Source organism: Eretmochelys imbricata, chromosome 8 (genome assembly GCF_965152235.1).
Source record: "Eretmochelys imbricata isolate rEreImb1 chromosome 8, rEreImb1.hap1, whole genome shotgun sequence".
Taxonomy (NCBI): Eukaryota; Metazoa; Chordata; order Testudines; family Cheloniidae; genus Eretmochelys; species Eretmochelys imbricata.
Window position 1 is genome coordinate 28141417 of NC_135579.1, and position 937619 is coordinate 29079035.

A 937619-nucleotide genomic window follows, 5' to 3' on the forward strand; every position below is an offset into this window, starting at 1 on the left:
AAGAGTGATCTTCTTGACATTTGCTTGTCTCCAAGGTGACAGAAACAGAAACTTCCTGGAATTTCTTTAATTAGCTTGAACATTTTGTAACATAACTAGCTAAACATAATATATATTTTTTCCAATATCCTGGTTATAACATACTTGTAGCTATATCTTAATATTTAATAAAGATGCAGATAAGTTTGTGATCAACTGATATAAAAATAATAGTCTTATTACTATCACTTTTGCATCAATATTGAAGTATTTCCCTCACATGTGATTAAGTCACAGCACTAAGATAAACTTGATAAAGATAAAGATGATTCCAGCCCTGAGCTAGAGAGACAGCACTTCTCTGCTCTCCTTGTGAGTATTGGACCTGTGTAGTTGTTAATCATGTGGCACTCCCTCCATGGTTCACTCTGCCCATTGACCCCTATATTCATTGTCCCCTCATCATGAAATTTAAATTCTGCAGAGGGCCATAGTTAGGACCTCAGAACTGAAGTAAATTTCACCTCAAACAAGGCCTCTGCCCTTCCAACTCTTGCTTATGGTTGCTAGACTGAAGTCCTCTAGCCACTTTGGAGCTCTTGAATAAGTTTCAGTTATTACACATCCTCTGGTCTTATGTAAGATATGAGCAAGAGAGTTAATTCTCTGCTTCCTGGTGATAGGCTGTACCTAATCATAGAACATAAGCGAAATAGAGGATTACGTGTCATGTTATAAATGTTTTTTTGGGGTACTGTTAGGATGATCTGCATAATTCAGTCATGACCTTGCTGCTCGTGGGTAATGCACCCATCCTAAATGTATACCAATTAATATTTTTATGCTACATCACACTATCGTGTATGTGTAATGTTATAACTCGGATGTATACAAGTGTGACGATATGTAATCTTCCAGCATTCTGAGTTAATGGAACTGTTTTGTAAACTTTCATACTGTTGATGCTGTGATAATTTGAGTCTGTTACAGTAGGAAAAATGTATACAGTAAACTCAGTGGCTCATTTTACCATGTACAGTAGAATGTCCTTTGTACTGCTATTTTTCCTTTTGTGGTTGGATTGAAAAAAGGCCTTCCTTTGCAGATTAGAGATACCATATGGATCACAGGTAGAGTAAGTCAAAGTGAAGTGAGGGGTGATAACAGCAATCAAAGTTGCTATAGGCAGTTTACATCTAAACAGCTAATAATTTTGAATTTTTATTAGCTGTGAAGTAACCAATTTTGTGTTCTTATTATAGCATGAAAATGGGCAAAGAATTTACACATATAACTAAAGATAAAATGATGAAACAGTATTTGGACATATTTAGCATAATCAGCTAACCCTGAATTCTGGTTCCTTCTGGACTTGGAATCTATGAATCCCAATATCCCATTATGGTCGAAAGACCCTACACATAAAGTCTTATCCTCCATCCAGAAATGACACTATGCCCTCATCCACTGTTTCAGTATGGGACAGAAAGACCAAGCTTCCTCATGTGTACTCCCCAAACAGAAAGTAAGTCCTGTGAATCCTTTTCCTCGTCATGCCACTGGTGAGTAGCAAATCTACCTTCTAAATAAAGACCACATTTATGCATTTATCCAGTCCACAGTGCACAGATCTTGAATGCCCTGGTCATAAAACTAGGCTAGTATATTACTTATTTACCAAGGAAATTGCTATGATGTAAGTGTATCCCCGTTAGATGGACAGTTGGCCAGTAATTGAAGGCTGTGTGTAAACATGTCAAAGAGTGCAGGAATTTCGATTCTATTTTTAACCTTCCTTTAGTGTTCAGTTCCTTATTTTTACATTAGGGCAGAGTGGGCAATGGGCAGGATGGATTTTGCTCCAAACCATGTGATGTCTAAAGGGGATGGGGGCATATTTGAAATTGATATAGCCAACGAAGCTTTAGACACTAATTACATTTCAAGTTAGGGTAAATTTTTTTAAAGATTTATGACTAAAAAACATTTTGACCAACTTTGTAGTAAAAGTTCCCCTTTACTTTAAAAACATACCTGATCATTTTCAAGCCAAACCTATTGTTCAGGCTAAAGGTATAAGGGGACTAAAAATTCGGCTTGTAATAGAACCGGATTACAGAATTAACAATGGAGATATAACAACTTTATAATAATTCAGATTAATACAAATGTTGTGGGTCTCATTCAAACAAAAGACCAATCTTCCCTCTTTCAGTAATCCGATTCCTGCCGAGTATTGAGGTGAGATTCTATCCCTTATATATCTTTTCCTAAAATGCAAAATTCAACCTCAAAACTCAGATCACATTTACTGAAAAGTTTGCACAGTCTTGAAAACCACAAGCAAGGTTCAAGTGAATCACTACTTCTGTTCATGTATCAGGGAAGGATTTAGAAACTGGAAATGGACCTGAATCCAAAACTAAGTCTGAACACCCCAAAATTTTGGCAGTATTTGATAATAAATTTGAATACAGGTTAAATTTTGCAATTGGGAGCTATAGTAGTTCTCTTCTCTTCTCTTCTCTTCTCTTCTCTTCTCTTCTCTTCTCTTCTCTTCTCTTCTCTTCTCTTTTGGGTTCTTATATCATCTTCACCACTGAAGTATTTGAACATTTTCCAGTCATGCATTTAGGTCTCATCAACACAGAGCAGCAGTATGGACTAATGGGCTGTGACTTCTAAAGGGCACTAAGGTGTTGTGCATTAATTGTTCTGTGTAGACCCTGCTAATGCTCATTAAAAGTTCCTAGTATATTAAAGTACACAAGCAAGATCTACACAAATCAATTAGTGCAAAACATGTTAGTGTGCTTTAAAAAAATCACACCCCCTTAGTGCACATTACCCCATTATGTGCACAAGCCGTAAGTGACGTGATTAATACCTGTCTTTCTCTCACTTTTCTGTCACTGCAGGGGAATTGTGTGTGCAATACAGTGTTTTGGTAGGGTTTTGTTTTCCTAAATATACACACTGCTATGTGCTTGTATTAGAGAAGGCTGTAAAAGAACTGTGCCTTGCACCTGGAACAAAAGATGGTGAGGTTTGTGATGAACCAAAGCTCCTGACTCAAACACCTCTGAACTTTCAGGCATTTTTGAAATCCAGATCGGAACTATTTCGATTTGCTTATTTCTAAGTGGGAAACTGAAATCACAGAAGATATCACAGAAAATATCAGGTTTACAGTCCTGGCAAACTGAAGTGGTTAAGTTTTGCATAGAACTAGTCCCCCTGCCAAGTAGCTAAAACCTCTCCAATTTATCAACATCCTTCTTGAACTGTGGACTCCAGAAACAGTGCCAAATACAGAGGTAAAATTGCGTCTCTACTACTATTCAAGATTCCCCTGTTTATGTATTCAATGGGAACAACAGGTCTTTTCACCACAGTGTTGCACTGGGAACTCGTATTCAGCTGATTATCCACCAAAACATCCAAATCTTTTTCAGTCTCTGCTTCCCAGGATAGAGCCCCCATACACTAAGTATGGCCTACATCCTTGGTTGCTAGGTTTATACATTTACATTTAGCCATATTGAAACACATATTGCATGCTTACACCTAACTTACCAAGTGATCCAGAGTGATCTGTGTCAATGACCTATCCCCCAATCAATGTTTGTGTCATCTGCAAACTTTATCCGTGATGATTTTGTTTTTTTCCAGGTCATGGATAAAAATGTTAATTAGCATAGAGACAAGAAGGAATCCCTGCAGGAACCCACTAGAAAAACACTTGTTCAATGATGATTCCCCATTTACAATTACATTTTGACACCTATTCAGTCTAGTTGTAGCTGTGTTGATCCCAGGTTATTCAAAAGGCAAGGTTGGTGGGGTAATATCTTTTTATTCAGCCAACTTCTGTTGGTGATAGAGACAAGTTCTTCTTCAGCTCTGTGTGTCTCAAAACCTTGAGAATCTCTCAACAAAAGAAGTTGGTCCAATAACAGATTTTGAGACCTGTCAGTTAGCCATAGTGCGCCATGTTAATTTTATATCGTTCTAGTTTTTTAATCAAAAGATCTCAAGTGCCTTATAGAAGTCTGTTACATCACACTAGTACCTTTATCAACCAAACTTGTCATCTCATCAAAAAAAGATACCAAGTTAGTTTGAGAGGATCTATTTTCCATAAACCCATGTTGATTTGGATTAATTATATTACCTCTTTAAATTCTATATTAATCAAGTCAGTCACTCCAGTATCTTGCCCAGAATCGATGTCAGAATGACAGCCCTATGATTACTGGGTCATCCCATTATGCTTTTTTTTAAAAAATTGGCACATTAGCTTTCTTCAAGCCTTGTGAATTTCGCCAGTGTTCCAAGACTTACTGAAAACCAACATGAATGGTCCACTCAGTTCCTCAGGCAGTCCAGACTGCTGATTTAAAAATGTCTAATTTTAGTAGTTGCTGTCTAACATGCTCCAGAGATACTAGTGCAATGGAAATGAACACTTCTGCCATTTCTGTATTATTATTGGTTTCTATCTAGTATCTACCAGTTCAATCTAGAAACGGACGAACGCCATAGTTAGGATACTTTCTGTTCCTAATATACTTTAAGAACTCATTCTTATTGATCTTAACTCAGCTAGCCAAGAAGTCTTCTCGTGTCCCTTTGCTTCACTGATGAATTTTCTACAGCTCCTCGCTTCTGAATTACATTTATTACTCTCAACTTCACGTTTCTTCTATTTGTTATATATTATATTTTTTATAGTTGCCTTCACTTCCTCTCTAAAACAGGTAATTTTTGCCAATATGGCCTTCTTCCTTGAGTGTGGCTTTTTAGGCATCTAGTAAAGTGTTCTTAAACAATTCCCAATTGTCATCCACAATATAAATTAAATTCTTCTTCTCAGCTGATATGGCTCATCATTATTTTAAACTTTGTTAAACTGGTCCTTTAAAGCATCAAGTATATGCTTTATACTTATTAGATATCTCGTTGGTCTGGATTTTGTTTTGTTGGCACATTATAAATGTGATCAAAGCATGATCACTTGTACCTAAGTTACCATTATTTTGTAGTTCTGTGGTCAGTTCCTCTTTATCTGTAAAGATGAGATCTGATATAGAATTCCCTCCTGTTAGATGCAACACTTTTTGAGTTAGGAAATTGTCTATAATATTTTAAATTCCATGAATATTTTAACTCTGGCAGCATGAGACCTGTAGCATGTGTCACTCAGATCAAATTTCCCTATGATCACACAGCCTACACATTATAGATAGGTGTATAAGGAGCTAGTCATCCTGTTCCTAAGTGTAATTTAGTGATCTGTAGCAGAAACCAACTAATACCCCATCATGTGCTTTATCTGTTAGGACATTGATCCATAAGCATTCAGGAGATCTGGATTCTGTTCCCTGCTTTGCCACAGTCTTACTGTATGGTTTGCAAAATGGGGATAATGCTTCCCATGCTCACAGATATGGCGGTGACAGGTATCACAGCTTCTAAATAAATGAAATAATTATTCATGACGGAATTTTTTTAAAAAAAATCAGAAATACAAACACAAATGTCTGTGATTTTAGTTTTATACACTTTATCATCTACAAAGTTCCATTCGCATCTGTGGTGCAGAATATATTGTTTAATAACATGTCCATGGTATAAATCCACAAACAGTGGAAACTGAAGCAAGAGCAATTGAAGAAACCCAAACAAACCAAAACCCCAGCAAACAGATTCAGACTCTGAAACTTCAATTTTTTTTACACAGGAAGAATGAAGGATGGATTGTTAGACTTAACTTTGAATTTCTGTAGCTTTCGACAGTTTGTGTCACCACTGTAAAAGGGATGCTATTGTGCTTGATTTGGCCAGAATTTTGATCTACTTCCTTTTTTGTATAACTCTCATCAAAGACCATGGAATTCTTTATATGTGTTTTTCACCGCTGGGAACAAATGTTGCAATGTTCTTTTTTCCCCCCTATTATAAAAAAGATCAATGCCAGCAGCCTAACACTCACGAGCAATCCTGTTATAGCAAACCACTGTTCGCATATAATTCAGGGAAACAATTTGGTAAAGAAATAGATTTAAGTTTCAAGCTTCTAATGGATTATTACAAACAGTGGAGAAAAAATATGATTTTAAAAATAACTGTAAGTATCCTGATATCCTTTTAATGTGATTTAGACATGTCTTTGTGTATTTAATAACTATACATTAATTTCAATTAACTACTAGCAAGTAGCCTACAGAAAGTAGACATAAAGATCAGAATGGCCCTCCACTGGTATATATTTGTTTATTCATATTAGTTCTACTTCCTTCCTCCACTGGCTTCCTTCGACACAATAAATGGTATTTAGGGCTCTTCAGCACATGGTAGCAGTGGTCATTCAAGAGGGCAAGGTTTATGTAGAAGGTAATTCAAGAAAGTATTCTCTTCCCAGCACTCACTAAAATCTGGATAAGATCCTTCACCCCATGGTGACCCTCCCCTGAGATCTCAACACTACTTCTGGAGCTGCCCTTTCCCAGAAGGGCATCTCTTTCTCTCATACATTCTGCCTCTTGAAGTCCCCAAAGGGAATATGGTGGATGAGCTTCGGGCTTTCCTCTCCTACTTCTGCTGCTTTCAGACTCTTCCTTCTCCTTTGTATGATACTCCCTATGACTCTCCTTTCAGTGACCATGTTGCTCATCAACTATGTGAATTCCTTACTGCTTACTTGAAATCTTGATTTGGCTGCTTGTGACATCACAGTTATGGAGATGGTTGTGATATTAGAGTGGCAATTTTGCCTTCTACAGAAAAGTAAACTGTAAAAGCAAAAGAACTCCTAAACAAAGATGAAGCAAACCACCCATACAGTTGTTCTATGTCTTTAAAATCCACAGGGTAAATTACGTCCAAACGAAAATATACATTCAGACTTTTACTAACTATTGTGTAAATAAGAAGGAAACTACACATTGTTTTCTTTTTTTATGACCATGCCCACTCCCTCAAGTAACAGAAATGTAACTACAAAAATGGTTAAAGTATTCTTAAGGGGCCTATTTTAACCTACTGCTGCAAAGACGTTTAGGGTCAGGGCTGAAAATCTGGATGGATATTCTTGTTTTAATCTAAACCATTGTGTCTGAAGGAGGGTTTGTGTGTGTGTGTGTGTGTGTGTCAGCATGGATTTTTGTCCTTGTTTCTATGTGTTTAAGGCTTTAAGACAGACCATTAATGTTACTTTAATATAGTGTTTTGTGGCTGAATGTTCTGTTATAGATGCAAGTTGAAATAGATTGAATTTAAAACGAATAGATATTACTGAATACTCAGAGAATTCTTCTTCCATGCTGCGCTAAGGAGAAGAATACCTTTAAATAAGGCATTCATTAGCTCATAGTTAATTTGGGACAAAATACTGCACTTAATGTTTAGTAAATGGAAATTAGAGAGTCTCATGCTGATCAGATTCCTTTTTTGCTCGTAAATTTTACTCATTGCTCTAGCTGTGGCATTTTTTATACCAACTAATTAGGTTCATTCTGTGTAGATGGACAGCTAAAGTGACTCAGCAGGGCAGAGTTAAATTAGCTCCGTCCATCCGTGCTACACTTGTTAGTAAGTCATGAATATCCTCATATTGGCTGCTTATTAGTTGGTACATTGCAATATTTTCTTTAGAAAACTTATGAATCATGAGCTAAAAATTACTGTACAAGGTTTTTAGACATCTTGAAGGTGATTATGCTCATGCATGAAAATATTCTTTAGCCTAGAACTTTGCCCAAAAATGTTTTAATCCTTTAATAAATACATCAGCTCATTAAAATACCTTGGAAACATATAGCAATCTTTTCTCTTTTGAATATGATTTCTTCACAAACATTTGCTTATATGATGAAATGTAATGTTAATTTTCCTCATAAGAAATACAGAAGTTGTTTTAATTCTTGAATTAGGTGTAAAAATATTTTGCATAAACATTATTTTGATGCAAATAATTTTTTCCCGGTTGCCACAGAATAAATATGTGCACCATCTCTCCTATATCTATGTATGTATATATATAGCATGAGTGTAAACACCTGAAGTTATTTTTTCAGTATCCACATAACGTTTTTTTTTTAACCAGAAGCGGTACGAGTATTGAAGTACTGCTAACCTATATTTTTATATGTGCTTGGGCTCTAGAAAGCTAGAAGAAGAAAAATCTGTACTAGGAACATTGCTGAATATCCACATCTCAAGGGCAAAATTTACATCACACTATTACATTATGGATAGACATGGATGACTTATATAATTTTCTTACAAACAAAGTTCTGGAGGCCTTGCTGTTACCTGTTCTTTGTACCTATTATTCTTATCATGACCCTCTCTAATTTAACAGTGTCTTCTGGGAACATCTGAGACACCTATCATCTTGGTATTTAATCACTGATGAACAGAGCTTGGAAATGAAAAAGCGTAACAATACTGACACCACTCCAAAAAGTATTATTGCACCTCTGTCTTTTCTAGGTATAATTGAATAGCCATGTCTTTTTCTCAACCGTCCAAAGATGAAGGAACAAAATCAATTTGCCTGTGTATCACTTAATTTTTTTTACATGGTGAAAGCTTTATAGTCAAGAAGATATGTCACTATATTTAGAAGTAAGAAGTTGGTTCTGAGCATCTCTAACAACAGATTCAGAGTAGCAGCCATGTTAGTCTGTATTCGCAAAAAGAAAAGGAGTACTTATGGCACCTTAGAGACTAACCAATTTATTTGAGCATAAGCTTTCGTGAGCTACAGCTCACTTCATCGGATACATCGGAGCTGTAGCTCACGAAAGCTTATGCTCAAATAAATTTGTTAGTTTCTAAGGTGCCACATGTACTCCTTTTCTTCTAACAACAGTAGGATTTTGTCCACTCTGAGCCACATGCTACTCACGCAGTCATGCTTCCCACTGAGGACAATAGGAGCTTTGTGTGAATTAGGTGAGAATTAGCCATCGATGTAGCAGCCGTGTTAGTCTGTATTCGCAAAAAGAAAAGGAGTACTTGTGGCACCTTAGAGACTAACCAATTTATTTGAGCATAAGCTTTCGTGAGCTACAGCTCACTTCATCGGATGCATAAAGTGGAAAATGCAGTGAGGATGTTTTATACACACAGACCATGAAAAAATGGGTGTTTATCACTTCAAAAGGTTTTCTCTCCCCCGCATCACCCCACTCTCCTGCTGGTAATAGCTTATCTAAAGTGATCACTCTCCTTACAACGTGTATGATAATCAAGGTGGGCCATTTCCGCACAAATCCAGGGTTTAACAAGAACGTCTGAAGAACAGTGGGGGGGAGGAGTAGGAAAAAACAAGGGGAAATAGGTTACGTTGCATAATGACTTAACCACTCCCAGTCTCTATTCAAGCCTAAGTTAATTGTATCCAATTTACAAATTAATTCCAATTCAGCAGTCTCTCACTGGAGTCTGGTTTTGAAGTTTTTCTGTTGTAATATTGCAACTTTCATGTCTGTAATGACCAGAGAGATTGAAGTGTTCTCCAACTGGTTTATGAATGTTACAATTCTTGACATCTGATTTGTGTCCATTTATTCTTTTACGTAGAGACTGTCCAGTTTGACCAATGTACATGGCAGAGGGGCATTGCTGGCACATGATGGCATATATCACATTGGTAGATGTGCAGGTGAACGAGCCTGGTGGCTGAACTTTGTGACTTTGTCCTCACCCATAACTATTTCACATTTGGGGACAATGTATACCTTCAAACCAACGGCACTGCTATGGGTACCCGCATGGCCCCACAGTATGCCAACATTTTTATGGCTGACTTAGAACAACGCTTCCTCAGCTCTTTTCCCCTAATGCTCCTACTCTACTTGCTCTGTATTGATGACATCTTCATCATCTGGACCCACGGAAAAGAAGCCCTTGAGGAATTCCACCATGATTTCAACAATTTCCATCCCACGATCAACCTCAGCCTGGACCAGTCCACACAAGAGATCCACTTCCTGGACATTACGGTGCTAATATGTGCTGGCCACATAAACACCACCCTATACCGGAAACCTACTGACCGCTATTCCTACCTACATGCCTCCAGCTTTCACCCAGACCACACCACACGGTCCATTGTCTACAGCCAAGCTCTACGATACAACCGCATTTGCTCCAACCCCTCAGACAAACACCTACAAGATCTCTATCAAGCATTCGTACAACTACAATACCCACCTGCTGAAGTGAAGAAACTGACTGACAGAGCCAGAAGAGTACCCAGAAGTCACCTACTACAGGACAGGCCTGTCAAGGTTCCTTCCCCACTCTGAACTCTAGGGTACAGATGTGGGGACCTGCATGAAAACCTCCTAAGCTTACTTTTACCAGCTTAGGTTAAAACTTCCCCAAGGTACAAACTAATTTTACCCTTTGCCCTTGGACTTCCACTGCCACCACCAAACTTTATCTGGTTTCCTGAAAAAACATAGTTTGGACACGTCTTTCCCCCCAAAATCCTCCCAACCCTTGCACCCCACTTCCTGGGAAAGGTTTGGTAAAAATCCTCACCAATTTGCATCGGTGATCACAGACCCAAACCCTTGAATCTTAGAACAATGAAAAAGCATTCAGTTTTCTTACAAGAAGACTTTTAATGGAAGTAAAAAAGGAAGCACCTCTGTAAAATCAGGATAGTAGATACCTTACATGGTAATTAGATTCAAACATAGAGAATCCCTCTAGGCAAAACTTTAAGTTACAAAAAGACACACAGACAGGAATATTCATTCTATTCAGCACAGCTATTTTCTCAGACATTTATAGAAATCATAATCTAACACATACCTAGCTAGATTACTTACTAAGTTCTAAGACTCCATTCCTGTTCTGTCCCTGGAAAAAGCATCATACAGACAGACACAGACCCTTTGTTTTCTCCCTCCTCCCAGCTTTTGAAAATATCTTGTCTCCTCATTGGTCATTTTGGTCAGGTGCCAGCGAGGTTACCTTTAGCTTCTTAACCCTTTACAGGTGAGAGGATTTTTCTTCTATCCAGGAGGGATTTTAAAGGGGTTTATCCTTCCCTTTATATTTATGATAAGGCCTAACTAAGAAAATAACAGAACGCCACTAGCCATCACGTTCAGCCCCCAACTAAAACCTCTCCAACGCATTATCAAAGATCTACATCCTATCCTGAAGGACGACCCATCACTCTCACAAATCTTGGGAGACAGGCCAGTCCTTGCCTACATACAGCCCCCCAACCTGAAGCAAATACTCGCCAGCAACTACATACCACACAACAGAACCACTAACCAAGGAACCTATCCTTGCAACAAAGCCCGTTGCCAACTGTGCCCACATATCTATTCAGGGGACACCATCACAGGGCCTAATAACATCAGCCACACTATCAGAGGCTCGTTCACCTGCACATCCACCAATGTGATATATGCCATCATGTGCCAGCAATGCCCCTCTGCCATTTACATTGGTCAAACTGGACAGTCTCCACGTAAAAAAATAAATGGACACAAATCAGATGTCAAGAATTATAACATTCATAAACCAGTTGGAGAACACTTCAATCTCTCTGGTCACATGATTACAGACATGAAAGTTGCGATATTACAACAGAAAAACTTCAAAACCAGACTCTAGCGAGAGACTGCTGAATTGAAATTAATTTGTAAATTGGATACAATTAACTTAGGCTTGAATAGAGACTGGGAGTGGTTAAGTCATTATGCAACGTAACCTATTTCCCCTTGTTTTTTCCTACCGCCCTCCCCACCCCCACTGTTCTTCAGATGTTCTTGTTAAACCCTGGATTTGTGCTGGAAATGGCCCACCTTGATTATCATGCACATTGTTAAGAGAGTGATCACTTTAGATAAGCTATTACCAGCAGGAGAGTGGGGTGATGCGGGGGAGAGAAAACCTTTTGAAGTGATAAACACCCATTTTTTCATGGTCTGTGTGTATAAAACATCCTCACTGCATTGTCCACTTTATGCATCCGATGAAGTGAGCTGTAGCTCACGAAAGCTTATGCTCAAATAAATTGGTTAGTCTCTAAGGTGCCACAAGTCCTCCTTTTCCTTTAGCCATCAATGTGTTGCCCATGATCAGTGCTCCCATTCAGTGCTGCTGGTGGAATCATGATACATGAAGGGTTTTCCCTTCATTCCTCCAGGGCAGGGGTTCTCAAATTGGGGGTTGGGACCCCTCAGGGGGTCACGAGGCTATTACATGAGGGGTCGCGAGCTGTCAACCTCCACCCCAAACCCTGCTGTGCCTCCAGCATTTATAATGGTGTTAAATTAAAAACACTTTTTTATATACGTATAAGGGGGGGTCGCACTCAGAGGCTTGCTATGTGAAAGGGGTCACCAGTAAAAAAGTTTGAGAGCCACTGCCCCAGTGTAAACATTCCCGTTTTTTTCAGAGATGACTCAGGCAGATTTCCCAGATTATACATATGGTTTCAGAGTAGCAGCCGTGTTAGTCTGCATCCGCAAAAAGAAGAGGAGTACTTGTGGCATATGGTTTGTTATAAATTAGGTTTAACTGGAGGAAATGAGTTGGAAAGCAACAGTGTACTTTCACCAGTGTTATATGTGCAAGTCACGGTGAGTGATTTTTTTTAAAAGGATTTGCCTTCTTAAATATAATTTATCAAACCAACTTAAATATAAATAGATTTACAAGGATTAAAATTTTATTAGTAATTGTTAATTTGACCATACACAGACAAACGGTCAAAAATATTTCCATGGATACTAATTGAAAATTTCAGATGGACTACGTAAGAAAATGCTGCTTGAGAATTTAGAGTTTGATTTAAGGATATTTACTTTGTATATTTTGATATGTGATGTTGACACTTTGTGTTTTAGCAGTAATAAGTATTGACCCGTGATCCCTCACCTGATCTTAGGGAAGGTTGTTATTCAAGATTATACTATATATCATGTGCTAAGGCATGCTAAAATGCTTTAAGATGATAAAATGAAAGTCGTTACAGCTGTAATAAGTAGAGAAACATAAAATATGAATCAATATTTGAGATCAACTTTGCAATAAGTTGAAGCCTAGTAAGGCCTATTAGATTTGCTAGTTTATGTATTGTTAGCTTAAATAGCAGGTAGTTAGCATGAGTGTTTGACCAAAGGTCACAATATTTAGAAATAAGTATCTTGTTTTGTTCTTTTGCCATTTATTTGTTTATCACAACAGGTTTCAAGGGGATTTTGGTATATGGTATTTTTGGTATAAAATTTAGAGCATTAACATGTTGAAAATATTGGGAAATTGTTTGATGTGAATAGCTTATATCATCAGTCAGAACACCAGTTATGGTTTCTCCAGAAAGCTCCACATGGACAGGGGGCCAAAGGGTAATATACATATAGTCACCAAACACGTGGGGTATATAGAAAAGGGATACAAAATAAGGTGTATGGTGGGCCACCTGGATGATAGGATGGCAGAAGCCTGGATCATCACATCACACTTTTGACATTCTCCACTTACTTTTCTTTCCATCTTCTCATCTGATAATTCTAATGGTCTCCATAAGGTTGTGAGTATGCACAAGGCAGTGGATTGTTTTGCTATATTTACATTGCTTCTACGATTTCTATTGTACTTGTATGTTTTTTGTACTTAAATAAAATTTTCCTGTCTGTAGGTGTGATACACCCTGCATCTCCTATAATAAATGTATGTAGCCACCTGCATAAAATAACCTGTTACTAATAACTTGTGCAATTTTGCACTCTGAATTAATCATGTTACATAAAACTTTAACTTTTAAAAATCTGTGTCTTAGTTTGACACCCCCCCCACCTGGACCCTCCTCATAATTTCCCATACCTGTGAAAATTTTGACTGATACAAATTTAAAAAATTCTTAAACTGATAATTTTGTGCAACTGAAAATTTAAATAGAAAAAGTGCTTAAAAATATCAAATTACACTAAGCCTAGATACAAGATAAAATTCAAACTTAAATGAATCGAAAATCCCCAGAAACATAAACATTGTAACAAGCAATATAACGTATTTACATAAGAAACTATGTCAAATTTAAGGTCACATATGGATCCCAGACATTCTTAAATGTCTCTGCATGAGCTGTGAGTTAGTCTGTAATATTTTCTGAATTCAAAACTCGTTCTGGTTTGGATGCTAGCTGATGTTCATAATGTAGAAATTTCCATTTAAAACTTTGAAATTTAGGACTTTTTGTGTTTGCTTGAAAATTGAGCTGTTTTTGAATGAAATTTTTAAAAGTGTAATTTTGTGGGAGGTGTTTCCTTAAAAATTGGCCATATTGAGAAATGCTAACACATAAAATCCTTAACTTTGTGAGATTTGCTAATTTTTTTTAAATTTCTTTTGCACAACTCTAGGTATTCCCTTAAACACACTAATTCCTTTAAACCTTACTTACATGGAAGGGACTGATTAATTTGTCCATTATCTCAGTATAAAATCAATGTCTTGCTACTGATAATGATACTTCATTGCGTTTTCTTTGATACCTATGTGGGATTAAAGTGGAGGTTTTCTCCGTTCTCTCTCTCTCTCTCTCTCTCTCTCTCACACACACACACACACACACACACACACTGTATAGATACTGGTAAAATGGTTCAAAAATACAGATTCACTTACCTGTATGACATTATACAGGTGTGCACCTTTTACTCATTGAAAAACTGTTATCCACAGTATGTGCTGAGCAGGAGAGTTGGGAAAGTACCATTAGAGAGAGTGAACAGCAGAATGAGGAAACACTAGGTCCATTTTCAGCAGTCATTGATTTGGGTATTAAGCACCTGACCTGCACTTTTGGGGGTCCCGAATGAATTAGATTATCTGTGCAGAGGGTCCTTGTGAGGACTGAATATTTTAACTCCTTTTCATCTTGACGTTTTAATGCCATTTTAATTATGAATAAACTTGGCTGGGCTGGAGATGCCAAAGATGATTGTTATGACCAGGAGCATATTTGAACCTTGATTTTTTTTTAAGTATACATAAAACATGTCTCCTAAAGTTAAGGAAGGAAAAGTGAAACCTTGCTGCTTATCATTTTAATACAGTTTTGAGTTTCCCAAGAGAGAATTTTGTCTCAAGGTGATTTTTTTTTGGTTGTACTTAAGTTGTCTGAATGATAAATAGTGCCCTAGGTAAGTTGCAGGCTGTGTATATACAGGAAAGTAATATTGCATTTGAAAGTTTTCTGATAAAGTGGAATCCAATTTTGCTTCAAAAAGCTATGATGGATGTTAACCACTTTTTTGCTGAAATTTGTCTGAGACATCTTATGTTTATTAAGGATTGGGAAATTATTTTTCTTTCACAATCACTATTTCCAAGTAAGGGTAAAATTGATCCTTATTATTAATTATGTCTGAAACAAATATATTCCACATCACTAACTCTAAAAACCTTCAGATAAACTGTATTATGTAGTTATCAACCTCACCGGATGTATTTTACAATGCAAGCAGCTCCTATCATATGATTTTGCACTTGTTCTACAGAGGGACAAAATTATGTGCTGACTCATGCCCAGTGCAACCCAGTTGATTCATTGGATGTGGAATAAATGAATTTGGCTCACAAACTTTAATAGTATGCAGTGTATGTGTAGTTCTAGCTGTGTTGGTCCCAGGATATTAGCGAGACAAGGTGGGTGAGGTAATATCTTTTATTGGATCAGTTTCTGTTGGTGAGAGAGACAAGCTTTTGAAACTACCCAGAGCTCTTCTTCAAGATCCGGGAAAGGAACTCCCAGCATCCCAGCATAATGCAAGGTGGAACAGGTTGTTTAGCATAAGTACTTAAAACTTTTGTAAAGGGCCATTCAAAGTAGAGTGGCCTGTTAACACCTAAGCACTCATCGGACAAAAATAGGGAGTGAGTGAGTCACAGATTGTTGTAATAAGCATAAACCAGTGTCTTTGTTAAGTCCATAATTTTTAGTGTTTAGCAGAGTAATGAATTTAAACTCCTAGGCTCATCTTTTGAAAGTGTTGTGCAGATTTCCCTTGAGGATGAGGACTGATAGGTCACATACAGAGTGATCGCTTTGTGGAAAGTGTTCACTCACAGGTGATTTGGTGTTTTGGTCTTTTATAATTTTCCTATGTGAATGCATTCAAGAGCATAGTAATTGTCTGGTTTCACCCACCTAGTTGTTATTGGGGCATTTAGTGCACTGAAGGATGCAATGGAACACATGTTGTGATAGGCATGTGTAGGATGCATGGATCTTGAAAGATATGTGGTGGGGTTGTTGATCATTGTAGTTATGGAGGTATGTCTGCAGTTTTTGCATCTGTTGTTCTGGCAGAGTCTGTTGTCACTTGGAGATGATGTGTCCAGGTCTGTGGAGAACTTGCTTCTGATGATGAGCTTTGAGAGGTTGAGGGGTTGTTGAAAGGCCAGAAATGGGGGTTCTGGAAAATTTCTTTCAGGATAGAGTCCCCATCAGTATGGGTTGTAGTTGTTTGATGAAACCCTGAATGGATTCCAGTATGGGGTGGTAGGTGATGAATGATGGATGTGTGATTGGAGGGGGTTTCATTTCTGTATTGAAGCAGGTTCTCTTAGGTTTATTTAGGTGGTCCATTCCACGATGTGATCTACTTCTCTGGTGGAGTGACTCTGTTTGGTGAAGGGGTTTTTAAGTGTGTTCAGATGTATATTCCAGACTTTGTCCTCGGAGCATATTCTGTGGTACCTGAGTGCCTGGCTGCAGATAACAGATTTCTTGGTGTGTCTGGGGTGGTTACTGGATCTATGCAGATAGGTGTGGTGATCCGAAGGTTTCTTGTATATGGTTATCTGTAGGGTTCCATTGTTCAAATTGATTGTGGTGTCCAGGAAGTTGGCTAGTGTGGCAGTGTTCCAGAGAGAGTTTAATGGACATGTGGTGATGACAGAGGTTGTGATGGAAATCTGTAAATGAGTTTAAGTCGTCTGACCAGAGGATGAAACTATCAACAATATATCTCAGGTATCTCATTGGTTTTGTGCTGTGTTTGTCCAGAAATTCTTTTTCAAGGTGACTGTGAAGAGGTTGACACTCTGGGGAGTCATCCTAGTACCCAGGGCTGTTCCCATGGTTTAAACAAAATGTTTGTTTTTGAATGTAAAATTGTTATGGGTGAGAATGAAATGGATGAGTTTGATGATGTGGAGAGATTATGGTGGATATGATGTTTGTTAAGGATTTCCAGTCAATTCTTTTTCCTGAACCAATCAATTTAATGATCAAGAGTGTGGCTTTCTCTGCTATTTGGTGTTCTGTCAGATGAGTCTTTTTCTTGTGATCATTGGTGGGGGCATGCTAATTGTGAGTGGTGTCATCATTGTTGTGAAAGAATTCTTCGAGTTGGAGATGGAGGAAGAATTCTTCTAGGTTTCCACATGTTAGTCTGGTATCAGGTTCTGTGGTGTGGCAGAAGTTTAGTCCCTTAAAGCAGTGCCTTTTCAACCAGAAGTCCTGGGCCCCCGGGGGGCAACGAGCAAGTTTCAGGGGGTCCATCAAGCAGGGCCACCCTCAGACTCACTGGGGCCCAGGGCAGAAAGCCGAAGCCCTGCCACATGGGGCTGAAACCCGAGGCCCCGAGCCCCACCACCTGAGGCTGAAGCCGAAGCCTGAGCAGCTTAGCTTCATGGGGTTCCCTGTGGCATGGGGCCCCCGGTGGCACGGGGCCCCAAGCAATTTCCCTGTTTCTTACTCCCTAACGTCGGCCCGGTCTTTTATATGGAGAAAATCAGTTGTGACACAAGTGAGTCGTGGAGGTTTTATAGCATGCTCAGGGGGCCTCAGAAAGAAAAAGGTTGAGAACCCCTGCCTTAAAGAGTACCGATACTTAAGCTCCAGTGGGGGTAGTCTTGATAAATTGATGATGTTCAGGTATTGTGTCGTATCCTTGTGGTGGGTACTGGTGCCAAATACACAGAGAGAACCTGCTTCACTACTGAAATAACCCCCCCTCTGACCCATACCCCTCGTTGTCACCGACCACCCCACATTGGAACCCATATGATCAAAACTACACAACAGCCTAGAAAGATCAAAAAGAATACTGACAGTATCTGTTACATTGCAAAGGAATTTAGATAAACATGGAAGAAGAGAAATCAAAAAGTATTTACTGCTGGGGAAGGGTGGACAAAAATCACCATCTTGCCCTATGTTATTGAGTTAAATAAAGTGATGTAATATGTATAATTAATTTATATTAATTAATTATACAACTAGTGCTGTCAATTAATTGCAGTTAACTCACGCGATTAACTAAAAATAATTAATCACAATTTAAAAGAATAATCACGATTAATCACACTGTTAAACAATAGAATACCAATTGAAATGTATTAAATATTTTTGGATGTTTTCTATATTTTCAAATACATTGATGTCAATTACAACACAGAATACAAAGTGTACAATGCTCACTTTATATTTATTTTTGATTACAAATATTAGCACTGTAAAAAACAAAGGAAATAGTATTTTTCAATCCACCTAATACAAATCATGAAAGTTGAACTTACAAATGTAGAATTATGTACAAAAAATAACTGGATTCAAAAATAAAACCATGTAAAACTTTAGCGCCTACATGTCCACTCAATCCTACTTCAGCCAATCACTCAGACAAATAATTTTGGTTAAAATTTGCAGGAGATAATGCTGCTCGCTTCTTGTTTACAATGTCAGCTGAAAGTGAGAACAGGCATTCGCATGGCACTTTTGTAGCTGGCGTTGCAATGTATTTATGTGTCAGATATCCTAAACATTCGTATGCCCCTTCATTCTTCGGCCACCATTCCAGAGGACATGCTTCCATGCTGATGATGCTCATTAAAAAAATAATGCGTTAATTAAATTTGTGACTGAACTTCTTGGGGGAGAATTGTATGTCTCCTGTTCTGTTTTACTGGCCATATATTTCATGTCATAGCAATCTCGGATGATGGCCCAGTACATGTTCATTTTAGGAACACTTTTACAGCAGATTTGACAAAATGCAAAGAGGGTACCAATGTGAGATTTCTAAAAATAGCTACAGCACTCGACCCAAGGTTTAAGATTCTGAAGTGCCTTCCTAAATCTGAGAGGGACGAGGTGTGGAGCATGCTTTCAGAAGACTTAAAAGAGCAACACTCAGATGCGGAAACTACAGAACTGAACAACCAAAAAAGAAAATCAACCTTCTGTTGGTGGCATCTGACTCAGATGATGAAAATGAACATGCACTGGTCCGCTCTGCTTTGGATCATTATCGAGCCTGTCAGCATGGATGCATGTCCTCTAGAATGGTGGTTGCAGCATGAAGGGACATAGGAATCTTTAGGGCATTGACATGTATCTATATTGTGACACCAGTTACAACACTGCTATGCCATACCTGTTCTCACTTTCAGGTGACATTGTAAACAAGAAGCAAGCAGCATTATCTCCTGCAAATGATAAACAAACTTGTCTGAAGTAGGACTGAGTGGACTGAGCGATTGGCTGAACTAGGACTGAGTGGACTTGCAGGTGCTAAAATTTTACATTGTTTTGTTTTTGAACGCAGGAGTTTTTTACATAATTCCACATTTGTAAGTTATACTTTCATGATAAAAAGATTGCACTATAGTATTTGTATAAGATTAATTGAAAAATACTATTTCTTTTGTTTTTTAGTGTGAAAATATTTGTAATAAAAATAAATATAAAGTGAGTACTGTGCACTTTGTTTTCTGTGTTGTAATTTAAATCAATATATTTGAAAATGTAGAAAACATCCAAAAATATTTAAATTAATGGTATTCTATTATTGTTTAACAGGGCGATTAATCGTGCAAATAATTTTTTTAAAATCGCTTGACAGCCCTATTAATAACATTTACATTTTTAGATTTAATTACACTTGTTTATCCTGAGTGTTTCACTCACTCATTATTCCATTTCCATTTCATTACATTCATTTCATTAATCAATCTAACCTCCCAAGATCTTCCTTTTATAGTAAATATTTTTAGTAAGGCACCTGCTAACAAATTTTAAAGGATTGCTGCATGCGAAAACAAATAAACAGACTGTGTTTAGCTATGTCGCTAAAAGCTGTGCAGTGTAGACATAGGCTTGCTTTTTTCAGACAAGAAAGGTTAGTTTAAAGATTCATACACTATTCAGATTCATGGCCATGCACTGTAGAAAATTGTTACATTTTTAAAGGTTAGGGCAGTAAGCTTATTCAGTATCAGATAAGCTTGCATATTGACTTGGTTGCTCTCTTTGTATGACATAGTGATTTTAAGGTCCTCTTAACAAAAGTATTAATTTGTGTTTATTTTACACTGGAAAGTTATATAAAAGTTTGTGGAAATGATATTTTAGATGTAAAAATTAATCATTTCTGAGAATTGCCCTCCAGAATAGATAATGCCCAGATTTTGAATTGCACTTATGATTAGTTAAAACTGAATACCATATTATGGGGATAATCTGTGATTTATTTTCTTAAACTGATCACCCCATCCATTTGCATGCAGTCAATCGAGCCAAAGAGCAACTTTCGTCATTTTCACTTCTTTAGAGCTTTCTCTGAGCATAGCAGTACTTGGTACCATACTGTTGGCAACAGTTTGTGGAATCTGCTATAAGAGGCCAAAGGGAAGAAAATAATCCTGTTTTACAGGGAGGGGAAAAAGGCTCACAATTCTGAAGTCACATCTGGTGTCAGCAGGTCACTGCTGGAAGAAACTTGATAAAGATGTCCAGAGGCGGCTTTGATTATAGACAACTGTGATTTAGTATCTTGCAAATAAGGGAAGGTTGAGAGAGCAGCTGAACACAGAACTAATGGGAGCAAAATATTTCAGAAAAGGATTTGACAAATACCTGAACTAACATGTTTAGCGTTGAGCTGTTTAATTGACACATGCTGCGAAGCCTGGCTCAGTACAATTAAAGGTTGATGAGAGTTTCCTTGTTGTGGGTAAAGGGACAGTCTGGGTAAAAAGTGATGCTCCAAGTCCTCCCTATGTGCTTTTTGCTTATGGCACCTGGACAGGCTTGCCAACAATCTTGAAGCAAAACCAGTAGATTTTTATTTTGCATTATCTTGCATCATTAACATGTTGCATAAATTTGCATACTCAGAAAGAGAAAGACATAAGTAGGAGAGGAGACCCAGACAAACCAGGTGGCAGGGGAGACAGAGAAGGAGTGGGAGAGAGAAAAACGGGAAAAGGGACATGAAGGAACAACAGCTCTGTCAAACACCCCCTACCAAATTCCCAGATTCAATAGCTTTCTGGCCTCTGCATCCCCCAATTAATCAGTTCCCATTCTCTGTTCCATTCTACTCAGACAATTGGAGTTTTGTCTCCATCTTTGGTCAATATTTTCCATCTGTGGGTCCACCTGCAGCCATAATTTCGAATTTTTTCTATCACACCAACATTTTATGCTCCCCCGCAACACACACAAATTTCTGCACCCCACACTTCATTCTCCATTGGTCCGCAACATTTTAGAGACTGATCCAACATTTCTTATGTACCCCAAACTCCAAATGAGCTGAGTGAGAGTTTATAAATGCTGGATCAGGCCCTTCATTTGCAAGGGGTTTTTTTGAATTCAGAATGTAAAATATGAATCAACTTTTTGCATAGTTTTCCCAATGGAATTTTAGTGCTTTGGTAGCCCCATCTATGGCAGTTTTCATATTAGTAAAGTGATGTAATTTTAGTTTATTACAAAAAATATCCCAATGTATTAATATGGCTGTATAGTGCTCTGAGCCAAGGACCGAGTCCTCTTCCTGGCTGTGCTCCTGACTTGGGCCCTGATCCTGCAAGCACCTTTGCACATGCTTAGCTTTCTTTCCTGAGTAGTCCCATTGAAAAGTAAAGCTACTCACATATGTGTTTGCAGGATCGGGGCCTTGTTATGTGTCATTAGGCAAGTCATTTAAATTTTTGGCATCTCAAATTTAACCAAATGAAAATGAGTATAATACTTAGCTGCCCCCCAGGAGTGCTATGAGATTTAATTAATGTTTATAAAGCACTTTTAGATCCTCAGATGAAAGCTGCTATAGATGTGCAAAGGATTGTTATTATTAGATCATTCAATTACAAGAGCTGTAGAATAAACTGAGATACTTTTTAATAAAACTAAAATCAAATCTTAATGCACATGTTATTAAGGGGGGGGGGAAATAACTATATAATAGATTAGCATTGTCCCTGATGTGGCAAATGAACCATTTGATGGTTTAGTCTCCTCTCAGTGTGTGTGTAACTCCTATTAACCTTACTGAAAGTTATGTATCCATATCAAGGGGAGAAAGGGGAAAAGCCTTTACAGTCATTCAGCTTTAAAAGCTATAATCTTTCCTAGCATGCTTAAAATGTCAAGGACACACGAATTTAATTATGTAATATATCTATATCTATATCCCTGCTCAATTTGGTAAATAATATGAGCACTATTAAACAACTGCCCCGAAACCCGCAAGGATTTCTAACTAAGCACATTAATGCTTTATGATGTAACTTGATGACAAATGATAAATGTATGCGTGTATCTTAAATGCATATTGCTCTCCTGCTGCGCTGATTATGTTACCCCCACTTCTTTGTATCCCAACTCTGCTTTACCTTCTGCCTCAAGTTTAAGGTTCCTGTTTTCACCCTAATGCTACGCACAGTCTTGTGCCTCACATTTCATCTCTCATTTTTCTTATTCCTACGGTTGCTGACTTTGCTCCAGCCTCCACTTTATGTTCTGCCCACTCCAGTGTCTGTGACTTTTTCCATGCTACCCCTTACACTTGGAGCAGTTTTCTACTCTGTGTGCACCAAAATATCTCCTCTCTTTCTTCAAGTTCCTCCTCATTACACAAGTAGATACTCAACCCTTCTCTCCTTGAAGGCAGGCACTTATTCTGCAAAGCCTTTTATCAGTGCAGTCTGTAAGAGTCCTGTACCACTCCAAACTTGCCCCAGCACAATGATATACTAGCTGCATGTATCCATATGGTTTTGTCTGTACTGAAACATGAAAACTTCATCCTTACATATGTGTACATCAAGCAGTGTTGTCACTCAGTAAACAGTAAGAAATAATACATAAACCCTTTCTTCTCTGCAACCTCATTGTTAATATTGAAGTCACAACTTATTGCATCTACTGTATGTGATGAAACCAGGACTTGTGTTGCAGGGCTTTTTTTTAGCATATATTTATCTTAGCGATTTAAACCCTCTGTCTTAAGAGAGACATATTTTCTTTAGCTTCTGTAAAAAGAAGCAACTGAAGAACAAGAAAAGAGAGAGGATTTTTTTCACACCTCTCCTCGGCTTGTTAGTCCATTACTATGTTTTAGCCCACTCTCCCAGTGGGAAAGTATGGAACGTTAGCACAGACAACAGAGTTAAGCCAGATTGTCCTGCAGAGATTTACTATTACAAAGGGTAATACTGCTTTATTGATCCTTTCTATACTGTCTCCCACAGTTGTATTAAGCCTTTGGCAAGTACAACCTTTACAAAACATGATCAGGAGAAATGACTTACCATCTAAGTTGAATACTGACTTTAAAAATTGGATAAAAGGATGTTTCTTAGGCATGGCATATTGTTGGCTTTTTAGTATACACGATAGAAAATGGAACAGAACCACAGAGTGGAATCTCATGTTGATTTTTAATAATTAGTCCTCAACCTGTAGGTATATGTATTATTGTTGACTCCGTTTCATGCAATAACATAGTATTTCTATTTCTTTTTACCTTTGATAGTAAGCTGTGCTTCAGCATTCCCCCTCCCTCACCCCCAAAATTCTGTGCTTGCTTTGTCCCCCACCTCTTTGACAGAGACAGTTACTTGTGCTACTTTAGTTACTTTAGCAGATGTTCAGTAAGAAATAAAGAGAGACTAATAGATTTTCCCAGACGTACCCATTGTGGCACATTTCTTACCTGTTTAATAAAGAATCCCACTGCTGAAGGGTTTTTTAAAAGTTATTTGTTTAGAGTGTCATAGGAACATATCTGTAGAATAGGGGTCTCAATCCTTCCAAAGATTCTTTGAAAGAAACTGTCAGCTTACTTTATTACTTGCACAATTTTACCTGTATTTTACCTGACTGATACGTACAGTTATTTCTATAACAAATACATTCTTCTTTATCATGCATGTTTTAAGGGCTTGATATTTCAAGGTGCTGAGAACTCTATCCTTATGTGCTTTTCTGGAGCAGGGACACCATTCTCAGCACCCTGAAGACTGAGCCCTAAAGGAGGAGAATAGGATGAGAAAAGAGTAGAGCTGCAACTGAAAGGTAATTATGATTATTCCTGTCATCAGTCCCCTTTCACCTGGTGCTTTCAAGCAGCGAGCTACTTTAAACTCTGTTTCTGGCTCTCACCTATTTGCTGTGTTTCAGGACTTCATGCCTCCGGAGAGAGCTACAGAATTTGGCTTAAGCCTCTTTGGCTGGGCTTTCCAAAGGAGCCTAAGGAAGTTAGGTTTTCAATTTCCATTGACTCTCAACTGGATTTGGGTGCCTAACTCCCTTATTCTTCTTTTAAAAATCCTACCATATATCCCATTGCACCTTTGTTTCTCTTTTTTATTATTAATATAATAATACCTCCATCCTCAGATCTTAAAGTACTTCACAAGCATTAATTAACTGAACTTCTCTGTGCGGGAGGGAAGTAACAGCAGATGGGGAAATTCGGGCACATAGAAGTGAAGTGATTTTCCCAATGTTTCCTGGGAAATGTGTAGCAGACTCAGGAACACAACACTGATCTCTTGATTTTCAGGCTTCTGTCATAACCACAATATCTCACCCTTCTAGAAGTGCTTTGCTCAAGTTGGATATTCATGGTTAAATTGGGATCGGGCCAGTGGTAACTACAGATAGCTGAAGCAGAAAATATCTGTGGATGAATAGTATTTTAAAGATCCACTCTGGTTTACCTCTGAGGTTAATTCAGTCTTAGTATTTCTGCATATAAGGATAGTGTAATGAAATAACTTGAGAAAACATTAAAGATCCCATGTATCCGATTTTAGGTGTAATGAAAATACTGAAGTACGTTGGTTTTAGAGCAGTGAGAACTGAACAAATTGTTTACTTAGGTAACTCTTCACTAGAATAGCTAGGACCGCAGATGGATAATTGACTGATACAAAAGTGTGACTTAACATACTGTATTCTGTTTTTTTTCATATGATACAGATTTATTTTTTAAAAGTCCTTCCAGGACTGAGGAAATCATAAGAAAATCACTCAGGGCAGTGGAAAGAATGTAATTGTATTTTCCCCATTACTTTGACAATGAGTGGATTAAAAAGGTCTTTTGTATATTCATTTCACATGAATGAAATGTACACTACTTAGGAATTATGTCCGTTATGAAGGATTTTCTGATAAATGACAGCAAAATTCTTGATTTCCCCACATAATTTTAACTAAATGTTGAACTGAAGTATAATGGTGCTTCACTGTTCTTGATAGTATGGAATCAGTAAATAGGTAGCAATTGTCTAGCTAATTATTATTATTAGGGCTGTCGATTAGTCGCAGTTAACTCAAGCGAAGAACTCAAACAATTAGTTGCGGTTAAAAAAATTAATTGCTATTAATCGCATTGTTAAACATACCAATAGCATACCAATTGAAATTTATTAAATATTTTGGCTGTTTTTCTACATTTTCAAATACATTGATTTCTATTACACCACAGAATACAAAGTGCACAGTGCTCACTTTATATTAATTTTTATTACAAATATTTGCACTGTAAAATGACAAACAAAATAAATAGTATTTTTCAATTCACCTCATACAAGTACTGTAGCACAATCTCTTTATTGTGAAAGTGTAACTTACAAATGAAGATTTTTTTGTTACATAACTTCACTCAAAAACAAAAAAAGTAAAACTTTAGCGCCTACAAGTCCCCTCAGTCCTACTTCTTGTTCAGCCAATCTCTAAGACAAACGGGAGATACTGCTGCCTGTTTCTTATTTACACTGTCACCTGAAAGTGAGAACAGGCGTTTACATGGCTCTTTTGTAGCCGGCGTTGCAAGGTATTTACGTGCCAGGTATGCTAAACATTCGTATGCCCCTTCATGCTTCAGCCACCATTCCAGAGGACATGCTTCCATGCTGATGATGCTCGTTTAAAAAAAAAAGTGTGTTAATTAAATTTGTGACTGAACTCCTTGGGGGAGAATTGTATGTCTCCTGTTCTGTTTTTCCTGCATTCTGCCATATATTTCATGTTATAGCAGTCTCAGATGATGACTCAGCACATATTGATTTTAAGAACATTTTCACAGCAAATTTGACAAAATGCAAAGAGGGTACCAATGTTAGATTTCAAAAAATAGCTAGAGTACTCGACCCAAGGTTTAAGACTCTGAAGCGCCTTCCTAAATCTGAGAGGGACGAGGTGTGGAGCATACTTTCAGAAGACTTAAAAGAGCAACACTCCAGTGCTGAAACTACAGAACCTGAACAACCGAAAAAAAAGAAAATCAACCTTCTGCTGGTGGCATCTGACTCAGATGATGAAAATGAACATGTGTCGGTCCACTCTGCTTTGAATCGTTATCGAGCAAAACCCATCATCAGCATGGATGCATGTCCTCTGGAATAGTGGTGGAAGCTTGAAGGGACATATGACTCTTTAGCGTATCTGATGTGTAAATATATTGTGACGCCAGCTACAACAGTGCCATGCCATGCATGTTCTCACTTTCAGGTGACATGGTAAACAAGAAGTGGGCAGCATTATCTCCTGCAAATGGTAAGCAAACTTGTTTGGCTGAGCAATTGGCTGAAGTAGGACTGAGTGGACTTGTAGGCTCTAAAGTTTTACATTGTTTTATTTTTGAATGCAGTTTTTTTGTACATAATTCCACATTTGTATATTCAAATCTCACGATAAAGGGATTGCACTACAGCACTTGTATTAGATTAATTGAAAAATACTATTTCTTTTGTTTTTTACTGTGAAAATATTTGTAATAAAAATAAATGTAAAGTGAACACTGTACACTTTGTATTTTGTGTTTTAATTGAAATCAGTACATTTGAAAATGTAGAAAACATCCAAAATATTTAAATTAATGGTATTCTATTGTTGTTTAACAGGGCGGTTAATCGTGTGATTCATTTTTTAATCACACGATTAATCACGATTAATTTTTTAATTACTTGACAGCCCTAATTATTATTGCTATCAATATTATATATAATTTAACAAAATAACTATTTATAATTATTATGATGTGTTCTTATTATTAAACATTTATATAGCAGCATAATTTTATGGCAGATTACAATTTTTTTAAAGACATCACCCCTCTCTTAAAAAAGTTTATAATGTAAATGAGACACACACAGAAACTGAAGGTAAAAGACAAAGAAGTGGGTAAGAAAAGGAGGAGGAAGAGTTAAAACAATAACAAAAATGAGTCAAATCCTATATGTTCTAATTAGACGCTGAGGTTGGGCAAGAGAGAAGAATTGACCAAGGGCAGAAAGGCAAATTGTATTCATTGGCACAGAGGTGACAAGAGACACCATGGGAACAGATCGGGTTACCCAGGGTTGAAAATAAAGGAGAGATATCAGGGAGGTATATAAGGGCGGACACCTGGGTAACACAAATGGGATTGGGAGGATGGAGTGGAATCCACTGAAGGTAACCCCGAATGAGTTGTTCTCAAGGTCAAAGGAGATCAATGAAAGCAGTCAAGGAAACTCAAGGAAAAAGATTCTTAAGAAGTGAGTAATTGATGGTGCCTAAAGCAGCAGAGAGATCCAGCTGCCTGCATCTGGAGAAGAGACTCTTAGGGCACAGCTACACTGGCAAAATTACAGCGCTGGCAGTTACAGTGCCACTCAGCGCAGAAGGAAAAGCGCTGTTCTGTGTTCACAAGACAGCTGCCTGCGCAATAGCGTGTTCACACTTGTGGCACTTGCAGTGATATTCAGAGTGGTGCACTCTGGGCAGCTATCCCACAGAGCACCTCTTTCTCTTTTGCCACTAAGACTTGTGGGAAGGCGGAGGGGGTCACGGGGCATCCTGGGTCCAGTCCCAATGCCCCATGATACACTGCTTCGAATCCCAGCAATCCTTGTGCATCTGTCCGCATTTGGTGCCATCTTTCAACGGTTTGTGTACTGCGCACGCAGGGCTCTTTCAGGCTGCAGGAATGGATCCTGAACTGCTGACCAGTATGCTGCTCGCTCTGACCAACACATCATGAGTGGCCCTGGAGTTATTCCTTAAACTACAAAGTCAAGAGGAGCGTGACGTTGATCTCACCATGCATAGTAGCTATGACATGAGATTGCTTGTGGCTTTCTGACCACAGTGGAACGCCACTTTTGGGCTTGGGAAACAAGCACTGAGTGGTGGGATCACATCGTGATGCATGTCTGGGTTGACGAGCAGTGGCTGCAGAACTTTCGCATGAGGAAAGTCATGTTCATGGGACTGTGTGATGAGCTCACCCCAGCCTGTGGCGCAAGGACACAAGAATGAGAGCTGCCCTGTCGTTGGAGAAGCGCGTGGCGATTGCACTGTGGAAGCTGGCTACTCCAGACTGCTACCAATCAGTTGCTAACCAGTTCGGAGTGGAACAGTCGATGGCTGGAGTCATGTTGATGGAAGTGTGCAGGGCGATTAATCACATCCTGCTCTGAAAAACTGTGCCTCTCGGCAACATACATGACATTGTGGATGGCTTTGCACAAATGGGCTTCCCTAACTGCGGAGGGGCAATAGATGGCACGCACATTCCAATTCTGGCACCAGATCACCTAGACACCGAGTACATTAATCTCAAGGGGTATTTCTCATGGTTCTCCAGGCGCTTGTGGATTATCGTGGACATTTCATGGACATTAACGCAGGCTGGTCCAGAAAGGTGCACGACACACACATCTTTTGGAACACTGGTCTGTTCAAGAAGCTGCAAGCCGGGACTTTCTTCCGGACCAGAAGATCATGCTAGGGGAAGTCAAAATGCCCATTGTGATCCTGGGAGACGCTGCTTACCCCTTAGTGCTGTGGCTTATGAAGCCATACACAGGGCAACTTGAGAGCAGCAAGGAGCAGTTCAAAAACAGGCTGAGCAAGTGCAGAATGACTGTTGAGTGTGCATTTGGCTCTTAAAAGCTGGCTGGCGATGCCTGTATGGGAAGCTGTACATGGCTGATGATAATATTCCTATGCTTATAGCTACGTGCTGTACGCTCCATAATATTTTTTTAAGGGAAGGGTGAAAGCTTCACTCAGGGCTGGACCACAGAGGCTGAGTGCCTGGAGGCTGAGTTTGAACAGCCAGAGACCAGAGCTATTAGAGGGGCACAGCGCAGGGCCATAAGGATCAGGGATGTCTTGAGGCAGCAATTTGAAGCTGAAAGCCACTAATATTTGTTGCTATGCTTGGGATTGTAGTGCTTGTAATGCTAGGAGGTGATTGGTGCACATAATGCAAGAAGGGGCTTTAACATAATTGCATGTTACTTTGCAATGCTCTTTTTGCTTTCACTTAATAGAATAAAGATTGCTTTCAAACCAACACAATTATTTTATTAAAAGACAAAAACTGGAGGAGAGAGTCAAACAACGAATATACATCAGCAGGGAGGGAGATGGGGGAAGGGAAGGTCTCCAGAGGAGGAGGGGCCCCAGGACAGCTACAGATTTGTGTATGTTCAGGGATCATACCCAACCTCCTTTGGAGTACAATGCAGAGGGTGCTGTACTTCAGCAGGGCCATACTGCAGAGGAATGGGTGTTGAGTGCAGTGGGTAGTGGGAGTCTGCAAGGCTGGACTGTGAGGAGAGAGGGGTAAAATGCTGCGGTTAAACACTGGAGCCAGGAGGTTGATAACAGTGTGTTAGCAGTGTGCGGGGAGCATGGGAAAGAGTTTTGTGAGAGCGGTTGCAGGGGAGGGTGGGCGCGCAGCTGCTTGGCTTAAAGAGCTAGTATCTCCTGGAGTGCGTCCACTTGGCACTCCATAATTTTAAGAGCCACTCTGTGGCTTCTTTCTGGTGTGTCACATTCTCCTTTCAGTCCCTCTTCTCTCTGTCCGAACACTCCTTCAATTCCTGTTTCTCAGTGGTGGAGTGCATCATAACCTCACGGAGAAAGTCCTTCTTAGTTCTTTGTGGCCGCTTTCTAATTCTGCGCAGCCGTTCTGCCACCAATAAGGGAGGCTGGCCTCCCAAGGTCATCTCTGTGAAGTTTAAATGCAACATTTTACAGGAGTATTGCACAGACAAAACTGATTCAATGCTTTCAAACACAGCCAGTATTCACACACCTGTCACTAACTTGTTGCCCTAGGCAAGCACACGTGAGCCATAAGACCCCCAAAATGGTAAGTAGCCACAGGGGCAGGGTGAATCACTCTTCCCGGACCCTGCTGTACACTGGGCACATGGCTCTTGGGGAGAGCCAGCACTGTAGCGGGGGCTTGATAATAATTCCTGTCCCCACACTTTCCACAGGATGTGATCATTATGGAAGATATCTTGCTGCTGAGGGTGAGCAGGGAATCAAGGGAGGGTCTTCTCCAAGCCTGTGGCTTCCACCTTGGCCCCTATGTAGCTCGCGTGTGTGCAGCAATGGCTCCTCCTCTTACCCCCCCCCCCCCGTGATGGCACAGTAGTGTGGGAAAGTTACCATTAATGGGGCAAGAAACAAAGCAGCTCTGCTGAGGAACCTGCAGCAGCAGATTGCCCAGTATCTCCATGAGAGTTTCCTGGAGATCTCTGAGGGAGATTCCTGTGAAGTGAGGGAGTCTGCCAACAGCCTGTTCCACCACTCAGAATAGGCATGCGGTGGGAGACAAGCCTTCTTTCTGCAACCATCCTGACCCCAACAAATTGCTTCAACAATTCCCAAAATGAACGCCACATACCAGGGGCCTCCTCTGCCGTTTGCTCTTTGCCAAGATACAACTGCTGTGACTGGCGAGGCTCCTCTGGAGTAGAAAAGAACTCCTGACTTCATGCATCTCTGGCCTCCGAGTCATCCTCTGCCTCTGGGTCCCCCACCCCCTTTTTGTCCAAGATTTCCTCCTAAGGCTCGGTCCACTCTTGACTGGCACGTGAGCCAACCAAGTATCCACAGGGGGCTTCGCAGTGTCGTGCCCAGCTCTTTGTAGAACCAGCAGCTCGTGGATGCAGCACCGGAGTGGCAGTTTGCCTCCCGTACCTTGTGGTAGACGTTCTGCAGCTCCTTCACTTTTAGCCTACACTGCAGTATGTCCCGGTCATGGCCCCTTTCTATCATGCATCGTGAAATCTGTCCGTAGGTATCATAATTCCTACGATTGGAGTGCAACTGGGACTGCACAGCTTCCTCTCCCCAAATGCCAGTGAGGTCCAGCAGCTCAGCATTGCTCCGAGCGGTGGATCGCTTGGTGCGTGGAGCAGGCCTGGCCACCTGGGAAGATGCGCTGAGACCACTGCACGCATCACCAAGCAAACAGGAAGGGGACTTTCAAAGTTTCAAAGGAATGTATGGGGAGGGGATAACAGTTGGTCACCTGAGGGCAGGGCAGTAGAGTTCAAACCAATGACCAGAGAGGTGAGAACAGGCATTGTGGGACACCTCCCAGGGGCCAATTGCAGCGCTGTAATCACCATGGTTTCTACACGGGCACCACAGCGCTGTAGCCCTGGTGCAGAAAGCTCTACGCCTCTCATTGGGGTGGGGTTTTTTTAGAGCGCTACAACTGCACAGTTTCTGCGCACTAAGTGGCTTGGCAGTGTGTACAACTTGGGAGTTACTTTACTGCGCAGAAACTTGCCAGTGTAGATGGGGCCTTAGACTTTGAAGGATAGAGGAAATTAAAAGAACTCAGCAAACGATTCATAACAGATACTGTATTGCATAAATGTAGTTTTATATTCTGTCTGTGAATTATCCGTGCATGTTTTGATTTTTTTAATGAACTTATTTATAATTGTTTGCTGAACAGCTGAGGCATAAAAAAATCAGCCTGTGGATAGGTCACCTAAATAATAAGGTATTTCTGCTTGCTGATTGGATAACTGAAACTTTTTAAAAAGGAGAACAGTGAGTGGCTAAAACTGATGTTTGCACACAACTATCCTAGTTTGGTTCTGAATATGGGTATTCATGTAAAGAGCAGCCATTGTATAAACATTTCTGAAAACAAACTAATTTTCACCAACATTCATGAATAGTGAATAAAAAGGATAAAATAACTGGTCAAAACCATTTTGAATTCAAACAACTGTTTGTGAATGCTGCTTTGCACTACTCTTGCAGTGGCTTTTGTGTGAGTAGTGTCAACAGGGAGGGCAGAAGACAGACTGGCAGGGATAATGGTGAGGAGTTGGGGAAGACAAGGCACTTGCAATAGGTAGCCTTTTTACGACACGTGTTTACTGCCAACAGCAAAATTTCATCTAGTTTCAGACAACTGACAACTTTAATTGTCATGTTGTGTTGGCTGTGATTAGACCAAGTTTAAGTAAAGCATTCCAAAAAGAACATTTGGGGCTGTATAAGTAGGGGCATTGCCAGCAGATTAAGGGTCATGATCTGGAGCCTGGAGATAAATGTGGATTGGGATATGAGTGATAAACACAGGAACTCACAAGAATATAAATTAGTGGTTTGGCATTTTGACACTTGTGTAAAAATAATTATCAATTGTTATCCCTTTAAACTTTTGTATCTACACATAAAATCACTGAAGAATATTGGAAAAAAATCTGCAAATTGTAGAATGCATAGACCATTCTTATCTAGGGATGTCTGGAAGTCAGGACTCGAGTTCTGTTCTTGGTTCCACTAGTGTGACCATGGACCAGTCACTTCACGTGCTTGTGCCTTATTTTAATCATGCATTGCTTTCAGAGTTATGAGGCTTAATGTACATATAAAACTGCTTTGAGATCTTTGGAGGAAGGTGCACGACTTACACAAAAGCCAGTAAATGGAAAAGTACATCACTCTGTTAAAAATAAAACAGAACCTGACATAGGTTCACAACGGTATGAATCAGTGATAGGGTTTCAGAATTAGGTCCAAATTGTGTCTGCCCTTGTTTGTGTGCAGTTGCTGGAGGTGCACATTTAATCTTGTAAAGCACTTGTGCAATAGGCAGCCACTGTGCTGTACCTATGTGAGTTAGAACTGAGACAAACTAATAGGGAGAGAAAAGTATATAACAATTTTTCTTTTTGGTTAGCACTCTTTATTGAAAAAAATACTCATCTGAAATATTCAGACAGAAGGCTTATTATCTAATTAAAAGGTTATACTAATTGTAAAAAATGGGACAAGTATATCAAATGTTATTTCTTTAATGTGTATTATGTAAACAATGACTCAGTCCAGGTTTATTGGTTAAGTATGCAGTTATTACTTTTTGCAGCTAAATTATTTGTGGAGTAGAACAAGATATAGCCCATTGAACTGTACTTCTAAGTACACCTTGCATAGCAATAGTAATAGTCCTTTTTAAAAAATTCTGCTAATAAGTAGTAAAGCATTTTGAACTTTCTGTATTTGTTAAATTTTACCATACAGATTTCACTCTGTGTGTGTGAGCGAGAAAGAGAGAGAGAGTGATAAAGATTGGTAAAAAAACTTTGGATAATTTACATATACTGAATAAAATTCATCTTGAACTTGAGTTAAACTTGTTTTGAGATTTGAAAAAAGTTACATATTATCACTTTTGCCCAGCTCTATAATTTCTGGTTCCCTTCAGGTTCTGTTGAAATGCTATAAGAAAGGTTGCTGTCAGTCTAAGCAGAAGCAAGAAATACTGTGATCTGGGTTCTGTCTAATACTGTGGTTCCCTTTGCATATAGGGCAAGGGTAAGCCTTTGTGAGGTTTATTTACCTGCCGCGTCCACAGGTTCGGCCAATCGCAGCTCCCGCTCTCTGCGATTCACTGCTCCAGGCCAATGGGGCTGCAGGAAGCGGCGCGGACCGAGGGATGTGCTGGGCACTGCTTCCCGCAGCCCCCATTGGCCTGAAGCGGCGAAGTGGGAGCTGCGATCGGCCGAACCTGCGGACGCAGCTGATAAACAAACCGGCCCGGCCTGCCAGGGGGCTTACCCTGGCGGGCCGCGGGCTAACGGTTGCCGATCCCTGATATGGGGAACTCCAGAAGTGGAAGAGAGCAAGAGTAATGGCTCTACACGACACCTAATCCCAATGTGTTGTGGAGGAACGATGATATAGCAAGAGAGGCTTCATGTTCTGGCTATTGCTGACTGCCAACAGCCCCATAGATTAGAGGCTGCTGTAACTAATTGGAGGGTGAGGAAAGCTGATAGAACCAGACAGACAGCCCCAGAGTAAGAAGGCCGTCAATTTGGCATAAAGCCACCATTTCCTTTCCGGCTTACACAAATTTCCTGTTGTTCCTCAACCCAGTCCCATTTGTGCAAATCATAAATATTACTCACAGTTGGGAAACACTGGAAAGCAGGCTCTGGTCAGTGAAGGCCTACGAGTAGAATAGCAGAGTTATTGCCTGTCAGGACTGAGGTCTTTTGGGCAAACTGTGTGAGGAGACAGATTACCTTGGAAAATTAACTATAGTCTGTATAAACTATATGCATTCAAAGAAAAGAGCTACCTAATTTCAAACATTTGGAAACATGACCTATATGCACGTTTAAGCTTCTCCATAGGTAGCTCTGATATGCCCACTTGACTTGAGACTTTTTTTCTATAGTTATAGTTTTTTCTATAGTTCCTCTGCTGTCTTGTGAAAAGGCTAAGTCCTCTAGTTTTCATACACTGCCCACTTCCACATCCTTTTGAACATCCTAGCTCCATACAACTACTTTTCAGTTTAGACTTTAGTTCTGTGCCCTCAGTATTATGCACACTCAACTCACTATACAGTGCAGCACTTTTAACATTTTCAGTAGGAATTATACTTCTTACACCTTTTCTCAAAGGAGACATGCTTTAGAGCATTAGAGAATGCTTTGAAATCCAGTCTCTGAATATGCTGTTGAATCATGTGAGGAGGGGACGGAAGTAGATATCGTTATAACCCAGGTAGGTAACTGTTACCTATTATTAATTTTACTATTATTTTATTTATTTATTATCTGTATTGCAGTAGCTCTTATGGGCACAGTCTGTTCTTTCCTCTATGCACGCAGGATTTTCTGCATGACAAAATGAAATCAGTCATATTTTGAGTTCAATATAAATGTGAAAGGATTTATAATGAATACATTTCATATATTATGGTATGTCTCTAAATATCTGTTCAGATATAAAATATACTTTATTAGGCATGTTTCAAAGTATCTTTAAAAGGTTTTGTTGACTGTTTTTACCTTCTGGCCAGCATCAAGGCTGTTGAGTGAAAGACTGTTAGGGAACATTTTTATACAGCAACCATATACACAGTATGTAAAACACTTGGGCGCTGGCCCTGCAAACCCTTATACGTGCATAGCTTTACCAGCATGAGCAGTTCCATTAAAGTCAATGGGACTACTCGCATTCAGAATTAAGCCTGTGCATAAGGGTCTTACGTGCCCCTCTTCTGGCTTCCCTGCTGATAGATGGCATTAGTTAACCAAGTGCCTTGGCTTCTTTGAAGCTTTACAAGCCTCATCAGGGGACCAGAGATAAGCCTTTCCTAGGTCTGTTTTCTTTTTGCATGGTGCCTTGTATGTTTTGCCTGTTTCATCTGCGTTCTGATATGCAACTTCTTTGACCAATATTTTTTTCTTAACACCTCCCTCTCCACTCTTAAGTCTCTGTATGACAGTGGCAACCTGGTTTGTCAGAACAACTAACAGATTTCAAGGAGCAATTGCTTCTTAATTTCTGTTTCTTAGATTTCTGCATGTTTCCCTGGCTCAGCTGAAGCTTTGCATTGCTCATAAAAATCACAACAGAGAGGAATACAGCAAATGGCAGAGTGTTTTTTTGGATTTTTTTTAATTACAGGTTCAGTGAAAACTTTAAAGGATTTGCTTTTTGGTATGGATGCCAGTTTTCTTCCCTTTTTCAGGATTGCACTTTGAATTCATTTTTCTGTAGTCATATTTCATTATTTCATCCAGGAAAAAGGGAAAACAATAGTCTGAGAGACAGGAATGTTCAATTCACTGCTTTTTCCTAGGCATTAGTACACGTAGCAGCCTGAGTTCAAATACCAGCTTAGTTAACAAACAAAAGTGAATTTAATGATCACATCCTACTTCTTATCACATAAACACTTGACAGTTTGGTACATATCCACAGATATAGTGACAAATTACCACAGTCCTCAGTCAAGCAAAATTCCCATTGACTACAGTGGGAATTTTGCTCTGTGCAATAGTGCAGAATCTGCATAGTTAGGGTTAGCTGGGTTTTTGCAGGTCAGGCTGTACTAGAGTTTTTTGGGCAATCAAAGTGCCTATATTAGTCAACCCAATGCCATTACTCCCTTTCTTTCATGAGCATTAAACATCCAAAATTAAGTAAAAACAGATTCTCCCTATCCTCTTTTCTTCATGTACAGCTCTCAGTGAAATCATGGGCGAAGCAGATTTAATACAGGGTTTTGGAAGTTTTCAGGAAGTAAAGTCAAAAAAGCCTTCTCTTGCTGCAATGCAGGATCATTTAGGGCAAAAATATGGCAGTGTCTGCACTAGTGCCAAAGTTTTTCAAGTGCGACTAGTTATTTTAGGTTCCTCAGCTTTTCAGTTCTCAACCTGAGACAAATCAAAGGGGCATGATTTTCGGGAGCACTGAACACTCAACCTCTGAAAATCAGGCCTGTGCAAGGTGTCTCAAGTTGGGCAACCAAAAATGGAGGCACCCAAACTCACTAATTACTTTAAATGTCTTGGGGTAGACTATTTTGGGGAAAGGACCCACTGTTGCAATCCCAGCAGACTAGCTGCATTCATGGCACCAGCTCTGAGAGTGCTAATGTAGGTAAGGCACTGGTGTTCTTACCATTTTGTCATCTGACCCTGCTTTGACAGCACACTGGTAAAAACGCTGGCTTTTCATCTATTGCTACCATAATTGGAGGTTCATCAGTGGAGATTTTAAAAAGAAGGTGGAGAGAGAGAGAGAGAGAGAGATGTCTGATGTGGACAATGTCTTTCTTAATCTAAGTGAAATCTCAAGATGATTTCAATTTTTTTCATTTGAAATTTCTTCTTGGTAGTTCATAAAAGTGTAATCTGCACCAAGCTGGGATCATTTTCCTCTCCTGAGATCTATAAATAAATCATTGATGTTCACAGACTTCCACCTTTGAATTGTGCGTGCAGTTAAGGACTGGTAGGTATATTTGATTGCTTAAAGCCAGCTTTATTCTAGATGAGAAATACCCCCAAAATATAATACTATTTAAAGATTTTTCCCAAATTTTCTTTGGATAGGGCCACATACCGTGCAAAACCCATAAAGATTAGAGGCAACTGTTCTGTATACAATAAAGGAAATAATTATCAATGAAACATGATGGAAAGCACATGTCTTCCTTATTCATTGTAATATTTCTTAATTAGTCTCTAAACCCTACAAACACTGTTGTACTTGCACTTAACTTTAAGCATGAATAGTCCTATTAGTGTAATTGGGACTACTCATCTACTTAAAGTTAAGCACATGTGAAAATGCTGGCAGGATCATAGCCTTAGGCAGAAAAAGATCATTTGGTACTCAAAAGAGATTGAATGGATTGAGTTACTGTAACATACCTATGTGAATCTACCTGCTATCCCTTTAAGAGAGAACCTGAAGATGGACAAGGGGTGTTTGCCTTCTCTGTTAGGTGTCATGGGAGTGTGCCGTTAACAAGACCAGTAACTGGACTGGAGAGAACATTATCCCAGGCTTGGAGTTTCTAGACTCACAAAAGGAAACAGAGGAGACAATATAGAACAGTGGAGGAAGCCCTGTGAAATCAGGTCATGAAATTGTGTTCTTCTGGCTTTGGTAGCATGGCTTATGTATTGAGTCTTTCTCATTGCTAGCCGAGATTTTGGGACTTTCATAAGCTGGAACTGATGTACTGAAATAGGATATGTCAGAAAGGCTGTAAGAAAGTTATATTTTAGTTGAAAGGTTGTGGCCACAGTTTGAAGAAAACTTCTTATCAAATGTAATTTTGAGACTTTGATTTTTTAACTGGATTCTGTAATAGAAAAAAAATGTTTTGTTACAAACAGCATGGAAGAGGTGTTATTTAAGTATTTTAGAAGGCAGGTGTTAGTTGATTATTCAGTAACCTTGAATCCGTAGGAGCTTGGCTCCAGCCTTCCCTTCATCAGAATCATTCTCTTGTATTAACTTATTTATTCTGGCTTTAAGAACCTTGTCAAATCAACTTGGTGGTCTCTGCTGGGTCCCTAATGTACGATAAACTAAATTACAGACCTGCTGTGTGACACCAAATTCAGCATAATTGGCAGTCAGTGCTCAGATAGGCCTATGACATTAAATGGTGTGGAGACTCTCGCCTTCTAATGGGTAGTCTCTCTAGGCCAATGCTGGTCTGTGTTGGATGTGGTAGCACTGTAGCAATGCCTGAAGTGCTTTGCAGCACACTATGTATACAACCCATGATTGAGGAAGATGAGAGCTCTTTGTGCTCTTAGTAATTTACCTTTCAAAATATCAGTCACTTAAACAGTCAAAACTAAACAACAAAAACCCGTGAGGGGGACCTTTATATCTTTTAGTTAATGAGCACTGAAATTCCTGTAAACCCTTAACTTTAGATGTAACTATTTTGTTTATTCATGCTACGCTTTAAGATAATTGATATTGTGCTTCTGGCTGATTACAATACTAAATTTTTGCTTCACCTTCAAATGTTTTCATATCTGATTGTGACGGTGAGTGACTCAAATGTATTGAACGCTTTGTTATCCATGTTCTATGCTGCCAGTCGGTGAAGGCACTACAAAGCTCTCTGAGGAACTATTGATGGGAATGTGTGTAGCCCATAAAGTGCCTTGCATTAAAAAGTAATAAAAATGTTTACTGCATATAATGCTTTTCATTTTTAGATCTCATAGTGCCTTATAAAGTGGGATAATCTTTGTTATTCATGAACACTGGTGTGAACAGGACTTTATTCCCACAATGATAAGGCAATGCTGTTCTTTGTATATACATCTGGTTTGCACGTGGACATCGGTATTTGCTCGTGAATAAGTCCAATCACTTTTGGAAGTCCATTTTTTTAGCATAAACAATACCATGGAAATTTAGTTACCAATAAAACACTGCAAATGGCCAAAATGCATAGCTCACGAATAACAGTCAGCTGAAAAATGTATGTCCAAAATCTCTAAACAGTTTCAGAAAAGAAGTACATTTCCAGAAATAAGATGGGTTTGCACATAGAATAAAGGAGTGAAATGACATATTTCTATAATTCTCACTAACTGCTTTATTCTTAACTCTAACATAGGACAAGAATATCCATTCTATAATATCATCTTCTTCTGGAGTCAACATTAAAAATGTTCTTGAACATGAACATAAGAACAGCCATACTGGGTCAGACCAAAGGTCCATCAAGCCCAGTATCCTGTCCTCTGACAGTGGCCAATGGCAGGTGCCCCAAAGGGAATGAATAGACAGGTTATCATCAAGTGATCCATGCCCTGAACAGCATTTTGGAGTGTTTTTACTATCTTTAGTCATGAGTCTGTTGTCGGGGGAGGAGTAGGTTTTATTGTTCCACTTTCCTTCACACACACTCTCCTCCACCTTCTACATAAATAAACTTAATTGAGGAAATTCATTCTTCTGCAGAGAGCCTGTGCAACACTTAGTACCGCTAAAGTCCCGTTTTGTGGCTTTAACTTGTGCACAGGACTTTTGCTGGCCCTCTGCAGAATGGTAAACTTCACACTCTGCTAATTAAGATTGCAAATATAACTTTCTTCCTATTAAACAGATTTGTACTGGTGTAACGTAATTGATTTAAAATTGATCTAGTTACACCTAAGTAGATGCACAAAGACTGGTTTAAGTGTGTCTGTGGCATTGGTCCAATGTCACCTCATCAAGTTTCATTATCCGACTGCAAGCTTTCCTCAGCCAAACCCTGATCCAACATCCCTACCCACCCTATTCCTCATGATGTCAAGCCCTTGCCGTTAGATACCTAGAAGTGAAGTCTGCCATATTGAGTATATGATTTCAACAGTTTGTTTTCTGCATGTATGATATAACCTACACTAAACCTTCCAACCTATATCTGGTACAAGGATTAGTCTCCAATACTATCAGAAAGGGTGCAGGTCAGAGGCAGGATCTGTATCCTTGATATACAGCACTTACATCAGAAAGCCTTCCACTGAACTTGTCAGTATGTCTTTGATAGATGATTGGTGATGGCCAGCCTCCAGGCAAATGTACAGAATCCAACTTGAGCAGGAAGAAGTACAAGAGATGTTATGGATGCATCTCTACTCCCTCAGGTTATGTTAGGCCAAACACCAGACCACATGAGGGAAAGGAATGGTAGGGAGGATTGGACAAGAGCTGGTAATTGCTGTCTGAGGAAGTTGCTAAGAGGGGCCTACACATTTATGGGCTATGGAGCAGAAATATAATCCCAGCTCAAGGTGTGCCTAAGTAGAATAGAGTAAAAGCATATTCACTTTAACTGGAGGTTTAGGGCATGAATAAGGTATGTTGGAATTTCTAGGCGATCCTGGGACTGTGAATAACGGAGTTTGTCATCTCTGGACCATATGTGAACTGTAATATATGAGAAGCTGTATTTTCTATGACCATGAGACCATGAGAGTGACTGGATATTTAAGTGTGCAGGGACTATAGTGGCCATAATGTAGATATAGTAAGTTAAAAAGGTCTGTGGCTCATAGATAGGGATTGGCAGAGATATGGAGGAAGTGCTTATTGGCTCATTGAAAATTCCTTGAGTTTTTAGGATTTAAGATTTTCTGAAGACTATAAAGTTCTGGCATTGGGGCCCTTTGTTCTTAGTGCCTCTTTCAAATTTCGCAATGTCATCAATTTCCACTGAATTTATTGTGAGTTAAAGGTGCTCAGGTTTCACAGAAGCAGGCCTATTGTGCTTTAAAAAGGTAACATGGGCTTGATCCAAACCTCCTGAAATGAATAGTAAGGCTCCTGTTGCTTTCATTAGGCTTTGGTTCTGGCTCTTATGTGCCTCAACTTTAACATTCTCTTTATAAAGATTTCAGTCTGTGGATTCCTTTCCATTTCTTTTTTAATGGAGATGTGTGTGTGTGTGTGTGTAGAATATTCATAATGACTAACAGTTTTGTTTCTCACTTCAGCCAGACTTGTATTTTGGTGCTGATGCTCAGAGAATTTCAACCTTTGTAGACTATTTTGGTGCAGCTCAGAACTTATGTGAAGCTTCAAATGAGTTTCTTTTCCCCTCACAAACATGTCTAATGTGGGTAAAAATATCTGTATGTGCCAGTTCTCATTGAGGATTTGGTTCTCATTAAGCTTATTCAGTCCTATTTTTAATTTATAAATGAAGCACAAAAAGCATTTAAAAAAATGTAGAAAAACAGTACTTTCACAAAACCTCGTAACGTGGCTCTTCCATTTAATGCACAATTTTTATTCTACAAATTAGAATAATTCCTCCTCTGGGCAGAGACTACAGGTAATACATTTTATATATATAAAGACTTACTTCCCCTATTCTTTCCTCAAATGAAACTGGGAGTGGTCACAATTGGATTTATAATGGAAAGTATTAATCTTTATCTTAAATTCTGGAATCACAACATAATAAACCAAGTATAACTTTCTTTCAAAAAGGTCGCAACCACAAGTTTCAGAAACTTTTAGTTAGTCCTTTCTCTATGGCGTGCTGCACGATATAAAAGTTGAATTTAGAATATTTTTCTTGAGCTGTGAATTCTAATCTGTATGATTCCATGGCAAATTTAACACACAGGACCCTTATTCGATTCTTATCTTCTCTCCCCCCACACACGAAAATCATCAGAGTTGGCACAGTAGGGGTTCTGTTTCATATTTCTACACAAGATAATTCAATGCTTAGCAGAGAAATTTAGCTTTCAGTCCTTCCTCTCTTTCCATTTTTGTCTCAAGTATGGAGTTGCACTCGGTTTTAAAGAAGGCTCATTTACTGCCCTTTCAGACTTCTTCTTCTTAGCGTACGCTCAGTGTATCTCAGGTGGCACGTGACCAGGATTCATCACCAAATTTGGTTTGCTGGCTGGATCACTAGCTTATCTGGCCTGGGCTGGGTACTGATGGGGCGCGCGACATGAACATTGATCCATGCTCCTTGGACTGAGGTACATTGCCTAATTCTTGTAGAAGGAAAGGGAGAAATTAATGGTTCAAGGAGCAAAATGGTACTTGCTAACCTTGGGTTGATATCAGGTGTAGTGAAGGAGAACTCGTGGTTAGAGGAAAGCTTGGACTCAATTCTGCTGGCAAAATCCATAACCATTTTGTAATTGCCAGATCTTGAGACAATATTTGTTTGCTAGAATCTCTCTGTACTTCCAGAGACTTTATCTTCTTGTAACATGGCTAACTTGTTTAAAAGGGATTAACTATAAATGAGGTGAGATGAGGCAAACAGAAAATTTAAGCAATATTACTCTGCATCATTGCTGTTTTACAAAGTGCATTGTCACACCCAATCTGAATTCCAGTGGAAAGAGATGCTTCAAAACCTTGCAGTCCCAGCTTTCTCATTGATCACATGCCACTGGTCTTTGTAGCACACACAGCTGAATTGCTTTTCCCTCAGGGAAACAATGTCTCCAGGTGTGCTAATAATAAAATTAATAGCTTAGAGAAACTGCTTGCTGCAGCAGCAGTGGCTGTAGAATGAGAGGATCGATTGCAGTGTTTAACTGTCCTCATTCCATAGTGTATACCGTACTCAGCCACCGGTGAGCTACGTTCTATCTCACAGTTAATCAATACATCTCTGATTTAAAACAAAGAACCAGTTTCAAGATTAGAAGTCTTTCTGAATAAAAAGATGTAGGGTAAAACTGTCAAAACCCTTCAACTAGCAACTTAACACAGGGGCTAGGAATGCTAAGGTAGCCACTGTGATTTGAAAAGAAGTAAGTGCTGAGTATATCCACTTCCGCTTTTAAACAATATTAATGATAAAAACTATAGATGCTCATATTGTAAAATACATCTGAATCCATTGGGTCAGAAATTGCTTAGAGCAGCAGAAGTGTAAAATACTTGTGTAATTTAGCTTGTGTGGAGAATACATCTGTAGCTCTAGTTTGGTTACTACCATATCTGGAACACTATCCCGAAGTCTCAATTTCACCTACCAACAGCACAGTGTCTTTCAAAGTACACCCCACATTCTCATAGTTGATCCAGAGGATGTCTAAATTTCAATCCAAGTGTGATATAGCAAAGGTGCTTTTCTAATTTGAAAGATGCAATGCTGTTATAGAAACTGGAGGCCTTGGTTTAAAATATTTATATTATACTAGTGATAGCTATATTTGAGGTTATTACAAAAGTTATGTGTTACTATTTCAAAGTTCCTTTTCAGTTGCCTATAATTTTCTATGTTTGATTTGAGGGCAAGGGAGACGTGGGGGGGGGGGTTCAAGAACAGTGATGACAGTGGGGGTGGAGGAAGAGTACACTAAAGAGTACACTGAAGAGGAATGAGTTAAAAAAACTGTTTTTCTGTTGTCTGACTTGCCTATGTTAAGAGACCAAACCTTCTTAAAGGAAACTGGGTATGAGAGAGAGTGTGTTTGGAAGCTGGGGAGAAGCTATGCCCTGAGATAGTCCCTGTAACAGCCAAGTATTTAAAAATCACTGTAACAGCCAAGTATTTAAAAATTATTTTTCTTCCTTCTTAGCTCTTTAAGAGAAATGTCTTGATGAGTTTATAGTTTTTTGTCAGTTTGATTGTTTATGTTTGTTTGTGAGTGGGTGTGTTGTTTGTGCGTGAGTAAATAATTTACTTAGGGAATTGTGCTGACTAAGTGAAATCCACTCTTTCAACAGGGAAGATAAAAATAACTATTGAACAGTTGACTCAGTCAGTGTGCACTAGCCATCCTATCCAGACCCATATTAAGGTAATCTGAGGCACTGGTATACCATGACATGAGGCATCCTGTGGCTCCCTCCCTTCAATCATACCCTTGCTCCATGGCCCCATCCTGCCACACTTGGATTGGTGCTGGCAAAGGGACCCCTTCATTCCCAGAGAGGTAAGGGGTCATCAGCAGGGTCCCCCTTAGAGGTAGAGGTGACAGCAGGGAAGTCCTACTTAAACAACCAGCCAAGTTATATCCTTATGTGAGTGGGGAAAGCTATTGTCTTCTACGGGGGTGGTTGTGTGACCCTCCAGAGCAGTGAGTCTTGGAGTTGACGCTCTCTTGGGAGGAATGATGCAGTTCACACTTTTCATGTCTATTACTTCACGCTATCTCCGGACTTGGCAGATCTCTCTGCATTGGTTATTGTGGCGAACATGGGAGATGTCTGTATAATTTTGGGGTATTATGCTTGATGTTATTCTGCGGGACTACCTGGCATTAACAGCCTCTTTTGTTTTCCTTTTACTGTTTCATGGAAATCCATTTCCTGAACACACAACTGTAGAAATTAAGTGAAAGGCTCTCTAAGGCCATAATCCAGTAAAGCCCTTAATCATATGACTAGTCCCATTGACTTCAGCCTAGTTAAGCATGTATTCAAGCGCTTTGCTTGATAAGGGCCTAGATCTTCTTTTGAAGAATGGGTATCACTTTTTTAATGTTCATTCTGGGGTGCCTAATTCTAAGGATTTCAGTGGACTTTTCTGTCTGACTTTTCATACAGTTCTTCCTAGGTCTCTATCGCCCATCACACACACACACACACACCCATCACATTGCACACCCATTGAATGTGTTTATTCCTTGGTCATTCATATATATATATGAGTTTGAGCCCCAGAAAAAAATTCCTGTTAATGATCGAATCTTGAAGTGAAGGTGAGACTCATCTTAGAAGTTACGGTTGACATCTGGACAGCACACCACTATGGTTCCTGCTACAAGTATTGTAATAATTTTTTTTAAAGAAAAAAAGTATAATGAAATAGGTTATTTAAAAAAAAAAAATTTAACAGTGTTGCTTTCTTGTGAAGAAGTGTGCCAGTGACTGAATAATAGAGGGACCAGACATTTAGTTCTTGTTAATATTACATGTACTAGATGAAAACAATGAATTTTTATGAAATGGACTGGAGTAAAAGTAATTTCAATTAAGACACTATCACTTCATGTAATGGATATTAGTGCAGCACAGAGCAGTAGTAGAAAGCTGACTTTATGAAAATATATAATACATTGATAAGATCAAAGACTGTGTACATCAGCCATAGAGAAACAAACAATTATAAAAACCTACTATCATTCTGATTTTTATTGAATTAACAATTGGCTAGAAGTTTCTGCTAAGTATTTAATTACTGTCTGAATACTCAAAACCACACACTTTTTTGGGGAATACTTGTCAACTACCCAGACATCTGATTTGCTGTCAGAATTTTAAGTCTTGGTCCTGAAAAATGGTAGGGATATTTCGTGTAAAGTGATGAGTGAAGTTCCTGTAGTAGGTGCTGATGACATTCATCTCTTTATAGGAATCAGTCCTTAATTTAACGTGTAAATTTTACCTTTTTCCCCCCCCTGAGAAACATTCTATTATGTACGGTTGTAACAAACCGCCATCATGTATCATCAGCCGGGTTTGAACCCTGAACCTTCAGCACTTGAGCTAGAAGACTAAGTATATTAGCTGACAGCAGGGGAAGGCTGTTATCCCAGAGAGGGGATGAACTTCTGGCATCATGTACTGGGCCGAGGGTATGGTTGGAATGAGCGTGGTCCAGCCCAGGCCACTCATCCCTTCCTTCCCGCTCCCCACCCCCCAGGAGTTGGGGTGCTCGTGCCATATATGATGACCCCTGAAGTGGGAGGGGATATAGGCTGTTGGGACCAGTGTGTATGGGCTGGGGGCAAAGGGGATGTATGCTCACTGCCCAGCTTGGCCCTGCCATTATTTCCTCCCCGCTACTGTCCTAGCTGCTATAGTTTCTTCAGCAGTTCCCCAGTGCAGTGTCTTTTGCTTTGGTGGTGGCATGGGCCCAGCGTTGGAATGTTCATTTTGTTTTTTGATGTGATGCCACATTTCTTTTTCCTGAGGAACACAAGTAAGAAAAGGTAAGTGGGAAATTTAATACTTTATAGCTCAGGAATGGAATTTCATGGGGTAGTGGGAAGAAGAAAAGGTGCTTTTGTAGTCCTCGGGCTGTCTCCTTGCTATATTTCAAAGGTCTGAGATGTTGAGGCTTCTCAAGACTCTTTTACAATGGAAAGTTTTAGGCAACTTTAATATAAAGGTTGCTACCAGCTCCCCCTAATATAAAACACCAATATAACTTTCCAAAATGAAAGTAGTATCTTGATTTGCTATTGGATCAAGCCCCAGCTCCATCACATCCTAGTGAAGCCGCTCTGCCATTGAAACATAGCCTTCGCTTGTCATGCTGAAGGAATAAGAGCTTTTATGGAAAAGAGGCAATGTTCCTTCTCTTGTTTAGCTGATGATCTCTAATAATAATGACCTCAGCATGACCTATTCTCCTAGGGAATCTTCAAGCCATTATCTTTCAAGAAATTCTCCATGCCACGGTTGGATTGTCTAATTCATATAATACACTTTTCAGATGGTCATAAGATTTTTCTCATGTCCATATAAAATTTAGGTATTGTGAATTCTCCAAAAAAACAGCCAACATAGTTAAGTATCTGTGGCACTTATTATCCATTGACCCAACCTAGTAGTGGAATTAGTGTGCAGCTTCACAAGTGCTGTGTAGTAGTGGTTTCTCTACTGACACTACCCAGTCAGGGCCCTGTTTAGTTTCATTTGACCAAGCTGCTGATAATCCTTTTTCTGTTTGCTGTAGTTGCCAGAAGAAGTGCCAGAACACACAGGTAATATTTTGTCCCCGCCCCCGCATTTCACAGGTTTTAAAGCTTGCCCCTTTGTTTCTCCTTTGGCTAAACCTTAATCAGGTGATGATGTACCTTTTGTCCTTCAAACATAAAAGGTGTGCATTGATCAATTGTATAGTTAATTGCTTCACCACACTTTGGCCAAATAACCAATGTCAGTCAGGTTTATTGCTCCAAGCTAATAATAGTATAGTACTGGAAAATGTTATGGTGTAGAATCTGTCTCCAGGAAGCTGTCTCATGCAGCTGAGGTGTGCTTCCACAATTACACACTTCTGCTAGTATTATTTACATGATTTTACAAGTTACTCATCTCTTCACATGTCATTAAAATCCAAGCCATCAGTTTGTCCGTCTTCTCTAGCTCATTATGTTTTTTCCTTATCTTTGTTTTGGATACTAGCATTCCAGGTATTGGTCTGTGAGCGTACTTCCCGGCTTGTACTAAAATATAGAATGAATGTATCTTGACAAGTTTCCTATCTACTTTTGCCAAATGCTTGATTCAGCAAATGCAAGGTGTTATGGGATACTTAGCATAAGTGAACAGGATTATGCTAGTGAGTTTAAGCTATATTACTTTTACAATATTTGTGCTTAATGCATACTGATATACATGGTGCAGTATGTATATATGATAGCCTGTATATAGTCAATACCAGGTAATTCACACTTAATTTTTATAGAGACATGTTTCACAAACATGGATGCTCAGATCACACAGAGCCAAACTGCTAAATGCTGCTACAGCAAGTTACAAAAGAAAAAGCTGTGATAGTCCAATACCAAAAGAGAATATCTCAAATTTCTCCATCCAATAAAATGTTACTATTCATTTACTTAAAGAAAAGGAGTACTTGTGGCACCTTAGAGACTAACCAATTTATTTGAGCATGAGCTTTCGTGAGCCACAGCTCACTTCATCAGATGCATACCGTGGAAACTGCAGCAGACTTTATATATACACAGAGAATATGAAACAATACCTCCTCCCACCCCACTGTCCTGCTGGTAATAGCTTATCTAAAGTAATCGTCAGGTTAGGCCATTTCCAGCACAAATCCAGGTTTTCTCACCCTCCACCCCCCCACACAAATTCACTCTCCTGCTGGTGATAGCCCATCCAAAGTGACAACTCTTTACACAATGTGCATGATAATGAAGTTAGGCCATTTCCTGCACAAATCCAGGTTCTCTCACTCCCTCACCCCCCTCCAAAAACCACCCCCATACACACACAAACTCACTCTCCTGCTGGTAATAGCTCATCCAAACTGACCACTCTCCAAGTTTAAATCCAAGTTAAACCAGAACATCTGGGGGGGGGGGGTAGGAAAAAACAAGAGGAAATAGGCTACCTTGCATAATGACTTAGCCACTCCCAGTCTCTATTTAAGCCTAAATTAATAGTATCCAATTTGCAAATGAATTCCAATTCAGCAGTTTCTCGCTGGAGTCTGGATTTGAAGTTTTTTTGTTTTAAGATAGCGACCTTCATGTCTGTGATTGCGTGACCAGAGAGATTGAAGTGTTCTCCGACTGGTTTATGAATGTTATAATTCTTGACATCTGATTTGTGTCCATTTATTCTTTTACGTAGAGACTGTCCAGTTTGACCAATGTACATGGCAGAGGGGCATTGCTGGCACATGATGGCATAAATCACATTGGTGGATGTGCAGGTGAACGAGCCTCTGATAGTGTGGCTGATGTTATTAGGCCCTGTGATGGTGTCCCCTGAATAGATATGTGGGCACAGTTGGCAACGGGCTTTGTTGCAAGGATAAGTTCCTGGGTTAGTGGTTCTGTTGTGTGGTATGTGGTTGTTGGTGAGTATTTGCTTCAGGTTGCGGGGCTGTCTGTAGGCAAGGACTGGCCTGTCTCCCAAGATTTGTGAGAGTGTTGGGTCATCCTTTAGGATAGGTTGTAGATCCTTAATAATGCGTTGGAGGGGTTTTAGTTGGGGGCTGAAGGTGACGGCTAGTGGCGTTCTGTTATTTTCTTTGTTAGGCCTGTCCTGTAGTAGGTAACTTCTGGGAACTCTTCTGGCTCTATCAATCTGTTTCTTTACTTCCGCAGGTGGGTATTGTAGTTGTAAGAAAGCTTGACAGAGATCTTGTAGGTGTTTGTCTCTGTCTGAGGGGTTGGAGCAAATCAGCTTTCACCCTGACCACACCACACGATCCATCGTCTACAGCCAAGCTCTGCGATACAACCGCATTTGCTCCAACCCCTCAGACAGAGACAAACACCTACAAGGAAATGGCCTAACTTCATTATCATGCACATTGTGTAAAGAGTTGTCACTTTGGATGGGCTATCACCAGCAGGAGAGTGAATTTGTGTGTGGGGGTGGAGGATGAGAAAACCTGGATTTGTGCTGGAAATGGCCTAACCTGACGATTACTTTAGATAAGCTATTACCAGCAGGACAGTGGGGTGGGAGGAGGTATTGTTTCATATTCTCTGTGTATATATAAAGTCTGCTGCAGTTTCCACGGTATGCATCTGATGAAGTGAGCTGTGGCTCACGAAAGCTCATGCTCAAATAAATTGGTTAGTCTCTAAGGTGCCACAAGTACTCCTTTTCTTTTTGCGAATACAGACTAACACGGCTGTTACTCTGAAACCTATTCATTTACTTAGCATCAATATTTAACATAAGAAAGATATGGCTAGTATTTCAGTGCATATATGTCTTCATCAAAGCCCAGAACGTTCACCACCTTGAACAGGAAAACCCTCATTTATGCAAGAGCTTCAGTTCACAAACAGGAACTAAACCCACCCGCAATCATTAATACCAGCTGATGTCAATCACTTTTTCATGCAAATAATCACATGTTAAATAGAGCAATTATCAAATAATCAGGAAATTAAAAGCCATAGCTTTTTAAAAACACCAAACAGAGCCACACTGACATGATATCATTGTTAGAAGGGATTTGGCCTTTTTACTACAGGATGTGTGGGGAATTTAGGGTCTTCAGATTGATCATGCATTCGGTGGGAGTGGCCCAAAAGGCAGTGTAAAAGCAGAGTAACTCCATTAAATTCAGTTGATTTTCTCCCTTGTGTAATGGAGAGTAGAATATGATTCTTAAAATCCTTCTAAGATTTCTTTGGACAGCCAGATTCGAATAAAGGAATCCTTTGTCCTCTGTGTCAGGACCCACTCCACTTAGCTCATAGCCACCTGATGGGGAAAGAGGGAATCCTTTGGTGGAAGAGATTTTCGCATTTGCAGTTTAGTCTACCATCTGTTTTTTCGGCAGGGATATAAAATAATTACTCCAGGCAGTACAAGACTGACTTGACTCCTCTCCTCTGCAGATGCAACCTTTGTTCATAAAGCTTTGAATGTTTGTTCCTGAGTAATAATCCTCCTCCTCTATTCTCTCCCTAAAGGGAATGGTAGGCAGATTTTAAAAGTTCCAGACTGGTGATTCAGAGTTGCAGAAATTAGCATTTTTATCTGTAAATACAGCTTTGGCATCTCTTATACACCAGACTGGAACAACCCTCCCCACTCTAATACTTCCGATTTTGTTATTATGGATAGGCTGGATTTCTTATTGTTTGTGTTTCTGATGTTACCACTGACACAAGTTGTTTTACTACACTTTAGTGTAAGAGCTCTAACTCAGTGGTTCCGAAACTAGGGGCGCCGCTTGTTCAGGGAAATTCCCTGGCAGGCTGGGCCAGTTTGTTTACCTGCCGCCTCGGCATGTTCGGCCGATCACAGCTCCCAGTCGCCGCAGTTCACCACTCCATGCCAATGGGGGCTGCGGGAAGTGGCAGCCAGCAAGTCCCTCGGCCCACGCCACTTCCTGCAGCTCCCATTGGCCGAGAGCGGTGAACCACGGCCACTAGGAGCTGCAATCGGCCGAACCTGCGGAAGCAGCAGGCAAACAAACTGGCCGGCCCACCAGGGCCTTTCCCTGAACTAGGTGCCCCTAGTTTGGGAACCACTGCTCTAACTGGTTGATAAGTTTGTTTTTAAGGCTCTGCCTTTGACATTATACTCTATTTCTGTCTAGTACGGAAGCTCCTTCTGAGGACTTCAGGAGACACAGGGCAGGATGTAGGATCCCTAGCACTGAAACGTGATGCTTTTGAAGGGTGCTCTTGTCTAATAAAATATGATTTACAAGAGGAAATAGTTTTAATCCACCTTTCTGGGAGCTCTAAATGTTCATAAACTAAGGTTATGTGGCACAAAGTTGAACATTATTACTGTATTTCAGTGTGATATGACCAGATAGAAACTGAGGAATGGATGTTCAGCTCTGACTGAGGAGCACTTCATTCTGCAGAACAGGGGTTGCAAAGGTGTGGTGTACTTTGTCCTCCTCTAATGCTAAAGCAGCTATACACCAGGCTAATGGTGCCAAGAGACCCTTGCAGCATCCAGGTATCAGCTGAGAGTAAATGAATCTTGGCTACATCCTCTTGCTGTGTCCCCCAGATAGTCAGGAAGAGAATGGTGCAAGAATCACCATGGCCTGGCTGCACAAAAGGAGTTAGGAGTTGTGACTGAGCTTCCCAACGCCTAACTTTTGGATGCCTAGAAAATCACTGCAGTTCACAAAGCCTGCGTTGGAAGCCCAGGCTCCCAGTAGAATGAATGGGGAGAGAGAGAGAGGTATATTAGGTTGCGATCCATAAAAGTCAGCGTGCTAGGCAGGGAGCCACCGAAGCTAACCAATGGGAGAGGCTAAGCCCCACCCTTTTCATGGAGGCATCAAAGTCCAGGTTGCAGGGAGATGCCTATCTCTGCTTGTGATTCTCACAGCTGTGAACCCTCTGTTGAAGTTAGGCACCTATGCTACGGGGGGGAAGGCAATCATCTCCCTCAAACTTTTAGCCCAGAGGTTAGGGCACCTGTTGGAGCGGGGGAATGGGTGCTGAATCTCCCACATCCTGGGTGAGTGTTCTAACCCCCCCAGATATGGTCATTCTCAGCCTTGTGCTTGCTTTTTCTCTGGCTGAAATGACTCTGTTCTCATTTATCCAGAGTGTAACAGCATCAACAGGAGAGACTGGGGGAACCTCACATGAAACCATCCCATATCCCAATGGTTAGAGCACTCAGCTGAGAGGTGGCAGACCCCTCTCTGCCTAGGGGGGAGAAAGGAGTTGAACTGGAGACTTGAACCAAAGGTTTCCTGTATCCAGGTGAGTAATCCCTGTAGTTAGGACAAAGTTATGAAGGAGGTTGTCCTCCTTCTCCCACTACTATTGTCTGCTTTGTGCAAATTCACCTGAAGAGCTGGATTCAATAGGTGTGCTCAGAGGGCACCTACTGGATTGGATCCCACATACAATTTAGGTAGCGAAACCTACTGACTTCTTACTCTGTTTTGAGTAAGAAGGCGCACTCTGTGGCTTAGACAGGAGATAAGCAGTGTGCAAGTTTAGAGGCAGAAACATAGGTGCTCAGGGAATTCTGACTGCAGAAACTTTTACGTGCCAAATGAGTTGAGATGCTTATAGGATTAGCTGGGAGTTTTCTGAATTGTGAGTGAGTCTTGTGGCACCTAAAACTTAGTCTTAGGTGCCTAACTCTTTTTGTGCATCCAAGCCTATGTTACCATAGGAATGATCCTGCAGGTGTGAGATATGTTGCTGCAACCCAGAACTGGGGCCAGAGATTGCAAAATGGGAGCTATGCACTAGTGGAGATCTTGAATTATATTTTATGGCAAGAGTTTCACCTCTCTAAGTAATTCATTACTTAGCCATGAGTAACTGGTATGATTCGTTGCCCCCACCCCTCCAAAAAGTGAATTATGTAATGCAGCGATAACAATGTCTTGTGTGAGAACAGACAGGTGATATTTCCTCTTTAGATACCAGTTTGAGACTAGAGAGGGTACTATTGGTAGTGTTGGGTACCTTGTGAGAACTATAAAAATATTTGATAAAGTGTAGAAAATATAAAAGGTAAAAAAGTGTTATAAGGACTGAACCAGAACACTGAAAACACTCCTCCGTCCTGACAAAAATAGGAAGGTCAGTTAGACAAGAGAATAATTTGCTAAGGCCAGTGAATGAGGCAATAACATTGGAAGTGATCTAGGGGACTAAGAACACTTATGACAGATTTACACTAGTGGTTAAAAGAACAGGAGTACTTGTGGCACCTTAGAGACTAACAAATTTATTAGAGCATAAGCTTTCATGGGCTACAGCCCACTTCATCGGATCATAGAATGGAACATATAGTAAGAATATATATATATACACACACACACACAGAGAAGGTGGAAGTTGCCATACAAACTGTAAGAGGCTAATTAATTAAAATGAGCTATTATCAGCAGGAGAAAAAAAACTTCTGTAGTGATAATCAAGATGGCCCATTTAGACAGTTAACAAGAAGGTGTGAGGATACTTAACATGGGGAAATAGATTCAATATGTGTAATGACCCAGCCACTCCCAGTCTCTATTCAAACCCAAGTTAATGGTATCTAGTTTGCATATTAATTCAAGCTCAGCAGTTTCTTGTTGGAGTCTGTTTTTGAAGCTTTTCTGTTGCAAAATTGCCACCCTTAAGTCTTTTACTGAGTGGCCAGAGATATTGAAGTGTTCTCCTACTGGTTTTTGAATATTATGATTCCTGATGTCAGATTTGTGTCCATTTATTCTTTTGCTTAGAGACTGTCCGGTTTGGCCAATGTACATGGCAGAGGGGCATTACTGGCACATGATGGCATATATAACACTAGTAGATGTGCAGGTGAATGAGCCCCCGATGGCGTGGCTAATGTGATTAGGTCCTATGATGGTGTCACTTGAATAAATATGTGGACAGAGTTGGCATCGGGCTTTGTTGCAAGGATAGGTTCCTGGGTTAGAGTTTTTGTTTTGTGGTGTGTGGTTGCTGGAGACTATTTGCTTCAGGTTGGGGGGTTGTCTGTAAGCGAGGACTGGTCTGTCTCCCAAGATCTGTGAGAGTGAGGGATCGTTTTTCAGGATAGGTTGTAGATTTTTGATGATGCGCTGGAGAGGTTTTAGCTGGGGGCTGAAGGTGACAGCTAGTGATGTTCTGTTATTTTCTTTGTTGGGCCTGTCCTGTAGTAGGTGACTTCTGGGTACTCTTCTGGCTCTGTCAATCTGTTTTTTTCACTTCAGCAAGTGGGTATTGTAGTTTTAAGAATGCTTGATGGAGATATTGTAGGTGTTTGTCTCTGTCTGAGGGATTGGAGCAAATGCAGTTGTATCTTAGACCTTGGATGTAGACAATGGATCGTGTGGTTTGTCCTGGATGGAAGCTGGAGGCATGTAGGTAAGTATAGCGGTCAGTAGGTTTCCGGTATAGGGTGGTGTTTATGTGACCATCACTTATTAGCACAGTAGTCTCCAGGAAATGGACCGCTTGTGTGGAGTGGTCTAGGCTGAGGTTGATGGTGGGATGGAAATTGTTGAAATCATGGTGGAATTCCTCAATGGCTTCTTTTCCATGGGTCCAAATGATGAAGATATCATCAATGTAACGCAAGTAGAGTAGGGGCGTTAGGGGACGAGAGCTAAGGAAGCGTTGTTCTAAGTCAGCCCTAAAAATGTTGGCATACTGTGGGGCCATGCGGGTACCCATAGCAGTGCTGCTGACTTAAAGGTATATATTGTCCCCAAATGTGAAATAGTTGTGGGTGAGGACAAAGTCACAAAGTTCAGCCACCAGGTTTGCTGTGACATTATCGGGGATACTGTTCCTGATGGCTTTTAGTCCATCTTTGTGTGAAATGTTGATGTAGAGGGCTTCTACATCCATAGTGGCCAGGATGGTGTTTTCTGGAAGATCACTGATGGATTGTAGATTCCTCAAGAAGACAGTGGTGTCTCAAAGATAGCTGGGAGTGCTGGTAGCATAGGGCCTGAGAAGAGAGTCCACGTAGCCAGACAATACCGCTGTTAGGGTGCCAATGCCTGAGATGATGGGGCGTCCAGGATTTCCAGGTTTATGGAAATCCTGGTTAAATAGATCTAACTTACATCACTCAGAGGTGTGAAAAAGCACCCTTGCCCGAGCGATGCAAGTTTTGTGCTCTCCACACTGGCGCTATGTTGGCAGGAGATGCTCTCTTCGTTCTTGCCGAGGTGCAGTAATTATGCTGTTGGCATAGTGCATCTTCACCAGATGTGCTATAATGGTGCAGCTGCATCAGTGCAGCTGTGCTGATGTAACACTGTAGCGCAGACTTGCCCTTAGAGGACAATCCCCCTCTAATGCAAAGAGTTGGGATCTATGTCCTCTCAGCTACCATTCTAAATGCTGTGATTCTGAGGCCTACTACTTGACTGCAATGTTCTTTTGTTGTTGTTGTTGTTATTGAGTTTGGAAACTGTAGGTCTCAGCTAATAATCTATCAATAATTCAATAAATGTGTGTGCATCATTAGTAAAATCTGAGGGAGAGAAGTGTGATTTCTTTATGTAGATGTCCAATGCTTCTCAGGTCCCTTGTACTGTGTTCGTTGTACAATGAAAACTAATGTTACTCTGTGTACTATTATCGTATTAAAAGTCCTTCTCTATCATTACTTGTGGGTTTTTGAAATCGGGGCCGCTGTTCTTCCAGTGTTAAATAATATGTAAACAATATTATTTCCACAAATAAGCTGAATATGCTATTGCATATTGTTGTAATTTGCAATTCTGCCAAAGTGGTTAGTAAGCAGTGTAAAATAAGTAAAAACCTAGTATAGAGTTTTCCATCTTAGTGACAGTATTCTGTCATGGACATTTTTCTGGATGGTTGGGGGATGGATAAGATGACCTGTTAAGCCTCGTCCTTCTTCAGTTTTTATGGTTCAGTGAACGACACACAATATCTTTCAAGGGCTATTTAGTTCTGTGACAAGTAAACAGTGTTCTGAAAATGCTTGGCAAGAAATATGTGGTGCTGGTTATCTAATCTCATTTGCCCACTGGTGATACCTTTGCCTAATTTTAATATCTTTTTATGTCATCCATGTAGGCTTTTGAAACATTTTTATAACTTTTTTTAAGTTGAATAAAACAAAACCTTTACTCAGAAGTATTATTTTAATAAGTAAATCACACACTTTTAAAACCCTACTTATTTCAAACTAGTATTTATTTCTAAAGCTAGGACAGACTTTATACAGTTTATAGAAGGGAAGAAAAAGGACCTATGATCTTGCAAGACTCATGCAGACACTCCTCTCTCTAACCTCAGTGGTGTTTTTCCCCCCTGCAGTACATATGGAAAGAGGCCCTAGGTATTGAGCTGAACATGTACCATTCTCCACTGCTTTTTGCACTATTTTGCATGCAGGGAATCTAATTCTGAAACATCTATTTAAGTAATATAGTTCTCAAGAGTTTCAAATTAAAGAAAATATGATATCTGACTGTATGTTGTTTAAATCATTACTTGGAATGTACAAGATGCTTGTTTTGAAAAGTGCCTGGAATGAGTCAGAGAGGAGAATGTTTTTGTTTTAATTGCACAGTACTGCCACCTAGCATCAATTCACAGATTTGTCTGGATGTCTGTAAATTTCCAGCTAGGTTGCTCTTGAATTTAGATTTGTTTTTCAGTGGTACCTGGTTATGATTCTTAAAGCATTTTCCCCCATGAAATGACATAAAACATCTCTCATTTATGGTAAATTGGCTGTTCACCTGAAAAACCTTCCCATAGAGGGCAGGGGAATCAGAAGCAACAAGGGAAATCTCTTATCAGATACACTGAATAGTTTTGGATGACAGAAGTGCGTATTCATGTGTTCTAGGCATGTCTTGAAAGCTGCTTTATTAACAACTTCTTAGTATTTTAGTGTAATATACATTCCTTTTTTAAAATTAATACAAGCACAAAATGGCAAGTGGATGATCCCCCTTTTCTTTTTATTTTAGAAATCCTTCTTTCCCACTTTACCATGCAATCCTTCTCTAGCTAAAGTGTTGATTATTTATTGTCATTGTGTAATGACTGATACCCTGCATGACAGCAACTAAAAGTTTGTCACATCCACAAATCATGAGATTTAAAACATTTTGTGCTGACATTGAAGAAAATAATAAGTTAAAAAGCTTTACTTTCATACAGGTTTTTTAATCATGTATTTTGAGTCAAGCACAATCTGAAATATTCATTATATTACTCTATAGTGAGTTAATGTGGAACATACACTTCCTGTATATCTGTATTCTTTTAGTACTCTATTCCCTTTTATTTGACTCTTTTTAATGTGAAATACAAAAAATATTTGATAATATTCAAGAAGAGGGAAACACTACACTTAGATTGATGCTTTATGTAATGGGTGCTTTATGAGATGTAATACCAAATGTTAATCAATAGACACGCCAGCATAGCTTCCAATACAACCTTGTAGAGTTTTTAAAAATTAATCCTTATTAAAAATATTGATTTACTGTGACTTACTGGGGTTGCAACTGGTAAGTTTTTCATCCTAATTAGGAGGTTAGGCTCCACTGCTTAGACTGCAGATGATAATGTAATGATTGTTGTTTTAAAACATAAAAATCAATGTGATATACTATCAAATTGTGCCAAGTGTCACAATTATGGAAATTGCTCAGGATTTTAAAAACACTTTCCTTTTATTCTCCTTAAATAGATTCAAGCAGAGCTACTTGAGAGAATGTCTCATAAAATAAAGCAAATATCAAGTGGTGCTTTGGTAGTTAAGGCCACATCTCACTGTATAATACCATTTTCAAATATTTTAGAAGCAAAACAGAATTATTTGAATTTTTTTAGTCTTTATAAAGCAAATAACTTGTTATGAATTCTTTTGTGACATTACCAACCTCTGCAGTTAGCACTGTGTTCTGCTTTCTGGTTATTTAGCCCATCTAAAAGGATTTAGGAATTTTAATATAAATATAATGTAATGCACGTATGCATAGCTTGGGTTTTTTTGCTTATTGAGAGGGAATTCATTTGGCAATTTTTGGTGTGTTCAGTAGTTATATATCTCACCCTATCTTCTGGCAGCTGAGCATGTGAAAAAAATCCATGAATTGTCATTGGTGTCATATTAAAGTGAGAGGTTACTTTATAATGAGTTTGGGTTTTGAAGAAGTGATTTACGACATTTCAATCTCAAACTCCATCTGGTGCAAATCTAGAGTAACTCCCTTGACTTCCATGTTTTTAGGAGAAGGAAGACTAAAGTTGCTCCAGGTATATGCTGGTGCAATTGGGATAAAAAGTGTTGTTTTCTTCATGAGGTACTTACTGTAGATAATTCCCAAACAACCTTCCTCCCCCAGCACCTCAAAGTAAATATCCCTTTTGTTGAAAAAGTATCTTAAGAATAAATGTATGTTTCAGTGGATTCCCCCTATCTCCCCCTCCCCCAAAACCAAAATCAAAGCCACTTATTACTTCAATGTTTGCTTGTTTGTTTTTATCTGGTAATGAGCAATTAATAAATCCAACAAGTTCCCTACTGCCATATAATCCATTGTTACTCACTTTATAATAGCTTGCCTGATTTGCACTGCCTGTCCAACTTTTTAACTTAGCCCTCATGTTCTATCGTGAAAATGTACCGTTGTATTTATATAGCTGATTTTTATGTATTGCTTGTGTAATGGTTAATGATGACTTTTGAAAGGAATTTATGGTACATTAAACTAGAGCTGGGGTTAAGGGATGTTGTCGCAGGTTGGCTAGCACTTTAAGGGGAGTTGGGCTGAGCCTCACTTGTAACAGATCAGCTACTCCCATTTCTACCCAGCTGATCCTAATCAGTTGGGGGATCAGATGGCTTGGGTCAGTTATTGGACCCACCTGCAAAGGAGGCAGGTGACTTCCTTAGAGCTGCAAGAGGTTGTCTCCGGTGACTGGCCTTTAATGGAGAGGGTGCCAGCAGAGGAGGAGGTGATAAGCACTGGGGAGGGCCAAACCCAGGCTGGCATTCTAGAGGTAGACCTGGCAGAAGGATCCAGCCTGTGGAGAACTGGACTGGGGGAAAGAAACCCTTAGTGTCAGCAGATCTGGCAGGAGCTGGCCCACCATGGAGAAAGTCTGGAGGATCAGCACTCTGCAAGAGAGCAGGATCAAAAGATAACAGATCGACAAACAGGAAAAGTGCTGCCCAAGAGCTCTGTCTCTAGAAACACAGTTTGTGAGAGCTCTGTTACTCCATTGCGCAGAGCTTTTGTGATAGATTTTCTGTGGCAGTACAGAGTTCTGCTGTGGGGTCCCTGCCTTAGGAACTTCAGGTTGCAGGGGTTGTCGTATAACAGTCTTAAGTCTTTGAAACTTGTTCAATAAGTCAGAGCCTGAATTCAATGAACTTCTACTTTGATTGAGAGGCTATTCTTTTCAGATGGGTTTCTGACAGAAAGTTGTTTAGTTTTGGCTATGATGTGGTTTTTTTTCTGTTAGGCACTTCTGGCCTAGCAATTTTATAAAGGGTGCACATGATCTGCTTTTAATATAACAGTCGCTAGGTGCTTTCATCACAGGAGCTATATAAGACATTAAACACAATGATTCTTGTGTGAAAAAAGAGCAGTGTCGAGAGGTATTTCTTTATGATACTTCTTCTTACTTCTGATTTCTGAGGACTGCCAGTTACAGATGATGATAGCAAAAATCAGGTAACAGCAGAATAGGCCAACGACAAGATCAAGAGTAAATCAATTTTTGCCTTGTCCAGGGCTGGATAGAATTACCTGCTGCCCATTTTTATTTGTCTTTGCTCAGTATTTTAACCACTTCCTGCAGTGTGACATGTCATGGGTAGTTTGCCAACATATACATCGCTCATTCCAAGAGATCACCCTACCCACTCCTACATCTTAAACATTTTCAGATATGTGAGAAGAAAAAAACCCTGTTGGCAGCAGCAACTCACGACTGGATTAAATTCTGTTGCAATTATTTCTTTCTTGACCATACAAATTTTCTGAGGGGTTTCCCTCCATCTCCGCACTGATGAATATTCTTGGTGGGTCTTTGCTAGGGTCCCCTTATAGAATTGCAAATGTACATTTAAAGCAAGGGCTAATACACTTTGTATGTATGGTGTGGGGCGGCTAGTATAATGTGAGCTCCACTGGTGAGATGATACAGTGTTCTCATTTTGTTGTACACTTTTTCTGTCACACACTCAGAGTCCACCAATGAAGCACTTCTGTGTAATGTAGTGAATGGATTTTAAAGATTGATGAAAAATACTGTAATAAATCAAATAGATCCTGCACCAGTAACTTAGCCTAGTTGTTTTTTTGCCAGTAAAAAGGAAAAAAATATTATCTTCACTTCATGTCCACTCTCCTGGTAGAACAGCATAAACATTCAAAATGCTAACTACTGCCATGCTTGGTGTCGATACATTTTTTAACATATCTCAGCAGGTGCAGATCATTGTAGCTCTACTGAACTCACTAGAACTAGGCTTAGTTACACCAGCTGAGAATCTGGTAGATTCAGTTAAATTTTGGCTCTGAACACCTATGCAATAGAGCAGGGGTTTTCAAACCTCATTGCACCGCGAACCCCTTCTGACAACAAAAATTATTACATAACCCCAGGAGCAGGGACCAAAGCCTGAGACTGCCCAAGCCCCACTGACCCATGTGTGGGGGGCCAAAGCCCCAGCCCCACCACCCTGGGTGGAGGGAGGCAAAGCTGAAGCTCAAGGGCTTCAGCCCCAGGCAGGGGGCCTGTAATCTGAGCCCCACCTAGGGTTGCCAACTTTCTATTCACACAGAACTGAACACCCTTGCCCCACCCATGCCCTGCCCCTCATCCAAGGCCCTGCCCATGCCCCACCCTTCTCTGAGGCTCCGCCCCTGCTCGCTCTCCCCACCCTCACTCACTTGCTCATTTTCACTGGCCTAACTCAGGGGTTTGGGGTGTGGGAGGGGGTGAGGGCTCTGGCTGGGGGTGTGGGCTCTGGGGTGGGGCCAGAAATGAGGGATTTTGGATGCAGGAGGGGGCTCCGGGCTGGGCTCTCGGAATGTAGGAGGGGGCTCTGGGCTGGAGCAGGGGGGTTGGGTACAGGTAGATGTGAGGGCTCTGGCTGGGGGTGCAGATTCTGGGGTGGGGCTGGGGATGTAGGAGGGTGCTTCAGGCTGGGACCAGGGGGATCAGGGCTGGGGCAAGGGGTTGGGGCGCAGGAGGGAGTGAGGCCTCCGGCTGGAGGTGCAGGTGCTGGGGATGAGGGGTTTTGGGTACAGGAGGGTGCTCTGGGCCTGGGTTGAGGGGTTTGGAGGGTGGAAGGGGGATCAGAGCTGGAGCAGGTGGTTGGGACACGGGGGGAGGAGTGACAGCTCCAGCTGTGGGTGCGGGCTCTGGGGTGGGGCTGTGGATGAGGGCTTTGTGGTGCAGGAGGATGCTCCAGGCTGGGATCGAGAGGTTTGGATGGTGGGAGGGGGATTGGGGAGGGGTTTGGGGCCTGGGAGGGCGTCAGGCATGTAGGCTCCGGGTAGCGCTTACCTGAAGCAGCTCTCGGAAGCAACGGTATGTCTCCCCTCTGGCTCCTATGTGGAGGCACAGCCAGGCTGCTCTGCGCACTGCCCCATCCACAGGCACCGCCCCTGCAGCTCCCATTGCCCATGGTTCCTGCCAATGAGAGCTGCGGGGGTGGTGCTTGGTGCAGGGCCAGCGTGCGGAGCCCCCTGGCTGCCCCTACACATAGGAGCCGAAGCGGGGACATGCCAGCTTCTTCCTGGGAGCTGTACGGCATGGAGGCTAGCAGGGAGCTTGCTAGCCCCGAGTGCAGTGCTGCCAATCAGACAGTCAATGACCCAGTCAGCGGTGCTGACAGGAGCCACCCGGATCCCTTTTTGACCAGGTGTTCCGGTCGAAAACTGTAAACCTGATCACCCTAGCTCCACCGCCCAGGGCTGAAATCCTCAGGCTTCAGTCCCAGGCAGTGTGGCTTGGGCTTCGGCCCTGGGCTCCAGCAAGTCTAAGCCAACCCTGGCAACCCCATTAAAAAGGGATTGTGACCACTTTGGGGTCCCGACCCACAGTTTGAGAACCGCTGCAATAGTGACTGACATACTTGAAATATAATATCATATTACCCTTGCTTTGTTAAACTGAAATCGTTCTATAGGCCACGGGGAACTGTCATGGGGAAATTCAAGATTTACAGCACTCTCCAAAAAGAGGGGGGCATCCTGACCAGCATTACTTGTCTTATAAAACAAGTGATGTGCAGTGTTGTGTGGTGCTATTGCAGGATGTGTAGACAGCTGCTTGACTTGGCTCCAAAGTCACCACGCTGCCAGTATTGACTCATGGGTTTGTAATTCTTTAAGATACGTGGAATATGAAAGGTGTTGTATTAGAAGAAATCCTCTTCTAGCGGCAGAATACCAACAGTCAATCTTTTTAGACAATATTAACATTCTGTACAAATGGATACCAAGGAAATGTGTAACTGTAGCAATTAAGATTACATTAGCACACACATGCTGCTTTTCCGTTATCCACCATGCTGTCAAATTCAACACTACGCATGAAAACAAAACAAAAATGGTTTGTACTTCAATGTTTGAATAAGGAAAAATATTTCCCTCTGTAGACTCTTTAAAAACAATTAGGCATTAGCTTTGTCAAATACTAAATTAGGAATGAATTCAACTTTAAATATTTAAACCATACACCCTTTGAAATTTGCCTGAAAAGATTCATTATAAAACTAATGCTATGAAAAAGCACTCCCTTTCAAACTGGGGAAAGCACCTGAATACTTTTCATAAATGGCTGCACATCATTTGAAAGCATTCTAGTAATTCCTCAAAACCTTTCAAAGTACCTTTCAGATAATAAATTTCATATTCAGCACATCTGCAGTCCTACAAGTCTTCCAATAATACTTAAATTGGTTAACTATACTTCCTTTACATCCATGTAATGCTTTTTATTGATTTCAGGCAGATAAACTCTATTGTGCATTAAATCTTTTTTTTTTTCCTGGACAAAGGGAAATTGAGTCTGGGCAGAAGAACTTAGCTTACAGTCAAAAAGGTGAGGTTTAGACACTTATTCTAAGGCATATTCAGCAATTTGTGAGCTTCAAACTAACTAGCTAACACAGCTACAAAATCATTTTGTAACAGTATAAATATTATTAAATAATATTGCGGATGCCATATTATAGTAAAATAGTCAGTGCATTAGTCCACGGAAAATATACTGACCAAAATTTCTTCTAAGACTGCTTATAAGTGGAGGTGGTAGCACCATCTGTTAAGGTTTCCTGACGCTTTTTATTAGATGACCCTGTTTTCAGTTGCGTAAATGTTTGCCAAACTTTAATGATTTAGACTGAAACTTTCCTTGCTGGGTGTCTGCATCAGGCTGAATTGTTGTGGAAAAACTTCAGCCAAAATGCATTCAGCCATTTCAAAGAACAAGGATGACGGAAATATTTGTTTTTCAATGTTTAATAACAGGAATGTTTTGGGAAGCTTTAAGGTATGGTTGTGCTTTTTGCTATCCTTGTGCAAATTTACCCAAATTTAACCAAGTTTATAAGTCTTTGAAAAATCAGAGTTCACACAGTTTCAGTAGATACTTGCTAGAGCTTAACAGCTAAAATCTCTGAAGATTCTGTCCTCGCTGAGCATGTTCAAGCCTCTCATAGCTCCTAGTGCTGATCAGACTGTGCATGCATTGTCCCCAGAGGACAAGTGACAAATGGTCATCCCCTTAGAGCTCCTGTGTGTGACTGCAGTGTGTATGCACCAACACCACAGAGCAACTCCATATGCTCCAGCGGCAAAGCCAGGCTTTCCCTGTAATGGCTGTTCCAAGCAGCTCTGAGCAGAGTGGAACCAGGTACTGCAAGCAGAAGACTGGGAACTATGGGGATGGAGGCAGAGAATCTGACAAGGAGTTGGGTTCGGGGAGGGTAGGGACGGGGACTTGTTGGTCAAAGAAACTGGGGACAAGAAGTCAAGGGGAGGCCAGTGCACTAAGATTGGATGAGAAGCCTGGGATGGGAGCCTGAGACTGGGAGTCAGTGGGACAGGAACATGGGGTGGGAGATGGTGACTAGAATCTGGAATGTGGGGAGAGAAACAGATCAGAAGGTTGGGAAAGGAACCATAAGTGGCAGGGCAAGGAGACTGGGATGGGAAATCTGGGGGAGGAGGGGAAGAGGGCAAGGAGACATGCTCGCTAGATGTGGGGAATGGGACTGGGTTGAGGAGCTGGTGGTGGAATAGACACAGGACTGGTACAGGGACCAGTTGAAGGGGATGAGGCAGAAGGGGTCAAACTTAGGGGAAAGGAGCAAAAGAGTCTTTGTGTTCACTAGAGCACACTGCCCTCTGGAGCCTGAGTAGCTGAACCTCTGTTTTGGCCCTCTTGGGCATATGCATTATGCTATTGTCTTTAGTTACATCATCCCATACTATTTTTCCCACAGTGCTCTGCGGATGAAAAAGGGTTGTGTACTGAAGGAGGATGTTTTCCATAGGACCCCTTCCTCTTTTGTTGCAGAAGCTGGAAGATGTATAATGAATGAGGCAAAGGATTTTAGGGAAAGACAGGATATTCTTAAGGTTAAGGCAGTCGAATGCCTCCTTCCAGAATTGAATTCTATCTCTGCTTTTCCGCAGAGTTCCTGTGTAATGCTAGGGAAATAGCTTAAACCAAGTTTTCCAGTTGTTTCCTTATCTTCTGGGTGCCTAACTTTAGATACTGGGGCACAAGCACCAGCTTCCTCCTCGCCCCAGGGGTGCTCAACCCCCATTCTGCCCCAGGCCCCACCCCCACTCCACCCCTTCCCTGGCTCTTCCCACCCTCGCTCCACCCCACCTCTTCCCTTCCAGTTCTGCCCCTCCCCCAGCATACCCCGGCCCTGCTCCTCTTCCCCTTCCCCCCAGTGTCTCCTGCACACCACAGAACAGCCAACTATGGTGGGCGGGAGGCACTGGGAGGGTGAGGGAGGTGCTGATCAGTGGGCAGCAGGTTGCCAGTGGGTGCTAAGCACTTACTAATTTTATTCTGTAGATGCTCCAGGGTTGGAGCACCCACGGAGTCAGTGCCTATGTCCTGGGGTCTGATTTGTACAAATTCTTAAACAGCAGAGCTGCAGTTGAAGTCAATAAGAACTGTATTTTGAGGAGCAGTAGTCTAATGCTAAGTACTTAGAAAAATCAGATTCTAGATGTCTCAAATGGGGCACCAAAAATTGGTGGATGCTTTTAACTTTAACCTGTCTGTGCCTAAATTCCCTATCTGTAAAACAGGGATAATAATACCCACTCATCTCACGGGGGTGCTGTAAATTTCATGAATTAATGTTTGTGATGTCCTCAGGTATGATAAAGATGAGTTCCTTAGAAAAGCCCATGAGGAAAGTAATAATTCTGTCTCCAGTGCAGGGTTTGAATAATGTGCAGTAAATAAGGCCTGGGGCCACACACTGAACAAAGAAAAGAAAACAAAATACTGAGTAGCTGTTCATTAAGTGAGAACTGTGCATTCTGTGCACTAAAGAAAAAAAATGTGTGGTCATATAATTACAGACTATATCATAATGTAGATTAACAGGTTGGCTTGATCCTGGGACTGGACAACCTGGAGCTGAGCCACCACTAATTACAGGATGGGCCTTACCTGAGAAGAATCAGTTGATTGCTGTAGAGACCACTGTGCTGGTAGAACTTGCAGGGACAACTAGAAGGTTCTTGCAGGGCCCTGAGTCACCATGGGGAAAAACTCAGAGTCGGAAAGTAAGCTGCAGGGAAGAAAGTGAGGAAGGAAGAAAAGCTGTCTGGGTGGGGAGGCCTGGGAGAGACCTTGACTAACCAGGAAATACCTGGGAGACCCAGAGGGGAGCTTAAGGGAGGTGGGAAGTTGCTGCAGTTTTCCCTGGGCAAGGGTAAAAGAGCAAATTTAGCTATTCAGTGCCAGAACTCAGATTAGATGGTGGAATTGGTCTGCCCTACTTGCTCCAAGCAAGGGGGTGTACAAACCCATTATAAAGGCTGTCAGCCCAGCAAGGGGACAAGCAGGCTGAGCTGAAGACCTGCTGAGGAAGAGCCTCAGAGAGGGCAGAACAAGTCTTTGTTTCTGTTAAAGCTGTTTTGGGGATCTTAGTTTGGAATAATTGAGATGCCAGAACAGCTGGATTAAAGATCCCAGAGGGCTGAGTTACTGGCCGAGAAACTGCCGCAGCAGTGGAGCAACTGTCTGCAAGGGGTGCTAGCCCACTGAAAGAGCTGCAATGCCATGGGCCTCAAGGGGATACCTAACGGTGAGTAAACTCGGTCACACATACACACAAGGGGACCAAATTAAGGCAACCTTAATTTTGACCCTTCTTACTTTTTCTGAGCGCTTGACTCTTCTACCTGAATGTTCTCAATGTATTTTTTTGGTGTGTGTACGATATGTGAAAATATACAGTAAAACTTCACCAATGACTGAGATCCCCTTTGGGAATGACTGAATTTTGCAAATCTAAGCTACAGCTACTTACAAGACTGACTGTGTTGTTTATTGAGATAATTTATAGTTAACTTCTTCCGACGTTCTAACCAAAACTGATGGAACCCGTTTTCGGTACAAAAGCGAGTTTCCAAAAAGTGGGCTCAGGAAAGCTTAGGCAAAACTTTCTCAAAAGAATGTTTTTAGAGCCTGTCAGAATTGAGTCATGATTGGACTGTAAATGGAGAAAAACATCTTGCAGCATGCACGCTCAGAATTTTTTTTCTGTAAAATACAAAGTATGCATAACTTAATCTGACCTTGGTTTTTTTTGTTCTTCCTCACTTACTCCACTTTCTCCTTTTCTTATATATCTACCTGTCTCTTAAATCTTTCAGTGTTTGTTTTCCTCTTAACTTTTCTCTTCTATGCCTGCCACTCCCTACATTCTTTCCCTGATTACTGACCTGGTATTTAACTACTATTGTGAGTCACTAATAGAGCCCTGCTATAGTTTATTTTAACTATACAACCTGAACATAGTATCATCTTAATTTTTATTACTTTGTGTGTTTACTAATACACTATTGTATATTTTGTAAAGAGAAACATGAAGTTTTACTAATATAAAACCTTGCTGCTTTTCTGTTAAATCTTTGAGAATTGGGAAGAAACAATTACAAACTTTTTGGTGCAAATGATAAAGTAATTTAGCAAATTGAGGATTAGCCTGATTTTACAGTATTAGTTAAATGTATTAGCATTATCAGCAGATTCATCTGATTGCTAGCATGCTTTGGACGTGTGGATGATTCAAATATATAAAAAAGCACACTTTTAAAAGCATTTTCATTCTTTATTTTTAAAAACCAATTAACTGATAACTCTTAAATTCCATGTCAAATTACCACTTTAAAATCAAACCCATTTGGCTGGCCACATCCCTTGGTGTAGCAGTGCTTTATTGGAACTAATCCAGGTCAGAATAGATTAAGTCATGGAATTTGGACCAGTGTATTTTTTTTCATTCTCGTCACACACATAGTTCCATTTTTAAAAGGGGCCTTTCCTAGTTCTGAGGTCTTTGCTATTAGGGTACTTTCTAACAGTCATATATTTGTTCTGTGCTGAATATGAAATCTTGCATGCTTCCACATTTTCAACAAAGAAATGAGGACAAAAGGGTTTAAAATTTTAACTATTTACCCCTGTCAATGCAAAACAGATGCAAAAGTTTGCATGTTCACGTTGGAATTTCAGAGAATTAATATGTGATTAGACCTAGTGGGAAATTTTCCAACAGAACATGTTTCCATTGGAAAATGTGGATTTTATTAAGTCTAAATCTTAAGCAGGAGTATTAACTTAGTCAAAATTTTCAACAGGAAATTATCAAAATGTTTTGTTTCAACTTTGATTGTGTTAAAACAAAATGTTTCAACTTTAGCAAAATATTTTGTTTTGATAAGGTTATTTAGAATCTTTCCTCAATGAAATATTTCCGAATCTTTGATTTATGGTAAACTTAGACTCTTTCTGATTCAGGACAATTTTCTTAAAAATTTCTCGCACAACAGTAATTCCAGTTACTGGCCAGCTCAATAGCTTAGAGCAGTAGTTCTCAAACTAGGACTTCCGCTTGTTCAGGGAAAGCCCCTGGTGGGCCGGGCTGGTTTGTTTACCTGCCACGTCCACAGGTTTGGCTGATCGTGGCTCCCGCTGGCCGCAGTTCGCCGCTCCAGGCCAACGGGGGCTGCAGGAAGGGCGGCCAGCACATCCCTTGGCCCGTGCCGCTTCCTGCAACCCCCATTGGCCTGGAGCGGCGAACCGCGGCCAGTGGGAGCTACGATCAGCCGAACCTGTGGACGTGGCAGGTAAACAAACTGGCCCGGCCCACCAGGGGCTTTCTCTGAACAAGCAGTGGCCCTAGTTTTGAGAACCACTGGCTTAGAGTACAATTCTCTATCCAGTTAAACGTGTTAATCAAAAGATTAAATATTGTGTTGCAAGACTATGAGGTGGCTAAGAAAGCTTTGGAATATTACACTATCTGAAATAACTTAATGCCTCTCAGACATAAAAGTTGAAGGTGGTTTCAGTAAGCATGGGGGGTTAATATGTATCTATCCATCACACCCGAATTGTGTACTGAAAGCTCTGATGTAAGAGATGTAGCTGTGTACACAGTTGTGGCTGTTTTGAAGAATAGTTTTTTTGGTTTGGGGTTTTTTTTTGCATATGCTTTTTCAAATTTTGTTTGGTTTTAATAATAAAACATTGAAAGCTACCCCACAATAGTGGTAACTAAAAGTTATTCCTTTCTGATTGCTTTGCTCTGATAGTACCATCAACAGCCTTGGTGAGTACTCCCATGAGACACCAAGAGTGGAATCCTGGCCACGCTGAAGTCAATGGGAATCTTTCCATTAACTTTAATGGGACAAGGATTTGTTTTGAATGTACTTTAGAGGGGGAACTCTTCTTATCTCTAGAAATGGTGTTACAAGGCAAGAGTTAAGGCAAGAAGGTGTATCAGTGTAAGGAAGCCTGCGTTGCCTTTATCTATTTGTGACTAAAAACACAGCTTTGGTCTCCAAAACAATTAGCCTGGTGCCTTTGAAAATAATTCACTCATTCAGTTTGAAAATAAAATAAGTATTCTTTTTCTTTAACAACGTGTGGGAGACTTACAGAGACTACTATACAATAATAGCCCAGGAGCAAACTTGTATATCTCAGTTAATGAAACATATGCTGAACAGAATTTTTTCATTACACAAATGGAGGGGGTGGGGAACATTTTGTTAACGAAACTAAAATGTTCTATTTTTCTCTATACTTAAGGACTGTAATTTAGAAAAAATAAAAAGGGACGAGCTAATCCAGACTAAAGTCTACTTGATACTATTTTTATTAGGAGAAAGGAAAAAGAAGTATAAGCCAAAATTAAAAATTAGTTACTTGGAATAAATTCCTGTGTATTCACAATGTACTAACTTGGAGATTTGCTTCAAATCCTTGCTAAAACTCACTTTTAAAAAACAAAAAACCAAATTCTGCATGCTTTCTGAAAGCCACCTCTGAACTGTAGTTACTAATAAGAGCTTTCTACAATCCCTTATCAAGTATTTATTCAGGACTTTGGACAGCTTTGTTCTGTTGTTGTGAATTTTGATTGTTTACTATGGGCTTAGTTAGAGCCACCTTGCTCATCATTGTGATTGCATCACCCTTTTAGCTTTCTTGTCAACAGACAGGAAGATAGTATTGAATGTCCAGTTGATAAAGGTGAAAAGTCTCTGTTTTGTACGTTTGCTTAAATTAAAAGCATTAGCCATAGTTCATTTAATTATGTAACGATGAGAACAAGATTTTCATTTCACTAATAGATTCCCAGATTGTTAAATACATGACATGCTAGATATGTTTTTATTGTAATTAAATGTGGTTTAACATTTGAGTTTATTACCTTTCCGTCTCTGAGCTAAATTCTAGTACAAGCACAACTCCCATTGACTTCAGCTGTGTATGAATATAAGGGAATAGATTTGCCCTTGGATATAAATTGTGTGATGTAGAAATAACATACACTTTAACTCAATAAATTCAGGTATACACTCTCTGCTGCCATGTATTGTTTTGTGGTGTTGGCAAAATATCCAAAGTTTCCATTAACTATGAGGATTCAAATGTACTGGGACGGGGAGATCCCTAATTTCTAGGTAATTATACACTGACCTAATAAGCTCTATGTGCCTGAAACTGGTGTTTGATATCAAATGCAATCATGCACAGTATCTAGAGTACCTAGATTGTGTCGGATTTTTATGTCCAGGAATAGTGGTTTCTCAAGTCTCTGCAACATCCTGATTAAATGTGGTTTGAAGACCTGGATTTTTAATGATGTTAAAATGTCGGTGGATTCCTGGGAGCCTTTCCCTCTTCCTGGTGTCATTGGAGACTGATCCCGAAACCCCATGACTGGAGCCTGCCACCCCAGGGCTGAAGCCCAACCCCACCACTCCCAGGAAGGTGGGGAACTCGACTGCCTGTTCCTCCAGCTTGTGTGTCTCCAGAGAGGAGTGGGGCCCAATCACTGCTGGTGGCCCTGGGTAGGGGCCACTGCTTTGCCCCTACCGCTCTGCAAATCACTGCTCAGGAGGCTGTGGCTGCAAGAAAAGCCCCTGGTGGCCGCATTTGAGAGACGCTGGTTGAGACCATCTGATTTCTATGTTGAAGAGGGTGAAAGTGGTGGGCTTTGTGGGACTTCCAGTGGTAGGGATCTGGGGTGGGGAGGAGTATGTGTCCAGTACAGCCAGCCTGAATTGCCTAACTGGGTCCAACTGAATGCTGGATCAGTTAATCTTGCTAGATGACATATTTGTGCCATTATCCCTATGGTCAACGTGTTTATTGCTGTTGAGATGTCTAGTTGTTAAAGCACAGAGGTTCTGCCTTGTCCAAGACCAAGACAAGGTCATCAATCAGCACAGCACATCTATGTACTGTGTCCTGTTCTGAAGCCTGATTGTAATGGATCTAGCACATAGGTGTCTCTGGAGCTTGCATGGCATCACTATGTTCTCAGTGACTTTGCCAAGAATAGGTAGCTTGGAAGTTAGATATTTTCAAGGTCATGGTATCATGTGTAGGGGCTGTTCAATGGTGGTTGGACTGTTGCATTCTTTAGCGTGATGGAGCTGCTTTGGAAAGAAGCATCAGTGTTTTGTTTTTTTTCCTTTTTATTGTGATTAGTCAAGACCCATTTCCACATGTGATTTAGACACTTAGGATCCTAAATTCCATTGATTTTTTTTTCCAATGAGACTTTGGCTCCTAAGTCACTCTTAAATGCTTTTGAAAACTTTTGTCTTAGTTAGGGCCCTACCAAATTCATGGTCCATTTTGATCAATTTCACAGGAGGAGGAGGGTTTAAAAATTGATCAGTTTCACATTTTCAGCTGTTTACATCTGAAATTTCAGGGTGTTGTAACTGTGGGGATCCCAACCCAAAAGGTATCCGGAAGTGGGTGTGATTTTTTTTTCCCCCTTCCCAAGCTGCCATGCAAGGGAAGGACAAGTCCTGTCTCTCCCCAGCCCAAGTTGGGACTCAAAGCTAGGAACCCCCTGGCTGGGCACTTCCAGAAGCAGGGGGAAGATCAGATTTAACAGAGAAGGGCTTATTTCGTGGTCCGTAACACATTTTTCACGGCTATGAAATTGGTAGGGTCCTAGTCATAGTGACCTAGTTTGTGATTATATGGATGAGTACTGTATCCATGAGCACATTACCACTAACACCATGCTGCAGTATGGGCCCAGTATTGATTAGAGAGGAGTGCTCTCTGCTGGGGCACCATCACTTCCTGACGCATATGTATATATTCCTCTAGTACTGCACCAAGATATGATACTAAATCCTACAATTTCCTAAAGTAACTGGAGGCCCTGCCTTGCCTGATGTTTCAGTGTATTGCTGCATCACATACCAAAAACACTTAGCAGCCTAGAATACCAGAAGATAAACTATCAAATCAGAAATGGTACAATAATACTACTATCTTATGCATTCATCTGCACCCAATTTCATTAATATTATACAGTACATAATAAAATTGAACAAATTCCTGGATAACAAGCCCTCAAAAAATGAAAAGACAAAAAGAAACCACCTTTCTGCAAAACCCAGCTAACCACAGCTGCTTCTGTTCTTGACTGAACTCGGGTCCATGAAAGCCATTGAAATTAGGAGGAAACAAGCAGGATTGAAACATGTTCCATTATGAAGCTCCCTATAAGTTGAAATTTTGTTATGGAATTAAGAGACCTACTTTTCATGCAGACATTACTTTTTATATATTAAAACTAGATAACATTTAAAATAAGAACTTCTCTATCTTCCTTTGAACAGTTCATTAGACAAACACACAAACCTATTAACAAATAATAATTTGGGTAGATATATGGAAACTTAGCTGGTGAAATATACAATAAAGTAACACAATACATTTATCATAGGAGAATGAGAAAAATAATAGATAATTACAGATGAGAACTAGAAGGAAATAAAATTTGCATGATACAGCAAGCTCGCTATCTTGGTGAAGCCATACCCTTTTGCATTCCCTCAATGTTATATAAAATGTCATTTATTTTCACGAGGGGAGTGATGTGATCAGCACAACTTCTGACCTTTTTGAAATATCCATTGATATACAGTAAAAGGAAAGAGAAAATGAGATTTAAGCTATGGGTATGTTGGGGATCCGATTTATATGGTGCTTAAAAAATGCCCACAAGTCTTCAAACAAAGGAATGGAAGCACTGAGTATTTCATCAGCAAACAGTACATCTGGTTATTGAAAGCCCTCCACATCTGCAGTGGAGCAAGCCAAACTTGAACTTCATAGTGACATAAGATATATTTACTAACAGTAAGTTATTAAAATGTTTATATCTATTTCTGTAAAAAGACTACATACGTATGAAGTTCAAGCTGGCTTCCTTTCTAGGAGAGAATATGAAGGGACTTAAGCATCAATTGTGGCCACTCAGAGGCCCAAGGAACTCTGTTAGGGGGCTTATTCCTTCACCCACTTACTTCCCTGGTCCTTCTCGCACGAACAGAGAGCAACAATACCCGAAGTCCAAAGGTGCAAACAATTTGATGTTTATTGGGGTGAACTTCCAGCAAGCATGATTCCAGTTTCCTTCCTTGGTATCCCCCTTCCCAGCTCTGACACCACAGAGCCTTACACCTGTGTCCCTGTTCCCATTCCTGCCCTTAGCCAAACATGATTCCAATTTCCCCACCCCCATACCCTGTTCCCATTTCCCCCTTTAGCAAAACATGATTCCAATTTCCCCACCCCCATTCCCTGTTCCCATTTGCCCCCCCACACACCCACCCACTTCCTGATTGACTGCAGACTATATAGTAAAACTTGAGTTCTGCTTAGCTATACCTTAACCAATCATTTTCCTGAAATTTAACTAACCAATCCTAACATATTGTAACATGATTATGTAACCAATTATATCCCATCACCTTAATTAGTTTACACCCACCAAAATTAATTATACAGCAGACAGAAACAATCACAGAACCAGACAGAGATTATACAGACAAACAATGGGGAAATGGGGACTACGGTGATAGAACAAACACAGAAATGAGGATTTCACATCCCAGCTATTGATAAGTGAGTTCTTACCAGACAGGATGCTGTCAAACTAAGTTTCCTTTTACATCTTCCAGGCACTTCCCTTTCTCTGGAGGCGATAGGCATTGTCAGGACAGGATTGTATTCCTAACAGCCCAATAGCATCTTATTTCAATGTGACTAGTTTGGAATGTGAGGAGGTAACCGTTCGCTTCCCAGCTGATAGCTGCCTCTATTGCTTAGCCAAAGATCTTAGCCTAAGCACAGGGCCTCAGACTAAGAAGTAAGAGAAGGCCCTTACACCGGCAGACAGTGATTTTGATTCTTTCTTTTATACCTCTATAACTAGCTAAGTGATAAGAATACACCTAAATTCTTAGAGTATAGGCCTTTTACAGACAGGCCTGAATATCTATATCCTAACAAACTCCAATTCAGATGAACATGAAAGAAGATATGAGAGACCTATCAGGGCGAGACCACAGATGGAATAATTTAAGAAGAATTAAGGAAAATGTGATCAGGCTACTAGGAAAAGTAGTGGGAAGATCATAGGGCAAATGTCTAAGGAGCCATGTGACCAGGTGCTGTGTCTTCTCTCTTTCTAAAGAGGAAAAGGCCAAAGCTGAACCATAATCTGTCTAGTGATCAGGAATTGAGCTAATATAGAATTACCAGAGAGGATGAAGAGGCAAGTTCTGTACATAGTGCAGAACTTGGCCCAAAATGTTCATTACACAGGGGGAAAAATAGGGATGTTATGCTGTTTTCTGGGTTCCTTGGTAAAGGGTGCAATAATAAGAGGAAGAATGTCCTGAGGCATGTTAGGGAATCCACACTTGGTAGTGCTGGGGATGGAAGTAGGGGGGGAGGATGCGGCAGTGGGGAGACACCTGAAGGGGAAGATCTGATACAGTTGAGAGTGGCATCCAAGATATGGGCAGAGATGTGAATACTGGGTTGACACAAATGATGTTGCAGTTCTCTCTGGTATCAAATGAGATTGGAGGAAGTATTAAGATACTGGTAATCAGCCTCCCAATCAGGTGACAATGTAAAGATAAGAGTTTAGGAGTCATAGGGCCAAATTTGCTGCTTCTGTAAATTGGCCCAGTTCCACTCACTTCGGTGGAGCTGTGCCAATTTATACCAGCAGAAAATTTTGACTCAGATGGCTTTTCTGGTGACCTATTGTGTCTGAGCTGGACACAAGGTCTGCAGAGGGGCTGTAAGGTAGTCCACATACCCGTGGCTGCAACTATGCCTTTTTAAAAGATAGTGAGTATCCCTCTCAGGGCTGTGCAAAGAGGGGAGGGAATGGGCGGGGGGGGTGGGGTGTTTCAAACATTCTGTAAAGGCCCCTGGGTTTTTTGGCTTTGATTTTTCACTTCTTACTCTTGTAGGTCCCTATGCTCCTCTGTGACGCCTCACTTCACTTGACCTCAGTCGAACTTATCCACATTCCTGGGCTCTAGCTCATTGATTTCACCTGATATAGCTCTGAGTTTCACAGAAAGCTTATGTCCTCTTACCTGATTACACTCCGTTTCTGAGATTAGTTAGATCTTTTACCTACAGCCACCATCGTACCAAACCTAGCAATTGATTCATGAAGAGTGTGGTGGGGTGAATTCTTACAGTAACTGACTGTTTTTCCCCCCTCCCTATGATACCTACAAGCACAAGAGTAGTGCTCAAAACCACAAGCTGCAACAGATCTATAAAAAAGATCCAAGTGTGAGTGGTCTACAAAGCTGCTTAACACTCACATAGTTTGATCATGCTACTGGTGAACAATCCATGAATGGTTCTGCTACTTCCACTTCTGGGCCTTCCTTAGCTAGTGAGACTGCTCACTTTGGTGGGTGTGTGCTGAAGGCATTGGTTCTGGGACTGAAAGTTGTACTAGCAACCAACAGGCAGCTGTTATGCACATGGGCACTGAAAGTAGTTCAGTTTTTGAAAACCTGGGACAGAATTTTGCCTTTGGTAAGGAAGATCTGGCTGATTGGCTGCGCATGAATTATTAGCTCCTTTTTGATAGAAAATGGTCACATAGTTAATGTACAGCAAAACTTTTTGCACAGCAAATGCAAAGGAAGGCAAGTATTAAAACTGTGGTTCTTGGTCAGAATTCCTAATGGGGAATTATGCACACAGCCTGTATATCTGCCAACAGTGACTCTTGCCTCCTTATTCTGTTTCACTTGTTTGCTTTTCCAGACAAATTCCTCCTGTTCCTTTGTGAACCATAGAAAGGAGGACTTTTTGTGGGTGCATTTATGATGCCATTATTCTTGGATACTAGCTTGTGAGCCTAGTTGGGGCCCAATGCATTAGAGAAGCCCTCTGAAGGCCTCTGTACTTGTACTCCGCCTGCAGGACATCTCATCTATGATTACTTAATTTCTGCTTGATTGATGAACCCTGGAAGGGGCAGATTATCCAGGGCTCAGCTCAGGTCTCTTAAATCCAGACTGATGCACTGAAACCCAGATGCTGCAGAGCAGAGGCCTGGCTGAGTGCTGGAGACTGGCCCAGACCTGAGGGGTACCGTGGCATTGGAACGCTAATGAGTCGCACAGCAGACAGAGATATGCAGACTTGCTATCAGATTCAGATGGACATGTGGCTAGGGTTGCCAGGTTGAAAACGGACCCCTGCAGTTCTGGTCAGCACTACCGACCATTAAAAATCTGGTCGGCGATGCAGCAGGGGCCAGGGCTAAGGCAGGCTTCCTACGTGCCTCGACTCTGCGTGGCTCCTGGAAGCAGCAACCAGATCCCTGCGGCCCCTAGGCACAGGGAGGCTCCATGCACTGCCCCTGCCCGAGTGTCGGGTCTGCAGCTACCATTGGCCGGGAATCGCAACCAATGGGAGCTGCAGGGGTAGTGCCTGCGGGTATGAGGGCAGTGCGTGGTCCCATGGAATCTCCCTGGCCGCTCAGGCATCTAGGGGCCACAGGGACCCAGTGGCTGCTTCCTGGGAGCCACAGTAAGCGCTGCTGGGACTCTGTACCCCCTCCAACTCCCCAACCCCCTGCCCCAGTCCCCTCCTACACCCCAAGCCCCTCATTCCTGGCCCCACTCCAGAGCCCACGCACCCCACCCCCTGCCCCAGCCGGTGAAAGTGACTGAGGGTGGGGTGACGGAGGGAGCGATGGAGGGAGGTGGGATGGAGCGAGCAGTGGGTGTGGCCTCTGGGAAGGGGCAGGGTAGAGCAGGGGTGTTCGGTTTTGTGCTGTTAGAAAGTTGGCATCCCTACACGTGGCAGAGTATTTTTCATCTCTTGGATAATTTGCTGTACTTGGGTGAGAAGTGACTAGCTTTGAGATGTTCATTTGAGAAATTAGACCATTATCGTAATGGTAACTCTTTAGGTTTACTTCAGTTGCTTGCAAGGTATGATAGTATGTTGCAAGGTCATGTGGAAGCTATTAATTCTGGTATTGCAATGGTGATGTACTTATTAAACCAAATTCAATATTATTTTATTATAGGATCAAGAAAAGTACAGCAGACTATTTTCAACAAGGTTAAGAAAGCTAACTACTTCTCTGTTATGTGTGATTGCATTCCAGACCTTTCCCAAATGGAACAAATGCCTCAGGTGTTAATGTTCAGATTTTGAAAGATGAAGTGAAGGTCATTCAGAGTTTTGTGGATTTCACTGAAATCCACACTAAAGGAGCCCAGGGTATTATGGAGGCTATTTTAGAGAAACTGAAAAAAAGATGGTTTAAATATGGCTGCTAGCCCTGTTGTCATTGCAGGGGAGAATGCTAATATGGCTGCAGCATACAAACGTGTTCAAAATCAAATTTAGCAAGTAAATCAGTATGCATCTTTCATCGCATGTGGTGCCCACTCACTGAATCTCATTGGAGAAGCTCCTGCCATGGTGGTTCCCCAAGTTGTTGTTGTTGTTTTTTTGGGGTTGTCATTTCGACTTCTAGTAGTTTGCATGTGTTGAAAAAACACATTAGCATTACATCAGACTGGCAAAGCACACAACCAGATGGCCAGCCTGGGTAAAGGTAATTGATCCACTACAAAATCAGGTTGAGGGTGTTTTTTGATTCTGTAGACGAGATCAAGAAAGCACACAAATTTAAATTGGAAACTGAGAGCCTGCAAATGAACACTTCTTCTGTGTTTTGTTCCATTGAGGAGACTGCTGCTTCACAGGCTGAAATGTTAGGCATATCCACGCAGTTCAAAGAACAGTGTTCTTGAAGGAAGAAAATAATGCAGATGAACTTGCAAAGAATGAAATGTCATCAGATTTCCCCTCTTTCTCCCCCACCCCACCAAAAAAAAAGTTTGAGTTCCAGGTTTTCAAGCCCATTAGACACTGTATCAGCACAACTGGACAACAGGATGCATAAGTATGATGGAGTCAGAAAAAGGTTGGCTTTTTTTGGTGGGTGAGAAACTGAGGTCTCAGCAGCGAAGATGTAAAAGACCTGGTTGACACTTAGCAAGTAGCTACTCTGAAGATTTAAACTTGGAGTTTTGGGAATGAGATTGAGCTCTCTGCCAGTTTTTTTGCAAGTAAACTTTTAAGGGAGACTTGGAAATGAAGGAGCCCATTGATCTCCTTAGCTACATTCACAAGAGATCTTCAGATGCGAGTTTCCCGAACACACAACAGCATTGCAATTTTTTTTTATTTATTTTTTGCTGCCTTCCAGTAACAATGGCTGCTAACAAAAGGAGCTTCAGCAAGCTAAAATTAATCCTGGGGCTGAGAAGAGAGGAGCTGCTAATCTGAGTGCAGAGGGGACTCATAGCAGAAAGACAAGGTTTATATACCATCCCCTGGGTGCATGGGGGGCAATGTCTTAACTGATCCTCACTGGCCAATCCATCAGCTCAGTTCATTCATTCCTCTCTTCTTCTTCAGCGGAGTGGGGGATCCTTAAAGGAGCCACTATCCCTTTTTCCTGCTGGTCCAGCCAAAGATCCCTCCACGCTTTTGAGATTGCAGGAGGTTCATTTGCTGTTGATTTCAATGGGACCAGGATTACACTTCTTCTCCTTGTCCGTACTAAATTCTGAAATGAATGGTAATAGTTAAAGCGAAAACAGCTTATTGTAAACAAATTAATTTTTCAAACTGGTCATATATACAATATATATGAATGAAAAACTGTTTGTTGTCCACATGCCCATAGAGGAAGAGCATAAATGAATACTGTGCTTCAGGGCTGCTGTAAAGACTCTCAATGGAAACTGAAGAATATGTCTGAATTGATTTATGTGAAATTGGAACTCTGTAATGACTGTTGAAAAGGTGGACTCTTGGGTGTTTTGGGTTATATATTTCCTTTATGCATTGTCTGCTGTTCTTTAGATTTATGATGGTGCCATCATGACACATGCTGCTGGGTTATTTTCTTTTGGTTTTTAGTTTTAAAGAATTGTTTCGAAGTCCGCACTATGAAATGACATGTTTGGAAAGTAAGAGCTTGTCTTAGGAACTTTGACTGCTGTTTTTGTTAACTGTGTGTTTCTTATGGTGTCTCTGCTTTAGAATTCTGTTTCTGCATTTTCCCTGCTCCCTGGTGGTGCTTATCCTGTGTCACTTCATTTACATGGTATTTCTTTTTAACTGCTGTACTTGTGTGTTGCATGGTGTGCAAACAGCTCAGCTGCTTGCTATGTAGTCTTTATGGCTATATGATAACAGTATCGGTGGTTCTTCGAGAGGTGTCCCTATGGGTGCTCCACTCCAGGTGTTGGTGTGTCCCTCACCTTTGCTCGGAGATTTTTACAGTAGTACTTGTACCGGTTATGCACATGCAGAGCCTGCCTCCCAGTTCTGAGTGTACCTTAACAGTACACGTACACTTCGGTCTCCTCAGTTCCTTCTCTACTGTCCCTGACCTGAGACGGAGCTCAGCAGACTTCTTAGAGACTTTCTCTTCATTTGTTCATATACCTTCCCTGTAAAGTTTGTTACCAGTAGTACTTAAATAACATTTTTCCTGTCTTTTTTTCCTCTCTCAAACTACAAAAAAACAACCTCTTTTGAATCCACAATGCATACATTAGATGTATGCAGAGCTTTGTCCTTCTATTTGGATAGTACCAAGCCCTTTAGGAACTCTTCCAGACTTTTTGTCTCCATTGCAGAGCACTCCAGAGGGACACCTATTTCTATCCAGAGACTTTCAAACTGGATCTCTGAGTGTGTCTGACTGTGTTACCAGATAAAGAAAGTTACACCTCCTGCCAGCATCAGAACTCACTCCACTAGATCTGTGGTTACCTCTGTGGCTTTTCTATGCAAAGTTCCTCCGGCTGACATCTGTAAAGTGGCCACATGGTCTTCTGAACACACATTTGTTAAGCATTATGCCCTTGCTCAAGGCTGTCTCTCTGATACACAATTAGGCAGAGCTGTATTATCTACCACATTCTTACCAAATCCGAAGTCCCTACATCCTTGAGGTACACTACTTTTAAGTCACCTGGAGTGGAGCACCACAGGGACATTATCTCTCTCTCTCTCTGTCTCTCTCTCTCTCAGAGGAGGTTACTCACCCTGGGCAGTAACTGACGTTCTTCGAGATGAGTGTCCCTGTGGGTGCTCCACTACTCACCCTCCTCCCCTCTTCTTTGGAGTTGGGGTAGCCGCCATTGTAGAGAAGGAACCGAGGAGACCGGTTGTGCACGCGTACTATTAAGGTACACTCAGAGCAGGCTCCGCACGTGCATGACGGATACGAGTACTGCTGTAAAAATCTCTGAGCGAAGGCGCAGGGACGCACCAACACCTGGAGTGGAGCACCCACAAGGACACTCATCTCAAACATCAATTACTGCACAGGGTGAGTAACCTCCTCTTATGTTTGCTGGCCATCCGCACTCTGCCTACATGTAGGAATTGACAGTGAGTCACTCCCTTATATTCCCACTGAATGCTTCTCCCATGTTAGAACTGGAGAAACTTGCCATTTTACAAATGCCTTTTTTACTGTGCATTACATTTATTCTTAGTAACCTTTCATCATGGCTTCATTTTATTTGCTTGCTTTACAGACAATCTATTATATCTGTATCACTAGATCTTTTTCCAGTGTTAATAACAGCATAACCTTAAAATTGTAAAAGATTTATCGATTGACTCTTAAACAATTTTAATGTTGGAAAAAGTTCTGCAATGGGTAGAAAGCATAATAGAGTTTGGTATTGGAATGAGAAGTATTTGAGATTTTTTTTATTATTATTTTTAACCTGATAGTTGAGCTGAAAGCAAACCTGGTGTTACTGTGTGATATTTCTTTAAATAACATGGCTTCCCTTTCTGTGCAATATACGTTGTGTCCCATTATTGACAGAAGAATCAAAACTAAACTACATATGTCTAATGGCTCTTGTATTCAAAAACATAACCTACATGGTTGGTATAGTAGAATACAAAGTATATATAGATTTATACTTTGCAAATATAGGGGTTTTTTTTTAATTATTTCTTAATTCTGGGTTCCCTGTTACAAGAGGTAATGATATCTTTAGCCCCTAAGCAGAATAGTTCAAAGGATGCAAATCTTAACACTGTTTCTAAGTATTCATGAGGTTGCCATCTAATAGGCAGGTGTTTAGAAGAAAAACACAGAACCCTGAACTCAGGTCTTGATAAGTTGGACAAGGGACACATTCTTTCTGGCATAAAAACCATCACATTTGTTGCCTTCAAACGCTGAGGTGACATGGACACACTGTGGGTCAGCCCAGGGTGTCTGGAATTCAAGTGCCTTTTGTATTAGGGCATTTATACACATGCAGCAGCGCAGCTGTACCGATGCAGGGGCACCACTGCAGCGCATCTGGTAAAAATGCTCTATGCCAATGGGAGGGAGCTCTCCCATCAATATAATAAAATCGCCTCTATGAGCTGCAGAAGCTAGGTTGGTAGGATAAGCTGTCCCGCCTACATAGTGCTGTGCACACAAGTGCTTATGCTGGTGTAACGTATGTTGCTTAGGTGGTGGTTTATTCACACCCCTGAGCAACATAAGTTATGCCAACGTAGGCTGTAGCATAGATAGAATCTAACGGTTTGAAGACCAGTCTGGAGCTGGCAGCCATATAGGAGAGTTGTCTGATGGATCTGACTCAGTGTTGCAATCCAAGCTGGAAACCACATGAAAAAGGGTCCATGTTGCTCTTCATTATCTCAGATGGTAGAGGAGAGCAAGGAGCTCTTAATGAGTCTGAATAAAAGTTACATACCTTAGTTGATCTTCCTTTACAAGGGGCTAAGTGGTGAGAGTTTGAAAATGTCCTTAACTGCTGGAAGCAATGATGCCTTGTGTCTTTCCTTTTCTTCTAACCAAGCTTAGGTCAGGTATGGTATAGGAACTTGAATGCAATCAAGCAGATATAGATAAACTATCATCATTTGTCCTAGTCATAGTTGATGAATTTTCCAAGCTATGGTGTGGGGAAGCAGGGAAAGTGTTTGCATCTCCTATGCAGTAGATCTCCATACTTAAAGTTCTTTCACATCATTAAGCACAAGGGCTGCTTTGGGCTACTGCCGATTTGGGTACTAATATATAAAGAAGACCGGGACGGGGAGTAAAGAAGCTGATGGCCTTAGCCCATAGCTGCCAACTTCTCTGCACTGTAGGAATGTACGTGAAGCAGCTGCATTTCCCCTACACTACCAGGAGGCATTAGAAATTCTTGAAGTACATTGCTCCCAGAGTTTTCTCTACAGCAGTATGGTTCTGTACTGCCTCCTACTCAGAGCTGTGCTCGTCTCCTGCTGTAATGTCTGGACAGATTTTTCATGATTAGCATCTATTTGCTTTCTTCCAGGCTTTGTAACAGAGAGGACCACTGACTTACTGGAGGTGTTTGTTTGTTTGCTTGCTTAAGTTTATAATATGATACTCCTTCTAATCATAGTAACCTCCTATGTTTTTACTTTATTTTTGCATACACTTTTCATATGGCTGGAAGCAAATCTTAAATCTTGGGAAGGAATGTTCATTCTTTTGGTTAGAATGGGAGTCTGGACTGCAACACCTTGATTCTATTCCTGGCTCTTACCCACTGACTTGCTGTGCGACTCTGGAAAACTTGCTTAGGTTTCTGGGCTACAATTTACACTTCTGTAAAATGGTTATATTAAGTAGTATCCACTGATGTGCAGTTTAATTTGCATAAGTACTCCATTATCCTTGGCTACAAGATGGAATAAAAATGCAGAGTATTGTTGCTCTCCTGTCTGAGAAACATCTATGTCACTGTCAAATTCATACTACTGAGTGTTTAATCCCTTGATGCCTACGTTGAATTTCATAATCCATACCATCAATGCTATTTGAAGTGATGTAGAATTTAAAAATATAGGGAATACTTCTTTTTAGCAAATCTGATTTAGAAAAAAATTCTATTGAGATATAACATATTCATCATGTGGCTTAGTAATACTACTTTCCCTTGTGTTCCATTTCTTTCTTTTCCCTTTAACTTCTAGTCAAACCATCTTGAACCTTTAGAATGAGGGATCCCAGTAGGAAATTCTGTTGTTTTTTGATAAATTTTATGTGTATAAAGGGCAGAGAACTCGGAGTAATGTGGTTAATGGCTTATATACACTAAAGGCATTTTTTGTGCAGGGTTTTCATTGCTTTCAAAGCCAAGTTGAATGGGCTCCATTTATTTTTGTAAGTGGGTATTTTATTCTTTATTCTATTGAAATCTAAGAATTCCTTTTTAATCAGCCTTTTTTTTCCAATATTTTATTCTGATTAAATTTATGGCACTAAATAGTATCTGATAAATCCCTGCCCCAGAGAATATGGTCAAAGCTATTAAAGGCCAACAAAGACAAGACCCAGCATGGCTGTTTTTTTAATTAAGGGTATGGATAACTTGAGGAGGAAAATGAGGAGAGAAGTGGCTCGGAAGGAAGTATTTAAGAGAAAAGGGAGGTGGAAGAGTGTGCACATTGGACAAACCTAGGGAGGATAATGTAAGTGTAGTAAGCAGTATCAGTTCTGACATCTGGTTAAAATTTTAAGACCTAGTAACTTCCCTTAGCTCTTTGTATGCTCATTACATTAGGTGAGTTTTGATGTGTATTGTAACTGACAGTCTCTTCAATGAAGACCTGATATTGCATTAGAGCCCCCAGTTGTAATGTGCCTATGAGCCCTTACGATCTGGGGTACAGGAGTAGCTGGTCTTTCATGGATTCTTCATCTGGCCAAAAAAAAAAGCTTCAACTAAAATATAAGTGAGTGAGTGCTTACAATTGGAATGAAATGTAGACACTTTTATTTTCTCTGGTGCTCTGATGGTAGGGCCTTTGTTAGTCTGCATGAATAAAGGCACACAAATGAGCAAAGAGAAGAGAAAATAACTAGCAAAACTGAAGGAGGTTGTGTCAGGACAGAACTGAAATGCGGGGAGCCTGGAAGAGAGCAAGCTAAATTTAGTCCAAGAGGGTCAATCAAGTCATGTATATGGATGGGTTTTAGCAGGGGGAATAAGAAGGAAAAGGTTATTTTTGGTGATATTAAAGGGGTGGATGCAGAGATTGATATGTGTATGTGCCATTTTGTCATGTGCATTGTTGCACTCATGCAATAGGTATAAGTGCAAATACACAGTGTATGCAGGAGCATCAGGTGTTTGCAATTTGGCCAGGCTGACTTCAGTGTTTGAAATGTTTAGAAAATTTGGACTACATATAATTTGGAAAATATAAACAAATCTCAAAAACGTGACCTTGGGAGACATGGCAGTTGCACTACCATGAGCCCTTACTATGAGGGAGCCTTCTCCCTGAAATCCCTGGCCAAGCAGTAGATACACTCCAATCCCTGAGTCCTCTGAGCATCCCCCTGGAGTGCCGAGCTGCTTATCCACTGGACGCTCTCAAAATTACCAGATGGCTGTTCCAAAGGAACAGTACACCGCAGCTTACTAGTTACACCCTAGACCCCAGCTCACACCTAGACACACAACACATGAATATGTTTACAGTGAAAATGTGAATAAGTTGATTTACCAAAGAACAGGGATTCAAATGATAGCAAAAAGAAATATTGGAGAAAAGGATTCCATATAAAATCAGTGTGCATTCTAGAGCCTAAACTTACTTAATAAGATGCCCTCTTGTCTAATATGGTAGTGCTTTACCCAGAGTTCTTCCCATAGAGCTCCCATAGAGTTCTTCCCTTCTCAACCAGGATAGTTGAGACCACCTTTTCCAACCCCTTCATGAGATCAAGACCTCTGGCAACTTGTCTCCCAAGATGGAGACTGACTGGGCATCTTTCTGAATCCCTAGATATGTTAGACCAAACCTTTGTTTTTTTCACCTGTAAAACAAACAAGGTGTTTGCCCTACCTGCTAATTTCTTCCCTCCGCAATGTCTTCATTGCACACTGAGTCAAATGCTAAATTGACTTCCGTGGTAGGACACGCAATATACATTGGTTAACCATGGAGAGAAGTGTCTCCCACCTTCTGTTGTGGTGGACTCAGTCTCAAGGCACACTACTTCAGGGTGATCTGACTTTGACTAGAAGGCTTCATGTAAATATATTAGAAATTGTGTTCTTATTCCATATTATCTGTATGTACATTTCACAAAGATTATAATGATCAGTGTGATACGGGCCTTCAGTAGAAACAATGTGACTCTCTCTTTAGGGAGCTAGAATATAAATACCAGACCCCAGGGATACCTGTAACTCTCATGTATCACTGTGCCCTCTGCCATTTGTCATCAAGAGGTCCTTGGGTCACATCTGGTATAGAATGGAGGCAGCAGAGAGGAATTAGGAGGGAATCTAAATTCACTTTTGGAGAGTCTGGACCCAATTATGGTGTAAGAGCAGAGCAGCTCCAAACACTTGAATACACTCTGGATTTACCTTGAGCTGGGTTTAGAATCTGGTCCATGGAGTCTGTGCTGGCAGCAGGGCATACAAGAGGAGGATGATAGGATGCTGGGAAGGGGAAACATGTCATATAGGAACTGGCTGCATAGTAAAGGAAGCTGAACCCTGGGATGAAGTGTCTGAGAGAACATTGAGGGGGATGAGGGTGAGTTGAAAGCAGAGGGCGAGTGAACAAGTATTGAAGGAACTGAAGTGCTAGTGAAAGTACATTCAGCAAGATAGGATAATAGCCAGGTGAGCAGAGACTTGTAGAAACCAGGGGTGAAATCTTGGCTCCACTGACATGAAGGGTAAAACTCTCACTGACTTAATTGGGGCCAGGATTTCACTCCAGGAGCTGACAGAAAAAGGCGAATGATCAACAATTAAATAACTAAGAGATCCTGTCATTTGTTGCACAGGCGTTTAGATCCATCTGACTCTTATAAATGTTGGTTAATTTGATCAAGGTCTTAGTCAAAAAATTATTTAGACAATTGTTTCTTGATTCAAAAATATTCTCTGACATGATTATACAAAATTGTTAAAGTATGCTTAACTGTATTGTATTAATCCTGCAATGATTCTTTCCATCTTTATTATCAGCACTGCAGCAGTTGATCGTTCTTTTTATGCAGGAAAAGTACTTGTATTCTTAAGGCAAATTTTAGGAAATGTTTACAATGACCAGCTTGCGTTTGATCTTTAAATCCTTTTCACGGATTTATTCAGCTACCCAAATTAAGACATTCTATTAAATGAATGTTTAGCTTTTTTTTGTATTATGTGAATTTTCCTCCTTTTTTTATCATGCTACATAAAATGATCAAACTGTATAGATAACACTAGTGAGAGCGGAGAACTGTGAGTTAGAACTTCTGGGTATGTCTCGGACTCATTGTGTGACCTTGAGCAAGACACTTACCCCTCTGTGCTTTAGATACCTCATCTGTAAAATGAGGATAATATATACCTACTTCACAGGGCTTTTTGTAAGGCTTAATTAATATTTTGTAAATCATTTGAGTTCCTCATATGAAAGATACTATGTAAGTGCAAGCTTCTATAACTGTTAGTTGTGTTATCCTGTTCCCCCCACCCCCAAGCAAACAAGGAAACTATTCTGAGGGGAAACGTGTGGTGTTTTGTTTTTTGTTTTGTTTTTTTTAAAAAAAACATGGACCTCGGAAGTTTTAGGAATACAAAGACCTGTCCCACGTGCCATTTTCACTTTCTATTACCCATGTCTTTTTCCATCCCTTTCATACTCTTTATCCTTCTGTTCCCCAGAAACAAACCTAGGTGTGATGGGGAAACAAGTCTAGGCATGACTACAGCCTGTTTGTTTGTTTTTCACTTGGTAACATAGTGTAGGTTTGTCAGCCATTTTTCAAGTTAGTAAAGGGGTTAAAATCAGCCACCTTGTTTGATATAAAGTCTATCAACTTTATTTCAATTCATTTAATAATTATGAAGACTTCCTTTTAATCAGCTTAGTCTTTCCCAATGAGGGGAAAAAATCCTCTTCTGGTATGAGAGTCGTCATGGTGAAAACTAGATGTTGTAACTACTAGACTGTGATGATCAAAATGTTTAAATGTGTAAAATGCAGGAACCAATTAAAGCTGCTTGAAATAAGGCTTTTTGAGAACAAAAATTCATTAGATATCCTTAGTGCTCTTTGGATGAGCTAGAGTGGTGAACACTCCAAATTTGTTTTCAGTAATGAAAAAGGCCAGATGGCTTCTGTTATGTTGCCCTCTTAGTAACTGACCAAAGGGTTGTGTGAATCATCACTACTTCTCACTACCAATCGTAAAATGAGCACATTGTTTGTTTTCCAATCAAAATGCTTGCTATTCTTACTCTCAATTGGTAGGATCTTCCCAGTTTTTCTGGGTATGAACCTCTCTGATCCCAAAGCCTAATCTGTTCAGGCACAGGGATCTGCCATACAAAGCAGTCTTCATCACTGGAGCCTGAGTGGTTATCACTGTCTACTCCTCTGCTCAAATTAAAACCCTAAAATGGTTTGGGCCTGTGTTAGAATGGTAGGACTGATTCTGATCTCAATTACACTATGATACAAATCAGGAGTCATCCCATAGAATTCAGTAAAGTGACACCAAAGAAAAAGTGGTATAAGCACTCTGGTGTGAAACCAAGAAAGCTGAGATCACACAGGGCTTGTCTACACTAGCAATTTACAGCACTGCAACTTTCTCGCTCACAGGCAGGGCTGGCCTTACCATGAGGCGAACCGAGGCGGCTGCCTCAGGTGCCAGACTGGGGGTGGGGGAGCACCACTAGGACCCAGAGTGTAGAAAATTGTGTCTGCTGCTGGTGCATATGTATTCTCTCTGCTCTAATGTACAGAGACGGTGGAGTGCTGTGAGGAAGGAGGGTACAAGAGACATGGCAGGCAGGAGAAAAGGTGAGAGGGAATAACAGAAAGCTGCAGGGAGAGAGAGGAGGAGGAGCCTCTTATGTACCTCTCTAACACCCCCAGGAGCCTGGATTGATTAACACCAGCTTCTCAGGGAGCTTCCTGTTTCCTGCTGCTTCCCTGAACCCACTTGAGGAGAACAGGCAGTCAACTGAAGTAGTAGGAGCCAGTTAGGCCCTTGAGACGCTGATATCTTCCCTCACTCAGGCCCTGCTTATTTGTCCCCGTCAATTGAGGGTTGAGAGCCACTATAGCTTGCACAGAACAGTAGTCATGAGTGAAAGAAGAAGAAAACATTCCTCTGGGGCAGCATTAAGAAAAAGTAAGAAAGCAAAGGAAGCTTTCTATCTAAGCAGGAAGAAGCCCTCCTGAGATACATAGACACAAATGTTCACGGTGAGCCTTCCGGCCCCGGTGAGGATGAGAGTGGTGAGGAGATGCCTGATCTTCCAGTTAGTCAGAGTGCAGGTGACCTGGCAGCTACTGCAGCATCCATATCTCCATCTCAAATGGATGTAACCATGCACATTCCTGAAGTGTAGATCGGAGAAGAGTGTGGTGGAGGTGCAAGAAACAGCTGCTGCTGAGTTTAGTTCCTTAAGTCTAGATGATCCAGGACTGTGGACCTAGTTGAGCTGTAGCTTGAGGGACTTCCTTGTACTGCATGGGCCACAGCAAGTGGCAAAACTTCATGTTCCCCAAAGACAATGAAAACAGAAGTTTCCATCCAACACATTACTGGCGTGAAATCCCCAATGGTGACAATGTAGCGAGGCCATGGCTTATGTACTCAAAACCCCAGAATGCTGCATACTGTTTTTGTTGCAAACTCTTCCAGTCTAATGTTCCGGCCACATTGGGTTCTTGTGACAAAGTTCCTCCTCTGCCTCAGTGGGTCCTGTGCTTTTTGCTGGATTTGCTTGCCTCAGAGGGTTCACGGCAGCCCTCAGCTTGGCCGCTTCTGCTAGAGCAGGGGTGGGCAAACTATGGCCCACGGACCGGATCCAGCCCCTCAGGGCTTTGGATCCAGCCTGTGGGATTGCCTCCCTTGGTGCCACAGGCCTTGCGCCGCTCTCAGAAGTGGCCGGCACCACGTCCCTAGGGCCCCGGGGGAGAGGGGGGGAGGGTGTGTCCATTTCCCTTGCCTCCCAGGCACTGCCCCCTGCAGCTCCCATTGGCTGGGAACCAGGAACCACGGCCAATGGGAGCAGCCTGCCCTGGCCCCGGTGCGTGCTGCTGCCACCACGGAGATGCTTTAGGTAAGCAGCACCGGCCCAGAGCCCGAACCCCTCCTGCACCCCACCCACCAACTCCCTATCCTAAGCCCCCTTCCTGCACCTTGCACCCCGCCTGCACCTCTCCTCTGCCCCAATCCCTTGCCCTGAGCCCATTCCTGCACACCACACCCCCCCACACACACGCCGCATTCCCTCCCGCACCTCAACCCCCTGCTCCAGCCCTGTATACAATTTCCCCACCCAGATGTGGCCCTTGGCCCAAAAGGTTTGCCCACCCTTGTGCTAGAGGCTCAAACCTGTCATTCACTCAGCTAACCTCCTCACTGGCCAGCATGGGGGAAACGGAGAACAATCCCCGCAGTCTCTAGTGTGTTGGGGACAGGCCAGATCCCTTTCCAAATTAGACCTTTCCTTCTGGTATTCCTCACAGAACAGGGCAACTCCTCCTGTGTCCGATCAGGAGATGGGGGGAACCCGTGCCCACCCTCTACACCGGATTCCAGCCCAGGGCCCTGTGGATAGCAGCTGTCTACAATGTCCCCTGTATCAGCTGCGTGACAGCTACAGCTCCCTCGGCTACTTCCCCATGGCCTTCCCCCAGCACCCTTTTTATCCTCACTGCAGGATCTTCCTCCTGAAGCCTGATCACACTTGTATTCTTCAGTCCTCCAGCAGCACGCCTTCTCACTCTCTGCTCCTTGCTCTCTCCCCCGCACTAACTGATGGGAGGTCCTTTTTAAACCAGGTGTCCTGATTAGCCTGCCTGCCATAATTGATTCTAATTTCTTTATTGGCTCCAGGTGTCTCAATTAGCTTGCCTGTCTTAATTGGTTCTAGCAGGATCCTGATTGCTCTAGGGCAGCCCCTGCTCTGGTCACTCAGGGAACCGAAAACTATTCGTCCAGTGGCCAGTATATTTGCCTTCTATCAGACTACTGGATACCCCACTGGTCTGGGTCTGTCACAGTTCTACAGGGACAAAGAACCGGAAAAATTCGGCTAGAAATCTGGCATGCCAAGAGAAGGCAGCAAATCACCAGAGAGCATTCCATAGGAGGAAAGAGCTTGAGATGAGACTAAGGTGAAAGGCCACCATAGATGATCAGCATCAAGAGAAGATTGCATCAGAGTCTCTTTACTGACAAAATGTTCTGAAAAGGCTCATTGCCATTGTGAGAATTCTTGCTACCCAAAACGTAGCACTGCGTGGCACTTCAGATCAGCTGTATGTGCCAAACAATGGAAACTTCCTTAAAATTGTGGAGCTGATGGCTGAGTTTGTTGCCGTACTGCAGGAGCATCTAAGAAGAGTCACCACCCAAGAAATGTACACACACTACTACCTTGGAAAAACAATTCAAAATGAGATCATACAGTCACGGGCAACAAAAGTCAAACAAGATTGTGGCAGATCTGAAGTCAGCAAGATATTAGTCTGTTATTCTGGACTGCACACCTGACATCAGCCATACGGAACAAATGACCTTGATGGTGTGTTTTATAACAACAACAGGACCCAGTGAAAATGTCCCTGCAATGGTGACTGTCAGAGAGCATTTTCCATAATTTAATGACATTGATGATACTATAGGACCTGGTATGACAAATGTGCTTCTTGGAAGATATGGGAATTGCGATAGCTGACATGAGAGGTCAGGGCTACGAAAATGGTGCCAACGTGAGAGGCAAAAACAGAGGAGTGCAGACACAGATCCGAGAGTTAAACCCTCAAGCTTTTTTTGTCCCATGCACTTCTCATTCATTGAACTTGGTGGTCAGTGATGCAGCATCAGCTTCTAGTGAGACTGCTGAATTTTTTAATGTAATTCATATTTTTCTCTGCATCAACTCATCGATGGCAAATTTTGAAGCAACATCTGGGAACATCCTCTCTGACACTGAAACCACTGAGGGGCACACAATGGGAAAATCGAGTGGAGGCCATAAAGCCCATCAAACACCAAATTGGGAAGATAGATGATGCCCTAGTTGCCATTATGGAGGATAATGCTATGACAGGAACTGTCATGGGAGAACAGTGGCAGAGGGAAATGGAATCGCCAGAAACATACATAAATTCAAATTTCTGTGTGGCTTAGTGTTGTGGCATGACCTACTGTTTGAAATAAATATTGTAAGCAAGAGACTCCACGGTGTTGACCTTGATATATCTGGAGCAATGGAATAACTGGACAAAGCAAAGTCATACCTACAGTCTTACCGGTCAGATGAGGGATTTCAAAATGTTCTGAAGAGTGCACAGATGTTGGCAGAGGAACTTCACACTGAAGCTATTTTCCCACCCATTCAAGAATACAAGAGTCACCGAAGATGACATTTTGATGACGAGGCATGGGATAATCCCATAAGAGACCCCAAACAACGATGTGAAGTTGAATTCTTTAACCAGGTGCTAGATTGTGCAATACAGTCAGTTGAAGAACGTTTCATGCAGCTCAAGGAACACAGCAGTATATTTGGGATGTTGTAGGATATTCCAAAACTCCTCACTATACCGGAAGAAGACCTACACCAGCACTAAAGACAGTGCACACAAGATGACATGTGCGATATTGATGTGAGTGATTTAGGTGATGAACTGAAAGCCCTTTCAAGATACATTTCAGCAGAATCAACTCCAAAGGCTGTTCTGGAATATATTTGCACAAAACAAATGACCACCCTCTTTCCAAATGCTTTTGTTGCTCTGCGCATACTTCTGACACTTCCTGTAACAGTTGCCAGTGGAGAACGCAGCTTCTCCAAGCTGAAGTTAATGAAAACACATTTACGCTCCATAATGACACAGCAGAGGCTGGTCGGCCTTGCAACCATCTCGATAGAGCATGAGCTGGCCCAGGCTGTGGACCTTCAGGAAGCAGGTCAAATCTTTGCAACCAAGAAAGCCCGGAAAGCACCACTTTGATTATTCAAACAGATAAAAATGCCAGCTCACGAAAGCTCATGCTCAAATAAATTGGTTAGTCTCTAAGGTGCCACAAGTACTCCTTTTCTTTTTGCGAATACAGACTAACACGGCTGTTACTCTGAAAAATGCCAGTGTTTACTACGCAGACAAGAAAAGTTACATTTGCTGTTCAGGGGTTTGAAAAGGTTACTTAACATTTTTGAACAAGGCATTTTAAGTTGTTAGCTCTCCTATTATTGGGGTAGGTAGCAGAGCAGTACCATGAGAGCAGAAGAACAGGAAGAAGGCGGAATTGAGACCTTTCCAAGTTTTGGCCCAAGCGAGGGTGCATGGGGGCGTCATTTGAACTCTCTGCCTCAGGTGCCAAAATGTTGTAGGCAGGCCCTGTTCACAGGTGTGAAAAAACACCACCCTGAGTGCAGCAAGTTGCAGCGCTGTAAAGCGCCAATTTAGACAGTGCACCAGTGTTGGAAGCCACGCCCCTTGTGGAGGAGGGTTTTTTGGAGCTTGGGGAAAGTGCTCTCCCAGCCCTGCGCTGCAACTACACAAGGAGGCATGCTGCCTCAATACCCTATTTGTGTGGTTAAAATTGTGATGCACTGGTAGTGCATTTGATTGTGTTGTAGTGTGTGGGTGGTGAATGAAGATCCTCAATCCTGCAAACATTTAAGTCTTACATTTAAATTTGGAAAATGTGGGTAGACATATTGAAGTCACTGAAACTGCTCCTGTGCTTAAAATTAAGTAAGTGTGAAAATGGCTGCAGGTTTGAGGACTTAATGCTGCCAAGTTTTTAAAAATTCAGATATTCAAAAGTGCACTTAGCCACACAAACCACAGATCGATGATTCAAAATGTTCTACAGTTTTCTTGTTCTTCTGTACTGTTCGTTGAACTTTTGCAGTCTAACCTGATACACTAGCTCTAGTCCAAGTAGCAGCAGTACGTAGCGGGGAAAAAGGATTGGGGAGGGGAAAGTTTATTGGTTTTTAGCTGTAATGTATAATAATTATAAACAAGAACAATATGTGTGTGGGGTGGGCGGGGGTACAAGCATGTTTTTATATTTCAGAGCTCACAGATTGCAAAGTACATGTAGGCGTCTTAAAACAGCTGGCTCTCCTGGTTACCTAACTTCCTCCTCCTGAGAGAAAAATATAGAAAACAACAAAACTAGTATAAATGTCAGTGTCTGAATGCTGGGAAGAAATTTATCTGGTTTACCAGCTCCACTGACCAATCACATCTTGTCTGCAATGGTGAGCTTATTACAAACTAAAGCCCTGATCTTGCAAACATGTATGCCCATATATGACCTTACTTACATGAGTAATCAGACTTTAATGGGCCACTGCTCATATGAGTAAAATTGCACACATGTTTAAATTAAAAATGCAGATGGAATGTCCGTGATTAACCAGTTAGCCTGTTCAAGAAGTGGGATAATCTGAAAAGTGAACAGCTAAAGCTCATAGTGTTAATTAGACAGCAGTTTGTAAACAAGTTTTCTGTAATTTGGTAACATGAAATGAAGGCATCCACTTCTACAAATGATGGAAAGAAGCCATGTGAGCCCTCTTTAAGTTCAAAAATGTGGACTGTAACAGTTAATTCCTTTGGAGAACTCAGGAGGTACAACTGAAAGACATTGTTGGGTCTGTATTTTACAGCTGTATCAAGCATAGTACGTCTTGGTAAAGGGTGCATGTATATAACATATATAAATGAATAAAATCAAATAGTGTTTCTCAGCATCCAAGACAAATTTTGTTTTAGGATCAAGCAGCCTAACAATTTCAAATGACTTCCAGAAAGTCTTTTTTCTTATGTGGTGTAAATACAGATTTGCTCAATTGCAATGGTAGATTGAGAAATTCTTCAACACACACTTTTTATTTTTTTAAAGAGATGGAGGGGGGTTAGGAATGGTGGAGGGGGCTGTATAGATAATGAAGAAACTTTTAATGATTTCTTTCTAGACCTTGCTGTACACTCACATGGTCACAAAATATAATGTGTACCATTGTAGTTCATTAATGCTGAATATTAATGCCTCATGTTTGTAATTGTCCTTGCATGCTTCAGTCTTAGTTGTGTATTTCATATGACACTCCACATTCCAGGCCCTCCTGCAGTAAAAGGAAATAATTAGTTGGTCTGAATCTGTTTTTCTTTATACTGTTTCATCACAAGAGCTAATAACCGGCTGTCAGTTTGTATTATCAAAGTGTGTTCGGAAATCAAAAGATTACAGTAGTTTTTTTTTTTTTCAGTTTTTAAACTTCAATAAAAGCATAGTTTAAATTAAACAAAATTACAGCTAAATCCATTTCCTTTTTCTTCTTTTCCCCCATTAAAGTCAATTTATCTAAGTTTATAAGGAATTTATAAAGGTCTTATTTTCCATCAAGTTTGCCCACTTTGTGTTTCTGAACAAGTGAAGAAAAGTGAAATGTCACAGCATATTGTATCTCCAATTCTCACTCTTTTTTATTATCTTTTTGTTTTAGGTGGTAGAGTGACTAGCCCCAAGATTAAGGATAAACTATTCTGAAAAGGTTGATTTTTCTTCCTGACTCAGAATAATGGATATAAAAGACCGAAGACACCGCTCTCTAACAAGAGGTCGGTGTGGGAAGGAATGCCGCTATACAAGTTCTTCATTGGACAGTGAGGACTGCCGAGTACCAACTCAGAAGTCCTATAGCTCAAGTGAGACATTGAAGGCCTATGATCATGACACCAGAATGCACTACGGAAATAGAGTTTCTGACCTAGTTCACCGGGAGTCAGATGAGTTTCCAAGACAAGGTATGTGTAATGAACAACTTTTTTTTTTTTTTGGTCCCAATAATCCCCGGTACAATAACCGCTATCAGTAATGTATATGTCTGCATGCCAGTAGCATTAGAAATGCCTGTAAAATGGAGAAAGGATAATGCTTGTCATTTTTACCTTTTCAAAGCAGCAACAGGGTTGCATTTTCAATTAGGTTTCAGAGTAGCAGCTGTGTTTCTGTATCCACGAAAAGAAAAGGAGTACTTGTGGCACCTTGGAGACTAACAAATTTATTTGAGCATAAGCTTTCATGAGCTACTGCTCACTTCATCGGATTAGGAAATTCATTTCCTTCCATTGTCCTTTTAAGCTGTGAACATTTAGGCTTCCGATCCTGTCAGAAGTCACTTTCTGTAAGTGAGGCAAACCTAGATCACTGTTTTAACATGTTTTAAATAGAGAGGCACGAATGACTCCTAACCAGTTGTCATATTTGTCATATATTGGCAAATATTATAACCTTACAGTATGTCATTTGTATTAGTTTTAGGCATAATAGTGACATTTTCATGTTGCTTTTTGTTTCTTTGATTGGCTGTATTACTAAAATCAGTAAAACATTGTGATTAGCATACAGTAATTACTAATCTGGTACCTTGGATTTTCTCCCCTGTTTCTAACATGTATCACAGAAATGGGATGCTGTTTCTTTTGGCTTCATTATGTCACTGCAGTTGGCTTATACTTTATTTAATAAAACAAATAATTAATAATTGGCTATAATATATTAGCACCTCACTGAGATTCTGAAACTCATATTAAATTTCAACTTTACACAATTCTCTTTGCACTAACAATTTGAATGACCTACTCAATATAAAATTGTCTGCTTCAAATATCTATCTAGATTCTACTGAACGAAAGAGAATTTAAACTTCTCTAAGAAATAGCTTAAAATATTTCTCTTTGTTAGTGCCTCACTGCACATGTTTCTGCTTCTGTTTTGAGAGTTGTCTTAGTAAAGTGAAACACAGCATAATTCTGTGTGTTTTGGGATGAGGGGGAGAGATGTAAACATAGCTTCAGATGAGCAGTCATTGATCTGCTCAACTTCACCGAATGTTTTGCTTCATTAGATTGCCACTTGCCCCAAAATTGCATAGAGGGGAGCTAAAAAGTAAATCAATTCCACATGAAGAATTAGATGTGGTTTATTGTGTAACATTTGAGTGGATTTATGCAGCTTGAATTTATTAATATGTCCTCTCTTCTTACTCCCCCAAGGAGGAAGTAAATCTCTTAATAAAGTACCACGCTAACATAGGACTCCTCTAACTTTTAAGGCTATCACTCTAGTAGAATCCTATCTCCCTAACAACATAAGATTATTCTCTACAGCACATTCTTAGTGTTCTTCTGATATTCAGCATACACTCTCCCTTTCTAATTTTATCTCGCTTCACCTAGTTGTTAATGTCTTGTACCGCTCTAAATTTTCTCTTCCTCATTGGCTTTACACATGTTTCATATCTGAAGACTGTTACTATAGCCCGACTTTCATCTTGTTAGGAAATCTGTACGTATTTAGCTATTTTAATCTCTCCTCAAATGTCATTCTTTCAAGTTTCCTTATTTCTGTTGCTTTTCTCTGGTTTTCTTTCAGTTTGTTAGTATTTTTCTGGGGAATGTGGTGACCAAAATGAAATGCATGTCAGAAGCTGTTGCGCTTGAGCCATGTGGAGAGGAATTATTGCCGCCTTGATGTGTGATGGGAAGCCTCTGCTTATGCAATCCCAAAGTGCACTGGTCTATTACGCTGCTGTACACATTCACCTCAACTCACGTTTAATTTACTGACTACGCTATGAAACCTACATTTCTATTTTCATCTTTTGTTTTCTTCTTTCCAGGTTTCTTCTTCCCCTGCCCCATCCACACACACACCCCGCTCCCTGTCCCCTGACCGCCCCCGGAACCCCTGCCCCTGCCTGCCCCCCAGGATCCCTGCCCCCATCCAACCCCTCCCTGTTCCCTGACAGGGGGCCCCCTCAGAACCCCTGCCCCTTCCCACCCCCGCCCCACACACACCCTCTCCCTGTCCCCTGACTGCCCCTCACCACCCCATCCAAACCCCCCCCGGGATCCCTGCCTCCATTCAATCCCCGCCCCCTGACCACCACCCCGAACTCCCCTGCCCTCTATACAAGTTGCCCTGCTCCCTGCCCCCTTACTGTGCAGCATAGAGCACCGGTGGTTTGCAGCGCTACAGCCATGCTGACCAGAGCATTGCCCGGCCTCCCAGAGTGTTGCGCCTGGTGTAGAGTAGTAAATTGATCTCCGTAACTGCTACCAGAAGCATATTCCTACGCGGAGCAATTTAATACACTACACCAGCAGCATGGTGCGCTGAGGCTGCGGGGAATGGGGACAGTGGGGGAGGGACTGGGGGCAAGCCTCCCAGGCCAAGAGCTCAGGGGCCAGGCAGAAGGGTCCCACGGGCTGGATGTGGCCCGCGGGCCATATTTTGCCCACCTCTGCCCTAAAGCAATCATCTTTGTTGCTGCATGGGAGGTTATAATTGTTGTAACAAATATGTGGGATTTCATAATCCGGCAAATATGAGTTTGATGCTTGTGGTTTAAGAGTAGGTCTAGAAATTTAGTTCTCATCCTCCTTCAGACCTGGTAATCTTCTGTGTTGGTTTTTCTTTTTTGTTCATCATTCCTTGTATTCTTACCCAAAGAATTTCACTATAATTCTCTTTTGTGATGGACTTTGGCTTGCTGGTGCAGTAATTGATCTTGATCTATCATACTCCCCTTCTTGCTGGTCATATTCATTCTTATTTGTATGTACACAAAAAATGTTTTATTACCCAACTGTTACGATATTCAGTTTTAGAATCATCCTGCCAAGTATCAGTTTTTGGTCATAATCTCCATTAAGAAGTCTTGCTTCTACTTATTTTTGCTTGTATCCCATGCACATTGCCTTAACTTTAGTATGTTAATACTGTTCTTATCCCACTTAAGATCCATTTTCAGTTCTCTTCCCTGATGTGATTCTGCTCATCTATAGTCTTCTTTTGCTTGTGTCTTAATTCTGTGAGTAATCCCCATCATATAGGCTACCTGGGCCACGCTGAAAGTCTCTTTAGTCCTAGCGTATGGGAAGCAAAATATTGTTTTTGTTTATCTGGGCCATAGACTTCTGTGCCCGCGAGGGCTGGGAGGGGAGATGCCAGCGAAAGGAGGACACTCAGGCCTAAGAATAGTAAGCTACGCTTCATTGAAGGAAGGAAGGAAGAACTTATGCTCCAATCTGTGCGGGGAGCCCCTAGGACACGCGGAGGGGCTGCAGGGGACTCTGACCGTTTGGGACAGCTGACCAGGCAGGACTCCGCCGGGGCGGGAGTCCTCTGCGGCGCTATATTCTCCGCACTTATTTTAGGATTACGTGGGGTCAACAGCTGGTTACATTCTTATATGTATGATTTATGCTTATTACATAAACTAACCTGTTTACAGGCAAAAGTATGCTAAGCTATGCTACAATATCTTTTGGCAGGGTCTGTCGGACAAAGTTCATTGAAACTGCCTGCATCCTCCACTTACATCCAGTCATGTACTCAGTCCACCACTTAGCTCCTCGCCAATCTTCCGCAACTTTGCCCCTACAACTTCCCAGCCCAACTGCCTCTTTAGGGTGTTCCTGATTCTTATCTGATGTTTAGGGTGATGGTTCTTCAAGTGATGGTCCACGGTGTACTCCACTGAGGGTTATGCGCATGTGCCCTGGATCCAGAGCTTTTCAAAATAGTATTGCTCCGCAGCCTGAGCATGTGCTCTTGTATTGCCTTGGGTGTCACGCTAGGTGATAAAGAGTGAGGCAGACCGACCGCATCTCCAGTTCCTTCTCACTGCCACAAGGTCCAAGTTGGAGCTTCTGTGATCTCTCATTCTTAGTGATGCGTTTTCTAAAACAAGCAAAAAAACCCATAGTTCTTATTTTCATTCATAGTTAGGATTCTGTTGTTTTTTGTTGTACTTTGGCGGGGGAAAAACAGGAATTACCAAACAATCCTCCTCCCCCTCCCCTTAGATACCAGCTCTGGGTCCTGGATTATTCCAAAAACACCAGGATACAAAGTCTGTGTTTCCTGCTCTCACTCATTTTCTATCTGTGACAAACACCACCGCTGTTTGTACTGTTCGGGGGAAGCCCACATTGGCCTCAGGTGCAGTATCTGCCTCTCCTTCCCTGCCCGTATGCAGGAAGGCTCAGCTCTCCGCCTCAAGAAGCACCTCCTGGAGGTCACCATGGGGCCAAAGTTGGATCCTGGCCAGGGAATCCCCCATGTACATCAGCCTGAGCAATCCAAGAGTGTTCCCCTTGCCACTGTCCAGATCTGCTGGTACCAATGCTATGGACACTGCATCTAGCCATGAGCCACGGAAGCATGCGTGTAAGCATGGCAATAAGTCATAGTCTAAATCCAAGAAGGACGCTGCACCATCGATGAGTTCTGGCCACGGAAGAGCTGTGTGCTCCAATGAGCACAAAATGAGAAGAGGCCACACTGCTCACCAGCCTGCTTTGACTCTGCTGACATTCCATGAATTGTCAGTCCTGAGACAGGTGCCTTTACCAGTTCCGGTCCTATCAGTAGACCAGGTACCATTGACTCTGGGGAGACTGGGGGCAGGTTTCCACTAGAAGCACTACATTGGCACAGCTGCACTGATGCAGCTGTGCCGCTGTAGTGCGGCTGGTGAAGGTGCTCTATGCCAACGGGAGAGTTCTCCTATCAGCATAATTACTCCACCTCCATGAGAAGCAGAAGCTATGTTGGCGGGGGAACATCTCCCACCGACATAGCACTGGTGTACACTTGCATAACTCAGGGGGAGTGTCTTTTTTGTGCCCCTGAGCGGCGCAAGTTGGATCAACTTCAGAGGTTGTGTAGACCTGCCCTCAGAAGCACTCCTGGCCCTCATGAACTGTTTGCCCTGAAAGGAGTGAGGTCTCCATAGAATCTCCTTCCTTAGAAGTTTTTAAGGTCAGGCTTGAAAAAGCCCTGGCTGGGATGATTTAATTGGGGATTGGTCCTGCTTTGACCAGGGGGTTGGACTAGATGACCTCCTGTGGTCCCTTCCAACCCTGATATTCTATGATTCTATGATTCCATGTGTTTGGTGCACTTACCTCTGTAGAGGGCTCCATCTCCTGCGTTACATCTACCTCCTGGCTGTACCTTTCCAGTGCATCCTCTTCTGGCATCTCTGTCGGCACCACCTTTTTAATGCAAGACTCTGACTCCTGTGAATTTGAGGATATGGACGTTGCGCACAGTCCACTGCTTCTGTTCTGGGAACACAACTACCAGAGGGTTCCGACGGCTCTGTGGCAATTTCCTCCTGTGCCTTACCCAAGAAGCTGGTGTTTGGCTCCTTGGGCAAAGTACAACAGCAGCAGGATCAACCAGGTTGGCCATATTGGAGTTCATGGCCCCAATATACACCTTCAGAACAGTCTCATTTGGCTTGGAAGAACTCCCCTGTTTCACTGCCCTGCCCTTAATCCGGTAGACATCCAGAAATGGAGTTTGACGATGCGCTGATCAGCCCAGCTCCAGTTGATCTGACGAGATTCCCTTCATTTCCAAATGCAACTGTGTCATCAACACCTTCCTCCCTTCCAGGCAACTCTCATCAGTTTCAAGAACTCATACAGAGAATAGCCAATGCTCTTGGGATCCCACTGGAAGAGGTGCAGGGCAGCCTGCACCAATTATTAAACATTCTTCATGCACCGGTTTTGGCAACATTGTTCTTTGGCTGGTGCATGCCACATGGTATACCCAGCCACATGTGCACTCATCCTGAGGAGAGCCGAGAAAAGATACTACATTCTCCTCCCCCCCCGCCCCACTCCCTCAAAGGGTCAGAATTTTTATTTTTCACGCCATCCTTCTAACTCCTTGGGAATACAGGCTGTGTCAGTGGACCAAACAACACCACCAACGCTCTACCCCAACAGAAAGGGAGGGTAAAAGACTAGACCTCATAGGTTGAAAGGTCTCCTCAGCTGGACTACAGTTCCAATCTCTAACTACTTGGCACTGATGGCCAACTACGACTTTATAAACTATGGAAGAATTTGCACATAAATTATTTCAGCAGGATCTTACTCGATTCCAAGCAATTTTACAGGGTCACTAAGTCCATATTTCAGGCTGTGGTTTATTCAGTGGACACATCCTTATGTGTATGGGCTAATGGAATTGTCATGAGGAGAGACTCCTGATTACATTCTTAGGTTCCTCTAGCGAGGTGCAGAACAAAATTGAGGACCTTCTCTTTGACAAATCACACCTCTTCAACCAGAAAACTGATTCCTTACATTCACTAAAAGATCTCTGAGCCACCTTATGATCCTGGGGCACCAAACACCTTTACACTGGCACCAAAAAGAAAATTGTTGCCCACCACCAGTCCAACGCTATAGAACTCCACACTTCTTCTACCGATGGGCCTATGAATCTCCTCAGAAGTGATCCGTAAGGTACACGGAGCCCATCCACCTGTTCTGGCATCGCAGACCTCTGAGCAATACACTGAACCATTGTGAAAGCAGTATTTCTGAGTGCACCTAGATAGAAGTCAACCACTCTGTACAACAATGCTCCTGGCCCATTCAGTGGTCATCTCAAATTCTTTCTCCCAGCTCGGACAATTGGGTGCTGGACATGTTTGATGCAGCTACACCACAGTTTGACAGTGCTTCTTCGACATCCACCCAACCCCGACAGGCCACCCCCTCCGCAGAATTCTTTCTCACAACAGTATTCTGATCCTAGAGGTGGACTACAGAGAGGAGCAGCAGAGCCAATCTCAGCAGCCTTTTGGGGCACAGGGTTCTATTGCAACTATTTCCTGTTACTCAAGAAGAAATGGGGATGGAGACAATCTTGGATCTCCAACCACTCATTTTGCAAGCCAAAATTCCATATGGTCACACTTGTGGCCTCATTCCCTCCCTAGAAAAAGGCATGTGGTTTACAGCTTTTGATATGCAAAATGTCTACTTCCATATCGACATACACTCAACCCCCAGAATGTTCCTGAGGTTCAAAGTGGGGAATTGATGCTTCCAATACAGGGTTCTCCCATTCAGACTTACCAGGGTCCCATGAGGTTTTTACAGATGTTTTCTGTGTGGTAGCAGCTCACCTATGACATCAGGGAATCCTTGTCTTCCCATACTTGAACGACAGGTTACTGGCAGTGAGGTCCAAACAGGAAGTGCAAGCATCGACGACCCAGCTTCTTTCACTCTCCTCCCTAGGAGTGAGCATCATTGCTAAAAAATTTGACTTTGCATCCTCTGCGGTCCCTGGAATTCGTAGGAGCTCACATTGATATGACGGTACATGAGCTTATCTATCACAGTACAGATTCCAGAGCCTACTAGACCAAATAGCCCCGATAACTTCCAACCTTTTGGTCTCAGCCAGGACCTGCCTTTCCATCCTAGGGCACATGGCGGCATGTACATACATCACATGCTTCGCCCACCTCCACCTTTGTCTACAGCTATGGCTCCAAAGAATCTATTCTCCTATGCACCAGTTCATGGACACCATATTCAATGTTCCACTGGAGGTTTATCTCTTCTCTTTGTTGGTGGACACACCTGCTACCACCTCCGGTATGTCCATGCTCACTGACCGTGACAGTCATATTCAGGCTGGGGCACTCACATTGGAGATCACAAGGCTCCTGGGTCATGCAAGAGGCCAGGATGCATAAACATATTGAATTTCAGGTAGTATGCAAAGCATGCCACATGTTCTTACCAGCTATCCGCTATCGCCATGTCCTTGTCAGACAACACGACAACAGCGTACTACGTAAACAAGGGAGCACAAGGTCCCCAGCACTGTACATGGAGTCAGTTATTCTCTGGGGATGGTGCATGTCACACATCATATCCTTTACTCAGCAGCCTACCCGCTTGGCACACAGAATGTGATCTGCTGAGAGAATCTGCGGAACTTTGCAAGTGACCACGAATAGGAGTTGCATGATCCAATAATCGCAGACATATTGCTGGGATACACCAATCAGAGACCTCTTTACATCACACACCACCACCAAGTGCACCCAGTATTGCTCCAGGGGAGGACTTTGCGCCTACTCATTGGGCGATGCTCTGGTCGTCGATTTGGTCAGACCAGACTAACTACGCCGCCCGCCCCCCCCCATTCAATCCTGCATCCTCCACAAACTCCAGTGCGGGAGAGCGATGGCCAGTGTGTATGAACAGGAGAATAGGCATAGTTTCACAATTTGCACACTGTTTTCAGTGTCTGCAATAGCTGTGTGTGGATTAAATGCTGTGCAGTTCCAAATGTAGTTAGGAAAATGTGAAAAGACGTATTTGCACATGACAGTTTCCAGCTGCGGATGTCTTAAAATTTACATATGCTAATTTATTCAAAGTTCAAGTGGGTGTGTTGATGGATTTAAATTTTGCAGGAAATAAACATTTGTAGTCCTGAAAGTAATTTTTCTTTTAGCTACTGTAGGAAGAATTTGAATGATTTTTGCCTTTTAAATGGCTTCAGATATTTTCCCAATATTGTGTCCCTTCTGACAAGTTATACTCAGGGCTGGAAAGCTTAAAATTAGACCTTCAAACTTGGTTTGGTGTTGTGGTCTTTCTGCTCTGCATGTCTGTTTCATTATTTTGTGAGCAGACAGCTCTTCAAAAGTTATGCCTCTGTGAGTGAGTTTGGGTGAAGGGGAATAGTGATGGGACACAAGGCCTCTTGTTTGTTTTAAATCAGAATTGATAATGACTGAATCATTACAGTCTGATAGCTAGTTTAGAGCTTGTGTGAAATGAGTTGTATGGTTTGTCTAGTTCCAAGCAAACATACCAACCAAAAGAAAAAATCCTTTCCATCATAGTTGTTTGTCAGCAAACTACCTTGCAGTGTTGGTGTGAAAATGTGGAAAATGAGCGTGGTAGGCTATGTGTGCCACCAGGCTACAGTGCCATTACATTTAGGGGGGGGGAATTCTGATTTAGGTATTGTCATAATCCCATAGACCAGAGGTGGGCAAACTATGGCCCGTGGGCCACATCCAGCCCGCGGGACCCTCCTGCCCGGCCCCTGAGCTCCTGGCCCAGGAGGCTTGCTCCCAGCCCCTCCCCCGTTGTTCCCCTCTCCCGCAGCGTCAGCTCACTGCCCCGCTGGCGCCATGCTCTGGGCTGCGGGGCGGTGAGCTCCTGGGGCAGCGCAGCTCCGGAGCCGCGGCCTGACCTGGTGCTCTGTGCTGCGGCACGGCTGTAGCGCCGCCAGCTACCGGTGCTCCAGGCAGTGCGGTAAGGGGGTGGGGAGCAGGGGGGTTGGATAGAGGGCAGGGGAGTTCGGGGTGGTGGTCAGGGGGTGTGGGGGTGGGGAATGGGGGGGTTGAATGGGGGCGGGGGGTAGTCAGGAAGGTGGGAGTTGGATGGGGCGGCGGGGGGCAGTCAGGGGCAGGGGTTCCAGGGGCAGTCAGGGGACAGGGAGGAGGAGTGCTTGGATGGGGCAGGGGTCCGGGGGGGGGGGGGGGCAGTCAGGAAGAAGAGGAGGGGTTGGATGGGGTGGCAGTTCCAGGGGTAGTCAGGGAGTGGATGGGGTAGGGGTCAGAAGGGGGCTGTCAGGGAATGGGAGGGGTTGGATGGGGCAGGAGTCCAGGCAGGGGGGGTGGATTGGGAGGGGCACGCCCCCCTCCCCTAACCAGCCCTCCATACAATTTCCAAAACCCGATGCGGCTCTCAGGCCAAAAAGTTTGGCCGCCTCGCCATAGACAGTAGCTTCATCCCATTGGCTCAGCCAAGTGCATACGTCAAATGTCTGAACCTGCGGTTCCTCTTATACTGAGCAGGATTACTATTTCAAAAGAATATCAGTAGGGAAAACTAACCAGCCTCACAATGGTCTAAACCCAGCTCATGTTTCATATTAGTGGGTGAACAATCCAATGCTTGGTGAATTCTGCTTCACCATGATAGCAAGAGCCGACATCAAGGGATGAAAAAGCATCATAGCTATGAATGCTTAGCTGCCACAAACCAATTATCCCTGTGATAACTTTTGACACCTTTTCTCACCATTGTTTATTTTAATATTTAGCATAGACAGAAATACAGATATAATTCAACACCCCCATATAGATATCTTTATTGTCCAATCAGTTTGAAAAATTCAGCTCTTCAATTTATTGGGGGCAAAAGATTCTAACATAACAGGCTTGTCATAAAAGGTGAAGAATCTTTTTAAATGTTCCATGTTAAGATGAATAGAAATATTTTTACTCTGTCAAACCTTTGACACATCTCTGTAGAGATGTGTCAGAAAGTAGTTCTAATACCTTTTGGAGTATCTTACAACCTTCTGGTATGGTGTGGATTTGCCTACATGTTATGCATTTTGCTTCCAAAAAGATTCACTTAAATTTTTTTATAAGGCAACATTTTTCTTCCAACTTCATGTACTGATACAACACAAGGAAGACAGATTAGCAGTGAAGACTTTGAGAGTAGGGAGATATTTTGGAGGCCTTGGTTTTGTTTTAAAACCATGCTTTAAAGAAGCCACTTTGAAATAAAGATTTTATTTATGTGGACTTCTGTAACCAAGATATATTTAAAAGATGACTTGTCATTTTAGAACTCTACGTTTACAGAAAACTTGAATTGGCTGGTTGCAACTGTCCACTTCTATGCAAGTAGAGCTGGGAAGCACTAGATGCAAGCAGTGAACATTCCATTGCACCCTGCAGGTAGAAGCTGGGTTCCAGTGGAGCCCTATTCATCCCTCCATGTATAAAGTAGTAGTGTCAAAAGAGATGTTGCATTTTAAGTGTTTTAGGTTTAACATTTAATTTTCAGCTGCAGCAGTTCCAGAATCAACCTTGAGGAAAAATGTACAAAAATTGAATGGATGCACAATTCTTGAGTTCTTCACTTGACAGTCCTGTCTGACAAGTTCTGCCTTTCTGCTTGAGCCAAACCCCAGGCTTTCAGCCATCAGAGAAAGTTGTTAGTCAGTATTTGTATTGTGCTGACTGCTTTCTCATCCACTCAATCTCAAGTCAGATCTAGTTCAGCCGTAAATCTCTGCTGGGAATGATCAGAACAAATAGTGTGTGCTTGAAGATATTAAAAAATCAGTGGAACAAACACAAACTTATTTAACAATGCCCAACAGCCTTTTATAATACTTGAAATATCTTGCCAAAGTGGACTGAGTATCACTTTGTATTTCATTACCTTTTCTTTTAGATAGACATACCATTGGTGAAGAAGAACAAGTCATAACATTTGTACATCTCCTCTAATTATTTTTATTCTTGTCTTTATACAAACGTGTATGGCTAGTAGCTTGTTCTAATTCACATTGATGTCCAATAGGAACATTCTGACATTAAGCAAGTACTTCACAATGACCATAGCGCATGGTTATTTTATAGGAAATGTGTCCCTTTTACACGTTTCTATTTTAGCACTTGCTTTCACGTTCTATGAGTCAATGGAGTTCTGAGGATTATATATAATACAGGGGAAACTTAAATATATTGTGGTTAATAAAGAGGAGTGAGTCACAAAGGGGAGTAAGATACCCAATTCCCACTGATTTTCAAGTTGTGTTGGGACACAGGCTGGTCTCAGTTTCTCCCCAGGAATCTGCCTCTCCTCTTTGAGAGAGAATTTTCATAGCCACCAACTGTCCCTTGGGCATATCTGGGCCCAATTACCATATTGCTCAATGTCTCTGTTAGAGTCCAGCTGTAAGGTGTCCCTTTTGCCTCAGTTTTCCCAGTTAGCCAGAGGATGCAGTAGGGCCATCTCCTGCTGCTCCATTGTTTGGGTAGTTGGAGTCATTCAGTCTTAATGGTTGGCCTGTGTGCTGTCTCCCCCTGTAAATGAGGGTAATGAAACTGACTATTCCCCTTTGATTTTCTGTGATTATGTCTATAGCAGGACTCTCAGGATACTTAAGGTAAATCAACTAAAGGGGTGAAGTCAATGCACATAAGTTTAAAGCGTGTTAAACATCATGTGGCTGCTCTTCAAGAGTGAAGCGGCATTAGTTTGCTGTAACTTCTTCTCCTTGGAGTATATACATCAAGTACCCCCACATTCATCACTGTCCCATACTTCCTGAGCAGTCCCATTGATACTACTTATTGTGAATGAACAGATCAGAATCTGGCCCTAGGAGAGAAACTGTGTCACAGTCTAGTTAGAAAAAATGCTAATCTAGGAGGAATGGGGAACTGGAGAGTGAATGGAGGGATCACAAAATAAAACTAAGCAAACAAGAATGGGAGGGGTCTGATTCCTCACAATGTACTTTAATACAGTGGTTCTCAACCACAGGTATGGAGACCCCTGCGGTACGCAGAGATCTTCCAGGGGGTACATCAGCTTATCTAGATATTTGCCTAGTTTTACAACAGGCTACATAAAAAGCATTAGTGAAGTCGGTAGAAACTAAAATTTCATACAGACAGTGACTTGTTTAGACTACTTTATATACTATTATACGCTGAAATGTAAATACAGTATTCCAATTGATTTATTTTATAATTGTATTGTAACAATGAGGAAGTAAGCAATTTTTCAGTAGTAGTGTGCTGTGACGCTTTTGTATGTTTGTCTGATTTTGTGAGTTTTTAAGTGAGGTGAAAGCTGGGGGTATGCAAGACAAATTAGACTCCTGAAAGGGGTACGGTAGTCTGGAAAGGTTGAGAGCCGCTACTCTAATAGATGAAAAATAGAATCACTAAATATAATGGAAAAATATCTGGACAGCTGTGTCTTAGAGTTAGGCTTACAAGGTCTAGATTTTTTTTTTTAAATTGGTAAATGTTGGTAATTGGCTTCCTCACAACCACCCACATACCAATGAAAATATATTTCCATCAGTGATCAAAATTTACAGATAGGCAACATAAGAAAATTCTGCTTGAGAATTAATTAGTCAAAATCCAGTGAGTTGTTAGAAATAGACTAGTGAATAAATAGTAAAAACAGCTATGATTTGTTGATTTAAGGATATTTACTTGATGTTGATAGTTCGTATTTTAAGTTTATAAAGTTTTAACTTTCTGAACCTTAATGTCTGCTATCATTAAATAAATGTCTCACACCCCTAATTTCTCAATAGTGTGAAAATTTAAATAATCTAAAGAATGCTTAAAATAAACAGCAATATCATTTGTTGAAATTATTTTTAAAACTTCAAATTGTCAAAACTAATTAGTGCATTTCCCTGCAGTATAATACTGTTGTTCAGTGAAATGGTGCATTAGGACCTGATACTGCAAACCCTTATTTCCTGGCTCTGTGCTTGCTGTCTTGTGTGGTCCCATTGACTTCCCAATGGGCCTACGCTAGATATTTAGTAACTGCCTGTAAATGTGGTCTGTTCACCACCTGCAAAAAAACATCCACTTAATTTATAAAAATTATTTTAGTAAGAGCTGGAATGTGCAATCCTTATGCCAGTGGGCACTCACACCCCATTTCAGCATGGCATGTAAGCACTTGCCTAACCTTAGACACCTGACTAGTCTCACTGATTTCAAAGGAACTGCTCACGTGCCTAAAGCTGGACACATGCTTGGGTTCCTTACTTTAAGGAACTTAACAGAAGTAGCCCATTGACTCCAGTAGGGATACTACTGTGAGGGAGCCCTTATCAGTGGGAGTAAGAATTACATGCTCCCACCTTTCGTGATACGTGTAGACTGTAATAAGATTCTTATTATGGTATGTGCCACTGTATGAACACTTGGGCAGTGCTTTACAAGACACTCACGGGGTTACAGCCCATACTACATATGCTGTCACTGCATTTGTACACTAAAGTAAGGAATAATATAAAGTATGTATTGAGCTAGCACCGTTAAATTCAAATTATTTTTTAAAAGGCTTCTGCATACATTTCATAGGAAAGTTGGGACATAAAAGTTGGTTTTTTTATTAAATAAATTTCTAACAATGCAAAGATATGAACCGGGTGGATAAAAATCAATGATTTTTTTTAAATAAAAAAATTGGATTTTTTTATTTAAATCGTTTTTTGGTTTTAATTGGATTTTTTGATAGGTTTTTTTCCTCCAAAAAGCATTTTATCTAAAGATAGTTTTAATTAAGATACATTATAGCTCAAAGATATCTCATCATGGAATAGGGATTATAAATTCTAATTCTATAGTATGAGATAATATATTTATGTAATGTTTAAGAAAAGTTTTGTAAATGAGTTCCAATAATTCATAGATTTAAGGACTAATCTTATGGGGTTCCAGGGGCTTCTGTATAGATTATTTAGGTTAATCTTTCTATCTACCCAATGGGACTCAGTGCTCAGTCTAGAAGATACTATCAGAGATGCTTAGTTTTGCAGTTCTCAAACTGTGGATTTGTGTCTCCAGAGTTAACATGCTTGTTAATAGCAAAAATGTTTTTAAATAAATAATATATAGAGATGAGAAATAACAGATCTCAACCCTATTGTCCCTCTTCAAATTTGTGTACACTGAGTCAATCCCTTACCTCTCTCTAAAAGTGTAAAGTTTCAAAAAATTCAATGAATAGAAGAGTGTTGGGACTGGAATAGATCTGGACAAGGAGAAGAAGTCTGGAGATAAATGTGAGACGGGAGGGACAGGCAGTAGAAACAAAAGTGAAACTGTTTGAGCACCATATTCCAGAAGTCTTGAGGTCTTTCTGAGAGTAGCCTTCATTTATTTGAGATCTGCCATACCATTCTCTCACTAGAAGGGAAAACCTATAATGGCAGCAGGTCATAAAAGAGACCCAGTTTAGGATATTTTAATGAAGCTCCTCTACCTCTGCGTAAGACAGGTATGCATACAAAATGCAAACAGTGCAACAAAGAAATGCAAGGCCTGCTTGCCCGAATGAGACAACATCATGAGAAGTGTTCCTTCGCAGGAGGAATCTGCGTTGAAGGTGATGAAAGGAACGTGTCTGAACATGCAGGATCTTCAGGTTGGTAAACTTTTTTTTATTTCATACTTCTTTCTTAAGGCCTGCCTGTCTTTTTTTCCTTCTGGATGATTCTTGAATTCTCATGTTTGAGCAAAAAATATAGTTGTTAGTTGTTACTCTATGGTACAGTAACTCCTCATTTGATGCTGTAGTTATGTTCCTGAAAAATGCTAATTTAAGCAAAACAATGTTAAGCGAATCCAATTTCCCCATAAGAATGAATGTAAATTGCGGGGGGGGGGGGGGGCGTAGTTCCAGGGAATTTTTTTCACCAGACAAAAAGCTATATATACATACATATATACATATACACAGTATAAGTTCTAAACAATTTAATACTGTACACAGCAATGATTGTGAAGCTTGGTTGAGGTGGTGAAGTCCGAGGGTGGGATATTTCCCAGGGAATGCCTTCCTGCTAAATGATGAACTAGCACTCAGCTGAGCCCTCAGGGGTTAACACGTTGTTAATGTAGCCTTACACTCTAGAAGGCAGCACAAATGGAGGGAGGAGAGACAGCATGGTGGGGGGGTGAGAGAGAGGCGTGCATTGCCCCTTTAAGTATGCTGACGCCACTCTAAGTAGATCAGCAAGTTGAGACAGCAGCTGCTGCCAGCAAGCTCCCTCCATCCTGAGCCCTGTTGTGTCCCCCCCCATCCTCTCCACTCTGTGGAGATGGCCCGATGGGGTAAAGGAGCGGGGGCCGGGGGAGGGGGACACCCTGATATTAGCACTTTTCTTTCCTCCCTCTCCCCGCACAGCAATCAGGAGGCTCCTGGGAGCAGCTCCAAAGCAGAAGGCAGGAGCAGCACATGGAAGTGGGGGGAGGGACAGCTGAACTGCCCGGCAATTGGTAGCCTGCTGGGCAGCTGCCACACAGGGAACTTAGGGGAGTGGGGAGCTGATAGGGGGGCTGCCAGTCCACCCTAGTTCCAAGCCCCCACCAGCTAGCTCCAAGGGGCTGCTTTTTCTGCAAGCAGTGGGCAAAGCAGGCAGCTGCCAAACAACGTTCTAAGGGAACAATGCACAAATTTAAACAAGCATGTTCCCTAATTGATCAGCAATGTAACAACGAAACAACATTAACCGGGACGACTTTAAGTGAGGAGTTACTGTACAATCATTTTAGATGCAGTTGTGATAAAAAATAAATAGCTGAAATAGTCAGATCTTCCTTTTACAATTTCACCTTTCAAGTAGTACTGAGTGTCAGTGAATGCAATGAGTAATACTAAATGAGCAGTATGGTAATAATAATTAAATAACTGCATTGACTTATTTTGTTTAGGAGAACCCATCCTCAACATACAGGATTCTGAAGACTATCCACCTTCAAGATCACATCATTTTCTAAAGTTTTAGAGTTATCTCTCAATGAAAGTGTTTCAGTCACATCATGTATGTCACATAGCCACAGTATATCACTTGTAGAAAAAAGAAGAAAAAATCGCCATCATCCAGAAACAACCATAGATAAGTTTGTGATAAGAACCAGCAGATTACAAAAAGAAGTAATTGTTGAAAAAATTGCCCGGTTTGGTTATGCAACAAACTCTCCTTTCTGTATGATTGAGAACCCACACTTCATTAACATGGTTCAGTCATTAAGACCAGGATACAGTTCGCCCAACAGAGCAGATGTTGCAGGTAAATTGCTGGATAAAGTGTATGAAAGAGAAATTGAGCAGTGTGCAAAAGGTCTAGAGGGTAGAATTGTTAACCTGAGCCTTGATGGGTGGAGCAATGTCCACAATGATCCTGTGGTATGTGCTTGTGTGACAACAGAAGAAGGGAATGTCTTCTTTACAGAAACAATTGATACATCAGGAAATGCACGAACAATGGAATACTTACAAGAAGTAACAGTAAAAGCTATAACAAACTGTGGGGAAAAAATTCAAATGTCTAGTATGCAGCTTGGTCATAGACAATGCTGCAAATGTATCCAAGATGAAAAGAAATTATTTAGAAGACAGTGCAGAGAGTCCCAAGCTAATAACATACGGTTGCGGTACTCATTTGATGCACCTCGTAGCCAAAGACTTCAGTGTTCCAGAAATAAAGGCTAATGTTGTAGAAATTGCAATACTTCCATAACAACCACTTTGCAGTGGTTGCTCTGAAAAAAGTGGGAGGAACCAAGCTAACTCTCCCACAAGACATGCGATGGAACTCAGCAGTGGACTGTGTTGAGCACTAGATCAAGAACTGGCCTAATCTGATGACAGTTTGTGACAAAATCCTGAAAAAATAGATGGCACTGTCATAGCCAAAGTTCTCAACATTGGGTTTAAGAGAAATGCTGAACACGTGCTGAGTACCCTGAAGCCTATTTCTGTAGCCTTGAACAGAATGCAGGGAAATAGCTGTTTTATTGCTGACGCTGTTGAAATTTGGAAGGAACCAAGTGAGATGTTAAAAAGAGAAATATGCAATGACAGAGTTAAATTACAAGCATTAAAAAAAACAAATGGGACAAGCACTATCTCCAGCTCATTTTCTTGCAAATATTCTTAATACTCGGTACCAGGGTCAAACTTTAACTGCTGAACAAGAGGAGTTGGCTATGACATGGACATCCAGCAATCATCCCTCCATAATGCCAACTATAATAAACTTCAGAGCAAAGGGTGAATCATTCAAGAAATATGTTTTTGTCAATGATGCTTTAAAGAAAGTCACAGCACTGAACTGATGGAAGTCACTTACGCACTTAGATTCAGAGACTGTTGAAGTGATTATCTCACTTTTAACAGCAGTAGCTGCTTCTGTCGGTGTAGAAAGAATATTTTCTTCCTTTGGACTAATTCATTCCAAGTTTAGAAATCACTTGGAACCTGAAAAAGCAGCAAAGCTTGTTTTTCTTTTCCACATTATGAACAAACAGGAAAATAAAGGTGAAGACAACTGAGTTAGCTGCAGAAGCCAATATTTTAAATTTCTCATGTTGACCTGGCTGACATAGTCTATCTGATATTTTTTAATATTTCATTTAACTATTTTAAATTTTAACAAAAACAAACCTGATTTTAAAAAAACTTGAATGTTTAACTAAATTCAAAAATTCATATGCTTGTTTTGTTAAAATATTATGTTTGCTGTTGAAGAAAAAAATCCAGCATACTTAATGTTGTTGTTTTTAGTTAAATAAAACAATTTAAAATGTCTATCTTATGATGATCTCCTCCTAATAGAGCATGGCAAGAAAATCCTCCAAATATTAATGATTAGCCTGTTGACTTGGAGATAGTTCACCTCCTAATGACTTCATAAATATCTGCTTCACTTACCTTTGGTAAATGAAATAACCAAACAATCATTCATTTTCTTATATAGCTGTAAAACTAATCTGAAAAGTTTTCAAAATAAATCCCTGTTTAAAAATGTATAGTGTGTACCTTCTAAAAATGAAACCTGCATCTATCTCTGAGTTGTGAAGAATATGTATTAAGGTTATAACAACCTACAGGAATGTACTTTTGTGTAGAAATCCATGATTAAATTGAGTCTTCCTGACTAGTGATTTAAATCAATTTGATTTAAATCAAATCCACCCTGATATGAACAATAGATTATGGAAATTGCTAATGTGGTTTTAAAAATGTTTTTCACAGCCTCTCTTTTTTTTTCTGAAATATATCACCTGTACTAGTTGATATTTTACCACCTTCTCAAGCAAAATATTTTATACACTTGCTTTCTGGAATATTCTATTGATACTATTAATTGAGCTATGTAAAGGGATCATCTGAGCATAATAAAAAAAGAGAGAATATAGCATGGGGAAAATAAGTACATTTAGAAAATTAAAATTGAACTTCTAACCAGGCTTCTATCACTAACACTTCTAGCTTTAGTCAAGTGACCCTCAGAGATGTAACACTAAATTCAGATTATAATGCAGCATCACACTAAAATTGCAGGTATTCAGATTTGAATCACATTAGTGTAGGAGATTTCCCACCCCCCACTACTGCCCCCGGCATTTGTTATAAGAGAGGCTTCTTGGAAAGGGAGTGAGGAAACATCTTTTGTGCACATGCACAGCTTTCTTTTGAGAAACAAAGGTCCTAGAAATCATAATAGTGGCTTGTTCCAGCAGTTCTGAGTAGCTCTTACTATACGGCAATGGTCATTAGATAGCATGAGGAAAAGATTAATGTAAACTTTTTTCCTCTTGTGATCTTTCAAAATATCTTTGTATTCTATAACTGTTTCCTTACACTGACTACCAGTTATACCTGTTAAGTTGTATCTGTTGAAAAAGTCCTAGTGTTTAAGCATTTGATACCATTGTAAAAGGAAAGGATTTAAATCAACCAGCCGGCATAGGATGCAACATGTGATCAGTTAGTTTCAGCAGCATTGATCTTCTTTGACAAGATAGAAAAAAATAAATTGGAGTTAAATAAAGTACCATAATCAAATTCACTATAAGATTGAAAACTGATGCCTCTGACAGATGACCAGATTAGTAATTATACCGCAGGACTAAATGTATTAAAGTGTGACTGTAACTCTAACATGTTTTTGTAGCAAAAATACTAGCCTGCTTAGTAATAAAGTATAGTGATCACCATTAAAGTCAGCATTTACCTGCAGTTCACACCCCAATATCTGAGCTAATGCAATTGTTTACCATTACAAGTATGCAGATATAGGGAGATGCTGATTTCGTAATGGTGCCCAGTTCATTCAAAAGTTCTGCTTTCTGATTACTATCAGAATGAAACTTCCTTTGTTTCAGTATATCAGAAATTCTTTCATGTAATTAAAAAACAAAAAATGCAATTTAAATGGTTAAAAAGTCATCACTGAAAGGACAGATAATAGGGTAATTTGTATGTTCCTATGTATTTTCTCATTGCTGCGTTGCTTTGCTGACATATACTTAAATCAATTTCAAGCATCAGAGAATTTATTTACATTCTTTGGAGCCATATTTGGGAGGGTGCAGTGCACACCAAAAAACAGAACAAAACATGGTTTCTTTTGTAAGAAGAACGTATGAAAAACTCTCAGAAAATCTTTCTACCATTTAAATTTCCCTATACATTTAAGTGTGTGTGACTCATTTAAAAATTCCTCTTGTTGAATCAAGCCCCTGAAGTCCAGTTCACAAATGCGGACCTGTTTATTCAAAGAAACAGAATTAGTCCCTATTTTGTTTGCTCTTTGGAGGATCATCTTGGTTCATCGGTGCCCGGTTATCTTTAGACATTCTTTGGTTTACCTTTAAAACAAACTGTATTCATAGTGGGCCAAAAGGGACCATTAGTTAATCTAATCTGAATTACAGGCCATTACATTTCACCCAGTTACCCCTGTATTGAGTTCCATAGCTTGTTTAGCTAAAGAATAGCTTCCAGAAAGGCATCAAGTCTTGATTTGAAAACATGATGAGACGGAGAATTCATCACTTGGCTTGGCAGTTATTCCCATGATTAATCACCCTCACCCTGTTAAGAATTTGTGCCTTATTTCCAATTTGAATTTGTCTGCCTTTAGCTTCCAGCCTTTCTCCAATAGATTAAAAAGCCTTTTGGGGCCTGGTATTTTCTCCCTATGAAGGTATTTACTCACAAAAATCTCAGTCATTTCAAAAAATTAAATAAATTAAGCTCTGTTTGTCTCCCTGTGAGTCATTTTGTCCAGCCCTCAGATCACTTTGTGCATCCTGTCTAATTTTAAACATCTCTAAAATGTGTTCACCAAAATTGTATGCAATATTTTAGTGTCCGTCTCACCAATGCTATATGCAAAGATAAAATCACCTATCTACTTCTACTTACTACTCCTCTGTTATAATTCTGAGGATCACGTTAGCCCTTTTTTTGCCACAGCATTGCACTGGGAGATTATGTTCAATTTCTTGTCCACTTTAACCCCTAAAACCTTGTCAGTCTAGATTACTGAAATAGAGAAAATAGCATCCGGATATTTAAATCTATGGCTACTCTTTCTTTAGAGGTACTTAGCTGGAAGTGTCTTACAATGAATACTACAGTACATATCTGTGAATGTAAACCATATTGGAAACAGATTTACTGTCCCAAAGTGTAATGCTTACTCAGCCATCTGATGAGATTTGAGCACTAAACTGTTTGAGAGGGATGCATAAAGCTGTTTTATTACAAGATGCTGTTGTGAATTATAGCAGCTTTCCTTATGGTATACTGCTGTTGCCAAACAAGTTACATGAATATAAGCAGTTTTATTTGTATTTTTTTTATTTATTTATTTTTTGCTTCCGTTACCATAGAACATTTGGGTTATGGCTTCTTTTCATTCCTACTCATCCTCCAGTGACAGTCCCTATATTTTGCTGTGCTCAGAGTCAATCTGTCTTTTAAAGTATTTGGAGAAAAGCCTCTATGGGGTGTATACTGTTTGTTTAAATAGGGTACAGAGTGGGTCTCTGGTGTTTTTGTGTTTGTTTGATGTCTTGTTGAGGAGGCTGCTGAAAACAACTAGCATTTTCATTCTTAAGTAGGACTATGCTTAGAGCTGTAGTTCTCCCCATTCCTGTTCAATAAAATAATAAAGGAAATAATGGATTTTGGTTGAGAGTTGGATTTGTGGTAGTCAAACAAAAGGAGGGTGAGTGGAATACAACACATAAGGAAATGTTATGCAAATGAGTGTAGTTATGGGCTGAAACTTTGTGGCTAGAGTCCAAGCATGGATTAAAATTCTGTACACCACCTTAGTGTAGAATTGATTTTTCCTGGATGTTGCAAAGTGAATTTGAGCAGTTTATGACCACTTTTTTAATATGAATAATTATAGTTGATATTAACAATAGTAACCATCATGTCCTGTGCTCTTGGCCATCCTGTGACACGTGGCTGTGTGATAGGTTTAATACAGTGTGGTTTTGGGGATACAGTTTGATGGTAACATATTACATAAAATAGATTAATGGAAAAGTGCTATCAAATCAATCACTCTATCCCCCTTCTAATGGAGGATTATTCCCTGAAGCATGCTTTGTCCAGTGTCATTTTAAGTCTCAAAGGGCGGGGGGAGGGGCCTTCTGTCACTTTCCATGGCAGATTATCCTAACAGTGATTTGGTATTCTGTAGAATGATTTTACTAATATTCAGTCTAATTTTTACTTATCCTATTGTCCTAATGATAGTGAACACCCCAGATATCAAATAATTGCCCTTTTCTGGTATTTAATATTCTTTAATTATGTGTACATCTTTAGCCCCCTTTAGTTGTTACTTAACTTAATGTAGTTCTACTCTCCCCTCCCCACCTGTGCAGCTGGTCACTCCAAATGATCAGTGGTCTGTGTTGCCATAAAATCATAGAATCATAGAATATCAGGGTTGGAAGGGACCTCAGGAGGTCATCTAGTCCAACCCCCTGCTCAAAGCAGGACCAATCCCCAATTAAATCATCCCAGCCAGGGCTTTGTCAAGCCTGACCTTAAAAACAGGTCTGCACACCCTCCAGTTTATCAATATAGTTTTTTTTAATATGTGGTACCTAGAACTGATTGTGCTGTTCCAGGTGTGTTGGCATTGTATAAGCTGCTGAAAATTGGCCAAATTCAGCTATTTAAATTAGCCTGGTCAAATTCAAAGTTTAAGTATAATTTTCTTCCCATCATCACTGCAGGTCTCTTTGAGCATACCCTATGAAAAAAGTGGAAGAACACTCAATCCGAGCTTTTTAGCTGGTAATCAGCTAGCTATGTGCTGATTTGCTAGTTGAAATTTTGATATCTAAATTAGTGAACACAACTGATTCAATTGCTCAATTTAGTACAATGCGTGCTCGGGCGCGCGCTCGCGCTCTTTCTCTCTCTGCTACAGTAGTAGAATCACTCTAAGACTTAAGTCTTAGAAGAACTATTCTCAGTATATTTTTGTGCTTTGGACTAAATATGCTTAGCCAAAAGATCATACTATGTCTAGCAGTACAGTTGGTCTTGATTTGATATGGTCACAAACTTCATCCTCTAAAGCAAATGGCCAACACTGGTATGTATGCTGGCTGAACAGGGTATATTGCCTTTTTGCATTGCTTTCAGTTAAGTATTTTTACAGTTGCATTTTAAAGAGACAAATATTAATTAAAACTGAATAGATAACATAAAATATATATGGAGTTGGAGATGACGGTTATCAACAACAGCTACAAAGTGATGCAAAGTGGATAAAAGAAACAACATAAAATATTTATAGGTAGCATGTTTCTTTTGTAACAGTTTATAGTTGTTTTTCAAACTTTCCACCTAAACATAAGGTTTCTCTAGGGAATTAACTACGATATGTGAAGAAGAACTGAAATTATGTTGAATCCCTGAGGGAAACCTGCATGGTATGTGAAAATTAATCTCAGCACGTTCCAAAGTTTTACTGCACAAATGTGTAAAAAGGTTATGACCAAGACTCTCTCCATGATTAAGTAATCTTTTGTAAATACCTGTTTAGTTTTAGTAACACCAGTCTGGTGGCTTGGTATCAAAGGGATTCTGCTATAATTATAATTAGTGCATAAACAGTTAACTGAAGTTCGTGCATTTGTTTCCACACTGATTTCCATGTATTCAAGAGAATCAGCAATTTCGGGTGCGTGGCATGCACAATTAAATGTGTGCTTTCATAAATAGGCTATTGCTAAATTCTTGTGTGCTTAAAAAAAAAATACCTTGCAAGTGCATACATTACCACTGAGATGTGCTTGAAGCTCTGAATTCATTAAGTAGAATGTTAATAAAATGGGACTGCTATATCACAATTGTAATGCTGTGTCTCCCACACTTAATGAAGAGTTATAATTTTCTAGACAACAAATTAAAAGGAGGTTAAAGTGGTTGGTAAGACTGCCTACGGATTTAGCAACATTCTAATTAAAAGAGAGGGCATTAAAGCAAATTAAAATCTTGAATTTCGAGGGATTAAAAATATTTTTAATACGTGATTTTTTTTTAAACTATAGCCAGGAACCAGAGATTCTATATGAGGAGTAAGAATGCAATATACTGTACTGAAAAGTGAAGGATTTTAGCCAGACATAACACAGAAAAATCACATGTTGTTCTCTCACAAGTGCCACTGAAATCTTTGCTGACTGAGTGGGATACACTTTCAGAATTGCATAGGACTATAGCGGCATGACTCCTACTGAAGACAATTCAGGTATCCGTGCTAAAATCCTGAAAATCTACCTCTTCCACTAAGGCTGCTTAAATGAGTCGCTGTACTAGGTCTGCTGATGCAGAATAGTATTGAAAGCTCCATTATAGTACATTGGCCTGTGTACGACAACAAAAGCAACATACTTCAAGCAGTGTTATGCACATCTGATGGCACTGATCCTTTTCCACAAAGGCCACTCCTTCAACAAATATTTACTTTTTATCCACAATACCCACAACATTCGCTGTTTAGAATTAGCCTTTGAAAAAATTACTGACTTTGCTTTTATGATGACGCATTATGGCTTTTATGATGACTTTCCACTCCAGTTGCTGTTCTGGGGCAATCTGTGTTCATTTTCATGTTCTGGTATTCCAGTGAAATTTCAATGGATAATGTGAGGTACATAATGTGTTTTAAAAGTACTGGAGCTGCATTTTTCTTCACATGTAGTTGGCATGTTCAGCAGCCGTGAAGTTTCAGAGCCATGGCCCCTAAATGACATCAAGGGAAAGGCCAAGAAGGCAACAGCATAGAACTTTCAAACCCTTATGAGTCAAGTCTTTTAATATTGCAGTTTGTAGAATGTGTTTTGTCTCCATGTAATCAGAATAATATTTATGGAACTGAGTGTATTTGCAATAAACAGCTTTTGTGGTTATCAAACGCCTTGGCCTAGCTTCTGCATGTAATCACTCTTAAAAGCTGTTTATTGCTTCGTACTCCTCCATCGTGAACATAATGCCTGACTGTCTCCCTCCCTCATCTGTTGTAAAACATAACAATTTGATACCTTTATGTGTATCCACACCAAAGAATGTTGTTTCATACAGTGTTCTTCATCACAGAAATCACTGACTATATTCTACCCACTCAGTCCTTATTCACCTCATGTTTAGAGAGACAGAGTAGTTCAAAGTAAAATAAATTTAAAAATGAAATATCTGGTAATTGATATTTCTGTGTAGATTTCCTGTTCATTTACCTATTTAGATTTTTTGTTTGGTGTTTCTGTGGTGCTCATAATCATAGTACAATGGAGCTGTGTAATTTTTTTTCTGCTTTTCCTCTCATTGCTGAGAGTGAATGTGAATATCCAGGTGAAGGAAATAAAATTGAACAGTACCCTACCCTACTCCCTTACCATATATCTGTGACTTGAAAAACCCGTACTTTTGAAAGTGAGAGACAAAGTGCAGAAGACTGCCCCTAGAGTGAGGCCGGACATCTGTGAATAGTAACAAACTGAAATTAAGAGCACGACTTGGTCGATTGAAGGAACACACAACCAAGAAGGACTATTTCACAGGATGGCTGTAGCGGATGTAATATAAAATTTACAAGTGGTTGTTCAGAAGAGTTAACTTTAACTATTGTCTCTGAAACATCCCTGTCTTAAGTCAGATCCCACTGTGGCATAATGGATTCTGGTGCGTGTCACTGGATTTGAATAGGTAGAGATGTGCTCTGATTGTGATACATTAGAGAAGTTAGAAATTGTACATTTCAAAATTGATTTTTCTTTAGATATGTAATTTATAGTGATACTCCAATGTACAGTATTATTGTGGGCAATTCAGTCTACTCCTGCCTATCTGTTTTTCCCCCAAATGTTCACATTTGAGAGACTTTTTGAGATGAAAATTTTTCATGCTTGCTTGGAGTGTAACGCTTTTCTTTCTTTCTCTTTCTTTCTCAGATCATCCAGTTTCATTTGTTACTGAGTTTTTTGAGTCTGAGGGGAAAATACACATAAGATCACAACTCATATTTTTGTTTGAAATTTTGCTTTTTGAGCAACTTCAAAGCACTGTAGCAAACTTAGATTGAGACACAGCTACATCAGATTTTACTCATGTGACAGCATAGCTTTATGCAGCTGCTAACATGCATGGCAAATTAAAAGACTATTAAATTATCATTAGAAGAATGTACCTTATGCTGCCACAGAACAAACAAAATTAGGTAAAACCATGCATCTTGTACATGAACAAGTTTAGTGGTGTAAGTCAAAATACTGAACCTAAAATCCTTCTAAGGAAGATTTTCAAAGGCACACAGGAGCGTTAAGCTTTCAGCAGCTATGGAAAGTCAATGGGAGTTAGGTCTTAATTCCTGTCTATGTCTTTAAAAAATTCCACCTTATATATTCCGTACCCAGAGTAAATGCAAGGATGTAATTTACTGTGATATATACTGCTACCATACACCTGAGAACACAAGTTGTTCACAAATAGCAGCAAATTTGGAATTCATCCCATTATTTCGGGAAAAGGAGTTATTTAAAGTAAATCCTTTCTTCATGAACTAACTTCATTATTTGCTCCTTCTGGTTGAAATTGACTTTTGTGCAGAGGGCATGTACAGGACCTTGCACCACTTCAGTTATCAAAATAGGCCTTCAGTGGGATGGAAGTTGTGTGTAGGCCTTGTGCTGGCCTTCAGCATGGGGGGAATTTCACCTTCTGTGATGGTCCATGAAAGGGTATTTTACAGTTCTCAGTAACTCCAGGGAGTGTTTCCGGTTTAATTCTCTACCAAGATCTACATGCTACCAAAAACAAAGGAGAAACTCTCTTAGCGCTGTGGGCAACTAAATCAGCAAAGTGGAACTATATCACCTACAAAGTCAAGCTGGGTCTCCTGACTGAATTTTCTAGCATCCTTGTGGGTCTGCCTTAAATCCTGGGGACTTCTAGTTGTAAATTTATAATGTGCAACATACTCTGTAATATAAATCAGGGAAGAGAGGGCTCTTGTAGAAGATGGCTTCTTTTGTTACTGTCGAAGAGTCTGTGGTGCTCGAATTTGTATATTCCTACTAAAAGCTATAGTTAGTTTTGGATTTGCAAGTGCAGGTAGTGGTCTTTTCTCTATTTTTATGATACCAAATAGATTCTTTACAAAATATTTTACTTTCTCTTGTCTCACATTTCTCCCTGCCAATTACATAACACACTCAGGCTGTCTCTCCTTTCTCATGTGCATGCAAACTGTACAGAATTAAGTACTTTGAAAATCAGATTTATGACTTTCCGGAAACATTTGCTATTGAAGCTAAATGGAATGTTAATACCTTTTTGCACTGATATCACTAAAAGGGCAGGTTAAATGGAGGAGAGAGCTGATGATCATCAGGAAAGCCAGCCACCAATGGAAGGAGAGGGCAAAGGGGGTGAGTCAGAGGCACCACTGAGGGGGGAAGCAGTAGGGAAGGTAGGAGCCTCTGCCACTTGATTGATAACACTGAGTAGAGAAAGCAAGAGGGGAAGGTACTAGCAGGAGGGCAGGGAATTGGCACCCATTAGGAGAGCAGGAGGGAAGCCGCCAGTGGAAGAGGGAGAATGGGGGAATATAGGTGATCAGGGTAATGGGAGAGACTACTCCAATGTGAGAGACTAATTAACACCAGCAGTTGGTACATTGAGAAGATAGGGGTAACACAGCCCTGCAAGGCCAGGGCAGTTGGCTGATAGTTTAGGTTTTGTTGCTCATATGGCAAAAAATAATACTGAAAATAGAAGAAGTGCAAAGTATGAAGCTTTGTTACCCCAAAATGGGGAAGTCAGTGCAGCCTAGATAAAAGGCCGAAATTCTCCTCCCAAATGCTCTTCTGTGGGAGGTGAGAGGAGTTAACCATATCAGTTTTTCTGTATGCCTCCAACTGGTAATGCAAGCAGAGCAACATTTAATTTTATGGGGTGCATGCCCTCCCCCTCTTACATAGTACTGCCTGCAGGGAAGGATATGCTGCAGTGTCTGGGTTCAACACAATTCTGATTTTGTGTGTGTGAAACCTTGTGTTGTAACACAAAACAAAATACTAGATAAATTAAAATGCCAGTTTTATTATTTGTGTAACATGTCCGTTCTTCAGTGTTTTTCCCATCTTTCACTGTTTGGAGACGAAATACCAATGACTCCTAAGATGTCTTCTAGCCCATAATGGACTCTGAGTTTTGCACCTCCTCCAGAGAGAGAGGGTTTTGGAGGTGGGGGTCAGGGAGAGGATATGTGGGTGTCATCAGCCAAATGTTAAGTGACTTGATAGACCTGCCCTGTCTAGGGAACACTGTGATAAATGGTGTGCATGGCTGCTGATACATAGCAATGTTTCTAGGCATAAGCACAATCCTGCTGATACCACAGGTACAGAACAGTGCTGAGTATAGATCTAAAAGTAAACAAAAGTCAGTAAATAGCTTTTGCCTCAGTGGTAGCTCTAGCAGCAAAGTAAAAATGGTGACAAATGGAAAAGGGTGTTTTTCTTTAAGCAAAAGGTTACTGTAAACAGAGGAAAAGTAATTCTAGAAGGGGAAGAAGAGCAATTGATTGGCACAGTTACTTTGGCTGTCTATGGATCAGCACTTCAGATGGCTTTAAAATCCACAGGGATATTCTTGTTAACTCATGTGCTTGAGGTTTTGCAGGGTGGGAGGTGGGAAAAGCAGGTCAGTTGCAGTCTACCTGAAAAGCTTGCTTATCTGATCCATTTGTGGCCTAGCAGAGAACTGAGTGTTAAGCTCCCAAAGGGGCCCTGGGCTCTGGTGCACAAACAGATATCTGTGACTAAGCAACCCCAGTATAGGCTATGGGTGTGTGTCATGGGTAGCTGGTCACTGTGACCCAGTGCCTGTGTCAAGCAGGTGGGCCCAATTTAACCAATTAAAGGGGGCAGGGCTACACCTGGGGTTATAAAGGTTTGTCAGAGGGTGGGAAGAGGGTGATTGGACAGGCTGTGCCCAGGGAAAGGCATCACAGAGAAGTAGAGCTAGCTTTTGTGGTGGGGCTTGTGGTTCATGAAGGTTGTCCCAGACCTCTGTTCCAGAATAGTAATGGAGCTGGTGGAGAGCAGAACTGACTGAATAAAGATTGGCTGAGAAGGGTGAGCTGAAGAATTTTGTATTTGCTTAAGTTTGGATGGTAAACCTATTTAAAGGAAACTGGGTAGGGCAGTGTATGCTTGGAAAGTTGGGGAGGAGCCCTGCTTCCTGACAATGCGTTTAGCTGCTACATGCCTGACTGGCAGATGTAATGCAGATGGAATTTTTCCACTCCTCCTTTTGCGTGTTACTAATTTATGGGCAAAGGGCAGATGGTACCTTGGAGAATGTCTTTATCACATGCACTTTGAGTAATCCACCTGTGGTTCAAATGACTTAGCTGCAGTCACCTCCTAGTGAATTGATCAACATCTGTAGACTTAACAAAAACACCAAAACTGAGGAAAGATGTGGTGGAGGAGAACAGGAAAGTTTCTTCCCCTCTGAGCTTCTGAAGCCAGAAGCCATCTGCTGAGTTAAAAATGGCTAATTAAATTTTCTTCTCACTTCTTTCCAGGATCTCTATGAACTTCTCCACAAGATGATGCACAATAGGTTTTACTATCTGTTAGTTATGTTGTTGCTGGGTATTTGATCAGGGAAAATTCATGAACCCTGAACATTCATTCCATAAACATATAATCTATTTTACTGTTTCCAGAAGAACCGCTAATTAGAAACTCATGAAATCTGTGTTCTGTGAGCAACAGTTCTGTTACAGGGCCAAATACTCTGTGCACTTGGAGAAGCAGTTGAGAAGTGAGAGTTGCTGGGTAGTCTATTGCATTTGCTTTTAAAGACGGCATATAGAATATATTCAGGTAGTACCTGTTAATTTTCAAACATTTTAATTTACGGCGGTAAAATAATTGGCTGACAATTGGGACTCTCTTAAACAAATAGAATACTGCAATATATAAAGCTACTGTTACTTAGGATATTTGATGCTACAGGATTCCGAAGTGTGTGTATGTGTGTGCATGGGTAGCACTCGCAATGTGAACTGCATTTTCTTCATTAGAGGCCTCCATCCCACCCTTTCTTGATCAAAAATGAGTTTAGTTCATTAAATAGTAATGCAGTAAATACAGTAAAAGAAAAGAATCATACACATCATTAGCATTACATGTATTTTCAGTTTTATTTGCCATATAAAATATGTAAATATTACATAATACACTTAACAAGGTGTCAAAATTATGAAGCTGTTAAAATAAGCTAGAAGGTTCAAATCAGCCACATGTTTGTTGCATGAATTATAGTTACAACTAAGTAAGAGGGGCTGGTGACTTTTCCTTTGAAATGCAGAAGGATGTTTGTGCACAGAATTTAAATGTTCGTCTGCTGACATTGCCAGTTGGGGGAGGATCGCTGCAGAGAAAATGTCCTTTCTTCTTAATAGGAATCAAGTTTTAACACCTGCTGACCAGTGAACATAGCCAAATTGTCCCTGCTCCACAGAGGGGTTTTCACCTGAAGTCTAGAATAAGGCACAGGAAAATTCCCAATTCCTATCGGGATTAAAAAATAAAATAAGATGGGAACAGGGAAGGGAAAAATAACACTATAAAAACCAAAAGATATTTTAAAATTTATTGAATTGTGATGCGGTGTATTTGTGTGCTTGATGTTGTCATCCTGTTGCATCGGCCTCAGACGTGCACCATTTTAATACCCTTTAAAGTTTGGGATGAGTCTGTCAAACATGAGTACTATCCTTTTAAAAAAAAAAATATATATATATATATATATATATATATATATATGGTAGCAACTCTATGGCTATTGCATACCTTATACTCAGTTTGGCTTTTGATTAGTTACTTAAATTCCAAAGTAATATGAGGTATAATTTAATGCACATTCACGTGTAGTGGTAAACATGAACATGTTCAACTTAATGTTGTAGCTGTTGGTTGGGAAGGGAAATATCAATTGATGTTTATCTAGTTCTTTGTACACTAAAAAGAGATGCAGTTCACATGCAGGGTCATCGTAACGTGGTCTGACATCCAGTGTGACGTATGGATCATAAATCTACCAGAATTATAGACCATGTATAAAAAGGATTTGTGTAGGAACATCATCCTACCGTCATAATGTTTTCCAGTTGTCTTCAGAATAAACATATTGTTTCATCCTCTTAATACTTTTACGTTGATGTGTCCTAGCTGAAATTTGGATATTTAAACATTTATTTGAAGTATAGTGTAGAAAGGTTTTGCACATAAATTCCATGGAAAACAAAGTTAATATTAATATTCTATGCTGCTACAGGCTGGGACTGATTTGAAATAACACAAGGTACCAGAGTTTATAGTGTAAGGCCCTAATTCTGCAACTAGACTTTCTAGTTCAGAGACGTGTGCAGATTCAGTGTGAGTTAAACTAGCACATCTGGGTACAGAATTGGGGGGGGCCTTACAGTATCGAGTCCTTACAGGGTCTCATCCAAAGGACATTTGAAGCCAGTGGACAAGACCCATGTTTGTCAATGGACTTTGGATCTGGCCCATAAAAGTCACTTTTTTGTTTGTTTGTTTGTTTTAAAAACAGAGCAGCTTCACTTTGTGTGCATGTTGCTATGACCCTGACTGAAAGCAATTAGACGATGCGGTGCTTAAAGTTAGGTGCATATTTAAGTACTTTGAGTTGGCTTATAACTAGAATTGCAATGCACTAAAGCAATTCAGGGGCTTTGTTCTATTTAACCATAAGTAAAGGTTTGTCTACAATTCTTGTTTTGAAAAACACTTCCTAATGATTTTGCTATTGGTATGGCAATCACTGGGTTCTGATAAATTTCAGTATCTGATCAGTTTTATTGGTGTTCTATTATATTATTGAAAGTAGAATGGCTCTATGTATGTCTAATTTGTTCAAGCACCAGAGGAACTGCAACGTATTTTCTATGTGAAGCATAAAAGTTGAGACCATATTAAATTAAATTAAATTCCTCTGCTAGAATGATGGATTTCATTTTAATAGAGATGTAAAATCTAGATGGTATTTGCCTCTAAATTATAACAATGATGTGATACGTCTAATCTTGGGTATAAAATGCTTGATACTGTCATTTTTAAAACAACATGACTTGCAGCAAAATTTTATTCTGCACATCTTTCTTGCTTTCAGAAAGCAAGTACTAAGGTTTTTTTGACAATGAACAATCTTATTTATGAAGCAACAAAATTAGCGTTCAGTGCATTTGGGGAGGAGGGTAAAGTTATATGAAAACAATGATTTAGTACTCGGGTTTTGGTATCTGGTAGCAAATCTGGGGCAACTAAGAATAAACGTAGTTGTAGCGTGACTCTCTAAATGACAAAGAGCTGGACAGACATTTATTGAATTGGTATGCATGTACATATATTATGAAAAGCAGTAAATAAGGGAAAGATTGGAAAGTAAAATGTTCTCAATGACTTAACAAAGCTAAAATAATACGCAAAGTAACTTCAAGTGCGATTGCTTCACCTTTTATGTAGCAGAGCATGATATAAAACATGAGATGACAAGCAACAAATTTTATATTCAGTACTGAGAAAATCAAGAAGATATTTACACTAATGCATCACATTTGGCAAAAGACAGCAAAAGCCAAGACAAGGTGTGTTAATGGGAATATTCCAATATCTGTTTTCTTCAAATACAAACTAGCTTTTTCAGCCTTGCTTTAACCCTCCTAGGAGTACATAAATTGTTGTGTCGCCACTTACCTTTTCTTCCTCCGTTCCACAAAGGTAATATGGGTGAGAGAAAAGAAAAGCAGTTAGATATTCCGGGCTCCCAGTCATGCACTCAGACTAATACTCTACACTTCTTTCAATTTGCTGCGATTACAGGCTCTGTTTTCCTTTCTGAGACACAGCCAATGTTGTGTGAATTCTTAACTAACTGAAAATCATTTCAACCTGTGTGAATGAATTTTTGATTAGTCAGACTGAAAGTCATATATCACATAGGAAAGATGCAGAAGATCAAAGTTCACTTCAGCTGGCTTCATATATTTGTCCTTTGCCTAATTTTTACTGATGTTGCGAACAAATATTCGTCGCCTTTGTGCATCAGAAAAATGTGGTGATCACTTAGAATTGAAAATCTTATGCCTTATTTGCTGTTGTGAAACAGAATAATTTATAAATATAGAAGTGAAGACAGAGCCATGTCTTTATGGGTTATTATGGACCTAGATTGCCTATGATTCATATCTAACAGCTCCAGTTGTGTTCCCAGCTTTATTAATGTCATTTATTTAATAAAGAGATCCCGCATTGTTGGGACAGTGGGGAGAGGAAGTATGATGGAAAATCTGCGCTTAATAAGGCAGATGATGGAAGTTTGATGGGGAATTGCAGACTGTTCTCAGTGGTAGCTGATGACAGAACAAGAAGTAATGGTCTCAAGTTGCAGTGGGGGAGGTTTAGGTTGGCTATTAGGAAAAATTTTTTCACTAGGAGGGTGGTGAAACACTGGAATGCGTTACCTAGGGAGGTGGTGGAATCTCCTTCCTTACAAGTTTTTAAGGTCAGGCTTGACAAAGCCCTGGCTGGGATGATTTAGTTGGGGATTGGCCCTGCTTTGAGCAGGGGGTTGGACTATATGACCTTCTGAGGTCCCTTCCAACCCTGATATTCTATGATTCCAAGAGTAGTAGAATGTAAAATGAGACGAGCAATGAAATAGAGGAATAAATGTTAAAGAAAACCAGAAGTATCAACCAAATTCCCTTGCTTTCCCAAACGCCTCTTGGGAGAGGCTGGGGCACATATATGAGCAACGAACAATAGGACTTCTGTTTTGGAGCACATAAGTACGTCAGAGTCATTGATAGTAAAACCTTCAGTGAGAGAAACCAGTGCCAAAGAGCAGTTGGCATAATATTGATGATCAGAATGAATTTTGTATTAATCCTGCAACTGCCCATAAAAGTTAAAGATAATTGATCATGATTTAGGAGTGCCTCTTTGGGTAGGCCTCTAGTCACAGGCCCAGGTTTCTTTCAGGGTGTGTGGTGGTGGTGTGTGTTTTTTTTTTTTTTTTTTTTTTAATAATAGTAGGGATTTTAAGTGGATCCTTTGCAACAGCCTCTTCTTCTGTGCCTGATAGTTTTGCAGTGTCCTGGTGAATCTAGAGTTCGGGATGGGGGGGAATAGGGATACTGCATCTCTACAAATCTGGTCCTCTGTGTCCCTGCAGTGTTGTTGATCCCTGTTCTAGTATAACTTGCAGTCTTATGGGGCTGTTCTATTAAAACTCTTGAAGTTTGTAGAGCTGTTCATTGGCACCTACAGACATCCACCCAACATGCCAAACTCCTAAAAAGTCAAGTCATCAAAGCTTAGAAATAAACATCAAAATCATTAACTAGTGGCAGCTGAGACAGCTTTGCTAAAGCTTTTGTGATAGTAGAAGCTTAATTATAGCTACATCTGGACTTTATAAAACAATAGTCTGTGTGGGGTTTTTTATTTGTTTTTGTTTTTTTAACCTGTTGGTAAGTTATCGGGGGAAGAAAGCCTTTCCAATTTTTTCTTAGAGGAAATTGAAAATCCTTTCACTTGAAGTTGCACACATTGGGGCTAAAATACTTTTAGTTTTATTAATAACATATCCAATTCAGAAATGGTGAATTTAGCCATTCTGATTATTCCAAATGATTAGTCCTCCCTGAGAAGTAAACTGCCTTAAATATTTGCAAAAAACAATACAAGCATCTAAAAATGCAGTTTCACTCTTGTGCAATGGTAACTTTAGCTAACATTTAGAGCTCTGGATGATTACTGTTACTTTTGCTAATGTTCACATAGGAAGTTTGACAGATTTCAATGAGGAAATAATTTTTTGTGAATTTTTATGCTCCTTTTCATCTTAAAAAACCCTGCAGATGAGGGAACGTGTTGTCCTGCAGGGGAAGGATAGCCAAAAAGAGTTAATTTAGTTCCTCATTCACCTTCTAAGACAATGGTCTGGAGTAGTGTGGGTTTTTTTGTGGTGGTTAAATAGCACCAATTGCCTATTTAAATATGTTTTATTCATTGTAAACTTACTTTGCCTTGTTCTGTACATAATTACATTTTGAGCACAAACTGCATGAACCTGGATTAAAGAGAAATTTGTTTTTCACCCTTACTCATTGTCATTTAAATATCCACCCTTAATGACATTCTTTGTCTTAGTGTATTGTGCAACTGAAAGCTGTCACTTGTTTCTTACAAATGACATGCTATTTGAGTTGCTACCTAAAATAGACATGCACGAGCATGTGCTCACAGAGGAAAATAAGATAATTTCAGAAAAGGCAGATACATCAGAAAAGAATTGCATTACAATATTTTTATACAATTTTGCTAAAATATAATATCTCATTGTTTCTCCTCTTTGGATTCAAACGACTTGAGAATCAAAAGTTTTCATTGTGAAGTACTGTGTCTAGAAGAAAAAAAACTGGACAAGCTATCTAAGATTCCCAGATAATCTCTCTCCGTTTATTTAACTGTTTCTGACCAGGATAATTTTTGCTTTGCCCATGCAAATGAAATTTAAGTACCCCATTTTTCTTTTCTTTTCTTTTTAATTAACTTTTTATTTGGAAATTTTACTTGAACTGTAGAGAATTAGCTCGATCATGCTTCCCTTGAAATAGAGCAGCCTGGTTCTCTGTGCTGCAGTTCTAATCCCATTTTGGCCACTATTCAGTCACATAAAATCTCTGGCTTTGTTTCCCCATCTATAACATAGGGGATAATAATTGCTTCTTACACAGGGTAATGTAATGGTTATTTAACATTTTTCAAAGTGCTCTGAAGATTAAAAGTACTAAAGCAAGTGATAAGTATTATAACTAGCAGTGCTGTCAGAGAAAGAAATTAAGCTAATTCATCCACATTTAAACAGACTGTACAAATTTACAAAAACAGACTGTCCACCACATTATTCTAAAGTTGTAACCCTTAATATATTGTGACAGATGGGTTTATCTTTTGTCCCCATGCTAAAATCGTTGGGGTAAATGGTGTTACTCTAAACTTTAGAGTCCAAAGGCAACCAGTAGGACAGACAGCAGAGTATAGAGGAGGTGGATACTTCTGAACACCGGTACATCCAAATTTTAATGGGGTGTATCTGCCATATAGGAGTGAATATTATGTTTAGACTGGCACTTTAATGTTACCATTCTATTGAGAATAAGTGACTTGTGTCTGTTTCTGACCCAATAGATGATTTTGTTCTGTTCATTATAGTCAAGTCAAGGTGTAAATAAAGGAAGAAACTGAATAGGTTATGATAAAGAGCAGCAGTAAATACACACATCGGGGGTAACCGTGTTAGTCTATATCCACAAAAACAACAAGGAGTCTGGTGGCACCTTAAAGACTAACAGATTTCCTCTAAGGTGCCACCAGACTCCTTGTTGTTTTAGTAAATACATGGGGTCATTAAAGAAACTGATAGAGTATCTAGTTAAATGAAATCAAATGATTTTGTAAGCAGTTGATTAGAGTTACAGATTAGCATTTAAAAATATTACCCTGGGAAATTATCAGATTACTTGGCAAGCTAAATAGTCTTGCTTTCAACTCCCTTCTGATTTAGCATTCTTGTTGTTCCTATTCCAGTTTCAGGGGTGATGTCTTGATACCAGGTTAGGTCAATAGTCTATTTTCATCTTACACACATGATCCAAAAAAGGATTTGGTAATATGTAATCATTTACAGGCCCAATCCTGAATCAGGTTTTTGTCTTTACTCAGTAAATAAAATTGGTAGATCTTATTATATTGTTACCCCTTTTCAACCTGTGTGGTTAGCCAAATTTCAGGGAAATTTCAAAGAAAATGTTTATAGTTATTTCTTTGATACAACCCTGCTTATTTACAAAGAATGTGCAAATCCTGTTTTACCGGAGGATCAAATAAGAATTTTCTTGCTCTCTGTTCACAGCTTCTTTCAGCTAGCACTTAAAACAAAAGTGCTCTTTCTAGGCTTTTTTCCAGGTCCTCCTTCTCTTCTTCCCCTTCCACTCCCCCCCTCCAACTCCCTCCCTGCTGTACACTTGGCTTTCTACTTCTTCTCTGTGTCCTGTTTTTCTTCTGCTTCTCTCATGCACCCCTCAGCTAAAACAGTACCAATCCACACTGATGTCCTTTCACCTGCATAATTCCTCAGTGGGCTTACATATGGTTCTGTTTTGAGAGGTAATGTAGCTGTGTATTGGTTGGATGCCCCATAATATGAAGAAGCTTAATGACTTCATACAACTATCTTAAGTAAAGGGCAGTGGTTCTTCCTCCCCTCCCCCAGTGTCAATCGGGTTTAGCCCAAACCATAACACTATCAGGAGTGGATACAGGTAGCATCAGGCTTATTGAGGGAGGGATGTGGAAATAGTTAGAATGGCCAGGAAGTGTGCCAGAGGAGAGTTTGAATCAAGGATGGTGTGGATGTAGAGAGAGATGTGAAGTCACCCCAGCCCTGAAAATGATAGTGTGGCTGTTGGAATGGGAAGTTCTTTATTGTTCTACCTCCCTCCCAAAAAAGGCCACTTGCTTGGAAGGGATGTTGGTGATGGATTTAAAATCTACTAAGCCTTGCACTTCCTCGTGGTTGCCATTGGCTACGGAAACTAGAACAGGGCAAATAACTGATATTTCGTTTACCTGAAAATATCAAAGTGTAAAAGCTTGCTTTGGATTAGATATTTGGTTTTGACAAAAATGAAACCTTTTGTTTCAATTCTGACCATTTTAAGCATTTTGGATATTTTTAACATAACACGAAAACATTTTTAAACAATATCTTCCAAAACACAAAAATTGAAACACTTGTTTTGAACATGTAGAAACTAAATGTTTTGGATGTTGTTTTTTTTGCTGGGGAGGACTATTTTGGTGTGTTTTTTTTTTAATGAACAATTAGATTAAATTGACATGAATTCACAAGAAGTCTTCGTGTTTCCGAATCTGCTTCTATTGCCAAAAAGAGTTCTGGCCAAAAAAATTTCCCCAACTCAGTAGAAGCAAGATCTCCTTTGGAGTAGGAGGGAAGAAAAGAAGATGGAGGCTAAGGCAGGTAAAGGATGTAGAGTCTACCTTAATCCTGAGTTCCTTTTCTCTGATGGTTTAAATAATACCCTTCGTTTGAAGATAGATATGTTGCTGGTAATATACCTGGTGTCCTGGCTTAATGGTTTGAGATTATTAAGTAGTTTTATCTAGTCTGTCTTATTCCACAATTGTAGTTAATTACTGCGGTCTGATGGTACGGGACTGTTGCGATTCTAATGGCTAATGTGATGTAGTTTATGGCTTATGTGATGTAGCTTTTTGCAAAGTGATTTTTTTGTGTGCGCAATACATGGTTTTGGGGGGGGGGAATCCTTTCAAAACTGCATATATTGCCAGTTTAGCACCTATTATATTTGTACAACAGTATGTTTTTCAGTAACTGTTGAAGCTTTGTATGAAATATTCTATACATTTTTCTTTCTCAAATGTCTTTTGTGCAGGGATATGTTTTGGTCCCAAAAGGAAAGTGAATGTTACTCAGGCACGTGTGTATGTTGTGGGGTTTTTTTCGTTTTGTTTTAAATATCCTAGTACCACAGTAGATGTTTGGAAACAGGGGAAACTGACCTCTGCATGTTCCTGTGTTATAGCTAGTATGTTCTGCTTTCATTGTTTGTAGTGCAGCACTGGTGAGATATTTACCCAGATAAATACCGTTAAAAACCAAGAACTTTTAGAAGTTGCTTTTGATTCTTTTTCATATATTCTTTAGAAAGCAGAGTCTCGGTGAAGTGCTGCTTCATCCTTGCATATACAGTGCACAGTTTATGACTGCATTTTTGCACTAAGCCTCCTGAAATGGTAAAAGTGCTGAGAAGGAAAACTAACTATGGACAAGCCTCAGCTGGCCATACTTAGTCTCATTGTCCCAGTCCATTTCCTGACATATCCAGCGAAACCATGGCAGGCAGCAGGGTTTCTGTAGTTTCTTCTTCCAGCTTGTTCATCTCCCTGGTTCCCCTTGCTGTCTGGGACAAAGAGAAGGAAGGTAAGGGGGCTGCTGCCTTGAACAAAATGGGAATCACTGAGTCAGAATGCAAGGAAGTATGTGACACAAGTACAGAGAGGCAACTTAGATCAAGTTGTAGGAGCTAACTGGGGCATTGGAGGACTCATATCTTCAGTGGATTTGCACAAGGGTTACTGGGTGCAGAATTTGGCCCTGCAAATGACACCATCTACACTGCCCAACAGTTTTTACTATGGGGGTCTGAACAGGAATAAGTGCTGTGCCTTAACACCCTCCTGTAGTCCCTCAACAGGACAACATTAACGTGAACTAAGAACCCTTTAATTTACATCTCTAGTGTCCACTTAAGGGAATTACAGTGTATCACTTTGGTGCGCTCTGCAGTTGATGCCCCTGTAGTCCAAACTGCAGGCCAGTGCAGGCATAGCCTTAGTTAACAATTCTGTTATTAGATGCAAAAGGCAGAATAGAATCCAACGTCATTCTACCGCTATTGCGTCTCCATTACTGACAGGAACAAAAGTAAAACTTATCTACTTATGTCTGTGACAAAAATATGATTCTGTGTGCACAGATACCTAGCTCATGTATTGTGTATGAATTTATCATCACATAGTGACCTTCTGGATCAGAATCACAACTTGTGGCAGGTAACTGGCCTTGTTTTTATAAACTACACAGTTTTAAATAACATTCTTTATCACTTCCATTGCTTATTTGACAGCAACTTGAAAAGCTTTTCTTTCCAGACTTAATTTTACTCATAAAACAAATGTAGTTAGCTACATTTACATTAAAGTTAGTTTAATGGAGTAAAGCCAAACATAAAATTGTGTAATTTGATTATATTGGCAGAGAGCTCATTCTGGAAAAGACAATTAAAATCCTAAATTTCATAACTGAGAGCTCTGTAAGGACAAATGAAGCTTGGGTGGTAAACACTTAACAAGAGGGACTCCCCTTCCTTCCTACTCTCACTGTAGATTTAATAAGCTAATGAATGCATTCATAAAGTGAACCCGCTTTCCATTATTCCATCTTCCTGACCATATATCTGCAGGTTCTCTTATGCTACAGAAATGTGAATCTGTGAGTTGTGAGGATTTAGTCATCCCATGGGTTACTGCAGATTTCTCTGAATCTGTCTTTTCATTCTTGAAGTGTGTGTTCTGATTGCAAAAAGCCTTGATGTTATAATTGAAGCACTGTGTGTCCTCTTAAAAATAAGTAGCCATACTGACACTAACTATATCTTGAAATAGAGAAGAGGGATTTTGCCCATTCATTTTTAGGGTCCTTCTAAAACTTCTTTAACAAGAGTAGTGTTTGGAGATATTACAGTATTTAAGAATAACTTGGTGCACACTCTGACCTTTTTCTCTTTCTGAACATCTTCCCCTTTCCCCTACTTTTTTCCATATTGAAATGTGGCACTAGATTGCTCAAAAAAGAAAGTGCTTTTCATACTCTTAATCAAAGCATGCACCGACACACACTAGTCTCTGTAATATTTCTTTTTCTATCCATGTCTGTATTTGGAAGGCTGAACCTGTATAAGGTTGAAGAGTCAGTCCATGAAATAAAGATAAATTGCGTGTCAGATGTTTGGCAAGGAAAGCTCAGTGACTGGTGAAGGCTGTGACAGAAATATTGGGAGGAAGCTTTTCAATACTAACTCTTTAGCCCATCAGTTTATATTTATAGTGGACCTGAGAGCCCAATCCACAGAAGCCCTTTCTCCTTATTGAATACAACTACAGCATTGGGTCCTTAGTGTAAGGATTAATTTGGAAGTGAGTATGAAAAGTCTAGCAAAGCCATTAAGGCAGAAGATCAGAGCCCTCAAGGACCACGGTGGATAAAAATCAATGATTTTAAAAAAAATCAAATGTTTAATTTAAATCTGATTTTTGATAGTTTTAATTAAGATACATTATAGCTCAAAGATATCTCCTCATGGAGTAGGGATTATAAATTCTAATTCTATAGTATAAGACAATATATTCATATAACGTTTAAGAAAAGCTTTGTAAATGAGTTCCAATAGTTCATGGATTAGGGACACAATCTTATGGGGTTCCAGGGGCTTCTGTAAAGATTATTTAGGTTAATCTTTCTATCTACCCAATGGGACTCAGTGCTCAGTCTAGAAGATACTATCAGAGATGCTTAGTTTTGCAGTTTTCAAACTGTGGATTTGTGTCTCCAGAGGTAATGTGCTTGTTAACAGCAAAAATGTTTTAAAATAAATAACAGAGGTGAGAAATAACAGACTTCAACTCTATTGTCCCTCTACAAATTTGTGTACACACAGTCAATCCCTTACCTCTCTAAAAGTGCAAAGTTTCAAAACGTTCAATGAGTAGAAGGTTGTTGGGGGTGGAATAAATCTGGACAAGGAAACGAAGTCTGGAGATAAATGTGAGAAGCGAGGGACATATGCTTGTTTTGTTAAAATATTATATGTTTGCTGTTGAAGAAAAAAATCCAGAATACTTAATATTGTTTTAATTAAATAAAACAATTTAAATGTCTGTCTGGTGGTGATCTCCTCCTAATACAGCATGGCAAGAAAATCCTCCAAATATTAATGATGATTCACCTCCCAATGACTTCATAAATATCTGCTTCATTTACCTTTTGGTAAAGGAAATAACCAAACAATCATTCATTTTCTTATATAGCTGTAAAACTAATCTGAAAAGTTTTCAAAATAAATCACTGTTCAAAAATGTATAGTGTGTACCTTCTAAAAATGAAACCTACATCTATCTCTGAGTTGTGAAGTATATGTATTAAGGTTATAACAACCAACAAGAATGCACTTTTATGTTGAAAACTATGATTAAATAGAGTCTTCCTGACTAGTTATTTAAATTGTAATTTAAATCAATTTGATTTAAATCAAATCCACCCTGTCAGGGACTATTAAGAATGCCATGTTCATTACCAAATTTACAGGATGCTTTTCCCCTTAATAATAATTGAAGAATGCCTTCATACAGAGCCTTTCAACTAGAAGGATCTCAAATTTATGGGCAACTACTAAAATGCCAGTATTGCTAACTGTTTCACTACTTGCTCATTGTCAAACCAGAAGCCTCCAGCTTGTATGATTATCTAAAGCCATGCATTTTCAAGGATTCTCCACACAGATAAGGCTATACATTTGGGTAGGTGAAGTGTTTAATGTATTATTTCTGTTTTCATATAACTAAGACAGTTATGATGGCAGTAGGTAGTTTAAATAAAAGAAAAAAAGGGGGGAGGGCATGGTAAAAGTATGTATGGTGCCATCAGGGAAGTAATCTACAGTGCAGTTTGCCAGATCTCGAATTGTTTGAATAATCCTCCTGTGTTACGGTGATATCTGCAGTTAAAATGTAAGAGTAGGATCAGATAAAATTGAAATAAAACTTCCTTTGTGCTCGAGTCTTGATGGGGGAGGGCGGAAGGGGAAGGAGTCCCTGTGGATTTATTGCCCCCATTTATGTCTAGCTACCCAAAGCTTTAATTAATATAATGTCTGGTTAAAGAATTTGGTAAGACCTCATCAAAACTGGTTTTTGGTTTTTTAATTGCCTGATAAAGCTGTCTGGTGTTCAGAATGTGGCACCTGCATCCAGTAAGACATCTGCATTGACTTGTTTTCACCACAGAGCTGTATTTATTTATTTGTATCTGGGGATGCCAGGATGCATTATATATCCTAAATGTGGAGTTACAAGGTAGTATTTTCCCACTCAGAAGCATTTTACATTAATTTGGGGAAATGTTAATGGTCTGAAAATTAGTCTGAGAATTGCGACTGGCAGGTCTTTCTGTTGTTGGGAACGTGTTCCAGGAGTCCTTGTGATACCCTGATCTTTTAGGCAATGTTAAATATTAGATAACTCTCCAAACAGCATTTTGCCTGATACATATTTAACCTATAGATTTGGTGTTCTTATTTTCTCTGTTTTAAGTTTATTTTTTTAAATCTGTTCCATGAACTAGTCTAGATTGATTTCTGCTTAGGTAATTGAGTAAGACCTGTATTCTAGTACCAAGGATTCTGGGGTTTGCTTTTTTTAAAAAAAAAATCTAACTTTTTTGTAGCCTTTAAGTCAATTTAAGTAACAATGAAACCTTATGCTATAGAATATACAATCACAAATGGTAGAGCAGGTGGTTTGTAAATTCATACTCTGACACACTTCCTCTATTAAGATGTGCCACACAGCAGACAAAAATTTGGACTACATTAAACTCGTTCTGACTTAATATGCACCCCATTCCAATGCAATACAAGTGCAAAGCAGGGTTATTTCTGTTAGTGTTGAGGCCAGTCCTGGGTGCCCCAGTAATGCTAAAAATTCAGTATGAGGTAAGGAAAATGTACACTGTAACTGCCTATATGTATCTCGCCTGCAGATATTAATTTACATTTTTATATTGTCTTTCATTCAGAACAATCTGAAAATGCTTCACACATTGCCCATCACTGATCTTCTTTGAGATAGAAGTGTTCTAACACCGGACACAGGCCTAGTTCTTTAAGACTGTAAATGACGATGACAATATTCACCTGAAAATCTAAGGAAAGTTTGAGAAACATGGAATGTAATTCACCAACTTAAATTCGGGGAAGATGCTGGAGTTAATACTTCGAACTCTTTGATTTTAAAAAGAAAAGGAAAAAAGCAGTTATTTTACATATTGTCTAATGAGGGGTTGTTCCAACAGCATGTTGCCCTTAGTTATAGTACTGACTCAAAGGGAGCGGCACTGCCTATAGTACTTAATTATCAAAGGCCTGATCCTGGGAGATGTGGATTCATTGGGTTGGAGGAGAGAGAATGACTCTCTAATGCAGTGGTTAGGATGCTCACCTGGGAAAGGGGAAAACCTGGACTCCAGTCTGTGCTCCAGTGACTATTCAGGTATCTATACAAAGTGGAGCAGCTTCAACAGGACAGACTGAGAGACCCACCCCAGCCTAGCCGATTGCCTGGGACATGAGGCCATTCCTCTGAGAGGGGGAGTGACTTGGGTTTGTGTCCCTGAGGCAGAGTTATGTGATTTTTTTCTTAATTATTATTTTTAAACGCTTTTGGGTTTTTTGTTCTGTTTGTTGGTTTTTTTTTTTTTAGCAAAGACTGGATTTTTGTGTCACAAAACACAAAACACTAGTCACTGAAGACCTGACTTCAGTGCATATTTTCAGTTGGGGGATGGGGGAATGAGTTTGTATGTTTTGTGTTAACCATTCTGAAATATTTCATTTAAACTGTTTCAAAATGGTGTTTTGATTTTCAAATTGGACAAATAAAAAGAGTGAGAAGCACCTGAAATCGAAACAAAACATGGTAGGAGGCTGGGGATTTAATTGAATTGACTGAAGGTTTCAGTCCATTCAAAATGAATCAAAAACCAAATGTTTCAAGTCAACTCAAAATGTTTTGATCTGTTCTTAAAAATAATAATAATCAGGTTTTAGTTTGACAAAAAATATCAATTTGTTTTAGGTCTAATGTAACCAGATTTTGGGGGATTTTTTTAATTTGGCCCCTGAGCCAAAATATTGATTCTTTTTGTTCTGTTTTACTTGTAAGTTTTGTACCTGCCACCACTGTTAGTGTTTGAGTTTCAGCTAAATGCATTCATGTTTTGAATTGCTTGGAGGATTTAAATAGATATACTACAAGACTTTTGGTAGTATTAAATCCTCAAGCTTCTGCACCAAGTTCAGGCTAACCCAACTGGTTTTGAAGGGGTTAAATGGAAGTGAACTTCATGAAATGAAAATGCAGAAAGTCTAACTCCCACTTGCAGAATTTTGTCTGTAGAAAATATTAGCCTAGCCTAGACTTCAGGTGAGGCAGTTGAGTATAAACATCAAGTGTATGCATCCAGAATAAACATTTTTTTTGAGTGCTGAACAGATCACAAAGAATGGAGGCATCTAAGAAGGAATTTGCAATTAATAATATTTTAGCTGAAAAGCTGAGCCTTTCATTATGGCCATAAGTCTCTTACAACTAATAAAATACAATGGTGTGATAACTTGGCAGTGACCAATTTGGAGAAACGGTGGCTTTTGCTAGGTTAGCAATATTAGCTATTTTCACAGTCCTTTTTAGAAAGATGTATACAGAATGAAGGTTTATGCTATGTCTCACCATGGCTTTGTGTTCCTTGATGATGATTACTCTGCATAACAGATGATGCAAGCAGGGCTGGCCCACAACATTTTTTACCTGAGGCAGAGAGTTCAAATGACACCCCCATGCACCCTCGCTTGGGCCAAAACTTGGAAAGGTCTCAATTCCGCCTTCTTCATGTTCTTCTGCTCTCATGGTACTGCTCTGCTACCTACCCCAATAATAGGGGAGCTAACAACTTAAAATGCCTTTTTCAAAAATAAAAGGAGTACTTGTGGCACCTTAGAGACTAACCAATTTATTTGAGCATGAGCTTTCGTGAGCTACAGCTCACTTCATCGGATGCATACCGTGGAAACTGCAGCAGACTTTATATACACACAGAGAATATGAAACAATACCTCCTCACACCCCACTGTCCTGCTGGTAATAGCTTATCTAAAGTGATCATCAAGTTGGGCCATTTCCAGCACAAATCCAGGTTTTCTCACCCTCCACCCCCCACACAAATTCACTCTCCTGCTGGTGATAGCCCATCCAAAGTGAAAACTCTCTACACAATGTGCATGATAGTCAATTTGGGCCATTTCCTGCACAAATCCAGGTTCTCTCACCCCCCCCCCACCCCCATACACACACAGACTCACTCTCCTGCTGGTAATAGCTCATCCAAACTGACCACTCTCCAAGTTTAAATCCAAGTTAAACCAGAACATCTGGGGGGGGGGTTAGGAAAAAACAAGGGGAAATAGGCTACCTTGCATAATAACTTAGCCACTCCCAGTCTCTATTTAAGCCTAAATTAATAGTATCCAATTTGCAAATGAATTCCAATTCAGCAGTTTCTCGCTGGAGTCTGGATTTGAAGTTTTTTTGTTTTAAGATAGCGACCTTCATGTCTGTGATTGCGTGACCAGAGAGATTGAAGTGTTCTCCGACTGGTTTATGAATGTTATAATTCTTGACATCTGATTTGTGTCCATTTATTCTTTTACGTAGAGACTGTCCAGTTTGACCAATGTAAATGGCAGAGGGGCATTGCTGGCACATGATGGCATATATCACATTGGTGGATGTGCAGGTGAACGAGCCTCTGATAGTGTGGCTGATGTTATTAGGCTGTGATGGTGTCCCCTGAATAGATATGTGGGCACAGTTGGCAACGGGCTTTGTTGCAAGGATAAGTTCCTGGGTTAGTGGTTCTGTTGTGTGGTATGTGGTTGTTGGTGAGTATTTGCTTCAGGTTGCGGGGCTGTCTGTAGGCAAGGACTGGCCTGTCTCCCAAGATTTGTGAGACTGTTGGGTCATCCTTTAGGATAGGTTGTAGATCCTTAATAATGCGTTACCTTTTCAAACCTCTGAACAGCAAATGTAACTTTTCTTGTCTGCGTAGTAAACGCTGGCATTTTTATCTGTTTGAATAATCAAAGTGGTGCTTTCCGGGCTTTCTTGGTTGCAAAGATTTGACCTGCTTCCTGAAGGTCCACAGCCTGGGCCAGCTCATGCTCTATCGAGATGGTTGCAAGGCCGACCAGCTTCTGCTGTGTCCTTATGGAGCGTAAATGTGTTTTCATTAACTTCAGCTTGGAGAAACTGCGTTCTCCACTGGCAACTGTTACAGGAAGTGTTAGAAGTATGCGCAGAGCAACAAAAGCATTTGGAAAGAGCATTTGTGCACATATATTCCAGAACAGCCTTTGGAGTTGATTCTGCTGAAATGTATCTTGAAAGGGCTTTCAGTTCATCACCTAAATCACTCGCATCAATATCGCACATGTCATCTTGTGTAAACACTGTCTTTAGTGCCCTGCATTGCTGGTGTAGGTCGTCTTCCGGTATAGTGAGGAGTTTTGGAATATCCTACAACATCCCAAATATACTGCTGTGTTCCTTGAGCTGCATGAAACATTCTTCAACTGACTGTATTGCACAATCTAGCACCTGGTTAGAGAATTCAACTTCACATCATTGTTTGGGGTCTCTTATGGGATTATCCCATGCCTCGTCATCAAAATGTCATCTTCGGTGACTCTTGTATTCTTGAATGGGTGGGAAAATAGCTTCAGTGTGAAGTTCCTCTGCCAACATCTGTGCACTCTTCAGAACATTTTGAAATCCCTCATCTGACCGGTAAGACTGTAGGTATCACTTTGCTTTGTCAAGTTATTCCATTGCTCCAGATATATCAAGGTCAACACCGTGGAGTCTCTTGCTTACAATATTTATTTCAAACAGTAGGTCATGCCACAACACTAAGCAACACAGAAATTTGAAGTTATGTATGTTTCTGGCGATTCCATTTCCCTCTGCCACTGTTCTCCCATGACAGTTCCTGTCATAGCATTATCCTCCATAATGGCAACTAGGGCATCATCTATCTTCCCAATTTGGTGTTTGATAGGCTTTATGGCCTCCACTCGACTTTCCCATTGTGTGCCCCTCAGTGGTTTCAGTGTCAGAGAGGATGTTCCCAGACGTTGCTTCAAAATTTGCCATCGATGAGTTGATGCAGAGAAAAATATGAATTACATTAAAAAATTCAGCAGTCTCACTAGAAGCTGATGCTGCATCACTGACCACCAAGTTCAATGAATGAGAAGTGCATGGGACAAAAAAAGCTTGAGGGTTTAACTCTCGGATCTGTGTCTGCACTCCTCTGTTCTTGCCTCTCACGTTGGCACCATTTTCGTAGCCCTGACCTCTCATGTCGGATATCGCAATTCCCATATCTTCCAAGAAGCACATTTGTCATACCAGCTCCTATAGTATCATCAATGTCATTAAATTATAGAAAATGCTCTCTGACAGTCACCATTGCAGACATTTTCACTGGGTCCTGTTGTTGTTACAAAACACACCATCAAGGTCATTTGTTCCGTATGGCTGATGTCAGGTGTGCAGTCCAGAATAACAGACTAATATCTTGCTGACTTCAGATCTGCCACAATCTTGTTTGACTTTTGTTGCCCGTGACTGTATGATCTCATTTTGAATTGTTTTTCCAAGGTAGTAGTGTGTGTACATTTCTTGGGTGGTGACTCTTCTTAGATGCTCCTGCAGTACGGCAACAAACTCAGCCATCAGCTCCACAATTTTAAGGAAGTTTCCATTGTTTGGCACATACAGCTGATCTGAAGTGCCACGCAGTGCTACGTTTTGGGTAGCAAGAATTCTCACAATGGCAATGAGCCTTTTCAGAACATTTTGTCAGTAAAGAGACTCTGATGCAATCTTCTCTTGATGCTGATCATCTATGGTGGCCTTTCACCTTAGTCTCATCTCAAGCACTTTCTGGTGATTTGCTGCCTCCTTTTGGCATGCCAGATTTCAAGCCGAATTTTTTCAGTCCTTTGTTCCTGTAGAACGCAATGTGGCCGGAACATTAAACTGGAAGAGTTTGCAATAAAAACAGTATGCAGCATTCTGGGTTTTTGAGTGCATAAGCCATGGCCTCTCCACTTTGTCACCATTGGGGATTTCACATCAGTAATGTGTTGGATGAAAACTTCTATTTTCATTTGTGTTTGCGGAACATGAAGTTTTTCACTTGCTGTGGCCCATGCAGTACAAGGAAGTCCCTCAAGCTACGGATCAAGTCGGTCCACAGTCCTGGATCATCTAGACTTAAGGAACTAAACTCAGCAGCAGCTGTTTCTTGTGCTTCCACCACACTCTTCTCTGATCTACGCTTCAGGAATGTGCATGGTTACATCCATTTGAGATGGAGATATGGATGCTGCAGTAGCTGCCAGGTACCTGCACTCTGACTAACTGGAAGATCAGGCATCTCCTCACCACTCACATCCTCACTGGGGCCAGAAGGCTCACTGTGAACATTTGTGTCTATGTATCTCAGGAGACCTCCTTCCTGCTCAGATAGAAAAGCTTCCTTTGCTTTGTTTCTTTTTCTGAATGCTGCCCCAGAGGAGCGTCGTCTTCTTTCACTCATGACTGCTGTTCTGTGCCAGCTATAGTGGCTCTCAACCCTCAGTTGAAGGGGACAAATAAGCAGGCTGGTAGCAGGGCCTGAGTGAGAGAAGATATCAGCGTCTCAAGGGCCTAACTGGCTCCTACTACTTCAGTTGACTGCCTGTTCTCCTCAAGTGGGTTCAGGGAAGCAGCAGGAAACACGAAGCTTCCTGAGAATATGATGTTAATCAGCCCAGGCTCCTGGGGGTGCTAGAGAGGCACCTAAGAGGCTGCTCTTCCTCTCTCTCCCTGCAGCTCCTGCTGCTTTCTGTTGTTCCCTCTTACCTTTTCGCCTGCCTGCCTGCCTGTTTTATGTCTGTTGTGCCCTCCTTCCTCCAGCACAGCACTCCACCATCTCTGTGCATCTAGAGCAGAGAGAATACGTATGCACCAGCAGCAGATGCAATTTTCTACACACTGGGTCCTAGTGGCGCCTCCGCACCTTAGGCGGCCACCTCAGTTCACCTCATGGTAAGGCCAGCCCTGGATGCAAGTCTGTGTTATGGCCATGTGAGAGATTATATAATTTGTAGGGTCTTTCTGGCTTCTGTCCCTCAGTTCACACAGGGTGTGTGTTCTTCTCTTCCTTATTGCACATTAATCTTCCCATTTCTCCCCCCTCCCCCCAAGATTTGGAGTAAGTAGCTGTCATACTGGTGATAAAGATGAGTTAAAGAATTTAGTTTAAGTATTTCAATATGCTTTCTTGTTGACTTCTATACTTATGAACTGTAGTATTTTTTCACTTTCTCTCATACATACATTTTTAATGTTCTGTTAATGTGATTAATCAAAATGTGCATTGGGGGAAATTATGTAGATAATTGCCTTTTTGCGACATAAATTAAAACTATTGAAATGTTGCACTACTTCTTTTAAAAAATATTAACTACTAAGAAAAGGTCCTAGTTTATTACAGAGGACTAGGTAGCTTGACTGAATAATTCTTGTGCTGGTAAATCGCTATAGTTTGAATAAAGCTGCCGCCTTAGGTATGAAGCTGTTCATCATGATGATCATAGTACATAAAATAGTCAATATTTCTGTGAAGAACAAAATAACGTTGTTGTTTGTGCACCTACTGACATAATGCAGTCCCAAAATAAGCCCCTGAACAATTACAAGATTTCAGTGGAATTGTGCCTGCTTTACACCAGACTGAATTTGAAGCTGCGAAACTACGATACCAATGTAATCAGCGAATGCCTTGTATTGAGAGGTGACCTAGCAGCAAAGACTGTACCAGAGGTAAGTCTGGTGGGGACTATGTTTTCACTAAGTGTAGCAGGGAAGAGTAAGTAGAGGATAAATCAGTATCACTCCAAGCTACAAAAAGTGCCAGCTGTTAGGGCAACCCACATTAAATGTAATGACAAAATTAGTGTCACTGCCAACTTAAAAATCCTACTGCTGTCTAAAAAAAATGTAAAACCTACTATTCTTACAAGTAGCCCTCTCTAACTATCACTGATGTAGGGCAGGGTCAGTCTGTTTTGTAAGGTGGCCTACTTCTGCGCATTTGAGAGCACTGTGTTTCTGCTACATGATCAGGCTGTATGGGTGAGTATTTTCTATAGCAACAGGATGAGAAAATAAATTTTTAAAAGTATGATGTGATCATAAGACCTCAAAAATGGCAGGGGACTCGGAGGCAGGAGTAGGGTGTGCAATTACTCTTTAGCTTAATTTTTAAAAACTGACTATATCTTGTGGGTTGTGTAGGGTCTCTGAGGCAAGAGCAAGAAATTTAAACTTGATATTTAGTGCAAAGGGGAGCTAACAGAAATATGCAAAGAAGGGGAATATGTAGTCAGATGGACAAAAAGGATAATTTTTAACTACATGTTATGGACAATGTTATGGGTGTTTTGAAGGAGACATTATTCAGCAGATCTGAGGCATTCTTGAAGAAACGAGAGAAAGAAAGGGTTAAAGAAGAGGGAAGTGGCTTTTGCCACATTTGTGTCTCAGAGACCATGTCTTAATTATTAACTAATTGCATGAATGTTTTGGAGCCTCCATGGATACTCCTAAATAGAGGTTCCAAGTGTTTAATTGAATTTCTTTAGGGAGAGTGTTAATCATTCACTTAAGCAATATATTTATATTAGTCAGTGAAGGAAGGAAGTCAAAGGGCTAATAGATCTAGTGAGAACAGCACTTGCTTTTCAGCTGCGGGCCATGCAGAGACTGTTGATCTCTGAGGAGCCCTTATCCTGGAGACAGCTTGCTTTCAGTATACTCCAGTGGCTGAGGAAGCCAAGGATATGACTGACAGCTGTTCTTTTTGGACCTAGAAAGAATGGATGATGCTATTGTCACCCTTTTATATCAGAGTATTTTATGTCTAGTGGATTAAATAGCTCAGGAAAGAGGTAGAATCTTTTGGTGCAACATGCATTACTAAAAAAGCCCTTCCTTTCCAACGTAGCTTTCAGTAGGAAATGTTTTTTATTCTAGGAGGCTTGTTTCTCTTTTTTGTACCTGTATAGCAATGTAAGGATAACAAACTGTTCAATGCTTAACTAATTTCATATGGTGCCTTTTTTCTGAATGCCCTTTTATTTGAAGGGCACGCATGTGTGTATACCTTGGTGACAGTTGTACGTATGTGTGAATTGTGGGCACCTTGAAAGATGATTCTGGCAGGTAGATTAGATCAGGTAGTTGGAAAGTTCTGTCTATTTTTTTGAATTGTTGGCCATCTGTATCACTCCAAAATATAGGTCCTGGAAATATTACTTTGGGCTGCAATATCTCTTGTACATAAAACCCACTTTTAAAAAGTGTGTGCACAGTTTTGCATGTCCGAAAGATTAGATACAAGTGTGCAAGACTTGATTGTGCCCACAAAAATATGTGCACATAAATCTCTAATTGTGTGCACACTTTGGGCTTTGTACACAAATCTTTAATAAAAAAAAGTCATATCAATTAAAGTAAATATCTGGCAAGGACAGCCCTGGTACTCAGGGTTTGCTCACACTTCGAGGGAGAGGGAAAGGGAGGTTGAGGGAGAGGGAAACCACAACAGCTTGTCTCAGAGCCCAGGCCAACAGAATTGGGCTTGCACTATGGGTCTAAAAATAGCAGTAAAAATGTTCCGGCTGAGGCTAGCTGCAGCCTGGGCTCTGAGTCCCACTCCCATCACTGAGATTCCAAGCCTGGTCTCCAGCCGACCCAAGTGGGAACGTCCGCTATGTTTAGCGCCGTAGAGCAAACCAGAGTCAGTTGACCCATGCTCTGAGACTCGCTGCCCTGGGTTTTTTTGTTTTGCCATATAGAGACACTCAGTGTCCCTGTTCATCTATTGCAAAGTTGGAGAATGACTGTGATCAACTACTTTGTGGTAGCTGTGTGGGTCCCAGGATATAAGAGAGACCAGGTGAGTGAAGCAATATCTTTTTATGAGACCAACTTCTGTTGGTGAGAGAGACAAGCTTTCAAGCTGACACAGAGATCTCAGATAGGCTTGGTATTGCCCATTTTGCACAATACTTGCCCTGATTGATTGATTCACCTTCTGAAGTTCAGTAAGACTTGCTAATGATTAGGAGATCCATGGCAAATTATAACATTTTTGCAAAGTAAGTGATCCTCCACAAAAGAGAGAGAGGAGTGCTCCTAAAATGTGTATTAATGTATTTTGACACTTGTAGTTTTTCATACTTTACCATGGACTAATGTGATGGCATGTTCCTCAGGGTAGGAATAAAGCTTGCCTTTTTTTATTCTACAGATGCATACCATTGGTATGTCAAAAACAGTAAATATGTGTTATACAATTTTTTTTAAATAATGAAGTTTTAGTAATATTGGACCTTGCTAGAAGATTGTTACATCTTTTAGTTGGTAGGAGAGAGAGGAGAATTTCAGCGTGCAGGCTACTGAATTGTGTTTTTAGTAATTTTCTATTGTACTTCTAACTCTGTCAACTGCCTGCCTACCCCTCCTACTCCACACCCTCCAGCTTAGATGTGTATATATTATAAAATTCTTTTCATTTCTGATCTTTCCTTCTTTGCATTATTTCACAGTTTATATTTCAACATAAATGAGAGATTGAAATCCTTTAGTTTTTTCCTTTTTAAAAAAATCTGTGAAGGGGATGGGCTTGTGGTGCACACTCAATGTGTTGGGTGCAAAAGCCTGGCGTACGCAATCCGTACAAATGTACACCTTTTAATATATGAAATAGGCAATAGTCATCGATATGTCTTGTGTTGTATGAATGCATATGTAAATGTAATATGCACAATGTATGTCTGTTAAAATATCGAAATCAAGATATGTTGCTGGATTAATTTCAGAAAATGCCTGTTACACATGTAGAGCCTGATTTTTACCACTGGCTCAATCCAGTTTTTTGCACCAGTGTAACTACATTTAAATAATTACATTGACTGGAATTATACCAGTTTAAAACTGATATAACAGTGGTGAATCAGGGCTGTAAGTGTTTGGGGTGTGGACAAGGGTAGGCATCTTGGTACCTTTCTGTGCTACCAAACGCTCTCTTGGTTAACAGCAGTATCTCAAAGTATGATTTTTAGAATCTCAGGATATTGAATAGTGCATTTTGTGATCCTTATTCTTAATGCCACTGCCAAGTTAGGTATCCTACTTGTAATGATGATGTAACATAGACTTGTACATTTTGGTTATGTCCACCCTGGATTGTAAACCTGTGTCTGTGGGACCCAGGTTCATGGACTCTCTGTTTCCAAGTCTGTACTTGAGAGTCTAAACCAGGGGTGGACAATCTTTTTTTGGCCCGAGGGCCACATCGGGGTGCAAAACTGTATGGAGGGCTGGGTAGGGAAGGCTGTGCCTCCCCAAACAGCCTGGCTCCTCTGTCCCTTATCTGCCCCCTCCCACTTCCTGCCCCCTAACTGCCCCCCTCAGAACTCCACCACCCTCTATCCAACCCCTCCACCCATTCCCCGTCCCCTGACTGCTCCCTCCAACCCCTATCCACACCCCTGCCCCCTGTCCCCTGACCCATCCACTCACCCCCGCTCTCTATCCACCCCTCCTCCCCTTACCATGCAGTGCAGAGCAGGGGGGAGGGGGACAGCAGGGGAGGGGCTGGGGTCTAACCTCCCTGGCCAGGAGCTCAAGGGCCGGGTAGGGCAGTCCTGTGGGCCAGATGTGGCCCGCGGGCCGTAGTTTTTCCACTTCTGGTCTAAAGTGTCTTGGAAACCTAGATTTACAATTGCTAGACTCGGGTCTCTTAGCTGTGCTAATGCGTCCATGCAGCACTGCACAGATGTTCTGACTCGAGGCTGTGTCCACGCTGCAAAATGACAAGGCTTGGACTGAATTCATAGTGGGATTTGGGCTCTGACTCACCCCGCAGCAGGATCCTAGGAGCCAGGTCGTGAGTTCATGCTGACCAGAGTCCAGCTGATTTGCATGAGGATGGAAGCAGAGCTTGGGCTCAAACCTGAGTTAGAGCCCAGGCCTAATGTGCAACACAGACATATTTTTTTAGTCCAGAGGGGACCATTATGATGATCTGGTGTCACCTCCTATATAATACAGACCAGAAAACCTGATTCAGTCATTTCTGTATCAAGCCTTCTATTTGAGCTATAACATATGACAACTACAATATTGCCAAGAAAAGTTTCTCATGTTGGGGGGAGAGTATGTGTGGTGGGGGGGGGGGGAAGGTTGGAGAGATACTCTAGGACAGTGGTTCTTAACCTGGGGTACACGCACCCCCTGGGGGGTGCAAGATGCCCTTTCTGGAGATGCAAGACATGCCAGATTTTTTTAGAAGGTAAATCATCGAAAACACAAATTAAGCACAGGCAGGTAAGTAAAACTACTTTTTCATCAAACCTATGTATTAACATGATACATTTTTTTAATGATTACTGTAATATACAAACAAAAATATATCTAGGTTTAAAGAACTGACCTATTTCAACGATTTTTGATAGGGGGTGCGAGAACATATTTTGAGAACCAAAGGGGTGCAGGCTGCAGTAAAGGTTAACTACTGCTCTAGGACCTCTATTAGCATTATTTTTTCTATTTCATCTCCAACTTACTATGTTTACTGGATGTTAATTTTGTTTGAACGCAAGAGTCATGAGAGGGAAATGAAGAATAAAACTTCTATGTAATTTTGAAATTAATCTGCTGTTTGTATGTAATTTACCATTCGTTTACTATCAATTATAGTCATTACTTTCTATTGCAGGTGGGCACAATATTTTGTGGATCATAAATTCATATTAGAAGTAGTTCCTCATTGGGTAAGAATATCAGTCTGCAAAGAGACCCCATGAGCAGACACCTGCACTTATGTAAAGCCTAAGTGAATTCAGTGTGCTGGCTTCTCTGTGGTTCTGAGAATCTGCCAGCGTGGTGGTCATGGGTTTATTTGCGGAGTAAGGTATAAATTATGTCAACGATAAACATGTAGAACATATACGGTACAATATGGTAATTTTTCTGAACCTTGCCATTTACCGCCTTTAAAAGTTGCCGTTAATATTACCTGTACATGAATATGCTTTCAGTCTTTGACATATGACATAGTTGTCATAGTAGGTATTAATACAAAGTAAGAAATGTATAGTGTTCAACTTTATTATAGCTGTCTGTCAGAAAGTTCTGAGGTGCATTTCTTTAAAGTCTCTGTCTCCTGAGGAAAAGGGGATAAGGCAGTGTGTCCCTGGACAGGATCTATGTCTCATTATGTCAATCAAACACCACTTCAGAGGGGAATAAAGAGATTTGTATCTCAAAGCTGTGCATAACGACTTCTCGGCTTTTCATTTCATATTTATGAGCGGTTTACTTTGAAGTGTTTATCAGGCAATACGCAGAAACATGAGAGAGGATTGCCTGAAACCATGTTCGAGTGTCTAATCTGTTAAATGCTTGCTGAGCAGGCTAGTTCATCAGTGCATGCAATGCAAAAAAGAAAAAAAACCTGTTTTTAGCTTTTGAAGCAGAATCTTTATATTAACAATATAAAAAGGATTAATAATGCCATGCATTTTGAAATAATTGTAAATTATAAAACTTACAAAAGTTGGCTGTGTACTGTATTAAATTGATAGTTCCTTGCTTCAACAGAAGCTAGACATAATGTAAAAATAAACTGACCCATTTAATATGGCCTTCCACTCTGAAGATCCGAATTTACAGTGACTACAGGACTCTGATTATCTAATCTAGAGGCTGAGGGCAATCATAAGGGTAGAATTCTCCAGTTCTTTGGATGAAGGGCAATTTCTGGCAGCTGATCAAAATACAGCAGTAGCATTGGTCTTTAAAGGAAAGAAGTATTCCACAATATTGCCCACTGACTCTGCTATATATGCAGTGGACCTGAGAGAAGAGAAGTAGGGTTAAATGGGGTAGAAGCCATAACTTTAGGTAAGACAGAAATGGAGCTGCCACCATTTCTCACTTTTAACATGTTTAGTGAGTGGGATAGGAAGGTAGATGTATACAATGATTGCTGTTACAGTTCAGTGTTACTCAGTGGTTTATTCTCTCTCCTCTGAACTCTTATTTATTTACATAACTATATCGTGTGTGTGTGTGTGTGCGCATGAGATAGTCAGTTGATGTTTTTAGATAAGTAGGTCTTCAGGATGCCACTGAATATACTGAGGCCATATAAACTTTTTATATATGCCTTTTTAAAAAAAATTAAATAAAAGCCAGGAATTCACCTTTTCAAAAATAGTTTCAACTATTTTATTCTGTTTTTTATTCACTATCAATGTAATCGGTTCTGTGCCAAACACAAAATGCAAGTACTCTGCTGCAAAGAGCTTTCTCTTTTGCTGTGCTATTTAGAGAGATGGCTTCAGGATATATGCCAACACTTTCCTCTAATTTTGGATTACTTGATTTTTAGGGTCTTCCATTTAGGGCTTTTGACGATGCAACCCAAAGTGTCTCAAGCACCCATAAATTCAAAAGTGTGGACACACAGTATTTCTGATAGCTAGACCCGAGGTGTCTGTCTAGAAATACCAAAAACCACTTCTGGAAATTTTGGTCTTAGTTCTGTTTTCTTCATCTGTTGGTATGATGGGTACATATGTTTACCCCCTCCCAATTCCCTTAAAAGTATCTCAGATAAAATTAACTTACCATTAAAAAAGGGATCGAGAATAAGATTAAGAATATCTTATTGCCCTTATATAAATCCATGGTACACCCACATCTTGAATACTGTGTACAGATGTGGTCCCCTCATCTCAAAAAAGATATACTGGCATTAGAAAAGGTTCAGAAAAGGGCAACTAAAATGAACAGGGGTTTGGAATGGGTCCCATATGAAGAGAGATTAAAGAGGCTAGGACTTTTCATCTTGGAAAAGAGGAGACGAAGGGGGGATCTGACAGAGGTATATAAAATCATGAGTGGTGTGGAGAAAGTGAATAAGGAAACATTACTTACTTGTTCCCATAACATAAGAACTAGGGGCCACCAAATGAAATTAATGGGCAGCAGGTTTAAAACAAATAAAAGGAAGTTCTTCTTCACACAGCGCACAGTCAACCTGTGGAACTCCTTGCCTGAGAAGGTTGTGAAGGCTAGGACTATAACAGGGTTTAAAAGAGAACTGGGTAAATTCATGGAGGCTAAGTCCATTAATGGCTATTAGCCAAGATGGGAAAGGAATGGTGTCCCTAGCCTCTGTTTGTCAGAGGGTGGAGATGGATGGCAGGAGAGAGATCACTTGATCATTACCTGTTAAGTTCACTCCCTGTGGGGCACCTGACATTGGCCACTGTCGGTAGACAGGATACTGGGCTGGATGGACCTTTGGTCTGACCCAGTATGGCCATTCTTATGTTATCTTATGTTAACTAACTCACAAAGAGAGAGCAAAGGAGCAAATACAGCACCATGAAGACTTACAACCAATCTGAAATTTAAAGAAAATGTGCTGTTCTTGTACTAGGTACCTAGAGATTCATGGTCTGCGTGTGGTGGGGGAAGCTACTGGACCCAGGTGCTAAAAGCCAGCCTCTCGGGTCAATGACAGAGAAACAACTCTGAGGTAATAGTCAAATCCTGCTTCCTTCCAGTGCAGAAGGCCTGAAGCACAGAGGAAGTACCATCATTTCTGAGAGTGGCTGAGAGGCAGTGGAGAAGCATGTGGGAAGCCAGGTTGTCTGCCAAAGCGCACACAATAGGGAGTGGGAACTGAAGCCATAGCAGCTGCTATAATGATTCATTGGGCAGTCATAACTCCCCCCCCCTCAAACTTAGGTGAGATGGGGGAGAAATACAGATGCAGGATGCAGCAAGGGCCATAGAGCCTGGTGCAGAATGTGGGAGGGGAGAATTCTGTTCTTCCTGGCCCTTGCAAAGTTTTCCTGTGCTCATTCTGTTGTTGCACAGGGGACCATGACTTGGAACTTAAAGTGTGCAGTAAGGTTATAAAATTTACTTACTTTGGAAAGAGCAGGATAGGATAACATGCAAAAGGTGATTCTTTGAGAAGATCTGTAAGGTTTAAAAAGTGGGAACTCGTGTGAGGATCAGTGAAGAATTCAATTTAACCTTCCTTCTGCTAAACCCTAATAATTCTGTAATTAGAGTCTATGAAGTGATAAAATTAAAAGCATCCAGGTATACTTGACCTTTATCAGTCAGACATGAATTTATCATTTCACCTGATCTGCAAGATACTAATAGAACAAGTTAAGCAACTTAAAAAGTATGATGAAGTGCACTGTAAAAATAGCTGCATGGAACAACTTGCACAGTAGCACTCTTTGAAACCAAGCAGGTTTTGGTCTGTAACTATTTGTAGCATTTACTGATACTTCCTTACTAAGAATTTATATATAGGGTTTATGATATCCCAGTACAGAGAATAAGCTGTGGAGACCAGTTAGATGACAAATTGGCTTTTATAGTACCTAGTTATAGGGCAGAAGTGTTTTATCTTGGAATGATTAGTATTGTCGATATTATGTAAAAGGGCAGAAGTGTGTAGTAGAAGTCAAAAGCAGAAAAATAGATCTAGTGGCTAAGTATTTATTTGTATTTATCAAGTGTTTAGTACTCTGGACATGGAAAGCAGAACTTTTGGATGGAAAGAACAACAAAAAGGAACACAAATGCTGGTTTGTGCTGCCCAGGCTTGACATAGTTACCTTTCTGATCTAGCAACCCTGCTAAATCAAACCGAGGGTGTTTTGTACTAATCCGGTGTCACCTGTAAGCAATGACTTTCTCCTAGGACTCTTGGATCCTAGTACAGAAGCTCGACCACTTGAGCTAAAGGAGAATGTTCGATAGAACCGTAGCTGTGAGTATGTCCCTCCAGACCCAGGGTGAGACCCATTGCTAGTAATACAATTATTAAGATGGAAGTCCAAAGTCCGTGGTGAGGCAGAAAAAATCCAGGTAGCATGACTTTGCTGGTTCGGATGCATAGAGAGAAAGAATGAAGGGGACTGAAGTGAAGATAGCATGGCAGGAGATGGTGGTAGGAAAGAGACCCCAAGAAAAGCTGAGGAAGCAATGGATGGATTGCGTCAAAGAAGAGGGTGAACAGGTGGACCTTACTGCTGCCTCAGACAAAGGGGGTGGATGCTTGCACGATGACCTGCCCCTAATTGATGGGAAAAGGGGCTGGGGATTTAGAAGACAGTTACAAGTAAATTGTTAATATAGGTCACCAGATCATTTCTCTGAGGTAAAGAGATGGTGGATACTCACCCATTTTATTATGTGAGGTATGCACAACCTCCTTTCTGCAATGCTGATAACATAGGGAGGGTTAATTTTGCAGAGGTGGAGGAAATGGTGGTATTCTCCTAAACTTTGCTCACCTGCGATCCCAAAATGTGACATCTCTCATAGAGCGGATTGATCAAATGATCAAAATCTGATCATGCAGGCTTTGGTGTTCCACCACAGATATCCTTGGGGAGGCTGGTATAAGGCAGAGACACAGTGAGCACAGAGCCCTGACTCACATGGTCATGTGATGTCAGAACATAAGCTTTTCAATAAAAATAAAATTGTTTGTAGCTCTCATGGTTGTGAAGAGAAGCTAGAAAATGTGACCCAAATATAGCTGACCTTTGCTCCTGGATACACCCAAGGCTCTGCTTCTCATTCTGGCCTTTTGGCTGCACAGTGTAGACTGGGAATAAAAGTGGCATCATCTCCTAAGTACCACCCACTTATGACACCACTCTCAGTGGACTCTGTAGATTGGTGATTTCCCCCATCTCCCTTTCTACTATGCTTTGATCAGCAGTGAATCAGTTAATAGTGCTGATATTTAAACTATTATCATTGTGTATTGGAGCTAGGACCCCAGTGAGATAAACAGGGTAGTTCTCCTCTCTGAGCTATTGTTTGAGGTTCTGGACAGAAGTAAGCAGACCTCACTGAATCAATTTACATTCATTTTAAAATTTTTCAAGATTTTTTTTTTTTTTTTTTTTTGCAACCATAGTGCTGGAAACAAGAGCTGATCAGAAAATTGAAATTGGCAGAGTCGGAAATTTCAAACAAAAAACCTTCAGTTGAAATAGTTTGTTTAAAAGAAAACTGTTTTCCTTTATGAAATTTCTCATTACTTTGAATTGAAATTTTTCAATTCAAATGGACATTTTGAAATAAGCATTTTGTTTTTCATTTTGACTTAAAATATTTGAGGGGGGAGGGGGAAAGTTGCTTGGTGTTCTTTTTTGTTTGTTTTTTTTTTTTGTTTTAAATTACATTTTCAGTCTAAACACATTTCATTTTTGGCATTTCCTCTGGGGAAAAATCTGTCACTTTTACACACACACACACAATTTTTTTCAAGGGGAATATTACCACATGCAAAATTTAAACTAGCTATGTTGGAAACTTAGTTTTCATTTCAGGTAGATTCTGGAGAACAAGTTGGTCGACTCAGACAGCGAGTTGCAGATCACTGACTTGGCATGAAGTTATGTTTGTTGAGGAGCTGGGAGGAAAAGTGACACCAAAACTTCAAGGAAAGCAAAGTTAACAGTATGAGATTGGGAAGCAAATGGAAATTTAGGCTTACATGCCCAAAGAACTGATCATAATAACAAAGTAGTGCTCCTTTTCAGGGGTGGGACAGAAGGATGACAATAGTATGAGCCTGTGAGCATCATAGCCAAATTTTAAGAGGCTAAAGTGAAAAATCCAGTGGATTTTCTACTGAACAAAAGGAAACTGAGAGCAGCAGTGACATCACTCTTTGTGTGTGGAAAATGTCACTGGAGGGAGGAAGAAAGAGGGGCCAGGAAAGGGGGTTGCATTTCTTCCTTCCCAACTTCTACAGAAAACTGATAACGATGTATTCCTAACAAGGCCGACCCCATGGGCATACCCATAGTGCATTTTCCTGTCAAATAGCTACTATTGTGTACATTTAAAAAAAAAAAAGCCTGTGTTCATGGTTGCATATTCATTCTACAGATGATAGTAATTGGCACATAAAGGAAATCCCTGTAGTAAAAGTGTATATTCCATCTGCAGGAAAATTCAGGACCAAAAATAATTGGCTGAGTTGGTGCCAACTGCTCTGTTTATAACATCACAATAGACAATGGCCATGAAAGTAACTAATTATCTTACAAGGTTTGAAAATGAAAAGATGAAAGCAGCTTATAATATCAAGTAAATAAAGACATTTCCTCATTTTTTCATTATGAATGAAAACAATAAAGTGTTGCTGCCATCTATTTGGCAATAAGTACATTATCTAATAGCAGTGAATCAGTCTCCCTTGATGTTTAATTTGGACTTTTTTTTCCTTCGAAGTTCTAGTGATCAAATACATTTTTTAACTAAATTACCAATTTTATCACACTTTGCTGGGAAGTTTCAGGAGCTATGAGAACACCTTTTCCCCCTTTCATTTGTAACTGCTTCCAGGAGTGCTAAAACTTTGGGAAACTTGTTTCCAGTTCAGGTGGATGCATCTATCACTGCTGAAAGTGATTTGAGTTAGTCTTTTGGTAGATACTTTTAGCAGTATTAGAGACTGGCTGGCACCTCTGGCATTGCTGAATCCTATTATGAACAACATCACTCAAACATGTACAGAACACTACAGGGTTCAGTAGTGGCACAGGGCTCTTTTATTCTATTGTATAGGATACATTTTATGGTGCCACTTCTTCTAATTGACATGTTTACAGTAGAGAAGCTCCTTATGACTAAACAGCTGACAGCTGCTAAAGCCAATAAACTCTTTACATGTGCCTGGGGACCTTCATAAGATATTACCAATGTTCTGAACATGTGAAGTATAAAAGAAAACACATAAGGAATCCTCTGATGGCAGCATTTGCAGATACTTCCATGATGCCCAATTAGCCAGCTATAAAGGTGTGAAAGTTCATTGCCTGTGATTTTTACTGTTTCTTAAAAGCAAAATTTATTGGGCATATTCTTAGATATGAACAGTGGTTGTTTAGTTATTTTTCATAGGGTATTTAAGCTTTATTTTAATAACAGAACAACCAGAAAAAGAATGTTTATCTAATTCATCAGAGTATCCTCAGGAATGTGTACTTCAGATAAAACGTTTTCTAGAAACTTACCCATACAGAGATGCAAGTTTTTTAAGTAAAATAACTGAGCACAGACTTGCCCACTGATGTACATAGTTTTACTGTAAAAAGACTATATCCACAGGCATGCACGTATATAGGGACATCAAAACGCAATTGAGCTTAAAAGGCCTCAAATCTTTTTATGACAAATACTTAGGTGCTTTTACAACAGCATCTCTGACACAGATAAGCTCATGAAAGTGCCCATCTAGAATGCCACTGACATCCTGCTGGTATCATAGTCTAACAAAACTGCTGCCTAGTGTTGAAGAGACTGGATTGTACACTATGAATATGAGTAGATGCATCTAACCATCTAATGCAGCTGGTTTTAATTGTGATACCACTTTGTTCCTATCCTGAAACTTGCTTGAAAGTGGAGTACATTTTGAAGATCCAATCGGTGTCCATCATGGAAAGAACTAATGGTGCAGAGACAGGAGTGACTGGTGGATGCCAATGAGCCAGTTGTTGTGAATTAAAGGTCCACTTTAAAATAATAATGCTATCTAGTTTATTTTATGATTCGTGTCAGTTGTATCTGAACACCATCCAAGATTCTGAAGTGTGCACCTAGAGGTACAATGGTCTGTTTACTTTGTGCTTCTATAAAGCTTTCTAGTCAATGACTTAAACCATTTTATAATTAAACCTTCCAACACTCTATTAGGTAGATAAATATCTCAAATAGGGAACTGAGGTATGCTATTCCATTACTTAAATGGAGATGTACGTTGAGTTATTTGCCAAGCTGGGAATAAAAACCATCCTTTCTAACTCCACAGTCCTTTGCTTTAACCACTAGCCAACATTTCGCTTCTTTATATGCTCTGTTTGAGGTTTAGATTGAATTTTAGTGTCTGGTTGGCGAAAGTCGGGGTGGTGTGCCTGGATTATGGTTGGGAAATGCACTGGAATATTACTGGAAATTAGTAAAGCAACATCACTTATGTGTTTTCACGCATGGATAGTCTCACCAGAGCTAGCAACATTTAGGGTTCAAGTTTTTTTCTTGACTTGCACCCCATATATTCTTGTTGGAGTGTGTGGAGATAGAATCTGCAATAGTTTATAGTCTAGCCCCAGCTGCCTAGCCCCAACTGACTGTCATTGCGGAGACAAGTTAAATCCTTCCTCCAGCTAAACTCGTGCAACCTCATTGACTTCATTTTAGTTGAGTTGCTACATGTGTAACTGAGGATAGAATTTGGACCAGTATTTTTTCTCTCAAAGGATAAAGTTTATAGGCTGCTTTCAGCCTTTGTTTTGAGAATGTTAAACCAGAAAGTGGTGCTGCTAATTATCAATGCCATACAGTAACCCCCTTGTTTATCTTCATTATTGAGTGAATACATCTTGTCATGAGTGATGTGGTGCAACTAATTCCAGAGTGGCAGAACCACATATACTATTGCAGCTGCTCCTAAATCCTTCTTGTACAGAAAAACTGATTGCTATAGTTTTCCATCTGAAAACGCTTCTTATGTCTTTTTGCCACTTTCATGACTAGTGCAGAAAATAGGATTAGAATTGTGTCAGGTTACTGGTCTTAGCCAACATCTCTCCAGGCATTCAGCAGTCACACTGAAGAACAGCCTTTTTTTTTTTTTTTTCCCCCCCTTGTGCCAGGAAGCCAACTTTGTAATTCAGAATTCTGAGTCGAATGCATGTATGTATTGGGCAGTGTCAGTACACAACATGAGAGAAGTATGGCCTGGGTTTTAATTTGATATCCAAAGAATGTCCTTATATGCTAACTGGTAGATAAACAGTATAAGAGGCAGAGCTTCGGGGAGAAGCAGGAGGGAGCGGAGCTGCCATCAGCTGCTGGGCTCTTCCTATTCTCTTCTCCCCTTCTGCGAGAATGTCCTCTCCTGAGGATGCGGGGAGAACACCACCTGCTTCCTGAAGCTACTCTTGTTGGCTGCTGTTCCCCAGGGGCGAGGGAGGTACCACCTGGGGGAGTTTCCACCAGGTGGGGCTGAAATTCTCAAGTGGGCTAGAACTTCTTGCATCATCATGAGACTGGTTGCAGCCCAGCCATACTTGCAGGACTTGCAAAGAATCGCAAGAGCTGACAGCACTGAAAGAGCAGAAGGGAGTTAATCGTACTGTTTCCCCACCTCCCCCCTGCTCCAACCTGTGCACAGGACAGATACAGGGCTGTGTAGTGAAGGAGGCGATTTTTTGTGGGACCTATATCTCACTGGTTGCAAAAGTTTGAACTTGGGTAGTTGGCGAGGTAGAGGATTACAGGAGGAGAAAGGATGTTTGAGGAAGTTAAATGCCACCCTGGAGAATTGGATTTTGCTACAGCATTCTTTGCTGTGCTGGGCAAGTCACATAAACCCAAGTGTTCTTCGTAAGTCACTTATTGTGCTCCTCTTTTTGTAGGTTCCCAACTTGAGAAACCTGGGGCCAAATTTCCAGAATTGTTGAGCATTCATGACTGCGACTGAAGTTGACTGGAGCTATGTCATGAACATATAAAAGTGCAAAGTACTTTGAAAAATTTGTCCCTAGGTTTCACAAGTTTAGCACCCAAAATTAGTGGACATTTCTTAGGACTTTTGCTTTATTCTCTGAGTTTCAGTTCGTGGTTTTACAAAAGGTAGATCATACCAGACCAACCTGATCTACTTCTTTGAGAAGATAACTGGTTTTTTTTAGACAAAGGAAATGCAGTAGATCTAATCTACCTCTGTTTCAGTAAGACATTTGACACATTTCCACATTGGAGATTATTGATTAAATTTGAGAAGAAAGGGATTTAATGTTAGAATTGAAAAGTGGATAAGGAACTGGTTAAAGGAGAGACTACAATGGGTCATACTGAAAGGTGAACAGTCAGGCTGGAGGGGGGTTACTAGTGCAGTTCCTCAGGGATTGGTCATGGGACCAACCTTATTTAACATTTTCATTTAATGACCTTGGCACAAAAAGTGGGAGTGTGCTTATAAAATTTGCGTATGACACAAAGTTCGGAGGTATTGCCAATCTGGAAGAGAACTGGAGTATCATACAAGAAGATCTTGAAAAGTAAACTTATAGAAATGGGATAAAATTTAATAGTGCAAAGTATAAGGTCCTTCACTTAAGGACTAACAAGAGTTTTTGCTATAAGCTGGAAGTGACGGAGGAGAAAGACCTGGGCGTATTGGTTGATCACAGGACAATTATGTGCCACTAATGTGATGTGGCTGTGAACAGGGTTAATGCAGTCCTAGGATGCATTTGGTGAGGTATTTGCAGTAGAGACAGGGAAGTGTTAGTATCATTATACAAGGCACTGGTGAGACCTCAATCTGGAATACTGTGTGCAATTCTGGTCTCCGATGTTTGAGTGATGAATTCAAACTGGAACAGGTCAGAGAAGGGCTACTAGGGTGATCCGAGGAATGGAAGAGGTGACTCAAAGAGCTTGGCTTGTTCAACCTAACCAAACAGAGAGAGCAATCATATCTCCCCTCAGCTTTTAAGTACATCAGATGGAAAAATACCATGAAGGGAGAGGAGTTATTTAAGTGCCAGTGTGGACATAAGAACAAATGGATGTAAACTGGTCATCAACAAGTTTAGACTTGAAATTAGATGAAGGTTTCTAACCATCAGAGGAATGAAGTTCTGGAACAGCCTTACAAGGGGAGCAAAAAACCTAACTGGCTTCAAGACTAAGCTTGATAAGTTTATGGAGGGGATGTTGTGATGAGACTCCTACAATGGCATGTAGCTGATCTGCATCTGTTAGCAGCAAATATCTCCAACAGCTGGTGATGGGACACTAGATGGGGAGGGCCTCTGAGTAATTACAGAGAATTCTTTCCCAGGTGTGTGTCTGTTAGATCTTGCCCAAAAGCTCAGGGCCTAACTGATCACCATATAGGGTTGGGAAGGAGATTTCCCCCCCTCCACTCCCACCCCAAAATCAGATTGGCATTGATCTTGGTGGTTTTTTGCCTTCCTTTGCATCACGAAGCACAGGTCACTTGCAGATTTAAACTAATGTCTCTGTAACTTGAAGTTTTTAAATCCTGATTTGAGGATGTCAGTAACTCAGCCAGAGGTTATGGATCTGTTATGGGAGTGGGTGGGTTAGGTTCTATGGCCTGCAGTGTGCAGAAGGTCAGACTAGATAATCATGATGGTCCTTTCTGACATAAAGTCTGAGTTTCCCAACTGTAAAAGGGTGAGAACACCTCTCCTCACAGGAGTGTTGAGAAGATTAATATTTTGAAGCACTCCAGTATTATACCAATGAGCCCCATGAAGAAATTTGTAATTTTTTTCAGTGCATGATTTGAATGGTGTGTTCTAAATAAGACTAGGACCATACATGGAATGAGAATAAAAAAGAAATACTGAGTAACTACTCGTTCACTGAATGAGGCAGGTATCTTGCAGAAAAAATAGAAGATCATGTAGTTAAAGCCATAAATGGATATTCACAACAGGGCTGAATTAAGGTTGCATAGTCAACCTTAGTCATAGTCATAGTTATAGTTAAGTTTGGCATTTTTGAAAGTTTTGGTGCATGGCTTCGCAACCTTCATGGTCTGTTAACTTAATTTTTTAATGTAATATACTAATAATATCAACAAACTGGTTGTCAACACCCCTGCTCAAAAAGAACAAAAAAAACCTCATCCAACCTGTAATATTAGACTTTTTGGTTTCTGAGCTAGCTTGAGGAACGGCAGGATTATGAAGAAGAAAATCAAAAGGATTTTGTTGTGACTAAACAGATGCTAGAAAACAAAGTTCCCTTTGGCTGGCTCAATCCAGTTTCATTCAGTAAACTTTCTTAGATTAACAGATATTTTGATTGCTAAGAAGCATTCATGTGTGTATTTCATTTAAAAGTTTATTACCTAGAAAACAGCATGTTCTTAACCCTCCCAAAATTCCAATGTGAGTGTTTATCGTATACAAACACTATTCATTATTGTGCCACTTCTGTGTGCACTGTTGAGGCAGCTGCACTTTACTGATAGATGTGGTGATTCCTGCAGTGTTCCCATACAGTTGGTATGCCCAGCTAGTAAAGTCTGTAAACCACTTTATTATCTATTTGGATGAAAGGTGCTTTATAAATGTAAGATCATTATCATTAAGTTAAAGTTATACATTGGAGTTGTTCATTAATTATGAAATGTTTGGCTTTGTGAGCAAGCAATAGCTAGAACCCAATAACACTTGAAGTGCAGAAAATAAGTAGTCTGCTGACCTTTTTGCTCTGTGGTTAACTGTTACACATAGCTGCATGGTAAAGGTCCACCTATTCATCCCTGCTATGTTTCTGTATGCTATCTCTTTCAAAATCTGTGGGCATTAGAATCAGCTGTATATCTTTTCCACTGGGAGGGTCTGCTCTTCAAGTAGATCTGTTCCCTGGCATTTTAAAGAATTTGGCCACATTCAGGTCTGCACTATAAGTACACTACATCTTATACTTGCTCCTTTTTTTGGCAGCAAAGGAATATATGGGGATTTGAATTTTTTAAAATAGATGGATATGTAGAAGAAATGGCTAACCCTGAACTCGGTGCAGTGTAACCCAGACCATTGAATTCCACACACACATTCTTGCCTCAGGCTCAGTAATTTAATGGTGCTGCCCTTTGAATGGGTGTGGGGTCTTTTTCTGAATGGGAGGTTTCTACCCTCTGTGACATCAACAATGTTAAATGGGAGAATTTTCCAGGCATATGCATTTTAGTTTAATCACAAAAACCCCATTAATCTCAGAGTCATGTGGTTAATTCCCTGCACATAACACACAGAATGAATGTCTCTCTTTCTTGTGCACATTAAAACAATTGAAATGCAAGGTGATATATAAGTGCAAAGATATACACGCAAGTGCTCATATTAAAGGAATTTTTCTGAGAATCTTAATTTGGGTAAAACAATAAGAAAGTCACAAATGCAGGAGAACAATAAGTAGAGACTTGGCTCTTCTTCAGACTCCCCTGAGCAAATATCTTCAGTTTTGGAGGCTGAATCTAAAATGCATAATATATAATTAGAACCAATATCTAATATGTTGGAATGTGGAATGGAATGTAAACTGAGTTGAGAAAGGAAGCCTAAGATAGCATTGACATATATAAAATATTAGGAGATTGAAAAAATTGGTATTGTTACCCACTTTTATTCATCTTCTAAGGTATGATAAAAGTGTGTAAAATGAGTAGAGAAGTGTCTGTCAGGCGTCTGTTCTCCCTGTCTCATAACACAAGAAGGGGAGACTTTCAATGAAATTAAATGTTGTCAAATTCAAAACTTTTTCATGCAACACAGCACTTAGACTGAAGAACCCATTGCCACAGAAAGTCATTGAGGCCAAGAATTTAGCAAGATTTAGAAAGGGATTAGACACTTAAATGGATATCGAATATGCACAATTGTTATAATTTTGTAAGGAGTATATAAACCTCATGCTTCAGGGCTTAGGCCAATCTCTAATTGTTAGAGAACGGGATGAGACCTAATGTGGAGGGAAGATTATTCCAGGTCTACCTATTGGTGTGTTGTTAGACCTTCCTCTGAGGCATCTTGTATAATGTGGCCACTGTCAGAGATAGGATGCTGAATTAGAAGCACCCTGAGTCTGGTCCATTATGGAAATTCCTGTGTTCCTATAATGTGCTATTAACTAACCCAAACCTCTATGTACAGATCAGGTGAAAAATACCACAGGCTTTGTTTTCTGATCTTTGTGTGTTGAGATAGTGAATAGAATTGTGCTTCATTCATTTAATCGCACCCTTTTGGAGTATTTGTTGCCACATAAGTTATGTAGTCAGTTTGAAAACAGTAATAGCAGCTTAATTTTGATTTCAATGTATAATATATGTTAGAAAACTGCTTTTGTACTACTGGGAAACTACATAATGCACTTGCATCTTGGACTTGATGATCCAGTAGTTCCTTTCTATCTCTTAATATTATGAACTTAAGATCAATAACCTACTTTTACTTGGCAGGTTATCTGTACCTTAACAAAACATATGGAATTAACTGCCGAAGTTTAATTAAAATAATCACCATTGAAGATGTCTTGCTGGTTAATAGCGCCTATAATATTCCGAGGATTTCTGATTCCTGGTGAATTTTTTTTAAATTACTGATGAGTTGCTTTCATTGCAACATGTTGTTTTAAAGAACCAAAGCTCTTTATTCCAGTCATTTGGTGGAAGTGTGTGTGTGTTTTGTCACCAACAGTGCGATACATGCCTATAAAGCACGTAAAGTCTTTGCCTGTGGTCTGAAGGCAGAGTAAGAATAGATTCTGAATTACATTTTGGTACTCTGGATTCCAACTCGCATAGTGTTTCATACTAACCTCCTACTTTGCAAGTAAAGCTTCACTATAGTGCAGATATTTTTTGGATCCCATGTACAGCACTATTGGAATATGTTAAGTAGCACTAAAATAATCCAGCCATCTGCTTTACTACTAAAAGTAGTAAATTACTTGTAGTGAATTTCAGCTCAGAGGGCCAGCTTCCCTCCTTCTCTATGGAGGCAGAACAGCGTAGATTGAACTCTTTTCCGTTTGTTCTCACAAGGTCACAGAGTTGGCAGAAGACACCAGGCAACAGATACTACCACTCCCCTTGCCTGGGTGTTCTCTGAGCTGCAGCATTATTTTATCTCAGGCTCTAAAGAAGCTTCATGGAGGGCTCTTCCTGAGAGAGACAGACAGCATTGGATCATCTGGCCAAAATGACTCTGTAGCTTCCCAGGCCCTGTCCTTTTATGTGGCTTACGCTGGCTGGCCCACTCTACTGAAGAGTAGAGATTATGAGTATTTTGCACTACTCTGCCTTTACTTCTGGCAAACTATTTGGCATGAGGGTCCCAATGCTGGAGTCTGCTGAATCGTCCGAGCCCAGGAAGTGAATTTGGGTACATTGTTGATTCTTGACATGAACAGATTTGACTTGCTAAAGAAATGCTGGATGCTTGCAATTTGCAATTTTTTAAATTGCATCCATACATCTGAGTATAATAATGACTTTTATCCCACACAGAAATAAAAAAAGTGGTTTATTAATATCACTTGAACCCTAGTGCACAATTACAGCTGGACAAATAATGTATTAATGAGCACAATCACTATGTTAGAGAAGATATGGGTTGTTTTAGTTTCAAGAGTTGATGAGTAAGCAGGCATATGATATAGGGATGTGAAATTAAAGAATGCTATACAGAAGACAGGATAAATAGGAGCACTCATGCCTTTTTCTTAAAATCCAAAAACCAAGGGACAGTCAATGAAACTGAATGGCAGCATTTTTGAAACTGGTAATTGGAAATATTTGTGTACAGGATGCAAACCAGCCACTAACTGGAGAAGGAAGACGCTTCCACTATGGTGTTATTCTATAACTATACCCTGTCACGATAGGGTTTTTTGCAAAAGAATCTCATTCTAACTTCTGTTGGAGGCAGGATCCTGGCCTTAGAAGGACCAGTGGTCTGGCCGGATTCCTACATCTGACTCTTAATTTGATCTGTTTGTATACATATACTGTTATCTCTGGAAGCCACATACATTTTGCCATACTCCCAGTTAGCAGAAGCCAAAACAGCTGAAAAAGTGAATTCTGTTTCTATTACCTCTCTTCAACCCATTTCCATTTATCTCAGAGAAAATAATATGAACAGTCATATTAAGTTCATTGTTTGCATCAAATGTTAGTTTGTCTTTGATGTCAATACCGAATGTTCATTAGAGTGTAAACATCTGGGCATTTAAAGGCTATTAAAATGTACAGAGTAGTATTAAAATACTTAACTGTATATAAAAGCTTAATTAAGCTAATATATTCGTAATAGCTTTGTGTTCATACATACTTATGTTAACAACAAACGAAATCTTTTTTAAAAGCATATTTCCACTTTTGTAGTTGGGATGGGTATAATTTTAGCATCACTTCACGTCGGGTATGTTTCATATAAGTTTCAGTAGGTCCTTGAACCTGCACTGTGCCATTCAAAATGTGCCAAAATTGCAGGATACAGTTTGCATTTTGTATGAGGCACTTCTTTGGTTCAGTGTGGATGCTTTTATACCATTAAGTAGCTTTCTAAGTTTCAGATCAGTTCAAATCCAGAATGGTAAAGGCAAAACTTTAATAAAACTCACCAGATTATTTTTTTGTAACTCTATGGACTGTGCACAATTTGTAAGTAATCACTAAAATTCATGGGATTGTGTTCAACCCAGACAACCTACCATGTGAACAGTTATCAAAAATTCATTATGAAAATCAAATGGAATAATAAAGATTACTTAAAGAATCACTGCCAAACTACAGATGGCAAAAAGCTTTGCTTTCAATTTTGGGGCAAGGGCCATGAATCAAAATACATTTCTCTCAAAATCTGGGTATTTTCTTTTTTTATATGCTGAAAACTTAAAGTAATGGAGTTCCGCATGATATGGGGTTTCTGTTGCAAAAGGTTGGCACATCTTAAGTGTCATATTCTCAAGACACACATCATAACACCTGTAATTATTTTACCAAGCAGAATGGACTCTTAACAGAAAACATTTGGGTTAATTGCCCTTAATTAAGTCTTGAGGGAAAGGATGTGACTCTTTGTTTGTGTGTTTTTCTTTTTATCTTATTTTTAAACATCACAGCTGACTAATTTGTTCCCTTAGAAATGTCCCTTCTCCCTTTTTATTTCTCTAACTCACTGCCGCCTTATTGCAATGTTCCTCCTAGCACAGGAAGGATGCAATCTGTTAATGCTGTTTGGTTTATTGGCTAAAGTGGGGTGTCTCAGGAGCTGAAAGTTGCTATTCAGGAGCATATCCATCCTCTTTTGGTCAAGCAAACAGCTTAAGGCAAGCCTGCACTACAAAATTAAGTCAACCTAAGTTAGGTTGACTTGCAACCACCGCAGTAATTAAACTGCTTTTGCATGTCTACACTATGCTCTTTGTGTTGGCAGTGTGTGTCCTTGCCAGAAGTGCTTGTGCTGATTTAACTGTGTGGGACATTGTGGGACAGTTTTTGAAAGTCAGCAACAGTCTATGTAAACAACACAGTGTCTATGCTGACGCTGTGTTGACCTACCTATATCTACTTAAGTGGTCCATCTCTTGCGGAGATGGAGTTGTTAAGGGCTTGTCTACGCTCGCAATTTACAGCGCTGCAACTTTCTCGCTCAGGGGTGTGTAAAAATACTCCCCTGAGCACAGCAAGTTTCAGTGCTGTAAAGTGCCAGTGTAGACCGTGCACCAGCGCTGGGAGCTGTTCCCGTCATGGAGGTGGGTTTTTTAGAGCACTGGGAGAGTTCTCTCCCAGTGTTCTGCCGCAACCACACAAGCCACGTTAAGCTGCGGCATCATATCAACCTCATAACAACTTATGCCTTATATCAACCTAACTGTAGGGTAGACCAGGGCTTAATCCTTCTGAAAGAGAAATCACATGCTCTTTCTTTAACTGGTGGGTTTGGGGATAAAGGTTAAGTAAAACATAACTTTACTTTGCATAGCATTTTTCTCAAAATAGTTTATGGATTTAAATCGGTGATACTCCGACTGCGGCTTATAGGCCGCAAGTGGCTCTTTAAGTGTGTCTTGCGACTCTTTGCAGCACACAACATTAAAACACTGTGTGATTTAATTATTAACCAATGAGGATGCTTTTACTATGTTAACCAATTAAGTTGTCAACTTGCAGTGTTATTAATTTACTTGCTGTGAGAATAATATATTTTAAAAAACTACATATTTCCCCATGATACTATTTAAATATGAATAGTACTACAGTAAATGAAACAATGAATTCATATTACTGTGGCTCTTTTGGGTAATTTGGATCACTAATTTGGCTCCTGAACCACTGAGATCTGAGTATTACTGAGTTAAATGATCTTGTGGGACTGGAAAAAGATTTATGTAGATCGATTAACTAGATATTTTAAATATATGGGCTGTCTTGATTGATCTGTGTGAATAGAATTGTTACTTTTTGTTTTTAAACTGGTTAATGAAGCATATTTGTTAATGAAAATATCTTGTACAAAAGTTGCCTGTTTATAATCTGTCTTTAGGTGTCTTGATTTGATATAAATGTGGGGGGGGGGGAAAAATAGACTGTTTAAATAGACTATAAAAGCACCATTATGGAAGCACGGACCTCAGACTAAGTTGCACTGTGAACAATATGAATTAAATAGTCCACAGATGTATTTCCAGTGACTTGAATCTGTCTTTGTTCTTCATTTCTAGTCTGGCATGGGTAAATGAAATTGCCCGTGCTTTTCAAAACCAGCGGAGCCAGAGAGACCAGTGAATACTTCCTTATATATATATTTCTAAGTTCTTTGTCCCTTATTGTCTAAAAAGATGTATGGTCTGTTCTTAGTACCCTTGGGAATATGTGAGTGCGTTGTAAATGTGTCACCTACCAACTTACTGAGTCATATTATGAGCTACCGTGTTTTGACATGAATCCTAGAAGGTTTGACTTCAGACATGCTGTTCTCCTGTTTGCATTTTTTGACACAGTAACATGACTCATAACATTTCTGTTGGGAGCAAAACTTCTGTGAATGGAGAAAATGCATGTCACCTATTTCAGTTGTAACAGGGAACCCAAAATATCCTTCCCACATATTAAAGCTGTGCAAAATTGTGACAGCTTTTCGTACTATGTACAGTTTTCCACTATTCTGGGTGACTCTGCACTCAAATTGTTTGCACTAAGTTAAATTGAATCTTTCACATTTTCAATGAAAAATAGTTTGAAGTTTAAAGCCATTTCTTCCTGGAAGTGGTGGTCCTCTTTTGCTCCGAAATGGGTTGATTTTGTCCACCTTATAAGTGATTAAAAATGACGACATGTAGCAATGGTTTTGATGAAACCGTTCATAACAAAGGCCTCAATCCTGCAAATAATGTTAAGCATGTGAAGTCAATAGGACTGCTTATGTGCATAATATTAATCACCTGCCTAAGTGTTTACAGATTTGAGGCCAAAATGTGGAAGAGGAAGGCATGCCTCAGATTTTGAGGAGTTTTATCTTTTGTTTTGTGTGTTTCACAATTCTCTCTGCTACACACCATATGCTTCTGATGAGCCTTGTCCTTACAAATCTGTCCACCATATACAATTCATTATGAAGGCATGATATATAAAATATCTATGAGAAGGTAAGATGGCCTGTTCATTTTATTTTAAATATTTTGACTAATTGTTTTTGTTTTACTGTCCTCCTAGGAACTAACTTCACCCTTGCAGAACTAGGAATCTGTGAGCCCTCTCCCCATCGAAGTGGTTACTGCTCAGACATAGGAATACTTCATCAAGGCTATTCCTTGAGCACCGGGTCTGATGCTGACTCAGACACAGAGGGAGGAATGTCTCCAGAGCATGCTATAAGGCTGTGGGGGAGAGGGATAAAATCCAGGCGCAGTTCCGGTCTGTCAAGTCGTGAAAACTCAGCCCTTACACTGACTGACTCTGACAATGAAAATAAGTCAGATGAGGAAAACGGTAGGCCTGTTTCTTGAATATATGTTTTACTATATATCTATAAGAACATATGGTGGTATTTTTTGCATATAAATGAGTCACTTAAGTTCTTTCTTTTCCTTGTCCACTTGCCTTAAAAAAGTAAATTGAAAAAATCAATTTTTACCAGAAATGACAGGAGAAATATTATATAATGAAGTATGTATTTTAAATAACAACGTAATTGAGTGGTGCTCTTATTCTCCAGTAAACTGCATAGCAAAGAATGCGATTTGAAAAAACATGACCTATATCTAGAAATATTCTATTTGTAGGTGTTTACAGGTGGTTTTTAATGGCAGCCTGGGTTTTCTCTTAAAGATGTTCTCAGAATACCACCTTATTTTATACTTTAATTTACAGACAGCAGTGCTTCATGTCTATTACTGAAGAGGAAACTTGGAGCAGATTGTAGAATTTAATAATGACAAGTGTGAAGAAACTTATCAGAATTTTTTTTCTTGTATATGATTTTTACCCACAGTGTAAAATAAGGTTAATAGTTTTTAACTTATTAAAACCATATTAATTCACAGTCAATAGGACTCTCGTTCAGGTGTTCTCATGAAACTTTGAAAGCTTTATCTGAATCTCAGGTTTCTAATCTCTTACTGGTAAGTACATGCAAGGTTTTATAATGCAAATGTATGTATCAGAGTAACTCAAAAAGATATGTATATATCTGTTTAGTATAGATTCTTAGCTGTTTAATTTAAAAATAAAAATAAAAAGGTAAATTACATAATGCAGAGCCCATGTAGGACAAAACACATGGGCAATGATTTGTTGTGAATTAAAAACTACATTAAGCTAACTACCACATGAAATGTTTAAAAAAATTAGTTAAAATTCATATAAAACAATTTAAAACTCATTTCTCAGCAATGTTCTGTGCCTACTTTAAAAAAAATGCCTAGCTAGTGAAGATGACTTGCTATGGATAGCAATGCAGTGTCTGCCTTCAATAATTCTCCACACTAAGATGTGAATAAGGCAGGAGTGTATAAGCTGAAGTCACTTAAAAAAAAAACCCAAAAAAAATCAAGTTTAATTCTGAAATAAGCCATTTTGGGGAGATAAAGAGGAATCACAAGAATAGTGTTCTACTGTGGCATCAACAGAAACATTCAAGGCAACTGCTTGATGTCAGCTACTGTGATTGACTCCCTGCCATGTTATCTGGGGATTTTAAATTTATGGTGTGTTGGCACATTCAGCACCTTCAGGTATTTATCTGAAAAGGACTTTTATTTTATTCCAGGAAAAGTGGATATTCAGCCTCCCCCTGCCAATTTCAGCAGTGCCAGTATGTTAGGACTTGAAATGCAAGCAGTTAAATGTCAAAGAAGATGAACAAAAAACACAAATGAAACTTCTCAAAATGTTAGAAATATATGACCAAGTTAGACTTAGAGTCAAATTTAGCACTCAGTTGATACATGCAACTCTTGCTGATTTCAGGAGAAATAGCAGGCATGTATTTGAGGGATGAAGTTAGCCCATAATCTTTGTATTTCCATGAATATTGTTGCATGCATTTCTTCATTAAAGTATATGGGGGTTGTGTATTTAATAGTAATGGAAGATACTAGGAAAGCAAATAACCAAAGTGTTAAAAATATATGTATGTAAAAATACACTGACTCACTCTGCTATTTGGTAAACTTACATGCTTTGTACTCATGCATAAAATATATTCACTTAATGGCCTGACCCAGAATCCATTGGAAGACCATGAAACAACTCCCATTGACTTCAGTAGGCTTTGGAAAAGTCCCAATAATTGTTTCAAATGAATGAACTGACTAAGAAAGTTATCTTTCCAGTACTATTAAAGCTCAGAGATTGAGTTTGAGTCTACCCCTGCTGAGGTCAATGGCAGTTTTCACCCTGAGAGTTACCTCTATCTATCTAATCTATCCATAAAATGCATTTCAAAAAGGTAGTTTTTCAAAAAATGTTTATCAAAGCATGCTATAAAATGAAGTGCAAGACACAGTATATCAGATTCACTTTTGAATGTACATTATTAGCATTTTATTTAGTAAGGCTTTTATGATGATAAATGTTTCCATATGGTTGGCTGTAAAATATTCACACAGATGTGAAATGTCTATTATACAAGCGGAGGTGTTAACTTAAGTAAACTTCAGTCTCCTTCTCTGCCAAATCCTGTTTAGCTTAAAAAAAAATCAGTTCCTTTTCACATCACCGATTTTATGAAGTTTGGGAATGTATTATCATATAGATTGACAGGTACCCCACTCAGGTTCAGCACCGCTGCCTGGACGCTTACAAAGCCATCATTAATTTCTTTCACTTTTGCCCAGCATTGGTTTCCTACATAATAAACACTGTGTCCTTCAGAACCAAATCAATAACCTGTTAGATATGCTTCTCTTCAAGAGAAAGTAACAAGAATCTACACTTCAAGAGAAATGCACTCTCCAGTACAGTTTCAGGAGTCACAGGCATAAAACAGGACATTTCTTGGTACGGAATTTTTATACTTTGCCCCTAACCACATTAGTTGAACTCATGATGCATAGATTTCATTGAGTTTATTTAAAGCACTGCATGCCCTTTTTCTTGACATGGTTCAGCAGCTTTATTGCAATACATATTACAACTTTAAAATGGTGACATTTTTGATACTGAGATGCTAATCACAAATTCTGTCATTCCACTTCAAAATAATAAACTGTGTCAATTTTCTTTTAATATTAAATCAATGTTGGTACTTCTCCGTACATTTCCAAGTCGTACAGAGGAAGCTTAATTGCTATAAATCACACTAATATTACTATTTTCAACACTTCTGCTACTTCAAATCCATTTACAAGGCTTAGGACTATTTTTTTTCACTTTTAGAGTTTGTATGATTGAACTTATCTTAAATTAGAATTGTGTGAGCCTTGAATTAGCAGGTTTGAAATGCATATTGATAAATTAAAACCATTTAATGTAAATTCATTTAAATTTGCTGATTTACTTGGGCAGAAACTCGTTTCTGATAAAACAGGATATTAAAAAAAAAAGGGGGGGGGTTGCTTTTCCAACTCTATCTATTTTTACAGTCCTGACACTTTTTTCAATATATTATCCTAGAATTTAGTATCCCATCTTGAAATGTAACTTTTATAATGCTGTCTGTAACTCATGTGATCCCTTGTAAGAGAGGCATCCAACTAGAATGTGAATATGTAAGGGTAAACAATACAAGTCTCTTATAACCATGGTCAACTGGATTCAGAGCTTCTGGTTACCTGAATAGTTATGGGTGTTCATCCAAAAAATGTACAGCGGACATTTATAAGGAAGCTTGATTTATCTCACACCTGGTGTGCCTTATGCTAGGTAGGCAAAAAGAGTCAGTTTTGGGGACCCACAGGTTGTGGGGAATGTACTCAAATGTATCAGAGTTCCAGAGTTTTCTGTTCTCCTGGTGCTCTTCTAGCTGTGTCTAATCTACAGGAGACACTATTTAAAAAGTCAACATTTGCTGACAGCGACTTCACCATTAAGTGGCAATAACAGTATCTCACATAATCCTGGGTGGATGCTGAAGGCAAATGGTGATTTATAATACTAACCCATGTAGAAAAAAATTTACTATGGAGGGTGGGTGTTAATACAGGGATTTTCTTAGTTGAGAAAGGCAGGTTTGAAGTGATGCTGTCTTCCACAGAATAACATTGGAGATGCTCAAATCCCAACCTATGCCCACATGTGTTTGGTTACGGCCAGGTTCTGTCACTCTTACTGATGCTTAGTCACAAATTACTCACTAACGTACAACTTAGCATGAATAAAAGGGTAGAATCTGCCCCTTACAATGTATGGATCAGATGGTACAGTCAGTGTCTCTCCATTAAAATTTTCAGTGATGCTACTTTATACATCTGAAGAGCAGGCTAATTTAACCCTACATTAGTTACAGAATTAGGCCTATACTCACATAAGGACCTCATTGGGAATACATGAGTATGAGCTGCATATTTGTGGCCTTACATTATATGTTGTGAAAATATAAGACTGACTTTAGAAGTAGGTCGGCTTGTAATGGAAACTAACGTAAAGCAATTTAAACTAAAAGGATCACTCATTTGTTTGGTATATGAATATTGTAAATTGATGAATAAATCCTAAATGAACTTTTAATTACCATCCCCATCCCCTCCAAAAGCCATTCTAATTATGGCTTTTTTTTAAAAAGACAGATGAGGTTGTGATCAGGTGGAGGGTACAAGACTCTACTGGACTAAAACACTGATTTGCCATGAATTGCATTTGTGGGTGTTGCAGCTTATTTATTCTGCCTTGCAACTGTCCAGTGTGACTCTTATGCCAGCCAGGAATTGTTGAAGTAGAGCAGTGCACTGACCAGTTCTTTTATACCCAGAGCTGCAAGGGAAGATGTGGTGGAATTTGCTACCTTCACTCTATGCTCCATGAACATTTTCCCGCACAGGGGGAATCTTCAGCTAGCTGGTTGTCTGGCTATGCCAAAAGAATGACAGGAGACATTAGATATGGGTTTAATCAGGCCGCAACTTTATTATTAGATGTCTGGGACTAACCCGGCAGATAAAATGTGCAGGTGAAAACCCACACAATTCACTGTGGGGGGGAGAGGTGAGTGCTTTTCTCACACACACACACACACACACACACACACACACACACACACACACACACAAAACCCTCTCTTTCTGTTCATGTCCCTCCAGCAGATCCACTGCTGGACACCTCCAATTCCAGGTGGGGGCTTCCACTAGCTCCCCCCCCCCTTTTCATCCAGGTCCCTCCAGCAATTCCCCTGCTGGGACCATACTGACCATGCCCCCTTGTAGGAGGGGTTAAGGTGAACTATAATGTTGGTGTCGGGGGGGATGGCTCCCTGCTGTACCGATCAGAGGAGTTCCCAACTGCTCCCGGCTTGCTCAACTACCAAGCACCTCTCCTTAATTATTTTTCCAAGCAATTTGTATGTTCTTTTGTGCCTTAATTTGTGGAGTACCTGCATTGAACATCTGCTATACCCTTAAAGAATTGCGACATATCACCTACTGCCCATCATGCTATGTATGAACATAGCCCACTTGAACCTGCTGAGAGGAAGGTGAGAAAACCCCCATGGCACCTGGCCAATATGATGGTAAAGAAATAATTCCTTCCCAGCACCCCTTAACGGGGCGGCTAGCATAATGCCCACAGCAAATATAGCTAATCACCCAGTATATTTGTGACCTAAATAGGGAGGGGGTGCTGCCTAGCCTGTTCCGAGTGAATGAGAGGAGGGGCCAGAACCAGGCTGACCTTTTTAAACCCCTCATTCCTAGGTGGTGAATCATCCACCACGCTGACTGCTTTTCCAGCAGTTTTATGTCTCCTCTCCTCCCCCAAGTCAGAAAGCATTGCCCTCTTCTCTCAGTCAGCCAGACAAATCCTCCCCTCCCCCGCCCCGCCTAAAGTACAGAGTGGTGATTATAGCAGTTTTATGACCCATTTGCATCCCTGAAGAAATGTAAATTGTATTCTGTTCAGGTTCCTATAGAGTGCCCAACTCTATGGTATTTAAAGGCTCTGACCCACAATTACTGATTGTGTTGTGGAATGTTTTATTGATTAGCTAATGAAGAGATTAGAGGTAGGGAGCAACATGGAATTACTCAAGATTCAGTGTTTTTGGGATAAAATGAAGCCAGTGAATTAAGTGCTTCAACAAAATTATAATAAGCAAAATGGGTGGTGAAAAAGGAATTAACTAACCTATCGAGGTCTTTCCTGCTAAGTGTTTTTTTGAACCAAGTAACATTTTGTAAGCACTTTGTCTATGTATCAAGAAGGTAGTTAGTTATTAAAAGAAAGGTCAGCTGGCACTATGAAAGCAAATCAGTGTTGTGTTTTGGGATGGAGTTGGAACAACCGTGTCAATGGTATGGACTAGGAGTGCGATGCAGCATACACTTTTCTGTGTAGCACCTTAATTGCAGATACCTGTACTATCATTGAACAGCAGGACATAACACAAAATGATATTTTTTCATTACTGTGTTTTAAATGTATTGAAGGCTTCTACAGTAATGTAACTAAAATATCAAATATTTCAATTTTTTTTTAAGTAACTTCTTTTTCTCAGCTTTACATTTATATGTGAGAAGGTAAATGAAATCAGTTTTGTGGGCAGAGGAGACCTCTCAGGACTCAAGTCATATTATTAAGGTAAAGAGTCAGACTACCAAAGTGACAGATAAAATTGTATCTAAGTTGTAGTGGCCCTCAATTTTATAGAGAGGGGAAGGAATAGGGAAGAACAAAAAGCATGGGAAATAAACCTGTATCAAATTTCCGTAGAGCAAGGAAATATTTCAACGCTATATGGTAATCTGTGCCTAAATTTTAAATGCATCTATGAGATTCATGATTTAAAATAATTGCTATATAGATAAACAAGGACCTGCAGAGAACGACTCTGAAAATCTGGCCATCATTAAATGAAAGGGCAGATTGTGGCTTTCAGCCCCAGGCTACATTTTATGGGGCATGAGTTGAGAGGCTGCAGTCAGCAGACCCTGAGAGCATTCTGAAGTGTCGTATAGAACTCTTGCCAGCATCCGTGGGTCTCACACAGTTGAGTTACAGCTTTGCCACCCATTTAGAGTGCAACGTGGGATATGAACCCTTAGCCCTGACCTCTCCCAATCCCTCTGCTGATTGTACTCCCTATTTCTGATGGAAAATAGTTTCTGTACAGGATCACACACAAACAGTACATCCTTGTGGGACCAACTGTTAACTGGTTGGGAGAATCCCAAAGGGTGAAAAATTTTCAGGATCATTATCCATCAACAGTAAACATGTCAAACCCTGTGGGATGTAGGACTGCATCGGCCCCTGTTTACCTATATTTTTTTGTCTTCCCTTTCCCTTCTTATTTTTTAAATTGTTTAAAAGCTTGAATGTTTCTTTCATGGAAACAATAAGGTAAGTTTACATCACTTACTGTAACATCGCTATCAAAGCCTAGCAAAATGGAAGACAGATTTGGTACAGAAATCATCTTTTTGTTTTGTACTGCAGAGGGTTTATTACACAAGAGCATAAGAGGGCAAATAATTTTTAAAAATCCCTTATGTCCTTTCAAAATTCTTTTAAAGCTCACAGTATTAAATGCTACAGTTAAGCATATAATGCCACTATAATGTATATTCTAAATCTGTAAAGAAATTCACTCACATAGGGTAACCCAAGTTGGTGTTGACCTTGTTTTTTTGTTGCTGTCTCAATCAAAAATAGAATGAACACCACAATTTGACATTTTCCCAAGATAATTGGAATCAGAGACTTCTGTTTATGCTCAAAAACAAAAGATAAAATGTTACCACATGGGGGAAATGTAGAGAGAACAGGTCAAGATTTAGGGCTTTACAACTGAGATGTTTTACTTACTTTCACTGTCTTGATCTTGGGCATGTTGCTCTCAATATTGTTTTTCCTTGCATTTTTCTTCAACTTTATATTTCTGATTTCGTGAGTTGCACATAGAAGGTTATGGTGAAAGTGTGGCTTCTACTCTGTAAAAACTATTTGAGATGTGGGGGGGGGGGGTGTGTGTGTGAATGGTTTGCCCAGTTCACAGTTAGAGATTTTCTCTTAACTGTCATCCCTGAAAACTTTGAGACCTGAAAGCCAAGCAGAGTTCTCTTGGTGCTCATCAATAGTAAAGATTGTGAAAGTGGAACTTAGTTAACAATTCTGTATTTGATATACATGTGTTTAATAGGACCACTGCAGACAGGGGTGCTGGAACAATTTGTAAAGTGGGAGTGCTGAGAGCCTGTAAACCCTGTATATACTGGAAACTACTTCAAGCCAAGGAGTTTGGCAGCACTCCTAATTCCTGCACCTATGACTGCAGATGCTGGAGAGTGAACTGGAGTCTTACGTACTAACAAAAGGAAAAAGTAGGGGTTGTTGGGAGATACTTAGTAAAGTGAGCAGATCTAAATGGGAATAGACGAAGGAAGCAGATCTGTGAAATGTACAATTTTTACATATGCACTTTCCTCTTCATAGGCTCATTTTAAAGAGGGATGAACTAGCAGTAAGATAATATACACTTTACATCCAGGAGCAACAAGAAAGCTGTAGATTTAATGTAAGATTTGAAGTATAATATTGATTTGAACAGGTGAGAAGAATGTAAAACAAACCCAAAGAAACTACACGTGTCCAGTTGATCTGCAGGGCAATCACGTATGCCAAGGCGGAGAGCCTGCAGAGTTGTGCCCAGATCTTTCATTTAGTAGTGCAGCTTGACTCCCCTCCCCACACAGAAACAAGTTTGTTGCTGGAGAGCAATGGGAAAAGGTGCCCCAGAACTAGATTTTCTTTGGTCTGCCAGAGGTTCGAGGCCATCCCAGAAAGAAGGTCTGGCCCAGATTAGCGCATATTCACAAAATGGAGGCCCAGAAGAGGATTTTTAAAAAGATAATACAAGAAGTGCTGATGTGTATGGGCATGGAAATACTTTATCTGTACTTTAGGAAAGCTTGTGAAGTACTTCTTAAATGACAAATTTAAAAGGTCATCAAGAATGGTATCAAAGCTCAGCTGCTTAAGTGGATCCAATTTTGATTTGATCTCAAAACCCAAGGGCGCTTCTGAGAGGAAGCAGTTTGGGAATGAGGGAATTGACTAGCAGAGGTGACTTAAGGACTTAATACTGATCATCTACAGTTTTGTTCAGGTAAGTGGCTTATGCAACTCAATACAAAGAAAGGCAAGGTAATGAAGTTGGGCACAAAAAATGAAGGAAGCGCGCTCTGGCGCGCGCGCTCTCTCTCTCTGTGTATATATATATAACACTAGTGCGCACACCCACATAATGGTCATAAGCTTTAAAACACTGAGCAAGAGAAGGATATGAAGTACTGGTTGATAAAATCTAAGACAGTTTTTACAGGTTTAAAAGATACCCAGTAACCCTTTGGTGCAGACCAGTGCTGAACAAATATAAGTGGTGGTAAATATTCAAGCATGTCAAAGGAGCTAGGTAGATGACATCTGGAATACAGTGCTCATTTATACATAGAAAAGGAGTGTTATGCATGGTGCAGTAACAATGCCTACATTTATGTTGACTGAGACTTTACAATAATAACCCATGTAGTTCAGGTTTCAGAGAGGTAGCCATGTTAGTCTGTATCAGTAAAAACAACAAGGAGTCCTTGTGGCACCGTATAGCTTGTTGCTTATAACCAGAACACAAATTATTCTGCAGTTGTGGAATTTCCTATAGAATTCACTCCCTGCCTCAGAATTATGCTCCAGAATCTGAGCTTTCATTTAAAAAAATTGAAACTAGACATTTTGATTGCAAAAGAAACCTCGAAGGTGTGAACTACAGTAGAACCCTCAGAGCTATGAACCCCCCTAACCCCTCCAACGTGCTTGTTAAACCCTGGATTTGTGCTGGAATTTGATTATCAACTTGATTATCATACACATTGTAAGGAGGGGGATCACTTTAGATAAGCTATTACCAGCAGGAGAGTGGGTGGGGGGAGAGAAAACGTTTTGTAGTGGTGAACACCCATTTTTTCATGCTTTGTGTGTATAAAAGATCTTCTATACTTTCCACAGCATGCATCCGATGAAGTGAGCTGTAGCTCACAAAAGCTTATGCTCAAATAAATTGGTTAGTCTCTAAGGTGCCACAAGTATTCCTTTTCTTTTTATGAACACCTCAGGAATAGATATTGTTTGTAATTCTGAACAATACAATATGGTGGTTCTTACAAAAGGTTACAACTGAACATTTACTTAATACAGCTTTGAGACTTTACTATGCAGAAGAAAAATGTTGCTTTTAACCATCTTAACTTAAAAGAAACAAGCACATGAACAGTTTCCTTATCTTGTCAACTTTTTTTAACTTTCTCTTTGTATTTTGTAGTAATTTACATTTAACACAGTACTGCACTGTATTTGCTTTTTTGTGTCTGCTACTGCCTGCGTACCTCCCGTTCCAAATGACGTATGTCGTTGACTGCTCAGTTTGCAATTCTGAGGTGTAAGTGTAAAATGATTTAAGTGTCATCTGGTGTCTCCTGGGAGTCTGACACCATAGCTCTGACAACTTTGGGCTGCTCCATTCATTTCAATGCCTCTGTAATTCTACAGTATGGCATTTTCCCAAGATGCCATGGATTCCCCATTTTGCTGTTGTCAGGATCACCCCTTTTTTTTCTGTTTTATTGTAACAGGACCTGCCTGCAGTCGCCTCTTGCTCTGCAAATTTTCCTACAAGAGGAAGCCTTACCTGTGTTTTTGCAAGGCGCAAAAGAGAGGGAATAAAGGATATTTCATGGTGATAGAGTAAATTTAAGGTTGTCATGGAATTTAGAGGGTCCTGCTACAGAATTTAGGAGTTGTTACCATGAAATTTGTTCACTTTGGGTACTTCTACATGGCAATAAAAGATGCAAGGCACAGCTGTGGGTGGCCCGAGTCAGCTGACTCAAGCTTGGACTGGGATCTATAGAATTGCCGGGGCTGAGGGACACTCCCAGAGGGGAGAAAACTGTTTATTGCAGTGTAGACATACCTTTTGTGTCCTAGAATAAAGAATGTCCTAGTTATAAATTCATCATACATTTAACTGTTTGTGCACATGTTTTCCGTGCTTCGCCCTCTGCCTTAGATTTTATTAGTTGTGATTTTTTTTTTCTGCTTTGGGTTTATAACAAATTCAAAACTGAATGTTGTGTTTGAATGACCTTTGAACCACTGGCTTTGCAATGAATTAGTAAGTTATTAGGAACTTGTAACAAAAGCCATTACAATAGAACCTCACTAATTATCACTTCTACGAACCCATCAGCTCTATACTTTTTTCATTAAACCTTTCAGCTTCACCCCACTTCTTGTCTTAGATTTAATAGCAGAGAGAAGTGATAATGGAATGCCATATCATTAACTGGATGATAATTTTACAAGATGTTGTAACAAATGTATTGTACAATATAATGAGGTATTATGAATGAAACTAAACTATGTCAAAATATTTTCTAAAATTTCATATTTCGAGTTGAGCTCATAATTGTGCAGTTATGTGAAAGAGGGGTTATTGAAGATAAAACCACTGTGCTGGGAGTGCGCACGCGCGTGTGCTCCTCTCTCTCTCTCTCTCTCCCCCTCTCTCTGTGGTGAGACAATGTAGATTTAGTGAAGTAGACTCAGATGATGGGGGGTAGGTCAACAAAGTAAGCAAGCAACAATACTTCTGCTCAAAGTGTGATTTAATTTGAATAATGCCTTTGTATATTTTTGCACAACAGAAGTGTGTATCTGATAAAGTTAATCCAGTCTGGCAATGAATGTGTTGTAAGTGGCTGAACGATAAAGACAAACTCGGGTAGATTTGGATGTTAATATTGTTTTAATTAACCTTATCTCAGTTAAACATAGGAGTGTGTGTGTGTATGTATATATAAATTAAACCAAAGCAAGCATCTCAAGAACATATTTTGCATTATATTTGTTTCCACTTTCTCTTTCCACAGAAAGTATGTGAGACTTCATCCAAAGTTTCCTCTAGTTCTTCTAGGATCAGATTCAGATCTTTGCTCATGTAGAATTGTACTTTCCACTATCTGCAATCTTCTTGATTACAAAGATTTAGATATTTAATTAACTAAAGAATAGTTGGGTCAGTTTGAATATTGCATTTTTTCCATTCATTCATTTATGCAACTAGATCTAAGCCTAATAATAAACTGTGCATATGCAATATGTGTGAGATGTATATCTCACACATTGCATACATACACAGTTTATTATTTGTCTTAGAACTCATTTTTATATACACATTATATAAATATGTAAAATATAAATAAAACTAAGTCTCAGCCTAACTAATATAGTTTATATAATATACTTAGTTTTGTCATGCACGCTATTTCTAAATATTTCACACAATGTATTTTCTTATTACAGTCTGCTCAATGTCCATTTTTGTCAGCTTGCCTAAGTACATCTATTTTGATATAATTAAAAACATTCTTTCTAGCTTAGTTCAGAAGTAAATCAGAAAATGCATATTTCTTGGTGCTAATTTTGTTTTTAGCATATTGGAATAAATGTAGATGCCTGCAAAAATAAGATTCCAAATTCACTGTGGGTTTTTGTTAAAAATCAGTGTTTTAAACATTTAATATTAATCTATTCAATAAATGCAGGTTGTGAAAACTCCATGTATTCCATTGCTTTAGCTGAGAAGAAACATAATTCAGGAACCATAATGCTGTTTTGATGATTCTGATCCTTTTACAGTCTTGTTTCAAGAAGCTGCAGAGGTCATCAGAAATGCCTCAGGAAGTCTCAAGTCTTTGCTGTCAGACCAAACCCAAATGTTTTGTTATAGGCAGTTATTTTTTTACCTCCAAAACCCTCACCTGCTTAGTTTCTCAGTGCTCAGTTCTGTCACCTATATTATTCAACATCTATATGAAGCGGTTGGTAGAGATGGTGACACATTGTGCTGTAGTGACATTATGTAAACATCCAGCTCTCTGTATTATTTATGTCAAATGTAAACACACCCATCTTCCGCTTTTCTCTTTATCTATCCAAAATTGGCATCTGGACAAAGAACATCTGACAAAAATGGAACACTGATAACACAGATATAATGCTGGAAGGAAGATGGAAACATTTTGAAGAACTTGCCTTTCATATAAACTTCCCCACTATTGAAGGCACATTCAAGTGGTCTGCGTTCTTAGGATCGTTTTAGGACTTGTCAGGACTGCTGGAGATCAAATATATGTGGTGGCAAAAATGCTCAATACTATTTGTGATTGGGAAGAGACCTGCCCTCCATATTTTTGAACCTATGTACAGTGGATCAGCTCATTTGTGACCTTTTAAGCTTGAATGTCACATCTCATTATATTGTTTTGGCGGGTGTCATTAGGAGGTGCCATTGCATGTTGTCTTCCAAATTCTTTTTCTTGGTATGCAAACAGTTGTGTTGGAAAGACGTGCTGCGGTAGTGTCACGGTTATGCAAGGTTCAGTGTAGAGGCAGTGGTCTTCGGATACTGGGCTGTAATCTGGGTGTCCGCTTCAACTCAGACCTCTCTCGGTCCTCACATCCAGGCTATGTCTGTCTTGCAGATTATTTTTGCATAACCTCTCTAAGATAAGGCCTTTCAGCTGGAGCCCATTCACACAGTTAAAACTGTCATCTGGGTTCTCATCATCTAGCATCTTGATTACTGCAACAAACTCTCTGACCTTGACAAATGTGATCTTGCCCCACTAATGTACACTCAGAATGCAGCTGCAAAAATCTTTTTCCTAGCTTGTTGTTTTGACTATGTCACCTTCTCATTGAATCCCACTACCAGCTCCTTGTTCTGTCATATCAAGACATAAGCGACTTGTCTTTTTTTCAAGGCCATTCATGGCCTATGCAAGCCTAGATATCATCTCTCTGATTAGAGAAGTTTAGGCAGGCCTTTGGGGGAACTGGGCATTGGTTTGAGCTGAGATCACTGGTAGGGGTTTGCCTACATGCTGTTTGAGTATCTCTGTTCCAGGACTTGTGAATATGCAGGGGTGAAAGTAACTTACATTTCTTATAGGTACTGTCATATTGCAACCCCCCTGGTGTGACAGGAGGGGCTCAGGGCCGGGGGCAGGGGTTGGGGTGTGGGGGAAGCTCAGGGCAGGGAGTTGGGGTGTGTGGGGTGCAGGAGTCAGGGTTGGGTTGTGTGTGGGGTGCCAGGAAGGCTGTTGGAGAGTGTGTGGAGGGGTGCAGGAGTCAGGGGACTCAGGGCAGGGGTGTGTGGGTGTGTGTGTGAGGTGCTTAGGTCAGGGGTGGGTGTGTAGGGGCAAGTCCCAGTGGGGACTGTCCCAGTTGCAGCTGGGTTACCTGGATGGTGGATGGGTCCCTGCCCCACACTGTTCCTGTTCCTGTCAAGGGAGCTGTGGGCCAACTAGGGTGACCAGATGCTAAATACAAAATATCGGAATCTTCGCAGGGGAAGCGCCTTTGCAATTGTTACATGCACCCGGCATGTTCGGGGGCGGGAAATAAATCGTGCCGGTGAAGAAAGAAGTAGCCATCGCCGAAGTGCCGCCAGGTGACTGTAACTGAAAAAGCGCTCCTCCTGCCTGTCACCACTGCCTAAGGAGGAAAAAAAAAAGCAACGCCCGAAACAAAATATCGGGACAAATGGCCTACTTTGGTCGGGAAGCGGGACATACTGCTCAATATCGGGACATCTGGTCACCCTAGGGCCAGCTGTGTGGGGGCACTGCATCTGCAGGCAAATGAGCGACAGCAACAGAAGACCCCTTGCCTGCCGCGCTCTTACCCTCCCCGCCCCCAGGAGCCTCAGCAGTGCATGCTGCAGGGATGGCACGTGCCTGCAGTGCCCTGGTGTCCAGCCAGTGCGGCAAGAGAGGGGCAGCAGGACAGGCTGGGACGCGGACACCTAAGCCTCCACCTACAGTGCGCCTTCCTCCAGCCCTTCACTTGCCTGGCTGCCTGCTGCTTAGCATTGGGCCGCCAGCGCCAGCTTGCAGGAGAGTTCCAGCAGCCAGCAGGACCCCAGCTGGGAGCGCACCACACGCCACGTCTCCACCCCCAGCGGAGCGCCCCAGCATCAGCCGGCTCCTTCTTACTGGAGCGGCGCACCGGGGCGCGCAGCCTTACTTTCACCACTGTGAATATGTATAAATAAAACAAGTTACAATTAGAATATACCATACTGTTACTGATTTCTTTTCTAAACATCTCTTACTGCTCAGTAGAGGGATGACACTCATGTCAGAATGGGACACTAGAGTCAGAAGAAGGGGGAACCATATTTTAGGTTATGTTTACACTTGTAACTTGGAATCACACTCCTAGTTTCATGTAGACATACTTGTGCTAGCTCTCATGGTGCTAATGTGCTAAAAATAGTAGTGGACTCTGGGTATGTTCTAGGTTGGCTAGCCTATGCTATTGCTCACCACTTCCCCTGATACTGTAGCTACACTATTATTTCTAGACTGCTTGCTCAGATGAGAGCTAGTCCAAGCTGGGAATCACAACACTGGGTCCTAGTGTAGGTATAGCTTAGAACACCGTTTCTCAAATGGAGCCACTGTGGCCACGTGCGGCCATCAAGGGTTCTCCTGAGGCCATGACAGTTTCCTGGCAGTGGGGGGAGGGAAGCATCAGCCCCTCCCCTTCCTCCCTGTTGCTCCTGCATGTGCTGCCTCTGATGCCTCTGGAGACACGGGGACACAGCGCTTAAGGAGCAAGATAAGGTGACGAGGAGGGGATGAGAAGGTGAGGCGCCGAGGCAAGCAGCGGGGCCTGGCGGTGGAGTAAGGAGGTGAGTAGCCAGCCAGCAGTGGCGGGGCGGGGGGTGAGGAGGCAAGCGGAGGGGCGGCATGGCAGAGGAGTAAGGAGGTGAGTGGCGAGCCGGCAGCAGGGTGACAAGTCGGGCAGGGGGTTCTGGCTGTGAGCAGAGGAGTGAGGAGGCGAGTGGTGGGTGAGAGGAGATGAGCAGCGTGTGGGGGACTGAGGAGGGACGCAGGAGGTGAGCGGCAGGCATGGGCAGTGGGTGGAGCGCCCCCTTCGGGGAGGCTAACCCCTTCTACTCGTGGTCCCCCAGCAGCCAGAGCCACAAGCCCCCCTGCACCTGGAGCCACAAGCCCCCCGCTCAGAGAAGCCCCGAGTGTGGCCCCCCCCCCATGGCCGGAGGAGTCCCAAGACCCCTCAACACACACACCTGCCCGGAGGAGCCCTGGCTGGCTGAAGCCCGGAGAGTGCCCTCTTTCCCCCGCCTCCCCACACCATTCGGAGGAGCTCCCAGTCAGCCAAAGCTCCAAGCCCCCACACCTGCCCAGAGGAGCCCCAGGCCAGCTGCAGCCATGCTTCCCCTCTCTTCCCCATACCCAAGCCACCCAGATATGTTTGTCATTATTATTTGGACTTCTATTATGTCAAATCATTTTTAAATTTACTTCAGAACTGTTGTTCAGACAACCGCTTTTACCAAAAAAGCAAAGGAAACAATAATATAAAAGACAAGAACGTGCAAAGCACCTTATTTGTGTTTCTATTCTGTTAGGTCCAGTAAAGAATAGAAATAACTGAGCATGATTTTTATTATTGAATCTGCAAAAAAAAACCCAAAATCTTACATAAATTACAATGATTTTAGGAAAAATAAATAAAAAAATAAAATAATTTTAGGAAGAAGTTCAGTGCGGCCACCAGCAAGAGTTAGTGGTTGCACTCTGAGGCCATCAAACAATTTGTTGCGAGAACCCCTGGCCTCGAGTGAAATGATAGAAAAAGCTACATAAATACAATAGCCTGCCTGCTTGGTGGAAGTTGCTGCAAACACCTCACCCACATGTTCTACTGGTTCCTCGCTGCATTCAGAGTCCAGCTTAAGGTCCCTCTCCTGATAGTCAATCTTTCAGGGGATTAGATGTAAATTCTTTGACATATTGCTGGTCTCTTAGGGACTTTCCATAGCTGCATTCCACCAAAATGGTGAAACTTTTGATCAGTGCATGGGGGGTGGGCTCATGAGTGTAGATGATGGAACACTTGAAGAAGCTGGGCCTTGTGTGGGACTCACTGCAGCCAGATATACTAATGATCAGACCTCTTCACATTGAGAACTAAATGCAGAACTCATTCCTTTGATAGATTAATGTCTTCCCTCTATAAATTCTTCACAAATCACATCCACTTCGACAAACAAAACATATGAACTAATTAAGCTATATTTCTCCTATGGATTGGGAATGAAGATAAAATGATAGTATTGTTTTTGGGTTTTTTTAGTTTTAAGTACATTGAAGGTATTTCAATAATATGGTATTGAAAGCCATATAAATACCTAGATAGTTGAACCAAAAATTATGTAATCACAGACCAGAACTTTGCAATTCGTTTTCTTTCCTTTTTTAATGGTAGGCAGCTGAGGAAGTGATCTGACCTTTAAGAATGCAATAGAACAATCCATTTAGTTTCTTTAGCTATGGGTCAAGCCCTACGATCTTACTCCATCTTTACTATAGAAAATCTCCCATTGGAGTTTGTGGGAGTTTTCCCTGAGTGAAGGCCAACTGTGACTACAGGAATGGATACTTCCTACATTTTCTTGTCTTGTCTTTCAAAATGAAAAACATAATTCCAAGCTAGAAGGGCCAAAACTTGTTCACTTCAGGAGGCCTGATTGCATGAGTAATAAGAGTGGGCTATGCACTAACATATGTCAGTGCCAAAAACCTATAAAAGGTCCACTGAATTGTGTTTAAATAACTTAAGTTTATCCGTAAAGTTTCTAATACTGAAGGCTTTACTCAGGCAGAGCTTAAAGGGATTTGTCAAAGATATAAATGGACATTTTGCAAAAGTGAGAACAGCAATATCTGGCTCAAAGGGACAGATCTGGGCAAATTATTTGGCTGGCAATTATGAAAACAGTGGTGTTCACCTTTAATAAAGGGAACGTTTATAGTAACTCTTTTCACATTACACAATTTTTTTCAAGTAAAATAAATCCTAGGGTCAGATTCTGCCACCCTAACACATGTGATATTGTACCTTGCATTGTGGTTAGTCCTGTTGAAACAGTGGCATTGCTTGTGAAGTAAGATACTGATCAACGTGAGGAAGGGCAGCAGAACCTGAACCTTTTTAAGGCAGCAGAACCTTTTTAATGATTGTCTCTGTGCCCTGTGCTCTCTGTCCTTTGTAGTGACTAGGCCTTATAGAGTGGTTTATGAGGTTAATCTTATGCAGGGATTGGTAACCGGCGGGTTGGTCCAGTTTGTTTACCTGCTGCGTCTGTAGGTTCAGCCCATCATGGCTCCCACTGGCCACAGTTCGCTGCTGCAGGCCACTGTGGGCTGCGGGAAGCGGCACAGGCTGAGGGATGTGCTGGCTGCGGCTTCCCCCAGCACCCATTGGCCTGGAGCGGCGAACCGCAGCCAGAGGGAGCTGCGATCGGCCGAACCTGTGAATGCAGCAGATAAACAAACCAGCCCCGCCTGCCAGGGGGCTTACCCCGGCGGGCCGCTTGCCAAAGGTTGCTGATCCCTGCTCTAACCTTTGTGTTAAGGACCCTGTCTGCTTTAGTTCAAGCATCTAGAGGCTCATGCTTTTAGAATCAGAGATCCCAGATTGAATCTGTGCTGCTAATGGCCCATGTAGGGGCATTGCATTACATCCACATCTTTTATTCAGTGTAATTCCTGACTTCTTAAATTGTTATAAATATCAGATTGTCTACTGTTTTTTGGTTTTGCTTTTTAAAAAAAAGACAAGCAGGTACAAGGAGGCTGTAACCGTGCCTCAGTGGGTCACAACTGAGGATTCCAAATTCAGAACAAACTGCTGAGAAATAGGGCAGATATATCCAAGCCTGGTGGCTAATCCCCAATAGGACATACCAAACCAGCAACAAAAGTAAACTTCTGTTTCACCACACTGGCTAATAAGTCATAAAAGTAGTTTCCTTGGGCATCCCAGTCCTTGTATTACTAGCAAAAACACTGGATTTAAAGGTGTGGTTCTTTACAACCAGACTAATCAAATAAATGGTGGTTCTGATCCCAAAGGACCAGCCACACACCCAGGTCAATACATAAGTTAGATCTTACCCAAAAATCAAACTGTTGCTAATCCTTTAGTATCAAATCTAAAGGTTTATTTCTAAAAAGAAAGGAAGGTGAGAGTTAAAATTGGTTCAATGAATCAAATACAGTAATTGCAAAGTTCTTGGTTCAGGCTTGTAGCAGTGATGGAATAAACTGCTGGCTTAAATCAAGTCTCCGGCTGCTTCCAAATCATTGGAAGGACCACAGGCCATTAGGTAGAATGCACCTATTAGTGTAGTCCATAATTCAGAGGTTTGGGCAAGAAAGAGGCTGGAGCAGGATAGAGGCCTTTTATAGCTTCTGCCATTTGGAGGGCATCCCATTTTTCTTACTGGGGAAAATTACAGGAGCAAGATTGAGTTTGGAGTCACATAGACAAGTCCCATGTCCATGCATTTTGCCTGGTTACAGCAGGAAATTCCATTAAGTGTAGATGGGTGTCTCCCATGGTCCATTGTCAGTTAAGTTCTTTTAATGGGCCACTCAATTTGAATAGTCCCTCCAAGATGTGCTGGCTAGCTACCTTGTGGGCAGTATCCCAGGAGCAAACATTTGAAATCCAGGTATAGAGCCAATACTTATAACTTCAAAAACAAAAATGATTATATATACAGATAGCATAATTGTAACCAGCAAGTCATAACCTTTTCATAGACACCTCACTTGACAACCTTTGTATGAGTTTTGCTGCAAATATATAACAGTGGTTGCAACAATGATCTATATGGTCATATTTTAGTCAGATAACATCACAGAGGCATTAGATATCAATAGGGCACTGCTGACACAGAAGGGAGGGACTTTCTGCTGATAAGATGATACTTGCTAGAATGTGCAGAATGCCCCATAAACCTGTCCTTGTTTGGCGTCTGTGCCCTGTTGAAAATGAGACACTATCTTGGGAGTAGGCATAATGCCATCTAATTACAACAACATGACCATAGGCAAGAGAATGAGTGAGCATCCTTTGTTTGTAAGAAGCCTGACACTTTCAGAAATGTTGAAAGGGTAGCGGTTGGACCCTTCCCACTAACGTCAAGTGATTTTTCTCAACGTTGGATTAACATTCAAGGTTGAAAGCCTAACGTGTATTTCTTCAGAAGATGGGTTGTAGGAATTGGTGAATCAGGAACAAGCGATCCACAGGAGACTTTTATAAAATCTACTGCTGTGACTTGAGTGGAACTAGATAAGAAATGGATTCAGCTATTTTCCTTAGGCTGTTACTACTTAATAGAACATTAAAATAGGATAAGCTATGGCAAAATTATGAATCTTTGTGGTAATTAGGGGAGGTGAGGAGGGGAATTTTGTGAGCTGCTGACAGCAGCTAAAACTCCTGAGAACTGTAAAGAACTATTTTTTATATATAATCCCACAGACTGCTTGTGCTTTACACATAAAACAGACCTGGCCCCTGTCCTAGTAATCTTATAATTTAAACAGAAGAAAGGTAGAAAAAGAAAAGAGAAACGAAGAAAGGAATTGTGATTAAATGGCAGTGTGAAGTTGTCTTGTCACTCCTTTTTTCTTTAAGTAAACTATGATGTGATTAGAGGTCAGAAGTCCAGTGTTTAAAGTCCTCAGTCAAGAAGTGTATTTTGAAGAGGGAATTGAAAGAGGAGTAGGTAAAGGCATGAAAGACTTGGTCAAAGAGAGGGTTGCAGGCGTACAGGGCAGTGTGAGAAGAGGAGAGAGTGAAAGGTACAAAGGGAAAGTGGGAACAGATGAGCAGAGAGGTAGAAGAAGCTAGACTGTCCTTGAAAGCAGGGACAAGGAATTACATGAGATGTGGAGCTATGGGAAGCCAGCAAAGGAATGAAAGATGAGGCATAACCAACACTTAGACATGGGGTTTTGTAGTAGGGGAATAAAGATTTTGGAGATACTGTACATATTTTGCATTTGACAATTTGGGGGACAAAAGAGAAATTAATAGGAGACCTATACAAAATTGATAATGTCTGGCCTAAAGCCACAGCTGACAGGGATTTCAGAATCAAGAAGATGGCTTCTTCTAGTCCTAGCTCATGCTGTTATGCCTCAAGATGACAGGAGAACATGGAATGCATAATCAGTCTGTAGGATAACTCTCTGTATGTGTGTGTTTCTCTGCTGTAACCTTCTGGATAACTAAATAAACCCCAAAACAAATAAACCATACAAGCCTGCATAGTTAATACTAATAAAATACCTGGGCAAAATGACACAAGTTGGAGGTAGATTGTGAAGCCTTCACTCTAAACAATATGTCCTTTGTGGGTTTAGGTCAAGCCACTGATGGTTTATTTTCTAATAGTTCTTCTGGGTATTTAATTTTTATTATTATTTTCTTCCTTTGCAGAAGTAACTTCTTCCCATGCCCCCCTACATTTTTTTGTTTTTTTTTATGATATGCTGCAGTGCCTTTGTCATAAATATAAAGGGAAGGGTAAACACCTTTAAAATCCCTCCTGGCCAGAGGAAAAACCCTTTCACCTGTAAAGGGTTAAGAAGCTAGGATAACCTTGCTGGCACCTGACCAAAATGACCAATGAGGAGACAAGATACTTTCAAAGCTGGAGTAGGGGGAGAAACAAAGGTTCTATCTGTCTGTGTGATGCTTTTGCCTGGAACAGAAAGGAATGGAGTCTTAGAATTTAGTAAGTAATCTAGCTAGATATGTGTTAGATTCTGTTTTGTTGAAATGGCTGAGAAAATAAGCTGTGCTGAATGGAATGTATATTCCTGCTTTTGTGTCTTTTTGTTACTTAAGGTTTTGCCTAGAGGGATTCTCTATGTTTTGAATCTGATTACCCTGTAAGGTATTTACCATCCTGATTTTACAGAGGTGATTCTTTTACTTTTTCTTTCATTAAAATTCTTCTTTTAAGAACCTGATTGCTTTTTTCATTGTTCTTAAGATCCAAGGGTTTGGGTCTGTGTTCACCGATGCAAATTGGTGAGGATTTTTATCAAGCCTTCCCCAGGAAAGGGGGTGTAGGCTTTGGGGAGGATTTTGGGGGGAAAGACGATTCCAAGCAGTCTCTTTCCCAGTTATATATTTGTTAGATGCTTGATGGTAGCAGCAAATAAAGTCCAAGGGCAAAAGGTAAAATAGTTTGTATCTTGGGGAAGTTTTAACTTAAGCTGGTAAAAATAAGCTTAGGGAGTTTTCATGCAGGTCCCCACATTTGTACCCTAGAGTTCAGAGTGGAGAAGGAACCTTGACAGCCTTGAACTCCAAAGTTCAACGCAATTCTAGATAATCTCTTCAGTGCTGTTTGACATTGGTGTGATGGCTCAAGTATGCTTTTTTCCATATTGGAATGCTGCAACATGAAGACACAATATAATGTGGTGGCAAAAATTGAGACAATTTCAGCTTCTAGAAATAAGTCTAAAGAAATCAGTATTAATTACATTACTCCACTGTGTGCTAATATACTTGCCTTTGGCTCAAGGAATACCTTTAAATACTTGAATTGCTTCAGATCATTATGTGGTCAATTTGAACAATGTTTCAAATGGTTTTGCCTTCTTGTTTTATGTTAATTTTCTTGTGGTATGCGTATTTGCAATAGCATTTCATTTCCTTAGCATGAAAGAATTGTTTCTTGACAAACAAACTTTTCAAACAATTTTTAAATGTGATTTGAAGTTCCTAAAGTCTTGCTTGAGCTCTGCTGTTGATGTCTCAAAGGAGTAAAACATACGTAGCAACCCCTCCAAAAAGATTCTCTCAAAAGAACGTATTAAAGATGAAATATAAGGATTTTTAGATCAAAAGGATAATGATTCTTTAAAATCTTTACTATGTGATAAATTATTCTGAAGGTATTATAAAAATGTACAAACTTGCACAAGGGAATAGCGGAAAAAGTTGGTAGTGACTTTGAAATTATTATAAACACAGAACTAAAGACATACTGTACTTTCATAAGTTTATTTGTTTTAACCAATAAACTAGAAGTCTATAAATATGCACTTTAGACCTTTTCTGCTTGTCAGTCTGAGAAAAATATAGGGATAAGATAACATTTTGGGAGTGTTTATATAGCTTAAAATATTTTGTTTTTATCAGGAGATTGACATAGATGACACTGATATGACCAAAGAAATCAGGAGTAAGAACTGAGATCAGAGGATAATTATACTGTAGTGACTTTCTTCAGAGGACAAATATCGTCCTTTTAGTGTCACTTAAATCTTGATACATGTATAAATGAGGCTCCAAGCATTTTGGTTAAATTATAAAATCAAGATTTCTCTAAAAATTAAGCTAACCTAGTAACATATGTCATTATGGTCATAAGTGGTGCATTTCTAACAATAGTTTTAACTAAAACTCTCCCAGTTCAATAATTGTGACCAACTTCAGCCATTTGATATAAGCACACAACTCCCACTGAGTTCTGTGACGATCAGGCACTCACAACCAAGGCCCATAATGTCTAATTTTATGATAATTTCTACTTCTCATTTTTATCTGAGCAATATCTTTAACTCACCATGCTTAAAATGTATTTCTGGATGCAATACATTATTTATATTGCTCAATTATTTATTTTTGCATCTTTTCTCCATTTTGGTGTATGTATTTACATTTACTTTAATGATGATTAGACATTTTGCAAGATGTTGTGTGTGAAACTATTTATTTTCAGGCATTATTTCTTTAAGCATATTTATTATATTGAACTATAGAGCTGCAGGTCTTTCTACTCACAGGTACAATTGTGACCACATGAGAGAATCAGGAAAATAATAAATGTTGTAGTAAAGTGTTTCCTTCAGTTATATATGTTACCTAAGTGTCTTGTAAAGAAGTTGTGTACACAGTGCAGCACAATATTGAGTTTTAATTCTCTACTCCCCTACCACACACACACACAGATTACGGATGAATGTTCTTACTCCACCTGTTTGTAGTTGTTCCTTAATGAAAGCATAATTTAGTTAGTTGATTGTCCAAATGATGCTTGTTTACCCACTACGCTTCCATTATAATAATAAACAGCTCTGTGGAAATTGCATTGCTGTCCATTTTGTCATGAGTCTAAATTTGCATATAGTCAAATAGTACACCTAGGTTCAAAATAGGGATAGCTAATTCTGTGAATGAGAATGTGATTTACAGTTAACAGGATTGTTGCACGCGAGGAGGGGCATAGCACAATTGGGGACCAAGTACTGCCTGCTGCCATAGTTAGGCTATAGGATGTGATTGGACCAATGATCTGATCCAGTGTGGCAAATCTTATAGAACTAGGAACCTGGAAGTGTGTGACCTTCTCAGCTTGTACTCTTTTCCTATGGCCATCTGGGTATCTCTGATTTTCTAAGAAGGAAAGAGGCTTGCATACCAAAATACATTGTTATAATTTGTTTGATTACTGACTTGCTGTTGACATTTGAGAGGAATTCACATCTGTTCTATGTATGAAATTAATCCCTCACCCATCCCACAAAGCCCAAGTGGACTCCATCAATACCCTGAACTGTGAGCTTCATGTGGTTTGTTCAACAAGATTTCTTTTTCTTGGCAAACTTTTTGTAATAAATATTCTAATGAAAGATACAAAGACACACATGCCTACAACCCAGTTGAAAGAACACAATGCAAATACAGTGAAACCTGTCTTAACAGATCAACCACAGCAGAAATAAACAGCAGGAAAGAAGAGAATTTGAATTGAAACCTCAATACGAGCTTTGTGAGGAAGGCTTATAAAACAGATATTTTGTAATAAAGTTGAAGTCTATATCGTAGTGAGTTCTACTTTTTCAAGGTATGTTTTCCTTCAGTAATTATGAAGAGAGTTGTTAGCACCACTGGACTGCACCAACTTTGACCATGTAAACTCTGTGTACAGCAGCCACAGTAAATCATGATAAAGTTTTGCAAATCAAGCAAATAACTATTCAAAATTTTGTAATTGGGTTCAGTTTTTGAAACAATTGACCTGGGGTTAAAAACAAAAACCTTGACTCCCCAGATGTATAAAAGTTTAATTTAACACATGTAATCCTAACTTACTTATTTAAAGGGTGCTACTGAGAAACTTGTAGTAATGAGTAAAAGTGTCAAGGTAGTCTATCCACAACAATTGCCACAATCCCTGGGCAGCCATGTATAAGTAATGTGTTGCAGTCATTAAAAAGTATTCCAAATGGTGATAGTCAATGTAGTATCTACACCTGAATGTGCAGTTCTAACTTGCATGTGTAGTTCTACTGAAGCCAATGTGTCTACTTGCATGAGCAGCTACTCGCCAACATGAGGAATGATTGCACAACTGGGCTCTTTATGAATAAATTCTTTCTTATACTATTGTTCTCTGGAAACACTTGATTTCAGTTAGTTTCTGAAATTCCATGGATTAAAATGAGAAATGTCATTTTTCTACATGATACTTTTTAGTATGACATCATTCAAAAGTGCAGTTCAGTAAGTGACTTGTGATAATACTATACTAAGGTCTTTAGGAAAGATTGATTCAATTAAGTAGGTTCATTTCAGTTGCTATTACTTTAAGTGATGCCATAATGTACTTGAGAAGCAGTCCTTAGTTAATAATGGCAAGATCGCTGAGTACATTGACGATGTGCTCAAGTACTCGTTCATATTGTAGATCAGGTATCCGGAAATAAAGGGTATCAACTAATCCATGGGTAGTGTATTCGTCTAAAAATAAATTTCAATGTCATCCACACATTTCTGTTTAGTAATATCAGGTGATGTAACCTGATATGATGCCCTGTAGTCACTAGGAGTCAAATTATTTCCCCCCAGTAAATTCGATCTTTGGCCTAGAGCCATATAAGACTTGGAGGATGTAATCTGGTTTGTCTGTTTCTTCATCCACCCGGTGTGTTTTGCCATAATCCCAGACTGTATGGTCTCTCGTGAATAACTTTGTTCTGCTCGTGTGTATGGTATCTAGCACAATGAAGCCATGAACCCTAATTGAAGCCTCTAGTTGCTTCTGCAATATAAATAACCAACAGTGTTGTCCACCTGAACAGGGTATGGAAAAACTGCATAGCCACTGTGTGGCTGCTATTTCTGCCTTTGTCCTATAGTATTGATAACTAGCATTGTGCAGGCACCTGGGCCAATGGATCTATGTAATTCATTTATCCATTGATTACTCAGTGATCTTCTCCAGTCCTCCACACTTCCTTGGAGAGAGCTACCCAGTGCTACAGCAAACAGTGGCGTGGAGTCCACCAGTACAGTTTCTACTAGAGCGCAGTCTGAATATATAGTTTATTTTATACTTGTGCTTAGAAGGGATGAGTTACTATTTTTGCTACTACTGTTGGGATGACACAATTGTTGCCACATTTTTGCGAGTGGTTATTTGTAACCTACCTGTCATTTAGGATTTACAAACAAGAAAACAGAAGTGATGCTTTGATGTTGATTGCATTGTACAGGGAATAAGAGGAAAAGTGAAAATTTCACAGGGAAATTACTACACAGGAAAAATGACTGGGTTCCTGAGGATTTAAAGTGAAATATCGAATTTACAAGCATTTTACATAGTGACAGGATGACAATACCAGAAACCATAACTGTGATCTGTTCAATACAGCATCTTTATATGTGATTTCCACCCCCCTCACACACTTCTGTCCACTCCTCTCCCCTTTCCCCCAGGAATTTGAAAGAACATTTTCCAGACTGACTTTATTCTACAATTTGTGTGAGAGAAACTGAAATTTATCTACTTGCAATGCATATGCCTCTCACCTCAATCTATTTAAAACTTACCTAAATATATAAAGACTGCCATTTGAGTAGGATGGTGTCACCTGGACGGTGTAGGGAAGATGCAAAAATTAATTGTCCCTAGTTTTATAAGTGGTACTGTTCTTCCAGGCTACAGCATATGGTATCTGTGAGTGTATGTGGACGATTCTTCAACATACTAATAAACAGCTCCAAGACAGGACGTCAGATCTGGTAAATCAATGTATTAGAAATATATTAGACCTAATCCTGATTAGGAAAATAGCAATCAAAGTCTTCAACTCCCTTTTCATTTGTGGAGACAGATGGCATATCTGTTCAACGGCAAATATCCAAAAAAAAAAAAGTATCTTTCAAAATGTGGCAATCAGAATAATCTTGGAAAGGAGACCTAATAAGCCATATGTTCAGTGAATTTACTCATTTTGTTCTGAGGTATAGACATAAAATTCACCCTTCTGCTCTTTTGCAATTTAACAATTCCCTTATTACCTGGTAAACAATTAAAACATTTAACAAAGCTCTGGATATGTCATATAGTATCCAAATACAGTGACCAGATTTTACGTAGTTAAAATGTAAATGTATTTAGGTTAACAGTCTGTAGTTTACATAGTTTCTCTCTGTGGAGTTCATGCGTTTGAAGATCAGATCTACTGGCAGCTTCCTTGATATACATAAAACAGATCTAAAATTATTTTAAATAGAAACTCTCTGAGGAATGTATCTTCTTTTTCATTCTGTTGTACTGACATTGCAGATGTGCCAAACTGTTTGGCAGTATTATAAATGCATTAGTGAAACACTAACGTATTCTCCAACAAATATAGGGAGTTCAGGAGGTTTTCTATACCCATCTTGCACCTACTCATTTTATTTAATTCATGTAATTGGCATGCTGTTCTGCTTTTACAGCTTGTTAAAATGAGATGAGAAAATGGTTGGAGCTAATAGCTGATGGAAAAATCCTTCCCAGCGTAGGTAGGCAGGACAGCTATTGCATTGCTTGCTTAAAGCATAAAACTTTCCCAGTGAACAGCTGTGATTAAAAGTGTGCATGTGCGCATGTGTAATTCATTTGTATATGTAGGAAAGCAGGCCTGTTGTATATGGATTTATAGAAATGCCCATGGTTTAAAAACAATTCTAGATCCAGAAACAGCAAACTTTTCCTAATGTTTTCATAATACAGAATTCCACACAAGTGGAGCCTCTATTCTGCTAATACAAATGTTCACCTTGCTAGTTGGGCTGCAAGACTGAGTCCAAATGAGTAGAAGGAAAGAAAGATCCTCAGTGGCTGGGGCGGTGCTACAGGTGCTGCTCTAGGTTCCTCTTCCCATTCCCTGCAGCACGTGTTCCTTCTCTTGGTGCGTGGGTAGATTATCCTGCTTGATGTGCCTACTCTTAGTGCCATTGGACTGTGGAGCCAGGAGGGACTGGGTGATTGGTTTATGCCTGCTGGGGCAGGTGGAAAAGAGTAGCTTCTGCTTTCTCTTATTCCTGAGAAATAGCCATTTTGAGCTCTTTTGCTTATTGCCAGTCTGGCTCTGTTCCTGCCTCACCCTTTCCCATCCCTAATGTCTAATGGGATAGATCTCTTATGATGCCAGGGGGTAGGCTGATCCCAAAGCTGTGTTTGGAGTCTGAAAGGGATGTTTTTCTCATGTTCTGTCTGGAATCTGGGAGGTCCAATTTTGGGTGGTTTAAAATGCATTGTTGTAACTTTGATAGGTTTAAAAGGGTCTGATGTGTGGTTCCTGTAACCTAATGGACTGTTTGGGCATGGGCCCAGAGAGTGACACAGCACAGTGGGGGAATATTTCCCCACGTCTCTCACAGCACGTGATTCCCTACCCCTGGAACGGTGGAGGGGAGCAGGTTGGGGGGACTTTGGCTTCAAGCTCAGGCCTCTGGGCACAGATGAGGGTGTAGATGGAGCATTGCCCTCATATCTGCCTTCAGGTTTGTTAAACTTGGGGCCATGGATGAAATCCACACTGGAACAGCCCTCCTGGGTAGTTTGGGGGGAATGGTCCCCGTTGGTAAAGAGTTTTAATAAAGTTGCATCTTCTGGATTTAATGATACCATGGTGAACATAGAAACAGTGATACATGTCGGCATCAAATAACTATTTAGTTGGGCTTTTTCTTTGTTAAAGTAGGAGAAACTTTCCCGTTTAAAAATTGTTATAGTCCATGTGATGCTATTGTTGTAGGGTTTAGTTAAGAATTAACTTAGTCCATGAGAACTTCTTGAGAAATATACTTTAAATTCCTTTTTTAAAGTCCTTTTTAAATTTTCAGATAATAAAACTGATCCCTACTTCACTTGTGTATATATATGTGCAAATGGAAGGACAACATTTTAGAGGTATAATTGCTATGTAACATACTTTGCTATTCCCTTCCCTTTTTCATTTCCCTTTAATTCTAGATATATCCTACTTCCCATTGTCAAAGTGTAATGAGACTAAAGCTAACAGTGCTCAGTTAACTATAAAACATATATGTGAATATAAGAGTATTTCCTTCACATATCTTTGCTTAAATATTGCCAACACTTCTGTTTCAGCCAGGGAGTCGTATGGAGATCCTTTCTTGGGTAAGAGGGGGGATGAGAAAGAAATCACATTCTCTTTTGTACCGTTATTACCCACTTTAAATGTATTAAAACCGTCAATTATAGTTTGTGCACAATTAATTCTTTTTAGATGTGGTTTAAAGTATACTAGGTTTTCCTGTCATTGCTATTGAGCGTGCATCACGCTTGATAGCTCTTATTTGTTGTGAAAGGAAAAAGTAGCTCATATCTAACCCTCTTTGAATGGATTTGTCTTGTGTAGCAGGTGAATCCTGCTTCCAGTGGCACCTTATGCTTTTCATCCCCCATATCAGGTGATAGTCTATTTGAGGAACTTCAGAAAACGAAACCCAATACAATTGTTTTAGGTTTCAACTTAATTTGAAAATGTATATGATCAGATATAGTTTACTGGGAATTTCATAATTGCCAATACACCCACCTATTCCCCTGGACCTCCCAACCACATAGAAGGATTTCAATGACAATAAAATCAGTAATTGTATTGAGAGATTGTATGAGGAGAGAGATATGGCATATCCTATCCTATTAGGAGATGCATACTGTATGCCTAGCATAGAGAACTTAAATTCCTTCCTTACTTTAATAAGGCAGTTTGAATATGTCACCAAATTTCTGTTTTGATATCTTCTAATACATTCAAATTAGCACTGTGCAAACCTTTTTCACGCAAATGAAGACACACTACTGAAAATGTCAGTCCAAAATTCTAAACCAAGTTGGTACAAACTATGAGTGAGCCCTGCCAAACCAAAGCCTCACTGATCTGTGGTCAACTAAGTCTTGCAAAACCATAGGGATATATTTAAGCCCTAATTTAAGTGATTTTTGCCAGTACATAAGCTTCCTTTTTATTTTATGTTTTGGCAAACTAGGTGTCCCTGATTTTCTTGCATAATCTTGAAATCACACCTTTTGGGATTATACTCTCTAAACAAAGAGTTCGGTCGTGGTGTGTTTTATTTTTTTTAAGTCTATTGGGCATAAAAATGGAACATGTGATGGGGGTGTAGGTCTAACATCAGATCTTCAAAACATAAGGATAAATGACCTAGTTGATAGTGAGCTACATGCAAGTATGTGGGGTCCTGAATCTGGCCTGTGGCCTCTATATTTATGTGCCTGTAGCTTTGTGCACAAAATCAATTGCATGAAACGTGTTGTAGACATTGTTTGTGCATGTCACGCAATTCAAAGAATTTACTTCTGCAAATCGCTTTTTTGGGGTGTTTATTTTATCATTTCTGCATGCAGATAAGTTGCACATGAACAACTATAGACCATGATGTGAAAGTATGCTCTCCTGCTTGTTAGTGTTTTAAAATCATCTAATTTCTTCTTGTGCTTCTATTGTATCTTAATCTATGAACACCTGCAGTTTTTCAGCTTCATAAATTCTCTGACTGGTTATTGTGAAAGACTCCTGGTGTACCTCATTTGCACTCAGACTTGTATTGGTTTTGCCAATGGGTGACCTTCATTGCTTAGTTCAATCATATCTATAGGCATACTGGCCTAATCCAACTACAATATTGTCTTTCCGACATCCTCTGGCAAAAAATACTGCTGCATCACCTTGCCCTCTTAAGGTACAATAATACCCAATAATATTTTCTAGGACTAGAAAAAGTGCCTATTCCAGACACTGTAAAAATGAGCTGGATCACTATACACATCCACCAAATGGTCTTATTAAATGGATTCTTGCATCTTCCTCCAAAGCATCTCTTACTGGCCACTATTGAAGTTCTTCTTCCCACGCTGAGCCATTTGTGACCTACCAACCTAACAGTCACCTCTTCCCCCATTTATTCCTTCCCACTGTCTCCAAAATATGTTGTAAATGATCCATAGCTCTGTTTTCAAGTGCCTTAGTGATGTAATTCTGGCCAACTCAGTTCCTGACTTGACTGGGTTATTGGCAGGAGTAAAAGAGGACAAGTCTGACTCTTGGGTGGAATGAGGCATAGAAATAAACTTGGTGGTACTTTTTTTTTTTCTGTAGCAGTATATTTTCTCTTTAATCTTTATTTCTATAAAATGACTTCTGCTCTTCTCCACAGTTTACTCTGCTGCATCTAAGTCAGTGGTTCTCAAACTTTTTTTTCCATGGACCACTTGAAAATTGCCGAGGGTCTCGGCGGACCACTTAATGATCTTTTCAAATGTTGTTTGTACCGTTAGCTAACTACTGTAAAGTGCTTCGGATAAAAGTGCTATATATAAAAAAAACCTTAATAATAATTAACATTATTTTTGTTCTTCAAATAAAAGCACACAACGCATATTTTAATATCAGTAGTTTTACTTTTCTAATGCGATGGATGTGCCCTCTCTCCCCCGCTGTGGCAGCCCCCAAGCTGGGGCTGGGAAAGATGGGGGGGGGTCTCTCCCTCTCTCCCCCACCACAGCAGCCACAGAGTTGAAGCTGGGAAGGAGGGTCATCTCTCCCTGTCAGCCCTGGAGCTGAGGAAAGTCGCCTCTTTCTCTGGCCACCGCAGCCTTGCACGTCCCAAATTCCCTCCACCCTCTCTTCTCGCCACACTGCCCCTTCCCACCTACCCCTTATTCCCCCCAAGGCCACCACCTCACCTTACATGTGCGTCTTCTCCAGGGTCCATACACCTAATTAGTGGAGCCACGCCTGAGCGGCTCCACTAATTAGGTGGGTGGCCCTTCATTTTCTTGTGTGTGGTCGCCCAGGCACGCATCTTAGAGGGAACTGTCCGCGGACCACCTGAATGGAGCTCAGTTTGAGAACCTCTGCTCTAGGTGATGCATGATCATTCTCTTGGTAGTCCACGTCATAGTTTGCTTTGGGGTGAGGTGCCATATTTGACTCAATAACATTTTTTTTTTTGTCCCCAGAGTAGGAAGTGTATCCTACTATCTGTCTGTAATGCCCTTAAAGTATTGCTGGTGCCAGAAACCAGTTAGTGCATCTGTATGAATAGTAGCTGGAAAATAGATGAAGAAATACCCTATTTATTTTAGGTTTCAGAGTAGCAGCCGGGTTGGTCTGTATTCGCAAAAAGAAAAGGAGTACTTGTGGCACCTTAGAGACTAACAAATTTATATGAGCATAAGCTTTCGTGAGCTACAGCTCAAATAAATTTGTTAGTCTTTAAGGTGCCACAAGTACTCCTTTTCTTTTTGCCTATTTATTTTAGTTGTCTTTGAGTCCTATTTCCACCCCAAAATCCAAGTGAACTTTATTTCTGGAAGAGGTATGGAAGGTATAGCTTAAAATTTTCAAAAGCACCTAAGTCACATTTGAAAATGGGTCTGAGGAGCGTACGTCTCATTGAAAATTGAGGGCCTAAGTCATTTAAACATTCCTGAAAAATTTACCCTTGATTTATTCAGCGATGAATGAAAATAGTTCAGGCCTCTTCCCATACAATCAGTGGATTCAGTATGTGAAGAGCTATTTTTGTAAAGGTGTTCCTAATTGTTTTTATCTCAGATTTGTTTTCAGAGTATTACCAATTTAATCTCTGCGGTTTGAATCATTGTCATATATAATATGCCATCTGAGTCCTTCACCAATTGTAAGCAGTTAAGAAGTATCTTTATTACACTATTAATTTTTAAACAATGGCGAAATAGTCAGTTTGTGATCCTGCATACCATCATTCTGCCATCTCCTAGATCGCCTTTTCCATCTTTAACCAGTATCAGACACTTGAGTACTAAGAGGTGTGCAAGCTGTCTGAGGCAAAGTAAGCTAAACATACAGAGATCTACTAAGGATCATTGTGCCATCCAGAGTGACTGCAGTTGATGACCTCACATTAGGCATTGTGTAGTGAAGTTCACAGATCTGCCTCAATAGTGTTAATCCACAAATCTCTGAGGAGGGCCCCTGTGGGTGGCACCAGGTAGGATCAGGTTGTGTACTCTTTTGTGCGTCAATGGAGAGTTTAAGAGCATGGTGTGATGGGTTGGCTTTGTCCATCATAGGGACATGACTGAAGAGCATGCAACACCGCTTTTGAATATAATCAGAGGATTGAAAGAAAGCCAGATCTTTGCAAGATTGACATTGTGAGAAATGTCAAACGTGGTATGCTCAGGATTTGGTGCTAACAGCACATATGGAGTGCCTCTAGCCTCTTCCAGTCTGCCTGTAAGAGGGTCCAGGTTTCTGACCCGTACAGCAATACAGTACACAGGTTTGATAGATCCCTGAGGCAAAGGGAAATATTAAAGGATTTTTTGTGTGTGACCATAATGTTCCCCATTATGCCTGCTGAATCCAAGCATTTCATGATAAATTCCCTTGGCTTTTGGCCAGCCTAGAACCTCCTGAAACATTCTGGTAGGTTTGTCAGTTTAGTTACAGCCTAGGATATTTCTCACTCTCTTGGGAAGATGAGCACACAACCAGATAATATGTCACTGGAATAAATAAGGCAAGGCTATGAGCCATGATGAAATATGCCAAAGAAAGAAACTATAAAGAAAGAAAATCCACTGTGGAGGATGGTTGTTTGGTATTCTTTCTAACAAGTTGCCACTTCTGTACAGTGGGAAAATGGTGTCTGAGATGTCGAAGGAAATTCTTCTTTAATAAAGTGAGCAAAAATCATCACATTGCTGTGTTTATTAATGTTTGCTTTTCCGCAGCATTAAATTAAAGATGGTATTTGGAAGAAAAACGAAAGCTCCTGGATATTTTTTTTAATTAAAGTCATCTGTGTAAATAGTTTTCTAGTGCTTTTTACTACTCTCTACCTTTGCACTTTTAGGGTTTATTTAAGTATCTTGAAAGAGTAAACAAAATGTGGAATAAGGTTATCTAATTACAAGACTATTCCCAGCAAAAGGCTCAGTCTTGCAGTCTAAATATCAACATAAATCTTGTAGACAAAAATATCTACAATTTAGCATATGATTTCTGGGACATCAGGTAAGGCCTGCTTCACATCTTAAAAGGACCAATCAAGTGCAATATGCACATTGTAATGTAAAATCTGCCATTTGAATTACATCAAACCCTTATGTTCTGAAAATCAGCTTGCCTTGGAAAATTCTCGGTTGAACTTTCTGCAGTGTGTTTTTGTTACTGCCACACCACCTGGAATTTATCTGAATATACTGTAGTTTTCACTTCTGGAGTGTCAAATAAATCATCATATTCACCCACCTCCAAACTGGACAGTACAAATAAAGCTAGAACCTCATGCCTTATGTATGGAACCGGCTTGACTTACTGCAATTCTGAGTATAATATCATAAAACATTCAGGATGTGGTTAATACATAACCATCAAAATAACAGAGTGCAATTCTAAATTTATGAGGCTGAACTTAACACTGAATCTCAAATAAGAATCACATTGATTTCTGTAGCGGATGACTTAAAAACACATTAGGTGGCATAACTGCAAGACACTACATTGATTTAAGCATAAATGCATGGCACTCATTACTTCACCTAATGTTTCGCAATAATGACCAAAGCTATTGTATATTGATGAAAGGAAAATTATTTGTTTTGTTATATTATAATGCTGAAGGAGATGCCTTGCTTTTGTAAGTAAGTAAGTATGATTTTGAATTACGTTTTCTAGCTAGTGACATTGGACACCTTAAGAGGAGTTTACAGTGATTTCTTAAGATAACCATCTAATACATTTTTAGGAAGATGTATTTAGTCCACCCAAGTAACATGCCCCAGTTCAAGAACCCTATTCAGGGTACCCCTTAAGTTGTATTTAATCCATTGAAGTTTGATGGCACGTGCTAAATGATAGGACAGGTATATAAATCTATCTATATTATGGTTGGATAGTGATATACTGCAAAATTTCATCTTTGGCAGAAAGCTCTATGAAGGGGCTTGGGTCAGCTTTTATGGACAGGATTTTGTCCCAGTGCACAATAATGAGATTTGGATTCTTGCCCCTTTTTTGCTGCTGCTGTTGCAGCAGTGCAAATGGGACGTAAAGCAGTCTGGGTTGGTTTGCTTTAACTTTCAGGTTGGTTCAGCCCTTAGTACCCCCCAGGACCCATGGCAGCAGTAAAGGTAGCTTAGGTCTTGTCTGCCTCTCAGCACAGCAGAGGTTCCAGTCCTAATCACATATGGTTAATAGGGCTGAAAGCAAATCTAATTGTGAATCCAGTCTAAGCTCTTAAAAACTAGAGGTATCAATTTTTACTCCTAAGATGTTCAAATACAACAGGCTGTGTGTTCAACTGAAATAGTATATGGTTACTTTGTACACAATAATTACATCTAAAATATAGATAGTATAGGCCTGATCTGAGAGCTGATGACCGCTTCTTGGGCAGTGCTGAATGCCTTTCCTCCTATTAACTTCACCTATCTCTTTATTAGCTCAGCATCTTTCAGGATAAGACCCTTTGACCTTGTTGCTGAGTTCATTAAGGTCAATGGGAGCAGGATTGGCCCTGTATTTGCCTGGTGTAAAGTTTCGCTATGTTCTACTTCAATAGTCAATGTTTTTTGAGGGGGTGGGGAGAGGATGTTGTGATCCTTTCACTTTCATTTTGCATTAATTTTCGATTTACTTATTTTTTCAGATTTTTGATCGTATTAAGTTAATGCATTAGTCTTTGTGACATGCAAAATGGACTGAGATGTTAGGGAATAATGTTTTCTAATTATCATTGACATTCGCAGAGAAGATTAAAATTTAATAAAATTAATTGTCCATATTTGAATGGCTCACTTTGCAGTTAATCATACATCTTTAGTTTCCACTATAGATCTTTTTTTCTTTTCCTGCAGTGTTCTTTCCTTGAACTGCAACTACAATAATCAAGATAACTGACTAAATATTTATAAATATCTTTAAATTAGCATAATGTAAATAGAATGATGTTTAGTGTAAACATTCATTATTTTATTTTAAAATTGTTGGTTGGAGGTCTATCTTAAACTTTTACTTTTTTTAAAGGTAAAATTCCCAATTTACCAGGAAAATATAACTTTTGGAGGTTACATTTAATGGCAAGTAGAGAATACATTGCTTTCACTGCTGTGCATCTCTAGTAATATAATTTTAAGTGCTAGGGCCCCTTGCATCCATTTCTGTATCTATTATTAGTTGATTAAATTAACTGGCTGGATCAGTACAGTGAGAAGAGACGCAGTAATGATATTACAGAATTAGTATGCTATGATGAATTGTCAAGAAAAGTAACTGTGACAGCCCTGTGGCCATATGCACTTAGCCATGCAATTTATAGTCATTTGAAAAGCCAAGGACTTTTCAGTTTTGGTTAGGAAATTTGTACTTGCTTTTGACAGAAGTTGAGGGATATGTGTGTACTGAACAAGAGAGGGTTTACAGTGCCAGTATGAAAAGAAATCAAAAGCTTCTCTTCAACTGTTAGCACTTGGGTGATTTGCAGTGAACAAGCCATAGAGAAGGATGCCTTTTATTGTAGCTGTGCCCTTTTATTGTAGCTTTGCCATTCCTTTAAATAGATTTATATGATAGTGCAGTTCCTTTACAGTTGCAGAAGATAATGTTACTTTGGGTAAGATAAAAGTAAATGCAATCTTGTATCACAATTTTCCTGGTAATGGAGGACTGTAAATCCTGGTGCAGTATATGCAATACTTTTTTAGCAGGACTGCAAATACGGCTGGCTTTTTTTGTTGTTGTTGCTTTTGGTACCTCTGAGCTTCTTAATTACTACTATTTTTAAGCTACTTCAAATGTATTACTTTTTCCTTCATGCAAATATTGGTAAGTAAAATAAACTGATTATCAAATGGCTTCAAAAAGCTTGTGATTATGTAAAAATTGACTCAGGGCCACCTAAGTAGTTAGTACACACTTTTCACCTTGGCCTGTTAATTTGCTGAACAATTTGGAAACTAAATTTAAGACCTTGCTATTACAATACTTAGTATGTTGTGGGGAGGCTTCGTGTGGTGGTTTCTGAGCATTTAAGCCAATACTTTCTCCAGGCACGTTTTCAAATCAGTAATAATCAGAACTTGAATACAAAAATAGTCAGACTATACCAAAGGATACCAGGTCATATATTTCATTCTCTTTCAGAAAGCCTGTTATATCGTATCTCTCTATTAACAGTAGCCTAAATCTGTTATACACAGGGCTAAGATTCCACATGGGACTTCTAAGAATGGAATTAGGTTTCTAGTATTAATTTTGTTTAAATTCATTAAAACTCTGGAGAATGTAGTCAAATTATGGTTTTCTCTGTAACTGTATTGGAGAGTGTGTTTTTTAATATATTATATGACCACTCATCATAATAATTTTGAACTCACTGGTACAAAATAATACATGGCTCTTGCCCTAAGAGTTTACAAATTAATATGTGCTATCTGGTTTTCTGGGGGTATAAACCCCCTGTTCACAGATTCCAATACCATTTCCTAACTCCTACACACCAGACCATCTTGGATCCACTGTTTGCCCCAAAAGAGATTATAGTTACGAAAATATTCTGTTGAGTGGATAATCCTTTATTTACTTGTTTGTCATTAATTTTAACATACATTTATGCAGTAGGACCAAATCCTGGTCCCTCTGAATCCATGGGCAAACTCTCAATGATTTAAATGGTGCAAGGGTCTATAATTTATTTAAGGATTGTGAGTTTAATTAATTTTCTTGTAGGCAGATGTAAACAGTTTTGTTCAACTTGGTCCTTAAAAATTTGTAGTGTTCCACCTCCATGATAGTCTGTCATCAGAGGGGCTGTCAGTGAGTGGTTTCCTCTTGGGAGCCCCCTTGGGCCTCAGGGTAGCCCTCCTAGTGTCCCCTCACCTGAGTTTATCCTCTTGGTTCCTCAGTAAATGAAACAAAGCCCAGTAGCAGTGCCCCTTAGTCTGTTTATCAACTTAAAGTTGAGAAATAAACATGTGTTCCTCCCACCCCCAGTCCTAAGCTGGACATAGCCCCCCACAAACTCCCCTGGTCTTGGGATCTTTCCTGCACAAGCCTTTCTCACTCTGTTGTGTCTCTACAGCCTCCTGAGTCTGGTAATCTCTTCCCTGGCACCAAGCTTCCTTCTGCCCTTTATAGGGTTGCAGTGTGATTTGCGTCTGGCCCAGCTGCCCCTCATCATGACAGGCAACCAGGCCAGACTTGTGTGAGTGGCTCTGTGACATAGCACACTGGGTTGCAATGCCCAGAACAGGGAGCCAGGCCCACTGCCTGGTGTGTGTGGGCTCACTCTGCAGCCCCTACTTACACCAGAAGGCTGCTGCAGGGGATGGTCAGCCCCCATTAGTTCTACCGCTGGGTCTAACTTTGTCAAGTCCCTAGTTTCATGTCCGTCCCATCTCAATACCAGGATTTAGGTCAGGAGTTTTCTCTGTATGTCTGTTTGGTGACAGACCATCCTGATAGAATCATTCAACCATTAAAATTGTCAAACAATGATCATTTGCCATATCCAGCAGAAAACAAACAAATTGTGTATGTGTATGGTTTGGTTATTTTTTTCCATATTTCAGCCTTTGCTTTATTTTTTTGACGTAAAATATATTTTTTAATAAACCACCTTGCACATTTATCTCTTTCAAACATGAAGGGTAAGATTTTCAGTCTAGTCTTTGCACCAAAAAATGGCTGCTGGAACTTCTTGAATTACACACACTGATAAAGAGGTGCACAGAACTGTACTTGCAGTTAGTTGTGACCATAAATTGTGAGTACTTTAAAAACAAATTGGATCCACACCATACTCGACCAAAAAAAATTAAATCAGATATTGTAACAAATTTCCACATAGAATTTCTTGTGAAAGTGACTGGTCCTTTTGGTCATGATTACAGTAAATCTGTTTAAATAAAAGCACCTTTGTATTACTGTATTTCATTATTACCTGAGGGAAGGCTTCTGCTGAGGTCACTGTCGAAAGCTGCCCTTGCAGAAGATGAGCAAAACTCCGATTGATTTCAGTGGAGGTTGAGTCAGTGCATGTTGCTGGGCCAAAACTTACCCTCAGTGTGTAAAAATAAATAAATAATGAAGAGACATTTGAGACTCAGGTATAGTTTTTTGAGCTACACCACTTTATTTCACAGTGCCTTATAATCGGGACTTCCGTTCTGAAATGCCCTACAGTTGTGTGGGTTGGCGAGGTTCAATGTTATCCCTGATCTATGAGTAGTGCAACACTAAAGATAACTTTTTATGGTCTTGCTTATAAGTTCATATACAAAAGTACTCTATCCCTGATTGGTGTGTAGTCAGGCTTTTGAAGATTTTTGTTTGACAGTTGCTTTATAGAGACTCTAGGAGCTCACTATAAGATAATAAGTGAAACATTTTATTCCAAAGAAACTGCAAGGGTAGACATTTAATAATAGTCAAGATTCATAAACAGGGGAGTATGCAAAGCTGCAGTTTTATAATTGTGTGTTGTAGCCATATCAAATATGCAGTTCATCTTTTCACGTGGAGAAATATTGTTGCACTCCTTAGTCACTTCTAGGTTCATATACTAAATACAACCCAGAAGTGATAGTATATCAAAGTGACCTGGAAAATGATGCACCAAACATGTTCACACCTTATTCCCTACCTGGAGTCTAAAGAACACTCTAAACTCAGCAGGGCAAAGATAGTTGGGCTGAAGAAGAATTCCCCTGTGATACCTGTGGAAATGAATGCCTTTGATGTCCATTCACTGTAGAGAAACACAGTAAGCAGCTAAATGCCTTAATGTGTTCTTGCCACTGAAAAATCTAAAAGCTTCCATGTGCATCATGAAGCTTCTGCAGTAAGGTTTTCCCCGTCAGCAAAGGAAAATGAATGCCTTTCAGCTTTAAAGTTTAAATGCCTTGCTCAGCAGGGAGTCCAGAGAGATTTGTTCAACTGAAATGAGCTTATAATAAGGCTTTCATCCAAAGATAAGCCAGGACAACATCCAGTAGCTCTATACTCTCTTACTAGAAAACATAAATAGGGTTCTCTCTGTTATGTTACTGTTATTGTCTTTTATGTGGTATGTTGGAATTCATGCTAGTAGATGTTTCCCATCTTAAATTGGAGTAAAGCAATGTTTTAACTAGATTTTTATTTAGAAAGACTGAGAAATTGAATTGGCTGTGGTCTATTTAAGATTTGTTGTTTGTTTGTTTGTTTTTTTTAAAAAGTGTCCAATTATCATCTACAACATTTGCAATACCAAATAGCAAATTTTATATCATTTAATAGTCCTGTACAGGCATGTCATACCCCTAGGAAAATCCCCCAACCAACCGTCATATATTCTATTTATTTTTTTACTTAATCAAGTTGTGTTTTGAGCAGCAGTTTTTAAATTAGGTTGTTCTAGGTATAATTTATGACTAGAGACTTTGTCCATTCTGTTGTTTTGTGTGTGGTGTTTGTCACAGGGTTTTCTGTATTCTTAATGAGCTGTTAACAAGCTGTCAATTACAGTGTTCATACAAATTAGTGAGACACCGAGGGATTGATGTACCTAGAGTTAGAGTTAAAGTATGATATCTCAAAATGTTATGAACTAAATCATTCCAATTTTAATCACTGTTCTTGCAATGTATTCTTTTTGTTTATAAAGCATTTATCTTGCTTGTTTCCTTTAAATTATGCAAAAAGAAAAGGAGTACTTGTGGCACCTTAGAGACTAACCAATTTATTTGTTAAAATTTAATTTAATTAAAAAATTGGTTAGTCTCTAAGGTGCCACAAGTACTCCTTTTCTTTTTGCGAATACAGACTAACACGGCTGTTACTCTGAAACCTTTAAATTATGTTTATAGAACTTAAATGTCAATTTGCCCAGGTCACACATTGTGTTTAAATACCAGGACTCAAAAACCTAATCAATGACAATTATATATTTAGAAGGTTTACATGAGTTTCATTTGTTTTTCCTTTAAGTGTTCTCCTCGTTTTTCTTTTTCTCATTTTGCATCCCTTTGTTTTCTCCCCTTCCTTTGGATTTCCTTTGCAGGCCCACCTTTTCATCATCACTTTTTTTTCTGCCTTATTTTATCACCACCTTTTCCTTTTAGGCTCTCTTTATTAACTCTTCCTTATGGGTGGCAAACCAGGTATAAATCTCAGTACACTAGCCATCAAATCTCATGTGGATGGGTTTTTTTCAGTAGTTGTCAGGAATGAAGCATAATAGCTCAGGCTTCTTCTGATCCTAGACATGGTTCCCACAGGACCAAGCCACAATCATAGTCTCTTTCAAATTCGAATGGTTCTCCTTCAAAATATCAGCATACATTTATTTGTTGTCCCTGCCACCCCCCTTCAACCTCCCCCCTCCCCCCGGGTATTAATTGTCTTGTTGTACTTGTCCAAAATCATTGCATCCCCCCATGCACAGTCTTGGCTATGTGGGCTCAAGCCATTTTTACCCAACCAGTCTTAGTGGAGTTTCAAGTGCCTCCCTTTTGTAATAACCACTGCATTTTTTTTCCTCCTCTTCATCTGGTGATGAGAAAATGGAACAAAGTAGCAATTGCTTGTGTCGTAAATATAAAGGGAAGGGTAAACACCTTTAAATCCCTCCTGGCCAGAGGAAAAACCCTTCCACCTGTAAAGGGTTAAGAAGCTAAGATAACCTTGCTGGCACCTGACCAAAATGACCAATGAGGAGACAAGATACTTTTAAAGCTGGAGGGGCCGGGGCAGGAACAAAGGATTCTCTCTCTCTCTGTGTTGTTTTTTGCCGGGACCAGAGCAGGAATGCAGGTCAGAACTCCTGTAAAAAGTCAGTAAGCAATCTAGTTAGATATGTGTTAGATTCTGTTTTGTTTAAATGGCTGATAAAATAAGTTGTGCTGAATGGAATGTATATTCCTGTTTTTGTTTCTTTTTGTAACTTAAGGTTTTGCCTAGAGGGATTCTCTATGTTTTGAATCTGATTACCCTGTAAGGTATTTACCATCCTGATTTTACAGAGGTGATTCTTTTACTTTTTCTTTAATTAAAATTCTTCTTTTAAGAACCTGATTGCTTTTTCATTGTTCTTAAGATCCAAGGGTTTGGGTCTGTGTTCACCGATGCAAATTGGTGAGGATTTTTATCAAGCCTTCCCCAGGAAAGGGGGTGTAGGGCTTGGGGGGATTTTGGGGGGAAAGACGTTTCCAAGCAGGCTCTTTCCCTGTTATATTTGTTAGACGCTTGGTGGTGGCAGCAAAAAGGCTCAGGAACAAAAGGTAAAATAGTTTGTACCTTGGGGAAGTTTTAACCTAAGCTGGTAAAAATAAGCTTAGTGTTTTTTTCATGCAGGTCCCCACATCTGTACCCTAGAGTTCAGAGTGGGGAAGGAACCTTGGCAGCTTGACATTGGTTTTTGATTGTTAAAAGTGAAATGACTAATGTAGTACCATACCTAACAGCAGACCGTGACATTCAGCTGGGTTTGTATTTAGTAAAAAAAATATCTGGGGTGATTCTGAGAAGTCATATAGCGGAAGAGCTTCTTTTTTGCATGAATGTTTTTAAAACAAACAAACAAAAAAAACCAGCTCCAGAAGTTGTCTAACTTCTTGAACTTAGGCTGAGATGAGTTTTAAAAGAGTGGGGTTTACAACAAAAAACAAAAACCCACATATTTAGATACTGTTGCCGTATTGTAAATCTGAAGTAACTCCAATGAGCAAAATTGGGTCCTAATACCGAGCACAGTTAAAGCAAAATTTAAATAAATGAAACTATGAAATATCCAATTAGTTGTGTTCATTTACAAACTAAAGTTTTATCGAACAATTTATTTTTATTTGTGTTCTCACTGCAACAGTTATCTAGGGTTTTTGCTTTTTGTTTTGTTTAATTTTTAAAGTGGACAGTTGCTCTTTCGTGTTTGTGTCCCTTATACATTATCTCTCACACAGTGCTCAAATCTGCCAGTCTTTCTTGCGCTCAGTACTACAAATCTACAAACAGTTCCATTATCTTCAATGGTCCGCTTGCAGAATAAGGTGTACTGCATGCTGAGTAAAAGTGGAAGAATCAGGCCTATGGTTAGCAATTGATGTTGACTCATACATATCAACAGTCAGTAACAACAGGATCATCATAATCATGCTGAGCATTACCATACTATTCCAGCACTTTCTTTGGCTCTTGAAGTTCAGAGAATCATAGAACTGGAAGGGACCTCGAGAGGTCATCTAGTCCAGTCCCCATCACTTGTGGCAGAACTGAGTATTATCTAGACCATCCCTGACAGGTGTTTGTCTAACCTGCTCTTAAAAATCTGTAATGAAGGAGATTCCACAACCTCCCTTTGCAATTTATTCCAGTACTTAAACACCCTGACAGTTAGGACGTTTTTCCTAATGTCCAACCTAAACCTCCCTTTGTCAACATCCTTCCTGAAATGTGGGGCCCAGAACTGGACACAATACTCCAGTTGAGGCCTAATCAGCACAGAGTAGAGCAGAAGAATTACTTCTTGTGTTTTGCTTACAACACTCCAGCTAATACATCACAGAAGGGTGTTCGCTTTTTTTGCAACAGTGTTACACTGTTGACTCATATTTAGCTTGTGGCCCACTATGAACCCCAGATCCCTTTCCACAGTACTCCTTCCTAGGCAGTCATTTCCCATTTTGTACGTGTGCAACTGATTGTTCCTTCCTAAATGGAGTACTTTGCATTTGTCCTTATTGAATTTCATCCTATTTACTTCAGACCGTTTCTCCAGTTTGTCCAGATCATTTTGAATTTCAATCAGATCCTCCAAAGCACTTGCAACCCCTCCCAGCTTGGTATCGTCCGCAAACTTTATAAGTGTACTCTGTATGCCATTATCTAAATCATTGATGAAAATATTCTATAAAACCGGACCCAGAACTGATCCCTGCAGGACCCCACTTGTTATGCCTTTCCAGCATGATGGTGAACCACTGATAATTACTTTCTGGGAATGGTTTTCCAACCAATTTTGCACCCACCTTACAGTAGTTCCCTCTTGGTTGCATTCCCCTAGTTTGTTTATGAGACGGTCATGCGAGACAATATCAAAAGCCTTGCTAAAGTCAAAATATACCATGTCTACCATTTCCCCCCATCCACAAGACTTGTTACCCTGTAAAGAAAGCTATCAGGTTGGTCTGACACGATTTGTTTTTTACAAATCCATGGTGACTGTTACTTATCACCTTATTATCTTCTAGATGTTTGCAGATTGATTGCTTAATTATTTGCTCCATTATCTTTCTGGGTACAGAAATTAATCCGACTGGTCTGTAATTTCCTGGGTTCTCCTTATTTCCCTTTTTGCAGATGAACACTATATTAGCCCTTTTCCAGTCTTCTGGAATCTCTCCCATCTTCCATGATTTCAAAGATAATCACTAATGGCTCAGATATCTCCTCAGTCGGCTCCTTGAGTATTCTAGGATGCGTTTCATCAGGCCCTGGTGACCTGAAGACATTTAATTTGTCAAAGTAGTTTTTAACTTGTTCTTTCCCTATTTTAGCCTCTTCTGATCCTACCTCATTTTCAATGTCATTCACTATGTTAGATGTCCAATCACCACCAACCTTCTTGGTGAAAAGTGAAACAAAGAAGTCATTAAACACCTCTGCCATTTCCACATTTTCTGTTGTTATTCTTCTTCCCCCTCCCCCCACCTTGAGTAATGGGCTGACCCTATCCTTGGTCTTCCTCTTGCTTTTACAGTGCTTCATACGTTTTTAAGGCCCCAGTCCTGAAAATGCTCATGCACGTGCTTAACTTTTACTTCACTGGGTTATGTTTTGAAATAGATAGAATTACTCAGGTAAGGGCTGAAACTTGTTCCATTATTATCAGTGAGAGTTTTCCCATTGACTGGAATAAGAGCAGGATTGAGCCCCAAGTAAAGTTAGGCACATACACATATGATTGCAGAATCAGAGCCTAACTCTCGTCCAACTCAGTGGCATCGTTTTCATGGGATGTTTGTTAAGCTTGTCATTTGATAAGAGCTGTTGGATGTTTTCAGACTTCCAGTGATGAGCAAACCTATCAGCTGTTTGCCTCACAGAGTAACTTGTGGCTGTAGGAGCTTGATTGCTAATGTTTGTATGGGGCTGAAGAGTTTGCTTCAATTCTATTTTCCAGAATGATGTACTTATGCAATAAGCTATTTAATTGGCTAGATAATTGATTAGCTCAAAAATGATCTTCACAACAAAAAGCCCCCACCAGTCACGTAAATAGCTTGTCCTTTAGAGATCCTAGAATAAAAGACGTAAGGACAGATGTCTTCCAGTTGTAATTTTCCAGCTGGAACCCTGCAAGAAACGTGATAGCTGAGAGAACATCATACTGTCAGGATGTGTTCAAATTTACATTTTTTTAAATAGTTGTCAACAACTGGCTGCATCATCTGGCATTACTGTACATTTTTAGAGTTGTTAATTCTTCCAAATTTGGGAATATTTAATCACATCTTTTAGTAGGGCTTTCTGTTTTTTATAACTTTCTTAGAATAAAGGTGGGTTTTTTTCCCTCAAAGGTATATTTTTATATTTCCTTTCTTTTTAATATAAAAACCAGAAAGATCTGCTTAACCTTTAAAGGACAAATGAATTTGAAGTTACTTTATTCCCTTGTAAACAAGCAAATAAAATGAGAAAAATAGCATTATAGTTTAAAACTACCAATAGTGACATGTTTTTACTGTTTTTATAAGAAACTAAATTTTAATTGGTTAAATGTATACTTTGTTGCTGAAGAGATCACCTTGGAGTTGCATACTTTTTTGTATGTTGTGTATTACAAATACTCTGTTCTACCACTTTTTTTCCCCAGTAATGTATGCTTCTATGGTAGTATTATTCCATTGTGCATAAGGGTTGCATTTTTCCCTTGGTGAGCATTTAATACGCTCACTTTCATCTATTTTATAACACCACATATTGCAGATAAACTCAGTCTTCAGGGTCATGTCCCGAAGCCCTAACTGAGGCAAATTTCTCATGAAAGTCAATAGTTTCGTCTGACTGAGGAAGGACTTCATGATTTGGCCTTGTTTTCCTACAAGTCCTCTTCAATCACTTTTTCGATGTGTTTGAATGTAAAAGCATACCTGAATTTGTGGACACTCCAAGAACTAGGATTGAGATGCATCAACAAGAATTCTTACATCTGTAATTCTCATTCTTAAAAGAAATTAGTCTATTAGGAGCTGGGTCCTGAGCTGTCTCGACAGAAAAAAATGTGAACAAACAGCAGCAAACTGGTGGGCACTTGTAAGGTTGCCAGTGAGGTAAAGTATCGTTTGTTCTTCTTTGAGTAGATGCAGCCTTGTATTCTACTTAGGTGTATGTGCATTCAAGGCACTGGAGCTGGAGGACTTGAAGTGGAGTCTGTACTTCTGGTGTTCGGAGTGAAGGAACTGAAGGTGTTGGCACAGCACCTCTCTTATATGGCCAGAGGAGGAGGTAGGGCTTGGGCCACAGGGTGTGAGTGCCCTGCGATGGCTACTGCTAGGCAAAGTTCTCCAGCTCCAGTGTGCTGGGAGTGCATGCACCTAAGAAGAATGCACGTTTGTATCACATCTTGAAGAACAACAGTTACGGGTAGGTAACCATATTCTGCTCTTTGGTTTGCTTTAAAACTCCTTGTTGCCTTAAATACTAAGTGCCATGAGTGTTTGATTAAACAAATGACTTTTAAGCAATTAACTCTGTGTGTGTGGTATTACCCTCTTTGTGCTTGAATTGTGTCCTGTGTATACCTTTTGTACTGCCTTGCTCCAGCTGAGGTTCAGTTACTATCATTCTTTGTTGTTATATGTTAGGCAGTGAGACGTTCAATCCCCAATTGCTTTAAAACTGAATATGTGGCATTACTTATATTATGTTTCATAGGGAAGAACTGGGGGGAGCTATTTCAGTGTTGAACTCTCCATCATGTGCAGAGCAGACACTGGATGCAGGGGCTGTGTCTACTTGGGATATCTCTAACCCATCCCTCAAGTAGATGCATCCGGCAGACAGAGGTGGGGATGGTGCATGGATAACTCCTTATTTTCCTCTCACCTGGGTCTAAATCCATTGTCTTCAGTAGAGATGCTCCTGATTTTTACTAGTGTAAATAGTCCCTCAGTGCCTGGATACTCTCCCCAAACCTTACTTACCTTCACCCAACAGACCCTTGGTACACTTCTTTCCTTTAACCATACTCTTATAGGAGGCCTAATGGCAATCATTCTAATAGTTTTCTGTTAGGTATGTCTACAATACCTAGCATATGGGGACCCAATCCATGATTGAGTAGGGTCTCAGACATGGCATCCGGTTACTCTGGTCTAAATCAGAAGTAACTCCAAATGAATGGGTTACACTGCTGTAAAAGCAAGGTAAGTATAATCAAAATCAGGCCCTCAGAATGTCTCACAGGTAGTAGTAAGTATCAAGAATCTAATTTTCATGGCAAAAAAACAAATGATACAAAAATAATTTGCTAATTTCTCCGTCATTTTACAAAATAGCACTTAACCTGTTTTTAGAAAACATATAAAGTTAACTTGACTACATAGTGCGTGTGCATTGTACACTTCGCAGTCATGGAGTAAATCATCTGTGCTAAGCATACTCATTAGTGTTCAATTTACTTCTCCATCTCTTTGATGGCACCATGCAAATGGTAGGGGCACTTATTTTGTTTTGATTCCTTAGTGGAAAATTGTATTCACGTAAGTAAGCATGCACTGAACAGCAATAAATCATTATTTCTCAGATGACCAATATCAGCAGGAATCTCATATACTTGACTGCTGGAGTTGATTTCAAAATTCATTGAATAATTATTGGTGCTGCTTTTCATAAATGAGGAATATTTTTCTCCTTCTGATTCAGTTACCTTTTAAATGCTGCTGTCTCCCCTCCCCCATGTTCCCAATAGGTCTAATTAAAAAAAAATGAAGAAAGGGGAAAAAATCAAATTAAACTACGGCATAGCTATAGATAATGTGCTATGTAGTTTACCAAAAGTCTGATTCAGGATATTTTAATAACTTCTCATTCTTGCCAAAAATATGTATTGCAATATTAATGTTCTGCAACAATGTAAAGTGTTTGTTGTCATAAATAACTTAAAAACTGAAAATGCCCTTAACAGAGAGATCTGCAAGTAGATCAGAGTAAACTACCTTCATTGTACAAATATAAAAGGGTAAAGACTATAGATGTTTTAACATGAATTTGGTATTTCACGTTTGAGGGTGATGTGAAATTCTGTTGGTTATTCAGAAATCATAGTGTACCAAAGGAGGGTCACAGTTTATTTTTATATGTAATACAATCATGTACCAACATTGTAAACCCCAATTCCCACAAGTTTTTCATAGTCATAGTTTTCCAGTATGAGTTGTCATATTGTAGTCAATGAGATTTACATAATTTACTCATCTAAGAAGTTACTTTTAATAGAAGTTGAGATCACTCAGTGCTTTTTATGGTCTGCCCTGTAACAGGTGGAAGGAGAAAATAAGATGATTAGACAGTTGTCAGAGTCAAAAGGAAAACTCTGTTTGGAACTTGAAAATAAATCTGATTTATACACTATTTAAATCTGTTATACCTTTGCCTGCCAGAACACTGTCATAAATTACTGTTTTATGTCTCAAAGGATTAATTGAATTTTTTGTAATAAAACACTAAAGAAATTCTGTATAATAGTGAGCCATCAATTTGTTAAAATAAGAGAGAGAAAATCCATTAACAGCAGGTAACTTATCTAGTTGGCCACCTAAGTGAATTTATGAGATATTGATCGGCTCCCAAGTCAGTTTTAATTCAGACTAAATATTGTGGCTCAACTCCAAACGCCCTGCCAGCTTTTCTTCATATAGAAACTTTGCTAATTGGTTCAATTAATTTTAGAAGTTTAATGTACAAAATGATATGGGAAGAGGTGGTCTGTCTCTAAAGACTTTAGCTACTTGCTTGTGAGTGATGTTTTTTTCTCTTCTCAGCCCATAATTGATGCTTCCTAAACACAGACATCAATTCTGCTAAGATTTCTCCTTCCAAAAGTTTTAACATTCAGGGTTCAAGTTTTTTAGTGAATTTTCCACTGGGAATGTATTTCTCTTATCAATGTTAAATCTCATCAAAATACACAAAACTGCTGATCAATACCTCATAAATTCACTTTGGTGTTTCAACTTTCACAAATACACTTCAGCAAAGTGAAATATACAGAAATGTACAAGGTGACTACTTTAAGAGGAAATGGCCTAGTTTATCATCTATTAATGTCACCTGATCAATTACAGAATTGAAATTTAGTAGTTCCCAAATGTTAGTACCTTGATTACATTACCACTCACCCACCTATCCGGTCTCCATATTCCCAGAAACACTAATCCTCATGTAACTAGCTCACTAAAACACTAACACCTCATTTATTTATTGTATTGTCTGTTGAGTTTTCAAATATAACTTTCTGCAGGAAGTAGATGTATAGACACAGTATTTCCCAGACAATTCTGGTAAATCCTAATTATTTTGGAGAAGAAAAAAATGTTTTGAGGCTGCGATGTGGATTTAATTTTTAAATTCACCATCCAAACATCACAAAATACATACAAAATATTCTTCACCCATCTCCAGAACTATGAACAGGAGAGCTTAGCAGCTCCATATGATTCATTTCAGTTAGTGAACCAGAAACTTAGCTTGAAATTGCACTTCAGACTTCAGGATAAAAAAGGATAAAAAGTCAAAAAGTGGGAATGAGTTTTCATTTCACATTACAAGATTGGAAAATTTAGTTTTGTCTTTCAGGAATATAAAAAACCTTATCTTGAGCCGCTATCTAGTGACACATTTTGACATCTAATAGCTGAAAAACTATAGAAACCATCTTTAATTACACATCATGAGCTACATTCAGATGGGATTTACACCAGCATCTGGAAGGAGGAAACCCTGGTGCATGATCCTGGGGTGGCAAATTTGCTAGGCTAAGAGTTGGAGACAATAGGAAGCAGCTGAATCTTCCTGTATTTGCAAGGCTGTCCAGGGCAGATAGTAGAATATACTTCAGCAGCCTTTGCTGGCAAAACTCCTATTAAATTCTCATATGGAAGTAAGATCGCTACCCCATATCAGAAATTCACTAGGAGCTGATGACAATATTGAGAGCCTTCTTCCCTTCGGGGTGAATCCTCACCATGGTGTTAAGGGGTCTTGCTGGCATAGAGAGATGGAGTGAGATTATGACTCCAGTGAAGTCAATGGAAGCTTTGCCATTGACTTCAGTGGGGCCAAGATTTTACCCAATAAATCTGGCTCCTTTTCTCAAATAAAATAATCGTGGATAATTTTTGATTAAAAAATATGTTTTAATGAATTAAATGCAAGGGTAAATCAATAGCTAAGTTAAAATTTCTTGGAAAATTTAAGAGTTTATTCTACAGGTTTTTTTTTAAGTTGGGCCATTTATTGAAAAATAAATCTTAATTTAATACATTATCTTGGCTGTGCTATAGTTCATCAGAGATCCTAGAAGCCTATAACCATAAAGAACTGCTCTGCTTCAGTTGTCATCTGTAATAGCCAGGTCTGTTGTATTTTTTAAGGAAGTTTTGGGTTTTTTAAAAATAGTCATCAAAGTGTATTGTTCCTTTGAAGAAGAGCTCTGTGTAAGCTTCAAAGGTTTTCTCTCTTATCAACAGACGCTGGTATTCTAAAAGATATTCCCTCACCCTCTCTAATATCTTTGGTGGGCATTTAAAATTTTACTGTTCCAAAAGGAATGACAGCATTTGCATTTAAACCCCATGCATCGTGTAAACAGTCTCTCTAGCAGCTCAGACTGTGAAGTGGTTTTCATTACTCAGGAGGTAGTTGAGGATTTCGACAGTGGTCAGTAAATTTTTTCTTCCTTCTTCTGTCTTTCCCCTTCCTCCCACCTCTTTTGGGCAGGGGTGATAGTGACTTAAAATTTGTGCAGGTGAGGTTTTGAACACCTGTGTTCTCTTTACCATTAGCTCTTGACACAACAACTAAAGTGTTCAACCACCTTGATATCTGCCACTCCCTAGGTGGATTATCATTATCAACATTAGCTTGTTGAACCTGCTAAAAAGTGAAGTGAGATGGCTAACTGTTGGCAGTTACAAGGTCATGATAAATGTCAGGCTTAATTTAATGCTCCATTGTGGTCAACAGTAGTGTTTTGCACTTTTCAGAGCTATTATTTCAGGTTGACTGCAGAATCAGGGAGGTATGCCTGAATTTATTTAAAATGTGGAAGGTTATAGTCACAACCAAAAGGTTTAGACTTTAGTCTTAAGCTTAAATTCTGGAACACAATTATGCCATAAATATTTTAAAATATCTTTAGTTATGCTGCCGTACGTGGGTTCCACCTACAGTAAACTGCAGAAACTTATATCTATTTAATTTTTATTAGATCTAGTTAAAATACTTGATCCAGGACACAATAATTCATGCACACAGTTTATATGAATGCATATGACTTTTTGGCGTAAAAGTGTTTTAATTTTTATCCATTTAATCCTGATATGACACTTAGAAACATGCATTGGAAACAGCTGTGAGCTCAACGGGTAGCAGATCTTACAGCATACTGCAGTGCTCTCTGAATTCTGCCAACCATCCCTAGCTAGTTCTGCTGCTACTTCCCCTTGTAGGAGCCTCAATTTAGCAAATGGTGTGGGCGGGAGAGAGGTTGAAGGAGAGGGGAACTATATATATTAGAGGAGTGTCTGAATATACATGTATATAAATATTCTCATTGTCTGGTTCCCTTCTCATCCAGGCTCCCTGTGTATATGAGTGAATTGAAAGCCTACCTGGATGTTCAGGTTTGTGGCACTTTTGGAAATAACTTTGGCAACATCTCTTTGCGGCCTCTTTCTTGATCCTGACTTCTTTTGTTCAGACTGCAGCCCTACCTCCTTGGCCTGCTCTATCTATCCTCTTTGGTGGGATGCAGCAGGCTGTGAGTAGGTCAGGCTGAAAGTTCTGCACTGTAAGCTTCTCAGCTCAGCATCTCTGGCTGCAGCTTCACTCCCTTCCCCAGTCCTGGTGTGTCTGTAGTGCTTTGAGAGCGGCAGTCACTAGCAGTGCTGGCAATGCAAGGGAAAGCTCACATTTTGTGTAGTTTAGTTTTCAAATACAGAATATCATTTCACCTGTCTGAGCTTTTCAGCAAGGTAGACCCTGGAATAGTTCTGGGCAGCAGGAACACTCGAGTTGTTTCCCATTTCTGTGTTCAGATGGAAGCAGAGAGATCATTCTGGGTTCAAATCCACATAGCCCTCTAGTGAGTGTACAAGTTCCCCCATGTCCCTGATGCACAGAGGATACACATCTGTTAAAGATCCAGCTACAGAGGCATGGCTCTTCAGCTCAAGCTTTAGCAGGTAGGGTTGCCAAGCCTCCAGGATTGGCCTGGAGACTCCAGGAATTAAAGATTAATCTTTAATTAAAGATTATGTCATGTGATTAAATCTCCCAGAATACATCCATCCAAAATTGACACCCTATTAACAGCTCATGTTTTTTACTTTTGGAGATCCATGATTCAATCCCCAGAGTGTCAGCCAACAGGACAATCATCTCAAAAGGATAAGCTGTTATAGTTAATTGGGACATTGCTGGCCAGTCTTAAGTATTATCTTGTTTTGGGGGGAAATGGCTAGAAACTTTTTCCCTGCACACAACAAATATCAAGTTGACAATTTGAATTACATTTACATGATTATGTAATACAATATGTAATAATTGTGTGTTTCATGTTATGTAATTCACCAAGGTTGTAAAATGGTGCTAAGAATTACATCTGCAGATACTGGTTTGACCACAAGTTCGAGAAATCATGGTAAGCTGCCTGGTTACAAATTGTTCATTGTTTTTACATCTAAAATATAAATTATATGCCCAAATCTTCCATCAATCTGATGTGGATGTATTGACAATAGTGCCTTTTTATTAAGTAATTTGTATTTATTCATAAAGATTTGCCTTTCTGTGTTAATAGTCATGATTTTATGCAAACTTTAAAATGCTTCTTGGTTGGCAGTGGGAGAATCCATTTTAAAAACCAGTTTGACTTTTAATTCAATTTGGAAGTACTATATGGCAGCTAAAGATGAGAAGGATGATCTTGTGTTTAAGATACTGATCTGGGAGATATGACAGAGTTCAGACTCAATTCTGTAGATTTCCTACATGATGTTGGGCAAATGACTTAGGTAACATTTCAAAAGTGCCTAAGTAACTGAGTTTGAGGCTCAGATTTTAAAGGTATTTAGGTGCCTGATAATAGGAACCTTGTGGGATTTTCAAAAGTGCCTAAATCCCGTATTTAAAAGTAAACTAGGCTCTTTGGCTTTCCATGAAATTTAGGAGCCTATGAGTTTGATGTCTAAATGCTTCAGCCACTCTTTAAATTGAGACTTTGACTCCTAAGTCACTTAGGCACTTTCAAAACTTCCGCTCTTACTCTCTTTGTGCATCAGTTCACCGTGTGCAAATAGGGATAATACTTGCTACCTCACAAGGTGGTGTGAGGATAAATCAACTGGCTTAGGTTGCCCCTTCCCACAGAAAAAACACTGTGGGAAACCTCGCTGACAATTAGCTCAGAGATTCCCAGCTCCTCCTCATTCTGTTGTACAAATTGTCTCCTTTCCCCACAGAATAGGGAGAAGGGTATATTCCTAAACCCCATGGATCTGTATGATGTCAGGGTCATCTACATGAAGGTTTGTGCCTCTTCTCTTCTCTTACCTTTGTGGCAGTATGGCTCAGGGTGAATAATGTATTCCACCTGAACTCTGCTGGGTGAGAGGATGGGAAATGTGTGTGCTACCCCTTCGCTTCATTTTCCTCTTGCCCACTGAAAGTTTCCTCTATGTCCTGATCTGGATAAAAGATTGATATAGATCATAGCCATTTGGAAGGTAGTCAGGTACTGCAGTGATGAGTTTAATAGAAAAGTCTCTATGCTTATAAAGTAAATTAATCAAGACCCTATGAAATGGAAATCCCTGTTTCCCATATTAGTCTTAAAGCTTTTTAAAGTGGTTGAATTATGGGTTTGTAGATTCCCCCTCCCCCCCAATGTTCAGCTTAATGGTGAAAATTTGTCTCCTGATTATAAGAAACATCTGTCATTTTATCTCAGTAACTAAATTAATTAAATAAAAAGTGTTATTTTTAATAAGATTTTAAATATTAGCCTGTTCCTCTGAATGTAAATGTTTAATAATATTTTATATTTCCTGAGCTCTTCATTACTGCTGTTAGGCTGCTGGTTATGTCAGGTATTCTCAGAAGGTTCAGTTTTACTTAATGATCAACCTTATGTTGTAGCAGGTTGTTTTCATTATATTTGGTGAGTCACGTTCTGCCCCAGATTTACATCGTGTGTAACTATGTTGGTTTTTGCAGCATGATCTATATTTAATTTATAGAAATATGATTGCCGATAATACTGTAGAATTTTTAAAGGATTCTAAATTATAAAGGAGAATGTATAGATTTTATTTCTATTTTTATTTTGTATATTCCAAACACTGAATTCAATGGAATTTGATTTTGACAAAATACAGTGGCTAGACCAGATTGACTAAAAAAAAGCAAATGTGCTAAAGCTCAGTTTGCACTGAGATATGATGATATATTCACACCTTTCCCTAGAATTGTATTTCAAACTGGTCTCTATATTAGTTTATAACAGGAGAAAGGTCTGCTTATCTACCCTGTCCCCACTTAGGCTAGAACACAGTCCTTAAAACAATTTTACAATACACTTGGGCCCTTCCTTTAGAAAAGGCTGGGGAGCAGGAGGGAGAATCTCGCAATATCCCCTCACAGCGTCTCCTACACATTCATTCATCAGGGATGTCCTTCCCACCCACATCCACAAGAAGCAAGTGATTCAATCCCAAACCTACACCATGTCCAGAGAGCTACCTGGAAACATGACTGAATTGGAGCTGCCCTGCCAGGGATTACCTAAGCCTGCATTGTCCCCCAATCCCTCCATAGAGGGGAGCAGGGAAAGGTTTTGCAACATGGAGGAGGCCCCCCAAGAAAAGTAACATGGACTTGGATTGTTCTCTCTCTGTCGTGCTTCCTTACAAAGTTCTCTCTCCTGCTCTAATCACCATTGTCTAGGCCAGCATATGCTGGGCTGGCATGGAAACCTTTTTCATGTCCCCTATTACCAACAGGAGAGTGGTTTTTTTTTTTTAGGGGGGGGGGAATGTGTGGGGGGAGAAAACCTGGATTTGTGCTGGAAATGGCCCACCTTGATTATCATACACATTGTAAGGAGAGTGATCACTTTACATAAGCTATTACCAGCAGGAGAGTGGGGTGGGGGGATAGAAAACCTTTTGTAGTGATAAACACCCATTTTTTCATGATTTGTGTGTATAAAAACAAACATCTTCTGTATTTTCCACAGTATGCATCCGATGAAGTGAGCTGTAGCTCACAAAAGCTTATGCTCAAATAAATTGGTTAGTCTCTAAGGTGCCACAAGTACTCCTTTTCTTTCCATGTCCCCTTAGTAGCAATTCTGTCCATGGTCTTCATTCTTTGCAGGGTTTAACTGCTACCAGAGGGCTTCGCTCTGGCTCTCCATGCTATTGTGAATTTCACTCATAATGTGAGACAAGAAGGTACTTGGAATGTGACAGCTAAATACAAGATCAAACATTACTTTTCCCAGACCTGAGGAAAAGCTTTGTGTAGCTTGAAAGCTTGTGTCTCTCACCAACAGAAGTTGGTCCAATTAAAGATATTACCTCACCCTCCTTGTCTCTCTAATATCCTGGGACTGACACGACACAACAACACTGCATACTCATAATGGGAACATGTCCATAATAATTATAAATGTACAGAACCTACTAAAATGTAAAACTGCAGCATGACCTTCAATATTTCACGTAGCTTTATAATGGAAATTCTATACTAGGAGAGTAGGTTCCCACTGAATGCAAACTCTTTAGAGCTACTTTGGTGATAAATTGTACGTGACTGTGCTTCTCCCTCTTAAAGATTTAAGAAATAGGATATCCAAAAGGACGGATTGATGGGAAAGCTGCTTACTCTCTGATGCCATCAAGCAGGTGCTTCCAAGCAAAGGAAAGGAAAAAGTACTCTGGAAGGATGGATATGACCACTACTATGTGTGATTTATGGAATGAGACCTAGAGGCCTGGACTGAGCATATTGGCTGCCAGTGGCAGCTATACTGGAGTAGTTATTGCCAGGTATAGTAGAGGAAATGGAGAAAAATGAAAGAGTGGGATAAAAATTTCTTTCCTAGTCTCTGCTTATCAACGTAAAACATCTGTTTCAGCTACACTGGCTCCCACTGACAGTCAAAATTATTGATATGGTGGAATTGCTGCTTATATGCAACACAATGACACTGTGCTTTCCTGAGCTGCATTGTAACAAATCATTACTGCATGCATATGGTGTAGCATACATTGCAGGTAAAATGTAAATGATCCCAGTGCACTTTGATGAGTATCATGTACAAAAATTTGCATCAGCACAATTAATTTTTGTATGTTATAGATGTAATGTTGCTAAGTTACAGAGAGAAATTGCTCATACCGAGAAAACACAAGGTTCCAGTTGTTTTCACCAATTCTTTTCAAACACAATTCTTTAATTACAATACAATATAGCTTTTGTTTAAAGTAAATAAAATGGATACTTTTTAAAACATCCATCTCATTCTGTCCTCATATGTTATATAACTACTTACAGCTATAAATAACAAAACAAATATGCTTAGTTCATCTTTTTTATCGAGGGAAATTTGATGTTGTCATCCCCCTCACATAAAAGAGAGGGAGCAGTACATCTCCCTGTAAGAATTACATCCATTTAATAAATAAACTAGTTGCATAGAAATAGATGGCCAAAGTTTAAAGCCACAAATAAAAAATAAAATATCTGATGTTAATAAGATCACTTCATAAGGCGAGGCACTTAACTTTTTCCCCTATGAATTCCCGGTGCAGCCATAGATCAGACATTGAATTATAAAGATAAGTGCTTATGTTTCACAGGCTTCAGAAACTGCTAGCATTATGCAAAAGGGGAAAAAAGGTAAAACCTTGAACTAAAAACCGGGCAGTAGCAATCTGCTAATTCTTTCTTAAAATCTGCCATGAATTTTGTAAAATTTGCTGGAATTTTGAATCTTGAATTGTATCTTTCTTCTCCTGTTTTTATTGCAGAAATAGATTATTTTGTTAAAGATGCCAGTCACTGCTCTGTTTTATAATTTAATATCAGGTATGCGGGGTGGGGAGATAGAGCAGTTCCTTCAAAAATATTTTGTTAAAATAAGATGAAAGTGTTTGCTTCTGCTACTGGATCCATTTTTATAATAAAAATTTACAAAATCTCAGAAGCAACACTGCCACTTTTCAGATGACAAAGATAAACACCACCTTCACTATAATATTTAAGCATAGTAGCAAGTATGTTAATTGGGTGAAAGGTTTTTAACTGTATGCATCTGAAAATATACAGGGCTTGACCTTGAATCCAGTAAAGTCAATAAAAAACATGAATGGTGCAGGATCAAACCTTTAGAGCTTGTATGTACTAGAAAGTCTTACTCCTTCATATTTCATATGTCTGACATGTCCTAGCCCATGCTTCTAGAAAAATCTAGTGCAATTTTTAAAGTATTATTTGTTTGTTTATTATGGCACTTACTTTATGCTCAAATGGAAGCTCTCCTTTGTGGCAAAATGTATCATTCAGAAAACTAGGATTTTTTTTCGTTAGGATTCAATTAATTTGTATTGGTTCTATTTCAAGTTTTATTGAGCAAACTTTGCTATTGTAGTTTTTTTCTTATCATACCAGCATTCTTTCACCATTTAGATTTTCTTTTTTTTCCAATGTGGCATAGCATATATTGCCATATATTATATTGTAGTTATACAGCAAAGTATGAATAATCACTGTAACATTTTGAAAATTTTAAATATATTATGAAACTCATACATTGTTATAATTATACATATTTATACAGCAAAGTATGAATAATCAATGTAACATTTTGAAAATTTTAAATATATTATGAAACTCATACATTGTTATAATTATACATATTTTTAAAATCTTTGAAGATTGTCTTCAGAGGTAACATATTAATTTTGAAGTGATTGTTTAAACACGCACAGTATACAGGAGTGACTTTCCGAATCAATTTGTGGCATTTTTTATTTATCATGCTTGGTTATCCATTGCTCTCTAGGGGGAACAAGAACCTATATGCCCCAACAAATATTTAAGTGAAGACATCTTGACCCCAAGGATGTTATACAATCAGTTCATGTTTAGTACATGAGATTACTTAGTCAGAGACAGTAATGAACCCGCTACACACACCACATGGTTTCAATTACAGCTTTATATGACTAGACAGCATGGTGCCAGAAACAAACGATTGAAACAGTTGAAATGGTTCTCTTCTTCACGGTTCAGATACCTGAGCCTCTGCTTTGTTTCCTTATTAATGCTTATTTTATTTGCTCAGAGCCCTGACTTTGAAACTAAGAACTTTGTGTTAAACATACAGAACATTTAGTTTTAAAGAATGCTCTGATATAACCTCGTAATATTTCAATGAAGTCCTTTATTTAGAATATTTGCTCACTTGGTTGAGACCTATAATATAACAGTTATATTGTCAAAGGTGTTTTAAGGGATGCAAGAGTACTAGTCCATACATAGACCCCAATGCAAGAAAACATCCCTCTGAAAAAGAGCACTGAAGCATGTGCTTAACTTTTTTTTAAAAAAGTGACTTCAGTGAGACTTAGACGTGCTTTAGTGTGGTCCTGATGTGCATATTGCCATGGTACACAGAAATGCTCTGGGGACTACGTAGGGGCAAGCAGCTACAGCTTTGTGGTATCTTAAAAAGGTCTCCTGGCTAGACCCAAATCAGTGAGTGCATAGACTGCCACTAGTGGAAAATTAGGTGGGTATGTAGCTCTTTTGAGAAGTAATAATAAGTAGCCATCACCTCAGTCAGTGACAGGCATCCTGTTCCTAGGATTCCCCATTGCCTGATGATCACTTATCTGCCTACCAGTATGTGCACCCTTTTAGGTTCTTTTTAGTTCTGCCCCCTTTTAGGTCAACGGAAGCTTTGCCATTAACTTAAATGTGAGCAAGAGTAGAACATTTGTATGGTGTCTGCTCTTAAGTATTGTAAGTTCTGATGTTTTCAGTTACTGAAGGAGAAGCCCGGAGTGAAGAAATCTTTGCAGTTGCTTGCACCTAAGAGGATAGGCCTTCTGTCCATACTCATGACCTTCGTGGGGCGAAAGAACCAGGACAACTTCATGGCAGCTGACTTCTGGACCAGTCCTACCACATATGTATACAGCCATCCGACCCAGGAGCCCTATCAGAGGACCTTATCACATGCAGACAATGCAGATCCTTTAAGCAGGCCTTTGGCATCTTGTCCTCCTCCTCATTCTGCAGATGAACCACCATAGGTCTGTGCTGTTGAGGATCCAGCACCTGCAGAGCAGGAGGAGGATTTGGACTATACTGTTAAAGCTTTTTAAAACTTTGCAGCTCACCTTCAGAGGAAACAGTCTTCTCAAATATCTTAAAGCTGTCTTGTTCAAACAGACTACTTACTCAAAAGCACATCCACTCAATTTGCAGCAGCAGTCAAAAAAGCTAACAGAATGTTGGGAATTATTAGGAAAGGGGTAGATAATAAGACATCAAATATTATATTGCCTCTATATAAATCCATAGTATGCCCACATCTTGAATATTGCATGCAGATCTGGTCACCCCATCTCAAAAAAGATATATAGAATTGGAAAAGGTACAGAAAAGGGTAGTAAAAATTATTTGGGGTATGGAACGGCTGCCATATGAGGAGAGATTACTGGGGCTGGGACTTTTCAGCTTGGAAAAGAGACTACTAAGGTCTCTTATGAGAGAGGTCTATAAAAACACTTCCTTATTTATTTTCTCCACACCAGTCATGATATTTCCTCCTCCTCATAGCACAAAAGCTAGGGGTCACCAAATGAAATTAATAGGTAGCAGGTTTAAAATGAACAAAAGGAAGTATTGCACACAACACACAGTCAACCTGTGGAACTCTGCCAGAGGATATTGTGAAGGCCAAGACTATAACAGGGTTCAAAAAAAGAACTAGATAAGTTCATGGAGGACAGCTCCATCAATGGCTATTAGCCAGGATAGGCAGGGATGCAAAACCATGCTCAGAAGCATCCATAGCCTCAGTTTGCCAGAAGGTGGGCATGCACGACAGGAGATGGATCATGGGTCATGATCATGATGGATCACTATGTTCTGTTCATTCTCTCTGAAGCACCTGTCATTGGCCACTGTTGGAAGACAGGATACTGTGCTAGATGGACCATTGGTCTGACCTAGTAAGGCCATTCTTATGTTCTTATTTATACCAATATGTATTTGTCTTTAATTGAACAAATGAATACTATCATCCCTGATCTCACTTTAAGTAAAGTCTATCATCCTTTCTCCTAACAAGAAGGCAGAGAGATTTAAAAATCCTGAAAATTCCCTAGTAGTGTTCAATGGGCATGCACTGTAAGAAGAACCTGCTATATCTTACGTGAGATTTAGGGTTATAATTTATCTTAACGGAAATTTATTTTATTTATTTTGAACTGAAAATATTAAATGTTCCCTTTTGTCCTTTATGCAATAATAGTAGTATGAAGAACCACGATAACCAGAATTAACAGCATTTTTGTTGATGGATCAAGCACTCACACGTTAGGGGACTCCAGAAATTAAAGGAACACAATCAATTTGAAATCTAGGCAGTTAAAAGAAAAAAAGTTAAAAAATAATTTAAGGTATTACTGCACACCTGCATTTAAAGATCCCTGCCATGTTCTGTGGTTTTACAATCTCACTTTCGTGAGTGTGTGTCTATGTATGTGTATGTGTGTACATCCCCAGTTGCTGAATAAGGAAACCTAACAGGGTAAAGTGAGTAATTACCTACACAAAGGAAAATGAAGTTTGACCACTCACAATGTGCTTTAAAGTGCCCCAAGTAAGCAAACAAAGAAAAAAAGGAGGGAGGCGATCTAATTTATTGTAGATAAGCCTGACAGAATTCAGGGCAGGCTACAGTGGAATTGGAGCTTAAAAGACTCAGTACAGCTCAATCAGGGGAGTCAGTGCAAAAGAACAGACCTGCACCGGCAGCCTCTGCAGGAGTATAGCAGGTAGGGTGATCAGATTGGAAGTGTGAAAAATTGGGACGGGGTGGGGCAGTAAAGGAGCCCATATTGGGGGAAGAAAAAAAAAAAGCCCCAAATATCAGGACTATCCTAGGACATCTGGTCACCCTAATAGCAGGAGTCCTTCACTGACCAGAGCAGACCTCAATATGGAGCTGCAGGCTGCAGTCAGAGAGACAGTGGAGCACCTGCCCACAAGTGAGGGGGAAGAACATCCCGACCCCTTTCAGTTGAGTAAGCATTGCAAGTCAATAGCCAGGGCCCCATTAGGCCTCTGGAGAGGCAAGGTATGTGGTAGGAAGTAACCCAGGGGGCAGGCTTGGTGATACCACTGCCTAGGCAGCACACCTGAAATGCCAGCCTCAGGGCCGTGGGTTGGAACCTGGTGGAGCAAGAGGGCTCAGGTTCCCCTACCTCAAGCCCACAGATTCGAGCCGTAGGTGCTCCTGCCAACCCACAGAGTTGAGCCACAAGGGGGCATGGTAAGTTAGTGCTCCGACCAGCAGGGTCAGATAACTATTTAATGACCATACACCTTGAGATTCAAGAATTTAAGTCTTGATAACCGTTAAGACAAATTGTCAATGTCACATGTCAAAATATAAAAAGTAACTATCCTTAAAACAAACTCTTAAGTTCTCAAGCAGTATTTTTCTTATTTTGCCTTTCTGTAATTTCATTTATTACAGATGGAAATATTTTTTTGTTGATTTGTGTGTGTAGAATGAAATAGATTGCTACCAATATTTACCAGTAAAAACAAATCTAATCCTTCCAAGCCTACTTGTAGTTCTAGTAATATTAGATAGTGAAAAATGCCCCGGCAGAAGTGTGATTTCTTTGAGTGTATTCCTTTAAGGTTGTTAATATTGGCAGTGTTGACTTAGCCATGTTGCACATGTGGTACATTTTATAACAAACATGACAGAGTTATATGGTCAGTTTTTCAGTTTGCAACATACTGGACTTATTGTTCTGCAATAATTGACAATGGGAACAGTGGGGTTCTCAGTATATTTTGAAAATGAAGTTGTTTAGGAGTTTAAATACAAATTTAGAAACCTAACTTCAGGCTCCTGTTGTGGATAATCCTGCCCTTACTTCATATACTGCTCTTAATTTCCAATGTACAGTTGAAGCAAAGTGATCAATATACTATTGAAAAGATAAACTGTCATGTAAATGCAATGCCCGAATACTTGTGCTTGTCCACCTTTACCATGTGTCTTTTCTACTAGTTTGCTTTACCTTTTTTTCTGTTGAATAAGCAGTGTTGGTGATGTTAGTATTCAATAATATATATGCTTTAGAAAACCATTTGATTGCAGTTTATCAATGTCATTCTTCCAATCACTTTGAATCGTTCCTATTTAATTGCCACTGCATCATCAGGGTACTTAATCACTTTATTGGAATGACAATGACTAGGGAAATTATGTATAGAAAAGAAAAACAAAAAGGGACCATTATCTATTCTTGGGGTGCCTGAAAGCTAATACAGTAGGCTGCCAAGGAGGATCCTATTTCCTCTATTATCATAATCTGTGAAGCAGTCCTCAAAATCAAATCATTCAGTTTATCATTTAGAATAGTGTGAGTTTTAATATGAAAACTAATATATCAATAGATAATTTATATGAATATAGAAGCTTTTAAAGATTCTATCTGTATGTTGATAGATTACTAAAATTTTTCATATTGAAATTCACACTATGATAAATGTAAATTATGGCAACTTACTACATACTGGTAAAAGTAACCCTTGGTTACAGCGGTATTGTTTAGATCTCTTCTACCATCACGTTAAAATTTTGGTAAAATTTGTTAGGTCCACTCATTTGCTGATAGCTTTGCTGTTTAAGGGCGACATTTTCAAAGACACAAATGGGGCCCAACAACATTTTTTTCAATGCTAGTTGGTTACTGAGCTGCTGTTGCGCCACAGAATATCTCCCCCTAAATGTGTCGTCGGGCTAGCAACGTATAAAATGAAACTTTTTCACAGTTGTTTCTTTCAAACCAACCTCACTGTAGGTGAGAATTTGACATTCGGGAACATAGATTCAAGTATCAATTGGGCTGGCAACAGTTCCAGGTGGCTGTCACTTTCTTCCCTCCTTTTTCATCATCAGCCAAGATTTGCGGGTTTTACATATTTTCTTCTAAAGTTGGGGTTACCTGTTAATAATTTTGTCCGTTTTCATTCATGCCAGTACTACCTTTCTGTGCTTGCTCAATATGTCCCCAGATAGCTGTAGCATCCTATCTGGTAACGGTATGTCAGTAACTGTAAGCCGCCATTTATATAATCATCTTCTTTTGCAAGTTGTGACATTTCCGAGCAATACTAAGCAATCCAGCATGTAGCATTTGCTATTTCTTTACTAGCCTTTGTTAGTCCATGCATTTTGTTACTTAGTATACAGCTGCTCCTTTGTTGCTAGAAGTTCTTTGTCCTTTAAGTTTAAATTAAATTTTGTTAGCACTCAAATAAGAGTGATGACCGTGTTAGAAATGTCTGGGTACATATAGATAGGTGTTTTAGGAGATGCGGGTTATTAGAGGACTTTTATGTCTTAACACTATCTAAAATTATTTCTTTTCTTCTAAATCAGACTTTAAATTTATTAGATACATAAATAGGGTTTTCCCTCTTTAATCTTACCTTTCTTTTTTAAAACTGAGCAGAACCTGGAATATACATTTCTTTTTTTATGTTAAGCAACTTTAAATTATCATAATTGTTTGTGGTTGGTTGACTTAAAACCATACCATCCATTCATCAAATTTAAGCAGCCTGTTTTCTCATATTAATGTATCTGAATTTGAAGCATCCTAACTTTAATTTTATATGTAATTTCTTATCCCAAAACGTGGACCCAGGTTGAGGTGTGTTTTTTTGTTTGTTTGTTTTTTGCCAATTTAAATTAAACTTCAGGATCAACCTGCTCTTCCTCAATCTAGTATGTTACGTTTAAAACATATAGTTTAACTGTATGGTTCTTTTACCTGTGAGATAATGGCTTGACTCCTACCTAAGTTCAAAAGTGAAAATTCGTAGGGTGACCTCCTCTTAGGTCCTAACTGTGGGGTCTTTGTGCAATCTGAGAGCCTATTGAAGTCCCCTTGGACTTCAGAATCAGACTTACAATACCCAGTGTATTTATACCCAGTTTATACCCTTCTAAAATAACCTTAATTTCACAGGATTTGTCAAAGTCAGCAGTCTTTACTGAATGAAGGAACAACAGTGAAATAGCAAGGGTGTTCCTGAGCAGGTCTGAGGTGCAATGGAGAAATATTCTCAGTGTGTCTCCATGCTACATTCCCAAGTATGCCCCTCACTTATACAGGCCTACTTCCCCGATGTACATGCAGATGGAACTGAGCCCTTTGGCTGGTTTTCTTGATGCTTATTTGATCCCTTAGCTTTCATGAAGCAACTCCACTTACAATTTTTTCTTTTTAAAAAAAAAAAAAGGCGCTCTCAATTTATCTGTAACTTGGAAAAAAATCTGTGATACTTCCAACAAGTTTCTAAAGCAACTAAATTGTTTTTGTTAAAACAGGACAACTCAGGGAGACAAAGTGGCATTTTTCCTGTCCTGAAAGGAAAGCTTATGATGTAGCAGCACTAAACAGTAACAAGACAACATGCGGGTGTAGAAAATGAAATGCATTATGCACCAGAGAATCAGAATACTTTAATAACTAAAACCAAGCAAAACTGAGAAGCATTTTAAACCTTCTTTGTTCCCCCAGTTGGATTTTGCCTGATCGCAGGCATGTGCACAAGTGTGGAAAAACCACACAAGGATCAAGTTACTACCAAGTAGGGAGGTAGGAAGCAGGTCCTCCAACTCTCCCTCTGCCCTCACCAGGGCCAGCTCTAGGCACCAGCCTAGCAAGCAGGTGCCTGGGGCGGCAAACGGGAAAGGGCGGCACTGCGGCGGCTTTCGGTGGCACGCTGGTGGCAGCTTCTCCGCTTCCCTCTTCGGCAGCATTTTTCTTTGCCACTTGGGGTGGCAAAAAAGGTAGAGCCAGCCCTGGCCCTCACTGGCCATCAGAAGGTAGCAACATGGGGATTTCAACAATTTCCATCCCACCATCAACCTCAGCCTGGTCCAGTTCACACAAGAGATCCACTTCCTGGACACTACAGTGCTAATAAACGATGGTCACATAAACACCACCCTATATCGGAAACCTACTGACCGCTATTCCTACCTACATGCCTCCAGCTTTCACCCTGACCACACCACACGATCCATCGTCTACAGCCAAGCTCTGCGATATAACCGCATTTGCTCCAACCCCTCAGACAGAGACAAACACCTACAAGATCTCTGTCAAGCTTTCTTACAACTACAGTACCCACCTGCGGAAGTGAAGAAACAGATTGATAGAGTTCCCAGAAGAGTTCCCAGAAGTCACCTACTACAGGACAGGCCTAACAAAGAAAATAACAGAACGCCACTAGCCGTCACCTTCAGCCCCCAACTAAAACCCCTCCAACGCATTATTAAGAATCTACAACCTATCCTGAAGGATGACCCAACACTCTCACAAATCTTGGGAGACAGGCCAGTCCTTGCCTACAGATAGCCCCGCAACCTGAAGCAAATACTCACCAACAACCACATACCACACAACAGAACCACTAACCCAGGAACTTATCCTTGCAACAAAGCCCGTTGCCAACTGTGCCCACATATCTATTCAGGGGACACCATCACAGGGCCTAATAACATCAGCAACACTATCAGAGGCTCGTTCACTTGCACATCCACCAATGTGATATATGCCGTCATGTGCCAGCAATGCCCCTCTGCCATTTACATTGGTCAAACTGGACAGTCTCTACGTAAAAGAATAAATGGACACAAATCAGATGTCAAGAATTATAACATTCATAAACCAGTCGGAGAACACTTCAATCTCTCTGGTCACGCAATCACAGACATGAAGGTCGCTATCTTAAAACAAAAAAACTTCAAATCCAGACTCCAGCGAGAAACTGCTGAATTGGAATTCATTTGCAAATTGGATACTATTAATTTAGGCTTAAATAGAGACTGGGAGTGGCTAAGTCATTATGCAAGGTAGCCTATTTCCCCCTGTTTTTTCCTACCCCCCCCCCCCCAGACGTTCTGGTTCAACTTGGATTTAAACTTGGAGAGTGGTCAGTTTGGATGAGCTATTGCCAGCAGGAGAGTGAGTTTGTGTGTGTGTGTGTGTGTGTGTGTGTGTGTTTCCGGGGAGGGGTGAGAAAGCCTGGATTTGTGTTGGAAATGGCCCACCTTGATTACCATGCACATTGTAGGGAGAGTGGTCACTTTGGATGAGCTATTACCAGCAGGAGAGTGAGTTTGTGTGTGTATGGGGGTTGGGGGGGCGAGAAAACCTGGATTTGTGCTGGAAATGGCCCAACTTGATGATCACTTTAGATAAGCTATTACCAGCTGGAGAGTGAGTTTGTGTGTATATGGGGGTGGGGGGGTGAGAAAACCTGGATTTGTACTGGAAATGGCCCGCCTTGATTATCATGCACATTGTAGGGAGAGTGGTCACTTTGGATGGGCTATTACCAGCAGGAGAGTGAATTTGTGTGGGGGGGGGGGGGGGCGGAGGGTGAGAAAACCTGGATTTGTGCTGGAAATGGCCCAACTTGATGATCACTTTAGATAAGCTATTACCAGCAGGACAGTGGGGTGGGAGGAAGTATTGTTTCATGGTCTCTGTGTGTATATAATGTCTTCTGCAGTTTCCATGGTATGCATCCGATGAAGTGAGCGCTTATGCTCAAATAAATTGGTTAGTCTCTAAGGTGCCACAAGTACTCCTTTTCTTTTTGCAAATACAGACTAACACGGCTGTTACTCTGAAACATGGGGTTGTGCGTTCCTCCTGCAAGCTGTGTTGTTCCAGTGTGCCATGGCAAGGGGTGGGATGGTTAAACACCACCAGTCAACCCCTTGGGATAGACTCACTTGAAGGAGATAACTTATGGTTGAATCGCTTGAGTTAATTCCGTGGCGTAAATGTACTCAGTGAGTGCCAGATTGTGTTTTGCAAACTGTCCCAGATTGAATTATATTGTTGTCCCTTTACAACACTCAGGCAGCATAAAGGGGCCATGGATGTTACCTGAAGTGGTCCCCATGGGGAAAAAAACCCTTTGGTGTAGTGTTATTTGACAGAGGTAGAGCTGTCATGAAGTGAGCTGTAGCTCACGAAAGCTCATGCTCAAATAAATTGGTTAGTCTCTAAGGTGCCACAAGTACTCCTTTTCTTTTTGCGAAGACAGACTAACACGGCTGTTACTCTGAAACCTGTCATAATTCTGTACACCACCCCTACTTTACAGGCATAGGTGTGGGAACTAGGAGTGTGGTGGTGTGCTCCAGCACCCCCAGGTTTTATGCGGAGCTCTATTCCCGGCTCCACCCTAGTCTCGGCCTCCTTATCCCTGTCCAGGTCCCCATCTCCCAGAGACATGGCCCTGCTACCGGCCCCAGCTCTTTTAGGGGGGCACATGGGCAGGGGTAAGGGGATTGGCTTTCAGCACCCCCACTATTAAAACTGTTCCAGCGCCACTATTTACAGGCTCTCACAGTAGAGAAAATAGCAGGCGAGACAGCATGGCTGGAGCACTGTGCTTTGGGTATTCTGTTCGTGTATCATGGTGGATTACACCTAACAGAATATTTGGCCCTTTATTTTGTACATAATTTAAAGGTGAAACGAAAGTTCCATTGAAGAAATGTAAGCGTGAAAAGATCTCAGTTTTTCTTTAGACTGGAATTTTAGATGCTGGAGTTTTGCTTAAAAATGCAGGAGGTAGAGGAGTTCATCTTTTATTAACTCTCTCTGGCACTTACTGTGGATTGAATGCCCATATCCAACATGTTACTGATATTTTTAGCACAATGATAAGGCAGATTTTTACTCAGTCTATTACAACAGACTCACAGTTCATCAAATTGTAATAGATCAGCACCATAACTGGTTGGCTAAAATTGTGTGCCAAGATAGCTTATCTGTGATGGAAATTTAATTGTCCTGAACCACCTCAATTTTGGAAGATAGTAATGTACTAAAATGAATAAACATTGCAAAGTAGAGCTCTGTATTTTCTTCACAACCTGGATGAGCCATGGTGATACAGAGTAGTGGCTTCTTTGCTGCTGCCTTGTTTCATCTCTGTTTACTAAGCAACGCTTATTAGCTTAGAAGGTGAACAGTTGTGTTTCTTGTGTACTTTCAGTATTGGCCATCTAGACCCAAAAAACCTATCATGCATTCCAATTTTCAATTATATCCCTGCAGGATCTATGTTAATCCACACATTTTTCAGTTCTTGGTTCTGTTGACACAGGAGAGTCAATCTTTAGTAATGGCATTTAATTCAGCCCTGTACTTGAGTGTTAGATGCCCAACATAGAAAGGAGCAAAATCTATCCTTCCTCTTGAGCCCAGGGTGGGGGCTGCAGTTCAGGCTGCTATCCCCTCCACCACTGTTTCAGCTTATGGGCTGGGCTAGTAGCCTCAGCTCCTTACACCATTTGTGCAAGGTGTTTGGGCCATTAGATCTGCATCTTCATGGAATTCTCCCAGGATAGCTCCCCTCCAATGCCGTTCTCTGCCTTGGCCTATCAAGCATCAGTATGCAGACCGCTTATTGTCACTCTCTCAATGCAGCCACTTGTTGGGGCTGGATTTCACCCTATGTGTGTTAATTCGTTTCTTTGAGTGAGATGAAACAAAGAGGGGATTATATTGTTTTGCCCTGTGTATTTTGTTAGATATGGAGAAAACATTCTCTAGCATGGGTAGTGGTTAATTTTCTAATAGATTTGTTGCTATAATATTTGACCCTGTGTCATGGCTGCTCCACATGCCAGACACCCACTAATTTCAACAGGCATCCCATGTGGTGAGTGGTTGCAGGATCAGGCCCACCCCCTGCACTATCACAAAGTTTTAAAATACAGAAATTATTTCTACCCAATGATACTCTGTCTACTTCTGTCTTCCTCCCGGTGTATTTGAAAACATTTCAGCTTGTAATATTTTTGGCGTCATGCTTAGTTCCTGCCACAACCAGGGGACATAATTACTTACCTGCTGTATGGCAGTGACATCTCTGACACATTGGGGAGAAAATTAGTATTGCAGAAGTGGGGGCAGAGAGAGTCCCTTTAAAAAATGTGATTTTAAAATGGCAGATGACCCTTCCATGTTGTTAAGCACTGCAGCAGCGTGACACCATGCAGCTGCAGCATGAGGCTTTGCCTAAAATGTGAGCATGGTGATCCATATGGAGAGACTGGAGAAATAAGCATTAGGAGTCTGTCTGTCTGTCTTTCCCAGCTTCACCCAAACCTGCATACTGTGCATTAATGGGTGAAGGGCCCCAAATCCCTGAAGATGGTTCCAGAGAAGGGAGTAAAATTATCGCTGAAGGCAGGAATTCTTGGAGGAGGAGACGAGCAGCACTGGTTAGGAGAGTGGAGGAAAGGAAAAGGAGAGGCTGCTGGTGGACTTGATGGGTAGCTTGATTCGTGGGATATGATAGGTTGGGTTTCTGAGAGATTTGATGGCAGCAGGGGTATACTAGGATGCTCATATAACTAATACTCTATGCAGTGCATGTGTTCTTGAGGCATCAGGCTGGTGCAGTATTTGTGAAAGTTGCTGTCATTGGGAGTCACTTAAATTATGTGATGCAGTATTTTGGTGGATTTTTTAAATTGATATTTATATGTACGTGGTTTAACTTTCTCCCATCTCCTGGGCACAGGGATGCCTAGTGGGCAAAGGCGTCTCAATCTTTCAGTTTCTCAGTAGGGTCAGATGAAAGTGTACAGTATAATTACCAGGAACACCAGTACTCTCACACTATTGTAACTGTAGCTGTCTAGCTAGGTATTCGCATGGTCACAGCCATTCAGTTAATTTTTATCTTCTCAATACCCCTGTTAGGTAGAAATATACTAGCTCCATTTTACAAATGGAGGACTAAGGTACAGGATAGATGAGGTGACTTGCCCAAGATCACACAAGAAGTTTTTGATAGAACTGGGAATTGAACCCAGTTCTCTTGATTCCCATTCCAGTGCCTGGTCCATTAGACCATCCTTCCTACACTTAGTTTGGCCCAACACTGTGATTGGCTGAGACAGTTCCATTCTGAACATTTTTGAAAAACAAATTAAGCAGCAACATGAAACATAGTAGTTACCTACAGCTCAGGATAAAGGGTTAAAGGGCTTGAGGTGCGTAACAGGAAATCTCATCTGAGATCACAATTTGACTATACAAGGATGATGGTTAGAAGCAGTATTAAACATCTGTCATTGTAGTTCAAAGACCTACTGTTTGGTTGTTAACTCTCTCATGCCAAGAGTTCAAGCTCAACTTCAAAATGAAACGCCTGCAAAGATTACAGCGAATGTAATCATCTTGGTTGCACTGGCATGGGGCCATTCCACGCCGTTACCAAGGTGAATGCTTTTGGTGCAGGAGGAACTATAATTTGTCATTTTCAAACTATGTACCAGATCACATTGCTGAGTCAGAAGCAAGTATTAGCCATGAAAAACTTGCAGCTATTCCATGTAGTCCTTTAGTAAGGGTTTACAAGAAGCCAGTCATGATAAAGATACATCCCAAAAGTAGACACAAATTGGAGAGAAACTGCTGTTTTTTGTACAATGTGCATTTTTTTGAAAGCTGGAGAGTTTTCTTTCTAGGTTTAATACATTACATTCATGTTGTTTTAAACACAAGGGGCCATATTCATCCCTGATGTAACTCCAGTGTCTTCAGTGGAGTTAAGTTAGGAGTAATTTGATCTGATATTTCTTTTAGGAAATGAGGAATTCTTACTTCAAATACAGAATATAAAAGCTAACATTTGCTGAAATGTAATGATTCATTTGAATGACTAGTTTTCATAGCAGTATTTTTTATTTTATTTTTACTAAAACCACACAGTGATTAATAGATTAATCCAGACTGCATTTATAATACATCCTAATTCTGCATTATACATTTGCTAATGTCATGGAGCTACAAGTTTTTAAATTGGACTCTTTTTTTCATTACCAGGTTGGGGTAGGGAGCTGTAAATTATGCACCTCTGTGAGGAGACCCAACATTTATAAATCTATTCTAAGGAAATTGAAGAAAGGCTCCTCACCCTTTACAACAGGTCTTCAAAGTATTAATTTACCTGGCCATTTCAATATGGGGAGATTACAGCCAATAGCTGATTTAGGCCAAGGATGGATACACTTTCACCTTTTAAGTTTTTTCTTAGAATTAGCAGGTAGCCCATTTCCTTAAAGTAAATTTTCCTAAAATATCAATAACTCTTCCTTTATTGTAAATCTGCTGACCCAGTCAAACTTAATTTGGATAATTAGCATGAATACTCTGTGTGTCTGAGAATAACGTCATCCTGTAAAGTTCTCCAGTATTGTCATTAATTATACTAATCTGTGCCCGCTTTGCTGGGGTTTTTTTTAAAGCCGATATAAAAGACCATTTACCCTAGCTGTAGTTCAGATGATAAGCCACATTTTGAGAATATTTACATTTTCAAAGGGTACCTGATATGTTTGATATCGGTGACATCACCTATTTGCAATAAATTCTAGGTTGCAAAGAAATGCATCCCAGAGCTCTCAAATATTGTTAACAGCAGAACTGGATTTTTTTAAGTGCATGACCATTCAGTCTTATCGTTATGAAGGATCCTGTGTGTTTGCACCAGTTATAATATAATGTCAGAAGTTAAACTCAGGTAATGATTCTGGTTCTTTTTGATATACACTCTTTGACTAGAAGTTTCAGGATGTATGATGGAAAAAGGAGAAAAGTAGCACTCCTTGCTACTGTAGGTTATATGAAAAATGCCATATTAAAACTTTTTTTGAAAGACAGCTTAGAAATTTACTTTTTGATTTAGAGATCCTAAGTCAATAGGTTTGTGAGCAGCATATGAGAAGATTTATTTTTCAGAACACAGGACATCATCGTCATAGAACATCCATCTTTCCTGGCCAGCTATCCTAACAACATTAATTTGTTGATTTCTTAGGTGTCCCCGCCCATTCCTGCCTCAAGAGTATGATGATGCCTGTATGAAGAAAGTATAGAATGGGTACAAACTGGGATAATTCAAAATAGCTATTTGGGAACTTTTTATTATAACCAACCTATCAGTCCAGCTATTTTAACCCTGGTTTCTGGAGGTATCAAGAACCTCTGAATTATTTACAATCATGCTTTTCTGATGTGGTAAAACAATGCCAGTTTTTAAGACCTTCTCAATAAAATGTATTAAACAGTATCTTCTTCCACATTACAGGTTATATCCAGGTTGATGATTTAGATAAAAATAATAAATTGTATGCCTATTGTTTGGATAATAACTAGTATGTATATTAGTATGTACACAAATAGCTGGTATAAAGACAGATAAGAAATACAAACATAAAATCCTTAAACAGACACACTATTGCACCCAGCTCACCCCTGTGTTACTTGGGTCACTTACTTGTACTTGGTATTCAGCCCTGATTTAAATTTGGAAGAACTCCTGTTCAAGTCAATAAATCAAATTCTGCTCTGTTATGCCAGTGTAAATCCAAAATAATTCCACTGACTCCAGATTTATACTTGTGAATCTGAAACTAGAATTTGTCCCAATTCTTTTAGGAGTGTTAGCTACAGTCTGGGCAAACATTACAATACAGGGGCAGCCTTTTTTTAAGTTGCTTTTTCCTGTTTCCATCCAACGTCTAATTTCAATTGGCTTTTTCACATCTGCTGAAAATCAAATCAGAGAAACTGTGCAAATTATGCTTTTTGCCACATACATGCATTTTCAGACCAACTTACACTCAACATGTACCTTAAACAACTGTTAACCTAAGTACTGAATTACACTGGGAGTGGAATGATACACATTGAGATGAATTCTGAACTCTGACCTATGTAAAATTTGATTTATGCCCTTGACTTCAATGGTTATGCTGGTGTAAATGAAACCAGAACTTGGTAAATGTATCTTAGATCATATCTGGCATCAGATGTAACTATTCAACTGTGCAAACCTATGCACAGCAGCTATCTAAAATAATGACTGTTTCTCGGGGGTGGGGAACACTTCTTCCCAAGGTGAGATAAGCTATGGGTTTAGATGGTAAATATTTTAAATACCTGCGTAAGCATCTTTGTGTCAGCCAACATAGCTGTTCTGTCTGAGCCTTGTGTATTGAGAATGACATGTTTCATGACATCTGGGGTTAAAGTGAAGCTATTGGGACTGTTAGTTAACCTCCCTTTGTCAGTCTGCTGCAGAGATGACTTTATATTTACAATAGGATTATTAGGGTGTCCATTACCCTCTGACAGAATGCAGAATGGGTTTCCTTCTCAGTATGAAGATATTTTCTATGTTCCCTAAAATATATATATATACTAATGTGGTCCTAAAAATGTCATGCATATCCCAAAACATCAAGTAGCTCCAAGGCAAGTATATAAAGCAGAATGTTCCCTCTGTCTCAGTAAAGACAATTGGCAAACTTATTGCATTAGAATTGCTTAATTTATCAATAACTATGTGGTTATGAATGTACAAAAAGCTTCATTATAATTTAAAATTTTAATTCTTACTATAAAATTAAATACAGACACTCAAAAGATTTTCTTTTGGAATAAGAAAAGGAGTACTTGTGGCACCTTAGAGACTAACCAATTTATTTGAGCATAAGCTTTCGTGAGCTACAGCTCACTTCATCGGATGCAACTTTTGGAATGTTTGCCCTTTTAACAATATGGAATATTTATTATAGAGTAAACTGTTATCACCAAATGTAGCTAAAACAAATATAGAAGAAAACTTGTCACTTTATAGATTATCTCAAGTTATTCATCACTTTGTTGCTTGAATACCAAATTAATGACATTAGATGTATGTACTCCCATTGCTTGTGACATCTTGTGGGTTATTTGGTTTACAATACTTATGGTTCATCATAGATTTATGTTCCAGCCAGAGATATGAATATTATTGAGCCCTATGGCATATAAATGATCACAGATTTTCAAAAAGGAGGGATTTTTGAAGGCATTGGTGTATTAAGTTAAACTTTTGAATTAATAGGAAATAAATTTGAATTAAAAGATATATAATCCGGGTCACAGAAGGATCTTAGCAGAACTGCTGTTTGAAGCCTTTCATTCTTGACCTATAGGGCACTTCAGATGTTCTGTCATTTAAATTGCTACGCAAGCCCTTTTTCTGTTGGCATGTAGCCATACAGTCATTAAAATGTGGTTTTAGGAAATAGTTGTGTGTACTATATACAGATTTTTCATTAAATTCCCTTCTTCCTTCCACCTCCACTTCCCCCCCAAAATAGCAGAACACTAATAGAGATGAAGAATGCTATTCAAAGAGTACACTGGTGTATGTGTTAGAGGAACACTTTGAGTGAGTATACATCACAAGTATCTTACAAGTATATTCATTTTCACAATTCAAGATGTTTAATCTGCATAGATCAGATGTAGCCAAAGTACAGCCATGTGCCAAATGAAACCCATGCTGTTCGGTATATTACATATTTCTAACAAAATTTCCCACTTACACTTGGAGGTGTAGCCTGCAGAGATTACAGTTCAGTGGTCACAATTTTAAGAAGTTCACTCCAGATGGTCTACCTACTTGAGCTATATTCCCTATGCATAAAATAGGGGATACTGGTGGAACCACTAAACTCTCTTAAAACAGGATGGACTGCTGCAGTGCAGCTAATGTATGCAGTGATTCATCTTAGAGAGAGTATTCTCTAGTGGCACAATGCTGGGAGTACTAGCTATGACGAGATAGAGCAAGTGATTTTGTTTCTGTTCCTGGCTCTTCGACTGACTTGTTTTTTGACCTTGCACAGGTTATTTAACCTCTCTTCCACATTTTCTGCATTTGTAGATGGGGATAATAACAGTAATACGTCCCAATCTCCCAAGGATGATTTGAGGCTTTAAGTTACTTGTTTCTGAAGTGGTTTGATATCCTTCGAGGGAAAGCACTATCAGTGTGCAAGGTGTTATTACTATGTGTTTACTCTAGGTTTGCACACTTCATTGCTTATGTAGGATGCAATCTGTATCCCAGGACCTGTAGCAGTTTTACAGGATACTGTCACTAAAGGTAAATTTGATTGTCAACTCATCTAAGATGCTCCTTTTTGTTTCTTCATTGTTTGTTTTATTAGTTTCAGAACAGCTTACTCATGACAGTGCCCATGTAGTGCTGCAAAAGAAACTGATCAACAGTATTGTAACATCAGAGGTAACACTCTCCAGTAATCATAACCTTGACCTTAAATCCTAACCCTGCTGCCTATCTTAGAAATCTCTTCCCTTACAAGTGCCCATTTGGTCCTGCAAGCAGAGGAATTTTTCTGCCTGCAGCACCAAATGGACAGTGTTTAGATTAACTAAAACAGTTTTTTGACTCAGCAAAGTTAAATGAACTTGCCTAAGCCAGACATGTTGTGGAGAGAGCCAAAGTTGAATCTCCAGGCTCTCTCATACTCGGTCAGTATAGCTCCTGAGCTGAAGCAGCTCCCCAGACAAACAGAAATGCCATTGGTTTGAGTGTTAGGCCTCACTTTGTTCAGCCAATTATCTTGATCTGAGTGGAAGCCAATATGGTAATGTTAATCATAGCACATGACCGATTGATTTGTGTGGCACAAATCCAAGATAGTATTTTAGAAACTGAATATTTAACTCTTCATCTTACATGACAACTCTACAATTGACTTGCACTAAGACTTCAGTTTCAACTGCTGGCAATGTTTAGCAGTATGTCTTGAGACAAGATTTATAGAGCTTAATGTTCTCCTTAAAGATATTCATGCAGCACTCCTCTTGGGTGCTTCTGAAGTTTCAATTGAGGCCCTAATATCCATGGACAAAATTATCCATAATGGGATTTTCTTCCTGAGGGTCCGAGGCAGCAATGGCTGTTTCCATGTGACTGTTCCTTTGGGTCTATGAGATTTGACTTCTCGGTTGAACTGGCAGGGAGTTCCTTCCATAAAACCTACAGAGCTCCCAAATTCTGCTCAGGGCCCTGTGCATCTGCCCTGCTTTGCTGATAGGATCCATTCCCCAGGGGCTTCCCCACTGGCCACAACCCTCACCTCATGGGTGGCTTCATGGAGGGCGTGAGGGAATATCATGATGACAAGGTCAATATTTTATCTCTGTTACTATGTATTCTCCCTGGAGCTGAAGGGATGACATGTCCTTGAAAGGGCTTTTTCCTCCTACTTCCCTTCCTCCCTTCTCCTCAGCCGCCAAGCCAGATTCATGAGTTCACATGCATGTCTCTTCATCATAGGTGGGAAAGGGGGAGAAATGCAATTAACAGTCTTCTTTGTTTGATGTTTCACAATGGCTTATTTGGTTTCAATGGGCCTTCCTGGTGGGTAGGAACTAACACTTTCTATAGGAAGCCAGAATTTTATATTAATATTTCTTTCCCACTTGATATATACTTACAGAGGATTACAATGAAAACGCTTAATATCACTTTATAACAGGGGGTACAGATGTTACAGGTGAGCTTTATATGCAGCATCCTACAAGTATTTCATAAATTCTGAACACAGTTTTAGAACTCTAATACCTATCTTAACAATACTAACACAGAGATAAGGCAATAGGTCTCCAGCTATGTATTTGTTTGTGTTCAGTTGAGTCCTAGGAGCCTTAGCATGAGTTTGCACCTGGCCTATCAGCGTTACACCTAAGTAACCCAGATCAGAGTTTCCTCCACTCGCAGAAATAGAAGGGTAATCTGATCCAGTATCTTGAACTTACTATAGAGGCTTTTCATCAAAAAGAAATTCTACAAATTGTGGAAATATGGAAAATTGTGAAGGATGAGTACAAAAGAATAGCTCAAGATCTAAGAACAATCAGAAAGGCTAAGGCACAAAATGTGTTGCACCTAGCAAGGGACATAAATGGCAATAAAAGGTTCTATAAATATTTCGGAGTAAGAGAAAAATTAATGAAAGTGTAGGTCCTCTACTTAGCAGGGAAGGAGAGCTAATAATGGATGACATCAAAAAGGCTGAGGTGTTTAATGCCGATCTTTCTTCAGTCTTCACTAAAAAGTTAATTGTGACCAGATGTTTCACACAATTTAACAGAAGCAAAAATTGCAAAAGAATCAGATAAAGAATGTTTAGGTAAGTTAGATGTATTCAAGTTGGCACGGCCTGATAAAATTCACCATAAGATACTTAAGGAACTAGTTGAATCATCTTGGAACTGTAAGCAATTATCTTCAGTAACTCCAAGAGGACAGGTGACATCCCAAAGGACATCCCATAGTACCTGTCTTTTCAAAAGGGTGCAAAGAGGACCCAAGGAATTATTAGTCCAATCAGCCTAGCTTCAATACCTGGAAACATACAGGAACAAATTATTAAATTAATTTGTAAGCACCTAGGGGATAGTAGGGTGATAAATAATAGCCAACATGGATTTGTCAAGAAAAAATAATGCCAAATCAACCTAATTTCCTTTGATGAGGTTAATAGCCTGGTGGATGGGGGAAAGCAGTAGACATGATTTATCTTGTTTTTGGTTAAGCTCTTGAGACATTCCCACATGACATTCTCATAAGCAAACTAGGAAAATGTGTTCTAGTTGACATTATTATAAGTGCTTGAAAAAACTGTACTCACAGAAGTTATCTATGGTTTGCTGTCCAAGTGGGAGTATATATCTAGTAGGTTCCAGTGGGGGGTTGTCCTGAATGCAGTACTAGTCAGCATGTTCATTAATGGTTTAGAGAATATGCTTAAAAACCCATAGATGACACCAAACTGGGAGGGATTGCATGTACTTTGGAGGACAGCGTTAGAATTGAAAAGGACCTTGACAAATTGGAAGATTGATCTGAAATCAACAAGATGAAATTCAAAAAAGACAAGTGCAACGTATTATGCCTTGGAATAAAAAAAACAACAAATGTACAAATACAAATTCAGAAATAACTGGCGAGGCAGTAGTACTGCAGAAAAGGATCTGGGGGTTATAGTGGATCACAAATTGAATATGAGCCTACCTTGCGATACAATTGCGAAAAAGGCTGCTAGTATTCTGGGATGTATTAACAGGAGTGTTGCATCTAAGTCATGGGAGGTAATTGTTCAGCTGTACATGGCAGTGGTGAAGTCTGAGATGGAGTATTGTGTCCAGTTTGAGGCACCGCACTTCAGGAAGGATGTGGAGAAAGTCCAGAACAGAGGAGAGCAACAAAAATGTTAAAAGGTTAAGCAAACCTGACGTGAGGAAAGATTTTAAAACAAACTTGGATGTGTAGTCTTGAGAAAAGAAGACTTGGCAGGGGGCTTGATAACCGCTCTTAACATATCTCGAGACTGTTACAGAGAGGATGGTGATCAATTGTTCTCTAAATCTAGTGAAGGTAGAACAGGAAGTAATGGCTTTCATCTGCAGGAAGGTTTAGGTTACATATTAGGAAAAACTTTTTGAATAAAAGGATAGTTAAGCACTGGAATAGGTTACTAATTAAGGTTGTAGAATCCCTGTCATTGGAGTGTTTAAGAACAGGTTAGACAAACACCTGTCAGGAATAATTTAGGTTTACTTGGTCATGCCTCAATGCAGGGGGATGGACTAGCTGACTTCTTGGGTTGCCTTCCAGCCGCACATTTCTATAATTCTATGATTAGGAGGAGGTCTGTCAGTGGCAGATCTGCATCTTGTAGTAAGATGTGGGTCAGGGAATTGGTGACCATATGTTTAACACTATGAAAAGCGTATCACACATAGGCTACTCTAAGGTGTTTGTTTATATGAGTTGACAGTTCTATAGTAAATTATTTACAGTTGACCATAACAATAGATGACATAATGAATGAACTAATTGGCTACAAAGCTCTGTTTGGGTATTGCAGCGGTTTTGATAGTGGGCTCAACTGTATCCTCTTCTCCTCTGTGTTGGGTAGTCGCAGGCACAGAGTCATTCTAATTTCTAGTCCAGTAATTCAACTCTTGTAGCACAAGTGGCCTCTGGTGGCCCGATGCTGGATCCATTCATGTTGATTGCAAAGTTTTCCTTGCATCACTGGTGCAAGATCAGCTCCTAGGTGAGGCTTCTCCCAGGATACCAAGGTCAGTTGAAACAGATGAGGCCTTTTCCACACCTTTGAAAAATGGACTAGAGGAGTGACAGCTCTCCCCTTCACCAACACCATCACTTTTCCAATAGCAAACTTCTGCAGGATAGCCATTCTCTCCTTTTCCCCTCCCCCACCCCCAAAGGTTGTTGGGTTAGCCATTTGAAAACTCCTGCTGACTTCAATGATTCAGGATCAGTCAATTAGGAGAGTTTTTTTTAAAAAGGAAAGACTCGATCCTTTCTCTTTTACACAGCAACAAATAGCTCCATTTATAATCTAAGGAATTGTCTGCCCAGTCTGTAAATCTACAGTACGCTAGTCTGCCACACATTAAGTCAGCATGTGGACCCTGTTACTGCACAGTGAAAGTCGCATGCTGCGCTTTGATCTACTGCTGTTTCAAAGCTGTAGACAAGCCGCATTGAAAAGATAGCTAACTGAGTGATACTGCGATCTGTCATATGGCCACAGACTTCCTCTGCCCCTCCTCCCTGAGATTTGACTGTTCATCCACTATCATTTGTAAAAATGTCCTTCTGTCCTTCCAAAGAGATACATGGTGTAAATAACCCTTAATAGAATCATACTTATTTTCCTGAATTGAGAATAAAATAAATACATTTATGGTCTGCATTTGAGCATCAAACACTCTCAATTAAATTGTTCTTTAAGATACCCTATTGAGTGTGTTAAACATCTACAACAGATTAAAATATATCACTGTATTTTAAACTGAAATTGGCCTGATGGGAAGAGAGACAACAACCAGGGATTAGTTCTAGTACTACATTAAAAGTGCACACTAATCTGTGCTGTTAGATTTTAATAAACATTTTTGATAGTTACTTAAAAATACATGTTTTTAATGCAGAAGTGGCACTGTGTGAGAATAATTCTTGAAAAAACAGTTGCTTTTTAATTAAGGTCTGATTATAAGTATTTTCTATTTTCCTAAGTAAAGATTAAATTAATGTGTTAAATCAATTTTCTCCCTTTGACATATACATATAACAAATTAGACAGAACACTGGAAGCTGGTTCTATTAGATTAGGACTCCTTGTGTTAATTCAAGGAATATTTTTTAAATTGCAATCATGGTTAAATCTGGAGCAAAGTTTATTAAGTGTTTCTTAGGCTGAAAGTGGTATTACATTGAATGAATTATTTACTGTTAGCAAATCTTTCTTTTTGATTGTATTCATAATTGCTAACCAGATTTATTTTGTATCATTTCTTTTTATGATTTCCAAATTTGTAAAAGTTGTTTAGATACATTTTTAATTGCTTGTATAATGTAAATTGTTTTTTATTTCATAAAACGTTCAATAGGAAAGGTATAGTGCCCATTGGAGGAAATATAATATGTGAGAATTTTTATAGATATAAATACTGACATAATTTCCTCTTGAATAAGGTGAAATAAGGTGAAAAAGCTGACTACTTAACACTTTTTGTTGGAAAAACAAAAGAACAGCTTCTGCCATGTGTCTGTCATGAAATCTTTGGACTTCATGCTGTTGTAATTTCTGTGGTTTGTTGGTAAATGCATCGATCACAAACCTGATCCCAACCCTCTGGTAGGATAGGGATGTGTAAAAATGAAATCCTGGCTCCATTGAAGTAAATTGGAATTTTTGGGCTAGAATTTCATGCGTAGTACGGAGAGATGTGCAAAGGTTAGCATGCGTTTGCCAAATCAGGCCCCTAAAGTTCACTACTATAGATGTTATTTTTTGCATGCATAGGGCCAGATCTTCAGATAGCTCCTTAGACTTCCGTATTCTGATTTATACCACCTGAGAATTTGGTCCATGTCGAGTGCATATCTAGATATGTGCCATTTCTTGTTTTTCTCTAGTCCAACTGAGTCAGTTTGAATAAATTATCCCTTTTGGTAAAGAAATAGTCTTAGAATGTCCACTGTAAATTTTCTGTTGATCAGCAAGCCCCAAATTCATCATTATTGGATATTATTTATGTTGGTAATTACTAAATATAGAGAGAAGAGCCTGGATTGGAACTAAGATTGACATTTGGGTTTAATACTATAATGAGACTTTAATAAACCAGTAATAGGCAGCTTCACAAAATAAAATGAGCCATGACTGCAAACACGTAAATCAGTTCCCTGGATCTTAAAAACATAAATTGTGTTAATCTGTATTGATAAAAATAATTGCTTATTTTATGTGGTTCAAATTTAAATATAGATCAAGATAACTCTTCTTAATATGGCAACATAGCTTTAGAAATGTCACATAGTGCTTGCAGATATTGCTTTGAGATGTTCAGAAACATTATGTAGTTGGGATTTCAAGAGAGCTAGAAATTGAAGTTCTTTTCATTTATTTATTTTATTATTTATTTACTCTGCCTTTACTCTGTCTTCCCCCTTCCCCACCTCAATCCTTGTTTTCATTTGTTCTATATTTCTGTACTAGACTGGTATATGTGGTACCATCCGGTTCTAGCTTTTATGGCTTGAAGAGTTTCGTTGCATTGGCAGGGGGTGGGAATAGGTCTATTTTAAGGCAAAATTAAGAGCTCAATCCTGAAAACAATTTCATATGTCTGCTTAACTTTAAGCAAGTGTTTAGTCCCGTTGACTTGAATTATAAGCTGGTGCATAAGAATTTACAGAAGAGGGCTACAGCTGCAAATTTAGGCCCTGACCCTGCAATGTGATGTGTGTGGTTCTAGCCTTTGTGTAACCTCACTAAAATCAATGGGGCGGGGGTCCCCTGCACACATGAAGTTGCAGAAATGTGGCCTTACATATAGACACAAGAAAGGAAATGAGTAGTGAATATTATCAGATCAATATTGCTCATCCTTAGGATGTGCCTTTGTTATTGGCTAATTTCTATTGCTAGCTGTTCTTAAAAGGGATTTTCTCATATACTGTTTTTTTCTAAGGAAGGGCTAAAAGGGTTTTTTTTGTTTGTTTGGTTTTTTTTAAGGGTTTTTTCCTCATGCTTTTCTTTAGAGTTGTTAGGAATGCCAAATGTAGTCTGTCTTGTTTTATCTGTCTGCCTTCTTTTGGCTTTGTTTTGGGGTTCCCCCCCGGAGGACCATTGGAGGATGTGGAGGGCTCTTAACACCTTAATGATTGAAGGAGTGAAGGTTAATGAAACACAGTCCAAAATGTTAGTTGTTCTTTGAAGTTAAATAGATGTGAACAAAACAAACAACAGATCAACTGCCCTGGGTAGTTTGACTAAAAAGCCTTTCACTTCATTGCTCAACTTTTACTCTCCTCGTTTCTGTGATTTCATCATTTCCCTAGTCCTCTGGTCAATACAGTCTGCCAGCCTAGTCAAGACCTAAAGTTCTATACTAAACAAGTAGGGGAAAATAACGCCATTTTTGTGGGGTTGAGGAGAGGGAAGCTTTTCAGATCTTTATACATCATGAAATTGGGGGAGGGCGAGAGGGTGAAGAGAACAGTTGGTTTTTTTTCCCCTTTCAGATCTTCTTTAAACATAGTCTTCATACAAACTGACACCAACAAAAATGTGTGTGTCTCTGTATCATGCATTCTATATTGTGTGCGTCTGTAGTATATGTAATATATGAGCTGTGATGGTGAGTTAATATTTTAACATGAAGATTTCTGTTTTGGTATGTTTTCTGGACAAATGCATTTTAAATGCATAAAAATAAATTTAGAAACACAATACCTGAAAAAATGAAAACAATAAATCTTCCGTTAAAAAGAAGTACTCCCAATTATGTTTGTTGATTACAAAATAAGCCCTCTATGATTAATACAAGCCACATGTGTCATTGGAATGGAACTGCTGTGCATAATAGCAATATTAAGACATCTTTATTCTCAAAGGTAAAGCTAAACGATGTAACAAAAAAACTGATCTTTAAAGTGACCAAGCACAATAAATTGTTAATGTTTTTGTGAACTTGATGTATATCCAATTTTTCTTCTGTCAGCTTGACACACCTCTCCTTCTACGTAGTGGTACGTAAATGGATAGATATATTGCGGAAGAAAATTTTTGAAAAGAGATGTTAAAGTGGCAAATCTTGAATTTTGCTAGTGAGACAACATTACAATAACCATACAATAGCCAGTTCTCCTGCAATCTCATAGAGTGGTGGTGGTGTTAATGCCTCAGAGTAAGGCCTTTTTCACCTACCAAGATATAGCTCTTACTTCTGTGCTTGTGCTAACTAGCAACTATAGAGCACTGAACCTGACACAGTGGGTTAGTGATGTAAGCAGTGCCTGCAAACTGAGCACTTAACGGTAAGATCTACATATTTTAATGAGGATGGGAATATAGAAAATGGTATATACTGATGGCTGTGGTCATAAATATACCTCGTGTTGCTGTTTTTTCCCTTGAAGACTTTGCATTGTTTCTTCTCATTAACACATGATAACTGGAATAGGTTTCATATCGCCATCCACCATTCCCCCTTGGCTTGACATTCTCAGAGTTCAGATGAAGCACTAATAACCTTTCTGTGCTGTGCTCACTCTAATGATGTCCATTCAATAAATAAGATGTGAGCATCACTGCCATGGTAAATAGAACAGCAACAGACTCGTATCTAATTACCAAGAAAAAAAAAAAAAGCTGTTACAGCAGTGAATAGTTAGCATTTAAAAAAAAATCATCTTGGTTCCAAATAGTTCCTTTGGTTTTTCTTGGTGGTTGTTTTTTTGTTTTTGTTTGACCATCCATCCCTTTCTGTCTCTATTGTTCTTGGCAAGATTGGACCAGTGAAATCACTTGTGTGATGCTTCTTTCTCCTATTGAATTAATCTCTTTCTCCGCAACATGAGAGCAATGGCAAAGTTTCTTCAGAGTCTTCTCTCACACTGCTCGTGAATATGCTGCAAATGTCTGACCACACAAATAGCTGTGCAGACAAAACTGTGATAAACAGTGTTTATCAAATACTCCACAAACGAACCCGCCATTATAGCTACAGCACAGAAAGCAAAATACGACCACCACCACCCCAAAAAATAAATGTACATCAATATTTTTGTGTTTTCATGCTTGCCCAGGTACTTAATAATTGGTGACTTATGAGTGTGGCAGGAAGAGAACACACACATTTTTACTTTAAAAGACAAACATAAATCATGAAGAGTGCTCCAAATGTTACGTTAAAAATACCCACTAAAGGTTACACCATTGCAACTTTCTCATTTAGCATAACACTCATGTGGGCCTGATCCTTAGTGATGCTGGGTCATTCCAAACCCTGTTAAAGACAGTGGCAGATGCAGGTGCTCACAACCTCTGAGACTCAGACCTATCCAGGGCAGGATATATAAAGGCTAAATTATTCCTGTTTGATGAGCTTCCTCAGCTCTCGTTATCTTTAATGGGAGTTGAAAATGCTTTGAATGTTGCAGTATCAGGCTCATACTCATCTTACCCGAGCCCAATCCTGCTCCTGCTGAAGCTATTGGGAGTTTTTGCAATTGACTTCAGTGCAAGCAGACATGAACTCTTGGAGAGAATAGTCAATTACAGGGTTTACAAGTCTTGCAAATCTTTCTTCTTGTCATTTTTTAGCAGCTGCCTGTAACCTCTCCGACAGGTACTATCAAGTTGAGTGATTTCTGGTAGGGCAGTTGTGAGGCTGTTGGCAGTCTCAGAATCAGAGCTGGATGTGCAGAGAATTAGGAAGTAAACATGCACTCAGGAAGGAGGGAAGCAGTATGAAGACATCCCACCCAGGGAAGCCTCAGGCATGGACCAGTAGGAACTGGCTTAGGGGACACCAACCAACAGTGGCACCTCCAATCCCCTTTCTTACTGCTGCACTGTAAGTGAGTTATGGGGGTGGCCACAGAGCAAGAGTATCCCCTGCCTTCAGAGAAGAAGCTCCCTCTGGTCCCAGCTATGCTGTCCTTCAGGACGCTAAGGTTATAAGAAAGTACGCCTCCACCAATCTGTGGACAAACCTTGAGTCCAGCAGGCCAGCCACTATTCTCCCTTTAATTTGTTCGGGTAGTCCAGCATATGGGAAAACCATATCTCTCCCCATCGTTATTCTCTCAAGAGGCAAAGTTTATTTGTGACCCTATTTTGTCCCCTCACATCACATGTATACAGGAGAGACCACAGGACAGGCTGTGATGATTCCTTATCATCTGGGTGAGTTTGTTGTTTGGCCGTGGCCTTAGTGAGCCCACATAGCCTCCCAAAGTCCGACAGAATTTTACTATGCCCTTATTCCCTACAAGCCATAATGGCTGAATCCACCAAAATCCACTTCCTATATAGAATTAAGAAAATAACTTCAGAGCCTTACTGAGGTTTGGCTTTACTAACAAAAAAACAAATTAACACTAAAAGCACGCAGTTCGGTTCACACCTTTTCAGGTTCAGGCTCTCGGAGGGATTTTGGGTTTTAGCTGTTCACCCCACATTCTAGAGAGGCAGCCCCACCTTCTTTATGTCTGTGTGAATAAACAAGTTATCTTCCTTGGTGGGACATCAGAAGCCACTGGACTCCTTTCCCAGCAGGATCAATACATAGTGAGGAGTATTGTAGGCAAACACTGCCAACCTGTTACAACTTTAAAGAGTATGTGCATGGGAGAGGATGATAGTATGCAGTCCCCTTGAGCACCTGGGTGCAATCTTTGTTCGGGCAAAACTCCCACTGGACACACCAGGGGCGCTCTCTTATCCTGAATAAAGATGGCAAAGCCTGGGGTGACTCATTCACTTTAAATCTTACTTTCTTAATCTTCCTATCCCTGTTCTCGGAGTTTTGACAAAGTAGACTCAGTGCAGTTAGGTCCAAAGTATCAGTGGGGGTTTGGATGACACAGGAGTACTCATTGGTAACTACCATTTTGAGCATATATTATATACGGTAGGATAACCATAGTACACAGTTATGCAATTGGACTACTCTGTGGTACTTCAGCTTATGCAGACGGGCAGTCTCCGATAATTTCTGTTTGGTTAATAGAGACACTAAAACAATTTCTACCAGTCAATGGAGTGATAGTCTCTTTTAGCAACACAGTTGTTGTCTACATCTTCTGGCTGATTATGACAGCAATTTCTATTACTAATTAAAAGTTAGTACAGTAATTGTTTAAGCAAAGCCAATAGCTGATTTAAAATAAAGTGAAATCTCTTGTTAGATACTATTTTAAAAGGTTAAAATCATTTTTATTTAGCTCATCTTTAAATAGTGAAAAACATAACAATGGGAAAAGGCTTACTTAATTATTTTGTTTACAGTAGTGTGTTCTCACCTAAAAAAGAAAAATACAAAAACAATACAGTTTGTTACTCTATCTCTGCTGCCAAAGTGGCTGCTTTATTCAACAATAAATTGAATACAAAAGTTCCCCCAAGGCAGGAAGACAGAATACCAACCTCTGAAAGTCTAGCAGCTTAATTGACATTTGGTGGTAGCCTTAGGCAGAAGTTAATTTGTACCTTGGTTATATATACACATATACTTTATAAAAAGTATGCAGCTTATATTACAGATAAATTAAAACTAATTCATGTTGTAGTTCTCAGGTATACATTTATTGGCATGGCATAAACCTATTTCATTTTATGACTGATTTTCTTACAATTAATAAAATGTCAGCCTTCTAGAAATAGAATATTTTCAGATAGTTACATGGGAGCTTGAAACATTCTTTGTATAAAATTTTCATCTGATGCATATAACAATCTCTAAAGGGTTTGTGATATACATTCAAATATGAAGCAGAACTAAGGGTCTAATCTTACAAGCCTTTGTTCTTGCAGCTGTCCAATTGACTTTAGTGATGCTACTCCTGTAAGTATTGACTTACGGTAAGAGCTTGCAGGATAGAACCTTAGGAAGGCTTTATGCATTAGTTATAAAAAAAAAACAACCACTTAAAAATCTGATGGGTATGCTTTATTTGCACTTTCAAATAAATAACTATGTTACTTCTCTAACAATGGCTAGTATATAACACTTAAAACCAGTCCCTCCGAAAATAAATTTGGGGTCAGTAGATAAAACATATTTGTCACTTCAATGTAAGGCAAATAAAGAATCTCTTAAAATAAGTGTTCAAGTTCTCAGTTGGTGTAAACCAGCATAAATCCATTAAATCAATGAGTAAATTCCTGGCCCCATGGAAGTCACTAGCAAAACTCCCATTGACTTCAGCAGGGCGGGATTTCACCCAACAGAAGTATGCCAATTTATATGGGGTACATCTGGCCCACTTTTGTTTCATAACTATAACATCCCATCATACATGTAATAATTCAGGTGTTTCTTATTAGGCCTATTAAGAATTGTGGAATTTTGTAAATGAGTTACAAAATGAAAGTGGCTGGACAGTTTGAATACTTTTATGATGGCATTTAGCTTATTTGTGAGGGACAGTGTATAGGAGAGGAGTGTTGATTAGAAATCATCAACTATTTTTAGGTTCTTTGCATCTTGTAATATTCTGAAATCACCACACAGTTGTTGTGGTTTTTTTGTAATATTTAAGCTGAGATGACCCCATGTTTAATTTAATGGAAGTCTTTATACTGGATCCAATCCTGCTTCCATTAAAATCAAAGGCAAATCTCTCAGTGATTTTATGGGAGCAGTCCTGGGCCCATAACTTTTATCCTAATGCTAGTAATTGTTTGATGACTAGTGCCTGAGTTCAACAGTACGGGCTGATTTCCACCTAACCATTTCCAAGTAAGATCACTTCTTAGGCATTCCCTAACTTCTCATTAGTAACAACATAGGCTTCAATGCTGCCCTGAGAACTGAAGGGGCAGACCCCTCTACTCACCTGGCATCCACTAATGCTGATGGGGCCCTTCAAGGCTCCAAGTGCAGGATCAGGGCCTAGGGTAAGAAATACTGAACAGTAACACTTTTAATATTTAGCTAAAAGTTACCCTGTAGCTCTTTATGTAACCCCCAGATATGCTGAATCAATAGGGTGCATCAACCTGATAACACAGGCTATTTTAATTTTCCTAAAAATGGTGAAGAAAACTGTTTTGCTGGGGCAGATGACAACAGAGTAGGTTATAGACTGTATTGATAACACAAGCTGGTGGATACTCTTTATGTTAAAAACACTCAATTTTTGACCCTTTTCTAAATATAAATAGGGCAGGGCAGTGTTGGTAAATTATTCTATTGGATTAATGCCATCACTGGGTTTTACTTGCTAACCCTTGATGCTGTTTATCAAGGAAATGTGCCATCAGCACATGTGGTTACATACATGAGAGATGTGGAGAACTAGTCATAGTAGATCACATGCAGGTAATCTGCAAAACACTTCCACGCTGTCAGTTTTGTATCGCTAAAATTAAATGTATGGAGAATTTACTGCCTATTCGTCTCATGAATAAATTACACATACAAACAGAGGCAGAGAGAATATAACAAATCTTGCTGTAGGCCATGCAAATCTGCTTTTGGCAATTTCTCATCATATATCTAAAAGTGTTAAATATAACAGGTCATGATTATGAACAGGCTATAAAGTCATGTTGTATTGTTTCTGCAATACAGATATTTAATATAATCTTGTTTTATGAAAGTTAACAATATGATAGATTATATTTGACATGTCATAACAAACTCAATTATTTTTTGAAAAAAAATGGTTCTGGGTTTTATTAGTCTCGATGAAACCTCCTGTAGGTATGGATAAAGATGCATTTGTCAAGTTCAGAAATGGTTCTGTATTTAATTCCAATCATGGGTGTCATCCTTCTGTATTACCTTTAATGCACAGACTAGGGTTTGCATACTAGTTGATATTTAAAGGGACATTATGAGAGTAAAATTATGCATTTTAAAAAATCCTTATCTTTGTTACAAATAACATTTTAGATCATCACAATTTAAATATTTTTCAAAATGTGTTGAACTTTTAAGCTACGTTTTTATGTTTTGCATTCTGACAGTTCGGCAATAAGGGGCTAAATAGGTTATTTCATACATTTATAGGCTAGAAATTTCCAAGTCCCTAAGGGAGTTAGGCACCCAACTCTCTTAGGTGCTTTTGAGAATCCCAGCCATAGGAATTTTCTTACCAATTTCACTATCAGATACTCATGGATTGTTGCAATGCTGCGTTCTTTGGATTGCAAACATTGCAAGGGAATGTTTAGTTTCTTTAAAATTACTTGTATGGATCTTGTAAAACTTTATTTTTTATAAAGCCTCGTGGACTTCTGGGAACCACAAGGGGTCACCGAGGCTGCTCTGGCTCCCCAAACAAGCACCATTTCCCTTACTTATTTCTGCTCTACACTTAAAATGTAGATCAGCCTGGCTACGTCACTTGAATTTTCACACCCCAGAGTTTCATAATAAAGCCAGCTTAAACCTGGGTGTAGATATGGCTACTACCATTTGGAAAGGGAGATTACCTTCACTGACAGAAACCCACGTTCTATCGGTGTAGGAAGAGTCTACCCTATGGTGCTGCAGCTGTTATTCCTGGGGGAATTCTGCACATAATTAATAAGCCACACATATTTTTAATTTTTTATGCAGAAAAAAGCTTCTGACAGCCTTTTTCTCACCAAAGGGTGCTGTGGTGATAGAACAAAGCAGCAGCTCCCAGCCAGCTAGGGAAGAGAGAGATCCTGCCTTCTTTACAGCACCTATCAGGGCAGGTCAGAGCTATGGGGAGACAGACAGCACAGGGTGTTGGGGGGATCAGATGGGCTCATAAGGGCTAGTGGGGGAGGACGGACTGGGGCAGAGGCTGAATGGGAGTGGAGGCACAGGGCCACAGATGGGAGGGACATGCAGGGTCACATGGTGATGGAGGGAGTGGGTGTCTGAGTGGGCATTGAGGGACACATGTTGGACAGGGGGTGCAAACACATGGGGGAGCAGAAATATGGGGATGGGGCAGATGTGCCTGACTGAAAGGGTCAGCCAGTGTCTGCCTGGGGGAAGCTCCCTAACAATCCCTCCCCACTCCCCAAAAAACCCTGTTCCATACTTTTCCCACCCATACCCAACAACCCTCCAAGTTCAGACCGAGGCTCCTTCCCAGCAATTTACTTCCCTCACTCTTAGCTCCTCCATTACCCCTGATTCCCCCAAGCCTTTGCACTGCTTCTGAGGGGTGCAGAAAATACAGTTCTATATTGTAGTTTAAATGAATTATTGCTCAGAGTTACATATTAATATGCCTAGTAAGGAATCTATTTGTCAAAAAACATTTCCTGAATCTTTTTTATTGTCTGTATTGTTAGATGTACTTGCTGACAGGTATTTTGAAATAAATGACACAAAATAATTGAAACTAGTGTGATTATATTGTGTTATTTTGACAAATAAAATACACAGAATTTTAAAATATTGTGTGCAGAATTTTCAATTTGTTGCAAATTTTTTAATTTTTTGGTAAAGAATTCCCCCAAAAGTAAACTGTGCCACTGTAACACCTGTAGTGTAGACATGCTTTTAGTGGAGGGAACTCTACGGGCCTGAGACATAGGAATGATGTTGAAATGCGGCTGACCCTCACACATTTTCCCCTCCCACTGCAGCATTAGGATGAGAGGCAATGAGCTGCACAGAGGGGACCTGCTACCCTAATATTAGATAATTGGGTCCCTTATTTTCTGAAAACCTGAGGCTAGTGATTACAGCCACACATCAAGATTATAAAGGAGCTTTTCTGTTACCTCTTTTCTTTAACTTTGGTTGTCTTAATTCCTGACTGGTCTTCTAATGTGTCTGAGCCCTATTGCAAGTCCATTGGTCTGAATCCTTTCTTTCCCTGCAGCATTGTCACAGCTGTCTTACTTAAGGTCAGCCTCATATAAATTTCCATGAACCATTTTCTTAAAGCTGTCAGCCAAGTTAGTACACCTGCACATTTTACCCACCCACTCACTCACTTAATGCCAAAATGTCAAAAATCATGGGGAGCTTTTAAAAAAAACCAAAAAAATGGATTCTGTGACTCCTGCTGTAAAATAATATATTACCTTAATCATTAGTTTCCACAAATTATACCATTAATGGAGCAGAGCCAAAAAAAATTATACAACTGGAAAAAGGCCTTCAGTTTTAAGAAAAGGATATTTAGAAACATAGAGGAAAAACAGGCATTTTTAAAAATAATTCATGAGCAAAATGCATCTTTGTGCAACAGCAATGATCCCTTCTGTTTTATTAAATTAGCTAAAATTTCTCTCTCTCTCTCTTTTTCTCTGTCTTTCTCTGTGTGTTAGTTGTTTCTAAGGCACCAAACACCTAGATATCTAAAACATATTCACTGACTTTAACTAATTAATACATATGTTTTAAGTGACTGATTTTCTTTTCACCATTTATATTTGTTTACATTTTGCATTTCATTCAGGCTGGATAGTCATACGAGGCTGGTCAATTTTATGTATTTCTTTTTTCCTAGACTCCCATTTTGATTTACATGCACTATCACAAAGATATTATGTTGGAAGGTAGGAAATATTTTTCAAAATGCTTTACACTTACTGTAAATAAAACAAATGCACATACACTTCACAAATCTTCATAGTAAGTTTAGTTTTGTAAATACCATCCCCCCACAGCCTCAGAAAAACCAGAGATCCTAAGTTTTAGATCAAACTATCCTGCTTTTAAAAAGTGTGGCCGAAATACATGCCTGTTGTACGTCTCCTTTCCGATTCCAGAGCTCCTGTTTCCTATTTTTTTGCTCAGTCCACTAAAACAAGTTGCATTTTGTAAATGGATGGATTTAATACAATATTTTTCCCATAAAAATTCCGCTGCACTGTTACTGATTTATATGTAAAAGTACATGTGGAATTCTAAGGGACGACATATCTCTCTCAGATCCAATTTATGATCTACACATATCACAGCTGTTAAACTAGATTGTTTCTACTCAATTGTTAGGACTAATCCACACCATAAAGCCTACTTTGTCCTGGCTGTATTATAACACTCATCTTCATATATGAGGGTTTTGATGAAGTATCTCATTTTGACTTGCTCATTTCTTTTCTCTTTTTATATTTTATTATTTTGTAATATTAATTGTATTTGTATTATATTATTTTATATTTTGCTTCCACATTATCAAAAAGAAACATTTTGGTAAGTTAGTTTTGATGGTTCTGAAACAAAAACTTTCAGAATATCCATTGAACTATTCATTTCAGAACAGGATGAAAAGAAAATTTAAAATGTCAGAATTTCCCCAGGACAGAGATTCAGTTTTCCAACCAGTTCTAGTGAAAACTTCATTTGGTCCTATCTACACAGAAAAGACTAAACCACATAACAGTCAGGGCACTTTTGTTGTATTACACACTTCCCTAACACAATGGATTTTGCAGGGTTGATTGGCCCTGAACGTATACTGTTTCTTTTTTTTATTTTTAACAACTCCAAGTTTATAATGATTCAAGAACTATTTACTTATTCATGTGTACTGTACCTGTAAGTTAATGATAGTTAATGTGTTGGGTACAAATGAAAATTGTTGTTAATTAAAAGATTTGTATGTTTTTTGCTGCGGGGGGAAGCCCAGTAGTTTAAAAATCCAATTATGTCATTCCTGTGGCTGCCAACTATAACTCTGTTATGAGAAGGAGCAGCTGAGCCCATATAGGTCTGCTAGTTATAAAGTATAACTGATAAATTTATGTGAGAAAAACATTCATATGGTTGCAGATTATACTGAGGCTAATGACCATAAAGTTTCTATTACAAAAGAGTTCAGAGTGCCAAGCTATAATGAGCAGCAGTTGGATTGTATTATACAATAGTTAGAGGAAGGGATTTGTCCATGCTAAATCTTATGCAGCTGCTTCTAAAATGTAGTTGTAGTCCCTCTCTAAATGATAATAGTACATACTTGTTAAGGAAGCACTTAGCATTTTAATAAGAAACGTAAGACCAGGATTAAGTTTCGTTCAGCTCCTCGAGTAATGCTTTTCCAAAATCAAGTCAAATGTAAGTAGCTGGCTGAAACATTGGTCAAATTAATAAATCACGACTACAGTCTTTAAAACTGAGTGTCTCTTGATTTTTATAGAGACTTGAAGATTATGTAAAGGATTATATAACCAGTGTTGTTCTCCCTCCCCCGCCTCCCCAAGTAAAGAGGATTACTAATGCATTGTACCTAAGGAAATCAGTTTTGTTCCTAAATAAGCAGTGACCCTTCCCCCACTAATACAAGTGCACTATGTTTAAAAATAGCTATAGACAATGTCTTCCTTTTGTCATAGAATATTAGAAATTAAATTAGAGAAGACATGATTTATTCCTGTATTTATACTGGATCTCCTCTCGTCTAATCCTTGAAATACTGGTTTGATGTTTGCTCAGGGCTCAATCCTGCCAGGCACAAAGCATCAGTGGTGAAGTGCTGGGTTGAGGGTGCTCATCCCTTGATCCATCATTCCATTGTCACCACTGCACTGAACATCAGTATATTTACTAGTGCCAGGCATAACATTAGCTATATCCAGCAGGTTAAATCTGGATTGTAGTTGTATTTCTCCCCTTCAGCCACTTATGATTTCCTTATAGTTAGACATTCAGAGTATCCTTAATTATAAATGAATTGTAGTCATCTGAAACTCAACATCACAGAAATTGTAATCCTCCTCTGTTGGTGTCGGTTGAATGGCAGTGCCCCATTATAGATCTTTTTTCCAGTGGCACTTAGTATGAGATTTTAAAATTAGTTCCCAGTTTCCTTGTTTTAAAATTATAACTATCATTTTCTCTAGGGTATGATGTGTAATCTAGGAGCAACATATAAACCCAGAAAGCAGCCTTAGATAGCAATTCAATCTGGAAGTTCTACTCCTATTCATTAGTTGCTTGAGCTGCACTGTCATGGTTTATGATGTTAGCACCAGCCCTCGATTGAGTTACATTATTGTATTCAATTAAGGACCATGTATTATTGTACATGTTAGCACTGCAAACCACAGATGCCTGCCATCTGTTGTTCCATTCCCTTCCCCCACCTCCCAAAATGAAACAATTCAAATTGATGTTAGTAAGCAGATAAAAAAAAATCCAACAAAACTAATAGAGGCTCTCATAAGGATTTCAACGTGCAGATTTGTGATTATATGGGTTCTTATGAGTTTCCAGTGCATTAACAAGGAGGGCCAATGGGGATTTGAAAAAAAACCCAAAGAATATTGCTTCATTATTAAATAAATATGCCAAAGATTCCCTTTCCAAATGTAGGTGAGTGCTTTACTAATAACATCCGCATATGCAATGTATGCTAAAGTAATAAAACATGTCTCATAATGAAAGGGGTAAGGACACATTCTGGGCCTAATTCATCATTGCCCAGTACCTTATGCAGTCATATACACCAGGAAAGAATGGGTGTAAAATGCTACCATTCAGATCTGGTAACAATGTACACCCCCTTTGCACTGATGATGATGTTTAAACAAGGTTCAGGACAAAACTGAAATAGTCTATAACAATGGCCATACTCGATCAGACCAATGGTCCTTCTAGCCCAGTATCCTGTCTTCCAACAGTGGCCAATGCCAGGTGCTTCAGAGGGAATGAACAGAACAGGCAATCATTGAGTGAACCATCCTGTCGTCCACTCCCAGCTTCTGGCAAACAGAGGCTAGGGACACTCAGAACATGGTTTTGCATCCCTGACCATCTTGATTAATAGCCATTGATTGACCTATCCTCCATGAACTTATCTAATTCTTTTTTGAACCCGGTTATAGTTTTGGCCTTCACAACATCCCCAGGCAACGAGTTCCACAGGTTGACTGTGTGTTGTGTGAAGAAGTACTTCCTTACGTTTGTTTTAAACGTGCTGCCTATTAATTTCATTGGGTGACCCCTGGTTCTTGTGTTATGTGAAGAAGTAAATAACACTTACTTTCTCCACACCACTCACGATTCTATAGACTTCTATCATATCCCCCCCTTAGCTGTCTCTTTTTCAAGGTGAAAAGTCCTAGTCTTCTTAATCTCTTTGTATGGAACTGTGCCATACTCTTAATAATTTTTGTTGCCCTTCTCTGTACCTTTTCTAATTCTAATATCTCTTTTTTGATATGGGGTGACAAGAATTGCAAAATGTGGGTGTACCATGGATTTAAATAGTGGCATTATGATATTTTCTGTCTTATTATCTATCTCTTTCCTAATGGTTCCTAATATCGTTAGCTTTTTTGACAGCCACTGCACATTAAGTGAATGTTTTCAGAGAACTATCTACAATGACTCTAAGATTTCTTTCATGAGGAGCAACAGCTAATTTAGATCCCATTTTGTATGTATATTTGGAATTATGTTTTCCGCAATGTGCATTACTTTGCATTTATCAACATTGAATTTTCATCTGCTATTTTGTTGCCCAGTCGCTGAGTTTTATGATATGTCTTTGTAATTCTTTGCAATCTGCTTTGGACTTAATTATCTTGAGTAGTTTTGTATTGTCTGAAAATTTGCCACCTCACTGTTTACCCATTTTCCCAGATCATTTATGAATATATTGAACAGCATTGGTACTAGTATGGATCCCTGGGGAACCCTGCCATTTACCTCTCTCCATTCTGAAAACTGACCATTTATCCTACCCTTTGTTCCCTGTCTTTTAACCAGTTACTGATCCATGAGAGAACCTGATCCCATGACAGCTAATTTTGTTTAAGAGCCTTTGGTGAGGGACCTTGTCAAAGGCTTTCTGAAAGTCCAGGCACTCTATATCCATTGGATCACCCTTGTTTACATGTTTGTTTGATACCCTCAAAAATTTTAATAGGTTGGTGAGGCATGATTTCCCTTTACAAAAGCCATGTTGATGCTTCCCCAACAAATTTGTTCATCTATGTGTCTGATAATTCTGTTCTTTACAATAGTTTCAACCAATTTGCCTGGTACTGAAATTAGGCTTTCTGGCCTGTAATTGCCAGGATCGCCCCTGGAGCCTTTTTAAAAAATTGGTGTCATGTTAGCTATCCTCCAGTCATCTGATACAGAAACTGATTTAAATGATAGGTTACATACCACAGATAGTAGTTCTGCAATTTCATATTTGAATTACTTCAGAACTTTTGGGTGAATACCATCTGGTCCTGGTGACTTATTACTGTTTAATGTATCAATTTGTTCCAAAACCACCACCTACTGACACCTCACTCTGGGACAGTTCTTCAGATTTATCATCTAAAGAGAATGGCTTAGGTGTGGGAATCTCCCTTACATCTTCTGCAGTAAAGACCAATGCAAAGAATTAATTTAGCTTCTCTGCAATGTTCTTATCCTCCTTGAGTCCTCCTTTAGCACCTCATTCTTCCAGTGGCCTGACTAATCATTTGGCAGGCTTCCTGCTCCTGATGTACTTACTTTTCTTTTCTTTTCTTTTCTTTTCTTTTTTTGCTGTTAGTTTTTGAGTCTTTGGCTAGTTGCTCTAATTCTTTTTTGGTCTGCCTAATTATACTTGTACACCTGACTTGCCAAAGTTTATTCTCCTTTCTGTTTTACTCAGGAGGATTTAAATTCCAGTTCTTAAAGGATGCCTTTTTTGCTTCTAACCAGTTCTTCTACTTCGTTGTTTAGTCATGGTGACACTTTTTTTGGTCCTCTTACTTTTTTTTAAATTTGGGTATACATTTAATGTTTCCATGCAACTTGCAGGCATCCCACTTTTATGACTGTACCTTTTAAATTTCCATTTAACTAACTTTGTCATTATTTGTGTAATTCCCCATACTGAAATTAAATGCTACTGTGGTGGGCTTCTTGAGTGTTCCTCACTCCCCACAAGGATGTTAAGTTTAATTATATAATGGCCACTATTACCAAGCGATTCAGCTATATTCACCTCTTGAAGCAGATTCTGTGCTTCACTTAGGACTAAATTAAGAATTGCCTCTCCCTTTCTGGGTTCCAGGACTAGCTGCTCCAAGAAGCAGTCATTCATGGTGTCAAGAAACTTTATTTCTATATTCTATGCTGAGACAACATGTACCCAATCAATATGGAGATAGCTGAAATCCCCCATTATTATTGGGTTTTCTGTTTTTGTAGCCTCTCCAATCACCCGGAGTATTTCACAACCATTGTCACCTTACAGGTCAGATGGTCAGTAGTATATTTCTGCTGCTATATTCTTATTATTTAAGCATGGAATTTCTATCTACAGAGATTCTGTGGTACAGTTTGATTCACTTAAGATTTTTACTCTATTTGACTCCATGCTTTCTTTCACCTAAAATGCCACTTCCCCACCAGCATGACCACCTCTGTCATTCCTATATATTTTGTAACCTGGTATTACTGTGTCCCATTGATTATCATAATTCCACCAAATTTCTGTGATGCATATTATATCAATATCCTCATTTAATGCAATGCACTCCAGTTCACCCATCTTAGTATTTAGACTTCTAGCATTTGTATACCAGCACTTAGCTAAAAATAGACAATTTTTAGCTATCTGCCAGTATGTGATGCAATTGAATGGGACTGTGTGTCATTTGACTGTTTCTCTTCGGTTCCTACCTGTACTTTACCAACCTCTATCCTTTCTTTGTTACTAGGATATAGAGAATCCCTTTTAATAAATCCTCCCCTAAATGATGTCTCTGTCTGAACTGTGTGCTCCTTCATACTTGTCGGCTTTCCCCCAGCCTTTAGTTTAAAATATCCCCCAAGACATTTTTATCAGCTTCCATCCTCTTCTCGTTACTAGTGCATATAGAATCCCCATTAATAGAGCCTCCCATAGCAGATGAGCCTGTCTTAACCATGTGCTCCTCTGCATCTGTTGGCTTTCCCACAGCCCTTAGTTTAAAACTCCTCTACAAACTTTTTAATTTTACCAGCAATCTGGTTTCATTTTTGTTTAGATGGAGCCCATCCTTCCTTTATGGGCTCCTCCTTTCCCAAAAGGTCCCCCAGCTTCTAATAAACCTACATCCATCCTCCCTATACCATCATCTCATCCAATCATTGAGACTCTGCAGTTCTCCCTGTCTAACTGGCCCTGCATGTGGAACTGGAAGCATTTCAGAGAATGCTACTATGGAGGTCATGGACTTCAATCTCTTACGTAGCAACCTAAATTTGATCTCTAGGACCTCCCTACTACCTTTCCCTATGTCATTGGTACCTTCATGTACCACTGCATGACCACCGGTTCCTCCCTAGCACTGCACATAAGCCTGTTTAGATGTCTCAAGCATTGCACAACCTTCTCACCCAGCAGGCAATTTCATACAGTTCTCCCGGTCATTAGAAATACAGATATCTGGGTTTCTGATGATTGAATCCCTTATTAGTATTTCCTGTCTCTTCCTAAAAACTGGGAAGCAGAGTCCTCCTCACTCTGCTTCACTGTTTGTATCTGAAACAGATTTTGCATAAATTGTAGAGAGGTTTTTTATTAATGTCTATAGTAATGAGCAATGGCTTAAAATAAATCTGAAAGGGGTTGCTAAAAATACCATGGATTCCACCCTATTCTGATCTCATCCCCATGCTCCAAAAGTTGGGCAGCTATGACCTGATTCAAAGCCTAGTCTTTTCATCTATATGTTAATGACCTTTGAATCAGGCCCTTGGTTTGTTTGCAAAAGTTTGTTGCAATAAGTGAGTAATAAATTATCCAAAACAGAAGTTGGCAATTGTAAGCTATCAGCACCAATTTGTAGCCATTTATTTTTGAAAAGCAAGTCAGGGCTCTCACCTAATTTAAGTTAAATGTCATACTTTTTTTGGCCGTGATGAGATGATAGACTCCTGGATAGAAGATAGTACTGCCAAATTTTCAGTTTGAGTTATTACATTCTGTTGTCTAAATTTCGTCTGCAGTTTGAATTAGATATGGTATTTTTCTTCAGATCCTGTTCTAAACTGTTGTATATAAAATGCCTGCATATAGGGTTGTAAAGTGCTTTGGTTCCCCCTGGGATGAAAGGCAGTATGGTATCAAAACTTCTTGAATGCAAAAACTACTGTAATGCAACTTTAGAATAGAGAAATCGAACACACCAAAGTCAGGAAATTCCAAGTTTTTGTTTTCTACTGCAGCTTTAATACAACCACCATTTATTTTTGTGTGATCTATAGCCTATAAGTACAGTAATATAAACAATATAGCAAGGTTTACATTTAACCAAGAGGAAATAAAAGCAGAAAATTTTGCATAGGTACAAAGAGTTAGCCAAGGTAACATTGTGAGAGACACCTTAACTTTTTGAATTGCCTTTTGAGATTGTTATTGATTCTTTGCTTTAATATTGTGATAATTAAATGTCACTTAATTGTTTTTTTAATTGTATGCATCTGATTGAATAATTATATCAATGGAGACAAAAGCAATATAAACCATTTAATTTCAATATTATTTTATTAAATTTAGGATTTGTTTTATTTACATTCAGTAACATACATAATTTTCTAAGTGCTACGCAGAACATTTTAGAACAGAACATCTTGAAGCAGCTTAAGAATGCTACCGGTTTGCACCATTTGGCATACTGTCCTCAACTACTCATTATTGCTGGAAATTAAACAAGAGCTTGGCAAAATAGAACTGTGAATTTGGTTTTGTATTTATTTTTCCAGCTTTTACTTGCTTGTTATTTTTTAAAGAAAAACAATGTTATGATGAGTAATCCTTATCTCAGGAAGCCTTCACTGAGCTGTCTCTTTACTGACACTCCCTGAACTGCACACATTCATTGTTTTTCTCTGTTTTAGATTAAGAGCATCATAAAAAGATTAATAGAAATATTCCAATATATTGCACAAAATTCCACCTTTCAATGTTCATAATGTAAAAATACATTTTTCTTCAAAATTGAATATTTTCCCCTTCCGCCTTGAAGGTTACAACACAAGTTGTGAAGTTCACCAGCCTTTTGAGGATTATACTCACTCAAAAGGGAAACCGGAACACAAGGGGAAGTTTTATTTGTGGATGTTTTTATAATTTCACAACTAAAGAGAAGCTAAAATAATTTTGCTTCAACTTCTCCTCTCCGCCACAAAAAAACCACCATGGAATCTATAACACACTTTTTGATACAATCGGTACTATAAACCATCTTCCAAATTTTAAAAAAATATATTTATCACAGAGTTTACTACTGGCACATAACCATTTTTGTGATCATATGCCCTTAAGGGACACTTTTATTTTTTAAATCATCAAGACAGGGCAAAAGATGGTGTGACAAATCTTTACGTCTCTGGTGTCATTTTGGGTTTAATCCAAAGCCCATTGATGTCTATGGAAGTTTTTCCATTGACTTTAAAGGGCTTTGGCTCAAGACATTTAATCAACAGGAGCAATAGAGTACTAACAATATTATTAGATTGTGAGCTCCCTGGAGACTCTTTTCATACTGACTTTGTACAGAATCTAACACAATGGCACACCAATCTTGATTAGGGCCTCTCGGTGCTGCTCTTGTAATGAGAAAAATAAATAAGGGAGCAATAATTATACTTAATTTTTTTCACATTGATCTTAAAGCACTTTGGAAAGGAGGGTAATCATCATCCCCCATTTTATAACTGGGGAACAGAAGCAAAGGGAGTCTAAGTAACTCAGTGTAATACAGACAGTAGTAGCAGCAAGGGAAATAAAACCCTAGTCAAATAGTAGCTGTTTTTAATTGTCTGTCTTGTCCATCCCTGGATAATCCTTTTAACCCATGATATGGTATCTGAAGAATTTATGGACATGGAGTGAGCTCTGCTGTATTTTATTCTCTCAATTACAATTACCTGCGCTTGTAGGAGCTCCTGTATCATCTTAATGAACAACACTCTTTTATCTGAAAGTCATGACCTCTAAAGTTTTAGTGGGCTAATGCTGGATGCCTTATGTGTGGTCCCTTTACCTTGTATCTTTCTTATGCTTCAATTTTCCTGTTAGAGATGCTTCCAGGATCTCCTCTGGCACATATCATATAGTTGTCACTGTTTGTTATTCGTGTTTCTTAATTTTTACTTTTATTCTGGATTCTGGATTCCTGTCATTTGAAAATAATGGTGTATGAAATACTAGTCAAACAGTGAACTGGGGCATGATTCCTGTGACACTATGTAAGGAGTTGGGCTAGCTCTTCCCTCTCACCTAGAGAGAATAGGATTGTGGTGAGTAAGAAAACAGTCCCAGGAGGCTTATTCTGCCTGTCTTCCACCTCCCCCCCCCCCTTCTAAAAAAAGGCCTTCTTTCCAATATGGACACTACAGTTCCCTCCACAAGGCACAGAATCCCTAAAGAAAAGAAGAAAGAGGACAATTAAACTCCAAAAATTAAACACAAGATCCCCCCTCCCCAAAGTACAGATAGCAGCTCTCCCTTTTGAGTACCTGGCCTCCTTATGTAGTCTCCCCTTTAGTTCTCTTCCACTTCATTCCCCCTGCTGCTCCCTATATCTTGTACAGAACCATCATCTGAAGCAGGAGGCTGAGCAAGGATTAACTATTTGAAATCTCACCACCATGCCTCTTATTAAATGTCATTATTTTCACCATTTCATCACATTAAAGAAGTTGGCCTGTGAGGACTCTCATTAAAGAGGGCTTGTGATAGCTCAATCACTGTGTGTCCCGGATATCTCTTCTGCATTTTATATGGTCATCATACACATTTCATCACAAATTCCATGGTGATAGGCTTAAGGCCCACTATCTGAAATGCTGATTAACATGCTGTTTGAAATTTAATCAATTTCAGATTGCATAGGTATAGGCTATATAGTTTGGGGTTTTTTTCTGCTGACATTCTGAGCTTTTGAACAAAGTGCACTGGAAGCACTGTCAGGTAAAAAGATCAGAGTATGAATAGGCTAGTGTTAATTATGTTTTTATCTGTTTGGGTAGGGGTGAGGAAACAGAATCACAGCGGACGTTTGTGAACTAACCTTAATATCTCCTGTCCAGGATATAAAATTACTTACTTACCATGGGCATGTGTTGGAAAGGGAGCAGGGGGGAATGTTTCTAGTGTTAAATGATGACAGTGATCCTGTTGTTAAGTACTCTTATCCTATAGATATATAGAGAGAGATATATATAGATAGATATATATGAGAAAAATAAATGAGAAAATATATATAGGATGAGCACTTAACAGTGAATAAATAATCCTAATGAGAAGCAGGCCCTTGGTTTATGAAGCTGTAATTAATTGAAGAAATGACTTTGGCGTATACGCAGTAGCACATGAATGAATGAGCATGCCCTGTGCATGAAGATGTTTATTACTTATTGATATTTTAAAAGTTGCTGAATTAATCTTATTTAAATGACTGTGCACCACCAAACACTATTACAATAATTTATTATGTAGTATAACTTGAGGGTTTTAGTTTGCTTTAATGTAAAACTTGCAAGAGCAATATATTGCCTGTAGATTTTTCTTACTGTTCATTATTGCTGTAACTAATTCATCATGACTGTTTAGATATGCAAAATCCATAATACTTCAAAATATGGATTTTGCACTTTTTGTTTCCTACATCTGAAGCTTGATTTAAAACTGTACTGTGAAAAATTTTATTTATCATGTAGGAAACAAATTTTGCTTCAACCTGTTAGAGATAAATGGCAACAAACACCTCGGCCAGCGTAGCAGAGGATTGTAGATGTACATAAAGTTTGACAACTTTGCAAAAATATGTTATCTGTCTTACTTAAATCCAGATTTGTCTTTTTTTCCTATTAGGTTTTGGTCACAACAAATTTCCATTGGGTCCTTCCCTCCTTTATTTATATATACAGAATTAACCTGTGAGTGAGTCTCGCAGCTTGGGTTCACAGGTTTGTGTTAGTGGGGTTCATGCTAGTAATCTAAAAATAGCTGTGTAGACGGTGCATAGGACTAGATTTGCAACCTCCTTCTGTTGGAGAGTGCTCAGTCCCAAAGAAGAAAATAGGCCTATTCCTTTTGAGAAACTACTCATTAACGTGGGTGTGGGTTGCTCATATTAGGCAGCAGTAAGTAAGCATCTATATTTTGCATAAATTGGAGAGGTTTTTTAAAATATGTTTTTGCAGTTATTGGTATAGTGAAGCAGGTTGCTGGTGTGAAGTTAATTTTTGGAACTATTTTTAGTAAATAAGAGTCAGTAATCAAATAACAGATTTGCTGACACAGATTTCATCTGGTATAATATAACACCACTCAAGGATTTTCTTGAATACATGGCTCGTGAATGGTGGCCAGTCCCATTAGTATGTTAAGTATGGGCGCGTAAAAAGGAGGCAAGCTCTTTAAAACTACCACTTTAACAATTTTGCTTCACTGAATTCTTGTTTAATTTCTAGGAGTCTGAAGAGATTGGTTTAGACTCAGACACAAACCATGCAAAGTTTTTTTCTTTTAAAACCAATTCAAGATTTTATTTTCATATGCTTCTAATTAATGTTCTGAAAATGATGCATGCTCCTGAATCTAAATTAAATAAAATCCAAATTAAATTGTTTATGTAGGTTTGGGTCTCCAGATAATTATTCAATCAGCAGGCATATGTCTTTTTCTAAACTTAAAATTATAATTTAATTATTAATACACATTATTAAAACAAAACAACTTGCTAGAGGCCATTTCAAAATTTATAATTAGATCGTTTAGAAGAGGGCTGAAGTGAAAGAACTCAGAACTGTGGTCTACTGAACTCATTTTAATTTAGTGAAGCCTGATATTGTTTCAAGCAGGTAAATTATTACACATCTCTGAAAAAGTTTATAATACTATGAAGGGAACAGCTTGACCTAACCTTACTATCCTCCAGTATTGCTCTTTTGGGGCATGATTGCAACTTTGCCAAGACCAGAAGTAAGGGGCCCCAGGAGCAGATCAGGGAAGGAATGTGACTTGGAGAGTCACAATTCCTGACCTGGTTTCCATGTCCCCTGTTTCACTCCATAAGAAGTAATCTGTTGCTGCTAGTAGCAGAGTAGTCTCCTTTTGTACCTACAGAGCTTTGCTGGATGATGAGATGAGGGGGAATACAGAGCCAAGGCTCCACCTATTTCCTACCCAGCTACATAGATGGAAGTAGCACCCTCAGAGTCTGTTTTCCTCCTGCACTTTACCAGTGATGTGGGGCAGCCACACAGCAGAGTGAGGGGGAACCTTGCATGCTATTACTGCCTTGCACAGCCATGTTGGGCAAGTCACAGTTTTGCCCTTGGAATTTTGAGCCCCATTTGCCAAACGTTTAAGCATATGTGTAACTTTTATTCATCTGTGTGATACCATTGACTTATTGGTAGAACTCATGTGTGTTGTGTTACATGCATACAAGTTTGCTAAATCTCTGTCTTAGTCTTTGTTAGTAGATTTTTGTTGGCTTTGCTTCTCTCAAACAGATCTGTCCAAAGAGGCTCAGTGTGCCCTTGGTTGGAAATCAGTATCCCTTCTAGATACAGTTGGGTCATGGCACCTTATTCAGGAATTAATAAAGGGATGAATGGCGATGCTGTACTCCTCCCGATGTCTGTAGAGGTGCTTTCGGATTAGAAGAATATCTCCATCTCGGTATCTCATGCTGTCTCACTTTCTCTGGGGTGGGGAGAGTTGGCAATTCACTCAAGCTTTTAAAGGAAAATGCATTCTGAACAGTTCCTTTGAAAAATATAGAAATAAGACTTTGGATTGGTGCATTGGCGTCAATTACACTGTTTTTAACTAAGGACCTACTTGGGCAATACAGTTCTAGTTAGGCATAAGTGATAACCAAATAGTGTCATTAGTGTCAACTTTAATGACAGCTGATTTTCTTCAGTCGTGCCAAACAATGCTATAGACTGCAGAGACTATTTTGAGGTATAGGAGAATTAAAAATGAGTCAGAGCCAAAATGCTTTATTATGAATATAATGCAAAAATGAAACACAGTAATATCACAATTAGTGGAGTTACCATGAAATTGTAGATGGCTAAATGCTACAAGTGACAGTGGAGTTAGGGCTGCTTATTTGCTTACCTAAATGTGAATCTGGCAATATAACTGGAAAATTATTACATACCACTTCTAAAGATAAGACTTTAAGCTCTTAGGGGGCTGAGACACTAAACTACACGTTTGCACAGCCCAAGTACAGTGTGGCTCTAAACCAGTTGGGGTCTCTAGGTTTTAGAGCCAAGATTTTCAAAACTGTGTGTCAAAACTGTGTCCAGCTTCAGGATTCTCCTCATTTTTGAAAATCGGCCTCCTCATTTAGGTGCCTACGGATGGACTCAGGAGCTCAAATCTAGGCATCCATTTTTGAAAATCTTGGGCCAAAATAATATAAATAATAACATTAATAATGAATGATTAGTTAAATGAGAATACGCTGGCCAGAGATACAGCCCCTATTAATGCATTTACCAAAATACTCATCTGGAGTTACCTTGCTCAAAAAAAGCATAAGATACACTTGCTACACTCATCAATTTACAATATACGGATGTGGAAAATAATTTTAGTGGAAGTAGCTCTAGAAAAAATGCTTTATTTTGAATATCACATGAAAACTTGATCAAAGTACTCTAATTTTTTGAATGATTTTAAAAAACTCAATAGTAATGTGCATATTTTACAATAAACATTTTCTGTTCTTGAAAGTTTGGGTGAATTGCATTGGAATTCGTTTATAATTTTCCTTAATGGAAATGGAAAATGGGTAATATCCTACCAGCTAGGTTTGCTAGTACAGCACCAAGTACAAAGAAAGGACAGTAGAGGTGGTGATTTTAATTATCTATGTAAATTAAACTATGTGCTGGAGTCCTGTGAGTGAAACTCATTATTTTAATTGTGTTTGGTTATGAGTGTAAACTGCAGGCCAATTAATTTAGAAAGCATGTCTTGATGGATGCACTCGCAGGCTTGAGGAAAACATCCAGGATAAGAGAGTGCTGTATATGTACAGGGCTGTACTTCAACTATCATTTACTCACCCAGAGAATGCTATTGTATTGAATGCTATGGGAAAATATTGTTGTTCTGCAGAGTATGCTAGTATTATGGAAAGAGATGTGCTAGCCACTTCCTTTCCATTTTTATTTTGTCATGTCTTGTTATAAATCTAAACATGGTTATTTCCAGTCCTCCTTTGGTCCAAAATTGTATCATTTTGAAATATCTTCTGGCAGTTTTCAGGCTTCAGGTTAGTCAGGATGTGTCCCTTTGTAGCTAAGAAATCATCGTTCTGGCCAGGAGCCATACCACCTTGGGCTGTGATCTCATAAGCCAGTTAGTGTTTGGTCTGGTCATTACTTAGGTTTTCCTTTGATGTCTCTGATCTATGTGCTGCTGGTTATTCAATAGACTACTGCTCTTGCCTTTCAGTCAGTACTGAACCGGTGCCCCATCTTGGTTTTAGGGGGTATTCTGCAGCTGTGAGGATGTATGTGTTTTGGATGAAACTTAAAGCAGGGAACGTAGCCATTAAAGAACCCATAGCTCTTTTCTCTTGTGCACGTGCGCACTCATGCTCACAAAATCAGTTTTTAATTTTAATTTCAGGTGGCTAAGGAGTTTTTCTGTCCTAAACTGTTGCTATGTCCATCTAATCATGATTCACATCAGAGATGGCTGTGTTATTGGATGGATGAGGTTATTTCTTTGTACTGCATACTCTCCATAAAATGCTGTGGTATTCTTCTGGATAAAACATGCTTGTTAACATCATTGTCATTAGTAGCCGGTTAGCCTGTGGACGTCACCTTCTCTGAGGCACAAGGGATTGTCTTTGTAACTCCGAAATGTGCTTCTACATGTAGGTCATTAACTTGAAAAGGAACAATATATTCACAAAAGACTGGTACATGCATCACACTGACTAATATAGCCTGTGTGTGCTAACCACACCACTCACTTTTTCTCTCTGCCTTTGCTGACACAAAAGTTCTTCGGTGTTCTCTTTGTCGTTCAGGTTGGTGGAGCTGGATCTGTCTCTTGGTCTCCTCCTGACTCACTGTCCCTTCCTCATCCCCTTACATGCACAAATCTTTGCTACGACTGTAAACTTATTTGAACAAGTACACTTCTCTCAAAAGAGAGATGCTGACAGGGTCTGAGTGCAAGCAGCGATCTGTCTGTGCAGAGTTCCTTGTGAAAACAGGGTCTTGATTAGTGTGTAACAACCACATTTTAGCCTCGGTCTTTGTGCAAACCTCCCGTTATAAGTGGGAGAGTTGCTTTTGATCAAGGGGAGTAGCAGATGACTTAATTTCGGTAGTCCTGAGGCCCACAGACCATAATTAAAAATGTTATTTGGCCCTCCCCCCTGAACAAGTTTGACATGTCCAACATATACTCTGTGAATGAATGTTTTCTGTAGTGATGTGTTAGTTTGGCCTCAATTACTCTGGAAGATAAATAACTCAAACTATAACACACATCAAATATTTGCATTCATAACAGTGATGCCTAACATACAGCATGTATTATTATTTTAATGTGTTCAAATTACAAACCTTTAAATCATGTTTTTGTAATAAGCAAATTTACCACTGGCTGATAAATTCTTGGAATTTTCCCCGTCATGCAAAATATTTTATTTTATTTTATTTTATTTTAGAAGTTTTCTTTTAAAGTATGCACCCAAGATCTGGGCAGATTTACAAATATGATACACCTAATTTAAAACAGTACTCAATCCCATATCTAATGCATATTTTAAGGAATGAAATTCTTTTCTGTGGATTTTCCATTTAAGGTGGAGCCAGATATATAATATGGGTGAAATCCATGGTTCCTAGAAATGACAGGGGAATTTACAGGCCTTAATAATCATGCACAGCTCACTATTGCAGTTACATATCTAAGAAAAACTCATAAAGTGACTAATCTTTCGGTAAGTGCTATGCACTCTTATGGCATTGTAGGAATAATAAGAGTAGTCTTTGAGAACAAATAGAGCCTATCATTTGAAATAAGCCAGTTGCTAAGAAGATTGACAATGTATTTTTTTTAACCTTTGGAGACAAAGCACAACGTTATGTTTGAATTTTAAGATTTTTTGATTGATACCAACTTGAGTCCACTAAAAGAACAAGATTTCAACAGGGTTCCAAACAAACAGTGCCCTGATCCTGCAAACACTTACGCATGATCTTAGCTTTACTCAGGTGAGTAGTCCCATTGATTGAAGCCATGCTCAAACCTTGTTCATTATGGGCTTTGACTCTGCCAGTTGCTGAGCACTCTGGCCCTGATCCAGCAAAGCACTTAAGCATGTTCTGAACTTCAAGCATCTGTGTACTTTGAAGTCATTGTAACTTTGAGCTTGTTTAATGTTGAGCACACGCTTAGGGGCTTTCCTTTATATGGGCCAGCATGTTCAGTACCTTGCAGGGTCAAGCCTTATAACAGTCCCCCCAAAAATTCTAACCAATCTATAAATTTGTGCCTGTGCAGCATATTTAGGGTTCATTTTAAGAGTTGTCCAAATCATATTTTGAATGAACAGAAATCTTTACCTTTCCAACCCTGTAGAATCTTCTGAGCATTCAAAAAGTGACTGTCAGCTTTCATAATTTAACTTATGCACACTTTATATCAATAATTACCTACCATTTCACTCATTTTGCCCTGGCATAATAAAAGCTGCCCACCTAACGTTCAGCTGAAAATGGCAGATGCACAAGCATATTATTCCTACACCCACTCCGTAGATGCATGCACACGTTTCCACCTAGTTTCTGAATAATGTCCACATTTAATTCTGGGTCTGATTGTCGGAGAAGTGGATCTGTCCTGTATGTTTAGTTGCAAATGAGAAGTTTATAGCAATCATCTGACATTTAGGGGAAGAAAAGATAATCTGGACTTAGTTAAAATTTATTGAAAGGCTGTGGTACTACTATAAATATCATAGGAACTGCTTTTCAAATTATTAGTATCTCATGTAGTTTGCTTTTTTGTTCTTCTGTCTTATATTTGTTTTATGAAGCTGGCCCTGCAAAGTTGTACGTTCTAATGAAGTTGTTCTGAGTAGAGTACATGTGCTGTACTCTTCTGTGTGGCTTTTTTCATTGCCCAAGAAAGAACTTGAAGCTGCTGTTAGATATGCGGCATGCACTGCTTCATGTGTTGTAAAGTCAGTTTCTGCTCAATAGTAAATTTTCTAAGGCTTTCTAAGAGATAACACTTTACTGTTAGTCTGTGCTCCATTACTCTGGTATTTATAAAATTGAATAAAAATCACTTCTAGCTTTACACTTCGTTGGCCTGATTCCCACTTCTTTATATCAGTTCTGTGCTATGCGACCTCATTGACTTCAGTGGAGCGATACCAGTATAAAACTGGAGTAAGAGTGGAGAATCAGGCCACACAGATTCTGCCTGCTGGGCAAGTGACTTACTATTAATTTGCTGAGAGACACAAGGTGGGTTAGGTAATATCTTTTATTGGACCAAGAGATATTACCTCACCCACCTTGTCTCTCTAATACCCTGGGAACGACATGGCTGAAATTACACTACATATGTAATGTTCTGTCTTTCACAGGTCTGTTTTGTGAATATCTTTTAAAGATGATTGAAATATAATGGATTGAGTCCTAGCTTTTCTTACTGTCTGACTCCTCTGTCCCCTGACTACAAGTCAGGTGTATCCTAGCATACACTCTGAAGATGCTGTAACTTTCAGCTGCTCAGATGAGACTATATGTAGTTACATGGGATCTGTGTAGGAGGCGTTCACGTCATTCTGTTGCCTCATGAAGAATTTATTAAATTTACAAAATATGTCTAAGCAACGCATCACTAATTCATAGAGCTTCCATCGTATTTTTGTGTAGAGTAGGGACATGTGGGAAATATCATTTGTGCTGCTAAAATGGTGCTCAGGAAACAAAAATGCAGAGCTCCAACAGGCTATGTTACAGCTGTTTCTTACTGTGCCATTTTTGGATGCCTTTTAGATAAGGGAATCCTCTGAAAATTATTAGCGCCAAAAAAAAAATGCAGAGCTGCCTTTGGTGTTCAGATAATTCATTTAACTCCTGGCATCTGATTTTATGGATGAATCCTGGTTCTGAAGGGCTGTTTAAGTGCAATAGTGACTGGAGCTGAGGAGCTTGGATGCTTACTCAGCTGCAACCCTCCCTGGGGCAGTGTGTCAGTGACTTTGTTCCTTCTAATTGCCACTTACGGCAGTCAGGGCACTGAAGGAGAAAGAGACTGGAATCCAGAGAGAAATCGCCACACTACCAGGAAGTTATATACCTTGATCCGATGGAATGAGCACAGATTGCCACACTAGGCTTTGCTTCTATGTAACTGAATATGAGTCTTTAGAGCCTGCTCCTGCTCCCACTGAGGTCAGTGACTTCAATGGGAGCAGGATCAAGCCCTTGGCTCTTAGGGATGAGATGCTCTGTCCTATTCAGGAATTAAGCCTGTGTAGTCTGACAGCTGGTTTGAATGAGGCTGTAGAAAGGAAGGAAGAGGCTCCCTTGTTCTACCGTAGGTTAACATAGGAGGGCAACATTTATGGTGGTGTTGCTGCTTTCTCATTCCCTGGTTGGCTCTTTAATTCCAAACTCTGCTTTTTCCATATGATCTCCATAGCTGTTGGCAATAGATACACTATGCACAGATGAGAGCTAGCCAGGCTGATGGGAAGTGACTTCAGTGGGACCTGGACCCAAAGTAGGCTAATGCAGGTCTAGGGTCAAGTGTGCATTGATTACTTCAGTTTTGGACACACTGTTTTTGCAAGACCTGCAGTGGATGAACTGATACTTGAAATCATGCATGTAGTTGTGATTTTGTTAAAACTTTATCTTAGATACTACTGAGGGGGAAAACAAACATTCCTTTGGGATAGTTAGCATTTATCTTTTATTTACTTGACTGAAATAAGTGAAGCAATTGATTTTATAGAAAAGGGTATGAAGCGGATATCCCGAAAGGATTGCTTTTTGTGGAAAAATCAAAGGTATATAAAGACTTTTTCTTTGATTAATCTTTTGTGTGTTACGGAAAATGTTATGAACAAAAATGGAAATGCTAGAACAAGATTATTTCCTTGCAGTTCTGTGCACTGCTCACTAAAGTATAGAATTGACTTTGAGTTATAATCACTTTTAAGCCTCATTTTTTTTTTATTTTAAAGCATCATTCCACTGGGCATTGTCACTTAATTTTGAGAACTGAACACTTACAACACTTAGAACATCTAATGGGTGAACTGGTTGTTAGGTATTTACAACATTAGAGCAATAACTTCTGCACAGTAATTAGAAGAGGTTATTGTTCTTCAATAGTAAATGTAGGTAGTTAGGTTTCATTCACTGACATTTCTTTGGCAACACTGTCCAACTCCTACCTACTCTCTTTAGGAAAGTGATTTCTGTGCACATATCTATTCAAGGGACACCATCATAGGACCTAACCACATCAACCACACCATCCAGGGCTCATTCACCTGCACATCTACCAATGTGATATATGCTATCATGTGCCAGCAATGCCCCTCTGCCATGTACATTGGCCAAACCGGACAGTCTCTACGCAAAAGAATAAATGAACACAAATCTGACATCAGGAATCATAACAGTAAAAAAAACAGTAGGAGAACACTTCAATCTCTCTGAGGTCTGTTATTGAGTGACCAAAGTGGCAATTCTTCAACAAAAAAACTTCAAAAACAGACTCCAACGTGAGGCTGCAGAACTGGAATTAATTTGCAAACTAGATACCATCAAATTAGGCCTGAATAAAGACCTGGAGTGGTTGCGTCATTACAAAACCTAAACTTAATTTCCCCAATACTAATTTCTCCCTACTGTTACTCACACATTCTTGTCAACTGTCTGTAATGGGCCACTTGGTAAAGCAACCCACATCCTTTCATGTATTTATACCTGCTCCTGTATCTTTTACTTCATACATCTGATGAAGTGGGTTCTAGCCCACGTCAGCTTATGCCCAAATAAATTTGTTAGTCTTTGAGGTGCCACAAGGACTCCCTGTTTTTTCCCCTATATTCAGGTAATTTCTTAACAGAATTTTCTGCAGTATATTTTTTGCACCTGACTGTAAAGTGCCTCAAGTGTTCATTTTGTGCTGAAATATATATTAAAAAAAAAAAAAAAAAAGCTGATTGATTAATGGCTCAATTTGCAAAGTGCTGGTTGTCTTCTTTGATTTGCTGAGTGAGCACCCTCAGCTCTCATTGTCTCCAGTTGACTTGAAGGGGACTGGAGGGTGCTACACACCTCTCTGAAGGTGCTCTGCATTCGCAGCAGAGGGCACAAAATACAGAAGTTCAAAGTGCACAGGAGTTTTCTTTGTATCATTCATGAACAATTCATACAGTTTTCATTTGGATCGCAGTAAATATGTTCAAATCACAGGCGTGTGTCATGTGATTTGATTAGAATGTGACAGGGAAATGTGGGGGAGTGGTACATTCTATGTGTATTATCCCAATATGTATGCACTTGTTGTTCCAATTTTTGCCCTTAAAAAAAAACGTATGTAACAAAGTCTATAATCACTACCCCATTGCCTACATGTATATTCTCAACCTTTTTAATAAACAGGCACGCCAATGATGGAACAGATTCTCAACTGGCATAAATCAGTTTAGCTCCTTTTTAGTCTTTGGAGTTGCTCCATATATTTACACATAGATCCTTATCTTGGTTACTAGTAGCACCTTGGACTGTTAAAACTAGAAGAATATTAACAATTCAGTTTTCTTCTTTTTATTTTGTTAGTTTTCTTTTTGTACTTTTTTACAGCTTGGAAATCAATTTTACTTTGTTGATAGCCAGCTTCAATTTCAGAGTCTTCATGCTGCGATGATGAGGTTATAAACACTTCAGGGGACTGTTTTAATTGTTTAAAAACAATTAATTGGAGAAAAGAATAATCATGGAAACATTTCTGTTAAATGTCCTAAGATCTTGTTTTACACAATCTAAATTTAGAACCAAATTTGAGTTGACAGTATCCTTTTAACACCTAAACCCAAGCAGAACGTCTAAATCCAAAAGGAAAACTAAACCTAAAGAAAACAACAGTAAAACTAAGAGACAAAAATATACCTATTGAAAGACGTAACCTTTTTTTTTTTAAAAAAAAGTATTTTATTTTTAAAAATCCCTATGTCCTATGTTTTATAAGTTGTACTGTCAAGAGATTGTTCTGAGTAAGGATAGCTATCCGTCTCCACCTGGTGAAGGAAATTGTAGACATTCAAGGAAGCTGAAGCCATTTCCACTTATACATAGTGCAAACACAGCAAGGGCAGGGGCATGCTAAGCTTCCACAAAGTTCCCTACCCGATAGGGAAGCCTCATGTTCCTGCACACTTGGACCATTTTGGTTTTCAAAACCTGTCTCCATGTCCTGGCTTTACAAAACTGTTTGGTTTTGCTCTTTTTGCAAAAACCTGCAGACTCTGGCCACCTGAAGGAGGCACTGGTCAGCTGAAATGGGTAAAATGGGTAGCAGGCTGTCTGAACACATGTTTTCCTCAAGGTAGGATCCATCTTTCCCTGTCCCTTTTCTTCCCAATAGTAGGAACATAGGACTGAAGGAGATCATCAAGTCCAGTCCCCTGCTATCACAAACAACCTAATCCCATTTATAAATGTATCAAGCCCCATGTCAGAGTTCCTTCCCCACTCTGAACGCTAGGGTACAGATGTGGGGATCGCATGAAAGACCCCCTAAGCTTATTTCTACCCGCTTAGGTTAAAACTTCCCCAAGGCACAAAGTCTTTGCCCTTGGATTAGGTAAACGCTGCTACCACCAAGTGATTTAACAAACAATCAGGGAAAGGACCACTTGGAGTTCCTATTTCCCCAAAATATTCCCCCAAGCCCTTACACCCCCTTTCCTGGGGAGGTTTGAGAATAAACAAGATGAGCACAAACCAGTCTTGGATTTTTAAGACTCAAAAAAACCCAATCAGATTCTTAAAAAACAGAACTTTATTAGAAGAACAAAAAAAATAAGAGGACAACTCTGTAAGATCAGAATGGAAGATAATCTTACAGGCAGTCAGATTCAAAACACAAAGAATCCCTCTAGGCAAAACCTTAAGTTACAAAAAGACACAGAAACAGGAATACACATTTCCTCCAGCACAGCAAATTTCACAAGCCAAAACAAAGAAAACCTAACACATTTTCTAGCTAGATTACTTACTAACTTTACAGGAGTTGGAGGGCTTGCATCCTTGATCTGTTCCCAGCAAAGGTATCACACAGACAGACCAAAGCCTTTTCCCCCCACTCCAGATTTGAAAGTATCTTGTCCCCTCACTGGTCATTTTGGGTCAGGTGCCAGCCAGGTTCCCTGAGCTTCTTAACCCTTTACAGGTAAAAGGACTTTGCCTCTGGCCAGGAGGGATTTTATAGCACTGTATGCAGAAAGGTGGTTACCCTTCCCTTTATATCTATGACACCTCATCTTCAAGGTAGTTAGGTTTTTCACTCCTACTACTCCTATTTGAAGCTATTCCAGAACCTCTCTTTCCTCTGATGGTTAGAACTCTTCTAATTTCCAGCCCAGATTTATTCACAGCCAGTTTATACCCATTGGTTCTTGTGCCAACATTGTCCTTTATTTTAAATACCTTTTCCCTTGATGGTGTTTATCCCCTGGTGTGTATACATAGAGAGAAATCCTATCCCTCTCAGCCTTCATATTGTTAGATTAAACAAGCCAAGCTCTTTTAGTCTCCTCTCATATGATTGGCTGTCTGTTCCCCTGATCATCCTAGTAGCCCTTTTCTTCACCTGTTGCAGTTTGAATTTCTCCTTATTGAATGTGAGTGATTAGAATTGTTTTACCAGTGTCTTGTACAGTGGCACGAATTCTTTCCTCTATCTCCTGGAAATACCTCCCCTGATGCATAAAAGGATCACATTTGTCTTTTTCATGGCCACATAACAATGGGGGCTCAAGTCATCGTCCTCTGTCGAGTATCAGAGAAATACTCAAAACATTCTATATATCTGGGTTACAACTAATAGACCTTACTTGATCTGCCTGTCAAGGAAAGTCAGCAGAATAATTCTCCCTCTGTGCAAGAATCTAGGGCCTGACAACTGTTACAATCTTCAGAGTAGCAGCCGTGTTAGTCTGTATTCGCAAAAAGAATACAAACAAAAAGAAATGCATCCAATGAAGTGAGCTGTAGCTCACAAAAGCTTATGCTCAAATACATTTGTTAGTCTCTAAGGTGCCACTAGTACTCCTTTTCTTTTTGTTACACTAGTACTCCTTTTCTTTTTGTTACAATCTTGTGTCCTTAATTTCAGTCTAAAGAAAATCTCCATGAGTGACTTAAAAAAGGTTTATATTTGAATAGTACAATGTGACATACATTATTGTTTTAATGCTATTCATGAAGTTTTGAAGTTTGGGAGTTGTGATGATGAGCAGATTTTCTTTTCTCCTAATGCTGTGTCATCTCTCACTAATTATCTCTGAAAGACAGAAACCCAAATGCATGTTGTCTCTAAAAGCAAGTTACAGAAATCCTCACTTATAAGTAACAGAAGTAATTTCAATGCTCACTTTTTAAAGTTTAAATAATAAACAACATACGTCTGAGTGTGTAGGAAGTAAAAATGGGAACACTTAAATTCTATGTTAATCAAAGCACACAATAGATATTTGCAGAAATACTGCATTGATATTGATAATGTATGCTTGACTCGTAGGGAGCAAATAACCTTTGATAAATTGTATAATAGTGTAATAAAAGAAATTATATTAAAATAATCGATACATATAAAGAGGAGCTGTGTTTTTAATCATAGGATAATATGTATGTTACACAGATGGATTTAGATACAGTAATAGTATCAAATACAGTAGTCTAACTATTGTAAAGTTCCTTAAAGATAAAGATTTATACACATGCTTAACTTTAGTCCATTGAAGAAGTCAGTCGGACTACTCAAATGCTTAAAATTAAGCATCCATATTACGTACATCTTAGCAGGATCCGTGCTTAAGGATGTAACTCAATCCCTGATCCTGCAAATGTTTATGCACATGTGTTAGTTTACTCAGTCCCTTTGTCAACTCATGTGAGTAAAGCTGTGCACTGGTTTGTTTGAAGGGTGATGGCCTAATTTCCATTTCAAACTCAGTTTATCTCTCAGACTTTTAAAATAGGGTATTATATTTTTTGTGTGGAAATTTTTCTGTGAATGAGAGAAACTTTTCTGAGATACAGAACTTAAAAAGACATTTACTTTTTTTTTTTTAAAGTCAGTTGCAAAATGGCTTTGCTTAAACTTTCAAAATCATTTTGAGTCTTTGCTGAAATGTAATACATAGGAGTAATTTGGATGGTTATATAGCCAGATCTTTTGGTGTGGTGAGGCTGTTTTACACTGCAAAATTAGTGTGCCTTGCTTTGGGGAGGATCACTGCAGCGTGTGGGGATCTAGTGTCAATGTACAGCCTCCTACACCATCTGCTACCAGTATGGGGAAGCTGGAGGAAAGTGGCTTAACCAGGATGCCTCTCCACTGTGTTCAGCTATTTTGGCCCCTAAATTAGACCACAATTTAGGCTGCTCCAGAGACAAGCCTTGCACAGAGTAACGCAAGGATTAAGGGAAAGCAAAGGTGAGTTTTATGCCTCCTTTGAATCCCACCCAACCCCTGAATTGTGCTGCATTCTTAACCTTAGCTGAGAATCTTGTCCATAATGTTTAACTCATGCCTATATCTATTACAGACCATACCATAAGCCATTTCAGTGGTGGTGTTATGATACCTTGCCTAATGACTTCCTATGTCACATTCCCTTGGTGTATGCTGATGAGAATTTTTGAGTTGTGTTACTGCTATTTGTCTCTTTTTAAGACTACTTTCAGTGTTTTAGCATCATGTTCAAAAGGCTAGTCAGACTACTGTGCTAGCAGCTTCATTAAAATTCTGTTCTACACATCATCTGACTCACACTTTATAATCTATCAGAACACCTGTTTTCTTTACAATGGCCACAAGGCAGCTCAAAACACTGTGGTATTTAGCATTTAATAATGAGCACCAGATATGTATTTTTGACACTTCAAATTTTCTTTAGAAAAGTGCATGGAAAAAAGCCAAGTTTGAATGAATGATCACCCCCCCCCATATTCATTGTGTGTATTTTAACAAAACTTTAAAATTCCATAACCAAATGAGAAATCCTCCACTGCCTTAGTCAGTGGACACTTCCCTCCTTACCTGGGGTGGGATCCACACAGCAATCACTTTAAAAGGTCATTACTAATAGCTATTTTAAAAGATTTTAGGCAGGAATTATTGGAGATTTGTATCTACATTTAAATGAGAGTCTTCACAAGCAGTTCATTGTAACATTTTCCCTATGAGGAAGCTTAGAAGCTTTACTATGTTGTTAACATCTGTCTCTTCATTGTTCCATTACTTGGTGGGCACTGCAAAAATTTTTTTCTTTTAGTTGCATGCTTTCTAAATTGCAGTATTTAGTCTAATCTTAGCCATTTGATACAGAAACAGTTTGCGGGATCGGCATGGGTAGAAAAATATGATCTCAAGGGGCTGAAAGTCTGTCACCATATTATGTAAGCAAAGAAATATTTCCTAGTGGATATGAAATGCTTTGGCTTTAGTGCCCTAATAGAGGACATGCTGCAAGTTGATTATTGTAATCCTACAGTGTTATCTCCTCAGTGAGTGGATTAAGGGAGTTCTTTCTGCTGAGGGGTCTGAATAAACATTTTCATTTACTCCCTGCTGTGTCACTGACAAATAGAGGTGTTATCTAGGAACATTTTAAAGCATACTGTAAACAAAATTATAATAGTATAGCAGCTAGGTTTCTCTTGGCTGTACACTATCATGAAAATACACACTGAATCAAACTTCATGCAACCGTATAACCACAGAGGGGGAAACCCCCCCCCCACCATTTTACTTGGAGAGGAATATAAATTTCTTGATTAACTATGCTAGTTGTTTCAGTAGAAGTCAGATTCAGCTGCAGTATGTTGTGTATATAATTTAGCTGTTTAAAGGGAAAACCTTTTACGGTATATTCAGTCCAGTGAATCAGGAACTTAAAAAGTACGATGATATAAAGAGAGACCTTCATGGTGGGGTAAATATATTTTAATGTGCAATATGTTGGAAAACGTGTTTTTTCAAGGATTCTTACCTTAAGAAAAGTGGAGTGATTGTTAGTTGCCTCCCTAGCACATTTGTCAAGAAATGTCAGAAAACATTCTCAAGTATACTTTTTTTTTTCTGTGTGAAAAGTTCCTTTAGAAACTTATTGCCAGGGAAAAGCCTCCTTCCCTGAAAGGAGTGATTGCAGTGCACATTTCATTAAAAAGCTTTTCCAGGTAGTGAACCTGCAGCCAAAGTGGACATAGCATCATAGCGGTGGGCAGATCAGGGTTGATAGCTAATGCAATAAGGAGAAAAACCACCATAGCATCAAAGCAAAGGACTTGAAGGTGCTAAGGCAAACGTTCTTGAGTTTTGTAATGTATTGTCAGGTCTTGCCCAGTAGCATAGGTCACTCAGTAGTATGCTGTAGAGATTGCACAAATGGTTAAACAATCCAGCTCCATGACAGTAGATCTGTGAGCCTTCATTAATTCTCAGGTTATGAAAAAAAAAAGAAAATTGGATGGGGTGGGTACAGTGCTAGAGAATTACTCATAGAGGGCACTTGGAGAAAAACGCGGTCAAGATGCAAAGATACAGTGGGACTACTTTGAATATTGCAGCTATTTCTTCCTCTGTCACTGTATATACACACTTGTTTGCAGAGAATATGAAGAAAATTAAATAATGGCTGGATATAATAATTACATTAGGTACAATGGTGCAGGCCAAATTATGTTCTCTGATAAAAGAGGAAATCCTGTCTTCTCAATGATAAGATGAACTGGTGTAGCTGACAATGGAAGATGACCCTGAATCTAGGGACAAATCTTTTGCATGAGGATATACCTTCACTTAGGGAAGATCCGCACATCACCGCCACATCCGTGGGCAGGTAGGGCCCTGTGAGTTCCGATACAGTTCTTAGTAAGGCAGAGGCAGGAACTAGATTTACTGATTATTTCTGACCCTGGAGTGCAGGGGTGCAAGAATCTCATAGGTGCAAGCAGCTCCCCTGCCCTCATGCTCTCAGCATGCTACCTGGTGATGGGAACCTGGGAGGCAGTGACCATGAGATGGTTGAGTTCAGGATCCTGACACAAAGAAGAAAGGAGAGCAGCAGAATACGGACCCTGGACGTCAGAAAAGCAGACTTTGACTCCCTCAGGGAAATGATGGGCAAGATCCCCTGGGAGAATAACATGAGGGGGAAAGGCGTCCAGGAGAGCTGGCTGTATTTTAAAGAATCCTTATTGAGGTTACAGGGACAAACCATCCTGATGTGTAGAAAGAATAGTAAATATGGCAGGCAACCAGCTTGGCTTAACAGTGAAATCCTTGCTGATCTTAAATACAAAAAAGCTTACAAGAAGTGGAAGATTGGACAAATGACCAGGGAGGAGTATAAAAATATTACTCGGGCATGCAGGAGTGAAATCAGGAAGGCCAAATCACACTTGGAGTTGCAGCTAGCAAGAGATGTGAAGAGTAACAAGAAGGGTTTCTTCAAGAAACAAGAAGAAAGTCAAGGAAAGTGTGGGGCCCTTACTGAATGAGGGAGGCAACCTAGTGACAGAGGATGTGGAAAAAGCTAATGTACTTAATGCTTTTTTTGCCTCTGTCTTCACGAACAAGGTCGGCTCCCAGACTGCTGCACTGGGCAGCACAGCATGGGGAGGAGGTGACCAGCCCTCTGTGGAGAAAGAAGTGGTTCGGGACTATTTAGAAAAGCTGGACATGCACAAGTCCATGGGGCCGGATGCGTTGCATCCGAGAGTGCTAAAGGAGTTGGCGGATGTGATTGCAGAGCCATTGGCCATTATCTTTGAAAACTCATGGCGATCCAGGGAAGTCCCGGATGACTGGAAAAAGGCTAATGTAGTGCCCATCTTTAAAAAAGGGAAGAAGGAGGATCCTGGGAAATACAGGCCAGTCAGCCTCACCTTAGTCCCTGGAAAAATCATGGAGCAGGTCCTCAAGAAATCAATTCTGAAGCACTTAGAGGAGAGGAAAGTGATCAGGAACAGGATTCACCAAGGGCAAGTCATGCCTGACTAATCTAATTGCCTTGTATGATGAGATAACTGGCTCTGTGGATGAAGGGAAAGCAGTGGATGTGTTGTTCCTTGATTTTAGCAAAGCTTTTGACACTGTCTCCCACAGTATTCTTGCCAGCACGTTAAAGAAGTATGGGCTGGATGAATGGACGATAAGGTGGATAGAAAGCTGGCTAGATTGTTGGGCTCAATGGGTAATGATCAATGGCTCCATGTCTAGTTGGCAGCCGGTATCAAGTGGAGTGCCCCAAGGGTCGGTCCTGGGACCAGTTTTGTTCAATATCTTCATAAATGATCTGGAGGATGGTGTGGATTGCACCCTCAGCAAGTTTGCAGATAACACTAAACTGAGAGGAGAGGTAGATATGCTGGAGGGTAGGGATAGGATCCAGAGGGACCTAGACAAATTGGAGGATTGGGCCAAAAGAAATCTGATGAGGTTCAACAAGGACAAGTGCAGAGTCCTGCACTTAGGACGGAAGAATCCAATGCACGCTACAGACTAGGGACTGAATGGCTAGGCAGCAGTTCCGCAGAAAAGGACCTAGGGGTTACAGTGGACGAGAAGCTGGATATGAGTCAACAGTGTGCCCTTGTTGCCAAGAAGGCCAATGGCATTTTGGGATGTATAAGTAGGGGCATTGCCAGCAGATCGAGGGACGTGATCGTTCCCCTCTATTCGACACTGGTGGGGCCTCATCTGGAGTACTGTGTCCAGTTTTGGGCCCCACACTACAAGAAGGATGTGGAAAAATTGGAAAGAGTCCAGCGGAGGGCAACAAAAATGATTAGGGGACTGGAACACATGACTTATGAGGAGAGGCTGAGGGAACTGGGGATGTTTAGTCTGCGGAAGAGAAGAATGAGGGGGGATTTGATAGCTGCTTTCAACTACCTGAAGGGGGGTTTCAAAGAGGATGGCTCTAGACTGTTCTCAGTGGTAGCTGATGACAGAACAAGGAGTAATGGTCTCAAGTTGCAGTGGGGGAGGTTTAGGTTGGATATTAGGAAAAACTTTTTCACTAGGAGGGTGGTGAAACACTGGAATGCGTTACCTAGGGAGGTGGTGGAATCTCCTTTCTTAGAAGTTTTTAAGGTCAGGGTTGACAAAGCCCTGGGTGGGATGATTTAATTGGGGATCGGCCCTGCTTTGAGCAGGGGGTTGGACTAGATGACCTCCTGAGGTCCCTTCCAACCCTGATATTCTATGATTCTATGACTCAGGCTGTGCTCTGAGCACATGATTTATCCCTATAGCTCCAAGATATGAATGGAGTCAGAGGATCACAGCAAAATAAATTTCTCAAGCAGAAGTTAATCAGACATGACAAAATAGATTAAAATATAGACAGAATTAAATAAAACATACAACATTTGTATAAAAGTGAATGCAAAACATGAGCAGAATAAAGTGCATAACACACTAGGCACAAAGCGTATTAAAAACCATTTGAACATGGCTTGTCACATAACAGGTTTCAATATATTGATCATTTGACAAAAACAAGGAAACTGCTCTTGACCCTAAAAGCAGCGGTAATGCCAAGGTCAACGTGTATTAGATTTGCTAGCACAGCACAGAAAAAATTGCTTAAACTCTGAAGCTTTCACGACATCCCACAGAAGTGTTTCTGGAGAAGAGGTGAGGCCCAGTAGTGACACTGGCAGGATGGTTTGTTGTATAACCTGAATTTCTTCTTCGAGAGCTGTCCCTGTGGGTGCTCCACTCCAGGTGTTGGTGCATCCATGCGCCTTTGCTCGGAGATTTTTACAGCAGTACTCGTACCAGTCGCGCATGCGCAGAGCTTGCCCCCCTGCTCTGAGTGTACCTTAATAGTACGCGTGCGCGACCGGTTCCCTTAGTTCCTTCTCTACCGTCCCCGGCCTGAGACGGAGCTCAGCAGACTCGTTAGAAAACTTTTTCTCCCTTGTTACTCTTACCCTTTTAGATAGATAGTTTATTACCAATAGTGTTAGTTATTAGTGTTACCAGTAGTGTGTTAAGAAAAGGAGTACTTGTGGCACCTTAGAGACTAACCAATTTATTTGAGCATAAGCTTTCGTGAGCTACAGCTCACTTCATCGGATGCATACTGTGGAAAATACAGAAGATGTTTTTATACACACAGACCATGAAAAAATGGGTGTTTATCACTACAAAAGGTTTTCTCTCCCCCCACCCCACTCTCCTGCTGGTAATAGCTTATCTAAAGTGATCACTCTCCTTACAATGTGTATGATAATCAAGGTGGGCCATTTCCAGCACAAATCCAGGGTTTAACAAGAACATCTGAGCAACAGTGGGGGGGGGGAGGAATAAACAAGGGGAAATAGGTTACTTTTTATAATGAATCAACCATTCCCAGTCTCTATTCAAGCCTAAGTTAATTGTATTCAATTTGGAAATTAATTCCAATTCAGCAGTCTCTCGTTGGAGTCTGTTTTCGAAGTTTTTTTGTTGAAGGATAGTCACTTTGAGATCAGAAATCGAGTGACCAGAGAGATTGAAGTGTTCTCCGACTGGTTTATGAATGTTATAATTCTTGACATCTGATTTGTGTCCATTTATTCTTTTACGTAGAGACTGTCCAGTTTGCCCAATGTACATGGCAGAGGGGCACTGCTGGCACATGATGGCGTATATCACATTGGTAGATGTGCAGGTGAACGAGCCTCTGATAGTGTGGCTGATGTGATTAGGCCCTGTGATGGTGTCCCCTGAATAGATATGTGGGCACAGTTGGCAATGGGCTTTGTTGCAAGGATAGGTTCCTGGGTTAGTGGTTCTGTTGTGTGGGATGTGGTTGCTGGTGAGTATTTGCTTCAGGTTGGAGGGCTGTCTGTAGGCAAGGACTGGCCTGTCTCCCAAGATTTGTGAGAGTGTTGGGTCATCCTTCAGAATAGGTTGTAGATCCTTGATAATGTGTTGGAGGGGTTTTAGTTGGGGGCTGAAGGTGAAGGCTAGTGGCGTTCTGTTATTTTCTTTGTTAGGCCTGTCCTGTAGTAGGTGACTTCCCAGAAGGACAGGCCTAACAAAGAAAATAACAGAACGCCACTAGCCTTCACCTTCAGCTCTTCAAGTGGCCCTCGATGCAGCCAATACTGCAGCAAGATCCACCGCTATAGCAGTAGTCATGCGCCGAGGGTCGTGGCTCTCTTCTTTATTTCCTCGAGAGGTCCAGACTACTATTGAAGACCTTCCATTCGATGGCAACAAACTCTTTGCGTCTACAACGAACGACGTCCTTTGCTCTATGAAGGATTCAAGGGCAACTCTCCGGTCCTTAGGAATACAAATGTAGATACCAAGCCCACCACCGTCCACGCTACCTCACATATACCCAGCACTTCCAGAGATCACACGACCAACAACAGCAACAACGCCAGAGACCCAGATACCAGCATCGCCACCCCAATTCCGCATCAGTGTCTTAACCCCCTCCGACTAACAAGCAGATTTGAAGCCTTGGACGAGGGTTTAGAAAACAATGTTCCCCCTTCAACGCTTACACCCCCTGTCCCTACTTTTTGACACCGCCTACGACCATTCTTCCATCAATGGCAGAACATTACCACTGACAAGTGGGTTTTAGAGGTCATCACACTTGGCTGTTCCATCCCCTTCCTATCCATGTCTCCTACCCACCCACTCTCGCCGTCCCTCTTCAGGGACCCCTCTCACGAGCAACTGCTCCTACAAAAAGTACAACATCTCCTTCTATTGGGAGCAGTGGAGCTTATGCCCGAAAGACGCAGGGGAAGGGGTTTTACTCCCATTATTTCTTAACAGAAAAGAAAACCAGGGGATGGCAACCGATCCTCGACCTCAGGCGGCTCAACAATTTTATCAAAAGACAAAAGTTCAAAATGGTTACCCTCACCACTATAATCCCAGCACTGGAGCAGGGTGATTGGTTTTCAGCCCTTGACCTACAGGACGCCTATTTTCATGTGACAATACATCCAACCCAGAGATGCTTCCTTCGTTTCACCCCCGGCTCGACACATTTTCAATACAGGGTACTATCCTTCAGCCTATCCACTGCCCCCTGTGTTTTTTCCAAGCTCCTGGCCATAGTTACTACCCACCTCAGGAAGCAAAGAGTCATAATATTTCCTTACCTAGATGACTGCCTCCTCAAAGCCTCAACGCTCAACGAAGCGCTTAGATTCACGCAACTCAGTCGATTGTTTCCTATCCCTTGGCCTACAAATAAACAGCGATAAATCCACATTAATTCCTACCCAGCACCTGGAGTTCATCGGAGCACACCTCGATTCCCGGACGGGAATAGCATCTCTCCCGTCCGATCACTTAACACCATAAAGCAGCTGGCAACAAAACTTCGCAACAGTCCTCAAGTTACTGCTCAAGGCTGTTTACAAATACTAGGTCACATGGCCTCATGCACTTTCGTGGTCCAAAATGCACGACATGAGGTGCTTCCATGCTTGGTTGGCCACGGTTTACAGACCCAGTGTGCATGCCCTAAACAAACCCCTATCCATACCTTTCCGAGTCAAAGACTGTCTCCTATGGTAGACAGTTCCCTCCAACCTCTGCTCTGGAGTGCCCTTTCTCCAGGAAGCTCCATCTATCATAATGACTACCGATGCATCCCTCACAGGGTGGGGTGCTCATGTGTTACATCACACAACTCCAGGGGCTATGGTCTCCATCGGAAACCTCCCTGCACATAAACGTCCTGGAATTTTGAGCTATTAGCAATGCCTGCCATCACTTCCTCCTGTTAATCTGGAACCAACGTGTACGGATAATGACAGACAACATCGTCTGCATGTTCTATGTAAACAAGCAGGGAGGAGCTTGTTCTCATTTACTTTGCACAGAAGCTATGAAACTCTGGAACTGGTGCCTTGCAAACAATATCCAAATATCAGCCGCCTACCTTCCTAGGGCTATGAATACAACAGCGGACAAATTAAGCAGACGCTTTCCTTGGGACCATGAATGGGAGATAAACGAAATGATCATCACCAACATATTCCACATTTGGGGCTACCCAACTATAGACCTCTTCGCAACTGCAAAAAACATGAAATGCCCTGAATTTTGCTCTAAAGCAGGACTGGGCAAGCACTCCCTGGGAGATGCATTTATGATTCCGTGGCACTGGAACTTACTCTATGCTTTTCCCCCAATCCCAATTCTCCACAGAGTTCTGACAAAAATACGAACAGATCGTGCCAAAGTGATCCTGATTGCCCCAGCAAGGCCCAGACAACCGTGGGTCCCATTCCTCACCAGGATGTCAACTCGACCACCAATCTCGTTGCCTCTCATTCTGAACCTCCTATCACAGCAACACAGCCAATTTTTCCACCCCAACCTGTCCATGCTTCACCTCAAAGCTTGGTTCCTACATGGTTCTCCTAAAACAAAATAACATGCTCTGATGAAGTCCAAAGAGTGCTCCTACTTAGCAGAATGCAATCTATTCACACCACCTATCTCCAGAAGTGGAAGCGATTTACGCAATGGTGCTCAACTAAACAACTGCCTCCTATGTCTGCACCTCTTCCTCTTATACTCGACTACCTGTTGGATCTCAAACAATCTGGCCTTTCTTTTAGCTCCATCAAAGTCCACCTAACTGCTATTACAACCTTCCATGATAAAATTGACAGTACCTCTGTGTTTGCTCATCCGAACACTAAACATTTTCTCAAAGGACTTCAATCTCTGTACCCAGATGTTAGACCTCCTACCCCTCCATGGGACCTTCACTAAGTGTTATCTTGCTTAAATCAACAACCATTCAAACCCCTTGGCACTTGCTCCCTCTTACACCTTTCTATAAAAACAGCATTCCTAGTGGCAATCGCTTCTGCCAGGCGGGCAGGAGAAATAGCAGCTCTCATGGCAGACCCACCGTATATCGTATACCCTATTTTTTAAGGAAAAAGTTACCCTTTGATTACACCCCAAATTTCTTCCAAAGGTCCATTCGTCATTCCACATCAATGAACCGATACACCTGCCGACCTTCTTTCCTAAACCACATGAGAACTCATTTGAATCCATAATGCATAGTCTAGACGTACGCAGGGCTTTGTCCTTCTATTTGGATAGAACCAACACCTATTTCTACCCAGAGACTTTCAAAATGGTTTTCTGACTATATCCGATTCTGTTATCAGATATGGAAAGTTACGCGTCCAGCAGACATCAGAACCCACTCCACTAGATCGATGGCTACCTCTGTGACTTTTCTATGCAAAGTTCCCCTAACTGACATCTGTAAAGCAGCCACTTGGTCTTCTGAACACGCTTTTGTTAAGCACTATGCCCTTACTCAGGGCCCCCTCTCGGATACTCGATTAGTCAGAGCTGTTTTATCTACTGCATTTCTATCCAATCCGAAGTCCCTACCTCCTTGAGATACAATGCTTTTAAGTCACCTAGAGTGGAGCGCCCACAGGGACAGCTCTCGAAGAAGAAGAAGAGACGGTTACTAACCCTGTGCAGTAACTGACGTTCTTCAAGATGAGTGTTCCTGTGGGTGCTCCACTACCCACCCTCCTCCCCTCTACTTAGGAGTTGGGGTGGCCTCCGTTGTAGAGAAGGAACTGAGGGGACCAGTCGTGCACGCGTACTATTAAGGTACACTCGGGGGGGGGGGTGGCAAGCTTGCGTGTGTGCGACCGGTACAAGTACTGCTGTAAAAATCTCCGAGCGAAGGCGCAGGGATGCACCAACACCTAGAGTGGAGCACCCACAGGGACACTCATCTCGAAGAACGTCAGTTACTGCACACGGTGAGTAACCTCCTCATCTGCTGCAAAAATTAGATCCGCACCCATGCTGATGTAGCTGCCAACATTATCTTCCCAATTGCCATCAAGGCAATGTTTCCTGGAGCACTTGTACTGGCATAAAACAAACCTTGTCAATATCTCTGTGTGAGATTTATGCAGAGCGAAATAAAAGTGTGATTTGGACACCTGATGCGTGAGTCTTCTGTATGAAGCATGACACTTGGCAATGGAGACAGTGCTGAGCTCTGCAGACCTGCCAGTTCTCACTCATTTGGTGAGACGCCATCATTTTTCCCCTTTAGTTGTACGCAAATATCTAGCTAGTAGCTTTTGAAGTGATGAGAGAGATGATATGCTTTTACAAAGGTGTTTTGGTTGTTAACAGTGCTTTTTAGACACGTTTTGCTTCTCCCTCTTCATTTGCACTGCTAGCCTTTCAAAATTTTATTTTTATATATTTATAGGTTAGAAGAGTAATTTCAAAACTGTACACTACTCCTGCCACCACCACCTTCTTCAGAAGCACTGAAGGTGGGATCTTGTAAGACATGGTATTTACAACTAAAGGTGAAATTCAGATCCAGGTTCGGCCCCAGTATAAGGCCTTATCCACCACTGAAGCTGTGTGTTAAAGGGCCAAATGCTGATAACACAGAAATCAGTGGGAGTTTTTCAGTTGACTTCAGTGGATCATGATTTGGTCCTCTGGTTATTACGTTTATTAATCGTAGCCCCTCTCAGACCACAACCAATAGCAATATGATGGATATGTATATTTTTTCCATAGTTATTGCAGATAAGGAAAATTATAAATAGATGGCGGACTTCGTTTTGGGATTTTTTAAAACGTTCATGCAATTTGTAAGTGAGGGTTGAGGTTAGTGTTGTTTGAATAATGAATATAAGCATATTTTGGGGGAAAATAGTTAAAATTAGGCAAGTGTCTTTAAAATTCCTAAAGCCCTCCAGACAGTCTCGTAAATTCTATTTTGTAAGATAACAAATCAAGATCACCCAGAATACAACAGACAAACATTGTTTTAGTATGGGAGGTATGCAGCCATACTTCAGTGTTCGCAGGTGCTAGATTTGGCATTTGCATATGGTATTATTAAGAGCAGCCAGAATGCTGCTCTGCATTCAGGGACCAGCAAAGGCGACTTTCCTTCTTGAGCTCTGCTGAATGCCAAATAGGTGGTTCCACAGAGCTGGCCCAGTATCTCTGTTCCATAGCCTGGTGGGTCAGTCTGTATGTCTTTTTAAACAAGAGCTTGCTGTTGTAATGATTATTATTTAGTTTCTGATATTTACATGTCAGGAATTTGTAAACCTATTAATATTTCTTAAATAAATAATGAGTGTAAAAAAAATAAATGAAGTTAAATTCAGCTCTGTGTGTACTGGGCTTCGTTGCTTTTGTGAGCATCAGAAAGATTTGCCCAGTAAGGCCAATTTTATTATTACAGAAACACCCACTAATGGTGATAGCAGCTACAGCACATGACAAATCTAGCTTCAGTCATAGAATAATAGGACTGGAAGGGACTTTGAGAGGTCATCTAGTCCAGTCCCCTGCACTCATGGCAGGACTAAGTATTATCTAGACCATCCCTGACAGGTGTTTATCTAATCTGCTCCTAAAAATCTCCAATAATGGAGATTCCACAACCTCCCTAGGCAATTTATTCCAGTGCTTAACCACTCTCACAGTTGGGACGTTTTTCCTAATGTCCAACCTAAACCTCCCTTGCTGCAATTTAAGCCCATTGCTTCTTGTCCTATCCTCAGAGGTTAAGAAGAACAATTTTTCTTCCTCCTCCTTGTAACAACCTTTTATGTACTTGAAAACTGTTATCATGTGCCCTCTCAGTCTTCTCAAACCCAATTTTTTCAATCTTCCCTCAGATGGCATGTTTTCTAGACCTTTAATCATTTTTGTTGCTCTTCTCTGGACTTTTGCCAGTTTGTCCACATCTTTCCTGAAATGTGGCACCCAGAATTGGACACAATACTCCAGTTCCGGTCTAATCAGCATGGAGTAGAGCAGAAGAATTACTTCTTGTGTCTTGCTTACAACACTCCAGCTAATACATCCCAGAATGGTGGTTGCTTTTTTTGCAGCAGTGTTACTCTGTTGACTCTCATTTAGCTTGTGGTCCACTATGAACCCCAGAACCCTTTCCACAGTACCCTTTCTTAGGCAGTCATTTTCCATTTTGTAAGTTTGCAAGTGATTGTTCCTTCCTAAGTGGAGATCTTTGCGTTTATCCTTATTGAATTTCATCCTATTTATTGCAGACCATTTCTCCAAATTGTCCAGATCATTTTGAATTATAATCCTATCTGCCACAGCACTTGTAACCCCTCCCAGCTTGGCATCATCTGCAAATTTTATAAGTGTACTCTGTATGCCATTATCTAAATCATTGATGAAAATATTGAACAGAACTTGACCTAGAACTGATCCCTGCGGGACCCCACTCAATATGCCCTTCCAGCTTGACAGTGAACCACTGATAACTATGCTCTGGGAACGGTTTATCAGCCAGTTATACACCCACCTTGTAGTAGCTCCATCTAGGTTGCATTTCCCCGGTTTGTTTATGAGAAGGTCATGCAAAACAGTATCAAAAGCTTCACTAAAGTCAAGATGTACCACATCTACCGCTTCCCCCCTATCCACAAAGCTTGTTACCTTGTCAAAGAAAGCTGTCAGGTTGGTCTGACATGATTTGTTTTTCACAAATCCATGCTGACTGTTCTTTATCACCTTATTGTCTTCTAGATGTTTGCAATTGATTGCTTAATTATTTGCTCCATTATCTTTCTGGGTACAGAAGTTAAGCTGACTGGTCTGTAATTCCCAGGGTTGTCCTTATTTCCCTTTTTATAGGTTGGCACTATATTTGCCCTTTTCCAGTCTTCTGGAATCTCTCCTGTCATCCATGACTTTTCAATGGTTAAGCCAGGGTGGTCTCTTGCCATACTTCCTATCTTTCCTATTCAGTGGGATAGTTTGCTCTTGTGCCCTTAATAATGTCTCTTTGGAAAACGGTCAGTTGTTTTTCCCCTGAGACTTGTTTCCCCTGGGATCTTACCTACCAACTTCCTGAATTGCTAAAGTCTGCCTTCTTGAAATCCATTCTTTATTTTGCTGTTCTCCCTCCTACCATTCCTTAGAACAGGGGTTCCCAATCTTGGTTCGTAGCTTGTTCAGGGTAAGCCCCTGGTGGGCCACGAGATGCTTTGTTTACCTGAGGGTCTCAGGTACGGCTGCTCGCAGCTTCCAGTGGCCACGGTTTGCCTTTCCCGGCCAATGGGAGCTGCGGGAAGTGGTGCCCCAGCCCGTGTGGACGCTCAGGTAAACAAAGCATGTTTGTGGCCCGCCAGGGGCTTACCCAGAACAAGCCGTGAACCAAGTTTGGGAACTTCTGCCTTAGAATCATGAACTCTACCATTTCATGATCACTTTCACCCAAGCTGCCTTCCAGTTTCAGATTCTCAGTCAGTTCCTCCCTATTTGTCAAAATCAAGTCTAGAACGTCCTCTTGCCTATTAGCTTTCTCCACGTTCAGAAATAAAAAAATTGTCTCAATACAATATCACAGAAAGGTCAAAGAGGAACATGATTTTTTAATAACCCATAAGTTGTTCAAAATGGAGAGCTTTGGTTTCCAGATTGTTGTCTTGGGAACTGCAATACCAAGTCAGGCCAACGGTCCCGCACTATTTCTACTAGTGGCTGATAGTAGATGTTTCATAGAAAGGTTAAACAAACATTGTTAAAGAATTTGTTTGCCCACCCTACAAAAGGGGGACATTTCTTTTTAACCCCAGGCATTTATTGATTGGCTTATGCTCTATAGCATGAGGATTTATATTACTTACAATTTTTATGTTTTTAAAAATAATATTCTAGTGGTTCCCATTATTCTATAAAAGTCTAATGCATTTTTGAATTCTAGGTTTTGGCCTCTGTGCTATTTTGTGACAATGAGTTCCACGGGTTAATTATGCACCACATTAAAAAAATAAAATTCAGTTGTCTTTCAATTTAATTGAATGTTCCCTATTTGTGATACTATGAGAATGGGAAAATAGGAGTTTACAATAACTCTCTCTGTACCCATCTTCAAATCTCTACCATATACATTCTAATTTAGGAGCTTTCATACTGTACTGTTTCCAGTGTCTATATTATTCTTAAAGAGGGAACTAATGAATAGATTATACGTGGAATTTTTTCTTCTAAAATACACACACCACACATTATAAAGATTAGAACCAACAAAGCATGTACTTGCAGTACATCAAAATGATTAACTACAACAAAACAACTGACCTGTGAAGGTTCAGTGAACATTATGTGTGCCAAATCAGAATGTTTAATAAAACTCTTGAATTATCTGTAAAGAATATCTGTTATGTAAATAATCACATTGAAATTATTTTAGTTAATAATTTTATGCTTCAGACAATTTTCTACTTTATCCAGTCTGAACTATACAAATGTAGTTTGTGGTTCTTTTTTCCTCGTTTTGAGTAGAATAGTTCCAATAATAAAATTTTCATTAAACATTCACACTGGTACAATAAATTAGGACAGTCTCACAGATCAGTAGAATTAAGCTAATTGATATTTAGGTTCAGAAATATGAAGGTAACATACAAGCTGCTATTAAGGTAACATACAAGTTTCATTCCTTGAGCAAGGATCTATATTAGAGAGATTCTGAAAAATGTTCAGTGTCCTGAACTCCCATTGAATTCACAGTGGGGGCATTCAGCATCTCCCCGGGAAAGGATGGTCTAATAGTGAGAGAGTTCCTCTCAGCCGTTGTTGATTTACATGATTTTCTCCTCCTTCCCTAGCTTTCTTTTCAATATTTCACACATCAGTAAACTTTTCTGTAATTTAGGTTATTATTATCGCTTCTTCCCGCCATGTCACATGTGTTTCTTCTGTATCCTGTGATTAAATACAGAAATAAGTGCATTTTTGTTGGATAGAAAACCATTCAGTAGTGTGATACAAATGTCATAGAGCCAATTTCAGATTCATATGCAGGGTGAAATTGAAATTAGTGGATAAAGTCATAGCTCTCTTTAGTTATCCCGCTAGTGGGCACAAGTTAGTGCAACCATGGATTCCTAAACAGCTGCTCAAGTAGATTACTCCTGCCAGGAGTTAGAATAATCAGAATATGGGAGGCTTGCACAAGAAATTTAGAGAATGCTCTGTGTTTGGTTAACTCCACATCATGCACATGTTTAGCTACAAGAGAGGTAAGACCGGTGGATTAGGACCTATCAGTTCCAACTCTGTGGGGTTTTGTGGTGACATAAAGGCACAACAGCTCCATCAGACAGTTCTTCCAGACAGTTGGCTATCTCTTTGTCCCAAATACGTGCAAAGCCAAATGGTAATTTGATCCAGAAGGTGCACAGGTCTATCCAAGCAGAGTATTTGGTCCATCCACTTTAGGTTAATATTATTCAGATATCTCCTCCCCCATCCCTACCATTCCTCAAATAACAGTCTGTGTAGATCGAACCCTTTGGAGGATTGGGGCTTTGAAACACACACAGCTCTGAGGTATTCTGAAACTATACAAAAAACAAGAGGGTGTTTTATAAAACATTGTGTTCCTTCTACCAGGGAACATTTAGGGTAGCATCTAAATGGGAGTGGGTGTTTAGGCCTTTAGCCAAGATGAAGAATGTGAGACTATATGAATCCAAGTTCATTAAATACTTTTAATAACTCTTCAGAATGTGTTCTCCATTATTCTTTGATAGCTGCATAAAAACAGTCTTCTGACAAATTCCGCTTTCATTTTTTATTTAGATAAAAAAACTTCAATAATTAAACTTTGCCAATGAATGTCAAATTCCAGTTAGTGAAAAAGAGAATGTTAGTAAAAATGCAGGAACAATCTTCTATAACACAATGTAATTCTGGTGCCCTATAATAGAAAGTATGTTTCGTTATCTTAAACAAAACTTTCTGCACACCGTTAAATGATGCATTGGCCATAGCCCAAACACTTGTTTAAATTTGTTTGTTTTTTTTCTTTGCTTTAAAGTAAAATCAATATTTCCTTGGACAGAAGAGTTTTGAATGAAAGGTGGGTCTATCTCAGAGGTGGGCAAACTACAGCCCGTGGGCCACATCCAGCCCGCGGGACAGTCCTGCCCAGCCCCTGAGCTCCCAGCTGGGGAGGCTAGCCCCCGGCCCCTCCCCTGCTGTCCCCCGTCCCCTGCAGCCTCAGTGCGTTGCGCTGCCAGCGCTCTGGCCTGCCGCTCCTGTTGGGCAGCGAGGGCTGTGGGGCTGGTTCCGGCCGGGCGGCAGGGCTGTGAGCTCCTGCCACTCTGAGCAGCATGGTAAGGGGGGGGGTTGGATAGGGGGTGGGGTCCCGGGGGGGCAGTTAGGGGTGGGGGTGTGGATAGGGGGCGGGGCATTCAGGGGACAGGGGGAGGTTGGATGGGGTGGAGGTTCTGGTGGGGGTGGGCAGGGGACTGGGAATAGGGGGGGTTGGATAGGCATGGGAGTCCCAGGGGGCCTGTCAGAGGGTGGGGGTATTTTGGGGCAGTCAGGGGACAAGGAGCACGGGGGGTTGTATTGGTCGGAGGTTCTGAGAGGGGCAGGAAGTGGGAGGGGATGGATACGGGGGCAGGGGACAGGCTGTTTGGGGAGGCACAGCCTTCCCTACCCAGCCCTCCATTCAGTTTCGCAACCCCAGTGTGGCCCTCGCCAAAAAGTTTGCACACCACTGGTCTATCTTGTGTCTCAGGTAACATTATTCTGCTAGGAAGTGACAAACATCACACAAAAGAATGATCAGTTAAGAGGAAAAATTTTGTCATTAGACAAGCCTCACCCTAATCATACGGATGATGGCTCATGGAATAAGTCTTATCAGGGTTCCATTTTAGTTAGCAGAATTTTTTTCTTAAGTCATAAAGCACAGGTTGATTAATACCACATTTGTGACGTAATACAAAGCATGTGAGTTTGTGGACAGAAGAGGAGTTGAAGTTAAAATAATGAAAATTAGAGGGGTTCTTCTTCAAGTACTTGCTCATGTCGATTCCATTCTAGGTGTGTGTGTGCCTACATGCGTGATCGTCAGAGATTTTTGCCTTAGCAGCATCCGTAGGGCCTACTGTAGTGCTCCCTTGCATGCCGCACCCAGGCGTCAACATATCAGGCGCCGCCAGCTCTATACCCTCTCAGTTCCTTCTTACTGCACCTAGTAGTTAGTCGTAGCGCCTTTCCTTGCATAGCAAGGGCTAGCAGTTGCGTTTCTTCTCACTTTGAGCCTTAGGGCCTTGTAAATAGTTGTTAAAAGTAGTTAGTGTTAAGTATTTAAGTGTCGTTAGTAGTTAGAGTCCCAGCAGGGACTTCACCTCAAGCGGGGCATGCCCTGGTCTCAGGGGTTTAAGCCCTGCATGAACTGTAACAGGCATATGCCTGTAAGTGACCCCCCCCCCACAGCAGCTGCCTCAAATGCTTGGGGGAATCACATGTGAAGGACAAGTGTCGTATTTCCAATAATTTTTGACCCAGGACTCAGCAAGAGTGGGATATTCGTTTGTGGGCTCTCCTCATAGAGGCTGCCCTTCGTCTGACTTCCGAGTCGTCCTGCCAAGACTCACCTATTACCTTGGCCTTGGTGTGCACAGTGCACCCCCAGCACAGGGCTCCGCCCAAGCACAGCTCCCTATCACTAGTGCACAGAAAGAAAACAAAGAAGCACAACTCCCCGGCACCGGGCAATAAAGGCTATGGGGCATTGGGTAAAGGACTCAGTTCAGGCCACCCTGCCATTTCGGAGCCATGTGGACATGCCTCAGGGTCTGCCCAAGGAATTTGGCACCTGGTGGAGCAGTGGTTTAGCCAGGTGGAGAGAACAGGTGGGGGAGCGGAGATAAAAAAAAAGTTAAAAAGGCGCCACCCGCTAGTACTCACCCGGCAGTGCTCCGGGTCTTTGGCAGCAGGTCAGGCAGTGCTCTGGGTCTTCAGCGGCACTTTGGCATCAGGTCCTTCACTCGCTCTGGGTCTTCAGTGGCACTTCAGCATCGGGTCCTTGTCATCACCCTTCCTCCTCCCACTCACCTGCGCGGCCTGGCCAGACAAAGGATCCGAGGAGCCAGAAGCACTCATTTTGAAGGTGTGCTTGAGAGAAGCATCCCAGTCAGTTCCCCGGATCCACCTTGTTCTTTCCTCGACCATCTTTGTCCCTACCATTCGGACTGGTCGCAGGTCACCTCGGACCACTGGGTGCTAGATATAGTATCTCTGGGCTATATCCTGCAATTTTTGGCCGCCACTCCCTACCACTCCTCCTTCCCCATCCCCCTTCAGGGACTCTTCTCATGAGCAGCTCCTCATCCAAGAGGTTGAGGTGGAGTAGGTCCCTTGGGACATGAAGGGAAAAGGGTTCTATTCTCACTACTTCCTAATTCCGAAAGCAAAGGGGGTCTCAGACCCACCCTGGACCTGCGTCGCCTCAACAAGTCTCTCAGAAAGTTGAAGTTTCGCATCATCTCCCTGGCCCCCATCATCCCCTCCCTGGATCCGGGAGACTGGTACGCTGCCCTCGACTTGAAGGATGCTTATTTCCGTATTTCAAGGTCACAAATTTTTCCTCCATTTCATAGTGGGCAGATGCCATTTTCCATTCACAGCGTTGCCCTTTGGCCTCTCATCAGCCCCGAGGACGTTTACAAAATGTATGGCACCAATGGCTGCTTACCTGAGACATCGAGGGGTCCAGGTCAGTGTTCTCTCTAATTTTTTACATCCATGTGCAGAATGAATTTTGTTATGTGCCCCAATATGGAGGTAATGTGTGACACATCACCTTCATATTGTTGTATATAACAAAATTCATGTGGTGAGGGTGGGGCCAAGGGATTTGGAGTGTAGGAGGGGGCTCAAGGCTGGGGCAGAGGGTTGAGGTGTGTGGGGGGTGAGGGTGCTGGCTGGGGATGAAGGGTCTGGGGTGGGTCAGGGATGAGGGGTTCGGGGTGTGGGAGAGGGCTCAGGTATGGGGCAGAGGGTTGGGGTGCGGAGAGGAGGGCGGGCTCTGGGGTGGGGCTGGGGATGAGGTTTGGGGTGCAGACTGACCAGGGGCTATGGTGGGGAGAGAGGACTCCCCCCAGCCCTCTCTCGCCGCAGCAGCTCGAGCCAGGGGAGAGGCGCCTCTCCCCGGCTCTGGCAGCTCAGGATGGGCCTGGGCCGGGCATGAGGGAGGAGCGCCTCTCCCCAGCAGCTCTGGCAGCAAGTTCTGGGACAGATACGTGTTGGGGCTGGTGGGGAGGGGAACCTCTCCCAGCCACAGCAGGTCCGTGATGGGACCGGCAGGGAGGGGCATCTCTCTCCACCGTGGCAGCGGACAAACAGGCATGCTCGGCCCATGTTCATCAGATCTTGCTGCGTAACAGGAAACCCTCCACCAGAGCGACTCACCTGGCCAAATGGAAATGGTTCACATGCTGGGCCTTGGAATAGCGTATTCCAAGGCCCTGCTGCAGGAGATCCTGGATTATCTGGTGCACCTCAAACTCAAAGTGTTGTCCCTGTCATTTCTATCTCAGCTTTTCATCCTCCATTCCAAGGCATGTCGATCTTTGCTCATGACATGACTGCTTGGTTTTGAAAATTCTGGAGTGACTCTACCTGCATGTCTGGGATCCCATCCCCCCTGGGACCTGAATCTCGTGCTGTCAAGGCTCATGGGGCCTCCCTTTGAGCCTCTGGTTTCCTGCTCTTCTCCTTCTCTCCTGGAAGGTTTCATTCCTGGTCATGATAATGTCAGCCCACAGGGTGTCCAAGATAAGGGCGCTAACTTTGGAGGCCCCCGTATGGTCTTCTACAAGGATAAGATCCAAATGTGACTGCACCCAGGTCTTTTCCCAGTTTCATACTTTCCAGGACATATACTTACCCATCTTCTTTCCAAAGCCTTATGCATCAGATGAGGAGTGTAGGCTACAGTCCCTGGATGTCAGGAGGGCGCTGGCCTTCTCCGTAGATAGAACAAAGCCATTCTGTAAATCAACACAGTTGTTCATTGTGGTGGCAGACAGAATGAAAGGTGGCCCAGTGTCTGCTCAGAGCATTTCGTCCAAGATCATGATTTGCATCCACTACTGCTATGAGCTGGCGAAGGTGCCTCCACTGGCAATTGTGATGGTACGCTCGACCAGGGCACAAACATTGTCAGCAGCCTTCCTGGTGCAAGTGCAATCCAAGAGGTCTGTAGAGCCACTACTTGGTTGTCTGTCCACGCGTTTCATTATGCGCTTACCGAGCAAGTTCGAGACGATGCTGGCTTTGGCAAAGTGGTGCTGCAAAACCATGAACTCCGACCCCACCTCCATTGATACTGATTGTGAGTCACCTTGAATGGAATCGACATGAGCAAGCACTCGAAGAACAAAAAACGGTTACTTTCCTTTCGTAACTTGTTCTTTGAGATGTGTTGCTCATATCCATTCCATTACCCACCCTCTTGCCCCTCTGTCAGAGTTGCTGGCATCAAGGAAGTGAGAAGGCATAGGGCCAGCAGCGCCTGATATACCGACGCATGAGTGCGGCACTCAAGGGGCGCAACAGCTGGCCCTATGGATACTGCTAAGGCAAAAATCTCCAACCACACATGTGGGCGTACGAATATCTAGAATAGAATAGACATGAGCAATACATCTTGAAGAACAACAGTTAGGAAAAGTAGATAACTTGAGTTTTTTTAAATATTAATGAAATATCTTTAACAGGTTTTGAGAGAGAGAGAACCCAGAAGAATACAAGGATTCCATTTATGAATACTCTATACCTTATTCACATAGGATTTGTATGAACTCGCCTATTAAAAAACAAAACAGAGCTTGTTGCCTGAACTTATATGCATTCTGATAATAGATACATAAAAATAGGATAAGTTCTGTAGGTATGTAAGTTAAAATTGCCTGAGGTGCAATGCACCTTTGCCATCCCTGGTGGAAATTTGTGTTATGGACTGCATCTAAACAGTAGTCACTGCCACTCTGTTGAAGGTAGAGTCTGTGCAAATTCTAGCAATGAGCATGTGATCACTCCTTTTAAGACCATAATTGATTTCTATGCCAAATAGCAGTATGTGCTTACTCAAACTGCACACTTGCTTAACTCCACTTCTCATTGAATCAGATGCATAATATACAAGTGAATTTTCAATATGGTGGCAAAACTTTCATAAAAATGCTGGCACATATCTTTCTTCAGTGTTTATATAATACTTTATTTTTGTAGAGATGTGCCCACAGGTTCTCTCCTGGTTTGGTAAGTGACACCTTTACAGCAGCATTACTTCCTTTATATTGGATGAAAAGAGCTGCTTGGTTTATTTCAAGTAGTGGTGAGCCAGATTATAAGACTATTGTGTGACTCCCCCAAATAAGACCATAACTTTGATTGCACATCATAAATTGAAGTAACATTATGTGAAATAGGGCTATTTGAGGCCTACAAGTTAACCCAACTGCATTAACCCTTCCCTTTAAATGGGAAAGCTACACAGAGTACAGGACTCAGCTGAATTAACAGTCATGGAATCGTAGGACTGGAAGGGACCTCAAAAGGCCACCTAATCCAGTCCCCTGCACTCATGGCAGAGCTAAGTACTATCCCTGGCAGGTGTTTTTCTAACTGCTCTTAAAAATCTCCAATGTTGGAGATTCCTCCTTGGGCAATTTATTCCAGTGCTTAATCATCCTGAGAAGGTGAGAAGTTTTTCCTAATGTCCAACCTAAACCTCCCTTGCTGCAATTTAAGCTTCTTATCCTGTCCACAATGATTAAGGAGAATAATTTTTCTCCCTCTTCCTTGTAACAACCTTTTATGTACTTGAAAATTGTTATCATGTCCCCTCTAAGTCTTCTCTTCTCCAGATTAAACATAACAATTTTTTTCAATCTTCCCTCATAGGTCATGTTTCTAGACCATTAATCATTTTTGTTGCTCTTCTCTGGACTTTCTCCAATTTGTCCATATCTTTCCTGAAATGTGGCACCCAGAACTGGACACAGTTTCCCCAGTTTGTTTATGAGAAAGTTATGCTAGTCAAAAGAAAAGGAGTGCTTGTGGCACCTTAGAGACTAACAAATTTATTAGAGCATAAGCTTTCGTGAGCTACAGCTCACTTCATCGGATGCATACAGTGGAAAATATAGTGGGGAGATTTTATATACACAAAGAACATGAAACAGTGGATGTTACCATACAGACTGTAACAAGAGTGATCAGGAAAGGTGATCTATTACCAGCAGGAGAGTGGCGGGGGGGGGAACCTTTTGTCGTGATAATCAAGGTGGGCCATTTCCAGCAGTTTACAAGAACAGCAGGAGGGTAAATAAACAAGGGGAAATAGTTTTACTTTGTGTAATGACACATCCACTCCCAGTCTTTATTCAAGCCTAAGTTAATTGTATTAACAAGCCGTCAGGAACAGTATCCACGATAATGTCACGGCAAACCTGGTGGCTGAACTTTGTGACTTTGTCCTCACCCATAACTGTTTCACATTTGGGGACAATATATACCTTCAAATCAGCGGCACTGCTATGGGTACCCTCATGGCCCCATAGTATGCCAACATTTTTATGGCTGACTTAGACCAACGCTTCCTCAGCTCTCGTCCCCTAATGCCCCTACTCTACTTGCGCTATATTGATGACATCTTCATCATCTGGACCAATGGAAAAGAAGCCCTTGAGGAATTCCACCATGATTTCAACAATTTCCATCCCACCATCAAACTCAGCCTGGACCAGTCCACACAACAGATCCACTTCCTGGACACTATGGTGCTAATAAGCGATGGTCACATAAACACCACCCTATACTGGAAACCTACTGACCGCTATACTTACCTACATGCCTCCAGCTTTCATCCAGACCACATCACACGATCCCTTGTCTACAGCCAAGCGCTACGATACAACCACATTTGCTCCTACCCGTCAGACAGAGAGAAACACCGACAAGATCTCTATCAAGCATTCTTACAACTACAATACCCACCTGCTGAAGTGAAGAAACAGATTGACAGAGCCAGAAGAGTACCCAGAAGTTACTTACTACAGGACAGGCCCAACAAAGAAAATAACAGAACGCCACTAGCCATCGCCTTCAGCCCCCAACTGAAACCTCTTCAACGCATCATCAAGGATCTACAACCTATCCTGAAGGATGACCCATCACTCTCACAGATCTTGGGAGACAGGCCAGTCCTTGCTTACAGACAGCCCCCAAACCTGAAGCAAATACTCACCAGCAACCACACACCACACAACAAAAACACTAACCCAGGAACCTATCCTTGCAACAAAGCCCATTGCCAACTGTGTCCACATATCTATTCATGGGACACCATCATAGGGCCTAATCACATCAGCCACACTATCAGAGGCTCGTTCCCCTGCACATCTACCAATGTGATATATGCCATCATGTGCCAGCAATGCCCCTCTGCCATGTACATTGGCCAGACTGGACAGTCTCTACTTAAAAGAATAAATGGACACAAATCAGATGTCAAGAATTATAACATTCAAAAACCAGTCAGAGAACACTTCAATCTCTTTGGTCACTCGATTACAGAGCTAAAAGTGACAATTCTTCAACAAAAAAACTTCAAAAACAGACTCCAACAAGGAGACTGCTGAATTGGAATTAATTTGCAAACTGGATACAATTAACTTAGGCTTGAATAAAGACTGGGAGTGGATGTGTCATTACATAAAGTAAAACTATTTCCCCTTGTTTATTTACCCTCCTACTGTTCTTGTAAACTGCTGGAAATGGCCCACCTTGATTATCACTACAAAAGGTCCCCTGTCCTCGTCCCACCCCCTGCTCTCCTGCTGGTAATAGTTCACCTTTCCTGATCACTCTGTTACAGTGTTACAGTCTGTATGGTAACACCCATTGTTTCATGTTATCTGTGTATATAAAATCCCCCACTATATTTTCCACTGTATGCATCTGATGAAGTAATCTGTAGCTCACGAAAGCTGATGCTCTAATAAATTTGTTAGTCTCTAAGGTGCCACAAGTACTTCTTTTCTTTTTATGGACACAGACTAACACGGCTGCTACTCTGAAACTTATGCTCGTCAGTATCAAAAGCCTTACTAAATCAAGATATACCACATCTACCGCTTCTCCCCCATCGAAAAGGCTTGTTACCCTGTCAAGGTAAATTATTAGGTTGGTTTGACCCAATTTGTTCTTGACAAATCCCTGCTGACATGTTACTTATCACCTTATGATCTTCTAGGTGTTTGCAAATTGATTGCTTAATAATTTGCTCCATTATCTTTCTGGGTACTGAAGTTAAGCTGACAGGTCTGTAATTCCCTGGGTTGTCCATATTTCCCTTTTTGTAAATGGGCACTATATTTGCCCTTATCCATTCTTCTGAAATCTCTCCCATTTTCCATGAGCTTTCAAAGATAATTGCTAATGACTCAGATACTGCCTCAGTCAGGTCTTTGAGTATTCTAGGATGTATTTCATCAGGCCCTGGTGAGTTCAAGACATCTAACTAGTCTATGTAATTTTTAACTTGTTCTTTCCCAATTCTAGCCTCTGATTTTACTTCATTTTCACTGGCATTCACTATGTTATATGTCCAATTTCTACAAACCTTTTTGGTTAAAACTGAAACAAAAAGGTGACTTAGCACTTCTGCCATTTCCACATTTTCTGTTGTTTTTGAGTAATAGGCCTACCTTGTCCTTGTCTTGCTTCTAATGTATTTACAGAATGTTTTCTTCTTTCCCCTTATGTCTCTACTAGTTTAATCTTGTTTTGTGTCTTGGTCTTTCTAATTTTGTCCGTACATGCTTGTTTTTTGTTTATATTCATCCTTTGCTCACGGTTTAGCTGATCGCCATATTTGGGGTCGGGAAGGCATTTTCCTCCAGGGCAGATTGGAAGAGGCCCTGGAGGTTTTTTGGCCCCCTCTGTAGCATGGGGCACAGGTCACTTGCTGGCGGATTCTCTGCTCCTTGAAGTCTTTAAACCATGATTTGAGGACTTCAATAGCTCAGACATAGCTGAGAGGATTTTCGCAGGAGTGATGGGTGAAATTCTGTGGCCTGCGTTGTGCAGGAGGTCGGACTGGATGATCATAATGGTCTCTTCTGACCTAAATATCTATGAATCTTTGTAATTTGACCTAGGTTCCACTTTTTGTAGGACTCTCTTTTGAGTTTCAGATCATTAAAGATCTCCTGGTTAAGCCAGGGTGGTCTCTTGCCATACTTCCTATCTTTCCTCAGCAGTGGGACAGTTTGCTCTTGTGCCCTTAATAGTGTCTCTCTGAAAAACTTCCAACTCACTTGAACTGTTTTTCCCCTTAGACTTGCTTCCCATGGGATCTCACTTACCAACTCCCTGAGTTTTGCTAAAGTCTGCCTTCTTGAAATCCAAGAAGACAATTAGTAGTACAAAACTAGATGATGGGAAGTATAAGTAAACAGGCAAGTCGTTCCTTAACCAGGTTTTTGCTTCTGCCTTGCAATATGCGATGAATAATCAATGTTATAATTCAATAAGCAGTGCATCAGTCATTCAGAGTATAGACAACTAAAATATATAGGCCAAATTTCAAGATTGGTGTGAAAAACGTGTGCTAGATTTTATGCCTTTTTCGCATGAGCAATTGCACATACAGGTTCACACACAATTAAGCAAATTGTGTCAGCAAATCTGGTAATAATGGGAACAAACTATGTGTGTGAACGGTCCTGTGTCCTTTATATAATTGGCCGTTTAAGTGAATTAAATTAGGGCTGATTTTTCTTGGGGTTTTTGTTTCTTTTCTTATAGCTTTATTTAGCTATACCATTTTGCTGAATTCTCCCAGGATGTTATGAAGAGCATCTGCAGAGTTGTATCATAGAGTCAAAAGCCAATGTTGCACGTGCTCTGTGTGCTGTGGCCCTGCCTGTGTTATTTAATGTGATTCTCCTCTGGACTATTCCTGCAATTTGTTTCGAAATTTTGTGCCATTTAAATAACATGCAATCAAGATACCGCATCATCTCCAGGTTAAATGGCATCAGCTTGTACTTTTCTGAGCAAAACAACTTGTCATTTGCAGAGGGTACATGCTGTTTAAACTAGAGGTGATGTGATGTTTGGATAACATACAGCCTGAACAGTTTTGGTAAAGAGTAGCTCCATGTCTAACAGCATCACATTGAAGAAGACACATGGATGAAAACAACCTATTGGCAGCTTTAGTTTATGACTAAACCTGCCACAGAATAATAAGAGGTACAGCTCACATTTAAGTGCTCAGAATAACTTTTGGAGTAAGAACATTTCTCTGAATTTTAAAGCACACAAGAAGACATGGCCATCACCTGTGTCATCTTTAGTCTTGCTGGGATTATGATTTGCTATGTCTGTCAAATGTGAATACCAGTGCTATTCATTCTCCTCCTGCCAAATAAATGTAGTGTGACTACAGTAATATAGGTAAGAAGAAATCACCTTAATTAAAAAGAAAACTTCTAACAGAAGTAAATAAAAACAAAACAAAAATAGAGCACTCGTGCTTTCAAATCATGAATTGTTAAGTAACTAGTTATCATTAACAAATACATGAAGCCTTTGAATTTAAGACCATTCAAATTGATTTGCCCTAGCAAATTATAGGATAGTAAACGCACCTCTGTCTGCAGACTTGACTGGTGGATGTCTTGTTTTGGTTTGAATTCCTCATGACTCATTTATCTATTGGTAATTAGAAGTTGTCTAGTTTTGTGTTTGTTTTAATACGTGAATGGGTCAAATCTGGTAGGTCTGGCACTCTGGCTGTTTTGTTCGTTTGTATTTTGTGGAACAGGGCTTCAGGGTGTTTTGGAAGTTAAACTATAATTTCTAGTAACTGTGGAATTCTGATCTCACTTACGTAGGTGTGAATCAGGAGTAATGCCACTGAAGTGAATGCAGTTTCCTCAGTATAAAACCAGCACAAGTGAGATCAGAATCTGGCCCTGAATAACTGTAAATAGATTCTTGATGTTTTACTCCTCGGGTTTGGATAGAGACCTCAAAGCTACCCTGAAGTATGAACTATAGTGGCGCATGATAAATCGGCGCAGGTGACCTTATTCTCATATCAAATATATGAAAAACTGAAAGCACATTGAATTGGTAGAAAATACTGTATCAATTTCAGTTTACAGAGAGTCCTCTGGGACTAATAAACTGTCTGACTTTAAGCTGAATTGAAGAAGTCTTATTGAAAAAGCATGGAACAATATTGTAGCTTTGCTTTCCATACAGTATCTCGCCAAGGTCTGTGTTTTTCTGGTTCTTGGAACTTTCCCTTTATTATTGTTTTAATCATCTTGATCAGCATTATTATAATCACAAAACATCAGCCTGAGAAAACGATAGTCTAGTCATTATGTTTCAATGTCACCTTTGTCAACTGAAGCTTAGCTATCATTTGAAATTGCTATATCAATCCTGTGATTAGACGTAATTTGTGATATGACCAGCATTTATAGGTGGGTAGTTTAAAATATAGTAACACCTAAATACTCCCGTATGATATTAATTCTTTCCTCTTAAGTTATTCTGTCCTCCTACTACAAATGTTCTTTGAAAAATATTTTTGGAACGAAATATTTTCTTTTGGTAGGTAATGAAATCTTACTGTATGATCACTAAGTGACATTTATGAATTACTCTAGTAATGTGGAGTCATTTTGTATGTGTCATCAAGGATAGACAAATTCTTTGTAGTCATAGCTTTTTTCCCCTCAAAAATCAGTTACACTTTGTGTGTGTAATTAATGGTTTTCAAAGTGTACCTTTATAATGCCTCAGAAACCTTTGGAATTTACCATCCTAGAAAAATATCTGCCATTTCTGTATTTGTGAAAAAACATTACTATATCTCTTTTATTCTGTGCTAGTTACATTTAAAACAAGATAAACTTAACAAGATTGCTCAGAAATGGAAAGGATTATTCACTACTGGTTTTGCATTCTTCATTTCAGAAGAATAAAAGATAAACTGAGTTAAAAAAATAGGACCAGTTAATGCAGCATAAATGTGATGCATGAAATGTGACATCTCTTTAACATTGAGGGAAAATACTTCTTTCCATTGAGTGCTTGCACTAAATGCAAAATATTGACACATCCCTATTGTATTAAACAAAAGGATTTGTTCAGAAAGATAATCTTATAGAATGGGTGGTATCATGTGATCTTATTAATATTTATGAAATATGATAACATAGTAAAAAGGAGAACTGGGACACAGGCACTATCTTTATAGACCCTATTCATTTCAGCTTCAAAATGTTTTTCATTTCACACATCAGACACTAATTAGCAAATATCTAATTAGTGTTTGAAGATTAATCGCTCATGGGAGTTGAGGCTTTGAGCTTTCATGCATGCAAAAATAGTGCCACTTTAGGTGCATTTATTAAGGTACAGTAACTTTAAATGATGTAACTTTTTTATTTTTCTCTGAAATTGTGTAAATTACAATAAAAAGTAAAATTAAGCTCAAGTAAACGGAGAAGAGAGCTGCATTTACAAAGGAAAAGGCAAGGTCTAGACACAGTAAAAGAATGGCTAAAGTACTTAAAACCTATCCAAAAGTTGGTAAGATTCCAGGGGCAGGATGGGATTTAATGGTAACAGTATTCATTTTTACTTTTCCTGGTGACAAATTATTTGCAAAATTCATATTTAGATTGTACTGGATGAATTATAAAATCTTTTACATTACTTTTGAGATTATAAATCATCTGAACATCTCGAACACAGTTAATAGTGGAACAACTTGTGAAGTACTGTGGAATTGACATGTTTTAAAGTACAGTGTGTTAAAGTTTTTTAGTTCACATACATCATGTTGGTAAATTATTATTCTTGGCAATTCATTGTGTTTCTTTTTAATAAGAGGGACATTAAATATAATATAAACAAACTCTACTTTAATAGTCTTGTGACAGAGTGGATCAATGCATGTAAGAGGAAATGTGGTTGATGCCCAGTAAATAGCCTCGTGCTTGCTTGAGCTAATCACAAAGAACTGCTGTTAAAATAGTTGAAATAAAGAGAAACCAGGTTTCAGTACTTTGCTTCATGGTTTATGGCAACATTAATAAGTTCACCCTGGAGCAATATCAACTAGGACCTAATTTTGAAAATACATTTATTTTAGGTATGCTGTACCTGTGCAAATAATTTTAAAGCTAAAACAATCATACAGTATAACACCTAAATCTACAGGCAGTCATGCAAAAATGCTTGAGGACAGCAATATGGAACCATTTTGACATTAGAAAGTTTGAGAAATTTCCCAAAAGTAAAATGCTTTAAGAAATTAAATGCTACAGTACTTCCAGTATTAAACATATATACTATTTAAATGTTGATAATAATAAACACTGTAGGATTCGTTTAGGTCAAGTTAGGTCCAAAATGAAAGGTTGTACAGAAAGCATTCCAGTATCATCAGCCTTTAGAGTGTTCGGTTTTTGGTTTTTCCCCTTTATTTGTGTATATCTTGAATATCCCCTCCCCCCACCATTTTGTCAGAGCAGGAGGTGTTATGGCAAGGTTTTTTTACTCTGTTCAAGAGTGCAACTTCAGAGTTGCAATAAGGATCAGTTGGTATCAGTATTCTATTGCACTGTCTCTTTCTTCTTTCTTCAAAGGCCGAGCTAATCTCTCTGTCAACTTGAGTGTCCTAATTTATAACTCAACACCCTTAGGCTATATTTCTGCCCCCTTCCCAGTAATTGACATGTCAATGAGAATGCAAGAGCAACCCCCGAATGGGTAATGGGGATACTGAGACACGGCTGTTGTTTTCCTTTCAAAGGATCTCTAACAATGCGCTGAATTGATCCACTGCTGTATGCCTGCTCTTAAGTGCAGTGTCACTCTAGTGGCGAGTCTTTTTAAACTGAAGCCCACTTTTTTGGTAGACCAACATCTAGAGATGTGCTGCTAATAAGGGTATGTGCTATTCCGTGCCCATTATATACTGCAGAATAACAAGCAAACTAAAAATGATCGGCGAGTTTGTTGAATCTTTATGCTAGCTGAACCAAATAATAATGGAAAAGTATAATAAAATAGCTACAGTAGTAACATTCTGAAACTTTTTTCATCTAATCATTTTTATGAAATTGAACACATTGGGCCAGATTTTTAAACATCAGATTATGGCAGACATTTGCCAGTGCCTCAAATACTGGATATGCCTGCACATGGCACGTTACACTTAACTTACATTCAAGTTCATCATTCCAAGATGTGTATGATACAATTGTGACAAGAGAAGTAAAGTTCCAAAGTGCATCCCGAGTATCCCATGATGATTTATTAGCAAACAAGATATTTTAGCCATGGGGAAGATCGAGCCAGTTCAATTGTGTCCCCTTGTTCTTGGTCAATTTGATTCTCACCTCCCTGCAATATGAAAAGGAAAAACAGACACATATTTTTTGTCTCTCTCTTGTATGGTCCTGTAATATATTTAGCATATGTAATACCCTTTAGGCAAAATAGTTTGGCTTAGGCTACCTATGTACTATGTACTTAGGCTACCTATGTACCTAATTTTTTAGCTTATGCCTCCTACTTTTGAACCTTTCTCCAGTGTAAAAATGGTGCTGCAGAAACTCATAGATTTATGGTTCTCAAAACCTTTTAGGTCACCTAAGGGTATTTCTTTTCCAGGGAGAATTAACTCAACCCCTGTAACCTTACTTCTTAACTTAGATTCTTGAGACACTTGTATCTGTCTGAGTAAAATGGAGTTATTGAGAGTTTTCCCAGGGTATCTAAGTATTTATTGGTTTCAGAGTAGCAGCCATGTTAGTCTGTATTCGTAAAAAGAAAAGGAGTACTTGTGGCACCTTAGAGACTAACCAATTTATTAGAGCATAAGCTTTCGTGAGGTGAAGTGAGCTGTAGCTCATGAGAGCTTATGCTCTAATAAATTTTTTAGTCTCTAAGGTGCCACAAGTCCTCCTTTTCTTTTTAAGTATTTATTATATGTCACCACATGAAAAAAAGAAGTACAGAGTTCTTGGAGAACAGACCAGTTTTATTTTGTTCTCCACAGGTTCCAATGTTAACATTAATACTACTGAGCCTTTAGAAAGGACTTTCTGCCACATTCTTTCAAAAAAACCCAAAAAAAGCAAAAACACAGGGTATTTTGTTTCAAATACCTTTAAAAAATGCACTGAATCAGATGAGTAAAAGCCAAACCACTGGTTAATACTTTTTAAATATATTATTTATTAAATATGTGGTGAGAAGAAATAAAAAAAGAACAAAAAATATATTAAGTAAAACTGGGTGAATTTGGGGAGAAATTAATGTGCAATATTTCCCCAGTTTTTTTCATTACTTCTCATCCCCACAACGTTGCTTTGTCAAGAAGTTTTGGAAGACTGTTCCCCCCCCCCCCCCGTTTTGTTGAGAGAAGCATTTTTTGTTCAAAAATGTGCACTTGTGAAAACTCACTTTAACTTGCAGATATGTTATAAAAGCAACTTTTCTCTCTCATGGCCAATTGGCATGTGCAATTTACAAAAAGTCATACCTCAGTGGGGGCAAATCAAGCCCAGCAGATACTACACTTCACAAAAATTGTCCCACAACATCGCTGTGGACTAAGCAAATCTCTCTTCTTTCCCCCCCACCCTGGTTATAGATGGAGAAACTGAGATTTAGTGGCATACTCAAATTCACACTGCACATGAGAGTCAATACCAGATTTAGAAGACAGGTCTCCTGAATGTTAGGTCCTTGACTAATCCACTAGTTTGTAGTTCCCCAAAGGTAGGCGATTTAACCTCTTTGTCCCATTTTCCCCTCTGTTATATGGGGATAATATATTTGCAATAGATATTAAAAATATACAAGAAGTCCACAGCCAAGACGTGGGGATCCAAGAAGATATAACGAACCACAGTCTACAGACCTAGGGCCTCTTTCTCCACTGTGTTAAATTGGTTTTATCCAGTGTAACTTTATTGAAATCAGCGGAGTTACACCATTTAAAACTGGCATAACGAAGTGGAGAATCAGGCCCCTAGTGGGGGGGGGGTGCCACATACCCTATCACTTCACAGCTAATGCCATTCCCCAAAACAATCAATATGTTGCCAGCATAAAAATATCTATAATATCTCTGAAACATTGATGATATATCCAAACTATGAAAAGGGATATATAACATAAGAACCAGTGTCAAAATTTTCAAAAACATGAGCCAAAAATTAGGCTCCTAAATTTGTATTTAGATGCCTACAAATCAGATTTCCAAAAGTGATTTAGGAGCATATTTCCCATTCATTTAAGTGGAACCACTTTTGTGAATGACTGTAAATTCTAGTCTCATATTCTGTTATATTTCATGCTATACTGTACATACTAGAATACTAAACATCAAATTCCAGTAGTCTTAAGATATTAAATTATAATAAAATTGATGTGTTGGGAAACAGTATGCCTCTTAAAATAATGTAGGTGTTTTGTCCTTATTTGATCTGTAAAATTGTGTAAGGGTAGAAGTAGATAATCTCAAACAGTTACGATAAGAATTACAGAAAAACTGGTCATTTTTAATAAAAAGTTCACCTAAAAAGGTATCAGTTGCATTATCTCTGCATGCATTTATTTGCATCTGCCGGAACTATAACCAGGTGTTAGCATCTTCCCACAGAAAGTTCAGATATTTTTCTTTGAATGAAAATGAAAGTTGGAAGTTTGTGAAAGGCATATCTGTGTGGAATTCATAGAATTTCATGTTGTAATGCAGCAAGAAGGCTTGCCAGAAATTGCGTGTTTCAGGGTGATGATGCAAAACTTGACATCTGTTAAATTAACATCTACCTAACATTTTTGCCTTTCAGTCAAATGCATTCAAAAAATTTAAATCTTTTTTAGCTGTCAAAACATTCTGTCACAAGATATTTATTTTTTGTAGAACGGGTTACTTAAGAAAAGCAGCATATGGTTCAGTGAACTGCACCTACACTACAGCTTTAGCTTAGATCTGTACCGCCTACAAACTACTGGAAAATATACATACGGTATGATCACTTTTATTTTAAAATCAACTAAATGTAGCCATACATTTTCTTTGACCTCTGCATCTCTTTTGTAATCTGTTATGCAATCTGTTCTTCTTGGGTGAGAATCCTAGGTATATAGTGCTTTCTGCCTTTTAAATTCTTAATTTTTTGCCTCATAAAAGTAAGGCCTGGTCTACACTAGAAAATTAATTTGGTTTAACTAGGTCTCTCAGGGGTGTGAAAAACCCACACCCCAACTGCCATAGTTAAGCTGACCTAACTCCCAGTGTAGACAGCACTATGTCAACAGAAGAATTCTTCTGTCAACCTAGCTATCCCCTCTCAGGGAGGTGGGTTACCTATGCCAATGGAAGAACCCCTCATTTCGGCGGTGCTAGTGTCTAAACTGAAGCACTTCAGCGGTGCATGCAGCTGTGCCACTGTAGCATTTCAAGCGTACACATGCCCTAAGATAGCAATATAAATATTCCCATTATAACATGTCAAATGCTGGAACTATCCCTGCAGTCATCTCAACTGAAAGCAATCTGAAATTAGTTTCTTTTTAGTTTATTCTGTAGTCATTCATTCCTCTTGCTCATAGAGATAATATTAACAATAAAAAAATGCCAGTAATGACCAAAACAAAGTCTTCAAAGCAATACAAGCGTACACAGTATTGTGATGATCCGACTGTTTATCAAAAATGTCATCTCATTCCAGTGACACACTGTGTGTGTAGCTTTGTGGCACGTTCAGTGCACTTTTAACATAGCCTTTTCAATGATGGCCTGATCCCTACTTAGACAAAACTAACTCTAACTTCACAGATGATTTTGCCTGAGTAAGGATTGAGAGTGAAAACTTGTCCCCACTGAAGTCAGTGGGACTTTAGCCATTGAATTCAATAGGGTCAGGGTGTCATGCTAAGTGTGGATTCTAGGAACAGTTCTTGAACATCTTGCTTTTATTAGCTATAGACAAACTAAAATTGCAGTCTGAACTATTTTAATTATTTCTTGGGGATAAATTTATTGAGTATGCATGTTCTTTATACTCATTTTGTTATTATATAAACTTTGGAAAAAAAGGAGGGGGAGACTAGACTCGTAGCACATAAGAAGCATGTGTGAATGTGAGATATCCTGCTCTGGGAATAGCCTGTAGCTTTCTAGGCTGGTAGAGATTGTAAATACTGAGGATATGACACACTTTACCTCTGGGAAGACAAGAAAAGTGTCACCCACACCATTGGAGCCCTTCAGAGAACATCCCTTATTTGCTCATTCACTGAGCTGCTTCAGTTTAGTTTCAAAGTAGGGAAAGCAATATATAAACTTTGCAATAAATCATGACATTTCATTTGCTATAAATGCAAATTTCTCAAGTGCCCCAAAAGGAATTTCTAGGCCTCCATATCAGTGTCATATTTTCAGAGAAACACAACATTTGAAAATTGAGAACATATGGGGACATACACTGTATGGAAGCATTCACTTAAATGTTACGTATCCTAGATTTGTTATGTAACTTTAATAGTTTTAATGTCATCAATATTTTAAAATGTAGCTTGTTTTACAGTGTAGCCAGCTTTTGAAATTAGATTTCTCACTATTAATTATACACCTCAATATTAGCCTGGTGTTTAAAAATTAGCAGTTAACAATTTTTAAAAAGCCAATTAAGTATTTTTTTGCTTTTCTAACATGTATCTCATGTATCCTGCATATTCTGCAGAACCAATTTTAGAGATGTTTGAGAGAATTAAAAAAATAGTATCCGCTTCTTGTTTCCCTTCTGCTAGTAAAACCAGGTGCCTCAGTTACATAATATGAACTGTACCAGGTCTCAGAGGAAGAGAAAAATTAAGGGCACGTCTTCACTGGCAATATTAAAGGGCTGCCGTGGTAGCACTTTAACATGGTTTGTGTAGTCGCAGCACAGCGCTGGGAGAGAGCTCTCCCAGCACTCTAAAAAACCCACCTCCACAAGGGACGTAGCTACCAGCGCTGGGAGCACGATTCCCAGCGCTGATGCACTGTCTATACTGGCATGTTACAGCGCTGAAGCTTGCAGCGCTCAAGGACGTGTTTTTTCACACCCCTGAGTGAGAAAGCTGCAGCGCTGTAAAGTGCCAGTGTAGACAAGCCCTAGGACTAATAGATGACATCTTCACTGGTTGTAAATCAGTGGAGCTCTGTTGACTTCAGTGGAGCTCTGTGATTTGTACCTGTTGAGGATTTTGGTCCAAAAAAATGTAAAACACCTCAGGCTAAATTCACAAAGGATCAGCATTACAACACCTATTTTGGGTTGCCTGCTACCTAGTGGAATCCACAGCTCCAAGTTACGCAGTCAGGCTATCCGTAAAATGCCTGGGGTGGGTTAGGCGCCTGAGAATAGCCAATAAGCTGAGCAGGCAGTGGCCTAAACTAGCCAGTAGGAAATGCCAAGGAGGGGGTGTGGCCTCAGCTCCACCCCTCAAAGAAAGCTAAGCACCTTAGTGTGAGTCAGAGGGAGGCACCTTATCTCCATCTGGGATTCAGAGCCATGGAATTAGGTACCTTAGCTCTTTCAGACAAAAAGTGGTGTTAGTGACCACCTTTCCCCTCCCTAAACTTTAGGCTACTAGTTAGAAATCTGCCTCATGTAGAGGAGGGATTGAATACCCATCTCAGGAGACTCCAACTGTTGGACTCTGGGAGGTTCTGCGGTGAGTCGATCTCAATCTCTCCTGTTGAAGCAGTTCCGCTTTGTATAAATAATTAAATATTCATTGGACCAGAGAGAGAGTGAGACTGACTGTTACAGTCCAGTGCTTAGATCACTCAGTTGGGATGTGAGAGACTCAAGATCAAATCTCTGTTTAATGACTTACAAAGTGGAATGTCCTCACCATGAGAGATTGAGAAACCCAATGGATAGGGCATTCTCTAGAAATGTGGATTCAAATCCCTGCTATATCTCAGGCAGTGATGAGAACACAGATCTCCCACATCCTCAGTGTGTGCTCTAACCATGCAACTAAAGGTTATAAGTAGGGCAACAGCTCCGCCTCCTCCTCCTCCTGTGTTTGTTGCAGGGTCCAGCTTGTAAGGTGGCCTCTGAGAATGCCTACTGGATCAGGTGAGAAAGGCAAGGGAATGTCTTTTTTGAGGATCCCACTGGGGCTTAGGCATTAGCTTAGGTGCCTGGGTGTCAGGATACAGGTGGCTGTGCACATGTTCAATGGCAGATTTTGAAGTGCCTAAGGGACTTGATCAATGGAAACTTACTGATGTCTGACATCTAAGGCCCATCCAATGCTTGAGGCAAGTACTGTTGTGAAGCTGTGAATCTCTCCTTCCCAATGTAATAAAGTTCCTGTTTCTAGTCTTGCAGGGCTAGGGTGACCGGATGAAACAGATAAAATATCGGGACACATGGGGAAAGCAAAAAAAGCGGCCGGAGTTGCCGAAGCAAAAAAAAAAAAAAAACGCCGGAGTGGCCAAAGCCGCAATATCGGGACGCGGGACAAAGAACTAAAAATCGGGACAGTCCCGATTTTATCAGGACGTCTGGTCACACTATGCAGGGCTAAAAGATGCACACTTTTAAAGCCTTGGCATTTTTAGGTATAGAAGACCTGTCACTGGTCTAGAAATGAAACTTGCCTTTTCTCAAGGCAGTTGCGGTGTTGGCCAAAATACCATTTAATGTCTAGTACAGTTTCAAGAATATTTTAGGAACCCCTCTTAGGCATAACTGTATGTATTTTCACTTTTTTTTTTAGCATCATTTCATAAAAGCAAATTTATGAAGTGGTAAACCATCCTGATCAATAAAAAGAGAATCTTATCAGTGTGCTAATAGTTAAAATGTGATGGAAACTGTAGTCATATCCTTACCATGTTGTAATGCTCCATGGCCCGACTCTCATTTCACACTGGTGTAAACTGATTGAAAGAGAGACAGTGCTAATGTACAGTGTAGTCAGACTATTAGACCAGAGGGGTGCTATTCAAATAGGGTAAAAACAATTCTGATATAAAACTGAGTATTTAGGAGCAGAGATACCCATGTTCAGGACAAAGATTTAAAGAAAATATGAAGAGGAAGAAACCAATAAACCGATATAATGCATTTATGCTTTAAAAAGTACTTCCCTCTTTCTCCCTTCCACCTCTTCCAATCAGTTTTTCACTGCTCTGAGGAGGCAGATGCTCACAGATATTGTGAGCAGAGCGCAAAAAGGTCCTTTCAAGTAATTGTTTTGTGGTTTTGTTCCCAGCGTCTCCTCTTTCAGCTTCCCTGTGAAGTATCATGTCAATGTCTAGCTTCCCTAGTGTATTCATATATCTGGAATAAAACCTTTCTCCAGTGTGGTCAGAGTTGTATCTACTGAGTGGGCACTCTCGTGCATGTGGCATTAATAATAATTTTAAAAAAACACACTGGAACAAGTGCACACTGTGATTTTTTTTAAAGGTACATTAAGTAACAATTTAGCCAAATAATAATGAATAACATCAAAGTTCTGTGCAAGTGTTAACTATTAAAACATCACAATTAAGGCTGTGAGGTAGGTAAGTATCATATCGCTATTTTACAGATGGAGAAACTCAAGCACATAGCACTTAATTGACTTCCTCATCTTCCTACAGTGAATCAGAGATGGGATTAGAACCCAAACTCCTGACACCTAGTTGTGCAATTGGTCAGTTAGAATAGATTGTCTCCTAACGACTAAATGAATGAAAATACTTTTTTTTAAACACCATCCTACTGAATTTTGAGAGCTCAGCTTTCAGTGCTGGTCTCTGGTTTTGTTGATACAGTTTTGTATCTGCAAATTACTGCACCTATATTTTTGCATGCAAAAATTAATTGTGGGCTCAAAAATTAGTAGTAAAGACATCTACCTCTTTCTGTCCACAAATTAAATTACAAAATCAAAACGTTTTCTGGAAAATGAGAAACTGAGTTAATGCCCAGTCCAAATCAGATCCCCAAATGACAGAGAAACATAGTCCATATTTGCTTATTGTCATGTGACTATACAAAGTGTTGTTTCTGTGCATGACTCTGCTGTGTGCATAGTCATTAAGAAGGAGCTGTGCATACTGATATATTTGACTTCTAAGGAAGATATCCTGTCTATACATTACAATTGTTGCTGCTTTGTTTTGGGTTCTGGACAGTACTTGAGGTAGATGCAACCTCTCTACTACTGAGTGATTGTTTGATGAGGGAGTAGATAGCATCTGTCACGTGAAAGCACAGACTGGAAAGATTAAATTAAGTCAGGGCTTTCTCATTCCCGTCATCCCCAACGGGCAGTTCTTACATACTACCCAGAATAATAAATCCCTCTCTGGCATAGTCATGTTCCAGTGTGTCACTGAATGAGCAAACAGAGCAGATTCAGAAATTGCAGTCAGAGACTACGTATGTATAACTACAATGTTTTTAGAATATGGAAGATTGCCCTCACTCTTGCTTTCTGCAATATACATACAACAGAAGAATATGAAAGACTTTGTTGAAGTTATAACTCAAGTTTATTGTTAGACAAGGGAATTAGTTGAGATAGAGCCCCAATAAATGTTCAAAGTCTGGGACATTTAGTCAAGATATTGGAAGAGCTCCTTGTGGTCAAACTGTGAAAGCACAGATGACTCAAACAAGGATCTTATTACATTTTCTTGTTTGTATGTTGTTCTAGTACATTTGTACAGATTATTTGTTTCTGTCTCCCTCTGTTGTTCAGGCTCTGAGACATTTTTCCTTTTCATCTGCTTCAAGCCCAGAAGAATTAAACCAATCAGCGAGCAGGAAAATTAGATTGTAATGAGATATTTAATTTTTACTGGTTAGTTGATTTAATTTGAAGCTTTCAATTCTGATTGGCTTTGAGTCAAATATAGAATAAATTCCAGTTTTGTCTTCAACAATGATCAATTGAAGTCAGTATAATCCCAGATATTTGATTCTCTATTCTAAAGGAAGGGGGAAAGAAAGAAACCCCGTGATCTATTGGTTTTGTTTAAATGGATTTAATTTCTTGTATTCCAACATGTTTTGCCATTTTACAGCAAACTGTACAACTGTGAACCCATTGCTCTCTGCCATCAGGTTGTGTTAATTTTTCTTTTCGTGCAGTAGCAGAGCTCACAATCTATACCTGACACTTGAAGAAAAAAACTGTCTGTTTCTTCAGGCATCTTGCAGTGTTGTCATGCTGATGACTGAGGCTACTGGATTACCATTAGTGTTGGCCCTTTGGCATCTATTTTTGATCATTTAGCCTTGCTGAGTTCTTCTGGTTTTCCATGTGCCGTCAAGGCAACAATGGCTATCCAGATGATCTTGCTGTTTTCTATCTTTTCTGGAGCTCTTTCTCAGTTCACACGTTGCCAATTTCTGGTTTACATCAAAAGATTGCTCTCCTCTCTAGCCTTAGAAGGCGCATCCTGTGAGTCAAACTGCATTCCATAACTTTTTGGATCCTGCTTCTGTATGCCCTATATCACTTTTGCTGTCCCCCAAGATGAAATTTGCATTCCTTTAACTCAGAGTAGAATGAAATATTGGCTAGCCCAGGGGTGGGCAAACTATGGCCCAGGGGCTGCATCTGGTCCTTCAGACGTTTTAATCCGGCCCTCGAGCTCCTGCCAGGGAGCGGGTCCAGGGCTTGCCCCACACCGGTGCTTCAGCCAGGGACTGGCTTCACATGGCTCCTGGAAGCAGTGGCATGTCCCGCTTCTGGCTCCTATGCGTAGGAGCAGCCAGGGTGCTCTGCACATTGCCTCCTCCGCAAGTGTCGCCCTCGCAGCTCCCATTGGCAAGGAACCATGGCCAATGGGAGCTGCAGGGGCAGCGCCGGTGGATGAGGCAGCACACTAAACCGCCTGGCTGCGCCTCTGCATAGGAGCCGGAGAGGGGACATGCCACTGCTTCTGGGAGCTGTTTGAGGTAAGCGCTGCCTGGAGCCTACACCCCTGACCCCCTCCTGCACCCCAACTCCTTGCCCCAGCCCTGATCCCCCTCCCACCCTCCAAATCCCTTAGTCCCAGCCTGGAGCACCCTCCTGCACCCCTGATCCCCAGCCCCAACCCAGAGCCCATACCCCCAGCCGGAGCCCTCACCTCCCCCATCACGCAGTCCAAACTCCTGCCCTAGCCCGGAGCCCCCTGCTGCACCCCAAGCCCCAATTTCGTGAGCATTCATGGCCCGCCATACAATTTCCATACCCAGATGTGGCCCTTGGGCCAAAAAATTTGCCCACCCCTGGGCTATCCTATCGTCTGAGGAGCCCACCATACTATTTGCTCCTTCGTCACATGACCAATTATTTTATTTGTTGTTGCTATGAAAAATAGGTTGGTGTTTGAAATCTTGGCCTTTAATTTGGTATATAGGGCAGCCTATTATGCAGTCGAGTACTCCAATTTCTTTCCTAGAGCTGTATGAAAGTGGTGGCTCTTAATAAAATTTCACTCTAAAGGCAATCACTCTCCAGTGCTTAAGTCCCACATCCCACCTGACCCCTCCCTTCCTGCCCTGCTCCCCTGCAAACTGAGGTATTTTTTTGGTGGGAAAGGGAGCAGCAACAGCGGGGCTCAGGGAGAAGATGACCCTATTCCAGAAGCTCTGGACCCCCTACCCCGTTTCTCCCTTTCCCCCTCAGGAGCAGAGAGACAGCCCCAGGCAGGGAATATGGGAGCCAGTAGCTTTTCTGGGTGGAGTGGGGAGAGGACACAGCCAGCAGGGTAAGTCACTTTACTTTTCATCAATGGCAGGGGAAGGAAGTGTAGTGGGCTCTGAGCTGTTCACAGGCTTCACTTCCCCCACCCCATGAAAACTGTACTCACCAAGCCTGGACATTCTGGCTTCCCCCTACCCTCATGGACAACTCTGTGTCCTCCTGGGCAACTGGGATTCTGCTCTGTGCTCCCTATAGGGATGAGGGGAGAGAGGAGCGGCAGGGACCTCTTTGGAGGCAGCAGCAATGGAGCCCTGCAGAGTGGCAGGGCCTAACCTAAATTAATAATATTGGGGAAAAGGAGGGGGCTAAATGTAGTTGGCCTATTGAACTGCATAGGGTACTTCATTGTATTGGTACCACCAGATGGATTGGGAATGCGGGGCAGGTGCTAACTGAATGGCATTAGTAGCAGGGTGGTGTAAAGTGTGTGGGTGTGTATGTGGGAGGACTGATTCAATTGCACTGCTACCAGCTGGGTTGGGAATGGGGTGGAGAGATGGAGCTGCCTTAACTGTATAATGGGGAGTGGGAGATACAAAATAAATTGTAAATAGGAACCTGGGCAAGGGCCCCCCTCTCCATGCCCCAAAATTGACTGCAAAAAACATTTATTTTTTTCACATAGTGTAGAAACATCCTTAAGAATCATTTTTATAATTACAAAGTCCACATTTGTTATCTATAAACTGTGAACTAAAATCTGTAAAGTAGTATGCAATGCTGATCAAAGAATGGGTGTCCAGTTTTTTGGTTATTTGTCATCCATTTTGATGGCTTGGGTCACATATTGGCAGCAGGTCTGACTGTTGAGATACGGTTAGAGTGGAGCAGCCTCGGTGGTAACAGAAGATAGAAAATATTCAGAGTCATAAGAAAACGCATAATTTCCAGTCTGATCCTACAGCCAAAAACAGATGTTGCAGAATAATGTGTGGGTTGAAGAGTGCACAGCCATTAGTGAAGACTTGTTCCCAACCCCCTTCCTCCTTAATGTTTATTACAGCCCCAGATTTCTGATACGATCTTAGCATAACTAAATAAGTGACAATATAATTTGCTGTTCTTATGTCCACAATTTTAATTTTGAGATTTACTGGATTAGAAATGGAGGACTTTATTTCATCTCTCATATATCCTTTACTTGCTTTGTGTTGTATAGAGACATAACTAGCATCAAGAAACCAGTCACTGGAATTTCATAAAGTCTGAAGAAAACAGAATGCTAACAGATCCTGAGTGCAGTTTGGAGGGGCTTTAACACACCTTTACACAATCCACAGGATATTTTTAAGGAAGGGAGATGATGTGTTTCTGATGCCAGAGCAACCATTAGTTTCCAGTAGTAACACTGGGCAATTGTGGCAGTTGGGGATCACCTGGGTATAAGAGAGCATTGGCCACTCCTCCCTTCCTCTGACCACACCCTGTATGCCAGTACCTCGGAGATGGTGGCATAAGAGCTGACACCACTGGAACATTCCCTTAGACTGGACAAGTCCTTTAGTATGCAGATAAGGGGGCTTTGGGAAAACTTTGTGGAACCAGCATGGTGCAAAACTGCTCTAATGTAGCTGAGAATCAGGCTGTTTCCACCTCCCCACCCCCGTCTAGTTTAGTGGTTACAATTTTTGGGAAGGGATTGATTCTCTTTCTTTTCTTTTCTTTTCTTTTCTTTTCTTTTCTTTTCTTTTCTTTTCTTTCTGAATTTGGTCTAAATTATTTTAGGGTAGTGTATGTGTATATAAATATGCACACATGCATAGGTATGTGTCATAAAGTTAAATGGCCCTCAATCTGCACTGAACGAGTTTGAGACAATAGCTCTATACACCAAGTAAAGTGTTAATTTCTGTGCAGTACCTATGGTTCTACTGGTAAAATTAAGGAGTTGAGGATTGTATTATGCTTTATTCCTACTGTGAACAGAATTAAGCAGACACCAATTTACACCTCATTGTTAAGAGTAGCTGATTTTTCCAAAAGTGAGACCACTTTGTATATCCTTTGTAATTAAGCCAAAGGAGGAAAAAATTACTTTTTTTCCCCTTCACTGCAAATCAGGAAGCAAATATTTAATGTTGAATGAGTTCAAATGCTAAAACATACATCAGTTCTGGGGGAGGGGGGACAAAACAAAGCTTGATTCTATCTTCTACTGCACTGGAATATTAGTCATTCCAGTTTCCATGAAATGTTTTGTTTCACAAAACAGAATAACAACTGACTAATTGATACTGTGTGTGTGGCAGGGAGGGAGGGACTTTCAGAGGTTGGAATTTCAGTTTCATTTGGCCTGAATAGCCCGTATCGGTAAATGACAAATTGCACCGCACTACAGTAGGCCATCATGACCCAGCCCTGCAAACCCTTATTCACAGGAGGAGACCCACTGATTTCAGAGAGACTCCTTGCATGAGTAAACATTAGTAAGTGAGTAAATGTTAGCAGGATAGGCCCTCAGTATCCTGACCTTTTAAATATGTCACCCAGCCACTTGTATCCTATTTAAATTAGTTTGGAAACTTTTTGTGGTAGAGGATTGAGTTTTACTATGCATCTCTATGGCACTTTTCAATATAGGGCTCCGATCCTAAGGGGGTCTCTATCTAGTTGCTGCTGTAATACAAATAATAAATAATAGTGACAATAATAATATTTATGAATATATCAGACTCTTAAAAATAAGAAATATAGCACTAACTTAAACATGACAGATTGACCGTTCTAGTAACTTACATCTTATCCACAAAACAGGTATAATATAAGCTCTCCATTTGACCACATCAACATACTTCAGTGTCTAGGGAAGAAAAGATAGAACAGTCTGTGTTTGTTCAGGCCCCAATTCAGCAAGATTTCTGACATTATGAACATGAGTAATCCTACTGAATTCAGTGGTGCTTAAAGTCATGTGCGTAAAATTAAGCACATACTTAATACCTTGCTGAATCTGGGCCTCAGTTCTCGGCTTCCCTATCCAGACTAGTAACTGGGTGTTGTCACTTTCATTTAGATGATGTAACATGAACACCTGTCCACTAGGAAAAAAAACCCATTTTGTGTTAACAGCAAGTGGTCTGTCCAGGGTGTCCTCAGGTCCTTACTTTCAAGGTTAAAATTGAACTTGTGACTTAAAGATGAAAGTGTCTATCCTGATGTGAATTCCCTGAACTATTCTTCCTCCTTGCCCTTTATGTGCTTAGAAATTTTTGATGTCATCTTCCTGTGCTTTAAATGTCAGCAGATGTTGGAAATAGTGCAGTAGTCCTCCCTCATTGCTCTTTAAATACTTTTCATGCTGAGTAAACAAGCCTAAAACAAAGGTCTTTTTAGTGCATAGCAGAACATTTAACGTAACAGATTAGGCCCTGAAAATAAACAAATATTGTGACTTGAGAGTATTTTTGTGAGAATTAGATAAAACCATCATGGGGAGCACTTTTAATTTAATTTATGGCATTGCATGATTTATCATATTTTGCCCCATAAGCATTCTTCAACTGATCACTTTTCATTAATGATCCACAAAGATGATAAAATCCATAGGAAGCTGGGACAGCTGACACTGGGCAGTACAATATAATGAATAAAAGAGGGACAACAGAACACATAGCTGTTAAGACCAGTGACTTAAACATTCATGTTACTTTGGATTCACATATCTATTTCCTCTGGCAAAAAAAATAAATAAAATCAGAGTTAGAGTAGCATCATATTGCATAGCTTTTTTTTATTACTCCAAGCCAAATCCCTGCATCCTTTACTCATGTGAGTCATCCTCTTTGTCAACGGTACAGCTCACATAAGTAAGGGTTGCAAGCTCAAGCCTTTATTCAGCCTGTTTCTTTAAACAGGTGTAAGATTTCCATTCCGGAGCTGAACCTGCTCCCACTGAAGTCGGTGCCCTCATATTAACTTCAAGGAGAAGGACAGGGCACTTAATCAGTTTTTAAATTAGTTTTACTACTTTTATTTTTATGTTTAAAAATGACTAAAACTAAAATCAGGAAGATGGAATTCATAGGAGAAGGAAAATATGGAGTCTATCCAGCAGGTTGAGAGAATTTTTTTTTCTTTCTGCAAGATTAGGTTTCTTAAATGTCATGAACTTGGTGTTGCACATTAAGACAAGCACTTCCCAGGATATACATATATATATTTGTTGTAACTCTGTCATATTATATACAGTGTAGTTCATATCTCTTCCTGGCAGCTTCCAGAGTTTTTTAAGATATTCAGCATCTGAAATTGCACTGTTTTATCCCAGATTTCACAAATAATAGTCAGATTATTGTAAAAGAGAGTTTGCTGATAAGTAAGGTTTTGAATTGCTTCTTGATTGTTATAGGAAAGTATGTCAGCAAATGGCAACTACTGTAGCAAACTGGTTTGAAAAAATATTTAAACTAAAATCTGTAACACTGAATTTCTTTTCTTAGGAATACGTCAGAATTTGTATTTATTATAAAGCTTATGCTCTGATGCCTCCAAATTTGCAGTGCTGGAAAACATTCAGAAAAAATACCAAATAGTTCACCAATGCCTGTATCCAACTGAGTGGAAGTGATAGCATATGCTTAGTCATCAAATTTAAGTGGAGTCAAGTCCCTTTCCTCCATACAGGAAAATAAATATTTGAAGAAGCAATAACTTTTTCTGATATAATGTTATTGTGTGTCTAATTTTAGACATCATTGGTTATTTCCATGGACTTTTATGAGGAAACATACTTAAGAAGTCATGTCTTATTTTTTTTTTATCTTAACTAGTTGTTTCATGGCTGCAGAGCATAAAATGTTACCCAACTAGAGTGTGCAAATAGCCTTTTTTAATTTTGATTGATTGAATCAACTTTAATGTTATAATCCTCCACTCAGTTACAAACTGTTACAAAATATACAACATATTTTCCCCCTCTTGCAATAGTCTTACAAAAATACAAACGTGCAATGGAAGATGAACACTTTGACCACAAATGAATTTTGGAAAAGTTGTTCCCCCTCACTTTTTTATGAGCTTGTGTAGTTTACCAAATACGTGGTCTACAGGATAGGTCTATATAAATCTTAATTTTGCATCTTTGATGACCTCCCAGTTAACTCAAGTATTATCTCATAGTTGATGTGATGCCATCAGAGACCTTAGATATGTATGAATAGCTTTAGGATCCAATCATGGAAAGCTCTTAGTGCCCTCAATTCCCAGGAGCTCACAGGCCCAAGCTCTAATGCAGTACTTTACTTGTGAATTATTCTCACTTTTTCTTTGTAATATGCAGTATATATCTTTCCCATATGGCAAAGATCAAGATAAAAAGGATGCTACACTATGGCTATATCAGGACTCCTCTGTGGAAGTATAGCTACCTGTTCATGGGCCTGAGCCACAAAGACCAAACTTTCCCAAAGCTCAGGGCTGCTCTATTTCAGGCTTCTGGTTTAGGCCTATCATGGATATAGTGCCAAGTAGCAAAAATCTGATCTTGATTCAAATGCAAATTTCCCCAAAGTTCCAGGCACCAGCCAGGGATTAGATATCAGTTGGTTTTGGGCACATATTGTCCTCACCATTAAAATGTTGACAATATTGCATTAGACAGCAATTTACATGCCAGATATTCCCAAAACTATGGTAAAGCCAATTACTTTAAGAGGTAAGTGTTAATGTTTTAATGGTGATTGTTCTGTCATATGCATATGTTGTCTGTTCCATAAAGGCCTTTTCATTGACTTCAGTGGGCTTTGGATCAGGCCCTAAATTGAATAGAAGATGTGCACAGAACTGCACTCTTTATTTTTTTTTAAATCACAAATGGACTTTTAACTTCATCCTCTAGCTCTACATTGAACGGTTAATAAGAATATAAGAACTTTTTCAGTGGCATATGGGGGATCTAAGGTAACCAGAGTGGGAAGTAAATTAATGGTATGTCTACATTGCAATTAAAAACTCGTGGCTGGCCTGTGCCAGCTGACTCAGGCTTGTGGGGCTTCGGCTAAGGGGCTATTTGATTGCAGTGCAGGCATTTGGACTTGGTCTGGAGTCTGGAGAGTTCCAGAGCTCAGGTTGCAGCCCAAGCCCAAACATCTTCACTGCAATTAAACAGCCTCTTAGCCTGAGCCCACGAGGCTTAGTCAGCTGGCCTAACTGCAATGTAGACATCCCCTAAAAGGCTGTGCTTCTGTACTTAATTTTTTCTTTCTTTCCTTTGCATGATAATTCACCATGGCTCTTTTATTGCTATTTGTTGCTCAGGAGGACATAAATAAATTGTTCAAATTTGCTTATTAATTGCACATTGTAAATAAAGCTACAATTTTTGGGCCAAATGCAGGCCCTGGGGACTTTTAACTTGGACACGCACATTCAGTCATACTGCAAAGGCAGTGTCATAAATATAAAGGGAAGGGTAAACCCCTTTGAAATCCCTCCTGGCCAGGGGAAAGCTCCTCTCACCTGTAAAGGGTTAAGAAGCTAAAGGTAACCTCGCTGGCACCTGACCAAAATGGCCAATGAGGAGACAAGATACTTTCAAAAGCTGGGAGGAGGGAGAGAAACAAAGGGTCTGGGTGTCTGTCTATATGCTGGTTTCTGCCGGTGATAGACCAGGAATGGAGTCTTAGAACTTTTAGTAAGTAATCTAGCTAGGTATGTGTTAGATTATGATTTCTTTAAATGGCTGAGAAAAGAATTGTGCTGAATAGAATAACTATTTCTGTCTGTGTATCTTTTTTGTAACTTAAGGTTTTCCCTAGAGAGGTTCTCTATGTTTTTGAATCTAATTACCCTGTAAGATATCTACCATCCTGATTTTACAGGGGGGATTTCTTTATTTCTATTTACTTCTATTTTTATTAAAAGTCTTCTTGTAAGAAAACTGAATGCTTTTTCATTGTTCTCAGATCCAAGGGTTTGGGTCTGTGGTCACCTATGCAAATTGGTGAGGCTTTTTATCCAACATTTCCCAGGAAAGGGGGGGTGCAAGTGTTGGGAGGATTGTTCATTGTTCTTAAGATCCAAGGGTCTGGGTCTGTAGTCACCTAGGCAAATTGGTGAGGCTTTTTACCAAACCTTGTCCAGGAAGTGGGGTGCAGGGTTTTGGGAAGTATTTTGGGGGGAAAGACGCGTCCAAACAGCTCTTCCCCAATAACCAGTATTAGTTTGGTGGTGGTAGCGGCCAGTCCAAGGACAACGGGTGGAATATTTTGTACCTTGGGGAAGTTTTGACCTAAGCTGGTAAAGATAAGCTTAGGAGGTTTTTCATGCAGGTCCCCACATCTGTACCCTAGAGTTCAGAGTGGAGGAGGAACCTTGACAGGCAGTGTTAATATGGGCCTGTATTCAGACTATCTTTTCACACATTGCCACTCTCCTTTCCCTTCCAGGGCTTAAAAATATGCTGCACAAAACATGAGGCATCCTACCCAGGAGCCTGCTCTGGTCTCAGAGTCCGCCCCTGGTTACTGCACTTTTGTTCATATCAGTGGACACTGAAGTTCCTCGGTGTAGGGGAATTAAAAGTGAAAAGTCCAAGTTGCAACCCACAATACTTTTCTAATGCGTGGTGTTTAAGGCATGAACCTATGTACAGCCTGAGGATTGAATCAGGCCCAAAAGTATGCCATCAAATGCTGTATGTGCGCACTATCTTTACTGCTGTGTATCAGTTCCAGCTTGTATACTGCCATGTGTCAACATTCTACTTAAATCATAATACATTGTCGTGATACTTCATATGCTGGGCAGCACTGGAAGTACATTTTGCCCAGAAAATCATTCAGTAGCAGTAAAATGGTGAAGCTGCGGTAACTGGGAGAAGATGTGGGTGAATGCCAGGGATGTTAATGCCAGTAAATCTTCCTTTACTCATGGGAAATTAAATGTTTTGTGAGCCTAAAGCCCCCCATGGTTCAAGCAAGTTTAAGTTTGCAAATCACAGCATCAGCACTTACTTGTTGACTGTTGAAATCCTAGAATAGGAGCAAACAAGGAGAAAGACTGGATTTGCTAAGATAGTAGAGAGAAAAGGAAGTGGGAGGTCTTCCTCTTTGACTTATAATTGGCTTTGCTAAGGTAGTGCTCAGAGATAGCTTTGATTAGCTGTTTTCCCTAGAGCTAAGAAAACTTCTACAAGACTCAGGCTAGAAATCAGATATTTACATCTCCATGCAAAATGTCAGTACTAGTAAATTTTTCTCTGCAATAGTTATTCTAATGTGGTATTGGATGATTTCTGTATGCTACTGTAGTAATGGTTGAGAGTTTTTAACTAGAAACACATTTAAGAAACATAAAAAAACTTTTGCATTTGTGTTACTCTAAATATGTAGCCTGTCATAAACCTCTTGGGCCAATTTCTACTTGCCTTGCTTAGGGGAACAGTCTAACTGCATAGTCAAAACTTCCAGGAGTTGGTCCTTTCAGCAGTGCTGGACTGATACTGTCAAGCAGCCAGATCAGAACCTTTGGAAAAGGCCCTGATTTGGCAAGGTACTTAAACACATGCCTAGCTCTAAGCATGTGAATAGCCCGATTGACTTCACATGCTCGAAGTTAAGCACATACTTGTTTAAGTCTCTTGCTGAATTTGGACCTAAGAGGTTTGTGAGTGAAGAGTTAATGGGTAAATAAAGCCAGGAATATTTTCTTCTGATTTTTTTTTTTTTAAATATCTCCCATTTAGTGCAACCTGGTGTATTCCAAGATCCATACAAAATGCTCATTCTGATCGAAGGATAAAAGCCTTCCTTGACAGGGACAAGGTATCTCTCATATCGTGGCACCAATATGGATACAACAGCAATAACAAACTGGGTCAGTTCATTAACATAGCAGTAGAGTTTGAGAGAAGTGAAAGTGGGAAATAAACACCCCAGGCAGAGAATCTCTCCCTCCTTAACATTCTTCATTTCTAACATAGATTAGAGATCTGAGAGAGATTAGTCTGTATCGGTGCCTTTAGACTGTGAGCTCTTTTGATAAGAACTTAGTTATTTTCTGTCACAATTTACAGAAAATCATGCACAGTACCACGTACAGTTATGACCCTCCTCTTTTTCTCCTCCTCCTTTCCTCGAAGTAGATCTACTCAGCCAGTCCCACACTCAGCTACAGCCACCTATGCATCAACTCACAAAAGCCACTCTTCCCTGCAAGTTTACCCCCCCCCACACACACCAGTACAGTCAGTCACTCATCCATAACACACACACACAAATACTCCCACAGCCTCTTACCCAGTTGCATCTTCCAGCAGATGTGGGGAATTGATGCTAGAAAAGGAGTCACTCCTGGGGGCAGAGAGGGAAACAAAAAAAGTACCAAGAAGCATGAAGAGCAGCCATTTCCTAGATAGCTTCTCTACAATCTTGTAGAACACAGGGAAATGTTTCTGGTAGGCCACCAGAGGGAGCACCAATGTGCTGGGTTGGGCTAGGCTCACAGGCCTAGATTCAGGAAGAGAAGTCAACAGAATTGCCCTGCAGGCCATATAATATATATGTTTTTGCCCACAGTGCATTCCATATGCTGGAGTTGCAAATATGGGATGGTAGCTGTTCAAGAGGCAGTGGAGTGAATCTGTCTTCATTATCTCTCTATTTTAGGTACCTGGTATTGCCAAACTCTAGCATTAAACACCATTAGATTGACTTACAAAGCATGGGAGAGTTAAAAATAAATTTGGATTCTCTATCTTGCAAGTTTGCGAACCACTAGAGTTCATGTTTTCAACCTTTCCTCTTCAATCGTTGGGGCCAGGAACTGTATTATTATTAAATCTGAGATTCTCATGTAGTCATTGGACTCCAGGAGCCAGAGCTGTAAGAGAAACACCAAACTTTGTAAAACTCACACTGAAATCATGAGATTGGTCAACACTGGGTATTTATATGGCCCCTATCAGCATTGCTTATTAGCCCCTCATATACATCAATTAATTCATCTGCATAACCCCTTCTGTGGGGTCAAGAAATAATTTAGATGGAGAAGCTGAAGTGTGGGGAGACTAAGGGCCAGATTTTCACAGGTATTTGTCCACTAAACTCCCATTGAAATCAATTGCATTTAGGCCCCTAATACCTTTAAATATCTGGCTCTATGTGATAAACCCAAGGTTACACAAAAGTCTGTTACATAGCTGGGAACTGGACCCAGATATCCTAAATCCCAGTCCATTGGCCCCATCCTCCCTATTCTCAATAGAATTAGGATGCTTACTAAACGCTGAGTGAGACACAGGGAGGCAGCTGTAGCAGGGACAGGATTTGTTTACTTTTCCATTGCCCCCTCAATCCTGCCTCTCTGTGCAACAGTATAGTTCTCCTATGACCTAATATCCACTCTGCATGCAGGGAACATGTCCACTGGCCAGTTGACTAGTTGCCCGTCGGCCCGATTTGGTCCTGTCCTTATGTTGAAGAAGGCATAAATGAAGTATATCAAATAAGAGGCTCTAACAATATGTTTAAAAGGGTATTAAAAGCCCATACTACATGAAATCTAATCCTACTTTATATGAGAATGTTGCTCATGGACTTCTAATTAGAAGAAAAGTTAATAATCAAATCTGAAATTAAAAATTGATCCCTAATCATATTTCCAAGTTCTAAACCTGATCTAATGTCTGACTGATTTGTTTGATACCATTAGTCCTAGATCAGATTCCCTCCGCTCCTACCACCTTCTAACTTGATGTAAAAATAACAGCGTGAATGGAGAGAAAATATCTGTAATACCTGCTCTTTGACACACAAGTTCAGCAGTGCTAATATTTTTTTTGTTACTGTGTAAAACTCAATTATCAACATTAAGTATTAATTCTTGTGTTTACCAATGGTAGTTTGTCAGCTGTTATAAGCAGAGTTCCATCTGCCAGTTAAACTATATTGTAAATTGTTGTAGAAATTAGCAACTCACATTTTTTGTCTGTCCAAATGAATATGTGAACTAATTTGCACATAATGCATCCCTGGAAGAAGAAGAAAAAAATCACAGGTATATTGCACAAGCGTATGCCAGTCAGGCAAAAAACCAGGCACACATTGTGATTATCTCAGTTTTCAAACCAGGAAGAGACAAGAATGTGTAGCTAAATGAGAGAGGCAGTATGTCATGCTCACTGAGATAAAAACAGAAGCTGCCAGACACTTTGGCTTTATTCTGAGAATCTTTGCTTGAAAACTCCCCAATCTTTTCTTTATGCTTATTCTCCCTCATATTCTCTCTCATTGCTTTCTCATTCTCTCTCTTATTGTTCTCTTTTCCTGCCTTTGATGCACATACGTTGTCACATTTCATTGACTCTCCCCTCTTCTCTGTTCTTACACTCACGCCTAGTGGTGCTTTAGCCAGAGCTTGCAGCCTCTCAGGCGAGTTTTAGTCATGTGTGAAGCTCAGTTTGATCGAGCGCTCCTTTTCTGCCTTTTCACTCTTGCAAAAGATTAAAAGGTGGCGTCACATCGCTCCCCTGCTCCTTCTTGCAGGAGGGACTTAAAAGGGACAACACAAACTAATCACTTTCAATAAGCATTTTCTTGCAAAAAAGGGACTTAGCTGTGCAATTTGAGGCTGGTGGTGAGGACTGGGAAGGCTAGAGATGCTTCATACTGCTAACAAGGGAAGGAAGCCTTCAACTGAGGCAGGTAAGAAGTGTCTGAATCTGAGTGTTTTACAGAGTGGCTTAGTCAAATCGGTAGATTTTCATCATTTTGTAACTGAGGAAAGCATCTGCAGCAAAGAGCAGCAGGGATCTTGTATCGGCTTCCTTTCATTCAAGATGCAAAGTACCTGTAATAATTGTGATGTATTGGAACATGCTGTAAATTCAATTGCAAATGGATTTGTGTAGAAGCTGCATTTACACTGAATGTTTGTCCTTCTGTTTTATTTCAGTGCATGGGAGACTGGAAATAGAAAATGCAGCTTTTATGCAAGCAGGACTTTGCATAAGGCTGAATTCAGTGTTTTAAGGGGAAATCTCAATGTGCTGTTCAGTGTCTAATTCCAGCTCTTAGTCTTTCAATCTTGCAGGCACCTGAAATTCTGCAATTTGTTTCTAACAACTGAACACACACAATTAATTATAATTATTTGAGGTTTAGAGTAAAATCTAGAGTGGAGTTTGTTGCGGTGATAGTGATTTGTTTGCCTGACGTTTCGTCAGAAGAATAGCTATGCCCCTTTAGACATATTGTAAAACCTAGTTCATGTTTATGTTCTGTTAATAGAGATTAAGTACCATCCTGAATGAAATATGGAACTGAAACTCATAAACTGCACCCGTGTTTAGTAAAGCAATCCCCAAATTAGAATGATGAATTTGTCAATTGTCAAATGGAGTTAACTCTGGAAGTGCTGTTCACAAGTACACCTGGATTACTGTAAAGGGGTTTCCGTATAACAGTTATTGAGATGGACTAATTATAGTCAAAAGGTCTGAACTTTAAGCTGTGTGTCTGAAATAAAATTATAAACCTTATTGTCCCTAGTTTTCAGAAACATGCCTTAGGTTGCGTAACTAGTGTGGTGGTTGAAAGGGATTTAAAGACAAAAAGTAATTTCACAATTAAATTATGTAAAAATAGGAATTTATATGTTACCTAAGCTTTCTCCATTTATGACGACTAAAATGTTTAGCTATTGGGATCTTTGTTTCAATTCCTCATTAATTTTTTGGAATCCTATGCTCCTGCATTTTATAATCATTGTCAGTGTGCATGACCTAAGACTTTTGAATAAGAGGGATAGTATTCTATAAACCGCAGGATTATTCTTTTTCTCTCCATGGTAATGCAAAGATTCCATTAACCTCTCTTGATAGTCAGATCTTTATTAGTGATTTAAAAAAAGCAAACAGCATGCAATTGTCAGGGTTAACTATTTGTAAAAGTATATTAGTAAATTAATCTGCCACTGGAAAGAGAGATATAAAAAGATAACTTTATAAGTTACTGTGAAGTAAACCGTATTTGACAGCTAGATTGTAGCATTGTTGACCTATAAATAGGCACAATGCAGAAGGAAATTAATAAATTTGATAGACAAGTTATTTGTCTTTATGCAAGTTTACACTAATGCTATAATACACGGGTGCCCATCACCATATATTTTGTAAAAATCAGCGGTGACGCTTTGGGCTTACATTCACATAACTGATTTTACAAGATAGGCAGCAACAAGCCACCATGTATCTATGAATGGGATCGAATCCCCAGGGAGTTCTAGTCTCCCTTTCATCAACGTACAGGGATTCATATGCATTATTTCCTTAATTTCAGTGGGAGATATCCATGCAAATCGCCCCATATTTGAAGGTGTGCACTAGACCCCGTAGCAGATTGTAGGAAACTCCAAATGAGGCAAAATATCAAAAACTTTCTTAGGGATTTGTCAGGGATATTCCTTGATTCACATGTGAAATTTTATTCAACTTAATGTAGTTTAAAACTTTGCAAGGGCCACGACCATAGCAGTATCTTTTTTCCAAAAATTTCACTTAAATTCTTTCAACTAAAGCTACTTCTCACTTCAAACCTGCATAACTGCATGTCCGATCAACCTCTGCTATGCTTATAATTTCTAAGTTAAAAAGGAGGGGAGTGATTTTTTTGTATCTCAAACTTGAAAGAATCTGACTATTCCTTATGTAGTGTTTTAAAAGGATGCCTTCATGCTGTCTTAATGATGTTAATAACATAAAAGCTAAGCCTTGATAATAGGTTAACTTTACATATCATTTAGTCAGTTATTATACATCCTTATGAGACAGCAGATCTGAGAGGTCAAAGGCTTGGTGCAACTCTGGCAGCTTAAGCCAGTAGTAGTAACTCTGTTTAAAACTGAATTGCACGTCATTTATCTCTCATTTTGGCAGATGCTTACTCTGCCCTATTAAACGTTAACTGCATGATTAATATAAATAGCAGCATTTTACTGATGTTCCAGTAGATGTTGCTGGAGAGCAAAGTAAAGATCATTTTTATAGAGAAATAGAAATGCAGCGGGGTTCAAAAAGCAAAGAAAAAACGCAAACAATGCTGATAGTATTTATGCAGGTTGCTGATTGATTAATTATATAAGATCATTACATTAGTATACCATTCCACAGGGTGCTTTTAAAACTGAAGATGCATATAGTGGTATTATTCCAATTGTGTTGGATACGTGATAGGTCTGTTTGCTATTTAAAATAAACAAAAAAAATGAGTTTACTGAACATTGCTATTTAGAATGCAGATTTTCTCAGAAGAGCTGAGAAAGCATACCCTTAAGAGTAATGATCAAACACATTATAAAAATGTGCATCAGTTGCTAATATGTAATGAAATATTAAGAAATTAAAAGCATGCAACCTCTAAACTAATTTCAGTGCTCTGAGGCTGATTTCCTAGTGAATATTAACCGCTTAACAGAGCAATGTGTAAAACAATCTAAAGGATTTAATGGCTTGCTAGTAAGGGTCTATCATTATATAAGTTTGAAAAATAATAGCATTGCCCTCAGAATAGAAAAGGTAATTAAAAAGAGAAATTATGAGCTACATTTCAAAAGGCAATGCACAGAATAAAATAAGTAGAAATAGGATACCTGGTAGCAAATTTGAGCACTGAAAGCTGTGGTGTCCTATGCTGAAACTACTATGTTAGTAATCACTCTGATAAAATGACAAAGCAGTCCCAGAGGAGCAGTGGATTCTACTATACAGACATTAACTGATGCAATTTCAGGCAACCACTGACCTCTATCTGTGGGAATATTTATTTTTGGAGATGATAATCAACTAACAGATTTCAAATTCAAAACAGTAATGCATTTTTAAAAACATAAGATAGGTTTTTGCAGTACACACAAAAATTTTTGCCTGGGTAATAGTAGAGTGTTGCCATGCACTTATGTTGTATATCACAGTGCCTTAGCTGAAAAGAAAAGGAGTACTTGTGACACCTTAGAGACTAACCAGTTTATTTGAGCATAAGCTTTCGTGAGCTTATGCTCACGAAAGCTTATGCTCAAATAAATTGGTTAGTCTCTAAGGTGCCACAAGTACTCCTTTTCTTTTTGCGAATACAGACTAACACGGCTGTTGTTCTGTTAGCTGAAAAGATTAGTCTGGGTAAGGGTGGAGACTTGGGATGAGATTCCTTTGCATGAAGATCTCCAATATGTTGAATTTAATACAAAATGTATTGTAGGACGGTTTGATTTAATACCCAGTCATTTTCTGTGCTAGTATTTTGTACTTCTGCTTATGTGAGCAAGAAGTGTATAGATAGAGAGATGTGTGGCAGATCTTTACATTTTGCATATTTTGTAATTAACACTGTAAATCAAGTGTATTCAGGGATTGCCTATTATTTTGTTTTAGCTTTGGTGAATGTACTTTGCTTTTCACAGATGCAGGCTGAACAATTCCCTTTATCTGAGATATTTTTGTATGACATTTTTCTTAAATGGACACATTTAACATAGCCACTGTTTTTTCTTCAGACTACGCTTTTTGTTCCTTTTGTTTCTTTAGTGTGTTTAAACACACACACACATACACACAGAGTACTCATTAATCTTAAATGAAATGTATTCATGGTTTTTAGTTTGACATTACATAAATGAAATCCTCATCCTGTGTCGCATGCCAGTAGTTTCGGAACCATCAGAACGCTGCAAACATTGACCCAAATTTTTGTATGCATTTTTGTGCATGTCCAATTCAGACTTGCAGATCCCTCAATCTGCACAAACTAAGTTTGGATGTGTGCAATGGAAGAAATGTGCATCTAAACTGGGCATGTGCAAAAGTGCACAGGCACTTTTGTTCATATCTCTTTTAAAATGCATGCCATTATATCTGTGCATGCCACAAGAGTGGGTTGCAAACTCAGTTGTCATGTACTTGTCTTTCTTATTTTGTTTTATTTCGTATATGTCAGTTCCCTGAAATGGTACAGAATTCACTTTAAATGGCTGTAACGTCTCATAATTTAAGAGAATTCTCTGTTGAAAACAATAGGGAATTCTGCTTAAAAGCTGATTACATACTATAGCACTAAGGAATAAACTTTCTTCTTTGTATTTTTCTGTGATCTCAAACTCATAAGGAAAAAAAATCAGCCCACCCTGAACAATTGCTGCTTTATGTGGGAAGCTGATAGATTTTACTAAAGAATTCTGTAGATTTTCACAGATGTCTACAGCAAAAATAACATTACTTTGTTAGTGGGATTCTATTTCTGAATACACTATAAAAAGCTTAAAACAGTTACAGTGTAGACAGTCTATGGCTGTCATTAGTCTAATGCCACACCTGTCAACGATAGTTGATACCTAGTCTGAGTGATTGTGCAGTTGTCTGTGTGTGTGTGTGTGTGTGTGTGTGTGTGTGTGTGTATGTATAAATACACACACACACACGTGTAATGTATAAGATACATAAATTACAGAAAGTTTTAACTAGTGTACATGTATGTAGACTACCCCATATCACTTGAGAGAAGGATGAAAATACAAACTGTTTCCTCTCCTGCATGCATTAATTTAATTCTTCCCATTTACTTGTCCAATGCTTTCATCTGCTCACTACTGTAATACCTTCAAAGATGGGGTCCCACTCTTGGCAGTCACACCTGACACTATCAAACATTATAGACATCACTTACCATACATGACTGCTTTCATAGAAGCAAATTACAGGGAGTATTATTGTGATTAGTTTCAGAGTAGCAGCCGTGTTAGTCTGTATCCGCAAAAAGAAAAGGAGGACTTGTGGCACCTTAGGGACTAACAAATTTATAAATTTCTGGGTGTTTATCTTTCTGTGTTTATTTGGAACAGAAATTGGTTATGCATAGCTCTAATGTATACTGGAAATATGTTACTATATACAGTGCATAGAGTATCTGGGAAGCTTGGACTGAATGCTTTTATGTAACTCATACCATCCTTTCATCTAATACACTGGAATTAGGTCCAATTCTAGCCATTGTATAAAATACATTGTAGTTAACACGGTTTTTTAATCCTTTATGTATAATTTGTGAAGAGCCGCAATGCCATAAAGTTCCATTTCTATGGTTTGCTTGTACGGTACTTACTAAAACTCTTACTAGAACTGCAGCTCACAACTGTACCCAGATCATGTAAAATTTACATCATGTATTATGATGTGTAGTATGATGTAAAATTCTGTAATAACCTAATGCAAAGTAACCTATTAGAAACCAAAACCTATGGTAGATCACTTTTTCTGATTGTTCACACCAAAATATCTTTATGCCTATTTCATACCATGGAATAATGTGATATGAAAGGATCCTACGAATGGCATTTTTGTGGCATGTTACCAGTATTGGAAACAAACATTAATGAGTAAATTTTCAGTGCAATGCTGTAGGATTTCATCTGCGTGCCTTAACGCTATTTATTCTGCATGGAAAAAAATGTGCATTTAACAGGATGAACGCGTAATCATTTATTTATTTGTAATACCATTTTGATTATTTATATATGACCAACCTGTATTATCAGGTTTCGATTAATGGTAACCCTTTTGGTGTTAACACAGGCATGAAAGAAAAGCAGTAATTCTTACAGCCCTGTACGTTCCCCTTTATTATTGGATTAATGTCTATTTTGAATAGGCTTTATTTGATAAAGTTGAGCTCTTTACCTTGTCCCTTTCTCTTTGGACTAGATGTCAAGCTCAAAATAGGCTTTTATACACATTCTGTCTAGGCAGCGCAACAGAGGCAAGCAAGCTGCCACAAGATGTTACCATTTCTAAAAAGTGTTGACTCCAAGTTGTGGGTGGCATTTCTCCCCCTCTTTATGCATTCAAGTGTGATCTGGTAACGTAACGAGAATTAGAACTTTACCTTCCTCATGAAATGAACAGGTTTTGATTCTTAGAAATGTGATATATTATAGTGTTTGTATCCAGAGTCACATATAAAGCTAAATCCTCTTCATGAGGCTGAAAATTAAACTATCTGTGATATTTGGGCAGGGGAATTGAGGGGAAACAGGCTTAAACATATCTGGTGAAAGATTCTATGCATATAGTAAATACACACAAGAAATAAAACCATTCTAAACTTAATGCAAAATGGGCTAAGTAACTCATGCAGGATGTCTGTGTGTTTACACAGATTTATTATAGCATGTAGTGATATCTAGGTCTAGCACTAAAATGTGCACACACAAATAAATGTATAGATGTATACACACACACATACATATACACATATAGTCTCTAGAGGTCAGTAGAATGTAAGGAATGGGCAAATGTTCAGCTCTCTAATATCGAGACCTGGAAACACAGTATATCAGTGCATCCGATGAAGTGAGCTGTAGCTCACGAAAGCTTATGCTCAAATAAATTTGTTAGTTTTCCACTGAATGCATCCAATGAAGTGAGCTGTAGCTCACGAAAACTTATGCTCAAGTAAATTTGTTAGTCTCTAAGGTGCCACAAGTACTCCTTTTTTTTTTTTTGAGTATATCAGTTGTCACCAATGAGAAAAGATAAATATTCTGTTAATGAAATTTCAAAGTGAAATAATTAGTCACAGTTAACAAAGACCCAAATGAAAGAGAATCATGTCTGTCTTGTTGGGGAAATTAGTTTAATCTATTTATTTTAGGCAAATTCCTGATAAACGTTCATTTATGTGGCGAGAACCTTGACAGAAACCCAAGCTATAATTATTGTATAATAGTTCATAATAGTGTATCTCCTTACCACCTTTTTCTAAGATGGTGTTCAGAATGACTGGAATAAAAATCAAAATAGGCTTTTGTGACATGTCTGAATACTAAGCAAAGCAGGAACACAATGCAGACAATGTAATTTCTTTTCATATTTATCCATTCATCCTCACCCATTCTTCATAAATTGTTTTAACCTTGTTCACCTTCTGCTAAGATTGAATATTCTAAATGACACAAATCTCTGGTGGTTTGAGGGTGGATGGAGCTGTCATTCATATTTTCCTTTTTGTGGGGAAAAACCCTGTTTTTGACAGACTTTTTCTCTACTTTCAAAAGTTTTTTTTTTTTTTACCTGTTATGATTATTGGTTTGGTTTCATTATATTAAGTTAAATTTCCTCTGAGAGGGTTAGCAATCCAGTGGCTCAAGGCTTTCATCTCTGAAGGAGTTGGTTCAAATTACAATTTGTGTCACAAGTGGAAATGAGTTTGGTGTCCCTAGTGAAAATTTTGTCCATATCTTAAAAGCATGACACAATTCAACACAATTGTAATTCCCTACCCAAAAGAGGTCAACAAGTGGAATGGCTAGACAGTTGCAGTTCAAGTTTAGGTTACATGAATATGGAGCTGCAAGAGAAGTTTTGCATTCAAATTCAAACAAGAGAAAGTAGGATTTATAGAAGTTCTGATTTGGATGCTGACTTTTGCATTGCAAGAAAATTTACTTTTTTTTCAACTGAAATTCTGCTCAGCAGAGAAAATATATGATGGTTTGAGAAGAAGGAATAAATGTTTAAATAAATTTGACTCAGGCTGGAACACCTACAGGTTCCTTGCTCTGTGGTTCTATTTGGTCCGTTGGAATACCATAGCACACCTTATCTCATTTGGGAGTTGCGTTCTTATTAAGCAGGCCTACGTAGGAAAAAAGGTGAATAAAGCCAAAGTTCATTATAAGAAAATTGGGGAAATCAGCTTTGTGGAACTTGGTGGCATTCTATTAGTACAGCAACAATTCAAACGTCATATGCTTGATGCACAAGATGGACTTTATGCAAGACCACTTGTGGGGCATATTTGCCCTGTATATCATTTCTGTTGCTCAGCAGTCAAGTGATCAGTCTTCAGTGGCTGTTGGCTCAAAATCTCATTCGGTATTCTGCCAAAGAGGCTCTTTGCATATGGAAGAGCACTCCTACTTTTGCTATGATAGTATTACTTTTTCTTCAAAAATATTGAAAGAAAATACAGAGTTGTCACAAGTTCTACAGTGTTTGAACTTTGAAGGTAAACTTAGTCAATACCTGCCTGCACTTAACCTGCGCTGTGCTTTACTTGCAACAGTGCTGTTTAGTCGTTTGTTTTCATAGGCATTACATTTCCTCCTCCTCCACTATGAGGGAGTCTTTTACAAGTTTTTGTTTCTTTATAGAATAAATAATACTCAGTGAAACTGTTCAGGATACATCAATAGCATGGAAACATAAAGTTAAATATTGATTGATAAACGGTGCTATAAAGTAGTGCCTTGCATGTCTACATGGGAAATTTCACAGCATAATAATAGGTGTAATTATACAATTATAATTATGTATTGATGCTCTTATTTTGGAAAAAGTAGAGTTATATCAATAGAACTGTAGTGGTGGTGGTATTATTTATTTATTATTATTACAGACATGTTTGTAAATTTGGGCAAACCTTTAGAAGTAATTCACTGTTTTTTTTCTCTTCACTTTTTTTTTCTCTTCCTCTCCCCTCCCCCTTTTAGTTTGTCATCCATCTGTGATACTTGAGACCTTTTTTGTTTCCCATTTGTTGTATGTTGTGGGATAAGATGTTGCTATTGTGTAGCTCTTGTGTTTGGACTTAGACAAGTTGCCCCTTTCCATTTTACTAGGTTTTTAGTTATTTTTGTTAGGATGCCCTGGGGCTGTCCTTTGAAAACTACAAGTCTAATCTAGAAGGCTGAAGAGCTCAACTGTCAAAATAGTTTGCTTAGCATTTTTCTTGCTAGAAATCTAATTGCTAAAGATATTATTCTGACTTCTTTCCAAAGTAGTTTAGAAAATCAAAATTTTAAACTGTCATTTTTTGCTTATGGATCACTTACTGCAGATGATGTAGGACTAACAGCTTTCGATGGGGCTGGTCTAACAAAACTAGAGCTCTGCAGGTAGGGCTCAGTCCTGCAAAGTGCTGAACACTCTTTGGAGATGCTGAGTGCCATCAACTCTGTGACATCAACAAAATTTGAGTGTGATCAGCATCTCATGGGATTAAGTCCTTATTTTCTCTATGCTATAAAAAGACTAAGATGGAGATAGTCACAATGAATACTTCCTGCATTGCAAATACATTCACTGTTCTGTATATGTTTGGCAAAATCTGACATAGCCATATCGGATAAATGTGTGCAAGACAAGAGGAATTACTTCTTCATACAACACACAGTTAACCTGTGGCACTCACTGCCATGGGATGTTATGATTGTTAAAAATATAACTGGATAACAAAAACTTAGATAAGTTCATGGAGGATAGGTCCATCAATGGGCTATTAGCCAAGATGGTTAGAGATGCAACCCCATGCTTTGGGCAACCCTAAACCTCTGATTGCTGAAAGAAGTGAGGGGAAGACAGGGGTGGATCACTCCCAAATTACTCTGTTCTGTACACTATCCCTGGAGCTCTGGAACTGACCACTGCCGGAGACAGGATAGTGGGCTAGATGGACCTTTGGTCTGACCCAGCATAGCAGCTTTTATGTTCCTGTGTTCTCACTGAAGTACATTGGAGTTCTCCATGTACATCTCAGGGTAGAATCTGGACCAGATCAACAAATTTTGGGGGGAGGGATAGCTCAGTGGTTTGAGCATTGGCCCGCTAAACCCAGGGTTGTGAGTTCTAAATGAGGGGGGCATTTAGAGATTTGAGGCAAAAATTGGGGATTAGTCCTGCTTTGAGCAAGGGGTTGGACTAGATGACCTCCTGAGGTCCCTTCCAATCCTGATATTCTATGAACTACATGTTTGGAACATCTGAATGCCAATTAGATTTGCACATACATACAATCCTACAGAAGAAGGTTGGGGAGGTTATATCGAAGGGAAAGGTGGCTAGATAGAATATTCTCTCATCCACATTGCATAGCTACTTCTCTTCCCTGCTTGGTTTGTGTCTCTGCTCTTTTTGTCCCTGTACAGTGAATCTTGCAAACAAACTTTCATGGTTAGTCACTGCTTCCATGGGTATTAGTAACTCCTCTCTGCTGTGTCTTCCAGAGATTGTTCAGGGAGTTGGCAGAATCCCAGCCACAGGAAGCACCTGTGTGTGAGATGAGGACAGGGAGCAGATCTCAGTCCTCTGCCAGAAATCCTGGCCAATCTCCTTTCCTTATTCACACTGCCACCGTTCTTAAGAGAAGGATTCACTGGACAGTTAACGCTTTGAGAGTCACGTGTCTTGGGAGGTCTGCATTCCGCTTCTATGGTTGTTTTACGGATGAAGAAAAGAAGCTGTCTCAAGTGCAGAATATGATTTACAGGCACAACTCCCATCAACACCCATGCACGTATGAGACCAGAATTAATGCATAAGAGCCCTGATCACTGAGATGTGAGCAGGTGAAGCCCCATTACTTTAAATACAATTGTTAGGAAGTACTGGCAAATGTTCTGGTAAACCATGTAAAGTAGCAATATCAATGAATCAAGCATAGGATTGTCTCACTTTGGGTGCTATACACTGAAGGATTTTTTTTAATCTCAAGTACATTGTTTTGCTTACTTAGAGTTGACGTGGCCATATTTATATATTTATGAGCAGCCAGCCAACAAATGATTGTAATTTAACTGCAGTAGACTACATTTTGTTTTAGATATAGGCATACAAGGCTCTTGTTGACCTCACTGAGAACTGGGTTCATGCATTTGAGGGCAGAATTTAACTGCAAATATCTCATACTGGTTTTAAAAAATCATCAATTTTCAAAAGTCATTTTTAGTTTCACCTTTTTAATTGTATCAGAAGAAATATTAAAAATGAAGAGTTGTGTGCTCCTATCCGCATGTTCAGAGTATACACATGTAAATCCAACATTATCTGTGCCATCATGTCTTCTACTGAGATAAGAATAGTTGGTTACTGTATTTCTTCTTAACAAGAGAAATGGTATTTTTAGATAATAGAAAGACAAAAGTGCTTGTCTTATGAAAAATATCAACTCACTCAAAGAATTATATCCATACTGCAGTAACCAGGGCATCCTTCATATCGAAAGTATTCTGAAATGACTCTAATGATCAATATGACTATAAAATAATAAATTGTCTCCATTAAATTATTTAATTCTCTCTCTCTCTCTTTCACACTCTCACACACACACCCTCCCCAACACACTATTGATTTGGATGCATTTTGTGATCCCAATTATGGTTGTGGATTTGTTAATGTAAAATTGGCAATGGTTGAGCTTTGAAGAGGGATGCAGCATCTTCAGCAAGAGCTTATTAAACTGTAAAATATGGATTGTCTTTACCCTAATGGCCTCTGAATCCTATTACCATCCCATTAGAGAGTGTGGGATTTTAGTAATTCTGTTGTTGTTTCCAGTGGGCAGTGACTATAATGGGGAAGGGCAGGGGTTAATGCAATTCATCTCTTTTAATACTTGTAACTCTGAGTCCCTTATCACTCTGCATGGTTTCATTAGGTTTCTTTTTTTTAAATGCCAAGAGAGTTTCTTTAAGCACCTCAAAATAAAAATAAAAAGAACTTGAGATTTCCTTAGTTATCTCCATTTTGTAAACAGAGGAGAAATGAATACGTTGGTATGTAAACATGTTCAAAATAGGCTGCAGTGCAGAAGGATTTTCAATTACTATCATTATGCCAAGAGCTGTATTAAAATACCTCTTCAGTCAAGATCATTATTATATTATTATTTATTTATATTGCAGTGGCACCCATAACGTACTAATCGTTTTTGAGATTCATAGGAAGGTATCATACTTGCCCCAAAGAATGTAACAGTCTGAAAGAGAAAAAACAGAGGGTGGGGGAAGAGGCAGAGCTAGTTGCACATTTTATTTTTGTCTGTTGGTCTGTCTTTTTGCATAAACAAACCCACAACTGCCCTTCTACCTTGCAGTTATTAGCTAGTTAATTTCTTGCAGGCTTCGCAGCAGAAGCACACCTTGAGGAGGGATTTGATTGAGGGTGCATTAGCTCAGAAAGAGGATGCTGTGTGTAGAGGCTGTTGGCACTTCCCAGTAGAGGATACGGCCAACATACTGACTGCAACAACTGCATAGGAAGCTGGTATAATATTTCCATGTATTTTGTGGAGATTCTTTGACAGCTGAGTTCCAAATGCCAGAGGGGATTGCTTCTAATGTTAGAACAGAATCAAAATTGGGAGATTTCAAGCTGACATTGTTAGATCACTTAAAAGAGAGGGTTGTCAATGGAACTTTTAATATGCACTTTATCTGATGCTGATGTGCATGTCAGGCTGAGTTGGCATCAGACGTTTTATTTATGAAAAATGTTTCTAGCTAATAAATTTTTTCTTCAAAAAAATTATAAACAGGAGAGATTAGTTGCAAAACAAATTAGTTTCCCACAGAGAAGCACGGAAAGGTGTAACCATTTTCCTTAATTGGAAGTAAGAAAGCATTACAAAGGCTGGAAAGTTCATAACTTGTTTTTCCTCAGGTCTAGTAATGGATCAAACCATCTGGGTTTGATGCACCACAGTGTCACCTGTAGCTACAACTGCTCCTTCTGCTGTGTGATTGACTAAATTCTTATGCCCAAATAAAAGAAATTGGTGAGAGAGAAATGGGAAAAGATGGGTCTTTTGAAACACAATTAGTGATGCTCATAGGACTTGTTGGTCACATATTACTATATAATTATATTCCCACGTGTCTAATAACAAAATGTGCAAAGGCAAAATAGAGTAATTCTAAATTTAACACTTCAGCTTCAAAGTATTCTGGAAATATTAACTCCTTATGCCTTACCACACCCCTGTGTGCTGGGATCCTCCATAAGCTGTTTCTCTGTGGCCAATGCTATCAGGCATTGCAAACAGGTAGGTGTTTGCCACACAAGTGGCAGTCTGGGCACTGAGATCTAAGATTCCCCCAGTTGCTACTGGTACCATTTGGCTTTGTAAGGAAAGGGACTCAAGGGCTTCCCCCTTCCTCGTCTCCTTCCAGGCCACTACTTCAGGGCTGGGGGAAAGGAACTCAAGGATTTGCCTTTCCATGGGTGCTGCAGGTCTGGTGAGGGAGGAGCTCTAGAACTTTCCCTCCCTTTCTCTCCCCCTCTGTTTCTCCTACTCTCACTCTCCCTCATGGAAAATGAGGGACATGGTGTGTGGGATGGAGAGAGGAAGTGTTAGGAGGCAGAGATAGAAAGGCGGACACTGCGTGGTATAGAAGAGGTGATAATGAATGAGAAAGGCGAGAGGGTCAACAGGGAGGGCAGAAGGAATGATTGAACAAAGAGGTAGACTGCCTGAAAGAGGCATTATGGTAAGAACGGAAGGAAGTAGGAATTGGGGAGGCTGCACACATGGGTTTTAAAACTTGCACGTGGGAAAGTCACTTGTTCAGCATGCAGAGAAATAGAGTAATATTGTCTGCAGGGTAGGTAAGTTATATTTGCCTTCCTTTAAAATATAAAAAGAAGCCCATGTGACTTATCAGAGGTTATGTGTTGAGTGACTGTTGTAGCAAGGGCTACACCTCCAGGCCTCCTGGCAAACTAGTACTCTGCTTAGACCTCTCCTTCCTTCCTATATTCACTTATTTATGGGTATTGTGGCAGTGCCCACAAGATCAGGTCAGGACCCCACTGTGCTAAGTTCTCCACAAACACATAGAAAGAAATGGTCTCTGTACTGAAGAGCTTGCAGTCTAATCAGGGGTACTGCAACAATTTGAATAGTAGGGGTGCTGGGAGCCATTGAACCAAACTGTAACCCCTGTATAGCATGAAAACCATTTCAGGGCAGGGGGTGCAGCAACACCGCTAGTTCCAGCACCTATGAATCTAACTTACAATTACCTAAGGTTGTGTTATCTGATTATTGCAAGCTGCTGTTTTGGCATAACCAGCTAATAGGAGACTACTCATCCTGTTAAAGAAGCTGACTCCTGTAACTCGGTCCCCTTAAATTGCTTGATAGCCACTTGGTTTCAGCTGCCAGGATCTAGATAACTATGTTAGAGTAAGAAAAAAAGTATGTTGTGTTTGTTTGTTTGAATTTCACACTAATTGGCATGGATTACTTGATTTCAAATATCAATGTTGTTTCTTAGCTCAAATGTCACAGTTGCATCATTTTGCTCTATGCCTTAGGAGAACAATTAGTTAAAATTGAACTCCAGTAAAAATGCTAATACCACTACTTTATTAATATGGATATTTTCCAAAACCGATTGAAGTCAATAAGCATAGTGCAGCAATGGTCTCTCATTTTTATCTTCAGAAATAATAGGGAAATGGAATATGACAATTGCCTGGCTTTCCTCAAAACTTTATGTCAATGAAAGTGAGTATGCATGGCAACCATCACAGGGTAATTACACGTAGCTTGATCCTGCATTGTGCAGGTCCAGAGTCTTGCACATAGAAGTGCAAGTGAGGAACAGGAGAGTGAAGCAAAGGAATGTGACCCTGCAGAGAGATGGCACTTTTGAAGCGCTTAATGATTTATTAATGGAAACCAATTCATGAGTACTCTGTGTTACGCTTTGGATGTTTCAGCAGCACTTCACATGGTTAATGCTGCTCTGATCCTTTGTTAACGGAATGGGTCAAGCTATTTCATTCTCAGTGGTCAGTGGTGGGATGGTTCAAATCCGATATGGTTTCATTTTCCTATGACACATTGCAGTCTTTATTTGTCTTCAGTATATGTCTCAGGCCCCACTGGATTTTGTTAGGTTTTGTAGATGACACACCTATTTGGTTTCTTTCTTTCATATCACCATCACTTGCTGTCTACATCAGATCAAGACATGGGTGTCATATTGTTTTATGAAAATAAATCCAAATTACAGAGTTGTTCTGCTGAGTCAGGCTCTTCTGTGTAATTTCTTTTGTATAATGCTCATGTTACACTATGCTTGAGTGTTGAGTGTCTTTGGGTTGCATTGACCTGTGATTTATTGATCGATAAGCATCTCAGGATTGCTAGGTAGGTGCCTTTTTATCACTTCAAAATATATCTGGACTAAGGCTTCTGCTCACAACAATGTGTAAATTTTGGTAAAAGCCTTTATTATTTCATGGCTAGACTAGCAACTCTACAATTGTCAGCTTCTAAACTGTACTGTTATAGGATGTAGAGTATACAGAATGCAGCTGCTCAGATTCTTACAGGCATTCACTTGTCTCAGAATATTAAAAACCTCTCTTTTCAAACCCCATGCTGGATGGTTGCAAATTGTGCCATGATCCATGATTTTAAATTTTTTTCTACTCATGCTGGGTGAAATTCAGCTCCATGCAGAGGCTCCTCTCAAGGCCTGTTCACCACATGACCCTATTTTGAGGACTGCAGTAATAAAGAATTTCACCCACATTATATGGATTGAGTAATCATTTTGTGTGTCCCAATCATAACCTTGATCCTTGATGTAATGGGAGTCAGAACTTTGTTGAAACTATGCTCCTTTGTGGAACTGGCTGCTAGCAGTCTACAGAAAACTCTAGTCTATTGTGGCATTTGAGTTTAAAATTAAAGTTTTTATTTGTAAACTCTTTGGGGCATGAACCACCTTATTGATTTGTGTTTGTACAGTACCTTGCACAATGACTGGGTCCTTGACTGGGTCTCTTAGGCACTACTGCAATACAAATTATGTATTGTGGATTGAAAAGATGACTTTGTTCTAAAATTAAACCAAGCTCAGATTACTTCAATGTTTTACATGTGCCAGAAAAAAAAACAACAACAACATTTTATTTCTGATGCCAAAGAGCTGCATTTCCCATTGACAAACATCAGACTCTTACCCTAAATGTAATTATAAGGAATCTGATGTTAATAAACCACATAGTATTTTCATTTTCATCTATAAAAGCAAAAATATAATGCTTAGAGAAACACTCAAGGGAGATGGAAACATGGACATGAAGAATTATATAGTCCTGTATGGAATCTGTCATACAGATTTGAAGTTTGGGTGGTGTCCCCTGGGCTAGCAGTTTAAGAATAATGTTCAAATCTGGTTACCAGTTTGTGGTAAAGTGACATAGTCTTATTTCAGTACCAGAAGTTTCAGCTTCATAGTTTCAGCTTCGTAACTAAGGTTACCAACCCTCCTGGGTTGTCTGAGAGTCTACTGGAATTGGCCTCAATATCCCAGTGACTATTAAAAGCGATCTGGGAGGTTTTAATAAGCCAAAAGTCCGGTCAGCGGCACAGCTCCCAGAAGCAGCCAGCATGTCTGGCTCCTAGGCGCAGGGGCCAGCGGGGGGGGGGCCTCCATGCGTTCCCTCTGCACCCTGACCCGAGTGCTGATTCCACAGCTCTCATTGGCTGGGAACTGCGGCCAATGGGAGCTGCCTGCAGGCAGGGGCAGCACGCGGAGTCACCTGCTCGCCCCTGAGCCTAGGAGCCACCCAAGGTAAGTGCCGCCCAGCTGGAGCCTACACCCGTCACCCCCTCCCACACCCCAACCCTCTGCCCCATCCCTGAACCCCAGCTGTACTCCAACTCCCTCCCAGAGCCCACACACCCTGCGATTAGAAAGTTGTCAACCCCATTAGTAACTGCCCTTATGAAGTAAGGAACCAGTCCTGTTTCCATTTAAATCAATTGCAAAATTCCCATTCAGTAGAAGCAAAATTGGGCCCTAAATGGAGATGAAGGTATCTGTAGATCCAAAGAAGAATACACATAGAGCTGTTACTAATCTTACTTCTCTGTATATTTCTATTATTTAGCAGTAAATTATTCCTATTTGGAAAATATGCACTAGTGTGGAGTTCTGACTGGAGGATTGGGACCTAAAATGTATTCATACAAAGGGTTATGAATTGAAGCCTCCTTTGCATATAAAGATTAGATTGTGCCCTTTTCTGTCTTGTTTGGAATAGGAGAATTAAAGTGGGGCTTCTTGCTCAGCCAGCTTGAATCTTGGGCCCATTTCTTGGGTAGAGCACGGCCTCTGCTCTCTAGCTATTCCTCCCCCCCCCGACCCCCACTCCGTGAACTGCTGAGGTAGGAGAGGGTAAAGAGGGGTGAAGCCTTGGGATAAGGGGAGAAGTAACTTACAGCCTTTCAAAGGCTGCCATCACTTACTTTCTCTCCTTATTTCTAGGATGTGGGGAGTCACAATTTCTTCCCAGGGCTGCTCCTGTTTGGAGCAGTGACACACCTTCCTTATGAAGGGTTGATCCTGAAGGCTTAATTTAATGTACTCCTAAATGAATTAACGTGCTACTACAACATAATGATCTTCATTGTTGATGCTGGGAAATCATGGGCAAAAAAATCCCTAAGAATCCACTTATGCCAGAACAATTTGAGAGACAAGATGGGTGAGGTAATATCTTTTTTATTGGACCAACTTCTGTTGATGAGAGAGACAAGCTTTGGGGTTTACATAGAGCTCTTCTTCAGGTCTGGGAACTTACTGATGGCATAGAAAATCAAAAACTTGAAAGTTTTGTTTAATAAACAAATGATCAGAGAATTCACATATTACTTAACATCAAACACAGCATCACCAAATGCTATAGATGAGAAAAGGAGTACTTGTGGCACCTTAGAGACTAACCAATTTATTTGAGCATAAGCTTTCGTGAGCTACAGCTCACTTCATCGGATGCATAAAGTGGAAAGTACAGTGAGGAGATTTTATATATACACACGGACCATGAAAAAAAAATATATACATTGTAAGGAGAGTGATCACTTAAGATGAGCTATTACCAGCAGGAGCATCCGATGAAGTGAGCTGTAAAGCTCACAAAATCTTATGCTCAAATAAATTGGTTAGTTTCTAAGGTGCCACAAGTACTCCTTTTCTTTTTGCGAATACAGACTAACACAGCTGCTACTCTGAAACCTGTCATAGATGAGAAAATTATTCTAAAACAAAACACTAGGGGCCATGCCCTTTGAGATACTGAACACCTTACACTAGTATTGATAGTGTTGGGAATTGAGAGTGCTCATTGCTTTGCAGGATCAGGCGTTCATTGTGTACATTAAGGAGAAAAAATCATTGCACTGCTTTTCATCATACACATGTTCTTTGCTCCTGATATTTTCCTGCTGGTGGCCAAATGTAAACGTCCTTATTACAGTAGTTTGCAAACTATAGTCTGTTAATTGCAAGTTATCTTAGCAATATGATTGGACCTTTCAGATAATCAAGATCCTTTCTATTGTTTCATCATGTCTTTCTCTAGCTCTGCTGTTCTGCATCAAATACCAATAACTCATAATTCATTATGGGAGTTACAGGATTGCTGCCTTTACAACATGATTTACTTTCTAAATATATCCCCCAAATGCATTTTGTTATATTTCTTGCTTAAGTGTTCTCATTAGCGTGCATAAACAGTGAGCCCTTTTTGACCTCTTCAGTGGTATTGGTGTTCAGACACTGTGAATTCATTTATTGCTGTGGAATGCAGCTTCCTTTCTGCAAAATAGGCATACTGTCTGGGCAGTCCTGACACTGCATTTCAAACCTGTACTAAATTGGCCAGAGTTTCTGAACGAATTCTTTGTTGTGCACAGATATTAGTTTAAATCTAGACCTGTCTCAAGGACAACAATCCTATTTTGCAGCACCTGTGGAGATTTTTAAATTTGTTTTTGTTGCACATTGGAATGAAAGCAATACCTTCAAACATTTTGGTGAAAATTGAAGTGTCTGTTTTTGCGTTGAAACCTAAGCTACCCAATTAGAAAAGGAGTGTATGTGAGAGACTCTATAGCCTGATGCTGAGGGCATTGGGAGCCCCAGGTTCAAGTGTCTCTTCCAATGAAGTGAGCTGTAGCTCACAAAAGCTTATGCTCAGATAAATTTGTTAGTCTCTAAGGTGCCACAAGTACTCCTTTTCTTTTTTCAAAACTGAGCTTTTCATCTTAAATCTTTCTGAATCTGGCACAGCAGGGACTTTAATCTGGATCTCCCATATGCCAGTCATAATCATGAAGCTGTAGGTAGGCGTGGCAGAATTCAATATTTATTTTTATGTAATTTTGATGGATAATATTGATGTTTATTGTTAAGATATTTTAATTTTTATCAATTTAAATTTTCACAGTTGTGAGAAATTATGTGGTATCAGATGATGGAGGAGTCAAAAAAATTATTTGATGACATTAGACATTGAGATAGTAAAGTTAAAACTTTATAACCATTAAAACACAAATGGTCAACATCACAGATCAAAATATATAAAGTAAATAACCTTAAATCAAACTCCAGTAAGTTCTGAAGCAGCATTTTTCTTATGTTGGCTATCTGTAAATTTCTGTTATCCATGAAAGTATTTTTTCATTGCTTTGGGTGTCTACAGTGAAATCAATGGTTAGCAACATTTACTCATAAAAATCTAATCCTTCCAAGCCTAACTATAGTGTGTGAGACAGAGTATGAGTCTTTCTCCCTATGTCGTCTTCTCTTGCAAAACAGCATTCCTGACGAAAACTGTTGAAACCGATATGTCTCCGCAAAAAGGTTTTAGTGAAATTTCATTCAGCTGGAAATGTTCCAATCAGCTCTATTTAAATCCTCAGTGAGAAGAAACAGTACACTTATATGTAAACCATCTACACAATAATTTTGTGTGGATGTATAAGTAGCAGAGGGAAGTGCGAAAACAACCGCGGGCCCAGTTTCACAAGATGCAAATTGAGGGGCTCAGCATCCTCATTTCCCATTGAACTCTAGGGATTGTCTTCACTATGGGGGTGAGTCGATCTAAGTTACACTACTTCAGCTATGTGAATAATATAGCTGGAGTCAACATAGTTTAGGTTGACTTACCCTGGTGTCTTCACGGCCTGGGTCGACAGGAGATGCTCTCCAGTCACTTCCGTTATTCTTCTCGGAGAGCTGGAGTACCAGGGTTGACTGGAGAGCGCTCTGCCATCGATTTAGCAGGTCTTCACTGGACCCGCTAAATCGATCCCTGCTGCATCAATTGCAGCAGCGTCAACCTCCCCATAGTGGAAATCAGCCCCTAGTTATTGAGCTCCTTACCAGGTCAAGCCCTTTGCCTGAATATTTTAATACAAGGAAATTTGCAGTACAGTATTTTCATTTCTCATTGCTATTTAAAGAAAACACCTTCTGTTATACAGTATAGAACAAAGTTTTCTCACCTGTTGGTATTTGGTGTGTCTATATTATTTTTTCTTATTAATCCTTACACACAGCAGGAAGGGTCATAAAAATTCTACTCTCTTGTGCAGTATGCATTAAAAACCAAGCATAGTTAAATCAGGAAGGATAAAATTTAATCATGTAGGTCATGGATTATGTGACTTTAACAGATCCCCGTGACTGCTTTGGCTTCAGCCCCACAGATAGTGGGGCTCAGGCTTTCATGATTTATTGTTTATTGCCCATGTTCTGTCTGCGACTTTTACTAAAAATACCCATGACAAAATCTTAATGTTAACAATGAGCGAAGGGATTGCTCCCTCTTTATTCCTCCAGAGGTAGACAGCACCCTAAAAGGGCGGGGGTGAGGAGGAGATTGGGCCAATAGGGGTCCCCAAAAAAGGGATGTATTAGCATGCCCAGGAATGTTGAGAATGTCTCCTGATGTTTCTCTGAGGTGGGCTGGCTCTGCACCACCTCCAGTGTTAGCCCAGGCTTTACAGGTGTGATTGACCTCCTAGCGTTCAGTTGTTTCAGACTTGGTGGTTATATTTTATAGCTCCTCTTCACCTTCATGTTGAAGTATTGCAGCCACTCCTCCAGACCAGAGAGTGGAGTAGTTTCCCCTGAGGGTCTATGCTAAATTTTTATTAGTCTTGCAGTATTTAGTGATTATTTTTTTAAGCCAGGTTCCTGAAGTCAAGTCATTACATCCTAATTGCTGCTTTCATTTAAAAACAAAAGTAAGTTTCTGGCCCTCATGGTTGTGGAGAAAAGCTTGAATACATGACCTAAGTGTAGCCTAGAGAGTCAGAAACCAGAAAACAATTAAAAAGAACTCAACATTTTTTTTCAAAATGCCGTTATTTTTTCAGGCTCACCTGTGATTTTTTTTTTAAATAGTTGGGCTTGGCACTGCTGCTACACACACACTTTACCATGTTAGACCCCTGGCTTTTTGTGAGTGATATGAATTTCACCCTGGGACAGCAGTTTGGTATTATGTTTTAATTGTCTATTAAGAAAAGCTTAAGGTCCCAAGATCTTTCTGTTTAGGATCTATAACATGGAGTTAATCAATGTAAAAGGTGTGTGTGAGCGAGAGATTATCTGTGTGTGTGTGTGTGTGTGTGTGTGTGTGTGTGTGTGTGTGTGTATATAGAAAGAGTTCCTGCTTTCTTACATGTGCTCAATTTTCTCCTGTGCTAGTGTCTCCTGAGATCCGTAAAGAGTCAGTGCCAAGATAATGCTGGCACCATTTTCTTATTGCCATGGTGATCTTCAGCTCTCCTGAATACCCAAGGGGGGTGGGAGACTATGATATTTTGAAAGCAACTAGAATTTTGGTAATTAAAAAGGCTAGAATGAATAATCTTTCTAAATTTTGCCACCTTGGTAATAATAATAAACTATGTCTAATTTGGAAGGTCATTATTGTCCATTATTTGGCTAATACAGAGTAGTTGTGAGCTGAAATGAACAATGAAAGTTGTGGGCCAAACGCTGGCTGGCCCACAGTGGAGGAGTAGGAGCCATGGAGTCCTCCACGCCTTTCTGTCCCTCCATGTGGGGCCAGGCACAGTCACGGTTCATAGCCATTGGGCTCAGGTTCTTCAGTTACCTCAATAAGGTTGGGGAGCAGAAGTGGCTGGCTTCAGAGGGAACTGCATGCTGCACCCGCTTGTGGGGACTGCGCAGTAGCTACTTTGCACCTCCCTTCCTGTGCATACTGAGGTATGGGGGGAAGCAATTCCAGGGAGCTCCCTGTGAGGGGTAGTGCCTAAAAGTCATAATCCTGCTTTGTGTATGTACATGTAGTTTATGGAATTTGAATATCATGCATGATTTGGGGCATCTGAATTTTTCAGTGCTTTGATAATGGTGTAGATTCTGGCTCAGATCCTGTGTTTTGTCTGGCTTACAATGCGTGTAATGTCAGGTATGAGTATCAGGAAGCTGGTTACAGCATCCTGATTTCCTGTCCAGATGCAGACACAGAGTTGCCCACCTCAGGGACCATTTGGATGTGTTCTAGCCACGCCCCTCACCTCTGTTCTTGAAACCTTTCCATATCCCATACATCCTGTGCACTGGGTCTGCAAGGACAAGGAGGAGGGCAAAGATCATGGAGTTAAGCCTTCAGTTTGCTCTGTTAATAGCATAATGTTCTTTATATATCGTCACCAGTTTGTAATATATTAAGAATCCATGTTTGAATTCCCTGTGATTTTAGACTGCTTTCAGGCTAAATTGAAGGCATCAGGCACAGTGAATGCACCTGCAAATTGTGCTTGTTGTTTCTATTAAACATGTCTTTGTGCATGCAAATAGGCATTAATAGATTGTCTACACTGCAGTCACCGGGTATGATTGTAGCTCAAGTAGACATATTCAAGATGGTTTAAATTTAGCTAGTCAGATACTAGAACAGTGAATCTGTGGCAGCATGGGCTTCAGCAGGGGCTATACAAGCCCACCAGCTAGCCTGCACTGAAACACAAGGTGCTGTGTCTTTACTGCTCTGGGACCTGGGATAGCTAGATTTCTGTGGGCACATCCAGGGCTGAATATTTTGCTGTCTCTCTTTAAAATGTAAGGCAATTGTTGTGGAGGGTGAGTATAAGAAAAAAGGAAAGCAGTAAACGATCATCTGTTTGAAAGTGCTTTTACCTACGCTTTCATCAGGTCACACACTGTAGTCACATAGGTAAGAGTGCGCATTTATGCCTATCAATAACTGAGTTATAGATCTGTATTGGATTCAAAATGGGACTCTAAGACCAAATGCTAAAGTCCTTACTCAGAAAAAATGCTGTTGAACTACTCGATTTGACTCATGGAAAATCAGGGAGCTGTGTGTTGAGAGGGAGAGCTTTGCAGGTTGCAGATGGCTATACTGTGGTAGAAAAACCGTAGGGCCTTTTCTGTTGAGATGCACTTGTGCAGTGTTAGAACTGTGTAAGGAAAAATTAAGCCTCAGTTAGTCATATGATAATATAATTAAAAGAAACTGAAAATATTCACTGAATAAGGAAAAAAAATCCAGAAAATAATTATTAAACTAATTAAAAGAAAAAAGGGAAAACTGTGTCTCAAAGAACTCTGCCAATTTTAGCTTCCATAAACATAAAGCCTTGTAGAAATAAATAAATAAATAAAGTGCCCTACTGTACCCAAGATGCATACCTATACCTGTCTGCACTTGCAGGGAAAGGATTGTGTAAAACTGATCTTCTCCAGTTGTGATGGTCTGGCACGCTCTCTTGAATCTGTGAAGCAGGAGAAAGGCATGCTTGTTCATTAGGAGCTTCGCAAACAAATGCAGATTTCCAATGTGTAAATGGATATTTTAAAATGGATTTTTTCTCAAGTTACCTCCACCCTGTATTTTAGTTTAAATAAAAAAGTTATTTGACCCCAGTGTTATCCCTTGTTCACCCCTCTTCTTGAAATATAATTATAAGATATGTGCACAAACATGGATTCATTTTATGTTATTCTACACAGTCCCTGGAGGGTGAATTAATACTTGGAAGAGTCATTTGGTATCCACTGTGAAGGGACTAGTGAAGCAATTATTATTTTTGAGAATAGAAACGTTTAAAATATTTATCAGCATTTCACTGTTAGGAATATTATTCATATATCTGACCCAGGGCCGGCTCTAGGTGTTTTGCCACCCCATGCTCCAAGAGCCGGAATGCCACCCGAGGGGGCGGGGGGGGGGAGGGATGGCCGAAATGCCGCCCCTGGACAAGTGCCGCCCCAGCAGAGCCCTCTTAACTATGCAAGCTTAGTTTACATCACTGTGCTATTTTAACCATTTAGTTCCTCCGGTGCATGCTTTAATAGGAAATATTTTAACAAAATCTTTCCACATGTGTTACTTCTCATTGTATTTACCAGGGTAGCTGATTTTAAAGATATTGGGGAAAATACTAAGGGGCACAACATTGACTTTTGTAGAAGGGAGCTATGCTAAGAATGGTCAGACATGGTTGGGTACACAGATGGCTACTCAAGCCCTTCACTTTTGGGACCTGCAGAGGCACTTCCATAACCCTCTTTAAATCACGCTGTCCCCCGCCAGTTTTCCTGATGCTACTGTAGCTGAGGTGTGTTGGAGAGCCAGATTTTTATGGGGCTCAGTCTGAGTCCAAGAACAATTATTTGTTTGGTGGCAGAGAGGTGCATGGATACTATACTGGTTCTCCTTGCCCTGATTATCAATAGTGGAGATGTTGTCTTCAAGTGATGGGGCTCTCATTGTTTCCAACCAACAGTTAAACATTTCAGAGCTGCCAGTCACTTCCAGAGTTGGGGCTCAGCTACCTTGCTGTTTCTCCAGCTGTCAGTCAATGGGGAGAAACTGCTCAAGCTGGGATGTTAGGGAGCATAGTTTTCATACTTTTATGTAGTGCTTTTCATCTGTAGTCCTCAGAGTGCTTAACAATGTTAAGTAGATATCATATCCCCATTTTGCAGATGGGTAAAAAGAGTCTCATGACTGGCCCAAGGCTACTTAGCAAGTCAGTAGTGGAACTGGGAGTTGTCCTGATTCCCATTGGACCACCGTGCATGACTGCACTTTGACATATGTTAGCAGGGGATGGAATCTTGGACTGTACCTTTGGGGGCGTAAGTGGATTTGGAGAGCCACTCAGCTGTTGTTGCTAGGCGCAGGATTCACTCCCTGCTCCGTGGGCATGGGGCCATGCTGGCACATGTGTCTGTGGTCAGACTCCATGTCCTTTTAGCATGTGGGTCAGGATTTGCCTAACAGTAATTAATGTACTTTGCCACGTGATATGCGTTCGTTTTTCATGAAACCAGTTTAGTCTTTTAAGAGCTATGTGTGTATTTGAAGATATTAGTTTTGAGTAAAATTCACCATTTAAAAAAAATTGTAATAGTTTGACTGAAAGTGGGTAATTAAAGGATTGTATGATCAAGTCAAGTCCTCTAATTCTTTTTAAGAAACACAGGGCAAAATATAAATATATTTACCATTCCTTGCAGCGGAGAGAACTGTTATATTTTTGGCTATGAACCAAGATTAAAATAAATAAATAATACCCTCTATCTATACAGATATTTTTAGCTTACCTCTGCTTCTTTTATATATTATTGCAGTTCAACATGAGATGAGACTTGCAAATAACCTAAATTAGTCTGTAGCATTTATATCTTGTTAGGTTTCCTGCTTCAGAAAATATGCAGGAAAATGATTATATGTGGTATTCATTTAGGGGCTGATGAGTTTGTTATAATTATGAAGGTAGACATAATGAGATGAAAACATCTCTTTCTTTAGGCTCTCTGAGGAATTCCTAGTCTCTGTACTGCCATGTTGGGTTAACTATTTTCTGCCCAAGTGGCTCTCAGTAAAATGATTTTTTAGCTTTCACTTTTGATGTCTTTGAGGGTATATTGCCTCATTGGTGTGTAGGGGATTGACTGACAAAACTCCTGTTAGTATTTACGGGAGATAACTGCCTAAATCTCACATGCAAATAGATGGACAATTAAGGCAAGTCTGTGTTCAGTGCAATTATCATCTTGACTGTTATTTAGCATGCTTGTTTTTTTTTCCTTTTTATCTTTAATTCTTTTCAATATTTCCTCTTTCCAGCTGAAATACGATTTATCCCTGAATTGGACTGAAGTATAAATATAATATAACATGCATATTCTTGGATCTTTATCTTGCATAGAATATATACTGTTGTTAGGGGTTTTTTTTGTTCTTCTAATTTTTACATTAAATTTAAAAGTAAATCTTTATAGGTGCAGAGGTCTGTGTCCATTTTGTAATTCCTGAACTGCTTTCTAATATTTAGTGAGCAGTTTAAAGCATTTTGCCAGGGAAACTCTGATGTATATAGAGGTTCAATTTATCATTTCCTGTGCAGCAAGGAATCCATAAGAGCATGACTTTGAATCTTGAATATTTGATAAGGAATATTGAAACAATGTCCTTCATCTCAGTGCATGGCTAGATTGTGAATCAGCCTTTGATTTTTTGGTTTGGATGGTAACATTTCATAAGACAACCCTGTTATTTATTGCTTCTCAATTAATAACATGTATTAATTTTGTTGATATTGTGCACAACAATGCATCTTAAGCTAGCTTTAACAATGCACTATAATATAAAATACCCAATCATTTACTTTAATATGTTTTACATTCAGATCTGGGCTTTTTTTGCTTACTGCTTTCTATAGGCTATGCACCTGTGTGATTCTGTATGTACATATATAATTAGTGTACATCATGTGTAACTCTGTATACATGTATCTGTGTGTATCTGTATTTATGTATAAAATGTGTGTATATACTCATATCACAGTATCTTCACAACACACCTGAGAGGTGACATGGTGGTATTATCCTAATTTTCCGGATGGGGGAAACTAAGGCACAGAATGATTAAGGCCAAAATTGCCAGAAGCATTCATTAGTTTTGGGAGCCCAACTGGAAACAGTGAATTTTTCAGAGTACTTAGCATTTTATAGCACTTTTATATGGTCAGAAGATCTTTCATTTACATTAGTTGCAGTTCTGAGTGCTCAGCACTTCATTAAATCAGACCCCAGAGGTCTTGAGTTGGGCACCCAGAAAATGAGGAAAACATAGATGACTATCTTTGAGCATTTTAAGTGACTTATCCAGCATCATATAGATATCCTACCTCAGCATAGGGTGATGCGCTTGATGATTCTTGAGGTCCTATCCAGCCCTACGTGTCTATGATTCCGTGATTCTACAACTCTGTGGAAGAGTCAGGGATAGAATTCAGTTTTCGATGGTGCCATTCAGCTGCCATAACCTTTCTCTTCCTGGAGTCCCCTGCCTTATTCACCACACACCTTCCAACTGGGATCCTACATATAAGAATCTTTCACTCCACAACCCCGATTTGCTCTCAGAGCTCTATCCATCCCCTGCACTGAATGAGGAAGGAGTCCTGTGGAGAAATAGTATGTGATCATGTAATTTTTATGTGATATTGCAAATGTACAAGGGGGTCAAATTGAGTTCTTGATTTTGCAATCTTAATGTTATTTTAATATAATTTCTTTATATGTAGTTTCCTAGTTGTATAAAAAACAACAACACTGCAACAAAGGAAAACAGAAATTTCATCTTGAAGAACCATATTAACCCCCAGATAGGTCATCTACAGGGTTGGAACTTTTAGATCCACAGCACAGACTCCTATCATTGGGGCTAATGGTGTAACTGGTTGTAATAGTAGGCTGTTATCCTCTGTGTGGACGAGCCACTAGAGGGTGAAATGGACCACTTTACCAGTGGGTTTCACCGATATTTGTTTATATTTGAGGAATGTTGGGACTAAGGAAACCTGGGTCTCATTCCAGGTTCAAGAGGATAATATGCTTTACTGCAGTGTTTCCCAAACTTGGGACGCCGTTTGTTTACCAGCCACGTCCGCAGGTTCGGCCAATCGCGGCTCCCACTGGCCGCGATTCACCACTGCAGGCCAATGGGGGCTGCGAGACATGGCGGCTGGTACATCCCTCGGCCCGTGCTGCTTCCCGCAACCCCTACTAGCGTGCAGCGGCGAACTGCGGCCAGTGGGAGCCGCAATCGGCCAAACCTGCGGATGCAGCAGGTAAACAAACCGGCCCGGCCCACCAGGGGCTTTCCCTGAACAAGCAGCGTCCCAAGTTTGGGAAACACTGCTCTAGTGGCTTCATGCCCTTCTGTTTCTGTCCCTGCAGACTGTCCTTGTTCCTCTCCTTCTATTCTCCTATGTTCTTGTTCCCCTCCCTCTCCTAGTATGTCCCTTTATCCCCATCCTTGTTACCTCTTTTCCTGTCCCTGCTGCCTTATCCCCACTCTGCTCATCAATGTTCAGTATTCCACTCAGGCAGCTTTCTCCTTTTCCATGTGTGGCGACGCCAGCAGGAAGAGCATTGAGAGCACCAGAGAAGCAATCTTTTTGTGCTTTGTTCCAGTGCCTCGAGCCACAGCAGTGGGGAAGAGCAATTGCAGATAAACTGTGGTTGACATGGAGCTTGGTGGTGGTGGAGCATTTCTCAGTGGAGACAGAATATTGGGAGAATTTTGCTGCCAGTGTGTACAAGCCCCTACTGCGCATATGCAAACAGTCATTTTTAGAGGTTTATAATTAAGGCTATAATTGGGTCATGGAGGTCATGGCAGTCATGGATTCCATGAGTTTACTGGACCTCTGTGACTTCTTCAACTTCAGTTGTCAGCAGCTGAAGCCGGGGCTGGAGCTGGGGCTGTGATCCCCTGCCCTGCAGGAGGGGTAGCGTGTCCCTGTCCCACAGCTTGCGGCTGGGGCTGTAACTGGGGTTGTGCGCCCCTGCCCTGCAGCTTCCGCCAGAGGCTGCAGCTGGGGTCGAATGCCCCTGCTCTGCAGCTGTATCGTTATTTTTAATAAAAGTCACAGACAGGTCATGGGCTCCTGAATTTTTGTTTATTGCCTGTGACCGGTCGGTGACTTTTACTAACAATAACCATCACAAAATCTTCGCTTTATTTATAATTTGGCCAGTTTGGGGTTGTTTTTCACAGGTACAGCAAGAGGCGACCCCTCTTTGACTCTAGGGCGAACCTTCCTTTCCCAATTTGAAGCCCCTGCTTCAAAGCATGCAGGCACTAGCTTTTTCCAGTGAAATGGCTGTAAGAGGTTAACATTGGCAAAACAGCATATTTTCCCCTAATCTCATTCTTGGATGTGGCTTGAGCCAGTTTTGCTGAAACTTTCCAAAAAAAATTTCAGCCTGAGACAGCCAGGCAGTATGTAAAATTTTATTGAGTGGTTACAGTTTGAAAAATTTATAAGCAACTTAAAATGGGGTTTTACAGTGGAGCATGTTAGGCAAACTTTATATAGGTGTCACTACCACCTCTGCCTACACATAATAAAGCCAAAGCCTAGGGTGGAGACATGTTTGATACAGAGAATATTTGCTCTTTTTAGAGCAAACAGAGAATACTATCTGATTGACAGTGCTGTTGAACAGGCAAAATAAAGCAGCAAATATCTAAGGAACTGCTAGCCCAGTGTCTTGGTGGTTTAATGCATTGCCACGAGGGACAACAGGATTTTGGAGTGGAGTTGAGATTCTTGTTCCATGGACTAGAGGGATCTGCAAATGTCATAACTATTTTTCAATGACAGTAAGACACAGCAGGCATGTAATTATTTTATTTGTTTACATATTTATTGAATTTTTAAAAGATGGCAGTAGGTTCCCATCCTATGTCCTTAACACTTTTCCCACAAATTAAAACACACACAGTAATACCATACAAAGGGACTATCTATAAATAATACTGCCCAGCCCACAACCCCTTCTTGTGCTATACCCTGAGAAACCTGAGATAAAAGATGATTTTGAGGAGATAAGTCTGGGCTTCAGTGGACCAAGAGAGTGTGAGGAGTGATTTCCAAAACGGGAGATTCCTGACAGTGAACACCCTTCCAGCCTCCCCTTTCTTTTATATTGAAGGGACTCCTGCTTGAGAACTTCCGATTATGTAAAGTAAGATGATAAATTGTAGAGAGAGAGGTGATAGTTCTACTGCAGCCCATCATGACAGAAGCTTCCAAGACAGTGTACTTATGCAGGACAGGCAACAATCTGGCACAAAGGGTTGAGGGAGTCAAGAACAAAGTAGTATGGGAAAGATTAGTGTGATTTGATTGTGCCATAATCACAGAAAGTGACAACATTTTGCTCTTTGTATCTGCACCTTCTCTGCCTTGACTGATATCTACGTATTTTACTGACAAAGAAGGAAGCCTGTAAACACTGAAGATGTGATGCAGCTGCCATATGTGAACGTGTGAGCTGAATTCTATTCTGCCTCATGTATCATCAGCAAAGTTGTCAGCTAAATGCTGATTGCAGAACCTTTATTATCGGTGTTGATTTAAGAGGCAGGAATAACATACCTTGGTTATCAGATCCCAGGACAATTTTCCAATGCTGGCAGTTAGAAAATGCGTCTGACTTGTAAATGGAATGTACTTGTTCAGGAAATCATTGAAGGAGAATAAACATGTGTTTATGCAGTTGTTTGTGCTTGCTGTTACTTTTCTGACGCTAACTCCACTTTAAAAACACTTTTGGTCTGTTCCAAATTCTGTAGTTGCTGCTAGCCAGATTTTTACAGAATTTATGTGCCTAGAAATGCAGATGGTGTCTAGTGGGATTTTCAAAAGCACCTAGGTGCTTACCTTCCACTGTTGTGTCCAATTCCAATAGTGTACAGGTACGTGGAAATTAAGCAAAATGAGGAAGAGTCAATGCTTAAAAACCTCAGGTCCCTGTCCTTTAAAAAGGGCTTATAAATATCCTCTTGAAATAGAAGCTATCCCTAAATACAGTCATCATACTGTAGAAGTATATGTTTCTCTTTGTGTTTAGACTTCAGAATAATTATTTGAAATCACAGAATCCAAAGCCATAACTAGGCATTTTAGTGCCCGGGACAAGCAAGCATATTTGCGCCTCCTAGAGGCAATGCATGAGAGGGTATGCTGGGTCACATGCCGCCCCCCTCCACCTTCCCCCCCCCCCCCAGATATCTCTCTTTTATTTAGCACAGAGGTTTTCAAATGGCCAGGAGCTCCCAAGGCAGGGCGGGCAGCACACCTCCAAGCTTTGCCCCTGATGCACTCTTGCCTCTCCCCTGAAGGAACCCAGTGATGCCCCCTGGAACTGGCCCCTGCCCACAGAGCCTGGCTGCTATGAGATGCTCCCTGAGGCACTCACTCACCGCTGCCCTGGTGCTCTTGGCTGTGCTACTGCTCCTCAGCCAGAAGTGACACTTAACTCTTGATAGTGCAGGGGCGGGGGGAGAATGTGACAGCCCCATGCATCGCCTCTGAGCACATCGGAGCAGGACAGGGAGCACTGCGGGGTAGCCAGCCAGTGCCCCAGTAGAGAATCAGGGGCCTGAGCGAGCCAGGCATCTCCCACCAGCTTCCAATCCAGCGACTCCTGGCGGGAGGTGATGGTTTACAAACTGGGGGTGTGTGCCCCCCCTCCAGGGGGTCATGGCCCACAGTTTGAAAACATCTGTGCTAAATGGAAGACATAAATCTGGGAGGCATGTGACTCCATGTGCCCTCCCATGTCGCCCCATTTTTCCGCCTCTGCGGCTTTGCGCCCTGGGCAGCTGTCCCGCTTGCCCCGCACCACTGATAGAATCATATATATGTTAGGTTTGCCATTTTCAGTTTTTCATCATAATTACATGGTAAATCTCTCTTGAGGATTTTATTGCATTTGCTGGTGGTGGTGTCTGCAGGAAGCTGGGGACTAAAGTGGATTCAAGTCTTTGGTGTCTGTAAATGATTTCTAATTTAGGACTGCCTTGGCAGGCCTGACAAGCAGGGATTTACATGACTTTACACTGCTTGAACTCTGTGTTTATAATTGCTGAATTTGGTGGCTATTCTATAACATGCTTGGAAACAGGATTTGTTGGTAGTCATTTTATGGTGTAGCATTGAGAATAGATCCCTGTAATTTTTAAACGCACTTTTAATTATTATTTTTTAAATTAAAGTAACTCAAAACAACACACAGCAACATAAAATACCAGTAATAGTGATGGTGAGGGGTTAAAGACTAGTACTTTGGTTTCCAAAGGGGCTGACAACATGCAGCTTATGTTGACTTCAGCTAGACTTGAGAGTTCAGCAGTCTTGATGAAACAGACTTCAGATTTGGCTAATTCTTAGCTGTGTGCTTGTGAGGGCCAGCCAGGAACTCGCATTTAGAGCAGATTGGGTATAATTAAGGAGACTCCGTGCTCCACCTAATTATACAGAAACAGGGAGTTAAGCAGGGACTAGAGGGCTTGCAATGGATGGTGAATTGTCTCTTCTCTTTCCCTTTCCCCTTATTTTTGATTAGTTTGCATCTTTTGGTTGCCCTGGCCCAGGCCTCTGAACAGGGAATGTTTGATGACCCCACTGGAAGAAAGTAAGAGGTCCTCATCTGTAGTGCCAACCTTAGTCACAAGGGGTACACTGGGCTTGCATACTCCTTTACACTGCTAAGAATTTATAAAGGCTTTTTTTTTTTTTAAAGGGGAATGGTAATTTATGCCATGGGTTTTAGTGGTTCTGGCCATGTAGTTATGTTTCTTTAAACCAACATTTGTTTTTTTTTTAATTTAACATACTCCCCCTTAGAAGTTTCAGACAAGGGAAGTTTCCCAGAAATTCTCAATGACACTTTAATAGAAAATAGGAAATGTGAAAAGTAGGCCATGCACAACACCAATAAACATGAACATTTCATTGGCGAGCCCTCCTACCCCTGACAAAGTGACCTTGGTTGGAGGAAAGATGACAGAGTGCTTTCCTGGCTGGGCCTGACAGCAGTGCGATCGCAGCACGTTTGACAAATCGCTCACATTAAATCGGGGGGCACTTTCAGCAGCACCGGCGTCCCTATCCATCAGTCCTGATTACTACACAAACGTCAACTATGGCACAGAGCACATTTGTCAGAGGGAGTAAAAAGCAGTTGTTAGTAAGAGTACTACCTGTCATACTAATGGACTAAAGCGTGTTGCTTTGTGACTTGCAGGAGCCAGCAGATTTGCAAATAAAGAAAACATAATTTTTATGGCTTGGCCAGTGTTTCCTGAAAATGGTCTTCCTGTTTCAAAGAACACTGGGACAGCTTCTGTTAAACGGGGAGAACTGTACACCTAAGCTCTTGAGCAAGGAAATTGCAAATCGGCTGGGGCTTTTTGTCTGCCAGAAATGTATTCCAGATATTGTATTGTGAGGTATGTTAACTGCAGTAGAAAGAATCATAATCTATAATGTTAAAACTCCTTGAAATGTCTCATGCACATTTTCAAACTACCAGCTTATCTATAACTCATTCAGAGGATGTGATTTTTTTTTAAATAAGCACAGATAGACTGATGTCTTCAGCCATAAGTCTGACTGATCCTTTACGTTGCATCTTTCAAACTGTGATACAGCATGGCCAGAAGGCAGCAGGAGAGTGATATAGGAGAGATACGTAAGTCCCAGGATGAGGAGAAGCCTTATTCCCTGTAGAGGGAAGAAAGGTTTCTATAGATTAATTAAAAGCACCTGAAGCCAATTAGAGCACCTGAAGCTAGTCATCTGATAAAAAACGCCTGCTTCAGTCAGCCAGGGAAAGGAGTTGGAGCAGAGTGGTTTGGAGATGCAGCAGAGAGCAGTTTGAAGGAGTTGGAGCAGAGTGCAATTTGGAGGAACTGAAGTAGAGGAGAGTTCGGAGGAGTGCCGTGGCTGGCTAGAAGACCAAGACCCTAGGTAAAGAGGCACCCGGCTTGTGCAGAGAGAGAGAGGGCAGGAAGCACCACAAGCTGAAGAGCAGGTGAGGGAAGTAGCCCAGGGGAAGGAAGCACTAGTTCAAGTGGTTTACCATTATCCCTAGGGCCCCCGGGCTGGGACCCAGAGTAGAGGGCGGGCCCGGGTCCCTCCCTCTCCACTACCCTTCTCTGCGTTACTAGTGGGACAGTAGATACCCTAGTTCAGGGGCAGGAAACTGCGCCCCACACCCCCCAAGAAGAGGAAGTGCGGGACCCATCATAATTGTACCGGTAATTTGCCACAAAACATAAATATGATATCTGCCATTCATACCTGTAGTAGGGTTGGCCGCTTCCCAGGCACCCTCCCCTCCCCTGGGGCAGCCCTGCAAGTGGCTCCTCACCTCAGTTTCCCTTTTGAGTCCCCAATAACTCCATGGAAGCATTTCCTCAAGTCCATCAACATAATTCCTTAACCGAAAAGTTCCAAAGCATAGTCCATATCACTCTAGTGCAAATAGTCCTTACACATTACAGCTTCATTCTCCCCATCCCAGTGTCTTCTGGCACACCTGGGCTCTTTATCAGTTCTCCTTTGACCCTCTTCCAGGAAGATACCTTCCTTCTGGGGCACAAGTTCCTGCATTTCCCAGCAGGAACTTCCACAGATTCTCTGCTGGGAGCCTCTCTTTGTTCTGGGGCCCAGCTCTCCTGCAAGGAGATGTCAGCTGATAAGCTCCTTCACTGTTCCCCCTTTCTTCAGCACACTCTGGCCCTTGGCTCTGCTCAGAGCCAGCAAGCATCTCTCTCTGCTATTCCTCGTGCCTTCAGCCCTCCCGCCCTGGCTCTCTGGCTTGGGGACACCAGCCAGTGAACCCCCCTTGCTGCTCTCCTGCTGTCAGTCCTCTCCTGGGAAGCACCTCTCTCTGGCAGCTCTCCTCTCCTACTCTGACTGACTCAGTCTGCTCTTGTAGCTCCCCAGTGCCGCCCTGCCCTCTTAATTGGCCCAGTTGGGAGCACCTGAACTGGAACAAGAGCACTTAGCCCAGTTTCATTGAATAAGCCAACAACGCTATTACAATGAAAAGATGTAGAATTCTAAAGAAGACCGTTCCCCTGGGTGAAGTCATAAACTGGCTTTATGTCCTTATCTTCCTCTAGATCCCCAGTGTAAATCTAATTTGCTTTGGCTCTTCTCATAGTCATTTTCCCCCTTCTCTTTTAATGAATCACTAAATTCCCTTTCCCGAAACATTACAGAAAGATTCAAACCTTTCAAAAATAGCTCAGCTGCATGAAGAGCTGAATTGTGTCCAGTGCTGTGCATGCAAACACAACAGAAGACCTGCTTGAATGTACTGAGGAAGTTACCCATTCCCTTTCTGACTTCTCTAGAAAATTACCGTGGCACCACTACAGTGATTGACATTGCAGAGGAATGCCCTGGGTCATACCGATGGGAAAAGTGGCCATGGCCAACACATTTATGGGCAAATATCTACAGAAAGGATATCATTTTCTGTGATATTGAATCACCCTGTAGAATAACTTCCATAGAGACCTATTAATTTTATCCTGATTAAAGAGAATAGGGCTGGTCCCAGATCAAACTCAGATCCACGTCTACACTGTAAAACTGGCATTTATATGAGTCTGTTAGGGAATTATTCCACTTTAACCTCACTGTCCAGAATTCAGCTCACAATACATGAAATGAAACTCCAACATCTAGAATAACTAAGATCCACATTCTCCGACCCTTATACACATTGAATAGTATCCTATTCGACAAGCAGCCCAACTAAAATCGACTAAAACTACTTGAGAAGTAAGGTATTAGTGAACATGAGTAATGGTGACAGAAATGGACCCTAAAATGTTTTAAATGTCAAATCCAAATTTAGAGAGACAAGGTGGGTGAGATCATATCTTTTATCGGACCAACTTCTGTTGGTGAGAGAGACAAGCTTTTATCGGACCAACTTCTGTTGGTGAGAGAGACAAGCTTTTAAGCTTGTCTCTCTCACCAACAGAAGTTGGTCCGATAAAAGACATTACCCACCTTTACGCACGCGCACACACACACACACACCCCAGAATTGCAAATGCAAACTTGAAATATGTCCAGAATGATAGCTTGTTGTGCTTACATTTCTTTCATTTCATTTGGATTTACTAAATTATGCTTGCCATATATTATATGTTGATTTCAAGTAAATTATATTGGTATATGAACATACAGCAAATGAATGTACATATGATGTCCAGGAAAAGCTTCCATATCTTTATGGAGGCAACTGAAGCTTTTCAAAGCTTAATGACCTATTTTAAAGGGATACAAAAAATAAACAAAAATAACCTCACATTACTACGATGCTCTTATGTACTATTGTTTCAAGTAACCCCTGAGATTAGGATAACTAAATGAGATTTTGTGTGTTTGTGCATGTTCAGTCATTTTCACTGTTTCTTTGTCTTTCAGTTGGTTTACAGTTTTGCTGCATAGTTGATTTACCCTACTTGTCTCTGTGGGTCTTTCACATGCACCAAGGGAGAGGATGGCATTTTTTAACAATAGGATGTATGTGGTTGTGAAAAAAACAAACAAACCCAACAATTGGCAAGTGAATAAGGTGCAGGTGTTGCAACCTGAAACAACATTTAACTTACTTTTTTGAAGTGGCCTAGATATAAAGCTGACGGTGGCCCTTGAAACACCTGTAATCAAATAGAGCCAATGCCAGTAGTTCTGATGCAGGCAAAATTTCTATGATGGTAGTGGGAATTTTGCCTGATTAGGAACTGCAGCTTTTGTCCAATAAACATTTTAAATCCAAACTAAAGTTTTCAGACCTTCAGATGCAATTGTGAGAAGTCAGCACCTCAGTTCAGTGAGTCCATAATGGTTATTACCAATACTATTATTTATTTGCAGCAGCACCCATTATGTGTTGGGGCTTTCCAAACACTTGAGAGGAATGATCCGTGCTCTGAGGAACTCATAGTCTAAGGACAAACAGGTGGACAGGTTGAGGGAACGGGAACAGCCATGGGCAATGTATATACAATATATATTTATATAATATAATGTATTACCAGATGTGATGAGGTCCCTCAAGTGCAAATGTGCTTCTAAGTGGCATTGCTGTAGGTTGCTACATCACATTCTGTAGAATGTGTTGCTATATTCCACATATTACATAGAATGTTTGCTTTTTTGTAAATTATTATGCTCCGTTTTATGTTCTTCTTTTATTTTATAAATAGCCATAATTTTTTTCCACACGTTTTTCTAGTTAGGCAAAGGCAAAGTCCTAGCATGGCAAACATGCTTTGAAAAATATGTTTTTAAAGTAATGCAGAGGCAAGAGCATCTCACAATGAACTTAATGATAGTGAAAGGACAGAGACACATGGAGGCTTTAGGTCTCTGTTTGTGATAGAATATATGCAGTATGAGCAGCACTCTGAGTGCCTCACCCTTACCTGGTAGGACTGCCTCTAGGGATTAGAGAGCCATTCAGTCTTTTACATATGTAGGCTCAGATTGCCATTAATGGTGAAGGCTTTTGTGAGGAGGGCGCTAGTCTACTAGGAAGTGGACTGAGGTTAAACCATTTATAAATTCCTAAACAATAAAAATAATGCTCATCTGACACCTTCTATATCAGATTTCTGCCTCTAGTAAATGGTGTTATCATGGAATCAGAAACTTGCACTTAACTGTGGCAGTGTCATTACATTACTCCTTTTACAGTGCAAACATATGTTTGGATTAGATTTAGAAAATTCAGGACCAGAGAATCTTAAGAAGACCCATTACAAAGAAATATACAAAAATCTTCTGCATGGATTTTATTCTCTCTTATTAACTATGTTCTTGTAAACTATCGGTCCAAAAAAGAAATTTTAGTATATCTGCATAACACAGCTCATCTGACAGCGCTCATGAAAATTCTAAACTAACAACTTCATCTTGTTTCCATGTGAAAATGCATTTTCAACATAATAAAGATTTTTATTATAACAATATTTCAACTCTAGGGCATGCAGTTATCATGAATGATTCTTTTCTTTGGGATTAGAAGCTCTCAAGTATGTAATTTCACCATCTACTTCAAAAGACTAGATATTAGAAGTGGCCACACCCCTATAAAATCCTGCTGCAGAAATTTAATACAGAGTAATTGGCTTTTGTAATATAGAATTTCTATTTACAAATGAAACTAATGAAGCCACAGTGCATCATAAAGAACTTTGTTCATGATAAGTGATACTAATTTTATTTCCTCTAGATAATCATTATTTATTCTATTTTTGCCATTGGAAATCAGATACTGAATGATACATTCAGTGGTAAATATTTTAGTCTTATTTCTACTGACGCTAGTTAAGAACAAGTATAGATATTTCCAAAAGATTCTGAATTGCCATGAAGTGTCTGCACTGGTGGTTAATGGACATGAAAGATATTCTGCTCATGTTTATGAAACACAGTGCACTGATTATTTTTCTTCATAGGGAGTGGGGCATCATTTTACAGATCTACCAAAAAGTACAAGAACAGTAAACTCCTTAGTGCATTATGATTAGGGTTCATTGTTTAGGGATTTTGTTAGGGCTGTTGATTAATTGCAGTTAACTCATGCGATTAAGTAAAAAAAAAAATCAATTGCGATTTTAAAAAAGTAAAAAAATCACGATTAATGGGAGTTTTAATCGCACTGTTAAATGATAGATTGCCAATTGAAATGTATTAAATATTTTGGATGTTTTTCTACATTTTCATATATATTGTATTCTATGTTGTAATTGAAATAAAAATGTATATTATTTTTATTACAAATATTTGCACTGTAAAAATGATAAACAAAAGAAATAGTATTTTTCAATTCACTTTGTACAAGTACTGTAGTGCACTCTCTTTGTCGTGAAAGGTTTCAGAGTAACAGCCTTGTTAGTCTGTATTCGCAAAAAGAAAAGGAGTACTTGTGGCACCTTAGAGACTAACCAATTTATTTGAGCGTCCAATGAAGTGAGCTGTACTCCTTTTCTTTTTGTCATGAAAGTACAACTTACAAATGTAGATTTTTTTTGTTACATAACTGCACTCAAAAACAAAACAATGTAAAACTTCAGAGCCTACAAGTCCACTCAGTCCTACTTCGTGTTTAGCCAATTGCTAAGACAAACAAGTTTGTTTACATTTACAGGAGATAATGCTGCCCTCTTCTTATTTACAGTGTCACCAGAAAGTGACTAGAAAGTATCTGGCATTCCAGAGGACATGCTTCCATGCTGATGACGCTCATTTAAAAAAATGTATTAATTAAATTTGCAACTGAACTCTTTGGGGGGAGAATTGTATGTCCCTTGCTCTGTTTTACCCACATTCGGTCATATATTCCATGTTATAGCAGTCTCGGCTGATGACCCAGCACATTTTAAGAACACTTTAACTGCAGATTTGACAAAATGCAAAGAAGGTACCAATGTAAGATTTCTAAAGATAGCTACAGCACTCGACCCAAGATTTAAGAATCTTAAGTGCCTTCCAATATCTGAGAGGGATGAAGTGTGCATCTTGCTTTCAGAAGTCTTAAAAGAGCAACACTATGATGCAGAAACTATCAAAAAAGATAGTTGAACCATCAAAAAAGAAAATCAGTCTTCTGCTGGTGGCATCTGACTCAGATAATGAAAATGAACATGCGTCGGTCCACATTGCTCTGGATGGTTATCAAGCAGAACCTGTCATCAGCATGGACGCATGTACCCAGGAATGGTGGTTGAAGCATGAAGGGACATATAAACCTTTAGCTCATCTGGCGCATAAATGTCTTGTGATGCCAGCTACAACAGTGAAACGAGAACACCTGTTCTCACTCTCAGGTGACATTGTAAACAAGAAGTGGGCAGCATTATTTCCTGTAAATGTAAATAAACTTGTTTGTCTGAGCAATTGGTTGAATAAGAAGTAGGACTGAGTGGACTTACACGGTCTAAAATTTTACATTATTTTATTTTTGAATCCATTGTTTTGTACATAATTCTGCATTTGTAAGTTCAACTTTCATGATAAAGAGATTGCACTACAGTACTTGTATTAGGTGAATTGAAAGATACTATTTTGGTTTTTTACAGTGCAAATACTTGTAATAAAAAGTGAGCACTGGAAATGTTGTATTCTATGTTGTAATTGAATTCAATATATTGGAAAATGTAAAAAAAAATTCCAAAAATATTTAAATAAATAGTATTTTATTACTGTTTAACAGTCCAATTAATCACAATTATTTTTTTAATTGCTTGACAGACCTAGTTTTGGGGTTTTTTATAATGCCTGCTCCATTCAACAGAGCAAATCCCAGTTTTTCCTCAGAAGTGTTTGATTTATTTTTTTATTTTTTTTTATTTAAAACAACAAAAATTTCATCTTGTCTTGAAAAGTTACATGAGCATATAATGGAAAATAGTTCAGCTTGGAAAGAGCAAATAAATTTAATATAACTTAATTAAGAACCATTTGTGGTTATTACTAAGTTTTGTGTCTTTCTTTGCTCATTTTGGGTTCTATATTCTTCCCTTTAAGGGCAGCTTTCACCACAGTGCGGAGGCCTTACCTATCATTTAAATCCTAACTTAATTGGGAAATCATAGAATCATAGAATATCAGGGTTGGAAGGGACCTCAGGAGGTCATCTAGTCTAACCCCCTGCTCAAAGTAGGACCAATCCCCAATTTTTGCCCCAGATCCCTAAATGGCCCCCTCAAGGATTGAACTCACAACCCTGGGCTTAGCAGGCCAATGCTCAAATCACTGAGCTATCCCTCCCCCGCTCAAGCCATCCCTCAAGCCAGACTCTTTTTGACATTAGTGAGAGTTTGGCTTGAGTGAAGACTGCAGGATTTAGTCCTTAAGTGGTGTATAGATACAGAGACGACGCATAACTGTTGATTGTGGGGTGGGGAGCACAATTTAAAGGTTCTGGTGGTATGCAGTGGGATTCAGGGACTGGCATATAAACCCTGGTAGAAATCTGGGAAGGGTACCTGACCCTGCGTGCCCCCCCCCCATCACCTTTGCATAAGTGCTTTCATGGAATGCCAGCACTGGGATGAATTTCATCTTTAATGAACCACCATGATCAGTAAAATTATGTACTTTCTTTGTGGGTGAAATTCACTGCATGCAAAGGGGTCTGCACGACACTACGGGTCCTGATCCAAAGCTCACTGAAATCAATGAAAGCACTCCTATGACTTTGTTGAGCTTTACATTGGGCCCATAGTTCAGACAGGCCCAGGCAAGGCACTGTGACTCACTAAAAGCTTCATATTTAATGGCTTCACTGATTCAGGCCACTTGCCTTGGGGCTGAATTTCACTCTCACTATGTAGAAGGTAGCATCAGTTCCTGATATTCCATAATAAATGTGGAGAAGAGCTCTCACTCTCAGATATTTTTAAAGTATTCCAAAGTGTGTCAGAGTGCTGTGCTTGCTGCCAAGATGAACAGTGGAGATCAGCTTTGTTTAAAAAAAAAAGAGAGAGAAAAGAAGTAACATACCAAAAAGAAATGCTTTTGGATTATTAGTAAATATGTAGTGGGGGACGAGTGTACCAGCCACTATATTGCTTTTGTTATTTATAAGATCCTAGCTGTTTTCAGAGGTGTCAGCATGATGCTTTTCATTGCCTTAATTAGATTAAGAATGGATTAGAGGAACCAAATCTATTATTAAAAAGGCAATTCTACTACATGCTGCAAAATGTAACCGCAGTTCTGTTTTTAATTACTCAGATTCCATTGAAACAAAATATCCTAAGTCCAATTTATAGCTCTGAATATATGGCACTAATTCTGAACCCAAACCCCAAAATAGTATTTTTAAAAAATAAATTAATAAAGGAATCCCATTAAATATATTTCTCATCAGCCAGAAGTGATTACTTTGTTTCAATGACGCAAACCATCCTAGATGAGAGATCCTCCAGATATATATTAATTGCTTTATTACTTCCATGTCTGGTGTGCGTAAAGATGTAGATTTCTCATATGAGCAATTTCATTGATAGAAGTAGGACATTCTAAATACAAGCACCCCTTCCATTATCATGGCATTATTGTTCTGCATACATCTATATCCTCTGCTGCATCTCTTCTCCTGTCTGTGCACCTTTATCAGTATAAAGCTATGAGGTGTGATCAGTTGTGACTGCATTTATAACAGCTAATATAATAGTTGATGTAGAGTTAACCAAATATGTGCATCATTATCTGAAATTTCATTTGTATGTTTGTTTTTTGGGGGGGAAGGGGGCAGGTTATTGAGGGTTGCATGCAACTCATAATGACCTATGTATAGTCTTCACCCTAGCTCCCCACAACAACATTGTTATTTCATACTACTGTGTATTAGAACTCAATGGCAAGAACATCATATATAGGGAAATATAGTCTGAGAAATAGTTGATGGGAATGAGAGGCCTATTAGCACTGATTTCTAGAGTAGGGTTTTATCTTCATAATAATGCCTTTGACTCCCATGATACCACAGTTAGGTCTCACAAGTTAACAAAAGATTGGACTGTTGGAAGACTTTTAAGAAAAAATGCAGGGTGGTAGAACGAATGAAGTGTTGGAGGAAGTCTACTCTGTAAGTGCTGTTATCTGTGTGTAACTATGTGTACATGGCACTGTATAAGGGGTGACCTGTGCCATACAGTTTGCTGAGCTCTGCCCAAATGTGCTTACATTCTAAAGACACGTGAAAGCAATGCAATATGAAACAAACGTATCAGTCATGGGATAGCATAAGGCCGTTATAGTGGAAATGCTTTGTGAAATAGCTGGGGAGTTTAGACGTCTTTGAATGAGGCGCAAGAGGGATTTGGCACACAATCCAACGAAAGAAGAGAAATTCTATCTTAACTGTGTCAGAACACTCCCAGCTCAATCTTGAAGTACTCTGTCTTATTATTACAGCATGTTCTTTTGAGAGGCTTCCCCTCACGCACACATTTTCTGTGCACTATCACTTGGACATTTCAGCCCACTTTTGCAAGTGCTTTACGCATTAACCTCCCCATAGGGGTTCTCTACATGGAACACATGCAAGATCAGGCACCATACTTGTGCTTGATTTGTATATGAAAATGATTTTTTGTGCATGAAGATGCCATCATAGGCACACCCAAGTAATAGTATGCCAAAATTAAACTCAGAAAGTTGCATTTGCACAAAGGCCACAGTTGGAGAGTTTAGCTGTAGCTGACCTTGCTTTCTGTAGATTGCGCACATCTGCTTTTGTATTTTTACACAGACTTTCTATTTATATTAAAATTTCTGGGAGACAGGAAGCTATTGAACTTGTCAGATTTTACTACCAAAGATCAATAATTTATAAAGGACAAGAATTTGTTCAACACTCCATGTTGTCAATGAACATTGTTGGAGTCTTAAAAAATTGCCTACTGTCGTTTTGCACATGACTTTGATATTTCCTTGAAAAGATTTTATGTTGTTTGTTCTGGTATATTCAGTTGTCTTTTACCTGTTACCATAATTGTCGTCTTTTAATAGGTTTCTTCAGAACAGCACCACAGTAGACTATATGAGCTTCACCTTGTCTTTAGGTCTTGATGAAACAATACTTTTCACTTATTTGAAGAAGTTCATATATGTTACAAAATGTCAAAGGAAAATCTATTGAAGATGATTGAGCTGCATATTCATGAGAGATTCCTGCTGACAGACGCACATTGTAAGCTATTTTATATAGTGGATCTTCATAAGACTACATTAGTGTACTATATTTTACACCAGTCATAATTTATATTTATTATAAGCAAGCTAGGTGAAATTGAGAAATTAATAAAGTTTATATTTTTGTCCTATTTCAATTATCTGACCTAATGATTGTGAAAGATTTTTTTTATTCAGCAAAAGAGGGCAACTCCATTTTTCTCTAAATAAGTTGTTAAAATAATAAGGTATCTTGATAAAACTCAAACCATAGTTCATGCTGCTCTTATATTTTTGTTCATGCCCTGCAGTACAGTATGCTAAAAATAGGGGACAGGAGGGGAAGATCTCCAGATATGACAGTTGTTTAAAGTAGTGTTTGCAGTGATGGAAATGACAGCTGCTCCCCAAGGAGGAAAAAACAGCCTTTACAGTCATTCTGCTCTGTGTATGTACAAATCCAAAAAACTGGAGAGAAGCCCACTTGAGTTGGGATTTCATCACTTTGTTTATTTTGGTTTTTTTTTCTCTTTTACTTGTTTCTGTCTCTTTGCTTCCTTTGGAACTGTTGCTGACTTCCCTACATGCACAGTCTGTCAGTGATTCTGTCTTTTCTCGGGTTTACGAGTGTGCTTTTTAATGAAGGCCTATGGAAATGATTTTTTTTTTAGGAAGGAAAAATAAAAAGGAGGATGCTAGGCAAATGCAAATTTAAAAATTCACTTGCATTACAGTCCCTTAAATGCTCTGGGTTTTTTTTTTGTTTGTTTGTTTTTAAAAAAATCTTTTATCAAAAGTGGGATGCTTATTGCTGTGATTGAAGCACTGCCAATTACTATATCATCACATTTGTCCTTATTGAAAAGGCTCACAGTGATTAAACCAATAGAAATTACTATAAACAAACCTACAAAATATATTAGAGAATTATAACCCTGCTAAGGAATTGTATAGGTTAGTTTAAAAAAAATAGAAAGATTGTCCTTCCCTATTAAATTCTATGGACTTTTCAATAAGGTCGGCGTGTTTCAATTTGGTGGTAATTGGAGGGAATCTGTCTCCAGATTCTAAAGATCTTTATTTTAACTCCTCTGTCCATTTTCTGAGTGTTCTGTTTTTGGAGAGGCACTGTTTTTTGTTTTTTGTTTTTTTCTTTGCTACTGCCACAGATACCACTGGCTAGTAAAGCAAAAACAAGTTACCTAACCTCTTTATTTGACCTCATGTGCCAATAGCATTGAGGACATTTTCAGTGACTCTGGGAGACGAACATGGAAAAAAGAAACACAGACCATGTTAACTTTAAAGGGACACACACAAAAATAAAGGGGGCATCCTTATGTCTGAATATTTTTTCCTATTATTGTTCCAAATTGCCCTTCAGATTAATATGACTGAAGGCTTTTTCCTCTTTTTTTGTTTGTATGTCCGTTTGTGTATGCTCAATTTCTGTATTTATTTTGTTAAGCATTTTCCTCTTGTGGTGGTTGGGGACTTCTACACAATAAAGGAGAAAGGAAAATGTTTATAATATTGGAAAATATGATTGTAAAACCACAAATGTTAGATGGGTTAGATGTGCTACCAGAAATGACTTAGTTAATTTTTTTTAATTGTCTGTCTTCCATGTTTACTGTCATTAAAAGCAAATGAAAGAGAAAACATCAGGTTTTGCTAAATAGAATATGATAAAATGTATAGTCCTGCTTCTATTAATGTAATAGTAAAGTTTTTGTGGAGTCTAATAAGAACAAGAATCTGGACCAATTTCTCTGCTGGTGTAAATTGACATAACTCCATTAATTTTGATGGAGCAGTGCCAATTTATACCAGGAGACAATTTGTACATTTCTACTTACTTTGGGATAGAAACCCAAAATTTATAAGATTGTTTTAACTTTTGCTGTAAACAATGATCAAGAAAAGATCATTGTTGCTCATTGTGTCTTTTAAGGCACCCAATTCAATGCTTAACAGAGAATCCACCTTCCCTGCTGCCTTTTCCTTCTGTTTCTCTTTTCGCTTTCTGCATCTCCAGCCCTTTAAATATGTTTTGCTAAAAATAAACAAAGAAATAAAGCACACCCCAAATGCTCAGCAAAACATCTCCTTTAATAAGGAAACCTATGTTACTTTGGAGAGATTGTCCATAATGCTTTCTGCTGATTATGAGCTCACCGCTTGCTAAGATGTTTTCCTTCAGATATCTGCTTTAGAGAATGCTTCTGTATGTGGCACTGACCTGGAAATGCATCATGCTTTACAGGTAATAGAACATTTCATTCTGAATAGAGAAGTCCCAGTGGAAAGAGAGGCTTCCAATACAATTGAGTGATCTTAACAATGACCCAAAGGGCAATAAAAGTGAAATGTCTTGATTTTTATTTTACAAATTTGGAATTCAATAAATATAACACAGGCAATATTTAAAATATCTTCCTGTGAAATTGGTTGCAGTTACTTGGTTTTGTTCATTTGTACAAAATTTGCTAAATCTAATAAAGAAATGAAATAAGGGAATGAAATAAGTCAATGCAAGTTCCTTAATAAAATCTGTATTAAAGCAGAATAATAATTAAAAAAAACTATAAAAAATTGTGAGCAATAACCTAGAGGGTACTATATCAGCAGCTTGTTCTTTAAGAAGATTTGAGGAAAGCTCATGTTCTTTTAATGATTTGATCTTTTCCCCTCTTTTTTTATTTACAAATGGCCAGTTTAGATGATACAATATTATGATGCTAGATTTGAATATAATCATCTCGTAGTCAAGCTTTGGCTTGTGGGGTGTGGGGAAACTGGGGTGTGGGGAAACTGGCTGCCAACTAGGGACGACCTGATTTAGGAATCAGGGTGGGACTTGCGGACCTGATGCTGACTCAGCTGAGACAACAGTTGTTAAAGTGATGCGCTCAGTCCCTGGGGATAGGGTACTGGCTGTGCAGTTTACAGATCCCCTCCTAGCTAATCTGAAGAATAGCCATGACATTGACTCCAGAGGGAGTTGTTTGGCAGCCTTCCCTGTTAGAGGGGAAAGGTGCTGTAATTAGTGCCAATGGAACATGGGGGAAATGCACTGGAAAAGGCTGGATTTTATTAAATAAAATTAAATTAAATGTTTTCATCAATAGCTAAACAGCTAACAACATGGAACTGTATGAATTAATTATCAAAAACCTTTGTGCTTCTGCAATATACACTCTGAGTAAATGCAGCTCATGACAAAATACAGCCAGTTCTGTGATACATATATAGATTTGCTATGAAATATAGATAAATAGACTGAAGAGTGCCATTTCTGTCCTAAAAAGAAAAGGAGTACTTGTGGCACCTTATTTATTTGAGCATAAGCTTTCGTGAGCTACAACTCACTTCATCGGTGAGCTGTAGCTCACGAAAGCTTATGCTCAAATAAATTGGTTCGTCTCTAGGGTGCCACAAGTACTCCTTTTCTTTTTGCAAATACAGACTAACATGGCTGTTACTCTGAAACCTGTCATTTCTGTCCTGTTCGTTTTAGCTTCTTATTAATACCTTTTCCATTTTATAGGGAACAGAGTAACTAAATGCCCTGTGTTGGTTCCTAGAAGGCTATTTGTCATCCAAAGACTTGTGCCATTGGCACTATTTACATATATTAGTTTCTTACAAATTTAATGGAGGATTAGATTTTTTCCCCTTTATACCAGTGGTTTTCAACCTTTTTTCATTTGCGGACCCCTAACAAATTTTGAATGGAGGTGCAGACCCCTTTGGAAGTCTTAGACATAGGATCCGCAGACCACAGGTTGAAAACCACTGTTTGATGGTCACAACAACCTATTGCAGACTCCTTCTTAGACATAGTCTGCGGACCCCCAGGCTGAAAACCACTGCTTTATACACCCTCAGTAGTGCTTATTGGTGTTAATAAATGACATTCCCCTGACAGAAATCATAAAAATATAATAATGCTAATTAAAGAATATTTACAAAACATTGGTGTTAAACCAGTGATGAATTTCCTAGTTTTTCTTCTGTTCAAGATACAGCTCAGACTGGCATAGCACACAAATTAAGTTAACACTGTAACATAAGGTCTTCTAAATTTGGGGCACCACCAAAGCTTTCTGTTCATAGTGTCCAGTACATGTGTACTGTGCTTAGTATATGCAGGTCTTTTTCTTCCTCATTTTAAAATACAATGCCAATTTTGTTAAAGTAGCTGCTTCACTGCAGGCAGTGGATTTCAGGGTGATTATTGTACTTTCCATGGCTTATAACGCTACCTAAGGCACGCTGTGATCACCCAGAAATTCACTGCTTGTCATGTCTTGCTGCTTCCAAATAGGTAGCCAGATTAATAATAGACTGACAGAATATAAAAAACAGTTATTTTGAGCAAGATGAATGTTCTTTGTATTTTAGTTTTAAAACTTTCTTCATGCATTTAAAAATAAATTGCCAGTGTATTTTTTTTGTGTTGTGTTTCAATGACCAGAACACATTTGAACCCAGTAATTTTCTGTTTTGGATGACCTCCTAGTCAAATCACATTTCTGCCTTAAAAGCTTGAAGTTTAAAATGAGATGCTTACCCCACTTCTGTAGCCTACTGTAGCAAAAACTGAAAGATCATTCTTGTGATTGAGAAAAGAAATCTATTTTTTGGGGAGAGGAAGTAAAGAAGCTGAGTGAAAACAGACTCTGGACTTTTAGAAAGTCTGTGAGAGCAGGTACATTGCATAGTTCACTTAGTGTACATGGTGCTAAAATTACCAGTAGTCCTCTTTTTGTTTTGGCCCCTTTTCTGTAAGAAGTAAAGCCAGCCTAGTAATAGTTTTCTCTGCTGCCATGTGGATGATTTTGGTTCCTTCCCTGTCCTAATCTCTTTCTACTATATCTAGCAGGGATTAAGTGTTTTTCTGAGGTATGCTTCAAGCGTACATCACTGAGGGAGAAAGATGACTTGCACCTGCCAAAAATCACCCCTATGTCCAAATGAGGAATAGAGGTTTTATCCTTCATGGGAAGTGCCTCCTAAATCTTCCACTGCCCAAATCACTGAAATTGTGACTATAACCAGGGTAGGGGTTATACCGCTGGAAAATGAGTATTTGTTTTTTTATGGTCTGTGATCAAACCATAAACACCAACTAGATGGTACAAAATCTTTGCAGTTTTTCCGCAGTCATATTGTGAATGAAGAAATAAGAGACTTCATAAGTGAAAAGGCAACAGGCAATAACATATGTTATTAGATTAGAGATTAACAGGCATGTTAGTCACTATGATATTGTTACTTCATGCAGGTCCCAAGGACAATAAATGACTAAACCCTAGGGTGATATGACCTGCTTATTTTTCTGTTAGGAATTGGACCATTTCTCAGGCAGTCCATCATCAGTGCCCAAGTACAAGTAACTTAGTCCCATGCTATAACTGTATATTTGAATTTGAGAAGGAAGTCATAACTGAGCTCACTGTCACAATCCTACATTACTAGCACAAACATAACCCCTAAAACTTGTGACAAATAAGATATATAAAGAGATAGTCCTCTCTGCATGTACCTTCAGATCAGTAGGGAATACGAAATGATTGATGTCCATTTGCCTTATGAAAGATTGCATACTCCTTCCATTAGTGCAGGTGCTGATCAGCAATTAACAGAATTAAACAGAACCAATTGTAACACATCCTCACCTCTTCTTGCTGTGCTTTTCTTTTGTCAGGATCCTTCTGTTTGCTTCTCACTTCTTTTCTACCAAGCACCTCTTTCCCTCTTCAGATTTTGATTTTCAAACACATTTCTGCCACAAACCCATTATACATTTTTTCTCTGTTGTCTAGTATATGCATTTCAAAACTCTGAGAAATCAAACTTTAAATATTTGCATACAGGAAATATTGTGTTACCAAAGTGGGTTTTTTTTCCTGCTCATTTAAATTACCCATTCTTTACATGGACAGAATAGCTTTCAAACACAGGAATAAGACATGGAAAATGTAAAAATTAAAAGGAATTTACTATTTTTATTTTTTTATATCTGATGTGAGTTTAGGCCTGATCTAACAAAGCACTTGAATACATACTTAACTTTAAACATGTATTACTTTTGACTTTGATGGGACCATACATGCTTAAAATTAATCATGTGCTAAATGATTTGTTGAATCAGGACATTACAGAAGAGGAAGCGAAGTATCTGTACTGGTTTTTGAATACTACCAGTGACTTTAGTATAATAAATATGTATGTGGTACATATTAATTTTTGCACTTACTGCTGCATTCTACACATTAAAAATAAGTGGGAGTGAGGAAGGGGAGGAAGAGGGAAGGGAGTCTGAACAGGTAAAACATAACAAAGGGAAAGAAAGATCTCACCTTAATGTGACAATTCCTGTTATATATTTCAGTCCCAAGAATTAGAAGGTCACATAATATAAATCTTGTAATTTATAGGTAGATATTTACTTTGCTTGATATAGAAGATAATGATTCAGCAGGATAATCTGTGTATATGGGATATAGAGTGAAAATATTATGTTTAGTCCATTGTGTCAGTTACTCTATGGTATTAATAAGGTTAGGTCATGCAGGATATGTATTTACTGGCTTAGGCTCCCATTTGTAATGAGCTTTGCATGTCACAGTGATCTGCCTGCACATAGCTCATTGCATGATGATGGGAGTGCAGTCAGAACTGAAACTGATGTATCCCATATAGGCTGTATTCTTTTGAATCAGAGTGTTAGCAATATAATTCTTTATTACACAAATACAATTTAAACTGTCAGATGGTACTCCCATTGCATGCTGCACAAATGTGTTAAAATTTGCTATTATGTTTAATCAGGAGAATCTGCAGCAGTCATAATCATATAGAATATATGCAATGGAAATCTAAACCTCTCTGATTTGTAGCCTTACACTCGTTATTGGCAATGTGTTCAGATATTTTTTTTTAATCCCTTCAATGTGAAAGTTTCTGAATTAAGTTCCTAATATAGTTATAAAAAGTCCAACAGCTGTGAGAAATTATGATACAAGCATATCAATCCATGTGCAAACAGATTTATACAGCAAGCTCCAGTACTCTTGCTAACTTTCTGCTGCAATAATTGAACACAGTCTGATGGATTTGTTAGTAATTTCACTATGATTTTTCCCTTTAATTATCATTTGCAGTTACCCATTTTTACAATGATTAGTAACTGCGTAAAAGTATCAATAGCAGGAATAGAATTTGGGAGAGTTTAATGGACACATTATTCTAAGCATTTGCTCATATCCTAATTAAGCTAAATTATAAAGGTAAAAGAGAGTAGAGTATGTAATAAACACCAGCTTGCAAAAGTTAATCTAATGCTAAAAAAGTAGAGCTTTGTAGCCTTGTATTTTCTATATGCTAAATTGGCCATCCTGTAAGTGCACTAGAAACTTGGATTGTGGGGGAGAATAAGTGTGAGAATACTTTCCCTCCTTCATACTTGTTGTACTGGTCCATGGATGGTCATAGCTCCTGTACTCTGGAGAATTCTCTCCTAATACACCTGTAGGCACAAATCCCAAATGAGTCAAAAAGCAAGGAGGAGGTCTTGGCCTTAGCCCTCATTCCACACTGACTAGCATTACTAGTGGGGTGCACAGGGAAGGAGAGCACAGTGTGTTATCCTAAAGGATGGTCTGTCTGCCTCTCTCCCCTTCCTCGCCACAAAAAACCTTTCTGAAGCACATCCCTGCCGGAGCTCCCCTTGAGATAGTGACAGCTGTGGACCACTCCTTGTGCACCACTTTGTATCATTTAAACGCTCTGCCCTGTACATTGAGGCATCTAAGGGTATGTCTACACTGGCAAGTTTCTGTGCAACAAGTTATACCACTTTTATTAAACTGCTGGAATTAAACCGCTGTTGCCTGTCCACACTGTGCTCCTTTTGACGGTGGAGTGCATCCACATTAGCAGCGCTTACAATTGCAAAGAGAGCAGTGCATTGTGGTAGCTATCCTACTGTGCAACTGGCCGCAGGCTGCTTTGGGAAGGGTTTGCAATGCCTCATGGGGCAGGCACAGCATCACATGATGCAGGTTTCCCAATCTCATTGTTCCATAGGCATCCTACTACACTGCCAGCTGCTTTTCAACTGCAGGGGGTAGGCAGAGTGCGTGACAGGGAGTGTGTATGTATGTACGGAGGGGGGAGGAAAGACCACGTTTTGGGGGACAGCGAGTGTGTCAGCATGCTGTCTTGTAAGTTTAGACAGCGGCAGGAAGCAACCAGTCCTGAGGCAGGAGGAGGGGTCAGCCCCCTTCTCCCTCCCCAGTTTGCTGCACAGCAATCTCTCACACACTCTCTCACACACACACACACACACACACGCCTGCCTCTGTGTTCAACAGCGGGAGCATTCCACATTAATGGTTTGCTTGTGTCCCAGAGCAGATGCACAGCTGTCAGAAACGGAGCTTTGAAAGGGGAGGGGCGCATGCCTTCAGGGCAGCCAGCCGAGCTCAAAACAGTGAGCAGAGCGGCCACTTGAGGGATTATGGGACAGTGTTTACACTGCCAATACAGCACTGGATCCTCTGCACTGTAAGCCTTATGTCGTGGTTTTTTTGCAATGCTGCGACTGAGGAGTTTCTGCACACTAAGTGGCGTGGCAGTGTGTACACCTCAAGAGTTACACCGCAGAAAGCTGCTTTACTTTGCAGAAACTTGCCAGAGTAGACAAGGCCTAAATATCTGCCTTTACTCAAGCACTCTGACTTCAAATCAAAGATAGGGAGAGCACAATGGCCTGGAGTGAAACATGGGATGGTTGATTTATCTGCTGGGGTTACTAGCAAGGAGCCTGAAAGGGTTTCCATAACCGTGGTTGTCAGGGCGTGGCTAATTGTGAAAAGACAATCTTTCAGTTATCATGTTCCTCCTTTCAGCTCTTTAGTAAGGCATCCACAAATTTGTCAGAAAACTGCAGAAGAGAAAAGAGCGCTTCGCTATCTTCAATATAGGCTTGCTGTCTTGTTATTTTTAGTGTCAGTAATCATACAACAGAAATGCTTAACTTCTGAAAAAGGAAGCAGTGGGGCGGGATAGTAGCAGCACTTGCCATAATGTTTTGGTAACTCAGTCTCAGATGATAAAAGCTTAGTTATTGATGATGGTACAGAAATGACCAAAAACTTGTATAGACATTCATAAATCATTTAAGTATGAAGCAATGTAGCTCACTGTGCAATAGGAATGTAACTTGCCAAGCCCACTGAATTGTATAATCACAGCCATTCCTTAGAGCTCAGTTGTTGTCCGTCATTTGGAAGGGGGGAAGAACAGGACTGTCTGCCAGGGAGAAGTTGTATAGGATGAAAATTGGCTAAGAGGATATAAATGTAATTAGGGAACCACATTTTCATGACTAGTGAAATTAGCACCCGTTTATACATGTTATACACTTGAACCCTTGTTGACATCCTGAGGATGGGAAAATGTATCTGCTAATCAAAACATGTAATTATATCCTATGAAGCTGAAGTAACACACTGAATCCTTGCACATCGTGGTGTTAATGAACAAGGAAACTCATTTACCCAATCACCTCAAATTGTCCTTTCGCGCTTTATCCCAGCTCTCCAAAGGAAGAGAGATCAGGAGGGTGCTGAAGTGGTTAAGCATTTAATCTACAGAGAGACAGACATTGGATGGACTGTCAGTATTGACATCACTTGAAAAAAAGAAGAAGCTGTCCTCGGAGGAGGAAATCCTGAATGTAGAATAGACAAAGACAGACTAAGTATCATCTCATTGGAGAAGTGAGATTGCTGGTGGACCCATCATCACATTTAGGCAATTGACAGCTTTTAATATCCCAGAGGTATGAGCTGTAGTCTATTGGCTATCCTTGGAAGCCATGTCTGCAGGGTTGTTTTTCTAAAGTAAGAGTTCCTGATTTAAAAAAATAAAAATAGATATGTAAATGGATTGGACACACAATGATTTTGTTCAATAAGGGGAAATTATATGTATTATTATGTTTAATAATACTTTGTAAGCTTGATGGTGTTATAAAAGACTAATCTTCCTAGCATGCTTTGATTTTGCACTTTGTATTCTAAAATACTGAACGCACCTGGTGGGTGTGCTTGCAATAGAGAGAAGAGTAATCATAATGCAAAAGAACATTTGATTCAGTCTGCAAGTAGAAAAACAAATAATTGTTTAACAATTAAATGGAGTGGCTACAGAAGTAGTTTTCACAGAATCACATGGAGGGAGATGGAGGGAGAGGGTTGTATGCAGCACCTTGGTCACAAGTTAAGTGTTTGTGTAGTGGGGGCGAGTAGGCTGGAGCAGACATGAACTCACTTGATGTTAGTATGGCATTAAAACCCTCTGAATTATCAGTCCTCTTTTTTTCAATTTCATGTCATCTCTAGGATCAGGGTGGTGATTGCGATCCAGGTACTAAAGAAAACAAATGAACACCTCTGCTGTAGGACAGGTTAAATCCAGCTTCAGAGTCGAGCTTTGCCATCACCATATCTCATATAATAGCTAACACTGAATTATCTTTTTAAGTTCTCCCCTTGTCATCTTTTTCTTTTTAAATTAATCAAATAAACTAAAATATTGAGGTTATGACACCCCTGCTTGACCCTCTTTCCTATCCTGTTCCCCTTCTAGCTGCAATATTTGGTGCAATTGAGGAGGGTTATTATTTTTTTTATCCAAGATAATTAAAATTAAAAAAGAGAAAAATAGTGTACATAATATACTTATTAATTGAGGTCCTCTGAAAAAAGTGGTAGTATAAAAATGCATTAAGTAAAGTAATGCAGTTAAATTAACATTTTTAGTATTAAGATGACTGTTAGAATGCTGAAAATGAGCAGAAGATTCATTACTTTTAATATTTGAAGGTAAATTAATTCAGTATCTCATAGTTCTGTTGATTTCATTTTCCTTCCTATTCTAATTTCATGTCAGTGAGATTGCAGTAATATTTACATATTGTCTTTGCTGCATGCAATATAGTTACTGTCTTAAATTTCCCACCTGGATCCATTTAATCTTATAATAGTTTTTTTGGATGTAGACTTGTGGAACATCATAAACGTTCAGGGAAAAGAGTACCACTGTGGGCTTTGGAAATTACATTAAAAACATCCTGTATATGTTTTAAATAAAAATTAGGTTGTGTAAAGAATATTAACTAAACAAACTGGTATGGTAATATGCAATTTACACTGAATCCCTACATCTGTCAGCGTAGATGCACTGGTGCATGAATTTTCTGCTTGTTCTTCTTACTATTATTTATAAATAAAAATGTGCTAAGTGCTCTCTTGTGCATAGACAAAATTCTGCTTTCTGTGGTATGGTTCTGAATTCTATGGTCAGGCTACAAGTCATCATAAAATAAATCATCAGAAAGCGAACCACTTGGCACAACTGTTGTGTTCCAAGACTGGTTCTCTCAAGTTGTGCTAGGCCCTAACTCTCCACTCCATGAATTATAGTGGTGGGAGTAGGGAAGGTTTACAAATCCTGTTTTCAGGCAAGGCTTTAAAATTGGGGTATGATCGATCCTTTTCTCTTAGCAAGTGCTCCCTGGATCTGCTCGTGGCCCTATGCACACTCCTTCTTTGACTACTTAACCGTGTATAGTCTAACATTGAGACTGTGCAGAGATCATGTAGGCATTCCTTGCTAGCGAAAATGCATGGATAAATTAACACACTGTTTTGATGAAAAGTGCCAGAATGTGGCTCTTTGACTGTAGAATTTCTAGAATCATCAGAGATAATCAAATCATACATCAGTTGACCAGATTCAGATTTTGAGTCCTTTGAGTTCAGTAAAAATACAGTTGGCACTTACCTTTTCTTCTTTCTTTCTTTTATTTTATTTTCTAATTATTATTTTGCCTCTTGAGAGCCTCTGTACAGCAAGGATGGCTTTTGCTGTGGGTGTCAGGATTAAAATAAAATAAAAAAATGAATCTTTTAATAACTCTCTTATACAGTTTGCAGATGCTGTCCAGTAAGTAACAGTTTTACAGGGTTTTATCAGTGTCATCATGCACAAAGAAAGGTCATAAAGTTAAACTTTGATATCTTTATATTTTTGAAAAGGTTACTGCAGCAGATGCATATTTCCTTCTTGCACTATCCAGGGTAATAGGTTTGACCCTGTAGCTATGCCTTTCTCTGAAAGGTATGTATTATTATCCTTGGGTATTATTTCCTGATGATATCTATGTACTGGGTCATTATCGAGAGGCTAGCTTGTTTCTAAAAGATATGATTAAATGTGTGGTGATTTTTAAAAAAAGTTTCAAGGGCTGGTTGTGGAGTAACTAGAACAAACAGGAGGATTCTAAAAGAGCTGAGGAAAAAAAAAGCCTTATAATTATGAAAGGCTCGTTAAAAATGAATGTGCTATGGCTAACTGTTCACCACTGACTAGGTATGAATTATATCAAAATGTGTTACCTTTTAAAGACTTAGCTCCTGCATAAGGAACAATTTATGCCCCAAACTTGCATACAGAGCCACTGTTGACAGCTCTGGGATCAGAGGGCATAATAAAGTCATAATGATTTTACAGTAGGGTAACTAGGGTAAATACAAATTTAAGGAATAAGTATCTGATATAGTTAAACTGCCTTAAACTTTGGGTGTATTTTATTATTTGTGTTCTAATAAGGCCATTGTTTTCTTGTTTTCAATTGTACTGAAGCTCATTTAAACATCTCCCTCTGCGCACACACTTCAAATTCCATGTCTCCCGACCATGTCTTTCTCAAAGAGAGAGTGGGGTGTACGTAAGTTTATGAAATCAATGAAAAGCAAGGAGATATACAGAGTTGAAGCCAAACTTATTTCCCTGTTGTGCCCCACTATACTGCTGGCATTGCAGCAAGTGTACACTGTAAAATCCGCTCCTTTTCAAAGCTTTTTGCAATAATTGTATGAGAGTCACTACTTAAACATGTTTATGGTTAGTATCTACATTACCCAGTGGTGGTCATAATAAATAACAGTAGAAAGTCATTGTCCAGAGAAGCATGGCATACAGATTTTGGAAGATTTAAAATCAAATAGAAAAAAAGAAAATCCATATGGAAACACATTGATTCAGCATATGCTTCTTTGCTGCAATAGTGATTAATGTATGATACACAAATGTAAACATTTGATTGTATCAGAACCCACAAATCCAGGAGGATGCACAGAATCACCAACACTACTTCACCTCTGCTCCAAAATCATTACTGCTACCTCTTTTGTAGCTCCCTGCCTGCCCCCTTCCTCCTTTACCCTCAGCAGAACTTGGAATCTACAGCAAGTCATTTGAAAGTCTGTTTGATGTCAGTCTCTAGTGGCTAGCTGTGTGCGACTGTTCACTCACTGAAGTCAGATGGATGACTGTCCGGAAAAGAGAGCAGGGGGGACACACATCACAGGCTTTGATCTCTCCTGACTCCCTGTGGAATTCTTCCACCTTTTCATGTTGGGGATCAGTTAATTATTAGATGAAATTGGTTTGGGGACCAGAAATCATTTTGAAGACTCAGTTCTCATGCTGATGTTATATGTTCTTTGATCTGTGTGGAACTACAGATTTAGAAGACCGCAGTACACAGCATATTCTGTAAGTGGGTGAACCTTACTTGCAGAAGTGAATTAGAACAATTGCAGGCTCCCCTACCTACGAATAGCCCTACTTCTAACTTAATTGCAAAAATTTTCTCCCTCCCTAGACCCTAAGGGTGCTATTATTACAGGTGTCATTGTACAGCCTTGTAGAATTTATTAACTGTAAACATCATACATACTACAACACAGACTCAGTATTAATGTCTTCTTTTTAACATGTACATCTACCTTGGTTTCCAATTTCACTCAACTCCTTGTTGACATTTCTCATGTTACACTGATTATTCTTGGTTCTCCAAAATAATTTTTAATGAAGATGGTATAAATTTCCATCTTTCCTCCCAGTTTTAAGATACACATAACCCCTAGTAGTAATAATCATTGGTTTAACTTTCTGGCGGTGTTTGAATCATAATCTTCTAAGAAAGGGTTCAGGTATTGGACCGGATAATGCTGTTCCCGTGATTTATTTATTTTTTCTTTAAACAGAATGTCTACCACCAGGCTGATGCATGTGTAGTTTATAACATTTAACAAACGCAAAGAATCCATAAGAGGTCGTGTATGCCTTCTAATCTTATCTCATGGCACATTTTAATTTTAACTGGAGAGCTAGTGGATTCAAATAATATTATATAATAATATTTTATGTAAAAGAAAAGGAGTACTTGTGGCACCTTAGAGACTAACCAATTTATTTGAGCATAAGCTTTCGTGAGCTACAGCTCACTTCATCTGATGCATAAAAGTGGAAAATGCATTTTATGCATCAGATGAAGTGAGCTGTAGCTCACAAAACCTTATGCTCAAATAAATTGGTTAGTCTCTAAGGTGCCACAAGTACTCCTTTTCTTTTTGCGAATATAGACTAACACTGCTGCTACTCTGAAACCTGTCAATATTTTATATGTTTAGAACGCTAAGTTCCAGAGACAACACAAAAAGAAAGTAGAGGGTGAGTTGTCCGCAGAAGTATGAGCATTCTGAACATATTTCATGCTGTTAGTAGGTGCAGCAATGTGGCTTACCTTTTGAACAAAAATACATTGATATACATAGCCCCCCCAAAAAAGATTAGAAACAAGGAAAAGAGTGATCCTGCCAAGCTAATAAAATAGAGCTAAACATTACACCAATTAGAAATAAACAACTAGTTCTTTTCTGTTCAGTACATAGGCCCTTCTAAGGTGAGAGAAAATGTATCTTGTCATTTCCTTGTACTTTGTTTTCAGTGCTTGTATTTCAATATCTTTTCTGGATATTAAATAACTCAATATCTAGGTCTTTGTAGCGAGGAAACTTGGTAGCACAGATGTTAGTTTTACTCTAGTATTCCCAATGGTAAAGTTGCCTCCAATTTGGCATGTATTATTAATAAAAGGTGCTAAATAAATAAATCATAGAAGCAATTAAAGTAATGAAAATAAATGCTAAACAACCATTGCTGAGAACTGGCTTAAGTATCGTTACTTCATTAGCTATGGGTCTTAAAACAATGCTAAGTAGATGTTCTACTTGTTTTGCTAGTCAGTGCAATTGGAATCTCAGTCATTTGATTCAATTCCTCAGTTGCTCGTATGACCAAGTGTTGGTTCCTATTGATAACAGTCAGCATCATAGTAACTCTCCAGCACTCTGAACCACCATAACATTTACTTAAGACTTTAAAACTTCAGAGAACAAGGCACATGCAAGTAACCTGGAGCACAATCTGCATCACCTTCCAAGTGTGAGGTTCTTAACACGCAACTCAGCATTTCAATGAAGAACTCCAAATTATTTGGTGTGAAGAATACTGTTATTTAAAACTTTTTTAAAGCATATTTACAATTGTACCTATTCTAATCATGTCCTACTCTAATCAGTACACCGGTATAGCTGGAGTAGTCTTGTTTTGAAATTTTGGGCCGCACCTTAAGGATATGCCTATGCTGCAGTTGAAGGTGTTGTTGCAGCTCAGGTAGGCATACCTATGCCAGCTTTAATCTAACGAACATGTCTAAAAATAGTGAAGATGTGACAGCAGTTACTTCAATGGGAGCTATACAAATTGGCCTGGGCCCTGTGTACATGCTTGCGTTGCTAGCCCATACTGCAGTTTGTACCACCATTTCTTCACTCTTCTTTTTAGTAATGCTCGCTAGATTAAAGCTTGAGCTGCAGTCATGCCTTTATTTGTAGGGCAGATATACCCTAAGAGTCATGGCACAGAACTTTCGCAGCCCGAAAGTGTGTGTGTGTGTGTGTGTGTGGACAGGTGTTATAATGGCTTTGTTACCTTTGCATTCTCTCAATTCTGGGATGCTCTGGGGCCCAAGGAGCCTCCAGAATAATTTTAAACAGTCCTGGGACAGTCAGTCCCACCTGCATATGGACCCACAAAATTTGTAGAGTGGTACATGCTGTGGTCACACTCCTGGCCGGCCTCTCACACTGCTAAAAGGTCTTGCTTAGAGGTTCTCATAAAACAGCTTGAGGCTTGTCTTCTTCAGTTCCTGTGACTTGGAAATTTTCCTCTGGTCAGATCAAGGGCTTTTAGAGTTCCTTTAAGCTATTCTAGCCCTTCTTATTTGGCATAAACAGGATGGAGCAGTGGTTAGAATCACCCTATGTGGTTAGAAGTGGTATGATGCTAGCCTGGTTTTCAAAGATGCTGAGCACACCCATCTCCCATTAACTTCAGTGGTAGATGAGATTGCTCATGTCATAATGTTTCACCCATTCTTTATGTATTAATGAGTGGGATTTTCAAAGCACTCAGCACTGTGCTAACTCTACTCTTTTTAAATCAACAGGAGCTGAGTTAAGTCACCGCTGAGTACTTTTTAAATTCCCACCCATGCTGTACAATGAACCATGTGTAGGTCCACATGACATTTTTTTTTTTTTGACGAACCGGAATATCAGGAGATTCGCTATGCATACCATTGCCTCACTTCCTTATGCACATGGCACTATTCATTATGTCAGCATGAGAATCAGAGGGTTTATCACCTCTCTGTGAACCTGGTCCAGAATTTGGCAGATACGTGCAGATTATTTCAGGGAATGTAGTTAGAATCGGTCCAGTGAAGTCAATAGGATCTGAGTTAGGTCAATGCTATGTTCTTTTGAAAATCCCAATCTATTGATCTTTTTTATTGGCTTACTGTGGCTCTGACTGCTCCCAGTTTTTTCCTTACAAGATATTATTTATGAAAGCTGTGTAGAAAACGATCCCTCTCACAGATTTTTTTTTCTGCTGCTGGGATTGGTTGGAAACTTTTCATCGTGCACAGATGGATGTGTACCACCTCTCCCTTTTTGTAGTATACACATGTTCACTTTCAGAGCCAGAACTTGGTCTTGAATGTTTATATTGTTGTGAGGGATTTGGTGATTCTATGCAATAGCCCTGTCTTCTGGCATGGACTTGGAAGGCTTTTTATCCTTCCGCTAGAGGCTATTTCAGGATAAGTAGACAGCCTGCACTGTATCTTTTTATTCAATCACTTCTGTACACTGAGTGCCAGTAGTATTTTCACAATAGCACTTATGATAAGGGAAAAGTAAACATGAATGGGCTGCTGACAATTTATTGATACTTCTGGTTGTGTTGATCAAGAGCCCTGGCAGCACAGTGGTTCTGCCTGACCTGTGTTGTGAACAGCCAGTGTCCTTCCACATCCTTTCTGAGCTAGCCATTTCTTCTCCTCAGGGATAAAATGAGAGTTGGTGACTTAAGGATGAAATAAACAAGAGCTAAGATGGCTTGTCAGTGTTGAGCCTTGTCCTGACAGCTGCCTCAGCAGAATGCATTTAATAAATTGTGATCGACAAAATACTTGAAAGCTACAGCTTGAAGTTGAAATCAAGGTGTATGGGGAAGTGGATAGGATAACATTAGAATAGCCTTATAGTACAGAGAGCTGTCCTGAATCACATAACTGCTTTTAAATTGGAAAAACGTTTAACAGTGGGAAAACCTGGATGGTCATGGTACAGTTATCATTAAGGCCATTCCTATAATTGAGCCTCCATCTCAGCAACTTTGTGCAATATTCTGTTACTTGATCAGATTTAATGTAGCAATTAATTCAGTGATAAAGAGAGAATCTAAATTCCAGATCTTAATATCCATGAACTTTGGGGAAGTCCAGATCCAAACTCTGAAGTTTTGTGATCATTTCTAATATTAATACAATCCTTATCAATGTATCTCATTGTAATAGGTTAGTTCTTATCAACATCATAAATCTGAGTGATGTTAAGTATAGAATTAAAATTACAGGAGAGAAACAGAAAAGGAAAACATCATCATTGTAGAGACCTCAGGGTCAGAATACTACTGCATTATCTGAGACACAAAACTTTCTCACTTCATCTTTCTCCTCTCTCGATAGCATCCATCCCTCTCTCAGACATCAGATTATCTGGTCATAAACATCACTTAAACTTCAGCTGCTAAATTATAATCTTATAATAAGTTCTTTGGCTATTTGACTTTGCACTTTACCCACTCATCAACTTCTACTGGGCTATGTCAAATTAGGAAAGAGATGGCTCAGTTATGCAACTGGGAGAAGGGCCAGTGCCACTTGCATGGGGGAACAGGTATGAGTGAGGTGGTAGGTTTGTTAAATAGCTGGTTGGAAGGAGGCCTGTCGTTGTTACTGATGGGAGTGTGGGAGATGAGGGGGGATAACAGGCAGACTACATTAAATAGCTAGGAGAGGGGTTTGATAAGTTAGTAAGTTTTAAACCGCAGCCCAGTTTTCCCACTTTTTAATCATAATTTAAATGTAGTGGCCTGAATTTTCAAAAGTGACTAGACTTTTATGTTCCCAACCTGAGACACCTTAAAGGGGGCCTAATTTCAAAAGGTGGATGCTCAGAAATTTCTGAAAACAATACCTCTTTTAAAGTGTCTCTACTGTGGTAGCCAAAAATAGAGGTTCTCAAAGATAATTTTGTAAATTTAGGCCAGTATCTTTTCCTTAATTGCTTAGAGAAGATATATTTACTATAGCACAAGCATGTGGGAATACACTACAATATTTTTATATAATCCCTGAGGTGATTTTCAGAGTGTTTCTGTTCAAATTTGGTTGTAAAAATAACTCCCACAGAATGTTGCTATAGTGTTTCAAACTGTAGAATGCTGTGACAGTAAGCAGATAGCAAATAGTCTGTTAAGCTTTATAGATTGCAATCATCATACTCCAGTACCAGTTGATGCATCTGTTGGTGTCCATTCTGTTTCATATTTGCATTTAAATTCCTATGGAACAAAGAGAAGATAAAGAGGAAAACAAATGATGCTTATTTGTTGTTCTGTTGAACTCCAACTATATACTATAAGTATAACTTTGAGAAGGAAAACCTCAGGGGGAAAAAAATCCTATGTATTCTTTACAAAACATCATATGCCCATTCAGTCATTAACAGTCTCAAAATCCCTGAGGCTTTAGTGAAGACATAAATAAGCAAGGAATAACTCAAAATACATTGAAACCCAAGGGAAAAAAATGCACAATCTGATTGTAATTTGTGTCAATATTTTTAGTTCACACAGAATACATTATAATGCTTTTCTTCACCTTACACACATTGCTGATACATGTAGAAATATTGTCTGCATTTATTTACTTTTAAAATATTGCTCCTTTTTCATCTATTGTTGTAGTTCTAATGTGTTTTCTCTGTCACAGTGCACAGCATGAACTTGTAATACATTTAGGTATATCTGTCTTACATCCAAGGTAATTCTTCAGGCTGTTATGAACTACCTGGTTTGTGGGAAGCCTGGCAACAGTCCTTTGGGTTAAATCCAGTCCACCAACAGATAAATGTGTATACTCTGTAAAATGTAGTGCATGGAGGGGGAGAAGGGGCGTGGGTGTGTGTGTGTGTACACAAGTGCAGCAGCTTCCCTAAAAAATAAAATGCCTACATATTGGTGGATGCACACCATTATACAGGAGAGCTGGAGTCGGCCATTGTGGTGAAAAAGTCAAGCCCTACTGTTGCTCATCCCTCTGCTCCCAGCCCTTGCTTCAAAGATGTATTGACCCATAATTAAGGCTGCGAGTTGGTCATGAAAGTCATGGATTCTGTGACTTCTGCAGTGGCCAGTGCTGGCTCAGGGTCTTCCCGACTCGGGCAGCCCCTGGGCTAGCTGCAGCAGTTTGGGTGTGGGGGAGGGGGCTCAGGGCTAGGGCAGGGGGCTGGAGGGTGCAGGGGGGCTCTTACCTCGGTTTGGGGGGGCTCCCAGTTCCCATTGGCATAGCTCTACAGCTCTTAGGCGGAGAGGCATGGGGGCTCTGCACGCTACCTGCATGCCCCACCCCCGCAGCTCCCATTGGCTGCAATTTCTGGCCAATGGGAGCTGCGCAGGCGGTGCTTGTGGCGGGAGCAGCACACAGAGCCCCCTGGCACCTCTGCCGACTAGGAGCTGCAGGGACATGAGGAGCTGGCTAGGGAGCCTGCCAGCCCCGCCAACTCTCCCCCCACCCCCAGCACCAGCAGGCTTCCAGGCCACCTCCCCCAGCACCCATGTTGCCCCCAGACCGCTCCCGCCCCCAGAGCAGCTGAGGCCCCCTGCCCAAGTCTTAGATAGAGGTGTAGAGTAAAAATCATAGACAGGTCACAGGCCGTGCATTTTTATTTACTGCTCATGACCTGTCCATGATTTTTACTAAAAATACCTGTGATTGAAATGTAGCTTTACCCATAACTACTAATGGCTCTTATTAATGAGGAAGGGCATTCTTCTTGGAAGACCTGGGTCAGTTACTGGTACATGTTGTATAAGTGTTGTAGATGGAGAGACAGAAAGCATGACTCTTATTAATGTAAATGAGATTTAATTAGTACTTCCACAAGGAAGGATGGTCTAGTGATTAAGGTGCTAACCAAGGACTTGGGAGACCTGGCCCCGCTCTGGCTCCTACACACTCCAATGGGAGCTGCAGGGGCGGATGGGTGCCTCCGCATGTCTCTGCATAGGAGCTGGAGAAGGGACATGCCACTACTTCCACGAGCCACTTGAGGTAAGTGCTGCTCAAGCCTGCACCTCCTGAGCCTCTCCCCATGCCCAAACCCTCTGCCGCAGGCCTGATCCCCCTCCTGCCCTCCGAAACCCTTGGTCCCAGACCAGAGCACACACCTATACCCCAAACTCCTCATCCCCAGCCCTACGAGGGCTGGCCCACAACATTTTGTAAGTTTTCCTCCAGCTCAGTTCACCACATGGTAAGGCCAGCCCTGAGCCCCACCCCAGAGCCCGCACCCCCTCCTGCACCCCAACCCCAATTTTGTGAGCATTCATGGCCCGCCATACAATTTCTATTCCCCGATGTGGCCCTTGGGTCAAAAAGTTTGCCCACACTTGACCTAGATAGAGGGCAGGATTTAGTTCTTAAATTTTACCAAACCTAAATAAAGATGCATATATTGTTTTCTTTTTTATAGTGTTACATTTTCACTGTCATTTAAAACAGTCACCCATTAAAGAGAGAATTAACTTCTTTGGGTCTGATTCTTCCACCTTTCATTGCTTGGGCATTGTTTTTTCCTGACTGTGAATGGTGTATCTTTATTTTTAAGTCCAAGATTGCATGTTTTATCAACTCCATGAGTCACAGACTAGAAGCTGTAATCTAAATTCCCATTCGTAGATCTTATATGAGATGGGAAGAGTGATGGCTGAGTGGGTGGATAAGTAACAGCAGGTGTAGGGTGGGGAGAGATAATGACAATATCACAAAATCTGACAAATTTTCAAAAAATCATGTTTTAATTAAAATACACTGTGAGTCATCTGTGACTTTTCCCAAAACTTTTTGTGACAGACTCAGCAACTTATTCATTGCTTAATAACTTACATAAACAAGTTAAAAATGAACATTAATTTTTGACTGAGGACAGTATCTCACACTCAGAATTAGAAAGGAGATACTGAGTCATCTTGATACAGCTAACATTTTGATAGCAGTCTTTTTTTGGGGGGTGGGGGGTGTTAATGTAATTCTTTGTTAATAAAACCTCATTCTGAAAATCACAAAATCCTAAAAAGGGGGCAAAATGGATATTGCCTCAGCTGGTGACAGTAATATCACCGGATGATATATTATTTATGGGAAATACGAGCCTGTCAAACAAGATTTCTGTTAGAGAGAACTAGACAAAAGCTTTATCCTGTAATTTTGAAAGCTGAGTGCCAATAAGATTCAACATCTGCCCCTTTGCATTGTTTGTGTTACCATCAGTATATCAACAATTATCATTTCAATTGCAAGTGTAGGGGGAAAACAATTGTATCTCACATACCACTATGTGGCAACATTTAATGGCTATCACTGCACTTGAAGAAGTGAATGTTGAGTTTCATATGGCACCTACTATACATATCAAAGGCTTCCCTATCCCAGCACTGATAATAGAAGTGTCTGTGGATATTTCATCACATGAGCCTGTATCTCTGAAACATGTAAGTCCACTTTTTGTGCAACTCAGATTGCAACTTCCCAGCAAGCAGACAGTAAATGTAGGCTTTCAGGCTCTCTGCAGGTCACTCTCATTTATTTTATTTTGTCCCTTGTTTGAGAGAACAGCCTCTCCATTTTTCCATGAATGCCTCAGCATTTATGTTGGAACTGTCACAATGCTCCATTTTTGCTGACGATATCTCTTAAATTAAAATGAATACAATCTGATCAAAAATTGCTAACACATCACTTTATTCCTTTACTCACAAAGGAAGAAGCAGAATGGTACTTGGCAGATAATTTCCGCTTCAGTGTCTGCTGATGCCTACTGCTTGAAATGCTTGGTAGTTCCAATGGGATAAAGCTGGATCTATTTGTAGAAAATGGACAGTTCTCATCATTTCAGATGGAAAATGTGTGTTTATTTTAAAGGAATCTTTCCTCCTTGTGTGCACCGAAGTGCATTACTTTGTACTTGTGAGTCTGCATGACTGTGAGGGTCAAAAGAGGTTTAATACAGGTCAGTACACTGGCTTGCTTCCTCTGAGGCCTATGTTTGTCTGCACTGCATTAAGCTAAAACTGAAGTGAATATGTGCTCTTAGTTTAATAAAGAATGGACAATGAGGATATTATAATCTATGTATAAGTTGGCACCATTTTTCGCTTTTTGTTTCGCTTAGATTTCAAGACTGTGATAAAAGGCACTGGGGAGATACTGACTGAAGTCAGCCTACACATGAAGGTGATTTGGTAGCCATTGCAAGATCCAGTGGTTCCAAGAGTTATTAGCACACACTAGTCATATTTTCTTCTTGCAGGAACCTAACATCTTTAGTATTTTGGTAACATCTTGGCTGACTCATCTCTACTCTGAACTCTCCAGATGTAGAGGTGTAGAATATTAACACATATCCCAAAAAATGAAGGCAAATGTAGATTTCTCTTGACCATCTCAGTCTAGCTTGTGCTGCAGTGTTTTTAACCTATTCATTTAAATGTTGATAATGGTCATGGATAAGTTCCCTGAATGGCATCAGTAATCACATACAGTATTTACTGTATATTGTCCACTTCTAAATTTTGAGTTTGCAGATCTTCTGGGCATCTTTCTACTGCTTTTGGCAAGCTCTGTTAATGTCAGTTCCTCCTCTACAGTTGGGGAGGGAACATTTGGCATAGATTTTTTTTGCAACTGGTTTAGACAAAGCAATACAAAACTCCACTGTGGACTGTTCATTTCTGCAGTCTGTGCTTCACTAAATTCTCCCCATTAATCTAATAATTAAGATATTGCTCTTTGCAGGTATAAGGGTGTGTCTTGGAGCACTACTTCATGTAAAAGCACTAGTCTGATTACTATTTTAAATAGCTTTTGTACAGATAGTGGGATAACCATACAAAAGGCTTTAGGATGAGGAACTGTGTAGCAGAGATATTAAAGAAAGTGCAAGTACCCTAAACCTAGCTATAGCTTCTACTTCAAACTCCAGCTTCTCTTATTAAACCTAAGTATAATTCCATTGATTGTAACAAAGCTGCTATTTTATTTTTTTAAGGCTGAAATTATGAAGTCTTAATACTGAACCAGAGCCAATAGCAGTGAATGGTTTGCTTACCCACAACTGTGGAAATCGCTGTGGGAGAGGGTCTGGGAAAGAGGAAGACTCTGCAAGATTTCCATTGTTGAATTTCCTTCAAATTCTTCTGGTGGTGCAGGGTTAAGGTCATCTCCCTTTCCTCTTTAGGAAGTGTGAATAGGTCTGGCCCCAAGCCCTACAGATAATGGGTTTTAGCCCATGAAAGCTTATGCCCAAATAAAATTGTTAGTCTCTAAGGTGCCACAAGGACTCCTCATTGTTTTTGTTGATGCAGACTAACACGGCTGCCACTCTGAAGATAGTGGGGAGTGATTCTCTAGCGGCACAGTGTATCTGCACAGCCCAATTCCATTAGAACCATGCTACCAGGACTTTCCCAGCCAGTAGCTGCCCCAGGATCCTTATTAATGGGGGTGTCACATTCCGAGGTGCAGCAAAAGGCATATTTTTTACAAAGATTATTACAATAGTGTGGGGTGTAAATTCAGGGGTTTTCTCGGTCACAGGCCTCAAGTGGGGGATGGTGGCCGTTGAAGTTTCTCACTCCTTCTTTCACATAAGAATGGCAAGATCTGTTCTTGAAGAGTCCCTTCTTGTAAAGATCTAGGAGCATGATCAGTCCCAAAGTTTTTCCTTTGATGTGGCCAACGTCTGTGCTGTATGGGGAGATATTTATGGATATATCAAGGCTATTCCTTCAGTGTACGTCTTCATTACAGAGTTAACTTGGCACTTATTCAGGTGTTGCCACTAACTTCCCTCCCTTCCACACACAAAACCATCTTACCCAAGTTTATGGGTGCTTTCAGTCTGGACTCATTGCCCTAGCTGGGGAAGTACGTTAGTTTTAGCCTGGGCACCACTTTCACTTAGGCTGATAACCCACCCACATTGCAGTGAAGATGCAGGGTATATCACTCAAGTGCTGGTAGTTCTCCAGTGCCTTTTCACAATTCCCTGGAAGTCCTAGTGACACACACATGGGAATGCAGCAGTAGTAAGGACAAAGTAACTTGATATGGCTTTGCAGAGTGGCTGTTTACCCCAGAGCTAGGCTAATCTGGGTATTCAGACCCAGGTACTGCTTGCCTGTGTTACCTCTCTAGTGAAGACTGACCTTCGGAGACATGCATGTATTTATATGGATAATGCCTGTTAACGCTAATCTGAATAATGCATGTGCCTGCACTCTTGAATGTGAGAATAGAGCCTAATATTTTTACTAGTCCTTGGAAAATGGAGATGCAAACGAAGAGATTTTCTTTCTTTTTCTAACAGTTACGTAGTGTTTTCACACGCTGCTAATTACTTTGTTCTGTACAACCGTTGCAAGCAATGCACTTGGAAAATCTGACTTCTGGCACAACAAGATTAATATTGATAATATTTACCAGCAGTTTAGGACAGTATGAAAATTCATGTAAAATTATTTCCAAGTCCCATTTTGATGCAGTGGTGGATCAGAAGTCTTCATTTGTAATTTTTCTAAAATGTGCCTTTTATGAATGGGAAAGGGTGAAAAAGTGGCACATCTGTAACTGATTTCAATGAGCTGCCAAAGTTACTTGAACTAACACTAGTGACTTGTTTCCTGTGGTGTTTTTAATAATTTCATTACTATTTTGGAAAGTGTCTTCAAATATTGAATTGTGGATTTATTTATTTTTTTAAGAAAAAATGTGGGTTGTGTGGATAGCAGAAAAGAAGAGGATACAATTCTGAGTTCTCTTCTAGAAAATAATGCTATTTGCAACTTACTGGAACAATACAGCACATAAATATGAAGAAGCAAGCTGTTTTTAGTTTAATTGGCTTGGTGAATGTAGTTCAGAGAAGCAGAGAAGTGAATAACTACAACTCTGGTTCCAAGGACAAGAAAAGATCAAAAAACACATCATAAAGAAAATGTAAAATAGAACACAATAGAATAAAACACCAGAATAGGTAATTCTATCACTTAAGGAAAATAGAAGAAAAGAACAGTTGCATAGGCCGTTTTTGGTGTAAAATCAGAATAGATCAAGTGGCATGTTGTATTAAAAAGCAGAGCAACTCATTTTTTGTGGTCGTTTTTTATTTCTACCTGTCACCATCCGATTTTTCTCTAATTCTTCGAAGTCACCAATTGCATATAGAGAGCATGAGTTCTCTGGTTGAAAGTACAAAACATTTAATTTTTATTTAATATTTTTGATCCAAAACATTAGAGCAGGATAAGACAACGAAGTGACGACAACATGAAAACAACATAGAGATGGGCCAGAAGCAGAAACCCAGATCCAAACTTCCCTCTACTTTGTAGAAGTTTTGATCCAGAATCTGAATATTGTGGTTTGGGCCCATCTCTGCAAAAACATAAGTGATCAATGATAAAAAAACCAACCAAATCAAACACTGATGAAAATTAAATATTGGCTAAGGGGAAGAGAAGGGAGAGTATAAAGATTAATGAGTAGGATACAAACTAAAAGATGTTGAAAAGAAAGGTTATGATTCCAGCTTATTCTGAGCAGAAAAGTTAAGAAGAAAAGAAGTGCCAAGTCAGAAGCAGCCATACGTGCCAGGGTGATGAAGAGGAAGATAGTGATCCACAGCGATGAATGCAGCTAAATTGAAAAGGACAAGAACAGGCATGAGACCTTTGGAGTTAGCCACAAGCATAGCATTAGTTAGGGCTGTCTTGGAAAAGGCAGTAGCAGTCAGGCCATCACAAGGAGGAAGCATTACAGAACGTGTTGCCTTCCCACCTTCCATGCAGGCTCCATCACATTCTGCAACTGGCTGTGGTATGAATTGGAACCACACCGTTGAGCAGCGTGTCTCTCTCTCTCTCTGACCTGCAGCAGCCATTCAGCAGTGCTTCCAGAAGCTGCTGGCCACCTTGCAAGCAAATGGGGAGGGAGGTATAAAGGGGAGAATAAAAGCTATTGTAGCTCCTTTCTTCTTGCTTTCCTATTGGCCAGTGAGATCCTAAGCGGGCTGTAAGATGGGTGTGTCATTGACTCCACCTGGGCCCAATTAGAGAACGGGATGCCTAGCGCAGATGTTCCCCTCCTCACCAGTCAGCCAAAGAGTAGTCTCAATGGTGGCTGAGAATGGGAGGATCTGGTCAGATTCCCACCACAACCTTGGGAAAAAACCTACAGATCAACTGTAATGGGGGTAGGGAAGGAATGAGATCAATATTCTGAAGATGGTGGGTGAGGAGCAGCGGCACAGAAGCAATTTGCTCTGTATGCGGGAGCAGGCAGAGGCTAGACTGGAGCTAGGATAACTGTTTGGAGACAGGAGACTAAAAGGAAATTTTAGGAAACAAAAAGCTAACTTGTTTTATATTATTTAAACAAAGAGTTGGTAGAAAAATATTATGGAAATTCAGTTTTGCAAGCATGGAATCTGTTAATAGGTGGGTTGAGGGAGGGCTCAGGAAACCTGGTTCGGAGTTATATTATAATTATTTAAATATAGTTATATTTAGTGCTTGTTAGCAGAGAATTCTTGTGGAGGTACAGTATATAACCTCTAGCTCCAGTAAACCTATTGTAGGAACAGATAGCGTTGTAGAAGTAAATCTTCAGGGGAGATTGGAATGAGGACAAGGGTGGCTTGGCAAACTGGTACTAAGAAGGTAATCCATGTGGAGAGTGTTGACATGGTGTCTAAGATCTGTGAATAACAGGAAGGTATAAAATGAAGCATAGCAAGTTCATGTGTAGTGTACTTTTCCTAGACATGGGTGAGGCATGTGGGATAGGGACTAAAATTAAGCATAATGACTTATGCGTTTACTTACAAAAGATTTTTTTTCTTTTTAGAAGACCAGTGATTGTAGGTCAAAGTCTACTCTATCCTTCCTGATAATTGCAAAATCCATTACTGTCCCTTTGAGATGTTTTTTATAAAACACTGTATTAAATCTGAAAAAAGCTTAATAAGTATATTAGTTAGAACAGTAGTCCTCATGAGGATGTTTGATTCTGAGCATAACAGCTAAAGATAACCCTAAATGCAATTAGGTTTAACTCCCTGTGAGTGTCAAAGGAAGGTAATACCCACAGAGACTTCCCAACAAATGACATTATTTTTAAAAAGTGTCTCAACATTTAAATTATTCTTTCCTCTGGGTATCAGTAACAAAACCTTTGTTAAGAATTGTTGGAGAAACAGAGCCTTGGATAACGCACAGTGTAAAATTATTTTTGAAAAATTTGTTTTAGATGTTTCACATCAAAAAGATGGATGGCTCTGCTTCTGCGGGGGAACAGTTTGTTGTTCTCTTCTGTAGTCTTTGTAATTGTAAGGATCAAAACTCCCAAGGTGGCCAGAGATAAAGACAAAATAGTGATTTCACTAAACATATAGGAATTTATAAAAGGCAATGTGATCCAACGTTGATGATTTTTTCTCTGCTTGTATCTGAAATAAAAACAAAAGCTTTTATTAAACAAAAAATCCCAGACATTAAACTTCATAAATCCTGTTCCTATTCTAGCATATAGTGTAATAGACACTGTTAGATTACAAACCACTAAAATTGCTTAATTTTATTATCTGTACTGCAGTGCCCACATCAGAACTATTGCATTGTAATGGGGATTTTGGCATTGATATTCAAAACAAATAGTCCCAATAACAACAAAATTACATGTTTCAGAGTAACAGCCGTGTTAGTCTGTATTCGCAAAAAGAAAAGGAGTACTTGTGGCACCTTAAAGACTAACCAATTTATTTGAGCATAAGCTTTCGTGAGCTACAGCTCACTTCATCGGATGCATGTGATCGATGAAGTGAGCTGTAGCTCACGAAAGCTTATGCTCAAATAAATTGGTTAGTCTCTAAGGTGCCACAAGTACTCCTTTTCTTTTAACAAAATTACATGTACACCCCCGTGCAAAAAACTCCACCCTCCCAAACACTTCTAAAATAACCCATTACATATGTTTGCAGGGTTGTTGTAGCTGTGTTTGTTGGTATGGTGTGGTCTAAATGCTTTATTGGCACTTGTCTGGCACAATCTGCATAACTCACACATTGCTCAGGTGCTTGTGGGTAGTATGGCCATCCCAAATCCACGCCAATAAAAACTTTGTGCCACAGTACACCATCATGTATATTCTCTCTCTCTGTGGGACATAAATATCATCTTTATCTGTGTGGACTAAATATACATCCCACTGCTTCCACATGTTGGTGCATAAATTGCATGCACATGTGTATGTGTTTTGCAGGTGCCTATACTTTCATGCAGACATTTGAACCTTTGTGAGTTTACAAAGGTTAGAAATTTTAGTGTGCAAGCAGGTGTTTGCATGGTAAAATATATTAGTGAGCACAGATGGTAGCTGAGAAGGGAGTCGGCCGAAAACATGGTCCTAAAAGCACATAAAACTGGGCACTCTTTTTCATGTTCAGTAATTTTGCCCTTCCCATAAAAGGGATGTATTGCCTTGTAGCCTGTTTTCCATCTAGAACAGTGGTGGCCAACCTGTGGGCTACACACAGCACGTCAGGATAATCCGCTGGCGGGCTGCCAGACAGTTTGTTTACATTTGCACGGCTGCCCGCAGCTCCCAGTGGCCGCGTTTCGCCATTCCTGGTCTATGGGAGCTGCGGGAAGCGGCCGCTTCTGTATTTATGTATTTATATTCATGTCTCTGTCTAGATACCAGGTTACAGATGCTATATAACACCAAGTGTATGCACTAAACAAACCTATTTGAAATCTTTTTTCCCCTTATATTTTAATATTGCATCTTTTGGGTAATCATTTGTACCACTGAAAAGAACAAATGTGCTATGAATTATTGGCAGTTTACCTGTTCTGTGACTGCTAAAAATAAGCTATCAGGATTAATATTCAATAAGGACCCCGCTTTCTAGATTTCTAAATGCCTCCTTAGCTTGACTACATTTTTTGTGGTATTATTCATAGCTTTTTACTTGCAATGGAGTGCCCTTGAAAAATCTACAATATTTTTCTCCCTGCTTCAAAATCAAAAGTCAGTCTCATCAAAGATAAAACTGAACTGATTAGTCCTGGGCCAGAGTATCTGAAAATGATTTATTTTGCATCTTTTTCACGAGGAGTTCAATTTTTACAGCACATCATACTCAACTGCATGTATGTGGTACAAGAGCACTTAGTGGCCAATTTGCTAATCACACATGCCTGTCTTTTGCTATGTGTAATTTCTAAGGATATGTCATGTTCTTTGGAACATTTTTCCACCCCAAAGTCATTACTCTAAGTCTTAAGAGGTTTTACTCTTTCAATCAAATAGCAGATGTTTCAGTTTAGAAATGCATACCAAGTAAAACAGATCTCCCCCTACTCTTCCTAGAGGTATAACACATTTCTTTTAATGCCTTCAGTACAAGTGAAATAATACTTTTTTCAGTGTAGTGGCTTTATTCAGTTATCAAACTGAATGGCTTTTGTTTGTTTGTTGTTTGGTTGGGTTTTTTGCATACCATAAGTGACAATGAAAAGCAAGACAGACATGTTTTCAGTGCTGATCCTGAAACTAGTGGGTGCAGGATTGGGACATTAATGAACCATGACCATAAATTAGTAGGAGCAAGTATCTGCAAGATGTTGAATATCTACTGAGAGAGGACCAAATAACCTCACAGTGAAACCCATGCAAATTGAGGGCACTTAGACTTTCCAAAAAGCAGACCCTGTACGAATTACCAGGCTTCTGGCCTCTTCGGAACTTTTAAGTAACTACTTGAAAATTTCAGAGTAACAGCCGTGTTAGTCTGTATTTGCAAAAAGAAAAGGAGTACTTGTGGCACCTTAGAGACTAACCAATGCATCCGATGAAGTGAGCTCTAGCTCACGAAAGCTTATGCTCAAATAAATTGGTTAATCTCTAAGGTGCCACAAGTACTCCTTTTCTACTTGAAAATTGAGTTTTACCTCACTTTACTTTTCTTGATTAATCACTTACCAAAACTTAGTAATAGTAGTACTATTTGTAGTTATTAAATCCTCTGACAGATTCTTCAAGGATCTAGACATTTCTTGGGAAAATAGAAGTATAATTGTTTTTAAAATGTATACCTTATTTTAATTCAATTTAGATTTGAAATAGTTATATACATTCAAATGAAAGGTTTTTTATTAGTTTAATTCTAACTGATCTATGATTCAGAGCTGAACATTTCCTTTTCTTTTTTCCCCTTTTAATAGAGATTCTTTTTCTGAAAATGATTATTTTAGCATAGAAACTTTTGGGGAGGCTTTAGAAACCAATTTCTCAGACCATTCAGCTAACATATGTTATTAGAAATTGATAAACTGTGATATTTGAAACACTTTGTATTTTTTTTATTCCAAATCACTGGACTATGTCTAGTTCAAATTCAGCAGAATGAGCCTGATTATGTTGATTCTGAATTTAAATCTATGTATGCATCTTGAGTAAACACAAAAACCCCAAAACCTATCTAAACAGTGGAGAGTGTTGAGATGCATTAGAATAGAGATCATGAGTAAAAAGTTGAAATTGTGTTTTAAATAGATATAACATGTAACTTACATTATGGTGCTATAGGGCATTTAGTAAAACTATTTTTCTTAGGATATTAAATGTCTCTTATAGATATGTACAAATCTTACTGACTTTTGGGGAAACTGTGCGCATGTATCCAGAGGCAGACTTTGTTTCAATATGTATTCACTTAAGTCTCAGTAACATTTAGTGGCCCGTTTGGAGCCTGCTAACCTCTGGCTACCCCCACTGATGACAGTGTGAGTCGAGGGTATTCAGCACTTGCATGAATGGGTTCTTACCTGGGGTTACAAATGTTATGCATACCTAAGCCTCTTTACATGTCATTGATCATGTTGTATAAAATTTATAAACCCTCATGTAATTTCTATAGGAACAGCATTCTGTTATTTAAATATATATATATACTGTCGTTCTGTGACCTTGCCCAGCTTTGTTACATCAACAGTGTATGGGGGAATATTAGGGAGAACAAAGAGTTGTCTCTAAAATGTATTTATTTTATTTTATTTAGATTTTCACACACACCTTTCTGAGACATTGAAAGACAGACAGACAGGCTGGCAGCAGCTGGCTGAGACAAAGAACTCTCTCATACGTAAGGTTTTTGTCTTGCTTAACCCATATTCCCTATAAACGTAGAGTCTGGCTAGTTTGCTTCTGCAGTGATTAGCCTTGCTGTATTTATATTATGCTTATCAAATATTTTATTTGTGGGATTTTTCTGTGTTTTCTACTGTGTAGTAAATAAACCTGGCTTTTATTCAGATAACTGCAATCTATTAACTGACTCTTAAGCTGGGGTATTTGTTACTGGACTCCTAAGGGAAGAATGGGTGGTGAAGGAACTGCAATTCCCCTGAGCCAACCAGAGAGCTGGCATAGGCCAGCCACGGGCAAAAGGATTCCTGGATAATGTGAGGGATGCCAGGTCTGCTTATACACAGACCTAAGGACAGGCACCATAATATCTGTACCAGTCATTTATTTACAAAGGTGGCTGCATATATTTTTGCTCATTAGTGGAAGTTTGCATGTACTGCTTCAGAGATGTTGCAGTCCGCCTTTTTTAATGAGAGGATTTTGTGATATCTCTGTTCATCTTTTGCCTTGACTGAATTTTTTTATCTAAACCAGTTTCAAATCCAGACAGTAGCTCTTAGTGCAACGTTAAGCTTTTTATCTTATATATCCTATATAACACAATCAGAATTTTTGTAAAGAATTACCTCCGTGACAGACGAGTTTTGTTAAAGTATATAACTGCATCATTCCTCCTCACCCCCACAGCAAGATAGATAAAATCACTAGGGAAAAGGGAGGAGTGTGAAAAAAATAATGTGGCATTCTTCTTTTATTAAGAGAAAATTTTAATAGTTGATTAAACATATGAAGATCTTAGAACCAAGTGCTTCTTGGTGTGATTTTCTATCTAAATAAAGATTAAATAAACCCCTTTCTCCTGATATCTCTTAAATACTAAGCATTGTTTTCATTCATTGTATATGTCCAGTTGCATTAACCTTAGATCTTAGTCAATATGTTCCATTGTGCCCTTCCTAATTTCCCAGGAGCCATTTCTGATAAAGCCTTATGCCCTCAAGGCTGCAATTTCTGTTTTATGTTTGACTGGCTGTTCAGATGAAAGATGCTTCCTATTACGCTATTCTGATTTCCTTGTCTTACAGCCATCATCATCTTTGTGACGTGTGTTCAGTTAGGCCCTTATTTAGCAAAGCATTTAAGAATGTTCCCAAGGGCTTTGCTGAATCAGAGCCCTAAAAAGAAATAATAACCTAGATTCTGATCTTTAAACATTTGATAGTGATGTTTTTCTTTTTGTTTTTCTGATGTACTCTCTTCTTTAACATTCATTTGATTACCCCTGGAGTCTTGCAAACAACCTTAAATATGGATAGGTTGTGCTATGGAAGCAAATCTAGAAATAATAATAGACTGATCAAGAACTCCAGGATAGGATCCTATTTTGTTTTGCCTGTCTAGGGCCAGATCATGTCAAATGCTGAATACCACTGACTCCTACAAATTGTGGTAGCCTTCTTTGTAGTCAGTGAGAGTTGAGGGTGCTCCATAAGACTTGGGATACTTACAGCATCTCATAGGATCAGGCCCTTAAAAATCAGTCCAGCTTTACAGTGAGAGAGATTTTGTTAGCCACAGGAATTACATTCCCATGATAGAGGTCTATGATACAGAAATCAGGCCCAGTGTGTAGCTAGTAGCTACTTTAAAAAAAGATAAATTGTATAAAGATGAGAAATGATCTGCTATATCTCTGCATTTCTGAAGTGCCCATGACCATAGTATCATGGCTAGTGATCTAGCTATCAATGAAATCAAGGGAGTTACACTAACAATGAGTTTGGCCGAAACAGTATATCACTGAATCGCAACACTAACAGCAGCAGTATTTGAGTGCGTCCTCCAGAATCCCTTGATGCCTATCTCAGGGGCTCTCTGCAATGCCTTTCTCTCTGGGTCACTTCATCTATGAACACCGTATTCTTCCTATCCTTTCTTTTCTGAATTATATTATGTTTTGTTGCTCATTTTGTTTAGCTTTCCCTAGGAGCCTGACCCCACGTCCCACTGGAAATAGTTGGATTTATATATTGTTTTATATTGTGCTGCATCCCATGCATTCAGTGATGTAGAAATGAATGAAAGAGTATCTAGTGGTAAATATTAATATTAAATATATAGTCTGTTTTTACAGCAGTTTTAATTCTTATTTATGGTTCTGCTGTAACTGAGGAAAAAGTATAAAAATATAAACACATGGCAAAGAAATGGAAAGAAATTAATCGTCTGTTGGGGACTTTTCTGTGTATAGAATCATTTCTACACATAGGGTTTGGCATAGCTTTGTAGAAGAACGTATTGCATATTGTGTACTGTAATTGTTACAAGAAAAGAGTGAACTTATACATACAGATGTTGTCACTGGTAGTGCTAGCTTAATCTATTATGTTGATAATTCAGAGAAGGAATTAGGATCAAGATCCAGCTTTATCTCTATTCTTTTTAAAAAAAAACCCAAAATGCCATGGGGTCTTTAACATCCATCTGACTGCCAAAAACGGACAGCACCAACACTTGGTTTAAAGTGTTTTCTGGATGAGGATACATCCAAATAGTGCTGTAACCCTATTAGTGCACATGGTCTATTAGCTGTACAGGAGTCTTTGTTTTAGCGTGAGTAAAACCCCCAGTTTTTCATTTGAGAGGTGTCCAGTTCATACGTGTGCTTGCTAAGTACATGAATTGTTTGCAGTATATTGACTAAATGTGTGATACTCTTATACATTCAGTATGTGCCAAGGAACAAGATGTCATCACTGCTCACCAAAACATTCAGCAAGAGATAATTAGAGGAAGGGCAGCTAACTGCTGAGCCTAGGTACTGTAGCGATGGGCACTTTGGAAATGTAGTTAGAAAGATACCATTCAGACCTGCCTTACAGATGAGTGCAGTAGCATGTTTGGTCAGCAATATTCATACTGAGCTTTATTTTATAAGATTCTGAGCACCCTAAGTTGTCGGTGTGCTCCATGGTCCATACTCAGGATCTGGCGGGACTGAGCCCGTGAAGATCACCCCAAGTCTTTCACATTTTCTGCCTATCAAAAAACAGATTATTGTAGTTTTAAAACTTACTAGGGTGACCAGATGTCCCTATTTTATAGGGACAGTCCCGATATTCAGGGCTTTATTTTATAATGGCACCTATTACCCGCCACTTCCTGTCCCAATTTTTCATACTTGCTGTGTGATCACCCTAAAAATAACTCACCGAAGCATCCTTCTTGAGGATCATGCTGGTGGCAATGTGTGTGCTCTGACTCCACATGCCTGGCCACCAGCATGTAGAACTTGCTGCCTGTGGATGATCTGTCTCATCCCCTCCCATTTTTAAAGAAACTAATGAAGGTACTTCTTTTTTTTAGAGAGGTTGTCCACTTCCTCAGTAGGGCTGTCCTTTCTCATGGTGCTTCACGGCTTTAGCATTTTAGTCCTTTTGTTTTTAATGTATTCTGTTTGTACTGTTTTATTTTGTGTACTGTTATATTTTAGTTATGTATGCCCATATTTAGCACCATGACCATCTTTTTTATTATTATTTCTTATTAAATTGTTATAGTCTTGAAATGTCAGGAAGGCACTCAGATCTGATATGTGTTTGCAGAGTTATAAAACTAGCATAACAGATTTTATTCTCCCAATACTTTCTTCTTTTTACCCAAAGCCCAGTGACGCAGTATGGCCAAAACCATGACTTGTCTATCAGGCTGATATGCAATTTATATTTATCAATTTTGAATATGGTGAAGTTGCTTAAAGCTCTCCTCCGTGTTTGAACCCTGTAACCCAAGCTCTCACAATATCAGGTTAATTTTTAGATAAGCATTATGTTCTTGAATAATTTCTGAGTTATGTTAGGCCAGTACTTCTTCCCCCGCCCTCCAGGAATTCCAGAGGAAAAAGAGGACATTTCGTGTTAGGATAAAAGAAGACATAGTGATACTGACTTAGGCTGCAATCAGATCTGTGTGTGCTCACTCCTGCATTGATGCCGAGCCCCACTGACTTCAGTGGGACTCTGTACAATCATAAGAGTCTAGCCATGTGGCTGAGATTGCAGGATCGGGGCATTATTAAGTAATTGAACCATCAGCAAACTATTCTTATTCAGCAAAACACTTAATTCTATGATAACTTCTTGATTTATTTTGATAAATCATAGTGTTTGAATTTAAGGGCTCTTTTTCTACCCCTTAAAAAGCTTTCTTAACAACCCATGGCTGGCTCATGACAGCTGACTTTGGCTCATGGGACTCAGGTTAAGGAGCTGGTTAATTCCGGTATAGACACTTGGGTGTGGGCTGCAGCCTGGGCTCTAGGACCCTGTGAGGTGGGAGGGTCCCAGACCTCAGGCTGCAGCCTGAGCTCGAAAGTCTATACCGCCATTAAACAGCCCCTTAGCCTGAGTCCCATGACCCTGAGTCAGCTGGTGGAAGCCAGCCATGAGTTTTTAATTGCAGTAGAGACATACCCTGAGTTCCTGTGTGATGCTAGGCAAATCACTTAAATCAGACATTTCAGAGGTGGTCACTAATTGTTTCCTCATTTTCTGGGTGCCTGACTTGAATCCTAGTGTCTGATTTTCACTCATAGCTGAAACTGAAGTCAACAAGTGCTATGCTTTAAACATAGGAAGTGCTGTATAATGCTAAGTATTCTGGAAAATCGGGTCCTAAATGTCTCAAAATTAGTCTCACTAATCCTAACTTAGTGGATTCGTTTTACTTTAATCTTACTGTGCCTCAGTTCCTGATCTACAATGTGGGGGATAATAATACCCTCTCCCCACACAGGGATGTTGTGAAAATAAATTTGTAAACATTTCTGAATCACTCAGAGGCCAAAGTGAAAAGCCCACAAGGATAGTAATTCTGTCTTCAGAGCAGGGCTTGAATAGTGTGCAGTAAATAAGGTCTGAGGCCATACATTTTTCAAAGAGAAGAAAACAAAATATTGAATAGTTGGTCATTTAACTGAGCATCATCCTATACTGTGTACTGAAGGTGGCCAGGAGTCCATTGGACAAAATAGTATGTGATCATGTAATTAAAAACTGTAGCAAAATACATATGTACTGGGGGGCACATTAAGGTTGCACAGGAAACCTTAATTATAGCATTTCCTAACTTCCAAGCACTTAACTATGCAACATTAATGTTCTTGTGACATGATTTTTGTGTGTGTGATACACACACATTGTGTACACTGCAAATATATAACTCAAGACAATGGAATGGACTCCAGAGTGTTCGTGGTATTCTGTAGCATCCTTCTAGTGCTGATAGGTTTTTTAATAGTGATGGTTAATTTTGTGTGTGTGTATAAATATATGCATATGTAATATATATAACTCCCCCAACAAGTTTTCTTCAATAAATATCTGTAGACTCAGTTGTAGTTTCCGATTTACAAATCAAAAATAATTTACCTAGACTAGTTTCAGTGTAATTACTTTTTGAGTTGTTAATTTTGGGATCTGAGGAGTGGGTATGGGTCTCTAATTTCTGTAGCATGACATTTAAAATAACAAACTCATTTCCAAAAAGAAAAGGAGTACTTGTGGCACCTTAGAGACTAACCAATTTATTTGAGCATAAGCTTTTGTGAGCTGTATCCGATGAAGTGAGCTGTAGCTCACGAAAGCTTATGCTCAAATAAATCGGTTAGTCTCTAAGGTGCCACAAGTACTCCTTTTCTTTTTGCGAATACAGACTAACACGGCTGTTACTCTGAAAACTCATTTCCAGTAATCTTCAGAAACAAATATGTTCCATTATTGTTGTAAATTATATTTACATACACTGGACACAATGCACCCTGTTGTGACTCCATTGAAGTCTCTCTTCCATTAAAGTCAATGGAGTTACACAAGGGATGAATTTGACCCTCTCTATTTTACTGTGGATTTGAAATATTTCAGTTTCATTGTCCTAGCACAGGTTTAAAAAAAACAGAAACTCTTATGAAGTAGATAAGCAAAAATGTATTTATATCCTTGGGTGTTAGCATTGATTTCTATAGTAGCCAGCTTCAGATGTAACAATTACTTTTCTCAGAACATGCTGTTTTGCCCAGAAATCATCCACTAGAGCATGTAAACTGCATAGCAAAATTTATGTGCTTAAAAATTAAAAATTGTGAGAATGGAAGAAATTCTGAAAAAAAAAAAATCCTTACGGATTGGGTACTAGAAACAAACAAATTGATGACAGTATCAAGTGGGTTAATCCCAAGGGCAGATTTAATCTTTGTTATGGAATTTGTATCTTGAAAACACCATATTCAAGCTAACAAATTTGCAAACTTTGTTTGAGAAACAAAACAGATTGCATGTTGCAAGACAGAGTTGCTGGCAAAATACTCTATCGTGTCAGATTTATACAAACCTATCTCCTGTGTATTGCACCATGTCCTAGAAAACTGGAAACCATGAAAAGAAGTGCTCATATTTTAAGGAACTCAGTGACAGCTGATAAAAAAAACAAAACATTTTCTGTGGCACTTTTTACATAAAGAGTCCACCTTAAAAAAACTGATTTGATGGAATAGGTGGTAATTTTTAACACAAGCAGTGACAAAATAAACACCATCTGTTAGTGTTGACTTATTCCACAGTATTCTCATGCTGGGTGACTTTATTTCACTTTTTTTCAGCAATAGTTAATGACACATCTGGTATGCAGTGAAGGTGCATTTGGGGTGATTAAATGTGGACATTCGTTTAGACAGAGTGCTCACAGAACAGTTTTTCAAGACATTAAGGGACAATACTAAGTAAACAAAAGAGAGTGTTTTTAAAATGTCCCCATGTTATAGTTCCTTCTTATTATATAGCATGCAGTATGCAAACAAAGAATAGATTAAAGGTTCACAGTTGATCGGGTCCTCCCCTTTTTCTGTGTCTTTGTATGCCACATTTGATGATACAATCTTATCTTTGATCTTCAGAGTCGATCCTCTGTGCCTGTCATTCATATGGTAAACAATAGGATTTTTCAGGGTGTACCAAGATGGCCTGTCTTTGCAGTTACAATAACATATTTTCTGTAGTATAAAGGAAATAGTGAGCTAAACCATGTGAAGAATTCTATATATAAACATATTCTCTGAGAAATTGAATGAAATGTAGAGCTCTCAGGCAGAAAGTATTACCCTTTACTTCTGTAATTCTTGAGTTAAGGTGCAGGGACTTAGCAAGACCACAGTGCCCGGACATTGTACTGGGGAGGAAAAGCATACATCAGAAAGAGTTACTGATAAGGCAGTAAGCCACAAACTGGAGAGAAAGACAGAGATTACAGCCTTATTCAAAGAGCTTTCTTGCTGAAACTGTCTTAATGTTTTAAAATAATGGGTTACACATTAATGACTATATTATAGTGGACTATCTGTTATTGTAATATCCGGAAAATAGCAAATGAATTAATCATGATTAATACCAAACACATTCATGATGTCTAATCTCTTACTTTAAATAATTATTTTGAACCTTAAAGATTTACTAAAAACAAACAAACTTTTTCCATATGCTTTTCACCAGTGAGTTGCTAGGGTCTCATGTGAGCTCGTCATTAACAGAATCCACCTTTTGAGCTCTGTGAGAGGGAATCTTACCGTCTGTATGGGGGTGGAGTAAATCACTAGCCCTTTTATTTCTGAAGTTCTCCTAGATCTTTAATGAATATAATGAACAAAACCAGCCCCAGGACCAACCCTTGGGGCTCTCCGCTTGATGCCAGCTGCCAACTAGACATGGAGCCACCGATCACTACCCGTTGAGCCCAACAATCTAGCCAGCTTTCTATCCACCTTATAGTGCATTCATCCAGCCCATACTTCTTTAACTTGCTGGCAAGAGTACTGTGGGAGACCGTATCAAAAGCTTTGCTAAAGTCAAGGAATAACACGGCCACTGCTTTCCCCTCATCTACAGAGCCTGTTATCTTGTCATAGAAAGCAATTAGGTTAGTCAGGCATGACTTGCCCTTGGTGAATCAATGCTGACTGTTCCTGATCACTTTCCTCTCCTCTAAGTGCTCTAAGAATTGATTCGTTGAGGAACTGCTCATGATTTTTCCAGGGACTGAGGTGAGGCTGACTGGCCTGTAGTTCCCCTGATCCTCCTTCTTCCCTTTTTTAAAGATGGGCACTATATTAGCCTTTTTCCAGTCGTCCGGGACCTCCCCCAATCTGCATGAGTTTTCAAAGATAATGGCCAATGGCTCTGGAATCACATCCACCAACTTCTTTAGCACTCTCGGATGCAGCGCATCCGGCCACATGGACTTGTGCTCGTCCAGCTTTTCTAAATAGTCCCAAACCACTTCTTTCTCCACAGAGGGCTGGTCACCTCCTCCCCATGCTGTGCTGCCCAGTGCAGCAGTCTGGGAGCTGACCTTGTTCATGAAGACAGAGGCAAAAAAAGCATTGAGTACATTAGCTTTTTCCACATCCTCTGTCACTAGGTTGCCTCCCTCATTCAGTAAGGGGCCCATACTTTCCTTTGCTTTCTTATTGTTGCTAACATACCTGAAGAAACCCTTCTTGTTACTCTTCACATCTCTTGCTAGCTGCAACTCCAAGTGTGATTTGGCCTTCCTGATTTCACTTCTGCATGCCTGAGCAATATTTTTATACTCCTCCCTGGTCATTTGCCCAATCTTCCACTTCTTGTAAGCTTCTTTTTTGTATTTAAGATCAGCAAGGATTTCACTGTTAAGCCAAGCTGGTTGCCTGCCATATTTACTAATCTTTCTACACATCGGGATGGTTTGTCCCTGTAACCTCAATAAGGATTCTTTAAAATACAGCCAGCTCTCCTGCACTCCTTTTCCCCTCATGTTATTCTCCCAGGGGATCCTGCCCATCAGTTCCCTGAGGGAGTCAAAGTCTGCTTTTCTGAAGTCCAGGGTCCATATTTTGCTGCTCTCCTTTCTTCCTTGTGTCAGGATCTTGAACTTGACCATCTTATGGTCACTACCTCCCAGGTTCCCATCCACTTTTGCTTCCCTTACTATTTCTTCCTGGTTTGTGAGCAGCAGGTCAAGATGAGCTCTGCCCCTAGTTGGTTCCTCCAGCACTTACACCAGGAAATTGTCCCCTACACTTTCCAAAAACTTCCTGGATTGTCTGTGCACCGCTATATTGCTCTCCCAGCAGATATCAGGGTGATTGAAGTCTCCCATGAGAACCAGGGCCTGCGATCTAGTAACTTCCGTTAGTTGCCGGAAGAAAGCCTTGTCCACCTCATCCCCCTGGTCTGGCGGTCTGTAGCAGACTCCCACCACAACATCACCCTTGTTGCTCACGCTTCTAAACTTAATGCAGAGACACTCAAGCTACTGCCAAACTTGATCCTGCTACTTCCCACTAGTGTCTGCTGCTAGTATCTGAAGAGCTGATACTGGGAGGAGCCTGAACCCAACCCACTCTCCAGCCTAGGAGATGAATTCGTCTATTCTGGAGTCCCTGTCATTGGAGGATTTTAACAATAGATTATACAGACACTTGTTAGGGATGGTCTAAGTATACTTAATCCTGCCGCAGTGCAATGAGTCCCAACCAGCTCTATATTTCTATAATTCTATGTGTCTCCAAGTCAGCTACCTGCCCATCTCAAAAGCAAATAAGATCCATTACCTAGCTGACCACCAAACCCAACAGACAAACCTCAACACAGCCAATAACCACAGGATGACTTTCCTGACACCATTATGGCCAGGAAAGGTGACAGGACCAACCATCTATCCACCTGTTACTACTATGGGGAATGGCTGCTTGTTAAGGAAGCCAACTAGAGTAGCATCACTGTGATACTGAGGAGAAGGAAGCATAGTGAGCAAAGGGCGTACTGGACCAGAGTATAAGGGATGGGAACTGATGATGGTTTGGGGGCAGTGAATAGTGAATAGTATTCTACCTCAAGAATGTAGTATGGAATGTAGGTGGAGCAAATTTGAGGGAGCTCCATTTTAAAATGATCTGTTTCTTTGGATGGAGAGGGAGTGGGCTTCAAGCTGCTTCTATTTGTCTCACCCCCCCCCCTTTACTTTGTGCCTGGAAATCACTGAGATGGGTGATATGCTTTGGATGGCTAGGTGAATGGATTCTACCACCTCAAAATCTTGTGGCAGAACTGGGGCCTTGCATTGCAAGAACCTCTGGCCAAAGGCTATGGTGTTGGTTTTTTCCCCTTTGTTTTTATGGAGCCCTTATGAGCACTCAGTAAATTAATAAACCGGTGCCAGTGATAATGGTGTTCTAAGAAGGCAGGGGTTGCGGAACAAAAGGTTCTTGCATCAAAAGTGGTGCAATTGTGTGGAAAAACACAGAGGGGGCTGGTGTTAAATAAGATTACATCTATTAAGTACAGTCAGAAGGAGATAAGTTCATTTGTTATGGAGGGCATTTTTTCATAGCAAGTTGGTCTTTAAAGCAGGTAATTTGATTATCAGTTTTATACCTAGCCTATTATATAACTTGTTTGCCCAACTGTTGTGGGCAAACGATGTCTAATTCATGATGTGATATCCTTAACTAAATAATACCTGGTAGCAGAGTTTGATGACAAGTGGGAAAAGTTTCCCTTGTCTTTTTCAGTATTTTTTTTTAATTAGAAATTTTGACTAGCTCCACTTGATGTTGAATATCTCTTATGAAAGAGTTAGTTGCTTTTCATTGGTTGTGTGCAGAAACAATATAAATCCAAGAATTTCATCTGATTTACAACTAAGAGGAACATTCCCATTTTGATTTGCACCCACAACTCCCATTATGACTAATGCATATCAGTCCCTTGATGATTCTTCAAGGTGCTGAAATACTATGAGAACTGAGGATACTTCACAGGATCAAGCCTTTATGGAGTTTCTAGAAATAATTATGCATGAGACTGATTTTCAATGGAAGATTTTATGGTTTACTCAGTGAGAGGAAGTAAACGATGGACCTGCGACTGTACAAGCAGGAAATGATCGAGAATGACTGTGAATAGCTCTGATTTTGTGTTCCTGGGATCAGGCAACACTGTAAGCTTCTTTTATGTTGAATTTCACAATATTAAGCCCAAGCAGTATAATCACTGGTTATCTTACAAAACCTCACTTTGACCTCAGGGACAAACTACTTTCCACAGTGTCTCTCTGCTCTCTGAGTGAGCTCAACTCTCATCCCATCTGCAAATCTGAGTCTGTCAGGATAGGCCCAGAATCAAATGTTGGCTGACAAATGGAGGCTGGAGACTATCTACTATGTTTTTACGTTGGAAGGGTGTTTAAGGGAATATGTTGGAAGATTCTACCTGTTGCAACTGCAGAACAGAAGTGAGTTATAGTCTTTCTTCTAGGCCTTTAGACAGGGCCAGCATAGGGCTGTATGATGGCTAGCATTGCACAGACATAAAGAACCTTCCCTCTCTACTCCACTATCTTTGTGCAGGAGCCACCCACAACCCCAGTCCTTACCCTGGGAAGGTAGGCGTTGATTCCATTGCTGCAGTCCCCCAGAGATGGAGATGTAGGGCTATGTAACATCTAGTGTCACTGACCTATAGTGTCACTCTGAAACGTAACATCTAGTGTCACTGACCTAGTTCAGAGAAGGGTGAACGCTATGCTTTGTGAGAAAGTGTTGCAGTTCCCACTGAGGCACATGCTCCCCCATGGAGACTCAGTCAAAATACCTCCTGAGAGTCTGTCTGTCTGGGGAGTACCCCTTCCTGCATCCCTTGAATACAGTTTATGGATTAATAGCTGCAATATAGCCAATAGCGCACATTATAGATAACAGAAAACTGTTTAGAGAATGTAAAGTGAATGGGGGCATCCAGTAATGCTGCTCTGTATGTTTAAATTTAGACTCTAGAGGCACAGAGAATTAATGTTGATACCAGCTTTTCATCGTCATCTAGGGGAATAATATGAATATGGACATGTTTAGTGCATTCCCAAACCTTGTCTTAAAAAAAAAAAAAAAAGTGAGTTGCTAATGAGGGTTGGCAGTGGGGTTCTGCAGGATCACAGATATATCCAAATATCTTTGTAGTTGGGTAGACTTTAATAAATCCAAATAACTTGGTATCAATATTCGTGTTTTAGTTTTCATGGCTTTTGGACTTTTGAGATCAAAATTAAAGTCAGAACTGATTTTCTCAGGGTATTTTTATTGTTCTGTAACTGAAAATAACCTGAAATCACATTAATTAAGTCTCACAAATGACTTCCTGAGCCATTAAAAAATTCATGGAAAACATAAACACTAAGGCAAATAAATAGAAAGGCAAGCCTGCACTCACACCTCAAGTTGTTGGATAAAACCATTAACAGCTGGGTTTGTATTTATCCAAAATGATTCTCTTCCCTAATTTTGGTCAGGAGTATCAACTGTTTCATGTGAAACAATATAAATAGAAAACCTGATAGAAAGAAAGCTATAGATGAGATACCTGTACTTAAGAAATTTTTTTTAAAAGTATAGGTAAGCAAACATTTTCTTATATATACTTATATACACACACACACACATATATATATACACACTTACAAACTTTATATATATAAACCTCATATCTGTTAGTCTAAGCCATTACACCACACTTATTACCATGGAATCTTAAATACCTTGTTTCCCTTGACCTCCCCTTGCACCTTTGTAGGAATGAATCACTTCATTCAATTTAATGGATTGTTAGTGGGTGAAGTGTAAGCTAATCTGTACGTCCATGTGCTGATGAGTAGACAAATATCTTTCCATTTGAAGTTGCAGAGGTTACAGTGATATTTCTAATGCATATATGGATATATGGCCTAAAACAAAGCCTGTTAAAATCAAATGAAGTATCAGTAGATACTGGGTCAAGCTCCTAATTTGTAGGAGCAATACTGGTGGAATTGGTAAAATCTTTTAAAAATAAAACCAAAGTACTTTTAGTTTTGTTTGGATATTTAATATCTTTATCCAGTTTGGTTAGTAATGATGTAAATATACTGACTAAAGTTGGAGAAAAGCACAAGTCTGCTTATAGAATATATGGATGGTTTCACTGAGTGCTATTAACATGTCTTAATTACTCAGGTAGTAAAAACATCCCAATAGATCAGACAGACTAGGCTCACCAGATTTCTATCTTCACAGACCAGAGCACATTTTAAACAACAATTGGTGTGAAGATGAAGCTCAATTGTAGGTTTATGTATAATGTATATGTTAGATATTAATCGATTTTGAATTCATCCCATTTCCTTTAGCAATGAGCATGATATGCTGCTTTGCATAAGTTTAATAGTTATATTGGATACCTTTTTGGCTTGGCCTAACCTGTATAAACACTGAATTTATGAATTATCAAAACCACTCTAAAAGATAGCCTCATGTATTATGTGTATTATCATTTTATGTTAATTTGAAACATTTTTCAACTTGCTCTGCATGAAATTAGGATAGAGGATCATTTATTTATTCATATCCATTATGTACTTTCTGAAACTTGAATAAGAGGATAGAAAAGGGGGAACAAAGATTTTTGTCATGGTGTGCCTTATATTTGCTGTGGTGGGGTGATTATCTCCCCTAACTGGGATTTGATCATATCCACTGGAGGAGTGGGCGGGAGGAGAATAAAAGAACAGTTTGTCAAATCATCCTAGTACCTAGGAACTTTTCTTTGTAGATTTTTGCTGACTTTCCAGAATACATTTGTTCTGAGAAACTTCTCTTTTGCATTGACAATCAGTTGGAAATGCATTGTAAATAATACGCTCTGCAACAAACGTGACTTAAATTTTGTGGCAAGATCTCTTGATTTGTGTAGCAAAGCCAAGTCAAATGAAGCAGCATTAATTACATTTTTAATTTTTTAAAAAATATGTAAAACAAATAAGAAACTAAATAAAATTGGTGCAATAATTCCATTATAGTATTCCCTTTGGCAGTAAGTTCTTTTCAAATGTCAGTTGTGGAGTATTTCTTTCTTAATTTCTTTCTTCTGCTCCTACATTTAACATTTTTGCATTGATAATGAATAACTGCTTTACAGAAGTTGTCTGGGAAAAGCAGGAGATTTTGCCAGCTGGGTAGGTGGCAGATGGGGATTTTTGGTGCCTGAAGAATCAGAAGCCGTTTGGATTTTGGCAATGACAAGGCAATTGAGGCTTTCAGGATGCCCCTTTTTGTTTCCCCCTTCTGAGCAGGGACAGAGGTTAATTGAAATTTTTGCAGAAGTCTTTATTCTTCTGCCCTGCCCCAGGTTTCACACTAATAGTCTCTCCCATTCTCTAACACAATATCTTGTGCTGCATTCAGGAATAAAGACAAGCTCATGAGCTACATGTATCTCCTAAAATCATCATTAGTGAAACAGTTGATAACATTACAATTACATTGTCATAGTTTTCAGAGTAACAGCCGTGTTAGTCTGTATTCGCAAAAAGAAAAGGAGTACTTGTGGCACCTTAGAGACTAACCAATTTATTTGAGCATGAGCTTTCGTGAGCTACAGCTCACTTCATCGGATGAATCACTGGTTTCAGAGTAGCAGGCGTGTTAGTCTGTATTCGCAAAAAGAAAAGGAGTACTTGTGACACCTTAGAGACTAACAATTTTATTTGAGCATAAGCTTTCGTGAGTTTATGCATCCGATGAAGTGAGCTGTAGCTCACAAAAGCTTATGCTCAGTAAATTTGTTAGTCTCTAGTGTGCCACAAGTACTCCTGTTCTTTTTTTAAAGAATCACTGTGTATGTGTTTCCACTCTGACAAATGTTACTTTTTAAAGTATAACTGAAAAGATGGTAGTTCATTATAGGCCTTGTGCTGGCCTCATCTCCCTTCCCAGGCGATATTCAGCACCTCACAGGATTAGACTCTGGATTTGGATTCTGAAATTTTGATTATACTGGGACATCATGTGCAAATAAAAAGATCAGATCTTGCTGGGCAACAGAAATGGATACTGGTCCTTGAGGCCAGCATTGGATAACTGGAATGGGATCTGAGGACTGACCAGAGCTGCCTTCCAGTTGGCTTGATAGCACTGACCAAACAGTGGGGTGTCCTCAGTACAAAGTGCCTTTCTTGGGCATCAGGACTGGGATTTTGACAACAATGAAAGTCCTCCTCCCTTTCAATAACAGACAGGACCTGTTGCCTTTAGGTGTTGCCTTGTTAAATTTAACCCAATAGAACTCCTACCTTTTGGGCATACTTCTGTTGAAAATTGTGGCTGTCTCATTGGCTCTTGCTCTGAGCAATGGATATGTTTGCTTCTTTATTTCCTTTCACATGTCTGGGTTATAAGCAACTAGTGACAACACATGTAGGATTTTTGAGAATTATGTATTAATGCTTGATGAAAATATTTTTTCTTCACCTAAAAATGTTCAGCTTTTGTTTCTGACTTAATGTTTGTTGAGTAGATCTGCATTCGAGGCATATTTTTCAGCATGACTTAAATTGAGAGTTTATGCAAACGGTCTCCTAAATTACAGAGGAAAGCTAAGAGTAGAACCATCATGATTGTGATAGTAAAGGCTAGGCGATAAGCTTCTGCTTATTCTGCAGAGAGGCAGAATTTTTCTTTCAATTTGTTTATAGCCAAGAAATGGCATCTTAAACACAAGGACAATGGGCTTCAGTTGGATTCAGCTGAGTCTAAGAAAGATAGATGGGACTGACGTATTGATTTTTTTTTTTTAGTCAGTTTTGTGATACACATTATTGACATTTCTGTTGAGATGGTTCGAAGTTGGTAAAACTCAATGTCAGGAAACTATGCTGTCTCAGACATATACAATACACAAAGGGGAAAGATAACTGCTGGTCAAAGATTATTTCTCTCTATAAATCAGGGATATGTAAAGTAGTGAAAGATGTAACATCCTTTAAAATGAAATATTAAAAGGGTATTTGTGTTATATTTATAAGAAGCACACATGATCTTTATAGGGGAGAAGGCAGCATGCTGCACTTATTGAGACTACAACAGTTAGCATATGCTTTTCAGTCACACACACATACACATCATGCACACAGTCCTGCCAGTTGATGTTTTTATAGTTACCAGTCTGTTGTAGCTCTAGTCAATCTAATGGCCAGTTAGATTGAACACGAGTGAGGAGCTGGGGTCTATTGGTCGCAATCCAGTGCTCCGAGGTTTTGGCAGGACTGAACCCAGAGTTTCATGGCAAAATACCCCAGCTTTATACTTGTAAATTCCCATTTGAGTCCATGCATTTTGCAATGTCATCCTGTAATCATTAGTCCTTAGGTGGTGATAATCTTGGGGTTTTCCACTGTTATCATTTGATGGTTATTGTCCGGCTTCCCACCGTTATCTCCTATTTGTTGTCCTGCCTTTGAGGGTGGTTGCCTCACCTCTGAGGCTGTCAGTGCTGCTAACATGTTTAGCATCCATACAATGGATGTTTTTTCTGATTGTCTCCTGGTGTTTCCAAGTCTCTCACTTTTTCTTGACCATCTGGACATTTGTGATGGCTTTCACACCTTATCTTTTCCTGATGCATGCATTCCTCCTTCACACAAACAATCTCTCACAGAGAAGACAGCAGTATTTTATATTCAGCAGAATACATTGTAAATTAAACTTCACTAAATCTTGTGGTCAAAACAGTTTACATTGTGGCTCAAGCCTTTAACATTCCTTAAATCTAATTAACATAGACACCGTACAAAGATCCTGTCTTTTACTCACTAAACCTTAAACCAAAGAAATGACTAGAGGGAAGTTTATAATGCATATAGGAAACAAGATCCCAGTCATTCCTTTCTGTTATTCAAAAAGGGTGGCTGGCAGAATTAATTCAAGGTTTACATCAATTTTTATTGTACAATTATAAAATCCTGTCTCTACATTTGCTCATTCTGCATTTTGTGTGTGTGTGTGTGTGCTTTTAAATGTGTGGTCCAATAACAGACTAGTGGGAATCAGATTGTCTCAATGCTGAGTATTACCTAATAGCAAAGAGAAGCATGTATTTGTTCAGGTGTATGCAATAAATACATGGAGTTCAGCGCTAACATCTTTGGCATAAAAAAAGAAAGAAAGAAAAATATAAACAACTGAGGAAGCTTGGAGGAGAAGAATATATATTCTCTTTTGTTATACTGTGTGTGTGTATATATATACACAAATGATATTCATTCCACCTTTCATTGTGGCTGTTTTACACCATTGATAGGGTTTTATATACAACTAGATGCTAAACTATGAAGAGTCTTATTCACACTTAGAGTTTTGAACTGACTGACCAATTAAGGAATGCGAAATAATTCTCCCACAGAAAGCAGTCTTGGGTATGCTTTGTCTGAGGAGATCGTTATTTTGTATTTTGGATGGGGAGATTTTCATTTCTGTGGAGCGTTTTGCAGGGATCAGATGTGTGAATCAGGTGGATCTGGGGCTTAAATGGGTTTTGGATTGGTCCCATAATCTATTTCCTGTGACTGCTGGGATATAGGCTTTGCTGTAACTCAACCCTTCCTGCCATGAACATTCTACTATGATTTAGCATTTCTACTAAAATAACTGGTAATAATATAAACTGCCATGTGAGTTATGGAGGCTTCCAACAAACTATTCACAGATATTTTCAGAAAACACTTGAGGTGTATTTTTTGGTTAGCTAATCAATGTATTTAGAACTTGTTTGAAGATTCAGGTAGCATATTTATTTTAATAGCTACACATTACTTCTACCAAAGGTGAAAAAAGCTCTTTCTTTCCCCCCTGTCAAAATAAGATGAAAAGATCTATTTTTAAAATACTCTCCTGTGTTTAAATGTTAAACAAATTAAGTGGGCATGATACTTGTGAGCGGGTGGTTTTTTCATTTCACCCTGGAAAATTCTAAATGTAATGTATATGCTTAATGTTAAATCAATATGGTAAATTAGTAAATATTGCATATTGCAAAAAACAGAACAGAAGCAGTTACAGTTTGTATATGCAGTATGAATCCAAGCTTCAGTAAATTAGAACACATTTTTCAGTGTTCTTCCTGGTAGTAGTTCAGCATGAATAAAACTATTTACTTGCCATAAATGACACTATATTTCTTTCAACAAACATCTCTGGAAGTTCATATGTGTTTCCTTTATTAAATGATAACATCATTTCTAGCTTCAGATTTTAGTGTGCTCCTGCTGGAGGCATCTGATCGTAGAGATCAAGTTTGAGCCTCTGCTACAGCAGAGCATTTCTCTTCCTTAGCAGATTCTTGCATTCACAGGGAAAAAACAGTGACTTTTAAAGTTATTATTTTAATGGACATTTTAAAATCAAACCTCAGTGTTTCCATTTTTCAGACGCAGTGCCAGTTTGATGTATTTTCAGCAGATTACACTAACCTAACAGAAACTAACCTGTTACCTTCTCCTTTGAGATTCTCTCTTTCCCTCTTTAAAATATGCTGTAGTGTATTTTTTTAATGTTAGTGAAAGTTGCTGAATTGACAACCTTAGAAAATGAAGCCCTATATTAAGTCGCTGTACAGATGCACCATGGGCAGCAGTGCAAGCTTCCAAGCTCTTTGCTGCCAATGTGCTTCAACATTGTAGGGCAGTTTTTTGGAGGAGCTACTTCCATGTGTGAGTTGATTACTAAGTCTCCATGTCCATTCATTTTTGTGGTCTATGCTGACACTGTCAATAAGGGTGCTGATTCGTACCCATTATGGTGGTAGTTTTGCATTGTGGACACTTGACTCCACTTATTAACAAATAAACATCAATTTATTTCACACAGCCACCACAAGCTGTCAGATCATTACAACTTTTAGTCACCATCAATCAACTGGATTGGAACTGGTGAGCTAGACGTGAAAGTCCTTGGCATATCTTGACCAACCCTCCAAGCCACTAAGTCCTGTTATTTTTAAGAGTAGCTATTCATAATCTATGTATATGGTTGTCAGGAAAAAAATGAATCTCAGTTTAAAGAACATTGTGACGGTCACCTTATAACTCTCCTCAACATGTAACACACATGCAACGTACGCACAGTTATGGTCACAAAATTTAACGCATGGACAAATTGGAATTTATAATTAATCAAAAGTATTTCCATGCCAACTATTTACAGGATTAAACAGAAACCACAATCTTTTTCCTAGCTACTAATATGGAGAGATTAAGTGATGAAGGTAAATTAACCAAATCACTGTGTAAGGATCCATGACCTTTTTCCCCTCACATTATAATTATTGCTACATTATAGAATAGAGATCCATTATGATGAGGCTGAACCTTGCAAAACTGTAGAGAAGACAGTATTTTGTAATGGTAGGTGTTTGTTCATTAGGTAATATACACATTCACCTCAAGTGCATGGCACATTATACCTTCAGCTCATCAGAAAAGATCATAGAATTGAAAGACATCGTCCCATGCCATTGCTGCCTCCTCTGTGGAAGAGGCAACTGCTGGGGAAGAATGGGAATAGGCTTTCTTAATTGAATTCCTTAGGTTGCTCTTAATTTGGACCACCTTCTTTGGATCACCCTTTGCTGCACTTTCAGGACTGTTTGAGCCCATCCCCTGAGCTGTCTGATTGTTCTGCTGGTTGTGTTTCTGCTTTAGAGGCCATTGTCATGGATGGCAGCTCTGCGTAGGGAATGAAAGCCTTTGAAATTGATGCATCTGTTCAGCACTAACATGCTGCTGCCCCACCTCCTATACTCTCATCAGTTTAAAACTGTGTTAAAATGATGAGACCTGGGTTAGGAAAAAAAAATCCCCCAAAACACTTCTTATTAGGAACATAGGATTTGCAATGCTGTAACGGATCACTAGTTCACCGAGTCCCAACATATTCAGCTGCTGAGTTGCATAGATTTTAAAATACCCAGGATACTCAAAGACAATTTCCAGCCCTCCATTTCAATATTCTTCTAATTATGGTTCCTCCTCCTGAAGGCAGCGTTTCTGAGGGCATGTCTACATTTACCTCCGGAGCGATCGATCCAGTGGGGGTTGATTTATCGCGTCTTGTGAAGACACGGTAAATCGAGCGCTCTCCCATCGACTCTGGTACTCTACCGGAGTGAGAAACGTAGGCAGAGTCGACGGGGAAGCGGCAGCAGTTGACCTACTGCAGTAAGTAAGACACCGCGGAAAGTAGTTCTAAGTATGTCGTTTTCAGCTACGCTATTTTCATAGCTGAAGTTGCGTAACTTAGACCTACTTAGCTCTTCTCCCCCTCTCCCCAAGTAAACCATGCCTGAGAGTTGCTTTACATCACAATTGAATTTCCATTCAGAAGTTCCATCCTGATCTGCACAGCTGATCAGTCCTGGTATCCACTTCGGTATTTGTCTTTTCTGCTAAACTATAGCCTGAATTTGCAACACTTAGGTAAGTAATCCTTTCTTGGGTAAGTTGTCCCTTTGAAATCCAGTTGATCTACTTGTTGGAGTAAAGATTCCTGTAGTCTTCCTCCTAATTATTAAGGGATTTTGAAAGGAGTCTAATGGAATTAGGCACTCCATTTCCAGTCACTCTTTTGGATCCCTTTAAAAATTCTAGCCTAATCTCTTACCTTTCATTTTCTCCTATACAATTGGATCTTGATATTTACTGGTATGTATTTGTTGTTTTTTCTTCTTTCACCTAAAATAATAATACGTAGTCTCAACTTTTCATTTACAATAAGTTAATGTCAGTTGGGATTAGTGTTAATTCTAGTTATATACTTTTATTGCTACTCATTTACACAATTTTGTTAGTTCGATGAGTGGAATGCAGAATCGGTTCAACTTTTGTACTTTTATTTTATTTTAGTTTTTTAATAATTATAGTGGAATGGCTTCCAGTGAAACTGCCAAAAATAAATAATTGAAAAATAAAAATAAGGCTTTTCTCTTTGCAAGTCCTGTGGGCATGAGTGATTATTAAGTGGTCTTTTTCAGGAGCAATGTAAACACAGGATTCTGAGGGAAACTATTATTTTGTATATAATCTATAGGTCTGAAAAAGATGTTCCATTTGTTTTCCAATTTTTAAATCCTTTGTGATGAACTGTTTTCTTGAGTTAACCTCTATAAATCTGTCGTCATTAAGTTGTTAGAACATTCAGGAGTGCCCTATTCAGTATATAGAGGATCTCCCAAGAGGATAATACAGGTCAGGTCAACTTGCTTCTTCTCGTGACTTAACAACCCCCCTGTGTCTGCAATAAAATTTTCCTGACAGCGTTTAAACTCCACTCATTATTGGTTAGAAGCAGACTAGAAATGTGTTAAACCACCCTGAAATGATATGTATAGCTGAGTTTATGTGGTTTGTACACGATCATAAATACCATAGATCAGGGGTTCTCAAACTGGGGGTCGCAAACTGTCAGCCTCCACCTCAAACCCCACTTCACCTCCAGCATTTATAATGGTGCTAAATATATAAAAATGTGTTTTTAATTTATAAGGGGGGGTCACACTCAGAGGCTTGCTATGTGAAAGGGGTTACCGGAACAGCCATACATGTTAGTTTTCTTTCTCCTACACTTCACAAAACTTTTATTTGGACCATACAAACATCCAGCTCTTTAGCTGCTCCAGTTAGTCTTAAAATGTGCCACTGTAAATATAATTTTCACAGATTATTTATTTATTTATTTTGTATTGTTGAATTATACATTGGTAACTTAATAAAAATGAGGGCTTGGATGCAACATTTCCTTGCTGCCTAGATCTTTGGGTATGTCTACACTACGGAATAAGGTCGAATTTATAGAAGTCGTTTTTTTTAGAAATCGGTTTTATATATTCGAGTGTGTGTGTCCCCACAGAAAATGCTCTAAGTGCATTAAGTGCATTAACTCGGCGGAGTGCTTCCACAGTACCGAGGCTAGAGTCGACTTCCAGAGCATTGCACTGTGGGTAGCTATCCCACAGTTCCCGCAGTCTCCGCTGCCCATTGGAATTCTGGGTGGAGATCCCAATGCCTGATGGGGCTAAAACATTGTCACGGGTCATTCTGGGTACATATCGTCAGGCCCCCATTCCCTCCTTCCCTCCGTGAAAGCAAGGGCAGACAATTGTTTCACGCCTTTTTTCCTGAGTTACCTGTGCAGACGCCATACCACGGCAAGCATGGAGCCCGCTCAGGTAACCGTAACCGTATGTCTCCTGGGTGCTGGCAGACACGGTACTGCATTGCTACACAGTAGCAGCAACCCACTGCCTTCTGGCAGCAGATGGTGCAATATGACTGGTAGCCGTCATCGTCGTGTCCGAGGTGCTCCTGGCCACGTTGGCTGGGAGCGCGTGGGCAGACATGGGCGCAGGGACTAAATTTGGAGTGACTTGACCAGGTCATTCTCTTTAGTCCTGCGGTCAGTCCTATTGAACCGTCTTATGGTGACTAGGCAGGCGATACGGATTGCTAGCAGTCCTATTGCACCATCTTCTGCCGAGCAGCCATGAGATGTGGATGGCATGCAGTCCTTCTGCACCGTCTGCTGCCAGCCAAAGATGTAAAAGATAGATGGAGTGGATCAAAACAAGAAATAGACCAGATTTGTTTTGTATTCATTTGCCTCCACCACCGTCTAGGGGACTCATTCCTCTAGGTCACACTGCAGTCACTCACAGGAAAGGTGCAGCGAGGTAAATCTAGCCATGTATCAATCAGAGGCCGGACTAACCTCCTTGTTCCAGTAAGAACAATAACTTAGGTGCACCATTTCTTATTGGAACCCTCCGTGAAGTCCTGCCTGAAATACTCCTTGATGTAAAGCCACCCCCTTTGTTGATTTTAGCTCCCTGAAGCCAACCCTGTAAGCCATGTCGTCAGTCGCCCCTCCCTCCGTCAGAGCAACGGCAGACAATCGTTCCGCGCCTTTTTTCTGTGCGGACGCCATACCAAGGCAAGCATGGAGGCCGCTCAGCTCACTTCGGCAATTAGAAGCACATTAAACACCACACGCATTATCCAGCAGTATATGCAGCACCAGAACCTGGCAAAGCGATACGGGGCGAGGAGGCGACGTCAGCGCGGTCACGTGAGCGATCAGGACATGGACACAGGTTTCTCTGAAAGCATGGGCCCTGCCAATGCATGCATCCTGGTGCTAATGGGGCAGGTTCATGCTGTGGAACGCCGATTCTGGGCTCGGGAAACAAGCACAGACTGGTGGGACCACATAGTATTGCAGGTCTGGGACGATTCCCAGTGGCTGCGAAACTTTTGCATGCGTAAGGGCACTTTCATGGAACTTTGTGACTTGCTTTCCCCTGCCCCTGAAGCGCATGAATACCAAGATGAGAGCAGCCCTCACAGTTGAGAAGCGAGTGGCGATAGCCCTGTGGAAGCTTGCAATGCTAGACAGCTACCTGTCAGTTGGGAATCAATTTGGAGTGGGCAAATCTACTGTTGGGACTGCTATGATGCAAGTAGCCCACGCAATCAAAGATCTGCTGATATCAAGGGTAGTGACCCTGGGAAATGTGCAGGTCATAGTGGATGGCTTTGCTGCAATGGGATTCCCTAACAGTGGTGGGGCCATAGACGGAACCCATATCCCTATCTTGGCACTGGAGCACCAAGCCGCCGAGTACATAAACCGCAAGGGGTTCTTTTCAATAGTGCTGCAAGCTCTGGTGGATCACAAGGGACGTTTCACCAACATCAATGTGGGATGGCCGGGAAAGGTACATGACGCTCACATCTTCAGGAACTCTGGTCTGTTTCAAAAGCTGCAGGAAGGGACTTTATTCCCAGACCAGAAAATAACTGTTGGGGATGTTGAAATGCCTATATGTATCCTTGGGGACCCAGCCTACCCCTTAATGCCCTGGCTCATGAGGCTGTACACAGGCAGCCTGGACAGTAGTCAGGAGCTGTTCAACTACAGGCTGAGCAAGTGCAGAATGGTGGTAGAATGTGCATTTGGACATTTAAAGGCGCGCTGGCGCAATTTACTGACTCGCTTAGACCTCAGCGAAACCAATATTCCCACTGTTATTACTGCTTGCTGTGCGCTCCACAATATCTCTGAGAGTAAGGGGAGATGTTTATGGCGGGGTGGGAGGTTGAGGCAAATCGCCTGGTTGCTGGTTAAGCACAGCCAGACACCAGGGCGGTTAGAAGAGCACAGGAGGGCGCGGTACGCATCAGAGAAGCTTTGAAAACCAGTTTCATGACTGGCCAGACTGAGGTGTGAAAGTTCTGTTTGTTTCTCCTTGATGAAACCCTCCGCCCCTTGGTTCACTCTATTTCCCTGTAAGCTAACCATCCTCCCCCTCTCCCTTCGATCACCGCTTGCAGAGGCAATAAAGTCATTGTTGCTTCACATTCATGCATTCTTTATTCATTCATCACACAAATAGGGGAATGACTACCAAGGTTGCCCTGGAGGGGTGGTGGAGGAGGGAAGGAAAATGCCACACAGCACTTTAAAAGTTTACAACTTTAAAATTTATTGAATGCCAGCCTTCTTTTTTTGGGCAATCCTCTGTGGCGGAGTGGCTGGTTGGCCGGTGGCCCCCCCACCGCTTTCTTGGGCGTCTGGGTGTGGAGGATATGGAACTTGGGGAGGAGGGCGGTTGGTTACACAGGGGCTGTAGTGGCAGTCTGTGCTCCAGCTGTCTTTGCTGCAGCTCAACCATACACTGGAGCATACTGGTTTGGTCCTCCATCAGCCTCAGCATTGAATCCTGCCTCCTCTCATCACGCTGCAGCCACATTTGAGCTTCAGCCCTGTCTTCAGCCCGCCACTTACTCTCTTCAGCACCCCACCTCTCCTCCCGGTCATTTTGTGCTTTCCTGCACTCTGACATTATTTGCCTCCATGCATTCATCTGTGCTCTGTCAGTGCGGGAGGACAGCATGAGCTTGGAGAACATTTCATCTCGAGTGCGTTTTTTTTTCTTTCTAATCTTCACTAGCCTCTGGGAAGGAGAAGATCCTGTGATCATTGAAACACATGCAGCTGGTGGAGAAAATAAAAGGGACAGCGGTATTTAAAAAGACACATTTTATAAAACAGTGGCTACACTCTTTCAGGGTAAACCCTGCTGTTAACATTACATACATAGCACATGTGCTTTCGTTACAAGGTCGCATTTTGCCTCCCCCCACCGTGTGGCTAACCCCTCAACCCTCCCCCCTCCCCGTGGCTAACAGCGGGGAACATTTCTTTTCAGCCACAGGCAAACAGCCCAGCAGGAACGGGCTCCTCTGAGTGTCCCCGAAAGAAAAGCACTCTATTTCAAGCATGTGACCATGAATGATATCTCACTCTCCTGAGGATAACACAGAGGGAGAAAGAACGGATGTTGTTTGAACGCCAGCAAACATACACTGCAATGCTTTGTTGTACAATGATTCCCGAGTACGTGTTACTGGCCTGGAGTGGTAAAGTGTCCTACCATGGAGGACGCAATAAGGCTGCCCTCCCCAGAAACCTTTTGCAAAGGCTTTGGGAGTACATCCAGGAGAGCCGCAAATGCCAAGGCAAATTAATCCTTTCACATGCTTGCTTTTAAACCATGTATAGTAGTTTAAAAGGTACACTCACCGGAGGTCCCTTCTCCGCCTGCCGGGTCCAGGAGGCAGCCTTGGGTGGGTTCGGGGGGTACGGGCTCCACGTCTAGGGTGAGAAACAGTTCCTGGCTGTCGGGAAAACCGGTTTCTCCGCTGGCTTGCTGTGAGCTATCTACAACCTCATCATCATCATAATCATCTTCTTCGTCCCCAAAACCTGCTTCCGTGTTGCCTCCATCTCCATTGAAGGAGTCAAACAACACGGCTGGGGTAGTGGTGGCTAAACCCCCTAAAATGGCATGCAGCTCATCATAGAAGTGGCATGTTTGGGGCTCTGACCCGGAGCGGCCGTTCGCCTCTGGTTTTCTGGTAGGCTTGCCTCAGCTCCTTAAGTTTCACGCGGCACTGCTTCGGGTCCCTGTTATGGCCTCTGTCCTTCATGCCCTGAGAGATTTTGACAAAGGTTTTGGCATTTCGAAAACTGGAACGGAGTTCTGATCGCACGGATTCCTCTCCCCAAACAGCGATCAGATCCCGTACCTCCCGTTCAGTCCATGCTGGAGCTCTTTTGCAATTCTGGGACTCCATCATGGTCACCTCTGCTGATGAGCTCTGCATGGTCACCTGCAGCTTGCCACGCTGGCCAGACAGGAAATGAGATTCAAAAGTTCACGGTTCTTTTCCTGTCTACCTGGCCAGTGCATCTGAGTTGAGAGTGCTGTCCAGAGCGGTCACAATGGAGCACTCTGGGGTAGCTCCCGGAGGCCAATACCGTTGAATTGTGTCCATAGTACCCCAAATTCAAGCCGGCAAGGCCGATTTAAGCGCTAATCCACTTGTCAGGGGTGGAGTAAGGAAATCGATTTTAAGAGCCCTTTAAGTCGAAATAAAGGGCTTCATCGTGTGGACGAGTGCAGGTTTACATCGATTGAACACTGCTAAATTCGACCTAAAGTCCTAGTGTAGACCAGGGCTCAGTTACAGCATGTGTGCACCTGCTTATTGACTGTAGCACAAAATCCTGTAAACTTTTCTCCTTTTTCAGGCAAAATTTCTGTTGATTTCATGATTTGGCCTTGTGGAACTACGTGATAGGCAAATCTCCAAAATGACAAATTCATTTAATGGAGTATCAGACTATTGGACACTCCCCTGATGTTATCCAAAATGCTTTGGTCTGTAAAATTGAACTGGAAATCTAGAACAAAGTATTGCAAGATTTCTTGAGCTTTCTACTCTTATTTATTGTCAGGCTTTGTCTACACACAAAAGTTACAAGTAATAGCTTGTAGGTGGATTTAATTAAACTGGTGTAAACCTGAATTTTAGCTAAATCAGAGAAAGTTTTATATGTAAGTCAAGGTCTCAGTATGTAACAACCAGTGAATATTGTCCACTTTTTGGCAGTTCTGCTGCCAAGTAGAACAAGGAAATGCAGAACTATGTAGTTAACTATATTTTTCTGAATCTCACAATGGCTGAAATTGGTGAAGGTTTAGATAGGTTTATCTGAACCAGTTTTCCCATCTGTGTACTTTTTTATATTTTTCCCATTGCCTCAGTTAGACCTTCTGATTTTGAGGGATTTTTTAAAATAACTTGGCAGGTATAATATGTAATTCTGTGTATGTTTGTTTATGTACAGAGCGGCACATAATATGCATTGAGGTGAGTGACTTGTGTTTGTGTACATATATATTTATATTGTGTATATATAGAGAGATCTATAAATACATACACATTCAATGTACATTTGAATATGTATGTATATACAGTAAGTGAAATCTTGTCATTGAAGTCAACGGCAAAACTCCCATTGCTCCAGTGGGGGGAGAGGGGAGAAAGCAAGACTTCACCTGATGTAAACATGAGGAGGAGGATTGCATGTACAGTATATTGCATGAATAATTGAATGCAAGGCAATAAAGATTGAAGACAAGGCAATAATTCAGACAGAGGTATTGACCTGACAACAGAGATTTTAAGCACAGCAAAAAGCCTCTGAAAAGAGTTGCCCAGTATATTAGTGTTTAATATATACCAAATTATTTCTGTAAGCCTTCCGCTGCCTAGGTTCTTTAAATCTAAAACCCATTATGAAGTGGAAGGAGAATAACCAATATACATTTATGCAGCTGAAGGATTAAAGGTCATGTGATGACAGAAGACAGCTTACTGAAAAGCAAAATTTATTAGGAAATAATAATTTGTATTTAATACAATAAATCCTTGCTTAATAGCTTCTCAGTCACTTAATTTTCTGAGATATCATATATAGCCAATCTACTTAATGTAATGTATAGGATTTTAATAGCTTTATGCTCTGATATTAGTCTCCATCAATCACCTTTTAACAACAACTCTATCTATTACATTCTTCTGTTATGTTTCCAGGAATGCTACATTGTAGTAACTATGTAATATGTAATGCATCTCTAACTTTTACTTTGAAAAAGGCTATTTTGAACTGATTTCAATGGTACCATTAGGAGCTAATTAATGGACCACCTCTGCCACCCTGAGTTCCATTGAATAGAACATACTCTGCAAGGGTGCCTGTGGTCCCTATTGAAATTAGTGAAACTACTTACTGTAAGAGTGGCTGAATGAGGTTCCCTGTATATCCAAACAGATGTTTGACTACATAATAATAGTGTCATTTTTTAAAAAAATGCTGCATTCTTATGATCACCAGTATAATAAAATGTGGTGTATACCTGTTGATATAAGGTGAGCTAGAAAGAAAATCAAGACAATACATTTTAAATAGGTTCCATGTTGTACGTGTCATAAAACTCAATTAACCCTTTATAGAACAACCTCATATATTCACGGTCACCTGCGCAAGTGTAATCACATTACTATATTTACCTAGTCAAAAACACATACAAGGTGCTCAATGAAATGTTTCTTTCCCAGGCACCACACATTAAAAATCTATTATGTACGTTTGTATGATAGTGAAATGAAACTGTATTCCATTTTGGAGGAGGTTTGCTGAGAGAGATCTAATGCCATAAGCTTCATTTGGAAAGCACATGTTGCTGAGATTCAGGAAGGAATCTGTCCCATTTCACCTTGCATCTTTATATTCCCATGTGTCATTTTACAGCCCATGTGCCTCTTTTAGTGAAGCTCAGCTGTGTAATTTCTACCTTCCTCCAGGCAGTGATTCTTACAAGCAGACAATTACTGGTGTCAGCAAACATGTGGCTATGGTTCACTGCATGATTAGCTCTTAATATTTTGTTAAAGGAATAATTTGAAACCTTCAGTATGATTGGGGATAAATCACTTTTCAAGTGTATCACAGCAGATTGTTTGAGATTAAAGAGATGGCAGAAATATGTCCTTTTTAACTGTTAATTTTTAATAGAAGAAACATGGTTAAAATTTACTAGTAGTTTTATTAGGATATAAAACTAAATTCTGCTGTTATCTTGGTATAAATCCAGTGCAACTTCAGACTTTAGTGTACCTCATGTTGTGAGGGTTGCACAGATGTAATGGATGGTGGAATTTGACCCAAGTGATCTATGAATGGCCTTGACTTTACATTTTTGTGCTCTGATCCTGCTAATGCTTATACGTTGTGACAGGGTCGGGCCAGATGGCTATAGGAGAGTGATAGAAGGCAGATATATTAGCCCCAGGTTAAGTAGGTCCCTTTTCCCTGGGTAAGGTAACAGGGAAGGTTCCAGAACAATCAGGAACTTTCTGGAAACAATTAAGGCAGACAGGATGATTAGAATACCTGCAGCCAATCAAGAAACTGCTAGAATCAATTAAGGCAGGCTAATCAGGGCATCTGGGTTTAAAAAGGAGCTCACTTCAGTTTGTTGTGTGTGTGAGGAGCTGAGAGCAAGAAGCTGAGAGTGAGAAGGCGTACTACTGGAAGACTGAGAAGTACAACCATTATCAGATATCAGGAGGAAGGTCCTGTGGTGAGAATAAAGAAGGTGTTGGGAGGAGGCCATGGGGAAGTAGCCCAAGGAGTTTTAGCTGTCACCCAGCTGTTACAGGAGCCACTGTAGACAGCTGCAATCCACGGGGCCCTGGGCTGGAGGACGGGCCCAGGTTCCCTCCATCCCCCCAACTCCCTACTTGATACCGGAGGAGTTGAATTGTACTGTGGGTTCCACCAGAGGGGAAGGTCTCTGGCCTGTTCCCCGATCCACTAGGTGGATCAGCAGAGACTGTGGGGATTGTTGTTCTTCCTTTCCCCATGCTGGCCAGTGATGAGGCTAACTGAGTGAACGGCAGATTTGAGCCACGAAAGTGGCCAAACTGAGGGCTGCCGTGAACCTCTGAAGCGAGAAAACCCGCCAATAAGCACAGGACCCACCAATGCAGAGGAGGAACTTTGTCACAACATGTAACTGTAAACACATACCCCTTGAGCTGTAACTTTTCATGCTTAATTGTTTCCAGAATCAGGGCCTTAAACTGCTGGATTGTCATTTGATTTTTGCATTTTAGACTGCAACCTTGCAAAACACACTTGTGAGTAGCTTTATATTGTGCATAGTTGCATTCAATTAATAGGATTACTTGTGTACATAAGTAAAAAGAAAAGGAGTACTTGTGGCACCTTAGAGACTAACCAATTTATTTGAGCATGAGCTTTCGTGAGCTACAGCTCACTTCATCGGATGCATACCGTGGTTGCAGGAATAGGACCTTAGTTTCAGACAGAATTTCTAAACTTTCGATGTTGATGTTGAAAATCAAACTTTGGTTCTATAAAGTTTTCTTTTCCAACGTGTGTTAGAGCAATGAGATAATTTTCTTGCTGCAGCCAACTGAAATAAGCATGTTTGAAACTCAAGAGTTAGCACTAGATTTCTTTCCCCCTTCAAGGAGCTTAACTGAGTGATCATTGTGTTGTTAAATACAAATGAGATTTTATTTTCTTATGACTAATTTAAAACAGGTGCATTAATCATTACTGTATAGCCAAGCATTTTAATTATTAAGGGTTTTTTAATAATAGTTCTAGAGACCCAAACTTTGATTTCTATTTCCTTTTGCTTTGTTCCTCCTTTGCTGTGGTAAAGAATGTTCAATATTATCCATACAGTGGTGTACACCTTCTGTACTTCTAGAAAACAGACTTAATAAGATGTGTAAATAACAAAGAGGATATAATACTTGTCAGGCAACTGATGGCCAAATATAAAATACACTAAGTCAGAAACTGAAGGGAATATCCAAAATAGAGAATTTTACAAAACTTGATGTCAGCATTCTACATTCTATATTATTCAGACTTCTAGCCATCCACAGGCTAATCAAGCTGAAAAATGATGGATTTTCTATTGTTTTAGTTCAATAATTCAACTTCATATAATTGTTCGGAGTTTGGTTTTGTTACAACTTTACCAAAATTGGTAGCATCCCTTGGTCTACCCAGGTATAGGAGGCTAGATCCCTAACCTGTAGTTCTTCAATGCCTTTCTTTGACTTTCTTTTTGACATGAGTAAGAGCTTTGTGAAGCTTGAAAGCTTGTCCCTGCCACTAACAGAAGTTGGTCCAATAAAATATATCACCTCACCACCTTGTCTTTTTATTTTTATATTATTGCTATTTTTATTCTAATATGCACATTGTGACAGATTTCCCCATTGTACCTTCTTTGCTTGAGTGTATATCTGAAATTATAGCGCTGTATTTTCTTCCCAACATTTGGATTGTTTTGTGTTGGTATGTGATGGAATTATTGTAATTATTAAAAAAAAAAATCTTCCAAGACCAATAGCAGTAATATTAGTTTGAGCACCATATTTCTAATTTAATTTAGTTAATTTTTAATTTAGCAATATAACCTATAGTGTACACCCAATACCATCCTGAGGTACTGCATGTGATCAACAATGTAATATGTAGATTCTCCCATTCTCTAGGTTTGTCAGGTTGTTTTATACTTTCCATAATAAAGTAATATTCTTGATAAGATAAACAAGATGATATTAAGTAAAACTGATATGAATATCTAATGTGTATGTTCTCTAGTCCTTATATATAATTAGAATTCAGCTGGAAGTTTTAAAAGCATTAATTTCCCTTGGCAGATGTGAATTGAAATAGTAAATTATGAAAAATCTGCAACACAGTTACATGAGGCAGACTAGAGATAGGTTGACAAATAGATTTATCTTGCATTTTTACCCAAGCCACCCAATCTATCCATATAGCTAAATCCTGCAGTCAATGGATGTTTTGCTTGTGTAAGGACAGAAAGATTTGGCTCTTGGTTTTGTCTTCCAGCACCTAGAGGCTCTGATTCAGGAAAATACTTAGTCATGTAGCAGATGTTAAGTACCTTGCTTAAATACCCCTTCCTGACTAAGGATGCTTTCCTGCCTCAGGGCCAGAGGGTGTAAAGATATGCTTCAGAGTAACAGCCGTGTAAGTCTGTATTCGCAAAAAGAAAAGGAGTACTTGTGGCACCTTAGAGACTAACCAATTTATTTGAGCATAAGCTTTCGTGAGCTATAGCTCACTTCATCGGATGCTGTAGCTCACGAAAGCTTATGCTCAAATAAATTGGTTAGTCTCTAAGGTGCCACAAGTACTCCTTTTCTTTTTAAAGATATGCTGTATCTCAAAAGGTAGAGATAATATCAATTGAGCCTGAGTCACTGGGGCATGTTTTTATTTTGTATTTCTGCTATTTAAGAACTCCTGTGTGTTTACATTAATAATTAATAAGGACAATTATCTTTATCTTTTCAAGTGAAGTGCTGCACTCGTAAATTAATGATGTGGCAGTAGTTATTAATTACATAGATATTTGTAAAGGAAGGCAAGTTAATACATTCCTTTTACTACCAAGACCAGCCTTATCTGTGAATTTTAACCTAAGCAGTCCTGTGGAGTTCTTGTAAAGGGTTTGGCAATGGCTTGCTAATGGTCAAAATGGCTTAACCATGTTTAAATGAGAACCTTTTGAATTAGCTATTGTCAGTATCAGAGTAGCAGCCCTGATAGTCTGTATCTTAGATAGTCTCTAAGGTGCCACAAGTACTCCTGTTCTATTGTCAGTAGTTATCTGCATGAAAAAATCTTTGATAGGTTAATACATGTGTTTTATTGGAAAACAAACAAAAAACACCCAGCAGTGCAAATATGAGCCCTCTGTCTTTTGGTAAACATGAAAATTTAAAAATGAAGCATCTAACCTTTTAAAATTACAGCTTGAAGTGTCAATAATGAATCCATTAATTTCTGGAAATAGCTATTTAAATATTCTGTTTTAGCTCCCATCAGCATTCACTTTTACTTTGCTGTGTCCAATCCTAAATCAAAGACTGTGTTAGTTCTACTGTTTCAAGCCAATCTGCCTTGCTTTGACTCGTAACCTCAGGCTTATAGAAAAGGCTTGTATCATATGGCCCATTCAACTATACTGTGTCCTTGTGGCCCACTGAAAAGCATTATAATCTGCTTCATGTCACATTCATTTAAAAGTCTTTGGGTGAAAATCTGACTCCACAAATATCCCCGTGAATTCTGCGGGCCCAGGATTTCACCTTTTGGGCCTGGGTCTGCCCTCCGTTAGAGTGGAGTAAAACATGAGTAACTCCTTTCAAGTCAGCAGTTTATCCAGGTATAAAATTAGGGTTAGTGAAATCAGAATCAGGATCTTCCTAGTAAAGGAAAAATACTACATTGTATGTATAGCCCAAACCAGACACTTGTGCCATATGCCACATTGGCAGCTAATTCAGGGAGAAAAAAAAATATTGGTAATACCTTATTCACTGAAGTAGTTTTAAAAAACTTTGTGGTATCAATTTCGTATTGATTTGGGGTAAATAATTGAATGTTAAGCTCCATTGTTCATTAAAACAACATTATCAGAGAGTTTATATTGAATGATACAAACACTAATGACTTTCAGAACCTTTGGAATTATTGAAATTTTCAAATTAGCATATAAGGGAACAACCAGTAAAAAGCAAGGCTAATACATGGCGTAAGGTACTTTGTTCATTTGGTGTGTTAACAATAATTTAGTTTTAATTATGTGTGAAAATATTGCATAATACTTAAGAACCTGTTCTGTAGCATGTTATTAAAATGTTGTTGTTTATGAAAATAGGATAGCAAATCCTGTAGGTAGCAATTACATTTTTGCGCAGAAGCAGGGTGAAATCATGAAATATATTGTGAGCTGATTTCAGAGTTTGTAATTTAATGAAGTGCAAATCAGAAAGGTTCTCTGGTACAGGAATTGACATATTGGAATATGTGAAATGTAAGGGTTGAATCCTGGCTCACGTATATACATAGAGCTTCCAAGGAAGTCAGTGAGTGTTTCATGCTCAGAGCTTGGAATCTGAGTCAGATTCTGCCTGGTCCTTGTGTGGTAGCTCAGTATAAGGGTGTAAAGATAGAGTGACCATACGTCCATTTTAGCTGGGACAGTCCCCTTTTTAAGCCCTGTCTCAGACGTCCTGACTTTTTTGGCAAAAATGGGCATTTGTCCCGTTTGCCAAAAATGTGAGGTGCATGGAGGAATGCTCCGGGGGGGGGGGCAAGTGGTGACGAGAGGCACTAGGCAGTGGGGCTCAGGCTGTCAGTCCCAGGAGGTGTGGGGCTTGGGCAGTCAGCCCCAGCCCCAGGCAGAGTGGAGTGATCGGTGAGGACAGGTGGCTCAGGCCAGCCTCATAGGGGGTGGGTGCGCTCGGCCAGCCCCACCCAGTGTCCTGTTTTTACTTTGGGAAATGTGATCACCTTATGTAAAGACTAGACAGAATTGCATGAGAACCAGGCAGGGTTGCACCCCCTGTGCTCTAGGGAGCACAAGTATTTCTCCCTTCCTACTCGCCTGAGTGTGGCCAGGGCCCCGAGAACATAGGTCCAGAGGTCCATCCCCTTGCATACAGCAAGCAGAGCTGGCTATCTGCATTGGGGAGGTAAGCTGCCCAGTACAAAAGGATGCTAGAGGCATGCACTGCTGCACATTCTGGAGCTCCAGAAGATGTCTTTTGCCCCCTGGTGTTCTAGCTGCACCAGTGCAGCTTCACACTGCCCCTAACGATGAGCTGCTTACCCCAGTGCCACGTTCTAGCCCTTAATGAGTAAAACCTGGTAAACTTGCCACATTATTAAAAGATATGCAAGTAAAATGGCCTTTCAAGTCTAATGTAATTGAGACAGCCTGAATACTGCAAATGCCAATTAAAGAGAGATCATTTAGAATAATAGTACTTAAACTATCATTTGACTAAATTACATAACTATGTAAAAAGGTAGGGAGAGAAAATCAAGCAGTGCAAGGCCAGAATTTAACCAAGGGTGGAACCAATTTTGTTTCAAAATATCAGAGGTAGAGAAAAATTGATATGCTGTTCTTCTGTTTGAAGCCTATGGAACAGAAATTGCTGAGAGGCATCTGTTCAGTTTCTACTGTCCTTTGGTCTCCTAAAATATGGGTGTTTTGTTGGAAGGATAGGATACACAGCACAGTTAAATGAAGGGTCATATACTGACTCAACTATAATGGTCAGTAAAATAATAAGAGAAGAAGAAGAGGGACAAATATATGGTTGTCAGCTCGAGGACACTGTAGCAAGAAGCCTGGGCGTGGAGCATGAAATACCTATGAAAAGTCATTCACTACAGGTTTCCTATAAAATTGAATCTGTTTTGGTGGACAGCCTAAATAATTTATGTTAATTAAAAGAACCACATTCATATCTACTTTCTGAGCAGTTTTGCACAGGATCTGTAACAGATTACAATATTATTACAATATTACAATATTATTTAATATTTGTAAATATTATGTATAGTATGATTGTCTTGGGTGGTGCATTGCATAGTTAGTGAAAGTATGGTGCCTATCTCAAAACACACACAATCTAAGTGGATCACCAGAAGAGAGAACTTTGGGGGAGATAACAGACAAGGGGACTAGAGAGAGGGATAGGCAAACAAGGTTGTCACAGTACATGGTCATGTTTGTTCCTAAGGGCTTATTTTTTATATAATTACATTTGTAAATTATTTTTATTGTTTAAAGAGAATTAATTAGATGGTAGTTGGAGCAGTTGTAGGGAAAGTTGTATTTTGAGGAGGGATATGAAGAGTGGGAGGGAGTTTGTGTGCCATGCAGGATCAGAGAGGACTTTCCAGATGTAGGTGTCAGCTTGGGAGAAGGGAAGAAGGGGCATGGCGAGTGATGCAGAAGTGGTGGAATACAGGGACTGAACAGGTGAATGGTGGGAGACCAGGAATCAGATGTAGGCAGGGCAGAGCTGTGCAGAGCCTTGGAAGCAAGGGCAAGGAGCTTGAAAGTGACCCAGAAGGAGATGGGCTTTTAAGGGAAGTTGAAGGCCATAGTGATGAACGAGCCTAACCGACCCTGTAGCAGTTGTTAGAACAAAAGCTTCTGAAGCTGTGATGATTTATTGTGGCAAGTCTAGCTTGTTAACTCCTCCAGTGATATAAAGCAAGTTGGAGCAGCCTCCCTGGGAGAGAGAAATATGGAGCTGGGATATGGGAGCTCATGTAGGGCCACTCTAGAGATGGCCAGCTAATGGGAGGAATTTTTTTGTTGTGCTATTCTTTTTGAATTGCCAGTAAAGCCAATTAGTTTGGCATTTGTGAGGGTCAGGATGACATCCTGTGTATTTATACAGCGCTTAGCACAATGGGGACCTGAGCTTGATTTAGAACAGTGGGTTCGACCATAATACAAAACAGCAACAATAATAATAACTATGAAAGGGGTGAGTTTGGATACAGACTCAGGGTGTGTACGATCTGTTGAGAACAGGATGGGGACTCAGCCTTTTCATTGCAAGGAAGATGAGTTTGGCAGCCACATTTTAGATAGACTGGAGGGAAGTTAGGTGGCTAGAGAGAAGGATATTACAGTAGTCTGTGCTGGAGATAATTGAGGGATGGACCAAAGGGTTTGGCACTAAGCATGGAATAAATGGGAAAGATTTTGGATAGGCTACAAAGGAAGAAAGAACAGGATTTAGCCACAGCTTGAATATGATCAGTAAAGGAGAGAGGAGTCAAGGATGGTACTTGACTTATTTATAATATTAACATTCATGCCACCCTAATTGCAGAATACTACAGAAATATACTCCTGAAATATCTTGTATTGTCTGAATAGTTCTTTGTTGGAAAGGGGGAAATTTTTAATATTCTGCATGATTTGGCATACCTTGCTGACTGAATATGCCTGAAGAAAACCTTCAATGGCAATTAATATCTAGGATACTATTATGAGTGAATTTCTGGCTTTTCATATTATAATGTATAGATAATCATTGGACTTGAAAATTGAAAGAGAACATTGATGTTTCGTGTGGAACCCTACAATTACATGAATTTGATAATAAGTGCCTTTAGTCCCTTTTCTTATGAAGATCAATGCATTTGCGGGGGGTACTGGGGAAGGGAATCCTTTTTGCAAGGTTTCTTGTTGGCGATGTATAAACAAAAGAAAAGAGATTTTCCTGTTCGGCTTCTGTGTTTGAGGCTGGGGATCAAATTCACTGTATTGAACTCTGTTATAACTCCTGTTAGAGATCGTTCAGTATAAATACCTATTACACAAGGATGCTTATTGGTACCATGAAAATGTCGTAAACTTTATCAGCCTAATACCCAAAAAAGTGCAAGCTCTTTGTCACAAGAATTAATTGAAGCAGAAGTAAAAAAAAACTTACCAGTTTAAACTAATACACATGCCTTTACCCAGTCTTCACTTGTGTTCATTCAAAATTGACTTGCTCTTGGTAGGTGCAGACACCTGCAAAAAAATATAATAGTTGCATACACCCTAAAATGTGCATATACAAAAGAATTAACATTTGCTCCCACAAAACCCATTGGCTCCCAACTATTTTGCCATTGTGAATGCTAATGCTTGTGTATGCTGGTGTGTGTTAGGCTGTTAAAGGGCTCGTGCGGGAGTGATAAATGATGAAGAGGATAGGTCACTAATTCAGAGCAATCTGAATTACTTGGTAAACTGCACACAAGCAAACAATATGCACTTTAATATGGCTAAATGTAAATGTATACATCTAGGAACAAAGAATATAGGCTCTACTTACTGGATGAGGGATTTTATCCTGGGAAGCAGTGACTCTGAAAAAGAATTGGGGGGTCGTGGTCGGATAATCAGTGGAGTGTGAGTTCGCAGTGTGATGCTGTGGCCAAAAGAGCTAATATAATCCTGGGATGTATAAACAGGAGTATCTCAAATTGGTGTAGAGAGGTTTTTTACCTCTATATTTGGCACTAGAAATATACTGTGTCCAGTTCTGGCACCCGCAATTCAAGAAAGATGTTGATAAATTGGAGAGGGTTCAGAGGACAGCCCTGAGAATGATTAAAGGATTAGAAAATATGCCTTATAATGAGAGACTCAAAGAGCTCAATCTGTTTAGCTTCACACAAAAAAAAGTTAAAGGGTGACTTGATTACAGGCTGTAAGTGCCTACATGGGGAACAAATATTTAATAATGGGCTTTTCAATCGAGCAGCAAAAGGTATAACGTTATCCAATGGCTGGAAGTTGAAACTAGACAAAATCAGACAGGAAATAAGGCATAAATTTTTAATTGTGAGAGTAATAAACCTTTGGAACAATTTTCCCAGGGTTGCAGTAAGTCTCTATCAGTGACAATTTTTAAATCAAGTTAGGTTTTTTTTTTTTTAAGTATGCTCTAGGAATTATTTTGGGGGAATTCCATGGACTGTGTTATACAGGACGTCAGACTAAATGGTCACCATGGTCCCTTTTGTTCTTGGAATCTGAGAGTTCACATATGAACAGGTGTTTGTTCTTCTAAAATGCAGATGCAAGTGAAGACCAAGACAATAAATCTGGACCACAGCATCAGTTCCGAATTTCTGGGTGACCATGTTAAGTAGCAGAAGATATAATTAATCTAAAGTAAATATACACAATATAAAATGCAGATGTGTAAACTAAGCATTAAGTATACTCAAGCATCTGTTTCAACATAATGTTCTTCTCAACAAACGGGGTTTTTATTTAAGAGGAATGGAATGTACCCTGAGCATTGGACTCTAATCAGCCAATTAAGGTACCCAACAATTACAAGACTGGGGTGAAAACTAATAAAAGGATAACATAACTATATTGATTTTAAAGCAGTTCATATATTACTCCCACAGGACAACTCTGGTTTTTACTTCTGCAGTACATTCACTGCTCTTGTTGTTGTTTTTTGCTCAGTGTGGAAGCAAAGCGTATTTAGCAGTAAGGTTTTAGTGGGTGGACTTGTCTTGAGGACAGCATCTGCCTTTCCTGTGTATGCTTCTCAACATAGTTTATATGTAGCTTTTTTGTTATTCCAGGAGCCTCTGAAGCATATAATATTTAGTTCCCATGAGTCTGAACTATCTGCCTCAGCTCATGTTTTAGCAAGTTGTTTTGTCCTGCAGCTGGGTCAGGATTTATCTGTCTTTGACAGAATGGACAAACTGTCCACAGGTCTTACATGCTACTGCTTGTATATTTAAGTAACTCAGCTGTCACTCAGAAATGTATTGATGAGCAAGCTTAAGCATCCCACAAGGGTCTAAATAATATCCTTTATAATAATAATGTCTTGTGCTATAATTACACCATTATTTGATACAATTATTCTCTGACTCAGGGGCTAGGGAGTAACCCCTTGCTAAAGAAGGTGTGCGGGGTAGAGCATAGTGTGGTTTTTACTCAAAATGCTTAATGCACAGGACTGTATGTTTTTACAGTTGATATTAGGAGTGTTCATTCTTCTTTAGTTATCATTTTTCAAATCCCTCATTCCTATTTACTGCCTACAAAGAGGTAATTGTTTCCCCAGTATTTTAAGTGTGGAGGGGTCTCCTCTGCATGGAACTGCCTTATCTTACATTGGGGGAGCAGTTCAGATACTTCAGTAGGACCATCCCCACTTGCACCAGCCCTATTTTGAGGTTGGAGATCCAAAGATGCCATCACAGACTGTCAGAAAAAGCTGGCAGAAAGCAGATGCAATCTGATCCTGTATTAACTGTTCTGTGATCCCCTTCATGCCAGGAAGCATGTGTGTGGGTCCCGAAGGCAGGAGTGACTAAAGGAAGTCCTGGTTACATATCTCCAATGGAGCCATGCGTCACAGAGTCTCAGGGAGGGCAGATGACCCTACATTGGTTCTCAAACTTTTGTATTGGTGACCCCTTTCACACAGTAAGCCTCTGAGTGTGACCCCGCCTTATAAATTAAAAACACTTTTTTTATATTTAACGCTAATATAAATACTGGAGGTGAAGCGGGGTTTGGGGTGGAGGCTGACGGTTCGCGACACCCCATGTAATAACCTTGCAACCCCTGAGGGGTCACGACACCCAGTTTGAGAACCCCTGCAATCTGCGTAAAGGAACAGAACCTCTGTACAGATTGTCCTGAACTTCTGTGAAATCCTTGGAATCTGTAGGCTCCTTGCGGGAAAGTCACAGTCCATTCAGCAGCATTCAGGTTGAGTAGACTCTGTTTCTATCATCTGAAGCTTTTTCCCATAGGAGAGGATGATATGTTGCAAGACTCTTTTTTTTTTTTTCTTTTTTCTTTCTTTGGGATAAGTGCCAATTTTGTGGATCACTTGAAAACCTAGCAGATTGGCTCTAGAAACTAATATTAGCTTTACGTTTTAGCCAGCACTCTTTTGAGTGGTTTCCAGGCATTTTTAAGGTAGACATAATTTCTCAGAGATGTGCTTAAAAGGATGGAAAAAACTCGGAGTCAAGCTTTATTAGCTCTTGAAGCCAAAACTTGACAGTTGGAGACCTCTTTGAAAGAGAAGTTTTAGAACTTTTTTTAAGTCATGGAAACTGTAAACATTAATGTTTTAAACAAAAAAGTAAGTGCCTCATTAAAATGTGCATATCATGCTGTATGCTGTTTATGCCCTGAAATGAGAAGACTTCACACTTGCTTAATAAAAAATAGCAATTTCTTAATTTCACCCCTGCAGTTCTGGACTGGGAAAATGATTTATTCTGTAGATACTAAGTTTTTACTGTTATCAGAAGTTTGATGCTAGTCAGCATCTTGATAACGTCCAACAGTGTGATTTATTTTTAACAGAATACGAAGATCCCAATTGTGCCTCAGGTCCTATGCTGAATGAGCTGTTGGCCAGTCAAGAGGTTTTTTTTATGTCATAACAAATACATTTCAGGCAGAGCCTATTGGCCATACAGGATTTTCTCACATTTGTAGACATATGGCTCCTTTGCAGATAGACAGACAGATAGCATCAAAAGAACTCTGTGCAGCTCAAAAGCTTGTCTCTTTTGCCAACAGAAGTTGGTTCAGTAAAAGATATTATCACCCAAGAACAGCAATCTTTTTTTGCATGATGGACACTATATAAAACAAACCTTGAATGGGAATTAGTGGCTAAAACCTTGTAGTTAATTAGGAAAAGTTCTGCTTGCCTTTGTTTTTAGTGATCAAATCATTGATCTGATCCTATGTGTGAACTTTCTTCATGGGCATTCAGATATTAATGGTCATAATTATTGAGCATTGTGCACCAGATTTAAGACTTTATACACTCTTGATGCTGAGAGGATTTTAGCAGAATTAAAGAAGGTTGCTGTTTAAGGTTTTAGTTGGATCTTGCTTCAGATTAACTTTTTCCAAATGAATGCAGGTTTCATGCAGTAGATGCAACTTTTATCATATTTCCCTTAAGGTTATATATGACTTTAACTAAAAAAGCTGTAGTCCTCAGTTTTCATGGGTCACAAAACAAGTACCCATTCCCCCTTATATTTTGCTCTGGCCGTTAATAAGATCTTGATAAATTTACTTTGCCATTCAATGTAGGTAATAGAGGATGGAGTACTGCATGGGTCCATACATTTTCCTGTTGTCTAGGAAATGGCACATACTGTAATCAGTAATGTGATAAATTACTTTGTCGTTATTATTGTGCTTCATTAACTTTTTTCAGGACAGAAAAACATTTCTGTCCTGAAAAAATATATCTTTATCTCTTGTGAGTGTTCCCCATTATTCAGACTTCTACATCATTCTGGATAAATGCAAGATTTACATTTAGATTCCAGTAAATACTTCTAAGAACAGGTATCAAAGGTAAACAAAATATCTCCGAATATACAGCAGCTGCCAAGAGCACTTCAAAAATATAGAAGAGACAGCTCTTTATTTTTAAATTTCAATTTTCCAGGTGTTTTTATGCTAGAATGTCAACAACTTCTTTAATAGCTATTTCACATTATTTTTCATTTGATGTGTCTATTTCTGCTACCGCTTTATGTCTTGACTGGAAGAGTCAGGAAGACTAGAGGATTTCTCATTAATGACATGTGGTGACACTTTACTTTATTGTTCACTGATGACTTTCTGACAGAGATAGATGACATGCTTGGAGTTTCCAAGAAAATCTGATTCCATCATTGAATGGGGGAGCTTTGAAACAATTTTTGTGATTTACAAACAGGTTATGGATATGCCAAATCTGGCAAACAGTGACATTTACTGTAAAATGTGGAGCACCAGCAGTGGAGTCACTTGATTGTTGTTATGCTGAAATCTGTTTTCTCAATGTTACAGTTGAGCATATATTTTACAGCCCCAAAAATATTAGTTCATATTGTATTAGTTTTATTAACAATACAGAATTAGGGAACACTCCCTCTTTGTCTGTTTGATAGATTGACACAATATTAAATACAAAAAGTTAGTAAACATTTTGGTTAGTTTCACCTACAGCATTTCAAGCTTTTAAAGAAAGTGGGGAATAATTTTATTGCATTGGGTTATGTGGACCTAGCATGACTGTATAAATGAAAAGATACAATAATGAAAATGTAGAGGAAGAGCCAGGTGGAATATCATAACTGATTCACAGAGCTTCTAGGCAGAAATCTAGGAAATTTAAATTGTGAATAACATTTGTAAAACAAAGTCAAGTAGAAATAAAAATAACATTCTTCCTGTTCCCACCTCTTTCCTGTTCCCATGGCATAGAAGGAACTTCCTTTATACTGGGCCAAAGTACTCAGCAACAACTGTCATTGGTGTGTGCTCTGGAAAACGTGTTTCCTCAGATCATAATATTCTTGTCACAAGCATAGACCCTCAGGATAATGAGCTCTCTGTTTCCTGTGGAACTTTAAATCCAGTTCAGGAATCCCAAATATAGTCCTGTGGCTGCCACTTAACCATTGGATTGCTGCTGGATATTTCAAGTATGTCTAGTAGGGCAGAAGACACCCACAGTGCTGCAGAATGTACCACAGATATCCTTACATTACAACATCACAAAGAATTGAGCTTTAGGAAAATGGATCAAAAAATCTCATCCAAAACCAAGAATACTAATGTAACATAATTTGCCAAAAAACAAACAAACAAAAAAAAAAACCAACAAAAAGAGGGGGAAAAAATTTTCCTTTAAATCCAGACTTTAGCTTACAGGAGACTGTCAGCTAGTGTTCTGAGTTTTCATAGATTCATAGACTGTAAGAGCAGAAGGGACCATTCTGATCATCTAGTTTGTCTTCCTACATAACACAAGCCATAGGATTTCACCCAGTAATTCCTTCATCAAGTCAATATTTTGTGCTTGAGTGTGGGCACATTTTTTTAGAAAAACATCTAGTGTTTTAAGATTCTTACTGAGCCTGTAAAATGGTCATTTTTCTTCTGTTTATTTTATCATTTTTACTACTGTCCGTTTACTTTTCTAAATCAAATTGCTTTTAAAACTTGGTCTAATCTGAGCTCTGTAACCCCTGTCCTGGAGGATGTATACATAGGCTTAATTTTGAGCACATGAATAATCCCCAATAGCTTCTATGAGACTATTCACATGCTTAAAGATAAGCACTGCATAAGTCCTAGCAGGATCAAGATGTAGCTATATATTCCAAAGATTGTACTATTGTAAATTGTCTCTCAGGAAGTCCTGGATGTCACTCCAGACTTCCTGCTCCTGCTGAGAGCCATAAATTGTATTTCCTAACTGCACAACTTCAGTGGTGGTAGTCGATGATCATCATTGTACCTGGCATTAAGGGGCCATAATGGCGGCAGTGGGGTTCAGAATCTCACCTAAGGAAACTAATTATAATTATTTCATCATAATGTTCTGTGTCAGCCCTGCAGGGGAACTAGAGATTAAAATCATATAATTTATTCTACAATAAACAAATTAGAGATTAAAATAATATAAATTATTCTACAATAAATAAACCATAAATATAAAAACTGGAGATGTTCCTCCCCAAGTGCCTCTGACTCAACTGGTCGCCCCGCCTTCACACTGCATGCATTCAGTGGATCTGCAGCATACACAATTTGGAAAGTCAGCAACAGCAATCTTTCTGCAAACCTAGAGGATAAAACACAGTTATCACAGCAGCTAAAGCCCTTCTTCCTTGAGTTTCAATCTGTGGTGGACAACATACTGTGCTACTAGATTTCGCCTAAAACTGTCTTTCGCTCCAGTTAACAAGGTTCCTCATCTTTTTGAGTTCTAGTTCTATAGCTGAGATGTTCGTAAGTGAATGTAAAAAAAGTATTTATTTTATATTTTTAACTTTGTATTTTTCAGTCCACCAACAACATATAACTAATTACATTTGATGACTGTATATATCCTGTTTTCATTAGATGCTGAAAAAATGGTGTCATTTGAAGTTGTGGAGTTTTAATATCCGTGTAAGTTTCTTTTACGGATGCTACTGAAATAGAATATACTATCACAATGAATAAAAACAGGAAGGTTTAGATTTTTTGATTAGTGATATGTCAGTAGTGGAATGTGCATGTTTGTTAGTTGCATACACAAACCAAAAGAATACTTGACTCTCTGTTTTTACAAATGTTCTTCACAATTTAATTTCCTATCTTTTTGCCTAGTTATGATATTCCACATATCTTTTCCTTTACATTTTCATTATTGTATATATTCATTTACACAGTCACGCTCGGTCAACAAGACCCAGTGCAATAAATCAAGACATGATGGCAATTACTTAGGGGTATTTACCTTTTTAGCTTGGATAGTGGACTTCAGCATAACAGTGGAGGGTCTAGGGGTCTGCCCATAACTCATTTCTTGGAAAAAGAAAAATTGATTACAGGGGTTTAACGAGAGACCTAACCAAAACTAGATACATCCAACCAAGGTGCTCTGTGAAAGACAGAATCTGAGCCATATTTTAGCAATATAAAGGGAGCTATTAATTGTTGTTAAGCATCGTCTCTTACTCAGAGGGCTGTCTTCTAGAAAGCAGAGAATGAAACTATCTTGCCAGCCCCCTAATGTAAAAGAAAATGTAAGAGAAAAGTGCTTTGAAAAGCAGGAATGGCTGCCCTAGGTTGAGGAGGTATGCTTGGGCATGCAAGCTGACCCACATGCATGGACTTGATAAATAGGGCCTGGAAACAGCTAAGAGGAGTTGGCATTTGGACAGCAAGGAAGGCTGCCAATCTGACCAGTGGGGTCAGAGGGGGTATTGCTTTCACTTAAGTTGAGAATGCCGAATTTAGTTTCGTTTATGGAAAGGCATAGATACATTAGATACATTAAGCAACCTGTGTCTTTTGTTTCAATTTCATTCTTTCTATTTTTACTAATACTATTACTATTATTAGTATTACTAATACTATTTTTACTATTTTGTTCTATTAAGATTACGGCTGTCTTGGTAATTTCACACAGACATCCCCAAAGGGAAGAGAGCTCTCTGTAATCTCTAAAGAGAGGTGCTGAAGGATAAGGAGCTCATGAAACTAAAAATCCCATTCAGCCTTGGTCAAGGGACATGGACAGGGATGTCCTATCCCAGTGAGTTGTGTTGTCATCAGGCTGCAGAAGGCAAATGCCCGAGGAAGAGATAAGAGTTGTAGGGAGTATAGGTTACAAGATATGGAAGATAACAATGGTACATAAAAGATCAGGACAATGCTAAATGTTGAGTGAGTTTTCTACACTTATAGTAAAACTGCATTAGGTCTAAATTATTGGGTCAGTTATGTATCCATAATTATAAACCAAAATAGTCAGGCTCTATCATGCATCCTCCCATGTAAAACCACAGGAATAGATTTGTGTGGGCTTCTATGTCCTGACACATCTCTTGCTGAAGAGAGTAATTAATATTTAATTGAAAAATACTCTGGGCAACGTTTTCTGGTCCACCAAGGTTGCTTTGCTCTTCTCTGCGCATAGAAAACAACCATAAACCCCTTACCAAGCCAGTTTCTATTTTTACTGGAGGATTTCCCATAGATAGACAAAACTCTAGTGATGTAGGGCCAACATGGCATTTCCTAGGCCACTCCCTCGTCTGAACCCTGGCATACAGTTGTGTGTCATGGGGAAAGGGGGTTGGCTGAGCATGTCTACACCATGGTGATTCCTGGATGCCAGAACAACCTCTTGGAGCCATAGGAGTCTAGGCAGAGCAGCCATCAGGCCAACCTACTTTATGCTGAGGACTGGTCTGTGGCTGGCTGGTCTCCAGTCGGGGACACAAATTAGTTTTAAATGTTCCTTTGCCTCTCCTGATTTTTGTGGCACCAAAAGTATTATGCTTTACTAAATTGTGGAGAGCAAACCAAGAGAGTCAATAATAGGGGGCCTGTTCTCTGCCTAATTACACCTGTTCAAAGTGTTAGAGGATGTATACCCACTTTGCATAGATGTAAATGACTGCCCAAGGTTCAAGACACAGGGAAACTGGCCCTTTGAAGTACTAAAGCTGAAACCTATGACTCCTCTTATCATATCCTGCCATTGAAGGGTGTTCAAATCAATCCATAATGAAATAGCGCGATGAATACCACAAAGCCTTGGCACAAAGTTGAGGATAATGTGCCAACAAAGTTCAGTGAGTTTTATCATTGTCTTAATATTAATTAGGTGTGTAGTTGCAGCAGTTTCTGCATTCGGCCTATAGTTTCTTTGGTATCATATTAGATATACTCTTGGTGTTTTAGAAACCTATTTTGTCAATTCAGACATGCGATTTTGTTCTTAAGCTTTTCATTGATTCACAGACAGAAAGCACACAGTTCATTTACCACCATAAAGAACAGAGTGGATGCATTTTCTTCCTTCAAATAATGACCATGAGTTGACTTAATGGGAAACAGTAACAACAAAAGTTTAAAAGTCCTGTAATTGTTGCCTAATGGTACCTCAGTGGCAGTTCCAATACACCAGTTAACGTATGATGTTTCACCGCAGGATGCCTGATCAAAACAGCTTTAAAAAACACCTTAATCTCTTATAATTTGATGTAGACAAAATGAGGACTGGAGAAATGAGGGGAAAAGCGATACAGGCATATTGAACTGACTAGCATGGGGAGATTGGGTTTATGGGGCAGGAGGAAAAGCACTGTTCAGAAATAAAACATGTTGAATTCAGAACATTGTATCTAATGCAATAGTTAAAGCAGCTATTCAAAAGAACACAAAGCTGAGAGAGGGAAAAATGAAAGAAGCTTTTTCATAGTGTTTGAAAATCTTCCCATTAACTGAACACAATGTGCAACAGCAAACATATGGATCAGTCTCATTAAGAAGAAAGAAAATTGTTTGAAATAAACCTCAAAGAGGAAGAAAAGAGGTTGCTTTTTGGGAAATGACTACACTCTTGTTGTCAAGACAAAAGAGTAATGGAGTTAAATTAGAGCAACTATCAGCTTGATAGGTTTAAGCAGAGATAGAGCTACAGTACAACAGCCAAACTCTCTCTGGTGTGAAAAAAGAAATTAGCAGGTCTGTTAAGTAACCTGGATTTCAATAATGATCTGTTATCCCTGTTTTTCAATGATAGGAAGCACTTTCCATTTTTGGTGTACGAGGTAGGAATCAGAGAAAAGTTGGGGTGATGCTGGTTTTGCAGGTACAGTACGTAGTACAGAATTCTGAAAACAAGTTGTCCAAATAAGCTATAGTGTTCTTTTTATTCAAAACATGAATGCCCTCAAAAATTGTAAATACATTTGTTATCTATCCCCTTGTCCATCCTTTGGCACTGATTCGTCAGGGTATTTAAGCACACGAGTAAGCAGTGGGACTACTTGCATGCTTATTGTTGGGCATATGGTTAAGTACCTTGATACATCAGGGCCTTTGACATGATATTATTTTAAAAAACATTAGATATTAGAAATGGGGGAAGGATTAATCCAGATCATCTTCCTTCACCAATTGTTCTCTTTGGTCTAACAAAGCACTTAAAGTTGTGCTTAACTTTAAGCACACGACCAGTCCCATTGAAGCTCAGGCAAGAATCATACTGAATTTCTCCTCTTAAAAAACAAAACAAAACTCTGGCAGCTAGAGTCTTCATAACAAAGAGTGACTTATTGGATTTATTCACCAGTAACCTGAGACAGACCAATGATCTTGAAAGTGGCAATCATTCATATAAAAGTCTGCATTTTGGGATGGAGAAATGTAGTAATTTTAAGCACATGGGCAATTTTCCCCCTTTGCTTCCTTTTTTGAAGAAGTCAGCAGACATTTTTATATTTAGGGTAGATTGTGATATTTTATATGGTTTGCTCTAACTATTAATAGCACTGAATACCCTAGGTGTTCATTTTCAGAAAGCCCTAGAGGTAAAGGACTTGTGGCACTCAGGTGCACGTTTTATCTCGCTTCTTGTGATACTGTGTAGGAAATGCAAGTGCTTATCTCTCTCTCTTTAAATAGCCTCTCTGACATAAGGCAGGAAACAGTCAACAGCCTTTTACAAATTGGCATCTGAATTTCTCCTGATGCTAATGTTGTACTAATTGGTTACCTGGATGCTAGTCAGTAATTAAAATAAAGTAGGAAAGGGAGCTGATAAAATGAAAATAATATAACAAAAAGGGTTCTATTTCATTTAGTATAGAAAATTAATTGCTACAGAGATGCTTCTTGTCCCATCTACATTCATCTGCATTGTCGTCCTTGTATGGCTTCAGTATGCAGGGCCCAGGGAACTCCAAAACAGTGGGGACAAGGAAATTTATGCCAAAAGTCAGATCCTTCCTTTTCCCCCAGCTGCAGGAGTCCCTGGTTTGTGGGCCAACTTTGCTTATTCATTTTGCACTAGGCTACCATTTTTTGTTATCTGGCTGCCTGTCCCTTCCCCAGGAGGGTGAGTTGTACTGTTTTCTGTAGGTATGAGCCATAGCAAGATGGTTTTGATGCCTGAGCCATAAGAAAGAGCTCTCCAAGCAGGTAAATTCTGTATTGCACAGTGAGCCCTGAATCCTACAGACTGACATACCCCACTCTATGAGGGTAAAAAATGATCAGTCTGGATTTACTGAAAACTGTCTCTTCACTCTCCACAGCACTTGTGAACTGTCTGTTACTCTTGCATGAGCGTGTTCTTTTCTGCCCTCATATCTTTCAGCAGTATTTACTGAAGTAATTTGATCAACTTTTCTCCCTTCCATTTTTTCACAATTGTATTCTAATCTGTCTTAATTTGTGTTGTCACATGGGAGGTACCAAATTTATGAATAGATTTTAAAATGATCTCCCATTGCACCATGCTTATTCTAATTTAATTAGATATTTAAGGGTTTAAAGCATTAAGAATGGCATCATTGTTCTTGCCTTGACAACTTTATCACAAAACTAAGGAAGTCCCTAGAAAAATCCTTCAAGACTTTCAAATCTGTTGCTTTTCCTCCTTAGTTAATTCTACATTGTTATAAGATGTGGATATGCTCTTAAAAAATACTATTTGGTTAGAGATAATATTGTATTTTTTTTCCAGAGAAGTAGGCAAAAATAAACTGCCAACAAGCAAAAAGTCATATTTAATCATCAGAAGTTTCTGGCCAAGATTTTTCAAAAATTGCTAGTGTTTCTGGGTGCCTCCGTTGTTAACCTGCTGAGCATCCATCCACTCTTGTAAAATCAAGACCCTTTAAGGTATCCCAAGTGGGGCAGCGAAAAAGAAGACAGACAAAATCACAAGTCATTTTTTAAACTTGAGGTTTATTTTAAATGACTATGATGCCGTAGTTGTGAAGTGACACATTTCAAAAGTGCTAGAGAACGGGTCACAATCTTTGCAACATTGTACTAATGGGTACCATAGTAACAGTGTTGTACTCCAGTAGTATTGGAATATGCAAATTTAGTAAAATTAACTGTATGTGCTTTAATTGATTTTTTCCAGTAGTGACTCAACCATCAGTGTGCTATCCCCTGCCTGATTTGAAATCAAACACTAAGAATTTGGAAGGATAAAATCCAGGTTTTCAAAGCACCATAGGTTAATAGAAACATTCAGCATGCAAGTGAAGCTAATCAAGATAAATGTTGTCAGAAACTAACCTACATTTCAGGCGCACTGTCATAAATATAAAGGGAAGGGTAACCACCTTTCTGTATACAGTGATATAAAATCCCTCCTGGCCAGAGGCAAAACCCTTTCATCTGTAAAGGGTTAAGAAGCTAGGATAACCTCGCTGGCACCTGACCAAAATGACCAATGGGGAGACAAGATACTTTCAAATCTGGATGGGGGGAAACAAAGGGTTCGTCTGTCTGTGTGATGCTTTTGCCGGGAACAGATCAGGAATGCAGCCTTACAACTGTTAGTTAGTAAGTAATCTAGCTAGAAATGCGTTGGATTTCCTTTTGTTCAATGGCTAGTAAAATAAGCTGTGCTGTATGGAATGTATATTCCTGGTTTTGCGTCTTTTTGTAACGTAAGGTTTTGCCTAGAGGGATTCTCTATGTTTTGAATCTGATTACCCTGTAAGGTATTTACCATACGGATTTTACAGAGGTGATTCTTTTACCTTTTCTTTAATTAAAATTCTTCTTTTAAGAACCTGATTGCTTTTTCATTGTTCTTAAGATCCAAGGGTTTTGGTCTGTGTTTACCTGTACCAATTGGTGAGGATTATTATCAAGCCTTCCCCAAGAAAGGGGGTGTAGGGCTTGGACGGATATTTTGGGGGAAGACGTCTCCAAGTGGGCTCTTTCCCTGGTCTTTGTGTAAGATGCTTGGCAGTGGCAGCATACAGTTCAAGGACAAGGCAAAGTACCTTGGGGAAGTTTTAATCTAAACTGGTAAGAATAAGCTTAGGGGGTCTTTCATGCAGGTCCCCACATCTGTACCCTAGAATTCAGAGTGGGGAAGGAACCTTGACACGCACTTTGTTTATCTTGCTTTTCTTCTGATCTATCCCCGTAACAGGTAGATGAAGGTAAAATGCTTCTGCTTCAGGTCAAAGCATGAGACACGAATTTTGACATTATGGGGTGCATGCCTATAAGGAAAGGAGATAGTGTTGATTTTAAGATTCAGTGGGCTGCATAGTTCTGACTTTTGTGCAGGTGCCTAAGTAAGACTGGTGGGTGGGGAAGAGAAGGGTGTTAGGAGACCTCGCTTGCCCTGCCCAAATGACAGTCTCAGTCACTCAGGGACAGAGGGCCTGATGTCTGTCAATTATTGTATTTTGTGGGAAGGAAAAATTGCTAAGAGTGTTTTTTAAAAAACAGTAAATCCATAATCTCTCTGTGACTAGCTAAAGTAGAAGCAAGATACATCCACCATGAGGGCATAATCTTAACTCCTATAGCCAAGAGCAATTGACAGAAAATCAAAGATTAATCCCATTGATTTGTCTGGGGAGGTGGGAATGAAAATGAGATGTGGAATGCTGCACTTGGAGACAGAAAAGTAGGGAAAGGAACCTCTTAGGGCATATTTTCACGGCAAACTTAACTCAGGTGATTGGCACCTGGGTCAGAACACCCAATTTAGCAGTCCAGGTATGATGAGCTATGTAACAAAGTTGTACCTGCATTGTTGGGTCTTAGTTAATGCTACATTCACCCGTGTATGTTTCAAGGGCTTCTGGGTGCACATCCCATAGTTCTTAGTGTTGCAATGAGATGAATTTCTCTATGATTCTTTCCCAGTGAATTGTGGGAGAACTTGCCTGTTCTTCTGGGAACACTTTATGAACTGTGGGGAGGCATTTAAGGACTATCAGCACTTGAGTGTTTCAATCTAAGTCCTCACTGCAAAGTGAGTGTTACTTGATTGAGTGAAAGCTTTACCTGAGCTCTAATTTATACCTCCATTTGGGCCAGGTAGACCTGGGTTTAAAGCACCACCAAGCTTGGGTGATAGGGCTTTGGGTGTGGATGGAGGGGGCTGGTGCAACATCTGAGTAAGAACACAGAGTTAGCGCTGGGTGCAAACATACCTTAAGCCCCATCCCAGTGAGGCAATGCTTGTTCCATGGGAGAAAAATACTGTGACATTTGCATCACATTGGACTCCCAGTCAAACTTCAAACTCTCCAGTCAAATTTCCCAGTGGAAATTTTAATGTAACCACACCCTGATATAGCAATAACCTCTAACTCTTAGGACATAAGTAGGTCACGTAAGGGATATATGGAGAGAGGCTGACTAGGGAATGATCAGAGAGGGACTTGATTTCTAAAGGGAGAAAAATTTCTCAAAGTATTGGAAACTCAGCAAACACTAGTTAGAGATGTTATGAAAAGAAACATTTGATATGCAGGACACATTTGAAGAGGTTCAGTGGACAATGCATGCTCTCCCTATGTATCCGTGAGATTGTACCCCAAAGGGGATTGGGAGAAACTCTGGCCATGCCTTCTGTCTACCCCACCTATTGAGTGAGCTAGGCATGTGCATAGGAGAGTGAGTAACTCAAGATAATGGTAATTTCAAGATGTCCAAAAATATTGAGTTAAGGGAGCAACCTCATAACTGTCATCCAACTTTATGCCTCTAGAAACTTTTTTTGTATTGTGCTCACTAACAAAGCAACCGTTTTAACATTTAGCAAGAGGTCATATGAGGCATTCCCTTTTAAAGAGTTACTTTAAATTGGTGATATTTGACATTTATGATTTGTCTGTGAAAGAAAAAGTTATTTTATCCAGTGATACAATTCTTTGAGAAGATTTAGAACCCCTAGGAATATTTTTCTTAATGTGATGTCATTGTAATCTATTGGACAGTATATAGCAGCTTCTAGGAATGTGACCAGACAAGAAAGCATCAGCATAGAGCATGTGTTATGAATAACATAGCATTTTGCATATGCCACAGCATACTGTAAGATCGGAACTGGTACAAATACATCACAAACTGCTTCCTGTCCTATGTGATGTACAAACAACCCTTCTAAAACAGCAGAGAAGATCTCTCATGCTTCTAGATTAAACCATCTCTATTGAGCAGAACGATGATGGCTGGAAAGGAGAGCAAATGTTGAAGTGGGAGTTCTTTAAGAAAGAAAGGTGAAGACACTAATGAAAATGATCAAGAATGCTTGAAAACTAGCCTAGTGTTCCTCTTCAACAGTACGCTCCTTATTATCAGATTTTAGCAGGTTTCTTTAAAACTGCACTCACAAAATTTGAGTGCATTTGTTTTGCTTACTCAGACAGATGACTTTTCCAACCCTGTAGATTCAGTTTGAGCAGGCCTGCTGAAAATTTGCCATAACATGTCAGTTTCCTTAGCCACATATTTTACAATTTAAAAAAAATTCAACCCAGGGCATAGGCGAAGGAGTGGTGGAGGGTGGAAGTATATTGTGAGGACTCGGCCAAGCAGGTGCTCCCCTCTCTATACGAGCAGCTTCCAGGGCTGGATGCCAAGGAAAATCATGGCTATTCTAAGAAACATAGTTTCTATAGTGACCCTGTGTAGGCAGAACTCAACGGCATATAATCTGTCCTATATTTTACCTGGAAGACACAGATATTCTGTGACTGAGTTGGAAGTGCCTCCCCCTTTTGGAACTCTACCTCTCTATGTAGTGCAGTATATTACCAAGGAGCATTTGGTTATTCATTGGAAACATCTCTCAAAAAGAACTTGTAGTAATTTATTTTTATGAATCACATTCCTAATTCATAATTTTTAATTAACATGAGTGACCTATTATTCTCGTTGTGGATAGTATTAATATTGAGATGTACTGTATAGTTAATGAGAAATTTGATCTTTCAAAATCCTATTTGAAATATCTAAAATTAGATCTGCTGTAAATCAATAAATATACATATGGGCAGTAAATTATGTCTTACCCACGGGCATACCATAGAACTTTACCTTTCAGTGCGCCATTTTCAATAAAATCTCTTTCCCACCATGGCAATCCACATACTCCTCGTAATGTAGCTTTTCTGAGCTTGAATGTCTTTCCATTCTATCTAGTCTTTGTTGTAACCATCACTGTATAGTTGAAATTGAGTCTATTTCACCTACTGTCCAGAGCCATTTCAGAAGTTTAAGAAATAGTAATAGAGCCCTGCATGGATACAAAATTTGTATCCAGATCCGATCCGCAAACATAGACAGAAAGCTGATATCCACAGATTTGCAGGACTCTATATATTAACACTTTTTTTTTGCTAATAGAAGAATAGAATACCAGGTTGTAGCAAGTATTGGAGCCTTGTAATTTCCCTTTGGAAGAGAAATCAGTGATGTAGAAGCATGGTGTTTTCTCTGTGTAACTTATTTACACTCTAACTGTTAGTCCTTGTACAGAGAACACAAACAACATACCAGCAAATCACTTTTTCAGAAATCTCATCCTAAGCAATAGTGTCTGATCCCCACAAAGCAACTCTGCACCAAGAATTAACTCTAGATCAACGGAATAAGGCAGAGTTTGCAATAGATGCCCCCGTCCCAAAAAGATCCTAACAAACTACAATACTTCATTTCTTCAAAGACTGTACACTGTTCACGCACACTAAGAAAAAAAGCTTGTAAGACCATGTGTAACAGTGTCATCTAGTGACTGCTGCTATAACAATCCTCAGGGTGCTAACCTGTTTGGATGGTCAATCTCAATAGCATTCTCGTTTTTCCCTAATATAATTCAGGTGTCTGATACCCATCTCTTCCCCTTTCTGACTATAAAAGGACACTAGACTCATCTGTCATGGGCAGCTTTTGCTTCCATAATCCTTCCTGCTCCTCACTGACTTGTAGCTCCAACTCAGCCTCTAGTTGCTAATCTGCTGGGCACCTGAGCCACCTATAATCCCCTTCCCATACGTCAAATCCTCCCACACCCTTTGTGACCTCTAATCTCATGAGATTTCCCAGTTGCCAAAATTATTTTCTTCCTTCCTTCCCTTATGAAAATAATATGAAAGGTTTATATAGTTTTCACTTCAACGATCTGATCACCATAGGCCTTAGGAGTTATGGTAAATTCTGGCTGGTGACATCCCTGGTGTAATTGAAAAGAAGGAGTGAAAGAAAATAACACTTTAATGCTTGGAAGTTTGGTGAATTTCCTCAACTCACCAAGTGTAAGGCAGACTAGGAATGAAGAAATATAGAGGGTTAAAATTTAACCAAGACAGACCAAGCTAAACGTGTCCATCATACTCTGTTCTTTCAGCATTTAACAATTCTGTTGTGCAAGATATTTGAACATTTTGTAGCATCCGTCAACTGAAATATACCAGTTGATTCCGAAATGAGTCCTCAGAAACCACTTACATCTACTTAAATCAAAACACAGGTGATTTCATAGGTAAAATAACTTTTTAAATTAAGCTTTATAAAATGGAGATTTGAAAGCAGCAATAAAACACACACACACTTTATATATATATAAAGCACTTGTCAAAAAATGTTAACCTGGTGAGACGTGGAAATGTCAGACACATTACATGTGCAGGACGTGCAGTTGGCATTTTGCTGTCAGCAGGGGAGTTCTTCTACAACTAATTCCTCAGGAACCACATGCTGAGTCTATCTGCAGGGAGGGAAAAGGGGGTGGGGGAATGGAAGCAGATATTGTTTATATGATGGGAGGAGGGTTTCTTCCCTGCTGCAGAAGACCTCAGTTGTGTCTGGAAAAGTGCCAATGATTTTCTAGTGTTAGAGATTGAGAGACAGTGAATAAAATTTATGCTTTCCTCCAGGAGTGAGACAAACTATACTTCTCATTAGCATTGCAGGCACAATTGAGTGAATTCTACTCTCCTTCATGTAAAGAGAGGTTACAATTTTTTCTCCTCCTGCAAGTTTAAATATTTGTCTGTTGCTTTATTATGGCTGGTGTGTTTGGATTTGGCGAGACTCTATTTTATTAGATTTTTTTTTCAAATATGGAAAAAGGGAGGCGGGGGGAACCACCCTTGGTAGCCTGCTTTAACTTGTGATTGCTTTATCTTTTTTTGGTAAGGCTTTTTGCCAGGTTCTGACAAATGATGATTAAATTGTTTGGTATAATGTTAGATTTAAAAAGGATCTTCTAGCCTCTGGAATGTACAATGTTCATCAGTTCTACTCATGCTCAGCATAATTATTAATATGTAACTTAGTACTGTTGGTTGATTCGCAGCTGTGAAAAACAGTCCTGAGAAATGGAAGCAAAATAATACTATAAACCATAAATAACTTTTCCCCCTAGATAATGTCATGTAAAATCAATTCACTGACAAATGTGCAAACTTCATCTGTTACGTAGATATTATTTAAGGTTAGTCCATCCACTTCTCTTTGTCTCATTGTTTCTGCTGAGACCACCTTGTGGTGGATATGAATACACCATTAATGAGCATGAGTTATGGGTTTTACCCTCTCTTAGGAGCTAATATTAAATCATTTTAAGAAAAAATTTTATTGGAGTTGCAGGGGCTGGCAAGTGATTAATTCCATGGACCTGACTTTCTTTACAAGGCTGCTCCCTTATTATTCTTACTTTGTGATAGGATAAAATACATTCTGCAGTGCAAGGCATTCCACAATTCCATATTACTTTACAACAATTCAGAATGGTCTGGTCCAATCCACTCCTTAGTCCCCATCCCTAAACTTTGGGGGCATACACTGTTCCACTCCTCCAAGGGAGGGGGGAGGGATATCTCAGTGGTTTGAGCATTGGCCTGCTAAACCCAGGGTTGTGAGTTCAATACTTGAAGGAGCCATTTGGGACCTGGGGCAAAAATTGGGGATTGGTCCTGCTTTGAGCAGGGGGTTGGACTAGATGACCTCCTGAGGTCCCTTCCAACCCTGATATTCTATGATCCTATAAGTCAGGAGGTCTGGTGCATGCATTTTAAAGTATGCCCCCATTCTGCCCTTTTGAACTTTCCCATGCTCCAGGCAGGAGTTGTACAGACCCTCCAGAATAAGAGTGAAAAACCACACAATTTTTCCCAGTTTTCTCTTGTGTTCCATTCTTTAGTTATGCCCAGATAGAGCCAGGAGTTTGCCCTATTAATTGCAGTAGGAATTATGTACAGCTTGTTGTTCCAACCCCATTCACGATGAAACAGAAATGGTAAAACATACATGACCTTTTAGTTCATCCAAAATGTAAGTATTTCGAATGTTTCCTTCTCATTGCTCCTTTATAAAAAGGTCACAAACTGGTTTCACAGTCCTTTGCAACAGAATCTCTTTCCATAATCATATTTTTCTAAATAGCAAAGAAATGTGGGGTTTCTTTGTTTTTGTTTTTCAGTAACTAAAGCCCTGATCTTGAAAACCCTAAAGCTTTCCCCCTGTAAAATCAAGCTTGGGCTTTACTTATGTAAAATCACTGTCTTAAATTAGGCTTATTATTAAATTGGGCTTATTATATTGCTCTTTTGACCAGGAGATTGACAGTCGATGTTCGGTCGCCGGTTAGTCACGGTTTTCCACTTAAGAGTGTGGATTTTCATAAAGGTTGTCATCTTCCCTCCCCCCGCGTGGTGTCTCAGTGCTTGGACTCCAGTCTGAGCCCAAAATGTTTACACTGCAATTTTACAGCCATGCAGCCTGAGCTCCATGAGCTTGAGTCAACTAACCTGGGCATACTACAGCCATGATGTGGGTCTTTTGCTGCAGTATAGATATACCCTTAGGCAATTTTGAAAATGTTACCTTAAGCTTATCAAACATAGACTGTTCCCTGAACCAAGTGGTACTGCATCACGTAACATTTTACATATATGAAACCCATCAGTTTTAGGTTGTGTGGTGTAATGTACACGGAACCTGGCTCTGCCACTGACCTGCTGTGAACCTTGAGCAAGTCACGTCACCTTTCTGTTGCCCCCATTTCTCCATCTGTAAAATGAAGATAATGCTTTTGCTCCTTCAAGTCTGTCTCTGTAGGGATCACACTTGTGCATATACAACTCATGAGTGTGAGGTTGGAATCTTGACCAGCAGCATCCACTGGGGCCACAACTACTACCACATGTCCTCATGCTCCCTACCACCAAGCGCACATAGGACAGAGCAGCCCCGACCACATCTCAGTTCCCTCTTGTCACTTATGGCAGCAAGATGGAACTTAGTGTCATAGCATCAGTCATAGGATCAAACTGTGAAGTTGTTGATTTTTAGTTTAGTTACTTTAGCACAGAGAAAGCCTTGTGTCCTGTTGGTACAGCCTCTTAAATAACCATTACTTGGCATGGTGGTGAGGTGCTTTCCCACCTAACAACCAAACCTAAACCCTTTGGCTTCAAGCCAGGCATGTCATGTGACAATCATTCTACTAACTGATGGGCATGTCAGTGCCTTTTCTTTATAGGCAGGAGCCACATTCCTGGCCACTGTTAGTCCGTCTCTGCCAGAGATATTTGGTTAAAGCTCTGCCTACTGGAATAATCCATGAGGAGAGGGTCAAATTCAGAAGGACATTCCTCCAACTCCAGAAAGTGATTCTCCTCCCAGAGATTCCACTCCTTCAGTGCCCCAGTAAACAGGGGAGCCTAGTCCAAAGGCTTCCATCATCAGTTCTCAGAAAAGGTCTGCTGTCCCTTCAGCTGATGTCCTTGCTCCTCCAAATCAAGTTTGGCACCACCTATGTGGACAGCGCTGAACCTGGAAACACCTCTACAATGTTAAGGCAGGGCAGATCTGAGCTCTGCTCGAAGGGTGACTTACAGAACCAATCCTCTTCATTGGGATAGGAGGAGTAAGTCCCCTGACCCTTCCTCTACCAGGAACAAACAATTATCTGACAGATTACCTAAGCAAACAGTATTCAGCCAACCATGAGTGGTCACTGAAGGACACTGATCTCAAGACTATATTCCACAAATGGGGCTCCCCTGTGATACATATGTTTGCCGCCAACAAATGCCTTCTCTTCTGCCCCAGAGCAGGGTACCAGCCTGGGGTCCTTCCAGGATGCTTTCATCATCCCTGGTTTCAAGATCTACTGTGTCTGTAAACACAGCTACTGATCCCTCTCCCTGGTGTCCAGGCTTACTCTCCCAGAATCGAAGACAAATTCTCCACCCAGGCCTCTTATTGCCAACCTGAATCCTTGGATGGTGGCTGAATGAGCACAACGGAAAGGGATTGTTTCAAAGAAGTCCAAGATATCATGGTGCAGAGCAAGAAACCCTCTACAAAATCAGTCTCCAGATCAAAGTGGAAGAGATTTTCCATCTGGGCTTCACCGCAGGGTCTGGACTGATTTCAGGCTTCAGTTCCCAGGATTCTGCATTACATCTTCCAGCTCACCATCAGTTTTATCACAGTTCATTTAGCTGTCATTTCAGTGTGCCTCTCTCCTGTGCAGACAAGTACAATGTTTTCTCATCCTACTCTTTCAAAATTGCTAAAAGGACTGGTTCATGCCGATCTCCCTATTTGGGAGCTTTCCCTGTCCTGGGACCTGAATGTCATTCTTAAGGGCCTTATCAAAAACCTGCTCCCTTCTGTTGTGCTCTCTTCACTAACTCACACTCAACACTTCATTCCTGCCAGCTTTCACCTCAGCAGGAGAGTTAAGAAGATTCAAGCACTAATGACTGCCTTCCCCTTACCCTGTCTTTCGCAGGGTTAAGTTGGTGCTGAGACCCCAACCTGAGTTCCTCACCAACATGATGTCTGATTTTCTTGTAAACCAAAGCATCAGTGTTCTCATTTTCTTCCCCAAACCACACTGAAACCCAGGAAAAACCTAGCTTCATACTTCAGATGTTTCCAGAGCCCTTCTTTACTATTTAGATAGGACAATCCCATTCAGGAAAGCATCCCGCTTATTTGTGGCATTAGGGAGGGCTGTGAATGTACAGGTCATCTCTTCCTAGAGATTATTCAAGTGGATTACTCAGTACATTATAATTGGCTACCAGCTTGCAGAGATGTCCCTTCCTTTCAGCATCAGGGCCCACTGAACTAGATCCAGGCAACATCTTCAACATTGCTAGGAAATATTCCTTTATCAGAAATCCGCAGAACTGCCACCTGGAGCTCAGACTATACCTTTACCAAAAGGATTTGACAACTAGATCAGATAGCAAATTCAGCAGAGCAGTTCTACAATACTTATTTAACTAGCTATAGCTCAGACTCCTCAGACCCTCCTCCTATTGATTTGTGAAGTGCTATATAGTCAACATAGGTGGCTTCCACGTGACCAAAATAGAAAGAAAGGAAGAAAGAAAGACTACATACCTTACAGTAACTCTAGTTCTTTGAGACTTGTTTCTGTGGATTCCTACAACCAGCTTTGTTTCACAGTCCATCCCTGCTGGGATTCTGACTTTGTGAGGGAACTGAGAGGTGTCTAAGGCAACTTTTCCCAGTGGATGGGAGGGAGGGGGAACATGAGGGGACACAGAGTATAGGTGTGGCCCCAAATGACAGTGCTGGACAAAGATTCTGATCTTGTGCACAAGGAGGCAAATGTGCACCACAAGGGAGATCCTACAGGTCAGAAGCCTTATAAAATTGCTAAGGATTATTAGTATTATTGATTGATTCTGGCAGATCTCACATAGTGACAAACAGAAATGAGATTATGAAAAGGACAGACATTCATGCAGGATGGTCAGGTCTTTGCAGCTTGTGATCCTGTATTGTGATCAGTGCTGGCAGACTGCTGTATCCAGGCAGATCCCCACTGAGGGTGGACTACAGCACCTATGCAGATCACAGTGTGGGATTGGAGCCTAAATTAAGTCTCAGAAGAGTTTATCATGATTTCTGTTTCACTGAGGAAGATATTAATTGAATCGCTGATTGGTATGCCTGGAACAGGAAAATGTCTAGATGGCCTCTCCTCAGTACTAGCTTGGATACTATTTTGTTAAAATATGCATCAGCAGTTTACCACTTGAACCTCCTAGGTGATGAAATAGTATCCAGGTTTTTTTACAAACATTTATGGTGTCTGTATAAAATGGTATCTCTTCAGACTTGTGAAGCAAAAAATCAAGTTGCAACATTGGCTGAATGGATTAAAGGAATGGCATACTGTGACATTTCACTTTGTCAGGAAAAAGTGGCATTTTTCCTTCCCTTATAAAAGTAATGTATACTTCTGATGACCATTTCTCTATTTCAATATTCTATAACATATGTCAGTTTGTAATATTAGCTACATAAGAGTCAGATTTCCTACAAACAGAAATTTAGTAGTTGTCAGTAGGCCTTTTCACTGAAGTTCAAAAGTAGATAAAGAAAGATATGGGAGTACTCTAGTTTACTCTACTCTAGTTACTCAGATTTTAAAAATGGAAAATGTTAACTACCAGTAAATTGTTCTTAACAAATCTGGCCAATTTTGTCACGTGACATTTAAATATTTCACTTTTTCTGTAAGATTTAAAATGCTAATGATTCTAGTTTTGTTTATTACTTATTTTATTATGTGATAAAGTGATGTTATCTGGCATTGTACATTGTATTGCCTTACGCAGTGAATTTTTTTAATGTGGATAGATGCTATGTTGATTGAATAAAATACTTATGTTGACCAATTAGTAGATGTCACCGTGTCTCAGTGGAGAGTGCCAAATTCAGGACAAACAGCTGAGAAATAGGGCAGACTCATCCCCAAACTGGTGGTTACTCTATCATTAGATTATAACAAACCAGTAACAGAAGTAAACTTCTGTATTACCACACTGGTTAACAAGAAACCAAAAATGCTGTCTCCCTAGGCATTCCAGCCCTTGGCTCACCAGCCAGAATTATGCTTTATGATGAGTAATTATTGAAAACCAATTTCATCATATATAGGGACCTTCCAATCCCAAGAGATCAGCCACTTAGCCAGCATATAACTCAGATCTTGCCCAATAATCATGCTGATCCCAATCCTTTAGTAACTAAAACTAAAGATTTAATAATAAAAGAAGAGCATTATTAATGTTTAATATATCATATACATACAAGTGACTTTCAGTATTGATAGATCAGAATCATAGCAGTGGAATAAACTGCTAGCTTGCAAAAGTCTCTCTGGAAATTACCCAAGCATACTGGGGGTCATCAGTCCCTGTTCAAAGCTTCCTTGTTAGAAATCCAGTCCAGAGAAATGACAACAAGATGGGGGTGTTTCAGGAGTCTTTTATATCCTCTGCCATGTGCATGGAATTTACTGTCCCAAACAAAGCTCATAGCCTCTTTGTGGAAAGTTACTGGACCAAGATGGAGTCCAGGGTCACATGAGCATATCACATGTCCTTACATGCTTTGATGACTCTCAGGGCAGCCATTGCCCATATTCTTGCTGAGGCATCCTCAGAAAGGCTTACTGGGCAGAATGAGTTTCTTCTATGGTCCATTGTAAGAGTGAAATGTCCTTAATGGGCCATCAACATATAGCTGTCTAGCCCTAAAAGTAAATCTTATCTGTTGGGTATTATCCAGTAATACAACATATGTATAAGATACAAATCTGTGGCCAATATTCATAATTTTAGATACAAAGATGATGCATGCATAAAATCAAGATAAAAAGAAAAGGAGTACTTGTGGGACCTTAGAGACTAACCAATTTATTTGAGCATAAGCTTTCGTGAGCTACAGCTCACTTCATCAATGAAGTGAGCTGTAGCTCACGAAAGCTTATGCTCAAATAAATTGGTTTAGTCTCTAAGGTCCCACAAGTACTCCTTTTCTTTTTGCGAATACAGACTAACACGGCTGTTACTCTGAAAGAAAATCAAGATAATCATTCTTAGCAAATCATAACTTTTCCATTGACACCTTACATGACATACTTTGTACAAGATCTGTTGCCATTGTGTAACCATGGTAATATCAATGATATAAATGGTCATATTCAATCATCCAGCATCACCGTAGATGCCACTGAATGTGAAAACTGCCAGCATATAACTCAGATAATATTCCCTTTAAAAAAAAAACTTGTCTTTTTTGTTTGCTTGGTTTATTTATTTATGTTGCTAGCTCTGAAGACTGAAACCCTCTCTTTGTCTTTAGAACAAGTTCACTAAGGGCCTACATCAGTGGTTCTCAACTCTGGTCCACCACTTGTTCGGGGAAAGCCCCTGGCAGGCCGGGCCGGTTTGTTTACCTGCCGCGTCCGCAGGTTCGGCTGATTGTGGCTCCCACTGGCCCTGGTTCGCCGCTCCAGGCCAATGGGGGCTGCAGAAAGCGGCGTGGGCCGAGGGATGTTGAGAACCACTGGACTAGATTCAGTGCCCATTGAATTCAGGGCATGTTGGATCAAACCTTCAGAGCAGTGACAGTACAAGCTTCCCAACACACTCTCACCAGCATGTGACAACCATATTGTGAAGAAACCACTTTTCAAGTGCAAGAGAATAGTTCACTGTCCATTGCCCAGTTGTTCTATGCCTTCTTTGATGTGACAACCAACTTGAATGCCACTTATTACTGACTATATGGATTGGGTTTTGTGGATATAGCAACTCGTGCTAGAAACTTAATTGAGACAACCAACATACTTCTCAATGGTATCTGATCAACAATCAGATGTAAACTATTTTTGTCTTGCCATGTTTTATATAGCTAACAATTCTTAGTATAAATCCTTGTTTCCATTGTATGTGAATTTTAGAGGTCATAAAATCATATCCAAGAGGGTATGGGGTGATAGATATATTAACTAGAATTTATTTCTAAGATCAGTATTGAGCAGTACATTTGTTTACTTTTTGGTTTGTTTTTAAAAAAATGTAATTGGAATCACCTGTATGTAATTTTATTTTGTGTTCTATTTTTCATCAATAAACTGCGAGTACAACAGTAACTAGTGTGCATATTGGGGGGAAAAATTAACAGCTGTAGTGCCTCAACATGCTTGGGGCTAGCCTGAGGACCTTATTGTTTTTCAGAACTGTAGTTTGATTCCCACATTGCCTGTTGGGTTGGGAAATCAAAGTCACTGTGACCATCTAATTTCTGGATTCAAAAGAAAAAAACTTTATTCTTTGATGTCCTAGAGGGAGGTAGAAAAATTGTTGGACTTAAGCTTCTGTGGACAATTGCAAGAAGCTCACTAAGTCCCTTTAATTTTTTTCTTTTTTTTTGCTGTTGAACATGTCAACTGTAGGAAGCTTACTAGTTGTTGTTATCACACAAGGATGCTCAGAGGTTTTGTTAGGTAGGGAAGACAGAATAAAGAATAGAGAATAAGTGGGAATGTATGTTATTAATATATAAACAGTGATTACTTTGTGGCTGGATTTTACTGCACTGAAGGGCAGTGTCATGTTTTTAATAGCTGACATTCCAGTGGTATGCAAGGAAGAGGTGGAGGATACCATCTTGTGGACAGGGTGGTACATTTTTCCCCAGACACCCGGTGTAGTAGGTAACAACAAAGAAAACACGTACACAGATTTGTCCTTTATTGATCTCCATTCATCAGTAATATTCTGACATGCTGGGCGCATTTCTTTTGTTGTGGTGCTTTTCATGGATGTGCTATTGCAAGTTACTCAGTCTATTATAAGGTAGCATCTGCATTCAGTTTTCACTTTGACACAGTTTTAAAGCATCCAACTAAAGACACTTCATTAAGTTTACATTGAGGTGGCAAGGCAATCAAAATTCCACTACAGTTTTAGCCAAAAGATTTACTACTCCCAATTCAAACCATTTCAAAGCCACTGCCATTCTGTTTAAAGAACTACTGCCACACAGGAAAACTTTCATAAAGTCAGATATTTCATCAACACTCACTTGAACTGTCATGCAAATTTTCCTTTATTTCTTTTCCATGGTAGCTAATTATCAAGGTGTTTTGCTTGTAAAGAGAAGTTGTCTCCTTTCTTCTTAGTCTCCTGCCTGGTCTTTTCAGTAACACTACAGTCCAGAGTTTGTGGTATCGCTTAATGAATCAGGTCTGGAGCAGAGGGCTTATTAGAAATAATAAGGACACCCCCATAACCTTCTACGACTCCCATACATACAAAACCAGTGAAATGTAGCCACAGGTGGAGACTAGAAACTAACACAGCATGTTGCACAACAATGGAGAGAGGGAAAATATTACTAGGGACATTGAGGAAAACCCCTTCTCATATGAAGAAGTGTCATCGGTCATTTAATGTCTGCACAAAGCCTTATCTGAAACACCTTCATGGAGCTCACTTTAACTGCTTCAGAAGTATGAAGGGCTGAGTCAACCTTACTAGGTTTTTAGAAGCATTCTAATTATTTTAATCCTGATTTTCGGACCTCAGTCCACTCCACTAATGACACTGTATTGGAGTGAATTCACTGAATCAGTGTGGCAGGAAGAGAAGCTTTATTAGCAAAGAGAGAACATCCAAGTTTACACTTATACTCTGGTGGTCAGTTATAATTGGAAGGTGAAAAAAGTAACCATTTTTGAGGTTTGGGATTAAAATACTTAAGTTTGTAACATTTGGCCTGTGTGTGGATCATGGAACCATGATCATTTACTTTTTGATCCTTCTGTGTAAAGTTGCCTTCAGCTGCTGATCACAGAGTTGCATCCTCGCCAGCAACCCCCACTACATTGACAATATTACTACTTCTTTGTTTCCTCATTAGCTTTGTGCTTCTGAAACCACAAATTGCACCACGGAACCCACCATAGGATCAGTAAATGTCAAATAGATCCAAGTGCTGTTGCCAGCACTGCTACTGAAATGCTGCAATCTGAATGTGATTTTTTTTAATTGGATGTTGTGAGGTTGGAATACATGGGGGAAAGTTTATGAGCTATGACTTGAACATCAGAGTCAAAGAACAAGAATTTCAGCCCCCACGTTTGCATGTACAAAATAGTACTTGTACTTTATAGGTATAAGTACTTGTATTTTACCTTGGGTAGGTGCAAATATCTGCATTTGCTTGCACATACTTGCAAGGCCACTGTGGCCAGCTGGTGGTTGGGAAAGAAGCTGCCTGAAAATCTAGCCTAAATGAAGAATGGGTGGTGATGTCACAACATATCAATTTTAAATGCTTGATTTCTGTTACATGGCAGACAGACAGGGACAAGAAGAGGAGTGTGGTATTTGCTGTCCTTAATATAGCCCATCCCATGAATTAATGATAAATGACTTCTGGCTTTTCCTGGACTCATTTCAGGACTCACTATTTTTTTTCCCTTGCTGTCCTAATATTCCCTCTCTTAGAATTTTTTTCTATTTACTTTAATTAAGCTCTCCCCAGGCTCACAAACTTGTTGATCTTAGAAAGCTTTAATTTAAAGAGAGGAGATTCCCCCCCCCACCCCAGTTCTCACACCTCTGCTTTGTACACTATCTGATGAGTAACTGGCAAACAACATATTGTTAATCCCAGTGTTCTTACTAGAAAGGTGGTTCAATCAGTTGCGGTCAGATGGAGCCAGAATGCAGGTCTCACAATGTTCCACTGTACTTCTTGGCAACTCTTATCAGAATAGGTACACTCAGAGAGAGAGAGAGAGAGAGAGAGAGAGAACAATTCTAAAATGAGGAATGCTGAGGTGTAAAATCATTTTGGAATGTTTTCTAATCAGAGAGGCATATTCCACATGATTACTTATGCATTAACATTGCCAGTTTTCAGTAGCATTGATATTTATGTTGCATACTTTTAAGTAGTAAGCTGCTCGGTATGTTTTTTGTTGGCAATATGAGTATTTTCAGCTGTACAAGAAACAATGTTTACAAATGTACTATATTTGCCTGATCCTGTACATCTAAAATGGAGTAATTTCATAGTTGTAAAAGGACACTTGGAAACTGTGGGCCTGTGAAGATTGAGTTTTACTAGTTTTAGCCATATTCAGTCTATTACCCACACACTGGGATAAACATTGCCAAAATGCATATTTATGATCTCGAGATAAATGTTCATTCTCTGTGTGTCAATGGGGAGCTCAGCCAAGCCTACTGTGTGTGGCTCTTTTTTTTCTATGACTGATAGATATGCACATGCAAATAGGTATGCAGATGAACCCTCCAGTGAATGTTTCCAGTGAGGTCTATTTGGTTCAGACATAGAGTGATAGCACTTTGGGAGATAAATTAATCCAAAGCCTGAGGTGAACATCTTATCACTTTCATACTAAGTCATGTTGGATGCTCAACATCTAAAGAAGATGAAAGGAGTTGGTTTTATATTTGCACTTTCAGCAGCACAGCCTCTGCATATAACTTAGTGAGCAGTTGGAATGTTTCTTCAGCCTATGAGGAAGTTATTCAAATGGATCCATTGTGGCTTGGATGCAACTTTGTTTTTTAGTAACTGCCCTGTGATAGGGCGTCTCCCCCACACTGGAAAATAAAGGGTTAATAGAGCCTAGAGTGGTTGCGTGTGAAGCAGCCAATAGGAGAGAGGCTGCAAGGAGCATCCAATCTGGGCCCAGCAGGCCCATATAAGAAGAGCCGTAGGACAGAACAGGGTCAGTGGCTTCTGGGAGGTCAAGGAGAGAAGACTGCATCTCTAGTAGGTTGCAACGCTGTAGCACCTTGGTCAGAGCAGTGCACACAGGGACCCAGGGAGTAGAGAAGGAGCTTTGGATGGGCTGCTGGGAGTGAGTAGGGTGCTGTGGCTCAAGGAAATGAGGCAGTAGTTGAGGGAAAGGAACACAGTAAGTAAGTGCAGTTCAGAGGGTCCTTGGGCCAGGACCTAGAGTAGTGGGTGGGTCTGGGTCCCTGCCTCATTTGCCACTGGGAAAGGGGCTGGACAGTTGGACTGCAGTACTGACCCCTGGAAGGGGGGAGCACGTATGATGACATGGTTGGAAGGCTGTGTCATGAAGACGACACCACGGGTCAAAGAGCAGATGTGACAGTGGGCAAGGCACCACAGGGAGAGTGTACCAACCTGTGGAGATAATCCACAAGACAGCCAGCAGGAGACGCTAGCCCATGTGGTGAGTGAGCCCAGTCACAAGCCCAAAATGGGAAGTGTCATTTGGAGGAAAAAACATAGTGTCTTAAAAGAACTTGCTGACTTTCACTGTCAGTATGAATATTTCTGAGAGAAAACTCACATTTTGTAAATTATTGGGACTTCTTTCATTGCATAAAATTCAGTGAATATGCAGTGCTGGTGTATTACCTAGATCACTCTGAGGCTTCCATCTTTCTTTATATCAATAAACAGTATAGGCCTAAAAAAGAAAGGGAATTTCAGGGTTAATGCTGCCACCTCCAATGTTCAAAAATTATGAGTTACGCCCTAAAATCGTTAAAAAAAAAAAATCTGTGATTTGTTTTTGTCTGCCCTTTTTGTTTTTGAGCCTTGACAGTACACTTGGGTTACTTTTTTCAAGCTTATGTCTCCAATTGTGAGGACTAGAAACTTACTTTATATATAAGCTGAGAGTTTTAAGTAATCAATTGTGTCTCCAAGAACTAGGGCTTCATGATATCTAATACTGTATTGTGAGACTCTCGGTAAAATCACCATTGCTGGCTACACTGATATTACAAAGGTCTCATAAATGACCTTGTATACTGTGGGCCAAATTCCACAATTACATAAATTGGATTGTATATGTTGGGTATAAATTAGGGTATGTCTACACTGTAAAAAAAGGTGTATTTTTAATTCAGGTGAGATAACCCAGATTAGTTAATTTGGATTAAAATAGCAATGAAGACACAGCAATTCAGCTTTTAACTAAGGTCAGCAGCTCAAGTAACAGCCTGGAGAGGAGCCTGGGGTTGCATTCAAGCTGCTAACCTGAGATAAAAGCCAATTTGCTGTGTCTTCACTACTGTTTTAATCTAAATTAGCTACTGCAGGTTAGCTAATCTGAGTTTTATTTATTTATTTTATTTTATTTTTTATTTATTTCAGTCTAGAAATACATTTATTTTCTAACCATGGTTATGTGGGTATAAATAGCAACTTAATGCAGCTAACACTGCTCTGGTCTTCTTTAGACCAAATTCAACTCTGGCTTAAGTGCTTTCAGTTCTCATTTTTAAGCATGGTGAGGGTGTAAATTAAAATAGGACAGTCTGCTTTATCTTACACCCTGTCACTAGATGGTTTTCCAGCTATGCTGCCTTGGCATTGCACCTGTTTTACACCTTCTTGGTGTGTATATTGCTCTCTGCACACCCACTAAATGCCATACTGATGCATATTATGCTACTTTGCCACCTACTCCTATTTTCTAATTATATCCATCATGTAACTTACACTGCTGTTTACAGCTCTATTGAATTTGGCTCAGAGTCCTCCGTGGAATTTGCACTTGCTTACTCCTGCTTACATTTTGCTGAATTTGGACCCATATGTGCTCCAATACCTTGGCATAATGGAAATCCCAAGTATTATTTTGATATTCTTGAAATAAATCTTTACCAACTTTTTAATATTAATATTGGTTTTAATAAAAACAGAGCCATTATTGTAATTTGTGTGAGCCTGCTATGTAATGTTACTGAAGGCATTAGCTTTTCTTAACAATGTAAAAAATTCTTTGAGTTATGATGTATTCTTATTGTCAGGGTGTTTGTTGTTCATACTACAGCTGGACATGCTGATCGCATTACTAAGATTTTGTGCAGGCAATACTAAAATACGATTACAAAGTCAACTTTTGCTGCACATATAGGCCCCAATCCTATGAGCATTAACACTGATGTCTAAGTTTGTGCATGGGAGTAGTCCGATGAACTCAATAGGGCTACTTATTTGTCTGTTCGCCTTAGGTGTTGTATGTTACATATGGAATTCTTAGCTAATTTTTGTGTGTGTGTGTGTGTGTGTGTGTGGATAGAGAGAGTTCCTAAGAGCTCTAGTACTATTACAGCTAAAAGGTTACTGGAGTTTCTTGAAAACTTGACTCTGAACAAAAAACACAAATGTAATTGAGCACACTATTAAACAACAAAAAGATTTGGCCACCAGTTATATGTATTTGTTATATTTTTTGGTCAAATGGAGTATCTTTTTTCATTGTTTTGGCATTAATGGGCTTCCTTTAGAGTCTTTTTTATTTTTAATAGAATCTGGTTTTATGTCTCATGGTTAATGTTCAGCTTAATCTCCCTTATTAATATTTAATTCATAATTTAATATGATAGTCCATTTACATGTGGTTTATTTTGTCATGTGGCTTATCCCATCTTGCACATATGCTTTAGGTTGGGATATGTTTTGTTTTTTGGGGGGAGGGATTGTGGGGCAAAAGTTAGTTGTTTGAATATATTAAGTATCTCTCTAACTTTGCTGTGGTCCATAGTTTTCACTGAGCATTACATCTCCTGCATATGTGCACACATGCGCGTGCAAATGCCCCTTTATTTTTAAAGAGTGTATAAGTCATAAAATGAGTGAAGGCTGGTTATTTAGATACACATAGTCCTGGCATAGTTAAAAGATCTCTTCTGCCTTATTCCTTCAGGTAAGATTTTTTTCTACTTCTAATGGTCAATCCTCCTAAAATCATATCTACCACTAAGTGTTTTTTAGACTGCTTCCACCATCTTTGTGTTTGTGACTGTGTTTGGAGTCAGTTTGAGAATGCCATGCTGAATGAATTCTGGGTACAACAGTCTGTTCATGTGCCTGCATTCCCACATCTGAATTTTTTTCAAGTGCAAAAACCTGTCTATTACAAATCCATTGTCATTGGACCAGGTTTACTAACATTACCAATACAATGCAAACTTTTTTACTGAAAGTCCAGTCTTGTATATTAATAGAAAATACACTATAGCAGAGAAGGCTCATACTTAATGGATATTATGGAGAGTAGTTTCTGCACATACAGCACTGGATACTTACATTCAAATACAGTAAGTTAACTGTTTGTTTAAAAATGCATGCATGTGGGTGTATGTATATACAAGTGCACTTCTAAGCAGCCAACTTACTGGATTTACATCTGTGTGTATAATAGTAATATACAATACACAGTATAATTTAATATTTCAAAAGTTGTTGTTGCATTTGGTCACATTCTATCCTCAGTTTCACTGGTGAAAATGAAGTCACAAGAGTTGCTCCAATGTAACTGAGATCAGAATCTGGCCCATGGTACCTAGCCTTAGAAAGTTCTGAGTGGCAAAAGAGTTTTACGAGTGAGCTACTTTTGAAAGCAGTGGAAGTATGCATGGATGTATGGGGGCCCAGATGATTTGCAGCGCAGTATTTGTTATACCCTCAGCTAATTTAGAGAAATACTTACTTCCATGGTCCTGCAATGGGATCTTCATGCATGTGCCGTACCCAATATGGAGTTCCATAGAAATCATCATAACTCTGCTCAAGGATAATGATCTTCCATACCCTTTAGCAAGACTTAGGTGTTCAGCCATGCAATTTGATGACTCTTTTAAAGTCAATGTACAAGTGATTGCTAGCAGACAGAGTTGGATTTGGAACTCAAAAATTAATTGATATGGAGGGCAAGGATGGGGGAAACTTAATTAAATCTCAGTTAGGCTTCCTCGGAAAGTAAAAATACTATTAAAAACAAAAAACAAACAACCCCACTTGTCCTCCAAGTATTGAACAACTAGCACTTTGATGCACCCTGCTGTATTCTCTCTCGTTTTTGGAATATGACCACTGTAGCAGCCCTGACATTTGAAATTGTAATTTATTTAAATGAGAGAGTTTATTTTTGTGCATATTTGAACTGAGGGGAAGGAACTGCACCAGATTTTCATATAGCCCAAAAGATTCATGTCACAGAATAGATCATTTTTGCCCATATCTACCCCTACAGCTCTATTAATATGTTAGTTTGCCACTTGCATAAAATCAATCCCTAAGCACGGTCAAGTATTTGGAGGGTCATGGGTGTGTGCTTGCATATCTATCTGTCATTCCAATTCTCTATTTTCAGTCACATTTTGTTCTAGAATTACACAAAATAAATCACATTTTAGGTACAGTTTTATATATACCTCAAAAGTTCCCTAACCAATTTGAGCCATAATTTAAAAAATAAAAAAAAAAGATAAGTATCATGTCTTTTTGTCTGGGAACATGTATGCCAGCTGTCAACCTGCTGCCAATTAAAGTGTCCCCAGAACCGTGAAAGCCCTCAATACTAGGGTTTATATCAGAAACACTGACAGCACTGCAAGCAGCTGCTCTGAAGCTTTTTGGAATTGTAAAGTTATACGACTGTGTGCCAAGTTCTGAAAGTCCAAAGAAGCAGTTTAAAAATGAAATTGTATTATATTCAAAAATTGTTTCAGTATGTTTAAAAGTTGAAAATAATCCTCTCTAGTTCAATAAAAAAAGAAATATCACTGCTTTATAAACCCACTTCAGTCATTCTCTCTCTTTTTTTAACTTTCCCTTTGAAGCTAAACACTTGATGGATTAGCCCAGTGCTAAAGAAAATGCCCTCTTTTATGTGTGGAAGCTTGGTAATTGCTGCAGAAAGATGCTTAGTGGCTCATAATATACATATAATCAGATTAGTTTTGAATCCTACCTCAGCTGAGAATGTAGGAGTAATCCAATTCGTGGCTGTTTACCTTGGCTTTTTCTGATGATTTTACCCTTTCTGCTTGCCTCAAAGGGTGCCAGGAACCAGGTCACATCAACATCTTAGTAAACAGGGCAGGTAATTGTTTAGTAGTGCAGTAAAGGAGTAGGTTTAAACCTCTAAGGAGGACATTTTTGAAACTATTAAGACTAATCATGTTGTTTTCTGGATATGCCACTTACAACTGTAAGGCCTGGTTGTGCAGTTAAACTCTCAAGTCATATACAACTGCGTAGTGACAAATCCTCTCCCAGAGCTTTGAGCACATGGCTATCTCTGATCCCTTAATTGATTCCACCATGTAGGACTTTTAACACCTCTCTTCAAGGGGGCAAATATCATGCAGTTAAGTTGTGCAAAATTGGAATAAATTAAACTCATATTAAAGTGGCAAAGTTTCAAAACTGGATGTTATCTGGAAGCTCTGGGAAAGACCAAACACATGGGCCCTTGAGGTCTTTGATTAAAGCCCTTTTCTTTTTCTTTGACCTTTAATAGAACTTATTCCTTTATGGTAATAGCTAATTATGAGATGGGAGGCAGCTGAAATGTCAGTCAAAAAGTTTAAAAAGTGAACTACTTTATTCTCCATCTGGTTCAAATGAACCAGAAATTCCTTTATATTCAAGGCAGTTGAACATTCTTTTCCCTCTCTTTCACTCATTCTCTCCTCTTGTCCATGCAAGACTTTTTTCAGGAAATCTCCCATTACTTCACAACTACCATTGAAGCTTTATCTATATTTATAGTACGAGTGGGAGGGTTAGTATATTCAGATTGCTTGTGTTTTTACCATTATATCACCTAACTTTGTTCAGAGTGGGTCTAAGGGGTAGGCAGAAATTGGCCCTTAACGTTTTAGCTTATTCTTTTAATTCAGATACAAAATTACACCAAAAGGCATGCCAATTTTTAAGTATGCTTATTAATATGGTTTTCTTTTAAAATTCATTCCGTCTTTATTGTCAGGCAAATTTACATCTAGCTTTATTAACTATGTATCAGCACTGATGCATAGTGGGGAGGTTGAAGTTTATAACAAATGGATATTCCCTCTGAGTATCCCAAGGGTTATAATTCAAATCACAGTTGCTCCTCTTGTTTAGTGGTGATGCTTGGAAATTGAATGTTCTTCAATTACCTGCCATCCTGGGCATTTCTTTGGATAAAACACTTACTAAGAATCAGACCAACTGTCTGCAGTTCCTAATACATAGAAGTGTACTTTAATAATGGCCTTGATATCGATTGCCACTGTATTAGACCAATACAAATATGCACAATAGCACGGCTTGCAATGGATGACCTATTAAGAAGATAAATGAACAGAAGCATTTTCCTTGTTCCATATGTTACATCTCTTTTTAAAATGCTGACAGGTCTTTTATTTTGAAATTATATTTAACTGTAAACTGTAAAGGATTGTAATGTTGCTCTCCCAAAGATAAGAACTAAATCACTTTTACCTGTTGCCAGGTATTTGGAAGTGCAGAAACTGTAGTACAAACCCTGGATTTAAAACGACTTGGTAAAGATGTGCTGAATTGTTTTAATGTTCATCAGGAGGTGGCTAAAAGGATAAAGCGTTCATCATTTCAATATACACACTATGGTGGCAAATAGAAGTCAAAAGATACTTAAAATGATCTTCACAATGCATAGTGATTTTTCTTTTTTGTGTATTCTGTGACTGAGAATTCTGCTGTTGAAATGTGGTTAATCTTTTTTTGACAATTTTTAACCGGCTTAAATTAAATTTTTAAAAGTGTAGAAATTGATGTTCTGCCTACTTGCAATATATCTTAAAGATTCTAGCACTTCAAAGAAAAACACTGAATGTAAATCAGATGCAAACATTTTCTGTATCCAACTTGACAAAATTTGTTCAGGTTTCCTGGGGTAATGCTAAATTAGAATGGTGTTTTGGTGTCAGTCCAGTAGAAGTGTTAATCTCTTCTCTTTTGTCAGAGTGGAAATGAGGATGTGAGGGCATTTTCTCACACCCAGGAAGACACAGTACATGGTATCAACTCAGTAGATGTTTGGATAGGATACTTAATGCAGAATCCCTCCTCCCTTACAGTCAGGAAGACTTGTGTCGGTTTTTAGTCTGCTGGAATTTACTATGTCTGACAGATTTTTTTAAAGTAGTCAAATATCTTTTTCTTTTCTTACTGCAGGGTAAATTAGGTCTCAGAAACAGTGATGTGTATTATAGTCTATACCAGCTCCAGAAGCTGAAAGCATTTTTTTTAATGAAGCCAGAGAGATGGAGTGATCTGCTTGATAATAAAGCTTAGCTTTAATGCCAGCTCCATGCTGTTACAGCATATTACTAAACAGCAAGAAATGTGGCACAGATGTTGTGGCAGCCATATTTTACACCCTCCAAAAGGTCATGTCGCTTGTTATTACATTCAGAATCAATATTAAGTGAGTGTTCCAAATTTCAACTGTCAGTTGAATTTATTGCTGCAAACCAAGGCTGAAGGGTTTTCGACTGTGATTCAAGCAAGCTAACAAATTACTAATATGGGGCATGCTTAGTAGAAACAGGTGACCCACATATCAGAAGAAAAGGGCAATTTCAAATATCTGCAAGAAAATATTGTAATAGTCACTAATAGGAAAGATTCACAAATAGACCAAATAGTTCTTAAATGGAAGCAAGATTTTTCTTTTAAAAAAATGCCAGTATCTGTAAAGTTTTCAGCTTCTGTCTTTTTTCAACAAATAGTCCAATCTCCATTTGACACATACAGAAATCATTTTCAAGTTCAGAATTTTAGCCTATGTATGAAAGTCCTGCTTTCTGATAATGGATTTCTGTAACTAGAGTGGTAACACAAGCGAGTTTAATGATTCCAAGAAAGGAAATACACAAACTCACCAGTTGTGTTGGGGTGGTCTTATGATTAATGTTCTGAATGTTGTGTTTGCTTTGTATTGACTTTTGTAACTTCCAAGAGCTAAGATAAATTGAGATATGAAAATAGCCAGTTTCCTTTTAAACTGAAACGATGTGTGCTGAAAACTAATGCCATTATATGCAGAATCACCTGGATCAGTTTTCTCCAAATTGTATTGTTTATCTCAGTGTTTTAGCCTTTACTAAAACTATAATGGTTACAATTAAAAACATTCCAGTTTTGCCCGAGATAACCTGATCTCAGTATTTTCAGTATTCCCTAGCTATCATTTTTTAGCAGTTTGGGGGGGGAGGGGGAAGCAAAAGAGGGAGTTTGATTGGAGTTATTTGTTGTTGTTTTTTGCTTTTGGCGAGTACCAAGGTAACTTGATTTAGGCAACTGACATGTTTTTTCAGTGTAGCCAATGTACTTCGTAGTTTGTCCTTCCTTGCCCCACCACCTTGCTCTTTCCCCCTTGCTTTTAGGACTATTTGCTTTTGCTAACGGTGCCTTCTTAATAACTAAAATGCCTTGTTAGCAACTAGATTCTTAAAATAATATTTTTAAAGAAATGCTGGGCTTGTGGGGGTGGGGGGCTGATAAGTCTTCAACTATTTTAAGTGCTGTTATAAAGAGGACAGTGATCAGTTGTTTCCCATGTCCACTGAAGTAGGACAAGAAGTAATGAGTTTAATCGGCAGCAAGGGAGATTTAGGTTAGATATTAAGAAAAACTTTCTAACTCTAAGGGTAGCTAGGCTCTGGAATAGGCTTCCAAAGGAGGTTTTTAAAATCAGGTTGGATGAATGACAGTCAGGGATGGTCTAGGTTTACTTGGTCCTGCCTCAACACAAGGGGCTGGATTTCATGACCTCCCGAGGTCCCTTCCAGCCCTACATTTTTGTGTTTCTGTGATTCCCTCCTGTAATTGTGAAGGAATTCCATCCACTTTCAGATGAGTGGAGAGAGATTATTTCAGCCAAGCTGCTCATTTATATAATTTCTTCATGTTGCTTCAGTCCCAACATTCTTCATGCTGTTTAACATAAGTGCCACGTACCACAGTTTGTGACACTTGAAGCTAAAGATGTAAAAACAAAACTAAAGTACTAGGGAGCAGTCAAATAGAAATAAGAGCAATTAGAGACAAACAGTCCCTACGGTTGCCTTTTGGGTGGTTTTTTCTTTATCTTTTCACCAAGGAATTAGTAACTTTCAGTTTCCTACATCTCAGTTTAGAGTATCTTTCTCTCATATGTGCTTATGCCAAAGAAAAAGCAATGCTTGTTATGAGAAGTCTGCTTTTAACCAGAAAAGTAAGCATAGGTGAGAGAAATAAGCCACTGTACCATTTCAAGACATCAAATATTGTGCTGTGTTTTTGGCTAAAGCAGACATCTCTGGTAGTCAAACTAAAATATAGAAAAGCATTTTTTCATTTAAAAAAAATAGGAAAAAGACCCACTAGGCTCAAGTTATTCCATTTTTTGTACATTGGAGAGACTAGAATCTGATATGAATGAGGATACAACTAGGGAAAGAGAAAATGACAGGTCCTGTTCAATAAAATGTACTGGAGCAGCCACTAGATAGAAGGATGCTGTAGTCAATTGGCCACTATGGTATCTAGCAGCCTTAAGCAAGCACAAATTGTGTGTGTATGAAATAGATTACAAAGCTTATGAAACCATATATTAATTGAATTCAGCCTCATTCAACCACATGACTCACTCTTGGAAAATACAGCTAGGCTCTGTCTTTCTTTGGGCAAAAGCCGTCATTCTCTACTCTGTTCTCTGATATATCTTCTTCCTTGTACTCAGGGTCCTGGCCACTCATAGTCTTTTCTTTGTTTCCATTGTTCTGTAACCGCTGTTTCAGTTTTCAGTGGCCCTCTAAGATTACAAATCAACAAGAGATCAAACACTTGTTAAAAACTTCAATCCTGGGGGAAGAGACATTTTCAGGGACAGTGTAAAAATGAGCATACCTTGAAATTATATGGGATCCCCTTATTGGCTTCACCCGCCCACTGCTAAAGGATCCCCCCCCAGCCTAAGGGGGGAGTCCACAGGACGTGGGAAACCAAATAATTATGGGGGACAACTAATGAACACAGGGACAGGAGTGCGGTCAAAGGAAGGGAACCTGACAGGGACACCGAGCAGAGAACCCCGGACAGCGCCCACCGCTCCTCAAAGGTGTCAAGGGAGTCAGTGGACGCCGCCCAGAGGAACTCTGTCCGGAGGCATGAACGGACAGAGGATCTGAATACAGCAGAGTAGTAGAAGGCAGATATACTGGCCACTGGATAGACTGTTCCCTGACTGACCAGAGCAGGGGCTGCTCCAGGCTAATGAGAACACCTGACTCCAGTAAACCTGCAATGAGTCAGGTGAGGCCGTTAAGCTAATCTGAACACCTGACTCTAATTAAGGCCCTCTGATACTGTAAAAGGGCTCACTCTGGTCAGGCTGAGGGAAGCCAGGGAGCTAGAGGAGAGGAAGTGAAGCTGAAGGGCTGGGTAATGAAGACAACCTCAAGCCACTGGAAAGGGAACCCTAAGGTAAGGGTGAAGAAGGTGTTAAGAGAGAGAAGTGGGAAAGCTGTGGGGAAGTGGCCCAGGGAAATGTCAACTCTGACAGTGAAAGGTCGGCTGCCAACAGCTGCTGCCATTAGGGTCCCTGGGCTGGAACCCGGAGAACGGGGGGGACCTGGGTTCCCTTGAACCTGCCACTACAGAAACACCTCCTGGTAGGGAAAGACAGGCCTCTGTCAGGACAGGAGGCTAAACTGTTTGGGAATAAACCCATAGGAACAACAGAGACTGTGGGAGTTCTCTCACCAACCTCCTTGCTGGCTTATGATGAAAAGGGCTCAGTAGATTGTAACACTGGCCCTAGAGAGAGAAGGGCTATGTGGAGGGTTGCAGTGAGCCTCTGAGGCTAGCATAAACCTCCTGGAAGCGCGGGACCCACGGGAACAAGGTCGGAGCTCTGTCACAGTGTCTTCACTGAAAGACTTATGAAAATAAGTTGCTATTTGTGTGCAGTTAACCAGTTCTTAATCATTTGTACTAATTTACTGCTTTAAAACTATGAGAGACTCAGGACCATATTTTCACACCAGATTACAACCACTTGGCACCATTCAGGTGGTATACAAAGGTATTAATCCAGCTGCAAATGTCCAAACAGGAATTCCCTTGGCATAGGGAAACTCCCTGCTGCTGCATCTCTGCCTCTGCCTGGACCTTGTGCCTCTGCCCAGCCTGTCCTGGTAGAAAAGGGCATGTCAGAGGCAAGAGAGGGGGAGTGCTTTGCTACTCCATTGTCCAGTGATGGAGAATTATGTCAGTGGCACAATTTATATCTATCTAGTAGCAACTCTGAGTTGTGTTTGGGTTGGGGGCAGCTCCTCAGAATTAGAGAACCAGAACTGGGTTCTGGATTCTACATCATTCTTTCCTAAGTGGAGCAGAGCATGGGTGCAGGAGACAATCTGGCCATTTTTCTACCCCTGTTTTATTTCAAAACAGAATTAAGTAAAAATATTTTGGTTGGTTTTAAATGCTCTTAAGATGAGATTCTGTATGCCAATTTCCTGCCTACAGAAAATGTTCTGAAAATGATTTATTCAGTGATTATTCTTATCTCTTGTGCAAATGAGTTTCCAAATCTAAGCTGGGCTCTTTTGCAAGTTCTGTCTCAAGAGGCCATAAGACTTCTCCTTTTGTCAACAATTTCACTGTGCTGGTAGATTGTGATAGTTCTGCAGGGAGAGGTGACCTGTCAAGTACCTGGGGCCAATCCCATAGAGAATTTTGAATTATCAGGGCTGAGACATTGAACTGGAGTTGTATTCATTGTAGAACCAAGATAGAGAGTGCAGCCAAGGGGAGATAGGCTCACAGCAACCTGTGTTGCTAAGCTGTTTTTGTAGCACTTACAGCTTTTTCCAGAGCATGCAGCTTTATTCATAGATCAGTTATCTTCCCGTTTTTTCCTCTCAGTTTTTTTCTGGATTAAAAAAAATATTTTCTGGGCTTTTGTCTAAGTTTTCCCCCCTTTTAATCACTTTCTGTCCCAGAAAGAACCTCTTTTTGCTGTACTGTGCAATGGCCCACATTGATGCTCACCTTTGTTTTAGAACAGGTGATTGTAGACACCAGCCCAGACTCAGTCAGTAGCTGCCTGCATGTGATGCAGTATAACTGAGTTGCAAGGGGATTCACCCCTCAGCCCATCCGGAAGCAGAGCGAGATTGCATGTGGATCTGTGCCTGCATTCCTAGGAAAGGCCAACTTGAGTTAGTGCCTAGAGAGGGCATTCCACTAGGAAGATTTCTTGGTGGGGGGCAGGGATAGCTCAATGGTTTGAGCATTGGCCTGCTAAACCCAGGATTGTGAGTTCAATCCTTGAGGGGGCCATTTAGGGATCTGGGGCAAAGATTGGGGATTGGTCCTGCTTTGAGCAGGGGGTTGGACTAGATGACCTCCTGAGGTCCCTTCCAACCTGATATTCTATGATTCTATGATGGAAACTTGTAGTTAGCCTGGAGAGCAGTCTTTGAAAGTTATAAATGCTTAGCCAGCCTTTTGCTAATTTCATTAGTTTAGATGTCCTTTGGCTCCTTCAGATGGCCAAACTCTGGATTTGTATATAAAAATCTGGGACAAAAAAAAAATCTGTTTTGTAAAGCCAATTAATACTTTGAGGCAGGCCCAAAGCTTGGGGAGATACCTGGTCACTCTAGGCAGGTTTTGTTTAGCAAGCTATTTCCATGTTTCTGCTTTTTCCCTCTCAAAAGCTCCCCGGTCCAACGTATTTCAGCAGACTTTGAAGAAGTGTCCCTGTTTTTTCTCTCCTAATGTCCCTAATTAGAGCATTCAAGTGTTGACAGGCCTGCCTATCCTGTAGACAAACAGAGGAGTCCAGAGCTGTCCATCTGGCACTTTCACCAGCACTAAATTCAAATATTAATTTAAAAGGAAAAATATTGTAGTGTTAAGTCTTAAAAACACTGAATTTGCAATGGAAGTGTTGACAGACACACACTTCTGTTCCTAAATGTTAGTTAAGGCATATGTATCTATTTAATTTTTATTCACATATTTAATTGTCCTTTTTGTGAAAGTGTGGTTGGTGCTGGAAGGGTTCTCCTAGTAACACACATCAATAGTAAACCTCTTTGAAAGACAGATTCACACTAATATACTCTGAGCATATGGTTACCTAAGGAGGAATAAAGGGTGTAGCTATCCAATAGAAAAGTGTAACATTGGCCAATCTGCTGCCCCTGCTAGCAGTTATGCCATTATATTAAATATGGTCACTGACCAGTGGATGCAGTTAGACAGGGAATCTAGCAGTGTGACAGTACAAAGAATTTTCTAAAATGAGGGAAGTGGAGAAAACTGCTAGTCTCCTTAAGAAGTGTGTGTTCCTGGAGGGGAAAAAATAAAATAAAAGCCATAGCATATGCCTGCCTACACCCAAGAAGGAGTTTGTTTCCCCAAGTAATGTTACTATGCAAGTACAGTCCAAAGTTCTTTTCACCCCCCAAATTACATTATATTTAGGGATTTGTAGAAGCACTTACAATATTTTCTAAGTTAGAAGTAATGTGAGCATCCACTTACCCATTGTATAATAGCTGTAAGCAAGCAGATAGGCCTGAAATCATTGAGAATATCTTGGTGCTGTTGCAGAGAAGTGGGGGCCTTTTTCAGTACATGTGCATTATTGTAGCTGAAATATTTCTATTTCAGGTTACCCAGTATATTTCAGATTCAACATCAGAAGATTCTGTTTTCTTTAAAGATGGTAATTAACTTTTATGTTACCTCAAAATTATTGCCTCTTGGCCTCATTCTATTGAATTAGGACTGATGCCATATGTCAAATCAGACTGCTTCTTAAAGGAGGAGCGGAGGAGGGAATTGTGGCAAGCTGAGAGCAGGGATGATAAAACATAGCCATCATCCCAGTTGGGTAAAAAGTGACTGCATAACTGTATCCAGTGTGACTTATTTTATTACTTTAAATGAGTTGAGAGCTCTCTAATGGTGCCATTCTTTCTTAACAATTTAGGTTAGTGTTGTCACTGATGTACAGTAGGCCTTCAACTGCTGATAAAGCTTAAAAAAAAAAAAGGAAGGAAAAAGATGTTCTGTTGAGAAATGAGGCAAGGGAAAAAAGGAACCAAACCAAACAAAATTCTCTCATACTCACCTTTAACTGTCCGTAGAGTTATGCAAAAAGAAAAGGAGTACTTGTGGCACCTTAGAGACTAATCCATTTATTTGAGCATAAGCTTTCTTGAGCTACAGCTCACTTCATCGGATGCATACTGTGGAAACTGCAGTTTAACATAAGCCACACTCTCAGAGGCTCGTTCACCTGCACATCCACCAATGTGATATATGCCATCATGTGCCAGCAATGCCCCTCTGCCATGTACATTGGTCAGACTGGACAGTCTCTACGTAAAAGAATAAATGGACACAAATCAGATGTCAAGAATTATAACATTCATAAACCAGTCGGAGAACACTTCAATCTCTCTGGTCACGCAATTACAGACATGAAGGTCGCTATCTTACAACAAAAAAACTTCAAATCCAGACTCCAGTGAGAAACTGCTGAATTGGAATTCATTTGCAAATTGGATACTATTAATTCAGGCTTAAATAGAGACTGGGAGTGGCTAAGTCATTATGCAAGGTAGCCTATTTCCCCTTGTTTTTTCCTTATCACACACCCCCCCCCGACGTTCTGGTTAAACTTGGATTTATGCTGGAAATGGCACACCTTGATAATCATACACATTGTAAGGAGAGTGGTCAGTTTGGATGAGCTATTACCAGCAGGAGAGTGAGTTTGTGGGGTGGGAAGGGGGGTGAGAACCTGGATTTGTGCTGGAAATGGCCCAACTTGATTATCATACACATTGTAAGGAGAGTGATCACTTTAGATAAGCTATTACCAGCAGGAGAGTGGGGTGGGAGGAGGTATTGTTTCATGGTCTCTGTGTATATAATGTCTTCTGCAGTTTCCACAGTATGCATCTGATGAAGTGAGCTGTAGCTCACAGAAGCTTATGCTCAAATAAATTGGTTAGTCTCTAAGGTGCCACAAGTACTCCTTTTCTTTTTGCGAATACAGACTAACACGGCTGTTACTCTGAAACCTGTAGAGTTATGCTGGCTCTCCCTATTTTCCCCTTGTTTATTCCACCCACCCCCCACTGTTCCTCAGACATTCTTGTCAACTGGTGGAAATGGCCCACCTTGATTATCACAAAAGGTGTCTCCCACCCCACCCCCCCACTCGCCTGCTGGTAATAGCTCACCTTAAGTGATCACTCTCGTTACAGTGTGTATGGTAACATCCATTGTTTCATGTTCTCTATGTATATAAATCTCCCCACTGTATTTTTCACTGAATGCATCCGATGAAGTGAGCTGTAGCTCATGAAAACTTATGCTCAAATACATGGGTTAGTCTCTAAGGTGCCACAAGTCCTCCTTTTCTTTTTGTGGATACAGACTAACATGGCTGCTACTCTGAAACCTAATTACACTGGCTGTCAGGTACACACTGATCTCCAGTATCAGCGAGTATCATTTTATCTATTTAACTGTACAGTCAAAAAAGAATGTGTCACATCTAAATTATTCCTTGTATTACTTTTAAAAGTTGGGGCAGGCGGGGTTTCCAAAATTCTCTTTCCAGAATGAACGTCTCCAATGCCCTAATTCAGCAGAGCATTTAAGCACATGTTTAAATTCATCTCTGTTGAGCAAATCATTTAGGCACATTGAATCAATGACATTTAAGCACATTCCCAAAGTTACACACACCCTTTGCTGAATTGGGCCTAAAAGTTCATCTATTTGTTCATTATTTATTTAATGAACGAAAATGCTGCTTCAGGTGCTCCAGTGTTCAACTGTGATTCTTTTAAAGCTGCTTTCTGATCAAATTTGAACCAAAACTACTTTTTTGGTCTGTTCTCCATGCAAAAATGTGAAATCTCTAAAAGTTTCAGAGTTTCTACTTTGGGTCTAAAGAAAGTGAACTAAGATAAAGACCTGATAGCCCACTAATGGTTATTTTTAATAATTAAAACCTTGTTTTAAACAGACTTGCATTTCATGTACTGGAAAGAATGGTGCGGTGCATTGGTTATGGCACTAACATAAGACTTGGAAGATTCAAGTCCCTGCTCCACCACCGGCTCCTTGTGTCACCTTGGACAAGTCACTTAATCTCTGTGCCTCAGTTTCTCAACTGCAAAATGAGGATGATAACACTACCCTAGCTCACAGTGGTGTTGTGAGGGTACATTGGTTAAAGATTTTGAAGCAGTCAGTTACTGTGAAAATGGGGGCCATATAAGTACCTAAATAAAATAGATTAAAAGCTTGCCAGTTTTGCATTAGATAAATAGTGGTTATTTCTGTATTTGCTGTATTGCCTAATTTTTCCCTTTGTTTACCATAGGCAACACTTAAAACTACTGGAAACACAATAGCAAAGAATAATGAGATCAAGTTATTTAGCTTTTAAGGCAGATTCTCAAATGTGATCGTGTACTACTACTTGGTCCTCCAAAATGACTAGTCATTTAAGGAAAATGTCATTATATGATTTCACATCACTCAGTTGTTGATCTGTACCTATTAACTTTGTCTATATAACCAGCTTTGTTGTGGCTGTTCGTTTTGCAGGTTATCTTGAGTTCTCTGTCAAATTAGATTTTTCATAACTAGCATTATTCTCTCACACCCAGAGCCTTTTGCACATACTCCCAATAGTTAACAAGCACATATTGCAAACATTATGTGCTCATTAGGGCAGAAGTTAGCATTGAAATTTTGAACTCAGGTAATCTGGTATTTAATTTCAGTTGGATTCCAGTTCAATTTGTCATTGGTACAGTACCACTAGCTGCACAGTAGGTTTTGCTCAAGGCTACTGTCTGTTGTTTGTTTTCCAAGGTTGCTAGCACATAGAGATAAGTGTATTCTCCTTTCAAGTTTCTGCCTTTCTATAATTATTACATTACCTCCAATTTAAAACATCCATATCCTAAACTCCCTAACTAATGAGATCCCTTATAAACAGTTTACATGTAATGGATACGTGAAACTGAGAGATTAAGTGTTTTGGATGTGAAAAAACACTTTGTAGAAAAGAGCCACTCATCACTTTATTGCCTCTTGAATGTGCAAGGTAGATATTAATGGATCTTAGTCAACCTTTGTTTTAGACCCAGCCAATTAGTTTGTTGTGAGTAGATAAAATAAAATAATCTGAGTCAACTGCAGATCACATTATTGATTTATTGTGGGGAAATGACTTTATTAGGCAGTTAATATTCATTTTTATATAAGCATGGGAAATGTTACAGGGATGCTAAACAAACACTACATGAATCTATTACAATTAATAGACTGTAAAACCAGAAGGGACTACTATGATCACCTCGTCTGAGCTCCTGCAAACCATGCCACAAAAACTCACTCAGTAAATTCTGCTTCAGACACTTAGTATGATGGTTATTGCATAGATACCAGTTACCTATTGCAGACGTATTTGTGGAGATGTAATAACTTCAGGACTAATGTTAGCATCTCATAGCCAGGATTGGGCCTGATATGTATTTGGAAAAAAATACTGGGGTTCCCAGAATCCAAACCACAGGAGACTGCAATCATGCCATGGCACTGTAGGGAAAAAACATCTGCAGCAGCCTGAGGTACGGGGAGACAGATGGGCAAAGTGGGGTAGAAGGGTATTGAGACTGAATATGGTCTGTGGCGCCCAAGTAAATATGGATCGAGTGGCCAGGAAAACGACAGATCTCAATGTACAGAAGCAGATCCTTTCCTCCATATCCTTAATTGAAGTGCCAGACGTTGGGAGGACTGTGTTTGGCCACAAGTGGGCTTTGGGGAAAGGGAACGCTCTGTACCATGGGCTGTGTGGTTTTACACTGCTGCAGATTTTGTTTTTTCACCACTTTATGCCTGCTTTTTGTCCAGCAGTATGATTAGCTATTACAGTCCATGGTGGTTGGTGATTTCTATAATTTTTTAATATAAACTTACTTGCCTTTTTTTTGTGATGTGCTACTATCGTCATCACTGAGGATACAACCAAGGATCTTTAACACCTACTCTACACCTGCAGTAGAATCTCAGTTACGAACACCTCAGGCCTGGAGGTTGTTTGTAACTTTGAAATGTTCATAACTGAACAAAACATTATCAATGTTCTTTCCAAAGTTTACAACTGAATATTGACTTAATACAGCTGTGAAACTTTACTATGCAGAAGTAAAATGCTGCTTTCTCTTAATTTTTTTAGTAGTTTGTGAAAAACAGTACTATACTGTATTAGCCTTTTTTTTTTTTTGTCTGTCTCTGCTGCTGCCTGATTGTGTACTTCCAGCTCCAAATGAGTTGTGTGGTTGACTGGTCAGTTTGTAACTCTGATGTTCATAACTCTGAGGTTCTACTGTATCATTTTGCTCTCCTGATAGGGATCTGTGCTTCAGGGATTGAACCTGCAGACCTTCCGTACCAGAAGAGTAGCATCTGTGTACCTACATACATATACATATATATGGATTTGCTAAAACAGCAGAGTTCTTGTTGGCTTGACCTTATGGGGGGGCTCCACTTATCACTTGGAAGTGCTGCTACCTGCAGATCACATGAATCTCAGTTTGATTCAGTGAGACACACACAGCATCTCCACCAGCCAAAGATATAGAAGAGGCAGTGGGGGGAAGGACAAACTCTGTCCTGAGTAATTGATTGGCTTGCAATTAAGAATGCAATAGGTGTATTGCTATATGTTCAACTGTGTTCATGTTTGAATGCCACTGTTTTGCATTATAGAGGTTTTCACTATGGGAAGGCTTTCAACCCATCCTTAAATGATAGAATCATAGGACTGGAAGGGACCTCAAGAGGTCTTCTAGTCCAGTCCCCTGCACTCAAGGTAGGATTAAGTATTATTTAGACCACCCCTGACAGGTGTTTGTCTAACCTGCTCTTAAAAATTTCCAGTGACGCATTATACAACCTCACTAGACAGTTTATTCTGTTTAGTGTGAATAAGTGTAGTTGCTTTGCAGTGCAATTAATGATGTTTAGTCTGGGCCAGATTCTAAATAAGGAACAGTGTCTGATTGAAAGGACTTCACAGTGAGGAAAATGCACTAAAGCCTGGGGAAAGGCAGGGTTGAGGGAAGTAATTCTCAGTCCCAACATGTGCTTCAAGGCCTTCTAATTCATTCTTCTAGAGCCTATCCACAGCCAGCTGCTGTAGAATCTGGGGAGTGGGAGTAAAGGATAAAGTTTGCTGCTTCCCCAAACAGGCTTGATTCCCAGGGATATGCACTATGTACAAACCCATTGGCCACAAACTGTTCATATCTACTTGGCAGTGTGGGGACGCACTGTTCTCTCTGATCACTCTGCCATGTACAAGAGGGTGTGGACTTTCTGCTACCTGGTCAACTGCTGCAGTGGCAATCCTGTTTTAACTTTGACTCATTGTACCAGAGAGCGCTCAGACTATGAGATAAACTCTGTCTGCATTCTGTTATTCTGAACATTCTGACATATGTCTGCATTCTGTTATTCTGACAGCTAGATGCAAAGGAGGGTGTTTACATTGCAAACTGTTAACTGTGGAATGTTACAAAAAGTTATTATTTTTGTTTGTTTTTAGCAGAGAATGAATTCAGTTACGAAGCAAACCCTTGAAGTAATGAAAACGTTTCCTCCTTGCTTTGGTCAGTTCAGAATTGCACTGACATTGTAGGAGAAACCTTCCTAATATCTAGAGGTGATTATACTCATTTGCCTTTATGGAAATCTCTAATGGAATGCTTTTCTGCTGCATCTCTGGATTGGCCAGGCACTGTTCCAGATTTTCTACGAAGATGATGAAACATTCGTGTTAGTCTGAATATGTGTAGGTGCTTTGTAATGCAATTAATGATGTTTGAACAAGGCTCCTGTCAACTTTTATTCTCCAACAATGAGTCTGACAGTTATACCTAATAGTAGCTTTCAAATGACTTATAAATTAAAGACTTGCAACTTTGTAAGCTTGAGGAAAAATTAAGCGATGCCTGAAATTGAGGGAAATGATGAACACTCATGGATAATGTTTTGATGGGTTATTACAGCTCAATATAAGGTGTCTTGGAATCATCTGAAGTCTCTGGATTCTTTTGTGCCCCTGTGTGATGATTTCCCCCCCAATGATGTGATTTTTCACCACTATAAAGTTGGAAGCTGGAGAGTATTAATGGCAGACTCCTACTCTGCTTGTTAAAACATGTATTATATCACCCCTCTGCTGAGATAATATAAAGGATACCAAATTCAAGAGCTACCTTAAGAACTTGATATCCGCAGTTTGTAAAGACTCAAGTGATCCCTAGATTTGACTTGTTCGGTGGCGGTGTGTAAATTGAAGGTGTGCTGCTCTTGTGACACCCCTTACTTACTGATCCAATAAAGTGGGTTTGATGGCAGCTGTGGAGATCATCATCCACCCAGGCTTTTTGCCGAGGGAAATATGCTATTAGAATATAGACATTTGTGGGGAGGGAGGAAGAAGTGGGGAAAAAAGGATGTCCGTGAATGTAGCCCAGAAAGAGGGAGATGAGTCATAGCTCCACTCAGATTCCTGAGACACAGCAGCTACAGAATAGAAATTAGTATGACTCTTTCATTTCTTTAATCTTTAAACTATTACTCCTAAAATGTGATGAGACTGAAATAGCTGCCAGCTTCAAATGCCATTTCTTATCAGTTCCTTTTAAGGTGAAGGAATTGAGTGCCAAGCTTATATCATACCAGCCCTCTTGTTTTCACTTCTTTTCCCTTGATTTGTATTATTTTATTTATTCATTGTGTATATAGTGCATAGGAATGCATAGTGCTTATAGACAAGTAAATCAGTGGCCAATCCCAGTCCTGAGGTGCTTGCAAACTAAGACACAACAAAGCAAGTGATAAGAGACAAAGGGTAGGGGAAGGGTGAGGGTTATAACAATGGAAGACAATGGGCTTCTTACATGTGCATATTGTATGTATCTATTTTTAATCTAATTAAGAAATATTTGGGGATAGTGTTTGGAAATAAGGCGTGATGGAGCTTAACGATGGAGGTGAAGCACAAAAAGTATGGGATGTGAAGGAGAATGATATTGCATGACACAGGGAGAGCCAGATTATTCCTGGCTCTTGTGTGTGGGAGGGAGAATGCAGGAAATTTTCCCTTCTGTGTAGTTGCAGTTTTTGCGCAAAGAATGCGGAGACTGCTACCTCAGGAGGACGTTCTTAATCCCAAAGGGGATGGGGTGGAAGTGGAGCCTCATTGCCCATGAACCCCACTGCACCAACTCTCAGAGCAAGTTAGGTATACTAAAGAAAGCAAGCTACATACCCTGTATACGGCCCACACACAGGGTATATCTCCAAAAATATAGACCTAGACCAGGTTCCCAAACTTGTTCCGCTGCTTGTGCAGGGAAAGCCCCTGGTGGGCTGGGCCGGTTTGTTTACTTGCCGCGTCCTCAGGTTCGGCCGATCGCGGCTCCCAGTGGCCGCAGTTCGCCGCTCCAGCTGCTGGAAGCGGTGCCCGGGCCACGCGCAAACCGCAGCCACTGGGAGCCACAATCGGCTGAACCTGTGGACACGGCAAGTAAACAAACCGGCCCGGCCCGCACAAGCGGCGGAACAAGTTTGGGAACCACTGAACTAGACTATAATCAAGGAGGATGCTCCAAGCCTAGGGAGTAGTATGAGGCAACAATAAGAAGCCAAGGAAAGTGTGGGCCCCTTACTGAATGAGGGAGGCAACCTAGTGACAGAGGATGTAGAAAAAGCTAATGTACTCAATGCTTTTTTTGCCTCTGTCTTTACGAACAAGGTCAGCTCCCATACTGCTGTACTGGGCAGCACAGCATGGGGAGGAGGTGACCAGCCCTCTGTGGAGAAAGAAGTGGTTTGGGACTATTTAGAAAAGCTGGATGAGCACAAGTCCATGGGACCGGATGCGCTTGACCGTCTCATGGTCACTGCCTCCCAGGTTCCCATCCACTTTTGCTTCCTCTACTAATTCGTCTCGGTTTGTGAGCAACAGGTCAAGATGAGCTCTGCCCCTAGTTGGTTCCTCCAGCACTTGCACCAGGAAATTGTCCCCTACACTTTCCAAAAGCTTTCTGGATTGTCTGTGCACCGCTGTATTGCTCTCCCAGCAGATATCAGGGTGATTGAAATCTCCCATGAGAACCAGGGCCTGTGATCTAGTAACTTCTGTTAGTTGCCAGAAGAAAGCCTCGTCCACCTCATCCCCCAGGTCTGGTGGTGTATAGCACTAACTCATATTAGTGACCTTTTTATTTTGCTGGATATTTGGAAAGTTCAGTCCAAACATTGTTGATGGGATAATGTATTTTCAGATATTGTGTTTTCATTTTATGAAAGATCATTTCCACTGATTGCTTTCATAGTCTCAGAAAATGTTCCTCTTTTATTACCAGTGATCCTAAATGTGTCACATAAAAATGTGTCTGAGTTTCAGAACTGGAGAAATGGAAAGAGGAAGATGTTAAGAATGTCTTTGGAAATCTGAGTAGAATTTATTTCTCTACCGTGATTGATAACAGAATTAATCATTCTTAATCAAAGAATGATAATATCAAGAGTTCCCTGCCATGTTCCAAAAATATTCCACAGAAATATTAAAATTGTTGATAGTCACTGCTCTTTATTCTAATATTGAGCTTGTGGAGCTGGAAACATAACAAAGATGTTGCCGTGGTTCATGTTTTGGGGCTTAATGAGAAGAGCCAGATGCATAACTTTTCATTTACCAATAACAATAAGTTCAAGTACAATTTCTTCAGTACTGAACTGAAAATCCACCCCAAACATTTCAGACATAGCTCCAATTCCGATTCGACAAATACTGTGGGAAATAAATACTGTTTTCAGTGGAGTCAGACATCGAAATAAAACTTTGGGTGTTCTTATTTTTGCTTTTGGTAATGGAACATTCACAATTTTTAGAGCATGTTATTTGTTATAACTCTACAAGTTTGACTGGTTTTACAAGTCTAGAAATAAACAACTGGTGGTGGTTTTCGTCCTTTGGCAAATAATGCCTATGCATAGTTCCACTGTCTTCAGAAGGATCAACATGCAAGGTCAAGGACTAACTACCTGTACAGAGTGGTTAACGAAACCAACTACATACAAAGTGCTTTCAACTGCATGGGGTAAATCTCTTTCCATTATAGTCATTCTAAATGTTACCTGTAACAAAAAATAAAAATCAGAGGAGAATGACTTTCAGGGTGTGGTATCCCTTTTTGAGTACAGTTGAGATGGACGCTTGTTTTCCCCATTGGCTAAAATACTTAATAATGGCACCGTCACTCTTTACGGAGCATGGTGTACGCGCCAATGAGTATATGTCCACACCCACGCACTAGCAAGGCTCTGAATCTGAGCAGAAGATTCTTTCCTCCTCTGATGCGGGTCATCAAAAAGCTTGATCCAGTCCACCTCGCAATGCCTTGCTCCCTCTACAAGCTGATTCGGCCAACTGGAACAGCTTTGAACATTCCTTTCTCAATCATACAGAGATTAGGATATTAAGTCAACTTGCAAGCATCCCAAAATCTGTGCAGCTGTCTGCGTCTCTTGACCAGGGGTGGGCAAACTTTCTGGCCCAAGGGCCACGTCAGGGTCAGTAAATTGCTTGCAGGGCCATGAATGTAGGGCTGGGGCAGGGGGTTGGGGTGCAGGAGGGAGTGTGGGGTGCAGGAAGGGGCTCAGGGCAAGGGGTTGGGGCAGAGGAGGGGTGCAAGGTGCAGGAGAGGTTTGGGGTGCGGACTCTAGCCCAGCGCCACTTACCTGGAGTGGCTCCGGGGTGGCAGCCGGCCCCAGTCCCGCGCTGCTCCAGGAAGCGGCTGGCACCTCGTCCCTGCCGCCCCGGGGGAGGGGGCACAGAGGGCTCCATGTGTCTGTGGGTATCTCCCCCAAAGCTCCCATTGGCCACGGTTCCCCTTTCCCGACCAGTGGGAGCTTCGCGGCAGGTACCCACAGGCAAGGGCGCAATCCCACAGGCCAGATCCAAAGCCCTGAGGGGCTGGATCTGGGCCGTGAGCTGTAGTTCGCCCACCCCTGCTCTAGACCCTTCATGAGTTTCAGAGTACAGCACACTTTTTGGTATTCTGGAATCTGGCATTTGCTCGACATGTCCAAGTCACCTGAGTCTTTTCTTACTAATTAGCATTCTCATGAATTACACACCAGCGCAAGTATCAGGGGGTATCCGTGTTAGTGTGTATCTGTAAAAACAAGAAGGAGTCCAGTGGCACCTTAAAGACTAACGGATTAATTTGGGCATAAGCTTTCATGGTTAAAAAGAAGTGGTCTTTTAACCACGAAAGCTTATGCCCACATAAATCTGTTAGTGTTTAAATTGCCACCAGACTCCTCCTTGTTTTTATGGACAGCAGCACAATTTAGCACTTCCACATTTGTCACCTTGTCTTGCCATCTTATTCCAAGAATTTTACTCAAGCATCTGATATGAAAACTGTTTAGTCTTTTGGTATGTTTGGCATAAGTCGTCCATGTTTCTGAGCCATATAGGAGAGTGAGTAAAATTCATGCCTCATAAATACAGATTTTCACTTTAGTTGACAATTTGTTATTGTTCCAGGCTCTGTCTTGCAAAAATCCAGAGCATTTAGAACAAGTCTGCAGATGATGCATGAGGAAAAATAGAACCCACTACACTCTGTCATGGCTACATTGGTTTTTCAGGGCTAACAGGAGAGGACGAAATAGTAAAAAAAAAATTTGGCCGGGGGGGTGGGGTTTAGCAAAGTAAGTAGCTACAGCTGAGCCTCCCACAAGGAGCAGGTCTTTTGAGTAAAGCAACATTTTACATGCTAATTTCTGACCATAACTATTCTTCAGTGTGGAAAGAGGTAAATCTGTTTAGTTCCTTCTTTATTGTTGTTCTTAAATATGGCTCTGTAGAGTGTAGACTTTGAATGTCTGTGATGAAAATAGGACTTGTCAAACAGCTAATAGAGTAAAGGTTGAACTTTGCTGGCTAAGACCATCTAATCCAAACGCAAACATGTTTCTCAGCTTTTCTTTGCATAATAGGAGAGGTGGGGAGACTTTTACTCTTTGTGTGTGTGTGTGTGTGTGTTTGACACTAACGGCACTTGAACATTATGACAGCTCTTACAGTATACACTGAAATCGTTGCCTTAAAAGGAACTTTCTTACTGGGGAATAGTTTCCCATATAAATCCATTTACCTTTCACATGTTTCTAATAATTTTCCTTGCCTTTTATGCTAATTGTTGAATAGACTTATTATTCAAGACAGGATATTCTCTGTCACAGCTTATCTACTTCTACTTAAAATAGAAAGATGTGCTGTTATATTTCTAAAAAGCTGCTGCAACAAAACTACATCACATAGAAATAAATCCAACTTCTCAAAATCAGGTTCACTGTGTCTGAGCTGTACTATCTTCTAGATTATGCTTGGTGCTGGGACCATGTTTTTCTCTGGTTTTACAGCATGGGCCACAATGGTGCTTAATATATAATAATCCTGCATGCAAGTCTAATGCTGAATTTGAGACATCAGGGAAAAAACACTCTGTTTGCACTGCATAATCAAGCCAGAGATTATAGCTGCGGGGAAACCAAGGTTATAGGCATCTTATAAATACCTAAGGTAGATGGACAGAGAGAGATCTGCAATAATACTAAGCAAAAACACATTTCTTTTGGGGTTAATGTTTCCCGTATTTTTTCTAATGAAAAAGTGCTTTCCTTTTAAAGCAAATAAAATTATATGGCAGAAGACAATGACAGGGAAAAAAAGAGGGATCTGATGCCTGACTAGAGCAGAAGACTAGGAAGTCAGGACTTGTCAGGTCCTGTTGTTTGTTGTGCTGCTGAGTAGCTGTGTGACTTTGGGCAAATTCCTTAACCTCTCTGTTTTGCCAACTACAAAATTAAGATAATAAAATATATCCCACAAATCGTAAAGATACCAGCATTTGAAAATATTTAATTAGGAGCACTTTGGAAGGAGAAATGCAATGGAGTAGACGAACGTTTTACCAGAACAGAAGAAAAACATTTTTTTTCCCTTTAAAAAGGGTGGGGAAGGAGCAGTTATTCTTCCTAGAGACAGCAAATTGGGAGGCCTAATCAATATTATAAAGCACTTTGAATTCCTCAAATAGTAATTCTAAATCGGAACATTTTTAAAAAATTATGTTCATAAACCCTTGTACACCTTTTTATTCATTTATGTTTTAAATAGATATGTAATATGGGCCAAATTTACTCCATTGTTTTCAAAAGCATACCCCTGAGGATAAATATGGCCTGCGTGTGTAGCAACCTACTATAATATAAACTGTATGTGAGTATTGAATATGTATAATATAAAGTATGGTGTGTTTGTGTGTGTCTGAGTGCATTATTTATTTTTAATTTGTTAAAATACCTAAAAAAAAAAAAAAACCCATTTAACCCAGTACTACTGAGCACACTTTAGTTTCTATCCAAAGATCAGGATCTTCAGCTCTGAATACTAGAATTTCAAACTAAATATAGTTAACCAGATAACATGAATGCTCCAGACAAAATAGATATTTTATAGTTGGGTTCCTAAAGCATTCATTAGCTTCCACCTGCTTGCTTCAAATCACAAATCTTATAATGTAAGACTTCAAAATCGGTAGGTGTTTTTAGGTCAAGGAGAATCTGGTTCTTTTCCCAGTGCTGTACTTCTGTGTGACAGTTTGGTGACAAGACGAAGGATACCAGGGGAAAAAAAAGATGATAATGCAATGTGACAGCAAGTGAGGATGATATGTACCAAAAATAACAACAGAGAGGTTTTTAGGATAATGCACTGTCTGGAAAAGAACTGCAGACTTTTTTTTTTTTTTTACAAAAATGATCTATTCTACTGAGAGTTATTGTACTAGGGTAGGCATGCTGCAGCAAAAAAAGAGGGAAAAAAGGGCGGTAATGTGTCCCATGAGACATCTTACAGCAGTTTCTTAAAGCATAGTCTTTAACTACTTCATTAGAGGTTCTCCCTTTCCCTCTGTTCCTTACAATTTTGTGTCCCAGACAACAGATATTCTATCATGTTCTTGCCTTGTGTTTGGTAGCATTTCTATTGCTGTGCCTTAGGCTAGCAGGCTACTATGTTTTTGCTGTGTGACCCTTAGGGTATGCAGTCCTTTCCTTTGGACAGCTGCCTCAGTCCAATCCCTTCTACATCAGGCTGTGTTTTGAAAGCACTACCCTTTCAGAATTCTTTTCTAATTTGAACCTTGTTGGCCCATAGGACTCTACCACACTCTAGTCCATACGCCTCTCAGTTTCTCCTCCCCTTTTTTGTTTTTCTTAGTTATGCTCTTGCTTGGTTTGTCCATTGCATGTATTATGTTTGTTTGTTTTTGATTACTACTGTCTGACTGGGCAGAACCATGGGGTCCTTTGCAGAGAGTGGGTGCTATATAAATAGTATATTTATTTGTGTATGACCCAATTCAAAATTTTCAGCTGCTTCACTTTGATTCCACCTAGTGTGACAGGATGTGCACGTGTTCACACCTTACACACTAGTGTAATAGTTTTCTATAAGGCATGTCTTGTAAGTTATTCATTGAAAACTCAAAATTTGCTGGTCAGTATCGTCCTGATAAAATGTGCGTGGCAACATGGTATATAATGTTTAAGATTTCTCTGTGTGATGTTATTAACTCATGTTCCAAACCCTACAGTCCTGCACAAACAAGTCTGTCCTACACAAAGGAATATGTGCTCTAGGTAATTTGCATTTAAGCAGCAAACAGGGTCATCAAGTAGGATAGGAAACCAAGAAAAGCTCAACCAGGTGAGAAAAACCAGCAGGGAAGATCCTTACACATTGACTCTTTGTCTCCTAGTGACCATCTGGAAATGTTTTGCAAGAGAGGGACTGACACTATAAAAAGGAGTGACAAACACCCCAAACACCCCCCTCCCTGTCCATTACATTCACTGAACCTGTAGGGACAAAGAAAGCATTCGCTGGATTCTGGGGGAGGGGTCCTGATCCACAGAGTGTGGTCAGTAATCTACTGAAAGGACATAGTGGGAAATTTTGCTTGAATCTAATATAGTTTGTTAGGCATTAGTACGTATTTTCTTTATTTTTCTTGTAACCATTTCTGACTTTTATGCCTTATTACTTGAATTCACTTAAAACTATCTCCTTGTCGCTAATAAACTTGCTTTATTGTTTTATCTAATCCAGTATATTTAAATTGAAGTGTTTGGGTAACTTCTTTAGGGTGACAAGTTGTGTGCATACTCTTCTCTTAAAGGAATAATGGACGTTTATTGTCCAGGAGAGGGCTGGGCAGCACAGGACATACATTTCTGGGGAGAAATCTAAGACAAGGGATGTGTTAGGGTCACCCTGCAGTATAACTGAGGCTGGTGAGAGCCAGAGTAAAACCTAAGTGTGGCTGCAGTTACGCACAGATGTTCAGGGTGTGGCTTGCATTCTGGAAGGCTTTGTGAGTGGCCCCTGTGGGAGCGTCTTCAGCAAGACATTGTTAAGCAGCCAAGGTTGCAGGGCATAAGACACCACTGCTTATTAGTCTTTATTGTACCCTGATATGTCACACCTGGCCAACTAGTTTTTGTAACAGGGCAATGAGTCTGTTAGTCTACTGGTTTCTGATCTTCAAATAGAAACCAAAGGAGTCTGATACAAACCCTCAAAGACCCTTAAAGAGTTCTAAGAGATGAATTATACCTTTCCTGAAAGTGAGGGATTAATATCGGTGACTAGAGCCATGAATATGTTGTATGATTGGGTTGTACAAAATTTGCGCATACATCTCAATCCACACGTGCAGCAATATCTGCTGATCCAGTTCCAAGACTTTCCTTAGCTGGAACTGCTGCAATCAGGTCAAAGAGTGGAAGAGTTTCTAATGTGAACAAAGAGTTGTCAGAGACATGATTTCATCAGCGGTTTAAAAATGATTTTTGTTTGTTTTTCTTTATCCCATTTCTTACTGGAGATATAGTGTAACTTCTCCTGTAAGAAACGGGATAAAGAAAAACAAACAATATATATATATGATAAAATATGGGTCCCATTACATTTTGTCAATAAATAGCCTGATAGTTTATTTATGACCATTGTGAAAAGTACCAAAACAAAATGCATTCTGGCATTGTGTTATTCATGAACTCCCTCTTTTTAACATGAAGGTGGATAATTCACTATTGCATATTGCATGCACTTGACCCAAAAAGGAGATCCTTTTTTTCCTTATCCGTATTTTACTTTTGAATTGCCAGACAATTCATCATTCATATATTAACATGCAAATGTGTGACCTACAAATCTTCCTTTCTGAATTATGCACTCCTTATGCTTTCCAACTCATGAAAAAGAAAGTAGTTTAGTGGGGAAATGGTAAAGCATTCATGCAGTTCTTGGGTTTTTTTTTTCACTGAAGAGGCAAAAAAGAAGGAAATGACTGTATGAATAAAGTTCTCTCATGCTGGTGCAGTAGCAGTGTACTACCTGAGGGGGCAGAATTAGGAATCATCCAAGTGATTAAGGTTAAGGAAATAGTATAGCCTGAGTATATTGCAGAGTTAATACACTTGGCCTCCTGGCACAAGAGTGCTGCTTCTGCTCTCAGATAATTATACCAACTAGTTATGCCTCAAGAAATAAGCTGATCATAAAAAGTTCAGAAAGATATTTTTCATTGTTTATAAAATTGCAGTTGGCTAGGTGTCTCTTTTTTTTTTCTTTGCCTTCAGTGAAGGGCAAAAATTGGTCACTGATTACTAGTAGGATGGTAGGATGATATTTTTGGATTTTTATTGGTAAATGTCTGTACGTGTCGATTTCACTCAACACACAAACTGATGGGGAAAGTATTTCCATCAATGAGAATCATAATTTACATATAAGCAAAGTAAAAATAAACTTCAGTATTATCTGCTGAAATGATAAAAAAAATAAAAATTGAATTCTGCTAAGCCTATCTATTGGTCACTGTTAGAATTAGGTAGACGTACTTTCCTCCAGATGAGGTTTTATAGTGGGAGGAAGGACTACCAGAATGTATAGGATTTCACAGAAATATCACAAATTATGGCAGTCCTTGGCAAGAGATGTTCCTCTGAAACACATGTATATGGCCAGCATCTTTAAAGATCTCCTTGCATGTACAGTGTGCTGCCATATATATGTGCTGTGGTTGATTTTATAAAATATGCTGCAGTGCATGTGGTGTGTTTGGAGGCGAGGATTGGACAATAAGGAGTAATTTGAGCCCTCTTCTCCCTAGTTAGGTGCAGTTCTGCTGCCCAAGTAGGGAGGATTGATGCAGGGGAGTCATAAAATGGATATGTCCCAAAACTTTTTACCTCACCCGCCCCTTACTCCTGTCCACGCCCCTGCTCCGCGGAGCCGGGGCCATGGCTCTGGGAGGAGGGGACAAGGTGTAAGGGGGCTAAGACTGGGGCCATAGCTGGGGGCAGAGGCAGGAGTGGAGTCTCAGCTGGCAGCCAGTGCCTTGGGCCTGGGGCCAGCGGCTGAGGCCAGGAGTGGAGCCATGGACATGGGACCAGGATTCTGGGGAGGGGCCAGGACCAGAAGCGGAGCTGGGTGGCATTCCCTCTGTGCCTTCTGTGTGGGCTGGCCCGGACCCTGGCTGTGCCCTTCCAAATGTTCCTCCAGGCCCCTCTAAGGGGGGTGTGCCCCACAGATTGGGGACCTCTGCCCAAGGGGCATGGAGAGCTGTTCCCTGTGAGATCCCTATGTGGTATTATGCCGAGTGGGAGGAGGAAGGGCTGGAGAATCTCTTGCTGAATTCGTCTTCCTGTCTTCCCTACCCTTCCCTTGGAGGGGCAAATGGCCTCCCACCATTTGTCTTCCTCTTCCCCTCCCATGTTGGCATGACTGCAGGACTAGATGCTGGGAAAAAGGTATGCCAACTGAAGTAAATCTGATTAATTTTGTTTTGTTTAAAACATTTCACTGGGCCAATCTATTCACAAATATCAACTTTTGTGTTAAATTTTGTGTGTGTGTGTGTGTGTGTGTTTAAACACAGCCCTCACATATTAACAATATCAATAGTGAAAATATGCCTGCTTTTACTCTTTTGGCTTTCTTCTGGGGAAAACAAAAAATACAGAGGATGAAATTGCACTGACGGAACTACACAGTGGGCATCATATATCAAAGGGGAGAGGAAAAGCTTCATATTTGTTAATTTTGTGCACAACTTAGATGAAAAATGTGAAAAGTGATAATGAATTAGAATAACAAATAGCATCCAGCATTAAAAAGTGACTAATCATCGTCTGGGAAGCAAGTAAAACAGAATTATGTTGCAACTTGATTTCACTGAATATTTTACAACAGTTCATCTTTCTTGTTTCAACTAGAAGAATGTTTGGTGGATGATGTCAAAGTCTCTGTTTGGACTTAGTGTGAAACAGCTTATAAAAAGGAAAAACACTGCTTCAGGATCTCTAAGTGTTGGAATGTTAGAGATGAGTGTGCAGATTCTGCTCTTTGTGTTTCTGCCTCAAATATTTGTATTTATTTACTGTATTTGGGGTTCTAATTTTCAGAAGTGCTGAAAGCCCATAACTACAATAGAAGTCAGTGGGGCATACTGTATAGGTTTGCAGTATTTCTGAAAATCGGGACCCTGGTTTTCTCATGGTTTGTTAGATCAGTCCTACTAATGGCTGCCTAAGGCAAAAAGAATCCCATGAAAAACACTACTATTCAGAGATTCAAGTTTATACAGACTTACTCAAATACAGAGGGACACTGATTTATTTGTGCTCTTGAAGAACCCCACATGCTCAGATGGAAGTTCTAGTGTCTTGACTTAAAGGGAATTGTTCCGAGATAGTTTAATATTTCTGAAGAGAAAAGTGCCTGAATTCTTTTTCTGTTGAAAGTTGGCTTTACTAAAATACCCCAGTAGTGTGAAATTCCACAGTTAGAAAATGAAAGCTTGATTGTATTATTGTAAGCAATTGGCCTCTTGGAAGCTGTCCATTTAGATGATGAATATGATTTGCTATTGAATATAGTTGTTATTGAAGATGAAATATATAAAAAACAACACAAACCTCCCCACAAAAAAGCAAATGCTTGTTCAAGGCATTAGCAGCTTATTAAATCTCTTTGTTGTCTTTAGGGGAAAAAATGCTACTTTTAAAATTAGGCATAGTTTATGTTCTGGATCTTAGCAAATTGCATACTGGAGGGAAATTTTGAGATGAGAATTATAACTTCAGTCAAGACATGGATGTATATTTAGACTTGGAAGGATTAGATTTTTTTATCAGTAAATATTGGTAAACATTAATTCCACCATACACACACATACACGGACAAAAATATTTCCATCAATAATAATTGAAATTTACAAATAAGCAAAGTAGGAAAATGCTTCTTGAGAACTTATTAGAGTTTGATTTAAGGATTTTTACTTCGTATATTTTGATGTGACAATACTAACAGTTATAAAGCTTTAACCTTTTGAATCTTAACAATTACTGTCATTAAATAATTGTCTGCCCTCTGTTGTCTGACCCCTCCAATAATTTCTCACAACTGTAAAATTGATTTAAAAAAATTTAAAAAATGAAAAGCCATTTTTTTTGCAACTGGGACAATTTAAATGGATAAAATTGAGAAAAAATATTTAAAATAAACATTGATATTCATCAGAATTATGAAAATTAAAAATTGAATGCAGCCAAGCCTACTTCTGTTAGTCTGCAGAATGGGGTCACTGTATCTAAGCTCTGCCATTCTTTCTAAAAGACTATGCAGATCCCTGTGTGGAAGGCCAGAAAACTCAGAGTTGAAATTCCTAGAATTTCCTTCAGATCATTTGGTCAGGGAGACAGGATTTGTTCCCCGCAGAAAAGGCAGTTAGCAAAATCCAGAGACTTTCCTGTTGATTTTAGGGTATTTGTCCATCTGATATTCCCCAAGCCACTGCACCTCACACCCAACGCACTCAGTGGCAGCATAGCTTCCTCTTAAGTCATGCAGCCATGACAGAGGAGAAGAATGAGGGGGGATTTGATAGCTGCTTTCAGCTACCTGAGAGGTGGTTCCAGAGAGGATGGTTCTAGACTATTCTCAGTGGTAGAAGAGGACAGGACAAGGAGTAATGGTCTCAAGTTGCAGTGGGGGAGGTTTAGGTTGGATATTAGGAAAAACTTTTTCACTAGGAGGGTGGTGAAACACTGGCAAGCGTTACCTAGGGAGGTGTAGAATCTCCTTCCTTAGAAGTTTTTAAGGTCAGGCTTGACAAAGCTGTGGCTGGGATGATTTAATTGGGGATTGGTCCTGCTTTGAGCAGGGGGTTGGACTAGATGACCTCCTGAGGTCCCTTCCAACCCTGATATTCTATGATTCTATGACCATCTGACCACTGCTCATCCAAAAACCCTATCTCTTGTGGGGAAGTTTTTGCAGAGTGAGAAAAGCAGAAGGTAATGTTTAGAGGGTCACCATTAGCTTCCACAAGGTTTAAAGGGAAATAGTGTAATGTAGAGCCCACATTATGTCTTCTACCAACTTACAGAATCTTAACCTCCTCAGGGATGATAGCTTTCCACAGAATTAGGGAATGTGCCATAGAATTATGGCCCATAACTGTTTTAATCTTTCACTTTTATCCCTCTTGATATAATATGTATGCACCTTAACATTAAGGTCATAAAACTCCACCAAGGATAGGCCAAGAAGTAAACAGTTTAGTTTGAGTGAGGGAGATTTAGATTAGATATTAGGGAAAACTTTCTAGCTGTGAGGATAGTTAAGCACTAGAAACGTTACTGAGAGAGGCTGTGGGATCCCTGTTGTTGGAGGGTTTTAAGAACAGGTTAGACAAACACTTATCAGGCACGGTCTAGGGTATACTTGGTCCAACTCTTCATTTCTGTGATTCTGTAGTTAACACTGTTCCCCCAAGATTATTAGCCTTGTTTATCAGCAGACTCAAGATGTTTGAAAAGTTTCAATTAGTAGCACAAGCACAGGCTTTTGAGATTTGGCCATCGTTAATAACAGCTAGAGACAAGTATGAACTGAACTGTCAGATCTAGAGAAGCCTGAACCTGGTGTGATTTTTGGCTGCCAATTATCTCTCTGATAACCCAAACCAAAATCCACAAATTTGATTCCCTGAACTTTGGATAAGTACCAGTCCAAATCTGAACTTTACAGCTTAGGCTTTTCTCTAATAATAGCCATTTGCAAGCTTAAAAATGAGATTGGCTTCCTTACTGCATTACTTCCTTCTACGGCATGTGCACACTAGTTTATTATTGTAGAATTCCACATGACTGCTTGGCTGTTGACACTGATTTATTTAAAACAAAAATGCACTGAAGCATTTGTTCGAAAAATGAAAACACCGAGAGAATTATATAGACTTGAGAGACTTAAGGAGCAAAAGGGTATGGTCATACTTCCAGTTTACTAACCTACTTAATGTACTCTAACTATTTAAACCAGTGGGGAGAAAAAAAAAGGAAGAAAATCATGATGATGCCTATGTCCTTAGGAACCTTGAATTAATAAGACAATATTAAGTATTATGATAAAGAAGTATCCACTTTGACTGCATCTGGCTGGACTAACGGTCTATATAAACTGATTTAACATTCCTAAATAGCCTGTTTCAGAATGTTCTGGGTCAGACATAAAACACAGCATGGATTCTGTGATGGTGGGTTCTACTTTGGTCTTTCTGAAAGCCTGGTGAGGAACCAAAAGGGGGCTTTCTTAATCATCATAGTGTATTGTTTTCCATCTTTAATATTTGGAAAGGCCGGAGTGTTTTTGAGAGCGTTGATTTTTCATAAAAAAGCAAATTGGGTCTTAACAATTCCTTATAGAAAAGTCCTATAGAATTTAATAGGGATTAAACCACTAGGGCTATATAGAAATGTAGTATTGTTTTATGGAAGTCATTAAAAAATCCTATGTTATTAATAGAGAATGATGCAATTTCTAATGGATTTCTGCACAATACTATATCAGGGATATTTTATCTATTCAGTATTCTAGAATAGTTCAAACATTCTGTAGAAAGGGTCATAATTTTCCTTTAAATGTTATAGGACTTCTTCAGAATGGATGGTTTACTGCTACATCACCTTGAACATCCCGCAACTCTATCAAAGCTGAGTTCACTCAGTACCCTGCAGGAGATAGCTCAGCATTTCACATGGTTGGTCCCTATGTCATATTTTGGGCTTATGTGATGCAGCCTATATCATCAGACATTTGATCTGATGCAATGTGTCTGGCTCTGTATGTTATACATGAACATATCACTGGGAATGCAACACAATATAAAAGGCTGGCTACTTTTAAATGAGATTTTATTGAAATAGTTTGCTTCTAAAAATAATTGCTGCTCCTCTGCATCTAGGTCTTTGAAAAAATCTTTACTGGAGATCTACTGTATATGTCATTCACTCTTGAAATGTTATCACTAATTTTTAAAGGAAACAGTACCCAAATTAGGCTGCATCAGTAGAGAATTAGGCTGCAGGCCTTGCAGTAGCCAAAGTTTGATGACATTACACATCCCCTCTGAATTTTGATTAGCCCATTAGAATGCTTTCCTTGTGAGATCCAACTTTCCTGCCTTATATTCCTCCACTAAATATTTTTCACTGCAGAACAGTACTCAAAAATGGGGGAAAAGTAAGAATTCACAAAATTTGGCAGATGTTTTGAGAGGGACATAGAACTATTGATTAGGATAAGATGGTGACTGATTGACTGGCACTTGATGGATTTAAATGGCAAGCCTCAAGTTTAGTAATTATACCTCAGGGAGGGACACTACATTCCCCTTCCCCCCACCCCGGCTCTCACATACCTGGCATTGAATTACTTCCAGTGTAGGTTTACAGGGCTTTGACCATGAACCAAACACGGACTTAGTTCAATTGTGAAACCTTTCCCCCTTCCTCCCATAAGGGGGTGGAGTGACAAAGGCCACAAGACTGGGTGGAGGGAACTGTAGTACTGGATGATAACCATAGGTCCAATTATTAAAATGCTCACCTGGACCTCTCTGTGACTTCCTCATGCACCAGTTCACTTAACCTGAAAATGCCAAAGAAGGCCACAATGAATGTTGCTTTGGATAAAAAGACTACCCCATCCCACAACTGTGTCTCCTGGATAGAGCATAGACTCATAGACTTTAAGATCAGAAGGGACCATTGTGATTCATCTCATCTGACCTCTTGCACATTGCAGGCCAGAGAACTTCACCCACTCCTGAAATAAACCCCTAACCTCTGGCTGAGTTACTCAAGTCCTCAAATCATATTTCAAAGACTTCAGGTTATAGAGGATTCACCATACACTAATTTAAACCTGCAATTAACCTGTGCCCCATGCTGCAGAGGAAGGCGGAATTAAAAAACAGAGGCCAATCTCATCTGGGGGAAAATTCCTTCATAATTCCAAATATGGTGATGAGTTAGACCCTGTGCATGTGAGCAAGATCCACCAGGCAGATACCTGGTGAAGAATTCTCTGTAGTAATCAGAGCCCTCCCCTTGTAGTGTCCCATCTCCAGCAGTTGGGGATTTTTGCTACTGCCAGTCACCGATGTGCAACATGCCATCGTAGGCAGTCCCATCATACCATCCTCTGCAGAAACTTATCAAGCTCAGTCTTGAAGCCAGTTAGGTTTTTTGACTTCACTGCTCCCCTTGGAAAGCTGTTGCAGAATTCCACTCCTCTTGCGGTTAGAAACCTTCAATTTAATAACCCTGTAAGAATTTCTGTCATTATGGGGTGCTTGTTGTCCCTGCCTGTTGCCTCTGGACCATCCGTCCAAGAGCTTCAGTACTATGAAACCTCTACATGGGTCTCGGAAGCCTGCTAGGTTGCACCAAAAGGACAGGCTAGCTACTCGACCCAGTACGATGGAGGGAGCCAACACATGGTGCACCAGAGACACTGCATATCTCACCACTTGGTGCCTAAGCCTGGGCCACAGATGCTGGAGCTCTTCCCAAGCTCTACGTTCTGTGAGCTATGTAAAGCTCTGAACATCCTCTGGCAACTGTGTTCTTGACTAGTCCTGTGGCTGTCAGAAGCCAATGCTGCACAGTTGTTGGGGCATCGCCTGTGGATCTCTGTTGGGAAACAGAACAAGCTCCAGGAATCGGTTGTCCTGAAATCAAGACAGAATGTCAGCAATGCCAGTATCTGCTCCTGAAAATTCTACACTAAGAAGAATGTTAAACAAGAGGTAGTTCAATACAAAAGCTCTCACTAGCCTCATTACCTGAGTGGACTTAGTTAACTTTTTGCTATATGAACCATGGCCTGGTTGTCACACCAGAAATCTTTTTATTTCTGAATTGTTCTCTCCAAATAGTGACTGCCACCGATATTGGGGAAAATTCAAGATAGGTAATGCCTTTTGCAATACCTGGATCCACACAGTCCTCTGGCCACTTCTGAGCATACCACTCCCCTTGATACTACACCCCCAAAACCTATTCCTCTTGAGGGGTTACATTACACTTGAAGCTCTGTTCTCAGTATCCAGGCCAAATTCCCCCTTCAGACCCTGTTAAACTGCTCAAGAAATTTGTCCCATAACTCTACATCTTCTTTCATTCTCCTGTCACTCTGACAAAACTATGAGGTTTGTGCACCTTCAGTGTGGTAGCCACCAGACAGGCACACAATGCCTTTCCCAGGGTCACCACCCAACATGCAAAGTTTAAGTGCCCCATGATTCCCAGTAGCTGTTTCAGGGTACTGTTTTAGTATCTTTGATTGCTGTAATCATGCCCTAATAGTATCTAATTTCTCTGTGAGTAGCTGAGAAACATCCTGAAATGTATCCAGTTTGATTCCCAGGTACATTAGCCTGTTTGCAGGCCTTCTGTTTTTTCCAGTGGTGAGGGTGAAAATTGGTAGCCCTTGTAATAACCACTTTATTGCTAATTTGAGTGGGATGGACCTTTTAAGTGCATTTGAATCAGAGAGAGAGAGAGAGAGACAAGAAGAAGAAAATGGGAAGGTCTAACTGTATACATGAGGTTGTTAGGTTTTTGGTGTATGCATTCTAAAACTCAGATCTGGTATAAACAATATCCTATACTTTGTGTGAGCTTGCAGTGGAATGTCGCTTTAGAAAAAGGCAAACTTCCAAGTGAAACTGAAACTACCTACGCAGGTTTTAAAATGTGTCTAGCAAGCGGTTCCTTTAAAATTACATTGCAGGGCTTTCAACATGTTCTGTTTTATTATGCAAGGGAAAATAGTAGAGAAATAGCTTAAACAGACCCACTTTGATTGGCTAGTTCAGGTTTCCAACAAGACAGTAGGAATGAGGTTAACGTAACCTGGATGGCTTTGGGGAGGAATGAGTTAATTTATTCTTGTGTGCATGTCCCATAAGGAAGAGGGCTGATCTGTCAAGGCCATAAAAGCCTGGGTGAGCATGGAGATGTTACTAACAAGATATGACTCCCTCTTCACAACAAAGATAAAAGCTTCTCTCTGGCCTTTTAGAGATTCCTGCCTTAATGGTGCTAGCAGAATGTGCTTTATTGTGCAGCAAACCCCCAAATGATATCCTCTAGGAGAAGCTTGTTTAAAGGATCGTCTGAAATAGCTAGGAGGAGGGCCACAAGTGACACAATTCACTTCTGGACAAGGTAGCAAATGGATCTATTTATATATAGTCTTAAAGTCATGTCACCCCAGTGATATAATTTAACTGTGAATGGCATGTGCAAGATCACAGATTACACATTTAATGAAGCACAGCTACAGAAAGATTCAAGGATTGTACAATTTTTTTCTTTAAGAGTGGGCTCCAGGCATCCCTTAAGAGACATAGCAATTATTATGCTTACACTCCAGTGATTTATAGAAGCACCTGGAGGAACACTTAATTCTTGTTTTGATAAAGTTTCATAAGGAATTTTGGGTCTAGAAAAGGAGATTAAAGTGGGATCTTTTAAATTTACTTTAGTCTGCCTCTCAGACATGGAATGGCAACATGGTAAGTCTAAGCGAGTCATGTTAACTAACTGTAGAAGGGGTGAAAATGTATCTTCTGTTGTACATTATTTAAAATGGTAATTAACAAATCAACATTTTACTAATACTGTACTAACAAACTTTACAAAATAACAAGATCATCTATGTGGACTAAGGGCCTGATTCTTATATCACACTAGCTATATAATGATGTAACTCCATTGACTTCGTTGGATGTACTCCTGCTTTACAATGGTGTACGTGCAATCAAAATGGAGCCCCATTAGTTCAAAGTGGAGATTTGTGAGTTTAGGTTTGTTTGACAGAGATCAGAATTTGGGGCTTTATCGCTCTTCAGATCTGTTTTCTCAGTTACCAGATAGTGTTCAGTGACTGTCTACAGACATAAACTTAAAGTATATGCACCCTTTGTATGGATTTTTAAGAGAGAGAGAAAGAGACTTTATTATGTGAACTTCAAGGGAAATCTGACATACGCGAAGTAACATAAAGAATAGTAAAGAGAGAATATTTCAAGATGTTTTAATCAGCATGATCTGCATATTTATTGTATGTGCACTCTTTGTATCCATTCTACACCTCGAAAATATTACCACATATTAGGAAGAAATTTTTAAGAAGTGTTGCTCCCAAAGATAATAAATGTCAAAATATTTCTGGAGGTATTAGGAGACTTTTATAAAATGATGCATCTGCTGAGGTATTGTGAGTCCACATTTCACATAACTCATCATCAACTGATTGTCACGTTTACACCATTTAATTTAAAAAAGACCATTTTATCTAAGATATTTGTAATTGCGTGTGTTTAATAATACTTCATCTTCCTGAGTGAAATGCTTTGAGATCCTCAGCTTATAGGCGCTATAGAAGTGAAAACTACTGGTATTATATATTTTAGCCTATAGGAAATAATTTCCCTCACTTTATGTACAATATTCTGCAAGCACATGGCATCATTTTTATAGCAACAAAAGAGTATGATGCTCTGACTGATAGAAACCAAGGCCATGTCTACACTACGAAATTAGGTCGAATTTCTAGAATTTGGTTTTGTAGAAAGCATTTTTATACAGTCAATTGTGTGTGTCCCCACACAAATGCTCTAAGTGCATTTAGTCGGCGGAGTGTGTCCACAGTACCGAGGCAACCGTCGACTTCCGGAGCGTTGCACTGTGGGTAGCTATCCCACAGTTCCTGCAGTCTCTGCCACCCATTTGAATTCTGGGTAGAAATCCCAATGTCTGATGGGGCAAAAACATTGTCATGGGTGGTTCTGGATAGATATTGTCAGGCCCCCTTTCCCTCCCTCCGTGAAAGCAACGGCAGAAAATCATTTCATGCCTTTTTTCCTGGGTTATCCAAGCAGATGCCATACCACGGCAAGTATGGAGCTCGCTCAGCTCACCATCACTGTCACCGTATGTCTCCTGGGTGTTGGCAGACACAGTACTGCATTGCTACATAGCAGCCGCTCATTGCCTTTTGGCAGCAGACAGTGCAGTATAACTGGTAGCCATTGTCGACATTCTCCAGGGTGCTCTTTTAACTGACCTCGATGAGGTTGGGGTGCTTGGGAAAACATGGGAGTGACTCAGTCAGGTCATTACCCTTTTAAGTTTCGTCTCATGGTGATTCAGTCCTGCCGGCAGTCCTACTGCACTGTCTTTTAATGAGCAGCTAGCAGTCGTACTGCAGCGTCTTCTGCCAAGCACCCAGGACATGACGATGGCCAGCAGTCATACTGCACAGTCTGCTGCCAGCAAGATGTATAAAGATAGATAAAGTGGATCAAAACAAGAAATAGACCAGATTTGTTTTGTATTCATTTTCTCCTCCCTGCCTCCGTGAAATCAACGGCCTGCTAAACCCAGGGTTTTGAGTTCTATCCTTGAGGGGGCCATTCTGCTTCTCCTTGATGCAAAGCCACCCCTTTGTTGATTTTAATTCCCTGTAAGCCAACCCTGTAAGCCATGTAGTCAGTCACCCCTCCCTCCATCAGAGCAACAGCAGACAATTGTTTCACACCCTTTTCCCTGGATTGCCCGAGCAGACACCATAGCACAGCAAGCATGGAGCCCGTTCAGCTCACCGCAGTGGTTATGACCATTGTAAACACCTCGCACATTATCGTGCAGTTTATGCAGAACCAGCACCTGAAAAAACAGGCGAGGAGGTGATGGCAGCGCGGTGATGAGGACATGAACACCGAATTCTCTAAAACCGTGGTCCCCAGCAGTGTGGAGATCATGGTGTTACTGGGGCAGGCTCATGCTGTGGAATGCTGATTTTGGGCCCGGGAAACAAGCACAAAGTGGTGGGACCGCGCAGTGTTGCAGGTTTGGGATGATTCCCAGTGGCTCCGAAACTTTCGCATGCGTAAGGGCACTTTCATGGAACTTTGTGACTTGCTTTCCCCTGCCCTGAAGCGCAAGAATACCAAGATGAGAGCAGCCCTCACAGTTCACAAGCGAGTGGCAATAGCCCTATGGAAGCTTGCAACGGCAGACAGCTACCGGTCAGTCGGTAATCAATTTGGAGTGGGCAAATCTACTGTGGGGGTTGCTGTGATGCAAGTAGCCAACGCAAACATTGAGCTGCTGCTATCAAAGGTAGTGACTCTGGGAAATGTGCAGGTCATAGTGGATGGCTTTGCTGCAATGGGATTCCCTAACTGTGGTGGGGCTATAGACGGAACGCATATCCCTATCTTGGAACCGGACCACCAGGGCAGCCAGTACATAAACCGCAAGGGGTACTTTTCAATGGTGCTGCAAGCTCTGGTGGATCACAAGGGACGTTTCACCAACATCAACGTGGGATGACCGGGAAAGGTTCATGACGCTCGCATCTTCAGGAACTCAGGTCTGTTTAAATGGCTGCAGGAAGGGATTTACTTCCCAGATCATAGAATAATTGTTGGTGATGTTGAAATGCCTATAGTTATCCTTGGGGACCCAGCCTACCCCTTAATGCCCTGGCTCATGAAGCCGTACACAGGCACCCTGGACAGTAGTAAGGAGCTGTTCAACTATAGGCTGAGCAAGTGCAGAATGGTGGTAGTGTGTGCATTTGGATGTTTAAAGGGTCGCTGGCGCAGTTTACTGACTCGGTCAGACCTCAGCGAAACCAATATTCCCATTGTAATTGCTGCTTGCTGTGTGCTCCACAATCTCTGTGAGAGTAAGGAGGAGACATTTATGGCGGGGTGGGAGGTTGAGGCAAATCGCCTGGCCGCTGAATATGTGTAGCCAGACACCAGGGCAGTTAGAAGAGCACAGCAGGAAGTGCTGTGCATCAGAGAAGCTTTGAAAACCAGTTTCATGACTGGCCAGGGTACTGTGTGACACTTCTGTTTGTTTCTCCTTGATGAAAGCCCGCCTCCTTGGTTGCCTCTAAATTCCCTGTAAACCACCCCCCTCCCTCTTGATCACAGCTTGCTTGCAAAGGAAATAAAGTCACTATCGTTTAAAAAACATGTCTTCTTAATTGTTTGATTTTAAAAATAGGGAGATAACTCACAAGATAGCCCAGTTGGGGGCTGGGACGAGGGTAGGAGGGAAGGAAAAGGCCACTTTAAAACTTCTTGAATGACAGCCTTCTGTTGTTTGGGCTGTCCGCTGGGGTGGAGTGGTTGGGTGCCCGGAGCCTCCTCGCCCCCCCCACCCCCCTGCGTTCTTGGGCGTTTGGGTGAGGAGGCTATGGAACTTGGGAAGGAGGGAGGGTGGTTAAACAGGGGCTGCAGCAGCCGTCTGTGATCCTGCTGCCGTTCATGAACCTCCACCAGACGCCAGAGCATGTCCATTTGATCCCGCAGTAGCCCCAGCATTGCCTCATGCCTCCTCTGATCTTACTGCCTCCAACTCTCCTCACATTCATCGGCCACTTTCCTATACTCTGCTATTGTGTCCCTCCACACAGCTCTGTCAGTGTTGGACGACTGCATGAGCTCAGAGAACATTTCATCACTTGTGCTTTTTTTTCACCGCCTTATCTGAGATAGCCTTTGGGATGGAGGAGGGAGGCTTGAAACATTTGCAGCTGCTGGAGGAAAAAAAGGGAGTGAAGTATTTAAACAATACATTTTACAGAACAATGGCTATACTCTTTTACGGTGAACACCACTATTCACATTACATAGCACATGTGATTTTGGTACAAGGTCGTATTTTGCATCTTATATTGAGTGCCTGTGGCTTTGGTGTGAGAGATCACACACGCAGTGACGGGCAACAGAATTCGGCTTGCAGGCGGCCATGGTAAGCCATAGTCTTTCGGCTTCTGCAACCTTCATAACAGCAGCTCCCTCCTCTCCCATACCAAGCAAAGCACATTGAGTTGGCCATTTAGTGCTGTGGTTTTTCTGTTAACATGCAGCAGCAGAAACCAAACTAATCCCCCATCCAGTTTTCTGGGATGATCGCTTTACCCCTCCCGCAACCGCGTGGCTGGTATCAGGGAAGATCCCTGCTAGCCAAATGCAAACAGCTCAGTGCCAATGTCCCCCCCCCCCCAACCGCATGGCTAACTGTGGGGAGGATTTCTTTTCAGGCACAGGCAAACAGCCAAGTAGGAATAGCCACCTCTGAATGTCCCCTTAATTAAATTCCCCTATTTGAACCAGGTTACCATGAATGATATCACTCTCTTGAGGGTAACACAGAGAGATAAAGAACGGATGTTGCTTGAATGCCAGCAAACACCAGGACCATATGCTGCCATGCTTTGTTATGCAATGATACCAGACTACATGCTGCTGGCCTGCTGTGATAAAGTGTCCTACCATGGAGGACAAAATAAGGCTGCTCTCCCCAGAAACCTTCTGCAAAGGCCTTTTAGAGTACATCCAGGAGAGCTTCATGGCGATGTCCCTGGAGGATTTCCGCTCCATCCCCAGATACGTTAATAGACTTTTCCAGTTGCTGTACTGATCACGAATGCATCCCAAGTCCTCAGGGCTACTTAATAATTAAAAAATGCTTGCTTTTATAATGTGTATTATATTTAAAAAGGTACACTCATCAGAGGTCCCTTCTCCAGCTTGGTTGGGCTGGGAGGGTATTTCAGTCAGGGTGAGAAAAAGATGCTGGCTGTCAGGGAGAATGGTGTGCTGTGTGCTCTCCTCAAGCTCGTCCTTCTCCATCTTCCCATCCGCAAAATCCTCAGCCATGGCAGAGAGTACCCCATCCTCAGAGTCCATGGACAGGGGTGGGGTAGTGGTGGTGGCCCCCCTTAGAATTGCATGCAGCTCAGCATAGAAGCAGCATGTCTGAGGCTCTGTCCCGGAGCGTCCGTTTGATTCTTTGGTTTTCTGGTATGCCTGTCTGAGCTCCTTAAGTTTCACGCGGCACTGTGTTGCGTCCCTGCTGTAGCCTCTGTCCCTCATGGCCTCTGAGATTTTTTGAAATGTTTTGGCATTTAATCTTTTGGAACGTAGTTCTGATAGCACAGATTCCTCTCCCCATACAGTGAGCAGATCCAGTACCTCCTGTTCGGTCCATGCTGGAGCTCTTTTTCGATTCTGGGACTGCATGGTCACCTGTGCTGATGAGCTCGCTTGGCCAAACAGGAAATGAGATTCAAAAGTTCCCGGGGCTTTTCCTGTACACCTGGCCAGGGCATCCGAGTTCAGAGCGCTGTCCAGAGCGGTCACAATGGTGCACTGTGGGATAGCTACCGGAGGCCAATACCTTCGAATTGCGTCCACACTAACCCTAATTCGAAACGGCGATGTCGATTTCAGTGCTAATCCCTTCGTTGGGGAGGAGTACAGAAATCTGTTTTAAGAGCCCTTTATGCTGAAAAAAATGGCTTCGTTGTGTGGATGGGTGCAGGGTTAATTCGATGTAACGCTGCTAAATCCGACATAAACTCATAGTGTAGACCAGGCCTAAGTTTTCCTAACAAAAGACGTGACCTGGAGAAATTTGAGGAGGTGATAGAAGGACGTAGTTGTTGGCTGGCAAAGTCACAGCTTCATGTTTAATTTAACAAAACATTAAACATTTCATGTTTAATTTAATGAAACAGTAGAACATTAGGATTTATAACCTTAATGACACCATGTCAGTAATATAAACTATTAGCTGCATGCATGTGTACAAGACGTGGATATGTGGAAATTATCACCAAAAATGCCTTTATTTCTGTCATTGCAGAAAAAAAACAGAGCAGCTAAAGCAACAACAACAAGAACAACACATTAGGCATGCACTACTAGTCTAGCTAATTTTAGGGGTGCTATTAGCAGGCATTTAGGCAAATCTATTAACATTTAGCATCAACACAAATGCAATTGCGTTCCTACTTTTCATGTTTCTGATAAAATAAGCATGGCTATTCAAGGGAAAAAAGGATGTTGGGACCATTTGTTAGGTGTTAAAATAGAAATAGAAAAAAAAGTTTAGAGCAACTCAAATCAAGAAAGAAACTCTATTCCAAATTTTCTTTTAATAAGGTGGCTAAATTCTTTGAAGAATGTTATTGATCAAGTGAGATGCTGACAGTTTCAGTGTATCATCATATCTTATTTTAATCCTGAAATTATGTTGGGTTGATGGGTATTTCTTTGCCTTTGGCACAGTATGAAAAAAAAGTCTTTTTTAAATGCTGATAAATAAACATTTTGGGTTTTGTTTCGACACTAGTTTTCTTCTCATCAAATATGGAAATTATAACTTTAAAATGTAATGAATAATATTAGCAAATAACTGAATCACCGTAAGTTGTTTTTTTTAAATGGCCATGCTTTTTATTTTTAGGAGGATCTTTATAAAAGAGAATGCTGTGTTATTTCATGACATGAAATAATAAATATTGTGAAATAACAAAGAAGATAATTCTGTTTTTCCTTTTTTGCATATAACATGTAGGATTTTCCATAGCAGGGGAAACCAAAGGGCCAGGTACATTTAATTATCCTGTCAGTGACAGGGTCAATTCCAAATGCTTCAGTAGAAGTCATAAAATATCCATAGTGAACCCAGATGGCAGTGCCATAAGTGGGGAAAATTCTTCCTTGGCAGTTTTATGCTTTTTTGTGGCCTGACCCAAAACCTACTGGAGTCAATGGAAAGACCAACATCAACTGCAGAGTAGAAAAAAAGGAATTTTTTTAAAAAAAAAAGTGAAAAAATTGATCTTATTTTCAAAAATTCAAAAAAAAATTTGACCAACACTACTTCATGTGCTTTGGCAAGACCCCTGAGGCAGGAGCCTGGATAGTCCTTATACTGTTATCATATCTAATATAACTTCAGATGCTTCCCAATGTGTGTTTTTTAAAATTACTAAGCAATATTTCCAATACAAGTCCTTTGACAGTGAATTCCACAGATTAATATGTGCTTAAAAAGGTGTTTCCTTTGATTCATTTGAAATGCCCTTTATTTTCAGTGAGCACTCTTTCTTGTAGGGAAGAGTAAATGGCATGCCCATTTAACCTTCTATCTGTCATTCATTATTATACATACCTCTTACCTCTTCTTACTCTCTTCTTCCTCCCCCCCCCCCCCCCAATAACCCTAATCTTGTTAAACTCTCCTCGTTTGGAAGCTCCCTGTCTTCCCAGCGTCACTGATAAAGTTTATTGTCTTTTCTGGACCTATTTCAGCTGTTTTATCCATTTCCGTCTGGAGTGTCACCTTTGAGGTGTCCAGAACAGAACACTGTATTTGTACTGATGACATACCACCAGCAGCATTATAATATCATTTCATTGCTTAGATACCAATGTGACAGGCACCTCATAAATACCTCTGATAGGTAAAATAGAGTGTAATATTTCCCATCTCATTTTATAGTATATAATATACCATATATTATTTCTCATATCCATATCATATATAACGATTAAAATCATATTAATCAAATTTTATAGCCTAATATCTTCTTCATATTTTTGTCACACTGAACATTGAGCCAGAAAACCTCCATTTAGCTACCTACAATGAGAGGTTTTCTGAGAGTTCACAACTAATGCATAACTAATAAGGGTGCTTGACTGTTCCAAATATTTCTTCTAGGTACTTTACCTTTTACAGTTGTTGTCCTTCAAGTAGTGGATCTCAAATTGAGTGAGTCAACCATGTGATGCAGTTGCAAAAACGGCTGGTTTCATTGTGTATTAACAGCAATGTAGTATGTAAGACACAGGAAATAATTGTCCCGCTCTACTTGGCACTCTGGAGGCCTCAGCTGGAGTAGTGTCCAGTTCTAGATGCCATGTTTTAAAAAGATGTGGAGCAATTGGAGAGAGTCCAAAGGAGAGCAACAAAAGTGATAAAAGGTTTAGAAAACTTGAGCTATGTGGAAAGTTAAAATAATGGGCATGTTTAATCCTGAGGAAAGAAGACTGAGGGTGGGGGCTGAAAACAGTTTTCAAATATGTTAAGTGCTGTTACAAAGAGGACTGTGATCAACTGTTCTCAATGTCCGCTGAAGGTAGAACAAGAAGTAATGGGCTTAATTTGCAGCAAGTGAAATTTAGGTTAGATATTATGCAAAACTTGTAAATTATAAGGATAGTTAAGCAGTGGAATGGGCTTCCAAGGGAGGTTATGGAATCCCCATCATTAGAAGTTTTAAACAGCAGGTTAGACACTGTTAGGGTGGTTTAGGTATACTTGGTCCTGCCTCAGCACAGGGAGCTGAAATAGATGACCTCTTGAGGTCCCTTCCAGCCCTACATTTCTATGATTCTATGGTGGGAATTAGGGAAGCAAGCAGGTTTTCTTTGAGCAGCTGGGAGGAAGAAATGGAGAGAAAAAGGAGGGCTGGTTGAGGGTGGCAGAAAGTGAAAGAAATTGAAAGGGATTGACTTTCCTTTGCTTCCACTCTCTCACCTGAGAATGCTACAGATATGTTACTTGTTTCTGGGTTTCTAAGCTTTAATCGTGTTTTAACACTTTCTCCTCTGTTATCAAGCTACTATACAGCTCACAGATCTAAGAACCCCATAGTCATCCCCGGCACAATTGTGGTTTATTGCACTTTAAAATCTCAAATTATTTCATCAGTTTGTTAATATGTATTTGTTTCTGATGATGCTTTTTCTTTAAATACGAAAGAACAACCTCTAGTAGGGCGAAGGCTATAGGGGTTCTGTGGATTTGGCCCTTAAAATAGCAACTTTACATTACACTGGTGCATGTTTTGTATTTAACATTTATAGATTTAAACAATTACTTAAGACAAAGTATTTTGAAATATTTTCTTCCTTCACTTGCCTGCTGAGACTTGAGTTCAGGATTCTGAATTTCCCCTCTAGCAGCAACTGGTGACTTAACTAGTCCTGTAGGGAGTGCATATTTTTCGTTTGCTTAAGCAGTAGAGTTGTCATTGACTGCCGCAGGGGAAATACAGAAACCTGAAATCAGGCCCAAGAAATTAAATGAAGGAGGAAGACAGATTGCAAATGAAACTGAAAACTCTACTGCTTCATCGGCATAATCCTCGTTGTGGTGAACACTCTCAACTCCCATTGAAGTCAGCAGGACTTGGAAGTGCTCAGTACTTTGCAAAATTATGTGTTATGTGCTGAACGACCCAATTAGTTGTAATAATGGAAGTACTGAATGCATTATGACCTTGAAAAATCACCATATATTTTTCTTCCGGGTCCAAAGACATTTTCCAGTCTAGAGCTGACTTGCTTCCAATGCATTGCAATGCCTGGTATGGACCACGCTGGTAATGCCACAGCTACCACAAAAGCTGAACAACATGTCCAAGCATGGTGCTTAGGCAATCGATAGAGGGTTTTTTTTTTAGGTCCCTGAGGGAATACTTATTTTAAAAGCCTATGAAAAATACCCTTTATAATAAAAACTCTCAGCATGTGTCCAGCTTCCCTTATACCAACCACTGAGACATTACAGCCAATAGAATAGTTGAATGCAAATTAGCTGTAGAGTAGGGCAGTGTTTGGCTGAGTTACCTTTGAGGTCACAGTGGCCCTGCTTACATTATTTGAGTTGTTGACCTGAGCCTGTATAATCACAAGAATTAGATACAATAATCATTAATAATTTAGCTTCATTACAATCTAATTTCTTCAAATAAAGCCTGCATAAGGTTTCAGTTAATTTTAACAGTCTAAAAAGTGTGAAGTGTCTGCATAACTCTGTTTAGATAATTTGGGACCAAGAAAAGACTGATACTTTAAAGACCCAGTTTTTAATTAATTGTAGGTCATAAACCAATCAGCAGATGTACTTGTAAATTTTCAGAGAATGCATTCTATACTCAGTAAGTTTGGGGAGCTTGCAGTGTATTCTTCATATGCCACAACTTAAGTGCAAAATCCAGTTCGACCTTAACTATGGAGTGTTATCTAGTCCCTCCATAATAATAATTAATAATAAAAACACTTCTTCCCTGGCATGCTGATCAAGTCCATACTAGAGCCAAGTTTTATAGTTCCTGTAATGTAATCAACATAGTACATACCAGCACATCGCATCGGAGTGGGGCTAGGACCAATGGTAGGCTTAGATATGTGTCCTGAAAAAAAAGGTAGAATTTTAGGCAGCAATATGCTGAAAGCTCCTCTGAGCTTGACTAATAGGGTCATTCAGCACATACTGCTGAAGTGGATGGAATTTTCATAATTTCATTTGCAATTCACCTTTCAAATTATGGGCAAAGCAATCAAATAGCAACATATTAACTTAAATTCACTCCAGACAGGTGGTATTGTCCATGGTAGCAGATCATTTTGAGTGTTATAAACCTCTAAGTGTGATTGCACTGGTACTTAATGTACAGTTGAGTGGCTGATCAGTGACCTTTTAATTTGAGATGGGCCAAACAGTGTTAGAATACTTCAGTTGCTTCCAAACACTACAATTGGGAGAATAGCAGCTATTGGAAACTTTCTGACCATTATTGGAGTGAGCATATTTGTGACTGTCTGGTTGTACCACCTTCTAAAGTGTTATTTCAAGGTCAGCAGCCGTCTTAGGAGTAGGTGAATTAAGCAGCTGCTCTGGGCTCCGTGTTTAAGGGTTGCTGCCAGGAGCGGAAATCCAACTCATAGGAGGTTATCTTATATGTACAGGTACACACATGTCCACATTCTCACTGGGCAGACAGGGACTAGGTATTTCAGATACATGCCAGAATCCTAAACAATTTGACATCTGCTAGGAAGCATAGGTGTGTCTTGGACAAAATATTCCAGGGTGCGTCCGTGAATGATACTATATGGGGTGCACAGAATTAACACAAGTAAGGGACTTAACTGGCTGGAAAAGACCAAAGGGAAAGTAGATGGCTATTGCAGGAACTGTCATCCTTATTCATCTCTGGGGTTCCAGTGCAATTGCAACTCCTCCCTGTTGCCAACTCTCACATCCTGATTTTGTATTTGAGCTTAATAATTTTATTTGGCTTTGGATCAAGATTGTGAATTTTCCCCGTATTAAAAAGTTGCTGTGTTTTAAGAATTATTGCTGCATTTTCTCCAGATGCATTTTGGGTCTGCACAATATGAAACCCTTATAGGAATAAAACAAATCTAGAACTGACTCTTTGTACATTCATAAATTTGTATTGCTTTCTTCTTAATCTAAAAACTGATTTGTGTTCTTTCCTCAGTCATGTACCCTTTAACATTAAGTATAACATCATGTATAAGTAACATTAAGTATAACATCAACAAAAGATAAATATGCACAAATAACTTATATTAATACCAATTTTTCTGAGACCGAGAATGTTATGGATAATATAAGCATTTGCAATTGTCTTAATAATCTTTGTAGAAAGAATCCAACCATTCTAGCAGCTGGTGATTAGTTTTAGTTTTTAGACTGCTCTCAGGGGGAACTGTTATTCTAACAAAATTTTAATCAACTGTTTCAGTGGCAATATTGAATTTAAAAAGTTAGTAGTTACTAGTTACAGCTTGACTTCGTTAGTATACGGGAAAATCAGTCATTCTGTGGTGATTAACATCTATTCAGAGCTCAGAATGCATTATGGGTTTGAAATTATCATAGGAATTAATGCAATCTTTTTAAAGGGCTTAAAATATGGTAATAGATGCAGCATACTAGCACCTGCAGCTCAAGGTACCAGAGTTATAAAAGATGGCTATAATTATATTTATTATTGCAGGGATCTAAATGAAGAAAAAAACCAAAATGTAATGAGTATGAATAAGATAGGGACTCTTTATTTAAAGCCTATTAGTTAAAGAAACCTTTTCTTATATATGAGAAATATACTGTAGTTCCTGATATATTTTAATGGTTCTGTATGGTCTGTTGCATACACAGCACTTCCAAAGACCCTGAGGGAAATGACACACATTTTGAATGACCATACAGCTCTATTGAATAGTCCTTAAACAAAGAGGACCTGATAGTGATCTTTCTTACACTGATGTAACTCAGCTGACTTCAGTGCTGCTACTCCTTATTTACACGTGTGTAATTGAGAGCAGAGAGCAGGGGCTGCACTTTTTAGTTTTTAAGCATAGTCTGTGGTTAACTCCTCTGTTTTCTTGCATTTTTAAAGGATTAGTCACCTGCAGATTAATTTGCTAATAATAGAAGATGTTGGAAGTATTAGAAATGCTATTTACCAGTTGTTTGCTGTCCTATGACAACACATGGTAACTTCTAGAAGTGCTGAACCCTGTTGTATGAAAAGAGATAAAAGACAAGAGGTAGGAGAGTTTCAGTACTTCTCGATATGTAAGATGTGGCCACAGAAATTAATATAAAAGCCTGTTTGAGTACTTTGTTGAATCATGGCCTGTATGTACACATAATGATATCCTTTGGAGGTAGAATGGAGCTAATACCCACAAATCTTCTGTGTGAACCAAAGGGAACATATTGCAGGAACAGACCAATATGATGGAGGCTGGTGACATCAGAAAGTGACAAGATGAAACTAAGTGTGACTGACTTGTTGTAGACCTTTGCTGAATCAGGGCTATGGTGCAGGACAGATAAGTAACTGATCTGCTGTAGGCTCCAATTCAGCAAGGTAGTTAATCCTTGCCTAACTTTAAGATCCTGAGTAGACTCACTGATCTCAATATGACTACACACATACTTAAACGTTGGGCATGTGCATAAATACCTTGCTGAATGGGTAGCTGTACTGTTGGCAAAGATTCCAGTTTGGAGATGGCAGAAGGTAACAGAAAGTGCTTGTGTTATATTTGTACAGAAAAAGCTGAGTTTCAAATGATGGCCGGATGAATGTTTGCCATCATTACAACATTAATGGTCACGTTCTGCCCCCAATTATGTGTGCAAAGCACTCATGAAGTCAGTGGAGTTGCGTCTGATAGAAGAATGTAGCCTTAATTTTCCATCTTTGTAAGCAAAACAGTGACTGTCGCCGATTAGGTAGAAAAATATGAAGTAACATCAAAAATGATAGCTAGTTCATGCATTAATGAATATTTTTGTCCACCCAGTATAGGAAATAAGAGGCTTGTGGACTAAAAGATCATCATTTGTCCATCCTTTTGCTTCAATTTTCTGAACAGTTCTTTCAGCACTAAATGCTTTTAAACATCTGTCAGTAACATATAATAGTCTTAATGGAATAGAAAAACAAGTTTTTACTGCATGGGAACAAATTTAGCAGCTACACTAAGCAGTTAAAACTACTGTTTAGTCCATATGTAGATTTCCTCATGCAGCCATAAAAGCTTGGATTGCTTCAGCCTTAACCTCAAGAATAAGAATCATTTTAAATGAAAGGGAAAATGAAGTAAGTGAGAGAGAGCAAGAGAAACGGAGTGGGGGCTGACGAACAGCTAAGCATCCCACAGAAGAAGCAAGTCAATAAACAGTGTAATTACTAATTCATTCAGGAACAAAAATAATGGCTTTCTAAAGTGAAACGACCAAATCCAATAACTAACAGTTTGTCAGGGCAATAATAATGGTATTTGTATCTCTTTTAATTGGCTTTAACCTTTCCCTTTATGTGTGAACTATTAAAAAATTAAACAGGAAAGTATTTAGATAGACAGACTTACGTCAGTGCATGGCTCACTCTCTTTTAATGAGGTCAAGGTAATAAAGAGTCTGAGCAGATCCAGCAGCCTGGTTGATGAATGACTGTCTTCCATTGCAGGTATAGAATATTGTACTTGACTTTTTGCTGCTGTTGATTGTGTATGAAGACATTGGTTTCTATCCATAGGGAAAAGAAATCTTGAGTCTTCTGTGTGCATGCTCACACAAACATGGATGAGTTCCAGTTTCAAGGCACATGAAGGTTTTAAGCCATTAAGGGAGATAACATCTCTTTAAGATGTAATTGGTAAAATCATGTGAGAAAAGTGCAGTACTGTATCTGACAGACTGACTCAGTCACACACAGCGGTGCTATGATCAGCATTTATCTGCTGATATGGCATTCTTCTAATGAAGAGCCAAACATCTTAGATAAAAAAGTGGCAACTTTATTTAAATCACTAATACCAAAGGTCAGGTGGAAGGCAGTCCTTGCCAATTTTTCTTTCCCAGGTGCCTCAGTTCATTGGACACCTAACAAAGTGTCCTGGCTGTCTGGCCTGGCTGAAAGCGTTGTTATGCCCCCATCTCCTTTGGACACAATTTTGTGGGTCAGTTAGGGTTGCCAATATTGCATTTCAAAAATAAGGGACTGCTTCTTAGCATGCCCACCACACTCCTCCCGATATTTATTATTTTTATTATTATTTTATTATTTTATTTTAATAGTAATAAATAATCAGTGCTCACCTACATTCACCAGAGATATTTCTTGCTGCTTTTTGCAGCACTCAGCCAACTCCTGATCTTGTTGTAAAGAGATGAAGAAATAAGGGATTTCTAGGGTCAATGCAGTTCACCCTAACTGCTAACATAGGAGAGGCATGATCTCCTGGTTAAGCCACGCCAGTCACCACCTGCCTTGCTTCTGCTTGGGCTGGTGATCACTCAGCAGAACATGCTCTGCCCCATACATGCTACTACAATGTGTTAACAATTAGTGCTATAATATGTTCCTATTTGGGTGCAGTGGGGGATAACTTACCTTTAGAGAGATCTGAAAGTTGCTTGTACACTCTAGCCTGCATTGTGTTGGCTCTAAAGTTGCTACCTGTGTCAGACTATTGTACCCTAATCATCCTCTGTAATAGGGTATGGGGGGAAGATAAAGTAATATTCAGGCAGATAATGAGGACAAATAATTAAAGCATACAGACCTGTAGCCTTAAAATTCCACCTGTCCTGCAGGTGATTTGCACTGAATAGCACCAAATTCCTTTAATAAAAATAACCCTTTCTTTTGGACAGGTGGAATTTCATAGCTTAAGTTCTGTAAATGAAAGAGAATCCTTATTAGCTCTTGATCCCATTTTAATTCTTAATTTTCTATGCTTCTTTAAGTCAATTTTCTTCCACTGAAAAAATATCAGAAGTTAAAATCTGAAGCTGGACAAACAAGAATCCCGTGGCTCACATCACATGTGCAATGCAATTTATACAGCAAGCAGCATTGTCTAAGAATAGAATTGTAAGGACATGCATGAATGCTGACTGTATTCCTGTGGGAAATGGAAGCTTCATAAGGAAAGGAGTAAGCCTTTTCTAGAAAGTTAGGATGAAAATCAACATTAAAGGGATATGAGATAACATTCTCATGTAGTCACCTTACTTACTAAACTTACCTTCAACTTACTAAAAATATCTTCACAATAAATTCCCTAGAGAAAATCCTTTAAAAAATTAATGATATAAGTGCTGCTTCTGTGGGAGACCATTACATTGTATGTACGTAAGTTTTATTAACAATTCACAATTAGGTATTTTTATGATACTTTTAAGATAGTGAATTATGATGACTGAAAATACCCTCCAGCTTAATTGAGAACCATTATGTGTAGTAATTGCCACTGATTTCTGCAAACAGTCATTTTTCTCTGGCCTATTAACATAATTTGAATTTTTAATTGCACTTCATAATTGTCTGTTGGAGTTAACAAACAAGCACATTTGCCAAAGTGTTTAAGAACAAAACCCCAAATGGACTGAATAGTGATGTAGTGTTATTATTAACAGACCTTGTTAGAACACTCCAGTATGTCAGTTTTTGATGGGGGCATGACTTTTAGCAATAAAAGAGCACTTTGGATTTTCCACTCATCACTCCATTAATTGTAGATAATGCTGCATCTTCTTGAAAATTTGTGTGGCTATTTGCTATTTTTCCTTTGTTTTCTTTTACTTCTTGGTAAATGATCTCCAATGTAGTTACAGAGAATCAGCTTTCCAACTCTGTACATTTAAGGAGTTCTATCCCCAAAATATATACAGTTACCCTAAATGAAGAAATTTGACGCAAACTTAGATTGTAATCTCTCTGAGGCAGGGACCATCCTTGTTTTGTGTTTTTACAGCACCTAGCACAATAGGGCTTGGTCTGTTAGGTGCATTAGATCTTTTAGGTGCTAGAGTAATGCAAATCATAACTTGTAATTATTATAATTTGTGCATTAAAGACCCTTTTACAATATGCTTTGGGGTTTCTACAGACTAGATCAGAAAGCTCCCAGAGAGTTGTTTTAAAATTAGTTATTATTTCTCATTCTTTTCATTTTTCCCTTCTCCCTCTGATGCATGGAATACTTGTCAACATGATATCACATTATCTTCCAGGTCAAAGGGGCCAATTTCCGATTGATATGGTATTGCAAAAGCCTGGGGCCTGAATGCCCACAAACCTCACATCCACTAACAACCTTCCTCCACTACTTCCTGTTTTGTTAAAGCTTCAGATGACCTTCACTTAACTGCAAACAGAGGAATGTTTTGCTTAGTATGTACATTTCATGTACATGTTTCTTTATTTCTTAACAGCATACTGAAAACATAAAAGAGGCTGGGGAGTACAAGGAAGTTGATTTCATGTGGTCTCATGGCAAGCTTCCTAACTGGGCAGCCAGCAACAAACATCAATTCAAATTCCGCAAGTGAAATCCTGGCCCCATTGAAGCCAACGGAAAAACTCTCATTGACTTCAGTGGGATTAAGATTTCATCCCTAAAGTTTATATCTGTTTCTCTTATTAGGCATCATCTTTGTGTACTCTGATATGGTCTTACCACAATTATTATTTCTACAACAGTTATTATTTTGATCTGTTCAGGAAATCCTTGTTTTACCAGCTACAAACAATTTAAGATAGTAGCTTCTAAAAGATTGATCCTGGATCCCCATCTCTACATGAGTAGTCACATATGTATTTATTTAATTACTTATATATTGCACATGAATGTATCGGTCCTAAACTCTTGGCATATTTGCTATCAATTAAAAATACAGTTGTATTAAAGGAAAAGCATAATCCCCAAAAGCAGAAAACAATTAACCCAAGTCAACCCAACCCAATTTATTCATGTGATAAACTTCCTCAAAATCAATGAAACTACTGTTGCATGTAAGGACTACTGAATTGCGCAAGGGTTTGCAGGTTCTGAAATACTAAACATTTAAGAAAGGTGAAAGGATATTTTCCATTGGCCAATTTTTAGTGTAAAAAATGTACATCAGGGCTTCATCAGTGTGTTTATTTAAAGGCTGGGATGTAGTGAGGTGACAGCAGCTTGAAAATCCAGTCCTGGTTTCTGAATCGGGAATGCTATCAAATTCTCCATAGTCTTCAAGCTGAAAACTCAAAGCCCTATTTAAGTATCTTTAGAAAAATGTCATGGCAGTGATCTTTACAATATTAGCTATAGGCAAGACACGTTAGTCGGGGAAAAGGCATTTTTCTGGATTGGAAATGTCAGTACTGTTTATATAAATGCTTTTAAGCAGGCTCATGCTTCTTCATAACTTTTCAGAAGTTAGGCAAGGGATCATGCTACTGCTCTAAACTAATTCATTCAGTGAAGTTGCTACTGCTTAATGCAATTTTGTGCCTGTAAGCAAGGCATATATTACACAAATGGCAGCAGTTAGCAATCTTTTCTGACACGTTTATCCTTTCAGACTGAAACTCACTGTCTTATTACCGTTATTTTTTTTTCCCATTACATGATCACATACTGATTGCCATTTAAAATTTAAAGAAACCACAGTAACTGAGAAATTTCTAGCCATTCCTATTTCTGTCACCCTTCTGTACACAACTTGTTTTAAACTAGTTTCTAGTACTGTAGCATTTAGACTGAGGGCCTTCAGGTAATCTTCTCAATTAGTCTCTGGGGCTTTAGAGAACAGGAAAGTGCAATTCTCTTAACAGTGGCTGAAATTATAGGTTCAGGCTAAAATTACGGACAGGGCCGTCTGTACGCAGCTGTATAGGGCACCAAGAAATTAGGGGCACCAAATTTCCTGGTGCCCTGCGCAGCTGCGTGCTGCTCCAGCCCCTGCTCCGCCTCTTCCCCAAGGCCCCCGCCCCTGCTCTGCTCCGCACCAGTCCCACCCCCCACCCCTCTGAGCTCTGCAGCAGGGCTGGGCCCACACTCACCAGCGGGAGTGCAGCGACCCGGCCTCAGCCGTGCTGTTGGTGAGTGCTGGGGGGTGGTTACTCCCTGCCCCCCAAGCCAGAACCCGCCTGGTCCTCACGGAGGCCTGGAGCCAGCCCCCCCAGCCCTTCTCTGGTGCGGGGGGCAGGGCTGCATAGGGCTCCAGAATTGCTAGGGACGGCCCTGATTAAGGTACAGGCTTTAACCAATCTGACAAAAAAAATAGATATAGAGAGAGACAAATCCTGGACCTTTTGGATTATTATAGGGCTGGTAAATATGTGATGTTCTTTTAGAAGACAATTGTGTGATTTCCATTTTTGGGAATTAAGGTAATAACTATTCTTTTTATCCATCTGGCAGGTGACGCATCAGTCCCTGTATGTTTGCCTCTCTGTATACCTGTCCTCTCCATCTTCCCGTACTCATCTGCATTCCGAATAAACTCCAAAACACTCTGTTCAATCTATGTAGAAACTTGAATGAGAAGTCATGGAAAAAGCAAAAAAATCATCTGGTATTTTTTGTTTGTTTGTTTTTTTGCCTTGAGCCAATTGTTTATTCATTCAACTATCAAATAATTTCACTGAGATTTATTATTTTTGTCTGTGAAATTCGATCTCATGCATTTATAATTAAAAAGGGTGCATAGTAGTAAATAGGTGTATTTGTCATTAAAAATTTGTTAGCAATATAAATGAGAAAACAATAATTAGTTTATAAACAGCTGACACTTACTTGATTTGTTGTATTGGTATTTTAATTGGAGAAAACACTGTTTAATCATATCAATATTTAGCAGAGAAGTCCACAGCTGCAGACTTAGCATCTGGATCTAAACTTTCCAAAAGTTTGAGGGTATTAAGAGAGAATGTTTTGATTCAGCCTCTTATACATATAGAGGCAACTACAAAACTTTTGAATTTGAATGTTCCCAAAATTTACTGGCGGGTAAAATTCAGGTGTCTCACATGTCAACCGAATGAATGGAAAAGGTCTTTTAGTGTTCTTTTCTCCCCTTGTTGCGTAAGTGTCAAACAAAGCTGATTCTTCATGCTTTTGTGTGGGAGAAAGGGGGAGCTTCTTGAAGAATAGGGAAGAAAATAATCATTACTTGAATTATTTGTTGTCTTTATGTAAGATTAAGATAGGTTTTAGGAATTGTCATATCCAGTTTTATGATTTTATTAAATTATTGTTATTTCAGTCAGCATAAGCTGTAGTGTAGACTTAGCATTAGTTTTTCAGACCTCAAGAACAGCTCTGTGTAAGCTCAAAAGCTTGTCTCTCTCACCAACAGAAGTTGGTCCAATAAAAGATTCACCCACCTGCTCCCCCTTTTCTAGATCATTTATGAACATGTTGAACAACATAGGTTCCAGTACAGATCCTGGGGGGGACCCTGCTATTTACCCCATTCTATTGTGAAAACAAATTATTTATTCCTACCCTTTAACCAGGTACTGATCCATGAGAGGACTTCCCCTCTTATCCCATGACTGCTTTCTTTGCTAAAGAGCCTTTGGTGAAGGACCTTGTCAAAGACTTTCTAAAAGTCCAAGTACACTGTATCAACTTAATCACCCTTGTCCATATGCTTGTTGACTCCCTCAAAAAAATTCAATAGATTGGTGAGTCATGATTTCCCTTTACAAAAGCTGTGTTGACTCTTTCCCAACATATCGTGTTTATCTATGTCTGATAATTTTCATGAATATATATAGATATATGTACTTTTCTTTCACATCACAGGTTGCACGTGTAGAAACTTAGGTGTAGAAAAATTGAGTTTATCATATATAGATGAACAGATATTTGGCAATTATTGGGTGGAGTATGTAGCATGTGTTGCTTCGATACATGCTACTCTTTATTGTGTGTTGCAAAGGGAAATTATATTGTGTCAGCACCCTTTTCTAACTCAGTGTGAGTAGATGGTCTGTAAGATGTGTAGAAGGGTGACGTAAGTTTTTTTGGGAGGGATATTGGGATTGGGGTTTCTATTTTGTTTTTATTTTTTGGCTGGGGATCAGAGAGAGAGAGATGTTGGTACATCTATTTTTTCCCAAATATTTTTAGCTTAAATGGCTGATTTCATTGTACTTTTTTGTTTGACATATGAGCACATAACTCACTCCTGAAGTTGTGTATCACATCCGGATAGAATCCTAATGGAAATTACATTTGAAATAGTTTACTTGGGTTATCAGGTACAGGCAATTGGGCATGCTCAGTTTTCTTCTGCCATATTTCAACTTAAGGATAAGAAACAATCTCATACTTTTAAGCATGCTTTTTTCTGTTAGATAGCTCTGTTGACTGAATTTTTGACAGTGAAAATGTGTACAGTTATACTCAATCCACTCTCACTCACTGGTTTTCTTCCTGAAGTCTCTGAGTGGGTTTAGTTATGACTTATAACTTGAGCATGGCATTTTGGGAGAAACTGAAAAAGTAGTATAAATGTAAAAATATACAGCTCATTCTGTCTTTGAAATTGTTGGTGTGAAAAGAGTGTTTTATTTAAACAAGGTCTGCTTCAACCTTGATTGACTTGCAGTAAATTGCCTGGTACGAGAGGCAAAAGGAAGTGGATAGAAAAATGGCAATCAGCACCAAATGTTTCACATATTGATTGACAAGCACCAGAGATGTGTTAGAGTAAGATAAATTGGCCAACAGGGCCCATCTTGACAGCTCCTGAGATGGGAAAATTGTTCCTGTTAATTTGCCGCTGGGACCTTGTCATTTATTGGGATATACATTTGAGTTTCTTCTAATTGTATAAACAAAGTTTGGATTCCTATGTAGCATAGTTCAACCTCTGTTAGGTAATTTTTTTTGTCTGCACCTTTTCTGAGCTGTATTTGTAAACGGCTTTAAGATTGGGGAGAAGGGAGTCATTTAAAGAAGCAGTTTAGCCTGAAATGCAGTGCATTATTCTACTGTCATTATGGATTGAACCTTAGGACCAGTTTGACTTCAGTGGGGGTTTAGCCTGAGTGAGAAGAGCATAACAGGGCCCCAAATCATGTTCGTAGGATAGTCACATCCAGATTTATACTACTTCATCCTAGCAAATTTAATCATTACTATAATGAAAAGATTTCTTACCTTTTTAACACATCTCATTTTGTACTTGCAAATGCCTTTTAATAAGGTTACAGGTTTTTTTAGTACTGCAGGGTAAAACTCCCTTTTCTATAAAGAAGTCTTTTCATCTTTGCAATTTCTTTTCATTAAAAGGACATTTTATCTTTTTAATTTCCTGTACTGCTTTCCCAATGTCCCCATTAATTATAGTGGCACCCGCTAGTGCTGAGATAGTTAATGGTCTGACAGCCTTTACATTGGAATCTTCCATTTAGAAGGGTTTGACTTGGTCTATAAAAATTTGATGTAAAGTGAAATTTAACATAAATATTCTCAGCTCAGGAGTCAATGTTTGTTCATTTTCTTTTTATTTTCCTTTTTTAAATCCAGCAGATTCCGGTGTTAATTTATACATGTCCAAGGAGAGAGGATGCTTTTTTTGGTGTTTTGTTTTATCTTTAATCCTCAGACTCTCAACTCAACAGTGGCTTTAAAAAGAATGAAATTGTACACACCATTATTCCAAGTTGGGGACTGGTCAGAATTTTATTTATTTTTCATTTATACTGGTCATTTGTGGCTAGATTCTGGTGTTGCTACAAACCCTGTGTATGGTGGGGCAGTGCATAGGTGTGCTGTCCCAGAAACAGCACAGGGAAGGAATTGGGTATGCAAGTCTTTCAGCAGACATAGTGCCAGATTTTTAAAGGTATTTAGGTGCCTAAACATTCAGATAGATTCCTAGTAGGATTTTCAGAAGCACTTAAGCACTTCAGATTAATTTCAGTGGGAGGTAGGCACCTTGGCACTTTTGAAAATTCCGGTAGACACCCATCTACTTACATACCCCAAAATTCCACTGAAGTCAGTGTGGACTGTATAAGCCCTGGTCTACCCTACGACTTTAGGTCGAATTTAGCAGCGTTAAATCGATGTAAACCTGCACCCGTCCACATGATGAAGCCCTTTATTTCGACTTAAAGGGCTCTTAAAATCGATTTCCTTACTCCACCCCTGACAAGTGGATTAGCGCTTAAATCGGCCTTCCCGGGTCAAATTTCATAGAATCATAGAATATCAGGGTTGGAAGGGACCTCAGGAGGTCATCTAGTCCAACCCCCTGATCAAAAGCAGGACCCATCCCCAATTAAATCATCCCAGCCAGGACTTTGTCAAGCCTGACCTTAAAAACTTCTAAGGAAGGAGATTCCACCACCTCCCTAGGCAACGCATTCCAGTGTTTCACCACCCTCCTAGTGAAAAAGTTTTTCCTAATATCCAACCTAAACCTCCCCCACTGCAGCTTGAGACCATTACTCCTTGTCCTGTCCTCTTCCACCACTGAGAATAATCTAGAACCATCCTCTCTGGAACCACCTCTCAGGTAGTTGAAAGCAGCTATCAAATCCCCCCTCATTCTTCTCTTCCGCAGACTAAACAATCCCAGTTCCCTCACCCTCTCCTCATTAGTCATGTGTTCCAGACTCCTAATCATTTTTGTTGCCCTTCGCTGGACTCTTTCCAATTTATCCACATCCTTCTTGTAGTGTGGGGCCCAAAACTGGACACAGTACTCCAGATGAGGCCTCACCAATGTCGAATAGAGGGGGACAATCACGTCCCTCGATCTGCTCGCTATGCCCCTACTTATACATCCCAAAATGCCATTGGCCTTCTTGGCAACAAGGGCACACTGCTGACTCATATCCAGCTTCTTGTCCACTGTCACCCCTAGGTCCTTTTCCGCAGAACTGCTGCCCAGCCATTCGGTCCCTAATCTGTAGCTGTCCATTGGGTTCTTCCATCCTAAGTGCAGGACTCTGCACTTATCCTTTTTGAACCTCATCAGATTTCTTTTGGCCCAATCCTCCAATTTGTCTAGGTCCCTCTGTATCCTATCCCTGCCCTCCAGCGTATCTACCACTCCTCCCAGTTTAGTATCATCCGCAAATTTGCTGAGAGTGCAATCCACACCATCCTCCAGATCATTTATGAAGATATTGAACAAAACCGGCCCCAGGACCGACCCCTGGGGCACTCCACTTGACACCGGCTGCCAACTAGACATGGAGCCATTGATCACTACCCGTTGAGCCCGACAATCTAGCCAACTTTCTACCCACCTTATAGTGCATTCATCCAGCCCGTACTTCTTTAACTTGCTGACAAGAATACTGTGGGATTTGGGGTACTGTGGACACATTTCAACGGTATTGGCCTCCGGGAGCTATCCCAGAGTGCTCCATTGTGACCGCCCTGGACAGCACTCTCAACTCAGATGCACTGGCCAGGTAGACAGGAAAAGAACCGCGAACTTTTGAATCTCATTTCCTGTTTGGCCAGCGTGGCAAGCTGCAGGTGACCATGCAGAGCTCATCAGCAGAGGTGACCATGCAGAGCTCATCAGCAGAGGTGACCATGATGGAGTCCCAGAATCGCAAAAGAGCTCCAGCATGGACTGAACGGGAGGTACGGGATCTGATCGCTGTATGGGGAGAGGAACCGTGCTATCAGAACTCCGTTCCAGTTTTCGAAATGCCAAAACCTTTGTCAAAATCTCCCAGGGCATGAAGGACAGAGGCCATAACAGGGACCCAAAGCAGTGCCGTGTGAAACTTAAGGAGCTGAGGCAAGCCTACCAGAAAATCAGAGAGACGAACGGCCGCTCCGGATCAGAGCCCCAAACATGCCGCTTCTATGATGAGCTGCATGCCATTTTAGGGGTTCAGCCACCACTACCCCAGCCGTGTTGTTTGACTCCTTCAATGGAGATGGAGGGAACATGGAAGCAGGTTTTGGGGACGAAGAAGATGATGATGATGATGATGATGATGTTGTAGATAGCTCACAGCAAGCAAGCGGAGAAACCGGTTTTCCCGACAGCCAGGAACTGTTTCTCACCCTAGACGTGGAGCCCGTACCCCCCGAACCCACCCAAGGCTGCCTCCTGGACCCGGCAGGCGGAGAAGGGACCTCTGGTGAGTGTACCTTTTAAACTACTATACATGGTTTAAAAGCAAGCATGTGAAAGGATTAATTTGCCTTGGCATTCGCGGCTCTCCTGGATGTACTCCCAAAGCCTTTGCAAAAGGTTTCTGGGGAGGGCAGCCTTATTGCGTCCTCAATGGTAGGACACTTTACCACTCCAGGCCAGTAACACGTACTCGGGAATCATTGTACAACAAAGCATTGCAGTGTATGTTTGCTGGCGTTCAAACAACATCCATTCTTTCTCCCTCTGTGTTATCCTCAGGAGAGTCAGATATCATTCATGGTCACCTGGTTGAAATAGGGTGCTTTTCTTCAGGGGACACTCAGAGGAGCCCGTTCCTGCTGGGCTGTTTGCCTGTGGCTGAAAAGAAATGTTCCCCACTGTTAGCCACGGGGAGGGTTGAGGGGGTAGCCACGCAGTGGGGGGAGGCAAAATGCGACCTTGTAACAAAAGCACATGTGCTATGTATGTATTGTTAACAGCAAAGTTTACCCTGAAAGAGTGTAGCCACTGTTTTATAAAATGTGTCTTTTTAAATACCGCTGTCCCTTTTATTTTCTCCACCAGCTGCATGTGTTTCAATGATCACAGGATCTTCTCCTTCCCAGAGGCTAGTGAAGATTAGAAAGAAAAAAAAGTACACTCGTGATGAAATGTTCTCCAAGCTCATGCTGTCCTCCCGCACTGACAGAGCACAGACGAATGTGTGGAGGCAAATAATGTCAGAGTGCAGGAAAGCACAAAATGACCAGGAGGAGAGGTGGTGGGCTGAAGAGAGTAAGTGGCGGGCTGAAGACAGGGCTGAAGCTCAAATGTGGCGGCAGCGTGATGAGAGGAGGCAGGATTCAATGCTGAGACTGCTGGAGGATCAAACCAGTATGCTCCAGTGTATGGTTGAGCTGCAGCAAAGACAGCTGGAGCACAGACTGCCACTACAGCCACTGTGTAACCAACTGCCCTCTTCCCCAAGTTCCATAGCCTCCACACCCAGACGCCCAAGAACCAGCCACTCCGCCACAGAGGATTGCTCAGAAAAAAGAAGGCTGGCATTCAATAAATTTTAAAGTTGTAAACTTTTAAAGTGCTGTGTGGCATTTTCCTTCGCTCCTCCACCACCCCTCCTGGGCTACCTTGGTAGTCATCCCCTTATTTGTGTGATGAATGAATAAAGAATGCATGAATGTGAAGCAACAATGACTTTATTGCCTCTGCAAGCGGTGATCGAAGGGAGGAGGGCAGGGTGGTTAGCTTACAGGGAAGTAGAGTGAACCAAGGGGCGGGGGGTTTCATCAAGGAGAAACAAACCGAACTTTCACAGCGTAGCCTGGCCAGTCATGAAACTGGTTTTCAAAGCTTCTCTGATGCGTACCGTGCCCTCCTGTGCTCTTCTAACCGCCCTGGTGTCTGGCTGCACATAACCAGCAGCCAGGCAATTTGCGTCAACCTCCCACCCCGCCATAAATGTCTCCCCCTTACTCTCACAGATATTGTGGAGCACACAGCAAGCAGTAATAACAGTGGGAATATTGGTTTCGCTGAGGTCTAAGTGAGTCAGTAAACTGCGCCAGCGCACCTTTAAACGTCCAAATGCACATTCTACCACCATTCTGCACTTGCTCAGCCTGTAGTTGAACAGCTCCTGACTGCTGTCCAGGCTGCCTGTGTACGGCTTCATGAGCCAGGGCATTAAGGGGTAGGCTGGGTCCCCAAGGATAACTATAGGCATTTCAACATCCCCAACAGTTAGTTATTTTCTGGTCTGGGAATAAAGTCCCTTCCTGCAGCTTTTGAAACAAACCAGAGTTCCTGAAGATGCGAGCGTCATGTACCTTTCCCGGCCTTCCCACGTTGATGTTGGTGAAACGTCCCTTGTGATCCACCAGAGCTTGCAGCACTATTGAAAAGTACCCCTTGCGGTTTATGTACTCGGCGGCTTGGTGCTCTGGTGCCAAGATAGGGATATGGGTTCCGTCTATGGCCCCACCACTGTTAGGGAATCCCATTGCAGCAAAGCCATCCACTATGACCTGCACATTTCCCAGGGTCACTACTCTTGATATCAGCAGATCTTTGATTGTGTGGGCTACTTGCATCACAGCAGCCCCCACAGTAGATTTGCCCACTCCAAATTGATTCCCAACTGACAGGTAGCTGTCTAGCGTTGCAAGCTTCCACAGGGCTATCACCACTCGCTTCTCAATTGTGAGGGCTGCTCTCATCTTGGTATTCATGTGCTTCAGGGGCAGGGGAAAGCAAGTCACAAAGTTCCATGAAAGTGTCCTTACGCATGCAAAAGTTTCGCAGCCACTGGGAATCGTCCCAGACCTGCAACACCATGCGGTCCCACCAGTCTGTGCTTGTTTCCCGAGCCCAGAATCGGCGTTCCACAGCATGAACCTGCCCCATTAGCACCATGATGCATGCATTGGCAGGGCCCATGCTTTCAGAGAAATCTGTGTCCATGTCCTGATCACTCACGTGACCGCGCTGACGTCGCTTCCTCGCCTGGTATCGCTCTGCCAGGTTCTGGTGCTGCATATACTGCTGGATAATGCATGTGGTGTTTAATGTGCTCCTAATTGCCAAATTGAGCTGAGCGGCCTCCATGCTTGCCTTGGTATGGCGTCTGCACAGAAAAAAGGCGCGGAACGATTGTCTGCTGTTGCTCTGACGGAGGGAGGGGTGACTGACGACATGGCTTACAGGGTTGGCTTACAGGGAATTAAAATCAACAAAGGAGGTGGCTTTACATCAATGAGTATTTCAGGCAGGACTTCATGGAGGGTTCCAATAAGAAATGGTGCACCTAAGTTATTGTTCTTATTGGAACAAGGAGGTTAGTCTGGCCTCTGATTGATACATGGCTAGATTTACCTTGCTGCACCTTCCCTGTGAGTGACTGCAGTGTGACCTAGAGGAATGAGTCCCCTAGACAGGGGGCGGGTTTGCAAATGAGTATAAAAGAAATCTGGTCTATTTCTTGTTTTGATCCACTCCATCTATCTTCTACATCTTTGGCTGGCAGCAGACGGTGCAGAAGGACTGCATGCCATCCACATCTCATGGCTGCTCGGCAGAAGATGGTACAATAGGATTGCTATCCATCCTCATCTCTTGCCTGCCCGGCAGAAGATGATTCAATAGGACTGCTAGCAATCCGTATCACCTGCCTGCTCACCATAAGATGGTTCAATAGGACTGACTGCAGGACTAAAGAGAATGACTTGATCAGGTCACTCCAAATTTAGTCCCTGCGCCCGTGTCTGCCCAGGCGCTCCTGATCGACCTCACACATGCGACCAGGAGCACCTCGGACATGACGATGACAGCTACCAGTCCTATTGCACCATCTGCTGCCACAAGGCAAGGGGTTGCTGCTGCTGTGTAGCAATGCAGTACCGCGTCTGCCAGCACCCAGGAGACATACGGTGAGAGTGAGCTGAGCGGGCTCCATGCTTGCCGTGGTATGGCGTCTGCACAGGTAACTCAGGAAAAAAGGCGCGAAACAATTGTCTGCCCTTGCTTTCATGGAGGGAGGGGTCCTGACAATATGTACCCAGAACCACCCGCGACAATGTTTTAGCCCCATCAGACATTGGGATCTCAACCCAAAATTCCAATGGGCAGCGGAGACGTGATTGGAATAACAGAGACTTGGTGGGATAACTCACATGACTGGAGTACTGTCATGGATGGTTATAAACTGTTCAGGAAGGACAGGCAGGGCAGAAAAGGTGGGGGAGTAGCACTGTATGTAAGGGAGCAGTAAGACTACTCAGAGCTCCGGTACAAAACTGCAGAAAAACCTGAGTGTCTCTGGATTAAGTTTAGAAGTGTGAGCAACAAGAGTGATGTAGTGGTGGGAGTCTGCTATAGGCCACCAGACCAGGGGGATGAGGTGGATGAGGCTTTCTTCCGGCAGCTCGCGGAAGCTACTAGATCGCACGCCCTGGTTCTCATGGGTGACTTTAATTTTCCTGATATCTGCTGGGAGAGCAATACAGCGGTGCATAGACAATCCAGGAAGTTTTTGGAAAGCGTAGGGGACAATTTCCTGGTGGAAGTGCTAGAGGAGCCAACTGGGGGGGAGCTTTTCTTGACCTGCTGCTCACAAACCGGGAAGAATTAGTAGGGGAAGCAAAAATGGATGGGAATCTGGGAGGCAGTGACCATGAGTTGGTTGAGTTCAGGATCCTGACACAGGAAAGAAAGGTAAGCAGCAGGATACGGACCCTGGACTTCAGGAAAGCAGACTTCGACTCCCTCAGGGAACGGATGGGTAGGATCCCCTCGGGGGCTAACATGAAGGGGAAAGGAGTCCAGGAGAGCTGGCTGTATTTCAAGGAATCCCTGTTGAGGTTACAGGGACAAACCATCCCGATGTGTCGAAAGAATAGTAAATATGGCAGGCGACCAGCTTGGCTTAACGGTGAAATCCTAGCAGATCTTAAACATAAAAAAGAAGCTTACAAGAAGTGGAAGGTTGGACATATGACCAGGGAAGAGTATAAAAATATTGCTCGGGCATGTAAGAATGAAATCAGGAGGGCCAAATCTCACCTAGAGCTGCAGCTAGCGAGAGATGTTAAGAGTAACAAGAAAGGTTTCTTCAGGTATGTTGGCAACAAGAAGAAAGCCAAGGAAAGTGTGGGCCCCTTAATGAATGAGGGAGGCAACCTAGTGACCGAGGATGTGGAAAAAGCTAATGTACTCAATGCTTTTTTTTGCCTCTGTCTTCACTAACAAGGTCAGCTCCCAGACTGCTGCGCTGGGCATCACAACATGGGGAATAGATGGCCAGCCCTCTGTGGAGAAAGAGGTGGTTAGGGACTATTTAGAAAAGCTGGACGTGCACAAGTCCATGGGGCCGGACGAGTTGCATCCGAGAGTGCTAAAGGAACTGGCGGCTGTGATAGCAGAGCCATTGGCCATTATCTTTGAAAACTTGTGGCAAACGGGGGAAGTCCCGGATGACTGGAAAAAGGCTAATGTAGTGCCAATCTTTAAAAAAGGGAAGAAGGAGGATCCTGGGAACTACAGGCCAGTCAGCCTCACTTCAGTCCCCGGAAAAATCATTGAGCAGGTCCTCAAAGAATCAATCCTGAAGCACTTACATGAGAGGAAAGTGATCAGGAACAGTCAGCATGGATTCACCAAGGGAAGGTCATGCCTGACTAATCTAATCGCCTTCTATGATGAGATTACTGGTTCTGTGGATGAAGGGAAAGCAGTGGATGTATTGTTTCTTGACTTTAGCAAAGCTTTTGACACGGTCTCCCACAGTATTCTTGTCAGCAAGTTAAGGACGTATAGGCTGGATGAATGCACTATAAGGTGGGTAGAAAGTTGGCTAGATTGTCGGGCTCAACGGGTAGTGATCAATGGCTCCATGTCTAGTTGGCAGCCGGTGTCAAGTGGAGTGCCCCAGGGGTCGGTCCTGGGGCCGGTTTTGTTCAATATCTTCATAAATGATCTGGAGGATGGTGTGGATTGCACTCTCAGCAAATTTGCGGATGATACTGAACTGGGAGGAGTGGTAGATACGCTGGAGGGCAGGGATAGGATACAGAGGGACCTAGACAAATTGGAGGATTGGGCCAAAAGAAATCTGATGAGGTTCAAAAAGGATAAGTGCAGGGTCCTGCACTTAGGATGGAAGAACCCAATGGACAGCTACAGATTAGGGACCGAATGGCTGGGCAGCAGTTCTGCGGAAAAGGACCTAGGGGTGACAGTGGACGAGAAGCTGGATATGAGTCAGCAGTGTGCCCTTGTTGCCAAGAAGGCCAATGGCATTTTGGGATGTATAAGTAGGGGCATAGCGAGCAGATCGAGGGACATGATCGTCCCCCTCTATTCGACATCGGTGAGGCCTCATCTGGAGTACTGTGTCCAGTTTTGGGCCCCACACTACAAGAAGGATGTGGATAAATTGGAAAGAGTCCAGCGAAGGGCAACAAAAATGATTAGGGGTCTGGAACACATGACTTATGAGGAGAGGGTGAGGGAACTGGGATTTTTTGGTCTGCGGAAGAGAAGAATGAGGGGGGATTTGATAGCTGCTTTCAACTACCTGAGAGGTGATTCCAGAGAGGATGGTTCTAGACTATTCTCAGTGGTAGAAGAGGACAGGACAAGGAGTAATGGTCTCAAGTTGCAGTGGGGGAGGTTTAGGTTGGATATTAGGAAAAACTTTTTCACTAGGAGGGTGGTGAAACACTGGAATGCGTTGCCTAGGGAGGTGGTGGAATCTCCTTCCTTAGAAGTTTTTAAGGTCAGGCTTGACAAAGTCCTGGCTGGGATGATTTAATTGGGGATTGGTCCTGCTTTTGATCAGGGGGTTGGACTAGATGACCTCCTGAGATCCCTTCCAACCCTGATATTCTATGATTCTATGACTGCGGGAATTGTGGGATAGCAACCCATAGTGCAACGCTCCGGAAGTCGACTCTAGCCTCGGTACAGTGGAAGCGCTCCGCCGAGTTAATGCACTTAGAGCATTTTCTGTGGGGACACACACACTCGAATATATAAAACCGATTTCTAAAAAACCGACTTCTATAAATTCGACCTAATTTCGTAGTGTAGACATACCCTAAGAAAGCAAGATTTGGCCTTACAAAGGTAGAGAACAGATTAAACTACTAATACGGGAATACAAAGAGTAATGAAAGTTTAGCTCAATGGTGTTTAAATATTGTAGCAGTCACTACAAAGTGGGTGCTCTTAGCATGCAGTATGAAACAATGGTGTGAGCTGAAAAATGGGTTTTCAGTCTTTCCTTTGTGAGTTTCTTAATAAAATAAATATCCAGTAGCATCGTTTATCTTAAACAATCCAAGTATTCTTAGCTAACTGTCTATATAATAATTTCTCCCACCGCTAAATTACAACCATATTTAGGGTGTATTGCAATGGTTGTTTAACATTAAGTACACAGCAGCACTCCCTAGAAATTTAGGACAGGAAGCAAGTGAGAATATTGTCCTCAAACTGCAGAAGAAACTAACAGGGGATGAATTTAGTAACTTAAGTCCACTCAGCCAGAATATTCTGTGACAATATGTTACGCTATTTATTTGCTTTATATAGTGCTACAACATGAACTATATCTCTGGATTATAAAGCTAGTAATTGATCTGTTTAGACACTCCAGTCTTCCTGATTACCTAAATCAACATATTTTTCTGGATCCAGTGATCAAAATTATCCACAAGTGATTGTCTTTATCAAAAGGGCACAAAGAATTAACACCAAGTCTGTACTGCATTAGTTGGAAACTTCAAATTAGTTCTATCTGTGACTTTACAGATTTTGCTAAATAAATAATTGCAGCTCTGAGTTTTCTCATGTTCATTCAAGAAGGTGTGATCTTCTCCACCTACCACTGACTTTGGGCAGACGAATCACTAATGGTTCTTCTACTCCCAGGAGAAGGGTTTCTCTGTAACACAGGTACCAAAAGCAGTTTAAGACCATAGTCAATAGAGGTCGTCATTCCCCAGCTTGAGCAATATGTTGATGTAAGTCAAAGCTTTCTGAGGATTGTGTAAAATAGGGTTGGGGGATCAGGGGAGATTCTCAGAGTGGAAACCAGCTTTGTGTTTCCGGTTGTAGTCTAAACTCAGCTTTGACATGGGGTGAAGATCAACTGGTGCGCTTGTATGCACATTTACAAGATATATGGTAACTACATATATGAAGTCTGAATTTAATCTCTTCACTGGAAGATTTCTCTGGCATGAACATTCAAAGCATATTAGCTGATACAGGTTCACAAGCAGAGAAATTACATTTCTTTCTTCCCAGCTTTTAAATTACAGTGTGAATTAAAGTTTGAAATTCAGTCCAGGCGAGGTCCCAAGCAAGTCTCTGGGGGTGAATTTCTCCCAAATTATGTCCTGATTTTTAGGACTTTGTTTTTATCCACAGCAATGGTAGAAGGAGCTCCAAGACAATGCCTTATATATAGTTCAATTATAATGATATATGAATAGCTTGCTAACGCCTTATTTTATGGTGATCATGTTAATGCTTGCTTTCTTGATTAAATGTACAAGTGGATTTGTCCATTTCATCTTATTCTTATGATTGGCTAAATCAGAAGTACAGTAAACGTACAGCACAAAATTTGACTTTAGTGAATGGTGAAAAAAAATCACTGGAACAAATTATTGTTTTCCAGCTATGAAGATATCATTAAGCATATGCCAAGTAATCAGCTTGCAAGTGTAATACGTTCATGAAGGAAAGGAGTGTTCTAATCTTATTCAGTGATGTTTTTCCCAAGACAGCAACAGCTTTTATAAAATGAGGGTTATATCTTCTCATTATGGAATCTAATCTCCCCAAAAGACATTCAACAGCTGCAAAACCCTAACATCTTTTAGTTGTAAATTGTTTTTATTATTTATCCTCATTTAACTAAAAAAGAAAGGGCTATCAGATGATTTAACAAGACAAGAATTTAGTGACTTTAGCTTTCGACAGCATCAGATAATTTCCTCACATGCTGATTTCTTTTGGATCTGTTTTCAGTATGAATCTCTGGTTCCCTTTAGTGTCCAAATTCTGCGCAAGTTTTACATAGGCCTTATGTAGATTGTGTAGGAAACGGAGAGTTTAATGCTGGTTATTAAAATTAATCATCTCTCTTTAGCACACATGTGGATTGTGATAGCTGACTTTCCTGTGCATTTTGAAAAAAGTTGTCAGTGAGTGATCATCCTCCAGATAGTAGATACTTTTCCATGCAAATGTTAGTAATAATAGTACTCTGCACTGATAAGGTAGTTTTCATATTCATAGCACTTCACAAACATGTTATCTTCACAAGTAAGTATGTCTATGCCTATTTTATAGAGGTTAATTCAGATTGCTCAAGGTCATAGAATGTGAAAGGAGTAGAAGAAGGACTCGAACTCAGGACTCAGGCTGGATCGAAGTCACTGAGCCACCTGTGTGCACTTTTTCACTCTCTGTCAAAGATCAAAGGTGCTACATATATTCCATTGAATATTGTGACTGTTTCTGATTTTTGAAAAGAAAACATGCTCAATATGGAAATATTTTACTATTTAATTTCTAATTCTCTCTGTCTTTTATACTTAGTTTTTCTTTGGTCTTTAAAAATAAATGACTTTTGTTTGGTAGTTGTTAGATAATTTAATGATTCATTTGGAGAGAACTTTGTACGCAGTTTCGCCTTCACTGCAGGCAAAGTCTGCTTAGAATAATGAGCAATGCAAACCCAGTTAAACTTCTTTTGTTATTTTCGTGAATATTATCTTAACTTCTCTTTTACCTGTTCCTTGAAATTTGAAATTACAGATTCCTTTTTTAGTTTCAGGCCTGAGGTCCTGCAAACTTAGATATTAAATTAATCTTCAGCCTTAAGAGGAAGTAGCATGACTCCAGCAGAATTGCAAATGAGAAATTATCTATTTTTATTAAGACTTCTACAAAAATCCTCATCCTTAACACCACCATGTGCAGTTCAGTTTATAAATTGGGCAAATGTCAGTCCTACACCGTTATGATAATTGTCTAGGACCCTGTTTGACTAAAGAATTATATATGTATTATGCTGATAATGGTTTCAGAAATTTCAGAACCTAGCAAAAAACAGTTTGTTACATTAAATCATATCATGTCATTCTAAATCACCTTGGAGAAAGATGAACATTTCCAGGAGCAGAAGTACAAACTGTGGATGATACTTTGCTACCTTATTCATTTTGAGAATTTTCTTATTACACAAGTAATCCCATCGATTTCATTGGGACCACTGGAAGCATAAGCATACTCTGTGTGACTGAGACTGACTGAGCTGGGCCTTGCATAAATGATGTGTTTGTGTAATTCCAGTTAAAAAAAGCAAAGGATGGTTACTCACAAGACACTATTTTTTTTTTTATATACACAAGACACAATTTGCCTGACTGGATCAGTCTAGCCTGTATTGTACTTGTACATGACTTCATGTTTTTGCGTTACCTTGACTCCATTCACACCATAGCAATGACTGGTGCTTATTTTGCATGACATAAGCAATGAAAAGGCTAATCCCCAAGGCATGTTGTTTCCTTTGTTTTGTAAATCAGATCAGTTTATTTTAGAGTTCAGTGGTTAGTTCTTTAACAGTGAGGGCTATTAAAGCCATAGTAATGACTTATTTCTGCTGGTTCATTGTTGTTGTAAGTCATTTTGAATATTTTCTGTTTTCTCTGATTCTTTATTTTTGGCCACTGATTTCAGTATTAGGTTTTTGCTTCTCCTCACACAATCACCTTCTGTGACTTCCTAGTGTGACACTTTCAGAGTAGCAGCCGTGTTAGTCTGTATTCGCAAAAAGAAAAGGAGGACTTGTGGCACCACCACCACCACGGTATGCATCCGATGGAGTGAGCTGTAGCTCACGAAAGCTCATGCTCAAATAAATTGGTTAGTCTCTAAGGTGCCACAAGTCCTCCTTTTCTTTTAGTGTGACACTGTGACCCAACCGCTGTTTCACCGCGCCTTGATGAGCCTTTAGGAATTTAAGACCCACATTTTTAAAGGATTCAGTCATTGCTCCGCTGAGTGGAGCAATGTCTCACCCTTAGGCAGCCTGTTGCCTAGTGAAATTTTCAGTCCTCAGGTGGCACCATGCCGCCTAGGTGCCTTATAGAAGAGTGCCTGGGGACAGTTAAGCCTAAGAAAGGGATTTTCAGAAAGCAACCATCTGACTGAGGTACCACCTAAGTTAGCCCAGAGTGAAATGCAGAGGAGAGGTGCAAGGAAAGGAGAGATGTGCTTACATGTTTAAGTGGCTGACCCAGTGCACCTGGCTGTTGTGCCAGAGGTAAGTGCCTCTCTCCACTCAGGATCCTCAGCTGTGAACCCTCTCCTGGTGTTAGGAACCTAAGCCAGATCAGCTGCTTAAGTAGTCTATGCCATAGTATCCAAAACTGTCTTTCTCTCTCTCCTCCTTGCTTATGCTCAAAACCTCTCTGACACCCATGCTACATTCACCTGTGATCCTAGTTGTGTTTGTGCAGATGCTGTGCTGCCCATCCACCTATTGATAGCTGGCCTTCCTGTTGCAGGTCTGATGAGTGTCAGGTCTTAGGTGTGCTCAGGTCATGCCTCCGGAATTGGGCCTTGCTGGCAGGATAGGAATTCCCCTGCCTAGCTTCATCTTGAGCAGCTCATTAGCTGTGGGGTATGACAGCAGTGCTTAGGCTGCTTTGAAAATGCTGACCCCCAGAAATTTAGAGTTGTTAGGCATCTAGGGGGGGTTAGGCAGTGCCTAAGCTGAAGATCTGAAAATGTCATTGGCGTCTATGTGGTGGATTTAAGTGGTTATGTGTCTGTTTAGGCAGCTAAACCCCTAGGCCCTAGGGACATCGATAAATCTGGAGTTTGGATAGGACTGGATTCCACATCAGACTGTCTCCTCTTATGAAGACCTTATTTCTTCTTTCATGTGCACAGTGGTCACACTAAAAATATTTCTCTTAGTTTGACTGTTTTTGCCAGTGTGCTACTTTAAGAGATTGGAGTTTTAGAAACATTTAAAGTAACTTTCCTCTGTCATACCTCTCAGCTGCCCCTTGCTTTAAATCCTGATTTACTCCTGTCTTCTCTCTTATTTTCAGACTTGTTCGCATCATTAAAAGCTGTATTATGAAATTTAAATGATAGGAAGTATCACTGATGCTAAAGAAATTGATCTCTCATAATCATTTAAAATTTTCTTCCCTACTTTTCTTGTATACCTCATTTTAGACCCTTCTCTAGTCTTGGCAGGTTGTGAAGTATGTGACAAAGAGGGCTTAATCAAGTTCTCTTTAGAGGTAAATTATTGCTGCTGCTGACAAACCAATAGGCTTACTATTGAGCAATGTCTCACCTTTCTCCTGGGAACAGAAAGGACATATTAGTCAACTTCAGGAGCAAACGAGAATGTGAGGATTCAAACCCAGGCACTCCCATGTGAGAGCCCTTATTCCCTGGTTCTCCAGCTGGCCTCTTTTGAGTGTATATAAAGAGCAAATGCTGTTTCAGTTATAAAAATGGAGGCTGGTGTTACTAAACCAGAAAAAAGAAATTTTATTTTCTGGTAACCATTCTAATTTCATCACCATGGCTCAGAAAACTTATTTCCTAGTGCCAATTTTGACAGTACATATTTAATTTATTGAATTGGACTTTTCTTAAGAGTGCCCAGCTTGAAAGTCGCCAATCATAAACAAATCCTTCTTTTCACAAGTATTTGAAACACAGCTTATTCATGCAAAACAGCTACTCAGTTAAAGAATGGCGGAGAGTCTGCTGAATGTGCTATACCTCAGGAAATTTTCACATTTATCTGCTGCCTGCATAATATATATTGCTGTGCACTGCAAAAACATGCATCTTATGTTATCTAATTGTTTCCTGACACATTTAGCAACATTTCACACTTTTTAAAGTGACATTAACATTGCTGACAGTGTAGGTGCTTCAATTAGGCTGGCTTTGAATTGGAGCCAGGATGCAGTGCATGTCCCCTAACAGTGCTCATAGAAGAAGAAGAAGAAAAAGATACGATTCACGGAAATGGGGACTTTGCCAATATTTTCACGTAGCTTCCTATTAATTGTGTCAATTCTGTGTGTATTTGCTCAGGAAAGGGTAGGGTAAGCTTCCTTTGTTATTTAAATCACCTCTAGTTGTAGGCCAAAATTGTCCACCACAGATACCCTCCATACTACTGCTTGATGTCCAGAGGCCTCCTTCCATACTATTACTTGATAAATGTGGTAGTTGCCGATAAGACATTGGCAGTTGCTGTTTGAAAGTAATTTCTATTACAGTAGCACCACAGGTGGGTACAAAGTATAGGGAGTATCTGTATTTCCACAGAAATGCATGTTCTATTCAATGACTGAATGTCAACATTTGAATGTTTGCCACTATATTCAGCTGTCTTTATTATTATGGTATCAATTATAATTGGAATATCTCATCTTCTTTCCCTTCTGAAAATATTCTCCTCTCCCATTGGGTACCTTTCCAGTTCCCTGGCTGTCTGCATTTACCCTTCGGTTTCCCATGAGGTGTTATCGAGTTGATCATTTAAGAAATACTGATGTGAAAATTTCCCATCCAATTGTCCATCCTGTGCAGTAAAGTCCGTGCAGTTTCATTTTGACCTACATATAGGAAAAGAATATCATGTACATTTGTGTCCTGGTCCTCAGAAACAGACTATACAACAAAGATAGCTGGATTCAGTAAAAGACGTGCATTTGGTTATATTTGTGTATGATACAATATGTAAATGATGTGGACCATCCATGTTTATCCTGTATATGGAAGGATTGCATTTTAGATAACTACAAATTAGGTATGTCACAACCTCTCGATTATGAAGATTACCAGTTTTATAAAGCTACTGGAAATCTCATTTTGTTTATAAATGCCCTAAGCTATGATAGGCTAATTTCTTGATGTCTTTCTAAGTGTAATTTTTCAGAGAAGATATGCTGTTTAACTACAAGAAGTCTTTGTGTAATATGTTGGAGATACATGTACTGGTGCAGCAAAAATCTGGGGAGACAGCTTATTTGTTAACCCCATAAATGAGATTCTTCAAATGGGAAAAGCCCAAGAATGCAAAGTTACAAATAAAATAAGCTTCATACTCTGTTTATCATTATTAAATCATAAAAGGTGATAGTCTTTCTAAAAAGATGTTTTATACAAATTCATAATTTACGATTCATCGTGGAATGAAAAAAATTGGGGGCAGGAGCAGCCTCCTGTTGACATTAATAGCAAAACTACAATTGACATCAGAGAGAGCCGAATTGATCACTTGGCCATCTTTAGAGCACTGTACTCTCACTAACTCTGTGTGTCTCTTCTGTGTGTTGAATAAAGAGGTCTCTAAAAAGACCAAGGGTTCAATCTCTGTCTCTGTAGAAAGTATAATATTTTTACATGGTACAAAAATATGAATATATTTGGCCAATTTACTGGGATACAGTACAGATGAATGGGCCCATTACTTCTATTTTAAGAAAATGTTCTAACAAGTAAATTGTTATCATGGCCTTTGACTGCCTCACTTATATTCTGCCCACTAATCTATTTCCCCTGATACGTACTCTAATTTTCCATCGCTGTGCTGCTTCATATCGCTGCCTTTTTTAAATTAAACAACCTGCCCCCAAATAAAATAAATATCCTTCTCATCAATATGGAACTTTATGTCAAAAAATTTGGCATCACCCACTTTTTCTGAGCTACAAATGAGAACTAGATTAATTATATTTTTCGTTTCTCCTTCTAATGTCTGACTTTCTAGGAGAAGGGATTTTTTTAAAAGTACCAATATATTTGTTAAAAGCTCTCTAAAATATTAAATATTTTTCTGTAACATATGTTTCATATGCAAAATACATGATGGCGTGTTGTAATGTAAAGATTTGATTGGCATTCAGCTGAGCTGACCCACATAAATTTGAGGCATTACCACTATTGAGTAAATATGTTTTGTTGGCATGAGTTTGTCTTGACCAAAAACATAAACACAAACACTTACACGCCTCACACTCCTATAAAATAACCTTTGGTATAATACAAGACTATATTTCCATATGGTACAGCATATGCAGATTTTAAAAATATGAAAAGTCTTCTCTCTTCCTTTCATCTCACATGTAGTGTTGAAATAGACCCAGTATGTGTGAGAATTCGTTGTACACACTATATACAGTGTCACATTCCTGTCTGAGGTGTGTCAAATCTCAAACCAGCTGCTTGTTCACAACGGAATGTTGCAGAGAAATAATTAGAAGCCAATTCTGCTCACTCATTTTCCTTGAAAGTTTAGGATATATGCTATATTAATTCTGCACAAACTTGATGATGATAATAAAAGTTGAATCTTGTTATCGGTATTACAGGTATTTCCTGGATTAGGTTAGTGAAAAGGTCTAGGGCTAGCAAGGTGGTGACTGATCACTACTATAAAGTCTAGTTCTTTTCACATTAACTTGTTTGTTTATGCCCATACTACATGATAAAGGTGAAAGCAAATCACATAACAGTTTTGTGTGTGCGTTATTTTTATGAAAGAAACACAAAAATGCATATAGAAACATAAACGGCCTGTTAGAGCAATGTCACATTGCTTTTAGCTCATCTTCTGCAAATTCCAGAACTCTTTTTAGAGAGAAGTGTAGTGTCTAATGGTGCTGGGCATAAAGAACTCCCAAGTGCTAATTCTACTTTAGACATTGACTCAGTATTTGCTCATGAGCATGTCACTTAATTTTTCTTTATCTCAGTTTCCCCATCTATTAAAAAAAAAAGGTAATATTTACCTGTGTATCTCCCGGGACTCTTGTGAAGATTAATTAATTATCAAATGTGTGTAAGGTGTTATGAATGCAAAAAAAAAAAGAGCAAAAGTTCTAAATATTGTTACAATTCATGTTTCCAGATCAGTGGGGATTGGTTGGAGCCAGCTGTTAATAATCACCATAACTCTCTCTTTGTACACTGAATTTATATTTCTTTCTGATACTCTTTTTGTTGACATGCAGTGCATTGTTTTGTATTCACTCTTTTCTCCTTCCACCTTTTAGGGTCTGTCTTGCCCAGTTAGACTGTAAACTCTTTGGGGCAGCAACATTTTCACCTTTTATATTTGTACAGTGAATAGCTCAGTGGTGCTCCAGTCTCAGTTGGGTCCTGGGGCACTATTATAATATAAATAATAATTATATTATTTCATAACTTATGTAATGTAAGGTTGATATCTGCACACTTACGTAATTTAAGCAGAAAAGCAGTTTGAAGCTGCACAATCATGTCATATGCATAAAGTTCCTTCTGCAATTTGGTGTGTACCACTGGGGAGCTTCCGTAGGTATTACTGTACAATAAAGAAAGCTGGGGCTTCATGATGCAAAAACACCAAAACCAAATGCTCAAATCGTAGATTTTCTTCATTGCTGTATTTTTAGAAATGTTGAAAATGAGGGTGCATCATCTAACATAGTCTTCTTGTGTCTTTAATGTTTGTTGCTAGCACATATGCAGCATATCTTCCTATGCCTCACTGACCTCGGCAGCGTCGCAGAGGTCGCATTTCCACATGGATAAACTGTTCTTGAACAATTTCTCTAACTCACCAAACACAAACCATTTTTATTCCTTCCAAAATCAGGCATGCAGGTCGTCTTGTACTGCCCCCTCTCCCCCCTCCCTCAAACAGACATAGTCATTATGGACAATGAAAAGAATATTCTGTCACCCATCTGTCAGTGTTTGGAGGATTAGACTAAGGCAAGATCTTGGGCATATGAGTCCTGTTGTCAGAGAAGGGGATGGTGCAGTGACTCAAAGGCAGGGAGTGAGGCCCTATGCACCTGATTTCAGCCAGCTGTATGTTGGGGTGGGCTGAGCTGCCTCACTTTGGGGGAACGATCAGGACTCAAGAGTTGAAAAAAAGAGTGCACGGTGGGTGGGGAGGGAGATTCTGTACCTGGAAGATGGGACTAGGAAGAAGTGGGACTGAGAGGGTGTGGAATTGCGGTTGACCAAACCCACATTCAGCCTTATCACTCCTGCAAATTTGACTTACCCATTATACATATCTACAGTATTCCTGGGCAGAGATGCAGAAATGGCTCAGTCTCTTCATTCACACAATGGAGTCCGGGTTATGTGTTAAGGATTCCCTTATAATACTCCACTGTCTCAAAACTCCTAGTTATGGCCCATTTCTCACAATAGTATAATTTCATTGAAGGGAATGAGGTAATTCACATTGATTATACTTATCACTGTCCCATGTCTTCAGTAGTATTGATGGGCACCGGTAGCAAAAACATTCTAAGAGGGAGGTTTAGGCCGGATATATTCTGTGGTACATTCATACATCTCTTGCCCCGTGACTCCAATGAGCTCCCATATTTGGGCCATTGGAGGCAGTTGTCATTATTAGTGACAAAATTCTGCATGTGCTTTTTTACTTGTGCTGATGCCCGCTGTGGTCACCAATGGATCATGCTATGTTCATATTTCAAATTTGCATCCATTTCTACCTTTGGTGAAATCCTGTTGCGAGGACAATTCATGGCTTCATATGATTGCCACAACTGGATGTTTTCCTCTGTTACAGGATTTTGCAAGAAATCTGTACTTCTAATAAATCATGTCCAGGATCCTGCAGAACAGACAAAAACAAGAAAGTATAAGTGTAATCACTGTGTTTTAGACGTATTATATACAGTCTTGCTCCCAGTGAAGTCAGTGGCTAAATTCCCATTGACTTAAGTAGATATCAGGCCCATAATTTGTGTTAGCTTCCAATGCTTACCAGCTGGCATGTTTCCTAGTTGCAGGAAAAATATGTGAGTAACCTAATAAAACATGGAAATTGCTTAGCAAATTCAGTAAAATTTATTATACAGGAAATATTGTTGTAGACGGAATATCCAAAGTAACTAAACATCCTAATTACTTGTCAAATTGGGGGCTTCACAGAGTACACACATCAAAAAATGTAAACAAAGAAAAATATTACAAAAGATATTGTTCCAATATCTCATGCTTAAATTCCATTGGCATTTTGATTATGCTGCAGTTGCATTGCCCATAGTAGGGCCTCTGAAAATGTTACTTCTAGAAATATTACAGGGATAAGGAATTATATACCCCAGGCCATTCCAGGGTCTAGCTGCCTCAATATGGAAGGATTATCATTCACCTCTTCTCTCTTCAGGGGTGCTGTAGGAACTGTATTTTTTCCTCCTTTAGTGCGGGTCTGGTCCCAGTAAACATGCAGCTAGAAAGCATGGCAGAAGAATGATTTAATTTCATATTGCTTTCCTGTTTTTTGCTGGTGGGAAGTGGGTCTGATCATTCTAAATGGCTGAACAGGAAGTTACATGATTTTGCAAAATGGAAAAGAAATAAGGTGTAACCAGTGATTATCTTCATGTATCCATTTTGGCCACTAAGGCCCAAGTCCTGCAAAGCACTTAAGCACATACTTAACTTTTAAACATGTGAGTAATCTCATTGGCCTGTTAACATCAATGGAAAGACTCTCATTAACTTTAATTGGTTTCTGGATCAAACCCTAATGGCTTTGCTGGATTGGGCCCAAGTGATCGGATATAAAGACCAGGAGAAATATAAATACTCAGCTAAATTGACGGGTAGACATGTGCTTAATTTTAAGCATGTGCATAATCCCATTGTGAAAGCAACCTGCGAGAGAGCATTACTTTGATTTAAGAGCGGGTTCCTGACCTGCATGTTAATCCCGGGAATATGCTTTCTATGGGGTTTTCTTTCTGTAATAAATTGTAAGTAACCAAGGGGTTGGTTTTGAATGAAAACTCTTTGGATCAAATGCTGAAAATATCCTGACTGGGATATGCAGGAGCTCAGCACTCTCAAGATCTGGGCCTTTGGCTTTCTTATTTGTGGACATTTCTGTGGGATAGAAATGAGGCTAACCAGGCCTTTCCCCTCCCCCCACACCCTTTGTTTAGCTGTATCTCATTCATCCAGCATCAGTTCATCTAATCAGTTACAGACTGATGCTGTGGAGACATTCCTGGAATGACTTCACAACATAGCTGATCATTTTGAATATGATACAAAGGGGCGAGTTGGTACCAGTGGTCAATAGGTATTTTGATTCTGCCCCAACTGTAATCATATATACTAATGACCAGTTTCAATGTGACTTTTTAAAAATATTTTTTCATTACACTCATTGCTGACCTTTGATCCATGTGTCCTCTTTCCCAGGTCGTCCCATTCCACCTACATCCTCGTCTAGCCTTCTCCCATCTGCTCAGCTGCCCAGTTCCCATAATCCTCCACCAGTTAGCTGCCAGATGCCATTGCTAGACAGCAATACCTCCCATCAGATCATGGACACCAACCCTGATGAGGAATTCTCTCCTAATTCATATCTACTAAGAGCATGTTCAGGGCCACAACAGGCTTCCAGCAGTGGTAAGGAAATTTCAAGCATATGGAATGTTGTTATGACCTTTTTTGTGTCATGTTTGCAAGTATATGTCTGTATCATACAAAATGTTGACTCCTAAATAAGAAAATGAAGAAAAAATAACAGTTTTGTAATTTATTGCGTTTACGTTTTTTTGGGAAACACTGTGTATCATATTTAGTTTTCCTTTATTTCACTGTAGAGTATTTCTTTTATATTAAGAGTGATTTAAGGCATGTAAAAACTATTAGTGCATCCCTGTTGCTGAGAGAATGACTCACTCAACTAGGTGGTAGCCTTGAAGCAGTCTCTTGTAGAAGGGACGTGTATAAGGTACTGTACACAATGGTAGTGGTTTGCATTTTTATAGATCAATGATATATGTAAAGCAAATTCTGAGGCTGTGTACCAGAAAGTGTGTCCTGCACCGGTTATTGTGTTGTGCTCTTGTTTCAATATTATATCTAATCCTAGCTTGTCAGCTTAGATATAACTAAACTATTGATGTTTTTAGACAACTAATTTATGTCTGGAAAACATTTTAGGCCCCAGTTTTCAAAAGTGGGATCTGATTTTGTGTTGCCTCTGTTTGGTGCCTCAATATCTGGGTGCCCATCTTGGGCCAATAAGGGCCATTTTCAGAAATGCTGAGCCACCGTGACTCCATCTGTAGTCAGTGGAATCTGTGAATGCTCAGTGCTTTCTGAAAATGAGGCTCTAGATGTCTCAGGCTAAGGGACCCAAAATCACAGGCCACTTTTGGAAATGTTAGGCGCACAAGTCTTCACTTATTTTTTGCGTTAGGTTATTTTGTCAAGGAAATGCATCCAGTTGATATGGACCATATTCAGATATGTGTGTGTGTAATTCCTATAAACTTAAGTGGGAGTTTTCAGAGGACAGTCTGACCATTAGTCTCTTGCATGGGAAAGGTTTCAGATATTCTTTATAAAACGCATTTGACCCTAATTCTCCTTAATGATGCTATTCTGAACTTCTGTTTTGGAAGGTTATTCACTTACGGTTGTAGTTAATGTACATTTAAAACCCTTAGCTAATAAAAATATTTTACTTACAACTTATAGCCTTGACATTTAACCCCAATAAACACACAGAAAAGTGACAGAAAAAGTAGAAGATGCAGTTACTGATCACTTACAATTTCTCCCCAGGTCCTCTGTTCTCTATAATGATGTAGGTCTGCGTGACACTACGAATCCTGTGTGGCATGGATCTTTTGGTATTTATGCACGTGCCCAGTAAATTTTAATTATAAAGTTTGCTGACCAAGATATACTAGCGTTAAATCAGATTACAACACATTGGTGCACCCAACAGAGTCATCTGCTGGATGTAGTCATACATGGGAACCCAAATGTTTGACTGGAGAATGGAGAAATGTGGCACTAAAAATCATCTGCAGGTTTAATGACTATTTATATTTCATTTTAAATGATGATTTATCATTGCAAGTCTTTTATGTCTTAGAACCTTGGGGTGGCCTTGGCCATGTTTCATGTTGCTCTCAGGCTGTGGGCTGATACTATGTACCTTTATAGTATACTCAAAAATGTTTTGAATTGCCTTTTTAAAGGCTGGTATGGCTCAGCATTTTGGCTCTGTGCCCCACCACAACAATTTTCAAGCATGTTCCATTTTCACCTTTAATAACGTATCAGGTTTCTCAAAAGGGGAGCTTATTATGTTTCATTTCTAATTTTGAATGTACCACAAACAGGCGATTACCTATTACCTCATTCTGACCACAGCTGTGTGCAGGGTTCTTTAAACAGCACTTTGCTGTGGGGGCTCTTCAGAACTTGTCAGATTCCTTAAATAACTAAATAAGTATTCAAAGTATTTCCTTTAGTGCACAAGTGAATACTGAAGATACTAATATTTATCTTAAATAGGTAACGCTCACATGTTCTTAAGCATCACCTTGTCTAACGGTATATCTACACTACGAAATTAGGTCGAATTTATAGAATTCGATTTTTTAGAAATTGGTTTTATATATTCAAGTGTGTGTGTGTCCCCACAGAAAATGCTCTAAGTGCATTAAGTGCATTAACTCGGCAGAGTGCTTCCACAGTACCGAGGCTAGAGTCAACTTCCGGAGCGTTGCACTGTGGGTAGCTATCCCACAGTTCCCGCAGTCTCTGCTGCCCATTGGAATTCTGGGTTGAGATCCCAATGCCTGATGGGGCTAAAACATTGTCACGGGTGGTTCTGGGTACATATCGTCAGGCCCCCGTTCCCTCTGCTGATGAGCTGTGCATGGTCACCTCTGCTGATGAGCTCTGCATGGTCACCTGCAGCTTGCCAAGCTGGCCAAACAGGAAATGAGATTCAAAAGTTTGCGGTTCTTTTCCTGTCTACCTGGCCAGTGCATCTGAGTTGAGAGTGCTGTCCAGAGCTGTCACAATGGAGCACTCTGGGATAGCTCCTGGAGGCCAATACCATCGAATTGTGTCCACAGTACCCCAAATTCGACCAGGCAAGGCCAATTTAAGCACTAATCCACTTGTCAGGGGTGGAGTAAGGAAATCGATTTTAAGAGCCCTTTAAGTAAAAAAAAAAAAGGGCTTCATCGTGTGGACGAGTGCAGGTTTACATCGATTTCACGCTGCTAAATTCGACCTAAAGTCCTAGTGTAGACCAGGGCTAAGTGCTAAGTGTTACAATAACAAAGATGCTTTCTACCTGCAAGACTTTCAAAGTACCGTAGGTCATAAACAGATGATCGTGAGCCGTAAAATTCAGACCTGAATCATAATCTGATTTTTGAATGCCTATGCAAATTAAGTTGTTTGGATCCAAGGTTTCAGTTCAGCACATTATAGAGAGGGGAGATAGATTAAAATTTGATCTGGATCTGTGTTTGGATTCTAAACCCTTGGAAAGTTCTGAGCATTTTGGATCTAGGGCCTAAATTAATGCCCATCTCTGGTTATTAATGGATGACAAAGATTTTATCTTTAAAAGCTGTGATGCAAACACTTAAATAAACATAGAAAAGACCATATTAAATTTGAAGAATTCTCATGTTGATCACGTTACTTAATAAGGGGCTCCTGTTTGGCTGATGGTATACTTATATTTGCCTCAACACTACGATGATAGGATAACTCCTAAATGGGTTTAAGATGAGTCTTCCTGGATGTGAGTTGATAGTCATCCATATGTATTGACCTGTGCCCTTCACGATAGCCTTCCTTGATATATTTGAAAAATGCATATGCTTAAAAAAATTTACCTAATCTAATCTTCCATCAAATGAGCAATCCATTGTTGATATTATGAAAGCCTTTAATCTACAATAAATCTTTATTAGAACTCATCAGAGCTTCTAGTTTGAGAGAAATGTGATTATAGCACTCTTAAAATGACATTACATCATTGGGGTGATTGGTTTATCATTTGGAGAAGCGACATCAATCATAACTAGCATAACCACACAGTAAATGAATTCAACCTTTCTACTGTGGAACAATGACACTATAATTGCTCAAAATCAGGCTTAAAATGAAATCAGAAAATGCACTTTCTTCAAATATGATGTTAACTTAATGGAATATATTATTAAAAATCGTGTTTGAGGAAATTCTATGTAATTAAAAATATGTGGAAATGTATTCCTTTTTTCTCTCATTAGAACCTGATTTCAGTTGCAGAACCATTTTATATGCAACCAAAATTATGCTGTTTTTAATTGAATGCCCATCATTTATGTTTTTCTACTTTTGTTTCTTAATATACTATGCAGCAGAATTATATATTAAGGAGGACAAGAGGCTGTTGAAATACGATGCATGTGTTGGTAATATTTTTGAAAAACTCACAAATATTATAGTGGCAAATGAGACCAAAAATGTGTAGCATTTTATACATGTAAAGATACCAGAGGGCAGAATATTTCCATAAGAGGTCAGTTTTGTCACTACACTATCTAGAATGGTTTCTTACAGTTAACATGGAAAATAAGCTCATTTTCTTTTGTTGTATAGACACAGGATGTGTTTTTTTGTGATTATGTTTAGAAATGAATCTTATCTAATGAAAATATTATTTTGATGTGTGTAGTCAAAAATGGACAGTAGTGGTTATCTGTTCATAGGCTGTATATTTCATAGATAAACAGGATAGATTTTAAGTTACCGACACTCATTTTTTCTTGTCAAATTAAGATTTACTGCTATTTGAACATCAACCTCGGAAACAAGAGAAGTTTGTGTTTTCTGTTTTCAGTATAACTAACATACCCCTGGATACAATTTATTTTCTTCTGAAATGAGTACCCTCTTGCATGATACATTTTGTTTCAATGGATAGTTAATTAGAGCCTTATTTAAGATCCAGGACAATACTTTAATTTTGCAGCCTCTGAATCCTATAGATTATATGAAAGCAAATGCAATGTTAATTTCTTTTTGTCTGCATAAAGTATTTTGAATTTGAGAATAGGGGAAACTAGAAATTTTACCAAGCCCTGAGACTGAATTCTGTTCTTCATTTGCTCTGAGCTGTTTTCCAGTGGGTTACAGGAATCTAAATGAAAGCAGAATTTGGCCCAGTTTTTCAGTGTTTATGTATCTTTTGACACGGATGAACTAATATAAAGCATTTGGCCCAATGTAAGAGTATACATTCACAAAGCATTCTGGACATAGCCTAGAAGAAAGAACTTTGCTTTTTCACAGGTGCCATTGTGTCTGGGGGGACAACAACAGGGGGAATGATTATGAAATGTGCAGTTGTTATTGAGTATGTTAACATAAATTATTTAACTCATTGGTTTTGACCTTACTCGCAAAGGGTCTTGGTTCTGTGTTAAACTCAAAATAAATAGTAACAAAAATCTTATTAACATGACCCAAGTTTGATATGATTACACATGTGGAATGTGAAACATATACTATAATGCTGTGTGAATGCCTAGTTAAAAGGATCTACCTTCCTCAGTAAGGTACCAAGAGGTACTACAAAATACAGCAGGGCTTCATATTTAGATATTTGGGTTCAAATCCTCATAAACTACCTTTTACGACAGTCTGTTCCAGTGGATACAAAGCATTGCTCTGAAGGAATCTGGGATTTTTTATTATTACATCACCCCTGAAGGTCTTAGTCCAGATTCTCTTCTAGGAGTGATCAAAGCAGTCTGCTTTCTGACCTTCTACAGTTCAGAGTTACGTAAACAGATGCCTCTAGTATCCAGTAGTATAATTTAAAACCCTATGGGAGAAGTCATCTTCAAAAAAAAAAAAAAAAAAAAAAAGGAATCCCGCAGAAAAATAATGAAGTCTCCCACAGACAGTGAAGTATCACCCCCCACTGAATGGAAAAGTAGTTTCTGTATCTACCGGCTTACATAGTAGAAAATAAAGTACCAACAAGAAAAATCCTGAATCCTTAGCTTACTTTTTTCCACAAAGGATTGACTTCGTGTTATTTAAAAGACTAAATAAAAAGGTTTGGGTAACTCGGTAGGTAGCACCTTCATCTTTTTGCCAGAAGGACATCGGTTTAAACTGTAGATAAGAAACTTAGGCATGCATATCCATCCCAGCATGATTTCAGTGGCTGCTGGATTGCTAGAGGAACTATTTTTCTGTATTAAACTGGACTCAGTACTGATGGTATTAAAGATCCCCTGGCACTTTTTAAAATAGAATGCACAGGTCAATTTTTAGAAGAAAAAATATATAATCTCCTTGGAAACAAACATTGGTGCTTGAAAGTTATGGGCCCAATCCAGCATAAAATTCTTACTGTCAACCATCTGCACCAATCATGGAAAAGATGTAGATCTTGGAGCTGTGAAAGGCAAACATTCAGCATTTGGTACTAAGGCTGACCTTCCACAAAATCTACTTATTAATTTAGCTCTATAATGGCATCTTTCAGTACCACACCCAGGTGGTGTCTATGCCTGCTTTCTCCCCATGATTCTCTAATCTCATAGGACTCCTCATTGGTGACTAACCAAACTACTGAAATATAGTTCCACTCTAATTCAAAGTAACTTTCTTGTGAGGCCTATGGAGAGACACACAGGGCCTCAAGACTCATCCTCAGACCATTTCAAGAAAAGTTTACCCTTCCTGAGAGCCCTCCTCCTGATCACTGTCATGTAGGATTACCAGGTGTCCAGTTTTCGACCGGAATACCCAGTAGAAAAGGGACCCTGGTGGCTCTGGTCAGCATTGCTGATGGGCCATTAAAAGTCTGGTTGGTGGCACAGTGGGGCTAAGGCAGGCTCCCTGCAGCTCCGGGAAGCAGTGGCATGTCCCCGCTCTGGCTCTTAGATGTAGGGGAAATCAGGGGGCTCCGCACGCTGCCCCTGCCCCAAGCGCCAGCTCCGCAGCTGCCATTGGCAGGGAACGGCAGCCAAAGGGAGCTGCGGGGGCAGCACCTGCAGATGGGGCAGTGCGCAGAGCAGTCTGGCCTGCCTCCGCGTAGGAGCTGGAGCGGGGACATGTTGCTGCTTCCAGGAGCTGCCTGAGGTAAGTGCTGCCCAGAGCCCTGCACCCCTCACCCCTTCCCATGCCCCAACCCCCTGCCCCAGTCCTGATCCCCCTCCTGCCCTCCAAACACCTCATCCCCAGACTCACTCCCCCTGCACCCCAACCCCCTGCCCCAGTCCTGATCCCCCTCCTGCCCTCCAAACCCCTCGGTCCCAGCCCGGAGCATCCTCCTACACCCCAAACCTCCCATCCCCAGCCCAACCCCAGAGCCCGTACCCCTAGCCGGAGCCCTCACCACCACCCCTGCATCCCAACCCCCGCCTCGGCTTGGAGCCCCCCCCACACCCTGAACTCCTCATTTCTGGCCCCACCCCGGAGCCTGCACCCTCAGCCAGAGCCCTCACCCCCTCCAGCACAACCCCCTGAGCCAGCCTGGTGAAAATGAGCAAGTGAGTGAGGGTGGGGAGAGCGAGCAATGAGGGGAGGGGAATGGAGTGAGCAGGGGTGGGGCCTTGGAGGGGGGCAGGGGGCAGGGCAAGAATGTTCGGTTTTGTGCAAGTAGAAAGTTGGCAACCCTACTGTCGTGTTGCCTCTCCTCTCCACTATTACTTTCCTTTTTCATTTTAATTTGGTCCATCTTGAGATCCCTTCCTGGCCGCTGGAGTGGAGAAGTCAGCCACGGAAGGATAGTTGTGGCTCTGAACCCCTTCATGCTTGTGCATCTAATTGCCAGGTGCCTGGATTAAGATGTCAATGACCTTTATTCCTAGAATCTGAGTAGCGTGGAAGGCTTCATTTTAGGCATCACCAATACAGTGCCTAAGATCAGTCAGTGACTAGCTGAGGCAGGTAAGGCTCCATGCCGGCAGAGACACGTTCTTTTTTTTTAAAAAAATCAATCCTATGTGTAGTTTCCAATCTATGCATTTCATGCACAGTCCCATATGATATATCAGTAAAAATACCATGAGAAACAGCATTGAATGCTCTTGATTTCAAATTGAAATACCACAAGCAAGCATTTTCTCTCAGTATTTTACAGCAATGGGAATTGAAGACTGAACATTTCAATTTCTATATTCAAATTAAAAAATGCTCATTTCCTGTTAATTTGGGGTCCCAAAACTACAGGTTGTTTTTGTTTTGTTTCACTTCCCACTGGTGCCTGCTGTGTGCTGCCCCAGAAATAATAAAGAGCTAAACTAACTTGAAGAATTGTGCAGTGAATGATCAATATGGAGAAAGTGAACCCAAAAAGCATTTTCTTCTCAGGAAGGAAATAGTTGGCAATATGTAGGGGAGGGTATCCAGCTTTCATGTTTTCTTTCTTTAGGGTAGATGAGATGGGGTAGAAACTTAAACTTATTACATTTTGTCAGCTATATGTGTTTAGAAAACTGTAGCTGCTACCAAGGAGGACTCAGGATCTAATGACTTTCTGTGGATATTGTTTTGAGCTGGATTTATATATTTATCAGGTATATCGTCAAAAGGGAATTTTCTGTACTTTAGTTGTAATTCATTACTTTTCCATCTCTTTAATTTGGGGGCACTATCTAACTCCCCTGCTGCATCTCTTGAGCACAGACAAGGTTTTTTCCCATTTTAAAACGGTGTTAGATTGGCATTAGAACTGGAGAAGCTGCACAGGGCATGTTTCTGCATTCAGATTTAAAAGTTGTTTTCCCCCTTCAGAATTGGCTCCTTTATGCTGCAATTACTACTGATACTGTTGCTGCTGCTGCTGCTAAACTGTGTAAAATCGGTTGATGATGCCAGCAGATCTGTGAATTCCAGCCATTAGACTTGAATTCAGACGTTCGGTATTGCAGAAACAATATAGTTATTAATTTATGAACTCATAATCATAACATCTAAACAAATGGTTGAACAAGTCACATGTAGAAGGTGGTAAGGTAACAAAACCAGCTACATTACATTAAGAAAGAACCTAAAATTGACAATAGGTCCTGATGACGTTATTTTAATCAAATTATGCTCTTGAGAGTTATAGTGACTTTCCAAGATTTCTTGTTTGTGTTTTTTTAAATCTTTTTGTCTGTTTTTTTCATACTTGTAAAACATTATGAATTGGCACCTTTGGAGAACTGCAGCCTCTCTTTAGCAAGAGAGGAAGTTCAGCACAGACAGCGGCAGTGCCAGCTTTCCAAGCTTCACCCTTTCCATTATGCCTTACCCCTCCTGTCTGGGGCCACTTCTAATAAGTGAGAAAATAGTTGAGTCTCCATGGTCATTTGATCTTTGTCAGTTTTATGCTGAGAGACCCACCGATTTATTTTACCTATTTGAGTCTTCAGTTAAGTACCAGACAAGTGAGACAGTCCAGCAGTTGCATTGTGCAACTGTGCCAGGATATGAGTACTGTTAATAAATGGTTAATCAATTGTTAACCTATTTAACTCTATAACTATGCATAATAGGCGTCTTATAACCATCTGTAATACCTTATTCTTTTGTGCTTAGAAACATCTGTATCACATAGTACTCATGTCTGTAATATGAATATAAACTCTATTAAACATTTGTTAATCCTCAAAAACTTTTTATGTATGTACCCTTACATAAAGTGTGATCATTGCAGATGTATTATTTCTGGTGTTTGCACTGAGGCGCATAGAGTAGGACATTTGTACACTCGTGATCCTGAAATGGTTAGGAAAGGATTATAAGTAAAATTAAGGTTTTCTGCTAGTGTTCTGTTTTTACTAGAAAACAATTATTATTTCTAATAAGATATCTTGGAGTTGAACCAATGCTATCAGTGAAATGCTCAACTATGGGAACCCAACAATAAAATAGAGAGATGACCAATTAGTTTTCTGTTATTCTTTGGAGCCATTCTTTACATTAAATTTTAAAACTAAGATGACCGGTTCTTTCTCTCTTGTTTTTAATATCTCAGCAAAAATATCACAGCTCCTTTTACAATTAGACAATTCATACTCCTCCTCCCACCCAATTGTAACATAGAAAGCTGAGGATGTGAATGTTTGTATAAATTGTGAATTATTGGCTTCAGCAAATACCTACTTTTCAAATATATCGACATGAAAGTGGAGGGAAAAATACTATTTCTTTGTGCAGCTCCCCAAATATTTCCACAATGCATTCTATGGCATTCACACTCAACTGAGATTGCATTTCAGTCTGTTCCATTTGATTGGATTCCGTGTTTTCTTCACATCTGTCGAAAACGGTACACTTATTCACAGTTCCTAAGCTTAATTTTGTTTCAGTGGCCTTTTCTATCTACCTAGGACGCCTTGCCATTCAGCTCCCTCCCTTTCCCCGTCCATGGTAAGGATATCGTTTTACATGTTGCTCTCTCTCTCTGCTGCAGTAGCTGTCTTTCTGTTTGTTGCATTTATATGAGATACCATGTTGGTATAACAGCACAGAGATCTTTACGAGCTGAGCTCTTTTCCCATTTTTTAACCAGTTCTTCTGATGCTCAGGTCACGTCTAGCCATTTGGTAAATCAATAAATACACAGAACCAAAAAGGGACAATACCTACTTAAAATATTATGAATTGCGATGGTGGTGGTTGTAACCTGTACTTACGTTTCTTCTATCCCGAAACTGATTAGGATTGAAAACTTGAGGGATCAAGTGGCAAAATAATTCATAAGTGAACAACAAAGTTGTATTATTCAGAGCAGGCTTTGAACTTGATGCCTCTATTTATCATGCCTAAATTGCCAGAACAGATTCTGCCTCCTGAGGTGTGTGATCTCTCCTCTAGATATATTGCAGCAAAATCTACTTGCTGTGAACTCTTACACAGTGAAACTTTGTTTGTAATATACAGAGGGAAAGTTCCCAATTGTTTCAGCACACTGTTGGGTGCCAAGATTTGGGCTGCTTTTTGGCAGACAAACCTGCTGCCTCAGAGGGCTCTCTTGGGGTATGTCTACTCTGCACACTTCTTCTGGCGGCATGTAGGGTACGTACAAAGCACAAATGCCTAGCATGGATGTAAATAACAGTTAGATGGTGAGGCGCTGCTTAGGCAACTAAAGACACACCTGAAACCAAGGGTATGTACCCTAATGGCTCTCTTCATGCCCAAGCAGTGTCCTCCCTCTAAACTGCTGTTTTTAGCAGTGTAGCGTCCCATTGCCAGAGTCTTCGCTTGCTGCAGGGAAAGGCTCTGGCAGCTCCTCCCTGCTAGGAGGGGAGTCAGTGGGGAAAGGCTCCAGCCGTTCCCCACTGCCAGAGCCTTTCCCTGCTGATAACCCCTTCCCTCCCACTACCCCACCCCGATCAGAGCCTTTGACGTATGTGGCGAAACACTGCAGTGTGGACTCAACATGCTTTTTGCTGTGGTGGGTAGATGCACATACCATACACGCTGCCACCAGTGAGTGGTATGCAGTGTAGACGTAGCCTTGGTCATAGAGAACCCATGTCAGACAGGTTGGGGTGTTTGCTGATTCTGAGCCAGCACCATGTGGTTTGGAGTACAAGCTGCTTCACAGTGCTGCCAGTCATCTGTAGAGATGATAATCTTAACCCCTGAAGAATTAAGATTTCTCAACCTTTATCAGTGACTTGACATGGGCATATATTTCTGTTTAAGTGAAACCTCCAGGGAGTGCATTTGGTCTGGAGAGGAGTAGTGGTTTTGTTGTTAAGTCATTGGCCCAGAGCTCAAAAGATCAGCATTCAGTTCTGGCTCTAGCTCAATCTTCCTGTGTGTGACCTATCTTGGTCATTTATTCTCTATCTGCCTTAGTTCCCCATATGTAAATCAGATATAATTAAACTTCCCTCCTATTGTATTGTATTGTGAAATGCAAAGATACTATGGTGTTAGAGCCATATAAGTACCAGATTCCCATTCCCCTGTTCCTTTTCACAAAATTACACCTCAGTCATGGACACATTTCTTACTGCAGAAGTGATATTAAACTGGAATTCCCAGCTGTCATTTCACATGACTCCCCGGGACAGGTGGAAGGTTTGGATTGAGATAATGTAGTACACTGAATTAATTAACTTATCAATTAGTTCATGGTTTTGGGTGCTATATAAGTAGAGCTGGGTGAAAATTTTTGGGCAATAGTAAATTAGCATTTTTCAGGTCACTGAAACTATTTATGAATTGAGGTTGAATTTTGCAAAAAATTTCAGCCAAATAAAAAATGTTTTCACAAAAGTCAATGGTTCATTTTGGCCATTTCAAAATAAAATGTTTTGACTTTTCATTTTGTAAATGTGCTTTATTTTGAAATTTAGCTTCTTTTAAACAAAAAGGGGGGACCAGAAACACCTGAAAACGACCCCCCTCTGCCCTTTCCCAATGACCCCTTTCTCCCCCAAAAAAGTTTGGTTGGTTGGTTGGTTGGTTTTGTTTTGGTTGAAATGTAATCAATATAAAAACTACCAAATGGCATAACACAGTTTAATTTGATATAGAACATATCAGAAATTCAGGCTCCATGCAAATATGTACAAAAGCTGCATTTTAAGTCGGCAGAGTAAGATGGATGCCCAATGGTCAGGCCACCCTAAATTTAGTAATATTATTATGTATTTATTGCATTTAGATTTTTAGTATGTTCTATCCGCTTCCCGGGGTATGTACACAATTAATACAAATATTAAAAAAATTAATTTAACTGCTTAGTAGATTTGAGCCAATTGACTTAACGGTGAAAGGCTCTATATTATATTAGAAATCTTGAGTCATCCAGAGGTTCACAAACATATAAGATTTATTCCCTATCTACAGTTCCAACCACACACCATTTTTCTTTTCTTTTCTTTCTTTTCTTTATTGTTGACAGAGCTGGGAAGGTTTGACTCTCTTCATTCTTGAATTCCTCTGAGATCATACCAAAGAAATAAATGCATTGGAGAATCTTGTTCCACATTCCTGCTTTTTGGAAACAATTTCCATTCAGTTCCCCATTGTCACAGAGCAACCGGTAGCACTTTACACTCCTCTTCCATTTTCTATTTTGGGATTACTAATTGAGGAGACCTAGACTCCCAACTGTGTAGCCAATGCTGCTGGGTAACATGGAAGTTAAACTACTCTGTCATGTTTAGTTAAGGTGACGGAAACATTCATTTTTAGCACTTGTACATATTTTTCAGTGAATTTAGTGCTCATGATGCTGGACTAACAGCTCTGGAGACTGAAGTGTTCTTTTTTTAATCTATAGAACAGGTTTAGGATGGGCAGATTCAAACTTCCCAGTTTACCTTGCCCCAGTGCACTTTAACTCTGATCTGGAGGGACTGTGTTTTAGGATTAAGAATGTCCCTGGGTCCAGATTCGTTTCTTGGACAATTCTTTGGACTGTCTGGCTTCTAGTCAGCAAAAATTTAAGTACATGCTTAAATCCATCCTTGTTAAGCAAATCACTTGAGCACATGGTTAAATTTAATCACATTCTTAAGTCCCACTGAAGCCAAAATTATGATCCCATTGAAGCAGTTGGGACTTAAAAACATGCCTGAAGTTGAGCATGTGCACAAGAGCTTGGCTGAATTCGTGACTTTAAGACTGCTCTGTGAAAATCGGTTTCAGATGTTTTTGGATATGGGCACGAGATTTGGACTGACACCACCAACTCATTTAAAGTAGCCCATCAAAGAGTCACGACTTTGAGCCTCCGCAGACTTGGACAACTCTGTGTTTTGTCAAGTGTTTCTTTTCATTTTATCAACATAAACAGTGATTGGGAATGTGGATTTTTATGGGAGAAATATCTGATGTTAATTATTTTTGCATCTATAGTCTGGGTTCTTAATATTTAGACACTCTTTAGTTAATCCTCCTGTTAGGTTTTTCTGCTTAAGGATCAAACCGATTCCTGATTGATATTGGAGAGTACAGCATAGCACATATGTTTTCTTTTAATAAATGTCTGCAGACATGTGACCATTAACTTTCATCTGACAAAGAAATTATGTGGTTGTATTGTTTCTATTTTCCATAGAGTCCTCCACTGGCTGCTTTAGGAGAGCATATCTAAATAGCTATCTCCGACATGTAGATTTTGGAGGGTGTGTGGAAGGATTGCTGTATAGAAACTAACTCACCTCAGACCTCACAGCACTTTGTTTAAGCATAATGCATATTGAAGATCAAAACAAAAAATATGAAGGCTTTTCTTTTTGTAGTTTTATCAACTCCACGCCCCAGTGCCATTAATCCTCCATTTGAACAATTCTTAATTCAATTTAGTTAACCTCTTAATAAAAATTATGGCTTTTCAGACTAATTTTAGCCTGAGATATAAAAGATGTAAATGACTTTGTGGTTGTCAGAAGCAGGTATTTTCATTCTTAAAATAAAATAAGGTTCCCATAGATCCCTTGCTTTTGTAATGGTACTTGTATGTCCAGCAGACATTTTATGTTCAATAAATTCAAAAGACCTTCTACTGTAAATGAGCTGATCTCATGAGGAAATACATACATTTTGCCATAAGCGTCTGTGTTTCAACTTCAGAGCTATGTCACTCAGATTAATAAGAGCCACAGAATTCTTTTTAGTAGGTTGATAAAGTGGTTCCCCCATTGCAGGAAGACAGCACACACACAATACTGTGTGTATTATAACACACACAAACCTAAGCAAAAGTAGTGCTTAAGACTATGATAGAAATGGATGGAACAGAATAAAAGATCTCCAAAATGATGGCTGTTCTCTTCGCTAATATTCAGCCCTGATGTATGAGGGTATATGTAACTCCTTTGAAGCCAAGACTAAATTTGCCCCCTCTCTCCTTTCAGTAACTCTTTTGTGGCAGGGTATTGCATTTACTTCGGTACACTACAAAAGATATCAAGATATGTTGATCAAGGGCCCCTGTGATGTACATGCAAAATTATAAATGCTGAATATTATATTTGTGGCTGGATCGGCACACATCCTGAACATTGGCAGGGTGGGGGGTATTGTTAATGGTGATGGTTTTGTGCAGATGTAGAGCCAAGTCCTAAAATTACTTCAGCACACACACACGGATTTGTGCCCTGTTTGGGTATAAAATAAAAGAGATGAGTTATTGTCTTTCTGAGCTAGTTATTTGTCACTTGAGTGTACAAGACTGGTGAATATGCTGAAGTTATTCCAAAAAAACAAATTTATAAGTACATACAATCCTAATGAAACAAAGTACATTTTGTTCTGTATGTGATTAATCTTCTTTCATTATGTGGGCCAGCTGTTGAGAATGTGAGTATAATCTCACTGCTCCCAGTTTTTTTATGCCAATGTGCCCAGAATTTTGGGCTATTAAGCTTCCAAGATTTAATTTACATTTCTTGGTAATGTTTATTTGTTTCAGCTGGGGATGAGAGAATGCAAGAAATCTCTTGGCTCTAATTAGTACATTTTTGTAATTGGAAAACCGGGGTTTGGAGGCTGAATCAAAATTATGTTCCTGATTAGAGCTGAGTGAAATTTTTTGGCTGAAACTTTCTTTGGTGAAAAATGCAGATTCGGCGACACTGACACATTTCATGAATTTGTGTTGGCTCTGCTGAATTCTTCATGTTGGGTGGAAAAAACAAAAAAATCCAAAATTCCAAACAAGTCAAAACATTGAATTTGTAAGTTTATGAAATGTTTTAATTTTTTTAGTTTGAAATGGTTTTTTGGTTTGAAATATCCTTCAAACATATTAACAAAAAAAATAGAAAATAAAAAAATCTTTAACTCAAAACGTAACATTTAATTTTAGGTAGAAAGAAATGTTTTATTTGACGTTTTTTTTTTAACTTTTAAATTCTCTGAACATTTTGAAAAATATATATTTTTGGTTTGATACCAAACAGTTTCTTTTTATTTGCCAGTGAACCAAAAAGCGCATTGTTCATGATAATGAAGACAGAGAGCCTGATCATCTACTTTCAGAATTAATGGAAAATTTTACCGCTGACCTCAATAGGAGTAGGACTAAGACTGGAGTCTGGTAAAGATTAGCAGTTAAAATTCCATTGCTGTGGAGCTAATGGTTGCAGAACCTCTTGCAAGCAGTTAATGTAATTTTATATACATGAATGTTTAATCCCTATCTCTGTGCAAAAGAATAGGGTGGAGGAAGTCCAAAAGGTAGAAGACGTTTTTAATGGGGTGTGTTGGCCCTATAAGGCTGTTAATGGGAGGCTCTAAAGCCAGCACTCCACCTTAGCATTTCCGGCAGAAGTACCAGTATCATGGGGAACACGGTCACGTGGGATATAGTGTTCTTGGAAGTTAAGCTGGGAGTTTGGGAATAAAGCTTAGACTGCTGTTTGTTTTCAGGGCCTGAGGCCAGAGTCCTAAGGTGCATAGGCTTGAATTTCCCCTCTGGGAGTTGTACTTCCCTGGGTAGCTGAGACTGGGAAGGGGGCAAAATATTTAAAGACCCCCCCCCACTTTCCTCAGGGGTTCTGTAAATATTAAATGAAGAAGAGATTTGCAGAAAGCTGCAAGGGCTAAGAACCCTCTGCTAAATGAAGGGGATGAGAAGATGAAAAAAGACTTTTGGATTAGTTTGACAGACAGACAGGTTTTAATTTTGGAGAAAGGAGTGTGCTGTAGACCCCTCTGAGATGGGTGTGTGCTAACTCCAGAAGGTAGAGGCAGGGAAAATGTTCAGGTTGGAGACTGAAGCAGAGCCTCTGGGAAAGAGTAGTGCTGTCCCCAGAATTACTGGAAGAAAAAGGCCTAGCTGAGTAGCCTTTTGTTTCTTTTGAAGAGTTCCATGGACATCACCTTCACTTTCCCTATCACAATCAACCCATTAGCAATATAATGCCCCAGAAGTAGGGCCCTACCAATTTCACAGCCATGAAAAACATGTCACAGACCATGAAATCAGCCCTTCCCTGTGAAATCTGATCTCCCATGCTGCTGGGAGCTCTTAGCCTGAGGCCCACATCGGGGTTCCAAAACTGTATGGAGGGCCAGGTAGCGAAGGCTGTGCCTCCCCAAACTGTAACCCTATCCACCCCCTCCCACTTCCCATCCCCTGACTGCCCCCCTCAGAATCCCTGACCCATCCAACCCCCCCCCCCACTCCTTGTCCCCTGACCACCCCCTCCTGGGACACCCCTGCCACTAACCGCCCCCCCGGGACCCCACCCCCTATCCAACCCTCCCTGAATGCCCTGACCCCTATCCACACCTCCGCCCCCTGACAGGGCCCCCTCTAAAGCCCCTTTCAGAATGCGGCCCCGCAAACATGGGCGGAGGACTCAGGAGGAGCAGGGGCAGCTGGAGAGAAGGGGCAGTTTCCCCTTCAAAGCGCCGCTTCTCTCTGGCCAGCTGCTCAGCCTCCGGGTGCTCCTCCTGAGTCCTCTGCCCGCCTGCTCCCCTGTGGCTGCAGGTGAGCCTCCCTTCCTGCTCTCCCCTGCCCCCACGGTGCAGCCCCCTCCCACGCTGGCGGCATGGCGAACTGAGGCTGCGGGGGAGAGGGGACAGCAGGGGAGGGGCCGGGGGCTAGCCTCTCTGGCCAGGAGCTCAGGGGCTGGGCAGATTGGTCCCATGGGCCGGATGTGGCCTGCGGGCCATAGTTTGCCCATCTCTGTCTTAGCTGCTAGTCCGGACATGCTGGGGCCGGACAGGAGTTGTCCTTCCCCTGCATGGCTGCTCTTGGTGAGGAGATCAGATCCAGCTCCAGAGGCAGCACAGAAATAAGGGTGGTACACTCTCACTTCTGCACAGCTCTAGGCTCTAGGGCTCTAGGCTTCCATTTCCCACCTCTACCCCCACCGTGCAGCTCCTGCCATGGCTCCCAGTGCCACGCTCGGCGCTTCCTCCCCCATCGACTCCTGCTAGGCTGGGGGCTTCTGCTCCCAGTGGCTGCAGCCGGGGCAGCCTGGGCTTGCCGCCCTGCTCCAGCAAGGGATTGGGGCAGCCCAGGCTGGGGACTTCCACCCCAGCTGAGGCAGCCCGGGATCATAGACTTTAAGGTCAGAAGGGACCATTATGATAGTCTAGTCTGACCTCCTGCACAACGCAGGCCGCAGAATCTCACCCACCCACTCCTGTAACAAACCCCTAAGCTATGTCTGAGCTATTGAAGTCCTCAAATCATCAAAGGTTTAAAGACTTCAAGGTGCAGAGAATCCTCCAGCAAGTGACCTGTGCCCCATGCTGCGGAGGAAGACGAAAAACCCCCAGGACCTCTGCCAATCTGCTTTGGAGGAAAATTCCTTCCCGACCCCAAATATGGCGATCAGCTAAACCCTGAGCATGTGGGCAAGACTCACCAGCCAGACACCCAGGAAAGAATTCTCTGTAGTAACTCAGAACCCACCCCCTCTAACATCCCCTCACAGGCCATTGGGCATATTTACCACAAATAGTCAAAGATCAATTAATTGACAAAATTAGGCTATCCCATCATACCATTCCCTCCATAAACTTATCAAGCTTAGCCTTGAAGCCAGGTATGTCTTTTGCCCCCACTGCTCCCCTTGGAAGGCTGTTCCAGAAATTCACTCCTCTGATGGTTAGAAAACTTCATCTAATTTCAAGTCTAAACTTCCTGATGACCTGTTTATATCCATTTATTCTTGTGTCCACATTGTTACTGAGCTTAAATAATTCCTCTCCCTCCCTGGTATTTATCCCTCTGACACATTTATCGAGAGCAATCATATCTCCCCTCAGCCTTCTTTTGGTTAGGCTAAACAAGCCAAGCTTTTTGAGTCTCCTTTCATAAGACAGGATTTCCGTTCCTTGGATCATCCTAGTAGCCCTTCTCTGTACCTGTTCCAGTTTTGAATTCATCCTCCTTAAGCATGGGAGACCAGAACTGCACACAATATTCCAGATGAGGTCTCACCAGTGCCTTGTATTACGGTACTAACACCTCCTTATCTCTACTCGAAATACCTTGCCTGATGCATCCCAGGACCGCATTAGCTTTTTTCACGGCCAATCGCATTGGCAGCTCATAGTCATCCTTTGATCAACCAATACTCCGATGTCCTTTCCTCCTCTGTTACTTCCAATTCATGCATTCCCAGCTTGTAACAAAAATTCTTATTGATCCCTAAATGCATGACCTTGCACTTTTCACTATTAAATTTCATCCTATTACTATTACTCCAGTTTACAAGGTCATCCAGATCTTCCTGTATGATATCCTGGTCCTTCTCTGTATTGGCAATACCTCCCAGCTTTGTGTCATCTGCAAACTTTATTAGCACATTCCCACTTTTTGTGTCAAGGTCAGTAATAAAAAGATTGGTCCCAAAACTGATCCCTGAGGAACTCCACTCCAACCTGACAGTTCACCTTTCAGTGTGACCCGTTGTAGTCTCCCCTTTAACCAGTTCCTTACCCACCTTTCAATTTTCATATTGATCCCCATCTTTTCCAATTTAGCTAATAATTCCCCATGTGGAACTGTATCAAATGCCTTGCTGAAATCGAGGTAAATTAGATACACAGCGTTTCCTTTGTCTAAAAAATCTGTTACTTTCTCAAAGAAGGAGATCAGGTTGGTTTGGCATGATCTACCTTTTCTAAAACCATGTTGTATTTTGTCCCAATTACCATTGACCTTAATGTCCTTTACTACTTTCTCCTTCAAAATTTTTTCGAAGACCTTGCATACTACAGATGTCAAACTAACTGGCCTGTAGTTACCCGGATCGCTTTTTTTCACTTTTTTAAAAATAGGAACTATATTAGTAATTCTCCAGTCATACGGTACAACCCCTGAGTTTACAGATTCATTAAAAATTTTTGCTAAATGGGCTTGCAATTTCATGTGCCAGTTTCTTTAATATTCTTGGATGAGGATTATCTGAGTCCTCCGATTTAGTCCCATTAAGATGTTCAAGTTTGGCTTCTCGGAAGTGGTAATATCTACCTCAATATCCTCATTCCCATTTGTCATCCTACCATTATCTCTAAGCTCCTCACTGAGGCAAAGTATTTGTTTAGATATTAGGCCATGCCTAGATTATCCTTAACCTCAACACCATCCATAGTGTTTAGCGGTTCCACTTCTCCTTTCTTTGTTTTCTTCTTATTTATATGGCTATAGAATCTTTTACTATTGGTTTTAATTCCCTTTGCAAGTTCCAACTCAACATGGCTTTTGGCTTTTCTCACTTTATCCCTACATGTTCTGACCTCAATGAAGGTTGCTTTCATTGCTGATCCCTCCCATCTTCCACTGCTTGTAGGCTTTCTGCTTTTTCTCAATCACTTCTCTGAGATGCTTGCTCATCCAGCTTTGTCTACAACTCCTGCCTATGAATTTTTCCCCCATTCTTGGGATGCAGGCTTCTGATGGGTTTCAGAGTAGCAGCTGTGTTAGTCTGTATTCACAAAAAGAAAAGGAGTAGGACCTCAGAGACTAACAAATTTATTTGAGCATAAGCTTTTGTGAGCTACAGCTTCTGATAGTTTCTGCAACGTTGACTTGAAGTAATTCCAGGCCTCCTCCACCTTTAGATCCACAAATTCTTCAGTCCAATCCATTTCCCTAACTAATTTCCTTAATTTTTTAAAGTTAGCCCTTTTGAAATCAAAAACCCTAGTCACAGATCTATTTTTGTTTATCCTTCCATTTAGTTTGAACTGAATTAGCTCATGATCGCGCAAACCAAGGTTGTCCCCTACAACCATGTCTTCTATGAGGTCCTTCTATGAGGTCTACTCACCAAAACCAAATCTAAAATGCCATCCCCTTTTGTTGGACTTCTGTCCCTACCCCCCAAGCTCCTGCCATGGCTCTGGGCTTCCTCCCCCAGCGTCTCCAGTCAGGGCTGGGGGCTTCCGCTCTTGCTGGCTGCAGCCTGGGCTCAGGGCTTCTACCCTTCTTACCCTGCTCCAGCCGGGGCTCAGGAATTCCACCCCCTCCACCCCCCAGAAGAGGCAGCCCAGGCCCCGGATTTCTGCCCCCTGTCGCCCGGGCTCGGAGGTTCTGCACCTTCCTCCCCGGCCGGGGCTCAGGGCAGCCCAAACAGAGCTTCCGCAGCCCCCAGCCTAGCTGAAGCAGCCAGGGCTTCTGCACTCCCCCACAGCCGGAGCTCGGGACAGTCTGGGCTGAAATTGCCTGGGCTCAAGGTTTCAGCCCTGCGGCTGCATCTGGGGCTCAGGGTGCCCGGGCTCAGGGGTTCTTCCCCCAGGGATTCTGCCTTCGCTCGGGGTCACCCAGTCAGGGCTTCTGCCCTGGGGCTTCTTCTGGGGCTGGGGCACCAAATTGGCGTGCCTTAATCTGTCACTGGCCTGGACTAGCAGCTAGGAGCCCCCCTGGTTAGGCCACTCCAAGCAGCATGGGGGAGATTCTACCCACTTCCACCTCTGGGAACCTCCTCTAACTGCAGAAAGCTCAGAGGCTGCTGCCTAGGCAGCACAGAAGTCAGGGTGGCAATCTTTCTCCCCCATAACAACTTTGCCAACCCACCCATGATCCTATTTTTGGTGAGGATCCCCATGGTTACAACACCGTGAAATTTCAGATGTAAACATCTGAAATCGTGAAATTGACCAATTTAATAACCCTCTGGCTGTGAAATTGACCAGAATGGACCCTGAATTTGGTAGGGCCCTACCTAAAAGGATTCCCTTTATATTTTGGACCAAGATTTCAGAGCAGCTGAAGTAGAGAGAGCCCCCCCAAAGAAGCCATGCTAAATTTTATCAAACCCTCAGTGTGAACAGTTCTGGAAACTTAAATCTGATTCAGTCTTGGTAGTTTGGAACCATCTCTGGTTTATACAGGGCCCCCCCCCACCCCCACAGCTAGAAGGGATATATTTGAAATAGCTGGCTGGACTTAACACTTTGTCTCAGCATACCATAGGCGACAATTCCGTGGGTGCTCCGGGGCTGGAGCACCCATGGGGGAAAAATTGTGGGTACTGAGCACCCATCGGCAGCCCCCCATCAGCTCCCCCATCCCTGCCCCACGCCACCAGCACCTCCTGCCCACCAGCAGGCCCTGTGGATGAGCGCCTCCCCGTGCCTCCTGCCCACCATGATCATGTGTTTCGCGGCGTGCAGGAGGCTGGGAGGGATGGGGGAGGAGAAAGAATGTAGTGCGCTCAGGGGAGAGGGCGGAACGGGGTGGGAAGAGGTGGGGTGGGGACGGGAAGAGGCCGGGCGGGGCCTCAGGGGAAGAGGTCGAGTGGGGGAAGAGCCGGGGGTTGAGCACCCCCCAGCGCATGGGAAATTCAGCACCTGTGCAGCATACTGACACTAGACTTTAATTATAATAATAATAATACTTTTAACCCAAGGATTTCAAAGCACTTTATGGACATTGATTGTTTAAGCCTCACACCACCCCTGGCAATAATAAGCATTGATATACTCATGTTATAAATCGGAAAATTGAGGCCATACCATAAAACAGTGGCAGGGTTGGAGATACAACTGCATTCTCGGCTCTGTGCCTTGCTCTAAACTCCTGGACTGCACCCATTCTTAGATTCCTCAGGCACAAGAAATAACATTCCAAAGCAAAATGAGCTCTGGGGCCCATCTACGACTTTCTGCTTACCTGAGCTTTTACACTGAGAGTTGCACTGAGATTTTTTACGTTATATCCAGTGGGTAGCGGGCAGGGGGTGTGGTATAACAATTCCATTCCCCTTATGTAGTGCATCACTCCATTGATTGAAATGGTTAGCCTTTGGAAAAAATAAGTGATCTGGGTTAAGGAATTAGTTGTCTATCCCTTGCTTTCCCCATTGATATAGATGCATTTTTGTCTAAAGCTCTTGGATATTATATAATTTTTACTGTTTCCCACTTCAAAGCAGTGTTAGAACTAATGTAATTAAAGGGGGAAAGGTTATTACATAACTGCCTACTGCAGGGTTTCTGTCACCTTCCTCTGAAGCATCTGGTGCTGACCACTGCCAGAGACAGGATATTGGGCTAGATGAGCTACTGGTCTGATCCACTGTGGCAGTTCCCGTGTTCCTCTGGAAATTGACACTTTTGCTGTCCATACAAACATACATATGCATTTTTGAAAGAGTTTGATACGCTCTTCGTCCTTCCATTTGCTTTCTGAAACCTGCTGAAATATGTGCATTTTGCTAAATAATCATAACATTAATCATTATAGCAATTTGCACTAATGAACATGTTTAGAAACTGAAACAAAGAAGCCTTACAGCAAAATGTTCTATGTGTAAACATGGAAAAACCTGTAACATTAGCTTATCTTCTCTAACAGGCTTCAAAAAATTAAAGACAATGGCACATTATATTGTGAACTTTCCCCAGCTGTTCTTTATTAATCTATGTTATTTGACTGTGGGTAAAGGCTCTCTGTTGGCTATATCTAGTCAGCTTATTTTAGCTGGTTTGTTGCTCCATTTACTAAACTCCAGGTAAGTAGATAGCTATTTCCATGCTTTCATTTTGTTCTTAAAATATCATTTGTGTCATTAACCGAATCTGTGGCGCTGCTTTAATACCCTTCTATAATCCAGAGTCTCTCCTCCTTTTGCAATTAAGTAATGCATAGCCAGAAAAAGACTAGGAAACCTGCTATATAATTTAGTTTTCATCGCTAAAAGCAATTCTAAATAGAAAGAGAGCAATAGCATAGATGCTTTACATGTCATCCATACTTATGCTTAGTTGTCATGTGATCTTGATATAAACCTGAGAATTCTGGTAGGAATGCCCATCTAAGGGGCAGATTTCCATAGCTCTATTAAATCAGTAAAGCTATGACAATTTTAGGATCTGCTCCGAAGACCTTAAAAACGAAGATGTGTGAAAGAGTGGATGAGAGTTCACAGAGAGAGAGAGAGAGAACAAGTGTTTGAGAAGGATTCTAGAGCCAAGGAAGTAACCAAAAGGGCTGATGGAGAGTCCAAGAAAACTAAATACGTTGGAATTGAAATTACAGTTCCAATACAGGACATTTTAATATTTGCCTTTTAAGAGATATTTTGGATCCCTAGAACTATTTTTCTACTTGGTAGAAATCTAAATGAATAAAAAAGCAGGTGGGGATGCAAGGCTATCATAGAGAAGGCTAGGAGATCCTGTGCTATGGCCAGGAGTGCTGAGAAAGCAATGAGGACAAGGTTCTGAATTCAGAATCAAACTCCAGCTTTCAGGTTTCACGTCTTTCACTTTTGTTTCTCCCTGGTACAGCAGACCCTTTTTCATGAGATCACTGTGAGACTTGATATTGCTGAAACATGTCACTAGTAAAAAAACATGTGATGTTAACAAGAACAAGCTATTAAAAGAAACGCAATGCTCCTGTTTAATATGATTTTAAAGGTAGGCTACTTTTTTGGTAAGTAGATGAACAAGAGGTGCTCATTCTAGTAGTGCATAAATGAACAAAATAATAACTTTGTCTGCTGTTGTAGAGCAAAGCCAGTAAGTCATTTTATACCTGAGCGAGGTATTACTGTGCTTATCTATTCACCATGAGTTTGCATACTCTGAATACTGCATAGTTTATACTATCAGCAAACAAAATAGCATACTAAGCTATAGACCAAACACTGCATACGGTTCTGACAAAAAAGATGACGTAAAGCCAATTAAAGTGCAAGCGAATGTGCTAAATTAACTTGAAGTATTTCATTTAAAACCACAAAAGCAAAGGGATTCACAGTGAGGGCTTCCTTGTCTGTCCTTGACTATCCTCACTGTGCTTAATTACTGAAGTGCCTAATGTGTGATACACTGATGGCATGCATATGTTTCACATCTTTTGTGATCTGTTACAGTGTCTTCTGAGAGACTGCAGTACCACGACTCCTACCTTCCAGTGGAAACTGTAATCATCATAGAGAACAGTGTAATTAACATACGTCAGCACTGCATGCTAAATACTTCAGTATCTTAGAAAATTACACTGATGCACATATGCAATGGACAGATGCTATATGATAGATAGGTTGTGCTTTCAACCTACTACCGTTCTGACTTTGGGGATCTCCAGAAATTGTCAGCCCTTCATTTTTTAAATGTGATAATTAAATTAATTGAATGTAATTTTTATAAATCTCAGCCATCATGTTAATGGGTAACACTTCAGAAAGAATCAACAATATTTTTCTCTTTAATATTCATTTTAAATGTTGTGTTACATACTGCACTCCCTAAGGACAGTTGTCTTCAAAACATGTTCATTGATGATAACTAAGTAATTTAAATTAAATTAAAACATACTTAGGGTCCCTTTAAAAGTTCTTTTTTCCCAATTATTATGGCTCTTCATTTGTAGAATAAACCCAAAAATTCGTAACAGGTGTAAGTTAAAATCCCTGTTTACTATAGACATTTATCTTTTTTCTCAGAGTAAAATAATTGAAACCACTGATTGCCCAAAGTCAAAGGAATAGGTCCAATCCTTCTTAGGCTTGTCCGGATATTACAGGTGATTTGTACCGAAATACAGCCAAATCGCCGGCCCACTGACAGACCTAACCAAAAAGAAACAGCCAAATGCAGTTCAGGTGACTGAAGAGTGTCAGAAGGCCTTTAACCAGCTTAAAGCGACACTCATGTCTGATCCTCTGCTAAGGGCCACAGACTTTGACAAACCGTTCCTAGTAACCACAGATGCGTCTGAGCGTGGTGTGGGAGCAGTCTTAATTCAGGAAGGACCAAATCAAGAGTTCCATCCTGTTGTGTTTCTCAGCAAGAAGCTGTCTTGAGAGGGAAAGCCACTGGTCAATCAGTGAAAAGGAATGTTACGCCATTGTCTACGCTCTGGAAAAGTTACGCCCATACATTTGGGGATAGCGTTTCCACCTGCAAACTGACCATGCTGTGCAACAGTGGCTTCGTACCACCCAGGGAAATTACAAAAAAGTTATTCGGTGGAGTTTAGCACTCCAAGATTTTGATTTCAACATACAACACATCTCAGGAGCTTCTAACAAAGTGGCTAATGCACTTTCCTGTGAAAGTTTCCCAGAATCAAATGGTCGAAGTTGTCCTTAAGATGTGGGAAATATTGTTAGTCTTTATACAGTTAGTAGTATATTTAGAGATGCATGTGTCTTATTAACTCTGTTTTCTCCTAGAGCTCCAGGAAGAAATCACAGCCAGTGTTTCACCCTATCTGTGATTTGGGGAGCGTGTCATAAATATAAAGGGAAGGGTAACCACCTTTCTGTATACAGTGCTATAAAATCCCTCCTGGCCAGAGCCAACATCCTGTTACCTGTAAAGGGTTAAGAAGCTCAGCTAACCTGGCTGGCATCTGACCCAAAGGACTAATAAGGGAACAAGATAATTTCAAATCTTGGGGGGGGGGGGAGCTTTTGTTTTTGCTTTTTGTTTATGTGTTTGTTGGGACTGAGAGAGGCCAGACAGAAATCCATCTTCTCCAACCTATCCTAATCCAAGTCTCCAATATTGCAATCAGTTTAGGTAAGCCAGGCAAGGTAGATTAGTTAATCTTTTGTTTTATGTGAATTTTCCCTGTGTTAAGAGGGAGGTTTATTCCTGTTTTCTGTAACTTTAAGGTTTTGCCCAGAGGGGGATCCCTCTGTATTTTGAATCTGAATACCCTGTAAAGTATTTTCCATCCTGATTTTACAGAGGTGATTCTTTTACCTTTTCTTTAATTAAAATTCTTCTTTTAAGAACCTGATTGATTTTTCATTGTTCTTAAGATCCAAGGGTTTGGATCTGTGTTCACCTGTACAAATTGGTGAGGATTATTGTCAAGCCTTCTCCAGGAAAGGGGGTGTAGGGCTTGGGGGGATATTTTGGGGAAAGACATCTCCAAGTGGTCTCTTTCCCTGTTCTTTGTTTAAAACGCTTGGTGGTGGCAGCATACTGTTCAAGGCCAAGGCAAAGTTTGTACCTTGAGGAAGTTTTTAACCTAAGCTGGTAAGAATAAGCTTAGGGGGTCTTTCATGCAGGTCCCCACATCTGTACCCTAGAGTTCAGAGTGGGGAAGGAACCCTGACATGGTGGCAGAGATAAATTACCCTCATATTTTATTAATAACAGTCTTCAGTGGTCCTGGACATATTCAGTCTGGATATAAAGGTTAAGAGAGACCTGGAACGAGAGGAAAACACATAATGAGGTTGGCAAGATGTGTGCCTGTGCCAGACTCAAAGGGAAAACAAAATGTTTAGTTTCTGTTGCTGGTGGACAAGGACTGAACCATCTTTTATTCATTGCCATGCAGAGTATGGAGTTATTGATAGTGTCTTTTGGAGGAAAGCAGGTTCATGTTAAAGGGTTGAATCCCATTATTACTGTATTTTGGATGAACCAAACATAAATGCTCTGAACTACAACATAGACAACCCTGTTTGATTCCCTGTTCAGGTCTATCACCCCCAGAAGTAGCAGGAACTGTATATATTATCGAAACAGAAAGCACTGTGTGGCCTGGATGAATGTCCTTCTCTTGCTAATTCAGCAATTCACTGGCCAATTAAGGAGAAACACTGAGAGGCTTAGAAGAGAGTCCAGTGGTCTTTGGCTGAAAGGATGGAGCTTGTAATGTGATGTGAAAAACTGAATTCTCAGGAATGGAAATAGAGAATTATGTTTTCAAAAATATGCCTCTTGTAGTTTGTGGTTTTGTTAGTATATTAGGTTTTGTAAGGGAAAGTTCTTTTCCTAGTAGAATTCATGGTAGCTGAATTGGAAAACAATTTAGGATGTGTTCCACCAACTTAACGCAGGTACAGGAAGATAAGATTTATTACGTTGGTTTTGAATAGAAAAACAATTGTTAAGTTTTTATGAATGATGCTAAATACCTTTGGAGGGGAGGGGAGATATTTTTACCTAAAGGAAATAAAATTTAAATTTTTGTGTGGAAGATACCTCTAGAAAAATTAAATGTCATGACTTTTTTTTTAAAGTCAAACAACATCTTGGCAAGTGCTGGAAGAGAGGTGGATATGGAGACATTACTTTCATACATGCCAATTTTCAGAAATGCTCAGCAATCATAATCAGGGTTAGATTTTCAAAGGAGCTCAGCTTACATCAAAGTAAATGCCAAGAACTTCAAATGAACTCAGTATGTTGGGTTTCTGGCACTTTTGAAAAGTTGGTCTTTGTTTAGGTGCCTAACTGGGTGCTGAACAAATTTGAAAATATGGCACCACAGTGCCCAGTCCTGTGAGGTGCATGGTGCTCTTATCTCATTGAAATCGTGTCTGGGACAGTTTTAGAACAGCTGTACTGCCTCTGTCCTATATAGACTCATAGACTTTAAGGTCAGAAGGGACCATCATGATTATGTAGTTAGTTCTCCTGCACATTGCAGGACATAGGATCTCGCCCACCCGCTCCTGTAATAAACCCATAACCTGTGCTGAGTAACTGAAGTCCTCAAATCATAATTCAAAGACTTCAAGTTACAGAGAATTTGCTATTTACACTAATTTAAACCTGCACGTGACCCATGTCCCATGATGCAGAGAAAGGCAAAAAAACCCCAGGGTCACTGCCAGTCTGACCTGGGGGAAAATTCCTTCTCAACCCCAAATATGTCAATCATTAGACCCTGAGCTTTTGAGCAAGAATGTTACTATATACTGTTCTCCTGTCTGTGATTGGGGAAATACTAGGTCAGAAAAACTTGTTCCCAGTGTTGTCAGAGAGGAATATGTGACTTGTGATACGTGTTCTACTTCTATCCACAATCAGGAAATGGAAGTAATCTCTTCCACTCCTTGGCAGGGACTTTCTGAAATTCATTAGGCTACCAACTGGGATGATGAAGAAAGGCACAAAGAGTGGGATTTTGAAAAGCGCTCATTTTTGGCTTAACTCTACTCCCGTTGAAGTCAGTGAGAGTTTTACTACTGATTACACTAAAAGCTTAGGTAGGCCACACTCAGCTCTTTGAAAATCTCACCCAAAAACTCTAAACACAGTGATATGTAATTATGATTCTCACAATTGGTACAGGACTAACAAAATCCTTAACTTAGCCACTGCTATTATTATTTGGCCAGTCCCTCTATGCCAGTGGCTCTCAACTTTCCAGACTGCTGTTGTACCCCTTTCAAGAATCTGATTTGTCTTGCATACCCCAAGTTTCATCTCGCTTAAAAACTACTTGCTTACAAAATCAAACAGAAAAATACAAAAGTATTACACTATTACTGAAGAATTGCTTACTTTCTCATTTTTACCATATAATTGTAAAATAAATCAACTGGAATATAAAGACTGCACTTATATTTCCGTGTACAGTATATAGAGCAGCATATTTATAGAGCAGTAATTGTATGAAATTTTAGTTTGTACTGACTTCACTAGTGCTTTTTATGTAAAACTAGTAAAACTAGGCAACTATCTAGATGAATGGATGTACCCCCTGGAAGACCTCTGCGTACCCATAGGGGTACATGTACCCCCAGTTGAGAACTACTGCTGTATGCTAGAGATTCCTCTCTGATTCCTTCAGAATGTGTTATAGTTTTTTGCTGTGTATACTTCTGAATTATTGTCATTTCATTACCAGATTTATGAATAGCTTAAATATAAATATAGTCTTTATAACCAAGGGATGAACTTCACGTTTTAAAAATTATTTATATTGGTCCTTCCCTAAGAAGCTTCTGCCAGTGTCATTTATTAGCTGGCTGAGCATATGAAACACTTACAAGTACAGTATTAGGGTTGTTAAGCTTTCATTTTTCAACATTTGCGTTTTATGACTGAAAAGAGAGATTGTACTGGTTATCACTTATAGATGAAAACCCATAGAATGGAACTTCATTGGGCAGAAAGGCTAACCTGTTTAAAGACCAAAAATCAGCTAATGTAATTTAGGGTAATCTGGAGCATTTGTAATGCATTTGTGTTCACTATGTAAATATTTTTATAGGCGCATTCCATGTGTAAAATCTTTATAAGCAGAAACTAAATTCAGTGAGGTTCTAAGGATGCATTTTTAAATTTAACACTGTGTGCGTGTGTTACAGATACACTATATAACTAAATACAGTGTGTATATATATTACATGTATGCTGTGTATATTGTTTGAAAAGAAAAACAGAGATGGAAAATAATTAAGATAAGTTCTTAAAAATAGAAAAATTCTGGATATCTGTAGTTGAGAAATTCTTTTGGACAAAAGCAAGGAAAAGGGCATTATCTGTAATTAGAAATAATAATGTATAATTGGTTCATTTGCCATATTTCTACAGTTCTGATTTAGTTGAACAATGTGATCATTATGCCACCAGTTTTCAATAGAGGTGTCACAATGAAAAATAATTGCAATATTCCACAATATTAACTGCACCCTAATTGCAAAAGTTTTGAAATATAATTACCATGAAAGCTAATGCGACAGGGAACATTAAGCATAATTAGTGTGTTAAAAAAAAAGGAAAAACCGTTAGAAGCTTGTTATTGTCTCATAAGGTAGCTTCAGATTAGCTGGATGTAGAGCACTTTCATCTAGTTTTTCTATAATTTTCATTATTAGCACAGACTGTAATAAATTTATTTGACATAGCCCACACCTGCCAGCCCTGCAGGAGAGAGCTTCTAATGTGCGCAGGTCCAAAGCTTTCCCACAGAATCCGTCAGAACTTCCTGGGAGGCAGCAGTGGGTAAGGTTATTTTTAAAAATAAACTAAGTTGCACAATACACCGCTCAGAGTTAATGCTTAATCTGTGTTGTAAGTAGTTCCACCGAAACCCAAAACACGTAAAAATCCTATTGCAAATTGCTCTGAGCAGTCAAATGAGTGAAGATTTCAGAAGACTCATAGGGCACAGGCATATTCTCTCCAATTCACCACTGTGTATCAAGAAAAATTTGTTCGTGCACAAACTACGCAGAGTTTTCACAAGTACAGTAGCTAGTTTTCTGTGAAGCATGACAATTCACATACTAGTTCATCCCTGATGTGAGTGGATGCAAATGGTGTTGCACCCACTTTGCTAAGGGTGCTTGTAGTCACATGCATTAGAGACCAGGATCCAAGCCATTAATAGTTCTGAAAGTACTTGTAAGGTCACGTTTTGGGTATGTATGATCACCACATAATCAAGTCCTGGACTCTGATTATCTCTAGAAGAGCATCTTTTCAGTAGGAAGCAGCCACTTCTTTCAAATACTCTTTTCTGTGATCTTTGTATCCAGTTGATGACATCATTTAAACTGTGTTCTCAAGATATGTAAACAATGTTCGGAGAGGGGGCAGGGTTGTATGTGAGAAAACATATGAAGTCAATACTTTGGCTCTGTAAATCTGGAAAAACTCCATTGACTTTCATATTATTACAGGTAAAATTTTCAGAATGTGACCGAGTCTAAGTCCAGTTCCCTAGTCATTTAGAACAAAAAATACCCATAGTCTGCCTAGTTGCAGTTACTCCAAATTTGCACGGATGTTACTGAAAATAGAATTAGGTCTTTAATTTCCTAAAAATTCAGATAGGTCAAGTTGGTAAGTTTCAACACAATTTTTTCAGTTGAAAGCCCCTACCTTTCCCCTCCCCTTTTTAATATACATATAAACTTAAGCTTTGAGGCTATTAGTCAAAGGTGTGGTGGTGGAGTTGTCTTTTTGTTTGGTTGGTTTTTTGGCTTAGTCACTGTAAGATCTTAATTCTGTTGAATGTACTTCGATTAGTAAAGAGAAAGGGGTCATACACTTATGGATTAGACTTCATTTAAATCATGTTTATGATTCCACAATGAAATCTTTTTGTTAGTTTCTTTCTTCTTTTTTTAACACCAAAATTAAATCAGTTTTAATTGTCACCACAGAACAGGGCTGTCTTGTGCAAAGGTAATTAAACAAAAGTATAAATCCAAGGACACGTTAAAATGTGGAAATTTAAGAGGCATTTTTCGCAATAGCTCACCATGTGGACACTTTGTTCTGGAATAAAAGTAACTCAAAAACTAGAGTAATTATTCTGGAATAGAGTGTCCACATGAGCTATTTCTCCATAGCAATGTCATTCAGTTTCCACGTGTTGACAAGCCCTCAAGCTCAGATTTTTAAAAAGTGCGCTCTACTTTTGAGCAGGTAGCTCAGCTGATGGATGCCCAAGTTATGACACCTTCTGCCTGGGTTTCAGAAGTGCTGAGTTTATATAGATAAACAGGGCCTCATTTGGAGTTGTAAATGATCAGCACTTGTGAAAATCAACCCTAAGGTGGCTCAGGTTGGGCACCCAAAAACTGAGCCACTCAGCATCAGAGACCACACTTTAAAATGTGGAGCTTAACCTTTCAGTTCAGTTTGCCCACTTAGAAAATGGAGATAAAAATATCAGTGTCTCAGAGGGGTTATGAGCCTGCATTAATTAATGTGTGTAAAGGTATCTGAAGGTCCTCTGATAAAAATGATATACAAATGCACAGCACTGTTTATTATTATTTATTTATTTATTTAAACCACACAACTCCATTAAAGTGGATTGGAGTCAAGTGCAGTTAAAGTGCACTGCAACAGTTTGAAAGTATGTCTTTAGTTATTAATGTCGCTGAATTAAATATCCCAGTATGCAAGTCCAGTCTAGGCCCAATCCAATCATAGAATCATAGAGATATAGGTCTGGAAGGGACCTCAAGAGGTCACCTAGTCCTTTCCCCTTTCTTCCCCTTCCCCCATGGTGTGGTAGGATTAAATATACCCAGATCATCCCTGTCAGGTGTTTGAATAACCTGTTCTTAAAAACCTCCAATGGGAAATTCTAGAATAGAGGAGTTCATCCTCCAGGGTGGTAAATGGGCAGGGTCCAGCACTTGTCCAATGAAGTCATTGGGAGTTTTTCTATTGATTTCAAGGGGCTTTGGATCGGCCCTAATGGGCCGTAATGGAAGTGCACATGTGCAAAGCCTGTTCCAATCATATATTAGAGTGTGTGCTTTACATGAAAAACAGAAGGTGATATGTAATTCCTGTAAGATTAAAATATTCATCCTGCAGATATTATGTATTCTAACTCTTCATCATCTGGTATTCTAATATTAAGTAGGCATTCATCTGAAGAATGAAACTTGCTTTAATCTTAAATGAATTATATGTTTAGGATATGAATTCATAATAGTTATTGAGAAATGAGTAAAACTATAGAAGTATGCTTACATTTGTAGATGCTGGAACCTGTCATTATGCTTGGATTTTTGTTGACTCCCTGTTAAATGCCTCAAGGGCCATCTAATTTATGAGTACATATACTTTAGTTTTAGAAACTCAGAAATAAATATTTATGCATCAAAATCCTATTCTTAAGTGCTTGTATTGTAAACGTCTTACAAGAAAATTTTATTTTTTCCCTAAGATGTAGCAATTTTTTAGATTAAGGACTCATCGAAATTATTTCTGGCAGTTAGACACATCTTTATTTTATATTCATGCTTTGCTTTAACTGAAGTATAATTCAGGAATTAATGCTTAATAGAGATGTGTCAAAATCAAATAGTTTATCTAAACTACACATATGTGCCCTTAAAACTACCCACTGTTTGCAATATTCTAGCCCAGCTATAGAACCATCTTAATTCTGTTTTCCCTACCCTCATCAGCCCATTGAAGTCAATGAAAAGACTCTCATTCATTTCATTGGGCTTTTGGATCAAGCTCATAATCATCACATGAGATCATTCAAAACTGTCCTCAGTTGTCTCACTACCACTTCAAACATACTTTGCTGACTGTTGTTTTGGCCATTTGACACCCCCTCACTAGTACCCATCAGCCTGAAGATTACTTCTGCTGCTTACTTGTGCTTTTGCTCTTTATCTCTAAAACTAATAATCTTTGTTAACCCTTTGTTGTGCTCTTCAGACCATATTATTAAATTATTTCACCCTCTTGCTATATCCTGAGCTAACAGGGGACTGCAGTTATTATTCCAGCTAGGTTTTAACTTCTCTTTTTCTGAACTGCTTCTCTCCTTCCCTTTATGCTTCTTTCTTTTAGTTACTCAGGCCAGTGACAAACAATTCATCCCACTTGTTCTTCATAGTAGCACCCAAAGCCTTAATCAGGATCAGCGTCCTGCTGTGCTACAACTAGGATCCCTGTCCTGAACAGTTTACTTGTGAAAATGTCTAATCTTATTAAAATAATGGATCATTCTACTCTAATATAATTGTTCTTTTTCCTTTGTAAATTGCTTTGAGATCCATAGATGGAAAGAGCTATGTAAGATCAATGTGCTATTATTAGGGCTGTCGATTAATTGCAGTTAACTCTCATGATTACTCAAAAAAAATTAATCGCGATTAATCGGAGTTTTAATTGCACTGTTAAACAGTAGAATAGTAATTGAAATTTATTAAATATTTTGGATGTTTTTCTACATTTTCATATATATTGTATATTGTGTTGTAATTGAAATCAAAGTGTATATTATTTTTATTGCAAATATTTGCACTGTAAAAATGATAAAAAAAAATAGTATTTTTCAGTTCACCTCATACAAGTACTGTAGTGCAATCTCTTTGTCATGAAAGTGCAATTTACAAATCTGGATTTTTTTTTGGTTACATAACTGCACTCAAAAACAAAACAATGTAAAACTTAAGAGCCTACAAGTCCATTCAGTCCTACTTCTTGTTCAGCCAATCACTCAGACAAACAAGTTTGGTTACATTTATAGGAGATAATGCTGCCCTCTTCTTATTTATGTCACCAGAAAGTGAAAACAGGCAAAGGCTCTTATGCAAAGTAAGCTGCCACGGGATAAGAGGGAATGTGCTCTCATGGATTGGTAACTGGTTAAAAGATAGGAAACAAAGGGTAGGTATAAATGGTCAGTTTTCAGAATGAAGAGAGGAAAATAGTGGTGTCCCCCAGGGTCTGTTCTGGGACCAGTCGTATTCAACATATTCATAAATGGTCTAGAAAAAGTAATAAAGACCCAGACAGACTGCGAAGAGCTACAAAAGTGACTATGGGGTGACTAGGCAACAAAATGGCAGATGAAATTTAATGTTGTTAAATGCAAAGTAATGAACATTGAAAAGCATGATCCCAAGTATACATATAAAATGATGGGGTCTAAATTAGCTGTTACCACTCAAGAAAGAGATCTTGGAGTCACTGTGGATAATTCTCTGAAAACATCCACTCAGTGTGCAGTGGCAGTCAAAAAAGCAAACAGAATGCTGGGAAGAATTAAGAAAAGGATAGATAATAGGACAGAAAATATCATGTTGCCTCTATATAAATCCATGGTACACCCACATCTTGAATACTGTGTGCAGGTGTGCTCAAAAAAGATATACTGGAATTGGAAAAGGTTCAGAAAAAGGCAACAAAAATTGTTAGGGGTGTGGAATGGCTTCCTTATGAGGAGAGATTAATAATGCTGGGACTTTTCAGTTTGGAAAAGAGACGGCAAAGGGGAGATATGATTGAGGTCTATAAAATCATGACTGGTGTAGAGAAAGTAGGTAAGGAAGTGTTGTTTACTAGGGGTCACCAAGTGAAATTAATAGGCAAATGAAGTATTTCTCCACACAACGCACAGCCAAACTGTGGAGCTCCTTGCCAGATGATGATGTGAAGGCCAAGACCATAACAGGGTTCAAAAAAGAACTATGTAAATTCATGGATGATAGGTCCATCAGTGGCTATTAGCCAGGATGGGCAGGAATGGTGTCCCTAGCCTTTGTTTGCCAGAAGCTGGGAATGAGCGACAGGGGATAGATCACTTGATGATTACCTGTTCTGTTCATTCCCTCTGGGGCACCTGGCATTGGCCACTGTCGGAAGACAGGATACAGGGTTAGATGGACCTTTGGTCTGACCCAGTAGGGCCATTCTTATGAAAGAACAACCATAATGTTTTGTTCTGAGTTACAAACAACTTCCATTCCTGAGGTGTTCTACAATATATAAGAAGTTACTCCATTAGTAGCAATAGTTATACCAGACAGAAACCAGTCTGAGAAGAGACTCAAGCCCCGAGGGCCAACTTTTCAAATGCAATCAGCACCCAGAATTGGGGCCAGTTTTTTGAAAGAGTTCACCTCCCATTTAGGTACCCAGATAAAGCAGCCAGATTTTCGAAAGAACTCAGCATCTAGCAGCTTCTATTAAATACAGCTTCTACATGAGAACAGTGGTAGTATAACACCAACAGACCCTGGTCATCGTTGGCCGGGGTCAAACTTGGAATCTCTGGAATTTAATGCATGAACCTCTAATGCATGAGCTAAAAGACACCTCTCTCTCTTAGCTAAGGCTGTTGCAGGCTCACCAATCTCTAGCTGCGACTAGAAGGAGACAGAGTGCCACACGGAACAGGCGTGGGTTACAGTAGCATCTGGATGTTGAGCTCTTTGACATTCTTGAGCTTAGCATTTTGGATCTTTGATGCAGAATGCTATAGTTATTAAGACTCTCAGTAAAGTCTGATTACACACGCACGTGCACACACACACTCATGCCAATTTTTTTTTAAAATCAGACATTAAAACAAAATCTCTTGCCTCCCGTTACAACTGGGGCAAACATTTGTCTTTAATAATATTCAACATGTCTAGAATAGAGACCTGTATGTTCTTTAGTCCTTTCTGTATGTGTTGCAAGCCATTGTTTTTGTGTAGATTTTGTTTTTAGAGGAGAATGGAAGAGGTGCCTTTCTTTTCTTCTGGAATTGCCTTTTGAAAATGAACGTGGACTGATAACTACACTTACATCTTGTATTTGCAAAAGGATTTCTGTGGTGTGGAGCATCAGTGCCTGCAAATGCAGCAGAGACACTTGCAGCACCATTATGATTCTTTGCATTCTGAACTGGTAGCAGTTTTTTGATAAAAGTAAAATGCCCAGATTTATATTTGGTTCCTGGTGGTATTTTTTTTAACTTCACTTTATTTTCAAGTTGTTCAATGAATTGGAACAAAAGGACACTGAGAAAAAATTCAGATTAGATCGATGAGTCAGTCATCTAATTCCATTGTTCCACACAAAACCTTTGCCACTGGGTCGCTGAAATCATCAATCCTTGGGAGCAAACACAGAGCTGTTCCTGTCACCAATTTCCTGATGAACTGTATGTTCCAACTCTTTGCAGCATACCAAAAAATATTCTTAAATTATTTCCAAGTGTTCTTTGATCTTTTCTCTCTTTCTACACTGCTCACATTTAAGGGGTATATCACCTCATTGTCAAATGCACATCTTGCTCATTTCCCTTTGTTAATATGAGAATGTGTCCTTCTATATCTAGAGGAGAATTAGCTTATTCAAACTAATATATTTTGTATGATGCCTATTGTTAGCCCCAATAAAATAAAATAGACAGCGAAGTTAAATACCTTTTGTGGGCTGTACTCTAGGATGGGTATGAATAGACTGTTTCCCCATGTAATGAAGGTCAGTCACTTTCTCATTAATGTAAGGCATTCATTTGTTGTTCCTGCTTTACTGCTGTAAATAAGGATCCAGATCTTCCTTCTCACAGCTGTTTGTGTGAGAAGCAGACAGCAAAGTTTATAAATCACTTCACCTTGACAGATAGTTAACAGTCAGACAATTCCCACACATTATGCATTTATTAAGAGGGACTCTCAGCTGTTTAGCCATTGGCTATTTGTCATGAAAAAAGTTGTAAAGAGGAAAAACAAACACACACCTCAGCAAGTGAATGGTAATAGTGCTTAACACTCTGGCAACCTTCGGTTAAATAAGCAAACAATAATAAATGTGATGTCAAACAATCCAACGATAGCCGAAGCTTTAGAGCATGGACTTCGGTTAATCAACAGATTGCATAGGAGAGGACGGTTTAGTCTGAAACTGAACTATTTTGACAGGTTTCAGAGTAACAGCCGTGTTAGTCTGTATTCACAAAAAGAAAAGGAGTACTTGTGGCACCTTAGAGACTAACCAATTTATTTTGAGTACACTAAATTTACAATAACAAGAATTTTGTCTGTAAGCTTGCATAACGTGCTTAACCTCTTCCCAGCTTTTCCCACTCAAGTATTTTTATTTAATTTATAACCATTCCTTCCCAAAAATATAAAAGAAAAAGTAATGCAGGCAATCAACCAACCAAACCAACAAATAGAGGTCTAAATCTGTGACATTATTGACAGTGGAATGCATAAGCCATTTTCATTCAGAAGGGATAAATGATCCTGCAACATTTCAGGCTTTTGCCAGAGTTGCTAAGTTGCTGTGCCACTGCTTCTCTGTCAGGGTAAAATTGAGATAGACTCCTAGTGGCTTGGAAACTGCAAAAGAAGGCTCAAAACTGCTCCTGTCATGTGCAAAACAGATTATAGAAATTATGGAATCTGTTTTCCCATCAGCACATGTGCATAACTCCCATTAACATTACTATGAAATAAAAAATTATAGGAGTATATAACTCTCAAATACTTTTATTGCTTTATGTTGTTGGGTAGCAGCCACCAACCCATTCTGATCATATGCAGCTGTAGAGATATGCTTTATTTTGTCACTTTGCCTTGCTCCAAAAAAACCCCATATATATTTGTTAAAAACATTATTGTTGCAAAGGCAAATTAGTAACTCAGAAGTTAGTAACGGCTAGAATTAAGGTTGCCTGTGCAACCTTTATTTCAGCTTCCTTTTGTGTACATAATGTATTATGATAAAGTTTGAATTATATGATCACATGCTATTGTTTCCACAAGTATCAGGGGGTAGCTGCATTAGTCTGTATCCACAAAAACAACAAGGAGTCTGGTGGCACCTTAAAGACTAACAGATTTATTTGAGCATAAGCTTTCGTGGGTAAAAACCTCATTTCTTCAGATACAAGATGAAAGAAAACTTATGCTCAAATAAATCTGTTAATCATTAAGGTGTCACTGGACTCCTTGTTGTTTCCACAGGATCTCGTCTCATTCAGTGCACAGTCTCCTTTCCTAGACAGTCCCAGTTCCCTACTACCACCTCTCTCCCCTACCTTTCATCTCCAGGGTTCCCCCCCTTTTCCCAAGTTCCTCATCTCCACTGGCTCCATCCCAGTCCTGATTTCCCTTCTTAGGCTCTTCAGCCAATCTCAGCACCTCCTTCCCCCTCCACACCCACACCTCCCAGATACTTGTCCCAGTCTCTTTGTCTAGCCAGACTTGGATCTCTCCTGCATCACAGCATCTTATCAGATCTTTTTCTCCTTCCCCCACTTCCTTGTCCCCACCCCCACTGGTTCTCAGTTCCAGTCTCTCCTACAGCTCCTGATCTGATCTCACCCCCCATTTCCCTGACTGGGTACAGGCCCTAGTCTCCTTACCCAGCCAATCCCTGTCTCCCCGCCAACTCCCAGTCCCAGTTTTCCTCTCTCCACTACCAGCCTGCAGTCCCAATTTCCACATTCCCTTCCCTCCAGGCTTCTTATCCAAATCTCCTCCTCTGTTGGTCAGGCTTTTGTCCCCTCCACATCTGAAACAGGAAGCTTCCTGTTCCACACTTCCTAGGCCAGCAGGGTGGTCACTCTTTCAGTTCAGGTACCTTGACCCTGACTCAGCAAGGTCCTCAGAAGTATAGAGCTTCAGTTGCAGGGAAAGCTCGGCTCAGCTCAGGGCTGGAGCAATGTAGCTGCTAAAATTCTTTGTCTCATGTGAGTATGTGCAAACTGGGATTTTTCAGAGGCTTATAACTTAGCCAAATTTGGGCAGATTTTCACAGTAACAGCAGAAGGCACATTTGGGACACAAAGGCTACCTCCATGCCAAATGTTAAGTCCCTGCTGCTAAGCATGAGGGCGCTAGAGCTATTCAGAGTAAAGGTTGCCAGAATTTTTTAACACCAGCCTTGTTCTCAGCCTGAGGCAGACACCTCAGCATGGAAAATTTCAGACCAATTGGGTAAAGTTTGGTAAAGTTATAGGCACCTGAAAACAGGGTGTTATAATGGGAATTGTCAGGCCTTGCCTACAGTGCTACTAGCCCTGCCGAGAGAGAGAGGGAGAGTGAGTGTAGAGCTTCAAAACCTATACTACGTCCTGCAGAGGAGGATGTGACACAGTGATCTGTCATGTGGATACCATCTCCACATATGTGGGATGTGTGTGTGTGTATCCGCACACATTAAAATGTGACTATACTTGCATAGCTTATTAAATTACTAAAATATAATGGAATTGAATTAAACTATTTTGGGGGTTCATATCTGCATAAATGAACATATATGTTGGTGTTTATATGTATACAAGAGTTCAGAGTAATGATAGTTCATATATATATATATGCAGAACATCCCACAAATAGTTCAAAGTCATTAATCAATAAACAGAGATATCCACCAGTTTGTTGGTATTGCATAGATGTTTGCTACACACAATGGTAAAATGATTTAGAAACTGCTTACTAATATGAAGCTATCAATTCTAATAACTAAGAAATTACCTGAATTTTTGGCTCATTCTATACCACCAAGTGGAATTTATCTCTATTAATACCAAAGATGACAAGCATGGCATTTTACAGCCTCCAGATCTCCTTTCAACACTGGTTAAGCTCTCTACCAGACCAGCTAGTTTACAATCTGTTGGATCATGCTGCAGCTGAAGCTGCAGTTTGATTTTGTCTCCATAAAGCCAAGCCAAGACTAGAATTGACACCAGAGTAATTAGAAATGAGTTTCCAGATCTTAACTCATCAAACAAACTGCTGTTGAGTATATATGGGCCTACTGGGGGATGTAGTGGGAGGGGGGAAGTCTGGAGGATAAAATTAGATTGACCTTGTAGCAATGCCCTTGCTCTTAGTCTTTCTACTGGATAAATAGCCAGCATTTGGCAGTGCTTCCCTGTCAGGAAGGATGCATCAGCCTCACAGTCTCTCTATCCTATGGGCACTTATACCAAGACAGCAATGCTGAAGTGCCAGGGAGGCAGGGGAGTGGGGCTGGGAAGATGGGAAAACTTGGCCGGGGGGTTGGGGGGGGGAGACGGGGACGGACGGGACTATTCAAAATCATAGCAAAATTGCCAAGAGTACAAACAAGGTTCTTTATCTATCTATCATATGTAACATCAAACCTTTTGGAGATTTTTCACTATTACTGGGTTAATTTGCAACCTAGTTTCCCGACCAGTCAGCCTTGCTATCTGGATTTCTCCATATGCATATTCATATGGGGTGTGTGTACGTTTATTCATTTATTATGTTCTAGTATTTCAGTGATGTGTAATTTCTATTTCTTTCTTTTGTCTGGAGGCTTCTCAGATTACATTTAGATTGTATCCTTTATCATCCCAAATTGACATTTATGCTTTTACTTCTATTGTTTGCCTATCTTCTCTCTGGTATGGATCAACAATTTGTTTTAATCTATGTCACTTCTCTTATCTCCCTCGATACAGTGATGCAGTCATTTTGCACTAGCGTACGCCTACAGAGGTTGTGTTAGCAACAGTGTGGTGGGTTTTTTCGCCCCTGTCTAAAATGCTGGTGAATGTTAATTGCTTTTCCAGTTAGTTTATAAGAATGCAGAGACGACTGAATGCGCGAGACCAGTTTTGACAAAAGTAATGGAATGCTAGTGCCTATGAATAAATAAATCTGATTTACATAGAAGAATATTGTGGCAATGGATAGGAAGTCACAGAAGGCAAGCAAATTATGGTTTCAAGATGAGTTATTCCTTTTTCTTAGTCGGAGGGTTGGGAAAAGCTAAGGCACACTGAAATATGATTCTGGTGTTGAAGAAAGCCTACCTGGTTTTTGGTGCTTTGTTTCTTAAATACATTTCTCTTGAGGGGTGGGGGGAACGGTCTTATTTTTCTAAAATGACATTGTCTTAAAAAAATCAATTTGTGAATGTTTGATGTGGGATAAGGAGGAAACGGTTAGATTTCAAGTGTGCTGGTTATGGATTTTTTTGCTTTCTAGGGGTAGCTTTACTTTCTGTTCCTGGTTGGTAAACTCCTACACTAACTAATGCTGTGTAAAAGCTACAAAACAAACCACTATACTGCATAAGAAATTACTAACTTAATAAGCATCTACTGTGTGAGATGACAGATTTATTTGCAGCTCCAAAGGATTGGAGGACTCCCGGGAAAAGTGTAACTCTCCTTTGGAAAGGAGGAGATCAGGACTTAGAATGGCCTAGCACAGAACTCTCTTATAGTCGGAATTGCTCCACTAAATGTGTTACTGCACCAAGTAGGCATGCTGATAAAGACAAGCCATTAAAATATGTGTCAGTTCGGTGCATGATTCTCGTATATCTCTCTCTCTCCTTTTTTATATATATGTATTAGTAGACCTGCAAATGCTTCATTCAAAGTAGAACGTTGATCAGTTTTGCCTGGAATTTCATGCACCATAAGGTCATCATTTGGTACAAAATCTGACCATATTATGTCTGGGATTCTTAGGGATGAATACGTGTTGTAATGTAATTGAGAGTACTGTCTGGAGGGTGAATGGATTCCATATACCTATACCTCTGATAATGAATGTTGGCTGATGTACAGGAAAAGATTGCCACCAGTTTGGTAAAAAGCTCAATGGCCAATAATGCCAGGAGGGAAGAAAGCACATGTGACAGAAAAGTAGGAGAAATGTCATAATTAAGTGGAAACACACATTGAAATTATGCATTGTTATTTAATGAGAGCAGCTTACTACATAAATATGAAAAAGTATCAGGAGAAACAGAACCATAATCTCTCTTATTCAAGCTAGGAAGGCTTCTCAGACTTCATAAAATCTCAAAGCTGCACAATATATTTGTGTATATTTCCTTCATCATCGCTGTTCTTTTCAGTGATGCTCTTCTCCCCTTATTCTTGGTGTAAAGTCCATTTTTATTATTAGCCTTACTTTAAAGAAATTCAATACAATTCTGAAGAGAAGGCAATGTTTAGAAGGAAGCATAAAAGGGAAATACTTTGGAAGTCGTGGGGAGGTCTTGTGTGCTGTGGAATTGAAAGCACCCAAGCTGTACGCCCACACACAGCCCAAAGGAAACAGGGACCACAAATAAAGGAAAGGATATTTCTGGCTTTTGTAAGCTGAAAGATGCTGCTGCTGCTGCTGCTTTTTTTCCCCCTTTTTTTTTTTTTAACTGAGGCGGACAACATGCTTGTCTCTTAGAATCTCATCAAACCTGAATAAACAACCTTACAGCACTGTAGCTCTTTAATTTATGATCAAGTGGTGTCTTATTCTGTTTTTAGCATGGAACATCTCCTTGACCAGCACCTTTGTATGGATTTTCACTAATGTATGATGTGATCAAGTTTTAATTGGTCAGAGTTAGAAAACTAGATGTGCCAGCTAATGATATCTAAAAGAGCAAATGCTTGATAATATATGGGTGACTTTAAATCTGAATTGTTTTAATTTTCACATCAGAACATGCTGTGTTTGAGAAATACGCAGCTCAGAGCAATATATTACAGTGCGGCCATTTATATTCACAGAATTGTGAAGTATTGTAAAATTTAAAATATGAAATTATTGGACATCAGTTGCAGCAGTACTGTGGGTACTTTTTTGTGCTCTGTTATAGCATAGTTTTTATCCTCCTATCATCCTGCTGGAAACTATTTGCCAGTAATAGAAACATACAGCAATGGTGGAACTGGTGGGGATGGTGGGAGCCAGCACACTTATATCATTGTTTAGCAAGTTGTTCCAAGTGCTGAGGCTGGGCTGGACTCTGCCACTGCAGGGGGCAAAGGAGAGAGTGGGACCTGAAGGAGCTGGAGCAGTCACTGTTATGCCCAGGATTAGACTGGAGAGCAGGTGGAAACTGGGGTGATTGGGTCAGGCCTGGGAGCAGCTACCCCAGGCAACAGAGACATGAACTGCTAGGACCCCCACCCTTTCCAGCCTGGAGCTGGCTGCCTTCACTACCTATGCAGAGCAGCCACTCCCATTCCACCCTGCTTCTCATGAAGAGCACCCCATCGCAACTTCCCTTGAGACTCCAATTTCCACCCACTCCCCTTGACTCTCCTCACTCCCCATGCTTAGTATGGTGCTTCTAACATTTAGGTTTCACTGTGTAGCTCCTCCCCCTATTCAAAGCGAGATTCTGCCATTTCTATAAACACATGTCCCTTTGTACAGTAAGAGCCTGGTCCTGTCCTCATATCTGCAAATGGGCCACACTAAAAAGTGGTATAATCAGTGCACTGGAAAGGATTCTTGTGGATTTTGGCATCCTCCAAAGAAGTTTTGACCAAAAAAACAAGCAAGCAAACAAAAAGAGGTGGTTTTAGTATACACCCTAGTTATCTATATTCTTGATTCTCAAACTCAGATATACCTGTACCAAATTTATTTAGTCATACGGTATGCACAGAGGCATGAACAATGCATACGAGCCTCATCAGATAACATAGTCAACAGGGAATTTGCACCACTAATGCAAAGAGGCAAATGCGAAATCCTGCAGATTTATGATGCTCCCTTGGGGACTTTAAGCCTGACCTTTATGAGGTCCTGAGCACCTGAGCTAAAGGGATGGGAGGGTGCTCAGCATCTCACAGGGTTCTGAGGCTCTTTAAGATCATAAAACAGTGAATGGATTATATCTAGTCACATGGAGGATCAGTAGGTGCTGGCTCTTGCTGTTTTTAAATCTGTGGCTTTCAGGGTCGTAGTACTAATCTAAGTCTTCACAAAACAAGTTATTAGTAAACATTTAAAATAGTCTCTCTCTTTACTTTTTTAGAGTGAGAGAATGCAGTGGGGAGGTTGCAGCATTTTGTAACTTGCAACATGTATACAAGCGAAGTGAAAAGTATGCCACAGCCAACTTGTGACATGCCTTTCATTTCACTGACATGCCTGCTGCATTCCACAAAATGCTGCTACCATTAATTCCTATGGCACCTAATCCCTTGGTAACAGTAAGAATGCCTTGAGAGATCCTAGTACATATGTTTCATTATATTTTCTTTTATTGAGATATATTCTATACATTTTTCCAGAATATCTTTCATAGATTTTTCCCACGATATTGCACGATGAGCAGTGGCTTTCATTGAGCTGCCCAGAGTAATTCCCAGTTTTTTCCCCTTCAATGCATACAGTTAATTTGGAACCAGCAGTGTTCCATATTATTCTTTACAATGTGTATGACCTTGCATTTTTCAGTACTGCAATGTTCCTGCTATAGTGCTGCCCATTCACCAGCCATTGTATTGTTCTTCTGAAGGTCCTCATAGTGTTCTCTATTCTTTACTAACCTATACAATTTTTTTAATCATCTATAAATTTTACAACCTTTCTGTTCACCCCAATCCCAAGAATGTTGAAAAAATACTGAGCAATACAGACGTCCGTGCTGAACCTCCACTGTGAATTTTTTGCCCTGTAAAAAATTGACTATTTTCGATTTCATACCAATTTCTAATCAATAAGAGTGTTTTACTTCTTACTCTTTAACTACTTTATTTCCCTTTATAGTCTTTTGTCACGGGCTTTGTCAAAGGCCTTTGGAAGTCCAGATATATTTAGTTAGGTTTCAGAGTAGCAGCCATGTTAGTCTGTATCCACAAAAAGAAAAGGAGTACTTGTGGCACCTTAGAGACTAACAAATTTATTTGAGCATAAGCTTTCGTGAGCTACAGCTCACTTCATCGGATGCATGCATGCATCCGTTGAAGTGAGCTGTAGCTCATGAAAGCTTATGCTCAAATAAATGTATATTTAGTTAGTTGGCTCTCCTTTATTTTGTTGACATATTCAAGGAATTCTCATTCTTTAGGGTAGAAAGATAAAATTTAGTTTTGCAGTGACCAGGTTGGTTTGTCTCCTGTGACATATTTTTCATCTAGGTGTTTATAATTCTACTTTTAATTATCATTTCAAGTTATATGTTAGTGCTGAAATATAGCTCACTGGTCTGTAATTCCCAAGACAACCCTAGGATCTATTTTTGAAGTTTGGTACAACATTTACTACCCTTTACTCGTCTGGTACAATTGCTGATTTTAATGAGAATTTGCTTATTTTTGATTGCAGCTCTGTCACCTTGTTCTTAAATTACTTCAGAATTCTTGGATGTAAACTATCCAGTCCTGTTGACTTGCTCCTCTTTAATAATTTATTCTAATTTATATCAAAAGGTTGTCACTTTTTAAAAAAGTGCGTTATATCAATATCTGTCATTAGTTCATCTTTGTTACCTGCATAGAATAGATTCTGGGAAGGCATCTCCCCAAACATTCTCTGTAGTGAAGCCTGCAAATTAGCTTGCCTGCAATGTCTTAATTGCTCCCTTTACTCCCTTGCAGTCCAGCAGACCTGCTGATTCTCATTCAGACTTCCTGCTACTGATATATTGAAATGACTTCTTGTTATTTGTTTTTATATCTTTGGATAATTGCTCTTCAAATTCCCTTTTCACCATCCTAATTTCCGTCTTCAATTTTACCTGTTGGAATAATCTCTTGAGCCTTGCCATTTAACCATAATCTCTTCTTTTTCCCTCGCCTTCCTGTTTCCTTTATAGTTTAGAGTTGTGTGTCCCATACGTCTCTGCGTTATGATATCTGAATCTTAATCCCTCCTGTGCCATCCAATATCACTTAGGGCATGAACAAGACTCTGCCATATTGGTTTGCCGTGGCCACTCTTTACATGTCCTCTGTGTTGTTAAATCCCATACATTTTCCCTCTCTGGGTACTGTTCCACAGAGGGATTCTTTTGCTTGGCCCCTTTTGCTTGTTGCTCCAGCTACCCAATGGTATGCCTGCCATGGCAGATGCTCTGGCTTCGTTCTTAATCTGTGTCCCAGATAGTTCCATCTTCTTTTCTGTTTGACTCTTCAAAATATTCCAGAATGAATTCCTATGGAGGCTGTCAAATGCTTTCTTAAAAATATATGAAATTCATAATGTGTGCTTTTTGCCATTTGATGCTTTTCTGTCATGCCACCTCTGAGGACTTTAATTTCTTCACATTTCACTTTGGGATCTTTCTGACTAACTTCATAATTATTTTTATATGGTACCCCTTTGCCTTTTTGCAGAACTATGATTATGCCTCTTTCCATTTATAGATATGGATAAGGTTGGTGTAGGGTTGGTGTGTCAGCTTTATCCTGCCAGTCTGGAGAGGTCCTGGAAAGGAATAACAGAGCACTGTGTATAGAACTTCATATGGGGGGAACATCAGGTAGGGAATATTTCAGGTTTAGATTAATAAGAAAATGCAGAATAAAAACCTTCTGACACTCAGACCTCTCAACTGTGCAACATATCACGGTACATCTTATTTTGCAATCAGTGCTGGCTCACTCCTGCATTTCTGCCTCCTCAGGCATGGTACCTCCTCAGCTGAGTAACAGTCAAGGCAGTGGCAAGTATTAATTTTTAAAATCCTTGCAGGCCTCCACCTTTGGCACTCAAAGTGCCAGAGTGGGGATTCAGCCTTGACAACTGTACTAGGCAAATCACAATTCCAGTTCCAATGAACCTCTGTGAATATGGAGCACGGCTGCAGTTCTTATGCAGGGGAAATGCCCACTGAGGAAAAATGGAAAATGTATGTGTTTTAAAAATAAGGTTGGCAAGTCACCTACAACTGTGAAAGTCAAGAGGCGGATGGAGGGGAAATGACTTTTCCAGAGGAAGAGTATAATGTGCATAATTCTGGATGTAATTTCCCCTAGTGGGAGCACAGTCTTTGAGAAGAAGGGGGAAAAGTGGTTTTGTTAACATTGGTCAGAAATATACAGTCTAGGAGGAGTAAAAGAACTGTAGACTTACATGGTATTCACGATCTACCATGTCAATACTATCATTGTGTGGAGCCCTGGAGAATGTTTCGTTTACTATCCAATTAGTTTTTATTTTATTTCTGGTGACGATTGGTAATATTAAGTACCAACATAAAAGCAAAAATACAGCGTGCTGAAACAAACGGATGTATGTTCATGCTTAGATTAAAACATTACTTGTAATTGTGTACAGGGACATCTCTTTGCTGTGGCAGTGGTATTTGTGGGGTTATAAACATTAAGTTGTATAAAAGGAAACTAAAAAGTATACGATCTCCCAGTTATAGTGTAATCCACTATTAGTTACTCAAAGATTACTTCATTCATACTGTATCAGTATACTTATCAAATAGTTATATGACTCTTTAACTATTGCCAAAACAAAAGTGTCATTATTTACCCACTGTGAAAATAGCCTACTGTTAGTAGCATTAGAAATCATTAGCTCTATTAAGTCAGCTATCGGCTATGTTAGCAGCTGGAAATATCCTGCAACTCAGGGGGGTTCCGAAACATTCTCTAGTCATTATATTCTAGATCACTTTGATTTCTTGTATGGTTCAAACTGATTCTAATCAAATTCAGCCATCGACAAGAATAGGAAGTGACAAAATTGGTAGAAAAAGATTTATGAAACTTTTCTGTGTTGCTTAAGGCTGTGTTTTGAAGCAAGATAAGAGTGTTGTCCCTTAGATAGGCGCATGAGTGAACAGTTCAGCTGTGCCTTTCTGTCCTCTTCATTCACTGATTTTCAAGATGACACTGTTATCTCACCAGAAAATACAGCCAAAAGCATTATAGATGTCTGGTACAAGTGGAACCCGTATTAATGGTGGTTGATTAAAGAAGGGGCATGTTCAGATCTGTTTACTGTGCCCTCAGGAAATAGCCATTTTTATTTTCTGAGGAGTACTGAAAACATAAAAGAATCAATTTTGTCTTGGCTTTGCTCTGAACGGGGTAGACTTTTAAAATGGTATCTTAACTGACAGGATTAAAAATAATTCTTTTCACATGACATGAGAACTTCCCCCATTAGAGAGTGATATCTTTTTGCACAACTCTGTGAAAATAATTCTTCTAATTTTTTTCTCCACTGTATTACCATGAGCTGTGCTTTCAGTCCTTTAAAAAACAAAAACAAAAAAAAACCCTGAAATTTTGATATTGATTTTTAAGTATATGCAACGTACGTTCAAAGATAACACTTAACTTTTTTCCTCTCACCCCTCTTTTTAAGTCATATTCAATATATTATTGTCCTCTTTTTATTCAGGACTGCTATCCTCCTGGACAAGCAATTCTGCTTCTCCGATTTTGACCGTGATAGCTTTTCTCCTCCTCATAATCTTCTTATGCCCTTTCCCCTCACTCTTCTCTCTCTGTCCAGGATGTTACTCACTTCTTTAAAGGCAAAATTGAACAGATCTGCCAGGAGCTATCCATCCATTCTCCTTTGCTTTCTCCCCTTTTAACTCTACATTCTACTCTGAGGCTGCCAAGATTCTGTCCTTCTGAAATCTATCAAGTTGCAGATGCCACTCGTATTTCCTAACCTCTCTTGCTTCCCCACGCATTCCTTCAGAATCATCAAATATTCTCTTTTCTCTGGGTTCTTCCCCTCTGCACTGAAGCATCTTAATATTGCCCCATCATAAAGAAATCCTCACTGTTCACCCTATTGGGGTGCCCTAGTTTTTTGCCGGTAACAGCACCTTCCTCTTCTCTTTTATTTCTAAGTATCTTTAGCATTCTATCTATTGCCGGTGTCTTGACTTCCCCTCTATTCTGGATTCAGTTTCCCTGTCAACTCCTGTCTTCCCCCTTTCCTAGCCCAAGTATCCGTTTTGCATGCTCATTCTCTTTGATTTCTCTGCTGCTGTTGACATCATCCACTTCTTCTCAAGACCCTTTCTTCCATGTCTTCCATTATCATTTATAGCACTGAGAATGCAACTTCACCCCGATAACTCAAGCCCATTTAGAGCCAATCTATATTTTTAATGTTCTCACTAATTTATTGATAGGAACCTTTTAAAGCATTGTTTGTCAATAGTTGTGACTGGAACTTTTAAAGCATTGTTTGTTAATAGTTGTGACCCTTCAGATTATTTGGCTCTCCCATAGCCTATGCCAGACTTCTTGTTGCACTGTTTAAGGAGGGAGTTCAGTCTCTACAATGGTACTCACATGGATATCTACTTCTCATTCTGTTCCCCTGCCCCCACTACCACGCTGATCAAAGTTCCGTTTCTATATGAAGTGTTTTTGCCAACCTAGCTATATCTGAGGTCCAGTTTCCATTGTCTTAAAAAATCACATAATAGGTATAGGAAGAAGAAATAGATACCACATCCAATTTAAACTGGGGATGAGGCAAAATACCATACTCAAGTTGGAATTTGTTCAGGACAAAAGGGCTAACAAACTTAATCTTTCATAAAGTAGCATGGGATCTTCACTGATCAAAAGTGGTCAGGAGGACTTGTACATCTCAAGCAAGAAATCTTTGTTTGCAGTGTGTATTATCGTAAGGATGTATTGCATCTAAAATCTAAGTTCATGGAGATGCAGTTAACAACTCCACAGTTAAGTTTTTTTTTCTTTTAATGGACCTTTGCAATCTTCTGTTTTTGCTCTTTCTTGCACATACATTCAAAGTTGTGAAAGTATTTAAAAAGTTGCAGAAGTATGAATTTGTAGAAGTTCCATAAAAATGTTTAAGAAACAGATCTGTCTAAAAGCAAAACTTTGCTTTTATTTGCAGTCATTCAAAGGAAAGATCATTCAAAAATCTGCAGCCTCTTTTGTCCTTTTAACACTTTCATATTTTAATCAGAAAGTACAGTATCTAGGTTGCAGAATAATAGCCTAGAGACTGAAGATGTGCAGGTATCTGACATACACTACAATAATAAGGAAACTTTTCAGTTACATGTTTGTTTATATGAATGGTATTCTCTAAGAATTTTTTTCTAAATAGAGCTGAAAGCCTCATAAATATGGCATGTATCATGATCTCCTGCTGGGCAAATATTTAAACAACATTTCCAAAGTTGTTCCGCTTTGAAATGTAGCTGTTGTAATTTTAGGTGAGATCAGTGATGCAATTTAAAGCAAAACATATATATCTTTAATCAATTAGATCCAGTTTGTCAGGCTGGATAACAATCCTAATTCTTATCTGGAGATGGAACTAGAGTGGATGGTATGAGGATCCCAGTGTCTGCACACCAACTAACATTCTGACTTGCAGATTTACAGGATTTATCTCAAAATATCCCAGCCTATCAGTTTGGGGCCACATAACCAGCTCTTTGATATGCAGAAAGGAATTGCATACAGAACTTGTGGTAAGTTCTTTTTAGGATAGCTGGTTTGTTTGTGTGGAGAGATGCTGTTAACAGAGAAGTAAATGAGCTCACCTCTAAAATGTAATTGATTGTCCAACAAAATGTGCCAAAGTGCTATTTTTAATAACAATCAAGGGGTCATGTTTATGTGTGTCAGGAAATAGTCTGGCACATACTACTACTCGTTTTAACAATAACTACCTTTGATTGTTAGGAAGATAATATAAGGCATATTACTATAATACAGCTTGATACTTCTGCTACCTGTTCTTCTTAAGAGCTGAAATGTACCTCCCTTCAGTTCCTGTCTAGGTTCTCATCTGAAGTGTTTATAACTCAAACTTTACAAGTGTTCTAAAGATAGCAGTGAAGCATTTCTATTTCTGTGAAACTTACATAGTCTGAGAGATTTGAAGCAACAGAGAAGACAAAACCTTGTTTGCTGATTTCGCCATGACGTATATTGAACTGCCTACATGAATACATATAAGTGAAAGAATGAATGTAGCAAAATGGAGAGGGTATTGCATTTTGTACTGTTTAGTTTATTGGCTTAGCAGTTTGTTGCTGGCATTTTATATCTGAATGTCTAAGTCCTATGTAAGTTGTCTGTCAGTTGCTGTTTCATTAGGTTTAGAGGAGGAAACTGTGGTCTAGTCATTGTGGCAGAGAGACAGTAACAGATTTTGCTCTCAATTGTATGATGTATAGTACATCTGGAATAACTCTACAGAATTCAGTAGTTACTCCTGATTTACTCCATATGCCTGAGAGAAGAATGTCGCACACGGGTGTTTCTTGAACAAAATGCATTGTACTGTATTAATCTAGCTCAGTGGTTCTCGAACTATAGTCCACAGAGTCATTGCTGACAGACTGCAGAACAAAATAATTTGTGAACCAAGTGGTGAATGAGGAAATTGGGATGGGAGGTGGGTTTGTGAGAAAATCCTTTCTCTTACAAGGGTTCTGCAGAATGAAAAAACTGGAGAATTACTGATCCATCTATTATGCTTAATCAGAATTAGGTATAGGCTAGGACTGGAATCTCTCACTTGCTCTACTGCTGTACAGAGATATCAAAATTTCTAACCTTGTTGTCATGCAGAAATGTTTGACTCTGATGCAAGAACCTAAGTAAATTTTCTAAAATAACTTCCTGGGTTTGGAAAAACTATTGTGGCACTTCCACTTTTCAGTAGCATTGGTAAGAAAACTCTAGAAACATGAGGAGAACAGGAGATAAGAGGCTAGCAGTGAGAAGGAAAAAAGATTCTTAAGTTTGTGTTCATGAAACTGGGATTAAGAATCCATTGAGTGAGGTGAGGATAACATTGGCTTCTGTAGCTTTGTACTTGCCAGCAAAGTATGAACCTTTTGTTCCAAAAGTCAGTCAAGCATGTAGAATGTGGAGCTCCAGCAAATCAGAACTTTCGGTGCGAGCGGATGTCTCAGCAGTTTTCTTGCTACAGCCATTTTTAAGGATATTTCTCTTCAGTGACCAAAGATCATTCATGTTACCATTAATGTATTTAGGCACTCAGTTATGCAGATAATATCTAGTCATATACCATTCAGAAAGTAAAGGAACCTGAAATTTATATTTTATTTGCAAATAATCCATCAAAGCACCCTCTTTCAAGGCTATTAAGATAGTGCATTCTTGAGAGAATCTGTTTTAAGGAGGATGGATTCAAGGGTGAGTCTCCTAAAGTCGGTGGACTCAATATCTTGGAGAGGACAGGGGAGAAAAAGAGGGAAAATAAAAGGAAAATTACAAAAAAAGGAACGTAAAATCAAAGCTGCTAGAGCAGGTATGGAAGAAAATAGGAAAAAAGATATGTATAATGGTGTGTGTCTTTAAAACCTCCTCTCAGTACTTCTGGTAGCCAATGGGTGATAAAAGCTATGAGAGTGCAAAGCAGACTGCTAGAGCTCTGCTAACAAAAGAGGATTGAAGCTCTGTCTCTGTGTGTACCAGCATACCCTTTCTGCAAGATAGTTCACTGGCCTGCTGTGTTTTCCCCCTCTCATTTCTGTCTGTACTCTCATTCCCTTTCCATGTCATTCCTTCTCTTCAACAACAGCATGCACCATTTGAAGGGCAAGCAAAGATGGAATACATATATATTTTGGATGCCTTTTATGCTCTTATGTAATACTAATGCCTTGCACTTAGCATCTCAAAGTGCTTAAGGAACTGTCATTTACTTATCCTAACAACAGCGCTGTGAGGTGGACAGTTTATTTTACAGGTGAGGAAACTGAAACTGAGGCACACAAAGACTAAGGCCAACAATTTCAAAGGCTTGGTTAAGCACCCGGAGGCACTTGGCCACTCATGTAAGGGCTCAGGTGGGAAATGGACATCCTGTGAGAGCCTCCCATCCTTGATAAGTTGACTTGAAGGCAGCTTTGCTCCAGTGGAGCAGCAGAAAGTGTCCCTAATGCCAGGGAGAATCTGGCCCAAAGTGTTTGGGGTGTCTCCCCGTTATACCCCTCAAGTCATTCTTCATACTGGAAAGTCAAAGAGGTACAAGTTACACCAGCCACATATTTACCCACGTGTTCTTCGAGTAGATGGAGATGTGTAGTCCACTTAGGTGTGTGTATGCCCAGTGCACTGGAGCCAGAGACTTTTGCCTAGCAGCACCCATGGAGGTTCTTGCAAGTTGTGACTGTCACCCCTCCCCGGGCTACCTGACGCGACACCAGCTCAATCCCCCTCAGTTCCCTCTTACCACTCATGGCTAGAGTTGGAGCTTTGTGTCTGTAACTTCACAACCTTCCCATTAGTCTTAGCATAGCTTTTATTCTCTGTAGTTAGTGGGAATTAGCAGTTTAGTGCTGTAAATGACTGTAAAGGGGGTCCCTGCAGGGCCCTCCTGGCTCCCGACCCTGCTGGGCTGAGAAAGTCACACAGAGACCTTTTGGTGCAGTGCTCACCTGGTGCTTTTATTTACAGGCTGTGCTCCCACCACCTTTCCACCATACACATAGTCCCCTGCTTACAAGGGGGCAAGCTATTTCTCTCTGCTTCCCCTCACTGCCTTCCCTCTACTACAGCTTCCCTCTTTCCAGCTCCTCCTCTTGGCTTCCTTCCCCTGGGGCTCTTATCCAGCCCCAGCCTGATGAGGCAGCAGCTGTTCCAGCTTCCCCAATCAGGGCCAGGTGATCTACTCAGCTCCAATTCACCTCCCTTAATTGGAGCTGGAGTGACAGAGGGTTGGCTAAGCAGTTTTCTTTTCTTTAAATGGCTATGTAGCAAGGTGGTCTGGTTCCCCGCCGCCCCAGAGAATGACGAGCCTCTCTGAACGCCAAAGCGGGTGGAGCCAGCGAACCCTGCGCCCGCCCCTTAGAGGTCAAGGCGCAGGACAGGAAGCATAAAAGCCTGATCCCAGAGCTCAGTTAAAAGACAGCCACCGGAGAGGCCAAACGCATGTGGCGGAGCTCCCAGCCGGGAGACCACGGCAAGCGGCTGCCGACCCGAGGTGTGGCCAGACCAGCCAATGCCTGCTGTTGGCCCGAGCCCAGAGACGCTGCCAAGCTTGCCGCTCGCCAGTTACCCCAAGGACCTGCCAAGCCACCTGTGTGCCAGTTACCCTGAGGAGCCCATGGTGTGTGACCCCTTGGAGGATGCAGGCCAGACCCAGGTACCTCTAGAGTGGGAGGTAGGAAGAAGCCTGGGGGCAGCCAACCCTAGTCAGGCTGCAACACTGCCAGAGTCAATGTCAGTGTGTTGTGGCCAGGATCCCCACTGACACAGCAGCGGGTCTTCTGCTGCTTCTAGAGCCCCGGACTGGGATGCAGTGAAGTGGGTGGGCCTGCGTCCCCCCTGCCACCCATCTCGCGAGTGGCAGTCTCCCCCTCTCCCAGGCCATTCGGAACCAAGAGCCTGGGTTTGCTATTGAACTCTTTGCTCAGCCCCTGCCTGAGGGCCTGAGCTACTGACTGTTTGTTGTCCCGCCCTGACCCAGGGCCTGGACCTTGCTAATGGTGAACTCTTTGCTCAGCCCCTGTGGCCACTGTCTACATTGGCAAGTCCCCCACTCAGAAACCATAATTTAGGAATAAACCCTTGTCTTCCAAAACACACGTCCTCCCCCATCAGCGCCACATGTTCAATAATAATATATGAAAATGTGAGTGTGGCTTGCAGCTAGAAAATGTGTTTCCTCTGATCTGGTTGCCAAATCTTATGTCTGTAGTAACCCCATCAAGGAGCAGTATTTTGATTCCTTTGATGTTGAATCAGACCTTGTGGATAATAAGGTTTCCAAGGTTTACAACTGGGTGGAAATGGCAGGTGAACACCTTATAGATATGGAGAAGATATTTTCAGAATAGAGTGTGAAAGTATTAAAACATAATGGATGCCCTAATTAAAGATAATTTTTGTTGCATTTAAAGAGTAGAAAATCTTACTAAGGCAATGTATATGGGTATACTAGACAATGGGCCATTTTATTTGCTGGGGAACATCTAGTTAATTCTGATTTATTTTAAAATTCTTTGCAAGTGTTTGATGCTTCCACTTCAGATCGTAATACATTTTATGATGGCTAATAAAGGTTTCAGTCCTTAAATCTATTTCTTCAGCTGGTAACATCATTCTAACGTTTATACTCTCTTATGAAAGATAACAGATGACTCAAGTTTTCTGGATAAAAGTGAAAATATTAGATAAAACAACACAAATACATAAGGAATTGCTACTCTTATTTTTTCTGCTTTTGTCTTGTTTCCTGCCAAGAGTAAGTTAATTAAAGATGAAAAGCAAAAGTGTGTGTGTATAGATATGGTGATGCAAATACTGTTCTTTCTTCTCAAGTTAAAAATAAGTAAGATTGCTGTGTCAATTCGTATAACAGGTCTGATATTGATCTACCAGGGTTTTTACTGGATTTTTGGGACAGCTAACTGTAATTTAATATCTATTTAATTATTATTGGTAGGCCAATATGAGCAATGATCATTACTGTATGAGAGTAATACTATACACTGAAATTTGTATGTATTTATTTTTCCAAGGTATTTTTGAGGACTTATCTGTCCAGATAAAATGTTTTTGTCTACTGTTGATATTGAATTTTTACATTTTTTCTTTAATGTTTAGTTATGGGTTAATGTCATAATTATTATGAAATGATAAATAAAAGGAAAGGGGGAAAAGGCCCATTGAATGTGAAATCTGGAGTTTAAAGTAGTTTAGCAGCACAGTATTTTTACAATCCAAGACTATAATTCACAATATGTTATTCTCTCTAATTACAGACCAAAGAGTGCCAGTAAATATCTCATTCATTTTAAAACACAAATTAATCAAAATTTTATAGTCTTTCTCAGTGGGTAATAATTAGCATTCTTGTCAATATTCGTTGTACTGTGAAGTGTAGTTTAAATGGAAGGTAGTAACAAGCTTCAGCACAGAGATGCACATACCTGTACCTAACAAGATTCTGAATTAGCCTGTTTAGAGAAGGTTTGGATGGGGGAATTTTCTTCTCCCCAAGATTTAATAATACTATATAGATAAACTTGGTGCTTCTTAAAAACCTCATGTGCCATATCTCCCAGGCCCCCTTTCTCCATATCTGTTGTCAACACCACTGTTCTCCTCCTTCAAGGTGGCAAGGATCAAGTTATCCTTGACTCTTATTTGTTTCCTTTCCTTATATCCAGGCTCCTGCCGTATTCTGTCATTTCTCCTTCAACATCGCAGAAATCTGCCCCTTTCTCTCCACTGCAACTTCTAAAGCATGCTCCATGCTCATATCATCTCCCACCCACACTGTACCACATTCCATTTCTCTGGCCTCTTTGTCTTTGTTCTCTTCCCTCGCCAAACTACACAACATGCTGCAGCTAGAATCATTTTCCTTGTTTTACTGCTCAATTTTTCTAAACTACTTAAAGGACATGATTTTGTTGCATATCCCTCCTGTTGTCTAATTTCTGGTTCAATTCAGCTTCCATTCAAGTCAATGGAAGTTTTGCTTTAGATTTGAATGGGAGAAGGAGCAGGGCTTTAGACTGTATGGTTCTTGGTTCAGGTATTAAATGGGTATTTTAATTTATTTTTACAACATCCTAAAGTGTGCCGGAGTCAAGAATAAAAAGAGAAAAATGTCACCCCTTCCCTGAATGCTGACCACACCAATGTTACTACAGAAAATATAAATCTCTTCCAGGTAGGATAAAATTCTGAAGGATATTTTGATCCACAACACAACAAATCTTACAAGTATTAAAAATCAAAGTAAAGACTAACTTGTCTGAGTCACTCTGATACTTTGATAGTAAACATCGCTTACTGATTTATCATATTTTTTTTTAAAAATGTGTAGATGCATGGAAACTGATTCTCTGGAGCTGATGTAAATTTGTCATATCAGCTTTCAGTGCCACTGAGCATAAAGGATTAAAAAATAAAATAGCCCTAAAGGGGAAAAAAATGCTTAACTGCAATGGACTTTTCCCTTCTCTAATGGATTTAAGCAATCTATACACATCTTTCAATGGAGATGTAAAGCTGAGGTCTTGAAGACTTGTGGTCATTAAAAATGCTGTTAGCACTTTTTGCAAGAGTGCAGATGTTAATCCAGAGGTTGTGGCCAAATTGCAATTTGAGTAATTACACTTTGCCCATCTATATTCCCTTGTGACTTTAATTGGATAAGGTTCCGTAGTCGTCTTCACTTCCTATTCCTAAACTCTTGTGTAATATTGCTGCCATTATTATAATGGACTGAGCATGCCACTCCAGAACTGGCTTGATCTCAGTATTGCCTGGAGTGAAATGATCCTCATATACAGACAGGTAGAGGGGAAAAAAACACTATATAATTCCATAAGTATTACTTCTGTTGTATTTTCTATAGGTCTCAGAAATGTCACGGGTTCACTAGATGGTTGTGTTAATACCAATAAAGTGCAGCTGTTGTTGCTGGAGTTTTTGCATTTCCCAGTACCCCAGGAAATATTGTAAGTCATGAGAAATACCTGTCCTGGAAAAAGAAAAAGGACAAGGTGAAAGAAGACATTTTCTTTACTTCTAGCATTTTTTAGATGAGAACAACCTTCCAAAAACATATACTATATCTGTAATGGATAGAATTATGGTTTTTACTCTGCCCTTGACACTTGGATCAAACAATGTTGCCAACAGACGTTATGCCTTTTCAAGCATTTCACTTATTCTGGTGGTGTTGGACAGCTTTGATGCTAGGCTGTCTGCCAGCCTGACTGAAATTGTCTCTTTTGGTTTTAAATTCAATTTCCAATATATTTTTTCATGATAGAAAGGTAAAGATAGTGCATATTGTAAGTGGCAGCACACAGCTTATACTTATATTCTAATTGTGATGTCCCAAGCAGCCAGTTTGTGAGCAAACAGTGTCAAATAAGATGGCAATAAGAGTCTAGTGGATGAGAAATAACAGCACTTCTCCTCTTTTATAAACATACTTGTATACACAGGGAGGTTACTTGACAAAAAGTTTTGTTTAAAATAAAAAAAAATTGTTCCCAGAATTCTCTTATAGCTCCCAGAATGTAAAACTCCAGTGAGGCATACCCTGATTAAGCTGAAGTTTCAGCAAGATGTTAAGAGTTTGCTTTGGATTTTTTAGCCTCCTGCAACTAGTCAAAGTTGTCTATAGATTATTACCTGCCCTAATCAAACTAGTAAATATTTACATCTCCCAGCTGGTAGTCACACTCACACTAAACTCAACAATGGTTAGGCAGTGGATATTTTGTGGCCTCTGCTTTTCATGCTGACCAGTATTGCCTTACTGTTTCCTTGCATGACCCCTGTCTGTTTGTTGTATGGACTGGTGGTCTTCTATTTTACAGCTAGATTGTAAGCCCATCAGGGGAAGGGACAACATCTTTGTTGTCTTTATAGTGCATATCACAATGGGGACCTTATCTAGGATTGTGGCCTTTAAGTTCAAACGCACTAAATAAAAACCAGCCATTGGGCTTTTTTCTTGTGACAAAGTGCAGAGATCCTTATTTCCAGTACAAGTAAGGAATCTGTGTACCGATATGGTCTATCTATGCACTGATATGATCCACATGACCATAACATATGAGTGCCTCATTAGCATTAAACTCCCTGATCAGTTCTGGGAAGGAGCAAGAGATAGGGAGGGAGTGCCTAATCTAAAGCCTGTTGAAGGCAATGGAATGACTCCCATTAACTTTAATGGGCTTTGGATCAGACCCTCAATGCATAGCCAGGCCCCAGATTTGTGCTCAAAAAGCTATATGAGATTAGCAGCATCTAGGGAGCAAACATGGTAATTGCATATCTGGGTTGTACCCGCTATGGGTTTTCTGTTTTTCTTTGTGTGTTCTGGTTATTTAAGATTTTTGTTTGTTTGTTTTTCTATACGTGTGCGCGTGTGCGTGCACACACGCATTCTTCTTATAACGAGTGCACTAAAAACCTCCAGGTTAAAACCTTAAGAAGTAAACATGCCAACCAAAGAACTGGTCTTTTGTTGCTGAACTGGCTAATTCATTTCACCATCTTATGCTGCTCTCCATCATCTGTCTCACCGGCTTGAGTAGTAGAAGCAACTTAGCATGTAGAGTAGCAGCCTACATACAGAAATTTACATTAAAGTAAACTCTCTGCTAGTGTGATGAGTCAGACGACTTTTACAAGACTTCTTATACCAACAGTTGGTGACCTTGTTGATCTAAGAAAGTAATGAAGAATTAAAAATAAACTCCACAACCTTTGGAAGAGATACCAACCATGTAATACTTGAGTTTGCTTCTCCGCAAGGGAAGCAGTCAAATATTTGTTTCTCATGGGTAATTATTTGCTTCTTGCCTGTGTTTAAAAAGAAAGGGTATTGAAAAGCCTGATGCAACATGACATATGTGTCATATTTCATCAAGTATCATTTGTCATAACGTGATGCAATGCAAAGTTGACATTCATCTGACTTTTGTTTATATAGTCTAAGAAACTTTTGTTACTTGCCCTATGAGACCTGTACCATGAGAAATTTTGGGGAGAAGGTCACCCAGATTGTAAACAATTCTGACTTCCAGAGAGCTTTGAAGTGGAATTGCTCTGGGAACCTTTATTTTGCCCTTGCCATTTGCTGGCACGCTTCAGTTATTCTTGGAATTAATGATTGGTATACATCAGAGTTTGTCTCCTGTCATTTGATTCTTAGGAGGCTCAATCTAAAATCAAAACTGTATTTCATTGTTATTTTGATCCTTTCCTTATGTTCAAGGATTGATATTGTAAAAATCCTCTAACCCAAAGAAAAGCCAATGAAAGAGCAATGGGGTAAAACTTAACACAATTGGACTTTTTTCTTTCTGAAAAATATTTTCCTTTTCTCTTCAGTTGTCCCTGAAAGCCTCCAGTTTTGTGTGTAGTGTATGCTATGACAGAGTCTCTAAATGCAATAGTATCAGATGGAATAAGAAGAGTTTAAATTTTTGATGAAACCAAGTGCTGAGGGATGATGATCATGCAGAGGAATAATAGAGGAAATATTTCCTGTTAGAAAGCAACAATCAACATGTCATCTAGGTTTATTAATAATTTCACTCCCAAACTTTTCAGTGGGGAGACTATGGGTCTTAATAGCATTGTAAAGGTCCTCAGGGCAATTGAAAGACCAAAAATCATTACTTTCCGCTGATAGGTTTTCCCTTCCCCGAGGATACGGAAATGCTCTAGGTAATGTTGATTTATTGAAATGCTCAGCTAGGCATTGCTCAGATCTCACTCTGCTATCTGCTTCTCTGACACAGTTATTTTCAAATAGTCTATCTTGAGAGACTGTTTTGTATAAAAAACATTTAATGGGTTTAGATTTAATATAAAATGATAATTTCCAGACGACTTTGGACAGTAGAAAGTAAGCGCAGTGAAGCTCCTGAAACAATCAAAATGATATATAGCCTTAAAGCACCTGTGACTAACATTTCTTTTACACCCATTGAATACAGTTTGGTATGCTAGCTAGCTGGGTTATGTAAAACCCAAAGTACTGCTAGGATAGCATCTTAGGGGGGACTGCAGCCTGCACCTGACTCCTGAATTCCTTATCCTGGATGACAAGCGCCTGGCTCCCCCTCTCATTTTTGGAATGAGCTGGAAAATATACCTACTCCTAATACAATTATTCTTACATCACTTTGACAATTTTCACACTCCCCCATGGACCATCCAGAGAGCAATCAGATTTTCAAGCTGTGCTCAGCTAATGATCTCCCATCTAAAAAATGTAACAAACCTAGACTTCTGGCCAAAACATTTCTGTCAAGAATCCTTTTTATATTGTTAAAAGGAAGATATTAACTTTAATTGGTTTTAAGTATTCCCCTTATGGGATCAAACTTGATAAGCTTTGTCAGGGTTCTGCTGAGTGTGTAGAGCAGAGGTGAGCAAACTACGACCCGTGGGACCATCCTGTCTGGTCCTTGAGTGCCTTCACTGCTGTCCCACCTCTCCCGCAGTGTCAGTTTGCCGTGCCGCCAGCACTCTGGGCAGCGTGGCTGTAAGCTCCTGCCAGGCAGCATGGCTGCGAGAGTCACCAGCCTGCCCCTGTGCGGTAGACTGCGTGGTGGCGTGGCTGGCTCCAGCCAAGCGGTGCGGCTGCCAGTCCTGGTGCTCTAAGCAGCATGGTAAGGGAGCGGTGTGGGGGGTTGGATAAGAGGCAGGGGATCCTGGGGGACAGCCAGGGGACAGGGAGCAAGGGGCGGTTGGATAGGTGTGGGAGTCCGGGGGGGGCCTGTCAGGGGGCGGGGATGTGGATAGGGGTCGGGGACAGGGAGCAGGGGGTTTGGATGGGTGGGGGTTCTGAGGAGGGCAGTCAGGGGGCAGGAAGTGGGAGGGGGAGGATAGGGGCGGGCTGTTCGGGGAGGCACAGCCTTCCCTACCCGGCCCTCCATACAGTTTCGGAACCCCAGTGTGGCCCTCAGGCCAAAAAGTTTGCCCATCCCTGTTTATAGAGTATCTACTTTGGGAGAGAGATAGAAAGGACGCAACACTGTATTTTCCTGCTGTACAACATAGATGTATGGGCGAAGCCATAATTTGTATGTGGTGTAATATGATAGTTCATTCAACCTATCCATAGTGGCACCATACTCTAAGCATTAACTTTTGAAATAGAGTACCTATAGTTCCTGGAGCCACCAGTTTAAATCCCAGCAGTATTAACTCAGTCTTTCCTTCACTCAGCCTCTGCAGGTAAACTAAGTGCCATGCAATGTGCTGGGAGGCAAGAAGGTAATTTTTCAGAGGAGATCTTCAAAACCAAGGGCCTGTCTGTTCTGCAAGGTGTCATCGTTCTTTTTATAAGAGAATACCGTTTCACCCAAGGTCCTTGGCCAACATTCCTTTTTCACAACATGTTGTGCGGGGCATTGATTCAGTTTCCTGCTTGGCTGCTACCCTGTTCTCCATTTCAGTAGTGGTGTAATTCCCACCATCTACAGTTGTGAAGACCTCTGTGAAAAAAACACTCTGTGCAGATGAAATACGTTATTTTACAAGATATAGATATGCTTTCTTCTCTTACCTCTGTATTCTCATATCATTCCTCTAACTGGGACCAGAACCACACCAGTTGAGTTAAAATAAAGTAAGAACACCATGCAGCATCTCTAAAGAGTGTTTTATACCCACTATTATATCTTACATTATTGAAAAGCTGCATCCTTTCTCTCTAATAAGGTGAGGCTGGATTCCTGTATATACCATATCTCTTTGAGTGAGTAGACATGAACAGCAAGCTTGTACTTAGTCCATGGAAGTAAGAATCAGGGCACTCAGGCTAGGAGCTGTTCCTGTCACTGAGAGTAATCACTTAACTTCTATGCCTCACTTTCTTCATGTGTAAAATGGGGCTAATACATTTGTGTTACTTAATGAATCACTTTTAGAATCTCACAGGACAGGTGTCATACCAGTGAAATATTATTATTAAAAATAATGCACTGCTTTCCATTAATTAATAAGCCAACATTATACCTAGTTCATATACCATACAATGGTCTCTGAGATATTGTAGTTATTTCATAGCTCAGTATTTCCTTATACTTAGAATATCTCAGATACCACATGTCACAGTTTCAGAGTTAACTGACTCTTTGGCCCATCTCCTGGTCTTCCTGGAGGTTGCCAGTGTTAGGGCTCAGGCTCACAGCTGTCTCTTCTTTTGTGTGGAGACCTGGATCTCGTTCCCTCCAAACCAGGGGTTTAAGCTTGCAGTCCCTCTGCACCTTAGTGTGATTTCCCCAGCAGCTCTGATTGGGGTCCACCTGTGGTTAACCTTTCTCTAGGGCCTTATAACACTGTATACCAATTACCAACCAGCCTTAACAAAGCAAAACATTCTTAGAGTAAAAGTATTACAGAGAAAAACCCAAATGAAAATTCTAATATATATGCTAAAAACTTTACTGGAGGTCAACCATTAATCTTATGAGGCTCTAGTAACCAAAGTCCTTCCTAAACGCAGCCCAAATCCCTTTCTTTGTGTGTCAGTCTTTTGTGTTATATTTAAACTGTAAGCCCTTTGGGGCAGGAACAGTTGTAATACAAATAAATAATTAATAATGGCTATAGTCCACAAGTGGAAGCTGATATATTGTTGTTGTTATTTATTTGTATTATCACAGTGCCTAGGAGCACTAGTCATGGACCATGGCCCCAGAGTGCTAGGTGCTGTACAAACACAGAACAAAAAGACATTCTCAGCCATTTGAAGCTTCCAATCTAAGTAGTGGCTCATAAGTTGCACCACACTTTGAGTGAATTTTCAGTGTGGATTGTACAGTGCTCATTCCATCTTTTCTGCCTCAGAATGCTGTAATAACAATGGAAATAAAGGCAAATGGCAAATGGTTTAAAGTACAAGAAATGAGAATTCATGACATCTCTGGGTGTCAGACAGATCTGCTTTTTTTAATAGCACATGTTAATAACATTTTCAGAGCATGCAGATTGTCCTCACATTGTGTTTAAACTTCAGCCTTGTGCCAAATAGCATGGGAAATTTAAAAAAAAATAGAAAAGAAACAATAGGATTAGCTAGAGCTATAAATAAGAATCAAACCTGCAGTACTAGCTAAAAAATGTACAAGGATATTAATGCTTATGCTTCAGGGTATAAACTGGTCATTGGGATCACTGGTCCAGAGTGATAACGTACTACATAATAAGATGCATTAATGGATTCCTATGAGGAATCCAGTGTTTAGTACAGAATACTGAATTAGATGTTTTGGTATGGCAGTTCCTTTCTTTAGAGAAGCAGTATGGTAAAGCTGTCTGAGCACAGAACTAGAAATTCATGAGTTCTAATCCTGGCCGACAGAGACTGAAACCCTCTGCATCAGTTTTACTATCGTACTGTGCATTTAGTATTAAATATTGGTTAGAAGACAATTATGTACTTATTCATTTGGAGGCACTACTGTATAAGGGGATTGTTTAAAGAGTCCTGTGCAGAGGATTAGGTTATGTGTCTGTGAGGAGATTGTTTCCTGACTCTCAAATGCTCATATATAATCATAGGAGCAAAGAGCAATGGAACATGAGTAAGGTGCAACCCATATGGCTTTTCAGGGGCTCTGTTGGTATGGAACTTTGATCCAGAAAAAAGACTGTTCTGTAATTTGACTGTGTTCGGTGATATTTCTCCTGATTCTAGCAGGATTTTAAGTAGAGCTTTGAGGTGGCAGATTAAGTTGCCTATCTCTCAAATCCCTGTGTTGCATGGTTTTTGCAAATTTATACAGTTCATGGGCCAGTGCGTCTCAGTGCTTGGAAAGGGATTTGATAATGTCAGAGCAGGAGTAGGATGGCTGTCTCATGTTATATGGTATACAGGCAGGAGGTGATGTTTGGAACCCAAAGAGTTGTGTGTACCCATGAAAACATACATAGCATTATCATTGTAACTGTATCACTTTGTGAAATCCAGTAGCAGGTTTATTATCACCAGGGCACATTTGCAAATGCTGCATTAAAACTCTCATGATGATGCTATGAGAGAGCAGTTTCTCCAAGGGAGCACTGCACTCTCTTTACCCACCACTGAACAGTCTCCACAGCAGTCCTCCTGGCACGTATGATTTGAGAGTGGTGGGGGAATGGCCAGCTGCTCAGTAAATTGTGCCTAGAAAGCCCCCTGCGCCCTCCCTATGCATATAGGAGTATGGAGAGCAGCTGCTGCTACTGCAGCAGTGATTGTGAGCTGTGCAGGTACTCTACAGGTTTGAAGATGGATTTAATTTTAGACCAATGATGTAGCTTAACCATAAATAGTCCAGGTTTCTAATTGTGTTATCTAATGTGGAAATAAACAAAGCAACGTTATTCCTAAATTTCCTCTTTGAGGGTCTGTTCCAAAGCCCAGTGAAGTCAATTGGAAGACTCCTAGTGACTTCAGTCACACCCTCTCTGTTAATTAGAACACAAGTAAGATTGGGGTACTTACTATTCATAAAGTGGAATGCAAACTTGTCCATTCCCCTCAGTCTCCAAAGGCAAAGTTGTAGATAGATGGTGTACTGAATCTTGGATGCCAACAATGTTTCTTGAAGGATCATATCCCCACTTTAAAGTTAGATTTTTAGAAATGTTCAACACCCATGGCAGCTACTACAGTTTATAGGAATTGTGGATGTTTGTTCACATCTGAAACTCAGGTCCAAAGACAAGAAAGCTGTTTTACATTTCATTTTGTATGTCCAGCTCTCCAAGGTTTTCTGTTATTTAAAACAACCTTTAACTGGGATGCGAAGAGGGGTATAAAATAAAGTTATACCTGTAGTGCCGTCAGAATTGGCTTCCTTTAATGGTTTGATATAGTTTGTGTCAGTGCCCAGCTGTGCAAGAGCTTTCAACACTGCATTGATCTCTACGCTGTCGAATGCTTTTTCATAGTTGATTAAGGCAATACATAAAGGGAATTTGCATTCCCTGGAGCATTCCAATAGGCTGGTTTATAGTGAAAATATGGTCCATTGTGCTGAAATTCCTTTGAAAGCCTGCCTGCTCTCTCAGCTGCTGCTTGTCCAGAATCTGTGAGAGTCGGTTTGTTATTATTTTGGTGAACAGCTTGTAAATATGTGAGAGCAGGCATATTGGACGATAGTTCTTTAAACCTCCCAGCCACCCTTCTTGTACACCAGAATGGTGTTGGACTCTTCTAAATCTTCTGCATTTCCAAGTAATGGCTAAACCTCTGAGCAAAGGTTTCCCAGAGGTCTTGGCCTCCAGCTCTTATTTCGATTGTCAGTCCATCTTTACCTGGGGCTTTTCCTTCCTTCATTTGGTGAACTGCATGTCAAATTTTGGTGACAAGGACTGGGAGTACATGCTTGTTGGTCTTTTGAAGTGTTGTACTGGGACATTCGTCTGAGACGCGCACAGTTCAGTGTAGAAATCTTTGCAGACCGCGTCCATCCCTGTTCTGTCAATTGCTCGTTTTCCATCCCTGTTCTTCTGTGCCATTATTGTTGAACTGTACAGTGTCAATTACCTTTTGCATTTTTTGAGGCTTCTGCAATCTTCAGTCATCTTTAAGAGCCTTTCATTTCGGTACGTCTTGAAGTCCTCCTTTTAGTCTTCTTCTTATCAACTTACAGAGGAAGGAGTACTCAAGTTTGTCATTTTGCTTCATATTCCTCTGCTTCTGTAGCAAGTTTTGTGTTTCCTCTGAGATTCTTCCCTTCGCTTTTTTCGGTCTTTCTTTCTTGGCTAATTTCACGCATTGCCTCAATTTATCAATGAAGTTTTTATAATCCTCATCGCAGTTATCTATAAGACTCCAGACTTCCTTGGAAATGTTCGTTTTCAAGATTGCCTCATCGAATATTTTTGGCCTCTGTCTCTGATATGCCATCTGTAGTGCTTTCTTCTCCACCTTTTTGTTCAAGTTGAGCCGTGCTCTGAGCAATGGTCACTACCAGTTTTAAATGATAGTACTACTGAGATGTCTTGTACAGTGCGCTGCTTATTGATCACAATATAGTCGTTCTTATTCTTCACATTGGGCACAATCCATGTCCACCTCCTCTTGGCCTTCTTCTTAAACCAGGTGTTACCAATGAACATTTCTTTAGTCTGCGCCAGAGTTGCCAGTCGCTCTCCGCATGGATTCCATTCACCAATGCTATATCTTCCAATGAACTTTTCACCTTCTTTCCATTTTCCAGCTTTGGCATTGAAATCTCCCATTGTGATGGTATATGTGGATTTTTGAGCAAGGGTTTCCTCAAGCTCCTCATAGAATTCTTCCACATCGTCATCTTCACTTGTGCTTGTGGTAGCATAGATCTGAATAATCTTGAAGGTGCTGTTCTTGTTCAGTTGGAGGTGTAGCACTACGATGTGCAATGATTGAACTTGCAGGAGATGATTTTTAAGACCATTCCTTGTTGATGAAGCCGATTCCTCCAACGGTTCTCACATCTTCTCCTTTTCCCAACATGATAGTACTTTCGTCTCCTTTCTTTGTCGTGTTTTGCAGAGACCAAGGATGTCGCAGGCTGTCCTTGCCTTCTCCTCCATTAAATGGTTGATCAAATTGTCTCTCATCAGTGTCCTGCAGTGCACACTCAGAGGGCAGTGCTTTTTCTGGTCCCTGAGATTCTTAGCCTCTCGTCAACTGAACTCCCACCAAGTGTGAAACAAGGAGACACAATTTCACCAAAACTCTTCACAGCCTGCCTCGAAATGATAATGATGTGGATGAATTGGAAGAGTGGAATCAACATCAACGGAGAGCAGTTAAACCATCTCATATTCGTGAACGATATTATGTTGATGGCCGAAAATACTATCAAACTACAGAAAATGCTGCGAGAATTCAACACAAAAAGCAGTCAAGTCAGACTGAAAATTAACCGTTGCAAAATGAAATGTATGCGGTCTGATACCTCGCTAAAAGCCCAAATAACAATCAAGGGAGAACAAATAGAAGAAGTTGAGCAATATGTCTATTTAGGCGAAGAAATTAACATGCGCCATGATCAGGAGGGTGAACTCTCGCGAAGAAAGAAAGCAGGTTGGTGCACATTCCATTCTATCAAGGATGTCCTCCAAGGAAAAATCAACAAGCCAACACAAGCCAGCCTCTTCAACTCAACGGTACTGCTGGCAATGTTGTACGGCAGTGAAACATGGGCGCTGACGAAGACAGAGGAGCATCAACTATCTGTCACAGAGAGGGCAATGGAAAAAAAATGCGATGGGCCGGGCATATAGCGAGGCTCACTGACAATCGATGGACTCCAGCTGTCGCCAACTGGTACCCACAGGAACTGAAACGACTACTTGGCTGACCTCCAAAGAGATGGGAAGATTTTTATTGTGAAAGGACATGGCCGCACATGGAGAAGGAAGGCCAGGATATGAGAAGAATGGAGGACATGTTGTGATCAGCGCAATCTATATGAGGCTGAAGGACCAATCGATCAAGATGATCAAAACAACCCTTCCCCTCCCACCGTCAAAACACCTGAGATTAAATAGTACATAAACCTCCTAATTGATGTAATATTTGAGGAAGGGCATAATTCCCACAGCTTTTCTTTTTCCAGAGCAAACCAATACATTTGTAGCTGCTGTATTTAAAAAAAAAATCCTTCCCTACTACACAAAGTTATTTGTAGTGCATCAAGTTATTTATCATCTTTAGGCTTCCAACTGCTGTGGCAATAGCAAGAAACCACTGAGCATCACATATTGAAAGACACAGTGTACCAATCCTTCAAGCTGCTGATTCTTGATTACGTGAAGAGTGATACCCCTCCTTGAAGTTCCAAGACTAAGAAAGTCACAGCTGTTGTTGCTGTGGTTACTACTAGCTTCAGCCAAGGTGCCTATACAGTAAAAGTGGAGACGTTTATTTCCAAATGCATATTTTGAATCTCTGCAAAGTTCTGGGGTGTTCAAAACCCCGAGTCCAGTTTGGGTCTAGCTCTATGAAAAAGCAAGTCCTTCTTTCCAGGACATTTACAAATACACGTTTAGTTTAGTTACTTATTTGATTGTTCTGTACTGTGTGTTACAATTTTCTTGATTTGATATAAAAATGTTTTGAGATTTAATCTAGTCAATTCCTGTATATAGTTTTGTATTTAAAAAATATACTTGAACTAAATTAAATGTATTCTTGGGAACTTGAACTTAACCTACTGCCTCCTTAATCTTGCTGTCTTGTAGAAATGTTTTTTGTTAGTATTAATGTATTGACTTTACTATTGACTGATTTTTTTTTTAAAAAAACAGCGTCTAATATTGTGGCTGAAAATTTGCAAGGTTCATAGAGAGATTCTCTGTTGCAGCTGGCAAGGCTGTATGTCTCAAAACTGAACTTTACAGCAAAACACTATACATAGTTACAATATATCTTTTCCATGTTTATCCTCCCCTGCCACACAAAACTAAGGGAATTGTTTACTTTAAGTGATGAAGTCCATTCATTTTCAGACAAGCAGTTAAGTGTTTAATGAAGTCAATGGGACCTGAGCACGTACTTAAAGCTAAACATATGTTTAAGTGCTGTCCTGACTAGAGATAGATTTAAGCGTGTTCTTAAGTATTTTCATGAATCTGAGTCATTATGAATGTACCATCTAATAACATATCTAAAATATACTTAGTCATTTAAAACTAGCACACACCAAAAAGAAGGTATTGACTTTGTTTCCTTTTATAGGTGTGAACTAGACCGACAGTATTATGAGATATTGTTGAGAAAGTACATAGATTAGTATATGAAAAAGAGATGCTGCTTCAGAAAATAGGTTGATTGCAGAACATATGAAACATTGGACTTCCTGAAGTAACTTTTAATACATAAGTGCTCAAATTTGCATTTTATCACTCACAAAAATCCATTTACTGAAATCCAAATTAATGTGTTTTGTTCAATGCCAAAATTCAGACTTTGGGAAAATAGTTCCACTGGGCTCATCTGTACTTGGATATTATCCAAACACATTGCCTTCCTGCTTAGTCTGACTCTGTCCCCTTTCCAAGAAGTGTACAAGTACCTAGAGCACAATGTGTAGATTAAGCATTTGATGTATAATAGTATGTTAAGTTAAACCACCTTCTTCAGACTAGTACAGGAAGGATGAAGCATTTTAAAAATATGTAGGGCAGAATTAATAGGGAAGAGAGCACATGTGATGAACTGCAAGGATGCACTTGTCCAAAGTAATAGACATTCTGTTAGAATAAAAATGAGAAGATATGCTATATGCTATTTAGGATATGCTATTTCCATTTCTTAAGAGACTGTATCCAGCAGCTTACCATACCATGTGAAGTATAGGATTTCTTCCTGTTATCATTCACTTTTTAGAGAGTCTCCTCATAGGGCAATTTTTGCTTATGCAAGTAGTCACAATAAAACCTACCCGTTTGTTTCTGTCTCATCTGCCCATCACTGTGGTCTCTAAGGGCCGCAAAAATACTTAGGAAAATCAACATTTCTCTCCAAAGGACAATATTCCCCACCGCTCCCCTAATTATGCTATCTTGAGGTGGTTCTTGTGTGGCAGGCAGGGTGCTTGGAGAATCCAATCAGGAGTGGTCACTTTGCACTCTATAGCAGAATGCACTCTGTAAGGTGGAAAGGAAGGAGGGAAGAAGCATGAATCTACCACTGTCACCTTTGGGTTGCCTCGTGCCATTGGTGGTGGTAGCAGCATTCCCTCTTGCACAAAAAGACCTCAAGCTGCAGGATTCTGGATGTCACCTGTACAAGGTGATCATGGAGAGAGGGTCCTTTGTACTCTCTCTCCCTTGCATAACTGCACACCATTGGCCAGATTCTGTCTTTGAATAGGCAGTCTGTTCTGGTCATAATTTCCAAACTTAAATGCCTAAAATGAAGCCCCCAAATCCATATTTAGGCTTCTGGCTACTTCTGATTTTCAGAAATGCTTAGCAGCCTTTGAACAGGTGATGAGAACCTCTGGAAAACAAGTCACTTATCGAGGAGTTTAACTTTAGGTACCCAAGTTTGAAAATGTTGCACTTAATTAATTTACAATTAATTGAGAAGAGTCTATTTGCCATACTTCATAGTTCCGCGTGAAAATAGATCAATCTGCTGTAAACATTTTCCCCAGTGATGTTTTATTTTATTGTTTGAGTCATTAAATCCACAATGTGCTTCATAAAGTCTAAAAACAAACATACATCAATATAATTGTAATTTTGCTAATTTTACTTTTTCTAATTATTATTCACTAGAAAACTACAAATTAATGTAATGATTAAGACATGCAGTTACTCCACTTGTGGATTAACTTGTATTTTTCATCTCTTTCATTAGTTTTATTAAAATTTTAAAATTTCCAGAACATATGGAATTTCATTAAATAAGCTTGTTTACCATTATGTGTTTATTGTTAGAAAAGTGACTCTATTGAAATGATACTTTCTCGGCCATTATATTGTCTTCCTGTATATTTTTGAATTTTATCTGCTTACTTACTGACTAAAACAAGTTTGTATTCCCATTATCAAGGCAAAGCCATCTCAGTCCTGGGAGAATGAACTAGATTTATTTCCCCCCTCCCTCATGCATCGTCAATGACATTGTTAGCCACATTGCAGTGAGAGAAGGAGGAACAGCAGCATAATGTTCAGATTTCACACAGGGTTTGTGGTACTGCCAGTTAGAAAAATTGGGCCAAAGCCTGATCCCATTGAAGTACATGAAGGATTTGGCCCATCTTTTTCATTGTAAAGTGTACATATTTGGGGCCTGATCTCTTTTCCCTGTACTGGTAGAAAACCAGCATAAGTGAAAGAAGAATCAGGCCCTTGCCCTGGGGGTTTTTAGGAGATATTAAGTATGGAACTCCCAGTGTCATTTTACCATCATTTATCTAACTGCAACTATGCTGTAAGGGGTAAATTTTCAAAAGGCCTAAGGCTTGTTGTAGCTATGGGGCAAAAAAATCTGCCATCAACAGATGTTGATGATATTTCTCTTTTTTCTTGCAGGCCCTTCGAATCACCACAGCCAGTCAACACTGAGACCACCTCTCCCACCTCCTCACAATCATACACTGTCTCATCATCACTCCTCTGCCAACTCCCTCAATAGGAACTCTCTCACAAATCGGCGGAACCAGATCCATGCACCAGCTCCTGCACCAAATGACTTGGCCACCACTCCTGAGTCTGTGCAGCTTCAAGACAGCTGGGTACTCAACAGTAATGTTCCACTTGAGACCAGGTAGGTCGCAAGGAATGGTCTTCAGTAGGACTGCACTAAAAATACACAGTATAGTCTCAATTATCTGAATGTCATGGGGACGTTGAATAAGATTGGATAAATGAGATTTCATACGATTGAGGGAATTTACAGTACAGGTTTCGGATAGCAGGGATTTTTGGTTAATTGAGACTTGGAAACTGAAGGCTGCCTTATACTGAAAGTACTGCAATGTTACATAAACATGTATAAAATCAACTGCATTGAAAAAGAACAGCTAAGAAAATACATATGAATTTGGTTAAAAGAAAAGAAATATATTTTATTAACATTATGTCCATTCATCTTTTACCTAACACAACATAAAAATATGTATTTAGTTTAGAATAGCTGTTATTCATTTGGCATTGATAAATGGACAGCTAGACATCTCTTTGTTCGTCTCTTATTTTAATACTTGTTTATTCATTCAGACAGCTCTTGTGTACCTAACTAATAGAATTAGCATAACATATTTTTACTCCAAAGCTCAGGGGGAACTTACTTATAAGAGTATATTGACTATCACTGATAAATTATGCGTTTGGCCTATCCTGAAGTAATAAATGAAGACTCATTTCAAATTTAGTGTTTTGGGAGACCTTTAGAAACAATCCCTGATTCAAGATTGACAGAAGTATAATTTTAATTTATATTTCATCCAACATGCAGACTCACTTTAATCCCTCCCGTGCACACTAGCAGCTTGATGCCTGTGGGGCACACAGTTATGTATAAAAGAAAAAAAAAGTGCAACACTTACGATCGCCAAAATAAATCAATACAAAAAGACGTTTTCTGACATATTGCATTTCTAAACGTTCAGTTTCATTGTCATTTTTTTTTTCATCTTAATTCTAACTTGTGCTTTAAATATCAGAAACACTGGCAAAGCTGGTCTCATGGAAATTAGAACTTGCAACTGTGGTGATACATCTGTTCACTGGCACCAACCCACTGCTCTTTCTGCCCACTCCTATCTTTCGAGTGGGCAGGCTGGTTATTGAAACATACAGGACTTATTTGAGGGTGTCATAGAGCAAGTGTCTTGTATCTGCAGTTGTGGGTGCCCATAAGAATAGATTAGAAAGTTATTGTACTTTAAACATTTCGGTAAACATAATTGTAGTGTCCCTCACTCTCAAATGGGGAGGGAGGCCACTCCACCTCACTACAGGCGGGTAGTAAGCAGTCTATGGGGAAGCTCTGGCCCTCTGGGGTGGAGGGGGCAGAGTGCAAACAGTCTTTAGCCCACAGCCTTCTGCCTGGGACAGACAGCGATTAACAGTCTATCGTGGCAGTCTATAAGGAAGCTCTGGCCCTATGGGCGGGGCAGAGCCCAAGCAGTCTTTAGCCAAGAGCCTTCTGCCAGGGGCAGACAGCAAGCTGTCTATGGCCCAGCTTCCTGGCTGGCCTAAGGTAGGTGGGCTGCCACCCTGGGGATGGGGTTGGCAGTAAGGGAACCTGGGCTCACCCTACTCCCAGTCCAGGGCCCTAACAGTTCCAGGGAATTCTGCCACTGGGTCAGTGGGGATCCTGCCAAAACACGCTGACTCACTCTCTGGCAGCAAAACCTGGACTAAAATCTGGTTCCCCTTGACCACTCTCTACCACAGCCTGGGTGTAGGGGGGCTCCATAGTCCAAAGGTCCTCTGTCCCCTCTGATTACTCGGCAGCCAGTAGTCCCCACAGCTCCTCGGGGCACTTGTCTGCCTTCTCCGACTGCAGGGCATAGCTCCACTTAGGGCCAAGTCAGGGATCCTGGAAGAGAAGTCTGCCCTGCTAGTCTCCAGCACCAGCTGAGCTGCAGGGCTCTCATTTTATACTTCCTGTCCTGCCCCAGGACTACTGGAGGGGTGGGGTGGGGCGGATTTAGCTCCGCTCACCACGGGGAGTGTAGTGGTTTCTTGCTCTCCAGGTCGGAGGGAGGCCATTCTGCCTCACTACAGTAATGCTATGAAGTAAGAGAATGGAGCAGATGGGAAAGTGGATTGGTGGTGGGATGTACTTGCACACCCATGTTTGCAAAGGTTAATTATTGGTTGAGAAGTTGGATTGTTTTCCACATGGTGTCACTCATTCGTGGTTTTGGTTTGAAGGGCAACCATGGCTGTTGGGATTTGACATGAACTGGAACCTTTCTAAGAATACAGGAATTGCCATACTGGATCAGGCCAAGGTCCATCTTCTTCAGTCTCTGGCTGTGGCCAGTACCAAATGGTTCAGCTGAAGGCAGTAGGCAGATGTGAGATAATCAGCCCCTATTCCTCCTTCTCCTTTGGTCTTGTCCTGCTCTCTAATAGCTAGAGATTGGTTTAAGATTGGGTTCTTTCTGTGGTGCTCTAGAGGTCAGTCGTTATTGCTGGACTTAGACTTGGATCAATCAAATAAATGGCAGTGGCTACATAAACTGCCTGGGAATGAGTGTGGTTTGGTTTGGTTTTATGCTGAATCTAGAGCGTGGAGCTGTTATGGTCCATTAGTCAGAGTGGCTATACTGCAATGATTTGTTCTGGAGAAGACTAGTATTGGAGAGTTGGGGAGCAGGTCTACCTTCAGTTATGCTCACGCTGCTCCTGTTAGCTTTGTGACAGTGACACAGTTAGACCTGAGGGCAAAACCAGGCAGTTGATGTGGAGGATAAAAAGGAACACATCTAACTTTGTTTTTATATATTATCAGGAGCTTGGCTTCAATATTTGCCATTTCAGGGTCCAAGGAATATTTTATACTCTGTAGATTTTGACCTATTCTGGGACTCACTAAATACATTCTGTACCTCTACTTCATATTATTCTGCCCTGCTAAGACTCTGATATGGGCCAGGGATGCTGTGGAGGAGCTGAGCACAAAAGCCAGAGGGAAGTGAGGGTTATCAGAAGTTTCAGGTGACCAAATAGAAAATTGGAGATGATGGCTCTGGTGCCGATTTCTTTTACTAAGAAAGTTGTAACAGATAAGAATATTTTTGACCAACTGCCAAGACACTATTCTTAAGTGCCAGATCTGTTGAGAATAAATCTGCTACTATGTGGAACTTGATCTTACATAGTAAAGTGGAACTAGCATCTATTACTGAGAACTGTCTAGATAAAAATTCGAGTCCTCTTTGGGATGGCCTGATCCTGCCAGGAAATTCACTGTCTGAGGCTAAAATGCAAAGGGAGATAGTGTCCGTCTATTTAAGAACTCTTCTAGAGAGTAGACTGTTGTTCTTCAATACACAAAATACTTGGAACACATAACCATGATGAACCAAGTTTTAAATTCTCCAATTTACCAACCACTACATACCTGGGGGGAATTCCATAGTGCATTTTCTGAATTCATATTGGTCATGATATAGGAGCCCAAGGGATGTTATTTGTAGAGTGTTAGATGTCAGCGATGAGTGGCAGAGCAAGGAAGACAAAATGCGATCCCAATTCTCTGCTGTAACCACTAAACCATATTTGTTGTCTAGGGTACACAATCCTGCAACCTTAGCACAGTTAATCCTTACTTGTGTTTTTTGAGGTTGTCAGGGTTCCTTTCCCACTCTGAACTCTAGGGTACAGATGTGGGGACCTGCATGAAAGACCCCCTATGCTTATTTCTACCTGCTTAGGGTAAAACTTCCCTAAGGCACAAACTCTTTGTCCTTGGAGGGTACGCTGCCACCACCAAGTGATTTAACAAAGAATCAGGGAAAGGACCACTTGGAGTTCCTATTCCCCCAAAATATCCCCCCAAGCCCTTACACACCCTTTCCTGGGGAGGCTTGAGAATAATATCCTAACCAATTGGTTACAAAGTGATCACAGACCCAAGCCCCTAGGTCTTAGGACAATAGAGAAATCAGTCAGGCTCTTAAAAGAAGCAGAACTTTATTAGAAAGAAAACTGGTAAAAGAAGCACCTCTGTAAAATTAGAAGGGAAGCTAATCCTACAGGGCAATCAGATTTAAAACACAGAGGATTTCCCTCTCGGCAAAAACTTTAAAGTAACAAAAAGAAAACCAGGAATACACCTTCCTCTCAGCACAGAGAAAATCAGAAGCCAAAACAAAACTAAACAGATGCATTTCCTTGCTAGTACTTACTAATTCTAATGGAGTTGGATTGCTTGCTTTCTTGAACTCTCTCCAGCAAGCACACAGAACAGACAGACAAACCCCGCACCTCCCCCCCTCCCCCAATTTGAAAGTATCTTGTCCCCTTATTGGTCCTTCTGTTCAGGTCCCAGCCAGGTTACCTGAGCTTCTTAACCCTTTACAGGTAAAAGGATATTGTGCTTCTGGCCAGGAGGGATTTTATAGTACTGTATACAGGAAGGTTGTTACCCTTCCCTTTATATTTATGACAGAGGTCAATGTGACTACCTACGTAAGGAAGGGTTTTTTAGGATTGCACGTTCAGTATACAAGATGTCTACACCCTTCAGGAACAAGACAGGGACAACAGAGAAAAAAAAGTGAAAATATGTATATTGGCATATGTATATTTATGTGATTTACATCTGCATGATATATAGACTGCATTTGATTGCTAAGGAGTCTTACAGAATTAACAAGATAAAATTTCACAGGACTTGTCATCAGCCTTATTTTCCAATTGTGTGCCTTGTAGCCCATGTCAGTTTAATTATAGATGAGAGATCCTTGAATTTTCTTTTTTGATAATAAAATCTCCAGCAACACACAAATTCACCTTGAAAACAAAAGATCGGTTTGCTAATGCCAGTATTCTTAGCTGATATAGGATATTGGGGGGTTATGAATTGAAGTCATTGATACACACAGGCTTTTCACAACAAACATTCTCACTCTGCTGTGCTTAAGATCATTGCAAAGTTGTTCCATGATTGATTTTTCGTACTATCTAAGATTAAATAGCTGACAGGTCTTGATGATAAACTCCATCATAAGAATATTAACCCAGGAAAATGTTTTTTTTTCCTTTTTATGATTTCTAGTAAGTTTTACTAAAATTGATAACCTGCAGAACCAAATCCATCTGTAACTTTCAAAATGAGTCTGTAATTCTTACCCATGTTCTAAAACTAATGTGGCCTCTAAATTCTTATTAGAGCCAATGCAGAAACGAATGAGACCTTTATGTTGCCCTTTCAGTTCAGTCTTTATTTTATAGCTTTACCTTGCTGCATTGCCCTGATCCCACCAAGCCACTGGCTCTTCACGTTGCAATGCACTTTAATTTTGCAGTTTTCTTAGTCTTCCTTGAAACTTGTCAGCTTATTAATCTCAATATTGGACCTGCTCAATAGGCAAAGTCACCATTTACAACCTATGCTGTGCATTTGAGAGGGAGGAGAGTTTTACAACTCTTGCTTTTTCAGCTTTTCAGTTATCTTGAATAAATTCTGCTCCACGCCAAAATGCACATTACCAACAATCACATTTCTGGCTATGAAAAAGACAATTAAGTGAATAGTAACATAGCTATTTTACAGGAAAAAATTATGTTAGAGGCACAAAATTCAGATATCAGTTTAGATTCCATATACCTCCTTGTCTGAGTATGGAAGGCACACAATAAAGTTATAAATCCGAATGGAGGCTGTAGCTGAGTGTTGCACTGTAAATCTGCGGTATCCTTTGCTCCAAATAAGACTGCTCTCCCTTCTCTTCTGCTGTGGCCCTTGGAAACCCATGTCTCCACTCCCCCCTTACTAATCCTGTGGTCCATTGGAAGGTACAGCAGATACTTTTTAAATGTCAGTCTTCACTACTTGGGTCTTATTTCAGTGTTGTGAGGTTTTTTTTGTTTGTTTGTTTTTTTAATTTTTTGTTTTATTTTCTTGTTGTTTTATGAGAGTAGTTTGGGATGGAGCTGAGTTATTAAAAATAAATAAATAAAATGTGTCCAATTTGATTAGGTCATTATTGGTTTTATGGGATTATGGGTAAATGGCATATGTTTCAGCTTGGGTTTTCTTAATCATAGCTCTTTAACGTATATGCAAAAGGAAAAATATACACTGGTAAAATACATAGTTTTAAATTTACACTGAAAAATCACTCAAATTATAATTATTTAAGTAAATTTGGTGCATCCTCCCCACATAACCTTCCTTCTTACAGTCATTGCGTGCATACACCTTGCTCTTAAGAGGAGTATGTGAAATTTTAGGCCAGAATAAGTTGTTACATCTTCTTTAAAGTAGCTGAGGTATCTAATGGAAGAAGTCATATATCCTTAACTAAAACCACATGAGTACGCTACCATGGCACATCAAGATGCTTCCTCTAAGGTTCATTTCTAGAATACTGAGCTGCTTCACCTTTAAGCTCAAAGCTGCAGTTTAATGCTCTTTAACTTTTATTATTCTCCCTGCAGTCTGTTTCAGACGGTCTTCTCCTCCTTTGAAAAAGTGCTGGGATTCCACATTTTCCAGTTGAGAGGTGTTCATTTATTGCTTCTCCAATCAGTACTTTTTATGCGATTGAATAATGAGAATGCTAACTTTGAACATTGATATGATTTGCACCATTCTGATATGGCCAAAGATGCAGTTTTCAACTTTAAAGGTTGAAACACTTTTGAGGGATTCTTTATGGGAGCACACAGTGAGAGCACTATCACTTTACAGTGAAAGTTTACATCATTCTCTGCCCTGTAATAGTCGTCTTTGTTACGGAAACTTCACACTGGGCCATTTGCAGATGCCAGTCAAAGGCATAATGGCTCATAAATGAGGGTAACCCAAGAGCTATTATAGATTTTCTTTGAAAGGATATTTGTCTGAGATTGCATGATACCCTAATGCTAGTTCTTGTGCCTGATGTTATTTATATTGCTATGAATTAAGCCTGCATCACTGTAATTAGCAATGCTTAGTTCAGAAAGAAAGGAAAATTCTTAAATAGCAATAGAAATTAGGCCCATTCTTCTTCATTGCAAGAATATTTTTGACTGATTCCTTCCATTCTATGGGTTGCATATATTTTGTTAGATGTTCACGTCTATATACTGTATATTTGGGATTGTTGGCAGGGAGCTGTCTATAGGCTTCAGGGAACATTATGACAGAGTGGCAGCTCTGCTGGAGTTAAGGTGGAGAGTTGGTTGCTGTTGACAAGGCAACAATTCTATGGGCTCTAAAATCCACATCTGAACTTGGATTGTCTTTAAATCTGTCATGCTGTATTGGGGTGTGGTGTAAGGTTAGTGGTCCAAATTTGAGGTCATTTGAGTAAAGATTCACACACACACACACACAATCGGCTGTTTACAAAATCATCTGGTCCTTCTAACATTTTATGTGTGTGCGCACCCACATCTGAGGCTCAAAGGATGGTTATAATCCTCCCCAAACTTATCTCAACTAGCGCATGGTATGCATTGCCCTTTTGGGGAAACAATATTGCTAAAGTTATTATGGGTGAAGTTTGGAACTCCAGGTCAGCATGAGCTCAACTCACACACCTCAAAGACTGAAATATGCATGTGCAAAAAGACTAGGGTTCTGTTGAAGGTGGAGGGTTTGGCCAGTCCTTGCTTACAGACAGCCCCCCAACCTGAAGCAAATACTCACCAGCAACCACACACCACACAACAGAACCACTAACCCAGGAACCTATCCTTGCAACAAAGCCCGTTGCCAACAGTGTCCACATATCTATTCAGGGGACACCATCACAGGCCCTAATGACATCAGCCACACTATCAGAGGCTTATTCATCTGCCAGCAATGCCCCTCTGCCATGTACATTGGTCAAACTGGACAGTCTCTACGTAAAAGAATAAATGGACACAAATCAGACGTCAAGAATTAGAACATTCAAAAACCAGTCGGAGAACACTTCAGTCTCTTTGGTCACTCGATTACAGAGCTAAAAGTGGCAATTCAACTAAAAAACTTCAAAAACAGACTCCAATGAGAGACTGCTGAATTGGCATTAATTTGCAAACTGGACACAATTAACTTAGGCTTGAATAAAGACTGGGCGTGGATGGGTCATTACACAAAGTAAAACTATTTCCCCATGTTTATTCCCTCCTTCCTCCCCCCCTCCACACTGTTCCTCAGATGTTCTTGTCCAGGGTCTGTATTCTGCTGCTCTCCTTTCTTCCTTGTGTTAGGATCCTGAACTCGACCATTTCATGGTCACTGCCTCCCAGGTTCCCATCCATTTTTGCTTCCCCTACTAATTCTTCCCAGTTTGTGAGCAGCATGTCAAGAAGAGCTCTGCCCCTAGTTGGTTCCTCCAGCACTTGCACCAGGAAATTGTCCCCTACATTTTCCAAAAACTTCCTGGATTGCCTGTGCACCGCTGTATTGCTCTCCCAGCAGATATCAGGGTGATTGAAGTCTCCCATGAGAACCAGGGCCTGCGATCTAGTAACTTCTGCGAGTTGCCGGAAAAAAGCCTCGTCCACATCATCCCCCTGGTCTGGTGGTCTATAGTAGACTCCCACCACGACATCACCTTTGTTGCTCACACTTCTAAACTTAATCCAGAGACTCTCAGGTTTTTCTGCAGTTTCATACTTGAGCTCTGAGCAGTCATACCGCTCTCTTACATACAGTGCAACTCCCCCAACTTTTCTGCCCTTCCTGTCCTTCCTGAACAGCTTATATCCATCCATGACAGTACTCCAGTCATGTGAGTTATCCCACCAAGTCTCTGTTATTCCAATCACATCATAATTCCTTGACTGTGCCAGGACTTCCAGTTCTCCCTGCTTGTTTCCCAGGCTTCGTGCATTTGTATATAGGCACTTGAGGTAACCTGCTGATCACCCCTCTTTCTCAGTACGAGGCAGGATCCCTCCCCTCTCACGCGCTCCTGCTCGTGCCTCCTCCCGGTATTCCTCTCCCCCACTTACTTCAGGGCTTTGGTCTCCTTCCACCGGTGAACCTAGTTTAAAGCCCTCCTCACTAGGTTAGCCAGCCTGCTTGCGAAGATGCTCTTCACTCTCTTCGTTAGGTGGAGCCCGTCTCTGCCTAGCACTCCTTCTTGGAACACCATCCCATGGTCAAAGAATCCAAAGCCTTCTCTCCGACACCACCTGCGTAGCCGTTCGTTGACTTCCACGATTCGACGGTCTCTACCCAGGCCTTTTCCTTCCACGGGGAGGATGGACGAGAACACTACTTGCACCTCAAACTCCTTTATCCTTCTTCCCAGAGCCACGTAGTCCGCAGTGATCCGCTCAAGGTCATTCTTGGTAGTATCATTGGTGCCCACGTGAAGAAGCAGGAAGGGGTAGCGATCTGAGGGCTTGATGAGTCTCGGCAGTCTCTCCGTCACATCACGAATCTTAGCTCCTGGCAAGCAGCAGACTTCTTGGTTTTCCTGGTCGGGGCGGCAGATAGATGACTCAGTGCCCCTGAGGAGAGAGTCCCCGACCACCACCACCTGCCTCCTTCTCTTGGGAGCGGTGGTCGTGGAACCCCCAACCCTAGGACAGTGCATCCCATGCCTTCCAATCGGCGGAGTTTCCTTCTGCTCCCTTCCCTCAGACGTATCATCTGGTCCACTCTCCGCATTAGTACCTGTGGAGAGAACATGAAAATGGTTACTTACCTGTATCTGCCTTGCTGGTACATGGACGTTCCCCTTTTTTCTTCTGGAGGTCACATGATGCCAAATTTCTTCACCATCCTTCTGTCCCCGATGTGCAGCCTGTCTGAATCTTCAGAGCCTTGTGCCCGTAGAAGCCTATCCTGACATCCGTCCAGGAAATCTTCAGTTTCTCTTATGCAACGCAGGGTCGATACCTGTTGCTCCAGACCTTGAACCTTCTCTTCCAGTATGGAGACCAGCTTGCACTTTGTACAGACAAAGTCGCATCTGTCCTGTGGAAGAAAGACAAACATAGCACATCCAGTGCAGGTCACAACAGCTGAACACCCCCCATCCATATTTCCTTCCTTCTACGAGCTTCCTCAGGAGTTGTAGTAATTACTCAGAGAATCCGGCAAGATGTAAGCCTCAGTGGGTTCTCCCCAGGCGAACTCCCAGGCAAACTCCTTTTGTTTGTTGCTCAGCTGGTTCGCAACTGACTGGTTTTTTATGCAGTCAGGCCCACTTAAGGCTCACCTGGAACAAAGCACACCCAGTTCCCCCCCTTTTCAAACAACCAATCAAGCACACAGCACACAGTCACACTGTCCTCACAACAAACACTCAGATACTCACCAACACAGCCTCCTTAATGCAGCCCTTAGCGTACCTCTTCTCAGGCAGATCCCAGGCAAACTCCTTTTGTTAGCTGCTCTGCTGTTCGCTGCTCAGCTGGTTCGCAACTCACTGTTCTAAGTCAGCCATAAAAATGTTGGCATACTGTGGGGCCATGTGGGTACCCATGGCAGTGCTGCTGATTTGAAGGTATACATTGTCCCCAAATGTGAAATAGTTATGGGTGAGGACAAAGTCACAAAGTTCAGCCACCAGGTTTGCCGTGACATTATCGGGGATAGTGTTCGTGACGGCTTGTAGTCCATCTTTGTGTGGAATGTTGGTGTAGACGGCTTCTACATCCGTAGTGGCTAGGATGGTATTTTCAGGAAGATCACTGATGGATTGTAGTTTTCTCAGGAAGTCAGTGGTGTCTTGAAGACAGCTGGGAGTGCTGGTAGCGTAGGGCCTGAGGAGGGAGTCTACATAGCCAGACAATCCTGCTGTCAGGGTGCCAATGCCTGAGACGATGGGGCATCCAGGATTTCCAGGTTTACGGATCTTGGGTAGCAGATAGAATACCCCTGGTCGGGGTTCCAGGGGTGTGTCTGTGCGGATTTGTTCTTGTGCTTTTTCAGGGAGTTTCTTGAGCAAATGATGTAGTTTCCTCTGGTAACCCTCAGTGGGATCAGATTAAAACTATTTCCCCATGTTTATTCCCCCCCACATACACACACTGTTCCTCAGACGTTCTTGTCAACTGCTGGAAATGGCCCACCTTGATTATCACTACAAAAGGTGTCCCACCCCACCCCCCGCTCTCCTGCTGGTAATAGCTCACCTTACCTGATCACTCTTGTTACAGTGCGTATGGTAACACCCATTGTTTCATGTTCTCTGTGTATATAAATCTCCCCACTGTATTTTCCACTGCATGCTTCCGATGAAGTGAGCTGGAGCTCCTGAAAGCTTATGCTCAAATAAATTTGTTCGTCTCTAAGGTGCCACAAGTCCTCCTGTTCTGTTATCTAGTGCAAGTACACATGCATGTTACTACCCAATTCATTGTGGTGTGTCCACATCTGAAGTTATTCTCACTGATTATTTTTATTTTTAACAAGGGCTGTGTACTAAAGCACTTCGTTGTATACTGTGACAAGTCAGTGCCGTTGCTAATTTTACAAGCTCCAATATGTGGCAATTCATGCTTGTCTTTCTTAGGGTAGGATCAAACTACTGGTGTCTTTTTGACTAGATGAAGACATGTCCAGCTGCAGACATAGCACTGGTACCCTGTTTAAGATCCAGGCTCGCCTCGCCCTCCCTGCACCCAGTGCAGTTGTTTTGCTTTAGAATGTGAACTTTGTCCCCTGAAAAAGTGTTGCCACTCATTAAACAATATGATGTTAATGCAGCCATTGTACTGTACTGATGTTCTCTTTTTCTCTACCTGCTTTAGTTACTTTTAACTGAAGCCTCCTGCACATAGCCCCTTTTATGTTCTGTTTAATGCTGTGACAGAATAAGATGCCCTAAAGGCTGGCACCTGCCTTTCAGTCTAACATACTACCTTCCTGTCAGGCAGCTTTCAATTACTGTGCTTCTGTGTGTCCAACTGTGTCTTTGTTAAGAGTTTCAAGATGGCAGTGACAAGCTATTCTGGTACTTAAGGCAACATGCATGACAGTCTGCCTTAACACTTGCATTTTTAAAAAGCTTTGCCTCAGGGGTCTAGGGAACCCAGCATTTAAGAAACCCTGAGCCTTTCAAGGACTGATGTGCTGGTTTTAGGTAATGCTTCGCTGGAAACTTGGTTGCTGCTGAGAGGCTTCAGAATCTACTTGAATGGATATTAAGTGTCATAACAATATTTATGTGTTGATTCTAAATGATTGTTTCCTTGCCTAATGGCATTTTCTTGGCTACTAAACCGTGCAGTTCCTTGCATATTGATTATGTGCTGCAGGCCAAGAAACATACTAAAATAGCATGTTCTCACAAGTTTTGTCCTGTTTGCATCAGTGGCGTGGGTTTATATGTACAGAGGAGATAGTGCTCTGTGTGTGTGTTTACGCATATGGTGCCTGTTTGTGTAGGTATATAATAGGAATGACAGGTACCTCATGTTCAAACACAATATATATAAAACACATATTATAGGTATATACTGAGAGAGGGATTGCATTTACAATAAGACTAAAATCCCTCCATCTGATACTTTAATGGTTGAATTATTCTCTTTGACAAACTAATTCTTCATAGGACAATTAACTTCTGTATGGAGGGATTTTAGTCCTTTTTTAAATGCAAATGTGTCTTTCAGTATATACCTATAGTATGTGTTTTATACAAATTGTGTTGTGCATGAAGTATCTGTGTCACCGATATTTGTATCTTTCTTATCTATATATAGATAAATAGATAGTAACATACTTGCTAACGTTTGCTGAAGAAATATTTAAACGTGCTTTAAAAAAAAAATTCTCACATTTCTTTTTGTTCTTCTGACTTAAAACCACAGTCCCCACAAACTTCATTTCTGATAACATCCTGCACAGAGGCCACTTTTAACATTTCAAAGTGAAATGTGGTCAGTTATGTGATGTGATTGGTGGTGTGGGGGGCATCCTGCAGCTGTGCAAGGAACCTATGAAGGGTTCCCTGGTGCTTCTGTGTTTCCCTCGCCAGCTCAGTTCTTCTCTGACTGGCAGTAAATAGGTGGTTTGTCAGAGCAGAATTCCTCTCCCCTCTACTTCTCTTCCCAAGGCCGCCCTCTGAACTCAAGTCCCCCTTTTTCCTCATCACCTTTTAGGTAGCTCAAATTCCCCTCTCCCCCACCATACACGCATCATGGCTCCTCTCCCGCACCATACATTCATCATGGCTCCTTCCAATCTCACACAAGTCCCTATTATCCCTTAAAGCCCTATGCTTGCGTGAGGCTTCATCCAAACCTCCCCACAGTCCTGTTCCCCAGGACCCCACCCAGAGACACCAGGCCCTTTCACATATAGCTACCATGCTCCCCACATCCTTGGCCCTCACTATACTTCCCTACCACATTCAAGTTTTAAAAGCTGAGTGGTTGGGGAGTAGAAGAGCATAGCAGGTACTGGGAATATACCCAGAAGGTGCATGGGGACAATACAGGCCATGTGTGGGGCTCATTGAGAAGAATAAAGCCCTGCAGAGGTTAATGGAGAGGCAATGCTGCTGTGTAGGAGGGCAGTAGGAGGAGCAGGCTATGGGGAAGTGGCAAACATCACAGCTCTGAGGGGGCATATGGACAAAATATTTACACTGAGTTAATCTGATACATAGTCAGTGAGATACAAATAAACATGGAACTCTACAGTTTCATTTTTCAGAGCAGAATCACAGTTTCAGTGGATGCTTTTGGATTTGACAGATCCAGGTTGTAATGTGCTTTAAAAAATCTTTTGTGTGTTTGTTTGGTTGTGTTTGTAACTAGCTTCCCACAATAAGGAAGGGCTGCATTATTGTTTTAAAGTGTTGAATGACTTGGCGAGTGCGAAAATCAGAGTATTTGGTATCTTCTCCATCCTATTGCCCTGTCCGTTGTTCCTGTTTGTTGAATTCTTGCAAGCAATCTGCCTCTTAGGAGGCGAGAGCAGATGAGAAGAGTGCAGTGACAATGCATTATGTGCTTGTGAACCAAGCCACAGTTGACTGTGTGTGATTGTAGGTTGACCAACTTTCCTAATCTACGGTGTATTTATTATAGTGATGCAGTTAGCAGGAACATCGATCTGAGTTGAGGTTTTATATTGCACCTGTGGAGGTGCTCTCAAAAGTAATAAATTATTTTAAACTTATCATAATACATGTTTTCAAGATGATCAGAGCAAGAATTGATGGTACAGTGGGTACAGTCTTGGACACAAAATCCTGCTGTCAGTATACCAGTATAAATCTGGAATAACTCAGTTGCCATGAGTTAAGTGACTTTGGATATACAACAGTATACATGAGAGCTGAATATGTCACTTGAGGATTATGAGCTTGATTATCTTCACACTGTTTTTACTCTGGTGTAATTACATTGATTTCAATTAATTTACTCCTACTTTAAATTGGTGTAAAAGAGATCAGATTCAGACCTGACATGACCCTGATTCTGCTTTCAGTTTATCCCGTGTAAATCCAGAGTAACTCCATTGAAATCAGTGGATTTTTCCATATTTACACTGGGGGTGGTCCCTGGGAGGTTGTCATAAAGAAGGTAGGGATTGTTTTCTGAAGATCCTTTTTTCTTGATGAAAAGAGTAATTTAATATTTGTTTATTTGTTGTGTTTCTTGTCTATGTTTAAGTAGATATCCTATGTATCTTTATCCATTACAAGTATCTCCACTTACAAACCATTGTTGCATTGCTTCCAGCAGACACAGTGTTTCTACTCTGAGGATCATCTCTGCAAAGGAAAGTCTGGTCTGACTATCACTACCCACACATACACAGATTTGCATAATAAACTTGGTATCTGCTGCACCAGGATCTAAAATCCCTTCCTAAATCTGGATCTACTTCAGCGTAATCATAGATGTGCCCCTCACCTTCATTATGAATGCTAAACATGTGCTATTTGCCGCATGTAACAGTCTAGCCCTGAAAAACGCTGGAGACCAGAGTCAATGGTCCAAGCTTTATTACAGCCTTTCTTATCAAGGTGACATTTTTGCTTTGAATCATAGAATCATAGAATATCAGGGTTGGAAGGGACCCCTGAAGGTCATCTAGTCCAACCCCCTGCTCGAAGCAGGACCAATTCCCAGTTAAATCATCCCAGCCAGGGCTTTGTCAAGCCTGACCTTAAAAACTTCCAAGGAAGGAGATTCCACCACCTCCCTAGGCAACGCATTCCAGTGTTTCACCACCCTCTTAGTGAAAAAGTTTTTCCTAATATCCAATCTAAACCTCCCCCACTGCAACTTGAAGCCATTACTCCTCGTTCTGTCATCTGCTACCATTGAGAACAGTCTAGAGCCATCCTCTTTGGAACCCCCTTTCAGGTAGTTGAAAGCAGCTATCAAATCCCCCCTCATTCTTCTCTTCTGCAGGCTAAACAATCCCAGCTCCCTCAGCCTCTCCTCATAAGTCATGTGTTCTAGACCCCTAATCATTTTTGTTGCCCTTCGCTGGACTCTCTCCAATTTATCCACATCCTTCTTGTAGTGTGGGGCCCAAAACTGGACACAGTACTCCAGATGAGGCCTCACCAATGTCGAATAGAGGGGGACGATCACGTCCCTCGATCTGCTCGCTATGCCCCTACGTATACATCCCAAAATGCCATTGGCCTTCTTGGCAACAAGGGCACACTGCTGACTCATATCCAGCTTCTCGTCCACTGTCACCCCTAGGTCCTTTTCCGCAGAACTGCTGCCTAGCCATTCGGTCCCTAGTGGGGGACCTTTGAAATATATGTATTTATTTACTTCATTAATGGAGTGGCCATTTCTGCCACCAAGCTTTTATTATAAGCCAAGTTATTGAATAAACCAATCAGAACAAAGCATATTTTTTAAAAGGTCCAATATCTAAACCAAACAAGCTGACTACTACATGCCATGAAGGCACCACCAGAATGGTAGACTTCCACAGGCAGCAAAGATCTTCTGCTGTGTAAACTTGGCCGCCAAGTTCTGCATAGTTCTGCCCAGAACCTGACAACAAGAACATGCTGTCTAATCTTAACTAATAAATGGGAAGAGAGAGAAACAATGAGCCAGATCTCAGACCAATGAAAATTTCAGAGATTACCACCACCAATTTGAAATGCATAAAGAAGATTTTTAAATGTTCTTTAATGAGACCCATCATATCACAGTCCTCACTGCATCCTAGTTCTTCAAGTGACCATACCTATGTGTATTCCTCACTTGGGTATACAGGCATACCGAATCCAGAATTTTTTTGCAAGTTGTGTCCATTGGTCTGCACATGCACCATAGCTCTCTTCATGCTTCAAACCAAGGGCATAAAGGGCATTCATAGTCTTTGTTTGCAAATTTGACACTATCAGCTCAGGATTAAACAAAGACTGTGAATGGCTAGCCAACTACAAAAGCAGTTTCTCCTCCCTTGGTGTTCACACCTCAACTGCTAGAAGAGGGCCTCATCTTCTCTGATTGAACTAACCTCGTTATCCCTAGCCTGATTCTTGCTTGCATATTTATACCTGCCTCTGGAAATTTCCACTTCATGCATCCACGAAAGCTTATGCTCCAATACGTCTGTTAGTCTATAAGGTGCCACAGGACTCTTTGCTGCTTTTACAGATCCAAACTAACATAGCTACCCCTCTGATGTTTGGTTTCCTTGGCTCCTTTCTACTGCATCATTTCTGTAAATATATTGTAAATGGTATAGTGTAGCTGTTTCCCCTTTGTCCCACCCTAGGGACTCCCCACCCTGTCCAAGAATGCTGGGATTATTCCCATGGTTCCAGATTTCAAAAACTGTGTTTTCTACTCTTGCTCATTTTCTGTGAGTGATTAACATCAACACTGTCTCTGCTGCCTGGTGAGGCTCACATCTCAGCCCAAGTGCCACTCCTTTCCCCTATGCCACTCCTTTCCCCCCAGAACTTGTGAGGGTCGGGAACTGAGACTTAAGAAACACCGGATGGGGAAGTCAGTGAGATCACAGTCAGATCCAGGCTGGGGCCCGTCCCGTACATCACAGGAGGCACCCCCTCCAAGCACGAGCTCAGGAATGGAGGCTAAGACTTCTGAGCCTAAAGAGAAGGTTTCCCTTGAGAGTAAGGGGCACCTTCATAGGCGTAGGGACAAACAATCTTCAGTGAAGACTGCTCCCTCCCCAACACCATCAAAGTTGGGAGAGTGTACTCATGGGGGCACTAAAGACGTAGGTCTGAGTACATCTTCTTGGCAGTGATGTGCAAGGGTATGGATCCACCAGTTTTGGCACCGGTTCCAATGGCTAAGGCTAAGGATAAACAGCCTCTGGAGCTCCCTTCCACATCTAGAGCTGACATGGTGTCTATAATAACGTGGCCCTGTTGGATCCAGCTTTCTCTGTGATTAGGGATGGTCTGGATCAGACAACTCCACCAATGGGTTCTCCCCACACTCCACGGTAGTCTGAGACCTATGTCTCTCTGGAGTACATTTTTGCTGTCCCCGTCCTTATTCACCCCTTCTGTCAGGACTGTCTCTATTCTGGAACATTGTTACTTCAGACAAAGAGGCTATTCCAAGGATGCAGAGATGTTCTCCCATCCCATCTGCCAGCCTTGGTATGCAGCAATCAATACCATCAGTTCCGTTGGTAGCCAGGTTCCAGCCTTTTCTTCCAATGAGTCATAAACTCCTCAGGAGTCTCGGTAGTACCAGGAGGAGGCAGCCCCAGACAGAAGCCCTAGAAGATCAGAATCTCTGCCTCTGACAAGACATGACTGGCTAAGCAATAGGTGGTGCCCTATGCAATGGAATCCTCCTCTGCTGGTTGTTCCATCCCACTGGCACTACTGGAGGCCATGGGAACCCTACCCAGCTGGAATCAATACCAAGTTTCTAGATTTTAAGGACAAGGTCCTGGAAGAGGATAGAGACCACTTCCAGGCCTTAATTCATGAGGGCAAATTGGTGGCCAGAACTTCCCTCCAGGCCATAGTGGATGCTGTGAATACTGTGTCCAGGGGAATGGCTACAGCCACTGTTAGGAGGAGAGACTCATGGTTAAAATCCTCAGGTTTCCCTAGAAAGGTGCAGAGAACCATCCAGGACCTACTCTTGATAACAATCAATCTGTTCCATGAGAAGACAGATTCTCTGTCTTGGCATCTATACCCCTGTCTTCAAAAGAAGACATCAGGACAGGAGGCTAAACTGTTTTGGCATGAGGCTGTAGGAGCAACAGAGACACTGGGAATTCTCTCACCAACCTCCATTGCTGGCTTATGATGAAAAGTGCTGAGTAGACTGTATCCATGACCATAGAGAGAGAGAAGGGCTACGTGGAGGGTTGCAGTGAGCCTCTGAAGCTAGCATAAACCACCTGGAAGCGCGGCACCCAGGAGGACAAGATCGGAACTCTACCACAATATATACACAGTATGGAGATTTACTCCCATAACTTTCCCTACACACTTCAATTTCTGAATTGCAGTATCCTTGTTTTTCTACTTTTGGCCTGTTCCAGAGCAGAGAATGCCAGCTATGCAGAATCACATAATAGTTTTGTGATATGGACAAAAAGCTATTATAGACTGGTCTGACACTGTCAAACTCAATTCACTTGTTTCCCAAACATAATTTTAGTTCCATTCTTTATCCGTGGAAGGTAAATTAAATCTACTGTGCCACTTAACTTGATGTGTATTGTTTTCATAGAGGAATTCTTGTCTTGATGCTAAGATCTGTGATGCTAATTAGGGTAGAAAATTTGCTCTTCTCTGTAGCACCAGTCAGCTGCAGAGAACACTTAGGACAACTGATTATTGATTTATCTATTTAATTACAATTTTACACTTAACAATGTGGACTGTTTAAAGTTAATTGGATGGGCAGTGAAAGAGGTGACTTCTTTTTCATTGTATGTTGTAGGCCAGTGTTTCCCAAACTTGGGACGCCACTTGTGCAGGGAAAGCCTCTGTTGGGCCGGGCCAGTTTGTTTACCTGTCGCGCCCGCAGGTTCGGCCGATTGTGGCTCTCACTGGCTGTGGTTTGCTGTGCCTGGCCAATGGGGGCTGTGGGAAGCAGCGGCCAGTATGTCCCTCAAACCGCGCCACTTCCCACAGCGTCATCCCACAGCAAACCGTGACCAGTGGGAGCTGAAATCGGCTGAACCTGCGGATGCGGCAGGTAAACAAACCGGCCGGGCCTGCCAGGAGCTTTCCCTGCACAAGCGGCGTCCCAAGTTTGGGAAACACTGTTGTAGGCAGTCATGGTGCAAGGTGTCTCCAATCTAACCATGAATACACTAGTTAATACTGAGAAATAATTGTGGCCTGCACTCATCCTTGGTCCACAGACAACTATTTGTGCTAGAGCATGTCAAATCCCACCCAGAGATTTTTCTGACTATATAGATCACCGGTATTTAGGGACTGACCTGGGAAAGTCAATTAATTTCTTTTAAAAGCTCAACCTGGGCTCAAACGGAAGCTCTAAGTATGAAAGGCCATTATATTAACCATTAAGTTCTCCCTTTTCCAATTTTCTTGTGCAGCTCTGTGAATGCTCCTCCTTCTTGACCTGCTTTACCTCTGCTATTCTAGTCTTCATCTTTTTCTGAACAGAGTGCCAATTATGTAGAATAGCCTGGTGGTTATTTAACATATCTCTAGTTAAATGTTTTATTATAACTTTGAAAACCTAATTACCAAAGTTTTATGTGGTACTATACCATTTACTGGCTGCCACTTTATAAAAAGTACTCCTTTAAAGACAATAAACGCTAAGCTTTCAACAAAGGACATAGACAGGACCTATAAAATGTGACAAAATCCAAAGGTTTTTTTTTTTTTCTCAAAAGTATCTTGTCTATTTTTACCTCACCTATAGGAATACATATGGGAATAGCACAATTCCATGCATTCATCTAAATCTCTTACTTGCCTTTCATAAAGTTTCATTCTGCACATGTCGTATTAAAAATCTATTAGGGATTAATAGCCTTGGTGGGGGGAGGCGGCACTTTCCACTGAAACTATGCAATATGTTTATTCATTTTCTACTTCACTGTGGCCAGATTTTCACTATACCTAACTTCACTTGAACAATGCATTATATTCAAACTTTTTTTTATACTATAGCTCGCCCTGTTAGCTGAACAACACCTAGAGATCCTGGGTTAAAAACCTTGACATTTCAGATCGAGGCAACGCAAGGACTGCACTTTTGTGCCTCTTGACACTGCTGAGATTTGCTCCAAGGGATTAAAAAAAAGAAGCTAACAGAAAAACTGTTTATTAAGCCCTTTAGGCTTGAAACTGGAAAGGGGTGCTGGTATAATGAGGATTTAAGGGGGAGTTTGGGATGACGCTAATGAAAGTGCTTATGAGTGATCAACCTGTCACTCAAACAAGAGAAATAGAAATCTTAAGAGCAGTGGTGTAACTCAGCCAGTCCTATTTCACCCGCCCCCCACCCCCCCCATTTTAATTTTAATTAATGAAAGTTGGTCTTGTTATGACAGTAAAAAGCATCTGAAACCATTCCCTGTTATTTCTTGCAACCTTCTAAGTGGCATATAGTCTGAAAGATTTGTTTTTAATTTGAAAGGGTAGGTCACGTTGGGGTTGAAACCTTTTAATCGGAGCTTCTGCTATGAGCACATTTTATAGTCCACTTATAAAAATGTGGAAAACAAGGGTTTGTAATGTTTCTAACACTTAACCAATCTCACCCCTGCAATATTAGCTACAAGCAGTAAAGAATGGCAATGTCCTTTGGCAGGAAGATTAATTGGAGAACACTCCCCATTAAATAATTGGTTGGAATGATACTGTTCCTTTAGTTATTGTTTCGCAAACAGCCCAGGATAGGGAAGCTATTTTTATTTTTTTAAGTGAAAATGTCTCAGATACTATGGTTTCAAAAACAACTGCGGATTATTTAGTTTTTTCTGTGGAGCTTTTCAATTATTTTTATTGTATAAGTAAATACTAATACTGATGTGAGTGAGTGGATGCACCTCTTTCTGAAATTGACAGACATTGTGTCCACTTCCATCAGGGCTGTATTTTGGATTTAATGGTAAAATGCTAGATGATCCTTTGTGTTCTTTAAAAACTAAGCAGTGAACAAAAATAACTGATTCAGTGTTCATCAGACTGTATAAGCAAGGCATATTTTCAGGGACCATCTTAAAATTCCGATCCATAGTCTTAAATTGAGACTGTCAAAGTTGGCAAAGCCACAGCACAGTCTGCCTTTTATTTTCTTATGATTATTTGCAAAGTCCAGGCACATAATTATATATTGGGTTTTATTTAGAAACAAATGGTTCAGTGTCCTCTAAAAAATCATGTAATGATAAATGAGTGTGCCTGTGAGTAATGATGAGGGAAATATACTTGGGAAACAGATTTTGGTTTCAGACTTCCAAATCATTGTTATAATAAATGGTGACTAAATACTGATTTTAAAGCTCATAATAAGTGATTTGATAGTGACCTACTTGTTTGTTCCAGACCATTAGCATTAGTCTCACATTCTCACATCTGAAATAAGACCTAATGTTAGTAAAGACTGTGGGCCCAATTTTACAAATTGCTCAGCTCCCTCAACACGTTTTGATTGGAAGAGGCACTCAGGACCTTGCAGAATTCATGCCAGTTATTTTCTTTCTCTTTCATTGTAGTTGTAACTCTGGCAGGTGTCTCCCATACAGATTTAGAATGCTTATTAAGCTCTACTCTGCTACCAGTCATTGCCAAGACCGTGACTAAGACTAGCACAGTGTTGAATTCAGAATATTAGTTGGACTGTAGGTTCCAAAGGAAAGCCATCTAAGCCTGCAAGAGAAGAAAGGATGTTTACTTGGAAAGATAGGGATTTAGTTAAACTAATAAACACACAGGTATTGTAGGTTTTGGATCTAGTTGCATGCCTTAATCAAACTCAAGCTAAGAGGAATGTGTAGTGATATCACTTCCAGGTCTGAGAATTATAACTAAACAGATGCCACAGTTTGACAGTGCATCTCAGGTGATACCAGAAGGCACTTAATTGGGCAGGCTGGGGTCTAAACTAACACCATGTCAGGTTGCAGCTAAACCCACAATTAATTAAGAGATCATCCTTGCAAAAGTGGAGCTATATTTTATTTATTCATAGATTCATAGATATTTAGGTCAGAAGGGACCATTATGATCATCTAGTCTGACCTCCTGCACGACGCAGGCCACAGAATTTCACCCACCACTCCTGCGAAAAACCTCTCACCTATGTCTGAGCTATTGAAGTCCTCAGATCATGGTTTAAAGACTTCAAGGAGCAGAGAATCCTCCAGCAAGTGACATGTGTCCCATGCTACAGAGGAAGGCGAAAAACCTCCAGGGCCTCTTCCAATCTGCCTTGGAGGAAAATTCCTTCCCGACCCCAAATATGGCGATCAGCTAAACCCTGAGCATATGGGCAAGACTCACCAGCCAGATACTACAGAAAATTCTTTCCTGGGTAACTCAGATCCCACCCCATCTAATATCCCATCACAGGCCATTGGGCCTATTTACCATGCATATTTAATTACCAAAACCATGTTATCCCATCATACCATCTCCTCCATAAACTTATCGTGTTTAATCTTAAAGCCAGATAGATCTTTTGCCCCCACTGCTTCCCTTGGAAGGCTATTCCAAAACTTCACTCCTCTGATGGTTAGAAACCTTCGTCTAATTTCAAGTCTAAACTTCCTGGTGGCCAATTTATATCCATTTGTTCTTGTGTCCACATTGTTACTGAGCTGAAATAATATCTCTCCCTCTCCGGTATTTATCCCTCTGATATATTTATAGAGAGCAATCATATCTCCCCTCAGCCTTCTTTTAGTTAGGCTAAACAAGCCAAGCTCCTTGAGTCTCCTTTCATAAGGCAAGTTTTCCATTCCTCAGATCATCCTAGTAGCCCTTCTATGTACCTGTTCCAGTTTTGAATTCATCCTTCTTAAACATGGGAGACCAGAACTGCACACAATATTCCAGATGAGGTCTCACCAGTGCCTTGTATAACAGTACTAAAACCTCTTTATCCCTACTGGGAAATACCTCTCCTGGTGCATCCCAAGACTGCATTAGCTTTTTTCACGGCCCTATCTTATACTTTAAAGTATAACCTTCTGTGGCATTAAGAGGTTGGTAATGATCCCAGATTTTCAGATGTCATTAATTTTTTTCATATAAAATTCTCCTTTCCCCTTGCAGTTGTTGGGATTTGTTGTGGCAGACAGGGATAGTACAAGTAAAAATAAATGCTTTTAAATTTAGAAATGTTACTATCCCATGACTGTTCAATGGCTTATGTGAAATGAGTTGGTGAACTCATTCCAGGTTATAGTGGATAGATGCCCAGACCCAGAAGCGCCCCCACATATGCAACTTATTAGAATCTATATTGGCACACTCAGCAGGGAGTCCAAGGACTGAAAGGTTTCAGAGTAGCAGCCGTGTTAGTCTGTATCCGCAAAAAGAAAAGAAGGACTTGTGGCACCTTAGAGACTAACCAATTTATTTGAGCATAAGCTTTCGTGAGCTACAGCTCACTTCATCGGAGTGAAGTGGAAACCACTGAATGCATCCGATGAAGTGAGCTGTAGCTCACAAAAGCTTATGCTCAAATAAATTGGTTAGTCTTTAAGGTGCCAAGTACTCCTTTTCTTTTTTCAAGGACTGGAAGGAGCTTGAACTATCCTCTGACCCCCCCAGAGGTAGTCCCCTTGTGATCAGGTTTTCAAGGCACAGCAGTAGGACAGTTTGTGATAGGGTTGCCCAATTGTTGCCAATGCACTACCTGTTACATAAATAACTGAATGTTACTACCAGGCTGGCCTCTGTCATTAACGTAATAATTGGGTTGTTTTATTTTTCAATTAAAAATAGAGGGGAGAGGAAGAATTAAGAATAGCTGTGTTTTTATTCCTCTTTTTCTCTGTAGGAGTCACTGATTATTTGCATCTGGTCTTTATTTTTATATAAAGTGCAAGAATTGTAGATGATATTCTTACTGTTTATTTATCATTGGCTTTATTCCTGCCAAAAGTGTGCTAGGCACATTACAGACAGTGAGAACACAGGGGATTTGATTCTATTTTGTCATCCAGTGTAAACCAGCAGTAGCATCACTGAAGTCAGTGGAGTTACGACAGCCTAAAATTTACGACCCAGTCTTGTGCCCCAAATAGCTTACAGCTGAAATAGACAACGTGTAGATGGCAGATGGGATACAGAAAGTAAAGTGATTTAATGAGGAAGCTTAAAACACACTGTGTTAGTTCCAGGATTTGTACTTGGATTATTTTATCATTTTCTGTTGTCAATTTTGTTAACACTTCTTTAAGCAGATAGGGTGGAACAAGTGTCTGTAGGCTTCCTGGAGGTACTGTTGCAAGGAGTGACTTGCAGGAAAAGATGATGGCAGAATTGTGAACCAGGTCAGAGAGGAGATTCCAGATATAATGAAAGAAGGCGCAGAGAGGAGATACTCTTCTCTAACTACAGTATTGCACCTTTTAAACTGTGTCTCTTTTCTTGCATTTCAGGCATTTCTTGTTTAAGACATCTTCTGGAACCACCCCTCTGTTCAGTAGTTCTTCCCCTGGATACCCTTTGACCTCAGGAACAGTTTACACACCACCTCCCAGACTGTTGCCTCGAAATACTTTCTCCAGAAATGCGTTCAAGCTGAAAAAGCCCTCCAAATATTGTAGCTGGAAATGTGCTGCTTTATCAGCTATTGCTGCTGCAGTTCTGCTTGCCATCCTGCTGGCCTACTTCATAGGTAAGTGCATCTTTCACTTTATCCCACACAAGCTAGTAAGAAGTTCTGTTTCCTATTGCCAAATCATGTTTCATTTTTCTGAGCCGAGTCCCTGGGATTCCTATGCCAAGGCACCCCCTGGGCTGCACCTCCGCACTTAACCAGGCTCTGTGGTTTTTGGGTGTTTCAGGATCAAGAGGCTCAGCCCTCAGGCTGAGCCCCAGGTTGCCCATTGTAGGGTTTGTACAGCCCATCACAGTTGTCACGCCAAGTCAAAACTCAACACCTGTAAGGCTGTTTTAATCCCTTCAAAAATTTGTTTGCTTATAAAAGATCAAAATACTTTTTTAAAATGTTTTCCAAAATTTAGAATCATATCATCATCTTAGAGCTCTGGTCAGCTGTCAGACATCAGGGGGCTGTGGACATCAAGACATGATTGCTGTGATGCTACATTCTGATTTAAAGTATTTTGTGTATGGTGCTACCTTATCAGGCAGGTATGCACATTTTGCCATTCCTCCAAATCAGGCTGACGCTTTTGTGATGTGCTATCAACTGACTGGTGCATATTCTGAGAGAACTGTGTTCTACACTTTCATGGGTGCTTCTCAGACACAACCAGCATACATAAAACTTCTTTTTCACTTTTACTTTTCTCTCATTGTGTCATGATCTGTATTACTGACCACCCTATATTATTGTTAGGGGGCTTATTCCTTCACCCACTCACTTCCCTGGTCTTTCTCACATGAACAGAGAGCGACAATACCTGAAGTCCAAAGGTGCAAACAATTCGAAGTTTATTGGGGTGATCTTCCAGCAAGCATGATTCCAGTTTCCTTCCTTAGTATCCTCCTTCCCAGCTCTGACACCACAGAGCCTTACACCTGTGTCCCTGTTCCCTTTCCTGCCCTTAGCCAAACATGATTCCAATGTCCCCAGCCCCATTCCCTGTTCCCATTTCCCCTTTTAGCAAAACATGATTCCAATTTCCTTACCCCCATTCCCTGTTCCCATTTCCCCCACCCACATGCCCACCCCCACTTCCTGATTGACTGCAGACTATATAGTAGAACTTGAGTTCTGCTTAGCTATACCTTAACCAATCATTTTCCTGAAATTTAACTACCAATCCTAACATGATTATGTAACCAATTATATCCCACCACGTTAATTAGTTTACACCCAACAAAATTAATTATACAGCAGACAGGAACAATCACAGAACCAGACAGAGATTATACAGACAAACAATAGCAAAGTGGGAACTATAATGACAAAACAATACAGAAGTGAGGATTTCACATCCCAGCTACTGATAAGTGAGTTCTTGCCAGACAGGAAGCTATCAAACTAAAAGAAAAGGAGTACTTGTGGCACCTTAGAGTACTCCTTTTCTTTTTGCAAATACAGACTAACACGGCTGTTACTCTGAAACCTATCAAACTAAGTTTCCTTTTACATTTTCTAGGCACTTCCTTTTCTCTGGAGGTGATAGGCACTATCAGGACAGGATTGTATTCCTAACAGCCCAATAGCACCTTCTTTCAATGTGACTAGTTTGGAATGTGAGGATGTGACCGTTCACTTCCCAGCTCATGGCTGCCTCTGCTGCTTAGCCGAAGGCCTTAGCCTAAGAACAGGGCCTCAGACTGTCACAGTAAGAGAAGGCCCTTACACCGGCAGACAGTGATTTTGATTCTTTCTTTTATACCTCTATAACTAGCCAAGTGATAAGAATACACCTAAATTCTTAAAGTACAGGCCTTTGCAGACAGGCCTGAATATCTATATCCTAACACTTATGTCCCTTCATGCAGTCTTAACCAGTTCTTCGAATACATTCCTTGAGCTTTGGGGGGCTCTCCTGTTTTTACTTATTTTACTTTTAATTAGTTTGTCCCCTAATGCAATTGTCTGCAGTTGTCATCTTATGTGTTTTTTAAAGAAGAAAAGTGCCTACAAATATTAGTGTCACTAAGACAATTTCATAACTTACTGGGCTTTCCAAGCCCCCACAGCAATGCAATCATTTTTATGGCAATCTGCACAAACTCCACAGCTTCCTTTGACTATACGGCAACATTCTAGCAGTTTAGTCTAACAGGAAGATCATCCTCCATAGGAGAAAGCACTTGTCAGGCATGTAACACATGGTTCTGCAGTTTCTGTCTTACTTGGTATGTTTCTGCAGTAGTCATAAGAACACAAGTGATCTCTCTCCTGCCATCCATCTCCACCCTCTGACAAACAGAGGCTAGGGACGCCATTCCTTACCCATCCTGGCTAATAGCCATTAATGGACTTACCCTCCATGAATTTATCCAGTTCTCTTTTAAACCCTGTTATAGTCCTAGCCTTCACAACCTCCTCAGGCAAGGAGTTCCACAGGTTGACTGTGCGCTGAGTGAAGAAGAACTTCCTTTTATTTGTTTAAACCTGCTGCCCATTAATTTCATTTGGTAGCCCCTAGTTCTTATATTATGGGAACGAGTAAATAACTTTTCCTTATTGACTTTCTCCACACCACTCATGATTTTATATACCTCTATCATATCCCCCCTTCATCTCCTCTTTTCCAAGCTGAAAAGTCCTAGCCTCTTTAATCTCTCCTCATATGGAACCCATTCCAAACCCCTAATCATTTTAGTTGCCCTTTTCTGGCCCTTTTCTAATGCCAGTATATCTTTTTTGAGATGAGGGGACCACATCTGTACGCAGTATTCAAGATGTGGGCGTACCATGGATTTTAAGATATTCTCTGTCTTATTCTCTATCCCTTTTTAAATGATTCCTAACATCCTGTTTGTTTTTTTGACTGCCGCTGCACACTGCGTGGACATTTTCAGAGAACTGTCCACGATGACTCCAAGATCTTTCTCCTGATTAGTTGTAGTTAAATTAGCCCCCATCATATTGTATGTATAGTTGGGGTTATTTTTTCCAATGTGCATTACTTTACATTTATCCACATTAAATTTCATTTGTTGCCCAATCACTGAGTTTTGTGAGATCTTTTTGAAGTTCTTCACAGTCTGCTTTGGTCTTAACTATCTTGAGCAGTTTAGTATCATCTGCAAACTTTGCCACCTCACTGTTTACCCCTTTCTCCAGGTCATTTATGAGTAAGTTGAATAGGATTGGTCCTAGGACTCATCCTTGGGGAACACCACTAGTTACCCCTCTCCATTCTGAAAATTTACCATTTTATTCCTACCCTTTGTTCCCTGTCTTTTAACCAGTTTTCAATCCATGAAAGGATCTTCTCTCTTATCCCATGACAACTTAATTTATGTAAGAGCCTTTGGTGAGGGACCTTGTCAAAGGCTTTCTGGAAATCTAAGTACACTATGGCCACTGGATCCCCCTTGTCCACATGTTTGTTGACCCCCTCAAAGAACCCTAATAGATTAGTAAGACACTATCTCCCTTTACAGAAACCATGTTGACTTTTGCGTAACAATTTATGCTCTTCTATGTGTCTAATAATTTTATTCTTTACTATTGTTTCAACTAATTTGCCCGGTACTGACGTTAGACTTACCGGTCTGTAACTGCCAGGATCACCTCTAGAGCCCTTCTTTAACATTGATGTTACATTAGCTATCTTCCAGTCATAGGGTACAGTAGCTGATTTAAAGGACAGATTACAAACCATAGTTAATAGTTCCGCAATTTCACATTTGAGTTCTTTCAGAACTCTTGGGTGAATGCCATCTGGTCCCGGTGACTTGTTACTGTTAAGTTTCTCAATTAATTCCAAAACCTCCTCTAGTGACACTTCAATCTGTGACAATTCCTCAGATTTGTCACCTACAAAAGACGGCTCAGGTTTGGGAATCTCCCTAACATCCTCAGCTGTGAAGACTGAAGCAAAGACTTCATTTAGTTTCTCTGTGATGACTTTATTGTCTTTAAGTGCTCCTTTTGTATCTCGATCGTCCAGGGGCCCCAGTGGTTGTTTAGCAGGCTTCCCGCTTCTGAAGTACTTAAAAACCATTTTATTATTACCTTTTGAGTTTTTGGCTAGCTGTTCTTCAGACTCCTTTTTGGCTTTTCTTATTACATTTTTTACATTTAATTTGGCAGTGTTTGTGCTCCTTTCTATTTACCTCACTAGGATTTGATTTCCACTTTTTAAAGGATGCCTTTTTATCTCTCACTGCTTCTTGTACATGGTTGTTAAGCCACAGTGTCTCTTTTTAGTTCTTTTACTGTGTTTTTTAATTTGGGGTATACATTTAAGTTGAGCCTCTATTATGGTGTCTTTGAAAAGTGTCCATGCAGCTTGCAGGGATTTCACTCTAGTCACTGTACCTTTTAATTTCTGTTTAACTAACCTCCTCATTTTTGCATAATTCCCCTTTCTGAAATTAAATGCCACAGTTTTGGGCTGTTGAGGTGTTCTTTCCACCACAGGAATGTTAAATGTTATAATATTATGGTCACTATTTCTGAAGTTTCTTATCCTGGCTGCTGTTCGGGGAGGGTATGGCAACACACAGATCATTCACCTGATCTGGTATGGCAGTGTCCCTGTGTATGAGTAAAAAACTTTCATTTATTTTATGCAGCCTAATAGGTAGTACAGGGATAATTATGTATCTCCTGTAATAAACCTCAAATTAGCAACAGGCTAAGCTTGTTATATAAAGAAAAATTTTTGGAAACCATGTTATTTATTGAACTTGGCAGCTAAGATGTAATAGCTGTCTATGTGAGCAATTATACAAATGAGAAACTATATACTGCATGTTCAATATTTTAATCACGGATGTAACTTGGAAATGATGGATGATTAAATATATTTATCTTTGGTATTTAGGCTCCTGTAGGATAAAACAAAGCTTCACTGGATGGTTTATTACTTTATAATCTGTCATTTCTTATTATTTATGAACTTATATTAGACAATCCATTGACCCTTGAGAATTGAGGAATGGTTTATAACTTCACATGAATAAAGCTAATGGTCAGTTTGCAGAGAGGTGTTGGCGGTTGCTTAACCATTATCCTGACTGGAGAATGATGAACACAATGAAGTTGTCCAGTAAGCAGGAGGAGGAAGCAGGTTTTTAAAAGGAATATTGGTGGAAAGGGGAAACAATTAAAAATCACTTTTGTGTCATGTCCTGGTGCACTGAAGGAGGGGTATTTTAAAGAGCAAATAACCAAAGACATAAAAATAGATAACAAGGAATCTTTCAGAACCGCGGCCTGCAGCAGCGAACCACGGCCAGTGGGAGCCGCGATCGGCCGAACCTGTGGACTCAGCAGGTAAACAAACTGGCCCCGCCCACCAGGGGCTTTCCCTGAACAAGCGGCGTCCCAAGCTTGGGAAACACTGCACTAGACTAAGGGCTTGACTACACTACCACTGAAGTCGATGTTACTTACATCACTCAGAAGTGTGAAAAAGCCACACCCCAAGCAATGCAAGTTACATCTATCTATGCTCTGTCCACACCAGTTCTATGTCGGCGGGAGATGCACTCCTGTTCAGGGGCGGCGAATTATATACACTCGTGGTGCCTGGGCTCCAGCAATATTCTGGGTCTGGGGGCCCGGCTCCACCAGTGTTTGGGGCTGGTGGGTCTCTCCTCCGGCCCCGCCTGCCGCTTCCCCGCCCCCCGCACCTCCCCCAAGTGTCCCCTGGCCCCCACTTGCTGCCCCCACACACCTATCCTGCCCTGGAGCCTGCGGCTCACACTGACTCTGCTCTGCCGGCTCCCTGCATCAACTGCTACCACAGGGTCCTAGTGCCCCCCATTCACAAATGGCAGCGCAGGCTGCCCTTACCCTTCCCTTCCGCCCTAGCTCTGAGCCTCTCCAAGGCCACAAAACCCTCAACCCCAGCCAGAGCCCTCATCCCTCCACACCCTAATCCTCTGCCCCCGCCCTGAGCCCCCTCCCACACCCCAAACCTCTCATCCTCAGCCCCACAGCCCTCACCCTGCACCCCCTCCTATCCCCAAACTCCCTCCCTGAGCCTCCACCCCCTCCCACCCCAAACTCCCTCCCTGAGCCTCCACCCCTCGTCCCCTCCTACATCCCCAGTCCAAAGCCTGCACCCAAACTCCATCCCAGAGCCTGCACCCCCCACCCCCAGCCCAGAGCCTGCACCCCTCACCCCCTCCTGCACCCCCATCCCTTGCCCCAGCCCAGAGCCTCCACCCAGCACCCAAACTCCAGCCCAGAGCCTGTACCCCAGACCCCCTCCCCCACCCAAACTCCCTCCCTCACCCAAATTCCCTCCCAGAGTCTGCACCCTCCGCCCCTCCTGCATCCTAATCCCTAGCCCAGGGCCTGCACCCCAGACCTCCACCCCCAACCCAAACTCCCTCCCAGGGCCTTAGGCAAGTTGGGGGGGCGGGTTCTGGGCACCACCAAAATTTCTACAAATCTGCCACCCCTGCTCCTGCTGACTTAGCTTCCACCTCTCGCTGAGGTGGATGTAGTGTGGTCACGTAGACTTGCCCTTAAAGAGTAAATGCAACTCTTAAGGATGAGAAGGAATTGTAGAGAAGCCAAATATTGTTTTTTTTTCTATCAGCTTTCTCTGGAAGGGAAGTTGGGAAGATACCAACCTCAGACCTTGTCTCTTTGCGTAAAAAAGGTGGCACTGTCAGAATTAAAGATGTAAAAAGGGAAGGTGTTGGAATAAGCTAAAGAACAAGTCACCAGAACTAGATGGTATGCAGCCAAAATTTTTGAAGGAATGAAGTATATGAGACGCTCATACAAACATGCAATACTGCAAGATTCAGTACTAAGACTGTTGTTTCTTTTAATGTATTAACTAATGATCTAGAAAAGGAAATTAATAGAGTCAAATCAAAATTTGCATATGACACAAAGCTATGTAAGTTTGTCAAGACTAGATAAGACTATGAAGGACTGAGATACTTATCAAAGCTGGGTGAATGGACATTGTAGTGATAAATGAAATGTAGAGTTGACACACACAAAGTAAAGCACATGGGAAGGAATAACTTGAACTAGTCAGACATTTTATGGGCTCTAAATTAACTGTGTCCTTTTAGGAAAAAGGCCTGGGCATCCTTGTGGGTAGCTAAATGAAAACCTCTGACATATAGCATCAAATAGGTGGAGTTCACAGACAGATGATAACAATTATTAATGCCGTGTGAGGGAAGATTGAAAAGATTGGCACTGTTTAGTTTAGAGCGGAAACAAATAAGAGGGGCTGTGATGGAAGTATACAAATAATAAGTAGTATAGAGGAGTAAATTAAGCACTCCTATTTGCTTTTTCTTACAAAACAGGAACAAAGGGGAATTGAATGAAATCAAAAGGCAACACATTTAAAGCTGTGAAAAATAAATATATTTTACACAATGCCCAATGAACCTTTGGAATTCATTGCCACAATAGATCGTTAAGGCCAGCTCTAGAGTTTAATAGGATTCAAAAAAGATTTAGATATTTATATGTATCATGAGAATATCCACAGATTAGCCAGGATTTAAAAAAAAAAAAGACCCTTTTCAGAAGAGATATAAACACTGATGCTTCAGGGCATTAGCCAGCTGCTAACTGACAGGCTAGGAGAAAATGTCCTTTATCAGCAGGTTATTCTACAGGTGTCTATTATGGGCTTTCCTGCACCTTCCTCTGAAGTTTCTTATCCTGGCTGCCGTCAGAGGGAGGGTATTAGCCTGATCTGGTGTGACAGTGTCCCTGTGTATGACTAAAAAACTTTCTCTTATTTTATGCATACTTATGCTTGTTTTGTGCACGCACAAAAGTGTCTGTATGAACATGTTTTTCCAGAAGAACTTGGCGTATGTGCTTAAAAATTTGGATCTGTACCTTAATTTTCATTGTCCCTGGAGCAATTTCAGCCTGAAAACCCCCTCTCCCCCCCCCCCCAACATTTCATGGTGGTGAAAATAGAAGTGAGGCAAACAATTTCCTTTCTCTTGTTTAGGGAAAAGGCTGGGGAGAGCACAATAGCTGATACAAATCATAAAACTGATTTTTTTAAAAGTTTATCCAGCTATTTTTGTTTTGTCACTCATTTAATCTATGCTCTTACACTTCCTTCGTCATGACATACAATAAACTTACATCAGCGGCAGTTTTGCACATGCAAAGAGAACAAATGCCTCTAATTAAATCCAGGATTGCTGTAAATTGGTTAGTCTCTAAGGTGCCACAAGTACTCCTTTTCTTTTTGAGTTTTTCTAGTGGGCTTCAGAGTAACAGCCATGTTAGTCTGTATTCGCAAAAAGAAAAGGAGTACTTATGGCACCTTAGAGACTAACCAATTTATTTGAGCATAAGCTTTCGTGACCTACAGCTCACTTCATCGGATGCATACTGTGGAAACTGCAGAAGACATTATATACACAGAGACCATGAAACAATACCTCCTCCCACCCCACTCTCCTGCTGGTAATAGCTTATCTAAAGTGATCACTCTCCTTACAATGTGTATGATAATCAAGTTGGGCCATTTCCAGCACAAATCCAGGTTTTCTCACCCCCCCGCTTTCCAAAAACCACACACACAAACTCACTCACCTGCTGGTAATAGCTTATCCAAAGTGACCACTCTCCCTACAATGTGCATGATAATCAAGGTGGGCCATTTGTGCTGGAAATGGCCCACCTTGATTATCATGCACATTGTAGGGAGAATGGTCACTTTGGATGAACTGTTACGAGCAGGAGAGTGAGTTTGTGTGTGTGTGGGGGGGGGGGGTGGTGAGAAAACCTGGATTTGTGCTGGAAATGGCCCACCTTGATTATCATACACATTGTAAAGAGAGTGGTCACTTTGTATGGGCTATTATCAGCAGGAGAGTGAGTTTGTGTGGGGAGGGGCGGAGGGTGAGAGAACCTGGATTTGTGCTGGAAATGGCCCAACTTGATTATCATACACATTGTAAGGAGAGTGATCACTTTAGATAAGCTATTACCAGCAGGAGAGTGGGGTGGGAGGAGGTATTGTTTCATGGTCTCTGTGTATATAATGTCTTCTGCAGTTTCCACAGTATGCATCCGATGAAGTGAGCTGTAGGTCACGAAAGCTTATGCTCAAATAAATTGGTTAGTCTCTAAGGTGCCACAAGTACTCCTTTTCTTCTAGTGGGCTTGAACTTGTATGTCATTAAATTCATATTGCAACTTTGTGGTTTCAACATGTTTTGATAAATATCAGCATGTTGTGGTGCTCTCTAGACAAATGCTGATACCTCACCAACCCCAAAAGTTATTCTGAGCCCTGCTACCCTGGAAGTGAGGCTCATGGGATGCAGGATCACCACATTCAAATTGGGACATCCTGAAAATATTGGCCTGGGTGGCAAAAACCCAGTTACATCACAAGCAAAATGACAGGTTTCAGAGTAGCAGCCGTGTTAGTCTGTATCCGCAAAAAGAAAAGGAGGACTTGTGGCACCTTAGAGACTAACAAATTCATTTGAGCGTAAGCTTTTGTGAGCTACAGCTCACTTCATCGGATGCATTCAGTGGAAAATACAGTGGGGAGATTTATATACATAGAGAACATGAAACAATGGGTGTTACCATACACACTGTAACGAGAGTGATCAGGTAAGGTGAGCTATTACCAGCAGGAGAGCGGGGGTGGAAAAAACCTTTTGTAGTGATAATCAAGGTGGGCCATTTCCAGCAGTTGACGAGAACCTCTGAGGAACAGTGGGGAGGGGGGAGAGAATAAACATGGGGAAATAGTTTCTTTGTGTAATGACCTATCCACTCCCAGTCTTTATTTAAGCCTAGGTTACACAAAGTAAAACTATTTCCCCATGTTTATCCCTCCCACTCCCCACTGTTCCTCAAACATTCTTTTTAACTGCTGGAAATGGCCCATCTTGATTATCATGACAAAAGGTCCCTGTCCCGTCCACTCCAAACCGCCCCCCCCCCCGGCTTTCCTGCTGATAATAGCTCACCTTACCCGATCACTCTCATTACAGTGTGAACGGTAACACCCATTGTTTCATGTTCTCAGCATATATATAGTCGAGCTGCCAATTGGATGGCGCTCCGCTTCAATGCAAAGAAGTGAGCAACTCTCCACATTGACGGCAGCAAAAGGGACTCGGTGCAGACGACAGGGTTCCAGATCCAGGGGGATCCCATCATCCCCCTGGCAGAGGGGCAGGCGTTCCAGCACCTCGGCACGCCGATGGGTTTCCATGTCCGGCAGACACCCAAGGACACCATCCAGGAGATCTTGCAGGATGCCGCCAAGATCGACGCCTCCCTGCTAGCACCGTGGCAGAAGATAAATGCCCTGAACACCTTCCTGATTCCCCGCATCTCGTTCGTCCTAAGGGGATCCGCCTTGGCGAAGGTACCCCTCAACAAGGCAAACAAGGTCGTGTGGCAGCTGATGAAGAAGTGGGTGTTCTTTCCCCAGAAAGCCAGCAACGAGGTGGTCTACATTGCCCACAGGCATGGCGGTGCCAATGTCCCCCCACATTGGCGATCTGTGTGACATCGCGGTGATCACCCACGCCTTCTGCCTGCTGATGTGTCCCGACTCCATGGTAAGGAACATCGCAGCAAACGCCCTCCATGACGCAACAAAGAAGCGGATCGGCAGAGCCCCCTTCAGCCAAGACACCACCACCTTCCTGAGCGGTTTCCTGGATGGCGAATTCTGACGGGATGGGCACGACATCGCTTCACTGTGGTCCCGCGCTCGCAATGCCACGCCTCGCCTGGGGAAGCGCATCGGCTGCTGCTGGGAGTGGTGCGAGGAGCGCCAGGAGCTGGGAGTCCTGGTGCTGCAGATCAGGTCCAACGACAACACCATCTTCACCCCGAGCGCCAGGGGCATGCTGCAGAGGACCCTGAAGGTAGCCATCCACTCACTGTACATGGAAACCCTGAAGCGTAAACCGGACCAGGGTAAAGCCTTCGAACTGACCAGCAAGTGGGATGCCAGCAACCACTTCCTCGCCGGGGGCGGCTTCACCCGTTTCGCCGACTGGCGGTTCATCCACCGTGCCTGGCTCAACTGTGTCCCGCTCAACGGAGCCATCCGCCACCGGAACCGAGACAAGCGTTGCAGGAAGTGCGGCTACTCCAACGAGACCCTGCCCCACGTCCTGTGCAGCTGCAAGCCCCTCTCCAGAGTCTGGCAGCTGTGCCACAATGCCATCCAGAACCACCTGGTGAAAGCCATCACACCGTGCCTGGGGGAGGTCGCAGTGAACTGCGCCATCCCCAGTACTGACCACCACTTGCGACCTGACGTGGTAGTCACCAACGAGGCCCAGAAAAAGATCATCCTCGTCGACGTCATGGTCTTCTTTGAGAACAGGACCCCGGCCTTCCGCGAAACCCGAGCTCGTAAGCTGGAAGAATACGCCCCCCTGGCCGACACCCTGAGAGCAAAGGGCTATGAGGACAGATGGATACCCTGATCGCCGGAGCCCTGGGTGCTTGGGACCCCTGCAACGAGCGTGTGCTGTGGACTTGTGGGATCGGTCGATGCTTCGCACAGCTCATGCGGCGCGTCATGGTCTCGGACACCATCCGATGGTCCAGGGACATCTACATTGAACATATCACCGGCCACCGACAGTACCAGGAGGCGTGAGCCGGTACGACATCGTGAATCAACTATGGGAAAGGGACTGAGAGACTTTTTCCATTGGACCATATGAACTGGAACCATAAACTCACTGAACAGTAAATCCCACCAAATGAGGGTAAATCCATCCTCATTGTCGTATCCACTCATTATACTCCACACCTGAACATAGCCATTATATGAACAACATACCCCCATATCTCAATGTCTGTACTTTGACCCATTAAACTTTTACCCCCAATCGGGAAGATTGCAGATTATGTATTCCTTACGCCACCCTTTCCTAAACCGAATTTTGCACCCATTGATAATCTGTACCTTATTCCCTGATCACCAGAAACTTCTATGCTTAAACTCTGTACCGTTTTCTTTTTACTTCCAACATCATCTTAATAAAATTATTAAATCTCCCCACTCTATTTTCCACTGAATGCATCCGATGAAGTGAGCTGTAGCTCACGAAAGCTTATGCTCAAATAAATTGGTTAGTCTCTAAGGTGCCACAAGTACTCCTTTTCTTATCACAAGCAAAGTAATTCAGGCTGTGTCAAAAAGAAAGCATATGCCACTCATACTGTTGTTGTTGTTGGAGCTTTTCGCCTCATAGTAGGGGTGGGATGAAAGCATTTGTTGTGTTAAATTAGTTTTTAGTTCTTTAGAACCACACTAAGCTAAAAAAAAAAATAATAGAAAGTCACCTTGTCTTTTTTTTTTTTTTTTACAATACAGTAATTCCTGCCAAATATAAAATATTATGTTTTAAGTAAGCCTCTAAACTGCTCTGACTTCTGCCAATCTGACTTTGAGCTTGAAAGAACATCTGGCCATCATCATGTCAGTATGTTAAAAGTGTGGTAATTTTAGGTACTTACAGTTTTCTTTGAAAACAATAGAAGTATTATTTTCTATGGAAACTAAAAGCCTACAATGTGTTTAAAGTTGCTCCACTTGAAAATTGATATGTTGAGACTCATACTGATGAATCTTAGAGTGCTGCTGCAATTTTGTCTACTCCCATCATGCGAAACAGAGCAGGACTTGGGAAAAGAAAATGACAGAAATGATGAGAATAGTACACTTATATAGCATCATTAGTGTGTACACAGCATAGGAAAAATATTAGCTCTCATTCACTCTTCAGTGTTACTGGACTATAAAGGCAGATGGGATTTAAGGTAAACTTATGTTCCCTGTGTAGGCTTCAAATGTTGTATTCACCTTTGTTTTATGTGAGGGGAAACCTGTTATTTGAGGAACAGACCTGCCAAAGGCTCTGGCTTGTTAATTAAGCAAATACAAGATTCTTCTTCCCCCAGCATATGTTTAAACTCATACTTCAAAATAAATAAAATAAGGATGCTGCAGCATGCAGATAGGCTGTGAACGTTCTTAATATTAGAGAGTAGAATAGCTTTTTTGTGCAATAGGTAATGGTAGTTTTATCCCTTTCCTTATATGCAAAGGCATTCCTTTTTGTGAAGGTCAAAGAACCAACTTTGGTGGTTCAGATCAAATGGACCCTAGACTTAAGGGTCTTAAGACCTCCTGAGCTTTTATCTTTACTAACAATACCTTATTTATCATCTGTGTGCATAAACCAAAGTTGTACAGAGATATTAATGCACTGGTTGCCAATATCAAGCTGAATTATCTTCTTGGCATCAGTTAGTAAAGTGAGTGCAAATTTGTCTGTTCAGAAGAAATTTCTTGTTCATTGATATTTGCAGTTTCTTCCATTCATAAATAACACTCACGAATTGTAAAAGGTTTCAGAGTAACAGCCGTGTTAGTCTGTATTCGCAAAAAGAAAAGGAGTACTTGTGGCACCTTAGAGACTAACCAATTTATTTGAGCATAAGCTTTCGTGAGCTACAGCTCACTTCATCGGATGCATACTGTGGAAACTGCAGAAGACATTATATACACAGAGACCATGAAACAATACCTCCTCCCACCCCACTCTCCTGCTGGTAATAGCTTATCTAAAGTGATCACTCTCCTTACAATGTGTATGATAATCAAGTTGGGCCATTTCCAGCACAAATCCAGGTTTTCTCACCCTCCGCCCCCCCCCCCCCCCCCCAAACTCACTCTCCTGCTGGTAATAGCTCATCCAAAGTGACCACTCTCTTTACAATGCGTATGATAATCAAGGTGGGCCATTTCCAGCACAAATCCAGGTTTTCTCACCCCCCCCCCCTTTTCCAAAAACGACACACACAAACTCACTCTCCTGCTGGTAATAGCTTATCCAAAGTGACCACTCTCCTTACAATGTGTATGAAAATGAAGGTGGGCCATTTCCAGCACAAATTCAGGTTTTCTCACCCCCCACCCCGCCCCCACAAACACAGACTCTCCTGCTGGTAAAAGGTTTCAGTAAAGACATAGCTGGAGGCAATATAAACCACACATACACCTTGTGTGAGGAATTCCTGGTTCCCTGGAACTTAGGGAACTAGCTACATGAAGCTGGAAAGGAGTTGTGTTTGGCGGGCCTCAGCCTTTTGGCATCCATATTACAATGTGTGTAGCTGAATTCAGTTGAAGTTCAAGGAGAATAAGCCAATTAAGGTAGAAATCTGAGAGTCCTTTGGCTCTGTGTCTGTAGATCAGGGTAAGCCAAGAAAAAGAGCCAGACCTGGCACTGATGGTAACCTTATGTATCACTTTATTTCTAATTTTGTTTTTGGCTTGGAAAGCCAGTTCACATTGGCTTTCAGTCTTGTCCAGATTTAGTTGAAATCGGGTACATTGAGCACTTTGGACACTGGTACAGCAAGTTTGGAGTCTGATCCGGTAAGAGGCTTAGAGTATCTGGCAAGGTGCCAAGCACCCACCCTCAACTCCCACTGAACGTGCTCTGAACCTTGCTGAATATGCTCAGCATCTTGTAAGATTAGTCCCTCATTGCAGAAGCTTCTATTTAGCATACTCATCTATTTTTTTCCTTTGGAAGAGCCGAACAGTAAACACACTATAATATTATATAATGTGGTTGTTCAGTACAAAAAGACGAACCACATTTATCCGGCCATGGATGTCAGCTGAGGAGCAACAATCAACATGGAGGCAGAAGACCTCTGTGCAGAAGGGTTTTGGTGCATTTCCCGACATCCATAGAGATCTAAGATCTATGATTTTTAGTCAACCCCGCTGCTCATCTCTGGGTTGGAGGGGGCTACCTTCACACTCCTGAAAGAAGAAGTGGATGGAAGATCTGCAAGTCAAAATACAGAGTTTCCAGTCGTCATGTTGGAAAGACCAGCTCCTCTAGAGGGAGATTTGGGCCAGTGATACTGCAAGACATTGAAGAAGCTTCTCAGGAAGAGCATGCTGCAACCCTTTGCTTCCAGTTTTCATGTTTTTAGCATTATGCCTTCTGGAGTTGTTAGTGCACGTCTTTCCCCTGTGGTTCCTTTTCCATTGTGTTGTGTCACTGATGGGAAGATATTTTGCAAACATGCTCTACCTAGGGATGACTGTCTTCATAAAAATGTGCATATTACCCTCCATTTATGACTATAGTCATGATGCAATTCTGTCAGTTTCCTTTTGTAGATTATACCAGAAGCCTTTTTGGAGACATGTAAATGAAATTTGGGTTAGACTCAGTTCTATTCCATGAGGAAAGTATGGTACATACTGTGTTTTGGCACAGTATTTTTAATATAGACCTCAATGAAAAATAGAAGATATCTTTCAGGCCCAGATCTTGATCCCAGTGTAGCCTGAGCATCCAGGCTATCCAGTAGGATTGCCTCCAGATCTGGCAGGGGAAAGAATTCTCCTCCCCAGCTGATGCTTTACAGACACTGCTCCAGCCATGGAGCAGGAGTGGTTCTTCATAGAAGTACAACTATCTGCCAGAGCCTCAAATTCCTGTATCAGCAATAGTAAAAAGTGGAAGTAAATAGTAATAGCAATATTAAAAGGTAGTATGCCACCAATGCTAAAATACATTACAGTACAGGGTAACCAGGTAGAGGGCTGGACTAAAGAAAACTGTGCATTATTCAAAATGGGTGTGTGTGTGTCTGGGGCTGGGGGTGTAATTCAAAATTGTGGTGAATTTGGTACTTGTGAATGGTATGGCATACTGAGATTCCTCTTTTGATTTCCAGAAAAGGGATGTCATGAGTGACAGCAGTGCAAACTTTCCATAATAGGGACCACCTCTGGGTGACAGAGTAGTTTTATCTGCATGCATATTCAGTTCTTGGCCTCTCTGCTGAAGGTTTTTGTGAAGCAGATACCTATCAACTAGGAACTAGACTGAGAGCAACTCATTTCACACAGGTCACCAGACAACCCTCAGATGCTAAGTATTTAAAATTGAAAACCCTTTCCTCTCACTTCGCTCCGCCCCCAATTGAAACAAGCTTACTCTGAACCCTCGACTAGAGGCAAACAGTAATGAATGCTTTTTATTCATACCCACTTGCATTTTTTTAGCCACATACTAGAGATCGCAACACAGGGCCATCTTCAAACTGCTCCTAATCAAATCCTTTCCACTGCTTCTAGCGATGATGAAATATAACCTCTTCAGCTCGAGAAAGAGCCATCCTTATCCATCATGAAGCCATAGTAACATAATGTTAGTCATTTTTCCAGTTATGGTACTAGCCAGTGGTAAACTGGTTATACATAGGTATTTTTATTTGACACTTACATTAATTACCATGACAATAATGTTCAATATGATATAACAGAGTGATAATGGTTAACTATGGTATTACAATGATGAATATAGTCTTATAAGGAAATAGTGGTTAACATGGTATTACAGTGGTACAATTTCTTCATATTTCTGTTCAAAAATGCAACACTGGCTTCCCTAGTGGTGCTCACTTTCTTTTCATTACAGCTACCCTGTCACTTCACATAATGGAACACATTCACTCTGCTACTGGAGGTGGAAGAAAGCATCCTGGTTTTAGAGCCACTGTGGGCCAGACTCTAGTCTCATTTGCACCAGCATTCATACAGAGTAGTTTACCTTACTTCAGCGGTGTGAGTCCAGATGTACACTGGGGTGTCAGAGATCAGAACCCTGATCTGTGGTGTAACAGTGGCAGAACACTAGGTAGTTTGCTTTGAGGAATTTCACAAGTGCAGAAGCAGATGAAATCTCCCAGTAATTAAGGGGAAGCAAAAATATTTTGAAAACCTTACACTAGTTTAATATGACATGCTTAATATTATAGCCCAGCATTCTGACCCGAGACCACCGCTGGAGAAGGATGAGTTTCTGACCCATAGAACATTGAGTTTTCCTAATATAGTGCCAGACCAGAAACACCTGTGTTAAATAACTTTGTGGTAATTCACTTTGAAAAGTCAGTGTTCAGTAGCCCTCAAAATTTCTCATTTCTTGCCTGTGGAGGGACGGTCTAGGGGTTGCACAGTGGCTGCAGCATAAAAGCATATAGGGGACAAAGGCTTAAGACTTCTGGATTCATTTACACAGTATGCAAGCTATAACTGCTGCTTTGTTTTATTTGTTTAAGTTTTGCTATATATTTCTTTAGTACATTTAGGCCCCAATTCAGCTAAACATTTCAGCATATAATTAAGTTTAAGCACACCTTACTTAGCAAATTTTAAAGAAGCTGAATAGATTTTAAAACCTCTGCTAATGTATTCACTCTATAATACCACAAATACACAGGGACAGAATTAGCAAAGGAGGCAAGAAGTTATGCAAGTAAATGCTGGGAAGGCAAAGTATAAAGGTAAGAAGAAAAGATAGGATGTGAAAATAATAATTACAAAGGGTAACAGGCAACAGAAATTATGGAGTAATATGCATTGAACAGTGGGAAGAGAAGTGACACATTAGCGTATGAAATGACAGCAAACTTTATACGCATTCCTCAGTAAGCCCAAATATGTCTAAACAACCGTATTAAAAACCAGTAATCAGGGGTTAGTTTCATCTTCTGTTTCTTCAGGCTTTGTGCCAGGAGCTGTGTAGAATCATCATAGTTTCAATCACCTGATTACATCCTATTTAGGTGTCAAATAGTCAGGATTATCTATCCACCCATCTATTCGTCCATCTGTTCATCCAGTAGTTAAGTCCCTGGCTTTGGCTTTCACAGATTGAGAGTGTGAGTACCATCATATCAATAATGCTTTATAAGACAAGATTAAATTGTAGTTATCGTTTCAAACAATGGTACCGTCTATCTCAATCTTTCTGGTTTCTGGGCCAAATTCTGCAGTCCAAATGCCCACTGATTTAAGGGAGTTTTGCCTGAAGAATGATGGAAGGCCTATTGTAGGCCAGTTTTTAAGAGATAATGGTAAGTGTGTGTGCCTTTCACTAAGATGAACTGGAACTGTATGTTTGGATCCGAGAGCAGAATTTAACCATGTGTGCCTATAAGACAAACCTGCTTTTTTTCTTTTTGTTTTTAACCAGAGCAAGTTATTTCTACTTTAGCCCTGCATAACTAATACAGCTGAGGAAGAGTGAGCTGGTATTCTATTCTAATTCACGCGTCATCGCTGACACCAGAATCTTTATTATTTGAGAGGTTGTAAGAGGAAAAAACTACTTGAATTAAAGAGGCAGGACTAAGTGTGTAGCATTGATGGTTAAAAAAATCATGTTTTGACTTATGTGCTGAGCAGATTTGATAACAAGATAATAAATATTGAGCCCCACAGTGTGATAATTACAGTCGCTATCCTGACTATAACCACTCTTTTAATTAGTGCATTTGTTGGGGGGGAATTAAGCTAATGTAGTACTTGAATGGCAAAGGAACTTGCATTCAATCATATGTTGATCTTGCTGAACCTTACGTAAAACTTTGAATATGCTTTGTTGTTTGTTTTTTGCCTTCTTTGGGGATGCCAGGATTTATCCTGCTACATCAGGTTTAATTTTTAAAGGTAATATACATAATGCATAACAGTGCATCAGTTCATTTAATTTTAAGCTTTTCTTAATTTACTGGTTGGCTGATTCTTCCAACATTGTTTTTCTGGGTCCTTTTTGAGGAAAGTCATGGGATAGAAAATGCTTTAAAGTCCTCATGCCAGCAAAGTATATGATGGTATAGGTTTCCATTTGCCTGATGAGAACACGTGCTTGCACTGTTTGCTGGATGTTTTATTTGGACAGAAATAGTCTTGGACTAGACAGGACTTTTTGAAAGGTCAGTTAGCCCATTCCTGATATACACACTGTATTTGTGTGCTAATGGGTTGTTTTGCTGTAAGTGGTAAGTTGAATGGACATAGCGGAAATGTTTTGCTTTAATTTGAACTTGAAGGGGGAAAAAATATTACTTGTAACTGGAAGGAAGGTTATGGTGGGGTGAAAAACTTACCCAGTTTCCAAAGTGAACTTTTTAAAAAAGAATGGCCTCTAACTTCACTAGGAAAACAAAAAGAAAGGCCTTTTGCTCACAAATGTAAAGTTAGAATCTGAATTATTCAGTTACATGCAACTGTATACATATTTGTACCTACATTAAAACAAAAGACAGGGAATTGTCAGAGCATGTGAATGTCCTGGCCAAACCACCTGGCACAGAGAGGCAGTGGAATTGGACCCTTGGCTGTCAGGATACTTGCCAGCTTTAGGGTAGTTTTTCATCATGAGAGAATCACAAAGCTGCCCTAATGCTGCAAAAAGAAAAGGAGGACTTGTGGCATTTTAGAGATTAACAAATTTATTTGAGCATAAGCTTTCATGAGCTACAGCTCACTTCATCGGATGCATGCAGTGGAAAATACAGTGGGGAGATTTTGTATACACAGAGAACATGAAACAATGGGTGTTACCATACACACTGTAATGAGAGTGATCAGGTAAGGTGAGCTATTACCAGCAGGAGAGTAGGAAGTGATAATCAAGGTGGGCCATTTCCAGCAGTTGACAAGAACATCTGAGGAAGAGTGTGGGGGGGAGGGAGGAGGGAATAAACATGGGGAAATAGTTTTACTTTGTGTAATGACCTATCCACTCCCAGTCTTTATCAAGCCTAATGAAATGGTGTCCAGATTGCAAATTAATTCCAATTCAGCAGTCTCTCGTTGGAGTCTGTTTTTGAAGTTTTTTTGTTGAAGAATTGCAACTTTTAGCTCTGTAATCGAGTGACCAGAGAGATTGAAGTGTTCTCCGACTGGTTTTTGAATGTTCTAATTCTTGACGTCTGATTTGTGTCCATTTATTCTTTTACGTAGAGACTGTCCAGTTTGACCAATGTACATGGCAGAGGGGCATTGCTGGCACATGATGGCATATATCACATTGTTAGATGCGCTGGTGAACGAGCCTCTGAGAGTGTGGCTGATGTGATTAGGCCCTATGATGGTGTCCCCTGAATAGATATGTGGACACAGTTGGCAACGGGCTTTGTTGCAAGGATAGGTTCCTGGGTTAGTGGTTCTGGTGTGTGGTGAGTATTTGCTTCAGGTTTGGGGGCTGTCTGTAAGCAAGGACTGGCCTGTCTCCCAAGATCCAACCTGTCAGACAGAGACAAACACCTACAAGATCTCTATCAAGCGTTCTTACAACTACAGTACCCACCTGCTGAAGTGAAGAAACAGATTGACAGAGCCAGAAGAGTACCCAGAAGTTACCGACTACAGGACAGGCCCAACAAAGAAAATAACAACGCCACTAGCCATCACTATTCGACATTGGTGAGGCCTCATCTGGAGTACTGTGTCCAGTTTTGGGCCCCACACTACAAGAAGGATGTGGATAAATTGGAGAGAGTCCAGCGAAGGGCAACAAAAATGATTAGGGGTCTGGAACACATGACTTATGAGGAGAGGCTGAGGGAACTGGGGTTGTTTAGTCTGCAGAAGACAAGAATGAGGGGGGATTTGATAGCTACTTTCAACTACCTGAGAGGTGGTTCCAGAGAGGATGGTTCTAGTCTATTCTCAGTGGTAGAAGAGGACAGGACGAGGAGTAATGGTCTCAAGTTGCATTGGGGGAGGTTTAGGTTGGATATTAGGAAAAACTCTTTCAGTAGGAGGGTGGTGAAACACTGGAATGCATTACCTAGGGAGGTGGTAGAATCTCCTTCCTTAGAAGTTTTTAAGGTCAGGCTTGACAAAGCCCTGGCTGGGATGATTTAATTGGGGATTGGTCCTGCTTTTTGAGCAGGGGGTTGGACTAGATGACCTCCTGAGGTCCCTTCCAACCCTGATATTCTATGATTCTATGATTCTATGATCACCTTCAGCCCCCAACTAAAACCTCTCCAGTGCATCATCAAGGATCTACAACCTATCCTGAAGGACGACCTATCACTCTCACAGATCTGCTGAATTGGAATTAATTTGCAAACTGGAGACCATTACATTAGGCTTGAATAAAGACTGGGAGTGGATGGGTCATTACACAAAGTAAAACTATTTCCCCATGTTTATTCTCCCCCACCCCCACTGTTCCTCACACGTTCTTGTCAACTGCTGGAAATGGCCCACCTTGATTATCACTACAAAAGGTTCCCCCCCCTCCCCCTGCTCTCCTGCTGGTAATAGCTCACCTTACCTGATCACTCTCGTTACAGTGTGTATGGTAACACCCATTGTTTCATATTCTCTGTGTATATAAAATCTCCCCACTGTATTTTCCACTGCATGCTTCCGATGAAGTGAGCTTTAGCTCCTGAAAGCTTATGCTCAAATAAATTTGTTAGTCTCTAAGGTGCCACAAATCCTCCTTTTTTTTTTGTGGATACAGACTAACACGGCTGCTACTCTGAAACCTGTCCTAATGCTGCAGAAGCTCTTCCACTTCAATTATAATGATCGTATGCCATGATACAAGCAGAAGTAAAGAGCCTGGGAAAGCTAAATTTATAACTCAAGATTGTCTAAACCAGGGCAGGCTTTGTTATTACCTCTGCTGAGTGTTGTTATACTTTTCTCCAGTTTAATTCCCGGAGAATTTGAATGACCACAGCCATGGCCAGTCCTGCAGTAGACCAACCCACTGTTTTTTGTTGCCAGCAGCTGAAATCACCCTGGAGTTGAACAGGATTTGTGACAATAATGTGTTTCTGCTGCTGAAGAAGGAGAGGATAACATGGTTATCTCACTTACAGTATATTGTTGCTGGAGGATTTCTATTTTAATTTGACTGATAAGTCACACAAAAGGAAGAAAGTGATTTTAAATATGGAGCTGAGTAGATAAAGAGACACCAGAAAAAGAGCTTGAGAAAGCTATGGGACATCTTAGCTTCTTTCCCTGAAATGGGAATTTATGTGCGTTTATTTGAGAGCAGAGCAGAATTGGGTCCTAAAAGTGAGAAGTCTAGTAAAATACACAGAGAATCCTGGTAAAACTCTGTCACAGGGTAAGGAAAAGCATAAAAGAAGAGAGGGGGCCTAATTTCTGCCTATTTGTTTTACTGAACCAAGTCTTTTTGTTGTTGTTTTTATCTGAATATAATCCCTTTTGTAATAACTTGAGAGACCATTCATCCTGGAGTATGTATCCATAACCTGATGAGATTAGTGGAAAAAGAGCTGCTAGTGGATTCTGCCCATTCTGAAAAAAAAACTCAGGAACTCTGAGCTTTAGCTTATGCCCAGATAAATTTGATAGTCTCTAAGGTGCCACAGGGACTCCTCATTGTTTTTGCTGATACAAACTAACATGGCTACCACTCTGAAACCAGGGACTCTGAGATTATTCTTAATCTTGCATGGTGCATTAGTAACTAATTTTTTATCCTTTTTTTGATCCCTTTAACTCTTGACGTAATGATGTTGTCTATATAGTCTGACTTTATTTCTTTACTTAAGTTAATGCACCTTAGAACTGAGTGAACCTTTTCTTTGACCTGGATCAGGCCTTTGGGTTCAGTCCAGTAAAAGTATCTGGGCACTTGTCAAAAGACAAATTTTTACTATACCTATGGAATATTTCCAAAAATCCTAAAATAAATAATAGAAAAATAGTGATTTAAAAACTAATTCCAAATACTAACCAGGCTTGGCTGTCTAGATGAAAAATAAGTTTCAATAAATGGGAGACAGATGCAAGGCATTTCAGTATGAAGAGAAGTGAGGATGCAGAAATAGAAATGGGTTTTTCATTACATAAGTGATTATGCTCAGACCAGAAATCCCGAATATTCTGAGGACCACAGCTGCACTTTCTGCCCCCCATAGTAGTAGCCAGTAATAGCATAACAGTGATGTGGTGCCAGAAACAGTTATTTGTTTTCAGAAATAGATGAAATGTTGGTTTTCTCTGCTTCAGCCAGTAAAATGCATGTTTACTGTATGGCGTATCTTAAATTTCTACCTTTTTTGCAGCAAATGAGTTGCAAATTAATATACACTCCATCTGAGTGCTCCCTGAATGTGTACACACAGTGACGTGTGCTCTCTTTGCCACTTGTTCTCCCCACCTCTATCACCTCTTTGTCAGTTCTGGGTATCAGTATTGATAGCCTGTCCTGGATCATTCCAATTGGCTGAACTTCATTGATCAAGCTCTACCAGCAGCCAGGGAACTGTGTTAGTAATACTGAAAGCAGGAAATCAGAGAGCATTTAAGAAAATAGCAAGAGCATCGTTAAAATGTATCTTGCTGTCTGATTAGGTTCCTGTCATGTGATCAACAGTACTTACTGTCACATTAACAGAGAGATTGGAAAATAGTGCTGGTGTTCCAAAAAAAGAAGTACTTTATTTAAAGGCTGTATTCAAACTCATCAGTGTGTACTTTTAAAGGGAAACCATTGAGGATAAAGGGTCTCAAATTTGACTTACTCTTTAAACATTATTCTCTGGATCCCAGACAGAATGGTTGTCTTTTTTTTTCCTTTTTTTTTTTTTAAAGAATAGACTGCAACCTGTAACAGTCTTTAATATATATAATTCTAACCCTTCATGGAACAAATGTGTAAAATGCTATTCTCCTCCCTTCCCCCCGCCACCCACACCCACAAAAGTCTGCATAACTTTCTTCTTCATTAGAAAAGTGTCACTGTGTGAAAACAGGTATGTCCACTCTACCTTCTACCTCTGTATTTCTCCCCACTTATAAGGTAATGTCTTAAAATGTTATCTGATCATAAGATGAGTGTTTATCAATTCATCACTCACCCTTTCTCCCTTAATTTACTGTAAGGACAATTGTAAACATCCAGAATATTAAGCTATGGATAATTGTGTCTTAAAAAGAGTGGCTTATTTAGTGATGCACCATTTTGTACTCCATCCCTTTAGAAAGAATTTTTAATATAATGAACTTTCTAATAAAGTAGAACTAGATGAATACTGGATAAATTGCAAATATTTGGAAATACTAGTGCTTTGATTTGATCTGACCATATTTGATGCCCTTAGCATTTGGAAATTAACAAAGCTTTGAAATTGGTCTCCATGATTTCATCAAATGCATGTACTCAAGGTAGATTGCATCTATCCCACCCACTACAATTCTTGAGTAGCCAATTTTGAAGCTCAGATACCATTCTGAATCATGTGGGAGAGTGGAATTTATTTATAGTGCAATAAAAAAGTATGTTACTATAACTAGAGTCTCTCCTAGCTTACCTATAGCCCTTCCCTTCTCTAGGGTTTTTGAGGTTTTAGATTTCCTTTTGTCCCATATTCAGCCTTGGGAAGAGTAAAGCATTCTGACCTGGATGGAGCCAGTTTAGGGGGTATTCCTTAATAAGTAGCTTTTCCATAGTATCCTCCAGGACACTTACATTTGATACTGTTTTGTCTTCTGTTGGTTTCTTCTGTAATAGCCTCCTTTAATTTAACTCCTGGCAGTCAGACAGGTTAACCTCAAACAGATAACCTGAGTGGCATATGATATTTTTAAAAATTAATACACATAACTACCTCATTCTCCACTGTAATCCTTTGGTCTTTAACTCTGATCAATGAAGATTACACAAGGAAGATATCTGCTGGTTTGGTCAGGTGGCAGAAGGCAGGGTTTTGAAGTTTGATCATTACTGTACATAGTCGTATGAACCAGTCTAAACTATAATGTTTAAGATTGTGTGTACTTGAAGCTAAAACTGAAGGATTATAACTGTGCTGAAGACAAGGAGAAATGAGGCTTTCTTTACATTCTTTTGTGAAAGAAGTTACACATTTAAACACAATCTTTTCCTCTCCTGGCAAAGAACACACATCACAGGGGTTCTCCCCCCACACTGAGGCAACAACTGCAGGCACTCGTTCATTAGTCTGGGTAGGATTGCAGGACTTTCATCCACCTCTTCCTGCTGGGACATCATTGAGTCAGGGCTCCCAGCAGTCCTGGGTTTCATGGGACTATCCCATTTTGACCCCCAGGCCTCCTGTCCCACTTGAAGTGAACATTTCCTGCATTCAGGGCCCACTGTGGAGAGGAGAAGGGTAGTTTTCCTGGGCACACCATTGGGAAGGGCCTCCAAACCTCGTGTGCCACTCGAGTGGAGTAGCAACCTGAAGCACGCAGTCATAACATCAGTCAGATATGGCCTGTCTGACTTTCCATCTCCATGTGCAGAGGGGTGGATGGGCCAAACCTGAATGGTCCTGCTTGATCCACTTGAAATGTTTAGTAAATACAATTTGACCTTCTTTCAGAATTGGATATGCACTACTCTCCTCTTGAACAGTCTGCTACAAATAAATTTTGCTACCCTATTGGTATCAACTCTGGATGGGATGAGCAAGCCCTTTGAAATCTATCCGTAGTAGCAAGCCCCTTTGCCAGTTCTGGAGGTGGAATTCTCAAAGTTAGTCATCAGCCCTGGCTTGCTGTAATAAATTATGTTGCTAGGCACTCTCTAGGGCAGTTGTAAATTGAAGGATTATTGCTTCTTATGAAATGACATTTAAATTGAACTTTCTGATTAGGCTGGTAAGATAACTATGGTATTATCCTATAATAGCTTCACCAGTTTGAAGCCGTTCCTAAATATAAATACTGCTTTTTCTGAAGCTTGTTCTTGGATGTCAAACATTTGAAGTGAAGGGGAGGTTTATAATAGTGCTTTGGCTCCAGATTATAAAAAGGGTAAATTTATAACTAAGTGTAGCGAGGTGGACACCTGCTCAGGCCCAGAGGGGTTTAAGATAACCCTGGGAGAGGGCTGGGGCAGGGGAAGAGCAGGACTGATTCACAGAGTAGCCTCAGGTGTGGGCCACGCCCCAAACACACCCAGGGGGCCTTCTAAAAGCCAGGGAAGCCAGGAGCAGAGAAGAGACTCTCTCTAGCTTCTGAGTGAGAGGGATCTGGCTGTAGGGACCTAACTGTAGGGACCTAACCAGACTACCTAGATTGGAGCAGGGCTGGGGAAGGGCCTGAGGAGCTGGGGAGCTCCAGCCAGGAAAGCCCCAGGGTGTGGCCCAACAGGTAATTGGGTTGCAGGGGACAGCCCAAGGTTAGACAGAGGCAGCAGGTCCAAACCCAACCTTGCCTGTGATGAGTGGCTCATTACTGCAGTCTGCCCCAGGGCGTGGGGGCTAGCTGGTGACTGGCAGGAGCCTACAACTGAGGCAAGGTAGGGATAGTGGGTGGGGGGTTCCCCTGGGAGGGGGAGACCCTGAACTGTGGGGTACTGCCACGGGGTAGCACCCAGTGAAAGGGGCACCGGGGTCCTGGGAGGGACGGGAGCCAGCAGCAGGGTGAGACACTGGCCTGAAGAGGGCGCTCCGGAGGCTGGAACGATAATTCCCTGTGATGACTAGCAGGAGGCGCCAATGGTGAGTCTGCGCCAAGTTACACGAAGGTTAAGATTCTGTCTCAGGTATTTTTAATAAAAGTCAGGGACAGGTTGTGGGCAATGAACAAAAATTCATGGAAGCCTGTGACCTGTCCCTGTCTTTTCCTAAAAATACCCTGCGGGGGGAGGACAAACAGAGTTCTGCAAGGGCTTGGAGTTGCTCCAGCCCCAACGCAGCTTCTGCAGGAGGGACTGACCCAGCCCTGGCCACTGCACTAGTGGGCTGCGGACTGCCGCTCTGGCAGCGGGCCACTGATCAGCCATTCGGTGGCTCCGGGGTTGGTTGACAGTCAGCTGTTCCAGTGGCCACTGTTCTAGCAGCCCCAGGGCTAACCGCAATCACTGTTCCAACGGCCGCTGCTCCACAGCTACAGAGCTGATCACTGGTCAGCTGTTCAGTGTGTCTCCCCCACCCCTCGGCCGCTGTTCTCGTGGCCCCGGGACTGGCTGTTGGCCAGCTGTTCCGAGGGCCGCTGCTCCATGCCTAGACAGTGCTTCAGTGACCTCGGGGCTGGTCACCGCCCACTATTCTAGCAGACCCAGGGCTGACCACCAGCCAGTTGTTATGATAGCTGCTGCTCCTGGGATTGACAGCTGGTCCAGGCCTGCCCCAGAACAAGTCACGGATTCCCTGGAAAGTCATGGAATCCATTACCTTCATGTCAGAATCATATCCTTACTTATAACAGAGAAATAGACAAATTTCAGTAAGTCATTTATTGAATGTGTAATTAATTAAAACATGCAGATGTTTTCATGCATTTATCATTTCAGATTTTTTTTTATTCATACCTATAGAGACATCATCAATTTAAAAATTGTATTTCTGTCTAATTCTTTCTTTTGGTATCTTTTTGCTTTTTTCCTACTATTATTAAAATTAGCACCTAAAATACTATAACTGACAGAGACCAGCAAAAATATTTTTCTGTTTTTTTTTTTTCAGTTTGTTTACTTTGTGTATTTGACAGCACTTTTCATTAGGCCCTGATCCTGAAAACTTTATGTATATGGTTAAATTTGAGAACCTATTTTGGGACTACTCACATGAGTAAAATTAGGTGATTGCTCAATTGAGGCTTTAATCAGTTCCCCTGTTGTCTGAGTCCTTCAGAAGCCAAGGAGTTTTTTTTAATAGATTGTAAAACCACAACAATTGGCAGAGGGACTTGGGGCTGATGTAGTGATTGAGGGCTTGTCTACAGTGTGCATTAATCCATGCTAGAAGGGTATAAATTCTAGTGTACACTAGGTTGTTATCCATTAAGTGGCCTATACACACCATGCACAAAAATTTCCCGAGTTAAGAACATAAGAATGTCCATACTGGGTCAGACCAAAGGTTCATCTAGCCCAGGAGCCTGTATTCCAACAGTGGCCAATGCTAGGTGCCCAGAGGGAATGAACAGAACAGATAATTAAGTGTTCTATCCCCTGTCACCCATTCCCAGCTTCTGGCAAACAAAGGCTAGGGACACTATACCTGCCCATCCTGGCTAATAGCCATTGATGGGCCTATCCTCCATGAACTTATCTAGTTCTTTTTAGAACCCTGTTATGGTCTTGGCCTTCACAACATCCTCTGGCAAGGAGTTCTGCAGGTTGTGCGTTGTGTGAAAAAAAAAAAACTTCCTTTTGTTTTTTTTAAACCTGCTATCTATTAATTAAACCTGCTGCCTATTAAGTTTGCACTAAAGTCCTGTTTCAAACAGTACTGCATTAATGTACACTAAGGCAGAAATTCTAAAAATGGGGGACACCCCCACCCCCTGGGGTTTGTGTAATGTATTTGGGGGAGAGGGGTGTGAGAAACTTTATGAAAAAAGTGTGCTGCATGTGTTTTACCCACAGCAATGAATAACTTGCAAAGCTGATTCCTCCAAAAATATGAAGGCCACAGATGAAGCAGGTGCATTTGACTCTAGATGACTGTACATTTTGATGGATTTCTGTTAAGCTTGCGTAGCGTTATACAAAGTTATTGCCATCTGTACATTAATCTCTTTGCTAGGACGGGGTGTGCACATTTAATTGTAAGTGTTGACCATAATCTCAGTTTTGTGTTTGCTCATATTACAATGTATTGTTGGCTCTGTTTGAATCAATACCTTGCTGTTTCTAATATTTAGTGAGAGTTGCATGTTGATTGTTTTTCATTGGTATATGTACTTGTGGGAGGCAGGGCATAAATTGCTACAAACACAAGGACGGGAGCATTATCAAATAAGTTTGAGAACCACTGCACTAAGGAACTTCTAGTTAGCACCAGCAGTGTCCACACAGGCCAGTTAGTGCATGACACCCTAGTGCACACCAGAATTTTTACCCATCTAGTATGGATTAATGAGTAGTGTAGAGAACTCTGAAACTACTTTTAATTCATACCAAAGGGGTAAAAATGTTGGCATTTCTTTTAAATTATTCTATTAGAGTGATTGAACATAAATTTACAACTGATAATGAAATATAAAATTGTATTCTTCTAGAACAAGTACTAGCTGAGTGACCCAGCAAAACCATTCAGTACTATAAGATTTCCTCTTGCCTTCTGTGTACTACAAGTTGCAGTATAGTACACATAAGATCCTTTTCGTCAGCCTATAGTGTAATATAAATGTAGACCCACACCAGATCAGCAGAGAGTCCAGAACAGAGCTGTGTCAGAAATGGTCTTCACGTCCCATGAAAATTTTCAAGATACCTAAAAAAATCCTACCCCAAAATGGGATAAAAAGTTGAAATTTCAAATGTTTTCTGAATCCAAAACAGAAATTTAGTTCTAGTCAACTGAAATATCTTGTTGCAATAATTTTGACTTTTAACCTTTTTGTAGTCCAACTTTACTAAAATTTCTAAATGAAAATTAATTTCAACTAAAAAAACTCTAAAATTTTCTTATTTGAAAATGTCAAAATGGGATATTTTGGCAAATTTAAAACTTTTTTCCAAAAGATTTTTGAGTCAAGAGATTCACTGAAACTAAGCCAATTTGGTGAACATTTTTGGTTCTGATAAACTGGCATTTTTTGGTAAAAAAAAAAAAATAGTTCATTGCAATATTCCCACCAGCTCTAGTCTCGGGGAAGCTAAGTGTTCTGCCCTTCCTTCTATATGTACTAACAAGTCTTGTGAGAAGGATCAGTAGGGAGAAATCTTAAAAAGCAATGGATCAGTTTGTCCCAGAACTATGAAACTGAGGAAGACCCCTCTAATGCTCTTCTAAAAGCAGCAGAAATAAAATACAGGACTTATTCTTACAGTCCTTGCTTGGGTAAAACTCCAGTTGAATGCGTTAGTGGCATCTCCACTTTGAAAGCAAAGGGAATTTTGACTGAGTAAGGACTGTAGGATTAGGCCCACATTTATTTATATTTTAGCACTTGCAGTCAACTGTCCAGGGAAGACATATGGCTCTTTTTTATTTGCTGATTAGTGATTAAGAGTTTGATAACCATCTCTCTCTGGTTAAGCTGAAATGAGTCGGGCCCCTGTCCTACAAAAGAAATCAGTCAGCATGGACCTTTGTCTTTGCAGAGTCCTACTGAAGTTCAAGGGACAATGCTCAGGTTTCAGTGTTAGGGCTGGCAGAGCCCTCTATGGTGTCAGGGCCTGAATTACGGCTTTTTTTTTTTTCTTTTGAATTAGATTTCCTTTAATTGTCTTTTTAAAAGTCTTGGCTACTTGGACAGATTTTGGCAGGCACAGCTATTGATGATGTCTTTACAGTACACATTACTGTATTTACTTATCTTGATTTATTAAAAAGGAAAGCACCTATCCAATAGCTCTAGGCATTTCTACAGTTATTAAGCATAATGCCACACAAAATCCAATACTGATGGGCTATATACTTCCAGTGCAATTTCTTTTTTCTAAACAAACACACACACACACCACTGTATTGGGAATGATGATAACATCCCAGGTTAAATGTTTTAATAAACATACTTTCCTTTTTCTCAGAAAAGTAACTGCGGTAATAGAAATTAAATATGAAACCATGGTGTTCATGATTAGCCCCAGGGCATAGGAAGAAAAAGGTGAATTGATTTTTTTTTTTAAATAAGCTACCATTTAACTAACATTAAAAAAATACAATTGGAGTGGTTGATAAGAAAGACAGAAGTTTTATTTGCCCATGTAAAATTATTCATTGAAAGTCAGTGGGACTTAAGCACATGCTTAAAGTTAAGTCTGTGCTTAAGGGTTTTCCTGAATCAGGGCCAATAATACATAGCACTAATTTAGCTCTTTTCAGTTGTAGCTCTTCAGTGGTTTACTAAGGGCATGTCTCTATAATGAGTTAGTGTGCAGCAAGATGGATTATAAATCTACAGCACACTAACTGGCCCTGGGGACCCTGCTATCACACAGGTTTCCATATCTGCTTCAAAACAGCAGTAGGTCAAAGCACACTATGAAACTTTTAGTGCGCGGTAGCAGAATCAACAGACTAGTGAACTGTGGATTTACAGCTCTGCCTGCTCTGCACTAACTCTCCTTACAGACAGTCCTAAAGTAAGTATTATCCCAATTTTACAGATGAGGAAATTGAGTTTCAGTGATGTATAGGTATTTTCAAAATTGGCTACTGATTTTGAGTGTTCCAATTTTTGAGTGCCCAACTGGAGATTTCCAGACCTGAATATTAGAGGTGCTAAGTATAGGGGGTAAGTGGAACAGTAGAAAGAGGGTGAGGTTTTAGGAAGTACTCAGTTTGGTATGACACCAAGGGCATAGGACTGCAAACAGGAGACGAGGTTGCTACTGGATAACCACAGGCTTCTCAGCATGTAACACTGGCCTCTCTGAAGGATAAATAAAGGTCTCTTTCCTGCAACATTGTGTGCCTACCACATCGCTTATTGTTAAGGCTACATTTTAGTCACGGGTATTTTTGGTAAAAATCATGGACAGGTCATGTGCAGTAAACAAAAATTCATGGCCTCTGACCTGTCCATGACTTTTACTATATACCCTGACTAAAAGTTGGCAGGGCTAGCCGGGGGCGCTGCGGGTGCGGGGGGGGGGGGAGGTGTGGGCGACGGTGTGTGGCCTGGGACCTCCCACTGGTTCTGGTGGGGATTGGCGGGGCCAGCAGGCTCCCTATTTGGGTCCACTCCGCACCTCTCCCCCTGCCCCTCCTAGCAGCAGCAGAGTTTGGGTGTGGGAGGGAACAGGAGTTGGGGCATGGAATGGGGTGAGGCGGATTCTGGGTGGTGTTTACCTGGGGGGCTCCCTGGAAGTGGTGACATCCCCCTCGCTCACCTGCTCACCTACTTGCCTCTGGCCAGTGCTCTGGCTTCACAGCTCCCATTGGCTGGGAACCGCAACCAATGGGAGCTGCGGGGGCGGTGCCTGCAGGCAGAGGCAGCATGCAGAGCTGTCCAGAGCCTGCCTCACCCGGTCCCACGCCCCAACCTTCTGCCCTCTTCCACACCCAAATGCTGCTGCTGGGGTGCGGGGGCGCCATGGCCCGAGACTGCTCCAGCTGTGGCCTGTGTGACTGGTGCAGAGGCTGCCTGAGCTGCCCCTGAGCCAGGTGCACAGGCCACTGCAGAAGTCATGGAGGTCACGGAAAGTCATGGAATCCGTGACCTCCGTTACAAACTCAGAGCCTTACCTATGGCTAATGAAACAGCTGGGGGACACAATGGGATTTCCGATATAACTAAGTCCAAATGTTCAAAAAGTGGCGCGCGCCCCTCCCACCCCCCAAAAAAATCATGAAACTAGTTTAGAAGCATAAGATTTTGTTTTAAATAACAGATGTTGCATTCTTTATATATGTCCTCTGGCTTTTGATCCTTCAGGGTGCACTTGCCTCACATTGTCAAGCTTTTCTCTGAAACACAAGGGCTAGAAACTTACTTTTTTTTTTTTCTTAAATGAAAGTCGTGATTTATTCAATATCCGGATTCTAGCAGTTTGGCTTCAAAAAAGCACTAAAAATCACAAGATTTGACAACACTGTATTCCTTATGAAACACTGTGCACCCCCAGCTCCCATTGATGTCTACTGGAATTATGGACCCAAGGTTTCCCAAAGTCAGTGGCTATGATGCAAAATTTGCTCTTCAGTGGTTTATTCAAAGTTATATGGCCAACCAGTGGCAGAGTTAGAAATAGATCGCAGATGTCCTTAGTCTCCCAGTCCAGTGCAGTAATCTCACTTCTGAAAAGTATTAAGATTTCTTTTTAGGCCAAATAACATGGACTATTTTATGTTACTTTTCTTGCAGCCTGTTTATTCCTGTCCTTAACTAGGTATCATGGTTTTCGTGAGCCCAGAATTGGCTTTAGTCTCACTGCACCATTCCCATATATAACACAATAATACTCTAAAATCATTAACACATATAGGATTGATTTTGGTCCCGTAATCCGTAATTTACAATAGGTTTCTCTTTCAGAGAAATTTTAACACTGGTGCTCAAAGACCATTCTTTATCAGATTACTGAATACATTTAACTTCACTTTGGCCTTGATCCTGCAAATACTTATACATGTGCTTAACTCTACTACCATAAGTTGTTAATTACTGTATGTATATTAGTGTGTTCAGAATTGGGACCTTTGTGCTTCAAATTGCTCTGTTAGCCAAAAATCACCTCAAAATGTGCCATGTTGTGTCTCATATAGTAAGATCTGCCAAGAAATACATACCATACAGCAGGGACAAATTTTAAACTCTCACATAATTTTAAAAGATCAACTTTTAATGTACATCTTTTCAGTGTTACATTTTTATAGTTGCTGGTAGTTGAAAAGAAAGTCTTTCTGACATACTCCACTCACATTACAGCAGGGGTCGGCAACATTTTAGAAGTGGTGTGCCGAGTCTTCATTTATTCACTTTAATTTAAGGTTTTGCATGCCAGTAATACATTTTAATGTTTTTAAGAAGGTCTCTCTCTGTCTGTATATTATATAACTAAACTGTTGTATGTAAACAAGGTTTTCAGAATGTTTAAGAAGCTTCATTTAAAATTAAATTAAAATGCTGATCTTACACTGCCGGCCCGCTGCCGGTCTGGGGTTCCGTCCCTGGCTCCTGCCAGCCAGGGTCCTGGCTGCCGGCCCCGCTCAGCCCACTGCTGGTCTGGGGTCCTGGCCCTGGCCACATAGAGTAGTTTCTCCCTGGTTCTGGCCCATTTTCTCTCTCTTTCTCTGCACTGAGAACAGGGCTGGGGGTGAAAGAGCAGGTTGGGGTGCAGGGTCTGGCCAGGAGCTAGAATGAGGGAGGGGGCTCAGGGTTGGGGCAGGAGATTTGGGTATGGAGCGCTTACCTGGGCAGCTCCCATTTGGTGCAAGGAGTGCAGGTGGAAATGTGTGTGTGTGTGTGTGCAGGAGCTGCCATTTGGTGCTCAGGGTGGGGATGTGGATGTGGGGGTGCAAGAGTCAGGGCATGAGGTGTAGGGGGGGCTGGGGGTGTGTGAGGAGGGTGCAGGAGTCGGGGTGTGGGGGGGTGCAGGGGTCAGAGCATGGGGCTGGGGTGTGTGGGGGGTGCAGGGCAGAGGGCTAGGGGTGTGTGAGGGGGGTTCATGGGAGAGGGCTGGGGGTGTGTGAGGAAGGTGCAGGGGTCGGCTGAGGAGTGGGGGGGGTTCAGGGTCAGGCAGAGGGCTGGGTGTGTGTGAGGGGGGTGCAGGGATCAGGGCAGAGGGCTGGGGGTGTGGGCTCAGGTCGTGGGGGTGCTCCCAGCCCTGAGTGGCTCACAGCAGGGGGCTGAAGGGGACAGGCCAATTCCACCCCCTTCCCCAGCGTCTCCGGAGCAGAGAGCGCGCTGCGGCTCTACTTTTCCTTCTCCTCCTCCATAGCAAGGGCTGTCAGCTGATCGGCCGCAGGGAGGGAGAGAAGGAGAGGCAGGAACCCTGCACGCTAGGGGAAGAGGCAGCTTGCCTGCCCTGCAAGGAGAGAGTGGTGGGCGGGGGCGGAGAACAGTGGGCCGGGCCAGGCAGGGTAGGATTTTTAATGGCACGCTGTTGTCCCCGACAGACAGCAGCGTGCCATTAAAAATTGGCTCACGTGCCGTCTTTGGCACGCATTTCATAGGTTGCTGACCCCTGCGTTACAGGCAGGTTGTCAATGGCCTTTTCTTTGGAAATGTAATACTGTAGATGAAAGAAAAGAAGGATTATTAGGGTTTTAAGACTTTAGTCTGGCTAAATAAAGTATTTTGCCTATTCCGCTGAAAAGAATGTGAAGAGACTGCTTCAGATCAGCTGTAGTGACCAAATGTGAATACGAAACATTTTGTTAGGAGGAACTGATATGAATAGATACTTTTATGGGTCATTTCAGTAGAGAGGTCAAGTATTGCCGTGGAGATGAAGTATCCTCTCTCACTGACAGGTTTAGCCTGGGAACATAATATAGTAAAATCTCATTCCATGGGGAAGTTAGTGATAGAAAGGTAAGGGAGGTGTCATTGATTCATTAAAGTCTGCAGAATCATAATTTCAATGGCGTCAACCTCTGTAGCACAGCAGGGAGGACTTGCTACCACTCCACTGGCTTCCCACTCCAGGTTCTCTGGTTGGTGGAAATTATGGAAATACCATGCCATCGGAAATGGGTTGAGTTGGATATCATTTGAAAGTCCTTTCTTCCATTAATACAATGGTACAACACTTGAGAAACCTAGAACTATGTCAATATTTTGGAGAAAATTTTTAAAAGTCAACTTTTTAAGTTATTCTTTAACATAGAATACATTATTTACATAAAGACATTGATCTTTGGTAATCGTGGGTAGGTTAGCCTTGACATGAAGGACTGAAAACATCTATTAATCAAAGTCATCGTCAACATTGTAATCTAGGGCACCTCATCCTTGCAGCACTCACAGATCTCTCCACAAAACAGGCTGCTGGCCAAATATTTGCAAGGTAGTGAGGGTGAGCATCTGGTCTTTGCACACAAGCATTTGATTAGCTGAAGGATTGATTTGGGAGTGCATGATATTTCACACACAACTGCTGTGATCAGCCTAGCCTCCAAGACCCATCCATGCCAGATAAGGGAAGGTAGTTTTGGATGCACTCAGTCATCCCAAAGTCATTCCATTGCTTGATAATTTGCTCTCTTGATAGCACGTATAAATGCACCCCTTGTCAGTGGAAATTTTTTTCCATTTGTCCACTTAGAAAACATCCACCAATGTAGCTCTGCAAATGTCCTAAAGTTGGTTTTCCAATGGTAAACTCAGTATATGAACACTTCCAGTGGCTTTAATTCCTTATCAGTGACTGTCTGTCTTTCTGAGCATCTTAAGAGCAAGGGGAGAGTCTTCAGAGGCTGGCTCAAATGGCTTTTAGTAAGATAATTTGGTCTTTCCAGCCAATGATCCAGAATGCCTCATCTTGAAAAGGCACGAAACCTGCATCTCATGTAGCGCTGAGTTAAAGGTTGACTGCATTGAAATGTGCCTTTCTCCTGAAATGATATGTCCTGGCTGTCCATATCATTAGAAGGTACATCGTCTACCTCTTCATCTGAAGCTGTACTCAATGATTTTTTGCCGCTAGAGTGAATCCCACTTTTGCAGTTACCAGGTGAGGTCAAGGTTAGTGAATGTAGAAAGCTCTACTGTAGTTGATTTAAATGCTGCTTCATTGAAAACTGGACTTCTTGGCTTCAGAATTTTTGGACATTGGTAGAAAAGTAAGTGAGTCAGGAAGCTCTTTAAAGAATAGTTCTTTGCAGGTCCAGGCAGCACTTGTGGCTGGGTCTCGTCCCCATTAATACGCTCCTGATAGCAGACCATAACAGTCTCTTGAAAGGTACCTTTGCCATCTGCTGTATCTTCAAGGAAGTCTAAGTTATGTCTCGAAATGCATGCAGTCTAAGTTATGTCTCGAAATGCATGCTATGATATCTAGTATAGGGTGAATATTGTCCATAGCTGACGCTTGTCCCAGCATCTTCAACTTTTTCCAGATGCCCAATGGACTTCCTCTTCAACCTTGCCAAATTTAGTTTATGGGTGCACTTCTAGTTTATGGGTGCAGGTAAAGTGCTGCAGAACATTGTGTTTAACCAGATCCTCCGTAGTGGTATTCTCCAAAGGTTCAGCGTTTAGTACAAACTTTTTATCTCTCCATTGATCCCTGCACATGATCAAGGCCAAAGTAAAAAAATAAGGATTTTGTAATAAATTGCTTTGGGATCATATTGTATGTTATATAACTACGTGCATACCTTTTGCAAATGGATTCCAGTAATTTCTGGGTGGATGTTGATGTCTTAACCAGTGCCTCATTACATCTCTTTTGCCATAATAAACAAAGCTGATAATCAACACCACTGAACCACTTCTTTTTTGCTGATGATGGAAAATCAACTCAAAGCACTCCTTCCATTTTTAGTAATTTGTAACATTTTAAAAATCAGTCTGGTAAAAGTATATTTTTAAAAAGTTGATTTTTGCATATTTTCTCAAATATATATCTACATAATTGTTCTAGATTTGTCATGTTTAGTACTATTGTGGAGTTCAATGGTGAAATGGCTTTCAAGTGATATGCAACTCAACCCCTTTCTTATCACATTGTATTATCAAAATTTCCACCAATCAGAGGAGCTGAGGGGTGGGGGTGGGGCAGTCAGCAAGTGCCCCCTGCCATGTCACAGAGGGTGACATCATTGAAGTGATGATTCTGTATATTTTTACAAATCAGATGATACCTCCCTTACCTTTTTTATCATTAACTTGCCCTCAGAATTAAACATGCTCCCAGAGTATTTTGTCTACATTGGAATCTCCATGTGTGCGCTAACAATGTTAAAGACTCATCAGAGACAAAGATTATAGGGCAATATTTCTCATTTACGCTAAGGCCACTTTACAAGTTCAAGAGTGTGTAAATTACATTTTCACTTCATTCAAGACCCTTTTAAAATGCCAAAGCAGCATAAAACGGCATTAGTGTAAATGAGACTTAGGCCCATCGCGTTTAACATTGTGTCAGCTGGTGGTGGCTGTGGTGGTAAATGTGATGGTTCTTGTCTACACTCAATGCTAAATCATGTTTAGCATCCGTTCGGCTAACACATTCTCACATGATGTAATTTTCCAGTGTAGACAAGCTGTGAGAGAGCTATTCCTGCAGAGTAGGTTGAAGCGTATTAACAGGAGCACATGAAGAGTCTTGCAATGCTATCCCGTCCTGTGGATAAGTAGAGAATTTCAATCTCCCGAGCTATCAATCTGGTACATTTTATTAGCAGTAAATTCACTTTGTAAAGACAATGATTTGAATTAGGATCTAATGTTGTGGAAACGCACTATAGCAATAATAATGTAGTGCTTTACATTAATGTTATATGCTAAAGTGAAGAAGAAACTTTTCATTCTGTTTCCAGTACAGCTTGGGAAAGAGATTTTTGTAAAAAAAAATGCCAGCATGTTAACTTTTCCATTCTTAGTGATTTTCTTCTTTTAATGCAGCCTTGGCATCCTGGCAAAGCCTTTAGGAACACCTCATTTCCAAGTAATGGGGCCCTTATGAACTCAAGTTCACCCACCCATTTCCATTTTCCAAACCTGATATGTTTTCCTTTTCTTTTCAATGTAACAGAATCCAGTTTTGCACTGTTTTATTTGCTTCTTTATGTGTGTGGTACCAGCATTGGTGATATCATTTAGAATGTACAAAACTGTAGGAATTTTGAACCACCGATATTAGTGGGAGAAATAATTAGTTTGTTAGTTCACTGCTGAGGAAGTTCGCTAGGTTCTGCAGAAGATGGACGAAAACAATGAGAAAGTTGTATATTAGACAACATCTGTTTACTTGTAGTGTGGACAAGTCTGCTTGACAAAGTCTGCAAACAACTGCTTTTCTTGATGTTATCTAATTGCTTTCTGAAAAGGGCAGTGAATTTTCAGATCTCAGTTGTATGTGCATAATGTAATGTAGACAGAATAGAATCCAGTTTTGCTTTTTCTACAACAGCCCACCCTATCCATCTTTCCCTTTCAGAATTTGAAGTATATTGCAGCTATTACTTTATAATCATATCTCCTGGATGAGACAGGACTGAGGCCTTCATCCAGGTTGCTCCACAGGTTGCTGTGAATACATATTGTTAAGCTAGTGTGTCATGTCTCACTGGTAACTATACATTTCATATTTCTTCCCCACTTTCTCTGCAGTTATAGCAGTCATTTTCTCTCCTCCCAAGTTTTCCAGTAGGCACCCTCAATAAGTCTTGGTGCTAACAAGCAGTGTACCAGGGATGTTCTCCGTGTTTAAAATTTCTGAATCGTATTCCTGATAGCATGAAAAGAATTCATTTTGTACAATACAGTACAATCAACGTTGTAATGTGCATTAATTACAAAATGAATTAAAACTAACTGGCAGTAATAAAACATGGACAGTATCTGGATAGCATTTATTATAGAACACCAGATACTGTGTTTGACTTCTGTGTCCAGAACATATTAAGTTACTGTTTGATTAGCTGTATAAATTATCCCTATGTGTACTAGTTGGAAATGTTGCGTTTATGTGTTGGCTTATTCCAGATGTCTCTTACCTGTGTCTAGAAATATGTATTAGAAAGTGCTGTTATGCCTCTTGGAAATTTAAAATATAGTTTCATAGTGTAAAATGGCACAAGGGAGCATCAGAGTCTGAAGGGACCATATAGTCTGACCTTTCTATCACAGGCCATAAAATGTTACCAATTGCCCTGATATTGAGCCCAATATCTTGAGTTAGACTAAACATTTCAGTCTTCAAGAGACTAAACTGTTGTTTGCCACAGGCAGAGATCAGGAGACACCAAAATGCCATCAATGTACAAAGCCCGTGCAATGGCAGGGAACAGATTAGGTGGGATATATCCAGATGATCCTACTAGGTAATCTATGCTTTATGCTGCAGAAGAAGGCGTAAAACCCCGAAGGTCCCTGCCAATCTGACCGGGGGGAAAATGCCTTCCAAATCCATATTTGGCCGGCAGTATGACCCTGAGCAGTATGTGAGCAAAACCTATCAGCTAAGCATTGAGGAAAAAGGAATCTCTGTACCATGTCAGAGCACTGGTCCACCCTGTCCTGAGTCCAGCTGTTACCAATCACTTCAAAGAAAGGTGGGGAAAAAAAGCACCTCAAAATACCTCTGGACAATTGTATATCTGGGTTGGGGGAGTCCTTCCTGACCTCTGTAAAAAAAAAAAAAAAAAAAAAAAAAAAAAAAAAAACACGCTGAACCCCCGAAGCATGAGATTTGAATATAGACAATGTCTTAACTTGGTACTGCGAGTGTTACGAACATGATGAGGGCAATGCAGAGCTTCCTATTCTCTCCATGGCCCATGAAAGGTGGGAATGACCAGAAAGAATCATAGATTCACAGACTCATAGGCCAGAAGGGAACATCACAACCGTTCAACCTGGTCCCCCGCAGACATAGGCAGTAAAAACTGGATTAACCATATATTTGAGAGAGACATCTAATCTCACTTTAAATACTCCAAGCAGTGGTGAATTCAGGGCTGCCTCTGATAAGCTGTGTACAGAGAGGGGTTTATGCATTACTTATATGCTAACACAATATATGTTATATAGCCTGTAGGGATGCCGTTTATTTTGTACCCTACATGGTTGAAGGGATTTTGTTGAAGTTGGCAGTCCCAAAGTTTAACATGCCTTTGAATATATTCATGCTCATATTCATCTCCTGTTCTCTGAAGATCTCTTCCCTAAAATGAAGGCAGAAGCACAAATCTGTTTGAAAGTACAATCATTGTCATTAAAAAGTCACACTGTACAGAGAGAAACCACACAGCATTATCTGAGAAACTTCACCATTTCACTACACTAAAAATAACTGGTATCTCAGATAACAGGGTGATAACTGTGGATAAATGCTGATTGATTTATTTTTAATTTTGACTACTCTGCTCAAGGGGGAGTATTTAAAACTAGACTGGACAAAATACTAATAAATATACAGTAGTGAACAAACTTTCATTGCTGTGGTGGGGGATTCGGTGATCTAACATAGTCTTTAATTCAGAGGTTCTCAAACTGTGGTCCGTGGACCACCAGTGGTCCGCAAACTCCATTCAGATGGTCTGTGCATAGTTCCCTCAAAGGTGCATGCCTCCGCGGCACCTGGAGAGACCCCTCTCCTTCCCAGTCCCAGCTCGGGGGCTGCCACGGCAGGGGAGAGGGGGCACATCCATCGCATTAGAAAGGTAAGACTATTGATATTAAAATATGAGTTGTGTGCTTTTATTTGTAGAACAACAAAACATTAATTATTATTAAGGTTTTTTTTATATAGCGCTTTACAATTGCAAGCTAATGGTACAAACAACTTTTGGAAAGATCATTAAGTGGTCCACCGAGACCTTCAGCACTTTTCAAGTGGTCCGCGAAAAAAAAAAGTTTGAGAACCACTGCTCTAATTCTATGTTTCTGTGACTCACGTTGATAAACCTAGAAGACAAAGTTTCTTGTTAGTCCTGTAAACACAATGCTCTGTTTTTGTCTTTTTATGCTTCTTGTCATAAGGATGAGTATACAAATGTGCAAAGAAACTTCATGAAGAGGGACCGTGTGCTTGCTGTACAGTAGTACATACAAACCAAAACACAGCTGGTATGTCTGGTTTTACTGACCTCAAGATGGCTCCTTTAAGTGCTTGTACTCTGGCACAGCAAGAATTGGTACATACTATATTGTGATATTTAAAAATACAACGAGAATAATCAAGGTCTACAAAGTACATATGCTGCAAGCCAGCTCCTGGGAGTTTCTCACAGTAGGTTTCACTGTCGGGACATATCCAGATTTCCCCTCCTCCCAATCACCAGTTGGGAGACAATGATCACTTCCACCATATACACGCATTATTTGCAAACTGGCTCCAGGAGCTATATTTCATAACCTACAAAGATACAACATTCAGTTAATGAGCACCTAATTACTGAACTACATAAAGACCTCCCCAGTTCTGGAAAGAAAAAAGAGTGACTTCTTAATAAAAAAAACACATTGGGTGAAATTCTGGCCCCATTGAAGTTGACTGCAAAACTCCCATTGACTTCAATAGGGACAAGATTTCACCCATAATAGACAACCACAAAAACTTCATACAACAACCTACAAGTAAAACACAAACTCTGCTCCAGTGCCTAGGTTGGCAGCTGGGAAAATATGCAAGGAAGGAAACTAAAATGGGGATCACTCTCCCCATGTCATTCTTTATAATGGTAGCTTGACCTAGGGCCAGCCACTAATCATGGACTCTCTTTGGTCCCTGAATGTGGCCAATTAAACAATATGATCAAACTCAGATAGTGTATTGTGCCCCAGAAGTGCTCTCAGAGCAGACATGAGAAAAGTATCCTATGTCCCACTTCAAGGAACAGGAAGGGGCTGGTCAGAGTGGAACCTCATAAATAGGCACAGAGGAGACTGATGTTGAGAGGTCTAAGAATACATTGACCACCCACAAAAAGTTGTTTTTGCCTCTTCTAATAGTAGTTTGGTTTTTTGCAGCACTCAAGATACAGAGACAAATGTTTTAATAAACATCAATCTGCAATAGTTAGCTTTCAGCGAAGAGAGAGAAAAAAAATTCCTAGAATTATATTTAATCTTGCCTTATTTTTCACCAGCCTAATCTGCTATATAGTGTCAGTGCCTTCATTCTTCCAAAAGTAATGTTGCTGTGTCTGCCTGATAATTGTTCAGATATCTTTTCAGTTACAGCATTTGACAGTGTTTGTGACAGGCACGTCATATGTAAGGATACATAACAAAGGATGTGTTTAAAGTATTTTGTTACATGTCTGCTGCATCCTTATTTACATTTACTGAATCAGCAACCTATTCTCTCCCTCTCCCACATTTATCATATGTGCTTCTGGATCACATTATCACAGAAATGGTCCTCATCATGTTTTACTACAGGAATAGTGATAATTTGGCATTGCTTAGAAATAACTCCAGAATGCCTGCAAAGACCTTTAAAATTTTCTCGAGGAATTAGAAGAATTTTTAAAAATGTAGTGTGCTTGAAATTGAGCTGTGTTGATAGCCCTGGATACTGGAATGCAAAGGGTTTGGCCCTGTTTTTACCTCCATGAAGACTTAGACTGCACTGGTTTCTCAGCAGATGACTCTTCCAGCTACCCTGTGGGAAAGAAACTTTTAAATGGAAGTTTAAATTATGCAGAAACTGATAGAAATTTCCTGAGGGAAGGCTGAGTAAAGACTGCAGGATTTGGCCCTACATTTCTTTCTTGATGTAAATACACCTTATCTGTCCAAGGTCTTGTCTACACTTGCAATTAACCCTAATTTCAGCCATCGTGGGCAGCAGTCAGTGTTGCTTCAATGCCACAAACTCTCCCATTTAGACAATGCACCCAAGGAGCTCCTGTGGCTGAAAATGGGGCTAATTCCAAGTTCAAACAAGGCCCTAAGGTATTCATACAGTGCCACTCTCCACAGTGTTTGGGGAGCAATGGCCTCTCCTTTAGTCAGGGGACAGCCATACTTCTTTTGCATTGTTTTGCATGCAACTCTTGCATTTTAGTGGATTTCATCATCTTAGCAAGTATGCCATGGATTCACAATTAGACAGAGACAATGATTTTCTTTTTCTTCTGCATTGCTGTTGTATTCTGTTGGTTTTGATTGGCAGTGGTGGAGAGTATAATTGGAGCTCTGAGTCTTGTGAGTGTGCCCAAGACAGAATACTGGAGGCCAAATTCTGCCCTATGATTTGCACAGGGGACTCCTGCTGAAGTCAATGGAAGCCCCACATACCCTTCTCAGGACAGAACTGAACACTGTGTACTTAAATTGTCCAGAATCAGCTCTAACTTGTTGGTTTTTTACCTAAGCATTTATGTCCTGCATGATGGATTTATATGAGAAAAATGATGTGAGGATGTGGTATTCAATTTGTCAACAATTGAGAGACACTTTGATGGTCAGGGTAGAGCACAGACTATTGCAGAATGTACATATTAATGGCCTGATTCTGTAAACCCTTCCTTGTCTGTGGAGGCCCTTTGATATTAGTGAGACTGCTCTTGTGAATAAGAACTATTTGTGCGAGTAAGGGTCTGCAGGATCATTCCTTGTGATCTGAGATTTAAAAGCCCTGGCAATTGCTAAGATACACAGTGAAAGGTGGAGTGTTTTTTTTACTACTATTATTATTATTACACTAATGAAGTATTTTTAAAGTGTTGCTCAGGTCCATGTAGCTCGGTGGGTTATATCTGAGGCTTTTCTGAAGTGGAATTGTTTAAAAAAAAAATAAATCTGGTCTTGTCTGATGATTACATTACTCCATTTTCATCATGGTGTAACTCCATTGAGATGAATGTATTTACACCACCGTAACACTAGAGTAACACAGGGGTGGATCAGGCCATTTAAATTAAATCTATTTAGTGTTCCATCTGTCACGTACTGTACCCTAAGAAAAATCAAAAGACCAATTAAATTACATCGTCACAGTATGAAAAAAGAGGAAAATGTCTGCAATATTTTTTACATGTAGTAAGACCGATCTGAAACATTTATGTGTTCAGAATTGTGTCTCAAGCATTTTTTTCTTGCTCTGTATTTAAAAATTGATAACCTGGGGAAAAAAGACTGCTGAGTTATAAAAACATTTTTTTTTCTTGTAATAGTGTCATCTACTGGTAAGTCATTATTAAACTTAGGATTTAAATTTGTAAGTGACCTTGACTAAAGTTTTATCATTTGAAGAATTTTCTTTAATGGCTTAGTGTATCTTCTGCTTACTTCATGACTTGATCTGGAGCACTACTTACAAAAAAAGGAAACAACTGAAATGTGCCATCAATTCAGATGAAAACTGGGTAATCTTAGGATTCCTGTTCTTGCCGATGGCTCAGATAGCCAGCTTGCAAACTCTCCTGGGGAACCTGGGCTACCAGTCTCCTGGAACTGGCAGCCGTTTATTGGCGTTAGCTTTGGGAATAATCTTCACTCTGTTGATTTCCTTTGCACAGAGGTTGTTTAATGTCATCGGAATGACATTGCTTTGTTGTGCATGCCGCATCTTGCAAGCAGCCGAACTGTTCCCTACAGGGGAAAAAATGGCTGCAGCATGCACGCTGTATGCTCTGTACACGTAATCCCCTCACTTGCACTGCATGCAGCACATATGCTGCGCTCATGCTGTGTAAATAATATATTTCTGTAAGAGATGGTCTGTCAGACCCAGAAACGATGCTCCAGGCTCAGGTTTTCTTCTATTTAAATGGTAAAACTTTATTGGATTTTACAGCATGCAAATGCAAAAATTAGAAAAAATGAAATGGACAAAGGAATAACTAATATAGCTTTACTAGCTGCTTGAAAAGTGGAGAATTAGTAGCCTGAATCTCTTATTCTTAAACTACTCACTATCTACTATGGGATAAATACTTTCTTGGATGGTTTTGTGAGGCAAAACGTTGTCTATATGGGTGTCTCCCTTATACAGATGTCTCAGGTCTTATCAGAAGAACATTCTTCTGAATGTGGGCTGCGGATACTTACTCAGGTTTGTTATGCATGCACTCCATTGGTCTGCGCCTGCACCCTACACCTCCTCATGCTCCAAACTGAGGGCATAATGGACAGAGAGGACCAGCCACCTCTCCAGTTTCTTTCTGCTATGCGAGGCCTGAGAGAGAACCTCTTCAATGTCTGCAGCATTTGCTAGCTTCTACCTCGAACTGAAAATATTTGTAAATAGCTTTTAGGTATAGTTTTTATAGTTAGATATGTGTAATTTTTAGTAGTTAGGGCCTTAGGGGTCTCCCCCTACCTGAAGACTCCCCCCTCCTCTGTCCTGTACCGGGTGACTGGAATGCTCAAGATCCTGGGATTCAAGAACTGTATTTCCTGCCCTTGGGCCTCTCCTTTCAGCAACGACAAACTCATGTGCCTCTAATAGCTTGGGGAAGCTCATGTCTCCTTGAAGTGCACTATTTCCCTAACTTGTCAAGGCTGCGAATATAGGCTCTGGGGATTCCTAATGCATCACACTAAGAGGGCCCCAGTCCGACAGTGGCCCATCATACTGCCCTGCTGTATATCAGGCAGAGGCACTGAGAAGTGTCCCTCTGAGCACAGTGGGCTCCGGAGTTGATAGGAGTAGAGCAAAGGACTCCTCCAAATAGTGGCAAGAGGAGGGTATGAAACACACTTGTAAGGAGTGAGAAAAATTCTCCATCAGGTCCTCATCCAAGAAGAGGACCTCTTCTCTGACATCCTCCAAATCAGGTGAGTTTCCATGTCCTGGTATGGGAATGTCCAGCGCTTAGGAGAACCACAGTGCCAAACTGGCATTAACTGCAGGAGCACTGATCCTTCTTACATGGTCTTCCATAGGATTAAGTCTCCCTGAGATCACACCCAAGATGATTTTGAAATTCCATCTAAATCAGACTATTCATTTAGCTGTTTTCTGTTCAAAGCCACATGGCACCATTAAGTAGAGGAAGCTTCATCTTCTAGATGTCCTATTGACATTGGCATTCCAACTGCAAAGGATTAAATCCTTTAGGAAATCACCTAGATTAGCTATATTCTTTGCAGGAACATATGAGGGATGAAGCGATCTCATCCCAAAGACTGTCCAAATGGATTTTGGGTTCCATCTGGCTGTTACAAACTAATGGTGACCCTTCCCCTGCAAGGGGTGTAGATCCATTCAGTCAGATCCCAGGCTGCATCAGTAGCCTCATTTTGAAAGGTCCCTCTCCTGGAAGTGTGTAAAGCAGCAATATGGAGCTCTGCTCATGCTTTCATGAGGCATTATGCCCTGGTGCAAGATTCTCCAGCTGATGCATGCTTCAGCAGAGCAGTGTTCCAATTGATCATATAGCAAGGGTCCTCCCACCCTCCTGAATTAATACTACTTGTAAATGACCCACAATGGAATACACCTATAGGGACCATCACTTGAAGAAGAATGACAGGTTACTTACCTTACAGTAACTAGAGTTCTTCAAGATGCATGGTCCTTAGTTGTATTACCTGGCCTCCTTCCCCTCTGCTGTAAAGTCTTATCCTAGGGTTCTTCACGATAGGAAGGTACCATCCCATATCCCTAGGTTTGGAGCATGAGGAGGAGACAGTGCAGACACAGCACAATAGACACCACTAGCAAGAATCTCCCATTCTCAGCCACCTGGAGTGCATGCATGCCCATAGTGGAATACAGATAAGGACCACTCGGAGAACTCAAGTTACTGTAAGGTAAGTAATCTTTCTTTATTGAGAGATAATGTATATGGAAAATAAGAGCTGTCTTAGCAGTCTCAGTGTTAGCTATGAAATATACAGGTTCCCTAGGATCACAAGTTCCAGTCCATGAAAGGCTGAAGTGAACATTCTTCTGAGCTAGCTCCTTGCACTTTACTGTGCCAGAGGTCTTTGGCCTGGTCTAGGAAATTAGATTGGTATAACTATGTTGCTTAGGGATGTGAAAAATCCACATCCTGAGCAATGCAGTTAAAGCGACCTCACACCCAGCGTAGACAGCACTTGGTCAACAGGTGAATGCTCTTGTTGCGCTAGCTACCGCCTCTCAGGGAGCTGGTGTACCTATACTGATGGGAGAACCCCTCCTGTTGACATAGATCGTGTCTTCACTGAGGTGCTACAGCGGCTACATTTTAAGTGTAGACAAGCCCTTTTGTTTTATGGATGCCTATGCAAATTAAGAGATGGAACTATGTCTCATGGCACCCTTCCCTAGACTTTTCATACTTGCCTGCAGCTCCCCAAACCTCAGACTGTTAGCTCCCTCTGTGCAAGCTGGTAGGGGAGATGGAAGGAGAGAACAATGAAAAATGAAAATCATTCTCTTGTCAGGTATATTAGTTCAAAGCAGGCCGGTCACTGCTTCAGTCAAGATGGGCTTATTTAAAATCCACAGACAAGGGCAGAAATTGGCTAGTTATTTTGGCATAGCTTTCTACTACTGGGGAGGGCTGCGTATGTAATAGCAAGCAGGAAAATGAGAGAACAGAACTCTGAATCCAGCTGGCTGACTCCCTGTCTGTTATGAAGTGAATAAACTGAAGTGGGCGGTCTGGGACCCGCAGCCACCCAGGCACAATTCTGTAGAGGGCTGTGGCTGACGCATTTTGTTTCATCTGGCTTCGATGCTAGCTCATGGTTTGATGGCAAGCCAGCTGCATCTCCCAGCAGCGTTTGTGCTTGTACCTGTCAAACATTCATGTCCTGAATGGATTTGGGGGATGTATAAGCTGCCAGATATGGACTTTAATCTCTTCAGCAGCTTCCTGGCATCCGACTGAGATGGGATCATGAATGGGGAGCCATCTGACTGACTGACATGTTCCTTGACTGACAAATCGTGTGTGGATGCAGTGCATCGTTCCTGGGAGGCCCAGTGCAACAACTCAGATCCCTTAGGTCTCAAATTGCCAGTGCGTAAAACCCTTAAATTCCACTGTGTCCTGCATGAACATTGAAGATCCTATTGTCCTTTTTGTAAGATCAGGGGTTCAGTCCATTGGCTTGATCAAAATTTAACCTCTCCGCATTTCTGTCTTGCTTGGTTTGTCACCCTCTACACCAAAGATTGCACTTCAGCTACATTGTATGTATATAGATTGTAAAGCACTTCGTGATCCTTTGAAGTTAAAGGTTCTATATGAATGTAAGATGACAGATATATATAAGGAAAGATCTCTACTAAAAATATTTTGCTATGGGAAGGGTTAGTAATCCTGCCACCATATTTGATGGGAAAGCTTTGCTTTGGTGATTTCATCAGAGTTTCACAATACTCTCAAGAGGCTTACCCTAGGCTTCTGAAACTTTTGGTAAATCTTATCTGCTTGTTAAATCATCCCTTTTAAGAATTTGTAGTCATCATGCTCTTTGTTGTTGTTTTTTCTCCATTGACCTATAAAAACTCTAAGAGCTTTTGCCATCCTAACATGGAGAAAGGTATAACTTACTGATTTTTTTTTAATGTAACATTCCTTCATCTTCAAGGCTATTCTGTGACTTGGTCTCAAAGTCATACAATTTCTTCTTACCAATGCATGGTATAGTAGAGTTTGTATAGCGGACTTTTCATAAACATCAGTCTTATAATAAAAGCTCCCATCCCATCACTTGTGTTTAAAAACTATGAACTTAGAAAGCCTGCTGCAGACAGTGTCAGGAGTTTTACTGATCTTAGGCCTTAGGCACATTCATTTGAATTGCTTTGAAAATGCATATCCAAAATTCAATAAAATAAGACAGTTTGATGGTACAGCTGCAACGTATCCCCTCCAGCTGGGTAAGCCGAGATGATTTCAAGGCCCTGGACTAGAAGAGCCTGGGTGTGATGTAGAGATTGTACAGATAGCTGCCAGAGAAGAGATTCTGGCAGCTCTGCTACTGCACTGCTCTCTGCCTTTTGATTTGTGGAGTAACAGTGGCTTTTGTTCAAAATGGGGTCCCTTGCCTGCTTTCCTAGATACAGATTTGCTGGTGCAACACTGGCAGCAAGCCAGTAGGAGGGGTTGCCTCAAGGGTAATGAATACAAGGTAGGAAAAAACAATAACATCACTGTGCTCCGGTTGTTTTGAAAGTGACTGGCTATTCTGAATACCTTGATATGGATCCAGAACGATCCACTCTGTAGGCAAGTTTAGTTAAACTGCATTCAGAAATCATAACTTATCTGTGGGCAAACACCGTTGCTTTTGCATAGAGAAGGCAAGTCATGTGATCCCAAATGAAATTTGCATGGTTCTTTACTCAAAAAAGCTAATGTCAGTTATTGTCCCTTTTGTGCATATCAATGCCTTGGTTCTTTAAGCCCGTTTAAGTACACAAGAGCATGTATTGTTTTTGAAAAAAATATTATTACCTTCCCGGTACTGCAAGACAATATATAATGTAGACCCTTCTCTACATAGTTGTTCAATATTTAATGCAATATTACAAATCTATATTAAAATTATGAAGCATAAAATACTTCGGCTGCTGGATTCTACACTGCTGAGATAATGTGCTATTGAATAGTGAAAATGTTCCCCTTCTGCCCTGTACACCCAAAATTTCCAAAACTCTTTTTTTGCACCAGGACATTTCTTATCTCTAGTGTAGTACTGCTAGCCTTGTGGAGTGTCATAACCCTGGCACAATTAGCACTGTGCCTAAAGTTGAGATAATCAGAGTGTACATGTAGGGACATTATTGAAGCACCAAATCCCTGAACTGCACGGTATGTCCCCAGCTACTGAAAGGGCTACCATGAAATTTAATTTAGAATTTTACATATACTTTTTGAATTGGAAATCTCAATAATAATTTTCCCTTTGCTCAGCCTTTTAACTGTGAAATTCAGATGGGGAGTTTAGAAGCAGCAGGTAATGTCACAGCACTCTGGAGGGATTTTACCAGAATTCTGCTATAGTGCTTGCAAGTGTCATTTCCATATTTAACTAATTTCAGTTTTTAATTAGCTCTGTGTGAAAAATGAGAGTTCACGCTGAGCTAAGCTGTCAGCATAGACTCTTGTTTCCTTTTTAGCCTCTCAGGACAATTACAGAGGAAAAAAAAGAGGAGTGCTTCAATAAATGAGCTTGAGCACGGCTCTTCCAGGCCTTCACGTTGTTCATTGACGGGGAGGAAGTGACAGGATTGTGTCCAGCTTGCCATAATGGCAAAGAGTGGCACTCTGAATCCATTTCTGGTACAGATTTGATTTATTAAAGATTCAAGGAAATTTTTAGACTTGACCCGGAATAGGAGCAGACGACAAAATAATTTATATTCTCTTCCTAAATCTCTAAGATACCGTATGGTCATTTACTCTGTTTGTAACAGAACTTAAACATTCCAACCTAATTATTTATTGCACTGAATAACAGTGAGGTAGGCAGCATTCCACTTTAGAAGAAACACTGGGAAACAATTTTTTCATGGCACTTTCTGTAGCCTAAGGCTGAACAATTCAGTGCACTGAAGGCTCCTGCGTGTAATTTATGTGGTCCCCTATAAATAGATAACTGATTTTGATTTAATTCCATGATGCAGTATAGGGATGGACATTTGTTAATCCTCCATATGAAGAGAAAATTTACCACCAGGGACTTACATGCAAATTTAAACTATGTACTCTTCAAAAATGTATTGAGTTTTTGCAAACTCTACAAAACTATTTGATGAACGGGTTTATAAAACAGTTTTTGGAAGTAGAACAGATAGAGGACCTGAATTTCATTTACATAACATCCATGTTAATAGCATTATTTGTTTTTAAAAAGAAGGTATCAATTGAAACACCAAACCAATATTTAAATGGAAAATTAGCAATAAAACTATGTGTTGTGTTACCACAGATTTTTTTAGAGATGTCCTGAAGGTTGTTATATATAGGGATGAGTGAGTTTTGTAATACCCGTATTTTCATTTCATCCACTTATTGCATGAAAATATTGGTACAGTGCATTTCACTTATAACTGATGTGGTTATTATAGACAGCCACTTACAGGAGACAGAAGCAGATTTTCTCTTATTAGACTATAAACCACATACATCTTTCACAAATTAAAAAGGGTGGAAGAAACCTCAGTTACAACAGACACTTTCTGGGCATTTAGGGGTGTTAGTAATATTACGAATGGAGAAGCTAGACCCACTGAGGAAACTTGTCAGATGTGGAAGTGAAATAGAGGAGCTACCAATTATTTTCCTTCAAAACTATTGAGGGTCTGCTTTGTAAACCTGCTTCTGATGTTAAGAAAATACTCCAAAGGAGAATAAATCTACATTTTTTTCCAGTGAACTACTCCCTGTAACAATCATCTGTTCTTCCTGTTTAAGAGCTTCAGAAAACAGCTACCATAGCAGATTTATGTGTTGGGGAAACTAGAATACTTATTACTTTCAGCAGTAAACTTGCTTCACAAAAAATCGTGTGCCTTGACTGCCAAGTTAATTCAGATAAATACTGAGTAGAGAGACTGAAATGCTGGATGGATTTTTGACTGCTGTCTAATTTTTAAAATATATATTATTTACTTCTCCTTTGGTCACCACATAGAGCCCTACTGTACATGTCTGGGCTCTGGCTACTGAATTTTATGGACAAAAAGGAGAGCACAGACCATTCATCATAAATACCATCATTGTATATTTTGTTACCATAGCATTTTCTCTGTCTGTGTGTCTGCCCCTCTCTCTCCATGTATTTCTATGAGTGTGCCATCTTTCTGGAGGAGAATTCCCAGTGACTTAAATTGCGTCAGCCATAAATGTTTTAAGTTTTATTACATTGTTTGACATAATTTATGTACAGACCTTTAAATATTATAGGTAACTGAATTTATCGTGTAAGGTAATTTTGTTGAGGGTGAATTCTCTAACATTTTATTCTATGCGTAAATATAGTGCATGCAATGATGCATGCATTAATTTCTCTACTACTCAAGTTCAATTCAGGGTTCAATTTAAGATGTTGAGTTTTTTCTATAGTTTTTCATGGGTTAGGTTGCAGTTCCCTGAGGGAACGTCACTCTCCCCAGGATCTGCTGTAACATTTCAGGTCACCTGAGATGCTCAAGCTAACAGAATAGTCCTGGGGTGATATCTTGACCCAACTGAACTTCAGGTCAAAATTCTCATTGACTGCAATAGGGACCTGGGTTTCACCCCTAGTATTTAAACACATTTGAAACTGGCAGTGAGCATGCTGCATTGCTGACCCCAGTCTACGAAATTGGCTTCTTGACACACCTCAAGTCTCTTGACATTTAGGGCACAGTGCAAGGCTCTTGTCTCGTCTTCAGCATCTTTTTGGGGAAACAACTGGAAATTGCTTTGTTTGAGGGGATGTCCCATGTTCTTTACTTCTCATAAAAGAGGTAACAATATGCATCTTGTTATAGTTTTTATATGTGCCATGAGATGAAATTGGGCACATTTTTTGTAAATGTGGAAGAGAAAAATTAAATGAAACAGTAATATATTCTGAATAAATTTAGACTCTAGTCTGTGCTTTTGAGTGCTAATGTGAAAGCCATACAAGTCAGGTATCAACCCTAGATATTGAATAAAGAACACAACAGGCCAAATTTTCATACTTGAGTGTTTAAAGTTAGGTACCTACATTTGTATTGAGGTGCCCAAATCCCGATTGAGGATGCCTCTGATATCTATGGGCCAGACTTTCAAGGACACTGAACATGTGTAGTTCCCATTGATTTTAATAGGAACTGCAGTTTTCTCTTACCCTTTTTCAGTCTTGTATATTTGAGGGCAGGGACTATCCTGTTAAGCTCTTTAAGGCTGTTAAGCTCTTTGAGGGCAGGGACTGTCTTTTATTAGATGTTTGTATCATTCCTAGCGTAATGGGCCCCAATCTCAGCCTCGGCCCATGGGCATTACTGTAACACAAATAAATAATAATAATTAAATTGCTGCATGTTGTTCTATTGCAGTAGATGCTAAGACACAGATGCAGAGCAAGGAAAGAAAGATCAGTGAGTTTCCATTTTGGCAGTTACCGTAATGGAAAAGTAAACAAACCTCTAACATTGAAAACCTGCCAAGAACCTGGCTGGTACAGGATTGAAAACTGAACATGTCCTGGTAAGCCCACGGGAGATGGTAGATTGACGCTCAAATAATGGAGAAAGAAAACATATTTATTCAAACATATATAAATAATCATGGAGACATTGCTCCTTTAAAAAAAGTAGGTATAAAAAATCAACAGCACTAGAACAGTTAAATAGCATTAACTGACTTGTCTTAGTTTTCTAAGTCTGTTTTTCATTTAGGGCTCTGCACCTTTGTTCTTGCTTAGATATCACATCTTTGGATCAATAGGACATCCACCAATCTAAAACATTAATAATACCAGGCTTACAAGGATTAGAGTGGGTTGAATTCTGCATAGATACTATATATAATCTTTACTTTCTCCCTTGTATATCATAGAACATTATTTGGGCTGTAATATATAGTTTGATGTGTATCATACAAATTAACAAGCTAAAATACATGTTCACTATCAAAAATGAATGAAAATCTTTTGGGAAAGCAGAACTGTTTATTATCACTGTGGTTCTTTTATCTTTGTGATCACAGGAGAGCTTTTAAATCCACAATAGTAATTCATGCCTGGATCAAAACTTTCTAATATCATATGTGTAACATATTACAGCCACATGACTATTTTAAAATATATTTTTAAAGCTTTTATATGATTTCTTTTAAAGGAAAAAATGGTATGACAGAACGCTGTGCTTTGGAAAAGGTACTCAGCAAGCATAATGTTTCTGCTGCTATGTTCATCTGCATGTGGATCCTTCTATTCTATGGACAATGGACTAGCTTGCCATAACATGTAGTCCAAATCTATTTTTGGAGACTGTATACAAAGGAATAAAGGTGGAGGAGAAATATTTCATTTGTATAAAAATCAGAAGTGGACCCAAGCTGCAAAATTTGGATCTGGCCTTTGAATCGCCAAAGCTTGGAGCAGTTAGAGTCTAGGATTTGTAGAATGGATGATACATTTGAAATTTGAATCTGGCACCAGTGTGGGGAGATAGGTATTCAGATACAGGGTTTAAATTCAGGAAATCTCTAATAAAATATTGACATTATGCACACTTTAGTTACATTCAGTTTTAAAGCAAAATATTATACAAAATGTAGTGTAAGCAAAATCTGATTCTGAGAGGGGGTAATTTAGTGGTCTAAAAATAAGGTTTGAAATTCCTATACTTCCTAGAACCACAATTTCAAGTTCTGGTAAGATCAATTCAGTCCTTCCTCCTTTTGATGTGAAATGAAAATTAGTTGAGTTCCATGCACTTGGTTGTGTGAGATTTTTTTTTAAATGAGACCTTAAAATTGAGGTTCCGTCTGTTCTGGTTGAACACAAAAGATCTCATGGTATGCCTTCTAAAAGTAAGGTTTTCTAGTGTTTTTGTCTAGTGTCCCCTTACCCTACTCTTGTTCCACCCCAGAAGCAGTTGCATTTTAACCTTCCAGCATGAAAGGCGCTATGTATGATAAATACAAATATTATTATTTATAGTCACCCAGTTCCAGCATTCAGAGGAACACAAAAGACTGCAATCTTGAATCTTAAGATTGTATAAAATGAACTCGCTCTTTTGGCAGTCTCAAAAACTGATTAATCTTGTGCCAATTTTCTGCACTCTATACAATCTAGGGCCTGTCATGAGAATGGATGAATGGTGTGCCGCATTCTGTTCCTCTTGTACGGTTTTTGTCACAAGACTTCAGATCCTGAATGCAGCATGCAATGCTGTTATCCTTCTTGTGACAAAAATTGCATTTGGAAAGTGGCACAAAATCAAAACATTTCTGTGAGGAGGATTGAAAGGGGAGCAGACAAAAGAGTATAAAATGGAAATTCAGTCTCATTGCAGTCAGAATAGCAGGCAGAGAACTAATAATGATACAGATTGTGACTATTGTTCCAAGCTATCTTTTACTCTGCTTTCTTGTGGGGCTCCCGGGAATTTGAAGCCAGGTCTTCAGATCATTTTTTTTCTCCATAATGTAATTCCAAGTGTGTGTAAGCTTTTCAAGTATTTTTGAAGTAGAAAGACTGAAGTTGGACATAGAGGGGTAAATTTTCAAAGCATTGCATGGGAGATAGGCGCACAAATCCCATTACTGCTAATGGGATTTGTGGGCGTATCTTTCAAGCACTACTTTGAAAATTTATTCCATTCAGTTTGTTGCAGTTCAGGAGGAGAGAAATCACTGAGTTGGTTTGAAAAAAGTGTTTTGTTTTTATATTTTGTGTTTTCCACTCTTACATATAAGCACATCAAAAATCAAATACCTTATTGCCTTGCTTCCGTCTTCTTTTTTTCCTGCAGTAATAAATGTATCCAAAAGAAAATAATTAATAATTCTCAGCAGAAGCATCCTTTTCCCCCCGCTGCTGATCATAATATTTCACTCTTTCACAGCACTCTTTTATTAACTGTATAATAGCAGCATACTAGGCACTCTGCAGAGGGGTTATAAAATAAGAGCCCTGTCCCAAACAGTTAAGAATCCAAATGTGAATTAACATGTAAAGAGCCAGATAGCACCAGGGAAATACTGCCCTACGTGGTGAGGAACCAACCTTCCCTAGCATCATGTCTCAGAAAAGCAGAAAAACACAATCTGTCCTGTATCTCTCTGGCATGCGGAAGGAGCGTGCCTGGCATTTCCTCCCTAAGGGAGGGGAGCACTATGCTCTTCTCTCTGAAAACAATAAGCTACACCATAGAGAAGATGGCAGAAGTAGGGACAAAGCTCTGGCCCCACCTTTCTCATGCCCCTGACTTGTGCCCCAGGGTATGAAGATGTGACTCTCATTGGTAATTGTATTTGTGAGCCAGCCCCTGTATTGGGAGGACAGTGGGTGACTTCTGGCACCCTTGTGTCCCCCTTGCGCCATTCATATGGCCCAGAGGTAATTTAGGCCTAAATAGGTGTGGGTTTCCATATTTCATGAAACATTTCTCACAACATTCTTGTGTAGTAAATAAATATGGTCTCCCTCTTTCTCACTCGCGCGCTCTCTCTCTCTCTGGAAAGATTATAGATAAAAAACTGTAACTTGTAAGATGTTTAGCTACAGTACCATGGTGATAGTACAGAATAAAAACATAGGTAAGTAGTATTCTGAACCTCATTCCGCTAATAGGGATGTTGAGACATCCCCTGATTTTACTCCCTGTAGCATTGCGGTAACATCTCTGTATTCAGTGGAGTTCTCCAGTTTAACACAACATTCAAATAGGAACTGAATATGGCCCTAGGCGGTTAAATGACTTGGCCAATGACGCATGATGCAACCTTTTTGTATTTTTTGTATTGTATCATGCATGTGCTGATAATGCTTCAAATAACACCAAATGTATGTTTAATTTAAATGTATTAAAGCAGTTAGTACATGTTAAATAACTTACCAGTCTTATGAGAAGCATATTATTGAGGTTTAACAACTGTGGGGGAAAAAAATCATCTATTAGTTGTGAAAACAAGTATAGTTAATAAGCAGTTATCTTATTTACATATTACAATGGTCATATTAAATCTAGATCAAATGATAGATTTAGGAAATCATACTTTAAACTGCCCTGTAAGGAACAATCCTGCACTGGCACATGAAGGACTAGGTGACATAATAGGTCTATTCCAGTCTCTGACTTCTCTGATGCTATGAAAGTGCAATTCAGATGTTTCACATGAGCAAGTTTGGTAGAGTTCTTAATCACCTAACCCTGCAGCCTGATTGCATAGCTTCCCTAAACAATTGGCATTTCTCAAGTAAAAGAATATGCCTAATAAAACAATTTGATTGCTGTGTCTAAAATGTATCTCTTAAGAAAGTGTAAACTGTGTTAGTTGTGTTAATGAAGTCTGCTAGCAGATTGTTTTTTTTAAAAAATACTTATTCACTTCTCCCACAACCAGAATTGACCCTACTCTTCTATTAAACACATAGAGTAAGTGTTTATATGTGAGTGAGAACAAATTTCAGCACTGGATTGAGGAACTTGCAATAAGTGGGGTCTGGTATACTGCATTCCCAGCCTGTAAAAATGTCCTAATGCTAAGTCACAAGGGCATCCAAGAACCTAACTGCCTCTGGAAAATGATCTGTGGTATTAGGACCTATGGATTTGCTGGGAAGGGTCTGTTCAAGCATTTGTCAAGGCATCAGGACTGGTGAATGAGCAGGGGAGTGTTTTGGTGCCTCAGAGCATATCTAGGGGTTAAGACTCAAGAGAAGGCATCCAGACTGGTGAATGGAGCTGAAGAGTGTGTTTTTGCTGCAAGGCACTGGGGCAGGTGAAAGCTGCAAGGAGAGCAGACATTATAAACAAAAGTGGCCTGAGTTTGGGGGCCAGGCTAGATTCACTGGGTGCCCCCACAAAACCATAATGACAGACCTGACAGCTTTATCTTATTCATGTCAGGCATCACACCTAGCAGAATAGTTTTTCCCTCTGTTTGTGTGACACAAATAAGTGCAAAAAGGGACACAAACACACATGCAGTGCTCCTGAACCTGTTCCCTATTATTACTGTTATTTAGCTGTAAATAGTGCTCATTAGTCTGTGATATCTTGAAAAGACCCTGATGAAACCTAATTCTCTGTTAACAAACTATTTTATTGTGATACTCTATGAAGAATAACAGGGAATCTTACCCCAAGAATCTGAAAGAAGAACAGAGAGATATTTTATCTGGCATTGTAGTGCAGGGGATATGCAGTATCCTCCCATTACAAAAAAAAAAAAAAAGAAAGAAAAAGAAAAGCACACCTATTGCTTATCCTAGAAATGTTTGCCATGTGCTAGGTAAATATATAGAGAGAGATATATTTTAATGACAGAGTACTAATTTCTCCATTTGGTTATACTGGAGCAATCCCTTTGTTTTAAGTGGGTTACACTGATGTAAATGAGGGAGAAGAACTTGGATCATAGATTCCAAACTTCCTGAGGCTGAGTCTCATTTACATTGCCAAAGGGGTATAAAGAGACCTTAGTGTAACTAAGAATCATGGCCTCTCCGTTCAACATCTGACTTGGAGACAGTTGCCTCTTCCGTCATTTAACGAGAAGTCAAATATTCTGCTCTTCCTCCAGTTACATATTGACACTGCTGATCCTTAAAAAATCCTCTGCTCCTCATTGCCCTATCTGTAAACACAGCTGAGGGCTGACTGCCATGTGTACACAAACCAAAGACAATGTCACTCTCCATATAACTTCTAATACTTATTGATTGGCTTTTGTCGGGTTTATTCCATTGCCACCCATTGTGTGTGAGAAAATGTTTAGTCATGCCCCACAAGGCTGTAGTGCCCTGTACACAAAGGACACAGTATCTGCTTCCAGAGCTGCCACTGCCTTACTGAACCTAACGCCTCTCTGGACTTTTGCGCAGAGTCTGTTAGCTGTGCATCACTGTTACCAGTCTTGTTCCTGCTTTCTTTTTTGTTAGCTTTTTCATGAGCATTCATATGGCCATTTATTTTATTTTAAATTTTGGGGGGTGGAATTTATCCATCCATTCAGGTGTTTAGAAGGCAAACATCATTGTAGTATTTGAGCACCTTAATGCTCATCTCTCTTTAAATGAACGGAAGCCCTGGCTAGACTCAAGCATAATGGTGTAAGGCACTTGTGCAGATTTTCTCCATACAGTTCCTTCATTGCCTCTCTCTCTTGACCTTATGAACCCTTGCTATTCCCGTCTTGGGCCTCTCTTGAGGAGAGATTGACAATCGTGATAAATTGTACATCCATTTTGTAATGCGGGCAAGTAATCCCTTGGGACTAGGCCTACCACACTCATTTCATTTGTGACTTGTGTCAGACTTGAACCTGTTTCTCCAGAGAGAAAATGCTAAAACACTAACCCACTGTGTCTTCTAGCCCTCCAGCAACTGGCCACTAATGAGCAATGTGAGTTCAACAAAGACCAGTTTTTGACATACATAGGTTTATGTTGCTGTGGTTAAACAAGAATATCTGCAGTTAAGAATCATGTTTCTAAGCTTAGTAATTATTGTCATTTAATAGGAATTGAACTTATAATTAAATTCAGTTTTTTTACAAAATCATTGTGCCTGGATTCGGTTATCATGTTTTTTGTAGCTATCAGGATGTTTATGTGTTAGGACAAAAATACAAAACTTCCTTCGGTTCATATGAGTGCTTCCATGAGTTGAGACAATATGCAGATCAGGTAAAAGTTCAAAATAGAGAAATTTCCCTTAGCGTATGTACTCCAGAATTATATGCCACTATATGGCTTATTAGAAGTCTCTTCCTTCCCTAGAGCAGTGTCATTCAGGGAAGTCCTTGGCATTATGGTTTTTGTAACAGGAAAATTCAATAGGCCTTATTTTGAACTCATGCTGGTGTCAGGAGTAATTTCACTAAAGTCAATGTTAAATTGGTACAAGGTCAGAAGTGAAGCTCACAGTATTTCTGGTCTCCTACATGAGAATAACCCACAGTGGACAATGGGTCTATGGTATTTATTCTGTAATTCTTTTGTTGATATAAATTTGATGGACCAGCTTCTGCTCTCAGTCACACTGGAGTGAATCTGGAATAATGTCATAGAACTAACTAGCATTAGCTAGATTTAAACTGACGCAGCTCAGAGCAGAATTTGACCTGGAGTTTCTAAAAAGTTACCCCACCTTGGGATGCAGTTATGCTTGACCACTGTTGGCAAATGTAATGATCTGATAAATTTGCCTATGTAAAACTTAAGAATTCTGGTTGATTTTATGAAATTGCTGTATTATTGAATTCCTCAGTGTATGATGAACCAGCCATTTACAGACAGGGCTGATGTCTCCCAGCTAGGGAGCTGTGAGCTAGAGAGCTGTGACAGCAGCAACAAAGAGTCCTTACCCTGAATAGTCTTCCATTAGGCACCCTAGAACAATGGCGTGAGTGCAGTCTAAAGGCAACTAGTTCTAACCAGGTTGTCTGCAGGCGGTGTGGTTGGAGCAGTGGAAAATACCCAGCAGAAAAGAAGAAACAAGGTATTAGAACAGGTTTTTAAAAACACAGCCTCTGTAAGATTCAGGAGAACACAATGGTACGTGCACTCTGAGCTGAGGAACCTTCTGACTGCCAGACTTGAACAAGCTAAAGGCAGCTTGGTGCATGAACATGGAGAGTCCATGCCTGGAAGAGAAGGCTTAGCCGAGTAGTAAGGTCCAGGATAGAGCATCTAGGACCCTGAAAAGACACTGACCAAATCCCAGAGGATGCACAAGAGGAGTGAGGAAACTGAGGCAGGGATTTGCATGAAGGTTTTGTTTTTCCATAGAACTGTATATCTCTTGTGGTATCTAAAAGTAAAGTGTGGTTGGTTTAGAAATTCCTCTGCAAAGGCTGTATCTCACTTGCTTCAAGTGTCATGTGTCCCTGAAGGGTTAAACTGTAACTGAGAGTGGAGCTCTGGGGAAAGTGTGCTTAAGTGACTGGGCTGTGTTGGGAGATCAGCACTGGTCCTAGGTGATCATGGGGTCCCACTCCCTGGAAGTAGTACTAGACAGAGAGTCTGTGCCTGGGAAGTGTGCCCAAGAGTCCAGAGCTAGAGGCTGTGGTTGGAGCCTCCCCGTGTCCAAAGGGGTCCACCTAAGATTGCCAACTTTCTAATCACACAAAACCGAACACCCGAGGCCCCGCCCCTCGCTCACTACATTCCCCCTCCCTCAGTGGCTCGCTGTCCCCCACCCTCACTCACTTTCACTGGGCTGGGGCAGAGGCTTAGGTTGCGGGAGGGGATGAGGGCTCTGGCTGGGGGTGCGGTCTCTGGGGTGGGGCTGAGAATTTGAGGGGTTTGAGGTGCAGGAGGGGGCTCCAGGTTTGGGGGGGCTCAGGGCTGGAGCAGGGAGTTGGGGCACGGGCTTACCTCATGTGGCTCCCGGTCAACGGTGTATGGAGGCTAACACAGACTGCCTGCCTGTCCTGACACCGCGTTACGCGCACCCCGGAAGCGGCCAACAGCAAGTCCAGCGCTAGTAGGTGTGGGGGGTAGGAGGCGCCGCATGCTGCTCTTACTTGCAGGCACCACCCCCCCACCAACTCCCATTGGCCAGTCCCCCCAGGCCGAGGAGCCGGACCTGCTGGCTGCTTCCGGGGCGCAGCGTGGTCGGTGGTGTTGACCGAAACTGCCAGAGTCCAGTAGTTCCAGTCTTGGAAACTGGACTCCTGGGCACCCTAGGTCCAACACAGCTGACTGGTGAGCATCCACAAGGGGTAGCTCCACCTGGACTGTGGCAAAAAGTAACAGCATGTCAGTGGTGAGGAAGATTAAGCCCCAGCATCAGTTTTCTCAGATGTAGTTTTTAAAGAACCAAAGTAGACCACAGGAGAAGTATAGGCACTCATTGGGCCAAATTTCACTGCTGGTGTAAGTGTGCACAACTTCTGAATATATCCCACTTTTTCTAATTACGAATGTATTCCTTTGCTGCAGGCATTCTTGTCTGATTAACAGTACAAAAGGTTAATCATATAAATTTTACCATCTCAGGGTCTTTTGAAGCTTGAGAGAATAGATGGCTTCTTTCTGTCACTACTCAGCTGCTTCTCACAGCTGCAATATACAATACCAAAGTGTAGTTTTTCTCCCAGACCCATAATACAACCAAATTCCCATACAGTATTCTTAGCAGAAGATGAATATGTCTCCTGTTTACAAACGGGCTTACTTTTTTTAGTGGAAGTTCATCATGGATGTAAGTGCTAGATAGATGGGACATGCAGAAGATTGTCATCTTCTCCCTGTTGTCTCTATAGAGGCCTATGGTAGACATGCAAATCCCAGCCCTGTTAGGAGTGATTTATAATTGCTCCTTCCTAATATGCATCTATGATTAAAGCACAGAGCAGCAGAGTTTATTAATGAAATCCTGGCATACTTGGAAGCAGATGGATCAGGGTTTGTCTTAACACTACGTTAATAAGATCTTTTTTAATTCCTTGTTTGAATTTACCTGGTAGTTATAAATTAGCAAATATACTACTCTTGGAAAGACTAACCACTAGTTATGTTTTCCTTATCTCTTTCTCGTAAAAAAGTAATGCTTCTTACTTGAAGCAATAGACTTTCATCTCTTAAAGTAAATGACCTATATTTAAGGTAACAATTGTAAGAGAAAATTAGATACAATTTTGAACAGAAACAGCTTTCTGAGTGTTACTTCAGCATAGATACTATGAGTCTGATGGTCCCTTATCTAGGTTATTCCCACTACAGGCTCTTAAATTCATTGAAGTATCACTCATTCTTTGTGTGGATTGATCCATCCAGACCAGTAAAAGTGTGTTGAGCCCTGAAACCTGCACATCACTACCAGAGGCAAGGACCATCCGTACAAAAGTCCTGTACTTCCTCATTACTGCCAGGCCTTCTCCAGGTCCTCTGAAAGCAGCAGTGTAGCTTTCATGCTCACAGCTCAGAAGGGGGGAGACCACATAAATTAATGATCACTTGGTCATTATTAGCTGGCGCCAGTCTGGCCCATGTGCTTAGTGGAAAGATGGTGCCATGGAGAGCAGCTGCTCCCCCTGCCTCTGGCCTGCTTCCCTGAACACTGTGGAGACCAAACCCTGCAGAGCCCTTTCAGAGGGGTTTCCAAGAGGTTGAGAAGCAGTGGAAAGCATGCTGCAGAGCCTGCAGCTCCATTCCATAGCCACTCAGTTGGGACCATTGGGTTCTTTTATCCTTCTGTATGGGGGCATGTGTTGTTCAAAGTTTTTATTTTTAATCTTAACCTGGAGCAGTCATGCCTATATTGATACTCTACATTCAGAGATAACTGCATGAACCATTTTCTATGCATTACTAATTACCTTTCCTGTGATCATTTTTTTTTTCTTACCGATCCCTATGTCAAATCTGTGAGCATATTGTCATGCTGGCTCTCAAGTGCTGGAGATGTGTTTTATTGGACACTGTCTATCTGTTTGTGACGATTTTAATTCTACGGTGGATGCTTGTAATTTGGTGCATTGTCACTGAGATCTGATGTGGCAGAACTGAGCTATTAAAGGGACCATAACTAAAGTGTGGTGTGTGGTCCACAAAATAATGGTGAGCCCCTCCTGCTGCTGTGCCATAGCTAGCGGAAAGCGTTCTCCTTGATGCTGTGTACGTTCTTTTGAGTGGCATCAGTGATGATCGTGGACAGACAAATAAAATTCGCTTTGTTGGCACTTCAAACACAGCAGGAAACAAAATGAGCCACAGGGCTCTTATATGATGAAAGTATGGAAATTTATGCAAGTAACTTACATTTATGCAAGGGGAAGACGTGTATATAAATGTCTATTGCAGCACCTGAAGGATGCACCCCAAGTCCTTGCCAAACAGACAAGACAAAAAAGTATTTTCAAGTGTGTAATCTGATAACACAGTCAAGAGCAAAATCAAAATAAAAGCTGCTGCTGTCAGTTTAAATATATGAAAATAAACACTAAATAATCCAGTGAGGAAATTCTGTTTGGGATCAATTGTGCTTTAGTGTATTTTAGATCTAATATAAGTTTATACTTCAGGAAGTATCACACTTCGTATTAAAAAATGTCATCTCTTTTTAACTTACTCTTTTAAGAAATTTGTATAATTTGGGGAATATTGAGAAACAAAGAGCTTGCTCCCAGTGTCTAAAATTGCTTGTCTGTATGTTTTTGTTTGTCCAGAGATGGATGATACGTTTTCCCATCGCGTTTTGTTATTTACTGTTCATGGTAAATGAACGAATATAAACCAAGTCAATGTGAGCCTGCTGCTTTTTTTAACACGTTAATTTGACCCTGGAACAAGCTGTTTTTACAACATCTTCTTGAAGTGGTTTAATTGAAAATGGCTGCTGCCCCTCCCATTGACTTTTTAATTTATGTATTGCATAGTTATTTTTCATTACTTTGTCTCTCCTGCAGCAATGCATCTGCTCGGACTAAACTGGCAGTTACAGCCAGCAGACGGACACACCTTTAACAATGGGATAAGAACTGGATTGCCAGGGACTGATGATGTAGCAACAATGCCATCTGGAGGCAAAGGTGAGGTTACAGCTGCATCTTTTGCAGTCTACGGTCTTGGAAACTCAAGCCAGACTTTTCTCATGGTGCTGTTTGTAATAAATGTACTTCAGGAAGAGGTATGCAAAAATATTTATTTATGACCTCTGCATTCTGCTGCAGTAATCCTATACTGACCTGGCTCTTTGCCTGGGTATAACTATCCAAATGCCTTCTCTACCTGTAGTAATTCACAAAAATCTTTAGACCCTGGACTCCAAGATACTAAATAAAGAGAATACTACCAAACATCCCAGGAAAAAGAAAAGGCTAGACACAGCATCAAAAAAAGAAATACACTATACTGTCTGAAAGGAAAGTGGAGAGAGCTTTGGCCCCTGCTGGGACCACATTTTACAATCTTGTCCTGATTTAGGCAAAGCTCTTATTGAAGTTACTGGGAATGCTGCCTGAGTAAGGACAGCAGAATTTGACTCCCTAGTGAATAAGCTTCCCGTTAATATTAGTAAAGGGCAGTAGAGGAGATTATTGAAGGAGTCATGCTCCATATTATTCCAGGGAGAAAATAGAGACAATGGATGATAAGTGAGGTGGAGTAGCAGGCAATAAGGAAGAATGCAGCATGAGAACAGCACATTATATAGTTAAGAGAGTAACAAATTCAAGAGAGCATATTTCATGTACTGGCTTGTAACAACCTTTGTTCAGAAACGAAAAACATACGTCTTTTTCTGTTTGACTGAGTGCAAAACTTCCTTTTGCTCTATTTTTATACCCCTCTTTTTATTGATTATTATAGTGATGTTTTTAGTAATAATCAACACTGATCATTGTTTCAAAGCATTTCACAGTTCGCTCTCAGATTGTCCTGTGAAGCAAGAAGGTCAAATGAGCAAACTGAGACACTGAGAGGACGAATGACTTGTGCAAAGCTACAATATTAGTCAGTGGAAGTATTTTGGATACAGAACAGAACTGTGTGGCTCCTCTGACCTGTAGTTATGGTGTTGGAATGTACACTATCACTGATCACTCCTGAGGTGAATGATATTGCAATGGGGGTGCCCACTGCTCAAATAGAGTAATAGAGTAGAGTAGGAAGTATAGAAAAGCTGGATCTGAGGTTAATGCCTGGGACTGGGAAGCAGGAGAGCTGAATCCAATTCTCAACTGTGCCATATTCCTGTGGTGAATCCTTAGGCATGCCTTTGTGCCTCAGTTTCCCCATATGTTAAACAGAGGTATTAATATTTACCTCACAAGGGTGTTGTGAAGGTGGACTTATTAATGGTGGCAAAACACTTTTAGTTCTTCAGATGAAGATGTATGGGCTTTCAGAGTTGCTGAGCACCTTCAGCTCCTGCAGAGTTAATCTGAAGTTATAGCGCTAAGCACTTCTAAAAATTAAACCCTAAGTACAATGCAGAATTATCATATTATATCACTGTTACATTTTGTCCAGTGTGTACATGAGTGAGAGCCCCTATGTTACTAAATAGAAACATGAAGATCTTGTTGCTTTTACACGTTTTACTAAAGTGACTTAAATGTTAATAAAACCTTTGAAAAACAACACATTTAGGTAAGTATCCTTCTACCATTAAATATAACGAATGGCAGAATGTCTGAAATGTAATGAATGACAGAAAAGCAGACCCTGATAGCAGAGAGGGTGTGAGAGGTTTTCTCCCCGCTCCCTTCATTTATATAATTTAAAGTTAATATTGCTAGTCCAGCACTTTTTAGGAAAGCCTCTGGCAGCTTTTCACATAACAGCCATTTCAGGTCTGCCCTTCCTGGCTGTGCAGAGTGACCTTTTATAATTGACATGGCTCAGGATGAAGCCAGTCTCTTTAAAATATTGGTCTTCCAAAGAAACCTTTAACCCTTCGTATGAAAACAGCCACTTACATGCAAGCTGTGTCATCACAGCGGGCAGGCCATTTAAAGGCAGTGCCACTTGTGGCAGCTGGAGGGGGGGAGAAGTTGCAGGGAGGGGAGGAACAAGCAGATATTTCTGACTGATCTGTCTATCTCTTATCCCTGGGCTAAATTCTGCTCTGAGTTTCAGCAGTGTAAATCCAGAGTAACATAAATGATTTCACTAGTGTACACTGGCATAACTGAGAGCAGGAACTAGCTTTTTGATAATAAAATCATAATTCTTTATATTTATACACTGTAGCTCAGTGGAGGCTGGTGATGTCTGAACATGCTATAGCTAAATGAAAACAGGGCATGCTTACTGTTGCCTTAGAGTCCCAACGCTCATTTAAAAACTGGGGGATTTGAGGAGGAGGGCAAAGGGAAACTTTATTCCTTCATGCAGGTAGCAATGCAGGTTCTCTCCGTAATACTGAAGTGAGCACTGGGTGATCTGACTATCTAACTCATATTGCCAGGTAGAAATGTAGTGTGTGGGTTACAGGTCTTGTCCTCAAGCCATATCCTGCAATCAGCAGCAAGTACAAGCCATGGATGCACATGCTTAAAGAATCAGTAAACTGCACCCACTCCACAGTGAATGCTCTTTGCCAGGAATCCTGCTGTGAATGGCAAGCATCTGTTTGCAGAAGCTGAGGATCTGCCCTGTAGTGTTTTTGTATACAAAAACAGTCTACAAATATTTCAAGGGAGTAAAAAAACTGATGATGGACAGATATCATTTAGCAGAGTAAAAAGAACTGGAATAATGGTGTGAAACTAATATAGGGGAAATATTGGCTGAATATCAGGAAAAGCTTCCTGACACTGAGGTCTATTAACCCTGTAGAACTGTCTCAAAAGGAAATTGGTGGAAGCTTGGGACAATTAAAACTTAGACCGGGCAAACAATAATCACTGTACATTAGGGAATAAGCCTGCCATGGCAGAGCAATAGGTTAAATGACCAATTAGAGCCTTTCCATTTCTGGATTCTCTGAGCCTATGCCACATTGTGTCTTCAGTTTTAAAAATACTTTGGATGCTAGACACACATCTCCATAAAATGGGGACCTGACATGTCCTTCATAACTGACAGAATATACTGTGTGAAAATCAACCTTAATCATCCCTCTCTAAACAGGTAATGTTTTATATAAACAAACTCCTTTGTCTGAGATTTAGAAAACCTTTCATTCTTTTATGACCTCATAATACATCTTCCCTAGTGTTACCACAATATTTTCTGTTTTATGTTACTAAAATTTACGGATAAATGACACACTGCCTTGACTTATCATTCTAAATATAATTATTATTGATTGCATTATGTCATAATATTCCATTGTACTCGGCACCGTACAAACACATAATAAGAGACAATCTCTGCCCCAGAGATCTTACAGTCTAATAGTCATGGTAGACAAAGATTTGATCCCTCATAGGCTCATTCAAACAGACAATCAACATATAAGGGCAATAAATTAAGTAACCACCTCCATTTTCCCTAAATTATACTGTATTTAATCATTTACTTTGATAATGTTTTAGTCAAGATACACCATGTTTTGCTGTGCAGGTTAATGTTATTAGGCGGCTACTGGGTAAATATACTGTAGGAGCAAATTAAAATGCAAGCAAGCAAAAATGCTGTAATTTGAATGCCATACAGGATTGCGTACCTGGTCTTCATAAATGCTCACATGCTGTGTTCCATCTTTGGAGGTGGATTGGGAAGGCAATGTAACCTGTATGATTTGATGTCTTAGTGGAAACAACGCTTTTGATTAAAATAAGAGACAACAGAATGTATAGGAGGTATTTTGTTTTATGTTATTTTGTTAGTGGCTGCAGCAGTAGTTTGTATAATTAAAGTCTATCTTGGTTACCTGTGTTATACCAACCAGAATGAAAGATGCATGTGGTGCTGCAAAAATTACTCACAGCATAATGTGTATTTTTTCTTGATTAAACATGCTGAACTCATAAATCTTAATTACATCTGCAGTGAAACGGTTTGCTAATAGTTCTGAAAAGGATGAGTCTTAACATACTATATCCACCAGAGCTTAGAGTTGTGTTTAGATTTTTAAATGAAGCAGGGGGTTAGTGGGATGCCTATACTACCTAAACTCTTAAGGCCAAATTGTGCTTTGCCACAGTCAAACCCTTCAGAGCAGCCCTGGGCAGAGATTCTCCTTCCAGAGTTCCTTTCCAAACTAGTCCATGATCTCAGTTCCCTTCCCCCACGATGATATAGGCATGGGTGGTTAACCCACAAACTCCATGGATCAGTCAGTCCTGGGGGCCCTGTCCCTGCTCTTGGCACCTTGAGAGTGTGGCTCTAGACTCTTGCCATCCCCAGCAATCTGACCAAGCCATGTCCCACCCTCCGTGCAGCTCCCCAGACTCATGGAGGTCCAAGGATATACAGTGCCTGCTGCAGAGGTGGCTGTCTCACTCATCTACCTAAGCAGAGGCAGATCCACACGCAAGGGTTCCCTCCATGTGTGGAATTAGGAGATGTGACCCAGTTCCTCTTGCAGTACAGCTGCCTATAGGTTGCAAAACTACAGGTAATACAGAGCCTGGAAACGTTGCCTCCTCTTCACTTCACAAAACAAGACTCGTTATTACAGGAGCTTCCTTCCTGTCACTGGAGTTCGGGTTGTGTCATATCAGCCTCTCCAGGCTTAAACCCATATTTCCTAAAGTAAATTTATTTTATTTCGTTTGAAAAATATAGAATTTCCAGATGGATTTTGAGACAGTGTTTCATTTAATATTAGGAAGCTCTTTGGGGTATGGTTTGTATGGAAGATGCTACCCTGATAAAGTTGCACTGCACTAATATTTCCATTGAAAAGGCTTGTACAGAAATATATCTTTCTAAATAAAATTAAAACTATCTTTTTCTCCTTTCAAAAGAGCCAGAGGGCCCAGCCGTTTGATGGAAAAAAGACCAGCTATGTTTTAGGATGAAGATGGTACTCAAACCAGTGTCACTCTTACATTCATGCCTTTCAGTAAAACCCTCAGTGCAATGTATCTTTAACTCGGGCAGTGTCATTCTCACAAACTGTACCCCCAGAACATTGCAGTGCTAAATAAAGCAAACACACAAATTTAAATAACAACAAACAGGAATGGAATAGGGAAACTAAATGATAAGGGTAGGAAGGAAATATGTGTTTGCAGCTGAAATTTGGTAAGAGATGGAGAGATACAAGAAGACTGTTCCAAACTGAAGAAGTTGCAAAGGAGAAGGCTCTCTCGCCAACAATAGTGGTAAGAACATAAGAGCAGCCATACTGGGTCAGACCAAAGGTCCATCTAGCCCAATATCCTGTCTTCCAACAGTGGCCAATGCCAGGTGTCCCAGGTCATCATCAAGTAATGCATTCCCTGTCACCCATTTCCAGCTTCTGGCAAACTGGGATAGCCATTGATGGGCCTATCCTCCATGAACTTATCTAGTTCTTTTTTGAACCCTGTTATAGTCTTGGCCTTCACAACATCCTCTGGCAAAGAGTTCCACAGGCTGACTGTGCATTGTGTCAAAAATGGTATTTAATGACTGGTATTTAATGCAGATCCATAGCCACCAGGTTAACAAGGCAGATCATTATGGATCCTCTGGAACTGTTGGGCTGCCAAATTAGTGATACGTGTTTCCCAATTAGTACAAAACCAAGAATTTACAGGGTCTCCATTAATGAAGTCAACAATTACTACCCTACAGCCTCAGAGTTATTTCCTATTTAAGCATAGGACATTATATATAGCTGACATTAATTGACATTAACCTGATTTCATTCTTAGAGATACAAAGGATTGAATTGACAAGTGGTGTGAACTACCAACTTAAAGTGGTTCCCCCAGTTCAAGGGTGAGGGCGCATTGCTGGAATGATGTGGAGAAGCTTGCTCTGCCACTGCCGTGTCGTTGTGTTCTTTGGATAAACAGAGGCTTTTGGGACTGTCAAATTGGCATCTCCAATAAGCACTAGAGCAGACTTTAAAAAATGCACGTAGCAAAATAGTAATTTAACTGGGTAAATAATACACCTTTAAAAATGAATAAGTGTTATTTGGTGGCTAACAAGCTTATATATACAGGTACTTAAATACATGTTTGACTGAGAGATTGGAATAGCTCCCGTGGATTAGAAGAAGGAATATGCATTTAAACTCTCTTTTATAAAGGTTTATGAAAAAGGAAAATCACAGTAAAAATGTTTAAATAACCATGAGAGATTATGAGATAAACAAGCAAGCTTCGAGACAGCCACTCAGAGCATTGTTAATTCACACCAGGATTTATTTGTTCACAGTGGCAAGAGTTCGTCAGGTTGGCCTTACTTCTTGGTTTCCTCTCAGTTTATGTAACATCCAGAACTTCACTTAAATGCAGTTGATGGTCTTTGAATATGATCTGCAGTGGTCCATCGAGATAGAGAAGAGTCTAAAAATAGAGAGAAGGCGAGAGTGAGTCAGAGGGAGGGATGCACTCTCACTACATTAGGAGGTGAAGAAGACCAAAAGGAACTGCACTATGAAAAAGTTATAAAGTTTACTTAGAAATTCTCTAGAGGCTGTGGAAGAGGCAGAGCTTTTAAGTGGGGCCATTAGTGCAAAATGTGTTACTGTGAATATAGAAGTTGCGGGGGGGGGGGGCAGAGTACAGCATTTTTAGTCCTAAAAATAAGGAAAACCTGATGAAGCCTCAGCCAGCCAGCCACTAAGAGGCTCAATGGTTAGATTGCCATTGCCCCTTCAGAGTTCCCTGTTGTATCATGTTGGGACCAGATTTATTTTTAATGATGTTTCTAATCTGGGGAGAAAGAGACAGAGGGGCAAAGCACTAGGAGCTCAGTTCCACTCTCAGGTATAATAATTATAACATTACTGGCTTATATTTCTCTAATGCCTCCATTTGGGGATCTTAAAGCACTTTTCAAAAACTAGTGAAGTAAGCCTCCCAACATCCCTGTGAGGTAGGCCAGTATTTCTGTCCACATTTTGCAGATAGGCTTCAAGAATTTAAACAACTTGACTGGGATCACACAGGAAGGCTGTGGGCAAAGCCAGAAATAGAACCCAGCTCTCTTCACTCCTAGTGCTGTGACTTACCCACACTAATTAATTTGGCACTGAAAGTAAAAAAGCCATATTGCAGATGCTTCACCTTTATGAAATTAATATCTATTTGCATCAGTCGTAATGAAAGGAATGTGCTGCTTTTCTACAAATAACCCACATTTGCATAGATATGTAGGTGCAGGTATCATTTACTTGCACCTGTTGTAGTTATTTTAGGGGAAACATGAATCAATAACATATAATCTCCAGAGATTTAAAAGCTTTGATTACTTAAACCTTTGTGGGAAAGCTTGTTAAATTTGCAAATGCAAGGCTTATCTACACTTACAGAGTTGCAGTGAAGACGCTAATCCACTGTGTCAATGGGAAAAGCCATCTCATCAATATAGCGCTGTCTACACTGGGAGTTAGGTCGGTATAACTGCGTCGCTTAGGGGTATGGATTTTCTACACTCCCGAGAGACGTAGTTATACTGACATAAGTTTGTAGAGGCCAGGGCTTAGAGGCAACAAAACTACAACATGCCATGTGTAACAGTATTGATTAGATCTTTAAAACTGGACATGGGGATACATTTTGCATGCTGGGAAAAGCATTACACAGGGATCTGAATTTAGGCCACTCAGGGTATGTATACGCTGCAGCTGTGAGCAAGATGGCATGCTAAAAATAGCAGCTTGAGCTCTGACCTAAAGGGTAAGGTGGACTTGTATTAGGATAGCTAGCCTGTGCTAGCAACGTCTACAGTGTTATTTTTAGCACACTCACTTGAGCTGAGCTAGCATGCGTCTGTCCACCCGGACTGGTAGGCATCTTCCCAGCCGCAGTGAAGATAAGTGGGGAGCACAACTAAAAGAGTATATTGAGTTCCCCTTCCTCCTGACCAGTGCTTAGAAGGAGCTGATGAGCTACAGCGGCAGCTCTGTCTACAACTAGACATTGGGTCACCTCATGTGGTAAGGAAAAACGAAGAGTGACAATGGGGTCGTACTAGGAAACCTTCCCTTCAACTTCTCCCAACAACACCTAGTGAAAGGCCACTGTGGTCTGAGAAATGTCAATGTTAGCACCTCAGAACACACAGGTCCACAGGTAAATTGTATTTTTGCCTAATCAGCAGAATCTGCACTAACTTTTTAAGCAGATAAACCACTGGAAGTCTAATTAGGAAAAAGAAGAAAATTTTGTTTTTATGAAATTTTGAGGGAAAGAACTTTATTTTTTATGAATGACATTAATAAAGTAGACAAGGTGGGTGAAGTAATATCTTTTATAGGGCCAAGCTCTTTTGACAGAAGAGACAAACTTTCAAGCTCCATGGAGCTCTTCTTCAGGTCTGGAGCTTGAAGACTTGACTCTTTCACCGACAGAAGTTGGTCCAAGAGAAGTTATTACCTCACCCACCTTGTCTCTGTCATATCCTTGTACCAACACAGCTACAACAAGACTGCAAACCATTAATAAAGTAGTTTGCCAGTAGGGGACATATCTAGAGCATTAAGGCCAAAGCTCCTATGCTCTTTCCCCTTGATGGCCGAAAATTTTGCCTCAGTTCACCTAACCTGCTGTGTTTGGCTGCTAGTCAAGTGGGCTGGTACAGCATACTGGTAAGAAGTAGCCACTGGTACCGGCCTGTACACAGCCCACATTAAAGCGCTGCCAGCGCTTTAATGTCGCTGCCCCTTTCCCGCCCCCTGCAAGGCCACCGACGGTGGTTTGGCGGGAGGAGGGGAGGGCAAAAGGGGCAGCTCCCCAGGGCCTGGCAATTTAAAAGGGCCCAGGGCTCCTGGCCACCGCGGCCAGAGCCCCGGGAGGCACAGGCTGGGCAGCGTGGAATGGCTGGCTGGGGGAGGCTGCCCCCAGCCCCTCCCCTTCCACCCAAAGCCCCGCCCCTTCCGGAAGCCCGGAGTTGGGCCCCCGTACCAGTAAGTAATTTATCTGACTTTCACCCCAGTGCTAGTGAACTTTGAAAATGAAACACCCACACCTGGAAACACAAAGCACAGTTTCCTGAAGAAAAATTGAAAAGGTCAGGGCTAAATTCAACCGAAAGTCTTAAAACTGGAGCCTCAGTGGGAGGTATGTCCTTTATTAGTGGTAGTAATTAAATGTACTTGTAAAGTTACAATTTAAGGGAATGTAGACTCAGCAGATTGGGAAGCAAGGGTTATTAGCAGAAGTCATTGATAGCTCAAAACCATAATTATTTTCTATCATTTATGGTGCAGTGTATAAGTTGCTTTAATAGACTATGCAGCAGTAATCTGCAGGAGAGACTGGTCTTCTTGCAGTTCAAATGAACTATGAGCTAATAGCACTGGTTACAAAATGAATGGGAATGAGATATAATGGCTTAGGCAATATACAGAATTCAGTTTTATTTTCTGTAGATAAAAATATGTGATGCAGAGTAATCTCTAAAGCAGATTTATGCAAAAAGCATTCTAACTTGTATTAAGTTTTAAAACTATTCTAATAAGGCTTCATTTTTTATAGCTTGTTTTGCGGTATAATTTTATTGTTTCCTATTTTTGAGTTTTACATGAAATATAGTAACATTTTCAGAACTGATTATCAGATAATGCCTTTTGTGGATCAGTGTCATTTTTTATAATCCTTCTTGTTTAACTGGTTCAAATATTAGATACCTGTTATGGAAATGTACAATATCTCTAAATTTACATGAGTATTCTTCCATAGAGGTATAGCATCTGACTGTACTGGAAAATTGATTAGTAAAATATTGCCTTTAAAAACCCGCAGTTATAATCTTAGGGCATGTAATGAACTACCTGAAACGATCATTTCCTAAGTATTGACTTCACAGGGGAAGTTACAATTGCCTAATAAATAGTCTATCTGATGCAAGTGGGGGCACCAATGATGGGAAAAAGTGTCAAAATTCTGAAGTGGATTTCAGCACACTAGAATCTCTGATCGTCAGAGGCTGGTCTGGGTTCCAGACCCAGCATCCATAGTACAATGTATAGCTTTCAAACAAGCTACATTGTAAATTACAGAAAGAAAAGGAGTACTTGTGGCACCTTAGAGACTAACCAATTTATTTGAGCATGAGCTTTCGTGAGCTACAGCTCACTTCATCGGATGCATACTGTGGAAACTGCAGAAGACATTATATACACAGAGACCATGAAACAATACCTCCTCCCACCCCACTCTCCTGCTGGTAATAGCTTATCTAAAGTGATCATCAAGTTGGGCCATTTTCAGCACAAATCCAAGTTTTCTCACCCTCTGCCCCCCCCCCCCACACACAAACTCACTCTCCTGCTGGTAATAGCCCATCCAAAGTGACCACTCTCTTTAAAATGTGTATGATAATCAAGGTGGGCCATTTCCAGCACAAATCCAGGTTTTCTCACTCCCCCACCCCCCTCCAAAAACCACACACACAAACTCACTCTCCTGCTGGTAATAGCTCATCCAAAGCGACCACTCTCCCTACAATGTGCATGATGATCAAGGTGGGCCATTTCCAGCACAAATACAGGTTTTCTCACCCCCCACACCCCCATACACACACACAAACTCAGTCTCCTGCTGGTAATAGCTCATCCAAACTGACCACTCTCCTTACAATGTTTCATGGTCTCTGTGTATATAATGTCTTCTGCAGTTTCCACAGTATGCATCCGATGAAGTGAGCTGTAGCTCACGAAAGCTCATGCTCAAATAAATTGGTTAGTCTCTAAGGTGCCACAAGAACTCCTTTTCTTTTTGCAAAGACAGACTAACACGGCTGTTACTCTGAAACCTGTCGTCGTAAATTACAGGACTCTCTTAGGGCCTGATCCAAAGCATATTGAAGTCAGTAAAAATGTCCAGTGGCTTTGGATCAGTCTCTTATATGTTCATGAAGAAATTCAGCTTGAAAAAAGCATAAAGCAACTAATTAAGTGATTTGGCACTTCGTGTAATGAGTTAGGACACTTGGAAGGCACGTGGACTCATTTGTGGGTCTCTCTATCTTCATTCCTCATGGCTCCTGCCATGTTAAAAATACTACTTCTCTAGTACTTCCTGCAGCACTGTCCACAAAGCAGAACTACTTCTACGCTGTGACACATTTGGAAGTTTCACAAACAAGCTTCTGCATGGTGGGTCACTGGGTTATTTGAGGGTACTTGAGCAGTAGATGTGGTTGATAGGCATATAAATATCTTCACTCTGAATGCAAAAGATTATTTGCAAAAGAGACAATTTTTAAAACTTGGAATTTGTCCACATTTTGTCATTGTTACTTAAAGCAGAAGGGTGGTCTAGTTCTTGAAGCAGATGATTGGAAGCCAGGATTCCTGGGTTCACTTCCCATCTCTGCCACTGATTCTGGGTGATATTGCACAAGTTATTTAGTTTCTCTGTATCACGTTTCCCTATATGCAAGATGAAGGTGATACTACTTGAACTGCAGTGTTGTGAGGTTTAATTCATTAATGTGAGTAAGGCACTTTGAGATCCCCTGATGAAAAACTATAGATCTGCAAAGTTAGTAGTATTCTGACTCATAACCTTTCTCAATGGGTGTGACACTTCCCAGAGATACCTGGGATTGTGAAACAGCTTTGTCTGTGCCTTCTGTTGCTCAGCTTTCTGAAACCAACAGCCTCTGGCAACACTAGCCCTGCCTTTCAGGTCCCCACAGACTTCTTCCTCTCTGTGCAGTCTAATGGTAGGCACACACCAACCCCCAAGTCCCTGGAACACTCCCTTGCAATGTCCAGCCCTTAACTACTGTACACTCATAGAAATTACCAGGTAAGCTGTCCCCAAATGAACAGTGCACACACCAGTTTGTTTGATGCAGCTGAGGTTTAGCTACAAGATAACTTCGCTGCATTGAGATATACCTATAGTTAAAATAGTCATAAGTTTATTATTAAAGGCAAAGATTTAAGTGAGTAACGATAATGGAAACAGAAATGGCTATATATAAAACAGCAACATAAAATGCAAACCTGGGTGAATGCTTATCAGTGGTTACCTTTCCTATAAAATAAAGAATTTTTCCCTCCAAGGGTTCAGTCTTTTGGCAGAGATAGCTGGTGTTCAGTCAAACCAGGATCCAAGCGCTCATGAACACTCTTCCCCCCACACACACACACACGCCCCGTTCTTCAAGGTGTTTCCTCAGTAAATGAATAACAAAATGTGTTTTTGCTTCTCCTTATATTTCCCAAAATTCATTGTTTTTGTCCTCAAAGTCAGGATGGTACCCATGATTCCCTTCCTAGTATGCTGGCTCCAAGTTGCCTTCATAGCTTCCTGTTGACTCCATATGCAAAACCAGGCCTCCACTGTGTTGATTTACAATGTTTAATCTACATATGAGGCAAAGCAGACAGATGAATCCATGTCGCTTTGTCTGGCAAAAACTGTTTGTCAACCCTGCCTGGGACACCAATTTTAAAATATGTTGTAAGTACATATACACAACTTCTGAAATATCATCCGGACACACACTTCATAATGATTTTGAGAATCAGTATAACATAAGTTTGTGTTAGGTGCCTCATTCTACCCTCTTTACATAAATACCATAAAAGCTGTGTACTAGGTGTGGTATGTTTGTCAAACCTGATAGAAGTTGCTGTTATAGAAGACCAGCTGACACCAAAAGGCCTGTCACAGTGGGCATAAGATGTCTCATCAGGATAACATGTCACTCTGGGACAGAAACACGGGCACTTTACTGGACATCATGTTAATTCCTTTTACTCCATTTGCAGCCCACGCACTCTTGCAGTTTCCCCTGCTTTTTCTCTAGTGCCCTAATATTGCTGAAGACCTGTTAACCTCGAACATTCAAAAAGACATGGACTATTAAAAACTACAGTTTAAAGATTAACAGTTCTTACTCAAAGCATTCTTTTTACTGTTTAAAGACATTGCCCATATAACATCTCTAAGAGGTTTTTCATTACATGCAAGCGTAAGTACCAGGAGCCTCGGTAATTTGGAATTTAAAATTGAAATCATGCTGAAGTAGCTATTACAGTTAAAACAATAAAGACAGAGCAGGTGTTTGGTACTTACCTGCTGGGTTTACATGCAGGTCCATACTATGCTGTTATGTCCTTCCTGAAAGCGCTGTCTCCAGAGGCTGGCATTGGCAAAAATGTCCATAAACTGCTGGAAACTGATTCACTGGTATTCAGGGATCCTTTCCAGATATGGTATCTTCTAAGAATAGCATTGTACTGTGGTAGAAATATGGGCAAAAGAGCTAAGCTCATGATGGCTATAAGTAGTATGTGTTTCCTTGAATTTCATGTATCACTACCACCCAATACCTAGTTGTAATTAAAGCCACCAAGAAGTAGATTTAGATGTTCATGAGCATAATAGATCTTCTCTGTGGTTTTCTGACCTTTATTTAATTTATTTTAATAACTTGGCACTCATTACCTTGGCATCTGGGCACATCATACACTAAAGCAAATATCAATGTATGCTGGAAATCGGGAGCATTGCTACTCTCCTCTCTCTTCCCCATTGACCATTTGCCCAACAGAAGTGTCTGAAGTGTAGGACAAGTAAACATAATGCCAGACCCAACCACATAAGGCTTTGCTGAATGGATGAGCTTTCACTATGTTCTGAAGGCTAACCGTTTCATGGACAGAGAGCCAGAGGTGGTCTACTGGAAAGGTCTTGCCTCTTGTTTTCAATAATGCATATCTAGGGATTATCAGCAAGTGGAATTCAACCGGCTGCAGCCAATAAATTTGTGCACGGGGGAAAGAAATGGATTTTCATGTAGCCAGATCCCAAGCTATATGGGCCTTTCAAAGGTTATCAAACTCTTTTTTCTATCTCCTTATTAATGTGTTTCCTTTTATAAGTGATTATTGTTAGTTTATGGAGAGGGGCTTAATGGACCTGTTTAATGTATGAAATCTGACTAATGAAGTCTGCAATCAGTGAGTTTACATTGAAATTACCCCTTTATAATTATTTCCTGGTTATTTTTATATCTTGGTCACATTAAGGATGTGGCTGAAAAGAGCACAAGGAGATTTATATGTGCTTAGCTGGCTCTCTGCTCTTACTATACTTGATCAGTAAAGAGTAATCACAGAATTAAAAGTGGTGGGGGAAAAGCTGTATGCAAGTTTCAGATGCTCTAAGGGGAGGAATTTATAGCTTATTTAAAATCTAAGGGTCAGAGAAAGCAGTGGAGTTGCACAAATGTAAATAAAGGGAGAAACTGATCTTTAAAATGTTAAGCTTTGTTTTAAAGGGTTTAAAATTGCCACAGTGGTTCATAAATGGCATTACCAAAAATGCCTGTACTTCTAGAAAAAAAAATCTCACCTGGCTAATACTTGTTCCTGTCTTCTAGGACCTTGGGCCACTAGAAATAGCAGCATAGATAGCGGGGAGGCAGAGGTCGGACGCAGAGTTACCCAGGAAGTACCACCTGGAGTATTCTGGCGGTCTCAAATCCATATCAGCCAGCCGCAGTTCGTGAAGTTCAATATCTCCTTAGGAAAGGATGCTCTTTTTGGTGTTTATATAAGAAGAGGACTTCCACCATCACATGCCCAGGTACTGTATGACTATGCTTAATGGATTTAAAAGCCAAAAGATAAAAGTACTGATGATCTAATGGCAATTAGTTTTAGGTGGTAAGGGTTTGTGCTTTTGAAACTGAGGGTCCTTGGTTCTTCCCCAGTGCCTCATGGCTCTGATTTACCTCAGAGCCCTGGAATTGCTTGTTTGCAACAATGGCTTTGTTACAGATTGGCATCCTCTAACAATAGATTATTTACAGGAGTGACAATTTTTCTTTTAACTTGGAATAAATAAAGGTTGTTTTCCTGCAATCTTTATAATGTCACCCTTTTTAAAAATTAACATCTGCAGTTTGCTATTGTCAGCTTAAAATACTAGTGATGGAAATTCAGAGCATAAATCTGCTCTGTTGTGCTGTAAATCAGAAATAAAATACACGGAGGTCGTTGAAATTACACTAGTGAATAGATGGTGGGAGATTAGAATCAGGCCCACTATCTCAGAGTAACATACCACAGGTGACTGGAATGCTCTAAAAAGAAGAGACCGTCACAAACCTGATTCTCCCCTCATATGCTGGTATAAATCAGGAGTAGTCTGGGAGGTTATATAGATGCTGACCTAGTGTAAGTGAGAAGATATTCAGGCCCAGACTCGGTCTTCATAAGGGACTTGCTGCTTTGACTTGCTGAAGAAAATCAGTTGGCAGAGTTTAGATAACTGGAAGTTTTCTATTCCACCACCACTAGCACATGTTGTTCAGATGTGGGTTTTCATGGTCATTTTTGTCAGTGTTGGGTTAATTTTAATCCCCTTTTCCCAATGACTGTACCCAGGCCTCTTCCATCACTAGGTCACTAAGCTATGTATGCAGATTTGCATTTTCCCTTTCAGGTATGGAGTTAAGTCTGGTGCTTGTCTTGCATTTCTTACAAACAACTGTAGTGAAAACTCATCAGTCCCTCATTTTTATGCTGACCCGATAATATAGAGCAATGGGCACTCAATAAAAATAATGGCTAACAAATTTAGAAAAAATATAAGCAACTATTTCTTCAGAAGATGTGTAGTGAGAATTTGGAATTCATTGCTGTAGGAGGGCATATAGTCACTGCTGAGATTTGATTCAAATAGCTGGAAAATTTTGGCCAGATCCAAAGCCCATTAAAGTCAATGGAAAGCTTCCCATTTACTTTGATGAGGTTTGGCTCAGACTCCTCATGAGCAATAATATGTTTTGTAGCTATGCATGCCAAGAAAAAAAGAAACCCCCATTCTTCAGGGAATGAGCAAAAGCATAGATGACTACCAATTTCAGGAAGGGATTCTTTCACTCATGTGCAGCCTTGAAAATTAGCTCTTGGTACAAAGATTTTTTCCTTAAATTTAGAAAGCTTAACTTGACATTTGAGTTCTGGAGAGCAAGTGCAGAAATCTAAAAATCCCTCTTGGGAATGCCCCCATTTGACATTCCTAGACACTTAGCCCCAATTGGCAAAGAATTTCTGAGTTACATTTTTTCATTTGCCAAAGCAGAGTGGAGTTACACAGATTTGTATATGGTTACATTACATGATTTTAGTTGCAACCCCCCCCCCCCACACACACACACAGCACAAAGAGTGAATACATGAATTTTGTATGGGAAACTACACTGGAATCTGAAGATTCTGATTTATGGGCTAGTTCTGCAGTCATTCCACAGCCATAAGACTAGGGGCCAGGAACGATGCGCACTACTGTATTCAAAGGATTACGACCACCACATCTACATAATCCAAGAGCAAATGGCCCTATGGTTGTCTAACCACCATTCCCCTCTGTGGTGGCCTCTATTGAAATGTGCTCCCTTCCCCGCAGTGCAGCCACTCTACAAATAACAAGAAATTCTTAAATCTTACAGAAGCAGGAAGCCTGCAAAACAATCAGCAGGTCTGCTAGATTGCCAGGAAGTAAAGCCCAGCAGACAGAAAACAAATAGTAGGGGTCAGTGATCAGATTTGCATGTGAAAGATTAACATTGGGGTTCCTTGAAGTTTTGTACTACAAGAGGGCTGCCTGGGGAGATTCCAGAAGATTGCTGCCCCATTCTCACCTATTCTTGTACATCTCCATGAAGGATGGGAGGCGGCCAAGGAAATGAGTTCCAAATGCAGGGACCCTTTTCTGAGACAGCCTTGATTTTTGCACTGGCAATTCAGTCCCATGAACTTGACAGCAAGAAAATTGCATTACCCCAATAGAGTAAGAATGAAATGTGGTTAGTCAAATAACTGGGTTCCAAATCATTCAGCTTCTTAGAGATTTTTACCACTCCTTTTAATTTCCCCAGGAAATCAACAGGGAGTCAGTGCAGACACTAAGCTAGGATGTCATGTGCTCACAGTGACCTGCCCTTCTCAGGAGCAACCAAAGCTCCAGGAAGATTTCAAATGTAGCCTTAAGTAAGAGTGAATTGTCATTGTCTGGCTAGGAGGAGACAAAGGCATGGACGACTCTTGCAATAGCCCTATTAGGAAGGAATTGATAGTTTATTAATTCAAGCTGAATTTTACATGTTACTGCCCTGCAATCACGTGTATCTAAGGTTCTGTGTTTCAGAAGAGACTATGACCAGGTGGAATCCTCCTCCTCCTCCTATTCTCTCAACACAGCACCAATATACCAGATCCAAAACTCACATCCTTTATTGTTATCTTAAATAATTAAAAACAGCAACCCCATAAGTCTCAGCCTAAGCTTCCTTCTCTGCATGGTTTCTACCTACAGGAACTTTCGTTCCCAGTCTCTAGTTAGAACTCCCCAAGAAGAGACTCCTGCCCTTTTTTAACCCTGGATAGAGTTAACAAAATCTACGTGCATGATCCTCAGAAATTACTCAGCATCTTCATGCAGGGCGTTAGCATTGGACAATAGGAAGACTCAGCAGAAAAGTCCCATATCCTTATGCAGGATCCTAAATCCTGCCAGCCTGATGCAGAGAAAAATGATTTTAGAGAAAAGAAAAGAGCCTGCTACACATCTGAACTTTAGAAGAGTAGCCTTGTTCTGATTCCAGAAAGGAGCAAGGATTTCTGTATTAATGAAAATAATCTGAATTTGACATCAGATGATGTGCTAATGTTGTATTTTAAAATCCTTGTTACTGCAAGTTAAGGACTTGAGCAGTAAAAGCAGTGAACAAGTTCACTTGACAGTTCATCACTGATCAGTGTTGATATGTCAAGCCAAGTAAAATCCTTAGTGGGAACAAGTCAATAATCAGCAAATTAGGTACATGATTACCCTGAGACAACAAGATGCAGCTCTTGTCTGAGAGCCCTGCTGAGATTTAACCTTCTCAGTATTACTGTTTAGCAAATATTCCAAACGCCTAGTTTAGTCAGTCAAACAGCCTGGTGTAATACTGTGGCTAGGGAATGGAGCTCTGGAGGGGGACATACAGACAGAAATGCAGGCTTGTATGGCAAGTGAGTTAGAAATAAAAGCACTCACTATATTTTCAAGAAAGATTTTTCCAGACTGTGTAGTGGTACAGCCATGTAACAAAACATTCATAACCCCCTCAAAAAGTGGCCCTTAAATGGTGGAAAGCAAATGGATAAAAGGCTGCACACTGGATAATATTTGGAGAAGAAATGATAAATCTCTTGGATTAAGCACGTATATGCTGCTTATATAGTGATCCAAGCAAACATTGATATTACTGCTCATCTGCAGACTATTTCAAATGATAGCATGAAAAAGTAAGTTTATAGAAATACTATTAGGAATGCTTGGCCAAGGCAATCCACCAGAGCATATTACATACCTTTCCCACATAGTATCTTCTTTGCAAAAATGTCTCGTGTGGGTGAGTAAACCACTTGTGTTTTCAATTAGAAGTGGGACTAGCTGGAAACAATTTGAATAGTGGGACAGCCAGGATGATCTCTTGCTTCATAAACACCACTGATATTTTCATATTTTTCATGGTCCCAGCAGTCACAGATCAGAATGATATTCTCATCAGTTCAGTCTCTGTTATATGTCACGCTTTGCTCTGATTTATGCTGCTCACATTATGTTACACTGAATCATGTACATTCAAATATTAAAGTAAATTGTTTGATTGGCTGTCAGCTTGGATATCAGATGGCTGGTGGGTGGGTATTTTAATGCATAATCAACAATTTGGATGTTTATGAAGTACTAATTTTAAAACACTTTGCAAACAAGTTTTTCTCCCCAACACATGTTGTTCAGATCTAGTTTGTGCTGAGTAGATCTTATGAAGTTTTGGCATGAGGATGAGCTCTCGCCACAACATCTAAATCTATATCTGGATTTTGAACACTTGTGATGTTCGTGAATTTTTAACTCCATGTTTTGGTTCATCCCATTATTAAAATAGGGTCTATTTGAAAAATCTGGGTTTATATCCTGATTTCAAACACTCTTGGAGTTTGGTTTGGACTCATCTGTAATTTGGAAGTGCAACCAGGTATCAGGCTTTAGGACACTATGTGTGGAGTTGCAAAGCTATTTTGCTGACTCACACTGGCTGCCAGAGCAGGTGGGTCTCATTAGCTATTCTCAGAAATATAAGAGAGAGGGATAAGATGCCTTGAAAGGAAACATTGCAGGGACAAATTGCTCAGGTAGAACTCGGGTTAACATTGAGGTCTGTAAGTACAGATTTGTTTCAGGACTTTCTTACATAGGGTAAAAAAACAAGAGCAAACCCAAGGAAAGGGTAAATTTGGAAAATTAACCCATTGTATTGTGGCCTCCTTTTTACAGGAGGCCTGATCTGTATAAAGCACTCCCCTCATGTCTGCAAATTCAAGCCAGGAGTTCTACAAGGACAGGTGCTCTCCTGCTGTTTCTGGTGCTTTTTGTTTCTGGACAGTCTTTTGTCATTTCTGATTGCAAATCAGTCCTAAGCCATGAACCATAGAGGAGTATAAAACTAGAAGTCAGCCAAACTTTCAGATCTCTATAAAGGTTCCATTTGAGTTGTAAGTAGTGATGTGTGGCATTTCTTAATACATGTGAGCTGGTATCATCCCTAGCACTCTGTGTTCATTGTGTGAGTAGAAACCTTCACAATTTCTTCCTGATGAGCACAGGTGCATGTGGCACATGTCTCACACTCTTATCCATCTATGGGTTGCTTTAGGGCATGTGTAACATTTTCAGCAGAAAATTGTGTAAAAACAGTTAGTAAATCAGAGGATCAGTAGAGCAACATGATGCAAAATAATGAGCTAGTTGGGCATGTGGTGAAGCAGAGCCAAGCCTGGGGATGGTCTTGATGGCCTGTTTCCTTGGCCAATCGAGACTAGACACATTGCTCTGGAATGTGTATGTTAATGTCCACACAACACTTGGCAGCTGTTTACACAGATAAGTGGTAGGTCTGATTATGGCTTCTGCATAGGGAGCCATGTGGAAAGTCCCGCTCAGCCAGAACAAACCCCATCCAAGCCAAGTTTTTTCAGTGGCACACACATAGGAGAATATGCAGGGACCATTCCCACTCTTTTATGTCTCCAGGATCAGGAAGGAGAAAGGGGCATGCCCAGCATACATAGTGTGCTTCTTGGGGTTTATGCTGGAGGTGTGCTCCACCTAGGGCCCCTCCAGCAGCTCCCTCCCACTTTTAGGCCTTGTCTATACTACAGGGGAAATTCGATTTAATCTACTCAATTTGAGTTATGTAAATAGTGTAACTCAAATCAATGTAGCTTAGATCTACTTACCGCAGGGTCCACACTAAGCGATGTTGCTCTCCTGTCGACTCCCGCTACTCTTCTCAATCTGGTGGAGGACAGGAGTCAACAGGAGAGCAATCTGCAGTCAATTTAGCAAGTCTTCACTTGACCCGCTAAATCGACCGCCGATGCACCAATTGCTACTCGTAGATCCCCCGGTAAATGTAGGCAAGCCCTAAGTGCTGGCCATTTCTGAATGGGATTGAGACTTGTCGTGAATGAGCTTCCATGAGTGTTGCCCATGCTGTACCTGTACTGGAATTTTAATATCATGGCTCACGACCGTGGACCTTTCCTGATCACTGAATTCATCTTAATGAGAAGTTTTAAGGAGGAATAATGCTCATCTATAGAATGTTGGTTATGGATAAAATTTTAATGATATGGACAGGCTTCCAAAGGGATCTGCCATCACTAGGTCACACCCATGATCCCAGGAGGAGACTGGGGACCCTGCAGCCAAAGCTGCTTCAAGCCCTTTTAGCTCTTCCATGCTGTTCCTCTTCGATCCCACCAACCGCTGAGCCTGCCCTGCCATCTGAGGTAGAATCAGCATCAGACATTGGGGAGGCAGAGGAGCCTGCCATCACAAGCAGAGCAGAACAGCATGTTGCCAATGAGAAATGTCAGCTTTTATTGCTACTTTCTTCCATGTCGACCGTCTGTGAGCAAACCTTCCAAAGAGCAATAAAAAATGTTCCGATGTTGTTGCCCCACTAATAACATTTTCCAAGAGGGTAGTGAGTACATCTTTAACCTCTGACTGCTGGCAGGTAGGTTTTGGTAACATTTCCAAAGGTCACTGATTTAGTGGTCTGATTTACAAACAGGTTTGACACCATTTATGCTCTGAAAGTTACTGACATGTCCGAATTGTCTAAATCCCTGCTATTTATTGGCTTATCCCTAAACCCACTGATTTAGCTGAATTGTTTTTCCTAGCCATGTGCCATGTAAAATAGGTTTGGGTGGAGAGCAGTCAGATATTTAGTTTAGTCACTTCTTGCTATTACATCTTCCCATCCACCACCCAAAATGCATTTCAGAGAGGAAAGATGGCCCAGTGGGCTATAACTCTAGGAGACTGGGGTTCAAGTCCCTGCTATATCACTGAATTTCTTAGGCAAGTCACTTAATCTATTTGTGTCTCATGTTCCTATCTATGCAATGGAGATAATAGCACTGTCATACCTAACAGGGGAGTTCTGAGGATAAATACAGTAAATACTGTGAAGTGCTCAGATATTTTGGTGTTGGGGATACCTTTAGACACAGAAGTTGTCAGACACTACTACCCCTAACTTGAATGCACCTGAAAACAGGCAGGTACATATCATGACACTACTAATAGTCCCATAGTCCTGAAGACTTAAATATCTCTCTCTCTTACAGAAAGGAATATATTATTATTAATAATAATATTTTATTATTGATATTTCTTATTATTAATGTTTATTTAATTATTATATTTTAATTTATTTTCAGTAACTCGGTATTAATTAATGGAATTCAGCCTGCAGTGCACAAAGTCCTCTTTAGGTGAAGTGGCATGTTTAGAGTTCAGGACGATAGTTGTTTTTAAACAAAAGCAGAGTGTTTCTTTTCTTTGAGCTATCACCAGCCTGGGCGGTATGTGTTCGTGATAACAGAGGGAAATGCAATAAGACTCCTGGCAAGCAAGCACGTACTATTACTGTATTTTATTGAACACATACATCTTGCTTTAGACACATCTATCTATCTCGATCTAGTGCTAGATAGATAAATGTGTCTAAAACAAGACCTGTTTTCATAGGGGACTTGTTATATAGCTATAAAAACATTAGATATATTGGTTTTGGTGTATTTCTTAGGGACTTCCTCATATAGAGGCTGTGGAGACTAGTGGGTTGAGCGTTGCGTCAGCCTGGGAGTTCTAGAATCACAGAAGTTAAAGGTAGAAAAAGTTTATGAGGTCATCTAGTCCACCTGCCTTCCTAGGCAGTATTCCATGTTGGAGATTTAACTAATATTTCTTCCAATCTTGTTTTAAATATACCAAGCAATGGAGTTTCCCTTGGGAGATTATTACCCAGCCTAATAGATCTCACTGTTGAGAAGATTTTCCTGACACTCTTGTTAAATTTTCCCTTTCTTGATTTCATCTGAATACTAGTAGCACCCCTCCTCTGTGCTAAATAATTCCTTACTTTGCTCAGTGCTTTCACCTTCTGGATTATTAACATGAACATATCCCACCTCTACTGGAATTTATCCAAGCTTGACATCCTCGGTCTTTCCTCATAAGTCAATTCCTTATTTCTGTTGTTCCTTTCTGAACTCCTCCAGTTTGTCAGTAACTTTTGAGCAATGAGGTGCCCAAAACTGAACACAGTTGCAATGGAGCCAACCAGTACTTCCTTGCTCTTTGCAGTGATGCTTCTACAATAAGCTTCAGTCAGGTACAAAGTGGGGTACCTTATATTAGGCACAAACAATGAGTTTATTCCATATTCACAATGAGGAGACTTTCATTCATTAGTACTTCAGGTGGCATGTCTGAGATTTCTGTGTACTGTGCCAGCAGGAGACTGCTGTAGGTAATTGCTGTGGAATGGGTGAGTTTCTTTCAAAATGAGATTTCCTGATTTGAGAATTTATAGAAGAACCTAAGACTTGCTATGAAGGATCCCAACATTAATCCAGCACATCCTGAATCTTGCCTCCAACAGTGGCCAATAACTATTGCTTCAGCCAGTAAAAAATCGCCATAATGTGCTTGGCCAGCTGAACAGTGCAGTACATAGGGGAGAGTTGGTTCCTGACCTCTTTGAATAATATTCTTACACCCTTTAGCATATGATCTTATTAAAGTTTGCATGTCTGCTGTACATGTTGTCATTGGTCTAAAATCCATTCAGTATTTTTTTTAGATGAGAATAGACAATGTGAATAATTAGCAACTTTCTTCAAAAGCTCAGACTGTGGAGGACTTTTACTCAAACACTTGAAAACATTTTTGCAGGATGCCGACACTTAATTCTGTCTGTATCACATTATCAAAAAGGATAAGAGAATTGCTACCAGGCCCATAATGAATAAGGAAAGGCTAGCTTCAAATTGCCACACTCTCCAAATAAGGGTTGAAGGAAAGGGCATTTGGAGGAAGAAAGGGCAAGATATTCTGCCAGATTTTTATCTGTAGCATCACTCTAAATTCAGGTCTCTCTGTTTCTGTTTTACCACGCAGTATGATTTCATGGAGCGTTTGGATGGGAAAGAGAAATGGAGTGTGGTGGAGTCCCCCCGGGAACGTCGAAGTATCCAGACCCTGGTTCAGAATGAAGCTGTGTTTGTTCAATACTTGGATGTGGGTTTGTGGCACCTGGCATTTTACAATGATGGCAAGGACAAAGAAGTGGTCTCTTTCAATACAGTTATCTTAGGTATGTATGCCTGCATGCTGAGGATTTTTCCCTCTCTTTGCTTATCTTTATAAAGTGTGGAAGCCTTCTATCAGCTCTCTCTTTTTGCGCATATTTTGCTTTAATCCAGTAATATTTGATGTATGTTGAGTGTAGGTAGGAAAAGAGGGAAGTCTTTCTAGGGGTGAGTTGTGGATGCTTTCGTGTTGCTTATATTGAAGGCCGAAATCTGTGATCCTGTTAATATTTAGCTGTCTTTGAACAAGAAAATGAATGAACCTAGAGGCTTTACAATGGCCATAATATCTTATAACTACAGATATTAATAATAGTGGTGTATGGCTGTTCGTGCAAAGCTGCATTCTAATTGGCTGTTTGGAGATTTTAAGTGTTGTCACACCCAACTGTCAGCAGTTCATAGCTGAGGCTTCATCATTGAAACACTCTCCAAAACTTTACATGGGACTTAGGTGGTGTCACGGTTACAAGATAAGCTGTGCTTTAAATGCCTGTTAGTCCCCCTTGAAGACACCCCCACAGGTGATGGTTTTACTACCTTCCCCCCTCTCTGGGTGCAACCATACCACCTTTTGACGGGATTAGTGGGCTTCACCCTCTGTTTACCAACCACGCTAACCTGACAGACCCAACTAGGTTTGGCACCAAAAAGCCCTTTTCCTGTCAGGGCTGTGACAAGTGAAATGATTAAAGTAATTGAAAAACAGCTACTAAAAAATGTTGCACCCAAAGTTATATAACACATAGAGCAAAGGGTAAAGCCAGTAAAGGCCTATACAAAATTTGGGCAAACTTTTTGGCCCAAGGGCCACATTGGGGTTGCAAAACTATGTGGAGGGCCAGGTAGGGAAGGCTGTGCCTCCCCAAACTGCCTGGTCCCCACCCCCTCCCAATTCCCCTCCCCGACCCATCTAATCCCCCCTGCTCCTTGTACCCTGACCGCCCCCTCCTGGGACCCCTGCCCCTCCGGGACCCCACCCCCTATCCAACCCGGCCTTCTCCAAGTCCCCTGACTGTCCCGACCCCTGTCCACAGGCCCCCTGGGACTCCTACCCGCCTATCCAACTGCCTCCCGCTCCCTGACTGCCCCCCACCCCAAACCGTCGACCCATCCAACCCCCCCTGCTCCCTGTCCCCTGACTGCCCTGACCCTTATCCACACCCACACCCCTAAGAGGCCCCCCAGGACTCCCATGCCTATCCAGTCCCCCCCCCCCGTTCCCTATGGATAGTAATTCCATGCTCTAATGAGAATATAACAGGACAGATGTATTATCGACCACCTGACCAGGACAGTGATAGTGATGATAAAATGCTAAGGGAGATTAGAGAGGCTATCAAAATAAAAAACTCAATAATAGTGAGGGATTTCAGTTATCCCCACATTGACTGGGTACATGTCACCTCAGGACAAAATGCAGAGACAAAATTTCTCAATACTTTAAATGACTGCTTCCTGGAGCAGCTGGTACAGGAACCCACAACGGGAGAGGCAACTCGCAGTCTAGTCCTGAGTGGAGTGCAGGATCTGGTCCAAGAGGTAACTATAACAGGACCGCTTGGAAATAGTGACCATAATATAATAACATTTCACATTCCTGTGGTGGGAAGAACACCTCAACAGCCCAGCACTGTGGCATTTAATTTCAGAAAAGGGAACTATGCAAAAATGAGGAGGTTAGTTAAACAGATATTAAAAGGTACAGTGACTAGAATGAAGTCACTGCAAGCTGCATGGAGACTTTTTTCAAAGACAAACCATAATAGAGGCTCAACTTAAATGTATACCCCAAATTAAAAAACACAGTAAAAGAACTGAAAAAGAGCCACTGTGGCATAACAACTATGTAAAAGAAGCAGTGAGAGATAAAAAAGCATCTTTTAAAAAGTGGAAGTCAGATCCTAGTCAGGTAAATAGAAAGGAGCATAAACACTGCCAAATTAAATGTAAAAATGTAATAAGAAAAGCCAAAAAGGAGTTTGAAGAACAGCTAGCCAAAAACTCAGAAGGTAATAACAAAATGGTTTTTAAGTACTTCAGAAGCAGGAAGCCTGCTAAACAACCACTGGGGCCCCTGGACGATCGAGATACAAAAGGAGCACTTAAAGACGATAAAGTCATCACAGAGAAACTAAATGAAGTCTTTGCTTCAGTCTTCACAGCTGAGGATGTTAGAGAGATTCCCAAACCTGAGCCATCTTTTGTAAGTGACAAATCTGAGGAATTGTCACAGATTGAAGTGTCACTAGAGGAGGTTTTGGAATTAATTGAGAAATTTAACAGTAACAAGTCACTGGGACCAGATGGCATTCACCCAAGAGTTCTGAAAGAACTCAAATGTGAAATTGCGGAACTATTAACTATGGTTTGTAATCTGTCCTTTAAATCAGCTACTGTACCCTATGACTGGAAGATAGCTAATGTAACACCAATGTTTAAGAAGGGCTCTAGAGGTGATCCTGGCAATTACAGACTGGTAAGTCTAATGTCAGTACCGGGCAAATTAGTTGAAACAATAGTAAAGAATAAAATTGTCAGACACATAGAAGAACATAAATTGTTGCGCAAAAGTCAACATAGTTTCTGTAAAGGGAGATCGTGTCTTACTAATCTATTAGAGTTCTTTGAGGGGGTTAACAAACATGTGGACAAGGGGGATCCAGATGCCATAGTGTACTTAGATTTCCAGAAAGCCTTTGTCGAGGTTCCTCACCAAAGGCTCTTACGTAAATTAAGTTGTCATGGGATAAGAGGGAAGATCCTTTCATGGATTGAAAACTGGTTAAAGGACAGGGAACAAAGGGTAGGAATAAATGGTAAATTTTCAGAATGGAGAGGGGTAACTAGTGGTGTTCCCCAAGGGTCAATCATATTCAACTTACTCATAAATGACCTGGAGAAAGGGGTAAACAGTGAGGTGGCAAAGTTTGCAGATGATACTAAACTGCTCAAGATAGTTAAGACCAAAGTATACTGTGAAGAACTTCAAAAATATCTCACAAAACTAAGTGATTGGGCAACAAATGAAATTTAATGTGGATAAATGTAAAGTAATGCACATTGGAAAAAATAACCCCAACTATACATACAATATGATGAGGGCTAATTTAGCTACAACTAATTAGGAGAAAGATCTTGGAATCATCGTGAATAGTTCTCTGAAGACGTCCACGCAGTTTGCAGCGGCAGTCAAAAAAGCAAATGGGATGTTAGGAATCATTAAAAAAGGGACAGAGAATAAGACAGAGAATATCTTATTGCCCTTATATAAAATCATGGTACGCCCACATCTTGAATACTGCGTACAGATGTGGTCCGCTCATCTCAAAAAAGATATACTGGCATTAGAAAATGGCCAGAAAAGGGCAACTAAAATGATTAGGGGGTTGGAACGGGTCCCATATGAGGAGAGATTTCAGCTTGGAAAAGAGGAGACTAAGGTGGGATATGATAGAGATACATAAAATCATGAGTGGTGTGGAGAAAGTCAATAAGGAAAAGTTATTTACTTGTTCCCATAATATAAGAACTAGGGCTACCAAATGAAATTAATGGGTAGCAGGTTTAAAACAAATAAAAGGAAGTTCTTCTTCATTCAGTGCACAGTCAACCTGTGGAACTCCTTGCTTGAGGAGGTTGTGAAGGCTAGGACTATAACAGGGTTTAAAAGAGAAATGGATAAATTCATGGAGGTTAAATCCATTAATGGCTATTTGCCAGAATGAGTAAGGAATGGTGTCCCTAACCTCTGTTTTCAGAGGGTGGAGATGGATGGCAGGAGAGAGATCACTTGATTATTACCTGTTAGGTTCACTCCCTCTGGGGTACCTGGCATTGGCCACTGTCGGTAGACAGGATACTGGGCTGGATGGACCTTTGGTCTGATCCAGTATGGCCATTCTTACGTTTTTATGTTCCCTGACCACCCCGTCCAGAATCTCCGCCCCATCCAACCTCCCACTGCTCCCTGTCCCTGACTGCCCCCCAGGACCCTCTGCCCCTTATCCAACCGCCTGCCCCCGCTCCCCAACCCCTTACCATGCCGGAGCCAGCCACACCGCCGTGCTGCCCGGCAAGAGCAGCAGGTCAGAGTGCTGGCGATGCAGTGAGCTGACGCTGTGGGGGATAGAGGAACAGCAGGGGAGGGGCCGGGGGCTAGCTTCCCTGGCCGGGAGCTCAGGGGCCAGACAGGATGTGGCCCGCAGGCCATAGTTTGCCCACCTCTGGCCTGTACGCATATCACCCTTAATCTAAACCTTAACCTTTCCTTGCAAATTTTGGTAAATTCCATTCAGCCTGGTTACTTCCATCTCTGGGGAGGGGGAAAGAGCCTGCTTGCTGCAATTTCTATGTCCTCAGTGTGTGTCTGTCAGAGACTCCCCTCATGGCCATTGCTGAAAGCCCACTTATCCACCTTCCTGCCTAGCCTAGCATCTTCCAGATGTTCATAACCTCTTTACTCATAGGACTAGGCCTACACAAAGAAAACTGATTGGAGCCAGGCATGGACATTCCCCTATTAATAGCTTCCCCCATTGTTTCCTTAAAGAGCCTTATCTTTGTCATTGTTTCATTTCTGTTTGTGTCACCCATAATAGCCTCCTTTGATTTAACTCCTCAAAGTCCAGCAAGGTTATATCAATCAATATATGATATTTATAAAAAATAATACTCATAACTCCCTCTTTCTGCCTACTGATCACTAACACCCCAAAAGAAAGAGGAGTTGAAAGTATGTTGGCCAACTATCCTCTCACCACCCCCACCCCATATATCTGAGAGTGAACCGTCCCCTAAAGACATGAGGATGGAAGGCAGAGGGCCACTACCCTTTGCCCTGAGAATAAAATTATGATGAAAGCTTGATGCTTTATGAAGAGGTACACTCAAGGGCAGAGGGGATTCCGTCTTAGTCAGGCAACTGAAAACCAAAACCAGGCCAAAGTCCCAAGTCTTTATCAAAAGATGTGTTGAAGTTTGTTGAAGTGCTAGGGGAACCTTGCTGAGTATCACTGTCACAGCAACAACTGAAACCACAAGTGAGTTTCCCCTATTTAGTGAAAGATTTTCATAGCCTACGAGTTGCTCATTTCCTCTCTGCTGATTAAGGAATTAAGAAGCAGTGTTGCTGGCCTTTGTGAGTAGTCCAATTTGTGAGTCTCATGTAGGTCCTATTCAGCTAGGAGGAAGGGGATCACAATCCACAACCTCAAGGGAAACATTATAAAATGGTGAAAAATAGGGAAGACATTTTCATTGCTTGAAGGATCAATGCTAAAAAGACAGATGCACTGTGGGCCTGATCCTCCTCTCAGGTATCATCCTGGTATAATACACTGAAAACACTGGTATAATCCACCAAATTTACTCAAGTGAGTCCTGATTAACACTGGTGTGAAAGGATAGTCCAGCCTTGAATCTTTAGTCTTAGCAGCAGTTATTTCTGGTAAGCTGCAATGTGAGATATGAATAATGATTTTCCCTTCATAATCCACAAATGATTTTATAAGTGTCTGTGTGTTTGCACATGCATGCACGCACCCACAAACAGACAGATAGTCCACGCATATATCGAGAGAGTTTTCTGCAACTCCAAATGGCATGTGAACTTTCTTGTACAGGTCCCTTACTGGTTTGGTATACTCCCCTGACCCATCTTGCAAACACTACTCCTTGAGATGTGATAAAGTGCTTGTCTTAATGTTGCCAGGTCTGGACTACATCTTAGAAGAGAGTCAAAGGTAATAGGTCTAATAGTCATGTAGATATCTTGATAGAGCAATGATATTAATGGGACTGAAATGCAGAGAAAAGTACAGTATTTTATCCAGTTCAGAGGTTCTTCCACATATATCTATTATCAGAACTTTCACTAACAAGAGGCACTCAGAGAACTGAAAACCTCTTTGATATGAAACATGAGAGAGAATGTCAGGCAAGATGTCAGCCACAGACCACACTAAATATATGGACACAGGGAAAGTACTTTCATGCGCTGTGTAGCAAAAGAAACAAATCTTTCCATAGTCAGGTGTCCTCTTCAGAAGACAACAAAATGGCATTTTTTTTAAGAGTCACACATTTTGGCTTTTATTTTCACCACTACCAAGAATACTATCCAATGGCCTAGCTGATGGTTATTGGTTGAGTTTTCTTTCACTTTTTGATCTATTCAATGTATCTGAATTCTTTACTGTGCTTCAGATTTGTTTTCTATTCAGAATCCTGAAGTGTGACATTAGCCTACAAAGGAAATGTACATTCACAGAGTCATGTGAATTCTGACGCCCAAAGAGTCAATATAGGTGTGACCTTGAGCAGGTTACTAGATCTCCCAGTATCTCAATTTCCCTATCTGTGAAATGAGGTTGATACTTACCGAAGTCAGATGAAAACATTATAACTTCACGTACAATGATAGCACATAGAAACCAAAAAGATTTAGCAGATCAAGACTTTTAGAATGACATCTCACTAGGCATTCACACAACATATCATAATTATATGACAGTGGCGCATATGGGGGTGCCTTGGTGTCACAGTAAATATTTAGCATTTTTTAAAAAGTGACCTGTCATTATCAAGTTGAATGCAAAACTTGCACTGGATATACATACAACACTAGCTTTCTTTCTGCAGCCAAGAACAGGAACAACTAATGTGTCTCTGATGTCTGTCTTTCAGATTCAGTGCAGGATTGTCCACGTAATTGTCATGGGAATGGCGAGTGTGTATCTGGAGTCTGTCACTGTTTTCCAGGATTCCATGGTGCTGATTGTGCTAAAGGTACCATTTACCCTATGTTAATTATTATTCTACAATTTGTGTTAGGCTTTGACATAGGAGTGGATCTCCAGAACAGGTTAGTTACATGGATTCTATTGAGATCCAAGAAGTAGATTTTATATATCTATAAAGGTGTGTGTGTGTATATATATATATATATATACACACATACGCACACACAAACACACACACACCCTTTTATCTTCAATCTGATGGAGTTAAAGCAGTTGGTCAAGTGAAAATAATGCTGCATTGCTGATGAGCTTGGATAAGCGTAGTTAGTTTCTGTGCCAAGATACGTAGGAAAGAAGAATTTAATAAAAGGAAATAGCTTCATTTCCAGTAAAATCAGCTGAATTACCATGAGTGCTTTCTGATAATCATTAATTTACCTGTAATAGACAACTGATGATCTTCTTTATTTGTACATTTTATATATTCTTTCTAGGCTAAGCATGTTTCTAATTCATAAAGGGTTTTTTTTAATCTTGTAATCTTTTTAAACTGTAATACTTACAGGACTTTCAGAGAATGAGAATGAGAGATTTATATTCAGGGAAGTATAAAAATATAAAAGGGAAGTATAAAAATAACCCTACCCTTGACACTTATTTCAGTGAATTAACACTATGAGATCCAGTGTCACAATTTCCAAAGCTAACCACAAGTGTAAAGCACATCCATGTGTGGATGATATTGGGGTGTTGTGTAATAAATGCTTCTAGCCAAGTTGGGTTAGGTATTTTTGAGGGGTAGTGTTTCTGATGAACATATTAAACTACAAAAAATAAAGTTCAAATCATGTTCAGGGTCTCACAGACACACAAAAGCCAGAAAACTGAGAGTCAAGGAAGATACTCTTGGCTTAGCCTAGCTACTGCAATAGAGCAATATTATATATAATCAACTGCTCTGCGGAGATCCCTTTAATTCATGGGCATGGTGGTGTAATTTTAAAACAGGCTTCACTCTCAATTTCCTGGTTCGTGTGGGATTATGTCACACTTTCAGTACTCGCAAAAAGAAAAGGAGTACTTGTGGCACCTTAGAGACTAACAAATTTATTTGAGCATCCAATGAAGTGAGCTGTAGCTCAAGGAAGCTTATACTCAAATAAATTTGTTAGTCTCTAAGGTGCCACAAGTACTCCTTTTCTTTTTGCAAATACAGACTAACACGGCTGCTACTCTGAAAACTTTCAGTACTGTGTGTTTGGGATTGTTTTCTTTGGAGTGAGGGTTCATTAATGTTCAAAGGGGGAAATATGCATTTTGGATACTATTTCAGATTCAGTGGTGACCCTTAAAAATATCCCCATTTTGCCTTAAATAAATTAATAAGTATACTTCAGTACTAGCCTTGTCACTTATACATACTGTAGGGAATACCAAGGCGACATTATTATCTGAGACATTAAGATAACTGGCAAGTTTTACAAAGGAGACCGCTGTATATATTCAAAGCATATGGTGTTACTGTGTGTGCTGTAAATGCATATTGACACTGATGCACATTTATTTGTTGTTGTTTTGTGAAAAAGTGTGTGTAGTAACTTCATGCTTGACTGCCACTCTAGACACCACAATCTTGGCCACTAAACATTTTATGTGCCTTCTGCATTATTCAGCAATAATTCTATATGTACTAAGCCACTTTTGGTGTAGGGGTATTACAAAATCTGTTTTAATACTGTACTTCAGATTTATGGCAGAAAACACTGTTCAGGCTCCATCAGACTAACCGTCATATTCTAGGACATTTGTCAAACAGTTATATCTCAATAAGTCTACTAGCACCACTCAATCAACACATAAGGCCTCTCCCAATCTTTCTTGCTCGTGTCTTCCATGTGTTGTGTCTTTCCTCTTTCAAAAGCACAAGTATAGTAGTAAGCTCCATGAATTCTGGGAAGCTCTTAATTTCTTTCCCATTTATTAATGTTTGTAGTTAAACACCATGGACTATGTTTTTAGGTGCCTGTAAAAGAGCAAAATGTGTATGCATGCAAACTTCACATGTACACGTGCAGATAGATTCACATACAGTTACTGGTCTGGAACAGACCAACAACTGTAGGGCTGTGCACATGTGTGCATGATGAATATCTCACCCACTGAATATGCCTTTTAATATCTCCATTCATTTTGTGTGGATTTTTCTTTCTACTTCAGTGGATACTGTATGTGAGAGCCATTTGAGAGGGCAGAATTTCAAATTAGGATTCTATGTATAGCTAAGCTTAAAATAATAACATGATATACTGAAGTATATCAGTTTTAATGAAGGTAGCCTTTAGCTATTAGTTCAGTTTGTAGATAATATATTTTCAAGCTGATTTTAATTTCTGAATTCCCAAACACCATACAATTCACTTTCTCCAGTTGTCCATAGAAATCTCTAGAGTATTGGCCAATGTAGCTGAAGTATGAATTAGGGGATTCCTTGAACAGCTGTTAGAGCTTGATTCATGCAAAAATACAGCAGTGTAACAGCTTCGTATAGGGTGAAACTCATCTCTGTTACAGAGGGTCAATGCAAAGCCCTTCGCAACATCTAACCCCACTTAAGGGGTTTGCAAGCGGAGGGAGTGCCTGTGCACCCTGTATGTGCCATGGGAAGGGTCATCACGCCATCCCATAGTTTGTGGTGGAAGGCCACAGTGGGATGGGCTTGGGGAGGGACCACAGATCCTACATTGTGTGTATCCAGTGTCCCCAGTACTACATGTGGCTGCCACTCAAGAACTGCAGCTACTCGCACAAGCCATCGGCTGGAATATTAGCCTAGCCCTGGATTTGAGTGAAAGGTGGCTTCTACCTCCCCAGTACTCAGGCTTCATGTGAGTGGATTGGATTTCACCCAGAGTGGAGAAAGCTAATACCATTACGGATCCAATCCTGACATTTATACTCAATCCTCACTCAGGCAAAATTCCCTTTAAAATCAATGGGAGTTTAACCTGACTAAGGCCTTCATTTACCACATGAACATTTCTCGTTTTACATTTTAATCTCAAGTGATTGAAGCATCACAGAAATGTAAAAGTTTTTAACTCACAGGATAATTCAGTGCGTGTGTGTCTGTCTTCAAAATATGTGTTTGCTTTAAACCTGTGCAGAAGTGGCCATAAACTGAACTGTATTGCTGGTAACTTCATAAGTGGTAATATGTCCTTAAGTATTAGCCATAAAAGTGCCCAATGACAGAGAGACAAAATAGTGTCAAGGAGGAATTCGGAGAATATGCACTTTGTAGAGACATGATTATGTTAGTTTGACACTGTGTTACATTTATTTTGTGTGTTCAGTTGTTTTTTGTCATACTTTCCATGATGCCGCTTGGGAGGTATTAAATGCATCTTCTTCCTCACCTTGACAGACTCTAATGCTTTTTCCTGTTCCTGTTCTAACACTGATTTAGGTGCTTTCAATTGGCCAATGTCCCTTGCTAAGTCAATAAGCAGGTATGATTCCTACTGCGCTGCTTTTTGAGATTTGCAGTACAGTATTTGTTTCTGAAAAAAACAACTGATCTAGCATCTTCGGAGTGTATCAAACTTACTATAATTTGTTTTACTCTTATAATGTTTTGAAGGGCATGCAAATTCTCTCCCCTCAGGAAAAAAAAAGTTTATCCAAAGCCATCATCATACTGTTTTGCAAATGTGCTGGTATTCATACCTCTTTGAATAGTACCTTCTAAGGTGAACTTAGGCTTGCATTATGAAATTGTTTAGCTAAACTCAAAAGGTAAAATTCTGTCCAGACTTATACCAAATGCAACATCACACAGGGTTCAGATACCGTAATGATGAGCATGGTATAAACATCTACATAAATGAAAGGATGCAAAATTTGCTCTGAACTGTTTGAGAGCTGATGACTGGCATTCTTGATTTGTGAAGAAAAGTTAATAGTCAACTAGTGATAGCTCCTGATGGTGGCCATTAAGCTGGCATTTAGCAGATAAATTTCATTAATTATGCAATATAATAACCAATTTGTTTGGATTAATCTCTTGATCTAAAATGCTTTTTTTTTTTAAACCAGCAATGTGTAGCATGTTCCATCAGTTGCTTCTCCTGTCTGGCTGTAATAGATCTCAGTTATTTATTCTCAGCTTTTTCCTGTTCTTCCTGTTTGGCTTTTTCATTATTTTATTTTCATTCTGTTTGTTTTTGGCTCGCTGGCAAAAGATGGTGCCATTTTAATAAGTATAAATACAAAGGTAGATTTTTTCTAAATTATTTTTTTCTAAATTATTTTGAGCTCTTCCTTTTTAATGTTTAAAATAATTATTAAGCACATACAAAATTGTGGCATATTTCTTTATTTTGAAGGCATTTGGCATTTCTAATGGTTGCCTTTAATAAGATGGAAGCGCTTATCATTATCACTCCTTCTATATTGCATGTGTGCTTTTGACCTGCTGTATAAACACTTAACAGGTTAGATACTAAATTATTGGGTAAATAAGTAGCTACTAACTACTGAAAATGACAGCTCCTCCTTCTCGTGGTTGTCATTGAAGAAAAACAATGGTAATATTACAAAACATAAACTGTTTTAATCAGAGGCTGGTGAAACTCTTTCGGCACTCTCTGAACCTGGGGTTATTCAGAGACTTGTAGGCAGAGCAGGGATTTTCCTTTGTGCAAATATCAAGTCCCATGCCAACAATTAGGTTGGCTGGCCTTGCCTTCCTAATCTAACACCCCGAATGGTCCCATTGAAAATGGGTATGGGAGGGATTGCAGTGTGAAGTACTTGAAGGTGAAAGGGCATCTTGCTGATTTATTGATCACTCAGTTCATTTCTGCACTATACATCAGATGGGGGGCCATCTCTTTTATCTATGGTGAGTGAGTGATCTTCTGCCTGTGCTAATGAGTAGCCCTTCGTAACATTTCCTTTGTGTAGGATTAATGGAAATGATCTTGTCTTCTTAATTTGGTCTGAAATTATAGGAGGTGAATATAGAACAGGTGCACCAAAGACCCTAGCACATTCAGTGAATAGTGTGTGACAGAATAGCCTTGGCCTCTTGCCTGTCTGGCTGATGGTCCTTTACTCTGTTCTCAGTCAATGAGGGAGAAATGTTCAGTCCATGTTTAATGCTACCCCATTCACTGCTTGTGGTGTATTATTCAACTGAATCACTTCAGTTTGGCACATCAACAAAACAGAAGTCCAAGAGGAAAACAAGGATGCCCAACGGTGAAATGCAGTTTGTGGGATCAACAGAGCTAGAACAGGAAAGAGGCCAGAGGGTAAGGAGAACAGGAAGGATGGTGGAAGGAGACAGAAGTGACAAGAGGGGAGAGGGAGGAAAGGAGAAAGGGTAGCCGAAAAAAAACCTTACTGCCAAATATGTTCCATGAGCTCACAGCTCAAGAAGTGTTTCAGCATATGGAATATATTTATCAAATAGGTACTATTTCTTTTTAAAATGCTGTATTCATGATGATACATACCCCACAACCATGGTATTGGGCTGACCACATTCAGTGTATTCAGCTTCCTTCCTACCATCTCTTCTTATGTCTGTCTTTGGGTATTTCTTTCTGTATCCACTGCAATAGAAGCTGCAAAGTGTCTTTCATTCCTTGCTTTTTGGTCTCACTGTGAACTTATGCAGCCTCCAAATTCTTACCAAGATAAGACTGGTTACCTTTTGTTATGTGCCTGTTCTGAAGTTTTAGCCTATGTGAATCAGCAATTAGTGATGAGTGCATTATAAATTTCCAAATCTTCATCATGCTAATCACATATTTTTTCAGCTGATTTTCTGCATTCCTGGCAGGTGAGCAATATCATTGGTTGTCATGCAAAGATCTCCAGGTTCAAAGCTAGCATGGTGTTTTTAGTGTGAGTTTTCACTTTTACCGTGAGTTTCTTCCCAGTTTCACATGAGTGCTGCCTGCCCTTAAAAAATTACATCATTTGCATCATTAAAATGTATTTTGCTCCATTAAACATGTCAGATATAACTGCAGAACAAATCAATTGACTTGCAGCCCAGCTTGATAGTTATGGATGGTCATTGGCATCTGTCAGCTGTTCCATAGGCTTTGTGAAATGAGTTTGTGGCCTTAAGCCAGTTCCTAGTGGACAGGTGTCCCCACCATAAAATCCAGCACCATGATTGGCAATCTAAACCGATGCCAAGAACTAAACTCATTCTTAGCGGTGCTCACTCCAAAACCAGGCTAAGGCACGCCGCCAGTCAATAGTAGAGCAAGGAATAGAACCCAGGAGTTCTGACTTTTAGTCCTAAAATCTCACCCCACCACACATGGATTTTACTGAATATTAAAGGTTAAAACATGGGACTGGAAAGTCAGGACTTCTGAGTTCTATCTATAGCTCTACTATTGACTCCCTGTGTGACTTAAGGAAAGTCATTCAACACTCTGCACTTCAGTTTACTGTCCTTCAAGAACATGTAGCTACCTCTGCAATACCTGACAGGGCCATTGTGGACATTTATTAATGTATGTAAGGCTTGTCGCATATGGGGAAAGTATGATTGTGACACAGGTGCACAGATTATGCTGTTGCCCATGCAAAAAAGACCTTTAAGAAGCCTCCCATCCCTGCACTGCTATAAGTGGTATTTTTGGAAAGAGATGATTACCAGCTTCCAGCTTCTAGCCTTGTGAACATCTGAGATAACAGTCTTTAAAGTGACTACAATTTTGGTATACAAAAACCATTTTAGGTCATCATTTTTAGAGGTTTCTATGACCTTCCTTGAATGCTGAGTTGGACTCAGGATAACTAAAGAAAATGGCTTTACAGGCAGAGGAAATAGCCTTTTTTTAAAGCTTTCTAAAGCTTTTCTAAAATAGCTTTTCTGTAACCCATGTGGTATATACACAATACATGATGGTGTGGTATATGATTTTATTAGCATTCCTTTTGGATGACCTTTAATCATTTTCTCAGGGCTTTATCATCCATGAGTAAAGTGGCCATTCCAAACTCATGCCAATAAAATCTTTATATCACACCATGCTATCGTACATTCCTTGTATGTGCATGTGCATGGTGATCTGCAATACTGGAAGTGGGCATGTTCCCTTTCCCAAAGAGCTGACAGTCTAACACAGAGAGGACAACAGTACATGTAATGGGGGCAAGCGTGTTGTTTAGAAGAGCGAATAGGAAGGACTGCTGGAATAAGAGGAATAAAGAACGACTCAGAAGCTGAGAAAGAGGGCACTTCGCAGGCAAGAAGTTTGGATCTTTGAGGGCAGCATACCAGTATCTACTGACTCAAAGCTGAGAGTGGAGGAGGTAGTAGGGTGAGAGGATGGAAAGGACTGACTGGGGGAATTATAGCAAAGATATAAATTGGCATCAGATTATACATAGAATTATACACTAATATTATATCCTATAGTGCAGTGTGTCTCATGTTGTCCATATTGCCAGATGCCACAGTTGGCCACCACACTGGTAGGTGAAAAGTAATGAGATTGTATGACATAGTGGTTTTCTGATTCCACAGTGTTCTCATCCCAAGGAGCACATCTTCTTTTGCATTTCCTCAGTAGTTAGGCACCTTACTTTTGGGGTTAGAGACTGAGGCCAAAGACATTGCAACAGAATTACCTTGCTTCATGATTTTGGTAATTAATTGATCTTTAAATATTCATGGTAAATAGGATGTTAGATGCGGTGGGATCTGAGTTACTACAGAAAATTCTTTCCTGGGTATCTGGCTGGTGAATCTTGCCCATATGCTCAGGGTTTAGCTGATCGCCATATTTGGGGTCGGGAAGGAATTTTCCTCCAGGGCAGATTGGCAGAGGCCCTGGAGGTTTTTCGCCTTCCTCTGTAGCATGGGGCAAGGGTCACTTGTCGGAGGATTCTCTGCTCCTTGAAGTCTTTAAACCACGATTTGAGGACTTCAATAGCTCAGACATAGGTGAGAGGTTTTTCACAGGAGTGGGTGGGTGAGATTCTGTGGCCTGCGTTGTGCAGGAGCTTGGACTAGATGATCATAATGGTCCCTTCTGACCTTAGTATCTATGAATCTATGGTTCCTTCAAAGTGGGACTAAGGTACATTGGCTGGCGAGTGTCAGAAAGTTTGTGCTGCTGTTACCGATGCTTGAAAGCTTCTGGAAACACTGGTAAAATGTCCTCCTTAACAGCTTTTCCGTGGACAGCATTGTAATAAGATTTTCAGATTTATTAAAAGGTGAGCAAGGCCCACACTCACTTGTTCTTTCCGGGTCTGATCCAAAGCCCATTAAGTCAATAGGAGTCTTTCCAGTGACTTCAGTGTGCTTTGTCTCAGGTCTTGCTCGCTCACCTAAATGCATGTATGTATACATGCGGAAGCTAAAATTAATGTTCATGTCAATGGATCCCCTGTGGCTAAGAGCTTTAGTAAGGTCTCCAATGCATGAGAAGTTGGCATCCCATGTTTGGAGATACCTGGGATTTTCCAGACCATATCAGCCCCTTTATGATGAGTTAAAAATATTTTCCCAGTGCTATGTATCTTCAGCTAAAGTCTGAGAATCACTGTTCTGCAATAACCATGCTTTGCAAGGCTGCTGTTTTACTCACTGTGACATAAAGTCTTTCCTCTTGTGTACTTAACATTGCTTAAATGTAGTTTATTTTTGTGTTTAATTGTCTTAGCTTACCTACTGGTGTTACAATCTGCATTTTGTTTTCTTTTCCAGTTACGTTGTCTCCATAGCCTTGCACCGATATTTTAAAGTTCCATTTAGTTTTAACTCTTTCTCTTTGGGCTTGTAGGTGGCATCATCTTGAAAACTTTGTGGTGATGCTAAAAGTCATTTAAGCAAATAGTGGAGCTGCATTCATTGTTGCAAATTAAGCAATGAAATTAAGTTGTTGTGCCAACTCCCTATATGTTTGTCATATCTAAGTAATAGGAATGGTCCTGAAGCAAAACCCCCAGCTCTGAATGTCCCTGTTCTTGTGAGATGTCAAAATCTGAATTTGAATCTAGACTTGAATCTTTAGCCTGGACCCATCTGCATTAAACACCAACGCTTCTAGCTGGATTAAACTCAGTTAGCTGCCAAACTGCTTTACTTGCTCAAACGAAATTATTTCGCTGCTCAAATTTAGCAACAAATTTCAATACCTGTAGCAGGTTTATATGTATAGAACTCGGTAACTTAAGCATCTTTCAGTTAAACCATTTTTGATAACAGTGATAACTTATATAATGTAAATTAAAATGAGACCCAAAGCAATTTGAGAATATTTTGGTATTAAACACCTAGAAGTTATACTGAGAAACCCACCTCAACCCTATGCAGTCTGCTGCCGCAGTCCATCTTAGCTCTGGCCAGGCTGCTGCCTCAGTTCGGCTGGCTTTAGCCAGGCAGCCCTAACGAGAGCACTGCCACAGGAGCGGCTAAGGGTTACACATCCTTCCCTTGAAAGTTAGCCAAAATGTTATCTAAAATATTTAAAGAGGTGCCTCTTTTCTCCCCTATCCTTTTCCAGGTGTATGTTGAGGTTTGCATGGTGAGTCAGTGCATGTGTATTGTAGACCTGTAAGGAGGACTTAAGGCATTGTACATTGGGCAAGAGAGTTCAGCTATTTAACTGTTCTTCTCTCTCTTCTTTCCTAGAAGCTTGAAAGCCCATCTGTTTTTTACCGTCATTGGCTGTCTGTACTGGAAGAGCAGTGGAAGTGTCCAAGTTTAGATATTTTAGATATCCCTTCCTCCTCCCTCTTTTCAGTGATAAAGTTAACAGAGCTCTAACTTAGGTTCCCAGGTGCTTGCCTGTGACAATTGTCTGTTTCGACTTCTATTTCCCTCAAATGCTCCTCAGTGGAGGATAGAAAACACTATTTCTTGCTGTGTACATTCCTGGGTTTTATCAGCCACGCAATCGCTATTCCTAGGATCCTCAAAGCCGAGGACCAATGTTAGTGCTCACCACAGATCACAAATGATGATCGTTGAAAGCAGAAGTGCTTGTATTAGTGTACTATTTGGACCCTGAATCACCTGATTTCAAATATCAGCTAAGATGTTCCCTTCCCTTTCCCAGTCCCCAAAGAACTTCCAGTTCCAGTTTTCCCATGCCTGAAACCCTTCCCTAGCAGGTCAGCACCATTGCTCATCCCTAAACACTTCTTCAGAGAAAACAGTGGCATCTCCCTCATCCAGCATCTTTAAGGGTCCAACTAGACCCACGGGGTGGCTAGCTGCATTACTTCTCCTCACTTCATCTTAGTGGAGGTGGCAAGCAGGCTCCCACCTCCTCAATCTACCGTTAAATATGGAGTCAGGTATTGGACAAAGGATATTTGGTCCACATTTGTCTCACTAAATATTTGTCATATTTGAGTGCTTTTTGTATTTGTCCATTGCTAGGGGCTGGTTTATTAGTGATTATTCATTGTATTACTGTAGAACCTAGAAGCCCTAGTCATTTACCTGGACCCCATTGTGCTAGGTACTGTACAAACACAGACCAAAAAAGATAATCTCTGCTCCAAAAGAGCTTACAATATAAGATTTGTTATGGGTCCATAATGATTAGTCTCAGGATACAGGATGCAATATTCCACCTGGTAAACACACATGTAGAGATACACTCATCTTTGTGAGACTGTTGTTTACATTATAATATCTGTAAGCAAAGCAGCCATCTAATGGAGGCAGATAATTTGTAGGACAGTGCAGGAAGGGATAGAAAAAGCTTTCACTCTGACACCTAAGATCACACCGACAATAATAATGAGAAAAACGGTGACCTGTTTGATAAATTTTGGCCAAAGCAAATGTTTCCTGAGCATTCAGAAGGATGTAAATATTCATTATGTAATTAATGCTGCTCAGTCACTTCTTAAAAAACCCTAGAATTTTTTTGTAGAGCAGCTTAAGTACTTATCGATTGAGAACTTTTATAACTCTCAAAATGGAGGCATCCCCATATCTCTACAGGTATTTTAAATGAATTGAATTAATCATAGGCTTAAAAGTCTCTAGCGATCTTCGTTAGCTTCCCTGGGTTTAATTAAAACATCTGTGCGCTTTTAATTTATCGATTCATCCAACTCATATGTCATGTTTTTAACACACCCCAGCATGCTCTGCATCATTTTTAACCCAATTTCCACTTAACTAAAGCAATTAAATTCACCCCGGATTAATTAAAGCATCCATACTTTAGTGCTTAAGTCAGCGTGTGCTGCTTTCCCCACATGGTTTCTGAATGTCAGAGATTTGACACACCTGATGAGTTTTTTGTCCTTCTGGAAATTTTTCTGTGAATCCCTTTCTTGCTTACTAATGTGCAGTTTGACAGAACTAGAATAGGGAACTTGGTAAGCCTCAAGTTTGGGCCACAGAACTAAAGACTTGTATATCATGGCTGTTGTGAATGACCATGTATTTTGAGTCTCTGTGCATACCTGTTTCACCACAGCCCTGTCAGAGTCCCACAACCTGGCATCATTTTTGGTTAACAATGACATCAAAGCATTCTGACTAGCAGACCAAAGTTTAGGTTTCTGTATATCTCCTGCAACAGCTGATGACATTCCTAAAACTAAAAGAGACAGGGAGCATTCCTTAAACTTCCTTAGGTGTTAGTGAAACAGGAAAACACTGAATCTTAAACTAATATCTTAGCAGGTAAGTAAAGGGGGAAGTAGTTTTCAACTGTTGTGGCCCAAATCTTGAGCTGAGTGTTCACTGCAGTTTAGGATGTGGTGTATAAAAGTTGCTTAAAGTCACTTTGGCTTTTCCCTGATCCTGGTTTGATCTGTGCCAGCAAACTCCTAAGCATAAGTAGGAGCAGCCTGAAGGCTCCTTGAAATTGTGCCATTTGCCAACAGCCCTAAGGAGCCCTTACAACAGCTAGCAATTTCCAGGGCATAAGGACAGCTCAGCCATTCCCCTTGTTTCCTGGCCATGTACCCTTCACAAGATGGATGGAATAGCTGGAGAAAAGGGGTCTTGGGGCCACTCAATCTAAGGATCCCCCGATACTGTGGAGGATTCTCTAGTGAACAGTTATGTCAGATTTAAGGCAGCTTTGTTCCAGGGGAGCAGCACAAAGATAACCTAGTGTAACCTGGGATCTGGCCTTATATCTTTGCATTTTCACATCTATACAGGTACCTACGATAAACTCTTGGTCCAGTTACATGTCAAAATGTGCACCTGGTTGATTAAAATGAGTCTGAATAGAATTCAGGAGAGCCTGTTTTGTCAAACAAAACCAGCAGCTCCTGAAGTCCCCACACCTGAAACATTGATTTCTCTGACCCCTTTTGATCTCTGATTTTTAGCAAGCACTAGATCAAGCAAAACCGCCTTTGTACCACCTTTCTGATGTTTTCAAACAGTGCCTAAAATCAGGCTCCTAAATAAAAGTGGGCTGAGACTTGCAGCTTATAGTGATTTCAGTGGCATTAGTGAGTGAAAATGAGACTACTTACATTCAGGAACCTAAATAAGATTTAGGAAGCTAAACTTAGTCATCCAGGTCTGGTCTAAGTCTAAATTATGGAAGGCTTTGATATATGACTGTAGGACTAAATTCAGCCCTAGCATTAGCAAAGGATAACTCCATTAGCTACACAGAAGTTTCACCTCCTTACATTAGGGCAGAATTTGCCCACTAGGATTCATATAGAGATAAACTAGCATGTGTTGTTGAAATGTTTCACTTGGGTTGCTAAGGAAAAAATCAAGAAAGATACAGGTAGTAGAACCTTACTGTAATGTTATTTTGCAGATCTATGAAATAGGTTGTTGTAGGTGACCTATTTCACATAAATCTTTGCAGCAGTGGGACCTTATTTCCAGTTGAGTTTGATGCTGAGAGTGAAATGGTTGGTCTTGTGAACAATAATCCATCTCCCTCTCACACGATATGCACGCTATATCAGTAGCAGCAGCTTAATCTTTGTTAAGAGGCAGTCCTGGTTTGAGTTATTACAGAGGCTGAATTAATTATTCCCTGGAGAAAGTATTCCCAGAAGGTCAGCTTTGAGATCATTGGTAAGAAGTTCATACTATATCTGTCTCTACTACAGTTCCCAGTGGAATAATAAAGAACTTCATTTCTAATTTGGCAGTTCTGTACTTTATATATCATAAAAAGAAAAGGAGTACTTGTGGCACCTTAGAGACTAACCAATTTATTTGAGCATAAGCTTTCGTGAGCTACAGCTCACTTCATCGGATGCATACTGTGGAAACTGCAGAAGATATAATGTCTTACTCTGAAACCTTATATATCATATAAACACATAACTAGGAAATTGTGCAGCTTTGTCTAAACAGCATACAAGTATTGCACTACCACTGGGAATGCAGATTTTTTTGAGAGAAATTATGGTAAGCACTGAGTCTTAATGAAACAATATTAAGAATCTGAATAAAAATTCTACTGTTGCTATATTCTGTGTTACAGAAGAGCATATACTCTACATTTATATTAGCTGTTAGAGGTGCTATGAGAGAGTTAAAAAATCTTTAATCTGGGCTCCTATTGAATGAGTTTTACATTGTGAAGTTACACTGGGAAGATAATTTTCACCTTAAAAACCAAGAGGAAATGGAGTTTGGCTATAGAGATCTTTCTTTCAATATTTTTAATCCACTCCTCTCCCCCCTCCCCTCCCAAAAGAAACCTAGCAACACATTTTAAGGCTATTTTGGCTGAGGAGACAAACTGCAAAAGTTGTGGCAAACCTAGCCTACCACAAATCAACTGCTCCCCACACTTCAGGGATGGGAGGATGATGGGATAAAGTCATGTCTACAAGCCCAGGCACACAAAACTTCTGTTTTGTAGACTCGAATGTGGTTGGTTCACCTGAGTTAAGTTTGGATTGTGTAAATATTTAGTTGCTGGACCCCAGCAAGAATTAGATACTTAAGTTTTATTCAAAGACACTTGACCAAATTTTCAACTGGCCTCATGCATTCACATTTGTGCATGCAGTTCATTGTTTGATCACCCAGCTTCTCAGTTAGACAGTCAAATATCTGTGTGCATGTACAGAACATGTCTACACACAGTGATGTAAGTACACATACTTGCATGCCTATTTTGGGGATTGCAAAATCAGAGGCTGTCTCTGAGCACATGGCCCTTACTCTATATCCTTCTGTGGCAATTTGCATGTGAACATCTGTCCTTTTTAAATGAATTTAAAAGATAATAGACTGGAAATTCTGCTAAAGTACAATTATTGAAATTCTTTTGAAGCATCTCGGGGGGTGGGTCAGCTTTTAGGCAGACAGCTGGTTAGAAAGGGGCTTGGAACTGTGAGTAAAGAAACTGCCTCCTGCCTTTTGATTCCTGCTGTGTTCAGAGAAACAGGACTATGTACATTTTGTGTAAATAAATCTGACTGCATCACAGATACCTGGCTCTATCATTAGTTTCACTTCTAAGGGGAAAAACCTGCATGGCCTTGAATATTGACTAACTACTAGGGACAAAATGAGTCACATTAACATTGGTCTGAATATATTCCTTCTAATCAATCCTTTCATTTTTAAAAAGGTATAGATTATTGCAAAATAGGACCAGTCTTCTTAATGGGATCAATGGGACAACTCAAGGAAGTAGGACTGCAGTATTAGGTCCCAATTGTAGTATGCAGAAATAGCTGAAGTACCACTGTGAACTCATTTCTTCATTCTACATCTGATATTTCAGTGATTCCTGGTAGTTCAAGTTAAGGGGAAAATAATAGTAATCATATAATAAAAATAAAGGCCTTTTTAAAAATGGAATGCAGCTCTTGCACACCAGTGTTTTTAATTTTGTAGAACTTAGCATTGCTGTCCAGTCATGGTGGGGAGTGGGAAAAGGGGGGAACATTGTCTTAGTTTTCAACAGATCTACTGCCACCAAACAATATCAGGCAAAGTAATGCATCCTCGCCCCTTCTTAAGACTCTCTCTGTCTGTCATTCTTGTTTTCTCCATTTTTGTGGCTGGTAATCATCCTCTCAGTCTTTGGCAGGCACTGCAGTTCATATAATTGCCATTTGCACTGTTCATTCTTTCTTAGTCCCAGCCTTTCTCCTAGTGGCAGGATGAAGGTGATGCAGATGTAGGCCTGAATTATTGCTTTGCCCAAGATGCCCAAAGTTATGGAATAAAAATGATGAAGTTTTGGGTACAGATCATTCAAAAACACCATGTAAGAAAAAAATTGGCCAAGCTAGTGTTGTATAGCATCACGCAATGAGACTTACTTTGAATACATCATTAGAGCTTTACTCTCTGTAAATCAGGAATTACTCAGGTGTAAACCAAGTGTGACATCAGAATCAAATCCATTCATTTTGACTTGTTCCTGATAATCATTCCAGACTTCTCCATATATTCTGAATATTAAGTCCACAGTCTAATGAATAGCAGCTATATATTGAGTATCGACAGCATATGTGTGTGCTTGTATTTATTAGCCTCAGATAATTAATCATACCCATACTTTGAGTAATCAGAAACTGAATTATTAAAGTCTGACTTAGCATTTTCCATTAAATTAACACCTTTAAATTTATCAATCAGTAGCTTAGCAGTTTATTTTTAGAACACTTTTATGGGCTTTCATATATAACTCAATGTGCTCTCTTTATCTCATTCCATTTTCCAGCTGCCTGCCCAGTTCTGTGCAGTGGCAATGGACAATATTCCAAAGGAACCTGTTTGTGCTACAGTGGTTGGAAAGGGCCAGAATGTGATGTACCCATCAGCCAGTGTATTGATCCCTCTTGTGGAGGTCATGGTTCTTGTGTTGAAGGAAACTGTGTCTGCTCTGTTGGCTACAAAGGAGAAAACTGTGAGGAAGGTAAATGCTACAGTACAAACTCTGTCTGTGCTTTGAGCTTGTCTTGTGGTGTGTGGAGCTAAATGGGAGGGAAGGCAGGAAAGAGGAGAAAATGCTATGATTATACTGTAGTGTAAAACTACTATAACAGAGAGTACTGAGGAGGGAGGGGATTTCAAAATTTTGGTACTTCCAGTTTTACAGGCCTGTGAAACTTTAAATTATATTTTTTGATCTGTCATGTAGTTAAGGTCCTTATTATTCTGCAGTGGTAGAATTGTCTGCCACAGGTAAATCTGAGTGATTCTTTCATTGAAGAGTCAAGATGATTCTTTTCTTTCTTTTTTTTAATGGATTATATTTATTGAACATTTTAAAAATGTAAAATGGTGAAACAAGCAAATGAGAAAAGTGGTAGAGAAAATGACATAATTGAAAACCGACAAAAGGCAAATGTTTCAGTCATAGTTAATGCAGAAAAAGAGGAGATGGATTTAGGAGACTGCAGGTAACCATGTCACTTGAGGCATCATATAGGGTAAATCACTCTTGTTACAGACAGTCTCAAAGAAGTATAGAAAAGTAGATGGTACATAGAAAAGACACCAATTTAATGAATGCTAAAAAGCTCCTTGTATTGAAAATTTAAGTAGCCGCAGTTTTTATGTAGACAAAAATGAGAGGGTTTAACAAAATGGCGTCACCAAATATGGTCATAGATCAAGCCCAGTGGTGTTTGTTCCTCATCTCTTCTGTTGCAACCTAGATAAATTGGAGCGTTGTCTCTTTTTAACATTGTTGTCTTAAAAAGGGAATTTAATGTTCCAGAGCAAGGGTGGGCAAACTTTTTGGCCCAAGGGCCACATCTGGGTATGGAAATTGTATGGTAGGCCATGAATGCTCACGAAATTGGGGGTTGAGGTGCGGAAGGGGGTGAGGGCTCTGGGTAGGGGTATGGGCTTTGGGGCAGGGCGGGGAATGAGGTGTTGGGGATGCAGAAGGGTGCTCTGGGTTGGGCCTGAGGGATTCAGAGGGCGGGAGGGGGATCAGGGCTGGGACAAGGGGTTGGGGCACGGGGTGGGAGGTCAGGGGTGCAGACTTCAGGCGGTGCTTACCTCAAGCAGCTCCCAGAAGCCACGGCATGTAACCCCTCTGGCTCTGTCATAAATATAAAGGGAAGGGTAACCACCTTTCTGTATACAGTGCTATAAAATCCCTCCTGGCCAGAGGCAAAATTCTTTCACCTCTAAAGGGTTAAGAAGCTACGGTAATCCCGCTGGCACCTGACCCAAAATGGCCAATGTGGGGACAAGATTCTTTCAAATCTGGAGTGGGGGGAACAAAGGGTTTGGTCTGTCTGTGTGATGCTTTTGCCGGGAACAGATCAGGAATGCAGCCTTACAACTCCTGTTAAGTTAGTAAGTAATCTAGCTAGAAAATGCGTTAGATTTTCTTTTGTTTAATGGCTTGTAAAATAAGCTGTGCTGGAGGGAATGTATATTCCTGTTTTTGTGTCTTTTTGTAATTTAAGGTTTTGCCTAGAGGGATTCTCTATGTTTTGAATCTGATTATCCTGTAAGGTATTTACCATCCTGATTTTACAGAGGTGATTCTTTTACCTTTTCTTTAATTAAAATTCTTTTAAGAACCTGATTGCTTTTTAATTGTTCTTAAGATCCAAGGGTTGGGTCTGTGTTCACCTATACCAATTGGTGAGGATTATTATCAAGTCTTCCCCAGGAAATAGGGTGTAGGGCTTCGGGGGGGTATTTTGGGGGAAGACGTCTCCAAGTGGTCTCTTTCCCTGTTCTTTGTTTAAAACACTTGGTGGTGGCAGCGTACTGTTCAAGGACAACGCAAAGTTTGTAGCTTGAGGAAGTTTTTAACCTAAGCTGGTAAGAATAAGCTTAGGGGGTCTTTTATGCGGGTCCCCACATGTGTACCCTAGAGTTCAGAGTGGGGAAGGAACCTTGACAGGCTCCTATGCAGAGGCACGACCAGGCAGCTCTGCATACACCATCTGCAGGCACCACCCCCGGTTCATGGCCAATGGGAGCTGCAAGGGTGGTGCTTGGGGCGGGCAGCATGCATATCCCCCTGGCTGTCCCTATGCGAGGAGCCAGAGAGGGGACATGCTGCTGCTTCTGGGAGCCAAGCAGTGCAAGCCCCTGACCCCACTCCCTGGCTGGAGCACCAGAGCAGCACAAGCCCCAGACCTGGCTCCCCAAGGGAGCTCGAGGGCTGGATTAAAATGTCTGAAGGGCCGGATGCAGCCCCCCCGGCCATAGTTTGCCCACTCCTGCTCCAGAGGGTTCCTAGATAGACATCTCTGAAGTCCTCTGCTTATCCTCACAACTGGGCCGCGTTAGTTCAAGTTCAAGTCAAGTTAGTTCATCTGGATCGGCCAGTGTTTCAGCTTGGGTTGAGATGGTAGGTCTGTGACCATACCAATTCAATCCTTGGCTCTCTACTGAGCAGTCTAACTGTGGTGTAGGAGGTGTCTGTCTGCTAGGAACTAGATTGAGAGCACCAATTCATCTCATAGGGTAGTAAATAACTCTTCTCCCATCAAAGAACATGGTTGGAGAAAATACAGGGTTTCCCCACCCAGTACCACTGTGTTTCAGATCTGTTCTGGAAAGATCAGATCCTCCATCCTCATAAGTGAATGGGATTTTTGTCATTTACTTCACTGGAACCAGATAGATGCCCATAATCCTTAGCGTCACTACTAGACTATCAACACTGGGTTAATTAAACCAGCTGCTATAGAGTGTTTTCCTGTCACCTTCTCCCAGGAATTGTTTACAGCACCATATGGATTAAGGATTTAATCCAAAAGTCAGTGGAGATCTTTCCATTGATTTCAGTGGGCTTTGGATCATGCCAAAAGTGGTTGGGGATTCGGAACTCCCAGAAAGGGAAATTTACAGTTCAGCTGGCAGTAGGTGATTAGAGGGGGTTCTTACAACATTGTACAATAAAATGCCCAAATATATCTGACATTCTCATGGAATTGCATAGAAATCAGCAGTGGTAGAAAAGACTGATTAAAGCACATCTCTGTGAATCCATCCCATTCCAGGGTGCAGGAACGTTCCATTAAATACAAACATTACCTTTTGTTCAGTCTAGTTTAAAATTAGTTATGGGATTCCACCTCATCCCTTGGTAAAATGTGGTAGATTCAAAAGAATAATCTAAAAGATGTCAGTATTAGGAGGGCTTTCCTGATAGTTAGCCTAAACTTACCTGTCTTTCATTTCACCCTGTTAATTCCATTTTGTTCCACACTAAACAATTCCCCTCCTACCTTGGTTTTTATAAGCTTATAGACAGCTATGACCAATCCTATCTTCTTTTTTATCATTTAGCCAGGTTATACATATTTATTAATTTGTAGCTGTCCTCATGAAATAGTTCCTCCTGACACTTAATCATTTTTGTTGCTTTTCTTCAGATTCCCTCCAATTTCTCTGCATCTTTCTGATTCTGAGGTTTCCAGAGCAGAACACAGCATTCTAGGTGCCGTTTCGCCCAAATACGTATTGGAGTCTTTTAGGGATTCCATAAACATTTGCCATTAATTAAATTCTAGGCTAATTATAAATTGTAATCCCAAAAGTCATAAGAAATTATAGACGGGTTGTGGCATCAATATAGTTAAGGTGAGGCTAACTTACTATTTAGAGTACTTTGTGGATTTCAGCAGCCAGTTTTCCATACTTACTCAGATTGCCTCATGGGGATTCAGAGTAGGGTTAGTGATCCAAATTTGAGGCCCTTTAAGCAAGAGCTGCCACAGATATAGCCCCCCTAAAAATCATGTGACATCAACATTTTTTGATACTTACAATATTTGTATAAGGGGCAGGAGGAGGCAGAGCTGGTATCTGAGTATAAAGATTGCCCCAGATGCTACCATCCTTTGACCCTTTGGTCTAAGAATTCCCCATGGAACATCTCCTCTGCCCTGTAGAGCACTCTCATATATGCTACCTTATTGTTACAAATCCTCAGAGCAAGAATAGACTATTGTGCTTCTCTGCTTCTACAAGCAACCTAACACAGCACAGAAACGAGGTATTTGTGATCCGTTTGGTGGAGAGACACCTTTCCTCATATCGTAGCATGAGCTGTGGCGACCTACTGCAAATAATTCCTGCACCGATCTGTACAGTTGTCCCTAACACAATGAAGGCAGTTGTACTGCCCCCTGTAGAGCAATGAGAGAATACAATTCTCTGGGGCACAGCACGTAAAGTAGCACTCTTACTTAGTCATTCCTCCTATCTGTTTATGATAAGGCAGCCCTGGCTGAAACATACTTTATAATATATCCACAAAGAGTCCCGTGGCACCTTATAGACTCACAGATGTATTGGAGCATAAGCTTTCGTGGGTGAATACCCACTTCGTCGGATGCATGGGTATTCACCCACAAAAGTTTATGCTCCAATACATCTGTTAGTCTGTAAGGTGCCACAGGACTCTTTTCCGCTTTTAGAGATCCAGACTAATACGGCTACCACTCTGATAATATATCCACAGTGTCTCTTGCCAGCTCGAAAGGGCTGAGTTTAAGGTTGAGGGGCAACCTTAACTCTTTTTTGTCCTGGTTTTCAGAGTATTTAAGTAATACCTGCGCTGAACATTTTGGAAGGGTGTGAATGCCAATCAACTTTAACTGTGTATTAACAAAGTTTCTGAGCAGTGAATTTGTATGTTAGGCAGGAGGATGTAGATGATTTAATAAACAATGCTTGAAAGGATAAGGTTTTTAAAAGATAAATGGATTGCAGAAGGCAAGCTGTATTAACTGCAAACTTGGAAGGGACAATAACATGAAAAGAAAGGTTAAAATAACCTTTTGCATATATCATTTGGCAAATAAAATAAAAATTCCATAGCAATGATATTGCTACCTCAAAATTATTTCCCTTCTGTAAATATTTTACACATTAATTCAGGAGCTGTTGAATAAAGGATGGAATATGAAATGGTTTCTCAACAGTTTAAGCATTCACCCAGTCTTATTTAAATTTTGTAAATGAATTAACTGCACAACGGAACAGGTAAACATACCTGATTTTATATTAAAGTATGAAATCTCTTCTATTGATTTGTGTGTCTGAAAAGAATGGGTCAGTTTGATTCATATGCCATTTTCCAACTGGGAAATGGAATTAGCAACTGTGGGTCAGCATTTTTTTTCTTCCAGTTAGCTTTTTATTTCTGATATTCATCAGAGTCATGTCATTCAAACAATTTACCTGAAATGGCGGTGGCACCGGAATCGATATTTGCAATCCACAATTTTTGCTGCATAAACACTCTTGCTCGATTAACAAATTTGCACATGAAAATGAAACGGCATATTTGTCAGGTTTCATTCAATATGGTTTGGGGAGAGACAAGTGAAATTGACAAATTAGGTTAAGTTAACAGTGTTTTTCTTGTCAGCTTCATGGTTGAGTCATTTTTCAATGACATTTAACTTCATAAGTGTAATTCATGATTCTTTGGAGGTTTAGAGTACATATTGTTCCGAAAACTCCTTGACCTCTTTTTTTGCCCTTAGGGATACAAATTGCATTCTCTACCCTTTTTGTCAAATCTACAGAGAGCCCAACACTAAATGAGTTCTAATGATCTAAGCTGCTAAGGGGCTCTGGGTTCTAAGTCTCACATACTTAACTGCTAAAGCACACTATCCTTTGTTTAAACACCACGGAGACTCCATTTCTAAATCCTTATTAAATAAATAACCCGCTTCTGAAGATGTGGGGCTAGAACCTTAGCTGGAGTAAATCAGTTTAGCGTCACTGGAGTGAATGAATTTCTGCTAATTTACACCAGCTGAGGATCTGGCCCTAGATATCAACCCTAAAAGCATTGTATAAAATTGGAACAAGATTTGAAGCCAAACTAAACTCACTGCTCCTTTAAAGTCTGAATGCTGTTGCTCAGCCAGATGATGGATTTTAAATAGTTATAAAATTTATTTATCTAGAACAATAGATAGAGAGGTTTAGCGCAAGTTATTCCATAAAATAAGGGGGGGGGGTGATGACAGGAGTATTCTGAGGTAATAAATCTCGACTGCTTTTCCTCTGCCGTTGTACCATAATTCAAGAAAGTGGAAAGATGGCTAATTCATCTGTAAGCGGGATGTATTTTTCATTCTTTCTGCATTGCTTTTATTATTGCTTCAATTTTAAGTGGATTGTTATACATTCCTAAAAGCTACCCCACATCAGTATTCAACAATACTTTTTATGGCTATCTGTACTTCGAGGCAGAAATTTAAAACAACACACACATTTTCCGATCTCTTTTTTAAAAATAAACTTTGGGATTTGTCCATTCTAAAATTTCTTTTAAATATAATAGATAAAATTCACCAAACTGTAATCTTTTCCCCAGAATCAGGATGAGCTCTGAGGATCATTAAAGGTTAGTTTGGAGGGTCTTTTTATAATAATAATAATTAATAAAAAATTAACAAATAAATTATGTGCTGGATTGAGAAGAAATACCAAAATACCACGAAAGAAACTATTCTGACTTTTGACAGTATTTTGGATCCTGCCAAAAGCAGAAAGTACCAACATCTCAAAAGCGGGACTCTGTTCTTCTGAAATGTCCAGCTGGATTTATAGACCAAAGAAGTTTTTGGATAAACTTCTGAATTATTGGAAGCTTATCTGAACTTAACATCCAAACCCTCTAGGTTTGCCTATAAATAGTGAAATGTGTTTAATTTCCAAAACCAATTAACTGAATATTAAATTATTTGAAAAAATGTGGCCGGTGCCATCATTATAGTCCATAATCTCACTAGAAATGCTATAGTAATTTATTCCTGTAGTATTGTAATCTGAATTAAAATCAAAACAATTTTGATGACTCCTGTTATCTCTAAATTCATGTCTGCTTCAATCCTGTGCATAGTACCTGATCAATATACTCATGTTTAAAGGTTCTATAATGTCTTAAAATAATTTGATAAGCATTTGTGTTTATGGCAAAGGCTGAGATTTGAAGGATCAGGTATTGTTCATGCAGGGTTCAGTGAAATTCTCTCTTCCTTCATTTAGAAAGATAATCTTTGGGAAAAGATGAGAGATAAATCACTTTCATTATACACTCCGAACTTCATATTGCCTCAAGAGCGAATGCCAATCATTCTTAGTTCTTGAGTTGTGAACTAATATACACTAGTCGTGGCATTAATTCATTTTATTCAGGACATCAGTTTGATCTTGGTCATCAGTTCCATAGTGGAAGGCTGTTCATAAACCTTTAAGTTGACATTTACAATAAAGTGCAGTTCACTTAAACAAATGCTTGATATAAGGTAAACACCTTGAAAACGATGATGTCACCATGAGTTCACTTCTGATACAGCAATAGCATCCCATTGTTCAGTGAAATCCAAGATGACACCTGCAATGTCTTTCCACCACCTTAAAAAAATCCCATTTTAAGCAATTACCGTTTTTTCAGATTGAGAAATGGGGAAGATGTATCTGTGGCTTTTGTTAAGAGAAGAAACATGGCTACTGGTTGGAACAGAGTTTAGGCAATGGGATTCTTAGGTTCGAATCACAGCTCAGCCAATGACTATGAATAAAATATTCAAAAGCTCATGAGTGACTTAAAAGCCTAACGGAACCTGAAAGTCAGTGAGTCTTAGGCCCCTAAGTATTCAAGTCACTTTTGAAAATGGGACTTGAGCTCCAAAGTCATGTAGGTGCTTTTGAAAATGTTAATCTCTATGACCATGGGCAAGTCACTTTGCAAATCTGTGCTTCCATTTTCCATGTGTAACATGGGTTTAATAATATTTCTCTTTTACAGTACTATAACATTGGTAACAATCATAAAAATTAGTTAAAGTTGGTAAATTATTTTTTCCACTTTTAGAGCCTGTGTCCTAGCAAATAGAAAGACATTTTATATTCACCAGTTCTCAAAACAGATATAAATGGTCTAAAAAACAACTGCAAGAGTTTGGTGTATTCACTGCAATAGTATAAACTAACAAGCACTGATCCATCCGGCAGTATCATCCAGACTATACACTGTAGGAACCAACCTTTATTCACACAGTATTTGTTTTGTTTTCTTTGTTCAGTTGATTGCTTGGATCCAACCTGCTCCAATCAAGGTGTTTGCTTGAATGGAGAATGTCTCTGTAGCCCTGGCTGGGGTGGCCTAAACTGTGAACTTCCCAGAGCCCAGTGTCCAGACCAATGTAGTGGCCATGGGACATACCTCTCTGACACAGGCCTCTGTAGCTGTGATCCTAACTGGATGGGTCCTGACTGCTCCGTTGGTAAGAAAAATATTTCTATTCTGCTTTGCAATAATCTTCCTGTCCTGTTTACTATACTGATTAACATTTGAATATCAAATACAAGTTTAAAATACAAATTATTTACATGAGACTTACATTACTCTTTCAGCATCTGATCAGTGAACAGTTTGTTATACTCTAGTCATTATAAATTAGCAGCTACATGATAGATACTATACATTGTAGTGTTCTGAACACAGGACTGGTATCTAGGAAATACTGTGTTCCACTTCCCTATTCTGACACTGTGGCCTGTGGTAAGTCACTTAACCTCTTTGTGTCTCAGTGTCCCCATTCGTAAACAACAGGGTTTTTACTAATAAGGAATAATTTTAAAATATTTTCAGAATTGTGATATCTATCAGGCCTTCTCTGCCCCAAACTAGAGGTGCCCTGATACGCACAACCTAGGAAATATTAACTATGGCCAGGGTACCAACAAGATATAGCCCTTCGATGGCCTAGATGGGCTAGTAAGAGAAAATCAGGAGCCAACAGACGAGTTAAGAAAGCTTGCCTGCCTTATTTTAGGGGGAGTGCTGGGTGAAGCTAGCATGGGAGAGGAGTGCTCTAGTCCAGCTGTTCTCAAACTTCAGCAACCCAAGGACCCCCATTTTAATTTAAACATTTTGGGGATCCCCAAATCCCCTACTCAGCCCCAGGTCCTACCCAACTCCGCCCCTTCCCCCAAGGCCCCAGCCCCGCCCCACCTCTTCCCGCCGCCCGTTCACTCTATCTCCCCTCCCTCCCTCCGTCGCTCACTTTCCCCCCACCCTCACTCACTTTCACCAAGCTGGGGCAGGGTGTGGGCTTTGGGGGTAGTTTGAGTGCAGGAGGGGATGCAGAGTGTGGACTCTGGGGGGGAGTTTGGGTGCAGGTGCAGGCTCTGGGAGGAAGTTTGGGTGTGGGCTCAGGGCTGGGGCAAGTGGTTGGGGTGGGTGTGAGGGGTGCAGGCTCTGGGAGGGAGTTTGGGTGTAGGAGGGGGTGGGGGCTGCAGGCTCTGGGAAGGGGTGGGGATGTGGACTCTGAACTAGGGCAGTGGGTTGGGGTGCGGAGTGTGGTGCTTACCTCCGGCAGCTCTCTGGCAATGGCTTCTAGGTGGGGGAGCCAGGGGATCTCCGTGCATAGCCCCTTCCCACAGGCACCACCCTCGCAGCTCACATTGGCCGCAGTTCCCAGCCAATGGGAGCTGCGGAGTCAGTGCTCGGGGTGGGGGCAGCACATGGAGACTCCCTGCCCCCCCACAGGGGCTGCAGGGATGTGCGGACTGCATCCGGGAGTGGTAGGGAGCCTGCCTTAGCCCCACTGCACTGATAGACTTTTAGTTCCTACAATCTCCCGGTTTGGCTTCAGTAGCCTCTGGGAGATAGAGCTGTTCCCTGGCGTGCAGGCGCTGGGAGAGACGGGGAGGAGTTGAGGGAGGGAGGGGAAGGAGTTGATCAGCAGGGCCTGTGGAACCCCTGGAGTACCCTTGGGAATCCCCAGGGGTCCGTGGACCCCAATTTGGGAAACACTGCTCTAGTCTTTATCCAGAATCCCAGGGCCAGGTCAATGCCTTTGTTTAAAGTGCTGTAACCAAGCAGTTACCTTTTTTGGTTAGTTACTAATTAAAAGGTGCAGACTGCCAAATTCTAAGTTTGTTGTTTAACCATTTAAAAACTGGCACCTAGCTCACTGCAGAAGTTATCCCGTTCCAGTGGGCTGCCACAGATATGAACAGCCCATTGTCTGCTAGGTATATTTTCTGTTTTGCTTTGTGTTGCACATCATAAATACTACTTATTTATAGAAAATAATAGCAAAACTGTACTAAAATTAAGATTATTTTCTCCTCTTTAGCAGTTCAAATGGAAAAATCTAAGCAGCTGGTTTCACAGCAAGACTCTAAAAATGGTACTTTGAGGTGCACATTTGTTTTCCATCCATGTCCAGTTTAGTTAGCTGTCTTAAGTAAAGGCAAGATTATTCTAACTGCCAGCAGAGCTAACAGCATACCTGGTAAACGAATATCAAGTTGCGTCTTTCTGATTCATGTATCATCAACTGCCCTAAAAGTTCATCAATGAGCATTTAACTGGAAATTTCAGTGATGATGCGGAAAACAACAGTTAACTCTTCCACAACTGTCAAGTATCAGGGGGTAGTCTGTATCCCCAAAAACAACAAGGAGTCCAGTGGCACGTTAAAGACTAACAGATTTATTTGGGCATAAGCTTTTGTGGGCTAGAACCCACTTCATAACTGTCACTGTCCCAGAGTTGTAAAAGCTAGTGTGCGGGAGTGAGACTGAAAGACTCAGGGAATTGGCAATAGAATGCAGAGCCCCTCTCTTCCTAGTTACCAGTTCAAACCTCTGTGAGTGACCCCAAATTGTTGTCATTCTTCATGGAATGAGTTTACATGGACCTCAGTCTAGTTCTTAGCAGTCAAACGTCCCCTTCACACACCCATCACAGCTGCCACTGATTATTTCCCTTGTTGGCAATCACAGCAGGGCGATGTGAGGGTACCTGCAAAAAAAAAAAAAAAAAGAAGATCTATAGCAGTGTGTTTCAGATTCTGGGTCAAATGACTTGGGGCTCATGCTGCTGGGCTAAAAATGGCAGTGTACAGGAGGAGGGAGGATCTCGGAGCCTAGGTTCCAGCTCAAATGGGAACATCTACACTGCTATTTTTAGCATCATAGCGCAAGCCCAAGTCAATTGATCTGGGCTTTGAGACATGGTGCCATGGGGGGTGGTTACTGTATAGATAGAAAGAGCCCCTCAGAGCCAGGGCAGAGGCATGTTGTTGGAGCAGCATGAAGAAGTTTATGTGCACCTGAATAGAAGAGACACTGTCTCTAGCACTGTCAGTCCTGCATTAAATTAGCAGCATTTGTTATTTTGGGCGATTTTTAATAAAAAGCAAAGTCTCATTTTGGTGGGCATATGAGCATGCCACACTCTGCATATAGTTTACAGAAACAAAGTGCCAATTCTAGTCACTTTTCACCACATGTTTAGTGACCCATTCCCAATCACAGTGCTCAGTTGTAATCCTAATTCTATTTTTTTCACCAGAAGTGTGTTCCGTAGACTGTGGCACGCACGGGGTGTGCATTGGCGGAGCATGTCGCTGTGAAGAAGGCTGGACAGGAGTGGCCTGTGACCAGCGTGTGTGCCATCCCCGCTGCACGGAACACGGAACCTGTAAAGATGGGAAATGTGAATGCAGAGAGGGCTGGAATGGGGAGCACTGCACCATTGGTAGGCAAACGACAGGCACCGAAACAGGCACATATTGCTTTCTTTTCATAAATTGTAGAAACATAGTTACTATTGTGTATTGTAATAGGCTGTTCCTTTAAGGACCCTAGTGCTTCTAAACATCAGCTCAGCCTCTCAAAACCCAGGGTAAAATGCAGAGGAACTTAATTTGAAAGAGAAGGGAAAAAAAAAAACCTAATGGACATTAACAAGTAGAGATGTAACAAATGGTCCATCAAGGTATCATCAGAGCCAAGCTGTTTAAACTTAACTAAACATTTCTTTGTGTGAATGGCATCTTTTTTAATTTCCTGGTCTGGTGCATCAATGCTTCCCTGCTACTATATATCACATCCAAACCACATCACCACAATACCCACCAAGAGCAGGGGTCAAGCTGAGGGAGAATAAGTGCTCCTGTTGTTACAGAAATAGCTCCCTAACATTTTGCCCCGTTGTGCTGTGACAGTGGGCATGGTGTTTGCATATAGACAGTCACAGCATGGGAGGGTTTAGCCAGTACTATAGCATGCTGATGTACCCATTCCTAATAGCATGCTGCTTAGTATAGCATTGGCATCATGCAGAGTGCCGTGACTAACATGATTGCATCTCAACTGTGATACGTCACCCTGGGAAATTCCAAAAAAGATTTTATGTGTATATAACATAATTTCAAATTAAAACCACTTAAATGTTATTTCAACAGGAATGAGTTATTGTGGACTCAGTTCTTTATTTCACTTTCATAAAAATCAGGTAGTATAATGTTTATTCAAAATCTCTTAAAATGGCTGAAAATTGTATTTTCCCTCTGCTGTGAGCAAAACTGGGAAGAGAATATTTCTAACTGGGTCTATGTCTACTAAGAAATCTGAGGAAAACCACTATGGAACAGAAGAATCTGTATGCAAATTGAAAGAATATGCACTTTAGAGGCAGTGTGGTTTTCTCTTTGCAGTCAAATCTGTCCATTCCCCATATTATTTATTTGACTATCAAATTCTCTTTAAAAAGTCCAGTGAGTTAGAAACATAGATGAAATTATTTTAATTACCTTAAAAAAGACATTGATAAATTTACCAACAGAGAGGAAGCATGTGAATTGAAATTTTCATGGCAATTGTGGACCCTAATGGGACAGGCCTATTACTCGTGAATTGTTCTTTCTTAAACTAAAACTGTGGTCAAAATCTTGCACCCCTTGAGCTGCTTTTCTTTTAAGTTCCACCTTTGAATCTCTCTGGGTGTATAAACCTTTTGGGAAACGCATACAGATTGGATACCAAATATACACCCTTATAAATTAATTAATTAATTAAATGTGGCCTACGTATTTTTAGGGCATATCATTTTACATTGTGGTGCTGTATGCTTCGGACATGGTATGATGATATAATAATTTAAATCAAAGATTTTGTGATTCAGCAGTTTGTCACCAACCTACATGCAGAGTGTTTTTTCTACTTTTGCCCTCTGCATCTATTGCCCCATTATCACATCTTCTGCCAAGATAATCAGGATATTTTATCACTGTGCTGTTTAATCTCACACTTTAAAAAAACCCAATAACGGTAATCCCTGCACTGTGTCAAAGTGTGCAGTAATTACCTTTTCCAAAAAGGTTTACCACCTTGCGCTGATTTTTTTTCGCTTTGTAATCTTTTGAAATATATTCCTATATTTTGATGTAATTGAAATCTACCTACTGTGCACACAAAAAGATGCCTATACTGGATTGCTTGATGATGTTTTGTGTTAAGTGTTACATGCACTAGTTAATATCCCAGATTATAAATAGGATAGGTGACCTGTGAGGGGAGATTTTATCTTTTGTTCCAGAGGTGTGAAATGTATACATTTTATTAATGTTATCAGCGTACATTACCAAAATTGTTCTCACAAGGAAGGAAAAGGTGTTTCTCCTGAGGAGAATAAGATGTCTTTATGCCACTTTTTCATTAGAAAAGCATGTGTTGAACTTTTGTCTATGCATCTGTAGCAGAGATGGGATTTGGGCAGAAGTGCAGTTCTGTAAATGTAATTATCTCATGTTTTAATATCAAACCTGTCTCTAGTATAAATAATGAGCTGTTTAGACATATAGATGCTAATATGCGAATTCTTGTGACTGTGCTTGGAACGTAAAGAAATTTCATCTCTGTCATTGGCCTAAACTGATCTCACAGCAGCAAAGAAAGCGTTGTCACTGAATTCAATAGAGAGTGAGATAACAATATTTTCCCACTGTTTTTATTTTTAGCATAGTGATTTACCACTTTTTTAAAGGAAACTCTCATCAACATATATAATTTGGGAGGAAAATATGTTATTTCTTTCTTTGTAAATATTAGAGTTGGGGGGCAGATATGCACTGAGAATGGGCTTTCGGGGTAGATGAATTAAGATAAATGCTCTCTTTTGTGGGGAAATGGAGGATCTGAAACACACTCAAATATTTTTTCTTCCGCTGGAGTTCCTTTAGGAATAGATCACACTGTACTAATGTGGCAGTGGAAAGGTGACAGCTGTTGCAAGCTGGAGGTGTTCACACTGACTCGGAACATTTTACTTTATTTGATGCCGAATTATTCTTTTCCAGAAATCAGAACATATTTTAAGCATTCTGTGTGACATTACAGGTCAGACTGTTACAAGCTAACTTTCCCTCTGGCTAAATTATACAAAAAGGGTGGTTTCTTCCTTTATTATTGCATTCTAACAAGGGAAATCTGAAAAGTCTCCAAAAACCCTAGTGTTAGCTCATTGGAAAATATGTTTTAAATCCAGATCAACAGTTTTCTGAATATAGCAGTAGAGCTAAAGTATAAAAACAGAAGAACGTTAGTTCAAAAGAGAAGTTGCACACAGACTTTGTAAATACACATGCATCGGTGATCTATGAAAGAGAGAGGACAAGTGGCTAACCCTATATAACTGGTGTGTGTATCAAAGTAAAGCTCTACATGTGACCTCATACTTCACTTTCCTACTTTAGTTAGTTAGGGAGAAAAATAGCTTACTGTGAGCTGATGATAAAGAAAATGAATCTTTTACCCAAGGTAAAAAAGACATGTTCTATGATGTGGTTATTAAGTGATTGTAATCATGGATGAAGTTATAACCAAACAGTAGGGAAAAATCTAGATAAGGAAGAAAATAAATTACTCTAGAATTAATAAACAGCAAAAGACCAGGTACAACAGTAACTAAATCCTGGACCAATTTCATGTATGAATTTTATGATGGGAGATTTTCTTTCTTGCTGTTGAAACAAGTGTATTGAAAATAGTTGAATTAGTCCCATCAAAAACGAGACATTAATAGTTAGAACTATTGCTTATTACTAGAGTGTAGAAATCCATTTCTCTCAGAGAGAGACATTGTGATGGTAGGCAAAGGAAAGTACAATATGTGCAGAAACCTGAATGAATAGCCAGAAGCAAATGCACTTGCTCCAGTCCATCACTTGGAAAATGTCTGTCCATCTGCAATTCACATTTGAACAGAACTGAGCGTGAAATCCTAGCTCTGTTGAAGTTAACTGCAAAACTCCCATTGACTTCAGTGGGGCCAGGATTTCATCCTGAGCATTGTGCAGTCCAAGAATGAAATTTAATCAGACAACAAAGTTATGGCAGCCTATGTTTTGTGGTATAAGTAAGATTTGCCCCCTTGAACAGGAGAGGAGGCACCAATGTTGCCTTTGTGTCACTATTTCCTACCCTTCAAAACTCCTTTCTCATTTGCCTCACCTGCTACATTATATGTAGTTTAGACTCAGTCTGAGTGGATCAACACTTCCTTTCACTCACTAGCAGCAGACAGCAGTGGCAGTGGTCAAAGATATTTGATAATATAGACATTCTGATGTACCTGGGTCAAGTTGGCTAATACAATTTTTGTTCCTTTGATCATTTTAATGCTGGTGAAATGTGCCACCTTTGATAACCTGGAGATTGAGGGTATGTCCACACTGCAATTAAAAACCCGTGGCTGGCCCATGCCAGCTGGCTTGGCTTGCAGGGCTGCTTAATTGTGGTGTAGACGTCTGGGCTCGGGCTGTAGGACCCTGTGAGGTGGGAGGGTCCCAGAGCTTAGGCTGCAACCTGAGCTGGGAAGCCTACACCACAATTAAACAGCCCCGCAGCCTGAGCCCCATGGGCCTGGGTCAGCTATCACGGGCCAGCTGCAGTTATCTAACTGCAGTGTAGATGTACCCTGAAAACTTCCATTAACCTACACACTGGGCACAGCACAAGTAGTTCAAGCTTCCTCACAGTGCCCTGCCAATATGCCTCAATGCCATCCTGGAGATTCCATCCCCAGGAATAAGAATCAAATTCCATCTCCTTCCTCACTGAGTCCTTGGCCTCTCTACTAAGTGTGCCAATAAGTGTGAAGTGCTTCAGGGTGATGAACTTATCTCTAAGTAACAGAATTTGGAAAGAGACATTCCTTGGAGGCAGGTTATTTTGTAATTGCCCTTTGTAGGGTTTCTTATATCTTCCTCTGAAGCATCTGGTACTGGCAATTGTTGGAAATGGAACACAGGACCTAGATGGATCACTAGTGTGATCCAATATGGCAGTCTGTAAGTTCCAATGTTAATTAGTGCCATGTGGTGGTTTGGTGTTGTAGACATCTGCCCACTCAACACTAAAATGAGACGCCACTCCTCCAATTCTTTCAATATAGCCCATATGACAGCCATCAAAAGGCAGTTACTTTCAGACATTGCCAATATGGGCTGGATTTAGACCAAGAAAGTAAAAGACTTGGGTTCTCTCTTGAAGCATCCACTCCCCCAGGTCTGAGTACTAAATAGGAAGTAAGCTACCTTGATTTTTGACAGAGATTTGAAGAGGTCAGTTGTACAGACTGTATTGAAAACTGGTTTCTCTGGAGAGGGAAGAGTGCCATCATCAAGAATATTGCTTCGTATTTATTTTTTCATTTTTGTATAATATAAATCAATAATCAGTAAAACCATACCTTTGTGGTTGTCTTCCAACACAGCAGGACAGTTTTGTCTCCTCTGAATATTCTTTGTAGCAAAGAACTTTTTCTTTTCTTTTACTGATTTTCTTAAATTACAACAATAGCGATACAAAGAAAAGATAATTTGCAGGAGAGATGGAAGGCAGCATATGAGAGGAGATAGCGGAAAGGCACTATATCTGACAAAAACAAGCCGTGTTGAGGGAGGCAGCTACATGAATTAGACATTTTCTTTTATATGTTTCTAACCATTTAAATCTGATCTATAACAGAAAAAATGTGTCACTTGTTAAGGCAGGATATAAGTTTATATTTACTGCCTGGAAGTAATCCGCCAAGTTTCTCTAACGACTACAGGGTTTTAGATTCTTTGCTCTGTGGGGTTGAGGACCAGCTCTTTCTCTTTGTGTTTGGAAAGTACATAGCAATTTGAGCTACAGCCACAATTTATTATCTTAATAAAAAATAAGGAAGTATGCGTGAGCCAAAAGCTTGTATGCAGACATGCCCAAATGTTAGAGACATTCACATCTGGTTTAGCACTTAGAAATTCAGATTCATTTGTATTTATTGTCCTACCATCTTGATACCCAGTAGCAGACCTTTTGCCTAGATACAGTACCATAGAGTTGTGATGGAGTTTTTGTTGAAGTTGTGTTACACTTTATTTTTGAGTATCACAGCTTGAACCTCCTCACCACTTCCCATCCCCAGCAAAGCAGAAAAATGGCAGGGATGAGATGAAGAAAGTTGAGGGATTATCACAGATTCAATGCAAATAATTTACATTTTGATTTTATGCTTGCAAACTTTGATGGTTTCAGAGTGAAGAAGTTGCACCTTCCCCAATAAAAATTTTACAGAAGTTTTACTCTGTGTTGGTATGTAAACAGTAATTTCAAGATTGATCTTGACCTGTTTATTTTTATTTTTATTACATTTATAAAGAGAGCTCTGTTACTTTGCATGGCGCTTTACAGAGATTCTTAAAAAGCCATGGTCTCCTCCCCAAAAGAGCTTAAAAATTACATCAAACAAATAGAGAAACTGAAGTTTATAGACCCTGGAAGGAGTAGGAAAAGGAATGATCAGTTCTAGCCCAATCTACATATACAGACTAGGCATCCCATTGAATGGCCTGAAACCTCTGCTAAGTTCAAGTGGTTTAAGTAAAAGACAATATACAGTGATTTCAGACACTTTTAGAATCAAAATAGCTTGTTACTTTTTCAACCTAATTTCATAGAAGTTCTTTTAATTAAGAAAATATTTACTGTGTGGGAGCTATAGCTGAGACTCCCTGCTATGTCAGGAGTTAAGACTATAAGATATATAATATTTTATAACCCAGCAGATATAGACATTGCCATACTGGATCAGACCATTGGTCTATCTAGAATAGTATCCAGATCCTCTAGAGAAAGGTTCAGGAAACCTGTACGTGAGTCATTATGTACACATCTGCCCAGAGGGGAAGCTTCTTCCTTAATTCCTTCATTTATGCCTTGGAGCATGAAGTTTGTATCCCTTTCAAATATTTTTTTTAATCTTATTAATGTAACTGTGGATGCTCTCATCCCCCATCTTTTCTGCAACCTGCTAAACTCTTAACTTCCATGATATCTGATAGCCAGGAGTTCCCCAAACTAATTGTGCACTGTGTAAAAAAAATTTCCTATTTTCAAACTCACTCTAAGCTCTGCTTCTGCTTTGTAGGTCTTTTCACAGTTCCACACGAGGAATTAAAGTATTATTTGTTAATTTTATATCTGATACATGAGTAAACTTTTCCCAACAATTTCTGCAGGATGAGATTATCGGAACCTAGCATATGCATCCTATAATTCCATCCTAGCTAAACAGGACAACATATTTGCTTCCAAATATATAATCCGTTGTGTACAGATTTTCACATAGGGATGGTGGTTTCAGTATCAGGGAATTTGAGAATAACAATTACTTTTGATATGTCAGTCTCAAGAGGAACAGTTGCGGGGGATATATTTTGGCTAAAAAGCAAGCTAAGGAACAATAGGAACACTCCAATAGGAACAGCTCTTTTGTTTATGCTCCTTAGTGAGGGACTCCTGTTTAAAAAAAAAATGGAACCTGCTGCTGAGCTACATCAGGCCACTCAAATGGCTTACTTTTCCTCCTTGTGTCGCATATAGTCACAACAGGGCATTATTTCTTCTTTTTCTAAGTCAAAAAAGCTAATCGTATTTTCAGCTAGGCACCCTACATTTTGCCCAGGACTTCAAAGATGCTCCCAACAGATTCTTGTAAATAGCTTCCCAACTTAAATCATGGTATTTCTTTCCTTTGGAGGGGCTTCTGTGTGGGTCATATTGATTTCTGGCCAATTCTTGAACTCTCGCAAAACCAAAAAATAAATAGGATCGATCAAGCTGCTGATCTAACTAGCGCAAGGGCAAAAGCTGATTTTGCTGTTCTTAGGAGTATTCACAGCACCAGCCACCCCAATGTTCCAAAGATGATGTTTTCTGTGTTATTTTGTATCCTGTGGTGTCAAGCACAGGTTTCAGCAAGTGAGTGAATTACATGATATTGCTGGATACAAAATAACAGACATTTGAACAGTTGTGAGGGGTCAGTGGTGGGTGGCATCAGGATAGGCATTGTAGTATTTCTAAAAAGAGCTTGGAGAACATTTTTATTTTACTTACACAAAAAGTTAAACATTAAAACAACATAGTAATCAAAACACAAGAGGGAACCATATTTGACTGCTTAATTGAGGGATCTCATTTGATGTGTTCTAAAATGAACATGTTCATATTCTTGAACCACTTATAGCCCGACAACTCCTATACCTCTAGGGTCGGATGAGTAACTAGGTGCCTAAAGATGCATGTCAACTGGGATTTACAAAAGATCCCAACCAGGTTAGGCGCCTAACCCCCATTGAAAGTCATTGTGCCTAACTCACTTAGGTAGTTGTGCAAGTCCCACTAGGCGCTTATTCGCATCTTGAGGCACCTGAAAATCATTGTAAATCTAGCCCTGAATCCTCTTGTTGGTGGCCCAAAGAACATATGTACTATAGTTATTCCCAGTGCTCTTCTATTAACTAGAGATAGAGAAATTTCAACAGAACCAATAGTCTGTCAGAATGTGCAGTTCCATCAAAATCAAAATGCTTGGTGAAACTGGGTCCATTTCACTGGATTTTTTTTTTGGAAGAAAACCAAGTGAAGGAAAGTTCCAACAATGTCACAATCTCCCATTTTGACATTTCTGGAACAAAATGTTTCAACTTTTCATTTTGAAATGACTTTTTATTTTTTAATTTTTTTAAATTTTGTTTTATATTGTACATTATGATACTGATAAATTCAAAATAGAAATAAACATTTTTGCTGAAACAATGTAAAATTAACCCAAAATGAAAAAAAAAAATATTTCTCTTCATGGAGAATTTTTGATATTTTTGCTCCATTTCAGAATGAAGCCAAACTACAAAATATCAAACTAAATCACAAAATGGAACTTCCATCCTCTACACAGCTCTGCGGTTAATCCTGTGCTCAGTTGATGGGTGTACATGTATTTTGGTATGCTCTGGAGTGGGCTTTGCAGTCTTGTTACAACGTGTCCCAGTAGCGCAGATTCGCATATAGAGCAGTCGCCGCGATGGAACCCAACTTTAAAAATTTTAATTGGGATCCATGGTAACGCGGCAACACGGTACTGCACATGGATCCCGAACCCCGTGTTCTAGCGAGAGTCCGGTGTATTATGCCCAGAGAGAGGCACTGTCAAACCAGACAGCAGAGCTATTGCTGTGCAATAGGCAGCACAGGTCATTATTATATTGTGTTGTGTTTGTGTTTTAGACTGATCTGAGTGAGTTTCTTCTCTCCATAAGCACAGAACCTGGCCCTGCCACAAATTCTGTTGTAAAATGGAATGAGTATTAGAAACAAAATCCCAGAGGCAAACATTTTAGCTCCACATATTCAGCATTCTAGATATGTTTTTCTACTGAATTTTGTCTCTTAAGTCTTATTCCTGAATTGTTTCAAATTGAAAATAAAGAGTAATGGAATATGTGCTCCTAAATGATGATGTCACCCCTAGAATTTTCCTGATTGGACAATACACCAAAAAGCTGGGGGGGGGGGGGGACAAAACACCACCACCACCAATGTCAGAAAGGAAATTAAAAACAGAAGCAGTCTCCCTAAGAACTCCAAACTGGGGGTATCACTTCAGGAATTTGCTGCATGCTCTAGTTACACTTTATTTTCCTTTCAAAATTTCTTTCAATAATCAACTTTCCTTTGGTAGCACAACTGGCTACTGTCCATGGTTCTGAATAGAAACTTCATTAGGGATGAAATATACAAACAGTGCAGAGTTCCCACACATAGCCCATTGCACAAAGCTTTGATCCCCATGTTAAGGCACTGATATGGGGTTAACTGGTGAACGGGGGGGCTTGTACGACAGGCCATCTGCACTGTGGTGAATTTCATTCTCTGGCATTCTAATTCAGTAAAGCTTTTGCAAAGTTGCTGTCTCCCACCTCTTTTCTCTCGTCCCATCCCTATCTTGATCCACTCCCAAAACCTAATCTGCATGTTAGGGTTTCTTTCTATAGTTTCTTTCTATAATTTTAAATCTATTTTATTTTTATTGTGATTATATACAAATATAAACATAAGTGAAGCACCCTCTCAGTTAGAAATCTGTACAGATTATTATTTGTTCAGATAAATTAATAATATAAAGATACAGATGAGTGTGAGGTTCCAAGTTTGCATTCAGGTCTGAACTTTTTCTCACAGTTCAGGGATGTTCTGATTTGAGGTTTTGATTCATCTCTAATAAACATTTAAGGATAACAGTTTATGCATGGTGCAGGTAAAGCAGCCTGTTAATTATGGAAGAAATGGAGGGTTTGTTAATCTCACTTGGGATGCTGTTGTTAACAATGGGTTATGTAAACTAATTGTTTAGATTTAATCATCTTCAGCGTACACTTTGGACCATAACATTTTCCATAGTATCAGTTTGTGCCTGACTGACCAAAGCAAGGCAACTCAGTGTATGAATACATGCACATCCAAACCTATCCAGGGTGGATTTAAGCATAAGACCAGAAACTGACTGATTCCTCACTGCAGTTTACAATGTTGGTATTTGTCAGCCAAATTTATAGAAACCTGAGAGGACACTAGGACATGAGTTGCTGAGGTTACTGCACAGCACTCAACTTCATTCCCACTTCTCATTCAGCAACAGAAATGGAGCAGGGGGTGACTGCCAAGAGGGTACTGGAGTGTTAGTCTTTCAAGTCTGAAAGCTGACCCTGAGCACTGGGTACAAAACATCCAAGCAGAATAGGTAAATGGGCAGTTAGCAACTCAATGCAGAAGTTGCATGTTTCTCATGTGAAAGCGGTAACTTTTATGTTCACAGACAACACAATGTCTGATGAATCATTCACATAAATCTTACCAAACGTTCGGCAGATCAGTCATGTGCTGTCTCTTTATCCAACCAAAGCTGTGCCCCCACTCATCCTAGTAACCTAGGGTGACCAGACATCCCATTTTTAAAGACATCCCAGACCCGTATTTAAGCCCTCCTGCAGGTGTCCAGACTTTTTCTTTAAAATCGGGAAATTGTCCCATATTTTCTGTCTCCCTCCATCAGTACTGGTGGGTCCTTCTGCTGGCCAGATCCCTGCTCATCAGCCGCCCGCCCAGCAGCAATGAATGGAGGGTCCACTGGCAGACGATGGGGGTGGCTGTGCAAAGCCGATGGCAGGGCGAAGATGCAACGCGCAGGGCTGGCTGCTCCTGCTGTCAGTCCATCAGCACAGCTCCTGCTGCCTGTCAGTTCTTGGCCAGCAGGGCTCCATCCCCTGTCCCATTTGCAACTGGTGCTGGCTGCACGCTGTGGTGGCTGGTGAGTGTGAGCAGGTGGCAGCTGGTTACGTGTTGCCTCTGCTGCCCACCCATCCGCCCTTTACATGCTCCGCCTCTCGCTGTCCTCTCCCTGCTTTGCCCCTTAACCCCCCCCCCCCCCCCGCAGCCCTGCTGCTCATCCCTATCCTCTCAGCACTGTGCGGAGAACCAGCCCCTGGTCCGAGTGCTCAGCCCACCAACAGCTTGGCCAGTAGCTCCTTCCTTTCTCCCCCGCCCCCAGGCTGTGGCTGGGCTGGTGCCCTGGGAAAGCCCCAAACCCTCCAGCCTGGGATGCTGGCCAAGAGGAGCCGAGCCCTGCACGTGCAAAAGCCCCGCACAGCACTAGCACAGGAATCCTCTCTGCCCCTCAGCTGAGCTCTGGAGTGGCAGAGGGAAAGCAGTTTCCAGCCTGTTCACACCCTGGCCCTGTAGGCTCCACAGCAGCCCCAGACAGGGGCTTATCACCCTCTTCACCTGCCCCTGCACCCTAGGTCCTGCCCCCAGGGAGCACAAGGATGCTCCATCTCCGAGGCATCTTCCCCTGTTTAGCAACCTCTCTGGCTGGGTTTGCTGAAGCCCCTGAAGCCAGGTTCCCTGGGCCCTGGTGCACAATGCATCCTTAGGGCTTAATCCCTTCCTGCCCACAGTGAGGCGGCTGGGTTATGTCTGTGGCCAGCAGCAGCCTGGAGGTGTTAGCTGCCTTTCGACACTGTGTGAGCAGGAAGGGACAAAGTAGGGGGTAAGGGGAGAGATGAGCTCTGCAAAGACACAGGCCAGGTCATCCCCCCTCCGCCCCCCGCCTCCTTCCTTGCGGCTGAAAGCAGCTCCCGTCCCGTCCCTTCACTCCTGCACAGTGCCGAAAGGCTGCTGCTGGCCACATTCTGGTGTGAACCCTGGCAGAAACCTGGGGCGAGGGGTATGTGACCATGTGTGCCCCCCCACATGTTGCCTCGGGAAGACGTGGCGCCAGGTACCAAGAGAGGCGGGTCCCGGGGGCCCAGCCAGGCATGGAGGGTGGAGAGCGTTGCGCAGGGAGGATCAGTGACTGGATCAGTCAGTCACCCTCCCTGTGTGAGAGAGGTGTGTGTGTATGTTTCACCCCTCCCCTTGTGAATCCTAAAACCTTAAAGATAAGGAGGTAAATAAAAAGAATCCAACTACGCAGTGTTTCTTTTTAAAAGGGGCTCAGTCAACTTGATGTTAATTTGAATGTTTGTATTGCATTGCCATTGAACTCGCTTAAATACGAGTAATTTTACCAGGTATCCCATATTCAGCATAAGGAAATATGGTCAGCCTATAGTAAACTTAAAGGTGACTTTTATTTCTTCCACTTTCCAATGAGCCAGCTCCATGGAGCATGACCTATCTGTAACATCTGGGATTCATTGCCTCTTGTTATGTTGTCTCATTGCTTATCGGGAGCCATGCAGTGAATCCCAGATGTTCAGCTAGGAGACAGGCACTGCATTTTCTCTAACACTGTTTGCTTAACAATACCTAAATCTTACCTGAGCTCACCCCTCATATTGTATTCCATTACACAATGCATATTAAAAGACTTTGGGTTCATTGCAGTCTGTAAATAGGGAACTATAATTTTGAAAAACTGCCAATCAGAGTCAGGGTTTATGGCTTTTCTCCTAATCCCATTGTATCTTTAGTTTCTATTCAATGTCTTTAACAGTCCAATGCAGAGTAGCTCACATCAGCAGTCTGTGGCATGCTTTTTATATGCCATAAAGTAAGCTAGCATGCACAATAGCGGCAAGTAGAGGTTTAAGATTTTCTTCCTAAGCATTCGTGGGGTGACTAGCCTGAAATGAATTATAGGAGCTGATAGAGTTAAAAGTTAAAAAATAACCCACACTTTTAATAAATCATGTTTATATATTTTCCTTGTTAGCTTCATAAAGTAAAGGTCTGTCTATGTTGTATTCATTCCAGTTAGTTATAATGGTGGAAAAGATATTTGTTCTGGAATATGTTAAATAAGTAAAAGCATTAGTGAATATTACAAGTGGGTAAACTGCATGATAAATCTTAAATACATACATTTTAATTTGCCTCAAAAGAGTTAATTGTTCAGATGATTGAAAACTGTGAGCTAGTGAATTGCAGTTGTTCAGAATGTAGTCGCAGTCCTAAAGATTAGAAGAAGAAACAGCACAATTAGCACTAAAGTGACAGGCCTTTTCCAGAGTGGTCTTATCTCTAAAGATATAAATGGGATGGTGCAATCAGGATCATGGTAAGCAGTATTACTTTTGTTAAAAACAAAAAACAAAAGTGAGTTTATTACAAAAAGTATTGTCAGGTTGTCTTTTTTATTCATCTGGGGAAAATGCTTTAAAAATTAGGAGTAACTATCCTACGAGCTTAGTAATAACACTTTTATTTATTTTTCTCTTACATGCTGGTGATTTATTGATCAGAAAGGTCATTCTGCATCAAAACCCTGTGATCTCCAATTGTTAGGAATCAGAGGTGATTGCTAAATTCTTTGTGGAGTGAGTCCCACAAGGATAGCAATGATGTTATTTTTGTAAATTCAGTATACACAAACACAAAAAACCTAAATGTCACAGATGATTTAATTCTTACACAGCCAAAGAGACATCAGTACAGATGAGAGAACTGGCTTTTTGTTTTAACCATTGGGGAGTACCTGAAAGTAGAACTAGGTTCCTTTAGCATGTTGCCATCAACTTTTCAGCACATTTTGAATATTAACTGATCTGACCTCTTTTGCTTTCCATTTAATGAAGCAAGGCAAAATGTGTATCTGTTAGGTTACAGACCAATTCCCTCTGGAAGTTGATGGGGAAATTAGCATAGAGACTTACAGTGCCAGGCAGTGTGTCTAGAATTAAACAGAAAACAAACAAAAAAGTTACCCTGTTTTGCTTTTAAATTACGTAATCACTTACTTTTAAACAAGAAAAGCTATAATTTATTATTGAGAGCAGTAAGCCAGGGCACGTTCCGTGATCATTATTTGCTGGTGAAAACATAAAGCACAACATAACAAAAAAGTGATTCTAACTATATTCCCTGCAGACTTTTAGTTAGACATCTAATAATGGTATGGGGGGAGCAATAGCAGTATGCTTTTTCTGTTCTTGTTTTCAGTGAATTCTAACAGATGCCATAGATTTCAGAGTCAGAATCACACCGTCTTTCAGGAGTTCATTAGAAATGGGTAAAGTAAATGCAGGTTGACATTCCTTCCCAGGCACCATTATTAATTGATGGTACAGTTAGAAAAAAAAACTATAGAGACATAGATTTTAGATCCATGGCATCTTTTTATGGGTTTCATTGGAAACCTGAAAAAAAATTGCATTTGCCTCTCTTGGATCATTAGTAATTGATTCATTACTTTGAAGCCAATCAATACATATTCTGGTTGTGTCCATTCAGGATAGAACCTACTCTGCCAAAATACAAATAGGCAGAAATACATCAGATCTGCCAAAAAAAAAAAAAAAGAAATGTACTTAGGGACCTGGTTATTAGAATCAAGGACAATTTGAGTTTGTGAAAGTTGAAAGGGCAATGTTTGCTGAAGAGAGATTCCAGACAAGTAGTATTTTGTGAAAAACTATGAACTTGTAAATCAAGTGCTACCATCTGTAAATTATCCCTTTACAGAGTGGGTTCTGGACCAGCAAATCCAGCTAATGAATATCCTTCTGTGTTATGACTGCACATATTGCTGAAAAGCTGAAGGGGAAATGAGAAACCTATCAAAATCTGTACTGATTTTTAAGCGTTAGCTTGCTGTATCAGCCTTTGCTTAATTCAAACAGAGGGCAGCTGCATGAGTTATCAGTTTATGGGTTTTCATCAGAATCTTTTGTCAACTTATTTTATAATAATTTTGCTTGCTTATATGTTGAAGGAGAAAGATCAATGAGTGAACTGAAACCTTTAACTTCTAACAGTAGTTTATATCCATTTCCTACACAATTTAATTACATAAAGATAGCAGTCAGGTGCCAAACTCTGTGGATATACTTAAATGACTCTCATAATTGTTAATACTTTCTACAGTAGATGAAATTTAGTTAAATCAAATGAAGGTGGCAGATCATTAAAACCTGATATTTTTCCCATTCTTTTTCATCTTTTAATCCCCTATATAGAAAGCAACATGTTCTATTGAATAACACTCATTAATTAAAGTCCATCTTCTTTACGCAATGTATTTTTGGTTATTATGAAAACCTGAAGATTCTTATACTTTAATTGTAAAGGGATTGCTGCTTGGACATTTCTACGTGTGAAAAACTGACTCTTTGAAATTTTATGTATGGGGAACTGGAGGGACATAAATGCTCCTTTCACTTCAGAATGTTCCCTACGCCTCCAATTTTATTATAGACATGCTGTTTGCCCTCCTATAGTTAGTGCTGTGTCAGCATTTCCATTAAAAAACCCTGTATTTTTGGAGTTTACAAACAAGGACTCATATCATGCCGTTGATTTTTTCAAGCAGACCTCCCCATTGAGATCTATGGGGTACTCTGCTTAAAAATCAGTGCCATGATATAGCCCAAGGTTTAAAATTTTGTGCTCCAGGATAAAACTCACCATTCTAGACCTTCACCCAGGAACAAATTAGTTTATAAAATAAAAGGAAAAAAATTGTTCAGTTGTTCCCAACTTATAACAGGACAAAAGGGAAGGTGTTCTTTATCCAAGTGCTCCAGAGTTTTGTTCTCATTCAGCTCAAGAACATTGTTTTGCTGAAGGAAACTTCATTTGGGGTTACTGGTCCCACACATGGACTCATTTGCATTGCCTGGTGGAGGAAATAATTAAAATGAATATCTTTTGTTTCATTGAAAATGAAAAGCAACTATGCATGTTGAAAAATTTGCTAAAGGATATATAGCTTATGGATTTCTACATTGACCGGAAAGACAGTCCTAGCTCATAAAACAGCTGTGACAATCTTTCCAGGTAATGATACCCAGATTAAGAAGGATTTCTGCAAGCAGACCATAACCATTCAAAGAAGCTATTACAGTCATTGAGTAAGTAATATGCACACAGAAATATATTCCCAAATATGTATTTACTTCAGAGTCTGAAACTGCTCCAAAGAAGTTCATTTCACTTAACTAGTTAACAAACACACTTTTGCACAGGGGAGGGCAAACTTTTTGGCCCGAGGGCCACATCAGGCAATACAAATTGTATGGCAGGCCATGAATACTCACAAAATTGGGGTTGGGGTGCAGGAGGGGGTTCAGGCTCTGGGGTGGGGTTGGGGATCAGGGTTTGGGGTGCAGGAAGCTGATCTGGGCTTGGATCGAGGATATTGGAGAGCGGGAGAAGGATCGGGGCTGGGGCAGGGGCATGGGGAGAGGCTGTGGGGTGTAGGCGCTGAACGGCGCTTACCTCAAGTCACTCCCGGATGCAGAGGCATGTCCCTTCTCCAGCTCCTACACAGAGGCACGGCCAGGCGGTTCTGCACGCTGCCCCATCCGCAGGCACTGCCCCTGCAGCTCCCATTAGAGCACATAGGAGCCGGAGCGGGGCCATTCCACAGCTTCTGGGAACCGCGTTTTGCGGCCCCCGACCCAGCGCCCCGGCCGGAGCAGGGCTGAGCCGCGTGGGGCCCCAGCGCCCCAGCCCAGCATGTGGCTCGCGGGCCAACTTAAAATGTCTTGTGGGGCGTAGCTGGCCCACAGGCCATAGCTTGCCTACCCCTGCTTTAGCACTTCCCATTTTGGGCTGTGAAGAGCTCATAAACACAATAGAGTCAAACTGAATCAGTGCTCAGATGGGAGAACTCGAAGTGATATTTAGATGCTGCACAAAGTGGTGCTGGTGAGGATCTGACTACTTACAGTTTCGAAAGACACAATGGAACATTTTATGAGTTAACCTCAGGGTGCTGGCCAAGTTCTAGCTCAGGTAATTGCCTCTGCAGTTTGGGTTAGATACCGTATTCTTCACTTTCTACTCTAAACTCTGATGTGATGTTGCTGGGCGCAGTTAAACAGCTGCCATGTTCCACTGTAGAGATGGCTGCATTTCTCAGTGGTTGATTAAATAATTCCTATATAGTTATATCCCATTTCCTACTTTAGAAAGAGTGAAGCTTAATTAATAAGTATTTCTAACCTGCTTTGAAATCCAGAGTGGCAACTGCTTAGCAATACACAAAAAGTGAAGGTAAATACTACATGAAATTGAACTTGGTGGAGGCAGATAAGATGTTGTAACTCAAATTACATTTTGATCAGACCCCTCTGCCTACAAACCAAACCAAAACCAAATTCTTGTAGTTTCTCATCTACACCTTTGTAAGATAATTGATAATATGGATAGAAGTCATAAAAGTAAAGTTTCCTCACAAGATCTATCCAGAATATATGCTAAAATTCTATAAACTTCTATGGAGAACTGTGGAAAATGCAAGGCAGATTGCAGAGAATTGTGGCAAATAGTGATTTACCTATGTCATGCAGAAAGGTTTAATTTTTTTTTTCCAAAATCTTATTGGAAATTCTCTTTACTATCTACACTTCTATTTTTCAGAATTGATAAGTCAGCATTAGTCCCTGACAATTTATAAACCTATTGTAAATGTCGGGAAAATACATAATTCTGCACCTTCTGAAATTGAATCATGATGAATCGGTAAATACAGTGTAGTAATACAATGTATTGATCATGTGTACATATCACAGCACAAGTGGAGTATTTTATTTGCTACCCACTCCAGCTTGTTTACAGATTGTTTCTTTTCCATGGGAACAGTTCCCAGAAAACAGTTTCACTATAATTATTCTCATTTTACTCATCCTGGCATAGTTTAAAAACTGTACCAAGTACAGATGCAGAGCTATAAAGTTAAAAGCCCAGTGGTAAACACCTGGTCATTTCACATGCCTAACGCAGGGGAGTTGGGCAGAACCATTCTGTTTAGAAGCACAAAACTGACATATCTCTTGGCTTAAAATTTGATCTAGGAAATTAATAGTAACACTGCTCTGTGGGAACTGTTGGGTGGGTATGAGGTAAACTATGGATTATCTGGTGGTAAACATTTTAAATATATAGCTACACAGAACGTAAAGGCCTTCCCTTTCTGGTTAGTACCAGAAACTGACTAATCATTAAACATGCAAAGCTTTATACATGAGTGGTCTATCTGTTTTAGCTTTAATCATTTATTTATTTATTTATTTATTTTAAATATCAGATAACTCTTTTTTACTACTTTACGAAATAAATGACCCTTTTTTCTTTTCCACATGGACAGCTAGAGAGGTCATGAACAGGAGACGTAATGGCACACCTTTATCCATCTATGCATGCTGAGTTAATGACAGTTCAGAGATTAACCTATAATAGCACAAAACCAATATTTATTCCCATAGCTCTTTGTCAGTTACTTCTGCAGTTGTTGCATAAAAATAAATTAAAGAAAATAATTTCCTGAAAACATTATTCATAAGGCCAAAACATTCAGTAAAGAGAAGCTGTGTACTGTACAATGCACTGTAGAGTGAAATGCAGGTGTTAAGAAAAACAAAAATGGCGTGGTGGAATACACTTACTTTGTCCCCAAAATAAATGAATAGCCATACAGTCTAGCATCACTGATACAGTCTACTGTGTCTCTATTTATTTATCTATCCATGTATACAAACTCTCCAAATGGAGGCGTGCCTGCACTGGGGTTTAGGCACTATTTGACACATTTAAAAGTAGTTATACTACTTTTACTCCAGGAATTCCCCCTTCATACAATAATTAGCATAAAACATATTGCACATTTGTTTCTAATTTTCAGATATGTATTTGTTATCAATTCTTAATCTGGTTTGAACACTCAAAAACTCAGGATTCCCAAAATGCTAGAAAGAAGTAGAATTTGCAACAGAGTAGTTGTAGGTTTTTAATGCTTTCTTCATTCAAAACCGTTCCAGTGCACCTCTGACAGGCTTTTATTCCTTGGCCCTTCATTTGATTTTCCTGCAGGAGAGCTGAGATGTTTGCACACGCTAGTCTGTAAAGTGCACACTGTACAGCCACATATTGGAATCCATATAATGAGTGCTATAATAAGGTCGGCAGTAAAATATTGTCCCGAGATCTTATTTATCTAGTGCCTCATGATAAGATCCCCAAGCAATGTACAAATTATGGGACAAATTCTCACACAGCATACCAATGTGCTCATAAATGTGTGCCTAGGCAGTGGAAAAAACAACAGTAAGTGTGCTTGTATTCTGGCTAGCGGCCTCCCTAGTCATCCTGTATTCCTCTGATACACAGATCATCCACAAACAGTCACACAGAAAACAAGGTATGCGAATAGGGACCATTGCTATAGACAGACTTTACTCCCTGATTATTATTAGTGGTAAATATTTATATTGTGATAGTGCCCAAATGAGAGTCAGTCCCTGCCCTGAAAGGTTTACAATCTAAAGCTCCTTAGGCCCTCTCCCAGAATGCCACTTTGGGACTTTTTTTTTGGGGTAGGTAACCCACAAAACACTTTCTATTCTAGTCTATATAGGTTCTGATACTGCACTCATCACCATAGTTTGAGTTCCTTCCAGTAGTGCATCGATCAATGTAGCTAACATCTGATATGTGTTGCTTGTTCTCTCATTCTCTCTCCAAGGGGAGAAATGTGTAGTGGAGTGTTTCATTTTGGTAGGATTTTTTTTTGTTTTACATAATGCGATTAATTTATATTCGAGCTCAAAGAAATGTGCCTTGCTCTTGGAGCAAAGGTGGTGAAGTGTGTGATGGTCCTTAGTTTCTGGAAGCGTTCATTCCCCACTCTCAGACCCGCCCCTGAGAACATTGTGTCTCCCACAGAGATGAGCTTTACCATTACTGTGGAGACTTTCGTTGTGCCAGAGGAGTGGAGTTGTTAACCACAGTCTTCATCCCAGAGCTTCTGATGTTATTTTTTTAGAACTCCTGGGCCTAGGCCATGAAGTGCATTGAAGCTAAGGATCAAGACCGCAAACTTGATTTGAAATACTGTGGAAAGCCAGAGTAGAGCGTGAAGAACCAGTTTAATGTGCTTGCAGTAGCCAGTATTGCTGCAGCGTTCTGAACTAGTTAGAGTTTCCTAAGCACTGGAGTCTTCATGCCCAGGTATATTTCATTGCTGTAGTCCAGTTAAGAGCTGACGAAGGCATGAATAGCTGAACCCAGGTCATAAGCTGTCAGGATGCGACTGAGTTTCTTAAGTGACTGGAGACAATAGGAGGCATGGCTTGCTGATGCTAGTATGTGAGAGTTTTGCATCCATGAAGAATCCAAGAATTTACCAGTGGGCTGACTTTACCAACTATAGATGTGTACCTTCAACCAAAGAAGACTGCACTGTGACTGTGAACTCTTCAAAATGTTTTCCTCTGTCCACCAGCATCATGTCTGTCTTGTTTAGGTTCTGCTTCAACCAGCTGTTCTTCATCCATGAACTGATCTCATCCAAGCACTGAGCCAGCTTGATGGTAGTGATGTGGTTGTATGTGGTGAAGGACAGGTAGAGCTGTGTCTCACCTGTATATTGTTGAGTCCACTTTGTCTCATCCGTTCACCTAGTGGCTACATGTTGTAAAGGCCTGGAGAGAGAACTGATCCTTGTAGGGCTCCACAAATGAGGGAGGTTCAGTTTCCCATCACTACTCATTAGATGCCCACACACCCCAGGAAGGATGCAAAACATTTTAATGCATTACCCTGGACCTCTGCCAACTCTTTCAGGTGAGACAGCACTATCTTATGGTCAGCAATGTCAAATGATGCAGAGAGGTCTGGGAGAATGAGAATAAATATCTACCCTCTATCCATTGACAGATCATCAGTCAGTGCCACTGAAGTGGTTTCAGTTCCATGTTGTGGCCTGTGCTGGGTCTAGAATATTCACTTGAGTTAAGTGATCTTGTAGTTGGCCTCTGGCTAATTTCTCTGTGAGCTTGCTCAGGAATGGAAGGTTTGACACTGGGTGGCAGCTGGCTAGAACTTATCTATCCAGGGTGGGTTTCTTCAGTGTTGGTCAGATTATTGCATGTTTGAAAGATGAAGGGACGATGCTTTCTCTCAGTGATGCATTAGCTATTTCATTCGGGAATGACAATGTTGGGTCATTCTCTTTCACAAGTCAGAAAGGGCATACAGCAGCAGCACTTTACCAGGCAGTGAAATGCAGCCACCTTTGGGTGAAGCACTACAGCCAGGTGGACAGCTATTTCCTGGCATATTGCACAAAAGTTCAGAGGCAATAGCCAAGAAACCAGAGTAAATCCCTGTTTTTATGAAAGCGACCATGGGATCTTCTCCTTTCTCTGACAAGTAGACGTGTTAGACGTTTAGAGTTTTATCTGAAGGACCTCAATGTAGTAAATTATATAAAACCATGTAACTCTGTTGAACTCACTAGAGCTTTGTGAGTTTACACCATTTTAGGATCTGGCTCTCAGTTTATCTCCTTCAAAAGGATGGAGGATTGAGTCATCCCAGTCAGTTTACCAGGATGTTATCTCTGGGAATCTGGGTATTTCAGATCTGATGGTTAATTCTACTACAGTAAACTTGGCCAGTTTTGCTTCCGATAAATAGATATGATTACCTTATTATTTCAAGTATTCACAGAACTTACCACGGAGAATACCTAAGTAATCCTGCAAATACTGAGGTAATATTAATACATAATAGCCTAAGCCAATTAGTAGCTTTGTATAGTTTTTGTATAGTACTTTAAATTGAGTAAATATATCCCTTCCTGTTCTCTCGTAGAGTAAGCAGAATTTGTGAATGCATTTGTTCATTACAGGGGCATCTAATTTAAGGTTGTGCCAGTATTTCCATTGCAAACCCCATTTTTAAAGGGCTAACACGCTGTAAAGTCATTACAACCCTGCATCTAATTTCCCAAGCACTTTAAACTATAAATCTATTCTTTCACCTAACATCATGAGAGGCTGTCTTTGTGGCATGCTCAGTTTATTTCTCCTCACTCTCTATGCTCTTAGGATAGTTTTGCCTATTTACTGTTGTGCTTTCCAACAGTCTACATTCTGGATTTTTAGAGTACATGAAAGAATGTTTCATCCACATCATTCAGATCATCACTGAAGCAGACTATTTGCTAATTCTGTCCAGAATTGAATCAACTTGATTATTTTATTATGAAGTTAAGCACAATGTCAGCTCTTTATTGAAGTTGAGGATCTAAGTTAGAAGAATATTGCAGAGAGATTTTGGATATAAATGTTGGCATTGCAGAGACACTATATATAGAACCATGGAAGTTCAGGCTGGACACAACCTTTCCAAGCTACCTGCTCTGTATCAATGTTCACGCAGGCTTGTTCGAGTCCACACACTGTCTCAAGCATTGAAGTTTGACCACTTCCCTTGAGAACTCAGTCTAGCAGATCCCTTCACTAGGAAGTTTTCCTGCTGTTCCAGCCAAAATTTTCCTTTTCTTGATCCGAACACATTTCTTCCAGTGATACAGTGGTATACAGAGACATTGAACTGGCTGGAATATATTCAGATAGGCTGAGAAGAATCAGTCTTTTTGGGTGGTTTGGGCAGGTGAAATCCAGCTCCCAAAGAGGGTCAAAAGTTGGGGCTGAAAACAGCCTGTACTGCTGTACTAGAGCGTGGAGCAGCTACTATAGTCCCTACAAGACATTTGCATGTGGTGTTGGAGCCAATGAATCTGTATAAACATGGAGCCCTTGGTTCCCACATTGCCACTTTCACTGCCCTTAACTAGTTCATGTAATGCTAGACCCAAGACTTCTTTTGAAGTGTAGAAGGGGCAGGCAGGTAGCCCTTAGCGTCTGCTCTGTCTTCAGCCAACCAAATATAGGGCTTAAGGGGTGCAGCAGGCTTTGCAGTAGCCCTCCACCCCATGGATGAATTTCACGCAGAAATTTCCGGCTAGCTATTGCATAGAAATAACTGGTTGGCACTGAGATTACAACAAAGGTTGAGGCTTTAAAGCTCCAGAAAACAACTTTTTAATGAGACTTTGAAGCTAACATAAGATGTTTCTCCACATATAGCTCAACTGATCCAGAACCTTGCTGTGGCCCTGACTATGCCCTGTACTGAAGACATTAGCCATCAGCTTTCAGACTCTGCAATGTCAAGGAAGAATTTTGTTTTCCTTTTACCTTGAATATTCCAATTTGTTCTCTATAAACATTGCTTATTTGGAGATATATTAAGAAAGTCCTAAAATTATGTTATTGTTAACCAATCTATCATCTCATGTCAATGCGTTGTGGTTTATTGGGTACTGGAAATACATTTTTGCCCTCAGTAAATGTGACTCTTACTGCCAGCATAACTGATTAAAAGAACAAGGCATTCAGATTTAAATGTCTGGGCTGTACAGGGTATTTACAGACAGCATTTCATGCTGAACTGTGGATATCCTGGGGTTTGTGGGTTTATGTTACATTAAATGCTATCACCTTAAAGTATCTGTGCATTTAACTTCTCTGAATATGCCTGATCTAACTTAGTTTGACATTTACATTCTCTGCCTCTGCATTAAGAGAGATTGAGTTACAACAAATAATAATGCAGCTTAAAAATATTTTCTGAGCAGTAGAAGTAACAATTGCATCTCCTTTAAACATTAAAATAGAGCTACTATTGGATGGTATTTTCTTAATGGCAAGCAGTTACTGGACAGAAGAAAAAACAATAATTGAAGTCTTCCCCATCAACCCAAGAAGATATTGGGAGAGGGTGGAGCTCACCTTCTATGTCCTTGACAGTGTTTCAGTTGGGTAGAGCTCTCAACCTTTCCAGACTACTGTACCCCTTTCAGGAGTCTGATTTGTCTTGCATACCCAAAGTTTCACCTCACTTAAAAACTACTTGTTTACAAAATCAGACATAAAAATACAAAAGTGTCACAGCACACTATTACTGAAAAATCGCTTACTTTCTCATTTTTACCATATAATTATAAAATAAATCAAATGGAATATAAATGTTGTACTGACATTTCAGTGTATAATACTTAGAGCAGTATAAACAAGTCATTGTATGAAATTTTAGTTTCTACTGACTTCGCTAGTGCTTTCTATATGGCCTGTTGTAAAACTAGGCAAATATCTAGATTATTTGATGTACTCCCTGGAAGACCTCTGTGTACCTCCAGGGGTACATGTAGATCGGAGCGTGCAGGTAAATGGCTCGATCACAACAATACTACTGCTCTCATGCAGCCTGATCCTGCACCATTTAAGTCACTGGGATCTTAGAGTGAAAGCTGTTTAAGTCAGGGATGGTCTTTTTGTTCTGTGTTTTTACAGCACCTAGCACAATGGGGCAGGTACTGGTTCATGACAAGGGTTCCCAGGTACTACCACTATAAAATAATAAATAGTCATCTTGCCAGTCATTTCAGTGGGTACAGGACGAGGCCTCTGGCTAGCTCTCTACAGTCGCTCACTCCTGTGGTAGGACCAAGGAGTAGCTGCCATTAGGAGGTGACCTGTGGTAAGAACACAGATGTTGGTAGTGCTCTTGCACCATGGCACCCTACACTGGAGTGTTCAGTGGGTTGAGAAGTGCAGTATAGGGTAACAGGGCCCTTTGCTCCGCTCCAAGTAGAGTTGTGTGCAACCTTCATCACGAAACATGAAACTAGACACATCTTTGTACTCACCTGGTTTCATGCTTCCCCACAAAACCAGAGTAAAAGCCTGGACTGCTGCCCTTCAGTAAGTCTGGGCTGACCCTTGAGCCCACCTGTGGTCTTGAGGTGTTTTTTCATAGCTTCCTCTACCAAAGCCAGGTAAAACTTAGCTATTCAGGCTGGGTTTCACTAATTTCCAAGGAGTTGTATGAAGTTCAGCTTGAAATCTAAACTTGGGGTGGGAGGGGCGCGCTATGAACCCATGGTACTAAATCTCAGGTCCCCCCATCAAAGATCACACTAAATAACAATTGCTGTGTATTCTCTGATCCCTGTCTCCATCCACTCTCCATACAGTGCTTCTACAGTAGTCCTATAGAATGGTACAGAATGTGTCCCTGCATAGCACTGGCTGTACTGTATGTGTATTATCCTTCCTTTTGTACCTACGTATGGCCTGTGTGAGGTTCTTTAAGGGTTATGGCTAATATCAGGCACATGTTTTAAAGCATAGGTTGGCCATTCTTGTTTAGTCAAGTTCACCATTTTCACCAACATGTTTTGCATAAATTAATTATTCAAAACAGTTTAAAATTACAGTTCTCAAAGTAACCATAATTCTATCCCATATATATGAAGGCATAAGTTTCACATTGTGTTTCTATAATTAAAAAAAGCCCTGCATGTGTGCAAGGAGACTGCGTTACAGTTGCTGCGGTAACCATATCATTGAATGTCCTGACTTTTATCATTCCTAACCTTTAAACTCTCAACCATAACACTGGAATTAACACGGTTTTATTGTTATTGCATTTTAATTAGATTTGTGCCTGGAGTTAGATATTCTGTTTTGCACTAATGCTAAAGTTTGCCTATCATCCCTCAATTTGCTAAATCCGCATACTCACTCTGATTCTTGGGCCATGTTACAACTAGGGCTGTTGATTAATTGCAGTTAAATCATGCAATTAATTCAAAAAAATTAATTGCGATTAATCACACTGTTAAACAATAAAATACCAATTGAAATTGACTAAATATTTTGGATGTTTTTCTACATTTTCAAATATATTGATTTCTGTTACAACACAATACAAAGTGTACAATGCTCACTTTATATTATTTTTTATTACAAATATTTGCACTGTAAAAGTGATAAAAGAAATGGTATTTTTCAGTTCACCTCATACAAGTACTGTAATGCAATCTATCATGAAAGTGTAACTTTCAAATGTAGAGTTTTTGTTTTGTTACATAACTGCACTCTAAAGCAAAACAATGTAAAACTTTAGAGCCTACAAGTCCACTCAGTCCTACTTTTTGCTCAGCCAGCCGCTAAGACAAACAAGTTCTTTTACATTTACGGGAGATACTGCTGCCTGCTTTTTATTTACATCACCTGAAAGTGAGAACAGGTATCTGCATGGCACTTTTGTAGCGGCGTTGCAAGACATTTACATGCCAGATATGCTAAACATTCGTATGCCCCTTCATGCTTCGGCCACCATTCCAGATAACGTGCTTCCATGCAGACGATGCTCGTTTGAAAAAAAAGTGTTAATTAAATTTGTGACTGAACTCCTTGGGGGAGAATTGTATGTCTCCTGTTCTGTTTTACCTCCATTCTGCCATATATTTCATGTTATAGCAATCTCGAATGATGACCCAGCACACGTTTGTTTTAAGAACAGCAAATTTGGCAAAACACAAAAAGGTACCAATGTGAGATTTCTAAAAATAGCTACAGCACTCTACCTAAGGTTTAAGAATCTGAAGTGCCATCCAAAATCTGAGAGCATGCTTTCAGAAGTCTTAAAAGAGCAACACTCAGATGCGGAAACTACAGAACCCGAACCATCAAAAAAAGAAAATCAACCTTCTGCTGGTGGCATCTGACTCAGATGATGAAAATGAACATGCATCGGTCTGCTCTGCTTTGGATAGTTATCAAGCAGAATCCGTCATCAGGGTGGTTAAAGCATGAAGGGACATATGAATCTTTAGCACATCTAGCACGTAAATATCTTGCGACACCGGCTACAACCATGCAATGCGAATGCCTGTTCTCACTTTCAGGTGACATTGTAAACAAGAAGCAAGCAGCATTATCTCCTGCAAATTGCAACCAAACTTGTTTGTCTGAGCGATTGGCTGAAGTAGGACTGAGGGGACTTGTAGACTTTAAAGTTTTACGCGGTTTTATTTTTGAATGCAGTTATTTTTTGGTCCATTATTCTACATTTGTAAGTTCAACTTTCATGATAAAGAGATTGTACTATAGTACTTGTATTAAGTGAATTGAAAAAAATGATTTCTTTTGGGTTTTTTTACAGTGCAAATATTTGTAATAAATAAATATAAAGTGAGCACTATACTCGTATTCTGTGTTGTAACGGAAATCAATTTATTTGAAAATGTAGAAAACATCCAAAAATATTTAAATAAATGGTATTCTCTATTGTTTAACAGCATGATTAATTGTGCAATTAATCGTGATCAATTTTTTTAATCGCTTGACAGCCCTAGTTACAACATTACATTGTTGCCAAAATATTTAAAATAAGTGATAGTTGCACAGAGAAAGTCACCTCAGACTATATTTGTTTGGCTTTTCCTGCCGGAAACAATGACACAAACTATAAAAAGGCCCATGTCAGTCCTCTTACCCAAGTATCAGACAGCTTAATAGGACCTATGATTCTGGTTGTGCTGTTGGTTGTGTGTGTGTGTGTAATTCCATGCTAGGATATTGTTAAAATGAATTGTATTACTATAAAATAAATATGAAAGACAACTTAAATATGAATTTTACTGTGTCTTTCACATGTATTTTTGGGTGTTAAGTATGAATCTTACTATAAAGTATACAATGTGTAGCCTAGGCTGTAGGGGACATATTTTTATCTCCTGCTTGAAGCCTGAGTGAATGGGATCCTCATTCCAAATTACTGCCAGGGCACAGAGCATGTTTACAACTGCTCTACAGCTGCTTCATTCTTGGGACTGTGGGAGTTGCCCATCTTATGCAGAGGTTTTGAACTGTGAGTTTGAGTAATTTTGTACACAGGGTAGTCACTATGGAGCACAGCTTCATGCTGCACAGTGTGCTGTGTCCCCTGTTGGTCAGCTCTGTGCTTGTTTTTAACCATATGAGTACATGCAAGAGACGAGGAGGAGGTCAATATTTAGCCCTTAGCCCCTGCATGGAATATTATTCCTACAGACATCCATATAGCAGTACATCATAACTTATTCAAACCCTATAAAAGCAGAGCATCTTGCCAAAATCTTATACACACCAACTAACTGCATCCGGACCTATTATGCGGTCCCCTAACAGGATGCTCATAGCAGAACTAGAATATAAGTAGGGCTAAATTCTTATGAGGGCTGATTAACTTGGTTTCATTGACCATTTTCAGAAAGGCAAAAATCTTCTTTCCAGCTTGTTATAGATTCTCTAGAGGAGATTCACAGCTGTGAGAATGAGGTCTGAGTTTGTTAGGAATGTAGCAGTTCCATCTATAAGAATTATTGATTTTTGCAGCTTTATTGGAAAAATCAGTCATGCTTTTCTTTTTCAGAGAGTTGGCTATTCTGTGAATTGATTTGATGTTAACTCTGCAGGTTAGCAGCTGGATAGCATCTCTAGTACATCATCCAGTTAACTATTTAGCTGTAGCATGACTTAGAAGAGACAGACTAACATTTTGCATTGTTCAAAATGTATTCCACTGAAGGGCTGACTGTTCCTTGGGTATGTGACATGGAGGAGGTGACAAATCATGTGCTCTACTTCCTGACCACATCCTCATTATCAGCATGCACAAAGAATAAGACCTGTCTGATACCAGGAAGATTATTTGACAGCAATACTGCAGTCTGTGCCGGAAACAAATTTTGTGATGTCCAAGTGGTCAATTAATCCTTAACAGAGTGTAGATCTGTATTTTCCAGATTATGGATAATTAGGTACCTACCCTATGCTGAGCACATCAATATGACAGTGTGTTCTATTTCATGTTTCCATTAATACAAATTGTCATGACCAATGTTACCCTATTCTTCACTGACAAAAAAGTGGTATCACCCCCAGAGCGCACTTACTAAATCTTTCTACACCTGTCCGTGTCATCTAATCAGCCAAATTCATCCTTGGTGCAGCTCCACTGATGTCAGAGGAGATACACCAAGGTTGAATTTGGCCTATTGTCTGCTTATAGATGTTGCAGTCAGAACAGCTAATAGTTTTTATTGGGGCAGAAAAGCAAGCAGTACACTCTTATTACATTTATTCAGGCCATTCTCTTGCCCCAGTGGCCTCACAAACCACAGGTGTGTCTAGAGATTATGATCTGGTCTATGTGTGAGCAGGATCTCACTGAGCATTCTGCTGTTGGCAGAACTGGAATTGGGCCCCATGTTGCAGCATGAAGTCCTTTTCTTGGCGTGAGCTGGAGCCCTCTTCTCAGCTTGAGCTGGAGCCCTCTTCTCCTTGGCTTCCTCAACACCCTCTCACTTGGTAGTGGGGCTGGAAGATTCAGCCTCTATCCCTTACTTTTTTACATCTCCTCCTCCCCAAACACACATACACATGCACCAGAATCTCTCTTCACATGGCTCTCCCTATGCAACCAACTCTTCTAGAATATAAGCAGATGTAGACTATGTAGAAAATATGTGCAGTGCACAGATGAATATTACCTACTGTTTATATATAAAGGTCCCAATTCTTGGGTTTAGCTGTGCTGTGTTTAGTGCAGGACCGATGCTGCATTTTGCCAACCTTGACCCTAAAACCAGCACCACCTCCAACACAACTTAGAGCAGCCTCTGTGCTGCCCCAATCTGTGCTCATGTGCCAGAAAGCCCCAAAGAGCCATTCTAACAGCCACTGATTGCCAGAATGCAGTGGTGCTCCAGCTAGGCTAGGGACTATGAGGAGAATCTTCCCATAGGGAATAACAGAAGCCCTACTGTTTGAATAATTTAAAACCAGATTGAGTAAAACACTTGAGAATATATTGTTGGGAGAAATCCCCATTGGCAGGGAAATGGACTCTGTGATCTACTAGATTTTTTCCATTTCTAATTTATGTGATTTATGCTGTAATGTGATCGCTCCGTCTTTCATTTTTCCTTTTCCCTTCTTGTACTCCTCCACTCCAGAAAGGTAAGTTAAGAACAACTTAAAAGTATTCCAACAGGCAACTGCTATGGAGATTTGCTTTTTTGTATATCAACAATTGACACCCTGCCAGAGGATTTAAATAAATCCCCAGTAAACAACTTCGCATCTTTTTCTCTTCCATTTTTGTATTTTTTATTTTGGTGCCTAGATATCATAAGCAAGCAGAGAGAGAGATTAGATAGTTACATAGAGGAGGAGATAGCAATTGGAAGAGAACTCTGTCATACTGTACATCCACAGGCAATTTAGGGAAATTAACTTATCATAATTGTTTGCACTATGAGTAAGAGTGGAGAGGAATCAGTAACTGTTTTAAAATGCCATATAATAGAGGCTCAACCAGTAAGAGGACCAAAAAAATGCCACCAAGGCTAAACAGCAGAGTAGAAGAGGTGGTCAAAGGCAAAAGGGCATCCTTTAAAAATTGGAAATCCTAGTGAAGATAATAGAAAGGAGCATAAACTCTGGAAAGTCAAGTGTAAAAGCATAATAAGGAAGGCCAAAAAAAAATAATTTGAAGAACAATTAGCTAAGGATACAAAAACTTACATCAAAAAAAAAATTTAAGTACATCAGAGGCAGGAAGTCTGCCAAACAGTGGGGCCACTGTATGATTGAGGTGCTAAAGGAGCACTTAAGGAAGATAAGACTATTGTGGAGAAGCTAAATTAATTCTTTGCATTGGTCTTCACTGCAGAAGATATGAGAGAGATCCCCACACTTGTCACATTCTTTTTAGGTGACAAATCTGAGGAACTGTCCCAGATTGAGGTGTCAATAGACAAGGTTTTGAGACAAATTGAGAAATTAACCAGTAACAAGTCACTAGGACCAGATGGTATTTACCAAGGGTTCTGAACTTAAATATAAAACTGCAGAACTGGTGTATGTAACTTATCGCTTAAATCAGCCACTGTACCAGATGGTTGGGGGTTAGCTAATGTAAGGCCAATTTTTTAAAAAGGCTCCAAAGGCGATCCTGGCAATTACAGACAAGTAAGTCTAACTTCAGTACCAGGAAAATTGCTTAAAACTATAGTAAAGAACAAAATTAGCAGACACATGGATAAACATAATATGTATTGGGGGAAGAGTGTACATGGCTTCTGTAAGGGAAAATCATACCTTACTGATCTATTAGAGGTCTTTGAGGTAGTTCACAAACATGTGGACGAGGGTGATCTAGTCAATATCGTATACTTGTACTTTCAGAAATCCTTTGACGAGGACCCTCTCCAAACGGTCTTTGGCAAATTGATCAGTCATAGGACAAGAGGGAAAGTCCTCTCATGTATCAGTAACTGGTTAAAAGATATGCAACAAAGGATAGGAATAAATGGTCAGTTTTCACAATGGAGAGAGGTAAATAGCAGGATGCCCAAGGTTCTGTACTGGGACCTGTGCTATTCAACATATTCATAAATTATCTGAAAAGTGAGGTGGCAAAATTTGCAGCTGATACAAAATTCCTCAATATAGTTAAGTCGAAAGCTGACTGTGAAGAGTTACAAAGGGATCTCAGTAAATTAGGTAACTCAGCCACAAAATGGTAGATGAAATTTAATGTTGGTAAATGCAAGGCAATGCACATTGGAAAAAATCCCATCTATACATACAAAATCATGGGATCTAAATTAACTGTTACCACTCAAAAAAGAGATCTTGTTGTCATTGTGAATAGTTCTCTAAAAACATCCACGTACTGTGCAGCGGAATCAATTAAGTTAACCAAAAGGAACAATTAGGAATAGAAAGTAAAACAGGAAATGTCATAATGCCAGTATATAAATCCTTGGTACACCGACACCTTAAATACTGTATGCAGTTCTGGTCACCCCATCTCAAAAAAGATATATTAGAATTGGAAAAGATGCAGAGAAGGGCAAGAAAAGTGATTAAGGGTACGGAACAAGTTCCATACAAGGAGAGATTCAAAAGACAGAAACTTGTTCAGCTTAGAAAAGAGCAGACTAAAAGGGGGATATGATAGGGGTCTATAAAATCATGAATGATCTGAAGAAAGTGAATATGGATAAATGGTCTGGAGAAAGTTCATTAACACAAGAACTAGTGGGTCACCCAATGAAATTAATAGCAGTTTTAAAACAAACAAACAAACAGGAAATACTTCTTCCCTCAACGCACAGTAAACCTGTACCATGGGTTGTTGTGAAGGTCAAAAGTATAACTGAGTTCAAAAAAGAATTAGATATGTTCATGGAGGATAGGTCCCTCAATGGCTATCACCCAAGATAGTCATGGACACCACCCCCATGCTCTGGGTGTCCCTAAATCTCCAACTGCCAGAATCATCTGGCTTTGGGCACTGTCAGAGACAGGATACTGGGCTAGATGGACCATCAGTCTGACCCAATATGGCCATTTTTATGTTAAGTATTCAAGGTTGTTGATGCTTCTTGCTTGCCCTTTGCATCTCTTCAGCTTGTGCAATGAAAGTCAACTAATCAGTTTAATTTTTGAGTCAATTTCATTTTTCACATCCTCACTCATTAGCAAAATGTTTGTTTATGCTTAGTTTAGCTATTTCTTTATTTGTACAATGTATGGGAGAACTGTTTAGTGACTTCATTAGCTTTTCAATATTTGTATTGTTAAAAAAGCATTTTGTTATTTATTGTTATAAACTGATTTCAGATTAGTTAAAAGATCAAACACTAACCATGCAGTAAATAACTGGTCAGTGCCTACATCTCTACTATCTGTCATTTGTATTTTTACACCTCTCCTGTGGCTTTAACTATGCCCTGTGGATGTAGGAATTGGATGGTTAAAAATAACAGACAAGAAATCAAAGTCATGCTCTGATTTCCATACTCCTTGGCACCTCATTCATTATTTGCTAGACGGCAATGGGAATATCAGTAGCTCATTGAAGGAAACAGCACAACATACAAAAACAATCTGATTATCATCCAAAAGCCAAATGAAACAGACTATTGCCTTGATTACCTTTGTGGCATTTCTATACATTCCTTAGGCACTGCCATACCCTGTATTCCTTTTGCATATTACCCATTCTGTTTATTTCAGCTGTACTTTGGTTGAGATTTTAAACACAATTTTTAGAGGAACAGGTAGAGGTAGAAGTTCGTCAAATTAGGTGGTAGTTGGGGGGTTTTTTTGTTTTTATTTTCCTTCTTCACATTAGTTGTAGCTGTGTTTAAATACAAGAATTTGCACCCAATATCATAGCTCCATTAGACTGCCAATTTAAATGCAATAAAGATACTTTCATCTTGGAAGTGGGGTTAACGCCGTCACATGAGTGATTTAAAACTGGACTGTACAGCGCAAGGGGAATGATTGGGTGGCGGATCCAATGGTCATGAAGTCACTGGATAGACTCCCATTGACTACAGAGGGCTTTCAGTCAGGGGCGAGATGACCTAATTAGTTTCTCCCATGTTGAAGTGATTTTATGGACCAAATAAATGCTTTACCATCGTGGTGGGGTCACTAAGTGGGGAAAGGCCAGGGGAATCCCTTCTGTCTCCAACCAATCCCATGTCATGTGGAGGAGATAGAGGAGAAAGCCATGGTTTGATTGTCTAGTAGACTGGGCACTGGACAGGGACTGGGACTCGGAAGATCTACGTTCAATTCCCAGCTCCATCCACAGACACCCTTTGTGCACTTGGGCCTCAATTCTCCATCTGTAAGATACATATAATACTGCTTTATCTCATAGGGGTTCTGTGAAGATCAAATCCATAGATCATTGTGAGCCACTCCAATATTATGGTGATGAGGCCCATGTAAGTGCCTGGATAGGTAGACAGAAAGATTGCCCTGTTTGTCCTTCGCTATTTCTTTCTACATGTCGTCTTTCCCCTTTTTCTCTGTTTAAAAAAAATAAAATGTGCTTATTATTGTAAACTTTTAGAAATTTGGAAAAAGAGCAAACAGATGAGTCTTGCCCATTTGGGAAGAGTTTTTCAGACTTTGATTTTCCCTGTATGCTCCACTCTCCCTCCTTTCCCTTCCAAGGTGTCTGGCCCTATCAAAACAGGGAGTGCTACTGATTATAGATGGAATCAAGGTTCAGATAGAAAATCCAAGTGAAGCAGTCAGCATGAATTTGGACTTTGATCTTCTATCCAGAGTGTGACAAACTATTTTCAGTTTCACTAAGTTTAAAACTAGTTCATGCCAAGGATAACTTAATTTATTTGTGTGTACAAATGTGCGCATACATGGTATTCTTTAATATCACTCAGATGACAGGGGGAGTTGTTTTGGGCAGACATTCATCTAAAACTGGGTTGAAGTTTTCCCTAGAGTGCCTATATACAGCAAATAAATTTACTGAGCACCATCGCTGCTTAGTTTAAATGTGCAGTGAATCATTGATGATGATTTATCCCCAATGTGGTTTTCACTGTATTTATAACTTGAAAATAAGCACATAAATAACAGGGATGGCTTTGTTCACTGTTTATTATAATTCTGCAATGCAATCTGGATGAATTTCACCTGTCTGCAGGGTCACTGCATTATTTAAGTCCTATATTTGTCTTCAAAATAAGCTTAAGTGCTGCATAGATTTTGCACTGGCCCTCCACACAGAGATGAATTTCATTGACTGTGAATACAGGAAATGTAAATTATGACATTTATAATATTCTAATTAATTATTATAGATCCCCATCTACTTTTGTCTCATCCAATATTTATTAATAATGATAATTGTATATTATTTGTATCGCAGTAGTTCCTAGTAGCCCCAGTAATGGACCAGGGCCCCATAGCTGAAGGTGCTGTACAAACATATAACAAAGAGCTTACATTCTAAGTATCTCTTTTCTTTTGGATTACAAGCTCTTTAGGGCTGGAATTCTCATTTTCTATAGCACCTACCACAGTGAGGCCCTGACCTGATTGGTGCCAAGGTACTATTCCAGTATAAATGTTTAATCATAACAGCGTATAGGAAATAGAAAGAGTTAATTGCAAATGTTAAAGTTCTGTGTATTATTAGTGGTGGTGGTGTTCTTAGTCTTTGTATTATTAGTGGTGGTGGTGTTCTTAATTTTTCATTGTTATATGTATTATTTATATTTCTGTAGTAGCCTCTACTTTGTGCTGTGTGCTTTTCAGAAAGGCAAGAAAGATCAGTTCCTGCTACAAGGAGCTCATAATCGATTATTTTGATAGAAAAGCTTCTATATGTTGTTTAGTATTTGTCTTAAGTAATTAGCTGGTCATATTTTGATCCTAATTCCATAGATAGTGCATATCAGCCAGGTTTCTCTTGTTTGAAGTGCTATGGTCATGTTTGTGTTGAAACCGGCCTAGGAAGTGTGACTGAAGCAATTCTAATTCATTACCAAGCAGTATGGGTATCTAGAGAATATAAAGTCCCTGGACAATGATATATTCGTAAAGTATTTATTAAATTACTTATTGGTGCAGTTAAGAGTTACAAGATTGTTCTCAAGATGTACCTGATGATTCCCATAGGATTCAATGATCTGATACTACTTGCCAATGTAGATGTAGTAAAAAAGTATCTTGCCAAGAAATGGCCTTGTTGACTATGAGCAAGCTAAGTATATCTAATCCTTGTCCGACCAATGAAGAGCAGAGGACTCAGTGAAGTCCTCCAAGGAATTTGCTGTGCCCATCTAATTTACTTGGGAAGCACTTTAGAGACTTTGGTGGTGGTTGCCATGGAAAACCCTAAGATAGAAAGAAAGTGACACCAGACATTAAGGATTAGTCTCTGTAAGGGAGTGGACTCACCCCTGCAGCGCCTTCTGCTGGTCTTCGTTGGGAATTAGCTCACTAGGTTCTGGAGAGCCCTCTGCAGGTCACAAAAAGAAAAGGAGTACTTGTGGCACCTTAGAGACTAACCAATTTATTTGAGCATAAGCTTTCGTGAGCTCACGAAAGCTTATGCTCAAATAAATTGGTTAGTCTCTAAGGTGCCACAAGTACTCACGAAAGCTTATGCTCAAATAAATTGGTTAGTCTCTAAGGTGCCACAAGTACTCCTTTTCTTTTTGTGAATACAGACTAACACGGCTGTTACTCTGAAACCTCTGCAGGTCAGTGATCCGCCTTACCGCTGGCCCCGCATCCTTCCCGGACCCGGTGCCCCTTGTCTCTTGGATGGCTGCCCGCCCCCTGGCAGTACACCCACTGTCTCTCAGGGTTCCCTCCCTCAGGGGACCCTGCACCCACTGTCCCCACCTTGTCTCACTGTAAGGCTACTGCCAGTCACCAACTAGCCCTTGTATCGGGGGCAGACTGCAGTGTAAAAGCCACTCATCACTGGCAAGGAGGGGTTTGGACCTGCTGCCTCAGCCTACCTGTGGGCTGCCCCCTTTGCAAGCCCCGTACCTGCCTGGTCTTCTACTAAGCCGCAGCCTGGGATTTTCCTGGCTGGAGTTCCCCAGCTCCCTTGGCCTTTCCCCAGCCCTGCACCAATCTAGGTACTCTCTGCTCCCTGCAGCCAGATCCCTCCCTCTCCAAAGGAAAGAGAGAGTGAGAGTCAGCTCCTAGCTCACTGCCTACTTATAAGGCCAGCTAAGCCCTAATTGGCGCGTAGCCCCAGCTGAGCCTACTTCCCTATTCAGGCTGGTCTGCTTGCCCCAGCCACAGCCCTCTCCTGGGCTGTTCTAAGCTCCTCAGGGCAGGAGCAGGTGTCTACCCTGCTACAGTCTCACAATTCTGAAGTGATAAGATTATACGGAATTCTTTTTCATTGAGTAATTTATAAAGCATCACAGACTCTCAGCCTTGCGGAACACACAGTTTTTGCGTCAGACTCTAAAATCAAGCAGAGACATTCTGGTTTTGCTTTCTCTTTTTCTTTACCCCCTCTCCCAGTGTTCTCCTTCCACTTACACATGTGTGTAAGTGTGTCTGTCTGTAGTGAAGAGGAGGGATGTTTCAGTATGTTCCAAGATGTGCTTGATTTTAATCTCAAAATCCGCTCTCACTCTCATCCTGTTCCTGTCACAACATTGATCCGTTATTTTGTCAAGAATGGTGAAACGTTTCTTGATATTAACAACTGTGAAACCCCCCTTCCCCCAAAACGCTCTTAAATAACATCTTAAGGCAATTCTCCCTGTGTGCACACACTTACCCCTTCCCCCCTTGTAACATTCCTATGGGCAAGCTGTGGACTGAAAGGGCATAAGACTGAGCTCCTTTCTCACACCCAGAGGCAGTCTCTCCAAGTTATGTTGAGATACGCTGCTGGAGAAGTGAGAAACTTGCATTTTTGTTGCCCATGCTGTGCCCGTTCTGTGGATAAATAGGCCGTTAGATTCCAGAGCTGTCAATCTGACACTTTAAACAGTCACTATATCCTGAGTTTTTTAGCTTACTTTTTGACATTTTCCATTAAACATTATAGAAAAGATAAGGAATATTCTGCTCACTAGGAATATCTCTACCTGTCTTCTCAACGATGACAGGCCCTTTCTCAGGACTATAGCTCCGCAGTCCCCATGCAGCAGTGAATTAGTTCTCAGGGCTAGATTCTGATATTCTTACTCTCGTTGAGAGGAATTTTAATCCTTCAATAGCCTCACTAATTTCATTAGTACTACCCAAGGAGTCATACATTATTCAGTGTGAGTGAGAGTAGCAGATTCTGTGCAAGCTTTTAGTGCCCAATCACTTAGTGCTGGGAGCAGTGCTTACTTCCACGAGCACTCACACTGAAGAAAGTACTGTGACCTGTAGTGAATATTTGCAAGATTGGGATCTTGCTTTGTATCCGAGTCTTAACATTACTTCATTTGGCGGGGCTTGATTATCATTCTTCAAGGTGGCTTGACAAAAAGCTTCAAGCCCTGCTAGCCATGTACAAATATTGATGGTATGTCTGCACTGCAATCTGCATTCTGACCCCTTGCTTTGATCCAGCTAGCTCAAATAACAATAGCAGCACTGGCCTTTCAACCCCATCTAGGACCTTGACTATATACTTGAGTGGCTAGCCGGTGCTGCCATGGCTTCACTGCTATTGTCATTTGAGATAGCTAGATCAAAGCTAGCTGAGGTATGTCTACAAGTGCTGCAGTCACACCTCTGATCGCAGCCTAGACATGCCCTGAGTAATAGACTGGCAGTATCGGCTTCAATCATTATGCAAATGCACAGTTAGGAAGTTTTTAAAAACAGGTATTTTAGACCTACGTAAAATTTTGTTGTACAAATATAGTTGAAACCTTTTTAGACCTTTTTTTAGAAAGCTGATTATTTACTCTGTAGCTCAAAATGGAGATGTTTTGGTCTATTGTGTAAACAGGCTCTTAGAACCACTTTTTGCCTAACAGACCATAATGGCTCTCCTGTCATGTAAGTATTTATTTGGAGATAATTTTTAAGTGCCTTTTTGTACATTTTTGTAAAAATCCAAAGTAGCCACTACCTGCTTATTCACTTCAACATAAGCCATTTTCCATAGCTAAATACATTCATCATTTTAACAGCTTTTTAAAGAAAAAAATCATTGCCAAAAATAATTAGATCTCATTGTGACTTAATTATGTGCTAGTTTTTTTGCTTTTTTTCTTTTTTTAAATGTAAGCTGTTTTTTACGTTACTGGAACACAAAGTCTCTCTTTGGAAGGCCACAAATTGAATGAACTCTACAGTGGTGGCAAAGTGTTTCCTAGCAACATCATGCCTGCACTAGTGCTGCTTCCTTCACTCTTCAAGCTGAAAGCAAAGTCATGTCCATTAATTCCCAGCTGCACCTAAAACTTTTCAGAGATTATGCTGGCTCCCTACTGTTCATGTTTTCATCTTGCTCATATGTTGTGGAGCAAACCTGCTACTGTGATGTGTTTATCTCTCTCTCCGGTTCCCCCACAAAAAGCAAACCCTGAGTAGGTATTCACAATTAATGTTCATTTTACATTTAAAACAAATCATTTGTCTTACAGCATGATGCCTCCCTTGATGCATTATCATTTTAGTCACTCAAACAACATGACAAGCCAAAGATAAAATAAAATACCTTCAAAATATTTCATATATTGCTGCTAAGATCTGTAATGCAAAAATAACCTTTCTTTCAAGTGAAGGGGGCATTGTGTAGTTTAAATACACAATAGCAGCATTGGAAGAAAACTCAAGGGGCTTCTTAGTATCTGCTGATAGCTTGTCTACATAGAATGAGTTTAATGGTCTTAGCCCTATCCACAAAAACAGATAGCCACATCACAAAACACACCATAGTTTACATTCTTATTGGCAATCTCAGCAGAGAGGCCAAACACTGAGTGGGCATGGTGACTGAACTCCCATTTAACTGCTTGAAGTGATCAGGGTTCAAGCACAGTGGTGGGACAGCGTGTAGAAACTTTGACTGCTACTACTACCTGTAATGGATCTGGTCTGTGGATAAACACAGGACTTTAGTGTCCAGAGCTCTCAAGCCAGGATCTTTCACAAGCTCTCTGTTCAAATGAAAAAAAAATGTAAAAGAAACATACAAAAATATGCAGATCTAAAGATGAATGGTGCCAAGTAAATCCCTCACTGCTTTCTAATATAAGGAACAGCCATGCTTTGCTAGGATAGTTAGTCAATTTCACTGTGCCCTTGTACCAATTGGACATGGGAGTGGAATAATCCATTTATTAACAGTCACAGCTCTGGGTCAGTGTGGCAAATACAGAGAGACCTAACATATGCTGTTCCACGCATATTCTCCCAGGAAGATCCAAGAGTACTGCTGCAGGCCAGACGTCAAGGCTGGCCCCAGACTGAGAATACAGTTTGCCACAAGAAACAATCTACTAGCCCACTGCTATCCAGGATAAGGAAACCTTCCCTGTTGCATCCTGTGGATGAGTTTGAAAGGTTCTTCTGAGATCAGTTTATCCTCGGATTATTTGGGCTACTGGAGAATTAAAATTAACATAGAAGCATGATTTGCTCTGCCAGATCAAACCATTGGTCCTTCAAGTCCTCCTTCCAGTAATAGCCAGTATGTGATCCTCCAGAGGAAGGTGAGAGAGCCTCATGATGTACATAGCCTGGTCTGCAAAGCCGTATATAGGGGGAAACTTGCTGCTTGATTCCTGCAGCAATAAGATTCAATACCAGGAGCAATTACTCCATGTTCTATGACAATTATGTAGACAGCAAGATTAGGAGATTGGATTTCAAACCTCAGTGAGAGGGTTTAAAGCACAATGATCCTGTTTCCACTGTAGATCAGATCATTTTTTCTACCTCTAGTTGTGGCAATTCTGTCCTCTCTCTCCTGTTTATGCCACCCACCCCCAGTCGGTTTGCAACGTGTGAGAGAGGTTTGTTGCCTGACTCTTCAGCCTTCTCAAATGAGGAGTTACTGGAATGGCTCAGATGTGGAGTAAATAGTGTAGTGAAGAACTATTGCCACCACGTGTGTATCAGGCCTTGAAGGCTTCCCCCCTTCTTCCTTCCTCTCCGTTCCCACCACGTTTCATTCCCATCAATGGAAATTCTGTCTGTTTATTTTCAATAGGTATTCAGGCCAGGTACAGTTCCACCTACTGTGACAGTTTCACCTATGGGAAGTAGATTGACAAGTTAAGGTATCCATTATCCATGAACATTTGGTTGATAAACACAGGCAGCCTACCAGGTAGAATATTTCATTCCCAATTCAGCTCTACTAACAATAAATAAGAGCACAGCTGAAGACAGTCACACTATATATTATTTATGGGATATCCCTGCTAAGGTGTCTCTCTGGAAAATATAACATGCTAAATCCTGACATGAATAGGCTTTGTAATAAATAGTTAAGTCTTTTAAAGGTGGGCATTTAAACCTGACTTCTAAAGAGAGAGGTTTTTTTGAAATAGTTTTGCTGGAGGTTCTTTATATTCCAACTTTATGTTAGAAGAAGTTCTGGAGGATTTTATAATACACTATAGAAAAGAAACAGGGCATGCTGCCATCTTTGTTTTAAAACAATTCTCCTATGTAGATATATATGGATGGAGGAGTTATTTTGTATAAAAATGGGCAAAAAATGAGAATTTGATCCTGTGTCAGCAGACTGTCAATTATGTATATAACAATTAAAAATTAACCCAAGTTCTTAAAGTTTTGGGGGATCCAGTTACATATCACTTGAATGTGACACTTGAATGCACACTTTTTATGAAGGTGTGAGCTAAATATGAATTTTCTCTACCTTGCCCCTCCCCACTCAGCAACAGTGAGGGTTTTTATTTATCCCAATAGCTGAAGCTGCTTTTTGTATGCACAGTGGTATTGTTTACCTGCCTAGAGCGTAGAATCTTAATGTAAATTAGTATTTCTAGTACTTATCTTCTTCATTTCTTCAACCAGATGGCTGCCCTGATTTGTGCAATGGCAATGGGAGATGCACGCTCGGTCAGAACAGCTGGCAGTGTGTCTGCCAGACCGGCTGGAGAGGGCCTGGATGCAATGTTGCCATGGAAACCTCCTGTGCTGATAACAAGGATAATGAGGGAGGTGAGCAAAAGTCTTCCAGTTCCCAATCCCTAAAGAACAGAGGGTTATATGCACTTTCGTCATGAGTCACTTTACTACAGAAAGGCCCTCTCTCATACTATTGTCAATACTGTTGTTACATTTCCTTTGAAACAAATGAGATGGAGAAAGCTGTGTCCTTGAGGAAACATGGTGTGACCTGAAAGGCCTCCTTTTGAAGACAGAGGACCAGATTCCACCTTGGTATAAACTCCATTGCAGCCAGTGGAGTTTGTATCAGTGATGAATATGGCCTAGAATCTTAGACCTCGATCCTGCCCTCAGATATGCAAGCTCATGCCACCTGGTGAATTGTAAAATCACTTACTATGCATATGTGCAGAAGTGTAATAGCTAATTTAGCAGGATATTCAGCAACATTTATTCACCTTTGTGCCAGAAGCCAAGGTCATGTCCTCATATGCAAAAACCACATAAGAAGTCTTAGCTCACTGTGTCATATTTTGCTACCAACATGCAGAGCTGTAAAGGACTGAACAAACCTATCTGTATTTACATCCGGAGGTCTTTATTCAGTTTTCACTCTGTCCTTACCCAGGCAAACTAACATTAAGTAAATTATGATTATGGACTTCAGGATTTGGTCCAACATGGTTTTCAAAGAGGGCTGCAGTACATCTTGTTTTCTGGAAACTTTCATTGTAGAAACTTTCAATGTAAATCTTATAGAACTTAGAGCAGAAAAGTTCCTAAAAGCTGTACAATGTGGATGTCTAGTCTCCTGACAAATACATTGAGTCATTCATGGGAAAGGAAGAAAAGACCTCTACCATCTGTAAAATGCTGAGATTTGTGGTGCAGCAGATAGGCTAAATAAACAAGGATACTTGGAAACTGTCTTGTTTTTCCTGAAGTAACTTTCTCATATTGTTCCCTATATTTCTTTTGATTGCCAGCCATCGAAGCTTTTCAGCTCTCTCCTTTTCTTCTGACATTCATCAAAACCAAATATTTCATGTAGCTTCTTTTCTTCAGTCTGTTACTTTTGGTTGGACCTCATTTATTTTAAAGAGCACATCTGTTGTGTACTGATGAAGTATTTCTTCTGGAGCAGTAGCTGCAGAGAATGTTTTGGTTGTGGTATTTCCCAAAACTTCAGGAAGACTCTTTATTCTTTGGATGATTGCTTCAGCAATGAAATTGCCTTTAAGATGAGTGTCCTATTCTTATATAATATTTAAGGCTTACAGAAATTGCTTTAAACCCACAAATCCAAAAAAGGGGGTTTCAGTTCAGTAATGTTAGCCAAACACTGAACAGCATTTATAATCCCTTAGGTCCAGTTCTTCTGAAGAGCTCAGGGTCAGATTTCCAAGTGCTCAGTGCTGGGGAAAGATTTTCAAAATCGCTTAACCCACAATGTGAAGACCTCTTTTGAAATCCTAGCCAGTAGAGCCAAATTCTGCACTCACATACCCAGATCACATACCCTCAAATGTTGTTGTCAAAGTTGGGATCTGAATCTCAGCTTGGCAGCCATTACCTTACTCTGTAAGAACCAAATCAACCTCATGGATCTGAACACTGCAAAACTTCATAGTTCAGGGCTATCTCTAGTAAAAAGCTCTTGCCATATGACCATACAGATAAAAATACTCACCTTATGTAATACGACTGTGTGACTTAACATAATAAATTAAAAAATGAACTAGTTTTTATGCCAACATTGCAAAATTAGAAATTCTCCCTGAAACCAAAAGTGATTTTTGAAAGAAATGATAATAATAATGGAATAAGAGCTTTAAAAAATTAGTAGGGAGAATGATTTCACTGTCTTTGTTTATTTACTGGTTTAACCTAGGGCATATTACACATGTAAAACAGACATGTGGGCAGTGGGGGGAAATCCTTTGGCTCTTGTGAGACCATTCAACCGATCACCCCAATTTAAGAATTACAAGCCTCAAAGACTTTGCTCACAGAGAGCAAATACTAGCCCATTAAAGTCAGAAAATATATACAATGCATATGTGAAATGACAGGAATATAATATTAATCATCACTAGCAAGAAGTGTGATTGTTAATTCATCTTAATCATAGCCAAAGGGGAAAGGGTGCAGACTGCCTCTACATGTGGGAAATGTGAGGTTTATGAGACTTGCAGACCATCTGGCCTTTGAACACTCCCATGCACACTCAATCTATACAAATATTTTCTAACATTGTGTTCTCTTCATCTGTTCCATTTGTCACCAGTTGTAATTGATTATAATGCTCTATGTCATCTACTATAAGCTGATGGAAATGTGCAAAGTGTTGTTTAGAGAGGAAGGATCTGCTTTTGTGTTGTCAAACACAATCTAGCCTGTATAGAAAAATGCTATAGAATATATTAAAAAATTATAACCTTTCTTTGTGTTTTTCACCGTCTTATAGAATTTAATAATTATTTCCCTTATATAGAATTTTATAGGATAGTTAAACTGATAAGGATATAAGTCTATTACATTCTGTTTGTATGTAGAGTAATCTCTAGAGAACCATATTACATTTCTGTAGAACTCTATTATTGTTATTTTATTTTATTTATATGTTGCAGTAATGTTGTAAAAGTTCCAGCCAAGATCCAGGCACTGTTGCGCTAGGCACTGAGACAGCAAGAGTCAATCCCTGTCACAAAGAGATTATAGTCCATATAGACAAGAAAGACAGATGGTAGGAAAAAGAAATAGTATCCCCATTTTACAGATGGGGAACAGAGGGCTAGAAAGATTGAGATTATAATTATCAGAAGGACTCAGCACCCACTACTGGGGCCAGAATTTTCCAAAGAGTTTAGCTAGATTTTCAAAATTGCTCAGTAGCTCCTAGCTACTGTGCAGTTTTGAAATTCTGGCTGTTTCATTTAGTGCCTAAATGGGAACTGGATTCTTTTGAAAATCTGGTCCTGGTTGCAAGTACTGAGCACTTTGGAAAGGCTAGCTGAATATGTTTGAAAATCTGCACTGCATGACCTGTCCAAGGACACCCAGGGAGTTGATGACAGAGCCTAGGTCTCCTGAGTCCCAGTCCATTGCCTTAACCAATAGATCATTCTTGCTCTCTGTTGGTTTCATCCTTATTAAATTCTAGAGGATTTTTTCCTATGAAGGCTTGAGGAGATCCATCCACTTACCCACTTCTATCTGTGTTGTTATACCAGGGATCGGCAACCTTTGGCACATGGCCTGCCAGGGTAAGGCACATGGCCCGCCAGGGTAAGCTCCCTGGCGGGCTGGGCTGGTTTGTTTACCTGCCACATCCGCAGGTTCAGCCAATCGCAGCTCCCACTGGCCCGCACTGCTTCCCACAGCCCCCATTGGCCTGGAGCGGTGAACCGAGGGCAGTGGGAGCTGCAATCGGCCGAACCTGCTGATGTGGCAGGTAAACAAACCAGCCCGCCCCCCCAGGGGGCTTACCCTGGCGGGCCGCAGGCCAAATGTTGCCAATCCCTGTGTTATACAATGCTCATCATCTGTTCACTAAGCCTCCGTCACACACATGCATCCATTCATCCATCTATCCATCTAGCTGTGTATTTATAAGGCCTATATGAGAGCTCCCACAATTTTTTACTATCCTGTACTCTCAACTCAGTGTGACTACAAGTTTAAAGTAGTCTCGCTCCTGATCACCCTTCAACTTTTTAAAATGTGATCACACCAATCTGAGTTCTTGCCTATTAAGTTACCATAATGTTTTTATAATTTTATGGCTGGAGGCTGATTATCTTCAGATAAAAAGCAGTCCATGACTCTCATGCAAGCTTGGCGCTTTGAATATAACACATTTTGTGTAATCTACAGGGTTATTTAGTAACTTTTCCATGGGTTTTTTTCTATGTCCAATGCCTGATGAATTCTCTCAGTACATGTGTGCCTTTTATTTTGTTTTCTTATGTCTAACTTCTAGAATTAGTTATACCCAGCTCCTCATGAGAAAGATATTGAACTATAATGCACCTGGCTTGCTGTAGAATGGCTGTTCGCTAGACCCACATCCTTACCTTGGCTGGATTTTCTTGTCACATCTAAAGTTGTTGGGCCAAATCTACATCTCACTGATGTCAGTAGGAGTTTTGCCAATGGCTCCACTGGGACCAGAATTTGACCCTTTGTTTTATAATCTATTTAAGTCATAACATGAGCTCTAATTTTTTTTTTCCAAGGAGAAAAATCAAACTACAAAAGATTATACCTGATGTTTCCCTAAACTTATTGAGACTAAATTCAGTTGTCCGTGAGGCGTGTTTTTCCCAGAAGTTGCACATTGGTCCCTGTCTCGTTGGGAGTTGTGCATGATTGTTGCTGGTTTACTGCCATATCCTGCAATCAGTATGGGAATTCTGTGACCCTTAATCACACAAGTGCAGTAGGGGTCCAGGGAGGGTCTAAGTCTCTCAGCAGTATTTCTTTTCAAGGACTCTAAGTGCTTTCCTATAGACTCCAAGTGTAGCCTTGGGAAATATTTCTATTTTTATCCTGACTAGTCATGGATCAAGTTCAGACATGTGCTTAATCAGGTGTTTACTCTGATCCTGTTCAGATCTGCAGTGATGCTCAGATAGCTTTGTCAAAAAAGTTTCAAAGCCAGGGGGGCTTTTTGTGGGGGGGGGAGTTAGGATTTTCCTGGGGCCAACTCCCTTTTTAAATCTTTTTAAATTGTGGTACTTTTGGGTATCTAAAAAGAAGATGTTTGAAGTCCATTAAAACACTCATTGTGGCCACTTTTAAATCTAATCCTCTTCTTAATCAAGCCCTGAGTAGTTTAATGGTTATTAAGCATCTTTTGTAATTTTGGGGAAATTACAGTTATTCAAGATTATACGTAGGAAGTTTAGGTATTAGAAACAAAATTTTGGGATGGCAGAAAGATACATTTATTTTTAAATTAATTTTTCTTTTGGACTTCCTCTGTTCTGTGAGCAGTTGAACTGTATGTGAGCCCATTCAGTGGTGTCGTTCCTCTTCAATTTTTTAAACTTCTGATAATTAGGATCCTTCTAAATTCTGAAATGGTTATAGTGTATCAATACAGTCTACATGAACTGTGTATATCTTGCCAGAGAGCACCTAGAAGCAAAACTGTCAGTGTAGTGGAAGGCAGAACTCACCCTCTTTCTCCAAAGCAACTAGTTCCCAGTATGAGACAGGCTAAGGTAGCCTTGTCAAAATGCAGGCAGGTGAAGTGGTGTTAACTTCCTTGATGTGCATTACCCTTGCCACAAAATGCTACAACCTCCTCTCATTTTCTAGTTCAAGACTTTCCACAATAAGGCATTCTCTGAAACACGCAGTGAAACCGTTGGTAGAAAACAGTGCCCATTTTCATCCTAGAATCTGACATTTCAAGTATCGAGACAAAATTATTTTCTGTGTATGTTTCTACATGTATTCATGCTGGGTGAAATTCCTTTGTTTTAGGGGACTCAAGTGGTGTAGAGGCCGTGAGTGAAGTGGAAAATTTGTCCATCATTCTGCCAAAATTAATTTTTGTTTTTGGGCACCAGTTTTCTGCAGGAATTATTCCAAGCCCACAAAACAATCACTGAGTGCTTTCGTGGGATTTGCATAGAAGCAGCATTGAGCATTGTTTAGTGTTTATATCAGGGGACTGGGAGTCAGGACTTGTGGTTTCTGTTCCCAGCCTTGCTGCTGACTTGCTTTGGATATGTCAACACAACAATTTGGAGCAAGCTCAAGCCCAGATTGACAGACTTGGGGAAGCGGAGCTCAGGCTAGTGCTCTAAAAATAGCTGTGTAGAGACAGTACTTTGAAGTTGTGGCTCAGGCTGGAGTTCAGGCTCTGAGCCCCACCCTGCTCCATAGGCTTCAGAGCCCAAGCTCCAGCCCAAGCTGCAACTTCAAAGTGCTGTCTGCATAGCTGTTTCTTGAGCACTAGTGCAAACCCTGCTAGCCCAACTCTGTCGACCTAGAGTGGGAGGCTTGCTGCCTGGGGACTTAGTGTAAAACACTGTGCTGCAGCAGCTAGCAGAACATTCTTGTCTGTCTTCCTTTGCCTTGTGGTACTTCAAAAATTTGAATGGTCTCTGGAGAGTTTGGGATTTTACTCCTTGTAAACTCCAGGCATTGTATGAACTCTTGAGGATTTAGGCACCCAAGTTTGAAAGTGCTGGTCTTAGCTTAGTTTCCCTGTTTGTAAGAGGAGGATGATAATGTGTATGTACCACACAGGAAGACAGAGGATTATTTTGCTAATGTTTGTAAAATGCTTGCAAATCCTTGTGTAAGTACAAAATACTGGAACAGCTCTTTAGCCTCTGTGTTGTTTCAGTCACTTCTGTGCTGGTTTGTTGTTTCTGGGTTTGTTGGGATTTTATTTTTTATTATGATTATTATTTGGTGCCCACAAAATGCTGAACAAATAAACAGCAAATGTTGTATGAAGAGTGCTCTCAAATGTTAAATACCCACTAATGCCTGAGTGAGAAAATGGATATGTTTTCATTGTGCTCTGCTCTCTGTAGTCTGGAAGTGTCCCAGTGCAGTTGGCAGGGATCAGTGAAGCAATGAGGGTCAAGTTAGCTTTGAGGCCCATCATGACTGCTGACTGTCCACTAAACTCTAAAATCTTTTGTATCGCATGGCATAGTAAGTGAGAACTCTCTCCCTGTCTGAGCCAAAAACAGCTCTTACTTTTTCCAGAGGTTCTCTCCTTCCCAGGGCTGCTCTCCCCAAGATCTTCTCTTCTCTCCCGTTCCCCTAAACTCCTCTTACCTGGATCTGCATTCTTGCCTTTAGTCTTCTTTTTTGTCATATTGCTTGCAGACGTCTAACGCTGCTTTGTATGTCTAAGCCCACCAGAGCTTTTCTTCTGTGATGCCAAATTGTGTCTGCCGTGAGCAGGTGAGCAAGACAGGGGAGAATAGAGGTACTCCTTTCCTCCTCTGCACCCATGCAAGAGGCGGCCACAATGCTTGTATTCCATGCACTCTGAGCTGGATGGAACGGTATCTAGCACTGCTAGCTGTACTCCATTTCTGGCAAGGGGATCACCTCCCACCAGGGGAGAGGAATGCTAAAGAGAGCATACTAAACATGGTCCACAGCTGTAGAAAGTGCTGCTTTACAGTGGGCTCCCATTTCCACCGCCATCCCCAGCCTCCTAGGGGCTTTATGCTGGCATAACAGTTCCCTCAACCACAATTTACATGCTACATTCTAGGCTATACCCCTAAGTATTTGATGGCTCTTGGAGCCATAATTTAACCCTTAACTTTCCATATCCTTTTATATTTATTTTACTCCTTCTTATAGCTCTTACTGCCAAGGCACTTAAGCGCTGCCATTGCAGAGAGGAAAAACAAAATGGACAAAATAAAATCAATTAATCAAATGCAAAGCAAAATATTATAGGAGTGGGAAGAGAGGCTTACATAAAGCCTCAGAGCTGGCTAGATTCTGTCTCTGGCCAGGAAGTGAGTTCCAAATGAGGGAATCACCCCAACTTGTTGCCTTCTGCTGCTTTCTTTAAAAGCTGAGCTTCTGCATCCTTTAGACTTTTATGGTAAATTTGCTTTGGATTGGAATAGGGGTACAGAGAATAGGAGTAATCAGAAAACCCCAAAATTGACTGTGCCCTACTACTGGTTATATTTCCTCACAGAACACACTTCATCCAAAAGCTTAATTCTCCAAAGGCATTGAAGAAAAAACCCCAAATCACAACAGATGGAGTATAAATGTTAAGTAGAATAGAATAGAATTGAATCCACACTGTTTGCTGGACAAACCAGGAGTTTCTTCTACTTCTTTTCTTTTATAAATCCCTTCCCAAGTTAGTTCTAGTTTGGTGACTCAGGGCGAACTTCTGCCCCTGGATACATGCACACACCATTCCAGTGGGCTTCGCAGAGTTGTGCGCTTCTCAGAGGGGATATTTTGTCCCTCGATATGTTACTGTACAGCTGTAGCGCTCACTATGAAATGCAGTCAGTGTTAATTCTGCTTGGCACAATAGACTAAAGATAGTGAACAAGAGAAAGTGAGTTATCTGCTCCAGTGTGAGGTTTTCTTCAGTTCAAGGATGAAATGCATTTCTGGAACAATACAACATTCTGGGCAGTGTATTTGACCTATTGAAAGGTTGTGTATTTGAGTTTGCTTAGAAAACGTCATTTCTGAAATTAAATGAAACTTGCCCTGCTGAAATAAGCATTTGGACAAGCTTTGCTTTTAGAGAAGTGTGAATCCTGTGATTTGATACTGCATCAGGCTTGTGACATTTAAGATAATACAAGTATTTCACAGCACAAAAGCAAATCATGTACTTTAGCTTGCCTCAACAAGCATTGCCTCAGCAGGGGTCTCTAATTCAGCACAGACAAAAGATTTTATGAGGTTCTCAATACAAATACCCACAATACTTTGGGAACAGAAAGACTCCCCAGAGTCAATACAATGGACATGGCGCACATAGTCATCTTTAGACTATCTGATGTACTGAATACTTGAAATCTGTTATTGATCGTTTTGGTGGAGAAATATTGCGGAAACTTTTAATAAACTTAATGTGGCATCTCTGTCAAAGATGGCTTTTGAAAAAGTTTAGCAAGAGCCAGTGAATCTGTGTGTGCATGCTTGTGTGTGTGTTTAAACTTAATAAAGTGACTTGCGCATATGGCATCTTCAAAGCATGTTTCTAAACATTAACTAACTGATCCTCATAGTAGCCCTGTGGAGTAGGTAACTATATATTATTATACTCATGCAAGCAATTGGGGAAACCAAGGCAGGGAAATTAAGGCCTACGGGTGCCAAAGCTTGCACAGGTACAGTACCCCTTGGGTGCTCAGGCACAAGTTGCAGTTGAGTGCACGTTTGTTTGTTTGTTTGTTTGTTTGTTTGTTTGTTTGTTTGTTTGTTTGTTTTAAAGATTGGTTTTGGTTATAGCTCTCTGGGTCTCCTGTGTGCCAAGGGGGTGTGGGTTTGGAGTGTGAATTTCGAGGTGAGCACTCAACATGTCTTCCAAGTTCTCAAAGATGACCCAGGTGCTGTGGACATAGTTGGGTCAGAAGCATGATTAAGTTAGAGGGCACAAGTTAAAAAGTATTCAGGTAGTAGCTCCCCAGCCTTCTCTTCCTCCCTCCACCTTTTGCTCCTTAGCACAATAATAGACATTGTTTTCCTCTGAGTACATGAACCCTGTGAATCTATTGCCATCATGAGAACTAGATTCCTCAAAGTAGGCAAAAAAGGTGTAGCTCAGTGGCCCCACCCACTCCCCACTGACCTGCAGAGCTAACCGCTTGCTGCGGGAGCTTTAACTGCACTCCAAGAAACATTGCACCGGGGGAGGGGGAGGCTCTTCTTGGGACCATACTGTTCCTTACCATAGGTTATGGCTTACACTCTTCTGAAATATAGCCTGTCCTCTGAGTTAGGTTTGCAGTTCTCAGAGCATTCTGACTGGCCCACAAGAGGCCTTTGTCAGGGCTTAAAATGGAATCATATAAATCCATGTAATTGTGTACAAACATTTCTTCAGCTTGGTTAAGCACCAGCTAATGGGGGAAATGCCAGTCTGTAAAAGTTTGACGTGTTAACATCAAGGATGGTGAGGAATTATTTAATACAATTCATGCGGGTATAATTAGCAGTAACAGGTTCTAGTTATGAAAGTGAACATTTAGGCTGAATCTGAAGATAAAACTTCTTGACAGTCAGAGGTATAAGTCTATGGAATAGTCTCCCTGGGGAGAGGGTCACACTATACCATGGGACTTGTGCTAGAAATATATGCTGTAGGAAATAATCCTGCATTTCCAGGGAAAAGGACAAGTTTTTTGATAATCTGACAGGCCTTTTCCATCTCTCACTATAATGGCCCCATTCACTTTTGCATATTGATGCTTCAGAAATTACTACAAACTACATAATTTGCCCTTACAGTCCTCAAAGAGACTTCTGCCTTTAGGACTCTTAGTAGCTGCATCCTTCTCTCCCTAACCTTTTTTAGAAATATTTAGCAAAACACCCTAACTGAAGAAATCCTCCTGGAACTATATTCTGAAGGTCACCAAACCCTGGCTCTGGTGAACTCTCAGAGAGCCCTCCACTGAGCCTGCTCTACAAAGTTCTATCCTGTTGATTTTAGTCATAGCAGTTGGGCATAGAGGGGAGAGGTAGTACTTCTAAGCGCTGGCCCTGTGGGTATTCACTGTAGGTGTGAATGCACTCCATGCTCCTGGGACTGAAAATTCTTCAATCGCAGTGTCCATTGGTTTGCACCTGTGTGCTATGCCTCTTTGTGCTGTGAATCTATGGCATAAGTATCGACACAGACTGCCCACATCTTCAGTTCCTGTTTTTCTGCTTGTGGTTTGGGAGGGAACCCTCCTGTGTCTGTATTCTCTAATTCCACTCAACATTTACTTGTAAATAATTGTGTATTTTTATTTTTGTTCTTTCTTTTAGCTACTTAGCTTTAAGTCTTGTGGATTTGTAGAGAGAAGAGGTAGTTGAGGTAATAGCTTTTACTGGACACCTTCTGTTGGTGAGAGAGACAAGCTTTTGAGCTTACACAGAGCTCTTCTTCAGGTCTGGGAAACTTAATCAGAGCGTCACTGCTAAATACAAGATGGAACAGATTGTTTAGCTTAAGTAGTTAATACATATTTCAAGGGAACATTCATAGGGAGGAAAGTGGTGGGGGAGCAGTTGAGGGGAATTTAGTGGGTTATTGTAATAAGCCACAAATCCAGTGTCTCTATTCAGTCCATGATTTTTAATGTCTAGCAAAGTTATGCATTTAAACTTCCAGGCTCATCTTCTGAAAGTGTTGTGCAGGTTTCCTTTGAGGATGAGGACTGATAGGTCAGATATGGAATGATTGCTTTGTGAAAAGAGTTCACCCATAGATGTTATGGTGTTTTTGTCTTATAATTTTCCTGTGTGAGTTCATTTGAGAGCGTAGTGATTGTTTGGTTTCCCCCACATAGTTGCTATTGGAGCATTTAGTGCTCTGAATGAGGGTACACCACGTGGTATGATAAACATGTGTGGGACACATGAAGGTAGGTGTGGTAATCTGAGGGTTTCTTGTATAACTTGTCTGTAGGGTACCATTGTTGAAAGTGTCCAGAAAGTTGATGCTGGTGTCGGAATGTTCCAGACAGAGTTTAATGGACAGGTGGTGGATGCTGAAGTTCAACAACCACTGCTTGTTCATTAAATACTCTCTGGAACACACCCACTATCTTCCCTCCAGACTCCTCAGCCTTCTAAAAAGGCATTTTGTTGGATCAAGAGCCAGCCAGTTGTTCTGTCACCACCTTCACCCCTGTTTGGCAGTCGCCTAGCCTATTTCCTTCTATGATGACAGACCTTAACCTTGGACAAATGGATCTTGGACATTATTTCTGACTATTCCATTGAATTCCTGTCCACCTCACCTCCCAGTGCCCTCCTCCCGCGCCAATCCTCCTTCAGAGACCCCTCTCACAAGAGGATTCTCATACTGGAAGTGAACTCCTTGATCCAGCTAGGAGCCATATAGTCTGTACTTCCTGAATACAGAGGGAAGGGTTTTTACTCCAGGTACTTCCTAGTTCAGAAGAAGACTTGGGGTAGGGATTGGAGGCCAATCCTGGACCTCTGATAGTTGAATGTCTTATTTGTCACACAAGATTCAAAATGGTTACACTGGCTGTCATAATCCCATCACTGAATGAAAAACTATTTTGTGGCTCTCGATCTGAAAGATTACATTTCCCACATCAATATACACTTGGCCCAAGAGAGATTTCTGCCCTTTACGGTGGGCACAGACCACTTCCAGTACAAGATACTCACCTTTGGGCTATCAACAGGCCCTGGGGTTAGGGTATTTTCACAAATTCATAGCAATGGTGGCAGCCCAATTCCGCAAGCTTGGCTGTCACATATTTCCCTACCTCAATGACTGGCTGCACAAGGACCGGTCCCACCCAGAAGTACAGATAGCAGTGACCACTCTACAAGATCTGAGCCAGCTTTGGTGACTCCAAGTCAATCCAGGAAAGTCTGCTTTAACACCTAGCTGGACTATAGAGTTTATTGGAGCAGCCCTGGACTCAACCATGGCCAAAACATAATTACCACTGTACAGGTTTCTAGCCTTGAGGGACCTCAATGCCCAAATCCACCTCAGCCCTCACACTTATTGCCACTCATCTCTCCTGGGTTGGGGAGCACATCTGGATGATCACATAGCCCAAGGCTTGTGGATCCCGCAGAAGTCCACACTCCATATTGTAGGCGTCGCTTGACATGAGTAATTGGACATAAGGGGAGGCTTCATTTTGTGGGAGTAAAGAACAGGGAGGTAAATAGATCAGCAGGCGGACAACAGAATGTCTGTGCTAATTAAGGTAAGGGGGAATACCCAGGAAATCATTTACAATGGACAAGAGAACGGTAGATCAGATAAGTCAGGAATGTAAAGATGTGATAGAGAGAAAAACTGTTCAAGGACAGTGCATTGACAGAGCATGCTGTACAGGGATTGGTTTCTACAAAGTAACTAAGCCAGTGATTCTCAAACTTTTTTTTACTGGTGACCCCTTTCACATAGCAATCCTCTGAGTGCAACCCCCACCCCCTTATAAATTAAAAACGCTTGTTTATATATTTACCACCATTATAAATGCTGGAGGCAAAGCAGGGTTGGGGTGGAGGTTGACAGCTCGTGACCCCCTGAGGGATCCTGACCCCCAGTTTGAGAATCCCTGAACTAAGCCAAACACAAAAACATGTGATACAATGTATAGTCAATGTGATGTGTAAATATGTATAAAGGAAGAGGGTTTCTGTGTAACTTTAGATGTGTCATACACCCTATAATAACCCCCATGTGTGAGTCTGATCAACTCAGTGTAGCTTCATTGTATGCCTAATGAAGGAACCTGAGTGATGAGACTAGAGTTGGACTGAATTCTTGGAGAACCAAATGGAAGAGGTCTCAAAGGAACCCCAACACATATCAACCTGCTAGAACTATGGTCTGTCAGCAAGGGGTGCAGATGCTTCCTACCCATCATTCAGTCTACTCACATCCAAATCAGGTCAGACAACATGACTGCTGTTTATTATGTAAACAAACAGGGAAGAGCAAGGTCCCCACCACCATGCAGGGATGTGATCCACCTATTGAACTGGTGCATCCAGCACAACATCACCCTTTCAGCAGTACATATTGCAGGAGTCATGAATTCCCTGGCAGACAAGCTCAGTAAGAATTTCAACAAGGACCACTCTTCAAGGATTCTCATCCTGGATCCTTTTTGCCACCCAAGAAAATAAATGCTTATGCTCTCACTCCGGCCAGGGTTATGACTCCAGAGGGGATGCCTTCCTATATCCTTGGTCAGAACCATTATTGTATGCCTTCTTTCCTATCCCCCGATGCCTACTGCCTCCAAAAGATCCAGAGCACAGTAACTCTAATAGTATATGGTGGCCTTGCTAGTTTTGGTTCACCCTGGCCCTGCACCTGGCCTCTCCCACACCCTGTGGTGCCATAAACATTACCTCTCTCCAGAAGAGTCAGAATGTCCCTGTTGAACTATCTCCTCTCCCTAAAGGCACTGGGATTTTGAGCAGCTCACAGAGAGTGAATCTTGTAACTATCAATGCATTTCACCCTCCTACAGAGAGCTATTTTGTTTTTTCTCAGCCCATTACAGCCTGATTCCTTAAAGGCATTGTCAGAACTTTCCTTCCAGTATCTCGACCTACATCTCCTGAGATCTGAACTTAGTACAAGCAGCACTTCTGAGGCCACCCTGGTTTCCAGCTCTTTCCTATATTTATTGATGAAGGTGACCTTCTTGACAGCAATTACTTCAGCTAGGAGGGTAGGTGAGTTTTGTGCCCTCATGGTAGATCCACTTTCACAGAGAAAAGGTATTCCTCCAACTACATCCTAAGTTTATTCTCAAGGTCCCATCAGACTTCCATTTGAATCAAACTATTTATACACCCTGAAACCTCACAACACTAGAGATGGCAGGAGATTACTCTCTGTAGATGTTCGAAGGGCCCTTGTTTTTGACTGGGATCAGACAAAACCAGTTCAGAGACCTCCTCAGCTGTTCATTTTATTTGCTGAGAGAATGAAGGGTAACGCCATCTCTTCTCGAACACTCTTGAAGTGGGTCTTGGGCTGAATCCTCCTATGCTATCAGCTTGCAGAAACTCCTCTGTGTGGCACCAAAGCTCACTGAACTAGAGCACAAGCTGCCTCATGGCATCACTGCAAGGTGTCCTCCTCTGTGACATCTGCAGAGCAGCTACTTGGAGTTCAGTCCAAACATTAACCAGGCACTGTGCCCCGACCCAAGTCTCAGCAGATGATGCATCCTTTGGTTCAGCAATGCTGCCAACTGTGGTGCCAGATACCTTCTCACACCCTCCTCTTAAAAAGGAACTGCTTTGGAATTGCTCACAGTGAACAACCATAGGGACCAGCACTGGAAGAAAAAAGGGAAGTTACTTACTGTGACGGGGCAAGGCCAGATGGCTATAGAAAAGTAGTGGGAGATAGATATATTAGCTCCAGGCTAAACAAATCCCTGGTACCAGGTTAAGTGAAATGGAAGCTGCTCCAGGTCAGTTAAGACACCTGGGGACAATTAAGAACTTTCCAGAAGGCAGGGAGAATGCTAGGTTGATTGGGACACCTGAAGCCAATCAGGGGCTGGCTGAAACTAGTTCAAGCCTCCCAGTCAGTCAGATGGGTGTGCATGTCAGGAGCTGTGGAAGGAAGTTGTGCTATTGGAGAGGCAGAGTAGTACACACCATATCAGGCACAAGGAAAGAGGCCCTGAGGTAAGGGTGAAGTGGAGCTTGAGGAAGTGAGGGCTGCTGTGGGGGAAGTAGCCCAGGGAATTGTACATGTCATGTTTCTAAAGGGTAAGCTACCATAGCTGATACTATGAGGGTTCCGGGGCTGGAGCCTGGAGTAGAGGGTGGGCCCGGGTTCCCTCTCCCGCCCCCTTTGCCCCCTGATTAATCACTGAGACTGAGAAACAACAGAGACTGTGCAAGGAAGAATAACTTCTTCTCACCTCCCTTGCTGGTTTATGATGAAAATGGCTCAGTAGACTGTGATCCTTGTCTCTAGAGAAAGAAGGGTTACGTGGAGGGTCACAGTGAGCCTCTGAGGCTAGCAAAATCTGCCAGGAAACGCAGGACCCACTGAGGCAAGGACAGAGCTTTGTCACACTTACCCAATAGTAACTGGAGTTCTTCAAAATGTGTGGTCCCTATAGGTATTCAAAACCCAACCTCCTTCCCCCATGCTTTGGATCCTCAGGTGATTCATGGTAGAGTAGGAACTGAGGCAATCTCTGCCACCACTTGTGCCCTCAGCTCACAATACGAGGAAGTGTGGTGTGCAGGTGTGTACCAATGGACACTGCTATTGAATAATATCTGGTCCTAGGCACACAGGGTGCATGAATACCTATAAAGAATACTGATCAGGACCACTTAACGCAACAAACTCATTGCTATAATTCCCTTTCCTCAACTAGGCTGGTCCCAGGCCACACAGGGGTTTAAACATAACAAACATCTTGAATTTTATGTGGAAGTGAAAACTACAAGAAGTCAGGGCAGAGTGTGGAGGATAGGTGTGATATGCTCATAGCATGCTGCCCCAGTTAGGACACAGAGCAGCATTCTGTGCTGGCTGACGTTTCCAAGGAAAGTCATAGGCACAATGTATTGCAGTAATCCAGCCTTTTGGCGGCAAAAGCATAGATGAACGTAGCACAGGCTCTTGGTTAGGCATAGACGGAAAAGACCTCTATCTGAGAATCAAGGAATAGGGGTAGAGCTAGCAAAGCATTGAGCCTGCATGAAAATTATTTTGGCAAAGGGCAAACTCCCTCAATAGAGCCAGAAGACACGGGCCCCAGGTCCTTCTCTAGGTTCTTCCTCTTTTCAGCTGCTATCACTTTTGTCCTGTTCAGGCAGAGTTATACCCAATACATTTCAGTGGAGTTCTGCCCATTTCCAATGGCAGAGAATTTGGCCCTAAACCTTATTCTAACTGACCCAATAACTATATATGTGTGCCATATAGACATTTTATACACACGCACACAGTCGAGTTTGTTAATTATTCTTGGATCTAAGATAGGAAAATTGTTTGTCTGAGTCAGAGCCACGAGTGACCTAGGAGCTCTCTTTCAAGGCCTGAATGCTATAAATTTTGAATTGACTGTCAGCAAGACATAAGCTATCACCACCACTAACATATGTGCATGACTGTTTAAATGTCTGTATGCTCCCACTCGTAGTGCCAAAGGACCAATTTCAATAGGGACCGTGTCACTTTGAGTTTGTCTCTGTGATTTTGGCTTTGTGCTAAATGGGATAAGGAAAACAATCTTCTTGTTGTCGTCTTCTTTCAACCTTCTGTCAACCAAAATTTTTCTTCTATGTGTTAATACAGGACTTTGTTGTTACATATGTGTTCTAGGACAGAAAATCTTCCATGACAAAATTGTAAGGTCCTTGCAGCTCTTTCCTTGCCGTCAATAATCCATTGTCGTTTCACCCTATAGGGCAAAATCCTGTGCCAACTCACATAAGCACAGAAATTGGATGATTGGTACAAAGGCAAAGTGATGTAAATTCCAGTGACGTGGAATTCTGTAGTAGCGCAAAAGTTAACTCTACTGAGATGCTTAGTTGGCAGAAAGGGGCTGTAGCAGAAGAAGGGGTCCTGTCTGGCCTTAACCTCAAGTGGTGAACATGGCCAGGAAGCCATAAGCAAGAGCCAATAGTCAACATGGCCAAGGAACAATTTATCATAGAATAAGGGGAATGATTTTTGTGGGTGCACATTGCAAGAGTATTGTTGGAGCATCATTGTCTCTCTCAATATTAGAGGGCAGACAGGTATGTAGAAGCAATTCTTGAGGGTCATTATAGCATTTCTTTACCACTTGTAATCAGAAATGTCACTCAGAAGAGAAGAGAAAGGAATAGTGAGGGGTCACAAATGTGTCGGCAGCCCACCTGGAGGAAGATATCGCTATCTCTGCTCTAAACTTTTTAAGTCTTGTAATGAGGACACTAATCAAGAGGAAAAAATAACTAATTGCTCCAGAAATTCAAAATACACAAGTACACAAGTTAATATTTTAAAATTCTGCTGTTGTGCAGCAGGGCTAGATCAAAGCATTTAATCTGTAATAATGCATATGCATCATTTAACAATAGGCAAAGAAATGGGTAAAATTTTAAAGTCTTTAAAATGAACACCCTGTCAGTTGCTAAAAATCTTGATAATCTGAATATTCAAGAGTAGCAATGAAGAGCTAATCTTGTGCTGCCTGTTTAAATCAAATCAGTTTCCTATTTCATTCTTCTCCAGGTTAAAGCCAAGTCAAGAGTACTTTCAGTTATTTCACTCTGACTTTTAAATTGTTGGAAGGGATGCAGCATCATTCTGACACCCATATACAGTAGTTTCCCCTGGCGTGTAGGTAAGAGCGGTTCAGAACTCTGCTAACAGGCATTGCATCCACTTTAAACTCTGATATGTCTGCTGTGAAGAAAAACAGTGCCTGGGTGAAACCAATTAAAGCTTCTGTCACTGGATTAACAATATAAAAGTGCTTAGTCCTGTCTATAAGGTCCTGAATCCATCAAAACTCTGGAACAAAACCTCAAACTAATCTGCAATAGAAACAAAGAAAATGTTCATTGCAGAGTTTTGTGTTACAAGAGTATGTTGTTATGAAAGCTCTTTTTTTAAGAACTAACTAATATTGTTGTTTTGGTGATACGGGTGTATATTGGCAGAGGCAGACAAACTTTCCCATTCCAGTTTAAATGTCATTAAAGAAAACAAAAACAAACTGCAATGTAATTAATTACCCAGTTGTGCCCGTAAATGCAAATAGTTATGAAATGAGGTGTCTGGATGGCAAATTTTGGCATAAATAGAATAGAAATGCAAATTGGCTGGCCTTTTGCACCCAGCACAATTTATAAGGGGTTGCAAAGGTGGCTTTATACCACTTTCAGTCATGCCACTGTTACATACTGGGCCAGTCCCCAGTGTAATATAGAAAGCAACCTGAACGCAGAGCCTCAAGGGACCATTCTAACAGCCCGGGCTCAACAACACAGATGGACACATGGCCTGACACCCTGTCCCCTGACATTGTCCTTTACAGGGGGACCATATTTTTAGGTGGAGTTGCACAGGTGTAAATGACAGCAGAATTTTTCCAGTTACATGTGTTTGTTTTCAGTGTGTGCACGTTTTGTCTTATCATGTTTTGATACATTTTCTATAAATTCTTCAATTTAGGCACCCAGATTTTTGATATGGAGGATGTCCTAAAATATGCTAGCTGTTGCTACTCCAAATCATTGGAAATCAGATCTTTTAAACTTATTATTTTAGATTTGTGTGATCAAGCTGTACTCTCAGCCTGATCTAACTTCCATTGACGTCAGTGGAAAATTGGATTAAGCCTACGTGTAGATTTTGAGATGCTTTGTTGTTCCTTTTTTCCCCATACTTTTATGGGTTTTGTATTTTTTCCCCCACAACAGCTAAGATCCACTTAGATCTAGCTCTCTGGGTAATGCAAGTTTAGAGTTACCTCCCAGTCACAAAGCTTCACACTGATCTAAAATATGCATAGCCTTTAAGGTCAGAAGGAAAAGGAGTACTTGTGTCACCTTAGAGACTAACAAATTTATTTGAGCATAAGCTTTCGTGAGCTACAGCTCACTTCATCAGATACATGCAGTGGAAAATACAGAGGGGAGATTTTATATACACAGAGAACATGAAACAATGGGTGTTACCATACACACTGTAACAAGAGTGATCAGGTAAGGTGAGCTATTACCAGCAGGAGAGAAAAAAAACCTTTTGTAGTGATGATCAAGGTGGGCCATTTCCAGCTGTTGACAAGAACGTGTGAGGAACAGGGGAATAAACATGGGGAAATAGTTTTCCTTTGTGTAATGACACATCCATTCCCAGTCTTTATTCTGAAATAAGGTCAGAAGGGACCATCATGATCATCTTAATTAAATGAAGTGTCCTTGCTTCCATAGATGTGGTTACTAACATATCTGAATTAACATAATAAGCATAATAAATTAACATGACGAGAATAGTGGGTTGTAGTTAATTTCTGGGATGTTTAGCAATGTTTAAATTCCCTTTAAATTACCATTAAAGATTATGTATATTGTATACTGCCAAGTAATGCTGTAATTTAGCTGTGGTTTATTTAAAGGAGCTTTTTATTCTCCTCAAATTCCTTGTGAGGTGGAGTAAATTAGGAAATGTTAAAAAGTAGTATGATGTCCAAGACAAAGAGATTAGGTGTAAATTTTACATTAAATTATTGCACACTTTTGCCCTTTTTGAGGACGTAAGTATGTAAATGTGTGTGGGGGGGAGTATATGTGTACACACACACATCTCTATCTCTCTAGATAGAGAGAGATATAAAATCATCCATTGTCAAAGGAATGATATGCATGTTTCTCACTGGTATTGAATGGAGATGTTTCTAGCCTCCCAGGTCCTGAACTGGCAATTCAGAACAGTTTGATTGCCTGCTTGATTGTTTGCGAGATAACTGTAAGATTGGCAGTGACAGGGTAATTTACTGAAGATTGCAATGTCAGACTATATCCAAGGGGGCTTGCTGGCATAAAGATGTGATTCTCATGACTGACAGGCCACTGGGAGATTGGTGTGCCAATTTAAAGTTCACGGTGTCGTCAAAAGTGTTCGGCTGCAGCAGCCCATAATCATGCTGCATGATGGGGTCGTTATAGTCATAACATATGCTCACCTATAAGAACAGGCATAGCAAAAATGTGCACTAGCTTGAGCAGGTAAATGTAAATGTGTAGACGGGAGTAATTTATATCCTATGTTTTGCTTCTGCTATTTCAGATGTGTTGATAGGATTCTCTTGACTGACAGTCGCCTGAATAAAAGCACTGTGCAAACTAAACAATAGAGAATTTTAAGTTCACGGTTGTGAAGGTGTCACAAACCCAGAAAGAGCAGGGTGCTGAGGAAGAAAGGCTCAAAGCTCAATAGGAAAACGGTCTTGAGTTATTATCTGAACCCAATGATGGCCTCACATTGATTATATAAAGTGGGTGGTAAATGGATTGCAGAAAAAAAATTCCCAGCTCCAGGATGGAAGGGGCTCCAAGATAAATGGGGCTCCTAATGTGAATAGGCCGTTAACCTTAAAGAAATCTATAGCTCTAACAACAAGGGAGTTCATCTAACTTAAGAAGTTTCCATGGATGCTGAATGAAAACACTGCCACCATACCGCAGCAGTTTTATTTTTAAATCAGAAGCAGTCATTTTGATTGCAGTTGCCATCACTCAATTCAAGCACAATCCATGGGACATAAGATGCTAATTACAAAATTCAGAAAGCTCTGAATAGGACCCCGCTACCCCTGATGCAGTCAGTCTTTTTTCATATCAAAAATTTGGTAAAAGATAAAAGATTTGGGGATATTCATTCTGTCTTACTATAAGGAAATAATTATGGGGTCTTAACTAATCCACTGGCATGATTGTGGACTACATTATTCAGTATGTATCCAAGCCATTCATTGCTTCCTAAGGTGATGTCCAGATTTCTAATATGAGGGAGAATCTCTGAAATTAAAGTAGTCTACCTGAAATTTTACAAGCTTAAATGTATTACAAACTGAGTGGCTAGTTTCCATAATTTTACATCAGTAAATAACTGCAACTTTCTCATTTGCTTGCTAAAAGGAAGGTAATATTTTAAAACAATTGGACATTAATAGCTGAATTACACTGGAACTGCAGTAAAATTACACATTTCAGTTAGGTTAGTGAAATGAAAAGGGTAATGAAAACCAAATGAAAAGGGTAATGCCTAAAATTATGTTACAATGTATTTTAAATGTAGGGCCAACTTTGACTCAGCAGACTAAGATGCGTGGTTGGTAACTATCTCCCAGTTGAAGGTTCCATTCTAATTTCTGCTGCTGCTAAGTAGATTAGAATTTTCTTCAGGGCAGGTGAGATGGATGACATAATACAGAGCTTGCTGACTGAACTCAACAACAGTATGATTGAGCCCTTCTTATCCAAGCACACTGTTGCCTAACAATTCAAATTTGTGGAGGAAGGGAAAGGAGAGAATTGAATTGAAGGGAAGCATCACCATTTTTTTCATAAATTTGCAAAAATAGGCAGAGAATATATTTTTTCTTTTAATCGGGTTATGAAAATATCCCCACTTTCGCTCTCCTCCAAAAAAAATAAGTAAAACCCACAGCAGATCCTCCAACAAGCAAAAGCGAAAACCCGGCAACACAAAGGGTTAGGAAAGAACTCCTTGGATTCTCTATCCTTTGTTCAGTTTGACTGTTCTAAGCTGCTATGTGGCCTCAAAGAAGTTGCTTAGCTTCGCTGGCCCTGACTCTCTCCTCTCACTTACACTAGTGTAAGCAAGCAGTTAACCTCATCAAAATCAATGGAGGTGATTGAGAAAGTATCTCAGCCTCAGCTTTCACATCTATATAATGAGTACAATGACTTTTAACCCACCTCCCTGAGCTATTGCAAGGACTAAGCAGTTAAAATGTGTGCAGTGCTTTGAAGATGTGCATTAAGTATTATTTGGTAGCACAGTACAGCTGGCTGAACTTTGATTTTCCCCCTTTTCAGATGGCCTCACTGACTGCTTGGATCCAGACTGCTGCCTCCAGTCTACGTGTCAGAATAGCCTGCTGTGCCGTGGTTCCCGTGATCCTCTTGACATCATACAGCAGAGCCACTCTGGTTCTCCAGCTGTGAAGTCATTCTATGATCGAATCAAGCTCTTAGTGGGGAAGGACAGCACTCACATAATTCCAGGAGAAAATCCCTTCAACAGCAGGTAGCAGCCATAAATATTGCATTACATCTGCCTGGATACGCTGCATGGAAACATCCCTCCCAGAGATTTTGTTCATGTTTTAATGTGAAATGGTACTTTCAGCAGCTATATCTGTTTCTGTCTCAGGGAACAATCCTACTGAGGGCATTCTGTCACAATTTATTAATATTGCCTTTATTTCATAACATTACACTTTGCGTTCTATCACTCTGGCAGAGTCTAACACTAAGTTCCCTATACTGAGAAGGAGTAGCTCGGAATTTTAACTCATGAGAACTCTAGGATTTACACTGCGGGAGAAAATGGATACTAGTTTTCAATTAACAGGACAATTGTATTTTGTGTGGTATGAATAAGACAAATATTGAAATATAACTTTGGAATAATTAAGATTTTTTAAAGATAAATGAAAGTAGGTAGCTTTGGTTTGGTTTATCATTTATTCATTATATAAATCCATTTTACTTTTAGCTGACCCACTATAAAACCACCATATCAGATCAGTTTTTCTTTTTCTTTTAAGCTCTGGGCCTGCTCTGCATTTAGTTCCTAATTCTTTATTTATAAATAATCTAATCAATTCATCATTCATTTATATGTGATTGAAAAAAAACATGTATAAGATTTAAAAAACTGTTTTCCTGTTTACAGACATTATTCAACTGTGTCTGCATTTTAGCCCTTCATAGGGAAACTTTAAGAAATTGATGAATAAATTCATTATGTTCATATCTTCCTAGTCAAAGCTGAAGAGGGAGCTGCATCTGGTCTTGTGCCTAATGCATGGCACTGGGTATCAGGAAATTGGATTTTCATTCCTGATTCTTCCATAGTCTTTCTGGGTGACCTTGGGCAAATCATAAATGTATCTGTACCTCAGTTTCTCCATCTGTAAAGTAGAGATAATATTTCCCTATGTACCAAACAAAGCATTGTTACATTATATCTATGTGCTGCTCAGATACTACATCAATGGGTGACATCTGATGAAGTGAGCTGTAGCTCATGAAAGCTTATGCTCAAATATATTTGTTAGTCTCCAAGGTGCCACAAGTACTCCTTTTCTTTTTATAGAAAACCCTAGCAATTAATAAGTGACCTGTCTGAAAAATGAAAAATTCTGTAAATTTAATGTTTGTTGGCCTTAACTGACCAACTCTGTAAAAAGAAAAGGAGTACTTGTGGCACCTTAGAGACTAACCAATTTATTTGAGCCTCTAAGGTGCCACAAGTCCTCCTTTTCTTTTTGCGAATACAGACTAACACGGCTGTTACTCTGAAACAACTCTGTATATAAGACTAAAAATGGCCTTTTGCTGTACTGGTGCATAAGGAGTAAAACAGACCAAGAGCAGAAACAAATCAACTAATGCAACCAAGCTGTGCGACATATCCAGAAGGGATATGGTCAGTTCAGTGGCTGAATTGACAAGAGCCCAGGTGTTGTGACTCTCGGTTCCATGTCTTATCCACTGAGCCATGGCACCTCATACAAAGTGTAAGTGCAGCTATCCTGTCAATAGGCCAAAAGTTAAGTTTAACCAGAACTTCCATTGACATCAGTAGAAATGTCATAATTTCAGTCAGGGTCAGACTTTAAAATGTAAAATTGAAATAGATATTTATCCTCTCTCTTTGCTTATACAGTTTAGAATATCTAGTTGTATTTTGTTTCACAGTGAAACTGTGACACAATCTGACAAATTGAATGAGGGTTAAAGTTAATGCTAAAAATATATCCCAAATCTTTACCACTTTAACTCTCCTCACACGCTGTGTCTCAGTAGCGCAGGAGCCTGTGGTCAGTCTCCCATGCTACAAACTGTAGGTCTTGCAATGTCTAAGCTCAGGAAGTCTGAAATTTCATTCTTGGCTTACATTCACTATCAATTCCTCTTTGTTCCTGTCAGGAAAATTAAATTTGGCCTTGTGTGCATAAATTTTAGTGAGAGGACAAGGGGTTAATAATGATAAAAACAATTCCTACTAAACAATAACATCATAATAAATAAAAAGTTTTTAAAAAATCACAAGCTAAAAAGCAACCAGCGAATTGTTCTCCAAGCTTCTAACTTAGAAATAGCACGATGTACATTTGTGGATATGGGCTGGGATTTTCAAGAGTGCCCAACGGATATAGGTGCCCAATTTTGATTGAATTTGGGTCTCTAAGTCAATGAGGCTCCTTTGAAAATCCCAGGCTTGGTTTTAAAATGTTGCTGCAAGTCACCTAAGATAAAATTTTCAAACGTGAAAATCAGTGGGACTTAACTTACTCAGGACCAGATTTTCAAAGGTATTTAGGGACCTTAAGATGAAGATAAGCGCTTAGTGAGATTTTCAAAAGCAGCTAAACAGGTTCAGCATGTAACTCTCATTGATAGTCAATCTGCTTTGGTCTTTTGAAAATCCCACTAGGTGTCTGTCTTCGTCTTAGAAACCTAAATACCTTTGAAAATCTGCCCCTACAAGCACATCTATGCTGGAATAAAAGACCTATGGTACGGCCACAGCTGGTCCAGGTCATCTGACATGGGTTTGTGGGGTCTGGGGTGTAGGCTAAAAATTGTTGCCTAGAGATTCAGGCTTGGACTGGAGTACTGAGTTCTGGGCCCACCCCCCTCATGGGGTCCCAGAGCTTGGGCTCCAGCCTGAGCCCAAACATCTACGCAGCAATTCTACAGCACGCAAGTCCGATCCCTGCAAGCCTCAGTGAGCTGACCCAGGCCAGTCATGGGTATTTAATTGCTGCTTAGTTCCTAAGTGAATAAGTCTTTTTTGAAAATAGGACTTAGGCTCGTCAATCACTTAGGCCTGGATCCACTAAGGGACTTAGGCACTGAGATGCTGAGCATCATGGTGCCTCTTAAGTGCCTAGAAAATCACAGGAACAGCACTGCAATCCACAAACCTGAGTTAGGCATGTAGGCCCCCGATACAATGAATGGGGAGAGATAGGTGCCTTAGAATGCAATCCACAAAAGCCAGCATGCTAGGCAGCTTTCCACCCAAGATAGCCAATGTGGATGAGAGGGTTGTGTGCCAAGCCCTGTCCCTCTCATGGAGATGGGCACCCAAGTCTGGACTGCAGGGAGGTGCCTGTCTCTCATAACAATCCATGAATAGGAGAAGATAGATGCTCCTCTACTTAACTTGCATGTGGAGCATCTTAGTGGATGGAGGATGAGGAACAGAAGGTCCCTTATAACCCAATGGTTAGGGTACTCCCTTGGGACATGGTTCACTCCCAATTCCAGTCCCTCTTCTGCCTGAGGGGGAGTAGGGATTTGAACAGGGATCAGCCATCTCTCAGGTGAGTGCCCAAACCACTGACTCTCGAGTCATTCTACCTCTTTCTTACCCAATTAATATTTAATTATTTAATTGAAGTGGGACAACTTCAATTGAAGAGACTGAGGGAGATCCACCTCAGAATATCCCATAGCCCACAGGCTAGGACTCTCAACTGAGAGATTGCCCATCCTTGTTCAAATCCCTTCCCCTCATTAGGCAGAGGCAGGACCTGAATGAGTGGTCTCCCACATCCTAGGTGAGTATCCTAAAGGATATAAGAGAGGTCATCCTCCTCCTCATCCTTCCCCTTGGCTGTTTTGTGTCGATCTAAGCAACCTCTGAGCTCTCCTACCAGATTGGCCTCACATGCAACTCAGGCAGCTGACTGCCTGCCTTTCCCCAGCTGGTGAATCGCTCTGAGGCATAGGCAGAGGAAAGGTGCCTAGTGAGGCAGCAGTCCACGTGCTGAGAGAGTTTAGCCACCTCTGGCTGTAGGTGGCAGCTGAGCAGGGAGGTTGTAGATGGCAATGGTGCCTGAAAACGGGGTGTAGTGACGCAAAGACTCACTGGTGCGGCACCTCCTGCTGGTTATGCTGGGAATTAGCTCAATTCCAGCTCGGAGCACCCTCTGCTGGTGTCTAGCCTGCCGCTGGTCCTGTGTCCCTCCTGGACCCTGGTGCCCTTTACCTCGGGGTTCTTCCCCAGCAGTACCCCCACGCTCTGGGTCTCCCCTCCCAGGGGAACCCCAGCCCACTCACCCACCTTGCCTCAGGGGCTACTGCCAGTCATCATCTAGCCCCCGCTCACTGGGGCAGACTGTAGTCTGTAATGGCCACTCATCATTGGCAAGGTGCTTGGACCAGCTGTCTCAGCAGTCTCTGACTATCTCTGGGCTACACTTCCTAGCCCCAGTACCTGCATAGGCCTTTACCAAGGCCTCAGCCTGGGGAGCTGCCAGGCTGGAGCTCCCCCACTCCTCTGGCCTTTCCCCAGCCCTGCTCCCCTCCAGATACCCTTTTCTCCCGGGCAGCCAACCTACACCAGGGCTAGAGTGAGACTCCTCTCAGCTTCTGGCCCACAGCCCTCTTACCAGGACCAGCTGGGCCCTAATTGAGCTGGCCATAGCTGTGGCTGCTACACCAATCAGCCTAGCTTGGCTGTTTTAACCCCTGTTCCCCAGGAGTGGGTCAGCTACCCCACTACACGGGGCTTAGGTGCCTAAGTACCTTTGTGGATCTGTGCCTTCGGCACTTTTGAAAATATCACCCCAACCTGGTATTGCAGATGCCAAATTATGGACAGAAGCAAACGTTTGTGTTCAAGCCCAAAATGCTGAAACTGGGGGCTTAAAGTGCTGACATGGCCTTCAGAGAAATGCTGTCAAGGGGTTAGGCCCCAAATTTTACATACATTAAAGCTATCTTAATCTTTGGAAGGAAGTCCTATGAATTATAATGATCTCTCTCTTCCTGAGCTCTTTGTGCCACTCCATTGCCAAGAAATGGAGGAGAAGAAGGGGGAGGAAATAGGCACCACAATCCTACAAAATATCTTTTGCTCCGCCTGTTGACTCTGCAGGAGCAACTAATAATAGCATAATTCCCCTAACGATGCTCACCTCATTGCTTATTCTGGTACACAGACAAAGACGTGGTGGTCTGAAGCTGTTGAACAAAAACAACCGTGTTAATTTGTACTGCATTCACATTTGACTTCTATTATGTGAAAAAAGGAAGAAAATTGTTTGAGGAATATAATTATTTTCATGCTTAAGAGGGAATGGCCCACAAAAGAGATTTAACAAAAAATTCAAATGGCATCAATGGAAAATCACTATACTTTACTTGTTAGCTTGTGTTATCTGTGGTATTATTATTGCAGGTGGATAATCATAAAAAGAAATGAACCTATATCATGTGTTGCTGATATTTTTGTTTGTAAATTTACTGTACATTAAAGGCATGTGTGAAGAATCTGAAGTAACAGACTTGTTAAAAATTACATGGGATGCAGGCTATTTTTCAACAACATTTTAAAAGCATGATTGATTGATATATTAATAAAGTAATCTGAGAAAAACCAGTAACGTGAAGATACTCGGCTTGTTCCAAAGTATTCCCAATTATATGGTCTGCAACATGCATGGATTTCTATTGAGGTCAATATCATGTTACAGTATGCTGATTTCAGAAATTAATATTTGACCTAGAAAGTCGAGAAATCTTGCTGTGGTAATCATTAAAAAGCAATAGAAAGGATTCTTTTCATGAACTGGTTATGTTTTTTTGATATCAAGAGAATATTACAATGTGCATAGAATAAAAGAAAAATGAGAACACGTTTGTTTAATAGCCAATGGAGTGCACTTAGCAATTCACATTAGAGCATTTAAAACATTTTAAAGTTCATAAAAAGGTCTAAAAATAATCTTTGGTATTGCTAATAAAGATAGATGTGCCCTCAGGTCTGCATCCCTTCGGTAACTGATCTATAACACATAACATAAAGCAGTATACCTATCCCAAAATGCAAGTGAATTTTGACAAGTTTTGGCAAAAAGCAGGTCAGTTTAATCCCCTAGTCTTAAAACTGGGACTCAGTCCAAGAACCTTAGGTGTCAAGAATCTGTGTCTGCCAAATTACCTAAAGTCTGTTAAGGCTGCTGAGCAGCTGCAGACCTGCCAGTGCGGGGGTCAATTCAGAAATGAAGCTTTTCATTATCTGCCTTCTCTGTGTAGCTGCAAATTGAAGCTGGTGGAAAATGTTGAAAATGCTTCATGGTAAAATGAAAAGTTTTCAGTTTGGGCTGAATAGTGAAATCTCTGCTCAGTTTTTACTTATTCCTTTCTCAAAACAAACTCCCAATTGTTTTCCTACTTGCTGAGTGAAAACAAGGTATCGGAGATCAGGATTCAGGGCAAGGTTTGCAGATGTCAGACACTTGCATGAGGTTACACAAACCTTAATTTGGAAAATTTAGTTGTGAAAACTACAGATATCCCCTCCCCACCTTTGTTCTTTCTGGAATGATTATGAGAGTTGACTGTGAGAGCTTAGTGCCACAGGTAGGAAAAAAAGACTGACAGTAAAGAGAGAAATATCCAGAATAGCAGTAGTTTATAGTGATGATCCATAGCATCCAATTTCATAGTCACACAATATGAAAGTTCAAAAGTTGGGAGAACATCCTCCAATGGAAAATCAACTGTCAGAAAGCAAACAGACCTCGTTAAGTTTTCAGTGACACTGGTGTGAATGGTGAGTAGCTCCACTGAAATCGGTGGAATTGTACCAATGTAAAACCAGTGGAACTGAGAAGTAAATCCAACTCTCAGAGCCAAAGTGGCAAAGATATTTAGGCTCCTAAAGATGGAGAAAGGCACCTATTGAGACTCTTTGAAGCACCTAAGGATATTGTTAGTTTTTATTTCAATGGGAATTTAGTGCCTAAACTGGGGTGCTTTGGAAAAGCCACAAGGCTCCTATCTGCAAGTTTAGAAGCTGAAATACTTTTGAAAATATGGCCCTAAGTGCCTAAGTCTTTTTTGAAAATGGGAACTAGGCTCTTTTGAAAATGTGATGTAGGCATTTAGGCAATTTTGAAAATGTATCCAAAAATCTTTTATTGCTAGAATGACCTTCCAAGCTCTCACTTCAATGAGTCATGTGGCATTCCTTTTCTATACATCGAAGTGCTACCAGACCTGGAGGAATGATTCAATAATCATAGCTGACCCACCCACATAAAGACATTCATCTTCATTCAGCAAATATAGAACTCTCTATATGGATTAAATATGAATTTATTTGAATACATATTGATCTGAGTTGAGTATATATATAAACTCAACTCAGATCAATATGTATTCACATAAATAAATTAAATAAATGGGCAATATTCTGAGTTGTCTTGGTGTAAATACAAAATAAATTGGATTTACACTGGAGTAAATGAGATCAGATTAGTGTCCCTAGTCTGTTTATAAACACCACAACCTTGTTTTCATAGTTAACATAGTTAATTGTGTTTCTTTTTCAGTCTTGTGTCTCTTATAAGAGGCCAAGTAGTGACTACAGATGGGACTCCACTTGTTGGAGTCAATGTGTCATTTGTCAAGTATCCAAAGTACGGCTACACCATCACTCGTCAGGATGGCACGTAAGTGTAGTTATTTCATTCTGCACCTACTTAGTATGTAATATCTCTGCAGATTAACAGATGGTGCTATCTAGTGGGACCATGTGGTATCATGCACAGAATTCCTACTGGGCCAAACAGCTATCAAGTAAACACAAAAGTAATTTTTCACATAGCATTTTGAATACTAACGGAAAGTGAATATGAAAAAGCTGACTTTTGATAATAATGTGTTAGTAGTCAGACTTCCTTTCAGATAAATTGCCCTGTATCTATGAAAACATTTGTGGACTACAGCAATATCCAGCTGAGACCAGAAATACTTCATTTTAAAATGCGAGGCAGGCCAACACACTGCTGGAAAAAAAGTATCATTATAGAACAGTATATTTTGTTAAAAGTTCCCTTCTGCCTCTATCTTTCCTTTTTGAAGATCCACTATCTTTAGAGTTTCTTTAGGGTAGAACATAATCAAAAGATTCTAATTGAATATACTTAGACAATTCCCCGCTGTGTGAAGAACTGCTTTTTTCCCTCTTGTATCATCTGATTTGAAATGCACACCAGTTCAGCTCAAACAAAAATGAAAGTGTCATGGTTTATCTAATTTATTGGACATGGCACTAAAACAAAACATCTATGGAAAATGCACTGTAAATATTTGCAGTTTTATGTGTATCTATAGTCCACAAAAATTTTGAATTGGAATAATTGACATTAATCAACACAGGGGGCATGTGAATTTCCATACAGTCCAGCGTTTTACTACATTATCACACCAGTGTAATGCTATTGAAATGCTATTGAAATCAATAGCATTACTCTGGTGTAACACTGGAGTAACTCAATTGTGAATCAGGCCCTGTTATGTTATTGTTTTACATTATTCCATGTACTGGTAATTCAGTTCATTGCATTGCCAAGAGATAATATAATACATGAAAAAATAACCATTTTCTAGCTCTTGCAAAAGAGATCTGTGAATATTTTATTTATTGAAGACAGATTTCCAAGGGCTAATGGGCATGCACATATACATGTGCAAATCATATTTGGGGTGGGAGATAAGAGTAAATGTTTAGTGCTTCTTAGAGGCGATGTGTGTGTGGGGGGGGGGCACACGGGGTCACATGCCCCCTGATTCCTGCCAGGGTTTATATGCCCTGTCCTGAGCCCTGCTGCATACCACCAGAAACTTTAAATTGTGTCCCCGCCTCCCCCTCCACTATCAACAATTATGTGTTGTCTCTGGTGCTTCTGAAAGGTGCCAGATCACTGGTCCTGGAGACGAAAATTCTTTGAGCCACAGAACGGAGACAGCCCAAGTTTCCCATCACTTCTCTACCAGTGCCATACACTGCAATGCAGTTCCAGGGGGACAGATCCTGAGAGAAAAGATAATTCAGTATCCAGGCTCAGTAAGCTCTTGCGGTTTCTGCTGAGAATGTTCACGAGGGTGCTGATTAACATCAGATCTGGTGGTGGTGGTGGTGGTGGTAGTGGTTTTCAGAGATGGACCTTTGTTCACTTAAGAAATAAACTTGTAAGAGTGACTTTATGTCTACACTGCACTTTCATCAGTAAAACTTTTGTTGGTCAGGGGTGTGAAAAAACCAACCCTTGATCAACAAAAGTTTTACTGATGAAAAGCGCTGATGTGGACAGCGCTTTGTCAGTGGGAGAGCTCTCTCCTGCCGACAAAGAATGGCTACACTGGATAACATATAGCGGCCCTGCTGTAGCGGCGCAGTTGTGCCGCTGTAAAGTGTGCTGTGTAGACATAGCCTAAGTTACTGCTGATCGTGTCTGAATTTCAACCAGCAGCTTAGAAGTTAACAGTTCCATTTCCCATTGTGAATAGCCTAAGCCAGGATGTGTGTGTTAAATCTTATCATTAATTTCCATTTGCTGGGAATGCTATCACTGTGGAACTATTCAATCTGGTCACCTCTTATGTTAAGCCCACATTTTCCTAGGTTTGACTTGATTGCAAATGGTGGAGCTTCCCTAATGCTGCACTTTGAGCGAGCCCCATTCATGAGTCAGGAAAGGACGGTATGGCTGCCATGGAATAGCTTCTACGCCATGGATACGCTCGTGATGAAAACTGAGGAGAACTCCATTCCCAGCTGTGATTTAAGTGGCTTTGTCCGTCCTGATCCAGTCATCATTTCATCGCCACTTTCAACATTCTTCAGTGATGCTCCTGGTCGGAATCCCATAGTACCAGAAACCCAGGTATGATTTGTGGGAGTGAAAAGAATGTAGAAGCAATCACTCACTGTGATAGCCACACATCAGAGATGGTACACCCAATTATCAGAGTTTTACCATCCACTCACTGAACTTCAACTGGTACCCTTGTGTTTTGATTCTAACAGATGAGCTAAAAGACAGACTTCTCTAATGAAGCTTGTAGAAGCTGTGCTAGGCTTATCTCACCCAGGTATTTCTCTCGACTACCTTACACTCTCTCCTACTGCCTCTCATTATCACATTGTTCATCAAGTCCTGTGTATTTCTAACTATAGCTGAGGTTATTTCAAGAGAATTTTGCAAAAACTTTGTATGTGCAACTAACCACAAGCTGCTTTCTCTTATGCTAGTCCGAGGGATAAACGATAAGGGATTATTTAATAATCTACACTGGTATTATTATTATTATTGCTAGTTTATTCCATCTTGGCATCCCTTTTGCTTTATACCAATTGCCAGTGGAAGTCGCAGGTTCGTATAATTGCAGCCTCTTGTGGCCCCTATGTATATAACTAGCAATAAAGCCTGTTGTTTTTATTTACAATTTTTCCAACAGACTGTTTTCAAAAAGAAAACATAACAGTGACATACAATTATTAATCCAGAAATCATAACCTAAACTGTATCACTGCAGCATGGCAAGGATACAAATTTTCAACCACAGAAAGTTGTTAGTTCTTAAGTAAAGGGCAAACAGATATCTCTTCGAAATAAAGTGTACAGTGGCAAGTTTAATATGTCTATTCTGTGTTTCCATCCAGGTTCTTCATGAAGAAATCGAGTTCCCTGGCTCTAACATAAAGCTCTGTTATCTGAGTTCCCGTACTGCTGGATACAAATCTTTGCTCAAGATCACTATGACCCAATCTCTTGTGCCTCTGAATCTAATTAAAGTTCATCTGATGGTAGCAGTGGAAGGGCATCTGTTTCAAAAATCATTCCAGGCATCCCCTAATTTGGCATATACATTTATCTGGGACAAAACTGATGCATATGGTCAGAAGGTTTATGGGTTGTCAGATGCTGTAGGTATGTCATGACATTCAAACTCTAAAACTTTCAAATGATGATGTAGTGCTTATAATGGCTAATTTAGTAAGAATACTGAAATAAGGACTGTTGCAAGAATTTACCTATAGCTCAAATACAAACTACGCAAATTCTGCCTTCTTTATACAATTTTATCCTTGGATTGTGCCTCATCTACACATTTAGTAGAAGGAATAATTTGGTCTCCATATATCCTGGTTGGTAAAAAGTGATTCTAACCTTTGGAATGGCATGCATACTCTAGTCCATTTGCAATCTAGTGTATACTGTTAGTACTTGCCTGTATTGTAGTATGCTTACGATTAAAATGGTATTTTCTAACAGGGGTCATTCCAGCACTTTTATAGCCATTTTTAAATTGCATAGTTAGAGATCTTTATTCTCAAGCAACAAAAGAAATGGCCTTAAAAACCTTTGTAACTTTTATAGTTGTATCTGAAAATGTAAACAATTGATGTAAGGATTTTACAAATGCGCATTAAAGCAATGTGAATCTGGAAAGAAAATTGTGAAGATCTGCTTGCTCTTGCACTTTCACATTATTCTAAAGACTTGCACACGATAGCACCTCTTCTCCCAATAATTCACAGATCCCAGGTTAATGTATGTAGTGTATGGGTGTGTGTGTGTGTGTATATATATATATATATATATATATATATATATATGCCAATACAAGATGTTGCCTTCTATAATACCATTTTAAATGAGCTGTTATATAGCATATGAAAAAAATACCATTAAATATAGTAAATAAATGTGGTGACTATCAGGCTAATTAAAAGTAGAATCCTGTCCTGTGATTTAATAGCAGAATTTTTATTAGAATTTTTAATGATTTTTCCTACTCTCCCCTCATCAAACTGGTCACTTCCCAAAGCCAATTATTCAATGAAAAGGTCATCAGGTCCCTACAGAGTACAAGGGAATCAACTTTCAAGGTTGAATTAAGTCAAAGATCTGAGTTTAATATTGTGGAATGAAAGAGGAGAGCATAATCACTCCATCTCATTGAAAGTGTTTGGGAACCAGTTGACTTACTGTTTGGGAACCAGTTGTTTTACTATTTGAAAAACTGTCCAGTCATTTTGGTCCATTGCTTATGCAATAATCATCACCATTTTTCCCCCAGTTTCTGTGGGATTTGAATATGAGACGTGCCCCAGCCTGATCTTATGGGAGAAGAGGACAGCGCTGCTGCAAGGCTTTGAACTAGATCCCTCAAATCTAGGGGGCTGGTCTTTGGATAAACATCATGTACTTAATGTCAAGAGTGGTGAGTTAACTGATTCCATGTGTTTTCTGAACTACATGCCATCATAGCAACTTCTGTCCATCTGTAAAAAATCCAGTTCCACTGCTTTTCTCACTACATTTCTGGAAAGTTTTGTAAAGTTTGAACTGTTTTTGTTTCTAAGAATAATTGTGTCATTTTCCAAGAATCGCTTCTTACGCTGCCACAGAGCAGCACATTCTTAAATTCCCCAGCATTTCCTTCTGCTTCACTGATCCTTTTTCTTCCTCCCCTTATTCTGCCAATGTTCTCTGAGACTTTTCCTGATTCCTTGTGTTTGTCTTTGGCTCCTGTAATCCTCCTGAAAGATAAACCCACGGAAAACTGAGAGACATGAACTGGTGAGCTGGGAGACCCCAGTCCCGTTATAGTCATAATATCACATACAAATTGGACACAGGAAACATGATTTTTATAGATGTTAAAACACAGGCCAAGGATATGGCAATCAGAGGGACCAAGTGACATCAGAAGAGGCCTCTGAAGTCCCTACTTACCTATTGATGATAACACAGATCTGTTGCAAAAAAACACTGCCAAGTTATCTAGCCAACGGTTGTATGATGTCAGGTTGACTAAACAAATCCATTTACCCCACCACCTGAGGAAAGCCAACCACCGTGGCCTACTGGGTCAATTCTAAAAACAATAAATAATCTCTGCTTCCGCACTATGTCCTTTTGGAAAATTTTGCAAAACTTAGGTGTTCTTCGGTGTGAATATGTTTACATCCATTCTGCAGCCACAGCAAGCAGTCAGCTACACAAAGATGTTGCTGCAGCACTAGCAACTGAAGAGAGTTCTGGTTCATTGCACAGTAACTCTATTCCAGGCAAACCTGAAAAAAACACCTCCTTTGAACCTACCGTGGTATCAGGGACTTGCAATACTCGGAACCAGAAAATGTCAGGACAGTTAGCTAGTAACACAAAAGCCAACGAGAAATACTTTGATCAATTTCTTGTGGCATACAGGGTCTGAGCTTTGTGTGTTTTTCCACTGGGTGTGAGGGAGATGCACAGAGAGTAAAAGCAATTTTCAAGAATCAGACACTTTGTGGAAATGTTTGCATCAGCTTTGAAGACATCAGAAAACAGGGTAGTAGGTTTCATTGTAACTTTAACTTTCAGCCCTCTTCTCATTGGGTTCTAGGGGTAAATTATATAGAAACAGTGTTTCCATATTTTTACCTTCTGGTAGACTCAGGTTCAGCTAGTTGTTTCTTAAGTGTTTCTTTCATCAAATTTACTTGACTAGTCTTTAGCCAGGGTGAAATAATTTCCAGAAGAGCCAAGTACAGGCTTGAGAAGACAGTGGAGTCTGGGGTTAGATGATGGGGCCACTATTTTTTTAATATGTTAGAGCAGTTACTCTGGTAAATGCCAGTTTTTACTATGATTGACTATGTCAGTTTAATGAGCTAACTGAAGTACTGACTCTGTCAATTTGTGAAAAACTTATTTTAAGGAGTCTTAGGCCACCAGAGATTCCCAAGAAGCTGGTCAAAAAGAGTTTAGGTGGCATTTGTGGGTCAATAAGAGGCTTTAAATGTCAAAGATTTCAGCACACAAGTTATTTTTATTGTTGTAACTGTACCACTTCGTGTGTATGATCCATGTAATTGTGTAATTTTTCTGCAATTAAATTATTAATATTCTTTATATTATAACAAGCACCTAAAATGGGCCATGTGCTTCACAGAGTTATAGGGAGACATAGCCTTAGCCCTAAGAGCTCACAGTCTGAAAAAGGACAAAAACCTCTGCAGTCATAACATTGTTAATTGTGCATTGCAAAACAAAGCAAAGCTCCATTAACTACTTAATATGCAGTTGCTAACTATTCTCTTTCTCTCCAGTTATTTCTGTTGGTCTCTTCCTGTCATCACTTCTTCTGTTTCTCTCTCTCTCTGTCTTAGACTTTAAGTACCTTGAGCTAATAGCTATGCAGGCAGATCTAAAACGGTTACTGTTCTTCAAATTTTTTACCAACAGGACTAAGGGAGTTGGAGACTTTAGCATATCTTTTTTTGTGATCCTCGCAAACTTTTTTCGGGAACCTTCTTTCTGTTGCTTGCATGAGCAAGTTGCAGAATAGTTAATTGCACAAGAACCCTAGGTGTAGTGTTCAAAATCAGTGAGGTCGGTTTATTTAACACATACTTCCATGGATGCTATGTGGCAGGTTGAGCTTTGTGGCATTGTACCAGCATGTGCATTCCACCCTTGCATACGGTGTGATGGTTGTTACAGCTGTCCGTGGTGATAGCTGCACTCATGGCCGTGCTACAAACCTCTTCACTTAAGGATATAATAATTAGATTTTCAAAAGAACATGTTTCAGAGTAACAGCCGTGTTAGTCTGTATTCGCAAAAAGAAAAGGAGTACTTGTGGCACCTTAGAGACTAACGAATTTATTTGAGCATGAGCTTTCGTGAGCTACAGCTCACTTCATCAGATGCATACCGTGGAAACTGCAGCAGACTTTATATATACACAGAGAATATGAAACAATACCTCCTCCCACCCCACTGTCCTGCTGGTAATAGCTTATCTAAAAGCCATTTCCAGCACAAATCCAGGTTTTCTCACCCTCCACCCCCCCACACAAATTCACTCTCCTGCTGGTGATAGCCCATCCAAAGTGACAACTCTTTACACAATGTGCATGATAATCAAGTTAGGCCATTTCCTGCACAAATCCAGGTTCTCTCACTCCCTCACCCCCCTCCAAAAACCCACCCCCATACACACACAAACTCACTCTCCTGCTGGTAATAGCTCATCCAAACTGGCCACTCTCCAAGTTTAAATCCAAGTTAAACCAGAACATCGGGGGGGGGGGTAGGAAAAAACAAGAGGAAATAGGCTACCTTGCATAATGACTTAGCCACTCCCAGTCTCTATTTAAGCCTAAATTAATAGTATCCAATTTGCAAATGAATTCCAATTCAGCAGTTTCTCGCTGGAGTCTGGATTTGAAGTTTTTTTGTTTTAAGATAGCGACCTTCATGTCTGTGATTGCGTGGCCAGAGAGATTGAAGTGTTCTCTGACTGGTTTATGAATGTTATAATTCTTGACATCTGATTTGTGTCCATTTATTCTTTTACGTAGAGACTGTCCAGTTTGACCAATGTACATGGCAGAGGGGCATTGCTGGCACATGATGGCATAAATCACATTGGTGGATGTGCAGGTGAACGAGCCTCTGATAGCGTGGCTGATGTTATTAGGCCCTGTGATGGTGTCCCCTGAATAGATATGTGGGCACATGAGACAGGCCAGTCCTTGCCTACAGACAGCCCCGCAACCTGAAGCAAATACTCACCAACAACCACATACCACACAACAGAACCACTAACCCAGGAACTTATCCTTGCAACAAAGCCCGTTGCCAGTTGTGCCCACATATCTATTCAGGGGACACCATCACAGGGCCTAATAACATCAGCCACACTATCAGAGGCTCGTTCACCTGCACATCCACCAATGTGATTTATGCCATCATGTGCCAGCAATGCCCCTCTGCCATGTACATTGGTCAAACTGGACAGTCTCTACGTAAAAGAATAAATGGACACAAATCAGATGTCAAGAATTATAACATTCATAAACCAGTCGGAGAACACTTCAATCTCTCTGGCCACGCAATCACAGACATGAAGGTCGCTATCTTAAAACAAAAAAACTTCAAATCCAGACTCCAGCGAGAAACTGCTGAATTGGAATTCATTTGCAAATTGGATACTATTAATTTAGGCTTAAATAGAGACTGGGAGTGGCTAAGTCATTATGCAAGGTAGCCTATTTCCTCTTGTTTTTTCCTACCCCCCCCCCCCCGATGTTCTGGTTTAACTTGGATTTAAACTTGGAGAGTGGCCAGTTTGGATGAGCTATTACCAGCAGGAGAGTGAGTTTGTGTGTGTATGGGGGTGGGTTTTTGGAGGGGGGTGAGGGAGTGAGAGAACCTGGATTTGTGCAGGAAATGGCCTAACTTGATTATCATGCACATTGTGTAAAGAGTTGTCACTTTGGATGGGCTATCACCAGCAGGAGAGTGAATTTGTGTGGGGGGGTGGAGGGTGAGAAAACCTGGATTTGTGCTGGAAATGGCTTTTAGATAAGCTATTACCAGCAGGACAGTGGGGTGGGAGGAGGTATTGTTTCATATTCTCTGTGTATATATAAAGTCTGCTGCAGTTTCCACGGTATGCATCTGATGAAGTGAGCTGTAGCTCACGAAAGCTCATGCTCAAATAAATTCGTTAGTCTCTAAGGTGCCACAAGTACTCCTTTTCTTTCTTCAAAAGAACATGTGGCTGATAGTTTCCTACGGTATTTTCCATACTATTTGACCACATTGTTAGCGACAGCTTTTCCCTGCTGTTTGGAGCTGCGGTACCCTGGCAGCCCTAGAAGAGGCAGGACTCACATTATCTCTCAGGGTGGTTGGCAGTCCCAATTCAGACATTCCTCCCACCCCCAGAAATGGGGTTGCTCCTCTGCCTTCCACACTTTCCCTCTAGCCCTTGAAAGCCTCTTCAGGCATTTTACTCTTGTCTCTGACTTTTTTTCCTTTTCCCCCTTCTTCTTCTTCCCTTCATCTCCTTTGCTGTCCTTGTCTGAGTGTGAAGGACAGCGAGAGGGAGCAGGAGAGCGAGAAGCAAAGAAGGAAGAAGACAGGAGAGCTGACACAAGAGAGTCCATATAATAATAGAAATAAACTGAAGGCAGAGGAAACTCAGGGGCTTATCAGGTTCTTTGCCTCTTTGCTTTTGCTCTCAGTTCTTTGCCTCTTTGTTTTGCTTTCTAGTTGATGACATTATAACAGGGGCCTTCCTTTAACCCACCTCCGTATGATGGGAGAAGAAAGAGATGTATGACAATGGTTTGACTCATAATGACTGTAGTGTCTTCTAATACGACCCAATATTACACCTTTAACTTTACTGCTAGTTGAGTAACGCTTGTGCTCAGGCTGTCCTGAAAACAGCAACTGTCCCTCTCCTCACTATAATGTTGTGAGACCATGCAACTGAAGGCACTTCACCTTACATCCCTGAACCAGTGTCACATCAATTATTAAAAGCAGGCCCTCTAAAGGCCAACTTTCCAAACTATCATAGTAACCACTTCCATTTCCCTTCACTGTTAGGTATATTGCATAAAGGCAGTGGAGAGAATCGGTTTCTAACTCAGCAGCCAGCTGTGATTACCAGTATTATGGGGAACGGGCGCCGAAGGAGCATCTCCTGCCCAAGTTGCAATGGTCTTGCAGAAGGAAACAAGCTTTTGGCCCCTGTGGCACTTGCAGTGGGAATTGATGGAAGCCTCTTTGTTGGGGATTTTAACTATATTCGGCGCATCTTCCCATCTAGGAATGTCACCAGTATTTTGGAATTAAGGTAAGGCGTCAAACATAGCCCTTTGACATAAGTAACCTGTGCTGAAATCAGACTTTCCCATTCCTTTTTATAATTTTCTAAAACATTGTCACTTGCCACCTGATAAGTTTCCAATGGAAAAATGGGGCACAGAAAAGCATAGCTCAGTATCTATGGATGATAGAGCAATGAGTGTTAATAGAGAAAAAAACTGATGATCAAAGAAAAAATTAACTTGTTTTCTCTTTTTGTTAATCACTTAATACAATCTCCCTTTACTATTAGACAAAGCCTACCTAGTTTTCAAGACTATGGGATTGACTGCCTGTCATTGGTGAGCCAGAGCAATATGCCAGGGCTTAAAAGCCTTGTGAGTTCAGAACAGTTTTTGATATCAACATTTTCTCATGGCCATTGTCCCCACTCCTTTCCCCCTTCCCCACATTTTTAAATATCTTTCTTTAGGTTTGGTCAGATCAGGTTGCTATCAGAGAGCCACGTGCATAATCAGGATAGTATAGTTCTTAAAAATTATCTCACTGTGCACAAACAATTGCTGAAGATTTGGTCACATAAATAGAAAAGGCACCAGTGTATAGTGGACCATTTCACCCATTTCTGTTCACTGTCCTTTTTCTTCCCTATGGGAGAGGAAAGGGCCATTCCTGAAAACCCGCACTCATGTGACTAGTCCTTACTCTTACTGGTCAGTCTCTGGAGACAAATTAATTACTCATGTGAGGAAAAACTATATGATTGGAACCTACGTGAACACTTTCTTGGTACTTCTGCAGCTGTCAAGAGATGCAACGTGATCAAACTACTGCTCTTGTAGACTTTAAAAAGCTGCCAAACACCTCGAGAGAATTCAAATAGCTAACCTATTTATGTGATGCCACCAATAACCAATCTCTTCGCTTTCAGTGGCTGAGAAACATAGCAAAATGATTGGACTAGGAAGAGATGATGGACCTAGTTCTGGTCTCACACCAGTTTTCCACTGATATGATTCTAACTTCAGTGGAGTGAGTCCTGATTTATATTCGCATAAGTGAGGTCAGAATCAAGGCCGCTCTATGCTTAAGCCAATTCCCTGACACCTGTCTTGTGGATCACTGCACATCAATGCCTCTTCACCCCTGGGATCACTTAAAACATCATTCTAGAAAACAGACTTATCATTATTACCATCAGATGTGAAATAACACTGGCCATGCTTCCTATTAGCAGATCAGTACATGTTCCGAGCAGGTAGTTTGTGTGGCTGTGTGACCCACCATGAACATTTATCATTGTACAACGTCATTCCACTCTATGACTCCTCATTTTATATGATTAATTTAATTCAGTTGGGCTCTAATCTGCCTTGAGACACATAGCTCGGCACAAGCTGGGAGGGGTTGCAAGCAGTTCAGAGGACCGAATGAGAATTCAAAAGGACCTTGACAAATTGGAGAAGTAGTCTGAAATCAACAAAATAAAATTCAATAAAGATAAGTGCAAAGTACTTCACTTAGGAAGGAAAAAATCAAATGCACAACTACAAAATAGGGAATAACTGGCTAGGTGGTAGTACTGCTGAAAAGGATTTAGGGGTTATAGAAAAACACAAATTGAATATAAGTCAGCAATGTGATGCAACTGTGAAATAGGCTAATACTGTTCTGAGGTGTATTAACAGGAGTGTTGTATATAAGACACAAGAGGTAACTGTCCTGTTTTACTCAGCACTGGTGAGGCCTCAGCTGGAATACGGTGTCCAATTCTGGGCACCATGCTTTAGGAAAGATGTGGAGAAATTGGAGCATGTCCAGAGAAGAGCAACAAAAATGATAATAGGTTTAGCAAACCTGACCTATGAGAAAAGGATAAAAAAACTGGGCATGTTTAGTCTTGATAAAAGAAGACTGATGGGGGATGTGATAACAGTCTTTAAGGGCTGTCATAAAGAGGGCGGTGATCAAATATTCTTCATGTCCACTGAAGATAGGACAAGAAGTAATCAGCTTAATCTACAACAAGGCAGATATAGGTTAGATATTAGAGAAAACGTTAACTATAAGGCTAGTTAAGTTATCAGCTGTAATCAGCTTCCAAAGGATGCTGTGAAATCCCCATCTTCGGAGGTATTTAAGAATAGGTTGGACGAATAGGGACGGTTTGGGTTTACTTTGTCCTGCCTCAGCGCAGGAGACTGGATTTGATGACTTCTTGAGGTTCCTTCCAGGCTCCAGCCCTACACTTCAATGATTCTATAATGTTTATAAGTAAAGGCCAACATTTTCAAACTGAGGTGCCTAATATCAAGCATTTATTTCCATGTCACCTCAGCATCTCTGAAAATCAGGTCACTTTTATAGGTGCATAGCAGTGGGCTTCCAAGTTTGAAAATGTTTGGCCCAAAATTTACAACAGGACTTGCTTGAACACTGTTCCCTTCTGGCTGTGCAGGTGAACAAGTATCAATCTCAGCCTCTTTAGAATCTGGCAAAAAAGTAAGAAATCACATCAGCAAAGGTCAGGGTGCTTATCCTTTCTTTATGCTTCTATCCGGCTACCCTTGTCTTTTATTAAAGTCTGTTTTCCATAGTATAGTTTTCTTGGCCTCTGTAACAACTACTAACAGTGAACAACGAAGCTATTTCATGTTGGGTACTGTTGAAAATCTACAACAGGCTTGATTCAGTCTTAGGACTTACATTCGTCGGTTTAACTCTGTGTTCTCAGAAAGGAATCTGGGTCCAGTCCTGCAAATGTTACTCATAGAAAACATCCTCGCTCAGAAGAGTGGTCCCACGAAAATCTGTAGGACTTACATGAGTAGGGGTTGGAAGAATTGGGCCCTTAGGTATGAATAAGACCAGAATCCCAAACTGGCATATTTACAATTTTATTAAAGCTTCTAATATTTCCATAATTAATACCAAAATATTCCTTCATTTGTGGCAGATAATGGTCTAGTCTTACATATGCAGTGTAAATCATGATGAGTAACTCCATGGAAGTCAGTGGAGTTACACCAGTGTAAAATTGTATACAAGAATAGTATAATGCATGATATTTCACTTTCACTAAGCAGTATAAAATTACCCCAAGGCATTAACTGATATCACTGGTTAATAAGAAGTAAAGCCAGGACTGTTATTGATGGCACAATTTACTGAATGAACTTCGCAAAGTTCCAAGCTTCTGACTGTGCTGTAAAAGCTGCAGCTCAGGAGTTACGCACATCATCGGTATTCCACTCAGCGTGTATTCTATAAACACAACATACACTAGGCACAAAAAATGTATTAATTCACATGTGGGAATATAGCAGGCACTTGCCTTTTGGCCTTGTGCCTAGACAGCACACTAGGCATCAATTGATAAAACACAGTTCACATCGTTCAGTCTCTTATTGCTTTGTTATCAAATAGCAGTAACCAAAGAATTACTTTGATCAGCTTAGAGAATTTCTTGATCAATGGCTGCATTTACGGTCAAACTTGCTTTAAGCAACTACCACAGGGACCAAAGGGCAAAAATGTGTTGCTGTAGAAATTGGTCGAAAGATTAAAAAAAAATTCCTCTTGGAAACTACTTTTGGGTAGTTTAAGGTGTTTGCTTTCAACTCTTAGAAGTGATCCTAGTGCCGCTTTCACTGTATATTAACCACACCTCTCCGCTAAGCCCACTGTTCCATGTGGTAAACTGCCACCTTCTTCCCCTCTGTCTCAGCACACAAGACGAACATTTTTCCACATAGTGATTATTTCAATGATCCAGAAAGTTTCTTGCAAAATATGCCTTGAGGGAGGGTATCATAGCAGGGAACTATCTGGTGATTACAACACCCCTGGTGTGCTTCATCCCGAAACCAACCTAAGGCTAGAGCTGAAGAGAGATTTCCTCTCTTGCGTCCTTTTGTAAAATAAAAACAAAATGTTATGTATGCTTTACCATCTATTCTTCAGCTAACTGTTTGTTCTTTTTTTTCCTTCTGTTCCCTTTCTATAAAGAAATAAAGAGTTTAAACATAGGTAAGACCAAAAGCTCTTTCACATATAATTTGATACAGTTTGTTTGCTTCACTGTGTTTGCTTTTTGTGTTGTGCTTCTTGTGTAACATAATGTTTTTCATGTACCAAATATAGTAACATTTTTATGTACTAATTGTATGTTATGAATATGATAAACGTTAGCAATTATGAAATACATTCAAAAAGAAACCAAATAAGTTCTGACAGTAATTAGGAATTTCTAGTGGAATGCAAGTATAATGAACCCAAAGTTAACTTTTACATAAGCATTTCTCCCTGTGGTCTGTAATTGGTCTAAATGGTTGAGGCAAACTACAGCAGTAGCTTTTGTAAATGCTGGACAGAGTTCTCAAAGGGACTAATGAACTGGAAATGGCTCAAAAACTCATTTTCAACTCATTAATAATTTTTTCTGGATTCACTCTTTCTTATATTGACTGACTATTAACAATGTGGTGGTCTGGTTATATAATGGATTAGTTAGTTTAACTAGAGCTTAAAATCCATTTCGAAGGGCTTATCTACACTGGCAAGCAAAATCGGCCCTGCTGCGGTCGATGCAGTGGCATCGATTTAGTGGGTCTGGTGAAAACGTGATAAGTCGATGGCAGAGTGCTTTCCCATCAACTTCAGTACTCCACCTCCCCGAGAGGTGGAAGGTAAGTCGGCGGGAGAGCATCTCCCATTGACACAGCGCAGAGTAGACATCACATTAGGTCAATGTAAGCTACGTCGCTCCAGAGTGATTTTTTCACATCCCTGAGTGACGTAACTTACAGCGACTTAAGCAGCAGTGTAGACCAGGCCATGAACAGAGTTCTAGTTCAAAGGCATTCAAATCTCATTTTTGTACCACGTGAGTACTAACCAGTACTAGCCAGGTGTCCCCAGAAGTTGTACAGCTTGCATAGCCAGCCTCTGTGCCATCCTCCTCATAGTTCCCAATGGAGAGTAGAGGAGGAGTAGAACAAGGAGAGTGGTCAGCATATGAAGAGCAGTGCAATCCCCAGATGGTGTATGGTCCCTTGGGGACCATAGTCTGATGGTTCCCCATCTCTCCTGAGCCCAGTATAAGATGGATGCAACAGAGGTTTGGGGCCTAACAGTGTGATTCCCCTCTCGCAATGGAGTAAATCAAGAGGGAGGCTGAGTCAATTCATTATTTGTATGATTATTTGTGCTGGTGGGTGGCCATTAGTTGCAGTTGTGAATCTAACTAATTGTTAGGACGCTTAGAGCTTTGTGTATGGGTGGCTTTTCTTAGTATTTAAATTGAAGAAATAAGTGAAGTAAATGGAGTTACTCTGGTGTAAGTGAGCAGAGAATCAGACTCTAAGACCCACTCCTGCCTACACTAATTCCCAGGCAACCTGCTTCCTGACAGACTGAGTCTCATTGACCTCATGGTACTAAGTGTTATGTTCACTAGTAAGTGCTATGAGATGAGGCCTTGTAGTAGAGCATCTCCGAGCAATACCGATTATTTTATTAAAAACCTTTTTAAATAAAGGATACGTTCCCTGCCTTCATGTAAATCTAATAAAGAATTAAAGGGATTTTTTTAATGGCAAAGGGAGAGGCCAAAGCTGCTTAGCCAGTCAAGTGTTAGTGTGGAACTCTTTATTTCTCCAGTATATGATATGTCTGTCTTTGAGGAAATACGCCATTAGTTCTTTGTGGGAGTAATGAAGGTGCATCATTTTAGATCAGTTTCCATCTGCCAAAGTTGATTTTCCCCATTATCAAACTTGGAGAAAAAAGCCCCTCAGATCTTGTGAGCTCACTGCTGAGTTTGGTGGATAGGCTCACACCCTCTCTGCCCTTGTTCGGCTCACGATGGAGAGCAAACACATATTAACAGGTCTGCATCTGTGCCAATGAGTTGCTGAAACAAACGATAATGAATGCTCTGAATGAGATCACTGCATCATGATCACAGCCTGAATGGAATTCTGATAGCTGGGAGGGGTGGTGAGCTCAGTGTATATATTGATGACTGCACAAGGAAGATAGAGAGGAAGAGGACCAGAAGGCACCCTCTGTGTACCAGAGTCTGCCACCCTACCTTGCAGTGCTTGGTACCTTACTTCCCCTCAATTTCAGTAGAACCTACTTGCAGAATGAGATACTACTCAAAGTGAGTATGGTGACAGAACCTGCTCTTCAGTGTTAAAGGAGAGCATGTCTAACAGCATGAAAGAGGGGAAAGCCTCAAAACAACATTTAAAACTTTTTTTTAACTAACAAACTTGGGTGTTTATCTACTGGAAAGCTAAGAGGTCCTGTTAGCTAAAGTCAACATCTTAAGGGCTTTTCCTCAAACCCAGCACTTATCCAAGGCAAAGGTAGAAAATTCAGTTAAATATTTTTTGGTGAGGAAAGGGGAAGGGAGAGAAGGTGATGAGATGACCTAGTGGGAAGGTATTATGCTGTAGAAGACAAGACAAAGGACTGAGAGATTGAGTTCTAATCCCAAGTGTTCCACTGATCTCGCTGCACAAGTCACCTAATTGCTCTGTGCCTCAGTTTCCTCCTCTGTGAAATGGATTTAACAGTACTTACCCATCTTTGTAAAGGGCTTTGAGATCCTTGCATGGGATAAAACTGCCAAGTATTTTCTATTTATTTATTGTACTTCCATCTCTTCGTTTTTATGGTCCTGTGAGTTTTCTGCAGATGGTATTACTTCTTCCCATTTAATTTCAGCCAAATCAATCTCCTTTCCAGAATCTACCGTTTTTGAGCAAAGAGCAGAATGTGCTATTGACTCAGAATCATGCCATATTACAGGCACTGTCAGTCTGTTGCAGAGGAGGAGGATTACAATAGAGAGTGCTTTCTCTGTCCCTCCTCACTCCTCCTCACCCAAAATCTGGCTGTCCTCACATATGCACAGTTGTCTGTGTGCTGCTGATAATCCATCTGTAGCAGGTGCCAGTGGCTATACTTCCAGTGAGAGTCTAATGAAGAAATGGCTTATTTTCTGCATCATAACTTGCCTCGACATATCCTCACTCTTGGAGTTGTGCACTTTTGCCATATGAATCCAGGAGTGTGGATCTTTGGAGGCAAATGACTCTACTTACTGGTAAGTAACCTGCCTTTTCTCTTGCTGTCCTCATTTGTCCTCCACACTTTTAAAATCTCCATTGACCTTAAATAAGATCACCGTAGGCTCACGAGACTGGTAAACATAATAGAGATCTTGTTTAAAAACACATTAAAGTGAATCCATCTTGTTCCTCTGCTCCAGCTCTAGTTATATGTGTTAATGGCTGAGACTGAAATTTCACAATTTGCAGATGGTTTGTTAAAATAGTTCCAGAATTTGATAAGCTGTCAAAAATTATAGTTTCATTAGAGATGCAGCAATACATCTGAGCATCCACTTTTAGAACAAATCACGACTAGTCACTGCAAGTGAGTAGCCCAGGTGAAAGCCAAATACTTGGGCTCTCTCTGATTTTAGTTACATGGCCAACTTCATATACTATTTTAAGAACAAATGAGAACAAACTTTGTTTAAGGATAAATTTGTTATGCACCTACTTTCTACTTATGTAAGACCTCATGAATTTGGTGTCAGAGTATTCATGACTCAGAGGCTGGTGCTTTGATCTCATTCCTGAGATTTCTGCTTTCAAGGGAAGTACAAGAATGACAACAGTTAGAGATGAACCAAAGAGATTTGGCCTTGAGCAGGTACCTCCAACTACTCCCTGCTTCCAAATCAGAGTGTAGCAGCATCTTTCCCCATCTCAACTTATTATATGAGTGCTGAATGAAGAATCTAATGCTCTTTACTAGTTTGCTTCAATACATTAAACACTTGCTTTATAAAAACAGTCCCTGGCAAAGGAATAATAAAGAGACGTGATAGTACACACTGGAAAAAAGTCTTTCCTCAGCACATTGGTTCAACACAGTGCAGAATTCAGCCCGGTTGGTGGTGGATTTAGAGCTTCACTCTATGAGCAAGGCACTTCCATTGTCTCACTTTTTCAGTACTAATCCTTCTGAGCATGAAACCATTGATACTCGACGTGTAGGAACACTAAATGCCAGATTTATCCATCTAACTCAGGGGCTAGTCATCTTTCTGGCAAGCATACAGGGATAACAGTGGGAGGAGGAAAGGGCCTTTTGCAGTGTATATTTTTGAGCACAGAAGTCAGCTACTCTACTTTTTACTTGCTTGTTGGGTTCTATTGTGTATTGTTTGGTGGAATGTGAAGAAAGTGATTTTAAAAAGGAGGGACAAGCTCCACGCTCTCTTCAGAAAATGCTGATCAGTCTGTAATCAGAACCCAGACACATTATCCATTTTTCATTCCTTTTTTCCTTCTCTTTGGTTCACGTTGCATAGAAGCCATGCCATTTGTAGAGCTTGTAGCTAATGTATTTTTAAAAGCAATGTGCCCAAATGAAGCAGTAATATATCAGCACTGTGGGAAATAAAGGGTTTCAATAGAAAAGTGTAACAATGTCCTTAAATGGAAGTAACTCAGACCCCTCAGAATATTAAGATGTCAAACTGTTCTTTCCAGTTCTTTAAATGGCAGATAACTGTCTAAGGCCAAAAGGTCTAGGATGATTTTAGATTGCTTAGCCATCTCTGTTTTCTGTTTTTTCCCTCCTAAAGCAACAATCCAGCTCACAAATACTACCTGGCTGTGGATCCCGTTTCGGGTTCACTGTACGTATCAGACACCAACAGCCGACGAATTTACCGAGTCAAATCCCTCACTGGTGCAAAAGACCTGGCCGGTAACTCTGAAGTGGTGGCAGGGACTGGAGAGCAGTGTCTGCCATTTGATGAAGCCAGATGTGGAGATGGAGGGAAGGCAGTGGACGCAACCCTAATGAGCCCTAGAGGTAAAGGAAGTAAAAGAGACTGGAGAAAGCAACTGTCTGAGGCTAGGCTGGATCTGGATATAATTATCTAGTAATTAAATCACTACTTGCTTGGTAATTTTTATTCTGTGCTTTAATCACAGTGGATTGGCAAGCGATTATGCTTTACTTAAAACAAACTTTATTACCTCTTCACTGTTCGCTGCAAAAGGAGATTTCACAGCATCGGGCTTCCTCCTAAAAGGAAACTTGCAAACAGGAGAAAACACCATTGTTTGAAACACAGTCCTTTTTGGGAGGAGGAGGGATGTCTTCTGTAGTATTTTTCTTAATTTTAGTTCTGATGTTCATTAGCGTATTCCTACAAATGGGAAAAAATGGATCTGTGTCTTTTTAAGCTTCTTTATAATTTATAATGTAAGGTGCCATAAAGGATTTTGGGGGATTAAGTATTTTTTTCATCTCAAACGTAATCAGGAATAGAGTCTTGTCTTCACTATTTTGCTTGGAGCACTGAAATTGGTGACTTGAAAGCCCTCTAATTAAAAGGGTGGGTTTGTCAAGTTGTTAGCAAAGAGAGTTTTTCTTTCAATTCTTGTGTTAAGCAGATGGCATTAAAACCAAACAGAAAACCCCCACAAAGGCTCTTACTCTGCAAGCACTTACATAGTTGCTTAAATTTATCACAAGTAGCCTGAGTGAATGCAATGGGACTACTGGCATGTGTAAAGTTAAAGACATGTGTAAGGGCTTGTCTACATTTAAAACACTGGAGTTGCTGTAGTGCTTCAGTGAAGATGCTTCCTAAGCCAGTGGGAGGGCTGCTCCCATCAGCATAGTTATTCCACCTCGCTGAGAGGTGATAGCTAGGTTGATGAGAGAATTCTCCCATCAACCTAGCACTATCTACACCGGGGTTAGGTCGGTATAACTGAAACGCTCAGGGCTGTGGATTTTTCACTGAGTTATGTAGTTATACCAACCTAATTTCCGACTGTAGACCAGGCCTGAGTGTTGGCAGGAATGGAACTCAAACAATTTTAAAACATCCTGAGTGAAAACCACTTCCATTCTCAGTCATTTTTAATTATGTCTATGGGGTCAAAACCTACAAGTTTTTGAATTACACAGAGTCTTCCAGGAGAAATGAAATCTGAATTTTTCATGTAAGAATCAAGGAGAAAAATCTTTCTTTAAAAAAATAGTTTCAAGTTTCTTTATACAGAGGCAGAAAAGAGCATAGGGCAAAATAATAAGTTAATGCAAGATTCAAGATTAAGGTTGATTTGTTGAACAACCACGGGATAAGTCAGCATAGTTCCATTGACTTCAACAGAGGTACATTGTTTTAGCTGAGGATCTGGACTGCAGTGTCAGGGGCTGAAGGGCCTGAAAAAATGGGGATGAACAAAAAAGCAGCACCTTGTAACCCTCCATATTTGGAATAAACTTATCAATAAAGCATGAAACCAGAGCACTGATTGTTGCTTATTTTGTAGGAATTGCAGTGGATAAGTACGGGCTTATGTATTTTGTTGATGCCACTATGATTCGGAAAGTTGATCAGAATGGAATTATATCAACTCTGCTGGGCTCTAATGACCTAACTGCTGTTCGACCACTAAGCTGTGATTCCAGCATGGATGTCACCCAGGTAGAGTTTTACTTCCTTTTTGTGTATGTGCCATACAACAGATGGCTATTTACTTTGGATAATTGCCTGGCCATTCTCTGTAGAAAATACAGTATGTTAGACTCCTCTGAAAAAGGATTTAGAGGGTATTGATGACATTATGGAGGGCAGGATAACAGCTTATATAATTAGTTACTGAAAAGAATGAACCTACCCTCTTGCGGTGGTTAACACAAGTTGTTTACACAGTTATAGAGAAATAAGTTTGAGATAATGGAAGTTATTGTATAATTGCCTTTTATTTTTCTGTACTTGCTGTCGACTTTCAGTAATGTAGCATTCAGTCCTTTGCAACAGATACATAATTAACCAAAGTTAGCACTGTTCATAGCTTTAATTTGTACATGCAAGTCTTAAGTAGAGCATTTAGTTCCATGATTTACTCTGTTAAACCATTGACTAATTTGCTGCCATTTCACATATAATTGTTATGTGTTGAAAACAATTTACTTCTTCGGTGTGAGTTTTACAATAATAATGAATTATCGTGTGGTTCATAGGTGCGGCTGGAGTGGCCAACTGATCTTGCTGTCAATCCCATGGATAACTCACTTTATGTCCTGGAGAACAATGTCATTTTACGGATCACAGAAAACCACCAGGTTAGCATCATCGCTGGACGTCCCATGCACTGTCAGGTTCCTGGGATAGACTACTCCCTTAGCAAACTGGCCATCCACTCTGCGCTGGAGTCAGCCAGTGCAGTTGCCATCTCACACACAGGAGTCCTTTATATCAGTGAGACAGATGAGAAAAAAATTAATCGACTACGCCAAGTAACCACCAATGGAGAGATCTGCCTCCTAGCCGGAGCAGCTTCAGACTGTGACTGCAAAAATGACGTCAACTGTAATTGCTATTCTGGGGATGATGCTTATGCCACTGATGCCATCTTAAACTCCCCATCCTCCTTAGCTGTGGCACCAGATGGCACTATCTACATAGCTGACCTTGGAAATATCCGCATTAGGGCTGTTAGTAAAAACAGGCCCGTTCTTAACTCTGTCAACCAGTACGAGGCAGCTTCTCCAGGAGAACAGGAGCTGTACGTCTTCAATGCTGATGGCATCCACCAGTACACCCTCAGTCTTGTTACCGGAGAGTATCTGTATAATTTCAGCTACAGCGCCGATAACGATGTCATAGAGATGATCGATAACAATGGTAACTCCTTAAAAATTCGTCGGGATAACAATGGAATGCCACGCCATTTACTGATGCCTGACAATCAGATTGTCACGCTGGCTGTTGGCACGAATGGTGGACTCAAGGTAGTGTCTACCCAGACCCTGGAACTTGGATTAATGACTTACAATGGAAATAGTGGGCTCTTGGCAACAAAGAGTGATGAAACAGGGTGGACGACCTTTTATGAGTAAGAAAGTTTTTTATATTTGTTGAGTATGCATTTCTCTTTCAAGTGAGAATGGTTAGGGCCTAATATAATGCCCATTGAAATCAGTGGTAGTCCTTCTATTGGCTTCAATGAACATTGAATCAGGTCTTTAAATCTTGATGTAATAGGGTCCTGGAGCCACGTGTGTGATTTTGTTAACTTTAACAGTCTTGCAGTATCCTTACATAAGGGCCTGAGACGGATGCTTCCTGTGAGCTGCTGAGCTCCCTAAAGTCCCAGTGCAGAGTATGGTTGGTGAGGGAGCTCTCCCACCTCCCAGCAAATTGCTAGCGCCTTGTAGGATCAGTAACTTGCATTTACACTGCTGTTTGCAGGACTGGGCCCAACTTTCTTTGCCATAAGTGGGAGTGCAAAGAAGTCCCCTTCTCCAAGCTGGTCTGCTCAGTTTGCAACACAATAATTTGTGGTTACACCCCACAGGGCTGCCTCTGTCAAGAGATTTCAATATTAGTTTCTCTTGGAACTCAAATTACAAGTCTTGCTGTTCAAATGTCAGGATATTGGACCCATATGACATATAGGAGATAAAGTGTTGATTAACTTTACTGATTGCTCATTCTTGAGATAGGTGAGGAAATTAGATCCCAAGGTCTAGACCCCAGTGTGACTTATATAATTTGTAGATAGCCCAAAAGCACATTGGTTTTCATGAGCAGGTAGATTAAAAAAAGACAGAATTTCCTCTTTAACTGAAATGAATCAGAGATAAAGTGCCTAGGTATATTAAAAAGCTGGAAAAGCAAACCAGATTTTCTCTAACAATTATCCTGTCCTTAATAGTATTATTGTAATTTACGGGCAACAAGAGGGTTTCCTAAATAAGTAGCACTATATATGCTGAATATGTGTATATATATATATGCTGCACTATATATGCTGAATATTTTGGCTTTTAACTATGGCAAGGCTTTCTATCTAGAGATTGAGAATTTTGCTGAAATACTTAATTAGTGGTACATTTATTCATAATTTTTTCCAAGTTAGACTTAGACAATATTTGTCAAGCTTTATTTACAAATGACTGGACCTAGGTTTGTTTTTCTAAGATTGTCTTCTGAGCAATAGCTTTTCCCCACTAACATGTGCCAAAGCATCATATCATGTCCCCTACTACTTAAACACTGCTGACTTTTTGTAAGAAAACAGAACAAAAACAATACCTGAACGTAAGTAACTGCTTGATCTAGCTGGAAACGTAACTGAATTATCAATCCACATCAGCATTATCTGTTGTTTTGTGTTTGGTTTATAAAAAAAGGAAAACAGTGCCATCTGGTGGTCGCTGTATAATTTGACCACCCAAATTTGAACATCTGTTCATTTTCATATATCTTATAGGTGAAGCTGCATAATTGTTATCTTTAACACGTAACAGGCCTGCTTCCTTAACATATGTCAGATATTTAATTAGTTACATTACTGAGGCCCAAGAGAGTGCTAAATACTGATCACTGAATCAAATTAATATTAACTGTATCTGACTTTTGTGAAACACTCTTGATAAGGAGATGTGCATGGGATTTTAGATAGACCTTTACTTAGTCGTTATTGATTATCAATAGTTCAAAGTTCACTAGATCACAGGTAGTATCTACTAGTTTGTTTCCTAGAAACTACACTTTAAATCAAGCAGCACATATTTTAATGAATGGATACAAAATAATTACAAGTGCACAGATTTAGATGAACAAAATGGCAATATTAAATAATTTTGAATAATTACAAATTACAAAAACTTATTTTTTTAAAAACAATTGATAATTAGAAATCATTATTTTTTTTTAAATTACCGGTATAAAAAATTCAAAATTACAATATTGGTTTACCTAAGGGTAATTAAAAGTCATGATTGAGACAGTATCTTGGTGTGATTTTACGTGAAGATTTCTGATACGTTTTCTCAGACTACTAAAGTGGAAATATGACTTGCATGTTCTGTGATGTGCTGACATGCATCTTGAAAGTATTATATGTTATTTTTACAGTGTTCATAAAATTGCTAGGTGCTTTCAGTGGGACTATTCCTGGTGCTAAGCACCTCTTAGTAGTATGCCTGGTATTAAGTAATACAGGATTAAGCACTAGATTAGTAAATTAGTATGTTTGAGAAAGGATAGATAGTAGCTAATTGTCTCCTCTGCTTTGCAAGTAAGTATTGCAGCTGGGCTAAGTACTATGTACAACAATATACAGCAAGTAGATGAGGAAGGTTATGCTTTCTGTTTATCTAGAATGTCACCAGTTGTATATGCATTAGCACCCTGATCATATTCTATACCCTTGCAGCCCAAGTTTTTTTCATGTAATTAAAGAACAGAGCCACATGATCAGCTCTATCTAGGTTACAAAACATCTGTAGTATGCCATCCACAAAGCTGTCTGTGTCTCTGGGGCATTTTTAGTTTCAAGAAGAATGTGCGTTATACCAAGTGTGTGGGAAACAATGTGTAAAGGGTGAAACTTAACCCAGTGTGTAAAATGCAAATTCTCCATATGGAAAAATGTGACAAAGGATAAACAGAGGCATCTAGTTGGAGCTGACCCTTTGTAGCCAATTTACTGTAACTCTTTAACATCCTGAATCCATCCCAGCACAAAGCTGTTTTGTTAATGAGATGGTAAGTAATAGTTAAATAAAATATAGGAGAATCCCTGTCGACATAGCGCACTGTATTTGTTTACATTTTAGATTGAATGTGTGAAGTATTTCCAGAGAGAGATCTCTTTCTATCATTGCTGCATTTGTTTTGGTAAATATAGGATCATAGCAATTAAAGATGGAAAAATCTATTGAATCACCAAGTCTGTGCTCTGTAAAGGCAGTATGTGTTACCTCCAACACCATTATATCCACACATTCAAATACAGACAATGAGTTCCCTTTATCATAATAGGATAGTGGAGTTGTGAAATGACAACATAAAAATCTTCTTAAAATGCCAAAAGCTTTACAGAATTTTTTTTTAAATGCACTTCATTCACATTATGAACAGTCAAAGCTCATGGGTAATACAACAGCTGACAACAGGCTCACTTAAAATAATTTAAGCTTGTTTTTTGGGGCATGAGGAATAGATCTTTGAAGTGGTCCCTGATGATATCCCACTTGACCTTTGGAGTATCCCAAGAAAGTAACGAAGTTTTCCCTTGAATCAGACTTGTTTTTATAAGACACAGAAATAAGGATATGTTTAAATGTATGTGGATATACACCTTGCCTATCTCCAACTTAGCGCAAATGCTGCTGTTACACCTTTATTGTGCTTCATATCTGAAACCAACCTAGCTAAATCCTTTCTACAGGCTGTCTACCAGTTGCATATTTTAAACTTCTAAAGGTCAGAACTCAGGCCTTAAAGAGTGCACAGTGCACTTAATCTAAATATTTAGGTGCTCAGATGTTAAAGCAATAGACACATTATAGGAATTCTGTATAGAATACAGAATAGAATATTGGCGCAAACACGCAGAAGGGATGCACAATGTAATCAACAATACCTGGGACAATTTGAGAGGCCTGCAAAGAATGTGGCAAAAATGGTGAAAGGACCAATAAAAGTCTTCTCTCAAAATATTATTTATAACCTGAATATGTATGTTGAGAGATGATTGAGACTAAATGCTTGGATAATCACAGTGCATTAAATCTTAGGAAAACCCAGTATATGCCAACTGAAACTACTTCACCCATTAACCAAAAAATAAAAATAAGAAAGGATCCATTCACCTTTCCCCTCTTGTCATGTTGCAGTGGTAATAACAACTCCAGGTCAGATCATTTCCTGAAGATTAATGGCTCCCAGCTGAGTCTTAGGTACTAACTTCTCCCAGGCACTCATCATTTCCCAAGAAATGTCCTGCTCCATCATAGTCATTTTTTAATAAATGCATTATATCTGTCTGTTGCGCAACTCCAGGAAATCAGTTTATGAACCACCAGCATCACCTATTAAGGAAGTTTTCATCAACTGCCCTATTCAAAATCAATGATGTTCCTATTTCCAGGGTAGCTCTTGATCTCACCCACACCTCATTAACTCTACTACTTACATTCCCTCCTGGGCAATATTGTAGGTACAACATGGGGCAAAATCCTGGACTCACTGACATCAGTGGTAGAATGCCCATTAACTTTAATGGAGCCAGGATTTCACCCTGGGACTTCATTTTAGGAACATAAGAGTTGCCTTACCAAATCAGAGCAGTCCAGAATTCTGTTTCAGATAGTGGCCTCCATCAGCTGTTTATAAGTGGAAGCAGTTCCACAGGATAATTATACATTGTGTTTAAAAAAATAATAAATAAATACTAGTATTTCCTTTTGTCAGTTCTAAATGTACTGTCTTTGAGTTTCAAAGTAAGATTGTCCTATTTTACTTCTCTATATATTGATGGTACAATTTATATATATATAATTTATACAGTGATTTTGTATACCTCTACCATATCCCCCCCTTAAATTAAACAGCCAGAGTCTCTTCAGTCACTCTTTTTATGATATTTGTTTCATGTTTCTAGTTAGTAATTTTCATCCCTTCCATTTCTGCTACATCTTTTTCAAGATAGGGTGATCAAACTGAACTGTGTCCCATGCGAGGGCATACCTCTGATTTATATAAATGTCATTGGAATATTTTCCATATTTTCTATTCCATTCCACTTTGAGCAGAGATGTTCAATGAGCTGTCCACAGTGATGCCCAGTTCCTTTTCTTTCATTAATTTAAACCCCAGCAACGTGTATGAGTTGTTCAGATTATTCTTGCCAATTTGAATTATCTTGTGTTTAATGGTAAATCTCACCTGCCATTTTGCTGTGCATTCACCTAGCTCTGAGATCACTTTAAAGTTCTTCACAGACTTTTCTAGTCTTAATCTAAATAATTTTGTCTTCTACAGATTTCACCACCTCCTTGTTCTGTCCCTTTTTTGATAATTGGTAAACATATTAGTCTACACTGGTGCAGACTGGTAGAGACCTTTGGGGCCACCCTACTGTTAACCTTTCACCAAACTGAAAATTGCCCATTTATTTTTGCTCTTTATTTTCTGTTTCTTAGCTGATTTTGGCAGAATTCTATGAGTACTTCTTTTTCTTAATAGCCTCTTGTGAAGGACTTTTTCTGGACTTTCGAAAAGCCTTTCACAAATTACATCAACTAATTCTCTCTAATCCAATATCTTGTTGACAGAGAATTCTAACAGATTACAGAGGCGTGATTTTTCCATAGCTAATCCAGTTGTAGTGGCTTGAAAATATTAAAATATGTGTTGATTCTGGGCCAGATACTGTTCTCAGTGTCAACATTGTAAATTCAGACTAACTCAATTGGAGTTAGTCTGGATTTACATTGGTACAATAGAGACCAGAATTTGTCTAGAAAAACCTTAATTCACAACCTTAGATTGTTTTCAAACACAGCTTATTGAGCAACTCAAAATGTTCTAAAAGATCAAGATCTGTTTCATGCCATATTTTAGCAAGAAGCTGCTGCATTAATAATGTCAACTAAATGAAGCCTATAACTATACACATGCTTATTTTGCTCTCATTAATTTATCTATTAGCTATGACCACGAAGGACGCTTGACCAATGTAACACGTCCCACCGGAGTGGTGACCAGCCTTCACAGGGAAATGGAAAAATCTATTACCATCGATATAGAGAATTCCAACCGGGATGATGATGTAACAGTCATTACCAATCTCTCCTCTGTGGAGGCTTCCTATACAGTGGTTCAAGGTACAAGAGTGTACTTTTCAGCACGTTAGACACAAACACCAATATCTCCCTAGTACTTTAAGGGAGGCAGTCTCAAAAGATTCATATCATAAGTGCACTTCTGAGCAGGAAAAAGAATAACATAAGGTTCTTGGAGGAAACTCCCATACATGCTCTATGAAAATGGCAGTTCCTCAGGTCAGGCAGGGGAAGTTTTTTCTACCCTAGTTGAGTCAAATACAGTATGATCATTACCTGTTGTAAATTGGCTCTGCTAATGCCTTTCATGTCAGGTTTACTTTACCCACATTCAGAGTGCATTGCACTCCATTGCAACATTGGCTATGACTTTAGGGACAAAAAGGTGGATTCTTTACAGTGACGTAATGAACTTGTATAAACTATCTTAGTGTAAAATCCTAGCTGAGAAAAGATGCAGGCAGTTTTTATCATAGTGTAACTTGATGAGATCAGCCCTGTCGCCCTGATTTATCCAAGTTAATTCTTTCAAGTTAATGGAACTGCTTATTTGAGTAAAATGCAGGATCAGGCCCTTTTCTGATGCCATGACCAAAAAAAATTGTGTACCATGTTTTGAATGCAGCATGACCACATCAGAGAATGCTGCCACAGCTGAGATACTGCAGAAGAAATCAGCAACAAAATGGTTAAATGTTACTTTGTGTGAAACTTTCTGACATGGACCAAACATTGTATATGACACAATGTAAACAGTCACAGTTACCGAAGATAGATTGAAAGGAGTTTAGTGGATGATGTTTTTTTAATTAAGAGATAATGTCACTGGAATAAGAACATTGTCACAGGACAATAGTCTCCTTCTGACGTATAAATGTCAACATTTATAGACTATTATCCTCTGACACCTCCTGTTCCAATGACTTTATTTCTGTTATACCAAATGATTAATTATGTAGATGCTGTCTTTTTGTCAGATGGATATTGATGCTTTGGTGAGCTGCGCACAACTGAAGTATTGAAAAGCTCCATTATGATTGTCTTACAGAATAGAGCTGGCTGTGTCAACCAGTCAAAGAATAACATGGCTATAAAAGTACAGTTTTATTTTTATAACTTTTATCAGTAAGCGAAAAGGCCAGACATCTGATTGGCTAGCTTAGCTTCTTTATGGTGGGATAAAGAATGACACATACACACACAAAGGATTGTGGCTGCCAGCTTGTATTGTTTGGGTATCGCACCTTTGGGATTTAAAACTAATCTATAACACCGCACTGCGTAGTTGCTGGGAGGGCAGTTTTTAAAAGACTGAAAAAGGGATTAGTTGTTCACTTCTGACAAAAGATTCCAATGGTCTCTTTTTTACATCACAGCATTTAATAGGCTTGTTATTCATCCCACAGTTCAGTTAAAAAATATAATTTTCCCCTGAGTTTTGTTCCTTTTAGAAATGCATCCACATAAATTATGGCGCTGAAATACATCACTGTATGTTTTGATTTACAATTAAGAGTAAATGGAAAACAACAGTATAAACTTTAGCACCTCTGCAGGCTTGCAACATTAATACCATTGTTCTTTACATAAGTCAATAACATTAGTAATATCTACCGTAGCACAATTCAGGCAGGCTTCGTTTGAGATCAGTGGAAGTACCATGAAAACCTATTAAGTTGATGTTATCTTCTCTTTATGACTAAAAGAAAAGGAGTACTTGTGGCACCTTAGAGACTAACCAGTAGCTCACGAAAGCTCATGCTAAAATAAATTGGTTAGTCTCTAAGGTGCCACAAGTACTCCTTTTCTTTTTGCGAATACAGACTAACACGGCTGTTACTCTGAAACCTCTCTTTATGACTAAAGTTGCTAAATTTTGTTTTTTATTATTTTACTAGATCAAGTGAGGAATAGCTACCAGCTCTGTAATAATGGCACTTTGAGAGTGATGTATGCCAATGGAATGAGTATTAGCTTCCACAGTGAACCTCACGTCCTGGCTGGTACTGTGACCCCTACCATAGGACGATGTAATATTTCCCTGCCAATGGAAAATGGCTTAAATTCAATTGAGTGGCGCCTAAGAAAAGAACAGATAAAAGGCAAAGTGACGGTGTTTGGAAGAAAGCTCAGGGTAAGTGGAACTCACTGTTACAACAACAATCTTTTGTCCTGTATCTAGACTGTTTTCTACTCAAAATGATATTTTATTCAATTCTACTTCATAAAAATGAATAAGACAATGAAGTGGACTAGCATTGGTGACGTTTTATGTATTTGAGAGGCCAAATAAACCTATGGAGTAGTCTGCTGTTACCAGTTATCAGAAGCTCCATCAACTAGAAGATTCAAAAGGAGGCCGGTAAAAAATACCGCGTAGAGTCACTATAGTGGAATTGCCATCTTTCTAATGAGCTGTAATATCAAAATCATGACCACTTGTTGTCTATCAATATACTGTGGAACTCTTCACAAGAGTTCTTCCAAACAAAATTCTAGTTCATGTAATTACATTCTACTAACCTAAATTCCCCCTGCAATTTCTCTGAGATAAGTATTTATCTTTATTTCCTTTTGTAAACTGCAAGGCTGTGTTAAACACCCACGATTTTCCCTCCCCCCTTCTTCCCCAAGGTGGCTAAAATTTCACTGTGGATGAAGTGGCCCCAGTATGTAGAGATTGAAAGGCACATTGGGATACTGGAAAGAAAAATATGGTGGGTCTCATCCAAAGCCCATTTAAGTCAATCAGAGACTTCTGTTGGCTTCATTGGGTATTGGATCAAGCTGTATATAGAATCCTAGAAATACAGAGCTGGAAGAGACCTTGAGAGGTCATCTAGTTCAGCCCCCTGCACTGAGGCAAGACTAAGTAAACCTAGACCATCCCTGACAGGTTTGTCTAATCTGTTCTTAAAAGCCTCCAAAGACAGAGATTCCACAACCTCCCTTGCAAGCCTGTTCCAGAGTTTAAGAACCCTTATAGTTAGAAAGTTTTTCCTAATATCTAACCTAAATCTGCTTTGTTGTAGATTAAGCTGATTACTTCTTGTCCTACCTTCAGTGGATCTGGAGAACAATTGATCACAGTCCTCTTTATAATACCTCTTAACATATTTGAAGATTGTTATTGTGTCCCCCCCTCAGTCGTCTTTTCTCAAGACTAAACATGCCCATTTTTTTAATATCTCCCCATAGGTGGGGTTTTCTAAATCTTTTATCGTTTTTGTTGCTCTCCTCTGGACTCTTTCCAGTTTCTCCACATCTTTCCTAAAATGTGGCATCCAGAACTGGACCCAGTACTTCAGCTGAGGCTTCTCCAGTGCCGAGTAGAGCAGGACAGTTACCTCCCATGTGTTAAATACAACACTTGTATTAATACACTTCAGAAGTATATTAGCTTTTCTTCAGCTGCATCACATTTTTCACTCTTTTTCAATTTGTGAGCCACTATAACCCCTAAATCCGTATCAGCATTACTACCACCTAAACAGTTATTCCCCATTTGTAGATGTGCATTTGTTTTTTTCCATCCTGAATGAAGTATTTTGCACTTTTCTTTATTGAATTTCATCTTGTTGATTTCAGACCAATTCTTCAATTTGTCAAGATTGTTTTGAATTCTAATCCTGTCCTCCAAAGTGCTTGCAACCCCTCCCAATTTGATGTCAACCTCATTTTTTATAAGCATACTCTCCTCTGTTATCCAAATCATTAATGAAAATATGGAACTCTGCCAGACTCAATATTGACCTGGAGGGACCCTCTAGACCAGGGATTGGCAACCTTTGACACGCAGCCCACCAGGGTAAGCCCCCTGGCGAGCCAGGCTAGTTTGTTTACCTGCCGCGTCTGCAGGTTCAGCCAATCACAGCTCCCACTGGCCCCGGTTCACTGCTCCAGGCCAATGGGGGCTGTGGGAAGCGGCGTGGGCATTGGCCTGGAGCAGCGAACCGCGGCCAGTGGGAGCTGCGATCGGCCGAACCTACAGATGATCTCTGCTCTAGACACACCCTCCCAGTTTGACAGTGAACCACTGATACCATACTCTTTGAGTATGGTTTTTCAAACAGTTGTGCACCCACCTTACAGTAATTTCTTCAAAGCATTATTTCCCTCATTTGCTTATGGGGATGTCATATCAGAGAGTGTGAAAAGCCTTCCTAAAATTGAGAGAGATCACATACTACTTCCCTATCCACTAGGCTAGTAACCCTGTCAAAGAAAGAAATTATCTTCATTTGGCATGATTTATTCTTGACAAACCTGTGCTGGCTATTCCTTATAATGCTATTATCTTCTCGGCGCTTACAAATTGATTGTGTAATAATTTGTTCCAATATCTTTCGAGGTATCAAAGTTAGGCTGACTGGTATATAATTCTCCAGGTCCTCTTTGTTCCCCATTTTAAAGATAAGTACTATGTTTGCCATTGTCCAGTCCTCTGGGACCTCACCCATCCTCCCTGAGTTCTTGAAGATAATTGTTAGCAGTTCCAAGATTGTTCCACCTAGTTCCTTAAGGAATTGCATAAAGTGTTCTTATTATTAGATATTATACAGTGAATCAACTGCTTAGTTATTTGCAGAGAGAAATAAGACAGGAGATGTCACATTTTAACATTCTCCTGGTGTTTAGTGGTTAGCAAATTCTCAGCACTGAGTTATCAGTAGTTCTCCCTGTTTTCTTTATGCTGTCTGTATCTTCAGAGTTGCATGCTCCTGTATTTTTTTAAAAGACAAAAACTGGAATGAGATTAGCAGCTAAATCCTTAATGACTGGATTTCAGGACTGTGTAATTGATTTTTGATATGCTGTAGTGTAGAAGTTGATTATAAGTATTAATCACTCCTTTTCTAAGATAAATCAGCTCTGCATTTTGACTAGGTCTTCAAAACAAAAATAAATGAGGCCCTAAAATAAAATGACTATAATCCTTACTCTAAATATTAAAAATTTAATAGAGGTATTTGTGGTAATTACCTGAAGTTAAATGCACAAATCTTAGAGCTGAATCCTTGCCAGAGTTAGATTTTCTTCCATCATGTTTATGCAAACCAAAACACAGCTTTATCTAGCAACACCTCAACATTTAATTGTCTGGTGTTAGTTCCTGTAACAATAATCACATATCCATTTAGCTCTTTTAAATGGAAATTACTATGAGATTATAGCAGGTTGAGGGGACTGAAAATGCAATTTGAAAATGAGGGAGAAAGCGTAGAATTTATTTGCATTTCATTTATTTTAATTCACCTTTGTAAACTGTTTAGTGAATGAAATAAAAGCAACTGTATTGGAAAATTGTGAGGGAGCAGGTGGGATGCAAGGGAGACAAGGAGATGCAGCAGTGTGGGATAGATGAAGGGAGGGCACAAGAGATAATGCGTTATAGCTTCCATGGGTATTTACACTCTCACATCTCTCAGCTGAGGCCTAAATTTGAGACAGAGACACAGAACCAGGTGCATGTGAAAGGCATTAGTCCAGGAGTCTGTCCTTGTATGTGATTAATTTCTTAAAGCAAATACCATTTTCAATATTAAATCTCCCTCTGAAATTTCACATGTAAATATTAGCCATGATTGAAGTGAGATAACATCAGCTTTGTTTACGGGACACAGGTACGTTTCAACCTCAAATTTAAAAGCCTCTTTCTTGAGGACTCTCAATTGAGAGGTCAGATGCAGTCATTCCCTGATTGTTGGTGCTCAGACACTATGTGATGGGTGCCATACAAAACCATACATCCATACTTCATTGGTGTGTTGTGTGCTATCAGCATTCTCATCGCAACCTGACACATCCACATTCTTCTGGGCAGAAAACTCCTGCTGCTCAACATGCAACTATCCACTTACAGTTCATCACATCAGCATTATGGTAGCAAAATACTGTATTAGTAATTCTGTAGTTTATCCCAACCAGGGTCATGGTTGTTGAGCATAACATTGCACCATTAGAGATACGAGCTTTGTCTCTGTAGTTTATCCCAGTGTTCACATGATTTATGAATTTTTGAGCACTTAACGTCAACCTAACTCTCCTATTTGCACTCCCGGAGTGGAAAAGAGAAGGGGCCATTAATGCTAATGGCAGGAGCAACGTCATGGTAGGGCTAGGATGTAGTTCTCCCCCGAGCACCAGCTTGTAACTAGGGCAAGAGCATGCTACACCTTCTCTAAACGTTTAACAAGGGCCCCAGTGAGCACGGTGGCTGTGGAGGCATTATCCCTGCTCTTGCCTATGCCAGCATAAAGCTCCACTGCTCGTAGGGAAACCTCTGCCTTAGTAGGGGTCAGGACTAAAGAGCCATAATTAAGCCTATATAGGAAAGTGTATACTGTTTTTTATATTAACCAATTTATGTCAGGTATTGTTGTTTACTGGTACATTCAGTAGTGTATTGAATGTTGTTCAGGCAATTTAAAACAGAACCCAGAGAGAGAGATTACACTTTCTGGTTTGTTTGTTTTTGTTTTGTTTTTGTATACACTGTAATATCACTCAAGTGAATTTTGCTGGAAGAGCCATTAACCAACGTCTAGAAGGGCTCTTCCCTATTGTGACTTACACAGCCACAGCAAAAAGAAGCAGCAGATGTGTGTGTAGGTAGCAGAACAAAAGAAAAATAGCTTGCTAGATAATCTTCAGTCATGATAGTCATATAGTGTTGTTAGCGTTCCCCGAAGGAGTGGGAGTTAGTCATTTTGTTTGGGTTTCTATATAATTAATATGACATTACAATTATACTCTGTGGTGTTACTTATTTTACAAATGAAAGCGAAGTTACTGAATTATCAAACAGGTGCTTCTTTATTCTCAGAATAATGTTTTTGTGTAGCTATTCTGGTGTATAATTGTTCAGAAAGCTGGTACTTCAACTCACTGTGACAAAAACCTAGTAACCTTTGTAAAGTAGATTCGGCTTCCTTCTGAGCAAAAACAGAGCCCTTAAAGTCAAGTTTACTGGCAAAGGCAGGGTGCAGGATACAGCTGCTGTGATGAGGCAAAAATGTCAAGCTGTTTATAAAGATGCAAAACTCTTAAAAGAGCTGAATTTTCAAACAATTGATTTCGCCTCACTCCCTCCACACAAAAAACATCCAAGAAGGCAGGCGATTACCATTTCACCTACACATAAAGACAACAGAGGAACAAGAGTTGGTTATGGGGTTTTGGTGCTTGGTGAGGACTTCCGGAGGTTCAAACAGCAACTCCCACCACTGGCTTTATAGGATCATAAATTTCAGTGTTGATGATGGGATTTTGTTGCTCTTGTATGTTTGAGCATAGCAACATCACTTACTGATGGAAACCCACAGTGCAACATATAGCAATAGAGAATTTATGATCTAGTAATTTTAGGTCTAGAAGGAGAAAAGACCTTTAAGAACATCTTGGAAACTTTTAATAACCCTGTAATTAGGATAATTATATACAAAAATAATCTAAAATTCCCTCTAATCCTCACAGATGCATATGACTAATAGGAATTTATTAGCCCAATTTATTTGAGGAATTCACAAGGAAAGTTTTTTTCATAATTTAGCTACTTTGGAAAGAATTGAAATTTTGGAGCTATGCTAGAATTTTCCTTTAATTTTACAGACAGATGTCTTTAATATAACAAGCAGGTACCCTCTATTTTCCCCAGCAGCTCTTAAAGTGCAGGGTCTCCATGGACATTTGATATGTACACAGATTTTGCACTCATAAAAATGGTGGCCACTTCTGAAACTTTGCCCTCTATGGCTGAGTTCTGCTTCCAAGACTTCCTTTCTACTAAAACTTTGAATAAGGAATAAGATGGAGCATTTCCTTTCCTAATTTTTTTTCTTAACTACTACTGTTGTCTTCACATCAGAGCTAGTCTATTTGTCAATATCAAAACCTTCTGTGGGAAATCCCACATGAAGAGCAATTTCTAAGAGTTACTAAAGAAATGAAAACTGTGTTAAAAGAGCTGAATTTTATTAACTGGAAAATATCACACTGAAAAAAACGTACGATAATTAAAAAAAAATTCTTATGAACACAAAATTGTATTAATTTTAAAATTGCTTTTTATAGAACTGAATTCCTACAGAGTGGGTTGGGATGGGAATTGGGCTTACTCTGCCAGTGAAAATAATTCAGAATAACTTTTATGTCCTCTAGGAAGGCTCAGGATTAATTTACATATTGTTTGATGTGCAGTTTAAATTTGGATAAGAGAAAATGTTGCTTAATCAAACCTACTGTAAAATATAAGATGAAGAACAAATTCCCAGGAACAGATGAATACTTCTTAGGTAGTCCTTGCTGTCAAAAGATATCTAATTTAAAGATTTCTACTTTATTAATGGTGCGTTTACAATTAAATTACTTAAGAAGCTTTATTAGATTACAGTGCTGGCCTGGATTTTCTGTGGTTGGCCTCCAGTGAGTATACTGCTTTATCTTTCTTATAGCATTTGCAGTAGTGAACGCTATAGTTGAGGTTACATATACAATTCTTACAACCCCTTGTTCTCGTATGTTCATAACTTTCCAAAAATGTTTCCTGTGGGACTGAAACTTTTCATGCTGTGTTGTGTTTGTTTTTTGAAAGTCTTACTAAAGAAAGTGAGAAAGTGAAATATATTTACTCAGCTTAAAGAAATTTATGGGATTTTTATTGCTTACTAGGGACCTGAGCTTGCAAGATGCTGGGAGTTCAGCTTGCTCAGCAAGCACCTTGTGGGATCAAAGCCCAAAGCCTCAAAAAAGGATTGAACAAAACACATTATATGTGCCGGCACCTCTGAGGAAAACCCTCTCTGTTGAAAGTGGGGGAAGTAAAAGGAGAAAGTGTTCAAGGCATGGATTCTCAACCTGGGGGTTGTGACTCCAACAGTGGTCATGGCAGCCCTCCTATTTATATGGCTAGATTGAAGGGGGAGTCCTCAAAACTCTTTCCTGGTGTACTGTGGGGTCATGGTATGAAAAAAATGTTGAGAAATACAGTTGAAAAATTACTTCTGAGCATACTCTGTGGGTATCTACTAAATGTTAACAGCTTATAACAAGCCCAGGGGCTGTTGCTCAGAGATTACTGCTAGCCCAGGATGTATTGTAAAATGTCTCAGCAAAACACACCTGCATTTTTTTAAAGCAAATTCTGGGAAATGTAATTGTCCTTTCAATTTATTAGTATTTTCACTGTAGCAGTTAGCATGGGCTAGGATTTATCGATTCACTGAACATAGCCTTCTTCCATTTGTATAGGTCCATGGAAGGAACTTACTATCCATTGATTATGACAGAAACATCCGCACAGAGAAAATATATGATGATCATCGGAAGTTTACACTGAGAATAATTTATGATCAGCTAGGACGTCCTTTTCTTTGGCTACCCAGCAGTGGGCTTGCTGCTGTCAACGTTTCTTATTTCTTCAATGGACAACTGGCTGGACTTCAACGCGGTGCTATGAGTGAAAGAACAGATATAGATAAGCAAGGCCGAATCATATCCCGCATGTTTGCTGATGGGAAAGTGTGGAGTTACACGTACCTGGAAAAGGTACGTGGCTTAATTTAAACTACAGCAATAGTTACGAGGGCTGCATGCACAAAAGGTGTTAGGCTTTGTGACGCTGAGCATCACAGCGCCTAACTTTTAGGCATCTAGAAATCACTGGATTCACAAAGGCTGGGTAAGGTGCCTAGGCTACCTATACAGTGAATGGAGAGAGAGAGGCACATTAGAGCGTGACTCACAAAAGCCAGGAAGCTAGGTGTGAAGTTCAGCCTAAACTAGCCAATGGGAGATGCCGACCAGAGGAATATGTGCCCCTCTTATGGAGACAGGCACCGAAGTCTGGGCTGCAGGAAGGGACCTGTCTATGTTAGCAATTCACAGCCAGGAACTCCGTTTGGAATTAGGCCTTTATACAAGAAGCTGGAGGTGGGAAGAAACCAAGCCCAGTGGTTAGGGGACTCACCTGGGCTGTGGGAAACCCCCTGTTTGTGCCCCATCCACCTGAGGGGGAGAAGGGATTTGCTATCTCTCAGGTGAGTGCTCTAGCCACCTGGCGGATGTGGGTCTCCCTAAGTCTCTCCAGAGGGCAGCAGCTTCAGGAGAGACTGATGGAGCCCCCCATTAGAATGCCCTCACTACTGGGCTAAAAGTTATGAGGGATCTCTTCCTCCTCCCCCGACCAGCCCCAGCTGTTCCATCACAACTTGCCTGAGAGATGTGCTCAGAGGGCACCCACTGGATTGGGCCCCACACAACTGCCTGTCTGCCCCTGGTTTAAATATGGCTCTGGGGCTTTGGTGGGAGACAGGTGCTCAGATGCCTGAAGGGAGGCAGCAGTGCACATGTAAAAAGGCAGAAACGTAATCTTCTATTTTCGTTTTACTGCAAAAACTTAGGGATCAAATGTGTTTATGCACCTACAAGATTAGGTGGGAGTTTTGTACATTGTAATGTTGCCCAAACTGGGACTTAGGCACCTAAAACAGGGACTTAGGTGCTTAAAGTCTTTTGTACATTCAGGACAGAGACTCTGCTATTGCATACATATACATGACCTAGGATTCTTAGTGTTCCCACAGTTAAAAAGTCTTTTGTGCCAGATCTCTGAATTTTTTAGTTATTCAATTAATCAAAGGAAATACTTTGTTCATGGTTCAGCTCTTCTGATATATCCATAAAATAGAATAGGTCATCATATAATAGCATGAACTAACAGGATGAATTTTACTATTTTAAAATGCATGACTAAGCCTGACAGAACATCCCAGTAGCTGCAGATATCTCATCTCTAATCATTATTTATTAAATGAAAATATGGTAATTCATTTCTATTTAACCTAATTTAAATCACTTTGATCTTGAGAGTTTATCTAATGTTCCCTAAACCCCCTCCCAGTGTATTGTTTTAGGTATGCTAGAACAGTTCTCTGCTAACTTTCTTCACACATGTTTTACAGTATTCAGTGTAAATTACAACTGCCAGTGGAGATATAAATGAGGGCATTAAACTCACTTTCCCCAAAACAGTAAAGGAAGAGGGTAGAAGAGGTTGATACAATGTTCCTTCCATTTCCTTCTCAGGATTGATCTTTTTTTCAAAGAGGAAAATTTACTTATCACAGATGGTGGCAATATAGTCATATTGTTGGGCAGCATTGTGCCTTAGATGTATTCGGATTTTATTTATATTTTTTATTATTGTAACACTGAAACCTATTCAATAAATTCTTGATTTAAAAATTTGCCTTTTTCCCCCATAAGTTCAGAAAGTGAAAGAAATGGAAAGACAGTAAAAATATATAATCTTTTGTCTTTTTATTTTTGTAATAGTCCATGGTACTACTGCTTCAGAGCCAACGGCAGTACATCTTTGAGTACGATTCCACAGACCGTCTCCAGGCTGTCACCATGCCTAGTGTTGCTCGGCACAGCATGTCCACTCATACATCTATTGGCTACATTAGGAATATTTATAACCCTCCTGAAAGCAATGCTTCAGTGATTTTTGATTACAGTGATGATGGGAGGATTTTGAAAACATCTTTTTTAGGAACTGGTCGACAAGTCTTCTACAAGTACGGGAAACTATCCAAGCTGTCTGAAATTGTTTATGATAGCACTGCAGTTACTTTTGGATATGATGAAACTACTGGAGTTCTGAAAATGGTTAACTTACAGAGTGGCGGCTTTTCTTGCACAATCCGGTACCGTAAAATTGGTCCACTGGTTGACAAACAAATCTACAGATTTTCTGAAGAAGGCATGGTCAATGCAAGGTTTGATTACACCTATCATGATAATAGCTTTCGGATTGCTAGCATCAAGCCTATAATAAGTGAGACTCCTCTTCCTGTTGATCTTTATCGTTATGATGAGATCTCTGGCAAAGTAGAGCATTTTGGCAAATTTGGAGTAATTTATTATGATATAAATCAAATAATTACTACAGCGGTGATGACACTGAGTAAACACTTTGATACCCATGGGCGTATTAAAGAAGTTCAGTATGAAATGTTCCGATCACTCATGTATTGGATGACAGTCCAGTATGACAGCATGGGAAGAGTAACAAAGAGAGAACTGAAGCTTGGACCTTATGCCAACACAACCAAATATACCTATGATTATGATGGAGATGGGCAGCTCCAAAGTGTGGCAGTAAATGACAGACCAACCTGGCGTTATAGTTATGATCTGAATGGGAATCTTCATCTCTTGAATCCAGGGAATAGCGTACGGTTGATGCCGCTACGCTATGATCTAAGAGACAGGATTACACGTCTGGGTGACATGCAGTACAGAATTGATGATGATGGGTTCCTATGTCAACGAGGCTCAGATATATTTGAGTACAACTCAAAAGGTCTCTTAACAAGAGCTTACAACAAAGCAAGTGGATGGAGTATTCAGTACCGTTATGATGGGTTAGGGCGAAGGGCTTCTTGTAAGACTAACTTGGGACACCATCTGCAGTACTTTTACGCTGACCTTCACAACCCAACGAGAATGACACATGTTTACAATCATTCCAATTCAGAAATTACTTCTCTATACTATGATCTACAAGGCCATCTGTTTGCAATGGAAAGCAGCAGTGGAGAAGAATACTATGTTGCCTCCGATAACACAGGTACACCACTGGCAGTATTCAGTATTAATGGCCTCATGATCAAGCAGCTTCAGTACACTGCATATGGAGAGATATATTATGATTCCAACCCTGACTTTCAATTGGTCATTGGATTTCATGGAGGGCTGTATGATCCTCTGACCAAGCTGGTTCATTTTACTCAGAGAGACTATGATGTTCTAGCTGGGCGTTGGACATCGCCTGATTACACAATATGGAAAAATATTGGTAAGGAGCCTGCTCCATTCAACTTATACATGTTCAAGAGCAACAACCCTCTCAGCAATGAACTTGATTTAAAGAATTACGTAACAGGTAAGAACTCATTAGCAGTTGTTTTCTAAAAGGTTTTAGTGCAAATTTCTAAAGTTTAGAATTTTGTGTTGGAAAAAGAAATAGATCAAACTTCTCCATTCCAGGACTTTCCTTCCGCTGTCTCCTCATCCACCTGCAGAACCCTTCTCCCATCAAGCTAGGACCATCTTCCCATTCGGAGTATGAAAAGGACAACATAGTCTTGACATAGTCATAGTCACTCTTAGTTGTGACCCCCAGATTAAGAACCTATGAAAGAGAGACACACGTGGTTATTAAATAAAGGGGAATCATTTTCAACTAATAATAAATAATAATATTTAGTTTTTATGTAGCATTTTTCACGTGGATTTCAAAGTGCTGTGCAACGGATGGTACCATTATCCCCACTTTGCAAAGGGGGAAGATGAAGACAGATGAAACTGAGTGCCCCAAGTCACCCAGCAGGTCAGTGACAGGGTCAGGAATTAGGACTCAGGTCTCCTGATCTCCGGTCTAGTGCCCTATTCCTTCAATAGTGTCCTCAGAATTACCTGCTGACTTTGTCCATGGGCACAACATGAATTACTACCAAGAGTGGCACTGATTAAACATTTATTTACTTTCCCAATTCTGCCTTTAAACGCCAACCTATTTTTAGCTCTTGCTTTAAGAAAAGAACCTTAATGTTTTAAACATTGTTTCCTCTTGGAAGACGGAGGAACATCTGTAGTGTTAGGATGTGGAGACAATAAATCAGTTTAGATTGCATGTACTGGGTTTGGGTGACACATCTAACTTCCTCTCAATTACTACTAATTTGCCACTTAGTAGGATCACATAGTACTTGAACTAGCTGCAAACCATTTTTTTAAAAGAAAGGTAATTAAGATGTATTCAGGAGAAACTCTCTGAGAACTGAGTCTGCAGCATGTCGTAATTAAAAACCGCAGTACAATTTAAAAAACAAAAAACAGAGCTACCACAATTTTACTGGCAGCACTTCAAGAAAAGTTATATTATGACTGTTAGTTCTTTGTGACTGTGACTACATTGTGTGTGCATAATTTCTCAGGTTGCCCTTCAGTCGTTTTGCATTCTGAAGACACTAGTATTTGCTCTTGATACTGGGAAAGAATTTATCAGTGATCAAAGTATCTTGAATTCTTGGGGTCTAATTCTGTGATCCTTAATTGAACAAAACTATCAATGTCCGTCAGGGTTTAGCTCAGTTAATAACTGCACACTTTGGCCTCTAGTGATTAATTTCAGAAGCCCCCAAATCCAGTGGGTCCTGTCTCACTTTAAGAGATTTCATTGCACTCAGAAGATGTTATATTCATTTTCATTCATGCATCCACAGAAGAAATTCAGAAAAGATATACTAATTACTTGTACACTATGAACTTTTAATTCCACCAAAAAATGGTTTATTGCTAATGCAGATACGTGCTGCTATTATAGGATTCCCTGGGCTAAAAGACTGTTCTTGGACAAGAAGTTGTTATATATGGAGTTAATTTTCATAAGTGAGAAATACATACAACCGTCATACACAGCCCTCTAGACATATTTACAGTTAACACCTGATACTGATTTGCTGAAAGTTTTTTGCTGCGGAAAAGAATTTCTCCAGCTGGGTAACAACATCCTGTGAAGAACATTAGAAATAGAAAATAATGAACTACTAGAATGAGAGAGAACCTCCTCTTTATTGCCAAATGAGGACAGCTAAAGTAAATTGTTTGGGAGGTAACGTTATTCCATCTGATAACAAACTGAAACCGTGAGAAAAAGGAGTAATGGTCCTATGCTATATATAGCTGAAGGGAAAATGTATAATGCAATGGAAGATCTGTACACATTTCTTTAATGTAACCAGGACAGAATCTGAAATTTTGTACTACGTTATTTGTTTCAGTATTTAGAGGGGAAAAAAATTTAAGCTACACATTCAAAACTTCTCCACCCACTAAAATTAGATTTGTAATGGCTCATTCCACCCCACCCCTAAAGGAGACTAGGAAAACAAGCTTGTAACATGGTCTGGATGTCAACAGATGCAAGCTCTGGCAATGAAGTGCAGGCTAGGGAGTGAGTCTGACGCTCGCTGACATCAGTCCCGTCTCCTTTAAATCTGGGGTTTATTATTGTCGTTCCAGCACGTCAGTTGATTTCTGCAGTCATGATAGCACATGGAGAGAGGAAGTCTCTAAATCAGGCAGGAGAGCTGGTCAAAATTTTTCAAACAATTAAAAACAAATTTTTGAATTTTTTTCAATGAAACCCCAGAGCAAAAAGTTTTCATTCTCCCGCACCCTCCCCATTTTCCGAGAGAAAGGAGTAAGGGAGGGAAAAATTAGAAACATTTTCAATAAAAATGTTCACAGATTTTTTTTTGAATAATCCAAAAGGCATACCTTTTCAAAACTTGCAAACTGAGTATTTTGAATACTTTTGGAAAAATTCTTTCAACCACTTTAGACATGTTGCTTAATGCACTGCTGGAAGATGTTCAGATTCTACCGTGACGAGTGCAGGACAGGAACCTATATAGAATAGAACAGAACCATCTGGTAGTCAGGATCCAAACCAGATAGAGCTTTTTTGGGAAAAACCAATACCTTGGACTTCACAAAAACTGACATTGGAGCAGAGGAGGAATGCTCCCTGTGAAACATCACTATGTAAGGCCTTGATCCTGCAAAGAGTTGTGCATGTGTTTTACTTTATGAACTTGACTTGAATGGAGCTACTCACCTGCTTAAATCTTTGCCAGAGTAGGGCCTAAGAGGGGAACCACGTTTTGTGCCAGAGGAAGTTTCCAAGTGTTCTCACAAGCATTAATCCAGTATCACACAGAGTGTAGCCCCATTGTAGTAATCCAATCAAGAGATGACAGAGCTATGGGTAACTATGGTGAACTGTAGGAAATGTTTAGATCACTCATATATTGGATGTCAGTTCCATATGACAAGATGGAAACAGTAACCAGAGAGCTGATATGGAATCAGAAATAGAGGGCTGGAAGGAACCTCAAGATGTCATCTAATCCATCCACTGAGACAGGATTAAATATACCTAGACCATCCCTGACAGAAGTTTGTCTAACCTGTTCTTAAAAACTTCCCTTGACAGAGATTCCACAACCTCTCTAGGTAACCTGTTTCAGTGCTTAACTATCCTTACATCTATATGTCACTGGTGGCTATTTATAATGTATTTAAAATAGTCATTCTTGCATCAGTTCACTCTGGAAGAGTACAATTGTGAGAGCTTCCAAGCAATAACAGGTTAGAAATTCGGAGGCCAAACTCTAGTTGAAATCAAGAGTTGAGGCCATAGATTCCCTGAGATACACATTACTCACCTTCATTTCTCATTCATGTATTTTACTTTTGATTTTTAGATGTGAAGAGCTGGTTGGTGATGTTTGGATTTCAGCTCAGCAACATTATTCCTGGTTTCCCTAGAGCAAAAATGTACTTTGTGCCACCTCCATATGAGTTGTCAGAGAGTCAAGCCTGTGAAAATGGACAGGTATGCTGAAGTTCTTGGTGTTTTAAAGAGATTTTGTTGGTCTTATATTGTATTTGGGTATCATTTTAGGACTATAGACATAGGGTCTACAATAAATAGAGTGCACAATATTTGTTTCATAGTGATATGAAATTCAATATAGTCAGCTTTTGGAGTACTGAACATGCCATCTTTCTTACCAACCTAGATTATTACCATAATAGCAGCATCGTTAGTTCTTCGTATATATTCCCTTGAGTTGTTACTCGATTAACAATAGCAAATGGAAATCTCAATGTATAACTTACCATCTGTTCTATCTTTATCATTATAATCCTTATGCCTTTTATTTATGTTAATAAAAATATGGTTTATAATTATCGTACTATTAAAGAACAGTTTTACTCAATATTTTATAGGGAAAAATACATATTTTTTGTTTGTTTGGGGGCTTAATTTTTGGCAAGCTTGGGTTGTAAATTTTGGTGTTGCAACTAAAAGTAAACTGATGTTTACTTCTTTGCCTGATTAGGAAAGGCATATGCTTACACACACACACTTGAAATTACTTACCCAAATACTGGGCCAATTTCTAGTCTCAGAAGTCAGTGGAGTTATCCACATTTATAGTAATGTAACTAGTCTTAGAATAAAATTTTAAAAGCATATAAGTGAATTAGGAGCCCAAGTTCTATTTTCAAAAGTAATTAATTTTTGGCCTGACCTACACCTAAAACTTACATTGCTCAGGGAAGTGAATAATTCACCCCCCTGAGAGACTTAGTTAAACCAAACTAATCCACCCCTAGGGCAATTAAATTCTTCCATCGACAGACATAATGTCTCTCTTGAGAGGTGGGTTTACTACAGTGATAGAAGAACCCACAGCTGTGCTACTGTAGCATTCTAGTGTATCATGGAATCATAGAATATTAGTGTTGGAAGAGACCTCAGGAGGTCATCTAGTCCAACCCCCTAATCACAGCGGGACCAACACCAACTAAATCATCCCAGCCAGGGCTTTGTGAAGCTGGGCCTTAAAAACTTCTAAGGGTGGAGATTCCACCACTTCCCTAGGTAACCCATTCCAGTGCTTCACCACCCTCCTAGTGAAATAGTGTTTCCTAATATCCAACCTAGACCTCCCCCACTGCAACTTGAGACCATTGCTTCTTATTCTGTCAACTGCCACCACTGAGAACAGCCTAGCTCCATCCTCTTTGGAACTCCCCTTCAGGTTGTTGAAGGCTGCTATCAAATCCGCCCCCCCCCCTTCTCTTCTGCAGACTAAATAACCCCAGTTCCCTCAGCCTCTCCTCGTAAGTCCTGTGCCCCGGCCCCCTAATCATTTTCATTGCCCTCAGCTGGACTCTCTCCCAATTTGTCCACATCCCTTCTGTAGTGGGGGGACCAAAACTGGATGCAATACTCCAGATGTGGCCTCACCAGTGCCGAATAGAGGGGAATAATCACTTCCCTCGATCTGCTGGCAATGCTCCTACTAATACAGCCCAATATGTCATTGACCTTCTTGGCAACAAGTGCACACTGCTGACTCATATCCACATTATCCACTGTAATCCCCAGGTCCTTTTCTGCAGAACTGCTGCTTAGCCAGTCGGTCCCCAACCTGTAGCAGTGCATGGGATTCTTCCTTCCTAAGTGCAGGACTCTGCACTTATCCTTGTTGAACCTCATGAGATTTCTTTTGGCCCCATCCTCCAATTTGTCTGGGTCACTCTGGACCCTATCCCTACCCTCCAGCGTATCTACCTCTCCCCATAGTTTAGTGTCATCTATCAGTTTGCTGAGGGTGCAATTCATCCCATCCTCCAGATCATTAATAATCTGTGTAATAAAATGTGTAGATATACCCTAAGTTCTTAGGTGCCTATGTCTCACTGAAAGTCTACAAGACTTTTAAGTCACATTTTGAAAAGTGACTTAGGTTCCTAAGGCACATGGCACATTTTTACTCTTATATCTTCTAGGTCAGAATGTTCAGAAATTACACATAATCTGTTAATAAATTGGTTCCATTGGTTCTACAGACCCTCTTTAAAAGTTTTAGCTGATTGACTCCTGAATACTCTTGTGATGGGCATGCTGTAGATAACCAAGATAGATAAATCTGAATATATATACTATACAAATAGTGTATCTGAAAAGACAAATGCACAGAAAGTATTTTTATCTGACAGTCAATTCTACGGTATTTTGAAAATTGAGTCCTTTATGTTGGTTTAGGTAACTGCAATATGTATATGTATTGCTCTCTTTAGTTGGTTCACTGTACAGTGTATAGACCAGCAACAACAGTTTGAGTGGTACCTTCTATAGCTTATAGTTTTTTACAGCACCATTTCTCCTTGTTCTTTTGAATAAGGTATAAAATAGGACTCTGAGGTCAGCATTTTCAGGCTGTCTATACCTTATTTGTTTGTTTTTGCAGCTAATTACTGGAGTTCAACAGACAACAGAAAGACACAATCAAGCATTCATGGCCCTTGAGGGACAGGTCATCTCTAAAAGATTACATGCCAATATTAGAGAGAAAGCTGGGCACTGGTTTGCAACAACTACTCCCATTATTGGGAAAGGGATCATGTTTGCTGTGAAGGAAGGCCACGTAACAACTGGCATTTCCAGCATAGCCACAGAAGACAGCAGAAAAATTGCCTCTGTGCTTAACAATGCATACTACCTGGAAAAGATGCACTACAGCATTGAAGGAAAGGATACCCATTACTTTGTCAAGATTGGCTCATCTGACAGTGACCTTGTCACCCTGGCAATGACCAGTGGGCGGAAGGTATTGGACAGCGGAGTGAACGTTACAGTTTCCCAACCAACCCTCCTTATCAATGGAAGGACTCGAAGGTTTACGAATATTGAATTCCAGTATTCTACCCTGCTACTTAACATACGGTACGGACTGACCCCCGACACACTGGATGAAGAAAAGGCACGAGTGTTAGACCAAGCTCGACAGCGAGCCTTGGGATCAGCATGGGCCAAAGAGCAGCAGAAGGCACGGGATGGCAAAGAGGGCAGCCGCTTATGGACTGATGGAGAGAAGCAGCAGCTTTTGAGCACAGGAAGGGTTCAAGGTTACGAGGGATACTATGTACTTCCAGTGGAGCAGTACTCAGAGCTAGCAGACAGTAGCAGCAACATCCAGTTTTTAAGACAGAACGAAATGGGAAAGAGGTAACAAATTAACCTGCTGTCATCCTCTGCTGGATGAATCAGTAGTCACAACTGTTATCTCCTCTCCTAAGGAGATGAAGACCTAACTGGGGGCACTAGGCTGAGCTACTTTGGGATAGCGAGTGGCAAGAAAGCTCACATTTTTTGAGTTAAATGCTACTGTTCAAGTGATTAAAAACCACATCCTGAAGTGGACTAAAGCCAGACTGATAACTTTAACCATACAAATTAAAAAGTACCCCTAAAATATTACCCACTTGTTCTGGGTCTAAAGAAAAAAAAAAGAAATAAAAATAGAAAAAAGGCCTCATATTATATTACCTCACTCCATTCACACGTGAGCAAACTTTAAGAAATTCAAGAGGGCCACCTTCTCTAGACCAGCTGATGGAACAAAAATGATTCACTGCTTGTTTGATAAATATTCAAGAGGTTTTCATTTAAAGCAAGATACAGGTGCATTTAAAACATGACTCTTGGGTGATTTGTGTGTAATAACTGGAGGAAAATGAGAATGCGAGGGAGAGACCACTGGAAATACTAAATTAAAAAATTATTTAAAAAATAACAAACCTGCACTTGCACTCAGACCCTGCATTTGTCTGGCCTGAAGTTTAATTTATTCAAAGAGGGCAGAGTGTAAAGTTAAATTTAAAATGGTGGCTATAATCACTACAAATAAATTTCATACTCTGTTTGTCTTTGAAGATTCCATTGTGAACAGTATAACACAGTTACAGGGTGTAGTTTGTTTAGATTCAGTAGTTTGTTGGTATCAGTTCCAGTAGAGCTGTGGGCATTGTGTTACACTATTGCAAATGGGCACCACTTCAGATCACCCTGTACATACATCAGCCAGAAGGCACAATCACTGTTTCAGATTTTAAAATTATTAGTGTGTTTGTTTGGTCGAGAAACTGAGACAATCACATTATGGTCACCACAAAAAATTAAAAAAAAAAAAAAAAGCTAATAACTTTGGTACAAGAACTTTTTTGTAATATACATGTATGAATTGTTCATTGAGTTTTTATATTAATTTTAATTTGCTGCTAAGCAAAGAATAGAGACAGGCAAAGATAATTTATGGCAAAGTGTTTAAATTGTTTATACGTAATAAAGTCTCTAAAACTCCCGTGAATTATTTGTCTCTATTGTGGAAATGTTTTGAGAAAGAAAATTGTGTAGCTGTGGGTCTGTCTATACAATCTATTACATGCACCTTTTAGATGCAGAAATGGTGTGCGAGCATCGTACATTATACAAATTCTGTTAATATCCCTTCCTCTGGACTCCAGGTAAGCTATACATTCACCAGCAGCTCTGTTACGCGTGTTAAACTGGCAGACATTTTGAAAAGTTTTTGCCGTGGAGCAGAACAAAAATAATTTGGGAAAAACAATGAAATACAAGTTATGTTAATAAAGCAACTGAAAAAGTTAGTGGCGGGGGGCGGGGAGGGGGAACCCTACAGGCAGGTGTACAGATATAGGCCCCAATTCTGCAACTGGATATGTAAACCGCAAACAGAGCCATTCTACTCTCACTGACTCAATTTTAGATCCCTTTATTGCATCCTACCTTTACCAAGCCTGCAGCTGTTTGAATCTATCATTGTACAGACAATCTGACTACTACTGCTCTCATTTACATTGGTGTACATTGACTTAGTGAAGGTTTTTTCTCGACTTATGCTAGGGTATCTCTGAGCAGACTTTGTTCTAGTGACATCTTATTCAAGGTTGTTGCCCCATTGGTGAGACACCTGGAATCTGAGATCAGTGCCAGCCTTTTAGAAACTTTTCATTTAGCTCTAGTGGCTACCACTTCGGGGTTCTTAATTAGGGTTGCCAACTTTCTACTCGCACAAAACCGAACATCCTTGCCCCACACCTTCTCTGGGGCCCCACCCCCTGCTCACTCCACCCACACCCCACCCCCGTTGTTTGCTCTCTTCACCCTCACTCGCTCATTTTCACTGGGCTGGGGCCACGGGTTGGGGTGTGGAAAGGGGTGAGTGCTTCGGCTGGGGGTGCGGGCTCTGGGGTGGGGCCAGTGATGAGGGGTTTAGGGTACAGGAGGGAGCTCCAGGCTGGGGGGTGGAGCTGAGGGGTTCGGAGTATGGGAGGGGGCTTCGGGCTGAGGCAGGGGGTTGGGGTTTGGGAGCGGATACAGGCTGTGGGCTGGGGGTGAGGGTTCCACGGAGGGAACCAGAAATGAGGGGTTCAGGGTGCAGAAGGGGGCTCCGTGCTGGAGCAAGGGGGGGTGAGGGATTTGGGGTGCAGGAGGGGGTGCCGCACTTGGTCAGGGGTTGAGGTGCAGGGGGTGTGTTGGCTCTGGGATGGGGCTGGGGATGCGGGATTTGAGGTGCAGGAGGATGCTCTGGGCTGGGACCGAGGGGTTTGGAGGGCAGGAGGAGGGAATCATGGTTGGGGCAGGGGGTTGGGTTGTGTGTGTGTGTGTGTGTGTGTGTGTGTGCGGGGGCAGGGGTGTAGGCTCCGGGCGGTGCTTACCGGAAGCAGCGGCATGGCTCCTACGCGGAGGCACAGCCAGGTGGCTCTTCACACATCCCCGTCCGCAGACGCTGTCCCTGAAGCGCCCACTGGCTGTGGTTCCCAGTCAATGGGAGCTGTAGAGCCAACGCCTGGGGCGGGGGCAGGGTGCAGAGCCCCCTAGCTGCCCCTACATCTAAGAGCCAGAGGGGGGACATGCCGCTGCTTCTGGGAGATGCGTGGAGCCACGGGAGGCAGGGAACCTGCCTTAGCCCTGCTGCACCACCAACCAGACTTTTAAAGGCCCGGTCAGTGATGCTGACTGAAAGTGCCAGTGTCCCTTTTTGACCAGGCGTTCTGGTCGAAAACCACACACATGGCAACCCTACTCCTAATTCAAGTCCAAACACCTGCTCTTCATTCTATAAATAGTTCCAGATGGCCTGCATGGCCAGATTGTATATGGCTGACGGAATGCTGAAATGCATCTGAGCAATTCTGAAGCGGAAGCTTTACTGAGTTTTATTGTAAATGGCAATCATTTCCCTGAACTAAGACAGTTTATTCATGTTATGTGGAAGTTTAATTTTACTTTTGTGAAAGGCTGCAGAGAAGATATTGCTATTTCCACTGATATCAATGAATATACACAATTCATTATGTCCACTTATTAGGCCGCATTTTAAGAAGTGACCCAATGATTTCAGTTGCATTTTTTAAAAAAAAGCACACACACATTTTTGTCAACTGTCTGACTGCACCACTGCCACCCCACCCCCCGGACTGGTAAACATGTTATTGCCATTCTTTGCTTGTGCAATTAGCAAATTTCTTTGAAATTCAATTTTATTTTTGAGTACGCTTCAAAAGACAATAAAAAGTGATTATCAATAGCCATATAAAACAGATTCACTCTGTTGATGAGAAACAGCCAGCCATGAAAATAAAGTTAAATATTTCTGTTATATGCAATAACAGGAGGAAAGTTTAAAGTTCCTCTCTAATGTGACTAACTCTTTGCTCCTGAAGATAATAGAAGGAAGTTTGACAGTGTCCAGTTTCCTCCTGCTTTTAGTTTATTTTTGTGATTAGTCAGGAATCATCACAGGGTGAATTTAGAGATCAGTTCTACATTTGGGACTTTGGGCCTCTTTATAACCCAAGAGGTGATGTTCTTATGAGTTGTGATGGCAATAGAGACCCTTAAGTTAATTGCAGGCTTGAATTCACTGTATTCAGTTGTGTTGGAAGCAAAACAATGTGACAAGTTGTGTTGTACCTTCAGCACTTGGCAAGGCATACATTTATTATCATATAAACATAACTAGTGTAGAATTCCTCTTTGCTGAATGACTTAGTACATATTTACTGTCCAAATGTGGGCTATTTTGTTTATATCACACTGACTGTTTGCCTGGGGTGTTGGACTTGAAGCTTCATTTTATTAGTCCTTGTAGTCAAAAGTCAGATAAACAGGTGAGTTAAGCAGTGGGTAGCAGTTGTTGGAAGTTTACTTTGCCTTCAGTGTAGATGTTGGTTATTTCTGGCCTGCACTAATAAGTAGGAGTTTCAGTCCATTTTGTGCTATGGGATTGTTTCTGTGGTAAGGAAGATTTGAGGAGGGTGGGGAGGTGAAGGCTCCTTGCAATTCCTCCTTTATTCCGGTACTGAGCTCCTATAGATTTAAAAAGCAGAGTCAGTGATGCTTTATGTTATCCCTCTGCATTCTGATAAAGCAAAAGTGGTCATGATTACGGACAAGGGTTAGGAGCTATTTTATATTTAACTTCTAAGTGGGGAAGAGATGACTGTATCGTGCTGTCAGGGGTAGGACTCTGGCTCTGTTCTATTTTACTTCACTAGTACAATTTGATTGTTATGAAGCATTGGCATTTCATTTAATGTGTGTTGATAAACATTTACCCAGAAGTATTTCTCATGCAATCACGTAACAAGAGGCGCTCTAATAAATGCCTCAGAGGAAGGTGACAGACTGAAGACAGCATTCTCTGAATTAATTTAAAGCTCTAGTAGACTCCCCATAATAGGAAGTACATAGGATTATTTTCATATCAAACATCAGACAGCTCTAGCTATGTACTGCAGGATATATTGCACATTTGAAGAGAACAAATTAATAGCCCCTAGGAATGTGGGATCTAGGCATCAAAACAGACTTTGGCCCACATAATTGATTAACGAGAGCTTTTATTGACACTATATGTCTGTCCTGAGTTGGTGTTACACAAAGAGTAATGAGTGCAGTGTAAGTGCTGTAATCAGCATTGATGACTTTACAAAGTTCTGGAAGTATGTTACCATGCACAATGGCTACTTGCTAGCTCTTTTCCATGTAATAAGAATAGGGGAAAACTTCTAGTGTATTTTACTTTCCCATTAAAAAGTTTACTCTGAGTAAGTAGGACTTTGCAGACTTCACTCTCAGGAGTTGACTCATTCTAATTTCTGAGACAGAGACTGCATCTGCAGGGAGATTCCAAATCACCCTAAAACGTGTTACCTTCAAAAAATCTCCCATTTCTATGCTGAAATATTAAGATAGCTGCATCTGGCCCCAACTCCCTTCTGCCCAGTGCTTCTCCACCTAGTGGTTCATAAGTACGGCTGATTGGAAAATGTTACAAAAGCCATTTAAATATTAGCCAAATAAATTATGATCAGATATTATTCACCAGTTTCTCTTTAGATATTCTGGGTGGGGTTTTCAAACGCATTTGCATAACTTAAGAAAAGCACAGATCCTGTTGATTTTCAGTAGAATTTTTCCTGAGTGTTTTGGGTATTTTGAAAATGCCACCCTTTTATAGCACCTAGTCCACTGGTACCCACTCAGCCTCCAAATAAAGTCTTTGAAGTGGACTCATGGGAACCTCAGGCTCCTCTTTCCTTCCCAGACAAGAAGATAATGCCACTCAGAATTCCCAGAGACAGACCAGAGGTTACCAATAAGCCTGCATTCTTAGCTCAACTGACTCTTCTTATCCATTGACTATTCTGCTAAAGGCCACATAAGTCCATTTCAAAGCATCTCTCTCTCATCCCACCCACGCTATTAAGCTTCTTCTCATGTTTCCTGGAGAATCACTACCATGTCTAAGGATGTGTCTTAAGACTGCTTGCCAAGACCTCTGCAAGTTATACAATTGCTTACAGAAATCTAAAATCCCAAGGAACTCGAGCATACAAATAAATAGTCCTTCCCATGTCAATGACTGTTTTGTAGGGAATGTCTAAATCGCGCCCTTAGATTCTTAGCCAAGAAAAAAAATTCTGTGCCCTTCACACAATAAAGAGCCCTAAACTTCCACTCCAGAGACTTACTGTCCAGCCTTGGCTCTACTTTTTTCGACAATTTACTCTCTGTCCTAGAAACCAGGGAGAGGAGGCAGTTTTCATTCCTCCTCCAACACTGCCACTAATCAAAGGGGTCTCCTACAATTTCAGCAATGGCAAAGAGATATTGAAAATGAGAAGTGGGAGAACCTCAAGGGTGTGGCACTCTGGTTTGGTTTGGATAGGCATGCTCAGGTGATTTCCAGACTTTACAATATAGAGTCACCACTTCTCAAGCTAAATGTGAAGGGGAACTGGGTGGTTATCTACTTGGGTAGGATCAGTCAGAACACTGGCTCCTCTGCGGTGGTCTTTATGGTTTCCCCACTTCCCTTTGCTGAGCCTCCTTGTTCTAGTATCCCCTCCGTCCTTCTACAGTCCCTTTACTTTCCCCGTTGTCTCTCACCACGATGCCATCTGATATATGTCCATCCCCTCATACCTCTTTGAGGGTTCTCCATTCATATCAGCCTCTTTTTGCTACCGCTCCCCTACTTTCTATTAGGTTAATCGCAACCCCATAAGTAACCCTAACACCAAGGCTGGAGTGGAGCAAATCCTGTTCCTACTGGGGGAAACAAATTTAAGTAATCACATTTCACTCTCCCAGGTTCCTCCGTTACACTGTCCCAACTAGACAAACCTGCCTTTACATTTCCTCCACTTAAAATGCACTTGGTCATGTGCCAGACTAAGGATACCCGCTTCACAGAAGTCTTTGCTCCCAAACCTGCTCTCTCAAAATTCAGTGCACCGCTGGGTGTCACAGGCACTCCCTTGCCAGGCACAGGCTGGCCTCACTCTTCAATCAATATGAATATTAATTGGCTCCCGTCTGGTATATCTGCAGACAGCTATGAAATGGTTACCCATTTGAGATGCAATCCAGCAGCACACTGTGGCTCAGCTATCCCCAGTGTCCCAGACATGCTGAGACAAAGTCTGCTCGTATTGAGAGGTGCCTTACTCTGCAACTAGCCTCATAGATATCAGTGCAACTATGCCTGAAGAACGGTACTCCTCAATGTGAGTTAGAGGGTCGCAATCTGACCTGTTGTTGAGACCAAACGACATGCAAACTGCAAATACACAACTGTGTGGCACATGCGTCTGCTTTGACTTTTCAAATCCAAAACTCAAAGGGTGGTGAGTCAAGGTTCTGCTGCACTGTAAACTTCAAAGCCCAAGAATATAGTTCTGTTTTGTGCGACTGGTACAGTAGGGTGGAGAGACAGTGTTTAAGAACGTTTCCTTAACTGAAAGAGTAGTAACTTAGATTTTTTTATATATATATATATATATATATATATATATATAACCAAGGAATTCTACAGGTCTAATTTTGCATTTTAGCTTCAACAAAGGAGAAGTCAGTTTTGCTTTTCTGGTTTTCATGTATTAGCACAGTGAATAGGCTGGGCCATGGTTGTGAAAACTTAGAATGTTTGATTTCAAAAGCCACCTGCTAGCATTGCTTTCTCCAAAGTTATGGAAACATTTAAACTTTGATTTTAAAATCAAAATTGTGTCAACCTCAATGTGATAGTGTCCCGTCAGCTGCCTGTGGAATTTACAGCTTTTTTTCCCCTCCTTGAAGCTGTACCACCACCCTTAAGCCACATGGTGGCAGTTTTGTCTACAAGATGTTCAGCAAGTCAGGGGCCTGTTTTTTGTTTTGTTTTGTTTTTTGATGGAATGAAAAATATGCATTTTAAACTTCTGGGTTGCAGCCTGTAATAAGACAAAGGCAGTGGATCCAAACACCCCTGATATTTGAGAGAAAAGAGTGTGGAGAAGGAAGCATTTAGAGCCATATTTCTGTTTTATTCAGGCGCCTTATTTTCTAATGGCTGAACCAATAGTAGATCAACCCCCGGATCAGAACTTCCTATCCATCAATTAGTTTGAACAGCAAGGTGAGGGGGATACATAGGGTTCAGTATGTATCTGAAGAATGTCAACAGGCTTGGCTACCTTAGGACTGTTTCTGTAGTATACCTTCATTAATATTGCGTTAGAAGAGCTCTGGTCTCTATGGCGTCCTCAGGATCTCTACTTCCTGTAAATAAATACTACTGTGACAGGGTGTGATACTGCTTCCCTGCCCAAGAGACCGAACTAGTAACCTCCTCTGAGGTCTTTCTGGGTTTGTTGGTCAAGTGGGCCTAAGTTAATAAGTAAGCATCAAACTTCCCGAAAGATCCAAGTGCATCACATCTGGCCCTGGGAAGCAAGAGGTAATTTACAATTCAATGCTCTATGCTACTGCATGTCTTGTGCCCACCAGACTGATTCTCTTGTTAATAGTCTAGCAAATATTTCTAAAGGATATATTAAGCGTAGATCAAACATACAAGAGTGTTCAACATTAAGTTTTGTGATTTCCAAGCTAGGAAATTTGGAAGGTAAGATCCCCACAACATTTTCCACTTCATCACCTTGTGCATCTGAGGGGCTTTCACTATCTAATCACAGCAGGCTCACTCACCTGAAGGGACACACCCTCACTCTGGCAAAGAGGAGACTAATTAGCTACTCCTGGCCTGTTCAACACCAAGGAGGCAATGTAAAAAAAACAGTACTTTTTTGTTCATTTAAAGTTAAGATTTTTCTTTACATTTTTAAAATTTACATTTTTTTGTACATTTTGTAAACTTTTGTATAACCTGCAAGGCTTGTTCTGTGGAGGGAGTTAAAAGGGAAAATCTGCCCCAGGAAGGGGTGGTGAACAGGAAGTGGGCTGTCTTGCATTGCATCTGATGGCTGATACAGGAACCCCAAGCATCACTGCTCCCAAAGCTACAAGACCCAGCTGCAGAGTAATGTGCCCTACAAGGAGGGGCTTGAGTAGACCCCATTTACACTAAGCCCAAAGGGCTGACCCAGGAAGACTTCCTGAGTTCCAGGTCACCCTTACCTCTCTTGATTTTCCTATGGACTCTCCTCTCCCATAAAAGAAGAAAAAGGAGAGAGGACTCTTCTTTTGTTTGCCCCAAAAAAACCTTTGGGTACCTTCTCTCCCTGGCTTCAAGGATAGAGAATTGTCTAAAACAATGGTAGGGCCATGACTGGGGAATAAGCCCCTGGAGTGGAAGTTTGGGCTCTTTATTGGGTGAAGGGCACAGATACTGTTTTCTCGTCTAAGATTCTCAGGGCTTGATTTAGGCATTCCCTACAAAGCCAGTGCAAGGACCTGAAGCGGGGTCTGGCGGGGACCCCTGCTGCCCACACACATACTAACCTAGTATTTATTTTAACTAGGTGGAGCTGTGCAAAGGGGTCTGGATCACTGCCCATAGCAGCACGTTAGTCTGAGACCAGTTAGCAATGACTTCTCTTGAGCCAAAACCTTTTTAACAATTTAACTTTCCCTTTTTCAAAGAAGCAATTGGGGGTGGAGGTCCCAGCTGAGTTCAACAGAAAATGTGGAATATCGGAAATTGGGACCATGTGGCTTGGATGAGTTACCCATTTAGTACAATAGCACCACTGCCAGTTGGCATTACCAGGTGCTTCAGTGGAATATGAGAGAAACACTGTAACAGGCAGCCATGGAATAATCTGCCCATAAGGAGAGTTTCTTCCTAACCCCATTCATGTGTGTCCTGAAGTAGGAGGGTTTTTCTTTTTCACAATTTAGTTATTTTAATCTTTACTCCAAAACTGGTCATGTGGCTTTTCTGTATATGTAATCCATCCTTGGTGAATCATACTGAAATCTATCTCAGTGGTACTAAGTTCCATGGGCTCAGTGTGTAAAGTAATATTTAAAACGGATTTTAAAAATTGTTCAATATCAAAGTTATTGAGGCTGTTCAAACATCATTTTGCCCTCTAAACCTCTGAGCTATAGGATCTACAGCTTTGTTGTTTTTCAAAGCATTGCCCCTCAAAAGCATGTCAGAAATCATCAGAGTCCCAACTGGTGGCCTGATGTCTATGATTCTATGATTCTATGTCAGTGAGAAATACCGCCTGCTCCCATTCCAGTAGGATGGATGCCTATATGTGCTCAATAGGGCTGGATAGCCTTCCTTCAGAACATCTCTGACACACACACAAATAGAACATATAGGGACAAGAATAGAACTCTATACAGTTACCTTGGCCAGTAATCCATCGTTCACAGCCACAGAGGTAAAGGATGGAAGAGAACCGTTAGATAATCAAATCCCTCCCCCCTGCACTTGATCTTTGTCAAAAGCCCTAGAACAGCAACTTTAACCACCAGCCTGTCAGAGAAGAGGTGCCTCACTGCTTTGGAACAACCAGTCAGAACTCTATCCTGCAAATTTCATCTCAGAACATTTGTTATGATTAAAACTTTATTAAAAAATTCTATCAGAGCATCTCCTGAGGGCCTGGTTAACACAAGATCACTGCACTTAGCAGGGTTAGATATGTGGTTCTGAGCTTTATGTCTGGAATACCCTAAAGCAATGATTATTTCATTACTCCAACCAATAGAGATGTTCACTAGTATTTAACTGACATCCATGAATTCATCATACAACACCATTTGCAATGAGTTTCATTAGAATTTACAGAAATCCGTTACACTAACCTGGCTAGTCTAGTGAATTTATATCAGTTTATGTGTTTCATGTTGGGTCTGATATATGGTATATACAGAATAACCTACAGTCAGAGCCTACCTGAAGTCTGCTCCGTTAATATTGAGTCAAGTAATGAAAAAATATCTTTCAATCTTAAGGCTGGGGGGTAAGTGGAAGCTAGAGCTGAATTCCACTCTGGTTCTGGCAAACTTGTCAGAGTTTTGCAATGACTAACTTGCCTTGTCTCTATTTGAAAGAGTGAGGGGCCAAACCCAGAACCATTTATCCAGATCAGCCACATTATTCCCCATCCTCCTCTTCTCAATTTGAGAGACTTTCAGTTGAATGAGACCCAAATCCAAACCGCTCCTAGTCTTGGTTTTGCATAACTTACACTCCATGTACTAAGGTGTGGCACAGCCATCATGCACTTTCGGCTATCACTATTGAATAATTACAGGTAATAATGACAGATTGGCGCATCAGAGATGTTCCTAAATTTCCCAGGGTTGTTGAATACTTATTTGTGTAGTTTTCATGTTCACACAAGACACAGAATCAGATTTTGTTCTTTGTTACACGGATGTAAATCTAGAGTAATTATATTGATTTCATGGTACTCAGATACCTAGCTAAAATCTGGCCTATTATGTATGCAATCATAAGCAGAGATTTTACCAAGATATAGTAAGGTACTATCACTGTACAAAATATTACAATAAGCTTTATCATTAGTATTTTAAAGAATCGCCTCTCAAAATTAACCACTTTATCATGACTTTTCCATAGAAGGCACATCCTCTCTCCACTCTGCTAGGTGGAGTGATACGAAACAGGGAAATGCCCAGACCATGCAAAAGAGGGTCAAGATGATAAAACCCTTAATTTTAAAGTAAGCCTGTTATATAAAGATATGAGGGAAAGTATGAGCTTTCCTGGTAGTCCCAGTGGAGGTATTACCTGCGACTATGGCCCTCTCTCTCTCTTTAATTGCAAGTGATCAGTCTTTAGACAGCCACTTCTTCTCTTGACTGTTTAATATTTGTAACTCAAATGCCTGAATAATTTTCAACAGCCTAAATAAAAATATTTGCCCGCAACCAGATTTCGCTTATATGTCATCACTTTATGGCATGATCTTAGCAGTGCTCTACTCATCTAGAGTCTTTTTCTGGAAAAACAGGATAGACAAGACTTGAATTTCTAATGTAAAAAACGACACCCCTTTCAGACTTTTTAAATAAGTCACAAAGAATCAAGTCAGGACACATTTACCTTTTTTTCCTTTGTGCTACAGTGAGGAATTAAGCAGCCTCACATTTTCTCCCATGTTTATGGTGTTTAGCCTGAAGGGCAAGGAAACTGAGAAGAGGGGTAATACGAAATTCAGAACAATAACAATTAGAAAAGGTAAGTGTCCACAAAGAGATTAGAAAAGATAATGCTTTGTTAATTGTCACTAGAGGTGGACAAAGATTTTGGTCCAAAACATGCAGGTTTAGTGACACTGAAAAGTTTCGAGAAGTTGTGTAGGTTTTGCCAAATTGTTTTAGTTAAAAAAAAAAATTGAAATAATTGAAACATTGCATTTTGAACTTCTTGTAATGTTTCAATTTTTCAGTTTGAAATGACTGTTTCAAAATTTCCTTTAATTTTATTTTAATCATTCAAATATTTTAAGATGGTCCAAGTGAAATATTCCAATTTTATGAAAACAAAACATTTTGTTCAAACTGAAAAAAACTATTTTCAATTTTTTGGACTTGCCAGCAAACTGAAAAATCCATTATTCAGACTGCACTGATTGCCACACAGTCGTCATTAATAGCCCACCTAGAAACAGCAGATACTCTCCTCAGAGAGCTAGAACAAGTATCTCACTAGGAGACAAGTTCTGTTTCTGATGGAGTCAGTGAAGCCTGGGTAGGCACAAATAGTAATCTGGGCTTCATTCTCAGTAGGACTTGGGTAGCCAGGGTGGGTTTCAAAGCTGTGTATTGCTGCACCCATGGGCGGCAGGTGAAGCTTCCCCTTGGGAAGGCTAGCCCCCTGCCCCGCCTCTTCTGGCTGAGGCTACATCTCCACTTGCTGCTCTCAGTCCTCCCAGGACCCTGGCCAGGAGCAGGAGGGGGGGAGGCTGAGAGCTCGGTCAGGAGGATGGGGGGGCTGAGAGCTCAGCCTTGGCTGGGACCTCACCGGAGCTCTCAGCCTGGAGCCCCTCCCCCATTCCGCCCCTTCCGCTCGCAGCCCCACCTGTGGCCGCACCCCATTCCACCTTTTTCCCTGCAGTCCTGCCCCCATTCTGCCCCTACTTCACCTCTTCGCCCCCCAGGCCCCTCCCACCGCCCCACTGCTGCCCTAAGATAAGAAAAGCTTGCCCCATCACGGCCCCAGGGCCACAACAAGGAGTGAGAGCTCCTCCAGCCTTGTAGCCGGGGAGGGGGGGAGATTTTTCTGGGCCCCAGCTACTGTCCCTCCCTCCACCCCCCGGGTGGTGCAGGGTTTGGGGAGGCTTAGCCTCCCCCAGCCTCCATTACACTCTACCCATGGCTGCACCCAAGCAGTCAGAGAGATGCTGACGCCATAGAGCTGAAGAACTCTAAGAGGGGTCCTAAAGATCATTTTCGAAGCACCCAGGGATACCCAAAAGTTAAGACACAAGATAGGTACAACTAAGCCAGAATATACAACATTAGGTGCTCAGGGAAAAGTTCTGCACGGACTGGCTGTTTCAGCCGGCCATTCAGCACACAGGCTAAGGACACATCCTGGATACAATTATTTTATGGTGAGTTTATAGGATTAATACAGGGAAGCGTAGGCACCTGCTTCTTCCTTTGCTGGAGGGTGCTCAACCCCCGCCTCCCACTCCACCCCTTCCCCAAGCCTTCCCCACTTCTTCCTGCCCCACCCCCACTCCACCCTTTTCCCCAAGCCGCCACCCCTGCCCTCTCTCTCCCTCCTCCCCAGTACCTTCAGCACACCACAGAACAGCTGATCATGGCAGGCGGGAAGTGCTGGGAGGGAGGTGGAGGAGTTGATCGGCATGGCCGCTAGCGGAGGAGCTGGCTGCCAGTGGGTGCTAAGCGCTCGCTAATTTTTGTCCGTGGGTGCTCCAGGGCTGGAGCACGCATGGAGTCGGCAGCTATGCAGGGAAGGAGGAGGAGAGTCAGGACTAAGGCCATAGTTAGGAGGATGTGGAAAGCCCTAGGCCAGTGTGTGGTTGGGAGGGGAGTTACCGTGACTGCCTCCACCTTGACTCACATTAGAGACCGAACCCACAGTGCGAGTCTCTACAGCTCAAGTGGCAGGCTATGTTGAGGAGGGTTGCGACAGACTCACAACCTCTGTGGATCGGGCACAGAGGAGGATATACAACACACACTGATGCACAGGCATTGACTCCGAGGGTGCTCCGAGGCTCAAGCATGCATGGAGGAAAAAATAGGGGATGCTCAGCACCCACCAGTCACAGCTATTAGGCAGGGCTGCCAATGAGCTGTTTGGCAGCTGGCAGGAGCCCTTGGGGGAAGTGGGTGGATCGGGGTCAGGAAGAGGCAGAGCAGGGCCGGAGTGGGGGCACCCACCCAGAAAAATAAGTCAGCACCTATGCATTGATGGGTGGGTTACATACTGCAGGGAGTTTCAAAACAGCCCTGAGACAATTTGGGGAATCAGTCCATGTACAGTTTAACTTGTTTGATACTAGAGCTGGGATCAGCAACCTTTGGCATGTGGCTCATCAGGGAAATCCGCTGGCGGTCTGGGACGGTTTGCTTACCTGCAGCTTCCGCAGGTTCGGCCGATCACAGCTCCCACTGGCCACGGTTATCCATTCCAGGCCAATGGGGACTGCGGGAAGAGGTGGCCTGTCCTGCGTCACTCCCCGCAGCCCCCATTGGCCTGGAACAGCAAACTGTGGCCAGTGGGAGCTGCGATCCGTCGAACCTGCGGACGCTGCAGGTAAACAAAGCATCCCGGCCCACCAGCAGCTTTCCCTTACGGGCCACATGCCAAAGGTTGCCGATCCCTGTACTAAAGACTCTATGTCAGACTGCAAACTTCATTTTCAATGCGGGACTTGTCTGCTTTCTCTGTTGTCTTTTTACTTCCCTATTGGATTGAAATTCCAAAGGATGGGGACAGAGGGCTAACACTGGAGGGTTGTTAAACCCTCAAGGTCCTCTACTCAAATGGAAAACCTCCTTGGACAATAAGTTGGCTTCTGTCCAGCAGAACCAGCCTGCTAATTGAGCTGGTAACTAAGCAACAGATCACCTTGTGAGGGACTTTGATCACCTGACAAAAGGGACTGGAGGTTATAAAAGAAAATGTCTTTCATATTGAGAGAGAGAGAGAGAGAGAGAGAGAGAAGAACCCAAAAGCAGACGACTGGTTGCACAAGCAAGTGGAGACTCCATGATCTGGGGGAGAAACCACAAGGGGAGAAGGATCCTGGATTCCTTAAAATAATCTGACCTTAGCCTAAAGAACACTCTGGAGTGACAAGGAAGGTGAGGCAGGGAAATGTGTATTGGTGTTTTATCTAGATATATTTCTTGTAAAGGTAAAGAATAATTGTGTTAGAAGCCTTTGCACAATCTGCATCTTCTGTGCTTAACTATCATGGTCTCTCAAGAGGTAAAAAGTAAATCAGAATGCCCACAAGGTTGAAGCTCAGGGAAACGTACTTAAGAAACTGGTGTGTCTTGGGAGGCCAGAACTGTTCCTGGGGCCTACGGCAGCTGGATTGTAATGTCCCTCTTCACACTCTGCATCCAGGAAACCTACCAGGGAGGCCAAAGAAAGTGTGTGGCAGCCTATCTAGATTAAGGGAAGCTTAAAAGCACATCGTTCTAAAGTGTGAGACCTATACAGAGCAGCCTTAGGAGTGTCCAGCAGGCGGAGCTTGACCAAAGCTGTGGCAAGCATCAAAGTCAGCCTGCAGTAAAAAGGCTTCATGAAGCAGCTCAGGGAAAGGAGGGCATTCACAATGGTGGCCAAAGTGCCCTTACCCTTTTATGAGGAGCTGTTATCTTCTGAGGACCCTACATATGTTCAGGAGACCACCATGCACTTCTATGATTAGATGAAAAGTTGGGGGGAGGCATATGAGCCTCTGTACAAGTCAGGGTCATCAAAGCATACAACATTGTTGTAGAGAACCACCAACGACACTGCTGTTCCTAGAGAACTTTGCAAACACTAGCATTTACACAGCCACAGATCCATTAACTTTCCTAAGGTTAGATAGCCACAGCACCAAATCTTGCAAAAATTCTGTGTCATGGAAGCTTCCCATATGTCCTGGCCATTGTAGATAACACTAGGAGTTGGTGTCAGAGGGAGCATGTCCTTTGCTGCTTCAGTGATGATTGTGTACATTTGAATAATCTGGGGACTTCTATCAAAAGAGCTACATGAGAGGTTTTTTTCTCCAAAAAAGATGGCAAAAGCTTTTGGAAGATCACTGTAACTTGCTCAGCTGGGCACTCCCTAGGACCATACTTGATAAGTCTCCCCAAGAAAGTACTGGGAAGAAATATCACACACCAGTTTAAAGAGAAACAAAACCACATACTATAGTTGCCAAGATATATTTTATCTCACAGAGTCAACCATATGACCTGCCTGCTTTGATGGTTCACTGTGTTGCACAGGCTACTGCCATGGGGGTTTTAAGTTGCCAGCCTCACAAATAATAGTAGAAATTATAATTATATCTGAGATTCTTAAAGTCTCCAGCCTGAGTCACTTTTTATGCTAGAAAAAAGTTCAAAGGAAAGGCTGCAGCTCATTTAATCAGAGACAGACATGCCACAGGGAAAGCTGTAATAGCACATCACACAAGTCTGCTGATGCTCTTAAAGCCCTGGCTATTAGGGAGTGAAACCCAAAACTGGGCAAGACTGATTACACGCCAACTGGTCACACCAAGATTTCTCATTATTATATTTAAAGATAACTGATGTTTTGTCTCAGATGTGACCAGAGTTTCGGCTAGTCATTAAAGGTTAAAAGAGTTAATTTCAATGGCACAAAAAGAATGGCCAAAGCAATTCCTTTGATCCCTCTGAATCACTATAATTTTCCAGCTTGCTATCTCATATAGCAATTATATTAAGGCCCAATTCTGCAAGCATTTAAGTCACATACTACATAACTTCACTCATCTTGATAGTCTCATTGATTTCAATGTGTCTACTCGCAAGGTAGAGAGTGACACATACATAAGGGTTTGCAGGATTGGGACCATATGTGAAAATTAGCCCCAGATTGCTCGCATCTCCAGTTTAACTAGAGCACTTTAAACAACATGACCAATCCATCAGTATCGATTACTAATAAGCAAGACAACATGGCTGAGAACACTGCTTGGGTCAGGGCAGACATGCACTTAAAGAAATAACTGACAGTAATTTCTAGGAGAAAAACACAAGTGTTCAGAGCACATATGGTCAGATCACTCCTCATTTCCCTTCCCATGCACCGATAGGTGTATAAAAGTTTGTCCCTTTTGTGTTTCTACGACTTCAAAAGGCTTATGATTATGACTGCCACCCTTTTGTTACAGATATTATTTGTTACAACTAAACATACAAGTAAGTTGTGCTTCTGCAATTTGAAGATTTCTCTTATCATACATACTAAATAGATTTAAGTTGTTATAAAATCAATATGACACCACTCAAAAAAAGAGAGTCTTCTAGTACTGTAGGAAAGACTGCAAACAACAAGCAATAAGACCAAGCTGTAAGACAGTCAGTCACTGATGGGAAGAGTTAAAGGGTGATACACTAAGCTAACTTCACCCCTGCAATAACTCCATTCTGCCCCAGCAATTAAGTCAGTCCACTGAGTTTACAGCAACTTGGCCTGGAGTTTCATAATATGAATCCACAGGATACAGAGAGCCTTAAGAAACAAGTTTGTATTCACCACTTATTTTGTATGAGTATTTTTATACTGAAGAGGCTGGATTCTTATGAAGGACTAGGTGCTAGTCGTGGATTTTCTCATTGAGTAGCCTCGTGCTTCTTTGTAAATTATTTGCTGATATTTTCCATTACTCCTTCAAACAGTGGCTGCTGTTTAGCATGGTATAGCTGTGGAAAGTTGGGGCATTGGCACACCATTAGCATTGTCCTGCCACAAAGCTTCTAGGCTCAGTGGCCATTTGCCTTTGCTCAATTTTAACAATTAGACATAGGAGTCTCTGTAACACTATTGGCGGCTGCTGCCTAAAGATTTATTTTCCAATCTGTTTAAAATACAGTTTTCACTTTTACTCACTGTTTGCAGGCACGATATTTTGCAGGCCCTTTCAGTACATCCTGACTCCAAAGTGTGCAACTCAATACCAGTGAGAAATTCTCCTATGCCAGAGGTTCTCAGCCTTTTTCTTTCTGAGCCCCACCCTCCAACATGCTATAAAAACTCCATGGCCCGCCTGTGCCACAACAACTGGTTTTCTGCATATAAAAGCCAGGGCCGGTGTTAGGGGGTTCCGGCTTCCGCTTCAGCCCCGGGTGGCGGGGCTCAGGGCCCTGGGCTTCAGCCCCATGCAGTGGGGCTTCGACTTTCTACCATGAGCCCCAGCAAGTCTAACACTGGCCCTACTTGGTGGCCCCCCGAAACCTGCTTATGGCCCCCCCAGGGGCCCTGGACTCTTGGTTGAGAACCATTGTCCTACACAATTTAAAATAAAGCTGATAAAGTGGGTGCTATTGAGTGGCACTCAATCCCATCGTCCAGCCTATTCTAGGCACAAGGTAGAGCTGGTTGACTAAACCCATCCATCCCATTGCAACAGCTCTTATCAAAGTTACAATGTGCTTTCGTTAGCTCACTCCAGTTTTAAAGATGAATTCACCTTTTGCATTTGTGTACCAGGAACTTTTGAGGGATTCATTTTTACTAGCACAAATATGAGTGTGTAAGGCAAGATCTAGAGCACACATACTTGAGTATTTGTGGAAATCAAATGTAAGATCTGTATGCATTCATATTCAGATGCTATATTTTAATGTATAATAGTGCATAGATCTGATTCCCTTGTAAGTTCTAGCGCCAAACCTTACAACAAGAAAGCTTTTAAGATCTAATCTACATTCAGTAACAACCCCAATTCAGCAATAAGCAGATCTGGATACAGTATGGTTAACTATACAAGAGTTAGACTAATTTGTATCGCTGAAGGCTCCTTTTAAAATTACAAGTAACAAGTCCCATTACAGGTCAGCCTTAGACTGTGTTGAAAGGTTTTAGTGAATGCAAAAGTCCTACCAAATCACAGAAGAGCTCTGGGCCAATGTGTAAACTTATCTCTTACCTTGATGTACTTTCTCCTTACCGCTGAAGGCCTCTTATCAAATGGTCTTCAAGGAACACATGGAGTCAGGAGAAAGGCTGTTTGTTCTTCCAGGCTATGACCGCATATTCACACCTCTCTAGTAAAGATAGGAAGTTAGTTTTCAATTTTAAGGTTTTGCATCCACACATGCAAAGTCTCCGTAAAAGGGAATCTGTGTGTGCCTATGTCTCCTCTGCACAGAATTGTAGAATATCAGGGCTGGAAGGGACCTCAGGAGGTTACCTGATCCAACCCCCTGCTCAAAGCAGGACCAACCATCTCTTGTTTTGCACAACAGTAGCAATTTACCTGAACTTTCTTCTCTATGAATACACAAGCCACTCTTCCACTGATTGCAGCAACGTCTAGTTCTTAATTCTTCATTTTCCCTCATTTTGTTTGAAGTACATGGTTTGTTTCCCTTTGCCCTGAGCACAATTTGAACAGATGTCTCACTCCCTCCCACCCCCCACACATAGTGTCTATTACTAAGAGCTATGGATAGTCAGATTGGGATTACCTGGCAATATGAGACACTTGTGATGGCTACTGCTTCCTTCTTTAACCCTTACTGTCCTTTTTACAAGCTAGGGCAGGGCTGGGCAAACTTTTTGGCCCAAGGGCTACATCTGGGTATGAAAATTGTATGGCAGGCCATGACTGCACATGAAATTGGGGGTTGGGGTGAGGGAGAGGGTGAGGGCTCCGGCTGGGGGTGCGGACTCTGGAGCAGGGCTGGGGATGAGGGGTTGGAGGTAGGAGGGTGCTAGGATCGAGGGGTTCAGAGGGCGGGGGGGGATCAGTGCTGGGAAGGGGGTTGGGGCACAGGAGGGGGTTGGCGTGCGGGCTCTGGGTGGCACTTACCTCAAGAAGATCCCAGAAGCAGTGGCAAGTCCCCCGTCTGGCTCCTATATGGCGGCGCAGCCAAGCAGCTCTGTGTGCTGCCCACCCCTGCAGCTCCCATTGGCCACAGTTCCTGGCCAATGGGAGCCACAGGGGCCACGCTCGGCTCAGGGACAGTGTGCGGAGTCCCCTCGCTGCCTCTACACGTAGGAGCCGGAAGGGGGACATGCCGCTGTTTCTGGGAGCTGCGTGGAGTGGGGCAAGCTGCTGACCCTGCTCCCCGGTGGCAGCTCGAGGGCCAGATGCAGCCCTTGGGCCATAGTTTGCCCAGCCCTGAGATAGTGGGCTTGTGTATAAATAACACATAGGTCTAGATGTGGAGCTAGATTAAATTTGCTGACGCCAGGACCGGCTCCAGGCACCAGCAAAGCAAGCACGTGCTTGGGGCGGCACATTTCCAGGGGCAGCGGCATTCCGGCCATCCTTTTTATCTTTTTCCGGGGCAGTTGCGCTCTCGGAGCTGCACCACTTAGACGTCCTGGCCGCAGCGGGAAGGGGAAGCCCCGGGATGCTGAGCTGCCAGGGCCCAGCCGCTACCTGGGGAGGAGAGGGCGAGTCCCGCCGGGGAGCCAGGGCTGCACCTCCTCATCTGCGCACTGGCTGCTGCATTGCCTTGTGCCACCCCTTATCTCGGGGCTTTTCTGCGCAGCCGGGCGGGGGAGCGGGTAAAGTCCCTGCAGGCGCTGGGAGAAGGTGACATCACTCCCTCCGCTCCCAGCGCTGCCTGTGAGCCCCAGCCCCTCCTGAGCTTGGGGCGGCGAAAAACTGAGAGCTGGCCCTGGCTGACACACACAGATGTAAAGTTTGGGCAGCGTGATGGGGTGTCTCCCACCCAGACCTAGGCTTCAAAGGGTTATGGTGGCCAAGCAGGACAATCTAACTCCCCAGGCTGCACCTGGAGGAGGAGCCAGGGAGCAGGGATTTAATTAGAAGAAGCTGCGCTAGGCAGGAGGCTGGCAACACAACAAGCTGTAGGGATGTAGGCTGCAGTCAGTCCCTGGGAGGAGGTAGGTGTGTTCAGGACTAGAGAGGGCAGCCCACAGTTACTCCATGGGAGGAGGGATTTGGGAGGCTGGCAAACTCAAAGAGAGGGGAAGCCAGGAAGATAGGAGAAGGCTCAGAGGAAAAAGCAGCAAGGAATAGGCGTGCAGACCTTGGCTGCTGATTTGAAGGGCCCCTCAGCTGGAACCAGAGTAGAGAGTGGACCTGGGTTCCTCTACCAGTCACTGGGAATGTGGCACGGACCAGGTAGAGGACAGTTCACTGCCTAGGAGAATTTGTTCTGGAAAGACTTTGTTACACATATCCCTCACACCCCACCCCCATGGGAAACACTCATAGTGATGTGGCTGGAGGGCTATGTCATGAAGAGGAAGCTGCAGTTCCCGGAGCAAAAGGGGTCGCGGGCTGAGAGGATGAAGGGAGAGACACAGCCAGAGGAGAGTGCAATGCCTGGCCAGACCTGATCCCCAGAGCAACCAGGAGGAGACATGTCTAGGTGTGAGTGCAACCCATGACAGGGAAACGAATTGAAATCAAGAACTGATAGCAAACTAGGCATGTATTGAATGTGGTTCAGGGACTTGTTTTCCCATCCACTTGTTTTAAGTGTGAAATTCTCATCCCCACACACAGCCTGAAAAAGAGGGATTTATGTGAGGGATAAAGTCCTCTCTGAGGGCATAACCAGGCATGAGCACCTTCACAGCTGTTCCGTGACAACTGTACAACTCAACTCATGGGCTGCAATAGAAAATGATTCAGCCTCTTTCAAATTCATCCATGTAGTGTTTATTGCCAGTGGAGCTGCACAGTAAATGGACTCAATCCCCCACACAGCCTCCCCTGTGAACACAACTGAGTTCCACAGCAATGTTCCCTGCACCACTTCCCTCAACCTGTGTTCCTGCTTGGGTTGGGGCCTTCTGCAGCTAGAAGGATTCTGCCACATGCCCCTGTCCTCTTCCCAAGACAATGTAAGAAATCCAGACAGTAGGAGGCCTCAGGGGCAGATTTTAAAAAGTGTTTAGATGCCCAGTGGTGCAGATAGGTGCCAAGTGGGATTTTCAGAAGTGCCTAGGTGCCTTATTTGCATTTTAGGTGGCGAAGTATATTTCACAAAACTGGTCCTGAGTCCATTCCTCTCAGACAAAGTTTTGGCCACAATAATTAAACTTGCATGTTCATTATAGTGGCTGTTCATCACTAGAAGACAACCCTGGGCTGCAGTGATGCTCCCATGACTAGCTATGCCAGCTTCAGGGCCACTTTGCATTTGCAGTGAAGCACAAAGCAGCCCAAACACAGGGGAGAATGTGGGCCATAGACCAGAGAATACAAGAAGTGCAGCCTTCTCACCTGTAGACCCAAGGAGCTGGAACACCCTCCCAAAGGAGAATGGGAGGAACCCCCCTACCCTCTCTATCTTCAGGTCACAAAGCCAGCCCACACCTCTTTGCATGGCAGCAGGGTAGAAGAGAATTACATCTCACAAACTAAGTCAACAAATAAACCAAAAGCAGAGAAGAACTATCTGAAATAAAGGGCTAGATAAGGGCAGATATGTTTGAGGAGCTGGGCCTTAATTAACCTATCTAGGTGCCTAACTCTCATTGATTTCAGTGGGAGTTAGGAACCTTATTACCTTTGAAGATATGGGCCTCTCTGCTGGCAGGTTCCACCTGTTTTGGTATTTTATGCTTATCTATGATGCTTAGATACTGTGCCAAAGGGTGCTTTAGAAATGCACATAGATAGAACACTCAATTCTCACAAAGATTAGATTACTAGGAGTAGATTAATGTACCTCTTAAGGGAATACCTGCCTTTTTTTAGGATTCTCCCACCCTTCAGTGCCTCTCTAACATTTGCAAGACTTTCTTAGGTTCTGCTGTCAACTTCGATCATGGCATTTTCATGTTTGCCCCACAGAAGGAGGATTTAGGATTATATTTTCACTGTTATTCATTATGAATTTTTGATAGATGTAGGTTTAAGTAATTACAATAGAAATCAGTTCAGGACATACATTTTTATACCAAATGTAGCCTGCTAGCTGGTTCATTGATTTAATAAGTACTGTGTTGCTTTGAAATAGCTCCAAAATATTAAAATATAGGCTTTGATTTGGTGCTCCTAATATAACATGCAGTCTCTGAACAGAGTCCAGGTTGTGCATGTGACCCTCCTGCTGAGGTGTGCCACATAAGTTCCTGGCTTATAGTAGTTTGTTGCATGTTCATTTTGTTTCCTAAAAAATGAATGAATTTTATTCATGAAATTGAGTGACTAACAGTATCCAGGTATTGTACAGACAAGCATTCTGCCAGTGCACCTCCTTTCTCACCAGCAATTTCTAGTCCACTAAATCCAGTCCCAGTCCACCCTTGAGTAGTGACTGTCGAACATGCCAAAGTGTGAGGTGGTTGATTGCTGTTGGGTGGGCACTGGGTGTTTTTACTTTAAGGGAGTTAAATCCTGTGATTAATTGAACTTCATAATGTGTGAAAATGTTTTTATAATAGCTTCTGCAAAGCCATCCTCTCCTGCTCCTAAAGATTACCGCAGTCCAAGATCCTTCGTCTTCACTGTTCCCTTTCTATAAAAAGTAGCCTGAAGACATTGATTCAGACTTTGGTTCTCCAAGTCAAGTACCCAGATGGTATTTATGATTATTTGTCAGCTCTGACCTGCAGAGTGTACTCTTTCAATCAACCTGTAGGGCATATATGTGTCAGTGCTCCATCTGAAGACTTCTGCCTAGCAATAGAAAGCCATAAATAACGAATAGTACCTTGATCTTGTGTATGAGCATGTTTCTGGTTATAGTAGCTCTAAAACCTGTTATCTGTCAGCTAAAGAAGAGCTACAGCTCAATTAGTAAAGGCCTGTGATTTTGGTGCTGAATATACTGGGTTGGGGTTTCACTAAGAGCTGTATGTATCTCCTGCTACAGTTAGTTACATAGGTCACAATTAAAAATTAGAAAGTGCTGATTAATGGGATGAAAGAACTAAAAAATCTGCATGTGACTGGTGTTCCTGAGGGAGCTAGAAGAACACAATGACCCTGAACAGTTCTGTACTTTTTTGGCTGTTTAAAGTCTTTGATCCACCTGGGTACATGCACTTTGAAACAAGTTCTACCCTCAGATTGACTTCCCTGCGGTTGCATGTGTTTACCTGAGAGCAGAATGTGGCCCCTTTATTCAGTCTCCCTAGCAACTTAGGAGAATGCAACTCAATTCATGCACCATTCTGCTGTTCTGTGTGTCTTTCTGTGTTGCAAACAAGACATGCAGAAGCTGCTCTAGGAGATATATAAAGCCCTGCAAGCAAGCCTCCCAGGCAAACTCTCAGTGGGGGGGGTTTCAGGGTTCCTTCCCCACTCTGAACTCTAGGGTACAGATGTGGGGACTCACATGAAAGACTTCCAAAGCTTATTTTTAGCAGCTTAGGTTAAAAACTTTCCCAAGGCACAAATTCCGCCTTGTCCTTGAACAGTATGCTGCCACCACAAAGTGATTTAGGCAAAGAACCAGGGAAAGGACCACTTGGAGTTCCTATTCCCCCAAAATATCCCCCCAAGCCCTTACACCCCCTTTCCTGGGGAGGCTTGGGAATAATATCTTAACCAATTGGTTACAAAGTGATCACAGACCCAAACCCCTGGGCCTTAGGACAATAGAGAAATCAGTCAGGTTCTTAAAAGAAGGATTTTATTTAAAAAAAAAAAGGTAAAAATCACCTCTGTAAAATCAGGATGGAAAATAACTTTACAGGGTAACAAAAGATTCAAAAACACAACAGAACTTCCTCCAGGCTTAGTTTCAAAGTTGCAAAAAACAGGAATAAACCTCCCTCCAGCAAAGGAAAAATTCACAAGCAGAACAAAAGATAATCTAACACGCCTTGCCTGGCATTTATTTACAATTTCTGTAATATGAGAGGCTGGTTTGGAGGACATGGATTGAAGTTTTCTGACCTGATGCTTCTCTGCTTCCCAAGAGAACACACACAGAACAAAGCCTCTCCCACCCCAGATTTGAAAGTATCTTTTGTCCCCACTGGTTCCTTTGGTCATGTGCCAACCAGGTTATTTGAGCTTCTTACGCTTACAGGTAAGGAGGAATTTTAGGCCACCCTTATGGTTATGACAAGGGGTGTAATCTGACTATGGCCTGCAGACTCAGGCACATTGTTTGCTAATGAGCCAGCAGTAGTGCACAAGATGTTGCTTATTTTGTAGGGTCTACTCTCTCTCTATGTATATCTGTTTTTTAAAGGACAAGACAAAGTACTGGCTACATCTTGTTTCAAGGCCTGATCTCACAACATGCCACAACGCCTTTCATGTGCTATGTCCCCTAACTTCCACTGGAGACCATGGAAATAGGGAGTGCTCAGCACATCCTAGCAGTGCCAGAAGGGGCCCCTTAAACAGGAATATTTTTGCTCCCTCCCCACACACAGCATATTCCAATAATTAATAGGGCATCCCCTTGAGCTGCTCGGGGCCCTATGCAATTACTTAATCTTCTTATGCCTAGTGCTGTTATGCTTATAAGAAGCACATGGAATCTTTTTAAAAAGGGGATAAGGCAATACGCCGCATTTATTGAGAGTACAATTTAAGCATTAAAATCAGCATATGCTTCCATTCACACATGCACACCAAAAGGTTCTGCAGCTGGATTTTATAGTTACCAGTCCTTAGTGTTGCTTGGCCAGTTCCAGTGGCCAGCTGAAACAGCAGACAAGAGAGGGGATCTACTCCTCTGTTGAATGCATTTGAAGCTCCGATGTTGATGCAGAACAAACCCAAAGTTCCATGGCAATACACCCTTCTTTTATATGATAAGTTTCCATACAAGTCTATGGATCTTGCTGTGTCACACCGGAGCTGTCAATCATGAGATATTCAAGGTTGCTCTTAATTAGCATTATTTTGAGTTGTAACTGGGAGGATCCGCAGCTGTTTCTTATCTGTCCCTTTGGCTCAACTCCTTATCTCATCCTTGGGGTGTATGCCTTTGCTTTAGGGTCGACAATCTGCCATCTGGGTGATTGATAATAAAGGTAGTGCCTCTTGACTCCTCCACTCCCTTCTTGACCATCTGGCCCCGTTGTCCTTTCTCAGTTACTTACCATACATTCTTCATTCACACCAAACAGTAAATAAGCCAATTACAGCCATAAAACTTCTATCCTTCTAAGAACAAATGTTAACGCAATCAGCAAAAAATAAACTAAGAGCAATTTCTTCTTACTAATTCAAAGATAGCAAAATGGAGAATCAGGCAAAAATAAGCAAAATGGAGTACAATTTTACTTGAGACAATTTCTTCCCGTTAGGCTTTTGGCTTACAGTGCCAGCTCTGCCTCATAGGAAAGGAAGTGCTCGCACCCCCTTGTCCCATATGTGGCCAGATGCTACACAGACTTCTACACACAGTTCTTCAACTGTTCCTCAGTCCAACTCATTTTTATTCCAGTCTGTGGCCTCTTTAGAACAAAGAGAATCAATTTGGGCAATGCAATAATTCAGCATAACTAACAAGACTAAATTGGTGCAGCACATTCATCTTGGCTTGTGAATTATACCAGATTTTAAATCCCAGTATCCATAGCTAGAGGACTAAAGAAGTAACCTACCATGCTGCCTATTGATTAGCACACTGCTGGTGCCATAACTAGACACTTTTTAGATATGTACAAAGATCTGACCCTTGCCCCCAAATAGCTTACAAGCTAAATAAAAAGCACTAGTACCCAGCAAGGAAGTAGCATATTAAACAGACATTTAGAATCTAGACTTCTCCCATCTGGGCCGTAATTGCTATGACATCACCCGGTGGGCTTTGCATTAAGGAGGAGAGCTCCTGCATGTGTTCTGCACGCTCTTGGAGAATTTAATCATCTGTGAGTTACTCGCTACAATACATACTTGCAGTGTTTTAATTCATCTGGGTTTAGCAATCGCTTGCCATCTTTCTGACTGTATGCTTGGCTTAAAGCTGCTCTAAGAACCACTAACATCATCGTTCTAAGTACACTAGTAATATTGCTGTCAAACCTTCTGGGAGACTGTTTACACTTGATGCATGATTAGCTAATCATAGGGTGACCAGGCATCCCGTTTTTAAAGGGACAGTTCTGTTTTTAAGCCCTCCTGCAGGTGTTCTGACTTTTTCTTTAAAATGGGCAAATTGTCCCGTATTTTCTGTCTCACCCCATCAGTACTGGCAGGTCCTGCTGCTGGCCGGATCCCTGCTTGCTAGCCACCTGCCCACCAGCGGTGAGTGGAGGGTCCAGTGGCCGATGATGGGGGTGGGTGTGCAAGGCTGGTGGTGGGGCAAAGCTGCAGTGCACGGGGCTGGCTGAATCTCCTGCTGGTCCATCAGCACATTCCCCTGCTGTGTGCCAGCTTGTGACCAGCAGGGCCCCACCCTCCGTCCTGTTTCCAGCCAGCACTGGCTGCGAGTTGCGGTGGCTGGTGAGTGTGGACAGGTGCCAGGCAGCAGCCAGTTATGTGTCGCCTCTGCTGTCCACCCATCAGCCCTTTACATGCTCCCCCTCTCGCTGTCCTGTCCCTGCTTTGTCCCTTCACTCCCCAGCCCCGCTGCTCCTCCATATCTCCCCTGGTGGGGCATGTCCCACTCCCAGCACTGTGCAGAGAACCAGCCCCTGGTCAGAGTGCTCAGTTGATCAACAGCCTGGCCAGCAGGCTCCTTCCTTCCCACACTGCCTCTGGCTGGGCCGGCACCCCGGGAAAGCCCAAGACCCTCCAGCCTGGACACTGACCAGGAGGAGCCGAAGCCTGTGTGTGCCAGAGCCCCACACAGTGCTGGCACAGGTTAGCCTCTCTGCCCCTCAGCTAAGCTCTGGAGTGGCAGAGGGCGGGGGGGAGGGGGAAGCGATTTCCAGCCTGTTCGCGCCCCGATCCTGCAGGCTCTGCAGCAGCTCCCTGGGTAAGGGCTTAGCACCCTCTTCACTCTGAGCCCTGCTGCCCTGAGTCCTGCCCCCAGAGAGCATGGGACTGCTCCATCTCCTAGGCACCCTCCCCTGCTGAGCCACCTCTCTGGTCAGGTTCGCTGAAGTCCCTGCAGTCAGGTTCCCTGGACCCTGGTGCACAATGTATCCTTAGGCCTTAACCCATTCCTGGCCGTGCTGTAGCCAGGGGACAGGAGACGCCTGGGTTATGTTGGTGGCTGGATTATGTCGGTGGCCAGCAGCATCCTGGAGGTGTCAGCTGCCTTTTGACACTGTGCAGGCAGGAAGAGACAAGCTGCTCCCCTGCACGTGTTGCCTCGGGAAGATGTGGCACCAGGGACCAGGAGAGGCGGGTCTGTCCCCAGGGCCGAGCCAGGCATGGAGAGCACCGGGCTGGGAGGGTTGAGTCGGTCGGTCACTCCCCCGCCCCGCCCGTGTGAGAGAGGTGTACGGGAGTGTGTGTGTGTGTGGGGGGGGGGGGGTAAGACCCCCTCCCCGTGTGAACCCTAAAGCCTTAAAGATAAGGTAAATAAAAAGAATCCAGCTACCCAGTGTTTCTTTTTAACAGAGGCTCAGTCAACCTGATGTTAATTTGAGCATTTGTACTGCATAGTTCTGATTGATTGCTGCTGAACTTGCTTGAATATGAGTAATTTTACCAGGTGTCCCATATTCAGCATGGGGAAATACGGTCACCTTATCTAATCAGAGAATTCATAGGTTGATCTGTGCTGTCCATGTTGGCTAATAATTATACACATGTTGGTTTGTAAATTTGACAAAATAAAGAAAAGGCCTACTTATCATCATTGCCTAATTAGTTCACAGCAGAGTGAGTTCTTTGGCTTACTCCGTTAGGGACAAATTTCTACCCTTGGATATGTGCATATTCTTCTCATTTAAATCAATGTGTATGCTGTATATACATCTGAGTGCATTGCTTATGGTTAAGGCTACATTTTAGTCATGGGTATTTTTAGTAAAAGTCCTGGACAGGTCATGGGCAATAAACAAAAATTCATGGACCGTAACCTTTCCATGACTTTTATTATATACCCCTGACTAAAACTTGGGGGAGGGCAGCCTGGGTGATGTGGTGGGAGTGGGCCAGCGGCGCGTGGTCCAGTACCCTTGCTGGTCCGGGGGACTTGGGGGTTGGTGGGGCCGGCTGGCTCCGTGCCTCCCCCCACACCCACCAGTAGCAGCAGAGTTTGGGTGCGGGAGGGGCAGGGGATTGGGGCATGGGATGGGGTGCGGTGGGCTCCGGGTGGCGCTTACCTGGGGGGGGGTGCTCCCTGGAAGCGGCGCCATCCCCCTGACTCTGCGCCTAGGCAGAGGCGTGGCCAGGTAGCTATGTATGCTGCCTCTGCCCAGAGTGCTGGCTTCGCAGCTCCAGTTGGCGGGGAACCTGTCGTCTATACGGAGACACCTTTTTAAGTTGGCCTATAATATGTAAGCATTTGGGGATCCTTGAAATGAAAGATGCTATAGCCAGCATCTTTGATCCTGGATGACAGTTATGTACCTAAATCCATATTTAAATATATAAAGAAAGGTCTCCTGATTTTCTGAGGTGCTGGGTACGCACAACCTGCACCAACTTCAGAGATTTGCCTGGCCTATCTCCTCTAACTATTCCATCTCAAGCCCACACACTTTACTAGTCCAGCAAATTCTTCAAATACTACACTCATTTCTCATTCATCCTCTTATGCTTCCTTTGAGACCCACTAGGTGTATAAACCCCCCTCTTATTGCTACATCTGGGAAATAAGTGTTTATGTTCATGTGCTGATGATCCTCATTTAGTTTAATAAGAATCAAGTCTCTTGTTCAATTCTATGGGCTCTCTTGAGATCAAAGGTATAATGATGGTAGTGCAACCCAGTAGAATTTAGTACCACATCACACTTCAGGATCGGGGCATAAAGTGGAAGTCATAAAATAGCGTCTGGATTATTTAATTAAGTAATAAGAATTTCTTAAGGAACATCCCAGTCAGACGGTAGATGTCTCCCTAGTGAAATGATACTCTTTTAAATAAACATTGTTTCTTTCTTGATTCTAATTTGCATAATAAACTGTGTGTCTTGGTGGGGCCACCACTTCATTAACAGTTTCAGTCAGTCCCCCTGCTCCAAAGACTTTTTAAATTATTTATCCACAGTGGAACAGCTTCAATAGGAGAGACTGAGGGACCCACTTCTGCCTCCACCCACCAGAATATTCCCATAGCCCAGTGGTCAGAGCACCCCCGTGAGGTGGTGGGTGGACTTGAACTGGGCATCTTCCACCTCCCAGGGTGGAAGTTGACGGAGGTCCGCCATCACCATCATTTTCAGCTAGTAGGGCCTGCTCTAGTGAGTAATCTCTGGAAACACTTACTGAATCAGGCCCTACAGGAGAGTAAGGTGGAGGAACGCCTATCTTTTTCTGGTTTGTGCATGACTCTGGCATGGATCAGCAGTGTATATGCTCAGAAGCAGAAGCATAGATGCCTAGGGAACTTTTACTGTAAAAATTTAGGCACCAAGAAATTTTAGGGGTCCATAGGGCTTGGAGGCCACTCAGCAAGGGTTTTGTGAATCCCAGTTATGCCTGATTCTGGTATTTAGCTACCTAAAGTGGCAGTTAGGTGCCTAAGTCCTTTTATGGGGTTCTCATCTCTTCTTCCAGGACCTGGATTACCCACAACTGCTATGCTCCTTTACAACAGAAAATCCATTAACCTATCGTGGGAGGCTTGTGTGGGAGACTGAACTACAAAGTAACGCACATTGGAAAAATAATCCCAACTATACTGATAGGTTCTAAAGTAGCTGTTACCACCCAAGAAAGAGAGCATGGAGTTGGGGTGGATAGTCCTCTGAAAACTTCGACATAGTGTGCAGCAGCGGTCAAAAAGGCTAACAGTAGGTTAGGAACTATTAGAAAAGGTATAGAAAATAAGACAAAGTATCATAATGTCACTATATATAAATCTGTGGTGTGTTCCCATACCTTGACTACTGGGTAGCCCTATCTCAAAAAGGATATAATGGAACTGGAGAAAGCTCAGAGAAGGGTAACAAGGATGAGCAAGGGTATGAAATGGTTTCCTTATGAGAAGAGACCAAATATATTAGGCTGTTCGTCTTCGAGAAGAGTTGACTAATGGGAGATATAATAGAAGTCTATGAAATCATGAATGGTGTGGGGGAAAAGAGTGAATAGAGAAATGTTATTGACCCTTTCACACAATACAAAAAGTAGGGATCACCCGATGAAATCAATAGGTAGCAGGTTTAATACAAACAAAAGGAAGTACTTTTTCACACAACTAACCTGTGGGACTATTGCGGTGGGATGTTGTGAAGGCCAAAAGTATAAGTAGGTTAAAAAAAGAACTAGATAATGGATATGAGCCAAGATGGCCAGAGATGCAATCCCCCATGCTCAGGGAGACCATAAACTTCTGATTACCAAAATTTGGGAGTGGAAGAAAGGGTGATCCACTCCATGATTACCCTGTTTTCTACCCTCCCCATGACACTCTGGGCAAGATGTACCATGGTCTGACAAATTATGGCAGTTTCTGATCTTAATTTCCCCAGCATCTAGTCTAAACCTAGACTCTGGAATCCACTTCTGCAACTCTGTTACTACATACCTAGTGTGAGAAACAGAAGTGTTAGGTAAGTTTGTTCAACAACATCTATTTTATTTTATGCTTTGTTTAGAAACAAGGATATGTTGTTGTTATACTAATTCTGAGACTGCTTGGGTAACCTGTGTCAATAAAGGTATATGATTAATTTTAAAGTGGTTTGCCAATGAAATCTGTTTCAAGTTACAAGAATCAGGTATATGTCTAATTTCATCAGGTCCTATGAACAAGCTTCTCAGTTACACCACTCCATAGCTAAATCCACAAGCCTGCTCCTTATGAGATCTTTTTTACTTAATTTCAATAAATTACTTAAAATCCGTGCTATTCAGTAATATGAACTGTATTTTCTGCATTACTTACAGATCAGTTTTTGTATTTCGTTTTCTTTCAAAATCACTCCATCAGTATAGGGGATAGTAATTTTAAAATTAGGTTGTTTTCTGATTTGATTTTGTGTTGTGGACCATTTTTACAATATAATGCAAAAATTAAAGGACATGTTAAAGAGTTTCAGAAGTGCCCAATGTTATTATGACTATTTAGAAAGTGCACTGGCATGTGATAAGGAAAGACACTTCCTATTGGCAAAGTTTTCTCATCTTCTGGGCAAATACAGTGAGCCAGCAGGAATTACAAATCAAATCAAATTGACTGAGACTCCTGCGGTATTTGCGCTGATCCACAGGGGTTTTTTAGAGTGTGTGTGTAGGGGGTGGGGAAAGAGAGAAGGGTGGTCTTATTTTACTTCTGCTTTTTTAACTAAAAGGAGTTGGCAGTATGGACCAAATCCTGATCCCACTTCTGCCAGTGGCATACCCACCAGTGGGAGTAGTTCTAGCCCTATACCACAATAATCTCATTTTAAATAAGAAGTGGATTAACAACAGATCCTTGGGCTCAGATCCTGCCTTGAGTTAGAGGCTAAGCAGCAGGCAATGGCAGGGTGGGTTTTAGCTCTCTGGGAGGCCATATGTGGCAAGGAAATGAAGCATGTTGGACTAGGAGACTCCATTTGAGATAGTGATAGCTGCAATTTCATTGGACCCGTTTCCTGTGTAGTTTTAATCAACTGTATGTTTTAAAATTTGTAAAACAAGCAATAAGCACCTCACTGTTCAGTCTCCTACCCTCTATGGCAGTGATCCCCCAACTTTTTACCTTTGCTCCCACCCTTACTCCTGTCCGCCCCCGCCCCTCCGTCCCCGAGCTGGAGCCAGGAGTGGGGCTGTGGCTCCAGGACTGGGGGACGTGGACAGGGGAAAGGGGGCCAAGGTGGGGGCCACAGCTGGGGGGCAGGAGCAGAGTCAGGGCCCTCAGGGCTGAGGCTGGGGTGCCATTGGCTGGGGGCCAGGAGTCGAACGTGGGGCTGGCAGAAGGGACCCTGGACGTGGGGCCGGAGCAGAGCCCCGGGTGTGGGCCTGGGGGCCAGGAGTGGAGCTGGGTGGTGCTCCCCACCCCTTATGCAGGCTGGCCTGGGCCCCAGCCACATCCCCTGAATGTTCCTCCACGCCCCACAGTTTGGGGACCTATGCTCTTATGGTTTAAGAGGTCATCAGGGCAGAGAGCTGGCCCAATCTTCCCACCAACCAACAGTGAGAAGAGTACACCTCAGTTATTTTAATGTGCATGGGAGTGTGATGCTGGCAGACAAGGTGCCAGCTCTTACCAAGGCTTTAGGCAAATGCATTGGTGGAAACCAGTCCAGCTCACCTGTATGTTAGTATGGTTAAGATGGGTATTGGGCTTATAGTAATGTTTAGAATTTAGACTTGTAAGTTGCTACATATATAAATCCTACTTATGTCTGAAGCCAATGCTTTAAGTATTATGCTTTATGTGTTTGCTGCATAGGTCCAAACAAACGTTTTACAGCTATATAACTCACCCAACAAGAAAAAACTTTACCTAGTGCAAAATGCTTAAGCCCTATGAAAGATATTATTTTTTGTCCATCAGGAAGGACTGTCAAAACTAAACGGGCCATTGTGGGACATCACAATATGAAGATTTTAATTGCCTCTTCACACCCATGAACAGGCTACAAGCAAAAGGGCTCATCCTATCCGCTTGAATTCTGGAAGAAGGGGAAAAAAAGAGAGTGAACAAGAAAATTTTTCATCTCTTTCTTGCTGTTTGGATTCAGACAGGGCCCAGAGCTATGAAACAGAAGCAGAGATCCTTAGGGTCATCTTGGATTCGCCCTAAAAGACATTCAGTGCTGACAGATTACTACAACTCTGTCACCTTTTGGAACCACAGACCGTAACTAATTTGTGTATATCTATTTGCCTGTTTTAACCTGTAAATAACTCTCATTTCTTTTTCCTAGTTAATAAATCCTTAGTTTACTATAGGTGTTGTCTTTGGTGTGAGATCTGAAGTATAAATTGACCTGGGTAAGTGACTGGTCTCTTGGAACTGGAAACAACCTGAATCTTTTGTGATCTTCGGTGTATAGCAACGTTCACTAAGTCCAGCTTGCCTGGGTGGCAAGATACACTGGAATGCCCAAGCAGACGGTCTGTGACTCCATGGTAAGATTGTTACATGTGCTTCAGGAGTTCACATTTCTTAAGGGGTTGGTGCTCTATAATTACATTTCACACAACCAGTTTGAGGTCTCTACCCTGCTTCTTGACAGTCTGCCCTGGGGTTAAGTATCAGAGGGGTAGCTGTGTTAGTTTGGATCTGTAAAAGCGGCCAAGAGTCCTGTGGCACCTTATAGACAGATGTATTGGAGCATAAGCTTTTGTGGGTGAATACCCACTTTGTTGGATGCATGGGGTTGGCACTCATGGTCGGAATCACTCCAGACAGCGTGGCAGGGAGCGTCTAACAAAATACTGAAGATAAAGGGCAGATTGTAAAAGGCAATTTGTTTTAGGTGAAGAAAAACAGGTGGCTGACCTTGCAGCACCTGGAGGTCACCAGGAGGAATTTATTCCCTCTCTGCAGACCTGTTTGCCAAGAGATAAATATCTTTTTAATGCAGGTGTACAAAGTGCCAGAGATTGCAAAGGTGACATAGAGCAAACAGACAGCTGAGTAACTTCAGTCACCAGCCCCGAAAGTGAAATTCCACATGACTCATGCTTCTACGGCAGGTATCCTCCTGAGAGTCACGTTCCACTTGGACAGAGCTCATTTTAAAGAATGTTTACATTGGATTTAAGAGAGAAGCTATCCCAAACTTACCATATTGTAGGCTGTTACAGAAAAAGCACCTGAGTGTTTGTTTGCTCTTGTTGTAAATATTTACAACATGTCTCATAGAAACCCCTCTTTGGACAGTACTGAGGCCCTTTTCCATAATTATGAACATAAAGCCATCAAAACATCCTGCTCTTGCTTACATAACTAAACCTCTGTGACTATGGGTCCAATCATGCACTCATCATTCAGGATTCTTCATTAGGCAAAATGCCCACTGAATGGGGCATCAAAATATTTTCCATTTGAAAATATTGATCCGTGTCAAAGCCAATGAATTTACCCGCAATGCATATTTCTTTATTGTATGAAGGCTATTGTACAATGGAGTTTGCAAAAAAAAAAACCAAGAGGGGGGAAAAAAATCTCTGCTAACGTGGAATTGGAATCACTGAGAAAGAGGCAGCAGGTTAGGAGAAAAATAACATATTTTATTCCAAACCTGACTTGTTGATTCCTTGAAGTTTGCAACTAACAGGAAATCTTATTTATTATTTAGTATTTAACATGTTTGATTCCTTATTTACCCTCTCAGTCTCTCCACAGCCTTATGCTGAAAAAGTTGAAATAAATAGCTGCATAAATTATGTGAAACTTCTTAAGGAGTCATTTGGTTTCTTTGCATACTATGTTTAGATTTCTTCAGTAACTGGTTGCAGTTACACTGCATACATCTAGTCATTCAATTTTTCCACTGCTCTAAATGATATCTGTTGCATAAAATTCATGTTTGCTGTAACGCTAGCGTGTCTGAGGTAGATTCAGACTATGTAGACCAAGGCCATGATACTCAAATATATTTAGGATCCTAAATACCATTGATTTATGTGGGATTTAGGCACCTAAAGACCTGGGCCTAAGGCCCCAATCTGGGAAGGGATATGTTTGGTAGCCCCCCTACACCAAGTCCTACCGATTAAGTGTTGCTAACATGATCCTATCACAAGTCTTGAGATATCTGCTGTTTCTTAAATCCCCAGCTCCCAGATTCATGTGATTACATGAGAATCTCATCTTTCATATAAAAAATAAATGTTTTAAGCTTGTATGGTTGTAGTGAAAAACTTGAGGAGGTGGCCAAAGTGTACACTACAGCCTCAAAAACTGGAAAGTAAATAACAGAGCAGCTGCAGATTATTTTTAAAAAATCTTATGATTTTTGGAGTTGTCCTGATTTTTGAATGCTTAGGGCTGGCAATATTCCTGACTTCAGTTTGATTTGCAGAATTAGGGCCTATATTACTACGGTTTCCAGGTGTCTGGTTTTCAACTGGAACGTCCGGTCGAAAGGGACCCTGGTGGCTAAAAGTCTGGTTGGTGGCACAGGAGGGGCTAAGGCAGGCTCTCTGCCTGCCTTGGCTCCGC

General features: G+C 40.4%; 1 protein-coding gene across 13 annotated transcripts; it reads left to right on the forward strand.

Annotated features, from left to right (window-relative positions):
- The first annotated feature begins 94769 nt into the window (after nt 1-94769).
- TENM2 (teneurin transmembrane protein 2) lies at nt 94770-901750 on the forward strand. 13 transcript variants are annotated; one of them, XM_077823695.1, is made up of 31 exons: nt 94770-94995; nt 170005-170280; nt 329953-329963; nt 354263-354273; nt 637042-637257; nt 661648-661886; nt 725709-725836; nt 736053-736078; nt 740222-740405; nt 749358-749553; nt 756236-756337; nt 771978-772172; nt 780292-780492; nt 783576-783761; nt 824884-825030; nt 846775-846985; nt 854319-854438; nt 856394-856655; nt 857435-857702; nt 858856-858999; nt 864174-864423; nt 868404-868424; nt 873067-873299; nt 874778-874932; nt 875472-876346; nt 881956-882131; nt 883988-884223; nt 891339-891635; nt 893424-895038; nt 898427-898557; nt 900989-901750. In XM_077823695.1, the coding sequence occupies exons 1-31, from the start codon at nt 94770-94772 to the stop codon at nt 901748-901750; spliced, it is 8100 nt and encodes a 2699-aa protein (XP_077679821.1). The 13 variants fall into 13 exon arrangements, with proteins under 13 accessions (XP_077679821.1, XP_077679823.1, XP_077679822.1 ...); XM_077823697.1 differs by lacking the exons at nt 329953-329963; nt 354263-354273; nt 868404-868424 and adding exons at nt 317612-317627; nt 349974-349979; XM_077823696.1 differs by lacking the exon at nt 868404-868424.
- Nucleotides 901751-937619: the final 35869 nt, after the last annotated feature.

Coding starts and splice junctions, on each gene's coding strand:
- TENM2 (XM_077823687.1), top strand. CDS start 94,770: ATGGATATAAAAGACCGAAGACACCGCTCTCTAACAAGAGGTCGGTGT. Junction 725,832..740,199: donor AATGCCATCTGGAGGCAAAG/GTGAGGTTACAG, acceptor CCTGTCTTCTAG/GACCTTGGGCCACTAGAAAT. Junction 864,424..868,403: donor ACCAGTATTTTGGAATTAAG/GTAAGGCGTCAA, acceptor CTTTCTATAAAG/AAATAAAGAGTTTAAACATA.